We start from the raw sequence: 1,147,589 nt of genomic DNA, 5'->3' as shown, positions 1-1,147,589 counted from the left end.
GTGCCTGGAAATCTTTCAGTCACAGCACTGCCTACAGACATCTCATGCCCACCCACAGGGATTCTATACGTCAGCAGAGGCCTGCCTAGAGGGCCACATGGAGTTAGAAATAACATAACATCTTTTTTTTTTTTTTTTTGGCTTCTCTAGCAGCTTACCGTGGTCCCACACCTTCCTCCCCACAGGTGAATGGTCACTTACTGCTATCATGAGTTTTTGAATTGCAGCAGCAGGGATCCAGTAGGGGCTGGAGCATCTCTCTTATGAGAAAAGGATGAGGGAACTGGGCCTGCTGAGCCTTGAACAAGACAGCCGAGAGGGGACGTCATCAATGTCTACAAGTACCTGAAATGAGGTGCCAAGAGGATAGAGCCAGGCTCTCCTTGGTGATGCCTGATGCGGAAGCACTACTGAAATAATGGCTTTGGCTGCCTTTCCCAGGGTGTGCCAGAGCCTAGGCTGCCCTACGCTGCAAACAGGATTGTCTCATGGGAAAGGTTCTCCACTATATTTTTTATGAAAAAGAAGGTTCAAGGAGGTTCAAAGGGAAGGGATCACTTTTGCTCTAAGGTAGAAAGCAGTCAAAAGGGCTGTTGTCAACCTTTAGATATAAAGACAATGTGCCACCAAATTATAGTTAAACACCAGGTCTACAGGTTGCCATCCAAGGAATTATTGCTTTCCTGTGGCTGGAGGTTCTTAAGAGTGGGCTGGACAAGTTATCAAGTCTTTCAAACTGGGCAAGGGGAATGGCTCAGTGGATCTCCTAAGATCCTGAAAGTCACAATTACATTATTTCATCCAGCATTTGCCCTATAATTAACAGTTTACCTGTTAATTAGAACTGTGTAGAGCTCTGAGATTCTTCTCTCCCTCTTTAATCTCAGTGAAATGCCTTACCAAGTTGGTGGAAGAAGTTGCTGCTTTCTATGTCAGAAAATGATGGGGAATTTTAGAAGCAGCTAAAATTAATTTCCAGTGTTGAATACCTTCCCAGAAAAGGCATATATATGGTTTTACATAAAAGGAACAAAATAAGCATTTCCTTTTGCTTTAACTCATTTTGTAGTAGGACATTTGCCTGCTCTTAGCAGTGTAAGTCCAGCTGTAGAGTCACCTGAGAAAAAATAATCACACGTAAGATTTTAGAAACATGTAAAAAAAGGCCAGAATAGCTCTTGCACACAAAGAAAGAGTAGTTTCCAATATTTTGTTAGGAATGCTGCATAATCTCTGAAGAAGCTATCAAATGTCCTTCCAAATCCCTTTTAAGTCCAAAGCCAGACTTGAAACTTGCCCTTGCATAGACAGCAAATATTCAGCCAGCAAGGAGTAGGCACCAATCCTCTCAGCTTGGTGACCTTACACTTCAGGTCCCACCGTGACTAAAGGTGTCCTGGTCTGGGATGTAAAGAGCTCAGATCAATATTCACCTTGAGCATGTGTTGAACAGTGTTACAGCAGTTTCTGATTCCTTGTTCCTGGATCTTAGTGATGGAGGGAAGGAACTGGGTACTTGTTTTTAACTGGTAGAAGAACCATTCTTTCTAGAGCTTTTGTTGATATTTTTGGTTTACATAAAAGGTAACTCATGAGCCCCAGCAAAGGTGGGCTGTTTTACCCAGGACTGGCAGTGCAATCAAAAGTGCGTCACAAAAGTGATCTGGGTAGAGCAGAGGTGTTTCAAACAAATATAAGATTATTAATAGCACATTTTCAAAGTGTAGCTGAATTTGCTTCTCACTGTGGCAGATTTTGAGATAGTCTCACAAGTATTTTCACTTTCATTTTTGTTCTTCCTCAAAAGTGTGACCAAGTGCTTTCCATGTTACAGCAAAGGTGTGGAAGGTATGGAAATGAACTGCAAAGGTATGGAAATGAACTGCAGAAGAAATAAGAATTATAAGGAAGAAAATACCTTAACTGTAGATCAACTTAAACCAGCAGCTGAGTCAAGTTTTCTTTCTTGCTTTAACTTGCTTTAAGAAAGTTAACTTTCTTCTTTAAGTTACTGCCCTACATTAGTTGCATTTTGTAAGTTTTTTCCAAACTTACATGAAGTATCTTGCCTGTGAGTGAACATAAAATTTTGCATGAGTGTTACAACTAGCAATTCTTTAGAAAATGAAAGCTCCCACCTTTTTTTACAGGCATATTTTCTACTTGCCATCATATTTCACTTGTGTTTGAAGGGCATAGAGTCATGCAGTCGTTAGATTCATTCTGTTCCCAGGACATTCTCTTGGCCACTTATCGCCTTTTTGTCTGTTTTATTGTGGATATAAACAAGTGCAGCTCCGTGATATCCTTCCCAAGGCAACGAGCCTTTGCCTATTGATATAAATATTGTAGGAATGCGCCACGAGGTGGCATCCCGGTCCTGTGTCTGCCACCACCCGCTCGCGGTTCCCAGAGCAGCCCCTCCTCTGGAGGTTTTAGATTCAATTCCCTGAGGTAACGTTGTGCCCGTTTCATTCCAATGAGCTATAGAGGAATGAAGGATTTGTATTTGCTGATAAAGCAAATTGCATGTACAAATGAAGCTTTTATTAAGGCATAGTTTCTGAGTCGAATGCTGTATATGGAAACTTTACAAGCTGTCTTTAAACAGCCTTACTATAACATTAAAAAAAACAAAAGGTACAAAGTATAATCAGGAGTGTGGCTCGAACTCTATCACCTCATCCTGTCTGTGGCATTAATACAATGAGGACACCTACCATTACCAGAGTGACAAAGAACCATGTGTCCCTGAACATGTTCACCCCCACGGCCACTCTGTTGGGGTCAGCAACATCTCTGCTTTTCACCTGTAGGTTTTGAACTGAAGGTCATGCAGAAAGTTTGTGCCAAGGTGTACAAGGGAACCACAATTTCTGCATCCCAGGTCAGAATACTGGGGCATCAGCTGCCCAAGGACACAAGATAAGGGGTGGTTTCATTCCTTTCCCTTCTGCACGGATTCACAAGGCTGGTGAGCCATGGGAGCAGTCTGTGCTATGACATTAGTGCTGTCACCATGGCAGTCAAAGGACACAAACAAGGCAAAGTATTTATTAAACTGGTGGAGTGGAAGGGAAAACAAACCCAAAAGATGCTTTCAGGCACACAATCCTCTTTCCAGGCTTTTTTCCCCCATCCTAGTATCTGTCCCAATATTCTTTCTATATAATATTGATGTCATAAAACATAACTGTAAATTTCTTCTCAAGCTACAGATTCACTATGAAACACCTTCTGAACAATAAGATAAAAAAAATGACAACTTCACATCCTGCCAGAACTGTTCCTTGAGAACTACAGTTGGAAAATTTACTCTGAATTGTGTTTAAAGAGAAACTATTTTATGCCTTAAACTCCAAGGCAGTTTATTTAAGGTAATGCTATTGAAAGTCCAATACAGATTTAATTACCACTCCTAGATCTAGATAATACTATCCAAGGACCATTATCCAGCAAGTCCTTTTACAGGAACAGTTGCCATGTCCTATTAAGAAGTACTCTAATCATGAAATTATGAAAGCTCTGATCCTTTTAAAAGTCTGAGTTTTTCTGAGTTTTTCTTTTTTTGCATGCTGCAAGTCTGCTTTCTAGATCCTTTTTATACTGCCTTGTGGCTACAGTCAATCATTACCTTCTGCCTTTCCATGCTTTGTTTCCCATGTGCTCTTTTGAATAATCACACTTTAGTAAACTGTATTGACAATATTATTATGCTGTGCCTAATTTTTGTCTTGCCAGCAGGAAAACAGAGCTGGGAGATTCCAGTTTTCCCCCCAAAGCAAGAAAATAATAACAGACTATAAATTGGTATTACAACACATGCTCTGGCTGGTGGTGCTGTCTGCTGCATGTAGCTGGGAATAGCAGCAACCCAGACAAGGACAAGGCAGCTGGGCTGATGGAGGGTGGCCACAGCAGGGTGTCTTTGTGACTGTCCACCCAAACTGCCCCTGCACCTTTTGCAAGAGACTTTTTTACAGAAATTACAACTTTGTATTCCATAACTGGCATAATTTGTGTTGTGTAAGCTGCAGTTCTGCACAAGAGATCCAGCAAAATAAATGAAAAAACAGGAATAATCTTCCTATCTGCTCAGATGAGAAGCCACCTGCCTAATTCTATCAGGATGACGTTTTGCAGTTTGTTCATTCTCTACCCCAAGCCAGGTAGTAAGTCACAGTTTCAGACTTGTTGTGGCCTTGGTTCAACCAAAATGGAGTTCCTTGCTGTAGCCTGCGAGGGCTTTCATCCCTCCTACCATGCTGCACTCATCTTCCCTTAAGTAACCAGGCTGAAGCAGAGTGTGAAGCACATGAGAAGATGAATATGAGCTCCTGAGCTTCTATCACCATGACTTCCCTGCCTGCTACAAGGCTCACAGGGAGCCTCTGTGCCCATGCCAAGCCCAGTTCTGAAGTGATCTCTGTTGGGTTTACCATCATGATCCCCCTAAGTGTGTCTTTGGTGAGAAAGGAGTGGCTGGTGGTTCTGCTGTGGATGAAGGCAAAATCCAGGTATCTTAAAGATAAGCCAGGTATCTTAAAATCTCCTGTACCTACTGTTTATTACAGTTTGCTGATCCTCAAAAAAAAAAAAAAAAAAAAAAAAAAGCCAAATGATTAAATACAATTTAATGAATTCTACTTCTCTTCTGGTCATACATGCAAAGGGGCTTTCCTTCCATGTCATCCATTATGCCATCAGAAATTTGCCTCCCTCAGTAGCATCTGGGCTCCAGGAGAGCTACTGTCTTCTATTAACCAAAGGCTTAGGGTAAGGCATAGAAACTTGAGTTAAAAGTGCTCTCAAGATGATGATGAGTTAGGAACTAGTCTTCCCCCTGAGGTCTGTGGTCTAATTACACAAGATCAAGGACAAGTATTAATTAACACTATTCCCACTTTACCAGTGAGTAGCCAAGATGTGAATTAACAAACAAGTTGTATTTCTGTATTTAAACACTCAAAAAGTAGCTTTACACCCAAAACTTTTAAAAATGCATTCTATAAAGTTTTGGTCCTGCAGGGGGCTTAAAAGCATAAAGAATTTTGTTTATACAAATAATCACACTGAAGAGGAATAGTTCCTCTGTTTCCCTCCTTAGTTCCTTTGCAGGACAAGTTCTAAGTCATATTAATGATGAACTGTAACACTGATTTTGAAAAGCAACAGGGACTGAAAAAGTCATGCATGTCAACAATAGCTAAAAAATATCTCTAACGTGCCTAGTTCTTCTCCACTTTAAAGGTTATATACAGGAGAAGAGCTTTATTTCCCCCTTTTTTTTGCCTCCAGTTTGAATCACAGGCACAGAAACACTCCACTGCAAAAGCTGGGCATATGGGCAAGCAGGTTCTTACATATTTATATTGAATTATTACTTCTCTTTTGTTTTGTTGGTGTCTACTGCTATTGGGCATCCTTAGGTTTTGACGGTCACATCAAAGGAGCGGCTCTGGCGTGAGAACCGGTCAAAGTGAGCCAGATAATTAATGGATTTATTACTGAGGTCGGTTCCCATGATTGTCGGTGGGCAGCAGCCACTGCTGTGTCGTAATCCTCATTCTCTTGGTAAGGCACACACTGCCTTAAAAAGGTTTAATGATCCAATAGTGATTTACTAATGGGAATCTTTCTTGTCGGTTTAGCAGGCCTTGAAGGAGGACAGGGTGGCACATGAAGGTCAGTTTTCAGCAGTATCAAGAAATGGTTTTATTTGTTTTGTTTTGAGGTTCCTGTTTGGAACATTTTAATTCACTGAATGCAATAATAAATTGAAGGGTCAAAGTCATTGCAGCAGGGCAGGTATCAGATTCTTGTTAACATGAGGAGGGAAGCAGGCAGACATTGGCCACAGTAGATTGTGGCTGAAGGTCTGAGATAATTATCAGAAAACATTCACTTCAGCTTGTATGATTGACAAAATGAAAAAGTGTGTTAAGAGGAACTGAAACAGCCTCATGAAACCGCAGGCTGGCAGCTGGACCTCGCCACCAGCCCCTGCTGGGGTGGCTGCCTGGTTTGCAAAGGTTACATCCCCTTTCTGCTGGGAAAGGAGGGAGAGGGACAACCAGTGAGACAACTGCCCAAAAAGAGGGCAGGGGAGGGAAAAGGAAAGGAAGCAGCTTTGCCTGCTCAGAGGGAAGGAGATGCTGTTGGTGCCCAAGGAGCCAGAGTCCCCCCCACCGCTCCCCCTTGCCACCCTGGTGCCTCTTCAGAAAAACAAACCCCAGAAAAGCCAAGAGAAATAAACTTCCTTCTTCTCCACCAAAATACATTTAGAAAGCAACAGAGGGAGAGGGGGTGGGGAGAAAAACAATGTTACTTTATTTTAGGGCTTGTATAATAAAACCAAGGGCTGTGCTGGCAAGTGACATTAAGAGCTATGTGAACAATCCACACACAACAGACCTTGTCCTGTTAATCAAGTTGTGAAAGTGTACCTTAAATGTTTAACTTTTGTTTTAAACTTGTCGAGGGAGAAAGTCCTTTTTCTCAAGAAAAATAAACTTACTTTTCTCTCTGAGATATCAAAAAAAATACAGTGTTCTGAGTTAAATCAAAAGTAAGGGGGGAAAAGTGTAGGCCTTTACATAACTACAGTTTTGTCTCCTTGGGTTTATATATTGTTTTGTATTCATTTTTTAGATTTTCACTTACCATGTGGTAATATCTATGGGTATTCTTTACAGGTAAAACCATTTCCTTTACATCTTCCATTGGGACACTTTCCTGGAGTGGGTGCAGGGGTCTTGCAGTTCACATAGGCAGTGTTCGAAATTTCCTTGCAGCCACAATTTCAGTGTTGCATCAAGGTGTTTTTTCATCCTGAAAACTTTCTTGGTAGAAGAGAAAAATCCTGAAAATGAGCTGAGTGGTAAGCAAAATTCAGGCACTAACTCAAAAGGATTTTCCTGTTGAATAAGTAATAGCACTGTTAATACATTGTCTAAAACAATTTGCTTTACTTGAATTCAATATTGGCAGTTGTATATCTGTAGAAAAGGAATCTGCCTCTTCAGACCTTGAAAGTAATTCAACCAGACATATTTCATTTTATTTCCCATAATCACTTCCTTTTGCTTCTGGTATTTGACTATCTAGGGTACAACACTAATTCATGTGTCCCAGATTTACATTGCCACCACAAATGCAGAAAAATATCCCTTTAAAAACAAATTATATTGACGTCATGTTACAATCACCACCACTAGTGAAGTCAGAGCATTAGGAGAACTTCTAAAATTAGTGCTGATTGAGGTGTTGACTGATCTTAGTTCCATGGGAGTGATAGATGATAATGCATTATCACCAAATTATTTTGATACTGTACTATTGTTTCTTCTGGTGAGGAGTCTAATTCTTTGAAAAAAATAGATAATACATGAAAATATTATTAAATTTGAAATCCAGTATCTCCAAAGAGGATGCAAGATAGAGAGAAATTCAGTTGCCTGGCCTAACATATATCATGCCTCTTAAGCAACTTGGATTTCCCAGGCATCTGCACAGGACTGGCAGAGGTGACACAGGACACAAGGGAGACTTACCCCCTCCAAAGTGATAGTTGGAACCCAACTTTGGACACGGCAAACATTTAGACAACTGAATGATGACTAAGTGATTGTGTTTGCACATTCATAGCACTTTACAACTTCCAGTAAAAGCAATTACCAGGATAAAAAACCAATCAAAACCAACCACACCTTCTCCCAAAAAAGATAATTGCGCGTATTTTATGGAAATTATCTGTGATTTATCTGTCAAAACGCTAATTCATTTATAAATAAGGAGAGGTTTGGTTTACCCTTGAGTGAAGATTGCAGCATTTCTAGCACCTGCCTGATGCTCCTCTGCTTATCACTTCTGGTTATGATCAGATGTGTTGCTGCACTCATTCCTTTGAGATTTTTACACACTAGTGTCCAAGTATTTGCTGTATAAAATGATGAAGCAGAGAAACAGTGCACAGTAGTAGAAAGTTCAGTGTTGAGTAAAATTAACTCAGGTTCACTCAGTGGCCTCACACAAATGAAGGTTGGACACATAAAGCTTGCAAACAAAGCTATACCAATTCCTTTATCTTTTCTCAAAGTTGAGCAAAACTACCATTCAATCCCCCAGGTCCTCAGTTGTGATCTCAGGCTATCTGTGCCTACAGAAGCAGATGACTAATGAGGCTGGTGACTACCGAGCTGGTAAAATCCACTTCACATGTAAGTATTTTCTTATGTTGTATCTTTTGAATAAAAGGTGCTTGTGACCTTTTCCTGTTGCGAAGAAGAGATTCCTCATTTACAATAGCCCTAAGAATTTGCCAAAATCCATGTCCCAGGCTTATCTCATGGCATCCTGATTGAAGTACCATCTTTCAAAACAGCTGCAAACATTTTGAAGGTTGACACTAAGGAGGCAGCAGCATAAGCTGGCTCCTCCTGGCAGTTGTTCAAGCCGTGGTAGTCACAGCCGATTATTCTGCTTTTGTATATATGCATTCAGCCCTTGGCCACAGTAGCTGTTTTTTTCTTCTAGGCAACACCTAATGCCGGATTTCCTCCACTTGCAATCACAGCAAAGGGAGGACAGGCAGCACTGCCTCTCAGTTGCCTGTCTCCTCTCTAGGGTAATAATCTTCTCTCAGCCGCCTAAGTGCTTTTTATTTGCATTGCTGAGGGCTAAGGTTTTGAGCCTGCTAATGCTGAGTGACAGGATTGTTTTTTAGTTTTTCCTTTTGAGAAAAACATTCTAGGAAATTGCATAACCTGCTTTGATCCTCCTGATAATTGAAATTTAAAGTTGTAAACCCACCCATTGAAAAGTTAGTTGAAGCCAACTGCTAACTGTTGAACAAGCAGCCTGACTTGTGTTCTTGTAGTATGTGCCATGATCTACTCTTAAATTGTATAAATTACTATTACTATTCTTCATCCAGGTCCATTCTTCATTGAATGCACAATAAAGATGGAAAAGGGCTGAAGTAAGGTTGCATGTGCACAGCCATGGGTCCTAACTTTTGCATCTTGGTTATGCCAAGGAAACAGGTTTCCCTTGCTCTGTTTTAAAGAGTGCATAGATGCCTTCAGCTCTGATCTCTTAGCACAGCTACAGCCAAAGCCACTGGAAGCTGTTACCCTCTCATGTCTTTCCAACAGCACATGTGAAATACATGTCTTTGTCATTCATTTCTCACTTGGAAAATCTTTGTCCACTCTCAGAAAGGTAACATTCCCCAACAGTCTAGGAATAAGCAGGCATGAAGGATGAGCTCCTCATGTCCTCTAGGTGATTTGATTCAAACCAAACCAAAAGACAACACAACAAGAAATAGTGGAGACCACAAGCCAATACAACGAGCAATAGAGCACGCATCAGCAACTCATGTATCTGGCCTGTTTTTTGAAAGTGAAAATGGAATAAGCACAAACAGATTGCAGAAATCTATCAGTGGTGTGTACCTAATCAGTGTATTTTCAAACTGCAATTTTTTTAAAACAAGGAAGAATATTGCATTTTGGGAAACGATGTTTTGAGGTGCATCAATTAGATTGAAGACCTTAGTCAGTGGGTGCCTTTTTTTAAGGTGACACATGCCTGAGAGACCTCCTACCAGGCTCTTTGAGGGCAGGTTAATAGTTAATAGCTTACAGTGAAGTAGGGCTGCAACCTGCTCTTTCATGCAAATAGACCCCACTTTTTATCTACCAGCCATTAATGTCCTCTTTTTTCTTGAAAAAACACATTTAGAAAGTGAATGATACCTCACCTGTATGCTGCTAAATATGCTGGAACAGCAGCACAGTGTTTCTGCCCTTAACCAAAAAAAAAAGTCTTATTCCACCCAAACAACACTATTTCAAAGAATATCAAGGTTGATTAACAGTATAGGGGTTACAAGACTTCTTCCCCCTCTTTTGTCTATTTTTTCAGGTGAATGACAACCCCTCCTCACTTAAATGCCAGAGGCAAGGATGAGCTCCAGCTTTAATATTTGGGAGAAAGAATGATAGGAGAGTGAGCCACTGAGGCTGCTGAGGCTTTCGATGACGGGTGAAGTGTCTGGCTGGCTGTGGTGTGATCCCCTTTTTCTGTGCCTTGGTCTTGCCAGCTGTTATTTTGGCATGCAGACATGTAAGACTTTGTCCTCGTCCTTATAAACAGAGCTTTCCACACTTTCCACAGAGGGGCTTAGCAGGTCTGATGAAACAATAACAAGCCCTTGCCTCAGTGAGAACTGTCAAATTAGAAGACCAGAACTTGTAAAAACGACCTCCTCTCATTTCATATATTTATGGATTAATTATGTCATTGGGTTAACATTTTCACCTTCTAAACTTTTCTATGGAAAGCTGAATATGGAAACCTCAATTACTTTTTGGGCTCTCCAGGATGAACAGATATGCTTGTATCATGAAGCACACCATCAATGCAGAGCCAGTTTGCAAGCCTGAAAACCAGTGCTGCTTTGCTATTTTTCCCTGCCTATTCCAGAGCACGCTGGAGAAGATGGGTTTCCTGGCTGAGCAAGGGGAGCAGAAGAGTACAGAGCAGCCAATAGGTTTGTTATCAGGGGCAGAAAACAACTCTGAGTCCACAAGTATTCTTCAAAAGCAAACAAATACTGCTACAACAAATCATCCATAAAACGCAGTCAAAAAGGACTTCATTTAATTAGTGATATGTAAAGACTTTTGCATAGAAAAAAAGGTTAACAAAGTAATGCATAAAAGACCGACTAGGTACAGTATTTTTAAAACAAATATTTTAAAGTATATTCTGCATAATGTTTAACATTTTCAATGCTTATTGCTTTCTCCACACAGCAGAGAAATCAAGTGCATAATACATGCTGTGTTTTATTTTTATTTTCTTTTTTTTTTACATAAAATCTCTAGTTCTTGACTGGTTGTATTAAAATACTTAGGTTATTTTAAGTCACTGTAATAAAAAAATGAAAGCAAACCATTTTATGCAGCACTAGTTATCTGGGTATTGACAAAATAATTTACTCACATCCCATTAATACATTCATTTTGGTTTGGAATCAAACCCACATTACAATGTTGGCATGTTAATAGCCAATTTAAAAATCGTCCCTACCATAACTTCATTCATACCCAGAGTGATCATTCTCCCAGAAGCTGATAGTGAAAAGAAGAGGGATCTTGCACTGAATCGGCTAAAAGTGAATGTCCAAATACAGCTAAATAAGTTAAGTTGAACTCTTACAATACTGAATCTCTTGTATTGGCATGAATCAACTCTATCAGAGTGTGCACACTTTCAATAGGTGGCTACTTCTGGGTGCATGACAAATTCACTGTTTGTGCAGATAAGAGCTAGCACCAAGTTTAAGCCATAAAAAAGGGTGCCTCAGGGCTCACAGGCAATGCTGAAACGTTCATTAATCCCAGCACTGATAAGATAATTGCTTTTGCCAATGCTATGCTAGACGTCACAATTTGGCAAGTCTGTACAAAGAAAGTGAACTAAGCGAGAACTAGGCCTGTCAAACTAAACATTCTTCCTAGGCAATCTTTTGGCTAAAAAAAACCTCTCCCCTTCAAGAGCATGATCTGTCCTGGAAAAGTATCCTAGTTCTGGAGCTCAACGCAGAATTTCACCTCTCTCCCATACCATATCCATACCAGTGCAATGTTATTTGTTTTAGCAGAACACACACACATATATATATATATTTATTTATTATTTTTTCAATGTCAGGCACTTATGAAACTGGAACTCCTTCTCTAGCCTGGGGAGCCTTGGTAGATGGAATCCCTCACCTCTCTGCCAAACAAGGATGCATAGCTGGAGAACTATTGGTTCTAATGTCTACGTATTTCTACGTGTGTTGCAGGAAACCTCTACATGCCGATATGGTCACACCGTTATGAAAGCCATTGCTGCTCCCTCAAGGTGCCTCCAGCAAGACAAACGGAGAAGAAGAAGGTGTCTGCCCACGTCCTCTCCGACATCTGCAGTGAGGATAATCGCGCCGTTCCTCGGCGGGCTCACCAGCACCGCTCGGGCCCATCGGGTGCAGGCTGAGCAGGGAGCACACCGCGGGTCCCGAGGCTGGCTATGGGCGCGGGAGCTGTGGGCTCGTGGGTGTGAGCACATGCACGAGTGCTGAAAGCGAGAGGAGGGAGCCGGAGTGGGAAGAGGTGTGTGTGGCCGGGAGGGGACTTAAAAGGCTCCAACTTCAGTCCCCCAGGGTCGGTAGGGTTTGGTGCCGCCCCCGGTGCCAGCCTGCTGAGGGCTGGCGGTGGCTGACACGGCCAGCGGGGGGGTGATGGCGGTGGCCGCAGCGACGGCGGCGGCGGCCGCGCTGGGGGGGAGCATGGGGAAGGTGCCGGAGAAGGAGAGGGGGAAGCTCTGGGCTGCAGCTGTGGCTGCTGCTGCCGCGGCGTGAACAGTGGCCGACAGGGACAAGAGGGAGGTAGAGAGAGGAGGGACACAGGGAGCGATGCTGCCGGCGGAGGGGACTCTGAGGGCGGCATCGGCGTGGGCGAAGGTGGCCGTGAGCAGGGCGGAGCCGTGAGGGGGCACGTCCGAGGAGAGTCTGCACGGGGCGGCATCGGAGGCGTGGAGTCCATTCGGCTGCAGCAGGGCGGCCGGAAGGTGGTGGAAGGCGGCTGCCCAGTGGTGAGGGTGCAAGGGGTGGTGGTGGTGGTGCACCATGGAGGAGGTCATGGCAGCAGCTTCCCTCTGAGAGGCGCAGGTGCTCAGGTGGGACACGAGTCTAACGCGCAGGGGGTCGGATGTGTCGAGACCTTCCACCGAAGTCAGGTACCTCGCGACTTCTGTCAAGCACTCCCGGAAGCCGATGCTCATGAAATCCATGGCCAGGGAATGAGCGTCAAAATAACCTGCAAGGGGAGGGAAAAATACGTGTTGAATGTGGAGCTGGTCAACCCAGGCCCGGCTCAGCCACCGCATTTCCCCTTTGCCATTTATGGGTTAAGTTTGTTCTCTGGTCTGTAAATGATCTCTGTGACCATCCCTGTAATGTAATAGGCTGCAGTTGTTTATGTAGACAATATACAAATGAAAAAGAAATAAGTCCATAAGACACTTAAAAAGATACATGATGCCTCTCCTGAAATTCCTCAGCAAGCTGCTGCAGTGCAGTGTTGATCCTGTATGTGTGAATGAGATGCTTATCCACACAAAGAAACAGGCTGGAGATCAGAGAGCTTGCATGTACTACCCTGCCTTTTCTTCCCTACACTGGCATTCATCCTAATGCTTTCAAACTATTTCTTGACATTGTGAGATAGTTGTTTTAGCTGCTGCCGGGGTCCCATCTACTTCACAGAGTCATTAAGACAATATGACATACGGTGTTGCTTAACTACAAACAAAAAACATCTTGTGATGACTCTGCACACACACAATAAAAAGCTTTACTGAGAAAACGTTTTATGTAATGCCATTGCTAATTTGGAGATGGAAGACTGACAGTCATATGGCCCATGAGGTATTTCAACAAACAGCAACTGGAGCTCCATAGGCTTGGGACAAAAAAGGATTTGAAAAAAAAAGTTTTATTAAATGCATATGAAAAGATACTCCCTTTGTAAAAGGGTTGAGCATAAAATCTTGCATTTAACTTGCAGCTCTTAAACCACAAAAGCCTATTCCACTTTTTGGAATTTTCCTATTTTAGTTTAAATGTTGTCTCCTTGGGGGAATGATATCCTATACACTCCTAAGTGGTGGTGGTATGGTGTTTTTCCTCTCACTTTCAATGAAAATTTTTAGGTACGCATGTCTGTGATGAGTGTCAGTATATAAAGATCAAGTGCCCCTCTTATGGTGGAACGTGGCAGTAATGCCTTGTAGTCTGTCATGAAAGAATCTTGGCCTTTCTGAAAAATGCTAGCACTTTAGATTGCTTTTTTCATTTTAATCCATTTTCAGGCTAGAAAGAAGCGTTTCCGCCACTGCATGCCCACATTATAGAATTAACTCAGGCACATTTATCCATGTTGCTCCAAATCCCCTGCCCGCTATACGCTCCACCTTGCTAAATCACGACGGTGCTTTTGCTGCAGGCCTACTTGCTCATCTGAACCTGAGCAAAACTCTGGCTCAGCCAGCAGATCAATGAGCATGAGGAGTTGAGGACTCCTGTCCACAAGTGCTGACTCCTCACAGCTTTCTTCCTGCTGGGTCCACTGCGACCAAAGGTTTCAGTGAGCTCCTGAGAAACAAAGGCCAGGCATGCCAGCAGCAGCGAGATAGCAGGACACCTTCCCGGGTGCCAGTCAGCCTGGCATGGGGACTGCTTCTACGCCGGAGGCTCCAGGACCTCCAGCAGCTTCAGAGGGGCTGACGCCCAGCCAGAACCACTTCCCAGCCCTGGCCATGAGTCAGCCAGCCTGGGAGTCCTGAGAGCACTCAGCTCAAGCCAGGGCTTCCCGGCCTCCCTCCCTCTGGACTGGAAGAAATGTGGGGGATGTGGTTGTCACCAGCTTCCCCTGAGTCTGAGCCGCTGGCTCTGTGTCAAGCCATCCCAAAGCCCTGGTGATCCTGGCTCCCTTTCAGTCTCCTATGGTGGCTGAGGCATGAAAACAGAGGCTAGATGCAATCTGGGACTCCCAGGCTCCATTATATTTTGATGGTTATCTTTTCCCGGTTTCCCCTTCACCAGCTTCCCCCTTCTGAGAGAGACTTAAAAATGTTGTTTCTTATTTCTTTCCCAATCCACAAACATCCTCCACCATGTGCACATGCCAGTGTTTTGTAGTGAACAGGAACTCTTTGGTTTTACCTCATTTGTCCTGGTAACCCACCTGAGCTGCACACAGGTCACCTAAGCAACAGGAACCCATGCACCCACCCAGGTGTCACTCACTCAAGATAAATTTGTAATGAAGCTGCAATAAAACCACACTGAGTTCTCTGCGAGCAACTCACTGTTGACAAATCACTCCTCTCCTGTGCTTGCTTGCACCATCAGCAAAAAGCCCGGGCCTTAGGCCAAAATAATAGGTCAATGTGAACAGGAGACTGTCCACAGAACTGTCCACACCTGCGTCAGGGCGGCAGAAATGCAGAGTCTTCACAGGACCTGAGAGGCATCTGCCTGCCTGCCTGCCCAGGCAGCTCTGAAAAGCAGAGAAGGGGCAGAAGCTGTGTTGGGCTTTTTTTCCTGCAGTACCTCGGGATCAGTGTGCTGAGTGGTGGCCAGCCCCATCCCAACTTGCCAAGTCCCACCCGTTCCCCATCATGGATGTCCTCCTTTCCGTGTGAGGAGGAGGACAGTCCTGAATACAGGGGAGCATATGGGTATCAGGACGCATTTCTTCTTTCTGCAGAAAGAAGTTATTGTTCCTGGTAAAAATTATGAAACTATTTTTTTTGCTGACACAAAAAACCCCTCTGGCTCACAAGATGAATTACAAAGAGGGAAATAAATACAAATAAAACAAATATCTACTTTAAAATACTCTAAGAAATTATGTTTAAAACTGTTAGTTAGATTACAAAGTAAAACATTAAGTAAGCAGGAAATGCAGGCTTAAACTTTGCCAAGTACTCATTCTCAAACCTCTTTTTCTTACAGTTTCTTAATCTGTGCAATGAGATTACTCTTATCTCTAGGACAGAAGGAGCAGATAAAGTTTTAGTATTTGTGAAGCGATCAGGTATTATTGTGATGGGCCACCCACTGTGGACCATGGTGTGAAAGGCAGTTGCAGAAATAAGCCTGCATTGCCTCTCTCCACACCACAACATTCATCCTTTCCCGCACTGCCACAGCTATGCTGATGTCAGCTGGGGCAGGAGAGACATGGCAGCAGAGACCAACCAAGGAAGAAAACAGACTGCAAGACCTGGGACTGCTAACAACATCCAGTTTGTCCAACTGGAGCCAGAGGCTGGGCTCCACCAACATATCTCTCTGTCCCATAGCTCCCATCCCAAGCATTTCATCCCCTGCCCCACTTGGCCACCTGACCTGACCCATTTATAAAAAAATCCCCTGCATACTTTTTTTGGGCGGGGAAGCCGGGGAAGGAAGCTTCCTGATAAATGAGGTCTCCATTTGGGCTCACCTCCTGGCCATCCCACTGTTGGTGCAGACATGGGAGGTGTGGGAGCCGCTGCAGCTCCTCAGAGGAACAATGTGCAGCGTGACGTGGGGGTCAGGCTGGGAGAGCTGAGCCACACGTCGCATGGGGAGAATGAAGCAAAACAGCCACCACTTCCCTCAGCAGCCAAGCACTGTGTGTTCCATGCACCGAGGGAGACAGAACTTGTGGAACACCAGCACACAGCCACACACTCAAAGAAGGCACCATCACTCGGACACACGGAGGATCCGAACTTCCTGAATACAGACTGCACAACCGTGATCAATTCTGGTGTTTCATAACTTTCAAGAGTGTATCTTTAGCAACTACAGTGCTTTCTCAAGGACTTTTTACATATATATGTTAACCTTCTTTTCAAATTTTGTACATTTTCTGAGGAATCAAGAGACATGTCTGTTACCTGATGGGCAACAAAATTCCTTTCATCTCTTATCAAACAAGTTATCCATAAATTTTAAACTTAAACTCCTGGAAAAAACTCCTTAACACCTAGAAAAAAGGTGTGTCAGCTTGGTGTTAATTTTCACAAATAACAGAACACCAGCCTTTAACATGCTTTCCTATAGCCATCTGCTGTTAGGCACACACTGATTCTAAGCTGAGTTTTTAATTGCTGCAAGGCACGGAGAGGAGCATAATTCAGTCATGCACTAAAAGCTTTTGTCAAAAAAAAAGTCAGAGAGAGAAAGCATCAGTTTATTTTCTAGCCTTTACCTATATGGCATAGTGGGTGAGTGAAGAATCAGCTTGTTTCCATTACAACAATTCAAAGCGTGATCACGGTTGATGGCACGGGATGTGGGACCATGCTTATGGAATGCCAGCAAGTTTTTCGCTCCAAATAAGTTCCAAAATCATGACTACACAGAACACCTCGTGGGTGGCTGAAACCATTTGGCCTCCAGCCTTGGGACTGTCAGCTTGCACAAGCGAGGTACGCTCGGCACTCAGCTGATCTAATGGGTCAGCGAGTGCAGCCACTGCGTCACGCCAGCACCCATTAACAGGGAGCTACGCTGGCCTCTGACACACAAATATAGCATAGAATTGTGAGTGCAGAGAGCATTGCCTGCCCATGTGCTTTATCAGATACCTGGAGCTGCATAGAGCTAGACTGGGTTTTGTTCTGGTGAATGAGATGGTCTAACCTGGAACTGAGAAGTCTTTCCAGAGCAAAGAAAATATTTAAACATAAATTAAAGTTCTTCTCCGTTCACTTCCTTCAGTGTAGCAGCTCAATAGTGAGGTTTAGCATCAGGTTTTTTTGCTACACAATTGTTGCCACAAACCTCCTGTTTATGTTTGGTGTTTGTGTATTTGTTTTGTCTCCCTGCGCAGATTTCAGTGCTCTTTGGAAACCCCAAACAAATCTCTGACTGGGCTGCCTGTGAATGAAGCCTTTACTCCCACAGTGTTATGAAAGCAAACACAAGCCCAGGGTCAAGTGCTTCTTTTGTCCCAGTAGCTCTTTCCCACGAGTTCAATCCTGCCATTAGCATTGATTTCCACTCCTTTAATCTGGAAACGCCTATCACAGCTCCTCAAAGAACATTTTTGATGAGATTTCCCCAAATATTAGAAAAAAAAAATTGTTGGCTCCTTACCTTTCCCTCCTGTTGCCTGCAGCATCTTCAGATGATCCACTGTCATTTGCAGTATTTCCGCTTTTTCTAATTTGGCAGATCCCTTTGAGATAAGAGACACATATAAATAAAGGCTTACGAGTACTAGAAACTTTAATTTGATATACTTTCCATTGAGCTCAGCCTTATGGTTTCAATTTCCCCTATCATTAGGACATTCTCTGCTTAATTCTTTCATGAGCATCTGCTTCCCAGACTCGGTCTAGGGACTAATACCGTCTCCCTAATTTCCCTTTATTAGGGCTATACCTCAGCACAGCTCTGGCCTTGAAGGTAGTGTAGAGATGACATCTTCAAGAAATGAGAAAAATACGTAACTTTCTGGACCTCCTTTTTAACAACAAACACAAGTGGAGAGCTGGCGGGAGGGATCTGTGTGGCTACAGATTAGGACCCCGCTGCAGCGTTACTTTTTGTGCTGTTACCGGTAGGTGTCCCTGCGGACACACACCCAGCACTGTCCCTCTCTTCATGGCCTGTTAATTTGCAGTGTGCCATTTGGTTGTTGAATATTCCATTCTCATTTTTTTGATTGTAAAAACTGCCACACAGTCGACAGGATTTTAAGTTAGTGAGAGGCCTACTTTGCAAGGACTAAATACTGTGAAAGAGTGTAGCTCCTCTGTCAGTAAAAATCTTTTCTGACACTGAGTGGCTCACAGAGCTACAAGAGATACTGGAAAAGTACAAAATAGAACTCAAAAGCTAGTATTAGTATATCAATGTATAAATAAAACTATTTTGCTTGGTAGCATTCCCTTGGATATCTGGAACACACCCAGACAACACAAATGTTATTCCAGTGCAAGAGATCATCCCTTGGCATCAGTTAAAATCAGGGCCATGCAAGCTTCAGCCACCAGCGGATCGCATCCTGCAAGCCCATTTCTTTCTCTTAGTTATCATGTGGGCCACCTCACTGTTTCGGCCAGCTTCACCCAGGTTGCACATTTTTGAGTTGGGCAAAGCTTACCCAGGGCTGTGCAGCCGTGCTTCAGAGCACTCCTCTCTGCCACACTCGGGAGTAGGATGGTGGCTTGGGGAGGGAGGCGGAAGCGAAACTAAACCTCCAGCTTGGAAACTCCAGTGAGCTGAATGTCAAGGAGCTGGGCAAGGACTGATGACTTTGTCCTTGGCATATTGCAGGAAAATGGTGGGACTTTCTGATTCAAATACAGCACATGCTCATTTTTATGGCAGTGCATTTTTTTTAATCCGCTTGTTGCTTTCAATGTACCAGCGTTGATGCGCGTGTGAATTTTTGGTCAGAATTCCCCATTTTACATGCAGCTACATCCTGTAGCTTTCTCAGACTTCATCTTTTCCATAGACACAGTACAAGCCGTCTCAGTGAGAGTGACTAATAGCTAAAAACTGCATGGTGCTGGGTAATTTCCAAAGCCTCTGTAGGACTTGTTTTATAATGCTTGTGGTTTTCAAGAAATAAACAATAAAATGGGACAAACAACTGTTGTCTCTTGCCCCTCTTTATCTAGCTGAAAATACCCCTGACACTGTTTTGCCAGAACCAATGGAAGGGCACAGTGACAACTACCAGTTACTAAAAATCATAATGCAGGTGACACAAGTGATGCTGTCAACCAATACTTCAAATTTATTTTTTTCAGCCAGTTTTTGCTCAGGCCAGGGATGAAACAGGCCTAACACAGTGCGGTTTTTGCCACGTAGTTACCACTTACATTCAGCACCTCCTAATCCTGCTCTCAGATTTCACTTTCTGGGGTTTTTTTACTATTACAAGGAAGTCAGGTTATTTATTTTCAGATGTTTCATTTTTATTGAAACATAGTGTCAGTTGCACATATCCATCAATCTTCAGACACTTCTAGCAAAACAGGAACAAGGCTGAATATTGAATCAAAGCCCAAAAATTAAAATTCAAGATATGGAAAAAATTAATTTGAATGGAAAAACCAAAATGCAGTTTTGTTTTGTTTTTTTTAATGAAACATTGTATTCTAAGTTTGGTCTGTAATTTCATGACCAAGGAGCTGAGCCAAAGTTAACCGGATCCTTTCAGCCTTCCTACCAAATACTTTCGCACTGAAAGTCTGAATATATCACTGACTTCGCTAGCTGACAAACACGGACCTATTCCATCTCCTAATGCATTGGTTCTAAAGAGTAATCTTAAAACATGAATAATCCAGACTGTCTGCTGCCTTTTCAGGACTTATTCACTTGCAACGGAAAGCAGAGATATGAAAAGAAAAGGTCTTTTAAAGTAGCGGCAAAATAAATTGTATTTAAAGATTTAGACAGAAGGTTAATTTACATACAGGTTTGGGGAGTTGTGTTGGGTTTGTGTATTTTTCATTTTTTATTTAATATGGAGTAAAGCACATTTTTAACAAAACCACTACTGGAATTCATCGAAAGAACAGAGGCAACATGAACACAGTTACCCTTAAGGGAAAAACAAGCCAAAGAATGGAAATGTTTTTCAGCCTTATAATGAATTATGTTTCTAATAGTTTTGCCACAACAAAGCATTTTATTGAAATGCCTGCTTTGTGCCAGATCAGGACACATACAGTATTATTTTAATGAGATTTACAAGAGGACTAACATTGCCAGATGAGATACAGAATTTATATTTAAAAAAAAAAAAAAGCTTACTTGTTTTTCAAAAGCAGTTGGCACAAGCCGCCTCAGCTCTGATAAACTGTTATTTATACGATCACGGCGCCTTTTCTCTATAATCTATTCCCAAAAAAACAAAACACATTAAGTTTATAAAAATGAAGGGCAAAATCACAGCACACATGCAAACTGACAGATGCAAAAATAATTAAATGAAACATACCCCTCTTCTTTTCTTTCTGGCCATGATCTGAGATGTTGTTGTTGGGGAATTTGATCGAATGACAGAACTATTGCTTTGCCTGCAAAACAATAAAAGTACATCAGGTGTTGCATAACTTGACATCACTCTTTGAAGACACCTTAGGTCAACACATTATGTATGCATTGTCCCTCTAATGCCATTTTCAATGCTTTTAAGATGTGCCTTGCATTGTACAGTGTTTTTGAAGATAGCAATGCATTTCAGTTTTGACTGCCCCAGCATACATTTTGAATTTTCCAACACTCTGTAGGAAATAAAGTCCTTTTTTGTAGACAGTTCACTATCCAGTGCAGATTTCATTTTCTTTGCATATAAAATCCTGCCTTCCAAGTACAGACTGAAGAACCAGGCCCAAACCCACTTGAACTATCTCTATATGGCAACAGCAGTGGTGAGTGGACATAGCCGATGACACAACCTCTGCCAGGCCTGCTGGGCTTTGACGTTGCTGCCCATTGCTACACAGTCAGTAGATGGACAAGTACGATGCCAGGTGCCCAGCCTGGCTCTGTTGTATTGTCCAGGAGCAGAATTCAAAATCTACTTTAAAAGCTATACTACCCACGAGTACGAAGTTGCTCTTATTTCATTATGAGTGTGAAAAGGAAAAAATCAGTATCTTTTAGTACTCATTTAGCCACTGATGACGACGAGATAGGGCTCTGGTGCATGAACCTCTAAATTGGCAGGAGGAGCCCTGAAGCCACTCAGCGTCCCCAGCCCGACCCTCCCTGGGCAAACACCACTGCCCGCCCTCGGCTCGCACGGCGGGTCTGCTGAAGTTCGGCTGCTGAGGATCCCTGCTTACTTTCCACGGTTCATTTCCCACTGGCGCCGGTTCCCTTAGGTTGTTCGGCCTGATCAGGAGCGATTTTGGAAAAGGTCTGATTGCAAATGGCAAATTAAGCGGAGCTAATGAACCGCAGCCCGGTGGCTCACACAGCTACTGGAGTGCTGCGCGCAATTTCGAGGTCGGGGCACTCCAAGCGCGAGGCTAATTTTTGGTGGGCTATGAGCGAGCTGCCGGCTGACCTGGAGGGGCACATAACACCTCTGCCCTCGGGGGCGCCGTCGCCCCCATCTCCATTCCCAAGGGGGTGCCCGGGTCTCCCCCTCGCCCTGCCCCAGCTCGGGGCGCACACCGGCCCGCGCCCCCGACGGAGACGGCGGCCCCGGGGGTGCCCCACTTACCCCGAGTAGTTGTTCTCGCTCCCCACGTCTATAGTCTCGTCCATATCGCTGTCTGAGGTAGTTTCCTCGCAAGGTCGCTTCATCGTGTGCGCGGCGCGGGGGCAAAGATAAATAAATCCGGGGGGAGCTCCGGGCACGGCACAGCTCGGCGCAGCACGACTCCGCACCGCCAGCAGAGCAAACCCTCTCTGAGGCGCTTTCCCACGCCGCGGCACAGCCTCAAGCCCGACGGCCCGCCCCCGGCAAGGCCCGCCCTGCCGAGGGTGACGGGCGGGGGCCGCCCACCGCCGGGGCGCGGAGGCGTGCGGAGGAGCGGGCGGCCGCCCGGCGGGGGCCCCGCCGCCCTCGGCTCACGGCAGGCGGGGAGCGGAGCCGGCACGGGGTCGGGGAGGGCGGGGTACGGGGTTCCGAGCATCCTCAGAGCTCGCCCTGAGGGGAGAAGGAGCAGTACTGGATTCCCAGCCCTCCGATGCTGCCGGAAGAAGAGGGGTGGCCGGTGTCGCCCCGCTGTCCATCTCTCACCGGGCATTTGGGACGATCTTGCTCCCCTCCACCCGTAATACACGAGCCGGATCAGCCCCCTGCCCAGTGCTCCAGAGCCCCGGGCGGTGGCAGCAGCCCCGGTCTCCTTTCTTGCGGTGCCGCGAGTTGTTTTCGGGCACACGAGAGTGCGTTGGAGAGTTGTGTAAGTCCCGGGAAATGTATGAATCCCTCCCGGCCGGGCGCGCGTCCCCGGCCGCCCCGTCCCGCTGGGCTCCACGGGCGCGGCGAGGGCTAGCGGGCGCTTGCAGGGCCGGGAGCCAAGCACAGCGATAATCCCTGCTGGGAGCGATTTGGGAGGAAGTTTAGCGTCTCGCTTACCGGAGGATCTGTAACAGGCGGGTTTTGTTTTGCTTTTGTTTGGGATTTCCCCACCCCGTTTGTTTGTGTTTTCAAATTCCGGATTCTTGACAAAATACATTCCGAGTGGTATGTTCTCCGCAGAAATTTAATCTTTCCACTGTTGTGGCTGCCCCTGTCTGCCTGTCCCCCCCTCCATCCCCTTTGCCACCTTCCTAGGAACGTTTTTCTCCCGCCCCTGCTGTCGGACGCTGGCCGAGAGGGGCCGGGACGGGGCGGGGAGGGTTCGGCACCAGCTTGGGCACCTCCGCCTTGTCCTGGCTCTCGGCGGCTCACGGAGCCGCGGTCGCTCAGCAGCCCGGAGGACTTGAAGGCTAGCGGCGAAGGGGCTGCCCTTGCTACGATTCGGTGCCTTGTCGGGACAGGGCCAGCCCCCTCGCCGCTCTGCCTGGCCACCCGGAGCTGCGGCTGCCCGACCCGGGCTCCGGCAAGCAGCACCTGCCGGAGGGAGACGCGGGAAGCAGCTGCCGGCGTCGCCGCAAAATGACAGAGCGGCGAAGAGCCTCCCGTTCAGCGCGGCGTGGCCCCGCGACCCTCACCGTGGCCGCACTGCTCTCGCCTCTCCGGGTTTCCAGGCGGCGACAGCACGATGCTGCTCCGGACAGAGGGAGGGAGGGAAGAAGGGCCGGAGGGGCCGATGACTCCGGCTTTCTTTCGGGGAAGGCTGCGAGCTAGGGAGCGGGCACCTTCCCGACGCGGCCCCGCTCGGCAGCGCCGGTGCCGCTTCTGCCTGCGGGCGGAGTTTGCCCCGGCTGCTTTATATTTAGCAGCCGACGGTACCAATGACTCAGTTTTCCACTCGGTTAAATCCCGTGGAAGGTACAGGTGGTTGGGTTCGTTCGCGGGTGTGCGTGCGGCAAAGGGCCGTTGCGAATGAGAAACCGGCGCCAGCTCTTTTGTACGCCGACATCCGCCATCTCTGCAATTATATTTGGTGGCACGTCGGGTGTTTGCCCTTTCATGTGGATGTTGCTACTATGTAAAGGAACAGCGGGATTTCATGCCTCATTGCCCTACCGGGACATCCTTTTCATGCCCGTATTTGCAGACTTACTAAAAGCTCCGCGGCTGCTCACTCACAACAGAAGCGAGCGTCCGCGGGAATGGCGAAGACAGCTCCAGGGAACTTGGGACGCATTCCCCACAATGGCCCCTTTGATGGGATCTGAACAAAAAAACCAAACCAAACCAAAATACAAACTCTCCCCCCCACCACCAAAAAAAAAAAAAAAAAAAAAAAAAAAAAACCAAAACCAAAAGGAAAACAAAAACCAAACCAAAGCCCACGAAAAAAAAAATCTCCACGAAAAGGCTCGGGATCTCCCGGGAGAAGTGGACTAGCAGGAGAGCAGCCTGTGGCGCCCGACTGCAATCTGAAGCACAAACGCTGTAGGAATCTGGGATTAGGCTCAGCAGTTTCAGCGCTCGACGTGGGGGTTTCCAGGATATTTTAAAAATCCCAATAAACAAAACAAAAAAAACCCACCCTGAATAATTTTTCGTTGTGTGTGCTGTAACGGGGAGACCTGACATAGCCGGGCCTGCTCCCGTCCGGGACCCTCGTGCTGGGCGCCTCGGGAGCGGGCGGGAAACGCTGCCCTGCCGCAGACATCGCCTCTCAGAGCGAGGCGAGGTTTGGCAGGTCTGAGTTTGAGTCCGTGTTACCCGGCCTGAGCTGCAGCTGCTCGAGAGACGCCTGCAGACACGGGAAGGGGGGGGGGGGACACAAGCCCGAGCGTGGGTGTCCGAATCCCCGCTAAAGCACGCGAATCACCCGGGGACGTTGGTGCTTTTCCGAGCTGTCTCGGGGTTTTGCACAGAAATCTTTCATGTCACGCGTCGGTGCCGCTGGATTTGTAATTTCTGCTCACTCTGGAAATAGCTCCTGCTGCTTTATGGTATTTTTTTTTCCCCTGGGGCACAACTCCCGCATGCTGTTTTCCTACAGAAACCTGAGCTATCCTAGGTTACCTCCCCGAGTAGACCTTATGTCAGCGTCGTTTGTCGTCGATCCGGCTGCTAAATCCTCCTGGCAGCCTCGCTAAAGGCCCTCCTCCGGGAAGCTTCTGTTTTCATCTTGCCCTGATTAGTTTTTTTTTTGTTTTGTTTTGTTTTGAATTATTTTTGAGAGATGTACCTGCTTCTTGGGTGAGAAATTTCGGCCCTTCCCGGGTCGTACCGAGGAAGGCAGGCCCTTGCACCTCTGGCAGGTCTCAGGCTCTCCCCTGCGACAGGTGCGCTGCGACAGGCAGGGGCTCCGTGCCGCGGCACCAGCACCGCGACCCACGGGCCAAGCCTCTTGTGGTGCTTTGGTCCTGCGTGTACGGCACACGTGCCTCTTTCTCCAGGGGCCCCACAAAGCGTGGATCCCGGGAATACTTGCTGCGGCGGGATTGCCCGCTCAGCCGGCAGCACGCAGCGCTGACAGCCGTGCAGTCGAAGCGCAGAGAAACGCATCTTTCGCCGTTCCCCGTTGCTTTTTTCCCCCAAAGGGAAATAGCCGGCGGACTCGCCGCTTCCCGCCGGCCTGGAGGCCCCGGGACAGCCCCCGCCCTCGCCCACCACCCACGCCACTCGCCACGCAGCCCTCCCTCGCTCCCGGAGTCCCCCGAGCAGCGTTTTCCCGGGAGAGGAGGCCCCGGCCCGCGGCTCCGTGGTGGAGGCTCCCCGGCCCGCGAGCTTCCTGTCCCGGCCGGGGGGCGTCGGGGGGGGGAGGGAGGCCAGGCAGCTCCCTGTCCCTCCCTGCTTTTTGCTTTCTTGTGGGTTTGTTGTTTGGGGGTTTTGTTTGTTTGTTTTTACTCTCGGCAGACGCGGGGCTCGCGGTGGCTGCGAGGCCTGGTGGGTCACACGAGGCCAGCGCGGCGCTCCGGCCCCCACAGGCGCTGAGCCGGGGGGGCGCTTCCAGAAGCGGCTCGCCCTGTAAGCGGAGCAGTACATTTCTCGCTACGTCTAGAGAGCCGGCTCCCGTAGAGAAGGGACTCTCTTCTGCTCCGTTCCCGAAAATGAAGTTTCCTGTCCCCCGAGATTTCAGGATTTTGCCCGTCGCTGTGAGCCGTTTAGGATTAAATAGTTAGGGGCTTTAAAGACTATTTTTTAAATGTGCATGGCCTTCTGAAGGAGCTGAAGTTTTGTTCAGCAGCTCTCTTCAAGGGGACTCAAGATTGTCCCGAGTTTCTTTACTGAACACGGTAGGTACTCGTATCCTAAGTTTTTGAGGATTTTTTTTTTTTTAATTTTACTGTCTCCTTCTTAAAATGCCATTTGCATCCCATATCCTTCACTCAGTAAGCATCCTCTCGGGGATAGCTGTTCTACTACTTTTAAGTTACTTTCTCCATTAGGAAACTCTGAAGAACAGGAGAGAAATGCAGTTCTCGTTCATGGACTGTGGACTGCTGCTTTTGTTCTTTTTTTTTTTTAATTTTTTAATTTTTTTTTTCCTTGATGAACTCATCACTAACTGCCAGAAAAAAAAAAAAAGAGAAAAATCATTTTTGATTTTTTTTCCCTCTAATGTGATTGTAAATAGATGGTTAAAATTATTTTTGGCCACATTCATACCAGGGTGGGATGGACAGACTGAAGAAAAGCAGAGAGCTGAGGAAACCATGTGAGACAGCTGAAGGAAATAATGCTCAAAAAAAAAAAAAAAAAGAGTCTTTAAAACGTGGCTTTGCCTAGGAAGTGGACGCATGACATTCCATGCAGGTCTGCATTGTGGAGGAGTATTTGACTATTAGCTGGGGTGTAGGATTTTTGCCAATGGATCACACTAGGGCCTGATCCACAGGTGATTCCTGTGATAGTACAATAACCCCACAGATACTGATAAAATTGCTATTCCCTGAGATGGATACAATCACTCCAGTAGATCACTCAGTTTTGGGAAGGATAAAAAGTGCACAAAGACTTGCAACAATAAATTTCAAGCTAAAGATGACGGGGAAAAAAAAATTAGGAAGGAAGATGCAGTGAGTATCTATAGACCTTTCTTAATAACAACTTTTAGTGTTTGCCACTGAGCTACACCTCCACAAATCTGATCTTGGTCAGTTAGTGAAGCTGACTATTGGGATTTTAGGCTGATGACAGAAAATGTAACTCTGCATCTCCTCCAGTGTGTCACGCTGCTTCTCTGTTTTCAGTGCCTACAGGGGTCAATGAATGCACCCTCCTGGGTCGAGTGCTTCCTCCTGGCCCCTAGTCAATAGGTGCTGCATGTTTGTCCAGAGCATGAAATGCTCTCCCTGAGAGCTGTCACTACATTGTAGGTGACACAGAAAGACAGGAACACCTCCTCTGGCTCCCACTGTCTGGTGATAACGAGTGTGACTGAACAGCACCCCAAGGAAGGGCAGCTGGAGAGGACAAACCCTGCAATTGAGAGCCTCATCCTTAACTCTTTGCACCTTGCCACACTTCCTATGTGAGCTCAGGCATTCAGGACAATTAATTAAATTAACAAAAGGTGTAAATTAAAAGTGTCTGTGAACTGTATTGAAACTCAGTTTGCATGCTCTTATTCACAACAGAACTGGCTGCAATTTGATTTAAATTAACTCACTTTCAAAATAAAATAACATTGACTAGAATAAAAGCAGCTTTAATTTTGAATGGATGTCTACATAGAATTGTTTGTGGTTTAACTAATCCACTCTAAATATTAAGTCTGTTGATTTTCTCGGGCATTTCCATGTAGGTTAGTTTGCTTTGTGCCTCTGTTTTAGGCTCCTATCACTAAAATGGAACTAGTAATTGCCTGCTAAAGTTTAAAGTCGCTGTGTAAAGGATCTTGGTAATGACAGCATTTTGCCTGATACTCAGTATACATGTTCTGCAAAAGCCAGGTCTTGATTTTCTATACATATGCAAAGTTCTTGCCAGGTAATATTTTACAACGACTCTACCCAGCTGTATGACCAGGGGAGACATGCAGCAGTGGAGAATTAGGGCATTGTGGATTTTAGACTTTCACTGAACATCTCCTGGGATTTGGCTCTCTGTTTTCTTCGAAGACTATGGGCCAAGATTTAAGAACTCTCTAACTTCAGTCATCCTAATGAACGGCTTCAATGGTGTTAAAGGGAACTAGGGCACTTCCTTTTCTAGTGGAAATCAGGCCACTTAATTACCTCACGATAATATACAGAACCTAATCTCACAGTTTTTTGCACAACATGAATTATGAACTTTAATCTATTTTAGCGGTGGTGCTATTAAAATCCATAGATCTGTATCAAGAATAAAAGTATCCTATTATGATGGAAATAGAGTACTTGTAAAAATGAGCACATAATCACAGCTTTCTCATTGAAGCTCATTTCTGTTGAAATAAATTTTTACAGTGGTGAAGCATGGTTTAATTCATTAGTGACTGTGGCAAGTCTAGATAAACACATCCTGTGTCAGAAATGGGGACCTTCTTGAATTTTTGTAATAAAAACTTGGTGGGTTTTGAACTAAAGCAATTCTATCTTCTTTTTTTTTTTTTCTTTTTTTGAGTTCGTTCTTCCTTTTCAGCTTTTTACAGCATGTTCCTTTATTTCTTTTATGTTTTTCATGCTGAATGGACCTTTTTTTTTCTTTTTGGATGCCAAAAACTGGAGAATTGTCATTATGTGAGTTTTATTGTTGGTTGCTCCTTTAAGATAAAAAAACCCCATGCTTCCCAGAGAGTTAAGAAGGAACCAATTTTCAGGGAGTGCTAAGGTTTTGTCTGAGATTGATTTATGAAAGAAAATAGTGTATCATCTCCAGGCTTCAAACCTAGCTGTTATAATAGAGCACTTCACCTAAAGCTCTAAAATACTCCTTTATATAAACGGTGCATGTGATAGAAATAAACAACCTCGGATATTCTGGATAGATCCATGGTATTTTTGCAAACTTCCTCAGTAACAGTAGTCCTTATTGGCACTTGAAAGGGACTTTGAAACTACAGATCCTGCGAAGCTAGGTAAGTAAAAGGACACACTAAACATCTGCTTGTCAGTAGAAGTTGTTATGATCTCTGGAAATAAAAAATTATTAATGGAAGCATCTTCCAAGTCTCTGAAGTAAAGCACGTAGGGTCAACATGAATACTCAACTGGTAAAATTTGCACACAAATTAAACAGGCATACATTCAGTCAAGAGCCAAGGTCTTACACCACAGAAGTTTGGATCAGAATTTTCAGCCAAAGAGAAACAGTTTTTCCCCAGATTGTAAGTTTTGCATACTGCCATGAATGTATGTCCATGTAGAGAACAGTTCATCTAAACTACAGGAAGTTCCCTTTTGTCACCTGCTGTCCAAGGGAGAGAAGTTGTCTCTATTCCATTCTGATGAGTCTTGTGTCTTATGACTGCCTGTGCTTCAACAAGTATTTTCAGGATTCTTTAGTTACTGTCATGTTTGATCCTGCTGAGCCTAATCAGGAAAACCTGTGTTGACTGGATATGACTTTTGCTTCAAGAAGGAAATTGAAAAGCTCTCTCTGCAGGAACTGGGCCTAATTCCAATTTTCTTCTTACTTCTAAAAGAAAACAATTTTGTGAAGGTATTTTTGATTTGTAGTGATAAACATTTTTCTCTCCTCCAAAATATTATATTACTTTGGTAGTATTTTATTTTAACATCTTTCTAATTAATTTTATTCAGTGTATGTTTTTTGTCACACATGGTTGAAAATAAATATGTCCTATTACAGCAAAGGTAGATCAGACTTTGAGAGGAAAGCTCTGCAGCTCTGAGGATGTATCAGACTTTAAAAAGTGTTCCTTGTGACTTAAAAAGTGTTCCCTGTTCTTTCTGGTAAAAGAAAGAAAAAATTCTGTGCAGACTCAAGGCTTTCCAAAATGCTAAATGCTTTCCTTTGCTTGGTAGTTGTTATCATATGTTTCATTTTTTATGGCAGATGTTAACCAAAGCACACTTAAAATTACTGTGAGAGCAGTTTGCTTTTGGTGCTTGCTGGTTCTATGTGAGTGCCGGTGCTCACCTTTGCAAGGATCAGAGGTGCCATTTTCGGACCTACGCTGTTCCTTTTTCGAGCCTTATCACAGGGCCTGAGGTGGCTGGCAGCACTTCCTCAGGCCTTCAGCCTGAGGAGCCAAAGGAGTCTCCTTCTCTGGATATATTCAAAAGCTGACACAATCCTAAGTAATGTGCCCTAGGGGACCCTGCCTGTGCCAGGGGGTTGGAATAGATGCCATGCAGTGGTCCCGCCTGACCTGATTCTTTCTGTGGTTTTGTAGCCCTTCCGGAATTACAGAAAATGGACACCACCCCTGCCAAAACACCATGAGGTGCCTGGGTGTTTTTATCCTGGTGTAAAGGATAAATCCAGATGCTGCTATTTCATGTTCCCTCCCTTTGGCCCCCAGCTTAGTCACTGTTGTATTGTTTTTGACTATGGAGCACATCAGCTTCATTTTCTGAGCCGAATCTCAGGTCTCTGAAACTTTCTCTTCTTTGAAGCCATTGCTCCTACTTGGAAAGCTGCCCTGGCCTTCTGCAAGCCTTTCTCCTTAGCTTTGTTTCTGACTGTTGCTTTATTTTCTACTGCTCTTCATGAGACATGCTCCCTTTCTTTTTGCCAGCTCCTTCTCTGGGAACAACCTGATGATGTCTTCTGGATTGCAGCTCACAGAACTTTCTAGCAATGACTTCCCAGTCACAGAATGGCTTTTACGTGATGTCTCTTTTGATAGACTCTCTCCCTTCATATGTTCTTTTCCCATCTTTGTCCTTTGCACAGTCAATATTGAACTTCTTTCTTAAAGCTCGTCTTCTCTGCTTCCTTGAACAAGGCTGAGGACATCAGTTCTCTCAGTCTTGGAGAGAAAGGCTTTTAATGCTGGTGTGCTCTCTGCCCTCTTGTTTGCTTAGATGTGAAAGTTGTCTCCAAGTGCAGTGATCAGATCTTCCTACAAAAGCAGAGGATAATCTGTCTTTTCTGCTAGATAGGCTCGGCTTTGTTCAGGCTCCTGCCTGGCTTTCCAAGCACATCTCTTCTCTGTATTTCTGGGCTTTTAGAAAAGCAATTCAGTTCGTCCTCCTGGTTAATAGCTCTGGCCACATTGCTCCTGTCACTGTCTCTGGACCACTGATTCCCACTCTGCCTGAGACACCCTGCCTTTAACATGTTGGCCCTTCTCCAGCCCTCCCTTGCCCCTGCTTTTTCTCTTACCTTACTCTCTCTTCCCTTCTTCTGGTAGTCTGCTCAACCCAGACTTACCTGCCTTCCCCATTTTGTGTGTGCAGAGTCTCTGAAGCTTTTTTGGTGGATTTTCTAGATGCTCTCAGGATTAACAGGGGCTGTGCAGGGTTCCCACCATGAGGGCTGTGGTGATTGTGACATCTGCTCAGATTCACCATACTGATTTTCCAGATTCAGTAGGTGCTCCCTAGTGCAGACTAGCTCAATTTTTTTTTTCCAAGTTATATTACAATAGCACTGCTAGTTTATCTCCTGTATTACCTTTAAATTGTCTCTGGGCCTAAGCATAGGTGCTGTAAACCCCGAGTGCACCCAGTATTACTAGGTATGTCCACATCCCTAAGATGTCAAAATGTTCCCCTCAGCCTTGGAGCTCCTTCTGTCTGGAAACTGCACACTGAGGTACTTCAGCATGCATGAAGTTTTTTTTTTTTTTTTTTGGGAGGTGACATGTCAGAGCAGTGGCACTTAAACTCCATCACCCATCCATCTCTGTGGGAGGTTTGGATTCCTGCAACCAGAGGGGATTTTTCTTCCCTGATAGGGGAATTCCAAGCTGGCACAGCAGCCCACTGGCTGTGTCAGGGAAGAGAGAGGTGAGAGGGATGAGCTACAGAAACCTCCCTGCTGCTGCCCTTCCTGCCAGAGGGGACAAACCTTCCTGCTGTGAGGGGGAGTCTGACAGTAAGGAGAACAAGGAAAAATATTCTTGCTGGTATTGAGTAAGGAGAAGGAATTGTCATGCAGAGCAATTGCCCTGCTGGAGGCAGTTACCAAGCACCTGCCTGTTTGAATTTAGTTAGTACCCGCAAGGGGTGTATGTCACTTGTGTCACTGGGTACCCTGCAGAGCTCAGGAGTTCAGGGCACAGTTTCACATAGAGTGAGATTTTTGCTGTGGTTACAGAAAGGCCAGAGTCCTTGTGTTCTATAAGTCCATGGCATCATCTAAAGTCCATCACGTGTATTATTAACAAAACAGCCTCTCATTTGTTTCATACAGTAAAACATAACATAGCACAAGTGACACATCTTTAGATGTCCAGGACCACTCTTTCATGCAGAGTTTCTCCAGGAATTTTAACTTTCTTCTAATTAAAATGATCTCAGATAAAAGCACTGCAGTAAAGAGAGAAAGACAGCTAACAGACCCACTATCAAGAGGAGGTGCCAGCAATGCATTATGATCTGGAGAGGAGTGTCTGAGGGAATTGTTGTGTAGTCCATTGATTTCTTCTGTATTGATCTTAAATGGGAAGTAAGGAGACTATAGGACTGATTCTAAGTAGAGCATATAAATTTATTTAAAATGTAGAAGATCTGGCAACAGCAGATAGGTCATGAGAATGAGAGAAAGCAACCTGAGGAGCTCAGGAAACATGGCCCAAGCAAGGTGAATCGTGAGAAAGAGGAGTGCATTCCAGTGAAGAGGAGGGCACAGAGTATTTTTAACATAGCAAGTCTCTAAAGTGGTCACTGTAGCTCAGCTGGTGAAATGGCTGTTCCCTTGTGGAGCAGGCCTGCATAGGGGAATAAATCCTCCTGGTGCAGCCAGATGCTGTCATGTCAGAGACAGGCCATTTAGCCCAGTCAGAAGGGGGTTGGCACTGGTTGCCCTCCTTTGTGTGCCCTCCATGCTGTCCTTGCCTTGTTGTTCAAGTCACAGTTTTTCAACTCAAAACATGCTTTGTGCAGGTATCAGAGTCAATACAGGAAATATTTAGAGGGATGATAACTCTGTGTAGAAAGACAACAGAATTTCATTGCTAGGGTCAGGGGTAGTACAAAGTACACACGTCCACAACACACCTTAGTCCACACAGCTGTTTCTCACCTTCCCTTTCCCTGTGGGCATAGTGAGCATTTTCTTTCCTATCACACTCATCTCCTTTTTCATGTGTGCCTGCAAAGGTTAAGTCTCTTTAGTTGGGAAAAAATTAAGCCCTTCAAAAACAATGGGAGAACCTGTTGAGGTAATTTTCAGTGTAGCCAGTTTTCAGTCTTGGGTTGGCTGGCCTTGTGATATTTTGCTGGTGTTTCATGGTTGCTGGAGAAATGACTAGGCAAGTATTTCCCAGAGTCATCTAAGGAAGAAAAGAAAACATCCTAACAGAACACATTCCAGCAGATGACGAACTTTTAAAAATACATTTTGATACTTGCTCATATAACCCTACATCACATACAAAATATAATGAATGAGAAAATGGACCAACATCTCTTTTCCTACATCAGTAAATATGTTGTTCAGTCAAGACATGTTCAAATACCTCTTGTGAGAGATACTAGCCTTGTGAGAGGCTAAGAGCATAGGGTATGATAAACTCTTGTTCTAAAGTAATGGTGTAACCAATCTGCTGCTATTTTATACTTCAATAGATTTGAGAAGACACATAATGCCTTATACAAAGACCTCTGGTATTTTGGTAATCGGAACATTTTCATTGATTTCTATATTAGCACATGGTCTAGTTATAAATCACTTCATCAGTCACTAATTAACTGAATAACTTGTGCTTTAAAATCTGCATCTTGTCAATGTACAGTGTCAGTTTTTAAGTATGATAGCAATTAATTTTGAAGTTTCACTTGTACTTTTAAACTGATTGGGTGCTCTTCCTAGACTCAAAATATCCAGACTTAATGGCTCCCACATAATAAATAAAACTGTTCAAATGGCAGTGCTGCAAAACTCCAGTTCAAAGGGTGACAATTTTGCAAAATGTTGCAATAATAATAAATGTAAATTTTGCTGTGACCACTTGGTGTCATCTAGTCAGAGCTAGTTAGTTTCTTGTTCTAGACTTGGTTTTAGTGTCAGAAAAAAAATCACATTTGATTTTGTTTATCTCAGACCCAGAGGACTGATACCAGCTCTTTTTGTCTCCAGGTGAGTTCCTCAGAGACAGCATTGCAGTATCACTAGAAGACTACCAGTCTTAAGAACCGTATTCCCTCTTATAAAGGCTGCTTTGGGGACAGACTGAGGCACATGACTGAGACTTTTTGCCCTGATTGCAGATGTTTTGCTGCCAGTGCTGCTGGAGAGCAAACAGGTGAGTACATCCTGTTTACTACAGCTGAGATGATACACAAGGGTCCAGTGTCCAGCAGACAGCACTATTAGGTGGCACAGGTGCAGCCTTCAGGAATTCTCATGAAATTCTGGTGTCAGCTCAGGACAGCTCTTCATTCACCCTGCATCTTGAGCCCTCTACTTTTTTGCCAGTCTACTAGCAGCAGGAAGATACTCAGCCCTTGAATGAGACAAACAACCTCTGATCTCTGGGGAAAAGACTTTTTTCAAGAATTCTGTGTGAGGTGGAACACTTGGAATAATTTTTTTTTCTTTGTAAAGAGCCTTCTCTGTTTTGCTCTCCAGTTGGGTGATCCTGCATTGAGTTACACCCAGCCAATGTGTAATTGCTTGAAACTGGATCCAAGGCTTGGAAACTCTTTTTGTGTTTAAATCTGTACCTAATAAAATATCTACTCACTCTGTGAGGAGCAAGAATGTAGAGCAGAGAGGGGGAATATTTCCCATTGGTAGAAATGAAAGGCAATGTTTTTGTTTCGTTGCTTTGCAGCCACTTAAATTCAGTTTACCAGGAGACTAGGTTAGAGAGAGGATGCTTCTGAAAGGGCTTTAATTGTTTCATATATCACAGTTTGCTGTGTTTTAAATATTTATGTCAATTACCTATGCTGCTGACAGAGTAAGGAATCCAATTGTGTCTGGTGCTGCTTACCACAACATTGTAATATGGAGAGTATAATGAAACTGGGAAAACAAAACAGAGGTAGAATTAAGTGCAATTAGTAGCAACAAATGAACAGTTGATTACTTATAAAAAAGAACCTTGTCAGCACTGTGGCAATCCAGTGATTCAAAGATCAGAACGATGCAGATTGCTGTTGACAAATGGGAGGGAATTCACATGAAATAACTCAACCCACTGTTGGACTTAAAAGACTGGTTTATGGGAAAGATTAGGACAGCTAGATAAAGCTTGTCTGTCTAAATACTTTCATAACAGTAATGAATGTGGTATACAGCACTGTATGTGGAAGGGCTTAGTGGAAGTTGAGAGACCCAGTAACCCCTTACAAAGTTGTAGCCTGTAAGTATGAAGAAAGGATAGAAGTGGGTAAGGATTGCTGAAGGAGCACAAGTGCTTAGATGAAAAGGAGAAAAGCTCATGCCAAACACTAGGAAATACTACCTCCTGTGAGAACAGTTAGGCTGTGGTCAGAAGTTATACAAAACCCCTTAGCTGAGTCATTTAAACTGAACTGTAAAACACACGAGAAAATATGCTGTATTGGCAGAGAGCACGCCTCCAGCCTACTCCCTGGTTTCCTTTTTCCCAAGGGCCCTTTACTGCTGGTGTGTTAGATATCAATTGACTTAGCAAGAGGCAGAACAGGGATGGCTGGAGGCAAAGAAGGGAAATTCAGTACATGAGTTTTGTGCATGGCGGGGGCTCAGCATGGCCGCTCTTACGTACATGCAGCATCCCCGTGGACATGAGACGTCACAACACTGACCAGCAGGAGCCACGTGTGCCTGGTCCCACAATGAGCTCTTTATCAGCTCAGATCTAATCTTCCCTGTATTGCTGATCAAAGGGGTTTGCCTCAAGAGGAACCACCAGGAGATATAATGGGGCGAGCTGGGGAATCTGCAACAGCTGCTGCTATTGCATCTGTGTTGACGGCTGGTCGTGCCCATGGAAGGGAGATGAGGAGTGAGATGCAGGAGGCTTGCAAAGACACATCACTGTGCCGCACTGATGTGTTTTCACCTCTATCTACTACCCCACCACAGATTTCACGCATTTTTAGTTAAGAAGAAAAAGGGTTGAATGTGTCAGTCTATGCTAACTTTCCTTCCTTTTTTTATATTGATAAAGCAGGACTTGCAGGATTTTGGGGCAGTTGCAAGCAGCCTGGAAAAAAGAATTGCTCTCTTGGGAGCCTCAGAAGAAAGCTACAAAGTGAAAAATATTGTTCTCTGCTTCATGGAAAATGCTGGATGAACTTACTCATCCTGCTGAGGTCACCATGAAAGCTTGGTGGTGCCCAGCTGCACCCATCATGCACATTTAGTTATTTGCTTCTCCAGGAGATTTCTTTCCATGGCTTTGCTCCTTTGTGGCCAGCACTATGTTCACCTGGCTAAAATTAATTTAAAACACAGTTTTTAGCACCAACACTGTCTTTATTGTGAGAGATTATTTGTCATTTTAGTTATTGAGAGTTTGTAAAGTCTCAATTCTCAGTCTGTATTTGTTGGAGAATCTTGTTTTTAATTTCATTTATGAAGGCCACCTGAGAGTACACTGTGAAGGTGATCAGCAGGGAATCTCATTTCTGTATAGCACCTATAACTCCATCATAGCAAAATGACCCCAAAGACACAAAGAGTTAAGCACATTAAGTATTTTAATGTGCTTTTTATTTACTGTATGCCCCCAAGATGCAAAAATGTTTTCTGTGGTGAAAAACGTTATTTGTATTACACAGCTGGGCATGGGTTGGCCTAAGGAATTGATTCACAGTGGGATACTGAAGTTTTGACTCCCAGCATTGGCTGCCAAAGCCCATATCTTTGAGCTGGGCTCCCAAGGATGTGCAGGCATGTTATGGAGAGAGCACAGTGCCTCTGAACAGCAGTCCCACTCTGGCATGTGCAGTGCCATGTGTAGTGGAGGTAAATGATGTGTATGTGTTGCTTAGCAGGCTAGTAGGACACACCATGGGCGTATCCAAGCTCCAGGCCTTTCTGGATCTCTGGTGCTGATGCTGGGCTGCTGTGGGACACATACTGAAGCTCTCCCCTCAAGGCAGACGCCGAAGCATCCCATGCTCGAAGTTTTCAACAGCACAGCCAGCCTGGTCTGAGGAGAGTGATGGAGAGACTGGGCTTGCCCTGAAAAGAGATGAGGGAGGAGGAAAGTGCAAATAGGAGACAGAGAACTGTGGGAGAGCCCAGCCTGCTCTTCTTGCTCAGGGGAGGATGCCTGGTATAAGGAGCAAGGACCCCAGCAGCAGGTGCTGGTCATGCAAGGCAAAGGAGCAAACCCAGTTTCTCAGGCCCATGCCACCAGCAGAGCAGAGCAAGGTGCTGCCATCCTCTGCAGGCCATGGCCCTTCTCAGCTGCTTATGGCCAGTCCCAGCCCTGTGCTACTGCCAGTCCTGGAAAACAGCCAGGCTTATCTCTTTCTCGACAAATCTCCTTAGAGATGAAGTGCTTGTTCCTTCCATGCTTCAGAATTGATGGATGTGGGAGAGGATGTTCACTTTCACTTCCACTGAAGACTGAAGTCATGGCCTTTTGGGATGACCATAAAAAAAAAAAAAAGAGCAGGCTTCCTTTTGCATGGACAGCACTCTGAATGAGACCTGCTGGCAGTATGGTGTGGAGGAGGAAAGTTTAATGACTTAGTGACATGTGACCTTGAGCCCAACCAGCATAATCCTTTCTCTCCAGGTATTTAGAAAGTAATAGTAATAACTTTTAATTAGACTACTTAATACTTTTCAAGTGTTTAAATGTTAGGGAATTTTGACCTAGGGATCTCTTTTCTTGTGATATATTACAGCAGGGAAGAGCAGACTCAGTCAGAGACTTTTTGCACATGTGAATATGCGAGTTGCAAGATGGTGGGATGTTCTGCAGAAGATGTCCTCTGGCAGAGCCTTTGGCTGAGTGTGTTAAATTCTCACTGAAATGTAAAGGACAATCACTTTTCTCTCTGTCAGGCTTACAGAATGGGTAGCAAAGTGGACCTGGAAAGTTTTAAAGTTCAACAGGGTCTGTGGACTGTTCATTTGATGATGTATCTTTTGCAGAATATGATAGGTATCCTGGTCTGGGAGAAAAATTCAGTGAATAAATACAAGTTTTTGCTTTCAACACTCTCCTCCTGGACTCCTGCTGTCAAGTGGCTGCAGAATTCAAAGAGATTATTTTGGCAGTTCCAAAAATCTGTCATACAGATCTGAGTTTTTTCCCTTGTATTTGTCAATGTGTGACTAAGCACAAGTATTACAGGAAACATGGAAATGTTTCGGCTTTAAAGAATGGCTGTGGAAAAAGACCTCCTACTGATTAACAACTGTTGTTTAATAAAATAATTTTCGGATGTCCAAATTGCTGATTGTTCCAGTGAGGGTTACATTCTGACCAGAAGGGATCCCACCAGTCCCATGTCATCAGCCTGTGTGCTCTGAGAAGAGGTTTTTCTGCGGCCATTTCCTGCTTCAAAACAATGGAGCATGAGAGATGCCCATCTTTGCTCCCCCAACTGCTTAGCCCAGTCCCTAGGGTGGCATTAAAACCATGGGAGAACAAACTAGGAGAGGAACTGGAGTGTGAGGATGTGTCTTTGTTTCAGAGATGCAACCCACGGGGTGAAAGCCCAGCTAGGATGGGAACAGAGAAGATCCCTCATGTTTGGGGCATTGAGGGTCAGTGTGGGTGTATCAGGTGCTGGCTGGAAGGAGAGCAGAGAGGGCCAGGGACCCACAAGAAGTTCACCAGGAGCTTTTCGTTCTGAATTTCTCCCTCCGTAGCAGGGACCAAGCCCATGTGCTCTTATGCTGTCCTCTGTGGGGCTGGCACTCAGGGCCTGCTGCACACACCCCAAAGTCCTGGGTGGCACTGGAGGTGTTTTGCTGTAATTGTGCTCATTCAAGGGCTCATACACACATACACACAGAAACTTTTATTTCTGTTACATTTTGTGGCCGTGAAGCTTTCATTTAGTTTGTCTGTCCTGTGAAGTGGCAGAGTGCTGCTGCATGGCCTTTCACAGGTATTGTGGGCAGTGCTGCAGCTGAAATTTCCACCTTGAACCAGGGCCTCATTGAGAGTGTCATTCACTGCTGACACTTTCCTAGCAATACATGTTCCCTCTGCCAGTTTCTTAATGGACACAATACTTCAGCTCCATGCAGCTGGGTATTCTTAGTCTAAACGTGGCTGAAGGCAACAAATTAATGTCACTGCCCATTTTTAATGTTGGTTTGTTTGTTTTGGGTTTTTAATAGGCAGCCAGCAGATGTGCGCAAGGGTTGCTTATTGACATTAATCATTACCCTGTTGATAGCCCTGGGCAGGCAGCTTTAATTGACCAGAACTGAATCCAGTAATCATATCATGGAAAATATACATCACATTTATTTCAGTAGCACATCTGAATTACAGTAATATGACTTCATGGCAAAATTCTCAGTGACTGTATTAGAAGCAGGAGCAGAGCCATTGTCTGATAGCACAGATGTAACTGAGCTGTGCCCCACAATCTGCTGTGCTTAGGCAGGACAGTCTGAAGCTATGTCCAAAAAGTCATAAAATTACCCTCCAGGATCTTGCAGACCAAGCCCTATTCAGACAAATAAAGAGAATCCGTACATGGTGGTTGTAGAATTGTGTCTTTTATTGTTTTCTTTGAGTACAGCCCTTCAATAGAAGGGATGGTCACAGTCTCTTCAAACAGCAGAAATGCTCCAGTAAGAATACATAAAAGAGACTATCCAAAAAAAAAAAAACAAAACCAAAAAACAATTACAGAAGTCTTTCCTTTAACCCAATTACCTACAGAAAATTATAGTTTAAAAAATCTCTGAGAAAGTAAAGCAATGGAAGAAAACCCTGAGATTTAGTTTGATCACTTTATAACTAGGGAAAAATCCCAAGAACTTAATCAACAAACAAGATTGATATATTGACTAATATGTTAATGAATTCAATTTTTGTTAAATATATCAACCTGTTAGATATTACATGGAAAAGAAACAAGGATGAATAGCTGGCCAACATAGTCAATTGAGCCTATTTTTTCCATGGTGAATGCAAAGTCTGTGACCTTTGTTCAACAGAATGGTTGGGAGATGAGGTTTGGGACAGTGTTAAGTTACTATGAATGGCAGAATCCAGGCAGAGCAGATGTGATTAGTAGCCTAAACTTGACTGTGGATATATTCCTGTTAACCTTTTCTCATCCTGTCCCATGCAGTAACATTCTAATAGCTAAATATTTACTATATTTATATATAAGATGTGGATGAAGGTGCTGATTTGTAAAAACAGATATCTTGAAGATGAGCAGAGTTCTTGGGTTCAATGTGTATGAATATGTTATATATGCTTCACTTTGTGTGTTAACTATATGTATTTCTAGCTGTTAAGGTGGTTCACTGACATTAAAGCTCCAAACAGCCAAAAGTCTCTTTTGAAATGGTAGAATTATAAACCAGTAGGATTGTGTACAGTATGCAAATTAAGTTATGCTTCAGTGTAACGCTTGTTTAAGGTTTTTGTATAAAATTAAGACCTTATTTTGCACGGGAAAAAGAAAAACACCAAAGGCCTTGCAGTGAGAATAGTAATTGTACAGTTGTTCCAGACATTGAAGTAGTTTATTACTATAGGTTTTTAAAGCAATGATGGTGTAATTTCTAATGTAATTTTAGGTAACACCCACCCCCTTGAACTTTGTTGTCTCTGAGAAAGGAGATAGACTACACTGAAAAAGAGAGGACACACATGCAGTAAGATGAACAATGTACATGTGTACAATGTACATATGTGCATGTACTGAACAGGTAGGTAGTCTTTGGTACGATCATTGCCTCCTCTTTTGCAGAAAAAGAGTGTTTTAATTATCAGGAGACATCTGCAAGGGCTTCAAATGGGAAATTGATGAGGATATTGGTTAGATGGATCAGAACATTTTGCTAGTACTAGTACAGGGGGGTTTGAATGAGAGGTAGAACTGAGGTAAAATTGGAGGTTTTTAAAAATTTATTCTTTATTTATTCTTTTACTTATTCTGAGACCAGAATTAGTTTACTTTTCTTCATGTTGAAGTGTTTTTTTACAACATAATTTAATTATAGCCTACTTAGTAGGAAGAACAGCCTCTTCATAGCAACAAGTAAACTTCTGGAGACAGATGTTTGTAATCTCCTTACTTCAGGAAAAGGTGCATTTTTGGGGTTCTTCAAAATTCATAATTTCATTTATGTTTTCATTTTTCTTTTAAGCCATCATGATAATGCATAAAAATTAGATAATACTGAGATTTTAACTTTTTTATTTCAGTCTCCTAATAATAGAAGTATTGCAGCGTGTAAGACAAAACAATTCTCAGAAGATACAAATTTAATTGACTGCTACCTCTTATTAAGCCGTGTACTAATTCAGCTTTTGGAATTCATGCAGATTTTAATGGGAAATCTCAGTTTTCAAACTTTTTTTTAAAGTAGCCAGAGAGGAATGGTAATAATGATTTAAATTATTATCTAACTTGATCTATGTGGGATCTCCTTAGAAAAATTTGCTGTGTGTAGTTTAGACAATCTTGAGTGATTTGTTGTCTCAGGGCCTCTCAGCCCATGCTGAATGTTCTAGGGGATCGTGTGATTTCCTTGTTGCAAACCTTGAATAATGAAATCAGGGACACAGTAGAGTCGGAACCCATCTTTCTATGGCTTTGCCCTCAACTCTCTTTTCTGTATAAACTTATTCTTTAAAGTACTGGTGAGAAAATTTGTGGTTCTGCTGCCTTCCCTGCATTCTAGAAATGACTGTCAGGTTGGTAAGTATATAACCAGTGGAAATATTAAAAGAATTAAGCTATCAAGACTGAATTTAATTTTCTTGTACTTCCAGAAAGGATTGAATTACATTAGTGATGATTTCATGTTTGAATTTGCAAAGTTGCAGGGAGAGTTTGCAGAGTTGTAGGGACAACATGTGAAGGACTTTTTGTTAATGAAATGCTCACCTAACCAGCTGTGTTTCCAGCCTTTCCTCTGTTAGTCCTCATTAAATGCACAGACTGGTTAAAATTCACCTCTTTCTGTTTAGATATTTGGCCCTATGTTGACTGTTTTTCTGAGTGCAAGAACTTTTACAAGGAAAAAAAGAAGACTCTGAAGAAAGTGGTGCTACTTTATGGAGGACAAATCTTATGTTTCTACCCTGACATGAAACTCTTAAAGGTGAACAAAGAGGGAGACATGTCTAGAAATGCACAAAGAAGCTGAGCTAATTAAGAGGGCTCCCACTGCCTCCCTTCATGAAAGCTGCAATGCTTTTGAAACCCTGGAGATGGTTTGACTGTGGATTTGTGAGGTTAGGAATACAGCTGGGATGCTGAGACTGTGGGCTGGGTGGTATGTATAGAATGTGTTTGATCAGTTTCCCTGGTTGTATTAGAAAGAGATGGCATAAAACAAATGGGGTGGAAATAGGCAGAAAGGATGAGGAGCTCCCTCTGGGATAGGCCTGAACTGATTTAGATTGTGGGAATTTTGTGTGTGTGTGTGTACTAAATGTATTTTTCCTGGCGATTTCAGTGACAATTTTTTTTCTTCTAATCTTTATCAATGTTAGAGCAAATGTATTTGAGCCTTCAGAAGCATGAGGTTCAAACCTTGCAGTTCATTCCTGCAGATGTTTGCATGGCATGCTACAGACCTGCTTTCTGTATGCTGACATGCAAATAGCCTGTCAGTCTCATCTTGCACCATTACTATGATTCGTTACTTGGTTCCTGTCACTTCCAGGTATTCAACACTGTAAAAATACTTTTCTTGTCTGAACCATCATCATAGATGGTGTACTTGAACAATGCTGTCTCTGGGACAAATATATGTGATTGTGGCATTTTGGATAAACAGAAGCTGGGTGATGCAGGGCATGCTGCATCTGTTCACAAGCCACTGAGGATCAATAATGAATATTCAGTGCACCACATTAAATCTGCCAATGTTAAGGCTACCCAGGAGATAACAACATGCTGGTGGGGAGATTCATATGGCAGTCAGTCCTTTTGGTCATATTCACAGGCAACAGCTCCTTCACTCTTATACTTTGATAAGAATATAAACAAGACCTTTACACTGTCTTGAAATGCATCAAAAATCCTTTTCCCTGGTGAGCCTAACTCTGATCATCTGATTCCTGTATCAGCAGAAGGATTTCCTCACTTGACAGGAGCATGGATAAACTTGGCAGAAAGTAAAGAGCATTAATAATAACAGATGTTGTAATGGTTTTTTGTGTTTACAATACACCTGTATGCTCCATGTATCATTTGAAATTATATTGAAATTATTGATTTTTATTTAATTACTACAAGATAAAACGTTTTCAGAACAGCTCTAGGGTTTTGGAAAATTAAATTAAAAAATCAGAGTCTGTCTGAGAAATTCTGTGTTTGGACCTGACTCCACCCATTAAAAACAAGTACTCAGTTAAATGGAAAAATATAATTTTGCTTTATTTTTGTTTTTTTTTTCCATTGTAAAGATGAGAGCTGCACTGAAATTCTGCTGGGAAAGCAATACCAGTGAAACATCAGAATTAAAGGGGAAACAATTTTAAAGTTTGCTTGAAAATTTTATGCAATCATATATGTCTGCCTAATATTTCAATCTATCTTCCTTTTGGCTTTTATTCAGCAAGCTGTTTAAGCCTGTGTCTCACCTTAAGCAGGCAGCAGGTTAAAATCCTTGTTGAACTGGGCTAGGCACAGTTACATGTTAGTTCAGCTCAGAATGATAAATATTTGCCCATATTAGTGCTGTGCAAAACCTGATTTTTAACTGCATGGAAACTCTTTGACATGAGCAAATTACTTGGAGACTTGCACAAGCCTCTTGAGGAGAAGTCCCCCGTGCACACGATGCATGAAGAGCACCTTTATTCGGAAGCAGCCATGGATTTGTAGATCTGTGATGATTCATTCAGCAATTTCTAGTGATCCTGGAAACCTGAGTTTCCTGGGGCAGCAGAAGGACTACTAACACATTTGACAGAGGAAATGGACTAACTTTGCTTTTTCTGCCAACCAGGGGACACCACAATCTCCCTTATGGTGTCAGCAGAGGGTCTAGCAGTCAGCCTTTGAGTCTAAGTTCCTTCCTGCTTTCCCACATGATGCTTGGCAGGACATTAGTGATGGGACACTAGGGCAAGGCATATCCACTACAAACAAATGTTGATTGAGTTTGCAGTTTTCATGAAGTGAATCAACTAATTTAATTTGAGTTGTAAAACTTTGGTTGTAAAAGACAGAAAACCTTCCACAGCCCAAAGTCAAAATTCTGACCAGAATGCAGTGATCAGGAGCACTCTATGGCATTGCTGGTTTTGCAGATTTGGCCCTGATGCGCCATTTCCCCCAAGAGGCAGAGCCTCCCATTGCCTACCCTGTGAGAAGCTGGAGTGACACAGCCTCCTGTGTCACCCCGGAGAGGCCTGGGCAGTGGCAGCACTGTCCCTGCATTGGGATGAGGTGTGCCACAGCTACTGGGATGCCACTTTTAGCAAAAGGCTAGGAAATTCAACATAGTGAGGGATTAAAACCTGTGCTCTGCAACCCCACTTAGGCAATACCCTCTTCAAGATGGAGAACCACTCTGTGTACCCCTTTTTAAGTACACCCTTCCAAGAGGCAGAAATATTCTCTTTCATTTTTAGCAACTGGAAGATTTCTAAAAGTGCTTTCCTGGCAATAAAAGCTTGCCCTGGTTCAGCTGTTCAGCTTTTTTTTTTTTGGTCCTCCCTCTGTCCTGGACACATTCTAACACCATTTCCAAAACTACTTCTTGCCTACACTGCTGGGAAGCCTTGATCTGGCTTTACATTAAAAAATTCTGAAGTCAGATGAGTACTTAGGAATGTGGAGGCTGTGGAAAGTTTGAATCATAAGCAGCATTATTGTTTGAATGAGACTCTGGCTTTGAAGGAAATACTCTGACATTTTACTTATGGGGCAATTTAAATTTTTTTTTTTCAATCTTCTCTCCCAAGATTGCAATTTTGTAGTTTAGTCCTTGTATGTCCCCAAATCCATATGCCAGTTTGTCTCCCATAGCTCACTGTTGCCTCCTTTGCAAGTGGCTGGGTGCTCCAGGAAGGTGGTGCCTCAGTTTTGAGGTGCCTTAATCCAAATCTCAGCTACAGCAACAACACTGAGGTGAAGCTGTGTTGACAGATTTGGGATCTGTTCTGTTGCTACTCTGAGCTTTGTGGGAATCAAGACACATTGTGGTATTTTGGAGTAAACATTTCAAAGAGAAGGGACAATTTTTGGTAACCTGCAGGGAGTGTGGAAGAGCAGCTTTGCTGTTAGAATAGGAAGCTGGAAATAAAGGTTTTTGTTTATTCCTGCATGGAGAGGGCACTCAGTGTCACTGAATTTCCAGTTGCCTCCTATAAAAAATATTACAGCTGTTAATGTGAACCATTGTAGTGCCCAAGTACAAAACTAGACAAACTGAATGGCAGAGCTGGGCTTTGGGGTTTTTTTTAATTGTTTGTTTGGGCTTTTTTGTTGTTGTTGATTGGTTTTGTTTGTGTTTTGTTTGTTTGTTTTTATTTTGGGGTTGTTTGTTGGGTTTTTTGTTTTCTTTTTGTTTTTTTGGGGTTTTTTTGGTTCATCTGTAAGGAAGAACAAAAGAAGAATAAAATAGGTGCAAATTGTAAAGCCTTTGCTGTCAATTTTAAATTGTTGTAATAAAAAAGGCCAATATATAACAGCCACATGGAGAAAAACACAGAGGGGAAAGGAATTGTAAGGTTAAGAAGCAAAGCTCATTAGGCTGGGCACATTATGGCATAAATCATAGGATCATAGAATCATATTAGGCTGCAAAAAAAGACCTCTAAGATCTTCAAGTCAAGCCATTTACCCAGCACTGCAAAATCTATCTCTAAACCACATCCATAAGTTCCATATCTACACGTCTTTTAAGTACCTCTGGGGATGGTGACTCAAACCCTTCCCTGGGCAGCCTGTTCCAGCGCCTGACAACCCTTTCCATGAAGAAATTTTTCCTAATATCCAGTCTAAACTTCCCCTGCAGGATTAAATCTCCCTCCCTGCAGTATCTCCTTTATAAGTGATTTGAGGATCTCTGCAGGCTGTTACCAGTCCTGTGCTTGTGATACCTGTTTCCACTGTCTGTACCCCTGCTCCTGGGAAGTGCTCAGCTGAGAGCAGCTCCTTTCCCATTACAGTTCTGCAGCTGGGGGCAGAACTAGCCCAGTCAACTTGGCACTTCCCCACAGATCCCTGGGCTGGGAAGATGATGGCCAAGGAAATGTATGCACTCCTGGAACAATTCTGGCCATCTGTTCCTGATTAGCCTCTGTTTTCAAGGGACTGCCAGTTTCAGGCATGGGTCTGTCTATTCCCCAACTCAGGTGACAAACCCAGCTGTGGGGTTAGAAGCAAGAGAAGGAGGCAGCAGGGTGAAACTGCTTCTCCTGGGCAACCCAGCTGGGTTATATATGCTCCTAACTGCCTCCTGAAAACGTTGGAAATAGAAGACATAACTTGTTTCCTGCACACCCAATGTCTCTGCACAAGCACCTTGGTCAGTCATTATATTTTCTCTGGAGTCCTGTATTTCTCTGGCAGAGAAGCTGGCATTGTCATGGCATTTGCTGACAGCCAGCTGTCCTACTTGGAAAGCAGCACTTTGCTTCAGCTTCCTGGTTTGCCAGTCTGCTCTAGCCACAGAGAAATCCTGTGGAAAAAAGTTGAATATCAGGTTTGTATCAGAATAAATGTATACGAGGATCTCAAATTAACATTGTGTGGGGAATCATAGTTTTATGCTTCCTAAATTTTAAGTGCCTAACTTTGCACCTAATCATTATTCATGTAATTTTTCTTCTTTTACATTTTGTTGTCATGGGGAGCTCTTGGCTGGCGATTAAGTACTATGAGCAGTCCTGAAGAAACCGCAGATTATTGGGAAATATATTAATTTGTTCCAGATCTCACTTTACTTATCATCATTGGTTTTGGAAGCCAATAACTTTAAAGCAGACTTGCAAATCGTTTCAACATGTTAAAACCTACACTGATGTGTAAGTTCATGTGTGTATGCCATGTCTTAAACACAGATGTACGTTTTATGTCAAACACTCAAATGACCACTTAAGAAAGTGGGAATTTATTTAAATTTTGGCTGCTTATTAAGTGTTTGACTACATTTCCACTATATAATAATGACATCAAGAGCTTTGTTAAATTAACCACAAGACCAATATATATTTCCTCTGGCTTTCTCAGGGGACGTCCAGTACCCAAACCATTCCAAAAGGCAACATGCTAAAATATTGCAGGGACTGAGTACATGCAGAGCAAGACTGCAGCTGACAAGTGACTGTCAGGTGCTAAAGTCCAGTGTAGATCTACATAATTTAGGATTATTGCTGCTGTTCTGGAATGTAAAGTAAATCTAACACCAGTTTGATGTCAGCCCTTTGGGGTGAATTGATCACTAGAATGTGTGGCTGAGGACACTCTGCTCACACTGGGAACTTCACGGCACATCTGTTTTCTTGTCTCTTGTGTCCTGTCTCGTTGGGTTTCAGTACTGAAAACTGCTGCCCCAGGCCATGCACACAGGCAAACATTGGCTGCTGTTTTTTGTATGTGTGAGTAAGTCTGTCTTTTCTCAAAGATTCAGTTAGAAATTACTGCTTCAGTTCCACTGTCTGTTGATGAATGGTTTCAGTTTCTGATTGTAGAATATAATAATATCCTATGACTTAGGTATAAAACAAATAACATATTCCTCAATAAAGTGTTGCAGTGAATTTCTTGCAATTGAAAACAAATAGAAACAATGCAGAGCTTAAACATAAATTATGAATAGGAAAAATGGCTGGAATTATTATATTGTTGGCTACAAACAGTTTGCTTAACTCTAGTGCTGAATCAGGCAGGTAGTTACTGTAGTTTCCAAATGACGTTTGGCTCCAGGATCTTCAGCACCTTTGCTAAACATAATAGAGGACTGGTTAGACTTTGGCATTTCCTGTGGTCTGATCCTCTCCTGTCTTGTCTCTTCCCTTTGTATGCAGCTTCATAGCAGTGATAGCACAATAACTAAATATCACTAGAAAAAATGCTGTTTACAATTTTTTATTACTAACAGCCAGGAATACTGCAGACTTACAGTGACAATAATGACACCTGGAAACACTCATAGCATGTATGAAGAGTGTGGAAAAGCCAGGTTTTTGTATTGTACCTGTATCATATATAGGTAATAATGGTAGGGGGTCATTATTGGTAATCATGGCTAGGGTTCAATTAAGTTTTGTGGCCATACCTAAAAAAAGAAAAAACAAATGACTGGGCTTCCAACAAGTCATTCCTTCAGGGTCCTTAGACATATGTATCAGTGGTACATCATCAAGACTTTGGTGAGCTCCTAGCGAACAAAATGGAATAGTCATGCCTTGCCCTAAAGTCATGCCTTGCCCTAATCAGCATTTTAAAAGATGATTTATCACAGAATCAGAGAGTCAGCTAGGTTGGAAAAGACCTTTGAGATCATTGAGCCCAGCCTATGACTTAATACCACCTTATCAACTAGACCATGGCACCAAGTGGCACACCACTCTTTTCTTAAACATCTCCAGGGGTGGTGACTCCACCACCTTCATGGGCAGCCCATTTCAATGCCCAGTCTCCCTTTCTGTGAAAAAAAATTCTTCCTTAAGTCTCATGCTTCAAAATGCAGATGCTGTTGGATTGCCATTACCTAGCTGACTGAGCTAATTGAGCTTGCAAAAGTGGTAATTGTGTATGTAGTCTCCTTCGGTGAAGGCAAACATTTACAGCCAGGATAATCAGCAGCTGCTGATGTTCCCCTTGGCAGAGTCATCAATACATCAGTCAGGCAGGTGTAGCACAGGCTGGGAATCACTGCTGTAGGGTCAGGCCTTGACACACAAAAAGCTGCCTCCACACTCACTTGTCAAGTGTCCAAGCGAGTCAGCCCCGCTGTAGAAAACATTCTGGTTATGTGTTCATTATCCCTGTAAGCATACAGCAGTTAGTAAAGTAATACTTTTTTTTAGGTATTGGAAATGCAAGAGAAAAAATCTGTATGTCCAAGTGACTCCCTAGATTATCATATGCTGTGGTAGCAGAGTGTGCTCATTCCTGAGGTCTTAGCAGAGTGGCCAGGACAACTGCGTTGTAACCCAAGCTCATGATAAAGTGATTTTGGGACACTTGCTTTGTATTGCCTGTTTAACCATGAAACACCAAATACCAATCCACTCAGTGAACAATTGCAAGCAAGGGAAGACCACATTTGTACTGAAGAGGGACTGTTTCTGGTATTTGTCCACTAGATGGCTGCAATTGTTGAAGGTAAGTACCTTTCGTGCTTGAAAGGGGCATCAGATGCCAAAATCTCCATTCCATTCTCTCCTGAGCTGTTGTCCTTACTTCCATTGCTTAGAGAACACAAAGAACTAAGAGGCAGCAGAGGGCTGGAATTTCTCAATTCAGAGGTGTAATATTTATATCTATGTGTAAAACATACATAATCTACCTCAAAGATGTATAATCTGTATATCCTGTAAAAGCTAAACAAACACTTTTTCTCAGCTTTCAATAGTGATGATATTGCCTCTGAGGTAAAAAGTGGGGAAATGAATGGGAGTAGTTATCATAGAATGAGTGTGGCAGAAATAAGATTCAGTCAGAAAATAAGGAAATAAGGAAGTGTCAGGAAATAAGACAGTCAAATAAGATATAGTAGATTACATAAACATATGAGTCAATTTACTGGGTTTGTTTGACAATCCATCTCACCATGCTTCCCAATACAGTATTAGTTTCTGAGCCTCCTGCAGTTTGTTGCCCAGGGACTCACATGCCCAGTGTAAAAGTGGGGAGGGTTGTAGGTGTTTTCCTTCAGTTGTTTCCTCTTTCATTTACTTGTTCATGTAGTCCCTCCCCAGTTTTTATCTTTAACCGTTCACAACATCTCATGACAAGGAATTCCAGAGGTTACCTGCAGCTTGATTGAAATACAGCCTTCTTGTGTTTGCTTCAAATGTGTCTCCTGCTAATGAGATTGGAAGAGACAGTGAGGAAAATTCTGGTTTCAAAAGCTTCTCCATGTACTCCAGTTAAGGCACTGGACAATCTTCACCTGTGAGATCCAGTTGGAGAAGTGTTAGCAAGGATTTTTAGCACAGCTTACTGCTGACATACAGAGTAATTAAGCAAATGGAGATAAATAGAAAGCATGATTAAAAAATACCTTGCTTGAATAAAGCATTGCAAAATGTCTCTTTGAGATAAATAAGTGACTTTCTAACTGAAGAAAATATAGTGAAATCATGGAATTGTTTTGGTTGGAGAAGATCTTTAAATCATTGAGTCCAATGTTAACTCAGTGCTGCCAAGTCCATCACTAAATCATGTCCCCACATCTTTTAAATACCTCCAGGGTTGGTGACTCCCAAACACTTTCCTGGGCAGACAGTTTGAATATTCCTGGTCTCTACTGAAATATTTTATATTGTACCAGCTGAGAAGCTGTCAGATTGGAAACAATGGAGATTACTATGAGAAACCTGAGTTGCACATAAAAGGGAAGGGACAACATGCTGGGCTGAAAAGAAACCTGTCAGGCTGCAAGGAGGTGTCTTGAGACCCTGTCTTGGCACTGGTGTCATTCAATATGTTTGTTTCATGAGTTTGGAATAAAATACAGGAATAATTTGATGAAAATTGCCAGTGATAAATAAAAAGAGAAGTATGTCAATACAGATGAAATTCAGACCATTGCATGAAGATGACTCTGAAGACAACTTTGTCGATGACTTGAGAAGAAATGAGATAGAATTTAATAGTACAAATAGACAATCATTGCATTTAGGAGGTCATTGAAACCTCTGTTATAAGCTGGATCTCTGTAAGAGGTAATAGAAATTAGAAACATGAGTGTGATTTGGAAGTGAAAAAGGCTTACACTCAGAGGTTTTATCAGGTCTGGCAGCTCCAGTGGAGGTAGAGAGGTATTATTTTGCAAGGTGCTTGTGAGCTAGTATTTGAATTTTCATTCTCACTCTGTTTACCCCACTTCAAGAGAATCTAGATTAGACCAGAGTAGATGCAGAAGTGTAAAAGGAGAATGATCACAAAATAGAAGACCTTGTATACAATAAGAAAATAGCAGAGGCTGGTGTATTAGCTTAGTGGGGAGGGGGGGGATATGGTTACTCTGTACTGGAGAGGAGAAGATAAGCTAAGTAAAGCTGATTTAGAAAGAAACTAAATACCAATGTAAGCATAATAACAAATGTCTATAAACTTACTGTAAGTAGGTAGCAAAAAAATGCCAAACTTTTTTTTTTTCCTGGAGTTAGGAAAAAATCTGGAGTTAGATAAATACATAAAAATATGCTTCTGTCAATTCCTCTGGTGATAAGGGAGAGTTCAGGAAAGTCTTTGTTTTATCATTTTTCTGTCACAGGTTGATGAGCCATTGGCCTCTGATCTCTGAGGAGTTTGAACTGGTAAAGCATGCCCCAGAGAAGGGCACTGACTACTTGGTGATACCTTTCCTGGTATGGATTATGTGCCAGCCTTGAGCAAAATGCCAACAAAATGTACAAGAGTCTTGGCACATTTGTTTGTGGTTGGTCACACTAGTTTCCAGAACACAGTGTCCTTCCCGCTCTCTTTTGGAGAGTCCTGCCTCATGCTGCCTATTTTTAGATCCCTTTTTGCCTGCTGTCTGTGGTGGGGGGGTTTGCCTTCAACCTCTTAAAATGCTCTTCATGTTCTTCTTCCATTTCCTAAATTTCTTTTTTTTTTCCCCCACAATCCTCTTTTTCCCTCACTAATTGTGAAGCCTGCACAAGGCTGTCTTTGAGATATTTCAAAAGGACACAACACTCCCTAAACAGAAGGTTTTCAAATGCCTTCCTCCTTTCTGTCCATGGCCATATGATCAGGTGCATCTACATCTTGTCAGATCAGCTTGGTTTCTTGCTGGTCCTTCTTCTAAGATTCTGAGATTTTTTTTTTTTTTAATGGGATTATAGTGCTGGTTTTGTGGTTTCTTTTAAATGAAGAGAGGGGTGTACAGAGTAATCTCTCTTCCCTCTTCATCCTGGTCTGCTAGTTCATTAAACATGGCATCTGTTGGAAAATGCTGGAGCTGTCTTCAGCAAATGCACGTGCCTTTCCTCACCTTGGGACTTGAGGCATGAGGGAGGAAGGGAGGCTCCACTTCTCAGACTTGTTTTGGCTGCTCCCACAGTCATAGTGAGGATGGTGGGCTTGCCTCAGGCATGGAGCTGGTACTGGGGGTCTGACCAAATAGCATAGCCTGGGGCTACGTAGGCTCTCACCTGTGATTAGTGTCAGTTCATCTTGTGGTCATTTAGGTTTGTTCAGTTCATTTTAAGGCAGGAGCATCAGAAGCACAGAGAAAACAGCTGCTTTTCCCAAAGCTGTAGCAGGTCTGGTGAAAGGCTTAAGAGAACCTTAACCCCAAATCCAGAATTAAAGTCAGATAAACAATGAACTCATCAACGTCACATTTGATATTGAGATTTTTTTCCATATTTTTCCCTTTGTATAACCAAGCATGCAATCTCCCCACTCTTCATTTTTGTACATTGCATGCCACATGATAAAAACCCACACATGGATTTCAGAAAAAGAAAGACTTACCATGATTAGGGAGGCATATGAAAAGATGCCCTTGATTGTTGTGCTGTTTCTCATGTTTCTCATTGTATCACATAGATTAGCTAATGTGATGTTTTAGCAGGGCTAGTGAGGAAGAATATCTATGTAAAGTAATAGGTGACAAGCTGGCCCATGGTCAATGTTATGTCACTGTTCTGTGATTTGCTTTGCACATCACACTTTAAATAACAAATGGTGACTCTGTACTAAATTATTCCATTTTCCATGCAAGAGATACAAATATAAATCAAAGAGGTCTTTTGGAAGGAGGCTCTTATTTTTCGCATTTCTTGCAACAAAAGACCTGTCTCAAATGTCTGTGGGACATCTATTCCAACACAAATACACCACGGTTAATGCTTGATTTGAAATCCATTATAGACATCTGAGACTAGAAAACATCCATCGTTTGTTTCTTAGTTTTTGTGCCAGTTTGCTAAAAGCCCTCTCAACATTTTCTATAATCCTCTCCTTTTCTATCTCTGTGGAAGGGAGCATTCTAAGAAAAAGATTCTTTTCCCAAGCTTCCAAGTGTGTCAGTGCTGCAGGCTGCAGGATGTAGAGAGATACCTGGGAGTGTTTCTGTTTAACTGATTGTTGTTAGGTAATTTTGGTGGACATGGGGAAACTATGCTGATGTTACAAATAACCACAACAGCTGTGAGCTGGGAAAGATGTGGAAGGAACTGACTTAAACTACCAACTTGGTATCTCCAAAATGCACAGAGATTAGGGGAATATTTGTTGAACTATTTAAAGGAATGTATGGACATTTTGAACATATCCACCAATCAGTGAGCAGATGACCCTGGGTCACAATGACCATCAGAGGGACACCAGAGAGATACTGTTAAGGAGGACTGTTCTGCTTTGGCACAGCTGATGCTTTTCCAACATAATGAGAATATTACTTTGAACAACCTTCCTGAAACTCTGTCTTGGTACTTGATATTTTCCGAAATAGAGCAATGGCTGTTCTGAGATTGATTTCTTGGATTGAACTTCCTGCATGACTTCTCCCAGCAAAGCTCCCCCCAGTGAGTCAGAGTGCTGGCTAGCGCAATACTGGGCTCATGGCAAGGAAAATACCACTCCCTTTTTGTGACTGAGTCCTTGTAGGCTCCCCTTAGTGCATCTCCTGGCAATGATTAGGAACATCTACTTATTTTTTTAAAGGCTACTCCCCCTCCCATAGACTTCAGTCCTGTGAAGTCCTTAGGAAACATACCAGATCTGAAAAGCTATTGTTTGGTATTTCAAATCCTGGTCCCTTTATGTCCAGCTGGTGGGAAAAGAGGAGAGAGAGACAGAAAGAAAATAGGAAGGCGGCAGCGGGGAATGCGGGGGAGAGTTAGAAGTGTAGCACAAAATGGGAAGAACTAGGGGATAAATGGATCCAAGGGACAGAGAAAAGTGGGACAAAAGCAGAGGAAATTATGCTTAGTCCTGGTCCTACCGGATGTTCCAGTAGAGACTTTATGCAGCCAGGGGGAGGTTTTCTCTTATGAAATAGCCTGTAGGAAGAAGTAATTAAAAATACAAGCAGCTCAATAAACGACACGAATATTAAAAAAAAGAAAATCAAACAGCAAGAAAAAGAAAGCAAAAATATCTAAGAAGCATCTGGATTATAAAGGCAGGAGTAAAAAAATGAACAAAAAGCAAGTATTCTGTAGGTGGCTTCCTGCCAAGACAGATGATTTTATCTCTCTGTGCCGCGGTTCTTCCCTCTGCAGAATGGAGCTATGAATGCTCTTCCAATTTTTTAGAAATATTTGAAGTTTAGGAGTTGTTTGGATTGCTACTAATACTGGATAATGTAGAGTGGGAGAGGCTTGCTGCAGAGATGCAGTCATTTTGGGACTATCAAGACAAAGGAAACACCAGTATGTAATAGCGCTACTGAGCTTTAGGGAAGAAAATTAAGACGCATTTAATGAAGATGAAGAAACAACATATATTAATAATAATCATATTTCTATGCAAAGGCTTGATTTGACATGTAACTTAATTTAGCATTTTCCCCTCCCACATTTAGAGAATTTTGTTCTTAACACTTTGAAGTTTCATACAAACTTATTTTTTGCTTTGACTTACCCCTCCCATTCCCATCTCCAAGCTGGAGGTCATCAGCTTTGTTTACACATCTATGACAGAAAAATCTTCAGAATAAAATATTGTCTTTGGCAATCTGGGCCAAACACACGCAGTACATTTAGGGAGTCTGATATTCTGTGGCAAAGGCAATCACCATCTCTCTGGTAATCTCACATTGTGCTTCTGGTAGACACGTATAGAGATGTACAGACTACATGGGAAGCTTTGTATGGAATCATTTGGCACATGTTTGTGTCCTTTCCTGGGCTGAAATAAGTTTGTGAAATGGCTTCCACTACTAACAGCTGAAAACCATAATAATTCCTTTCATCTCTGACACCACTGAAAACCACATGACTATTCTGCATTGCAAAACTCTGATGGTCTCTGTCAGTTTCTTGAAACTTTGGCTATGGTTGTATCTTTCTTACCGATCCCTGAACTATCTAATTTCATATTTACCTCATGTATTCATATTTACCTCAAACTCTTGGATGATGCCTTATTTTTTGTTCAGCACCAGTATGTCTTAAACTTCACTTGAGTCATGGCAAAGTTTGGGCCATGCTTGGAAAAACAATGTCAAAAGAAGTTTGTATGCGCTTCAGATCTCTCGTATTTCAAACAGTATTTGGCTGCAATAAAGACAACAAATTGTGACCAAAGGATTATATTTTCAATGCTTGGGAAACTAAAAAAGATACAACAGATAAGAAGAAGTATAAAAGCATAAGGTTATAGTTGCATTTGTACATGAGCAGCAAAGGATTGAAATACCCATATTTTTGGAGGAATGCAGATCTGTTTCTTTGTCTCACAGATAAGTATGTGCAGAACTGTAATTAAGGATGGAATTTCTTCTGAACTCCACTCTTCTGGCTGCATGGGGAGACCTGCTGGTGGTTTTGTTTAATGAGAATAGTCCCACAGAGTTTCTGTCTTCAAAACTCTGGGATTAAAAAATAAAGAATGCAAAAGCTATGAATACTGAGGAGGCTAATGTTTTTCTTATTCCACTGATTTACAAACCAAGTGTGACTACTCGTTGTCTGGAGCTGGCCTATGGAACTGTCTCACCAGTATGAGGTTTTGAATTAAGAAGTTGATGATAGTGTTTCCTGATGGTCTGCATGGCTGCCTGGCTTTGGGATCTACTCATTGGTTTGACATAGATTTTAATGTATCACTCACTGTGAGAAATACCTGGGTGTCTTCTAGTGATGCTTAAGAGTGTCTGTACAGCTGCAGCATGTGGCTCATTGCATTCTTCTTTAACAGAGCTCCATCTTAGTATGACTGAATTCAGGATGCTGCATAGTTCTAATCAATGAAGATAAAGACAGTTTTCCTTTTCTCTGGAAGTATAAAGAGTTGATGGAAACTAAAGTAGTACTCCTTTCTACAGGATGACAAAATAGCTACCAAGTACTTTTAAATATTGTTGCTCCATAATGAAGGAATTAGATTATGCTTCATGAGCTATGCTGTGAAGGGCTGAGCAAAAATGATGGCTTTTATGAACACTGGATTCCCTCCAAAAGTTTTATCTCTGGCTTTGTGATCCTTGTGATCATTGTACTGGTACAGCTTATGGTCAAGCCAGGAATGAAAGGATTGCCAAGATGCATAACATAAGATAATTTCAGGTTTGATTGACATGTCAGAATCTATCTTTATATTGTGGTATTAGGGATTGCTAGAGTGTTACTTTCAGTAAACTAACTATGACCCCATGGCCAGGGATTTTAGGGTGGAAAAAGATGTCTGTTCCCTCTATTTATGAAAAGGGCAAAGTGCTGTCATGCGCAGCTCCATTGGCAGAAGAGAAATTTGAGAGGTAACTGTTCATAGTTGTACATGTGCTTGGATTGTAACAGAAGTGTATTCTTGTAGCAGACTTCATTTCTGTGCTCCAAGACATTCTGCTCGAGATTGCTGCAGAGATCCCATTTCTGGGGTCTCTGTTGCAAGGGTCTGAACTACGGGTGGGTGATGGTAAGAACCACCTTGCAGGGGGATGTAGCACACAGGGCAGTGGTACCTTCCTCAGCTCTCCCACCCCTCAGGGAAGATGGTACACTGAGTAAAGGAGTAATGCTCACAAAGTAGTCTAAGCAAGATGGTCGTCCAAAGACTAGAGACAGATTTGCCAAGAGAAACCTGGGCTGCTGCCCTGCCTTGACATGGTCTGTGAGAGGTGGTGAACCTGGTACGGCTGTGGGACAATATTCAACTCAAGGGAAAAGAGAGTCAGAGAAGTCCTTGCCAAGGGCATTAAAAAGGTAAGAAAGGTATGAGAGTGATACTTTTTTTTACCTTACTTGCGGTATATCAGTAGGGTGTCTGTTTTTTTTCTTGGCCTGAGTTTGTGATTGTATTCCCCATCATCTTCTTAGGACTTTGTTTCTAAGTCTCTGTGTACAGGAATGTGAGAATTGATGTGGGGAATAGTCCTAGGGGAGGAACACAATTTCCCCATATTTATGGATTAGTCCAAGCCTACAATCTTTCAGGAGAAATCCCCATGGGTGCCACCATCTGAAGGGCTCATGGGAGCCCGAGGGTGGCCAGCTGCAGACTGGTAGCAGTGCAGCTGGGGGACGCTCAGGCAGCTCTTTCCCTTCCCAGGCTGTTCAGTGTGGCACGGTCTCCAGACAGCTTCCCAGGGCTTATCTCAGGGACTGGCGACACCAGGCTTAGTGCAGCCCTTCTAAATCATTGTCTTCTTTTGGGGTGAAACTTCACAAACTAACTAAAGACCAGAAGTGGAAAGAGAGAGCACTTCAGGAAATATACTGATTCTGTTTTTTTCCTCTCCTTGCATTCCTACCAGCAGCTAGGATGGGACCTGACGACTGCTTTCTGTTGCCTCCATGGAGGGAGGGTGCTCTCTGTGCAGCAGCAAACTTTGTCTCTGTTAAATCAACCTTAGAGGCTTAAAATACCCTTCTAAAGGATCTTTTGTCTCACTGGTGCAATGTCCTGTATCCCTGGTGCCAACCACATTATGTCGGTTGTGCTTGCCACTTTTGGGCTATCTTTACAGCATTTTATTTCTGAACTCCTTTGCCAACAATCCAATCACACTGTTACCTCCCTATTGGAACTGTGAAAAAATATTTTAAAAGTGTTATTATTCTCTCTTTAAGCCTAGGATGTTCTGCAGTACTTTCAAGAATGGGAGAAACCAGTGAACTGACAAGATGTAGTTGTTTTAGATGAGAAGCTTTCACCAAAGGTTCAAGTGGGCAGGAAACACAGCTTGTGGGATATACACATGCATTATCTCCATAAGCTCTGGCTTTCTCCATCAAAGTACAAGAGAGAATGTTGGGAGGGTTTAGTTGGAATACAAAAGTACAGAGTACCTCTCCAATGATGGCAAGGTATTAAAGTAGAACTTCCTACATAAAGTATATATATGTGTATATACTATATTGATTTTTAATATAAAATTATTCACACATCTGTATTGGCTCATCTATTTATTTTTTAACTTGACCACTTTCTGGGAAAGAAAAGGAAAAGCTCAACTTTTAACAGAAGAAAACCCACAGCTAACAGAAAAAGTTATCTATCCCATTCTTCAGTATAATGAGATATAACAATGCTTCTCCACCACCTACAAGTGTACAAAAACTTCCTTTTTACTATGGTCATGTGGGGGGAAACACCGATGGCTCTGTAGATAAAAACTGGAAAAGTGAATGCTGTATTTCACTACCCTCTACCCTGTACATTCTTGTATCTGTTGCAATGATCTTTTCTTTGAAGTTCAAGGTGTTGTATATTCAAAATGAATGCTGGAGGTATATATATATAGGTCAGCATGTGCCTTTCATAGCTTTAAATGTAATCTATGCCTTGTTTTCTCTAGGGAATATTTGACCTCACACTGCACAAAATTTAAGAGATTGAAATCCCATCATAAAGGCAAGTGCTGAAAATTTATTACATCTGTTTCACCTTGTGGGAAAATTATGTGGTTTACAGAAAATCTAAAAAATTAAATTAAAACACACAACATGCTGGAAGCAGGTTGCTTCTGATGTACTTGGAGTGTGCTCTTCTGCAACTGCACAGCAGCATGCCTGGCCAAAATATGACTGAAAATAAAAGAATCTGGAAAGCACAGGCAAAAGAAACAGAAAAGTGATTTAAGTTCCAAAGTTAGTGCTGGAAAAAAGAGTGTCAAACAAAGCCAGCCACTAATTTTATCTAGTATCAGAGCAATTTTAACACAGCTATGACAGTATTAGGTGGCTTACATAGGTACCATATCAAAATGTTAGGATCCAGCGAACAATCCTGGGCATTTAATGCAGCAGCTGCTCAAGAAAGGTCTGAATAAGAGACACTGTGGTTGCTGTATAAAAATTTTTTTCCTATGACACCACTCATACTCTTCCCTGACAGAAGCATCACTCCTTTTACTCCCTCTGTTTCAGCTCTCAGGGTCTTTGCCCCATCCACTGCTGTGCCTGAGCTCTTTCTCATGCAGCCAAACAGCGAGATAAGTTTCTGTAGCCAAAAACCAGGGAGGGGTGAAATAGAGCTGGCTGCCTGAAAGGAGGTGTTACAGCAGCACCACCAGCACTGTCCTCCCTCCAGGGGGTCACTGCTCCCTCTTCCCCTCACCTCTGATGTATGGCACTGGGGACAGAGGACACTGCTCAAGCAGGCACCAGGGAGTCCCTGGGTACCAAAAGGGCTGCCTGCACATCCAGCTGCCACTGCTACCCATTCACAAATTGCCTCTAGTTAGAGCACGTGAAAAATAATAGTTCTTAGCCTGCTACTGTAGATGCAAAGTGAAATACCAGGATGGGCCGAGCAAACCTGTCCCGCAGCAGCCTGTACCCAGCAGCCACAGTACTCTCCGCAAAGGTTTGAAATCCAAATTGACTGTGTGTCTTTCCTCATAACCCAGCAGTGACTCACAAATAGTTTATTTGGTTCTTCATTCTAGTGGTTTGCCTACAGTGATGATAATGTGATTTCCCTACAATCCCATAACTTTTCCATTTCCTGAAGGTATAAAGGCAATTCAGGTTATGTGATGTGAGATATTGAAGCACTGGATGCTGTCCAATTTAAAAATGTCCAGTTTAAAATAGTTGTCAAGGATTCCTCTGTAATTATGGGAGAGATGGGTGCCTCAGTTGACTCATTTTAGGAGGCATTTTAAGATGAGGAAATTGCATTCCGGAGAAGATGCTTGTCTCCAATGACTGTGCAATGTAGGTTGTTAATGATGTGTGACTTTCGGATGATCCTCACTGGGTGGCATGAATGTCCATTCTGTGTTTGCCCAACTGAGTCCTGTTAATGTTCAAGGTTAGTTTCAGCTAATTCTTTAAATATCAGAGGATAAAATTAATTAGGGGGCTGATTTGGAAAACAACAGAACTAAACAGCTAACTTTTCTAAATATTGTCTATCCAGTGTCAAGCTGTGCTCGTAGCCTGAGAGCTGAGTTCTGATGTGGGTTTTGTTGTTTGCCTGATTGCACCCAATATTTGAATTGAAGGCTGATGCAAAGGTTCAATATTTTGCCTTTGTGTGGTCAAGTGGTAGAGTTCCTTCCACACAACACGGTGGTCCAGCTCTTTTCCTGTCTTCTTACAACTAATGTAACTGTAGTATGTATATTTGTTGTCTTTTATGTCTATTGGTGTGTGTATGCCATAGAATTGTAATTTCAGCCATGTAAAAACCTTTTGTATGATTATTGCATAGCTGCCTCGTAAATTCTGACATGACAAATGTTTTAAGAACAACAGAGTGGGATTAATTCACATCATAGACTAATCTGCTGCCAATGTCCTTTTAAAAAGTCTTTTATATCACTCATCAAAGAGGGCATCAAGCAATAGAAGAAGAAAAACAACAGACAAAACTGAGAAGAAATGGGATTCTTCTTAACATTAAATGGTGTGAACAGATTTTTTCCCATATTTGTAGACTGACACTGCTTGGCATATATGTTCCAGAACAAATTTGTGTTGTGATCATGCAAGCAGGTTGTTTTAAGCCAAAGATCTCAGACAAGTAATTTTTTGACTGCAACATGATGACAGTTAACAAAGTGAATTTAAAGAAATATAGTAAAAGGTCCAATACAGCGTCTACAGCGTATATATCTAAGCAGTACAAAGGCAACTGACATCATTATATCCTAGCCATGTAGGAAAGTTCTACTGCCAAAAATACTTCTCTGGCTAATAGAGTTGTATCTGGAGGTTTTACCATACTACAACAGCTTAAGTACGGGAGCGTGTGTGTGCACGAAGACACAGGAACATGTCCTTCATTCTGTCGGTGCCCCTTGCATTTCCAGGAACCCCTCACGTGCGTCAGGCTGTGTTTCTGTGCAGCTGCTGAAAGCAAATGAGACAGATGCTGTGTGTGAGGCTAAGCACATAGCTGTGAAACATATCGTGCTATCAATTTTAAAGCACTGTTGAAGAAGTGATGGCACAGAATGGCTTTTAAAAATAAGTGCAAAGGATTAAGTGTCCTAAGTGGAGGGCAACAACAGGACTAAATAATAGTGACAAAACTTTTTATGACATTTTCTAACTACTAGGCAGCCTTTTCCCTATCTCCAAGATAGCCAGGCTGTGACATTTTTGCAAGCTAAGCATGGCTTTTGGCATGGGACACCTTGTAGGAAGACTAAATGCTGCACAAGGAATAATGCTCTCTTGGTAGTTAATTAAGGAAGAAGTCATTCTTCCCTAGAAGTGAGGAATGCCAGTGTCCCGGCATGAAGCTCAGGATTCCAGATTTCCATGCTCATTGACAGAGCTTCGGCACAGCTTTTTGTGACACTTAGTTTCTCCTCCAAATTTCAAACTGAGAAATTTTGCTCTGGTTGTCTGTTTTGCTACACTGGTTTTATTTGGGCATGATATAATCATTGTCTGTAGCTGTTACAGCGTTGCTGTTTGTTCTCATAGCACACAAAATGTTCCACCTCAGAAGCAGCTGCTTTTCAGCGTAAATACTGCCAGCATATGCAGCACACAAAGTCCTTTAAAATTCCACATAATGAAATGTCCTGTATTTTGAAAAGCTGTGTTCTTGTTCTTTTAGGCCTCAAACAGGAAATATTTAAGCACATTTTCAATTAAGTTGCAATGAAGTTAGTGTAATTGATGTCGGTGTTTTTAGCATGTGTTTCTAATTAAACACATCCATAGATGCTGTCCTGATCTGAGGTCTTTAAGCCTGTAAAGCGTGAAAGCTGAAGCATGCATGTTTGGCTGCTCTGGGTGTTTGAGTACGTACATTTGAAAGCAATCATCATATTCCCCCCTTCCTTAGCACTAGGTCTGAGACCTGAACTGGGAACTGCAGTTGTATCTGTAGAGTTCCAGTCTCAAGGCTATGGGTTGCTCAAAGCCGTACTGTAATGTATGGTTCTTGTCTGTTACACAGACAATAGTCAAGCATACACATAAAAAACAAATGAAGAAGCACTGGAGTGGATGGTTTCGCAAATTATTTTAATGTTCCTGACATGCTGGTTTGAAAGGACACTCCACACTCTAGAGGACAGAGAGCTGGTTTAAGCCATCACTACTTTGCTCTGGCTGGAAAAAGAGAAAAAAGCCATTCACAATAAAGCACTGATTTGGGCTGAGCAATGGTAAAATGTTTTTGCAGCATAAACTAGAGGTACTTTAGACAAGTCATTCAACACCACACCAGGAGGAAAGAGAGCAGGGTGCTCACACATTCGGCATTGGTTTCAGTTGCCTGTTCATTACAATGTTGGGGCTCCATGATAGTCCTGCTGCATGAAGGAGATTGTTGAACTTTTACAGCTTGAGATCACTAAAAGAAAAGTTGAATCAAGGACTAGATTCGTGTAGATATATATTCTGAGGTACCTGGCTGGTTGGATAAAAATGTTTCTAAGCGCAAGCTGCATGCTTGAATTGATTTTATTATTTAGTCTATTATGTCAAGTAAGGAATATGATGCTTCTTCTAACCTTCTTTCACAGGTTTGCAGAGGAACAGATTTTCTTCATCATCTATAGCTAATGACAGCAGAAATTATTTTTCAAAAAAAGAAGGCAGGATCTGGTTGTGTTTTTGTGAAAATAACCTGACAGTCATTTCCTGGCTTCTTTAACTGTGCTATTCATCTAAAGTTTTGAAGAGCTCATCAACTTGTAAAAATATCCCCCAAGAACAGAAGGAGATTTCGGCATATTTCTCTGAAATTTCAGCATCTTTCTCCTTCTTTGTTTTTTTTTTTGAGAAATTTTCTCTTGCATTTTTAATTCTGAGCTCTGAATAGCTGGAGGATTAAGGGCTCACCACATTTCTACATTTTCTTCTCAAAAGGTGTGAATGTTGATGTGTGAGCCATTCTGCAGTTGCTGACAATCACGTGCTGCAGCTGAAGCCTGGATGTTGCAGAGTGCTGCCAGACAGGCACAAGGCTTGAACTTGTGGGTCTTGACAGCTCCACTGTCCCCAGGAAAGAAGGTGCCATGAGGAGCTGCTGCCCTCTAGCTTGGCCCACAGGTGATCTTGATAGGTCTTACAGAGGGTTTTGACACAGAGGACAAAACCAAGGGGCTGTTGAAGGATGTGCCTGTAAAACGTCAAAGAACAGACAGTAAAATATGACAATAGTGCTGCTGAGGACATTCAGGCAAATGTTTGTACAATGATTAAGCAAACCAAACACTAACTCACTGATTTTGTCTTAACAAAGTAGAATATGATGTTTGTCACTTTACTGGAGAATGAGCACGCTGCAGGATCCCAAAATATTTTGGCTTCTGACCATACAAAGAGCACCATGTTTGTTATTACCACTGTGAAAAATCTTGCTCTGATTTCTCAGGGTAGTGGCAGCCTTAGCTTATGTACCATACCTACTGTAGTTCCAAGCACACTGCTACTGGAGCTCCAACTTGTCCTTCTGCATAATTTTCATAACAGGGCTGAGTTATCAAATACTCCCTCGCTAACATTTGACACTTCCTCATGGCATCCTTTGTCACCTATTGCCTTCCATCCTCAATTCTTTTGAGACCAGTTGTGTGATTTTTTCCTTTCATTTTCTTTGCTATCAGCTGTAGACTTCAGCTTTTCTTCCTTTTCTTCATGGCTCCAAATAGCCAAGCTAAAGCATCATATAGGCAGTTAACCATAAACACACTCTTGGGAATACTCCAGGGTTTGTGATCTTTCTTGCAGCAGGAGGAAAATATTTGCAATGTCTCCATTTCAGAGAAGCTGAACAAGCTTCCAGTGATTATTACATGACCTTAAGCCTTGTAGGAGTTATTTAATATTGTAATTATTTTGCTAACAAATGCCACCATGCTGTAGTCCTTATTTAAATTTTTTCTGCTAAAAAACTTCATTGTTTATGAATTAATTTGATAATACTTGTATAAATAGAGTAGTGACTTTGGTTATAAACTATTTAGCCTTTTTCATAGGAGGTCTTAGTGTTAAAGGCTCCTACCCACCACATGAATCAATTTCAGTAATTCCTCACCAGGGAAGATGCCCCAAGGAATATCAGCTTGTTGTACAAGGTTCTATCAAGTATTTGTACTTTTTGAACATGTGATGTGAAAAATTCTTTGCAAGCAGAGATATCATTGTTCATTTTTTGTCCTCTATCTCTTCCACCCAAAGCTTCTGACATTAGTCTCAAATCTGTAAGTCCCAAATTACCTACTGAGTGGTTGTTGTATATATGTACTTCAAAAAGTTTTACACTTCCAAGAGGTGATATTACAGATCTACCTTTAATTGGCTAAATATTCCACATTAGACAAGTAAGGATGCTGAGGCTGGCTCTGTAGAAGTCTCCTTTGTCAGAATGGGTGGAGCTCTTTCTCCTGGCTTGAGATGATAAGGTTTCCCTACATCCTGTACAAAAACATGTACTGTAATTTTATCATCCTGATGGTCTTGATGAAACTCCTGTACACCTCAGTGTCTTGAGTTATATCTCTTAGGCATGTTTTATAGTGCCTAGGTAATGTATTTCAATAACTTTTGGAGCTCCACCATGGGCCCTTTTGTTTGGTGGGTAACATCAGTGTGCAGAGAGTTGGCTCCTGAAGATGGATGAGCTGAGGGGTTAAGGAGACCCCAGCATGGGTCATGTCCTCACCAGTGGGTGCTGTCCCAGTGTCTGATCACGGTGGGCAGGTCTGGAGGCTGTGACAGCACCCATCAACAGACCCTGACATGGCAAGTGACAAAACAGGGCCAGAGACTATCCAGGTGCTTCTTTCAGAAGCAAGAGGAGAGGGAACTAGCCTAATGCATGGCTCCAAAATCCATCCAGACCCAGAGACAGGACTGGAGACAAGCTGCCATGCACATCCAGGAGACAGGCTATTTATGGCATAGGTCTAGAGCTTTCAGGAGATGGGGCTGGAAGCCAGCATTGCTGTGGCACCACTGGGGCAGGGACTGACCACCCCAGGCTGAACTGAAACAGGGTCCTGGGCTGTGTGCAGGGTAGGGATAGTCCTAAGAGAGGATGGTTGGGAAGAGTAAGGCCTGTGGGTGACCTTAGCACCATGACAGGTATGGGGGCAGCTGACACTACTGCCAACATTACTTACGATTTTTTTGCTTTATTTACTACCTGGGTTTTCTAGGAAATAAGGCTCCACCATACCACTCAATGAGGCATGCATGTGTTTGTTCAAATGCACACCCCTTGATAATTTTCAAACCCGCTGGCAATTGGCCAGCTAAAGTTGGTAGGAATCACAAGGTGTTAATGACATTCCTGCAAGCTTCATGAAATCACACAGGCCTGTTGCATAACACCAGCTGAAACACTGCTGGGGGAACACAGCTCTAGTAGACACTTGAGAATCCGCTGGAGACAGAGTTTTCCAAAGAAGAAACTTTACTCCTCTCAGGACACTGGCTTTGAAATAGAATTCTGTGAGAAACCGTGTGCCCTTTGAGCTGGCACCTGGAGTGACGCATTTGGTGGGCACTTCAGTTCTCTCCCCTTGCCCCTGCTTTGGCAGCAGCTGCCTGGGAGCAGCTGACTGGTCTGCTCAGCCCACATTGTTCTTGCTTTTCCCTCGAACATAAAGGTACATTCATTATTCATTAATGTTTGCAGCTCGTACTTTTTGTACATTTACTTGTTAAGAAAGAAATAAGTGGCAGCAACAGGTTTTATTGAGAAATCAGGAAGAGGAAGCAATCTATGTGAGTAATGCAGGATGCCAAAGGAGCAGCTACAAACCTTCATTCAAACTCGTGCTTGACAAGGAAAGCAGCTCTTACACAGGATAGTTCCTCTTCTCAAGGGGGGAAAAAATTCTCTGTCCTCTCACCACAGGAGGGTAAGCAACATTATTGATAGTTTAAAAAAAATCCATAAGACATCAGGACAATACATGCAGAAAGACACACAAGAAGTAGCAGTGCCCCAGTGTACAGGAGGAATGAAAAAGAAATGCTGCCCTCTTTTTCTGTGGGCTCCCATGAGGCTGGGCTTGTATCATGGAGAAGAACAATCCATCCGGTGTCCAGCTGGAATCTCAAATAACCATCTCATTTTTCTTTTCCAGTAACAGGGCCAGTTTTGTGGCAAAAAAGTAGACATAGAGGTCCAGAGAGAGAAGAATTGTTAAACCCATGCGTAAGTGCAATTGCATTTGGCTGAAAAAAATTAGAATGAGTTTTCTTGAAGTAGGAGAATACTTGAATATAGAAGTTGAAGGCTGAAGATATTTCCAGGGACAACTCCTGTCCCTCATTCCCACTGGTACCTTTATATTTGTTTGGATATGTCTCATAGTGGACAAACATAATATTTGCAGAGTGCAGAAAAATGTTTTGCAAGTGTGCCTAAAAGGTTTTTGCCTGATGTGGTACATTTTGGTTTGTCCTCAAAATGAGATTTTATGCACTGTGCCATCAGCTTACAATTGAGATGATTTGCACCTCTGAGGACATCTTCTTTATGGTTTTTAATACCCAATAATAAGCCAAAAAATCATAACTAGCCCTGGTACAGTGCCCTTCTCTGTTCCTTGTCACTAAACTGCTGAGCTTTGGGAAGCCTGCCAAGTCCCTGACAGCAGCTTCTTCTTGTGGGAGCAGAACTGCACAATTTGATGAAGGGGAAGAGACAGAGTTTTCATATTTTACTCTGATGTCAGCAACAGAAACCTTCAAAGTGGAGGGCTACTCCCCAGCTGTGGGCTGAGTTGCTCAGGAGGTACCACTCAGGAGGTACCACTCCTGTTGCATTGTCAACTTGATCAGGGTAGGAGAGAGCTCTTTTTCTAGGCTGGGTGCACTGAAGAGGCGCCAAGGCCTCCCACCCACAGTCCTCATTAAAGAAAAATAACAACAGCACAAAGCCCAAGGATTGTTTACTTATTTGTAGTATCTCAGCAACGGCTACTCTCTATCATCTGTTTTTGCTTTGGTGATTTCTTTTTTTATTAACAAGAAATGCCACATGTTGCCACACAAGTAGCTAACCTCCTGCAGCCGGTCAGAGGCTGCCCGCCGTGCCCAGAGCATGGGCTCTGCTCCCCAGCTGTTCGACCTGGCTTAGAAGGAGCTGCCCCAGACCAGGACTGTGCAATTGTTCTCTTTGCCCCCATAAACTGAGCATTCGCCCAGAAGTTTGGGCTTGTGGCAGTGGGTCAAGCAGGACAGCTACTTTTGGCTGAAGCAAAAGCTAACAAAGTTAGTTCTGGAAATGCCCAACTAGTTCATTTCGACATTTTCAGAAGGAAACATTGAATTTTGGAAGGCTCGATCCTTGGGGCAACTTAGCAACTTTCACAATGCAGAGAAGAGGGAGAAGGTTGCACATCCCTCCCTTGCGACTATATTTTGGTGTTTACAGCACTTGTCTGAGTGGGTAATTAATTACTTTCTATAATTTGGTATGAAGCTTCAGTTCGGAATACTGGGTGAGCTGCACTCCAGTTCACCTTTTCTGAGTGTTGAGACAAGTTCCTAAGAGGTAAATTGCCCAAATTCAAGCATGTTGCTCTCTGCAGTAGAGTCATAAGGAGGAATGTTGAAATTTTTTCTCCTTAATAAATACTGCAACAAGCAAACTTTGCTGATTAGGGATATAGGCTCAGGAAACATGTTCTTGAGATTTTTTAAGTAGTTTGGTAAATCCAGCCTTAAATTTGTTAATTTCTTTATGTTAAAGTCCTTAAAAATTAAATCATGCTTCTAGAAACAAAACAAAAAAAAAAAAAAGTCAAAATACCTCTGAGTCAAACATTGAATTTAAAATAATTTCCAAGAAAATTTCCAGCTTAGCAGAGGTAAGAGTTAGCTCTGTATGAAGGGTGAGCTCGCAGGTTCTTTGAGATGAAAATCATGTTATTGCATTTCTCTCTGCAACAGATGGCACCTCACTGGTGTAGAGCTCTGCGTGAGTGCTGGGCAACTCTTTTGCAGTAAAACAGTTGTAAAACCTTAATGAGTTGTGGAGGATGTTCCTGGCCTATGGAAAAAGCTGTGCTTCTGCCTATGATGGTGAGTCTGCCAAACTCCTGTGGAGGAAACCAAAGGAAAGCAAAGCAAACAACAAGAAGCAGGAGAGCTCAGTCTCATAGCTAGCAGTTGTCCAGAGAGGATGGCAGCACAGTGTGATAATGCTAAGCTCGGTAGCAGTGATTGTTAAAAGATAAAAAATGTAAGTTTTATGTGGGCATCTCTCTGGCTGTTGTTTTGGACTCCCATGCAGCCCTCAGAGACATTGCTGTTCCTGTGGAAGGCACTGCATAAACACAGGGAAAGAGGCACTCCTGGCCTGCAGACCCACTGCTATGACACACAATAGCACAGATGCTGGGTGGTTCCATTCCTCTTGTGTTAGATTTCTTGTCTCACCCAGCATTTCATTTAGCCTCGAGCTGAGACAGAGACTGAGTTTAAAGCACCTGGGCATCAGTGCTGTGACCTGCAGCCATGCGTCAGGAGACTCAGAGGAACACCAGAACAGCAAAAATGACTGAATGAAATGTCTCTCCACAGGCAATTTCTGTCCCAACCACCAGGGCACAAGGGATTATTCCTCTCCCTCCCACACTCCACCACACAGCTCGCTCATAGCCTCCTTTGTACTTGCTCCCTTTGGTTAGGGGACTGCCCCGATCAGGCTGGTGGGACAAGCTCTGCATGTACTGGTGCAATTGAAAATGGTAAGGAGCACAGCATGAATTGTTCCTGAGTACTGGAAACAATACTTACAAAATCACTTCACAGTAGTTGTAACTCAACTTGCTGGAACTCAAACAACTTTGAAGACCAATGGCTACTTAAAAACCACTCTGAACAAAGAAGTGTTTCTGCTCTGCCACATTCAAATCTACCTGTATTTCTGATCTGCAGCAAAGGTAGTTTCAAGAGAAAAGGAAGATGTCAGTGCTTTCCATATGGAGATACATGAGTGCCTCTCCCAAAGGAGATAGTATGAATTTATGTGATGATTTTGCAAAGTCCGAGAAAACGGAGGGCTCAGTTTTCTATTATCAGCCCACTTTAAGGAGCATCATGGAGGAAAATTATTTAGTAACACATTTAACCCTCTGGCTACTGATTTTCTCATGCAATATAGATATTCAAGCTAAGTGTACAATCTCAGGTGGCCTCCAGGGCTGAAAATCCTCAGGATATCCACACCATCCCTTTACACTAGCAGTCTGGAAATGATGCTGAATACTTTTCTGTATTTTCCAAGCAAACTTGGGGGAAAAAAACTGAACAAAACCCGAAAACCAAAACAAAAACGTTTGGTGCCCTTGCAGCCCCAAGTGCTGAACTTGTCTTTCTGAAATGCTGTGTCAACAGCTCTTCACTCACAAGCCCATTATTTTTATTGGCCACGGCTCTTAGGCTGGTGTTGACAGGTTAATTTACAGTAACAGTGAGAGTCACCTTTACTCACTATACCCAAAAGCACAACCCACACCGTACTTGAATGCCACACTCCAGAGAACAGGAATGTTGGGGGGAGAGAGAGAGAGAAAGAGCCTTGAAGCCTCATGCAGGCGCTCGGGGAGTTGTACAAAAGAATGCTCTTTTGGTGAAATAATTTTTGCCAGCATATGCAACTTGAGCAGGAATGGTTGCAATTATTTCTTACCGTGCTTGTTAGAGAGGACATATGGGAAGATTAGCCTCAAGAATGTCACTCTTGGACATGGTCTTCTCATGGGGATTACGCCACAGGGGTTTTTTCTATTCCTTTTCCTCTTTTCTTTTTTCCCCCTCTTTTCAATACATCAAAGTTCACTGAGAGAAATTTCCCTTGGTAACATGTACAGATAAGCAGATCTCAGATGATGTGTTTCATGGGGTATACTTTAAGGACTTGTTTCCCTTTTGCTGTTCTATCTTATCTCCCCTCCTCTCACATCTTCTCTTCTTTTTTCCCTTTTATTTTCTTGTCTTCCTAAAGGATTCTTAAAAGAGGAATCCTAGCAAGGGGTAAGGAAGTTATAGGCTGGGAGAAAGGCCTTTTCTCTAGTTTGTAAGGTTGTAGTGCTGCTGACGTGATACAGATGGGGAAGACTCCATGACAAAGCCAATGGAGAACACATACATTGAAGAAGTAGGAGGAATTCAGAGCAGTCAAGTGACAGGGGTAAGTGCTGCCAAGAGGCAAATTATGCCAGGTTGCAAACTGACAGACCTTTCATCACAAGGGAACTGAAAAAAAACCAAAACCAACAGCGTCTTTCTAAGTGGTTTGTGTTTTTATAGTACTGTTTCTTTTTGTTAGTTTGATATTTGTTGGTTGGTTTGTTTTGTTTTTTTTTTTTTTTTTTTAATAGGACTGCCATGTAAAACCTTGTGAATTAATAGTTTTTTGATTGTAGAACTACCAGATACCAAAACTCTTGCAGTATTTTTCAGTCTAACCCTAAAAGCTCACCATGTACCGGGACTACTTACCCAGCACCAAGGCTGGATCAGATACAGTCTTTCTCTACTTCCAGCACTGGTGGACAGTGTGCTGCTGAACCTACAGTCCTCAGGCTCATATTCTGTTTTGGCTACATGACTATTATGGAATCCAGAAGACATGCCTCTGAGGTTGTGACCATAATGGAATTTTGGGTGTTTGCACTCTGCTGAAGTGATCCTAGGAGTTTGAAATATGCTCTTTTTCCAGACTAGCCATCAGCCTGGCTTTTGTGTTCTCCTGACACACTGAGTACAAATGTAAAAGCAATTAATGTATTTAGTCTGCAAATACAGAATCACAGAATGGGTCAGGTTGAAAGGGACCACAGTGGGTCACCTGGTCCAACCTCCCTGCTCAAGCACACTCATGCTAGAGCTCATGGCACAGGATTGCATCCAGACAGTTCTTGAATATCTCCAGTGAGGGAGACTCCACAACCTCTCTGAGCAACCTGTTCCTGGGCTGAGTAGAGGAGCAGGATCACATCCCGTGACCTGCTAGGAATGCTGTTTTAGTGCACGCCAGGATATCACTGGCCTTCTTGGCCTCAAGGGCAGACTGCTGACTTACAGATGCTTGTTGTTCCCCAGGACCCCCAGGTCCTTCTCTGCAGAGCTGTTTTCCAGCAGATCAGCTCCCAGCCTCTACAGGTGCCCAGGATTATTCATCCTAAGGGGCAGGACCCCGCATTTACCTTTGTTGAATTTCAGGCAGCTCCTCTCTGCTCATCTCTGTGACCTGTTGTGGTCCTTCTGAAGGGCTGCATAGCCCCAGGGGGACTGGCCACTCCTCCCAAATTACGTCAGCAGCAAACTTGCTGAGGAGGCACGTGCCCCTTGATCCAAGCCATGGATGAATAAATTAAACAGTACTGGGGCTAGTATTGAACCTTAAGGAACACCACTAGTGATAGGCCTCAGTAAAATCTCCTCCTTGAAAATCAGGCTGCTTTAATATATTTTAACATTAACCCAGCAAACTGAGGGCCACTTGAAGCCATGCCACAGAAAGAAGTGGTATGTCAGAATCCAGATTAGGAAGAAAAGACAAAACTTTGGTCTCCTGAGGTAGTGTCATGAAGGCAAGAAGGCCAGGACTAATGGCACGGCATGTCATGTCTAACAGCTGCTGCAGAGCCTTTCTGGGCCTGTAAAGGCAGAGGGTTCCTTTGCTGATCTGTATCATTTCTGTAGCTCTGGTTGGAGGGGCCTCTCTGTTTCCGTGGCCAGTGCATGGAGATGTTCTCACAGCCTCCTTTGCACTGCTGTAACTCAATCTCTGTGCGATAACAGACAAAGGCAGACACAGAGACACTGAATCAGAAAACCTCTTCTGCTTTGAGCCCCAGTCTCTGCTACACCATCTCTCTTGCTCACAGCCAGAATGCCAGGGAGACAGAGTTAAACACACACCAGTACATCAGCACAGAATAATGCTGCCCTGCTGTTGAGACTGTCCAAACTGAAGGCAAGGGCAGTAACAGAGTTCTCTTGTGCAAGGCAACAGCCCGTATAGTTTTAGGATGAAAATTTCCACTCCACATCTGTATTCCATGACCCACTATGGCAAAAGGGTCTAATAAAACTAGACAAGCTTTGTCTGCTCTCAGACTGACAGCGAGCCAAGCAGGATCTGTCACAGTCCCTACTGTCATTGCTGCTTCCATGTGAGAATGTGGGGAAGAGCACAGGAGGGACAGATTACATGGTACAAGCAGAGCAGCCCACCATGCTGCTGCCGGGATGTTCCTGTGCTGCCGTAGAACCTGCTACCTTCCACGTGAAAGGCCATGGGGGGAGATCAGTTTAACAGCAGCCTGGGATCATCCCAATAGCCCCTCGAGCAGAGGAAGGCACCTCTAGCCTTGCAGAGAGGGCTCCAGCCCGGCTGAGTCCTCCCAGGGCTGCCAGCCATGGTTGCAAGGGGTTTAGCAGCTGCCTTGAAATGGGAATGTGCAGCTAGTGGGAAACCCATGTTTGAGCAAAGTGTGTTGGGCCCAAAATGTTTTTGTCACTGATCTCATGACCAGCCTTGGGTTGGAGGGTAGAGATATTTTAGCATCCTGTAATTCTGACACACATCCAAATGCTCTGTTCAAATTCAGAGCAGAAGCCTGTGACAGAGCTGAAAATGGTTATAATTTTCAGAGTTTGGTCTCCCCACATTGTAGGCTACACCCCTGTTACACATTTTTTCCTGAGGAGAGGAGCAGTAGGATGATTAGTGCTAGACTAGATAACTAAATTATTTCGGTGAACTGAAAAATAGACTTCATAGCCAAGTCCTTAGTTTAGCAATCTCTAATATCTGTGACGGATTGTTAAAATTAACATCTCTGCCCTGGTGGCTTTCAAGCAGCAAGAATGTTACACATTTTGCCTTGCACTTTGGATTAATCACCTTCTGGAACCCAAGAAAATATCCCTGCCTCAAGCCATGCTGGAATCTGTAGCTGCTGCCCAGTGAAGAAAAAAAAAAAAAAGAAAAGAGAGAGAGATTGATATTCCCTTCTTGGATTATGGCTCGGACTCCTTCACAGCAGCAGTTTCATTTTCAGGTAAGGTGAGGCCCAAAGTTTTGTTACAAGGTCATGTTGGAAAGTACTGTGGCAGTCTCTTAGTACCTGCTCAGGAGTCTCTCACAGTCAACAAGCCCAAAGAGCCAAAAGAAAAATTTCCATCATCTAGAAACCTGGTTTTACTCAGTGTAGCCCCTCTCAGTAATGCTGAAGCACATGTAGGGAACTTTTTGATGCCAGTTTCGAGAAACCTTTCAGTATCCTTGCTATTATTGCTGCTGGAAAAGGGCTTGCTCTAGTCTCTTGGACCACTATTCCACCTCTATGACACCTGTGTTGTGACTCAGGGGCAAGAGAAGCCCTTTTCTCTTTATTATACCTCTTGCTTTCTCCAGAATAACATAGTGATTTTAGTGGGAGCTTCAGACAAAGAAGAGTAGCATGACAGAAAGCATTACAGCCTTCATTTAGATAAGCACTCCAGCTGACATAGCAGGTCTAACTAAAGAGCACAAGAAAAGTGCAAGAAGAGAAACGTTTCAGTGAGTGAAAGCAGTTGGGAAAGACAGCAAGGATCTGACCTCTTGACCAAATTGGTGGCCCTTTTCCTTCTGCTCAGTTCCACATCGCTCCCTGCCCCTGCTTGCTGCCATTCCTGCTGTGCTGGAGGTAAAATTCCTGGCTTCAGGAGGCCAGAGGCTGAGCTACCCTGCTTCCCAAGCTTCTCTCTGCTCCTGTCAGAATCAGAAGATAGTGCAGGCATTACTTTGAAATATGTCTGCACATAATTGACTGAGAGATTCAAATGTCAATGGCAATTGAAGCTCTCCTCTCAGATGTCATTACAGCCCTTAAAAAAACTCTTACGATCTTCTTTATTACTCTAGGAGTGTAAAAGCCTCAGATTCCCAAATTTTTGTATGAGGCTATTACTTGTCACAGTCATATATCTCATATGTCTTTGCTCTTAACACAATTATTTTAAGGGCTAGTTTGTTTATAAGGGACACAAAAGAAAACCAGAAATGTATGACTTATGCTCTTCAAAAGCAGTTATTTATAACTATACTAATTCTTTTGTTTCCTTAAAAGCTGTGGGTCATGGCAACACAGCTGCTTTTGGTCTGGCTAATAAGCCTTAGTTTGGGACTAATGTCAGGGTAGTAAGTTTTCAAGCCTGTTACAAACAACCCACCAGTAGTAGCACAAAACCTTAATCTGCCTGCTGTGATCTGCTGAGAGACTGCAAAGGTAGAGATTTATTTGTGCTTTGAAACACACCTACTCTTTTTCTTTCAAGTATTTCATGACACATTTTCCCTTCATTATACCAGTCACACACAGGAGAGGATGAATTTGTTAACCAGTACCAGGATTCTCCTGTAACCTTTCAAAAAGGCTCTGCCCTATCCTGCAGGAGTCAGTAACTCACAGGGACTTGCTGCCTGTCAAAGCCATTTGTAAGGATTGAAAAATCAACCTAGTATCTCAGTGTCGTTTAATGAAAAATATTTAATTATTTAATGCAAAAAAAAAAAAAGTCTTCAACTGATATTTTCCTGTTAGACACTCAATCATGTATTCATTAATAAGAGTGATCCCCACAGAACAAGTGTGCAGGCTGTGTCTGGTTCCTGACTTGGTTATGGAGCAGAGACAAAAAACCCTTTGCTGGATACTAAATGTAGCTCACAGTTCACTGACAGAACAAATGGCATTTTAGGCCAAATAAACTAGACAAAAGCCAAGGATTCAGGGAAATTGCAGTTGCTGTAACTATGGGACAGTGTGGTGGCTTACACTGGAAGTGGTAAAGGCAGGGGTACAGCTTTATTTTCTAAGGGATTCTGCACACAGAGTCTCGTGGAGTCAGAGACATGTCCAGGAAAATCTTCTCATGGCTGGGGAGCACACAGGTATAGTGGGAGTTGGATGAAGTGTTGAAGCTCAGCTGGTAAAAAGAATAAATTAGTGAATGAGATTAGCAGTGACCAGCTCTGCTAAATGTTTTTGGTCCAGATATGATGGTGAAAAGGGAGAAGATGTTACCTTGAGGCTGATTTTAGAATTATTCCAATATCTCTTCTTTTAGGGTCATAGTAGTTCTCAGACCAGTATGTGGCTCATCCTGTTCAATAGCCTGCCTTAAAAAACACAGTCAGCAGTAGACACTTGGTGACAAAACCTTGCCTTACACAGGTAGACACGTTTGTGTTCCCCCTCTTCAGGTTTTTTCCTTACCACCAATATTCAAAGCTGTCTAAATCCTAAAGTAAAGGGTTTAATGTCTCCTTTGGATTTTTTTTTCAGCATTATCTCTTATATTTTCATTTTTCACATAGCTGTCCAATTTCTTTTTCACAGCACTAACAATTTGAATTTTTATGTCTCTGAGGAACATCAACTAGATACTTTTACTGAAGTATCCAAAATTTAGCTGAATCTTCTTTCTGGTCGTTTAAATAAGTGGTGTGTTTCTTGGATGCTAGGTAAGAACTAAAATTTGCTCTGCCTTTCCTGTGTCACTATTTTGCAATTATCTCAAGGAAACATCTAATGCACTGATTTGAGAAGAGAGAATTTTGGATAGCATTGTTAATATCACCATATTGAAAAATAACTCTTTATGGATCTTAGATTTTTCCTCACTGCAGTTTTTGCTTTGTAGCTGGATTCTGTGTAGTACTAGGAGAATAACCACACACAAAATTGTTTTATTTATTTTTATTTTTCAGTTAAAATTACTTCTTTTTCATTATTATTGACCTGTCAATTCAGACTGAGAGAGATCCATGTGGTTGTCTAATATACAAAGTTCATTGCCCAATGTCTTGGTACCCAGTCACTGCAATTGATTTAAATGTTGGACGTTTCTTTTTCCAACCTTCTCCTGCTTGCACTTCTGAAAGGGCCAGTGCTTTCAAAACAATAGTGATGGGAAGTATATCACAGCACTCACAAAAGGGAATCCTACAATTAGAATTTGGCTAGGCAAAATGCTGCGAGTAACGGAGCATATTCCAGCTTTAATCTCACCATCCTGGAGCCATTAGGAGGGAAGATGGACCTGACTGGACATATTCATGATAAGGATAAAGGCAGCCCAAATGCAAATGCTAAAGTGTAATGCATTTTGCCTTCCAGAAGAATGTGGTGCATGCATACCAAACAGTAATAAAGGAGATTGGGGTAGATCTTAGGGATGATTTTTAATGTTCAGTCAGCTATGCACTGAATTATGTTAACCTGGGGAAACTGAGGAATCTCCATCATTTGAGATCTCAAAGACAAGATTCCATAAACATGCCTGGAATAGTTTAGGCATAACTGGTCCTTCCTTGGAGCCAAGTCAGAAAACCTTTTCAAGTCCTATAGTCTGTCTGTTGTTTAAAGATCTCCTCATGATTCTCTTGTGATGCCACCGTCACAAAATCCTGTTTGCTACTTGCTTGGAAACTGCTTCGTTTGTAACAAGTCCCCTCTGTTACTGCTGTGACAAGAAATTCTTTCAATGGCTGTGTTGGTTCCTAACAGGGGCCCCCGGATTGTTCCATATACAAAACATATTGCTATAAAATTATTTTTCAGTGTAACAGCCCATGACAACACCGATTTTGTGATTCTTTTGTTTCTCTATTAATCTTTGATACGGAACCAGCCCCATCCCTCTGAGAAGCTGGCTTTCTGCTCTCTATTCTCCAGAAAACTTGGCTTGCTTTGTACACCAGTATATTTGGCCTTTGAAAGTTGGCTTGCAGTTAGCAGACAGAAGCAGGGTCAGAATTAGTTCAAAATAAATTAATAGTCAGAAGTTCTAACTTGCTAAGCTGCGTGCAATCCACCCTTCAAAGGATATTCACCAATTGCTGTAATTGCTCTCTTCAAGGGCTTCCAAAAAATCCTTGGACATGCTAATTAATGCTGTTTTAGATATATGTTAAGGTATTTGACCTGAGAGTTTAATTCTACAGTTTAATTCCATAATGATTGTAAATGGTAGGACTGCTGCATATTTAAAAGAACATTAGTAAGAATTTAGCTAGCTGTTGGCAGTTTAACAGTGACTAACAGATATTAAATAAGCTGAAATTCTGGTGGTGAATGACACTTTTATAGGGGCAAGGGCTGGGAGCTGAAGGCAGGAGAAAATGTTGCAACCATTCATGGTGACCTTCCTTTTTCCCTGGATTTTACTGAGTCTTGGTACAACTTTCCCATCATTGGGACAAGCCTGAGATGGTGGAAGGGCCTTGTCCTTGCAGGCTTGGACAGCACATGATGAACTTGGTGGGATTGGAACTTGTTGATATGCTGAAGTCATTGACAGTCCCTTGCTGATGTCACTGACACCAGGATTTCCCCAAATAACTGAATATTTCAGCCACTCACAGATAATCACATCTTCCAGTGTCAAGAAATTGTCTGTAAATTCTATCCCTTCTTCTGCCAAATTTTTTCTTTCTTTTCTTTTTTCAAAGTGGATGTCAGAAGAAATCAATTGCTAGAGAAAAGAAAAGAAAACAAGTTGATCCTTTTATTGTTACTGTTCAAAGTCGTCTCTTTGTTTTAGAAACAAAAATGGTAGCAAGTGACTTTTTTCCACCCCTCAGTGGCTACATAAATTTCTGCTACTAAGGGACAAACATCATTGATTTGACCGACTTATTCAAAACAGGTCACGGAGCTACAGCTTGTTGTGTCAATTCTCATCATATACTGATGTGGCAGGTTTTATGAATAAAATATGGGCAGTTGCTGTCTGGGAGGATGCCACATCTTAGCTACCCAAAACCCTCTGTCCTTGAAGAGCAAAGCTTTGAAAAATTAGGACCATGTTTTCAATCCAAGCTGTACAATATGCTTTTCAATGAAGTGTAATATATTGTTTTTAGCTGAATAACTTTCTTCTCCTCTTCTCCCCTCCCCCTGTCCCTCCCCTACTTAGGGAAAAAAAAAAAAAAAGCCATGCCATCTTAAACTAAAGCACACTTCAGTCAGTCTCCCTGTGTGTGCTCTGTGCCAGCAGCCACAGCAATTCTTTCATCTTGGCTTCAAAGTGGTGCTGAGAGGGGGAGGGGGGCATCTAATGAAAGAAGAGAAAACAAACAAACAAACAAACAAGCACAAAACGGGGGAGGAAATGAAAAATAGCAGTCTACCTTTCAAATCTGAGTGTTGCCTGCAGGCATGCTCTGCAGTGGATGTTGCACTCAGCTTCAGCCCCTTGTATATTTTTTTTTTGTTATTGCCACTTCCCATGCTGGGAAGATTCTTGTCATCCCTCACATATTTTATGCGCAGAAAAGGCTGCCCTGCCCTGTGCTTGGTGATTGAGGCTGTGCCCCTGGTGTGCCACACTATCAGTGGTTCCCAAGGCTGCCTAGCCTGGGAAAAGCTGCATGGAAACGGTCCAAAATCAGCATTACATGCATTATTGTTCTTACTCTCTCTGATTAGAGTGCACACAATGAAAACAACAGCAACAGCCTCGTTTTCCAGCTCTCCTCCCAACACAGGGCTGTTCTTAGGCTGGTTTTTTTTTCTCAGAGTCTTCACAGAAATTAACTGCTTCTGTGCTGGTAGGTCCCAGGCATGCCAGCAGCTTCCCTGGGGGTAAGCCCAGAGAGCTTAGTCTGACTGGGAGTAACATTTTCAAAAGTTCCCAGCTGACTTGTGAAATCCCATTTTTTAAAAACAGGTCTAGTGGTAGGCTGCCTTGTGGACCACTGGAAACACACTGCTCGGAGGCTGTGGTAAAATGCAAGGCACAGTAATCCCCACAAAACGAAACAGAATAGGCTGAATGATATTTAGGCATTAGTCCCTTGAATACTTAATGCTTTGTGGTAAATGCTGGACGCAACACACACAATGTTCTAGGGTCTCTAGCACCTGGGTCTCCCCCAGCCCAGCCACCACCACTTTTTTTCTTACTCCCTGGTCAAAGAGGTCTTGCTGTCCTGGCTGAGGAGTGCCAGAACGGACTAGCACTGCTCTAGTGGCTGAGCAGCCATTTGGCACACAGTAATTTAAATTTCATGAGGCCTGTTCCAAGTCCTGGTGTAGCCCGTTTGGGATGGGATAAAGCTCAGCTTGTTCTATGAAGAAATGGCACCTAGTGCTTATCCAAAACACAGGGAAATGCCACTTAGGAGTCATGGGTGAGACATGGCATTTCAGGCTTAATCTGATTTCATATTTCCTGAAATATATTAGGTGACATATCAAACAAAGGAGGCAAATAATTTTCTTCCCATTTAACAGATTAGACATATTCTAGAGTGTCAAGTACCTGCACCTTGAATGTGCACAAATATTTGATAGGAGGTGAACTCTTACAGCTGCTCCAGAAGAGAGCAGTAGATAGACTTGGGTGCTAAAGATGAGAGAGAAAGACTGTGGTTTTAGACACAGAAATCCCACAGAGGACATTTTTGTTCGGTTATAATAGGTGCTAATCTTTTTTTTTTTTTTAAAAAAAGCAGGTCTATCTTGAAGATACTCATGGGAACACAAGTAGGAACAGACATATACTGTAAGTGATGTTTTGTTTTAGGATCTTTTTATGACTTTTTTTTATGTGCCCCAGCTGTTTTGCAGAAAGGGATCGCCAGTGCTGTATTCTCTTCTTCAGAGAAAGAGATATAGCTGCTCTGGGTTACTCTGCAGCCAAGGACCACCAAGAGCCCCAAGCATCTCTTGCTATGAGGGACCTCAGATCTGCAGAGGTGCCTGGGGGGGTTAATGGTAGATGTTCTTAAATTGCCATCCAGCAGATGAAAGACAGATGTTTACTTTTAAGACATTTTCAGACCAGGGAAAAAAACACTTTGAAATTTGAAGAAAAAGAAACAGCTCTCTAGTCAATGCCTTGTATAGTCTTCTGCTTGTGGAAGGCATTAGACTGAATCATAGAAAACAAAAATGTAAAGTTGAAGAGTTCTGGTCTGCCACTTGTTTCAGTGTCACAGTGGTTAAATCTAAAACTTTTTTCCAAGTTTTTTACGTTCAGCTTGAAATTTCATAATCTATTGAGAAGTTTTTTTCTGCCTTGTGCATCACTCATGGTAAAAAGTGTGAGAAGAAAGTCAGTTCACCATTTTTCTAAGATTGTAATACACAATGAAGGAAAAGATTTTGTTTATTCTTCAAGAGCACTACTGACATCATATTTCTCTGAAAAATAATGTCTCTTTTCATGCTAACAAAGTCCTTATGGTCCAAAGGCAAAGCTGGGCAAAAAACTGCTCTTGTCTTAGCTGACTAATATATTTTTGGGTAGGATTGACCCTTTGGTTATCTTACATGTCATAACTCTTTTAACTTTCAGGGGCTGCATAAAGAAAAAGGTGAATAGAGGGCTGTAAGAAATAATTTTAATGAGCTTTTCTGAACTTTTCCATGTTTGAAAAACAACTTGTGTTACTTCATATGTGAACTTAAATACAACTGGGATGGGACTTCTGTATCAAAAACATTTCCTCTATTAAAAACCTGGAAACTGGCTGTCATTACTCTTGCTTCTCTTTCTTCCCAAATCAAATAGTTGTGCCAACTGCTTGTTTTGTTTAACAGCCCCAGTCAGAGAGATATCACGGCTAATCACAGTATCATTTTCTAATGTTCACTGGAAGGAAATCTCAAATTGTTCTTGAGAACCTAAATATTAGGCTTATTATAAATCTGATTAAGCAGGGGCACCAATCCTTGAAGGCAGGACGAATACGACTCCTAGGAAATTGTGGAAAAGAAAACCAAGCATTGCTGAACCATACCGTTCACAGATTGTTGCTGGAGACTGGTCTTCCAAAACGTGTGCATTTTCTTTGCTTTGATTAATTAATTTATTTATAGGTTTCTTTTTCATTAGTTAGAAAAGATCAAAATTTAAAGAGTACTGGCAAAACTGGTCCCTGCACTCTTTGCTAATATGCCCTGCATGAACTGAAACTCTTATTTTCTCCTGTGTGCCAGGCAGTGACACAGGACTCAGGCAAGCAGTACCCGTGACCTTTTGTTGCTGTCTCCATTGCCACGTGCCAAACAGGAGGGATATCCATGGATGGAGATGTGCGAAGCCCCGCCACGTGTGAAGTGATCCAATTGCCAGCTTGGAGAAGCTATTAGCCTGACCAAGAGCTAGAGTGAGGCAGGCCCTAAGGTCACTTTGAATAATGGTGTTTAGATTATGACTCAAACAGGTTCTTTGGAAAAAAAATGCCACTTGAAATGTACCAGGACCAAAGCTATTTCTACATCTACACATGGGGCATCGTATCTGCCTGCGGTTTTGTTTGTGCCATGTTATGATGTTGGAAAAAAAGTCTGACTGCACTCATGAACATGCATTATGGCCCAAAAGAAGCTCCCTTGGCATTGATTTGGAGTCCTCTGAGGAACAGAGGAGCTGGATGTGACAGAGATGCCACCTGGGTTTTGTAACTCTGGTGGCCCCCTTTCAGCAGCTGGGGAGGCTGAGAGGGCTGTTTCCACCTCCAGGGCAAGCAGGACTGATGTGGCCAACAGCTCCCTGCTGTGGGGGGACAGCAGGCCTGGGAGGACGTGCTGAAGTGTGCCTGCGCGTCAGCCAGGGCCCTGACCCCTGCCTGGCTGCAGGGCCATCCCATCGTCACAGTGCCCTTCACCTGACCACTGTCTCGGCTCATTTGTCATAATTTCTTGTTTCCACAGCAGCCAAGGAGTTCGTCCCAGTCAGTCTGCTTGAGTACCACAAGATGGGAGAAATCCTGGCAGTAAACAGGCTAGCAGACAGTTTTCTTCTTTCTTAATATTTTATTTATGGGGAAGAGGCCACACGAATAATTGAAGATGCCTGTTTGCACCCACTGCAATCTGTGAGTGGTTTGCAATGTAAACATGTCAACTCACAACTGGAGCTTGAGAAACACATGTGCCAAAGAGCCCTGGGCCCTTTGTCTGTCAGTCACACTCACCTTCCCAGCAGTGCCCTCCTGTCACGAAGAAGGACAAGCCCAAGTGTGGGGAGTTCCTGTCCTGCATGATGCTGGTGCAAGTTTCCATGGAAAAACTGATGCGGAGGAGAACGGGAACACGCACATGGCATGAGGTGAACTTATGGTGTACTTTACGCAGTAAAAAGCAAATGGTATTTCAGACTGGTTTTATTTTATTTTTTTTTCTTTCTTGTGTAATGTACAAATTGAGATCAGCTGAGGCACCAGTAGGGTTGCCTTTAAAGAAACTGAAATGCTGCGCGGAAATACTCGACAGAAACAGCAGACAAAAGGCCAAGAGGAAGAAGGAAAGAGGTGGAGAGGCCTGGAGGGAGGCATGTTAGCATCCCCCATTGCAGGGGGATGCTAACAATCCTGCTTGCATTGAACTAGTAAGGGGTAACAGGAGATAGAAGTATTGCTTAATAAGGCACTATAAGAAAACAGAAATAATGCAAAATACCAGAATTCTATAAGAAGTGGCAAGGTCTCCAAAGTCTTCTAAATCTGATTTTGCTACATAAAGGCCAGATGCTGAATGGATGAGGTCCTCAATACCGTTCTTGACCTGGAGTGATTTATGAACGCGAGTGTAAACTCAGTAGTGAGGGTGTAGTGTAATGAATCAATTCCTATAAATATTAAAGAAATATTGACATTTAAAGCTTCTGCCATCCTAAAGCCCTAGAGCACACAGGAGACAGCATTTCATCCCCTCCAAGCCTAGTACTCAGGGGAAATAGAGTTGTTTTTTAGATGCATTGGATTAAAACTGAAGAATTTGGAAAAAGTCAGGAGAATATTTTCCATACACATGATGGTGAATTAAAAAAAAAAGAAGTGAGCATATCAGACCCTAGAAAATTTACACAGGAGACTCTTCTCAATGTACAGAAGTAATGTTAGAAAAGTCTCTTTGACAGAAATATTCAGACAGTCATGATTGCTTCTTTCCTCTTTGCAAAAAGTGGAATGTGAGTGAATAGGATTTTGTAGAAATTTCTGTTAAAGTTTACTGAATTGAGTCAAGTTGAGAAATGTATTCTACCAGAAGATTCAAAAATGTGAATTTATTTTTAAAAAATGAGGTGTAAGTGAGCAACAGCACTATGTTAAGAACAAAGTTGATGCAAAAAAAGAGCTCTGGAGTGGACTTCTCACCAACTTTGCACTGACGTCACATTGTTGGCTACAGTGGACCAGCCCTGATTAATTGCCCTTGTCAGTCAGATCCTGGGAAAGAGTCTGAAGGCAGACTGATACTCTAAGGGCATGTCAGATGTGAGGTTATTTGATTAGCGTCTTAGCTGAGAGCAGACTTAAAGTGTTTTGAGTTGCTGGCCTGGGTAGTGAAAACGACCATTAAGAATTGCCATGTGTACAGGTTCAGCCTCCTATTTCTCCATGAAGCTGAAGGCTTCCCTCTAAAATGTGCGCACAGCTCCTGCCAAAATCAGTGGAAATTCTGTGAAATGTTGCAGGATTATATTATCGAGGATTGTTTTCTGCAACTTGAAGCTTTTATGTTAGAGATAATAATGCTCAGGATCTTTTCTTGCGCTTTCCTAAATTAGGACATGCCTTACTTGTATACTTGTATCTAAATTTAGTTTGGATATGACTGCTGTAATATTTTTTCTTATTTTATATTCCTCTCCCTTCTGTCTGCTGGCTTAAATTCAGACAAAGAAAGTCAATATTTTCTCTGCGAGTTATTTCATTTTGTTGGTCTATGATATCATAGCAAATGTCAGCTGATCTTATGTAATATAGAGTTGAAGACTGTTATCCTTCCTTTTGCAAATAAACAGATCTAAATAACATAGGTTCGTGGTCAAATAGAGTATTTTTAGAGCTATTAAAAGAGTAAAATAGTTTTCTCTGCTGATGAGAAAGTCTGCCTCTTCTCCTGGTGGTCTCTCGTTTCTCCCCCGCTTGCATTTGATCTCTAACACTGTGACACTGCACCATTTTGCCCGTAACAAAGTCATCATTCACTCATTACTTAGCAAGTCTGAGCACATTTTATGGTTGATAGCTGGATTGCCAGCATGGTCCAAGATTAACCTCTGTCTGCTTATTTTTGCTGAGCTGTAGGGCCAAGGCAGTACGAAACTCCACATGTGTCAGGAGGCAGCATGTAATAGCCTCTATATTTCCCTAGACTGAAGGGGCTAAGTCCTCCACTCTTTTGAGAGCCAGTAAGTCTGTGGTCAGCAGGAGAAATTCTGGCCCAACATCATCAAGAACCTCACCATTCCTTCAGCCTGTGATTTGGGTAGGAGCTGGATGTCTCTCTGAGTTTACAGCTGATGGGCAGCCTTAAATGGTCCACGATACCTGGGCACAGCAGCTTCTTGCCTGCCCAGGCAGTGGAAATAAGTGAGTAGGATCCACAGGAGGATCAGTGTTTGCACTGTGTTGCCCTTTTCCTTGGTGGGCCACGGCTGTGGGGAAGAAGAGCCGAGAGGGTTCCTCGGTCGGATACAAGCTGCTGGGAGATGCTGGAGAGCCCCAGCCATCGGCACATGGAGCTTTTTCTCTCCCAGCACATTGGATTAATTTCTGCTGTTGGCAAAAGGGCAACACAAATGTATTTTAAAATCCCTTCCTCTGCCTAATCAAAAGGGAAGGAACACGACACGAAAGCTGCCGAACAAAGAGCAGACAAGCGCTCCCACCCCTCGAGCCTCCCTTTCAGTCACCCGTGCGCCGGCCGGCTCTCAGGGCCCGTCTAGGTCGTATTATGACTCCTTTATTAGTGTTTAAGGTCACCAGGAGACATGCAAGTGCATCCTATATCAGGAAGTGTACTGTGTCTCTGGAGTGAAATATTTGGCTGTTAGCAGGAGCTGCGGCTGCGGCTCGGAAATCCCGGGACGCGCCTGCGGGGCGGGCGGCTCCAGGCGCCGCGCTGCCTCCCAGCAGACAGAGCCGCCGGGAAGCGGGGCGGCTTTCCTGCCATTCTCCGTACGGGGCTGCCTTCCTCCCAGACTTCCCCGCCGAGCCCCGGCAGCTCCTTTGCCGCTCTGGCCAGCTGCCTGCGGGCCGCAATTCCAAGGAAAAGGCCTCCACTGAGGCAGGTACCCGGCACAAAAATGTGCCGCCGTCTCGCCCGGCGCTGTCGCTCCTGCAGGAAGACCGATAGGAGCACGCCGGGCGGGCAGGGAGGCGGTGGGTGCCAGCCCTTGCTCCAGTGCGAGCCGGCGGCGGATTCAGCGCTGCGCCTGAGGGCACGGCGGCGGGCGAGGCCGCAGCGCCCCGCGGCACGGAGCGCAGCCCTGCGGGCACCGCCGCCGGGACGAAGCGGGAGCCGTGCGGCTGGCACCTGCTCCACGAGCTGCTCGCAGGCGCTGCCGGAGGCCTTGGGCGCTGCAGGTCCCGCGGCCGAGGCTGGATGGCGAGCGCGAAGGTCCCTGAGGCGCGCTGGGTGACGGAGAGTGTCGCACCCGCCGCCGATCTGCCGCGCTTCTGCTCCGGCGGCACTCGGGCACAAGCTTCGATCAGAGCGCACGCATTTTTTATGCATCACGCCTGACAATATGAAGCAGCTGTTCTGCATCCCCGATACAGAAAGGGAGGCAGAAACAGGAATATTTTTTTCCTTAACTACGCAAGTAACTTCAAAATATTTACGTTGTATCAGTATGTCCAAGGATGATGTCCCCTTTCTTTTCATTGTCCTGATGTAAAAGAGAGGTGCAGACAAGGTTGTGCATCAAGAAAAAAAAATTCAAACATCGCTTTTCATCAGCTTTAGCTCTGGTCTCATAATGGGGTGGAGGATCCTCTCAAAAATACATCCAACTGCAAATAAATAAATACATAAATACTAAAAAAGTGAGTAGGTTTCCCCCAACAGAAGGGAGAGACTATCAAGAAAGCATTGTTTCAGTTGTTAAATTACAATTACAACAACATCTCTAGGCCCTGCTAGGATGTTGATTGCAATTAGGTGGAGAAAGCAAACTCCTGGTAACATTGATGCTTATTTTAGCTACAGAGTTATTCCACCAGAGATCACAATTTTCAGGCATTTCTGACTTTTTGTTTATCCAAATTTGCCTTAGACAAATAGTATACATGCGTGTGTGTTTGTGTATGTTTTTATATGTATATATGTGTGCAGAGACAGCAAAAATATTTTACTGTCTGATTTTTTTAGCTTCAATGAAATGGACAGTCAGCCATAAATAAGAGAAAGCAGCATAGAAATTGCAGCATAGAAAGTGTTGAGGCTGATTTGGAGTGGTAAGGTTTCTGTTCTGAAATATTTTTCATTTCCAAAAAATGTATTTGACATTTTAAAGGGATATTGTTACTGAAATTTCAATAAAAATCACACTTGAAACACAATTTCAAAGGAAACAAACCAAATAACCATCTTTAAAAGAAGCTTAGTAAGGGAAAAAATTGGCAAATTATTTGTTAATAGTACTTAGATTAAATGTCTGACCTTAAAGGAAAAACTCCAATAACATCACCAGTGTGTGGCCAACAGTCATCTTCCAAAAATGCCAGCTTTTTGTGACCCATGTGTTTTGAAGTGTGTTTTGGACAGCTGCAGATTAATTTCCTTTATACTGATTTTTTTTTTTTTTTAGCACAGTAAAAAGAGAAAAAAAAACACACTTTAAAAATGTTCACACCTCGCTGTTAAGGGTGTAGTTTTAACTTCTTGGCTCTGAGTAAATCTTCACACAACCAGAGACTTTTTTTTTTTTAAATGCAGTTCATCTAGGTAAAAAGTGTTGTGTGTACACGCAAAAAAAGAAAAAAAATTACTGGAGGGTCAGCTTTCCCTAAAGAGTTTTATCCTATTTCGAAAAGAAAAAAAAAAAAATCCAGTGCTAGGCTGTGTGTATGACACAGGGTGACGTGCAGTAGCAATTAAGTACTGTCCTTCACACTCCTCTGTCCTGTGGGACACCCACCTGCCCTCACAGGGCACCTCTAAACATCATCTTTGCTCTGGATAGCTGAGACAGGCATGCACAACAGGCCCCCTGAGCACCTTAGGCCTTCAGCTCACAGATGGAGATCTTCTCGTGTGCTGATTTTGGCAGTCAGATCAGATTAGTCAGTCTAACTTCATGCCAGCTGGTTTTGACAGGTTCATTTATTACATTGTTTTAAATTATTTATGGCTGTGCTGCAGTGAAGCCCATCCATGCCTCATATCGCTGCCTTTAGAAGATCATCTACGACTAACATTACTGATGGCACCCAGAGGGCCAGCACCCAGATGGAGACTTTTTGGAAAAGTTAATCTCAACAGGTCTCACGTGTGGTTTTCTCTGCTTTTTCCTCACCTCTCCCTGTAAGGATATCTGGATGTCCGTCCTGCTCTGGTGGAGGGAGTAGCAATTCCTACATGAGGAGGTGATGGTGATGGGCTGAGAGTTGTCTCCTTTCCTCTTCCACTGGAGGAATGCTGTTCTCCAGCATAGGACATGCAAGCCTTCACAGGCCTGGAGGAGCTACAAAGGGTAGTGTGCAATCTGTTTTTCTCACACAGATCTGAGATCCGCAGCGTGACAAACCTGGCTGTGTCATGCATGGCAGGCTCAGGGCATTAATAAGCACTTTTCTTAGCTGTTGCTGTAAGACAAGTCTCTGCTCTGTGAATCTTTTGGAAGATATTTACTGCTTGAGTTAAAAAAAAGAAAGCAAATGTTGGACAGATGAAACTAATTAAAGACTTCATTTTACTAACTAAAATTTCATATTTCCCTCCACATAAGCTATTGTAAATTGCATGATGACTAACCTAAACATTATCACACGGCATGCTGTCATCTTTCATGAATAATAAAAGGATTGCTGTAATCCTGCATAAACCCAGCTTTGGATGTTGAGAAATATTACACAAGTGTCCAACATGAAAAGAATCATATTTCTTATTCCACCACTCTGGCCAAATATCATGTTGTCTTTACTGGAAAACTGTGTTCATCAAACAAGTTTAAAGCTGAGAGTGGGAGAGGGTGGGACATTGCATTCTTGAGGAATGACATTATAAACAATACGGTACTGTTTTGTGCTGTCAGTAAATTGGGGATATTCTAGAGTAAACAGGGAGAGCACGCCATGGTGTGCTTGGGCTCCATCTTTGCTTTTTTCTTCACACAACTCACAGACTGCGGAAGATGATCTGCGCCCACTGGGGCTTCCCACTCCCTCCTTCACTTCCCTTCTGCTTCACTCTCTTTAAGCTTAAAGGTCTGAATCAAGAGATATGAAACGTTCTTCTTCAATGTTTTAACCCATAATTGGAAAAGAGAAAGATGGGGAAGGGGGCTGGAATAGGAAAGACAATCCAACAGGGCTTTGCTTTTATTTCAATACAAAAAAAAAATAGATGTTGTTGAGGAAGGACAGAGGTTGATTTTGAGAGGCTGTGCCATACAAGTGTTGAGGTATAAGCCTTTTTTCCTGCATGTTTGCGGCTTGCTGAGCGCTACAGGTCCTCAAATCATAAGCGTTGAAGTATTTTAAAGGTACCATTTTTAATCCATAACTCATGACTTTCTTGATGTAGGATTTTATGCATGGGAAATGAGGAGGCTTCTCTTTTCAAAAAAAGGACTTTTCCATGTAATTAATATAACAGAGAGTGTTGCATTATGTGTTTACTGTTCACTATACAAAATTAACTTTAACTCTGCAGTCTTGGAGGCCTGCAGTAGCAGCCAACGGCGCACTGTGCGTGCCTTTGGAGTTTTGAGGAATATATCAATCTCATGTGGACACTCTCCTGATGTGTGCTCTCATACACAGGAACTGGGTGGAAGCTGTACAGCTGAAAGATGCTAATGGCCTCCTTTATCAAAGGAAGCAAGAGGCAAAACAGCAACTGTTTTATTACTTTCTTATTTGTGCTTCTTGTTCTAATAATTTCTTACATGATAGTCCATGTCTCCCATGGAAACTGGATTCCAGAAATCCTGGAAATTATCAGGGTATAACAACAGTAAAAATAAGAGGGTTTAAATCTCTTTCTTGTGGTATCATTTTCTGGATGGTCTAGCAAGCTGTTGAAGCTTGCAACTGAAAAAAGTGTGACTGGGCTGCACCAAGTCCTAAGGTTGTGCAAGGCCCTTCCATATTTTCTCTCTTGCCATTTAGCTCTCTCGTCACCCCCCCCCCCCCCACCCCTTTCCAATTCATCTTCCCTCCTTCTCCTGTTTCTCCCACCACTACACAGCTTTTGGGAAAGAAAGAAAAAGACTGATCTGTCTCCCTGCTGCAACCTCTACACCTAAAAACCTGGTAGATCATTGGAGCACTACAGATGATACCGAAACAACAGTTAGCCATGACTGTAGTGAGGAGAGAAAAAGGGCAAACAGTTTTTCTCCTTCCTTTCTACTTCACAGTGAGGAGGGGAACTGAGTAGGTGAGCTGGAGACAGGGAATTGGTAAAGGAGAATCAAAGTGCTCTTCTTGAGCCAGTGGTGCCAAGGATGCACCCTCATCCTGCAGAGTGAGGGACATGTGCATGGCATGGTGCTGGCCCCAGCCCCAGCTGTTTTCTTGATAGCTCTCTAAATGCTATTGATATTTGAGACAGGTTTGAGTAAGCAGAAATGGTTTAAAAAGCAGTGTATAGAGCTTTGTGTTTCTCTCTAGAGAAATTCCTGGCTGGGTTCTAGCAACACTGGGCAGAACAGCACGCAGAGATGTATTTGGCAGAGACTGCTAAAAGAGCTTGGAAGTGGGCTGGGCATTTGCTTATGAGATTTTCTTTATTTTGTAAGCATGCAGTATAGGGATATTAATGAGAAGACAATAGGCTGGGGTTTCTATTCCCTGAGAAGCACCAGGTAAACAACTCCTATTCATCTACATATTTGTTAGGCTCATGTAAGGCAGTGAATGACTCAATCCTGACTAATAAATATCTGCTAATGAATACAGCTCCCAAGCACTCATATATCAGTGGTGAATATCAAAAGCTCAGGCCAGCTTTCCTGTGTTGGTCCAGCCTACCATTCAAAAATGTCTTGAAATCCTTTCCGGAGTCTAAGACCTTGTATCTAAACTTTCACTGAAAAGACTTTTCTGTACAGCTGTGTTGTACTTTCATCACTGATCTAAGTGAGTCTGTGGTCTCAGTGGACAAAACTGCATCTACAATTCTACTTGCCTTGCAACTGCATGACAGAAACCCCCATCGAATTCTGGATAAAAAAGCTGTATGCCAACAAGGAAGTATAGGATTAGAAAATTATTGAAGAGCAAGAGCTATTTTGTGTATATATAAGGCAAGCCTGTGAAAGAAAAAAGTTATTAAAAAAAGTATTATCTGAGAATAAATAATAAGTTTTAAGCCTGGAAGCATTTTCCTGCTTCATCTAATCTCATATGTTCTTGAACATATTGATTTTATTTTTTTTTTTTAGCTCTTGATACTAAACATAAGCATTAGAGTCAAATTTGTAGGTAAAATACAATCTAAACATCAAAAGCAGAAGGAGATACCTTCTCTTGACAGCTGCTCATGAACAGAAACAGTTTAAATGTAAACAGTTCAATAGGTGAAGTCTTCTGGTATAATTTATAAACTTACTTTTTCCCCAGTCTACAATAGTGCTGAATAAAACTATTTTGGCTGCAGTGTCCTCCTGAAATGCCTCTCAGCTACCCCAGTACCAAACCGAGAAGTGAAGGCTTTGGGTCACTCTTGCAATACACTTGGGTCACTGCGGCATACCGGGAGCAGAACAAAGCTCTCTTCCTTCAGCTGTCCCATCCAGTCTGTCACAGGACAGTTTTGAGAAAAAAAAAAATCCAAAAGGCTTTCTGATATCTTACCAGTGTTTTGTGCAGCAAACTTTATGCAATAAATCCTGGTTTGTTTTTTTTTCCTGGAAATAATAAATATAATGTGGAATAATAAATGTGTTGATGAATTCTGGAATTCCTCCATAATAATGGATATTTCAAAGGAACATAAGATGGAGTATGGAATATATAATCTCTTTTTTTGGAAAGCTTCATTAAAGGATTTGAGTTAATATTTAAAGATATTAATTCTTGCAAGCTGAGCATTTTTTCATGACAGATCATGAAGAAAAACTACAGAACTACAGAACAACTACAGAAAGAAGGAGGTGCTCAACCTGCCTCAGACAGAATTTTAGCCTCCCTTTCTCAGGGTCCCAAGTTGTTAGCAGGGCAATAGTGATAATATTCCCACTAACAGCTGCAGGGTACTGTCTCCCTACTTGACAATCTGGGGGTATGTAATGGCTGTACCTCATAGGCTGTCCATTACCAGGATAGACTCTTGCCTGTCAGTTGGGTTTTTTAAGTCATGATGGGTCAGCTTTCCAATAGATTTGCTGGAAATGAGTGGCATCTTGTGGAAGAGATGAAATTCTGATGTCATTAACAAAGGGTAAATCCCCGTCTTAAAAAAAAAAAAATAACCAGAAATATATATAAATCTAAAATGAATAGTACAGAACTATGTATCAACCTTCAAAAACTATGCTGTTTTCTTACTCTGTGGTAGTTGTAAATATGGTTAAAAATGCATTTTATTTATTTCCACATTGTATGTTTGCAGATTCCACAGTTGGTAAATTTGTTAACAGCCTGGTGTAGTTGCTTAATTAAGACCATAGATGTAGTTTTGACTTCATATTTGAGATAAACTTTTCTGTTTTTCAAGTCATGGGGACAGACAAAACAGTCCTTGGTCTGTGCTTTTGTTTTGTTTTCATTTATGTGCAACAAATTGTTTTTTTCTGAAGTGCCTGTATGGAGATTTACATGAATGGGACTACAGCAGAGAATTTTAGCAGAACTCTATGAAAAAAACCAAAAAATCAGAGCAGTACAATGAAAAACATTACAAATACTTGCTGTTCTGCAGAGAACTTAGGTATTAAGCTGTAAGGGAAAGAGACAATGGGGACCTTTATGCTCAAATACAGTTAAATGCTCACTTGTCCTTTGCATCTCTTTATGCTAATGTGACTTCCGTGAAATGTTTCTTTAAAATAGTGGTGTTATCCTGCAGGAGAAAACCTGTTCCAGAAAGCACCACAATACATTGTGTGCTCTCTCTAACTTATTGACCATAGAAAATATCTGTGACCATTTGTATTTTGCATCTCCATGCAAACTGAAAATTCAAGGCAGAGATAAAGCACTAAGCATTCTGGGAGATGAAACCTGTTGCACATTATGCCAAAAGTAATAGCAGTGGAAGTAACTAAAAAACATTCTCTGAGGCGAACCCAGATTTAGTGCAAAGAAAAGCTGCACCCGTGATCGTATCAGAATTTGTTCTCCTCCCTGGAGCCAATAACATGGCTTCCATGAGCTAATGATATTCAGGTTTCTGTCCTTCAATTTATAGTGGGTGGCTTTGAAGTATTACCTCCAGTGCCACAAAATGAGAGAAATTTTCTCTGCAAGAGAGATAAAAGAGATACATCTTCTGGCAAAGACCTGAAAGTAGGTAGTCAAGGGTCTAGAGGGCCCTAATCTTTTCCCCTCTAAGGCAAACTAATTTAAAAAATATACTATCAGGCTTACAGCAGATCATAGAAACTCTTGAGGGCACATTTGGGTAGTAGATCAGGAACATTAGTGGTGTAAAATTGATTAACAGAGCTGTGCAATCAGAAACATAGAGAAAGCTTATGGTGAAGTCCTGCCAGAAGTAACTTGTTATTAACCCATTTGAAAACACCAAGCTAGTATATAAAATTTAGAAAGCACCTTTTTCTGTGAGATACTGACTCTTGCACTCTAAAAAACTGATGTCAGTGGCAAACTCCAGCAAAGAACTCTCAGAGTTACACTGCTAGAGAGTATCTTCCCTGTTTTTCCCCAGCTGCACACCACAAAGGCAGGGTAACTGGACTGTATTGCAAATCAGTTCTGCTCCCATCCAAATTAGGGACAGGATGCTGAAGGCTCCTCTACATATAAGGTTCAGTATTATGTTACTGGCCTAGGTTACCAAAAATATAAGACACAAAAGGGAAATATGAAAAAGAAAGTTAGATAGTGATAAAATACAAATTATAAATATTTAGTTAACATTCAGTCAATGTGTTGTGGATCATCTCTGAGGAGCTTTTACTGTAGGATGCTAAAGTTGCTAAATCACGTGGAATGAGTCATGTAATATGTCTCTGCATTTGAAAAATGTTTTGGAAATTGATCTCTGAACAGATGAGGGCCTATATTTTAATTAATAAGTTCTGTGAAGATGGATTCCATCCCAAAATCACACATGCTGCTGTGATAACTGTGATGTCCTGCTTGAATGCGCCAGAGGAGTAGGAGTCAGAATGTGTCAGAACATGTTGAAGTAGACAAAAAACCTCCTATAGATTGAGATGGATTCCTGAAGAGTTAAAGAGCAAACATGGACACAGGATGTTTTGCAGAAACTTACTGCTTCCCTAAGCCTACAGACTGCAGCTTCTGATGTCATTTAGAGCAGCCAAGAACCAATCTGGTCTGATAGAACAATAGCATAAGTATCACTGTGTGGGTTAGGTGTTGGCTAAAGCTGTCTACACTCCAGGCAAAAATCCATTTATTGTTAACATGCGGTTTCCAACCCCCCTAGCTCAGCCCCACCTCTTCTTCTCCATGGAGGAGAACAGCAGCTAAGGCACCTGTGTAGTTTCCCCTCATAACAGAGAAACCCTCACCTGGTTTTTGTTTCTTTATTCCTGCTTCATTTCTTTCAGTTGAGATCTAGTGTCTTTGTCTGCTCTCTGTAGTGTCACTCACTGTGACCTTGCCTCGCTGCAACTAGGGGAGCTTTGTATTTTGCTAGGAATGGAATTGCCTCCAGGTAACTGGCATTTCCTTCCAGGAGCAGGATTCAGACTTTGCCTGTTGCTTGGTTATATGATACCACTCATGATGAGTGAAATCAGTCGAGTTGCTAACTCTCTGTTGGATTTCATTCATATTTCAAAGAGGTTTAAGAACAATAGGTGTTATGTTATCTACTGCCAGACATACTGCCAAATTGTCTGAGTCCTTCTGAGCTTGTGCCTTTAAAAGAAAACATTTTTCTCAACTGATATCTACTTCCAATCTACAGAGTAACAGCATTGAATATAAAATTAGGGAGTTCTTAATTTACATAAAGGTAAGAATTATGTTATCATATTCATTGATAAGCAGATTGAATAATTTCCTGTATTTTCTAGTCCTAAACTAGAATGAAGCATCATCAAGGAATGCCACTAACTTGGCCATTCTGTGCAACACATACTTTTCATTTGCATGTGATCCAGTTTAAAAGCTTTAAAATACTCAATAGATAAAGATTTATAGCATGATATCAGTTTTCCTGAGAAAACTGGGACAAGAGAATGTAAGTGAATATAGAAATACAAAAAATACTCCTATTTTGACAGCTGTGCTGTACAGTTATGAAGTGAGAAATCAGGTAACTAAAGATGACAGAGAACTGATAGATTTGCCTACAAGGACCAGAAATATGCAGTCTCAAGGACAAAGATGGTTACACTACGGTTGTTGTTCTCCTTTCACAGGTAACAATCAATAGGTCAAAGGAAAACAACATCAAGTTGTGCCAAGAAAGTTTAGATTGACTATTAGGAAATATTTCTTCATGAAAAGGGTGTTCAAACATTGGGACAGACTGCTCAGGGAAGTTTCTGAGTTGCCAACCCTGGAGGTACTTGAAAGATGTGTAGAGGAGGCATTTAGGTTCAGAGTTCAGTGGTGGACCTGGCAGTACTGGGTTCATGATCTTATAGATCTTTTCCAGCTTAAATGATTACATGATAATAAGCTTCAGTTATAAAATGCTTACACAATAGGACATTTACATGGCAAATTTCTATTAGTAAACTAAAAAGAAAGCCTTGCATTGAAGCTAGTAAATTGAAAAGCACCTTAGTAGAAAGTGATATAAAATGTTACAGGAATTGCTCTTAGGTTGGAGAATTTGCTACACTGGATAATTCATTACTACATTTCTTCTTAACAGGAAACAAGAATATAGCTAATTATTGCCTTTTCCATTCTCAGGTTTGTAGATTTCTGCAGAAATAGAAAAGAAGTAAATAACTTGTTTAGAAGAAAATAACTTCTTTGATGACTGTATGGTCCACGGGGTCTCAGAGGAAGTGTTCACACATTGTAGGCAATCACTGCATCATTTGAGCAGAGCTAACAAAATAACCTATATAAAAAGCCAGCTTCTTCTTTCCAAATGGAAGAGGAGCATAGACTAGAAGGATGCATGAGGAGCAATGTTGCTGGTTCTGCTGTTGTCATCTGCTCTTCACCATCTATCTCGCAAATTGTGGGTTACAACAATTGCTCTCTGAGCAGTAATAGAGAAATGGAAGTGTGAAAGAAGATGAAGTGATTTGCAATTACTCCAAAGAATAGAATTACAGGCCTGAAGTTTGTGTGTTACTAGATACAAAAAGAATGCAAAATATTAGGTGTTTCCTGCAACAGGCCATTCTAAGAACAAACATTGCAAGGATAATAAATCCAAAGGCTTCCAGAGACAAACTTGTTAAAAAGTTTGTTTTAGCAAGGAACCACAGTCAAACCACTAAGAGTAGAGAGATCCAAGTCTCTTCACATTGCAGTTAGTGGCTACACATCATGCTCCAGATTTGGGGTCAAGCTTTCACAGTAATGGTTTAGGAGCCTGAGTCCCATGAACATTCCCTGTGGCCACCCTTGGGTTAGAAGCAACAAGTCATTGCACTTCTTTCAGGCTGTGAGGAAAGCTGAAGAATCCCCTCTTCAGCTGCTCCCAGACAACCCTGTTAACCTGAACTGATTTAGGCTGTGAGGCAGATGGCAGCTGAGTCTGAGTGCATGGGTAGAGAGATCCTGACGACTATAACCTGTCAGGAGTTTTCACCCCACCGTTCCCAGAGCTTCTGAAAGGACAGTTGGAGAGGGACAAACAAGCAACAGAAAATCCTAAACACCTCAGACAACTGATAGAAATATCTTAGACAGAAATGCTGGACAAAATGGAATTCTCTGTGTGTGCTCTTTTATTTCCTTTCTTTTTCTGTTTTAAGGAGACACTTGTGATTAGTCACATGTGATTAAAGAAGGCTGTAAAATTAACATCTGGATATTTATTTTATAGTAAGCTGTAATTACATTAGTGTATTAGAGTAAGACACAATTTGGTATCTATTATCTCTCTGTGCCTGTGGGCAGGCATCCAGGGGCATCCATCACAGGGATCTTCTTCTCCCTAATGTCCCTTACACCCAGGGTGGGTAAGGGAGCCTGGGGGCCTTGCACCTCTCCCAGAGCTCTGTAATCACGCCAGATGGCAGTTAAGTTGCTAAAGGTATCTGGGAAAGTGGGAGTTTTTCTGAGTACTCCTCCTCTGCCACTTAAACAGGTTAGAAATGGTCTCATTTTTATAAAATGGCTTAAAGGGGACTGTATTTGTATTTGTCTGTATTAGACACAGACTCTGTAGTCTTTTAATCTGAATCAAGTTTTTGGGGTGAAATAGTGCCACCATTGGCACCAACCATCATTCAGGCTTTAGGATTGGATATGATGATACTAAGGAACTAATTAGTTAGCTCTGTGTTGGCTTGTAAGTGATCATCAGATGCTCTACAGCAGTTTCCTTTCCGTTTGGTCTAAGTGGTATTCTTGAGGACATCTTGGGACTTGAACCAGGATTTCCCATGTTGGGCAAAAGAAAATTCACTTAATAGGGGGCAGTATTGCATTGAATTTTCATGTACCCATTGGCATATACAGCAAATAGATCTCAGAAGACTTTACTTCAATTAGTACTGCTGTGAATAAACATTTCGGCTTTTGTTTCACACAGTTACAGTTCTCCTTTTTGAGTGCCGAAGGGGATTGTACAGGGGTGTGCAAAGGTCAGGAAGAACAATGTTACCAAGCCTGTTTGTGAAAAAAAAATGCATGTAAAAACACTTGGAGTACTTAAGAGCAATTTATGGAGCCATCTAGATAATGTTACAGGAGTTACTGTTATGCCAAGAGCATAATACTGTGTTAGTCCTGCTTATCTCATTTCATTTACTTGACAGACAGTGCTTGTACCAGACCAATTCATGCTTGTGTGAAATAAGCAGAGTTGCACAGTTGGGCTTATTTTAATGTTTTTACCACCTGGAGACAGCAATGGGCTTTCAGTGCAAAGAACAAGGAAACTCCTTTCCTAACATCCTAATGAGCTCACGCTCCCCTGTTTGACATCATGCTGCACACAGCATGTTTTTCAACAGATGTTTTAGAACCTATTGATGAGTATCTGCTTTTTTTCTTAAAGCTGAGGAGTTATTCTGCTACCCAGAAGTGCAAATACAGATAAGAAGTGAACTCTCTGTAAGTAAGGATGTGCATAATACCCTTTATTCCCTTTCTTGAGTGTGAGTTTATCTGCTGGAGTCCTGTTCTCTGACAATATTGATGATGCACTTTAAACACTGAAAAAATTCCACCCAAACCTTACTGTGGGAAGCTAATGTAAGTAGCTGCCATTGTGTATTATTAATGGTGTATCAGTAGGGGTGGATGAGCAGCAGAGGGACCAGCAGGGCAGTGAATGCTCTGGAAGACCAATATGACCCATAATTCAGAGAAGGTAAAGAACACAACAGGATGAAACTAAGAGTGTCCCCCTCATAGCATTGTACATGTGCTCTTCATCCCTGAGACCATGGCAGTGGCAGCTTTTGGAAGTAAACTGATGTGCTTGCTTTCAAATTTACCTTGTCTCAAAGTAAATACAAGTTCAGAGATTGTGAAATGGAATAATAATACAAACTGTATACAAAATTGAAAATGGTGATTAAGGATCTATGATAATACTACAGAGACTTCCCATTTTGTCCACAGGTAAAAGTGTTATGAGTTTTCCTTTTGATTTTGGGACTTCATCCATAAGACATTTGAAACATCTCATTCACACAGAATATCAGAAGAAGAAATATATTAGACTATGTTGCATTAAATCATAGAAAGGAATACAATATGTTGCTAAGCATGTAGAACTTCAATCATTCTTTTTAGGTAAGTTGCAGTGAAACTATCAAATCCCTCACACAACTGAAAATCAAGCATTAAAATGGAACTTGCATCACAATCCTAGCTAAAATAGTGAATTATTGAGTTAATCAACCTGTAAGCTTTAATCCTCTGTCATCCTACCAATTACTATCAGGGTGTCTTTCTCACTCTCACTCTTCATGGATAATATAAGGATTTTCTTGACAAGAAAAAACCCACCACTATGGTCACATGATGTAAAACACTGATTAAGAAGAAATTCACATCATCAGCATAAGTGTGCCAAAACCCATCGACCACCCAACTGGGCACCAGGAGGATTTATGTCAGATCTTGTATTAACTTCCTGTGCTGCTCTAACTTTGTGCTGGTTCAGCTATTTAAATCCTCCTAAAGTCAGAACAAAACAGGCAGAAAAAGGCCTAAAACTGTCACAGACTCTGTAGTGAGCTGTGGTTAATCAGAGGTGGGGATGGAGCTTGGGCTTCACAGGTGATCTGATGGGGTGCATATCTCTGAGCGCTGTTGACCACAGAATGCAGAAAATTTGAAGCTGGGATGGAGAAGGAAACTTTCATGGGCCAAACCATATCCTTGGGCTGCAGCTTCTGTCAAACGTGCAAAGTGCCTTGGCCAGACTCCAAAAGTCATTGCATGAACCTGTTCCTTGCAGGGATAAGAGAAACAGACAGCTAACACCTAGTGCTGGCACTGGAGAATGAGAGGATGCACCAGAGATACCAGAGCAGGATTCCTCAGATGATCAGATTAACCCAGATCATTTCCTGTGTAGCTACAGCTCTTCTGAAAGAGTCAATTCAATCTGAAATCATTTTATCAGAGATATTCTTTTAGCAGAGAAGGATGGTTCCTTGACCCCATGAACTCTCAATAATTATTTATTACTTTATTGAAGGTCCCTTCAAAGGATCTACATACAGGGATCAGGCAGTCTCTGTTGGAAGTACATTTGAACGGGTTCTGTAAGAATAAGAGAAAACTCTGTTAGCAACATAACAATTTTTTTTTGGTTTTCAAGGAAGGAGTAAAGGTATGAAAATACTTTTAATCTGGTCTCAGGAGTGTCTTCTATGGCCTTTGGTAGGGAGATAAAAGAGTCTGTGTGGTGTTTACACAGCCTCCCGCAGAGTAATTGCCATAGCAGCTCATATAAAAGCAACAGTAGAAAGGTGTAAAAGTCATTTGCTGGGAAGAAATAGGAAGCAATCAGCAACACTTTAAACAAATTATTGCCATGAAATCACTCTCTCAGCTTGAGATAAGCACTCGGGGTCTGTTAAAGCTATAACAGCCCTGTGGCTTCTTCTCCTGAGACATTTTACTGTTCAGTTCTTTCACCAAATGCGGGGATGCAGTGGAGTTATGCTTTAAGGCAGTGTTGAATGTGCTTGTCCCCAGGCAGCAGCTGTTAACCCCACCGCTTGTGAATGCCTGTGTGAGTGTCCGTGTGTGTGCAAGGGCTGTTCAAATGCGCAGCCAAGTGCGATGTCCTTTTCCAGCAAAGCAGAAATCTGTGTGGGTTAAGCTCTTTGGAAGGAGCTGTTTGCTGAGGAGCCTCTGCAGATGTCTGTGGCAGGCAGCAGGGCTCTGAGCTACCCCGAGAGGGAAGCACTTGGCACAGGTGAGCTGGGAAAGGAATATCCTTTCTGTAGAAACATAAAGGACTGGAGGATTTTTGAGGCTGCCTATGAACTTGGGCCAGCTCTGTGGCCACCCTGGCTCCCAGGACGGGAGATGTTCTTTCCTGGTGCTCTGCCTTCAGAGAGAGAAAGTGTGGCTCTTGTGAATCTCCTACCCTGCCCTTGGCGAGAGGCCACATCCGCGCTGAGCGTTTGGCTGCTTGCTCCAGCTCCTGGTTACCACATCCAAAGGGTTCTTGAACTGTGAATCCAGTCTGTTGTTACGGGAAATTCAGAAGTGTTTGCTTTTAGATTCTGCCATATTTCTGTGTGTGCACGTCTTTTTGCTATTGTTTCTACTTATTCTCTTCTTTTCAAAACTTCTTTTTCTCTTTTTTTTTCTTTTTTTTTTTTTTTTTTTTTTTTTTTTTTTTTTTTGGGAAACAGATGGGTGTGGGTGGATACAATGAATATAAGACCGCTCACTTTTGCCTTTTACTGAAAATTCAAATGTCTGCCCATTCCCACTGATGTCACTGGTAGGATTAGGAGTGCAGGTGGGGACTAAACAGATGAGCTCTTGAGAAGGAAATTCTCATTTTGTAAATCTTCTTTCTGAAAGAAACTTGGCTGCCTAGAGCTGCAGGGCTCCAGGGTTATGATTCAAAGGAAAAAACAGGAATAGCAGTGGACTGACTGTGGTATTACACTGTGTGAATATGTACAGACACATGTTAACATGAAAGTAATCATGAATGAGGTGTGGTGGTCCTTGAATATGGGGAAGGGGCAGTGACCGAGAGGGATGGGAGGTTACAGGGCTACCTTTAGTGTGAGAAAATGGTTCTTGGCATTTGCTAGCCATGCCCAAGCAATGCAAGCAGGCTCAGAGGCAGCTGTGGGCACAGCTCCCAGGAGCCTGCTGACAGCCAAATCTCAGAGGCAGTCATGGGCTGGTGTTCAAGCCTTTTGCCTTCTCTTGCTGAATTCACCGGAGCAGACACAGCCAGAGCAAAACTGGCATGCAGGAGCTAGTTTGAAAAAGAGAGATCTCTGTCATGAAGGGGAGAAACAATCACGGTATTCCCAGTAGGAACTCTGATGGACAGAAGTGTTGCAGATAAGTCTTAAATCAATGAGAAGAAAATGGTAATGGAAAGGAAAAGAGCCAATCAATCCACAGCTGCCTGGTTATAGGTATCAGTTTTTTAACTTAGGTGCCCAGGTGTGGTTGCAGGGATAGCCCCTTGAAAACACTTCTGTTGGAAGAGATTTGCAGAAGTTACAGAGCCAGGGTTCATAGACTTTGGTATAAACAAGCTGTGGTTATTATTCTGTGCCTTTCTGACCAGCTCAGCACCACCTACATTGCAGCACTCATAAACTTGCCTGGAGGTAAATTGACCCAGAGAGAAAGTGTGAAAGAAGGATGCTGCTGGTCTTTGTTGCTGCTTTGCCACCAGCCTGGGAACTTTCTCAGTCATACTGAAAGGTGCTGCTACTTGTGTTACAGTAATGCTCATTTTTCTTTTCTTAACCACTTAAAAGTTACTGAATGTCTTACTTCCATCTACTTTTGTGACATATATCAGGCTCATTTTTAGTTTTGAAACATTACTGAAGTTGGATTTATTTGACCTTTTTTTATCAGTCATTGGTTGTGTTCTGCATTTTCTTTCAAGCTACTGTATATTCCCTGCTAAAGATTTGACTTCTGGTAATACTAAGTGAAGGTGAATCCAGATCACAAAAATTGAATCCATCCATCTCTGGATTCAAACTTCTCCAAAAGTCAGGAACAGTGCAAGATAGAGTTTGTTCAGGCTCATGTCTGAATGGAAAATATTCAAACCTGTCTCAAGGTTTGTTTACATGGTTTTTGATTTCAATATTACATGAAACAACTGCTGTTTAATTAGTGAGGCATTGTAGAAATTCTTCTTACGGGTGTAATTTCCTTTGATCTCTTGCCTGAGGAAAGAGTTTAGTAATGGAATCACTGCTCCTTCCTATTACAAGCACACATAATTGTAGTTGCTTTGTCCTGGTTGTGGACTAGATTATTTCTTGACTGCTTTTTAAATATTACTTCTTCCTCTACTGTAATTCTTCTCTCAGGAGCTAGCCATACATCTCTTGCTTCTTTACTAGTCCATGATGGTTTAGTCTTCATGCTTCATGCTGCCACTGCTTTTTTCATTAGGGTCTTTTGACTAGGAAAGTGATTAGTGAACATCTTTTGTAAGCTGTATGCATAACCTCATGGGTTGCTTCACCTTTATTTTACAGGTTTTTACATCTATGTGGACAGCAAGCAACATGCAACAATTCTTACCTATGCAATCAACAAACTTAGAAGAGTTACACATGCACAGTTACTTACTTGTTATGATGGCACTGCCACTTTGGGGCTTTCTGGGGCACCTATCCTGTTGACCTCTTTGGTATTAGGTGGCCTGAACCCTGTGCGTGATGCTCTGTAATTGTGTTTACTCTGGCAGGAAGCAGTCTGCCTGGACACGCTGTCAAGCAGAGTGCAGGAGGTGAGTCTGGCCTCTTTCCTTCAGGAGAAACAGCTGGGCTGGAGCCAGGCAGGGAGGAGAGGTCAGCAGGTCACCCTCGGGTCAGGGATGCAAAAACCTGAATTTGAGTAAAGTCCTGGTTTCCTCAGACACAGCAATTCTTCCCTCCCACCTTTTCATCTTTCATCTCTTCTCGCTCCTCCCCAGCCTTGGCATCTGTGGGGCCATGTAGCTCATCTTTCAGCAGCAATCAGAGGAGCTGCTGACATCCTCACTCCGTATGCCTTCTGCAAGCTTGGCAGTAAAAATAATCTCCAAAGGTAGAGCAGACTACAGTGTAAGGTGACCCCAAAAGTGAGGATTGAACCAGCAGCTGGAAGGGCAGAGCAGCTCTAACCCTTTGGCAAGGTGTACCTTGTTGCATAAAAAAGGAAAGGAAGGCTGCAAGAGGCAGAGAGAGGCAAAATAATTCCTCCTGCCCACCATCTCTGCTGAGGGGATGTGTGTGTGGGAAAATTTCTCTTGCACCTGTTTATGGTAGAAATTTTGGGGGGTATGGAGTGGACCATATGTGTTCACTTGGGGTGATTTCACCACTGACCTTCTGACTGAGTTTTTCTCCCGGTGGATTATCATGCACTCTTTTCCATCACTTTCTGACAGCCTGGATCGGGACCTTCAGCTGCTCCCTCTAAATAAAAGCTTAGATACAGCAAAACATGGCAAGAAATCACCATTCAGTCAATGCCAGAGCTTCCTTTTTGTCTCCTCTTTACTTTCTTCCCCCTGTGCCCACTGCCTCTGAAGCTTAGTATCCCCTCTTGCTTTTAGGAAGAGCAAACTAAGATGGAAGAGAGCTGGTGAAACAGAAGAAAGCTCCTTGCATGGTGCTGTCTCTCAGCACACTCCGTGCCTCACATTCCCACCTGTAAAATGGGAGTGAAACTTCCTTGCTAAACAGAGTGACTGTAGAAATGAGACCGTGTCAAGTAACCAGAAAGACAACTGGATATCATGTCTGAGGAAGAAAACAGGGCTGAGCTAGTCTTCTTGGCAAAAGCAAGATCGAAGCCTTGATTTAATAAAGCAGGATGACGCCATGTACCTAAATGAGCTGGCAGCTGTGAGAAAGAGAGTAAACCCCACTCGGAGTGCATTTATGAGCAGAGCTTTTGCAGCACCCTGCTGTCACATGTTGCTGTGTCCTTCTTAGCTTCTTGCTGAGCTCAGACTTCAGCCAGGCCCTCCTGACATCTGGACAGGGACCTCACTCTGCTCATCACACAAAGAGCTAAGCAAGCTGCCCAACTCATCTTTAGAAGAAATATAACATTTTCTACAGGTCCAGAGTTCTCATTCTGCATGTAGATATATTTTAAAAAGCCCATACAGGCTTTGGTATGGTTATTATTATGGTCTGGACCTCTTGGTTGGCAGACACTCTATGAACGTGTGGCAGGAGTTTGCAAACTAAGTATCTGTGCTGCAACACTACATTGTAAAGCTTTCTGCTTATTGGTGGAACAGAAAATAAACAAAAGGCAGCACACTTCATTGTGTCCCAGGTGTATTTTGGCCCAAAGTCAGGGATGAGGCACTCAAGCCCCTGTGAGGCTGTCAGCAAAAAGATGTGTCAGGCAGGGGTTGAAGACCTGGTGAAGGGCAGAGTGGGGATGAAAAGAGGGTATGCTGAAGGCAGCTGTCCTCCTCTGCCAGTGCCTGCTATGTGTCCAGAGTTATCTGAGGGCAAGTGCTTGTGATGAAGGGAAATAGAAGAGTAAAAGAAGGCATGAAGGTAGCTTTTAAAATTCCACAACTTGAGGAAAGAGATAAAAAAGATATATTTCTCAAATGGCTAAGGTATTGGGGGACATATGAACCAAGGGGAAAGGATTTCTTTTTCACTCTGTCCCTTTTTTGCCCTTTTTCTTCCTACAGCCTGTTGCTTGATACAGTGAGTCCCAATATGTGTTAGAGGGACGGGAAACTTAGAGCCATAGATCCTCTCTGTCACAGCCACACTTCCAACCAAAATTCCTGCTGAACTCAACTCCACAGAGCACTCCCGCAGCTGCTTTCAAAGCAGTGCTCACCACCTGGCTGCCTCCAGACATGCATGTTTTGGGACACCCACACCAATAATTTACATTGTGGTAAAACCTCAGTCTCATCACGGCTCCTCTTGAGCTATAAAAGTGAGGTAAAATGGGGAGCCCATACTTTAATCTTTCCCAGACCTTTTTCTGTTCATTATAATCACCATGGGACATTACTTTGGGAAATGCAGGCCTGATAAAGGCTAGCATTTAAAATGGCTGTTCAGCCACACCAGGAAAAGACAACGGGATGCTGAGACTGTCACAGGAGAGCTGCTGCCCCTGCTCAGCTGGTGTCCCCTGCAGGGAACTGGCCCTGGGCTGTTCTTCAGATTACTCTTCAACTTCAGGGGCAGCCAGGTGCCTCCCCAGGCAGAGCAGACTTGTGTTGTATCAGGCCTCTTTTGAACATGGGGAGCCAGACCAGATAGGTATCAACAGGACTTAAAATCCAGTTTAGACCAAATCCTCCCTCCCTTATATACGTAAGAATGCATAGCGATAACATATTAAATCTTGGAGTCCTTGTGTCAAGGCCTTGACATTTGATAAAAATGTTTTGGGAGAAATGGAGGATAATTTAGTTATTTCATAGGCCATGAAAAATATTAAGAATGTGAAATTTATGAATCAATAAATTTTCTTAGAAGCAAATATATAAACATTTTCTGGAAGTTTAGAAAGCATTCCAAATTTAAGTCTCTTAATTCTATTACATACATTAGGCTTCAAAGCTTTAATTTGTTCAAGCATGCAAGGAAAAAGCAACACCTGAAATAACCCAGATTTATAAAATAATGGCTTTTAACATTGTCCTGTTCTTTATTAAAGACAAGCCTTTTTTTATATAATCAGCAGCTTGTGAAGGTATAAATGCAAATGACAGCTGGTCTGACTGGGGGGAAATTTACTGCAGCATCCCATCTATTCCACAGAGCAGAAGAAGCTCTGATATCTGACTGGTTTTAGGCATCTACAACAATTTCTGTCTTGGCTTTTGGTTTTTGCTGAAAAAGCATCTCCTCCTCTTGTGGCTGCATTTCACCCCATGTTTTCCCTTTCCACTTTCAGGTTGTGTAATAAGTCACTGCAAGGGCATCTAATCACGTCTAGAATGTGACAAAATTTGGTTCAGATTCCCTTATCAGCACCACCTTTCCTTCTGTCCCTGCCCCATCCTTAAAGAAGACCAGGCAGTGGGCCTTGGAGATCAGTCACACGTCGACCGCTTCTTTAAACACTTCATGTGGGAAACCATTCAGGGGCAGGGCTGCCGAGCTGCAGACCTGGAAAATAACTGTCATCAAGACCTTTGCATCTGTCAAAGGAATTTCAGCTCAGTGACACAGCTTTGCCTCTATGTTGCTGTTTGATTTTTTTTTTTTAACTTCAGAAAGCCCTTGGATTCTCTAAGACTTAAAACTACCACTGTGGGGCATTACTAGGGGAAGACCTCTACTTCACACACAGATATTGGCCAAGATTTACTTACACACCTTTAAGGTGAAAGAGGTCTTTGTGGCATATTTTGCTCTGACTCAGATGAAACCACATGCTTTGTTTCCATTGTTCCTGTCAATCTGCTGCAAACTCTGTGCTCCTGCAGCCCTTTAAAGCCAATTGCAGCTGGCTCTGAGCTGGAGGGGCTGCTTGAGGGGCAGGACAACCTCCCCTGCCTTGCTGCCCCATGGCCCCAGACAGCCTCTGTAGAGGGTATGGGCTGCCCTGTGTTCCTGGCTGCCCTCCATGGTGAGCCAAAGGAGGTCCCAGCCCTTTGCCTGAGGACGAACATCAGCCAGCAGAGCTGGGTCAGGCAGGCAGGGAGGGACTTCCAACCCCAGCCATACTCTGATCCTGAATACATCACCTTTAGCCTGGGCTTGACTCTAAATATATGGTGGAGACCAACTGAGTGTGGTGGGACTGAAGTTTGACTTGTGTTGGTGGGTTCTGCTAGATACCAAAATTTGGGTATGTTGTCGTAGATTTTGTTGAACCAAGACCCGATTGTGCTGAAACATGTCTCACTGCAGAAATGTGAAGTACTGCTGCATATACCATATATGTGCACCATAAAGTACAAAACCTGTTGCAAACCTGACCTCTATTTCATCTTGTTATACCTTGAAAGATGCCACCTGCTTCCTACATGAATGTTTTTTACTAGTAATGGCATTGGAATATAATGGCATTTAGAGCCTTACAGCCAGTTTGGAAATGTGTGCACAAATTTTTTTAGCTCTTCAACTGTGCTCATTTAGGTGTGGCTTTTGTGACTCTTACTTAAATCTCAGTTCAAAAGCCCCTTTTGAAAGCTGTGTGCATATATTCTAAAACTTTGAAGAAAAATGTAAATCACACGTTTTTGAATACATTTAAACACATCAGTATTGGCCTGCTGCTATCAATGTACATGGAAGACAGAAATCATTTTGCTCTCTTACACAATTTGCATTTAACTTCTGTTGAACCTTTTCATCAAACAATCTTTTATTTTTGCTTTGGTTGAATACAAAATCACATCCAAATATTGAAAGTGATGTGCTTTGAAAACAAATGATATCTTACCATTTCTTCCCTGGCTGATAATAGCAACCTTAAGAAGACTTGTTAACTTTTATGGGGCTATGTCCTTTTCTTTGTAGAATACAAGGCAGAATGTCTAGTAAGTGTTAATAAAAACATAAAACCTAAATCAAGTTTCAGCTTTGACCTTAATATCCTCCTCACTGTATGAACCTTTGTATGCTGGTTAATGAGTTATGCTTTGAATTCACACGACTCCTTTTTCCTGAAGATCACACAGAACTTGAAATAATTATCCACCAGAAAGAACTGCAACTATTTACATGCCTCTTAGTTTAATTTAGATATTATTTCCCTGACACTGTAAGTGTTGTTGTGATATTTTTTGCCTCCATGTTTACCAGAACAATAGCCAAGCTTAGCTGGAGAGGGTCAACACCATCAGTCTTCCTGTGAGGCACTCTGGCAAGAGGAGGTGGGAATGTGGTTACACCTCTTCAAGCAGACAATGCACACAAGAAGGATATTATTAAAAATAGTTTTCCTTCCTTCCTTCCTTCCTTCCTTCCTTCCTTCCTTCCTTCCTTCCTTCCTTCCTTCCTTCCTTCCTTCCTTCCTTCCTTCCTTCCTTCCTTCCTTCCTTCCTTCCTTCCTTCCTTCCTTCCTTCCTTCCTTCCTTCCTTCCTTCCTTCCTTCCTTCCTTCCTTCCTTCCTTCCTTCCTTCCTTCCTTCCTTCCTTCCTTCCTTCCTTCCTTCCTTCCTTCCTTCCCTCCCTCCCTCCCTCCTTTTCAGATAAAGTATATTACTATATTACTTCCTTTCCCTAAAAGATTTCAGTGATGTGTCACTGCCAGATATCCAACCCTGTCATAACTTTAATCCAAAAAGTTCATACTTGCATGTGTTTGCTACTCATAAACCATTCCTTTATAGCTTGCATGGGGAGATATGGCTTTTCTGGGAAGGTCATTCTCGGCTGTTGGGGTTACAGTCAGACTGTGATGAGGAAATGCAGAGGATGGGTCAGATCCGGAGGAAAGCCCCTGCATTCTGGATTGAATGCCAGGGAAGTGGATCAGGACAAGATGAGCCTTTTAGTGGAAGGAAAAGTCAGCTGCTCATAGTTGGCTCAGCCTGTCAGTCACCAGCTGTGGCCACGGGCTTATCAGTTTGTGTTTCTGCCGAAGATGAGGAGATAGTAGCTTATTCCCAAGACACCTTTAATTGGCTTTAGTCTGATAGCACAGAGCTCTGATAAGTTATCAACCCTTTCTAATCAGACACTAGTTCTGTTCTCCAACACACCAGCTAGACCCATTTAGGGAGTGGTCATATGCCTATATGTGGAAGCAGCTGCTGTAGCAAGAAGTTATGTTTAAAAGTATGTCAGTGAGCAGCTGAAAAACTGTCCTCCACCAAATAAAAATATTTCACATCAGAGGAAAGAAAACATATTCCCAAAGGGGATGTGCTTTGTTTGTGTACACTGCAATGTGGCAGCCTTTCTAATTATCACCTAGTCAAAGAGGATGCTTTCTGTTTTGTGCGTATGGCTGCATGTTACTCATTCCTGGCTGAATTCTCACCCCTGTAATTTCAGCACTCATCTGTAGTGCTGGAATGCGTGCCCAAAGAAGAAAGCCCATGAGAAACAGATTCGTGAGAAAAAAAGAAAGCAAATCCCCTCCTCCTTGAAATCTATAACAACGCCCCCCCTTGTATGGATGTGAGACACTTCAAAAAGATGGGCGTAGTAGAAAATTAAAAGCACGCTTTGGCATCATGTTTCGGAAGTGCTAGTTCAAGTAGCAGCAGGTATCTTGCTTTTCCTGCTCTCTGTTTCCCCACATCAGATTTATAATCTATTCCCAAACACGCACTAGGAGTGCATACCAAGCAGATACTTTTACTTTCAACACAGATGCATCCCATCTCCTTTGTACAAGACTGTGACCACAGACAGAAGTGTCTTGCAGGGACTCTATTATTAGTAGTATTCTCATTAGTTTCCTCTTTGTTCCTCCATTTTTTTTCTCTTTCAGTTGAAACACTGACAGAATAGTGAATATATTTCATCATCCAAGGAACATATTTGTTGTAGGTATCTCCTGTAGAAATTTGGAGCATAAATTATGCAAAAGCTCTCTGCTTCTTCGTTTCACTGCAGACATATGACAGGGTCTTCTCTGTTTGCATGGTTCTGAATTCAGATGTTAACAGGCAACTTCAGGAAAGAAAATCCGCCTCATATACACTGTGTTTTAAAATTAAGGTGTCATGTTTAAAAGCATGGAGTTATTGAAATCTGAGATAATCTATTTATGTATTTCTTTAGTGTGAGCTGCACATACCTGCTCACTATGATACATTGCAAAGCCCCAGTTCATCTGTCATCCAGAAGCCATCTCAGCTTGAAATTCAGTGGTTAAAGCATGCTGCACATCCTGGCCCACTTGTGGACCTGGTTTTCCTCAGCACAGGAACCACAGTACGCAGAGAGGTGGGGAGCAGATCTCTATTAAGAATCCCCAAGTACCCACCTATTCTTTTTTGCCTTCCTGAATTGAGAAAAGGGGATGTTGCACCAGCACATATGTTACCCCAGCATCTGAGCACCTTGGTCATTTAGGAGACTTGTGTGACTTGAATTTTCAGATAGATTTGTCCCAGCCTCACACAAAACCTTCTTGTTCTTTGGGAGAGCGGACAGAGAATTGCAGTACCTATGCTTCTGACTCATTCCTGTATTAGCAACTTTCTTTTCTTCCCGTCTCTTTAGGAGATAACTGCAGGTTCAACCCATCCCCTGTCTGTCTGGAGTGGCTCATTCCTGAGCACTTGCTCGTCTTTCCCCCAGGCTTGTTTGCAACGTGTCAGTGATGGTGATAAAAGTCAGCTGAACTGAAGGCAATGTTAACAGCCAAGTACTGTCTTCATGCTGTTCCTCTGAAGTGCCTCCTAGAAAGTCTGAAAAAAGGACGTGAATAGTTTATTAAGGACAGTATGTTAAGGACATAACTACCTTTTTGGTAGCCTCTTTGGAGACTTGTAACAAGATTGGTCATTCCTTCCATGACAACAAATCATCTGAGTGTCCCTTGTCTGACAAGTGGAACATGGCTAAATTAAACACAAGGCATGGCTTAGTCTTCTGACAGCAAGGCTTCAGCTGCAGCCTGTGAGGGCCGAGGTCCATCCATCTTGGAGGAAGGAGCTGCTCAGTGCCTCAGGAGTCTGGGCAGCCCCTGTGGCCTCAGGATGCTCACACTCCTATCAGATGGGCTCCTTTAAATCTGCAGCTTTACTTGCAATTGATTCTTGAGAAACAACAGGCCCTGCAGGAAAAAAAAAAAAAAAAAAGCAAAACCAAAAACCAAACAACAAAAAAAACCTAAAAAAAAAAATTAAAAAAGAAGAAAAAAAAACCTTTCAGTTCAAAGCACATAGTTGTGAAAAAGCCATGCTTGAACCAGGGTGAAAGAAAGCAGCTCAAGGCATATATTCTACCCCAGCCTGTATTTAATTATGTGTTTTGAATTGAAAACAAACATATTTAAAATGGCTACTGAGACGCACTTCTCGAATGAATCCAAGATGGTGGCAGATGTTAGGGCTTCTGTGATAAATAGTTTCAAAGGCGCACAGGCCGATCACCCTTTTAAAGTGACAGCACTTGTGTCTCCACAGCCGCTTTCCAGCTCTCCAGCAGTTCCTTCACTTGATGGGTTTTGGGACGCTTTTCCACCCTGTTTCACAACATTGCCACATCATTCAAGTGGGATGAAACCGAGCCGTTTCTGTGACATTCGTGCAGAAGGACGGCCACTGTGATCCTCAGGAATGTGGCACCCACAAGCAGACACATGGCTTTGATATTTTTTATTTTATTCAGAGCCCTCTAATTTAGAGAGCCATGTGTCACCAGGCAAAACCGAATGCTTGCTCGCAGTGATCACAGCCTCCTGCCTCTCTCCCCTGCAGCAGTTCATGACACAAGATGTTGCTAGAGAAGCTCCTCAGGAAAGTCCTCCATTTTTAAGAAATGTTGTTCACTGTCTGCCAGTTAGCCAAGAGGCTGGAAGACACAACTGGCCCAGCACAAGCCTTAAGAAATAGTGGGCTCCAGAAAAAGCCCAGAAGGCCATAACCAAAAGTAAACTGTAGCTTTCCCTTAGAATAATGGAATAATAGGTAGTGGGGCAGTGGGAAGAATCAATATGTCCAGGTACAACAAAAGAGTTCTGAAAAATGAATGTATCCTAAACACCAAGCTAGGACTGCCACATACAGAATATATAGAAAATTACTAATATACCTTTATGGGAGAGGAAGAAGAAGAAATAATTTTTGACCAAAATATAGTGTATTGGACAAGCAAAAAAAAATCATCTAGCTCATATTTTCTCTTAAAGCGGAAGACAAGTCTCCTCTCAAACAACTAGTAATTTTACACTATGTCCCTTCCCTCTTCTTCTGCAACTTGCCAGTGTTTTGGGAGAAGGCTTTTCTTCCTGGCTTCTCTAGCCCAAGCAGTCTTGCTGGTTGTAGGATGCCCTGGGAAGGAGTATTCCATTAACTGTGTAAAATTATCTTGAAAAGATCAAATTTGGGAAAGAGGGCAGGCAGACAAAATTACTTACATTCAACAAAATAAGTAATTATTTAGCTACTAAATTTTCTTTTGGTGATCCTCTTACACTGATAACACCTAGAGCCTCTGTGGCTGGGGAGAGCCATGAAACATGCTGAGCCTCACCCAGTTAGTTCTGCTTGACCTCCCACTTGACTCTGTTACACCTCGCCTGTGATGGAGACCATGACCTGCTCTCAGGTTTCCCACTTGTGAGCGTTGAAGTGTTAGTCCCATAATCCACTTTGTAAGTGGGCTGTAAGATGGGTGCATGAGGCACAGGCAAATTCCTCCTGCGAGAGATACGTCTCCAGCAGTCGTAGGCATGTGGATCAAATGGTGCAGGGGGGGTCAAGGATCCAGATAAGCAGAAGGTGAGATCCAGGAGCATCCAGCTCTCTTGTCTTGAGGAGGGCCTTGTAGCCCACTTTCCTTGTTATTTCAACTTGTAGCAACACAGAAATGTCTTCAAATATCAGCTCAGTCTTGGAGTTTCTCAACATCAGTTCACATGATAGGAATACTATAATTGGTAAACACAGGTGCTTTTTGTATCAAACTCTTCATTCGTTGGATACAGAACCTATCTGGAATCTAAGGACTAAGCAGCAGTGGTTCTTAGGAAATCTAGAGAGATTGGTCCCAGCATAGCCATCAACCAGGATGAAATTTAACTGCATCAGTGTGGTATGTTATTCAGAAACACTTATTTACTGTTAAAAAAAAAAAAAAGGAGAGAGATATGGAGCTCTTGTGCACCTTACTACTCTCTGCCATTCTGCCAGGAAGAGCCTTTAGGAGGATGAAACACACAGCTACATATATATAATGGCTCTTGGCTTATGCTGGGGTCCTGAATGTTGTTTAAGAAAACAATAATAATAATAAAAAAAAAAAACTTAAACATTTGTCAAGTAGAAAACACACCCAAACATTACTTCTCTGCAGGTGGACTTTGCAGTGTTCTGACACTTGTAATGTTCTGCCTCCTGCAGAGAGTGTGTATATGTGTGTGTGTGTGTATGTGTGTGTGTGTTCTTGTGCCCATACTTGCCACTTGTGCATACATGTTCAGCCATGCACACAATGGTCACCAATCTTCCAAAATATCTTGGTGTTGCTGCTCGACTGTGCTGTATTATAAACACACATTCTTTCCTGTTGGTTTCTTGAACTGGGCTAGCTGTGGAGACAGCAGTCATAAGGCAGCAATTCCATTAATATCCATGTTATTTCTTTCCTTCTGTGACTTTTAGCACCCTGAATTGTATTTCACATTTAATAGCTGTTTGGAGCTAGATCCAAGAAAAAGACAACACAACTACAAACTGTGTACTTGGCCCCCACAATGTAATTTGAAGGTTGGAGTTACATCCCTCTATCGCTTTAGCAAAGTGTCCCGAGTACTCTGACTGTAAAGCCATCTATGGCCAGCTAATAGAAAACAAAAAATGTGGAATTGCACTGGAAATCCTGTCAAGTTCCAGCTGTCAGAGACAAGGTTAAGGTTGCAAAGATGTCTTCCCCCACAGAGGAGAGACGATCTGTCCCTTTGTGGAACATTTCCTAAGACCAAAATGAGATGGGCACATTGTGGCTACTGCTACATTACTGCCTAAACGATCCTCAGACAGTTTGCTCAGAGAAAAGAAACCAGGGGACTCATTCCACAGTGGGAAGGGATTCACATGCCATCCTGGCAGCCTGCTGTGTTTGTGCCCAGGGGATATTTTGCACTGTCCTGCTGATGTTGTGACTGTGCAGAGGAGCACAGGACAGAGACATGCTTCTTGCCTTACAGAGACTTTGGATGAAAAAAACAGAAAGCCAGAAAAAGGCTGACAGCAGAGATCAAACTCCATACCATCTTAAGTGTGGCAGCAGCATGGGACAGTCCCCGCACAGGAGAGGGACCAACACCAAACACCAGGCAGAGCTGCCTTCCTTCCTCCCTCCCCATTCCCACTGGTAGGGCTGCAGTCAGTGCTTATGGGCTGCAATGAGGAGAAAGGAAAGCCCCTCCCACAGATGCCACCGTGTAAAATGATGGTGGGAGAGGAAACACCAGAGACAGAGGAAGTAGGAAAGGACAATTTGTGCAACTTGAACATATTGGCAGATAGGAAAGCACAACTGGGAAAACAAATAAGCTGTCAGGGAAAAGAACAAATTAATAGAGAGAAAACACCCAGGAAAGAGACAGCCTGATCTAGGATTTGTAAGCAGGGAGTTTCCCTCTGCAGTATTATTTCAGGGAAAGGTTAATCAGAAAAACACTGAGAGGCTTTTTAAAAACCATTGGCTGCATCTATATCAGTAAACTAAACAGCCCTTTGTCTGGCTCCAAAGTTGGAGATACAGCCTGGCCACATCTGTAGCTATTGAACTCTGCTGACCTCCAAAGCACGGTGTCCATGGGTAGGCTGCCTGTTGGGAGCAGGCCCCATGTGAGCTGTGACCAGGAATGCCTGGGGAGAATTGCTAACTGGAATGACTAAACAGTGCCAGGGACATTTCAGAAAGTTAAAAATGTTCACGATTGAGAATATGTTCCCAGATCTCAGCATGTTTTATCATCACAGACACAGTCGTGGGTGCCAGTGCATTTTGCACTCCCATTGGAAGCATCATCTAATGGTGGTGTTTGATGGTGGGTTGTAAGGACAGAAGCTGAATTGGGAAAAGTATGATGCAAAGATGCTGGGGACATGGGAAATGGCAAAAGCTCTCTCTGTGATCCAGCATCCTGTATTGAAGAGTGAGCAAGGACCAGAACTTTGAGAGGAGGTTGGACAGGCATATAAGAGTGTAGGTGACCAACACAGTGCTGAGAGGTCACAAGTGTCGGTCGCTTTCTGTTGTAATTCTGTAATTCTGAATGGGTTACCTCACAAATCAGGTTTTTAAAGAGTAGTTCATATATCCTCTTCCTTAAAGAGATCCTAAAATGCAAAACATTTTTAATATTTATCAGCCCATTGTATTTTTATCATTATTTTGTCTGTTCACTCACTGGCTTTGTCGCTTGGAGCATCCTATTATTCTCTTTGATGTGGGGTAATGCAATTGACTTTTTTGTCATCAGTGTAGTTGCTGCTTTCTTCCTACCTTTATGATGTAGTAAGACAGCAAACAAAGATGTCTCAAGAAGTTAAGTCAGTGGGCAATCTAATCTTTTTGGCATAATCACAGAATTACAGAATAGTTAGAGTAGGAGGGAGATCATCTGGTCCAACACCCATGCCAAGGCAGGGTTATCTAGAGCAGGTTACACAGGAGCAAGTCCAGGTGGGTTTTGAATTTCTCCAGAGAGGGAGATTCCATGACCTCCCTGGGCAGGCTGTTGCAGTGCTCTGCCCCCCTCAATGCAAATAAGCTCTTCCTCATTTTAAGGTGAAAGTTCTTGTGTTTTAGTTTATGGCCATTACTCCTCATCCTGTTGCTGTGCACCACTGAAGAGACTCGTACCACCTCCTGGCACCTACCTCTGAGATGATTTATATGCATTGATGAGAACCCCTTTCACTCTTCTCCAGACTACATAGGCCCATTTCCCTCGGTGTCTCCTTGTAAGAGACAAAGTCCAGAACCCTAATCATCTTTATGGACCTCTGCTTTGTGACCCTCCACTGGATGCTCTCCAGTAGCTCCTTGTCTTTCTTGAACTGTTGAGACCAGAATTTAATCCAATACTCCAAATGTGGCCCCACTATGGCTCAGTAGAGGGGAAGGATTGTGTTTGTTCTGAGAGAAATCACTTTAGATTATATCCAGGTGTATCAGATTTGCTGTTGAACTTGCAAGCACCACAAAAAAATAAACCACAAATGGTACCTGCTAGCAGTGTATTTTAAATGGTCTTTTGAAGATGATGACTTCTGAACTAATTAGGCTTCACTGAAAGCAAGATAGGAACTGTTTTACCTGTAGAAATATTTGTGTTACTACTTGACAATGCCAGACCAAAGCCAGAGGATTTCTGTCTCTGCTACAGATGCAAATCAGAAGGCATATTAAAATCCAAATTCTATTGATTAGCCCCAGTCATACCTTTGGCAAGTATTCCTGATTTTCACAAGTGAAAATCAGAGTCAGGTCAGCTGTGTTTTACAGGTTGAACCCATCATAAACTAATGGATGGATCAAAGGTTATTGGACAAAAGTAACAAGCTTCCCTCTTGCCCAGGTCCTCTTGGTGAACCTCTGCTTTGCAGTCACCTCCTTTTACTGTAAGTGCAGTTCTCTCCATCCCACTGAAGAAAGATTACACTACTGTTGCTGACAGTTAGGGTTATTTTGGTTAAGCCAAACTTTATAGAAATGACTTGGACAACAGTCAAGTCTTTGCAGGGCAGTGAGGAAATAGAGTTTTCCTTGCATGCAGAGCTGGAATGCAGTCTCCAGTGCACTTGCAAGAAAGCACGGTAACATCACTAACTGCAATACCACTTTACTCCAGTCCAGTAAAAGATACAGTCTGGCCACGCTGACCTTTTCTTTTTTTCCAGTCTGGACAGGCTCAAGCTCCTTAATTGAAAGAAAATAATGAGCCCTGAGGTCAGTTTTGTTATTTTGGGTAGAGTTCCCTCTTTCAAGCGAGCTTCTGTGTAACGCATGAGAACAATTTCCAGACCCTTATCAGAGCACCAGCCAAGGAGTGTCTAGCCCACTATCTGCACCTTCCGAGAGAAACAATGAGAACCCGAAGGCAGACAGCGAGGCGAGCGCCAGTACACCCTCCCTGGAGAGTGGCAGCAGGGGTGGGAAGGAGGGGCAATCATCTCCCTGTTGGGAACATAATAGCCCCCGGGTAGGCCACTGCAAACAGGAAGGGTGTGGACAGGATCTGAGTGCAGCTGCTGCTCTGCTAACAGCATCTGTTCCCACCAGCTTTGATCCGGGGGCATGTGGCATTCTGTGCCGTGAGATAAACACTTCTGGAGCGGGATTTGTTTGCCTAGCACGTATCTTCCTAATGAGGTGTGTGCCCAGGCAGCCACACACTCTGCACCCAGGAGCAACGAGACCGAGCCTTTCTGGGAGCGTTGCTGCAGGTCCTTGCAACCTTTTCACGAGTCCAGGAAAGGTGACATCATGTGAAGACTGCTCGCCAGCCCCAGGTTTCTCACAGACCAGCACAATCACAGCCCTTAGTGTTGCTCGTGCCAAACCAGCCAGACTGCTTCTCTCGCTCTCGCCTCTGTGATTGAATCCCTCAGAGCAGGGCACCCAATTTAACCTAATTAGTTCTCATGAAGAAAATTATTCTAGTTGGCTTCTTGGCATGGCTCAAGCACTTTGTCTGCCGTAGCTGGAGCCCTTAGGTTTGGAAGAAAGCAGGGAATCCCAAATTACCAATTTACAGGGGCCAGAAACACTGTCTCGCTGGGAATAGATTTAGACTTATACCTGCAAGCCTAATCTAACACCCACTGAAGCCAACAGGAGACTGTTCAGAAACTTCAAGGTGTGCTTGTGAGTCCCTGGCAAATGAGGGAGGAAACTGAGTAAGTGTCACAATGTCAGAAGTCTTCAAGACCTCTTACCTTCCCAACAGTCCAAAGGCTTGCACTGAGGAGAAGGGAGAGCAGCTGAAGTTAGCTGCCTCATTTCCATTTTCAGAGGTGAAGGATATCATTGCAAATAGGGATGTTTGCATTTGTACAAGGCATTTTAGATATATGGAGTTCTTCTTCACCAGGAGTGAACATGAGACAATGACAAACTACCTTCAGATTCTTTGCTAGAAGAAATGGCAGGGAAAAATTTATAGGTCAGCATTTTCTAACGAATCATACTCGGGTCAGTTGAAAAGTTATCTGTAGCCAAAGAGCAGTGAGTCCTGCCTGTCCTCTTTAGGAGCACCCCCCAAACCCCTGAATTCTCTGTAGAGAGCAGCCTGGTTCAGAAATCCATCTGAAATTGTCTTCTTCCAGCAGTCAACAAGAAGCAGGGATACATATGATGTGAAGATACTATATATATGGGCAGGAGATCAGGTGTGAAAGTGCTGGAATTGGGGGGCAAACACAAGGAACTTTTATATTCCTTCTATTGATATTCAAGGCAAGCATGCCGTGGTATCACAAGACAATGTCCTGTTTAGCTGCACTCCTGGGAGTAATTGTCAAACTGTTCTGTGTACAGTAGCATTTGCTGAAAACTTGGTTGAATTGAGAAGAAAGACTTTCCAGATGTGAAAGATGAGTCAGGTGGACACTAAGGGCCTTGATAATGGTGCCTTTTGCAAATAATTTGTATCTCTGGGATTTTTAATGAGATTTTCATTAAGGAGAACAAACCAGCAAAATTCTAATTTGCAGCTGCCCAAACCCATTTGGCCAGAGAATTATGTGGTAGGGGTCTGCTTGTAAGCTACAATAGACCAAGTCCTTCAGTTTCTACCTTTGATTAATTTCATAGCAGTTTTCCAGAGTTAAAAATAAACTACGACCTTACTATAAGGTTCAATATAATTAGCACCCTGCCATTAATTTGTGGGGTGTGTGCACCAATGACTAAATAGATCATGAGCTGTCAGTGTTCACAAGTTTGTGGTTGTTTCCAGTGAACAGCTGCAGGCAAATAATTGTTCCTGTCTGCATCAAAGATTAGACTTTTATTTTTTTGACTGTGGACTTTAGGCTTTCCTTCCATTCTCTGTCATTTGTTCTGTGAACTGCAATAGTGCAGTGCCTTGTTAGATTTTGTGCCTTCTGTGGCAGCCATTATGGCTGTTCCAAAATACTCTTCCTATATCTTTACCCGCATTCACTGAAGTCAAGGGAAAGACAGTCTCTTTTGTCCTTATGGAAGAAGTTTAGCATGAGGTGCACAGGACTGTCAGGACCCAATGCACTAATCAGTCAAGTGCTAATCAATGCCTTGCAAACACCAGGTGTAGCCACCCTGCATGGGCAGCCATGGTGGGCTGCTAAACCTGGAGCACCAGGAGCACCTACAGGGCTCAGACAAAAGCTCCACGGCACATTTTTCTCTTCATCTTCAAAAAGGTTTGGATCAAGATCCTCAGGCATGTATTTCAGAAACACAAAATTGTGGGAAACAATCGTTGGAAAAGCATTGGAACAACTTTTTGATTTGTTTTGTATTGTTTTGTCTTGTCATTTTTTAAGGTTCCTCTTATCTCTGACTGGCCTAGTGCACTTTCAAAAGATTATTCCTTCAATATGTGGACTGAATTCAATATCAATAATTTTACAATAACCATATTTTTCTGATTAATAGCAACATTATTAAACACAGTACTTTTTAGATAACGATTTAGAAAAAACTTATTAGATAAGCATTAAAAAAGCCCTCTTACCTATGATATTATATATATATATATATATATGTATATATATCTCAAAGTTTATAGCAAAAATCTCACCAAAACCACTGACTAAACATTATAAAATCCTTATAAAAATCGCTGGGTTTTTAAAGAGCTGTCAGAGTTCGTATATTGTGATCACAGCAGAAGGCTATTTTTTAACTCTGTCTAGGGGTGGAAAGTGTCTGGACCCTCTACACCAGAGAGGAAGGAGCACAGAGAGAGTTTCAACATCTCGGAAGATAAAAACAACAATTTGTTGAAGTTTTATGAGGCGTAGTGTGCTTTAGACATTATCAGGAATAAACAGAAATTCCTGCATACGTTTAACCCAGTGGATGGGATACTCAAATCTCAGAAAAATATTAATTTATTTCATATTTCCAGAGGCATGCCATTTATTTAACTTCTTTTGACTTATTAAGTATTTGTGGAAACTTCGTTTTATGCAGGAAATAGCTATAATCACCAACAAATGTGACTTTAATAACTAAGATACTGGGAGCCATTTTTGGTTGGCACTAAACCTCACACACACTAAAACCTTGTGATAAAATGGTCTATTTTCTTATCTAAAGTTGAAAGTCGGGACAAATCCGACTGATTAGGAAAATCTTCAAGCATGATACCATATTTCCCTTCTAAAATTAAACTCTGGCTGAAGATTCTCTTACTTCTGCTAGATGTCCTCAAAATGCAAATATTGACAGCAAAAAAAAAAAGTCAGTGGAATATCTTTGTTTAAAAAGAATAGTCTTTATCTCATATGACAAGTAAAATAATAAAAAATACAGCTTGGAAAAACATATTTGTGAATCAGTACAAGCAGTTGATTACCAATTGATTTCACTTTGTAGCTTAAATACCAGAAAAATGGTTTTGACATTTTTGTTCTGCCAACCTCAGCAGTGCTCATGTGAAAATATACGTGCATGTGCAGGTTAGGACAGACACTGACCATACTTCCACGGACATAAACGGAGAGACTTCCGTCATTGGGGTATTAAACTTTAAATAGGATAATGGAAATGTTATGGAAAAGACTCAGCCCCCTTGTGAATAGCAGCCTTGGTGAATTTATTTCTCACCCATCCCCACTGCCTGTGGGACACATGACCTCTGGCTCCCTAACCAGACAGTCAGACACACAGTAAATGTAATGCTGGTCCTGGGAATCGTAAGGGGGGAAAAGGACACATCCATAAACAGGGACAAACATCTTTCCCTAAGCAAAGCTGTCAGATCCATTTAAACAGAGACCTGCTCAGTCCTTTCCTCTGGGGCCACTTTTTCCTGTCTGGGAACGTCTGTGGCATTGCCTGTCTGCTCCCGAGTGACCATCACTGAGAGGTTTAGATAAGGCAAGAAATCGCACTCAACAGTCTACTGATCCCAGGCTCCAAGGAAAAATGGGAAGGCTGTACTTTTGCTACCACTCTTTTGGAGGAAAAAAACACCCAACAAAACCCAAGCACGTATCAACTGAACAAAGGCTGTATTGTCTGCTGGGAAACACGGATCCTTAGCAATTGTCCTCATTTGGATTTGTGTACGAGAAGTGCTTTTAGGTGGTCTAGCTCAACTATTAGGTTGGGGGTGGCAGCTACAGGCTTTAGCTATGTAGCTCACTCTAGAATAAATTAGATGAGGAAAAGAAAAACAAAAATTATACAACCTGTGGCAACATTAAGTTGTAAATACCTTGGAGCAAAACTCATGTCCTGCGTTAGAATACAGGGCAGAACACTATAACTGCAGACTGCAAATATTATTAATTATACCTTCTGGAGGTCAAGTTTGGTGGTTTACCTTTAAGCAAGGAAAACAACATTCAATCATCTTAATACATACACAGTTAAATTCATCAAATATTTACATATGAAATTATATTAATAACCAAATAAATATAAACATGCCCTATGCCCGAGCACTTGTCTTCAAGTGCAGCTCAGATGTAGGTAGGAGATTCCTGTATCTTTTGTGTGCAGTGCAATGATCAGAACCCCCTGTGTACCAAATGCCTGTGTATGAGGAACTGAAGGGAGCAGCTCTCTGCATCTTTTAGAGTTTAGAAGTACACCAGATCACTTGGACCAAACCACCTTTAACATGCAAAAACACTGCATGGATCTAGTGCAATTTTTATTTATTTGCACTGGGAAAGGGCCCAGAAACCTTAATATCCTATGGTGCTTTTTCTCAAAAACCCTGTAAAATAGTTGTAATGAGAAAACTGACTGTGCTCCACAGACCTTGAAAGAGAGGACTCTCTTTCTGTTTTTAGAATATGTAGCAGCTGTTGATAAAGGAATGCAGCACAAAGATGCTGATGTAGAGAATTATGGGCCATGCCTTTAGCTGGTATATATTGGCCCAGGTCCAGAACATCACATTTTGTGCCATTCCTTCAACTGGTATATACTGGCACAGCTCCAATGACTTCAGAGTGCTGCTAATTTACACCAAACTTATCTGGCTTTATATCCATAATTGTTGCCCAAAACAATGCATAGTTATAAAGGAGAATTATTGTTTGAAACCTTGAATGAGAGGCAGACAAGATTCTTTCTGTCTCCCAGGAGTAGACACATGCTTTTTTTCCCCTTTTTCTTCATTCAGGAAAATAGCCAAATAAAGGCTCAGGTCAGCACAGGATGAAGGCAGTAGAAAGTTTCCCTGTAGTACCCCGAGATTTTTGCTCTTGGATGGGGCACCACTTCAGTGGTGGGATGAGTTTGGCTTGGTGTAGGTTCAGATAAACAAGTACTTTTGATAGACACATAAAATAACATTGGAAATATCTATCAGAGGCAGGCAACTTTTGCTCTTTGGATAAGATCACACTAGACATTAAATCAAAATTAACATCCAGGTCTGAGCCCTACCTGTCCTTTTTAAACTGTTAAATTCTAATGTGAGGTACTCCTGGAAGAGGTTTTCTCACCTTTAAAGTGTGGTGTGAATGGAAAGAAAGCCATGGGACTCATGAGGGAGGGGGTATGTGTGAAACCGCAAAAGTCTAGAGGGACTTCTTTCCTTCACGTGGTTTCTTTTCAGGAGCACCAGGACAACCACGAGCACCCCAGTTTCAAGAGGAAGTTTTCAGCCTGGAGCTCTCAGCAGTATGTTGTGTGGCCTTGCCCATGCTGCAAGAATTCTTCTGTTGGCATGAAGAATTGGTGCCACATGTGAGTGCATTTAGATGTGCTCTGGTGGGAATCTGGGACCAGCACCACTGGATGGGCAGGGCTGTGCTTCAGCAGCCAGCTCTGGCTGCCATTCCCAGAGGGCTGACTGACTTCCCACCCACGTCACCTGCTGTAAAGATGGACGAGGTTGTATGACATGGCACCAAGGAGAGCAGTGGGACAAACTTTACTTGGAATGTCCTTTCCTGTCCTGTGTTCCTGGCTATTACTCTGGCCCTGTTAAGAAGTGACAAAGGCAGGTGTAGCTGCACATAACATCTCACCATAATGAGACAGAGTTCCTGAGCTAACTGGAGAAAGCAAATAGCATCGTTTGAGTGCTGTTTTTGACTGGTTGAACGAGATAGTTTGTAGCACTTAGAACAGCAAGCACATTAAACACTGACTGAAAACACTTGTTATTTGGTAAAATGCAAAGGATGTGATTGCACTGCTAATAAGAACTGACTTTATACTTGTTTAGTGGAGGGAAGGGTGAAACTTAATCTTTTAATAGCATACAACTTAATCACAGGTTTAAATTTCTTCCGAATCATGAGCAGTGTAGTGGAGCTGAGCAATAGCTGACCACTACTAAATAGGCTAAATTTCCAAGTTAACTTAATCTAACGTATCTGTTGTGGCTGTGTAAATCAAGAGAGGACTGCTCTTAGTTATTCTACCCTTGGCTAAAAAACCATGCTGTTTTCAAGTTGTCCATGAAGACTAATAAAATAAATCTGAATATAAACATCAGTATGGAAGTGGACCATGCTCTCTGATGAAAACAAAAGTGCATTCAGGCTTACCAAAATCTTTAATGAATTGTTATTTATGTTGTCAGCTTGTTTCAGTATGAATCCTCCCTCTCTGATTATATAAAGTTCATCTGTTTTGTTCAGTAAGCTTTAATCTGGATTTGTGTTTCCACCTGATTAAATTGTCTTCAAATTTTTTGTAAAGGAAAGATCTCAATTTCCTTTAAAAATATTATATCAAGCCAAAACAGTGCTTTGAATGTGGTTGTTTGCTGGAAACTTTTGAAGCCATTTTAAGCTGCTCTTTCTAGAATAATCTCAAAAAATTAAAAAAAAATTGCCGTGAACTTTAGCAGTACAACTCACTGAGTCACAAAGGAGATTCTGAATTAATTTCCAGTATAATTAATTGTAATTTATTCTTCTTTTCCTTTTGACCTTGGCTTCACAGCACAACATTATTGTCAATGAGTGATAATAAAAGATAACTAACTTGTGTCAAGATTGTCTTTGATCCATGCTAACATAAGTCAAAAAGGAAGAGAGGACTTCAGAGCTACAGTACCTATATCCCACCTACAGTCAGCTCATAAAATTATAGAAACTAGGATCTTAAGCTAAATGTTGTGCTGTCTTGGGAGTTTTTCCACTGATGAGCTTGTCCAAGATTTCACCCAGGACTGTATAATTCTGTCTAAAGTGGCTCAGAAACAGATCCGTAATTCACAGGAATTTCTTCATTCATGCTGCAGAAGTAAAAATGAAGGAAAGCATTACAGTGCTGATATTACAGGATGAAGATCTCTACTATTTTAATGGTAATTACTCCTTTAGGCAAGAGTTATATAATCTACTTTACAGATGTGACACACCAATGTCAGCCTTTGGAAACCGGGATGTGTTGAGCCTGTTGCTGGGACTGTGAAATTTTAGAAATTGCAGAAGAAAACCTGTCCAGTTTTCATGTTTAAACAGCATTAGTAGGAGGGAATTTTATGAGTTTCTTCAGAAAAGAGAAACTGCTCTATTGTCATGCTCTAAGGCAAAACAGGTGTTATCAGCAGGCTGGGGTCGCTTGGGAGGGGTCTGCTCACAAGGAACACCATTTGGTTTCTATAGTCCAACAGGAATATTCTTGGAGAGCAAAAAAAAATACTTAATTTGTTTTCCACAGCTTTAAGTCAACCTTTTCAGATTCCTATGCTTACTAGGAGTCTTTCAAACGCAGGCTGCTGCAAGACATGCTGTGCTAACTGACAGTCTGTCTACCTTGAGAGTGTTTTTCTGACTCTGGCAACTAAGTGGGAAGGTTCTGATGTGGGTGCATTTTTGAATATATTATCCATTGCTGCAGTTTCCTAGTTCTGAGGTATAATGGGAAAAGACAGAGTACTTTCATGTCATAAATCTCATGGCCACCAACCTGAAAGGAAGAATATGAACACCAGGGAGCAAACTGGGTCCGTTATGTCTGGTGAAGCAGCTAGATTTCCAGTAGGTATTTGGGAGCATTATTTTGAAGATAATTTTTGTATAGAATGCTTAAAATTAGCACTAATTTCTTCCTTATTGTCAAGGCAGTTATTTTTTAAATGACCCACCACTTTCTAATTTGATCTTTGGAAAGCTTACCATGCTAGACAATTTAGATTTTTCTCCCTGTTGTTTTGAAATATCCAGGAAGGAGTTGCCAAATGTACTTTTAAGTTAATTAAGGAATCAGTCAGGTTACAAAAAAAAAATTCAAACCAGATTCTGTTGTCAAGCAAATTATGTTTTTGGTAGAAGTAGTCCCTAGTGTTTTCCTCTGTGATGATTTTCAGATCTCTAAGATTCTTGTCCTAACAGGACTGATGTTACTGATGTTACTCACATTGGCTCTGAGGAAGACAGTAAAATCTAACACCAGTACATTCACTTTTGTAGGGGAATGCAGTGGCTGCTTTCCCTTAAAGCACATGAGTTGAAGCTTCCAAGCAATACCTAAAGTAAGAGAATTGAATTCCAAGTAATACAGTAGCTAGTCTGCTAACAGAAAGGTGTATCGTGTCGTGATGCTGGTTATTCCTACAGAAAGCATGAACGATTTGGGGAGAACCCTAATCACAGCTCTGGAGCTGACTGATGAAAGCAAACAAGGGCTGACTGCTGCCTCCCAGGCACTGGTGTCCCCTGTGATTCTGTGCACAATAGCAGCCCCCATGCCAAGCTTCACAGGAAGCTGAAGGGTGAACTTCGTCCACAGATTTCGCAGGATCAGGTTACTTGCATTCATCAAAAACCCGTAGGTACAATTAACTTCTCAGCTATCCTTCATTGAAAGGCAAACAATCCCACATTGCAGGTTGCTTTCCCTCCTTCCCACACAGGTTTTGTGTCATCCTAGCTTCCAGAAATGACACATTACTAGTGTTACAGGCACTGAGATCAGCATCTTAAATTACAAAGCAGCTCACTGGATTTGGGGTTTCCTGCTTTACCCAGACATGTTGCTGCACTGCTGCTGGCTCCCTGTCCCAAATTTCAATACACAGTGCTTCTCATTTTAGAAACTTCACCTCTTTTTGTTTAGGGTCTTTTAATTGGTTTTCTTTTCTCTTTAATTTCATGTCCAAATGGATGGTTATATAATTATTAAAGGCTATTCTTATTTCTCTTTTATTTCACCAAAAATACAGAGTTAACACGCTGAGAGATAAATTGCAAATTATTTTTTGTGTGGGATTCATCTAGAGTTAATTGAGTTTCCAAGGAAAATGTTTCCAAGAATGAGATCTCCCTCCTATCTTCCCACCTATTTTAATTGTCACACTCCCTTATGCCATTCTTTTTTCATTTATTATTTTTCTTCTTGTATAAGGTACAAATTAAGGCTGTAAGAGCAGGCTCGTAAGCCTGATCAACTCTAAGTATGTCCCTTGCATATAATTTATGTCAGTAAAATGAGCCATTTGCACTTATATTACAGGGAGGAAACTATAAATTATAGCCTGCCAATGAAGTGATTCATGTAGAAACAGAAAAGGAAAGGAAAAGAAGAAGTGAATGACAAAAAGCTGACCTTTTTTACAGCAGCATGTAAGAGAAGAGGCTTGGCCCCACACATATATCCTAAATTTAGTCAGGAGCACATAATGTATCTTGGGGTCTTAGAAACGTGGGAAGGTTTGAAGAAAAAAATATGGAACTGGAAGTAGCTTTAGAAATGAAAGAAAGCCCACCAAACAAAGGGTAGTTGATCTCAAAACAAAAAGCCAGGCAAGTACTAGGCCACGCTCCAAAACATCCCAAACTCTGAAAAGTCAAGATCCTTGTTGTACAACATATTTTTAAGTCGTATATGACAACAGTTTCCAGATCCCTGGCATGTTCCTTAACAAAAATGACCTTCTTTCAGACTTGAAAACATATCACAGAACTATAAAGTTCTTTTGCATTTAATATTGCATTAGCTGGGACAAGGGTATTTGTATCAGTGGCTCTGTAACAGAGTGTTCCTGGCTTGCTGGAAGTGTTTGACTGACCAGTAGTGACAAATGGTCTAAAAAAGGAAAATACTCAAAACAAGAAATGCTTGCTGAACAATTCCTTAAAGCCAGATTTTCATCGACTTGAGAGGAACTTCACCCATTTACCCACAGCAAGAAGCTTGCTTACTTTCATGGGAAAGCTGTGGAGATGCTCACCATGAGAAAAGTTACTTGTTCTCAAACTACAGAAGATACTGGCTCCAACCTTGCTCAGTATTTAGCATTTAGCAAAAACAGATACTCTACCCCACCCCCATTCCTCAAGTAATACATTCCCAGCCTGGACATCTTATAATTACAGGCAAAAGAAGCCTCCCTAAGCCTTGAATATTAACTGCAATGAGTGAAATTTTATTTACAAAATAACAATAATAATAAAAAAAAAGAAAAGAAAATCATCCCAACTCTTGGAGCATTAACGTTTTCGGAGTTTGTTGGTGGTATGCACAGTATTCAAGACACTTCTAGACCTCTGGCCACGCTTCTGTCTGAGAGCCAGCCCAGGTAGGAATGTGACAGCCTGGCAGTCCTGGCACTTAGGCAATGTTTCTTGCTCTCCAGATTACTCCTGCTACAGCACTTCAACTCTTGAGTCTCTTAGCAGAGAGATAACTCCTGAAGCATGAAGTAAGAGATAATAAGCCTCACTTTATCTGTTCAGTATTTGTAGTTCTTTCATGCATTAAACACAGTCCTCTGCTACTTGTTCATATTTTTTCATGTGGGAATGTCTTGTTCTTCTGTGTTAGCAGCTTTCTCTATCAACCGCTGCAGTCCAGATATAGGAAAAAAATGTGAAGGATTTTAACAATTCAGCTTATTACAACACTTGAAGAACATAATGCAGTCTCTTGCATTACATGATCAAAATATCCTGTTTAGCACTGTAGCTAAAATATAACAAACTAATTATATAAAGTAAGTCACTACTGCTGATATATTATTATTATTTTATTTTAGCTGTAGATCTAACTAAGATGGTTTGATTAGGTGGTTAGACAACTATTTTTCCAAGTCTTTTCATCACTAGTAAAGTAGTCACTAATCAAGGGCTGCTGAAGACAGCGACAAGGTTTATAGGGCTGCAGTTGTAAGAAAGATCAGTGCAGGGATAGATCCTTTTTTCATATCTCTGCAATAGCACTGAAAACCCAAAGAAGGTTTAAGGAAGCTTTTGGCCCAGGATTACCACGTGGACACAAGACAAAACATCTCCCATAACTACTACACACTAAACCAGTTCGTTTTCTGTTGGAGGTTCATTTGCTTCATTCAATGGTGTGTTGCTTTCCTCAATTAAATCCCAGATTTCATGTCAGTGTGGTCTAGGAGAAGATATTTGCTGTTAGTATCCCTATCACTTTCCTCTTTTGGTGCACTCTAATTAGATCTATCCTGCTGCTTTCTTCTAAAAAGAGTTTCCAAGCTCAAAATCTTCATTCTATTGTATTATTATTATTACTACCCCGTATACAAACTGCTGGCAATTGCTAATGTTTTATTAGTGATTTTGAACTGCTGAGCAGAAAATGTGGTGCCAAAGAGATGAAGAAATGAAACAGGAAACATCACAAATAGCTTGGTGATCTGGGCAGTCAACTCCATCTTGCTAACAGGCAAAGTGACTAAAGGCTTATTAACTAAATAGCTGAGCAGTTCTATTAATCATAAATAGCAGTAATAGTATCATTACTGCGAGTAGGATAGAATTATAAAGCTCCAGTGACTCTCTGGACCACTGGCAGTTTTTAAAAAGGCTTCAGAAGAGGGTTATGGCACTTAAGCCAGTTTAAAACCTCACATCAGGCACTGCTGTTGCATGTATACTAAAAGTTCACTTGCTTTCTTCTTGCAGACTTTCTCCAAAGCTGTCATGATGTGAAAAAATTTAGCTGTATAAAGCAAAACAAACAACAATTATAAAGAAACTCAGAAAAAGGAAAAATATTTTGAGTATCAAAAGAAATTCTACTCCTAAAACTCTGTATGGGCAATCAAGAACTGGCTCCCTCTGCTCATGGGGAATGAAGGAGGAAACAAGGTAAGAGGCAGGGAAGGAAGACCTACAGAATGGGCTCAGTCTGAGATGCCATTAGAAATCAGGGATGGTTTTGCTTCTGTGGTGTCTATACAGCAATTATTGGCCTTTCTGTGTTAAATTTGACAGCCTGTATCTTAGTGATGTAAAAAGATCAAGAAAAATGAAACTTTTAGACAATCCTAACATTTTCATAGTTCTTTTTTTTTGTATGGAGACCTCTACTCACACTTGTGGTCCATAGGCATCCTGTGGGCTTAAAATGACTCAGAATATTCACTGTGCACTTGTGGAACAGTTGCTAAAGAAGGCATTGCAGAGCTTAGAGCAAATCTAATATCTCACTGCATGCAAAACTAATCAACAGAATTTACAATTGCTCTTGTGTTACTGGAATGAAGGACTGATTTTTTTGTGAGTTGGAAGATGGCTTCTCTAATCCTTATTGCCTTGAAAGGCTGTATTGTTGTTTTCATCACTTGACCCATTACTCTTTTCATAATTTAATTAAATTATAAACTCTCTTGCTGATGCCGATTGCTTGGATATTTTCCCAACCTTCTTTGTATGAACTCCTGTTCACCTACTGATTTTTCAATTTTCTAATCTGCTTTGCCACTAACATCTCTGCTGGAAGTTAAAAGCTGACACACAAATCCATTTAAAGTAAGGTCTGGGTCTATTTTTTGATCTGATACATATTAAAAAAAAAAAAGCCTTGTGAAATTGTAACATTTCATCTACTTTAAGCAAACGTAAGAAGAATAAATACTTGTCTGTTCTCCCATGATGTGTAGGAGTTGACCTGGGCTGCATTGTAAATGAATAGAGTAGATAGGCTTTTGGAGGTATGCTGTAAAACAGTCACAGCTCTCTACAACAGGAACACACTTTCCTCCTGCATTCAGAAAAATCAGAATAATTTTTGCAGATTAAAACCAGCTCAGCAACTTTCCACTGACATGTCAAGGAAAATGTTTGCAACAGTTTTCATTTTTATGCCTGTTCGATATGTTACGTCCCCAAGCTCCCCTCATAAGAAGAGAGAAATCTATCCCCAAAGCCTTAGCTGGTACCCTTTTCTGCAGAATGAGAACTTCAGTGAAGCTGCTGTTTGCCAATGCAGCAGAAAGCCTTGCTTCTTGCAGAGCTTTGGGTGCACACTCAAGGCAAATGAAGTAATTTGGGTTGTGTTTGTCTCTTCCAGGGCTACCACACTGACAATATGCATGCTCAGTGTGCTGTGCAGTGCTCGCTACAAATTATCTAAAAAGGAAAAAGGTTGTAAAGGGAAGTGCTTTGTCCATCACGGAATCAGCTTCCTACTGTCTTAAAACCTAAGCAGGTCCAAAGTCTCATCTGTGTTTATTTCACTGTATTGCTGAATGGAAAGCAGGTTCTCTGTTTCTCACACGTAGATCTAAGAATTGCTGAGCTGGCAGGCATGTGCAGATGCATCAAAATAATGTTCTGGAGTTAGAACTATTAGGTATGGTCCAACTGCATCACCACTATTTGTACTGGTAGAAAGTTTCTTCCCTTAAAACTTTGAAGTTGAATGCTTTCATTATTAGCTGTGATCACCCAGGCTGTACTTCTGTATCATTACTCTTTCATCTGGTTTTACCTTCGCCTGCTGAGACCAGCACCTTCCGTACCATTTGTGTTATATATAGCAGAAGCCTTTTGTAACTGAGCCGATTACTACAATCAAGGCCAATCTGTTAACACTGAATGTCAGAGAATTTTAAATGAGGGTGTTTGCAAATCAGGTAAGGCAATATTACTTTTTCCTACAAACACTCTACTTGCATTGAAATGTCTTTGTTGGCTGCCTATCCTATTTGTGAATTCCTTGAATGATAAAGTAATAGGTATTTTTCTTCTAACAGGCAATTACTTTTCAAGCCTGGAATCAGACCCTGTAAGTGTTCAATATAAGATATTCAGTCTCTTTGCATCACCATCCCTTTTCTATCATTATGTCATTTAACATACAGTACTGTATTTCCAAGATTACATTTTCTCATAAAAAATCATCACTACAGAATGCATTGAGATAATTATTTAATTTAAAAAGTAGTTTATAATTAATTTTTCTACCTATAGCTGTATTGTTACTTGTGTGCTGTGTTCTTCATGAACAGACCTCATAATCCTAGAAGATGTATACCTATGTAACAAAAAGTCTGTACCAATAATCTGCTGAAAGAGGTTTAGCCTTGAATAATGGCGAGACACAGTAATTGAAAGGTACAGTTTGCAGAAGGAATAGAAGAAAAGACAGCAAATTTTATGCAATAATCCATAATGTCAGCCTACCATTTGCTCTGCAGGGTGTTAATGCACAAAACACAGCAGAAAACTGCCCTTTTTCTCTGCTTTTTTGTTGTGGACAGTTTTTTTTTTGTTGGCTATGTGGTTTGGATAGCTGTGGTGTCATCATGTATCTACATTCAGTATTTCTTACCTGTTTTAAGTCTGCTAACTGCTAGGAAATGCATCACTCACTGGAGGTATTACCACAGTAGGTTTCTTCTATCCACCCTCCTGACCATGCATGCACCAGTTCAGACAGGTTTCCAGAGACTCCCACCTCTGGCAGATCTCTTTTATAGCTGCAATGAAAATACCACATTTGTGAGAAAAGCAACACAAGTAAAAACATTATTAATTCCCTTGAATTAGAAATTTGCATCTGGCCACCCTACTCAAGGCCGTCCTTTCTCTGTGTCTTGCCTCTCTGACCTTTCAGATTGCACAAACTTGTACCACTTTCCTCCCTCATGCTTTCCCTGCCCAGGTTCTGGCACCCATCAGGGGTGGGTCTGATGTTCTGGTTTAGTGTAAGAGCCAGCTTTCCAGTTTGGTATGACTGAATGGAAAGCTGACAGGCTCAGTAACTGATTGCAGCCAACCTGTCTCTTTTTCACCTGAGTGGAAAAAAAAAAGCACTTTTAGAAAAATCCTGTGACAGTCTGCTGTAGAAACTCAGATATCACAACAGACTGAAAAAACACATGTATTCTGCTTCACAGGCCTCCCTTAAAAAACATTAAAAATAAATTAATGAAAATCTAACTGTTTTGAGTCATAAAACAGTAGTTGCTTACACTGTAGGGGCCGCTAGGTCAACACTGTATCACCATCTCTATGAGCTCTCTGCATCTCCAGGGTAACACTGGAAATCAGTTCCATTGATCTTGGTCTCTCTCTGTATTAAGCTACTGACAAATGAATGCCCCTTCCCCATGCTATTTGTCTTCCAAAGCTCCTCCACTGACACAGGTGTGCCATGTCAAACAGCAGCAGGGCGGAGGTGGGGAGGGAGGGCTCACCCTCCTGGGCTGTGTTTAGGCTCCAGCCTGTTGAAAACAGGCAAAGGAAATTCTTCAGTATGAACACTGAGGGGAGACAGCCTTGAAAACCACTTGCAGCAACTAAAGTGGTGCCCCAGCAGTAGCACAGGGGGGAGATCTCCTAGGCACACAAACTGTCTTGAAAGGCAATAAGAAAGTAAGGATCAAATCAAACTGAATCAAAGCCTGCCTTGCCCAGGATCTTGCCTTTGACAGCCATCAGCAGAAGGTGTCTAGGGAAAGTGTAAGAACAAAATAAGTATGCAGTGATACATCACCTGATGTTCTCCCAGCTTCCACTGATTTGTTGTTCTCAAAGGAAAGGTTGCATATTTACATTTAATAAACCCCAAGAGAATTATCTGAACTTTTTCCAATTGGTTTTGAACCTGCATAAACTTTGATTGCCCACAGCATCCTCTGTTAAGGAAACCCACAGCCCAGCTACGTCAAATTTGAAAAGAAATTCCTTTTTCTTTTTTTTTTTTTTGTTTTGTTTTTGCTTTTTTGTTTTTGTTTTTGTTTTTGTTTTGGTTTGGTTTGGTTTTGTTTTGGAAGCTCTGTCTTTACTTGACACTTTCCAGTTCCTGCACTGGAAGAGCCTTTCCAACCATCATCCTGAGCTCTGTGTCCTTTGTGATGTCTGTTGTAAGGCATTCCTTTTTCAGCTGTAAGAGTGTTTTCAGACTATTTGGGTCTTTTCTTGAAGCCACTCTGCGCTGCTAATCATCGTTGTTCCTCCTTTCTATGTCTTTTCTGGCATGAAAAGGCCAGAACAAAGGAAAAGGCCTCAGCAGAACAGTACTGACCACTAAGATAATCATTTCACATATCAACTTTTTATGAGATACTTTATTCCTCAGCACTAGCAGCAACATGAAACTTAGCCTAGTAGGTGTAAGGAATGGAGTTTGCATTTTATGTGTTGAATTCCACCTGCTAGTGGCTATGACAAGGTCTTCCTGAAATTAAGTTTCACATAATTTTTAGCACCAATTTGAAGCAAATAATTTGCTACATCCTGTGCAAGGAAGAATCACAGTGTATTCACTGTGATTCAACATTCCCAAGGTGCTGCAGTTGAAATGTAATTTTGCACTTCTTAAAGAGGATGTTGTTTGGCTTTATGACTAAATAATCTCTTGTCCTACAGATTCTCTGGCAAGATCCCTTTCTCTGACATGTTTGAAAAATGATTTATTATGCAAGTCCATGTCATTTGCAAGTAGTTTCTCAAAATTCCTGCTTTTGGGTGAATTACATTTAACCTTCCAGATCTAATGATGTTTTCTTAGAGAGGTCTTCTGATCTCTGAGATCTTCCTCAATCAGTTGCCATCATACCTGCTTTCTTCTTGTCTTTTTATGATTTTTTAAGGATCTGATATGTATTTTCTTTGTGCCACCAATACACAATTATTGTGGTATAACCCAGCAGGCAGCCAAACACCACACAGCCATTCACTCATTCCCTTCACTGGGCTGAAGGACAGAACTGGAAAAAAAGGTAGAACCCCTGGCTTGAGATAGACAGTTTAGTACGACAGAAAGTGGATAATAATAATAATAATAATAATAATAATAATAATAATAATAATAATAATAATAATAATAATAATAATAATAATAATAAAGGGATATGCAAAACAAGTGATGCACAACACAATTACTGTCCACCAGCTGATCGATGCCCAGCTGGTCTCTGAGCAGGAGCAGCCACTCTCTGGCCAGCACCCCCAAACTCTATGTGCTGAGCATGCTGCCAGGCAGTATGGAATGTCCCTTTGGCCAGTAAGGGTGAACTGTCCTGGTTGTGCCCCCTCCCAGCTTCCTCTCTGTCAGTGTGAGAAGCTGAAATTTCTTTGCCTCAGCACAGCTCAGCAACAATTAAAATATCAGTGTATTATCAAGGTAATTCTCATCCTAAATCCAAAACACAGCACTGTACCAGCTATTAGGAAGACAATTATCCCAGTCAAAACAAGGAAAAATATATTTGAATTATCTGCATGACATCTATAAAGATTTTACTCTTCAAAAGTTGGAGGTTTCATTTTTTTTATGTAATCCTACATGTTTTAAAACACATTTTTACATTATTACCTTTTGAAATTAGGCATGATGGCATAGATATTGGGTGGTTTTATTGGTTTTGTTAGTATGTTGGATGTGAGCCTGATTTGCTCACTGTTATGGAGTGCCTGTTCCACAGCAGCATGTCTGAATCAAGTTCAGTGATGCTCAGGGCAAAGTAAAGAGCTGATCATTCCATCTAAGATTCTCTGAGTCCTTGTTCCAGGAGGAAGTCATTAAGAATAACTAAATGCTTTACTCTGATGCCCTATCCCAGCAGAGCATTAGCCAATGCACCAGGAGTGTTTGCAGTGTCCTGCCACAGCTGTGTTTCCTGTTCTGGGGTTCTCATCTCCACCAGCACATCACAGGCACTGCTGCATTCCAGGGATCCCGGGGTTGCACAGGTATCCTATGGGGTCGGAGGAAGGGCAGACACACTAAGCACTGCCAAAAGTAATGCAAATGACAAGAGGACAAAAATATTGCTAATTTGCTTAGAAAAGTCACAGAAGTGTCAAGGTTTGAAACAGGCAGACTTTGATGAGTATAGAGATACACAGCTCGGGTTTGAACTAACCCTAAAGTTCCAATACGTATGAGGGTTTTGCCTGCTGTAAGTAGCTAATTTGTAGGCAACTTTGAATATATCACCCAAGGGACTGTATCCATGTCTTTGCACTGCATTACTCTGTAAAGAGATTCAAGCAGACATCTGTTCATGAAGGTGGTCTTATTACAGTAGTGGGACCATCAGAGTCTGATATTCTTTAATAAAACTAAAATAATTAATGCAAAAGTCAGGCTATATAAAACAGCTACTGAAGGTAAGGATAGCTGAATGGAATGAAAGGGTATTTAAAGAAATGGTACAACAAAAAGAGGGATAAACATAAATAAGTCATTTGTCCTGCTAATCTTGAAACATTCATGCCCTTGTTCAGAATGAAAAAGTTGCCCAAGACAAGTAGGCTATTGTACTGAAAAATATTGGCTGCCTGATGATTTTAGAAAAAAATATGCCGTGTTCTCAAATACCTCCCCTGACCTGTTTATTAAAAAGGACAATAAATGACTGAGCAGTAAATATTCAGAGCCTGGGAGATTTTATCAGCATAATGTTTCTGAAAAAAATTGTATGATAGAGTTGGCTGTGGGAAGAACTACAAGTTCAGATCTTTCTCAGGTCAGCTGATTCTGTTCATTTTCTAATTCCATGTACAGTTGCTATTTAACATTTTGCCAATCTTCTGGGAAAGTTTGTCAAACAAAGGTTTTGAACGTGACTTGCACAGATTGCTGACTGCCTTTCACAGCCTGGACATTTTATGAAGTCCTTCACGGGTGACTGTGTTTTGTTTTATTTTTAAATGTATTCCATAAAGGAAGAATTCTGAACTAAGCCAGTGTGATTGCACTTAATCAGCTTGCAAACAAAACACAGAAAAGAATTCATTATATTGCTATAGTGCTTTCCTGCTATTTAGGGACAGTGTCATTATGAATAGAGCTTATTGGAACAAAAATGCTTGAATATATTTATAGATCTTATGTACAAATGAAAGAAGCAAAGTAGTTTTAAAACTACTTTGATATTGGCTTTCATAAAAGTTAGCTGTAATAGAGACAAGTCACCAAGGGTGGGACTTTGTGCTCAGCATTTGCCTCTGTCTGCTGCTGTTGAAGTTTGCAGGAAATCTTCATTTACATCACAGGAAACAGAATCATGCCAAGGCTAAGCTTTTCTGAAAGTATGTACTTCTAAGAAATGCAGAAGGCTGCAGCTAATGTGACTCCAGTGTTTCACCAGCACTAGGAAGCAGCATGTGAAAATGCTAAGCATTTCATCCTTGAAACTCCAGAAATGTTTTAGAAGCCATTACCAGGAGTTCAGGGAGGTTGATTCCAGAATAAATAACCTCCAAATAACATCTTCTCCCTGTGCCATGTTCCTTAAAGGTACTTCTCAAAAAACCCCAATATCATAACAAAACATGTTATTAAGCTAAGATTCTTTTTATCTGCCTGGCAAAAAAGTAGCAGCCTAAATAAATTACAAAGAGAATTTTTTCGACCATATTTAATCCATTGGAAGAAAAATGAGCCACTTAGTGGTTTCAAATGTTTTATACCACTGTGGTAATATCTGGTGCCAGCATCCTACCAACATCTGTACTGTTTCTCAGAAAGGAATGCTACAGGCGCTGTATAATGCTACCAAACATTCACAGCTTACAAATGAAGTAAGCTTGCTCCACTGCACTGATGTTAGTCAAGAAGAGCCCCATAGGAGTCAGTTGAGTTAGATGGGAAGAGTTAGATTAGAATCAGCAGATGGGAAGAGTTATATTAGAATCAGACCTTGTATCACAATGTGTATTTCATTAATCTATTGAAAATAGCTAGTACCCTAATTCCACCTCTTTCATAATCAGGGAGTTAGGCACTTCCTGGCTGTGGCCCAGATATATAGCATGTCAATTTATTGGAAGAACTGTACATATTGACTTCTGACAACTGTTGTTGTTGTTTACTTATGATAATCAGCACACACAGTCTGCTAGTCACTGTTGCAAGGAGCTTACCAAAAGAGCTTTGTCCCTTGTCCATGGGCTTCCAAGGGACATGAATTGAAGCCAAGCAGAGTTGCGAGATGTTTTCACTTGAGGGTCATATCCTAGCATGGAATCTATTTCAAGCAGAGCTGACTAGGAATTTGGCTCACTTGCACTTTGGCTGACAGTGGTGTTGCCCATCAGGTTCACGATGACAAGTGAACAGGAAATTTCAGCGCTGCGTCATCAGGATGTTTCAGATTGCTCCAGGTGCAGCATGGAGCCAACCTCTCTCAGTAGAAGCCCCGAGATGCGAGACACAATGAAATCACTGTCTCTTGCTCTCCAAACAGTGTGCCTGAATAGGCTGCGGTGAAACCTCCCCAGGGAGACAACGGAAGCCCGATCCCTTTGGTCATTTAGAGCTGCATAGTAGGAAACACTCATGAATGTACTGTAGGGAGCAATTCTTCTTGGCAGAGTCTGTGCTAAGTGATGTAAGAGATGGCTTTCAGCTCTTATTTCTATGCCTTTGAGGATATAGTGTTGCTATTTGCCTTCTTAGGCAGAGGCCTGAGCCTCAGAAGGAATGATACAAAACAGGAGATAATAAAATAACTGATTTCCTTGCATGCTTTCTTTGAAGTGTATAAAAGTGAGATGCTGGGCTAGAGGCAAACACTGATAGAGTTACAATGAGCAGAAAAGCCAAGTGTTTATTAGTGTCCCTTTGGGTCTGCTTTCCATGTTGCCACCTCCATATTTTCTGCTACACCACCACGCACAGATACAGTCCCTGAATAACACTGGAAGTTTTTGAATCCATGTCCAAGACTTTTATGTGCTGGGACACCTACAAGGAACTGGCAGATAATCAGGGCTTTGCAGATTCAAAATGGGAATAGTGCAATTAAAAAAGCTGGAAACAAAATATTTGTTACTAATCAGATGGTGTACAATGATACATATACAAATTCTGTAATCATGTTCATGCTAGTTCTTGCTAATCTTCTATCAGTCTCTTTTTTAGACTATTTTTTCCTCTTTAACAAGTATTTCATTAAGTAGATGGAGCTCTGCCAGAGTCAGCTTTCATTCATGTTATTATAAATCATGGTTGAAACCTGTGGTATTATTCCTGTTTTCTCCACATACAACTTAGATGAGCTTTTAGACTGTTGCCTTAGGGCTCAATACATCTTGATACTTTTTGAAAAACATTTGAAAAGTGAAAGAACAGTTCTGAGGCTTCTTTATTTTTCTTTCTTTCTTTCATTCTCTCTCTTGCTGCCTCCACACCCCCTTCCCATTTGTCTCTTTCCCCTCTTTCTTGCCTACTGCCCCAGGCTCATGTCATCTTCCCCAGCTTTTTAAAAATGTAATTGTGATGAGCTAGTGAGGTAATTTGGAACATCTCCCAGCACTTCAGCAATGTTGTGGCAAAAATCTGAAATACCAACAGTTCACAGTTGCTACAATGGCATACCTGCCATCTGTTTGTTCTCTCACCTGCAAGCCTGTTCACATATTAAAATCCTCTCATGTCTAAAATCATGCACACAGTTTATCTTCATAAAGGCATGAAATGTGAGACACAAGTAATAGCAACTTAGTTATATAACACCATTTGCACTAAGATTTTCCTGTTGCCTTTGGTGGAGTTCAAGTATTTGCTTTTGTATCTCTGTCTTTAGGGAAAAATTATTGACATGTTACCTTTTTGGTTGACTCAGAATCTGGAGTTAGTGCTGTTCAAATATCCTGACTATCACTTTAAAGTGTCCCAGACTTTCGATAGCTGGGCAATCTTATGCTAAAGTTGTGTTATATTGAAGGAATTCAGGAGCATGGTCAGTGGACTGCTAGGCTACTCAGTAAATTATGAAGACAGCTGTGCTGTGGAAATACCTAAGTGATTGCATAGAATAGATATGGTAGGTGACACAACATCCCCTGACTGAAACTGGCTTCCAGTCCTACTTAAGTTGCAAGGGAATCATTCCAAATTTCCAATTCAATGTGTGCACTAAATTCAATAGTGCACTAAATGATTTCTATAGATGGCAAATTCTGCTCTATAGCTGCTGAAGGTGCAGTCACTGGACTCAGAACAATGATGTTCTCCAGCACTCCAACTGGGCTTACAAAGGTGAAGCACCTCCAGCATGTACAGGTGCTCAGTATTTAGCCTGGCACAAATTTGCACCATTTATCAGGCACTGTGCTAACAGGGTGCCCCAGAGTATTTTTTTTCCTAAGAAATTATTTCTTCCTCTTTCCTTTCTGCTCTCTTCATGTCACCCTGCTAAAGCCAGCTCCACTACATGCCTCAAAATAGTTGCTACAAATCTTGCTTGTAACAGGGCAGCAAAACTTTGCCAGTGACAGAGCCTTGGAAAGCCAGGAGGAAGATGGTGCTGAAGAGCAAGGCAGTTTCTGCTTTTAATTCCAGCATCCCCTGGAAGCTATACCTATCTTGCTCCTCCTGGTCTTTTCCTGCACCTCTGTTCTTTGACCACAGGTGGAAAAGTCTGACCCTGCCTAGCACAAACTCTCATATCTGGGGAAGCAGACATCAATTTTTTCTACACTACAGGTGAGTTTTGAACTCATTCTTGTCATCTAGTCATGAGCTTCAAGTTTTAGCTCGAAAAGTATGATTCATTTCAGTTCTTTCTGCATCTTCCTCAGCAGATAGCATTGTCCCTTAGCTCACCACTCTTTCATAAACCAAATATTGCTCAAGATGGGAGATCACACAGTGAGTATATGCATTCCTTAAGAACTAATTATCTAAAGTTGGTTTCCAGCATTTTTTGTACATATAGTCTGGGGCCAAAAGATAAATCTCTCCTTAGTGCTTAGAAGATGCTGGATAAGGAGAAGCTCAAAAAAGCATCCTATGTTGAGTGCTCTAATTGCTGACACATTTCTGTGGTGTACTTGATCATTAGAACAGCTCCCTTGAAATAATATTTTCTTTATAGAAAGGAAGTTGGTAATCAAATTGTTGTGCTTCTCTGCTTTGCATTTTCAGTTTAAATGTTCAGCTGGCATTCAGTGTAAGGTTACTGGTTACCAGAGCGTGTTGATTCAAATTTTCATTACCCAACTGCAAGCTGATTTTGTTGAATGATGCTTAATCACATGATTACTGCAGATTTTCATGTATGGGCCTTTTGGATTTTAGTCATGAATATGGGCCATTTACAAATGCTGCAATCTATAATTACACTGTGATTAAAATGGCTGTGACACAGATTTGGATTTTGGTCAAGTCTATCTTCAAACCACAGTGACCAAAATGAACTGGTTGTAGACACCATGCAAGGAAATACATTATATAAAGTACAAATCCAGCAAAACACAAATCCAAATTATATTAGGCTAAGTGGAGTCTTGCCAAAACATCCAATATTACTGTCTGGGGATGAGCTAAACCTGTGCTATTGGTGAGTTTCATATGTTTGTGGCCGGAGTGTAAAGGGGTATAGGGAAACAGTAGTCCTACACAAGTCCTACTCTAAGTCCTACAAGTCCTTTCCCTTTAAGCTGATAACCCAAGTTGTTCCCACTACGGTCTTGTCACTCCCCATCACTCAGTGTCATTCTGGCGGCCCAGTCATTCTCAGTCTCAGCTGTGAAATGCCATGATCCCACTGTTACCCTCGCTGCACAACAGCATGTGAGCCTCACCTGAATCCCAGGCTCTTCCCTCTGAGCTAGTCTTTCTGCTCAGGCTGCCTGTGCCCATACCACCCTTCCTCAACTCTTTTTGGACGCTTTGGAAACCATCAGAATGCATTCAGAGGGGTTTATGAGATTGAAACAAATTAAGAGTAAGGGGAAAAGATCTTCTCAATTCTCTGAAACAGTGTTCCAGTAGAAAAGGTTTTTCCTCAAAAAGGCCTAAAGTAGTTACCGTCTTCCATGAAACTTCTTTGAACAAGATTCTTCTGCAAGAAAATATAGAATATGGATTTCATTGTGTTGAAGTTCATTTGATCTCTCTTCAAGTTAGGTGTATTGTCCACATTTGCCACCTCTGCTCCTTTGTAAGGAGGGATACCCACACCTGAGGAAAGTAATTCAGGGCACCTATCTGAAACATCTGCTTTGAGATGGGATTACCTGTGTCTCTAGACATTGCGTAGACAATTAACTAAGGCAAGGTGCTAACCTTTTATGTCTTGGGTTAGGTCAGCTAAATCCTGCACAAAAGAGTAATTACAGAAGCTACAGAGTGTGTTGGACAGGAGAGGGTTGCATTTCCAAGCAGGAATTTACAAAACTATTTACTATGAGATTTGTATTTTTCAACACATACAATAAAAAAGTCAGGAAGGCACCCTGAACGAAGCCCTACTGGATGAGTTAAACCTATGTGCCTTACTTCATAAAAATCACTGCCTTTTCTTTTACAGAAATAGAAAATGAATACCACAAGACACTGCTGGAAAATCCCGAAATATTTAATGCAGATGTAAGTTGCCTGGGCACGTCAGTTAAAACTTTAAATCCTGCGTACCTTATTTAAAAGACAAGTTTAATCTCACAAAACTACTCAGATCCATTAAAAGAGATGTGTGCTCATAAAAGTCATCTTGCCTGTGGACTAGAACTTTTGTCAGCAGTGACTCCCGTGACTCCCTGTGCTCCCTGGAGTTGTTGAATGAAATGCATATCCCTGCCACGAAACATTGAGTTGACACCATACTCAGATTTTTTGGTGAGGTCTTTACTCTTTTAATACAACTTAAGAACACTTTTTTAAACCGTATTCCAAGTCCCATGAGATCTGATGCGATACAAGTCTTCCATGAATTAACATTGAAATAATAGGTATGTTTGGACTGGTCACCTAACTTCCTTTGCATGTCAACAGAAAGAAAAATTCCCACTGAGAGTCATCTTACCCAGAAAAAGCACAAAAACAACTGGCAAGCCCTTCCTACAAAGCATATGGGGGCACATATTTAGGTTAATAACATTTTTGTTAGTCTAATGTCAGGGAAGATGAAGAGAATACTCTTCACGTTAGTAGAACACAACACTTGCAAAGCAAGCATCTAATCAGTCAGCTGGAAATTGTGCAGCAGCACCATGTCTGACTCCTTACTTCAAGTTTTAGCATGTGAAATTATTTCTAAGAATTCTAATTAAAAGAGGATTAAAATTTTCAGCTGATATGTACAGATGTTACCGTACTGCCCTACTTCCACAGACATACACCTCTGCTTGCAACACCTTTTGTTGTTTGAAATCTATTTTTAATCAAATTGTCCATAGGAATTCTTCGTAGTGTGGAACATTTAACTGCACTGGCAGCTCAGGAAGAACAACAGTGAAAAATGTCCAACACATATTTTTTGAAGCTCCAGTTTTCTTTTAGACACTGCTATAGGACTATTGGATTGGTTTCCAAGCTAGCCTTCAGAAGAATAATCCAGTAACAAAACTGCTTAAGATTTAATTGTTAAGTGGAGCAATTATTACATAGTGTGAATGTCTCAAGTTCAGCCTTCCAGTATTTTTTGTGCTTGAAATGCATTGCTCCAACAAATGGCCTCACAATTTAATGTAAGCAAAACCTTTTACTAGTATAAATTTTTCTGTAGTCACCACGAGGGAAAGAAAAAGGGAAGGATGGTGTTGATTCTCCCTCTGCTATGTCTCAGATATTGTTTATTCTGTGATGCATTATTTATTTTAGCTTGGTATTTCTTTTTAAAATGTCCACACTAGACTAGACCACTATGATTTTAAGCCTCACAGGGAAACTTTAGCAAGTTATGAATAACCAGGGAGTGGGATTTCAATGTAATTCAGGAATGAGAACTAAGCAAAGAAGAATATTCAACCTTTTCATGGAAGGATTGAGTATTCTTTTCAAAGTCATATATCAAAAAGCCACATACAATGGAAACATTCTCTCTCCCTAGAACATAAAAGAAGAGGGAACTGCCTGTTATGTGTTCTGAAATGATCCCTTTTCATTACAACTTCAGATTTTTCTCTCTGGGGATCGCTGACTTCAAACCATGAAGAAAGGGAGAAACGACATCATACTATTTCCATTAAAAGCAGCCATGTGTAACCTATATTTTTTCCTTTCCTTCCCCCCCCCCCCTCCATTTCACAATAATATTTGCATTCCAAAAAACTTCATCTCTTTTTTTTTAATGTGCTGAGGTTAAACAAATGAGGTTGCTGTTGACAGTGTTGTTCATACCATTTGCGTGCTCCTTGTTTTAAGCCAGCACGAGAGAAACTGCTACGTCTGTGTGAAATTAATTAGAAAACAAAACATTCCATCTTTCTTCATTTGGCCTGCTCCTTCTTGTTTACCATAATTAAGTTATGAGAAAATTATCTTACACACTAGGAATACAAAATTCTCTGACTCTTGTAAATGCATAAGCGAGAACTGACTTGATTTTTTTGAGTGGTCCAACATAGAGCATATTCAGAAAACTCTTGCATATGAACAGCCAGAAAAGAAATAAGAATAAATGATTCAGAGAAAAGAGAAGAAATTTGAAGAAAAGGGAATAAGTATTATGAGGCGAAAAGGTTCATCTGGATTTTAATAGTGTGAACAAATATAAAATTAACAAAGAACAGACAGTATAAATAAGGAATATAAAAGAAAAGGAACATGGTCCCATAGAAGGATTTTTCCAGATTCAATAAGACTGACTCAAGAAGCTGACTTTGGATTTATCAATAGTAGAAATATAAAATAACTGTAGGAAGTGTTTAGAGAAGAGAGGTAAAATCTGAGTGTGAGACATAGACTAAAAAATGAAAGAGAAAGCAGCTCTTACCATTCACATATTGTTCTTTAGATGTTCAAAGCAATGTACAGACATTATCAATTACCTCCTATATAATGTCTGTTTAACACAAACAGGTTTTTAAGTCTCTTTTTACAAATCAGGACACTAAAGCAAAAATGTAAAATAGCTTGACTAGGGAGCCTGTAATAGGATGAGACCACTTGAGACTCATTCTTCTATTCATCCCCCCAGATGATAAGACTACTAATCAAAAGACCTGGGTAAAGCATACTGTGCAATGCACATTTTCTATTTCCCACAGTCAAATCACGGCAATTACAGGGGCCATGCTTCATGAATTTCTGAAATATGAGATATCAGAAGAAAAAAACCATAATGAGATAATGCCATAAAAATATTAAAAAGTCAGAAAAAGTACTATTAAAGATTATATATTTTGTAAATCAAAGGCAATATGAAAACATTCGGATGGCTTTGTATGGAGGCCTGAGATGGTTTCTCAAAGCATGTGTTACCAGTCCTGTTGCTGTGCTTACTTAAGCCTGGACTCTTCCAACTCTTAGCATTCTGACAAGATGGTGCTAATACTATCTAAAGCAATTCATGGGTTACAAGCAAAATTAGCAACTGTGTTTAATATCTGCATGTTGATGAAAATACATGATGTGTGATGTAACTTGCTGGAAGCTTCAAATTACTGATCTTTGCAACATACACAGGGATTGCCTTTCTGCAGTCACACGGAAATTTGTATACGTAGCTGGAATTGCTAGTGAATATAAGGAAAAACTGCTTTGAGTTCATTAGAAAAAATCCTCTTCTCTGAGGGTGAAGACTAAATCTTGCTATGGGGGTTGATATTAAAAGGCACTCTACAGATGTTCATTGTTGCCACCAGTGGCACTTACAATACAATGTGCTTGAACAGGATATCAGATTGCTATTATCACATCCTGTTTGCTAGAATAACAACATGGTACCAAAGCAATACTTTTTCTAAAGACTAGTATTATCCTTTCTAGAATTTAGGAGAATAAGATTGGATACTGAAAATACTTCTGTTTCTTCCTGGTGCTTCCAATAGTTAAGGCATGAGGGTATTTCTTAATTGCCATTGATTCATTCTCCCATGTGTATTGGTTTTCAAAATGTTTTCAAAAATGTTTGCTGAGTAGCTGTGGGAAGCAATCTGAATGTCCAGTATGCTCCAAGTGATGTTAGATTTTTCCTTTGTTTTATGGAAACTGTGTTTGGTATTATCCCCAGCCTTTAAGTGGTTTATAATCTTTTCCCACTGCAAATCATCTGCAAAATTGATTAATATGCTTTCTTCCAATCATTCCTGAAACTATTGCACACAGAAAACCCCCAGAAGGCACCTTCTCTCAATTAGCACTGGGGTTTTTTTTGAAGGCATTTCTCTGCATTCCCATACTACAGATTATGACATCAAACAATTGAGATTAGGATCAGAGTCTGAACAAGCAGGAAGGACATATGTTCTTAAGGGGAAAAGATCTCACACACAGAGATATTTTCAGTAAATAGCAGATTATAAAAGCTCAGCAAAAGCTCAGGCTTTAAATTGGCTTATTTTAAATGCTGTTCGTTCCTCTGCCACTTTTAAAGCAACATTTGGTCCTCATGAACACAGAAAACCAATAGCACGGGACCCAGTCAGCCCTGCTGGAGTAGGCACCTCTCACTCATATGGAAGCAGAAACCCATGCACACTGCTGCCAGCTTTTACCATGTTTTCCTGAGGCACTGAGGTGACTTACTCTTGATTTAGACCTCAGACAGTTCTAAGATGGCCAAGAAGAGCCCTTTGTTATGGTTCATCTCTTTTATTTCTGCCTCCAGAGGAAGAACATACCAGGCACAGAAAGAGGGGCAGGAGATGACAAAAGGCTTTTCCTGAGGGAACGCAACTGTAGCCATTATGCTTCTGTCCATTCAAGCTGTCTTTTCCTCTTGGGTGAGTAAGGATGGGAGGAGGAGAGACATTTGGGAATACCACGCAGCTGCAGACCTCTCCGTCCCAAGGCTGGTGAGGAAGCAAGGAGGTGAAATAAAAGATAAATTTCCCCAAACACTGGCTGCATTGTGATTTTTTGATCCTTTTTAGGTCTACTAAGGCACTTAGAGTAGGAGACCTGTCATTGTTCTGGAGTTCCTGCTTTATTGAAAGCCCCATATTTTCTTGGGTATGGAGCACTATGATAGGAAGAAAAGTAACCCCAGTTCTTGTCACTGGGGTGGTTCTTTTGTTTTCTGTGGAGTTTTGCATAGTGCCATGGTCAAAGACAGGCTTCCAGAGGCCAAGCTCCCCATGATGAAAGTTGGATAGCAAAAGTTTATTTTTTAATAAAAAACCTGATCAATATGGGTCATGATTAATAAGTGATGAGATCTAATATGTAGTTCTATAGGTAATTTTTAACAGCATATGATTTTTAGGTTGATGGCAACATAAAAGTATGTTTGATGATACAGAGTAGCACAAATTAGTAGAAAGGTCGCCTGACCATTTAAATCTCAAAAATGTTTGTTGAGTTTAGATACCTTGATTCAGGGGACTCGCTTTCTTGTTATCTATTTAAATCAGGCACAAACTCATTGAAACACAAGTGTGATTATATTAGAAATTAGGGCCTGTATTTTGAGAATGAATTATATTAAACAAGTTTTTTTTATAAATGAAAAATTCTAAAATTTTGGGATCCCTTTGGTCTCCCCAGGCCAGTACCTCCTGGGCATTTTCTTCAGGGATGCACCTTTGTCCAATATAAAAAAAAAGCTAAGCAAGCGGTGAGATGAAATTGAGCATTCATTGCTTCCATGGCCGATAACACAAGAGTGGCATGACAATGAAAGCATCAAAGCAGTTTAACTTGCCCACATTATTAAGAAAGTGCTGTTTGTCCAGTCCCAGTACATTAAAATGTAGATATTGTTGCCTCAAATCACAGCTATCCCTGACTGAAGCTGTAAGAGAGTGGGACTATCCAGGAGAGAGTAGTGGCAAGTGTATTTTAACCTTTTCTTCTTGTCACTTGAACAATTTTCTGTTTTCTACATAAAATTTAAGATAATGTATATTTTTAGGGTTTTTTTTTATTTTTAAATTACAGCATTTGCACTGCCTACATAAAAGGACATTTTATTAGTTCACTTGACATTTTGCACAAAACTCCAAGCACATTGTGACCTTCCTTATAAGCCCGAATGTTTAGAACGTGTTTTAATCAATTTAAAGCTTAAAGACTGATCAGATGAAAATGTTTGTCTGTTAATACCAGTAAGTTGTATGCTTAACCTCTTCATTCTCTTTTACTAAAATTCAAAAGAAACAATTGATCTGATCCAAACGTTTATTCATACTTAGAGAAAAAAGCTATCTTAAGACAAAGAAAATACTTTAATTCTGTGGTCTGGTCTTATATTGTCTGGATATCTGAAAATATCATTCTAACATTTCCCCTGAAAGGGATTCTTTCATACAGAAAACCAAAAGAAAAGGAAGTGGGAAGGTTGTTTGGCAATGCTTATGTTTTGTGAACCTTCAAACCCAGGCTAGAGCTGGTTTATTGGGTCAGATGATACTTCATCACATGAAAAAACATCTTTAAGAAATTAGGCTCATCCTAGTGGCTTAGTATGTGCATTCCATTTGTATTTGAAAGAATTAAACAATGCGTTTTCTTGAGAGGCAAAAGGAAACTTTCTTTCCCTTGTTCTTCTGATGTTCAATTTTAAAGTTTTCCAACCACATATGGTTGATGTGCTGGAGCAATGAAACCAAGAATAAGAATTTAGTGCTATAATTTCATGAGCACTAGCAGACATAAAAGCCCACTGTTAAGTGGTTCACCCAGAAATCAATCTCTTGATTGTAGATGCTTACTAGTTAAAAAGAATATGATTTGATTGATTACAGCAGCCTTCATTATGTCATGGATTAGAAGCTGAGACAGTAATTATTGTGTAGGAATAGGTGTGATGCAAATGAGAGAGTTAAGACAGCATATGGAAAAACAAAAGTCAAATTTGACTGTATACAGGTTTACTACTGCCTGAAAAAAGAGTAACACAATTTTGATAAGATAGGACTTTGTCCTGGAAGCACAAAAAGTGGACAGCACTTTTAAAGGACAACCCTAAACTAAGCAAACTGATGTCTAAGAAACTTGGGAGTGTTAAAATAAAAGGAAGAAATACAAGGAAGATGAAAATAAGATCTAATTCTTATGCTTCTACAAGGTAATGGCCCAGTAAAAGAAAGGGAAAGACACAGGCATAGGAGTGTTTGAGTTCAAACAGACATGTTTATCTGATTTTTTTTACTCCTGGGACTTACAGAAAATTCAGGAAAGAATTAAAAAAGGTAGGCTATTTTGGTAGCTGCCTTTTCAAAATGGAAATCTTTCTTCAAAGGCCAAATGCTAAGTTCTGCCTCTTTGGCTGGAAAAATTAACAGAAAACTCTTGAAAAGTTCCACTTTCCTGACTTTAGGTTGTAGGTATTTCATAGAAATTGATCTGTAGGAATGACAATAAAGGTAAAATTTGGAAGAAGAGGACTGAATTGTGCTTAGGCCAAGGGCTGAATACAGAGTGAGGCAAAAATGAACTAAAAGAATTAGCAGTCAGTTTAAGTTCTGTGGGCAGAGAGATAGTAGGCGAATAAAGTGAAGGGAGATGAAGCTTCTTAGCAAACACTGTGTGGTCTGACTGCAATTTTCTAGGCACTTTGACGTGCAGTGAGTATGGCTTCAGGAGCCCATTAAAATGAGAGTTACAGTAGCTGATGCAGAAAATAAGTATGATGTGACCAAGAAGGATTTTTACAGAGATGGAACCTGATAACATTTCAGAAAAAGTATCAAAAATTCAGATCAAGATTTTTTATTATATTTTAGGATAAGGATTTTAAGATAAGGATTTTCTACTATATTTTAAAATAATTTGTAGTTTCAGAAGTTCAAAACTGAGATACAGAGAGTAGAATTGGTGTCTCGGTGATTGAAAATTTTACTGAGAAAATAGCCTCATTCAGAAAAATAAAGTACACAGAGAAGCTGAAAATCCAGGCAGCATTTCTGTTCCTAGTTAAGGCTTTACTTCTCCTTGTATTTGGAGTTCTTGGCAGTACATTTACCAAGTTTTAAAACTTTAAAGAATATGTAAAGAAATTTAAAGAAAATTTAAAGAAATTTAAAGAAAATTTAAAGAAATTTAAAGAAAACATTATTTCTGTGAAGTGGCACTTTTGTCTCAAAAGTATTCAACTATTGATTTGCAAATATTGTTGTCCCGACCATAACAAAGCTTGTGGTTTTTTACCTTTTGTTTCAAAAGAAGTTAATATTTTTAGGATAATGCACTTTTTCTGTGTAACTATGTACTTATCGTTCCATTTTTCAATTAAAAGATAATGATGGAAAATTTCCAGTTGCTCTATCACCTCTAGATTGCCCACTCATTTAAAGGGTAAAACATTTTTGAAACTGTGCTCTTTCTCCACACCTTGACAGCACTTTATCTTTCAGCCTAAATAAATTGGATGCATCAAAAGACTTTGTGTTACTCTTCCTGTTTCATCTTATGTCAGTCTCATCACTTCAAGATACACAGCTCTTCTTTCCTTCAACAGTCCCCTTCAATATTTCCACAGTACTGTCTGACTGTAGCAGGTCCCTGGTTTTGAGATGTGTTTGTATAATTTGGTGGTCCTAAAGACTTGTCCTTTTGTACTCATGTTTATCGAAATCCCATTTACAATGCCTCTTTTGACATTATTTATACCAGACCACTTGGGAGAACACGAAATATGTTTCATAAATTCCCTTGCTTAAGCATCAAAGAATCTACACCAGCCCTACTGGCATTGCAAGTCATGTTACATCTTTTGCAGATTGATACACATCTGCAGGGGGCAAGGTCTTTCTCATATATCTTTAAAACTGTGGCTTAAAACTTGAAAAAGAAGAACTAACGTTTTAATACAAACACAAGAGCATCGTTTGCTTGTGAAAATGCACTGAAGTCATCCAGAACAGCTTACTCCAAACAGAAGTACACCACATAAAACATTCCTCCCTCTGCGGCTGCAACTCTTTCTGTTTCATGTACGCAGATGTTAGCATGGACAGTATGGGGAACATCTCATGTTGCACTCTGATGACTACAGAGAAATACTACTGACAGTTTCTTCTTCTGACCTCTCTCCTTCTGTATTCAGTTCAGCTCTCTGCTCCGCTGTAGGGAGTTTACAGTATAAATTACAGGGACTCTAGAGACTTCTGGAGGAGTGTTTAGAGGACCCACAGAGGCTCGGGGCTCTTTTGCAAAGAGAGGTGTTTATGCACAAAATTCCTGGTTCTTGGTGACTTCAGTGGGAGCCACAGGGCTGTATCAGTCTGGAAGGTGAGGGAAGAAGGCTCTATGGCTGAGTGATAAAGCCACAGAGTACACCAGGCAATGCTGGTGGGTCACCCACCCTCACACCTCACCCTAGCCCTTCTGGTTAGGTCATTGTAACTGAGTCCTGTCCTTACCTACATAAAAATCTGAGCCCCACAATGCCTATATTTTCTACAACACAGAGGAATTTCATAATCCCTGTGTGGCCCCTCAGGCTCCCTGTACTGTACATATTCAGCATTAGCCTTGGAGCAAGACACTTCCGAGTAGCACCTTGGCTTCCCCACCCCGTGGCACCCAAAGAAAGGACCAACCTAAAGTTAGCATGTTAACCTTGCCTGCAACTGCAGCTAGAGGAGAGAGGACCTGCCTTGGAAGATCCATTCCATAAAATATAATTTTTGAAGCAGCAACCAGCAACTGTTCCTCAATTGTTCTTTGTTTTTTCCTGCCTTCTGAATCCAGCACCAACATGAAGGCAGAGAGAGCCCCTTTCACACTAAGATATAGTCTGGCAGTCAGAACAGCCTCATAGGATGTGGAGATTTGAAAGGAAAAAGCCAATCTCAGGTCCTCTTTACTGTCTAGCTGCATAATCTAATGGTGAAGTTATTATTTAAAGGGATTGAGACAAACCAAACCAAAGCAAACAAAACCCAAAAATCAGTGATGCTCTCTTAAAGTAGTTTGTTCATAGCAGATATTTGAGACTGTTCCAATACAACTTTTTGATTGAACATCTCTGAGGATGTAAATGTCTAGACCTTGATCATGTTTAGAATTGGAACTTGTCTGCCTGTTTTTAAGATATAAAGTTTCTCTAAGTTTGGGAGCCCCCTGGATTAGGTTGAAAGTGCAAAATCATGTTTTTTTATCTTTCCATTTGGTTGATCAATTTTCTCTCAACTTTTATTTTCTTCCTCTAGATCTGTCAACTTTAGATTTGCTCACTGAATGAGGAAGGACTGTGATATGCCTTGCAGAAGGAAAGAATTTTTGCAGTTCATCCATTGTGCCATTTTTCTTCCAGGTAATGGAAAGGTTTCATGTATTTGTACCTTTTTGGTGAACATTTTTCCTGCAATCTCTTTTATGAAGAGTAACTGCACTGTTAGTTGAAGATATGAGCATCAAGAAGAATTGGTCATGGGAAAGCATGCACTCAGACATGAACCAGAGCAGGAAAAGGAGAGAAGAAGAGGAAAGTGTTATAAGGGATAGCAGTAAGGAATTTGACTTTTTTGTTTTTCCTGAGAACATGAGGGCATGAAAAGTAAGCTGTGTTGTGCATTAAAAGAATACAACCTTGTTCAGGCATGACCCTGCTCCTTCCCAATAAAGACTGTATTGACATCTGATCTGATCTGGAGGAAAACTGCTGATGAGAAAAAGGATTTCAGTGAGTAGATTTTCGTTTAAACCTACTGACAGAAGTACAATAGGGAGATATAAGCAGTTTCCTTAGACCTAATTCAGTAAAGGTTGAAGGATATATGCTCTCAGAAGGCTGATGCAGGCCGGTGACAGGTCATAGTGGGCCTCCAGCACTTCTGCAGTAGATCTGTTACTACTTAAAAATAGCAGACACTTGTTAAAATGTAGCTATTTCTCATCAGCTTCAGACTGGTACTATTTATTAGTTTAGACTCCACTGATTCCAAAAGACCAAGGCAGCTCCTTCACAATTAGAAGAAAAATATGCTTTTGACTCCCAGGAAAGTTTCCCTCCCAGCTCCCAGTTTCCCGCTCAGGCTCCTTTGTGAGGCGAGTGGTGAGACTGGCTTTTGTGAAGAAGAACCACACATGCAACCCAGACTCTCCGGACCAGGCGCCATCATTCATGTTGCTCGCATGCTGACAAACACTTTGGTCGTGTTGCTAAGGCAATGGTGCTGGTGTAGCAAACACATCACTGTTAAATACCCCCCGAGGGCAATGGGGACGGAGGGCAGCAGAACCAGATGGTTCCACTCATTCCCAGCAGTTGGCCACCGCCCTGTGCGGGGCGGACTGGGAGCTGCTTTCCAGAAGGACAGCCAGTTCAGAAGGCTTGCGGGCTGCTTTTCTTTAATTACCTCTTTTCGAGAAACATATCAAAGGACGTTTTCTTCTTCTAAGCAACACATTCAGTCACTCGAAACATTTCCAGGCAGCGCAGGCTGCAGCAGCAGTGTGAGGGACCAGTGGGGTGTTGAAACACAGATGTGCGAGGGGCAGGAGCGAGAGGCAGACAGTGGCTGGGGCTCGCAGCTATAAAGGATTGCTGCCCTACCCTCCTTGGTGTTTGCCAGTGGCTTTCTATACGGGACACGTCTCCAAAAAACCCTAGGTATTTGGACAGTCTCTCGTGTCTGTGGTGAGGGCACAGGAGCTGGCCACTGGAATGGGAGCAGGAGAGCATGCTGATGCCAGGAAAAAAAAAAAAAAGTGGTTAGATGCTGTCCTCTCTTTTCCTTTCTTTTCTCCCCACACAAAGGTTAGAAAAAAATAGTGATGTGTACCTGCTTTTATTCCATTCCTTTTATTTTCCTTCCTCATCGCTTGGAGGTAGGAGAGGGAGGTGGAGCACTTTGATTGGGGGGGGGGGGTTGCCACAAAGCATGAGTTTCTCATCTCGCCTGCGTGTGCAGATCCAGTTTCCTGTCCTTGATCTCAGATTATTTTCTCCCGTCAGGAGACAGCTGGCTTGGCAGAGCCGAGCAAGGAGCGGCTCTGCCGGCAGTGCTGGGCTGCCGTGGCCCGGCAGCAGGAGCCGCGCCTCAGGCCACGTGCGGGTGACCGGTGGCAGCGAGAGGGCCTGTGAAAGCTGGCGGGACAGCCTCCCCTGGCCGCCCTCCAGCCCACGCTGTTCACAGGCTGTTCTCAGCCTCGCCTCGTCCACAGGATCCAGCCAGGAACAGAACGTGAATCCCTTCTTTATTGGCCTCAAAAGGCTCCTTTGATGGGCAGGCCCACGCCTGCCATCGCTGTTTGATCCCCCGCTGCCGAGCCAACTCTTTGCCAGGAGCAGGTGACATTCCCTCATCCCACAGGTGCCCTGAGGGGGTCTGAGCCCCGAGAAGGGGCACAGCCAGGTCATGGCACCTCCACTGGGACCTGTGCTCAGGGCTGAGCTCTGCCTCCTGCACAGAAGCAGCTTGTTAGACCTTGCCTGGTGCTCACAATGTGTTTGCCTGGTGAGTTTTTTGTCTTTCACCCCACAACTGCCCTGAGAGAGGCTTTTAGAGAGTGCCTGCCTCTCCAGAAGGCACAGTAGCTGATTTCCCCAGGCAGTTGTGGCCATTTCAGGCCTCTGGAGAGACTGTCAGGGAGGCAGGCGTCCCCCCGGTGCCACAGCACAGATGAGCCCATGCAGAAGTGATACGAAGAGGCTCTTTGGCATCAGGTGGTGTCTGGGTTCCACGGCTGGGCTTTGGAGAACATATATCCCAGCTTTTGTGCACCTCAGCAAAGGAGCAGGAATTGACTAAAGGAAAATAAATAAGGACTTTTAAACACATGTTAATTTATGGACAGGCTTTCATGCATGCATCTTACAGCACTCGGCATAAAATATAATTAAAACAAGCATCATGCTGAATATGATTCAGAAAATAAAAATGTCTTTAAATACAATTTAGCTGCCAGCAGCTCAACATTCTTCATTCCTCTGGGGAAGGAGTAAGGGAGACATGAAATCATGTGGCTACAGAAGCCATAAGACATGGGTATTTTTAGAGGAAGTACAACTGGGAGAAGTAACTGACCTGTGACAAGGGTTTAATACAAGAAGCACTCCTGAAGCCACCCAGCTCCGTAGGGCAGTGAGGCAGCCTTGGCCAGGCCCTTGGGAGAAGGATGGAGAGGGAGGTCAAGACCCACCAGCTCATCTCCCACAGCCTGTCTCAGGCACCCCATGGAGGCATACCTCCACCCAAACTGGTCTTCAAACGCTTCTATTGACAGGCTTGGCTGAAGGCTGGCTGACATCAGTAAAACAGTGCGAGATTCTAAATGCCTGCCACCAGTTTTCTGAGATTTCTGCCTTTTTTTTTTTTTTTTGTCTCTGTTCCCATTCAGGTCTTCAGGCAGAGAGGCAAGTAAAGCTGTCTTGCGGGCACCCTGCAATGTCATGCAACCAGAGACGTGGGGGGTGCTTCCTTGGCTCCACACCATGTCTTCCAGTGCCTGCTGCCAACTCAGGATAGTCAGAGCTTGGTCACAGCCCTGAAAAAATGGAGATGCTTTCTGCATTTGTCACCTTTTTTGCCACCAACATTGAGATGAGCCAGCATGTTTGCTCACAGTCTCTATTGAGCAATCAAGGATGAACACATGCAGAAGCTGAAGAAAACTCAACCTGCAGATGGAATTTTTTTTCCTCCTTATGCTCATATTCACCAAGTCAGAGGAGCATTTTTCTGAAAGTAAATACCTGTCATGCTGCAGAGCTGGAAAGAAGGGTATTTATTGAGACTCACCCAATTTTTTTACCTATGGACATTTTACTGCTTGTATGACTTTTCAAAGACTTTGCCAGCATTCTTTCCACTAAACATACAAGGACAAGGGTATTTCTCAAGGGATTCAAAGAGGACTTTATTTTAAATACCTCTGGAAAATAATATGTCAATCTAAAAGTGTCTGTGATTTTCCCACATTCTTCACAGCAAAATAGGGAAACATCAACCTTTCTTCCCTGTTACTTTCATATTCTATGTTTATTATCTGAACATTTTATGGTGGAAGACCCTCAAATTCATTTTCATAGAAATCTTGTTCTAAACCTGATGCAAGAGTATGCAAATATTTTAAGGCAAGTTGTTTCATGAACAAATTAATTAATAATTGTAGACTTGAGTTTTTTCTTTCTTATGTATTAAAAGCCATAAGAAGCATAATAGGTACCTGTGCCTGTTTTGAATTTCCCCCTTCTGCTTGCAAAAGAAAATGCAATTATGCTACAGTTCTCATTCCAATTGAGGGCAATATCAAAAACCTGAAAGAACATGAAAAGAGTGAGAAAGAAACTTGTTTAACTGCAGAATCTATAGGGCAAAGTTACTCTTAAGAAAATCCAGTTTGAGATTATAAATTAATGAAATCAAAGATCTGAAGTGATAGATTTATGCCTATAATTAAAAATTCTTGAAAATCAGACGTTCCTTGTTTTTCTCAGAAAAACTAGACAGTTTACCTGCATAATTGTAATTTCACTGCTGTAGCTCAATGTCTTCTAAAAAATGAAAACTGCATATAGAAGACCGATGTATGTTCTCACTATTTTTTTTAAATGTGTTTTCCAAGAGGTTAGATTCCACTCTGAGCTGCTTTTCCTTAAATGGAGTGTTAAAATTTATTTGTAAATGCATGTATATGGTGTATGGGTCCTCTACTGTGGTGGATATCCTTTCTACTCTGCATGCATGTAATTGGATAAAAAATGATACAGACATCAGAAAATGAAGAGAACTCAAAGCTTTGTATTATTGTGTTGTACAAATACAGGTGCTTTAAATGCAGTATTTTTAGTCTTGAACTTCATCTTCCCATTGCTTCCTGAGAGAATGGTAAGGAGCTGAAGAGTCAGCCTTGGAGCAAGGATTTCTCTATCCAGTGAATTGACTGGAACCTGGAACTTTGCCTCTGATTTTGCAAGCGACATGTCTGAACCCTCCTACTGCACAGGTTTAGCTCTGCCACATATTCCAAATTATACACAATCCAATGGTTTCCATCATGGGGCAATAGATAGTGACTAGGCCAATGCATTTGGTGTAGGCAATGCATCTACTAACCTCAGTTTCCACAAATATACACACAAATACATAAACCACCAGAAGATAAACAGACAAACCCATAAAGCTCATAATCAGACTGTGTGTGTTCATATCCTTAGGTACACAAGTATGTACCAGTAGTCAGGGCACCAGGTCGCTGCCCAGGTGTTGGCTGCTTAGTGTGCATCTGCAGGTTTGGAAGAGGAAAGGAGTCAAACAGTGCAGCAAGATGGGGAATCTGAAAGGTGTTACAGTGATGCAGGAAAGTATTCAGATTATTGTGCATAATAGATGTTCTCTTTCAACTTGCTACATTTGAAGAACTTCCCTGATTTTTTTTTTAATCTTTCCATCCATTTATCTGCAGTTTGGTGATCTGAACAGAGAAGAGAAAAGGAAAAAATGGCACTTGCAAATAAAACTGCAATGTTAAACATCCTTTATAACGCTCGTCTCCTTGGAGACCTTAGACTCTGCCACATATTAAGATTAACTTAATCTACAGAACAGAATCTTGTGACCAGTGTAAAACCTACAGGCACAAAAAATCTCAAAGTGCTGTGAATGGGCTCTGATATTATCCAACTGCTTTTTTTCAGGTACATAAATAAAAATTTGTTAAAATTACATCTTTGCGCTCAAGGTTAAAAAATGTATTTGGTGTTCCTTACTGATCACCAGACATCTCAGCTGTGTCCAAATGCATGGTTGTGTTTTCCCATGCACCAAAATGTATTTGGTGTTCCTTACTGATCACCAGACATCTCAGCTGTGTCCAAATGCATGGTTGTGTTTTCCCATGCACCAAGAGGAAATGGAGCGTCTCATTGCCCTACAGCTGTGACTCCACCAGCAGTGAATAGGCGATGACAGATGGGACGTTGGGTTTGGAATTCGCATGATTTCTGAAATCCCATGTGCTTGCTGGTGGGCATGGCATTGTTTCTTCTCATCATTTTACACCCAAAATTTCCCTCTGCTGGTTTATCTTAGAACAGATAAAGACAATTACTATACATGTATGTATACATTACTATTATTTGTAAAAAACCCTCAGATATTTCCTGCTCTTTTTCCACTCCTGCCTCCCACCATAGACCAGCCCAGCCCACCCTGGGGAAACGCTCTTCATGCTGAGGGCATGCATTGTGTGGGTGCTGGCAAGTGCTCAGGGGTTACGCCAGGAGGGAGGCAGCAGCTGAGTCAGAAGCGCTGCGGTAGCGCTGGCTGGGGGCAGTCAGCAAAGAAAAAGCAGAGAGACAATTCTTCTGTTTCTGGCTGCTAATGAGCTTTCGGGTGGCAGTGCTGTTCTCATCAGGACTATTTGTTTTTACAGGCTGCTCTTTGTTGACTTTAGGCTTGTTTTCCTTGCCATGCAATACAAATATTCTCAGGCGTTAAGCTTTCCTTGCCCCTACTGCCTTCTTTTCATGTGGGACCATGTAGGACCTAAATTTAAACTTGATTGATAGCGTTTAATCCAGGGAGGGTCAGAGTGCTATTTTCCTGTTAAACATTCTCTGGTTTGCTTCTTCTGTTTACAATCATGTCTTTAAAGTACTGTAGTCAGTCCTCCTTCCCAATGAAATCTTTTCTGCTTTCCTTGCCCCTGTGGGATGGTTGCTCTTAATTATGTGGAGCCTCATGCCCCTTTGTCTGATCCTAGATGGAAAAGAACAACAGCTATGGGCCTTTAAACCAGATGATGCCATGACTTACATACTCACTCCCACTATAATAGATCGCAGGCCCTGAATTCCACTGCTGTAAACCACTAAACATGGAAATACGAAAGCAGTCCTGGTTGTGTTTTCCCTTTCCTGGCAGTCTTTGAGAAACATCTTCCTTGAGCGACCACATGCTCAGCATAACCATATGAGTGCATTTTTATAGTTCTGAAGACAGCAATCTCAGTATCTGTGTCAGTGCTGGACTTAAGCAAAAATTTTCTCTCTACTAGATGTCTGTGCAATCTTATGCGTGTTATTTGCACATATTTTGAGCATGATAGCTCTTGCTGATGTCAACTAACTGCATGCATAGGCTTTTTCTGACTCTACCTAGTTTATACTGTCATTGCCTTTGTGGCAAAACTCTGACATTCTTAGTAAGGTGGAGGGTTTAACACTAGATCAGGAAAGGGAGGGCACCCTCATTTAATCCTCTATGTTTTCCCTTTTTCTTGGAAAATACATGTTATTTTATTGATGACTTGCAGTATTTTGTATTCAAAAAAAGTTCCTCCAGCACTGATGAAATATGCATACATGCAAGCACACAAGAGGAAAGGAAAGAAAACCATTATGTAAAATTGGAATCCTTTTAAATGTTTTTAAAAGCCCTTTCCATTTGTTTGTCACTATAGGCATGCCATATTCTTCATGACCTACCTGCAGTGTTCCCTAAAGTGCATTGACAATACTCTGCCTACACATGTGTACAAAGTTATCTCATTGGTGCTTTTCCACGGTATAGTTCATCAGGGTTAGGAATTACATTTTATGGGCTGTTGACAAATCTAGCCTAAAAAACACACGTCCTGACTGACACCATTTGAGCAGCTGGTATTTTCTGTTCAGATAACCTGTGAAAAAATTCTTTAATACACAGTATTAAATTTTGAGTATAAATTATTTTTAAAATATATAATGGCAGAGACCTGTCTCACAGTCTACAACCTTGTACAATTTTTTACAGATGGTTCTGCATTAACCAGCTGCTACTGCAAGAGCAGATGTGTATGTTCTCCTTAGGAGCTACACAGCCATGTGTGCACACTCAAACCCTCATTCAGAGGAGGAACATACTCAAACAAGTAAGTACACCTCTTGAACTACGCTGTTACGCTCTTCAGGGCTTAACTGCTGGGAAACCAACAGCACTAGACTGGCTTATGTGTAAAAAAGATACTGGATGAAATATCATTTGTCAATTGGAAGTGGAAAATTTGGAAACGGAAAATTGCTCTCCTGAGAAATCCAAAAACAATGCCCCACACCCACCCCCCACTCCAATCCCTCCAAAAGCCTGACAAGAAAACATGAGGAAAGTACTTAGGAAGAACAAGGGATCAGTATTTGTCCAAGTTCCTGTGACCCCAAGAACTGCTTGAAAGTGGAAGAAGGGTCAACTCGTTTTTCAAGAAACAATCACAAGAAAAAAAGCTAAGCAGATCTCTGCATCTAACAAATCCAAGAAGAGATACTTTACCTAGTGTAGTAAAATAAAAATTAAAAATAAAAAATTCTTTGTCTACCTGGAGTATTTTCATCTGACTCTACAAGTATGAGAGGCAGGAGCAGCCACAGGAATGTCTGTACTAGTTGACAGCAAATATCCCTTTTACCTGGTCTTCCTTCTCCCTAAATGTCCATATATGGATGATAAAGGGTAAATAAGGACAGGGCAAGAATGTATGATTCTTCCCTCTTTAGGTCTTGTGCTGTGGCCAACTCTTTTTGAGTGAGTAGAACTTTTGGGGACCTGATGGAGTTTGTTTGTTCAACAGCCTTCAATGGATCCTTGATCCTACTGTTTCTCCAGGCTGTCTTTATGCCCATATGAACTCTTTCCTCAGACACAAACAGCTGCATATCTTTGTCCCATGAAGAAACATCCACTTTTGTTTACTCCAACTCTGGATCTTACAGCCTTTGTATGATGCTTCCTACTTCATGTATGGGAGTAGACAATAAAAAGTTAAATGCTCCTTTAGACCACTCATGATTTTGTAGAGATCTACCATGTCTCACTCAAGTTGTCTCTTTTTGAGACTGAGGGCTACTATTGCTACTTAGTTATTCCTCTTGGAGAAGATGTTTTGCGTCATTCTCATCTTCATTGCACTTTCAGTGTTTTAATAGATCCTTTTCAAAAGAAGGAGACGAATGCATCTGATATGGCATTTAGCTTCTGGACTGTCTAGGGGGCATTTTGCACCTTCCTAATGGGCCAGAATAATTTAGACTTGGTTTTGGGTACTTCAGCATTTGCTTCTTGTTCTTGGCTTACTGAAGTTTTTGTGTTCCATCTGCTAGAATGAGTATTACAGTGTATGTTCCTTGCCTGGATACAACTTCATCTTTTCAGAAGAGTATCCTGAGTCTATAATAAAGAGTCCAATTTTTCTATTTAATCACATAAGCTTCCCTTTAACCTTTTTCAAGGCTTACCTAATAGATGACAAATAGGAACCAATAGCAAGATTTCAGCACTCAATTTTGCACTATTATCCCTATCACATTCTTAGCAGCATCTTCTAGCTTCTTTTTAACAAGGCTCTTAAAAAAAACCAAACAAACCAACATCCAAAATCAAAACCAAAGCCACAAAACCAACCAACCAACTGAAAAAACCTCAAACTTCCTTGGGAAACACAGAAAAGACCTCAGAAAGCCACTGTTATCCTTTGGAAGCCAAACACAATGTTTTGGGCTTTATGATCCTGATATTCTGAAAGACATCAGAATCATGATACACGGAGAAGACTGGAAGCCCCAAAGGGATTTTATAGAATGTTAAGGGGTTGGAATGGACCTTAAAGATCATCAAGTCCCAAGCCCCTTGCCATGGGCAGGGCCACCTCCCACTAGACCAGGTTGTTCAAGGCCTTATCCAACCTGGTTTTGAACACTGCTAGGGTTGGGGAATCCACAACCTCCCCAGGCAACCTGTTCCAGTGCATCACAACCTTCACAGTAAAAAATGTCTTCCTAATTTCTAACCTAAATTCCCCCTCTTTCAGTTTGTACCCATTACTCCTTGTCCTATCACTACAGATCCCAGTGAAGGGTCCCTCTCTGCTTTTCCTGTAGGCACCCTTCAGATACTGGAATGTTGCTATGTCTCCACACAACTTTCTCTTCTCCAGGCTGAACAGCTCCAGAGCAGCCTAACAGAAGGTTGCCAGGTTTGCTCACAGACTGGGCACAGCCAGTCATGAAACCTCACCCTTGATTTATAAACACTAATTATCTTTTAATGTTACCATTGTAATTAATACTCTAGTCCAATTTCTTTGTTGTTATATCTCTCCCTGGGGGAATAATTCATATTTTCATTGTGTTTCTTAATAGAGAAAAGGCTAAGAACTGCATTTTAAAAATGCATGAAAGACTAGTAGTCCCTTCATACCCTATTTTAAATCAGTTGGTGTTAAATGTCTCTCAATAACATTACCTTAAATCTTAGTAACTGTATTATGTCTGTGGCTAACACAGAATTGCCTGAGTCTGAACACCAGTGTTTCCTTTGTGCAAATTTAATGAGTGTGGAAGGAAACCTGAGCATAGCATTGAAACTCAGGTCCACACCTTTGCTATCCCACATGGAAATGTGAATTTCTGATAAAACAGTGATGATGTACATGTGGGGTTCTAGCAAAAAGCAGCTGAATTTACTGGGCTCCTGCTGGGTGTGCTGGAGAGCAGCAGGGGGAAACTTTTGAGAAACATTGTGATAACTCATATAAAAGGCTAATATAGAAAAATGTGGGAAGTGTCTTTGACTTTGATATGAAGACTCAGCTCATGACACTGCATGAGTTCTGTTTTCACAGAGCAACTTATACAGGGGACAAAACTGTACAATCTCCTTTGAATGCCTTATCTTTAGTCTCTCAACTCTCATGTCTTTTAAATTAAGGCCTTAATGTAGTAGGTCACAAATGCCTGAGTTTCCAGGAAGTGCTTCTAATAAAAAGCAATTGTGCAGGATTAGATAGCACTCAATAATTTACAGCTTTCAGATCGTCCTCTTTCCATCCTGTTTAATGTACCTAATACACATAGGCTTTGCCCAAGTTCAGAATTATGGAATAATCATTCTCCCCCTCTCTTATTACTAATGGCAATGACAAAGCTATTACTGGTTTCAGTGTCATAGAGCTAAAACCAAAATTACTGAAGGTTCTCAAAGCAGCTTATCATGAACAAGATGTAAAACCCCCTCTACCTCCATCAATGTGTTGCTAGGGTTAGTTAGTTCACATTGTTTGAAATCTTGTAGGTCACACATGAAGTAAAATCTGTGTCTGTGTGCTCAGGACAAGACCCAGTATTGACCGCAGTAAGTGGGCATCATCCTGTGATGCTGCTTTTGAATATGTTGCTTTTGAAACAGGTTTTCCTGGCATTTCTGGGGTACTTTCCCGCTACTTTAAGATATTCTGCTTAGAGTATTTCTCTCTTCTCCCTCTCTCCCTCCTTCCCTCTCTCTTTTTCATGTTCATTGAATCAAAATGTCCAAAATTAAAATAACAGCTATGGACACTACACAGATCCCAGGGCAGAATGTCAAACACTTCCTGTTTTTACATCAAGACTTAAAAAGAGTTTCTTCTCTCTTCCTCTGTTTCTCTGTCTACCAGCTGCTTCACGGTTGTCATTTTGCTAGACTTTGACAGCCAGTAATTGAGCAACCAACTTGAATTGTAACAGCATGGCCATAGGTAAGGTGACTTCTGTAATACTTGTGATGGTCTGAAACAAATTGCTTGGCAAAAAAAATCTTTTATTAAATGGGGAGACAAGGTGTCCTTTGAGGTCTCAAAAAGTCCAAAATGTGCAACTTTCGTATTGGGTCTCTCAGTTTCATCCTGGATAATAAAGGAACAGAATAGTACAAAAATAACCCGCCCAAAACTTCTGAGTTTCTTTCAATCCACAGCAGCTGCCTGAGGGGCAGTTTTGTCTCTTATGTGCTTTTCTCATAGGCTGTTTCTGGTAAACAGTTTGCCTTAAAAATGTCTGTCATTATTATCCCTGCACCTATACGGAATGCTTTTATTCTAAATGCACAAAGTACACTGCTGAGACAGACATGTAATCGATATAAGACTGCCTGATGATGTTCTGAAAAATATTCCTTGAGGATCTTTCTGTAGCTATATCTTGAACTTGCTTCCTGTGGTAGAGTGTAATTGCTTGAATTTTTCCAATAGAGCAACCTTTATAAAAAAAAAATCCTGTAAATGTAGCCTGGTGAGCTGCATAAAGACTACAAACTTTGTATGGGCTTTTCTTTGTGGAAATCCTTTTTCTTTTTTTTTGGTGCTTCTTAGTAACTCTGAAAGATCAGTGGCCATTTCTTACTTTTTGACACATGAGCTTTCAGAAAATTGAAGTCCACAGTGCATGTCATTCCTGTCTTAATTGACAGACAGATTGCGTTTTTCTTTGTTAAATGTACTGCTGGAGAGAACAGGAAAAAAGTCAAAATCACTGCAAATCCAGGCAGTATGTTTATGATGGTGGTGCACAGGACAGTATAAGAACAAGCATGGAAACAGGCTTCCCTAGGAAGTGGTGGAGTCAGCCTTTTGGGAAGTGTTAAAAAGCCAGGCAGAGGTGGTGCTGTGTGATATGGTTCAGCAGGCACAGTGGTATTTCCAAACATTGGATCTGATGATCTTGGAGACATTTTCCATCCTTAATGATTCTATGATTCTAAGTAGTACAAGAATGACTGACTTTGTCAAAGAACTACAAGTCTATCTCTGTTCTTCTACCTCCTTGTCCCATCTGGAGGCAAAAATATTTTTACAGTACAGTTCTGTTTGTCAACCAAAACTGAAGATCAGTCATAAAAAAATTATTTTGACCAATATATATTATACAGTTACAGTTCAGTTTGAGGAGAGTCAACCAAGATCCTTACATCCACCAGCAAGGTGAAGGAGGACCTTGGAATTCCCACCAACATTTTATTTTTAGTTATTGTAGATGAACAGTGTAACAGAAAAGAAGAAAGACTTCTGGAGTGCAGCTTCAGAACTTTCATTTGTAAACTCTTCCTCTGAAGAAAAATAGTCCAAGCATTACCTGGGGAAGTGAAGTGACCTTGGGACCCCAGGACACTACCCCATGTGAAGTATGTACTAAGAAGAATAGAAGGAAGAAGGAGCTAAGGGTAGGGAAATTTGACCGATGAGAACGGTCAGAGGAAGTGAGTTTGTTTAGTCTAGAAGGCTTGAAAATGAGGGAGGACATGGTGGCAGTTTTCTATTACATAAACAGTTATAAAAAAAGATTAATTTGTTGTTCATTATGTTCACTAGTCTTGGGACAAGAAATAATCAGATTAAGTAAAGGGCATTTAAGTTATGTATTAGGAAAAAGCAATTCTTATTAAAGTAACATTGAAACAGGTGGTACAGGCAGCCTAGGATGAACAGAAGTCTTCCTTCACTGGAGATTTTTGGAAGAAGTAAGATAATCCTCCCATTCAGATCATCTTGGCAAATGTCATCCTACCTCTGAGTGAAAGGAGGGCATAGATGATCCCCTGTGGTACTTTGCAGCTTTGTACTTCTGTGATTCTAGGATCCATTTTTGGAAACATGTAAAGTTTCTAGCAACAGCCTGCTCTTTCCAAAGCTGCTCAGGAGCCCTCTCACCTCTCTGGAAAACCCATGACACATGCGGTGCTGGATCAAAGACCCTTTTCCATCTCGGCCACTGCCCAGAACCTTGCTATGCCTACTGGATGCAGAGAGAAAGTGCTAATAGGTAACCAGTATACTCTACTTTACCCTGGAACAGCTTGGTATTGTCTTATGTTCAACCACCTACAAAAGGCTACCTACAAAAAATCCACAGACTGCAGGGGGATAGAAGAACAAGACAATCTGCCAGAACCTTACAGTTTTAATATACAAATGCCATGGCTGGACACAAGGTAAGAACAAGGTTATCTTCCTGTTTTCCATCTTGGAAACCTTAGCAATAACTCTTGAGGACTTGACCAGATGTGTCCAACTAGAAGAAAAATATTTCCCTGCTGTTTGCTGTTTTTTACCAAGATTCTGCCTAAAATTACAGCTTCTTTTTTTCCTGCTATCTTATCAATCCTTTGTCTTCTTGCCAAAAAATATCAGAAGTGCCCTGCAGAAAGAAGGACTCTTATATGTCTCTGCTTACTGCACAGCTAGAAACATCCAAATTGGAAGCCAAGGAAATTGTCAATTAAATTCTGAGGGTTGAACACAAAGATGGTTCTTAAAAATTGTGCCCTTTCTTACTAGGAATTCATTGGTTCTGTTACCCTCTCAAATCAGACCTGTTCTGTACTTAGCAAAATCTGAAGCAATTGTAATGCTGCTCAAAAAGAGAAAGGCAAAAGTGGAAAAGAAATGGTTTGTCACTAGCGCAGTTCAGTTAAAGTCCTTCAGCTGTGTTACATGCTTAGCGATCCCTGCTGAGTTGCCTGATCAGAGAAGTTCCTCATATTCCTGTGAATGTGACTGATTCCAACTTTTTTTATTCAAAATTAAGCCCTTTCTTGCCTTTCCATCACTATCTTTGAGAGCCACCACTGATGGTTCTGTGAGGATGCCTCAAAAGTCACTGCAGTCCCTCACTGTAACAGAGCATATATGAATGCCCTGTGAGAAGGAATGCAAGCTCTGCTTCATCAGTTTTCACCATCCCATTGGGGAGAATAAAACTCTTAATTTTTTTCTTGTTCCATAGAGTTGTCTTTACTCTTCTAATTACAGCTGCATTGTTGAGCAATCAAGTACGTGATTTCTAACAACCCCAGACAACAGCCGTTGCCCCAGCCTCTTAAATCTGGCTTGGAGCAAGCTCTTTATGTTGCTCAACTCCTCATCTGATCATGATATACACAGGCAGTTCCATGAAGTACCTGCTTCTCCTCTCAAATGCAAAATTCATTGCTTTTCTTCAAAGCTGGCATCTCAGTGCATTTTGTTGCTCTTTGTCATGGCATGCTATATTTAAGACATTTCATTTTTCAAAATTCTTATTGTGTTGCTGTTTTACTGCCATCTCACTGTAGCTAAAAAATCACTCCCAGTAACTGCAAGTCATGTTCTCCTTGATTTTCTTTCTTTGTTTTTTTCCTTGGGGTGTGTTGTCATATATGAAAATGGGCATGTCAAGCTGAAAAACTGCCTGTAATCCACCCATTCATCTTTAGTGCTTCAGATTTCTGCACACTTTCCCTGTGGATGTTTCTTCCCATATTACTCTTTGTTTTCTTGATCAACAACTTATAAATCTTCTCCACTTTAGCACTGTTCAGGCCTCTTCATTGCCTCCTTGCTCTCTGTCCCCTACTCTCTCCTTCAGCAGCATTCACGATTTATTGTATCCGCAAAAGTCCTCTCCTCCAAGTTTGACACATCTCATTCAAAATGGGACCATGATCACAAGTTGCAGTTGGCTCATTAATTGGTCACCTGGAACTGGCAATGATCCTCATGCAGTCAATGATGAAAATTATTATCTGGGGTTTTTTTTGGTTTTTTTTTGCATGTATTCCACTCATCTCTATTTCAATATTTATTATCAAAGGCATTAGGTATATTTGTTTATTCCAAAAACAAGAAATCCAACTCATATTCTAAAAACACCTGCTTCAGAGCACTGCTGGCTCTTGTAACCTCTTGAAAGCAGCACCCAAACTGTAGCAACATCACCTGCTGTGGTGATGGCTCCCCTTACAGGGGAAGAAAGCCACAAAGAGAGACAGAAGGAAGCCACAAAGGTAGCTATTATGCCATGTGTTTCTGGCCTATAATAATGCTGGTGGAGATCGCAGCTCAATTTCTAAAGAGGGAAATGGAGTTTTCCAGGAAGATCAAATCATCCAAATCATTTCCCATTTACCATACACTCTCCCTGGTCTCCACTTGCTGGCAACAAAACAAGTACCCTCTGCTCTAGCTCACAATTTCCCCTCTACTCAGTCCTCCTGGTTCCCTTGCTCCTTGGTCCCTCTGAGCTCCTACTCACCATAGGGTACAAACCTTGCCTGTTGCAGCAACAGTGCTCTTAACTGTGGTTGGTAAATCTTTGAGTTTGGCTGTCTTTGGGTAGCAATTCTAGCCTCCAGCTGCAAGGAAGGAGCACCAGGTTACCAAGATGCATAGAACAGAACCTCTCTGCTCTTCCCCAAGGGAGGCTGCATCCATCTCGACAGGAACGTGGGGGAAAAGTGAAATATTTTCTCTCCCTCTAGTTTAAATATCCTCAAAATCAGACACTGCCTTCCTCAGAGGGTAGGAGAGTGCAGCCCACTCTGATGGTTGTTAGCAATGAAAGTCAAATAAATTTTTTTGATTTTCAGGTGTCAGCCAAGCCCAAATCCTCTAAGTGTGGAGCTGGCATGTACATGAGTGGCTGATGAGCTGCATCAGCCCAGAGAAGCTTGAACAGGACACAGAGATGTGGCTGTGGGTAAGTCTGATGCAGTGATATGATGAGACCAGACCACAGGTCCTGAACTGGCAAAAGAAATGCAATGGGAGAGAAAGTTTGTAACGTAAGGGGAAGTGTCTTATCCCTTCCACCATGGGATGAGCTCACATGGAAGGAGGAGCATTGCTGCTGCCCTCAGCATAGATATGCTGAGTTACAGTGGTCTGATTTAGACATCTGTGGAACAGAAGATTCAAGAGAAAAAGCTGTAAGTAGATCACTCATATAAAATGAATTTGTTACAGAATATAGACTTACTAAAATTGTAGCTGAAATTCAAAACACAAGGTGTCTGATTCTGCATCCCAGTTAAGTATATCATCCATGCCTTTAAAAGATGCAAACTAGTAAAAATCTGAAGGCAGAGTGACAGAATTTACTCTGTCGTATATAGAAATTTAAAGAAAGAAACTATCCATTGTGAATATTACAATACAGCACTTACCAACATGGTGGGCACATCCTATTAGCCCTTAGAGTAGCAAAAATAATGAAAAAACCCTACACTTTCCTTCCATTCTGAGTGTTTAATTATATTAAATTTGAAATTATTTTGTACTGTTTTGAATGCCTTGACCCAGATAAAAATTCCAGTAACTGGTTTCACAAAGGCCTGAGTAAGGCACGGAGAACGGGAACCATTGTTTTTATTTGATAGTTTCACAAACAGATGGGCATGTCTTTGAATGGAAAACTAAAGGAAATAATAAGCATTGTCTTCTGGGAATATTTAATATGAAGATTTTAAGCTGATCTCTAGGAACACAGCTATGTGTCAGGTACTATTTTCTCTGTTTCTGTACCTAATTCTGCATAGGTGTGCTGGGCTATGGTGGAGTAATTTACTCTCATACTCCCTTATCTAAAATGGTACTTAGTAGTTAGATCAGGACCACTTCTGTAATGCCATCATTCTTTTTCATCTCAGGTTTAATAAAGGGTTTGCAGAGATGGAGGTACCTGGGGTATGTAAGGCAATGTGGGAGAGGAAGCTGGAAGGGAGAATGTAGAGCATTTTTGGTTCCCCCCAGGAGCAGAGATGACAGCTGGGATTTGTGTGCCTAAGCAGCTTCTAATGTGGGAATGCTCACCAGCAAAGTGCCATGCCACAGGCTATGGCATAAGACATTGAGAAATGAAAGGAGCAAAACCATGTAAAATCTGCAAGTTACTTACAATTTAAGGAAAGAAAACTTTGCCTGTCTTACACAAAATACTTACAAAAACAAGACTTAAACAAAAGGATTTTTGGAAGTATTCTCAATAGATTCAAATGGCACGTTTCCAAAGCGTCTTTTGAAAATAAGGAAGGGCAGATTTATTGAAAGGTGCCTGTAGGGGGAGATGGTTGCCCGGGAGATTGGCAGTAAACATTTCATCTCCAGGTCACCAGCTCAAGCCAGCTCGGCTCACTAGTGGTCAAAAGCCTACTGTATTATTGTCATTAGGGAAGGACATGAATCATTCCTGAGTCTGTGGAGACATGAAAATGTCTGGTTCAATAACATAAATAAATTATTTTCTTAGAATGCTTTGGGGGATGAACAAGCAAGGCCAGGACTTGGACTTGATGATCCTTGTGGGTTCCTTCCCACAGGATCCAGTCTATTCAGTGACTTTCTGAATGTTTATAAAAATACTAGTCTAGAGAATATTAGTAATTTTTATTTAAAAAAATCAAACCATTAACTACATAAAATATACATAACTTTTCCCTTCCCTTCCCTTCCCTTCCCTTCCCTTCCCTTCCCTTCCCTTCCCTTCCCTTCCCTTCCCTTCCCTTCCCTTCCCTTCCCTTCCCTTCCCTTCCCTTCCCTTCCCTTCCCTTCCCTCCTTCTGTCCCACATTCTTTCATTTGCTCGTTCTTTCTCTTATTCTCACTTTCCTCCTGTCTTCTCTCTTTCTTTCCTTTTAAAGAATAATTTCAATTTACTTGTGAAGTCACTAAAAGAAGACATAAAATTTTAAAGTAAACTTTTATCATCTGTTTTCTTTCAAAGTATAGTGGACCATTGGAATTTGAGGAAAAAATTACATTTGGGACCATTTGTCTACTAGAAAAACAATAATAAACAAGGCACTAAACAAAATGTTTTGCAGCAGCCACTGTCTGAAGTGTATTGCAGCAAGGCATGATATGCTAAAAGGAAACTTGATCACATTTGATTCAGGGTGATGTCTTTCATTAATCCACTGGAGAAGAGAACAAAGCTTGAATGATTTTTATTTAATAACAAACAGACAATAATATCAACAGTGCTTCCCATTTAACTTTTGGCAACCATTAATATGTGCTGCGCACATACCCAAGAAAAAGAGACATTTCCCCCATTTGGTTGGTTTCATCTTTTGAAGCATGTCTCCACCAAAAAGCAGATTTCAATTTCCTTTAGGGACCACAAAATACCCAGCTCTTTTCCTCTCCCTCACTGTGGTTAGAAGTTTATTTTTCAGTTGTGGTAAGTGCTTTGCACCATATTTATCTGCATGTTGTTTGTTTTAGGAGTGGAGCACAGAACATACAGACTTCTACCAGGGGAAAGACTAACAAGCAAAAGACCGTACAGAAATAGTTTAATGAAATTGTTGTGAGTAACCATACTGGTTGAATCAGAAAGTCTGCAAGAGTCTCTAGACCATAGCTGAGGAGCTGCTTCAGCAAGAAATATGTGTCTGAGGCTTGCACACAGGCCCAACCAGCAGTGAGGCTGGGCTGCCCTTGTGTTTTTTTTTACCTAACCCCAGGCAAGTCACTTCCCTTTACAAAAGCTTTGTCCTCATAAGGAACATTTGCTGTATAATTTCTGGCCTTACTTCTCCCAGTGGGCTTACACATGCACACTGTTCTTGCAATTTTATACTGCTGCAATGGCAAATAATTGACATTGACAGTTGGTGAAAGTGCCAAAACTCATGGAAAGTAGGCAAGCTGTCCTAGGAGAACTCTCAGCTTCTGTAATTTGTGGGGTGATTCTACCAGCAATTTCAAAAATTCCAATACATTTCTAATTGATTTGCAGTTATGTAAATTTGCAGTTATGTAAGCCTTAATAGGATTTGGCCTTCTTTTGGAGGACATCAGAGAGATAGTTGTGGAAGTGATCACTGTGTAGTGAGATGAAGAGGTTTGTCATCTTCTTTTACTCTATGTAGTCTGAGGCAAAGAGGGAAAATAATAGTTAAAACAACAATAAAATGTTTAAGTATGTTTGCTTGCATACGCCCATTTTTCAGATTACTATATTTTTCTTCCTGAAGATTTATCTGCAGAAGTGGAGAATAAATATTGTAAGGTTTCCATAAGTAAAGGCTCAGCAGTCTGAGAAAGAGGATTTTAATCATCTGTGTACATTTATTTATTATGAACGTCACTTCAGTGCAAACACTCCATAAACAGTTGAATGGGATGACCCAGAAGATGTTTTTATATGAAAGCAGGAAAGAAGCAGAAAAAAATTGATACATCCATGTAAAAGTCACAAGGAAAGATGTGCATATTTCTTGTTTGCATATAGAAAATATATTTTTCTTATTTATTGATTTGTCAAGTTTGCTTTATATATTTTTCCCTTGAATTTGTTCCCTCAGTTGCTGGCCTTTTTTTTCCACATAAACACTGGCAAATTTTGCAGCTGTAGTAATTGTCATCCCAGTTTCCTTAGAGTATCACTCTCCCATCTCCTGCAATATCACGCTGAATCAGAATACAATCAGTGTGTCTGACTCAGTCTTGTCACAGCATCCCTCTTTTATACATCACTACTCTTTTTCTGAAGTGTTGTATTCCAAATGCATTTTTTATGAAAATGCATTTTTGCATCTTTTTCCAGAAATCCTGCCCTGTCTCATTGTTGAAGTCATCTTTTATCTTTACCTTTTCTGCCCTTCCTGAGTTATTTCACCTGTGTTGCAAATAGTACAAAAGATGCTTTGCCTTCTATAGCTGCCCATAAATGTATTGTCCTCATGCAGACCTGCTTTAGGCAGCATCACCCGCAGGTCAGGGAGGTGATCCTTCATCTCGCCTCAGCACTGATGAGTGCTGGCTCCAGTTCCAGAATCCCCTCTACATGGGAGACAGGAGCATCCTGCAGCCATCCCAGCAATGGGCACCAAACTGGCTGTGGGCTGTAGCATAGGACTTTGGAGGTTGGACAGCCCAATGTTTCACCATCCTCACAGGAAGGAATTTCTTCCTAATATCTAATCAAATTCTATCCTCTTTCACCTTAAAGACATTGTCCCTCATCTTACCCCTACACTCCCTACACTCCCTGACAAAGAGTCTCTTCCCATCTTTCCTGCAGCTCCCTTGCAAGTACTGGAAGGCTGCTGTAATAGCTTTCCAACAAAAGGTGAATTTGTTCCATTGAAAATGGGGTCTTTTTGTCCATAGCTGAGAAATCTTTGGCTTTCATTAGTTTTTGGCACATGGAACTTTTTGGAAGAAAATATTCTATTTCATTAAATAGAATGAGTGGATTGAGAGCCTGAACAACAAATAAAATACATGAATGAAAATGGATGGGAAAATAAATGGACATTAACTGACAGGGCTACTCTGTGGCATTTTTCAAATCTCCAATGTTCATTTCCCCTGCATTGTTTTTTAATTTGAGTTTTAGGGGTTTGTTTCATTTTTCCCCCCTACATACATGCATCTGTGTATTGGTACTTAATATAAGCCTGCAAAGAAATGTCATTTTTAAAATGGAAAGACTGGAATTTTAACAGCTCTACTAACCCTGACAAAAGCCATATTCCACAAAGCACTTTCATCTAGATCCCTGTTTAAGCAGCGTTGAGAAGTACGAAAGGTTTATGGAGGCAAAGATGAAATTAACTGATTTTTTGGAGGGGAGGGTGTAACTAAAAATGAATCGCATAGAACAGCCTTTACAGGCTTTGCAAAATCACTTTGCAGGAAAATTCCCACTGATATCAGTGAAAGCCTTGACTGAGTGTAGACTGAATTAATATTAAGAAATGCCAACAGTAATGGCAGAAGCTTTTTACTGCAACCCTATAACATACTGTAGAACATACTGGTTTAGAGCCATTTCCAAGTTTTTAAAACCTGCATTTAAAATAGTGATTATTTGACAATATCTAGTTTCATGTCAGAGGGAGTTTAGGAAAGTTTGTGCTAAATTGTGACACATCATCATTAACGCTAAAACTGAACCCGCCTTTTTTCTTTCACTTTGTTATGTAAACTTGTACCACTGTACTTCTTAGTCATAACATGAAAAAAAGTTCCCTGTCAACGTGAAGCTTAACTGAACCATTCAGAGCAGTGACTCTTGCACAATTCCAGCTTACTGAGCTGCCCCCCAGCTGCTGATGCTGGGGTACCCATGAGCGCAGAGCAGCCGTGCTGCAGAGCTCCCCTCGGCTGCGGGCTCACCGCCAGCAGCGCTCTCTGCACAAGGTGCTCAGGTTCTTGCGTGGGAGGCTTGGCAGGAGCACGGTGCTTCCCTCCGGGAGTGTTTAGCCGAGGAGGCAGCAGAAGCACTGCTGAACTGCCCCGAGATGAGAGGCCTTCCCCCAGGGCAGAGGGATCTACAGAGAGCAGCGGCGGATGCCAGGCACAATGAGGCTGTCCCGTGCTGTGCTGTAACTCTGCACGAAATGGAAACTTGGGTTTCAAATAGCACGGCTTTGGGTTTTCATCTAGGCTGTGTTTACACACAAACCCTCAACTCGTTACAACACCAGCTGGGACATAACCTGAGACTTTCCTGCTCAGGCAAATGGTACATGGCTTCCAGCAGGGAACCTGTCTCTGCATTAAGCAAAGATGCTGAATAATATAAGTACTGTCAGTGTTGGCAGGCCGACAAAAGCAAGTGGTCTACAACCCAGCTAGCCCAAAGAGACCTGTAACTTTAGCTGGAAATGCCTGCAAGCAGGAAGATCTTCAATAGCAATGATGGGGATATTTTGGCAGTCAGCTATTTTTGCAGCATAGTGGTTACTACATACACATCTAAACTGTTTACACCCTTCACATAATATTTTAACAAACACACGATACTATAGGTTAGAAGTATTTTTGCATAGAGAAATTGACTAGTGAGTTCTGGATCTTAGCTGCAGGGTGCTGTACCCCATTGCTTGATGTTTGGCCAGTATTCTGCTGCCTGCCACACTGCCTGAATGAAGAAAACTTGAGTAATGAGTCTTATATCAAGTCAAATTTGTAGCGAGGGAGAGGTCTCATGTCTCCAGTTAATGGGAATGTTAGCCCTGGGAGAAAAAGTCATTGCCATCTCCTAGGAATCCTAACTCCATGCCAATGCCTTCTCTGCAAGACCAGCATTGTCTCCAGCCCTGATTCTAATCAGAGACCAATGCAGAGCCTCCCTTGTTCATGCCCAGCTCCCTCTCTCCAGCAGCTCTCTTAAAGCAGCTGACAGTGTCAATAGCATGTGCTGTTAGCATGGAGCCTTTGCCTGCACAAAGGCCATGCGTAGGGTGTACATTGGGAACAGACCTTTTGCCTGAAGGACCCCAGATCTCTCTTGTGGACATCTAGGGATTTCTGCCATGACAACAGCAGTCCCTTATTGCCAATCAAAGTTATTTAGCTCTTTTTGACATTAGTTTTGACATTGCTTCAGGACTCACCCTGCAATGAGAAGATAGGATGCCATGTGCTTCCTGACAGAACCAAGGAAAATTTAAATGGAGACCACTGATGGAGTAGAGTGTGCTATAAACTCATGAGTTTTGGTACACTCCGCATTACTTCTCTGACTTAATGGTCCTGGGGCAAAGCTTTCCTGAGACCCTTTCAGCAAAGCAAACAGACAATTTACTGAAGCCAAAAGAAAGTACTACAGATTGAAAACTGCTGAGGGTATGGGGATATTCCCCTCATCTGACTGAGAGGAAGCAGCTATTAAGCAGCACTGGGAAAGAGTTAGTAGAGCCAAGTAAAGATGTGATTGCTCTGTATGATTGTCTTTTCTACTTCTGGAGTGCTGTGGTAAACGTGATGTCAAGAGGGCAATATTCTATATCCCCCCTGTATAAAGAGAGCAGCTATCTAACATATAAACCAGCAGCATCACATGTAGTATTTTCTGCTAAAATTGAGGGAAAATTAGGTTTATCCAACTTTTGTTACTTATTCTGGAATTTGGCCAAGTTAACAAGGGTAATCTCATTCTTGCCAAATCTATGGCACAGAGTATTCATGTGGTCAGCACCTTGGCAGCCTCAATGTACACAGTCCCTGTTTAGATAATTCTTTTCATACACATACTGTAAAAGGGCCTGGCTTTTACATACAAAGTAATTGTGAACCGGAATGTACTTATTGCATGAGTGCAGCAAAATATTTCTGGAAAATTATTTTCTTCCTCCCTGCTAATCGGTTAAAATCACATGGGATAGCCAGGGTGTAGTGCAGATGGAAATAATCAGGAAAATATTCAGTTTCCATAGGAGATATTTTTTTTTCTTCAAAGCTTAGAGTTTGACTACTCTTATTTTCATGTGCTCCAATCTGTTACAGCAAGAGATTATCCTCTTCTCCTAAGAGCATCTTGATTACAAGTTTTGGACTTTGGGTTTGAATTCAATAGAACTGTTGTTCTTTAGGGAGAAAACCCATGTCTTGCCCAAAGTGAACTCTCCACAGACTTCCACTTACAATCAGTGGAATGAAAGTTGCTCCTCCAGCCAATGATTCACCGCTCCCACTTCAGGCTCCTACTTTGAATCTGGCAATGACACCAAAAATTAGGTGTGTAAGGTGAGGCAAAGTGAATTCTTTCCTTTGGTTCTTTCTGATGACTAATGGGCCAGCTTGTGGGAAATTTGCTGAGTCATCTGCTTGTTTGCAGAGATAATAGTTAATATCCAGATAAATGGTTTAGACATGTACAAATAAAGCAGGAAAGTACCATTCCTCATTGCCACTTTATGCCTGATTGACCTCTGCCTTTTGGCAAGAAAAAATACTGAAAATACCACAAATCTCCCTGACTATTCCTTGTACCAAAAGGTTGTCCTCATGCTAACCCCCACACAGACTGTTCCAGAAAATGGCATTTTGAGGCAAGCTGAGGAAGAAAGACAAAATGCCTAAAGGAATTTCATACACTGGTGATTTTGTAAAGGGTCATTCCAAAAGGGAAGCTGGTTGGGGTTACTGGTACTGTACCAAGTTGATGCTTATCAGCCATTAAAAAAATTAATGTCATTATAATTGGCACAAGGATATATTTCCCTCTTATCTTTAACATAAGCCAGTATAGAGGAAAATGTACAGAAGGGAAGGCATGACAGATGTGAATCTCCTCTATTAACTTGCAAAAGTCATGTACATGTGTCAAAACAGCATATTAAAATGGATTAGCCATTCATACAAATAAGAACAACATGTGCATTTGTTTCAGCTAGGATAAAAATCACAAAGGCAATCAATTCTTGTATAGCACATGTGAAAAAAATTCTTGGCACAAAGGACAGCGTACCCCAAGTGTTCAGACACATGTTTCAAGTACGCAGATTTTTCTTTTTTTTTTAGCTTTCAGGTTACTAGTTTGCTCCAGAAGGCCATGAGAAACCACAGCTTGAAGGGAGACAATGACTTTACACTCCCAATGTATTCTCTAAAGTCACTATTTTTTGTCTTGAACTTTTTTCCATGTGGATTTGAATCCTCCTCACAGAGCCACGCCAAAATGACTTTAAACTACAGTACAGTAAATATAGTTGTTTGGATAATAAATTTGTATTGGGGCATGTTTTTTCTCCCTGACTCTTTTTAGCTAAACTTTCACCATATACAGAGCTGCCACTTAGCATGCAGAGATCACATTTTCTGCCAGTTGGACTCCCACTGTCAACCATGCATGACAACCATATTGACAGATGGACTATATTTATTTGTCAGGTTTTGGACCAAAGAAGGAAGTTACAGCTTAGATGAGTGTAAGTATTTTGTTATTAGCACATAATATTCCAAATAATTTTCCCCCTTATTGGTATTTTGCTTCAGAGGTGACAAGAAGCATTGTTCGCTCATCGGTTTTCATATGCAGCAGAAATTTTCGGTTGTCTAAAAGTATGCAGCCATGTCACATGAAAAAACACCAGGGTAGAAGAGCATTATATCCCTTGGTAAAGATATAAGCTCCAAAATCACTTCCACAAATTCAGCCCACTCCCCTTGCCTTACAGCCTTCTGAAAAGTGATCAGATAAAAAATGGGTAAACAAAATCACAGCAGTCAGATCTCCCTCAGTTCCTCTGGCAGCTCAGCACATCCACACTTTGTCCACTCTTAAATTAGACCCCAATGATCCGCTTATTTCAATGTCAATGACAACCTTACAGAACTACACTGCTGCTCTGGAAAACAATACAAAAAGCCTGAGATATTATTTTGGTCACACTTTGGGTTGGTGTCCTTGCAACTGCAAAGATGCTGCCGCAGTTGTCCCATGTCTTCAAGCATAGAAGTGTCCCAGTTTCTCTTCTGAAGTAGGAGCACTTATGCTTTGTGCAAATTCCATTGACACACAGCCCTGACAGCTCAAGCTGGCTGCTGGTGGAGACAGGCTGCATGGCGAGGCGAGAGGGAAGCCTCAGGGGTCACTGGTGGTTTTTGTTGAAAGTTGGCTCTATTCAGCCCAGGGTAAACTGTGGGAATGAGATGTAACCACAGTGGCAGCTATCAGGTTATGGCCATATGCCGAGATTGCTGCCCACTGCTGTTGAGTCAAATCAGCTTTGCCACTGATATCAACAGCAAAGGACTTGATGCTCAGGCACCTGCTGATAATTCACTTGAAATATTTGACTTGATTTCAAATAATGTCTCTTTTCAAATATATTTAAGTCGATCACTTTCATGTTTCCCCTTAAATGCAGAAATTAATTGAAATAAAAACAACCTTAGCCATCCCTGAGCTTCTTTGCTTTCACGTCATTCAAGGGTGGAAAGATTTTTCTATTTTAATTAATTGGAGAATAAAAATCAGTATCCAGCTGAGATGTAGGGTCTCTTTTTTCCTGTGGAATCAAGTTTCCCACAAAAAGTAGACGTTTGTGCTGGAAATGCCGACTCACATGAAATCAGAAGACTGTGATCAGGGATGTCAAGACCACCAGAGATTAATGTTGCATTAAATCCTTGCGGTTGAAAAGAAGCCACAACAGTCAAGCCCCTTCTCCCTGGACATGTGCTACACTGCACTGCTCCCCAGTTTCTCCCTTCTTTCTCATATTTCACTATGTGAGTGTGAATACACATATGTGGGGGGTGCTAAACTGTGCTCCCATTGTGCTCTGTTTCCTCTGGTAGTCCCGCCCTCTTCCCTGCTGCCTGCACTGCTGTGCATGCCAGCAGCACCGGTGCACTTTCAGTGAATGATGTGGAGTCTCCTCCAAAGCCAAAGGAGGAGGTGACAACTGGTGGACATCTTTCTCTGCCTGACAGCATATGTAGAAACAGTCCAGCTGAACAGATTTCTGTCTGTGCTAAGGGGACCAGCAGATTATTTTTTGCCATTTACTGGCTTGAAAGCTCAGCATTTCAGTGCCTCCTGATAAGAAAGCTATTGGGCACAAAATCCTGAGAACAGAAGCATCGATCTTGGAAAGTGGTGTTTGTGCCTCCTCCTATTTTTCCATCTTTCTCTTCAGCAGGCAAAGAGTATGGGAAATGTTGAAAGGACAGGTCCAATACAAGTACAAGTACAATGCTGATAATTTGTAAGCCGGCAATGTGATGTAATTTATAAATCAAGCAACTGCCACTGAAGTTTCTGAAAATCCCTGTAACAAGTACAATTCTAGCTGAAGTTTTGTCTTCCTCCCGTATCCTCAGAGAAAACTCAGCTGGTAATAAACAGAAATGGGCTGTAGTTCACAGAGGTGTCCTCTTCATTTCAGGTGGAACCACAAGGACAAGAAAGGGGGAAAAAGGAAATACTGCTTCTTCAGTAGTCGTAGTTACAATTCTCTGGTGTCAGTATCAGATAATGTAACATCTTTCAGGATCTGGCTTTTTTTTTAAACTCTTACAAAAGTTTAAAGGTTACAGGTATTTTGCCTAAAGCAGAACGTGCAGGGGGTAGGAGGAAGGGGCTGTCCTTCTGCCAGCACCTGGTGGGGGAGCAGACTGCTTGTTCAGATACTTGCCAGTGAGTTTCCTGTCAAAGGCACTCATTTTGCTTTAAAGGTCTCTCAGTTTTCAGGGGAATAATGTTCTTGGGGTGGACCTCTAGGCTGTACTGTGCCTCTGAGGTCCTTCCTCCTCTAGGAAAAAAAGAATTAGTCCTCTGGGCTCCCTGCCTTAGCTGAAGCATCCCTAGGGGAGTGACCTTCATGCTGGCCATAGGGTCCCCACAGAATCACAACTAGCACTATCACTAATGGTGCTTAAGCTGTGCATTGCCCAAAGGCCCTCATCACTACCCCTAATGCCAACCCCCAACACAGCAGAGATGCTACAAACCCCTCCTGGGCTGCTCTTGCAGAATTTTGAGCACACCTAGGTGGTGTGAAAAGACCAGCAGACAGGTTTTTCACCCCAACTGCCTTTGCAGGGGAATTGTGTTAGTAAGCAGTTGTTCTCCCCAAACCTCGGGGAATAGTCTTTTTCCATTACAACCATTGTAAAAGCACTGACCTAAATGCAGTGGTGCTTGCACACTGAATGCATGGGCAGCTCTCCAATATCTCCTTGTTTTTGAAAAAGAAGCTGCACTTTGAATCACCATGTCTGGGTACAGACTTTTGGCCTTTTGGGCAATCAAAGGATAAGTGACATACAAATTATATTTCCTTTGATAGAATAAGTCCCGGTGCTGTTAGGAGAGCCAGGAGAAGTTATTTTTAATTTATGCATTTGGCCAAACACCAAATCTTATGAGCCTGACAGTTCCATATGAATGTTTGACTTGCCATATGATTACCCAAGGGCTTCAGCTGGACACACTTCACAATTTTCCTGAGTTTGGTGTCATACAGGTGGTTACTATGTCCCCTCCTGCCATGGAAAATATAAACTCTGTGCTGCCCAGATCAGACTGGAGTCTCTCAAGTGTGGGATGGCACAGATCTGAACTCCTCTTTGCCTGAACTGTGAGCTGTAATCACAGGGGTTCTTCATGTGTTGTTAGTGTGCATTTTGTAGGGCAAAGAGCATGGTTTTGGTTATCTCTTACCATCTGAAACATCACATCTCCCCACTGCTACAGTGCTATAATCGTTCATCACATCTGTCCCAGAAATGTTTACATGTAGAAATTTAATCTTGATTTTTTTTCATTAGTAGGCAGTTTCATGTCTGCAATATGCAGATTTTTTATAGAATGGGAAATCTTGAAAAAAATCCCATAACAGAAAGCAAAAAAGATACAGATAAAGAATATGAGAAAGCTTGATGCTGTAAAATAAAGTGGTTCTTGAGATAATCATGCTCCCTGTAGTAAAATAAAAGCTACAGTTCTTTACCTCTAACAAGCTGAAAGACACATTTTTTTGTACGATTCAATTTTCTCTTTTATCATTCTTCTTCCAAAAGGAGCCACACTAAAGAATAAAAGTTGCACAGAAAAAAAGGACATGGATATAAATAAAGATGAGGTACAACAGATCAGGGACACATTACCTTCCAAATGTAGAAAAGAAACAACCACAAAAAACTCAAAATATTTTATGTTAACATACCAATGAAAGGAAGTTCTAGACTGTGATATTTTTCAAGATGCTTCCTAAACCCTGCCTGGAGCTCAAATTAAGTCATATTGTGTACTTGCTTGGAATTTTTAAATCCAGGTAACTAAGAGGGGTTCAGAACACCTTTTTAAGCATGTCTTTTTAGTGTTAATTTAGAAATAAATGCATTACTTTTCCAAGACAAGAAAAATTTTCTAAAGCAAGCTAAATTTTACTGCTCCAAAAATTACTTATTAACCATCCTACAGGAATCAAATATGGTAAGTAGGTGTAGTAAGAAATCCCACTGGTTTTGTCTATTCACTTGAGGTTATTTAGGTGTAAAACTGCAAAGCCATCTCATTAATCTAGCCTGGCTATGATGTATATGCCAGACAGCTCTCAGAGCAGGAGACAATGTGCAGCTACACTGGTGGATCTCTGCCACCATCAGGGAGAGGCGATTTCTGCTTCTTGCTGCTGTTGCCACTTTCATGGAACATCCTGTGCAGCATTCATACACACGCTTCCCACCTTCCAGACACACAGCCATAGCCACAGACAGATACAGATGTAGGCAATGTACAGCCCACTACTCATTGCCAATACCCAACCCATTCTGACTGGAAAAGTCATTACTACATATGGAAGGCTCAACTAGACTGAGCAAGAAGTGATTTATTAGCCCCATATTTAAATTCAATCACCATAATCTAGGAAAGAAATGTCATTCTTTTCAACAGGGTTACTCTGGATTTCTCTGACAACAATTTTAGCTTTGCAACATACCTGCCTGCAGAGAAACTCCTATGGTCACTTCTGAAAGTACAGAGACAAGCATCTCGAACTCTGGCATAATTTCTTTTGTCATAGATTATCCAGCAATTGTAATTATTTATTGCTGGTCATATTATTCCTGCACTCTCCATGGATCCTACAAACAACATATGGTTTTTTTAGGCACCAGTAGTTCAGCTGACATTAACTGAAGTCAGATGAAATTAAGTTTATTGTTAAAAAGAATCCAGAATACTCTCTGGGCTTTTTCTGAAATTTAGTGCAACAACTAGAAAGACAGGTCAGCACTTGATATTTCAGAAAACCTCAGAAATAAATTCTGCAGAGCTTTCTGCAAGTCTTCTTGGTTTTGAAGACAATGGAAACTTGAATGCTTGATATTTTTGAGCAAATGGAGACAGGTCAGCTCAGTGAAACCTTTCCAAGTGAGTTAAATGCCTTCAAAACATTCAGGCAAAGTCAGGGTAGGAGACAGACCACAGTCCCATCCTCAGTCTGTAGGACTGGGGCCCCCATCGCATGGTGCAGGAGCATGTGCCCCATCAGTAAAAGAGGAGAAGGAGCCAAGCTCTCATAGCCTGCCTCTGGCAAATCTCCCCTTGTCTCAGACACTTCTGTTACATTTTGATCACAACCTCTATCTTCCTCTCCCATGTTTCCGTATTTTCCAGCAGCTTAGCTAAAAGTAACCAATCTGCATGAAAACATTTCCTAGTCCTTACACGCTGGAAAGGCAGGAAAAGCATTAGAGCCAGCCACTGCAACAGTGATTTTTTGTCCACATTACTCCTATGGCTGCTATCATCCAACCCCTCCACAAGCCTCTTGCTGCTCTAGCCCATGCCCCTAATTGCACCCACAAGGCTCTGGAGGGTCTCCAGGATGGCTTTCAGCAGTGCCCACACAGCTCAGCTGGGTTCAGCATTGCTCATTTCCGACTCACTTTGACCTGAGTGTCCTCCTGCCCTTTCTGGACTGTGACCCCGGCTTCATGTGTTGTCCTATGATGATTGCTTACGATGGATGGAGGCAGGTGAAGGAAGTCCAGAGACCAAAGGAAAGAAAACAGAAGAAAAAGCCTTCTCTTTTATCTATTTCAGTAAAATTTTTAACTGCCAAATGCATCTTCTCTTTCCTGAAGTGATAATCCTGTCCTCCTTCCTGCATGACCTGGCTGTAACCCTGGGAGGAGGAAGTAATTTATTTCTAGCCCTGTTGTTTTAAATGTGTCTCAGCTGTCATCTGAGGCCACCTGAGATCATGTTTTTCACCTGCCTGCCTGCTCATTGGTCTCCAGTCACCCGGGAAGAGGAGCCAGGGATGGGGCAGCCACAACGGTGGCCCTGCACGAAGGGCGGGCATGGGAGCGCAAGCGAGGCTTATTTGTTTCACACCATTTCCCCAGCGCCTGTGCTGACAGACAGACAGCCTCCCACCAGTCCCTATGGGGCACCGAGCAGCCCCAGCTGGGGGAGTGCCAGCGCTCTGCAGCTCCTACCTGTTGCCTTAGAAACAAAGAGACATGGGCCTGCGCTCTTTCTTCCTTTCTTTTTCTTTCTTCTTTCTCCTTCATTTTGCTACTCAGACAGTGCGCTGTGTGCCAAGTCTCAAGGTGGGAGCGAAGAACGAGGAGAAAAGAGAAAAGAAAGGAGAGAGAAGAGTGAGCATATAAAGTCCAGGAAACATATTTTGAGACTGAATATGAAAGCAAGACACACTGGGGCAGCTACTGGGCTCGTCTCTGCCTGCTGCCCTTGTGTGGCGTGTGGCAGGAGGTCACGCTGCCACACCGAGAGTAGTTGTAGGAACCGGCTGTGACATCTGGCTTCCATTGAGGCATTCGAGCACTGGAACCAGACAATGTTTGTTTTCTCTTGCTTGAGCACGAATCAAAGTTTTAATTAAAGAAATCTCAGAGATGCTTTCAGCAAGACTGCCCAGGGTCAGTGTGCAGAGGGTGCTTTTTCAGGGATATGAGCTGAGCCTTCACCATTCCCTGAGGTGAAGGGTGTGTTTTGGGGTGAGGAGGGAGTTGCAGAGCCTAAAGCAGCAGGGATCAATGACACTCAGAAAGACCCTTTCATTGTCTTTGTGTACATAGAGGCCCAGACTCCAAGGAACAGCCATTGCCTCCTCTGTGTCTCTTGTTTTGCCAGCAGCTATTCCCATGGCTGATCAGCCTCACTGTGCTTCTCTTTGCAAAGTCATTCAATCCTTCCTGTGATTCTTCCTTCTTTTAAAACCACTCTCAGGACCTCCTCTGCCCATTCCCAACAAAGCCCACCAGAGCTATGCCCTCTGACACTGCTGGCTGCAGCTCTGTTGCTGCTTTGCTACTACTGTAAGCTATTATTTTTCCAGCTTTTGTATTAGGCAATATTTTTTAATTGTTTTTCAGATTGTTAGTAACCCTTTAGGATAATTTCTGAAATGGAACAACTCTATTCCCACCTATGAGCAGTACCACCATAATAAAATGGAAAAATTCAAACACATCAGATCTCTAGAAACCCCTTAAATTGGTTTCCAATTCCCATTAAAATTGTAGCAGCAGTTCATCTCTCCAGGGTTACACTGGTTTGGAAAAACACCTGGCACACATCCTATTCCTTCAGTGCAAAGCACACCCTGTACAGCTGCAGTGTAGGCAACACATCTGAGAGTCACAGTCAATCTGTAGCAACAACTGAGAAACAGAAACCCAAAGTAGAGGAGGAGTAGGTTTGTGGGATCCCTTTCTACAAAGAACAGTATTAAAGGGCATCAGTCTGTTGGATATAGCTGAGACTGCTAGATTGGCTGCTGGCTCACAGCCACCCATGTGCCCTATAAATCTATTTTTTGTTTTTATGTGTAAATGATGTAATGCCCACAAACTTCCTCAGTCAGGGTTCATTATTTAATTTCTCAGGTGGCTGAAGTCATAGGCTTTGTGGCGTCTATGACCACCCACAATGTGCTCTCACTGCCCAGAAATGAACTTCCTCTTAGACCTTCCAAGGATTCTAATTGGTATCTGCAGAATTAAAAGTCCACTGACCACTTCATGTCATGGGAACATTTTGGAAAGTATCTCTGGAATGATAAAACCATTTTGATCCTGAAATAATGTGTGTGCTTAAACTAAGACCTTTTGTGATAGAAAAATGACAATTAAAGCCAAGTTTTGATATGATACCATGTTAAGATAAACTCTGCTTTCATAAGCAAGTATCTACTTGGAAAATAAAATTCAGCAAGCAAGATAAAGTCCTTGCCTCACCTAATCTAATATTCCAGATTGTCAGAATTTTATCCCAGATTTTCTTTACTTAATGGGAGTGCATCTTTACTAACATCACTGGGCTCCTAAATAATTCCAGGGGATGGTTATCATCAGTGGAGTAATAGGATTTATCTGTCTCCTTTGCCTTACCTATTAGTAATAAACATATCTTATGCTTTCTTTTAATACTGCTAAATTCACATCCTTGGTGTTGTTTTACCTAAATGTTTATAAATCCACGCTTGAAAAACAGTTTCCTGGGCACAGAGACTTCCCTACACTGGTCCAGTTGGGCCTGAGAAATTAGTCTTCTCCATAATACTGCCTAGTGTCATGGTACTAAACACCATGGTTTTCTGATAATATCTGCAATCATTCATTTTTTTATGAAACTGAAATACTGTGCCTTATTAGCAGTTAAAATAAATCGAATGGAATGGTGTAGAGGACAAATTATTACTGTATAAACACTGATCAACATTCCCTAAACGGTGTAAATCCCAAAGGTCTGAAAGGGTAATCTTCACAAATTACGGGTATTTTCATGAATCTAGAATCAAGCATTTAAAAAAAAAATAGGTGGGTGTGGTCCAAAACACAGCAAAATCTATAAAAATTAACTGTATCTCAAAGACATAACTTCTTCACTGCTAAAGTTGGGATTCTTACTGAAGAAAAAGAATACAAGGGAAGCTCATGGAGCGAATCAGATTGAGTGCATTCCTGTGACATGTGCAGGCCAGCCAGGGGATCAGGTCCAGCCAGTGTGGATTTGTAAAAGTCATGTCCTGCTTGACCAACCTTGATCTCCTTGATCTCCTTCTATGACGAAGTGGCCCAGTTAGCTGAAGCAGGAAAGGTTGGCTTGTATCAGAAATCCTGTGGCCAGAAGGACCTGGGCCATGACCAATCCCATGTTCCTCAGTTCTGGGGAGGCCACACCTTGAATCCTGTGTTCAATTTTCAACACTTTGCTGCTAGAGAGACATTCAGGCACTGAAGTGAGCCCAGAGAAGGGCAATGAAGCTGGTGAAGGGTCTGGAGCACAAGTCCTATGAGGAGTGGCTGAGGGAGCTGGAGTTGTTTAGCCTGGAGAAAGGAAGAGTCAGGGAGACCTTATTGCTCCCTACAGCTGCCTGAAAGGAGGCTGTAGCCATCTGGGGCTTGGCCTCTTCTCCCAGGTAATGAGCAACACAAGTAGAAATGGCCTCAAGTTGCACCAGGGGAGGTTTGTGTTGGATATTAGAAGAAATTTCTCCATCAAAGGAGTTGTCAAGCATTGGAACAGGCTGCCTGGGGAACTGCTGGAGTCACCATCCCAAGAGGATTTTAAAAGACGTGTAGATGTGGCACTTAGGGACATGATTAAGTGGTGGACTTAGCAGTGCTGGGCTAGGGGTTGGACTCAATGACCTTAGAGGTCTTTTACAACCTATACAATTCTGTGACTCTGTGATTCATTCTACAACAGCAGTCATATAAGAGAATCTTCAGATAGTGGTTATTTAATTTAAGCTTATATGCATCATAAATATTAAAAGAAGAGAAGAAACAAACCATTGTCTCACAGAAGAAAATCTGATTAAGTGACTCTTTAATTTACAAGGTTCTGAGTGACTAAAACATATTTTTTATTTTCTTCAAGAATTTCAGTAAAAAGCTAGCACCATGAGAAAAATGGATGTTTGGGCTGTAGACAATAAAAGTGGCTCCTGTATTTTCTCAGGATGAAAATGCTCAAAGAATGTTTTTGGACAGAATGTTTCCAGCAAAGAGTCTCAAACCAACCTTTTATTTTTCCTCTGTTGAATATAAAACAGAAATTAGAAGTAGCAATTAGAAAAAAAACCCTCATAAGGAAACTTTTTGTCCTCAGCAGCACCTTTTCACTCAGAATTTTAGCTGTGGAAGAAGAGGAAAGATCAAAGGTTTATTTGGCATGTGAAAGCAGATGAAATTATTTGCTCCCAAATGTTTCTTCATGTATTTTTATTCAGTCTTTTCTACACTGGATGGCTATTTTCCAGGGTTTCATCACTGTAAACCTGTTCCAAATATTACAAAAACCATTTCCACAGAGGGCATGATCAGGGACTTTGAAGAGAGACACATGCTGTGCAGGAGGGCAGGTACCTAGGGAGGTCAGCCCTGTGCCCAGCCCCCAGATTCAGTGGCAGCACATGGCCAGCTGGACAAGTCACCTCACTTCGGAGACCTGCAGCTGACATCCAGCAAGCTGCACTGGGATGACAGCCAGGCTCAAACCCTCCCCTGCACACACACAAGGCCTGCTGCTTCCCAAGTCTTGAGATGTTAGCCTGGGCCCCAAGGGTTGCATTGTGCAGGCCAAAAACTCAACAGCCAAGTATCGCAGGCTGCTGCCGGGCACCCTGCATTCCCATGAGAAACTCGCAAAGTCGGATGAACTGCGTCACAGCAGCCTGCAAAGCAGAGGCCTGGTTTAAAAATACTGCCTGGTGCCGATTTCCCAGGCCATATATAGTTCACACATCTCAGGGTAGCAGGAAGGAGCTGCAAAGACACACAGAGACACAGAGAAGGAAGAAAGCAATGAGAGACGCGACTGCCAGTGTGCAACAAAAACAGGTTAAAAATAGCCTGGGCTGCAACAGCTCCCTCCTATCCCGGGAGTGTGTGGGCCACTGGTGCTCCCTGGCCTCTCTGGCCTGTCTCTCAGCTGCCTATTTTCTGCCAGGAGGAAAGGGCAGGAAGGAAATTTTCGGTTCCTGTAGGCAGAAGAAGAGAAAATGACAGCCCTGTTTGTTTTGACACTGGGCAGGCTCCCCTGGGCTTGCACAGACACCTGGCCAGTGCTGTAAGATCCCTCCCTGAGGGGCAGGCTGAGGGCATGTGGAGAGCACAGGCTTGGAATGCCTCTCTCACATCCCCCAGCAGCAGCAGGCAAAACCCCACGGTGCCATGCTGTTGAGATAAGATGCCAGCAGAGAAACACAGACTGCTCTTTGATAAGGGCTTTGAAACAAGTCTCATCTTCTCCCCACCATCCTTTGTGCATTGAGTCCTGTTACGGAGTCAAAGCTAAGCTGGCCAAGCCTACTCTGGTAAAATAAATAAAAGCAAAAAAACCACTTGTTCTGTCCATTGCCTCTTCTCCCCCAAAGCCATTGCAAAGGGAAAGCTGCCATGTTCCAGATGGAGTTATCCATCTGCAAAGATCTTCCCCATCACTTCTCCTAGCCCAGTCTCTTGAAAGAAAAGCAAGAATATGAAGGTGTGTGCCTGCCAGGCCAGGATGTGTGGCCCTAGACTCATGGAATCTCCTTGCTTGTTGGGATTTCCAATAGCCAGGTGAGCACTGCCTGACCTGTGGCTTGTGTGGGAAGAAAGATATGTTGGTATGCCTCCAGAGGCCGAGCAATTCCTCATGGGGCCAGCTTTAATTAGAGGGCTAGAGTTTCTTTCTTTTATTCCTGGTCATTTGCATCTTGTAGATTGGGTTGCCTCAGCTGCAAACAACTTCTGTCAACTCCTAGATGCTGACACGAGGCACTGAGAGGGGTCCAAGCCAGAAGTCCAGATTCCAAACATCCCTGAACTTTGGTGAAGTTCAAATCAGAGCACACATCTTTAGTGAGAAGAGGAAAGCTTGTAACATGATCCTAGCCCTGGGCAATAGAGGTAACACTCCAGTGTGGTCTGAAGGTGACTTCCAGAATATGCGGTGTGGAGCAGAGCAGAGGAGGAGAGGGAAAAGCAAGAAGGAATTTTTCATAGTTAAAAAAAAAAAAAAAAAAAAAAAAAGTTCTAAGTGGGAACTAGATGTCTGTTGTCTGTGGGAGGGTGAGGAAGGTTGCTGACAGAGTAAAGGGGGTTAGGTTAAGAGAGGTGGATGAACTCTGAATGGAATAAGAAGTGATACTGAAGAGCTCTGTAGGCTGTCAGAGAGGTGTCTGTGAAGGAGCAGAAAGACCAAGAATGCCAGCATTCAGGGAGAAACCCATCATAGTACATCTGCATATCTATGAGATCTTGAGACTACAGATGCATTCAGGCTCATACACATCTCTGCAGTGCTCTCTGCCTGCCTTTCATGTGGATCAAAATCCTCCTAATGCCTCACCTCCAGCTCTGTTTGCAGGGGAAGAATGCCCTCAGTGAGAACAGCAGGGTTGGGCACTGCTTGTGCCCTTGTGGGGACTGTAAGCAGGATCAGCCTCCCCGCATGCTGCCAGCAGCATCCACACCAGCATTTCCAGCTTGCGGGGCAGCGTGGACCTTTCCCTCTGGAGCACAAGGAGCTGCTCCTCCAGATCTCCATGGGCTTGTGCCTCAATTTAGCTCTTGGGCTTCCAAGAATCAAAATTGGGCACTAACCACACCAGGGTGCAGAAGCAGAGATGCTTTTTTCACTCCACGTCCAAATATGGACTCTTTGATCCTTATTCCCAGAAAGGCTCCCTGGATGGCCACAGAGAAGCAGCAAGCAGCCTAACTGGGTTCCCCTAATTCCATACCAGTGTGCTGGCTGTGATTAGATACACCAGTCTCTGTGCATCAGAGGAACAAGTTTTTACCTGAATTTAGAGGGCACCAGTCTGCAGGATTGGGAAGCCACCCCCATCAGATTACACAGGGTTAAGGTTTAAGGTCAGAACAGTGCACAGCTTAAGGTGATAGCAGCTCAGGCCTCGCTTGCAGGCAGGTGGGATGACAGCACCAAATGTGACCATGGATGGGGTGTGCAAGGGTGACTCTGTGTGTGCCATGCATCTCCCATGGGCCAGAAGAACAAATTCTTTGTCAATATCTAACCTCACTTCAGCCAGCTGATGGTGGCTGGTTAAATGGCTTTTGTGCCATGCTGTGACACTGGCCACAAAGAGTAAAGGGTTGCTTTCTGGCTCTCACTTCCTCAGTTAATGAATGACACCACTAATTACCTGACAGTAACATGGAGCTATTCTTGGCCACAGGTAGATCTTACTGAGGTCATACTGGTTGTGGGTAATGTAATTTATTACCCCTGTGAGACACTTTGGGATACAGAGTGAGAAGGCCACTTGGAAAGTGCCAAAGCAATAATCCAAGTCAGAATTTTCCCAGCAAGGTAATATGTTCCATACTTGCTCTGCCTCTGAGAAATAATGCATCAAAGTTGCATTGGCTCTGGTGAAATGCTGTAAAGATTTCCAAATACATTGGTGGAAACAGAGGACTGCTGTGCTCAAGAGGTGGGTCCCACTTTGGAGCAAAAGAAGTGCAAGGCATTTTGTTTTTCTTAAAGCAGCTCTGAAGACAGAAATCCCACATGGTGGAAAGGCAGTTGTCTGCCAAAGGGAAGTGCTGTGCTTTGGGCAGGCGGGCAGCACAGCACGGGGTCACGCCATCTGGCCCCTGTTAGGGCTGGAGCTGTACTCTAGCTGAACTCTACCAAATTAGCTGTACATGATGCTGCATTCCCTCCTTTCTCAGAGGATCAAAGTAGCTGGATCCAGTCCCAGCTTTCTGCAGATAAGCAGGTCACAGGACTAGTTTGCACCTCTATGCTGCTTGTAATACACCATGTTACAGATTCCTCTGGATTTCCTAGTTTGTGCCCATATACACTACATACTACTGGTCACATTTTTTTCCCTTTAGTCCTGAGCTAATCTAGGGACCTGGGATAATTCTAGAGCCTCTTCCCAGTGCAGCTCTCTGGCAGTGCTACATCTGATTATAAACTACTACCACTGTTCTTGCCCAAATGTTTTTTTACATTTTCTTGTTTTACCTAAAACATTCATTCTTTCTTTCCAAAGGCTTCTCCCACTAAGACAGCGGCGTGAGGGCAGGCACAGCAGCTCAGCAGCCTGGCTTGGATTAAACCCTTGCTGAATGGTGGAGACAGAAAGAGAGAAAGACAAGACTATCTGGTTTGGTAAGCCATGAGGCATCCCTCATGCCTAAGAAAACTGCATGCGAAGAAGAGGGGGCAGAGGAGAGATAGCAGTAATTGGAAATCCATTTCCCTTGTATAAAAGTGCTAATTAGTTGTTTATCTGCAGCCACACTGCTGGATTCACAAAGGCACACACAAGTTACAGCAATTAATTACCAGCAGGGCCTGGAAGATTGTCTCCATAATTTAAATTTGTGGTGAAGCAGCAGCCATGGGTGATTCAAAAGCAAACAGCAGAACATATATATATATATATATATATATATATATATATATATATATATATATATATATATATATATATATATATATTCTTCTTTAAAAAGGTATTGTGGCTTTGTTTCATAGGACTGGATGATAAATTTATTGTCATTTTAAGCTTTGCTGTTGTTTAAGCAACAGATACTTGTCCAATATGCAAGTTGTACCTTTGGAGCAAGTAATTTTTTTTTAACCTATGTAGCTTATCTGTCAGTAGAAGGAGACACAGGTTGAAACTATGCAATAATTTATGTCAAATTTGAAAAGAGTTTTGGATGAAGAAATAGAACTAAATTAAGAAAAAATATTTTCAGAAATATTTATTTAAATTTTGAAATATAGTTTTTGACCTGGTATTCCTGCCTTAATTAAAAAAAATGAAGACAAATTACTGATTTGTCCAGATTACTCTGTTGATTTGAAGATAAGTATTTTTTCCAGTTCTCACACTCAGTAAAACAAGCAATTGATAGCACATGCTTGCATTGTCCATCCTCCCCTGAACATAAAAAGGTTTTTAGGACTGCATGAGGGAGAAATTTAAACAGAGGCATCCTATGAGGAAAGAAAAATACGTGAAAATGCATTGGATAAAGAATTTACCTATTTATCAAAATACTTTGGATAAAATATTTAAATATTTTATTTCAGTTGTCAAAAATACATTATGATGATAGAACAGCACTGAATTAAACTCACACAACTCCAGTGGGATTGGAAGAATCCCAAAGATTTTGGCATGGGATCATTTTTTACAACATGTTTTTGAGAAGATCTGATCCTGGAGCAGAAAATATAATTCCCTAAATAAAAGTGCTTTTCATAATTATTTCAATAGACTATTTTTGACACGTTTGCTTATTTGCAAATGATTTCCAACGAGTGTATGTTGAAAGTGACACATTGTGAAAAGTTCAAATAATGAAAATATTTAGTATTAAGAATTACCCATGACCTCTTTAACAGAATATTTTTTGGCCAGGAAGTTGTTTAAGAGAAGCTTAGAGTGTTGTCCAGCCTGCATCTCAGCTGTGTTCCTCACAGACAGTGTGACTGTGGTATTTTTTGTGCTCTGCTGGGTGGCCACAAAACACCTGCAAACAAGATTTTGGAGGCACCACTTCCAACTGCTCATTAAAACTCCCATTTCCATGTTTTGTAGGTCACGAAAGATCTTTTTTTTTTTTTTACTCCCCAGGGATACTGCAGCCAAGAAGCCAACAGAAAGGTTTACTGCAATGTTTAAATGCAGAAAAGAGAAAAAAAAAAACCCAGCAGAATAAAGTTCAAGCCCATGCCAACAAACTGTATTTGGTACAGTACAGGCTGTTGCTCACAGCTGCTTTCAGAGGTGAACAAAACATTTTGCTGGGTCCAAGGACTCCCTGCTCGGGAATGGGCTCCCCGCAGGGACGATGCACAGCGCCGCACTCTCGCAAGTGAAATAGGGGATCGTGTGGCAGCTGCTCACTGTTGGTCTTCCCTTTTAATGTGCGTGTGGTAAATCACAAATTCGAAGCAAAAAGTTGCACGAATGGAGCTGTAGCTTTATATCAAAATCTGTAATTGAGCATCTTGGCCATCAGCCACAAAATGTCTGATTAATCTGTCTAAAATAAAAAGAGCTCATATTTCAAAAATGAGAAGTTAGAATCCAAGACCAGCCCTTAATTACCAAGCAATGACCACAAAAAACCTCACAAATCCCAAATTCAATTACCTGAAATATTATTACTTGGTAGTACTTTAGTCTTCTAATTTGGACATTCAAACATTCCTTAGTAAGAACAGGGAAGGGCGAGACCAACACTTTTTCCTCTGCCAACTAACTGAGTCTTGCAGCTTTTGTTGAGCAAAACACTTTTTTATTTCAGATTAATATCTACTTAGACTACTTAACCTTATAACATAGCTGCCAGGAGCTAAGTTATGAGGGAACAGGAAAGTGAAAAAAAAAATTGAAAAGAAAAAGAATTGAAGAAAAACTGAAATAAAAAAGGAATCAAACAAGTGTTCAATCATGGAAAACAAGCTTTGTGGCTTTGTGAGAAAATAAGAATTTCTCTTTCACCTTTCTGCACATGCTTATTATTTTAAAAATTTTTATACCAAAATGTCCACCAGAGAAAGTCAAGTAACAGTGATGAATAATGGACACATTCCAGTGTAAAAAAAAAAAAAAATTATGAAATTGGGTATTTGAGGGGTATTTATACTTATCCCTTTCAAAAACAAAAAAAAAAAAAAATGCTTGCCATTAGTAGAACCATGATCCATATCAGGAAAGATAAAAACCTTTAAGGTATGAACAAACACTAAGGAAAAAGTCGTTACTAAATTAACAGAGCCAAATTTCAGTCAGCCAAGTAGAAGACTCCCCTTTCTACCAGTTAGACAACCAGTTCTTTCCAGCTCAAAAGCCATCTGCACGTCTTTAAGTTGTCGTATTTGATTTGATTGAAATGCTCACATAGAATAAGAAAATACAGAACTTTGACAGATCAAGAATCTTACTGACAAGCTGAGTAAAAATCAAATATTTTAACAAAAAAAAAAAAAAAAAAAAAAAAAAAAAAAAAAAGCAAAAAAGGAAAAAGGCAGCCAGGCAAAGAGGCCAGCAGACAAATGTTTTATTGGGGTAGCTTTTGTTGTGAATCGTGAATTGCTCAGTTTACAAGTTTGCCAGTTTACAAAGGGAAGCCAGATACCTTATCCAATACAATCACAAATTTCGCCCCAACAATTTTATAAGGCACTTCTTTTGTCATTAATTTGAACGACCCACTGAAGAATCAAAAAGCAGGGAGTATTTTTCATGTGGAATCATCGTTCCAGCATCGCTGTCATCCTCCTAATGTCGCTGCGCCGACCTGTCAGTACACTGGAACACTTTAGCACAGGAGTTTGTCAGGGTGCCTTGCACAGGGGTATTGCAACTTCCAGCGGTCTTGAAATGCTTTCTTCATTCTTCATAGCGTGCTGTGCTAATCTCACACTCAGAGAGCTCTCTGGCAGGGAGCTCGCTCCTCTGCTTATGAAAACATTCAGAAATTTTACTCTTAGCAAAACAATTAAAACTGAATATTCAATTCTCACAGAGCAGATACACAGCTTCACCTGGCAAGGCATGTATGGATGATGTCTGTCAATGCACTTGGCCAAAAAGCCAAACTGAGATACCCACTTCACAAAAAAGTGTGTTTTCTGTTTAGATATGTCCACACAACCCCCAAACTGATTAAAAATTTGCATTAAAACATAAAATATATTCAGCATCAAGTGTCAAACTGAAGTCTTTCTCCAAAAACAAAAACAAAACCAACGCAAAAACCAAAACCAAAACCAAAAATGGAACAACAAAGAAAGGCTCTAAATATTTTACTCATCTAAAGAAACATGGTATAAAAGGCAGGTAAGTTAAAAGCATTGTTTTTCAGCACAGAAGAAATTCAGGTTGATATTGCTGTATTAGATTGCCCATATGGAAAACACAGGATATGAAAAGCTGTGGTACCTCAGAAGACAATTTGTAATACTGAAAAATCCATGGGAATCTCAATGGCATATGGCTGCAGGTTAGCTTTAAAAATTTTTTGGGATTTATGATCCACTTTCAAAGAAACAGTAAAGTTGTGGGTGTAAAGAATCACTTAATAAAATCCTTGTGTAACTTTTTACGTATAACTAAAGATTGTGGAGTCAGCAAAGCAAAAACTGGAAATGTTAGCATCTTTTTAGTTCTCATGTTAGTGTGTCCTTTTTTTTTTTTTTCACGTCAGCTACTGGTGGAAGTTCCTCTCCTTTTAAGGCTGGCACAAAGGGTGATATTTTGTCACTGAAGATGACAAATAGAGGTTGCAGAGTCCTCATCCTTGGAGATAGGCAGAAGCTGTATGGACATGGTCCTGGATCACCTGTCCTTGCTGACCCAACTTGGGCAGAACAGTTGGATCAGATGATCTGCAGACGTCCCTTCCAACCTCAACCATTCTGTCATTCTGGGATCTTCACTAAAAAGAAGGATTTGAGATGTTGCAAGAATGTGCTACTAATCACTTACAACTGAATACTGTGAATGTGATGTACAATAAAAAAGGAAGCTAAGTATTTTTAACAAGGGGAAAAAACCCTCAAAGAGATAATTGCAACTGTTTATATAATATTTACTTATTATATTTTGGTTTCCTAGAAAATGTCTCTCAGCTGAATACCTGAATGTATTTTAAATGTGTTAAGACTGAAGAAAATATTCTCTTGCCTTAGTCCTCTAAGTCTTTATTTAATGATGAGCAGACAAAACAAAAGGTGGTAGATTACATCTTTAAACATTGCATTTCATTGATGGTTCATCACGACATACATGATCTCACATCTAACTGATAACAAAACTACCATTGCCCACCCCTACTCTGCTCTGTGTGTTTTAGGAGGAAGAACTCAACAACACAAGGATGTAAACTTATATTTAGAAAATTTCTACTCAATCATCAGTGGGGCCTTTCCTTTTCCCTGGATAGTGAATCTGTGTAAGATCCCTAATCACAGCATTTGTTTTTCAGTGCATGCCATTTCTTGTGCTTTCTCAGGAACGCTCACTCACTCCTGGCTCATCTAGTTCCATTTCATTCTTCGTACTGGCAAAGAGTGTAAAACAGGGACAAGTGGCTGGACTTCAAATGCATGGTCATTCTTACTAAATTTACCATGCACTGTATATATTTCATCACTCTGTTTCTTCCTTGCCCATCTCCTGGCCAGAAGGAACTCTCCGAAAGCCCCAGAGACTTCCCACAGCTTGCATGCAATGGAAACCAGTTACCCTCACACTGGTGGTTGAGCAAAGGCACAGTCATTCCAAGCAAACTGTGCCTAAAAGGAAAAGGGTTGCTGATACAAATTTGAGGTGTGACAAAAGTCACATCTGGGTTAAGGAATGTTGGATGGTTGTAAACAAAAGGTTAACTTTTCCGACCTCTTGGAGACTATAGTATTTTACCCAACATCCCCTTCATAGTGTCCCACAGTTTGCAACTATATTTGGTATCAGACAGTAGCAACCACCTGCTGTAATTATGATGTGAAATGAGGAATGTGCTAAGATTCATCGCTCACTGTCTAAATGCAGCTAGGAAATATATGTCCTACCGGAATAAATTTTCTTTTCAATTAAAAAGTATAGCATACGGCTTGCTTTGGGATAGAGGAAAATCAACATGGCAGGAAATCCCCATGTTGACACACTCAGGTTGGTGCCACTGTTCTGACCTAATCAGGAAAGGAAATGACTTACAACAGCCCTACAAGCAGGGGTCAGCAGCCTCTGTGAAGCCACAGCCAGGGGTGTTCAAGGCTTGGGCTCAGTTCTCATGGTCACGTCTATAGCACCTTCTCAGACTGCCACTTGGTTAGAAATAATAGAACCAGAGATCAAATTAGATGAAAAAGGCTACAGAGGAAGCCAAGAAAGGCTGGCTTCCTCCTTCCTGCTAAACTGCTGATGATAAACGGCTTTATTCCCTCATGGGTTTCTGTTCTTCCCAAAATATCATGTGCTCTTATTCATCTTTGTAGATCTCTCAAGTGTTGCCTTCTACAAGTGCTTCACAATCCACTGATCCACCTTCTGATTACAGCTGTCCTTTGCCACAAAGAAACTGGTGATAATCGCCAGGAGAGCTTGTGGAGCAAAGACAAAACTACAGGTGGGCAGCATTGCATACACAGATGATTTTGGGACAGTGGGTCTGAGTGGTGGGATGCAGGTATCCCCTTCAGCCATGTTTGGGGTGGAGGGTAAAGACATAAACTCTTCAGTCTCATCGCAGGGTGCTCTGACCCAGCGCCAGTCTGTGTTAATGGGGGACCAGGACCAGAGGAATACTGCGGTGCTCTCTGGCATGCCATCGCTGTGCCCCATGGGGATGCTAGTTCTTCCTTAGGGTAGGGCAGGATGCCAGAGTCTCAGTGAAACCATATGAAGGTCTTTTCCAACCTAAATGACTCTGTGATTCTATATGGACACCGTAACACACAAACTGAGGTCTATGAGAGAGGAAGCAAGTCTGGCATGGCTTCTCCATGGTCCGTGTATTTCACAGGCTGGTTCAGAGACAGAGACAAATTTAAGGAGTGGTATCAGGGAATATGAAAACCCTCACATTTTCTGCTGTCAGAGATCATTAGGATTTTACCTACACACCTTCTCACAGCAATAGAATTTCAGCAGCATAGTGCCTCAATACACAGTATCAGCCCCGAAACTGCCGAGGGCTGGGTGCCCCCTGGGCCCCCCAACCCCCTCACAGCTACATCAAAGCTGTGAGTTCTCCCCAGAACTTATTTGTGAGTTTTCTTTAGAGTCTGCCCAGCTGAAAAGTACAGTGGCATTAAATTATATACACTTTTTTTTTTTTTTTAAACAAACAAAGCCTCCAAGCCTGACAGGCAAGGGCAGGGATGGGATTAGGCAAACATCCTATACAGACGGTTCCCCTTTCTGCCTGTCAGCTTGTAAGTGCTTTCTCTTCTGGAACTATACAGTACTAACTGAGCCGGAAACAGCTATTTAAAAAGTGATTATAGTGTGACATTTTTGTTGGACCTAACATCAAGCCATGTGCAGCTTAAATGTCAGCAAAGCTATTTACTACAGGGACAGACAGGCCCTAGCATGCTTAAATCTACCCAGCATCTTAAAAGTGGTTGCTGTCTCCACTCAGTGCACATGAATGACACCGAAGCCAAGATGTGAAGTACAGCGCTCCGTAAGCTGCGATGATTGACTAATATGCTGGGTGGCACAATGCATTCAGCAAGAGGCTCACAGGGAGGAAGGCAAAATAATGGATAATTAAAGTCAATCTCAGGTTAGAAGGCAGAGGCCCATGCAAGAGGTTCCCTTGGATCAGCAAGAGCATGTCTATGGCTGGTGTGTTTTGTTCAGGGATGTCTGAAGGGCTCAAATATTTGGAGTAAAATAGCAAAGCACAGTTTTTTTATTAGTGTAGGTGCTGTATTGGTCGCATGAGAGAGAAGGGAGGACCACCCCCAGCTGTGGCCAGCGACCCTGCCCTTAGAAGACCCCCTGAAGCCCCTGCAGCGGAGCACGGTGGCCTCAGGGTGTTCTCCCCTGCTCCCCCTCCCTCTGGGGCTGGCAGGGCGCAAACCAGGCCGCCCAGCTGCGGCTGCTAGCCAGGGTGACAGAGGGGAAGGGAGGCTCCAGAGCCCTGTCACCAGCCGTCAAAATAATAGCCGAGCAGTACGCGAGGGGGGCAGGAAGCTAAGGCGGCTAATTACGGGCATCTCTCGTGGTGTGAGAACCCACAGGAGCGCAGCGGCTCCAGGCTGCAAAAGCACGCACAGCCACAAAGGATGGACGGAGCTGGGCAGTGTCAGGAGCTCTCTCTGTTAGACAGTGCACACAATCCGTGTGCAACGGATGGAGATAAGGACCTTCATAGGTCCTTAATGGGACTAGAGGCATACATTTGGACAGGGTTCCAGCCTGACCTGCTTCTCAGAGCCTAAAATAACAAACAAATCAGTGTGCCTTTATTTTGAGAAAACGTTGCTCACAGTAATAAGGGAGGGTGGGGGCACGAAAAAGGAAGCAGAGTTGTGATAAAACTTCCATTTTGTTCTTTCTTGCATGTCAGGGAAAAAAAATGTACATTATAATTCAGAGTGCCTTTCAGGGTTTATTTTTCTTTACATTGTTACATGCCTGATCACATCTGATTTTGGAAGCTAAGCAGGGTCTGACTTGGCTGACATTTGGGAGATGGCTGAACAGCAAGAGTCTGAGCAGGATCTGTGTGCTCATTATAAGAATATGCAATTCTTAGAAGCATGACTGGGGGAATAACAAGAATATTCACAGCTTTTCTGTATCTTAAAACACTGATTTTCTCCGTCTCTAGCAACCGAAATAACACTATGACGGAAAATAATATAATGAATAATAAATCAGCATTTTTAAAAATAGTAAAAATACACTGCTTGTGAATACTGGTTAGTACTTTATAAAAAGCAGAGAAAAATCCTTTGAGAAAAATGATCACAAGATCATTAGAGACAGGAAATAAATTCTTTGATTTCTGTCTGCTTGCTGTTTACTAAGTACTGTTTACTACAGTGGCACTTAGCAGCAGGTGATTGTTAAAATCCCTTCAAAACTCATTTAAGTACAATTAAGTGAAAACAGTATAAGCTTCTTAACAGAAAAGATATGAGAGGTAGCCAGAGGATTGTTTTTACATGGGATTTATTCTTGTTCCTGGTGTTTCCAGTGGCAAAAGGTTTAATTATATCATAGAATGGTTCCCTCATTCTTGCTTTACCTTAGAAAATTTCAGATGACCAAGGCTGATCTGTTACAATTTTACTTTGAGGCTCACAAGAAAGAGGCATAATTTTAAGGAAAGCTTCTTTGTTTAAACATGTTCCTTAGTTAAAACAAATTTAGTTTTAAAAACAATAAAAACTGTAACTAAAACTCTCTCTCTTGCTCTCTTATCAAATATCATCAGTAAATTCCTCTCAGATTCTGAGTGGGCTTTTTGGGCCAAGGTGAGCTTCTTTCTTTCTTTTTTTTTTTTTTTTTTTTTTTTTTTTTTTTGTTACCTCCTACCCCAGCAAAATTAAAAAGGCAAAACAAACAGGGAATGTATAGTAAAGAAAGCGAACATCAAACAGATATTTGAGTATCTCTCTTCCACCTTTAAACAAGAAATAAGTATGGTATGGCAAAGTGAGGCAAGATTCACATGCTGGGAGCCTCTCCTACATAGTGCCCAAGATGGCCTCATTCAGTTTTCCAGTCCTTCTTTGTTATAGCAAAATGTGAGGGATTTGTAAATCCTGATTTAGATGCATCCCCCCACAGCAGAGACAAACCAACAATTACTGAAGCAAGGCAAGTTGTTTTCAGTTTAGTAGGTTTTTTTCTAAGCCAGGCTTGTGGTGTCATTTAAGGTTTGAATGCTTCCATTCTCTGAGAAGACCAGTGGCTTTTCAATACCAAAAGATCAAATGATGTTAATCAGGCAGTGTGACCTAATCCTCTAATTCAGCTGCCTTTTTACATTAGAAATGTTCTGCTCATGTAAGATTGATTTGCTCTTAAATTGACTTTTTTTTTCCCCAAAATGTGCTGATTTAAAGTTCTACTCTTGGCCCTGCCAATCCATTACACATATAAGATAAAACAACTTTTTCTCCATTTTGAAGGTTTAGATAGGCTAATCCTAAGAGTTCTGATAGAAAATCTTGTTAATCACAGAAAGCCCAAGATGTTATGCAACAGCAGCAAGAACATTTTTCTTTTGGGTAGTGATGCCATTGTTTAGCTACACTGAACAGGGACACTCTGGACAGTTATTGCTGACTACTGGAAGGCTACCATAAGTGTAGGTTCTCCTTGGCCTTCTGATACGGAGAGGGATGTTTTACAAGGGCACGCAGTGACAGGACAAGATGGAATGGCTTTAAACTGAAAGCGACTAAGTTTAGATTAGATACTAGGAAGAAATGCTCTCCTGTGAGTGTGGTGAGGCACTGGAACAGGGAATGTCCCATCCCTGAAAGTGTTCCAGGCCAGGTTGGATGGGGCTTTGAGCAAACTGCGAAAATGGAAGGAGTCCCCACCCATGGCAGTGGGGTGGAACTAGATGATCTTTAAGGTATTTTCCAACCCAAACTATTCTGTGATTCTATGAAGTCTCAGCAGGAGATGTCCAGCCCTTGGCACAGATATCAGTGCACGGTGCCTCTCTCAGGTGCCTCTCACCAGCTTTGACAGCCCATATAGTGAAGAGTGGGGCTCCCTGGGCACAAGGACACACCGTCCAGCATTGTGAGGTGCATGGTAGAGTGAAGGGAGTCACATGGCACACATGTACTCTCACCCTAGAGGTTTGCACTTCTGTACCCTTACTGAAAAATTCTTGCAATAGATTTTCACTAGTTAACTCTACATAGTTGCTAAGATTGCCTCAGACCAAGGAAGATATTATAGTCAGAAGAGCTAAAATGACCATTTATAGTGTCTGGCAGGCGTTCATCAATCGTGTTGCTATTAGGAAGGGCATCAAGGCTGCCATTCCTTCCTGATGGGTCTGTCATACACAACCATTTTGCCCTGTCCACCGAACTACACAACATTTTCTTTTCTTTTTTTCTTTTCCTGACAGATGGCAATGAATGAATCCCGTCAATTAATTACTTTTCCTGAAGATATTTTGCCAATACAAGGTTTACTGAGCCCATGCGGGCAGAACACATATGGGTTTTCAAAACCGGGTGTGTTATCATTGGTGCTACATTACATAAACCACAAACTGATTATGATCCACCTTAGGAGTAATTACCAGGTCTGCTCCCAGCCACCTAGAATTTGGGGAGATGATTTTCACATTTCTGTGCCAAGTGTGCAAAGCAACTCCTCTCCCCCAGCGCTATTTCTTAAAGAAATGGAAGCACAATTTCAGTCTGGCATTGGGTAGCAGCAAATGTGGTTGAAGCAGAAATCTGTGGGCAGAGAGCGCCATCTCCAGCTTACAAATCATAATTACTCGGCGGTAACCAGATTCTTTGGGATTTTTTTTTTTTTTTTAATTGCCATCTGTTCTGGCAAAAGGTGAAGAAGAAAGCCAGCTGAGACTGATGAAAGATTGGGACTTAATCCTTAGCACTACCTTAATATCCTGTAGGGAGACTTTGCTAATCCTTGCTGAAGTTTCTGAATTACATAAAAAAAAGCTGCTTAAAATTGTATGGAACTGATTTGTTTCTGTTTTCGGGCTACTTACGGAAGAGTAAAATCCTGACAGAGCTAATATTTGTATTATGCTGGGGTCCTCCAGCCTACTGAGAGTCCATGCATTTAACACTTCACACGATGCATTTGATAGGTACTTGGAAAAGCACATAAATGATAAATGATACCTCCAAGTACTGTCGAAGAACAACTGGGTGGAAAACCAGTATCAATAAGCAATATGCAAAACCAGCACACAAAGTGCATGCAGAGGAATTATATACATATAAATGCTATAAAATTGACATATATTACAAAAATTACACTGATACCTGTTATTACCTGTGAGTCCAGCCTCATGGTTATCACTCAAGGGTTCATTCTAAAGGAGGTCTAAAAAGGACATTATGAAACAAATTACTCACATGGACGGCAAACAGCTTGGACAAAGTATGAAATTCTTATTATGGATTGTTTCAAGAGCTGTCAAGACAAATCTGCAACAGATGTGTGATTCACTTCAACCAGGAAAGGTGTACTGCAACACCCAAGGCATCTATGACTGTGTACACAGGTGTAAAGTTGATAACTTTCTTGATCTTTATTGTTTTTTATTGTGGGAAAACAGCCGTGAAATGGTCACTAAAATGTTGTCTGGGCTTTATTATTAATTTAGGAGTTTAAATATTTGCACAAACGAAAGTAAAATACTCTGCCATCTGTTGATAGCTGGCAAAACTGCAAATGTTCTTTTCCTGACACAGACTACTTCATCACCACATTGAAACCATTATCTGCTATTCCAGTTGGCAAGATAAAAGCAGCAAAGAAATGCAATGTATTTTGAAAATCCACCAAATGTCAGGTAAGTCACCGCCTTATTTATTCAGCTCATGAAAGTGACGGATGTGCTTGTAGCAAGGCACCGGGAGTCCACAGAATAATTTTAAACTCATCAACTCATCAGTTATCAACTCTGATAACTATTCGTTATTCTCTGAACAATAAATGAGTTTGCTCTTTCTAATTTTTTTTTTCATGGTAAAAGTCACCGAGATGCTCAGTTTTGACAGAATATGAGCCATTCCTGCCTTCGAGGCTGCCTTTCGCTCCTCCCTGCTGGACCCAGCGGAAGGGACGAGAGGACACGCCTGCCACCTTCCCTTCCCCGCTGCCCAGCGCTCGTTCCCGTGAGCAACCCGGCTTCTTTTGCTGCTTTTCTCGCTGCAGTCGCAGCCCGTGTTGTTTTTCTCGCGGCGAATGAACCCCGGGGAGCCAGAGCTTTTGGGACGCGGTTCCCCCGCTGACACTCTCCCCACACGCCTGCGCCCGGGCCGCGCTGCGGACGCGTCCCGGCAGGAGGAGGAGGAGGAGGAGCCGCGGCCGGGCCCGTGCTGCCGGCGGCCGATGGCGGCGGGCGGCAGGGTCGGGCTGCTGCCCTTCCTGCGGCTGCTTGGGCAGCTCAAGGTGGGCGCGGGGCTGGGGCCGGGTTCCCTCGGCAGTGCCCGGGCTGGCAGCGGGGCCGGGGCTGGCCGGGGCCGGCGTGAGCCGGGGCTTGCGCCCGCCTGATGCCGGCGCAGCGGGCCCGACCGGGCCGGGGCTGCGGCGGGGCTCGTGGGTGCCGCCGTGTCCCGGCCCTTCGGCTGCGGCCTGGCCCCCCAGCCAGGGGCCGGGGCCAGCCTTGGGGGCCGGGCTGGCCTTGGGGCAGGTGTTCTCTGCGAGCATTCAAGCTCTGCGGAGCGCGGAGGCCGTGGTGGGGCGGAATTTCTGCCGGTGTCTCTGAAACGAGGGCCTGCAAAACCGAGGGTTTTAACCTTTACGGTGCCGTGGTGTGGTGGATACGGTGGTATCCGCCCAGAGGTTGGACTCGATGATCTCTGCTGCCTTTTCCAGCCTAACTGATTCTGTGATTCTGTGGCATGAGCGCAGAGAGTACCGCGGACGGGATGGGTGTACAGGAACGTGGCAAAGCCAGAGAGCGTCTCCGACCATATGTACAGGATGGCGATGATGGCTTTGGTGACTGAAGACAAAAGCCTTAACAAGGACAGGTGAGACTGCCTCTGCTTATCACGACCGTATGTTAATGTTGTGGGAGTGCTGCAAACAAAATGCTAAAAGAAGCTGTTGTCCCGAGTAAAAGCTTTTAAATCACACCGAAGGAATTTGAAATCCTTTCCCCTCTTCTTTTCCCTCTATCCTTTCGACAGCGTCCTGTTTACCTGGTCGTTTGAAAGGGGATAAAAACTTTATTGCTTAACTGTGAGTGTTGAGGCAAGTCCTTAGTGCAGAGGCTCAAAGCTGGTCTTCTTTCAAGCCGTGAATAAACTGGCTCTGAAGACCCTTGTTAAAAAACAATGTCAAGCAACAGACAGCCATGTCAGAGCCATAGACCATGTCAATTTTGACAGACTGAAGGAGCACTCAGCAGCAGTAAGGAACCACAGAAAGCCTCTAGGATAGCAGAGAAAGCTCTAGGAGCTTATATGAAGGGTTTTTTGACTATTCTGCTTCAGACTGGCATAACTGCAGAGCTGTGAGTGACAGATTATATACTGAATTTGGGATTGCTCCAATCAGATTACCTTCTACCTGTTGCAGGAATAATGTGAAGTGTATAATGTAGTTGATTACCACAACATCTCTAAAAGCCAAGCATACAAAAGCTAAGTACATTACTTTTGAATACTATGCTCTGGTAACCAGTGTATTTATACTTAAATCTACATTTATAAGCAGTAGGGACAAAAAATCAAAAATCAAAATCATGTTTAGGTGGAAAATACTTCCCTTAACAAAAAAGTGAAAATAAAATTTAAGAAAGGCTCCAACCAACCTTTAGAGTGTATGAAGGGGGATAAATTCTGCAGTCTCTTAGCCTTTTGGATAAGTTTTCAACTTAAAATGCTGAAAAACTAATTGTTCTGTCCCTCCTTCTTGTCAGATGCATACGATTAGCTTTGGTTCATGATATGGCTGAATGCATTGTTGGAGATATTGCTCCTGCAGATAATATCCCAAAAGAGGAGAAACACAGGAGAGAAGAGGTATGAACATAAGGTGTGAAGCTGCAGAGCAGCTGCAGCTGCAGAGCATTCTCTATGTTTTTGTGTTCTGGTGGTGGTGGAGGAACACTCCAAGCAATATAATACTGTCATTGGCATTGGACAAGCCTGCCACAACCAAGTAGAGTTTTCATCTCATTGAGATTTTTGTACCCGTAACATTACCAAGTGCAAAGTTATGGAAGAATCTTTGAAGTAATCTTCACCTTGGACATTTATTCCTGAACTAGCTGCAGTTTTGATAAGCCTGAATTAGTCATGTTCAGCCTCCTTACTGAGAGCTGAGGAGCAGGGAGAAGGTGCACTGAGTAGGATGGATGACAGTTCATGTGAGATCATGTGTGTGGTGCCAGGTCATGAGGTTGACAGAGACTTCATTTAAGCCTTCTGCACAAAATCTCAGATGCAGGTGTCTCGTTTGTTGTTGTTGTGATTTTCTGAGTGTGGCATGCCTAGAGTCACTTTATTTTTGCCCTTGCACTTCTCCAAACTGCTGGTTTGTTGTTTCTGGTTTATGGCATTATTTGAAGAAAAGGTAAACTATTTCTGTAGCCACAGCTAGAGGGCAATGTCATGCCTCAGAAACTCTTTAGAGGCTTTTTTCATTCAGTGTAAGAACACACTAGGAAGTATATTAAAATAAAGAAACACCAAAATTACATTCAGTAAAGATAGTACTTCAAGAATGCCAAATGCACCTTAGATCTTTAATTTCTACTTTCTTAGCAAAGAGCTGACTCATAGAATTAGTCATGGCCCCCCAGCCCCTAGTTTTAACCAGATAAGCATAAAAGGGGCCCTCTTTTATGGGTGATGAATAATCACTGGAGTGTTTGTTACACTCTTCAAAGAGCTTCAAAACACTGAACAGAAGAAACCTCTTTACTGGAAGCCTCTAAAGGTTGTTGTGTCACTGAGGATCAGCCTTCAACTTTGGTCTCATTTGAATTTAGGCAAGGAAAAAGAGATTTCAATGTTTAAGAAGTTTTCTTAAGTATTTGCAGCTCCTTCTGCTTCCATTTCAGTCAGTGAGGACTTTCTGTTGACTTTGTGAGAAGGAGAGTAAAGCATTAAATATTTGGGATGACTCTGATACTTTGTTGTAGAAATAGACCATGGGTAGCCACTTCAGGCGGTGGCTTGAGGTGAGTTATCAATACTCTGCTTCCACTGCAGAGTTCTCCTTTCTTCTCTTTGCTCTACAGCTGACATTGAGCTGGCTCCAGAGTTTGCTGCTTGTGCACTAACTTTAACCAGTGAGTCTCACCAACACTAAGGCAGTGGAAAATGAACCTGATTAATAAAAGAGGTTTTGGGATTTTTTTGGAGGAGGGAGGGTGTTGTTTGCAGTAGGGATTTTTGACAGGTAAGTCATTTTAGCCACCTAACCTTGAAATCTGATGAGTTCCATATCTGGAAAGAGGTGAGAAGGAATGAGACCTTGATGCTTCAGTGGTGGCAAGCAATTTGGAACCGTATTGTGGCACTATATCCTGTATATGAAGTGGGGAAACAATCATGGCACGAAACCTTTGTCTTGACTGTGGTGTTGGTTGTTTTAGAAGCAGCCCTTCAGGTTACTGAGCAAACAGTGGAGATGGCACAGACTGATTAACTGGGGGAGCACAAAGAACGTGCAGAACAGTTTCTGAAGTCACAAGTTCTGCCAGGAGCCTGCTCCAGTGCAGACTTCCTGCAGGGTCACAGGGTATCCCTTTGGGTATCCCCCTGCTTTGAATCCTCCATGGGCCCCAAGTGGATATCTGCTCCACCATGGGCCTCCAGGGGCACCGCTGCCTCACCATGATCTTCCTCACGGGCTGCAGGGGAATTTGCTCTGGCATCTAAAGCACCTGTTCCTTCTCCTTCACTAACTGCTCACTTCTTCCTTTCACTTCTCACTCCTCCTGCTGGGTGGAGTTGCACAGGGATTTCCCCTCCCCTTAAATATGTTATCCCAGAGGTGCTACCACCTTGGCCTTGGCCAGAGCTGTAGCCAAACCTTGCCATGCCAATACAATACAGTAATTTGCTGTGTAGTGGATGTTTCTGCTAGCTTGGTAACAACTAGATAGTTATTTAGAAAAGATAATGATAAAAATGTTGCTCAGAAAATAGATAAATGGAAATGACTTCTTTTTTTTTCAGACGGCTATGCAACAACTGACCCACCTTCTATCAGAGAACCTCAGAAAAGAGATCTATGAGCTCTGGGAAGTAAGTTTGCATTCTTTTAATCCTATGTTAAAATTCAGTGACCCATTCTCTTCCCATGTACCTGTGAAATTGTGCCATCTCTTATTTTGACTTCGAAAAAGTGAGATTTATTTGCCTAGAAGATAAAGCTTAACAGTATGAGTCAAGGTCATTTTAGGCTCCTTTAGTCCAGAAACCCTGGACTTCGGTAAAATTACCATCTTCTGCCCCTAGCGTCTCAGAGTTCCAGATCAACCTGTCTACGGCTTGGTTTGTACAGCTAAAGGAGGGGTTTGTCCTCTACATCCAGCCCTCTGGATATAAATCTGATTTTTTATTACATTATCACTTTCATTCATATCTGGCCATTTGCAGCTTTTAATACAGGAAAAAAAATAATGGTAGGTGATGGTGCTGTGGTTTATCTTCTGCTTTTTATGCAAATAATTTGTGTGGCTCTAATTTCTTTCCAATAAAGTCCATTAGACCAAGATATTTAGTAGTAACTTAAAATGATTACATAAACTAACATTTAAACTTAAATGTGACAAAAAAATTGCACTTTTCTAGAAACATGGGAGATTTCTGGTCTTGGGTTCTTTAAAAGTTTGTATTAGAAAATATCTTTTGTGTTTGAAGGTGATGTAACCATTTTTAGGCAAACCCATGCTTTTAATTGATAAGGTCTTTTATACTTGCAAATGAGGGATGATTAGATTATTTCCAAACAATTCAATATAATTACTGTGCTCTGTCTCCTCCTGACATAAGGTCACATGGGGGAAATTGTATCCACAACCTCTTGTCCAAGTATTCAATGTTTCTTGGACTATGTGACCTGAATCTGTATCTTACATTCATATTCTTTTCTACTTAGAGTGTATTTAAATTCCAAATATTTGCATCCAATTTCTGCCTTTTGCTACAATACTCTGTTTGTGGTTTTGTTTTAGGTTTAGGGTTATTTCTGGGGTTTTTTTCCCTGTTGCAGTTGTGTGGTTGAATAGGCAGTGGGAATGGGCACTCAGAGCTATATTTTAAGGTAAAGGGGGTAAACCAACATCATCAGATACAGGAAACAATATGTGTGTATTCTTTTAGGGAGCACTCGTTCCTTCTCCCTTGAGAAACTGTTATAACTGAGGAAAATGAGGTTTTGATAGATAAGGTTGGTTCTGTATAATTGGTTTTTTTTCTTTGCTGGTCTCAGTCTTCTCCAGTGACATTGTAAGAGCTGGTTCAGTATGGAGTCAGTTCTTTAGCATGTTAGCTTTCCATCATTGTCATTAATCATAATTTAATATGTGCACACTTTGATAATTTGGTCTTTGTTTCTACCTTCAGGATTATTTATTTGCACTGTGTCTGCAGTTCGTTAGCATGAGTGCAACCCACCTGGCAGTGAGGGTACCCTAAAATCTACTATTCACATGTAGTCCCTCTAGTGTTGTTTTAAGTGGAACAATTAGCTGCTCCTTAAGAAGAAGAAAAGAGAGATAAAGAAAATAAGAAGCCTCTGGTGTGCTGCTCTGCTCTCAGCTAGCCAGAGACATTTCCCTATGATTTTTTTTTATGAGTGAAGGCAGTCATGGACCAGAGTTGGACAGTGCTGAGCAGTACAAGATTTCTTGACACTCTTAGCAAGTCCTTCCTGCTCTGCCCTGCCCTTATCTCTGTCTCTCTGCGCTTTTCAGCTTTACAAGGACTGCTGCTTTGGATGGTCTTGGTGGGTACCTGGTGAGTGTCATGTAGGGAAGAGGCAGCAGAAAGATGCCTCAGATATATTTTTACTTTATAACTTAATCCCAAATATGTTTGAAAAAACAGTGAAGTAAATGAGTCAGCACATTTCAGCTCTGTCCTGCTTTTTTATTCTCAAGTGTAAAAGCATGGGAATGATTTTTAAAAGACGACCTGTGGTGTTGGAGAGACCAGTTAGTGTTTTTCCAAAGTACACTGTTATTTCAGAGTCTTAACCACCTGTGGGGAGGAAACAGTAAGTGTTTGTTTCATCATTGTGCACAGTTGCACATGCAATAGCTGATGTTTCTTGAGGGCAGTGTGAGCTGAGGTGTGAATAACATCGGGTGTATAGCATAGGGGGTTTGCAACAGATTGATACTCCCATCTAGTTGTTGGAGGTGAGACTGACTTTTACAGGTGAACAGCCCCACTTCTTCTTCTCTTGAAGTTCTCCTTTGTAATGCTGCCAAGAGTTTGTTGTCTTTGAGGGACCCTCCCCCCCAGCAAAAGAGATTAAAAAATAGAGTAGAAATAAATAGAAATAAAAGATTTAAGAAAATAAGTAGTACTTAATTTAAAAATGAGGCAAAGCTCAGGTCGAAAAGAGAAAAATAATACAAAAACACTGAAATGAATTTTATTATTAAAATAATGATGAAGATGTAACTGAAAATTCAAAGTACCATTGAAATCTAAATGGAATAGTAAACCAGTCAATCATGGCTATCAAAATTTGGATTTCTGACTTCAAAGGTAAAGTAATAAGCCTAAGAACAGGCTCCTAATAGTATGTAAGACAAGGAAATGACTGTCACACTTACCTGAGCATCAGTGTGCTGGAATTACAAAGCCAGGGTCTTTCCACTGTGAATGACACTCACACCACAGTTGTTGTCTTAAGATGCAGAAAGGAATGCCAGGTTTTGTGGTCAGTAGGCAAACCTCTTCCTGCACTCATGTTGCTCTTTTCTGTGGAAGTGCTATGATCCACAGGTTCTGTGGATCTGGGAGCTTAGACGGTCCCAGTGTGTACTTTGGTGTGATTCATGGTGGTGGGGATGATGAATAGGGTCAGACCTGCCAATGGTACCAAGGTAACCTGCACAGAAGAAAAACCCTTTTTACGGGGTTTTGGAAGTCAGGAGAGTCTGGAAGACCTGTTCATGAGACACCTCATACAATGCAGTAGATTTGGAAAAGGGAAAATGCAATGCCAAACCTGTCTGCAGCCATCACTGGAAGCAAATGACAGCAAAATTGTTCAAGTTGAGTAGAAATGTGAATCACTCATAAATATATACTGATGATGACTGTAGAGAGGGAAAAGATAGCAGAGAGATTAAAGGACTTAAATTCTGAAGGGGAGGAAACCCCTTAACCACTCCCTATCTCCTAGGAGAGACATAAGGACATAAGCAGCTCAGACAGATTAGAGCAAAAAGATTAGGCAGGAATGACAGGAGAAATATAAAGGACAACTCCATATAGAAACAGTAAGTGGTGAGAAAAGTGCAAAATAGGTCTTAAAAATAGGTGGTGACAGTGCATAGGCACACACTGTGGTAATTAATAGCTTTAGCCAGGCCTGAAATTATCTTTCTACGTAACATACAGTTAAATCAAACCTATTGTTTAACTTGTATGTCATGCAGAGTTGCCTCCATATCATCCCTTATTCAGCCAAAACAATTGGTATATTTAGAGTTAGATTATGCAACAGACTGTATTTTACATCTCACTGCATTTAATATAAAATTGGCACATAGTCCAAGTGTTTTGCTGACCGCTCTGTGTTTGTGAAAACAAAGAGAAAGACGTAATTGTGCTGAATATTTTTGGAATGGCTTGTAAGAAATGAAGAAAATTCTAGATATATAAGGAAATTTTAATGTTCTGTTTCAGAGTAACAAAATTATTTTCTTATAACTGCAAATGTTTTCAGGAATATGAAAACCAGTCTACTGCAGAGGCCAAGTTTGTAAAGCAGTTGGATCAGTGTGAGATGGTACTGCAAGCATTTGAGTATGAAGAGTTGGAAAAGACACCTGGCAGACTGCAGGATTTTTTTGATTCAACTGCTGGTATGACATTTGGGCTTTTTTTTTCCTCTTTCATAAATGAAATATATAAATTCCCTTTTTTTTCCCTGACAGACATTCAGAGCAAGTGAGAACTAGTTATTTTACTCATTGCTCAAGTCCCCTAATATTTCTGTGGAAACTTGATGCATTGTGAACATACCTGCCATTTATCTGTAGGTATTAAACCTGAATTTAATTTATGCCAAATTCCTTTCATATCAGTTTTTGCCTTTGAGAGAGGCATGGCTTTCATTACACTTGCATGTGTGTAAGGATCTCCCTGAAACATCAGAGTCTTCGTAAAGGAGTCTTCAGTGTTCATCCATGCTCTGACAGCACTTGTTTGTACTCTGTCAGTGTTTCAGGAACCAGTGAAGTAGGATTTGTTATCCCCAGGTGAGCTGAGTGACCAGCCCAAGGTTCCTGTGAGAATCACCTCAATGAAATTACTAAGTTGCACCTGTATTACTTTTTATTCTATCTACTGCTTTTCATCCTTTGCAAAATACACTGGTAGTTTAAAGCAGAGATGGGTAAAATAATAATCTTTATCATTTTGGCAAGGTAGTTGAACACCAGAGGACTGTAACCAACTTGTCCTGGGAAAAAAAGTAGGGATAGACAAACTCTAGGGATAAGAGGACCAGCAGTCAGCCAAGAGAGTCCCTGACAAGTTGCATTTATACTTTGGTGATTCCCCAGGGAAATAATCTCTCTGTAAGACTTTGATTAGCGAAGGAAAGAAAAGGACCATGTGAATGAAGCTGATAATGCTTTATTTTCTAACTGATGTCTTTGCTCCCCTACCAGAATTCAATAATTTAAATTGAGCAGGTGCATGAGTAAAGCCTACAGCATATACCCTAAGTGCACCTGTAACTGGAGTGGTTTCCTGTACCACAATACATAGTATCAGATTGTCTTGGTCAGGGTGCATCCCTTTTTCAGCTCTTAAATGTCTTAATAGAGCACAAAATACAAGCTTTTTGTGAAGAAGGGGTGTAGCTACACTGACTCCATAGTTGGATTGAACTGTGAGCATTCACTTTCTTAAAAGAATAATTTGACATTTTATTCTGAGCCTAAAGTGACATCTCTGCTATCGTTCCAATTCCAGCCTTTTACACTTGGCAAAATGAGAGCATTTTTCATTAACCTTCCCTTTCTTTTGTTTTGCAGGGAAGTTTGTTCACCCAGAAATACTCCAGCTTGTATCTCTGATTAACACAGAAAGGAAAAAAAGAATAGCTGCCACATCTCATCCACATTCCTGAGGTGTTCTTAAATGCTGTAGCCATAATAAATACTTTGGTTTATATTCTGGTCATTATTTTTCCTCCTTTAACATTACTGATTCTCCTAGCAGATTTTTTTTCCTGTGCATTCACTACTGAGAATCCCAGCACCACTTAGAGAGGAGCAGGTAATGTAGTTGCCTCCCAGATCAGAGGTTGTGTCAGGGAGCAAAGAATTAGTATATTTGGGGTTTTCCTTCTTTTAAATCAGCCTCTGATTAGTGCAGTCTCAATTACAAATAGATTCTCCCCTGGGGAAGTCCATATACATTTAAAAATTAGTTGATTGAAATTTGATCTGTTCCTGTAATGCACTGTGTGGGGCAGGTGGTCTTGTTCTGTGAATTTCTAAGTGTGTATGGATTTAAGTAACTTCAAAATGGGTTAATATCCACTCAGTGCTACACAGAACTGGGACCAATGAGCATGTGTGTGTAGAAGTTCTTGACTGAGCTTAGCGGTGAGATTTCTTTGGAGTGCATAAGCCTTAAGTGATGGTGCATAAAACTGATAATCTCATTAATTATATTTTCTCAATATCTTGTTTCATACAGCTTTTCCCCTGTTCATGTGTTGTATCAGGGAATGGTGGCAGTATTTCCATAAGGTCTATATTCCTCACTCCCCCTCACCCCAGACTGGCAGTTTTACAGACTCCTTCACAGGGAATTAATAATCACAGAATACCTGAGGTTGGGAAGGACCTTTGGAGTTCCTGCAATCTAATGCAGAAGTCTGTACATCCATGTAGAGCTGGCTCCCTTCTCCAGGCTGTGGCACACTGGTAGCAGTTCTGCCATAAATGAGTTTCTGGCAGAAGTAGACACTAACGTACAGGTACAGAGTGATGGTGAAGTAAAGCTGTAGTGGTAAATGCCATAGTGAGGCCAGTGTCTGCACATCCAACTGCTGAATCGTGTGCAGCTGGAGATGAGGGCAATGCCATGATTACCAAATAAGCAAAATTTGCACCTGTAAAAATTATGTGGTAGAGACTTGGGAGTTCTCTTCCCTGTCTTCCACCTCATGTCAAATGAAGCGGCATAAAACTAAATTCAATTGTCATATCCTTTAAAGGTAGGTAATGTAGCTGAACACACATTTTCAGGCACGGTGGCTCAGGAAATGCTTTCTTTACACAAACCTCAGGAGCCTGACTGAAGCTCACCAAGTGTTCTGTAGCTGGTGCCTTTCCTAGAGCACAGAGTGCTGTGCAGAGATGCTGGGAGCTCCTTGTCTCAGTGTCTGGCACAGTGCTCAAAACCTGCGGAGCATATTGGTCTGCTTCAGAGGAGATGCAAGGTGCCTGCTCTGCTCAGGAACCCCCTGGGGCAGCAGTCATGCCCTGTGGCAACCCTGGAAGAACAGGTTGCACTTTGCTGAGCTGATTAGTGGTTCTTGGCAACATTGCCATGCTGCAGAGGGGGATGGAGTGGGGCCCACCAAGCTTTTGTCAGCATTTTTATTCCACCTAGATGCACACAAATCATAGTGTCCATTAGTTTGCATTGAATGCTGAGTGTGATAGCTACAGATGCGTGGAAGGGCAGAATTGAGAACATTCTTGACAAACCAGCAAAGTGGCCTTGAAGAGATGTTTGGTAGGAACACACCCAGCACAAACACCCCCCTAAGCAGGAACAGTCCCTTCATGCAGCATAGCAGGAGGCTTCCCCATTCTGCAGGGACTGAGGGGACAGCGTGGAACCCCATGCACAGTAATCATAGAGTGGTTTGAGTTGGAAGGGACCTTAAAGATCATCTAGTTCCATCTCCCTTGCCAGTGGCAGGGACAGCTTCCACTAGGTTGCTCAGTACTAGTAAACAGAATTAAAACATCACAAAGGGTAAAAGAGAGAGAAATTTATTTTTAATAAGAATATCAAGAACTTCATTTACACAAACTAAGTTGTCAATATCTTCCATTTTAAATAAATTCACATTTATGCACAAAACCACGTAAAATAAGCTAGAAAATTGTCACAAGAATACTAGAAAAACAATTAGATTTACTTCCATGCTAAAAATCACACTAAAGAGGCATGTGATATAAATGTCCAAAGTTAGCCTATGTCCAGTAGAACATTACAAAAGGACTTTCAACTTTGTAAAAACTAACAAAAGCCACACAAGAAAAAATGAAAATCACTTAAAGCCACATTTTCTCACAAATTTTAAGCAGTCTGTAATGTCAAACTAACACTGATTTGAAGCTTTGGCGTATGCTCAAAAAATGCATCCATTCTCAAAGTAGCCAGGTTCTTTTCCATCCTGTTTACTGATAATGTCGTGCCCACCTCAGTGTGTGGTGAGCTGAGCAACACAACATGCAGATTGACACGTGCTCACTACACAGCAAGATAGTGTCACAAATGTGCTGCTCTTTCCTTAGAAAACACGTTAAAGAATGCAATTCAGAAAACATGCTGAATCAAAGCTGAGAGATGTCTGGCTCCTGGTGATTGAGCAGAGATAATGTGGTTGGTGGAATTAACATCCTGGAGCAAAGCACAGCAAAATTTGACACCAAAAGTGAAGTTCTTACTCATCGTGTGCATTGTCAGGTGATGATCTATGCTAGCAGCTCTGAAGGCATGGGCTCTCTAACCTATGGCACGTCTGAAGCCAAATGTTTGGTTTGTATTCTTTCACTTAAGGCTGTATCTTGACAGAGGCTCATAAACATATTTTCCCTTGGTTTTGGTGGGAAGATACGGAGGCAGATATATTAGAAGTTCCCTCCACTCCACTTGATTTTCTAATTAAGTTCACTGCCAAGTCTTACCAAACCAAAGAGAGCAAGCAATGGTGCACATTTTGAAACTGAAACCTTTCCAGCCAAAAAGACAATCTGAAATCAGCATCTGTGATAAGTTGTTTCTGTATGAATAACCAGGTGTCTCTTCCTGCCCTCCTTAACTCCGCTGCCTAACGGGTGTAGGGCAATGCCAGACCGTACCACTGAAGCAGAAACAGCTTTTTGTGACAGTAAGTGATTTTAATTCTGATAGGAAATAGATGATGTACAGACACTCCTGAGCAAAGGGCACCTGGTATGGATGGTAGACAGCTGGTGTATGGGCTACTGCTGGCAGCTGAATGCTTTGCACAGCTCTAGGTCCATCTGTCTGATGTGGCACTGAGAGGGAAGCCAGAAACCAACAGATAGGAAAAAGATAAAAATAAATAAGAAACAGAGACTGGGAGATTATTAGAGGGAAGTTACATGTAACTGAAAACTGTTTAGTCACTTTACACAGAATTTAGTGCATTATAGCCAATGACTTGCCTGTGGTTTTGATGATGTACAAAGTACTTGATGATAAAATGGCCCATCTAAAATAGAAATAGGGAGAGGAAACATTTCTCCAACACAAGGCCAGGATGGCAATTTTCCAAAGCTGATAAAACCTTGTTGCGCAAGTTGTGTGGTGAGGGAGAGCTGAAAATCATTGTCTGGGCAAGTCTCTGAAGAGAGGCATGTGGGGCTCAGGAGGGCCTGCTGTTTAACACTGAAGTTCTTCTTCACTTTCAGGCAGTCGGGTGCCAGCAAGGGAGCTCTGAGCACTAGCATGGGCTGTAGAGCTGAGAACTTCTTCAAAACTGCCTCCCGTGTGGCTTGTCCCACCAACCTTGGTCTGAAATAAGGCAAACAGAGAACAGCAAGATCCTCTGCTCACACTGAAGCAAATCCCATTTCCAATCCACCCCATGGCCAAGTAGGGCAGGGAACTGTTCAGGCAGAGAATGTGTAGGGATGGTTCCTTAGAACAACAGCTATAAAACCAGTCAAATAAAGCAACTTCTTTACTCCACAATTTCTAAACTAGGCTGCCATCATAAAATTTGACAGTGGCATGTCTCATATGCTTAAAGGAGTCAGTCCCTAAGTAGATCCCAGGTAGGATCCTAGACCCTAGCAGTAAACCCTGTGTGGTTGTTTACCTGAGTAGCTCACACTGGTTTCACTGCTTTTTTTCCAATTCTATGCAGGCTGGAAAAGAGATGGATACTAAAATGAACTGGTTCATTTGCTGAGTGGCCCACATGCCAGCTATAGCAACACAGCTGCTCACAAAATTCATAAACCGCACTGGGATTTTGGACAGCCGAAGGAATGTAGTAACCAAAAGACCTGAACCCCTTTAGGCACTTGTAGCTGCCTAGATACTGGAATATAAAACTGCCAGTGGCATTTTCATGGGGGAAGGCAGAGAAGAGATACCGAAATACATTAATCATACATATCCAATGTGCTTGCACATCTACTTCCAGAATGCAGGTCACTGAATTTGTAATAAGTATTACAAATAAAAATCCATAAGACTAAATCTTTGAAAAAGAAGTTTCCTAACAAAGACAGAGCTGTATCTAAAGATTTGGAAAAGATCAAGACTAAGTGATGAAGAGACAAAGCTCTTGTGACTAGGTTGTCTTGGTAAGAGAACATTCTTTTGTGGCTTTGCTGGCTGATATGCCTGCTCCAAGCTGATTCAAGCCTGAAAATAGGGCAAAACATTTTACTCCATCCCAGAACTGCAGCAGAACTCAAAGACAAGCTGACATTTTTTCAACCTCAGCCACTGAATGCTTAGGAAGATTATTTTAATTAAATGAACCTTGTGTTCTAAGTTTCCAAAGGGTTAATCCCACGTAATCCTGTTTCTTTAGCTAGCACAGCAGCTTACCTAGCTTGAAAGTCCAATAAAACATTTAATTCATCAGAGTTCAGATTTTCAGAAAAGTTGAGAAGAATGAGGCACCCTGGTCCTGTCTGATTTCCAGGAGAACATAAACTAGTATACTCTCCCAAGAAAGCTGCAACCCAAAGTCCAGACTCCAAGAGAAAAAAAAATCTAATTTGAAATTTGACTTCTAAATGTTACGAAACCTGAACATCAGTTTTGGCAAACTGCAGAACACTGTATGATCACTGAAGATTTGTAGCTGATATAGGGGTTGGAAAGATGATAAGACTACTGCTGTTCTTTTTTCAGGGGCCTCTCTGGGTAGTTCTCCACTTTTTGAGACCACAACAAAACCCTAGAATAGAAGGGTAACTCCATGATTTCTCCCCCTATTCCCTGGTCTTTCTAATCTTGCCAGCCTTGGAACAGAGGTAGGAAAAAGGAGGAGCAATGCTGAAACATTCCCATTTGTCTGCAGTCTACCCTGGTGGCACCCTAGATCCATGACAGCTTCCCTTCCCCATTCACATAAGGAAAAGAAAGAAAGAAAGAAAAAGAAAGAAAGAAAGAAAGAAAAAGAAAGAAAGAAAAAGAAAGAAAGAAAGAAAGAAAGAAAGAAAGAAAGAAAGAAAGAAAGAAAGAAAGAAAGAAAGAAAGAAAGAAAGAAAGAAAGAAAGAAAGAAAGAAAGAAAGAAAGAAAGAAAGAAAGAAAGAAAGAAAGAAAGAAAAAATACAGAATGAAAATATTTTGAGAAAATGTCAGTGAGTTTGTCAATAAACAATGAAGGTTTCATGAGATATAGAGGATTATTTCAGACTCAGAACTTACTGAATTGTCCTGCTTAATTACAGATTTCTTAAAGGATGATCTAAGAGCACTCTAAACACAACAGGCTGAGCTGGCATGACAAATACTCTGCTCTAGAACACCTTTGCTTAATCAACAAAATAAGATCAGGCTTCTCAAGCAGATCACTGTGAGCGGAAATGGTCTTGAGAGCTGTGCAGTTTGAATTACCTTTTTCTATTTCTGAATGACACATTGAGATGACTGGGAACAGACACTCCTTACCACCACTATTTTTGGTATTTCCGAAACCACTTGCCTACTTTGGCAGGCATCAGAAATACTTTCTTAGCAACAAAGCAAAGGAAAACAATTTCTTTGCATATTGCTTTCATTTTCCATTAGTGCTCAATGAAATTCTTGATGGAACAACAAACTAAATCAGTCTCCTGTACAAATGATAAGGACAACTAAGCTATCACACTGTAACACACACAGGCATGCAAACTCTGCCCCTAAACTTTACCTTAAGGCTTGTGACAGTGGTTTCAACCTTCTCCTCAAACGATTTGAAAGTTGGAGAATTCCTAGGAGAAAAAAAGTTGAAGAGAGGAAAAAGAGTCAGTTGCTAACATCATGGGCTAATTCCACAATTTGATCAGTTCTTACCAGGCAACACTGCCAGCACAGAATGAAGGCTGGCTGGCAGCACAAGGCTATGAACACTTACTTGGGCTCTGTCAGTCAAATCCAACAACGGTAATCATATGAGTACTTTTTAGCTACAAATTTTCAAAAGGAGAACTTGCATAGTAATTGAAACCAAGTTACAACTGGCCTGCCTACTCTATGATACATTTGGCATGTTCTCAGAACAACCAGACAATGCTGCCTGTAATGCTGCTTTTCTATGGTTTTATCGATTTGTACTGTTGCTGTAAAGAAATAAACATTTTTTTCAGCTGATGAGCAAGTTCATAACCTTCATTATTAAAAAGATGCCAAGTTTAATGTCCTAAGGTTGGGAAGAAGGAGATTAGAACCACATGGGAAGTGGGTCCCAAATGTCTTTGAGGAATCCTGCCCTGCCTCCCCCTTCCCTATGATTTTGTGACTGCTGCTTTCACAGACAAAGACTTTAGAGAGACTGTGTTCCTAAGGTGCCTCTATGACTAAGCTAAGCTTTTCTCCGTGCTCACCCAACACAATGGAGACTTGGACACGTCTACAGTAGGTGAAGGGGATCTTATTCTGGTTCTCTGCTCCTTGCTTGGCACCTGAGAACTCATTTAAAGCATACGTTGTGTTTCATTATTAGTGAATACTCTGAAGCTCAGGCACTGTTGAACAGTACAGTTCTTCGTTCTGCAAATACATTTCTATCATATCCCCCATCAGGCTGAGTCAAAATGACCCCAATTTAAGGGAAGGGCAAACAGAAGCCAGTTGAAAAAATAATGCAAATTTAGTTTCTGTTATTTGGATGACAGATTTTTTCACAGCACAAGAGGGGTCAAAAGGAGAGAGAAACTGAGTTTTGTAACTTATATTTGATCTGTAGGTCACATCGGTGAATGCTTGCCTTAAACTACCCACCTGCTGAAGTTGAATGAATTAGCATCCATCATTTAGTTGAGAGTTTGTTTCACATGTATGCTTGGCACAGAGTGGGGACAGTCATGTATTTAGAGGCCAAGGGAGTAAAAAGAAAGCTGGAAACTAATTTTATTGAAAACAGTCAGAGCTTTACTCGAACAGACGTCAATATTTGGCTGCAGTCAAGTAAAGCGTGATTATAGCCATTAAAATATGAAAGCACTCATGTAAAATCCCTCCATAGGAGCATGATCCAAAGCCTGTTGGAGTGGAAAGCATCTCTGACGTTAATGGGCTTTGGATGGTGTTCTAGAGACAGCAAAACAACTGAATTTCAGATTCAGTAATACAAAGCTGATAACAATCGGCTACCCAAATACATCTCAGAACTGCTTTATTTACTCAAAGGCTTGTACAAGAGATTAAGCAGTTAATACAATTAAAATGAAAAAAAAAAAACCAACCAAAAAACCAACCAAAACCACAGCTAGCCTGTCCTGCAGCCCTCATCTACATGAATAACCTTAATTGATTGAAGTGAGACTTCTCATCCAACTAAAAACTGCAGGATCAGGATCAAAGTATGCAAATCCCCCCTCATTACTCTGTTGAACATCACCGTAGCAAATAGAATGTGGGTAGCACATTACCTCATTGCAGGCATGCTTATGGAATGGCGAATAGAATAGCTGTGGGATGAAAGCAAAACATGAGAATAAAAAAAGCTGTAAAATCCAATTTCCAATATGATTATAGTGTATTTTTTAAACTTAGCTTTAAATGTACATATACATATCATCAAGAGAGATGATATTCTTCCTCTTCTGATGGCAATGCCTTGTCAAACTCTCAGCACTAAAGATCTTACCGCCACATTCTCATGTCAACTGACCAGCAATGCGGCTCAAAAGAATGATGCAAAACAGCTCCTGGAAAAATCCATTTAAATGGTGCCGACCCTGGCTATCTACAGAGACACATGAGAGGGGCACAGAGAGCCACCTCCATGTCCCACAGCGACAGAGGACAAGCTCTCTGTTGAGCAGGAGGGATAAACCCTAGGTGTGTGCACATCAGCGGAGCTGGTTCAGCTGACTCCCAGTCTCAAAAGGCTCCTGCACAACTGCTTACCTAAACAAGAGGTTTCTTCAGCCAGAGAGGCAGCATTCTCACATATCCGCACCTCTCCAGGACATTTCACTTCCTTCTTCGCTCCTCAACTTTACTAAAGGTACAGAGCTATTTTCCACAGCTCTCATCCAGCTCTCTTAGTGACTCTTCCCTCCTCAGACTTCCCAGCAGCAGGAATATTGGAAGGTTGTAAGCAGAGGATGGTGCCTCTGCATTACTCAAAGATCCCCAAATCATGCTGCACACCTTTAGACCTCCAGATGCCACCCACGCTGACTGCTTGACTTACATGGGCCAAATTCTCCCACCTGAGACACCAACTCTGTTTTCACAGCATCACCTGTTCCCTGCTGCTGGGAAGCATCATGCCTGGTCCAAATAAGAATCTTTATTTGAAGAACTTTCCATAAACACATTTACATCTGAGCACTTTAAGTAAAGTGTGCGATGCAAGAGTGTGTCTTTTCCCAAAAATCCCTGCATTGCTATTTTCAGTGTTGACTGACAGCTGCAGCCTGAGTCTGACTGAGAACAGGGAGAGCTTTACTGTAAGCATCACCAAGAGCTGGCTGGAAGCAAAGCATGATTATAGCATTAAAAAATCAAAGCTCTCATACAAACAGCACACGTGTTTGTTATAAACTACACAAAATCAGAGCAGCACTGAATCTATATACAGATTTGTTTTTCCAGATTAAAGATTCAGAAATGGGGATGGAGAAGGGAGGGAAGAGCTATTTGGCAAGCAGGTGGAATAGTGAGATGTAATACAAACTGTTTGCTGTTGTATACATTTTAAGGCTTCTGCTAAGATCAGATAGACAAGAACTGACAGCATACAATGCTAATGTTTCATGTCCAATTTTTCACACAATTTTTAAGACTTATGAAAGATTAGCCAAAACATTTCCCAAGTGCAGCAAATCTTTAATAGTCCTCATTAAATTAAGCAAGCATCCTTGCCATTTCAATTTTGCAACCCACAACAAATAGGCAAAAATAGGGTTTGGGAGTATTTCAGCATAGACTGCTCCTCTTTTAATAGCAAAACTTTCCAAATATCAAAGTTTAAATCAGAAGATTAAATTCACACAGCTAAGAGATGGGACATGACAGCCAATCAAAATATTAAATGCTTATTTTTTTGAGTTCATATTTTAATTTCTCTAACGAGGTAAGAATGCAAGTTATAGAAACAGTGCAAAATATTCTTTTAGTACAAGCCTAAAATATTAACCTTTCTTTAAAGACATGCATGACTGTGATAGTGATCATTGCAGAGAACAAGGATCTTTCATGACAGAGGTCAGTAAATACTATATTTCAGTTTCATGTCAGAGTGAGTTTAGAAGCTCAATCTATGCTGTACTTGGAAGTTTACTCAGTGAATTAGAGTCCTTGTTAGGATAAGTTAGCTGAATGGAAAAAATGCTCTTAAGCTTTTCGGTGCACTGAAGATACTACAAGGCCAGAGGGAGTGGCAAGGCTTTCAGGGCTGTTCAGCCTCTCTTCAGGGTGAACTGACATAAAGCCAGACTGCTTATAGAATCTTTGAGAACGCATACAATTGTTTTCAAACAATTTTTTTTTATCATATATTCAAGTGCTTTACAGAATCAATAAACTCAAACTCTAATTATAAAGAACTCTTTTATCATCTTCAGAACTTGGAAATTTTCCCAGGACTCAAGACTTTAAAAGAATCATAACTAAGATACTTTTGCTCTATTGAAGATGAGGTAATTAAATACTTCATATAGTCTTTACAAAACTCAGCTGAATAGAATTTTTACTGTTTGTTGCTCATGTTTAAACCTCTGACAGAAAGAATATGGTTGAGAGAATGGGATTATATATAAGTAGGTTTTCTCAAGACCAACGTCTTTTGCATATGTCCATTATTTGTATTTAAGACTAATCTAGTCAAGGCAAACACTTAGTCCAATCCTTTTCTTGTTAGACTCACCATGCTGTAAAAATGAGGCATAACAGTTTGAGTGGCATGTAATGATGCTGAAAGGAAAGAGGTTACTGCTTCCCATAAAACAAATATTGTCAAATACAGAGGCAAAGTAATGTGTCTTACCCAATTGAATGTGATCTGGGGTGGATGCACAAGGAAAGAAAAGCAAGAGTTAAAAGTATTAGGAAAAGGTAACAAAAATAGACATACACATCTGTAGCATGTCAAACTGCCCAAGGAGAAAAATAAAATAATTAACATTCAAATCTTGATGCTGGAATTCACAGTAGAATGTGGATCTGTTCAGATCCCTCCAAAGCAAAAATTTTCACACAGTCCTTCACTATGCAGTCACCTATTCTGCAGGTATTGAAAAATAGATGTTTTATCTGTAAAAACCAAATTTTGTGTTCTCTTCATTAGAAAAGATTTAAATAATGCTAACTGTTTTCTCTTCTCATAGCCTCCCTTGATATCATTAAAGAGAAAGTATAGCTGAACTGGAATTGTACGGGTACAAAAGAGCAAATTATTTTTTCCCCCCTCTGAATCTCTTAATCATCTCTCAGTCAAAAAAGGGTATGGAAAAAATAATGAGTTCTTAATTCCTAAACCAACATTTTCTAAAATACTTGTTCCTTGTTGAAAACAATACTTGAAACACTTTGACACTGTGTTTCACCTCACAGGAAACTTAATTAAGGCGGAACTGGGAGAGACACACGGATATACAGTATTCAAAGGATGTCATTAATGTTCCAAAGTTGAGAAATGATGAGGCAGACAAGCCTCTCCTTCATCTATGTTACTGATGTAGTCTTTAATTACAGACCACTTCAAGGGAACACCTGCCTCATGCAGTGAGCCAGAGAGGTGGTGCACACTTAATGAACATCTCTTCAAATACTCATTTTTCACATCCTTTCTCAATGTGTGGTGTGATGCATTATTTACTGCGCAATGTTCGTACTTTGCTCCAAAGAAAAGTATTGATTTCTTCAGGTTTATTTACAAGATTATACACATCATCATGTATACTGGTGCTTCTCGAACATTCAAGGGTTTGTCTTCACAACACATTTCTGCTTAGACCCGTTTAAGTAATAATGTTGCCCACCTTTTACTACCTTCTGGCTCCCAGTAAGGGCCACCCCCTTCTCCATGTCAGTACAGGTACTTGCACAGACATATGGTAAGGAAATCTCTCTTACTGCAGACCTCTAAAAACCAGCACAAATTAAGGGGCAAATGTGCATGGAAGTGAGAGAAAACATCTTCCTCACCCATCAGCAAAAGAAATGCTTAAGAAATTATGTTCTGAAGCAAGGTAGCATTGCTATTTCCTTTGTAGGGGTATCAAAAGACAGAAGGGTTTGAGAATGGTAGTTTCAGGCATGACAGCTACAGTGTTTGAAGGAATTCCAATCTGACAGCAGTTTTAAGTGCCCAGAACATCCCTACATCACAGAAATCCTAAAAGGCTGTGCAAAAACTCTGTCACGACAAACAACAACAACAAAAACCCCAAAAGGCACAACAATAAAGGCACAGCAAAAATCAATTCCCAAAGCAGTAAAGCAGGTTAATCATACCTGAGCCATCACCAAAAGATTTTGGCCCCACCTGCTTCTAAAATCTTTAAATGACAGAGATTTCACAGCTTTCAGAAATAACCCCTGTTCAGCTGCACTCGTGAAACACAAGGGTAGACTTGTTAGCCCTTCTCTGCAGAGCTGCCTGGTCAGTGCTCCCCATTTCTGCTTTTGAACTTTTTCCCCATTTGGCAATAAAGCACGTTACACTTTCCTACACTGAATTTTATTTTATCATTTAAAATAATGTGGATTTCTAATCCTGGTGCCTAAAGTGCTTGCATACCCTGCCACTGCAGTCATAGGGGAATTCTAAGCGATGCCATCCTGGCACTTTCATCTAACCCAGCAATGAAAATGCTGCTGAGTAACAGACTCAGAACAGATGCCTGCAAAATCCTGCATTATGGTCAGCTACTGAGACCTATTCTTTGGATACAATTTTCAATTCCTTGTGCTCTCTTCCTGCTAAAGCAATAACACCTAACCTGTATGTCTCTAATTCTGCAAGAAACAGTACAGACAGCCTTATCAAAGTCAAGCTCTATCACATCTCCTACTTTCCATCTATCCTCTATGACAGGTGCTGTCAGTTCAAGGTAATTGTTCTTGACAAACCTTTTTATGTATTTGCTATCATGCTATCTCCTAGATGCTTAGAAAATAACAGGTTAATGCATTCCTCCAGTATCTGCTTTGTAGTTCCCAGAATCCTCCTTGCACCTCTGGAGAGGAATTAACTTTGCCTTCCTCCACCCCGCTGGTGCCTCCTATTCTCCGAGGGGCACATTCAACTGCCGAAGCCATGCCCCCAGGTTGTTCCTCCCTGCAGTCTTTTGTGTCTTTCTACCTGTGCCTTCCAACTCCTGGTAGGAATAAGGCATTATATTACCTTCATTCATCTTGAGAGCTGGCTCATCCCAGGCACTGAATTTGAAAGGGGTCTGTGTGATCATGTAATTAAGGAAAACGTACCAGACAGCTGAATAAAGGAGCTATACAAAATGTAACTGCTGACATCCTAATCTGCATTCATCCCTTTGTTAGCATAATCTTTAAATACCTTTACTTGAGTAGCAGCAATGTATGTGGTAGTGTGCATATAGTAGTGTAGTATACATAGTTTATTCTTTCTTTCTTTCTTTCCTCTTTTTTTTTTTTTTAAGCAACCCAAAACCCAGAAAATCTCTCACTTGATATCACAACTTGTTTCTAAAAAGAAAGGTCATCAGCAGGGATGAAACATGGATTCATACAGACAGCTGCAGAGTAGTCCAGCAGTATGGCATGAAAATATTCAAATTTTAGCAGGAAGCAAAGGAGAAAAGGACAAAACCCCTCAACTCTATCACAGCTGTGCTCTTCTTAGCAAGAGCCATGTTGAAATGTCAGTGCAATCTCTAATACCAAGAGATCTGATCAATGCCCTGTGAGTGACCTGGGACTACCCCCTTCCTCTTCAATTTCCATAAATATTAAAAAAGACAATGTGAGCTGGAGATGGAGGAGCAAAAAAAAAAATCTTGATGGCATATAATTAATCACAAGGCCCATTAATGAAGAATCTATTATCTTAGCTATATTGCTAGTGTCTGTTTGTATCCTAAAGCAGACATACCTGCACACTGGTTTTATATGCATTTCTTGTATTTCTAGGCACACAATATTAAATGGGATGCATTACGACTGTAAAGATCCCTTACAAGGGTATTAATACAAAATTCAGAAAATGTAAAACACTGGTGGTTATTCATGCACAAAATGAATTAGAGAGTTGCGACACGGGGAAGATGGGGGATGAAAGAGAAGCACAGCAGCTGCAGGAAAAGTACACAGTCCCCAAAGGGTGGCATCTGTTCTTTCAGACTCACAGAATTTTGTCATTTTTCTTACAGATTTTATCTTCTTGAATGCTAACATAGCAAAACAGCACATTTGGGGGAATCTATCTGGCCTGTTTTTATTTTAGTAATATTTTTAGAGATAAAACAAAATGAAAATTAAGACCCAACAACTTCAGAACAAAAATATGTTTTTCATGTAGCACTCTGTACAGTTGACAGAGCAGGTAATATAGAAAACAGAATTTTGTTTCATAAAGAAGGGAGGTTTCAGTATTTAGTCAGTCTATCTACAAACCCTTTCAAAATCACCATCACCAGGGGGTAAGGCTGCTGAACATACTGGGAATTATGATGACATCTGGATTTTAGAAATCAGTTTCAAGTGTCTGCTCTGAGTGAAAGCAGAACAGGGATTTGCATCTGGATGTCACTGGCAACTATCAGCCTTAATGCCTAACCAAGAGAATTAAGCTAGAGTCTGATGTTGTTTAAAACAGCAGTTTGAGAGGGGGTGGTGATAATCCATACACTACATCACTGAAATAAAATTATTTGGATTAGCAAAAAAAGCAAGCCAACAATGACACAGAAAATTCCTGCCTCTTTACAGTTTACTCCCCCAAACACAAGTGGGATTGGAAAGGGAGGGGGAAGATTTTTAATAATCATGTTATTTAAGTGATAAGGTTTGTAATGGGACCCCACAAAGAACCTGGACAAGCTGAGCCAAAAATTTAGGCCAGCTTTGTTGCTAAGGGAAGTATACTGACCATCATCACTCCAGATTTAGGATGTGCAGCAGATGCAGAAGATCCAAGTCACACCATTCTCTCTATAACTATGGGAACCTGGCTAGACCACTTGCTGCTTCATCACCAAGCACTGAGAAAACTCTCCTAATGAGAACTTAACTGAAAACAGCAAGTATCCACAAAAAAGGCAGTGCTGGTAGTTAATATTTTCCTGAAAAATTCCCAACCAGGTTCAAGGTAATAATTTCAATCAAAGAAAGTTACTAGAAATCCTCTTTTTGATTAATCAAAATGCTTTTGGACTCAGCCTCTGCTTTGAGCCTTTGGCTGAAGGGCTAATGGGATAAACACCTCCCATCTGCCATGTCAGAATCATGACTGCCATGGGCATGAGGGCTGATACTGCTAGGTAAGACAAAGGCATTTGGTAACAGTGATTAATTAAGGGAAATATTAAAGCCGAACATGCTGAATTTCAGTGAAGACCTTTCTGCCTTTGCAGTTAATCTCACACCATGTGCAAAGCACAAGTAATAGGACCTGAGCAATCCTGAGCCGCTAAGTCATCCTTCTGTCTATAATCCAGAGCCAGTGCTCAAGGTATTCACACAGAAATTCATTGGTCACGGCTGCAGGATCTAAAGCATGGAAGCAGCAACAGGACCTGTTTGCTGAGCTGTGGGCTTGTCTTTTTTTCAAGAGGAACTGTTAAGAAAACATGAACTGAAACAGGGAATATGTTGGTGCCACATGCATCACACACATCTGATACATTTCTCAAAAATACAGACTACAAGTATAAATGCAGGGAAGGCAGAAAGAATTAACAGAGGTAACAAAAACGCTTGTGAAAGTGACTCATCCAACTGTAGCCTGGAAAGAGGGAACTGAAGTGAAATACAATAAACCCACAAGAAATAATGAGTGAAATGAAGGTCAGAAGAAGAACTCACTCACTGTTTCTCATAATGGAAGAGCCAGAAGGCACCAAAGGAAAGACCAGGGAGACTCCAAATAGGGAATGAATGAATGAACAAATAACCACAGACTTTACCACATAAATTTCTATTCCTCTGGGGAGACAAGAGGTGTTATGAATTTCAAAAGCTCATATAAATTAAAATAAATTCTAAATAATGATAAATTTATGAAGAAAAACCTTCAAGAAACTTTTAAATGAAGGCTCAAATTTATGTTTTAGAAAATTTTCAGCTCTTGGATTTCTGAACACTAAAAAATATACACTAAGAAAATATAATTGCATGCCTGCTTATTCTTCTATCCTTTGATAGGCATATACTACTCATGAATGTTTAACTGTATCAAGTAAAAATTCCTAGTTATGTTCATACATAACTAAGTTATGTATGAAGGTTGCATGTCATTCACTAAATTTCCATTTTGAACTGCAGTGTGGAAAAAGACACTGTAAAGCAGATGATACAGTAATGAAGATTTTCCTTTTTTACTTTCACCTAGAAAAACATTACTACTTTGGAGGATTTATTAAACTGTATGTAAGAGTTTGGTATTAAGAGGGGGACTCTAAAATTTAAGATTCAGAATAAAAATAAAAAAGGGGAAAAAAGGTTTTATTGCCATGAACTAAGCTTCAGTAATTTGCAGCACACACAGATCTTAGGATATGGTTACCTCATACATTACAAAATAAAAAAAAAAGTGAGTACATACCAATGGGATAATATGCACAATTAATAAATGAGACCCTAATTACACAATTGTAGAGTTATCCCTGTCCACTTATAACAAAAACATCAACTCCTTCAAACACTCAGGCAGTTTTGTAATTCTACTACCTAATGAAAACTGGAATGCTGGTTTACAATATACAATTTCTGCTCTCATACTGAGGAACTTTAAAGCCAACACTTTAAAAGATACATCAATATATAAAGCCTGACACTGAAGTTGCCTTTAAGTGACAGTTCTACTGACCTCAACTCCTGTTACTTCTATCATATTTATTTTTATACAACTGCAGAACAAAACTTTGCAGTATATCTTGAATAAAAACTGATTAAAAATAGCTTGAAGTATTTTTTGTCTTATCACAGGCAGCTCCTAGGCAGGCTTTTTTTCTTCAGATGATATTTTTCTCCAGCATCCACATAAGAATAAAACTGGGTTAATAAAGATCTAACAGCAATTTTTTGTTCCATTTTACTTATATGTTTCCTTGAGTTTGCAAAGTTATTACAAAAGGATTTCTGACTGTACTTTTTAAAAAAAACAGGACTCATATAAAAATTCTATCTTTGGTCATCATTATGCCTTCTTTCCAGTTAAAAACATGAATGTTATTAAATACTCTAACTACAAACTATTTGAATCTTTAAAACACTAATGTAGAAGGAAATGAAGAGCTGACAAATGATTTATACATTTAGTCCTCTAAATAAGACCAGAGAAGCAGCAGATGCTGATACCTCATATCTCCAAACTTCTTGCTGATGGCTGTTCCTACATTGCTGATAGCTGCTGTTGCTTTTTGCCCCGCATGGCTCAGGGTCTCGTGTGTTTTCTTGTAACTGGAAACAAAAAATAGAACAGAAATAGTGATAAGTGTTAACAAAGAGAGACTAGAATCCCTGCAAGTAATTTCCCTCAAAGTCCCATCCACTGAAACGTTAATGAACATAGTAACTGTGGCTCAAAACAAACATGGGTGAGGATGCCCGTTTCTGCACAGCTTCCTAAATGCAGGGTTCTCCAGAGCAATCCTTAGAGCAATCCTTAACTTAGCAATCCTCTCTTTCCCCCTTGTAGATAACATGCCTCTGGATGGGCCAGCACATGCTGGTTAAAAGCAGAATGCAGTGATTTGTTGAATACCTGTCGAATACCTGTTTACAGAAAATCATATTTATATCAAGTAAGTATTCTTTCAGCAGATACTGACCTTCTGGCAAAATCTGCTGTCTGAAGCACAGAAAAGAATCAGGACAAATACAACTCTGCTCTTTCAAGCATATACTTATTAGGTACATTTAACAGATACACTTCAAAATGATTCAGTGATATTTAAAATAGAAAAAAAAATCATAAAACCTGTTTTCGGAGTCCACAATTTTCCTTTTTTTGCACTTTTAAAAATTTCTGTAAACGAAGAAGGTTTGGGGAAAGACAGAGAAAGAAAGATAAAGAAAGCTAGAGAGTGAATGCATATTCTTAGTAAGAATGAATTATTTTAAAAGATGTCACTAATTTCACTTATAGCATGCAGATTCAAACACAGAATCATCTTAACTTATTGATTCAGAATACATGCTCTGACCCATACAGACCCTTAAGTACAGGTAACTTGCACCCTCAGAGTAATCAGTAAGCTTTTCTGCACAGATGATTTTCTGCTGACTAAACTAATTCTGATCATGTCAGAGGCTTCCTTCTGAGTAAATTATCTGATACTCCCAGTGACGCAGACAGGCTCAGAATTAGAAGTACTGACCTAGTAACAAAAGGAGAACACACTATAATCAGCCTTCTATCCTGTGGTGTGTGTTGGCAGACAAGAAGAAATGATCATGAAAAATTCAGAAATAAAACTCCACTGGTTCTCATTCTCCTTTGAACAAAACTATAGGATTGCGAGCATGTACCAAAACACACTGGGAATTGATAAAAAAATTCCTACTGCCTAAGTCCTTTCAACAGAGTATTTTCTCCTTATTATTATGTATATGAAAGTAATAACTTTGTGGAGGAAGGAGGGGAAATAAGATTAACATTTCCAGTATGGCACATCACATTTTATGTCACATAGTTTTAGCCCCAGCAGGACCTATTGCTGAAAGTCCTCTGTTCAGGACTGTGTTTTACAAACCACCGCCTGTGGCAGAGGCCACATAATGCTCTGTCCTTTCAGACAATATATTTTGATTTTATGTTCCTAAGCCACAACAGCCTACTGACCTAACAAGCTGTTAAACTGCCAAGTGAAAGGGCTCCTTCTATGAAGATGCTTGTCTCTGTTTTCACTGACAAGGAAATCCACAGGGAACAACTGAAGACTAGGGTATGGAATCTCTAGGAGTCTCTGGTTAGATAACCTGAACCAAAGACATTGACGATGTTGAATGACAAGGGCTAAAACATTGCAACACTGACAGAAGGAACACAAAGTATAATTAGAAAGAAAGAAGCAATGGTTTTGCTTGTTTTATTTATTCTAGTACAATGGAAAAGATTGTATTTTACTGAATCTCCTTTCTTCTTAGCCAGTTGTCCTTGGATATAGCAAGAATGCAATACTCGTATTTCACGAGGCCTCATCCTCTAGCTTAACTAGTTTAATAGCTATGTCATTGTCTTGCTGACAGTAGATATATTCTCACAAACTAGAACGGGATGACACCCTAAAATGAGGATTCTACTGTCAAACTAAGCACATAGCTTTGTGGTAAGAGTTGCCTATGAAAAATAAAAAAATCAAACATTCTGTTGCCTGTGGCATACAAGTCTTAAAGAGCTTGCTAACAGAAAAGCCTCCTAAACTATTCAGCACAAGTGGAATTTTGCTGATGACAACATGAATACCAAGATTTGACTTCCAAGTCTAAAAGGTCCTTTGTAGCGCAACCTATTTATGTACAGGTTGAATGTACATAGTAAAAATACTTTTCAGATATCCCTCTAAACTGTTTTTTTGAAATGACACCTTGGAGTTAATTTTATTTCTAGGCACATTTAGCTTTATGATAAAATATTTCTATTTTATTGAAATAAGAAAAGTCTTACCTTTTCACTGCAAGTTCTTCACATCGTGTAAAACTATTTAGAGAACAGTCCAAAATGCGCCATACAGCAGAGACCCAAATTTCACTGAGAAACAGTAGAGTGCCCTACATATTTCTGAACATTACATTGGTCAGAACACATCTTCAGGGAAGTGGCCGGAACGACACTGATTTTGGCATTCCAGTAATATTGTGTTTTCCCTGTAAATCCCACAAACCAAACATCCTCCAGTATTTCCACGAGCAAGGAAGACATGGAGACTGCATTTGTGTTCCTAATGCTTTTAAAATTACATAAGATCACAAATCCAGCTAAAACTGTTACACAACTAGTCTTTTTTCAGCACCAACTTCAGCAAAAATGACCTATGACATGTCCCCTCCTCCCTTCAGCAATGCTGAAGAAGAACTTTAAGGAACAACAAAATAACAAAGGTGAAAACAGAGCACAACATGCAATACCTGTCAGCAGAGACAAGAAAAAGCAATTTGCATCTCTATCTCTCTGATAGCTTAAAAATCAACCCCCTGCCCATTACCACCTCTCCACCATTACATGTATGCCTTCTTCATAAATAATCTTTCCACAGAGCACATCGCCTCCCTGTAGTCAGTTATGTGCTGTGTTGATATTTGGATGTATAATGCACTGTATTTTGGCTCAGATATATTTATTGTCATAGTTATTTCATATTTACAGCATCCATTTGATATCTTGCCAAGACTCTGGTAACAATGATCTCTTCAACATATTCTCTCTGTCATCTGGGAATCTGCTCAGTTGTACTGCACATTAATCATCTGACCAAGTAGTTTTCATCATCTCATGTAACTCACAGCAGTTTGTACTTTTGTTTTAATGCACTGAACAGCTTACATAATTTTCAGAAACCTTTACCGCAATAAAGTTTTGCAGAAACTTTAAATAAAAACAGAAACTTAAATAAACCTTTGGAGAAATAAAGTTGGATATTCCAGGTAAGAACTACAAACACTTATTAACAGGAAAAAGTGCTCTATGTATGGTTTAAGTCCTCCTTGCACCACCAAGTGCTCTGCATGCTAAGTCATCTACAACACCTGGGCACTCTCATCCTTTCAGCAGCCACTGCTGGCAATCCTTAGGTGAGTGCTGACCACCAGCTCATCGAGGCAGCTGACAGCATCCTAGGAATCGCTCAGCCAGCAGCTCAGATCAACCAGTAACCCCAAAACTTACAGGCAGAAATACTCCAGCAAAAACAAACTCAGATAATTTAGGATACAGGGATTCAAGAAAGACCACCTTCCATCCAAGCCATTGAGTGCATTTTTACACAAGTACATCATTGCATTCATACAAAGGCATCAGCAGCATTACACCAAGTAGCATCAGCAAAAGTAGAAACAGCCTACTTGATTTATTCAGTTAGAGTAGGAATTCCTGCTCTGATTTTGTGGCATCTGAAAATACTCTGTAGCACAAAAGAATTGCTGGTAATGGTTAACAAGGGTCATATTCTGGGCTTTCACTCAGCACTTAACAATAAAAAATTTATAATGTATTTCATAGACAAGAGGGATTAACAATAGGTTAATAACAAATAAGTTATATCAACTGCTGTCTCAATTTTAAACTTGTAAATAACACTCACCTGTGAACATCTGAGCACTACCTTTATATATGACATTAACCTAAGAATTTCATCCATCAACTTCTGATTATAATTTTGTTTTTAAAATAGGGTATTTCTTCAACAGAAACAATTATTTACAGTGATTATCAGAGCTTATCACAAAACATGCTGATATTGCAGTTATATTCCCACTTACATGCCCAACATAATTAAAAGGAGCTTTAAAGATAACTCATGTCTCCAGTGCTGTAACATACTATTTAGACAAAGTAGATATGCAGCATATTTTGACTGCACTTTCACTTGACAGTGTCATATACTACATTTAGGTTATGCTATCCTGTGACAACCAGATCTCACTATATGTATCTCACTGTGATTTTTATAGACAGTGAAAGGAATTATAAGGAGATACTGTTTCATAAAAAAACCACATGAGAAGGAACCAGTGCTTTGCAGAGAGAACAGCCAAGCAGCAGCCATATAGAAAGAACTAGAGAACTAGACATTTAAATGGCCAACAACATCTGCAGGATATGACAGGACAATCATACTCATCTCATCTCAGTACAAAATTGCCCTTCATATGGCAGAGTTAAATGTACCCTTCATTCACAGTTGCAATACAGAGTGTGCTGACAGAAGTAGGCTACACATGTAATATTTATATTTTGCATGTCAACCTGCATGTTTGATGCACTGCAGTAAATTATAAAGAATTTTAATTCAGTTTCTGTAATATTAGTACATTTGCTAATTAGTACATCTTCATTCAGCATTATGCCCCTCCATCAATGCTTGCTGGCAAAATTAATCCATTTGAGAAATCCTCGCCTGTGATAAGGCTCACAAAAGATGTAACAGAACACAAACAATTAACAACAAAACCATACAGTAGAGCAGAGCCTGGTAGCACAAGCTGTGCCCTATGGAGCTTACTTCTTTTCAGTTTTCAAACCATTAGTCATCTTAAGAATGACTTTTCTGCAATTGATCTAAAGCATCTGGATCCCTGAGAAACTCTCAGCTACAAAACTCTTTTTCTGTTAATTTTCTGGGAGAAACAGGGTTCAGCATTAACTAAATTATGCTAATGCTCAAGTGAGATAAATGCATATATGACAGATAAAAGGTACATAAAATATTCTCTAAGAGCATTCTTATTGTCATTTTTTTGCCACAAATTAACTCTAAGCTGTTATGCATTATTTTGGGTTTTTGTTTTGGTAGGGTTTTCCTTAGCACTCTCCTGAAATTCATTCCAACTTCAAAACCAAATGTTGAGAATTAACTGAAACAGTGTTGGCATTTGGATGGGTACATATTCCTTAAATCTAAAGAAGTAAGCCCCAGGTAGTTCCTCTCCCACAGGGAGAGGAAGGAGAGAACAGAGGGAACTGAACCTCTGCAGGCTGCAGCAGAAAACTGTGCAGCACATGAAAGGTGACTGTTCAATGGGCTGGAGAGAGTCACAGGTCAGTGCCAGACAAAGGTGACAAATATTCTGGGCTGTACTGCCCTGTAATCTTCAAACACGTGGGAAAAATATGGGATAAAGTTGTTTGAAATGCATTATTTGTGCACTGCAGCGTAGAATAGGGAGGCAAAAAGTGTGCTACAGGTATATTCCAGGTTGAAAAGCCAAAATATGTTTGCTGAAGCACAGATGATCTTAAGACATTAGAGGCAGTTCATCACACCTTAAACTGTATCAGTAACACTGTCTGTGAGCTATGTACTGTACATTAGATTAAAAAAAATTATGCAAGATTAAATACATTCCAGTCTCTCTTTTCCTTTCTTCCCCTCCCTTTCTCCCTTTCCACCTTTTCATTTCCTTTCCCTTCCCTTTTCCCTTCCCCTTCTCCTTTTATTGACTAACTCTTTCCTGGATACTTTTAATCCTTGTAATTTCAGAGATCTCAATTTACATTCAGGCCTCCCTTCCCATCCTTTGAGTTAGATATACACACATAAAGATCACTATAATACACATGTATATATTTTCTGGTGCCCCATGATAATTACAGTGGGTTTTCCCTGAGAAACGAACATCTGGAACAGATCACCTGACCTTGCTGTGGAATTTCCATTAGCTGAAACAAATGGAAACAAATGCAAACAAATGGACATACATCTTTTGGACAAGGAACAATGAGTAAGTTAACTTCTTGAAGGCCTTTCTCCTTATTGCTCTACCCTTCAAAATTCAAGGCCAGAGACACATGTGGAAAAGCAGCAAGATAATTCTCTTTGAAGACAGCATGAAGGTTGCCTGATCTGACCCAAAGAAAGCAAAGGCAGTGGAAGGGAGAGGCTCCTTTTACTTCCATGTAGCACAGACCCACACACAGGTAATGTACTTGCTAAAGCCAACACACAATTTCTTCACTTACACAACTGTTACATTTACTTGCAAATTTAGAGAAAAAATGTCAAAGGGTGATTACATACTGCAATGAACAGAAACACCCACATTTCTTTTACTACCACTCACAAGAAGTATGTGTGTGGGAACACAGTTTACTTAATTCCTAGAAGTCACAGTAGGACTGTGGCTGTCCACAAATTATATCTGACTTACTGAAAAAAGTTCTGAAACTTTGGAACACATTACTATATATTTAAAGTTATACTAACAAAGAGTGCCTGTACCATAGATTGTAAGCCTAAGACACATGCAGTGCAACTATTACCTTCTATTTTCCTATGACCTGGCAGAAATTTGAACTATAAAACAGTAAGTTCCCAATAGTTGTTGAAACCTATGCAGTTGTCCTCAGGTTTCCTATCAGCAGAACTAAGCTTGCTCACATAGTTCAGTCAATATTCAATGAACAAATCTTTAGTCTACCTCTGGAGGAAAAGGCCGAGTCCATGTTGAATGTTCTTGTCCCAAATCTTAATTAAATATCACATGCAAGAACAGAGCAACACTGAAATTTTCCTAAAAAGGCTTGAAAAGACAGTCACCGTCTAAAAAAAGCCCAGGGCCCTGTCTAGGAAACATACTTTTGGGAGCCAGCACTTACAGTTCTCTTGATTTTGGCCTATAATTCATGAGCTTTTCCCTCTCTACAAATGGAAATTTCTGTCTGAGGTCAAAAAGATGAAAAGCCATTTTGAAAACAGCTTTTTCAGATTCCTATTCTGAGTGTTAGCCTTGTGGGGGTCCACTTTCTATCACATCAAAGGCTTCCTAGCCCCCCTGTTGGAATCACTAAGCATATCGACTTTGAAACATTTCACATCATTTCCCTACTGCAGCCCTTGAAGAGAGAATGGGTTTCCTCTGATTTTCTAGCTCTTCTAATAATTTATTTGCCATGGTAGTACTGATGCTTACAGTGGTCTGAATGTCTGGAGTATTTCTTTTTTTGGAGAGATTACTAGCAAACCAAGCATTTTCATGAAGAAAAATGAAGCTCTAGAAGCTCTCTCCATAGTTATTATTCCATCCACGGATTGAAAGGTTAACCATTTTAAACAGAGGAGGTTTATGTTTTATAGCAGTTGATAACATTTTAAGAAAGGATGGCAAAGAAGTTTGTGGGAACTATTAGGCTGGAGTGAGTGTATTGGTGGGTAATTTTACAGATAAAACTGCTCCTTAGAAACTCAGTAGAACTGAAATATCTCCCAAGAAGACAGGACTAAAATGTCTTACTTTTTTTTTTTTTTTTTTCAAAGAACTACAGAAAAGCACCAAATGAAAAGCTGAGGGACAAAGCTGAGCATGGTTACAACATAAATGCTCAGCAAAGGGCAAGATATCTTGTGGATCTATATATTTAGAGCTTATTATGAGGCACTAATGAAAGGCTAAAATAACCCTTGCAACCTTCTCCATATATAATGAAATGCAATTCTGTAATTGCATTGAAGAATACAATTACCTGGGACTTTGTCTGAAAAAAAAGAGGCAACAGGAGTCTCAGTAAGTTCAACAAAGGGCAACACAGAGTCCTGCAGGTTGGGATTAATAACCCAGCGGAGGCTGGGGATCAACCAGCTGAAAGCAGCCTTGCAGAAAAAGGCTGGAATCCTGGTAGAGAACAAACTGGACATGAGTCAGCAATGTGCCTTTGCAGCAAAGGCTGCATGAAGTGATCCTTCCCCTGTCAGCCCCGGTCATAGCAACACCTGGGTCCTGTCCTGTGCTTCCCAGTACAAGGCAGACATGGACAAACTGGAACAAGTCCTGCAAAGGTGCATAAAAATGGTAAAGGACTGGAGCACCTCTCATATGAGGAGGCTGGGAAAGCTGGGACTGGTCACCTTAGGGACTGGTCACCTTAGAGAAGGCTCATGGAAGGACCACATCAATGTGTATAAAGAACCTAATGAAAGGAGGAAAGAAGACAGAGGCAAGCCCTTTTGAGTGGTGTTTAGTGCAAGTGCAAAAGGCAACCAGCACAAATTCAATGCAAGAAATATTAAAATATATTGATATTTTAGTATTTAAGAAAAATGTTTTTCAGAGCAAGGGCAATTGAAGATGGAACAGGTTGCCCAGAGAGGCTGTAGAATCTCCATCCTTGGAGATATTCAAAACATGACTGAACATAGTCCTGAGCACTCTGCTCTAGCTGGTCCTGACTAAAAAAGTCAGCTGGACTAGACAGTCTCCTGACATTGCTGTCAACACCTGAAATATTCTGTGGTTCTGTATAAAACCAGGTTAAATAAATAAATAAATAAATACTATATTCTACCTTAATCCACTATATGGTGAAAATCTGAAGTATGGAAGGTAAGGAGAAGTGTGGGAACTTTACAGAAGCATTACCAAGAAGCTTCAACTGAATACGATGCATTCAGGTTATATAAAACCTTTCTTTTGTAGCAGAACAATAATTAGAAAGGCTCAATTATGGCCTTTACAAATAACCATGTAAAGACATTTGTAATTATTTTTTAAGCTAAAATAAATAACCTCAAAATCCACCAACATGACCCTGCTTCTAGCATCTAAAGAAGAATGAATTATCTATTTTTAAAATATAAAAAACCTGCATTGCTAGAAGGTGAATATCCACCCACCTCTATTCACTGAAAACCCAATCATTAAAAAGGTGTGTGTGGGAAGTCATTCCAGTTGAATGCCTTACCACCATGAAACCAAACCAAACCAAACCAAAGGCAATCATTTGCTCTGTATTTACTGATGTCCTCTGTAGCAGAACCCTTTGCCTCCCCCAACACATTATATTACAATATAATAGATTATACTAAACATCAGTGCACTGAATAGTATAGGAAATCAACAAGGAACTTGGGGCCAACCATTTAAAATGAAAATGCTTTAAAATAGTCAAAATCTCAAGTTTAAATTTAGTCAGTAGAGGTGGCATGCATTCTGTAAGTTAGGTCATGACTCTTAACTAGTGGTCAAAAACAGGACTGGTACTGAGAGAAGTCCATCCCTCTTCCTCTAAGTCCACTCTAAATCTAAGACTGCATCCCTAAATGGAGAGCTTAAAAACATTAAAAATAAGTGGACAAAACCCTTGGTGCTCTGTGCCTTTGAAAAGTTCTCTGCTAAAGAAAGGTAGTTTTAACTTACAGGAAAGCACACCAGCTAAGTGAAACAAAATTTCACCTCTTAAAACCAGGACATTTTAAAATTTAAAATGAGTAATTGTAGATTTAGAAATCCAAAGTACAAACAAGTAAATATTTAGAACTTTTTTTTTTTTAACCATCTTTTCATCCTTACTAAATCAGAGAATCTTGGTGAATAATGCTGTCCCACTGCTATTTTGGTACAGCAACAATGAATCACCTTTATTACTCAACACATCCATTCTTAAGAATGCTGGATTATGATTTGTACCAGCACTGGTGTTCTGGCATGAGAGTCTAGCAGAATTATACAGCAGTTGGACCATAAACATGAGAATTTTCTGGGGCACAAATGGGACACCTGCTGCTCAGTTCCACATAACAATTTCTGGACACTTACCACCTAATGGAATTCATCTCAAATGAATTAATCTCAAATAAAAAAGTAGCAGCTACCACACTGAAAAAGTCTCCTAAGTGTGTGTCTGTTTTTGTTGAAAATGTCAATGTGGAGGAAAAATTAAAACCTATCTGGGAACTTGCTACCAAATTCCAAGTAAAAATTAAAGTTTTTGCTTCAAAATTTTGCTAGTCTCTCCCAGCAATTCTAGTTCAGATGTCTTATGCCCCTTCTCTCTTCTAAAGTTTAGTGTCTCTAGACTGTTCTCTCCTAGCACATGCCAGACATCCTCACCAAGGCAACAGTGATACCCCTGCTAATGACATGTCATGAAAAACAGGACCTAGATGAGAAACTGTCCAACAGTGAGAGACAGGAGACATACTTTTAAGGGGTTTATGCCTTATTGGACTTCTCATGAAAATACAAAGAATAGTTCTTTTAATGTAAAAATGTGCATTTTAACATATTCTACCAAGTCTCTGTCAGCACCTTGAATGCACCGAGAGGAATTGCTAATGCTTTCTCCCCCACTCCTCTGAACATGGCAGCTCAAGGTGAGATCTGGCACTGCACTGCTCTGAAACCTTGTAAGACTGTGATGAAAATGTTGTGCAAGAGTTGGGAGAACCCTTGCTAAGCACCTTTTCCCTTCCTTTGGGACCTATACTAAAACCTAGACTGAATTTAAGGTCAAGTCATGCGCGTGTATCTGGCCAGGTACCTCACAGATCTTGAACTCACAGATTTGACTCCCTGGCTTGATCTAGGACCTGGCTCATCAGCACAGAGGCTCTTGGAGATCTGAACTCCTGGCTTGACCCTCTTTGCTGTCATTGGACCTGCTCTGCTCTCTTTGTTTAGGTATTGTGAGACTGCTCCTTCATGGATGATGCATGCCACTGCCCCCTGCCTTCCTTGCTGTCAACTCCCAGCTCAGCTCAGTTGTGGAGAAGCTCACTTTTCCTTCTCCTTAAGTGTCAAATTCAGTTGTCAAAGGAAGAGGAAAAAAAAAAGCAAGTGACTTTTCAGACAGCACTTGATGAAGGTGGGTGGTTCTTTCCACCAATGTTGCTATCAATTCAGCCCAAAAAGTTTTAGAAAAACATGGTACGTTCATATGTGTAAGTATAAAGATCAGTACTCACGCAGAAGTTGTCTGCATATCATGCCAGCTTTTGCTGAAGTTCTGCTTCAGTTCATTCATCAGACTTATGCCAAGTTTTTGTTTAATTTCAACCAGGTGCTTCTCTTTGGCTGCTAGCACTTGCCGCAAAGTTGAAATTTCATCCTCTAGCTGAGGGAAACAAGGAGAAAGGAGTTAGCCTGTTCCCACAGAATGATAAACACATACAGTGCTAAGAGGCTAAATGAATTTCACAAACTTGGGCTTTTTGTAGGTACCTAGAGAGACTGAGTCAAGTGTTTGTGGAGGTCACAAAGGCATGCCCAAAACAGAGCTGGCACTATGTTAAATTAATGCCTCTGTGTCATCTATGTTCACCATCACACACATGCATCTGATAAGGGAGAGAATTATATATATATCCAGTAAGGAAGTGACTTCACCCAAATCTGCCTTAGGGCATTAGGAGTCTCAAATACCAGCTTTTCATTCACTAGTAAAATGGGAATGGACAGGACAAGAGAAGACTGGAAAATTCAAGCAAATATCTTTCTTTGAATGCACAGGCTTTTAACTTCATACTTGCAGGTCCTGAAAAAAACATATGCAAATTCTTAGGAGCAGGTAAAAAAAAATAGAAAAAGCTGCATGATAGTATATGACTTGAGAGTACCATCAAATGTTACATCCTTGTCATATGAATTTTATTTACGTATTTTAGGCCCTACATATTTCAAAATTGTAATATAAAAATTTGTAGTTGAACTATTAACATGAGTGATCAGTACCTAAAGCATAAAAGCACTCACAAGACAGAGCAGATTAGTCTTTCCAGAGATCCTAGCCTTTAACCAAACTCTGCAACTTCAAGCTGTAAAGATGCCCTCCAACCCAAACAGAGGAATACGATTCTCTCTGCAGTAGATATTTTTTGAAACATTTAATCAAAGCCAGTGTTTTACCAAGGCAAGAACCAGAAGATAGGGCTGTAAGAAGAGGGACTCCAGAATGGTCCTTCTACTGCCTCAGAATCGTGCTCCTTGGGCAGCACTTCTGCAAGCGAGCAGGAGTTTGCATTCTTCACCTGGAAGCCTCCCAATCAATGTATACAAGCAGCACACTGAGATACTGAAGCTAACAAGGGCAAGTGACACCAGAGCAACTGCCTTTCGCTTCAGGTTTAGAAATTCCCCTACCAACTGTGTTCCTTCCTCCATATGTTAGTAAGGTAACATATGGCGACTTATCTGATTACCATATGCTAAGTTCCCTGGAACCACAGTCTCCCTTTGATTTAACTCCATTGGCTGCAGGGAATGATGCAAGCACCAGCTGAAGCATACTGACCTCCAAGGCTATATTTAGGATATGGCTGCAAGCTCACTGTTCTTGGAAAAGTCTCATCCTTGAATCCCCCAGCTATCACTTTCTTTTGTCATTACCTGCTATCTCAATATCCAAGCAGCTCAGGAATTAAGCAAGAAGACTATGAACACAGAGCAAAATCATGACCTGAGCAAAGCAGATATTAGTATTCACCAATGCCTGTGATGCCAACACCTCACCAGTACTGTTGTTAGATAAACAGCAATCCAAATTGCTTTGTTCCTCCCCATATCCTTTATGCTCCATTATATTCCTAACCTGCAAATGGAATACTGTCAAGAGGGAGGTGTCAAGAGGCTCTCTTCTGAGAAGGTATCTGGTTATATGCTTATAGAAAGAAAGCACAAATGTCAGTATTCCTCAGGCAGCAGTTCAGAGCTCCTTTTGGTTGTTCCTCACCAAGAACATACCCCTTAGTGCACGACTACCCGTGCAATACTGCTAAAGAACTTAAACTGATGCCACGGCACTTATGGGCCAGCACTGGGTTGATCATCAGGTACTTGGATACATAAACATTTCAGGTCTTCTATTAAAATTATTTTCCATCTGTTCCATTGAATAGACATCTTAAAGCTGTGATAACCTAACCAAGCATTAGCCATGTGCTCAATGGCAGAAGTATGAGCAACATTTCTGATTAAAGAAATTTATTATTTATAACACAGCAATCAGTTTTGAATTGACAAAGTCCTCCTCAACTTCCATCATTTTGAAATAATGACAGATACAAAGCCGCCCTCAAGTGCTCAAGCGTCAGTGACAACTCTGAAGTAGGTAGAAAGGATTAGGGATTTACAGTAGGATCTTAAAAAGCATTTAAGCATGTAACATACCTAACTCTCATGGAAGTCAGGAATCACCTGTTTAGGAATTTTTCAAGTCCACTTTTGTAAATGTTTGTAACTCCATTATAAAACTAGGGCTTCAGTCAACAGAAATACAAGCTTCTAGTTCTTATGCTTCCCTTCTTTCAAAGTGCAAAAGAGTCAGAAGAATATAGGCACATCACACAGAGGCAAAGTTCCCTTCTCCCATAAGTTTTCAGAAAAAGTTATTATTATAATCTTTCCTCAAACTAGGAACAAACATGCAGTAACACACACTGCTGATGCTGTGCATCAGCTAGATCAAACCAGATAGCTCCTTCTGGGAAGGTGTGGGAGGGGGAAGACACCAAAGAGTAAATGAGTACTTTAATGAGTGTAATGGAAGGACAACTGACAGCAGTGAGCAAGGTAGCTCAAGATCTCAGCCCCCAGCATGACTCAAGAGTCATTGTACAATGCTCCTCACAGCGAGGGGGGTGGGGGGAATTCGTTCTGCTAACAATCTTCTGGCCTTATGTAAAGCTTTTGGGCTACAATTTTCTGCTGTTATTCCAAAAAGTCAGACTGACCTCTGTAAATTCAAATGACTATTAGAAGTTTCTGTAAGAGTTACTCATTTTAGTTGCATTGTAGAAATCCTACGGCTTGATTAGAGTCAGAGCCCTGCTGTGTTAGCTAGGCTACAAATACAAGAACAGAGCAAGTCCATGTTCAAAGAAGCTTCCAGTAAAAAGAGATTATTAGCAGAAGAATAGGAATAGAGGACACAAAAAAATCCTGCCAGAAAAACAGTAGTGCTTGTTCCTCTCCTAATGTCAGAGTGAGAAGGAGAAATCAAACAAAGAATATTTACAATAGATACACAACACAGAGACAAAACACATATTTTCTGCTTAAATTAATGCACAACAGGTGCTCACAAACAGATCCCAATTTTATCAAATATTGATAGAAGAATTAAGGATGATTTTTACCCCCCAGAACAGTAAGAGGTGCTTGTTCCTACAGGCTCAAACAGGTATTACTTAGCACATAAGGACATAGAAGAAAACAAAACTATCATTGGTGGAGCAGAAAGGGCTTGCAAGTAAAAACTAACAGCTTTTCAAAAAGAAACATTACCCAATTCCCACATTATCAAATTTTTCTTTCTGAAGGAGGCAATGTCACACATTTTTTGCAGTCTTTTATAAGAGTCATAGGGCTCATTTAACTTTAGACTTTGTTCAGACTTTGTTCACTTCACATTTAAGTTTTCCAAACCTTTCTTAGCATAATTATCGGTTTTATTTTCCTTTTAAGCATCAGCTGCCAGTAAACTGCTGTGGGGAATTCAGAAAATGATTCCTAGGTCAGTGAAGATCATAATATTTGACAGGCAATCTCTCACTTGCATGTTAGTACAGGAATTAAAGCATTTCCAGCACGAGCTAATGAGAATTCTCTCTTCTATGGCAATCAGTAAGCAGAAGGGACACTCAAAAATATTTTAGATTAATTCTTTTGAGAGAGGCATATAATTCTCAGATGATTGCAGGAAGTTCTGGCCTTTTTTCCTTCCTTGTTTCTACCTGCTGTGAAGTCCCCTTCACCAGAGAAGAGAATCACAGAATGGCTGAGGCTGGAAAGGACCACTGTAGGACATCTGTCCTAGCGCATGTTTCCCAGGACTGTACACAGACAGCTTTTAAATATCCTCAAGGACAGAGACTCCAAAACATCTTGGGGTACACTGCTCAGTCACACACACATTAAAAACATGCTTCCTGATGTTCAGGGGAAATCTACTGTGTTTCAGCGTGTGCCCACTGCCTCTGGTCCTCATAAAAAGCAAGTAATGAATATACCAAATCCTAACTAATTTGATAAACTGAACATTTAAACTTTCAGATTCCTTCTGATTATTTACAGATGTGACAGGATCAGCAAAGAAGTAAAAGTTAACTAGTAACTCAGAAACACAAAGACTGATAAAATATTAAAGTGAAAAAACAGTCTTCTGTTCCACTTGAAAATCCTGAATCAGCACTGCAGGTGGATTACTTGAAAGCCATTACAGATGTTACTTCTTAAAGTACTTTGTAAGTACTCCAAGTACTACAACTTAGTATCAATTTGAGTATTCCAGTTAAGGCAAAACCAGCTCCTCACATTAATATGCCTGTGATTTCTGTTATTTGACTCATATTTCAAAAAATTAAACCCACAGTTTTCCCTGTTCTCTCATATTCCATTTTGGAATTTCACTTTTCTGCAGTATTCAGCAGCAATAATTAAAAGTGAATCCATTCTTCCATGGTAGACTAAATTTAGACAATCTCTTTAATCTTTATAATAAAGGGATCATGTGGTTCACACCTTTTTTTTCCCATCTCCTTATTATTTTTAAGCTTCTTTACAGTGTCCTGAGTTCCAGACTCCTGAAAAATGATACTACCTTCTCAAAACACATCAGTGCCAAAGGAAACAAAAATGTGATAAAATTACTGTGCTTGTTATCATCAGCCTCTTCTGTAAACATCATCATTACCTTTTCCTCTGAGCATCACAAAAAGAAATTTTTCTATCAGGTGGCACAACCACTGTAACAACAATACCACAGATCTAATGAGAACACCTTTCATTCTTTTTCAAGGAACTTTTATAAAAACAAAGACACATCTTGACTAAGATGGGAACGTACATTTGACTTTCACAGTACAATCATCAAGTAGAAGATATTTTACCTTCAAAAAATAAGTATATAAGAAAATTATAAGCCACATTATTGTTGCCTATAATAATTTTACCAAAAAGGAAAGGCATGCCTTTATGATGTATACTTCATCCTAAAATTAATAGTTTCCAGTTTAAGGAAGGTGAAACAGTAGCACTCACAGAAATTCTAATTCATTACCTTGGCTAGCTCAGCCTTTAACTCTTCTTTTTCTTCTTCAGAAATCATGTTGGTGAAATCAACATCAGCGACCACATCTTCATCTGCTTCATGGAACGACTGAGTTTCCAACAGGCCTTAAAAAGTTAAAAGGGCAAGACAACCATTATTAATTATTTCAACTATATTATATTGGCCTCCCCTAAAATCTAAGAATGATATAGTATTTGCCCACTAGGAAAAAAAACCAACCAAACAAAGAAAAATCAACCTTTTCCTGCTACAATCATTTGCATTTGGTTTCGCTTCTGAAAAGTTATTGGAAGTATCAGAGGGTAGTGTCTGCACAGGAGCAATTTAATATGTGTAAATACCACTCATTCCCAGAAATTAATCACCTTGGACCCTACTAATCCCTGATAAGGCATTTTCTTGCTTCTAACAATACAGAAGATAAAAAAGAAAGCTTTTTCTTCAAAATAAGAAAGCTGGCTAATGCGGATCACTGATGCGAAGAGCAGCAATAGCAAACTGAATAATAAAGGAAGTATATTACAGAGCCAAGTTTTCTCTAAAAGTACCTCTGATTGCAGCAACTTGAAACCTTACAGATGCACACAGTTAGGAGAAGCAAATGCCACACCTATTGTTTGAATTTTCTGAATGTTAATGAGAAGCATTCCTTGATTGCTCAATCTAAGCCTGTTAAAGGGGGGACAAATACACTGGATCTTGTTACTTTCTTGTTCTGCATGCCCAAGATCAGGGTCAGTATCTACAATAACCAAGATAAGTGCATACATAAATGCTTGCAAGACCAGGGCCTGCCTGGCTTAATAAGTACTGATGAAAAAAATACTTCCTATCTCCCAATCATGCAGTGAAGAGAAGATTGCTGGGTCTCCAGCTGCTAAGAGCCTCTCATTCTTTATGGTCTGCAGAGAAAACAATGCAAACCACGAGATAACAGAAAACATTCTAGTCACTTTGGAACTCGTTTTAAATTCTAGATCTTCTTCTGCTGTAGAACAAAAATCTCCTCCAGGTTACACCTGGGACAGCACTTTTCCCTTTCAGTTCCCTAGCAGAGTAATGAGCCATCTCTGTTGACTCCTGAGACGTGTATACTGCTTAATATGGAAGAGAACAGCTTATTTCCTAGCTCCACAGAGGCCTGTATACTCTATTATACAGAGATTAAAATACAGCTTAGTTAAGTTTGGGCATTAAAGAACAGAGGTTACAAGGAACAAGTCTGTTGAAATTGAGTACTTTACATTTTCATGCAGAAAACTAACTTCCCTCCAGCCTTCTGCCATTTCCTTCACCTAGAGTCCCCTAGTGTACCTGGATTTCCTTCTTTTTAAAAGAATAGAACTGATTTGATTCATACCATCAACTTCCCTACAGAACATGATGGAGTGAACTCAGCCTTGTTAATTACAATCTTCCCTGAGTGGGAAGATAAAGAGCAGCAACACCAGGTGCTGAACCCCTGCTTGGCACCATATGCAGAAACAGATCACCACCTTTAAGCACAAAACCTTTTAAAAACATGATGGCATATAGAAGTAGTTGAAATCTTAGCTATTACCTAAAAAGCAGCTTGCCAGGAAAACCTAGATTGCTGAAGTCAGGACAAAGGAAAGCATATTTATTCAGTAGGAACACTCCCAAATCACCTTTATTAATACCCCTACATCTCTAAACACAATTGTTATTTGGTATTTGTTTGAGGAGTAATAGTGTTGCTATGGGGCTCAAGCTAAACATAGTCTGCAGAGTCGTGAAAGCAGTCTTTTTTTTCATGGATGGAGGAGCAGTGGTAGAGAGCAGCTGTTGGAAATGCTGGGAAGGATCTAAGGGGCAACAGGGTTGAAAACCCTTAAGGGAAGCCTAGGGATAGATGTTGAGATGAGGTCATCTCGGAGCAACTGATCCTTAAGCCAAAAAGAAGGTAGATCCATGCTCAAGGGACAACAATACTTTTGGAACGGCTGGGTAAGAGATGGAAGCCAACATGGACAGAATCACCAGAAACAACTGAGTAACACCCAACACTTGGCCCAATGGTCAAGTTTAAACTTCAAGACTGGACTGAAATTACAATCCATTCCAAAACAACAAATACATGTCAATCTTCTCTATGATACTTTGCAAACTCATCCAGTTTCTCTCCCAATTTTTGTCCTTTGCTTCTTGTTTAAGTCCTCTAAAATCTAGTCTGATCTTTCAGTCTCTACCTTCTTGTTCAAGCTACGAGACTCCTCCATAATGGTCAGTGTCCCTCTGCAAATGTTTCACTTTGGTGATCTCACAGCTCCAGTCTGAACATCTCTTCAGCATACCGTGGGTCAGAGCCTTCTTTAGGCCTGTCTGAGTTCTGAAACTTCCTCATGAATATTTTCCTCTAAGAATACTTAGATTCTAGCAGCAACAATAGCAGAGTGGTTACAGTTAGGACATTATATTTGTAATGGAGCACAGTGGAGGTCAGCATCCACCAGCTCAGAATCGTACTGTACTAGTTCTCCACTGAAGTTACAGAGCTCATCAGCCCAGGTGTGCTGATAACCTAACACAGTGCTTTAGAGCCTCGAGTTAGCACTCAAGGATGATTTGAATCACAGGTGTACCTATTGCTCCAGATTTGTGGGTGTCTCTGCACTGTGTGACACTGCAAGGCCAGCAGAACATTTCTTCCAGTCACTGGTTTCTCTCTCTAGATGCTGTCATCTCTCACATTTTGGTCTCCGGACTGAAAGAAGTTCTGTGATTCCCTGACTATGCAGGAGATGGAGCAGCCTAGCATCCTCCAGTACAACTGAAGGGATGTAAGCCCACCTAGAAGTTCTGATCTCATACAGCCTCAAAATCCTGGGTGGGCATGGAATAGAAGCATAGAATCATGGAATATTCTGAGTTGGAAAAGACCCACAAGGATCATCAAAGCCCAGCTTCTGACCCTGCACAGGCCAAGCCTGAGAATCACGCCATGTCTTTCAGAGTGCCCAAGCACTTCATGAACTCTGTCAGGCTTAGAGCTGTCACCCCTTTCCTGGGAAACCTCTTCAGTGTCCAACTACCCTCTGGGTGAAAAACCTTTCCTTAATATCAAAGTTAAACCTCCCCTGAAACAACTTCAGGCTGTTCCCTCAGGTCCTGTCCACAGGTCATGAGAGAAGAGATCAGTGTCAGCCTCTACACTTCCCCTCATGAAAAAGTTGTAGACTGCTATGAGGTCTCCCCTCAGTATTGAAGAAGACTGAGGCATTTTCCTCTCCTGCCCAGCTACATAACCTGACAACACACAGAAATTGCTCTGGGGAAAGACAGTATTTTTGCTTAAAGATGCATAGGTATTAGTTATGAGCCATGAAGGCTTGATCACTCTGGGAAGGGAGTTGTACAAGTAGCTGAGTTGTTTTCAAGGTTAACATAAGGTCATTGGTAGCAGGAAAAAAATTGCCTTCAAGTTGCATTTCCTTTTCTCTTACCTACTCCTCCCAGAAATACTGAAGATCATGCCTTGCTTCCAGTTGTGGTCAGATCTGGAAAATCTGGAATTGTGATTAAATTGTTATTAATTGTTCAGATGCAGAGCTGCTCTTATTTCAGAATTGCACTAATATCCAGGTGTGGAATTGGAAATTAACTTTCCATCCTTCTGGAAGAGCAATTCAATTGCTGGGTGGTTGAATAACTTTTGCTTTACCTTGTAATATAAGTGTTACAAGCTTCCCTGAATGAATTGGGAGCTCATCCAGTAGTTTACCAGCCATTTACAAGAACCTGTGGCATTGCTGATGTCCTGTATCTCTTATGTCCTTTACGAACAGCACAGTATTTTAGGCATTGACCTCCACATATGGATCTAAAGCACAGGTTTGCCAAGTTTTATCCAAGCAGGCACTAACAGGTAAGGCATGAGGATAGAGCCTAGACACTACCACTAACTAACATCTGTTCTCCTACTATGTCTTATACAGATTAACTTAATTCTGTTGCTCCTGAATTTAATTTCAGTTGCTGTGCCTGCCCAGCAGTTCTATTACATTAAAAAAAAAAAATCACACAAGAGGCATCAGTGGAACAGAAGCTGTCTTAGAACCTTTTCCTTAAACTTCCCTCATTCTCCATGGTCAGCCAAGGAATTCTCATTATCTATCCCCTTCTCTCCACTTCTCCATTTGCAATGAAGCTCAATCCAGAGCTTAATCAAATAATCAACAATTAACTCAGGGATATGCTGTCACAAGACTCTGCCCAGAGACAGATGCAAAACCCAGCCCATGTCCCTCATTATCTCTCCCAGACAGCCTCGTCTTGTGGTGGATTGCTGGAGACAAGACTGCAGGTCCTATGGTCTCATACAACCTCCTGTTACTACAGCAAATTACACTAATAATATACACGAGTGTAACTCCTTTATCCTCCACAAACAGGCAAACTAGTGATTTTCTGGACATATGTTACTTCAAAATAACAAAAAACCCTGCCCCCATAAAGTGAGGGAAATAATAAAATAGGTTCGAATCAATGCAAAACACTGCTTGGCTTCTAGTTTAAAGAAAGTTGTAGTGCCTACTGTCACATATTGTTGTCATATTACAACAACATATATAACTAGATAAAATATGAATGAAACATTGAAAGTATGGGATTATCAGTAAATAGGATCTGCAAGTCATACAGAAGGACCCAAGCTGAAACAAATGAGCAGAAAACCCTTTGTATTAGGAGATTTATATGGAAAGAAGTAGGAGGAGGTAAATAGCTGGGAAGCATATTTATTGTGTTCTCTGAAAGATTCATACGACAAAATAATACAACAACCATGCAAGTAGTTCCAGTGTGCTGGAACTGCTGATTTTCCCAAAGTTCATGGTAGTTGTGGCTAAGACTAGTGACCCTAATTCTACAGTCTGCTGTTAATCTGATTTAATGCAAGAAACTGTTTCAGTATCGATCAATACCTGTGCATATGTTTGCCAGTAGAATTGTAGGGATTACAAATTTATTAAGCCACTTAGAATCTAGAAGATCTGTAACTATTCTACAAAATTTAAAATAACCAAATAGTACAATGATAAAATCCATGACATATTTTTTTTTCCTTACTCAGGTATCTAAACATTAACTACATAAAGATGTTGTAGTTAGTGCTTTTTGTGTTTTTAATCTGTATTCATCTCAGACCCATACTCAAGAGTAGTATGTATCAGACTATTTCTTGTATGTTGACTATTTAAAAAAGATAAACAACCCCAAACTCCCCCCCCCCAAAAAAAAAAACAAACAACAAAAGGAAAAGCTTACACTATAGGCACTGATGTTTGTTGAATTAAACATAGTGACAGCAAAATTAAGCTAAAAACCATCAAATTTGTTTATGTACATTTTTTTAACATTCATTCAAGGAAATATATAAATGATCCTTTGTGTTAACAAAGCATTTAAGAATTGAAGCGCTTTACTGCTCTGCTTTTTTGTTTTCCAACCAATTAAAAATACCATATCTACCTTGTTATCTAGCATTCACATTAAATAGTGAGAAAACAAATTACATAACACTTCTAGTAAGAAAAATGGCTTGCTACAGCTTCTTTTGCAATGTCATTAGAGTTCCTTATTTAAATTTGGAAAACACTTGTTCACAAATTTAAATTGCAATTAAGTCTTCAAAGGGATGAAATAGTAAGTAGAACAAAGGAACTGTCCAGACACTGCATTAGTGTCTTTGATCTTCTTTATGATGTAGTCTTAATGCCAGATATAGAGATTAAGGGGGAGACAAGGGGGACTAGAAGCATGTACTAAATAACTAAATTGATCAGAAAAAGCTATCAGAAGTTGCAAGGATTTCCATACCATTTTTTCCACTACAAAGTTATTATTGGAAGATAAAAATAGGAAAATATGTTATCATTTAATTCATCAGAAAACAAACTACTGAAGGAAGATCTTCCTTTCTGTGTCTGGTTCTAACTGTGGACAAGTCTGAACTTGTCTTGAACTTGCTTAGGCTTGAGCCTAACAATTACATACAGCCTGCCACTCTCCTAAAGGACTTGGAACTGAAAATATAAGGTTGATTTTGAAGTTATGATTGAAAAACAAACTCAGAGGCTGGATTCACCTTGGCTAAGAGAGGGAAATAGTCAAGATGCACAGGTGATTTAGACTAAAAATGTAAACATAACAGAAAAATGTAGGTTCTAATTTCTGCAACCATGTGGGCTCACTCTTCTTTTTGCTCTATGTTCCTTCGAAGAGAGAGATGGATAAGCAAGTGTCTTCATTCCCTCTCTCAACTGAGTTTTAGGCTGGCAGTAGCATCAAGGATAGGGAGAGAGTACAGCTTTTGGGTATTCAACAGTTCTAGGATGTAGTCTACCTTCCATCTTTTAACCCTTGCAAACTTGAGCAGTAAGAAAATCTATCCATGAATATGAGATAGATTGGCAAATTTCCAGACAAAGGAAAACTTATATTTGGAGCCCCTGGATAAATAGCCAGTTGTACTGTGCTGACTCTTTTCTCTGTTTTAATATAAAAAAAAAAAGAAATTAATCATACTTTGAGGATGTCTCTACCTTCTTTTTCCCCCAGAAACCGCTGACACAGCTGCCAATCTATGCCAGTGAAAAGAGACAATCTACACACTAAAAACTGGCAAAAAAGAGACTCAACAGTTTGACCACTTCACCAAGAAACCATACACACTGATAAGGAGTTTGATAACCATGGATAACACGATGGATAAAAGTGAGAATAGCAATAACGGTTAAAAAAATACTTATTGCTTACTGCAACCTAAGATTTCAACCTGGGAACTGATCTTCCAAGCAAAATAAATATCTGAAATGTCCAAGACTGTAAGGATGATCTTGCACATTTTACCCTATAGCAAGATCTCTTTGTATAGACTAATAATCCTGAATGCCTGGACAAGACAAGGGTAACATTTTCAAGTTGTAGCTATGGAAAAACAAAGCAATTGTTGTGAAATGTAACAGTTTAAAGACAGTAGAAGGTTCCTTCTGTTGTGTCAAACTGAAAGTAATGAAAGCCCTGTACCACTTTCTATTGATCATGCTGCACAACTTTCAGTGAAGTCAATGGTAAGAAAAAAATGTCTCAAGTGGAAGAGTTGTCATCTCTTTTTCTTTAGGAAGAACAGGGAAAAAGAAAGAAAAAGATGAAGTCACAATGGAATAACAGGGAATGAGAGAGTGGATAACACTGCATCACAAAAGGGACTTGTTCTCTACAAATAAGGTACTCTGGAAACTGTAACACACAGCATAAAGCAAATGAAGGAATAATGCATATATAATCAAAGAAGAGAAAAAGCAATGTAGGGGAAGATAAGAACTATGACGTGGAAATGCTGGCAGTCAGAGGTGGAAGTTGTCAGTCACATTTCTTAAACCCACCCTTTCATACTAAAAATACATGACAGTACGTTTTTCTCATCTCTGAACAGAGAGGCACCTGGGGTCCCATCCTCAGCTGGTAGAAGTGACGCCAATACCATCAATTGTATAATTAAGATCACGCATCTGCTTCACTGAATCAAAAATCACTGAAACTTAATGGCAGGAATTAATAACCTTTCTCTCCTTAGAATGAATCAGTTTATTGTACTTTTCTAAAGCCAGGTGCAAAAGAATATAATTAGATAGCAATCTAACTGCAGTATAATTAAACTCAAAAGCCTCCTCAATTAACTTCCAACAATGCATGTGTACTGCAGGAAGTAATAAAATTATATATTTTTAATTACAAAATAAATTCTTCATGTAGTCATATTTTCTGTCCTTTAGATCACAAAACATATTACTAACAAGATCTTATAAAGTGTAATCTAAAAATGAGCAAAATCATGCTGCAGCCAGCAGGTTGCCTGCTTTTCTCACACCCCCTTTCAGCTACTTCAACATGTAAAACAGATGTGTCACTTTTGGTCCTGTAAATGTACTAGGGAAAATACACAGGAAACAAATATACTTGGGTACATGATAGATTCTGTATCCTCTTCAGGCTAAAATCCATTATTTCCATTATTTTAATACAGAATAAATGTCTCTACATTGTTACATATATTAAAGTTCACATTTAAGAATGCTGGGAGCAAAGGGACAAATTATCTTTCCCCTCTGTGATCAATCTCTCATACTGGGAGAGTAAAGACCACAGTTTTAAAGGACCAGGACTGCCTTATTGCATACTGTTTGGCACAAAATATCCATGATTTGTGACTAAGCTTTGTAGGCAGCATAATTACAAGTTAGCAACAATAAATCATAGAATAGTTTGACTTGGAAGGGACCTAAAAGATCACCTAGTTCCAACCACCCTGCCATGGGCAGGGATAACCTCCATTAGACCAGGTTGCTCAAAGCCCTATCCAAGCAGGCCTTGAGCACTTCCAAGAATGGGGCATCCACAACTTCTCTGGGCAGCCCGTTCTTTTGTCTCACCACCCTCACTGTAAATAATTTCTTTGTGGTATTAAATCTAAACCCACTCTGTCAGTTTCTCTTGACCTGCCACTACAGGCCCTTGAAAGAAGTCCCTCCAGTTGTCTTGTAGACCCCTTCAGGTATTGGAAGGTGCTGTATGGTCTCCTCAAAGCCTTTTCTTCTCCAGGCTGAACAACACTAACTCTCCAAACCTGTTTTCTTAGAACAGGTTCTCCAGCTCTCTCATTATCTCTACGGCCCTCCATGCCTTTCTTAAATTGGAGGCCCTAGAGCTGACATCACTCCGTAAGTTGGGAGAAAGGTACAGTTCCTTTTCCCAGAGTTTTTCTTAATTTTTTATGTTACATTATATAAAAGCTCATGGCCACCAAAATGAGGCACTGAATCAAACACTTCTCAGAGCAGACATGTCTTGTATGTTGTGTCTTCCTCCCTCCCAGCCCCCCATTTTTTAAGGACCACCTGCTTCACCCCTTAATCCCTTCATAATTAAGACTATCTACTTTGCACCAGTGCACTTTTGCCTTCCTAACAGGGTGGGAGGAGTGGGGAGGGTGTCTGTGTCATATGACAGTGGAAACTTCCCCTAGTCTTCCCAAATAAACTTGACCTACTCTTGGATGCATCTACCTGCAACACAATTTATTTAAAACCAATAAAAACAAAGCTCATTTATATGAATATTATTTGAAAACAACACATTTTAATAGAGACAATGGCCAAGTTCTGTTACACAGGCCCTCTATTCAAGATTAAACAATTTTTTATATTTTAAAGGAAATACTCCAAATACATTGACAAACAGCTCACTTGAGTGCCACACCACCTCCTGCAGATTCACCGCTTTTCAGCCAGGAGGTCTTGCTGCAGTGGTTTGCTCTGATAAACCTGGAATCTGGAATTAGAGTAACAGTAATTCTCTGTACACTAAACACTTCTCAGAATAGCACCATCTATCTGGGCCTGTCCACCACCAAGTTTCACTTGTTTTTCCCCCAAGCTTTTTTGCCAGCATCCTCAGGTGTGAAATGAAGCACTTACTATTCTACTCCCAGTGTATAAGCTCCACATTAGGGCCTTCAGAATTTTTGGCATGGTTAATTTTGTGGCTCAGTGTTATGTAAAACGCCATTACAAAGAAATGTGTTTGTTTAGTGGGGCTCTGCGTGGAGGCCCCTGGGGTTTAGGGCCCTGGCTATCTGTGTAGAAACAGGTGGCATGCCCCATGCAGCCATCCTAGTGACGCAAAGACTATGCTTCAGGACGAGGAGTTATTATTGGATCAGGAGACAGAGACTGGCACATCCAGCCTCACCATACAGCCTCAATCTTTGAGGTCCCCAATTCACCCTCAAATACCAGCAGAAAATAGCAGCTGACACAGGCAGAATGTGGTTTGGTTTTGGTTTTTTTTTTTTCCTCCTTGAAGATCAGCTGGGAAGATAAGCCCTGAACCAAAGAGGGTGAGCTTCTATGACAGCTGCTGTAGGAACAGGCAATGGCAAGCCAATGGGCAAGGAAAGATGGGGTTTAGCTAAGTGCATGGCATGAGCTGCCATGCCCCTGAGGTTGCACTAGACCACACTCAAGCGGCAAGAACATCATTCAAAACTCCAATCTAGAATCTTTACAGATCACCCAGTGTGAAATAATGTCTATTTTAACTTCAGTACCTTAAGAAAGTCTAGAAAATGAGCACAAGACAGTCCTTCTCTTCTCTCCACTCTTCTATTACTAGTTTAAGTAATAATATTTCACTGAGGAACTTCTTGCAAGAGGGACATAACACAACGTACTTTTCTGAAATAAACCAAAACTCCAATACTTGCATCTTTGCTAATACCTTTCATTCACATCTTTATCCCTCGTCAACTTAACTGTAAATTTTTTCTCTCTTCTTACCCTTCCCATCCTTGACTCCCATGCACAGCACATAACCATGACCAAAATACTGCTGCTCCCCTTTCAGGACATGTCCATGCTCCATATTTCTGTGCAAAACTTGACACAACCGAGAAACCTTCTAATTCTGGATCTAGGTCTAAATCTGGTTCCTATGTTTGAACCTCTCCTAAATGGGTAAAAACTATTATCATTACATACTCTTCTTTATTCCTTGTGCTTACTCCAGGCTTCATCTATATTGCTGATTGTCTATGCTTCTCTGTTTTCTGAAGCAATTTAAAACCAGGAGAACATATTTTTCTTCCACCTGTAGTATTTTACTTCCAGTTTCCTGATAAAATCTGTTATTTAGCTCTGCAAAGACCTTATTTAAGTCTTCAAGTCTGCATTGTGATTCAGTTTATATGAATGTCTGAATGACACTATTGAGTAGCCTTTTTTTTTTTCAATCAGTCAGGCTATTCAAGTGATTTCTCCTTCTTCACTGTCATCTCTTCTTTGCTATCAAGAGTTCTGAACCACCTATCTCACTACATGACTAAAGGATTTTCTCTTGCAAGAGCACATGACTTAACTGGTTCTTCGTATGCACATAATAGTGCACAGCACTGGTTAGGTAATGACATGGCAAACATCATTCTCTCTGATTATGACTTTGATTCCTTCCTCCCACAATAATAAGTTAATAGCTGCCATCTACCTAAAATACTTTGAGCACAAGGTAATCTTCTGTTCCCGGCATAATTGCCCTTCTAACTCTGTAATGTACATATCTTTTACTCGTCTCTAAGAAAAATCTGGATGTGTTTAAATACAACTATCTCTAATCACTTTAGAATGAAATTTTAGTCTGCAACAGCCCAGCATGCACCAGAGAAAGAATATAAAGTATCTAAGGCCTTCAGAAGACCTTCTAACTAGACACATTTTCTCCATATCATCCTCTAAAAACCTTAGTGTGACCTGAAGTCTACTCTGTGCATTTAAGAACATTTTAATTCAAGTGAGAAACATAGAAAGAGGAATTAGATAAGCACCTAAAATGCCTTAGCCAATATCAGCATGACAAGTTACTATAAATTCACCTAAAGCACAATGAAAACAGTTATTCTGAGGCAACTATGCAGAAGTATTTTAAAACTTACAGACAGTGATGAGCCACTATTTGTAACCACAAGCCTGCATCACCTTAGTCCCACCCAGGTGGCAAGGCAATTTCCTGGTGAGGAAAATGGTGAAAAGACAGTTGAACAAACAGGTGAACAGAGAAAAAACATACTCTTTACTGAAAAAACAAACATAGAAAGCATTATCTCCCTTCAGCTACCATTTATAAATATTTTCAGAATATAAACCATAGAGCCTTTTAAATTCATATCATATGTAGTTTTAAATTATGCTTTATTTACGATTTCTATGTTAGTAACTTTAATTATTGGGCAATTATTAAATGCAATTTGAAAGCATGGCACAGGTTCCAAAGAGGGACAACTTATGTATTCAGATCACCAAGGAGGAAGGTTGTTTCACAAATTAATGCAAAACTCAGAGAAAAATCAGACTGTATAAATGCAAAAAAAAAAAATCCAAGAAAGAATGGTTTGCAATAGAGGAAGAAACATATTGGAGAGGATCTGGTCCTAACAACTTCATTGATCAGCAAACAAAAGTAGCCCTTCCAGCAAGAAAGCACATGAAAATAAACTGCGCTGCCTGTTATGTAAACACTTTGTGCAAACACTTTTCACTGGGAAAATCAACACCATATCTATAGGCACTTCACACTTGTATGAATATCAAAAGCATTTTCCAAATGTAGCTTTAGGTCTCTCTCTGCCTAAAGCACAGCTGGTGTTCTAGTTTCTGTGTACTTTTATTATGTTCTTGGTGGACAGCAAGGATAATTGCTGGCTAAAGTACATTAGTGGTGAGAGCAGGACAACTTTACAGAAACCAAACCCTAGAAGACCAACAAAAAAAGCCCCAGAAGTATGCATTCCTCCTGACAGCCCTTCTTGCTTCAGAAGGAACTGACTGCTCAAGACATATAATTGATTTCCATTTCTGGAAATGACACAAATCATTAGACCTCCTTCTGTTCTTTATACCCTCAGCCTGGTTCTCTGAGCTCCCTGGATTCTCCTTCAGTGACTGGAAATGCAAAGACGTAAAAAAAAAAAATCCAAGAACTGGATCCCTGACTACATAGCTCCTAACATCTGAAAGCCCATTAGCTGGAGAGCAGACTAAATGAGAGAAGCTATTTTATTGGGATACACACACATAACCATGACTTTCCTAGTCTCCGTAAACATGTCTTCATAAATTTTACTGTTGTATTATTATTTGATTGCTGTAAAAGGACTGGGGCTTTACCTACAATCATGAAATATTTTTCAACAATCAGCTTACATAAGAAAACATGACAGGTAATGTGAAGGGAATACAGAAATTCCTAGTATTTTATGCAACTATTTGCAGTGAAATCTTTCTTGTCTGCTTGGGGATCCAATAGTGGGTCCTTCGCTTCATCATGCCATTAACCACATGCCATTAATAGATGCACAATAACATATTGCTGGAATAAGTAACAAAGGATCAAAAAGTTCAAGAAATCTTACACAGAAGTAATTAATTAACCAGAGCAGCCTTTTAGGAGCCCTTTTTATCATCTGGCGATTTTAAATCCTAAAAGCACAGAAAAGGTAAAATGTACCCAAGCGGGAGAGGGAAAATTGAAGACACTGCAAGAGCTTTGTCATCATGGTAGGATGGCACTTCAGGAAGTATCACTTTGTGGTTGTTGCATTCTTGCACTTGTTTTACACTTTACAATAAGAACATTTGCAGCAAGATCCTCACTGCTGCCATTCTATTTCTTTGTATGAAGTGAAAGAGGGACTGAGAGCACAAGAGAAAGAAAAGGGAGATTCACTGCTTTTAAATCCTAAAAGCACAGAAAGTGCTTGTACAAGCGCAGAAGTGCTCGTACAATACAAGCACTTGCTAAATATGCGGTTTGCAATTACTCACCTGCAACACTTAACCACATCATAGATGCAGAAGTATAATCATGATAAATATGATTCTCACCCATGGACCTCAAAGATGGCTAAGTAATATTACCTCTGTCCTAAAGAATGAAACAAATCCAGTTATATAATTTTGAAGGGTTTTGAAGAAGGTCAGTGTGACATGATACTAAAATCCATATTTGTCATATTTCCCTTCTCACCATTTCTCACACAAGATGGGTTTAGAGCATGCAGCAGCCAAAAGGGCCAGTTTAGACAGCAGTGATATGACTATAGCATGCTACATCTATAAATTTGGCATTGCAACTGTGCATTTCTATGAGGTACAAATAAAATCAGATAAAACTAGCCTGCCCAGATCTCCTTTTTATTTGTTACCTCAAGAGGTATTTTCTAATTAGAAAGCAAGAATTCATTCTACCCTGAAAACATTTTCTGATTCAAGGGTTGAATATATTCTTTCTAAATCCGAATTCCAGGATTGCGCTAAAACAAGCTACCAATTGATACATAAATTTTTAAATATGGCATTCAAAACATTCCTTCAAACCCTCTGCAATCTTCAGTCAAGGGTATGCCACGCTCCTCAAGCAGCACATGGCTTAAGCAAAGCATCTCAAAAGTTACATGCATTTCTCTACTGTACTAGTCAGTGAGGCATGTCAGGACAGCACCAGCATACTCATCTTCCCACTAACACAGTTTAGTACAGAGATCAGACTCAGATCATACTTGTGCTGCTTTCTAGGGCTCATACCATCAGACCTGTGAAAATAAGACACAGGAGCAAAAAACAGAGCAAGAATTTTAAAACATGATTTTGGGTTAGTGTCGGAACTCAGAATGTCTCACAGACATTCTCGGACATTCCAGACCCAGGTCAAAAGCATCTGAGACCCTGGCATGCAGCCAGAGACCCCTGTGGTTTTGAACCTGACCCATGGAACAGTTTACCAACTTTGCAGGAAGAACAAGAAGTCACAAAAGTTTAGATATTGTAGTAGAAGTAGTCACGAAGTAAAGGGTAGGATTTCTGAGAGCTGTACAGGGGGGTTTTAAGCCTTGTACGCAGGGGTCCAAGTTTTGTACAGGGGGGTTAGGAGATCTAAGATGGAGGGACTTGGGTGTGCCCTGTCCTCTTTCTTTCTCCTTCCTAGCCTCCATGTCTTTGGTGGTGTTGGCACTCACAGATTGGTTTAGAGTAGAAAGTCACCATTCAATATAGATAGTAGGTATTGGAGAAAAAGCATAAACATGTAGTACGTAATATATGATATAAAAGATGGCACCAGCCTCCTGGGAGGGCAGTGTGCCTTTGTCTGACCTGCTGAATGGGCCACAGCAGTTCAGGAGAAGAATCTTGTAGATAACCAACAATAAACAACCTTGAGACCAGACAACAGAAGACTACTGAGTCTTTCTTCAAAGGCACGGGTTGGAGGAGGGACTTTTCCATCTTTTGGGGTCACCCCAATCCGGGGGTGAAACCCCACAGGTTAGATGACTGTTTTAGCATATTCTACATTTTATGTCCTCATGGCTGCAAAACTGTCAAAGTTAAAAACACTTGTAAGATTGGCCCTAGATTTTAGATGAGGTCTCTTTTTTATATCTCATTTTTGAATCCCACAGTACACCATTTTCAGTTCTCAGGAGTAGCATGAAGCCCCTCAAATTTTCTCAGCCTCAGCAAACTGAATTTCAACCTGTGACAAGAGTCATGAAGCTGAAAACAACACAGGTACAAAAATGTAAGAGAAGCACTGCATTTGATGTCAGACATTTATTTACTTAAAATCTGATATACCACATAACTCATTCCACACAAGCATTTTCTCTCATTGTAGTATAAAAAGCATGAAAGAGCTATTATTTTGAGCTTTGTGCACTGTTGTTAAATATTCAAGAATCCTATCATAAATTACAACCCTGTCTTTTTCACTTGACCTCCTCTACATGTGGTCTTGCTAACAGCAGCTGAAACTTCCATCGTGCAGTGAAATAAGCAGGTTATCACTGGCTGGTTCAATTACTCCAATATCCTCCTGCCCCTTTGTCCTCTCTCCTGCTTTCCATAGTGGGGCAATGCTGATCTCTAGAAGGCAGCACAAACCCCTGGATAACTGGAGTGAATTCTGATGCCTCAAAAAGCACAGGTGGATAGGCACTTCTCGTAAAACAACTACACTAAATCAGCTCCAAACCAGTAGTTGTACTCTGTCCTTAAGGAAAAGATGAACAACATAGATCAAAACACTCAGTGCTCTTTGGTAAAGCACCAGACTCAAACACGAGGATAGGGAAGATGCTGCCCTCTCCAGCATGACACTGCTTTGGCTGATGGCTACAGCACTGCTGCTGCAGGGAGGCAGCATCACCGTGTGTTCTCTGTCCCCACCTTCCCACTGCAAGACTGACTCTATCCAGATTCCTATCTGGATTAGTAACCACATTTGCAAGGAGAGAGAATGCTGACCAAGCTGCCAATGCCATTTTGGCAAGTCTTGTACACTGTATCAAGGTAACAGAAGTCCTCCTCATCATTGCCTCCCACCATGGAGACTTCAGACCACCTGACTGGCAGGTGCCACAGATGGTGGGTGCCACTGGGGCAGGGAGAGGGCACTGGGCTAACTAATGCTGTGACTTCCAATGATATTCCTCTGATCACAAGCTCCACTCAAATGCACATGCCAAGGTGCTGCCTCTCTGCTCTGTTACACAGGACAGATGCAACCGGCTTGAGGATCCCAGAAGGAGTGTGACAGCAGAGGGAAGAAGCAAGGTGCTGCAAGTCCTACAAGATAAGGCCTCAAGAAGGAGTCATCCAACATCTGAACTAACCACAGCTCTCTCCACAATACCTGACAGGGGTGAGTGTAGCCACTGCAAACTATTATGGCTACAATGAATAACTGGCTGAGGATGAAGAACATCTGTCAGGAACAGCTCTAAGGAAAATTGCCAGGACAGTCATGCCTCAAAACCCCTTCAGAGGCCAGGAATGCAAGCAGCTGGCTGAGCTACCTGTGTAGGTTAAAAAGGGAGCAGAAAGCTGCACATCAAAGCTTTTTATCAGAGTAAGAATCAAGAGAGGGTGTGACAGGGAAAGAGGGTATAACTATATCTGCATGCACGGAGAAATGGAGAATTAAGGAGAGAAATGTGTACTGAGCAGAGCTCCAGTGTTAAAAAGTCACATGGGATTCTCAGATGAGAGACAGAGTAAGACATCCATGGTACTGTCATTATTACAGGACATTCACATTTTTTAACTGGAAAGCAGGACTACATGTGATAGTCAGTTAATCTGGATCTGGAGTAGAATGAGTGTGATGAGAAGCAAATACACAGCTTGGATCTTCCCCCCTTTCAAAGAGAAATACTGTTCTTCAGATTTCCCAACTTTTCACTTCAGAAATGACTGGCAGCCATAGGAATGAAAACAAATATGCTTTTATGAAATGTTTAGCACCTAGTACAAGCCTGGTATGTTCCCAGATCAGCTCTTCCATTAAGAACAAAAAGTAATCAAAGAGAAAAACACTCAGAGGCTTAAAGATAAAGTTTATACAAAGTAATTTTTTATTATACATATGAATTTGTTTACATGGAACATGTGGTTATTTCTTTCGAAAATAATTTTAACATTAATCACTATTACCCTCTGTGTGATTGACTATCTTATCTAGTTCATCCACATGAATGGTGCCACATTCAATATGTTTAAGTGTAACAGTAATTCTGTTTCAGTCCATGAACTCTACTACTTTAAAGTAAGTATCAGGGCAGTTAATTTTCACAGTCCTCGGGGCATGAACAGATACCACATTGTGCCTTGAACCACCCAGAAACTCATGGAATGTAGCTGTAACCTCTACCCAGTACCTTGATACATTTACACGTAATACTTTTCTTTTGTCCACAGCTGCATTAAGACTCATGAAGTTAACTCATGCTGCTATGTAAAAATGCTGACAAAATTATTTTTCTGCTCTGAAGAAATTTGTTTTTTATACTTGCTTGCATTTCTTGAACATAAAATTGCTCTACTCAGGCGTAGCCTGCCTTAAGGACAATATAAAATGGCACAACCAACACAATTATGCTTTTCAATACATAGCTTTTTCTTCATCTTTTCAGTTGGAATACAATACCCCAGCAGAGCACACTGGAACAAACCATTCAGGATTCATTTCTCTGTGGGCATCTGAAAGTTCCTTAGAAGCAATTAATAAACCCATTCAAATGTATACACATTCCTCCTGCTGCTTAAGGAGATATTGGAAGTAAAGCAGTCTTTCAAGGAAATTGCTACTGTTTTGTTAGTAAAGTGCTATAACTGTTCTCTGCAAAATGTGTAACTGGGATTGAAAAATTCAGACTTCTGGCCAGTGCTTAGATGTACTTAACTGAATCTGACAGCATTAGACACATACAGGTTGAATTCTTTTTGCCAGCAAGGCTCCATAACTGCAGTAGCATGGACTAAATTAAATCTAGAAGGAAAGGGAGGGTAAAAAAAAAACATTTGCTGGCATGCAAATACCTACCACAAAAATATTGGATTGTACTGCTAGTTTATCAAAGCAATACTCTTTTTTCTTTTTTTTTTTTCCTTAGTTATAGGAGATTTTTCTGAGAGACTGTAAAAATAAAACAGGTGAGAAACTGAAGAAAAAAGTGACTCAGCAATTGAATACAGGTAAAATTTTATGTTCTCTCACTAGCCAATAGTCATCCACAAGAAGAATTCATTCAAGACCTGGGGAAGTAACAGAGCTGCTGACCTGAATATACATTAGCAAAACACATTTATTGACCTACATTTTAACACACACTGAGAAATGTGTGTTTACTCATCTTACTAGTCAGAGAAGGCAAAAGATTCACATGTACATACATCACTATCCAGCTAACCAGAGTCTGATACTGTTTTCCATCAGCTCTACAAAACAAGAAATTATCCAAATTCTGCACCATATGGAGGTCCTGTTTAATGAACAGGAGCCCCCATCATAGTAGCTATACAGATGTATTCAGAAAATTAGTTTAAATAACAGTCTCAGGGTGTAGTCTTGATACTGACTTCTAAAAATCCTGCGAACTGAGCCATAGATCTGTTTATTTCAGCAGGCAGCTTCAGCCATGCATCCACTGGGACAGCACATGCACAACACTTGCCAGAAAGGCTCTCATTCTCAAGCGTCATGAACTCAAATTTCCCACTGTATTCCTTTACATACAAACGCATTTGCAGCCAACATTTCCTCTTTTAAGTGTATTTGTTTAAGGCAAATTTTAACTATCCCATTAGGAATTAGGAAGCCTATTTTTTCAGTTAGTTTCAATGAGCATATGTCTCCCGCTTATTTCATCTCCATGTTTTATAGATGACATAAAATGTTTCCTAAACATTCTGATTTTGCAGGAATATTTGTACCACATGCTTAGCCCTGTGTGTGACAAAGCTATGTGGTTCTTTAGAAAACAGAAGGAAGATTATAAAGGTGAGCAAGACCTGTCTGTGCTAAATCTGTTTGGCTGACCCAAACATCATTTGTAACTCGCAAGAAAAGTTTCTTCTCTTCTTTGGACGCCAATTAACTTTATCCAGAGAGAGATATGAACAGCTAAGCAAGCCGTAACTGGTGCAATAGAAAATGCTCACTTTAAGTGATTGGATGCCGTGTTTGCAAAGCTGCAGAAATATTTTAGCGGATCCAATTTTAAGCGGCTCTCGGTGGATCCAGAGCTCTGCTGGAAGCCGAGTCCCTGGGTCTCTGATGCTGGAGGCGGCCCCCGCCCTCCGGCTGCCTCCAGGACAGGGGTGGCGATGCCGGCTCCGGCTCGCACCGTCCCGCTCGTCCGGGGGAGGCAGCGGCTGCAGCCCGACCGGGGAAGCGGAACGGCCAGCGGAGCAGGACACAAAAATACCTCAACCAACCAACAAACCTTGATGGCACTAACTTAACACAGTTGTCAGCCAGCTACCTGACCGCGAAAGGTCTAAAGCCAACAGGAGGAGAAAGCGGCCGCCAACATCCCAACCATAAGGAAAGCCAAGGGGATGCCGGCTCGGGATGGAGGACGGGGCGCAGGACGAGGACGCCCCGCGGGCCGGGCCGGGTCAAGCCGCGCTCCTCGGCCGAGCTTGGGGCTGCCACAGGCGGCGGGCACCGGGCACCGCTCACCGCGCTCCTCTCACCGCCCCTGCCCCGAGCCGCGGCTCCCCTCGGGCTCTCCCCGCCCCGGGCACCCCCGCCCCGGTCCGCGCCGTCGCCGCGCCGGCACGGCCCTCCCCGAGGGGCGAGCGCAGCTCCGGGCGGCAGGGACGGGATGCCCGCGCCGCCCCGGAGGGCTCTGTCCCGACGAGACTCACCGCGTGCCTGCGGCTCCATGGCAGCGCGGCGGCTCAGCCGTGCGTGCGGCGCGGAGCCCGCTCGCAGCCCGCTCGCAGCCCGGCTCGGGCGGCGCTGACAGCCGGGGCCGCGCCGCCACCGCCCCCCGCCCCCGCCGCGCCCGCCCCGCGGCGCCCCCTCGCGGCCAGGCCCGGGCGCCGCTGCCGGCCCAGCCGTGTGCCCGCGCCCCTGGGGCCCCGCGCAGGCCCCGTCCCGGGCCTGCCCCTCGGCGCTTCGCCGCTCCTGGGCGTCTGCGCCCGCCACCGCTCCGGCTGTCCCGGCTGTACCCCAGGCACTCGGCACTGCCACCCAGGGGAAGCCAGGAGCCGCAAAGCACCGGCGGCACGGGCTCCCCGCCTGAGCAAAGGTGTCAGCGGCGCAGGGGAGAGGTCAGGTGCCTGGCATGAGCGAGTTCATGGCTTATCTGGGTACATGTGGGTGCCAAGTTCTACTGTCTCCTATGGCAGAAGGCAGAAGCGTGGGAACACATGCAAAATAATGACAGAGCCTACGCTATCATGTATGCTCAGCAGCTTAAGTAAAAGTTGTATTTTTTCCCAGCACATAGGTCTGCATCCTGCTATTACTGTGTGGCATGACCACGCAGAGCTCACACCGCAGCACTGATTTACTCTAGATGTGCTCGTGCCAACATACCTTCCACACTTTGTTACCAGTCCACGTCAACTTCACTGCTGGAAGTTTCCAGAATATTATTTTAGCAAGGCTTGCCTTCTCCATGGCTGATTATCCATATATTTATCGGTCAGACACTTTTCTAATTTGGGTGTATGATACTACTTAATGCCTCCAGGACCCACTGAGGACGCATACCTTCTAAAGGCCTGTACTACTAAAAATTACAAAGCTAGACAGCAAGGGCAGATGAAAGAAGTATTGGGCATTTGTTTGTGAAATTATACAAACGGGTCAGACTTTGCTTGAAGAAAATGATTATGTGGTTTGGTCAAAGAAAAAAGACCATTTATAGCTAGAAAATAAGAGTTCCTTTTTTCCTTAAAATTCTGTTGCAAAGCATCAAAATGACTTGCTTCTCACCTTTTTTTTACCAAAAAAATTTAGAAGACTAAGGCCAAAGCAGCTTTAATTTGTACATATCTAATGAGGTTTTCCTTTGATACACACACGCTTGTGGGTTTGAATTTTAATTTCTGTAAGGCGTGAATTATCATTATTTTTTCCTAGGCAAACGTCTCTTCATTGTGATTTGACATCTCCTTGAGCTGGAATTTACCACTGACAAAGGCAGAACAGAGGTTGTCAGAAGAATGAATTCCTGCACTCATGTCATTTCAAGTGCAGAGACATCTTACCGTGACAAGATTTGAGCTCAGCAATGCTAGCAACTTTCACATGAAAAAACCACAAAGCCAAGTCCAGCCACGAATGCATGAAATCCCTGAGATATTCCTCTCAACATGTGAAATTATCAGCATAATTACAAAATGTACTTTTCTGCAAATATAGGCAGGGCTTTCTAAAGCAGCCTAAGCAGTTCCTGTGAAGCATGATGAAAACTCAGCACCCAATCTGCTTACAGGGCCACAACAATATTAACAATACTGTTTGTGTACAAACCTAATTACAAATCTTACAGCAGCATATGCTATTCAAATTACTGAACAGCAGGAAATTTTACCAGATGCTTATATGCTGTTTGATTTATCCTTCACATTTAGATACATCTTTTTCCACACCAGGAATGCCCTCTACTGCAGAGGAAATCCAACCAGTGTTTTACCTAACAAGTTATGGTGAACAACAAAATTAGTTCTGCATTTAAGAGAGCTATAAATAGGGAAACAAACCTGTAAGTCTTGAGTTCCACAATAATATGTTCATCTTGTGGCATGTTTTACAGAAAAAAGAAGCCAGTCATTAACAATACCCTCCTGCAACATGCAGCTAGGAAAGCAGCATTTTAAAGGTGGATTTTATTAGAAAATTACTATCCCATTGAAATTACGCAATTAAATTGTAAAACAGCAGATTAATTTTCTACCTACAGTACAACAGGATGCATTTTCATATTGTCCCACATATATTACTGATTTAGTGAGATTCCTCATCAAGTTTGCCTTGCAAGAGATTTTGTTTCACTTCTATGTCTGAAGAGACTGCCATAATTCAGACTTTGTTTTCTGTCTTGAAAGGGCTCAATCAAGTTGTAGGAGCTTAGTTGTTGCTTGAGAAAGGTCATTGTGTCTCCCATCATGCTGAAATTAAAAACAGTTGGGGTTTGTTTGGTTTTTAAGAGGTCAGAATAAAACAAAAGCCAGATTATTTTAATTTTGAAACAATTACGTATTATCACACACTTCAGATTACACCATTTTCACAATGAAGCAGCAATAGGCTTCAAATAAATGTATCATGTTTATGTCATTGCTCTGACTGGTTCTTGTCCTCTCACACAAAAGTGACAACATCCAATCTCGTGCCAGCCTTCAGTGGATGTCTCTCTTCTTGGAGGGAGTAACTACATGCATTTTGCAGATGGAGATTAAGGCAGGATTCTGCATGATAATGAGTATACTACACTCTTACTGATTTTCCATGGAAAATAATGGGGAAAAACTACAGAATAATTCACCGAAGGGCAAACCATTTGAGGACTGTGAAATACCAGTGGAATTTGTTGGTCCTAAAGGCCAATGATTGTTTAGCAGGATGGACTATGGCATGTGCATACATGAACTTTGGAGAAAAGATGGCAGGCTGCAGTGAAGCACAGCATTCCAGTTGTGATGCAAAGCTAGATCTCCAGCAGCACGCTAAATCTTTGTTGGAATATGCCATGGATGGAAAAGCCAAGGAAATGCTTTGTGCCTTCTTGTACAAGGTTCAAAAACCATGTGTTCACACAAGACATTACAATTTATTTCCTTCCATTCAGATGTCATTGAGTTCTCTGCCAAATGTGCTATGCTAAATGTTCAGTTCTCAGAATATTGTGGGTTCTGATATTTGAAAGAAATACTGAAAATTAAACTAGAATATGCTCAATCTTCTTTCAGAGTTTTTCTTTAATCTTTAGTAAGTTCTTTTGATTTTCATCTCTTATTCTTTGCATACTTAATGCCTAGGGCAATGTTTCATTTTGTAACATGAAGTGTGAAATGAAGTGTTACTACAGCATACAACAGTGAGATGTTACTTGCATTGTGTCTTTTACAGACAGGGGTTGTAGTTTAGCCTGCAGTTTCATACAGTGGGCTTCTGGCTCCAGGGTCAAAAGGTACCAGAACAATACTAAAAAGACACTAGGATCACTATAAAAAATAACACTGAGCTAAATTATACAAATACATTATTAGAGAACAATATTTCACACACTAGACTTTGCCTCTTAACAGTAACTAAAACTTTTAACTCATTTTTCCACTGGTGCTAGAGTGAGAGGAAATGTGGCTAAAGCATCCCATAAGCTCATGAAGGTGAAATCTGATGGGGACTTAACCACATTCCCCGGGAGATTGTTCCAGTGATTAATTACTCTCATTGTAAAAAATGTCTTTCTTATAGCAAGATGAAACTGCTCCTGGAAGCTCTTCCAAAATCTCTCTCCTTTACCTTCTTTGGTAAACCTTAGTAAAAAAAAATAATGTGTAGCAGAGGACAGGGCTGGGTCTGAAGACATAATGGAATTAAGAAGCATTACATTAATTTTATCACATATGTGTCTACCATAGGACAATATTTTCCTTTACACATGTATCTGATCCATCAGATTACATGAAGAGATGACAGTTCAGTGAAACAGAATTTTGATATTGGTTTAGGAGATGTTTTCAAGTTTTCTTACAGGCTGTAAGGATGCATATACTAGGAACATGCAGATTTATTTGGAATAAAATCTAAGCATGTATTTATTTTACCATCATGTATGTCATACTACCTGTAACTGGATGTTATGCCAGGCCTGCAGCAGAAGACAATTCTAACAAAAAAAAAAAAAAAAAAAAAAGGCAGAACAGGTTGCTCTTTAGTGATTTAATCTGAACTTGAAATTTTAAATTTACATTTTTATCAGCAGATTTTCATGATTGTCCTAATGGTTCTGAAATGGTTCTGAAACTAATTTCCCAATTATCTTAATGGTCTGATAATGTAATTTCATTTTTTCCTACCATGAATTTTTTTTTCCAGCTGTGACTAACAGAATGTAAGAATGAACATAAAAATTTTGTGTAGTACTTTTGAGTGCTTAACTTTGTATGAGATATGCTCTGTGATAGAATCATGAGCAGGAAATTATTTTATTATTATTGATATGAATTAAAAATATCTGCCTGATTCTTAGACAGCTCTATTTTCCTTCAAACATCCTGACTTCTCATAACTGGGATTAGTGGAACTGAACTTTGCATCAGCGATCCAGCAGGCTCCTAATGTCAGAAAATCTGAATCAAGATCCTTTTCTGATGCCAACATCTCTATTAAAATAATGAAGTTCTGATCACTCATTGCAGTTGTCTTTGATAAATATGTAACAGAACTACCAGGGACAGTATTACTCTGTGTTTTTACAATTCACAGAGGTTATTTAGAATACTTTTGAGAAATGAAATTCTTTTTCCCTCATTACTCAACAAATTTCTGGCTGTCCTATGAATTGAGTCTTTTCCCCTCTCTCTCAAATGTTTTTCCAGTTTGCCTGGGATGAAAATGGATACTGTGAGGTGAAAAACGGAGGATGAGCAAGTGGGAAGGCACATCAAACTCTTCACCACAATCCAATAAAACAGAGAGAGAGAGAGAGAGAGAGAGAGACTGAAAATGAAGGTTGGTTCAGACTAGAATTTATATATGAAGTGATGAAGTGATTACAAGCTGCTGACACATATTCTGGGGCTTGTGGATACCACAGCGTGAACATGTGTTGTCATTCGGCTTTCAGGACTTTCTAAAAGATATATATACTGCCATAAAAAATTCAGCATTCATTCCTATAACTTGTAAGATGAAATACTCTATTTGTTGGTGTAAAGGCTCATGTTAAAATACAAAAGAAACCAAACATTTCTAGGTGTCGGCTCATGCCACCTTGACACACAGCTTTGGAGTGATTCAGATGAACTGCAATGGTGAGAGCTCAAAGCTGATTCCCTCGTAGCATCTTTCAACACCAGATGGCACACGACTAAACTTGGCTGCCTGAAAGAAGGAAGGCAATTAAATGTCTAAACATATATATATAGAACCATTTTAGATGTCCAAAAGACCCGAAATACCCCCATGAGCTGGCATGTATCACACAAGATCTGTGGGAGTTCTGTGAAATGTCATATTGGGACAGGCAGGATACCCTAGGACTTCTAAAATACTAGTGGATATTTAACCTTAAGCACTTGAAATATTCAGTACAGAAGGCACTCAGTTACCTACAGACAAACATCCAATGCCACTTGGGAGTTCCTGGAGAGTCTGGGATACCTTGATAGAGCAGAGATGTGTAGCTCAACCACAGTGTGAACCCTAAACTCTCTGGAGCAGCAGCAGATCCAGACCTGATGGGACTCCTTGCGATATCTGAAGTGCTTTTCATAAAACTGAATCCTGCTTTGTGCAGCTAGGTGTGGGTTAAATGTCTGTAGGTTGAGTCCCTGTTAAGATGTACTTAATGTCATGTTGTGTTTGTAGAACTGTTGCATGTTCAGCAAGTCTGCCTGACAATGTGCATCCACCCCTGCCAGAATCACCTAATTCCTTTCAAAGAACGTCCTTGTCACTTCATGCAAGCTCTAAGTATCCTGGCTTGTTAGTCAGGTTGCCACTAGGCTTTTGTTCAGATCAGCTGTTAACCTTGAACAACTTCCTTGGTGGTGTATGGAGTGTAAAACTTGCTGGTTTTATACTCCTAAAGCTGTCCACCTCCCCAAGAACATAGCCAATAGCTCTCCTTCAGAAGCAGGGCATGGACATTGCTACTACACACGTCAGAAACTAAACACTGGGCAATCAGTTTAACTCATGAAGATGAAAACTTTGTACAAAGCCATTAACCTGAGAAAAAGGAAACCAATGTTGCCCCAGTCTGCACCCTGGAATAGACTCACAGGCAGCTGTACGTTCTGCCATGGCTGTGGGAGAGGGAGGTCCTTCTCCCAGTCACCCTTGGTGAAACTTAGAGTGCAATTTCTGATTCAGAGGCCCATCACCTGATTCTTCTGGTTCATATATTCTGTTTTTGGAATCCTTTTAGAGCTCCTCTTTATTGTACCCATGCACATGTTCTTTGGTGAAATTTTGTTTAGGTTTTCCATTTTTTCAGACAGCATTGCATGTGTTCCCCAGCACAACACAAAGCCCAGGGGCTGGCCCAGTGATACTGCAAGCATCAAGTATTTATACCCAGTGATGAGAATCCTCCTGAGCCTTCAAGCTGAACAATGCCAGCCTTTGCAGCCTTTCCTCAAGTAACAATCTCTCAATCATCTTCATAATCCATTGCTGGACTTCCTCCAATATGTCCAGCACTGGACTCAGCACTCCATGCATGACCTCACCTGTGCTGAGCAGAGGGAAGGATCAACCCACCTGGCTTGCTGGCACCACTCTACCTATTACAGACCAGTGCACCCAAGTAACTGGCCTCCAGCTGGGCTTGAGCGAGTCTCTTTGAACCCTGTCTTTCAGTCAGTTTTGGATCCACCTTTCTGTCCATTGATCTAGTGATGTGCTAATCCTGCTGTACAATAAACTGTACAATAAAATTCCAGGTTTGGCAAATGCTGCAAAATGATGCTGTATTAAGAAAGTTGACTTGGTGAATCCATATTATGACAATTAAATTTTTAATGGGGTAAAATCAATCTTTGATACAGGTAAAATAATCATGATAGATGTGATTTAGTTTTCACTTAGCATAACTGATAGAGATTCTTCTGTCTTAGAATGTTTTCTTTATACCCAAAAGATAAGAAGCCATTCTAAAAGCAAGGACAGAATTCACTTTTCTCATGTAGCTCACAAATAGATTTCTTTATTGGTTTAGAAAGCATTCATTTCTGTATATGTGCATTGGGAATCTAGTACAAAAGCTATTGCTGAAAAGAATTTAATTCAACTTCTTAAAGGAGGTTATTCTTTGAAGTGCGATTGATCCTGACGGAATGTCTAGCATACGGAATTATTGCTGCCTTGCTGGATGCAATACCCATTTCTGCAGTTTAAATCCTACATCGCCAGACTGAAGTGGAAGTGCATCCTGCCATGTGACTGGGAGTGACTGAACCAACCTATTATCTATATCACCAAGAGAAAAATGTAACAACTCTTTCAAAAATAGCAGAAAGAAACAGATAAGTACTCTGTTGTAATGTCCTTACATAGGTAAACATTTAGCATCATGATGCAAAGATGTGAATCACACTTCACTGGGAAGTTAGGTTTTTTAAAAAATTTCCAATTTGTGCAAAACCCTTGAGATGGATCCTTCTAAAAATGGAAAAAAACCCCTAAGACTTCTTCAAAAGGAGTCCACAGTAAAAAGGATGTCTCTTAAGGATCAGTCATAGAATAAGCAAACATGAGAATAAAGTTTAATTTCCTTTTCTCTTAAAGAAGAAAAGTGAATAAGGAAGATCTGCCAGCAATCTATCACAATGAGCAAAGTGTATTCAAAGAATCGGATGCCTAGTTAGAATGACTTCAACCTCCGTAAGAACACAACTGATTCCCAAAACTAAAATGCAGTTAAAATTGAGCCCTGTGCCTTTAAAATCCCAACTACCATAAGACAAATCACTTGATATTGCATGTTATCTACTCTTGTGCCATCACTATTTAAAAAAATTTCCTCCTCCATGTCATGTAGAGCCATTGCAATTACAGAATATCTCTCCTCTTTTTAGAAAGTGGCTGGTCTACAGCTGTTTGCTGCTCTGCACTTTGCTTTAGCTTGGTAAACATATACATATAAAAAAGCAGAACAACATCAACATGAAGATTCAAATTTTGGTTAACTGACAGCTTACCTGTAAGCTATACTATTAATTTGGGATGCCAGTACTCTGGGATAAGAGGTAGCTTCTTTATTGAAAATCTGCAACACATTCTGACTTCCTCTTTTGCTAAGTAATGAGTGGTGGGAAACAGAGCAAATACTGAATAGCTCCTCATTTTTTACCTAATTTATTAAAACAATTACATCAAAGACTGCATATTCTTTTTCGACGTGTCTTTGTACTTTGCAGGATTTTTTTAAAAGCACTTGTTAAGCCACAGCTTTATCCATGTGATAAAGTGGCATCCCTGCATGCTCTTTTGGTTTGGCATATTCTAAATTCAGGGAGAGTCAAGATGACACGAGGATCGAGCTGAAGGATGTGTGATCTATAGAACAGATTCCTCTCAAAGGTGTGAAATGAAACACCCTGTTACTCAGACTATGCCTACAAAAGAGGCTCACATGAATAGCAGTTTTCAGTGCAGCCTGCCTGTGCTCCAGCTCAGAGGGACTTGAGCCAGTCCTGCACTGAGCCCCAGCCAAACAGCTGAGCTGGAGGCAAGGTATTTAGCTTGGATTTAGGGCTGTGCCAGCGCGGGGATCCATGGCTCCTGCTTGGGAGTTGTCTGGCATTTGGGTGGAGATGAGACGCCACCGTTGGCAGAGCAGCACTGCCATTCCTCGGATCATCTTCCCTGCTGATAACAAAGCCTGCAGCAACCCTTCCTCTTCCCTGCCAAACGTGGGGTTTGGGAGGATGACAGCAGAGTGCTGCTATCAATCACTCTCTTACGAGTAGTGGCAAGGCCTCTACAAGGGAATTACACCAAAATATTATTGAAGACTTAATGAAATTCATTGTATCTCCCTTGTCTCTCCCCATTGTTCCCTCATAAATGTCTTTTTTTCTTCTATGATACTCTGACAAAGCACTCATGTATTTTGGTCCTGATTAATCATTAGGGAGTAACATTTTGTTAACTACTGCACATTTCTCTGCATTTGTACTTGGGATTCTAGGACCTAACACTGGGACAAACAGTGACAGGGTTTTGTGCACTCCTGCATACTGCTGGAATCACTGTCCTATTTCTCTTTGAGCACATTATTTCCTGAAGCTGGACAAGCTACTACAATCAAGTGCATCCACTACTTTAAAAAAAAAAAAAAAAAAAAAAAAAAAGGACAATTTGAAAAACTTTTTTTCTGCATGTAACATCCTAAAATTTGGTCAAAATGTCACAAAAGGCCCTTCAAATTTCCCTTCCCCTTTTCTGGAAGTCCAAGGAGCCTACTGCAGTTTGCAAATGCCTTCCCATTATGAGAATCCCAGTTAACACTGGTTTCAACTAACAGTAGAGAATGAAGTCTTCACCTCTTAGTAAAATATTAAGCTTATGTGTCTGAAGAATAGATTAAAAGAAATTAATTTAAACTAGCATTATTATTTTCTTTTCTGATAAGCTGAATTCCATCTTCTGTATCCATAGCAAAATGGAAAATATTCTCTGCATCAGATATTTCTCCTCCGATAAATATGAGGATTCAATCCATATAAATGCTTTGTGTTATTCAGTGATCTCAGGAAAAATACCTTTGACTGTAAGACAAGGATTTTCTGTTCACTGTTATTCGGGTTGGTTTGCTCCCTGGCACAAATTATCTGCTTTTCCTTCTCGGAGGTCAGCTCATCTGCCTGTCTCTTCTATGTGGCATTCACATTCTCTGAAAAAATTCCTTCAACGAGGATTTTTCTCCTGGGAAGCTGAGAGGCCTCAGAGAAAAAGAAAAACAATTCTTATCTCATTTGCTTCTCCTGTCTTTTGCTCATGTGGAATGTGTTTGGAGATTGTTTACCCAAAGGTGATTGTCTGATTGGATTCTGGTGTGGGTTGTTTTCACTCTTTGGCCAATTGGTGCCAAGCTGTGTCTGGACTCTGAAAAGAGTCACGAGTTTTCATTATTATCTTTTTAGCATTCAGTAAGTATCTCTTCTGTATTCTGTAGTATAGTATAGTATTCTTAAATAACATAATAATATAATATTATAAAGTAATAAATTAGCCTTCTGAGAACATGGAGTCAGATGCATCATTCCTGCCTTTGTTGGAACATTCCCTGCAAATACAGTACTTCTATAGCTTCAGTTGTGTGAGCTCATTCACTGGAGTTTGCATCTTATTAAAATAAATTTTGAAGTAATAAAGAAGATTATTTTAATGGGAGCAGGTTTGGGCTTTTGGTTCATTTGTGGGTTCTTTGGTTGGTTGTTTGGTTTGGGTTTTTTTTAAGAAGAAGAAGGTCTTCTAATCCCTATTTGATAAGAACATACTGGCAAAATTAAAAACATTTCTGTAGCAATCAACCAGTATAATTATAGATGATTTTACCCCACAGGGTAAATCTATTATTTCTTTGATCAAGTTATGCATATATTAAGTGTTACCTATACCAAAGCTGGTGCTAATTGAAATGACGCATAATTACTGCATAATTTAAAATCTTTTCAGATTTCAGCATTGGGTTTGGCCTAGCAAAAGACTTTGTTGCTGTTATTATTTTAGAACCAAATTAATTGTGCTCTTTTAAATTCTGCATTTGATTTCTACTCGTTTTATCTGCCTACAGTTGCCTCTTTTGCAGATGGCCTTTACCACTGGCTGGCCCCATTCAAGCCTATTCAATGGCCAGCAAGGAAAAGTCAAGCAAGTCTCATAACAATGCAGATTACCACTTCTGCTTCCATTTTATAGAACTATTGTTTTAAGACATCACCAAGGAGAATAATAAAAAAGTCCATACTAGCTTCTGTGCTAAAGTGAACATTATTTATATGCTGAACATTATTTCTATGCATGATTTCTATGCATGTTAATAGACTCAACTTCAGTAATTTAGACTGAAAAGTACGGAAAATGATTGCCATGATATATCCAAGCGGAAACAATTACAGATCCAACTTGATTTTCTGGAAATAAAAACAGCTGAAACAATGACTGATCCAGCTTGATTTGGTGGAAACAAAAATATTTATTGCAGTACTTTTCCTGAGAAAACCTCGTAAACTTTTTCAAATAACCTTGATAAAATGTATTCAAAAGTTTCTTTAGGCTCCTTTCTAATACACAATTACATCATTGTTCCCTTTTTTATCACTGAGACTGCTATGAAGGCGCAGTCCCCCGTTTTACCACTTGATGGTGCCAAGTGTTTTACACAATCAAATTAGAACCGGGTCATCTTCTGAAAAGGAGTTTAAGTAGAAGCTTGAATTGCACTTGCTGTTCATAGGAAACATACATTTATCATTTGATATCAGGGCTAATTGAAGATTAGGCATTATCATTTACTTACTGTAACTTCAGCACTGAAAATTGTTTTTATATGTGAATATCTTGTGTATATCTAGTGTATATGTGTGTGTGTGTGTGTATCTTAAATATCAGCACAATCTGCCAGTGATTCCTCTGGCCTCCATCTCTGTGACATCGATCTACTTGGTGTTTACATCCTCTAGGTGAGGACAACTAGGCATGTAGAGATCTCCGGCGTGCTCCTTTTTCCCATACACATCTCTGACAGTGTGTCTACTCCACAGTCGCCTCCTTTCGCAAATCACCATCATGGCCTCGCCATTTGCAACACTCTCATTTATATTTGAGTCCAGGATAAAATTAGCTGAGCAGGTTGACTCAGCAGTGAAATGTGACTGACTCATAGTGCTTGGCATAGCATCACCATGAGCAGAATTTGGCAAGAGCAAGCAAAAGATTGTTTAGTGGGCTCTTATCTTTGGTTAGCACAGAGAATTTAGGTAGGATTGATTTGATATTTAGGACAGTGAGCTATAATATGCTTAGCAGCAATTCAGCATCAGAAGAGGAAAAATAATTAGAAAGAATATGGGTGGAGATCTGTGCTTGCTCCTTAGGACTTGGGTGCAGTGAAAGACAGTGGGGTCAGAGAAGGCACTTGTACGCACTTCTGCCAAGGAGGCTGCAGGCAGAATTTAAAGGCAAGTTGACATTTTGGTGTAGTGTGGCTGACTTTGGAGAAGTTACAGGAAGGAGGCTGCCCAGGTGCTGCTACTGCTAACCTTTTGCACATAGCATTTTTTAGGGCACAGAGGAAAGATCTTCACTGGCTTGCTCTGCTTCAGGATGGACATGAACAACATGCTGTACATTTACAAACTCCTCTTGAATACTAATATCCCTAAGGGAAATTAAGTTAATTATAAAGTTGCAGCAAGCATTCTGTGCAGGTCTCCTTAACAGCCCACAGGGATGGGCTGTATGGTTATGGGGGCTATATGCTTAACAGGGTCTGTGGGTTCCTTCTGGGAGTATGAAAGAGGGAGAAAATTGTGCATCAAGATAGATTTGCAAAGGGAAACTGAAAAGAATGATAAATGCAGAATGAAAAAGTGTAAGGAGGGAAACTGCAGAAGGCACCTGTCTCAAGGACACCTTGAAGATGTTAGGAAGCTCTTTACCTGCAGGAGTTACACCCAGGTGCAAGCTGAGGTGTTGAGTGGGCGCCATTCCATGCACTTGGGCAATTACTACCAGTCCTGTGAAAGATGCTGTGTGACTTACTGCAATTGGGCAAAGGGATTTAGCTACACCTTCTGACATCTGTGCTATGGTAGAAGTGTCTTAGTCATGTCTCTGCAATCATCTTCACTCCTGCTTAATTTCTGATCTGATTAGCTTCTGATCAGAGTGAGATGCTGGTGTCAGAAGCTATGTTCAAAAATGCAAAAAACTTATACAATTTTTAGAGTATTTGCAAAAGGCATTTGCATAATAATCTCATTACTATTATGCATGGCATCTATCTGCTACTTTTGTATTTTTAAATTGATTCACAAAAGTCTAATTGAATCATATTAAACTGCACCTGTCCTCAGCCAGTACTCCAACCTAAGAACTTGAATACACAAGCTTGTTAGAGCACAATTAGAATCAAATTGTGAAATCACACATCTGCCTCTCCAGCTCTGACATGCTCACAAAGCACTTTTCAAGGCAGGTTTTTCCTGGAAAACAGTTCATGCTTCCAGCTGCTCAGTTCCAGTTTTTCATCTGTTGTGCTGAAAAGAGCACATAGCAATTAAAAGTTCAATTCACACTATTCTATTAAAAGAACATTTCTGTCTGTTCTGTGGCGAGACCTCAACTGTTACCGCTCCTCTTTCCAATTCTCACTTTTAGCACCTGCCTGTTTAGCTGGGATGGGCTCCTAGTTTCAGCCTAGCACTTCTGACATGCCCTGACATGTAAACGTGAGTTCCCAGCTAATAAACAGATATATCCTAATCTTAGGTCACCTGTGGTGGGAAGGATTTACTAGCATGGATTGCCACACCACAGTTGCACGTACAGTTCAATACAGTATTATTGCCAGTGCTGCTGCTTAAATGTGTGTGAGAATTAATGCATGAGCCTGCTGCAATCAGATGAACGTGACTAAAAGTTGGTAATACTTAACAGGATTCAAATTATACATATACATATATAAAATGTACATAGTAACATATACTTTAATATGATAACTATAACTGCAATTTGTAATAATGAGTATGTGTTTCTGTATATGTACATATATATATATATATATATATATAAAAATAAAAGCTAGAGGGAAAAAGAACAGTATTTGATTATTTTAATGTTATACGTAACCATCCAAGTGAAACAAACCACTCAATCTAAAAGCTTGGCTATACATATATGTCCACAATGTCAATAAGCAGACTGAATTTTTTTCTGATGAGTTAACTTACTAGTGTGGGTGGAGAAAATGACAGGCAAGGAATTTTCCTTGTGGAAAAAAGTCTGCCCTTTAGTTCTCAAGGTGCATAAAAAGTCAGTGGATGGGTGAAAATGGAACATTTTGAGTCATTTAACAAGTGGGGTTTGAAAACTGGTTGAATAGAGAAGAATACCAGTACTGTGAAAAAGGCCTGGGAAGGACCCAATTCCTGTCCCAGTTGGGCATATATCAGCAGTTTATTTCTTGGTATTTAGAGGGAAGATTCTTTTCTCTTACCAGAATATTTAGCTTCTGCCTGGTGCATAGTTTCTTGCAACTCTTTTGGAAGCAATAATCAAGAGGGCTCTTCACTGCTGGAGATGGTAGACTAAAATAGAAAGAGTAACTGCTATAATTAGAGCTATTCCTCAGATTATTATATTGAGGAGACAGGACATCGCTATATATAGGCTTATAAAGTGAACGAAAAGTCTGTATTTGAGGAAGCATGGAGTAATAAATAATCTAAAAAAATAAAGACAGAAAATTGCATCAGAACTAAATTTATTTTCCAGAAGGAAGAAAAAAGTTAATCAGGAAGAAATTGAAACAATCTCCTAGATTCTAGAGTCTCTTCACCCTGTCTGGCAAACTAGGATTCAGGAATAAGACCTCGGTGTTTGAGAGGGACTTTCAAAGAACTTTCACTTCCTTACTCAGTAGCAGTCAAAAAAGCCAATCATGCATGAAAAATGAGAAAGCCATTATAAGAATACCAGAGCCATTATAATTTCCTACATATTCAGGACCTTGTGTGTGTCTCATCTACGTTCTGTACCGTACCACCTATCTCAAAAAAAGTAGAACTGGAAAAGGACCAGAAAATAGCAAGAAGAACAGTCAAAGTATTGGAAGCATTTCTGCTGTGTGAGCAGCTGACAGGCTCACACAGCAGAAGGCTCTTTAGCTTAGAAAAGAGATGTTGGGTGATGGAGAACAGGGAGAATTTTACATAATGTTATATAGAGCAGGGGCACACAAGTCTCACAACATGGAGGCAGTGGGCAGGGGCTGACAGTTGACTATCTCTTCCTATGCAGTGCATTTTGGGTTCTAGTGGCAATTCCAAATTAAAAAAAAATACCGATTCAGGTAATGAGTGCTAACTTAGCACCTCCCTCGCTGTGGAATATTGTGATTAATGAAAATCTGCATTTGTTTAAAAGTTATTGGGAAATTTCATTTGAAAATATCTGTAAGGCCAACAAAACACAAAAAATGCCACTTCTTCTCCAGCAGATCCTGCAGAGCCTCCAAAAGTGCTTAAAAAGCCCTGACACTATTCAAGTTGTGTGTTACCAGATTTTGTCTGATCCAGCACAGCTGCTGTCACAAGTTCCCATGGATGAGGTATTGATTCAGGAACACTGTTGTGAACTACTAGGAGAACATTACAGTGTCTGGGGGATCAGAAATCTGCCTCAGAGTGGCTATTCCCACACTTCTCTCTTTGTGCTGTCCTAATGTTCACAGTCTGGTGTGAAATATTTGACACTTCCAACTGAAAGGTAGAAAGGGACTAAAAACCTGTTAGAAAAATGACTTGTGAGAGACCAAGAATTGGAAGCAAATATGTTGCCCTCTGGTAGCAAAACAGAGGATATTTATGATCAGTGGAGAGATCAGTTTACTAAAATGTAAGTGGTCTGTCAAATTGTGAGTGTGGGAGAGAGAGATAATGAAAAAATGCATTTGTGAGACTGAAAAAAAGTATTTATCATCTGCAATCTCAGTCTGGCTATTAACACACTCTTTTTTTTTTTTTTTTTCTGCTGAATATTTTCTGCTGGAAACCACACTCCTTTTGCTTTAGTTCCAAATGGAAGTTGTTGGCTTGAGATCATAGCGCCTAGAAGAAAACATTTAGTGGTTTATGGTGAAAGTTTCATTCACCTCATTAACTGAATGTTTCCATGCAAGAAGTCAGCCATCTGCCTTATTGTCTCTCAGGTCAATCTAGTAATAATTTTAAAAAAAAATATATAAAAGTGATTAAAATGCATTCAGATAGAAAGTTGCACACTCAGTGTCTGATAGCATTCCATGAAATCAACATCAAACTGCTGTCTCCTTCTTGCTGAAAGTATTATATCCAGACATGCTAAAACTTCAAATTGTGAGTATGGAACATTGGTCTCAGCCTCTGCAATACCTACAGTAATGTTTCAACTAAATTAGTTCCAACTAGTTAGATTGATAAAGCACAACACATAAAGATTGCTCTTTCTGAGGAGTATCATTTAACCTAAAAATATAATTTCAGACATAATATCTGAACATATCAGTCTAAAAAAAACCAACCTTTGTGCTATGACAATTTTTTAGAATAGATTGCTATGTAATTTGCTTTTTTACCTTTTAAAAATTCTGTGCCATTTTCAGCTGGCCTTGACTCTTATGCTTGTTTATTCCTAGTTGATGCTACACAACTCCTATCTTAAAATCTTTCCTGGCTTCTAGTAGTCCCTCTAGAAAGATCCTAATTATCCAGGGTGAATTGAATTGGGACTCATTTACATTCTATGGGAGGTAATGCTAACTTCAACTACCTTTAAACTCATGAACAATAAAATGGAGAGTATGCATCAGGCTAAACTCTATTTTGAAAATGTAAGTATAGCCCATTATTTTGCAAAAATCTTTCAAAGATGTGTGCTTCTACCTCCCACTTTCAAGGAGTTCCTTGCCCTTTAATACAGAAGTTGGGGCAGCATTCTTCAAACATATAAGGCTGATGATAAGCTCCCAAGTACATGGCATTTTTTCAGAAATACCTTCAAATCCACTGAGGTCGGTCATATAGTGACCATACCCCATTGCAATGACTTTCTGAACAACACTCTAGTCACTATGTCTAGCCCAACTTAGTCTAACAATATTTTCCAGTGAAATCACTGCATGTTTTCCTTTTCCTTACATCAAACATGTCTCATAAAAATGCCTTGATTTGATTTATAATAATGAATATGCTTGATGCGCTGTTCTTCTCCAAGGTAATTTTTAACATTTGTTAGCTCCTGCCCAAATTCCTTAGATGCCTGGCCACAGAAGAGCATGTCCTACAATATTACTTAAATGTGATGTAAACCACTAACAGATAATAAATGTAATGCCACGTCTCTTAACCCAGTTGATCAAGTCCCTTTTCTGGCATGGTGGGTTGTCAATAAAATAAGCAGGTATGAATAAATGTGAGAGGTTTAGCAAAATGAAATGCTTTGTCTCATAAGGCTTCATATATTTGCCAATATGACCAGAATGAATGAGACATTTTTTCCCGCATTTAGTTTATATCAAAATAATATTTATGGAATATATAATAATGGTATATTTATATGAAGTATATAGAATAATGTACCTATGTACAGAAAAAGGGCTTTGAAAATGAACTCTTCCCTTACTGGTTTTACCTGTCTAGGTAAGGAGACAGACTTTGGTGAACTGCATGGCCTAAACAAAATGATAAACTGAAAGATAAAAACACAGTTAAGCTTAGCAGACATGCAGTAACTTGAAACTATTTTAACAAGTTCTTAGAATTTGACATCCTTTTAAAAGAGCTTTTTTACTATCAAAAAATATCCAAAACATCGCAACTCTGAAATATTTTAGGCTAGACCATTTACAGAATAAATCTAACCAACAAGAGTAGATCCATGGCTTTTTTATTCTGCACAACTGTGATGATTTAAATTTAAGTATGCTAACTAATTTTTCACTTGTTATATAAATGCCACATTTTTTTAAAAATGTAAAAATAAAGAAAATTTATTTAATTGAATAAAAAATGAAAATAAATATTATTTATTTTTACTAGCAGTTTTCAATACCCTTTCCTAGCAAATTGTTTGGCTGGTGGCACACACAGCATCAGAAAGAGATTTGAAAATTCCAGTTACAGGAAATTTTTGCTGGAGATTCATTGCAGATTCAGACTCAAAACTTGAAGAAATAAATAGTCTCCATAGCCAGGAAATATCTGGTCATAATATCAGTATCAGTATCTCTATCAGTACCCCAGCTCCAGAATTTGTTCTGTGTTTGTCCATGTACCTCTTCTCATCTTTAATCTTTCTCATACCCGCTGCAAGTAGTGTTATCCAACATACAGATTGCTCACTTTCCATGATCTAATTACCTTTGCTGTGCTTTAATACTAATGTTCAAAAAATGAAACCTCACATTGAAATTAAAGGGAAAACCTTACATCTGCACATATGAAAATCTCCGTTTTTTTCCTGGGATTCTAAAGAAATGAGGCTTAGAACACTACATTGTATGATGGCCTAGAGTAACCATGCTCAAATAGGATTTTTGGAAATCAGTACCTGGTCAAAGGCAACTGAAGTGGGAGTGCTTCAGTTGGGAAAAAGAGTGAAGCACCCAGTCACCACGTCCTGATGGGCAGCCAGCCTTCCTGACAGCTCCTGAAAATTGGTCTGGCAACCATCACAGTTCTGGTAGATGATCAACTGGTGCCTACGTGCTTTGGAAAAAGGTAGAGCATGTGATAATTCTTGCTTAGATAGAGATAGGGAGAAGGCACTGTGTGAGATTTTAGGGAACACCAGGCAGAACCAGAGACATTTAACAGGGAGAGGTAGGTTCATATAGGCTGTACCAGGTGCAGACAGGATGTAATAGAGGAGCACAGAAAATAAATTCACAAGGAAACAGACTTTTAGTTTTCCCATTCATGGAAAAGCTATTTTTAAATATGGTATGTCTAACAAGCTCAGTAGCCAGCAGAAACAGTGACAGAACTCTGCTCTTAATCACTGAGTTGTATAAAAGTTTTTGGGTACATCAGTCTAATGTGGTCAGTCTCTAACCTAAACAACGTGCATTTCTCACCAGATGTGCCTTCATGTCAGCAGTTTTCCTTTATCTGGTAACCCTATTTTGCAATCCTTTTTATAACTGAGAAAACTTTTTTTAGTTCTCATTTCACTTTTTAATATACACAAATTCAAATCAACAACTATCTTCCAGAACCTTGTTCTTATCTTAAAGGAGGTAGACAATCATTATATAAAAAGGCAATTACTAAAGCAAAGAAATACATTTGCACATTGGAATGCAGATAACTCAGTGCCAAAGAATGCCATCGAGATAAGCAAATTAGCAAAAGAGTAATAATAAAAAAGCCCTAGAGGTGTACATGAACAATAAAACAGGCAGGTAAATTATTTTACTGCAGCTCTTTTGTTATGCAGCATGACAAATCAGCAAAGAATGAATAATGCTGTTGGCTTGCTGTTATTATCTACCCATAGATGAGAAGATATCACAGAATAACAGAATGGGTCAGACTGGAAGGGACCACAATGGATCATGTGGTCCAACCTCTCTGCTAAAGCAGGGTCATCCTAGCACACAAGGCACAGGATCGTGTCCTGATGGTTCTTGAATATCTCCACTGGGGGAGACTCCACAACCTGTCTGGCCAACCTGTTCCAGTGCACGACCACCTGCACAGCGAAGAAATTCTTCCTCATATTCAAGTGGGTGTTCCTATGAATCTGTTTTTGCCCATTATCTCTTGTCCCATTGCTTGGCACCAACAAGAGCTTGGTCCCATTCTCTTGCCACACTCCCTTTAGATACTGACAGACATTGATGAGGTCCCCTCTTCTCAGCTGTCTCTTCTTGAGGCTGAACAGGCCCAGTTCCCTCAGCCTGTCCTTATAAGAGAGACATTCCAGTCCCTTAATTCACTTTGTAGCCCTCCACTTGACCTGCTGCAGGAGCTCCAGCTCCTCAGCTTGTGCTGAGGAGGCCAGAACTGCACACAGCACTCTGAATGTGGCCTCACCAGGGTTGAATAGAGTGGGAGGATCATCTCCCTCAACCTGCTGGGAATGCTCTGCTTAATGCACCCCTGGGTAGGATTGACCACATGGGAACAGTGCTGGCTCATGCGCAGCTTATTGTCTACCAGGACATCCAGGTTCTTTACAGAGCTACTTTCCCATCAAGTCAATCTCCAGCCTATACTGGTGTCTGGGGTTATTCCTCCCCAGGTGCAGGACCCTGCATTCACCATTGTTGAATTTCAGATGGTTAAATATATAAAAAATTTAATATGTCATTACATTATAACATAAACTTTTACATTTTACATACATACTTTAAAAAAAGAGAGCAAAAGCTTTCATACCATATGCGTACACATAATAAACTGAAACATGTAAATGTATTTTTCTAAATTCTGTGTCTTAACGTAGGAAATATTTGTTACCTGAATTTACAGTAGGCAGAGAAACTCTGTGCTGAAGGATGTTGATAGGTCTATGAAAAGATGATTGTTAAAAATATTATACTTAGTAACATGTTACCTTTATGCACTTCGACAGGACTGGGTCCTGTAATGTCTTCCAGTAACAAGACTGGGATGTGCAGGGCTCTTTTATGACTTGACTGGACCTGTGGCTCAGGAAAGCCAGCATCCTACACACCAAATCCAGGGCCCTAGGACCTGCTGAAGTTCCCATGCATCAAACCCCACAAGTGAACAGCTGAAGAAAATGGCAGCTCAGGACAGGCTGCCACCAAAGCAACAACCACAGCTCCCATTCAGCCACTTTTTTGTGAGGAGAACTCATCCGACAGGCTGTCAGGTGAATGAACAGAGACAGCTGCTCCACTTATCCGCCATCAGGCTGACAAGAGGTCCCCACAAAGGTTGATTTTTATGAAGTACAATTCTGACTGCTGTGTTTAGTCCTTGAATGCTCCTTTGTGGGAGAGCAAAAGTCAGCCTTTGTCTATCTTGTCTCCTTTTACTGCTGCAGGAGAGAGAACATCGCTACAATCATCTCTAAGGTTCAAAGTCATAAAAGAGCTAACTAAAGATTAAAATACATAAATAAATGATAGCTGAATGGAGGCTCAATGTTGCCTGAAATCTAAGTAATTTGTCTGTTAAAAATAGCATGAAAAGGGGAGTGGTGACATGGAATGCTTGTTGTAAAGGAATCAAAAAAAAAGGCAACAACAGACACAGAAGGTCTGAAACACTGAAGGCATTATTGGAAAGCTCTGTTGAATTAAAATTTGTTTGATTTGGCAAAGGTTTGTCCCTAAACCATTTATTATTAGCTCCGACTTGTCCATCACCTCATAAAAGCAAAATGAAATTAAAATGAAGCCATGTATTTGAAGGTATTTTTAAATAAATAATAAACATATGATCAAATTAAGGTAAAAATAGACATGATTTGAAAATAAAAAGGTTAAAATCGAGAAGCATGGAGAGATGAGGAGAGATGCCTGGAGCAGGCTGGACAGAGGGAGACAGGTGCCACACCATACTGCCACTGCAGACCTGTGTCCTTCCCACCATTCCTCCCAGACACTATTTTCTGCTCTGTGAAGTGTTCTGGGGTGATGTACCAATGACTGGAGCCTGCCATTACAGTTATCCGACAATGCATGAGTTAAAAGAAGAGAATCTACAAGGCAGTTCTTTGGCAGGAGAGGGTTGGATGGTCAGGGACATGAACTGGCCATGCTCCAGCCCCAGGGGATGAAGGCGGCCAAGGGTGCCAGGCCCGGGCACGATGCTTTATCCATCAGACTCTGCTGTTGGGAGCGTGGCTGTGACTTGGGAAGCCATGCATCCCGGTGATCATCAAAACCCTCTTTCAGCTGGCTTCAGCCTCAGGGAAGGGTGATCCCCCATCAGCCAGCAGGCGCATACAGATTCCTTCACAAAAACCAAACAAAAAAACCACCCCAGCCCCATGGTACCCTCATACCCCCCAAAAACTCCAAGGTTAAAAAAAAAATCAACCCAAACCAAAACCAAACACCCCAAACAGGCTCATAGATAACATTTTAGATGCATCATACAGATGCTGATCAAAAAAATCAAAACAAGGAGTGTACAATTATCAAGTAGGGGACTTTCTACAGAGTCCCAGTTAATCACAGACTGCTGCTTTTCTGCCATTGTAATTTTATTTTGATTTGCTGCACTTTTCCTCTTACCTACTTGGAGTTTTGAGAGACCGTCCAACACGAGAACAAAAGAGAAAATATAATTTACAAAATAAAGTGGGATTGATAAAATAGAAGGCAGACAAAAGTGGGTAAGGAACACCTAAAATGGCATGTCATTTAGAAAGAAATATTTCTAGAGAAGTAGTGCTATTTATTTATGTCCAAATTGGTCAAGGAGTCAAGGTCTGGGTCAGCATAGAACACAGATTTTTATGCATACAACACTCTTAGAGGATCACAAAAACAAATCTTAGCTTCAGATTATTTCAGTATTCCAGTAAGGGAAGTATTAAGGAAGAGGAAAACAGTCTGGGAAAGGATGAGATGATTGTGAAAACATAGCAGAGACAGTAAGAGGACAAGCTAGGTGGAAATTAGGTTGAGGCAAGAACATTGCTCAGAACAGGTGGAAAAAAAATTAACTGGTGGTGAGAACAGTACACAAAGGGGACACATTTGCACCACTTCACAATTTTGCAAACCCCTCTCTTACCCATCAGCATCTCATCCATGGTAGAGTAGTGTGTTTTCTATGGTCAAGTAGGATGGAAGAGGCCATATCCCTCCTATTCTCATTGGATCGCTGCTGGGATCCACTATGACATTACCCCTACCTAGGGAATTCCAATTAAAAGAAATGCTCTCAGCATTTACAATATCCTTTGGCAGGAGACGTCACCAGTCTTTCATTGTTTCATTAAGATTCACCTTTCTCTTTTGTTATGGATCCCATCTGATGATTATTTTCTTTTCTGTATCACTTAGAGACCTTTGGTACAAGCACAATAACCAATACCCATCAGTCATATCATTTCATGCAAAGAACTTACCTACCTCTATTTTGTTGTTGTCCAAACCCCATTTATTTGATTACTGTAACTAAATCTCATCTCTTCATTCCCAGGTAACTCAAGACTGTTTATTACCTCATTGCTTACCTTTTTCTTTACATAATTTGCAAATATATTCAAGAGCAAAGCCAAACACAAATCTCTGCAGAATTCAAGAAGCATCCTCCCTTCATGGCAAAAGCTATTTACTACAATCAAGTTCTATGTTCTGACCATACCACACCCACCTTGTCCATGTGAGATCCTCCTTCTTAGTCCGTGTCTAGGTTTAATTTGAGACTATTGCAAGGAATTACAGAACTTGCTGACCTGCCAATAAATTTTGTGGTTGATAAGACAGGACTCCTTCATAAAAGCTGAATTAACCTTTTAGAAGCATAACAGGTTTATGTGGTTGCTAATTCTAATTCAGTATTTCACATACCTCACAGTGATTCATTTCACTGCTCAAGCCAAACTACTAAGCAAATCATGAAAACCCTCAAAAGCACATGTCAATCAGCTGAAGGGGAGCTTCTAGAGATTACAATTCTGTATCTGTAATCTCTGCAGAGCACATTAGTTCTATTTACTTGGAGAAATACCATGCTTATAATCAAAATCTGCTGTCTTTTGTCAAACAGTTTGAGATTGCAGGTGAGGAATTACTTTAACTTCAGTTTCAGCTCTAGGGCTATTTGATTTCTTCGGCTTGCAGACAGACTATCCTTCCATTGCTGCACACTGCACGCTAGAATTCCTGCAGATAAGGAGCCTCTGCTAGGATGTCCTTGACATTTTGTTGCAAATCTTGACTGTCTTGGAGGGGCCTGGGGAGAGGGCTGAAAGGTTTTTTCTCCACCAGCGGGACAAAGCATAGGCCTCAAGATTTTTGCTGAGTATTTCTCGGCAGGGAATAGGTTTTCAGCTTTATTTCCTACAGAAAAAAAAGTGGTGATACCTTGTGTGCCTGTTCATGAATGTGCAAAAATCCCCAACACATCAGAAAACACATTCCATCAATACTGACAGCTCACCTAGCAAGAAAACTGAACACAGTTCCTTTCCAGAGAAAAGAAGCAACTGCTTCAATTAATGGGTTACCTGTTTCAAGTTCACAGCTACAGACTGCTTTCTCTGAAACCCTTTGAAAGTGATAAAACTTTACAAAACAGTCACAAAAAGGAAATGGGAAAATTGGATTCCAGCAATTTTCTCCTTGTTTTGTGTTTGGTTATTTTAAGCTAACATTTTAACATTTCATGAGAAGGTAAAATTCTGTGTTGCATATTAGGATGCTTTTAAAAGTGAAAGCAGTAGCCAGAGATGACACCACATGACAGGGAGTATTTTGTATTAAAATATTCACCACAGTAAGCTGGCTTTTTACCTCTGCTTTCATTTTCAGTGTTATAGCAGCTAAAGAGTGAAGTGACTCTAATACAGGGCTTGAGAACACAAAGATTTTGAAGTTTAAATTATTTAGTGTGATTTTTAAAAAAAGATTTATATAAATATCATAAGAAGTATTACAAATTTAACAAGACTCCTTGGAGACTGTCAACTATCCTTCATGCACAGAATTGCTTAAAGAAAGAGTTAAACATTCAGGCAATTTAATTTTTCTTTTTCAAAACTTTATTAGGTAGACATTACTAGATGACATTGTAAAACCCCTTGTGTGCAAGTGAACGAGCTCTACAATGTATGTCTCCCCACAATGAATCAAATCCACTGCCCCCCGCCCCCATTTCTGAATATTGATTCTAAGATGGGTGGAGTGCATTCAAACGCTACTTTACATTCTTCCATTTCATCATGGGGAAGCACTTTTTCAGTCTGTTGCTAACAGGGGCTTGGGATGTCAGTGTAAGCGAAAGGAATGCCTTTAAAGGAAACAAAGTACCGTAAGTTTTATCTTACGAAATTCCGTCTCATACGAACACCAGATTCATCGCATATTCTTTTAAAAATTAAACTGCCTACCGTGATTGTATTTAGCAAAGTGAAGCGATACAGAGACATATCTACTACTGAATACTAGTGAGGTAACATTTTGAAAATAAAACTGTTAAAAAATTCACTTACTTTCGATAGGTCCTGTCCAGCAGGACAAACATTGGCAGAATACCTTCCCTTGTATCCATGCATGTACATGTGCATACACAACCTGTGTCTACTATAGCTTTTTAAAGATTTTAGTTATACATTCATCAGGACAAGTTTAAAGATCAGACATTACTATGGTAGATTCAACAAAAGACTTCAGTGAACCATCTTTTTAGACCTCCTAAATGAAAAGGCACTCTGAAGAGGGTAGCAAGAAATAATTATTAAAAAACATTGACATGAACTAAAGCAGCCACATAGGTAGCACACTCAACAGTGATTATTGGTATACATTTAGAATACCAACTTGAAGATGAATTATTTGTAAAATATTGCCCAAGACTACTGAATATTTTATCAAGTTATTACAGCATGAAGACCATGTTGCAATACTAGGCAACAGAAAATATACTTCTAGCTAAATGCAAGACAAAGATAATGGGGAAATCTTATCAGCATTTTGGTTGTGTGAATGCTGGCTCTAGGAGAGAAAAAAATTCATTTAAGGAAATAACTAGTAAAAAGAAACAGTAACTCATAAGGTTGAAGGAATATTTTGACACATGGCATCTTCTATTTAATGGATTATAGAAGAATCAAATTTTTAAATTTTGAGATAATACTGAAATAAAGTCATTAATATGTAATAATTCACTTGTAATTTTATTGCTGTATGGCTCTAAATCAAATTCCCTATCACCAAAACCTTAGATATGCAATCTGAATCCTGACTCAAGAGTCACAGTAGTTCACAGTATGTGACAGCTATATTACCAATTAGTAACTCTAGGGTGGGAAAAAAAACCCTCCTACAGTTCTGAAAAACTCAAGAGTTTCAGAAAAACAAAAGGTTCAAAGGGATACTCATCTTAATTTCTCCTGCTTTCCTTTACAAATTACCAGTGGAGGAAATTGAACATATTAAAACCATCTTGTGATCATGGATCTATAAAAAACAAAACCTTCTAAGCATCATTTTTCTTCTCACCCCCCATTAACTCAATTTCCTTCTGATAATTAACTTTTATATATTTTTTTGACAGATAATTGCTCCCATAAGCTCATTAAATTCAAGGCAGTTTTAGAAAAGTAGCTTATTCCTGACTTCAATAATAGGTGGACAACAGTGGCATCAATGTTGGTAAGAACAAACTGGTCCTTTAGTAAGTTTAGAACCTAGAGGGTAAACTTCCACTGTCTTCTGGAAAAGAAAGTAAGAAGAAATAAACCCCACAACACCCCTTCTGAAGCTATCAGAAGATGGCAAAATGAGTAATGCTTTTCCAGATCACACCTCCCACCCTGCAGTGAAGGGCTGGGCAGAGATCCCAGAGCTGCGCCACCATCTTGATTGATGGTTTCGTCCAGCGAGATACCCACCCCACAGGAGTTACCAACTTGTACTGACAGGATATCTTAGCTCCAGTTGGGTAATGCTCTCAACCTGCTTGAAGTCCCAGCCTAGATGTAGTGCACCTCCATGTGCCATATTCCTTGGTACTTCCACCTCCAACAATTAGGGTGAACAAGGCACCAGTGAGCCCCCGAGCTGGCAGGTGCAGCCACAACAGGCTGTGCTCAATTCTCCTCTCCAACAGGCTGCATTTCTTTCAGTGGCTGAAAACCCATGGCTTCTTATGCTGGAGGAGCCAGACTTACTCTAACAACTTAAGATGCATTTCTGCATCTTCTGAAGGAAGATGAGAGTCAGGGGGAGGGATGGGGGCAAAGAGCAAGTTAAAAAAAAACACAGAAATGAGATCATCAGAATTAAAATAAGCATGCCAGATTACTTTCATGATAGGCTAACTTCTTCCCTAATATAACATTTGTCAACTTTCTCAGCAAATCAAAACTCATTACTTTGGCTAAACGTAACTGTAGGAGTCCACAGAACAGGAATTCCCACATTGCTCTGTAGAGGGGTATGAACACCTTTCATTTGTTTCACGCAATAAGGCACTTACAGATTTAAAATCCCTCATTATACAAAACACTAAATACTGGAATTCAAGTGTTGCTTTCATGGGCATTGCCTTCCTCCAGTTTTTACAAGTTCTTAGTCATCCCATAAATATACTACAAAAAGTTCCCATCACTGATGCATTTAGCTTGTATGCTGCCCAAATGGAGAACTAGAAATTGCTTTCTTAATGAATCCACAGTGTTTGGCCAGCACCCTAGTTGGGACAGAAGGCTGTACACTAAAAAGGGTGTGATCTATTATCTCACTACCCTCACCCTTTGCCATTCAAATTAAACCTATTTTAAAGGGAACCCTTCACCCTAAAATACACAAAACAAGAGATGGGGGCAAAGGAAGACTTCTCATTAAACTATCATGGAATTAAATTCAGCTTGTACTCCTCAGAGATATTTTTTTCTTTTTTTCAACACTATTCTCATCTCTACCATAGTGACAAGAATTAACAAAGACCCAAAAATGTTATTTTGTACTCAGATGGTTAGTTATGTAACAAAGATGACTGAGCTGTTTAAGTAAATTTTCAAAAAATCAAAATTAAAAGCCTTGAAGAAAAACAGATTTCAGCATCTTGCTTTTAGGTAATGCAAATACAACAAAAGTAATATTTTGCTTATATCTCAGCAAAGCATTAATGAAGCAACTTCTTATGAGATCACATTTTACAGGTCCAATTTGATCATCAGCCATTTTCACGAGTCAGTTTCAAATGATGAGATTTAGAATGAGAAGGAGCACATATAAACAAAGTGTATAAGAATGGAAACATGGTAAACAATCTATTATGAGATGGTAAACAGTGAAATGTAAATCTATCCCTGTCCTTGCAATTTCTGGACACAAAGCAGCAGGATGCAAATTGATATGGAAAACTCTTAAGAGTGCATTTTTTAATGCAAGAACATAGTCCATGACTAAAGACTGAACCCATCTGCTCACTCAGAGCTTGCGTAAGGCATGAAGACATTTTCTGACTGCATCATAGTTTTACAGGACAGGTTTAAACCACCTGAACAGCTTCTCTGAATTCTGCAAATACATTTCCTTCTAAAAATGAGGTAAATGTGGCATTGTGTTAGTAACATCATGCTCTGTGACAATAAGTTAAAAATTTCAAAAATACTGTCTTCAGTCTGACAAATTTTCAGCAAGGTGAACACTGAATGGGGTTGGCATGCAATTGTGTTTAAGATATGTGCAAAATTCACATTAATGCTAAACAAATATTTTTACACAATAGGCTTCTCTTCTGACTTTAATCTATCCAAACACTTCAGATTATTTTTTCATGTTTTGATAAGCCAAAGAAGCACCAAAAAAGGTTTTTGTTTGCACAATATGCATATTTTAATAAATGCATCACTATTATAACTATTGTGTTATACAGACAGATTTATAAATTAACAGCTGGAATTATGTTTCAAAATGTATGTATTTATTTTTTTGCTATGGAGTAATTAAAACTTATTACACATTTTTAACTTTGAAATCAGAGCATGCACTCTAGATCAGTTTTCATTTCCCTATCTTATGGCATTTCACTATTAGGCCAAGAGAAGAGAAGCATCAGTGATTAACTGCCTACTATGTGCAGTCTGTTCCTTACTGCAGAGAGAACATATGGTTTCTGAACTCTTATGCACAGAAAGGTAAGGAAGAATCAGCGAGGAAGCTTCAGTCTGCAAGTATTTGTTAGTTTTATTACGAAGATGTTTCAGAGTGTTAAGTACTCAAGCTGTAACAACAGTGAATACACTGTCTTCCAAAGGAATCAAGGCTCAGCTGGTTTTTCATATAACTGTAGCAACATAAACTACCAAATAGATCAGCAACGTAACTTTTTAGATGTTGTGTGCCCTCAAGTTTGTGTGTTAAGACCTGAAAATACTGAACAGCTGCAATTGCATTTCTTACAGTGTGCTATTTGTTACATTGAAGAAAGCAGAATTTGAAGAAATGTTACTTAACACTGTCTTTGGGTGTTGTTTCTAATTTTACTAGTGACTCAAAGCATTAAGGTTTCTTTATTGTATTAAAAGCTAGTATCCCCTCTCCTGACAATCTGCTCTAATGAGAATGTTATTTGGAAATTCTTCCAAACCCCTTCCCTCTCCTGTGCTTACCAAACACATTGGCATCATTCTGCAATGAGAGGAGTGGCTCCATAGTAGTTTGCACTTCTTAAGAAGTGAACCAGGTTTTCCATGGCTATCAACATGTTTCCAGATGTTTTTATAAAAGTATTTACGACAAATTCCACACTAGCATAAAAATAATTTTCTCTGGTTAAATGGGGCTGTGACTGATGTCAGGAATGAAGCTGACTCTCTGCAACTATAAGGCTTAAAAATTAAAAGAAAGTAAGAAATTATCTAATAGTTTCCTCATGTAGGATTCTTTCCATCAGCAGAGATCTAATATAGATTACAACAGTAACAGCAATCTGTGGTTCTTATCCACAACTTGAACCTGCACAATTAGCATACCAAAAATTATGATGTAAGGTTTTCTCAAGAAACAAAATAACATAACTGAATTTAAAAAAAAAAAACCAACAAAAACCAAAACCTAACCAACCAACCAAGATTTTGCATGGCAATCTATTTGGCCACTGAATAATAAACAGTTTCCCGAATCTAACTGGCATAAGAAACCATTCCATCACTGGTGAATTTGTATCCGCTGGGAGAATTACTGCCCCACCTACACACCATTTACCATCACACAAACTGTGACAGTCTTTGGAAGAGCAAAAAGCCTCTTGGCTAAAAAGAATACCTGATGGTGATCCAAAATGCTTTCTAGTTAAAATTGGCAGTAGTCCCTGCAAATTAATATTTTTAATAAAGTAAAACTTTTATAATGAATAAATAGGTGTAAATTACAAAAACCCTTAACACATCAGGAAGAGTTACCAAGTCAGCATTAGGAGCATCAAAGCAAAACAAAATCTTCCCTTACACATTTGCACTGCCTCAAAGGAAGATAATAGATCACTCAAAGTGCACTGTACTTTAATGACACTGAAGAAGTAGGAATATGCTGTTTATTATAGAGGTGGTAAGAACTGAAGACTCACTGACTTTTTTGTACAGAACTAAGCCTGATGGGTCAGCTCAGCACAAAGCTACTTGGAATTGTTTTTCTGCTTCTTGCTTGTATTCCTACTCAGCTTATTACTCTCACTGGCTAATAGACTAAGGTAAGGAAAAGCACAGTTATTTTCTAGTCACAGGCTCCTGGATAAACTCTGTATATATACCTAACTATGCTCTGAGATGCATCAGGACAGAAAATCATCCTGCTGCTGATACGGCTGAGTAGCCCTGGGACTTGACCCCACTACTGAAATACAACTAAATTCTGCATAGTGGAGAAAGGGAGAGCAGCTGCTGGGGAGTGGTGTGTCCAGCCAGCCCTGCCAGCAGGAGCAGGATGGGGAACACACAGCCACGGCACAGGACGGGGAACACACAGCCACGGGCACAGGACGGGGAACACACAGCCACGGCACAGCACGGGGAACAAACAGCCAGGCACGGCACAGGACAGGGAACACACAGCCACGGCACAGGACAGGGAACACACAGCCACGGCACAGGACAGGGAACACACAGCCACGGCACAGGACAGGGAACACACAGCCACGGCACAGGACAGGGAACACACAGCCACGGCACAGGACAGGGAACACACAGCCACGGCACAGGACAGGGAACACACAGCCACGGCACCATGGGGAGAGCCCCAGCTCTGACTGCGCGCCTGCACGCAGGACTGAGCACACAGGCAAATCCAGCCCCAGCAAGCATGGAACAGAAGGCTAGTGTAGAATGGATTAAAGCATTTCCTAGTCTGAACATAGGCACTGATGAGCAACATCCTTGCACAAAGATAAATAATCTTAAATATCAACTGTCGTGAAAGCAAACACAATGACCATGATGATCAGCATACACTAGTGTGGAATCTGCCTTAGCAGGTTAATATAGCTGCCTGATGAAGTTTTCTGCTAATAACATGGAGTAGAACAGCCCAATGGTTTCTTTAGAGTACTTACAAAAAACACAATACACTTACATAATTTCCTTATAAAGTTCATTCAGTTTCTTTCAAAAGAATAACTTAATGTTTTTAAAACAAATGTTATGGCTTTGTGCATATAAGGTTTGCTGTGATGAGTTGCTTAAAAGCTAATGTTTAACCAAATGAAGCTTTGTACTGAGCTACTTCTCATGCTTTAGTAAGTTATATAATATAATATTGATAAAAAATTGTATTTATGTACTTTTCAAGTGGGAGTATTTTTATACAGATGGAAAAGACTTCCATACCCCTATTCTGCCTGATTCTTGAACATTTATCCTGTTCTACAGATTACTGTAATTCCTTGCAATTGCAAAAATTATTGTAATTTATTTTTTCTCTGCAGAAAAAGCACAATCCGACTCCCTCATCTTCACAAGGTCAAAGATGTCTCTTTCCACTCTGTTTAGAAAATGAAGAACCATTTCCCTTTGATTTAATCTGTTCTGATAAAATCAAAATGGCCTAGATGAAATGATAATGTAGGAGCTGAGTTGTATGTTCCTTTTTTCCATCCACAAGGACATACTTTCTGAATAGAAGTAAGTGCAGATCTATTATCTTCCCTTTTATGTTCTTTATTCTAGTATCTTAATTTCAGGTCTTACTGAACTCTAGTCAAAAACTGAAAAAGGCAAACATGGCAGAGTGAAAACAGCTACAAAGACTGCAAGAATATCTCTCACATTTATACAGAATTGGGAAAAGAAAGGAAATTAATCCACTGTGAAGTTAAGTACAGATAATCTCAAGTACTAAAATATTCTCAAGTGGAATAGCTTGACACCAAGTTATAAACTGCATTGCAAACCCAAATCTATCTATATATATCTCGCTCTCTGAGGTCTGAAGGTTTTTCTAAATAATACAAAAATATCTTCGATTATTTGACATTTAAAGAGAGGAATAAAAATCCCTGAGTAAGCCAAAGACAACTGATATGTATAGCCTCAGAAAACACATTCAAAACCAAGACCAATTTTAAGGCAGCTTCCAACTTCAGACAGAACACAAATAGAAAACTTATGTGTCTCAGAAGAAAGTAAGTCTAAATAACAGGTGTATTTGCATTGACAATAGGCTTTGAATTTTATTTCTAAACACCACTGCCTCCCTTCCTAATTTGCCAATCTTTGAAAGGTACTATTTCTACTGTTAGGATAACAGGATAAACATGCCCTTAAATCCAAATGGAAATTATAAAATAGTTGACTACTATGGTGTGCTTGAAGAAAAAAAAAAAAAACACAAGAAAACAAAACCAGAAGCTGACAAAAAACAAGCATACTAGCCAACTATGGTAAACTGATATTTGTGTTTCCAGGTAAACAAAAGTTATCAGCTTCTTCCACTGAGGCTTGGAAGTCAAAGTATCTTGTAACAGTATTACGTTGGTGGGGCAGATCATTATTTGCTTAAAAATTACAACCGGATCCAGATTTAACAACAACTTTCAAAGAAAGTGGTACAAAGTACATCCTCTTAAATGATACTTTTTTGCAAGCCTAAATTTTGAAGTCAGTATACTCTTACGGACATTTCCCATCTTCCTGCTTCCCCTTTCCCCATATATACACAAACATATATATATACGTATATAAATATTGTGTATCTTCAAACACACTAACTGAAAAGAAGTACCTTCACAGTACAAATCCAATCTTCTTTTCTTTAAGATTAGCTTGTATTTTTTACAGTATGAAGTAGATAACTTTTTTTTCAGTTCCTTTCTTTATGGTTTCAGCATTCTGTCTAAACAAATTTATTCTTGTTTTTTAAGTTATATTTGTATGATAGATTTGGATTAAAATTAAAATCTCAGTAACTGAATCATTATGGTGAATTACATTGCTTTTGTTGTGATGCACTGAGAAAGAGGTTTGGTAGCAAACAGTAGAACTTAAGGAAAAAAGAGCAAAGATAGCTATTCTCTTCAGAACTGTCATCTGCCAGGAAGAGAAACACTGTAAGCAGAAAGTAAGAATGAAGTGGTCTCCTAAGAATTTCTGATTGTTTCCCTTACCCTGGATTCACAGATTTTCCTCATAAGACATCAGTGGATACTCCAAGACTTATGTAGTAGTAGCCTACTCAAGGGAGCAAACAAACAAAATGTGCTATTTAGGCTATAAAATTTCATCAAGTCAATCCTCACACAGGTAGTGTGTAGCATGTATATCATATTCCAAGTCAGAATAAAAAGAGCAGGTTTCCAGCTTCCCTGAAGACACATTTCAGGGATATCTTGGGACAGATTAGGCCACTGACACATCTTGTTACCTAAACCCTTCAGATTTTTCTGTACTGTAAGAATTTAAAAATGAAGTCCTGTTGTAAGAAATCTTGTCACACCCTCTGCCATTAATATTAATAGACTGTCATAAATAAATTACTGAAGTGAAACCAATCACCATATTCTTAAGTATCACGATGCTTCAGTACTGAGGGTGTTTCCCTCTGAGGCACTGCAGCTTGGCAGTGGCAATGTGCACTCCACTAGCAGGAGGACGGACTCAGAAGATAACCAGCTGTCGTGCTCTGGCATGTGATGGGGTTTCGGTATGCTGAACAAAATGCTGTGTGATGGAAGTTATTTACAGAAGTAGTTTTTAATACCAAAAGTAGTATGCTCAGTATACAGTAAGAGTCCAAACACTTCTAAGCATTTCCACCTTAAAGGCCGACACTGAAGTTAAACGAGCACATGTTAGCAGTTAAACGCTTTCTTCACAGGCCAGATCGGTAGTAGAGTTGTGGCTACAATACAGACTTGGATTGTCTGGTTCAGAAACTTAGATTCAAAATAAAAAAAAAAACAAAAACCCAAAGTAATAACTAAAAAAATAAAACCAAAACCAAAAAACATTTAAAAAGCAGCAGTCAGGGGGCCCATCTTGTTGAGAGTGCACCAGAGCAAAGAGGCTTTCTGGTCTGCAGTAGTGTTTTCAGCTGAGGGAAGATGGCAGGAGAGCCCCCATCCTTCTTCCAGGGCGGTGGCTTTGATGCTGTAACCAGCACTGTATTGCTCTGTTGCACAAAACACGGATAGCCCTTGCAGGACCAGCTCAGTTCAGGCGAGTAATGTCCGTCCTCACCAGGGCATACCTGTCCGTGACCTTTTCCTCTGCTTTTTACAAAGGCAATAGATAGGAAACACAAATAAACCTGCCAAAAGAAGGAAACATGAAAAAACACATAATTAAATGCCATCCTTTGTGCATGTGTTATGTTTTTTAGATATATGTATTCAGATGGAGCTTTTCACGTCTCAGGAGAATTTAGGCCAGGCATTTGGACAAGCAGAAAAAAAATACTAGCCTGCAACAACCAGCGTCTTTGATAATGAGCTGAGCGACACTTACTCTTTTCTGTTACAAATTCCTGCTAACCCTACACTCATCACTGACAAATTAATTTCTGAATCATGCTGTTTGGTGTATGGTACAAACAGAACTTTTAAAAGCACTCTGGAAATTCTTAGATCTAAATTCAAAGCTGATGTAACTAAGCTAGTTTTCAATTAGATTCACATGCAATAGAGACAGCATGTTATAGTTTTACTTTTCATTTATTTTAAGAAGCATCCTCATCTACTGTGAAGTAATACCAAATGTTTATCTTTAATAATATCAAGTGTTTATGCTTGCCTGGACAGGGAACTATTTATTCTTAAGTCTTTTGAGAGAAAGCAAGCTGTAAAAACAAAAAAAAAATACATCACAATCATTCAGGTGAAAAATAATTTGTCAAATAGTCTGTACTCCTTCAAACCCAAATGAGAAGCATTTTCCTTTTTCTTTTGCCACCAGCTGACTGAAATGGCCGAAGATTTTCTTTTCAAACATCACTGCAGTAACAAGATAGAACAAAAGACTGCTACAATCACAGTGTTGCTGCTTTGCTCAATAGCCTTGTAAATGGTGCAGCATGATTTCCAGCAATGTAACTGAAATTATTCTAAGAGTGGTTGGCAGCAAATATTGCTCTAATTACCTCAAAACCAAAACTTTTCTATAAATAATCAATGTTTTTGGAACTGCTCATACTGCTGGCCTTGATCATATCTTATCCAGCCAAGCCAAGGATGAGACTTCAATGGCATTCTGATTATTATTGCAAATATTGTTACTATATTACTGCAAAACCCTCTTGATTTTTAATATATAAAAAGTGGGGTTTTTTTCCCCCCACCATAGATTATACCAGATTGCAGACCAAAATAAAACTTACTGGCACTAAGAAGCCTTTATTGTTTAAAATTTTGGCATAAAAATGCTGTTGAATAAGATAAATGTTTAAGATAAGCACTGCTCACTCTCTTCAGTGAAGATGGTTGGTCTAAACACAGCAATTACAGCAATATTCCTTATTTGGTCAGATGTAGCCTAGAAAAGCTGTAACAGTATTTTGGTTATAGGTTGACTGGTTACTTCCAACCTTATTAATATAGCTATACTGGTGTATTTTGGCTTTATTGTATCAAAATAAAGGAGCCACACCCCAAAATACCTCAGGGCTGGGCATGCACTGCAAATTCTCAGTGGAATAAGCAGTTTGATGAAAAGCTGTGAAGCAGCATGATGCCTCAATGACATATTGCTGCCAACATGAAGAGTGAATATGCACTCACATGAGCAAAACTATACCTTGTTGTCACAGCTAATCTCCTTTCTGTGGGAAAACTCAGCTAAGCCAGACAAAGAGCAGCTTTGCTAAAATATCTGTGCACGTTAACGCAACCACATTTACAGAGCTTTGATACGTAATCAAGTGAGTTCAGAGTACCAGTTTTTGTGATGGAATACAATTTGGCAGCCTTCGCACTGGGTAATGTTTTGAGGCTGACTCATCCCAATTTGCTGCTTTGTTGCTGTTGCATCTTCAAGCTGGTGAGCTTTTGGGACTAAGCCTTAGATCCCTAAAAAACTTGTCATACACACGACCAACATTATAAAACTGTGATTTAATGGGGTTAATATAAGGCTGGGTCAAAGTCAGCCAGCCCCCAGGATTACGTTTAAATTACTCTGAACTTTTTGCTAGTTTATCTACAGCAGTTAAAGACATTTATTTGGAAAGTGAAATAAATGGGAATAAAAATAAAGCTAGTAAGTATAAATTTTAAAATATCTTTTTTTTTTAGAAAAAAGTAATGTGCTTAATACTAAAACAGCAACTGTGAAATCTGTACTTTGCCTCCATGTCTTTGAGATGTCATATAGAGAAAGTCACTGCATAATCAGGATTAGTTTCATTTACATATGTAACTCTTACCTATTACAACAGCTACGGCTCCCAGTGCCAGTCCCAGAACCAATATTAGGGGTGTAATGAGTAGTTTTCCAGCTGAAATGCAAAATTTATTAAATAGTTCAAAGAAGGTTTTAGTTTTTCCTTTCCAACAATTGATAAATATTTCAATATCAGAAAATATTTTAATCTATTATTTTAAAAATAATATTTTTTACCTCTAAAAATAGGATTCCTATTTGTAATTTCATCCTACAAATTCAGCCAGGAACTATCACCATGCAGACAGTTCCCTATACACATTTCTCTTTGCCCTCTTCACCCACCACAACTCTCTGAGCACAGCTTATTTCATACGTTAACAGCTTGCATTTATTTCTGTTTCCATTCTGAAGTCCCTCAAGCATCGACAGGAACGTGATAGCTATAAAGCTACTATAATTTGGCTTCTCTGGAATCCTACTGCACAGCAACCAGCCTGGAGAGATGCCAAGCAAACTAGCATCTTGGAAAGTTTAGGTTAGCTCAAGGTGATGAGACCATCACCTTTAAATATATTTCTGCTTGCTTTAAAAGGTTACAGTGAAGTGCTCATGTACAGCTGTGATTTAGGTCTAAGTCAAACCACAGCCAAGTCTATTTTGGATCTACATTTATAAGGATATGTTGTGGCTCTCACATGAGTAGGGCAGTGATGTTGAGCAGCATACTTGCTAGAGCATAAGACCAAGAACAAATAAAGCATGTTCATGTTCTTTACTTTCTGATGAGTTCCTGATTTGTAAAAGCTCACACAGTGAAGGCAGGGGTCTTGCTGAAAAAGTGAATTTGAAACTGAACCAGAACCTAAGCAATCTTCCTTGCACTGCACACTTTCAATGGATGAATCTCCCTGGCTCTGTTGGCTGAGCAGTTGGGTCAAAGACATCCCTTAACTGAGCTGTCTGAAAATGCAGGAGGGCAGGCATTTTTACTGATATGCCAGCAGTCTGAGCAGGGACTTGAAATTCTGCAGTTCTCTAAGTTAGATATGTGTTTGAAAGCTCACCTCTAGAATGGGAGAAAAATTGAGTTTGTTACCTCTCTCTTCCCTCCCTCAAGTCACTCATATCAGATTTCAGTAAGTGGATTACTACATTCAATAATGATGTAAACCTTTCCATAACCTGAGACACTAATTTGAGCAGTCTGAAGGAAAAATTAGATATTTTGGAAATATTTACAGCAGTTAAATGAACTGGTCCTTTTCTTGCTCTGTTTTGATAGCTTTTAAATTTCATGGGAGTGCAGTGGGCGGGAAACATTAATTCCTAGAAGAAAAAAAATTGGCAAATATTTGTATTACTCTAGTTGCTAGGCATCCTAATGGCATACCTTCCCAGGACTCCACTGAGCTGTGTTCTATACACACAGAACTTGTCAAATACATTATTCAAGTGTAGACAGAAGAATGAATGTCAAGTGATGGAAAACTTCAAGAAAGGTCCAAAAATAAGAAATTAACAGCATTTTAAAACATCACCAGAGTCTTCAACAATTTCAAGTAAAGCTTGTAAAAGATTAGAGGCTTAAGGTATGAACTCCTTACTTCATTAAGTTCCATGTAATTAGAGTGCTAGAAAATTATGATGTTTCGTACCAAAATTATTAAAAACTTAAATCACTGAGCTGGTGACTAAGTATGCAGAAACAGAGTCTATGGGAAGGGCTAAGCTAGCCTTCAACTGGAATAACTTCTTTTCAGACACGAAGAACAGTTCCTAAGCTAATTCAAGAACTTGTTCACATATATTTGACAAACTCAGAGCTGAAATAAAGCATGAGTAGTGTCTTTCCTTCTGCCTGTGAATATGAAGTTATGGAGTACTGCGCAGTAATCTTTTATAATTTATTTTATAGAATAAAATGACTCCATCATTGTGAGACCATATCCTCTTTTGGTTAGCAATGCATTATTTCTAAAGACCTAATTTCAAAACAAATACTTTTCTACTTATAGATCTCTACATACAAATCCTTAATATTTCTCTACCTTTCTAAACCAAAATTAACAAGCAACACAAGGTGAACAAGGCTTGCAAATGTTGCCACCAGGAAGAGCACAAACAGCAGCAATCACTGGCAAAACAGTGGGAATGTACTATTTGCTCCAATGGTTTTTACCTGCATTCTATGAAACAATTACAAAATGCTCAATTTTACATGTCAGAATTGAAAACTACTTTATACACAATTCCAGCTTCATAGACATTGTCATAGTGCAAAAGATGATGAGGCTCTTTATCACAGAAGGAATCATGACACACCAAGAAATGTCACTGAGACTAAGGCTGTTTGCTGCAGGCACCAAACTGTCCTATGTCTGCTCAGAGACTGAGAGCACAGAGAGCAAATGTAACGCCTGTCACAGAGCTGAATAAAATCTTGGTCATTAGCCCATGTGGTCATCTCACCAGTAGGCTATGACAGCCAGTCTGCTGTTGTCCAAAGTTAGTTTTTAAGAGTATCTTCATAAAAAGCAATTGAAATAGAACCTTTTTACAATTGCACTCAAATTAATCATAAACAATTTCTCTACTGGATGGCCCAGCATGAAGATACAGACATTTGTGGTAATACAACAACTGTATTTGCAAGTGTCTCAGAGGGTTGCCTTATTTGTGATACAGAGAACCACATTCTTCTGCAAAACAGCACAGTATTTCAGGAAACATGAGGGAATATTTTTCCCTTGCGTAACTTTGGGTTTAGTTGGAGGTTTTAGGGTAATATATCCAATGTACTGTCACAGGACAGTTTCTCTAAAAACCATGCTGGCTAAAGAAGGGAAAGAAATGTCAGAGATCACTTCTGAGGTTTTCTTCTCCCTGTGATTACTATCACCTTTACATAACAGCTGGTTGATGAAGAAAAGTATGTTTAAAATTATGCTGCCATAAATTCTTTTCCCTTATTTTTACTGCAGAGCAGTTTGTGACTGTATGCACTTGCTCCTCAACAGAAATCATGACAGCATGCCAGCCTGCTGTGTGGTGATCTTTCTACTCACTCCACCTAGCCAGATTTTAGAAACAGCCCAAAAAACCTTTGCTCCACATGGCTACAAAATCACATTTATTAAAGTATTTCTTCTCCATAGCAATAAAGTAAAAAGTCATACAAAACCCCCACATATCTGGCAACACCTCTTCAGTCTCCCAGACACCCAAGATAACATTCCTTTCATTTCCACTACTTAGCTAACTAGCAGGGGCATTTTTCTACAGGAAATCCAACCTCTGTTTCTCAGTACACGTTACTAAAATGTAGAATCTATGCTTTTAATGGCATCTCTGCTACCGCCTCTTCTTCTGCTGACTTTCATGACAGAACTAAAACCCAGGCTTGTGCAGTAGCACCTACTGATGATAATGCTCCTCTTTTGCCTGGTAAAGTATTTACATATTTATATTTTCAGTTCTAGCTACTGGGACCTCCCTGAACCTGGGTGTGATCCCTAACGGGAATTCAACATTTTTGGGTCTAAATTTGATCTTAACTTATTAAGACTAGTAAGCTTCAGCTCAACACATAAAACACAAACAAAACAAAAAAATAAATCAAATATCATGATATTTGATATAAGCAGAATCTGATGGAAGGTCCATAAAAGAATGATATGAAAAGGCCAGCAAGCTATTATTATTTACTCAATTTCATGATAACAAAACTAGCCAATGAAATTATCAGGAATCAATAAAAAAACCCATTACTTCCTCCACCTGACACATAGTGAAATCCTAGAGCTTCTACCAGAATGTTGTGAAAGCCAAAATTTAAGAACTGTTAAAACTAGTAAAGGATCCATCCACTGAGGGTTACAAAGCACAAGTTCAGATACAAACCTTAACTAAGTAAGTGTCTAAAGCAATGATTACTGGAAACAAATAGGGAGTGAGATCTTATTTCTAATTGACCACCGCTGGGGACCAACTCATTAGGCAGACCTTTATACAAGCCAAATTAACAGCCACAGATTGATTCTGTTGAATTCTGTTATACAAAGAGAGATGAGCCTAGCCAATTTCCGGCATTGAAAATGGCATGATCCACTAACTGTATCACAGTCTGGGATTATACAGTCTTCAAAAGGTCAGGAGGTACAATCTTACAGCAATATAACACATTTTTAAAAATCAATGTGAAAACCCACACGTACATTCGTGTGGAAAAGAGTACAAAAACCTAGACTGGCTCACACATGCAAGTCACAGCCAAAATCTACTGCAATGGAAGAAGAGCTGTGAGCTCAATTCCCAAATTCAAATCAGATGTAAATTTCTGAAGATTTTAATTTTTTATTTTAATGTATGAATTCTGTTAGATCCCTGGAGTACTTTGGTAGTTATTCATAAAGTGTACTAGGATCAATATTCAAAATCTAGAGCTGTAGAAATGACAGAGATTTAAGGTCCTAAGTACCAATGAAGAATTTTCTGAATTCTTGTCAACTTGAGTGTTAACAAGCTATTGTAAAAATGTGAGCACTTACTAATGTGCTGACAGATTCAGGTACCTCTGTCTCTATTCAGATGATGACCATTCTTGTGAGAAATCACATCATATGACAGAGGGAGTTTTGGAGAGAAACTCCAAACAGAAAACCTTTTTAACAGAAAATCCTATGAGAAATGTAATCTGAGGCTTTGAGCTTTGCTAATCTTTTTTGGTTTATTAATTAATGCAAACCACAAGTACACTTGCAAACAGGAGATGAAAATTAAAATATCTTATACCTTATCTATGTGTGATCCTGTAAATATGAACATACACATATTTACCATGGAGCTTTAATAGCAAAGACCAGGCTGAATAGGGCTCTGAGCAATCTGATTTAGTTGAAGACGTCCCTGCTCATTGCAGGTGGCCTTTAAAGGTCCTTCTCAGCACAAACTATTCTACGATTCTAATAAGGTTACCCATGATTCTGCATGTGAGCAACACTTGTAATGTCTGCGAGTACAATCTCTGAAAACCAAGTTGTCCATCCAATCCTTTAAACCACTAGTTTTAATTTAACTATAATTGCCCTATCCTCCCATCACTTTATTGTGCAGCTCTCCACAAGGAGCATTAACCCACTCACCACAGACAGAGCCTCGCACTAATCTCCTTAAATGTGGTCTCTCGGGGAGGTAGCGGTATTTGCATCCAAAGATACTGAGGTTTGACGTGTGGTCTCCAAAGAAGCGGAGCTGGCGGTATCTCTCCCCACAACGGTAACAGAAATTAGTGTTACACTGTGAACAGGTCATGTGGTCACACCCTTCCGTTCTCTGGATGTGGATCTGTATGGGCAGAAGGAAAGAAGAAATATTATTTTTCCCCCCTTCCTAAGCACAGGAAAGCGGGCACTACCCGGGGCAGTTTACGTGCCAGATGGAAAGAAGCTGCAAGCAACCTCCTGCAAAGTCAGTACTTGCATTAATTAATACTGCAGCTGGCTTATGACAATAATGGTTTTCTGAGGCATGTTTCAGAGTATTAAATGTGGGTTCCATTGTTTCCGGATTCCCACTTCCTACATAATCCTCCTTTTTTTGTTTAAATGCTCTTCATATCAGATGAGAATTCTTGCTCTTACTAAAATTGTGGTTTTATTGCTGAAGTAGATATGTTAGCACCAAAATTTATTAAAAATAAAAGCAACACAGTGAATATAGTTATGAACTCTGTTTGACCCCTCCCCAGATGGATTTCCCTCTTAGGCCACCTGTGGCTCTACTCCCTTTTCCATCACAAATTGATTTGGCATTTTGTAATAAACACCAGAAAGACCCTGCTGTTACAGTACATGATTTGAGAAGTATGGATGCTTTCTCCTTCCTAAAAAAACAAACAAAAAAAATTCCACAAACTATATGTGGAATAAAAACTTATACCAAGCTTTCATGATACCCACAGCACAGCATGAAACAGGGTTGCCCTAGTTCTACAGCCATCTTTCTACCCATTGCCTGCTAAATAGTTCCCCATCCTGCATTCCAAGACCACGTTCCACAGTGGAATTGTAGATAGCCTAATAATTGAGGTTGAAAGTGATGCAAAGGGGTCATCTATTTTAACCCCTAACTCCAAGCTGGGATAACTCCAGACAGATCACATTGCTTCAGGTCTCATCTCATTAGATTAAAAAAATTTCCAAGCATGGGTATGTCATAGCCTCTTTAAGCATTCTATACTGTGCTTCACCATCCTCCCTGGGAATACTTTTTTCCATTACATCCAATTTGAATTTCAGCTGTTGAAACTTGCAACAGATAAATCAATGTCTCCTGAAACCGCCTACAGTTACCTACATTTTGCAGGGAGGTACAGGGAAAGACATGGCATGACCACTCAGTGGCTCTGCAAGCACCAGAGACACTGAAAGGTCAGCGAGCTCCAGAGAAGCTCATGACTCCTGGAGTATCCAACATTCTTGAGAGGGTCATACGCATTTGTTCTTTGGTGTTGATCAGGGGTGATCTGGGCTCTCACCTTGCTCGCCCAAACATCTACTGAAACAGGTACTCTATCCATGTAAGGAAGTGATGCTTTCCATCTGCAACACCCGTGGTAAAAGGGTTACAAGGGTAACAGTAGCTCCAGATACACCTACCAGCATCCCTGTGCCAATCTCAGTAGTGATCTCAGGATTTGCTTTGCTATACTTTTAAACCCTGCTTTTATACAAAAGAGGGGAAAATATTCACAAAAGAGAGAACTGGGCTATTAAAAATAAAGCTTTCCAGTGGGCAAGTATTCTGGTAGACTTAAAATTTGTCTGACTGAGCAAACATCCCCATTTACCCCAAGGAATTCTGCTGTATTACAGGTGTCTTGTTTTCCAGAAGAATCTGAAAAAACACCACTGCTGATGAGCTTTATAAGCCACTTGACTTCAAAACTTTCACAGTTAATCACTGACAGTAGGCAAAGCAGAAAGAGAACTCTACCCAATATTATATCAACTTAAGCACAACTTTAGAAGATAAACACTTTTTTTTTTTCCTAAAAGGGACATTACATTGTCAGATCAAATTCTTAGTTCTCAGGTTACATGTGAAAAAAGATGTTGACTCCAGTTCTGGAGCCACAATTTATTTACTGTAATTGCTCAGATTAACTTCAACTGAAACGAAGGTATTTTAATACTGACTTAAAGTATTTTGACAAATTAACTTTAAAATTTATTTAAAATTAATTTTTCAGGGGACCAACTCATACAGCAATTATAGAGACATGTAATTTAAAGGGTAATTTTCCTCATCTGCTGATTCTCTTAAATGTAAATGAGGGAACTAGATTTTGTGACTAATGAGAATTAACTGGTTGCTTTATTTTCTTTTTGAATCAAGACTGTTGAATTCTCCTCTCTCTTCTCTAATTTACCAACCCAATTAAGTTATCATTCATTCTCACTGTAATTCTGTAGAATCGTGGAACCTATAAAAATCCTAGATGCAAACCATTCACATTCCAAAAATAAGGTAATTGTTATTGGTAGTAAGAACTTCAAGGAGATGCTAGCAATAGCCTTTTATGTTCTACCATTTATATACAAAATATCCACCTCTTAGAAACTGCCTGCCATCCTTCTACCCATGCTTTCCTAGAAGCCTCCCAGCTCCAGTTAATCATGCATTACTCATGAATCATTTGTCCATCTACTTGTTCCTGCCGTAAATTCTCCAGACATACTGTCCTCTTAAAAACATGAAATAAGTTGATAAGGATTTCTTATCTTACAAACAAATACTGCAACTACATGCACTTCATATTTGCTTCTTCAAAAAGCCAACCATAAAAATATTTTAGTCAATACTCATCTGCACATGTAACTGTCTTCAAATGCTGCGAATCTGGAACAACCAGCTGTACTCGCCTATTACCTTTTTATTGCAAAACCTCCTTCTTTTCCAGTGAGTAAAGACTTGATTAGAAAAAACAAAGTAAAAAACCCCACAAACCTCAGATGCAGGGCTTGAACTTCCTATCACATGCTTTGCAGACTGACAATGCCAGGTGAACTTTGTATCATTTGGTCAGGCTGCTTTCAAGCCTAAGACATGACATCTCACCAGATCAACTTCATCTCCGGTTCACACGAGCATGCCTCCGCGCCCTCCAGATAATCCACTGACAGAGATGGATTACAAACCTATAGGCTGAGAAAGTGACCGCTGATGGCTCAGATATCAGGGGTGTTCCTGCCCCACAGGCAGCACCATGGCGCACAAGAGGCAGCCAGGGAACGCGTGGGGCCAGGAATGCCGCTGGCCGTGGGAAGCTGCGGCCGTGCGGGGCCCAGCGCAGTGTGACTGCAGGCTCCCCTGCAGCATGGACACTGCAAGCCCAGTTTCTGCCTCCGTGCATTCAGTCAAAGCTACAGGCTTCATCCTGCACCCACGGCCTGTTCAAAACCAAAGATGTACACTCACCTTACAGAGGAAGATTAGCCATTCAGAAACCCAAGGACAGCTTCCAGAACAACAGGGGTGAAAACTACCCACCAAGGGCAAACACATCCAGTTTGGAGTCCTAAGTGGACAACTGAAGAAGCACAGTGGCTATTGCAGACCCTTATTTTACCCCCTGTGCATGTTACACGCCCTCTCATAGAAATCTACTAGGGAAATCACTGCCAGGAGTTCTGAGGATAGTGGCCATGTCTCCTCCACCTTCAAAGAAAACCTGCCCAGGTTTATCACTTTGTATACAAATAAGGACTCTCCTCCCTCCAGAGGCCGAGAATTAATTTGCAGAGTGCTTCCAAAAACTATGGCCTGAATTATTTGATAATGCTTATATGAATCAGAACAGATAAGAAGTGCACGCTCCTTTATTTGCATTAACATACTTCTTAAATTTCTGCTGCTGTTCAAAGCCTTCTAAGCTAGAGCTGCTATGTGGTGTTCCTGCAGATAGTGCTGCTTTTGAAAACTGTGGTAAGATAACACCAACATGGAGTATTTCCTTGGTTTGCTGTACTGTAAAAACACTTGTGTAACCAAAAGCATTTTGTTGCAAACATTCCAAGAAACTGTAAAAAATAACCCCTTAAAACAGTACCGGGGAAAGACAATGTTATAAATTTTGGCAAATGACATCCAATAATGTAGCAAATTTGCACTTATTAGCCAACTTACTTTAGAACAAGACCAGCACTTTTTGGACAAGTCTTGTTTGAAAAAATACACTCTCAAAATAGTGTATAGTGTATTTGGAAAAAGTTGTATTAAGAAAAAAGAGTAAAAATAAATTTAAGATACAGTTTAAAAAAGTAGCATTTTTTCTATATTTCAATACTGGCACATAGTCACAACATGAATTTACAATTAAGCATTTGGACTGTGTGTAAGATTTTTATTATCTTACGTAAACACATCTTGGAGACCGGTAAATATAATTGATTTGCATTAGATGTGCTAAAAGCTGTATCCTACTACAGGAAAAAAATAATCAAGTTTAAGTTTATCTAAGAGTACCTGCTATACTGACATCACAAAGGATTCTTCCAAATCACTTACCCAACCCACAGAAATACTGGTATTTGCCTGAGGATCTGCCTCTGTATACACATATCCCCAAGTGTGTTTTGATTTTCTCATCTGCATGCCCAGAGAAGATAATGCATTTGGTTTCTCCATGGTACAGCTAAAAAGAGTCAGTGTGTGTATGTATCTGTAGGTATAAATAATTATCTCCAGAAGCTATCTGCAAAATATGGTCACAGTTTACACTGTAATCAGTATCACACTTTGGAAGTTACCAGTAATTTTACATATTACTTCAGTAAAGAAACTTCCTCTACTTATGTTTCTACCTTTAATTTCCATTCATTTCAGTTTTACTGTAGAGATTAAATACTTTAGACACAATTTAATATCGACTTTCCCTCAATCTGCTTGCCAATTTTGGCTGCTGCAAATTTTCAACCAAAATATGAAAGAAGTTAAAAATAAAGTATGTTTTCACCAGATACACGGCCTCTGTGGACCTAGAACATGGATAAATCAAATAGTGTGTTATGTTACAAATTATTTTCTTTGTCACTCCTCATTTTATTTGGAAATAGAATTCTCATCTGATTCAATGTTATTTTATATACAGGTTTTGGAGGGAGGGATGGATGGGAGAGAGAGGCAGAGAAGCATTAGATCTAATCCCCCGACTTCAAACCGTTAACTGTCAGAATGCTTATCCCTATGTGCCCAAACACCTACTAAAGATTTGATGAAGAACAATGCTTAAGATGTACTTTTTTTAACTACCCAAAGATGTATTTTTTTAACTAACTGCCAGCTAAGTGGTACTTTTGATTAATTGTAGGTTATAGATTTGATTTAAAAATAAACAGTATGTTGAGAGAAACATTTTGGACATTGTAGGCAGGAAGAACTTTTTTTCTGAAGAAATAAGTATAAGGAGTTGGGGTAGCAACACAGTTTAATAAAAGGTTGAATTCCTTCTTCAATATCCACTTACAGTGCCACATTACCAGGAAGGACTTAACAGAGGTTCTTTTTCTGTGCTAGTTTCATAAGTTTCCATATTGCCTCCCACCATGTAGGAGGTTTTATTTTCCTTCAATTAAGAAAAGAAACTTCAAGTATTTTTTAAATTAGCAGCCAAGCTCATGCAACCTCATGCTTCAGAATTAGTAACAAGCCCTGTAAGTTTCAAGTGTCCAGCCTTTTCTTTTGAAGATGGTGATAAGATTTGAATATTTAAACATGGCATTTTAAATTTTAACTTATTCATGCTGAATGTTAGACTTAGCAGTTTTGGTTCCTTTCTCTTTCCAGCTATCAGCTTTCTTACCACTCCTGGTTTTCCACATTCATATTTATTTTGCTTGGTCCATTTTCCTAATATTTTGGACAATTTATTTAAGTTACATCATTTCCATTGTCATAAAATCTGACACAAGTCGAACAATTAAAATCAAAACAGATACTTATTCCCACTCTGAAAGGAACAAAGTATTTTACTTTAAGACATCCCAGAAAGTGAACATTTTTGGAACTGACTCAAATTCATCAACTCTTACCACAAAGCAAGCTGCAAAAACTCTGTTAAAAGGTCACATGTGTGCAGGAGGAAGAAGTAAACAACCAGCTGCTGATTTCAGAGCTTTACAATTTTGCTCAGTGTTTTGAAATCTTTCAATTTCAAGCTATGGCATCACAGGCATTTCTTTCTCAAAGACCAAAATACGATACTTAGTAAACTGATGCACATTTTCTTATGAGCCTTTGCAGTGTAAGGCTCAAAGTGTTACATATACTTTGTATGCTTATAAGGAAATCTTCCCATTCAATATTAATTTTATATGAAACAGTCCAGCTTTGACTTACTACTCTGTTGGTAGCTGTGAAAAAAATCGTGGACAAATTTAAGAGTGGCCTTAATTAAGGGCAACTGGGGCAGGGGTGTGCAGGGCTGTTGCATCTCATCTGAGTAGTGGGAAATACTTCTCATCTCCAAAGGGATCGATGACATTCTTAGGGTGTGGAACTGCATTTCAGTGTTGAAAATTAATAATGAGAAAGACTTCAGAGAAACATCCATGTTGGAAAAGACCTCTGAGATCATCAACTCCAACCTTCAATCACTACCTTGTCACCTGACCATGGCACTGTCACATCCAATCATTTCTTGAACACCTCCAGGGCTAGTGACTCCATCACCTCCCTGGCAGCCCATCCCAATGTTTAACAATCCTTTCTGCAAGGAAATTCCTTTCCTAATGTGCAGTCTGAACCTCCCCTGCAGTTTGATGTTATGCCCTCTTGTCACTGGCTGCCTGGGAAAAGAGGCCAACCCCCACCTGCCTATATCCTCCTTTCAGGAGGTTGTAGAGAATGAAGAGGTGCCCCCTGAGCTTCATTTTCTCCAGGTTAAAAGAGGCTATGGGGAGACCTCAGCCACCCCTCACAGGACTTGTGCTCCAGACCCTTCACCAGCTCTGTTGCCCTCCTCTGGATTCACTCCAGAACCTCCAATGTCCTTCTTGAAGTGAAGGGCCCAGAACTGGACAGAGCACTTGAGGTGTGGCCTGTTAAGTCCCACCTCAAGGTACAGCTTGTGAAGTAGTAACATTCAATCCTACAAAACTTACAGTTTTGCCAAGTCTTAGTTTCCCTCAGTTAACTTGTTGACAGAGTATTTCCAGCCTTACTCAGACATGGAATACACTCAAACTCTCTGGAAAACCTGACAAAGGGCACTGAATTTCCCTAAAGCTTTCCATTTCTTTAAAGCTTTATTTTAGGATTAATTTAATATGTAATTAATTGACCCAAACATTTCTATGATTCATCAAAGCCCCCTCTTAATAATTTCCCTAATGTTTCTTTACATGCAGACACTCCGCAGAATCAGTGCAGGAACCAGCAAAAAAATCTGACCTGTTTTTCTCAATGGGTCATTAACAAGAAACTGCACAGCAAGTGTGAATTTCATTTCCAATGCTGAGCAGAAACTACAAGTATTTATTTTAAATGTATATTTGAACAGTTTGAAGCCACTACCTGCAAGCCAAGGGAGAGCAGCTCACCTTGCATTTTGGACACTTCTGGGCATTCCTCTGCCCGTGCTCGATTTCGTTGGCCCAGTGACGTAACAGCTTGTCTCCCTTCTTGTATTCTTTGCAGTTAACGCCTTCATGCCAGGGAGAGTGGCACTTGAAACACCAGACAAATTGGCAAGATGGACACTGGATCTGTATAAATGAGAAAACACCACACGTTTGCAAGCTGGGTGCTGATACAACTAGAAAGCCTGTTTTAACACCACTGCTCTTAAATTACGAGAGCAGCTGTCCAGCAAAGACCTAACATCTTTTGGAGGTTCTGTTTTAAAAACACAAGAAGTTGTGGAAGCTAGCTTGTTCTTTTCTTTTTCAAAAAAAGAGAAAATACAGAAGTAATTGCTAAAGCTGGGAAAGGCCTCAGTCAAATGAAGTGAAAGTAGCTTGGCTTAATCACAGGCACTACTTCCCAAAGTGATTGTGTGGGTCAACTGACAAAAAGGCAGAATCCAGAAAGCTTATTCAATTGCCTCCAATACATTTGTGAGAACACCTGAAAATTAGCTTGACAGTTTTCAGTGCAGTGGATCTGTCTTTCTCCAGGAATAAACTGCACTGCCAAGGCTATTACAGATAGTACTTGGTCTTCTGAAGGGGCGCTACAGACCTCAGTTTCATACAGGTTATGAAGCTTATATTAGAAATGGTCCTGGGAAAAGGAGCCATGAGCAAGGCTCTCATCCAAGAGCCACAACTACCAACGGGAAGTCAGGCACCTCCTTTTGCTCTTGATTGCGTCAAGGCAAGCTGAGCCTGTGCCAAACAGCCCACTGCCACAGACCACACCTAATGGCAAAACCCACAAGCCATACTCAAACTGAGAAAGGATCTATTCTTTCCACTCCCTCAGTTTTAAATCATGGTGTCAAACAGGTACCATCGTCATCACGTCTTCTTCCACAGCCTGCTTATTTTTTTTATGAAAAGCCAAGGCAGCTGCTGTGTTTGCAGGAGTAATAAACAGAGGCACATTGCAGTTGCTTATCTGACCAAAGACAGGCCTCCAACCTAGATCATGACTAAGGACAGCATGAACTAGAAGACACCTTACACTCAGGCACATCAGGCTCCTGCAACACATTCACTTCTGCTGTGTTCAGCAGCAAAACATCTCAGCCGCTCAAGTGACTGCTGAGCCTTGTCCACCATCTCCAGCTGCAGTCCATGTCTGGCACTGCCCTGGCTTTGTACCCAGCTGATGGGTGGGACTGAGGAATTCAACCAGCCAAACCAAGCATTTTTGGTTATATCTGTGTCCAGACTTGGTTCACCAGCAAACCACAGAAGCATCTGTGCTGACCATGTGTGGTGTGGGGATGCTTCTCAGGAAACTACATCCTAGAGCGTAGTCACATGTGAAGACCCTAAAACATATTTCTCAAGTTCTCACTCCCACCAGGTGCTGTGCCCTCCTGTTGAGTCATGGCAACTGGTGTTATGCTTCCTCGACTACAATTAAGAGTCCAAAGTAGGTGCTCTGATCTCCCTTACATATTTTGCTGGGGCTAGCCAAAATTATTTACACATGCAATGACTACATCTTGTTTAAAGAGAAACAACACATTAGCACTGAAACATGTAGATTACAAACATTGTTAGTTTTTACCTGAAAATTTGTCCAAGGCCATTATGAAGTATATAACAAAAGCAACACAAAGCAGTGCCCTTTCTCAAAATCTAATGAGCCAGTGGCCAATATGCTGAATCAACAAAAATATACTAACTTGCATCTCTGCTTCCCAGATGAATTCTCCTAATAAAACCAGCTTAACAAAAAGGAACTTTTCTGCTCTGAGGAACATAAACAATGATACATATATATTTCTACTAACCAAACCAACACAGAGCACTGAAAAATGTTTACACAATACATTAAAATCCAATATGCACAAGAAAGTGCATAACCGTAACCCTAACCCATCCTAACCCATATCTCTCTGTCTTTCTTTTTTCCTTTTTGTCCCCCACTCCATCCCTGCATTGAATTTATGTCTTTCAACAACACAAGTCAGGGTCCTACTGCTGGGAAGACAGATTATAACAAGCATCATATTGAAGGGCTCAGTATTTGTTATGCCTCAGCCAAGATGGAGCCTGCAGCCACAAGTCAATGTTCTACAACCTGAAAACTTTTCAGTTTTCAGTTGCAGTATTCAGACATTTGAGATAGAACACAGTTGTTAACAAGTACAAACCCAAATCAACAGGTCAGGAAGTTAAAGCTTCTTCCTTAAAAAAAAGGCAACATAATTTAAACCACAAGTTCTGTGGGTTGGTTTTTTGTTTAGTTTGTTTTTTGATGAATATCTGACAAGTTAATTGCATACTCTATCTTTCTATTATAGCATGCACATAAGCAAAAGCAATGCAGCAGCCACCAGGATATGTATTTAAACTTACACACACACACACACTGACATCAGGTGTTTCCAAATACATTAATCAGAAAGTACTGAAATACAGGATGAGGCTATAACCACAGGAACTCAAAATAACATTTCCTACCACAAATGGCCCTAACTGAACTAGTGAGAACTCTATGTTTCATTACCAGTTTCCTCTTCCACCTGTCACCCTGACAGCACCTTCCTCAAAACTGAACTTGTAGATAGTTTTTATATTTTGAATGGGCCTTTTCACTTCTCTGTGGGTTCAATGCCTCCTGAGTAACTGAAGCAAGCCAAGAAAACTATGTGCTTAAAGTACTTATGAACCTTATTTTTCTTGGAACTAGTAGCTGCAAAAAAAAACCCCTAAAACCATTCAAACTTGGATGCAACGTGATGCCCCTGTTCTTAAGAAACAAACAGAAGAGGGCAATTAAAGCCCTGTCAATTCTTTGACATTCTTATTCCACTTTTTCTCTGCTTTTCTGAAAGGAAAGTCAAGTGTTATTTGATTCATGCTTCAGTAGTTATGTATGAAATCACCATAGCAAGGATGCAGAAATGCCAGCTACATATGATTTTAAACCAGTAAAATATATTGTAGTCCAGCAAAGCAGACAAACTGTATCTGCAAAACAAAACATTAACCTTATGTTTTTTCAAATACGTTTTTTCTCACACAAACATTTTCCCACTTATTTTATGATTTATATTTCTGCTGATTAAAAATGAGAGAATGGATATATACACAAACTTCTATGCCACCTGGAGATCAGCCTCCCTTGAAAGAAAAAAGATTACACAATTTTGTGTTCTAACTCTTTTGGTTCTCAGCTTTCTAAAACACTGACCTTTGAGGCTAACATTTTTCATTTTCTTAGCAAGCCTCTTTATTGCAAGCTACTTTATCTACCAGTTTCCTCGCCTCACAGGAAAAGACTTTTCAAAACTGATAGATAATTTCAACACAAAACACAAGGCAATGTGACCTGATGATAGCAAAATTGACTGCTCATAAAAATATTCCTATAACCTGAAGGTACAAAGAGCTTAGTGGGATTTTCTGCTGCTTGGTGGAACAGTAGTTATATAACAGGATGGCCAAATTAATCGTGCAATTAACTGATTACATGAATTACAGTCTCTAGCTGCATACACTGTCACTTTATTTGAAAATAAATATGGGCTCCAGTCAAAACATCTTCCTTCTCCTCATCATCAACCCATCCCCTCTCTTGAAACAGCTGAAAATAAGCAACAACAAAACAAATTTTGTACCCCATTAGGGCTGATCTTTGATCCAGCTCCCAGTGTGACACCAAAACATCAACATAAACAAAAGCAGGCTGGCAGGAATGAACTGCTGAGATAAGGAGGGAGAGCACAGCAAAATCACCACATCAGCAGCAGCTGAGGCTCAAGGCAGACTGAAGCCATGTATAGCCATGAAGATATCTGCCACTTAAAGTTAAAATCTGATCTGAAAGTGGGGAGCTAACAGATCAAAGCATCTCTGCTGGTACAAATTCCTGCTAGTTCTAGAACAACTTTCAGAAACTCTTCAGTAGTTCAAAAAAAAAGACAGTTTGTGTAACAACTGCATTGAAAAAACATTTACATTTGGAAACCCAAGCACTCAAGTCCTCCTTTTATGTGATGTGTATCTCTTGACAGAAGTGAATAAGAAAACTTCATTATGAATCTCACAGAGCAGAGTATTGCTTCTCCATGGCAAGTGGCAGGTCAAAAAACTAACTCCAACAGGCAAAAGCCAGAGCTTCCTCACAAAACAAGTCTTCTTACTCATTCTTGTGAAACCTTTACCTGTTCCATGCACAGGAACTCAACCAGCAATTTTTCAATTTTTGCCCATTTCCATTCTCTTTTGCATAACAGCTCTGAACAAAGGTTTGTTAGGGTCTTGTCTGCAACCACATTATACTCTCAATTAAGGACAAATGAGAGAGGGCAAGGAAATTTTCAGAGTTAATGTTGGATCCATATGTAATAAAAATATTTCATATAGAAAATTAAATAGTTCTCTTGCTGTTCTGTGCGGCCCTAAGTGGCACCAATAGTAGAATAAAGGTTTGGATAAGCAAGTTCTCCTTTTCTTCCCCTCCTCCTTCCTCAACATACATGTTAACTTTCTAGGCTTAGTACACCAAGACTTGAATCTCAGCCAATCAAACTGCTGGACCTAGATCAGCTTAGCTGACACAAATCAGCTATAATAAGAAAAAACGAATTTATAACTTTGCTGCCTCTTTAAATTTCCATGCTACTTATAATTTTAAATACTGTATAAAATCTAAGAAATGGCATTAACATTTTTAAAGCATCAGTTCAAATAAAGTCTTGGATTTTAGAGTGCTTTCCCCTTGCAGTTATAAAAGAGTGGCTGTGCTGTGATCCTACCAGTAGGCTTGTGCATACATGTTCCCCACACGACTCAGCTCTCTTGAAGCCAACACTTGCAGTGCTTGTGCTGAATTCACCTGGTGCAACTGCTGTTTATATTACTTGCATATGAATAGGGCAGCCTCAAAAGCCTCCAGTCAGATGTCTCCTATGCTAGACACAAAAGAAAATGCGTCTTCACCTCCAAACAGCCTAAAATACAAGACACAATGTGTACATGTAATCACATGAGAACCTAAGAAAACAGGTAATATTGGTCCACAGCTATGTGTGTATGTAAATTGCTCACATATACTCCATGTTATATACAGTCCTCTTTTTAAACCTTCTCCCTGCAACAAAACTTCTCCTTGTGCTAAGATTAAAACAAATTACTAAAACTGCACCTACATTAGAAAACACTTGAGGTTCAAGGAGTATGCTGAAGCCCTGCGGACCACAACCATCCATACTGCTTGCCAGCATTTTCCAAATTAGATTTCTGACTAGCATCAACTAGACATTCTCGCACACAACACCAGGGCTCCGCTCAAAGGATACATTTTGCCAAGACTGTTGCCAGGAGATTTCAGCTCTGCAGATCACAGGTACACACACTGAACCACCACATGACGAGTGAACTGCTCCTGGCTTGCACTATGCATCACACAGTCTCCCATTCTTTCCCACTGTGGTTTGTAGGGCAGTTGGGAACATTTTAACTGTAGCATTTTAACTCATAAAAGAGCACTGGTTACGCTCTGAGGAATGTTCTCAGATCTGGCAGGCCTGTGATACAACAGCTGCACCACCAATGACCCACACTTGTGGGACACTAACAGCCTCTGACACCTTAAGAGAAGAGGCTGCCAAAGCATTACAAGCTCTATCTACCCTGAGTTACATCTGACGTGTGCTGATGATGAAGCAGATGGGTGAAGGAGAATAGCTTTGGGCAGAAGGAATTTTACTTGCAATTTCAGATTTTTTTCACCTCAATGTAAGGTGACAAAAATTTGAAAACACTGAGTCCAACAGAATGTGGCATGTAATTCATGCTCTACACAGATATGCATAAATAGCTCATAACTTAGAATTAGCTTTAGCAACTTTTCAACTCCAATGAATACACAACCTTCCACCTTTTAATCTTCATACTGGGCTGAATCTTACGCTGTGTAATTAGGGCTATCTAAACAGTCATCTGAACTCCTACTGAGGAGAACTGGTTTGTCCAGGAAAGGCCAGCTCAATCATGAAATTAACCACAACAAATCTAATAACCGGATGGAAAACTATCACAGTGCTGCAGACTACTCTTGTCTTCTGGAACTCAGATGGACTTTCAGCACCTCAAAGCTTATTCCAAATTCTTGCTTTTTATCTTAGATTAAAATCACAGTATAAGCAACTCTTCTATGAAAAGAAATGCTGTAGAAATGGTTTTCCCCCCGCTCTATTTCTCCAAATTCTGCATTGTGAATGACGAGACTACAGTAATGTATAACCTCTGATAAGGGAGTGAAGAAATCAGAATCAACAAGTAGGACAGACAACAGCTCTATTACTAAGGAAGAAGCAAAGCCAACAGCCTAACATCACAGATGCCCAGAATTCACACACCCGGAGACTTAGAAGTTGTGCATCAAAAATTATCTGTGCTAGTGTTAACTCCCCATTCCCAGCCTCTTCTGACTGTGATCATATTGTTTGCACGTCAGAAAGAAAACACCCCTTAAATTAAAATGTATGTCAGGACAAAATTATGCCACCTACCAAAAAAAAAAATACAGGCTGAAGAGTTCAGCTGCCTGAACTGTTAAAAGTCAGTTAAGTACTTAATCAGTGATGTACTACAGGTTCACATTCCTAATCACAGCTTGCACACAGCTCCAGTGAAACAAAAAAGTTCATTTAATGCTCACCAAATGCTGTCCTACTTTTGCAGTGCCATCTAACCCACAGCCCCGGCAAGCATGCTCACTTTATATTTGTTCTCCAATTTGGCAGGGGTAGGAATGTGGCCTCTCCTCCGGAAGGTTGTAAAGTGCTTGCACTGAGGGCATGGCTTGGTGCTGGAGTCAATGCGGCTGAGTTCCAGGAAGTATTTATACTTGATGATGTCGTCATGGGGCAGGTTATAGAGGACAGTTGTTTCATCCAGGTGTTCGCTGCACTCTGTGATGGGGCATTTTATATCCGCTTGTCCCAGCTGCACCTACAAATGAACAACAAAAAAAGAGCTGCATGACCTTTTGCCTGGAAAAGTTAAGGACTGGTGAATTTTGTGAGGAAAATAAACTTCCAATACTGTAACAATTCAGAGACTACCCAGCATACCGTCTTCAAATTATTTAATTTGTGCTTGGTGGAGTTACACCAAGCCCACTGCAATTTTTTGCAGAGAGCATTTTCAAATCCAAACAGAAAAGCTAATTACCCTGACAAGTGCAATTATTAAACATATTCTCTCAGTGTATGTACCATGGCTACATACACCACAAAACCAAACACAAGTCTTTAACAATGTCCACTCCATACTTTGGGTGTAATGGTGAGTGCACCACAGTCATGGCTCACAAAGGCTGTGAGAAAGGAGACAATGGAAACATTTGCATACTGTTTCACTGCAAAACGACCTGGGAATCACAACACAAAGAAATTAAAAAGTCAATTTAGGATCAGCAGCTCTGACTCCAGAACCCTGAGCTGGTTCCTGTTCAGTACACTCAGTGCCTCTGCAGTGTGCTTTCAAGAAGCTCCTTACATGCCATACTGCACATGCAGAAAGTTTTAGTTGAGCTTGGGGCTGATCAAGATAATACATTTCCCCAGAACTCATGAGTTGAAAATTTTAAAAAACATGCGCCCCAACAACAACATTAAAAAACCTTAATAAAAACCAAACTAAAACCAGACAAACAAACAAGCTTGAGGTTAACAAGGCAGAAACTGTTGCTGATCTAATGAGTCCTGATGGTCCCAAGCTGATCCATATGTTCAGATATCCACAACGTGTTTCTAGAGCTCCTGGATCTGAGGACCGTGCTGGATCCAGATCTGCACCCTTCACGCTTGGAAGGCTTTAACTGCTGGGACTCCACGCCAAAACAGCAGATCCTACTTGGTCTGGGAGCACCACAGTTGCATTTGCTTGGCAGTGAGCCCAAGTTAATAAGCCCTGCTGGATCTTGAGAGTCTGCAATGCCCCAGCTAGAGCATGTTTGTGTCTGCCCCAAGTGATCTCGAACAAGTGAGTTCTGACTGCACAAGTGCAGCTGACCACCAATTCAACTCCTTCCTTATTGAGTATCTCCATGAAGAGACAAAGGGTGCAACCAGCACCTTTTTCCAGGAATTACTATTAGAAGGTTGGCAAGTTTGATTTCTCCACATTCTTTAACATCCTCAATTAGAGAAACCTGCCGAACAACACACTGAATAAGACAGAAACACCTCAGATTTGGATGCAGATCTCATTGCTGCATAGTGGTACCAGAAGACACAAGGACTTCACTAATGCAGTATTTAAGCTAAAAAGGAGGGCAAAATCCTAAAATAGCAACACAACACAACCCTGTAATTGTTGCTTCAGCAATTGAGCCACATGAACTCTACTGAATGATAATTCAGTCAGGAATCAGAGGATTATAAGAGTCATACCAACATGGTATCAAACCCAAGGTTTATAGTGACTTTAAAAAAATCCTACTGCACCACCTCTGTTCTCTCAGCAACATAGCTAAAACTCAGGAGGGCAAAGAGATTAGGTACATGTTAGAGATAGAAATTCAGGGTGTGGATGGTGGCAGCAAGTCTCAGACCAGGGCAATGTGGAGAACACCTCAGCAAGCCTTGGTGCCCAGAGCAGCCTTGGGTCATGGCACAGGTAGGTCAGGACAGAGGCAAATGTGTCGGTAGTACGGAGGAGAGGCAGCTCCCCAGTAATACACCCATTCTTAGGAGGGAAATTCCCCACATTTCATTTCCAGCTCTAAAAGGTGAGCAGAGCTCTGCCACATGCAAACAATGCCAGGCTCAGTTTGGCTTTTACACAGATGAGTACAGGAGGAGTATATACTCAAAGACATTAAAAAAAAACAACAAAAAAATCTCCCAAACCTCACATACTACATGCTGAGGTATGCCAGCATTTTATACCTGTAGGACACTGATTCACCTGTAGCATCATGTAAAACTGAAACCAAACATATGGACCACTGGATTGTTCTCAGAAGAATCACCTGTACTATCAGTAACAGCATTATATGCTGAACACAAGCATGCTGAACTAAGAGAATAATTTGCTACAGAAACATAAAAAGCTATTGAGCTAGGATATCAGCTTTTGTTTAGACAAATATAGGTACACTTTAGAATCGAAGAGTCAAATTAATCCCATCTATGACTACATAATTTAAAAAAAAAAAGTTAAAAAGTTAAGCATTAGGGAGGTATTAAAACAACCATATCATTTTGCCAGGAGTAAACTAAGATACAATAGAGTAGCACTACAAAATGAGAAGATGCATTGTATCTGACAGTACTAAGGCATTGCTTATATTAAATGCTAGTTAGAACAAACCTGCATTTATAAAACCAAGGAATACAAAGCTCAACATTTTCTGTACTTCATGCCCACACAGAATATGATTAATATATGTGGTAAGAGTCAGGTGTGGTTTCAGTGTTTATTTTGAAAATATGTTTTACACCCACTTGAAATAAATAATTTTTAACCTCTGTAATAGTTTCAGCTTTTCAAGTTTGGCAAAGACTGAGCTTTTTCCTGTGTTTTGAATGGGACTGAAGTGAACAGAGCTGGCTTGCTTATTAGCAGTAACTTCAATGGAGCCTTGTCCTACCAAAACAGTTCATCTTTGTGCACTAACATCAGCAATTGATGGAAGTATAGCTTTAGAGGTAGCCTGTCAGGCTACCTGCTGCCATGGACTCAGGACATGCTACAGAATGAGAAAGGAAAAACAAAATAAAACAATCTCTTATGACACTGGTACAAATAACTAGTTTTATTATTTTCCTTCATTTTCTTTTTGTTTTGCAGAGCCTTATCCCTTCAATATCAGCTTCTCACAATGTAAAACCCCCAAGTTTTAAGAAAACCACTGTGTATTAAGAACATTAGAACCCTCAGTATACAGAACAGCATGGTATACTTTCACAGCATGAGGAAGGACTCATATGTCTGAGAGCAGCTGAGCTGCAGCAGTGTTAAATGTCAGGCAGCATCCAGCTCTTATACTCAGTTGTGCTTCACTTCTGTAAAGCATTTCAGAAGGGGATACTCTGCTTACAATTCAGAAGGAGCAGGCTCTAGCTCCTTTCATCCTACAAAAAAGTAACATTTAAATTATCAGGAGAACAGTATGCACCTCCTCCTGCCAATTCCTGATATTTTCTTTTAGAAGCGTTTTTATTGGCGGGTGGTAGGGAGGAGAAAGAGCAGTGGGAAGAGAGACAGGACACACACATGGACTCTACACTGATTTACTTACTGCCCAAGAAAGCAATGATACCACCAATAGAAACAGAAACAGATGGCATGATATTTTAAGGCAGAAGATAATTTCCACATCCTGAGCCTTCTTTTAAAGGAAATCTTTAAGATTTTGCACAGAAAGCAAATTCAAACTAGACCAGAAAGCACTGATTTATACCTGCCATTTGGCCTGCCCCAGGCTGGATGTAATATGACATCTGCAGGCTGTACCTGCGCTGCTGTATTGCAGCTATATTCCTTAAATAGGAGGCCATTCTATTTTATAACATATATCTACAAACAAGCATTTTCTAACTGAAACTTCACTCTTAGTTCAGAGATAGACGTGCTTAATTGCTCTTACTTTTTAAAGCTGAAAGTGAACATGGCTATGCCAAATACACACTTCTGTAGATAAATTGAACTTCTACCAGTGCGCCGCTTTGTTCCCTGTAAATTACCAAGGAAGTTATGCATTAAAAAAAATTATTCTGGAAATGCGCAGATGCAAGGGAAGGGACAGTCTAGTCTAGAGGACTTTCACACTCTAGGTAAAGAAACAGCTGGATTAAAATTCCCTTTACTCATAAGAAAAATTCTATTCCTTTCATTTTCATTGGTAAGTTACAAAGCAGTGAAGAATTACTTGTACATTTGGAAAGTATGTCGTTATCAATTTATTTTCTTTAAAAAAACAGTAGTAGTTTGCGGAAAAAACTTGAAGGAATCACTACGATTCAGAACTCCACAGTGGCAGGTGCTAACCAAATGAAATCCAAGTAGACATGATTCAAGAAGTGCAAACCAAAGACAGTTAAAACTTTTACTACACATTTTGCATCTGTCTTTAAGGGATTTCTGTGTTTTTAGTACTGACTTCATCAGTCTGGATCCCTGATTTGTGCCAGTGATATCCTGGCATTCTCCATCAAAATTCTTTAAAAATAATCCTGTGAAATACATTCTCTTTTTCAGTTCATTCATCCTCCCTCCTTATTCTCAAACAGTACAGATCCCCAGTGGTGCTTCAAGACAAGCAAGAACAAACAGCTAGAACTTAGAGTAATTAGATCAGCAGCTACTTGGGTTGCGTCACTACCAAACAGTAAAACCATCCTCTGTTTGGTGTGTGTCACCTCCTCCACAGAACATTTTCACACAACTTCTTGCCTGTTGTTCATTACTTCACAAACCATACTCTGTAGGGTGTTTCACTTTTACTCCCTCTTTAACTCGTTTCTCAACAGACTTGCAATAAATTACTTCCTGAATGTCTGTCTCATTCAGTTGCTCCACCATCTTCTCTGACAACCATCTGGAACATCACTCAAGAGTCATCACTCCTCTCCTCAGGAGGGAAAGGCTTCACTAGCCTTCATCAGTGCATGTATCACTGTCCTCAAAAGGATCCAGAAGGCATTCAAAATAACATATTTGATCAGTCATTAAGGTCATACAAAGGCTATTTACTATTAATAAAAGTTGAACCAGAGTCTTTTCTATTGTGTCTTCAGCTCAGGTTCGTGACGATGCTCCCCTTCACATGTCCCCTGGAGTCTTTGTTCTCCTTTCACAAGTACCGCACTTGCAGATGCAGCCATGACAGTGACACAGCGATTCCTGCTCCATGTAACATTCAGAGTCACTAAGGCCCAAACACCGCAGGCTTAAGCAGACACCACCTCTTCTAGTTTTGACAACAATTTGTTCTCAATGAGTTTTGCATTAATTACTACAATGTCAACACTAAAAGAGACACAAAAAGAAGCAAAGTCTCAGGACCTTTGAAGTGCTTGCCAGTCCCTCATCCTTCAGGTGAAAGGCACTCAAAAGCAAGAAGCTGGGAGAGAATCTAAGTGTACGTAACTGCATCCAATCACCACCAGCACATCAAAGATTTGACCTTTCTGCTCCAAAAGCAAGTCTTCTGAATGCTTTACAAAGCATATTTAAACACAGCATCAACTTTAATTCTCAAAGGTCATCTAGTTTGCAACTTCAGCCAGAAGCCAAGATTCCAGCTTCATTCATAACTCTGAGGACCACTGTCAGGAGCACACTTACACACATCCATGTCCCCAGGAGCACTGTGGAATGGTGCAGCTACACACCAGCGAGGGTCACAGCCAGCACCACCTGTGTGGGAAGAGACCAGAGTGGCTTTAGCCCCAGAAACGACCCAAAATTTTAATTGGCAAGACTGTCCTAGGCTGCCTGGAGCAAAACCCCACACCATTTCGTTTGTTTCCCATTCAAACTTCTTTTTGACTTCACAGTCACATCTACGACTCTCCTAAAACAACTTTGAGGATAAACTAGAACGATATTCTTCAAAATGCACCTAAAGGCCACTAAACCTATTTCTTAAATGCCTCTTAATTTGCTTTCTTATTTGATGACATGGTGACACATAGTTCTATTCCTTTTTTCTTCCACAGAACTTGACATTACCTGCTCACATGGATCTGATATCAACAGAAACATTCAGATTTTACTTGTCTTCACCACACAGGAATAGGATTTACAGAAAATTACTTATACAGAAACAAACTAATACTGAAATTCTCCTTTGCAAGAAGTGAACAATTATCAACATGGAGAGCTCTCCCTTTTTGTCTTTTCATCTCCTGTTACTTAACTGAGTGAATTAAAAAAGGAAACAATTTTATCTCAGCAATGCATTTAGAAAAACTGCATTAAATCATGCCTCTGCCTGCTGCTACTCATCAATCCTAGTGCACATCATCGGCAAGCATGGAGGTTATCTGCTTTCTGTTCTGGTGTTCTGAAATCCACAACGAGCTGAAACCCAGAGCAGAAGCAGTAAAGCTTAGTCCCATGCCTGACAAAACCAGGGCTGGTACACCTGGATGGTTGCCCATTGAGCTGGGTCACTCTCTGGCAAAGAGGCATGCCAGAGTCAGACCGACTGACTAGTTAGAGACTGACTAGCAGAATGCTTCATCCTGCACTCTCCAGGGCTCCCAGAGGTTGTGAAAGTTCTCTCTCACCTTTCCTCCCCACACATGTGTGAGGGCAGAGGGAGGGGGAAATCCCAGTGAAGGAAGTTAAACTGGGAACAATAATGGCAGAAACTGCAAAGCTTGGAGGAATCTAACCCAAACCCACAGCCCTCCCAGCATTCATTAAGGGAAGAAGGAAAAGCACAAAAGCTTTCTGATTTTGCCCAGGTGTGCATATTATCAATGTAAGTATGCTTATACTCATTTTTCTATTCCTTAGAACGCAAATTAATTTTTAATAAAAGATCCAAAAATGCTCTTGAAAGAAGAGCTTTGAGGACAGCAGAACAAGCCAGTTACCTGCCCTTTCTCAGCTGGAAAAGAGAGGCAGTTGCTCCTAACCAGGAGAACAAAAAACTCCATATTAAAACTGAGCAGGTGCAGGAAGGGATTTCAGAAAAGAAGCAAGGGCCAGGATACCATCCATGTATCATGATCAATTTAAATAACCTGAGCATCTCAGGAGTGAGCCCTGCTTGGAGGGTCTCAGTAGCATTAGGAAATACAAGTAGCAAAGAAGCAACACATTACTTTGTGGTAATGATAATGGTTTGTTAAGCTTTCAGCAAGGGTACAAAAACATCACAGCCAAATAACAGAACCAGAATAAGCCAAGTCTCACAGCTGATTTTTGTGAATTAAGATAAAAAGCTATCAGTTACCTCTTTAACTAACAGTCTTAAATTCAGAGGGGGACAGCCTGTTCTCCTCTAGCCAGCATAAGACTTGTAGAACTGTCATCTGTGCTTGAATTTGCTACCAGCCAAACCTAACCCAGGTATATTCTGCTCTTTTGAGTTCTCTGTTAAGGCATAAAATGCAAGAGTCCATGCTTATACAATGGGAAGGTGAGGAGGGAACAGGCTGAACACAATGGGATACAGACATAGCAGCAGCCACTGACCATTGCCTTCCCCCTGCCACTGGGCAGCAACCCCCACTTTCAGCATGCCTGAGCTCCCAAAAGCATAAAATTCATGATGTGTTCACTGTAATTCATTGAATTACCTCACGAAATAAATTAGAAAGAAAACAAAATAACCTAACTCCCCAAAAATCAAAATCCAATTCTCCCAATTAAGGAGATTAAACCCAAGCATGCTCAGTTACTTCAGCAGGTAATTTTTATGTGTATGACACTCTCCCACAGGAACAATGCTTAAAAAGATATTTAGTGGTTTCCTTGTCTTGCTTACAACAGAAAATCATCTACAGTCAAACTCCAACCTCCACCACGTTCAGGCTGGATTAACCCAGGTTCAAATCTATTCCAATGGAATAATACTGTCAACTATTAACAATAATTAGTATCACAATCAAAACCTTTCCTGTGCCTTTCTTAAAGATGGACAGAAAGTTAACATCCCTAAGACAATCAGAAGGCTGAAGCACCTCTCTGATAAAGACAGGCTGAGGAAGTTGTTCAGCCTGCAGAAAAGAAGGCTCCAGGGAGACCCTAGGGAAGCCTTCTGTTCCTAAAAAGGGCCCATAAGAGAGCTGGAGATTTCCTACAACTGCATGGAGTTACAGGACAAGGGGTAATTTGCCTAAAAACAGAAAGGAGGTAGGTTTAGATCAGATGTTAGGAAGAAAATTCTTTACTGAGAGGGTGGGGAGATACTGGCACAGCTTGCCCAGAGAAGCTGTTGATGCTCCATCCCAGGAAGTGCTGAAGGCCAAGTTGGACCAGGTCCTGAGCTAATTGGTTTTAGTGGGTGGCATCCTGGCTCACAGCAGAGGGGTTGGAACTGGATGATCTTTAATGTCCCTCTCAATCCAAACCATTCTATGATAAGCTGTTACAGAACAGTGAAAAAACATGGTCCCAACCTTCATTTGGAATCACCACTTTGGTCTTCAGCTGGAGACAAGAAAAATCCATAAACTGTGAAAATTTATCCTACAGTTATTTATGTTGAGAAAAAAAATAAGATCAAAAGTTCATTCTTCTCCTCTTCTGCTATTTAGTAGTCAGATTCCCCACCAGACATGAAACCTGGAATAGGCTCCTGAGCTCCCATTTGCCAAGCAGTATTTTATTTATTTCAAATAAAACAGGGCAAATCACTGTATATTTGCACAACCTATTCACTAACCTGTATTACTGAACTTCTAGTGCAGATAAGCCCAACTGATATCATCAGCAATAATCAATCAAGCCTTGGTTTCTCCAACAACAGCTGCTGTTATTTTTACTGTTGTACCTACAGAAACACTTCATGAAGCTTGATATTCTTCCAACAGAAAGTGGTACTTAGCATAAAATAAGAAAAGCTCTCATAATCAAGCAAAGGAGGTAAGAGAAGTATACTCTAGCTTATCTCACTATTACAACCCAAAAGACAACATCAGAACCTGACAGAGTTGGCATAGATGTGGGTGAATACTTAAAAATAGCGAGAACTTTTAATACAAATGTCTCAACTATTCTCTTCACCAACCTGATCATTCACATTCGCCAGCCCATAGAAAAAAAGGACATGCATTTTATAGATGTTCCTAAACTGTCCTGCTTCCTTCAGAAAGATACCTACAACTAGCTTCCATGCCTTTGCTAGTTTTGAGGTTTTTTGTGCATGTATTTATATTCAGTATTTTCATGCTTGACTATTAGACATGAAGCCAAATTGTGTCCTCTTTACATGATGAATTTAATAAAGAAACTTGTGTAGGTATAAGCAAAGGCAGAAGAAAGCCTGAAAAGTATTTCTAACTGGCAGGTCGTTGTCAGGAGTAATAGTAGATATTTCTTAGATTCAAGGTATAATGTATGACATTGAAATACCATCACTTGTCTTCCCCTACAAACAAGGTAACCTGAATAAACCTCTATATACGATCAAGTTGTTACATGAGAGCTAAGTTTTGATTTATAAATAATTATTTTGCTCTGCCTTTTTGAAAAGTAACCCATCTCATTATACCAGTATCAATCCACAACACAGCTGGTTTTGATGAAAAGCTGTGCTAATAAAAGGTACCATGAAGTGACAGAAATTGGTAACTTTTACATGGCTTCATTGATGGATATGCCTGCTGACCCATTTTCAGGAATAAATCTAGAAAAGGCTAATGCAAAACAAACTTTCAAGCTTCTCCACACCTGCCATCACTTGGACAAACCCTAGATACTGTGCTGTAACTCCAGTGTCATGCTACTTCATCAAGTTATTTCACACAGTGCATTTTAAGTTGAAACCACATTTCGATTCACATTCAGTGCAATGACAGATAAGCCACCACAGGGAGCAAATATGCAAGATAAACAAGTGCAAACAGTACAGCCTCCTCCAGGCAGCTGAGGCAAATACTTAAACAGTGATTCTGATCCATAGTTGGAGACGCAGAACTGAAGTCATGTCACCTCAGCTGGGGGCAAATTACACATCACCAAAGAGTTAAACTGTTACCTAAGATACCTCAGCAGAAACCTATAGCACAGAAGAAAAAAAAAAAATCATCTTATGAAAGTTGAAAGTATAATTCTGTCCCATAATTGATCTAATCCTGTAGAGTACTGCACTCATCTGGTGCACAGTAATTTTTAAACAGCTTAAAAACCAGTCAAGTTGTGAGAGGTAATTCTCCTGATAATCAAACGCTGGTTGTAATTCTGGGGTTGTTACTGTGTCAGGTCAGTCTACCCAAGAATCTGACAGAATAGGGTCCCCACTGAAGCTGGAATTTTAGCTTGAAAAAAGGACAGTTTGTGTATTGATTGTTGCAGACCTTGTTTGTCAAAAGCAGCTAGAAACTTTATATCATAAACCCATTAGAAACAGCAAAACAAGGGGGGGAGCAGACAATACAGGTGTTGTATACTAGGAAAACCAAACTGTAACTGCGTTTAGAACAATATATTACACTTACCACTTTCTCCTAAAGCAGAGAAAACATGAAGCAAGTCAATTTAAATTCATAAAGGCAGTACTATCAGCTGAAAAGGCTATTAACATACTCATTTTTCCATCAGGTTTACAGCAGGATGAGAAACTACAACTTCCTATTTTTTACAAATTTTTCTTATAAAGACAAACCAAACCCACTACTAGTTATCTCTCTGCTGTTTATATATGTAAATCTGTGTTTAACAGAAAAGTATAACATAACATGACCTTTACTACAAATCTTTCAGTATTTCAAAACATTGATATGTATTTGATAAAGATGTTGCAAGGCAGTGTTGTGTTTCAACAGCCTGCTTTTGTGATGAGGCAAAAATGAACAAAGGTAGAGTAAGTCAAGTGCCTTGGGAGACTTGGGGCTAAAATCTCAGTGTTAACAGTGAGGAGGAGATTTGATTTGTGCAAAAGTACCATTGTGATAAGATAACGCTGTGGAAATACTTGCATGCAGGAAAAAAAACCCAACAAAAAACCAACAGAAACACTGCAAAAAGAAGTTTCCTTTCCCTGCCTTAAGTTTTTAACCACTTTGAGAATAACAGCAGTCCCAGACAGAGAATGAATACGGAAAGGTGGATAACTGTTGTTCACACTGAATTCAGATCCCTGCAATCATCCTTTTTTGGCTGGTTAGAAAGAATGACCTGGAATAGAAAGGAAAAAGAGGACTCCTACCCACACAGACCTCTCTTTCTGAATGGTATGCCAGGTTTACCCTGTACCACCAGTTTAACCCAATGGCTCCAGTTAAGTGATGAAACACCTACATGGACCTGAAAATTTTAGGGTGCAGGTCCAGACAGACCTCTCCCATATCAGCTATTCCCAGTATCCCTCCCCTGGTCTCAGACCCCTTCAGCCACTCCATCAGGTCACAGTCAGCCAAGACTGACATTCTCTCATACTCCACCATGACTAATAGATAAAAATTCATGGAAGAAGTCAATGCAGCTTTCCCTTCTTCCTCTCTCCTTTACATAGCAATTGCAAGGCTGCAAGGAGAGAAGTTTCAGTTAGCTAACACAGGAGACTCAAATGTTTTTAAATTAAGTTTTCTAATTGATGAAGCAGCTGAATTAATTCCCCCTGTGACACATGATCACTAGTTCACAACCCAAGAGAAAAATGGGAAGCACACAGACAAGGAGAGACTCTTGCAGGCTACCAGCTGTCTTACCTGTCATGTCAATCTACACCTTCAGATCAAGTACCAAGCACATCTCATGTTAACTGTGTTTACTTTTAGGAAGCTACCAGCCCAAAACATGCTCAGCAGCTCCTCTCAGTAAAAAATAAAAGCTGAATGGCAACTACAGCACTAGGGTTGAAGGAATGCACTTGATCACTGCCTCCATGCAAGCCTAAGCAGCAGTGTTTTCTGCACAGGTGCCACAATTTCTGTTCTTCAGAAAGCAGCCTGTATCTAGTTATAGCTAGGTGATTATTAGGTTTATGAGTGCTAAAGTATATTTTCTCATTTTGCACAAGTACTTAAAATGCTCAGCAACATGCACGAAAATCTTTCACTGAGCTTCAGGTCTCACAGCCCAGCATCTGCCCTAACACCCACACCACAGCCCTCCAGATGGTCATCACGCTTTCTACTTCTGTAGGCACAATTCTTGCTCTCCTCTCTACTGTCTCCCTGAAGGATACAAGAGTCTTATCTGCAGAGCCAGAGCAAGAGGAATTGTTATGAAGTAAGTAGGTTTTTCAAGATGAAGAAATACATGACTTGTAATGAAACAACTAAAGTTAGTAGGTAACCTCAGCAACTTTGGACCAAGAATCAAGGAGGAACTCTACCAACAACTGTCACATATGCTACAAAACATTATGAAGCAGCTGACCATCAAAATAAAACAATGATTATTAAAAGATATACTGTGAACAGAACATCTCATTCACTTGACATACACTGCAAAATGTTTTTATTAAATATGTTTCATTTTTCTATTCCAACAGTAAATATCTTACCTTTGGAGACCCCAAGTTAAAAATAGTTGTGGTAGGAGAAACTCCTTACAATCAGAATAAAACCACTACTTCTTATTAGGCAGTTCTGTAGGTACTGCCTACCTCTTTACAAACAAAAGTAAAACTCAAACTTGTCTCAACATCACCCCCTGCAATAAACCAAAACCCAAAAACAGAATAATCAAGGATTATTGAGTACAAAGGTTTAAAAAATTATGAACAGGTTGTTAGACACCTGGATACTCTACTTCTGCCAGCATTAAACTTTTGTGGGGCTGCAGAAACTGGTTTGTCATACTGAATTTTTACAGAAGCATTTCTGCAGTACCAGAAGGTAACAGTTTTTAAACCACTACCAGAAAGGACTGGGGACAAGGAGATGGGCAGGTAAAGTGAGGTGAAGAAGGTATTAAGTCAACTATATGCATCTCCACTTCTGAAGCCACAGACTCTAGTAGTAATTGAATTCAATACCAGTTGAGGAAATTCTAGTTTCATTAATTATTTCCGAAGAATTTATATAATCCTCAGTGGGAGAAAAGCTACTCAGTAGAAACTGAAGCAGCACAGGAGTAGAAGTTACAAAGCACAGTAACAGAACACAAGAGGGTTTGTACACAAGGACATACATCTCAACTCCAGATTTTGCCAGACCAAAAAGAAAGGACCAACAGATTTTGTGACAAAGAGATAAGCAGACAGACAAGCAGATAAACAGAATGATTGTTAGCAAGAGGTAGAAAACTTTTCAAAACTATCTGATTTACATTTCAGTGATATTTTCATTGAAATAGAAACACCCCACATGATGTCAAACACTGACCTGTCTAGCCAAAAGACTAGTTTTGTTTCAGATTTTTAATGGGATAAGAACTATTGTTTTTTAGAAAAATAACCCAGTAATTATTCTAGATCTGCCCACTGTGATTATTCCCTATGGTTAAGCAATCATTGACCACCATTTACCACCAAAACAAGCTTTTCTAGAGGTCTGGGTAGCAGCAGTGATTCACCGCCGAAAGGGGAAAGAAGTTGCAGCTTTGATAGCTTGTTTGGGGAGAGGAAGAAGGGAAGAACAGAAAATTCAGGAAAAAGAAAGAAGAGGGACCCAAATCAGCCTTTCCTAGGAAATCCCGCCTTTCCCATAACTTGCATCTTCTCTCTCCTGCAGTTTTCCCCTGGAAAGTAACATCCTCTTGCCTGACATCCATGCCAGAAAAAAAGTCTAGCCTTCAAAATCTTCTGAATCCACCTACTTTTCCTGACTTTAATAATACACATACAGGCTAGCTCACCTCTGAACTGTTCCAGTTGCTCCACATTTTCATCCAGTGATGACTCTGCACTTGTAAAATCTCTTTTTAGCCAGCATCAAACAGCAGAAGCTGCCACTAAAAGCTGCTGTTGTTGCTATGCAGAAAACTGCTGCCCCAAAGCACACTGGCTTTCTGTGCAAAATAAAGGCAGGAATATTTGTATTTGTGACTAAAGTAATAATCAGTAATATTCATATTATTATGCATAGGGTAACCTAATTATAAAGCCATTTTAAATAATGGGGTCTTTGGAGTCTTCTCTCAACCTGTACTGAAATACCTGTCTAGTAAAATATTTTAATGTAACTATGGTAAGAATTATAGAAGACTGAAGAAAACACTCACATATAGTTCAAGGGGAATAGAAAAGTACCTGAGCCTTTTAACTGATCAATGATTTCCCCAAATGATCACTTACATATCATGTTTTCATATACAGAATAATTATGCAAATTTTGCACGATAAAGAACTTAAAACAGATTAGGAAGTATGACAAAACTATGTAACAGAAGAAAGCAATAAACATTATTAAAATTAGGAAAAAAAGTGAAACCCCACACTAGCGCTAATTTCCATACACTTGCAACATTTTGCGTCTCTAAAGTACAAACCGTTACGCTTAAAATCGCAAGTTACAATTTCATTTGATTTCTCATTTGCAAAACTGTAATCAGTAAGAAAGAACAGGCTAGCAAGTCTACACAAAGAAAGATAAAACAAATCATGAAAGTATTTTTAATGTGCCCCTTCAGCAATTTCTGCATACCAAACCTCTAAAGAAAATTATTCATTTCTCATAATAGAATATAAATGTCTTGCAAGTAAGAATGTATTTTTCCTAACACCAGGCTTGACTGACCTCAAAGCACAGCTCCTAGAGATTTTGAGCGCCAAAGGTGAGTTCAAACTGAGACACTGCACTAAGTGGTCATCTGTGAGAAATCCCCAGGGACTTAGCTGGGATCATCCTGGAGGGCTCTAATAGTACCAGGAAGGGGAAAAACTGACAACACAGTTCTTCTACCTTCACTATTACATTATTGTCTCTCATCTCATTGCTCCTAGACTCTCATTGCTCCTGAAAGTTGTAATAATCTGCTATTCCTCAAAAACATTTCTATGCTTCCACACACTTTTGTCAGCAAGGTGGAAATCAATCCATCACATACAAAGGAAAAAAACCATAACCCTTGATCAAAGGGAATAGCTACTAAGAGTAGCAGGCCATTACCTCATGCTGATCAGCTGCTAGGAAGAGATGTGCCAGGAGAGATCACATCCCAGGCAGAGCAAATGAAGGGAGCAAGCAGAGCCCTGCAGCCTGCAAGCACCCAGCCTCTCCTCTGTCCTGCTCTGCTGCCTCTGCTCCCTGCATCTCCTTCTGGTCTCTGCACCAGGATTCCCACACACCACACTGGTCTCATCCCTCAGCAAGCCAGACAGTCAGCCTTCATCCCCTGCATCAGAAGCCTTCCTAGATGTCCACTGGAATGCAGGCTGCCCTCAGGGACCATGCTGTGGCACAGCATCCAGAAACAAGGAGCCCTATCCCATGCAATTTAATCCACCACAGCATATCACAGGGGTCCAAAACTGGACAAGAAGTGCATGTAGTTTAAGTCACATAGGACTGGGACACCTCAATGCTGTAAGAATTAGTGAGTTAAGCCACCTAATGAAAAAATCTGCAGCTAATACATGATGAAAAACTGCAGTTAAATATTTCATTCCCTGTGTACAGCATTTGTAAATACGAAGACAGACATCCTGTAAATACCAAAGATTTTCAGTGAAATAGCCTAAATGTGATTTTTTGGGGTAAGGGTTGAGTGGGGCTCTTTCCTCTTTTTTTTTGGGTTTTTTTTTTTTGGTTGGTGGTTTTTTTGTTTATTTTGTTGGTTTGTTTTTTCAACCACAGGAGCAACCAAGTCAGAGAGTTTCTCCAAAGTTCATGCTCAGAATTCTTCAAACTAACTGTTCACTTGGATTTCCCCTATAGATTCAAGCAGGATGGAACATTTCCATTTGGAAGGAACAAGAAAATCTAGAAGTCTGTGTTAAGACTCTTCAATTCTAACAGCAGACAATAAATTGCACCTGTGATGCAAAAATGATAATTTTAGTAAATTAAAAATATACTTGGTGAATTCTCAAGTGACTTTACATGATTTTCCTCCTTAGCTATGACAGCAGACAAATATCTTAGGATGGGAGATCTTGGATTCACATCCTACATGAGACTAGACAAACTGCATATATGCAGTACTATCACACAACAGAAGTACTTTTAAGAGACCTTGGAAAGACCCACTAAACTGTAAATCTGAGTGCAATACAGCAAAGAAAACCTGCCAACCTTCAGGCCAACCCACAGAAACTGCTTAAGATGTAACCAGAAAAGTGGAACAAAAAACAACAAAAAAAAGTCCACAAGAGGAGATGGTGTGCAAATTCAGAGAGCAGAGAGGACCTAACAGCAGGAGTTCAAACACAGAAATCCAAAAGAGAACATGAAAGGACAAAGGAAGTTATGCAAAATGTATATCTTTCCACTTTCATTAGATGAACTGTAATTTAACTTTAGTACGAGAGTTTAATTATCATCATATTCATATTATTACCATAATCAGTGTAATTCAATACACTGTTCACAGGTTCAAGGAAATTTCAACCATCAGGTACCAGTTCCCCAAATTTACAGTTTTTGTGGGGGGGAAAAAAAAAGTTGGGAATTTTACAAGTTTGCAGCTAGTTTCACATGAAACAATACCAAAAAGCAACATGTTTTTCCCAAAGAGTTACGGCAAAACTTGTTTTTAAAGTAGTTTGAATTGGATCCACAATTAGGCATGATTCCAAGGATTTTTCACTGTGGTCACCATAGGACAAGTATGACTGAACTGCTCTCCTAATTCTGTTTTTCCAGTTTAAAAAGCCCTAGAAATCTAGGAGCAATTACTTGTTTGCTTGGGCTTGCATAATGTAGTATTAGCACAACTAATTTATCTGTTATACAACCCAAGGCATAAAATATGCAGATAATTTCTCTAAAACCTTTACCCGGCAGAAAAAATTCCTAAACTGTGAATAAGTAGTGAAAGCAACAGTATGCCAAAACAACACTAAATTTCTTGATGCCATGTGATGTGTTCTGTAAGTTGGATAATAAGAGCATCTCTGTTACTAAAAAATGCCCTTTTATGTTCTGGTCTCATTAGTGCAGCCCTACCTGCCCAGCTGTATTAGTTATTCCTGCACAAGGACATTTGGACACCTACAGGGCATCAAAACACCTCTTAGTCCATCTAACACAGTATAATACAGGTTTAACTGAAACATTAAAGCTGCAATTGGAGTAAACCTGTCTCCTGTGACATCACACACAGGAACTCTACTGCTTCAGAAATGACTGGATCTTGAAGTCTCAATCTCATGGTTATTCCATTCGCTTCTACTTATAGAGTTTGACAGGTAAGAAAAGGGAGAACAAAATCTATCTCTCCTGCTACTTCAAGGAGATGGGAGGGTGCCTTCCAAAACCTTTGGTAAAAACCAGTACACGAATAAGATAACTACTACATGCTTTTATACTTCCAAATTTCACAATCGTTCCACTTTGCAACCAAAACTACTTGTATAATAGAAGCACAAAGCTATTAACTCTGTCTTCAAAACCAGCGCACTGGAATCACAGTTGAGTAACAGAGTAACAGAGGCTAGCCCAGAACTTCTGCAAGCCACAAGGAACAACACTTCCCACGACCATCCACTACTTTGAACATGGACAGCTCTCAGGGAAATCCACTACCTGCTCTAAAGCTTTCATCAGACTTAAGGATGTGACATATAGTTATGAAGATCCTCCTGCAAGGAAGTCTCTCTCCTGGTCAATTAAACAAGACAAACACTTCAAGACAACAGAAATAAGAAAAGTTCACAATTGAGTAATTTTCACTTGAATGTCATTGATGAACTAGCTATAATGTGACCAAGTTTGTTTTCAATTCTGTAAACCTTTTCAGAGTGCTACTACAAAAACTGTATGCAAAAGGATTGCTGTGAAAAGGAAACTGCATTTCAAAAAACTCCTGACAGGGGAAAGGAAACTTATCCAGGAAAGGGAAGAGGAAAGAGAGCAAAAGTTGGAAGCTGGTGAGAACAGAGGTCACTCTCCAGGATCTTAACAGCACTCACTAGATAAGCATATATCTTTTGAAGAAGCTCAACTTCCTGCCATAAATAAAGGTTTTATAACCCACTCAAAATATGTACCAGCCTGCCATTTACTTCTTTTCATCCATCTTATTACTTGGACAGTAGCATTGCATTTTTCAGGTGTTTCAATAGGTCATTACACAAGATATACCAGTATCTGATATATTCCAGAGAGAGTTCCCATCAGTTTTTTTCACCACGGCTTACGTATATGAAGAAATCCATTATAACTATACAACTCAGAAATATTTTCAATGTTTCAACACCTGTTGGTGTCAGCATATGTCAGTTTTCTTGTTTGTGCAAGGTTTGTTCAAATCCAGAAGTAGGCTTGTTGTGATCCAACTGGTGCTCATACTGATTGCAGAGCCAAAATTTGCATCTATCAGTGCTTCCATTAAATTTGTCTTTCCAGACAGACTTCACTGGTGAACTCTGAGACATGAAGTGATATAATCCTGCAGGAGACCAGTTTAGTCTCATATAAACCTAACTTAACAAGAACTGAATTAAAAAAAAAAATCTTTCATGTTGCATGGGTGCAACATATACAGAAAATTAAAAACATAAGGCATGTATGCACGGCTACCAAGCCTCTAACTCTATGCAATATTTATTGATTTTCCCTGTGGATATAGCCTCTACATAAAGCAGCTATAAAGAGCACAACAGCTTCAACAAGTTCATCTAGACAGTTTGCAGATGTATTTCATGACAAGTACAGAAACTCAATGTTTATTGCATCTGAGCAGCAAAGTCCTCCCTATGTACACCAGCTCAGGCACGCAGCCAGGACGGACATCACCATAATCCCCAATAAACCACCTTGCAAGCACCCTGAGCTTCCAAAGGACTACCTGGCACCCGAGATAAGTACTCTAAGAATGCCAAAATCTTTCCACGAAACTTGATAGATACCAGTATATAAAACTAGAAGGGGAAAAAAAAAAAGAGAAAAAGAGAAAGCAAGGACTTAGAGTGAGATATCAGGAGACAAATCCAGAATGATAATGCTGCAGCCGTCAACTGAAGCACACAGCTAACTAACAGACAAGGACATTCAACAACCAGCTACTTCCTTCCAGTAATTTACAGCAAATTTGCCCAGGTGGTAACAGTTAGTTTCACAAAAAAAAAGCCGTTTTCAAAACAGACCCCACCCCAAATCACATGATTTCAGAGATTGTTTTTCAATGCTACATAGCTCCTCCACCTTAGCCATCTGTTGTGTTCATTGTTTTAATGTAAAAGCAATCAGTGGAAATGAAAACAATCACTGGTCTTTGCCGAATGCTCTCTCACAAGTTTCTTTATACAACAGCCTGCCTGCATTCCCTTGGAGAGTTATTTCACAAAGGCATCCTCTATAGCCTAGGTCAACTCGGGTAACACCAATGCAGTCTCCCCTCTGCCAGCAGAGGGAAGGAACTGCTTGAAAATTGCTCTGATTCAGCCAGAACAGTCTAATCAGAAAGTATCTTGATCAAAAACTCAGGTTTGAAATTTATTTGAGAGCTATTTCTCCTAAAACCCACGTGACATGCTTGACTTTACCTTCCATACAAACAAAACAATGCCAGATACAGATCACTGTTTGAAGCGTGCTGCAAGCAGGTACCCATTGAGCATTACTAAGTATTTTACTGTTTTCAATGGTCAAGAAAAAAGTAACCCCAGACAATAAAACTCTTCTACCTCATTGGACTCCAGCTTCTCATCAAAGTGCACTGAGAAGCACAGGCAGCCTTACCATCTAACGGGGCCAATTCAGCACACAGTGGGGCCACATAGAAAGCCTTCTTCTGAGAGTACTGAAGGTGCTGGCTTTGCAAACTGCTCTGATACTGCACCTTTCTTCCCAATTTCAGAGACTGGAAAGATGCTCCCAAATCTCTCTCTCCAATAGAGGCCCACACTGGTTTCGAGTAATTCATTGCAATTTTTAGAGTTTTGTGTTGTGCCAAAAATTCTTGACAAGCGCCTACCCAAATTACAACCTCTTGCATTTAGACAGAACAGTTAATTCTTCTCCCAGTTCTGCTTATGCTCAAGTAAAGAGTTCTGCATCTGCACAACAGTTCTTTTCTCCTTGCAGTACTCCTTGGTTCCATTTTTCTTAAACCTGATTTATTTGGTTTACATCACCTGGTTTGTGGGGGGTAGTGTTGGGGGGGAGGTATTACTAGAGTGGCCTCTGTAAGAAGCTGCCAGAAGCTTCCTCCATGTCCAGCAGAGCCAGTCCCTGGTGGCTCTAAAGACGGATGTGACACTTGCCAAGGCTGGGCCCATCAGAAATGGTGGTAACACCTCTGGGTAACAGATTTAAACAAGAGAAAAATAAGTTGTTGTGCAGCAATTGTGGCCAGAGAAGAGCAGAGTGAGAATATGTGGGAGGAACAGCGACACCACGGTCAGTGCAGAAGGAGGGGCAGGAGGTGCTCCAGGCACCAGAGCTGGGATTTCTCTGCAGCCTGGGTTGCAGACCATGGTGAGTCAGGCTGTGCCCCTGCAGCCCATGGAGCTCCACAGCGATGCAGAAATCCACCTGCAGCCCACGGAGGAGATCCACGCTGGAGCAGGTGGATGCCTGAGAGGAGGCTGTGACCTGGTGGAGACCCATGGAGAGAGGGGCCTGTGCTGCAGTAGCAAGTCCTTGGGGGACTGCACCCTGTGGAAGTGTGACCCATGCTGCAGCACTCTGAGGAGGATTGTTGCCTGTGAGATGGACTCAGGCTGGAGACGTTTGCAGAAAACTGTCTCCTGTGGAGGGAGCCTACGGTGCAGCAGGGGAAGAGCTCCTCTCCCTGAGCAGAGGGAGAAACTCCTGATGCGATGAACTGACCATAATCCCCATTTCCTGTCTCCTAGCTCCCTGGGGTAGGAGGGAGAGCTGCGAAGGAGGGAGGGGTGGGGAGATGGCATTTTAAGGGTTTATTTTACTTATTATCCTGCTCTGATTTTGTTAGCAATAAAATTTAATTATTATCTATAATTTGATTCTGTTTTTCCCATGATGGTATTTGATGAGTGATCTCTCTCTGTCCTCATCTCAACCCCAAGCATTCTCTCCTGTCCAGCTGCAGAGGAGAGACAGAGAGGCTTTGGCAGGTGTCTGGCATCTGGCCAGCATCAACCAACTACACCCAAGACTCCAAATGACGCCTCACCAGATACAAGTGCCTCATTGCTCTCCTCTCTCTACTAGAGCCTCAAATTTCATTCAGGTTTTTAATGGTTTCATCATTATCAGCTGTTTACATCATCTGCCATCATTCACCCAGATCTGCTGTCTCCTACTAACATTCCAACACCTGGACAAGCTCATACTTAAAAAATAGAAATATTCAAAGACCTCTTCCTTGCTCCTTTTCACCATAAGGATAGATAAAATTCTCCTACATGGAAACTCGATACAGAACCAAAATGATAAGCTAGTATCATAAAACTTATCATCTGGTGCCAGCTCATTACTGATGCAATGGCATGGCACTCTTCTCCTGCTCTCTTCTCCTTTCTCCAAGCATCTCAAAGCTGCTCACTAAAAAACATGCTTCTAGCCTGTGAAAGCTGTAGTCACAGCCCAGTGCACAGGCTAGAACTTTTCTAAAAATCGAGATTTTAAAAAGGGGCTCAAAATTTTTATAGGTCAAAAGCAGTACACGTACAGAAACATAAAAAAATCAATTAGAGTGGAAAAGAATATGCTGAAATAGTCATTATTTTGGTTGTCTTCTCCAACAGAAATGTTAGTTTTTTTAACTTATACCAAGAGACTGTGACAAAGTTCAAAAGAACCTTCACTATCAAAATCTAATTATGCATACCATTCTTCCATGACAGTGCCATACCTTGCTCTGTTGTGCATTTTAAATATCACAGTCAATACCAATGAGCATTTTGTATTTCTGCAGAAAAAAAACCCAAACAAAACAAAACACCAAAAAACCTAATGACCCTATCCCCATCCACCAAAAAAAAACCTCAACAAAACACAAAATAACCTATACAATAAAACCCCCAAATTCTTCTGTAATTTTAAATTCTGCATCTTTTCACTTGTTATTCAAACGGATTAGGAACAACAAGAGATTTCCTTTGAGAGCTCTGTGGTGCAGAAAAAAAATTCTCTCAAGAAAATAACAAACATACTTGGCTGAAGCAAACTAAAGCTGTTGAAACAAGCAAGATCAGGAGAGAGGTTCCTCATTTGCAACAATATTCACATGAAAAACTTCACTTGTAAAACTATCTTCAGAATAATCTGTGTTACAAAACACATGAGGATGCTTTAGAATTCAGCTAGTTGAAAGCTCATATGTAATGATGCCACAGGCAGTGGAGACAGGACCAGTGGGTACCAGCCTGGGCTTGACTGGGCACCTCAGAGCTGTGAGCAGCTTGAGTAACTCCTTGGACCCTGCCTGTCCAAGAGCTGTGGGTGCAGATGCACCTTCAGGCACTGGATAAGCTGTAACTTCCGTCTGGATTGTGAAAGAGGAAATGATGCAGCAAAAGGACCAAACTGCAGTCTTGATTTCATCGAGCTCAAATGAAGGCCCCCATCTGCCACCTCTGTGAACATGTCATTTTCAAATGTTTTGGTTTGACAGCTGCCACAGTTGCCAAAACAAACTGCTCAGCTTAGCACTTTACTCAGTACCACCTCGCGGTGAAATAAACATTTGTATATTGTGCATAACACAATCAGAAACTAGGTAAGAATAAATAAGTAAAAAATTACTGTGAAAAGTTACTTTTTAAACAAGATCTTTTTTTCTGATGATGGATCAAATGATGCACAAATACGCACTGCTAGCTAAAATCACTGGATACCATCAGCTTTAGACAAGTTCTCTTTTCTTGACATGGGGAGAAAAAAGAATGAGATCCAGAATTCATTTTACATCCTTAATTTACCAGAAGTGATAGCCTGGCCTTGTCTGACTACCTGTCATGGCTTGGGTGAGGTTCTCATGAAGCATTACACTCTGGGATAATTCAGGTAGGATTTGATGAGTTGCTTTCACTGAAAGAACAACAAATCAAGCCTTGACATGAAATACCTACTTTGCTGAGATAAAAGCACTCAGCGATGTCCATCAGTAACAGCTGCAACTCACTGTAAGGAAGATTTATATCTTACTGACTGGGAAGATGCTAATAATTTAAAATAAGAACTCCAAATAATGTCTTGAAAGAATTGATATCTTCAGAAGCTTGAAAATTACTCTTTAAATGTTACTGATAAATACAACAAAAGCAAGGCTGATTTACTTTCCATTATACAAATGAGTGAAAATTTCTGAGTCTGCTTGATTTCCACTTCCCTTATGTAAGACAAATGGGGACCACCAGACATGTGCATACTTTGAAATATCCAGATTTTAAACTGTATTTCACTTCGGCCACTTTGAGGTGTAGGTGCACCTGTGTATGTCAATATGCATAAATGTCTAACAGAAACAACACTTAGACTGAACTCCAGTGTTTCACAACTCCTTTTCTAACCTCCATATAGATCTGTTCATCAGAAAAAACCATTCTAACACATACATTTTTTAGTTGGTATGCAACACTAGGCATCTAAATACTGTGGGCTATCATTGCTCTTCTGCAGATCCATCCATTCCAAAAAAGTCCAAAGTTGCACATGCTTTCCCATTTTTAACCTGCATGCCATAAAGTTAACTAAACAGTTTCCAAGCTATTGCACAACTGAACTGCACATGCATGTAAAAAAGCACTGTCTTCCAGCAGCTCAGTAAAACACTAACCCATTATTTTCCTGGAAGTTCTATACTTTAAACTGTGTTTAGAATCCTTACTATTTTTTTTTCTTTTTTAGGGCTAGATTTATTTCCTGCCTACCTCCATCCAACAGGAAACCAGAAGAGAGCAAGTCCCATTTCACTTTCTGGCCACCATTTACCAGAACAACTGCAGCTTTAAATAGAGGCCAAGGATCCACCCTACATGGAGGCCACCAGCCTTCACAATTCCCTTTTGTTTTATGAAAGCTTACCCTGAGCAAGTCCACCTTCTGGAGCAAACCAATTCCTACACGATCACGATGCCCTTCCCATCCCAGCAATCTTCTTCTCCCTTTTCTTCCTTCCTTGTATTGTGTGAGCAACCCCACAGAGCCACGTCACAGCTGAAACACTTTGGATAGGACTTCCCTTTCCTACAAACTAAAGGGACAGAGTCACTCAGATGCCCATCCCACATCCCCAGGCTGATATACCACCATTCCTACAAGATCAGGAAGCCAAACCAAGTAAACCAGAGAGCTTTGTTGCCATCCATATCATGTTAATGGTAGAAAACAATACACAACGACATAAGGATGACTAAGCTTGAGAAAATAAAACTTTGCCCCTTCTATTTTCCAGTACAAAATCTCATATTGTGTTTGTGCTGTATTTAATAAAAACATCTCTAGGGAAAATGAGTGCTCTGCGGTCTACTTAGCAAGATCGTAGGGAAATGGAAGTGTGATAGACTGGGAAATTTCTTTACCTTTTCATGGACTTCTAATCTAGAAACTGCACAGCCTTTCTCACAATTAAATAAGTAATGAGAGCAACAGCACATCTCAACAAAGCTGTCAGTGAAAATATACATCAATCTCAAATTGAAGCAGTGAGGCAGCATCTAAGGTAAATGTGGACTTGAACATGGAATCTAAGCCATTTCAGGTTTAATTCCAAATCTGGTCTAAACTACTGTTAAACTTCTGACCTTCCGCACTGAAATCCATAAAATTTTCTTCTGAGTAAAGTCTTGAATTTTTCACCCTAATTTTTAACTTCCAAGAAAAATGAATTTCTTTGCCTTACCAAAAATTTTTCAAGTACTTTAAAATGTACTCAAAAGTTAAATAGCCTTTTCATGACAAGGTAAATTTGTCACTTTTTCTAGTATAGAAAAAGTAGTATTTGGCTAACAAAATCTTATAGACAAGGACTTTACTTTCAAAATATAACTCATCAAGAAAGTACTTTAAAAAAAGGAGCAAGAGAAAAAAGCAGATAAAGCATACAGAAAGACAGATCAACCTAGGTGGGTAAGTAATGTACTTCTTCAGGGGGAAGTCTCCAGTTTGAATTCTTTTAAAGAAATTACATCCCTTACACCTCTTAATCATTTTGACAATGTACTGACATCCTGGCCATTTAAAATACATACTTTCCTCGAGCCTGGCTGGTTTAGACAGCAGGAAGCAAGATATTTGTATAAGAAGAAAAGAGGAATGAAGGGCCAAGAGGCCCCAGAGCAGTTGGAAGAACAGTTGCTCTGAGTGGAGAAGCAGTTATGGGGCAGAGGTGAGCTGAAGGCCTTCCCAACCCTCATTTAACTCCTTCATTTCTTTTTTTTTTGGGCAACTAAACACCAACAGTTCAGTTTTCAACTCATTTAATTTCACATTCCCTGGACTGATTCCATACCTGTGCCTGGGAGCTCCTGTGAACAGCTGGTGGAGCATTGGGAGAGAGGGCTTGCAGCAGATGATCTCCTGATGGCTCAGCCTGTCTGCGGTCCCCAAAGCCAGCACCACCCACAGACCAGCGAGGTGCAACACACTGGCTGTGAGAGACAGCTGACAAGGAGGGCTTCTGCTTCATAGAAATAACTGCTTCTGCTTCATAGAAATAACGTTTTCATAATTAGGTCTCAGCCCCAACTAAAACAAAACTGGTTCTCCATCTCCCACTGCAATTTCCCATTCATAGGAAAACTTCACACCTCAATCAACTTTACTGTCAACATCAGCCAACTCATGGTATCACCGTAGCACCCACCATTTACCCTTACCACTCGCTACCAACATCAACAACTTCATGATGCCATTTATCCTCCCCTCAGGAACTCAGGCCTTTCTACATCAGCAAAACCCTTCCTGCAACTGTTTAAACGTGACACCATCTTTTCTATTCTCAGTATCTTAGATCCCAGAGTTTTACTAAAAATGTGGCTGTAGGAACAGCCACTCTCTTCCACTTCACTTCATAACAGCGTGGCTAAGAAACAACAGCCACAATTCCAGCTCTACACCTGTCAGCCAAAGACTTATCCAAACAAGAGGCAGTCATAGCTAGCCACGTAGTAAGCTTGAAGCTACTCCTGCACAGGGAACAAACATACCACGTGCAGTGCTCCTATGCTGACAGGGTACCTAGGCCTACACACAGTGGGAAAACTGGCAGTATTATCATTCAAGAACATTGCTCAAAACTAGTTTTCTTTAAAACTAATTTCAAAGCATTTTCATCAATGCTGGATTTTGTAAACTGTTCCAAACTTAAGTTTTGGCACAAACTGGATTCACCAAGCATTCAAGATGGACTTAAAGTCTGCCATGTATTTTGTCAACTTGAGACTAACTCTCACAATCTTAGAGGTACCTGAGTATCACCCTGAACAGTGACATCTGCCCATGCAGCAGCATTTTGACACAGGTACTGTATACAACACATCAGGAGAACACAACAGACTTTCAGAAGCTGCTTGCTGGAAAAGTCAGAGCAGTAGTTTAGGTGCTCCTGCAGCTATAGGCTGCTTGCATTTGAAGACCAAATCTATCTGCCTTCTTCTCCTTGGGAACATAACCTGCTTACAGTGGCTGAGGCTGCTTATTTGGCTTAGAAAGCCTGTAAACCAGCAGGTTCTTTTCTCCTCCTGCACTTCTCTTCCTCCTTTGGAACCGTCCGCATTCTTGCAATGTCAGCTGGAGGGATGGTTGCATACCCTGCCATCACCTCCTGGTAGGCAATGTGCAGCCATCCCAGCAACTCGGTAGCTGGTGTTAGAGCAAGGTTTTAGATTAATTACCCTTGCAAACACAGAGCTGCTTCTGCACTGAATGACAGTGGCCTTTCTGAGCTCTGGTTTGACTCAGGGCACAAGCAGCTCATTAACCATCAGATGATTCAGCACTTGGTGCCTACATTTCTGCTGGCTGGTTTTCATCAGCAGACTACAGCTTTGAAGATGTATCATTTATATGATACCATCAGACACCTGACGAGACACAGGTGTCAAGACCCTCCAGCTCCAAGCCAGTACTAGTTTTATGTGATGCAGACTGCTCTTCAATTTTCCTCTTCACTATGCAGGTTTATAATCACATTCCCCACAAAAATCCTGACTGTAACAGTCAGCAGCTTTTTTTTCTCCAGCTCTTTCACAAGGAAATAATGCACAGAAAGGAGAGGGGTCAAAAAAAAATCTCAGGTCACAGAGAGAGAAAGACTGAGGTCCTGAGCAGAGGGAAGATGATCTCCACATTTCATGCTCAGAGGAAAGAAGGATTGTTGTCCCACCAAAGCTAACCATGCACAAAACGCTGTCAGGTGCAGTCCCTCCCCACCCCCAACCATCCCTTCTGATTTACTCATGGCTACTAATCTCATTAGAGTTCCTATAATTAAAGCACCATAAAATCTGATGAAGAATACAGTATGTTGTTTAAATTAACTCACACAAAGTCTTATACTATAAGAATGACTACTCCAAAAGAGTTACAAGATTTACAAAATAAAGCCTCACTAATGAGCACAGCATCAAAACTGGATTATCAAGTTTCCCTATTTGCATGTAGAAAAAGCAGGCACTGAGGTTTCTATAAAACTTTTGCAGCCATTTTATAGGAAAAGTGAAATGCTCCCTCTTACATAAAAATACAAGCAGCCCAGAGTGGCTAGGTAGCGAATCACTTTTTTAGCAAACCTCAGTATGCACAGTTTCTGAAATAATCTGGGGTTGGTGCCATGTTTAATGAAGAGAAAGATGGGAAGTGAAGGAATTGAAGGAGATACAGATGTAATATTACACCTGTGAGATTAAGTGTCCTGGTTCTTGCTTCCCTATCCCAAGTTTGTATCCTGGATGACAGAGTGCAGAAACCCACAGCTTCCAGCTGAATGGGAAATGGTTCTTCCTCACTTTTGATCCCAACCTCACTCAAAACATACCTGAGAGTCCATGGAGGGAGAACACTGGCCTTTCAGACAATCACACCCTTCAACCTCACCCATTAAGCATAACAAACAGCTCTGGGCTACATCAATTCCTGGGGACAGGGCTTGCTGGAACCTGACTCAGGCTCTGTGGGATCCACAACAGATCCTGAGCTCCACACAACCTCTTCCACCACAACCCATTACCCATATACATCAATTACCACATCATCAATTTCTTTGAGTCAAAAAAGATGGTCACAGATTTTTTTTTGGTGAATTGTAGATCAACTGGTCATATTCAGACCCCGAAGAGCCCCAAGTGCTCCGTGACTATCAGGATGTGAGACGGAATATCTAAACTGAGGCAGAAGTAACGTTACATGATTTCCCAAAGTCAGGCTCCAGATCAGCCTGGGCATTCCAGGCTCGCCTGCTAAGCTTCTGCTCCAGCCACTAAATCTTTGAAAGGGATTATGCAGCAAGGTGCCAGTGATAAGACTGGACTTGACCTCTAAGGACCTTCAGATGCTACACTCATTTTCCAGCATGATGAGCAACAACTCTGCAGCTGGAGTATTTTCATCTGGCATTCCTTTTAAGAATATCTAAAACTTGGGTTGATTTTCTTATCTATAAAGGGCTTGAAGGCAGAAGTTCTGATACTCTTATATTTGCATAGAAGAAAGCAGGGTGCATTAACAGAGTTTTTACTTTGCTACTCCATTAAACATTATTTCAGGAATCACAATGAAGCTATCATGAAGAATACAGCGTTCTTCAGTGAGAGAACACACACAGACATCAAAGGCTACACAAATTATTTTAAGTGCTATGCTTCTGCCAACATATTCTACATTTTCAGCATGAGAGACCACTCCTCCAGAGATGTAGAGTCAGCCAGGGCAGAGATTACTATTTCTCTGACAAGAAAACCAGATCTAAACTATTCACAATGCTGCTTGGCTTTTTTTTTTTCAATTGTTTTTTTGTTTGTTTTCAATTTTAGGTACATTCTTAAATCAGGCTGATCATAGCCAAAAGTAAGATCTTCTAAAATTTTCAAACAAAACCAGCTTTTCAGCATTTATACCTTTTGAACTTCTCATAAATTTTCCTTTTAATTTCCTAGAAAAAATGCAAAGTCTCAAGGATGAAAGGTAACTTGATTTCTAACCTATACTGGCTTTTCACTCATCCTTCCCAGAAATTCTTCTAACATAACTGACACGGAGATGCCTTTCTCCCCAGGATGACTCACAGGGTCCTTCCACAGCACAAAGGAAAGAGAGATCACTTCTTGTTCTTCTTGAAGAAATATCGCATTCTTGTCCTTTTCAAAAAGGAAGATAAGGGAAGAACACATTGGACTGTTATTTGTTGCATTTTGTTTCACTTTTCCCTAACAAATTTATCAAGCAGCTAAAATTCTGCCTGGTCATAAAAGCATCTGTAACAACATGTGCTCTGTGAATCTCACTCCTCAAGATGAGCATCCCTGCCCCACCTTTAAAGCACAGCAGTTAAGTACCCATATGGCTATGTGCCATATGGGTACCTTTCACCAGCTGCTGGGACCAGCTTTGCAGGTGCTTAGCAATAGTAGGGGCTTCCTTGAAGGGCATCCTGCGTACACATCCAAAACCTGGCCAACGCTAAACCCACTCCATAGCACATATACCTGCTTCCTAGGCCAGACAGCTATTTCAGCCACCAAGCTGCGGCTTCCTTCTCCAAGAGTTCAGCCTAAACCAGGCAGAAGAGTTCTTCAGTACAGCTTTAGATACCAGATCATGTAAGTTCCATTACATCACTATAAACTGCAGGCACCTGCAGAACATGGGGAAGATCACCCTGACATCACAACACTCGTCAATTTCGAGCTTAAATGAAAGTCAATACACTGACATATGACCTCAGCGGCAGATATCAAAGCAGCACAAATGTGTACTGACAATATAATCTAAAATCTTAGTGAGAATTTGCAGTCTATCACTTATCTACAAATCAAATCATTCTGTGCATGAAGTCTCAAGAAGGCTTATTAAGTGTTCCTGAGTTTCAGTGTTACAGGAAACACACAAAACATTAACTCTGACCATCCAATCCATCAGTTCCCAAGTAAAGCCCTTCACTGTTATCTAAACATATCTAAACAAGATCATAAAAACGCTACTGAGTTTACTATTAGCCAAAACAAATGCTACCAGCACCAGCAAATGCTACATAGGCTACCAGGGTCCAGAGAGGAGCAACTTGCACTTCACGTGCAATTTCCAAGCAGTGAAATGTACTCTGGTCAGAAGAGGCCTGTCAACTATTTATGGATTGCAGGGGTAACTGTAATCATCCACTCCTTCCCTACACGTACAGCCCAGCAGGAGCACAAACTGCTCCAGTACAGCACCAAACCCCAAATAGGTGAAAAAATTCATTCCACCAACAAACTAGCACATTTCCACCAGGGACATCCTAAAAGCTTCTGCTGAATAAAAGCATAAAGGTGGTAAGCAAAGGGTTTAGTTGATTTTGGTTTTCCCATCTACACCATACTTCTCCCATTGTTCTTCGTGTTTAGGGTGTCACAACACTAGCAGAAGAAACACACAAATATTCAGTGGTGCTAAACTAAATACAGAAAACATCAGCGAAGACAGAGCTTAGTTATAAAGCTGCAGATTTCGGTTTGAAACAGCATTGTGACTGACAAAGCAGTGATGAACATGTAAGCACCCTATATGCCAGCTATCTGCCAGGATGAGCAGCTGCCTGCCCAGGATGGAAAAGTTGTGTTTACAAATTTTTTCCTCCAAAGAAGTTATTGTTTATTAACTGCAATATTGTTTATTAACTGCAATTGTTCAATAACAGTCACACACACACTATTTTAAGCCAGCATAACTGGTGCAACACCAAACGCGATGTGTCCTGCCAGTAGCAGGCCGAGCGGCTGCACCAAGGGCCCGAACATAAAGCGGGCAGAAGGCAAAACCCCCCGCTATAGGAGCCGCTTCGGAGGCGGCTGCCAATGCTCCCAAACTCCGCTCCTTATCACTCCTTGGCCGCCTCTTAAAAAAAAAACAAACTGGTGCCGCCGGTCGGGTAACAGCAAGAGTTTGAGATTGCAAAGGGAAGATTCTTATAAAGACGGCAAGAGCCTAAAAACGCATTAGCGACCAGCCTGACTACCCGCGTACGACCGCGCGGAGCAGCGCGTCGGGAACGGGCGGTCGCTGAATCCGCAGCTCGCACGCAGGTGGCGGCCGAACGCGTTCCGTACGGGACGGGAAAAGCTCCCTCTCCCTCCGCACCTCACGGCCCGGCCCGGCTCGCCGGGCTGCCCCGAGCACGCTGCGGCCACAGTCCCCCAGCACACCCCGGCTGCGCCCGCTGGGAAGTACCTGGGAGCTGAGGTACCGCCGGAGGCACTCCTCGCACACCGCCTTCTTGCAGCAGGACAGGGGCTTGATGGGCTTCTCCTCCAGGCACACCCGACAGCTCAGCACCAGCAGCGGCCCGAACTCGCCCGCGATCAGCCCGGAGAAGGGCTCGGGCAGCAGGTACAAGTCCACCACCTCGATGCTACCGCCGGACGACAGCGGGTCGTCGCCCGACACCACCCCGCGCCGCACGGGGGGCTGCCCCACGCCCGAGCCGCCGCGGGGGGAGCCGGGGGCCGCCACCGGCCGGTCATTCTCCACGCAGTAGACGGTGCAGTACACGTGCCGCCGGGGGGGGCGGCGGCGGCCGCTGCCTCCCTCCGGCCCCTCCTCCGCCGGGGCCGCCGGCTCCCCCGAGCCCGGCGGCTGCTCCGGCCCGGCCGCCGCCTCCGCCTCCTCTTCGGCTCCTCGCAGCTCCGGGCCGGCGGAGGCCGGCGGCAGCTCTCCGCCTCGCCCCGGCTCGGCCGCCCCGCCGCCCGGGACCGCCTCTCGCGGCGAAGGCGGCTCGTCCGGGCCGGGCTCCCGCGGGTCCCCGACCGGGCTCGGCGGCGCGGCGGCCGCCCGCGGGGTGCTCAGCGAGCTCTGCTGCTCCCCCATCGCCGCCCGCCGCCGCTCCTTCCCATCCAGCCGCCTCCCGGCCCCGCTTCTGCTTCCGGGTCCCGAGCCCCGCTGCGCCGAACCCCGCGCTGCCCGCCTGCCCGCCCGCGGGAGCTGACCGCGGCCGCCCGGTCTCCCCGCCGAGGGGCTGCGGGCGCGGGGGAGGGAGCGGCGGCAGCGGCGGGCGCCGCTCCGGTCAGCGCCGCCCGCGGGCTGCCGGCCCGAGCCCGACCCCCATGCCGGGGAGGACGCGGGCAGCCTCCCCTGGTGCCGCGGGGCAGCGCGCCCGGCCGCGCCCCGCAGCCGCCCCGGCCCGCCCCGCGCGTCACCGCCCCCCGCCCGCGGCGGCCGCCCCGCCGGGCACGCCCGCCTCCCCCGCCCCGGCCCGCCCCCGCCCGCGCTGACGCAGCTGCTCGGCTGCGCCCCTCATTGAGCCGTAAACACTGCGAGGCTGCCCGCACGCCAGCGCCCGGCATCGGCACCGCGAGCCGCTCTGTCCTGGGCCCCAGGTTCCCTCCGACGTGTGCCGGTACCTGCGGCCCGGCCGCAGAGTAATGTCCTCTGACTAAATGGTGAGAACCCGATTAAAAACCAGCCCCGAAGGAAAAAAATTCTGGTGAGCATCATCGACTCGACTGTGAGAGCCACGCTCTAACATCAAGGCAATAGAGTGACATTCACAAAAGTAATTGAAACTGTTAGCAACAGGAGTATCCACACAGGTCCAAAACGGGATTTGCTTCTTCAAGTACTGACGGGGATCAGGGGGATGCATGGACATTCTGCTCCAGAGTTGGCCAGTATGCCAGTGCCTCTGCTTGAAGATGGTATCTCCAGGCCTTGACATCATCATTTACATCATCACATAGGGAAGATGTCATGGAACTGATGCTGCAGCAACTGAGTACCTTACCCTGGATTGTGCAGTTTCCATTCCATTTGTGTTACTCAGAGGTTAATTAGATGCTCTGCTTGAGAGGACATGGTGTTTGACTTAACTAGAGTGAGAGAAGGAGGTCTGCAAGTTGGGAGATGACAGTCAGGGACATCATGGCTGTCTGCATGTCAGAGCTCATGATCTCAGGCTCATGCAGGGAGCAGCTCTGTGTGTTTGCCTGGCTCTGTGTTTGAGCTCAGCAGCGCAGCTGCTCAGCTGCCGTGTCCTAGGGTGCAGGGCATTGAGGACACTGTATGTGGCCCGTCCAGCTTTTGGTTCCTGTGTGACCCTGAAGTACACATGCTCTCTGGGAAGGAGCTGAGCCTCCCAGAAATCCGCACAGGGTGGCTGAAGGCTGGCAGTGGAGGCACTGCAGGCTCTGTGTAGCAACTGGCAACAGCTGCTGGCTTGGGGGGGCTCTTCGACCTGGAAATGCTGTATTTCTTGCAGACCCAATTAGATGTGAAAGTCAGTGGGTATGAATTTGTGCAATGTCAGACTATAGTTACCCTTCCAGGAAAACAATGCAGGGGAATTATTTCTTTTAAACAATATATATAGCTTTTCTTAGTTGAGCCTTTAGGGATTATGATCCCAAAGCTTACTTTGAAAATACTCCATGTAGAGCTTCTAATGATTGAATAAACATTAGAATTTTCTACAGGTCTACTGTTGTGATGCACTGAATGGTTGTTTGGATGTTCTGCACTGGGTGTTATGTTGCATGAAACGAGCTCCCCTTCCCCTCGCGTGGTTTGTTCCCTTTGTGTTCCTTTGGTGGGGTGGTCGGTCCCTTGTGGCTCCTCCCTTCGCTCCTCCTTACTGGCTGCAACCTTCTGTCCCCGCCTCCCATTCCCCAGGTATAAATGTCCCTTGGGTTTGGATGTCGGCCTCTTTTTTCATGTGGATGATCTCCGATGCTGATGTCCCTTTCCAGCTAATAAAACAGGACATCAGAACCACGTGGAGAAAGAGCGCTTCTCGTCCTTTGCTTCGTCTATGTAGGATCCGTGCTGGCCTAAATCCCAAACTAGCCGGGGGGATTTACAGCCCGAAACCCACGGGTTCCTTAGTCTACCACTTAAGTACTTGGAACTTCAAGTGAAAACTAGAAAGATAGCACCATTGCAAGAACCAGAGCGTTGCTCCACTGTTAATTCGGAAATGTGTGTGCTAAAGCGCAGCAGGGGAAAAGGGTCCTTCAGGAATTCAGGATGGCAATGATAATCATCCTTAGCTGAGGGGAAGCATGAAGCAAATAGGAGTTACAGAATTGCCTGTTCCCTACTAGCCTATGGTCTAAGGATGGGAAGTTTAGTGGCCTGTGCCTAGCCATGGGTCCTGCTGGTCCTGGCTGTGAAGAGTGAGCAGATGTGCCAGCCCAGCTGTTCCCAGGGTCCCCCATTTTATCTGGGATTGTAGGATTTGCCCTGGCCTTGGCTGGTATGCGGCCTCCAAGGGGACTCTCCCACTTTTTAACAAACATATCAACCAACTCTTTGCAACAAGTCTTTGCCATATTCTGTATATATTCTCTCAGGCGTATTGAAAAAGTACGAAATTATACAGTAGTAGACAGAAAAAAATACAGGCTTGAGATAAACATAACCTGACCTGACTTAAGGCCTTTCCCACCGTGCCTTTACACAGACTCATACTTGAATGACATTAAGGGAGAATCTTCACAAAAAGCCTGCCCTAGCCTCCCACCAGCCCCAACAATCTGACAAAATAGGATTTTAATTCTGCAAGAGAGCTGGTGAGAGAAGGAGCGGTCAGCGAGGGCTGCTGGTTCTGTTGCACAGCTGGTGGGTGCCTGGGTGCACAAAGCAGGAGTCCGTACAGGGATGAATGTGTGGATCCCAAAGAGGCTGCCCTGCTGCTGACAGGCTGCATGATGTGTCCTGGGCTGTTGCCCAGGTTTTGAGAAACCACGAGTCAGATTTGCATCCAGAATGAGTCTGTTGCTAAAACCTTCTTGGTTTAAAATGTGATTTTAGATCCACACATTTTACACTCTCTGTAGAGCGTGTCTAGCCTTACGGAAGATATTAGAAAGATAGCAGCACTGCTGGATTTGCATAAGATAACAGGTTAAAATAAATTATCCTACAGAGATAAACCTTTTTATCACCAAACTGTTTGGTTTACAAGAACTTCTTTATGTTTGAGCACAGTTGTGTAGAACTGAGCCTAGTTGCTTGAAAAATGACTTTTCTCCCTGTGATGTACTGCCAAGTCAAACTCCACAGAGATTCACACATTTGAACTCTGCAAATGAAGTATGAAGAAGCAGCTGGCAGGGCATTAATTATTTGTGAGACATCCCTGGTTTTGGAAAGCTCTATACAGTGTTGTCCACCAGAACCTAGATTTCCTTATCTTTGGGATTGTAGCAAATTCCATAATACTTTTCTTCTCTGTTGAATAAAATTAGAGGGCTTGGTTTGAATAGATGTGTTTAGGGCTAGTCCTTTTATTCATGCCTGATTTTAAAGTTCCACAGCTTAGAACCAGGGGAGACACTTACAGTTTCAAACAATGAAAGTAATTGACTGCTGCTGTTCTAGTAATGCCCGAATTTGGGATTGTTTTGGGGTTTTTATTATTATTGTTATTAATTATTCACACTGAACAAAGAGGTTGTGATGGCTATTGCATCAATTAATTACACTTTTCCAAATTTGTAAAATTTTCCAGAGTACTACCTAAGAATCTCTACCCTTGTTTTCTCTCAATTCCTTCTCTCTTACCTTCCTTTCTATCCTTTAATCAAAGAGCACAAGCTTACATAAAATTTCAGCAATAGAAAGTACTGGGCTATGCAGCATATAGGCAGACTGCAGAACTCATTGCTACACACAGTCACAAAAGCAATTCTGTAATGAATTAAAAGACTGATTAGATACTTTCAGCAATACAATAGAGCTAAAGCAGTCCGTGCTGTTTGTGTCATATATTTATCTGTGTGTATACTTATATGTGATAGGAGGATTTAATTTCCCAGGGCTGTGATTCCTGGGACTTCTTGAAAATTACTTTTACTAAAAATAATTAATGTTTTTAGGATAAGTAATTAACATTCATTCTTCTGGGCTTATGCTGATAGCCTCTGAGGAATGTGAAGCCTTCTTTTTTATGTAGTAAGTAACTGGCAGTATGGTACTGGGTCATTGGGTGCAGAACTTACTTTTTGAGGAGGGTTCTTGGGCTTCATCTTGTGAGGTGGAAGATACACGTATGTTTTACAGAAAGTGTAGGTTAGAAAAAGGCATGCACTAGAATAATTTCTTATGAGCATCCTAATTAGATCAGGAAGAATGACTGTGTGCCTAGTTTAATTGTTACAGTATTTATTTTGAAAACAGTCTGTGCCATTATTTTTATCTAGCACTATGGAAACAACCTTCAAAACATAACTGTGTATCTTACACATTCCTTAAACATATCAAACATACTACCTATGATACTTACTGCCCATATCTGGGTTAAGGAGAGAAAATGCTTTTCTAGAATTTATGGATCTTTCCAAACAGATCTTATCAATATCTCAAGTCATATTTTAAAGGGCACTTAGAACCTTGATGCATCCTCCTTAACTGCTTCTCTTGTTTTGGAATTATTAATTCTACACACTTCTTCAACGTCCTTTTTTACACTTGCAACACTGCTTTTATTTTCTTGTTTTTGTGCCTGCATCACTAATTTTTAGTATGTTTATCCTTTTTCCTATCACATCTTCACTTCCTGAAATTATCACAAATATCTGTATTTAGCCTCTCTACAGCTTTGTACAGAGACTCATGTCTGCCTTTGTGTTCTGGATGTTGCTGGATCCAGTTTCCCACTGGAGGCTAAACCAACCAGAAACTTAAGCTGATGGAAATTACTTCCCTCTCCTTCTCACTCAAATCTTTTATTCTTCCAAGATTTTCTGACCACATTATGTCCATTATGTCACCCGGAGTTCATAAATCAGGAATCACTTTCATCTTCAACAAATGCAAAGAACCACTTGAGTGAAGCAGGAAACTTACTTTTCATAGAACAGGAGTATATATTTTCAAGTTCTTGAGGTTAAAACTGAGAAACTGAGCTAGGAATCTCATGACCGTGGCTTGCTTCCCCAGGTGAACTTATTCACTGTTAGTCCCAAAAGCACACCAGATTCAAGCTACACTCCATGTATCCCACAATCACTGTTTTTTTCCTTAACAGGCAACACCCAAATCATTTATCAGCATTAATCTGGAATGAAATGCCTCGATGCACAGCCTGGGTGCAATGCAGTCGTTTTGGGGAAGCAGGAGTTATTTACCACCATCAGCTGCAGTACAGCCATGAGACCATGCTAAATTACATCAGCATTTTAAGACTCTCCCAAAGAAAGAATCCTTCATCACTGCATTATTTTATTATTATTTCTTTGAATTTGTTTATGTAGTAATAGTTGGCTACAGGATTACCTGACAACACCACAGTGAGAGTAAATTCTGCTGAAGGGCAAGTGTATTTTATAGCTATTATTGCTTTCATTAACTATGCAGAATGACACACAAATAGAATGTTTTTTTAAAATAAAGACTTAGCAGCTATGTTTTTGAAAATATTGTGAGTCATTCTCTGATGTGCAAATTGCTATCTTTTCCTTCTTAGCTTCAGGCCTGAAAAGCAGTTGAACAATTGTTAAAACAATTGTCTACCCTTATTACTGGATTATCAAATTGTGCTTTTCTCATTTTGTACTAGAGGGGTTTTTTGCAATGCAAATAATTTAAAAGGATTTCAGAAAAAAAAAAAAAAAAAGTGAAAGTAATTAACCTGATCAGACATTGGGGATACATAGAGCTGTTCAAATCAGCTATTTTTTAATTATGCTGCTTTGCCTCTTAAAGCCAAATTTCAGAATGCTTTTGAAGACTTCCTTAAGTTCATCTCTGAAATTCAACAACCCCCACTGTTATCAGCAGAGACTCCCATTACACGCTTTGTGACTCCATGGAGACTCACCACGTCTGCACAGGAAGCTGCTGTAACAAGTGGAGCTGCTTTTGCCAGCCAGGCAGGGATAGGCAGTGAGGTCTTGTGGTGAGGGCACTGGAGTGGGGACCTAGGGGGCCCCTTTTCTAATCTCAGCTCTCTTACTGACCAGTCGTGTGACCTCGGATGAGATACTCCTATATCTCTCTTTCCCCTTTTATCCTTTGCCTGTCTCCATTATTTAGACTGTAAGCTGTGTGTGACAAGGAGTGTTGGCAGCTGCAGCACTGAGTGACCCAGTGAATCTCCTGGTCTTGGCTGATGCTCGAGGTACTACTACTGTATCATGGACAAAACAGTCATTTCCTCATCCAGAGTGCCATGTGAAATTAGCTCATTAATAGCACATTTTATAGTTAAAAGTAAAATTACGTATGTTCAGATACTTCTCTCTATTTTTAATTCATTTGACTGTGGAACACCACATTAGTAAGAATATTTCTGCTGGGCTGTAGTCATTACTGAACAGCACTGTGTGTGCTGTGAGGGTTTTATTTGCATAAGCTAACAGCAGGAACTTAACCCACCTTCAGCCTCATGCTCTCTCTGTGTAAGAATGCAGGGATCTAAACATTTTCCCTTCCTCAGATCATGTGTTCAGATTTCCAGTGGGATTTTATCTAGTATACCAGAACAGGTATTTAGTAGGGTATGCATGACAATTACACCAAGGAAAGAAAAGCCAGATTAAAACCCAATTCACTAGCAGGATTGAAATACTGTAATTTCTCTCCACAAATTCATTTTTGGTGCTGCCACAAGAAGTAATGTCTGACTACACTCAGTAAATTCTGCAGAGTGAGATGATGCTGGTTTCATAACATCACAGGTCAAAATACAGATTTTTTTTATGGCCTGGTCCCTAATTTGCAAGTCCCTGTGCTTTCCAGCCTGTAAAGCTGCCTTCACTGTAGAGGTGCCATGATAAAAAAATCTTCTCAGCTAGATAGAAAAAATGAGTCTGAGTTATGACTCTGCGAAATTAAAGTGGTGATATATTGATTATACGCTCAATTGATTATTCTATAGATAGCTTGACTGCAGTGGGGATTGAGAAGCATCAAAAATGGAAACAGGCAAGACAGCAAATTGCCTTAACAAAACTTAATACTGAACTTGCTGCTGCACAGATCCAGTGTGTGACACAACACAATGTCAGGAGCCATGTCTTTTCTGAATTGCTCCTCAGACACAGCAATTAACAGGGAATTAGTTAAATGATTTCCTTGAAAGGTAATTTCAATATTTTTGCTATGGACTGTTTGTTTTCATGGAGTATTCTTGGCTTGTCCACACTCTAATCTAAAGGTTTATTCTTAAAGCCTTCTTTGCGTACGTTGAAAAAGTTCTTGCTAAATGGAAAATGGCATGTATTTTACCTTAGGAATTGCTGTGTGCAGCTGAAAACCACACTCTTGTACATGTGTGAGTAATGAGTCTTCACACAACCTCATGAATCTTTTTGCACATAGTACTCAACAATGTTGAAAAAACTGTTCCTAGAAATCTTTTCCTATAGTCTCTTATCTAACATGTCTTGTTTTAAAAAAGGCAGCAATGATACTATTAGAAAGTGCTGGCCAGCTAGAACAATCTACAGACTGCAATGGAAAACTGTTTTGAAAGAAAAGTTCAGCTAGGAACCTGATAAATATAGGTGAAAAATGGTTTGCACTCTCCCTTCAGAAGCTGTTTCTTAGTAGCTATTTTGGACACAGCATTGGTACATCATGCCCCAACAACAAGGTCAGCTGTGTGGTTTGCAGATTAAGTCCTGAATGGAAATGCCAGCACAATCCCTGGTGTAATAAAAGGGCATCAGTAAACTTCTTATCCTAGGGAAGCCTGACTTGGGGGAAAAAATGTAACATTTGAAGATACTGTCTGGGCAGAAAACAAAATCCTTAGATTGTCAGAGTGGAATCTGAGACTGCTGGCAAGCCAAAGCTGCAGTGAAAGCCTTGCACTTTGTTTTGTGGTTCTGGTATGCTTATCAGCAACATTAAAAGTCAGAAATGCCAAGCTATCACAGGAGCCTTCCCAAGGAGCCACTCACGTGGCTGTCTGCTGGGAAATCAGCTGTTGTGGTGGGTTCTTGTTACATGAGTTTCTGAGGACGAGAACCAAGCCTAACTTATTTGATGCAGCTGCAGAGCACTAAGAGGAAAAGCATTGATTTCACTTTAAACCTCAGACAAACTTGTAGAAGATTGCTGGAGAAAATTCTCACCGTCATGTTCTTCAGTGCCAATCATAAGTTTCATATGAGCACTGGAAGGTTTTATAAAGAAATAGTAAAAAGAATTGCAACAGTGCTCTTTCTTTTAATTAGATTAGGAGGTATCTGGCTACTTAGGATTGCTTGATTTAGTGTGATCTCACCTGCTACATAGAGTGATTTGATCTGCTTATAAGAGAGAGCATAAAAATAAAGAGGAGGGCAACTGTGTAGTTGCAATCAGATTTGTCTTTTAAGTTTTTGTTGCCTATAAACTTTTTGGCATGTGAAAAAGTCTAATGCTAGAAGGCTACTGATTAAGCAATTAATATGTGGAACAGCTGTAGGCATGCTTTATTCTGTGGATACTAATGAAGTGCATCTATTGACTACTTCTTATTTTCCAGTGAAAACATTTATCTGTTGTTCCTTTGGGACGCAACTATAAAGTAAATGGAATATTTTTTCAGCTAAGAATTGATCTGAACATAGCACTAACAGCATGATTTTAGATCAGTGAAATAAAAATGGTGCAGTTCAGAGCTAGTCAAGGTAAAGTGGTTGAGCTTGCACCAATGCCAATGAAAAAATATCCAAAACAAGATGTGTTTATTTAAATAAATTGGTTAACAGTGTATGTTAACATAATGTACTTCTAGATATGGTATTCTCAGTTTCTTTGGTCACATCAACAGTACAATGAATTGGTCTAAAATGTCTAAAATTAACTAAGAATGCACATGTTGAAAAATGGATAAAGCACTTATCCTAATGTTGTGTAATATTATTGTTTGAAGCACATTACATTGCAACAGAAGTAGTATACATGTAAAATATGGATGAAAGGACTGGTAAATTGATTTAAAAAGTAATTATCAGTAGGGAAAGATCATCAGGTGGGGCTGTTTCCAGTGGAGTTCAATGAGGATTTGTGTGAGTCCTTACATTGCTCAATTATTTCATGAGCAGAGAGAAAATATATAGAGTGACTAAAAGCTAGTGAGTACCAGTAAAAAAAAACAAAAATCACAGTTTTGCAAAGGAGTTTAACTTGATTGTGTTAGTCTTGTTTCAATAAAATGTCTTAATAAAAAATAAACTAGTATGTTTCAACATACAAATCTAGTTTGTAACAGGCTTTATAGTGCCTAAAGTCTTCAAAAATAGATGCTTTTCTAGACATTATCTTTCCATCAAAGATATATTACCTGTACTCTGTATATATTGAGTAAGTAGAAAATGAGACTAAAATCTACTAGTAAAGTCCTTTTTTATTGGTTTTTATGAATCTGTTTGTTAATAGCGAAACTCCTGCACAATGATCAGAGCTTGTAAAAACAGCTGACTATTATCACCTGAGTGTTTAGGCACAGGGCTGCTGCAGAAGTCTGGTCTTTCTCTGGGCAGTTGTGTTAAGCATGAGTTAGGGTCCCAGCTCTGCTGGACCGTTGGAACACACAGAAGTCTGACTGGGAACAATCACAACAATTCCTGCAAACAAACTATTAAGGAAGCTTTTTCCTGGTTAATATCTTCACTTGCAGTGCAATTTTTTTTCCCCTGGGAGTTATACCAGGTTTGCTTTCATATTTGTGGATGCTAGCAAAATTTCAGCTTATGAATTTCTTCTAGGACATATTGAAATCTTTATACGTTCATTAAATATCAATGAAGAATTGAAAGTGCAGAATAGTAAAGCTTAATTTTTTCCACATATTTTTTATTATTAATATATAAAGTGTGTGCGACAGAAAAGGATTACAGATGAATAGCACCACTTCCCCTGTAATCTTTATCCTTTTCCTGACTAAGTGCTTTCTGCTAATACAAATCCCCAAGATCCTGACCTTTCTTTTTTGCTTTCCTTCCCTGCAAGCAGGGTGGAGGAAATGATTCCTGTCACGTAGCCAAAGGGGGCATATTTACACGGCTCCACATGATGTGATGAGGAAATCCTGTTGCAGAGAATTCAGGAGGGGAAACAAGTAGGTTGCCAGGTTTTTTTCCTTTGGTTTTTTTGGTTGTTGTTTTGTTGTTTTTTTTTTTAAGTCCAGCCTCCACTCCTCTACAGGTTTACTTCCTGAAAAGCCACTTCTGTGACTTTATCAGTACAGATCTCTTTGTTTTCTCAGTTTGCTTTCTCCATTTTTGCACATGGATGTTTCCAGGACATTATTCTCCTGCCTGATATCTTGCCATATGTTAAGTGATTGTGGTGTTATCTGCCATGGATTTTTGCTTTGCAGATTTTGCTTTTAGTACTTGTATTCTATTGTTCCTCCACTAATTATGTCTAAAGCTCTGCACAAAGTAAGGGACCACTGCAAGTGCTTTAATTCTGGTCTCTTCCGGGTTAGGGGAATAAAAGCTTCGCAACATAGAGGAGAACATTGTAATTTCAAATCCTAAAGCATTTAAACAGCTTTGGCTGTATCCTAGAGGAAATCAAACATTAGGGTTTTCATTTGAAAATGCATTTAGTACGTATGGAGTTCTGTAGTTAATATTTTCTTGATTATATTAGAAACAATATATGAAAACTTGGTGTGAGAGCTTTCCTTCACCTAGGCTAAATTCACCAAGGCTGAATTCCCTTTCCAAATGACTTTGAGACCTCAATCAGAAAACCAGTGAAATGCATCAATTGACTAGAAAATAAACCTTTCATGAATGTAGAACCTGGTGTAAAATTGACATTGAGCATATGCAAAAAAACCAATTTTATCAAATGCATGAGGCACTAAAAGCTAAGGAGGATTGTTAAGAGAGCATGATGAATTTGAGTGTCATTCTGCCATTTCAGACCAGAAACACGCTCCTTCAAGGGTTAACTATGCCTTCAGCTGGGAGCCAGGTCATGTGTGTGTGCTGGATCTGATCAGAGAAGAAGAACAAAAACACTTTCCCATGGTAGCATTAGTTTTGATCCACAGTGCTGTCCATTAAAATCTTTAAGCTTTGGGAACATTTGGATCTGGATCCAAATGTTCCCTGCTTCATGCCTCAGAACCACTGCTACTTTTGTTCAACAGACCATAGTCTATTTAAAAAAATATCTGACTTCAGAGAGTAGATTTTCTAAACAGAAAGATTTTTTAATGTTTTATTCCAACCCCATAATTCTGCATACTTATTTTGGTCTGTCTCCTGTCTTTCAGAAGGACACAGAAGAGACACAGTAGGCCGTCAGTGATGAAATAAAATTTACCAAGATCAAATGATGGTGCTATATTTTACCTTTTTCCAGTCTCATAGTATGGAGTGTAAGATCCAATTTCCTCGTCTGGCATCTCCACTATGGCACTAATTTAGATACACAAGGAACTAATGGTCTTGTCATACCAGTTAAAGCGACTGTGCAACCATTGCTTTTTTTTTTAGTGATTTTCTTCTTTCCAGTGATACTAGAATTTTATCCAATGCCAAGAACATTTTTTACTTGCTTAGAGATATTTGGGTTGAAAACCTGACATCTTGTGTTTCAGGGAAGAACTACTAGGACAATACTGTCAGGCAACAACCAAGTCAGACTTCCACAGTACAGAAATGTTCAACTCTTGGATTAGAAAGCTGTAGCATATAATTAACACTTTAGGAGAAAAAGCAATATTTTCCATAAAATTAATGAAAGCATTGCACTACTCAGATTAGGAAGAGCAAAAATATAAAGACCTCTCATTCTGAAGTTCAGCTCTTTCCCCTTTCTTCTTCAGAGTGCAATGTAAAAAAATTTAGAAGTGGAGTACAAAGAAGAAAGCAAGAAATATTAAATGTATAAATATTCTTTGGGTTTTCCCTACTTTATTGGGAAAAAACCCACAAAACACTCAATAAATTGAAATTCCTGTTGCAAATTTTTATTAACAGATCTCTTTAAATCCAAAGGTGAAAGAACCCTGGAGACAGGGAGACAATTAAAAAAGACAAGAGATACAGTTCTAGTACTGCCTTAGATTTTTAAAGGGGATAAAAAAATCAGTATAATGATGAAATATCAAGTTTCAACTTTTATAAGATCAGAGTTTTCCCCCTTGCAATTTTCTTTCAACAGGTGTGTAGAGAATGGTGACCACCCCTGAAAGCCGGCGTAAAATGAGAAGATGGCACCATGAAAAAGTCCACCAGCGCTGCTCATAAAGGCCAAGAGTACTTCAGATATTTGGCCTATGATTTGGAGAGGTTTTTCACATGCCCCTGGGACACAGGACCGGGGCTGAGCAGCCGCATTGTCTGGCCCACATGTGGCCCTCAGCTCGCTCAGCAATGCTGTGGGACAGCAGTGTCTGTACTGGCCCTGCTCTGGGCACGGGACACTGTGGGATAAACCACCTACATGTAGTGGGATGAAAGCTGACAGCATGTGCTGCTGTTGTTTTAAAGTGAAGTAGGATTTCTTGTACAGATTTGCTCAAATGCAACTTCAGCATGTTTGACTGCAACTTTATGAGGCCATCAATTTTTAAGAGGGTTTTATGAAGTCTTGATCTGGGCAAACATAGTTTTTAGATAGCTTCTGTCTAGTTTTAAGAAGAATATTAAACTACAAATAACATAATTAAGACGGGCAATAATAAAAACCCGTAAGAATTTTGTGTATGCTAGGTGAAGATTTAGGTTTGAAGTTGACTGACAGAAGGAAAGGGAACTGTAGATTTTTCATATGAATCCTTGTGCCTTGCTCTTCATGAAGTTTAATTTTCAAGTAGTTTAGCAATAATAAAAACCCTTAAGGATTTTGTGTCTGAGGTGAAGATTTAGATTTGGTCTTGACTGACAGAAAGAGGGAGAACTTCGATTTCTAACATGAATCATTGTTCCTTGCTCATCATAGAATTTAATTTTCAAGTAATTTAGCCTTGGATTACTGGAAACAATTTCTGGTTCCACTCTAGATAATGTCAATGAGACAGCTGTAGATTTAAGGGTCATTAAAGAATTCTTATTCATAAAAGTATGCACTTACCTTTAATCACATATTTAAGTCTTATTGAAGGTAATGGGTTTAAAAATGTTCTTCATTCCTTTCCTTTTGCTTTCAATGGAACTTCAACATTTTCTTCAGCTCTAGATTCCCTTTAATATTTTTCTTAATTGGGGACTTTTCCATCATCCTGCTTTGAAGAGTCAGCCTCTAGGTTATTCCTCTTGGCAGGCACCAGCCTCCCCGGTACAGGGAGGGGCAGACTGAGCCAGGATCTAAATGGGAAGCAGGGCTAGGCTCTACCAGCTCCCTCTACTATGTAATGGGAGATATTCTATGGGCACCACAGGCTCTACTGTGTGCCTGTATAGTGGATGGTCTCGAGCCTCCCTGGTAAATCCACTCCTGAATTCCTGCTTATGTGACACAGGCAAGAAGTACTGCACCTTATTTTTCCTGCTGCAGGCAAAATTAAAGAGGGTTTTCCCTGAGTTTCTACAGATCTGGAAAGAAGGGGGTGGTTTCCATTTTTTTAGTGCATTTTACAATGAAGTATCAGATAGGTAGATGATTTTCAGTCATTTATCCTCAGGATTCCTTTAGCCCTGATATGTTTTCTGTTCTGTGGGGAATTTCCCACTTCGTACATCCAGCAAAACATCCCCAGAAGTACACAAGAGAGTAAGACCTTAATATTTCATTTTAGATGATTTTATAAAGAACCTTAATGATGATTATTGTTTACTGTTTTATTTAAAGGAGAAGCTCCATTCAGAGACAAAGAAAACAACCAGTTTAACAGAGCAAGTCAGATGACTTTCCAGGAAGGTTAACATCAGTGGAAGCCCCAAGTGATTGATACTTCAAAACATTTGGCTTCTGTCTTCATTTGGTGACAGAATTTTTGAATGCTTTTGCAAAATTATTTGGAAGAAACTTAGCAGTGAAACTTAGCAGTTTTCTGTCACTTTTTCCATTCCCTGTGAAATTCAGTGAAGCTCTTAAACTCAGGCAAGGTATAGTTCTACCCACAGAATAAGAAAATAAAAAAGGTTAATAGTAAATATGCCTGAATGTATTTCAAATGTAAGTCCAAGATGGAGACCCATGTGGTTGTCAAGGAGAAACATGGGTAAATGGATTTTATCTACTCTGCAGAACAATAGAGAAATGATTTCTTTCTTGCTATCCATCAAACAGGCATGTTTGCCTAAGTTTTTATTTACCAAATAACTTGTGTGTCTTTTAAATTCATTTTTAATTTATCACTACATCACTGGAAGGAAAGAACATAGTTTAATTTCATTTTTCTTTGTTAGCCAGTAAATATGTCCTGATGTGTTGTCTTAAAACCTGGAAAGGAAGAGATACAATAGTACAATTCTTTATTATATTACTCAAGCATTTGAAAGAGCTTAACTTACTAATTGAGTCCAAGAGGTAGTTATATGATGTTTCAATTTGTACCGGTAGTACAAATATTCGAACGACACTAGTTCCAATGCCCCAAATAATTTTTGCTAAGCTATGCTGCTATTTTATTTAAAAATCAGTTAAAAATGGCTTTGTAATTCAAAGTTTTGCCAAGATTTGAATGTAATCACTCTCAATAAATCCCAAATTGTTTTATGAACTAAGGCAAATGGAGTAATCCATGTTGCATGTCTGTCTGGGCATGAGCATCCGTGTCTGTCCTACAATCCTTATGCTGCATTAAAATGTACAGGTGGAATTGAAGTGCTGTTGTGGCTACCTGGTTAAAAATATCCCTGTTGGCATCAGGAGACACTTGTCTGCACTGAAAACAGCCCATACCTGAATGTGCCACTTACAGAACTGGCTCTGCTGGTCCTCTCTCAGTACCTGCCTGTCTTGGCACTGGTGGAAGAAGCTTGGGGTCTCCAAATTTTTCTCAGGACTTGTTTGTGTTCCCACATGGTGAGTGCTTGCTTTGTACACCAAGTTGTCCCCATCAAAACCCAAGGACCAGAGAACTGTTGTGTCCCTCTCTTGTTTCCTAGGGACCCCACCTTGTACCATACCTAAAAGTATATCATTTCTTGGACCAGCAGAACTGACCAGAGCCAGGAATGTGGCTGTGAACACCTTTCTTGGGTTTATGGGCAGGGTAATCATAGGATGGCTGGGACTCTGAGCACAAGTCCTCTTCTCGAGAAGCCAGGGGACAAATGTTGTGCACTATTTCTGGCAAGACGCTGTTGTGATTTAACCCCAGCCAGCAGCTAAGCACTACACAGCCACTCACTCACTCCTTGTTGTTGTTACTCAGTTCCCAAAATGAACTTTTTCTTTTCTCCCACAGAGGCTGAGGTGAAGAAGATGTCCCCAAAGGTGCAGAGAGGAGCCTCCCTGTGGCTCTGTGCCCCAGAGCAGTGCGGAAGTCATGGCAGCTGCTTTTGACAAGAGAGCTCCAGAGTAACTCTAGAATAGCCTGAAGCAGGTCATTTCACAAGAAAATAGAGCAGGCCTTAGGCTTAGCACTCTTTCTGGGTTTGGGGCTCTGAAGAAACCTCATTCAGCTGCAGGGACAGCGCGATCCTCTTCTCCAGCTCACCCAGCCAGACCACAGGAGGCGTGGATGAGCTTTGCCTTGGCATCTGCCCCCCTCAGCTGCCTCCAGCAGCACCACAGGGTCTGCTAAGAAAACCAGCACCTGTTACGCCTCCTTTAGGACCTCCTCAACTCGCTGTGTCTTTCTTCTGGTCCAGTAGGAGTTTTAAACCCTCAATTGCACAGTGCTTAGAGGGATACCAATGCAAGGGTTCTGCTCTCTGTTTCAGCAGTGGTTATGGAAGCAAAAAAAAAAAAAAGCTAAGTAAGTTTGCTGATGACACAATTTGAAATTGGAAGGAGCTGTTGACTCCCTCAAGGGCAGAATGGCTCTGTGGAGAGATTCCAACAAATTAGAGAGATGGACAGTCACCAAGAGCATGAAGTTTAACAAGGGCTAGTGCTGGATTCTGCACAGGGCAATCCTGGGTATATTCATAGACTGGGGAATGAGAGGCTGCAGAGCAGCCCCATGGAAAGAGGCCTATTGGTCTGGTCGATGGCAAGTTAAACGTGAGTCAGCAGTGCCTTGGCAGCCAGGGGCCAAACTTGTCCTGGGGGGCATCAAGCAGAGCATTGCAGCTGGGCGAGGGAGGGGATTGTCCTGCTCTGCTCTGCACTGGGGCGGCCTCACCTTGAGTATTGTGTGCAGTTTTGGATGCCACAACATATAAAAGACATTAAGCTATTAGGGAGTGTCCAAAGGAGGACCATGAGGATGGTGAAGGGCCTTGAGGGGAAGCCTTATGAGCACTGAACTTTGTCTGTTCATCCTGGAGAACAGTAGACTGAGGGATGGTCTTCACTATGGTCTTCACTTTGGTCTTCAGCTTTCTCCTGAGGGGAAGCAGGCAGGCAGGTGCCAATCTCTTCACTCTCATGATCAGTGACAGGACTTGAGGAAATGGCATGAAGCTGAGTTAGAGGAGGCTTAAACTGGATATCAGAAAAAGGTTTTGCACTGGAACAGGCCCTCCAGGGAAATCACAGCACTAAGCCTGATGGAATTCAAGAAGCGCTTGAACAATGATCTCAAGCACATGGTATGATTCTTGGGGTGTCCTGTGCAGGGCCAGGAGATGGACTTGATGATCCTGATGGGTCCCTTCCAACTCAGCATATTCCAGCATATTCCTGCAACCCCCATATTCTCTATATATCTTCTTTACATCCTTGCACTCCAGAAGATTTCCTGAGAGGACTCCCTTCTCTAGTCTAATGGTTGGCCCAAAAAAAAAGAGGACTTTACCATGACTAGGATCCATGCCAAACCGCAATGGAGGAAGAGTAAGGTGGTGAGGATGAGAAGAGAGCATTTGATAGTGGGTGGCACTTATCCCTAGTTGCTGTAGAGTGGAGCAGTGGAGCAGATAGAACACAGTATTTTCTATCCAGAGGAAATACAAGGACGTTAGGCTTGTCCATGTGTAAGTATTCATACATCTGGGCTATGACCAGAGCTGGTGTCTGTTTACTGTGACTAGCTGGCCTAGAATAAGTTTCAATGACTTTTGTTTTCTTTCAGACTGGGGGTGGGAAGGAAAGGAAAACAAGGAGCTGCCTGGGAACAAAATTAGAGTCAGACACACACACTGTGGGATGCCAGCCAGTGAGGCATGATATTATTATCTAGAGCTTTTCCAGTTCTGCTGAAACTGGCTGCCTGAGAGATTTTGTCCGCTGATAATCACCAGTAACAGAGAAGAGCTCTGGATGGAGAATGGAAGGGAGATGCTGTAAGTGTGAGGCAAGGAGCCATGGGAGAGTCCAGCCATTGCAACCACGCTACCCAGGAAGGTCACTGCTAGGGTGGTGTGGGAGAGACACCTTTTGATTCTGGCCATAGCCCACCCCTGGTGAGAAGAACATGTTGGTTCAGTGATGCATCTTTGCACAGCTGTTCTCCTGCAGCTGCATGTGGCAGGGAGCTGGGACTCTGCTGGGTGCACTGAGAGTGTCAGCAGCTCAGCACATGTGTGAGCAGTGTGAGTGCTGGTCAGACTGTGCTGCTGTGGATCCTTCAACAGACCTGGGCTTTCTACATCTCCTTAAGCCTAGAGAGTGTGCAGAGTACCTCAGTAGGTGGACATCTAGGTGCCCGATGGGGTTTTTTCCCCCAGTAATCAAGGTAGAATGTTCTTCCTCTGGGTCTGATTAGATGCAGTCTAAGAAGTTGCAGAAGTTACTCTTCTGCAGAAAGCAGTGGGAGAGACAGCCTAGGAAATCATATTAACCTTGTCGTCGCACCTTCCTCTCATGCTTCCAAACCTGGTTGCATACTATTTGCCTTTACTTTGACCACCATATATATTTCGGTTTAGCAGCAGACCAAACATCTAAAATTCAGTAATTAAGTAGCCACCATAGAAGTGAAGATGTAGAAACCTTGTTTCGGAGTAGGAAACATAAATTTCTAGTCAGTCCTTGAAGGCAAAAAGACTTGACCAATGTAGTTCAGATCCATCGAGATATGTGTTCTGTTTAACATATTCATAAATGACCATAATTAAAACAATGTCAAAGATTGAAGATGACCCTAATTTGTTAAAGGAAGTAGGACTTATTGTGGGTTGCGGGAAGAATTCATAGGACTGACTGAGCTGGCAGCAAAAAGGCAGATGAAATTCAGAGTAGGTATGTGTAAAGTAACAAGGTGATTCTTTCCACTGTGAGACATGAACCCAGCTTCTAAACCAAAGGATGTAGATGTTAAAGGGGAGCTGGAGCAAGTTGATAGAAGATGGCAAAGAAAGTGTATCTAGCCCTGAAAGCCCCCAGGCTGGAAATAATTGATATCTGGAAGAGCTTTAAATGTGTGCATTGAGTCTACTTGTCCTGTTCTTACTCTTTGCTGAGCAATTTTTTATGGCTACTTTTGGCAAGAGCACAATGGGCTAGATGGACTCTTACACAGCATACATTATACAAAACAAACCACGAGCATGTGTAGCATAATGCTTACTGTTCCTTCCTGCCTTCCTACCTCCCTACTATCCTACTCTCCCTAATGAAGGAATTATGTAAAAATGCTGATGGTTAAACAGACCTTTAAAATTTTCAGCAGCTGCTCTTTGCAGGAGGGAGGAAAACAAACCCAGGTGTTTCCAAAAGGAAACTTTCTAATTTCTTATGATGCTCTCTTAGCATCCATCGGATGCAGATGCAGGCAAGGAACAGGGTTGCCTTCTCTGAAAGACAAAAGATGCCTGAGACAGAGAACAAATTGCTCCCTGTTAGTGGAATGGTTTAAAGTTTTATTCTATACAAATGGAAACACTGATGTAATTGTGATAGTTTAAGGATGTAGATGCAGCAATATTTGAGGAAGAAATAACAGCTTCAGTTAGGCTTTTTCTGACACATCAGAAAAAGCAATCGGGCAGTGCTGGTGCACAGGCGCTGTGGCCTTGGGCCCTGTCCCTTGGGCCCTGTCCCTTTCCCCGAGCAGGGACAGATGCCTCTGTCTGGGACACACAGGCCTTTCTTTACCCTGAATGGGAGCTGTCCTCTAAGATAGGAAGAAAGGCTTCTGTGCTCCCTTGTTTTCTGTAGCACTACCAGCTGCAGGTGGTGATACAGGATCTCATGCCTCACTTTACTTGCTGCTATCTGTTTGGGATCTCACAGATGAGAGGCCAGAGATTTCTGTACCATTCTTGGATACTGCAAACTTTTTTGCAGACATCTTCTGTGCACAGTTTACATTGTGACTTTATGAGAGGGACTTAATTAAAATGAAGAATAGGGAACCCAAGATGGGTAACTTGATGACAACAAAAATGCTTGTACATACAGTAGCCAGTCATAGATTATGAAGACTTCCCTTCAGACAGAGACCTGTCCAGCTCAGGCTCAGGACAGCTAGCATGTGCCTTTAGGATCCCCCTGGGATGAGCAGTGCTGCCAGCTGTCTTGGGAGGTGGGGATGAAATGTGGCAAGAGCCACAGCTTGTCATGTCTTCAGCTGTCTAAAGTTTGCTCTTTCAAGTGGTGTAAGTGTAGCCAGGATGGTGCCATATTTGCAAAACCACTTTGCAAACTGAGGAATGTAGACAGGGAAGAATCAAGGTATTTACTTACCCTGATGTAGAAAGGCACATCTCACAATGGCACCAAAGTCCTCAGTTATGTCCAAGACCAAATAATGATAAAAGATCTGTATCTTTGTGTGTGTATCCTGTTGTGGTGTGGTCGATTGTCTCAATCATGCTCTGTGATCACTTGGCCTCCTTGAAACTGCAGCATAAGAGAGCTATACTCACAGTCATCACACTGTCAGGGGTGGCAGCTTCAGCTGCCTGCTTCTTTACTGAATTGCTTTGATGTGGATCTCCCACATCCTGAGTGAGCTATCTAATAAGTCACCTACTGTGTAAAACCTGGATATAGTTCCTCCTCACACTGTATTTTTTAAATGAAAATAACCATGACATCTGCTTTAGTCAGGCTTTCAGGGGCATAGCTTGTCTCATCTCATAATGGGGCCTGGGAAGAAAATAATGTACCTAGGTTACTGAAACAATATGTAGGGAATTTTTCAATCCAAGATTTGATTTAGCCTTGACCAGGGATTTAATTTCATCTAGAATTGGTCACCTGAAAGGGAGGCATCTGGTCTAGTTCTGACTTCTTTTGAGCAATGGAGAAAGTACCTTGCAACAGAAAGGCAAGTAATTCCCTCTCATCTAAGTCCGTTTTTAGGGATGGGGTAGGAGGAGCCCACTTTTCTTCACTTCTGTGGGTTGCTACCAGGTTTACCTTGCTACGCACAGAATTTCACTGGTGCTAAATATCCCTTACTCACACTCTCACAATTATGCATTGTGTGTTATAAGTATGCACAGGCTGGAAAATGTAATGGTCAGCTAAAAAGCAACCATAAGTCATTACTGTTCTCTAAAAAAAAAGGTAAAAAACCCCATCAAGTATTCCCTCTGAGGTAGAACAAAAATCTAAAATACTTCCATGAATTAGATGTTGGCCAGCTGCTTCAATCTAAAGCACCAGTTTCTCATTACCATATAAGATAAAGTGATAAAACCTGCAAAAAAAAACCCAAAAACCAACCAACCAATTCTGTGGGGTTGGTTTCCTGGGGAAAAAGACATATACCTTTCTTTCTTTTCTGATTGAAAAGACAGAGTGTCTTTGCTTGGAGTGTGCTGGTCTAAATGGTCTAAACACATCATAAGTATTGACAAAAGTGATATGTATTATGGTTTTTAACTCTGGTAATGGCATCAGAGATATCTGAAATGCTGTGCCATAGCTGCATTAGTCTCCAAGTCATGCACAGCAGAAGACATAGGCTCCCAAACTCAGTTTAAGAAAACAGTCTGAGCTAGATGAAATACCTTCCATGTGGGAAACAAAACATCAGCACATATGTTACAGTTTTGGAAAACTGTAAAGACATGATAAATACCCCAGGTAAACATTGTTGGGAACTTTCTTTTATACTCAAGGAAGACTTTATAGTGGATTCTTGTGTTTAAATCTGCTGAAGTAATCTTTTTGCTCAGTTTTTAGAATATCTTTCAGAAAATTATCTCATGGTGCAAAGTTTGAGCCACTGTAATCAGATAGGGGTAATGTTAAAAAAGTGATAACTTCTGGGGGATGCAGCCATTACTTCTACCCCACTTGCAAATAAAGTTGTAAAAAGTCTAAAGAGAAGCAGCCTGGAACAGAACTTGTGCACACAACAGAGGGACAAGGACATATTAAGGCAGGAAATCTATTTTTCTTTTTTATCTCCAAACTCCATGCTTCTACTGAACAAACGTAAAATTATCCCAATTGCTCTCCAATTCCTTTTTTTCAAGCTGACCTATCTCAGCAGTTCCAGAAGCCTGTTTTCCACCTGGCTTCCTTTTCTGCATGGACTAACACTTATGCCATTCTGATCCCATAATCCTAGAAGGTGTTTATGTTACACAAAGCAGTCAAGAATCTTTGTAGGACATATTTATGCAGTTGGAATATACAGGTAAGATTAAGAGCATCCAGTGATGTTGGAGGGCTATAGGGCTAGCTACAAAACTATTTAGAGACATTTTAAAAAAAGCTGACATTAACGCTATTTTCTCATCATTCCTATAATCCTTTGGTCATCATCCTGTGTTCAGCTTTGCAAGTCTGCTTTAGTGAAAATCAGTCTAGTCCTACAGCCCCCTCTCCTGTGCATTTATCATCAGTGCAAGAAATTCAGCAATTTGGTCAGCTCTATAACATTTGTTTCTTGCATACTTTTGTAGGGACTTAAAAGTTTCCTCAGTATTTCAAGTTTGAACAGTTCATAGCTAGTAGTGAATTTATAGTTGTTGCACTTCAGTGAGTTAGGGGAGTACTATTGAAGAGAGCAGCTAAAAAGGAGGCAGAAGTAGCTACATTTATTGAAATACTTATGAAGATACAGATCATCACCTGCTGTGTTATTCAGAAATGCCTGAGCAAGTTAAGTACTTAATTTTCAAAGGGAGTTTATTAGAACCTGTTTATGCTTATTTGTCTGTCTACCAAATGCCAGCATTCACCCTGGGGCTTCTAAACACCTTTGAAAGTCTGCTTGGAGAAGAGCTGATTGTCTAGGCTGTGGTGGCAACATTAAAATAGCTGAGATCAGGGTTTAATTTCTCAGTGTCACTCCAAGGTTATTCTGAACTTTCCCAGTAGAACTAGATATTAAACCATTATTAACCATTTAATAATGAAGCTATAATTCCTTAGGTAAAAACTGAAACTGAAATGATTGCATTTACTGTACTGATGGCTCTTCCTCAAAAGCCAACCTCTGCCCTCTCTGTCAGGTATGGACACCTTCCTTCACCCAGGCAGTGCAATAAGCAGCACAACCATGGCAAACACCTGGCCAGCCAATAACCAGTGGAGCCTTCTGTTCCCTGTTTTCTTATGTGCACATTTCATCCCAGTGTGCTGCACTACTGATTGTCCCATTGCTTTTATGAGGTGTGTGTGTGGGACGTACAGATACATGCACCAGAGCTGGTGCCGTGTGCCTTCTCAGGTCTGGAGCTGTCTCAGCTTGCAAGCCACTGTTAGAACTAACAATATTTGCTACTACTACAGCACTACCTTACTCTCAGCTTGATAGCATCAGCTTTGCTTAGCACTGTTCATTACTACTCAGCCCAAAACAAACTGATAGACTTCAAACCTATTGTTCCATACGCTCCTCATAACAAGGGTGCCGCTACTCTTCACAGCACTGTCCCTTACACTGAACTCTGAGGAAACAAAAGAGTGGAAGAAGAACAAATGTATAAAAAAGTATATGGAAAACAGAGGTGAAATAACACCTTTTTACCTTTTCTTACCTATCACAAAATCCTTGCAGAGGGACTGCAAAGAAACAGCAGAGAAAATAGAATTCAGTTGCCATAGCCCAAAATGCAAAAAAGGTTTTCCATTCTGAGGACACAGCATATAAAATCTGGTAAATAGGGAAAAGCCACAAGAAGATATGACATAACTTCTGCAGGTAGAATATTCAAATTCTTTGGTTAAAAATAGTCTTTGCTGTACTTGTGAGTTTGTGATGGTCTTATAATTTGACCAAGTTTGGAGGAATTTTTAACACAAATTATCAAAGATACTATGTTGAGGCCTATCTTCACCTCAGCTGTAAGAATCATTACTGTCTCGATAGTTATAAAGACATTTTTAATACCCATAAACAAATTGTCACTACCAACTGCTTGCTACAATGTTTGTTTGTTTGTTTGTTTGTTTTTCCTTTCTTCTTCCTGAGGATGCTGCAGATATCAAGCAGAGTTTTGCAGATCCTGGCCAGGGCCCAGCACAGTGTTGTCAATTGTGCCACAATGGAATAGCCACAACATTTGTTTTTCAAAATTCTGTCAAATCATCATCACTCCATTGTTTGGGAGTGAAGTTCCAGACCATTGTGGGTGAGAAGTTCTCTAGATACCTGCCCATATTCTTCCACATGCTGCGCACCCCATGATCATACTGTCTTGGACACTGAGTCATACTCCTAAACTGCTCATTAATCTTAGACAAAACCAAAGCAATATTCCCAGGAAATACCAGCAGAAATATTTTAACTATCCAATGGTGTTCAAGACACTGGCAATTTGTTGTAATGAAGGAGAAAACACCACAGAAGAAGGTAGGAAAGGTGCCACTCTGTATTTCCTTCACAAAAGCCTCATATAGGAAGAAATATAATTGTTAATTGTCTCCAGGAGATGGTACCCAAAGTACAGTAATGACTTCATTACAGGGCCCAAGATAACAGATTAAGCTCAAGGTCAGCATTTTAATAAAAAAAACCACAACCTCCTAGTCAAAATATCACTACTCACTACAGAGCACAGCAAACTGAAAAAGCCAACTCCAAGCTTTAATATCTACAGCAAAAAATTGCACGGCACGAATCTGATAAACTAATATTGAGAACATATGAATCAATGTTGTGACCTGCAATTGCTAATAGTAGAAATCCTTTCTAATACACTCTGGTGATCTGCTATTATCTCAAACTCTTTGAGCCTTATGTTGGGCAGCAAAAGACCTGTTGTGGTTTAATTTCAGCCACCACACAGCTGCTCACGCAGTCCCCTGCCCCAGGCTGCAGCAAGCTGGGGGGAAAAGAAAAAGATAAAAGGGAGAAAATCTGTGAGTTTAGATAAAAGGAGGTTAATAATGACAAAATAATAATAATGAAAAAGAAAGTAAAATAAAACCCAAGAAAGATAAGTGGTAAGTGGTGCAAACAAAAATAATTTCTCACCACCAACCAACTAATGCCTAGCAAGTCACCAGGGAATGACCCCCTGCCCAACCTTCCCAATAGCTTTTTGCTGAGTATGATTCTGGATGGTGTGGAAAACCCCTTTGGTCGCCTGGTGTCAGCTATCCTGGCTGTGTCCCTTCCCATCTTGTCCACTTCCTTCATGATGGGATGGAGTGAGGAGCAGAAAAGGCCTTGACTCTGCGAAAGCACTGCTCAGCAGAGCAACACGTGTTATTAACACTGTTTCCAGCACAAGTCCAAATCATAGTCCCATAGTGGCCACTATGAAGAAAATCAACTCCAGTCAGAATCAGCACCTTGTCTGCCCCTGCTGTCACAGTTTCTCTTCTTTTTTTTCTGTTCCTGGAGTACATTCTGCCGAGGCTGCAGCATCACATGTGACTGCAAAGAGGGGAACATCATGCTTTGAATGAGGGAGGTCTTAACCTACATCAAGTGTAGGACACCCCAACAGTGACTCCAAGATTAGCACATGTGGATCTACATGAAAAGCTGCAAAGAGACCTTTCAGGAAGCACTGATGTAGAGGTCAGGAAGTTGTCATGTACTGCCTGTTGCTGGTAACTGGTTTATCACTGCTGCTGACCCATGCATTGTTCCAGTGGTGACAATGGTGACACATCGAATGGTTGATTTGGAATGAAAGCTAATGTGATCCTAATAGCCAGTGCTGGCAGCCAGGAGCAAGCTGCTGTGACTGGAAGCTGTTGCTGTGATAGGTGACCTGACACTTCTGCTGCCTGCTTGCCACAGTGGAAGTGTCCCCAAACTCACTTTTGCTGAGTAGCTGGCCAGTCTGCCAGCCCCAAGGCTCCCAAACAGGGAATCCTCCTATTGCTCCCTGCCAGGACCCAGCCCTATTCTCTACCATGCACCCTGAGAATCCTGTCTGGAGCTCAGAGATGTTCTGGTTAGTATTTGGAGTAAAAACTGTTTTGGAGAACATGGTTTAAATGAATGGGTTTTAAGCAAAAACTTGGCATGAACTCTTGAGTTTCCTGGAATGGAGTTTTTAATTTCCCATCTCATCTATCAATACCTGGCCCAGGTTGTGGAGTGATAGAGTAATGGTGATAACAATCTAAATACTTCCTGCTGAAATTACTCTGTTTCCCATGAAATAAAAAGTGCTTTACAAGAATCAGAAAATAAAGAGAGTGCTCTTGTAGCTGAATATCCTAGCTGAATAGCTGGGATAACCCTATGTTTTCCCTTGGCTCCAAGGGCTGCTCACTGACTTCATGCTGTGTAACATACCGACATGAATGACATGAGCTGAGAAGGCTCAGAGGAAGGACTGGAACTCAGGGATTCCCCTGTCAATATCACTTCCTATCATATTTCTTATGGTTTTCCTTCCTCTCTTTTCCTAATGTTTTCTTCTTGTTTTCTATACTGTACTGAAGAAAAAGTAGGTAAGAGACAAATTTCAGTTTTAGTGAAGGCACTGGACTTTGGGAGGCTGGAGTTGTTAAAATATTGCTTTTAAATATCCCTTATTGGGAGAAAAAACATTGTAAACTCAAGAATTGCAGTATAATTTAAATTTAAATGTTTCTAACCAATTTAACTAGTAATTCAGGTATTTAAAGGAAATTAATATTTTTATACATTATACATTTTTTATTTAATGGAATTAAATAAAAATCATCATATTCAAAAAAGTGCATAACAATGAAATGTAGCATTAGGAACATCTTAAAGACCATTTAATTTGCCAAATAATTACTGCAGGGTTTTTGTGGAGGGTAAAAATTCTACTACCCCCTCCTGATATTTATGAGATTGGGATGGGGCGGAAGGGTAGAGCAAATATGTATTTTTATCCTTCTTGTTTTTTATTTTCTTATGAGTCATTACTCTCTTCTTAGTGCTCCTTATGAGAGTCTACATGACTCTACATATTCTCTTGGCTTATTTATGGATGCATTAAGTATTTTTCAAAGTTCAATGTATTCTCTACCCTCCAAGCTACTCAAGTCCTTTTATTACTTTGTTTTTCTGAATCACTAACAATATTTTACCCTACTCTGATCATTACACAAAAGTAGCTATTATATGGGAAGAGAGATATGAGGAATCACTTTCACTTATTTTCCTGGAATGAAAGCCTCATTAGCAAGACTAATTCTGCTTTGGCAACTGCTCGTTTTGACCCTGGCCTGAGAAAATATATAATGTTGTGTGCAGCACATCACTATACCTTGGAGACAGGGTTTTTTTATGTATGGTCCCAGTGGGGTGTCTATCTCAACAGGATTCTCATACCTGCTGAGAGTCTCTAATGTGATTCAAAGACAGGAACAGGGTTAAAAGCTCAGAAAAGAAGTATCAGTTGTATTTTATCACTGCACACAATCAGATTGTGTGGGAATAAGGTAGCCATGAATAGATTACAGTTTTCAATTAGTAGAAAAGGTCTAACTATGTGAGAGAAAAGGTTCAAAGACAGCATGTTTTGGCAGCAACACAATCTGACCAGGTTTTTCTTTATCACTTGGGTTATTGAAGGATGAGGAGAGCTCATCTGCTACGCTGTTCCTGAGGATGCTTGGTCTAGCTATTACAGAGTTTTAGCTGACTGTGCCCTTGCCTTGTTTCTCCTGCCTCCATGCTGATTTTCTACGTGGATTTAGATACTGCAGTGGGAAGGTTAAGCTGTTCTTTCTGATCTTTCTTGGTCTCTCAGACTGCATTCCCTGTTCAATGTCTGTCACTATCTTTCTCTCACAGGAGACTTGCACTGCTCTCTCAGATCCTGCCCTGAACTGCTGCCTCCTGTGCCTCTGTGGTTACCTGAGAGGTCTAACTTATTTGATATGCCTACAACACTCTGGGAGCAATATCTTTGCTTCAGAAAGAAAAGTTATGCACAAAAGCACAGACACTAGAGCAAGAGAGTCGTGCACATTCACGCCCAGTTTACAACTTAAACTTTCCAAAGCATTGAGTCCCTGGATGCTGCCTTCAATAACGGCAAAACTGTCTCTTTGCTCTGAAATTCATAATTTAAAATCCAGACCAGTTCCTTGATCTCTTCACTTAGATCAAACCACGACTGCTTACCTGTCTATAGCCTTCTGATGCCAATGACTACCTTCAGTAACAGTAAACTGGTCCTGCAATGTGATGGAGACAGAAGAGCTGTGAATTGAGTAGCTCCTAACACTGTTTTACAAATGTAAAACAGAAATCCCACGGCCTTTATGTTTATTTTTGCAAACCTTTTATTTTCTCTCTTGTTACCAGGTAAATAAAACCTTTCAGATGGAAAGCTGTAACAATTTCATGGAGGTTTTCATTGTTTCTGATCAGAGACAGGACAGCAATCACATTGAGGTGTCAAGGAAAGAATTAAACGGAAGTGTTGAACAGGTGGCATTACATTGAGTGACTGGATGGTATTCAGACATGTGAGCTAAGGCTCAGCTCCTGAAGGAGGCATCTAAATTCAATACCACATGAGCTTGGTGCCTAGACTTTCACTGTTGTCAATGTTATTTTGGATGTCATTGAACAGAACAAAGACAGGTGTCTTGTTTGGGGAAAAAAAGTCAACCAAAATCTCCATGCATGATATTGTCTAGTGCCTTGATTCAGCTGTCTGATCACAGGAATCTAATGTCACTTGAGATGTCCTCAATGATTTGGCAAATATGACGTATGAGCTGCAGAGGCTCATGCCCTTCTGGAAGAACAACTGGAGGCCAGTGTGGCATTTCTGGTTGTATTCCTTGACTCTTGTGCTTGAGCATTTCAACAAAAGTCATGAACCCTTAAATTCCACCGAAAGCCAGCTCACATGCAGAGGTTTAAATAGGTTTCCTGTTTTCAGGAACTGATTCATACCCATAAGTGGCTTTCCTAGCTGTGAAAATACTGGGAGAGAAATTGGGCATAGCTCAATGGCTACAGGTCTTTCCAGTGTGTGGTGAGGAAAGCCTCCTGCCATCTGACGTGAATCCTGGGAAGACCCTCCATTCCCTATTGACATTGAGTATACGGGACAACTGCTACCAGGAATTGAGTGGAGAATGAGCCTAAACAAAGGCATACATTGAGCACAAAGACAGCTCCTGCCTCTTGCAGGTCCCAAGAAATCTTCAGAGTCTGGGAAGAGGGACAGACATAAAGCCCAAGCTCAGCAGAAGTACCACAGAGGCTCTGCAGTGGTGTGTCTCTCCTGTGCTGGCCAGCTGAAGGTCGTTGCAAGTGTACATTTTGCAAAAAATGCCTTCAGCTTCTACTCTCTCAGCAGTAGATGGCACTCAGCAGTTAGCAAGAGACACAGCTGTTTATAACATTTTTGATCAGTAAGTAGACTGTTTCTGTATTCAGTGCTGTGCACTTTTTATGTCTTAAGATCACATTTTCACAGATTCTACCACTCTTTCAAAATTTTCTTAGTTATAAGGAATGAATGATATAACAAGAAGCTGGCAGATCTGACAAAGAGCCTCAGTAATAGTAGGCATTAAGATTCTTTAATTAAAATTATGAATATGGCCTGCAATGTCAATTTTCTCAGTGAAAACTCTAATCCAATCATGATTTGCTTTGATTTTGTTTATAACCATAATTTCAGATCAAGCTCTTTAGCACTATTCTGAGCTGAAAAGGACACCTTGATTGAGGCTATTGACAGGATACATTTTCTAGTTTAATGGTGTATATGGGAATATACCTTCTGAAGAATGAGATGGGGAAAGGAAAAGGTGACAGTGGGAGAATCCCAGGAACTACTGATCCCACGAATAATGTGAAGCTATCACATGCAATCAGGAAGGTGAGCAGACATGATATCTCTTTTGAGAAGAGACAGGTATTACAATCTCACCTGTAATGCTACTGCTTTTTCCCTCAGGTCAAAGTAGTTAATCCCTCTGGTGCATGTCTCATTCCCTTTGTAACTGCATGATTGTTAGAGAAAAGCAAGGGGAGAGCTGATAAGGTACTTTTAGCTCTTGTAAAAAAAACGCTAGGGACCAGGATTAAGATTCTTTGATGGAGTCAAGATAAAATATATCAAAACCGCCAAAGAAGGTACACGAAGACCAACAGGAGCAGATCCTTCTATTTGTGCCCAGTACACAAAGTACAAAGCACTGATTAGACTATTTTGCAGGGCACTTCTAATGTCTTTTGCTTATACTTGCTGATTCTGGTTCCTCTCTTCTTCTTTTATAAAAAAGAGATAAGCTACAAGCAACCTTAGCTTGGAAGGAATACACTCTGCCACATTCATTAACTGCTTTTAAAAATAGAATTGCTACATTCATGGGGGAAGGAAAATCTGTAGATGTCTGTGTTTGGATTGCACTCACACCTTTAATTACAGTGTCGCACAAAATTGTAATCTCAAAATTAATTCAAATTGAGCTGGAAAGGGAAACTTGTCATGCAGATTGAAAGCTGACTGCAATGCCATAATCAAAGAGTGATAGTAAATATGGATGTACCTCATTCAGACCCAAAGGCTCATGGTGATCTGCAGACTGATATAATTTAACAACTTAGTGAATAATCTAAAGTGAGAAGCAAAGGTTGTAATTGTCTCCTGTCTGAAACTCAAGACTGGAACAGAGTCCCTAAAACATGAGGTTGATACACAGCCTGAACGGTTGACTGGGGCTGGAAAACAACTTTTGTGCTCCACAAATGGAAGCACCAGAGGAGTTTTCTATCTTCCATACAGCAATGGGTAACACTGATAGTATAAATACTGTTGAGATATGTAGGTACTGGGAATAAACATAAATACCTAGGAAGACAAAGGAAAACAACAAACAATAATAACAACCTGACCTCAATTCTCAGAAAAATAAAGGAGATATCCATGAGGAGTATGTACATTTGTTTAAGTTTTTTCTTTTTCTTTTTTCGTATATCCTTTGTTGGATCAGTTTAGGCGAACAACAGAATAGAATTCAGAATAAGACACTGAGGAACTGGCTGGATGCAATTAAAAACACATGTTCAATGGGACAGAGGAACATAGAAGTGCTACAGCTGAAAGAGAACAATGGATGATGGCAGACAGCAAAATTGTACTGATCTGAGGGTTTCTGTAAGCATTTTGTCATTCTGTTGTTGTGAGGAATTAAATCATCACTGGGAATCAATGTCCTCAATAATATTTTATTGAAATAAACATGCAAACTTTGGAAATATAAAAAACTTACATAATACATTTTGCAATGAGTGCTTACCACTCTTGTGTTTATCACAATACCGTGTCCAGATACAGAGATCTGCCACAGAGTCTCCAGCTGTATCTTTCAGGCACTACATAATGTCTAGTGTCTCAGACACCCAGGGAGTTGATCAGTGCTCTCTGAGCAATGATGAAACCTGGTTTTAGTGTCTGTCTTCACTGCAGATGCCAAATTGAAGGGTGGAAGCCACTCCCTCAATTTTTTTTCATGCCTACTCAACTGTCTATCTAGAAATGCCTCCCACCCAAACTCCACCTATCTACTTGACAGCAATCAAGTAGAACTGTGATCTCTTCCCACTGGCTAGTTTATTTCAAACAAATTCAGAAGTTTTCATAAGATGGCAGAAGTACAATTAGATCACAACTATGTAGTCTTTGTTCAGTTTGCAGCATGGACAGAGTTTGTTTGTGAATACCTTCAAAATGCACTAAAATTTCAGAACTCATGCAGAGCCAAGGAGTATGACAGAGGTCTGCTTGGTCAGAGACCTGACTGATTTGTGTTACTTAACCTGAGCTGCAACATGACATGGCAGCTCTTTCCTACTGAGGTATGCCTAAGCCCTTTAAAAACGGAGTTCTCCAAAGGCTCTATGAAGTGTAGAATAATCTCCTATAAAATAGTGAGGAGCCATTGCTTGAAAATATGTGAAAGGGCAGAGTATCAGGAGGTACTAATTTCAGAACATCTGAACATGACACATTTGTAAGCAGGCTCTTAGATTACTCCTAAAAGAACAATTATTGTGTTCCAATTATATTGCAACTTGCAGATGCACAGGCCAGAGTGAACGTGGCATTGCACTGTAAATCCAGCAGACTAAATCTGAACTTGCTTCTGTACTCTTGCCCAAAGTATCTTCCCTTTCACTAAGGGAAGAGGGGAGACTGGGTGATTAAGGATGGTTGTGAGGTGACACTGGGAACAATGGAGGCTGTAGATGTTCCTCATTGGAGCTGAGCTCTGGACCATGGGCTGCTGCAGAGATTATGGAAGAGCAGAGATTATGGGAGCTACTCCTCCAGAGGCTGATGGCATGGTGGCATTGAGCCAGCACGTCCCACATTCACCTGTGCTTGCCATGTGGATGGATGATTCAGAAAAGCCCAAGAGAGCTGACTTCTCCCTGCCACAATATCCCAAGTAGGATAAAATAAAACTGATATCAAGCCATTGAGCAAGTCTTGAAATGGTGGCCTGCCTTCTCCTGCTAAACAGATTTACAGATAGGTAGCAACTGTTTCCTTTGCAAATCAAACTTCTTGACACTAAGCATAGTAATTGTAGTGGGTCTTCTGGGAATTAAATGTATTTACTGCTGATGCTGTTTTTAAAATAGCTGTTTACAGGGCATCAGATAGTATGGCTGTGTATGATTCATAGCAAATGACCACAAGCCAAAATTTTAAACTGTCCTTGCATGGTGACTTGCCTAGTAGCTTGGTTGGGTGGAAGGAGAATATTTAGCTTTCTGCTATAAATATACTTTACAATTAGTGCTCTTAAAACAGAAAATGGGAAACGCAGCATAGCAAGCTCTGTTAACATTCACATAAAGACCATTTATCAAGATCCTTCTGTATTGTATTCTTCTTGCACTTGTGTTCCAAATTGATCATTCTTTTCATCTTGGAAAACATTTTCTGTTACGACATCTTCCCTATTTTTTAAAATAGGTTTGGATTTTTAAAAATTGTTTGACTTCCATTTTGATGACATTGATAGATATCTGGAACATTTTGAAATATGTACAACCAGTTACTTCATTATTCATGACGCTGTAACTGCCCAGAAATAAATGGAGAATTCTCCTGTACTTGCCATTGTACAGTTGATGTAGAACCTGATTAAACCTGCTGAAGTGATGAATACATAGCTGGACAGCTGCTCTGATTTTTTGGGTCCTTACAGAAACTGCTTAGGCACAGGGTGGCAGCTCTTTTGAGTATTTTAGACAACAGGCAAAACTAACTTTTTGTAGGCCATTTATTTTACCAATTGGAATGAAAGGTGTCTTCTGTGCATGGAAAATAATGCCATGTATTCTTTGTAGAACTCCTCAGCTGCTCCCAAGAATGCTTTCTATCTTCAAATCAGATCTGCAATGGTAGAGGTAGTCTAGGAAGGTCTGAGAGAAGGTATCTGTCCCTACCACCTGGTCAGTGGCATCATCAAGGGACCAAGAAAGCAGGCGTGGATAAACTGGTGTAGATATCCTATTCTTTCCTGTACGGAAAATCTACTTTACTTATTATACCAGGAGCTAGAAGAGAGACAATTGATCTATATCGATGCTCAGGATAAGTTTTTTTCATTTTGCCAGCCTTCAAGAGATCTGTACGCTTGAATGGCTATTGAACAGCACTGAGGTGAGACATGAGTTGTACTCTTGATAGAGAGGTCATCCACAATACTTTCATGAATTAACCCTCTCCCAAAACATACATACACATGCACAAACAGACAAAAACACATTCACTCAATTTCTGCAACTATTTCCAAAATCTTTGTGCGTAGATGTTATTCTTTGAATCCTGCACTGGGCTTCTTTATTCAGCCTTCTGAGATGAAAATACCTCCATGAAACCAGAAACAGATTTAACTAAATTTTGCTTTAAAATTTCTACTGCAAATCAGCACTGAGGTTTGTGCTTGGATGATGATAATTTCTGACCTCAAGACAGACTTGTAGATCTCCAAGGCATACATCATTCCCACAAAATTAGCATATTATGAGCTATGCTGGAGCTCAGAATAATGACATTTATCCAAAATGCATTTAGTGAAATGTTTGGTATGTCATTCTGTTTAACAGTTACAATTAGCAGAAGTTCATTTGTTTGCTTCTTTTTATTTCCTAATGAAAAAAAAATGCAGAAAGATAGCTTTAAAACTGGTACATAAAACACTAAGGGGAATACATCATGGGCTACTATTTCTGCTATTGTTCTTATAAATCTTAGAGTAATGAAGGTTATTTTTCTCATTACATTAATTTATTTCCATGTTTTTTCTCTTTTCATCTCATCCCAATTATTATTTTCTTTTGTAATGCTCTTGTTAAGTACTTACAATCCTGCTGTAATCTGTTGCCGCAGCATTTGCACAGCTGAAAAGAAAACATTGCTGAATTGTCAGCATGTTTTCAACTTCATTAAAGTTGGCAACCTGGAAATCAGCTGTACAAACTGTGCTACTACAGCTACAGGAAAATCTAAGCTATTTTCCTGCCATTACATCGTCTTAACAGCAAACATCATGCTCCAGAGTGAAGTTGCTCAGTTCACACTTTCATGTTTCCTAAATAAGCTATATTGAGAGGATTTGGAATTTGTCTCATCCATCTCTCTGGAAAAAAAGGTGCTCCTCAATCACTGTTTGAACTAGTGATAGATTGTCGATGTAGCTGTGATAAATTTGCTGAGGACAACTGGTTTTGAAATTAAGTTTGAGTTGCATTTACTCTTATTTTAAGAACTGAAATTTTTAAGGAACCAAGAGTCCTGTTAAAAGAGAACTGACTTGATTAATGCTGCTTAAACTACATCTTCATTTCACTAAAATGCATTCTTTTGGAATGTCATGTGCACACAAATAGGTTGTCTTTATTTTTTCATAATTCACCAATTGAAACCATTGAAGTAAATTGAAACTGCTTCCTTACAGGAATGTTTTGAAAGAGTGCAAACACTAAACTTGGCACAAATGAAAAGCAGTACAGCCAAGGAGAATTCTTTTCCCAAAAATAGGAAGAAGAAACTAATTAGTGATGCATGACTAGTCCTTCAGGATTAAGACAAAAGTATTTCAGGATTTGGTAGAAGAAAATAAATTACTTGATGCTAAGTTTGCAGCTGTCCATGCAAAAGCTTGAAGGTTAGTATGAAAGAAAGTAGAAAGGTGCTACTTAGAGAAAAGTCTACTTAGAGTTCATCAAGATGAGCAGAATTGAACTGTGGGAAAAGAGACAAAATGTTTCTCAGGCAAGGTGATATTTGATATAGGAAATAGGAAACAATCTGAAAGTGATGCAAAGGGACTTAATAGAACAATTTTAGAGACAGACACAAAGAAATATGCAAAATAAATGGTTCTTGGGCATCAGATGAATTTAAATAGAGAAATATAAATAGAAGGAACAAAACGACAGCAGTTGCAGTAGCCAGATGAAACGTCTCTAAGAGAAAAATGAGAGCAATTTCAGACAGGAGAGGACACAATAAGGGTGTACAAACCCAGGAAAGGAGATAAAAATTTACTTCCTGGGTCAAAAGAATCATTCATGATATATGTGTGATGGAAAGTCATATAGCCAGAAATAAATGAAAAATAAAAAAAGTATGGAAGCAACAGCAAGGTACAAAAAGCAGTTGAAGGAAATAATGTGGCAGAGCACAATCACAGAAAGCATGTAGTGTCTGGTGTTGGATAAGGATATTAGTGAATATGGCAGAAACAAGGGCTTCTGCATGGAATAGGCAGAGAGAAAAACACAATTCAGGTACTTGCAGGAGAGAATGGAAGATTAAGCAACAGTGCAGCCACTTTTACTTTTGCTGCAATGCAGTATGAGAAAAGCCTCATGGTTGTTACCTGAGCTGCCCTGCCAGAATGGGCAGAATAACTCAGAATGTTGAATCTAAGCCACAACAAGGCTTTGTCAGCAAGGCTGATAATGTCATAAAGGCCTACTGGGGAAATGCAGGTTTAGATGTAAGCATTTGGATAAGTCTTGATGCCTGTGTGATAGCTGTGACATTAGAACCATTCCTAAGAATATTTGTCTTAGCTTCAGGAAGAATGATAACAATTTTATAGTCTATGGGATGCCTGAGAATTGTTGGTGTGTTTAAGGGATGCCTGATGCTTCTCTGACTCCAGGGATTCAGATACTTCTAAATGCAGTGTGACAGGGGACAGCAGCAGCATATGGCTGAGCATAAGAGAAAAAGGGGGAAACTCAGCAGTTGGGATATCCAACACAGGTGCAAGATAAGGAAATATGGACCATCTACCAAAAACAAGTATCAGACCTAAGGGTTTTTGCTGAGCCTGAGCGACTGTGTAGCCCCCAGATGTCTCCATTTATCTGCTAGTTTATGTTATTATACAGGACCACATCCTTGGGGCAAATGTTTTACTTCGTCTTTCTTCCTCCTTATAGCCCAGCTACAGTCCAACCAGCCTAAAGGACATCACTTACGTGTCAAATTCAGCTATTCCGGTCTGCTTAGGGACACCATGTCAGATTGCACAATCAGAAGAAGAAGGATGTGAAAAATCCTAACCCTAAATCTACCACTAAACCTAACCCAAACTGTATACATAACCCTAAACCCTAACCCTAAAACTAAGACTAAGCCTAACCCAAACCGAAACCCTAGCCATAACCCTAATCTTATGCTTTTTTTTAAACCTAACCCCTAAATCAAAGCCAAAGCCTAAGCCTAATACAAACCCTAACACAAACCCTAAACCTCACCCCTACCCGCTAACCCTAACCCTAAATCAAAGCCCAAACTTAATCCAAACCTGAACCCAAGCCCTAAGGCTAAACTTAAGCTTTTCTTTAAACCTAACACCTAAGCCTAAGCTGAAGCCCAAACAAAACACAAAACCTAACACAAACCCTAAACCTAAGCCTGAACACTAACCATGAGCATAACCCTAAGCTTAAGCCAAATCCTAAGCCGACGCCTAAACCAAAACCTAAAACTAACCCCAAACCTAAACTTAAAAAGTCTAATCTTAAACCTAATCTTAATGCTAACCCCAACCCTAACCCTAAGCCCAACCCTAACCCTAAACCTAACCCTAACCCTAACCATAAGCCTAACTCTAACCCTAACCCTAACCAAAACCGTAACCCAAACACTAATCGAAACCCTAACCCAAATCTTAAACCTACCCCTATGCCTAACGCTATCCATAACCCTAAACATAACCCTAACCTTAAGCCTTAGCCGAACCCTTACCCTAACCCTAACCCAAACCCTAACCCCAACCCTAACACTAGCCCTAAACCTAACCCTAACACTAAACTTAATCCTTACCCTGACCCAAACCCTAACATATATCCATAACCCTAGACGTAACCCTTACAAGAAACCAAAATCTAACTCCAAATTTTATCCCTAAACCTAGCCCTAAACCTTACAATAGCCCTAACCTTAAGCCTTACCAAAACCCTAACCCTAACCCAAAACCTAACACCAAACCTAACCACACCCATAACCCTAACCCAAACCCTAACCCTAATCGTAACACTAACCCTAGCCCTAACCCTAACCCAAAGCCTAACCCTAAGACAAAAGCTAATCCTAACAATATCCTTAACCCTAACCCAAACCCTAACCCTAACCCTAACCCTAACCCTAACCCTAACACTTACCCTAACCCAAAACCTAAAACTAACCTTAAACCTAACCCTTACCCAAACACTAACCCTAACTGAAACTCTTACCCTAACCCTAACCAGAACCTTAATGCTAGCCCTATCCTTAAATCAAAACCTAACCCGAACCCTAAACCTAACCCTAACCAGAACCCTAACCCTAACCCTAACCCTAACTCTAACTCTATCCCTAACCGAAATCCTAAGCCTGACCCTAACCCTAACCCTAACCCTAACCCTAACCTTAACCCTTAACCGTAACCCGAAACCTTAACTCACATTTTCCCTAACCCTAACCCTAACCGTAACCCTAACCCTAACACTAACCCTTACCCTAACCCTTACCCTAACCATAACCCAAACCCTAAACCTAACCCTAACCCTTAACCATAACTCTAACCATTAGCCTAAACCTTACCCTAACCCTAAACCTAACCCCAATGCTAACCATAACCCTAACCGTAAACCTATACCGTAGCCTAACGCAAACCCTAACCCTAACCCTAACCCTAAACCTAACCCGTAGCCTAACACTTAACTGTAACCCTAACCCTTACCTTACATTTACCCTAACCCTAACCAAAAACAGAACCTTAACAATAACCCTAAGCCTAAACCTAACTCTAACGTTAATCGAAACCCTAAACATAGCCGTAAACCTAACACAAACTATAACACAAACCCTAAACCTTACAAATTACCAAAACATAACCCTACCCCTTAGCCAAAGCCTAATCCTAATCCAAACTCTGAACATTACCCTAACACTAACCTTAACCCTAAACCTAAACCTAACCCCAAAGCTAACCGTAACCTACAAATAACCCTAACCCTAAGCCTAACCCTAAACTCTAACACTAACCCTAACCCTAACCCTAACCCTAACCCTAACCCTAACCCTAACCCTAAACCTTACCCTAACACTTAACCGTAACCCTAAACATGAACCTAAGCAGAACCTTAAAACTAACCCTAACACTAACTCCTAACCCTAAACCTAACCCTAACCCTAACCCTAAGTAGAGCCTTAACACTAACCCTAACCCTAACTCTAACATTAAACCTAACCCTAACCCTAACCCTCACCCTCACCCTAACCCTAACCCTAACGCTAAACCTAACCCTTACTCTCACCCTTACCCTAAACCTACCCTTACCCTAACCCTAAAGCTATCCAAAACCCTAACCCTAACCCTAACCCTAACCCTAAATCTTACCCTAACCCAAACCCTATCCCTAACCCTAACCCTAACCCCTAACCCTAAACCTAAGTCTAAGCCTACCCCTAACCCTAACACTGACCCTAACCCTAATTCTAAGCCGCACCCTAACGCTAACTCTAACCCTTATCCTAACCCCAGCCCTAAGCCTAACCCTAAGTCTAACCCTCACCCTACTAGCTGGTGGCTAGAAATAGCCCCTGCTCTCGGCCAAACTCAGGGATCAAGTAGTGGGGACAGGCATGGATGGCCTGGAAGCTGAGTGCTGTACTGACTCTGGCACCTGATTAGCGGCTGACAGCATGACTTGATGGTGTGACTCAGACCTGCATCCCACCATGGATATGTGAAGACAGTAAATTCCTCAGGGAGAGAATGCCCTAAACTCCCATGTGCTGCATTACGACTCTCCAACTCCCCAACTAACATGTGCCACTGGAGTTTATCTACAGCACTGTGAGCGCTGGCAAGTTCAGACCTTTTGTGACAGAATGCAGTTGTAGCAGCATTGTAGTAGCAGCAATGCCGCACATTACATACCTGTAACACTACTCTTTCAAGAGAACAATTATGAGTAACCCTTAAGTAATGCTTCTTGGTCAGTATCAGCATGTGCCAAGCCTGTGCTCCTACTTAAAGAAAGTTTCTTAAGTTTTCATTAATTTGAAATCCTGTTACACTTCTTTCAGGCTAATCTGATCCTAGATCACTCGTTCCAGATGCCAGTGCAGTAGGACAGCACTGTCAGCTGTGACAGCCAAGAGAAATAGGAAGAGGACCTTTGTTCTGAGTCTGTCATTGCACGGTTGAGTAATTTGTTCCTATGCAACACAGTTGATTTCCATTATATTCAGAGCAGTCAAGACCGAAGCCTGACACTAATCTGGATGGAAGTTAAAATGAAGTTAGGCTCTTCAAGATGAGAAATAAAAGAGAAAAGACTCTGTAGTTTTCTCTCAGACAGCTATTAAATGACTTAGTACATGATATTAAATGGTACCTGCTACGTGGGGAAAAAAAAATGCCATAAATGCTGTGAGAAAATTTTGAAGGATTCTGAAGTTGCTTATTTAAATTTTGACTCTGCAAGAGCTGTCAGGTCTTCTTTGAGAAAGAAAAAAAAATCCTGTTGTAAAATCAGTTTAGGCTCCCTATCTTAAATTTTAACTCCCCATACCATGCTACAGCTGCAGTACATACTACCAGATACCTTGAAACCATCTTCTCCAGACCACCAGAGTACCATGCACACACCATGCCCCTAGAGTTAGGTCCTATTGCCGAGCCTGTGGGTAATCCAGACCGCCTCACCGATTTTCCCCCCTTTAACAGAAAGTGTCAGCAGCAAACAAGCCATATGCTGGTTGCATTTCTGTAGATAGCTGTGCACAAAAGCCAAAACCTGACGGTTACCATGGGATTATCTCATTAAGCTTTTACTGAATATACTGCATTCTTCAATGTCTGGTAATCTTTTCTATTCTTCTCCCTCTCCTCCTCTTCTCTTGCCCTCTGTGCAGGAATGTGAATTGTATCAAACCCCAGAAAGGATAAGGGAGCTTCTGTGCTCTGTCACCCAGCAGAGTGGTTCCATGGTCACATTTGGCTGGAAAAATCCTGTCTTTCAAACCCTCTCCAAAAAACACACATTGCTGTGTGTTTGGGAAAAAAGAAATCTGCTACTGCACCTGTTGTTATGAATAATAATAAAAAGCCCTGAAGAAGGAGGATACCTAACCTGCTCTCCTACTGAGAATCGGATCAGGTTCTTGTTTTCCCTAAGCCGCCTTTGTGCTCCTTTAGCAAGTGCAGGAATCTTCAGATGGGTGTGTTTTACAGTTGCTCCTGTGAAGGGCTATTGACATTCCAGAGAGGCACAAGAGGGTCCCAGTAGCAAAGGTGGTTAGTATTTAACAAGAAGCAGTCCTTTCTGGTTTGTGCATGTGCCCTGTGTGCCCAGGGTTGCAGGAATGGTCCCTGGGGAAGACTTGGCTCTATGGAAATATTAACAGCATCTGGTGTTTCAGCAGAAAGATTTCTGTTCTTTTGGATTCAACAATGAACATGGCATAACCCAGTATACCCAAACTGCCAGGGAAGCTGATGCCACATTTTAATGCACACCCTTTTTTACCCAAGGGATTTTCTTCCCCCTTAGCTCCTCAGTTAAAAGAGCCTGAGTAACATATTTCCCTCCCAGATCTGTTGTCCAAATCTCTAGCATATTCCAGACCTGTCAAGAAGATTGCCAGCTATTGCATTGCTCTCCTGCTATGGATGCGCCTGTTTGGAGACAGCTGCTAGCCTGGGTCAGGCTGCCTGCACTGGCCCCAGGTGTTCCGTGGGCTGCGGCACAGAGCTGCTGCGGCTGCCGTGAGCCCGCAGTAGGTTTTAGAGAGCTGGGAAGGGAATTATGGTGACTTGCTGCTGGCACATTCCTGTTAATGTGTTTACTCACTTTCTTCAGGATCTTATGAGAATTGCCAGTGAATTCAGATAACTGACAGGATCTTAGTTATAATTAGTAGCAGCTTCCATTCTGACACACAGGAAGGACTAACAGCATTTTTCTTAAGGCAGAGTTGTTATGCTCTCCTCCAGAGAGGTACTTAAAAAAGTACATTTTCTAGCAAAAAAGCCTCTCCCACTTGTTTAGGACAGATGGGAGAGGAAGGGATTCTGAAGTGATGGAGTTTGAGGGTAAAAAATTATTGTACAAACTGTCACAGAGCGTGGGCTTTCACAGATCAGCTATTTTTGCTATTACTGACATGCATTTGTTAAATCAGGAACTCAAACAGTATCAGAGCAGATGTGGATGAAGTTTATATTTCTTTGTTCATAAAAACTGTGAAAAATCACAGGGAAATTAGCAGAGTGTAGTACATGTGGAGACCTGAAACTGAAGGGCAGAATCAAATTACTGAATTTATTTAGCCTGATGAGCAAAGTGTACCTGTCCACAGAGTCTAATCACAAGGCACTGATTTTCAAAGGTCCTTTTGTTCCACTTCAGAGGAATTTGAAAATAAAAATAATCATTAGTGAACATACAGAAAGGCCCAAGGAGCTAAATACCCAAGAAGAGTTTATGATCTGCTGAATTTCAGTGAAACTGGGGGTCTGATTTGAGGATAACTCTCCTCACAAACACCACAGAAATGAAGTGGCTAAAGGAATGGTTTGGGCTGCTGAGTCCAGTTCTTTACTACTGCAAGCAGCCCCAAAATGTTTGAGAAGGCCCAGCCCTGAGGGGCCCTTCGCCATCAGTATTTCCTCTGAAAGTCTCTTTGTTATACATGCCAGCAAGTCCTTCTAGGAATCTGCCTGCTCTCTTTCTCCAGGTTCTGTTATGGACTATACAAATGAAAAGCAAATAATTCAGGGACAAAAACTGAACATTGAACTTCCATTTCACAAACCTGGGGCCCTTATGGGTGCAAATGAGAATAAAGGCCATAGGACTGGGAGATAATCTGGGACAGTGACCAGTCAGTCATTTAAGTATAATTTAACAGCCTGAGATTAACAGATCTTCTGGCCATAACCGTATGACTTCCAGGACTGAGGAGCTTTTTTTTTGTAGTATAAGTGGTTTATAAGCCTGAGCTTGGGAATAGTTTTTGAGATTGATCCTGATGGTTAACTTAACGGGATGCTGGTGTTGTAGAATACTTTCATGTCAATATTTCCTGCTATTTCCTTTGATTTTTCTACATGTAATATGTATTAATTTTAATGTAATCAATAAGCATTCATAAAAGTAATGACGCTAAATAACCATGCACTTGACTCAGGATGTCTTCACATTGATAAAGGAGACTTGAAAATGCTCAAGTTCAAACAGCAAATTATCTTTTTTTATGTATAGTTTATTTTCTTTGTAGTTCATCAGTATACCTGAACTATAGCTTTCCTAATGCAGAAGAAATTGGAGCATTGTCCCTGCTTGCCAAAACTACCTCCTCTAACTGAACTTGCTCTTTACCAAGTGCAAAGTGAAGCAAGGCAGGGCTTTGCCACATCAAATGTAAAAAGCTGTAGCCAGACAAAAGTCTGACTTCTTCTCTTACAAGAAAGACATGATCTGAGTTAAAACAGAGACTTTGGAAGTGATTCCTACAGATGCAGACTTGCTCTTCCTGCTGGTGCCAGGAGGATGTGACCTCTTGAGTGATACCAATGGTCAACTGTGGGTGCTACTGGTGATGGAGCCAACACAGGGAGTGGAAGCTTTTGGGGCTCTGGCAGAAGCTGGGAGCAGGGACATAGATGTTGCTGCCCTTCCTGCTTCCTTCTGCTTGAAGGATTCTCTACTCCATTTTTGCCTAGACCTGTCCCTGCTCAGGTGGCACAGCACCACTGGTGCACTGGATGCTTTTCTACTAAGGGTGTAGAGACCCTGCTTAATTTTAATTGGCACTCACCGGTGGTTCAGCTCAATAACATGCCCATGACAACTGAGACTGTTGTGGGACAACAGTCTCAAGTGCTCAGGTGTGAGAAGGACAAGCTCAAGGGAACAGGCCTGGAGGAGCAGTGCTAGCTTCTCATCTATAATCCTTTCACAGAGCAGAATATAGGTTGTACACATCAGTGACTGTCAGGGTGGGAGTCTCACCCAGACAGGGTTTTGTCAGGAACTGCATTTCAGGCTGTAAGTTAATGAACAAAAAGCATTTTTGCACAGGAGAAACTCCAGACTGAGAAATGCCTTTGGCAAAATTATTGGATTTCTAGAAGCACTGGATATTATTAGACTGTCTTTTGAGGTGGTGCTTTATCTTTCTGTTTATGTGCAAAAATTTCCCTGCTGCTGAATTAGTTTGCTCAATGGAAATCTTATCAAGTCTGAGGAGCTCTGTGCAACTGAGCAAGAAGCTAGAAGGATGTGAAATACTTACACTGAGAATTCTGGGTTACAACTAATATTTAACATGTATTTATAAAGGAAAAGAGGTTATGTAGCAGATTCCTACTATCACATTGGCCAAATAGCTATGCAAATGTCTTTTGATTTCTCCCTAATGCTCGTGTTTTGCAGAAAGCCTCCCAGGGTGTTTATACTCAGGGTGATGTTCATTCACATGAAGTGAAATACAGAGAGGAGTGGGAATGATCGGAAGATTTTACTGGCACAAATGTGGCAAGTTATATGGGTCAGCACAAATGAGTACGATAAAATTTTTATATCACTATATCACGTATTTCACAAATGTTGGGCATGAAAAGGGAAAAAAACAATCTCAATTTTTGTAGAGCATTTAAAAATTATTGAGGATAATGGAAGTGGGTTTTTGTTTTTCAAGGAAAGCAAATATTCAGGCATCTTAATCACAAAATATGAGATCTTGAAATCTTGAAACAATCAGCAAAATTCCCACTGGCCTTAATGGAGCTGGGATTTCATCCAACTGGCCAACTATAGGAGACTCAAATTAAGGGAAAAATAATAACCAATGCATTTTAGAAACTGATGGGTTTTTTTTCTCTCTTAATATGCAGACTTGTCATTTTCACTCCAAATGTTAATTCTGAGACTACCTCAGACAAAAAACTAAGATTTTTGTATCCTTTTGAGATGCTAAGAGTATTTCCAATGGGGAAAAAATATAGCTTGAATGATAGGCAAATCACAGAATCAGAGATTGGTTGAGGCTGGAAGGTGCATCTGGTAACTGTTGAGTCCAACAACCCTACTCATGCAGGGCCACCTACAGAACGCTGCGCAGGATCAAGTCCAGTCAAGATTTGACAGTCTACAAGAATGGAGACCCCACAACCTCCCTGGGCTGTCTGTGCCAGTGCTTGGTGACTCTGACAGTAAGAAAGAGTTTGCTGATGTTCAGAGGGAATGTCCTGTGTTTCTGTGTGTGTCACCCGCTATCACTGAGAGGTGTCTGTCTGTCTCCATCTGTCTGTTACAGTAGGTTTAATAGGTAGGGTGGAGTTTTCTAAATCCGCTGAGGAAGGCTGTCACGTGGTGCAGACTGCCAGGCTCTTGTCACTGGGTCTGTGGTCTTTCACTTTTCCTGAGTTGTTCCTAGCCATCTAAAAGTGAAGTAAGAATTTGACCACTGCTGAAGATGCCTGAAAATCACACCCATGCTGCATGTATGCATGTAATGAATATATTATTAAAAAAATAGCTGTTCAGTGTTCCTGAGAGTTTAAAATAAAAATATTTGCCCATATGAGATTCAATACTTTCAAAGACTGGTTTCCTTTTGGTTTCAGTTCTTCATCTTTCACAGTCCTGTGTTGTGCCCAGTATCTGCCATTTTGAAATCTGTGTCTTGTCCTAATTTGACCATTTCTATGTATTGACTTTGAAGCACATACTGTGACAGTATTAAAACAGAAAATCATAGAATCATGGAATTATTTGAGTTTGAAGGGACCTTAAAGATCATCTAGTTCCAAAACCCCTGCCATGAACAGGGAGACTTTTCACTAGACTGGATTGCTGCTACCTCCTGGGAAAAACTAAGTAGGATGGAGCCTCTGTCCCTGCGTGTCTCTGCTGCTTGGCGTGGTAAGCAAGGCAATGAAATAAATGCAGTCTTTGCATTTCAGCTGTGGTTTGATGGTTGCCTTTGGTTTTCTGTATGTGCCGATTAGCTCACCATTCAACCTGGTCTTGAACACTTTCAGGAATGGGGAATCCATCACTTCTCCAGGCAACTTGTTCCAGTGCCTCACCATCCTCAAAGGAAAGCATTTTTTCCTAATATCTAACCTAAGCTTCCCTCTTTCAGTTTTAAAGCCATTCCCCCTTGTCTTATCACTTCTTGCCCTTGTAAAAACGTATCTAAACTTATGGAAAACATTGTGAGACTGCCGACTTCCTTAAAACAGTCTTACATTGTTTTCCTGGATTTGAACCGCAAAATATAAGGAAAAACCAAAAAGGGAACAGTTATTCTATTTACTGTCAAGAGTGTTCAAAATGTTTTTCCTGGTGAGTTACTATCTAAAGTTTAAGCAGGAGGTTATGCTAGACAAGAACTTACATCTTTGCCATGTTGAGCAGACAGTAAAAGCAAAGATTAAATGGAAAACACATCTTTATATTAATTATAGATGGCTAATGCTTCTCAGGACCTGAGGGAAATAAACAAAAGTTCTCAGCTCCTGAGAGTTTGGAGTGTACTGCTTTAAATCAGTAAATGCAGACAATTTACATGCCTAACATGCCACATATCAGCATGAAAACATTTGTCAGAAACTGATGAATGAAACAAGAAGAATAATGAAGAAAAATGACAGTATACAAACCGTCCAGAGAGCAAAATAAACAATGTAAGTGTTTGGTAAATAAATCCCTGCAGAACTCTTAGAAATGAGTCACTGATTAATTGACTCAATCCATCAACCTTTTGTGATTACATCAATATGCAGTTCCTTTGATGTTTGTGCTTCATCCATAGCTACTGTTTTAAATGCATTTAAAATGTAAGATAAGATATAATGGGTCCATATGGAGCTACCATAAATTAATTGGATACCCTAGTAAGATATAATTGGCTGATTCCTTTACTTAATTCTTATATGTAATGCTGTAAATAACCATATCACCTTCTCCTTTTTCTGAATTTTTTTTGTCACCCGCTTCTTTGACTAACTGAAATTTAACAACAGAGTGGGACTCTGAGATCATATTTTTCTTTTTTTTTACTAATTGAAATGTTCTCATTAATTTACATTATTTATCACATAAACCCTTTGTAGGAAGGACTGTCTTATTTACTCTACTCATAGATTGCACCATGCTTGTACATCCAGTAATTATCAGAAATAATAGTTTCTGTGTACCAAATGCCTGCCTAGGAAATAAACACTTAGGACTTTGAATGTCCTGAGAGGAAGGAATAGGAGAAGCTAAGCAGAAAAGGACAGAGACTGTGTGTGATTATGTATCTCCACTATAAAATATAGCCACATAACAGGTGTGTGTATGTGTGCATGTATGCGTGACTGAGTGAACTGAGCCAACATTTAGCACAAATGCACACAGATGCATCAATATGGAGAACCCTATGCAAATTAAAGCAATATCACATACTTGCATGCTCTCCTAGGAATAAAATACTCACCTGCATGCATAGAAACCAACTATCTAAATGTTTGCAAGGGGAAAAATCACAATCCTGAGAAAATTCTTGAAGAAAATGAAACGTGAATCTAATCTAGTAAATGTGTTCACAAACATTTTTTGTTCATTTCTTTTAATTCACCTGTGCTTTTTGTAGCTCTGGATAATTACAACTTTCTATGTACTCAGTGAGCTATAGCTTTAGCAAATGGAATTGCACATGTGCTAATGATTCCTACCAGGGCTTGCTGTGTCTCATGGCTTCTGCAATGCTGCCAACCTTTACCATTCGATTAAATGTCTCCCTGTGTGGGGCTTTTTGAGAATGTACATAACCTCATGCTTCCTCTTCTTGTCATTTTGCACACATCCTCAGTGACACTATCCTCCATGACTGCCATCGCCACCTTTATGTGAGTTGGGAACAATGGGTGTGACAAAGATCAGTATGTAATTTTGGGAGGCTATGTGGGGCTGTGCTCAGGAAGAGAGACAGTGAGGATGGCACAACAAGATGGTGACAGAGAGAGAGAAATTAACTAGGTGAGAAACCTTTGTGTGAATGAACTGGAGGCTGTTGGAGAGCATATGCTGAATGTGAACATGCTTCTTCACCTTAAGCTCCCCATAACCTATTTCCCATCAGGACAAAGGCAAAGCTGGGAAAATGATAAGGTACCAGATGAAAATAAAGACCCTTTTCCATTGGTGGATGGAGAGGCAAATCTCTCTTTTGTAGAGATTTAATTTTGAATCAGACATGACCACAAAAATTATTTATTTTTTAATTCTCATGTTTCATAGTGCTTCTATTGATCCTAAATAATAATCCCAAGGCATTTGGAAGTCCCAAGAGCTAGGTCTTCCACTCAACACAGAGCAGAAAAATTGGTGTTTTTATTGGATTTTTTATTAAAAAATATCTTTTGTGATCTTGGCAGGATTTTGGAAGACACTTGTAAAAAGACATAATCTATTTCAATTGGTTTCTGAGAGATAAAGGAAAAATGCATTTTTAAAAGACCCTTCTTTTGTACATATGGAGAGAGATGTACAACAAATGTATGTATGGTGCTACTAAGAACTTCACTTTTGGTACAGTATCTTCCTAAACCACTCAGCTATGCCAAGGTCTCAACTTTAACTGGCTGTAATTGCTTCTCTTGTTGAAGGTCTGAACAGAGGGACTTGTCAGGACATGAGACCAAACAGAGCTGATTTCTCCAATCCATGTCAGGAGATGAAGCATATTGGTGACTACAGGAGGAAAATCTCTTTTACTGATTGATTCTGTGCTGTGCCACTTCTGTATGTGAATGAGTAATTGCAGTCTAAAGGGCAGTTTCTTTTATGCATTGTAATTGCATTTAATACTGCACATAGCTTGAAGCAGGCCAATTAGCTTAACAACTATCTTCATCTTTCTCCAAGGAGCAGTGCTACCTGCAGTATTGCTGTGTATTGGTTCTTTAACAACACCTGACTTGCCTTTAGTGTCTGTTGTCAATCCACATGTACTGGGAAGAAGCCAGATTCGGAAAAGCTAGGAAAAAACCTCAAGAAGTCCATCACTTTCATCTTAGCTACTAATCAGTAGAGAGTCAGCAAGCAATACATACACACAGACTATTAATGTGGCTTTCCATCCTCCTCTTAGTATGTGCCTTTAAAAATAAAACTGAGGACTGGAAATGAAAATATTACAATGTGGAGCGATTCACGGAGTGTAGAGTTTTGCTTTGTCTACTATCAATGTGCTCAAATGGAAGGTGAGCATGCAAGTGATGAAAGGCTTCAGACATTGAGTTAATGGCCGTTCCTATTTGGAGACGTCCACCAAACAATACATAACTGTGCCAGACTTTGTCAAAATGCTGTGCAGCAATGGAGTATTGTAAACAGTACTTAGATTAAGCAAGTGGAGCACAAACCATTTCTTCTTACCTGGCTGAAAAGTATCACTTGTACTATTATGAAGACCTAAAAAATCCTAATGAAAGAACTCTCTTACTGTAAGGAGTCATCCTAAGAGAGCATGACCGAGTATCTCAAAATGTATGTCATTCTGCTCCACCTTTATTAAATGACCTCAGGCAAGCTGTCAATATATGTGTGCTCTATAAACATTTTGCCTAAGACAGGATTCCATCATTTCAGTGTAGGGACAATAAATAGCACATAAAAGAATACGAATGCAGAGGAAATATTCATGTTACATAGTTCCTGCTTAACAAGTATTATTTTTGCAATACTTAACACTATTGGCAACTTTATACCTATCATGGGCTTAAAATTGCTGATGAGCGGGCAAAACCAGCCCTGTATTCTAAGTAAAGAGTCTGTTGCAGTCAGCCTTGTGAAAGAAACCTTTTAGTGTCAGTGATAATGAAAATACCTGGTACATATGACAGCGTTAAAATGGTGTCATGACCCGGCAATTTCTATTCAGTGCTGTCACACCCATGCACTGTGCAGATTGGGATTGTCATCATGTAAATGTAATAGGATTCTTTATCCTGCATTGTTGCTCAGCTAGGAAGAGTAATTCTGAGTTTCCTGTAAATTCTGAATAGCAGCAGGGGGCCATGAATAGCTTGGAAACCTATATTTTTTCCATTTATTTTTTTTAATGCAAATTACACTAGTAAGTCAAAAAAATCACTTTTGTTAAAAATACATTCAGAATTAACAAATGCCAAAAAGAAATGAAAAAAAGGACACATTTGGATTGTATCTCTTGCCTTCTGAATATTTTAGTTTATAACAAAAGCCCAGCCTAGAAAAATAACATTCTTTACTGGATTTTGAGGAGGATACAGCTGTACAAATCAAAAATGCCATCCAGATATTCTCACATTACTGTGCTCTAAACTGCTTCCAGAAGAGATCTGTCCACTAATCATTTAGTTGAGTAGTCAACAGTCCTAATTTTTTTTTATGGTGGTGCTCTAACTGCAACTTAAGCAAGGTTATGAATACCAACTTCATATAGGTATGTATGTGTGTATATATATATATATATATATATATATACTGTGTGTATGTGAGTGTGTGTATCTACTCTATATGTAATATATGAATACACATTTATATTGCAATCCATAGTAGTTAAATGTGCTTCCTATTTCCTAAGCATTTTACAAACATTAACAATTCAGACCTCACAGAAAGCCTGTGAGGCATATATTATTCCTGTATTATGGATGGGAAGACTAAGACACAGAGAAATTAAGGCCAAAATTTTCTAATTTAAAATCAGGCCTATAAGCTACATGTAGACACTTCATTAAATTGTCTGACTTCTAAAATTGCTAACTACCAGTAGCTGCTGTTCCATGGGAAATCACTGAAAGGTATGAAAAATTATCTTCTGAAAATTGGATTGCTGCTTAGGTGCCTAAACTGGTTTCTTTTCACGTTAAAAAATGATTTTTATAGAAATATCATTTTGATTAACTGGTATACAGGGAAAGATAAAATAACCTGTTATGACATTTTCATCCCATTTAAACCTCTTCATTGTGTTTAATACTGTACATGTGCTATATTTAATACTACATAAAAGTAGGAACTTTTTTAGTTTTGCAAGTTATGGGAAATTTCAGCCTGTCACTTGGAAGTTGCATGGGGTTTCCAGGGGGTGAAAAGCATCTCTACCCAGTAGGAACTCATATTTTTAGGTACTCGAGTATGAAAATTTGAAGTTGAGATCCAAATCAGCAATGAATGCTTTGCAGGATCAGGCCTAGGGGACATTCATGTTTCATGCATGAAATTCCCAGCAGTATCTGAGATGGGAACCCTTGGTCCACTGCATCAGAATCTTCCTAGGTGATGCAGCCCCCAAATATAGTTAGTCCTGTGTATTTTATATTCATAGACATACACACACCTTCACACACTTACATATATATATATATCTATCTATATCTATATAAATCTCACTGAATCAATGTAGGTATAGTTCCTGAACATGTCCCATATCTTGTTTTCACTGGTGAATGCCTGTTCCTCTGTCATTGTCCAGAGTTGTTGCTTGTGACACTGTACATCCATGCAGACACAGCAAAGGGCACTGGCTTGTACAGGGATGGGTGAGTGGTGAGAGTGCACAGGCCTCTGGAGCAAGGGTTTGGCCAGCAGGGAAAAGGGAGTTGCCCAGGGGTGCCTCGAGCATTTCCAAACACTGACCTTCCCTCTTGCCCCCAAAAAGCTACGTGGTCACCTCAGGTGTGGTGAGTGCGTGCGTTTGTCTATGCAAGGTCTGAGCAAAGAAACAATGACAATCCAAGTTTCTGAAAAACCTGAGCAAAATATTGGGTTTTCCTAGTGAAACCATCTACGTTCTTGAAAGTACAGATCAGATGTAGAATAAAACATATGTTCCTAGGAGTTCAGAGTATTCCATATACACATTGACCTACTAGCAAAATTCCCAAAGGCATCTTGTTGCCAACTACGTAACAGCACAGAGGTTTTTTTTCAGCCACAATAATACAGGAAGATAAAATACACGTTCTAACACACAACAGATCCCCCAAATATACCACAAAAAGGTCGTCAGTATTTCTTCAACTCAACTTGTCCCTCCCTGCCCTCTTCAACCAAAATTGAGAAATAAAATATGTGGATCTCTTATGGTGCAATTAGAAAAAAAAGCTCGCTTACAGAGAATTTTTAGTTGAAATCAGATATAAAAGAGTAAACATAGCTAGTACATATTCAGTTGGCCTTTGTTCATAGAAATCTGCAGATGTCTCTGTAGTTAGTAAAAGATGTTTAGAGATAGCTATAAAACACCTACAGTGAGATAAATAAAACCAGCGGGATTAAGAAGCACTGTTTCTGCTGCTTATTTCCAGTAGGTTCAATTATTAGTTTCTGTTACCCCTTTCCCCATCCTGACCCCCAAAAGGTCTCATTTATTTCTTTATTTATTTTTCTTTTAAGTCATTATAAACTATTTCTTGACCACTGTGGAGCCCCGAAGGTAAAGCACTTATCAGACAGCTGGCAGTTTTCTACTTGGTTGCTCTGGAGCCATGGAGCAACAGAGCCTTATTCCCTGACATGAAAACAAAGCAAAACCAAACAGAAGAAAACCACTGACTTAGAAATCGTTCAGAATTAACAGCAGCATGTTAACTTCAGAAAGCTTGCACGTAGTTTCTCTAATGTGCAACGCAGTTGGGTTAAGGCAAGTATGAACTGTACAGCCTTCAGGGCAAACAATGCGCTGTCTATTGACTTCTGCTGCAAGGTCATCCTGGTATTTCAGTGTTGTGTTGACTGGGGAGACTCAACGTGGCCCAGAGTTTGGAGGAGGCTTCCACAGCACTGAGTGGGCTGGGTTTATGTCTTAATCCAGATGGGCCATGTTGCCGGTGGCCAGGGAAAGAAAGGGACAAAAGGTGGCACCAATGCCTCTGCTGTGTCCCTCTGGTGCTGAGAGGCAGGAGGTTCAAGGAGGGGCATCTCCTTTAGTACCTGTTAGAAAGAGAGGCTGAAGGTCTCTGTCGTTTTCTGTCTCACTGTTCAATCAGCTTTTATACATTATTTTTAACACAAAAATTGGAATTCTTTTCTCCTTGAAGAACCAGGAGGCCATCCTGAAAGATTTTTGAACAAGTCCTCTAGCCCACCTTGAATAGTCCCCATGTTTACTTTGACCTAGAAGAAAGACAGAGAAAGAACAATACTTACAATCCAGAGTAGACTTTTCTGATCCCTGCCCTGCCACTCTGGTGCCCTGCTGCAAGCAAGTGTAATCCACAAACCAGTAACAGTTCAGATACACATGGGATGAAGAGGACAGAAAGACAAAGTGTTTACTCAAGTAACTGCCTGGCTCTCTCTGGAACATTGTTAGAGAAGTCAGCACAAGTTTTCTAAACAATCTTAGGCAGGAGTTATATTTAATTATAATCTTAACTGTATGTCCATGGGTCAAGCGGAATATGACCTGATTTATAGAATCCATCAGATATGTAGCTGTCTTTGTAAAACCAAGAAGTGACATAGTATGAGGACAGAAGGGCTGGATTGAAGCTGCAGGGGAAAGCTGCCCACGGCTCACTCACAAAGCAGAGACCCTGTGCAAGTTCCACAGCCTGGCCACCTTAACAGTGTTGTCCCAAACCCATGTTTTGCAATTAAAGCGTTCAGTCTAAAATGGACAAGATGTTGTTTGTTGATTGTGAAAACTTAGGTGGTAGGTAATGTGTCTGAATCCCAAATCATGAGGACATATTTTCACAGAAGATTTGTACTGCATGAACTTGCAGAGTGTCATGGTGGTTATACTCAAGGTGCTAGTTTTAGTGTCTTTTTTTTGTGTTTCATTTATGCTTTAAGTGAATGGTGAAGTAGGTAGCCCTTTCAGTATGTGCAATTATCTAGACAAATGCCTACGTGTGTGTGTGAGTACAGATACTACAAATATTCTTAGGCTTCACAATAGGAGGAAAGCATGCTTCACTTCAGGGCTGCCCTGCATTTGAGCAATTTCTCCAGTGCATTAGGCATCAGACATGCATGGGGTTTTTTTTTGCTTCACTTCTTCTTTTCTTGAACAAACAAGTTCAGTGTGAAGAACATAAAGAAAGATCTCTCTCCCCTCCCTCCTTCCTACTGTTTTTAGAACAGTGATCATGCAGTGCAGTCTTGTTCCACAACTACCATTGTTTTTTTTCATGTGCACCAGAATCAGTGTCAGGGAGTGTTTAGTCACCTTCCTCCGTCACCTCCCAAGAGGAGAATTTTGTCTTGACAATTGATTTCCGCCATCTTATTGTGTCCTTCTCCCATGGTCTGGAAATGAGCACTGGCATCTCCGGCACAGAATGCCAGGAAGCTGCTTTTGAGTACATCAGCTGTGGCCACACTGCAAGGAGGTACATGAGCATCGGTTCTGTCCCGTTCTGTTCAAAAAGCGTATTCGTTTTGAAGGGACTGTCTAGGCTTCTTGGCTTGTACAGCATAGAGCACACTGTTGGCACTTAAATAATAAAAAAATCCCATTTATAACAGGTAGAGAAATGTAACCATAAGAATTCTTCCCCAAAACATAGTTTAAAATTGCATATATTTTTCACTTCAAAAAGTAACCTGATTTAAATTAAATATTAAATTGGAAGAGGTGATAAGGAAAACTGTGATGGGAATTTAAAGACTAAAACATAGAGAAAAAAACTTCAATGTGAACCTGAATCTAATAATTCTAGGCTATGAAAGGCAAGAGTACCCAGAGATAGTCACTTCAATTAACTACCTAAAGATAATATTTCTTTTTCAGAAACCAAGGTTTTTCTTTTCCTTAGATAACCTATTAATTTAGGGTTGTTTTGCATAACTGATGAAACACCACACAAAGTGCCTATGTGTGTTTAAACTGAACTAGAATTTTCTTAAAAGTAGAGCTTGATTGATGAAAATCACAAATAAAAAGAAATAAATCTTTAGATGAAATAGTCCTGACATAATAGAAATGTAAATATGAGAAGCCTGAATAAATCAATATAATTTGCATGTGTAAGTTGGTGTAGGTTCAATATAACCTCCATATTAACAAAATGAAGTCCTAATTTTAGCACACAGGAAGAAACTGGATACAAAACAGTATGTTTAACAGTTAGCAATTAGTAAACCCAGCATTCCTTCAGAAGAATAGCTAAATAGTGCATGTATAAAGGAGTTAAAATTGATTTTAATCACTTGGATGAAAAACTGTCTGACTTCCAAAGAAATTTGTTTCTGTTGATGGACTTCTGTCATTGCAATCCTCTGAATCAATTGACATCAGCAAGCAGTACGTGGATAATGACTGAGACCTAACACAAAATTCTGTATGTCTTCAAGATTTGTACTAGTTCTGTATATGAACCAATCTGGTGAATATATAGGGGCTTCTCTGTTCTGTATTACTGAGCTACATGTTGAAATTTGTATTTTGAAAGAATCTGAACTGAAGCTGATATTGTTTTGGTGAAGTCTTCAAAGAGGAGGCCATATGCTCTCCCTTCCATTTTGCAGCATGCCCAGCATACCACAGCACAGAGAACAAACTGCTGTTGTGCCTCTGCATATAGTTAGCAAAGTGATTTCTGTATTTTCTTGATCTTCTGCCCAAATTAGATGGGTTGATACTGTATCTTCCATATATGCTTAATATATCTTCTTATGCTTAATATATCTTCTGTTGCCTATGAATCCAAAGAAATTTTGTAGCAACTGATAAAATTATGGAAATAGTTATATGAATATAGATATACGGACATACATGGGTATAGTTGTATCCTGGGTGGACATGATTAGGGCTTGGAAAGTGGTGAGAGCATGGCAAGGGACTCTTTAAAGCAGAAGGTCTCTCCTCTCCCCTCCCCTCCCCTCCCCTCCCCTCTCCTCCCCTCCCCTCCCCTCCCCTCCCCTCCCCTCCCCTCCCCTCCCCTCCCCTCCCGTTTTTTCTTTCTTTCCTTGAATATTATGAAGGCTTACAATTGGTGATTATGGGGGGAACAAGCTCCATAGGGAACCAAATCTTTCCTCCCAACAAATAAAGCTTTAAAATACCAGGTATGGCCTGTGGTTATCATATCAACATGTTTTGATTTCTAATACATAATATTGCTGTAAATAGTGCTACAAGCAGATCAAACCTTGACTTGATTAACTTGACATTCGAATTTGTCACTCCACTACCTAATGGACTGCCTACATTTACAGAGCAACTGCAATGTGAATACATATGCATGTGTTCCTAGTGTGCCTCAGCTGTAAATAAAGAAAAGTATTACTAAATGCCATAAAAGCTTCTTAAGGACAGATTGTAGCAATCCTAGAGAGCCCTGTCCAACACTATACACTCAGAGGGAAACATGAAGTGTCTTTATTTGACTGTGGCTGGGACATGGCAATACTTTTGTGGATTGATTGGACAAAATGTCCACTCACATTCTGATTTCTGTCTCTCAGTTAAGACAGCTAAGTCACCTATACTCCAGTGAGCATGCAGAATTGAAATAAGAGAGAACACAGTTTACGTGGATTAATCATCTATCTCTTCATCTAAGCTACAGGCTTAAAACTATTGCCTTCTTTTTTTTTTTTTTTTTCCACAGGTCTAGCTTTCTTTCCAGTCAGTATGAAGATGCATAGTAAATGCAATCTGCTGTTCTGGAAGAAAAACCGAGAGCATAAAGAGAATGGGATAATAGCTAGAGGGCTCCATATGTTGATGACAAGGTATGGTATACTGAGAAAGAGATAGGATTAGAATTGTTCTAAGTACCTATGTACCTCATATAATACTATGAAGGAAACGTTTTCTAAATGCGCAGCACTGTGCCAAAAGTGCAGGTGAAAAATATTTACTTGAGCACAGACAGATGGGAAGCTGAAGTTGAGACGACATTGGAGATATGCACTATTGTAATTTGAGATTATTAAAAAGCTCCTAGCAAAGCTCCTGAAGGGCCCCATTCCAAACACCAACACAGAACAGATTGTACCACTGATAAAGGAGTAAATGCAAGATTCCATGCAAAAATACACTAATCCATTCGACTTGTTTCCATAAATCTGAAGAAATGAAATTGCATTCAAAGGTGAGTGGAATTGTGTGTTGGGATGGCTACCGTTTGCTTGAACTTAGTTCTTTTCCACAAAAGAAATGTTCAGATGAGAAACAAAGGAAAAAACGTAACTGTTGCCCCTTTATGAGTTGTGTGGTGCTGTTATTTTAGTGTGTAGGGCATTGATGGCAAATAAAAAATATTTCCAAAGGCTGCAGCAGTGACGTAAGATTTATCTGGGCAGTCAGGACTGTTCTGCATTTCAGTTGAAATATTTGGAGATAATCGTTCCTGGGCTGGTCTATGGTTGTGCATCAGCTCTAGTGTGAATATACTCTAGTTGTGTGTATGAGCTGAGATTTGTTTATCCATTTAATTCTCAAATATATCACACTGCACTCTAAGATGGAGTTGTCGCTCAATGGTTAGGTAAAATACTGTCTTCTATTCAAACCAGTTTTAAAAGCCATATGTTGTTACATTTGTTTCAGCTTTTTTAAATGCGGAAACTGGAAATGAGGTACAGAGGTGCCTTGGTGAACAGATGCTCTGGTAAGACAAATGCTAAATGCATCCACTAAATTAACAAGTTGCTGAACTTTTGATAAAACTTCATAAAAATCCACTTTTTTTTTCACAGCCAAGGTTTGTCATATATGATTAGCGTTTTTCTACACCAAATTGTCACTGTCTTTGAGTGGAACCTCTTGAATAAAAATAGGGAAAAATCAGGTGAGAGTTGGATGCTGTTTGAACAACTGCGACACATGATATCCAGCCCTAAGAAATCATTATAATTCAACATAAGAGTAATGTTGGTTCCCAAGTGTAACTTGAATTCAGTCCATAAAAAAAGGCTTCTGACTATTCTGAATTTTGAAGTCACGCCATCTTTCAGCTTAATGATCCTTTAATATCAGGCTGCCACTCTGCTGAATATCCTAGAAGTTAGGTACTTACATATACATGGGCTGCAGCTGTAAATGAGATGTCTTCTGTGGACCTTGATAGCCGTAAGAGTCAAATCCACCTATGAAATCAACTGAAAGGAGAGAAATTGCTTTCATTAGCAACATCTTTTCAGAACTGATAGGCATTGTCATATAAGAACCACCCAGTACACAGATTATTTTTGATAGGTCCTCTAATAATCTGTTAATACTAGACCAGCCAGTTGGGAAGATACAGAAAAACAGTAAAAAAGTAAAGAAAGGCAAAGTATGCCTTTTTTTTTCCCTTACTTTTAAAATGATTAAATTTTAAAACCACATAAAAACAGTAAAGGATTTATAACAGCCATCTTTCCACCAGAAATAACCACACATCCCTCTTTTTTCAAGTAGACCACCTCACTAATACAAAACAACATGCTATTTAGACATTAAAAATGTTGAAAACCATTTATTTATTGGCATGAATGCATTGCTTCTGACTGTGATTACTGGGGCTGGCTTGCTGTCCTACCATGGCTCAGCAGCGGATGTAGAAGAGGGAGTACATTGATCCAACTCCATCTGAGAGACAGAAGTTTCTCTGATTCCCTGTTTTGACATTTCGGTTGAAATGCATGAACAGAGAGTTGGAACAATTTATCTGAGCTTCAGAGATGAAACTTCACAGATTTAAGGAAACCTGAATTTCTCTCAAGATTCTGAAGGTCTGCAAGAAGGTTGTAGGGTGGGAGTTATTTACTAATTCACACAATTGCCAGCTCCTGATAACCTTCTCATGTTTGTTTTAAACAATTTCCAGGAAAAATCAATCTTATCTGAGCCCAAGACTCCTATATATCTGCTAAAACACTTTCTTTGCACAGGTAAAAGGGTGCCATTTGCTTCCTTTGTCCCAGGAGACTCAACTATTGGCTTATAGGAGTTATTTGGGGGCAGTTCTCATCCCTGAAATATTGTCTCTTACATCACAGATCTGAATTGGACTTTACTTTGGTAGAAAAGGGCCAAAGAGTTCAGGTATGGAAGTGCATTTTTCACATATCTGGTCACTGCTACTGACAGACTGGCTCTGTGTACATTAAAAGCAAACAGAAAAAAAAATAGGCTATTTGATAGACAACAACTTTTTGTAGATCTAAAATGCAGTCACAGTCACAAACAACAAAAAAATAAATTTACATGGTTTGAGAACTTCCACTGTGGCTGGATTCCTTAGCACTTGCATTTATAAGGTTGTTTTAATACTAAGGTACCCCTCAATTTGTGCCACACTTATCAATACCGTTTTAGCCATTCCAGACATTTACCAAAGAATTAAATTCTTGTATGCCTCTATTCACCACTTACTCTGCAAGCAAAGAGCTACCAAAAACACTGGACTGCCTGGGTACAGTATGTCTCCATTGCAACTGCACACGTGTTGAATCTGTCATAAAGTCATTCTTTGCTGGCAAGAATGGCCCCTGCAGAAATAATTTAGCCAATTCTGTGCCCTGTAGCAGCATTATGTGTTTTCCTATCTCAGAAAGACGCGTTACTAAATTAATCCATGACATCTCTAATGAAGGAGGTTCTATAGCCTCTCTGTGTTGCTTTTCCCTGTGCCTAATTTCCTAATGTCTAATTCAAATGTAATTTCCTGAAAATTAACTACTCATCTATATTTTGGCCTTTCCTCCCCATGGATACGAAGAAAAATGAGCCATTTTTCCTCTTATAACTGTTTTTAAACCTTTTAAACAAGTATTTCATGCCATCCATTGTTTTCAGGTTTAAGCAAACCTAGTTATTTCAATTTTTTTTCACAGCTGATGTTGTATAAGCCTCTACATTTTGAAGCTTGAAGATCCTTCTTCAGTTTACTTACGTTTTTCTTACAGTGGGGTGCACAAATCAGGACTACCTGGGAAACTGCCATACAGTCTTCTGTTCATTACCTGAAATAATTCAGTAGGTTTTGGGGTTTTGTATGTTTGATTGGGATTTTTTTTCTTGTTTTTGTTGTTCTTGTTTTGTGTCATTTGGGTTTGGTTTCCAATTTCTTTTTTCAACAGCATCACACAAATGCTTAATAATCAGCTCTTTATTTTTTGTTTTGACACTAACTGTAGCCTAGCCTAGTCCATACTTTATTTGAAGATGATTGATTCTTCCCCACAGGAGTCCTTTTGCACTTATCTGTACTGAATTTCACCTTCTTGATTTCAAGCCACTTCTCAAGATTATTTTGACTTCTAATCCTATATTCACAAGTGATTGTACCCTTCCCAGTCTAGTTTAATCTTAAATTTTTTGCATACATTCTCTCTTCTACCCTCATTGTTGTTAATAAAAATAATGAAGAGAATTATTTTCCTAGATGAAGTTCCAGTTGGAGCCCATCTGAAATGTCCCATTTGCTTTATAACTACATTTCAAATAGAATTTTAAACAGTTCTGCACTCCACCTATGCTGACTGCATCTGGACAGTACTTTTCTGAACTTCCTACAAACCTTTTATAATGTCAAAATCTTGCTAAAATCAAGACAAATGCTATTTGTTGCATTCCACTTAATCAATGTCTGTAACCATCAGAATACCTTTACCAAAATGTTATCATGTCTTCGGGAACATACCAAGTTTACAGGCAGGAAATGAAGAGCATTATTTAGTGAAGTGCTAGGTTGGGAGGAAAACCTCTTCCTCTATTCAAATACAAAGATTGCAGAAAAAAGAATACATGTATGGTTTGCTGCAGGTATGGTTTGTTATTTGCTTGCCCAATTTTCTTCTCTTTTTGTTTCTCTTGATCCCTGACAACACAAGTCAGAAATGCCTCACTGTTGTCAACTCATGACACTTTAGGGATATTGCTTATACTCATTCGTCCAGCTTTGCATTTCCTCTGTACTTTCCTAGAACATTTTTTTCCAAGCAACCTGCAAAACATTATTAGTAGCCTGCAGGCATGGGCACTCTGCTTTGCAGATGTGCGGCAAAAGCTTGTCTTCAGGGCTGCTTTCAGAAAGCTGAACCAACGTGGTAAGAAAAAGATTTCTTTGAGCAAAAGGATTTTGTGTGAGCATGAGAGAAAGATGCGTGCTGAATACCTCTTCGTGCATTGTGGCTTCGCCCTGCTGTACAGAGCAAGCACAGAGTGTTAGTAAGCCAAACTGCCAAGTTACAAACAAAGCAAGGTCATAGAGACATTTCTGTGTTCAGCTCACTGTAGGAGTTCCCATGTGTGTAACCAAACGATGGCAGGGCAGCGAGTACGACCATGACCTCACTGGAGACATACAATGGCTTCTTACAGGCAGCAACAAGCTTTGCAAGGTAGGTGAAGGGAGGTAATAGAAAGTGAACTCCAATACAAAAGGATTTCATCAATTTGTTTGCAGCAAGGCTTCTTCATGGCGGCTGCTTCTCAGCACTGCCAACCCTGTGGTGTCCAGACTGTGCTAAAAGCTCCCTGTGGACTCTGAGCTAGTTTCTTAAAGCATGCAGCAGGCTGCCCTTTCTGCAGGCATTTTATCCTGGCTGTGCCTGAAAGGTCACTAAAATGTCATACAACTGATACATTCCTGGCAGCCATAACATCAGATGAATAAGACAAGGCTCATTAGCTGAATCAGTACAGAGGTGTCCATCCTTAGCCTCATACATCAAACACTTTTTTTGACTACTCTATCATACATTCATGTTACATGTCACTGTTATCACAAGAGGGTCATGCTGTGTTTCACTTTAGAATAAGCACACATGAGCATACAAACATAATGCAGTTCCTTTTGTGGTGGGTTGACCCTGGATGAACATCAGTTGTCCACCAAAGCCACTCTGTTGCTCCCCTCCTCAGCTGAATAGGAGAGAGAAAATGTAACAAAAGGTTCATAGGTCCAGATACAGACAGGGAGAGATCACTCAGCAATTACCATCACAGGCAAGATAGCCTTGAATTATTACCAAAGAGCAGTGTAATGAGAAATAGAGCCAAATATTACAACTTCTTCCCACATTTAACTCCTGATTCTCTGCCTTCTCCACTCCAGTGACATCAGGGAATGAGGAATGGGGGTTGTGGTCAGTTCATCACAAATCTCTCTGCTGTTCCTTCCTCCTCAGGGGGAGATCTTCTTATATCCTTCCTCAGCTCCAATTTGGGGTCCCTCCTACGGGAGACAGTCCTCCACAAACTTCTCCAATGTGAATTCTTCCCAGAGGCTATAATTCTTCATGAACTGCTCCAATGGGTTCCTTCCTTGGGGTGCAGTACTTCAGGAACAGACTGCTCCAGTGGGGGTCTCCTATGGGGTCACAAGTGCCACCAGCAAACTTGCTCTGGTGTGGGCTCCTCTCTCCACGGGGCCACAGATCCTTACAGGAGCCTGCTCCAGCACAGGCTTCCCACAGGGTCACAGCCTCCTTTGGGCACCCACCTGCTCTGCCCTGGGCTCCTCCATGGGCTGTGGTGGATCTCTGCTCCCCCATGGACCTCCCTGGGCTGCAGGGGCACAGCTGCCTCACCATGGTCTGTGCCAGCAGGTACAGGGGGATCTCTGCTCCAGTGCCTGGAGCAGCTCCTCCTCCTTCTTTGTTGATTTTGGGGTCTGCAGAGTTGCTGCTCTCACTCCCATTCCACTCTTCAGCTGAAGTTTTTGTGCAGATTTTTCCCCTTTTTTTAGTATGTTATCCTACAGGCACTACCCCTGTCACTGACAGGCCAAGCCTTGGCCAGAAGTGGGTCCATCTTGGAGCTGTCTGACATTGGCTTTATCAGAAGCCACAGGAGAAACTTCTAGTAGCTCTTCACAGAAGACACCCCTGCGGCCCCTTCAAAATCTGGCCATGCAAACCCACCTTTGAAATATTGTGAGCTGAAATTTTTATTTTCCTAGCTGGACTTCAATAGGATAATAGCAGTACTACTTATCTGTAAAATGTGTTATAAAAATTCAGATTATTTTCTTCTTTTGCTTGTGTTAAGGGTCTTATCAGACATATGACTATTACAAGTGTAACACAGGACATATGGCTAAAAGTAGGCATATATTTTCTATCAATAATTACCCACAGGAATGTGAAGTTTCAACCTCTGCTCACGGTCAGAGTCCCCACTGTTTCTGCTGTACATCAGGACAGGGTGAGAGGCATAAATGGGTTTCTCATTTTCCATTTCTGGAGGTCTGCAGTGTATAGAAGGACCACGAAAATGCGATGCACAATAAAAAAAAAAGCCCCAGTGTTTGGCATTACGGTAGTTCTTAAATATATTCATGCATCTACTAAAATAATATAAAAAAAACTAGAATTACCCATGATAAAGACAAAATCTTGTTTAAAAAAAAGACTTAATGACCATGGAGGTGCATGTGCATGCATGCATGTGCATGCACTGGACATATTTCTGTGTGGTATAGCAGAGAGAAAACACATGGTGTTCATATCCTACATCTGACCTGCAAGGTCTCAAGTTTATCTGCACCCTCTCCAGAGGCCAAAGACTTGGCTTCCTGGACTCAGGTTTTTGAAGTGCTGCAATTGAGCTTCAATGCCACAACAAGGCACATCACCGCAGGTGTAGCTGGAAGGAAGGAGAGATGGCAAACTACAGCTAATAACATTACTGAAAGCAGTGCTGGTGCAGAAGTGAGTATGTGAGGCAAGAGAGAGCTGTGCACAAATAGTGGTAGCTAAAAACTGGCCAAATTGAGAACAAAAAAATAAATGGGGGCAGTAAAATTAAGTTTCATTTTAATGCCTTGGAAATGACACATGGGGCAAAAATATAAAAAAACATACAAGGACACCTTTGCTCTTGCAGTTTTGCCAGTATCCTGCTACCCAGCTCTCCATTTGGTGGAGACACTTCCAAACAATTCCGTGCTGCTGCCTTTTTATGCTGTGAGCATGGTCTGGTGACTGCTCCACAAAATAGCACACAGGAGGAGATTTGCTTGAATGTGATCTCCATAAAGTTTGTTTACAATGATAATCAAACATTATTGGTCTTTGTGCTGAGTACACAGTGATTTAGGCTCTCAAACCACAGTAGAGCCAAACACCAGGGAAACATGGGGAAGGAGACATCTGCCAGCACATGAGGCTATGCCCTTTCTGCTGTCACAGGAGGATTCAGAAATGGCATAAGGACTTGGACATGAGGTCCAGTTCTTGTAGTGCAATGAGCAGTATTTCTGCCAAGCAGTCAGTAATCAAGGGCCTGTGAGTGCTCTCAGCTCAGCCATTTGCAAGGTGAATATAAAACCTCAGATTTTGAAACTGTAACCTCATGGCATCTGTGAGTTCTACGATGGCCACTGGACCTGCGAAGGGAAGCCCTTACACAAATTTTTATTGAGTTTCTCAGCTTAGATTTTGCTCCACTGCCACTATTTTCACGCTGTTTACTTGCATAATAATCAAAATATTTTTTTGCTTCACAGGGTATTATCCTCCAATTTTTTCTCCTCTTATCATGTTTCTTGTTGGTGTAAGGCAGCATCTTCTTCTGTCTCTGTTTCTGCTGATCCCCTGGCTGAGTCTTTTATCAGCTCTTCTGAGACAAGATGTAGAAGTGGGGAGGTACTCAGGTTTGTAAAGTCTAATAAACACAATCTGGTGTTTCTGCCCTCACAGAAATACAGGCAGGGATCTCTGACTGTTGCTCCCTATAACTAGGGAGCAACAGGTATGCAGATATTTCTTTCCAGGTGAATCCAACTCATGGTTGTACCCAGCAGAAAACACCAAGATGAATGGTGCTGTGGGTCCAGAAATTAGACAAGGCACAATTTGTCTCAGATTCGCAGGTGGAGAAGGCGTCTGGTCGGTAGCAGATTCTTGGACCATGACATGAGGAAGACTGCTTTGGAGCAAGGCCTCTGCAGGGCAGGGCTGGCCAACAGTGGGAACCATGTTGAAGGGATGGGGACCAAGGTCCTTGCTGAACAGAAAGGAGCCAGGATGAAAATAGTCAGGAATAACCAAGCATGGGCTGGGAGGCATGAGCAAGTCTTCAGTAGCTGAAGGCAGAAACTGGGACCAGGGATAAGGCAGGCAGGAATAAGGACAAAAGGGCAGGCAGAAACAACAGGAGCATAGCTGCAGCAATGAGAAATACTGGACTGAAATGGCTAGCACTGCCTTTTATACCTGACAAATACAGCAAGCCACCTGTCGGTCTGTACACCTGGAAATGGGGTTGTTGCCTGACCTCTGCAAGGCATTGCAAGGATGGTCTCCAAAGTTGCAGTGGGGCTTGTCTGATATTTAGTAAAGAAAGAATGAGTAGAAGACCTTCACTCAGCTAAGAGAGTAACAATAATAAGCTAAGAGAACAATAATAGTCTGAACAATATGTTATTTTTCTAAACTGGATAGACCTGAGCATTGCTGGATAACAGCCATTTGCTTTCAAATTTTCATCCCTAAGTGCTGAGCAAAAAAATATAGCCCTGCAATATAGATTTTGACTGACAAATCATTCTAAGAATTAAATTTGTGGTAGACTGAATTATTGTAGAAGTTATCAAATGAGTCGTTAGGGAAAATTGTTCTTAGCCAGATCACTGCTAGGGGCGAGCAATAAAGAGAAGAAAAAGAAAAGAAGAAGGAAAAAGAAAATGCCTGGGGCATTGGCCTCCAAGTGTGACTGCCACACTAATAAATTAGAAAAAGAGTCATTAGTAGGTGCAACAAAGGGGAGAATTAAGGCCCAAATCTATGAAAGTTAACAATCCAATGATAATGAAGACCTATCTAGATATTTGAAAGGAAAAGCAATAAGGAAAACTTTAACAGGAGTCATGCTGATAAAAATAATTTAGTACAATGCTATGTTCATGGCATGTAGGAAACTGCAAGGAGCTCACACTGACTGTCTCAGCAGGAAGGACACTAAGGCTGTGGGCAGGTGTCCTTCACAGGGTCACTGGAAATAATTAATTAGTCTGGTCCACCCACAGTGGCTCATCACCATTCCTCTCGAAGACTCTGCTATCTGTCAGCCTGGATTGAGCTTGGATGGCCAGGACCTGCCATTCACCACTAATCTTTGGTGAAACCCTAAGAAGGCAGCCAGCTGCCCTCAAAGGATGGGACATCAGGATGGAGAAGGGGGCCAGCAGCCCCACATGGCCACTTGCAGGCTGTTCCTCTTCAGAATCCAAGCTGTCTCTCCTTTGTGTCAGGGGATGAAGGAGGAGATGCTCCCCATTGGAGGGTGTCCTTTCAAAGACAGCCCTCCATGTTGAGTGCAAAGTAGAAGGAAAGGACTGATGTTGAAATGGAATCTTTCACCAGCACCAGAAAAAAACATGCCTGAAAGTATTTTGCATGCAATTTTCAGCTTGTGGAGAGTTTCAGGTTTTACTAATTTTTTTCCTGATTTTGAATATGAGCTTTGTCTATTTTTCAATGTCAAAATATTTCTATGTCCAGGAAGACCACACCCTATTCAGCTGCATCAACAACCTGAGCATTGCTTCAAATGATCTGTAGCCTTTGTTATCAGAACTATCACTAGTTACTACCTAATTTCTGCTACTGGCTTGACACAACTGCCTGGGACATTGTTTCATGGTCTGAATGCCTTTGTGTTCCTCTCCTGAAATAAATAATTAATGACGAGTAATATTTTCCCAATGGTTTGGTATGAAATGTATCTTTCTTCAAAAAACCAGATGTTAGCAGTTCATTCACTATTGACATGGACAGATCTTTTCCAACACTTCTGCAATGTCATTATTGAATAGGTAAAAATTGTGTGGTCTATAGTTAAAAAAAAATAAAAAATAGTAAGGTAAGTATATTTCCCTGGCTGTTACAATGCATTGGTTTTATTAAGCAGTATTGCATTGTGATGAGCTGCTGGAATGGAAATGTTACTTCCTTCAAGCTTTACGTTACGTTATTTAGACGTTTTTAAACTTGGGGTTGACAATTCCCACAGGAGGTGGTGATGGATGCAAGGGGAGTGGCAGGAAAGACAAGAGAGGTAGAAAAGAAGTTATCATGGATGAAGCCAGCAATGCCACCATTTTCCCTTGTGTGATTTTATTTATATATTTGTCTCATACCACAGCCCTATCTCCTAGGGATTCCTTGAACATCAACTTCATTAGTTACGAAGGCAGCAATCCATAACCAATTTTCTTTTCATGTCAAGCTTGTTCATGTATAAACCCAGCCCTTTTGTTGGAAACATTTGCAATTAATCCCACAAACAAAGAAAATGCAAATCATACAGTCTACCCCAAGCAACCCTTCTGACTCAAGGCCCTGACCACCATCTATTATACACCAAAATGAATTGAAATTCCCACTTTGAGTCTAACCTAATTTTCTAGTGATAATAGGCATGGATTCCCAGAAGCATTCTATGCATCTAGATAGTAACATCCTAATTTCCCTTCCTGGTAAATGTTTTAAATAAGACTTTAGCACCAAAGGAAATTAACCTTTAAATTAATTGTAATTATAAAATGCCATCACTGATTTTGTCTTCAGACTAATTACTTGCCATTATTTAAACAAACTGCACCTCCTCAGAGCTTTTAAGTTTGTTTCTCTCTGCAGTGCTGTGCCAAATGATCACAGAGCAGGCTGTGTAATGTCTGCCAAGCCCTGTGACACCTTGGACTGCTCAGGTCCATTTGCATCTCAAATGCAGCCGGTTTCACTTGTCATATCTTCCTGCCATAAACTTGTTCCCCTGTGCTTCAGCCTCGCACTCTGCAGCTCAGACGTTTTCAGCCTGTGCCTCGGAAGCAGCGAGCACACCTTAGGGGACGCAGATTGCCTGTGCTCTGTGCCGAGGAGAACGAGACGCTCAACACCAGCCTCCTGCTCTGTGAGGGGCCCCCTCCAAGACAGCACAGGACTGGAAATAATAACACAGGAACTAGCTATTGATATGTGCAAAAGATTGATGTTGTACAGGCATGTCAGGAAATTTCCTAAATGCTCCTGGTGGCATCATGGCTCTCCAAGGCAGCTGTCCTTAGGATGACAAACATGAAGTAGCACCTTGGGATTTCAAAGGCTTCTCTCTCTCCACACTTCTATCAGCATCCTGACAGCCAAAAGCATCCAATTTTCCTCCCTCTGGTTTACTTAGATCATGTAGCAGTCACCACACTAAATGAAACAAGTGAATGGAAAAAGCTTCTAATTGGGCTCCAGGCTGTAAATTGAAGAGCACAGCTGAGAAAAAAACAAGCTGAAGCTTCAAAATTGTAGCTTATTCCTTGCATTCTCATTCATAATGACCTGTTCAACAGTTTGGAGAACAACTGTGTTTTAAATATTGGCTTTTGTTTGTTCCTATTATTTTAGTCGCTGTGCTGTCTCTGCAGGCTGTCCAGACTGTCCCTAGCATCAAACAAGTTAGACCAGTGATTCCCCCTGTCATGAGAGAAGGGTCTACCACCAATAGGGCAGGCTGCTCTTTGGGGTTACATCCCTGCCTCCACTGACTGTGGTGGAAATCTTCATTGTTAATTTAAGCTGCAGGCCTACTTACATGTGGCTGTAGGAGTGTGAGATGGATGCCACCTGTGACAGCATGGAAAAGGTGTAGATGGAATCCCTGGTGTTTTCCAGAGAAAGACTCAAGACACGCTACACAAATGGTAGGTGCAAAACAAACAAAGTGTATAGCTGAGGTATTGGATCTCCTTTTCTCAGGAGGCTGTTTTATAAAGCCTTTCTCGGTTCAAACATATTTGCACACTTTCAGGAAGAAAAGACCACTAAGGGAAACTACATACAGCTAGACCTCTTGTGGTTAAAGAAGTCCATGAACAGCAAATTACCATCAAGAATTTCTGGGAACCACAAACTTGCGAGAGGAAACAAAGAAGCAGAATTAATATTCAAATGTTTGCTACCAGTTTCTCTTTGTTTTAGAGATTTTTTAAAGCAGGAATGGAAGCTGAGGTATTATTTCTCTGTAATGTCTCACTAAGCAGATTGTGACAAGCATTTGGCACAGAAAAAAAGCAATACCTGAGCATTTTCATCACTTCAATAGTGCCTTTCATCCCAGACACTCAAAGTTACAATGCAACATGCTTGTGAGTTTGTCCCTGTAATTATTTCCCATTTTAAATACGGGTAATATGGGAAATATGAGTAGTATGGAGAGGTTAAACAACCTGCCCAAAGGCGGAAGGTTGTCTATAACAGAGATAAAAAGAAAATGTTTTTCTATCTATCCCACGTGCATGTCAAATTTTCACATCTCTCACATATGATGAATTTAATACTGTCTTTTAAAATAAAATCTTTCTCATCACATTTTGTATTTCCCAGGTCAGGCCCAGGATCCCAGAGTGGAATATTGTTTGGCACCAAGTTTAATGACATATAATACTGTATTGCTCAACAGAAGATATTTTCTATCTAGGGTATTGCTGTCTTGCTGAACATTTTCAGTAATTCAAATGCAGTCTTTAATCCAAATTTTTATTGGAGGAGGAGTGAAATAATTTTAAAGGGTAATATAGAAATTCACTCCTGTGCCAAGACATCCCCAATAGCAGGGTTCCAGGAAATATGCAGCAAAAATCTTCTAGACAAAGTTACAATTTCTTTTGCTTTGCAGTTTAACTGCAAACAATGCCAGTGGAAAAGAAGAAAGTGTATGCGCAGGTTGGATCCCTGCTAGCATCAGATGGTGCAAAGGTTGTACCTCATGTACACAGGAGAACGTTCAGTGGGGCCATATTTGTTCTCTGATTGCCTTGCCATTGCCTAATAGTAGGTAAACACTAGTTCTGCTCCCTCTCTGGGTCAGCAAGAGAGCCTTCTAGGTTAGGATTTTACACTGAGACACAGACTAAATTAGAGATTTTCTCTTAGCTGGGGTTCATTCCTAGCCAAAGCTGTCCCTCTAATAACAAGCAAGTCTTTCCTACTCTCAACAGAACCTGTGAGTGCAGAACTCCCATTTTAGTAACCCAGGTTTCTTTCTTAATTGCTTAGAGACAAAAAGCCCTGGGAGGATGCTGCTCGACTGCAGTGTTTCCCACAAAATGTCTATACAGTTAATGAAGTTTTCAGAAATACATTGAATTTTCTTTTAGTAAGGCAGTAGCAGCTTATAGCAGGGAGCCAAATTGCTTGTGAGCAAATGCACATTAAAGGAACATTTCAATGTTATTAAAAATAATGTGTAGCCTTTGAAAAATGCAGGCCTAACATGATTTTGGGAGACAAATGAGGAGCTCAAATAAGTTCACCATCATTGAATGCCTCCAACTAATGGCTGTTGCTGACATTTTCATGTTTTATTTTTAATTGCTGCAGCTAATAATGTTATTGAGCTAAGAATGGCTTAGGCAATCCAATGGCAGTAGTGAAGAGGAGAGTGTGGAGTTGGAAGCAATGCTGCTGGGGACCCGTACTCCCTTATCTTTCCCAGAAAAAGACCTGAGGTGCTCTGACATTCAGAGTTTCTCCTTCCTATACAGCCACAGGGAAAATGTTGGGGAGTGGTAAACCTCCACTGAGAGAAGCAGCTATGGAAAAGCTGCTCTTGTCTACCCCTTGGACACAGGTGCTGCAGTTTGACTCTGGTGCACCAGAGCACTTCTGGGATCGTACCAGGAGACAAAGCAACTTCCCCTTTAATCCTTGGTGCAGAATTAACCCAAAGCAGATTGTTGTCATGAAAGGTAGCACAGACTTGAGCTTTTATTTAGGGGGCCTGTGGCTGGATTTGTTTGGTGTGTGAGTAATTAAAACCTCTAGACTTCCTGATTCAGTCCTAGTTATGACCATGATTTTATCACTGTATTGTTCCATTTCTAATCCTTTAGTGAGGTTAGAGCAGGTTAATCTTAGTGAAATGTTTGCTTAATTCTACCCCAACTTATTTGTTCTCTTAATAAAATCTGCATAAAGAATGGAGAAATCATAATTCTTTCAGCTTGTTCCAATTACTTTGAGAGTAAAGCTAATTCAGCTGAAGCAGCTTAAGAGCAACTTGACTGTGTTTTTACAGTTGAGACTCTGCGCCAGCAGGAGATGAGACATGTTCCATACTCCAGAGCAGTGTCAATATCTTCATCTGGTTAAAATCTGGAACATGCCCAGGTTTGGCTCTTGTACATTGCATGGCTTTTTCTCCAGTCTTATGCCTTGCTACTCAATTCTGCCAGGTTCAGTGTTTCTGCCTGTTTTGCTTCTCTTTTGGACTGCTGTTGTTCCCATGGCCCATTAGCAAAGCAGAAGAAATGGAATTGAAGTGTATGGGTGTTCACTTTGTCCATTGTGAAAAGAAAAAGACTTTCTGTTCTGTCTCATCAGAAAGGACTTGTGGCTAAATGACTGCTTGGTATGACTCCATACGTTTATCCTTACAATTACTAAATAATGTGACATCCATAAGGGATACACTTCTCAGAAGAGCACAATAGAGGGATGTGTTGACAAAAGGGATGGAAAAAGCAGGGAAATGTATCTAAGAAAATAAAAGAATTTTAAATTAAACTTGAGCAGGGAGTATTTGTATAGACTGCAGGCCCTAGCTGTCACAGTGAACACTTGGTACATGGCAGTGTGGATGTCTGAGCAGAGAGAGAACTAGAATCATTCTTACTTGCTACTTCATGAGGCCTCTCCATAGAAACGAAATCTGTCTTAATTTTATGATACCTTGAGGGTCCAGATCCAATCTGAGCATTATTACACTGTTGGCACAACTCAGCCACAGAAGTTCCCTTTTTGGCCAGCTAAGCTTCCAAACCTCAGCAGAGGGGAAGCTGCAGCACCTGAGCTTGTGCTGGCTTCATTGCACTGGGTGGGGATTCACCCTGGTGCCTCAAGGAGGTGCTGGCAGATGGGTGAGATGTTTTTTGACTGGACGAGGAGACCTGGCTGGGGTGTACAAAGAAATAATGAAATCTAAATGACAAAAGTAATGACAAAATAGTCAAGGTGATGGCAAGAATATGTTCAAAAGAAGCATGATAATCTGTGGCTGCTGAACAACAGGGCGCTCTTGGTGCAGAGAGAAGAAAAAAATACCATATTGGCCATGCCATTCCTGCCAGGAATGCCGCTTTATGAACCATGGGAGAAATCTCCCAAATGTGCTCTGACTTCTGCGCTTGATTGGTGAGCCAAGTCTCAAGTCCCTTCCTTGCTTTTTACTTATATCATGCCCTAAAGCAATACAGAATAGTGAAAAAAAATATTTAAGACCTTAGAAAAGAGGGCAGAACAGTATTGAATGGGATTTCACTTTGGGGGACAAGGAATAACCCTCCTCTAGCTCTGTGGATAATGAATGCACTTAATGGGAAAGCAGGAGAAAATATATATGTACTTCTTTAAACAGAAAAGTCTATTTGTGACATGCCCCTGCTCCACACAGCTTCCCAAACCCTTTGTACTCTTTATACTTTCTTCACTTCCACAGAAACACAAAGACAACTGAAATGAGCATAGTTGAAACGACCTCCAAAGTGTGGTGGTTTGATTTCAGCATTAAATCTTCCCTTGATGGTTCACAGTGACACTGTATTGCCAATAGATTACAGGGTTGTAGCTATTTTCCACGCAGGAGAACACACAAAGGAACCCCCGCCAGCCCTAGCAGTGCTCTCAATCAAATAAAAACCCTTTAGCTTCCTGTAGCAGAGTTCTCCCTAGGATTCATGTATATTTTATCAAAGTTACATGCAGTTCTGATACTTGTTTCTAAAGTGCTTTAGTATGAATCCCAAGATGTACTGAAATGCTGCAGTGGACCTTTTTAAAAAATGTCCAGGTTAGAGTAGGGAATAAAATGAAATGGATTGACTCTACAGAATGCAATAAGAGCAAATTTTGCTCAACAGGCTTCTATTGATATAAATAAGCAGAAGAAACACAAATCTACATCTATATGAAATAATTTCACTTCATGTAAGTGTACCCTGGTGTTGTGTTCTCAATGCAAAAGTGTTGGTACCTTATTGCAAGAGTCCCATACCTTCTCGGGGATTTCTCACGAGTAGTTCTTCACAACACTGCTCCTTCTTCTTCAAAGCCCAGGGGACAACTGACTCTAGGTCCCAGTTCTCCCTGTCTTATAGGACTGGTCTTCCTTATTGGTTACAGCTGTGAGTCAAGCCTGTTTCTGATCTTGGCTAATTGGCCTGGCTGCGACTCTTTGGGAGTAAAGCTGCTTTTTACACATATCTTATACTCTTTTCCCATCACACCCTGGGAGCAGCAGAAACAAAGAGGAGCTCCACTGTTTAACCTCTCATAAATTAAAGTCCTGCGATGATCTAAAGCTATTTTTTGCCAGAATTGCTTTTACAAGACAACATACATGCCAACACAAAAGAGCTATAACTTCAGTTGTAACCAATTACTCTGAAAATAGTTAATAACTGCCTGGAGCAAGGGGAAAAAAAAAAAAAGAAAATCTTGTATTTACTAATTGGGATTTTTTTTCTTTCTTTTTGTTAAAAGAAAAAAAAAAACAAACAAAAACCCAACCAAAAAAGGCCAAAACCCCCCTTGTTTTATGTCTTAAGCTAAATTGTGAGATAAAGAGTTGCAATGATCTTTCCAGAAGAAAGGTGTATGTAAATTTAAACCAGTATTTCATTCCTCCTTTGTCTCAGAATTTCCAGATTTTAGACCAAGAAGGAGGGACAGAAAACATGATCTGGCTGCAGTATAATAAGGCATTTAGGTTGACGTCAGCAAGAGCCAGCATGGTGGAGAGGTGATTTAAAAAAAAAAAGAATTCATTTTGTATGTAATAAAGCTTTAGTACTTACAGCTGTCCTCTTCTTCAGTAATACACTTCACAACATAACAGGCATAGATGAAGCCTGCCAGCTGAAACAAAATGTAATAGTGTTAGATGTAAGACTGATACCATAGAGAAACAAGAGATGGCTTTAGAAAAGCAACTACAGAAACAGAAACAACAAAATGCAACAGACTTTCTTTGGGGGGAGGTAAAGATAATTCTCCACAACAGTTTAATAATTTTAATTAGAAATAGGGTAATTCTGCATCTTTCTTGCAAAACACATTCTTCAATAAAACCCCCAAAAATTGATCAAAATTTTTCCAATACCTAGTTGACTTCTTTTCTACAAAAGTGAATGAGTATTTGGATGGATAAGCTTTTAGCTACTGAAAATGTAAATATTTCTGCCAAAATCAGATTTGCTACCCAACAAAACCTGGCCCACTAGCAGAACTTTTTTTAAAATCAGAACTGTGCCAACTAAATCAAGGACAAATTCAGTGCACTTGTAAACCAGCTTTATAATGATATTTTATCAGTTGAAATTAGGGCTGTGGATTAATGGAACTTGTCCCCATATCTGCAATAGTCCCCAAGCCTCATTACAAGTCACTTTGGATAGTCCTGGATATGTTTACATCAGCATCTCACACAGCAGCTGGCATATTTGTATCTTGTTCCCTTCAATCCTCTCTGCAGAGCATGCCCAGAATTGAATTGTAAATAGGAGCAATGGGATTTAAAGAAAATTAAAATCTGGAGTAGTTATGGAAGTACCACCTGAAAAGAAATGATAATAAAGAAGGAATAAATGCCAATATCATACATGCAACAGGCCAAGTATCATGTGAGTCAGCTGCTGGTCCCTCCAGCAAGTTCTGTTGCTAAGTTAGACCAGAAGTAAAAGAACAAATACTGGCCTGCTTTCCACAACTTCCTTACATATAGGTCTGAAGAATTTTCTCTACTCCATTACAAGAAATAATTTTTCATCCTTTAGCTCATCACTGAAGTTTGCACGGTAGGATGTCTAAAGAATTCCACTTATTTGATCTCTGTGTAGTGAAAAATGAGCCGTGCTGCCAAAATGTGTTATTCTGCACAGGCCACCTCACAGGGATATTTTCATGAGCTGAAAAACCATCTGCACACTTTGGGAATTTGTTCTTTATATGGATAATAAAAATGCCTAGAGGCTTCAGCCGGGACTGAGCTCTCTGTGAATCATGCAAAACCCATAATCCCCGACTGAGGGAGATGGTGATCTTAACTTCAGTTTGAGTAATCAGGAGGTTGGACAGTAGAAGTGAAATTTGAGAGACCATGTATTATGGATGCTGGTTAGGGAAAATGGATTTTTTTTTGTTGATCCAAGGGATATGTACAATCACTGCAATACTGTGGGTTCTTAGAGCCCTCAATATTACCCACATATAAATAAAATGCAAAAAAATCCATTCTATTTTGTAGTGCCTTCATACCTGAGGCAATGACTATGCCTAGTTTTTTCCAGCTATTACACAAATATTCCTGGAATTTCTGTCCGTTTTCTATGTAGAAAGCTACCTATACCCTCACATGCAACCTTCTAATATCTGTATGGGTAAGAGATGGCAAGAGGGGGAAAAAAAAAGTCAGCCTGAAGGCTTTCCTAACAAAATCAAGATTTGATTTGGAGATCACACTGAAGCCAGCACTGGTGTTGTCTGTTCACACTTTAAGTTCCTGTTGGAAGCCCAGAAGCTGCATTACAATGGAACTAAACCATTAATTTTGTCATTTATTATAAATCTGCCTTACAGTGCTGCTGGGAAGATTTTACACCTGGGAAGGATGAAATATTCACTGCTGGACACAAAGAACGCACTGTACCAAGAAGTGGCATTCAGCTAATATCAGCATTTCATCTCTCCTTTATTGGATCCCTCTCCCCTTTTGTTTCTTGGCTTCAAGACAGAGGGCTAATTTGCTCCACTGACTTATGCCCTGCATAACCCCATTGACTTCAATGACAGTACTTGAGGTTTAATTCAACAACGAATTAGGCCCAGAAAGGTTGTTCATAAATGATTCCATTCTTGGATGTGAACCTTGGCTTAATAGTTTCTCTGTTCTCTTTTTACAGACCATCAGATCCAAGATAGCTGAATAGTTGCATCTCTAGCAGGCTCCTATGGTAATCCTTTTCTTGCACTACAGTTCAATACTTTACTGTCTTGTAAACCAACACAAGTTCATGTGTTATTAACTGAACTTATCTTACAAAGCACAGCAAACAAGCCGTATCGCAAATGGTGTTTACAACTGATCTTTTAATTGTATTCAGTTACATTGCTTAAATCTCTAGGGAACTCCTTTGATATATAAGCAAATCCTACAGCATTTCATCTGATGATCTTGTTGATTAAAAGAATGCCTTAAAGCTCAAATTGTTCTGATCTAAGTATGAATGTCAGGGTTTTTCCCCATGAGATAATCAGAGTTCATAAAAGAAACCTCCCCTTCTCCCACATTTATCCAACCCTTTGCTTGGTAAACATAATCATTTTGCTCTTATTTGAATCTCTCATTAGTTTTTTCTTCTTTCTCTTTTTTTTTTTTTTAACCAAGTGATTTATCATTTCTGATACAGTGACAGTCATTCAAGTTTACCTTCTAATTACACCAGCAGCAGTGGACCCACACTGCGAGCTGAGGCTCAGAACCAAAAGTGGCAGTTTTCATTTTGATGATGCTCAATAACCTGAGCCCATGTTAACTGCAGAGATCCCCAAGATAGAGATCAGGAACATGTTTTCTCCCCTGTGGACTAGGACTTCCCATAAGAACGGTACAGCTCATCTATGCAGACAGCAGTGATTTCTTGGCGACTTTAGCCAACTAAAAATTTTAATGAATTCCCACATGAATTGATAGGATTTACTACCTTTGTTATAGTGCTAGACTTTAACATTTTCTCTCTAACAAAAGCACACCACAATATACCTTTGTATCACAAAAAATACCCTAAAGACCCCAACAAATCCAAACAAAACAGTGAATAACTCCTCATCCTGGAGAAGAATATGAGAGAAGAAACCTAAACCAAAGCAAATTATAGAGGTTAGTCACATCACTTAATACATTCCTGGGAAGTACTCAAACACAGCAGTGCTCACTGCAGTATGAGGATTGCACAGAGCAGAGTCTTCCTGATTCAGTAGCTCCACAAGATTTTTGTCGTACATGAGAAGGAAGGAAATGAGTCCTCAGAGAAAAAGAAGAGAAGGAGCCTGACTGTCTCAGAAAATCAGTTTAAAACTGGGAAAATTAGCTTGAAAAATCTTGTTGCTTTGCATCTCTACCTATTTTAATTAACTGAGCTTTGTTTTTTTCTAAAGCATGCAGTGATAAAAAGAAATAGGTGCAATGAGCGGAAGATCATTTCTGGATCCCAGACACATCAAGCTTAGGTGTCTACATCTGTCCCACTCACATTTTAATGCTGTACTATGGGCCTCTAGAGAAGAAGGAACCATTAACAACATTCCTACTCATTTATACATAGAGTGATTAGTGAATACATGTTTTTATGAACCTCATTTTCTGCACCTTGAAAAAACCTGCTCTTCACAACTTTCCCTAATATGTCCATACGAAAGTATAAATGAATACTGCTCTTTCTAAAAGTGACACATTATCCACGCCTGCACCAGCTCCCTGGGTGTACTTTGATGGCATCTGATGACCTTAATTTTATAAACAATGATCTCAAACACTTAATAATTTTGTGGGGTGTTTTTTATTGTTGTTTGTTTGTTTGTTTGTTTTTTAATCTATAAGCATGTTGATAAAACCATTTTCCTTCTGTCAAGAAACAAAAGGAAGACCAGCAAAGCCTAAAATAAATCACCAATAACACAGCATTACTGAAGTTTTGGTAATACGATTAACTACAAAATGAAGTTAACACATTTTATTGCCTTATCATAGTTGTATAAGGAAAACAAAAAGATAGAATATTCCCACCTAAGTCAATGATGTCCCGTTACACCTCTAAAGACTCTTGGCAGATCCGGAGTCACTGTGAGTGTACTTCCAGACTTGCTCAAAATGTCAAGTGCTGTGATCAAACTCAATCAGGATCAGTATTGATTAAAATCCTGTCTTGCTATTTTTTCTCACTTCTTTCATGGAGATGAATGTTTTTATGCACTGCAAAGAGCACCAGATTTGGAAAAAAGGCTATCATATAAAAAACCCATAATTTCCCACACTTCCCTCTTTTAAAGCAATATCTACATAGGTAATTCTACAAGTTATGTTTTTAAAGTTGGGAAATTGAAACAAAAGAGTGATGGCAAACAGGAAATAAAAACTAAAAGAGGATCTAATTGGGATAGGGTGGTGAGGAGCAGGCTTGAGATGAGGATTAATGAGTTAAGGGTTTTAGAAATAGGACATAGTCTTGGTTTTATTGAATGAATATGTTTTTATTCTACAATCATACTTGGTCTAGTGAAATGGACCTTAGACTTAAAACCCACAAACCTATTGTGTTTTCCTATGGAAAAATGTTTCAGTATCTCTGAAACAGCTAAGGCTTGTGCATTTACTTTTCATTATTAAATTTTTGCAAGTGTCTCTGCTTTTAAGACCTAAGCAAAATATGGGCTAGTTCATGCAATAATATGGCAGAAATACATGGATGTAATTCTGGCCCTGGGAACACTATATTGCAAAGCTGCAATGTTACATGTCCAGCCATGTGCAAATTAATCGTATTTCTTAAGCTTACAGTGGTCTGCACACATAAAACCTTTGTAGTGGTGTGCATTTAAGGGGCAATGTTTCTTCAAAATGGATTTTTGGAGTCTGGAGATATATTGATTGATATATATATATATATATATATATATATATATATACACACACACACACATTATGAACAACAGAAGAACTGGAGAATTACTGTCTAGAAAGCTTCCAGTGTATTGATTCTCAGAAGAATCATACTCATTATTTAGCAGGAAAGGTGAGGCAGAGACCTTTCTCTCAATATCTGTAGATTTAAGTCGGTGTCATGGGGGTTCTAAAGCTGCCCCCTGCAAAAACCCTTTCAAGCTTGATTTCACTGCCTTCAGCAGTGCCGCATCAGTGAGTGAACATCATTGTTGGAGTTTAATATAAAACTCAAGCTGCGTTCCATGGAAACTACTCTGTTGAGGTATGCTTTTATTTGTGCTTACATTTAACATTATGAGAACCCTGTCATTCCTACAAGTTTAAATCGCTTTCATCATAAAAGGAGAGAATAGAAAACTATTGGTATAAGGACAGATTCCTGATAGGGAAGGTAGACTGTGTGGCCTTGCTGTCATTCTTTTACAGAATTAACTAGCTATGTGCTATCCAGAAAGAAGATTTCATTACTATGGCCAAGTAGCTTTATTCTGTACAACAAAATAATTATTTAAAAGAGCTAATGTCAAACTGACATGTCCACAATAATATCTAGTGGGCACTTACAAAATTTAAAAGCAAGCCAAAATGATAATTTCTTAGCCTGTGTAGTCATCAAATTATTTTTCTTTCCTCTCTTGAGCTGAAAACTCAGCCCCAAAGGTTTTTGGTTTTTTCTTTTTAGCAGACGCAGTAAAACCACGAATCATAAATTCAGATAAGTCTAGGCACATTGGAAAAGAGAAGAGTGATAAAAATTGCATTTATTTCAACTACTGCATCATAATCTTTTTTTTTAATATCAGCTGTCCAGAAGGTGCTTAACATAAAATCTTCCCTTATTTCTCAGTGGACTCTTCAATTTTCTGGAGATTTCCTTTTTGTATAAGCATTTGAAGATCCCCATGAAGAACTGCTAGAAAGCTTTTGTTTGAAATGCTGCTGGGTGCTTGAGAGCATATCTATCTGGTTCAGGGTTCCCTGAGTATCTTTCCTTGGCAAGCTTCTGCACCTGATGAATTGAAGAGACTACAGGGGCACTGGAAACCACAGCTCTGTGGCTTGTCACAAAAGAGCAGTGCGAACCTTTAACAACAGTAGAAGGCAAGAGATACTTACCTGTTTTGTAGCTGTATTACAGACATTTGGCTTGACCCAAATTTCTAGAAAGTTTAAACTTTAACAAGAGTTTTCTGCAATTCTGACCTAAAACTTTCTACAAGTCTTCACTCTTCCTAGGGATTTCAGAGTGATTTATGCTTTTGATAACCACATGATATTTGGCACTTTTCCATGATTTCATCTCACAGCTAAAGAGCAGTAAGTCCTTTTTTCCTGCCTCAGACTTGAAAGGTAACCTAAAATACAGGGGCTACCAGCTCTACCACGAGGTTGACGTGGGGATCACTTACTGCTGACCTCTGTGTTTGCTGAACTGTGGAGTATCTTGTAGAGTCAGGCTTAACACTGAACTTCACATTCCTGCTCCCACAGATGAAATGCCCCAGCCAGGATTCTGCTGTATTCCCTCAAGAAGCTGAGGCAGGCACATCTCATTGGACAGAGGGTAGGCTCACCTGTGCAGATCCCCAGGTGACAGTTTAGAGCAAGGATGGGGCTGAGAGGCCAGGAACAAATTCCCCTCCCACATTCAGCAGGTACAAAGTGCAGCTCAGATGTGCATTGTTCAGTGCAGGCTGAAGGCATTAGTAAAGCCAAAAATATGTTAAACCTGGAGAAATTTTAATTTTATATTTTCTGCTTTTGTTAATTGTTTCCACTTTACATTTTCTGACTTCATTAAGGTCAGAAGAGATTTTTGATTACATATTTTTGTTAATTCCATCCAATCCAAGTGTATGGGAAGTCCTGAAGATGGAAAAGTCTATTGCTCTGTTTCCTCTTATGGTGTAGCTCTGTAGAACAACTTGTCATTGTGAGAACAGAGTTTTGATTGTACAGGGTCAAGTGTGTGTTGTGTGTGGTGCCTGCTCTTCACGTAAAAAATTATTTAGCCATTAGAGCTGTGTAGATTGCACAAAAAAAAAATCCCATTTTTTTTAAACAAAACTGCCTCTGTCCTCTTGGCAACAACCAAAAAAAAAAAATCAAAGAAAAAACCAAACAAAACCAAACCCAACAAATAATGAATTAAACAAACAAAAGAACCAAAGTTAAAGCTTTTAAAATACACATCACCCCATTTTTTCTGTAAATAGTAAGAATGGGTTATTAAAGCAAAAGTGTATATGTGTCTTTAAGTGGGCTTTGTTCTGAAGGTTTTATAGCATGATAACTTCTATGAAAAAAACTTTGGACCTTTGCCTCCTCTTGTCTTCTGGGAAAGCTTTGGAATGGTTTAATCATCTGGCTTTGGTATCTTACTGCCTTTGGCAGCAGTAGCTTTTCTTATCATTATGTGTAACTGTGTGTCACCTTTTTCAGACAGCCATAGGATTAGGATAAGAAAAATTGGTTCTTTATGCTGCAGATCTAACAAAGCCACAGACTCCTTGCAGCCCACTAAATGAATGTCTAGCATTTTAAATTGAACTCTGTTAGGAGAGACAGTTGATTATCAATGCTACTCACTCTTTTGAGGAGTTGTAGGAAAAAAAAAAAAGTGCAGATTGTGTAGGGGAAAATATTTTGAAAGTACAAGAGAGGTTTGAATTTCTGATAAACAAACACATATGAAAGTTTCTGTTCAGTGAAAATTCATCCCTCCATGTTGAGGCACCCATATGGCAAATAAACTTCAATGCTTTGAGTGTGAACGCCAGGCCCTTGGATCCGGGAAACAGAAACATTCAGAAGACAGTGAGTAGAAGATGAGAAGGAGAATAATATGTTGTGTCTGCCAGTTTCTCAGGACTGTGGCCAACCATGAACACGGTATAGAGTAAAAGTTCAGAAAGAAAGCACAGGTAATTTCCTCTTCTCCAACATCACCTGTTAGATTAAATTAGATCATTGCTGTCACATAAATGACAAGAGCCAGAACATTTCATCAGAGGTAAGAGACTTTTCAGTAACAGCCAGCTCTTTCTCTGTGATGATCTTTATTTTCCCTGTGATGAATTGCTGTTTACTGGAAGGCTCTGATGATGGTCACAGGGTCAGGAAACTTCATGGAACGTGACAGCTTTTGCACTGCACTGACTTCATGGTGGTGGTTATGTTGTAGCAGCCTAATAATGCTCTGATCAAAGTGTTCCTACAACAGCTGGTGATGGTGGTGCTGACAAGGCAGACGGATGCATGGTATGCAAAGTGCACAGCTCAGCTGAAGCAGCTCTTCAGCAGGCTGAATTGTTGGGCTCATTACTTTAACATACAGAAAGAAAAACAAATAAGGCATTCACAGGAACAGCTCTAAAGAGTGTGATCAAGATGAATAGGGCTTGAACTTATGAAACCTGAATGCTGATGGATTATCAAAATACAGTAATAGTTATTCAGCAGCTCAGTGGGAATTGTGGGCTAACAGCAGAGGATTTGACAGATCTCTTTGACAATGCCAGCAGCAGCAGAGCTGCCAGGAAGGTGACTGTCAGGTGGAGGCTCTGCCTGAGCCCCCTGGCTGTTCGTGCCTGTGCACAATACGGAAAAGTGGGATACCTGACAGGACAGCCTCTGTCTCTGGCAATGCATATAAGGAAGATGAGGATGAATGAACTTAACTGAATTAACTCCCTTAAACCTCATGCTCTGGAGTGAAGAAACAGAGGTATCTCAGGAAAGTACAAAGCAGTGTGCATAGGGTGCTCCACACCATTCCATCTCCTTGGAGTTCATACATCTAGCAAATGCACTGCTTAGCACAAACATTTTGCTCCAGGTGCACAATATAACAGCATCAAGTGTCAGGAGGGGTTTCAAAGTCAATAAAACCTCTTCCTGTGGTGTCTAATGTTTAAAGTAACTGAACTCAGCTAATGTTTCAATGCTATTTTTCCTCTCAGCATTAGCCTACTGCAGGCTTTTTTCCACTTTTGAAAACTATAATAAAAGATATGTTTTAAGGCTACCTTTTCCATTCAGCAAAATCAGCTAAGCAGGCTTCAAAAAGCAAATGCCAAAGCGCTTTGTGAAAACCCTTCCTGCAAAAGGAGAACCACTGGAGAGTTTAAATGAATATCACACCATGCAGCCTAGGCTGGTACAAAGAGAGATTACGCTCTAGAGGCTCCAAGCAGAATGGCAGATTGAATTCCATGGTCAAAGGCACCTTTCCCCTTACAGATCTTCTGCTTAAGGGCAGGGGATCACTCTGTTGTTTATTCAGCATGAAAAAAAGCGATCTCCTTGCTCCGAACGGTAATAGTTTGATGGCAGACACCGCAGCCACCACCTGGGGTGGCAGAATACTTATGAATATATTCTGCAATACGTGTGACCAAAAAAAAAATTGAACCTTTTAGCTGAAGATTCCAGTAACATCATATCATATGAGGCATTTTGGGGGAATGACGAATTACAAAGAGAGAACATTCTCGGAAAGGCCATGTCCTCAGAGTCTGTGCCTCATTGCAGAGAGTTAAGTGGATGAGTTATATCTCTGACAGTTTATGAACCTTGTTAATATAATGCAGTACCTGGGACTGTGCCAGCCACGGTGATCAAGGAAGTCTGAATTAGACCTCTGCCATCAACAGACATCAGATGCCCATTTAAAAATAAATGTTTCGTCTGAACTGGGCACGTTTCTCTCTAAAGAAGTGATCACCAGCTTGAAGCTCTGAAGACCGGTGTGGCTCTCAGTAACACAGCACTCATCTCTTCCCTAGGTTTCACTAACAGGCTGTTTAACGTGCTGATGCAGAAACTGCTCAGTAGGAAGAGCTCAAGGAGCAGCAGTACTTTGACATGTTAGTCTTTATGAAAAATGTGAGGTTTGTGTTTTCTTTAACCCACATGTGGTGCAGGCTGCAGCTCTGTCACCTGTTCCAGGCATGGGTCACTCAGGGCAGCCCATCTAGTGGCAGATTAGGTTGCCTTGGCCCCAGCAGGAGAGGTAAGGGAAAGCTTCTGCACTAACAGAGAAGGCCAGTTTCCATCGAGCCTGCACACTGGCAATGGACTGCACTAAGTGAGAGCAAAAGCCATAGACCTTTTCCTTCTGCTCTGACAACTGCACACAAGTAGCCACCATGCTGCTACAGCAGCTGTGTTTCTCCTTTGTCCCTGAAAATATTCTGCTCTTCTTGCCTCCAGAAAGTCCCACTTCTGTGACACAGATTCCCAACATGAATATCAAAACAACACAATCAATCATGTTTTAGGTTCTTTTTTTGGTGTTTTTTTTTTTTTTTTTTTTTCCACAAGATCAGTAACATAGAAATAAAGGTGCCTGTTTTTCCAGGGCACTGCAAAGTTCCAGTAAATGTTATGACTTTTGGTTTCAGTTTTTGCATGGAAGGCATGAAAAGTGCTACAGCTACATATACTATTTTATGTTGTTATTTATCTATAATAATTCTCTGTGCAGAATATCAGCAATGTGTTAATGCTTTTTTTTTAATGTTGTTTTTATTTAATTTGTGTGTTCCAAATGTTTATAACATCACTTCTTTTGCAATTTTCGGTCAAAAATATATATTTAGTAGGCAGAAATTTGGTGTTGACTTGAACAGATGCACCAAGTCTTTGAAAAATGAAAGATGATGTTATTTCCTACTGAAGGCTAGAGAAAAAATATTTTTAGATGTTTAGTTCTTCTATTTCACCAGTTCATTGCCAGAATGGAAAAATATTTCATCTGGCTGTGTTGACTTGGCAGAATAAAGGGTAGAAGGATAATTTAATTGAAGAGACATGAGAGAACACAGCACAGCACTGTGCAATGAGATCCATAGCCATCTTTGCAGATCCCTGAGCTGTGTAGCTGCATAGCAGCAATAACTATAGGGTAAAGTTTTAGTGAGGGGTTTTCTGCCCCCTGGTTTCTTATTTACCTGAAATAAGTGGAAAAATTTCAATTGAAATCTTTAGAAGTTAATTTCAATTGAAATGTTTAGAAGAGTTTTAGGGAAAGTGTGAATAAAGTTGAGTTAGACTTCTCAAAAGAAGGAAAAAAATTCTGTTGTCAGAAGTCGGTTCTAGTCATGTTTCCAATTCAAGAGTTTTAATCTGAGATGTTTTCTATGAACTAGCCTATTTTCAAATATCAAGATACATGATGCTAGTCAGCAGCAAAGTTGTATCTACTAGGAAACATCAGGAGAACGCTGCAAAGGAAGAAGAAAAACATCATTTGCAGTATAATGCGCTGGAGAGCTGCTTAGAGTGCGTTGTCAGAGGGGAAAGAAGAGTGCCAGCACAGATGGAAAGAGGGACCAGGTACTCAAGTGCACACAGGCACGCTGACCTACCTTTCACCGGTATTTTTCCCTGGTGCCCTAATAAGTTTCATAAACTCAGATTTGTTTGGTTTTTCACATTTATGCAGTAAAACACTAGTACTATCTTTTGAATAGAAGATACTTGGAAGTTCTTGGAAAACGAATAACAGTATTAGTGGGCAAGAAATCATGAATCAGTAAGAACAGAAGATTGCAGCATGAAGTCAGAAACAGGTATAACACATTAGGTATGAAAGTCCAGTGGAAGGCCAGAGACATTGCAGAATAAATTGTAGAAAATGGAGGAAAAACAGAGTTTGAAAACCCCCCAGATATTTTATGTGAAGACAAAAGAAACAGCAGCCAAAAAACAGCAGCCAAAATTCAGTGAACAGGAACTGGAGTGGCATCAGTTATTAGAGATAAAAGATTTGCAAGGTTTGGCATATGAATGTGCTACTCAAATAAAATAGATCCTTTGCTTGGTTGTCTATGAACTAGAGTAGATACGGGTCCAATAAGCAGGTCTCTGTTTCCCAAAAACCTAAAACATATCAAATACATTAATAATACTAAAGAAATAAGTTAAAATTAAATTGAAAATGCCAAAAGCCTTCAACACAAAATTCATATGGGCAGAAAAATCCAATTTCCAAAAGTGTTTCAAGTAGTGTTTAAATCACAACTTTAGCTAAAGACCTCTAATCTGATGGTCTTGGTCCCTTTGCTTGAATTACGGGGGCCTTGGTTGGGACAAGCACAGCTCCTGCTTAGCATGTGTATCCAGATGTGTTTTCCTGTGGAAACTTTGGGATCAGGAAGGAGGAGATAAGTGAGCTCAGTCTGGGCTTGTGAGAGTAGAGATCTTTCTTTTACAAATTTCACAGTCCTTTGTTCAGATTTGCAGAGGCCTGCTGTTCCTGTGCAATGGAAACGAAATTTGCAGAGGCAGGTGGCTGCTTATGTGCCCAGAAAGTCTGTGTGCTCACAAGTTTTTTTCTAAAAACTCTGAAAAATTGTCAGTGAAGACATGATTCCACAACAAGGTGGTAGACTACATGCTCAATATGTGCCTAATTAGTAGGTGCTTGCCTCTGAATTTCACAGTGGTCTTCAGCATGCAGCAATGCAGACACGAGGGAAGACTTTTTAGAAGTGGGCAGCAAACAGATGTGAAGCCCTACTGGTATTCAGAGACAAGCTAGTTGCATAATTCATGAAGATGTCTATTTTATCTGGAGGATGGCATGTAGCACAAAAGCCTGCCTTGGCATCCTTTAGCTTCTCATGCTGATCATTCAGCCAAGCCACCTCATTCAACTTCACCACAAAATCTGGATAATGATCCCTCTTCCATCTGACTTGAATCTGACAAAGTCATCCCAAAACTCTTCTCTGTTCTTTTGGAGATATCCTTCCAAATTCTTTTGAGGTCATTGCATTTTTGTACCAAATATAAAGGTCCTGATGATGGCATTTTTTTTCATCATTTTTATATTGATTTACTTGATCGTGAGCTCTTATTGAGCCCACTAAGTACTGCAATTGTCTTCATTGTCCTTGCTGCTGCTTCAGTTGGGCAGACTTTCATTTCTGATAACAATATTTTTTCAATCAATTTAGAGTCATCTTTTGCACCTTTCACATGCACCCTTTTGCATGCTTTCATTATTTATGGCTTCTTCACACTGATACTGTGTGTATCATGGGGAGATTCTATATTCTAATAAAATGTCTTTTTCTTCCATTTGTCAACTAGTCTGTTTCCTGCTGTCAAGAAACAAAAATTGTGGCCCCTAGTCAGCCACTAAATCACACATGAAAAGAAGTAAAGAAGTACACTTTTATGCAGGTACACAAATAAAGATGAAAAGGTGTCACAAGTACACTGGAATGTTGAATTAGCAGCAGCATTTACAGCTAACCTTCCAGAAACATTGTTTGAATGCAATGACTGGGGTATGCATATCAACTTTGAAATACTTTCCAGTTAGATCATCTTTGTCATGAATTATTCACTTTTCCAAAATGAACAAGGTAATATGAAGGCAATCCCTGTGCTTAGTGAGAGATTAATGGAACACCAATACATTGATATTTCTTCTAAGAGCCAAAAATTCTTGCTTGGTGCTTCACTCTTTGTGACATAGGAGAATGGCCATGATAAAAATGTCAGAACTAGTGTTTTGCCTTCAAGTTTTACTTGCCCTGCAGCTTCCAAAGTTTTCACCTCAAAAATACTAGGTGACAAATGTAATTATCTCAATTTTCTCCCCGTGAATGTGAAAACAAATGCCAACTAGCTTTTCTTTGTAGTCACTGGAGAGTCAGGCAGCTATAGAATGAACAAAAGTTCCCACCTTTTTCAGGTATCTAAATTCTCCAAAATAGGTTTGGATGAATCTCTCCAGAGATGTCTATTTTGTTTCTTGTCTGGGAAAGCAGCCCCATTGCTGTCTAGCTTCAGCTAGATACCAGCTTTTAGGAGACTGGAGCCTGATCATTTGAATTAAGCCTATTCTAGCAGAACAAAGTAAGAGGTTCAGAGTTTCTATATGCCTACAACAATCTTAGAAGTCAACTGAATTTAGAATATGCAGACTGGAGGACTGACACTCCTTCAGAACAATCTGGACATCTTGATACTGCAAGTACAAGCAAATAAAGTGTTTGAACACATAGAGGCAGGAAAGCCTGTCTCACAGATGGGTTGTCTGTGGAGCAGTGACTCCAGACCTGTGGTTCATAATGCATAATTAGCACTAGAATTACAATGTGGATTCCCAGTTTAACAAGCTGTTGAGGAATACATTTAGTGCCTTTAGCTTGGTGTGCAGCTGCAGTGTAAGCTGCAGGTTAAGCTCCATAGGGCTGGAGTCTGAGGCAAGAGACCACAGAGTGGCTCCTGGATAGTCAGAGAGGAATGTTCCCTTAGCAAAGTGGCTAAACAGATTGTGTGGTTATTTAAAAGTGAACTCTGAGTCTAAACAAGAGTTGTTTAGACTCTTGTCTGTTCTTAACAGCAGTACTATACATCTAGTTTTCAAATTGTTATTTTAAGTCCACACTCGAGGAAGGATTTTGAAACAATGGAAAAGGTTCAGAGAAGAGTTCTGAGTGTGATTAGAGGGCTAGGAGGAGAAGATAAAGCAGTTTGGCTACTCAAAGGAAATAAACTGTTGTCATAAAAACAGCTAGTGAAACATTGCCAATGACAGGATCATGTACTTTTGCAGATAACTGCATTGTAAGCACCTGGACAGAAAGCTAGATATTTAGACAGGTTAGAGGTAAATTTTAACAAGAATTGTGGTGAGCTTTCAATTGTGGGACACTTTAAGATCAATGTTAAGACAGGAATTAATTCAGGGAACCTCTACGCCCTGTGTTATGTAGGATGTCAGACTGGGTAATTGCAGCATTTTCCTCTGTCTTCATGGTTTTCTACTATAATATGGTGTACATAGTATTGGTATATAAAGATTTTAGTGTATAGGAGTCTTTGTGAAAGAAATTCATTCTGAAAATTGGGAAAAATGAGCACTGCTTTAGTGGAAGAATAACAGAAAAACTTGTAGTGATGGTAAAATATTTGTAATTAGTATCTAGCTCGCTCTGGTACAATGGAGTACAATTACCCTCAACTGTATTATGATTTCTTTTACTTTTTTCTTCTTGAGTAAATTAACTTCAATTTGCAGACTCAGTAATAAGTAGCACGGTGCATATTACACCATTATTACAACACCTAATTCATTAGATATGTAATTTACATTGCTATTTATGTAAGTGCTGAATTAAATCCAAAGAATCTCAGGAGAGGGGTAACCAGCTTGTTCCAGATCTCAGCATAATATTTAATATGAAAATATGGGGAAAGAAGGTACACCTCAAAAGCTTCAACTCTTATGTCAGGAACTGCATGTGAGTTTTCAGAAAGGAAGAATGTAGTATCTTAAAATATACACCCAAAACAAAATGCAGAGGATTTAAAGAAGGTAAGGAGCACTTGGGAATATGCCAAAGAGAAAACTGAAGAAATATGTCACCTTGACTCACTCTTTCACTTCTCTTTTTTTTTAATTTTTCATTTTTTATGGAGCATATTATTTCTGACTAGTCTATTCTACAGAGGGCTGTGGATTAGTATGAAATGTGCAGAGGGACAAAATTTCAAAATAGACATTGTACCACTGGCAGGAGGTTGCCTGAGGCAAACACAGCTCCTCTCTGCTGATCACTACACAACCACAGTGTCAGACATTTCCTCTTATGAAATGATCAGGTGCAGAAACTTCAAGGCTACGAGAACACTGGGGCAGCCCATGGCTGCTGGAGCTCTCCCTTGTCAGCAAGCAGCCTTCATGAAACATATGAAAAGAAGTGAACTGTAGAGCCAGCAATGACAGGAAGCTGTACAGTTGAGTAAATCAAGTGTATTATGGAATAGGGCCGCACTCACAACACAGAGACACTGCAGAACAGGAAATATTTTATCTTTGTAAAGCAGAGTGGGACCTGGACAATTAATGATGCAGGGAAAGATACTCTGGATATGGCTATGTTGCTAAATAGGAAAGGGTCAAGAGCCAATCTCTGGTTCCAGGCCAAATTTTGTAGACCAGCTTTTGACAACACCGCTTTGGTGCAGCTCTAGCTAAAGCACGGGGGCCATGTACAGACTGCACAGCACTTAACTGAGACTCCTGTGAGTACAGAGCGGGGGAGACTTTCAGCTCGGAGGCAATGCCATCTTCTCTGAGGTGTTACTTTTCCCATTCAAAGTGTCTGAAGCAATGAGGGCTGTGTCACCGCTCAGCAGAGTGAGGTTTTGCACTTAGTTTACTGTTGCTGTACAGGAACATGGCTGTCTCATATCAGTCCATCCAAATTTTTCTCATAGTGAAAGTGGCAAGGCAGAGGAGAGATAGCAGACAGTATTCTTGTTTGAAATTGATGTCTGTATTGAGATAGTTCCTCAATTTTGTCTTTAACTCTGTAAACTGCTCTTGGATGCAAGACTGAGGATTTTGTCATGCCTCTTGGATGTAACAGGTGAGTATGTAGGGGTGCTTGGGGTTTCAAAGCATCTGGGATAACATTGGCAAACTGTGTAAGCTTGAAGGAACAAAGGATAGTCCTGTCTTATGCATCCTGCCTTCTGGGAGAGTTCTCTGAAAGGAGCTGTTTCCAAAATTGTATTCATGTACTGTCATAGAAAATGTTCATGGGAGTACTCCAAAGAGAGGCAGGGTGTAAGCTGGAAAATAAGTAATGTCATTTGTCAGGAGGCCAGTGCTTGAGCTCTCTCTCTGGCCCTGTCTCACTACCAACACAGATATTCCCTTTGAGGACACTCGCATCTTAAGCATTTCAACATCTATGATCCAAAGGGTTGCCAAAATACTTGAAACACATATTGTTAATGTGATTATTATTATTCTGTAAATCTCCACAGTCACAGTAGTATATACGCCCCTCAGACAGCTTTGCTGAGATTAATGGTCTCCTGAATATTAATGCAAACTAGTGCATGAAACAGCTTCCAAACTGGAACCAGTCAGACTGATTAAGAATTGAGTTTCCCTTCACATTTTTCCACTGACCACATTTAGGATCTTCCATGTATCTGTGTGAGGATGTACCATATCTCTAAGTTGGAAGTTAGGTCTCCAGCATTTCCATTCACCTTACGCTGTGAGCTGTTTGCTCATTTGTACAATGCATGAAATGGTGCACCTTATTAACTTTATAATTTTTTTACTGGGATGCTTAGATTTACTTTAAGACATGACTTCCTCCCCTCTGACATCTTTTAATAAAGGATATAAAAATTATGAAAGTAATTGCTAGATACTAGCTGATTTAAAATATTTTTCTGCAAGGTATGTGCTTATGCTTCTGTGCACACATGCACATGAGAACATGCATGACAAAGAGCTAGGAAAGATCTGGGTGCAAAGGGACAGGTTGTACTTGTTGCTCCATTCTAGCTACTTCTTACAGTTTATGAGTTTCTAATGCAGGGAATATATTTTGTTCCTCAGACTAACCATAGTGAAAAAGATGTCATGTGAAACACAGTCTGGCAGCCTCCCAACACCACTCTTCAAAGGCTTTAATATCATAGCACACTGACACCTAGTATTAATGTCATCTAGGCTTTAAGTCCAGCTTTAGTTTAGTAACTGCTTAAGTAAATATTAAGGCCAGGGTCAAGGAAAGCTCAGAGTTGACAATAGCATAAAAATAATATATTTTGCCATGTCTGCTTAACCTTTCTGTCCTATGAGAAAAATGCATATGGATGTGACATGGTATTTTATGGCAGTGAAAGAGTGCACCAGCAGAAATCAGAACACTCAAAATAATACTGCAGCTTCTTGAGCCATTTTTGAGATTTAGATTAAATACAGTAAAACCTGCCCAGCAGAAGCTTTCAGCATGTAGCACCACTTGTCCATCTCTTCACCAGAATTGATGAATCTGAACAATCTTTCCCACATACGCCTTAAAGCCAGCAAAAACAAGTAATTCCAATAAATTTCTTTTTTCCCTCTCCACATAAGCCAAGGAATTTACAATGTTATAACAAAGTAGCAGGCAACTTATTACTTCTGTTTTCAAGTGCAGAATGGGAGATAACAATGAAATGGTTTACCAGGAGGTCACTGTGTATTTATACTCTGAGCAGAATTTAAGAACACAGGCTTCAATCTTGACTCAAAGGCTGAATTTCTGTGCAATTTCAGTTATAGATAAAACTTCTCTACAAGAAGAATTGGAACTCCTTAGTACTTGACTCCAGGCCAATATTTAATTCATCAGACCTGAAGGAAAATAAGGTTTTCCTAGGGAAAACTTGGAATATTTTAGAAATAATTTGACAGCTGATGCCACTACGCGGCCAAGTTTTCCACTGCACATACGCACACAGAGTTTGCAGCAGCTTTTTCTCATTCTGGTTTGAGCTTCATGTGTTCACCACCACCACCTGTGTTTTACCACCTCTAACACCCAGTTCTGCCCATAGCATCATAAGGCATCACACCTCCTGTGACCCTGTATTCATTGTATTCTGTAATAGCCATTTCCAGAAGGAATGAGGGATGAAAAAGTAAGTCACTTTTCTGGCCTGTTAGCCAACCTTTTACAGTCCCTATCCTTTCCAGATTCTGATATTATTTCCTGATAAATCTTTTATCTCATAGGCATCTTTTCCTCATTATTACTCTTCTTTAATGGTTTTACATTAGATCTATGCACTAAAAGGAAAGCATTTTGAAAACACTTGACCTATTTTCATAACACCTACACAGCAGCTTGCTGTAACACCTAAATTTTTCTTTCACCTTGTCTCAAAGCATCACAGGTTTGGTTTTATTTTTTTTCTTGACAGTCTTGCATGTTTTGGTTTCTCCTTTATTTTGTGCTAAGCTGTTTCTTGATAAGGTTCAGCTGGAAAAACTCATCTCTCTGAGGACCTAATCAGGGTTTTACATCAATTAGGCTAATTGACAGAAGGCTTGACATATTTCTTCATTACGACAGCAAATACCTCCTTGGAAGAAACCCCAAAGCACAGGAGTTAAAAAATAATAATGAAAAAGACACCAACCTCTTTTCTAGTAAGATAATTTTGGAAATATTTTAGAGGTAAAACACCAGGAAGGAAGTTTCTTAAGGGATGGCTATTTCACCATGGTTAAAACTGCTTTCAGCCAGAAAGTTTATGCCGCTCCAAAACTATCTCCCTATGCCTGACTGCGAAGATGTAAATAATCATGTAAATAATCACAGAGAAAGAGAGATTAAAGTGCATATAAGGGAAATACATGAAGATAGAAAAAACATAACTAGCCATCAATCTACCAAAAAGCTTCCAATACTACAGGATATCTGAAATAATTTGCGTTTATTCACATTAGCTGTCTTGATTTCTTTTTAACTTATGCTGAACCTCATTAAGCTGAACCTCATAATTGAGACATCGAGCTTAAGAGACAGTTTACATTACAATTTATCATTGTGTGTTAAAATAATCTTTACCTTCTGTTTTGGGTTCTAGTCTTTTATATTAATAGAAATGATATGGTGTTTATGAAAGGTAAAGAACTGTGCTTTCCCCATATTTCTGTTAACTGTGTTTGTCATTCTGCCTGCTTTCCTGTGCTCTATGTGAAGCTGTGGGAGGGCAGCAGAAAAAGGCAATTCAATACTTTTCAGAATAACTTACAGTCATAAAACAGTTTCAGAAAAGGAACCCCTGAGGGAGGTATTTAACCTTAGTCTTTGCTGTTTTTTTTTGAACATCTGGCCACCCTACTTGATGAACATGCTAGCAGTGTTGGGGTTTTTGGAATGTCTGTGCTGCACAAACCCCACACAAGCAGTTCAGAGAATAAGAGTCTTTAGAGAAGAGTATTTAAAGGAGTACAGAGGAGTTCTGCACATAAATCCTGGGGACATATTTTCTGTGTAGTACACTCCAACCCAACACTCTATTACTTAACATTGCTTCACTGCAGTTGGAATCAGTGTCAGCTGCAGCAGTGTTTTGAAATAAATGGGCCATGTTGCAGTTCTTGTGCGTATGTGTGAACACGGAGGAAGAAGGTCATGACGTCTCTAAGTGAGTATGCTCCACACTGAATCCAATTGCCAAGATGCCATTTCCTATTCTAGCTACACTGCAGCGCCACCATCTTTTCTCTTTAGCATGGGACGTGTCCCACATCCATACTCTTGAAAGCTTTTTTCCTAGAACTTCCCTCAAAACTATCACAGCAAGCAATTCTTCCCTTTCAAGCCCCTAATTTTGAATAATGGAAAAGATAAAATTTTCCCTTCAGAAAGTAGCCTCAACACAGCAATAACTAATTTATGCTAGAATACAATAATGTAGTTTTTCTCAGCTGTTTTCTAGCTCTCAGGTGGGAATTTACTAGCCCTGAGGAGGGAAAGGACAGAAAGATGTCATGGTGCCTTGTCAGGAGTGGAGTTGGTGGTTGGGCCATGTAGAAAGAGTTTGGGGTCCTAGGTTTTCACCACAAGCACTACTTTATGTAGGATTTGCTCTAGATCTATTCAGTGCAATTCAAATTGTAGGAAGTTTCAGCCCTCCTTTTAATATATGGGAGGGCTACTCCCTCCCTGTGGAAATAGGCAGGCAGCTCTGTGAAGATCCTGGTATATGACAACATATTCCGTTGAAAGGTGAGGACTTCCCTTCTTTAGTTCCAGCCTAGACACTTATTTTCCCTTAACAGCCCTAAACGCTTCTGCTCCTTACTCTACATTCTTCTCAGCAGAAAGGCAGTATTTTTTTTCTAGGACAGGTTTGTCAACTCATGAGGTTTGGCAACATGGAAGTATGGAGAGGTTTTAGTAGCAAATCTGTCTCTTTTGTGACTTCCAATGCTTTTCTTTGTTTTCTTTAATGCAAGTCAACACTGCAGTCAAATGGGAATGCTGCAAAGTGGATTAAGCTCCATTCAGTAACCTTTCAGTGCTACTTCTGCCTCTTCAACTCAAGTTAGATTCTGTTCACAAAATGAATACAGCCATGGTGCACAATCTGTCTTGCAGGCCGCCTCTGTCCAAATCCACCTTGTAAATCCTCTCTGTTGTCTTAGTCTCCCTTGGTCTGTTATCCCACACCCCAACCCCCGATTAACAGTGAATTAGTGGGGGACAGAAACCAGGCAAAAAAGACTCAGAATGGTCATGCTCTACTGTGTGTCTTCACCTGTGCACTGCCCAGATCCCAGTGCTGACTGTCCTGAAGGTAACATGCTGTGTCCAAAAATGCTGTGGAAGGGAAGTCCAACATCATAAGCTTGGGGAAAGTGTCCAGTGAAGCAATAACAGGAACTCAGGGACTGTCTTAGAAAAAAGGTGGAAGCCACTGTATTAAACCTTTTTCTGTCCCCTCTGATGTGGTGATATGGTGATATAAGATTTTTCCTTGTCTAATCATATACATTTCCTCTCGTTCATGTGTCTGTGTGTGTGTATGTGTGCGTGTGTGCAGAATCACTTCCTAGATCATACTTCTCAAGAGTATAATCTATTTTTAAAGAACACTTGGGATCATATGAAAGAAGGGAGAAAAGCACATCTACGCATATCTGACTTTTCCAACCTCAAGGCAGAGTTAGCTCTACCTATACTGCTCCTGACAGATGTTTTGATAGATGAGTGAAAAATGCTTCAGAAAATTCTCCTGGAAAATATTCTTTGATTAGCTCAGTTGATCCATATCAGTAACTCCCCACTTCTATGCTCAGCTCAGAACTATGCTGCTTCTGTATTTTCTTCTTTGCAGTTTAAACCCATGGTTTGCTGCCCTAGTAAATCTAGACCATGAGAAGTGTATTCCCGTTTTCCTTCCTAGTGTTCATTTCTGAAACAAGACTTTTCTAAGTAGGTGGGGGAGGGTGGAGTCCAGGGTTCTGGTGTCTTTATCAGCTGCTTTCAAGGACCCTAGTGCAGGGTCTGGTCCTGGCCGGTAGCTAGGTCTGGGCTCAAATCATCTTCCTCTAGCATGACTGCCATCAAGCTTGTTGCAGCCTTCTTACCTCCAGTTTTAGCAAGCACTGAAATTGTGAAGTCAGAAACAAACACACCACTATTTTCTCTTTGCAGGATCAGTTTTCAGCTCTTGTCTTTGTTTCCCAGCTGAGTGCTTTTAAGTGCCCATCATGGCCACTGTGGGGTCAGTAGATCGTCAGAGCCATGTTTCACATCCAGGCATCACCTGCAGTTAACTGTAAAATCAGAGGAACTGCAAAATCAGAGACCAGGGGCACAGACAAAATACAGTTACCTAATGTTCAGTGACAAGGAAGACTGATACTTCTGAGCCAATCCCAAACATTAGGTGTTAAAGGAAGTCTACTGGTGAAAACTCAGTAGGCTCCAGGCACTCACAGGGTGAGATGTCTTTGCACCTCAGCCGAGCAAAGGCAGCAAATACTTATTAGTGCTCTCTAGGAATGGACATCTGACTGATGCTCTGAATCACCTCTGAGCCTTCTCTGCACTACAGAAAGGATTTTACATTTTATTTGACATAGTCTGAATTTCACTAATCAAATGTGAATAGCCCTACTCTGCCAGAGCCCTCTTTTAGATGATTAGGCTCTTTGTAGCTCTAACTGCCAGAGCTGGTCCTATGAAAAGGGCAGTAACAGTGAAAGCAGCAAAACAGGAATTCATGTTTCTTTTCTTTCATGTTGTTGTTTGCTTGTTGTTGACTGCAGAATTCATATTTGTACTTCAAAATGGTTTCATGAAATACATTGCATAATAATTCATTGAGTAGCTGATTGTTGTAGTTTATCAGCCTTGCTGATGGCAACTACAAATCTACTCTGTTAGGCAAAAAGAAAACTGATTGGTTTAGAGGTTTTTATAGACTTACTGAAATGCTTTATCCCTAATGCGTACTGTTCCCCAGCACAGCAAAGTATGTACAGCATTACCTTTACAGCAGGATTTGAGCCGGGCATGACAGAATATCAGTATTTGAATCTGTTCACTGAAAAACAGTATTATGTAATATGTGGTTTGAAAGCATGCAATTCTTTTTTTTTTTTTTTTTTCCTATTGCTTGCCACTGGTGCCCAAGAACTGGTGTCAATTAAATTGTAGATGAGGCAACCTGCAATCATCCTGATATGCTTCAGCAGTTGTAATTTGGTTAAGGCTCAAATCAATGTTCTGGTTCTTAACATTTCTTGAATGTGCTGAAAATTTAACTTAATTGTGAGAAGCAGTTGTCCTGTCTCTGGGAAGTAAACAAAAGGCTTCATTTAGGCTTGAATGGTAATGGACTCAACTGAATTTTACTATCTTTTATATTTCATATATAAATATATTTATATTTCATATATCATTTTAATATATTTTTTCTTTAATATGTTTTGCAAATAATCATCTAATTTTTTCATTGTATCTGTAATTAGACAATGGATACACCTTTTTTCTGTTTTCAGCTATGCATGATAAACACATAAAAAGGTGTTAAACAACTGAGGATGAAGCTACAAAGTTAAGCTCAGAGGGAAGAAACTGAATGTGAATAGAAAAATGTAGCAGATATTGATATCACCCTATAATATCATCTAAGATGTTGAATTACATTTTAAGAGTACTCAAGTACCCTCATGAACACAACATTTTACAAAGGCAATATGCCTTTCTGCCCCAATATTTGGCATGTCTTCTCTTGTTTTCCTCCACTATAAACCAGCTATCCCTGATTTAAGTGCTGATATAATGACTTGTTTCCTTGATCAACAGCTGTTCACAATTAGTTATTGCAGATTATTTCCTCTCTGAACTTCTACTGAGAGTCTAGAGTGCCTTAGACCTTTTTGCTTGGAATGTTAAAAATAATAATTTATCCACATGATTCATATTCATTTATCTCTGAGACTGTGCCATTCTAACACACTGAAGAAAGAGGTGTGAAGTCTGACAGTGATTTTTCTGAGTGTTATATTTGCAGGCTGTAAATGAAAAATTGTGGCAGGCACCACTACTGAAAGCCTATTAGAAAACGTGACAGAAGGAAATTTTTTAGCCATGATAATCATACTATATTTAAAAACACCAGAGATAGAATAAAATCAGGGATAGCAGTCAAACTTTTATGCATTTATTTTTCAGTTTTCAGATAAATTTCCTTATGGGTTAATGAAAATCAAAAGCTGTTGGATGCTAAGCAATTTATTCATGCCACAGAAACCTTTCTTAGAGGAAAATAAATGAAAAAATATAAACTATGATGTCATGAGGCCACTTGCTGGACCAGATAAATATTCTTTGTTCTTTCCAGTCATCACAAAAGGTGACTGTATGCATACTCAAGATAAAAACCAAGTAGAAAAATCCTCTTACCTTTGTGCTACTTACTCGGCTTCCTTTTTTCCCTTCTTTTTTTTGAATTATGCTAGAGGACAGCTAGCCTGGGAATAAGTGCAATTGATGTACATCCTGATTCTACTTGATAGTCTAGAAACAGAAAAATGCAGCTGTTCCAGGAGGATAGCTTGTTCAAAGATCAAAAGAACCACTACTTTAAACTGAGCCCTGCTGCAGAAGTAGAGAGAATCACAAGCTATGGTGTGTGTGTGCTATTAAAAATCCCCTCTTATACCAGAAAATAGGATTTCAGTTTTGTATTTTGTGAACTAAGAGTAAATGAAAGAAGTAAAACTTTTTTTTTGTAGATCATGAGGAATTACAAGGCCTCCAACAGAAGGCTCATACAGAGTGCCCAGATGATTTATCAGCTCATTGAGAAACTCTTAAATATAACACAGACACTCAGACACTCCTGTTGTTTGGTTTTGTTGGTTGTGTTGGATTTTTTGTTTGTTTGTTTTTTAATTTTGTTTGTTTGTTTGTTTGGTTTTTCCACTTTGAGTGAAATGAGAGCAATTAACAGTCTTTTATTGGCAACTGGAAAGCAGATGTAATTTTATTTAGTATTACTTAAAGGTGGCATATTTACCAAACACATTAGCTATAATTTGTTTTCTTGAAATAAGAGCAGACATCAGTGATAGGGAAATTTTCCATATTATTTTTCTGTGCTCCAAAAGACAGCCCTCCTTAAAGAGTGCTGTTTTTCAAGACTCAATTTTCCATGGTTAGAAAAGCATTTTAAATCCAGGGATGAAAAACTCACAAATGGCAGCATCTTGAAGCTGTTTTGCCAAGGGCTTTGGTTTATCAGCACATTAGGAAGAATCTATAACTCCTTTAAAGATTTAAATATCCAAGCCATGTGACTGGATATGCAGACACTAATGACCTACACCAGACACCAGGTAATATGTCTCCACACAGGGGCTAGACAAAGTTGTCAAAAAATGAATGACTTTGACTTGAAATAAATTAATAGTGGTTTACCACAAATTGCATGAGCCAAAAATGAAATTATTTCAGGAACTGTTTTCTCCCTCCAGATGTGTGCCTGGCATCCTTTGTACTCACATGAATTTCAGTATAATTTTTCAGACTATTTTCCATTTTCTTCCTAACTTACAGAAAAGCATCAACTCACATGGATGACACTTATTTTCTGGTCTGGTCTTGCAAGTGCCTGTCAGAGTAGATGCAACCCAGGAAGAACCTCCTGAACTGCAGGATGGGACAAATTATTATATTCCAGTCAGCCCTATGGAGAATTAGTAAACAGTGGCAATACAAAAGCAAGTCAGGGCAAATCAGACCAGAGTTTTTTTTCAAAACCTGAATAAAACCTGGGAAACAATGTCAATACACAGCATACCACTGTGTGGTACATGTCTCATTAAAAAGGAAACACCAAAATAAGACACAATAAATTACCTGTGGTAAAGTGAAAATTGGCATCAGACAGAAATCACACCATTGTGAATGCAGATTTTAAAAGAACAAAGCAAATTGGCTCATTTGGAACTGTAATTCCATGTATACCTCATCATTGCATAAAAGGAACTGTGAACATCAAGAATAGAAGTAGATACGATCCTCTCGGAGCATTGCATGCAGGGCTTATTTGTAGCACTCCCAGCATCCCTTGATGCACTTCCATTCTTGCAATTCCAATTATTTACCTATCATTTAAGACTCTCCATAATTCATACTGTCATGTGTTGCAGCCTATTATGTCACTGTGATACCATAAGGATTTGATCAGTGACTGAGCTGCTTTAACTCAATTAAGTATACTTGACAAACTGTGTGATACTCTAAGTTTTACAGAATTATTTTTAACCATGACAAGATGACACATTGTTGTCTCTTGGCTGCTAACCTAGGTTGGATGATAGCAGCTGATAGTGGAGGCTATCTTGGATGACATGTGTACACAGCAGTAATCGAGAATGCATCATGCTATTAAGCTCCTACAATTGCTTTACTGCTGTTATAAATGTCAGTTCCAACCTATGATAACAAAACTTTCACAGCAGGGCTCCTACTCATACTTCTTTGGACATCGAGACTCATTTTTCTAGCAGTCTGAGTATTCCAAAAATCTACAGAGAGGAGAGAGTCTGAGTTTCTTCTAAGTAAGTCTTATCCAACAAGTTTAGACACAAATTGAGATTCATCTTGCAGTCCTGAAAAGTGCACGTTTACATTGCTTCTATAGAAATTGCATTTAGGTGTTGCCTGTAAAACTCAATGAACATAAACACCCGTTTATGATTGTTGTTGTTTTTTGTTTGTTTGTTGTTTTTTTTAATGAAGACTAGAATGTAAGTATATTGTAACTCAAGTTTCAGTTCTAGCTCTTTCATGGACAAGACAATATTTCTGGTTCTACACCTCACACCCATGCTTGCAGTGATGCCTATGGCCTTTGAGTGTGCAGATGTTTACTTATTCAGCAAGCAAACCAGGTGGCATATTTTCTAACTAGGTGTGGGATGGTTTGAAAATGGTACATCCCAAGTCCTGCGGTGTGGGGGCAAGTCTTGTAAGCAACAACACTTGCTGAGGTGAGTGCAGAAATCTTTACCATGATCTGAAGTCATGTACCCATTAGCCCTCAGGTGGTGTTAGTGGGGACAGCCAGAGTACAGGACTGAGAGGATGCCTGTAATGCAGATGTTTTAGTGTGAGCAAACGTAAGGAGAGATTAGATATGTGAACAACCTACATCTTTGATAACTCTCTATGGTATTTGATTTCTGTGTTATGATACAGTTTACAATTTCGGATGTCTTTGCTAGTACCAGACCTGTATTTGCTAATGGTAGAGATTAATGGGAGTGTAAACATCTTTGTTTACAAATATTCTTCATTTATATTTTCACATAAATAACATATTTTAGTCATGTGCTTTTTTCCTCAGCTTTCTTCATTCTCGTCTTTTCTACGATTTCATTCCTCAGAGGAAAACAGGATAAGAGGAAATCTTCCTCCCTCTAGTAGCCTGTGAAAAAAGGCTGTGAGTAATGGGTATCTCTGAAAAAAAAGAAAGTATATTGGGAATAAGCATGACTCTTTCTATCATTTTTCAATATTTCCAAGGTATTTAATTATAAAGCCTGTCTTTTCAACAGCAGGATAGCCTAGGAGAAGGCATGCTGCATTTCAGTTATCCATCTTTCAGACTGTGATACCATACAAGTAAAACTGACATCACAGCCATAAGCCTAGAAGAAGTCTGAAGGGATGAATGTAACACCAGAGAAAGGGGTACATACTGGAAAGTTTTTGCATAAAAATTTTAACTGCATGGTTGTTCAGACCTTCCTCTGATAATTGGATAGACTGGACTATTAGTATCATTGTGATTTGACTAGTAACAATTGTTGTGTTTTGATAGGATTGTTAAATCTTTAATTGGTCTCAATAAACTCTTAGCTGCACATATCAAGCATGTAATACTTTGAGTTTGACAACTGTGCAATTTAAAGTGCATTGTAACAGCTAAAAAATGGTTGTCTCACAGGCAGATTAATTCAGACAGAGCATGGTGTTTTTCTAGCCTATAAACCAGCTGCTCATGGTATTTTCTGGGTATTTTTGGGTGGTTTCTGTTGTGTGAGGTAGATGTATTTTTTTCTCTAAATTTCCTCGTTTCCTTACAGCTCCCTTAACAGTGGTTGGATGACCACTGTATTATTATAAAGGAGAATAAAAAGAGATGCAGGTACATGAATCTAACTTAAGCAACATTGGTTGCTTTTTGTTCAGTCTGTTAAAAAGTCTTTTGAGGCTCAATAAAAAGAAGTACTCCGATGATGAAGAAAGAATCATTGTCATCTTACAAATTCTCAACAGATGCTGCAATATAACAGGAGTCAGTGAATCACAGAATCACAGAATAAGCTGAGTTAGAAGGGATCCTCAAGGATCATCAAGTCCAACCCCTGGCCTTGCATAGGACCATCCCCAAGAGTCACACCAAGTGCCTGAAAGTATTGTATAGACACTTGAGCTCTGTCAGGCTTGGTGCTGTGACCACTTCCCTGGGAAAACTGTTCCAGTGCCCAGCCACCCTCTGGGTGAAGAACCTTTTCCTGATATCCAGCCGAAAGCACCCCTGACACAATCCTCAGGTCCTGTCACTGGTCACATAGAGAAGAGATCAGTGCTTGCCCACCTCCTGCCCCCTCCCTCCCCCCACAAAAAAAGTGCCACAGAGAGAAATGAAATAATGATTTTAAGGACAATGGGTGCAATATTAATTTTTTCATATCTGGTGCATGTATTGGAACTGCTGGAGCAGGGTAGAATGGCTGTCAAACCCTATCAGCTCATCCAGGAGGGTTTATGTTTTGGTGGTGGGATAGCCTGCTGACCCTGTGCTTGGTTGCTGCTACAGCTACATTGGTGGCCAGGCTCTCCAGTCTCAGTTAGGGCTGGGAACACTATGCTTCTGGACCACAGAAGAGTTACACAGATACTTGTGTACATGGGATGACTTTACTCTCAGATGCATTTGATCAGACAATTTTCTTTTCTGTATCCAATGAACGTTTTTCTTCCTTAGCAGATATTCTGACATGCAAGCAAGTTTGAAATGTGTCTTTACAAGGTTTACTGATACCAGCTAAAATTTGAAGTTGATGTCTGCTGCAGCCACAGTTAGAGATACCAGCTATTTCCTGGAGGAGTTGGAGTGGCAGTGGACAGCACTGGAAGTTTGGTTAGACATGGTCATTATAAAGTTTGGTTTGTTTGGACGCAATAGTCTCTACTAATACACTGCTCTGTTAGTGAGGGTGTGTGGGAAAATGAATGCGGGAACATCTTGAGATTCGTGACATGTCATTCTGCATAATAAAAATAAATGAAATGCAGAACCCCATGCAGCTGGGGGGGCTCCCTCCACTGCCCTTTTAGCCCATGTAAAGCTATGTGTGTCATCAGTCAGATGGCTCATAAACCCATTTCCATCCCAGTTCCAACCCAGCTGTAACACTTGTCCATCTAAATTCCTGCTTTGACGTGGCACAAAGTGAGTGTATCTCAGCTAAAACAAAAGGGATGCATTCTTTACAGCTAGCTCTGCTAGTGTGTGCCCACAGCTCAGCAAGCAGTACCAGCGCAATGTGAAAGACTGTCACAAATAGGCTTATGCTATTTCAAAGCTACAAATGAAGAGAAATTGAGTTCACATGCTGCAGTGAAGCAAATCAAACCCCATAACGTTTGTATTAATTGCCAAAAGCAGATAGTGCCTGGGAAGCAGAATAGAGGGTGGAAATGCAATAAATCTTCAATCTTAAATCTGGAAATGAGCCCAGGTTTTGGAGAGTTAGAGTCTAGTCAAACTTACTTTTAGAAGTATAAATCTATCAGAAAAAAAATTAATCTGAGAAGTATATTTTAGATCTTTGGTTATATTTCTTTGGTTTTTAGCCAAGTATTAATTGAAATTGTAAGAAAGAAATGGTCTTTTTTAGAACAACCAAATGCTCTCGGACCCTTTATTATACCTAATGTACTAGGTTTATATTCTATTTAGGATAAAAATATACATAAACCATTAAATTAACAGTGCAGTTATTTGGAAGTATTCTAGGCTTTTACTAATGAAAAAAGTGTTGAAATGAAATGTACGACATCGCTGTGCAGTGATGCAGTAATAATTTCCTTTTCTGCAAAAGAAGCAGCATCAGAATTCCTGAGTTCATGACAATTCTGAGTCAGGTGAGGAAGCCCACAAATACAACCACAAGCCTAGAGGAGACAGCCTTGACCAGGAATTGTTTATCAATACAATACAGGTGATGCACTCCGGAGTCAAATGTATATTGGAGACCTGAGAGAAGTTCATGCTCTGGGAGCTAATCTTACAGCTCTGAAGTTGATTAGAGGTTGAATATTTTCTCACATAAATGCAGTAAAGATTTGACTGCACGTGTTAGGCAGCTGTTGTATTCCTCTGTCAAACTGGCAACAAGAGGAAAGTGAAGAGGAACTGATGACATTTGGGTGACACTAACAGCAAAGCAATAAAACAAAGAAAGAGAACTAAGAGTAGTGGAAAGAAATTTTGCTCATTTCACTGCAAGTACTTGACCTTTCCTTTTCCAGTTCTTTTTTCCTGACATCTAGGGCTCACTGCATATTGTCTTAAGTAACACCCTGCTGCCTACAGGTCATTATGGCTTTATTGGATGTCCAGAAAAGCTTCTAAGAAAGGAATTCAGAGAGTTAATAATAATGATATCAATGAAGCAAAAAAATGTATTTTGCAGGACATTCTAGTGCTCCTAAAATTTATTTATTTTATGCTCTAAAAATAATGTTTTTTTTTGTTGAGTGGAAAAACAAAGGATTATATCGCTTGCACTGAAGCATTTACTCAACATTTTTTGCCTGCAAGTCAACAAAGTAAGGAAAAAGCAGAGGTATAACATAAAAATGGAACCATATATCTGCACTGAGAATCAATACAGCCACACAAACAAAGGTTTCTAAAAGAGATGTAGAATATATTGGCAAAACTAGTTTTCTGCTGCTATAGCTTAAGTAATTTCCACTACTGAATTTCAGATTTATTTCAATACAATAACATAAACATCTATGTTTTTGCTGGTAAAGTTATACAGATGGGAGCAGGAAAATAAATTAATACCATGGACATTCATAATGGCATTCCATGAATTTGCATATCCTTATTCCATGGAAATCCACATATTCTTTTCTCCTACTTCACCCCCCCCTCCCCCCATCCTTGGAAATGTTTCAACTATATAGATGAAACATTATTTGCTTGCCATACCTTTCAAATAATTTCTGACACAAATCCATGTAAGTCTAATGGAATTCAAACATCTCAGGGCTTAAAACAAAGCAACTTTCTGATACAGTTAGTCACTAGTTCTGATAGCTGTCAGTCCTGCCTAATTTACTTGGGTTCCTTTCTGGTAGCTTGTGCACAGCTTTTTTAGCCCGAGAGAGAGACAGAATGGGGGAATAAAAAATATTGTCAGGGTGACAGCACACATAAACAGAGACTTGTCAAATGCTAGACCAGGTAAGATGTCCCTGGTGAGTCCACAGCATTCTAGTAAGGAGAAGCAGTTGTGCTGGTGTTTTCACTGAGATACTGTTGGGATTTTCTTTTCCTGCCTCCTTCTATGAAGGCATTTGACATATGGTTCTATGCTGTTCAATTACACATTTCCACCCCCAAATAGGATTTTTCATTTATTTGTCATTTCCCATTCTTAAGTAGAATTATACTTTATTCATCCTTCCACATAGTCTTATGTTATTAATTTTTATCAGGGATTGGAAAAATTTAGTCTGGAAAAGAAGTTTAATCAGCACAGAGCCTGGCTTAGAATAAGTCTCCCATTTTAAATGGGCTGGGGGTTAGTCACTAACATAGTTTTTCCCATGCACTGAAAATGTGTTTAAAACTATGTCATTTGATTAACTTGTAAAGTCTGAGAGTAGCTAGCAGATTCAATTATGGATTCAAATTATGCAACTAAATTGGTCTAATTTTTAAAAGTGATGAATGGAGTGCATTAAAAGAAAGGGATAATAAAGGTCTAAAGAGGAATTGGCAAGGATTCTATTAATTAAAACTCAATGAACAAATGCATACCCTTACATGAATGGGTGCACAGCTATAAATACATTGATTTGCATCAAAAATCCAACTTGACATAATGTTTACATTACATTTGGTTTAATTTCCTACATATCTAAAATCCGTTTAAATACATGTTAATGATGACAGACGATATTAGAAATCTTCTCCTAATATTGCAACAAGCAATAACTCTGTTAACTATATTAGGGTGAAATGCCTTTCCTGGAAGACAGAAAGCTGCTAAAAAACATATTGAAAATCTGTACAAGATATAATATTGTCTGATAAGACATAAAGCTGTCTGACCCTAATAACGACTTTTGGTTTTGTCAGGAATAGCTCAGCAAGGCACAATGATAAAGTTGCTTTCTAAGAATCCTCAAGAGAGGATGGGTTACAGAGTTATAAGTGCTGTGCCCATAGACCAGCTGGCATCCATGGCATCAGCAGTGTTTCCATGGGGGTCACGTCAGACCCTGCCACAGCCCAGGAACACAAAGATAAGAGATTCTGCACTTAAGGCTGCAGAATCACCTCATGGCCTCTGCTATAACTTTCACTTCTTGGGATCAGACCATGTTTTGATCCATCTGTGTTGGTGAAATTTTACTTCTATCTCCCTTTTTTCAAGGATGGAAAGCACCTACTCCAAGACAATTGTTTGAAATGACCACCTGTTCCAATGTGGATTTTCACATGTCCCTTGTAGACAAGACCTCAATCTCTGCAGGTCCTTCCCTGCACTGAGAAAGAGCCCAAACATATTGTCTTGCAGGTGAGCCATTGCCCAAACCTATCTATATCTGCATTTTCAGTACATTTCTGTTTTAAGTAGGAGTATCTAAGAACTGAGTGACCCTCTGGAATATCCTTCTTTCTACCTTTCTCCAATAATTAAAAGCTTAACACCATTGTTAGCAAACTAGATCAGGACCTGCATATCAACCCTTTTCATCCAGCCTTCTTGTTTTTTTTTTAAATTTTAACTGATGAGCCTATTCTTATCAGTTGCTAAAAAGCTGGGACACTTTCCTGCAGCCGGTGAAGGGAAGTACCTGCTTGCATGCCTGCAAAGCACAGAGCTAGCTCCTCAGGGACAGCTTTTCTCTGACAGATGCAATGTGCATCCTCTGCAAACACTCAATTACATTTTCAAGATTAGAGATTTGAATTTCAAAGGTTCTCACAGGTTTAAATTTAAAGTGTTTTCAGAAAATAATTTCTTTTTCATTTAAAGAATTTGTAGGAAATAAGAAAAAGTGGGATGTTTCAAGTCCTTTGTGAGTGAAACTTAAATGGCAGCTCAGAATGAGTAGGTTATGATGTGATCCGTGAGGTGGGGCTGGAGACTGAGGGAGGTGCACCCACTGACAAGGCAAAACAAATGGTTCTTGTCAAAATCATGGAGAGACAGCTTGTGATGCACAGGTCAAACATTACCCTAACCAAATCATTTGCAGCTCATAGCACAACCTCTGACTGGTAAGACTGTCACATAACAAAGAGTACAGTTGGTAGCCTGTGAACGGATGCTGCCTCCTGTCAAAAGAGTCCTTGATTCACCCAGTTTAAAAGCAGCTTTCCCCACAGTCTTTCAGGCTTCCCTGCTTCCTGCTTCAGAGACTCCATCTCTTGGAAATAGCCTGTCAGGTCCCATCTGTTTTTTGTGAAGCTGCCAGCCCCCTGAGAGAGGGTCCACCATTCCAATCTCCTGTCTGATGCTGGAAAACCAAAGGGGAATAACCTCTGCAATCTGACAGAAATTGGTTTTCTGAAAGCAAGGACTCTGCTTCAGAGAGCTGCAATCTACCATACTTAAAGGAAAATTAGTTTTCTAAGTACAGTGCTTTCTTCTGTTGACTGCTTCAGCCCTCTGTGTCTTCCTGTGCTTCTTCTCCTCACACTGTGGCTTGTGGGAGCTTAAACCTAAATAACTCATTAACAAGCAAAATCCAGTACACTGTATTTCTTATTCCGGCAGGTATTGTGATGGGAAGGAAACAATAACAAAGTAACTTTCAGAAAACTCTTGCTATTTTAATGATAGTAAAACTGCCTGAGCACTAAGCAGGCTACAGCTGGTATAATTAGCAGCTGTTACATTTGTCAGTACCTCGAAAATGATTAGCAGGTGTCCTAGTTGATTCAACCAGTTCATTAATCATTGGAGACTTTCCTTCAAATTGTCTTATCAGTCTTCACTGAATGTGCCTTCACTATTGCTTTACAGAGGGCAATAATATTACACCAAGTATTAGAAACATAAACAAACTGATGTAATGTACCCCAATGGACTTAGCATCTAAATAAGAAGACAAACATGCACAGTAAAGACAGCATGGAGCAAAATCTGACAGAAAGTATTTGCCATGAGAACGAGACAGCAGAGAGCTTCAAAGTGGATTTTGGAACACAGAGTAGTTTCTAAATGGAGTGGAATGGTTAGAAAACAAATGGAAGTTGTATGACAAGGAAAAAGATTAAAGTGGTTGTAGTCACAATCCTTTACATAAATTGGAAATTTTCAAAAGCTTTAAGACAAAACATAAGGTTTTAGGGTGATTCAGCAAAGATGGTGAAAGGTTAAAGAAAAACTGCACCATTTTGCATAAAGGACAAGGAAGACAAGGGAAAGGCTAAAGAAATAAAGTTATGGAAGTGCAAAACTGAACTCTTGGGAAACGATAGAAAGAGGACATACAATTTAATGAGCTAGAGCATCCCCAGTGAGTAAAGGGAAAAAGTGAAGCAGCCTAGTGTGCATGGAAAAGTTTCAGAGGTGAGGAGTTTAAAGTGATTAAAGGCCCCAAATGGGTGGATTTTCTTGTGGCTTTCAGTTGTTTTGCTTATTTTTTTGTTTCCTTTCTTCTGGAAAATGAAACAATTTGATACTTTCTTAAAGGATGGCCCATCCTCTAGCAAAAATTTCTCATGTGTCATCATTCAGACCAGAGTACAGAACTGACCCAATGAATTCATTAGGGAACTGAATTAACTTCCAGCTTATTCTGACACATTGTTCATTAGCAGTGTCAGAGATTGGGTTTTGAAGTTGATGGACCACTGAATTATTCTGAATGATTCTGATGTCTATAGCATGTCTATGGAACAATGTCTTTGCTGATATTCTACAATTTCTTATCCAGACAGCAGACACTGGGTCTGAAGGTGAATGCAGGCAAATGAGTGACACAAGGCATAAATCTTGACAGTTTCTTTGCATGTTATAAGAATGCCCTACTGCACATTGGCTAAAGATCTCCTCTGTATGGACTGCAGTGAGTTCTGCTTCATTCATTTCATACACACACACACACAGATGTGTATGTGTGTTGCATAGATGCATATTCTTGCTTCCTACATTTGCTCTTCTCTGCACTGGGTCTACCTTGGTACAACTGAGGATCATTTTTGTAGGGGTCTTGCATACTAATTCATAAGTAGGAGTAGATGTCAGCTTCAAGAAACCTAGCTGACCTCATGCTACTTCCAAACAGGGCTAAAGCTGCTGTCATGTCCTCTTTCTGTCTAAACAGTAGAGATGTGAGTGAAACTTACTACTAAATTTTAGAGCAAAGTACTGAAGTACTGTTCTAAAACTATGCTGGCTTCTGCCAGATATTCCTAAAGCTTGACATCCATTTGTACCTTAAATCTTGAGTAGTCTTGAGCTATTGAGACCCTCTGACTTGATAGATCCCAGAGGTAGAGAGGAGATGTTACTGTTACTGGCAATAGTTTACTCAAGTTGCCTGGGCAAAAGAGGTATTTCTTTGCCTATCCTGAATGTCAATGCCAATTGAAAGGCTCCATTACAAGAAAATGGTGCAAAATGCTGTCAAAAAGGGAATTACCAAGACAGGCACTGCTACTAAAAAAGCAAAACAAACTCTGAAAAGCTGGGATAATTTGTGTACAGTTATTCAAAGGTATCAGCAAGCAGACACTATTTGTATGGAAAAGCAATTATTACAGGAAAAATGTGAGCCTGTAAATGTAGCACATATTGCTTTCCTATGCTTTTTATGTAATTGGTATCATTATGCTACATAATGACACCAATTACTTAAAAATTAAGCACACAATAATGCATACTTCATATTTATTATATTCAGATGGAGTTCCTATCTGCAGCACTTCAGGGCCAGACATCCTTTAATAAATTCTACATGTGCCTTCAGTATTTTCTCTAGGGTTGTATTTTTTAATGCTTACTCTTTTAGTGGGGAATCTCAGGCATAAAAAATTAAAAAGGTCAATTTTATGATGAAACACATGAGCCTGGATATTCTAAGTGGCACCCTAGACTGCAGAAGCTAATTGCTTTTTGACTGAAGAACTCTCTTAAGTGCTCACACTGGAAACAGGTTCATGTGAAAAGCAGGATGCATCTCTACTCTGCTTCCAAGCCTGCTGGGATTTGTTGAGATGAGTGACACTGTGAAAAATAGAAATCACCTGGAGCTTGTTAATATCATAATCAAGTGAAAGCACAATTACTGCTGTCTTAATCCATCTGTCTGTATGCATCCGCTGCACTTCCAATCACCTGCTTTAGTCACTGGTGTATTATTATTGAGATGGCGTTAAAAAATCCAAGGCATGCATGTTCCAAATTGCTGTATGCTCTTCCACGTCAGTCTGTCTGTGTCTGTCGCTTCAGTGAGGCCATTTGACAAGAAGGAGAGCGAACAAAGGTCGCAGATTGCATGAAGTAAAGCCAAAGTACCTTTGTGTGTGGAGGCTGGCTGAATGATGCCCAAATTTAAGTTAGCAGATTGCAATTTTGACAAGTGCCATTTATGTTAAATGAAGGGAAAAAAAAGTCAAACAAATGTACTGAATTCTAACAACTCATGTAAACCTCAGTAATGCTCAATAGATGCCACGTCGCGTATCTGGAACACTAAGGTAGCTTTGGGAAACAAACATAAATTTTTAGAGTATGATGACAGTTCTGCAAAAACAATTTGACATGATAATATACTTAGTTTTTTATTTCACCCTGAATGATATTTGATAGTGTAAGTGATCAAACTGAGTGACAAGAATTCTACATGATAAAATCAAGTTACAACAACAACAGCATCAACAATCAAGTAAAAACAACTGCAACAAACAACACAAGTAATAACTTTTAATTCAGAATAAGAAAATGCTAACTGAACTAAGGGTATATTTTCAAATTTTGGTTGACAAGCTATATGGAGGAATGTTGGATAGTTTAACAATTGAGACATTCACCATTTCCAGCTAATAGGTCTTTTTCATATGAAACCTAATCTCTCAGACATTCTTTTGATAAAGCTGAATATTACTCACCATGTGGGTCTCTCATTTGCCAAATTCTTTGTGTAGAAAAATACTAGATCCTAGGATTCATATAAAAAAATTCTACATCTATAATCAAAGAGACTCTTAGAAACCATTTTGAAGATCATCAGAAGAATGGATTTTGAAGGTAATTGTAGATATTGGAAAAGAATGGCAGGTTCTTGTACACCCCCTTAAGATATTAAAAGTAAAATTCTAAGAAGAGCTAGCTTTCCAAAAGTGATGATAAACACACTTTTGTGTTTTTGTGCACAAACCAGGAGTTAATCTGTAATCTCTCAGGAGTTTAAAATTCCTTGTTCTTTTCCAGTTGACAGTCTGTTTGGGAGAGAAAAAAACCTTTTAACAGTCTTTCAGAAGAATGTTACTTTTCAATTTCAGTGGAGTTTTGTTTAAATGCCTGAAGTTAGAGGAAGAATTATAAACTTCCTGAATGGCCAATGCAGCTGCATATGCTGACTCCAAAATGCCACCAAATCCCTCCATGAGGCAGCTAATGGCCTTAATGCTCTTCACACTGCCTTCAAAATTCCCCCTGAGACTTGTTCAAAGCTCTGTGCCCTTAGTCAAGATCTCTAAAGAGCTATGGACCAAATGGAGCCTGTTGCTCCTACGTGTGTTATAGCTGAGGAAGACACCTTTGCAAAGTTCAGCTCCAAGTTCAGACCTGTTCCGAGATCCAAATCTCCAAATCAAACCTTGCTTGAGTGCATGGTGTTTGTTCAGTCCGCTGAAGTCAGCTGTCATCTGTGGCTGCCCTTGCCTAGAAATCCCTTGTCTGGAACTAGGTGGGATTAATTTTGTTTTCCTGGAAGTTCATGAATTCTTGTTAGTTATGGATCTCACTATCCAAGGCAATTCCCAGTAAGTGCACCAAAGGATAATAACTTCATATGACTTCGGAAACAAACCTGTTGGACCTGTTAGATATTTTTTGTATGCGGCATTTTTTTCTTTTCTTTTTTTTTTTTTTTTTTTTTGGTTGGTTTGATTTGGTTTACATACAATTTCAGGAAACAAACCAGGAAACAAACAAAAAAACAACCAACCAAATAAAAAAAAACCACCCTCATTCCTTTTTCTTTCTCAGGTTCTTTTTGGCCGTTTTAATGAAAATAAATCACAGAGTTTAAGGAAGGTAAATGGAAGGAGTATTTCAGGATAGAAAATACAACGTACTGTGGAAGGACTTGGTTCATCCACATATTTAAAAATCATAGCATTGAAATGACAGCTACTTCTGGTAATTTTTAGGATCTTCACAGTGAACCTCTCATAGCAGTATTATTTCCAGAATAAAAAAATGAGACTGAAAATGCAGCATGTATTGCTTACCCATGTCTCAGATATAATCAGTATAATAATTTTTAATGTGACTAACCTCTTCCACTCAGTCAGATCTTCATAACTCATGTGCAGAAGACGTTTGGAAAGACTTGATGCTTTTAAAATGACAATTTGTTTCGTTCATGTAATTCACATTTCTGTAAAATTTGCTGCATCGTTATATTCTGATGGTTGCAGCAGGAAGCAATAATCATAGCAAAAAAGAGCTAACAGCTCAGGGAAAAATCCTTTTCTTATGATTTCACAGTGATTTTAGAATGATCTTTACAAACCACAAAGCCACTGAAACCTAAAATGTAGGTTCAGACAGAGTACAAAACAATGATTTAGCAGAATAACACTTTTGAAGATGAGATCACTTCATGCAGTTTGTAACAGAAAATGTTTGTGCAAGTCTGTCGCAACCTTTGAAAAGTGTCTGGGTTATGTATTTTGTGCCATTGCTACCCAGACACAGGAAATTTTCTGCAGGCATCTCTAACGGAGAATCAGGAGGCTGCCATCTGAAAACGAGGTAAGTACCACCAGCTGATACAGCAAATGCCAAGTGGCCATTTAGCAGTGCCAGCTCATGATAGACTCACACAGAAAAACTACCTGCCCCCCTTTCTCCCTTTTGTACCTAAATCTTCAGGAAACCTAAATCACTTCCTAAAAGCAGGGATGGAGAAAGCAGTCTATTATTCCCTGGCAGACCACAAAGGATTGCCCATATTGACAATCTGTTTTGTGTAGGCAGGCTGCAGAAGCAATAAATCCTATTAACCTGTTCAAAGTCAAATGAAGACATTTAGAAAACAGAACTGCTATTACATGCAGTGGTGAAAGAAGAGCATATCAAAGAAAGGTTAAATGGCTGCACCAGTATTAGATTATGCAGTTACAACTGTAAAATTCCCCCAAACCTATCACCTGCTCTTGCCCTTCAGGATATTAATTATATTCCCTTCAAGCTAACTAGCTGACCATTCAAATATTATCTTCTGTTCTGTCAATGATAATTTTCAAGATAAAAAATCAATTTCAAGCTAACTTGACTTCTGTGGAAAATGCTTATGTTATACTATGGTTTTGCTAGTGCACACTTCCTCTGTCCAAAACATATGCCATTTTGTGGGTACAGACCATTCTGGAGATTTACTGTAATTATGCCATGATGTGCTTATTGTTATGGATTCGGCAGCCTTTCTGCCTCTCTACCTGTTTTGTTCGAGAGCAGCTGCTAGCTTCAAGCTGCTGCCTGCTTCCAGCGGCAGAAGCTGAATGAAGGAGTGCTTTCCAGGGAAGACATGTTTTGAAACAGACATACTGACAATAAACTGGTTCACTAGGGAGGCATAACATTGACTGGATAAAAGTTGAGTAATCATTCTATGATAATTTACTGAAACTGGGTGCAATTTGCTTTAAAATAGAAATTCCCTCTGCTGCGGGTGTTGGACTTGGAGGACTTTTACTGATAAAAGGGTGGCATTTGCTTTTATGAAGTAGCTGATCTTTGGAGATTCATTAAACCTCATTATTTTTTTCTTATGCATAAGTGACTGTTAATACTTATTCACTGAATGAGAGGAATGGGAATAATGGAGTTGTCTAAAGCAAAGCTTGACAGTGCTTCTCTTCCTCAAGCTCTCTCTGCTCATCGTGACTGAATATGCTGAATTGAATTACTAAGGAAAGCCTTGATAATCTCTTGGGAAAATGGTGAGCTCTTCAGGTGAGGCATTTTCGCTGAAGGGGTATCGGGAACAGACAAAGGTGATACAGAGACTCCATCATCAGAAGGCATGAAAAGGCACTTGATTATTGGAAATCCACAGTTCTTACAGAAACAATGTCTGACCTAAGACCTAATTGGCCTTTAGGAATCTTTTCTCACCTATTGGTCAAGAAGGGACAACTCCTTCTTGAGAACATCTCTGACAAACAGATTGCCTGCCAGGGGCAGAGACTGAGATAATAATTAATTCTTTCTCTGAGCTTTCTCATAGCTTCTCACATCTTCCCAGGAAAATCCTGGGAGAGCTACGTCTCTCTCTCTCTCTGTTCAGAGGATATGTGATTACCACAAGGCTGCCCAGCATTGCCTTGATTTTTGTGCCTGGTTTTAATTATGAATCAGATGTGTGCAGTCAGTCCAGCTCCTCCCAGAGCTGCTCTTCCATGGCAGTGGGGAGGATAGGCTAAGGATCCAGTCCCTTGTCAGTAGCTACTTCCCAGAGCACTCTGCTTTCCCAGGAAACAGGGCTATCTGAACAGCAGTTCACCTAAATGGAAAGTAGGGAATCGCATCCTAGTCCCAGATCTATTTTTCCTATTCTTTAGGAAAAGAGTATATGGAAGAGGAAACAGTTAAATAATTAGGTGCAAAACAATAGTGCAAAAATGTCAGAGATTTCTCTGCTGTGTTCTTGTTACAACCTTCTTGCTGGAAATGGCAGATATTAATATTTTATTGACTTGAACCTCTGGGGTAGATTCCAGATGTCACTACTTGATCATTGTGAAAATATAAGGAAAAACAAATTCTGTCATGGCAATGTTGAATTCCCATCTATGGAAACAATTGTTACCGGAAGACAAATACTCCTGTGGCTTTGTAGATGCCTTTTTTCCCTCTGGTTGTGATTATGCACACACAACTGATCTGTCTGCAGAAAACATGGACATACAGAAGGAAAATAAAGCAGAGAAAAAGTCACAACATTTCATTAATAAATTGTATACATTAAGAAATAGCTTTTCCTTTACTGTGCTCAGACCAGAATAGAGGCTGACAAAGCTCAAAGGCAGAGTTAAAAGAACACTGCCTGCTGGGAAAAAACCTGCTCCAGTGGTTTTGAAAACACGAATCACGTTATGCCAGTCTGTTTCAAGCAGTTGGGTACTGCAGAACTGATGTCTCAATAGTGCTGCCGATTAGGTGAAAGGTGCTGCTCAGAGGCACAGGTTGAAAGCCCCCCAAACATATCAGAAGTGCATGTATGTGCTCTCCACCTGCCCAGCCAGTGCTGAAGATAACATCTATTAAAGAAGTGGTGAGAATTGGCTGATGCCTACTGAGAATACAAGCAAAGAACAGATAATCTCTGATTTCAAGGGAAAGTAATTTTCTTCAGTTAGATGGAACAATGTCTTTTTCACTAATGAATATTACCTGCCACCTAAAATCTAGGCTTCAGGTAGAAATTTCAGAAAATTTACAACAAAAAGACACAATTTTCAGTCTCAGACTCTAGTTTCCTTAGAACTGCAGAAGTCAGAGAGCCAAGAATCCTTAGGGCATGTCTACAGAGGATCTTTATTGCATGCATTGTTTCATATGCTACATAAGCACTAAAAAATTAAGAGAGATGATAAACTTTCCTCTCCCAGTACTAGGATTCCAATTCATGCTTCTTTCCTGAAATCCAAGGTCAGAGTCCACAGCATGATTCAAACTCTATCTGGAGATCTAGATATCATTGGTATTGCTAAATGTCCCGGGAGCACCGACTCTTAAGTGTGTGATTGCCATGAAGATGTGAACGTACAGAAGTGTATAGAGACATGGTATCAACTGAAATAACCTACACACTGTCTTCTGACCTAGAGGCCAAATGGTATAGCACGACCTATGTTCACATAAATAAACTCTTTTTCTGCCTCAGAACAAGATGAACAGATCCAAATTGGCTATCAGAGATGCTCCCTAGTTTGTGCTACCTCTGTACCCATGGCCCAGCAGAGTCTAGGACAGGAATACTGGTCTGCTGAATGTTTGACAGAGACTTTAGCAAAAGTCAAGCATTACGAATAATCATGCTACAGTTTTTGGGGCGAGCCCTCTCCAAGTATAAATGTACTATGAAAGTGCAGAGCCCAAGCAGCCAGCCAAAAAATCTACAAGAAAACCAGGTATTATATTAAAGACCACTTGCCCTCACTTTAAACAAAGATCTTGACACTGTTCTGTTAAGACAAAACATTTCAGGGCTGATGCACTTTTCAAAATAATCATGCTCCTTCAAAAAAAATCTCAATTAGCTCTGATCCTGAGATTGCAAGAGAAACTTAACTTATCAAAAATATCGTGAGCAGTTTTCTGACCCCAGTACCTTGGCCTGACTCAGACACTTACCCCAAGGGTTCTAGAGTACACAGTTGCATGAAAGCAAGGTGCTTTTTTTTTTTTTTTTTTTTTTTTTTTTCTGGAAGGTAAAAGCCTTGTTATGCTGTCTGTGATAGAAAATGGGGGAAAAATTTGCAGAATTCATAATGTCATATAATTGTTTTTATCGTACACACACTAAAGATCAGCGACCACTAAACACTTTCTAGATTTTTATTTTCCTTAGATGCCGTTATCCTTTTTAGTCGGGTAGTTAGCTCTACCAGAAGCACTCAAGTTGTATTATAGAATTTCAGGAATCTATCATTGATCCGCGCCTTCAATACAGGTTCAGTTACAGCTGCTGATATTGTTTATCTTTGGTGAATTTTACAGACCAGATTTTCAGAACTGTGGTATTGTTACCAGAATAGTCATGACTAAAGCTGCAAAACAGTTCATTCCATGTTTTCATAACACTATACTTTTATGTGCTCAGTTCATCTTCTGCTCAAGAAGCTGTGCTAACAGCACAAAAAAATGAAACATGACGAATAGTACCTAAACTATACCATTGAAGTTTCATCAGAAATTCGAGAAACAATCATAGTTGTGTCTTTTTATGCTTTGTTTTTTTTTTTTTAATATGTTTGTCTCTATAATAAAGTAAGGAAGATGGCTATATGTTTTATGACTCTCTATATTATATTCAAGAAAAAATCACCTTAACTCATGAACTGAGTCTTTGTGCTTCCAGAAATAGAGGGGCTTTTCCTGGGATATGAAGCAAAATGGCAAATGTCAGTTTTGTATAAAGCAGAACAAGGCAGTATGGTAATATCAGCAGGAATACCCAACATGGAGACACTAAGGAATAGCTGTACTGTGGATGAGGTTTTCAATATTTCCAAGGAGCAGCCCTCATTTTCCTTGCACCTTACGAACCAGCTCAGGAGTCGGGTTGGTGAACCTGGCACTTGACTATGAGTTTTCAGTATGAAAAGGTATTGCTTTTTGTTTAAGTACATGTTGTAAAGGAGCACTTATGATTATAGAAGCTTGTGCTACTTATTATTATTGCTGTTCTTCTCAGTACTATTTTTACATCTCAAACAAGTGTAATAAGCTTTTTCTACCTTGTAAATTCCTTTGTATGGAGAGAAAATCAAATGGACTAGGCTTTTTATCCAGAATATCTTCAAAAAGAGAGGCTCACCAAGACTAGGTAAATAGGCCCCACTCCAAGTCATCTGACCCATGTATAGCTGGAACATGTTCACGCGCAGCTCTTATGTTATGACAGTGAAATAAAAACAGGACTATGCCAGTACCAGAACTGAGGAATAATTTAAATGCCAGCTGTGGGAGGCAGCAAGTCAGAAAGAAAGTAACACCAGTCAGCACAGCACCACCCAGATCACACAGCCCCAGGACAGCCATGAGGCACTGAACCTGGGGATCCTTAATCTCATTGCTCTATCATATCACTATGGGGTCAGCCAGAATTCAGAGTCCCCTGTGTCAAGGAATACATATGAGGTGGTCAAAACAAATTCTCAGGAAAATTCCCTCAGGCCTCAATGTAATGAGTCCAATGTTCAGCTCTTTGTTTTCATAATTCCAATCCCACTCCAAAAAAAAAAAAAAAAAAAAATCATATATGCTATTTGCCTTTGCTAGTGCAAGAACATCTGTGAGAAGCAGAATTCCTTCTTCCAGTTTCAGCTCATGCTGGTGCTATTGTCTTTCTCTCCACCAGGGAAATAAACCTTTCAGAGACAATCCTGTTTGCCTTGGTTAGGTAAGACTGTTTAAAGCTGACTTCTCTCTTCTGAGTTGGAGAAAAATTGTGTTCAAACAACTATGTACTTTAGCTTTATACAAACACAGCTCATTAAGAAGGGAAGTTTTTAGGGAAATGAATGAGTACAATTCTACTGACAAAGCAACCTACTCATTATGAAAAATGTTTATGCTTTGATGCGTAAAATTCAGTTTTCTGCAAGAAGTAGTGAAGAAACACAGGTAAATTTTGATAGAAGCAATAACAGATGATACATACGGACATAAAAAAAATCTCTTATAGCAATCCTTCAAAATACTAATGGCATATGCTTTAGCATTATTGTCAAACACAGAAACAGCAACACACTGTGCTCTGAGCCAATGTCAAAGATGCCTGAACCTGATGCCTGTCTGCTAACATGGCAAGACAGTGTTATTAACACTTTACAATGATTCATACCCTCTTCCCATTGTGCTGATTTTGCCCAGTCCTTCAGTGAAAAAAGACCCTGTAAAGCACCAATTTATATAATTAAGAATCAATTTTCTTTCAATCACTGTATTGCCCTCAAAAAGAACTTTGCCTTAATTAAATAATGTTATTTTTCTCCATTAGGTTCAAAGAGTCACAAATTTATTACATGAGCTCTTTTCTCCTTACTCACATATAAATATTCTCACCACTCTAAAAGGACAGGAAGAGACAGCTGATGTGCAAAGTATGTGTATAAGCATGTAGAAGGGGTGGAGGCTGCTGACAGAAGAGAGGTGCAGGAAGAAAGTTATCAAGGAAAAATCCAAGGATGGGCTTTTATGTGCAAGATGTACTTCCTGCACAATTGAAGACCTTTATATTGGGTAAAAAGGACTGGAAAATTAAGAACACAGCATTAGGTTTACTGCTGCATTTGATGTTTTGCAAGAGCTTTGCTGCATTTTGTTTTTTACCAGCATATCACACTGTATGAATTTTGAGCAGAGGAATGGAATATGCTGGTTTATTGGCAGAACACAAGGGCTATATCAATAGGACACTCTTTCTAAAAAATAAGTATTAGCCATCTGAGCACAGTGAAGGCTGTTACTACAGTACAAATTCTTAGAATATTCCTTTGCAGCTCTGTCAAAGGGACCTGCCTGTTTAATTTTAGAATTTCAACTTGGACTACCCAGGGCAAACCTCTGTGTTGTTTCCACTCATTAATAATTTGGGACACACAGAAACTCTCTTTTCCTGTTTGCCTCATTCCTAATGACATTATTAGTTAGGCAGCTTTTATTTTCCATGATTGCTGTGACTACTTTCCACATTTCCCCTGCTTTTGCTGTTTTGCCTCTCCTTGTATCATGCAGTCTGATATACCTGCTGATATATCTGAAGCCTGATTCTTTCAGTTTTGCTCTATCATTTGCTGGTGTATCTGGAGGAACTTCTGGCTTTTTTCTCTGCTCAAATATTATAAATATCTTCCCAAATAAAAATAAAAATAAAACCACAAGGAGAAAAAAAGATATTAAATGTACTTCCCTAGAAGAAGGCTTGTTTTCTCTTTCTGCTGTAAATAGCAGAGCTTTACAAGTTCTCTCTTTAACCTTTGGTGCCCTGCTTATATCCTCTTGATGTCTTCCTCCATGAGTCTCAGCTTTTGAGGAGCATCCTGCCTCTCCTCCTGTGCCATGTCTTCTTCTTGCTCCTGAAAATGCCCACTGCTGATATTGTTTTCCATCTCTTGCTTTAAAACCTCCCTTTCTTCTCCTTAGTTTCGTCCAGTGAAATTCAACTACTTCATTCTCTTGCAAGACTCTCTGTGGCCTGTCCCACCTGGCTTGTCCCCTCCTGTCAGTATGAGAGTGCCCTGCTAAATGAGACACCAGCTTCTTGTCAGCTGAATTCCTAGATTTCAAACTTTCACACACTTCTTTCTTTTGCTGCTTTTTAGGATAATTTTCCAGCAGATAGAAATTTATCAGAAATTTACTTTTATCAGAAATTTACTTTTATCAGAAATTGTCTTTTCCTCCTTTTCTTTCCACATGGGCTGGCTGGCTTTTTTTATACTTCGAAGTTTAGTTCTTTTGGATGGGAGCTGCTACTTTTTTTCCCAATCATATTTCCTCAGCAATGTTGAGGGCCTTTAAGTGTTGGACTCTGAGTGGTGTATTTGAGCAGGGAGGTCTAAAACACAGGTAGATAGTTCAGTAAATATATTCTTGTAAAAGTACACTTCTACTGAGTACTCCTATCTCTCCACCCGAGCATGAGAGTATTTAATGCCACTTGTGCTACGCAAACATTAAAGATTTTAAGACTATCCTATTCTAATTATTAATCCTTAAGAGAAGCAGGGAACATTAATGCTATTCTACTCTTCTAAGTGCTTAAATACATACACAGACCACCTTTCCATAATATTGGATTACCTGCAATGTTTAATGGAATTGTCCTGGCAGCATCTTTCTAAAATATTTAAGAACCACTGTTTGTATAGTACAGACAATAATTGGCATGAATTAAGCACCTTGCCAAAGGTCTTATGGTAAGTCTGCAACAGAGCAGAGATTTTGATGCTGGCGTCCTAACTTCATAGCTGTAATAATGCATCTTAATAACACAGTTATGCTTCGTGATGTTTTAAATCAATCTGACAGCATCAGGGCTTGAAAGGTATTGTGCATGATGCAGACTTTGCAGAAATCCAAACAGTATACATTTACCGTAAATACTACGGATGGGTAATTACATATTACAAATTTTGAAGCATGAAATAATAATATTAATGATCGCATGAAACATATACTCAAGCACAAATACAGGAAGGAACAAAAAGAAATTCAGACTAATATATAGCACATAAAAGTCAGTGGACAGGATCACTTTGAAAATGGTCAATACTTTTATGTAAGAGTTTACTTATGGCTTTATTTATTCGGTATGTAAATTACCATCAATAATGCAGATGCAGTATATAAGAACTGCCTTTCTTCCACTTGTTTTACTGGAATAATACTACACAGTTAATCTTTTCGAGAGCTATATAACTAAAACCTAAACTGGCTAAGGTGATGCCTTCACATTACTCTTATTCCCATAACTCAGGCACTTATCTCCACTAAAATCAATAGATTTTTGAGTGTGCAAGAAGTAAAAGACAAGCATACTAAATACATTTAATCCTGTGTTGGCAAATAGATTTGTAATTCTGTTACACTTATCTCCAAGGCTGATCTCTAATTTGCATATTTTCAGAGTTTTGATCTGCAAATAGGTTTTAATTTGTTGACTTTTGCAAGAACAGACTTGTGGGAGTGAGGGCAGGTCATGCATAATCAAAGAGTAAAACAAAGACAAAAGAAAGATGCAGAGAATCTGAGCTCAGCTTCTTTATGAAATGCAATTAACATTATAATTTCCTTGTACCACACAAAGACCTTCCTGTACTGGGTGTCTCGCATATTTAGGGGCTTTTTGAAAGATTCAAGAGATCTCTATCTGGGCAAATGGTACAGACTCTTATGAAATGAACATGAAAAATTTAGGCATGCTTTTCTCTCTCTTCCGCACTTGGAAAGAGGCACAGAGAGATGAAATGATTTCAAAAGAACATTGTGATAGATCTGGAAGCAGAACCCTCTGACCTGAACCGCAGCTCAGGGCCTGAACTGGAAAGCTTTTCACCTTCTCTTAGAAGACAAGAGTTCAATGAACTGTGGAAATTAAGAAAATTGTACATAGGCTCTGTAGGTAGAATTAGACATTGATATGTGTGAGTGCTTGAGAAACTGCCAGCTTATGAGAAACTTTCAGCTGTGTGACAAAAGGCTGGGATGCAAATGCTATTTACACACAGAGCCAATGACTATCTTAAGCCCTGACACTACGTGCCAAGATTAACAGTGGTGTATAACCTGCACTGTGTCCCTCCCAAGCCCTGTCCTCCCCAAGGTGAAGTGGCAGCTCTACCTCCTATTATTTAGAGGCAGGAAGTTTCAGTCAGACTCCGCTCTCCAGATACTACACAGAATGCAGCTCAAATAGCTGCAAATCAAATCCCCATTAGTACCACTGACCTCATTCTTTACCTGGAATAATTCTCTCCAGAGATCAGTCATTTAAGTATATCTATCCTTGATAACCCAGTAGGCCTGAAAATGAAATAGCTTCTCTAATGCAAGCAACAAGAATCAATAACCTTTAAACACACACGGACACTTTATTGTCTGAAGCCTATGGGTATATGAGTCATGCCATCACTAGACCAGTTCATTTTGGTAATTTGTAGACTTTAGGCCCGGCAGAGCTCTGGTCCTTGCAGAGCACATTGGATGGATCTCAAGACTTGGGAGCTCTGTAAATGAGACTTCCCTGGGAGAGAAGTGCCTAGTGGACAGTATGCCGAGCACACGCTACATTAAGGGTTAGTTCTTTCCACCAAGAATACTCAATTAGTTGTGGCCAAAATTATACATTTTTTTCTGCATTTATCAGCAAACCTTTAAATAGATGTTGCTGTCAAAGTTTAATGAAGCTAAGATCTCACCTTTGCAGATTCAGCTATGATATTTATCAAGAATTGGGGAGGGTAGGAAATGAGCTAATTGTTCCATGAAAATACAGAATCACAGATTCACAGAATTGTTAGTGTAGGAAGGGACCTCTGGAAATCATCTAGTCCAACTCCACTGACAATGCACTTCCATAGGAATTCCACTGATTGACACAAGGAAAAGAAAAGGGGGGAGGTATATATTAGAAGGGGGTCTTAGCTATTAGGTGATTCGGGAAGTCTGTACCTCTCAAGAACCTCAGCCAATGGGGAAAATAGAGGGAAAGGTGGCTGGGAAATTACGATAAAAAGGAGGCTGAGTCCTCTAACAATTTGAGAGACCCCATGGGAAATGCCCATGACCCCTCCCTTTATTCAAATAAAGTAACAGGACTCCTCTGTCTCCTTTTTGGATATAAACCTCTGGTATTTGTGGATTAATTCTCCTGACACAAACAGTATCTGCTCTTCTTACTTTGTGTTATATGTCACTGAGCTTTCTCAGTTAATTCCTCTGTTTCTCATTTAATCACGTTTAATATGGGAGTGAATTTAGACTAGCATTTCTATTAGAAAAAAATTGCCACAATGGGAAATGTGAAAGTGAGGTAAATAGTAGTCAAGCACAAGGTTTGTAAAATTGACCCATACTTATGCTGTGCACCTCTTTACCTGTGATAACCACATTTAGAGTAACATGAATGGGAATATAACACAGATGTAGTTACATACAGCTAGCAGATTACTAATGGCTTGTTATTTTGAACCATTACTCTGACTTGAAAAAAATGATCTTATCCCAAAACACAACTCTATTTAAACACAGACACACAAAAAACCTTATTGAATCAGGAACAGAATTGAGCTTGAATTACATACACCTCAAGTTTCTTGTTCATCACTCATTAAATTAAAAAAAAAAGGCAGAAAAAATATACTGGTTATCTGTTTTTGAAGGCTTGAGGGTAGGAGGGCTCTGCAGAGGGATCTGGGCAAGCTGAATCAATGAGGCAAAGCCAATTGTATGAAGCTCAATGAGGCCAAGTGCCAGGTCCTGCACTTGGGTCACAACAACTGTAGGCACTGCTACAGGCTGGGGGTAGAGTGTTTGGAAAGCTGCCTGTTGGAAAAGGGAGTGCTGGTCAACACTGACTGGACATGAGCCAGCGTGTGCCCACGTGGCCAAGAAGGCCAATGGCATCCTGGTCTGGATGAAGGGAAATCAAGCTTGACCAGGGAAACTTCATGTTGGATACTAAGAAAAAATTCTTCACCAAAAGGTGCTTAAGTGCAGGCTTTAGTGCTGGACATGGCAGTCCGGGGTTAAAAGTTGGGCTTGATTATCTTAGAGGTCTTTTCCAACCAAAATTATTCTATGAAGCTATAATTCCATGAGTCAAGCTTGAGTGATATAAAATGCTGAGGAATAGACAGATGGAAAAGCTGCCCACTTTTTGGATAGCTGTGAGTTCCATTGTACATTTTTTCCCCCAAGCAAACAGTTTTTATCCCTTATAAATTTTCTGCAGTGCAACAATGGATTCTTGTACTCCTAAAAAGATTTAAGGTCTTGGGTTTTGATTTTCATATAAGTGGAACTTTTTCAGGAGCGGGGGGGAGGGAATACCTCTCCCATTGTAGTCAATTAATTGTTGTCAACCTCTCCCATTGTGTCAATTAATACAATTAAAGACAAATTGATGCGTTTGAGTCCTGTGAACTGATCAGTGAATCTATTTTTACTGTTGGTTTGTCTTTTGTATTCAATTACATATTTAATTTGGCTTTCACAACAATAGCTGTAACTTGCTATTACATCAAAACTTATAGTATCAGGAAAACAGTGTGCCACATCAGTAGTTCTTAGTGCAATAATAAATACTTATGTTGGAAATTTTTGCATGCAGCTATCTTGAACTGGCTGAACGACAACTGAGTTTCATAACTAAACTAAGATCTAAATCCAGGGTTTATGAGTGAGTGCCACAACCATCCATTATTCCAGTAAAGACAAGAAGAAATCCTGAAAAGGTGGTGAAATTGAAGTTATTTGTAAACACTTACTGCAAGGAAGATCTGAAGAGAACTATGAGCCACTTCTATGTACTGGTATTCAAGGAAACACCCCGAGACAGTGATATAACGATGATCCTCTGGTGCCCAGTCTGGTGCTGGGGTTACTGAGGTCACGGTGCAGCCTGGCCCATTCTCCATCCACCAGGAACGGTGCATTGAGATGTTAAAGGTCAGAATGAGATCTGTTTCCTGCAGAAGAGCAAGAGAAGAATTAATGCATGGGGATGGTACTCCAGTATCCAATGCCTCAGCAAGGGATTTCACAGCATGCATAAAGAAGAAAAGAGCTGCAATAAAACTGCGCTGTCACATGAAAGTTAGTGGAGCTTGCCTGCTGCAAGCAGAAGTAGCTGTACCTTGTCAGGCAGAAATGCATTGGAGCAGAAAAATAATCCTGCAAGCCAGGATCTGTTCCGAGAGATCGTGTCAGCCTAGACTATAGCACCTATTTTTGTTGCTTGTCCAGTGGATACCACAAGGATTGATGGCACATGTTTTGTTGGTCTGTTGTACCAAACTATACAAGAATCCCCCAGAATCAAGACTTTGTACACTTTAATATAAACACATCATCTGCAAGGAGTTTTTTCTCATGGACCCAGCGAAGGAGACCTATGGTAGCTCTACTGAAATATTGGAGAAGATTGAAGAATCCTGTGTATTTGCTTGCAGGCAAATGTCTTTACAATGCCTCTCTCTGATTTCTAATTTCTTAGGATCCTGTAAGGAAATAGTGAGTGTTGCCTTGTCTAAAGACTACTGGGCTAGGCAAAAAAGAGGGGCAGAGGTGTACAGTCTTTGACTCCCATACAGCTAGCGCGATGGAGTAACTAGTCAGCCATGCCTTCCATTAGGATTGCATTTATAAATAGTTCATAAAGGATTAATAAATTATTAATACACATCATAAACAATACTACAGATATTACTTTCATAAATTATATGTGGTTGCACATTACTTGAGGGTGTTAGACATAGCTATAACAAAACTATGGACTCTGTGGATTCTGTAATAGCCTACAGTGTTTACCAACATTTTATAAATAATTTATAACTGTAACCTCATTGTAAAGTGTGACTATCTAGTCTGTGTGCACATGTACTCAGTCATGCAAAAAAAAATTGCTTTTAAGTAATGTCTTTGCAGAGCCAAACTCTCCCCACACCTAACCTACATTTTTTCCAGCCTGTTGATGTCATTAATAATTAAGATTCTCATAAAGATTTTAAAATGTAACTATTTAATTAGACTTACAGTGCCAAAAATAACAGAATGCTATTCTGTAACAGATAAGTTGTATTCACATTTCCCTCCCTTCAAAAGAGCCATTTTTTCAGTCCCACTTATTTCACCTTTTTGCACTAACTTATGAAGAGATAACTCCATCCAGAGAGGTTTTGGGTAACGTCACACGTCAATCGATCTATGATTGCACTTGACACTGCAGTGTAGCTTAATGTTTTTATTCTGATTTGCAGTTTGTACCAAAAGTATGGAAATTTTTTACATTAAAAAAAAAAATCAATCACTACCCTGCATAAGCACACTCAGCTATCAGATGGCAGGAAAGACCTTAAAAATGTTTGCAATGAATAATTACCCTTCATTCCGACAACAGTCCAATCCAGCAAATAATGAGCTGTATGAGAAAATTTAAAATGCTTCATATGAATTTAATCATACAACTAACTTCAAGTATTTTTTAGTTTTGATCAAAGCTACAGAAAACATTTCTATAAACTATGCAAATTGTGCCCAAATATATACATTGATGTATGGTTATAAGTCTTCATCCCCAAAAACCATCTCCTTTCTCTGGATCCTTCCCAACTAAAGCCATAGACACTGGAAAGTGTCTGCCATGTGTTTCTTGGAAATGGGAATTTTTACCTTTCACCCAAGCCATAAGATTATTTTTCTTTCTGAAGGCAGGGCTGCTACAACCCCTCAAGTAGAACACTGGTCTTCTCACTTGGTGGAAGAAGTTGTAGAATGGACATCTTTGGAGTAACTTTGCTTAAAGTAATAGATTTATTCCTAAATGACTGAAACTGGAATTTATCCTGTTATTGTCAAAAGAAAAATTCAGTCATTCTAGTTACCATGGAAAATTCAAAACCTCTAGTTTCTTATCAGAGATGCAGCACAAATGAATAGGACTCATTGTCTATTTCTATTTTAGCATTTGCAATACCTTGAGAAGAACCATGATGGATTAAATATATTTTACAAAGTGCAGACTAGGGATGAAAAATGTATTCCTTGAAAAAGAAAGGGATAAACTGGCTTGCAGGAACTGAGTATGTTAAGAATCTGCCAGATGAAGTGAAAATGGATCAAAACTGGGCTCTGTGTGTAGAATACAACTTCTCTAGGGGCAGCTATTTTTGCTTACCACAGATTCAATAATCAAAAACTTTATTAGTTAAAAGGACAAGTAAATTTCCAAGTTACATGGGAAATATAATTGCACATAATAAAATATTTAAGATTACATATGTTAACAGAAACTTCACAAAATCTAGCTTTCTTCAATCCCTGAATTTTTCCTCAGAAGATTTTTTGAAATATTTACACAGCTCCTTTGCATTCAAATAATCTTTTGGCAGTTAAGTTGAATACTGTGATTAGGACTTGTTTTGTTCAAGAATAGTCTTTGAATGCTTACCAGTGAAAAAGTTATAGATCTTTAACAGACCTATATTCTATTTTCTATTTCTTTCTTTGAATAATCAGTAAAGCACCATTCTGTATTTTTTCGGTCTTAAAATAGATCTGATACCCAGCATAGGAATGTTATATTCCTTAATTAACAATAATAACACTATTATTATTATTATTATTATTATTATTAATAATAATAATAATAATAAATATTAATAATAATAATCCTCCTGCAAGTCACAGCTTCAAATTTTAAAGAACTTTGAATCACGTGGTTGAGAAGGCTTTTGGAAAGCAGTTGTTACATTCTGAGCCAGTTAAGAAAAAAGGTCAATTTCAGAAAGCAAAACAATGAAACATGAAATCTGGTTGTGCAAGATTAGACACCATTCACGTCTCAGGTCTGACTTGCATGGATTAAGAATGACAACGAAATAAAATCTTGAGAAGTCAACATGTAAGTCAGACCTTGCAAATTTCTATCCCCAAAATATCTGGGATCAGAATAAGCATAGAAGGAGCCTATTAACTACAAAGCTGCTGCACAGTAAAATCTCAGGTATAAATTGTTATGTGCTTTGAACTTGCCTATAACCTTCAAGCCATGTCCCCTTTCATGCAACCATATCAGCGGAGCAGTTCCTGTTGCTCAGTATTAATGAGAAAACACTTAAGAAATTGAATCCTCTTTTAGAACTGTGGAATCCAAGAAGGGGATGATGTATCCATCATTAACATCTCTTCTACTGACAGCATTCAGAGCTATTTTTGGACAAACGCTGCTTGCTATTTACTTTGTTCACTGTTTGAATACAGTTTTAGTGGACATAGACAAAGTCTACAATGGAAGCTGGGGATTTATTATGCTCTCTAGTGTATTTGCCTTCTGTTTCCCTTCCAACATCTGTGGCTCAAACTTTGTTCAGGGAAATGCAGGGAAATGGTCTGATAAGCCTTGAAGCTATGAAAACTAACAAGAATTGTTGATACACATTGGGCAAGCCAATATGTTGCTGTTCAAAGTCTGTATGTCAAGGAAGATTTCATTATCCTAAATTCAACAAACAGCTGCTTCCTTTGTGGACACAGAAATACATCTGTAAAGGCTTTATTGCCAATCACTGCGCTGCTTTTGTAAATTCTGCTGGTATTTGTAAAGCTTTTTAGTGAAAATTGGTGCATTAAAGTAGATTTTGATACTCATCAAGAAAAAAGCCCAAAGGAAAACATTTTGTAGGACATCTTTGCTGACATTCTGGAGATGTGTTGATATTTACAGTGGTCAGGAAAAGTACTGCTGGATTAGACAAATCTTGAAGTTTGGAGGTCTCAAAGACTCAAATTTCTGAGATTAGGATATGAGACACCTTCAAATTACATCTGTAATTTTATTTCAGCTTAGCTGGTAAAAATGTGAGCTCTGATGGTTTGGTGCCTATGTTTAATACAGTAGATGGCAACCTTTTTGGGGCTCAACTACATAGCATTTTCTGGCTGAGGACAGCTGATAACAGAACATAGTAACATAAAGCTTTGTAAAAGCTGCCAGAAAAAGAATAAAAGCTTCTTTGTAATCAGACACAGCAGGAAGAGAGCAGTGCTTAAAAGGAAGACAGCTCTTTGGGTATTGTATTAGTACTAGCCCATATTAGTAAGTGCACTGTCTCTTTGCAGAAATCACAATATATTCCTGTTTCAATGATTTCTGTTGGTTGCACCTCAGAGAAGGTAATTCCAAACAGTGCCATGAGAAAAAAGAGGCAAGAGTGGTTCAGGGTAATTCTCCTTGAGAGTCCAGGAGATCTCGCAAACTCAGGGACATTGAATTGTACTGATTTCAATGGTTGTGGCTTGCTGTGTCATGGGAAATGATTTCTTCTATTTTTCTAATTAGGAATTGCTGAAATATGTGCAAACCTGCCAAGCTTCTGTACATCTTTTGTTGTATGCAACCGTGTAACCACTTGTTCCATTTATCAAACTCAAACTAGCAAGAACCGGCTGCTTGGAGAGTGAACAATCACACAAGGTTTCAGTGATAAAAGATCAGGGTCTGAAAGCATTTGTAGTTCTGGATGCCTAGGATGCACTGAGGCCTCTACAGGCTTTTTTTTTTTTTCTTCTCTTATCTCACTTTTCCACTAAAACTAACTCCCACCAGGCAGTACCATTTTCTCATGCAAGCAGACTTTTTCCTGTCTAAAGAAAAAACTTTCCTCACTGAAGAACCAAAGTAGAGCTTGTCAGCTCAGTGGTTTTGGTTTTGTTTTTTTTTTTTTTAAGTTGGCTTTTAAATTCAAAGTTTATATATAGAAAATAATTATTGTATAAATCTGTAGGGAAAATGGATATTTAAAGATTTTTTTTTCTATTTCATTATTTCATTGCATCTGAATTGGGTGTTTCCCTCCCTAATTTTTGTATATGTGTGATGTTTTTCCTGTCATTTGCTTTTTTTTTTCAGTAATCTGGAATTCCCTTCTTTAATTTCCACTTGTAAAGCCACTTTGCAATAATATAATTGGAAATTGGTTACAGAATCTCATGTGCCTATGTGTCATTAATCAGATAAGGTTTAACCAGTTTGAATATACCTGACAGATATACTTCTTAAGCTCATCAATGAAAAATGGCAAAAATTGTCCCCCTGATAGCTTTTCTCAGTATTCTATTTCCCAGTTGAAAATGCTACAAATGTATTTTAAGTGATTTCTGGTGTACCAATGTACTTCCCAAGGATTTAATTATAAAGTTCCCAGCATGAAAGAGATGACTCAGATGTCCTGTTTTTCTTCTCTAAAATGAAACTAGAATATTATATTGATAAAATACTGTAAATAATCCCCAAAAACCATAGGCACTGCTATATAGAGCTTGACATTGTCAATTATTATTCTGTTACATCATACATGTCAATTATCTTTTGAAATTAGTAAAGCTACAATTAATGTTCTATTAATTTAGATCTCCATATTTTTCTAGTAGTTTAATATGTACATTGAAAAACCTAAAAATTTTAATCTGCTCTGTTTCTACTCATTGAAAAAAAAAAAAAAAGACACCTGCTAGGCTCCAGAATATTTATTTAATTAGTTCAGTGGCATCAACATTTTTTATTAACATCGTTCTTCAAAAATTTTCTATTTAGTTCTTCAATTAAAAGACAATGAAAAAGGAAGTAGAAACTTCAGTTTATTTTGCTAGGTTAACACTATTATTCTGCTCCATGAATATTACTCTTCCATGAATATTTTTTCATACGTAAACTGAATATTTTTAGAATGTTCTGGACTAAGAAAAATCTGTTGATTTTTTTCCTAGTGCAGAACATGTGAATTTAGCCCTTCACAGTAGCCCAATGTCATTTATCACGAGGACTAGGAAGTTGCAGTCAAATATAAATTTTAATTTAGCTATTATACATATTTATTGAAGATCTTGAGAAGTATAATTTTTGTAAAATTATATAGAAGTATAATTTCTTGGAAAATTACTTTCTGAAGGATGTAAGCTTGTGATAAAACACACCGAAATGGAAAGCTAAGTAGAGGCACTCACATCCCACAGCAGTAGCTAACTCTGTCGAATCTTATTTATTTCACACTGTGCAGTAATCAAGGATCTCATTCTGGAATTGAGGAAATTTGTTTAAGGAAATTGAGTTAAATATAATACATTGTTTTGACAAATTGGTATTCTCTGACAAAGACATCTTATATCCAAGCTCTGATAATGTGAGTGTACAGTGGACAGTTTTCCAGGTGATTTATACAGTTCTGTCCTTGGGATTACCAGATCTCATCTGTGTCCCATGAAACAAAACTGGCAAAATTGCGCTAAAATCAGTATTGTTTTGGGTCTCTTTCAGAAATGAAGTGAATGTTCTGATAGGTTTCTAAACCCTGGTTATTAATACTAAGCTGAAAATGCATGATTACACTGCTTTCACAATATATTAGTAGCAGTAGAGTAAGGCATAATGCTTCTAAAGATGTTTAATTCATTACTCTCTTGGGTCTGGATTTTTATCCCCTTAGTTTTTAAACAGTAAAGGGAGTATGCATCTCTCTTGGTTTACCCTGGCAAATAAACAGATCAGAATTTTCAGACACAAATATAGATAACTTCTTAATTCTAAGTAAAACCCCTCTAAGCACAAGTGTTGTCTATAAAAGACAAAAACTTTCCAAACAATATTAAGAGTGATAATGTGAAAAGCAATGGAAGATTTCAGGTGCACAAGTATGGCTCTGCACATGCATACATTTGTTTAATACAAATTTTATAAGGTTAATTAGTACATCCTACAACAGAGTAGTTGCCCCAGCAATCCACCCTTGAGTCTGTCCCTTGGAGTTGTTCCAGGGGCTTCTTTGCCTTATTTCTTGTTATGTCTCCTAAGTTCAAGTGCAAAACAGTGTTCTTGTTAGAATTTGTCTTCTTGAGAATAAGACTAAACAGAATTTCAGGAATGTCTTAGAAAGGGTTGGCTTATTGTTCTAAATGTGAGAGAAAGGGCAGGAAAAGTACTGCAAGCTATACAACCACCTCGTAACAGTCTACAAAGCTACAAGTATATGAAAATAATATATAAAAGCAAAAATCTTTAGGCATCTCAAGGACATCTTATTCTTGGATTATATCCCAAAGACTATGCAAAGCTTCCAGTGAACTGGAATCACCATTCTGAAGGCTGAATACAGAAAGGTCTAGGCCTTGATTAAAATTGCAGCATGAAATTAATATCTTTAAAATTGTTTTCTTTTTTAGAATCAATGGTTTACCAAGTTACCAAACCATCTCAAAAATACTTTGCTTAATCATCTCTGTCAACAGAAAAATTTTTAGTATGACCCAACAGTTACTAAGGAAGCATGAGAAGTGTATGATGTAGAATGTAAACATGAGAAAATGTAGAGAATGTATGCAGAAAGACATTCCAGCTGATGCAGTGTCAGTGTCCCCTGGTGTTGGTTATTATTTAGTGTTAGGTACTGAAAAACAAAGTGCATGTGTACAGTGATAAATTTATGTTTTCTGTTTCCTATTTTTAAAATTATCTTTTAAAATGCAAATACTTATCTAATGCCTGTAGTGTGTGCAGGAAACAGTAAGAAGACTTTGGACAGAGTTCTAAAACCACAAAAATGGTGTTGCTATCCCAAAAATGCTGTTGCTATACCAAAGGCAGTGTTAGGAAACCTGAGATTATTGTAACACAGGTGGGGTTCATGAAAAACCAGGCCGAAGAGAAATACGTGTTGTGTACCTTGTGCTCTAAAGCTCAAGCATTTATAGTCAGTGGTGATTTTATAAGCATTAAGATCTCAGAATGATTAAAATGAAGCCTAGATAAGTCAGAAAACGAATAAAAAAGAATGTGGAGTTATCTTTCTCAGTTTGATTCACATCTATTCCAAAGTGAACTTTTTCTAAAGGATTTACTTCTGTGGAGAGGTTGCAGTGAGCTAAAGCATCAGTTTAAAAACCACAATTTGTTCTCACAACCCACTTGCATTCTCAGTGCAAAATATCCAGATTAAAATGGTTTGAATTCCTCTGAAGTCAGTAGAAAGGACCCAGTTGTAACAGAGTGATAAATATTCCTGAAGGACTCTGAAAAGCTTGTTTTGAAACCTAGATGCTGAGCAGCACACCAGCCACAGAGTGATTATCAGGAAGCACAGAAAGAGAAGTGTGGGCTCTCTCCACATAGCCCTAGAGCACTGTTCAAGAAATGATGTAGAATAACTGCACAGCACCAACTACTTCAGGCTCTTTCACTATAACTTATTCCACTTTTGACCAGGCTGACAGATGTCATCACCCATAGTATTAGAGTCAGATCTGAAGCTGTGCGACATTTATGTACCTTGCAAATTTGGGCCAGTAAAAGAAAAGCCAGATCTCTGCAGAAACACTTATACATGCCCAGCATGATGTGCACAAAGCCTGCATGTAACAGTCTCTATTGCAATACTGCTGAATATCTCAGTTTTGTGACCATTATTTTAGCACATTTTACTCCTCAGTATGACTTTCAGCACTTTTAAGGAATTGCACAGCTGCAATCCATCACATGACATGGGAAAACCTGTGTCACAGTTTTCAATGCTTTCAATGTATGGCAAGAGCTCCTTTTGCCTGAGTTATGCCTACCCTACAGACTTTAAAAACCACCTTCAGCTCCTGTCTGAAAGATCCTATTTGATTTTTTAAATGAAAAGATATCTGTCACAGGATCATGTTACACAACTCTGATAAACTTCAGTTCATAAAGTGTTTATTCATGTCCTTGTAGGTGATGATGGTTATTATTAGAATACCTAAGGCTATATCAGATTTGATAAATCAGCCTCTTTTCAATTTACATGAACTAATTAATTTAGCAGTAGGTGAAATTACTCTCTCTTTTTGTGGTGTGATATCATGTCACTCAACATGGACCACAGATTAGTTTTATTAAAACTAATTTGACTATCCAATACTGTCATTTAAGCACAGAAATAAGAAGATCTAAATTATCTTGAACACAGGGACAATTATGGATGTTTCATACATTGGCTGCTTCCTGTGTTTGAAAATCATTTTAACTAATTTTAAGAAACAAACTACACAGTTGCTTCTGTCCTAAAGCTGATAATTATTTTTTTCAGGGATTTTGTTGTTGTTGTTTTTTGTTTTGTTATGTTTTGTTATTAATCTGTGTGTTGGAAAGAATTTTGAGTAATCAGACTACTATGGATGAAACCCATTTTTAGCTAGGTTTTGCTCTCAAAATGAAAAGAACAAGAAAATTAACTACACTGTGGAAAATGTATTTCAACATTTTCATTGTAAAATGTTACAGTTTTCCAAACTTGAGGTGCTTAGGCTGTATTTGCAAACTGGAAAATGTTAGCAGTCCCACATATCCAGTGGAGGGGATATGGTTCAAATCCTTGAATTGGAAATAAGCTATTCATAAACTTCTATTCTGACATTAAAAGTCTCATGAAAACAGATTAAAAGAAACCTAATCACCTACATTAATAATCAAACTATACTCTCCAACAAGCCGACAAAAACTTAAGCAGTATTTTTAAAAACTAGCAATACTTTTCAAGTGGGTGTCCTTTCCACCCTTGACCTGCTGCTATGATGCGACAATTCCACCACTGCAGGAAACCACAGCCTCCTAAGGACAATTCAAAGCCATTTAAAAAAGACTCAGTACATAACTCTGGATAAATGTATGGGTTTTATTACATTTTCAAAAGCACCCCCTGAGGAATAATCTTATGATACCATGCTAGATATTTTTGCTAGTATGCAGGAAAGCATCTCATGTACTGCAAAAGAAACTGCAGCAATTTAAACCAGTTAAGTGCTAATCCACAGATGAATGGCATGTCTCTTGTTTGCCAGTTGTCTGTGTAGCATGTAATGCTGCTAAAGCCTAAGAGGACTACCTGCATATATTAGAATACATGTGTTCTTACATGTAATGCAAGAACACCTAAATTAAGATGGCAAAATCATCTCAACAAAAAGATCCATTATTTTCCTAATCTTATACTTAGCACCAGTTTGCACACCATATGTGACTACATATACAGTATACATAAGATGTAGAAAAAATATGCAGATTAAGTGTGTGGGGTTAAAGTTTTTAACTGGTAGTGTAATTAGGTGGTAAAAAGTAATTTTCCAGATATCACACTCTTTATCTCTAAAACTCTTTACAGCTGATTTTTTTTCCCATTATTTAAGACTTTTCTCTTAGATTCAAATATTTTCATCTGATATTTTGTGGAAGATATAGAAGATAGAGTGTAGAAGATATGTTACTAAATGACAAAACAAATGCTCTTTGGTCTTGTATTTTCCAGAGTGGTCTTGCAGAAACTTTGTTCTATTTTTAAGAGACAAATAAAAATTATATAAAGAGAAATTATATGGACTGATTGAAATCGAATCAAACTGCTTTTTACTTCACATGTTAAACAAATGTATAAGAGGTATTTTAGAAAAGACAACACAGCAAACCCTGTTAATTGAAGAGTAGGATCTAGTACCTGGCAGGCATCCTTAAATATTAATTCCTAGATCAGCTATGTTTTAATGACAGTTCACTGAGTGTTCATGTCAGCTGTCAGCTGCACTGTTACTGAAGTTATGTTCGGATGTTTTGCTAATGTTTGGATGCTTTGCTCTAGGGCTGTGGAAAAGGGAAGATTGGCTTTCAGTTAATATAACATTGAGTGCCCAAGATTGTTTGAATGACTGTGAGGGGTCCCGGGCTCTGCTCTCAGACAGGACCATCAGTAGTTTGCTCACTTTTCAGTGGGAATGGAGCTCTTCTCTGTGCCTGAACACTGACTGGCAGGGGAGCAGCTCTGCAGAAAGAAACCTGGGAGTGCTGGTGGGTAAAGACTTCTGGGCTGTGTTGTGGGAGTGTCACCAGCAGGCTGAAGAATGTGGTTCTTCATCTCTGCTCAGCACTGTTGAGAAAACACCTGGAGAGCTGGTCCCATTCTGGGCTTCCCAGTCTGAGGGAGACATACACACAGTGAAACCAATCCAGCAAAGGCTTCTAAGCTGGTTATGGACTAAAGCACAGGACATCCGAGGAGAGGGGGAAGGAGTGAGACTAGTTGAGGATTAATAGCTGAAGGCTTGTGAGGATGCTACTACTGCCCATAACCACTGAAAGGGAGAGTTTAGGAAAGGCAGAGGCTGCCTCCTCTCATAGGTTCACAGCAGAAGGGCAGGAGACAACTAACATGAGCTGGAACACAGAAAATTCTAATTATTTTAAAATATTTTTTTTAAACCATGAGAATTGTCAATGACTAGAATGAGTGCTGAGAAATTAGGTAAAAGCTTCATCCTTGTCAATATCCAAAATATGACCAAAAAAGCACCCGAACTATGTCATTTAATTTGCTCTCCTTTGAGAAGAGGGTGACCTTCCAACCTAAATAATTTTGTGATTCAATGTGTCTTTCCTTGAAGGCTTTAGAAGGGTTGTTGCAGTTCTTCAAAAAACAAATAAAAACCCAGGCAATCAATGAATCCACCAACCAAACCAACAAAAATTCCCAATCCCCCTGGTTATAGAATGGATTGTTTTCCTGAAGCATGAATATCTATGGGTCATCTCTCAAAATCCTACTGTAACATACTGGGAACCATGATAGTAGTGGAAGCACAGTATTTGAGAATAAAAAAAAATGTAAGTGTGCAAAAATTCAGGAAGTTTATTTCAAGATATTTTCTCTTTCTTGCCTCCATTCCTTTTGAATCATATCACAGTTCTTCAGTGTTCATATTTTACTTGCAAGCATTTCCTACTGGCTAGCTAAAATTTACTTAAGAATATCCCTTCAGTATCCAGCTCTGTACTCAAAGACCCTCCAACTTCCAGCCAGGATTAAGATGAAACACTAGGAGCAATGACCTTTAATGAGCACAGATTGAGAGGAATACCTAGAACAGAGCTCTATCTCTGTGGACCAAATCAGTGATTGAAAACTTTATTTAAGAAACTGATGGGGAGTAGATTTACCATTTTAACTGTAGTGTCTGTGTCAGTTTCTTAAATTGAGTTTTTAAGGCGCTGATGTAGCCCAGGGAAATGGAGAAATCTGGTTGAAGTGCCTCTTGGGGCTGCTTATACTAAATTTTTTGTTTGTGTTTAGTGCTAATGCAGAATTAGATGAACTCCACTGCCAAGATGTTAGAAGATCGATGCTTTTATTACTTGGAATTGGAAAGCTGGTATAACAATAGAACAGTCACAGGGAGAAGAGTGATACAAAGAGCTCTTTGATTTCCTGGTGCTTAGGAATATTGAAAAATGCTGTGAATTCAAAGAAACAGAGTTCGTTTTTTTTAGTCAAGGAATAAACATATCATATCTAATTTATTAACTTTAGACTAGGAAAAAATATTTTCAAGGAACTGTATATCTGCTCAATGGAAAACTATATAAAGTTCAATAAATAATTAATTTTCTCAGACTGTATAGAATCACTTCACTGTGAAACGCCAGTAATACACCACATGTACTTTATCTGTTTCTTTGGAGTAAAACTCTCATAAAATAACTATGAGAGGTGTCTTTTGTTTACACAAAGACACTTAATTTTTACATCAACATCACTGATTTTTTTCTTTCCTGAAGAAAAGCATTGGAAGTATTAATCCTCCTCTGAAGCAGTTTTCTACCATGTGTGCTAGTGCAATTCTTCACTGGGAGTTGAATTTGCCCAGAGAATGTAGCAGTGAAGCTCTATATGCTTCCAATCTAAAATAAATGCTTTAATTTAATCTGAAAGGTGAATCTATAAAGTATTATTACATTAAAGGCATATATCTCTTAAATTAAAAAAAAGGATCTAATATCAAAAACGAATGGCAGAGTAAAGAATGAAAATAGAAATTACATGGTTAAGTCCTCAAAGGTTAGGAAATGACAAACTCCTTGGTTCTGCCTTAGTGTGCCTCAGTACTACAATAGAGTATTAATTACATACAATTTTTTATTGCCTGGGCTGAGCACACAGCATCCTGTAAAACTTCATCATTAAGCCTTCATGTATTTTTCAGTCGTTTAACCTGCAGAGACTAACAGCTTAATCCAAGATAACTTCAGATTTTTTTTTTTTTTCCACTGGAAATAATTCCATTAAATTAATGGAACTTTCACAGCATGTGAGATTAAATTTGTTAAACTGAGAGCAGACATTCAGATAAACACTTCCCAAGTCATTATTATGTTTTATATATATTTGGAGCCACTAATATATCTTTTCTTATTGATGGTGATATGGGTATTTTTTCATTTTGGGTATGGCATTCCTTCTGATTTTGATAAATATTCTGTGATTCTTAAGCACACTGAAGTGAATGTCATATGAGATTAACAATTCAAACAATTCAACAATGTCAAAACCATTTTTATTCTGACTTATGCATTAGATATTCTGCATAAAATGGGGAAACTATGTTCAGAAGGAAATTTCAGTCACTAGCAGTCATATTGGAAAGAAATATGAAATGATGCTATACTGTGATTTGTTCTTGGCCCAATGGTGATATATTTTAATTAATTGTGTGAATGACTGAAAAGAGGAAAGGCTTGCTACTATATGATACTAAGAGATTGCAAGAACATTTGAGGAAAGGGCTGGCATTCAAAATCATCTTAAGAAACCTCAGATGTTTCCTGTAAAGTGCTATTCAGCAAGGACAAGTTGAAAAGTACATTTGTGTTGAAATAACTAAACACACAAATACAGTATGGGTAACAAAATTCTGGATGTTGCTCTCTTACAAGGAAGGGGAAAGTTATCACAGCACAAACTCTAGTATTGGCAGGGTTTCTGCCAACTCAAAAGACTACAAGAAAAAGTGTGGACTAGAATGAGCAGCTGTCTGAAAACGAGACCTGTGAAGAAAGATAGGAGGAATTGGGGGTTCCTGGCTCAGAAACCTGGGAGTGTGACTGGCTATTGGAATGAAGTGAGTCACCTCTTTCCCAGCCTGTAGCGGGGGTACATCATCATTGGCCCAGGAACAAGACTGCATGGCCAAGACATTACAAAGAAAATAGAAATTAGATCTTGGGGGAGAAAGTTTCTGAAGCTAAGGGAGAGGAAAAGAGAGACCTGAGACTGGAGAGACCCACTGGGGAGTCTGTGTGGTCTATTGTTACTGGCTTTTAAGGACAAAATAGACTAAGTTCTATCATGTATTCATGCATATTTAGGCTGATGACATGTACTAATTGACCTACTGAGCCATTCATCAGTGTGAATCTATGATTCTAATAACCCAAAACACAGTTCTGGGAATACATAATATTTATAAATATGTAACACTTATCACCAGTCATCCCACTGAGATTTGATATATTTAATGTAATAATTGGAAGTACCCAACATGTAACGCATAAACATAACTGAATTTAAATATAAGACTTTTCCCTGGAGCTTTCTAAGAGATATGAGCAGTTTTAATGCAAGAAAAGGAACCTTGTTTATAGAAGTAATTTTAAGGGAATGACTATAAAAATTTTCTTCTTTATTAGGTTCCCAGCTTTTGATAGGATACAATACAATACAATACAATATTGCACAGTCCATGCAGTGGCTGTGGCATGCATACTCTTGAAACAGAGTATGACCTGTAAAAGCTGGAATGCATTTCCCTAGCTTTGGCTGTCTACTTTTGAGCTAGCTGCATCTGGAGCAATGGAGCAGAAAAAGCGCTGCGAAGGTATGAGTAATCTCAAGAGGGGTGGAGGTTTTCTTCAGCATGAGGTGAATCATGGGAAATCTCTTTAAAATTAGATTTCTCATTTTGCTTCATTCACTTTAGTAACATTTGAGTATAGGAGTATATGTGTACCTGGAAACTACAGGTCTGGTAAAATTGCAGTCTGACACTTGGGAAACAGAGTATTCTGAGGAGGAGGGAACCCAAAAGGATCATTGAGTCCAGCTCTTAGAGGAATGGGCCCTATAGGGATCGACCTTGGCATTATTACCACTGTGTTCTAAACAACTGAGCTGTCACAACTCAAAAAAGAGGAAAGTTACAGAGCGTATGGATAAGTATCTTGCATATGCAATATGTACACTGGAAACAAAGAGGAGAAGGACCAGCTGCCTCTATAAAAAAATACAACCCGACATTGGTATGTAGTCAGTCTCCTTTAGCACATCTAAATTCAGAGCAGAATCTTTACCATTCAGCCTTCCTTCCAACACTATTAGCACTGTACTGAGCATGCAATATTTTGTCAGAAAGCTACAGTACAACTTAAAGATCCCTCTGCAATCAGGAAATTGTATATTAAAAACAAGTAAATTCTAATTCTATTTTAACTGATCCAGACCCTGAAATTTCCTAGATAACCATACTGCAGTTGCTCCAATGAATATTTATTTTTATAATAGCTACTGAAATTCCATCTATCTTCAAGTCATTATGATAATTATGTTATGAACTGACATGTGAGTTATTCCAGCATGTTGACTCATATTAACTAAACTACCCAAAGAGGAAAAATTTGTCTTGTGACATTGAAATTCAGTGTGTGTTTGCAGCTTAGATGTATATCTCTCAGTTAGCTTTAATTTAACTAATTTTACTTGGCAATATTCATTAAGAAGATGGACAGAATAATGCAGCCACTTGCTTAGAGACCCTAGATGGGCTTTGGACAGTAAGATCCATATTGCTGTGAGTATATGATATGGCTTTGTAGATTTAACCTAAAAAAAAAAAAAAAAAAAAGCTGACATGATTCTGACAACATCAAATTAGATAAAATGCCATCTCACATGTTACTTGCAATTAAAATGATATTTTTAGGTCATACTTAATTTTCTACTTCCTTTGCTTTGGTGTGTAGTATAATATTACTCTTTTCCTGGCAGAAAGGGCATCTGAAACAACTTTACATATTTGAGCCAATGTGCTTGGCAGGGAGGAAACAAAAGGCCTCATGTTTTTTCATTTCTCTTTCATTGTCCATTTTTTGATAGACATCCACTGAGGCAGAAGTAGCAGATTTTGAATGGCATAAAGTAGCCTCATTAACCAGTGAACAAAGAGGAAAAAGAAAAAAGGAAGAAAGAGGGGAACACTAAGTTATCAATGCTTAAGTTGACAATGCTTATGTACAACAAGGCATGAATTGCAGATGTGTAAGAAACTTATTTCAGGATTTTCAAGTATGGAACACTTCAACTTCCCAAGTACTTTTGCAATGGATCGAGGTTGTGAATAGCCTTATGTGTTTACCATATAAACTTCTGCCAACATATCCTAGACTTTCTGGGTTGATTGTCAACTACAGTGACTAAAGTGATGCTACAGATAATGTAGCAGAAAAATCCTTTGCAGTCCTGTGCAGTTTCACACAGGTCAACTATTTTTTTGCAATTTGTTTACAGGTATGGATTCCAAATTTCCCTTCTCTCGTATATCAAGGTCTTAAAATGCATCACTATTGTAATTGTTATTTTTAAACATTTTTGATTCTTCTGACAGATTATTTCTAGTGCTCTTTTATGGGATTTCAACTAGGTCTTTCTGGCTTTAGATGCTATGTTCATTTATTTTTACTTGCTAGAAAACCCCCCAAGCCTTTGAGCTATTTTTCATTAGATAATAATAAATTTGATTTGAACATACAGATTTGCAGTCTTGACCTCGCATATTTCGTCATCTAAACCCCTAAGCTTTACTGTTAATGGCACAGCAATATTCAGTTCAGAATTGCATTTAATACTTCTTTCTTTGGGCACAATTCTATGAAACATGTGAAATTAATCTGAGATAACGTAACTCACAAGAGCAGGTTTGAATATTCCCTTATTATATAGCAGTATCCAGAAAACCAAGAGGTGACTCATAATGGGACAAAATGAATTATTTTCTTTCTGCCTATCCTTTTGTATTTTACAGAGTGTGCACGTTTGAGACAGAATGATGCAGTGCAAGAGGACTGAGCTGGCATGGGTTACTATGACTTTATGCTTTCAGCCAGTAGGTTTGATCATTGATTTGTGTAGCATTAGTTTTCTTGCTGTCATTGCGCTTCTTGAAGCTGTACTGTAGTTTGTCCTAATGCTTTTCAGGAGTTACCTGTCAAGATGGAAGCTTAATAAAGAATTTTAATTTTACTTGCATTAACATTTCTTCTTTTGAGGCAGGGTTTTTTGGGAGTTTTGGTTTGTTCTTTTTTGGTTTTTTGGGTTTTTTTGTTTTGTGGTTTTTTTTTTTACCAGATGAAAATTAAAAATGCTTATCTTTATGCATCTAAAAAGCTTTAAAAAATAATAGAATTCAATCAATCGAATTCAGTCAGTTATGTCAAGTCTAGTAACAAAATAGTCAAGAAAATTATAGGCTTCAGAAACACCTTTTCCCCACTGTATCTGGGCTAGATGAAGACCTCCTCACTTCCACAGTGTATTAGAAGTTACCACTTTCTTGGATGTGTCATTTAGTCAAAACCAATGCTACCATTACCAGTCAGTTTAACAAAAAAAACCCTAATTACATTATTTAAACTTATCTGCCTCTCTTGAACAACAAAGAGATGAGGTGCTTCACAAGGATATAATAAACTTTGGCAGATGTTTGGATGATGGAACATTTTTGGGCAGCTGAGATCCATGCGGTAAAATCATATCTGAAAAGTATGGTTAAGCAAAGCTGCTCAACATCATTAAGCCTGGCAGTCAAATAATAAAAGGATGCAGCCTTGACCAGTATCTATCTTTTGATTGTACAGGAAATAAGCATGTCTAGAGTGCTGTAACCAGTTGCCAGCTTCTACCAACCAGCAGTGACAATGAGTTTCCAGGAGGCCTGGCTTGACCATTGACATTTTATTTAGTGTGTCATTTATTGCCTCTTACTGATAATTGCAGCAGTCTTATGGTGGCTTCCAACACTCTATTCCTACTTCCAGTTCTTGCTTTTCCTTGTGCTACCTCACTCAGGACTGCATGCCTCTTAGGTATATCTCAAATCCCAGCTCTTCACAGGTCTGCTGAGCTACCTTGTCACCTGGATGCCAGCCCAGCATTTACAGTTTTAGGCCTGCCCTGCACCTACTTTTGATTTTCTCCCTTGGGCAGTGTGTTGAGATTCGCTCCACTGGCTGGAGCTCTCTGCCTCATCACTTCACTGGTGTGCTCACTCGTCCTCACCAGCCAAGCTGGTGCCATCTGATTCTGCATGGTGTTAAACACTCTAAAAGAGTGAGGGAACTCATCTGTGTGTGTTTTCCTCTAGTCTCTGAGTAACTAGTGAATTGCTCAAAATTGACACTTCATATGACAGTTATTCAGCTAAGATTTCTTATTAAATCAGGTGCTTTTCTGATTAAAAAACAATAACATTCCTTGTTTGTTTTCTGGTATTAATGGGAAATTAGCACATTTTTGCTAATATCTAAATATTCTTTTAATCTTCTCTTAGATTCTGTGAGTTGTTTAATTAAATGATCATAATTAAAACTTTTATTAGAGCAACTCAGAGAAAGTGTTTAGACAATTTACATGACTTGTGAAATTGGACTCCTGTCAGCTGATCACACAAGTGTTTTTGTGAAATTACCCCATTTTTTCAACTGGCTAGTCCTATGATGGCAACTAAAATAAATTAAAATATTATGCTTTAAAAATTGCATCAAGTTTTGTTTTGTACAATATTTTAATCTCATGCTGGTGATCAATCACATTTGGTGATTATTCACCAAATATTTTCCTTTTCAATATCTTTAAAGCTGCCCTATATGAAAACATGGTCTGTAGATTTCCCGTTGTATTGCCTCTGTTTCCTACTGTACTCAGAGGAAGAAAAATTTTTTTTCGTTGGTTGTTTTCATATGTTTAATGATGACACAACAATCTGGAAAACCTTCTGAAAAAGAAAACACATTGCAAATATAATGCCTCCTCCACTTTCCTAATTTTTGGTGAGAAGTCAGCAGATTGGTGCCTGTATAAAGTGACTAATTTGAATTTCCTGTGGCCTGAGTCTACATGCAAATTATGTAGTACTTGCATCTCTTTATTGATGTTGCAGCTCTCTGATATATATAGTGTTTGGGGCAGCAGAAGAAATAGTGGTGTTTTCACATTTACTGCAGAGAAGAGAATGTGATTCTGAAACTTCACCTATGTAAGGTACTGCTGTTCTGTCTGAATAAATCAAGATATTGTACTTATGTTCATGGTCTCCTGTTTCAGTAGAATAATATTATTTTTAATTTTTTTCTCTGTGAGGAAGTGAGAATTGTGCAGGATTTCCATGACATATAAAAGCCTACTCTATTTTGATGAGTATTTAAATCCTATAAAAAATCTGTATCAAAAAGACTTTGAGTGGTTAGGTTTGTGACAAAGAATAGATCTGAACCAGCTTCCCAGAATCCATCTTGCTGATTTAACCATTTGATGGGTTTTACTCTCAAATGTGACTTCCGAGGCATAATCTCAGATTCTACAAATTGATATATAATTTCTTTACTACTACCTTTTGATTTAAATAGGTCACCACACCTGTGCAGAAAATCACACACATTGTTTATGGAAAGAGAATTAATTTTTTCATTTTAACAGAATAATAACCAAGACAGTTGCTGGGTTTTCTTTCAGAGTGCAGGTCATATCTTTGGGGTTTTTATTCCTCTGTCAATACAACCATTGCAATGACATGGTCTTTGACAATCTACCTGTCATTTACAGAATTTCAAAGCACATATTTTTAAAATAAAATCATGTTATGCCCAGAGATGCCACATACAATTACTGGTGACATCCACTGAGATCTGAACACATATAGCTAAAGGGAAAATTTGGATTTAAGAACACACAGATTAAGGATATGTTACAGATCTGGTACTACCTCTATTTTTTAAAATAGCTATACATTGATGAGATTGCTGGAGGCTTGCATTTCATTACTACTTTCAGAAAGGAGATTCTGCTATATTGTATAGAGCTGAAGTTGAATAACAAAATTAATTGTAAATAGAAGGGAAAATTATTTTTAAAGTCTTAGAAATGATAATTATTAGATTAAAACATTTGAAAGTCATTTAGGTGCATTTTAATGAACTGAAACTTAAATAAATTTTCACTGTTGCTTATTTCTTTTATACAGATAGGTTCTGATTGTCTTAGTTTTGCTCTCATCATCACACTGCACAGATAATAGCATCCTGTTTAATTGCTAATTATTCTTTGCAATTCTGTTTCGACAGTTTAATTATTTTGTTCATTGATTTAATAACAATATTTGACTCCTTAGATTTTCAAAGAACTTTAGAATTAATGAATAGCATGGGATATATAGTGGGTGTAATGAAATCATGATAAGTGGAGAAATCCAGACAGGAAAGTGACTTGATTCTGACAAATTAGGACTGGAGAGTTATTCTTTTCCAACTTTTTTTTGGGGCTATTAGACCAAATCCTATCTTCCTTATTTTGCTTAATGAGGATTCAAGATTACAATTTGCTTTAGTTAACAGTAGTCTAGAAGTTCCCTTCAAAAGACAAAGATGAGAATAACTTATTCATTTCATATATTAACAATAGTAACAAATGAATAAGGAGCAGATCCAAAATGTATTCTATGCAATTAGATGCTTTTTTTCCCCATGAGTCTGATTGAGTTGGGAATTAAACTCTTAATACAATTTTGATCACTTTTTATGGCACTGTAAGTGAAATGTTTTTAGAAAAGTACATTTTGTACAGGATGTTTTGACCTATTTTTAAATTCTCACCTCCAAGAATTTCAGTGAATGTATAATTACTTAATATTGAACATTTCTAGATTATTGTCACTAATGAGCAGACAGGCATTAAAGTAAATAAACTGTTCTCTCTGCTAATCATAGAGGAATTAGCTTTGTTCTAAAAGGGAAAATACAGTCAGAATTCATTACATTGTTTTTGGACAAAATATTTTCCAGAGAAAATCTTAAGAAAATACCACAAAACCTCAAACCACAGGCTAATTTACTATCATTTATGTATTTGTGAGTTACCACATTTAGATCCATGTCAGACAACCACATTGCATTTTAAGCAGTCAAATTATTTGAAAAACGTATCATTGCAAGTATATACAGATTTTGTAAACTCTTCTGTACAATATGCAGAAGGATGTTCCTTCAATAGAACCTACAGTTCAGAAGAAAAGTCTGTTGGATCAAGACTATATTAGACTCCATATTGCTTTAAATCAATTTAATATATTATCAGCCTGTGGCAATGAATGCCACTTGTCAGCCCACAGGCTTCTAGACCCCAGATTCACCTTCCTCCAAACCACAACACTGAATACTGTAAAGAGAAAGATACTCAGAGCTTATAAAAACTTCCTCCACTGGTGCGAGCATCACCACCAGAAGCAATTCCCTCCCCTCCTTCCGGGTGAGCAGTTCAGCTCCATCTATAGCACCAAATACCAAATGAATTGTGTTTGTTCCCAGTTCTAACTGGGAATATGAAAACTCTTGCTATGGAGGAAGTGAGAATAATAAACAGTGCTTTCTCATTACAAGCCATATTTACAAGGGAAATTTAACAACCCACTCAAGATGTAAGCTATTAAAGTAACCTCCATGTGGCACACAGTTTTCACAATTGCACACCACCACAGCAACCTAAAAATTTCCACTATTTTTTGTTTTTAAACTGTCTTCTATTATTAGATCATTCCCTACAAAGACTTTTTTTGGGGTTTTTTTTGGGTTTTGGTTTTTTTTTGGTTTTTTTTTTTTGTTTTTTTTTTTTTTTTTTTGTTTTTTTTTGTTTTTTTTTTGGGATGGAAATACACCTCATGGTTCTTGTTTGGTATGCATAGATATTGCCAGACATTTTCTGCTGAATTTTCATCTGCTAAAAAAACTTATGCATTTCTCAGAATTATATGAATTTTGATGACAAATGTAAAGAGAGAAAAAAATTAAATGAAATGCAGCTTCTGACAACTTTCATAGTTTTTCCAAGTTACAGAGATGAATTCACAAGGTCTAAGGGAAAAGTTCTAAACTCATAAAGCTGGATGCTTTTGTTTTGATATTTTACAATATGTGTTCTGCAATGGGTCAGAAATCTGATTTTGTTTGTCTGCTCTGTAGATTTTTTTTTTGTTGGCTATAAAATCCCAGACTTAGGAAGGGATTCATGGAATCATGGTTACATGCCACCTTTTCCAGAATTTATAGAAAGTGAGGAAGACTTGTGTTGCCCAATCCAGGAAGTTGTTTCCCACCTAGGCACAGTTTGCTTCCTTCCATGGTTCTACCCCTTGCTGGTGCCAGCTCCATCTCAAACATCCTTGGAGTCCAGACTTTTGCTGTATGGCAGTGAGGCACGTCATCAGTTGTGTAACACAAGTAAAACATATGAACTCACTATTGCAAACTTTAGAAAGAGGGATAATTGAGCTTTTTTTCAATGTTTCTTTCCTTTCTAATTGCCCTTCTACCTACCAAAGAAGAACATCTGGCAACCCTGGCTAAAGAATAAACATATGTTTAGATTTGGAGTTTTGCTCTTCGCCTCTAAAAGGAAAGGAACTATAAAATCCATTTTCTACAGGTCTTAGACTCTCGTGAGGATTGATTGGAGATCTTTAAGATCCAGATTTTAATTAAGTGTTTACCAGGGTTATATGTGGCCCAGGATGATGATGGGAACAAAAACTTTGCAGCTGATGGGAGTATGCATGAAATCTGCTGGAGCTAATAATATTTCCTCTTGTTAAGTATAAGTACCACTCTTTAGGCTCCCACAAGTGTCAACATATACTATAAAACAAGGAACATAAGTGCATTTGTAAGGACACAAGAGGTCTGACATTTTAAGGTTTTAGAGTTATGTTTCGTTCACTTAGGAGGTTTTGTTCTGTTGGAGCCAGAAGCCTTGTGCTGGAGTCACCCTGCAGCTTACAAATTCTCTCTCTCTGACCAAACCTAAGATAATAAAAAGGCAGATCATCTTTGTGAGATGAGGGTTTAGCCCTAGCAGAAGGCAGAGACCAGATGCAGGTGCTTCAACTTCTGTGATCATTTGGGGAATATTGCTGTGCTACTCCAAAGATTAATGCTGCTTCATTCTGCAAGGTGACAGCATTAGCAAATTACTGAAACAACAGCGCACTTGCGTGAAAAAACCTGCTGGAATGGTGCTTTCTGCACAAACCTCACAGGCAGAACCAGGATGTGAGGTGCAATAAAAGGCTTCATAGCACATTTGTAGCTGGTCTGATGTAACAATTATGTTTAAGAGACCCAGTGCTCCCTTCGTTCTAATTTTTTAATTGTCGCTTTTCTCATACTCATTTTTCAGTCAATACAGTTACGTGCATTCAGATAATTGAGTCAGCCTTCACAGGGTATTTTGCAAGAGGTTCAAGATTCCAAACTCACCTTCTGAACTGAGGGTTGTCTGTACCCTTACTATGAGGATGAACAGCAATGTGGCATAAGCACACTAAATAGAGAGAAACATTATTATGCTCATTAACATACTTTCTGGATATTCTTCAGAGAGATGAAATTAATTGCTCTTTTGTTGTACCATTCCTTGAAAAAACCCACAACAGTTACCAGGTTATGATTAAAATTTTTAACTAATTATATCTTTGTAATTTGTTCAATCATATAACTCATTTGATGCCAATACTTTAGCAAGGAAAATCTCTGCCGTTATATCAAGCTTAATTATAGGCCTTCTATAGGAATGAAAGTAAAAAAAGACTGGAGTAATGAAATAATAAAAAACCCACGTATCATCCTTCTGTGAAAAAAGGAAGTAGCACTACTACACAGTTTAAGAAGCATCTCTCCTTACTTAGGAGAGATTTGCAGAGATTTAATAGTAGTGGGGAAATAAGGATGAAGTTAAGACTGTGAGTACTACAGAAAATTTTCAAAAGCCTATCAATTGTTGCTTAAAGCTCAGGAGAAAGCATAAATGCGCAAATGAGTTGAGGGGAAAAAAATGTTCCCCAGGATTTCTAACTTGAAAATTTGTCCCACAATATTGACTACTTCCAAAGAAATGCCTAGAATGTAACCTTATTTTACTCTTTAGTCACCGAATTTGGAAAATTACTTTTTTTCAAATCTACCTCACAATTTTTTGAGTTTAACAAAACCTAACAAGTAAAACTTCTTGATTTTTTTAGATCTCAAAAATGAATAATATTTTCTAGATCCCAGATGCCTGGTATCTCCATGAAGTATATCAATGTATTAATAAGATACAATAACACAGAACCTTCTCCAAAATGTGTGACAGTTATTCATCACCTGAGAACTGCCTGAAGACATGTTCTACCACAAGGATATAAGCCACTTTTTACAGCTCCAGCTTGTTGGTGTAAATTCAAAATTAATTAAGTCAATCCTTTAGTACACAATCTGCCTCTAAATTAACCTAAATACAATGTTAACTTTTTGCATTCCAGGATAAAGCATCTTGAAATAATTAAATTATTATCTTAAAAATTTCAGTATCAAAATGTGCTCTATATTTGTACAAAGTTTTGCATAGTGAGGTGTTTTTCCATTCATAGGGCTCCTTTTTCCTATCCAAAGCCAAATATAAAATGTACCACTTTATTATTTGATATAAGAGTACTTCATAAATTATGCTATTATAATGTCTTTAAAAGTAATGAACTGGACCTTGTCTTGTCAGCAACTAATTACAACATTTGCTCCATATTTCATATGTGTCTGTTCTCTGGATAGAGTACCATGGTATTTTTCACCCCAGCTGACTTTGCCCCCACACAGAAATTAAAAGAATGAACCACATAAATTTCAATGGCACTGCGTGCTTATGATTTTTTAAGATTTTGCTAAGCCTTCTGATGTTTACATTCTTGTAACTCACTTTCTCACAAACTTTCTGTAAATAACTTACTGTTTTGCATTCTTTCATGGAAGAAGAAAGATTTGATAGACTGTTAGTTTGTCCAGTGTCATTGGAGAGGTGGCACTGTCACCCTCCAATCCACTGTCACTTTCAGAAAGCTATAAATGTTGGAGTCAGAAAAATAAAGTACTCTTTTCGTGTCCTATAGTGACAGCTTAGCTTAATGAATAATATGAAATTTTCAATACTATCCTACACAGAACTGGTTTGAAACCCAGGAGGAATATATTCTAGGTACATGGTTTACTATTGCCTTTTTATCATTTTGGAGATGCTTGATTCTGTATGAGTTTAGTATTATGCACCAAACAACAAAGTCTAGACATCCGCAAAGGCAACTCTCTCATGGAAATGGTTTACCAAAGACCACTGTAATTTCATAGAAAAGTAGAGGATTAGAGAATAAGAACAAGCTGCAAAGATAATTCAAATAATTAACCATTTAATGCAAATTCAGACATTGACTGTGAACGAAAATCTATGAAGCATTGTAAAGCCAGTAAATAATTTCATACTAGCCCAGGAGACTTGGTGAGACTGTCTTGGTGTTTTAACAGCTTCTTTCTTCTCTCTGTAACATGTTCTATAACATTAGGTAATCTATGTGTGTCTTGCATTTCAGTACAGAGTGAAAAAGTATTTGTGTTTTCTAAAATCAAGAGCTTTGTTTTTATGGACTTCTGCTAAATCCGCCATTTACAGATTGATGCTTTCATTCAGCTTCATGAAGTTTTTAAGAATCGTGATGTGTTTAACCCAAAACAAAACAAACCCATTAGCCACTGATATAAGCTATGGAGCTATGACTGTGGCTGCTTTTGTGACCATTTTGTTCTACCTTGCTCTGTGCTCCAGAACTGCTGGCACAAATCCAGCCTCTCTGCTGTCGCTAAGCAATTCCATTTCATTCGATATAGCAGCCTTACACTGATCTCATCACTGTAATCTCCAGCTGCTTTCCAGTAGTGACTAAAACAAAATGACCCATGTCTGTGGTGTGTTGTTTCCTTTCCTATTATTTGGAGAGGGAAGGGGAGGGTGCAAAGTAAGTTTTTGATTTCTATTTGTGCATATAAATAAATTTAATTGCATATCATAAGACATACTGTGTATTTACTGCTTTTAGGATGCCTGACTGAAGCTGTAAAACTTTTTTGACCTTGGCATTTACAATTCACTATATTGCTTTTTCCAAGGGAAAACAGTCCTGCTTTGGCACATTTTGAAATGACCTGCAATTTTTTCCCTAGGTTCTGTTCTGTGCAATGATGACAATCCTGCTCCATTAATTACTCGGAGTAACTCTGCTAAAAAAAGACCTTAAAAAGATGTTATGGACAAACAGGACAATGCAGAAGGCTTTGCCCATTTTTATAGTGGATGCAGAAAACATCATCCCTACTCAAAGTCACTGTCAGCAGTTCTGAAATTACAGGCATATACTTTTTAAAGCACACTTGCACTTATTATTGCTGATATTCTGCTTGTTTCCCTGAGAATGGTGGTTTTATGAAAACCTGGGGAGCTTTGCAATAATTTAGGCCGGTACAGAACACATTTAAAATGCAGCTTTTCTCTTGAAAGGATCTTTAAAGGGTTCACGTTTTCTTACAGTTCATTGGCTAAATAGAGAGAAAGTTTGGCATGGGGTGCTGGAGCCACAGCCTCAGATCATCCAGAAGAGAGTTTGTGAAATTTTTCAGGGGTTTTTGGTGAGATACAGAAAAAATGTTTGCTGTCTGCTTACAATGTAGTAGTTGACAGAAATCCATATAAAATTGTGAAGATAGTTGAAAGTATAAATCTATAATCAATTATTCCTGGAAAACCTAGATTATCATTCAAATGAGAGCTCTGCCTCAACTCATTCTTGCCCCAAGCCACATAGGAAGGATCTGCTGATCCTAAGCTTCTCTGCTTCTGGGATGTGTGCTCTGTTCCTGGGGGAGTTCTAGCGGGCTCAGTGCGGCTTGCACACTGTGAGACCAGAGCAGGAGTAAGGTGCCTGGATTAAGCACAGGGGATCTGTGGCAAACCCTGACAGCACTGACTCAAGATGTGCACCAGGAGATTTTAACACTCGGGTAATTTGGCCAAATCTGACTTTCAAATGGGGCACAGATGTGTATCTCCAACAGCAGTCTTCACTACTATTGCCAGAATGCTGTTCAGAAGTATAAATAGTCCAGAATGCATCAAACACCTGAAAATTTGTTTTGCTAAAACTACTATCTACTCTCATTCTTTGAAGTACTTGAACCTCTGCTAAAATTTAACACCCATCTCCCTAAAAGGAAAAGTCTGAAGTATGGAGAAAGTATGGAAAATTTCAGTGTGAAAAGTTGACCTAAGGCAAAGTCATAAGCTACTGAAAACTGGGATTTCTTAGTGGAAAGTATTATGCAGCCTCAAATATAGATTTCTTATACTATCCAGTGCCAGAGGAAGACACTTTATTTACTTTTAGTAGCTTATTAATGATACAGATTTTTTTATTAGAATTTCCTGCTGAGGTAGCAGTACAGAAAGATAGCATTTTATTATACAACCTGTGCTGCAACAGATAAATACAACTTTTAATCTAATGTTGACAGTTTGATAGCAAAATTCCATAGCACTATTATTCTTGACAGGTGGCAACCAATGGGCAAAAATATTAGCTGCTTCACAAAGTTCCCCACTTAACTATTGTTTATAGAAGCTTTTTTGACCTCAGTGCAGAAACATCAGTTAACTTAGCTTCTGATAGGAAAACGAAGTTGGAGCATCTTCCAGAATTTGGTAAGTTTGTAAAAAGGCTTTTATAAAGCGGAGGTTTATTCTGAAACTTTTGTTTAGTAGTAAGACTATTAAGCTTGCAGTTAGATGTTTTGCAGTAGGAAAGGAATGACTGCTTGACAGGTTTAAAAAGTCACGCTTGACAGAATAGTTAAAGCTGTTTTATAGTCAGACTTAAATTTTCAGCTTTATTGGATGACAGACTGAAGAACAGAAAGACTATCAAAATAAACCTTTTTTTTAATATATACTCTTTTTTTTTCCTGCTTAATAATCCAAGGTTAAACACGTATTTTAATCACAAACCCTCTGAACTTTCTTGCTCGGTCAGGGAAACTAGAACAAATTTAATGTTCTTTTCAATGCATTTGTCAGTCTACATATGAAAGTGCATTACATATCTGTGTGAGCAAAGGCAAAGCTTTTTCTTGATTATCTAGGGATATTGTCCTTGGACAAAAGCTTTTTTAATGGAAATTTTAGTCTTAGTAAAATAATCAGAGTTGCGAATTTCAACAACAAAGCTTTCTGTCACATTTACATTTTTTACAAAATTTGGGAACAATTTAAAATTATCTCAAATTCCATTATTTTGTTTGATATTTCTACATATTCAGTAATATAATAAAGCACATTTTCACCCACTTTTGTCAGCATGTCTGATTCTTTATATGAGTTCTTTTTTTTATCATATGTTAATGGAGAGCTCAGTCTTGTTCAGCTTGACAAACAGGTCATGTTGCACAAATTTATTTCAAAAGGTACTGTTGTTGAGGATGAAGTCATAACATTAAACTGTTTACTGGCAATGACACAATATTCCTCAGGAAATTTTCATTCTTTAAAGGTTTTGCTGTAGTACTCTTATATCAATCAATAAACATGGCAGGTTCCTTGAATTGCAGCTGTGGGGTTCAAAATAAGTGGCTTTTTTCAGTATATTTTAGTACCTTTCATATTGATATTGATATTAATTTTAGTATGATTATTATAACTATATCTCAAATCTATTTTTTTGTTTGCTCTTCAGTACCAATCACTAATTCACACTGAGGGGAAAAAATTGCTATGAGGTTATCTTTAGAAAAATAAATTGTCATCTCCGCTATTCCTCAGCTATATGAGGATGTTTTTGTCAGTGATAATATTTCTGCCTTAGTGTTTATTCCTATATATTGATTACAATGCACCATTTACATATTCAGGACTATTGATTGTACATAAAAAGGTCATTTATTTGATGCTAAAATTCTCCTTAAAATGAAGAGAGAAAAGAGATCATTTTTTGAACTTGCAAAACAGTTTTAAAAATGCAGTCTTTCACATCCATCTCCCATGTTGGTCCTAAGGTTTGTTACAAAAACCTCTGAGACTTCATTTTTTTTCTCCTTTAATTTTCCCAGTCACTTGGCGGTAGGGGAGAAATATTCCCCTTTGCAACTCCCATTATTCTTCATTTATGCTCCAACTAGAGCCCTAGTCCAGGAATAGCTGAACACATCCTTTTTTCCTATTGGGCTCAAAATATTATCATGTCCTCTCTTAAATGTAGGTCAAATTTTGTATACATTTATATACTGAAATATATATAACCCTTAGAACACATTTTATTGCAAAATCATATGACTGTTTGATACAATTAAATAATTAGAACAAAACCTCTACATGAGGAGTAACTTGGTCTATCTAGAAAAACAAAAGAAATTAAAACAGTGGTAAGGATTTATTTCAATGGTCTATGTAGAGTGCCTGAAATCCCAGAAGATTCCACTGAGTTCACTATACTTTCAGAATAAACCATTTCCAGACATAATTATGGATTGAGTCCATAAGTCTTCCCTTCAGCTGGATTTATAATTAGCTTGTTAGTCCTCCTACAGCCTAAGAGAAATGACCTTTTTAGAGTCAAGATATTCTTTCTCATGATAGCATCAGAGTTATGAGAGTAAAAAATGACATTAATTTGTTTATTGGACTTGCAGTCAATTACAGCTTTGCCTCATAATATGATTATTTTTTAAAGTCAAATTATTAAAGAGTTAGAGACTATTTTTGTGAGAATATTATCACCCATGAGAGAAAGTATTGTGCAAATCATGTCTGCTATCCCAGGCAGATATTCATCCTGCTGTGTGTTTTTTGTGACTGTGCAAATGCTTTACCTAAAGATCAAAAGGAACTGAATCACCGGAGAAAAAAGGATTAGCTGCATCAGAAAAACAATACTAATTTGTCAGTGATTTTGCTGACATATCAAACGTTTTACAGAACTCTCTGGCAACTTTCTCCAGCACCTTTTTCCAATGGTCAATGGTGATTCCACAGAAATGGAGATCAAAACCATAAATGAGGACCTGGCCTACCTTGAACTCTATTAGAAAAACTGTTATGTTATAAAAATATTTGCTGTTCAGAGGCTCAGATAAGCAAGGTACTCAGGATTCCATCAAACCTCAGCTTGGCCTGTAGCCTAATGCTTTTAAATGGCAAAAGCTAGGCATAAGCATAAACATATCACTGAATAAGTATCAGAAGAATGACATTCTCAATTTTTTTATTTTTTTGAAACACACTGATCCTTTTTCTTCCCAGTGTGATATTTTTGTTTCTGAAATTGCAGACAAAAGCATGAGCAACAACTAGGAAGATGAGGATGCAATTTTCCTTGTAGTTAGAGAATTAGTTCTTGAGATTTTTCTCAAAGGTCTTATCTATTTCAGAAGTCAATCCATCTGAAATTCTGCCTATTTTTTACTTTTTCTTTCTCTTCTTAGTAAACCTAAGCGGCCAAACCCTGTCTAATAGAATTCAAAAGAATCAGGTTTTATAAAACCTCCTTTTCAAGTTGTATCCAAAATACAGAAAGGAAAGGTATGATTACTATACCTTTGTAAGAAAAAAAACCCCAAAAAGAATTCAAAAGGCATGCAAAACATTGCTTAACAAAATGGCACAGTATTTAATAAAAATTCTTTGTATTGGTGCAAAATAAATTATTTCTTTTAGCTTCATAGGAGTGGCTGGATGTTGGACAACACTTTTGTCAAGAAACAAAATGTTTTTCCAGTGGCTGCACAAACAGAATAAACCAGAAAAAGAACATTATTTTATATAAGTGATCAATCTCTTCATGGTCCTTGAGGCTTATTTCATAACAGATTTCTGCAAGGCTACACCACTAAGTCTGTGATGCATGTAATAGAATTGGAGAGCTCCAATACAATTCCAGACTGGGAGGATCCCTGTTTATCTCCAAGCTCACATTTGTAGCATCAGGTCTAGATTTAATGGCTTTGGTAACTTTCAAAAGACCAATAAGATGACCTCTGAAAACAGGTTTTACCTGTAACTCTATCTGGTAGCTAATATAGGTGGTATATTACTTATAGAAATGACAAAGCTCTGTTACATATATAGTTTCTTCACATATAAGCAGATTTGACTATTGCTGCTGCAATATTTTCTCACAGCTTCAAGTTCAGGAGAGTTTATGGTCTAAAAGGAAACACACTGAATTGCATTCAGTTGCCTTGAGCTGTAATAAAGAAGGTCTTTCTGGATACCTCTGTGAAAGCTAAGCAGTGCTCTGCAGCTCCACAAATCAATGTAGGAAGACATAAAAGGTTTCTTTAAGCAGAGAGTTCAGCTCCACTCCACTGCTCTTTCTTACCCTTTCCCATACAGACACCTTCAGTATTCACAGAAATTTCACAGTACATGTAGATGCTCACAGTCATAAAAAATGAATTCCTCTATAAAGGGAAACCTTATTTTCATCTAGCTCCTGCCCAATATACGGAGAGAAATTAATACTTCCTGGAAATTAATAATGCTTCCCTTTGTTCTGAAATCAGCTTTTTTCAACCTTAACCTTGGAGAGTTAGTATTGCAAATGTTCGAACAGTTGAATTGTGCAACCTACATAATAACGTGAAAAATAAAAGAGACTGTTGTCCTGACCTGCCTGCATTCACAGTACACTTTTAAGTTTGTGGAAAAGAAATCACATAGACAGATTCTTGGTGAAGAACAGACAGAAAAATTTATCAACTACCAATAGCAAGAACATCAACTTGTATTACTAATAGAATATGTATTCCTTTATCTGCAATTTTCACCATTGAAAATTCTTACCATTTGACTGATTTAGAAAAGCTGCAAAACATCAGTATTAATAAAAACAATAAAAATAATTTCACAATAAAAATATCCACTTTTATACTGGGTATTTTTAATCTAAGTAAAAATGTAATTTTTTTACACCTGCTAGAAAACAAATTAGAGTTTTCAGAACAAATTACAGAACAGATATTACAATTTGCTCCATGTTCTCACACCCTTTTTGATCCTGGAAAGCAAGTGAGGAAAAGGAGTGATGAAAATAGATTGAAAATCTTAGGGGATTCGATTTCAGATCTGTATCCAAAGCCAATATTTTTCCTGGGGATCATTTGAGAAAAGTCTATTTGAAATGTGAAACTACCCATGAACCTTGGACATTTACACCAGTTAATTTATTCACCTGCACTTCCAAGACAAATGATACAAACGGAATTTACTCTTATCAACACACTGTAATTAACGGCAGAGCTCAACTTTTTGCTCCAAATCTTGCCAGGCAATGTAGTCCATATGGCAGGACAGAGGAGGATAAAAGCTCACTTAGTTTTGCTTTTAATTGTTCAACAGGGTATGTGACACATGTGAGGGAAAATTCCAGAGGGGAAGGCAGAGCTGGTGTCAAAGACTCATGATAGATAGAAAAACCTATCTTGACTATTTTTGTTTTTTCATTGCTGGGGGAGATAATATGTACAAAACTGAGCAGAGAAATCACTACTATGTATCAATATTTTAAGATCCATGCTCAAAAGACAAAAAAAATTAATTATGGATTTACAAACTTTGTCTGGGCTCCTGAGCACAATCTGCACAAGGACTTTCTCCCAAACCAGAAGAGGAGCAACTTGTAGGAAAATCTTCAACTCTCAGGAGCCTAATTTGTAACTCTTTTAAGGACGATCACTGATAATCCAATTTAACAATTGTAAAAATGTTCATCTAAGAACATTTGAACTTGTTGTTCTTCAGCAGTAAAATACTTCAATACCCCATAGAAAGATCATGAAAACAGAATAGAATAGAATAGAATAGAATAGGACATACTAGAATAGAATATTTTGGATGGAAGGGACATACTATGAAGCAACATACTAGTCCTGCTGCCTGACCATTTTGGGGCTGACCAAAAGTTTAAGCATAATACTAAAGGCATTGTCCAAATGTCTTAACACTGACAGGCTTGGAGCATCACCTTCTGCTCTAGGAAGCCTACTCCAATGGTTAGCCACCCTCTTGGGAAAGAAGTGCTCCCTTAATGTCCAAATCTAACCCTCCCCTGGCATCACTTTGAACCACTATTGCTCTGAAGTACTCTCGCACCTACTTCAGTGAAAGGTAGCTGCTGGCATGTGTCATCTCAAGGCAATCTGTGACTAAGGACAACTTCCTAATAGATAGGAGCAATTTTATGTGCAGAGGTTAAGATTCATCTCACTTATCTTTGGCTGACTAATCAAACTTAGTCAAGTTTCTAGACAAAGCTAGCTGTTTAGGCTCCTTTGTCAGGATTAAGGAGTGATGGCCACCTCCAGTGGATGACTCATCCCACCTATCCAGATGAATACCTCACTGGGATTAGGCGATTAGGATATCAAGGTGATTAGCTTTGCTTTAGACAACTCCCTGTCAGACAGCTTCCTGTGACAGACAGTGACTTTTGAGTAGGTCACTCCTACTCAAAGTAAAGCCATGCTTTCCAACCTTTAGACTGCAATAGAAGATGAGATTACACGGATTTAAGGCAATAATTACACATCTGGGAAAGCCCTAAAACAAATGTTACAAGGAAATAGGAGGTTTCCCTCTTTGCCCCCTGTTTGATGTCCCTGTGCCACAAGTGATCAGACTCTGTTTGGGGATCTCATGGCCAATATTGTGGCCAGCTCCCCTGCCCCTGTTGCCTCATTCTCATCCTTCCAGAATGATCAAAAATCTCCAACAGGGAAAACTTCTTTCAGGAGCAGCTTTTCCAGACTGTGAACAAGAGACAGTTGGTAATATTACAATACCAGCCACTAAATGATCAATGGAGCTTTCTCAGTACTCCACTGCTGCTTCCTCACCAATTTTATTATCTATGTGCCTTTCCAGGCTACTAATGCCTTACTGTATTGTTTAAACACAATCCAAACATATTAAATTATTAGACTGTCCTTGAAAAAGTTTCATTTTATTGGTAGGAAGTAGTTGTTTTCATGTCATAGTTTTGAATATAATTAATTCAGTATGGACTAAAACAGTATTTGGTACTCTTACACATTGTATTGTTACATTAAACTATATGTTTTTTCTATTAAGTATCTGATTTTGCCCTGAAAATTCAGTAAAAAAGAAAAGATTTTTCCTTAAATCTGTACAGAACCTGGAATAAAGGGACATACTAAACCTGGTTACTTAATTATAGGCACACAACGTAATCAACAGCAACACTGAAATTTTTTGAAAGCAGATCTTTTGATTCCTAGAATTTGAAGCTTCCTTCAGACATTTCCTTCCTTCCCACAGCTTTCAGGCTTATCACTATGTGGAACAGTCTGCTGTACAAGTTATTCTCTGTGAAGATGGGTTTTGTATGCCCTGGGTCATAGCTTCTGCAGTCAACAGCTTTGCCCAGAAGCTTTTACTAAAAGAGTGAAAGATAAAATGGAAAAGAAGGCCATATATCAAATGAAAAAGTTGTATTGACTTTTTTTCTTATTTTTCACTTTTGCATTCTCTGGATGTTTATTATCTTTCAGATTACAGACTCTGTTGGTGAGGGATTGTGAACTCCTCCCCTATTTTATTGTAGATAGCACTGTCTCTGAACAAGACTATAGTTATAAAATGCACAATGCTTTTGTGTTCAGTAAGACCTGAATAAACAACACTTGCTTTGTGGCCAGACAGGTATACAGATGCCTGATGAAGAAATAAACCACTTTTTTTTCCTGAGGAAAAAAACTCTCCTTTTTTGAGAGCTAGACAAGTCTTTATTTTCCTTTCTTTGGCAGGAGCCGATTTTGATGACTAAATACATCATTCTGTAATAACCAAGAAATGAAGCATGCTGCAGGTTTCTTCAAGGAGATGAGTCATCACATCTTACATGAGGATCTGTCCTGGAGGATGGCATGACCTCAGCTGAAGCTGAATTAATGGTATTGACCTTTCTTTCATTTTCTGAATACTACAGACATCAACACTAATTTTGATAAGGTTCAGTGAGAAGTGCGAGATTTACAGCCCAAAATGTCTGAGTTAAAACCCAGGCAACACAGATTCAGAAGCTGTCATAAGACAAAGTTGTGCTCTGGATGATCACTCTCAGACAAGGTTTAGGCTACAGTAAAATCTGAACTGGAAGCAGTTTCTATAATTTGCTCTGCCAAGTATATAAAAGAAGGAGAGAAATAGGTTCCAAACTCTAACCATGAAGCAGAAAAAAAAAAATCCAACCTGTTCTAAAGAATACCATGCCCAAATCCAAGGGAGAAAAAGTTCAATTACTATTTTGCTCTTTCCATTATTAATCTCTTTGAAAATAAAAAAGCAAATAAAGATATTCTGAATTATTTCTGTGGTTAAAATTGACCCCAAAGATTTATCAAAAGCTGTGCCATGCCCATCATCCTAGCAGAGGCTACAAGAAAAAGAAAACAAAGCCAAAACGTCAAATAGTGGATTCATTCTCTCCTTTGTCTAAATTCTGTTGAAAAATGATCTTTGGGCCTTTCTGTCACACAAAAGCAAATATGAAGATGCAGACATGCCTACCCCTACTGTAACATAACTGGAATTACATCACCAGTTAAATATCATATTTTCCACTGATAGAAAATTTAGAAAATTAATTTCTTACTTTCTCTGTGTTGGAGGGCTTTGGATGGCATTAGTTGGCATTACATGACAGAAAATCATATGTTAGAATACAAGCTATGCTTGATTAACAGCTATAATAATGACTCCACTTTTTTCAGTATAAGAACCGTTCAATCACTGCTACTGGTTGGATTTCTCCTGACTGCTAGAGGAATTAGACCAGATCCATCAGCAAAATAAAATTCTACAACAGGGAATCCACAGCAATTAAAACCTCTTGGTTTGACAACTTGAGAAGAAAGAATCTGTTAAAGTACCAGAATGTCTTTTAATAGTAGATTCGGCTTGTATTAATCTACTTAAGGATGAACATTTCTATAAAACATCTGCTTTTTGATCTCTCTAACATGATGTCATTGGCAGTTTTTCCCTCTGAAAATTCCTGCGTATAGAATGTGGATGGAGCACCATAAACTCTAATCAATTCTTGTTCAGATGAGCTGAATTGCATGCAGAAATATAAGTGGGTCTGGGAGGAATAAAAGTACTATTACATGGTACTTTAGAGCAGTCCAAAATGCTCTTCTGCTGTCTTGAAATGAGAAGTCTGCATTGTCTCTTCAAGGGTCTGCAAGGACTCAGTGGAAAACGAAGTAAACCCCAACATGCCCTCCCTCCAAAATATGAAGCTGAAAAAAACCCAAATACTTTGTGTATATGTTTAACAGCTAAAATTCTTATTTTCAACTATTGTGGGGCTCATTCCAGTGCCCTGTGCAGCTCTATGGTGCTTTGATTCTGACAACACAAGCATGATGGTAGAGAGTCCCATTGCCCAGCACCAGAAAATCAGGCTGAAGAATTTAATTCAGAGGTCTGCTCTCCCCACACTACTTCTGCTGTTGTTCAAGTGTGGCTGAAACCACTAAATGGACACTCAGAGAAGGAGATTAACTTAAGCCATACAACTACACTATGGAAAAGTTTACGGAGGTGTTTACAGGGCAGCCAAGCCAGCTGTCTGAGCGGTTGAAATCCTGGCACTCATGAGACCATGCCTACATTTTTGTGCAGGCAGCCTTGGAGAAGGCTGTGTTTCAGCAATAAACAACAGAGGACAAGGCCTGGCACCTTTGGGTTGTTTGATATGGATGCATAAAAGCCCTGTAACAGCAGATGAGATGGATGAGGTCTGGCGCGGACCCACATGGCAGGTAAATACAACACAAGGTGTTTTGTAAGGCATCTAGCATTAACTCAATTTTCTCCAGGTATGCCAAAGCATTTACAGGACTGCTTCTGCAGTTGCTGAATCTGGCCACAAACTATGACTGTGGAGCTGTTTCAGTGCAGCAGAGTATCTTCAGTCCTCCTCCATTTCTCAAGTCCATTGGATGCTTAGGGGCTTCTAACCAATTTATTTTGTCTAAAGATACATGAGGTGTCTATGATGTGTTTTGGTCTTTCATCAATGAATGGTTTTCATTTATTGGACTAACTTTATAGCTCCTGATTGGTCATTTAAGTGAAATATCCATTCATACTCTTACGCTGCTAACAGAAGCATTCATAGTCAGCATCATGACTCGCTGTATTAGCACAATAAATCCAGTTCAGTGGGTCATTTCTGGATTTGGGAATCCAAGTCTGAGTTGATCTGACTTGGTATTAGTCAGTCTAGTGATTCATTTCCACTGAGATAAAAAGAACAGGCTAGCGCCTTTCAAACTGAGCATTTACATTCTGCTCTCAGTTAATTTTCTCTTTCTTCAAGAATGAGTCATCACAGTGTATCTCATTGGTGTGGTTTACCATGCTTTCTACTGATATTTGCCCTAAATGACACAAACCCATGGTCAAGATTAAAAAAAACCATAAAAATGCTTCTTTATTTCTACTATATTTAGAATTAATTCATCAGCTATGAATACCATTATATCAACACACTTGGCATTATTCATTTTGGCAGATAAACCTGGGCTTACAGACGTATCTGAATTTGGAACAAACAAACAAGCAAAATATACATATTGTTAAAAAAAGCACTCTGGAGCAGGCTTTGGGCATGTTAAAATGCATTAGGAGGGATTCTAGTGACAGATGCACCAAAGCTAGTGAGAATTGCTAATTAGAACTTTTCAGGAGAGATAAAAGAATAGGCAAGAGATTACATGAAAATCATAAACCAAATGTAAATTTAGAAATAAAATACGTGGAAAAAAAAGACCAAAAGAGTCAAGCTTTTCTTTTGCTACATTATGTTAACTACCAGTTGCAATTGTTATAAATGTCACTTGCAGGCTTCCAGCTGTTCTGGAATGGGTTTGTTTTTTAAAGCACTGACTGAATAGAATAATTGTTTTGTAATGCGGAACTGTATGGTGCATTGGTTTTGCTTCTGCTTTTTAATGTATTTAACTGAATAAACAAATAATGTTCATGCCTCAAATACCTGCAATGTGATAGGAAATACTCACTCTAAGTATCTAAAGATTAATATTCACTTTAGTGATATGTCTAAGCTTTATATGTCCATTGTGCAGCACATAACCCCTATGCCTCTGATCAAGTTAAAGTACTCATGATTCAAGACTTCTGTAGGTTTTAGCTATTGTTCAGCAGCTAAATTTCTATTAAAGTCTTTATGTTTTTGTACAATTTTGTAATCTACATTACAGTCTCAAATTTGGGCAGCAGACTTTCTTAATTAGTATAGCACTTTCAAGCTGTAAGTTTGGTTTTATGACGTACTTTGATGACGTCATCCATAAATTCCCCTTCTCCTTTTATTGTTGTATAAGCTGGGGGGCCTAAGGCCCTGATTCTCTTCTCCTGTTGGTTTTATTCTGTGAAATAAATCTAATGTCTTCAGGGAACTTACTTGTGATTTAAACCCACAGCAGAGGAAAGCCAAAGCTTCAGGTTACAGTAGTACAATCAAATACAATTGAATTGCAGTGACTTAACAAGCTGCCTCCTGTCAGCTGAGCAGCTGCAAGGATCCAAGGGCATGGTTTTTGTCCAATTAATTATGAGAGAGTATAACTTAGCTTAAATGAATGAATGAGGGTGAAGACAACAGAAGACATCAGGACAAATAACTTTCTAGGCTATTTAGTGCTTGACCCTAAGGAGTAGCTTTGGTCTGTAACCAAAATCTGTGAACTGTACTCTGGGAGCCAGGCTTTTTTTATAAGCCTGTTGCTCTCATCCTGACACCAGGCTCCTCCATCACCATGTTACAGGCTCCCATTTTACAACCAGGGGAGGCAAGGATCAACTTTTAACTATGATTTATATGACCTGTATTATTAGATTATTTTTTAGATGAGGTGAATTGCATCGTAGAGCATATTAACTCTGTTAAATATAATTCTGGTAACTGTCAAAGGAGAGAAAGCTGACTGATTTTAACACACCTGTTGAATCCCACCTGAGTCTCATAAAAGCAGGCTTTATTTACTCAATGTAGCGACTGAGACTGAAGTAAGGAGCAGGTTTGCTTTGATCTTTTTTCTGGGCATGGAGGGAGGTATTTGTGGTACCTAGTTTTAAATATGTAAAATGTAATAACTAGCAAAGACAAGCTAAGCAAGGTGTGTGGATTCCCTTTAAAATCAAAGGGAAAAAGTCCCTTGTAGAGGCAAAAAATGTTGTTCCTTTATACATATATATATAGGTGTCTTTCCTTTATAATGTAGGGTATCATACTCTAGAGGTAAATTTTTTACATTGATTTAAAATGTTAACCTGGATAATAGTGTCAGATGGAGACACTAAGGAAGAGGAACTGAACATGAGGTAACTGAGGAGCAACACACTCCACTTTTGCATTATGTGTCCCGTCTTTTCTCTCATGCAGATTTTTCTTTCTCCACAGTTTGAGTGGAAGATCACAACATTTTCTCATTCTGTGTAGAAATGAGAAAGTACATACAGTTAGCAAAGTTTTTTCAGGTCAGGATAATCGTAATTGTAGTGATCAAACATGGCACTGTGTTGGTGACCAAAGATAGTGGTGCCTTTGTGTGCCTCTTCTCCCAACAACCTCTTTCCTTTTCCAGCTTTCTGATGGGTGATGTGGTTTGTCCTAATGTAAGAACACCAGGTGGGTATCTCAGGAGGAACTGTCTGGATGTTCACATAATCAGTGCATTCCAGAAATGGGGGGGCTGACATGTTTGTGATTTACTTTGATGCACATCAACTCACAAAAGGGTGTAGAATGCTGCTAGAGACTGGGTCATCTAGTCTAACAAGGTTTCAGACAGCTTCCAGGTAAATCCCCTTCCTATGTTCAGCTTGAGGATGGGAAACACTCACTTTTGGATGGGACAGTATAAAGCACTAAAGTCCAGTCAAATACAGACATATAAAGTTGTGGCTACCTAGATGCTTTTTTGCTTTGTAATTGTGAATTCTGCAAAGCCAGAGGCTGTAAATCTGTACATTTCTGGCTGAACCTGCTTGTATTATTACCCTTTAGACACAGCCGGTTGCTCAAATCTGAAACTCAGTGGACTAAGCCACACCTAGGCTTCTCTGAGAAGTTTAGGGAGCATATGGGTCTCGCTAAAGCTCATGATGGCAAGAGGAGGGACCATGACTGGATTATACTAAGATCCATTGTAGCAGATGACGAGCTGTTTAGATACTGCATTGGCAATATTTAGATACTCTATTAGCAACGAAGATAATCATAATCATCCACATGATCACTGAAACCTTCTTGTGCTTGGCCAGGAACCTTCTCTTGACTACTCTGCTACAGGCACACAACATCGACCAGGCATGCCCTGTTAAATCTGGTGAGCTTCTTGCCCTGGTCAACAACTCTTTCTACTACATCGAGCTAGAAATTAGAGGAAAAGTAACAGCAAACTGGTAACAGATAATGTCAAATGAATTACTGACTATGCAGAGTAAAAAAGACATTACAGACAGCAACAGTTCAAAATCAGTAGAAAAAAATAGTTCGTAAACCTGCATCCTTTACACAAGTAGTTTGTAAAGAATAACAAGACCAGGGCTTTTAAAATTAATGACAACGTCAAACTTAAGCTCTATAGACTCATTAAATCAGTAAACAAATACAACATGATGTGAAAAGTAAATTTGAATTTTAACTTCACTTTGAGGTTTAATCCATCACAAATAGCTTTAGACACAGCAGTAAAATATCATAATCTCATCTTTTCCCCATCTTAGTTGTCTGCATTCAGTAATCCAGAAAATTGCTTTTCTAGAGTATGTAGTATGGCGTAAAAACATGAATTTCCATTCCTGAGTTTGACTGTTTCCTCAGCTTCAAGAGGAAATAGAGACAAGATATAAAAAAAAACCCAAAACCCTTAGCTAAAATATACTGTGCAGTTTTGTTTACCTACCAGAGCATAAGCATTATATTTTAGAGTTTTGTTCTCTTTAATTTATTACTTGAAAATATTTGAATAGACTCCAAGGAAAAACATGGGAAGCTCACAGTGACAAAAGCTATAATTAAAAATAAAACATTTTTAAAGGTTTGTTTTATTTTAAAGCAGTGAGATAAAGTCATGATATATTTGTGTGGATTTGCATTTTATGTGTGTTTGTAAAGCACACAGGAAAAATGCAGCCTTCATGTTGATAGAGATTGATAGGATATTACTACAACACTTGGGACATGAATAGTAGTAAGGGATTATCAGCAAACAACAGTCTAGCAGAAGTAGTCTTGAATAAAATGGCATGCAAATCTCTGAAGTAGACTATGAATACAGAAGGCAATCATTAAAGATGAGAAACTCTTTTAACAGAGAGGCTCATAGGAGAAGTTTCCTCATATATCTTCTCACTTTCTGGTTTTAAATGTTCATCTGTGGTAAATAAAGCTTTCTCTCTCCTTCATAAAATTTCAGTGTTATATTGTTCTCTTATCAGTAACAGTTAAGTATAAAAACACAGTGAAAGAAACCATAAACACTTGTGAAGAACTATGGTTCCCACAGTGTACCTGCGTGTGAATGATTCCTCTTGGAAATGTTGTTCAGAGGTTTACACTTCTTATGCCATTACAATTTCATTTGAATTTTATATTTCAATGACTGTTACGTTTTAGGATGCTTCTTTCAGATAATAGCCGCTCTGTGCCTTGATTCAGGGACTTCACAGTTGCACATATAAACCTGGTGCACCTTCAGGTAGTTCAGCTCAGAGAGGCCTTTCTGCCTTGCTGCACATCATACTGAGTCACAGTCGGCTTGAGTTGCACTTGCCTAGGGTTAGACTAAGTCTTGGAGGTTCTTTGTACTGTTATTGAATGTGTCTCTTAAACAACTCTTTAGACGTGTGAGAATGTCTACTCCAGTACGTGTTATGGTGTCTTCTTCTCCAAGGACATTCCACAGTTAAGATCATACTAATACTCTAATTTTTCTCTGTAGAAGCTAGCAGCTTACTACTGGCCTACATTTGCAGTTTACTGTTCCCACTGTTCCTGTCACCAAGTTTACAGGTGTAGAGAAAACTCCCAAAAAGCTATTCCCTTTTTTGTTCTACATAGTGGCTAGACAGAGAGAAAACTCTGCTTAGGGAAGACGTAAGAAATTAATAACCTACATTTAATGCCTTAACTGATAGACAATCTACCTTTGCATTTTCTTTACTAGACTTAAAAATTAGTAAAGGAGAATCTTGTGAGATTTTAACTACTACTATTTTTTGTTCATTTATTGCAGGTACAAGTATTATAAGAATTTGTTGCCATGATCAATTTCCAGTATTATTGGCAGAAGCCATCTTGCCCAAGAGGTACAATGTTTTAAAGTGTCCAATGGAATCTGGAAATTTTTGGTGCATTTTTTGTGGTGCTGTGCTCCCTAACCTTTCTACTGAGTGGTGTGCAATCGTGGATCTGCCAATTTATTATTTTCAGCTTTCTGCCTACTCACATAAATAATACATGTGAGGAGAGGAAGAGGGCTCAGCTCCCAAGAACTACAGAGAAGAAGGTGTGCCTGTCTCAAAAAGGGATTTGGGAGTGCAATATTTTAAAAGTGATTACAGACTCCTCAAAAGAAAAAAAAACATAAATAATAATAAAGGACCCTGATATTACTTTTGAGAAAGGGCTCTGAGACTTAGAAAAACACCTAAACTGATAAAGGTAGAGGAAAGAGAAGCCAGGAGCTCTGAGTATTTCGCTGCTTTAATCCTGACAGCATCTTTTCTGTTTTATCTAATATAGACCTGTATTCTGCAAACTTCACTCTTCTATCTTCAGTAAAATTACAGAACTAGAATATTTGAACACATTTCTCTTAGGTTAAGCTTTTCTCACAAAAAAAGGGATCATCATGTTAAATGGAAACATATGAGCTCAAGAAACAATAAAATCTAGAATCCAATTTTAATTTGCACAGAAAGAAATATTAAAGACTTAAGTAGCTAGTAGCAGCACCAAACAGAGACAACCATTACAGGTTGAGATACCTTACTGTAAGATGCACTCCCTTCCTTATAGATTTTGGTTACTTATTTTAAACACACATACCTAACCACACAGACAATGTTCATACATGAAACTGCAGTGGACTGAGCCTAAAAACATCAAGGAAAGTGTAAGTCAGGCCCATTAATCCAATTCATATTTGGCAAATAGCTAACAGTGTTTAGAACTGAAATCACAATTCAAAATCTCCCAGACACCATGGAGGTTCAAAATTCAGATTTTTTTCCCTAGACTGTGGAATGTGTTTGAAAGGCTTGAACAGCAATTTAATATTTTACTGAGAAAAACCAATTTGCCTTGCAAAGATCAGAATTATATAAAGTTTTAAACTTTCATGTATGCTAATTTCTAATTGTAGCTCATCCAAGGTCTTTAAATATTTTTTTTCTGAGAATTTTCCTCCATTTTTCTTCAGGAAGGTCCAGAATCCTACAACTTTTCTCACTTTCAGATCCCAATGCTTTTTATCTTCTATATTAGAAAAATATACTCTGTTGGTGAGTATAGCTGCTCACCAACTTTCTTTTCTGTTTCCTCTCTTAAGTTGAAATATTTTCCTATAAATTGTTCAAAAAGTACTTTTGATTTTCTTCTTGCCTGCACTAATTGAACAAACAGAGAAGTCATCCTTGACATGTAAAAGAATATTAAAAGGATTTTAATTATAACCATTTTCTCTAGTCAAAGCTAAGCTAAAATATGTCCACCACTGATTAAATGTTTCCTTTTTACCAGAATCTAAGGGAGAGCTTCCTTAAAATTTCTCTTAGGAAGTGTAATTGCATTGCATAAAGCACTACTCAAAATGGTTTGTCTGTCTCATAAAGACCTTCCTATTCAACCAACACCTTCCAGCAACTGCACACTAAATAGGGTCCATTCTTTTTCATGATGTGAAGGTTTCAAAAGCCTCCCTCTTTAAAGATGTATATTTTATTTTATATTTTGCTTAAGTTGGATATTAAAGCCTAGGTTTGTTTCTGTGTGCATATGTTTCATAAGTGAGTCTTCTGGAGTTTGCCAATTTACTTATTTTGACTATGCATCCCCTGAGTTTTGGAGTATATCAATAGACTATTTTCAATTGTCTTTAAACTATTCAACCTAAAGAATGGCTGAAAAAAATCCTCCAGATCCCAGGATGTCAAACTGCACATATGAAAATTTTGTTTGACAAAAAGTAAACCAGGTTTCAAAACCAAATACAATGTTATTCCACAAATATTATTTAAACAGGTAAATGAAAGCAGTAGACTGTGTTAAGATCACGATGAAGCAAAACTTTAGCCAACTACTATAGAGTGATAGGAATAGTGAAAACAATCAGTAATGCTGACCCTCCCCCAAAGTTCACATCTGACCAAGCTGCAAGTTAAACAATAGAGCCTTCACCCTTGAACTCCTCTTTTCCTTTTGAAAAACAAGCTCCTGTCTCACAACAACCATGCTTGCACTCTGCAAAATCCCTTAATAGCAACAAGTTGTTAAGTGGAATTTGCCCTAAATTGTGCTGCTTGAATGGCAAGACCAAGCTGGGAATGAAGCCATGGACATAAATTGACCATGACAGCTGACTTGGCAGGTGAGAGCCTGGAGTTCTGACCCCAGGTCACCTAAACAGTGTTAGCATAGCTTTAGAAATCTTGAGCAGAGAAAGGCAAGGTTTTTATATTTTGCAGTTGATGTTTATTATTAGATGTTTCAAATCTACATGTAAGACATAGCTGCTCATTGTTTTCAGAAGCATGGATTTTAGCTGACATACATCTAATCACCAGCATGTCTGAATAGTCTGGAGAAGTCACCTAAATGTTCCTTTATTTAAGGAACATTTAATTTTGAGAAGTAATTTTTCTCCCAGAGTTTTAGGTACCCACACTTCAGCCTAAAATCCAGCAGGAGGAAGTAAAGAAATTACATTTCCTTCAAATCTGGATCTCTTTAATTAACTAAATTATTGAGAACAACCTGTGAAATTCTTTGTTTCATCTATGGTCTGATATGCAGTTCTTACAGACAGGCTTGAAAAGCAAAACAATACAAAAGAAGAAAGGACAGATAACAAAGGTCACTATGTCAACAGATGTATTTTAATACTATTCTATGTAGCTATTTATAAGATCAAACATTTTTTTGTTAAAGAACAGGATTCAAGTTTAGTGAACCAAGAAATAAATTTTTTGCTTAAGGTGTGGTAGTGCTGAATATCACTGCTGAAGAACCAAAATTTAATTTCAGTCCTAACTTCATATAACTTTTATTGAAATTGGGTTCTTTTATTGCTTTGGCAGTATCCCTTCATATACTGTTGTCATTTTGCTCTTCTCCGAAAAGCAGTAGCATTACTGTCATCTAGCTGAATTCTTTAGCAGGTGTGCAAGTGCAAGAGCAAACCCCAAACATGCCTTAGATGGAGATACCATGTTGTGATGACTGTGCAGTTTTGGTTTGATCAAATTCATCAAAAGAGAGAATTTAATTTTCATTTAAATACTCAAGACAGTGGGAAAACTGTTGAGAATTTTGAATCTTAGATAAATGCCATGTTAAGGTGGAAATGCATCAAAATGCATCAAAATCAAAATGTTTTGACACAAGGTTTTATAGGCAGTCCTGAGCTCACCCTCAGCCCAAATGTGGTACAAACCAGGTGCTGATAAGTACAACATGGGCATGCACTATGTTTTATGAGGGGTTCATAAGCCATGTCCCCAGGACAAATTCTGCAGGTGGTCTGCCCCATGGGGCATCTTGCTTTCCAATGACTGGCAAGAGGTGTCCTTGTTCAAGGGGACACATCCGATCAAGGAACCTCTGGATGTCATCTGCTGCAAAGGGAGACAGCAGGGAAGCTGAAATAGCATGATCCACTTTCACTGAAGTGGACACACTCTGTCACCTTTTTTCCTTTCAAATTTGAGTGTTTTCTGGATGAAAGATTTCAATTTTCTAAAAGCTAGGACAGGTTTTGCTCCATTTCTCTTCTTGTATGATTCTAAGGGACGTTTTTTTGTATGTTTTTTGTCTTAATTGTAACGCAACCATTTTTTAAACTTTAAAATATTTTGTGGAACAAAATCACTAAATTTTCCTCCTAAATATTTTACCTCAGCTGTAGTGGCTTATTTTATTCTAATGCATGACTAAATATTCTCTTGATTATTTACATGAGAGGATAGTTTATAGATCTCTATGAAGCTGTTATTTTCTCGGCAACTGTATGGTTAGGTTTTATTTTTTTTTTTTGTTTTGATACTTTTACGATCTGTAATATCATTGGACAGTGTGGGATTTTACTTCTCTACCGTCTTTGCAAACCACTTGATTACCCTCAGCCTTAAGTAGATGGAGAGGAAGAAAAAAAGTCTTAATTTTACTCTGCTGGGAGGCCACAGAGGTGGTGTTTCCCTGGTGCAAGAAGTGCACTTGAAACACTCTATCTCTGGGAAGCAGGTATTTTGCTGAGTTCTTGCAAAGATGCAGCTGGACTAACAAAAGTTCCTGTTAGTGTCCACTTTTGGAGAGCAGAGTGAATTTTTTAACTTTAATTTTTATTTTCTAATATAAAATACAGACAACTTCAGAAAGTATTATGCACTTTATAAATATTTCAGAAGTTAAATATGTGGAGGTTGTGATAAATATGCAGAGATTTTAATGCTTTAATAATGTAGATGTTGGCTTGCTTATTGGCATAGTGTTGGGGTTTAAGTATTTCTCTGTAGGGATCTTTCAAACAGGAGGATGGGGAATGTTCAGTAGAGTCACCTGACAGTGAACATTTGCAATTCCTTTGTGCATGGGACAGCACATAACTAGTAACTCTGGGTCTTTAGTCTGGTCCCTATAGAGACCAGAAATATACTTTGAAGAGAAGGATTAAAGGTCTCTAGAGCTGTTAAGAAACAGCCCTGACAGATTTTCATGAAAATTTTCAGGTGGAGAAGGCAGAAATCATACTCAATCGTGTTTAGGACCCAAAATTCCTTTGGACCTCTGAGGGCACCTGTCCTCAGGTGGCAGGACTGCCAAATAATGTATCTGTGTTTTTCTAAAAAAAATTAAATATATATTTCCCTGTATAAATTTTGCTGCACTGGACAATTCATGCTAATTGTTTCCCTGGCTCTCTTGCACCAGAATGGGAGAAACTCAGGTAGCTGGTATGACCAAACCAGTTTCGACAGCATGTTGTACAGGTTATATAGCCAAATTTTGGGACAAGAGGCTGAAGAGAGGCCCTGTGGAGAGAGATCTGGGGGCTTGGGTGGATGGCAAGTTGACCAGTGCGCCCTGTTGTGTGCCCAGTGTGTCTTCCCAGGACAGCAGCCAGGGGCTAAGCATGTTCTGGGGGGCATCAGGCACAGCATCACCAGCTGGGAAAGGGAGGGGATTGTCCCTCTCTGCTTCTGCCTCTGGGGTGGCCTCACCTCAAGCGCTGGGGGCAGTTCTGGGTGCCTCAGTATAAAGAGGTTATAAAGTTATTAGAGTGTATGCAGGGGAGAGTGAGAAGATGGTGGAAGGACTCAAGGTTTACGAGGAAAGGCTGAGGTCATTTGCTTTGCTGAGCTTGGAGAAGGCAGAGGGTTTGCCCTCCTTGCTTCTCAAGGGAGACAGAGGAGGGGGAGAGGCTATCTCTGTCTCTGGAGACCAGTAATAAGACATGAGGAAATGAATGGAAATACACTGTGCTCAGGTAAGTTATGACTGACATTAGGAAAAAGGTTCTTCACTGAGAGGGTAACTGGTAAGTGGAACAGACTTTGTAAGGAATTGGTCATGGGATCAAACCTGACAGACTTCAAGGAATGTCTGGACAATATTTGGAGTCATATGGCTTAGTTTTAGATAGTCCTGTGGGAAGAAGGGAATTGGACTCAGTAATTTTATGGATCCCCTAGAATTTAAGATATTCTACTGCCATGGTGCATGGGAGGTGGAGAGACAACACACATCGAGGTTTTCGTGCAGCGGAGAGACTATTTGTGTACCCAGCTCCTTTTATAGGCTATTCAAAAGACTCCACATTCAACTCTGATTGGTCACAACCCAGCCCACAGACCAATGGCCACCTGCTTGCGCTCATATCAGGGGACGGATAGGTGACTCTCTGTAACTAAACTCCTCCTCCTCCCAGGAGGCACACAGTCCATCCCATCCCATGATATTCTATAATTCTGTGATTCTAGGTAAGTGTCAGCAGGCTGCAGCCAGGGAACACAGAGAGAGTAGAAGAAAGAGAGAAAGGGAGGCACACTGGTGCACTCCCCTGCGATAATGCAACAAAGGTGAAAAAGACAAATTTCAGTCTGGGCACATGGATCTTGCTAAAAGTGTGTCCTGAACTGCTAAGTAGTTAAAGCTCCTATGCAGTATTAGCTTACTTTGCTGAGAAAATAAAAGTCAGACTATTTCGCTGAGATAAAGCTGGGGACTTAATCTTGAACTTTGGTTTAAGCCCTTGGTTTTAAATGAGATAACTATATTTCCTTTAACGTAGCTATACCTGAGCTTACTGAAAGGCAAATATGTCCCCTGCAAAGACAGCAACATAATTCCTTTGTATAATAATGTGTACAGAAACTGATTTGCCTTAAGAGGGCATATCAATCAGGTATCTAATCTCAGGACAGATCTTTGGGTTTTTTAATTGTTATTTAACATTTATCTAAACTTTGGGTTTAAAAGGATACTTTAAAAGATACAGCATTTTGGAGGAAATGTTCTAAGAATGTTTTAAATGGCCATATTTATTCAGATCATCAGTACAACAACTTTAACTTCCCCTTATAGAGTGGCTGGCAGTATAATGCCATGTTCATAATTCCTTCAAGAATACTACATAAAGTTATTTCAAATAAAAATAAAACATAGTTTAAAAAGTAATTTAAATTATTTATCAATATAATTAAGCTGTATTAATGCCCTTTATTATCCATATTAAAAATTCACAAGGACTTTCATCCCTTTCATCTTTATTAGATGTGTCATAACTTGTTACGTATTTTCATGAACTATTGATGAATGTGAAATGCTCAAAAGCAATTTTTCCCTTTTAGTTTTAATGACTATATGGGGAGTATATTAATATTTGAACAAGTAGCTATATTTCTAGTTAGTATCATTTTTAGTACTTTTCCATAGCATGCAATACAAAGGCAACAACCTTAATGCACAAAGCCTGCAACTACTTGGAGCTGAAAAGAAATTTATGTAGTATATAGCATAATTACCTATGCCTCCTTATCTCATAAAAGTAATAGTATTATGACAACATAAATTGAACAGAAGACATTGAAACATTATGATGAAATAGACATCAGTTTCATTGTTAGAGGCAAGTTCATGGGGAAGTTGATTTTTTGTATAAAAAACTTAGGGATCTTGTCCCCTAAATGAAAGTATTTTCTCTTTTAAGTTAAGCTCATCTTTTGGAGAGTTAATTACTTACCTGCAATAGAAGGATGGCAGCATAATAATGAAGTAGATGATTAAGAAAGACTTGTAGTAGCAATTTGAAATGTAGGCCAACCTGGATAATGTTTTTAATTTTAATTTTATTTTATGGGGTTTATTTTATGGTAGGTTGGTTTTTTTCTTACTTTCAGTTCTTTATCTCTTCTTATTTTATAATCTGGATATAGAGGAAGTGTTTCTAGCCCATAGACATCTTCTGATACATTTGGCAGCTAGTTTATCAAGAACTCTAAATCATTTATGCTATCTCATGCTGACCAGTGCATAAAACTAGTAGCACATACCTTCCTAAATTGCTTAACTGCTTTGAGAAAACCCATCCTTTAACAGCCAAATGAAAAGTATGAATGTAGTCTATTCCTAAGTGTTTTTGGCCTAAAAATTTGTAAAAAGAAGGAAAATACTTCACGTTTAGAAACTGGAAGTAATTACACCTCATTAACTGCAAGGCAATTTGGGTTTTAAGCTACAAGGATGTTAGACATCTTAGAGAAAAAATAAAACTGGAATTTGAACCCTCAGACAACAATATTCTTCACTTCCTAACTCAAATTTATTTGCAGATCAGTTGCCTGGTGTTGGGGCAGATTCTGAATTGTGCTATACGTTTGCACAAATGAAACATAGGACTAGTCACTGCTCATGTGCAGAGGAACTAAGGAGTTGCCTAACTACTTGTAGTAAAAACACATTGCTTTTAAAAGGGCCATTTTACTTCTTTGCCTCTAGATGTGCTGCAAAATTCAAAAGCAATATCCTCACATTGTTGGCATTAAAATCTGCATTCATAATTTCTTCACTAAACACAGCCGTGAAAGGCAGGAATGCACAAGGTTATGAAGTTATTTTTTTTAAAAGATAATGCTGATTAGAATTTAAAGAAATAATTTTAACAATTAATTAAGTCTCTTTGACCTGAAATGTTCCATATTGGTATAGGGAAAGACAGGCAAAAATAAGACATGAAAAAACTGGAAAATTTTATCAGTGAGAAGTTGGGAATAAAGCAGTATGGACTAGCTGCTAGGTTTAATAATAAAATTACTTAAATAATAAAAAGATAGATTTAATCTCCCATCTTCTAAATTTTTAAAAATTGTATTCAATTTTTTCTTTTACTTAGAAAGATATCTCAGAGCAAACTTAATACAAAAAAAAAAAAAAGAAAAAGAAAAAGTAAAAAAGGAACAAGAAAAACCCAGTTATTAGACAAAAGTTATTCTAGCAGTGGACAGTAATAACACTCAGATACACAGGCAGAGTTTCTGAGGAGTAGAACCTATTCCTCCAGAGCAGCAATAGCTGTCTTAATTTTTCTCTCTCTTTCAGTTTCTTGCCTAACTATTCCAGCTCAGCAAAGGAATTCCCTCAGACAGCAGTATCTTTCATTCCTTGCAGGTGATTTATCTATTCCACTCTGCAATGAACAAGGCAGAGATATTGAGGAAAAATAGTAAATCATAATATAATTAAAGATGGTATCATAAGCCACAGGCAACAGAGGCAAATGAAGGCTTCACAGAAAATATTACTGTTTAGATATTTTGGAAGAATGAAGTAACTACTTTCTGTGAGGGTTGTGAGTCACTTGCGTAGGTTGCCCAGAGAAGTTGTGGATGCCCCATCCCTGGAAGTCTTCAAGGACAGGTTGTGTGGGGCTCTGAGCAACCTGGTCTAGTAGGAGCTGTCCCTGCCCATGGCAGGGGACTTGGAACTAGATGATCCTTAAGGTCCTTTCCAAACCAAGCCATTTTATGATTCAATGGTTCTATTTTACCAACTGAAAAATTTCTCAGGCCAGAGAAAACCAGTAAGTAAATACACTCTTTAGTCTGAGGGCTATTCCACCATGCAGTAAGTATTCAAAATAATATTCACTCCTGGGAAAAATATGACACATTATAACATGCTCTTTAGATTCCCAAAGAAAAGATGCTGCTGCAAGTGTTTTATCCAAAACATAAAATAGAGTGGGTACAGCTCCCAGAAGACAGCATTTAAAAGAAGGAAATACTTGAAACATCAAAATCAAAAGTACATCAAAAGGCAAATGGCAACCTATTTGTCACGGCAGCTCATCCATAACCTAATTGCATGACAGATTCATCCAGAGGAAACTTGAAAGATGCTTACAGACGTGTCTGATGGAAATCTTTTGGGAGATGGATGCCACTTTTGGAAAAACAGACTTTATGGCTGGAAATTGGATTTGCTGTGATTGTTGCCCAGTGATAAGATGGCTGAAAATATGGTTGGGTGTTCTACAAACAGAATCCAATTTCTTCAGCAGTGGCAGCAATTTAACAATATGTTGACTGGAAGGATATAATGACAATATAAAGCCTGCCAAAGTCTTTTTGAGAAAGAATCATAAAAGGTCTTTGCTGAGTCATTTAATTTTTACAAGTACCATCTAGAACTTTCTGCTTATTTTTATGAATACACTGAAAACAGTGCATGCAGTCTATAAAGGGCTTTAGAACACTCTAACCTAAAGATTTAAATGCATTATTACTAAGGAATTGTACTTGTTCAATAAAATTATCTTGCCTTAGACATTTGGTCTTCTTCAGACTTCTGTTTGTTTATGTTACACATACAGTTATTTTAAATGCTTTCCAATTAAAGGCAGGCAGTTACTGTATGGCCTCATCTTTATCATAAGCATTTTTTCTCCACAGTTGAGTTCTCAGAATTCTCAGCTGGATGATGAATCAATGTTTGAAAAGTTCTTAGAATGTCTTTTTTAAGCACAGTAAGTACCATAAGAAATTATACATGATGATGTGTCCCTGGCTGTTCATTAGAGCACTTTTAAGGAGGGGAAAGTTGGTGTTTGAAAACTTGATTTCAAGTGTAGTTTAGTAATTACACCTTATAAAAAGCCTTAAGCCACGAGGCACTGGATAGGCAGGATTTATCCTCCTCTTTTTATGACACAGGGATTAAGGAAAACCATATGATGAGGTAGATTGACTGGTATGAACTAATGCACAATCTGTTTCCTTATGCAGCCTTCAAAGGCTGGGAAAAAAGCATCGCTAAGTGTCTGTGAACTGAAATGAGAAAGGAGGATACTGTGGGGTCACTGACTATGTTCACACAGAAGAAGGCTTGGGATGAGTGAGCTGGTTTCAAGCTACACAATTCCCTGAACAATCCCTAATGTGTACATGGCAAGACGTAGACAGTTACTGCTAAGTCATGGAGACTGTCTCTCACTGCATAATAATTTTTTTTGTGCCTTCTGTGCAGACACCACAACCCTTTCAACTCCTTTGCATGGAGTGTAAAAGTATTGTCCTAAACCTGTGATCAGAAAAAGAGATGAAGATTCTTCCTACTCTTGCAAGAAGAACATCAGCTTGTCACTGAGGATTTATCTGAAATCCAATTCACCCAACTGATATGCAGTAGCATAAATTGTTTAAATTGGTTTCCACAGAGCCCACTGTATCCTGCTACAGTGTACTTACTGACAGCAGGTTTAATTTGCTAGGAAATTGAAAGTACAATCCACATCCTTCATGCAATGCAAAAACATTGTGCATATTTAATAAGCTAACTTTTTATACCCTTACTGTGTAAACTGAACCTTTAAGGTTGATTGAAATATGATTTAAATGTAAATCTGTCTGCCTACATTTTTATCTTTTAAAATAGCATTAAATACTTTTTACTGCTATTCAGCCTAGTACGTTCCCTTGTAGAGGGGAGATAATTATATATAATTTTTGTGTGAAATTTCATATGAACTACCTCATTTTCTGAGGAGGTACAGCAGCATATATTAAAGCACACCAGAAATTATTCCCTTTGTTGCAACATAAGATAAAACCCTGATGTCAAATTTGATACAAAGTCTTGGTTGGGATTGGTTTTCAGGTATCCTGATGGAATTTGGGAGTGCAAAACCATTTAAAAAGCAACAAAAAAACCCCAAACGAACAAACCCAAAGTAATTCCGAGTGCAGAAAGTGAAGCTTTGAAATGTGTTTGCTCAGCAGTGGGTGCAGTTCAGCTGAGTTGTTATTCTGCGAGTGGTCTTCATGGGGGTTAGAGGACAATGTTTGCTTTCATCCTCTGAAAGTTGTGTCTAATATTTCACCTTTCCAAAAGTCTTCCTTGGAGTATTGTGAAGACAACTATTTGCATGTAAATGAAACAAAAATTCTCCCTCCATTTTACTTAGAATATCAGTAACAATCTATACTTAGGAGTTTAAGACAGATTAGAATAGATTGGAGATTGACTTTTGTATACAGGCTGCCTGAAGGAGTAAATTCCATCCATTCTAAAAACAACAGATCAACTCTGTCATGATTGAATCCCTGGAAATCCAGCATCTGGAATTCAGAATCCTCTTTTTCTCCTGCTATGGCTCTACAAATTGATCTTAGTGGAGAAGGCACACCATTTCTTGTGAAGAAGTCAACAATCTCCTCAGTGGGAAATAAAACAGATGTCTTAGAGGTAGTCTTGAAAACCCTTTGCTACTTCAGATACGAATGTTTGTTGTTTCAGCATTTCTCTTCTGTTTAGATACTTCATATTACTTTAAAAATTCCTTAGAAATAAATGACCATTGAAAAATAATCCTAAGGGAAAAAATATTCATCTTAACAGCAGTTTCAGTACTTTTTCTGATTGAGCTTTTCAGCCTCTTAAAAATTTTTCTTTTTAAAAAGTAAGCAGTCAGAAGGCATGTCTGGTTATAAAATAGTTTCTCATTACTTTTAGGTGTGGAGAAGTGTAAAAATATCAGCCATGGACTTCACTAATGACTGAACACTGTATGTAAGCCTGAGGAATACAAAAACAGATGCATTGATTACTTTGGAACAGGTTGAACTACTTAGGAGAAGGAACATATATCAAAACACACAGAAGTGGCATGGACTTGCAATAAAATAATCAGAACCAGACAACCCTCTTCAAAGACTACTTTTTAAAGATCTTTCCTGTCAGTTGTAAGAGACAAACAATAAAAGCATCATCTTTTTTCCCATTCTGCTTGTTCTTTTTCAGCTCAATCAGTCTTTCCAGAAGATTCTCAGCGTGCCTATAAGTCTTTCCAGAATACTTGGTCCTAAATACTGTACCGATAGACTTCTTTTTCCTACCTCTAGTAGCAGACAGCTAGAGTTCCCACTCCCTCAGCAAAGAGTGATTTGCAACATTGTTGGACTGCTATCTCCAAGTTAACATGCAATAGAGGGCAATAAAATTGCTCTGGTCACACTGAACATGATAAATATTATTTGAACACATAACACAAGATACTCAAGTAACAAATGTAGCAGAAATAAGATTCAATTGTGCCTTGAAAAAATGATGCAAATCTCTGGCTGAATATGTGCAGGAGTATTGAAGAGACCTTATCTAGGTTATTGGGAGTCAAAAGGAAAAAAGAGCCCTACACATCAACATAAGTGTAGATGCCCACCCAGGCAGTGAGGAGCTCTGTGGCCTATTGCATTACTTGGGACACTGGGTTCCACCTCGCACCAAGAGCCTTAACCAATGCTTGGCTCCTCAGCAGAGACCTGACATCCACCACTGAAAAATATATCATGCTGAGGAAGGCATCTCTAGGCCTCCTGACAGCAACTGACCACCAAGCATAACCATTTTACTGTTACTGTGTAAAAGGCAAAATGCGATCTGTGCAGGACACAAGCATGGGACACCAAGAGAAAAGCAGGCCAGTGTCTCTACACTGTGGGATTTTTCCATAGGATGCAGTGCTATTGGATGCACTCCTAGGCCCTCCAAGGCTCTATCAGAGAAACAACTGCAATGCCTGCACAGATTTGAGCAAGTCTCAGCTAGCTTGACTAATTACTGAGCTGCAGCTCACAGTACTTGATGGGGCATTTAGCTAAATGAGGCTGTGGGGGAGGCACATACCCTTCCCACAGTACAGCTGTGCTGCTATGGATGCATTCATCCCTTTTTTCTGGAAGTACATTGTTTAAATTACGAGAGTCAGGATTAAGGTTTGTGAAGACCCACATGCTCCTTCTAATTTTGAGTTCAGATTCACAAATTTGCAAATTACAAACCTTTTATTTTTGGTAGGATATTTGGACAAAATAATGGATGTTGCTTCCCCTGCCCCTCTCCCTAGCCCCACAAATTTTCTGAAAACATGTTCCTTATCCAGGTTTAACAAGGTAGGATTCTGACCAAATCTAAAGGCAAACTTCTAGAGGAACTTAATCAAATATAGCATTTGATCCTTCTCTCTACTGACTATTTGACCAGAGCTCTAGTACACTCATCAGGAATTATCAAAATCCACACAGTTATTTCAGCTGTTAGATGCTTTAAAAAATGTACCTGGAAATTTTTTAATACCTCTTCTACATAAACTTGTTCTTGTTTGATAAAAATAAATTTACTCTTCTCAAAAAGACTTTTAAATTTCCAAGCATTGCAGATGATTTGAACAGAAAATAAATGAGACGTCATAGGCCACATTTGCTCTGTCTTTCTGAAAGATAACCAAACATCTTATTTTTCACTCTATTAAAAAAATCCCTTGAAAATATCTTCTTGCATTATTAGTTAATGTATATGATAATTACATACAGAATGCCATCCTCATCTTCCTAACTGAGAGCAAGGATTACAGTGCTACATAATGCATTTTGTCAGATGCATTTTGAATGTAAAAACATATTTTCCTGTTTGAAAGGCTAGGATTTATGGAGATAGCTATCAATACCATTAATAGAATTACCTGCATAAATCCTTTTATTTAAACAGGACTCCACAATTTATAAAGATTTAAAGTAATTTTTGGCTCCGTATCTTATTTGTCATATAAAGAACTTTTGTAAAAAAGTCTTTACTCAGCTAAGAGAATTTAGTACATCTTGTTTGCTACATAAATCTGATTTAAGTAACTTTTGTGGTCTCTCCTCCTATTAATGCCATACCACAGCATGTTCAAAAACCATGTTTGAACAAAAAGTGGAATTTAAAGAGCTTGTTGTTGAGTTACTGGTAACACAGTAAATCCCACCCAAATGAGAAAGCTTGTGTTTCATTTTGCGTGCTGCTCAGCTCCCCACTGCAGGGCCAGAGTTCTTAGAGGTCTGATTTTTTATTATAGTTAGAAACAACAAATAGGATTTTACCATAGCAATTTAAAAAGCTGCCATATAGATCAGGTCTTTTAGGCTTCATAGTGAGTAAGATGCATTGCTGCCTTCTGTCTGAGGCCATTGATTCATGTCCTGGGGAAGCCAAAAGTCTGCAGGTGTAGTGCAGGCAGAGAGGAAGAGAACATCCTGAGTCCTGGGATCTGGTTGTTTTACAGGTGCTCCTGCTCCTTATTTTAATCCAAGCAACAACAACAAACTTTAAGGCTGCAACAGTAGTATGTCAATGCAACAGTAGGACACTAGGAATCCATAATCAATAAAATGGATTGTCATCCCAGAATCATAGAACACCAGGATGGAAGGGGACCTTAAGAATCATCTGTCCATCCTTTCTTGGCAAAAGTGCAGTCTAGACAAGATGGTGCAGCACCCTGTACAGCTGAATTTCAAAAGTGTCCAACACTGGGCAATCCACCACTTCCCTGGGGTGATTATTCCAATTCCTTCAGTTCCCTTTCCACAGAGATACCCCCTAGCTGGGTAGATCCCAGCCTGTGCTACACTCCTGGACTATATTTTCCCAGGTGCACGATCTTGTTGGGCTTGATAAGATTTTATCCCACTCTTTCAGCCTGTCCAGGTTTTCCTGCAGAGTACCCTCCTTCCAAAGTCTTCAGTTTGATCTCATTGGCAAATGTCATCAGAGTACACTTGATCCTATCTTCCACGTCATTTATGAATGCAGCAAGCAGTATTGAGCCCAATATCTCTCCCTGGGGATCCACACTTGTGACAGGTTGCCACTTTGGAACAGAGCTATTTACCAGCATATCTGGTGTTCTGGGTGAGCTGGTCAGCCTCTTCCCCACCCACTGCACAGACCATTTGCCTAGACCATAAGCCACCAGTTATTCCAGGAGGACGCTGTGGGAAACCATAGTGAAAGCTTTGAAGAAATCCAGGTAGACCATGACCACTGCTCGCCCTACGTGAGCTGAGCCCGTTACTTTGTCAGAGAGGGTGATCAAGTTTGTCAGGCCTGGTTTGCCCTTGGTGAATCATACTCATACTTAAATGACAGCTATTTAAAATTGCTGATGGTATCACAGTGTTTTTCCTGTAGATAGACAAATACAGGTGACAGAGGGATTGATTAAATTACCTGTCTTGAGTGCATTGAGTGCAGTAAGTGCCAAAACCATATCTTCCCCCCCCCCAGGTAATCAATGAATCCAAAACACACTCCACAGTTTTTAATTAATTCAAAAAACTAAACCTTAAAAATCTAGGTAAGGGCCACAAATGAAACATTTTTGCATTTTTATATGAAATGCTGCCTTGGTCTGAAAGCAGTGAGTAAATACCTTTTTTTAAATTTTTAATATTATCTACCCCTCCTGCTTTGTTCCTCCCTATAGTCAGTTCTCTTCACACGAGGCCTGAACAATATAATAAATTTTTCATGGATCTCCAATCAAGCCCAAAGACACGCATGTAGGAATTTTCATGTAGGCAGTCTCCAAACGGTGTTTTACCATTACTGTTTTCCCAAATAAATAATTTTATGATAGTACCTAAAGCCTAGGCTCTGAAGTATATCATGCAATGTCATGTTCATTGGACAGGGGTTTAATAGTTGGACAGTATATGACTGAATAAAAATCCAGGAAAATCTACTGAGTTTCCAGGGGGTTCTAATGTAATTGTGCTTCTTGCTTGGGAAGATTTGGGGAGATACAATTTAATAAGGTCATCACTTTCTCTGCATTATTATCAAAATGCAGCTGTTCTCATATGTCATGTTCCAAACATATTTGATCTTTTTTTTGCACCCCCCAAAAAAAGTATAAAATTAATGCAAGATATCTTTTCCATCATTCAATATTCAACCTTACAGAAAATGGCTTCTTAGCTTTAGTGAATAAAACATATGCCTGATATGCTCAAATCCTGTCACTGGCATAGGTGCTCACAAAGAAAGCATAGCATCTGCTCCCACTCTGTTGCACAACACTCAACCCTATAAAGAGCTGCAAAATGCAGAGCAGAAAGCAAGTAACATGTAACTAATTAACATCTCTTTTATGTCTCTGACTGTATCTGGCACAACAGCAACACAATTTTTATTTGGTTTTAGTACTGTGGTTCATTTTCATTTTGTATTTTCTTTCACTATAGCCATAGCTCTGCTGGTTTTAAACTGCACACACCTGCAGAAAGAGAAGAAAAATACATTCCTATACCATCTAATCCAGTTCAGACTCTGGTCCTACTAAAAAAGCAAAAAAATTGCTTCCTGTCAGCCTCCTATTTTTCCTCAGAGAGCAGGGAAACCTCTCCACATAGCTGCTATTTTTCATTTATCTGTGTGCTGTGAACAGAAGGGACATGAAGAGACTGGGATGAGAAAGACTTATTTCTGCTGCTCTTCGTCATGTCTCTTTGCTGCTCTGCAGGAGCAGTCATGCTGCTTTGAGGAGGAATAAAACTCATCTCTTTCTTTCTTCTCAGAGACTGTGGCAATACAGGAAGAGCATCCAGACTGACAGGGAAGACTGCAGCCTGCAGCAGGACTCTGCAGGGCTCCAAGAGCAAAGACAAGAGAAGGGTAGCTGGATGAAGGACCTAGATGCCAGCAGAGGACTGGCCCAGAACTTGCCCTGACCAGTGGAGAAGAGAGGGAGCTTTGTCCATCAAGACTTCAAGACTGGCACTAACGCGGATCTTCCTTGACCCAAGCCCAGTGGGATTTTGCACAAACATGTATTGCTGACAGTGAACAAGGACTCTGTGGAGGAGAGGCAGGAGTTTCAAACAAGACTGCCCCAAGCCAGCTCTGAAGACTTGCTGTAGCCCTGAAATCAGGGGGCTTATACCAGGCAGAATAAGGGCTCTTATATCAGGCAGTCCCATCTGAGTGATGCGATCACATCGACTCCAGGCTGCTCAACCAGGAGTGCAGCAGCACTCTGCTGTCCATCAGAAACACCAGGACACTCAGCCCAGTCCTCTGCTAGACTTTGAAAGAGATGGAAAGGGAACATTTTCCTTCATTGCCCAGGAGCCAACTAAAATTGTTACAGAATGACAACACCTTATTTACTGTACATAAAACTTGAGTACACCAGTCCACATATCATAGTAAATCATTTTCTGTCCTTTTTTTGTCATACAATGTCAAATCTATATTACACAGTTGCGTAAAAAGGTACTAGAAACTATGCAGAACAGAAAGAAGAGAGTATTTGCCCCAAGGATTTTAAAAGGAAGGAAGTGCAATTAAAATAAACGAATATGTCCCCCTTTTTAAACATTTTTTTAACTGAATGAGTGCAGTGTAAAAGCCCTGATACAAAATTTATGCCAAAGATTTTTTTTCTTTTTTTAGATTCAGCTGTCAAAACTTGTGGGATCATAAAAAAGCCAAAACATGTACTTCTTCAACTGTTCACATATAACTTTTTATCCAGTTTGAAATTCATATTCTTATGTCACAGAACCCTGTACACACCGTCATGCATGCAGAACAGGTACAATTTTAAACTGATTTTTCCTTTATTTCTATCATACATACTGTGATGAATTTATTTCTATTCTATGCATTTCAGTTTTCTACACTTCTGAGTTATTTCTGAAAAATAATGCATCTGAGTCATTCTGGAAAGGAAAAAAAAGAGCAGAAAGCACAGAAGTGGCAGCTGTACTGCTCTGTGAGTCAGACAGAGGTATTGCACTGGCATTTGCTTGCTGCTCCTCCCTCACCCCAAGGAGGTCCAGCAGAGGGAGGCAAACAGATGGTGCAATGCTGTTCATTAGCAAGACTCCCACAGCCACATTTAGCAGTCAGAGAAGGTCAGGAGGGGTGTATGGCACCCCAATAGTGCAGCGAGAGGCATTTTAGCATGACTTGTCTCAGATACACTACTCTGAGCTGGACTTGCAGTAAGGATGTACCAAATGTCCACAAACTGGAGTGGCACAGAGAAAATAATGTTTTCTTGACATTTCTTAGAGGTCATACAGTGCTTTTTTTTTTTTTTACTGAAAATGTTTTAAAAAAAAAGTAATGATCAAAAGGAGAAAAGGGGCTGGGAGAAGCTTGCTTTGCACAGTTTGTTCTCATCCCTCACAGAAAAGTGCTGTATTGACTGTCTATCAGGCTACTTTGTAAATACAAGAAGTAGGACTGATCTGGCCATTTGTTCTAATCACAGGAAAAATACAGATAACATAATAAATGACATGGGGTGTAGTGCTTGTTTATAGACTGAGTTCTGCTGCTATAAATAAATATTGCAGAACTGTAGTCCATGTGTTCAGTTGGCAAGATCTGCATTTTGGGGAAATTCAAAGAAATTTTCACAGGAATCTCAAGGCAGTCATCTCCACAGACAAAAGGTGACTTGGCTTGACTCCTCTGGCAGGGTATTTATAAAGCTAGCTTTACTCAATATACTTTTGGATGTGTCTTTATTTAGGGTTTTGTACAACATCCAACATGCTGTTTTCTCTTGGCATAGAGACTCTCACTGTCGATGGCCTCTGTGATACTCAGTCATTAGGAAAGAGTATTCATGTTGTTTTAAATTTTCTTAGGAGTATATGCTCCTTTACTGGAGTACAAGGAGGCAAGAAGAACTAAGCAAGCAAACATGATATTACCTGGATTTTAGTACAGCACTCACACCAAGATCCAAAAGATCTGTGCAGATTTCCAAGATTTAGAAAAAGGATATTATAACTGGGGAAGAAAGACCCTAAACCAGTTCTCTTTCCTGCACTTTCTGAACAGCAGATAGTACTACTTTCATATTTCACAGCAACACAGGAAAGATAAGGGGTTTTTTTTTGAGGATGCAGTGTTCCTGAGAGAAGGTTGCAGGTAGGTAGAAGAAATAATTTTCTGATCTGTCCTCCTTCAGGGAGTAGTGGGAAATGTAGGAATAAACACGGGAACAGAGGACAAATTAATTTTGTGCTGATGCAGAGTACCTGCAAATCTTATTTCTGAAAGAAGCAAAATTTTCTAGAAAGCAGATGCTATCTTCTGTTAGGTCTCTTGGGATTTTGGTGGGGGTTTGTTTGTTTGTTTTGTTAGTTTGTTCTTGTGTTTGTTTTTGTTTTTAGGAGAAGACTATTAGTCAGGGTGAGATAGGAAGGTGGTAATTTAAGACGTCTATTCATTAGCATGTGCCATTTTTATTGCTATACTCTAAAATTCAGATTTCCATGAAAACACATTTGCTTGTTTTTCATTTCTTGATCTGTGCGCAATGTTTAGACACAAATGTTGAACATCTCAACGTTACAGGACATCATATACATTTCTGCATTAGAGAACAGCCTTTCTCAAAGTATCCTTATGTTTTCCTATTATGGTGCTTCCATTTACATTTGCTACAGAAAGGATGATTTCTTTCTTTAGTCCCTTATGAATGTTTTTTGCCAGTACACACAGACTTGTTTTATGGAATCTCTCAGAGATAAGAGGAAGGAAGAAATATTTTGTTGCTTTAAGCATCTGATGCAAGGTCAGAGACTGGAGCAGTACAGGGAATGAATTACTTCCCCACTCTCCAGAATCTGTACCTTCATAAAACCCAGAGGAGGAAATTTGTAGACTGGAGAAGAGATACTACCTGCATTATGCTGAAGAGTAGATACTACCTGCATTATTCTGTAGACTAGAAACACGGAACATTTTCTAAATGCTACGCTCACTTTAATTCAATGATGCAGTAAGAAAACCTAAAAAAGATTAAAATGTGGCATTGATTCCACTGCAAGAGGCAAATATTCATATATTTTCAAGCAAAATATTGTGCAACAAGGCCTTACCTTTTAAATGCAAAAATGAGAACTAAATTAGCATTAAATTTCATGAGTTAAAGTTTCAAAAATCATCAATCAATTGCTAATGGGATTATTACATCAGCCATATCGCATATTTTGTAACATACATTAATGCCACAGACTAATACATTAGGATTTAAGGTAATAAAGAGAGAAAAATAGCAAATCCTACATTTATGCAATGAAAACCACCAGAAGAAAAAGAAAAGCTTTTGTGATATATATATATATACATATATATATATATATATATATACACACACACATACAGTGGGGGTTTTTGAACATGGTGTCATGATCACACTGCTGTCAATCACTGCAGCAGGCTGGCTCTTGTTTTGTGTGAATGCTGCCCTCAGGCCCCCTGATAACAGCTCCCCTGGCTCACCCTAGGATGATCCCTGGGACCTTGTAATGGTATGTTTTTCTCAGTGCCTCAAGGTCATCTCTGTTACCTCAAAGAGTATCTGCAAATATCTTTTGAATAATGAACTCGATGCTTTATAAACCTTCTCCAGGCACTGGTATGAAACAATTCTCTAACTGGAGGGAAAACTAAAAACAGCATGTAAGGTAACTGAACCTGCATGTCAGGGCACTGGGTTCTCAGAGAAAATGAATGCATACTTAAAAAGTAGAAGAAAATGTATCCCATGTCACTAAAAAGTAATTAACATAACAGGAGCAACAGCCCATAAAGTCTGAGAGCAACTATGGAAGGTGTAATGAAAACTATTTGTTGCTGGATGCAGAATATATCCTATTCCTCATTTCTCTACAGTTTTCCTACTAGAGGTACAGAAACTGGTGGTGTGCACAAATCTATCTAGACATGAGCAAGCTGAAAACGGAAACTAAAAGCCTAGTGTGCCTTTGAAAGTGAAAGGTTTGTCTTATTCACTTAAGAAGACCAAGAGCAAACTGGCTCTCATAAAGCTCTTCTTCCAGACGTAGAAGAGGTTGGAGAAGAGGAGGAAGGCAACGTACACAGATCAGCTTTTGAGATATCATGCTTTTGAATTGGTGGGGCTTGAAATATCAGGGGTCAGCTGCACCCACTGTGAGGGAAAGGAAATTAAAGGGTCTCCTGTCAGCACATTGCAACACTTTTGCCCTATCTGTTCCACTTACAGGAAGGACTGGTCAATGCTGTACATGCTGCCAGCACTGAACTCCTCTGCTCGACTCAGGATGGAGGGCTTGAGCATGCAGGCTGACAACAGTACAGGCCCTGTGCTTCTCCATAGCCCTGTTTAGTCCTCAACTCCTTTCCATACCACCCATGCACCATTTGACTTTTAAGGCTGCATTATCATAAGTTTTGGAATTGATTAGCCTAATATTTTTAACCCTTTGTCTCTTAAGCTTTGTGGTCATTTATTGATTCATTCTCTGCCCTGGCATTTCCCTGTAAATATGTTTAGGGAGCTGATATGTTTTAACTCATCATACAGTGAGAATCTGAGACAGACCTGTGCAGCAGTGATTTGTATTGATTTGGCTTTCAACATTTACCTTATAGAAATTGAATTTCTAGACAGTTTTGCATTAAAAGTGGCCTCATGAAAATATTACCATACGTATTATTTTGTCCCCGAGGTCTTTTTCCTTGCATCTCTTTCCTTTGTACTACAGTGGCAGCCTCTGTACTTTCTCCTCTTCCCACAAACTCATTCTCATTTCTCTGCCTCTATCCACTTTCTTTCAATTCTCCCAGCTGTTTTCATGTGATTATCTGTGAGTTGGCATTTACCAAGTAAGGCAAAGGCACATAAACAGGCAGCCAGATGCTTTTGATTATTGCTGTTTACAAAAGAGACCAGAGCTGTGCATATCACAGTTTAGAAACCTCTTTCCTCAGGTAATACTGAATTCTGTGTATTTCTGCACCACAATCCCTTTTTATTTTGCTTTGAGATGAGCAGTTGTATTTTCATACCTTGTCATTCCTCAGTCAACAAAAAAGTGCGAGGTGTGCTTTGGAGGGGCAAATTCCCATATAGGGAATCTATGGCTACCTTGGTGTATTTTTATTGTGGAGGACACAAAGGCTTAAATCTCTGTGGTCTGGCGCTTTGTGACAATTTTGCTCTGCACCAACCTCTGTGAGATTTATACTTCTTTTCTCTTTCTTAACACACAACTTCTTCACAGCAGATCGTGAGGTCTTCCAGAGGCAACAAAGCAAAGCAAAGCAAAGCAAAACAAAGCAAACCAACAAACTATAGAGCAATAGCAACACAGTGCTTTCAACTTGCAGATCAGCTGTCGCTTCTTTATTTCAAAATGCACATGAAGTGCAAATGCAAAAGTCATATTTGCCTGTAGCACAAACCACAATAGGAAGCAGCATGTTTGCTATACCTGAAAAAAAAATCTGCTGGAGAAAGAAGAAAACTATTTTTTTTTCTTAATAAGAAAACTAACAGTTATGTTGAAACAGGAGAGAAAGAAGTAACTTGTTTTTACACACATGGGCACATAGCTTTTATGCTGGGTTGTGGTAATGTAAAATAGATTCTTAATTTAAAAGAGAGAGCTTAGACAAAGAGCACTCCAAAAGAAACCACTTTATCATGATCTCTGATCAATAAATGAAATTTATATGATTAGAAAAGGTCTCTCTGTGTTTGCAAATGAACAGTATGCCATGACATGTGTACAATTTTTTTTTCTACCCATCCTGTGAAATAATGGTTATTTGCAAGCAGTATAGTTCCTAATTTATTTTTCTAATAATCTGGTCACTGAGTAGCTATAATACTTATTGATTGTGATTCTTCCAGTTCAATAACACATTGTCAAAGCAATCCTTTAGTTGTTCCATAAAACAAAAGAAAAAATGATAAAGCACTATTTGCTGTACAGAAATAGCACCAAATGCTTCTTAATTATGCCATCATTATGTAATGTTACCAAAAAAGACTGGAGTGTAGTCCACTTAATTTTAGTCATCCAAAGGACAGATTTCAGTCTATCATCTAAACTCCCTTCTTATCCAGAGGATAAGATGAAGTGAACAACTTTCTGAAGAACACAAAATCACAGCATCATCAAGGTTGGAAGAGACCTTCAAGGGCATCTAGTGTAACCATCAACCCAGCACCACCGTAACCACCACAAGCCACATCCCTAAGTGCCACATCTTGAGCGCTTTCAGACAGGTGACTCCATCACCTCCCTGGGCAACTTATTCCAATGCCTAACCACTCTTTCACTGAAAAAAAAAGAGACCGTGCCCATCTCACTACAGCCTCCTTTCAGGTTTGTGATAGATGCCAATATCTCTTCAATAACTATAAAAGTCAGTGTTTTGATGGTTCCTACCTGCTCATAGTACCCCAGATGGCCTAAAATGAGACAGAGCTATTAACCTGGGTATGACTAGGTTTTTTGTGGGAGAGGATGGAAAAGCTTGCTAGAGAGAACTTCCACTCATGCACTCTAATACAGAATATTTATGAGAGAAGGAGTCCGATCCAAACTTCTCCCCATATATTTGGGTTGGTTTACAACCTCAAACATATAAAGATCTTGAACTTGTCTCTGAGAATCCAGACATTAAGTTCAAAAATGTGAGCATTTAAATAAAAAATTGTTTCCCTTTGCTGATTTATGAACCTTTTTGGGTACTGTGCCAAGACTTCAAATATTTCTTAATGAATGTGAGGGTTGTAATTAAAACATTTTTACTTAATATTTTTTAGATCCTTCATTAGGATATTCCTATGATAGAAGGGCATTTGTGTGGTGAATTTTGTCTACAGGAACTGGAATTCAAGCAAAAGACAAAATATTGCAGACATAACTGCTAAAATTACAAACTTTTTGCAGTTTTTAGGAATTTGAGCTGTACACTGTACACTGATATTTGAAAGAGGCTGAAGGTATTGCTATGAAGCAGCACACTTTACTTCTTTCCGTGGGTTCTGGGTCCTGAACTCCCTTGCTCTGTCTCAGTCATCTTTCCAGTCATTGCCCTGTGTGTTTAGCCAGGACCATGACAGAGAAAACAGTGCACTCAGACTAATGCCTTAAACTTCTCTCACCTTCTCATGCACACTGTGCAGAAAATGAAAGGAATATATCTTCCTTAACAAGGAATTAGAAACATTAGAAATATATTTTGACCAAAACCAATTAATATTTAATTTTGAAACAGAAAAGAATGCCTATTTGTGATACAAGAAATTCTTGTGTGCTGTCAGAAAAACATTTCAGGTAAGCAGGTTAGCAATGGGGTGTCTTGCAATATCTAAAATTTTCATTTTCTTGAGACTCGGGATAATTACACACTTCTGTTCTCTGAGGTTTTGTGAGCAATAGCAAATAAAGCAAACTCAAATGTTTTCTGTCACCTAGACAGGTGTTACTGTAAGCTAACAAAAGAAATACCAGAAAAACCATCCAGAGAATAAACACAAGCCTTGCTCACTAAATAGTCATTTGACACCCCTTTTCACAGTCTGCCCCTTGAGCAAAGATCTCTGTGATAAGGATAAGCTCACATTGTAAATGCTACTTTATAGCCAGCTATATTGAACTGTGCTAAAGGCAATATTTGTCGCTAACATTACTGTGCAAATTTCTTGCTGTTTTTGAGCTAGCTAGAAAGACAATGCTGCTGATGTTTCTATCAGAGTAAGATTTCTCTCCAAACTTCTGCCTATTTTTTCCAAAGCTACTGGAATTGGAATTTTTAATATTATTTTTCTTCATTCTTTTGCTGATTTTGCTTTGCTTGAAGACAAAGCTTTTGCTTTATCTATTAAATTGTCTTTATCCCAGGAATTTTCTCACTTTTAGTCTTAATTATCTTCCCCACGACCCTGGGAAGAGGGGTGAGTAAATGTCTGTGTGGACCTGAGTTGCCCACTGGGGTCAATCCACAATGTAATTGTTTTATGGTCAGCCAAAGTGAAATATAATGCCTTAAATGCATTCCAGCTTTGGCTATTACTTAAAATATAAAGTTCATATGAAGTGAAGCTCAACAGCAGATCCAGCCTGTTCTCTACCTTCTGATTATAGAAACAAGAATGTGCATGCAGATAAAATGATATTGATTTCTGTTGTGATTTACACAAACCAAGGGTATTCTTACAGTTGGTCTCACTGAAATTGCCCAATAAAAAAGTGTAAGTCATAGGCAAGTTGCAACAACTGAGATGTGTAAAGATGTTTAAGTGATAGTATGTCAAGATTCAATAAATACTTAATCACTATCCTCCTTCTGTGTTTTAAGATTTTAATGTTTCTGTGTTCCTGTTTTTGACACATTTTTCTTCTAGAAATGCTATGGCCAAAGTTTCAAAGGGAAAATCTAAAGCCTACTACCAAATTTGTGCAGTCTGCATTTTCAGAGATGATCACATATTTTCACTCACTTGTGGCCACAAACAGTTTAGGCATCTCATAATCCAATTTTGACTTATGAACATCCTGCAAGCTTTCAGAAATGTGCTTGCATGTGTAATTAATAGATATGGGGTAATGCTTACAGCTCCTGCCAAAGCATTCACCAGAGAGTACCCTGGAGATGGAGATGAAAGCAACCAGAGCAGCAGCCAGACAAATTGGAATATGGGGCAGCAACAGCAGGAGCCCAGAGCAAATGAAAAGTTAATGCAACATTCCTGGGAACAAGATGGGGACTGTATCCCCGACAGGGCTTAGAACAGGTCCTGAGATTGGCATGAAACAAACTGGCAATTGTGAATTACCAAGATACCGTTCTATCTTGGGATTTGTGGCAACTCTGTGAATCATGTTTGCTTTTCTGTCATGGTTTATGATGTCATTGAAAACCCTTGATGGATATATAACCTCATAAACAAGATTTCCTCTGTTTAATCTCTGTCTTGTATATCCAATCAAAAAATATTTGTTTACAGCAAGTCTGACTTACATCTAATACATTTGAACTCAATGACCTCCAGAGATGAAAAACAAAGCAATAATCTACAGCTTTCCAAGCCCACCAGAATACTTTGTCACAGTGGAGGATGGGAGGGAGGGCATTTCTGCCTGTGTCAGTGAAAGAAAAGGAAGGTGGACAAGTGCAAGGCTAGGTTATGCATATGTGAAGCAAAGAAAATACATTTTGAAGTCACACAACTCCTTAAAGTCTGTGTGAGATATTTGGCTAAATTCCATGCAACGCTGAAATTTGAGGGGCAAGTATTTAGCCATTAACTGTGATATAATTTAGTTTGAAAACTTAATGAGAGAGGGAAAATAGCATTTGGGGGGCAAGGCATTTGCATAGCCCACTTCTTCTGCAGGTGTCTAATTGGTAGTGAAACAGGTTTCATTAGAATACGCAGCAGGTTGTGGAGCTATCTAAAATGTCACTGAAGATAAATGCATTTTGTTATCAGCAAATGTAACTGCTTGCACTGGGAACCAAATGCAGAATATATCGTATGACAATTAAAGTGCATCCACCCTTTCTTCCAGATCTGTAGAAAAAACAAGAGCTGGGGTGAGTAAAATCAATGTAGAAGCTTTAGTAGTGCTGTGTTTGCTGCAGTCCTTGCTGGAGCAAAAAAGGCAACAGAATCACAATTTGAAGTTAATGGGCTTCTGTATTTTCAAGACACGATGTAAGAGGGCAAAGAGGTTTTATACTAAATCCTGTGTGCAGGATATTAATTCTTAGATATGCTGTTCTCTTGCAGGTGTGCAGTATTTTTGCATAGAAGATACTGAGTATCATTGACTGAGGAGAAAATTGCCTTGGTCTGGAAGTGGATAAGAAATACAAGTCACAAACCAGAAGGAAATACTACTTTTGGACCACATCTGTCTCTCTACTCTTTGTTAAAATTGAGTGTGATAGCAAGTACATATCTATAAAGCAAGTGGTATCAAATACAGCACTGGCCTTAAACCCACAAACATTGGCAAATGTAGACCAAAGCAACCAGCCAAAGTGGAATATGGAATTAACAGGTAGCACAGAGTTGCAGAGTTAAAGTATATTAAATAAAATAAACGCTCCACACCTCTAGCATTACTGTTATCTTATGTTTTCTTGCCTTTTTGTTTTGTCTTATATTTGAAATTGTGAACACTTTTACATGGGACTATCTTTCTGTAGAGCACTTGGCAGAGAAAGACTTGGCTGGTGGCTGATACTCCTGGGTAATCTGCTTACACATAGAAGAGGTGTCATTAATGGGAAAGCATCTGGCTATCTTATTATTCATAAGAGGTGGAGTTCTTGGGTAACTTGGAGGGAACCAAAGAGGAACTCGTTTCATATTTTTGTTCTTCAAGCAGAAGAACAAAACTTCATGTAAAAAACTTGAAAAGTGTTATCAGAGGTGGAAAAAAATCTCTGAGTTCTCAGCATGCTAGGTGTGAACACTGGGAGGCATTTCCATCAGTCAGAAGGTGATTTCTTTTAAGAATCATAACGGTTTACTTGCAGTTCCAGTAATAGAATATATTGGAGTGAGGGGTTTTTTGGTTTTTTTTTTTGGTTCTGGCTTTTTTTTTTTTTTTTACCTTCAGGAAATGCACAGAAATTTATAACACAGAGACAGACAGGCACCTTACTGACTGGTACAAAGGACATCTTAGTACAGAGATGGAGAACCTGATAGATTTATTGTGCCTACGTTTGCTCTCAATAGCCAGGGCTGCTCAGGTCTTCCTGGGCTTCTTGGCTTCCAAGCAATGAAAAACCACAACAGCTAAATGTGCCATTCCCTTTGAGTTCCCACCAGTCTGAAGATCACAGGAGTTCCTTAGGCCACTAGTACTAATTTTTCTGCAGGCTTTTCGTGCTTTATGCTTACAACCTCCCTGCTGTGGCCTGCCAGGATCCTCCACTGCATTATCTGTCTTTGAAAAACTGCTATTTTCAATTACAGCTAGTGTTTTACAGGAACTCTGAGGGTATTCTGAATCCCATATTTTGCATATTAATTAGCCAGTAAATAAATATTCGAAGCTCTGTACTTAACTATATATTACAGGAAGTTTAGATTAGTTTTATAAGGGGAAAAAAAAAAGGCTTACAGCATTCTACCACCTGACTTTATATATTCTCTTTGTGTATAACTCCTTCTTTCCTTCTCCTATGCAATTTTTGAGCCTGCTGGTAGATTTTATTCATATTTAACAGAAACATCTAGATATTAAAATCATACAAATTTAATGAAGAGAGAAAACAGAGAAGAGGAGAATCAACCTATTACTACATTCACAGATGGAAGGTTAAAATGTGTCTAAAGCTGTTTCTGTGGGCTGGCTTGGTGGTCCACCAAGCAGCCCATGTACCTGGACCAGAGAAGCAGCACAAACAGAGCTTGCAACTGAGCAGAATCAGCTTTTCTTGTTTGGCCAGGTACGTAACAAATGTGACAAGGTGCTAAGCATTGTGTATGTGCTTTTCTTTTGGGGTACTGTTGTTGTGTGTTTTTTGTTTGGTTGGTTGGTTTTTGTTGGCAAATAAAGTATTATTGCAGTTGAGAAGTGAGGGTAGAGAGGGTGTGGGGAAGAGTCAGAGTTGTTCCTGACTAAAGGAAAAAAATGAGAGTATTGTGGAAAAAAAGTCTTCTGGGCAGAGGGCAGGCACAGCAATCACTGTAAGAGAACCAGAATCACAGGTAATAAAATCTTACTAATTACTCTGCCTATGTAACACCTTCTTTTGCATTTTCTCATCCATATTCTGTCCTTTTTGGATTCTGCATTTGCACTTTGTTTTTCTACATATAAGATTATATTCTAAACAGTCAAACTAACCCATTCCCCTTTTTAGCTAGCAGCAGAAAAAAGCTTTCCCAACTTCATGGAGGACTGAGTGTATGAACATATTTTTCTTGTCCAAACAATGCAATAAAAAGTGGATATTTATTGTGGTTACTATCTATGGAGAACAACTTTCCTCGATGAATATAGTCATTCTGCCAACTGTTCCTGAAAACGCTGTTAATTAAATCTCTGTATTTGTGTATTTGTCATAGTTTATATGCACAGTTTTAAACCTCCTGTAGAATTTTTTCATAACTGGTCAGTATGATTATTTTCTGTTTAGTCTGTGCACTTTGATTAATCACCAAATAAGATGGTATTATTTCTGCTCCAGGAATGAGTGACCTATGCATTATAAGCAGGAAAATTGCCTTGTTTGTTAATGAATTATACATGAATATCCACTGGTTTTGATGGCTCTTGTGATAAAGAAAAAAAAAGAGGCTTTAATAAATGGCTATGATGCTTTTCACTAGCTGTGAATACTCTATGAATCTATTCTTTCTAATATTCACAATTCATTCCTTTCTTGGACTATTCACATGAATGAAGTCCTTCTTGTACAAACGTTTGTGAATAAAAACCCTGTGAGTATGACTGAAATAAATCAGCAGATTTAGTCACAAATCACAGGCAAATATCTTGTTACTTGGTGCACCTCCAGTTCAAACACAGTGGAAAATTTATCCTGCTGGCTATTTTAGACAAACTGAAGTTCCTAAAAGTAGGAAAGCAGAACCATTTTACAGTCCTTGAAGACAGAGAGAATTGGAATTTTTCACAGCTGAAGTTAGACAGGAAGCCCAGCCCTTCATTGTTCATTAGCACACAGTGTGAGTATCTTATAGTACACATTGCATTTGAAAAATGCATAGTGTGTATGATGCTACTTCTTAGAGTAGAACAGATTTCTGTTCCTATTGTCTGCATAAAGCAAGAGATAAACAAGAATCTGAGGGGTATTTTTTAAAAAAAATTGGCCTACATTAAATTCTGAGCAATAACAGTGGGTGCACCAGAGTGTACAAAAAGGATTCAATTTGAAAAAAATATTATACTTGTCATGAAATATGTGCTCTGTGAGACTCAAGAGGAATACTGCTTAGAAAGAGAGCAATAAATTAGAATAAAAATGCTTTAAAATGCATAATTATCATGCATTAAGTTGAAAAAACAGGGGATAGAAATATCCATGCTCCTCAAAATGTCAAGTTGAACACCTTGCTGTGAGCCTGACTGCTTAATGTAAGTCTGGCTTTCAATTCTGAACTTCTAATGCATAGAGGACAGCATGACAGGATGTTATAACTTTATAAAAAGGACATGAAAACTGTAACATTTCATTAACATTAAATCAGTTATTAACATGTCTGAAGAATTACATTTTTGAAGTCTGATAATTTTTTTCAATGAACACAAGTTAAAATGTCACATGCCTGAGACCACTGCTGTGCTCAATGTCTTAGTTAAGGACGCAAAGTCAAGGATCTCTGTGTTCAAGAATATCAAACAAAGCCTGTTATTTTTTTTTTCTAACAAAAATAAATAAACAAATCTTGCTAATCTGTGAAGTATTTTAAAATTGAGTCTATTTTGTTATTTTTCTTTCTGCTCCTGAATCATAGTAAAATCTGGCAAAAAGAATTTTTATGACCCCTTTTATGATCAAAATTATTGCCCGAAATTCAGGACCTTTTATATCTATATTTTAATGGCCATATAGTTGTTTAAAAAGGCAGGTTTTTTTCACTCTGGGCTATGGGTAATTCTCCTTGCTGACTCCGCTGTTGAAAGGCTTCATTGTGGCCCTATTATTTGTGATGAGTTATGTCTCACTTCATGAAAATAATCCCCAAAGACAGTACAAACAATTAGAATCAGACTCCACAACCAAGCACGTAAAACACACCCAAACATTTTGATCCCTGATTCTAAATATATCACTTATTGAAAGGCTATGGAAGCCCAGATCCCAGATAAGTCTGTATAAGTCTGTTCTCTTTCTCTCTTTCTTTTTTTTTTTTTTTTTTGAAGGAAAGTTTGATAAAAGTAATCAGTTTAATACAATGACCTTGCTTCTAAGACCTAGGTTACTGAAGATGATTTTGTTTGCATATGTAAATGTAATTATTTCCTGTCTGAATGCAGATAGCTGCAGACCAAACCTCAATATGCAGAATGAACAATGATTCAGGGGTTTAGGTAAGATATCAAAACAGCTGTACATCCTAATTTGTCATACACATCCATAGAAAAGTCCCCCATGAATGTACATACAATCAAGGTTTCTTCTTTGGAACTTGGTTGCTATTCTATTCACTAGGCAACAGAATAAAAGGGAAATAGGAGATCCTAAATGCCACCAGAATTTAAGGAAGTTTCAGAGTGTTTGCTCCTTGGAGAAATATCTTACTATTACCAGAAATGTGGTTTTTAAAGTCAGAGGGGAGTGTTAATGGGATTTTCTGCATTACAGGACAAAGAAATTCAGACTGTTCCACCAATGTACAAAGATACTGTTCAGTGACATTCTGCACAGAATTCAAAATAGCAATAAAAGTGGTTTAACCACTTCAAGTGATGAAGGCTCCTACAGTTCTTTGGGGAAGGTTGATTACTTCTATTTCATAAACAAGCCCTTTGAATTTATCTACCTAAAATTTTCAATCATAGTTTTTACTGTAACTTTGGTTTCTCCTAGATTAAAAAATGATCAGCTAGGATTTTTCTGGTCATTATACTGGAGTGAACATACTGAATAAACTGAGTTTCCTATACTTCTTGCTATGTTTTATTAATCACTCTTTTCCCGCTGCTCTCCTGTTGTTTGCTACCCTTCTAAAAATGTCAACAGCAGAGCTGCATCCAGGAGAGCAACAGCCATTTACAACTGCAGTGTTCTATACACACAGGTTGTTTTTATCCTCAGAGCTACAGTATCTGAGACTTTCCTTTATCTCTTGTGCCTCCAAATTTTGTCTAACATCAATGCAATCCAAAATATTCTCTCATCTCACAAGAATAACTTACATCTTTTTCGCTTGGATGCATGATCTTGGATTTTGGATTGTTTGCATTTTTCAGATGAGGCTTCTTTACCAAGCAATCCGGATTAATCCATAAAGCTCACTTGACGCTGGGAAATTCATTTGTTTGCTTATAATTTGGTTTCAGTCCTAATCAGATGCCAATTTGTGCCCAAATTAGACATAGAACTGGAAGGTCTGTTCTAGGGCACTGATCCCACAAGTGACCCCTTATGGCTTTCAAATAAAACAGACATTTTTTCGTACCTTTGTTTGCAGTAGAACTGTCAGGAGTATCAGTTTCTTGAGTGTACACCTATTTTTCATCCTTACCGTTTTAAAATATAGAAATAGTTGCTCTACTAACTTCAGGGAGTGTTTAACAATATTACATTTTTGTGAAATCATATCTAAATCCCAAATTCAAAATTTATACAACCTTTCAGCATTTAAAATAGGAAGCAATGTCCAAATCCACAGAGAAAAAAGCTTGTATAAGTACTTGCCCTTGGCTCTCTGTGGAATAGGTAAACCTCCCTGAAAACAAATTCATGGGCACTAAACACTGTCCAGACCCCGTTATCAGAACCACAAAATGGAGTTAAAGATGAAAAGCCAGTCTTGAGGATCTTGTGCTAATTCTTTTTAGGAAGATAACTTGGAGCATGAAGTGTTCCCAGGTGCTTGCAGCAATGATCAGGCACAGGCTATGATGTTTAGACTCTGTCTTACAGAGAGCAGAGAGGGAAGGGAAGGGAACACAAACACTGGCTGCTGTTTAACCAGAGTAGGGCAGTGGCTTGCCTGGGGTCTGTCCAAAAAGGCTGTCTCTTCCCAACTGCCCAAAGAGAAAATTAAGTTCCCCAAACCATGAGATTTGTGTACATGCACCTGTCTGAAAGACAGGCACACATCATAAGGGGGTTTGCTAGCTTCCAGTGATCATGTTTTCCAGCTTTTCTAAGTGAGCAGCCACTCTGTGCTGAAATGTGCCAGCAATATTATGCAGTAACAAGGTCATGCATATAGATTTTTTTTTTCTGTTTTCTAAATTAGTGATTTGAAATCAGTAATTTCAGATGTTATTGTCAGTTCAAAAATAATTATATGACTGACTGGAATAAATACTGTATATTAACCTTTAATTTACTCCTGGGATAACAACTTTATCTAAGACATATCAAAGCAATCCAGCTCTGACTGCTACTATGAGGAAAATGCTTTCTCCCATTTTACCAGATTATAAAGAGCAACAAATGGGTAATTTTGGTTTCACCTTGACAAGAACCCAGTTTTCCTGTTCTCTTGAAAATGTTTTCTCTTCCCAGAGTTGGAATTAAAGTCTTTCCAGGCACAGAGACTTAAGAATAGTATATGTGTATTCTACATGCATTTATGTGCATGTCCTGGTCTGTATTTGGGATGTGGCACTGCAAAAGGTTTTAAATGATGTTGTGAATTACATGGTTCATAAGATCGTGACAAAAAGTTTCTGAGGAGTTTTGGCTATAAAGGTATCTTTTATATTTTTTTTCTAACTAGCAGTTGACAAGCTTATTAACCTAAAAGGAGATGCTGCATCTCACTGAATCCAGCTGTATAAATATTTTAACATCATAAATGTTTTCCCTAGTGCTGCAGCACATGGTTGTTTCAACTTCTAAGCACATAAATATAATTCTTCTTTCAGCTGGCAGGAGAGGTAAGAGAAAGAGAACAAACATTTCTAATGGTGAAGGGAAAGCAGGTGAGACTCAGTAAGCTAAGAAACTAAATGATTCTTTAACAAATGACCAGTCTGGTGCTAATTTTATTCCATTTTTAAGTCCCACTGGGATGCTAAGGTGCATTTCTGGAATCTTCTCTTATTTTTAGTGACTGCAAGTGTGTTTCATCTACAGTAATTCATACAATCACTGGTAATTTTTTGAAAATAATTTAATGCAGACAGAGAATCTTATTTTCAAAGTAAGAAATTGCTCTAGGTGTTCCTAATTTTCAATGAGATGTTAAATACAGCCTTCAAGTACAATTCAGAATGTGCTTTAGAAAGAAGAAATAAAAATTTTAAGAAGATATGATCAGCTTCTGTATAAACTTTGGTAAGGGAACATGCTGCTTCAGTTTGCAGCATCAGAAAAAATACTTATTTTGAGACAATATTTTTGTAGCCAAATGTAAAGGGTTTGTTATATAGCTTTCAGGGCTGCTATACAACAAGCTAGAAATAAAATTTTGTGTGATAAATGTAAAGCTTTATAGTGGCAAATCCTTACATCCATCTTTGCATAACACTCAGCTTCTTATTCACTTGTTCCAGGAATGGCAACTTTACCACCCCATGCCACAATCCTTCTCTCTTCTGGGAAGGGTTTCCACTGACTCAACAGAAGTGCCACAGACTCCCAAGAGGGCTCTTTCGCTGTCTTTTCTGCCGACACAAATGAATGAGTTTATGAAGTGGAAACCTATCTGATTTTCACTTCACTAATCTGTACCAACCATAAAAAACTATAAAAATCTGTGCTTTTACACAGTTTTCAAGTTATTCATTTTGTTGAATTAAAGTCTCACAGAACTGAAAAGCCATTGTTTTAACGTTACAAACTGCAGAATACATCGAGGACCCTTACCCCATATGTCTGATACTGTTACACTTTATGAATAAGAACTTGGTCTAGCCAGTTACAGAACAGTCCTTAAATATTCATAAAACACACTTTTTGTGTACTTTAACCCAGGAAAAGCAAACCTTTCTGGTGCACTATTGCAATACCATATGACTTGTGATAAATTATTGACTACGTTTTTCTAAATAATGTATCTTCATCAGTTCAAGAAACTCAGTAAAGCATGGTAGAGCCATCTGCCACTAGCTTGAAATTTAAATGTGTGGTCCTGTACCTTTAGAAAACTGAGCACTACTGGCATTTACCTAAACATTTCTGGAGTAAGGAACATAACCCTATTGCAAAATACCCTAAGCTGCAAGAAACTGGATCCATGCACAGGAGCAGGGCAGATCACATCTAAACCTTTGGCTTGCAGGATTATGAAGTGGATATCCTTGCCTTCAACCCTGACTGTGGCCATGTTCTGCTGCTCACCTGGAGGGACTTTGGACATGACCCCTTACCTTTTGTCTGTTAACAAGACCTTTCACTGGTGCCATGTGGACCTTGCTTGGAGCTGTGCCCAGGTCCTTGAGGGCACTGCTTGTGTTGTGGTCACCCAGATCCCCCCCAGCTCATCCTCCCACGCCAGGGCAGCCCTGCTTTTGCTACTCCCTTCTCCAGCCTGTTCCAGATGACAGTTTGGACAGCCCAGCCTGCCTAAGGGGAAGCAAGGGATTGGCAGAAGTTCTGAATGTTTTCCTGTTCATGTTTTGAAAGCTTTCAGCTCCATCTTGATGTTTCTTGCTTGCGTTGTACAGGAATGTACTAGACTAAAATACAAGTTTCATAAAATAAAACCTGTCTACAAAGATACTGCAGTTGCCTACCGTTACAGCTGTTTACACATGTAATCTTTTTTCCAGGTACCAGCTTCAGTCCTTTTCTCTACCCTTCTCTTCTCGTCCCTCCTGAAAATGAGTTCTGCTCTGAAACTTCTGGACTAATCTGCCGGTATCAGATATATAACCACAGGAGAAAGTTAGCAAAATTATGATCATCCTCACCTTTTTTTCCTTTAATAACCAAAACCATTATTCTGCTGCATTGACCAAAATAATATCATTTTTCTTGTGTTATTGCCACTGAGGAGAGACAGCTCCCAGTCTAGGACAGTTTTTCCTATTTTAAGATTTTGATGTGCAGTGGTATACCACAATCAGGACCCTTTGAGGCTCAGCCTATTGTCTTTCACTTGTTTTAGCTCAAATGTGACTGAACCAATCAGGATTCCTCAGTCTCAGAACCTCAGCTCCTTTCTCATTAAAGGGTGCCTGCTTAGTCTGACATTATCTCAACAGCTTCTTTGCAATGTTTGTGATTCCTCTAATGGACATTGCATAATACTCTTTGGCATGGGAAAATGTTTTGCCCTTTTGTCCATTCCTGACAGCCATTGTTGAACTTTTTCCATATTCCTTTTCCAGTATGGGGTGCTCTCCTCCTTCTTGGAGCACTCTACCTACCCAGCTAAGCTTGTTTGCTCACATACAGAAACCACTTTCTCCTGAAGGGGCTGACAGGTGTGAACAGGATTACTGGACTCACATTGATACCTTCTACACATTTTGAGATACTGTTTACGTGCAGGGCAGAACTCCACTTCATGTGAGTCCTTTACTGTTTCCTAGAAGGTTGTAGAAGTTCCAGCATGGCCAGCATTGCCTTTTCTTCACAGATTTACCATTTTCTTTCCTCTGAGGTGCATTAAAACCAATAAAGTACTGCATTTTGTAGTATCTTATGCTGCACTGCGGGGTCTACTTCATATTTTTCTTACTGTCTTTGTGGTTATTTCCTAGTATTATGCTTTTGTTTTCTATTTGCAAGCTCTACAAGGCCTTTATAACTCTGTTTTAGTTTGACAATATCTTGGCGGCGCATTGAAATTAAATAAATATATTTCCCTGTCCAGCTCCCAAATAGTGCTTGGTGCCACTGATGTTTGCAAACATCTATAAAGCTTTACTTTCTCAGGAATTTCTTATCAAATTACTGCATGTTGCCACTGGCACCACTGGCATCATAATGTTTTCTTATTCTAAAACACTGTGACTTGGTCATGCTCCCTCAGCACGGTACTTCTGTTTTTCAGTATGGCAGGGGTTAAAATGCATCTGCCTCCACAAATCAGCTGGAATGCAATGTTTTACTGATCTAATAGCATAGATGCAAAATGCAGCAGTTGAAAGGATTTCATCCTTTGTAACACATTAGATGTTTTGGAAGAATGCAATAAGAAATATTCTATTGACATAGATGCTAGGGCACATGATGAAATATCCAAAAAGCTATTGCATCAGTGTACTACAAGAGTTATATGTATTTCTGTGCAGATACATATATTACAGCACATGGCTGTTACCTGCTCCTATATCCATAACTTCCATAAAGATTACCATAATACATGTTGCTTTGGTAGGGTAGGGGACATTAAATCCGAACAAAAAAAATCACACGCTAAAGAAAATTAGTTCCTAGAGGTGCAAGTGTTAGGAAGATGTGACTCTAAGCTGCTTATTGCTCTGCGATATATTTCCTCTCTTCTTTCATTCTGAAAAATACACACTGTGCTGTAAAAGCCTGGCCTGGAAGGAGCACCGCTGTTGGTGCTGGTCTCACACAGCCCTGCTGGGATAATCAGAATGCAGGAAGCCTTGAAGAGATGGCTAGGATTATTTCTCACTCTCTTCCTACCACTGGATAGGAAGTGAATGTTTTCCTTCCAGTCATGCTGATCTTAGTGATAACTGTAGTGGACATTGTATGACTAAACACGCAGTGTTTCTGTCCTGCTGCTAGAGCTCTTGAAGCTTAGCCAGAAGTTCTTGTTCTCCAGCAGGGATTGTCACCTTTTAACTTTTACTCTTTGTAGCTTGGTCACTCTTGTTTGGGAGTCGCTTTAGTGTAGCTAAACTTGTTGCTTTGAAAAAATGCCTCCTAGAAATTGGTGTTACAAATCTCAGATCTAATTCTGACTTTTTGAAAACTTTGTATTCTTCTGCAGTGACTGGTGCAGTGTATCCTAACCAAGAAAAGAATATTAAGGAGCAATATTAGAAAGACGGAATGGCTGTAATGAGTCAGAGACAAAATGCATCCTGACTTGTGTCCTGCCTCTGTCAATTGCCAGAATCAGGAGCCTTGGGAGGCAGATAAGAAGGGGAGAGCATATTGCCTTTAATTTCTAAAGTGCTCTTATGGCACAGTTGATTATACGTGTTCAATAATCCTTGCAGAATTTATTCTCCATGAAAATAATTTTTTTTTGCATTCAAAGTAATGGAAATTAGGAGAAAAAATCTAGAGCTATTGAGGTACTTGAAAAACTACTAACTAGCTTTGACAAACATGTTAGAAACTTCCTAGCTACAGTCTTGGGGCAGCTGTAGGGACCAGTAACTTCCTGAGACCAATTTCTGGTTCCAAAGAAGGACAGTTTTGTTCTTGTTTTTTTAAATATTATCAGTTTGGCCTTTATTGATGAAATCTCTTCCATCCAACCTTTTAGTTTCACTAACACTGAACTAACTGAAGATTTCTATAAAGATTTCTGCTTCTGAAGAGAAGTTTTGTTTCTCTCTAGTCACTACAGAGGGAGTCTTCAGGGATTTACGTTTAGACTGGGCACCCGATATCAGTAGCAGATCAATTTTTCTTAGAAAACAGCTCATATCCAATTTATTCTCTCCTGTGTGGCAACACTCCAGTGTTTTCCAGCCATTTGATAGAAAGTTATGTCTAGCCACACTGTCTCATTGACTTCCTAATTAGTCCTTTAAAAGGGGTAGTAATGAACTTCATCTTCATATTCTCCGTTTTTACCTTCATCCCCCATAATCGCTACAAACACAGATTTAATTTTTGTTACCACCACTTTCCTGTTTATGCAAGATTGCTTTATTTTCCTGGAAATAAGGATTACAGGTAGCCTGAGTCTTTCCTGTATGCCTCCTGCTCTGTTCCAATATGTTGCTTTATTTTCCTATTAATCACCTTCTCTTCCTTGCTGTGAGAGCTTCTACTTTTCTTCATGCATTGTGAACTATGCAATTACATTAGAGGACCTATTCTTTATAAGTCTAATTTTTTCTTTATTTCTAAGAGCTATTTACAAAAGTGGTAAAATTAGATGTAGAATTCCAGCCCTGTGCACACAGACTGGTGTCCTGCCTCTTTTTCCAAACTTCTTTCTTTTTTTACAATTAGTGTTTCTTCACTCAGATTTTAAGCATACTGCTCATGTACATTTCTGACACTGGCTTAGATGTTGGGAATAACAAGCTGAGGAACCTTACAGCTGAGGAATCCTACGGCTGATGAATCTGTTTTTGAAATACATTTATTGGAGCTCATAAAACTAGACTGATGTCAAAATGGGATTGATTAAGCCACCATAGCTGGATCACTATTTGCACTAGAATCTGAAATTCTGAGGAGGATGACAGTTACATTTAGGTACAAACACTTCCATAGGGTCAGGGGAGCCTTTCTGCTTCAATGACTACCCTGTTTTTCATCATTTCAAGAACTGCAGTTTGATCCTTGATTTTCACCGCTACAGACAAGTCAATTTACTATTGCATTCGATAAAAGAGACAGTTAAAAATAACAATAAAAAAGCAGCAGCAGTTATTCTTTGTTTCTCTGAATTCCTAATCAGCCAACAGGAGGCATCCATAGAACTATACTGTACTTGAGAAGCTCAAAAACTTTCAGTGGTTCAATTTTCTGTATTTTGACAACTGAGATCAGAATAAGAAAAATAAAACACCACTTTTTACTTTGCAACAAGGGTTCACTGGTATTCACCAGAGCACTTGCTATTTCACACACTTGGAAAGTTGTAATTGTATAAGATTCAGTGCTGTAACTTGAGAATAATTATATTTTGTGTATATGGTTTAAAAAGGGGATAATCAGATGTTGATGTTGTTGATGTTGATGAAGTTCAACAGGGATGATGTTCAGCGATGAAGTTCAAAGGGATGATCAGAAACCTGATGAAGATCAACAAGGTGAAGGGCAAAGCCCCACACCTCTGGAAGAACAAAGCACCAGTGCAGGCTGGAGGATGAACATGTGGAAGGAACCTTTGCAGAAGAGGACCTGAGGGCCTGCCATGAATACACTCTCACACCAAAGAAGGCCAGTGGATTCCTGGGCTGCATGAGGCAGGGCACTGCCAGCCATTCCAGGAAGGTGATCCTGTCCCACCTACTCAGCAGTGGTGGAGTCACAACTGGAGTTCTGGGCCCAGTTTTGGGCGCCCTTACAAGACAGGCATGGACATACACATATTATGAAGATGGAGGGATTGGAGCCTCTGTCATATGAGGAGAGACTGAGAGAGCTGGGATTGGTCAGGCTGGATAAGAATAGGCTCAAAGAGAAAAGGGTGCACAAATACCTGCAGGGAAGGTACAGTAGGATTGAGACTGGCTTTATTCAGTGGTGCTTAGTTACAAGAGCAGAGGCAATGAGTACAAACTGAAATGTGGAGGTTCCCTCTGAATATCAAGAAACACTTTTTACTGCATTGTTTACAGAGTGCTGGCACAGACCATCCAGAGAGATTGTAGAACTTCTACCCTTGGAGATATTAAAGACTCATTAGGCACAGTTTTGAGCAATGTGCTAGCTGATTCTACTTTGAACCAGGGGAATGGACTACATCATCTCCAAAAAGTCCCTTTCAGACTAACTTATTCTGTGCTTAGGCCATTCAAACTTTCTGCTTATGTAACTTTTAGGTAAACACCAAACAATGCTTATCCAAAGGACAACTATCGTTGAAAAACAGTATGAGTGGAGATCAAGTGCATCATCAACACTGAGGTCATGCCATCCTGCAATGCCAATCTAATGAACAATCATATATTCTCCCTTCCTTAAAAAAAAAAAAAAAAAGCAAAACAAAACTGAAATTAGCAGGGTTTTATCAAAGTACCTTATCTATCTTGCAGTGATTTATGCTCCTTGTTTTTTTTTTCCTCCATGCAATAATTCTCTGGTGAGAATACATAAAACAGCCTGGGGAAAAGGGCTTGAATTGGTCTTCCCCCCCTCAAGGGGAGTAAGCTAACCTTTTGACTAAAGAACTTAATGTTTTTGTGTTCCTTTTTTGACTCGTATGCTTTGCTGCTGTTTCCCAGCCTTGGTTTACCCATTTATTTCTCAGCTGTTCTGTACCCCATTCACTAAAGTAATTTTCCCTGAACGTAGCAGACGAGGATTTGAAACCCTGAAATCTGATTAGAGACCTTTTACTCAGATTCAACAAGGAAAATATTTTCATTATTACACTATTTGTAAAAGATAAGGACTATCATCATTACCCAAATATCCTTTTCTAGCAGTTGACTTTTTTAAATAAATGAAGCATGGTCTGTTGGGCATTTACCTAAATTCTGTACAATTTAGCTTGAACAAATGTTTTGGGCCTGAATAAGAAACTTACATTCCAACAGATTTTGTTTTTTACTTGCTACCATGATTTTTGGTATAAGATTTTGCTTGGTCCTTTGGATTTCAAAATAACTTGAAACATTCAGACTTTCTTTTATTGTTTATTTAATTTTCCTTTTAGAATTGAAGAGTATAATATGAAAAAATCTCAAAAAAACCCCTCAAGTTTTTAATTTTCAAAAAATAAAATGTACACTTTAAAGTTTAGGACTTGTTTTTAAACTGATACAGTTTTGTAAATGAAGTGATATATGAGAAATACTAGTGCTGTAATTAATTTTGTCTTTTTCTTACAAAGGACATGTCTTGCGATGAAATTTTTCAGTCAGCATTTCTTCTCTTTTATTCTTTTTTTTCTCTATTTTCTTTTCTTCCTTTAAGTGTCATAATGTATGCCACAAGAAGATTTAAAGAGAAAAAAACAAAATAAACAAAAATTGGTCTTCCCAAGTATTCTGAAACTGTCTTTAACAAAAAAGCAAATGAAAGAAGGAACCAAAAATACCATGACTTCAGTGGAAAAATAAGGAAATTTAGCAAGGCTGCATGTTAAAATTTTTCTCAAAAAACCTTTCAGCTGCTGCCCATAGTTTCTTTCTGATATGTGGGGATTTACTACTTGTGCAGCAATCTTACTTCAACAATTTTAGACTGAGGGGAAAGTGTTGAAAAGGAGTCAATTCCCCCCACCCGAAGCACCATCCTCAGCTGAGGCCATCCTAACTCACACCCAAGCCTCCAACTGAAATATCTCTATTGATCACACATATATGGCAATAGTGGATTTTGTCTCCTGGAGGCTAAAAGCACTCATTCTTAATTTTATGCACAGGACAGTCTTATGAAAGTGAATGTTTCTGCTCGTGTTTTTTACAGTAGGCACGTAACTCCACAAACAGGTCTGAAGTCAGAATGTCTCTCTACAGTGTTTTTTTTTAGGCCAGATAGAAGATCTTAAAGCAGAAAATGGCTCATGGATGTAAAAACTACTTTTTCCAATATCTGACTACCAAGTCTTTCCCAATACTAGTCCATGACTTTGAGGCGCAGTTGCATTCAGTCATTGTGCCTGTGTACAGGTAATGGTCTTACAAAAATGTTTCACTCCAAATATTTCAGAACTTTTTTTGGTCTCCATGTGATAAAGCTTCGATCTTGCAGAAAAAACTGAGTTATCATTTTTATGCTTTAGGCAGGTAAGGAGTTCCCTTCCAGCTGACTTGAAAAATCTTCCAAAAAAATGTCAAAAGAGCAACTGCTGTTAGATCAGCTCTACCAAAAATTCCAGTAACCTTATATGCTTAGCACAGCCAAGTATTTTTTAACCCCACAATCCCCACCTTTTTTGCTCAGTTGTTGAATTCCAGTAAGAAGTGCAAGACATTAATATTTCGGCTGGAACAACTGAGACTGAATATTATTGAGCTTTCTTATTAAAAGTGGCATTTTCATTACATTTCCTTTCTTCGTCCTGAAAAATCGTGATGTTGTATTGTCTGCTCTGATACAAGAGTGTTGTAGCAAGTGCCTAGGAGGTAATACAGTTTGGGGAAAAAAATACATGTGAGGGCTGGCCCAGAGGTAATTTATGCGTTTGTTTCCTTGTTGGCTGGCTGTATTTTTAACAAGAAGTTATCCACCTGAAGCATCAGTGCATTGATTTCTCAGAAAGGTTGTTTTCATAATCTGATCTACAAGGACATGGAAGTCTGTCAAGAATGACAGGAGTTGGATGTTTCTGTTAAATTCAATGGACTGTTATGTGAGAGTAAAAACCACTTCAGCAAAAAAAAAAAATCAAAATCAAACCAAAGAATAATCAAAGGTAAGTGAATGACATACTGTAAATTTGACTCACGGTTTGGTGTAGAATTACAGATACTGTCTCCCTTTAAATTCCTCACCGTCTGAAAACTGTGTGCTCTGTGCAGACACAAGCAGGTTTTCATTTACCATAGATCCTCACTCTTCGTTTCCCTTCTCTGGAGGAAAAAGAAGTCTATAAAATAATTTAATTTCCCTAATCACACATGTACACCATTTCTCTGTTTCATAAGAAAGTACCTTCCTGTCCCTGGCCCCTCCTGTCAGTGAATGGTGCGTGAGGGAAACTGTGGAAAGGCTGACCAATGTGTGAGTTGGGGAGTGGTTTCCAATGTCTTAGCTCTGACAGCTCTATGTGAACTGTGCAGTAGTAAAATATGTTTTTAACAACTTTGTTTTCTTTGTGACTGAGATACAGCTGCTTAATGCAGAGGTGTGGACATCTCTGTTGCCAGGGCTTCTCTTCATCCTGCATCCCAAGCCCAAATCTATCATCACAGCTGTGCTATGGGGTACCATGGCCCACAGTGGCAGCCACAGGGGCTGCCCAAGGAGGAGTCTAACAGCATCCTTCCAGGTTTGACACAACCCTCAGGCTTTGAGACAGCATGTGTAAAGCCAGTTTGCATTGTGGATGAGGCTTGATTGCAGTTACCTGTAGGTAACTACAAAGACATCCAGCTTCTTGTGCTGTCAATTTTCAGACGTGTACTTAATTTTGACCTTTCATTTGCACAAGCTGCCCCGCTGGAATCAGTGAGATGACTGGTGTGCTACGAGACATCGATGCTGGCAGGGCCAGTGCGTGAGATGGGCCCTGTTGAAGCAGGCACTCACGCCTGTGCCTGCCTTTGCCCATTCAACAAATCCCTCTAATGGAACTCAAGTGTGTGCCTAAGTGCTTTCTTAAGCCAGAGCAGTGATAGCTCCTGTAATTGGGGTCAATGAACAGAAACTGTGTTAGTAGCCACATAATGAATGACATTTTCTCCATGTCAAGCACAGATGAAGTGTTTGAAAGCAAGGAATAGTATTAGCTGTTCCTATTATGTATGCAAAGTGCAAAAATGATACCTTGAAGTAATTGCACTCTGGAAAAGAAACTTTTTTCTTGTCCAGTGAAACCATTCTATTATATTTTGTCTATATTTATCTGAAGAAATGAATATGTGAATTCTTTACATAGATATCAGTTGGAAACATAAATTGAAAAGTATATCTCAAATCAGTGGCAAAACATTAACATCACAGAGGTGTGTAAAAGTAGTTGAAATTGTACAAAAGTAATTTATCTGATTTACATCACCAAAAATGGAATTAAGAATCAAAACTTAGTTAGTATTAAACTTACTAATGGGATTCAAATCAAAAGCATTTGTTTCATATTGAAAGGTTGATTAAAACTTCTGAAAAGATGATTCAGAATATTTTAGTAAAAAAAGTAAAAAAGGAAAAAAAACCTTTAAAAATACAAATTCAAAAGTGATGATTTGATGAAAAAAATTTGCTTTTTTTTGATCCAGCTCTTAATATTGGCCATAGAATGCAGTTTTTAACAAAATTATGTAAATTAATGAAACACACCAAATTAGTCATCCACAGTCTCAATGCTAAAGTTAATTTAGTTCAGTTATCAGAACAATTTGAATATAAAATTATCTCAGATATCTCTAGTTTTAAACTTGCTAGAAATCAAAGCCTGGATCATCAGGAATGGAAAACAGAGAAGGCCCTTGCTCTCTAATTCTCATGTGGTGAGCTGCCATGGGTTATGGTTTACATAATTCATAAAAACAGCAGAGAAAAAAAAAAAAGACAAATCCACGTTCAGTTGCAACATTACTCTTTGTGTTAAAAAATGCAAAGGCCCCCATGGCACTGCAATGAGTTCTCATCATTCCAGCAAAACCGATTTACCATACAAAGTAGAACTGGTTCTTGAGTATTGCATCATAGAATTATATCAAGGCTTAAGGAGAGGACGACCAAAACTTTTGAAAGATATTCAGCCTATCTTCAAGTGTTAAGGTAGTAATTCAGGTAAATTTTATTCTTCAAAATTTTTTACATACTGCTTTGAAAGTGGTTCAGGGAGGACTTCTGCTAGATCCCTCAGTACCCTTGGATGAATCGCATCCAGCCCCACAGACGGTGTGTGTGTCTAAGTGGTGTAGAAGACCATTGACCATTGACCATTTTCCCTTGGATTATGGGAGTTTTATTCTGTTCTCCATCCCTGCCTTCTGGCTCAGAGGGCTGAGTACATTCATGTTGATGTTCAATTCTCCTAAATTTAACTTCTCTCTTAAAACACAGATGTGCCTGCTAATGATCTTCCAGCCTTTCTGCCTTTTCCCATCTGTATCTTTAAATTTTTTCTTTGCCTGTCACAGAGGGACTCTTGTCACAGTAAAGCAGGTAGATCTTGTCCTTCAGTTTCCATAAGTGATGCAGAAAAAAGTAAAAGAAAGTGCATGAAGTAAAATGAGGGCTGTAAAGCTAACAGAAGTGATTTAAGTATAGCAAGATGACCCCAGCCCTCAGCTGTGAGGCACTGTCTGTGTCTGTGCATGAGAAGAGGAAAAATCTGTCCTTCAAGCACATGGAGAAATGAGTTACTGCTCTTCTGCAAGAGAGGAATTAATAACAGCAGGAAAAGAGAGAGGAGAATTATTCACTGGCTGCAAGATTTCCCTGCAAATTGATATTTTCTAAAATTTACTATATTACTGGATGGTTCCTGTAGAACTCAAAATCATAAATTTACACCATAAACATATTTATTCCAAAACCAAAAATAAATTCATCTTGTAAATTAAAAACTTGCCATTCTGCCAGTAACATACAGTGTTAAGTAATCTGGTTTCCCTGCAAAGGGAAGCCAGCTTTTTGAGTCTATTCTGGGACCCTGACATTCTCTTGTTGAAGTCACTTGCCCTTTCAAAATATACTCCCTCTTAAAAGATCAGTTTATAAAGATTTACATTGATCTGAATAATGCTAATGTGAATGATTTGAACAATACTCTGCTGGTACTTATAAGGCCCTTTGGGAGATTCGTCATGGCCAGGTTCTGATTTCAAGAAACAAATCCAGTGCAAGATTAAGACACCTAATGTTGTGTCTCATGAATGTGTCTGCTTGTGTGATAAATATCTAAATTCCCACTGTATGGGCCTACAAGGCTCTGCTACAGTTGATGGAGACAGAGCCAGTGGAGCCTAAGGAGTGATTTAGATGACCAGGTGATGGAGATCTGCTTCTGGAGGAAAAGCCTTGCTCTGATCCCACAGTGGGCTCCACTCTGTTGACAGTATCACCAGCATAGTTGCAAAACATGGCACACAAGACACCTCTTTATAAAAGGTACCTAAATTCTGGTGCCATGATATTGACCTAAAGGCCTTGTCCATGGGATGGCAGGGTTTCCCTGACCCAGCTGGGGTTGTGCTGCTTGTGTTCAGCTGCTCCCACAGCCTGTGTCAGAGCTGCCCGGCCAGCGCAGGGTAACCAGATTCCACAGGGGATTTCTAAGGCCATGTGATTTCATGTAGCTTGCTCAAAATCCAAGAACCCTTTTACATTTGAAATCCCCCAATTTCCCAGGTTTTTTCACATCACAAGGGTGAGACTAATTTAGGAGAATTTTTTTTGGGACAGTGAGGCAGGTCACCTCACTTTTGGCCTCAGTTTACACTGCAGAGCAGGCCTAGAAATACTGCAAGGGAGTCCTTTTGGGCAGAAAAACCCAGATGCACTCTAGAAGTATTCCAATGACTTCTCACTGCTGCAAGCATTGAAGCCACAGAGTCTGACCCTAAGCCTCCATACTGTGTGAGTCAGGTCTTCAGCACCAAAAACTTTGCTGTGAAAATCTCCTACTGGGCTGCATTTGTGGGCAAATTAGCAATGAGCTCATTTTGCTGCCCCTGTGTTACAAAATAGGTCCTGGGAAACCTGGATACTGAGTTCTGCATGGGGTATTTCAGGAGGGGGAACAGCTAACTCTATGGATCACAGTATGGATTTTTAGTTCAGATGTCATGCCTGATTAACCATCTGGCATTCCTTTAGTTGTTGAGTTATGTAGTGATAGGTCTAATGAACAACTTGGCTAACTACAAGTTGTTGGAAGTGTTTGAATTTTAAGCATGTTGATCACAAATAAAAGTTGGACTTACCAGGTTAAGTACCAGAACTGTAACCTAAAATCTCACACAGTGAACAAGCACAGTTAGATCATATGTAAAAAAAAAAAAAAAGGCTGTATATAAAAAACCACCTTGTGTTAATCTTATATTCACTCCTATATTAAGCATTTCTTTCCCTTTGATATCCACCCCCTTCTGTCAGGTCTTCAATGTAAAAGTGAGAGGGAGTCCAACCTAAAATTTGCATTTCCATAAAAAGCACCAGGTGTTATGCTATTTACTATTCATGCTAGAGACAAATTCCTTCTGTCTTTCTGAAGTTGTATCACTGCAGGAAAGGGTATGGATCCATGGGGCTTTGGGAAGTTCATTAATAAGATTATCAAGGTTTGGATATGTTCTCTGAAAGATGTTATTCAATATTTTAGCAGTAGCTTTGAAACACAAAATGCACAAACAGAACAGAATTAGTATATTTTTCTTATAAAAGGAGTGCATCATTTGCAAGGCTGTAGTTTTGTGCATCCTCCTCTACAAATTCCCTCTGTTGAGTTCTTCATTGTAGAACCAATCCTTCCAAATGATGGAGATTTTTTAGCTTGTTGACTAAGGCACCATCTAGGAGTTGGGAGATGTTTTGGTTTTGAATGCTGTTACAGGAAGGAAAGAACTGCATCCAGATGACCTACTTTCTAGGTAGAATACAGGCACACAAAACATAGAGCTCAGGTGTGAAGCAGGATCCTCAAAAAACAGCAGTTCTGGATATGTGCAGGATCACTGAGTACTAAAGAGTTTTTAAGTCAGTGATGTGTCTGATGATATCTTTGTAGTCAGATGAACCTGAATAATAATTATTTTGTTTAAAGCCATAATTTGCACTTTTTTTACTCAATACACGTTGTGGATCGGCACAATCTTCACAAGACCTAAGCTGCAGTTCTTCTGTTATCACTGCCTATATTTTTTCTGCTTGCCATATTTGTTAGCAAATCTGTGAATGTAAGCCTTCCAGTCACTATTTTTAATGTTGATTTTGTTCACTTGAAGGCAATTTCATTAATATAAAAGGAAATGTTAACTTTTTGATCAAGTTGAAGCTTTTGCCTTCTAGTTGTTTTTTATATCACACAGCACAGATTCATCTCTGCAGTGTTTTGGATGCAGAAATGAATAAAAACTACTAGTGAATACAGCAGATGTGAAAATTTTGCTGAAAGGTCTGAGAAGAAACATTAATTAACGTGACTGTGTTTCAATAAAGACAATGAAATAAAAGTGTCTTGCAGGATCATCAGACCCATCAATTTTCTGCTCATCACTAGACAAAATTTCAGTCAGCAGCACATTTGATCTTGTGGAATTCAAAGAAACCAATTTTTCTGGGCTTTTTGAGTTCAACACAAATTCAATGAGTCTCATGAAGGATCCGTGTTTCTTAGTTCAGTTCTCCATCAAAACAACCCTTTGATTCTTTCTCCTTCTTTCAAACTCACTAATGTAGAATTGAAAAAAATAAAAAATTATTTTAAATCACTGAACAATAATTACATTTATAATATTGATTATTGCTTTTACAGTTCGAAAATACCTACATACAAAATCTGAAAAATAGCATAGCATGCATTATATAGAGACAGGAGGTGTGATATAAACTGCTTATTTTTCAGATGACCTTTCTGAGTTCACCAGACTTAATTCCCCAAAATTTTACAAGTCTTCCCTCTCTCACCTTTTAATTTCCTTCTCTTATAGTCAGTACAGTTACATTCATTTTCTTAATCAAATCCAAGTTTTACAATTGCTTTTATAACAATAAACAAGCTGTTCTCATTACTTTCATAGTTTTAATTGGTGAAAGTTTTTTTTATAGACTAAAAACTGGTTAAATCTTATATTTACCTTTTCTGTGATGCCCAAGGACTAGACTACTTCTTTCCTACCACTGTTTTAGATAATTCTGCTCACAATATAAATATGTTTTTAAAAAGAGCTATTCCTTACTTTAACATGAGTTTAATGCCAGAAATTACACACACACACAAAAAAAGAGAAAAGCAAAAAAAACCCCAAAACCCAAACCAAATCAAATCTAACCAAAACAAACACACAAAAAAACACCCCAAACCAAAAAGCCATAAAGAAGCATGTGATTTGAGTTCTACAAAGGAATTTCTGGGGTCTTTAGGATAATCTCTTTCATAGATAAAGTGAGAACTGACATTAAAATTAAAAATTTTGTCTATGAGATGCTATTTAAAACTAAAAAACTTGGAACCCATGCTCAGTATTCTGAATATCTACAATTCCAGATACTGACTGTAATCAGGAACCATGATTATAGATTGAAGTCCATAAGAGCTATTTTTATTTTCTCTTTGACTTATATCATTATTCTTTTGACAGCAAGAAATAGATATAAATTGTTCTGCTGAAGAGCATCAGACATCAGTTTTGATGATATTTCTATGATCTCAACAATGTTAAAGCGGCCTGCACAGGGCAAGTGATAGCTACCATACTCCCAATGAGAAAAGCAAATCTACTCTCAGTGGTCATAAAATTGTGATGGTAAAACTGTGAGCAAATCCTCCTAATATTATTTCAATGTGGGGGTTTATTTTTGTATATACTTGTGATACTCTAAAAAAAAATATTGATGATAGGGGAAGAAGGAAATAGCAGGTAAGGTAATTATGCTGCCATGGTTACTCTGAGAAGGAAAAGCACACAGCAAATTTTAATAAACTTCAAAAAGGATAAAACCAATAGCATTCAACCAACACACAGAATGTTTATGTAGAATATTTTCTCAAAAATGTTGCAAAGTCTGCTTAAATTTGTGGGCAATAGATATGAATCAGAGTAAAGTTGTGGCCTGGTGGGAAATGTCCCTAAAAATAAGAAAAGAAGCATATTCGTGTATTCACTGGTTTCATATAGGTTAATCCCTACATAGAAACTCTTTCTAAACTCTGTGTAGAGGATGGTGCTGAAATGGGGGCAGCATCTAAGAGACCCCATCATGGAGGTGAGCCACCTCCCCCTGGAGCTGTCTGTGTGATCCTGGGCATTATGGTAGCTCAGAGGAGGAAGGCACAAGAACATTTTTGCAGCTGCCTATTCTATTTTGAAGCTATAGAGGAAAGGCTGGAGAGGTGAAGGGACAGCACCAAAAACTCACAAAAGCAGGCTTGTCTTAAGGAAATGGAATTCAGAACCAAGGCTCTCCTTCATAAAAAACAAAACCAAAGAATGTCTCTTTCCTGCTTGCATGACATTAGATTTGCAGAATTACTTTGTTGGAGACAGATTCAGGAAAGAAAGGTAAGGTCCCTTGGTTCTTCCACTGATATAGTTCGAACATTTATGTGTTTCTGAAAACAGACTGATCCCATCAAGTCTTAGGGAAATATCCTCCTTGGAGTTTGATTAAGGTACATTTATCCACTCTAGCAACAGTAGAATACATTAAAATGTTTTTGTGAAGAGACAAGTGCACCTGTCCACTCATTGTAAAACAAAATAAAGGCATTTTAGGGTAAGTAGCTCCTTAAGGAACACAGCTTTTGGCTCATGCATCATTTCCATAGAAAAGATGCCTACATTACCCTTTGTTAAACTCAAGTAAGTTTCCTAGCAACCCAGTCATTATCTCTGTGGGGTGTAAAAAGACACCAACATTATAAAGAAGTTGAGTCTTTGACAGCATTGTGTTTTTTGACCACAGTTAATCATCAAACCTGCTGGCATCAGTCTGAAGTCCTCTTCTTCAATAAGATAAGTATCAACAAAGTACTTTGTTAAAGTTAATGCATTTTATTTTCTGTTACAGGATAAAGTCATATTCTGTATATCTAGTATACTATGAAACATACACAGCATCCTAAACAAAATATCTTCAAATTAACCTCCTGTTTTGCATCTCCAGTGTCAAGGATAGCCAAACACTACATCACAAAGGTGACTCCTTAAGATTTATTTTATGAGGTAAGTAATGGCCTAAATAGAAAACCTTTCTAGAAAAAAATTCTGCTTTTTTCCCTCTCCCATTTTTGGGTTGTTTGTTTTGCTTAACTTGCTGGTTTTCTTTTAAAGCAATTTTCCCAGCTCTGTAGTGTTTCAACTAACTCAGGACTGGCTGCTAGCTCCAGGACTGGAACAGTGAAGAATATTTCAACTGAAATATTAGGATCATTAATTTATGTTGCCCTGTTTGAATGGTTATGCTATCAATAGATGAAAGACATCTCAGAAAAACAAAAAGCAAGACACAAATGACAAGTGAAAAAAGATTCCCCATTATTACTTCAAAACTTGTGTTGAAATATATTTATCTTTGTAGAGAAGAAACTCTTGCCTGCCAGTTCTCAAATTAATGGAATGTATAAAGAAATTATGTCATTAAAATTTACAGATCCTTTACTTTTAGAGTAGATTATTTGTGCTTGAGCAAATATGTTCTTGAATAAACCAAGACTTTCTGTCCATATAAAATTTCACCAACAGTTCAAAATATCAGGGTTTTGCAGTAGCGTCTTTTCCTTCACATTAGAGGTAGGTACAAACCAAACTGAAAGAACATGTCACTGCAGACTATAGTGAAAAATTATATTCATTTATTGCTATTCCACCTCTTAGGAAAATAGAAAAAGAATTTAAAAAAAGGAAAAATAGAGAGGTATTTCTTTCAGGTGTATATAAGGGATAACATGAAAAAGAAGCAGCTAATTCAAAACACCCTTTCTTCGGAAGCTATACTACTCCAGAAAGAAAAGGAAAAAGAAACCTGTGTGATTTGTGAGGAACCTACAACAGCAGTTCCTGTATTATTCCTTCCCTTACAAGCAGAAGAAAAAAGTGGTGCAGGTTTGCTGACTCCTGACCTTTTTTAAAAGGTAATCTCCTACCTATTTTTATTTGAGTATCTGGACTCAGCCATCTTTGAGGCAGTGTTTTTTTGGGTTTTTTTTTAGGTTGCCCCTATCTCCTACAGTGATACAATAAAGATTATTCACCTATAAGGCATTCTATTACAGAGATGTTTGTTTTCATCACAATGATTCCCATAATATGCAGGCAACATGACTACAAAACAGAAACTGCAGACGCCTCATATTACCTCATTGAGGTTATGGACTAATGTTATGGTAATCTATAGCTCCATTCCATATGGTTGTTTAATAGAATTTAAAAGAAAGAAAAAGAACCAAGCACATACAGCCCTGGTCTGTAGCTTAAGACAAACTGAGAATACACTTTTTAACTAAATGACCTCATTAAATTTTAGGAGTCTGTTATTTCTTGTCTGGTTATTACTCTGAATATAATACTATGGTTTCTGTGACTCATGCTTAGTGCCTTAGGACAGATTTCTTTTTGATGTGTGTTGCATTAGTCATACTTATCTATGAACACAGATTATATATGGTGCAACCTCTACACCTACTGCGGTATTCTAGAAAGGAAATATTAATATTTTACTTGGTTCTGTAATTAACACTAGTACATAAACCCAAGCAAGTCCAAAATAGCTTTTAGAATTCAGAACTGGATGATTAAAAAAAATTTCGTCTCCTCAAAGTTGTTTCATAGATACTGTTAGACATAATTTATTATGGTAATAACGATTCCTCCAGTTCTTGTAAGAAGTATGATGTAAAGGAAGAAAAATATGAAAGCTAATGGAGAGTCTCTTCTGCAAGACACAAAATTAGCAGTCATAAAGAAAGTTAATAGTCTTTGCATGCTAAGAACCCAAAGACCTTCAGTTATCTTTCTCTGAAGAAATTAAAAATCACACCAAATGAAGTGATTCCTGATTGGCTCACAGATGTTGACTGCATATTTTCTAATCTGAATTGGCAGGTTCCATGCTAAGATTTGAATGGATGTATGCTAGGAGACCAATTGCAAAAAGAGAACTTCTTTGTTAACAGTGCATGACCAAACTTCAAGCATAAACTGAGGAAAGGATGTCTGAAAAAGGAGCAAAAGCATCTGTCCTTTAATAATTGAGCATCATTACTCTAACCTCTTCATAGTAAAACAAGGTGTAACATCCTAAACCTGGGGAAGAATGACTCCTGGCACCAGTGTATTTGCTGGAGGATGACTGTCTGAAAGGCATCTTATAAGAAAAGAAGGACCATGGTGGACATCCAGCTGAATATGAAGCAGCACTACACTCATGGCAAAGATGGCTGACAGTAAGTAACAGTATTAGACTACATTAGGAAATGCACTGTCAGCAGGTGAAGGAACTCCTCCACTCAGCACTCTGCTCAGCCCTTGTGAGATCACTCCTCGGCTGTGGAGTCCAGTTTTCAGTTTCCCTGAACAAGGGCAAATGTGGACATATTGGAGATCTTCCAGAGAAGGGCCACAGAATTGATCAAGAGTGAGCTGTCAAATTAGGAGAGGCTGAGAAACTTTGACTCTTCAGCCTAGGGAAGAGAAGGCAAAGGAAGATCTTATCAGGGTATGTAAGTACATAAACACAGGATGCAAAAAGTCAAGGTCTTTGCAGTGATGTCCAGTGACAGGACCAGAGGAAATGGGCCCATGCCAAAACACAGGAGGTTCTTTCTGAGCATTAGGAAACACTTTTTCACTAAGAGGGTGACCAAGCACTGGCACGGGTTGCCTAGGAAGGCTGTGCAGTCTCCATCCCTGTAGATATACTTAAGCTGTCTAGATAGAGTCCTGGGCAATTGGCTGTGGGTCGACCTGTTTGAGCAGGGTTGGTAGATCAGATGACCTTTAATGTCCTCTTTCAACCTTAGCTACAGTGTGTTTCTGCAATTCTGTTTCATATCCTTTAATAGATGCACCATCCTGTACTGTTCCTTCAACTCCTGAAGAATGCATCTTGTGAAGGAGCTGAAATGGAACTACATTTTTGAATCATTACATATCCAGCAGGATGTAATAGAGAAATAAGGCTATAAAATGTCAGAGTAGGGGAAGCACAGTCACTAATCCTTGTCTTTCTAATTCCACATAGTAATAACAAGAGAATGCTGGATCTTCTAAAAAGAGGAGAGCAACTTCCCTGGCATTCAAAGTCCTCCTCTCCTGCTTGTCTCACTATTATTCTTGTGAGATATTTTGTGGTTGGCTTTTTCTCCCTAATATTAGTGTTGTGAATGTTTTTAAGACATCTAGCTTTGCAGGTAGGTAGATATTTGGGATTCAAAATTAATGGAAGCATTTTTTCACGATTGGCAGCTGTCAGTCAGATTTTTTTTTTAGGAGCTGAACTGACAAAGTTAATGAAATTTCAAATGAAAGTGAATAAAATTTCATGTGCAAAACAGAAAATAAAATGTCATTGGGAATGAATGAAACATTTTATTTCTCTTGGCTCTTTTTATACAACTTAAGAATATCCATGTGATATGACCAGGGTGGCCAGTATGAGATGACTAATGAGCAGGAGTTTCCCTTCCTGCTCTGCTCAAGGGAACTTGACATACACGTCAAGTTCAACTATGGAATCATGCACTTGAAAAATTTCATGGTCATTACATGTCAATGTGGATGATTGGCACATAGCTTCAAACATCCATAAATAAAGGATGGAGCCAAGGACTGAGATTTCCTGATCCCTGTAACTGTACTGCAAGGCAAAGCATTTCTTTCTTCTCAGTTTCATGATACAAACTGAAGCATTGAAGATTAAAGTTGTGATTTATGTCATAATTTGTAAATACCTGTGTCTATATTGATTTTTCTCCCTAATGCTCATCACCTGACCAAAAAAAGGGTGTCCCAAGGTATTAAGTACTAGCTGTAGAACACTTTCAAATATGCGTAAAAAAGGAATTCCTATAGCTATGGCCAATTCAGAGCCTGATGGTGCACTTGATCTAGCCAAGTGGCAGCACTGCTTTAAGCACCCCCAGGAGATTGTTTCTTGTTGCATGCGGTTTTACTGTTAGAAAAATATGGCTACAAAAGAAAATGTGCCTAAATTCTTCTCTTACTTCCATTCAGTCACTCCTGGTTACTTCTCTTTGAGCCACCCTACCTGATTCCTCTCTCATTTACCTCCTTAAAACACTTACAGATATTTAGTATGCCGTTCATGAATCATTATTGAGACAGGCACTCCATATTTAGCTCTTCTCCTTTCCTCATAAATCAGTGCCTTCCAGACCCTCAATCATTTTTATTGCTCTTTCATAACTGCTGATAGTACTCATAAATGAAATGTCTGTAATGGCACTAACCAAGAAAAAGGGAACAAGAGACCAAGGCTGGAGTTAATAAAATAAAAATAAAGCATAACCTAACTTGGGCATCCTCTTTATTTTGGCAATCAAATAGACATAAATGATAGCACAACATAGCAAATGAATTACCAGAGGCCCAGGCACACCTGCTGACATTTCTATTTTCCCTTGTATTTTTTTTTCATTGAAGAGAGAGGAGTAGAAAATAGGTAATGTGACCATCTATTTCTGCTTCTTCAGATCAATATTCTAACATTCTGTGGACATGAATGGCTGCTGAACCCATCAAATTTCAAACATCTCAAAGCAGGACTTGTGTTAAGTCCAACAGGTAAGAGCACTATTTGTTGTCATAGGAAAACTTTCTGGGCACTTTTATCATAACTCTGCTGGAAGATGAGATACTATACAGTAGTTTAGATACTATACCACAATATACAGAAATTAGAATTTTACAGGAATTATAATTTTAATCAAGACAGGTTAAAGGCTTAGCATGGAAATAGTCATGCTTTTGACAGTCTGATATTTACAACACTGCACTCTTGTAGTTTTAGTTTAAAAGAGAACCTCAGTTTTTCCCATGAGGTCAAAGAATGCTGGGATCTTGGATTTTTAAAATTAAAAGGTAAGAAGCAAGCTTTAGGCAGTGTTTTAATTTTAATTTCTAAATTAATTTTTACAGAAGAGGTGAAAACTTTATGGAAGTTCAAATAAACTGCTTTTGGGCAGTGAGCTGCTCTCTCTGTGCTGTGTGTAACAGTCTACATGTCACAAATTTCTAAATGTATGGAAAACAGGTCATGTGAAGATGAATCCAGTTGCATCTATTTTTAAAATATTTTACTCTGCATTTGAAAAATAAAGAAAATTGGACAAGTAAAATTTATTAAGAAATTACTTTCAACAGGAAACCAAAAAAATGTTGAAAATATTAACTCTCAGTATGTGTTTAGTTATATCATGTTTGTGCTCAAAAAGCTTTTACAGCTTTTCTTATGGATTCTTATCCTTTATCTAGCTTGTCTTAAAATCTAATTTTAATTGCCTGTAGCTAGACTTGTTTAGGTTTGTTTTGCGCTTAAACAACAAAGAACACTTGGAGTTTTAAATGTGATGCTGATAATAATAATAAAAGAAGAAAACCCAGATATAAATAAACCAAAAAGAAATAACTGGCAATCCTCTCTGTACCGGCTAGAGCCTATATATCAGACCAGATCGTGCCTTGTCAGCAGATGAAGATTTAAACATGTTTATTTTTTCAAGCAGGAGAACATCAAATGCAGAAAAGAAAGATTAAAACACTGTAGAAAACTTATTTTAATAATAACAAAATATCTACTCACTTATATTTGGAATATTTAGGAGAACAGAAGGGGTCATAGTTATAAGGCTGTGAATTCATAGAGGGGTTGCTTATATTACAAAGAGATCAGTTCCTCTTCTATGCATACAATCTCCTCTCTATTTTTCTCAATGATTTAGACAAAAAGAAAGAAAACATGCAAAAGTCTCTCAGACCAAAACCTTCCTTTTTTTTATTTAGGTGAAAAATAGGCTGAAAATAAGGTATCATGATGCAAGAGGCTCATACACCTGCCCTCAGCACTTCTATGAGAAATTTTTCAAACTTTTATCTGTCATCTGACTTAACGGAATACTTTCCTAGTTTGAAGGCTCTAAACTTGTCTAATGAAACATTTATGACTTCGGTGCTTTAAGTTAAAATGGTAAAAGAAATAATCTAGAGTGAGTATTAAAAGCTGAAGCTTTAATCATTACCTCTGATGGAGTAACTCCATTCATCAATCATTCTCTTTCAAAGTCCATGAATAAAGAAGGAATATCTATACACTACAATGAAATACTGGCATCTGATAAGATACTCAAAATAAATTATAGTCTTGGCACCCAGAAGATTTCCTTTAAATGGCTGGGATATTTAAAGGAAGCAAACAAAACATACATTACCTTTGCTGGAGGTCTTAGAACCACAAGACCAATAGAAAAGATTTGCCTTAAACAACTGTAGAAGTAGCAAACACCATATTAAGAAGAAAAACTAGATTCTGGAAGACATGCAAGGTGATTCTTTTCTTATCCCAGCACTGGAAATGACACAACTGATGCATTCCAAACACTTCTCTGAGCATGAGGTCCCCAAAAAGTCGTGGGCTGGCAGAGATGCCCATGACAGAGCAGAGATGAAGAGCTGCAATCATGAAAATCTGAGGAGAAAGTTCAAGGCTTTCAGCAACATAAAGGCAAATCTGAGTGGGGGCATAGCAAAAGCTGCTGCTAAGCAATTGACCTATTGCCTCTATGTAAAAATAGGACAAACCTAGCAGATTTAAGTAGAATATTTCCCTTTCATGTAATAAATATCTTCTAATTGTAAAAGTAAACTATACAGTAATGATTTGAACAATAAACTTTATTTAATCAACGTTGAACAATAAACATTATTTACTACCTTATAGCTGCATTTAAAAAGCCTTGTTTTGAGGGCAAAAATGGTGCCTGTAAATTGTCTAGGCAATGATTTGATGGCATAGGACAAAAAATATGCCAAGGATCTGGCTAAACAATGCAAGAATATGGACTTGAACCAGTGATTCAGTCCCTGTCTGAGTTATTTTAGGTCTAGTAACATAGACATAGGCTGCCTACTGGGACCAGAACCAGTTACATCTTTGAATAAATAATATGTAAAAGAAATTCAGGGCTAACTGCTGCAAAGTAAAGCATACAAAGGAAAAATGTAAATCTCTACTTATATAAACTCATTGATGACTGAGTTAGGTGTAACTAGTCAGAAAAGAACCTTTGGAATGATTGTAGACCTAAAAAAGTCAACAACAATGGAAAGACAGACAGAAAATATTAATTATTTTCTATAGAGAAAGTAGTTTAAAAAATGACAAATTAAAAAAAATAGTTATGCTACTATACAAATACATAATGCATGGAAATCTCAATTGCTGTGTGCACACTTCAGGCCACTTATCTCAGACATGAGGTTATGATACTACTCACAGTATACATAAAGTGGCAAGGATGGCTGGTAGTATGGAATAGCTTTCTATATCTCAGGAGGTTTCTAATACTGTAAGTCACAGAGGCACGAAGAGATATCAGGAAAATAACACCCTCCTCTAGCCATCTTTCTTACAATTTTCTGTATTCAACTGAATAATTTGGATCCTCATAGTCATTTCTTGCAAGCTCTCCAAACCTCTGACCATCCCAAAAGCTTCTGTTTACATCTTTTGTTTTCAAATACTTGGCTCTTGGCTGCAAACACTGGGACTATATTCTGCATTTTGTATGAAAATTCAGCCATGCCTTATATAACAGCTTCAATACCACCCTACTTCTAGTGGAGATACCTTACCTGACATAACCCAGTGCAACATCTGTCTTTTTTATGATCCCATTACATTCTTAATAGTCATTCTATGGTCAAATCTTGAAAGCTACTGAATTAAGGAGCACAGAAGATGCATTATGACTTTGAAAAATCAATCTATTTTCATTTAGGTACATGTTAAAGAGTCTAACAGTCAGCCATCAATTAAAAACAAACAAACAAAACCACTGTAAACAATTCAGAAAAAATAGGAAATATGAATAATTGGAAAATGGGTAAAATAAAAATGGAAAAGAAGCTTAAATTATGTTTTCTCTTCTGTTTTCTTTATTCTTTGCATGACTAATGATTTTTTCCATTGTGTTTGCGTTTTAACATAAAACATCACTAACATACTGATTGCTAGAGTCTACATTCTAATTTTAATTAAAATCAAATATATCTGGTGGTGTACATTTTGCTTCAGAGCAATAATTGCACATTTATGCTGTTTTAAATGAGAAAAGAATTTAGCTCACTACATTTTTACACACTTCACTGGCTTGATACTGAGAATGCCTTACTGGATTGGTTAGACTTTTTCCTTATAAGAAATAGACGTGATTATTTTTATTTGGCAGTTAAACACCTGATCACTAAATATTTAAAATTCTCAAATGAAATGCCTCTCAATAAGCTGTGGAGCAATAATATGCAAATACTTACTCAATTGGCATATAACAAGGTATGAACAATGTGTGTACATTGTAATGAAGTGATGCAAATGACCTCAGAAGCTGGAAGACAGTGCCAAAAGTTTGAATTGTATCCAAAATAAGAATGTCTGTTTTCCCTACAATCTGCTGAATGCAGAACACATTAGTATCTCAGCACTGCACAGCTGTGTTTTTCTATCAAAGAAGGATAATGCCTGCTTTCAGACTTGCAGAAAAAAAATCCTTCCTAATGGAGTTGGGTACCTTTATCTGCATTCAAGCTGCTGCTTATTTATTTTTAAATAACTGAATTCTGGCAACATTTTATCCTGAATAAAACACACAGTTAAAAAAGAGGTAGACACTCATGTCAGCCCTCTGCTATGAAAACACAGTACCTATTTAAGATGGATTTTCACCTTTTTTTTTACGAAACGTTTTCTCATCACTAATCAAACAAAATTTCTTGGTGATCTAACTGATCAGGCCCTTTCCTTCCTAATGTCTGATACAGTCTTACAGGGCAGTCATAACATACAGCTACAGTTCTGCCTTACCCTGCCCTTGTATAATCTCCAGCTCCATGCTTCTTCAAGGGCAGGCTCCTCTTTTAGAAGGGGAGACTCTCATCTTGCTGAGAAGCTGTCCACCACTTTCTTCTCCAGGCTTTTTTCATGTAAACAAGTCCAGAAGATCTGGATTGCTTGGCAAGATAGTATCAAAGACAGGGCTTCTCAAGTGAAGGCTTCAATATAAATCTAAGTCATAAATGGTGCCTGAACAACTCCATGACCTCAGACATGAAGCATTTGTGATATTTTTGTGAAGCACCTCTTCTTCCTTTATCCTTTCCTGATGTCACAATGAGGATATCTATCCTGCTGCATTTGGCACATGTGAGAGTGCTGTTGAGCTGCCTACAATAAACATGTTTACTGTTTGCTGGGGAAGAATTCAGTGAAGTCAGATATAAAAAAATATATTAAAGCCTGATGAAAGTGACCTTAAGTATGATTCATGAATGATATCTATACTAGTAGAAAATACTATTTTTTTGCAGCAGAGCTATACTACTCCAAATGCCTCTTGTCCATGAAGAGGCCTCAAGTTGCTGAAATAAAAATATTTCCAAGGTACTCGGTTATTCTGAAGTCAAAAGCAATTTCTTTTTTCAGTCATACTCCACTACAAATCAGGAGAACCTGTACTTACATGGTTAGAGATAATAAAGGTGCACAGTCCCAGTGGGAGGAAGTCCATAAGTATGTGGTTAAGTCTCTCTTTACTCAGGAGTTGGATAGAAGCAAAGAACATGCTTGAAGAATATTAATGGTTTATCTTTAATGTTTTTCTTTAAAACTTTGTTGGGCTGCATTCACGTTTGTATATGAAAGAATCACATTTCACTAGTATGTTAGAAGAAGGTAGATCATTAGAATATAAATATATCATTGCAGTTCCACCATCTTCATTGTAGTGAAGAACCTATCATCTGAACCAAGATATTTTGTACACTTTATTCTTACATCTCCCTAATGATACAAGGACTTCCTTTTCAGAGTCCTGATTAATTTATTTATGATTTCTCACAAAATAGATTTTCAATGTTTATGCTTGCTCCTGTATTCTAGCAAAACCAATTTTTTATTTTATAACTTTACTTTCTATCTGATATATATCAGTGAAGTACAGATGTGCTCTGATTACCAGGTGTCAAATGTGACTTGTTCTGTATTTTTCTACTAAGATATGGAAAACATATTTAATAATCTTTTATCAGTTTTGTATAGGAAGAATAAAGTTTTGTTGACACAAGAGATTTGTGGGTTATTAAGGTTTTTTCATAAAGTGAATTAGCTAAACTCCACTGTGTATGTATAACTCAGTTTAAAAGCAGTTTGTTTCTGTTTAGCTTAAACAGATCCCAATTTATGTTACATTGAAAAATACCTCATTTAAACTGCAATAAAAGTAGCTGCATAACTTCATTTAGTGGTTTAGTTAAACTAGTTGGATTTATTGCATTTGATTGAACCAAGTTAACAGTATCGTAGAATCAAGGCTGAAATTTTAGGGTAACATGCAGCATGTCATCTGACAAATTTTGCAATTTCAGCAGCAGATCTCTGCCAGTATTGCTAATTGCCTGGCTGCTTTGGGCAGTAAGCAACAAAGCCTAAGTCTGAAAATTATTACTGTGCAAAGCAATTGCACTATGCATGTGAGACCTAACAGCATGTTACAAAAATTTACCAAATGCTTCCTGCCAAGTTCAAATACTCAACAATCCTCAAATGCTATGAGGTGTTTTAAAGAAAAAAATGAGTCTTATGGAGATTGTCTTCATGATAAGGAATTAATTTGGGAAATACATCTTTGTTTTCTGAATCTTTTTTTCATTGGTCTCAGTGAGCTCACATTGAAAAGCGTGAGCAGTACTTAGAGCTTTCTAAGGATTTTCTGAAGTTATGGTTCTGTATAACCGTAGACAAGGTGATAAAAAAATCACTACTGATGTGATTCATTGTTGCTCAAACTGCATTTTTAACCAGATTGAAAGCTAACTGAAAGTATGGGTAAGGATTCAGCTGATCAAAACAGTTAGCAAAGAAAGTCAGATGATTACAAACAGGAGAAAGCAGCCCCTGACCTTAGGGCTCCCTGGAATCTGGCCTCCCATGGAATCTGCCACCAGCTTTCCCTCAGGTTCTTGATGACCAAAATGAATTCAAGCACATGTTGAGGCAGCACCTTGTTATTACTCTGATGTATTTGAAGTAATACAAACTTTTGCAGAGGGACATCAGATACCAGAATCAAACTGCATAAAATTTTAGCTTTACCAGGCAGAATTATAATTATTCAAACTCTGTGAGTGGCTACATGGTCAATTGCCGCTGTTCTTTATAGTGTTTTTCCCAAGCAGTCTTTTGAAATGATCAAATAATACCTGCAGCTACCATTTTTTTTCAAATACTGAAGCCTTGTAATTCAGATGTCATTCAAAACAAATTTGTGAGTAGACTCAATGCATTTTTTTGCTTTATTTATATTTGCAGTTTGAAAACATACTTAGCTTTTCATAAAATGAAACTTTTCATCATAAAGAAATGACAGAAAGCATTGAGTTCTCTATTTACACTAATACGTATTTTCATTCATCCGGATAGGGCTACTATAAGTACTAACTCTTTCCCAAAACATTTCTTTGCCTACTTAAGTTATAAACTAAGCACCATAGTGCTTTGCTTTCCCACTACATAGAGTTAAACAACCCTAGAAACTTCAAACTTATGCAGTAATTTGCATATATCTGCATACATTCATATGCATAAATACACAGAACACAGAAAGTGAAACTCAAAGAATGTGAGTAAAAAACCCTGAAATTCTCTTTAAGGGCTGTGCTAACTTTGAAGGTAACTCACTGACCTGTGAGGAAAACCAAGTATCACATAAATGTATACACTTACTCTCTTCTTAAAAAGACAAATTGCCTTGCAAGCAGATTGCAATTAACGCACTACCTTGTCAGCTTGCAAGGTCTAAACTAAGCACAGAGTTCTTTTTTGTTCTCCACCTAGTTTGTGATCCTTTTCTCAGAAGGAGGGAATCTGCTATTTGGAAATTCCATTTACAAGCATTTTCATATCAAAATAGATATCTTCACATGAAAGTCTGAAGAATCTTTTTTTGAAATATGTCCTTTTTAAGTTTTTCAAAGAATTCTTTTCAGAAAAGGCAAGAACCTCATCAGCTCCCACACACAGAAATCTTCAAATGTTGTTTTTGAAGAATTGCATTTAAAAGTATGTTCACTCATATACCAAGCATGAGAAGCTGAAAAAAAAGTCTTTGAATTTGAACTACAGCTCATCATAATCTGGTTAAAATTATCTTCAACACCACCTGTCATTATTAATGCAGGAAGAGAGGCGGAAAAATACCTTCAGCCCAGCTACATTATTGCAAATAAGGTCCATCTGCTTTTCACTGTTCCATCATACAATAATAGCAGTTATATTTCTGATGGATTTAGGATTTTGCCTGTAGTAGATGAATGTGAAACTGATTTTATTAAAAATGTTTTGCTTTGAAGGTGTTCTATCATTTTAACAGACTTTATATCCAATTTTTAATGTGGAATCCTCAGTCTTTGATATATTCCATTGCTAGCTATTTTTTTCCAATTAATTATATTCTTATTATAGATATAAGACTACATATACATAAATACTCTATTTAGCTTTTTGTGGTAAATGGTACAGCTGTGAAGAATCTGATTTAAAGCATAATGGCTATAAGAGCCATTTTATAATAGTCATGGTAAAATATTCATTATCTGCATCCTTGAAGGAACACATCAAAAACATAAACGCAACCGGGTAAGAATTTCTAAAAGAGAAAGCAAGGATGTTGTATAAAAGGAAATGAAAAGGTAAAACCTAAGACACAAAATGCTTGCTGTTATCATGGGAAGTGTTCCAATCATAGGAAGGAAATTCAAAGTCAACAATGGATATGTCTATATTAGCCACTAAATTGTGGAGTGGTGCATCAGTCCAGGGCCTGTGGTGTGATTTATTCTTGGCTTGCTCTTGGCTGTCCACAAATTCGAGTGACTTTGTATGTCCTCAAAGAGTATTAGTGTACGATGATCACTCATCATTAAGATTTTAAACAGAACAAAAAAACCAAACCAAAACAAAAAACAACAAAAAAAAAGAAGCTATCTTCAATAAAAGATATCTTACAATTAAGAAATTGTAATTTGTGTTCTGACTAGAAGAACAGAGAAAGAATATAATATCAGATAATTTAAGTGCAAAAGCATGTCAACACTGGACAAAAAGAAACTGTGAGGGAGTACTTTGTAAAGGTATTAAAATCTGAAAACCCCTTTTTTTTCCTAGATTCATCAGAAGAACTCAACCAGACAAATAGTTTTCAGTGCCAATAGATGTCAGTATGTTGTATGAGCACTCAGAGACGGCAGGAAATGAGATGTTAAACAGTTAGGGCTATGTACAAATGCCTTGAATTTCCCTTCAGGTTAACTGGTACCTGTTGGAAAAGAAAAGAAACAGCACCACTGAAGTATATGGCTGACATTCCAGAGCCTGTGAAGGCCAGCAATCTAGTTTATGTTGTCTGTTGCTGCCATGGGAATAAGTCATTGTGGTAATGAGTTTCTTAAATTCCTGAAGCAAGGTCAGCTCATGAGGAGAGAATCAACAGGATTAAAGTTCCTAATCAGGCATTCTTTTTGGCTACTTTTCATCTTTAAGGTCTTGCAAAAACCTGCCAAATTTTTTGACTAAGGAAACTACATTAAAGGGACATTCTTTTATCAGTACTTTCATTTTAACTAACAATTTGTATTTCATTACAGTCAGGTGCAGCAGATATAAGCTACAAATATGCAACAGCTAGTTTGTTTTGTCTTTATGTCTGATATATGAATTTGCTTTAGTAGGATTGACTTTTTTCTGCTATTCTTCAAAAGAGCAGCAGCATCTTGTGTAAGGGTTGATAGAGTAAACTGCAATGATGAAAACAATTTTAAGCAGTAAAAGAAAGGAACTATCAACAACCTAAAAATGCTAGAGAGATCTTTCTTAATCAAAAAGTTAATAAATTCTAAATAATCATGTTTAATTAAATTAACTTATATCAGAGAATGCTGTTACAATCTTATTCGATAAAGATTACTTACTGAAATCACATGGTACTGTTAATTGATGTCATTTGAAATAAAACCTCCTTCCATCCAAAGCCCTGAAAATTATTGACTTTTATATCTTCATATTGCAAACTCAAAACACAGTTTATATTCTAATAATTTAATAAATATCTCCTGAAAGTTTTTTCTCCTCTGCAGTAATGCCAAAAGAGTACTGAGAGAGGATAAAGCATACAGAAAAAGCTGAGTTCTCTACTGTTAAAACCACCAGGGATTTCTCCCCTGATTTTTGAAAGCTTTTCAGTAGAAACAAGACAGCAACATAGCAGAATATAGTGGGTTTTTTTGATTTTGTCAGGCTAAAGATACTTTGTTGAATGCTACAACTACAAGTCACATAGCAAACCAGTTTCACATAAATTAGAAGGTGTTTTTTGTTCATCTTCTTTTTTTTTTTTTTTGAGGTATAAGGAATAAAATATATATTTTGTTTTATAACTGACTGAGAGACAGAAAGGATTCTGAATTAATTTAACTTCATGGATTTGAAATAGTGTCAAGTCAATTTAGGAACTGTTGGAAAAAATTATTTTAAACTTAAACTTCAGTGAATGATTTCTGCTGCTATGCATACACGAGTGACAGAGCAGAGGTTTGCTCTGATGTGTTCCAGAGAGTATAGCCAAGTCATTCTTTGTGGAATGCTGTAAACTGCCAGCCTCATTTCATATTAAGGAAGTTGAAAGATTTATTATAGCGGTTTGCTGAATCTCACTTAAATGTGTGTCAAATTCCTGACAAGCCCCCAATTTTGGATAATTCCTTTAGTCTGTTTGAGCATTTTCCTCATACCTGATATTTACAAGTCCTGGCCTGCCATGACTAATGTATTTAATAATGTTATTACAAGATTTTTTAATGGCAAAAATATTATCTTTGTTGTAATTAAAGCAGACCAGAAAAATCTAACTTTTGAAATCACTTCCCTGAATTATATATTTGTCATTGAGAAGTTCCCACTCAAGTTGCTGGGAAGACCTACTCCTAATCACCTAGTGACTGTGTCCATAGGATGTGTGACTGAAGTGTGGGAGACTCAGATTAAATACTCAGCTTTGAGTCAGGACAAAAGCTCCATGTAAATGCCTCCTCCTTGGCAGTCATGTGTGCCTCAGGAGTTTTGCAGCGATGATGGCTTTGATCAGTTAATCTGTCCACAAGCTGTGAAATGCTATAAAGATGAAGGTTTAATAAAAATTGCTGTCTTCTCACAAAAAAACCAAACCAAACCAAACCAAACCAAACCAAAAAACCCCAAAAAACAAATTCTAAAGAACTCTAAAAAATAAAACCAAAAAGCCACAACATAAAAAACTACAAAATTCAAAATCCTGAAAAAAATTGAAATCTGTTTTTTTTTTTTTTTTCTTATGAAAAAGGATTATTTTGTATCACAATTGGGATGAAATACTACTATCTATTTGGATCAGAAGAGACCAAAGTGTATTGAAATCTGTGGTATTTTCAAAGTTCAGCTTCATCTTCAAAAGATGCTAAATGTGATGCATGTTTTATGCAAACTGAACTTAAGATATAAGCTATACCAGTAAGGTAGAGCTGTATTTGGAAAGTTTAGCTGTGTTGTAGGTTTTGCCTAATCTGATTGCTAACGTGCTCTATAAACCAAAGTATTTACTGGAAGAAATGTACATGATATATATTTCTTCCTGTAAGCTGTCAAATTTAACCCAGTTGAAGAAAAAAAAAAATCAGTTTCTTACTTCAGAGTCCTACTGAATTACGGATGAAAACAACTTTTTATTGTGCTCATCTCCACCATGCCCTCTGTGAAGGTTTCAATTCACCTGAATAGTAACAGTCTTTAATCAATGCAGTGAAGATAGTGGATTCAATGCTTTCGTCTGTGGATTCATATCATCACTCCACTAGCTGTCTTTCTTTTCTGACAGGCTTCAGTCACTTCATTTTCTCACATTTCTGGCTCAACAGCTCAGAATGAAACTCGGCCAATGTTGCAGTAGGAATTGTTCAAGGTTTTCTGTATAAATTTCTTTTACTTATACTCTGCAGGCTTCATATTTATAAGCATCAATGGTTATTTTTCTCCCTGTTTTTCTGAAGCCATAGGATTAATACACAGGATTTTACTTTTGAGGCTTCAAGGCAAGCATATTGAAGTGACTGCTGCACAGTAAATATAACATCAATTTACACTGGATTTTCAGATGTTTACAATTTAAACTAGCAGGAAGGTACCTCTCAGAAAACTGAAAATTCTATATTGCAATTCAAATTCCTACTGTTCCCTTTAATAAATCATTTTTCAATATCATATCAAAGGCCTGAAGGTCACTTTTTATTTACCATAGAAAGAACATACATAGATATCTCAATCATTCCTCATTCTTGTAGGACTCTACTGCAGATGTCAATCATGGCAAAACCAGAAAATTTACTTGTCAGAAATTAGCATTTGGCCTAGCTATGAAAAGAAAGGATAATATATTTAATAAGGATGGGATAATGTTTGATACTACTATTAATAGATTTTGTTTCCTTTTTTTTTTTTTTTTTGTTGTTACAGGTTAAGTAATTATTATACATTTCAACAGAATGAGCTACCCAAAATGAAGCACTGATGTGACAGATCTCTTACATGAGGAATAAATGTGATACTGGAAAAGATGCATTTTGTTCTGGCACTGTGTGAGTTATCTCCAATTAAAACTTCCCAGCATCCTAGGCATATTTTACACTAAACACTTCTAGTTCCGTGTATAGAAATTAATATGTATTTAGCATGTATTTTTAGAAGTAAAATAAGATTAAGTTATAAAGATGCAGTCTATTCATACTGGGGATATTCAGGTGACAAACAGCAGAGATATGTGATGAATCCCATCCGCCTTCCAGTTTATGTATTGATTTTTTTAGATTTTTTTATAGCACCACCACACTAAGTGTGAATTACACATGCAGCTCTGAACACTCCACCTGCACTCTGCCCACTACTGCATTTCTTCCAAGATTACTTGCAACATATCACACCTCTACACAGTGTGAAATGTTTGCCATTTTTATTTCTAAAACCCATCTTCTAAGGAGTTGTTTCTCTCTTCACTGAAAAGTTACAGTTGTTTAAGAGGCAACACAGGCTATGTAGAAAGTGAGAAAAGGGAGGAGTTTTAGCTTTGACACTGTACAACACTATGCAGAAACGGAAGCTACACAAATTCCTGTAAGGAGAGTGATTTTGCTTCCAGTGGACAACCATCATTTCACTCCTCTTTTTTCTCCAACAGCTGTCTCTGCAGTGTCATTTGAAGTGGCCAGACAGTAGCACTGTCTGGCAGGTGCTATCCAATAACTCCTAGCAGACAGCATGCCAGCTTCAAGGACTTCCATGGAAATACATTACATTATAACTTTTCAGCTATTATCATTCACTTTACTCTCATTCATGCAAAGCAGTTCATTATTAATCTGAAAACATACTACAGCATTTAAAGTACAATGGCCTGAAGAAGTCAGGTGCTGCTTCGCTGCCTGTGTGTTGCAGGAGCTCTTGGCTGTTTAGATCCACCACCACTGTATGTTTCAGGTACTGACACCTGCAGAGCTTTCTTGGGCCACTTGCTTTGTGTGCCAAGCACTACAGTTACATACACATGTCACACCCAAATTTAGCACTGAGAAAAGAAAGCTTTCACTTGGTAGACGGTATTTATGAGGTTTATGCATTATGACCTCTTTTACTTAGAGACAGGAACACCTGTCTCTAAGTTCATTCATCTTACTGCGTTATTTAAATCCATTTACTTTCTTTAGTAATAAACTCAGGTTTGATATTATTTAAGCTCATTCTTATGCAGAGATGAGACCTTGAGTTTTGTTTTAGAGATCCAGACTAGACTCTCCAGCACTGTCTGAATGTCTCCATTCTGGAAAATGGCATTTGGCAGTTAGTCACTTATTCATGTGTGATGCTGATGGGAGAGAATTGATGCCATAAGTATGCAGGGGATCACTGCATCTGCCTCCTGTCAACATCTTTCCTAAATGGCAAGGGCAGTCTGCTTTTACAGTTCTTTGCTGGAAAGAAGAGGCAGTTGGCAGAAATGCAGCTATTATAAGAGAAGTAGTTCAGACAGGGCAGGGAAGCATAAAAGAAGATGCTATCTCCGTCTTTTACTGGTACAGAGATTTAACTCTCCATTAATATTCTAGCTATTTGCAATGGCAATTGAGATGTCACAGTGGCATCTGTGGCCAAATGTCAGTACTTAAACCATGTGTACTCTGAAGTTTTCCCAACAGTCTGTCATTAAGTATAACCTGATAAAATTTTAGTCATGCCAATATGAGATGCAGACTGTGCTACTGCAAAGCCTTTTACCTTGAAAAAGCCTTTAATAGCATTTGGACAACTAAAATAGCTCTGATCTCTCAGTTTCCAGACAGTAAAACCAAATTCTTTCCATCCATACAACACTCAACCATAAGAACATCCGGTGTCTTTTTTTATGACATAGAGCAGTTTCAGAAGCTTCAGAAGAGAACATGTGCACACATATATACAGTCATTCTCTGGTGCATTCTTCCAGCTTTGAACACTGAGTAGGTTACGGACTGATCTGCTCTTGTGCATCTAGATCCTCTGTCACACAACTGTGAAACCTGAAAAACCGGAGAAGAATGCAGAGCATTTTTACAGTCCAGGTCAAGCAACAGCTCTCCCATGGGATGCTGTAAGGATCTAAAGCATGCAGTTGCCTGTCACGAAGAATAGTCATGGCTGCAGAAGGAACTACAAGATAAACCACAACAGCAGAAACTTGAGATAAGCACAGATAGCAACATCAGGAAGGTTCTAATTCCTGGCCTAATGGAGGCGAAGATTTGGTTAGCACACTGGACAAAAATTCCAGCTGTGCAGACTGTGAGAAAGGAAACAAATGCTTACACCATGTTGTAGGAACATCTGCGACCACCCTGAGGATACCCAGAACTTGAACTGCATAAAGGTAGTACTGCCAGAAGAATGACTCTGAGACCCCCACCTCTGAGAAGACCAGGGTGGAGGAGGACCAGCAGGATGCTACTGCATCCATGGGAGGTAATTATCCTCTGCTTGATCTCTCCATTTCTCTCTCTCTCCCTCCCGCACCCCTCTGGCCCCCTTTTTCCTATTTCTTTCTATTTCTCTACCTCAAATTTGCTGTTAAATAAAATCCATACTGTTGACTTCAGCCTATGATCTTGTTTGCACCTTAATTCAGGCAGAGGCATCTTTTAATAATTGGATCATAACAGCTGGGGGTAACTGTCAGTAACTTGAAAGTTTGTCACCCCTTGCAATCCTTAACTCACTGGGATCTCCTTACCTAGACACTGATCCCATATCCTGCCCTTCCCCACCCCTTTCTGCACAAATGCAGTCCCATATCAGAATACCAGGAGAGAATCCCACTGAAGTTTTTTTTCATTGTGTCAGGGGTTTATGGCACAGAAGCTTGAGATATGCTTTCATAAAAATCCTTAAAATACCACAGAATTACACTGCTTTGTAAACCAGCATGAAGGAAGAAAAAATGTCCACTTTATATGTACATCCCAAAGCAATCTCATCTAAAAAATTACTTGAAATTTATAGTTGCAAGATTACTGGACTTAAATTTTTTCTCTTATTCTGACTTTATCTTTTCATTTCTCATCTTAAAGTGCACATACTTTTCAATTAAAATGATACAAACCAAATTAATTTACATGTATTTCCTGTGGATAACTGCAGTGCAGTTAACATTGAGATGAAACAGCTGAAAAAAGTTTCAAACTATTTTCAGCAGTAAAAAGATTCTTGCAAACACTTCTTAACAGGAAAAAGCTACATGGCTGATTTTGACAGCCAAACAGCTGCTCTAGAAAGATATATCAAGTCTTTTAATGCGAGAAAAAAGATACCTGTTAATTACAATTATCATATTATTTTGTATCAGGATTGTCTCAGACATGTAAATATGGCAAGTATCGGCTTCTGAAAATAAGAACTGGCAGTAAAAAGAGGTCTGTTTTCTATTCAGATTACTTGCTAAAATGTCTATTTGTGTTACATTTTAATTTACAAAACAGCATATCTACTTATATATTCACATATGGTGCTTTAAATTAAAGATTACTTAGCAAGCCCATCTAATTTTATAAAGGTATAATTTAAATTTTATGGATTCTTCAATTAATATTCCTAAACTTTTGAGGTTGTGGCTATGACAAATTTTAAAAGCAATGAATGAATGAAGAAGCAAACTCATTGGTTTTCCTGATAGATAAAAAAAGCAATAGTACTTGGGAGGCAAATTATAAAATGTTTTTCTTAATCCAGGGGACCTCAAATATTAATTTTCAGAGAAACTAAATTTTTTTAGTGTTACTTTAGCATTATTTAATAGGCAGAATGGAGACTCTGAATGGGTTTCCAATGCCAAAATTCAACAATTCACATAGATAATTTATTTCTTTAGGATAAAATACTATTAAAAGATTGTCCACATTTTTTATAATTCAAAGCATTTTCATTCATTTTTCCCCTCTTTCTTTAAGAAGTAGCCCTAGAAAAAATGTTAAGCTAAATTCGCCTCAGCTAATTTGATTTTCACTCGAAATCTGATGTGGCTAAAAATTAGTTCATTTTGTTGTTTAATCCATGTGGTTTTACTCAAATCAACACTGCAAACCAATGTTTATATATGATAACATAGATGTGAGAAATCACACAGATTTTTTCACAATTGTGGTTTTAAAGTTGTCATTATCAATCAATATGAAAGAACTGCTGACTTAATTACTTTTTAAAAAATTTCTGTAAAGAATTTTCCCCCTTTCTCTAGACAGTTACAAAAATTTCAGTCTAATTAATTTTACTTTGATGCCTGAGTTGGCAATTGAGGATAGGAGACATTTACTGGCAAAGGTAAACCATTCATAAGGGGAAATATAGGTCTGAAAGTGGAATAATATGTTTTTTAGAAAATAATATTTAAAGAGCTACAAATAAATACACTATTAGTTGTTGATTTATGGTAAGATTTTGGAAAATATAATTTACGCAAAGCAAAATCACTGTTATAAGAAAGATCAATACACTGAAATCAGTGAAATTATTTTTTCTATAAGGAAAATGGAGGAGAAATATTTCTGTCTAGATATCTATTAAAAAAAACAAACAAAAATCTAGAAACAAAACAAACAAACAACAAAAACCCCACAAACTGAACAGCATTTGAACTGAGTAGTACTGAAGCCTGGCTGAGTTGTATTTGTCCATCTGAAGCAGCCCAGTAAAACAATGCCAGATGGTCATGTTATTTCACTCCTAAATTGAATTTTAGATTTGAGTCAGATAAATACCTATTACATGGTTTGCCTTTGAAGCATAGTCTGTTGTCTAGGAGATCTAAACAACATCCATTTTTCCTTTCAGCACATAAGAAATTATTTAGATCCAGTATTCTTGACATGTTGAAAGATCACAGATAGGCCCCTTGTGACTCAGGGAAGATGTTCTGTAAATGTATTGCATTGTTACTGCACTGAAGAGACTGTTTAAATTCTCCATTGCTCCTAGGTCAAAACCAGCACATTTTGAGACACACACCTTATATCTCAAGTGAAAAAGCAAAATCTTGATTCTTCATTACATACATTTCTTGAGATACTACACTATGTTGCTTTGAGGGAGATTATTCCTTTCCCATTCCATAAATTTACAAAACTATACATTCTGGCATGAATAATGCTTATCAAAATATGTGTCTACATTCACCACATCTGCATCTATTTTTACTTTTCCTAGAGACGGAGTATAAGCTTCTGATGCTGAGCAAGTGTCCTTAGAGAGGCTGAAGAGGTGATGCTGGTGTAATGGAAAGGGATTGTTGGAGAGAACAGCATCTGCAAGTGGATACTGTGTATAACTCTGAAAAGAAATGATTACTTCTCAATGTGTCCTTAAAGAACAAGATGCCCCATGAACACTTCAGCTCTGCTCTGTTCAGTCATTGTTTTTGAAAAGAAAACCCAACAAACCAATGCCATACAATTTGAACAAAAAAAACCTCCTGAGATTTAATATTGCCCTTGCTGAAGAGGGAACACTATGAGGGAAGGCTGACAGATTTTCTTTTTCCTCATACCATATTATCACTATGGTATCTTAAACACCAAATTCAGTAAGGAAGCCCTGTATACCTTGAAGTCACTTCACATCAGTTTTCCCAGAAGAGAGCACTCCATATTTCCAGTAAGAGAAAGGTAATTGTCTACATTTAGCATCATATTCTTAGGAATATAATTGACTTTTAGATCAGTTTGACCTGAACAAATCACAAGCTAGGCTGGGAGTTTATTTTTTTATTTAATTACTTCTGAAATAGAGCCATCCTTTCATACTTCCCCCTAACACTGATCTTGAACTACAACATTTGGCAGGATTTTGAAAAACAAAAACTACATATATAAAAAGAAGGAAACTTAGATTTGTTAATTTTCCCACATTTCTCCTTAGTCCCATTAAGCCACTGCACAAATGGCAGATGTGTGCCAGAATTTCTTTTTGCCAGTGTACGTTAAGAAAGGATGTCCCCTGCAACAATCAAATTTAAGCATAAACTGCAGTTTTGTAACACTTAGCAGTGGTAGAATGGTATATCAAACCTTACAGAAGAGAGGAAAAAGCCTGAATGGGGGTACAGCTTTTCAAAAAATATAGTCTGAGTGGGGGACAGGTGAGCTTGCAGAGGTGAGAGGTGTTAGGTTTTATTTTTCCTTTTAAACATATAAAGATTTATCATCATAGTATTCGGCAACACTTGCCAATATAATGAGGGCAAGTAAGGTAAAGCATGTTTTTTCAATTTCTGTGTATATAATGTAATATAATTTGAGGTATCTTCTAAGTGTCATATCTCCTAACTGAACTGCCTAGAATGTCTAACGTGGAAAAGAATGAAATGTGTGACAGATTAAGAACTAGAATTTTTTTTTAGATGAGATGCTCATACTGTTTATCACTGAGCTGAGGAAAATCACCTTAAAGTATGAAAGGAATAAAGTAATTGTCCACGCTGTTTTAGTCCTGATACTCTGCTGAACGCAGACTGAGAATTGACAATTAAGCCTAATTGTGATAAATTATATTCTCTTTATTAAGGATAATGGGGGACTACTGTCTAACAGGTAATAACCCTAAACCACAATTTTAATTGTGGTTAAAACCTCAGGTTAGATTTAAATGACCATAGATGTGACATGCAAGTGCTTCATGTACAAGACCATTATTACAGTATTCTCATTTACATACACAATTAATTTTGGCACCGTGTTAGACATTATTTGCTATAAGTATGGCTGACGACTCTACTACACTGTGAGTTTTCATTTGAACTCTCTTTTCTTTTGAACTCTATCTGAATCTGTGTTAAGAAGGACAGAGAGACAGGAAATGCTTTTGCATCTCTGCATTATATCCTCTTTTTCTTGCCTTAAAACACCCCCTGAAGCAAACAGCACTCTGAAATATGCAAGTTTGAAAAAATGCAAGTATAAACTTTCCTCCATATGAGAGAAAAAACTAGCCAAGAAAGACCAATCATTCCTGGACTGATCAATGCATAGACATGGTAAAAAAATGCCTCAAACCCTTCTAGCTGGAAAAATAATTTCCTTTAGGCAAACATCTACATTAAGTATATCCATAAAATTACTCCTTGAAAATACTTCCTAATTTTCAACCAAATCCAGTGTTTGTAAAAGCCATATTTCCAGTCTTTCTCTGCAAAGATGAAACATTCCTCTATGAATTTTAGGAAATAGACAGTTTATGTGAAAATTATACATTGAGATAAAAATGATACTGCAATAACCAGATGTATTCAGTAGCTCAGAGAACATGTCACCACCACTTTAATGTGCAGGAGCCAAACTTCAGAGAATTTTCCTCAAAATTTTCATCCAAAATGTTAACTGATTTTCCCAAAATCAAGCCACAGCAAAATGGTAAAAAGAATAATAATAATAATAATAATAATAATAATAATAATAATAATAGTAAGTTTTTTTCCCCAACATCTTTAGATGACATGGGTGTTAATTAAAGGATTTGTCTACATAAAGGAACATACATACTATAATTTGTGGAGAACTCCAAATGTTTTAATTTTGAACATACCTGTATCATATTTCAATGATTATACATGTGGAGAGGGAACTTGAAAAATCCCAGTAAAACTACTACACAGAACAATTCAGGTTGCATTGTGGTTGTCATGATTTTAACTGGCTTTTTCACTGGCAGTTTTGCTGACATGTCTTTTAGAAGCCTTCTCCATTGCTTCACAGCTGGGCTACATCTGTTTTTCATACATCACTACAAACTCCTACATTGTGGTCCTAAGTGGTAGATTTCCAACCCTTAAGGAATTTGAAGTTCTGAAGTTCTCAAACACCATAAAGCCATTTAAGAAGTACAGTGATTTTGTAAAATGTTCAAGAAGATTAAATTGAAAAAAACCCTTTTACTATAAATACCTTTATATTATGGAAAAGGCTGAATGAAATTCTGGAAATAAGCAAATTATCAACTAAATGGCATACATGTTTTATTTTCTCTAACAATCTGTTCTATAAAAACAACTTTTAATTATTTCTTCATCCCACTATGCATTCCCCATTCCGTTCTTACTTGTTAACAAACCTCTAATGTTTTCTCCAGAGAATTTTACATCACAAAACCTGTGTTCTATCTGTATTAATATATCCCTCAGCTTATTTTGCCATCCAGATGGATATTTTCTGATAAAATGCTTTATCCTAAATATGCATCAGAATATTCAGCTTTTGAAGTATTGGACTCAGTGACATAAAATAAATTGATATTTCTATTCTTCTTTAATATCTGTGTGACAGTTCTATAAGTCTATGCATGCATTGAGTGTGGAATATGATTGGGATTGAGAGATGAGTTTATCAAAGATTCATATATTTTTGCTGACAGATTTATTTTTTTTATTGTTTACTCCAAATTTGAAAGGTATTTTCAGTTAACTAAAATTCAGCTTCAGATTTCAGTGCTTAAAAGTCTGGAACAGTACATAATAAGATTCTGACTTTCCTCTTCTGATATGGATAGCATCATTTAATGATTCAGATCCTTTTTTCTGTGACCTACTTTTAGGAGAAATTTCAGTCTCTTAAGCTCAGGGCATGTTTTTGAGTTTGTGATTTGAAACTAAATTTAAAGAACAGGAAGTTAATACTGGTGGTTCAGAATGAGTCAAGTACAAGCAGGCTTTAAATCTACTTTCTACTAATGTTTATAATTTCTAAGTTACAGAGCAGTGGCACACTAAGAATATTTATAACCTGCTTATATTTCAGAAAAAAAGTATTCATGTATTAGCTTTTCCCTTCCAGTTTCTTTCCAAAAGGCACTGCCTTTGTTACAAAGGAGCTTCCTAATTTCCCACAATGCATTAACCATTGCCTAAAATCTGATTTATCGTGCCAGATGAGCACTTGTGGAGACCTATCCTCTCCACAGCAACCCTAAGAAAGGAGAGAGGAGGAAAAGACAAAGCATCAACGAAGAAAGAAAAGGAAATTACCTGATGGAAAGGAATGAAGATGAGAGAGCCAGAGTCTTTTCTGTAGGACCAAGTGAAAGATCAAGAGGTAATGGACCTGAATGACAATTTTCAACAATGGAAAGTGCCAGATTCTTCACCTGGGAAGGACTAACCCTGGATGTACAGACAGACTGAGGAGTTAGATGCTGGGAAGCAGTGCCACAGAAAAGGATTTGGGGGTCCTGGTTGATGCAAAGTTGGATACGTGTCAGCAGTGTCTTGGTAGCTAGAAGGGCCACCTGTGTCCTGGGGTGCACCAGGAACAGCAACATCCTAGACATCCTGACTCTGCCTGAATGGGGAGGATGAGTGTGGTGCTTGGGATGTGTGGACTAGATGATTTCCAGAATTCCCTCCCAGCTCCACCTCTTCTGAAATACTGTGATTCTGTGAGCTGAAGTCTCCCAGTTCTAAAAAACAGCATGATCCAGATTCTGATTTCAAGGGCACTGAAGTAAATCTTAGGAAATCTGATGCCTTTCCCTGAAGTCAAATCAAAACAGGGAAATAGGTTTCTCAGAACCAGATTCACAGCTCCATACAAGCTTGGGCATTAAAGGAGATCTTCATTTCCAGTTGGGAAATCAAAACAATTTTCTCCCTTAAAGAAAGGAACAAAATTAATTACTCCATGCCACTAAGAAGAAAGTAACATGAATCAAGAAAATAAAAAATTACAAGCTTTATTTGAGCTTCTGTTTGATTCTTGTGTGGAAAAAAAATAACTCCTGGGTCTCCTCTGAGCAGACAAGCTGTTTTATACCACTGTTGAAGTAGTCTATAAGTACTGGGATGCAAATTCATAACATTTCACTCAATCACCTGCTATGTGAGTCAGAGACCAGTAAGCTGAGCAACTAGACCACCTACGTTGATAGCTTAAATCACACTAAAAGGAAAAAGTGTAAACCTTCAAAATTTAACACAGTCCAATAAACCTGCACTTGACTGAGGTTTGTTTTTTTTTTTTTTTCTTTTATAAGGGGCAGAGCAAGATACAGATCATGAACAGATAAGTAAAATCTGACATTACTCTGAAGACTTAATACTCACTTTTTTTCCACTGCCAATGTAATCAGAGAAATAAAATTCCAACTACTACAAGCCAAGCATATTAAAGAAGCAGAGTTAATTTTCCCAAAAACACTGCATTAATTGTCTTGTCAAGTATTAGTAGTCAAGTTTTATCCCTTAATGAGGAAAGTGTCATGAATTAAGAACAGTGAAATGACTAGAATAATAATCATAAAGTCAAAGAAAATGAATGAATGAAAGGATATGTACAATTTTTTTAAAAGTAGGATGATTCAAGATAGAAAAACAAAGCTTAAGAAAGAGAAACTAGTAAAGGTAGCAAAGCACAGTAAAGCCAGTATGAAAACAAAAATGCAAAAGCAAAAGACATTTCACAAAGAAATTATATAAGTTTAGTATAATGACACAAATTATCCCCTGCAAACTCAGCAGGTAAATATCAGTAGAAAGTGCACAGAATTAACACAGCATAAGTAAGAGTATAATTCTACCTTACTCATTTCTTCACAGTGTAGGATAATAAAGTCTAAACAGAATATAGAAGGATCATCAAAAGCTCAGAGAAAGGCGGAGGAACTTCACAAAATTCCGTAACACAGCCAGAAATACACAAAGCCAATTAAAATATATCAAGATTTTGGAAACATTTTATGTTACAAATATACTCATTTGCTATGATAAAAGTGTTCCATGATAACATTGGCAGAGTTAGGCAAGCATGCTTTCGACAGAAATAAAAATATCTTTATTTTTAGTTGATTTGAAATGCGGCTGACGTTTTCTACTGTAAATCATTAACACAAAATTTAAAATGAGTTATTGAGTTAGGAAACAAAATTTTCAACTGAAAAAATAAAAGATTCTTAGTGTTCTTATTCAGTGTCCAGTGAAACAAACGATTAATAATGTAGTATTTATGAAAGTAGTGAAAATCTGTGTCCTCCATAGCTCTGGTAATATACAAAATGCATAGCAAGCTTTCTAAGAAACAACAGAGATAACTACTAAAGAACCCATGATCCCATTAATAAAGACCAAAAGGGTTTTGTTTTGTTTTGTTTTTATTAATAGTTAAGAGCTATAAGCAAGAGTAGTTATGAGTATTTCAGGTAAGACCTTCAATAAAGCTGGTAGTTTACATCATTATGACCAAGCATGTGCAGAGGCACGATGGTACTGTTGAAATCAAAGTGATTAAGACAGCTTACTCCTAAAAAGGAGTAGTTTGGTTAGGGTTAAAGACTTATTTCTTGATACAAGTGGGAAGGAAATCAGTCATGCTAAATACCAACCAGTCAGTGAATAATTAAAAGATGTGGCTGGAGACTGTCATTTTATGGAACAAGGGGAACCCTCAATCCCTCTTTATTTTTAAATGCATATTTTGGACAAATCAAGATAATGGTATATAATGTGCATCAATGGTTTCTAGATGTATCTGTATGTTTTGGCAGAGAAAGAATTCTTGCATGTCAGTGAATTTTCCAGCCTGTTGGAACTGGATTGCTACAAATTCTATGTGACAATCAAATCATTAGTTCTTGTTGCCAACAGAAGTGACAGATTTTCATTTACAAAAGAAGTTTGACATGAATTTGGTCTCTTGTCAGATTTTTCTCAGCATCTTGTAAAAGGGAGCTGGATGCAAATTCACCAAATGAAAAGTTTGCCACTGGCAAACATCAATTTGAAGAAATCAAGATATTTCATACAAAACTGCCATTTTCTACTAAGACTTTTGAAGATAAGGAAGGAGACGATGCTCCTCAGATCCCTGTGGGCATCTGACACTTGGTACCCATGTTCTGAATCGCAGGGCCATATCTTCAATCCCTTAAGTATAAATGATCATGAATTTTATGGTGTATAACAGGTTATGCTTGAAGGATAGCAAGTATTATTACTTCAAAAGAGGATATTGCTGCCAAATCACTTTGTAATATGGCTGGAGGTTTAGGATTGACTTTCCCAGGAGAGAAGGAAAATCTGAAATATCCCCCATGGCAGGTCACTGCCATATCACCCTGTAACCCCAGTGCTACTGTGGCAAATGAAGAGGCAATGTTCCTGTGGACTGGCTCTCTGCCTGACCCAGTGAGAACTACCCAGGGTGGCATATGCTTCAAATCAGCAAATGACATCAAAGCTGTAGTGACATATTGCCTCCCCTCTAGTATATCATTATTATTACACCAGTTATCCTCCTCCCCTCTGCCCTTGATGGTGTCTGAATCATGCTCTGAGAATCCTACTGATAGGAATTGCAGAGGACTGCCAAGCATTTCACATATTTTCCCCAAGCAACTATTGATGTGTATTGAGTCAACCCAAATGTTTGAACGAGCAAAAGTTCTTGTGGACAAGAAAGCAGAAGACATGGTGGAGCCATGCAGTGGGGACCATGGGCCAGTTCCACAGGGTACTCTGGGCTGTGACTTTGGAGACAGGGAGGGAGGGAGGGAGGCAGTGCTGTTACATCTGCACCTGTTATACCTGCATGTCTGAAACTAGCTAAAACAAACCCACAGCTGGAACTGTCCCTTGCCTCCTGCTGATGATCAGCATCCTTTATTTCATCTCCAGAAATATGTTAGCCTAAGCAGCAAATGTAGCTGAGAGATATGGACTCCACTTTGGCCCTGTCTCTTATTCATTAGGCCTTTTGGCCTGTAGGGCATTGCAATGTTCAGGTGAATTACACTCACAAACAGGTATTTCATAATGGTTTGCACCATCCAGTTATTGCCAGAAGTCTGTCTGAGGAGTGGTATATATGTACAACTGAATCTCATATCACGTAAATTCAATAAATCTAGCCCTGTGTAATTTCCTTAGTTTAGTTGTCAGGTGATATGTAAAAGAAAGAAAAAAAGTTATCCTTTCTCTGGAATTTTCTCTGCCATAAGCATGATGGCAGCCTTAAAGAAATCTTCCACGCCAAGACATGTCTTTGCCTTTAATGTTTATCTGTTGTTAATCGCGGACTCATTTTTTTTTTTTCTTAATTATGGATTAAAAGAAAGTAACTTTCATTGGCTCCTTTTAAGTTTTAAGAGAATAAACATAGTATCATTAGATAATTAATATTCAAAGCTTCTGCTCGTACCAGACTCGTATGCTGTAAGGACTTCCCCAACTTTATTATAAACACTTCAGTCTTTCCTCACTGTTCATTCTACTCTAATTCTTGAACACTGCTGGAAAATCTAGATTATTAAGGCTCAAATAAATAAAGCAACACCATGCCTACTGTGTCTCTCATCTAGATGGACCCTGTATTGAGTCCAATTTTCTTCTTTAGGTATTATCCATTGTGATTTTACTTCAAGAAATTGAGAAGTTGTCATGTTACACCTTGAATTGCTGTACAGAAACAGCACTCCATTACTGAAAAACAGAGAATATAATAAAAAAATCTGAGCAGTGATTCAACTACTAGAAAGTAAATTAGTTGATCCCTGAGCAAGACACACAATTCCTTACCCTGTAAAGGACTTTCACGTTAGCCCATGTGAGAAAAGCGGAGTGACGCAATTTGGTGACAGATTCACCTATTACTAGCTGTACAACTGCATAGAGATTGAAAATGGCTCAGCTGCATTCTTACAAGCTCAGTTTTACAGCAGAGTTTATATAATTAATCTATGAATAACTGTGATGGCAATTAATATCTTCTAATAATTTCTTATCTTTTTTACACAGGCTCTCAACCTGTAACAGCTCTTGAAGCTTTACTAGAAAATAAAATGGAGATAATGTTATATAATCATGCACATATTCACCTGAAATTCTGTTACTGAGAGACTCACAAGATACCTTCTTCTTTCTGAAGATAATTTTAATATGTAATATATGTACAGAAGGGCTGATTCAAGTACAGAAGTCAGGGCATTGTTGCACTGACTGCAAATCCTTTGGTTAAAACCCCACATATTTGTGGGTTTTTGTCCTTGCAAGTACAAAATAGAAGCAAAGAATAAGACTCTCATTCAGCAGGATGTTAAAAAAATACTAGAACCAGTGCCAGAAATCGTGGGAAGGCACTCAGGCAGGCAATGTGGAAATGTCCATGTGATACTCTTCAGCTATGCACTCATCCTGCCTGATTATCTCAGTTCTGGTTTGCTTCTGCTGTTGGTCTTGCCAGCTTTCATACTGGTTCTGTGACACAAATATTATTCAAATGTGAAATGTGGACCAAAACTGAAAATTGATTTTGTCTTGCATTGCAGATCTGGAATCTCATTTGAGATCCAGAATGTCAAAAAGGATATCATTCATTTAGGAAATATGACAAAAGACTAAAGGTGTACCAGCTACCATCAGAGCTTTATAAAGAATATTTCAGAACATTCTTCAAATTCAAATGCTGATTCAGAACATTTCTTAACAATGTGTCTGATAGTCAATTATAGATAGGCAAGATGGGAAAATACTTTCCTAGCCCTCTCAGTCAAGATGGACACACCTCTAGTGAAGTGGAAAACAGGAAAAAATTAGACAAAATCTTGGCTCAAATGAGAAATTATTGCCACCTCAAATTTTGGAAGTCTTCATAAACCTATGACTTGTAGTTCATGCTTCACAGCTGAGACTACAAGAAACACAAACTAATTTTAAATTTGAATTCAATTCAAAGAGAAATCACTCCTGAACAATAACCTCAACTCCAGTTATAATTACTTTCCTGGAATATCTGCTAGCTGAGAAACCTCACATGCATGGTTTTCTCTTTCAATTCCCCCTTCTCTTTCCACCTTTCCTCTTCCAGTTCTTTCCCCTGACTTTTTCCATTTTTGCCTTGTTTCCTCATCCCCTTCTCCATTTCCTTGCCTTGCCTTTCTGCCATAATATTCCCACACAGAGATACAGGATCTTCAAGAACGTGAAAAATCATTTGACATTCTTAAAAAATGCAGTTCCAGTTCATGCTCCATGCTTTAGTCACTGGAGAGATCAGGAAACAGTTGCAGAGAGATAATACTCACGGAGCCTTGGTATGCTAGTTTGCTATCCCTTTTTATGGTCAGTTATGTGAACTTAAAAAGACAAAAACTGAAGTGATGCAGGAATCCCGATGAGTTCCTGCTCCTCGCATAGAGAATTTCAAGGCTCTGCCATAGGATCACTCTCTCTGGTGTTCAGCTAAATGAAAAACCAAAAGGAGTGGAAAAACCTGTGGCGATAGGTTTGTTAGGGTTTCTCAAGACTAGATTAATCTGTAGCTCCCTATGTTCTTTCGAGTTTAAGAGGACAGATGACTGATATGAAACACAAGGACTCTATGATTGTAATTGTCCTGTACTTTCCTTATCCTGTCTACACAGAGTTTGATCCATTTATGACACACTTTGCTTTTCAGCCCTTTTTGGCTCCAGGAGAGAGGAATACAAATCAGAAATTGTTTCTTTGTATTTATTATTCCTAGATGGAAAATGGTCTATTAAATGACAAACCCATTAATCTGATCTGACTTTGAAATTTTTTTTCCTATTTTTGAAACTGTATTTACTAAGATTCTCAAAGCTTAAGAGAAAAAGATTAAAGATAGATCTGGTACACAGCTTTCAGTTATTTAAGCAAATGAAAGCAGAGCAGTATTTGAAAAAAATAAATGGTACCTATTAGTAATGACAGGAATGGCTCAAGCACATGGGAAAATAACCTTGGCAAAACAAAACAGCTAGCAGTGGTTTAAAAATTCAGGTAAGAAACCATCACTTTAATATTAGCAATATTTGTCTTATCTGTACTTTTCCACAAATGTAGAATGTTATTGTTATTCTATGTCTTTATAGCATGATAAAAAGAAATGAAATAAAGTATGTAATCATTAACTCTTTTGGCACTAGGTTAGTCATACCTGTAAAGCCTGTATAGTCTTGTCCTTCTTAGATTGTAAAATGAAACACCATCTTAGCCAGACTCAATACATAATGAAAGACATATTTGATAATAATTTGAACATTTAATTTTTTTTCTGTGTGAACTCTTCAACTTTTATTTTCAGTAGGCATATGTTGGAAGGAGTTTCTGTAACTAAATAGGTATTTAAATTTGTTTTGTCTAATCTGTGGACACGAGCAAAGACTTGGAATCTGTCTCATTTCTGCATAAGATAAATAAGGGACAGAGATATAGTTCTGTTGACTGATACAGGAGCAGTAGTGTTTGATTCACAACACAGACTTCCAAAGAGAATCAGGTAAACACGACATATCAGGGAGAGAGAAAATCATAGAGAACATCACAGCCTTGTTTCTAACTGTTATATAAAACTCTCCTTTGGGAGTATATCTCTATCTTAAAAAGCAGCCTGGCAATAACACCTGTGAGTTTTGGGCAACACAACATAAAGAAGACATTAAACTATTAGAAAATACCCAAAGGAGGGCCAGGAGGATGGGGAAGGGCCTTGAGGTGAGGCTGTATGGGGAGCAGCTGAGGTCACTTGGTCTGTTCAGCCTGGAGGAGACTGAAGGGAAACCTCATTGCAGTTACAACTTCCTTGTGAGGGGAAGAGAAGGGGCAGACACCGATCCCTTCTCTGTGCTGACCAGTGACAGGACCAAAGGGCCTGAAGTTGTGTCGGGGAGGTTATGGTTGAATATCATGAAAAGGTTTTTTCACCCAGAGGGTGGTTGGCACTGGAACAGGCTCCCCAGGGATGTGGTCACAGCACCAAGCCTGACAGAGTCCAAGAAGCATTTGAACAATGCTCTCAGGCACATGGAGTGACTCTTGGGGATGGTGCTGCGCTGAGCTAAGAGCTGGAGTCAATGATCCTGATTGGTCCCTTCCAACTCAGGATATCTTATGAGTCTATAATTCTATTATCTCACCCTTGTAACACAACAGTCCAGCCTAAGAAAATGTTTAATGCTGACATCTAGGGACCAAATTCATTACTGAAAATAAAGATTAAAAAAATGGTAAATATTTTAGCATGAATCAGTAAAGCAAATCTGGATTTCTGTTAAGAAATTTAGCAGAACAAACATCCTCATAGCAGCTTTTTTGTACAACTTTTTGCAGTTGTTTTGTACAACAGTTGCCAGGAAAGTCCTGTGCAAGAGAAACATGGCATAATACAGAAATAGTTTATGCTGATCTATTTTAACATGAGCACATACAGAGCAAGTACTTTAACTTTGTCCTGAATATTTTTCTTCCTGGAACTGGAACATAGATATTTCTAACAATTTGTAATTGTGGCAGATGAAAGTCCTCTTTCCTCTGGGCATGCACAGGTGGCTCTGAGGCTGTATTTATATTGCAGTCTTGTGAGATGGATAGTGACAAATGCATTGTATACAAAATCCCAGCAGATTGAGGATTCTTTTGTTTTTTCGGCAAGGGCTATAAATAAGGCATGTGGCACAAAACAGACTGCTGAGTGAAACAAATGCACACCCACAAAATAAATCACAAAAACCTTAGCTGTTTACAAATGGACATTTTCAACTGGATCCAAACAGAGAGATGAAGGGCTGTTTTTATACAAAAGAAAGAACAGCTTTACTACTTTCTACAGGCACTTATGTGAAGAAGCTACTATCAAATATTCATGGTAGCCTCTTGTCTACACAAGTCTGGTTGATGGAGTAATAGTGTCGACTCACCTTGCACAAAAACTGAGCCATTTTCTCTTTCCCCATCCAGTAAATCTGTGGCTGTCAGTGATAGGAGCTGATGGGAAATGATAGCCTTATTGAGCTGCCTCATGAACTGTAACTCATTTGTTCTGAAGACCCAGACTGACAGCCTCTGCATTTCTCCCTTCCAGCAAAATTGAGTATAAATCACTTTATCATTTTTCCCCATGACATTTTATCAGAATTCTGGAGTTTTATATGAAGTCATAGAGGCTGGTGGTAGAAATAAGACTTACAATCGATCTTGCTGTTGGAGGGCACTGCATCTTGCAAGGTTTAACAATCCCACAAAAAATTGCAATTTGACTTCCACTAACCATACACATGCATACACACACAAACACATACATGACGTGACAGAAAGGGAAAGCTAATCAGGCTCACTTCTTGCTGGGCAAATAATCTGAGCTTATGACTCATGTGAACTTAAAATTTACAATCACTTTCAGTTCTTGGTAAACTTATTCCTTATTTTGACAGGTAAGTCCCTTAATAGATTCCGTAACCAACGAAATAATAAAATCTTTCTAAACACAATACTACTTCACTGGAAAAGAAACCTTCTCCTCTAGTTTGCTTTCATTCTTAGTAAGGCACAAAATAGAAGAATAGGATGGGTGTACTAAAGATAAATGTAGATAGTTCCTTTAACCTAGAAACTATTTTTAGGAATTTGTTATTTAGAGAAAATGAAAGATGATCACCGTGGATCAGAATTGCATAAAGTCAAAGATAGTAGTTAGAACAAGAAAACCAGTTAAGTTAATGATTTCTCTTCTTTCAAAAATCCTCTGTGAGTTGATATATACTGTTGTCCTGAGGTGACCCAAACCAAGACAATGGTGTAAATATTATTAATTAATTCTAGCACTAAAGAATTTGCTGTACTTAAGCAAGTAGTCATCTCTGTTAAAAAGGCAAAAGACGCCAAGCTAGGCCCCCAGACCCTCTACATGAAGCAACAAAAGATGAATACACTTTTAAACATATATAAGCATGTAAAATACAATGACTTAAACTTATGACTTTGGTCATTATAACTTCTGGAAACTTAGGGATTTGATGCCCAAAGGAACACAAATCATAATCATAAAACAATCTCTATGAACACAAAAAATTATTTGGAGTCAGACTTTTTTGTTTGCTTACATTGATCTAAAACTTGTTTCCTTGCACCCCTGGAAGTCATGCACAGATGATGACCTAAGCTGAAATAACTGAATTTTGCATTCCTTTGGGCTGTAGGACAAGCAAATTCCTCCAACTGATTATTTTTATCTTTAGAAGTAATACAAAAATTTTTATTTTCTTGATCCCTGTGGGTAGGTATTTTAGCATGTAAACTGTTCTATAAAAGTGACAGGACAGGAGGTAATAATTTCTACAGGTGGGTGACATAATGAAGCTATGTGATCCAACATGTTTCCTGTTCTCTGCATTTGTTTTGTCAAAATGCAGCTCTTCCTGCTTACCAACTACACTTACCGTGGAAAAATTCACAGCAGAACACATTGTACTAAATAATAAACTAAAGTCGCCACAGTAAAGGACACGGCTCAAAGCTGAAACCATTTTGTCATTAATGATTAGGCCATAGGGTAACGCATTACTAAGCTGAGCTTAAAACTGGTTCAACAAGAGCAAAAACCTCATGGAACACCAACCCTTTCCCCTTAGAAGGCTTGCTAATACCAGTAAGTTGCAAGGAAAAAAGTATTTTAATTTGATGGACTTGTCAGTGTCAGGTTAATGGTTGGATTCAATGATCTTAGGGGTCTTTTCCAACCTAAATGATTCTTTGATTCTGTGATACTTGTAACACAGGAGATAATGAGCATGTGTCTTAGTTATTATAAATGGTTGAATATTGACATCAGCTACCTGTTTTCTACTCCCTTAGCACTGACTACTGTCATTCTTGACACTGACTTGTGCAGCAGAATCCTCCCCCACCTTTCTTTATTAAACTCCACTAAATGTTATTTCATTTGCTTTTGTATCAGGTTGCATCTATCATTAGACAATGAACACTTGCTTGCCCCATTAACTCCACTAATGACATGGAATTTGCACAGCTGATGGATCAGTAAGGTAGAAAAAATGTGCCCACAGTATTCAGCAAAACATCTGAGATGAATCTGAATTAAATGTAAACTAAAAATAAGGTATGGGGGTCCCTGCGAGATCAAGACTAGGACCATAAATAGAACACCATGAAATGTTTCAAAAGTTTCTTATTAAATCCAATGCCAAAGGCATTGAGAAGGCAATTTATATCCGTGACATGAAGCTAAACCAAGAATGAGAGAAATTTGAATGCAATTGGATCCTCAATGGTGCAGTTGTAGGAGAAGAAGAAGAGTAGATATAAAATTGTTGAGTGTTTGGGGTGTTGTTTGTTTGTTTTACATTGTGAAAATCAAAACACAGGGAACCCTAGTGGTCAAATGCTTTACTTTTCTGATCTTACTATTGAAGTGCAAATTGTCAAAATAATCCTGATAGAACTTCTTCTCTTAGATAAATTAACTTCTAAAGTTAATAACCTTATACAGACTTCATAGAAACAACTTCAGAAAGTCAACAGAACAAATATGTATAAGAAATAATATTGTGGGGCATAAAAAGGACTTAAAAACTGAAATAGCTTTTTTTTTTTTTCTGTTTATAAAAATCCAGGCTATCCACAGAAAATACTGTTAATACTCTTAAAAAAAATTTGCAAATGCAAATTTAGTACCTTTATGTAGGTATATCTTTTTGAAAAATATTGTAAGGCTCTTATGAAAATTACTACAGTTTTGAATTCTGTTTCTGTCTTTAACTTCTGCAAATATGCTGACATTGAACATTACCCTTAGGTTAAAACAAGTCAAGAAAGTAAATGTTCAGAAAACACACTGCCCTGCAAATGTCATAAGGCTATTGCTGTTTTCATGTGGAGAGTTTTAAAGGCTGTTGAGATGAAAAGGAATTATAGCCAAGTCACTTAAGTGTCATGAATTTTCCACTGTGCTTCAGGCATGTTTTTTGTGAGCTTGTGTGTGTCTTGCTAATAGCTTGACCTTCATGGATTATTAAGACGGAATTTTATGCAATGAAAATGCTGATAAATTTGAGCTGAACAGCGTACTTTGAAATGACTATGTTTAAATATGCTAATTGCAGCAGTTTTGTAAAGCAAAATGTTATCATAATTGCAGACAGGATTGAGATGCTGGCTATCACACAATGGTATGCAAGCAAGCCCATCTTAGCATTTTATGGGAGTGTTTTCTTCCTTTGGGTAGCTTATATTCTCTTCTGTATTTATCTATGGATTGGAGAACACACAAGAGAAACAAAAAGCATCTTTTTTCAGATATTTGTCTGCTCCCACCCTAAAGTGAGTCAGAAAGATAACATTTCTTAGCATATTAATCAGACTGATATCCTTTCATCTACATTCCAGACAGAAATATGCATATTATAAGCAAAGCTGCACTGCTGCTGAAATGATAGCCCTGAAACACAACAAAGCTACTGGAAAAGGAGGCAGGTAAATGGTATCAAGGCAGTCTCATTTTTATTGCTCTAGATGAATTGCAGGTGTTCCATGAGGGTCATGGGTTGTGATCAATGAAAAGGATTGTAACATTTCTGAGCCAAAGCACTTCAATTCAACTATATGAGAAAGGCATTCGGATATGGAAGGAGACAAGAATCACAAAATGACTTCTGTGAAAGAAAAAATAGATCTTTCAAAAAAAAAAAAAAGAAAACTCGAGAGAGATTTTGGAACGATTATAAGACTGCAAAGCAACAACTGGCAGAAAAGATGGGAAATTCTGGAGTTCAAAAAACAGAAGAGGCAGATGGTACAAATCCTTGACTTTATGTATATGCAATTTGGACAGTAACATTTCACTTGTAGCACGTTTTATTTCTTCAAATTTGTATTTCTTTTTTTGTTGTTGTTGTTGTTGTTGTTTAGGGTTAGGGTTAGGGTTTTTAGGTTAGGTTTTATCTTTGCTGCAGAATCCAAGAATCCATATTTGTGGGACATCAAATGAGAAGCATGTTTAACTAATTGATTCCAGCATTGCCTAACAAGGAGTATTCTTATGATATATCACTTACAAAATTGAAGAGATTGTTTTTGTCTCTTTTTCTGTATTTCATAGTATAAAGATTAGAAGACTTAAAATGAATGCGACATCCCCTTGACCTTTTTTAGACTCTCCCACCACTCAGATAAATACAGACTCTCACCAACTATAATGTGTGCTGAAACACAAGTGTCTCAGACTTGATGGCTGAAATTTCAGGCAGATCTAATAGCAATACCTCCTTGTAAGTTCATAGTTGGAAACTATTCCAGTTGGGAGCTATTCCAGTTTGTAAACCGATAAGGTATTCAGAGAGTCAGAAAGTGGAAATGACTGCTATGACCCTGTGATTAGGTTACCCCTATTACCCTAGGGTGTATCTACTCTTATGTCTCAAGTGCCTTTTGAGTGGAATCACTCTTGTGGGCTTCACTGTTCAGTTGTCTCAGAGGGGAGTTTTATGGAGGTTTTTTTTTTTTCTGATAGTGAGATCTATATATCTCCCATGATTCTTTCATGTCTGCAGCCTTAGATTTCATACATTTTGTATGCATATATATATATATATATATATATATATATATATATATATATATATGCTCTTCTTTCCATATTTCCAAAAGTATGGAAACTCTCCCAGAAACAAAGGTGCCTATTTTTTTTTTATTTGCATTTAGTAGGACTGTTGTTTTGGGTTTTCCCCCATAATCAATGGCCAACCATATAATGAGTTACAGTTTTCTTATACATCCCTCTGCTGTTTACACACATTTTAGATATTAGGACTGCCACGTGTTCATGACTGAGATTTATTATCCATGCACTACAAATATAGTTCCATATCTAGTCCTGGATTCTGGCTCACTTAACCTAATTATATCCATCAAATGTTAAGTTTCCTTGGAAGCAGATCTGAACAAAAAGTTCATTTGCTTGTGGATGCTGGGAATGCCTCACCATCTGTGTCTCCTCAGGTTGTGATCTCATCAGATCTCATAAGGTAAGCAGATTCTGACCTGCATAATAATTGATTGGGACCCTTCCAAAGAAAATCCCAGGTGCTAAGGAAAATAGCACTGATGATTTGATATTTGGCACTCCTCACTCTGTTCAGTAGCAGACCACTGTCTCAGTATATTATTGAGAAACCATTTAGTAACTAAGTGTGCCAGCTTCCGGTGGGGGGGACACAATCAGTGCAGACAAGACTTGCAGTTAGAAAATATCTAGGGTATTTCTTGCAATTTGAGCAGAAAAAATAGCATTTTTGGATATAAACCAAATATTTGCTTGTGCAGTAAAGTGCTAAACTGGCTAGGAGGATTTGGTACATGCCATTGCAAAACCTGTTTTAGTTCACTGAATGAGCAACATTAACACACAAACTTCCATGAAATATTTGGAGACAATTTGTGAAAACTGTTTTGGACTATTGTTGGCATTAATTCCTAGTTACTACTGCTGGCATTTTTCCTAGAAAGATAGGCCAGAGTTTTTAGATTTAGTGTAATTGGATTATTAAGCACCCTTAAAATAAGTAATTTAGATAAAAGAAACAGTTCCCATCAGATCAAGGAGTAGCCAGGGAGCTGAAATGCCTTATTTGTCTTCCCGTTCTTTTAATACAGTGCCTGTGGCAAATCATTTGCAAAGAAAACTGGACTGCCTTATCAGGATGCAGTTTGCATAACTATTTTTAATCTATTCATGTGATGTTTCAGTGGGTACCTTTGAATGGATGAGTTTCTGGCATACAATTAGCTTTAATTAATAGTTACTAGCTTTAATTAATAGTTACTATATTGCTTGCAAATAAAAATTTATCATGGAAAAAAAGGTGTCCTTATTATGGCTAAGCACTATACATACTCTTTTTATCAAAGAGCAGACTATTATGTAAGAAAAGTTTATGTTAATAAAAGCAGCCTTCAAGAGGAGATTGCTATTACTCTATGCAGAGATTGGAAAACCAAAGAATCAGTTAGGTTGGAAAAGATCTCCAAGATCAAGTCCAACCTTTGACTGACAGCATCAGCATGCCAACCAAACCATAACACCACATCCAGTCATTTTTTGGGAAACTTCTTGGAATGGTGACTCCGCCACCTCCCTTGGTCAGCCCATAACAATGTCAAGTGTGTAATATGCAAATGCATATTAAATCCATATCCAGTGCAAAATGTGTAACAAATAAGTTATGTCACAAACAGAAGTAACATGCTTCTGTTTTAGACAGCAAAGTGCACTTTGTGCACTTAATGTAACCATGGTCCTGATGTAAAAGTTGTGTATAAACATTTAATCACATTCTATGTAGTATTGCCTTCACAAAAGGACAATATATTAGGGCTTCCCTTTCCAAATGCCTGAATAATAGTCTTCATAATTCAGTAACATGAATTGCAATATGGTAGGGTTGGACATATATTTTTTTTCTGGATATACACAAACCTACATGGAATTGAAAATTTTGAATGTAATTGTGAATTATAATCTATCCTGGATTTAACATTTAGTGGACCATTTACTTGATAGCAGCACAATGAGCACAACTCTTAAGGTCACCCTGAAAACAAAGAGTACATGTTTTCTGTATGAAAAGGTGATCCACAGAAAAGACAGGTATTTAAAATATGAATTATCATTAGACTTCTCTGGATTTTATTTTCTTAAGAGAAAATTACATGCATGTGTTATAGAAATAAATGTTCAGGGGGAAGAGAATTAAACATAATTTTAGCCTTTCCATGCTTTTTGATTCTTTCTCTGAGTATACTCTAAGCCATGCAACTAATAGCTACCCCATGTGTTTCTCAAATCACCTTGATCAAAGGAGGAGGAAAATTAGAGATAAATCTGCAATGGAGTATCATTTTTGGCAGTATTATTGCTGTTATATTTGAAAATTTTTGTTATATGTGCACGTCTTCAAAATAGATGTTGCTCTGTATTAATATTAAGAAAGAACAAAGTGAGACATAAGTCATCGAAAGAGTTCCTGAAGTTTGTGACTGTTCCTCAAAAAGCTCATTCTAATACTTCAATTTTTTCTTGTTAAAAAAGCAATATTCTTTTGTGTCTCAGAAAAAGAAATCAAAATTAGGGTTTTTCGTCTTATGAAAATAAAAGAAAAAAGACAGAGAAAGAAAATTACACTTTCCTTGGTACCAAAACTATTTGGAACTGTAAGGTTTTCAAGTCATTAAGTTGCATATGCATCGTGGAATTTCATATTTGGACAATTACATCTCAAAAGCTGAAAAAAGGCAAGACACCCTGTAAAAAAGGAGTTCTGCCCTGACATGAATGTGTTTTCTCTGCCCCTGCTTTCCAGTGAATATAAAAAATTTGAGGCAGATGAAGTTCTTCTCTCTATTTTACACAAGACTCAGTAAAAGTAACGAGTCTCCATCTTCCCCTGAAAATTTTCTTCAGAAACTGGATCCCAGATGAGCACAGGAATAAAGACTTCTCACTGAAAATGAACACTGAGTCTGTTTCTCCTGCTTTCCTTGCACTTCCCCTATCTACCTCCCAAAAATGAAAATAATTGAGTCTATGACACAAAAATATAGAGAAACATGATAAACATTCCAACAGCTAGAAACTGATCCCAAACAATGAAATGTGGGGAGGAATAAAAGGAAAAAATTAATCGAATTTTTATCATTTAAAAAATTGCATGTTCATCAACCATTTTCCTCAACTATTTGCAATTTATTTTATTTTGTTTTATTTTATTTCATTTTGTTTTCAGGATTTTTACCCTTCTCTTCCCTCAAAAATGTCTGATATGTTTTCCTATCCTTAGATATGAAGCCAAGGGACATGACTGGTCTTCACCTTTCTTCTGAAATTTATAAGCAGATATGACTAAAATCTGAGTAAGAAAAAAACACATTATAACTGATTAAGTTTTCTCCACACTTAGTATGTCATAACACTGTCAAGTGTCTAAAATACCTCTAAACACTGGATTTCTATAGAAAGGAAAATAGGGATGAAAAGCATTCCTAATTTTTATCCATAGAAAAGCAAACACAAATATTTTTTCTCTTCAGAAAGAATAACAATGAAAATTGGACTAATAACTTAAAAATATATTACCACAGTAGCTTATGGAAACTAGTCCACTTTTATGCCTTCTTTTTAATCTTTTGTGGGCAATTTTTATACCATTAGTTTTGTTGATGAAGCTTTTCATCAGTTTTTCCGACCACCATTAATGAAAATAAATGAGTCTTAAGAAAAACTAGACTATTTAAGAGAAACTAGTCTTACAGAAAAGAAATGAAACTAATCTTAAAGAAAAGAATGGAAAATATACAAGAGTCTTCTGTCTCTTTTCTGCATTGACATACGATATTCAATCCATCGTGAATTTTCCATAGCACTGGGGGAAGTTAACTGGGAGGGGCTCGGCTGGACATCAGTCGGTGTGTGGTGAGAAATTCCATTGTGTATCACTTGTCTTTTGGGGGGTTTATTCTCTCCTTCCTCTCTTATTTTCATTATTATTATTATCACTAATAGTAATTGCCATGCTAGTACTACATTTTTGTTTCAATTACTAATCTGTCCTTATCTCAAACAATTAATTTTACTTTTTTTCTGACTCTCCTCTTCATTCTGCTGGGGAGAATAAGTGACTGCCTGGTATTTGGCTGCCTGCTAAGGTGAAGCCATAACAGTCCTACCTGCCCTACCCTCATTTTATCTCCTGGACATGATATTCTATGATATGGAATAACCCTTTGGACAGTTTGGGTCACCTTCCTGGCTGTTCAGTGGTGGAGCTTGGGAAACTAAAAAGGCCTCAGTTTAGAGTAAGGACTACACAGCAACAACCACAACACCAGTGTGTTGTTATTATTATTATTCTCATGATAAATCCAAAAAACAGCACTGTCAGCTATTTAGAAGAAAATTAACTCTATCCAAATCAAAACCAGGAAAACAACCTGCAAAGTTTGCAGCATAATCAAATGAAGAAAATAGTAACAGAAAGCTGAGTAAAACTAAGTTTCAAAAAAAAGAAAAAAAGCCTCCCAAAGTTCATAAAAAATCTCATCACCATATGAACACGTTTTTTTGATGCTATTTGCGGACAAATCTGTATCATCTTCATAAGATAATAATTAAAAGATAATATGTTAATAGTACTGATGTAAAATCAGATTTTTGTGGCATGCAGTTTCCATGGGGAATTGAGAGGTACAGTTTTAGGTGATGAAACCAGGATGAGACTGTGTTTGCCTTTACAGATTAAATAGTTGTCTTTAAAACATGAAACTGTCCATTGAAATGCAAAGCACGCCTACAGGAAGTCAGACAACACATTGAGGTCTACTACTAAGGGCTCACAACAGCCTCTGGCCACAAATAAGCACTACTAAATACAGACTAATTCTAGCTGGACCTAGGCAAACATAACCTATAAGCTGAGTAACTGCAATTAGGTCTCAGCTAAGGGTGGGAGTTAATTACAACTTATCTAAAGATGGATCATTATAATACACTTACTTTTAAAAAGGTGACATTCAAGGACTTTTAGGCATTTTATGATTTAGCAACTGAATGTCTGCACATATGTGTTATGTTGTTTTGAATAAGCTAAAGAAAATTTGTGTCTCAGATTTAGGAAACTGAGTAGGATTCTTCAATAACAAATTTTAATACCTTGGAACGAGAGTCATTATGATTCAAATTTATCAGTCTTAATTAATCTTCAAGTTACTTTGACCCGGACCACAGATAACACATATACTTTTCACAGCTACTACTACAACACACTGATAATGCCTATGTTCTTTACAGACAAGTCAATGGTGCTCAAGACCAGAAGATTATATGCCTACCAAAGCCATATATATATAAATATATATATATATATAATTTATCTATTATAAATTAGTATTTAGTGAAATCACTTAAAAAGGAAACACCTCAAATCTATTTTGAGGAATTTGCAAACCAATTCAGGCATCATTTTTGAAAGCACAGTATCTGAGCCTTTCCCAGGTCATGGAATCAAACCTAAATATATTGCCTCCAGAATAAGTGAATAAGTGAGAAGTTTTGTTTCTTTGTTTGTTTTTGGTTTTGTTTCTTTGGGGTTTTTCTTTTTTTTTCTTCTTGAAAGCAAACTTACATAAACATCCAAAGAAAGTAACTTGCTTGATTCCTAAAACAATTGGCAGTAGAAATTTCCTAAGACGAAATCTCCTTAGGAGAATTCTGGATCAGAGATGTTTTGTAGACTCCTTGCAGAGCAATGTGAACTACATTAAAAAAAAAATCTCTGCTATTTCATATAATTCCAAAGAAAAAATTTAGTTACCAGTATTTTTGTCTGCAAAAATATCTTGATTAAGCTTTGTACATGTACATGTGCACGAACATTTGATAGCAGTTGCTCAAGGTGACATCTGCTATGAATCCTCAACTGTGGCATAGTATGCAGATCATATTTTACTTTCTCTAAAATTTATTTATGCTTCTTATACATTTTAATACACTTTTTGTAAATATGCATAATCAAATAGATTTTGTTTACACTTCTTTTCTTCCACACAGAAACCAGAGTTATTGCACTGTATTTTCAATCCCTCTAGAGTTTTGCTGATGTTTGATGTATTGAAGTGCCACCTCAAAATAAAAGGACTTCCAACATACTATTTTTGCTGGCACATTTCAAAAACACTCAGTCTTCCAATTATTTTCCAAGATCAAAATGGCAACAAAATGTGTATCTGATTTGCTAGTAAAATTACATTACAAATCATAGCTACTTCCTTTGTATACGCCAACCTCATTTATTGCACAAGAGAAGACTGGGTTTGTAAAGCGGAAAAATTAAGCTTTTTTTTCCCCTAAAAGTGCACTTCTGAAAGGGCAAGAGCAGGCATGAAGATACTAGATTTTTTTTTTCCCCAAAGTGTTCTTTTTCTGATTGTTCTACTTTTCTGGGTTTTATTCTTTGGTATGAAAGAGGGTTCAGAGGAAACCTTTTGATGTATTAATCTGAGAAACATTGGAAATAGTCCAAATGCCTACTAAATATTTAAAGATGTCAGAAAGGTTTTTGGTAATGCCATGCAACTCTGGTAACCCTTCTTCAGGAGAAAAAGCAAAATATTGTGTTAATGCCATTTCAGAACAATTATGGCTGCTTAGCTGCTGTAGAAATCATAATGGCATCATGTAATTTAAAAGAGCATTGCCTGTTGACACTGCTTTACCCTGGTTGAGCATCTGGCCCTGAGATTGTAACTACAAAGAGATCATGAGATTGAGAACTAGATAAATATTCTATTTTCTAAATGCAATTAAGTCTGTCTGAACTATCATCACTGAAAGCAACACATGCTGTGTAGTGATCTTGATCCATCTTCATGGTGTTTCTGGGACATGTGTTCTGGGATGTCCTGCCACAACAGACAAGACAGTGATACTGAGCAGTGACAAAGGCTTTGAAAATGTACCACTGAAAGATATTATTTCAGATATGGAACAACTTAATGGAGCAGAGAAGAGTTAAAGTAGGTTGTAACCTTTCCAGTAGCATCGTCAGTATGCACTCTGTCATGAGAAAAGTAAGCGATATTCAGCCTCTGCATATAGATTGCAGATATTCTGCCCTGTGTCAGACAAGCTGTTCCACGGCCTGCAACCCGAGTCCTTTTCAAGGACATACTACACAAAACTGTACTTTCCATTCTGTATGGAGATCTTAGGCTATTTGTTATTTGTAAAACATAATGGAAAGGAAAAAGAGCTGTAATTGTCTATTGTAGCATATTTTGTAAAGGGAAGATGAGATGACCCAAATAATTATGGTCTGCTTTAGATGAACTTCCGTTCTCGGCAAAGTCGCAGAAAAGCTGATGCAACATAAAAGTACTAAAGAAATAAAGGATGGTGGCATAATTAGTGCCAATCAGCACAGTTTTATGGAAAACAGATCTCATCAGAACTTTTGATGAGGCTACAAGTTCAGTTCACAGAGGAAAGGGTGTTGACATAATATGACTTCTGTAAGGGTACTTGTCTGCACAACATTCAGATTAAAAATTAGCATTACGCAAAATTCCCTGTAGCACATAATAATCCTTTGAAAAACTTGTTCACTGGCTAATCTCAGAAAACAGCTGTTAATTGGGAACCATTATGCAAAAAGAAATTTTTAGTGGGCTAGTGCAAAGATCTTGATCTATATAATATTCATTATTCCAGAATTTGCACATTCATGGTAGTAAAAATTTGCAGTTGACAAAAAATGGTGGAATGGTGAACACTCATGAGGTGCAGACATTTTAAAACATACACCTACATTACAGACTAAGGCAGATTTTCAAAATAATACATTTTGAAATACTTTAGAATGAGGAAGAAGGAACACACATCACAGGTTTTCTGATGGATGCCTGAATTTTGGAATCATAGAACCATAAATCATTGAATGGTTGGAGTTGGAAGGGACCTAAAGGATCACCCAGTTCCAGTATCTCTCCCATGGGCAGCGACACCTCCACTACACCTGATTGCTCAGAGCTCCATACAACCTGACCTCAAACACTTCCAGGGAAGAGGCATCCACAACCTCTCTGGACAAGCTGCTCCAGTGTTTCATCACCATCACATAAAAGAATTTCTTCCTAAAATTGAATTTAACCTACTCTCTTTCAGTATGAAACAATTCCCTGTTTTTCTGTCACTACATGTTCTTGTAAAGCCTATCCCATCTCTCTTGTAGGCTTCCTTCAGGTACTGGAAGTCTGGAATTAGGACACCCCAAAGCCATCTCTTTTCCAGGCTGAACAAACCCAATTTTCTCAGCTTTCCCTCTTTGGAGATATGCTCCATCCCTCTAATCAACTTGGTGGCCTCCTCTGTATTCATTTCAACAAGTCCATGTCTTTCCTGTGGTGGGACCCCAGAGCTGGATGCAGTGCTCCAGGTGGGGTCTCACCAGAGCAGAGCAGAGGTGCAGAATCCCCTCCCATGCCCTGCTGCCCGCGCTGCTTTGGATGCAGCCCAGGACACGTTTGGCTTTCTGGGCTGTGAGTGCCCATGGCTGGGTCATGTCCAGCTTCTCATCCACCATCACCCCCAAGTCCTCAGCAGGACTGCTCTCAATCTGTTCATCCCCCAGCCTGTATTGATATCTGGGGTTGCCTCAACCCAGGTACATCACCTTGCACTTGGTCTTGTTAAACCACGAGATTCCCATGGACCCAACTCTCCAGAGTGCCCAGCTCTCCCTGGATGGCATTGTGTTCTTCAGGTGTGTTGACAACACTGCTCTGCTTGGTGTCATCTGCAAATTTGTTGAGGGTGCACTCAATCCCTTCATCTATGTCATTAATGAAGATATTAATTAGCACAGGTCCCAATATAGGCCCCTGAGGGACATCAATTGTCAGTGATGTCCATCAGTACTCTGAGCCATTGATTACTACTCTCTGGATGCAACCATGCAACCATTTTTTTATCCATTTAAGAGTCCACTCACAAAATCTGTCTTTACCCAACACAGAGAGTAGGAAAATAATTCTTAGGAAGGATTTTGAGATCTATAGTGATCAATGAACTAGAGTTCACAGAATCAAATCATGAAGAATAAAATACAAATCCCTGAAAATATATGTAGTATATGTATGTTTGAACTGGCCTTTTTATTTACCCTGTTCTCTACATTGCTGAGATCATTACTGAGAAACAGCTCTGATATCTCACATTTAAATGGAAATTGAAAAAGAAAATAGTTCTGTGAAGAGCTCAAAATGTTATTCTGGATCTGGGAATTCTGAATCACAGAGAGAAATTTAAGAATTTTAATCTATATCATTTAGTCATTTAATAGCAGTAATTTTATAGCTGAAACTTGGTAAAGATGATACAAAACAAGTGGTACAAGAAGGAAGACAATATGAATATGAACAGAACATTTCTGACAAGACGCTGAGTTTAGCAGACAAAGGTATAACAAGATGCACAGGATGAAAGTAGAAGCTAAATAAATTCAGATGAGATAGGAGCACTGTTTTAGTCCCAGAGATACCTATTCAGTAAAACAGAGAACAATGGATTTTCCATCATTTTAAATCTTTTTAGACTACAATGAGTTTTTTTCCATAAGATAAGAGAAGCTCCATCAGATTCTGTAAAATTACTCAGTGAAATTCAAAGGACTGTGTTATTCAAAAGATCAAACTAGAGGATCATAACAGGCTCTCACAGTCTTAAAATGGATTACTTACATCTCTGCTTACAAGTATGCAATTTTAAGCAGAAGAGTATGTAGTAAGTGCAAAAGCAAAATTGCCCTAACATTTCAAGAAATACCCTTGACCCTTTTACTCTTTCTCCACAAAATATGGGTCTATTTTCTTCCTCAGTATGAGTTACCATTCTAACGACTTTTTCTGACAGAAAATATATATGATGAGGCAAAGCAGGGACAAATTAAAAGATTTTCCCATTAAAAAGCACCACAAATCCATGAATAGAATATTTTTGCTAAGACAAGTCCCATTATTTTTAAACTGGGTTACTTAAATATGTTATCTTTACAGTAACAATAAAAATATATCTCCTTCTCATGTAAAATAATTTTATAGCTCTTCTTGTGCAGCATTGAAGATTTCTTGTAATACTTTCCAACTGTATTTTTCCTTAACTTCCTTTCTTTTCATATACTAAAATTTTCAAAAGCAAGTGACTGCTCACGGTATTGTTACACTTATTGCATTATAATTACTGAGAATATTCTAAATTTAAGTTTATGTCTGCAGCCTTTGAAAAGAATAAGAAAAACAAGGTGTTTCTTAATGAACTTTCTCAATAATCACAATTTATGCCCTCAGAAGTAAAAACTTTACCTCATATTCTGACAAAACATCATTGTTTTCTATGATCTTTAAGTTAAAAAGAGAACCATAATGTATTTCAACAAAAAGATGTGCAACAACAGATCTGTACATATCTACTACAACTCTCAAGAGGTGATACTAGAATTACAAAAGACTAGATACATGGCTCCAATTTTAATTTTTCTAAATGTTTTCTAGATAAAAGAATTAAAGAACACAAAATTCATGACAGAATCTGAAGAGAACCAGTGCCTTCTTTTGTCATGCCACTACCCAGGCAAAGATTTGTTGAGATAATTTATGTCCTTTAAATCTCAGATCTGTCAGTAAAAGTGTCTCCAAAATGGTGTCTAACAATGTTCCAGAATTTTAAAAGCATCATTCACTAAATAATGCCAATGATTAGACAAGCAAAAGACTTACCCCTCTACCTGTTCATCTATTTGTACCAACACTGTAATGAGGCAACAAAAGAGGAACATACACAAATTTTGTCAATAAAACAGGAATACCCTAAAATATCAGACCTATTGAAGACAAATATTTTTTTATTTTTCTGCATAGAATATTTTATACACCCGTTTTTATTATTTTACATCTGCCCCCTACATACTTCTTTTGCTAGTATGTACACCACCCAATTCACCCCATGCATAACCACCATTCTTACATAAACAACCCATAACCAGAACTCATTATTTGAACTACTTTGAAGTGAGTCTTAAGCAAAAGATGAAACATGTAAACCTCTTTATTACATGACTTGTTCAAGAATATTTTGACTAATTCCACCAAATATTCCCCCCATCTTGAGGCTGATGGTTAAGTTCTACTTTTGGCTGTGAGATAACATCCAATGTAAAAAAAAATATATTGCAATTTTAGAAGCAGAAATCTGAAAGTAAAAATTCACATAATATTTAATCTACATGAAAATATATTCAATGGACTTGCCAATACTGTGCATTTATATTGCCACAAATGGTATTTATGTCTAAAGTGCTAAAAGCCATACATTCCATGAAAAAGAAAAATTTTGGTGTTAACCACCAAATCAGTTCTCTGAAAATATTTAGATATTTTTAGTGTTGCACCACTAGCGTAGAAAAATTTTATTCTTCTATTTTGCATATGTCAAAAAGATTCTTAGCAGTCCAAAAATTACTAACAACTACCACTAAGATGCAGATAGTTTTTCCAGTTACTGCAGCATTTAAATGTTATAGTGCAAATCAGCAGAGGAGGCATCATTTTATCTTCTGCCATCATAAGTGCATTGCATATTGGAAAGCCTAAACAAAGCCATAAAATGACCTATTATAAGCCAAGCACTGTAAATGCAGTTTTTGATGGCTTTTTATATATGATTACTTAAAAAGTTTTGATATTTCAGCATTAAATTCAAGATCAAAGTAGTTCCCACTGGTATCTTTTTTCAAATAGCAAAAATGACATTTTATTCAGAAAAATACCATAGTGTATTAGGATTTTCTTCTCTTAGCTTAATTGTTATTTTAAATGCATTGCACATCATTTAAGCTGTTGATGTGTAGGTACTGAAAAGAGAAAATACTCTTAATTCAATGTTTTCAGAATTCTACCTTCATTAGTTTGTTTGGAATATTTTTAACATTTCCATGAAATTATAAAAATAAGTTGAGATTCCTCCTAAACCAGCCTACAGTGTATTTATAGTCTGAGTGCTTTGTACACTCTAAGTCATTAGGCACAAAACCTGCAAAAGGAACTGGTGAAGGGAAGGTATCTCAGTATTGAAGGGGAGATACATTAAGATCCCCAGCAATCATTTCACATCCAAGCTGATGCTCTCTATCACTCTGGCCTAGCATTCCTTCATCCTCTCTTCTACACCACATATCAGCAAGGTGGCTCCATTTCCTTAGCCCTCAATCCTATGCTCTTGAAGGCATGACTGCATAAACTAAAGGGAGGGAAATAAAATACAATTATTTAAATTCCCCTTTCTCCCAACACTTTCAATACAGAAATCATGTATAAAGACTACCAAGGCAAGCAATCTTCAAGTGGGAGCAAGCGTGGCTCAGTCTGTTGGCATGAATTCACTGGACAATGTCTTACAATGGTGCTTCAAAGTAAAGATAACTGTGCTCAAAACAAAGCTTTTTATAGGTAATGAATTCGGTATCTAGTAGGGAAATGGATTGAAAGCAGTATTTCCAACTTGGGGAGCTAATCTGTCACAGGTGGAGGACTCAGCTCTAGCAGAAATCTCACAATTTAAAAACATCCATGTGATACCATCTGGTAGTAGAAATACCTAGCATTAGATAGGTTAATGGGTTCTTTTTTTCCTGGTGTTCCACTGCAGCCTTCTGATTCTGCACTAGGACATAACTATGGATAGTACATGACAGAATAGGAAAAACAAAGTAAAATATAAAATGTCCATAAATTAACATTTTATAAAAACTTTTTTTTACATTCTATGCTTAATAATCAAGAAATCAGAAAACAATTCCACTTTACTCTTTTAAGACCGTCCTTTAAATCGCATATTGTTTGGATTCAATGTTAGTATAGGTTATTTGCCTGGTTATTCTATGCAGACTGAAGAAATTCCAAGCAACAGAATTTTTTAAGCATAAATTTGACATATCTGGAAGAAGGAAATTTAAATTAAAAATATTTAAAATTAAAGCTTGTAATCATCAGATTGGTTTCTAATTTTATGCTTGCAGTTCTTTTCATATTATTTTCATTAATGTAAGAAAAAATCTGAACGTTCTCAACAGTATTTTAGAATGTCCATTGATTTGGATAAGAAATACAGAATGCTCTTACAGTTGCCTTTCTTGAAAATTAAGCATGTTCTTTCAGTGACAGGTTTAAATGAAACTGTAATGTTTAGAGAAATTATAAGAATCCACAAAAAGTAGATATGTTTCACTTGCAATATTATACCCTTTGCATGCATTAGGATATACATTTATTAACATTTTATGGTGGCTGTAATGCTGCTCATTACAAATGCTTCATCTGGCTTAAAACATTAAGTTGCCTAAAATTGCCTTAGTTTCCAGAGAAAATGACATAGTTGTTACTACCTCCATTAAGATTTAACTGAAAAGATTAGTGTGAACTAGTGAAAGAAAATTGACCACAACAATTAAACAAGTTCACAACACGGTAGCTGAAGGAGAATATTAAAATTAAAAAAAAAAAAAAACTCAAAGTGGTCATTGCTACTGTATTAGCTGTTCCTACAGAAAAAGTATTATTACTGTTAATTCAATAAGGCTCTGATTGTTTAGTGTGCATGCAGAAACACTCACTCCTTCAGTGAATCTGCACTGTGCTAATCCCCTTGGAATGAAGCATTTATCACCTACAAACAAGTGTAAAATATTTCAATCCAGAAGGATTATCACCACTGTCTTCCTCACTGCTTTACTGGAGCAGAAGAGGAAAGGGAAAGTAGGCAGGCAGAGTGATTCATCAGCTACAAACAAAAATCAAATTACTAGTAAATTCCTAAATAATTTGGTTCAGTTGTCTTTATCCTTCAATTTTTTATGATGTATTTTTTATTGCTATTTTAAGAGGGCAATATTTACAAGCAACAAATCAGAACACATTCCATGTCCTGAAAATCAAAACACATGAGAACCATAGCCTAAGCTGAAACTATAGCCCTGACAATGTTAATGTAAAAATTACACTCCAAGAAAATATTCCTTACTCCAAGAAGTTGTGATAGTCATTCATCCACCATGAAACCAATCTAGCATTCCTGTTCCTCCTTAGACAATTTCATACATTATTTCTGTTACAAACGAGCAGAACTGGTCACATTACCTGACGCTGGAGTTTGCTGTAGTTTATGTCAGTAGTACAACATTACTTGGCTGGTGATCTCTTCCTTTCCTACCAAGTTTTAAGATATTGTTTTTTCAGTGTTGAATCGATGATTTCAAAGAACTAGTCACATGATAAATCTACTAAGTGGTAACAGGTGATTTAGAGGCATTTATCATCAGGGCCAACTCGTCCTATCAGCTATTCTGCAAAATACAAAGATTGTGAGATTGTTCTGCAATTCTACCTAGACTCAACTTTGGCAAGCCTGAAGTTCTTAATACACTCAGCTATTTCTGTAACCTTATTTTATTAATCATTTTTGCTTGAGTAGTGCTGAATATTCTGCTGGAGAAAAGGTTAGCACAGATCTTGCTAGGATACATTGGCCAATTTCACCCTTGTGGAAATTCTCTCTTTGTATTCTATGTTTTGTGTCCTATCTGATATTTGATTACCAAATAATATTTTAATTGAAAAAATAAGTTAAAAGGGAAATAAACAGCATTTTACTTGGACAGTATTATACAGCAAAGTCCCTGGCTTTCTACCTGATAACATTTGCACCACTGAAATTACATTACTCTCTAGGTGTTCTTTCCCATGGAAAACCCACAGGTCTCTCGGAGGGTTAGCTGTAGGTAGAGGCTACACTGGGCTGAAAAGTAATCAATTTTCCGATAGATTTCCCTTTACTGATGGCTCCGATAAATTGTCTCATGCTTAAGCTTTTGTGATTGCTAAAGATCCCAACTTATTTTTGTAGAGAGACATTGGCCTCTCTGTAGCAAGGTAGATGACCAGAAACATTTAATCATATCTGATATGGCTATATCACAATCTGCATATCTAAATTCTTTTTCTGATGATATCCCTCTTCTTCTCTAATCTAAAAAGGATTGTTCATACCTCTGCCTTCAGATACTGCTATGGTTCAGCTACAGCTTGTGTGATTTCTATATCTGTTTACAATACTTCAAAACAAAAAGTTATGCCTAAACATAAATCAGATTTTATTTTTCCCCCCTGAGATTCTTGTTTAAAAAGTCAGTTGTACTTCATTTCATGCCATCAGAATGATTATTAAACTTCCTTTTGTCAAAGTTATTTTCCATATTATTTCTCAGGGGAAATCACCTTTTCCATAGGAAAATTTGACACCTTAAAAAATGACAAGGAGAAACTTTCAACAATTCAGTATTCATTTAAATTGATTGTTGTTGATCTTCATGATTTAAGACAGAATATTTGTTTTAAGAACTTAGAATATTGTACAAACGTTCAGCCTGCATAATCCCTAAAGTAAATATAATTTAATAGCTTTATGCAACTCTCACTGAAATTCTAAAAGAATCTTGTTCAGTTTATCATCCTCTTTTTTCCTCTGTGCCCCAAAAAAAGAAATGAAACATAGATACAAGGATTCATTTAACACAGACGACTCAGTTTTTTATCTTTACTTAAGTAAGTATACTGTTTCCAGAAGAATGTTTTTCATATAACATAAAACACAAATGTAACAAGAAAAAAAAAAGGTGCAGTTACAGATGCATGTACTTAATATAAAACAGACTGAAATGTTGGTCTGTTCTCTGAGTCAATGTTGATCAGTTCTCTTTTCCAGAATTGCTCACCCAAAACTTTTGCCCGGGCAAAAGCTTCCCAGGCAAAAGATTAAAGACCATTACAAGGACTCTGCCACGTTGTTACTACCTGTATTGTTTCATTGACTGTCATTCTTGTAAACCCAATATGCCAAACAGACTCACGTAATCCAATTATAATAATCAAATCAGTAAAAACAAAAAAATATTTTGGACCAAACTCCAAAATGTCAATCATTGGGTGAGCAATTCCTAAGAAAAGAGATATTTTTCCCCATAAGTTCACTAAATAATTTGAACGCACAAGTATAATAAGGTCATCACAAACATAAGCACAAGAAAGATTAGTTGTATTGTTGAGTAGTTGTCTTATTAGCAGTAGGCTGAAGATGTACTGAGGAAGGGAAAAATTCATACATGAGAAAACCTAAAGGGACCTGTTTCTATGATCAAGGATTCAAGTAATTCCACTTTCATGAGCAGGACTAGACATCGTGAACCAGCAGAGTGGGGTGTCTCAACTAATACTGTGAGGCACTTGAGGAATACTGATTTAACCTCACTATGGTGGTTTCCTTTTCACGCAGGCAGCTGCAAGCACCTTGTTTTATAGCAGCAGGAACTGACAGCAAAAAACTGAGGTAAAAGCTGTGATTTGAAGGAAATCTGAGTCAGAGCTGAAAACTGGACTTAAATCTCCCAAGGTTCAGTAAAGTGATTTGAACTACAAAGTCGTGCTCCTGTTCCACAGTTAAATAACTGGCTTATTTGGTGAGCAGATTATATTTAATAGATTAATAAATGTTTGCTTCCTCATGTACATATTCAGATCCTCTAAGATTTGCACATCTTTTATATTCCAGTTGCATAGAAGTATGAAAGCAAAAAACCAAAACAGAAGTCATACTATTACTAATATGTCTATCTGTGTTTTGTGATGATAAGTACATCTTTTTCACTAAATCTAAATTAACAACATTTTGGTGAGGATGGAAATTATCTATGAATGCCTTACATGGTGTCAGTTTAGACAATGAATGCTTTCATGATGCATGCTCCATGACATGATTTCCATATCAATGAAAAAAAATATTCTCTTCCATTATGAGATTGTTTTTGATGTGCAGAATTCTCGAGACATCATCATGCTTTTAGGGATGAAACTTGGCACTTTGAGAAGCCCTTGAAGAGTCTGTGTTAGCTACTGGCCTCATTGTAGTAAATGGAAGAAAAAAACAACCCATCTATTGACATCAACAGGGACATGCTCTCACCTGAAATTTCTGACTTAAAAAAAAAAAGGAAAAAAAAGCAGGACAAATTAAAGAAAAAAGCTGATGAAGCAACTGTAGAGTATCAGAAAGACAGTCATTGCTTTCACAGTTTTAGAAAAGTGAATTAGTAATTGATCTTGAGGTTCTGTAACAAATTTTTAATCTATCAATCCCTGTGCACCTATGAAATAGTAAAATAAATATGAGTTATCAAGAGAAATTTTTCCTAAAATCACTGTCCTTCTTCTGTGACAGGTGATTAGGGTGTGGTAGTTTTGGAGAGGCAGAACAGTAGAGAGGACCTAATTTATTCCATCTTGTGACGCTGGGCTGTGTGATGTCCCTTATATACAAGGAAATTGCATAGTGCATGTAAATCACCAGAACAACTTCCACAGCTGGTTTAAAAACTGTTCACAAAAAAGAATACATCAGTGTTTGGGTTTTAAGCTAAGAAAAGGTTTAAAGAAGAAGGTGGGTGTCCACTCCATATTCAATTCAATTTATTTTTTCAGTAATTATTGGATTCTAGGATTTAACACTGTTTATATAGTGCAGAAAAAGGATAGCAAATGATGCACAGGGCAGATCTCAGCAAATTAAGAACAACAAGGTGAATTCAATAAAGAAAGAGCAAAGTGCTTCCTGTAGGCAGGAGAAATCAGACAGAATGGGAGCAAGTAACATTTGGCAAGGTAGTATAATATGGCAGAGAACTGAAGGAGATAGTAACAGTGATTCAGAAATGAAAACCAACACTGTAGCATTGGGCAAAATCAAGAAAATCTCATTCAGTAACACTTAATGGAAGTTTTATAATAAAACACTAAAGGTCCTGTGGGTCAGCTTTACTTGGTGCTGGGGAAGTCTTAACTGAAATAGCTTTTTTTTTTAAAAAATACTCTATACTAAAAAGACTACAGAGTATATGGGAAGAATACAGAGGACTACAATAAAAATAAAATACATAGAAAAGCTGAGTAATAAGAAAATGTGAAGAAAAAATCCACCTTGTCAATAGCAGCGAAGAAAAATGAAGAATTAACATAATAAATATATTTTAACATGTAGACGGTAAAATAATGATAAAGTAAATAATCCCAAAGGAGTTTATATTTAACATAACTCTATGTGACTTTCCATGTATAAAATACAGAATTTCTACATTTCTGAGGTTTGATATTTAATTCTAAAAAAGTAAAATAAAATATTTATTCGCTCAATGACTTACATATTCAAAAGTTTATCTCTTTTTTTCTCTTTACCTGATCTAACATGTACCATGTAGCCCATCACAAAGAAAATACTACAGAAAAGAAACAGCCAGTAATAAAAACTTAGTCTTAAATTTTTCAGTATGCTGACTATACGTCCCTTCCTCAGTATTGGGAATCTTCATATCAGATCTTTTGCTTTGAATTTTTCATGCAGTCTTTCAATTTCTCCTGTTATAAGTGTCTTCTATAGTACCAATCAATACAGAGCCACAAATTCTTGACACTGCTCTTTGCTTTGAAGCATGTACTTTACTTCATTTGCCTTTGTAAGGATTTCAGGTTTTGAAATTCAGCTATTCCATGTTCTGAACTGAAAGCTTATTATTCATATGCATGTCTGTATGATGTTTTTTATTAGGTATTCAAAACAACTCCCACAGTTTCATGGGTACAGTAGGCAGGTTTTTAATTTATTTCACATGCAGCATCGCTGCCTTACTCTGAAACAAAATTATAATCAATGAAGGAAGAGAATCAAATAATATGAACTGAAAACCAGAAGCAGTTTTTCAGTATGTCTATAAATGAAATCTCCACCATTGCCATTCTTTCTCCTTTTCTTGAAGGCAAATCAATAAATGCAGGATTTTCAAGAAAGGATAAGGATTTTTTTGCTAGAACTCAAGCCTGATTTTCCGAAATTACTAACAGACTAAACCCTTAAATTTCTATTTAAATGCAATTTATGCTCCATGCCACCAGATCTTTAAATATGTTAGGAGTTCATTGTTTAAGGAAGGTATCCTGTTAGTGCCTAAGTACCATGAATTCAGTGGATGATAAGCACTTAGGGTTGGATTCAACTGATTTAACTTCAGCTGCCTAGAAGTCAGGCATCTCCTCTGAGCTATGCTGGCAGTCTAGGCAGAGAAGTAGGGATCTCCAAAGAATGTTTTGGCCCAGCACCACCTGCATCAGGCAGGTGTCCAGGAAAACAGGGGAAATGTAAAAAGAAGGAGTAAGAGAGAGTTAAGGATTACACAAGGGAAAGGGGCACATCCTATGGGTATGGGAGGTTAGCAAGACACCAGGACATGTCCTGCTGAGAAGAAAGATTATTTGAGTATTTGAAAATAATTTTTAGACTTACAATTATCAAAGATGTAAGTTATATGTGAAACAACACTCTACTTATTCCTAATTTGCCACAAGTTCTCTTAGTATTTTGCACTGCCTCCATGAGATGGTACTTGACACTTACCAACTTTGAAAGCATGATTCTTTTTGAAAGGAAACAAAGGAGTAGTCTTATTCAGCACACAGAGATATCAGTGTAAAAAAAGAAATTATTTTTTTATAAATTCTTTTTAACAGAGACATTACTGTGCTAATGAGAAAATGAAAATATTGCCTAAAGCTAAACAAAATGTGTACAGGAGTCAAAGAAATTTCCCATGTAAATTTTTTCAATAAACTTTACTCTCCAGTGATTTTTCATATAGCAGCAACTTTTCTCTGCAGAATCTGTCATTAATGCTGCATGCTGTGACACAGACAAACATCCTTTAATGGGAAGTTAAAGAATGAGTGCTACACTCGTCTTCACTTTGAGACCAGAATAAGAATAAAAGCTATTATCTCCTGGAGATGTTTTGCCAGAAATTTAGCATCAAAATTAAGTCTCCAGTCTGCTACAAGCTCCTGCTTTCACTATGCAGACAGAGACATTTCTTGAAGTAATCCCTATTACTTTAGATTTGTACTTTACACTATTTCCAAGAGTGAAAACCCAAGAGTCTAGCAATTATCATTATATGCTCATTCCTGTAGCAGGTTGTATATGTTAATGGAGAGAAAAAAACTATAATTATATGGTATCATAGTCTGTTGTTACTGAGCTCTCCGGTAACCTCTTCTTCCAAACAGCTGTCTGAGCTCATGACTTTTGCCTTTACTAAAAATTAAAACCATAGAATTCATGAAGGAAAACACAACAGCCAAGATGTAGTTTTAGGAAACATCTCAGGCTTTTAACCCTGTCATTGTTTGTCAACCATGAGAAATGCACATTTAGAAGCTGCAAAGATTTCTAATTCTGTGCAAATTATGCTATGTTGAATATCCTTGTGCTGAGTTGGATGTAGTTTTGTGATTGAAATACTTTAAAGGAAGTGGAGAACACTGATCTAATTTGTATGTATCTAGTATGTATGTATAAGTCTGTTTTTCAATAAAAGCGAGTGGTAAGTTCTCTAGGCTTAAGAAGAAGCTTTTCCAATGGAGAAACCTCTCAGTATTGCTCTTGGCAGTGTTTTTACGCAGCCATCTGAACACCTGGGATTACATACAGCTGGGTAGATGATAATCATGGATAAGCTTTGCACAACCCTCAGTATTAATTTTGGCATAATCCTTATGTGAATACTTGCGCAAGTAGTTTTTATACTGTATATTACTTTGATTATATCAGCAATATATTTAACAATGTTTCATTACAATTTCTATTATTATGTCGTACACAGTATGATATAAACTTCATATGGGGATTCCAATGAGGAAAAAAAGATGTCTTTAAGTCAAACTTTAAGATAAATATGTTCCAACTGCTCAACTTCTCCACCTAATGCAAATCAGTCTCCATCATTGCAGCTGCAGGGCAAATGTCTTGCACTTGTGGTTTAAGAGCATTTGTGGGGCACTTTGAATCAAGTGCATTTGGTTACAATGGGCAGTCAAAAGCAACAACAGTTAGCATGTTCCTTACATGGTGATTAAGAGAAAAACCTAAATGAGCATGCACTCAAATATAGTGTTTCCCTGTAATTCCAAATAACAAATACCCCTGGCCAGCTTAGCCAAATCAAGATAGAATACCTCTGGATGTGCTAAGTGTCAGAGGAATGTGCTAGAGGTGAGCAAAGGTAAGATAAAAAGTGATCAGCTTTAATAAGCTGACAGAGGAAAAGAGAACAGTGACAAGTATAAATTGCCAAGAAAAGAGAGAAAGAGAGGATGTGCTCTGTGCATCTGACTGGAAGTCACAGAAGGACTCCTTCTATGAGGCTGCCCTATGAAAGGAGAGCCCTTCACTTTTATGATATGATAAAAAGCTTGACAAATCTAACCCCTTTTATTTTTTCATTTGAGTAGTGAGGTATATCTCAAATTACCCATAGATTAGGTTCTTCAGATATTTTTTAACACTCTGATCTTATTATCCTTCTACATTGCAAACAGCAGTTTTTCTATAAAAGGATTCATTGGCAATTTAAAGATACCAGTGAGATACTTAGACACAGCACATTACTGATCACCTCATTATTGCTGAATTACCCACCTGTTGTAGGGTGGAAGAAAAATAGCCTGAGTTATACTGTGGCCTGCTGAAGAACAGGCTCTTAGTGTGAAACCCACAATAAACCACACTGTAGTGCAATTCCTAAGGTTACTCAATCAATCAAATCCTACCCTCAAAACAGGGAATCCAATTTCTAAACAAACAGGTATTTGTGGTAGTCTGATAAGAGGGATGTGCACCATATACAGCACTCCTGAACAGATAGGATGCCCCTTAAAATTACTGTAATTGAAGTAGCAGCAGAAAGTTTTGAAAACAACACTAGAGTAAATTTATCCTCTGGGGATAAATTCACTAAGGTAATCATTGAGTTTAATGGATTATTAGAAAAGGACATCAAATATCTTTCATTTATAGTGCTTCATTCTGAGCGTAGAGAATCAGCAGAATAAAACCGGTTGTGAATGTGCTGTCAACTGCAGTGTGATTGCACTGAAGCCAATGGGAGAGAATATTTTTTTCTGTTTGTTACAGACGATTATCAAAATATCATCAGCAAACCCTACGCCATTATTGAAGCTGACATTAGTTAATTCACTTATCCATATACCACAGATCACTGTCTTTCAGTATCAGTTTTGGAGACATTATTTTCCTAGGAATGAGGAAGGAAGAAAATGACATTAAAAAGATTACTTATATTTAAAATATTTCTACAGTTTTGCAAGAGGAAAAATTAATTTCTGTTTTGTCTTGAATAGCTACATTCCAATATGCTTCTTGAAAATTGAAATATCTGTTTAAATGTTCAAGGAAATTTATCCAGTGAGTATAAATTCTCTCGCGGTGCAGAAAGCGTAGCATGGCTCTGTGACTAGGGTAGACATTCACTTTGAAATATCTGTGACAGTTTAAAGACAGTAATGTCTCCTTAGCTTTCTAGTAGAGCCTTTTGTAGGAGCTACTCACATGCTCCAGCGCAAAGTTGTGTCTGTTCAAGAACGAATTTTATTTGGCTGCCCAAAGTGCCTTAAGGCACACCGGTGTTTTAAGCCCAGAGACAGATCATGAGTGTTCAAGGGGCAGGACGATGGGAGTGGGGTCCTCCAGCAGAAGGGCAACTGCAAATATAGAGTGCTATAAGATGATGAACTGCTGTAACAGGTAATCACCTGGTAGCCACCATAGCCATTTTCAGTGCATGGCCTGTGAGGCCATTGCTACCATTGTAGTGGTAAGAAAGGAGTATGGGGTTTCTATATTAAACAGGATCAAAAAAAACGAGAGTACTTTACAGCTCACACTGCTTTCCCAGTTCAATAAATGCTTATCCATATGTAAAAAGATGCTGAAGGCAATACAAAATTTCATTTTCCTATTAGATTAACACTAGCATAATTTTTAGTGACATAAGGATCAGAATGACTTCCTTCAGAAATTCCAAATAACATAAAGCTCCTCAGAAAATGCATGGCTTTAGTGCTGCCTTGAAATTTTTGGTAGACCTCTGGTTCACAAGATAGAGTTTATTTGATAGATTCTAATTAGAAGGTCAATTATATACTTATGTTTAGAGGAAGAGAAGATGTGGGAAAAGTATATTCTAGCCATTGCATATTTAGAACAAAATATTTAGAACAAAAAAATTGCTAGTGTCTCTGTTAAAGTATTGCACCCCTAACCCAAAAGAATAAACAATGTCACAAGGCTGACACCATGAGACAGTGAATATTAAAAAGCAGAGCATATTTTTGTATGCTTTTATACTTTCACAAAAGATGAGTTGTTGCTCAGGCAGACTCCTCTGCTTTCAAGTATGATAAATCCCCTTCAGCCCTTGTCCGTAGCTGACTCATATAGCCACAGTAAATGTCCTGTGTATGAGAGGCGTGGACAACACCCAGACGAGCTGTCACAGCAAACATGCATTCTGTAGCTGTGATCTTCTCAGCATCTGCCTGACTAGAAATAAATGTAGCTTCTGATCTTTCATTTTAAGCAAAAGCTACAGTTTTTCCCCCAGTGCCTTAAATAACTGGTGAAGTGCTAGCAATGGTGCAGTGCAGCATACAGATGTATTTTCCTCACTGAAATGGACTATAAAATGCTGTAAGAGTAGGGCTTTGTGTCACTCAACTATCACTCCTCAGAGATGAGAAACATGGAGAAATATAGGACAAGAAAGTTGTAAAAATCCAGACTTCATGATGAAGAATTCCAAAGATATAACACTGTTTTGGATTTTCACAGCAAACTACTGTGTTTTGGTTTCCATCTCCCATTTTTACAGAATCTCATAGTAAGAGTATGTACCATTTAGTTTACTTATATTATGTGTGTCTAGGGCTCACAGTATAATGGCACCCTGATATCAAAATGGGGCCACTAGATGGTACTGCAATATAATTAATAAATATTAAAAAGTTATCTCATACATATATATATTTGGATATTTTTCTGCAATGTCTTGGCTGTAACGTCTGAGAGACTTGCAGAAATATTCATGGCACTGCCTTTAGATATACAGGAAAGCCTTCATGTAACTATAATATATGCAGCTTTAAGGTACATGCTAAAGTGCATGCTTACCAATCTTAGCAATATAACTAAGGTACTCAATATACACGTAAACACACACATAGGTAAATCATGGAATTACCATCTAACCAGTCACTACACTTATTTTCATGTGTTCCTGTATTCGGTGCAAAGCTATTGAATCGTGGGAAAAGTGAGCATATATAAATCAACAGGAAGATGTATGTTAATTCATAAACTCAATGTAAAATATATCCCAGGATTTTAAAAGATAAAACTGTTACAATTAGCAAAATATATACATTCATATTTCATATTTTTCTATACTTTGAATGATTCGCTATCACAATTTACTTCACCATTAAAAAGATGAAAAATTCCACTTTTATCTAAATGCATTCCACCATATGCTATGTCTACAGTATTAAACAGATTACATTTTATAATCAGTTATTTTCCAGCTGGTAAAGATCTTGAGGTTTAAAAATTGCTGCAGAACTAAATTTTCTGAAACTATAAGCATGCTTAATAGTATCTACCCATGAAACTACCCCCTGAATAACCTAACACTGTTGGTTGCCAGCACTATTTTCAATTTTCATCTGTTAGATATATGATCAAGCATGTCAAATGTGCCCTAAGTAATAGAAGTGAAAAAATAAAGTCATTTACTTAAAACATTCTGATAGCTATTTATCTGAAAACCCTGGTCAGATTTACTGCTCAAAGGCATTTACCTACAAAGTTAACCAGATGCTTTGAGTTGAAAACTAATTTAATTTCTCTGTTATCTTAACAGGACATCTGTTAAAACAACATCCAAGGAAGGTAATATGTTCAAAATTAACCATCCTGCAGATTGTTTTATTAGAGTATGTATGACATTGACATTTAACTGCTAATGACCACTGCTTTACAAAAATAATTAACAAATGTGGAATCAAAGCAGTATAGTGATAATACCAATGGACACAAAGTAATGTAGATTGAAGGCATAACTGGTGTAAGTTCAACCTTTTTTGCCAAGTTCATTGCTTTGTTACAACTGAGTTATGCTGAAGATGAATTACCCATTTCTTTTGTTTCGTTCTTTCCTCAGCTTCATCTATGTATGAAGCCCTCCCTTTAAAATCACAGCATATTAGCTGCATAAAGTGTTCAGCACTCATAGCCAGCATGTTTTTAAGGCAGCATGAGTGACAAGATATGCAAATCATATCCTGAAGTAATTTGCATTATTACAGTTAATTTGCATATGGATATGAACTGGATTTCAGAGCAACTAGGTATCAGTCCAAGCAGTGGTATATGAAAGTCAGACACATAGGGGGATGTGTGCTTGCCAAGGTTGGGATATTCAAATGGAAAAATACTACTTACTACAAGGTGTATTTCTGGCTGGTCCTTAAAATTTTGGGCAATAAGATGGTAGGGACAAGTGGGAACAGCTGGAGGAAAATGAGGCTCTATATTTCCTCCCACCCTCCCATATTTCCTCCTACCTCTCCATTTATTTCCCTCAGCAATCTCTACCGGTGCCAATTTTTTGATAGGAGGTGCTATGACCATTGCTGCCTCTTCTTCTGCTCATTGGAGTAACCCAATGGAAAAGAGAAAGAATGGGCTGCCCTACAGCCACTAAAAGTCACCTATATCTGTCTAATCCTGGACTAACATCTCAGATCAACAAGGGAAAGGAGGATTTCTCAGGGATGAAAAGTTGCTAATGGATGAGCATCATTTGTAGGTGGATTTATAAACTGCTCATTTCCTCCTGGAGATCATTTGCATCAGCTGCTCTCCCACATTGCAGATTGCTGGCTGGGTCTGGCTGGAGGCAGGAGAACTGATAGCTGTATCCCAAAGTCCCTTCTGGCTTTACTTTACTATGAACCATGATCATGAGCATGTAGACACTGACTTTAAACAGAGTGCACATTGGCAGCTGGACATGATTTCTTACATTTGTCTTTATTCCTGTGATTTCATGATATGGAAAACAGACTAGCTTGCACTCCAGCTACAGAGTGGGCAGTACTTGAAGATAACAAAACAGCAGCAAACTCTCTCCCTAAATCTTTATTCCTCCAGCTTTGCAGAGGTGACTCTCTCCCCAAGGGTATTCCCCAACAATGCCATTATACTGTCTTCCTACAGCTCCCTAGCAGTTACTCGGGAGCCTTCATCAAGTTTTGGTTAATCCTCCTGATTCAGTTAGCTCAGCAGGAATAGGGAAGAGTCACATATTTGCAGCATTTTACTAGACTGCAGGGCTTATACGCAAGATTTTCAGTAGTTTGTTAAATACAATATAGGAAACTTTAATATTAGCATAATTGAATTATCTTTGAACTAAAGGACTCTCATTCTTTTTGAATGTGTTACTACTTTTTCAAAACATGGACAACCTATATACATAAGATACTGTGTAGCTTTACATATGTGTGAAGACCCTTCCTTTTTCTCCCACACTAAAGCAAAAGTGTGAAAAGTAAACTGATTATTTATTACAAGATAATTAGCATTTCTCCTGTGAGGTGCGACAAACTATATGTGGTTAGAAAATAAGAAGTCAACTACAGAAAGAACAAATAGAAAACCCTTCACTTAAAAGCGTAAAAGGAATGATAGAAAAGGTGGAGCATGACCCTTCTAGAGGCACACAGTGAAAGAACAAGAGACAATGCCCAAAATTGCAGCCATGAAAATTTCAGCTGCATATCAGGAGAAATTTTTTTTACAATGAGAATGGTTGAGAAATAGAGAAGTTGTGAAACTTCCATCCTTGAAGACTTCCAAAACTCCACTGGCTAAAACTCTGGGCAACATGATAGAACTTTTAAGTTGGTGCTGCTCTGAACAGGAGACCAGATTATGTGACCTTGAGAGGACTCTTCCAGCATGAATAAGTCTGTGATTTTGTAAGTCTAAGTTATCTTATATTTCCAGTTATTTGTGGTGGGTAGTAGAGAAAGTATTGAGAAACCTTTAATTTCCCTTAAAACTTCTGGCAGAAAACAACCTGATTACACATTTTCCTTTATGTTTACATTTTAATAACTAGAGAAAATTCAGTTCTTTGCATTATATTTAACAATTTCAATTTTAAATAAGTGCATATTTTAAACTTATTCTTTCATGTTCCTACTGTTGCAGTACAGGGCAATATAGGAAAGGAGGTAACATGATTTGAATGTAAATAGAAACTTCTTTTTTTTTAAATTTTTAAATTAAGAATAGTTGTTCAGACCTGTATAATGAATAAAAGGAACCACTGTTTGACTACACCCAGTGATCTATGTACACAATATCACTTCTGTACTTAGAGATCTTAGGTGCCAGAGTTCTAACCAGAGTACCTAACCTTTCATTTTCTTATTCTACATGTTTTCAGATCAGAACTGAACTACAGGATTTACATTTATATTGTTATTAAGCTTCTTCTGACAGCTGCAGTATATGGAGTAAGATGCAGTATGGCAGCCTCACTCAACTGCCAACACTTCGTCTCTGAAATAGTCTATGTGGTACAGAGATTAAAGAAAAATGTACAGTTGTGACTTCATCATTAAAAGGTATGTAAAAAATGAATGTAGAAGAGAGCTAAATCATGCTCAGTCAAGCAATCTTAATTCTGGCATTTCTTGATATTGGACTGTTTGACTTTCAAACATCTAATTTTCGTGTAAAAATATATATAAGTACAACCTAATGATTTAGTGTAGTAAATGTAATTTTTTTCCATAAATAAGGAAGACATCAAGAATGCCATAAAAATAGAAACTAAGTCAATTTTGACAGTTAAAAGGAGCTTTTCAGACATGTACTCTTGGTCATACTCACATAGTACTCTGGGGACTATGGTAAAGAGGATATGGAGCTCAGCCAGGCGACAGTGAGAGGAGAATTCTCGGATCTGGTCACACAGATAGAGCTGAATGCAAAGAGAACCAGAAGACTCAAGGATGGGACCCTGTGCAGCAAGGGCTGCTTTGGACCCTGAGGCCCAGCTGGTCGCCTTGTCCAGGACCCCAAACCCAGCCTCTGCCTTGAGTTCCAGCAGCTGACAGCAACAGTCTCTCCACTCCCACGCCTGTGATGGGACCAGTACAACCTCAGGAAAGGGTTTCCTTCAGCAAAATGTGTTTAGTCATTTCAAAACTAAAAGTGGGAGTATGATAGTTCTTATTCTGCTTATTTTCTGCTTGTGGTATCATTAGACATCATTAGGGGAAGCTTTCAAATGCCTTGAATCAAGAGTGCTGTTCTTAATCACGTGAGTATTTTCTGCTGTTGTTCTGGCATAGCTGAATTTATCTTCTTGTTTACTTTGCTGGGTTTAAAAAAATCACAAGAATATTACATTTTCTCAGAAATGCTTTCTATTATGTTTTCCTTTTTTTTTAAATTTATTTCACTAGTGTACTTCAGATGTGCCTCATTCAAGATAAGAGGTTATGCTTTTCATGTGGTACATTTGGTTAGCCACAGGCCAAAATAAATATTACCAGTCCTGACACCTTGAAGTCCTACTTATAGAGAGTATGGCAGTCACCAGTTAGCAAAGCAACACACAGACTAACTAAATCTTTTTGAAGAATAATACTGAAAAGTAAGACTGTGAAGTGGGTTTTCTAGGCAATTATTCACAGATCCACATAAAAAAATCAAGGTTAAGAACAAGTGATTTTACTTCCTCTTTGTTACAAACCATTCTCACAAAGCCATAAATATTCCATCTTGCCGTGATAGAGTTTCAGAAAAGATAACTGTGCCTCAAGGACAGAAAATACTTGGTGTGACACCATTTTCCACAAGATATCTATGATTGTAAAGATGTATAATGCAAACAGATTTACATGGAAGTTCACAAATAGTCCTTGAATCTCCTCATTCTCTTTAGAGATGCTTATCTCATTGTTCTGAAAATTTCTGAGTCCTTACAGACCTCTTTCAGTATAATGAGAAGCTGTAAAAATGTCATGACCTCCACCCCCACAAGTAAAATAAGTATATTAACAATTGAAATATGTCCTCTCCATTATCTCAGCAGGTGATGATGGAAAAATTGTTGTACACATTGAAAAAAAGCTTTCTTAAAACTTTGGAAAAAACCCTGTCTTTTCTTTATTTTATTTTGTAGCAAGCTATAAATAATACATATAAAAATAAACTATACCAATCTGAACTATTATTAGGCTGTAATTTTAACCTATCCATTCTTTAAGCCATGCTGCACAGGATCCTCTTTCATGGTTTACAACCTCAGAGGCATCCCTCTGGTACTTGCCTAAAGGTTGTTTTTTATTCTCTATTTAGCACTGGTTCAGACCCAGAGCTTTTCTCAAAGTTCTACATACTATTGCAAACAAAGAAAATACCAAGGTTTATCACCACAGATTTAAAATTGCAGTTATTCCCAGATGAAAATATAAATAATAAAGAAGATTCAGTGAAAGATTTATGAATAGACCTGAGAAACATTACACTTGAAATGATCTATTCTGGAAGATGCCTGCGTGTGTAAAACAGCCAGAGCCTCTGAAGGATCTAGAATGGGGGGGCAAGTTATATCAACCTGAATAGTGGGGTATCTTTGCATTAGATGTATATTTCCAAGCACTAGATCTTCTAGAATATTTCCCATGTGGGGAAGTCTTGACGTTGCTGAAAAGGAGAGGAGAATGATGCCCCACATGTGACTTAGATCTTTTGTAGATAATGAGTTGATCTCTACCATTTTTTAAAATTTATTTTTTCTGAACTTTTCCTTTTCTGCCTCTCTTTACCAACCCTGGTGCTCTGAAAGCCAATTAAAGTGGATCGAATATACTCTACTGGGTATTTTAAGGCAGATCATATCACTGGAGCAAATAATATCTCTAGAAACAAAAAAATAAAAAAAATATTAAACTGCATTCAAATATAGACCTGAACCCTATGACTGTTTGGGAAACATTCTAGATGATGATTCCTAGACTTCATTAAAAAAAAAAATAATTCAAGTTTTAGGTACCATTTGTGGCCCATTTTATTTCCAACTATTACTTACTAGTGTTCTTACACTGTTTTTATACCCAGTGCTCAAACAGCTACTTCTCCTTCCTCTATTTTTCCCACCCCCATTCACTTCTCAAGGTAAGGAAAGCATCCCAACCTTTACAAGTTTGGGAATGCAGGTGGCTGAAACAAGAAGGTGGAAAGAGGGTGGATTGGGTTGAGTATAATCGTACAACAGGTGCCAGGCTTGTTATATATCTTAGTTCTCCTGGCAACAAAGAAAGAATTTTGACCAAATAAAAGATAATATGTGCAAGTTCTTTTATTTGCTATGTTTTTGCCAAGCTTTTAATGAGATTTGGTCTGTCTGAAAGTATAAAACCAGGAAAGGGTAACGTTTTACTTGCAGAAAATTACTTTACACCCTCAGGAAATGAAATTTCAATCCTTTTGAAGTCATCATCTTTGAAGAAACAGAATACATGGGGATGAAATACCTTGTGTCTAGTAGTTTTTGTACTTTGGGGGTGATTTGAAAGAAACAACATGCAAGGAAGTATCTCTGCCTCATTTATTCTTCCTATAATTGTGTTTAACCTTCTGCATAAAAAGGTATCAGTAACTCACAAAGGATCAGAGGATTACATCTGTAACTTACAGTTGGGCTACACTCCCTATATATAGGTAAAAAATTAAAATCTGAGTCAAGAAGACAATGTGATGTGTTTGACATGGGGGATTCTCCTTGATGGTCAGTTCATAGCACTGTGAGCATAATTCAGCAATAAATAGACTCGGTGGAAGCATATTACCCTAAAAAAAATTGTTGCCACTGCTAATCTTTTATTCCACAAATTGCCAGCTTTCTGGGAACACCTTGGAAAGTAAGAGTGTTGGTATGAGGCCATTAGCAACTGCCACTTTATGTTTTATCACACTGTCAATAAAACTCTATAAATACAACATTCTTAGGAAAAGATATTTTTGCTATAGATTTTTACTATGTATAAGTGTTCAAGGAAAATTCCTACAAGAAGCATAAACTTTAAAAACACTGATGAAGCCAAATGGCAACCTGTTCTGGCACCTCAATTTACATCTTAATTTAATGAAAGATCCCTTGTTTTACAACTATTATACTATGTATAAGACCCCTGAAAGGAACCCAGCTAAGTAACAACAAGCTAAAAGGTACAATAAATATTTGTTTGCCCCTGAGGTGGCAATGTTTTGTATTCATGAAACCATTAATTAATGTCTCTCACATGGGTGGAATTTGTATTGAAGGGCTACTGAGTGGGACAAAAAGAGGTAATTTTCTTTTAAAGAACATATACAATTATTTTGTAGGCATCAGAATGTATATGTTCATTACTGTCTGGTTTAAAAGTTTCTAACATACACAGAGTATTCCAAATTTATATCATGCTATGACATTAATTTAGGTAACACTAAAAGCATGAGCAAAACAGAGCACAGCCTGGGCCATGTTAACAAAGAGTTGATGGCTTAAACATATCCAGTGGTAAACTACCTTTGAAAGGTCTCCAGCCTCCAAATAGAAGCAGATAACAAACACGTTCCATGTAACCCAAAGGACCAGCCAGACAGCATACTGTAGGGAGGAAGAGAGAAACACAGAATTAACAATTCCACTCTCAGCTGAGTTAAATTTCGTTCATTAGCTCAATCCAAGACAAAACCAGATTATAAGTATGGTGCCTACGAATAAAAATGTTACACGTAGGAGAGAATTACAAATAAATTCTTCCCTTTTCCTGACACAGTGTCTAGGGACCTAGTAAGTACTCAGTTGCAGCAGAAAACCTGCATTTCAAGAAACAGTTGATAAATCTGACATTTTAATTTGAGATTAATCTGTATCTCTTTCTTTGTTCAAATGGGTAACTTTGTTCAAATTCAACTATAACTTACTAAATAACAGCCTAATTGAACTAGTCCTGGATTTTTTCAACACTTCAGATTTTGTCTCAAGAAACCAAGCATATATAACATAAAGAAAATCTGTCTATCTATCTATCATCTATCTATCTATCTATCTATCTATCTATCTATCTATCTATCTATCTATCTATCTTTTGCAGTATTTCTACAAAATATGGGGGAATTTTGTGACCTTCCAAAGTTAGATTCATAATTATTCAACACCTTCGGGAGGCAGACTGCATTTTAAATTTTAAATTGCCATTTTCTTTGGGGTTTTAATTTTTTTTCTTTTTTTTTTTGGTCTCAGAATGTATAGGAGAAGCATTCATATTTAAGCAATATTTGTCATGAATGACAATCTCTTTTTCTTCTTTCAGTAACAACATATGCAGGACTCTTCTTGCATTTCTCTTGCAAGTGATGCTCTGCATTATGCTGTCTATTATACAACTTGCCATTTTCAACCTAATCTACTAGCTACTGTGAAAATAAAAAAATTCTGCCATTTTCCAGAATTTAAAGTGAGACTATATTCAATACGACCAAAATTTAGACCCGTTCAAATGCCTTATTTTTATAGATAACAAAATAATTTCCAGCCAGTCTAGCTATTAGTTGGACCATGTTCAGATTTTAAAAAGTTACGATAAAAATAGTTTTGATTTAATGGAAGCTAACACAGCCATAAATGCTTGAATTGCTTTATACAGAAGTAATTTCAGGTAATTTAAAGCATACAGATTACATATACTTTATAGGTCAGCTCTTTCTGGTCACAGATGACAGATTTATTTAGGTCAGGAGAACTCTCTGGAGGTCAGCTGGTCCAATCTCTGCTCAAAGCACAACCAGCATGGATCAGGTTTTGCAGGGATTTATCCAGTTGAGGTCAGAATATCTCCAGAGATGACCCAGCTAATCAACATCTACACTTTGAATGCAGGCTGCTAATAAAACTTTGGAAAATAGGAACTTAGTTCAGCTGGAGAGTCTTGACAAATTCATTTTTTTAAAACAAAACTTTGAGACATTAAACATATTAAGCATTTCATTTTCCTGTAATTTTCTCATAGCACACCCCTCTTCCCATGTAACATGGAGCTTTATAATTACAAAAAAAGAGAAGAAAACCATCAATTTAGATTCAATAACCCCAATTTGGCTTTGTTAATCAACTTTTCAGCATTTTAATTTGTTGGGCTCTGCCAATTATTGTAATACTGTAATGTTATATATTCTTATGTAGATCATAAAAACACTCCTTCTGATATATGAAGATAACTGGATTCCTTATAGTGAAAATTCTAAATATTGCATTTAGGTTGGTTTCTCTAAGATACAAAATGTGCAATTTCTGTACCCTTGAAAAAATTTTTGTGCTCGAGAACAATTTTAAGCAAATTGGACAAAAGAATACAAGAATATTGGAAGATAATTTTCCCACAAAAGTTTCAGGAAAATGGGCAAACAAATGGGAATAAAAACTATTAAGTCCTTTTACAGAGAAGAACTTACAAAATCATAATTTATCAGTCAACAAGAAGAGGGAAAAATACGAGAGAGAGAAAATGGAAACCAGGTTTCATTAGGTCAGCTGTTCATAGCACAACATCTCCCATCGTATGCAAGCAACAGTGATTAAAAAGCTCAATGTGCACAGGACTTTCAACAGAACACACCAAGGAACTTTGGAACTGCTTGTGCCAGTAGAGAACCTTATTACATGAAGAAACAAAACTTTTCTTTTTTACTGCTAATTTATCACCAAAAAACAGACACATTTGATTTGTCGGCCCTTTAGATACACTCATTTAACAAGAATCTCTTGTTATTGGACTACAGATAAGGCTAAAAGTGTCTTTTAAAAGTATGTTTTAAACTTTTCCTTTTGAAATGTTGTATTAAGTGCTTGTTGCCTGAATGTGGCAGATAAACACTGAGTTTAGTTGTCTTGAAATAAAAGGATGTTTCTGCTTCCCATTGCTTCTTCTTTCAGAAGCTTTAGATGTAGCTCATCTCTTATCTTGGCATCACATGCAGTCATAAATGCCTCTTGTTTTCTATATGCTTCAGCAAATTGTTGAAAAAAATCAGCACTGAAGGTCTGTGACAGTGAACAAATCCCTGTGACACTATTATATGTATCTAATTAGAAGCACATTTTATAAGAGTTCTTCAAAGGTCTATAGCTGTATTTTTTTCTTATATGTGGGAGTTCAAGACAGCTGCATTATCTGACAGAAGCCACCACAATGCTACAGCAATCACATAACAGCAATACAAGAACTTTGATGAATACACACTTGACCAAGCAGGAGATACTAAGGGGCACAGCAGTGACAATGAAGCTTATTATTTTTATGGAGATCCACACTAGAAAGAGGTATAACTAGGTTACGAGTGAAGACTTGAATAGTAAACATGAATTTATAACCCTCTGCAAAGAATTTTGAGAATTAGGAATTTCATGATTTATTGATATTGTGTAGTTACATTCACTATGAACCATCACAAATGAATGTAGGATGTATTTTTTTTTCCTTGGGGAATGGAAAACTGAGATATTAAAATACCTGTACCAGTACTGAGAATCTATACATTTCTCTTCACACTTCTGTCAAAGTTGGCTAAGTCACATTATCTCCAGTTTACTAACAGGGAAACTGGAGGTCGAAGAAATTAAATTACTTCACTTAATACCTAAGCCAAATGGAAAAATGATCACAAGGGCACAAGAAGCAAAGGTTCAGGTAGGCCACAACTGCCTTTGATATTAATATGGTCAGCAGAGCTCACATCTAATACTCTTGTCACTCTTTGCCTGAAGTAGAAATATATCCCCTACCTTTCAAGCATAAATAGCCAGAAACTCTGATATCTATGAGTATTTTAAATTAAAGATTTTTTTTTTTCTAATAACTTTACATGGCATTTCTCTTGCTTCCAAATTCTTTTCTGAGATATGAGTCAGTTACAAACACAATTTTTGGGGGGATAAAAGGGCTGAGACGTACATTGTGGAAATTCAAAGCAATTGAATTGTTCTTGTCATTAACAATTTGCTATTTATTTTATGTTTAGAAATCTACCCAATTTTAGTTGAAGATTCTATAATTACTACATTTACCACAGCAATTAAATATGTGATTATTTATGCTATCTGGACAACAGTACTTGAGTTGCTCAAAGATTACGTAGAGCCCAGTGTGTCTGGGAAGAGCAACTCTTTCCAGTAATGCAGTAAGAACTGTTTACAATATAATTATCTTGGTTTCTAAAGTAATTTTCCCCTAATTTCTCCAGTCTATGAAGATATATCACTTAGAAATACAATTTTCAAACCTATCTCTTCCCCATCAAATATGACAAAAAGTGAAATTCTGAATACTTGGCATCCATATACTATCTTTGCCCCTTGTTTCCATATGGCTGGAACTGATAGAATCCCCTAGATTCCCCTGTGAGAAGTCTATCTGAAGCAGAAAGGACATCAATCTACAGTGGGACTTCACATGGCTGCTTAGTAGGCACCATCTCTGGTTTCATCTGCTCTGCATTTTGCTGTTTTCTTACTATTCCCACTGCCTGAGGCTTTTGCTGGAGAGCTGATGAGGCTATGGGCAGCACAACATGGTGGAGAGTCCAGTTCTAGAGCCCAGCAGGAGCCACACCTCAGTGGGAAGCTTCCACTCCAGAGCAGGATCAGCAACCACAGCCTGACTCCAAAGAGGAATCTGAAGTCAAATTCTCACGCAGCAGAGATTCAGTGATTGAGTGCACAAGGACCAGATGTTTGAAACCAAACTGCTGCTCTCAGGAACCTAACACAAAGAGTGACTGTGTTCTTCTTTTAATGATTCAGATGAAATTCTTCCTGCCCAGCAGTTATCTACAGGCCTCACTTGAAAAGGGCTCAGGGCCAAAACCAGTAGTCTTGACAACAAATAATATTCCTGGCAGCAGAAGACTTTGTGAAACCAGTTCAACTTCAATAAATGTTCATTGACATTCCTGAATGTACTGGGAAGCTCCTGCAGAATGACATAATTCTCTGGATTTTTTTCATTGCTTGTTGATTGTAACAGCATGCAGCTTCCACTAGTTTTGCTTGGCTGAATTCTTCCTATCATTAAGACTTAGATATTTCTTGCTAGGCTTTTTTTTTTTTTTTATTTTCAATCGTGACTATAGTATCAGAGCACTGTCCATCCTTGTGAGCATCTGCTTCTAAGGAAATATGAATTGATTCTGTAGCATTCATTTTGAGTTGCTGTAGTTTTCTGTCTCAAATTGCAATGACAGTCTAGTTTTCTTCTTGTGTTTATCAGGGAATTTTTTAACCCTTTGGTATTGTGATTCCTTGACTCTTCAGTCTTTCATCAGTCACACATTTACGTATTTTTTTCTATTTTCCTTTGTTCCCTCAGATAAAAAAAAAAATAATCTGCCTGACATTTTATTTCCTTGTCATTATACTTTAATAATTAGTGTCCTCTGCCAAGACTGACTGAAAGATGCTGAACTGTCATGTGTATCAGAACTGGTCACTACCAAACAGAAAATTGCTGTTGGAATGTTTTTTTCCTCATGAGCAATCAGTGCTTGCAGATATAGAGCAAATGCTGCTTAAAATTTCTTTCCAGAGGCTTCCATGCCCCCCATGGCTATGTACAAACTTTCAAGTTCCTTGAACTCAGTTATAAGCTCTGATTTTATGTTATTCATTACCTCTATTTTCCCCTTGATGTGCATGAGAAGGATTCATAAGCATAAAAGACAGGAGGAAAGTTGAGGCATGTTCTGGTCAGGTCATAAATGGATAAAGGCACAGACCAGTACATTGATATGATGTGCAGTCAGCCCTCAATCTACTCATAGCCAAAGGGTTCTAGCTTGAGTGGAACTCACTGGGCTTCTTCTTCCTTTTGGCTGCTTCTCTTTTGTTCCCTCTTCTTTGTGCCAGAATTATGCTGGGAACAGAAAGCACAGCAGAGATTTGCTTTTCGTTCTGAAGACATGGCTCCAACTCCTTTTGCATAAAATAAGTTGAATTTCTACAGAGCACATTACTGTCAGAGTACTATCCATCTGCCCACATTTAGATGTCTGCAATGCAGATGTCCTCCTCTGAGCAGCATCTAGATTCCATTACACTCCACTCAGAGGAAAGGCACTTTCAGGGCTCAGTTCATTTCCCAGTGTCTGATCACTCTACCCTTGCTGTTTAGAAAGCCAAACCTTTTGGAGGTGAAATTCCCAGTGTCACAGAGCCCATTAAAAATCTTGCACTGGTGACATAAAGAATTAGAAAGTAACACTGCACTATGCAGATATATACTCCTTTTTTCCCCACATAAACAAAAATACCAAAGTAATTTAAACATCACAAGAGTAAAATATCACTGATGGACTGCTGAAGAGACATGTTCTGAGAACTACTGTTGTTTATATCCTACACTTCCTCATGGTTCATTAATGCTTGTTTGAATAATTCATTTGTTAATTTCCTGTTAATTTGTTAATTTCCTGTTTCTTGGATTCTTAGCTCTTCAAGTTTTAGTGCAAAAGATTGAGAAAAGTGGTTTTTGGTATTGCATCACATGCATTTGTTCTTCAGCTTCTAAATCAGTGACCAACTACACCACTGAAAATATAACCCACAACACTAAATGACAAACTTCCATTCCAAGAAACCACAAACAACTCTGGAGACACATCAGCCCACTCATACAGCTTTCCTAAGGAAAATACATAACATTTTCTCAGTGTAGTCACTCTATTCTTGCAAATAATAATTTCTTTCAATATGATGCTAGAAGGATGAATGGCCAAAATGTAGAAGAACTCAGTTTACTTTGTAGCACTGTAGCACTGTTCAGTCAGTTACAATAGGGAGTTACAAATAGTCTGGATCCCCAAATGAAAGTATTCTGGAACTAAGAAGTTACTTTTAAAAATAAGTTTTCTTTAAAAAAACAATATTTCTGCCATTCTTCTTCCAAATGAGGAGCAAAGAAATTTTCTTCTTTTCATCTCAAATATTTTCTTATTGTCTTTCTTGATTGGTTTTTGTTGTTGTTGTTGTTGTTTGTTGTTTTGGTTTTTGTTTGGTTTTTGTTTGTTTCTTTGTTTTGTTTTAGGGGCAGTTTGGTGGAGATTTAGGTTTTTTCTGCATCAGTAAGTTACAACTCTTGAGCTTTTTAACAAAAGTGTATTTAATGTATAAAGAAAGTAAAGTAAGGCAGAAATTTTAAAAGGACTTAAAGATTTAAAAGGACTTTAAAAAGATTTATTTTATCTTTTGACATAGCAGTAGAAATTTAATTGGTTTGGCTTCACTTATCTATCAATTCCTGTATATCTTTTGATCACATCTGTGCTGTGAAACATATATCAGCAGAAAGTAACTTCAAATATCTGAATACTCAGTGTACTGCAACACAGTACATACCCAACGAGTTGCAGACAAATGACTATACATACATTCACAGATGGACTGATATTTTTCCTCTTGTTATTTCCAAACTTTTTCAGTACTCTTTCTTTTGTTTGTAGAACAAATTATAAAGTCTCTCAAATTAGAAATTACTATTTAAATGTAAGTAATAGGAAAATTGTAGTTCTCATTTAAATAGAACTCAAAATGCTTTATTTATAACAGAATTCCTGTTATATCTCTGTATTTCAAGACATAACTTGAGCTCATTACACAATAGTCAACCTTAAAATAGCACTGTTTTGAACCTTTTTTAACCTTTCTGCTTCAATTCCAATATTAATTCACCAGGATCTACTTCAAGAGCTACTAGCAGTAGAAATCAATGCTGTTCAAGATATAAAAACTTAAAATAATGGCTTTGAAATGGCATTATTTTTTTACCATTTTATAATCAGCTGTTAAATTTATATTAAAGTTGGCATAGGAAAAAATATAGAAACCAAAATGATGTGATTTTTTCATTTGGCTCTTCAATTACAGGGCTAGAAATATTTTGAAAGAATTTTTCAAACCCTACCTTCTAGAATACTCCTAAAATACTAAGAATTTCAAGACCTGGATTTCCTCAGAGGTAATACATAGTTATCAGTGCAGAAATTGCATTCACCAGAATCCAAGCTGCCTATGATGGATATGTTTCTTGTAAGACATCCTAGGAGAAAATTGAAGGAATTATTTTGGTAAAATTTCACTGTAACTTGTGACTCCCAAGAATATTTCACCAATTTATTACCAGTGAAAAAGAAACATGAACAAGATTATTGGATATTATAAACTGCTTTATCAAAGGCCTCATCTAAGAGTCAATACTACTATGGAATTACCACATTGAAAAATACAAAAAAAAAAAATTAAAAATCCCACAAATTTAGCATGAAAAGGGATAGGTGGCAGAATGGTTTTGTATGTACAAGTTTGCCTTAGTTGTTAGAAAATACTTGAAAATGTGCTCAAGAGGATTATGTAATTGCTTTTCTGCAGAATATGTGACTATTCCCTTGCCAAGAATTGAGGTTGCTCGCTCCTTGCCATTGCCCAATCCAGGGATCACTCCACTAAGGGGCTCTGCTGGTGGTGCCAGGTCAAGAGGCCACACTGATGGCCCAGGCCCTCAGCAGGCAGCAGTGCTCCTCCATATGGGCTCTGTGCTGTGCTCACCTTGCCACATGTCTGCATTCCACCCAGGGTAACCCAGGCTCACCAGCTGGGGACCACTTCTCCCAGACCTTTTCAGCCTGAGGCAGTCCTGGGTAGAATCTGCCTATTCTGCTCAGTGGCCAGCCCTCAGTTAGGAATACTTTCACTTCCTCCAGTTTAAACTGGACAAAGTGCAGTGAGTAAGGAAGGGTGTTCGTGTCAGCTAAAATAAACATAAGACACGAAACCTCACTGTAATCTAACAAGAAAGGCTTCTCACTGGAAAAGTGGGAAGTAGTAATTTGCTTCTGACATTAGCAATTGATGAAGCTAGACATGTATTGATTGTTTCCTTGGTGTCTCTGGGCTTTTCAGAAACACCCAAAAAGAAAAATCTTGACTATCATTCAGTCATTGAACAGTTTATTTTAATGAAATGTTTAGCAGCTGTTCCCATTTGAATCCTCTATTAAAAATACAAATCAGGACAATCAGAATTCTTTCAATGTTCATTTTTAACAGAGTGCAAAAAATAAAATCAATAGCTACTGTTGCTAGGATCAGAAGTCTACTGACATTTATTTAGATTCTTTTATTGATGTCTCAGTATTTGAGTGCCAACTACAACTATTTATAAAGGGAATCCATCCCCCTCAGAGAATATACCGAAATGCTTGCTAAAACTAAAACTAAGCCATTTATAATATTATCTTTTTGATAAATTGAGATGGTTTTATTCGGCTTCCCAGGTATTGTTTTTCTCCTTCCGTTTTCTTTGTCTTAATGTCTTAACAGACAAAGTTGTTGAACAGCCTAGTGGTTAAGTCCACAGAGCTTTGAGTATGGAATTCAATGTTCACATTCCAAAGCAGATATAATGTTGACTAATGATATAGCACAGGAAACATAAATGAGGACCATCACATTCTTTTTTGCCTCTTCCCAAACTGTTTTTTACAGCACAATTTTAAAGAAATTCCTTAGACCACATCAAAACTTCGGGGAAAAAAACTGGGACATGGCTAAGATACTAGGAGACTTTGTGTTTCTGAGTCACACAATGGACCACATAGCCCTTCAAAGTACTGGCTGGCAACTCTGTTTTGGGAGGTTAGTAGCTTCTTTGAGAGTACCAGTCAATGGCAAAGGTCACTTCCCCTTCTTTAGATATAACACATAGAAACTGGATCTGCAGAGTGTTTACAGCCAGCCATACCATGGAGCCAGACTGAATTTTGTTCAGGAGGTTAAGGTAGCTGGAGGGGAGGGAGCCAAATTCAATTCAGGAGGCACAAAACCCAGCCTCATGGAACTGACACATTTTTTTTGAGTAGGGGGTGCCTACCTGCGAGAGTGTCACTGCGCCCACTTCTGTGGGACGGACTCTGGGAGTGACTCTTAATGAGCCACAGCTAAGGAAGAGAAGACAAAGAATGCTCTTCCAATTCCCTTATTCCCTTCTAGTAAATCTGATGGGCAGGACTGCCTGGTTGACAAGATCAGTATGTTTTAATACAACATCAGTATCACGGTTTTTTTCAGTCTTTTTCAATCGTGAAGGTACTGAATTAAACAAAAGAGAAATCTGAAGTTTTAACAATGAATGTAGATACACAAACATCACTTCCAAAAAGAGGATAAAATACAGAATGGACTTAATTTTCTAGTTTCTTCAGGGAGATTTAGGACTGTGTTTGTCTAAAAAAACTACATTTTGTGTTGAAACCAGAGTGCATATATTCAAATGAAATACTATTTTTAAAGCATTTTCTTTATCAACAAATCAATCTCTGATTTTTCCCAAATCACCAAAACACACTTTGTTTGCTCATTGGATGCATTAGGGCCTTCCTCAAGGAGGTTTATACCTGGCTCTGTGTGCAAGTTTGCTCTGTATCACTCAGGAAACAAAAAAAGTTCCTTGTCTTAGATGATATTAGGAAAACTGTCTTTCCCTTCTCTTTCAACTGGCATCAAAAAACATCAGCTAAAAATATTCCATGTCCCAGGTTTTTGCAGTTCTGAGAAGAAACTAGAAATGAAATCAGATAATGTTGTGGTCCAGCCCTCTTAATATACATAGACTGGTCAAATTCTATTTCCCTAAATGTGATATGATCAAAAAATAGCATATTGCTCTTTATTCATGCCTTTGAGAGCGTTTCTTTCATGGTATCACCTCCAAATCCTTTTATTGGTAATATTATGGTAAATGTATATCTCTGATTGTATTTGACTTTCTTTCTCTTAAAGTACCTGTTACTTCTCTCATCTGCACATCTCAAATACCCTGAAAAACACTATCACTTTCTGGAATTTTTGTTTGCTTGGTTTTGGGAGAGAACATGCAGCTGTTCAGGGCTGGGGAAAGTTATTGTTACTATTTCCTTTACTGCTAACCCTCTTGTTCCAAGTATCTTCTAGGTAAAGTATTCACAAAAAATTCCCTATAATTTATAAACAAACCAGGAGAAAATTTCAAACATGATTCAACAGTAAGGCTGGCATCTCTGTAACTACAGATGCAAAAAACTCGAGACATTTAATCGTTAAGACATCACTGACTGGGAAGCCTGCCACCAACATCCACACTTGATGCACATACATTGTCTTTTGGCTCTCTGCAGCTTTGCCCATCTGCTTTGGTGGCATGGTGCCTGCTTATCAGCTAGTTGGACGATTTCAGTGCACAGAGGTGCCAAAAAAAAGGTTTTACATGGGTAGCCTGTATAGCCACAAAAGTGCCATTTCTTTTGTAGGAAGAAATGCTAGAACTGAAATACTAATAGACTGTCTGTGCTTTTTTTCTTTTTTTTCCACTCGCTGAAAATGGGTCTTGCCATCACCATTTTTGTATCTCTTTTACAAAGAAAAATATGGTACTGGGAGTGAAACAGAATAAAAGCAGATAAGACGCTGATGAACAAAGCCACTATAAAACAAAATGAGAGTAGGGCAGGTTATGAGCATAGTTTAAGTACTGTGCACCATATACCTCTAATTCAAAGGAAAAAAATACGGCAAAAATACATACTCATCCCATTTTACAAATTTGAAACCAGGAAAGCTTTGCAAATGGAATTGGATTAGATCGAGAGGAAAGAAAACAAATTATTATATGAAATCATAGATCTGAGATAGAAAAATAATCTTAGTTTGTCCTAAAGATATGGCACACAATTCTGACAGAAATTTTAACACCATTTTTTGGTTTTGTTTTCAGGACCATTGTTCAGAGTAGATATTATTTCAATCTATGGCTAGACCTCATTTTCTTCTTATAACACTCCTAACTCAGCAAATTGGAATCTAAGAAGATTATTTAAGCTTTAAATTAAACAAGTCTTTAAAAAAAAATCTTGAGAAAAACACGATGAGGGAATTAAATTGACTTTCAGCATACAAGAAGCATATGAACTTGTCACATATCATAAATACAATCAATTTCAGCATAATTTCTGATGTAAGAACGTTAGGAGATTTAGCAAGTATAGTCAAGAAAACTAATGGTGCAACTGTGGGTTGCCTTAAAACATCAGATTGCAGAACATTGCTTCACTTTTAGAGGGATATTGGTAAAATGATTATCAGGGTTTTTTCCCAACCTAGCTTTTCTTCCGATTCTTTGATTCTTACATATATTTCTTGGCACTATGACCTATGCACAACTCAGGTAGAAAATTATACACATTATTTTGATAAACATTCAGTGCTACACAGATCCTTTCCCAGCACTTTTCAGAAAAAGTAAAAATAGCAGGTTGTTGAAAGGATGATAGCTCAAAAAACTATAAGAAGGTAAGGAAGGTCAACAGTGAGGGAGAATAAAGAGCTGATACTTCAAATGGCGTGGGAATATATCCAGATGTCAAGATGGCATTCGATGACACTAGCAATGAAAGGCACGGTAGCTTCCACATTGAGGCACAAGAGCCACGTGACTTTCACTGGTGTAGCCCAACTTGCCATGCAAAATCTGAGCACAGCTGAGCCAAGAACCTTTGCCAGTGCCCCCAGCACTGCCACATCAGAGAGACTGTGATGACAGTTTTATGACAGGAGACAACAGCATGACAAACTGATAAATGTGCTTGGAAAAGCATTGGGTTTTTAAGCAACCAGACTGAATGATTCCAAATTCTGGAAGTTATAATGAAAATTGAATGGATTTCTCCTGCTCTCCAATTTCATTTCAAAGTGCCGGAAAGAGTGCATACTCCACCAGGTACGTGGAAATATGTACTGAAACACCCAGTAGGAAAATAATGCCATTTCCTAATTGCTGCTGTCTCAAAATCAGCCAGATAATTTTGTGGCTATTGAAAGATCTTGTATCTATGCAAGCTAAAGTTCAGGCTTATATTTCATGCTTGAATTAAATTAGAATATTCTGCTGGCCTGATTGCTCAGATATGTCAAAAGCATATTTCTGTCCAAGCACAAAATGTATTCCATGCAAAGATAAAAATAAAGAAAAAGGAAAAAAAGAAGATATTCTCAAGCATCCAAAGGCAAGTTGAAGTAAAATCCTGGAAAAATTAGAAAAGAATGCAAAGTTACCCATGATCATTTACATCAACATCCAATTTTTTTTTAATGTATCACAGTAGAGGTTCATTGGATGTTGCTGTTCAACATTTCTTTTTGCCTTTATCACCCAGTCCATGCTTGTGCTTTATTTACTGAATATCATCCAAATTCACCTCTTTGTTGGATTTTCTTAGGCTAGCTGACTTACTGTAGCTCCTGAGTGCATCTTAAGCATGAATTACCTTTCTAAAGCACTGGCTGGGCAGGATAATAGTTATTAGTCCCATGTTAGAGATGAGAAATTTCTGCCACAAATGAGTCTGGGGTGCTGAAGGCAACCACGTTATTCATTACCAGTTCCAGAAAACCATGTTGTACACTAATAAGGAGATGCTCACTTTGATCACACAATTAAGGACTGTAGCATAATTCAAAAACACAGGTGGCTAAATAAAGGTCACAGAGGTAGTGTCAGTTTTGGAAGCTTCTCGGTCTCGGGCGCCCCATTTGCAGCTTTAATAGATTCTTGTTCCAGCGCTTGAAAAAGTGTATGTGTAAGCATTTTCTCAACTGCACTTGCACTGTGGATAGTGGGTGTTATGCAGTCAAGTAGCCACAGTTAATAATGTGCGATGAGCAGCGTCTTCCACATGAGCTGATAATAGCTCCCAGGTGAGTCTTCTGTTAATGCATAGGTATAAATACTTCTATGCTGTTTAAAGGACACATTGAAAACAAAAAGAATCCCAAAGCCACTGTTACACAGAGATGTTGATCAACATGTGAGCCATTAGAGACTCTCAGCCTCTCAAAACAAAACGGTGCCAATCAAGGCAACAAAATGACAGAAGGCAACCACTCAGAATTGTATGGACTACAGGCTTCTGTGCTCTGCCCTCTCCTCTTTCCCCAAACTGAATGATGGCTCCTGCCTCTCCTCCTCACCACTGGCATGAAATAAAATGGTCCTCTTTGTTCTCCCTTCTACAAAGATGCCAGTTGCCTGAGCCAGTAGAGGCATGGGTTGAGCAAGGGCCTGAGTAGCCCCCAGGGTTCATCCCTTTGTTCAGCAGAAGCAAAGCCTGCTCCCTCAGCACTGTGGCTCAGTTGCAGGGTGGATGGCTGCATTCTGGCTCTCCTGCCTAGAGTTTGTTGCCATCCCGATTTGAAATCACTGCCCATTCTAACAAATCTAGCTCAATTTGTAATGTGGACAAGAGACAGCATGAAATGATGCCCTGTGGCATCTCTTCCCTCTTTCTTTCTATGTCAAATGTCACACTGGCTTTGCAAGAAAGAAGAGTCATAGAACATATTTATGTAATGGCTGTCAGAACAAAACAAAGAAAAAAAACAAAACAAAAAAACCCCACTTTCTTTTATTTATATTTTTTTGGTTTGCTTTTAGTTCCATCAATCTAGATGATCAGAAAGACTGAGTTGCTTTAATGGTAAAAATAATAAATACATTTGGGAAAAACTTTAGTTTGAAGGGCTTAAATGCAGCCTGTTTATAAAAGTAGTTAAATATCAAGGTTCTGTAACGGAAACCACTGGATCACTTTACATATAAACACTTATTGACAAACCTGATTATCACTCTGGAATAGATACAATAATTTATTTTTCCCCAGCCTTGTTCAGAACTTCACATGTTCAGCAAATGCACTACTGGGACCTCAGTAATATTTAACTGATATGTCCCCATTCATTGATGATACTTAAGAGAAACAGTCCCATCGAAAAGATCTGCTGTCCTTTTTCTACAAGAAATTTCAATAAGTTGCCCAAATCTTGCTGCTCTTTTCTGTTCATCTCTCTACATTGCTAAATATTCCTTTGCCCTCATTTCTACTTTAAATGTATCCCATAGTATTAGTAATACAGAGAACAAACAGGAGAACTTCCAAAGCAAAGAGGCTAAGGAAGATAGAAGTATTAATACTGCAAAGAGATATAAATTCTCAAAAAAGGAAGAAGCATGTTAAAGGTTAAGTAAATAAGATAATGTTCAAATATATAAGCCACAAGAGGTTATTGGAGAGTATGATTGTATTTTAAAGAATAAAAGCATTAAAAGTGTAATTTTACTGTCAGAAGAAAAAGATAATTCTCAAATGTAGACAAGATCTGTGTCTCACATAAGCACTGGGGAACAAAAGCCAGAAAGATAACTACAAAAGTACAAAACCTTAAGTGGTAAAAAGAAAGAAAAAAAAAAAGAGAAAAAGAATTGTCAGAGTACCACTGTTAGGTCAGTAGTGATTAGCAAGAAATTGGACCAAAAGGATAAAGAAAACTTCCATGGCAGTTGAATTCTCTCCCATAACACCAATGAAATGGCAAGAAAGATAAAAGAACAGATAGGTTATGTTTACAACCTCAGCTGCAGGACCAGCCTTCTAACAGAATTGCAGTGGAATCACCAGTAGAGCAGTTTGGCATTAAATGAAAATAAAGAAATCTAGAACAACCATAGACTTTCCACATATATCTAGTTATAAAATTAGAAAACTCTCCCCTACCAGACAGAATTGGTCCAAAGGAATCAGAAAGTCTTGGCTGAGCAGTATAAATAGGGATTCATCTGGGGACTTACGTAAATGCTCATTGTATTACCTGGTTTGGTTTTTTTTGCATATGCATACCTATAAAGAGGAAAATACTTAGAAATCTCTGTCCTTTCCCATTACTAAACACTTTCTTGTCTCACCCAACCTCAGATCGTGCTTGCCTGGAGGTGCCTCAGATCGTGCTTGCCTGGGGAGAAAAGGATAATTAGTGCACCCTGGTACTCTGTAGCCACCTTATCTTCTCCCAGTTTAAGTGAAAACCTGCTGTTGTGGTGACATTCCCATGGCACTCATTTTTGAACAAAATTCTGCAGAAAGCAGATGAAGCAGCATAAGAGGCTGCTGTGGCTGCTGTGTAGCCTCAAATTCTAACCTACATTCCCTATTTTCCCCAGCACTGCTTAAGTACATTGGAGATTTTGCCTACTGAACATGCATTAGGAAGCAATGAGGTGGATCTTTTTCTAGTTATCCCATGGGATGTACTTGAAGAACATTCAAACTAATAGATGGCAAGTCTTAGAGAAGGTGTCAAGTGCAGACTGCAAACGTGATCCCCTAACTTTCACTGAAAAGACTACTGGTCTATACAATTGTTTTGATTCAGCAGGGATTTTCTGTCTTTTGCTGTGGAAAATAAATGACTGCCTATATATATAAATCTGCAGAAATTAGGCCTGAAAAATCCTCCAGTGAAACATTTTTATTGATGAAAGAAAGATATGGGAACATCTACCTAAACAGAGAAAAGTCCTGAATATTTAAGCTAAAGAAGCATGTTAGTCCCCTAAATTCTTGATTCTGGCATGAATTGCATTGCTAAGAATTCTTCCTCAAAATAATATGCAGCCAGCACGTATAAATCACTGATATGACAGATCAAGTGAGAAGATCTGTTTGGTGAGGCAAACTCCTTTCCTTATGTTTTTCGACACCCCACCTTGTGGATCAAATGTAGCAATAAGAGAATTGCAGGAATTAAATGGAAAGAGACAATATATCGTCTAGCAAATTTGAAATTTTTTATATAATTAGTTTACTACCTTTGTTTTCTACATAGTAGAAAGCAATTAAGAAATGGATGTTAAAGTGGATAGGTAAAGTATAGAATTATGGCTAATTTTCTCATTTTATAGTAATTCTAAGCAGAAGACAAGGCTTGGGTTCATTTAGTTTCACAACTGGAAGACACCAAGACTATTAGCTACATAGCTATATTTTGAAAAATTTATCATAAGGGTTGTGGCATTTTCATGCATTAACAGTTATTAAAGAACAGTTTTATGAAAACCAACCTTGATTATACATAAATATATATATATATAAATGTTGCTTCATTATGATGCTATCCTCCTTTCCAATATTTTGATTTTAAAAAAAAGTATTAAAAAATTATATATACAAAGCTCCTAGTTCATTGTTATTTATAAGGATGTTTTGGTTTAGTTCAGTTTCATTTTAAATGATATGACAAAAACAGTGCAAATATAAAGATCAAGGACTCCAAACAACACCTTTCCAGACAGTAACATTCAAATATCAGCCTAACACCTTTTCTTTCCAACACTGAGTTTACAACTGGTTTTTAATTTTTTTTATTCTGTTGTCAGACATGATGTTGAAATATTTTTAGTTTGTTTTTAGCTTTGTTGTACTCCAAGAATAATTTTACACTTGTCAGTTGCTTCTGGCATATTTAGAGATTTCCTAGCAGTATGAGATTTCCTGCTTTGTATTGCTCTCCTAAGAAAGATCAGGTAAGCAGTCTTCAATGTTCTCCCTGTCTTAGTAACTACTTATTTTCATTTTTATTTTTTTATTCCCATAACAATGCCTTCTTATTTTCTTCTTGTAATTTCTTTATCAAAAATCCCAACAATTGCCTCCCCCAAAAGCCTACAGAAACTTCTGTTTCTTTGTGACAAAGTATGTAAGAAGCTTTGATGGCTTTTTTGACTCATTTTCAAGCATAAGTACCAGAAAAAAAATGTTGCCGTATTTTTAGAGAGACTCCATAAATTAAAAAGAATGAAAAAAGCAAGCAAACAAACAACAACCTCAGCATCATCTTATTCCTGGCAGGAACTCTTCAAACCTTTTCTAAAGACAGCAAAGGTTCAAAGGATGATGATGGTTTCTACCTTTATAACAAGACCCTTGTGTTCCTCACCACCTACACAAGCATTGATTTATTTTGTTTAATTTCTTGTCACCCAGTATTTTCCCTTTTGCCACCCAAATGCGTTAATGATAAAATCTGACTCACATTTCACTGGTTTCAGGAGCTAAAAATCAGAGACACAATGCTGCAATTTCTTGTGACTTCTCTGCAAAGTTCTCATTTCTTAATGACCCATAGTGGAGTTGCTGTGGAACTGTTTATTTGTGTTTAGTCTCTCTCTGTGTGTGCCCTACATCACTCCTGAATGTCCATTTGTGTTTCCCCTTCAGCAAACTCCACACAGTGCAAAATTTAACAGTACATTTTTCTATGTGATAAGAAAAGTGGAAAAAATATTAAGCTGGCACTGAAAACATTTACACAGCATGCTCAGGAATTTCACACTGGATCTTAAATGTAGGTCCAAGCCTATATAGATTTAAAGAGGACATATCAAAGATTTCTTAACCATTTCTCTTATATGACAGGATCAAACAGCTTCAATAAACAGCAATAAATGAAGGAATTCTGGGGTCATCATCAGATATTATCTATTGCATGGGCAAAGATCCTCTACACTTTTTTGTTATCAAATGCATTAGACTAGCATGATAAATTTAATCCTCATTGTGAAATACATGTAAATATAATTTATTACATTCAAGCAAAGTACATTGGAATCATTGGAACCTAAATACTCACTAAGCATGAGATAGCTGGCAGAACAAAATGCAATGATAAATGTTATACTATCGAAGAATGAACTTTGGGTTTTGGTTTTAATAAATTCAGTGGCTGTCTAACAGACACTCTATCAAAACTTAATTATTTTACCAATGTTTGTAATGATGTTATGAAACCTCCTCTATTGGAAAAAAATAGAATAAGAAGCAAAAAGAAAAGAAAAAAAAAGAAGAAAAAAAATTTAAAATCTTCCTAAAGCAGCAGATTATGCTGGAAGAAAGATGTTATGCTTCTATCTATATATTTATTTTTCAGAAATATGACCTAATTTTTTCAGTTTTAAAATGCTGATAATGTGAAATATTTGTGAAGCACTTAGAAACTACAGTATTGAGAGCTACAAAAAATTACCTATTTTGATCAGATTATATGTGGCAGACAGGCCAAAGATTCTGTCATGGAAAATTTACATACATTACTATTGGAACTAATCCACTCTTCCACCTATTGGCCTAGGATGAGCTACCTGTCAGGTTATAATGCAGATGCTAACACAGATGTCAATTACACTATGCTCGTGGCTGTTCAGAGTATAAAAAAAACATGACTTAATTTTTAATGCTATCAAGTTGCCTCTTTCCATGATAATTAAATTCATGTCACAAAAATAAAAAGCAAGTCCTGAACTAAATTCTGCACCTGCAATATCATGAGATTTTTGAAAGGGAGGAAGGTGTTGACAAAATAGATGCTGGTTATTTTCAGGCTCTAAAACAAGTACTCCTCCAGTTATGCTGCTAATTTGGTGGTGGTGTTGTTATTTCTTTTCATTTACCATGGGGGAAAAAAACCCCTTCTTATCAGCATTACTTTTAGCCCTTAACAACAAATTTTTAGCTAATACATTCAGCTAAGTTCCACTGAAAGCAATAGCTTCCCATGTATTTACACCAGGGCTATAATCCAGACAAGGATTCTAAATCCTCGTGTCTGCTGGCCTGTGATAACTGTGTCATCTCTTTGTGACATCCTGTATCTGATACAGGCTAGACATTTAATAACGTGTATGGCATCTAACATGTCATCTTGTTAGAAAAGTAGACAAAGCTGTAAAGAGGCTTATCTGCAAGCTCTTATTTTTAAGATAATCAATAAACTCTTCCATAATAATTGTACCCCAGCATGCTTCAAACAGCAGATACTGGACAGAGTCACAGTGATCCCTCTCTGTTCCCCAGGCAAATGAGGTAAAACTTCAGAGGGACTCTCCTGCCTTTACAATCACAGAAAGAAGCCAGACAGGGAACATCAGAGCCTGAGACCTTTCTGCAGTTATGACTAGAATCCCCTGTGCTAAGCCTCTGCATGTCACTGCTTTTCTCTTCTGTTCCAGCAGCATCTTCCAGCACACTGAGAGTGTGCATGGGGTGATACACCCACTTCCAGAGTCTCCAGGGAGTTTGACAGTCACAGGAAACCATAACAAAAATCCAGTCTCACCTAATGATCATTAGGTGCTAGGATCTAAACGGGGGATCCCTTTGCAAAATGACAACTTGGTATACACCTGCGATAAAACACAGGTGTCTCCTCATTCAAGTTTACTCTTGCCTTTGTCTCTGTGATTGCTATGTTCTCTCACTTTTAACTTCTCTCTCCAAGTGACTATCTTATCCCACCATTGCTGTATTTTTACACTGCTTAGCACAACAGAGCATCTTCTTGGTTAGCATTTAGAATTTACTGCAACAAAAGTGATTAATAATGATATTAACAGGAGCAACTTTACAGACCATGCATTTTACTGTGTGATAATTCAAATCCCAGCATTCTGACAAGAAAGCTTAGTTAAACTAAAAGGTGTGAAATTAGTCTGCAATTTTCCATTGAACGTATAATTTATTACTCACATAAGTAGGTGATAATGCTCAGAAACACCTTTTCAAAATTGAAAATGCATAGAAACAAAACTTTTTACTCTAGACATTTTTACATCACAATTACTCAAAAGGTACTTTTGTAAATATATTCTACATACTTATATAAGACAATTTCTTGATACATTGGCTGCTAGATACCAAACTTAACAGTAATATTTTATTCCTCTCTGTAGTTTTGGTGAAGATAGTACCAAGTTCTAATGAGGTTGTTTCAGAACTCACATGAAAGGAAAGCTGCTTTACTTATATGAATGTCGTGGTTTGAGAGGAAATGAGTTTTTGGGAGGTGGTAGTGGTCAAACCAATAGGTGCCCAGATGTGGATATTGGCACCTGGTTTGACCATTGAGGATATGGATCCGCCTCTGAGAACACAGGGGTTAAAAGCGAGGAGCTCCCAGGGGATCGTCCTCTCTTGGTTCCGGTGGATGGAGGAGTTAGACCTCCCCTGCCCAGCTTCGGGCTGGGTGGGGGAGGGGAAAACCACGCGGCCAAGGGAGGTGGGCCAGAGCCTTGGAAGAGACGGAAGGGTGGAAGAACTCGGAGAGGTAGTGGGCAGCCCCCCTTTCTCAGGAGAGAGAGAGAAGGAGAGAGGTGCCAGTGCTATCTTGAACTTGATAAGCACTGGCCTGGCCCAGGAAGAGAAGGGGGGGCCCGACGAGGGGAAGAGTGCCCGATGAGTAGTGTGGGAGTTCGAGATAAGCAGAAACTGTGATTTTAACCCTTCTGTGAGACGATGGAAAACCTTGCAAATGCTGATCCTCCGGGAGCTGAGAGAGGAGAGAAACGGATAAGAAGGAATGCGCAAGTGTGATGCAGAGTTGTGCAAGTGAAGAAGGACTGGGAGAAGTTGAGAAAATCCTAGGTGGAGGAGATGATGGAGTGGCTTTTGGCTGGACTTTTCTTGTATTAGCCATGGATAGAACCTTTCCTGTAATACAGAGACTGCATTTTAGGGGGAGGCGGCACCAAAGGAGTGATGTGAGCAGAGACGACAGGTGATGAAATGATGGTGAGACCCCTCGGCCCCAGGGGGTGAAATATTGGGGGGGACAGTTGTCCCAAAAAGGTGAGAGACTGTCGTTCTCTTCTGGAACTGGGCAAGGCATCCTTAAAAGGAAAAACCCTAAAAGCAGCTCTGGTCCATGTGCAGTGGTGAGAGCACTGAACATGGAAGGAAGAAGTCACGACGTGTAGTTGCTGAGTGACGGGGATTTACCTGTGGTGGCACAAGGAGGGCTCCTTCTCTCCTTAATGAAATGAGAAGTGATTGTCGGAAGGGTGGAGATGGACTGAGTTGATTATCTGAAGGGTGATGGACTAGATTAAGATCTAAGGTTTTGTGTTATTCTGTGAGAATTGAGTGGGGGGAGGAGAAATGTTTAAAAGGTTTTCCATTCTGCTCTGTGTGTTCATTTTATTGTAATTGTGTGATAATAAAGTTTTTTTTTCTTGTTCACAAGTGGAGGCCTGCTTTGCTCTGTCTCTGATCGCATCTCACAGCAGACACCGGAAAAGAATGAGTTTTCATGGGGGCACTGGCATTGGGCCAGCGTCAAACCATGACAATGAACAATCAATACAGTGAACTAAGAATATTCCACATGAATGTAGGATTTGCTTTCAACTTCAACTAATATTCAAATGTACAGGATTATAATCATTGGATTGTTTTGTCTCTCAGTTTTGAAGTTTCATGCTTATTATGGTCATTTAAAGGAATACTCCCAGGAGGGGAAGACATGCAGAGCAATGTAAATTATTTAATATATTGCATAAATATTATTAAAAGTGGTTTTGCAAGATTGACCAGATATATTGGTTTGGTAAGGTAGCTTCAAAATTCCTGCTACACATCCTCCATACATCTGAAATGCAGTCACCATTCTGTTTATGAGGGTTAGAAAGCTCAGTAGGCAAAAAATCCTCTCACATTGTAGATTTGCATTTAAATTTGATTTTATTTAAAAAGAAAAGTTGTTTTTCTGTTCTGTGTTAGTTTTATATTAAATTCCAGCATAAATTCTCTTTTCAGTCAATGATACTGTGGATCAGAATTTAGAACCTCTATTCTCCAAATGTGATTATACTTCACACCTAAGTAATCCTGTTAAGTTCAGTGTTTTGCTGATAAATAAGAAGTTAAAATGTGCACGTAGGTGTATGTAGGATTGATTACCTAGTTGTCTGGATATCTTTATTCACTTCAGCAAGCATCTCATGACTCCACACAGCTGTCTATTCATAGAAAATTAAAGAACAGGTAGTTCTACTTCAGGTAGAGGTGAAATTAAAAACTTCTAATTAGATCTTGTGTTAGCATCAACACTAACCCTTTTTTACTTTTAATATTCTTAGTAGCTTGTTACAATACTTGTGATACTTACTAAAGATTGTAGAAACTAGTAAAATGGAGATATTCTGTACTCATTTTATTCTTCCAAAATGGCCCTTAAACTTTTAAAGAGAAAGGTAGAAGTCAATATTCAAGTAATGGCTGTCATTTGGAGGACTGCAATTTTTACTAGAATCAAATTGAGATCACATGTAATTTAGTTACAGCAAAATTCTCCTCATTTGGTAAAAGCAGAGGCAAATTTTTGGATAAGTGTTTATTCTGGAAGGACATACAGAGAGAGAAAACTTACAATTGGAGAAGCATTTTTAAATAAGTAGCTAGCCAAACTGCAGCTATTTATTGCTTAAGATGTTGTTCCCTGGATTAGTGAAAGGAAAGAAAGAGAATTTCAAATACAAGTGTTATCTGTTATGTATATTAAAAGCTTTCCATTTTCACTGGTGACAACCACAGCATACACACAACTATTGACTAAAAGCCTTTCATAAGAAGTGGATTAATAGCATTTCTCCTTCTGGTAGGTATAAATATTTCATCTATAGCTCAGGAAAACTTCAAATAGTTAAACCGTTAACGATGTCATTCTCCATTCTCTTACCATACTATTTCTCACAGAAGCTTTACAGCAGGGAAGCCTTAAACAGGTGAGAATCAGATTTCACTGCAGCATAGCACACTCATTATACGCTTTTCTAAATGTCTCCTTGCCATGTGGTTTTCTTGGGTTTGGTAATTAGAAGTATAACTGAAAGCAGTGCACTCTAGCTTCAAAGGGAGACAGTAAGACAGAACTCAGCATGGCTCTCTTATCAGAGACACACAGAATCATTTGGGAAAAAACCTCCAAGATCATTGAGTACAACCTTTGACTGGTCACCATTTTGTCAACTAGACCATGGTACTAAGTACCGCTCCCAGTTGTCTCTTGAATGCCTCCAGGGATAGAGACTCCACGACCTCCCTGGGCAGTCTATTCCAATGTTTAACAACCCTTTCAGTGAAGGAATTCCTCCTGACATCCTACTTGAACCTCCCCCTGGTTTAGCTTGTGGCCACGTCCTCTTGTCATGTCACTAATTGTCTGGAAGAAAATATCAGCCCCCTCCTTTCAGGCAGCTGTAGAGAGCAGTAAGGTCACCTCAGAGCTTTCTTTTCTCCAGGATGAACAACCCCAGTTCTCCCAGCTGCTCCTCATAAGACTTGTGATCCAGACCCTTCATCAGCTCCATTGCCCTTCTCTGGACACACTTCGACACCTCAATGTCTTCCTTGAAGTGAGGGCCCCACAACTGCACCTGGTACTGGAGGTGTGGCCTCTCCAGTGCTGACTACAGAGAATCAATTGCTTCCGTGGTCCGGCTGGCCACACTGTTCTTGATACAAGCCAGGATGTCACTGGCCTTCTTAGCAAATCTCTTATTCAGATCTTATCTAGGTCTTTACCCATACTGCCATAATCCTGTCCTTAAAGGTGTGGGAGTAACCCTCTTTTCACAAGAGTTGATGCAAACCTCAACCACTTTGAATAATTTGAAAAGGGTTTTCACTTTTAGTATAAAAGATAAAAAAAAAAGTAATGTGATTTCCTGTCTATGCTATACTGATCAGCTAACAAGTCCTAACAGGCAGTAGATCTTTGAAGAACATAAATAAATATATTCTGCTAAGCCATTAATTTCCATATATAAGTTCTCAAAAAAAAAAACCATTGATAAGTGTAAATGCTTTCTAATAAGTGAGAAGAAATAGTTCCAAGTATCAGTGAAATGAAATAGCAAACTATGCACAAGCATATTAATGAATATTTCTGGCTGTCTTAACACACTTGTCATTGACATTCAGCACTCAGCACTCACCATGCAGCTTCAAATAGATTACATAAAAACGATGGAGAGACACATGATAGATTATTTATTGAGAGAGTCAAGCCCTACAGGAAGAGGGCTAACATTTCTCTGATTTTTGTACTCCCTCAGGATAAAGGTTACGCTGTAAAGAAATGGCAACTGTCCTCCCATTCAACTAATGGCAGGATGCAACTGCGACCAACTTGATAGATTTAAATGAAATAGGAAGAAACAAATGCTACAGTTACTTAGTCTAAAACCTCACCCAAAAATCCAAACTCAAACTTGCAAACAATTCCTTGCAGGATACTTAACGCCAAAGCTGCCCTCCCGCCCCCAAAAACAGAAAAACAACAAAAACAACCCTTTCCAATTAGGCAAAATGAGAATTCACATTTGAGGTTTGTTTTCAAAGTGTATTGAAGAAAAAAAAAAACAACCCAAAAAACTAAACCCAAAAAGTGTAAAAAGACAGCTAAGCAGAAGTCATCAAGAAACTGGCCCTATAATACAGCACCAGCCCAGGATGTGTAGGAGCAATTCAAAGCCTATAGAGCCTTAGATCTTTTTCCCTCCTATCTCAGCTGAACAGTCATTGACTGATTTTAATAATCTACTTTCCCCTACTAGCCTCCCCACACAGGTAGATTTGATTTATCTTGGTAGAAAGTAATTCATTGTCAAAACAAATATGTTACCATGCCAAATTTAAATTGTAATAAAATTAGGCTTCAAGCAATAACAAAACCAAATGAAAAATGCTAGTGAATGAGAGCTATTTTGCTTCCGTCATGAAGGTAAACGCATGGTTCAATTAGCAAACAAATGCAGCTTGATGCATTCCTATCTCCACCCTGATTTCACAGAGAGAGAGACTGATGAAAGGTAATCCTAACCATTAACATCAATACATGCCATTTTCTATGAAAATGTATACTAGCGGTAGTAAAAGCAAATTGCAGTATTTGTTGGGCTAAACCTGTATAGTTGCTAGACATCAAAGCTGATATGGGATACCTGAGTTACTGTTTTGAAAGCACATGAGCATACTGAAATATTTTGCCATTCAAATAATGTCAAAATACTTAGGTATTATTAGGCAACTAATTTAAAAATACTGTCTGTCCAACATACTGTTCTCTAATGTACCCCAAACTCCCTGGGAATATGTGACTGGACTTTAGATTTCTGATCATAAGATAATATTTTGCAGCTCATCTCATCAGAATTGTTTTAATGACCTGAGGAATAAAAAAAATGTGAAACTCAAGGAGTCTAACACTTTGTCCAGAATATATATGTATAAGTCAAAATTCAGATGTGGAACTGAAGTCAGTTTTGTTCAACATGTACAGCACCATATTTGAACCAGACTCAGAGGAATCTAGTGGGGAATAACCCAGTCATAAGAAGCAGTAATTATGCCAAGGAGGCAGTCAAACAAACAGACAAACAAACAAACAAACAAAAACCAAAATCAATCAAACAAAAAAATTGCTATCACATTTGTTTTGTAGAGATAGGAAAGAAAACTTGAATTTCCAAAACAGAACTGATACTGAGCGATGATGAAAAACTTTGATACTTTATCATAGGAACTTGTAAGAAAGTTCAATAGAGACACAAAGGCCAATAAGAGGATTAAAAGAAATGGAAAAAGAGAAGGCACAAAAAAACTTGCAGAGTTGAACCTTGAAATAATAATTTTTACAGATAGGTTAACTACAGCATGGGTCCATAGGCAGCAGAACTGTGTAGACTCCATTTTTGAGAACGGGAAGTGAGTGGAGTATTTGCACCACAGCAAAGTCCAGGAGAGCAGAGATGGCAGGGTATCTCATTATTGCCTACATTAAGGAGCGCAAGATCTAATACAGACGCCTAAGTTATTGAATGGTGAGAAGAGAACATCCATTAAATTTTACATCTACTAAATGAAGGTTTTCTATAGAGAAACAGGGCCAAGAGTAATACAGTGTAAATAAGTCCATATTCTATTTATTTGATTTTACTCTCAGGATCACTCTGGTGATACACACTCCTTTAAGGCAATAAAAAATAAAAAATCCTCATGTATTTCAATATGTTTCAGTCCTCATGATTTTTAATGCCAGAACTTGGCAGTTCTGTTTCCCAGATGACAGAAAGGGATAAATCTGAGAGTCTCATCATCTCTCTTACTAGTGGAATGAAGACTAGTTTTATGGGAAAGGCAACATTGTATTTAAAATTCCCAGTCATTGTCATGCATGAACATTCACAACACTTCCCTGACTTAACCACTGCTTTTTAGTTTCTAAAGACTCTCTGAGTTGTGGTTTGTGCAGGAATCCTCCTACTGTGAACATCTTTTAAAGTAGAATTGAGTGCAAATCACAGCATATAAGAATCAAAACTTTTTTACCTCATTCCATGGTCAGTGCCTGTTTTCAGGCCTTTTGTGACCATAAATAAAACTGGCCATTTTTAGAAACTGTTATCCTAGAACTCAAATATCAAATGGTAAAAAGTCAGTGTCAATGAAGTTGTCAAAGAGACTTCTCACACAGAAAGAGCAATGCATTTTAGAAACAGACACATCACAAAAAGCTGCTTATTCACACCGTGTCTACACCTATGTGAATTTAACAATGACATCTTTATGAGAGAAAAGCACTGTCAATCACCCTAAGACAGTCAGACAAATGCATTAATATTGGTAGTAATTAAATTTATTAAAAGGGTAAGTCTCTCAAGACAGAAATAGGATCTAATTTTGCTACAGAATTCAGAGCATCAATATGAAATTAAAAATTGGCTTAACAAGACAACTAAGAAGTGTAGGACCTTTGTACTATTTATGTCACTAAAAATATTTCAAATCTATGAATAGGCATTTCAACAAGACTAAAGACAGGAGAGTGCTTCTTGTTTCACAGAAAGTAGAAGTAGTACCTAGGTAAAACAAAACTCATAAATAAAGCCAGTGACAGGCTTGTTTCAACATTAAATTTCAAACAGGAATTTGCTCTTCAGGGAGATGCAAAATTAAATATGTAGAGTACTCAGCGCCATAGGCTACAAACAACTTTTTGGTTTTTACTCACAACACAAACATTATGAAGATTACTTTAGATCTAGACTAAAAAAGCCAAACTTATTAGCAGTGAGCTGATAAAATAAATTATGCCAATTTAAAATTCATAATTTTGTTTTGAAATTTATCACCTATTCAAACTATTTAGCAAAGGGCACATGCTTGTTTATGCATTACTTACATTATGTGATCCTTTAACAATATTTTTATCCAAGAAACAACATATATGCTCTTCCATAAGATGGCAATTTAATAAACTTTAAAACTTATGGAGGTATTTCTGCCTTTTTCCAGCTGGACAGTAAACCCACCAGCTATATGTTGAATTTTGTTAGCCATAAATGAATGGAAAAACATTAACTGGTTTCAGAGCACAATCAGCACAGAACCTTTAATGGGCCTAGGAGCTGGTAAAAAATAACATGAAACCCAAAATTATTTATGTCTCATTCACCTAAAATTGATACTGAAATCAATGAAAATGGCTGCAGAGCCTAATATAATAAATAAATAGAATCCTAACAAACAGGATGATTGAAAATAAGAAATTACAGCTAGTAACCAAACTGAGCAGCAGCACTAAGGTTTGCTTGAAGTATATAGGGTGAATATACCATTTAATTGTAGACCTAAACTGTTACTTTACTAGACTTGTATAGAAGAAAAATTTATATTGATATGCAAAATTCTGTCCTTTGAGGAATTTATAATTCAAATCTTACCTGCTGAGTTCGTAGCACATAAAATGCTGCTTCACTATGATCTAACCAATATGACGGTATGTAGCATTAACATCTATGCCTAAAATACATAGTAACCCATAAAACAAAATGCAAATAAATAGTGCCCTTGACAGCTAAATTATAGAGGTAGGGAGCATTGGAAATTTTGGAACATGCTTAATAGTGCATTTTACAGCTCTACTCATTGTTTATCCTGCCTTTCAGTGTCATTCAGAAAATGTATCTCTCTTGGTAATGTTCTCACAGCAACAGGCAAAACTTGAAAGAAGTACCATGCCCTGTTTCTTGTGGAGCTTTGGGAGTTGAAAATAATAATAAAAACATCAAAAATTTTAAAAGGTAAGAAGAGATTGGAAGAGAAAAACATCTCTGAAGTTCTGAAATGAAGATTTGTGACAAGATTTACAAATGATTTTTAAGTAGGTTCTTGTTCAGATGGGAAAAATAAAGGCCACATCTGGAATATAACTGAAGAAAAGCATCTCCATCTTCTCTCAGAATTGGAAATGGGAATTTGTAAATGAATAGGATAGTATAGCTTTGTGTGATTCTCAATGCACCTTTCTTGTAGCATAACCTCAGGGTGACAATGAAGTTCACAAAAAAGAATCAGCCAGATTTCCTAGAAAAAAAAAACCTCTTGAAAAAAACATGAGGGTGGACTCCAGGTCATCCTGTGCAGAGATATAAGACAACTATGACTAAAATCAGCTTCACTCAATTTACTAAGATTGCATAAATCCTAATCAGTTGGACAGAAGAACTTGGTTTCAGTACACTACTGGTAAGCAGGGCTGCTCATACTTCATTTAATTCAAAGCTAAAACTTCATTTTAGCTCCACGCAGTACAATGCCATTTTAAATATACATGTAGAGATTAGTAACTGAATCAAGGTGAAGAGATTAGAGGGAGACAGAGAAGTTCAGAAGGAAAGAAGAGCAGCAGCAGAGTTTTTGTTCTGTGATGGTATTCCACAACAAGCCCAGAGCCAGGAGCCAGTTACAAAGCAGAGGCAGCACAACAGAGGAATGTGAGATTTACACAGGTAGTTTGGACCAAAGTCAATGCTTCCTGTTTTTTCTAATGTATATTTTACTGTGCTCCAAGATGTTAATTAAAATATATTAATCCCTTGGAAGAAGCACAACAAAGGGTGCCAGTAGCCATTGCAACAGCCACAGAGTCTGACAAAAGAGTTATCACAAAGCCAGGTTCAGGCATCAGCAACTTTTCCTTTGCTGAAAGAATGTACCACCTTTGTCTGGGACAGCTTTCTTCAGAGTAGCTGGTATGAAGCTATGAGAAGTTTTGGGCTGGTGCTGAAAACAGTATTTTTGATATAAAGATGATTTTGTTGTTGCTGAGCAGAGCTTGCAGCCTGTCTAGGCCTTTTCTGTCTCTCACCCCAGCCCACCAGCAGGGAGGCTGGGAGCGCACAAGAAGTTGGGACGGGACACAGCCAGGACAGCCAACCCCTGGACAAGTGACCCTGGCAACATTCCATGCCGTATGGGAATTCATGTTCAGTATATAAAATGGAGGAAGAGAGGAAGAGGGGGATGTTTGGAGTGATGGCGTTTGTCTTCCCAAATAATTTTGAGGCATGATGGATCCTTGCTTCCTTGGGAATGGCTGAGCTCCTCCCTGTCCATGGGAAGCAGCAAATGAATTTGTTTGCTTTGCTTGCATGTGCAGATTTTGTTTAATCTCTTAAACTGTCTTCATCACAACCCATGGGTTTTCTCACTTTTACCCTTTTGATTCTCTTCCCCATCTCAGCAGAGGGGAGTGGCTATATGGGGCATAGATGACAGCTAGAACATAGAGATACTGTCCAAAGAATGGGTTTTGATTTTTTTTTAAATTTAATTTTATTTTTTTTCCCTCACAGAAGTATTCCACACTGTTAGGTAGCTGTGATTCCAGTCTTTATTCCTACATATTATAGACAGTTTGCAGCATCCCTATGTTTGCTGGATGCACTGGGTAAAACACAGGCTTGTAACTTGAGAAAAATGGATTCACATGATTATCTGTCACAGACTTTCATCTGATAATGAAAAAATGTCTCAGACCTTTAATGTTTCAGCTCCCATGTTCTAAAGCAGTGTAGGGGAATACTTCCCTTTTCCAGTAGCGTGACACAAGGGCAGAGACATTAAAAGCTCTCAGGTGGACAGATATCTCCATGAATGCATGCTATAAACACATAAAAGATAAAAAGATAGAGCTATAACCTTTTAGACAAGCCAATATCAGCATAATTGATATAGAGCAATCAGAAAAAAAATGCTAAATAAACAATGTGAAAATTCACAGTAACAAATAGAGGTGTAAGTCTGGGAAATATGAAGAAAACTATGCTAGATAAAGAGAAATACTCAGCACTGAACTACGGAGGTCATCTCAGAGCAATGGAAACGTTACTTTATCCTTGCTTGATTTTTAATTTTGTCTAACAGGCCAGGGCTATTGGGTGCTTAAGAGAATTTTCATGCTTTCCACATGCTTTCCACAGTTTAGGTAGAGGTAGCAAACCCCATGGATTTCATCTCTAATCTCTTCCTTTACATATCTGTTTAAAGACTTAATCAGCTAAGTCATTCATTCTCCATGCTCTTTATAGTATTTCAACTAAGTGCCAATTAGACATTATTTTAACAGAAAGGGTTGCTAGTTCTTCTAAAGAGAAAAAAAAAACCAATAAACAAATGAAGCACAGACCCCACTGTAGGAAATAAAACCACTCATTATTACAGTGACAAAACAGAGGATCTACTCTAAAGAAATAAAACTAAATGCAGAGGAACTTCATGTTCTCAACATTCTATGGTAAGGTCTCTGGTTTAAATGCAAATAAAATACAATATTCATTATACGTTGTTTTCAGTTCTACATGGAACTTTACTCCTCAGTGACAGCTCCCTGGAAAACCATCTTCCTTTTCTGTGGGATGGGAGAGGGAGAGCCATTTTGAATGGCTACTTTTTAAATGTGAATACAATTCATTGTAAGGGAATAAAAGCTCTAGGAAAGGATGAATGTAGCTGAATTCTACACCTTTCAAACCTGTCAGGAGAGTAATAATTTTGGATTTAAATTAAAAGTATCAGTCACTGAACAGGTTCTGGATAAAATTTTCTGGTAACCAAAGCTGCACTTAATTATATGATGCAAATGATAATCTTTCATCTTCTAATAATCAACATTTTAATCACATTAAAAAACAGTATTAGCTAAGTGTATTTAAAAGGACTTTTTATAATTGAAAACTTAAAAAACACTCTGAAAATTAGTGAAAAATCCATCTCAGTCTGAAAGAAAACAAAAGTCCATGCACAACTGTTCAAGTAAATTCTGTACTGGAGTCTTGTCCAGAGTGTCTTTAATCCTACTTTCTGAAAATATATCCAATTAATTTTCAAGAATCAGTGGCTCTAAGAATCAAATAAATTTCATGTTCAAGTAAGGGAGAAGAGTATATTGTGTTTTTAAAATGGTTGCTTTTTAAAAAGCATCTTGGAGTCTGGCAATTTCTCTTTTGCTCTTTAGATCTGTTTTCTGACAGCAGGGAACTTCTGAGAAAGTAATGTCCTACACGAAACTTAGAGGAATTGGAGACTAAGGAGCTCTTTATATGGGATCACTTCCTTTTTATGTCTTGACTAGTTCTCTGATCAGCAGGGGGTTTGTGGTTTTTTCTTGGTGATTTTTTTTCCCCATTGTGCTTTCCTAGGGCTTTCAGATTAACTGAGTACTCTTTAATCTTCAAAGAATATTTTACACTTTTTAAAGAAGAGCCATCCTTTAAATAATTTTCTTTAGATTAATTATTTGTATCCTCAATGTCTCACAACTAAATAAGTCCCAGTGAAGAGAGCAGATGAAAGTAGTCAAACTTCACCCAGACAATTATAGGGAAAAAAACCCCGACAAAACTCTATCCCAAATAATAAGAAAAGCTTAAAATCAAGAGCCAAAAAATGACAGAAAATGCAGAGAAATTTACTGTAGGTTATCTTCTTTCATCAGCTTCCATACAGTCAAGACAGATGCACTCTGTATAATATTATATTGGAAGTGATTCTTGAACATATTTATTCAAGGCTTAGCTGAATCTCCAGGTCTTAAGAATTTGAAATCCATTGAGATTTCTTGCAAGTTATCAAAATATATCTAAAAGGAGAGGTCAAAAGCCCAGGGTCATCAAATCTTAGACCAACTTTCTGGACTGATTATCAGGTAAAAAAACAAGATTTTTTTTTTTTTAAAACATATATTTAATACTCTACCAATAAGCTAGTGGATAAGCATACAAAAAGAATTACTTTTTAAACACTGTAATAGTTAAGCTTTTTTTGATCAAGTTCTGTATGTGCCAGCCATTAGGCTCAAAATTTGGATTAGTGCTGTGAAACTGACCAGCCAGCTATTCACAAACTTCTACTCCCTTCACATTCTCATTCCTACCCTAAAGCAGGCTAGATTCAGTTACAAAAGTAAACTGCTGAGCCTTTCCTTTTAAATATAAATTAAAGTACATTTGAATCCACAGCATACTAAAATCTAGTCTTTTAACACAACAGCAGCAAAAGCACTCTATTAAACAGCATACCTCCCTGTGAATCAAAATCCCTTTCAGCATATGTTGTTCGAAGTCCAAAGGGCAATCTTCTACTTACATCCCTACTGATTTTTCACAGCATCTCCGAGGCGTGAGCGAAACTCTCCAATAAAATAACAGTCAGCCAAGTTTACAGAGGTCATTTGTATGGAGGTAGCATCAGTAGTGAAAGTACAGACTATAAAAAGAATCCCAAACTCTTCCTTGGCATCCAAATTATCACTAATCTTTTATGAGAATTTTTAAGAGAAAAAAGTTGCAATAACGTGCTCTTGCTCCCGGTATTTCTGAACATGGAAATATTTTAGAAAACACTGACAAGACTTCAAGAAGGACTACTGAAAATGTGACCAGAATAAAGGATATTTTTTAAGAAAAAGAGCTTTGACAAACATTTTTATTGAACAAACATATTAATGAGCAAGCATTCCTCAACCAAAATATTAAGTAGAAATTCTGGAATGAAAAGAATGCTAACACATTGAATACTTAGCATGGAAAATGCCAAGGAGAATTTATGCTACTATTCATGGCATGGAAAGCATTTCAAGAAAATGCCCCTGTGCAGAAACTAGTACACCATAAAATACCAGTGCTTCATTAGCATCAATTTATCTGACATAACAAAAATTAAGTCATGAATGAAGCAAAGCTAATTCAGGGTTGAGCTGGATTCACCAGGGCTGTAAGAGTCTTAATTCATGTTATGGAGTTTTACCAGTGTCCCAAGCATGTTTCTGCAAGGTTTACTAGTGCTCTTTTAAGTTTTCTAGTTTTAGTTTGTATTTTTTCTTTGTCCTCATCCTCTTGGTCACACATTTTGCACTTCAAAGCTTTTATTTACTTCAATGCAATCCTATGCTGCATTGTAGTGTCATGGTTTGATGCTGGCCCAATGCCAGTGCCCCCATGAAAACCCATCTTCCCCGGTGTCTGCTGTGAGATGCGATCAGAGACAGAGCAAAGCAGGCCTCCACTTGTGAACAAGACAGAAAAAAACTTTATTATCATAGAACTACAATAAAATTAACACACAGAGCAGAATGGAAACCTTCCAAACATTTCTCCTCCCCCCCACTCAATTCTCACAGAATAACACAAAACCTTAGTTCTTTATCCAGTCCATCACTCTTCAAATAATCAACTCAGTCCATCTCCACCCTTCCGACAATCACTTCTCATTTCATCGAGGAGAGAAGAGCCCTCCTTGTGCTACCACAGGTAAATCCCCGTCACTCAGCAACTACACGTCGTGACTTCTTCCTTCCATGTTCAGTGCTCTCACCACTGCACATGGACCAGAGCTGCTTTTAGGGTTTCCCCTTTCAAGGATGCCTTGCCCAGTTCCAGAAGAGAACGACAGTCTCTCACCTTTTTGGGACACCAGTCCCCCCCAATATTTCACCCCCTGGGGCCGAGGGGTCTCACCATCACCTGTCGTCTCCGCTCACATCACTCCTTTGGCGCAGCCTCCCCCTAAAATGCAGTCTCTGTATTACAGGAAAGGTTATACAAGAAAAAGTCCAGCCAAAAGCCACTCCATCATCTCCTCCACCTAGGATTTTCTCAACTTCTCCCAGTCCTTCTTCACTTGCACAACTCTGCATCACACTTGCACATTCCTTCTTATCCGTTTCTCTCCTCCCTCAGCTCCCGGAGGATCAGCATTTGCAAGGTTTTCCATCATCTCACAGAAGGGTTAAAATCACAGTCTCTGCTTATCTCGAATTCCCACACTAGCTCATCGGGCACTCTTCCCCTCGTCGCCCCCCCCCTTCTCTTCCTGGGCCAGGCCAGTGCTTATCAAGTTCAAGATAGCACTGGCACCTCTCTCTTTCCCTCTCTCTCTCGAGGAGGGGGGGCTGCCCGCCACCTCTCTGAGTTCTTCCACCCTTCCATCATCTCCCGTCTCTGCCCAAGGCTCCGGCCCACCTCCCTCGGCCGCATGGTTTTCCCCTCCCCTGCCCAGCCCGAAGCTGGGCAGGGGAGGTCTGAACTCTCCTCCGACCGGAACCAAAAGAGCGATCCCCTGGGAGCTATCGCTTTTAACCCCTGTGTTCTCAGAGGCGGATCCATATCCTCAATGGTCAAACCAGGTGCCAATATCCACATCTGGGCACCTATTGGTTTGACCATTACCACCTCCCAAAAACTCATTTCCTCTCAAACCACGACATGTAGTTTTAGCGACTTTATATCTCCATTTACTTCATCAGACACAATCTTTCACAGAAATGTTTATTATAGTTAACTAAATCTACAAACTAGCTATACAAGTGTGCTGTTTCTCCCTTTCTTTTTCTCCTCTTTAATTCGGCAGTTTATAGGGATCCTAAAGCAATATTCTACTGAAAGTGCTCAAAGAAAACATGTAAATGTGGTGCTTAGGGAGACGGTTCAGTGGTGGGTTTGGCCATGTTAGGTTAATGGTTGGACTCAATAAAGGTAATTACCAATCTTAATTATTCTATCATTCATTGGTTTTTCATGAAGATGAGGATTAGCAAAAAAAGTTTGTTTCTTGATATTTTCTGAGGCACAGTGACCACTAATATTTTAGTCACTGTTAGTTGATTACTAGGTATAATTCTGTTTTTAAAAACTCATCTGGTTTTATTTCAGCTGAAGAAAAACTATGTTTATACCTAATTTTTAATCAACAGCCCCAAGAATAAAATGAGTAAGCACTGAGGAACTGTTTTGATAAAATTTTACCTGACCATTTGTTCTATTTAGATGTAGGTAGAGCTTTCCATAATGGCCACTTTGGGGGTTGCTATAACCACCTCGATCTTGCATAGTTTGTATTTTTTGAATATTTTTGATTTTTCTGGTTAAAAATGTCATGCTAGTGCGCTTATGATACAGCCACTTGAAACTAATGGATGACGACCTTCACTTTTCCTTCCCAAGTGTAAGAACATCTTAATACACATGCAGTTCTCAAATAAAAAGCTGTTCTGTCCTCCCTGTTTAAGGCCCATGTGAAGTTTAATTCCTGGAATTCTATGAAATCTGGGGAAATTACTATTCTGTCATCATTATCTTTCATTGCTTATCCCTGAGAGACCTCTCTTGTTTGTTTGGTTTTAACTTTTTCATTGGGTAGGTGTATATTTGGATTACTCCTGACATTTTAGTAATTACTTAAGTTTTCACTGACACAGATTTTCTTACTAACATGGAAATATAACTGTGATCACACACTTCCTGGTCGATCTGGCTTGTAAGTACTAAAATATAAATCACCTTGAATCACACTATTTTCTACCTGAGTGAAACAAATAAATCCTGAAAAATTTTATACAGAGAACAGCATGGATAATGAAAAATGTTTCATACAAGTACCATTTCCAGTTTTAAGTGGATTTACTTCAGTCTTGTTCAGCTTGCCTTCTAGCTCACAGTCAGCAAAGATTTTAGTAAATAGAGTGACAGAATATCATAAAATGTAATAATTTTGTTGTGGGAATTAGTGATAGTTGCAGGAAACTGTTTTTTCAAGCTAATTTATGCCAGAAATACAAGTCTAAGGGGCTGATCTTCTCTGAAATATAGTAGATATAATAGCTAACTGTTTTGTTACTCACATTAAAAAGAAAATTATCAGAAATCTACGTGAGTAATAGAGATAATTTATTCATTAACTAAATAAATTGAAAAACAGAAATGAATATATAGGTATGAACACACGAGGGGCAGAGACAAGACAGGGGTGTTTAATGCATTCATTCCCTCTGTCTTCATCATGGAGGATGGGCCAAGAGGGTCTCAGTGCCCTGAGCTGGAGGACCACGCCTGTAAGAATGATCAGCACCCAAATGTTCCTGAATTTTTGTGGGATCTGCTGCTCCAGCTGGATTCCTACAAATTTATGGGGCCTGATGAGATTAATCCAGATTCCTCAAAGAGCTAGTTGATGACACTGCAAAGCCTCTCTGCAGGATTTTTGAGTGGGAATCCAGAGAGGTTGACTTCCAGTTGACTGGAAGCTAGCTAACATAGTCCCAGTTTTCAAAATGGCAAGGAGGATCCTAGAAACTACATGTCTGTCAGAAGTCTGTCAGTCTCACTTCAGTGTCTGTTTAAATCATGGAAAATATTATTCTGTGAGATATTGAAAAATGCTTGGAGGACAACACAGTCATCAGTCTCAGCCAGCATGGCGTCATGAAGGGAAAATCCTGCTCATCAAACCTGTTTTCCTTCTACAACAGAGTAAACCACCTCCTTGATCTAGAAATACAGGAAATGTATTCTTATTCTTTTTTTACAAAAAAAGAGTATTTTTTTTTGACTTCAGTAAAGCTTTTGATACTGTCTCCCACAGCAACCTTTTCGACTAAGTGTCCAGTTCACAGCTAGATAACTGTGTCATGTGATGGGTGAGCAACACCCTCATGAGCCGGGCACAATGGATTATAGTGAATGGGGTGACATCAGGCTGGTGTCCTGTCACTAGTGGAGTTCCACAGGGCTCCGTCCTCAGCTCTGTGCTCTTCAATATCTTCATTTATGACTTGGACGAAGGACTTGGATGAAGTCTAAGTAAGTTTGGCAAGGACATCACATTGGGAGGAGCCGTCAACTCCCTCAAGGGCAGAGAGGTCCTGCAGAGAGACTTTGACATTTAGAGAGATGGGCAATCACCAGCCATATGAAATTTAACAAGGGCAAGTGCCAGATTCTGCACTTGGAATGGGACACAGACTGGGGAATGAGAGGGTGGAGAGCAGCCCCATGGAAAGGGACCTGGGGGTCCTGGTCAGTGGCAAGTTGAACATGAGTCAGCAGTGCCCTGGCAGCCAGGAGGGCCAAGCCTGTACTGGGGGGGCATCAGGGACAGCATGGGCAGCCACGCAAGGGAGAGGATTGTCCTGCTCTGCTCTGCACTGGGGTGGCTTCACCTTGAACCCTGTGTGCAGTTTTGGGCACCACAATATAAAAGAGACATTGAGTTATTAAAGAGCATCCAAAGGAGTGATAGAAGGATGGGGAAGGTCTGGAGCCCCTATAAAGAGGGGCTGAGATTACTTGTTTTGTTTAGCCCAGAAAAGATGAATCTGAGGGGAGACCTCATTTTGGTTTTCAGCATCCTCACAAGGGGAAGTGGAGGGATAGACACTGATCTCTTCTTTCCGGTGACCTGTGAGAGGACTTAGTGAAATGGCATAAAGCTGAGAAAGGAGAAGTTCAGGCTGGATATCAGAAAAAGGCTTTTCACCCATGGGGTGGTTGAGCACTGGAGCAGGTTCCCCAGGGAAGCGGTCACAGCACCAGCCTGTCTGAGTTCAGGAAGCATTTGGTCAATGCTCTCAGGCACATGGTGTGAGCTTTAGGGTGTCTTGTGCAGGGCCAGAAATTGAACTCAACGATCCTGATGAGTTCGTTCCAACTCAGCTTATTTTATGGTTCTATGATTCTAAGAACAACAGAAAAAAATTTCTCATTCATTATTATCCATGATAAACTACTGAATCAAGGAAGAAACTGAAGAATATTATTATGCGTGCTTGAACAAACTTGAACAAACAAATCATCTTTCCAATGGCACAGCTTGAAACAGAAGCAGAATCTTGATTCACAGCCTCTTGTGACAGCCACCAGACAGAGCTACTACTAAAATGTTCAAGGTCATTTGCTTAATTGTACTTATAATATTATTGGGCATTAGCTCAAAATGATTATGCAGAAAATTATTGCTTATGTTCCCAAATTATCATTTGCTCTGAAAAGTTGTGTAGAGCAGAGAAGTAATGTCTGTGTGCCTCCTTCTAAAAATAAATGTCTACATTTCAGTTGCAACACAGTAAGTACAATTAAGCTGAAGCACTGAATGATTTGTCTCACAGTGGAAAAGTACTTCCTAAGAAAACCTTTAACAGAGAGCAGATTCAGGTAGGAGTCTGACTTCACAGACTTCAAAATTTTGTGTCTTGCAGGCTGACAAGAATGCACAATGACCATTCTATTTAATTTCATCATCATTTTTGTTAAATGGTTTTGCACATAATTTTTTTTCCCCTAACTGTTATAAAGAAAGCAGAAGTAAAATAAGAGGAAAAACTTGTTTACTGTGCAGATGAATGGGCAGTAGAACAAGTTGCTCAGAGAGGTTTCAAATTCTCCCTTACTGAAGATATTCAAAAATCTTGATGCATCCTGTGCCATTAGCTCTAGGATGACCCTGCTCGAGCAGGGAAGTTGGACCAGATGATCCATTATGGTCTCTTCTAACCTTACCCATTATGGGATTCTGTGAAAATATATTTTTTAACAATTTCTGTGCTGAGCTGGAGTATGCACACTTTCTTATTATACATAAAACCATTATCTGGAAGATAAATCGAATTATGTCAATAAGGCGTATTAATGCCAGAACTCACTTATTAAAAATGTTAAGCATGAGAATCCTTTTATTTTAAATAACTGTTTTATCTGAAAATTGGTTCTCTTAACAAGATTTAGCAAAACAGTCTTCTGAAATGTTTTCTCATGAAAAATCCTGGCCAAACTATTCACCATATGGAGACTGTCTTACTGTCTTTAAAATTCAAAAAGGTAGCTCAGAGGCTTTACAATTTCCCATGGCATGATTACAGTTGTTGGATAGTATCCTGGTATGTACATATGGGAGATGAACTGCTGCATATTTTCATGTGCTGCTTTAAACATTTTTTTTAAGAAAGGAAGATAATAAATTTCAATTTAAAACAGAAATATCCCAAACCTGAATTGGTAGAGTCAGGGCTACTTGTCATATAAGACATTAAGTAGATCCCACTAGGTGTGTTGAGCAATTGACCATGTCTAGTCTTTAAAAAGACATAGATTAACTCAGCTGTACTCTCTGCAGCCTAATGGTTTGGCAGACTGATAATGCTGCAAGAAGCACAGACATAAGGTAATTGCCTCTTTCTCTTTGTTTTTTTTTTTTTCACATGTATATCAGCAATTACATGTTAAGTAATGCACTACTAATAACACATCCTTTTTTCACAGACTTAATGTGACCAGGTACACTTGGAAAGGACCTTCAAAAATCCTTAAGTCCCCTGCCATTGGCATGGATATTTTTCTCTAGATTCGATTTTTCAAAGTCCTATCCAACAAACGGTCTTGAACACTTTAAGGATGGGACATACACAAATTCTCTGGCTGATCTGTTTCAGTGTCTTGCCATCCTCACTGGAAACATTTTCTTCCTTATGTCCAATCTAACTGCCTTCTTTCAGTTTAGACCTATTGTTCCTTTTTCTGTCACTACAGGCCCTGGTGAAAAGACCTTCTCTGTCTTTCTTATAAATTCCCTTTATATATTGAAAGGGTATGATAAGGTATGTGCAGAGCTTTCCTTTCTCCAGGCTGAACAATTCCAACTCTCTCAGCCTGTGTCCTGAGGAGACATATTCTACCCCATTTACTGTTTTCATGGTCCTCCTCTGGACCTGCTCTAACAGGTCCATGTCTTTATTTTACTGTGGGCCACAGAGATCCTCTGTTGATCCAACTAAATAAAAGATGAAATTTTTATCACTGTCTTCTTATTCAAACAGTCTGTGATAACTGGCACATTCAGGTGTCTTTTATAAACTCCAAACAAGACAGTTTGATCTTAGATTGCTTCTTTCCAAATCAATGAGATGATGCAGAGTGGCAAACTCACAAAGCCAGATGGGCTCCACAGTTGGGGTGTGCTCTAAGAAAGATGTGTGTGAAAATTAGTTAGAACAGTGTTGTACCAACCATATCATTCAGAAACTCATGTGAACACACTCAATTTATAAAGCTGGTGTTCTTCCCCATTCACAATGCACTTATCATAGTAGCAGGCCATTTAAATAGAAATTTTTGTTTTGCTCAGTTATCCAATTTATGCTCTTGCTTTGTTTTATGCCACAGAATAGTCTTGGGATGGAACATTTAGCCTTTTTTCTTTAATGGATGCTTGAATTTTGCATTTTCATTTTCAAGTCTCTTGTACTGGTCAAAGTACCAGAAATGAAAGGAAACTCCAGTTCAAATGGCTCCCAGTGCTATAACTTGAAGGAAAAATAAATATTTAGGGCTTTCAACATACTTTTCAATGTTGATAGTAAATATTTTGGAATATATTAAATTGTGCGCATGCATAAAGGCATCTCACATGTGGATACAAATTTTCTGCATACAGGACATCACAGAGACAGAAACACAGACATAAATGTTAATGTATTTCTCCCGGCATCACAGTAATGCAATATGGATGGTAGCACAGGGGTAAAAGCAAAATCTTTCTATATTCTGAGTGACTGCTGATATACCAGGGATCAATTAAAAGAGAGACTTTGCAGGAGAGGGTACAGATTCAGTGGAGTTAACAGAGACAAGGGGTAAAGGCTTTAAACTGAAAGAGTAAACTGAGAGTAGGTTTAGATTGGATATTAGGAAATCTTCCTCACTGTGAGGCTGGTGGGACACTAGAATATGTTGTCCGGAGGAGTTGTAGATGCACCATTCCCAGAAGGGCTCAAGAGCTGGTTGGAGTGGAGTTTAAAGTGCTCTGGCCTACTGAAAGGTGCTCCTGCCAGTCTGGAATCAGGTGATCTTTAAGCTTGCTTCCAATGCAAACCATTCTATCATTTTAAGATCCCCTTGTTTTCATCTGACCTGAAAATATGGTTGTGTATGGGCAAATTTTTCATCTCCTGTCTCTCAAATGTATACAAGCTTTACATGAATTAATAGTCAATTTTGACAGTAATATTGTTATGAAAATCTAACAAAAGGTATTCTGAATGATGGCTTTCAGAGTTGCTGTTATTCTTTCTTTGTAGAAGTACAAATGGCAAAAACCCCACAAACTCAGAGTATGAAAAGAGGATTTAATTAATGCTGCATTGCCCCAGACAGTACAGACATACTAAGTCCGTGTATAAGGGGTAGCTGAATAAAGAAAGAAATGGATTAAAAATATTAATTAAGGTTCAAATCCTTATTTTCATACTGGAGCCCCCAGTCCATTATTTCTTACCATAACATCATACCTCACTTTCAGGTTGGATTATAAATTCTAGGAGGCATGTACATAACAGATAAGCACTCTAGCAACAGAAGTTAATAACAATAATGAGTACCTATAATGAATCATGCCTCTGTTGGGGAGGTCCAATGTATCTAGGAAAGTTAGGGCTAACATTTGGACTAGCTCTAAATTACCCTAATACTGAAGACATTGTAATTCCTTAAGCTGACTTTACTTGAAAGTTCATATTGTCTTGCACTTAATGACCATATTGACTTTTAAATTTCAGAGACTGTTACCAGTTGATTATTGCAGATGTCCCAAAAGCACAGTAAGTAAATGTCAAAATGTTACAGAGGAAAATTAAACCAAGACAAGATTTCTATTTGCTTTAAGAATGATGCAGTTTGGAGTGTTTTTCTGTTTGTTTTCTGTTCACATGCACATCAAAGTAAGTAAATGAAATTAAATACTCACTCCTGTTATGTAACGAGGTCTGTACTGGATGGTTCCAAATAAGCCAAGTATGACTATAATGATGTGTATAAAATTTGCGAGGATGGGTGCCCACTGATAACCAAGGAAGTCAAATATCTGCCTCTCCAGCACAGAAACCTATGATTAAAAAGCAAAAGCATAAATAGATTAGAACAAACCAGAAAACATATATAAAGATATTTCCCCTTCCCATATCCAAGACAATTGCTCTGAGTTAAAAAAATACTTGTCAGCAGTAAAATGAATTTGAAATGCTTCAACTTCTAGTTTCAATGAAAGCTGCACTTCTCACTGGTTACTGAGTTATATTCTACTAAGATACAAAACTCTTCACCTAGAATGTTATGTTTGCAGCAGGAGAAACACAAATCACTCTTACATACTACAGCAAATGTTTTAGGGTATCAGTGCTTTTATCAGTGTTTTTATTACAATGTTTTAGGGTATCAGTGCTGAAAACATGATAGGTTTATGACATCTTCTCAGCTACACTGCTTCCATTTACTACACCATCCTTTAGCCTGGTCCTGTCTCTTCCATGATTTAACTGCATTTTGATTTTTATCTCTTCTCTCTACCCCAGCTATTCTGTCAGTGGGCTTTTACCTGAAACCAAATACATACAACTTTTTGACTCGGTTCTACTGATAATGACTCTAGTTTACTTTCTTCCATTCTCAGAAACATCAGCTTCCCCAAGACTCTAGATAAATAATATTAAAAATCAATCGAGGAACAATCCCAGGCTGATGTTTACTGTTTATAAGCAATACCATTCCAAACAGACAGATCAGATATTAGAAAAAAATGCCTTCCTAACAGTACCAGTAGAAATAATTTCACAATTCTAATACCTGGTGTCCCTTAACTGGTGTTCTAACATCATGTAAAAATACAGTACTGTATCCCCACCCATAGGTAGAATGACATGTTTTGACAATAGTAATATTTGTGTTAATATTAGATGGCAATGTAATGGTGAAATAAATTTAGACAGAAAGATTAGGGAGTTTCTTTGACAGCATTCCAACAATTTCACTAACTAGAATGGTGAATTGATGAACTTCATGAAAATGTGAATAATGAAAATAAAATTTAAAAAATAAAATCATTATTATTAATGATTAAAATAACAGCAATGTAGACACCACACACACACAAAAAAAGAGAAAGAGAAAAAGAGAAAGAGAAGAAAGAGAAGAGAAAGAGAAAGAGAAAGAGAAAGAGAAAGAGAAAGAGAAAGAGAAAGAGAAAGAGAAAGAGAAAGAGAAAGAAAGAGAAAGAGAAAGAAAGGAAGAGAAATTTAAAAAAGAGCAGGTGGTCATTTCTTGATTAGGTTTCATTAAATAACAGGTGACTATTTACTGAGTTTATGCTATGCTGTGTATGATCTGAATTAGGTTTATGTGCCAACCACTCTGCTCATTTAAAAAAATAACACCTTTTGAGATCAAGTACTAAATGAGTAATTAACTACTGCTTTTGTATGGTACAGCTATAGGAGAATTTTTCAATTTTCATGCCACAGTCCACTATCACATGAATATTTTCTTTTTGAAATTAAATAAGAAAACTTTCATTAAAAGACAGCCTACATTCACATCAGCATTGCAAATGTAAAAAGGCTGTTAATTATATGCTATGTACTGACACCTCTTGAACTTTGAGATGGAGACTGCCAAAATAATCCCGGGAAAGTTTGCCAGCCATGTAATTTCATATTTGAGTGTTCAGGTTTCATGTCAAACATCAAATTTCTCTTTCCAACAAAGACTCCTTTCACACCATGCATCTTTCTTATAACCAGTCTTAGTATTTAGACCATTTTATTTTACATATTTATTGAAACTATGTTCCTACATTATCCAAAATCTTTCTGAACTATTTGTGCTATCCCACAATTCTCCCTAGCAAAGGAAAGTCACAGAAGAGTTTCCAGATTCCCAAGACATGTCTAATGGTGACAACGGGTTGAAGAAATAAAGAAGAAATAAAAAAGATCAAGCTGTATTAGGAACTACATGAAAACTCAGATTGTCTATGCTTCTAAGTTTATCATTAAGAAATATTTCTTTGACTACACAGTAATTTATATTAAAAAAAGGCTAGCATGTGGCATGAAGCAGTATTACATAGGTCAGTGTGAAGACTATTAGGTGTATCAGCAAAAGACCTGTTATACCTAAGTGCTGTTAAACAGGTAACAAAGGGTAAATGTTCCCTCTGAGCACAGAGCTCTTATTTTCATCAGATAAACACAGAGTAAATGAGAAGAGCAAAGCAGTAGCGAAAAGAGTATAGACTGTACACTAGACTGCTTCTAGTTTAGTAACAGTAGAGATTCAGCAAGCAAAAAACAATACATGGGAAGATGCAAATGATTCAAACAGCAGGAGATCATCCAGTTAAGTATGCCTATTATCGAGGAAAATTGCAGCATGCTAGTTAATTGCATAAAAAGTAGAAAACCTCATATTAGTGACACAACTTCTAGTCAAAGATGAAACTGTGCTACCATGCATCAACATGTTTTGTTTTGCTTGTCTTGATGAAAGATGCAGCTCCACCAAAACTTCCTTATGGGACTGCACTGGATAAATGGCTATTCTGTTAGAATCTTTCCTTTTCATACACCAATGTACTCGTTTTTTTTCCCATTACTAGCAGTACCAAGCAACCATTCAGATTTTGTGGTCACGTTGAACTTGGGGTGAGTAAATACCAGACAGCAGGGCGCACAAGGCAGGGGGGAAACACAGAAGAAAAAGCAAGTGTGCACCACTTCTGTCCATGTATATCTACCTCTCATTTGCCACAGGCAGAGTTGCTACTACATTTTCTCATGTCACTTCAAGGAATCAGCTGTGTGCAGGAGCATCTGGGTATGTGAAATGGCAGCACTTTGTTCAGGTATGCACTGATGAAACGCTGTAGAAATGCAACTCTTCCTTAGAAGATCACACTAACCTGGCAAGGTGCATTGTGGATTTATGAAATGGAAATTGCAGGACAGAACTAGATCTTTATTCTCACTTCCTGAAGACATGAAGGTGAAGAGAAACTAAAACTTATCCACAAACAAACATAAATATAATATAGACTTTCTACATTAGTTACTTTTTAAAAAATCTCACTGTGTTTCTAAAAGGAGAAAAGTGGAAAGTAGGACAAAGTAGTAACAAAGACTATTAAAAATAGTATTATGTAGCTTCCTCCTCTTCCATAGATGTCAGAATCATAAGGGATTTCCTTACACAGCAAGAGAAAATACAGATCTGATTTCGAAGCATTTTATCCCTTTACTTCAAAATTTTTGGTTAAACAACTGCACTTCTTCAAACCTGCTAGCTTCAAATATGTAATGATGTTTCAAGGATATTACAGAGAGAAAGGAAAGACCTAACAAAGAAGTATTAATCTTTAAAATCAAGGAATTTTCTTTCTTCCTCCTCAGGGGTTGGTATTGGCACTTTGAATATTTTTGTTAATGAGGGCAGTGAGGTTTTGCACACCTTAAGTGAGTTTGCTGATGACACCAAGCTGTGAAGAGCAGTTGATACACTGGGCGGAAGGGTGCCATCCAGAGAGACCTTGGATGGCTTCAGAGGTCCATTTGTGTGAGCCTCATAAAGTTCAACAAGGCCAAGTGCAATGTCCTCCACCTGAATTTGGGCAATTCCAAGCCCAAATACAGGCTGTGCAGAGAATAGCTTGAGAGCAGCCCTGGGTAGACAGGTTTGTGGACAAGAAGCAAAACACAAGCTGGCAAAGTGCACTTGCAGCCCGGAAAGCCAATGCATCAAAAACCAGTATGGCCTGCAGGATGAGGGAAGGGATTCTGTACTTCTACTCTGCTCTGGTGAGACTCCAGCTGGAGTGCTGCATCCACTGCAGCTCTGGAGTCCTCAATACAAGAAAGTCGTTGACTGGTTGGAACAAGTCCACTGAGGCCACCAAGTTGGTCACAGGGCTGGAACACCTCTCCTACTGAGACAGGCTGAGAGAGTTGGGACTCTTCAGTCTAGAGAAGAGAAGGCTTCAGGGAAGCCTTAGAGCAGCCTCCCAGTAGCAAAGAGGGGCTTACAAGAAACTTGGAGAGGGATTTTTATAACAAGGGCGTGTAATGACATCACAAGGGGAAATGGCTTTAAGCTGAAAGAGGGTAGATTCAGATTAGATATTAAAAACTCTAAGAAACTCTTTCTTGTGAGTGTGGCAAGGTATTGAAACAGGTTGCCCAGAGCATTTGTGGACTCCTCAGTCTCTGGAGGTGTTCAAGACCAGGCTGGATGGGGTTTTCAGAAACATGGTCTAGTGCAAGGTGTCCCTGCCCATGATAGGGGTGTTGGAACTAGATAATCTTTAAGGTCCTTTCCAACCTAAATCACCCTGTGATTCTGTGATTCTGGGAAAGAGTTTAAATTGAGAAAAGCAAAAAGGAAAAAGGGATGCTTTGGATGAAAAAGTATGATACGGTCAGAAAATAAAAATATGTTGTAATTCAATTCCACTCTAACAATGCAATGAACTCAGAATTAAGGGTTATGGACAGTCAAGTTCTAATGTTAGAAAATAATCACTCACCACATTGTCTTCTTAGGCAGATTATTTGATGTATTCACTGATAAAATTACAGAAGACTTTATTTAAAGAGAACTATTTTACTAACACATTATTTTTTCCAGACTCCAGCAAACTGTTGTAAAAATAAATAGAAAATAAAATGAACCCATATAGTGTCAAATTGGTATAGCTCAAAAACTATTTCCAGATTCTTGTCAGAGACTGGTTGTTGTTAATAGATTAACAGTGTTACTGACCTTGAGGGATCTATGAATTAAATTTCCAGAGGAAAATGAAAAACATTTGGAGATGATTCTTAAAGTATATGATTGGACTAGAATTTCAGACAGGAACCACAAAGAAGAAACCAGTCAAAAGATGATTTATAACACAAACTCCAAAATGGAAAATGACTAAGTGCCTTTGCTCAGAAAGCTCCTTGAGAAGAAACTCAACAACGACTACTTTACAATGATACAGAATCTAAACTTTGCACTGATATAAATTAAAGTTCACACAGGCAGAGACACACAAGAGGATATGTACAGCCCCTGCCAGCCAAGGTCCTTGGACAGCAAACACAGCACACAGGCACTCAGCATGCCAGGGCTGGGGCAGGGTCACACAACAGGCTGAATGGTGGGAACAGGCTCTCAGCAAACTCCAAAGGAAGAAGAATATTAGCTTAAATTACAGTGCAAGAAAATTAAACAACCATGGTTAAATCATTGACTGGCTCACACTAAGAATGAGCTAAAGAAATTAAGCTCTGATCACTAACTCATTAAGTCCCCTCAGCAAAACTGTGTTGTATCAGATGCCCACACCATCTAATGATTCCTTTCTGTTTTTATGTTAGCTTTTAAGTTTTTTAAAGACTTTTAGTTCTTGCTCTATGCATAGAAAATTAAAAAGAGTCAAATAAAATGCAAGTATTTTTGGGCCTTTAGCTTATGAATGATTTCTAATGCTAAAGCCTGCCTGCATGAGTACAATATCCCCAGCTACCATTCCTCCAGCACTTGCATCATTTTGAGGCAGAATGCATTTATTTGTGCCATTCCTTAGACAGGTTCATTTAATTTTTCATCAAAATTTCAGATAGTATCCTGAGATAGAGGGCCCAGTTACTCAGAAAATTCTCCACAGTCACCCAGCAGAAAAACAGATTAATATTTTGAAAGTCAAATCTATATGAAATGCACATACACATCTGCAAGTGTGCATGCACATTTGAGCCAAGTCCTTTACTGTAAGACAGCAGGGTAGATAAAAACTTTTTTTTTTTTTTTTTGTGAGAAGAAAGTCAAAAAGGCAACACTGAAATTAAATGTTGTGAAGAGCTGCAGACACAATGGTCTTCTTGGCGCATCTAATATAAACTATCAAGACCATAGCAAGAACAGGTAATTCAAGTTAAAATCAAGAAGGAATTAGTTTCCACTTGTCCATTCATTCCTCAGAGGAATCACATATATAATACTAAACCACCATCCTTAATCCATTTGATGTTGCTGAGAAAAGGAATAGGCCTTCACCACTCTTGATAAGAAGCTAATCATAGTTTTTAAAAATCCTGTGTAGGACCACATTCCTGCATCATACTGTGTATAAGTGGATTTCTGCTGTGACCTACTAAGGACAACAAACCTCTCCTCAGGTACAGAGTGCATTCTTAGTCTCAGCTGCTGCCTTCACTAACTGAGCACGGCAATAATAAAAAAATGGCAAGTACAAGTTTCCTACAGTGGGTTTGCTGTTATGTAGTAGTGAGAAGCATATCTACACAGCATAGTAGAGATAATTGTGCCTCAAATAGCTATAGTTTTTACAAGACCAAATTCACTTTTACTAATATTTAAAATAACAACAAAAATCCAGAATTTGAGAGGCATATTAGATTTCAATACTCTTGAAACCAGTAGAGCATTTCAGTTAATTTATTTGTTTCTAAGTTTTGTATACAATTGCACACTCGATCCCAAAGACTTGCTTAGATGCGTTAGAGCCTTAAGTTCATGACACAATTTAGGTCACAAATATTAAAATCCAGGTACAGCAAATATTGTGTGTGTGTGCATATATGTATGCTTTAAGACAACAGTTTCTTGTTTCTGGCTGGCCACCACTAGCAAGACTTAGAGATGTGTCAGAACACATTATTTTGTATGTCTGAAAGAAAACTTAAAAAATCCATCTCATGGAAACTCTTCCACCCATGAGACTATCAATAAGTTAGTAGTTCAGCTACAGGATGAACTTAGCAACAGGTGCTAAAAGTTTTAATCCCTGTAGCATATTTTATTTCCTGTTCATGAACACTTGCAATAAGAATTTGCGAGTTATTTAATATAACATATTTGCATGCCATATTAATTATTTAATATAACACATTTGCACCAAACACAGGGAGAGGTGCATAAAAGTGGTTTGCTCTCAAACTGATAAATTGGGTCAAGTTATGAGGTTCTCTTTTACCTTTAAACCAAGATAATGTTGCAGCACAAAGTACTAAGCTGCCAAATCCCAGCAAGGGGGTGTAACAAGAAGGCTAGCTGTGACTCTGGCCAAAGGAGGGATCGTGACAGATGAGTTAGTGACCACCAGTGGGAATTAGTTTAAACGCTGTCAACATAGGAGTTTCCTTCCATCTCTTTGGCTAGCTCTCATTTCTCCCTCTATCTCTCTCTCTTAATCTTTCTTTCTCTCTTCCCTGCTCACATCCTTCTAGCAATAACATTGAAGCACTGGCACCAACACTTTGCTTTAAGGTGGCAAAATTCAATTTTACTGACACTGCTGAGATAGTTTGAACCAATTCTAAATGTAAAAATGCTTTTGAATTAAGATTTAATATTAATTTATAATTGAATAATCTGAATTGGCCTGCGGTAAAGCCTGAAGGCAAAATCAAGTGTGCAGAGATCATTCAGAAAGATTAGCCTGATCAAATACTTTCATATTGTTTCTGTCCTTATGGAGATATTTATCAATAAAATAGGTCTTGGTTTCATTAAAAAAATACAACTAGTTTCTACACACTGGTTCATATTATGCTATATTACATTTGTAAACTCAAGAATGATGTGATAACGCTGTAATGGAATTTACAGAAGGAAGTATCTCAGGTATGTTCAGGCAGTGAACCTATCTTCTGTGTATGATTCTCAGTCCAGAACAAATTCTGGCTTAATACCTAAAAAAAGAATCACCCTATAACAACAGCAAAAAATTAGTCTCTAGTTCTCAGCAGGAAAGGCGCACCTGTAAGAAACCTCATTAGCCAAATTATTTTGAGTGGAGTTGGCAGGGATCACTCATTATCTCAACAGGTCTGAGTTTCATCATAATAATAAGAACCAGGCATTTAGTTTTAGAGTGAAAATCAAGTGAAAATAACCAATATAGAGTCACTAGTTCTTGTGTCCTGGTGGTTTTATTTGTATGCAGGCATATAAGTGTCCACAAAGCAAGAGAGAGAATGTCATGGTGAGAGAATGACATGGTGAGAGAATGTCAAGTAGTCCATGTCATAACTGTAAGGCACAGAGGTCTCCTTTGTAATCTCTCATTCCACAACTAAACCTGGATAAGCAGAATGCTGACTTAACTGTCCTTACAGAAATCTCTCTCTTAAGATGATTCTACTGGAGTAATCATTATTACTACACAGAATATTTGAAGCGCCTGCTACATTGTCATTCCTTGGCATCACCTGAAAACTGATATTTAAATTATGCAGATAACTTTATGGAAGAAAGAAAATAGGCATCGGCTATAGACAGAAAAGTTTCTACCTGCTGAACTTTGCCTATTACCTGAGTATAAAGCCATCCATCCTCAGAGAGCTTCACGTACTGTGGAAGGAATGAAGGCAGTTTCCCTACAACATGGCTGCCTTAGAGTCAGACTTGTCATCTGGTCTCTACAAACAGTCCAAGGGAGAAGCACAAGGTCTCAGACCTCATCTTCCAGATGTCCAGTGCTCCCAATTTCCAAGTCCAGAAAATTTTAATTCAATGGCAGCTGGGGAACACTGATTATTGTCTACAACCCAGTTCTACAAGCATACATTTCTATTCAAAGCATCAAGGTTTTTAGTTTTGTTTTTTGTTTTGTTTTGTTGTGTTTGTTTTTTGTTAAGAAAGAAAATGTGGTATTCTCATAGGCTAGCTCAATGCTTAATTCAACTCAAAAATTTTTGATTGGAACTGGCTAATTTGCATCATATTTCAATATTTAATCATTTTTATTCAATCTTTTTTGGAACATGATTATAAGCAGAGAAAAGGCAGCACGTGAAGCACTCTGTGCTGTCATTGTCATTATAGAAAAACTCTAGGTCATTCCAGCTCCCATGGACAGCTAGAGTGACTCAGTCAGACACTGCTCCCATTGAATATTTCAACGAAAATGCAAAGAGGTGGATTTGTCCTGATTTTATGAAACAATATGTTTTAACGAGTGGGACCCTAAGCTTTCTGTTTTGAAAAAATACAAAACCTATCACCTCCCCTGGAAACACAGCCTCTGTAATATAAGTAAGCAGTACAGATTATAGTCTCATTCTCTAGCCTTTCCCAACATTAACACTTCTATAAAATTAAGAAGCAGTCAGAGCAGTCCTTTTCCCTAGCCCCTATTACAAATGCAATGAATATAAAGCTAGTCTGTAATGAGTAATGTACTAATTAGATGTAGCAATTTTTAGCAGCCAATTCATGTATGGATATAAATATCTCCTTCTCTTAATGCATTCTTTCTGAAATACTGTCTATTTGCATCCAAGCTTTATTAACTTAAAAACTAACAAATACAGAAAAAAGGAGAACTACAATAAAGTACCAACTTGGTGAGATGCAAAGCTCCCGTCCTAGTCTGTTATACAGAAAAGCTCTGACAAAAGAATAAACACACAAGATGAATGCTTGATATATTATATAGAGCTAATAGGTGTTAGTAGCGTTGAGACTGGTGTAAAAAAGATACACTTCCATGCAAGTAGATCGTCCAGAAAAAAATGTATTTGGAATAAAATTAAAATTTGCAAAAGAAATGGAGGTCAAAACCAGTCAAAGCGGTCAAAAACAGTCAAAGCAGTCAAAAGCATTTATCTGAGAATAATTTACATCAACTAATTTGAGACTAAAGTCAGATTTTTACTGGATGTTTATACTGTGTATTGAAGGCTAGTGTTGTGTCCTGGATTAAACTAGTTTGCTTACCCAAACTATAGACTGAAGCACAGTAGCACATTCTCAGAAGACATTTTAATGATGAAAATATTGTTAAATAACTAAAAGAAGCCTTTTTAAACTTTCCTTCTGTGCTTCATATGGTAAATCCTGAGAAAAACTGTTATACTTCTCCGTATTGAAAGAAGAATAGCATCCATTTGCTGACACCAGTTGGTACCTTAACATTGTGAGGAAGGCTAGAAAGGCTGCCTAACAAACCTGCATGGCTGACATGATAGTGTTTGTGGCAGGTTTTTTCTTCACAAGGAGAGCCAATCACATACAGTAAACCAAAAATTGGCTCCTTGTCAGATTTTATCCTCCACCCTTCTGCATTTGCCTTCAAATCTTTCTTTTCCCCACCTCCCAATTTGCTTTCTTTAATTCAGTGCCCACAGCAGTTCCTCTTGGAAGCAGCAAAAGCTGTAATCTAGCACTGCTGCAAGCTCTCCCCCAGCAGAGGCTATCCCTGCCAATAGCTGTCATCATTCAAGTGGCACTTGCTGGCAAGATAGCACAGAGTTGCAGCAATTTCTTTCCACTTTTCCATACCTCATATCCCCAGCTGTTCCAAGGGGGTGATCACCTTGCTGGTTTCATGAGGTCTAGAAAACGCAGCAATAATTATTGTGCTGGCAGTGCTGAAGGCAGCCAACATCACTAAGGCAGGAATTGGAATGCAGCCCAACCAACACAGCAGAATCTACTAATTTGTTGCACTGAATATTCTGTTCTAAGAAATAATCATGAGCCTTGTGATAGACTATGAAAGGTGAAAGGCAAATTGCATTGCCTGAGCCAGAGCCTTCTACAGTGCCTAGTAAAAAAACCAAAAACAAAACAGAAAAAAAAACCAAACAAAAATAAACCCCAACAAAACCCAAAAAGACCAAAACAACAACAGCAAATCCCAGAAGCAAAACCGAACCTGACAATTTTGGGTTAGCTGCTTAAATCTAGCCTTTTAAATTCCCTGGCTTGTCAGTAAGTCGTTGTCTTGAATTTACAAAACAACCCAATCTTCTATCTAGTCATGACCTGTCAAAAAAAAAAGAGGTGTTTATAATTGGGTTTTACCAATTTTGTGTGTATTACACTAGGAGGGGAAGGCTAACAGTGTTCACTTTAATTTCGTATCGCATGATACCTTACACAAAATTGTAAAAAATCTGACAGTTAACCTTTCTCCCTATAAATGTATTGGTCAATGTTTTAAATGATGCATGTCTCTGACTTTCTAATCCCTGCTAGACAGCAGATTTGAATACAATTATTTGAGGGTAACTACAGCATCTTTTCCAATGCAAATTCCTATTATTAATGGAAAAATAGGAAAAAAAAAAAACATTTACATAACATTAAATGACTGAGCACTTCTTAGTGGTATAGGTGACCTCTCTGGAGAGAGAGTATTTTTAACTGAAGGAAAAGATAATCTGATAATATTGTGCTTGCTGCTTCTCTGCTAAGGCAAAGCATACCTTTATGCAATGAATGCAGCACCTGCTGGTTCCTGCTTTGTGCTGCATGGCACTGCTTTGACTGTGGCAATGGTTTACCCAGTGGTTTGCCTCTAGGCTGATGACATTTTGATTGGAATTCCATTTACAGAGAAGATTCGGGGAAACTGCTGTCCCTGGCAAACAATGCAGTTATGTGGAAAAGGAATTTGGGCTAGTGAGAGCCACCTTCTTTCTAAGCAGGAAAAAGTAACCGAAGCAGAATCAACCTCTCTCACCCCTACTGCTCTGTTACCTCAGCCAAGGAAAGAAAGGATCAATGTCCATTCAAGATGCCCTGATATTGACAGGCAATTCTACATGGGAGAGAAGAAGGAATGGATAAAACTTGTGCACATCTGAGAATATAGGAAGAAAAAACAGGAGTCATCAAATTTTCCAGTAACATATCTCACTATACAAAGTAGATTATGGTGAAAAATAAAATTTAGGGTAAAGACACTTTTTACTCTGGGAAACTAATCAAAGATTTCTTAGATTTCTGTTGAGAACTGGCAATGGTTGTCAGCACCAATAATATTTTTAGGGATGTTCATGTCTTTGCTTTGTGAGAAGCTCAGGTAGGAACCATTGACTCCTGCACAGCTGCTCTCCTCTAGACAGAACTGTCTTCCCTGTTGTAGGGAGTGCTGCTAAATTGCAAGTCTCTTCCTTCATCCCCTGCCTAGCAGGTTTCCCCTCACACATGGCTGTAAAACCCTTTGAGCTAAGCAAATAGACCTTCTTCTTGTAAGGATACTATTTTAGAAAAGAAGCCACTGGCCCATCCCAATAATACCTTCTATTTAGAAAGCAGAGGTGAGGTCCAGTCTACCTAATGTAGGACTCTAACTTCTATCCACATTTTAGTTATTGAATCTCCCGCAAATTTCTGGTATACTAAATTAAAGTGTGTGTCACTGTAGGCCTCCAGAGGAAAATCCATTCTGGCTAAGTGCAGGAACCTAAGCAAGAAAAAATGAATATGGTCCATCCATTTAATCTAAAAGAACCATAATTATTACTAAATTAATCAATACATGTGATAGTTCAGGAATAGACTACTAGGGTCTGTGCTGTTCCAGGGACTGACACAGATTCCCTATGGGATTCAGACAAAATCTTTTAGCTTCAAGATAACACAGGCAGTATTTAAATCCTAATCTCCAAATGGAGTCGCTTGGAACTGTAGATTTCATTGAGTTTCTCTTATAATTAAGTTCCTAGTTTAGGTAAGTAAGTGTGAATATTTTACTTTGTTTAATCTGTAAAGCGAAAGCTCTTCAAAGGCAAGTATTAACTTTTAGTATAACTATACACTGGACTTTCTCTTCCACTCTTATAAAAGTATGCCAGGAGTCAGAGGTGAGACCAAGAAATGTCAACAATCAGAGTGACAGAGTATAAATTTGCTCAAATACTATGTGAACAGTTTCTTCTCTTCCTGTGTGGAAGATTACAGGTTAGATTGGGAGAAAAAATTGATTAATGCAATTTGTTATGGGAGAATTGACACTATTTTTGCTAAAAGATGTTAAAAATCAGTGAGTGAATCATCCCAGTATAACTTCTTTCATAAAGCTTCAGCAATACTGAACACTTGAAGGACGTATGTTTTATTAGGAAGTTACGTGGGAAGGTGCAGAAACTTTACGTCTATCCAAATCTGCAAGGTAGACAATAGTAAAATTGCCAGAATATTGTTGGAAAGGATATAACAACAGTGAATGAGTAGGCATCAAAATGACAAATGAAATAAAGTCCTGATAAATGCAAAATTATGTACCTCCACGGGAAAGAATATTTACCATACACAGTGGATGATTCTAAATTAACAATTACTTCTCAGGAAATTATAAAATTATTCCAGAAAATTAGCATAAAATGTCAGCTTGATGATAAACAAACCCCAAATTTTAGAAATCATTAAGAAAGAGTGGGCAATGTAACAGAAAACTGCACTATTGAAGAGAGAACCACACTTGCAACAGTAGATACAGTAAAGCTGGAAAAGTACAAAGAAATCTAACAGGGATTAGAATACTGGAAGATTTCTACTGCGGACAGACAAAACCAATTAGGACTCTTGAAGTCAGAAAAGAGAGAGCTGTAGGAGAATAAGAAAAACTCTTAAAAATCAAGGATTACATAAAGTAAATAGGTAAGGAGCAAGTTTTGTTACTTTTTCTAGCACTAGCCATAGAGGCAGTTGGCTGCAATGAAGTGAGAAAAACTGAAAAGAAAAAAGAAATATATTTTTACAGGGTTAATAATGAACCTGGGAAATATATTTCTACAGGCTTTTGTGTTTTAGACAGAAAAAATGCAGATAATTTCATGGAAAATTAGTCCATTGATAGCAGATAAAAATGATGGCCTTGCTACAGCCTTTGTTTTAAGAAGTCTTGTAATTACCAACTGCTGAAAGCTGAGAGGGTAAATTGAAGGAATGACCATGCTCTACAGGGTCCTGCACTGTTCACTAGGCAACTGCAACTGGCTGCTGCTTGAGGCAGATTTCTGTGCTTAGGTGATCTTTTGTTCTCATCTAATACAGCTTTTTATTTTCCATTTGAAATAGCTTACAGGTTTGGGTTTGATTGTTTTTGGGTTTTTTTTTTTTTTTTTTTCAATTTCAACTGCAATGACATGACTGCAAAATCACAAACCTCATTAAAATTATGCCCATTAATGGCATATGAGAATATGTATACATGTGCTTAAGTCACAGAACATTATGCCTTCAGACACATGAAGTGTTAATATTGAAATTGGGTCAGGAACAAACCCAATATGATCTACAATCAAACCCAATATGAAGTACAATCTACAATCATACTGCCCGAACTTATTTATAAAATGACTTTCAAACATGATTATTTTGGAGATATTCCCTGTTTACATTTCAGGAACTCTGCAGGACACTCATCTCTTCCAGGTCCTGTAGAAAGCTGCTCTCTAGTGGCTAATGGGAAAGACCAAGTATTAGGAGAGTATAAAATGAAATCACTTCCTTTATTTACAAATCTTCATTATTTGTTTTCATTTTCAGCTTATTGCACACATACATAGTCATGACGTTGAACAACACTATTTCAAAACTTTTGAATAATACTGTAAAAGTCCATTTACTTATACATCAAAATATAAGTAAAAGTCCATTTATTTATACATCAAAATACAGGGGGGCAAAGAGGGAGGGCAAAGCTAAGGAACAACTCATTTTATTTGTGGATGAGACTTCAAGAAATCTACCTCAAGCTTGGATTTAGTAATCCTTTGTGATGGGTAACTCTTGTCTATCCTGGGACAGGTATTGCAGTGCTGATCCTACTCAGCTCTTCCTCTTCCATTGTTCACATCCTCTGTGGTTGTTAGCAAGCCTACATATATAATTAAATAAATTTGGAATTCTGCAACTTTGTCTTATCTGAAGACTCTTGTAAAAGGCACCACTATATTAATTTTAAAAATAAGGACTTGAAGAACAAGTAGGCTACAGATCTACCAAAAATTACTCAGCTGAATACACCAGCATGGACCTGACAGTGAAGTATGCAGTTTCTGCTTGCACTTTTAGGTGGCACTTTTGTTATCAAGAACCTGAAGACAGCCATCTATCCATTATAATAAACATCTGTTACTAGTATCATTATCTGGCTCTAATAATGTATGTCATTAAAAAATACAAGACTGTCAGGTACATTAATAATAAATTGATGGTGTTCCTGAGGCTTTAAAAGCATACAAAATATGAACAATTCCTTATTTTAATGAGCCCCTTCATATCAGCGGAGCTAGCATGGCACCAAGAGGTGACACATCCGGTACCTGCTACAGGACACATCCCCACTCAATACTGACACTGCAATAAGAACAAACCAGTCAGTGTATTTTGAAATGAAAAAATATTGCTCAGATATGGTAGATTAGTGCCACATCATGCAAGCTGGAGCACAAGACAGAAAAAGTCTTTTGCAAGTTTAAAGCGCAATATTTTGAAGAGAAAATATATACACTCTATTATGTCTGGATAGGAAGAAAATAATGGCAGATGGAAAACTCCACTGCATGCTTCATGAGCCACTCACCAACCACTGAATGTTGGCCAGTAAAAATGTTATTAAGTTATAAAAGGGAAGGTGAATTTGGCACTAGTGGGAAAGTGCAGTAATTTTGGTTACTGATGAATAGCTGCCTCTAAACAAAAGATATTCAAGTTCTGCTTTGAAAAGGGCAGACATAACTGAAATAATGAGTTTGGGGCAAGGCACACAAGACATTGCAGACAACCATCCTTTTAAGTCTTTCTATACAACTAATCTTAAACTTGAAGCTTTTAATATCTAAACTAGCAATCCATTTACTTTGGGCCAGAGAACATGAATGAACATGAACTCATAAGTTGGTTGGATAAGGGAGTTTCCTAGGACTTTGCACAGTTTCCTTGAGATACAGGTAGCTAAGAGTTCTAGACTCCCTGGCTTTGTAAAATTACATTTTGTTACGCTACACAATACATACCTTAGAAGAAAGAAACATTAAAATAAAAATGGGTTATTTTTAAGAGATTTCCAAGGCACAATTACAGCTCTTTCTTCTTGTGAATCCACAAACAGAAGAGACTAAAGATAACAGAAAGCACAGTTGGTATCAAAAGTCTATAGAAAAACTGCATTATTGTGGCAATAATACAACAATTTCATTGCCTTGGAAAGCAGCAGAGATATCAATGGCAAACAGGTAATGATTAATAACAACACAAATCTGGACACTGAAAGTACTAAGGTAGCGAATCAAACTTCTTTTCCTGCTATTTAGAGGCAGCAAACATGGATTTAAGCTGAACCAGGCTGACACTTAGCATTTGCAAAAAAAGTGACTTATGTACACATAAATATGGGCTTACAAATACGTGCTTATGACTGTGGTTTTACTCATTTGGTTCATTAATCTAGGCAATGGGAAATATAATTCCACTTGTATCTAGATATTATGACTATGATAACAGGAAAACTATTAGTATTGTCTGAGGGATAAAATAATCAGATATCTCAACAGAATCAAAATAATATGAAAAAATATACTACACTGTAGAAAAAAATCACTTTTTTTCATGAGTACTTGAGAAAGTGTAAAAAGACAGAGCGATTCATTATTTTTATGGTATATGTTAACATGATATTTTTCATTTCCAATATTTTTTTTTAACTTGTGCTGTTCCACCATGTCACTGTGCTCCTCATTCTGTCTTTCTCTGGCAAAACCATGTAGAGTTGAGGAACCCCATGCTGTCCTTCCAGAGTGCGTGTTATGGGATTTTGCCTAACAAAAGTTTGTGTGACTCTGCAATACTGCTAGGGCAGCATGTCATCACTAAATCTGATTAAGCTATTGTAATCTCATCGTTGCAAAAAGAGACATTGTCGCAAAAAACAGAAATCATACAAAATTGGTACTATTCACTTTCTATATACTTTCTTCAGGAGAATTTTTATGATTTGGTTTTGGTGATTACTTTTTAATTTATTTAACTTACCACTATAAATTAAGAAATATGCCATTAGTGAACAAAATTAAAAGCCTCATATTTATGAGAAGTATGAAGCCTAGCCACAAAAAAAAAAAAAAAAAAAAAATCAGATGAAAGAAATTGTCTATGACTCATACTATTTGCATTCTAGTATAGTTAATTAACTCATATTTACTTATAAACCTGTGCTGGGTGCCCAGGGAGTGGAGGACTTGCCCTGTGTCAGACATGGCCAGTTTAAGTGGGCTCCCACTCACCCATCTTAGGGAAAGGCTGAGCCCCCCAGACACCATGGCAGTGCCTCGGGGACGTGAGTGTAGGGATGGGCAGGACACAGCCCATGAGCAATTAATGAGGGGAAGAAACGGCCCTTTGAGGCTCAGGATGGAGGTAGGGAGGAGGAGGTGTTCCATGTGACTGGAGAGAGTTCCCTGCAATCCCTGAGGCCAGGCTGGAGCAGGGAAACAGCACAAGGCAGGAGAGGGGAGAGGGTATGGGCTGATCCTAACCCTCTATTCCCCATCCCTATGCACCAGTCAGGGTGGGGAGGTAGAGGAATTGGGAATGACCGAATGAAGTTGAGACTGGGAAAAAAAAGCCAGGCAGAGGGTAAAGTTTTCCTTTCCCACCATCCAAATCCACTTTAATTGGCAATAAATTTAGATTTTTTTTCCCAAATTGAATCTGTTTTCTCTTTAAATTATTGAATTGGTGAGTGATCTTCTTGCCTTTATCCTGGCCCATGAGCTTTTTCGTCTGATTTTTTTGTCCCAGTTCTGTTGAGGAAGGAGAATGACAACAACAGGGTGAGCACACAGGAGCTGGCCAAGGTCAGCCCACCACATGGCTGTGACAAACTTAAAACCAGGACAAAAAAATACTGCTCTTAATATCTATGATTTTGATTAAAGATATCTTAGGATTTTTATAATGGTTCACTATTTCTGCAGAAGTCCATAAAAACTGCAGCTGGTGGTTCAGCAGCTCTGCGGCTCTCAAATTTCAAAAAAACCTTTGTTCAGAAATGGTTTATACCAATCACATGTATACATAGCACAACAGCTTGTATTAGTAAAAGTAATATCATTGATCAAAATATCTTTGAAAGATAATTTCTGTGCTGGCACTAATTCAGCAATACTCATTTTCAAAATTTGAGCTATTTTACCAACCTGAATGACAAACACGTTTTTAAAATCAGGAACTATGATGCTGCTGGAGCTATAGTGAATCTATTTTACCCTGACTTACCTGACTTATTCTATGAAGCCTTCAATTATTTTGGTTGAGCTTGCCTTGTCTTGCTGGCCTTTATAGAAAACAGAAGGCACAAAAGATAACTGATGTTTCCCCATCTGTTTCCTTAATAAATGCCCTTTGCTACAAAGGACTGGTGTGCAGACAAGAAAATAGAACTCACTTATCAAACGATACACTCAGTGCCACCAGAGATCCAAGCTGTGTTTTGATAAGGATTTCCTGGTTGATGTGACAAATTTCTGCCTGGATCTCAGAGGTATGTTAGGCATTTGACAAAAACACTTCATCCAGATCATGAAAACAAATCACTTTTAATTAGTTAAGTCCTAAGCCCATCTCTCCCCACCCCCAGAAAAAACAAAACAAAACAAAACAAAACAAAAAATCTCCAACTTAAATAAAATACCTCTGGCTCTGACATTTGGAAACATGATGCCGTACTATTTCCTAAAGGCCCAAATGACAAGACTAAATACCAGGGAAAAAAAAGCCAAAATTAAAACCTGACTTGTATGTAAACGTAAAACCTTCAATTTGCAATCAGAAAAATCCATAAGTGATTACTCCAGTTGATGCTCACAAACTATTAGTCTAGTTTTGAATATATTTTTAAATGCAGCTCTATGAAGTCATGAAATGTTTTCAAATACACACAGCTAACAGAATTATTCTTCTGGTCAGATATTTTATTACAGATAAAGCCTTCTATCTATAAACAAAAAGAAAGAAGAATCTGAATGCCCCCTTTATTTAAACTTCCCTACTGTTACTAATTTCAACATACTAAATCTTTCCAATGTAGTTGGACAAAAGTGCTTTTTATGCCAATACTGTGATTGCAAAGTATCCTGTCAAGGATGCTGCAGTCCCTGCACCTTGTATGGAGGACAGGTTCTGTTGGAATCTATTCCCTATCTTGGATCTGGTTTTCTCCACAGTACCCTAAGTTACCACATAATACCATCTCTTCATCTTTTTTTTACCTCAGACAAAGGAAATGCAGACAATGGGCTCTCAGACATGCTGCAGTCATAGGTGCACCAGTTGCAAAAATAATTTTAAGAAATATTCACAATCAAAGTGAAAGAATCAGTTTATCCTACTTCACTCAGAATAACCCAATTGTTCAGGTGCCATGTGTGTGATGTCTTTTTTGGCACTGTGTGTTATAAGCCAGTGCCAGAGGCAGAACTTTGAGATAAATCAATGATCATTCCCACATGCCAAACCAAGAAACTGTCAATAGGGTGAGGCACACTCCACTCTAAATGCCTGCAGCACTTTCCCTATGTCTCAGTAAGGAGTGGGGGTCTCTGACTGGATTAGTCCTGATAGCTTGGGAAGGAAGCAATACATTTCCCAGAGATCTATCACTCTGGAGAAAGTAGGAAGGAGAGAAAAGGGTTTATGGACTACAAAGCTCTTTGGCAAAAGGTCAAACAGTAGATGAGTATAATTCTTCAAGGAGAAAAGACAAGAAAAGATTGAAAATGTTATTTTACAAAGCAAAAGAAAAAGCAAACTCACAAACTGATGAAAGAGCTGAGATAAAAAGAAATCTGTGGCACAAGAATTAGACAATTTTGTGGTGCTTTTCTTGACAGACTGAAGTTTCTGGATTTGACATAGTTATTTTAGAAAAAGATTCCCTGAATGGGTTTTAAAGATTACTTTTCTGGATACAGATCATTCTAACAACTTGCAGAACTGCAAGAGTGAGGATAATTGTATTTGTAACTCTCATACAGTGGATAATATTGTCTCTGCTATTCCTGAAAACGGGTCAAAAATTAACCTAATATCTGAAATGGGAACAAAAAAAAGCCTGTTGTCTTGCTCTTCTTGTGAAGACAAGAGATTTTGTGACTTTTTTTCCCTTCACTGGGAAAGAAAATACCTTACAGTAAAAAAGAGTATAATACCTTGGAGTGACACAGCATGAAAGTAGTTTTCGTTTCTGAATTCTTCCTGAGAGCAACATATACAGGATTGTGCTTTTCTTTTGTATGCTCTTCATATTATGTAAAAATGGCAACTTTTTAATAATCTTTGTTAAAATAAATTCATTGTTTAATTATACTTTGCTGTCAATGAATCTTTGGTAAGCCCTCAGCCAAGCATTTCAGAAATTGGCTTTCAATCCATAAAATCTCTCTCTCTCTCCTTTTTTTTTTTTAACTTCATAGGGTTAAAAAAAGGTAACCAAAACATGCCCATCTCAGAGTTTTCTAAAGCAGGCCTAACTCACACCTTTAGCAAGCACAGAAGAATAATTGAAACATCCTTGAAACCATTGCTGCATTGACATTTGCAGCACAGATTTCTTTGTGACACATTGCTACCTCAGTTTCAATACGACTTCTCTGACCTGAAGAAAAAGGATTGATATATAGACATTAAACCTGACCAACTGTAGTGATGGGCAGACCATCTAAATCACTGTCCTTAAACCACCACTGTCACAATAGCCTTGATCCTTGTTCTGCCCTTTATGACCTTCTGATTGTCTAGCAATAAGTCCAGGTTCTAATGTCAACCCAGAGTCTTCAAGAGCACTCTGTATCTCCCTTCCCAGGGCTCCCAGCAATGACCTGAGTAAAAGACAAGATTATGCTGTGGTGGTTCTGAGTCATACTGGCACTGAAAGGTGAATATGAACGTACACTCAATAAGTATTGATGAATTAGTGCCAGCAAGCAGGCAGGAAGCAATACTTAGCAGATCAAGACAAGATACGCACCTCAAACAGAATTCAAAATTTCATGTGCAATGTTAATTTATATCCTTTAAAAGATGCTCTGTTATTTGAATGAGCTTGTTCTAAACAATTGGGATTACTAAAACTCTTCTTACATTTCTTGTTTTGGGCTTTCCCTCCTCTTACCTCCTCAGTAACAAATTCAGAATACATTCCTGATTCCGTAAAAGTTCAGTCTTAAACTTCATTTTACATCTACTCCAACACAAAACCTGAATAAAACTAAGCTCTGCTGAGAAGAATGGCAGCTTGGGTTATTTTGACCAATACTTAGTGATGTACACTTTTCAATAAAATATTCAGTCAAACATAATCAAAACAGCAAAAAGCATAGTGATTTTAGAAAATCAGACTGGATGGAATTTATTCTACAACAGATGGCTGGAATAATGCCAGTGCCCTTAGTGAAGAACTCTTATGCTTATAGACCATTCTGCCATCCAGTGATCCCTGCTGCTTAAAAAACTCTACAGGAATGTAACACATAAAACAATGTCTCCATTTGCCAAACATCATGTGATGCAAATGACTTTCTAAAGAAAATAGAGCAGAGCAGCCTTTAAATCAGGCTGAGGATATTGACCAATGTTCCCAGATTTTTGAAACACTTGTAACAATACACCTTCACACAGTTATAAACATTTTTTCTAAATTAAGAAGACTTTGCTTAATATTGCAAGGATATCAGAACAATAATATTGGTATTCTTTTACTGTGTTTGCCCAGCTGTTTGAAAACTGTAAGCCTTCTCAAAACTGTGAGGTGGCCCTTGCATGGCTCTTTTACTTTCTCAGTGTGTAGTAGGAGAAAGTAAAATCTTTGGATTTAGAAATGCTTGAGGGGTTACCAAGAAAAAATGTTTAGGATGACTCTTTGCTGCTTTGGCAGCAAAGGCTTGATTATTTTGCCTAAACTCAAATGTGGTCCCCAAACCAAGGTCCAACAACTCCTTTTTCCAGCAGACTAATTCTGAAGGTGGTTAAAGTAACCAGGTTGGCTTATCCTGCTTATTCATCTGTGCATGCTCAAAACTGCCTCAAAAGGTATGGGAGATGACCTTTCTTACCAAAGACTCAATTATGGTCTAGAATCAAGCAACTAGACAGTATTTTAATTCTATTAAAATAGAGTTTGTCACCTGTTTAACAGCTTAGTGTAAACAGCTCCAGAAAGCAGCCAGCATTCATTCTAAGCTGCACACAGCCTCTGGTGTTCCCCAAAAGTGGAGCAGGGCCATGTAAGAACTCCTAGTCAGGTGCAAAACCAAAACACTCACACTAGGTTGGCTAAAGCATCCATACCAACACTGCAGGTCTTCAATTGCCTGCTGTCACTTCAAGAATTTTAAGTAGTCAGTCTGGCAGCTAGAGATGCTAGTCAGCTTTAGAGTACACTGACACTCATATTAAAAAAAATGCAGGAATAATAAGATAACTAGATTTGGAGGCAGCCCTCACCTCAAGATATAACAGCCCAATGACCATTAATCACTAATGCAGGAAATGGGGCAAGTGATGATGAGACAGAAAAGGTGGGAAGAACATGCTTGTATCCCAGCCATGTAAAGGATTTGATTTCTAATACAGAGCAGACAGGCAATGATATGGTTTCCATAAAAAGAATTAAGTTTTAGGTCCTCACTGACAGAGGGTGAGTCTTCATAACACAACTGTGTATATTTTTCCTTGTTCACTCTCCTTCATAAATCTTGTATTCTTGGCTTTTTGGTGTAAGGAAGAGATAGAAAAACATGAAGAGAACACATGAAGAGAAACAGGAAAGAAATGTTACAGAGTGAATAGAACAAGCCAAAGGAGCTAAGGGTAAAAAGCTTAAATTTATAATTATTTCAGTCTATAAATACATTCAAGCTAACAGTATAAGAATATGGGTATGTGAGCACAGGAAGGAGGAGTAACAGCCTGTTGGTATGAAAAAAAATATAAGCAGAACATAAAATAATATCTTCCCAATAACAAGAATACTTTGGAGAACAAATGGATTACTCAAGGAAAACAGGCATGACAAAAAATTTGTACATGTTCAACAACTATTCAAACCTTTCACTAGTGAACTACTAACATTATCAAATGGAATAAAAGTGGCTTTCAAAGAATGACCATAATTAATTAAATATTTATGTGATAAAAGAACTAAGACTCATGTGGTGCCAAAGTCGAGAATATATGCAGTTATTCATAGAAAAGAAAAAAATTAAGACTTACAGCACCTTAAGCTTAGACATACTGAATCAGATAAAAATCCATATGGCAAAATAGAAAATATTAGGATATTTTATTGGGAAACAGAGGAGTTTTCAATAAAAATCAAGACATGAAATATAAAAAAAATAAAACCATGTCTCATAATAACTAAATCCATAAAAAAGTTCTAAATGCTATCATTTAAAAAATAAGGATCTAGTGAAATCAATAAGTTAACAACAAATTATTATTGTTTATTTTTTTTCTAAACTGATGTTAGAACATATTGATGGCAGAAAATTTATCATATCTCTTAAATAGGACATGAATATGTATACATAGACAGACAGTTAAATACTGAAGAAAGCTTGATAAGAGATTAAATGTAGTGTTACAAATGCAGATAAATTATTTATAATTTATTATTAGACTACACATTAGTAAAACAGAAGAACTGAAGGCATGATAACATACGTGATTACACTGAACCTCAGTTAACGATATGTTTTCTGATTGTCTTAATTGTGCAAGTCTAAACTTGGAACTGAACCACTGAGCATCACGATTGTATCTTGATTTACAAATTGCTCATACTCTATTCCATTTGAGAAAAAATGGATTTCAAAGGTAAAACAGTAAGACAGTATTTCAGACATACTTGGTATTTCAGACATAGTCTATAGGAACAAGTTCCATATTCTGTACGATTTATCTTTTAAGCCCTAAAATGATAATTACATTTAAATTACGCTCCAATTCCATTGCATTAACATAATTGTGTGTCAACTAACAAGATGTACTTATTAAATTGAGAATTTCTGGCCAATTTACACATGTAATAACACGTTATTGTTAAATTTATTGTACACCTAACAATACTTTGCCTAGCAACTCGGTCTCACTGCAAATGGTGCCACTGAATAACAGCAGCTCTATTTCCTGTTGACCTCATCAAGCTCCTTAGTGCTCTGTAAAGAATGTAAAACTTAGCATTGTGCTACTGCAGTTCTCTAAAGAAAAACATACACTTTAAACACAAGTCTAGAGCAAGCATTGTCTTAAAACTGCAACACTCTTTTCATGCTAGGAGGGAATATTGCCTTTGCAACAGGCACAGTAAAAGCAAGAATAAGTTTTACTTTATTTTTGTGCCAGATCAGTAAATTAATAAAATTATTCAAATAAAACTAGGTAATTTCAGTGGTTTGGTGCTGAACCCAGGAAACAAAATTTTCTTCTTACCCCTAGCAGTACCAGCAAAAGTTCACAATTAATTTATTTAGTCTTTCAAAATCAGGCCTTCAAAGTGAGAATTTAATCATCCTAGTGCAAACTGTTAACCTGGTTAATCTATACACACACACACACACACACACACACACACACACACACACACACACACACATATATACATGCACATATATTGGTAACAATTGTAAAACCTCCAGCCAAAGGCTTGGCGCAAATACAGAAAAACTGTCTGATGATAAGAAATGTTATTAGGTTAGCATATACCTGCTTTTCCATCCCAGTGCAGAAGTGTTCACAACAGTATGTACGCTTCTGAAAGCTAAAATGTACATATGGAGTGCTTGGTTTCTGTGAAACTCTGTTAAATCTAAAAGGTTCTGTGAATGTTGAATGGTCTGCTTGCAAGTTATCTCTTGCAAAACTCTATCTTTACCTAAAAGACAATAAATCCAAAAGTACAGTCCTGGTTAATTCTATTGTTAAAATACTGACTTCTCCATGAGAACAAATGCACATATTTCTGATGTGATAGTCTGGAGATTTTTCTGCTCTAGTCCCAAAGCAACACTGACTCTGTACATTCAGAAAAGTCACAGAAGATGCCTTGATTTTATTTGCAAGTAAAGTTTCTCACAGAAAATTGAATGTACTCATTTTTCACAGTCAAGTTTGTCTATTTTTTGGGATCATACCAAAAAAAAGAAAATTCTTGTCTAGTTCTATATTTTCCTCAAAAGTTCTTGGATGTATGCTACTAGTTTCCAGAAACTGCTATTTTCTTTGAGTCAAATATTCAATCAGAATGAATATTCAACAGAATGTTCAACCAGAAAATTAAATCTCCCATTAACAATCAAAGGGTATGCACAATTTACGGGTGAGCAGTTGTTGTAATTAAAAGAAAAAAGTGAAATAGAAAGTGACTTAAATCTGAAAATAGCTACTGAACATTTTCACTAGCTACTTTGCTAATCCATGCATTCAGAAGGGCAGCCACACAGTGTGTAGACCTGGAGATGTCATACCAGAGAGAAGAACAGCAGAAGAGCTGGCACTCCAAGAAGCAGGGAGGGGAAAAATGCTTATTAAGTCTCATCCTTTCACTGTCAGTATGTTCCCTAGAGTATTTTTCTTCAGTAGCACATTGTATCTGGTTTTAAATGTCCCAAGATCTGAGGCTACCACCTTTTTTCTAAAGAGCTATCTCTAAGTCAAAAGGAATAAATGAATTTTATCCTTTTTGATATTGTATACCAGCACTCTTACAGTAATGTTATCAGTATGCATGACATTAAAAACAATAATGGAAAAGAAAAATAATTGTCTTTCAGATACTTATACCATGTTTCCCTTTGGTTATGAAAGGAACATTGTAAGAATTTATGGCTCACTGACTTTAATATAATGCTAGTTCAGGTAATTTATTTTGTGAAGTAAATATATATAATTATTACTATCTTCAAAGCAGTTAGTTTCTGGCTTTTCTATTTCTGATAGAAAGCTTTAAACACAAACCTGTCATGGTTAGAAATCTATTAATTTCCAGGTTGAAATAATTAACTGACAGATTGTATTCAACTAATTCTCTTGGTAAAACTAATTTCTAACTTTGTAATTTTCTCCTTTCCTGCATTTATCTTTTTTGTGGGTTTATAGAAAACAATCATTTATGCTTTCAGCTTTAGGATTTTTCCAGTTTCTTGGTATCTTGTACTTTGTTGCCTTTTTTCCCCATATCGATTCTTCTGGGATGCTTTCATTCATTGGTTACACTGAAAGTTCTTTTTTTTTTTTTAGATTTAGTAACCTCAATTTTACAAAGTTTTTTAGAGGAGGCCTTAATATTTCCTTACACAATGACATCAGCATTTTTTAATTTTCCCTACCAACCCCTCAACTAAATTTGCTTTCCCCTCTTCTGCATGATTTTGAAGATTCAATCATCTAATACATACCATTGTTTCCCCCTTCACCTACTGAACATCTCCTACTGCAAAAAATTGTAACGGTCCCTAAATATATTACTATCCACTGCACTGATGAATTTAATTCCACGTACCTGTTTATTTAAGCCTTCAAATTTTTAAAATAATTTATTTACCCTATGGTATTTTTTTAATAGCCCATATCTACTGTAGATAAAACCAATGACATACTTTTACCTTTTAGACCTAGGTCATTAAGAGAAATACTAAATGAGAACACAACAAAAATGCTAAAAATCACCTGCAATAACCTCCTTCAGCTTCAGTGTATCTTATCTGTTTTAATATCACACATGATTTTCTCCCCTTTAGTCATTTACTTGCAAAATATTAAAATTCTTGTAACAATTCTTGTATTTTTAATTTACTCTTTGGCACTGACTCAAATATTTAAGTCCAAATAGATGAGTTTTACTGCATGTCATTTGCCAAGAAAATTATTTATCAAAGAAAAATTGCAGTTAAAAACAATTCCTATTTTGTCCTATTTCTAATTGCCTTCATACTTTTCATTATAATTGCCACTGAAATTTGTTGTAAAACTTTGCATGTGATAAAGGCTCAATGAATCCACTATCCCAAATCTCTAAATTCAATGCAAAACCCTCGCTAAATTTAAAGTACAGGCTTTTGCACTGTTCTCTGAGTATATATCTATCTGCTGGTAAAGGTTGACTAAGAATAGGTTAATTGAATAGATCTGTGGCTTTAAACATGTTTTTTCAAAATTCTGAAATGAAGACTTTCTAGTCTTCCCCATCTAGAGCATATAAAAATTTTTAAGCTTTTTTTCCTCTGTGAAACAGTAAGTCACATTTCCATGTCCCTATTTTCATAATTTTCTCAATATTAAGGACCTTTGTCTTTCTATAAAGCTTTGATAAGATTTTAATTTAGAATATGGGGCAAAAAGAACCATTTTACCATCTGTCTAAGCCTAGAACAAAAGCCCTTTTTTTCCCTTTTTTATTCTTAATTTTACATGGCTAAAGATTGTTTGTTTTGATTACCTTTTGTATGCTGTAGCTTGGCTTGAATTTTGACAATTCTCACACTCCTACCGCGTGCCAAGTTCTAATATGTAGCTTTCATATTGAAAAGTTATAAAAAAAAATAAAATGTCTGCTTATGATCATTAAAAAAAAACTTTATTAAAAATGAGGAGGTCTTTATTTATCTGTCATGAACTTAAACTATTCCTAGTGAAATGTTTTCCCTGAAGTATTTTTTGCATTCATGATTAAGGAAATTCTAACTTAATTTTTAAATTCTGGAACTGTTTGGTCCACTTAGTTTTACTAGACAGTCTACATAATTATTCACATTTCCTCTTCTGAAATTCAGTACAGTGTATATATTCTTTACATAATCCAGGAAATTGATCCATTTTAGGAACACTCACACGCAGGGTTCTTTTAAAGCAACAGGTTTTATAGAATGACTGGCCAATGTAAGATATAAAGTACTCTTTTGTTGGTAAATTGATTATGTGGTGTAAAAATACATGAAACCTACTATAATTTACAGCAGCTGTTCTTTAATCAGGAAACTTCAAATATCCCAAAGGAAATTTATTCCTATAATACTAACAATATTGCGCCAAACCTTTTACAACCTAACACTGGCAATCTGTAACAACTCTCAAATTAGACCTCTGAGTCTTTTCCACACTTCTGTCATATATCTTGACCAACAGATATTCAATTTTTAATGATCACTGGCCTTTATTACCCCAGCACTTTGTAAACAGTCCAGCTTTAGTATGTTTGCATTTACATATTTCCTCACTAACCAGTTCTTCCAGTTGTTGGATGCCTTCTCTCCACTAAATATATTTTCCTTTCCTGTCAATTTTAGTTATCTATGAATTTCACTTACATGTCACCTAGTTCTTTGAAATCATTAATTTGGATGTTAAATCAGATAGTGCCCTGCAAAAATCCTAAGTACTTATTTATCTTTAACCTTGCAGATTCTCACTGCATAGTATCTTAGATATTTTGTACCTTTTCAGCAGCACATGCGTATATAAAAAAGTATAAAAGTCTCTGACATCTGAAGTTTCAATCACAGTATCCAGTGAGCTGCTGAGGGAAATCCATTTCACTCCATCCCACTTGTCTTTTCCTTCACTGTTGACTCAAGTACCAGCCTCAATTATCAAGACCATTTCTCTCTCATCAGCTGCGAAGACTGAGTTTTGCCACTGATTAGCTCATGATCCAAGCCTTCATCCAGCTAATATGTTTAAGAAAATCTGTTTCTCTTTGCCCTGTTTTGCTTTTCAGATCTTGGAAGATTTCCTTGTAAACACAGGCAGAACTACCTCATTATTCTCCTTCATGCCCTTTTATAATTTTTTTTCTTTTCCTTGAAGACATCACAAAGTTAGATTGTTAACATACTACCTATCATACTCATCATCTTTTTCCTCTTTCATCTCTGATAGGGCAGTTTCCTGACACGGGATCAGACCTGTAAGGCACTAAATGTCATTTTCTTTGGTATTCACACAAAGAGTCCTAAGCCATGATAGAGTTTTTTTCTACAAAATATTAAAAACAATAAACAAATAAGCACAGCAAAATAGACACACATACACACACACACATGCAAGAAACCTCAAGAGTTTCTTCACCCTGGCTTTTATTGGCATTGTATTTTTTTAAGTCTTATAGCTAGTAGTCAACCAGCCTAAAAGTATTCCTCTTCCAGCCAATAAAAAGCATTGCAATATGCTTTTTTCCAGGAAACAGATGCTGTGTCCAAGCTTTTGCTTTCACAAAAATCTAAATTAAAGGAAATTATCTTAGCATAGTAGTCATAGACTGCTAATAGCAAATACTGGAGGCACAGTATTTATCACAAACTGATTAATAGTAATGCCTCTGAAAATAAGTTGCCAGAAAGAGGAATTTTGCCCTCACCATGTGACTCTGCCTATGAGAATATTTTTCATGGTGTTTCTGTGAATAGCCCTTTTTACCTTTAGAGAGTGCATGTTTGAGGTGAAACAATGGAATAACTCTGTATCCTATTACAACCTGACAAATTTTAAATTTTGTGGCATTGATTGCTATGATGCAAAATCTACAGCCCAAATTTCATTAGGAAATTGTTTATAAAGCTATCACATTAAACACATAGTATTTAAAAAACTAAGTTTTACATGGTACATTTAGCTAAGCCAGTGATAGATAAGCAAGATAAATTTCAATGCAGCCAGTGATTCAAAGTTGGGTACATTGAAAGCATAAATACCTGTGCAACTCCTGGATGAATAACTCACAACACTGGGTCCAGAAGATTGCTATTTACCCCCAAATAACCCATTCAAATTATGTTTGGTTCAAATTCATACACAGTATGAATGGTCCCAAACACTGACCTTTTTCAGGTACAGAGACAATGTTCTAGGACTAATGAAAGCAAGCAAAGATTTTCTGAATATTCTGTCAATTTCTCTGCCTTTGGATCTTTTCTGCCCCCTTCCATTACGGGCACAGTGAAGCTTAGCCAATAAACCATGATAAGACAACCAAATAATTACTGGTTATTAGGTTTAGTGGTCTGAAGAAAACAATGCAAACGTCCCTATCCATGGGGTGTACAAGGGAATCTAGTAATCCAACAATCACCATTTCTGACATTTCTTACTCTCCTGTTATCTTTACCTCCCGATTTGATCAATATTGAATTTCAATGTAAAGTCAGTTGCAAATTCTGGGAAAGGAAGAGAAAGGGCCTCCATGGTTTTTAACCTGTCAAAAAGAAGAACTTCAGAACTGCCTATATACGAACAGTCTTCTAATAATTTATAATAATTTTCATAACTGCTATAGGTAGTTGCACTTCATACAATTTTTTTCTAGATATAATTTTGAATTTAGAAGAAATACAGAACTAAATTCATCATTAGAGAGTAAAGAATACTCTAAAATGTGCAGCCAACTTAATTTGAAACCTTTTTCCTCACGTTTTCATTTCTTTATTTTCTTCAGAGAATAAAGAAGAAATGAAAAAATCAGTTACTACATTAGTGACTGAATCACTTGGTTCTTGAATTACACCACTGTCATAGTCATACTGTCATCTGAAATACAGAAATCCTTTTGCCTTAAATTATTTAACCATTTTTTTTCTTCAAACTGTCCTTTCACATCATTTTAGCAAAGATTTCGATATTTAAACAGGTCTATTTTTTCTTTCTCTATATATGCAGGGATTCTCACTGATTAATGTCAGATCACATTTTGTATTTATGCAGTCAATAAAATTTTACAGATGTCGAAATTGTTCTAGAATGGCAGAAAAGCTGGTACTTCTGCTTCAAACATGAAAAGGCCTTGTAAGCCAAGATAACTCCATAATTCACAGAAGGACATATGCTGCAGAGGCTGAGTGATGGGTGAGTATATGGTAGAGAATTCTGGTGTAAACATCAGGATGTGGGAGGATTTTGACAGCTGGGAGGAAGGGAGAGGATGCCAGGTCCTCTCTCCTACTGCTGCTGCAGCCACACAGTGCAGTGAGGAGCACCCGAGAAGCTGGTTGACAATAAACGCTGTTTCTCTCAACTATGCAATATTCAGGGGGCTTCTTGAAAAACCCAAAGGTTTTCTCTCTGTGTGTTCTTTCACTCCCTGACTTTAAGACATCAGACTGAATGACTCTAGGTGTTAAATGTGTGCAAAATTACTGCCTTCTTTCAAAACAAGAGACATACTTGTAAGTCTCAGCCTCATAAATTCCCACATCCCAGAGAAGCAGAATATCTGATGGCAATCAAGGCTGCAAGTTTTTAGGTCAGAGCTTGGACATTCTGAATCTTTAAAAACAAGCATTTTAGAAAATGGTGCATCTTCCACAACATTAGAACAAAGGTGCCTGTAAGTTTATCTATGTTAAAACTGAATAAACATAGAGTATCCTTTTAGCCTGAAGAGATGTATTTAAAATTCCTCCCTCCCTTTCAGTCCCCAGACAATTGATGCTGCCAATTATAGGACTGCCTCTTTAACATCAAGTTAAAGTAATGAAAGTACATCCCTGCTAGCAAAGCAGAATGAATCAGAGTTTAAAGTAGCTACTAGAGAGCTGTCAGAACTACTAAGCTCCCAAATTTCTATCCTGGCCCACAGCCCCACTACCACAAAGCCAGAATCAAAACATAATTTTACCCAAAGTTTCCTTTAATTAAGAGATGTCTAATCCTTTTTTTGCTGAATTCTCAAACACATTATTTCAAACAATAGTGTTTGGATTGTTCAGGAACTTACCCACATGGGGTTTTTTCTGTTTTCAAACAGGGGAAAATTGCCTTAAATACGTCAAAATATTCTGAGTGACAAAGATAAATGCAAAGTTGAATAATCTTGTTTGCTTGGCCTATCTGAAGTCAGATTCTCTAAAGTTCATGCCTGCATGCTTTTCTCTTATATTCCTGTTCTATTCTTTATCAGCTACTACTGTCTTCTAAATCTCTTTGTTTTAGATCTACTGTACAAATTTCCCTAGCATTGTCATCCTTTCTTTGCAAAGTGCACTTACATTTGACCACAGAAGCAAGCACACCAACTACAGTTTACATCCCATCCTGACTAGGTCTTATACATAGCGTTTTTTAAGTAACACTTACTTGCTTTAATCAAGATCTTTGTTTCATGGTGAGCTTAATCCCCATCTCAGGGACTCCTCAGAAAAAGACTGTTGGAATGGAATTCAGTTTATCCAGGAAAGACATTTGACAACAGCTTAAGACTGACTGTAAATCATATCAAGGAAACATATTTAAACAGAATATAAAACTGTGGGTTTTATTTTTAAAAGAATACATACCATTCTTTATTTGGGGTTACTATAGACAAAGGGTGTACATCAGCAGGCCTAAATGGTCTCATGAGTTCACTGAAATCAAAGCATTTGTCCTCATCCTCTTCTCCGTTATTTATTTTTCATTACACCTTTCACCTTTTTGAAGTGAAGAGCTGAATTGCATGGATAATCTCTTTATTAGTGTATCTATTAAAGTACAAACTGAACAAGCACAAGCTATAAAATGGCCCATAAGATAAACATGTGTCTTCAGAAGATAATATGTCCATCTGCTGGAGTTCTGCACAGAGCATTTGCTGAGTTCAGCAGAGGGGAAGGAGCACATGGGTTGATCAGCTCCTGCCCCATGAGCCATCCTTAATAGCAAAGCATGGGAAATATGGATGAATGCAAGGTGCTAATTCTGCTGGGTGGCAGGCAAAAGAACACTTTAAAATAAAGCGACTGTGTTCACATAAACAATACATTTCAAGGAATTTCTTTATCATCTGAGAAGTCTATTTTACCAAATAATTTAAATAAATTGCCCATTCAGGTGTAAGCAGTATGGAAAGGTCCCAGGTCAGGAAGAAAGTATTGCCACTTTCGGACTAATAAGAAAGTGGTTTAGATGGTATCTGCTTGAGGTTACTTGCATGCTATTCGTCCAATGTTTATTAGAGTAAGCAGTCACTCAGGTACTTAGCACTGAAAAGGAAAGATTTATTGCAAACACTAACCAAGCCTTCTTTTTGATATTAAGTATCAGAAAATAGCTCTTTTATAAATATGTTTTTTTGAAAGACAGATATCAGCTCATTCCTCAAAGTATTTGTGATTACAACTTTCTCATTCTCAACTTACATCCCTATTTGCTTTTGGCAGCCTGACCAATGGCAAGGGAAAAAAAAAAAAGTTGTCCTGCTGATTTGGCAACTGCACACATGCTTTGAGGCATAAAGGCCATAAGCTGCCTTGACTAATCTGCAACAGCTCAGCTCCTTTCCCTACCTCATCAACACCATGGCACTAAAATGACATGTCCTATTAGAGACCTATTCAAGCTTGAATTAAACAGGATCTTCCATGACCTAATGGCTTTTAGATTATGTCCTAGAGCTCCTGTTCTCAAATACAGAAATGTTTGGGTATTTTGGTAAAGAACCATCAGATCTATGAAGTGACTGAACAAGTGATGCAAAAGCAACACAATTAAGCATTGCTTGACCTATTGTAATGCATACCATAAGTACAAAGTCACCTTTTAAGCACGCAAGATGTCATGGTTTAACCCCAGCCAGCAACCAAACCCCACAGAGCCACTCACTCACTCCCCGACCAGTAAAATTAGGAATAGGATTAGAAGGGTAAAAGAAAAAAAATGCGCAGTGAGACAAAGGCAGTTTAATAGAGAAAGGAAAAGATGCACACACAAGCAAAGCAAAACAAGGATTTGATTCACTGCCTCCCATGGCCAGGTAGTGGTTCATCCATCTCCAGGAGAGCAGGGCCCCATCACCTGTAATGATTAATTGGAAGACAAATGCCATCACTCCAAATGTTCCCTTTTCCTCCACACTTAATTTACTGAGTATGATGTCATATAGTCTGGAATATCCCTTTGGGCAGTTGGAGTCACCTGTCCTGGCTATGTCTTCTCCCATCTGCTGGTGAACGAACCTCCAACTTCCCTTGTCAGTCATAGCAGTATGAGAAACAGAAAAGGCTGTGGCTCTGTGCAAGCCCTGCTCAGCAATAACAAAAAAATCTCCATATTATCAACCTTGTGTCCAGCAAAAATCCAGAACACAGCCCCATACCAGCCACTGTGAAGAAAATTAATTCTACCCCAGCCAAAACCAGCACACATGCAAAGAAATGCTGTGATCATCAAGCTGTGCTTGATGTTACATGCTGCCTAGAGCTGAACTGGGTTAAAGGGATACAGGCCCAAATGCCCTTTGTCACAAACACAGCACAGCATGGATTTGTGGACCTAAGTCTACAAGTTGCTGTTCTTCAATTGGCCAGATGGCCGAGTTCAGTGTGTCCCTAGTGTTAATGCTCTCTCTTCTTGATATAAATGGGTCAGAGAGCAGCAACCTATGTTGTTATGCAGTCAGATATAAAAGCAAGCAAGCTTCTGGAAAGCAGAGAGAGGTAGGGTCAAGAATTATCCAGCATCCAGATAGAGCTGCTAAAATCAGGAAAAGCAAAACTGACTTTTTGACTTCCCACCTTTCAGTGAGGTTGATGCTATGACTTGTGATAGGGTGATAAAGAATTCCAGGGCAGTTTTGACCTTCCACAGATTTGGTAATATAATGGATCCTTTCTGTCATGGCTTTAACAACAGTTTTACTGATATATCACAAACTCAGAAAGGCAAGTTAAAATCAAGCAGATAAAAATTGCCCCTGTAAAATCGGCTATACTGTATCCTTTGAGATATGCTAGGGAAAGAACAATAGAGGAAAAATACTTTGTATAAAATAAAACAAAAAGGGGAAAAAAAAATCTTTATTTCCTATCCAAAATGGAAATGTTTAGCAGAATACTACATCAAACAGAGATGAAGACAAAAATCTTGAGAGCCTAATTGTGCTTAATGCAGCATAAGCACTTAAAGATTACAAGGAATACATACATCAAGACTTTCACAATTTGAAGCATCAGGTCCTCAGTCAATCCCACTGCCTATTGTCTGGCTACTCAGGACAAAATTAGTATCCTTCAGATACATGTTTCCAAGAAATAAATTCCTTGTAGCCTAGGGGAATAGGGGAAGCACACTGATTAGTAAGCCAGAAGAACGCATTCTCTTCCTACCTTTCCTGGAAGCTGCTTATACTTCTGTGAAGAGGGTAAGCTGGGGTAAAAGGCTGATCACCATTGCTTCATATGAGTACTAGCTTGTAGTGTTGCATGACGAAACAAATATCCAGTCTGAACTGAGAATTTAGAGAATTCTCAACTCTGCTGAATGTGACCTCAATCCAGCAGTCTCCTGCAGTGCCTCACACAGCAAATGTATGAAGTTTGTATGGGGTTTCTATTAGACTATTTGGTATTACTTCTTAGCTAGCTAAGAGTTATGCCATTATTATGAAATATAGCCATAAGCCTTACTTTGACTGACAGAAACTTGCAATGATAAATAGCTTTTAAATTATGGACCTGTATACAGCTTTCTTTGGATTATACATAAAGTAGTTCAGATTCATAGACTTTTTAAAAATTATTGTTGCAGCCTAGGATATTTTTCAAGCTAACAAAAAATTTTAAATAAAATATAATATATTAGAAACTGTAAAAAAAAGTTATTTTAACTCTACACAAGCAATTATGGTAACCGGTAATCTTGACAAGCAATATTTCACTTTAGGGAGCAAACAGGAAAGACTCAACTGGGAAAAGTAGCTAGTAATAGCTGAATGACAGTTTTGGGATGGTTCAATTTCCTCAAAAGTTTGCTCTAGGTAATTTGAAATAACTACTTATGCATGATGAGGAGAAACAGCTGTAGAATTTCCTGCTCTCTTTCATGTTGTGTCTTGAGCTACAGACTGACAGAAGAAACATGACCTGTTTGGGTGCTCAAACAGGGATTTAGCATCAAGATGTCTCACAAGGGAAATTATTTCTAGAAGAATGGGGTGAGAAGGGGAATATGGCACACTGGTGAAGCAAAAATGATGCCAACTCCCACAGTAATTCCATAATATGTTAGCTGCTGTGAAAATATGTTAGCCTAAACTTTATACAAGACCTCAACCCATTTTTAAAAAGTATTTTGATAAAATAAACAGTACTCTGAAAAATTCTGGCAGAGTTTAATACCACTGATATTAGACACATGATACTTATTTAGAATAATCTATTAATCTCCTATTTATAATTCTTACATTTTGCTATTATGTGGCACATCGGTGAGCCTTTATTAGAGAAAATTATTGATGTTTACTATGCTTTCTTAAAAAGGGCACCACCACTGTTATACTTCCTCCTGCTAGCAAGAACTAGCAGGTATCTATTTTTCAAAACTGCCTACAGTTTATCAATAGAGGTTGCAACTGAAAATTTATAATTGTAAAAATATAAGAGTTCCAAGAGGCACTTCATATAGAATGTTCAAGTTCATGTTACACAAGGATTTCTATTATGTGTTCACATTTGTGTGTGTTTTATCTTTAAGAAAACTACACCTTATTTGCTTAACTGGTCTAGGGTAAATCACAGAGTAGTATGGGGTTTTTGTGCATTCAGTAAGTCAATGGCAAAATCTCTTTATTAAGACATGCAATTTGAGAAAAAAAAACAAACCACTTTATGTCATCCAGTCCCCTTCAGCAAAAATTAGTATCATGTGTGGGAGTATTTTAAGGAGTATTATATGGAGTGCATGCTACAATTTAGGCAGAATGAATAACATGGCTTAGAATATTTGTGAAACTTTTTCAACTCAACTTTTTGAATACATCATTTAATAAACCTTTATGCTCAGTTTAAAAAGAACTGGAATAGTACAACTTAGGAAGTGCAATTTGGGATCTCAAAAAGTTCAGCAATTCTTTCACAGCAATGAAGGTTTTTACAATGATTCTTGATGCTGAGGCTTACTGAACAGAGTTGGGATTTTTTTTTCTGTCCTGCAGTACAAAGGACTGATTAACTTGAAATAAAAAGCATGGACATTTAATCCACTGAAAATAACAGCATGAATGTTCTTAATCCGTTCATTTTATCCGGTAATTTTATGAGCAGTTCTTTGTACAGCAGTGCATCTTGCAGGAGTTGTAAGCCATTTTTACACTTCATTTATGTAACACAGGAGATGTGATTTGAGGATATAACAATTCAGTGAATCTCTCTATATTTAAGTAGAATTCTAATTGAGGGTATGAAGTTGCTGCATCATTAAATGGCTTAGAGTATATGATATCAAGGCAATGCCATGGGTGTCCTGGACGAGGAATAATAAAACCTTAATAGCTCCCATTCAAATGGCATCATTCTAGGAAAACAGACTACCAAAGACTAGGGAAAACATTGGATATTAGGAAGAATTTTTTTACTGTGAGGGTGGTGAGGGTGAACAGGTTGCCCAAAGAAATTGTAGATGTCCCATCCCAGCAGATGTTCAAGGCCTGGATGGCCTTGATGGCCTGTTGAAGGGTTGGATGGAGCTATAAGCAAACCAGGTCTAGTGAAAGGTGTCCCTGCTCATGGCAGGGTGGTTGATACTAGATAATCTTTCAAGTCTCTCTAACCACAAAATTTCTATGATTATATGATCCCATTCATGACTTCCTGCTCCAAGGAGGTTATGGCTTGGTTCAGTAGGGAACAATTATGGTATTACTGAGAATGTGAGTAAACCAGAAGTACTTGCACTGTACTAAATGAGCAACAATTTAGCACATATTAAAAAAAAACAACAAAAAAAACCCAACAAAAAATCCAACAAAATTCTGAAATAGTTTGCTTTAATAAAAGTCATAATTTTACTGTAGATACTCCACAGTATGAACAAACTCACTCATATCAGCCTGCCTGGCTGTCAGAGTTAGTGATGTGTGTATCCTACTGCAACCTGAGAATCAGATACACAGTCATTACTTGCCTGGTGGAAGTTAATTTCTGTAAATATTTTTGTGTGGTATGTTTTAAAGTAGAAAAAAATTATTACTATTTAAAGAAAATTTCTTGTACTTAAAAAAATTTAGATGTCCATGATATACCTATCTGAAACACAGTGCCACCTGTGCAGTGTCAGAACACCAGATTGCCAACTGTAGCAGGATTTATTGTGCATAGCCACTGTGCCCTTGGCAAAATATAATTTCAATCGCTAAATACTTCAGGCAAGAAGTACTAAAACACTTTATCAGAAATGTAGAATAGTTTCAGCTCTTCCAAAGCAGCTTTCTAAAACAAATCAGGTTTTCCAATTACTGCTTTTTAGCATGTGCAAAGACTAAAGTCTTAATACCTGACTTGACAGAGATATGGAACTTCTGTATGTATGGAGTTACAGCAAAAAAAAAACGAAACAAAAAACCTTCTTTCTCTCTCTCTTTTTTTTTTTTCTTTTTTTTTTTTTTTTTTAAGACATGCTATCTTTCTGCGCCCTCTGGAATCTACATTTCTCCTGACACCAGTTCTCTTCTCAAGTTCACTTGCTCCATGCTATCTGGCCTTTCCTTTCCTATATACCTTGTCCTCAACTACAAAAACCAGTGTTGCTATAAAACCTTCCTTTCACACTATCCATATTTATCTCACCTGAATTATTTCAGATGTTTACCCTGTAATAACATATCCTAGATTTTGTGTGGATATTGGCACCTGAAAACTGGGAGGGAGGGAGGGATGGAAGGAGGGAGGGAGGGAGGGAGGGAGGGAAAAAAGAAAGGATGGAATCAGGAAGGGAGAGAGGATAGTGGTTTGGTTTAAATACACAGGAGCAAAGACAGCACCCTGTGGAGATACAATTAGCTTTTCAAACGCAATACACTCATGCAGACTTTGATAAAAAGTGATAATTGGTTGACAGAACATTAAATTGATAATCATTCATTAAACTAATTATGGTAAAACCTTGTATTCTCCAATTGTATTGTTTCAGATGCAATACTGTCAGGACCAAGTCAAATTCTAGATATGACTAGATTTCCCTCTTTAGTTGTAGACAAATCAGTACTTTCAGCAGTTTATGAAGCTTCTGGTTGTTGCTGTTTCAAATTATGGTTTTGTATGAAGCCAGACCCACCATTCATACTCAGTAAAGAAAAGCTTTCTTCCAGAGAAAGCTTATGTGCAACAAAGAGGCTGTATCACAACAGAGAAAAGAAGGGTGATTTGACTTTAAATTAGAACAATTTAACTTTAACTATGCAGTCATAGAGGAGATAAGAACAGCACAAAAGTAGAATATAATGGTTAAAATAAAATAAGCAAAGTAACAAAAAAAAAAACAACCCAAAACCACCCCCAAAAGCCTCCAAGACACCCCAAACCTGGAACTCCAGCTATTATGGTAAAAAATACAATGGAGACTATCTTTCTTCCTTTTTAAGGGTCAAGTAAGAGATTCATGCAAAATTAATTTTCCTTCATCAAAAATCAGAGAGTCGAAAGTTAAATTTGAACTTCTGAAGTCTTATCTCTCGAGCATATGAATATTTTATGTACCTTTTAATTACATAATGATATACTACCCTTTGACTCAGGTCTCTCTTTATTAAAAGAATGTTATTTTTAAACCAATTCAATATTTTGAGCTGTCTCAATATTATAATTCCCAGAGAAGAAAGCCTTTTCCCTAGAAATAATATAATAAAATGGAAACTCCAAATGGAACTCCAAGAAGAGCTAATACTTAGTAAAATGGTAGATATGCACCTGCAGAAAGCCTGGTAGCATTTTCACTCACAAACATACTGATTTTCAAAGAGATTTATTGACAAAATGTCATATATGAGATTGAGCTACACTTCAAAGATCATTTGTAAGGAGTTCCCAAATGAAATTGTGTTGGAGAAAGTGCTAAATTTTGAAGAGTAGAAATATGGGTAGAAGATATTCTTAGCTCTTCTTGCTTCAGGCTGATTGATTTGCACTAATTGCATCACTTTGTTTTCTTCCATTATGACTCTTTCATAAAATTTAGATGCATTTCATAGAAAATGATCTTCATGGGTTTATATCATATATTCACTCTTGATAGAAAGAAAGATGCTTCAAAGCACATAAATTCTATAAAAAAACAGCCTTTTGGGTGATTCTTCAAATGGATAGGCTTCAACATAGAAACCATTTAACTTATTTCTATATTCAAATTTTGACTGATATTGCAAACTCCAGTTCATTTGTGATATTCTAAGTTAATGGCAGCTTCTGAAACTGCCATCAGTAACTGGTGCAGACATGACAAATAGTGATATGAGGTTCACCCCTTTTTAACTCAGCATATTTAAAAGCTTTTCCTGCTAAATTTGCAAATATTGAAATTGCGGGATGTGTGCATGCTGTTTAAACCCACCTGTCAGCTTTTGATACCTAAAAAGGCTATTGTTTCACAACTGACTAGAAGAGACATCTTACAAAGAATGTCAGAGAAAGGAATAGCCAAAAAAGAGACTGTAATCTGTCTTTTCCTCAAGAATTAACAGAAAATGTCATTCTAGCTTGTAATTATGAGCAAAATACAAGGATGTCTTTACTTGAACAATGCAATTACTATAGCTGAAAGGTATATGGAAAATATGTGTTTCATTCAGAAAGCACTGAAAGCCAAAGCATTTGACAGAAGTAATTTTCTTTCGATATCTGGGCCTTAATTCTTAGACATAGGACTTGGAGAATCTCTGTACAAAGACAACACAGGTCTTAATCAGCTCATGCAGGAATCCCCCTGAGTTACAGTTTCCCACAAAATGGACCTTTACTTCCAAAACCAAAATCTTGATAATCCTCAGAGGTCATAGAAACACAAAACAAAGCCAAAAGCTCAACTTCATGGGACTTATTTTCTCTCTTAGGGGCTAATTAGCTATTTTATTTTAATCTCAAAGTAGGAAGGTTGTTAATCCTTGACTTCAAAGACCCCCAAATCTAAAATGTAATTAAAGGGAGTAACTCATTCTTCCAGCCTGGGAAGCATTGACTTAATATTTCTGCTCCTTTCTTTCCCTGCTTCCAAAAGACTTGATTTGCAGGAGTCCCTCTTTGCCATTTAGCTCCTTCAACAGTGCTCAGGGAGGTAGGGCTACATGAGTGTTAGATGTAGTTTTTATGGTTTCAGGTTCCTGTGCAAAACAACTGCACAAAGTGGAAATACAGTGATGACATGGAAGAACATGGCACTGTCAATGGTGGAAGGAGAACATACAAGCACATACACTCAAAACTGTCATAAGAGCATTACTAAAATTTCCCTACACAAATATTTCATAGATAATCATGAGGAAGGAGAAAGACCTATATACTGTAACCTAACTTCATAGGTAGTATCAACATGTTACAATCTTTTGACTTTCAACTGAAAATAAAGACTTATTTAAACTGCAGATTATTTTCCCCAAATATGTTTTTAGTGAATTTCAAGAGTACATAGAAGCACTTATTTGTATGAATTCTTTATTGGAGAATCCATTACATTTGGTGAAGTAAAAAGTAAATCAGTGTTAGATCTTTTAACTTACAACAAATTATAGCAAGCTGGATCTCTAGTTACCATGGTTACAGGTCCCAACAGACCATTCTTTAAGAATTTTCTCCTCCACCCAAGATAGCAACAGTCTTTTAAAAATATTATCTAGACTACAGCAAAAGATGATTTATAGTATATTTATGCTGATATGCAAATTAACAGAGCATTTGTTAATGAGACTGCCACTTGGGCAAAAACATGGGCATCCTTATACTAAGACTGACAGCTGCTGGAAATTATAGATCTTAATTCTAAATAAACCATGAACACTCTAAAAATAAACTCCACAGAATTTTAGCTTGACAAATATGAAAAATATTTCTTGTAACTATCAGACTAACCTATGAGAAAATCCAAGAGAGTGACTTTTTCTCACCCACTAGTGTTCATCTCTGCCAGGTGCCTCTGTTGTATTTTCCACCAATCTATAATTCTGATAACTGTCACCGTAATTAGTAAGCACCTTTACTCACAGCTTTTTACTAAGCAATTTAACCTGTACGTTACAAGGGATTTTTCTGTATATTTTTCTTATCTTCTGGCTCAAAGGAAAGGAATTTAGTACAATTTACAAACAAAAAATCCCAATTAATTTAAAGGGAAGGCTGCTCATTACCTTTTCAAGAAAATCACAGGGAATAATATAAAAATGGATTTGTAAGCAGTCTCTTTCAACAGGTGTGAAGCTTCACTACAATACCCAAGTGCACTCACTGAGTTGTCAGTTCACCCAGATTTTCCTTTCAGTTGTAACCATCAGACATACACAGAGGAGACACAATTCTCAGATTTCTAGAAACAATGGCTTGAAGTGACAGCAATAATAATAAATATTAATGCCTAGGCCAAAACTGACATTTGCTGGTCTTTTACAGAAAAAAAATGATAATAGTCTAATGCTAATATTATTTGCTGCAAATTTAAGACTGTCAAAGAAACTGGACGGGTTTTAGCTACTGATGGCTTTGTCTGGCACATATGGAATCACATGTTTGGTACCCTATCACGTTATCCTGGCAACTGTCTAAGGAAATAAAATTTTAAAAATTGTGCAATATTTATCTAGAATGCATTAAAATGAAGGAACAGACATAACAGTATATGTGAAATTTACAATATTTACTATGTGTCTTCTATTACACAAAGGTTGTTTCATATATACAGATAACTAAAAAAAACCTGATGCAATATCTATCCATGCATTACATTTCCTCTAACTATTGTGTTTTCTGATTTTCTTCATATCAGGATTTTTTTCAGTCTATCACTAACACTGTTTATTGTATCTTACAGTTACTATGAATTCCTGATAAATTTCTATAAACAAATCATTTTTCCACTAATCTAACCTTAACATGCCAATATGTTCATTTTGTTCCTAATATAGGATCCAATATAAAACATTGATGATGTTTAAAAAGCAGTTAAATATTCAAGTAAATATTAATTCAGCAATCCATCAAGGTGTTCTACCATCTGCTCAGGACTAAAGAATTCCTTATCATTGACAATGGTGGGAGAGAGTGTGGGCAGCACCTACTTGCTGTATTGACATTAAGGTAGATGCATTTTTAGGTGTAGGAGGGAAGTCATCATCCCATGCTCATTTAACAAACCAGATCTGCTATCTAAACTGCAGTTTAAGCACCTCAGATCCATCTTAGGTCAAGACCAATACACTCCACTTTCTAACTTAGGGTGAGTGTGTTTTTCACTCTCCCTTTTTGAGCCAGACTGTGGGTAGCCAGGCATGGACAAGTCAAGAGCCAGATGATCAGAAGAAAAAACATAATTCTAGCAAAGTGTTTGGCACTGAACTGGCTCCTGGATGCTGCTGCAGTACTATTCTTTGTCTTAAGCATTCCTCAGTGGAGAATGTTCCTGTTCATGGGACTGACCAGGAACCCAGTAGTGTCTGTGGTCATAAGGAGATAATCTTCCCTCTCCAATGAGCTGTCTGTCATTGCTTCTGTGCTTCTGTGGCATAAAGTGGAGAGAGAAGCACATCTTCATTCAGAATAGGGATTAGGACATAAGGTCATGAGTTCAATCTTTTTTGAAATGAATAGTGCCAAGAGCCCAGGTTGCTATTCCAGACAAGTGGGGCTTCTCTTGCCAGACAGTGAAGGTGGTCAGAAGCAGTAGCAGTAAGGTAGTTCCACACCCCAATGGGTACACATTCATAACAGAAAGTTCTGCCAAATAAAGCTCAAGGACATATGAGCCAAACACTGACTCCTGGCTCTCTATACTTGAGATAGGCATCCTACTTAAAAAAGATTGGTCTGCCTCTTTCTATTGCCTGGACTGGACTGCGTGAACTGCATGTCTCCAGGAGCAGGAACATTTTTTTGATTCAACTCAGGGTTGAATCAAAAGAACTAGGGTTCTTATGCAGTTTATTTTCTCCCTTCTTCTCTTGGCTATTTCTCAAGAGTTAAACTATATTTATATGACATGCAACCTTTCTGTGCTTACCACTTTAGAGCTTAGCTAGCTAGAATTCCTATAACAATTATAAACTTTACTCAAAAATAATAGTGGAGTCATCGTGCTTCCACTGTAAATTGCCGGAGAATATTAATCACTGATTAACTTTAATGTCTATGGCCATTCCATGATTTTTGTTTTGAGTAGAGAAGTATTTTAAGAGGTAATGAATACAACAACAGCAACAGGCAAAGATTCTCCAAGGCTCTACCTAAAGATTTAGATGTATGTTCTAAAACTGATTCTCTCCTCTGGTCCCTTAATTGTTGGAGCTGTAAACTACATCATGGCTCCTTTATGGCTGATGAACCCAAATTTTCTGTCTGTGGCTGTTGGTCATGTTGATCCAACCTTGGCTAGAAGTCAATTTACAAGAAGGACACTTTGCACAGATCTTTTTGCTGTGGACACACAGCTTTACTAACTCACACCAGCTGTACAAAGCCAGGGCAGGCTAAAACAGGAATAACTCAGGAGTAAATACCAATACAGCAATATTTAAAATCCATTGTAAAAGACAAAAGATTGTGATATTTAATTGTGACAGCAAAGACAGAGAGAGTTCATAGGAAGAGCACATGCTACTTTACACTGTGAGTATAGTGATTAATTTTTCTACTGCCAAATTTTCCCCATACTGCTACACAAATAAAAATATCATCCTAGACCTAAGCACATTTATCCTTTCCCTATTAAAATATTACACTTTATCAAAGACTCTTTTTAAGTATTCATTGAATACTGCACACAAATTCACCTGAATTAAACCCACTAGGCTAGAAGGAGCTGCCCAACAGTACATCCCAGTGTTAGTGGAGATCTCCCTAAGATGAGCAAAGCTTCATGTGGTATAGTTGTTCCATAAGGAACCATAAGTTTCTGACTGGGTAGCCCAGGCATTACACTATAAATAACTGAATAATAATTCTAAAAAAAGAGACTTGTTTTTATTGTCATGGAAAAACCTGAAAAGAGTAAATCTTATTTATTTTATTGCTTGAGGCATCCATACCCTCTACATAAAAACCAACAATTTTTCTAGAAACTATCATTACAATCTTCCTCCTCATGGGGTAAATTATTGTAATTTCTAATACTTTTTAATTTTCAAAACAGAATAATTATTTATATCTTCCACAAGTAGAAGTGTATTGTATTATTTAATTCTAAATTATTAGGCCTTATCAGCTGGTTGAGATAGAAACTGAGAAAGAGTTGTATGTACTGAGACTTATAATACAGACAACTGCAGCACTCCCAAATTAATGCCACCAACAATAGATAGCTAATTTCCTTTAACTTCTATGATTCTTATTAAAAGCTATTATAATAGCTGGCTTTTTAAAATCTAAGGGTCGCTTCACAGTACACTTCCAATATCAATTATCTTAGTGTGACACTTCTGAAAAGCATAAGTTCAGCAGCTTCAATTATTTATTAAAACATGTGTTCACACAAAAATGTGTTACTAGAGGCAGAAAAGAAAATGAGACTGTCTGAGAGAATTGTATTAGATTTGTCTGATTTTCAGCTAAGGATGTTCTCATAAAGTAAAACAAGAGAGAACTATCACAACTGATCATCAACACCTAATTTTCTAACAATTCCCTAACTTATTTTCACTGTTGCATATAAATAGATGTATTTTAAGAGAAGGCAGAAACAAAAGTTATTGCAAGTGTTGGAAGCATTAAATAAGGTGCTGGAAGAATAGCATAAAATTGATTACATAGACTAAAGCTAATGAACCTTGGCAGCACTGTCTGGGTAGTCTCTTTTTTTCTGCTTCATTTTTTCATTGTCCATTTAGTTTAGGGCTACTAGTTAGAAAAAAACACTATAAGTCTACTAATTTTATAGCACCCAAATTCTCAATATGGAGTGAAAAAGCATCTTTGGTACCTAACAGTCTTCTGTGAGTTGCTTTCCTTTTGTTCCAGTGGCATCCAGCCTGCTTCTGTATTCATCTTCTGGTCTAAGCAGAAAAATCATTTGCTTCCTAGTTTTACAGCAGATGACTGTTCTCTCATGACAAGGCTATTTTCAGTGCTGGTTAATTAGCAAGCACATGGTCGCAGAGATGTCCATCTTGCCCTTTACCACATAAACCTGGCATTTTTATGCAGCACATGAGGCAGACTTAATATCAGGACAAGTCTTGCAGGGGTAATCAAGTTCTTACACTTGATTTTTTTTTTTAATAGTAATAATTCATTTCTGAAGTTCCACCTATCTATTCATCAAGTGATAAAGTGTCAGGGCACAGAGGGGAGTAATCTTTTATGTTGTCTAAGCATAATTTAACTCAATTCAGAGGCTGGAAAAGCGTAAATACAGCCAATTATTCTCATGTGCACTAGGGTTTTTTATCTCCGCTATGATCTGTGCTGTTAGGTATGTGTAATAGAAGCCTAGCAGCTTTTCAATTTATACTCTAGACAGGAAAATCAGTGATTGAGAAGTCCACAACACCAGCCTATGCACAGAGGAGTCCTAGAGTATGCAAAGTGTGAAAACACTACAAGAAGCTATAAAAAATGCAGAGGTCTTAGTGTCTATTCTAAAAATTATTCTAGAATACTATTCATCACACTTGCTGTCACTCTTATATAAAATCTGTGCAAATCCTGTCCTAGAATATAATAATCAAAATCCTGGATTTTATTCAATAAATGCTAGTAAAAACATCCAAAACAAAGTATGCTAGCATCCAAAAAATGCTAGTAAAAACATCCAAAGGCTTTAAAAAGTTTCAAATATTATGCTACTTCTTTTGAGAAAACAAGCTTCATAAATTTACTTATGTGATTAATATGATGAAGATTGCATAGTATACAATGAATTCTACATGTATTTGCTAATGTACTGAATACCAAAAAGTTTCATTTTATACATTAGAGAAATATTACCACATTTTATCAAATAAATTTAAGATATTTCAAATACACATGTCAAGTTAGACTTTCAAGAAATAGTTCTCATTTTAAAATGTCTCAAGACAGAAGGTTTATAGTAACTACTTTTTCTTTCCTGTCAATCCTCAAATAAGTTTTGAGTGGGCCAATTTTAGGTAGATTTAGCAAACAGGAAAAGGCTCAAAAAGAATTCGACTTTCAAAAAATGTCTAAAAAGATGTTATAAATTTGGAAACTAGAAAACAGGAGATAGACAGATAACTGTGGACACAGCTACATCCTGGGATACAATATCCTGAGAGGAAGGTAGGCGGAATGTAGCGGCTACACACCCCATCTGAAGACAGCTGGGCCAGGCAATCTGGACATATCTAGTTGCAGACTAATGACAAAATGCTTTATCTGCAGGGGTGTCACAGACAGATTCAGGAAGGAACAGATGTTATTTCCATGGAAGACAGATCTGAGCGATTAAAGGACAAAAGCCAGTAGGAAACCAGGCACTGTCATTAGTTCTACAGCTGATACAACAAGTAGTAAGAACATTCAGTAGCATATTCAGTAGCATGCTTAAGACACCTTCCTAGGTGTCTGAGTGGAAACCTTTTAATGGCCTGTCATAGGTGATGCATCTACATTAACAGATAATCACAGCACTTCTTGTTGTGTGGCTGCCATAGAAGGACACATGCTCCCTCAAACTGAGAGGTATTCCTACAGTTCTCATTTGAAGACTACATCGGACAACAGAAAAGACTCAAAGAAGCACAAGGGCCTTTTTAGTCCCCTGCAAGATTTACTAAACAACAATACCCATACTCGTGTTACCTACAACTCGACTGACTCCATGGTGCAGATCCTACTACAGGAATGATGACTGGTCACTAAATTTAATTTCTCTTCAAGGCACAAACATGAAGATCTCCAGCTCTTAAAATTGTACAAAATACTGAGGCCTGTCTCCATTGGAGGCTGTCTGCCATGGATAACTCGTGGTTAACATTTAGATACACTGGGTGTCCATACAGATAACAGCTGTGCTCACAAATCACTGCAACAAACAACAAACAGCTAACTTCCTTCAGGCAGGTCAGAAGGACATGCTAGCCACGGGACAGGTGAGAAACCCTTTTCAATATATTCTTGTTCTTAAAAGAGAAAGGTATAATATATATATATATATATTTAATATAAATATAAATATATATATTTACCTATAATAATAGGTAAATTAAACTTTTTTTATCTCGGAACCGAAAATATTTAGAATTGTTTTCTTGGTGACTGCAAGACTAATTACGTTCGATTATGTTCAAATATGCAAGGCTTTCCTAGGCACTAAGGTTTCCTTTTACAAAGGATAGCAAAGTCAATAGCATTTGAAGGTAGACAGCAAATAGGTAGAATCAGTCAAAGTATATGTACTATGGACATGCTGTCCCTTTCTAGTACAAATTTGATATGAACTGATCAAAAATACTAGTGTGTGTATACATACTTTTCTCTTTTTTTAATTTCCAATACAAGTGTTTTAGGAACACTGAAATGGTCAGTATTTTCTTTCATTGTATTTAACAATGTTCCTGACATCCCAATAGCTGATGTACTTTCCTGTTCTTGGTGGAGAATTTTAATTATTCAAAGACTAGCTGTATTACATTAGTATCATGACGGATGATTTCCAGCTTGTAGAAGAAGTTCTGGATCTTCTGATCAATATCCTGAACAAGAACAAAAGTGGTTTTTTCTCAAACCTTTCCCTGACACTTTTTTGGTCCTCTACAGACTCTGAACTGAATTTACTGCTGGTCTTCAAGAATAAGGTTTGTTGTCTGTGTTGAGAAAAGTGACAGATTTTACATGAGGCCTTAACTTGCTTTTTCATCATTTGTTAAAAGTTTCTGAAAATTTTCCTGGCTTTGGGGAAGATTTGCCAGCTTTTGTAATTAGAATGGTATGAAAAAAAAAAGACTGAGGCAAGCATTGGTTGGAATTTCTCAATTTTACATCAATTATTGTCCACTTATGAGACAAGCAGCAGTTGCCAGTTTAATCGTTTTATGAGACTCCATTTATCATTCATGTTAAAATGGCCCTGGGTAGGTTCTTTTTATCCATTATAAATCAAAATAAATAATGAATAATGATAAGTAATTGCAACTAATGAATCAGACATGGCATTCCTTATTCCCACTACATCAGCTCTACTCCTGTGCACTGCTTAGATGAGGCAGAACTATCTTCACACATAGCAAAAAATAGCAAAGAGGGCAACACTGCTACTTCAAAGAGCTTTTGCAGCAATACAGTATTTGGCACAAGAGAAGAACTCGGAATTAATGTGGGTGCTTTAAAAACAAAAAAAAGAGAACAAATCTGATTTTCTTGTTGCAGAACTTTGAGGTGGACTTTTATGATGAGTGAATACTTTTTAACATAGATATTATTACTGTGTGGGCTACAACATGGGAAACACTACTCAGGTCTAGACAGCTTAAAATTTTTCATACCATTTACAAAAACTCTTAGTTCTATAAAAATAGATTTGTGGATCCTTATCAAATATTCTTAAATACATTTCATGCTTACAAAAGCAGTACTGTAATAAGTTAACACTTTTTCCACTGACAGTTTAGGCTAATATATATCCCATATGGTGGTGAATGAAGTTTAAAAACTATGAAGCACTCTCACTGTTGGGAGTAGCCAGAGAATTCTAATGATAGAAAGACAAGAAGACAAAAATAAGTACAAGAAGATAAAAATAAATAGTTGATATACAAGCGCTTTTAATTTCTTTATAAAACTTCTAGGTCACCCAAAATACAGTATGTACAAAGATGTAAATTAAAGGAGCATATGAATATTAGAGAAGCATGATACTCATCTTCCTTAAAGTGTACTATGCAAAGATATTTGACACAGTAGTAATCTAGATAATAGACATAGCAATTCTGCATGCAATGTAAATTTGAGCCATGATCACACTGTTTAGTATATCAATACTCTATTTTATAATAAATTTTGAAAAAAAAAATAAAACTTAACAGACAAACTAGGAAAAAAATGGAGTTAAAAAGGGTCAAGAAAATATTTAAATTGATTTAATCTGAAGCTCACTTATTGTCAAAAACTTGAGAAATAACGACTTTTTTAGAAAAAAAGTATTTTGAGATGAGAAATGAGAACAGCCTTTTTCAAGAGATATAGTTTTTATGCTTTCATTTTTTCAAATCCTGTGAAACCAATTTGCTAAATTCAATAAAAATTGTTTACTTCAATAAAATGGAGAACCACACCGCAATGGAAAGTGGTATGTCAGAAATTTACTTCTATAAAATATGACAAAAGGATCTTTATGAAAGTATTCATGCTGATCTTGGAGGAACAGCTGAACGATAAGAATGTCTCTCTTATAGCCTTAGTCATAATGGAGTACTATTATGAGGGGAAAATATAAATACATTAATTTGACATTTTAAAGTAACACAGGAAAATAACTGATGTTTGATTTGAAAGAAATAGAAATAGAACAGAAAGAAACAGAAATAAGAACAATTATTTGGATGGTACTTTTAATGAAAAATTGCACGCAGATTTTTTCTCACATTTCACCCATGATTTATCAGAGACCCTTTTCACAACAATGAAGAGCTATCCAGCAATGAACTAAAGACTTGCTTGAACAGTCAGTTTCATCCTCCAAATATCTACTGGTTTTGCAATGATTACTTTCGCAAGGCACTACACTGATCATAGCTGGGTTGATCACTATGCAGCCCATTCAAGCATAAACTCTATTTGACTTGTCTTCATTCAATTTTCAAAGCACTACCTATACAATTCCTTTCCTATGTTTTGTTTTCATTTGTCACAGTTTCTATCCCTGACCAAATCACGACACTGGCATTCCTACTAGATGTATTTTCAAACATACAAAGTCTTTGTAGCTGTCTCTAATGTCTAATAGGTGTTCACTGTAAGCATCCACAAAGACTTTGCTTAAACCTTAGTTTAAGTTCTTCCTTGAAATGCACTGGTGCCAGACAGTGATTAAGTTGCTGGCAGGCTGGTAATGCCACCCCTCTATCTAAGCACGTTCACCTCATTGTTTCAACACCCGTGCCCACTGACTGCACCAGCCTGCCATCTCTTGTCCTTTAAACCTCTCTGAGCAAGAACGACATTTTCATGCCATACTACCTGGTGCAATGGGATTCTGATGCATGCATGAGAATGTAAGTTTGCTCAAATACTTACAAAACATTCATTAAAAACATGCATAAATAAAAAGTGATGTTGTTTTGAGTTAAGTTTCTGTTTCCTAATTAAAGCAAAATATTCAGCACCACAGTGAATGACAGCGAGTCTGGCTGTAAAACATCACTGTTCTCTGGGGGCTCTGGGCTTAGCATAAAGTATGGTTATACTCTGCATAAAACTGGGAAGACAGAGGAATTTTTCTCAGGTAGGGTTTACAGAATGCATTATCATCAGACACACAGAAAATGCAGAGGACTTAACCAATGGTGCATTAATATGCTTTCCTTGCCTCAAGAGTTTCTAACCAGGACCCACAAGAGCCCTCTGGCACCAAACTGAATGCATTCACTCTGCTGCCACTGTGGAAAAGAATTTCCTTAGTACAGGAGGGAAAATTGCCATGGTCATTCTGACACAGAGGTACACTAAGTTTGCATGAGGATCTGTCCTTCAGAATTGGAAGAGAAAGATTGTATTTGTCCATCCTGCTTTATCAAAAGAAGTTACTTACAAGGCAATGTGTAAAAATCCCTTTGTAATAGGTGGGCAAGACACAGATGTTGCCAGTACCTTGTTTGGAATCACTGCTCTCATAAGTCACTATTAATAAGCACAAGTGGTAGAACTGAAAGAATATGCCCAGAGTAATTCATTTATACTGGATAGAAAATTAGACAGAAGCATTGAGTCTTTCATTGTCTCAGGATGAAGAAATATCTTGCAACAGGAATGCAATTATTGAAGTATAACAAACAAAAGGCATGCATCTGAAATGACATCTGTATTTATAGGATAGAAGCCAGAGTTTCCAATTCATAGATTATATATATGAATTACTTACTTGTTATATTTACAAAAAATTATCTGAATACATCTTTTTTGGTCTGTAATAGGAAACAGAAGAGGTGCCTTTGTAAATCAGACCTGAACTATTAAACCAGGGAACTTGACATGCAATGCAAAACACAGGAGCTAATGTGATTCTAATCCTTCTTGACCATGATAACTTGCAAGTGTTTTTAGAAACCAAGAAAAGTGTGCTACCAAAAAAAAAAAAAAAAAAAAAGAAAAAAATAAAAATAAAAATAAAAAAAACCCAAAGACATGTCATAGTCTTCCATAGTCTTCTCTCAACTAATAAAAAACCAACATAGATGACCCAAACAATTTTTCGGTGAGCTATAAAAAGATTTTAAAAGCAGCAATTTTCCATACCCTACAGATAAACCAGTTATTTATCACAATCTAATGAATGCCTTAAATGACAGTGGCTTGTTATATAAAGGTACTTAAAGAAGCACATTCACTATTTCAGTGGCAAAAGTTCATGATAAATACCTCAGGTCAGTTTTGCATTTACTCTCTAGTTGCCAGTTCAAAAGAAGAAAAAATCATTAATTACTAACATTTATTTTCCCTTTTTAGTACATGGGTCCATCAAGAAAATAGTTGTGACTATGGTCCAGGCAAGTATTGGCATTATTTCAGAGAAACTATTTGAGTGAAAATCAAAGCTTTGAGCATTTATTGATTGTTCATGAGTCTACATCATTATTGGTGCTGACAATTTAGATATATTTCTGACAACTTAGGTATTCTTACCTAATTTAAAAAGCTATTCAATAATCCTGCATTAAACTACCAAAAAATATTTACATGCAAAAAAGGTATAACTGCTTTGCCCTCCTGTTTTAATGATAGTTCTCGAAAGAAGAATCCAACAATTCAATAGTGTTAAATTATTTATAATAATTATATTTCTTCAGGAAGTCATTATCAATCTTAATAAAGCCCTTACTATACAGATGAATCTTTTTTATGGAGCATCTATGCACATAAATAACTCACTGCTGTAATGATAAAGCCTCACCTAAGCAAAAAAAAAAAAAAAAACCAAGAAAAAAAAGAAAAAAAAAACCCAACAAAAACTATGCAAGATAGAATAGATAGATGAGTCCTTCTTCTCTTTAAATGCTTGAATTTTCCCTTGTAGCAAAGTTGCTGAAGAGGAAACAATATTAAATGTCAAATTGACCTGGGACAGATAATATTACTGGATTTTAGCCATCAAATATTTCCTTTTATCTTAATTGGCTATTAGTCTCTATGAACACAAAATGCTCAGGAGAAAATAAAGCTTTTATCTTTGTTTTCCTCTTGCAGATTTGGTCATAAAGAGTGCACAAAACCCAGTAAACCTTCACACAACGTACTCCACGTTCTTTGTGGAGTATGAGACTTTGAGGATTTATTCCTCTTCTGAACACAAAAGATCAGAATACAAAGAACAGCAAGGCTAGCTAAAACAATTGCTTGAGCGACCCATGTGAGCTGCATATTTTCACTTCCAAGTAATTATCTTTTATAACTAGCAGTTAGTGCAAGTAAAGAAGCTCAAATCAAATGATGGTTATAGCATCTAATCAGATGCCCAGATGGTTAGTAAACAATATATAACTGTAATTAAACAGGACCTAGGAATGAAAGTGTCCATTTCAGGCTTTTGGTAAAATAAGTCTAAAAATTGATTCCAGCTACAGTTAATACCTACCTATGGAAAGTTAAAGTCAATAGAAATTATTACTTTAAACTGAATAAACAACGTATGAACTCCTGTTTACTCAGAATCTATGTCTTGCAAATTTAATAATGAGGAAGGCTTGAACCACTGCTGTGTTCTTCAAGTTTTATGTTTCTGTCACTGCATAAAATTACACGATTGTAAAACTAGAAACTATTAAGGTTTTAGCACTTGAATTTCTCTAACAAGCAGTATGAGGCTATGCATTTTAGAAGAGCTTTGGAGCTTCTCTAATAGAGAATCAAGTAAAAGCTCAACCAGAATATTTAGACGAATATACCGGCATGCCATGACAGACAGAAAAAAATGATGGAATAGAAATTGTATATTTCTGCTAGCTGAAGGCTTTACAGCTATGGCAAAATGTCTAAAAGCTCTGACCAGTAAGAGTTGAACACAGTATGAGCTAGACATCTTGTCCCAACATTATAAATCAACTAGCAGAAGTAATTTCAATACCAAAATCCTTATTTAAAAAAAAAAAAAAAAAAAAAAAGACAGAATAACAGAATCACCATTACTGTCTTAAGTTGCTGCTAGTTGGCTGATACTTTTGGATCAACTTAAGACCAGCAAAACCAAAGAAAAACCTTTAATTTTTCTGACAATTATAAATTGCTCTATCATATTATGTGGTATTTTTAATTTAGAGCCATAAAGAGCTCTTTCCTTCCCTTTAATTTTTAAATAATAGCTTTGCTTGTGAAAGAATACATTATAACTGCAAATGTGCCTATTTGAATAATTGCAGATACTGTATTCCATTGTTTAGTTACAACAAAGATGAATGCAGGCAGCATAGAAACAGGCACTAAACAACACCCAACACCTCCCCCTGCTTAGTTTTACAAAGCTTATCTCCTCTGACATCTCTTACCAGGTCAAAATAAACCTGACATAAAATCCAGCATATACTTTTTTTGGGAAGTAAAGACTGTGTTCTGTATCATTTGTATTTTGGTTTTGGAACATACTTCCTCTTGAACCTCTTAGAGAATATTTAATTCTGTCAAAATAATGTTAACCATTTCACAATACATTTGGGTACTCAAGAGTTCTAAGGAAGATTTGGCTGAATTGGAAACGGTGATAATAAACACAGCATGTTAGTAAAAAATGCAATGAAACTAATGTCTTCTACTTTCATATTGCTGTTTTGATTAGATTTTATGGTGCTTGCATGCTACTTAGTCCTGACAGTGTATGATTCAATATAATCTCAATTCTCTATGGTACGTACACATGTACTAGGTTCCTCTGAAATCAAACACTTGTGCCTGTAAACTAGGCTTGTTCTTAACTACTTGCTGAATAGCAGTCTCATTTACTTTTCATTAAAATTGATGGAAGGACTCCCACTCAATTCTGACAATGTCCGAGTCTTAAACCCCACATAATGTTGTAAATTGTGCACGGATAGACACCTGTATCCCATTCTTATTAGTCAGCCATAATATTATGGCATTGCACCTTTAGCTACTTCTCACACACTGGAGAGCTGGCAGGGCAGTTGCATCTTGTCCCTAACCTGTCCCTTCCCCACTGTCCCACCACCCCCTGCCATGGTCCCTCAGCTGGTGGTCCGACTATGCCAGTGAAGTATCAATCGCCTTGATATTAAAGGTGCTGATCTAAAGTGCTTCAATACTTAAATTTATTCCCTTGCCCACAGAAATGAAATGTTAAAGACAGCATTAGCTGCTTCTTTGGCCTTTGCAACACTTAAGGAAAATTGGAGGCTTCCAGGTAAGTAATCAGGAAGAACCAGTAGGGGGACAGAGGAGCTACACACAGTAAACCAATAACAAATGCTAAGCGTGTGGCAGAACTCCTGAACAGGCTCAAATGCAATTCAATAAATGTACTTTCCATTTTATAATTTCCCCCTAATGAAAAAGCCCTGAATTATAAAGTACTATGGAGACTTTAAGACCTATTTTTTTTAAATAAAAGGAAGTTACAAGGTTCTGTCACATCACTAACAGTCTGTTGCAGTGATAATTTCACATTAAAACTAGCGAAGTAACTTGCACTTTTCCATTAAGAACTACCCCTTTTGTCAGAAAAAACCAGGAGTGAGGTGGTTAATTTGCTTTATGCTCACCATAGCAGGAAGCATTATGTCATTCACCCTCTTTTCAAATACAAGAAACTGGGAGTAACAAATGAAACCTAAGAAGTAGCAAGCCAAGGGAAATTCTGATGAAATGTGTAGTTAGTACATGGAAATACTTTTTCAGAAGTAAATAGATGATAAATAGTTAGATGAATAGAAAGGCAGACTATACAAGTTAAAAGAGAAAGAACTTTCAGATCTAGTAAATAGAAAGGTAGCCCCTTAAACATAATGGCTGATATTATTCTGAAGAACTATTTTGACCTGTCTATTCTGACTCCATCCATTTACATTTGATAACCACTAAAGGTGAGAGTTTAGTAAGTTAAAGTACCTCTTCTCTGATCCTGATTCCATGGAAGACACCAAAAAAACTGACACTCAACTGAATTCAGGAAGGCAGGATAACCTTCCAAATTTTCTCTATTATATCTAGAATTGGAGCATGAACAAAACTGAGACCTTATTTTCCTGAGAACTGAAGTAACATGAGAAATTATTCCTGTAATGGGCCACAGACCACCAGAGTTTCTGCTCTTGTGTAGCAGCCCATATGAACAGCTGCAGAATTCAATAAGCAAAGTGCAACAAGTTTGTAAAGCTTTGATTTCAAATTCTGAAATAACACTGAAGAAATTAGGGATCATAAAAACTATTAATTAAAAACACTTCAAATATTTCTGACTGCTCTTCAGTCTCTCATCAATAGATTGGCTAATTAATTGCAAGTATCTTAAATGCTTCACTATGTTTTTGAATGTTTTGGTTGTCTTCATGTTTCAGGTGAATAATATTTTATTTTCCCAGCCAATTTTTAAAGAAAAAGAAGTGCTAAAACAAAAGTGTTTTTAAAATGACCTTTTCATTTGTGAAATATTTGAGAGCCCCTTTTTGAATTAAAAAAAAAATTTGAGTTGAAGAAGATTCAAAAATAGGAAGTCAAGTCAGTCCTTTTATTGTATATTGAGTTGTTTTTCCTTTGGCTGTTGAATCTTTTTCTTGCTTTCTGTATTGCTTCTTGTCTCTATTCTCCATTATCTGTATCACTGATATACAGCAAGTGCACTAGAGCAGAACTCCATCTTTGATAGGAGGCAAGGCAAGAATTTATAGGAATGCCTGTCTCAAAGCTTAAGTTACAGTGTCTGAAAAGTGCTTTAACATAGTCAGCATGAATGTCATTAAAAATGTTACATTCAAAACACTGCACAGTGCACTTTCATTAAAAAGTTGTAACACTGGCTAATTCCAGAAACCTGTCTCAAACAGAGAGCATAACAAAATGCCTTACAGAAAGTAATGAACAGCTATAGGATAATCTGCCTACTGGGAATATTTCTTCTGAACTCTTAAGCCTGAAGGCATATTGCTTGCAAAATCTTTATTTGATATAATACAAAGTCAAAAGAAGCATGCAAATGTCTAATTCATTGACAAACTGTATGAAGATCTTAGCCTCAATTCTACTCGGCCTGTGAAAATGAGATTTATTTGTAGTTTGTGCTTACAAAATTTGACTTTTAGAAAAGTATGTTTTTGTTCTTTATTTTCTTTTAGTTATCCATTCTTTTTTATACAATAAAAATTTAGGTATGAGAGAGTACTTTATCTTCCTTGCATGTATCTACGTTATATCTATTATTTTCTTTAATCCTTTCTAAATTAAAATAATATGTCAAGTCTTTTTATGGAAGTCTTTATACTCAGCCTCCCTTCAAAAACTAACCAGCCTTCTATGATGGAGTAACTACATCAGTAGACAAGGGAAGGGCAACAACATCTTTCTCTCTGAATTGGAGAGAAATGGGCTCAGCTGACAGACTGTTGGATAAGAAATCAGTTGGATGGTTGCATCCAAAGAGTAGTGGTCAAAGGCTCAGAGTCACAATGGACATCAGTGACAAGTGGTGTCCCTCAGGCGTCTGTACTGTTATTTACTATCTTCATTATTAACACAAATGAAGGGATAAAGTGCACTCAGCAAATATGCAGATGACAAGCAGAGTGTTTCCACTGACACATCTGAAGGATTGGGTACCCTCCAGAAGGACCTGGGCAAGACCAAGAAGTGAGCCCATGGGAATCTCGTGTGGTTTAACTAGACCAGGTGCAAAGTTCTGGACTTGGTTTAGGGCAACCCCAGTATCAACACATGCTGGGGATGAACAGATGAAGAGCAGCACTGCCCAGAAGTACTCGGGGATGATGGTGGAGGTGGATGAGAGACTGGACATGAGCTAGCAATATGTGCCTGCAGCTCAGAAAACCAACCATATCCCAGGCTGCATCAAAAGAAGAATGGCCAGCAGGTTGAAAAAGGTGATTTTTCCCTTCTGCTCTCCTCTGGTGAGATCGCACCCTGGAGTACTTCATTCAGTTTTGGGATCCCCAGAACATGAGGCACATTGACGTGTTGGAGAGAGTCCAGAGGAGGGCCAGGAAGATGATCAGAGGTATGGAGCACCTCCCATATGAGGAAAGGCTGAGAGAATTGAAATTGTTCAACCTGGAAAAGAGAAGGCTTCAGTGTGACCTAACTGTGGCCCTACAGTACCCAAAGGAAGCTTACAAGAAAGATGGAGACTATTTCCAAGAGCATGTAGTGACAGACAAGAAGGAATGGATTCAACTAAGAGTAGAGGTTTAGATTTAGTATTAAGAAAAAAAAAGTACTGTGAGGCACTGGAACAGATTGCCCAGAGAAGTTGTGGAGGCTCATCCCTGGAAGTGCTCAAAGTCAGGCTGGATGGGGCTCTAAGCAAATTGATCTAGTGGAAGGCATCCATGCCCATGGCAGAGGGGTTGGAACTAGATGGTCTTTAATGTCCTTTCCAATCCAAGCCATTCTATGATTCTATTATATACCTACTCTCTTTTCTGAATTAACTTTTTTGACCAGAACTGCCTTATTCCAGCTGAGTTATAACTGATTCACGTTAACATAGAACTATTTTCTGTTTGAACACCCTGTCTGCGTTTTTACTTCCAGCTGTAGTCATTGAACAATCTTTTACAACACCAAGCCTTCACTGCTCCGTTAGAACCCAGCAAAGTGTATGCCTAGCTCAAATTATGCCTCTCAATGAGCTCTAACTTTCACTTGTCAACTATGAGGATGTAAAAACTGAGATAATCACTGAAGTGGCACTGACATGCCTCTCCATAGTCTTTTCCAGCCAGCACCAGTTTGCAACCTTATGAGTTATAAAACTGGTCCTATTTTTTCCTAGTCAGCCACATCTGAGAGAGTTAAAGAGATACAGTTAGAGCGCTGAGACATTTGGCTGGTTATAGCTCACCTGCTGTAAAAGTGCTTCAGGAGACAGCTCTGTCAAAATATCTGTGCCATAAAAGAAGTTCTACTGTCTGTGTTCTATTGTAGAAGAATTCTGGTTCACTAAAACCGCTTCACTGAGATTATTCAGTTTTTGCCAATTTACTGGAACACCCATGTTTTCCAATTCCAGCTGCCAGCTTCTGATACTCAACGGAATATCTTGATCTTCCAAGTCTTACACTGTACTAGGTAGAAAAGAAGACAAGAGCTGAGACACTAAGAGTTGTCTCAAAAGCTCTAACTCATCCTATAGCATTGGTAAAATCCAAGGATGAGTTTTGGTGAATGCAGAAGCTCTGGATACATGCTTCTGAACAAGCTCAAGATTTCAAGCCCGGTTGGAAGCCACCACTTTTGCATTTTCCATGTCTTGTGAATCTGAAATGTGCAATTCTGCTTTCAGGCACCCAGAATTTTTTTTTTTTTTAATATTTCATTCCATATCTTTAAAACCCAAAATCTTTACTGTACATTTTCACTTCACTTCAACTTTACAAGAAAATTGAATATTTCTGATGAAAACAGGGCTTCCTATATATTTTTATCTCATAATCTTGTCATACAATTTGACAGGACTGAGAAAACTGTGCCTAAATACATCACCAGTACAACTGCTAAACCTACAAAACTTTTGATGAAAGTTTATATGATGAGAAAGGGACTTCCTATTCCTTGTTATAAATTAATTTCTGTATCAAACCTTTATTTTATGGCTTAGATAAAGGGCTGGTACAACCTGAACCGATAAGAAAATTTTTGACAGAAAAATTTCACATCAGAAAACAAATATGATTGCATAAAAACTACATTGAAAGGCACACTGTCAATAACAAAACTTATTACACCAGGGTACACTTTCAGATCAAATTTCATTTTGGGAATGGAACACCTATTTCAATTTCATAGTAAGCTTCCTGTTTCAGCACATTCCTACGTTACAGCAAAATGTCTTTTTAAAGGTTAATTATGTTTTGAATTTTTTATTGCAATTTTAATTTCAATTCTCTGTCTTTGAAGCTTGCCAATTTAGACTTTGCAGAACACTATGCAAAATAGAAATTTTAGTTTGTTACAATTCTAGTCAGAGTAGATTTTCAGGTTCTTCAGTGCCTGTTTCTTGAGGAGATTGCAGTCACTGCAAGCAATCTTGTCTAAGTTTCTAAGCATCAAAACATGGTAGTGCTATTATACATTTTTACAAGCTGTATTGGTTGGGAGTCCTCTTACACTGGGAATAAAAATGGGTGGAAATGCTGATTGTTAACCTTTCTCTGACTTAGATGAAAAGCCTTCATGCATTTCTGGCAGGCTCTGCAATAAATGTCAGTTATGACTACTTAGCAAAAGACAGGATTGCAATGTTTTCAAAATAAGGGCAGGATGTGCCCTTCCTCTGGCAAAGCCCACCTCCAGCAGCAGCCATTTAAAAATTGCTGTCCAGCTCTGAATTAATTCTTGTAACAGCGGTGCCCAAACTTTCTTCTGCATCATCTGCACAAATTAAGCTCTTTCTAACTCTACTGCAATTAGAAAAGACAGACTCACACGCTGGAGACACATGCACCCACAGAGAGAAAAGAGCAACTTTCAGTTTCTTTTCGTTGACACTATTTCAAACTGCATAGAGCTGCTGTTCTGCTGCAAGTCAATCTATATTCAAATCCTGGCTGAGCTTTTAGTATGGCTTTTAAAACCATTCAGCACTTTGTGTGAATCACTTTTTTGAGCAGAATCCACAGATAAATATGGCAATAGTATTGAATCTACACTTACCTTGACAATTCACAGCTCGTTTTTTTTTAAATTGTACATGTCAAAGGGGGGAATAATAATAATAACATGAAAACTAGAGACTTCAGGATGTCCAGAAAAGGTCATCTGGAATACATAATGTTATCTCCAGTGGCAGGACAAAACCTTAACAGTCAAAACACTAAGAAAGCCAACTTAGTTCATTAAGAAACTTAGTACAAAATGCATTGAAGGTTAGCCCCAAATAATTTATAACAGTATTAACACTTGTGGTGAAAAGGCTGTTATAATCATGTTCGACTAGTAAAATTCAAGCCTGGATTAAGCCCCAGGGGTCTACTAAAACTAAAGCTTGAATAGGAAAAAATCTAGTTTGCTACTGAAACAGAATGTAATCACCCAATTAGAATCTGTGTAATAAACGTTTGTGCAGAAATATACACAGATTTATGCGCACATGAGTTTTTATGAAACAAAATTGTAATCAAAGGACATTAAAATAGTTGCAAGGTTGAGTACTCAAATGCAAGGCAATTCCCAAGGCTGAATTTTCCATAGACCCTTCTGCATATCAACATGATTATGTCTTTGACTGCATGCTGGTTTTTTTCCACATAATCTCCACTTTATCTGAGGCTTCTAATGGACAGTACACACCTGTATAAGTAATAATTCAATGTTTTCCTTTCTTTTTGGTGTTCAACACATGTTCTCCATTCATTACCTACAGCATACTATTCACATCTTGCTCTAAAGACATAGTTTTTAATTTCTCCTAGGAGTTATTAATTTTCTGATAGCTATTTTTCTGGTGCTTTTTTCCACATCATATTAAAAAAAAAATCATTAATTTCCTTTCCTAGTCGCCTTTACACTACTGGCTACTACAATTGTAGCGCAGAGAGATCAAGGTCATGGCTTCCCTTATTTGCTGAGGGTCAGGATGAGATACTTAGGACTTGATTTTCAAGATCTCAGCACATACAACGTTTCATACATCGAAGCCCATTTTCCACATCCGCAAATCTGTATCTTAGGTTAAGAATATTAAAATGAGGAACATACAATCATATCTAAAAAAATCTGCTTTCATCTCTTGTCAGGCATAAGATAGGAACTTGGTGTTAGTGGCAGGCTTAAAATACAATTTCTCAGAGTGAGTGCCATCTCCTTCTATCCTGGAGTGAACCCCATTCTTCTGCATTCCTTTGCCTACTTAGCCTAGGCTTTCCAACTTTTGCAACAAGTGATGCAGAAGTCAGTTTAAAAAATCTACTTTTGTTTCGTTACCCAGTATTGATGGATTCCCAGAGTAGGCCCATCCTTCTCTTTGCTTGAAGTGTGAACAAGAAAAAACCTTACAGGTGTGTTAGAAGGGGAAGACACTGACATTGCAGAAGCATCTAGAGCATTGTAATTTCTAAATGCTAAGCTCTGCTTTCATCATTTTAGTTGTATTCTAATTCCTGCAACTGATTTCTCAGTTGTCTAGTTTGATTTTAAAAGCAGAGTGCAAAACAATAGCCCATTATTTGATATTTAACTCAAATTTATGTTCCAGTATCAGCTATTTGAACTTTTAGACCTCCCACACAATTTTTATACTTAAGGTAGCAGAGCAAGTAGCAGCAGTAGTGGACAGATGACTGCTGGTCACCACCAACTGAAATATCAGTCCAGAATCTGCTGGAGATTTTTAGAAACATTTATAGCAGAAACATTTATAGCAGAAACATTTATAGCAGAAACATTTATTGCACAGAAAAACTGTGTTCAGTCTCTCTAGGCCGTCCAAGGCACTGACCATCTGGGGAACATACCCTTCTACCTGTTGTTCACAGGCCTGATCTTTCCTTCCATTATTTTTACAATCAGCTCTTCTCCAGCTCCTGGAAAAGATGTCAGCCCATGACCTGGACAGGTGCACTGCTCATGGGTCAAGAACTGGCTGGGTGGCCAGGCCCAGAGAGAGGTGGTGAATGGTGAAGACACTTCGTGTCTGCTTAGTAGTGGTGTCCCCCAGGGATCTGTGTGGGGCCAGAGCTGTTCAATATCTTTGCTGACAATCTGGATGAGGGGATTGAGTGGAGCCTTAGTAAACTTGCTGACGACACCTAGCTGGGTGAGAGTGTTGGTCTGCTGAAGGGTAGGGGAGCTCTGCAGAGGAACATGGACAGGCTGGATTGACGGGCTGAGATTAATAGCATGAGGCTCAACAAGACCAAGTCATGGGGTCTGCACTTTGGCCACATAATCCCCTTTGGTGCTACAGCCTGGGTGTGGAGTGGTTGGAAAGCAGCCCAGAGAAAAAGGACCTGAGGATGTTGGCTGACAGTGGCTGAATTCTCTATAACTACCAGCAAGGAGACTGTAGACAGGTAGGGGTCAAGTTCAATTGACTTGTTATGAGATTTTCTTTGAGGTAAGGTGTAAAAGTGCTAGGCATCTCATGGTAAATGCTAACTGGTCATGGATTTAATACAGTAAAAACTGATGGTGTAAAACCAATTCAACGACGTAAGTTTGGATTTGGGCGTGCCTTGCAAGTGTTACAATCTGGAAGTTCAAGCTAAATTTTGCAACTACATCTAAAAGTTAGTGATATCATGCATCACATGGGCCTCGTACTGTTCAAAAACTTGTTATGATATTCAGGTAACCTTGTTGTGAAAAGAATCTATGAGTGGAGAGAAGCCATAAAAATATTTAGGGAATAAAGCCTATCACAGTAAATGACTTTCTACAGTACATTTATTAATTTATACTGCTGAGATCAAAATCTTATCCTTCAGTTCCATTGCATCACGCTTTACATTAAAAAAAAAAATCTCTATTTGACCCACAAGACATTATACTAAAAAAACATTTCTAATGCTTTCAAGGAGTATATTCCCCATCCATTAGAAAAGAAATAGGAGATGAATTTCTTATGACCTCTAACACAACAGGTAATAATTGCCATTCCCCTAAAAAAGGTTGCAACTGAGTTTATCATGTCTAAATTAACCCTTCCTAAAAATACATTATTCTTTCAGCAGTAAATTAAATTTAGGACCTAAGTAAATTTTTGTACAAAACTTGAAGTGACTTTGAAGAGGTTTCTGAAACATTCTTTTATACTTTACTGCAGAGTAGTAAGTAGATAGAGAAAAAGAGCAAACAGAATAAATTTAAAAGGCAGGTTAACTTCATTTGTCTATACAAAATGCAGACACCAAATTATGTTAAAAGTATTTATTATTAAAATAAGTATATTAAATAGGGTTAACAGTTACAGAATGTGTTAAACACTAGAGACCTGAACTTGCATTTGGCAATAATTAAAATCATTCCTTCCTTTCATCTGCTCAGGGATTTGGTAGTGTAACCATCCCTGCAGGTATTTATAAGATATTTGGATGTCGCACTTGGGGACATGGTTTAGTGGTGGAGTTGTCAGTGCTGGGTTAACAGCTGAACCTGAGGATCTTACAAGTCTTTTCTAACCTAAATGCCGCTATGATCTCCAAAGATAAAATAATAATTTCACAAACTCAAATAATCCATATGAGGTGCCGGTCACCAAAGCAGTTATCTAGTACACACTCACAAGAGAATGCTCTGCTGGAACAAAGTAAACCAAGAGGTTGCCATCTTCTACCATTTTCTATCAGAAATGTGCACACTGTCAGTAATTCAGTTATTTGCTAGCATAAAGGGTTTGAGATAGCATCTGCTTTGCTTAACCCTCCTGATCTCTATCTCACTTTTTAGTTCCAGCATCCTTCTCAGGGACCCTAACTTTGAAATTTCTGGGACCCCAACTTTGAAATCCTCCCACTGCCATTCTTTCTATCAGAGGCACAGATATAAACTTAGATTCTTCCTAATCTGAATTCATTATTTCAAAGCAGGTTTATAACCACAATCTGGTATATCCTGCAATATCCTATTAAAGTTGTTTCCTGATATATGCAGACTGAAAGCTTGCAGAGAACACTAAGGGACACAAATCCCAATGTTTCAGTTCCTGTGCCCCTAGCACTCCTGCACATGACAAGAGCTGCAGTTGTAGGGAGTGCACAGCTGTGGCAGATTTTTGTGAAGGTTCTTTCAACACCTATCAAAATGCCAAAGAATCTGACACACACAAATTCACATTTCTGAAGACTTGAGTGCTTGTTCTGCTAGTCTTGGCCCATGAACTGAGTACCTGCTTCTCAATCTCCCTCCCTCCTCTCACAGCCTCTATCTTCACATAGAGTGGGCAGCAATCCTTTTCTCCCTGCCCCTTTTTTTCCCCTTGTCTCCAAGTCTACTCCATTGGAGGACTGTGGAGCTACCCAGAGTAGATGAGGGTACGGGAAGTAACGCAAACATAAAGGAGACAGGGCTCCTGATCTTTCTATTCAAGCCAGGCCACCAGGTTGTCTAGCTTTGCATAGTGACAAATTTAATTACGTAGTAGTCTTAACAGTTTATAAGTATCAACTTTCTAAATCTTTCTTTGAAGTTTGTGTTTGCAGTGGTCACTATGACAGAGGCATTTTGGGAAGAAATAAATTTAAAATCTGTGTTTCTGAACATACATTACATACACAAGGGTATATATACTTTATAAGCCTACCCATACATTCATACATGTGAAGATATTTTCCTTCTTTTACTCAGGCTTTGAACTCAGTTCTTTTGTACTAACTCACCTTTTAGGGGGAAGGAAGTCAGAATCGCAAGGGTAAAAATTAATCCTAAACAAACCAGATTATGCATCATAAATTGCATACCCTCATGTGGTCTGATCACTTGTTTATATTAGATCAAAAGTCTCCAAGTGACTTTAAACACTGATCCTCCAGATAACACCAGGATGAGCAAACCCAGCAGCTTCAGATGTTTTATTCTAATGTGAGATGTGTATCTCATTAATAAAATCCCGTGAAGCTTCTCAAGGCATTTATACCTTGGCACTTACAATTGCAAGGAAAGCAATAATTCCCAATCTATCCTTCTTTAAAGCAGCTAAAGGTCATGAATAAATTACTGAAAACTTCAGCATGGAAAGAAAACGGACTGGTTCTAGAATGAAAACATAAAGAAGTATTATAATTAAAATCCTCATCACACAGAAAAATTTCTTTACAATATTTAACATTTTGATACCAAGGAGGTCAAGGTTAAAATGGCATAGCAAAAGATGACCTTTATTTGTCTCTGTGAACAAAAAATAAACGGGCAAAATGCAAAACACCACTTTCTGCATTTATCTATATTAGGCATTTCATTAGCATAGCTTTCTCTTAGGCCTTCAAATTCTTTGTATTCCCTTATATCTGCATAGAAAGCACTTACTAAAATGTCTAAAGTCAAGCTGTCTTAATTAGGTGGGAATTAAAAAGGCAAAATGATAATATAAAGTAAATTTTAAAAATCTCCCAAATGACTTCATATTCACTATCAAATGTATTTAAAAGATGACTTCAGGTAGCCATTTTTACTTGAATTACTGTGATTGATTTTCTTCCAGAAAGAGAGTGTAGATTTCCTCATGGAACCTCCTTGAAACCCCCCAGTTACCATTCAGCATCTTAGTTTCTACTGTTGGCCTCTGCAGCCATCAATCCCAGGGAACTTCAGCAATTAAAAAGATTGAACATGAAGGCTCTAGAATTTGTGAGGCTTTTTCTCACAGCTTTGTGACAAGCTACATGTTCCTTACAGAGCAAGAATTCTATCTGATGTAGTAACACTACACTCTGTTTTGTGTTTCTACGACAATATTTTTTAGAATTTCTTTTTCTTACAACTTAATGCAGGCCTGTGAAAATCTCAAACCATCTGGAGACTGACATCTCCTAATTTCACTCAGACATTACAACATTAAAGGAAGACAAAAAGATATTTGGCTGCTATAATTATAGCGAAAGAAAAAAAAAAAAAGGTGTAATAGAAGAGAATGAACTGAACAGAGAAAAAAATGAGATTCTCACTACAACAGGAAAACACAGCCTGACTCTTTGAGTTTCAATGCTGAACGAGGCTGCCCTTACCTTCCATCTGCAGTCCACATTCCTAAATATTTTTCAAGGCAGGTAATGAAAGCCATGATTAGATTAATCAAACAAACCAGATTAAAATCAGATCTTAAGTATCATGTTAGTGCAGACGTTTTTCCTCACTCTGAAGTCCTCTTGGGCATCTCTAAGGAAGCCAAGAATCTGTCTAACTCTGCTGTGGAGAAGCAACTAATAAGATGCAAGGAGACAGTATTTGCTGCTTCATTCACAGTGAGTGCTATGCAAAGTTTAGAGCTGTGCTCAGAAACTGGCCTAGGATCCCACTCATGCCAGAACCTTTGCACACTGCTCAAGCCAGTCTCCCTGCTGCTCCTCCCTTCCTTGCCCTTTGTCCCTTACGGCCCCAGCTGCATGGTTACCAACTCTAGACAGGGGTAGACCCCATTCCTGTCCTGCCCACAACTGCATGGCCACCAGGGGAGCTGAGGCAAGAATTCAAGCCCATGAGGTCTCAAGAAAGTTGAGGTCTTCCAGCTGAGACAGAAATCTCCCTTATCTCAGTGACTGACGCGCTCATTTTCTGCCAGACTGCACTTTATCTGGGGTAGGAATAGTAGGCTATAGACAAGCAAGGATGCATTTTTGACTATGAATTGTGGGGAGTTCTGAAATCATACAAAGTTCTTTCTGGAATTTCCACCTAACAATTTTAAATCTCACTCATATTAGCTTGAATGGGAAATGGACCCTGTCCCAACACATGAAGTATATTTACAGGTCTAAAATGAGGAACATGCAGTAATATCCTACATCACTATCAATAAAAGTAAAAATCCATTAAAGACAAAATGTATTTTTAGACTTGATCTTTCTCTGTCCCCAGTTTTTCAGTATTATATTGTTAATAGAAATTCATATGTGAAAAAAATAGTCTTCGAGAAGCATTTGAAAAATGGTTAACAAAATTCTGTCTTAAGTCCTCTTTCAGAACCTAAATCAAACATGTATTAACAAAGTCCAGCTCCAAACATGTCCAGATAAAGACACATATTAAAAGAACACCATACGATTATCTGCTGCTTAACCAAAATCCCAATATGTAGGTCAGCAGTCTTGGCACCACCAGCCACTACACTGCAGCAAACCACTGTGCTGTGCCAGTACTAAAAGCACTTCTTATTGATTTTTTTCTTCTAAGAAAAGAATGTGAAAGTAGTAAGAAAAATTTAGGCAACAGAAAGCTGAGGAAAATAGTCTGACCAAAGGGAAAAAAAAAAGGGTAATTCACTGGAACACCAACAAAGTGAAAACATAAAGTGTGTAATACATCACCAGTCTGGAAATACACAAGTAGGTTTTCCACAATTCTTTCAAGTTTTCAGGTAACCACAATTAATTGCTGAAAAAAGAAGTCATAAATCTTCTATGAATCAAATATAGTAATACACACATGTGTGCCCCATTCTTCCCTTTCTTGCCTGCTTGCTGCTCCTGCTGATTTCTGTGAGTGGTGAGTACATGAGAATATTTGGTCTCTGCTGCTCATAAGAAAAGACAGGATGACAGAATTGCTGAACTGAGACCTAGTATGGCCTGTTAATCTGATTCTAAATCCAGTGTGAATAAAGCACTTGAATTGCTGAAGCTTCACCTAGACACATCAACTTTTGCCTTCCCCTCCTCCCCCTAGCAAGGATGTGGATGTTGTTATATATGTTAGTGTTAGAGGGTCCCACAGCATTAAAAAGCTAATTTTGTGTTAGCAAATGGTGCTGGATTTACAGCTCTGGAGGATAAAATGCTTTAAAATGGGTAAATAACTTGACGTTTATACAGTGACTATCGTCCTGAAGATTTGCTACAACGTGCTTATCAAACTGTACACATTTGGTGGCACTGAAATACAGCCAATTTGGTGTGCAGCCCAGAGCACAACAAAGCAACATGAGAAGGAAGGTATTTAAATAGGTACACCAGGGAAAACCTACCCTCAAAACCTTTTTTTTTTGGAAATGAAGTGTTCATATTGACCAGAGGGAACTGTGGATTTCAAAGTTACAACCCCAAGGCTGTCACAAGCTAAAAAACAGGTTTGCATTTTCCCTCTTTCATTCAGATAGATACAACTGTCTATATACAATGACACTGTTTTCTAACTTTAAGTGTGGACCATTAAGACCTCAGTTTATTCTCAGATGGTGTGCAAACTGAAGAACAGCCTTCACATGCCTTCTTGCTGCCAATCAGCTCACATTTGTTCAACAGTACAAAATATCTCGAACTTTAAATTGGTATTTCTAGTAGGCATAGGTAATTTCTGTTCTGCACCCCACTTGATATACAATTTCTCAGCCAAGACTAGAAGCAAAAAAAAAGGTGAAGAACAAGAGTGAGTTTTGTGACTCTGGTCCTGAACTAGCAAAATTTGAAAGATCAAATACCCTAATGCCATAATAATACAAAAGATCAATTTAATTCGACCTACTCTGAATTTGCAATGCATCCAAAGTTCCCAATAGTTTGTACTTGCACAGAAATGTGAATGTATACACATGCACATATAGATGCACACATTTAATAAGCTAAGTTAGATTTTCAAGAAAGCATGAACATATAAATAACACAAAGGAGGAGTAAGTAAGGCATGGACTACCACAAATGTTATAACAATGCATAATCTAACAGGACCAGGCTGCAGTCTGTCAGAATGATCCAAGACAAAGAATATAGAAACTAGGAGAAAAATTATTTAGATGGCTGTTTAGAAAGTGTAGGACCTAGGACTAAGTGATTCCTGGAGAGCTCCTGGAGAGCTTTCACCCTGTTTTTTTGTTTTTTTTTTTCTTTAATTTGGAAAACTGAATGAACTTCTTGGTTTCAAAATGCAAACTGCAATTGCAGTGGTTTGCAGTGCATTTATCTAGGTTTTTTTGCTGAAAAACTGAATGACAGTACTGATAAAGTTTAAAGTAGAAAAGAGTTTGGAGTTAATGTAAAGGGGCTCATAACCATTTTCAGCAACATTCACTTGAAGAAAGAATTCTCCTAGTCCATGTACTTCTGATTTGCAAAGGTGAAATATCCCACCTTTGTGTCATTCCATTTGAATCCCTGCGACAATTGTATGCCAATTTCTCTATTTTTGCTCATGGAGAAAGCACAAGACAGGCCTCTGAGTGAGGTCACACACTTTTTTCCCTCAGTGCTCCTTCCATGACCAAGAGATACTGAAGTGGCACCATGAATGCCAAACTAAATAAGATGACTTTTCACTGGCAAATGCACACAGAGCAAAGATTTGACACACACAGTAGTTACACCCTCCACTGAGAGGTATTCTTTTGGGCGTCAGGGTGGGGGGAGGATTTACATTCATGACCTTTACCAGCATCTGAAAGCAAACCTCTGCAGGTGTCAGTTTTTTAACATCTTGGATAATGATGAGAGAAATCATCTAGGAATAGAGCCTTAGACTATCAAAGGTTATTTATAGCAATTTGATTAACCAGTGAGGCTTCAGAGACACTACTTTACCTCCCTCCAATAAACCTCCCAGTCATTCATTAAAATTAATACACATTAAAAAATCCATTTAAATTACAAGGTTGTATTTGAGATATTAAGAATGAATCCAATTACATATTTTACAAGTAAAAGATATTAATGTGGCTTTCAGGAGCTCAAGCAAGATACTAGCTATTTAATATTACCAAGAATATTCTGTTTTTATTTGCAGACTTATTTATGTTTTACAAGCTAAAGTGTCATTACTTGGCAGCTGATTATTTGGTGTTCACACAAAATATGCTCAGCTTGAACATTTTCCTAGCTCCTTGAAAACAGTGAGGTCCAGCCATACTCCTCTCCAGAAATATGTTGTCCTAATGCAAAAGCACACATAAACAGGTTATCATGTCTACTCATCACTAATGTAGTTGTTGATGAAACCATCTGCGATCACAACACACTCAAGAAATCTTCTGATGGAGCCCAGTTACAAGTAAAAACGCTCAGACTGAATTCTGCTTGAAGCTCCAGCATGTACATCCTACAGAATGCACCATCACCAGAATTTTCTGGCTGCTATACTCAAGAGAGGATTTTCAAGGGAAGATCAGCATGCCAGCTGCTGACCTCTGAAAAAGCTTGATCATCAGTGTCACCATGGGCCACACTTTTGATAAAGTGAAAACAGGAATTTAACTTTTTCAAGCTCTGTGACCCACAAATGGACATTAAGAGCCTAGAAATGTGTTCCTGGACTCTTTTGAACGCATAATTTCAAATGTCAATGAAAAGAATTTTCTTTTGAGTCAAGAACAGAAAAAACATTCACAAATACCTGTCTGAATCTTCAAGTACACTAAACTCCACTGTATCCTTTTGATTTTCCCAAATATTTAAGATTACCAGCATGATTGGAAAGGATTCTAACAATCTTTTTTTTTTTCTTTTCAGTTACACACCATAGAATTGGAAAGTTGCATCAAGCACTCCAGGATTGTCAGTCAACCAGATAAAGTCAAATAAAGAGCCCATGATTTCAACTCTTAGAGTTATCTGGTCAACATATAGATTACTTGATCAGGGTCTTTGATCTCTAGATTTGAGGATTGGATAGAATTTGTCATGTCACTGGCTGTCTCCAAAGTACAAGCATGATGAAGACAGCACACTTGCAGGCATGCAGGGAGGCGGTTATGACACCAGCAATGCCTTTATTCTCATCTTTAACTAGTTTGCTAGTGGCAAACTAGCTGGGGCTGTTTATTAGTTTGTTTGTTTGTTTGTGTGGAGGTTTTTTTGGTTTTGTTTTGGTTTAATTTCTATCTTCAACCCTTTAAGTGTTGGAATTGATGAAAGATAATGGAAAATGTTTTGTGGCCAGTTTTGCAGAGGCAGATGTTTTGTGGACCATCGTGATCTGTGCAGCTGCTTGATGCCTGTCTGCTGTTGCAGAGTACTCAATGTAAAGACCTCCTTAGGAATCTCCTGCAGCCTTCTATTCCTACCAATTTTCATATTAATTTTATAACTACTGTTCAAATGCATTCTTAAATGTTAACATTTCTTCCATGAACACCATAGTCTATGAAATATAATTCTATTCAAGTGATATTGTTTTGATTGAGTGGATTTAAAAGGAGCAGGAAATTTTCTTACACATCAATTTGAAATAATTGTGCTTGTTCAAGCAACCAGTTTGTATCAAACAAAATTTGCCTACTTAAGAATCAAATATTGTATTCAGTTTAGAAATAGATTTCTGAGAAAAAAATTTGATAATTTTAAAAGTGTATTTTGAAAATATTTCCTTCATTGTGTGAAAGCTATCCACTATCTGAATTCTTTTAAATTAAAAAATTAAAAATTCATTAAAATTTGCATTCAAAAAATTCATTAAAAATCATTCAAAAGTTCATTAAAATTTTCATTAAAAATTCAATTAAAATTTTCATTAAGATAATTTCAGTCAGGTTGTGCTTATTCTTCAAAAGAAACAAAGTTTTCAAAAAAAACCAAAGTGGTCCAATATAGCACTCTCTTCATGTATTCATATGTGGTAACTACAACACCACTTAATAAGTTTCATGAAACCTGTTTCAAGCAATTAGCTCTCTAGCTATTTTTTCATTCAGTCTGTCAGTACCAGAGTTTATGACACCAGCATAGATGGCAATAATAAGCAAAATTAACAAAGATGTACTTTGATCTTCTGCATTGCTATTAAAAAATGTAAATGTCCAATTTGCACAAAGAATATAAGCAGCAATAGATTACAATTAGTTTTGCCTCAAACTGTTCACCTTTTAATCAAATGTAGTGGCAACTAATTTGACATTAAGGGAGTATAAACACTTTTATTTTTGGATGGCACCATATGGATTTTGTATTCTCCAAAGACAAGACAATGGCTAGAAGTAAATCTCCAAGGTCACATGTACTTCCATAAACATTACATGGTACTGATTCAGGGGTACAATTACAAGAGCATAGCTAATTAAATAAAACAAATTAATCCATATATGAAACATTAGGTGCATACAAGCGCATCGACTTTGTCAGATGCCAAACAATCTTCATCATCAACAACATGATCAGTTTAAAAAATGGTATCATTTTTCAACTAAGACTTTAAAATGAGAATTCAGAAGACTACAGCAAAGATTTTATCTTCACTCTTGATTTTCTTTTGCCTTGTAGCAAAAAAAGTATTTAGCACTTTGGGCAACTACCATATTGATTGTGCATTATCAAAAGAGCTCTCTAGATGGCAGAAACCATTCCTCAAACCCTCTTCACCAAAATACAGACACCAACTCAGAGAAGACAGGACAGAGAATATCTGGAGTCACTTGCTTCCTTGTTCTTGTTTTGTGTTCCTTCTCCCAGAACTCCAGTTTTGGTAAAAATTACAACAGGAACACCATTCAGAGGAGAATTTCAGTATCAGAAGAGACAAATCATTTGAACTAAAAGCAGAAGTAATAGAAATGACAATCTGAATAAGATCAACTAATGACTAACAAAATTTATGTGACAAATCCAAAATCTAAGAAAAATACAAGATGATAAAATTTGGTGGATTAGCAAATTATAAGTGATAAATGTACTGTGGGCACAAAGATTGGAAATTAAACCCTATTCTGGCTCTGGTAAAGGAAATATTAAAGATAGTCAACAAGGCACTGGCTGGACTAAACTATGAATATTGCACTCAGTCCTGATCAATTATTCTCACAAAAGCCAAACTGAAAGTTACTCCTACTTTTGTTAGATATATTATAAACTGAAAGAGAGAGAGAGAAAGAATGATATAGTCAAGTCTTTACAGCTCTGAAAAACTTACACTCTGATACAATTAGAACATGAAGAGTGCTTCTATCATGATGTCTAGTCTCTTCAGTCAAAGGAGAACAATTTGGCATGGAAACTTATCTGGTATTTAAAAGTCAAGAAAAGCAAACCCTGTTTCTCCACAAATTTTTTTCTGAATCAACTAAGGAAAAAAAAAAACACAACCCCCCCCCCCCCCCCCCCAAAAAAAATACAAAAAGAAAAAACCAAAACCACAAAACGACAACAAAAACAGTTACAAAAACCCAGAAAAACCCCAAACAAAACAAACAAACAAACCAAAACCCAAAATCAAACAAAAAAAAATCCCAAGAAAAAGACAGAAAACCCAATGACCCTCATCATGGCATCTGTGAAGCCCAAAAAATCACCCCTTGGACAGGTTCAGCCCCTCAAGCAAAGATACAGAATATTATCCCCATGGTTAAAGATCTATTAATAGAGACATTATTCCCGCTTCTTGCAACTACAGCTGTTTTCAACCTCTTATTCTATGTATTTGAAGAAAGACCACTTTCTTCAAGCCTAGTAGAATTGGAAAATAAAGCCTCTGGGAAGATGATCAGCGGCATCAACCTGCACAAATGTCAGTGCAAGTATCTCTTCATGTCAGAGACATCTCCTTGGTGGGGATACTCTTAACTGTTCTCAGAGACACTGGCCAGAATCCTTCAATGAAACAAATCATCTCATGATGCTGTGTGCTGCCAAACACAAGAATATCATGGCAGTGTTATGTTGTACTGTTTTAAGAAAAATGTTGTAAAGGCCTACATATATATATGAAAAAAAAATCTTCACATTAAAAACCATCAAATACCAAATCAAGAATAATTGTTGCTCCACAGAGCAAAAAAACCCAAAGACTCTGATAGAAAGGACACATGAATAAAGCATAATCCATAGAGGGGTAATTGCCACCAGTGTTTACTATCTTTTGTCTTAAGGAAGTTTACTCAGTTGAGGAGAAAGCCATCAAGCTTCTAAAGTGTACATAGGAGAAGTCAAACTCCCTTTAAAATGCATATTCAGGAAAAATATGCATGACTGAAAAGAACACCGAACAACTTGGTACAACTATCTTATTCAGAATTATACTTCCAGTGGCAGCTAATGACATTTAAATATTTAAGAACTCTAATCCTGTGAGATTTCTAAGCAACAGGTAAAATGCATTCATTAAACAAATCACTGATGGTGGATAGACACCATGGGGAAAAATAAACCTGATACAAATGAACTTGCTCCCCAGATTAAATATATATATAAGAGTCTGCCTCTGCCCAGTGCTACTTTCAAAATATGAATTATGCCCTGGAAAAGGTGGAACAGTCACCATAAGTCCACACACTTTAAAAGATTTCATTGAAGAAATGAATGAGGACATACTTAAGACTTTGGTAATATGTACTGCTTTTCTTGAAAACTGTGTCATGCCATAGATGGAAATGATCATAAATAAGATGTTTATATGCTCAAGTTGCCATTCATAGCTATCCTGATCTAAATATTGTACGTGCCAAAGAGAATCCACCCCTTATCCACATATCTCTGTAGATACAATCTGGTTTAGTGTACCAAGAATAAATCTGTCCTTCATCTTGTGTTGACACTTCACTGGACGGACTTTTATGGCAAAATGTAGAAAAAGTAGAATACAGCATATTACAGATTAACTATGCAAAACTGGGAATTGGCCTGTCAGAAAAATAATAAAACTTGCATTCTGTAGGCAATCATAACATTTTCTAAAGACAAAATTTAATTGGAGCTTAATCTGTCTGGCAGGTCTGGCAAAAAGACAAAGAAAGTGGTGGTGCAGGAGGGATGCACAGGGTGCATCTACAAAACCCACTTAGTGCACTAGAACAATCCTGTTCACTCGCTCGGTGACAGGAATGCATTGCATTATATCCGGATTTCAGTCCTGTGCTATGGACTTTACTGCATCTTGAAATGCACTTGAAATGCTTTCTCCTGAGGTGGAACCAAGGCTGAGGTAATATGTCAGGGCAGAGTGATTCCCCCAGGCTAAGAAACAAGATAATGCCTTCCTCAGGAGAAAAACACACCCTCTCAGAGGGTTTCCAGCAGTGTACTCGATCCATATGCATGATTTCTTTCAGTAACATCAAGTGCAATGGGGACAGTCATCTGGGAGAGCTGTACAAAATCTACTTTGCATCATCTGCTGGATGCAGCTTCATCTTCTGTACCTAAGACTAGCAACTAGCACCACGTTCATTGCCAGCCAACAAAAAATACAGATATATGGTCCTAGAACCGTATCAGAACATGATAAATCAACATCGTCCTTCTTTCTCCAGGTTGTGCCAGGCACTGTGAGAGACACAATGTAAGGATGCTGGCATGATGGGATATAGGACATGCAAGGCTGCATCAAGCAAGAAAGAGGGACATTACATAATTTATGGCAATCATTTCCTAAAGGTAAACATTACTTTTGTTAACTATTATTTTGATCATTAAACATAACTGCTCAGAGATTTGCTGCTGTGATAAATTAGATCTTGTGACAATAGTTTAATTATCACTATTCTTTGTGAGTGACAGGTGATCAATTTCATTAACTCCTCTTCATTTGCACTTGTACGCTTCTTCATCCAGGTATCCTTGACTGATGGTCTTTTTCATCTCATCACAAATCTCAGTTTACTGACTTGCCTTCTAGTTGATAGTCTTCTGTCACACAATTCTCTTTATGAAACTGACCCAGCCAGTAGACTTTCTCAGTGGCCATACACCTCTAAACAATTCTCTGTAAGACCTAGTTTCAAGCACCTATTAAAAAATAAAATGAAATTCTGAAAAATCTGGTAGTGCTGCACTCTGAATCTGAAAGATAAATTTTTCATTGAAGTTGAACACTCCTTAATAAACCTGCCAGGGCTTTCTTTATTGTATTGGGTAATAACTTAGCCTATATTCCAAATGTTCAATCTGAATAGAACACTCTCCCTCTCCGTCAGATTCCTGCTCCTTTCTCTTTTGCCTGCTTTGTTTTGGCTATTGAGTGCAAATCTATACTCTTTTCCTATGATATGCATCCTTTTGTTCAACTACAATCTTTCATTCATCATCTTATGAAGTATATGAATTTTTTTTTAATTCATGTACCTCCAATTACTGGAAAATCTATTGTTCATCTTGAAAGATCTCTAAATCCTTCCAGCACCTTTTTTTCCTTTCTCTCTGTGTGTTGAATAAATGAGGTGGCATTGAAGATCCTCACTCTAGCCTCTTACTGACAGCAACCCCTTTTTTAATATTGCTTCCACTTAGATAACTTAAACTAAGTTTGTCTTGTTCTTGAAGGACTCATTTTAAGCCCTAAGTACTATTGTTAATCTGTATATAAAGAAAACTTCTAAATAAAACACGGTAATTTTTTTGTATTTTTTGTAATGCTGTCTTTTTCCTCATAACTACAGATCTATTTTAAAATTTTAAACACTTTTCTATTTTTGTTGTAAAAAAATCATCTAGTCAAAGAAGGCTTGAGTGGAAAGAGAACAAGTATTTAGATTACCAGCAAGGAAAAGATTTAATTATTATGTATGAAGGACTCCATGACACAAGGGCACGTAAGTCATGTAGCAAAAATGTTGACTCTGCAACTGGTTATATCTCTAATGGATGCTGAAAGTTAGAAACAATCAGAAAACCTTGTACAGGCACTTTGAAGGGCTTAATCCTACTATCATATATATGGGTGACCATCACTGACAACAAAATCAGCAACAGATGCTTGCAAATGCATTTTTTATTCAAAGCAGGTGGAACTATCAATATTGGAAAAGGGTTTAGAACATATGTAGAACTTGTCACCACAGGTAAATTCAGGTACTTTACAGTTTAAACTTGCAGTGATGTAGGAAAAAAACAAATCTGTTTGGTTAAGTACATGGACAAGATAGAGATTTTTTTTGGAAGTCACTCGAGATGTTAAAGAAAACAGACAGAAACAGCAATTCACACAAATAAACCAATGCTGAGCCCTAAGAGAGAGATTTTCCTCTAATCTGAAACCTTTGATAGCTGATTTGCTTTTCATTTCCTATTTAGCAATTTCCTATTTAGCTGTAAACTTTGGAATTTCCTGTGCTAATTCATCCAGCTCTGGACCCCACCACACCTTTGAAAAAAAAGCCTTTCAAAACAAAACCAACATCAGGATCAGCATCAGCATAAATCCAGTTTCGAATAACTCTTCTACTTCTGTGCTTGAAAAGCACATTTCTCACAGATTTTTTTTTTTTTTTTTACTAAGTGTTAAAGGCAGAAATTACATCAGGGATTGAATATATCAGCCATTCCCATGAGAAACACAACCTGTAGACACTGGTCTATAACATTTGATCTGGTATGTGACACCATATGAAGATAACTAGTTTGCTTTCCTTGATAGCTTAGTGGTTTCCTTCTTGAACTGAAGGCATGTGCTGGTTTTTAGCTGGGTTATACGCTGTCCTGCATGGAAAAGATATATAGGAACCAGAATTTATTATTAGCTTTAGTGTCCATGACTATTTAATATAATGTGGGCGTATTAGAGGACACTATTGCCTTGCTTCCTAATGGGCTACCTCTGGTCAAACACAGATGTTTGTGTGTAAATAAAATATTAATGATTTATAATATTAAAGAAAAGGGCCATTGAAGCTAATATCATCACTTGTCTGCTGGAAAGCTGACCTGAAAGATCACACACTTCAGCATCCTTCTGACAGAGTAGCTACACTGATGTAACCAGACAGCTGGTGTCAGAAAAGGGAAAAGATCACCATCAACACATTAAATTTTTCATAGCTTTGCTTAAGTCTCCCACAGGAATCAATAACTTGAGAGAGGTGGGGGAAGGAGGCTTGGGTTTTGTTTTTTTTTCAAAATTACTCTGTTCAGTATTTTCTCCACTGTTTTTGATTTAAGCCATTTTTGAATAGAATGCAAATAAAGCAACATTCAAGTTTAAACCATAGTAGTGCTTTTCAATACAGAGCATCTGAGATGGCTTTAAACTAGACAAAAATCAGCAAGAATAGAAAGTGCTAAACGCATTTCTGCCAAGTGACTTTCCATGGCACAATTATTTTGGTCTTTTCTAAAAGTCTGAAATATTGCAGTTTTTGCTAACTGCCTAATGCTATACATCTTTAGAAAGTTTAATTCTTTCCAAAATACACATACCATTTCCCAGCTTCAAGTGTCTCTGAATTGTTACAAGAAGACATAGTTTCAAAAGGTGACAGAAAGTCTTTGCTAACAGAACTATAGTTCTCTTTCCTTTGTGGTATTATTCAACTCTCAATGGTTTGCAGTTGGAAAGAGCTAAAGAGAACCCTATGACCCCATCTGTAGGTTTGGACCAGGAGACGCTGTTGCCATTAAAGCTCATTGTGTGGGAGGTGAAATTTTCTGCATGCAAGTAAAATGTACAGTTCTTTCCGATTTCCCTTTCTGAAGCTTGCATTGAAGCTAAATTTTCCCACTTTTAACTCAATTGCCATTCAGCAAATGCAACCTTACTAGTTTTGCAGCATGTGGGAGTCAGAATGCGTACCTTATCTTGTCTTTCCATTGCATACAAGGAGAATATTTTTAGCCTTCAGCACCTAATTAACAAAGGTGAAGCTGACATCTTCTTCCGTGCCTGTGCTAGTTGACACAGAGCATTGCAAATGACTCTCTTCTGGGCAGAGGGAAGGTGAGCTTTGTCTAGCTTTGTGCTGCAATTACAGTCCCATGCTGGCAGGCAATTTATTCCCGTTGCCAAAGCCCTTGTTTTCCCACATCCCTGTCCCCTGGTTACAGAGACCATAAGCTCTGCTGGTCTTTGCCTGAGAGCAACATGAAGGAGAATCTTGCCTTTGCTAGAATGAAAGAGGAATTAATGGTTAGACCTCAGAGGGATGGAAGGCGACTTTAATTACTGCCCTGATCCCCACGGAATTTAAGAGATGGTTTGAACTCTCACGCTGCTGCTAAGCCACCTCAAAATTTTGGGATTAACCAATATTGCTTTTGTTCCATAAATAAGAAGCATCAATTTACATTAATTTCCACTCCCAACTGCACATGTTTAAAGCTTGTGCTTGATAATTTCTATAAAATGTACTATGCAGCTATCTTTGTCCATATACTTAGTTGTCTTTTTTTATTATGATTGCCTTGTTTTATCTTGCACTTTCTTAATATACCCGAAGATTTTAAATAATGGAAATAACAGATTAATAATAATTACTTGTATTACAATATTTTGGAAATTATTTGAAATGTTATATATCTAAATTTAAGAATATAAAATTGTATACAATGACTTTAGAAATGGGATTAGATTTGCTTTGCTAACAGCAACATAAGAATAACATGCTAAAAATGTAGATTTATTATCCCAGTATATTGCAATTTCAAAGTGCTTTCTGCAGAACTGCTTTAAAGGAGTTGCTCATCAGCACCATGTTGCTACACAACCTGAAGTATATAATTTGCTTGCTTTAGAAAAAAGTGCCCTTGTTCTTCTGGGTCAAGGAGGTATAATACCAATTAAAGTACTAAGAGAAGGCAACATAGTCTATTAGACAGCAGCATTTATCTTTAAAAAGCAAGAAGAAAATAATACATTAAAAGAACCACAGAATCAAGTGGTAAAAAGGAAAAAAATCCTTAGCAAGAGAAGAAAGATATTCTAACTGGTTTCTTTCTTTTTTTTTTTTAATTTATGTTTAAAACCCTTTTATATTACTTTTTTAATGCAAGTGCATTAAAAAGACCAAAAAAAAGACAGAAAAAAGATAAAATACTGTGGCCATGTTTAAAACAGATGTAAGCAATCAGAGAATTGAAAAGGCAAGTTGTGGTGAGAAAAAAGATATGCACAAATAAGAGAGGCAAGTAATTAACAATTATATGTTAAAAAGTAACTGGAGTGATGTTACAACAGTAGTGGCACTTGGGGACTATAGCTAAAAGAACAATTACATTTCTGCTGTTAACAATAAAAATATAGGTAAGTGTGAAAGACACAGTCTACAGGGAAGCATGGGGTTCTTCAAACAGTTGTCTTATTGAGAGCTCAAATGTAGGAGAGAAGCCTGATTCCTAAGAGCACCCCCATGGATAAAAATGAGCTGCCCTTAACCTCTGCATCCCAGTATTTCACACTACAAGTCAGATTCATCAGGAAAGAACGAGTACTGAAGAAAAATAAGAGATTGATCTTAAATTCAGCTCTCCTAGAGAGGCATCTCTTTTAATCCTGACCTCTGGACTCCTTCTGTACCCAAAAAGGACAATATGTTGCTGCCTAGAGGACTAGGTTGGGGTACTTGATAAAGGTCAGATGAGTGAATCCTATTTGGAATATTTTCAGACAAGACACAAGGCAGTGACTTGTTTCATATCATCCTGAAATATGTTTGCTGAAAACCACCTCGGAGAAATCAGTGACCTAGACTTGAACATTACCAGAACAAAGACAGACATAAAATCTAAAAAGTGTTGTTTTTCATATTAGCAAAAAAAGTTGGTACAATGCAGAGAGCAGCAACAGAGCAGGAGAGATGAACAAAGAAACGAATGCTTCTATTGGCATCAGAAGTTCAGTGATCACTTCTTCCATTGCATAATACTTTTCTCATAAAACCTGTCTGAAAATTGTATTAGAAATTTTTGTCTCTCAAATTGACAAGTCCTTTAGCTACTCTGAATATAAAGAAATTATCGTTTTCCTAAAGTACGATTCCACTGTATTAGTTTTTCTGATTTTTTTAAATTTATTTATTATATTTGGCAGAAGTGTTTAAGTTGATGCTAGGTCAATTTTGTCAAGCTAAGAGTAAAGGAAGATTCAAGTAGATGTCACATCAGCCAATAGCCCAATCTGGCCAGCAGTAGCAAGGATTTTTCAAAAAACTAACACATTAAATTTATTTTCGTACATATCCAGGGCTTTTAATCAGGATGTGCCCTAAGCACTCTGAACTGGTAGTTGCAGAGAAGGTTTCTGCTTCAGGCTCACAAAGTGGTGGGTCAAATGAGACAGACAGGAGGACTCTTAACAAATGTTCTACAAGCACCCTAACTTCCCAAGCTGAGAAAGGAGCACTTTGCTTCCCAGAGGGAAAGGGATATTGGAAGAGTGCAGTCACCACAGGAGCTGCCAAGCCAGCTGTTTTGTGGGCATCTATCCTCAGACTCTCTAGTTTCTTCTTATCACTGTCAGCAGAAATGTGCAACAGAACATTAAGGAGCATTACAGCCCAAACTCAATGCAAATAATAAAACTGCTCCTCCTCAGTAAACCATTTGTGAGATTTCAGACATGGGCATCCTTGGTGATAATCTCATTCACAAGATTTATTGGGCAAGAAACAAAGCAAAAAACCTGGTCTCTTTCCCTAAAGAAAAAAAAAAGAAAAAAAAAAGAAAAAACTCAACCAAAACATCCCAAACACTTAAGTTACTGTAGCGCTTCATTCTGCAGTCATTAGAGCAAAAAGGAATCTGCTTAGGTCACTGGAAGCAAAAAAATCAAATAATAAGTTTTTTCCAAACACTCCTTTTAAGTAAGTACTGAGAAGGAGAGAAATTTTTATATTTTAAGTGCGGTGTGCATGGTTATCATTGAAAGGATTTTGAAAGTAACTTGCATTTTCCATTAGTTCAGGTTTGTTTGATCTGAAAACATCTATAGGAACTACATTTAAGTTGAATTTGTAGTGCACTGCTAGAACCCTAAGTAGTCAGAATACCCACAGGAACATAATTGTTTTATTCAGCTTTTTGAGATCCATTTGTCTTTGCAGTGCTTGAAATTTTGTTTACAAATTGACAGTTTAAATTGTTCCTAAATGGCTTTCTATGCTACTTTGGAATGGGAGAACCATACAGGTGGCTGCTTTTATTTTTATTTGTGACTACACTTCAAAACATACATCTGCTTTCAGTTTATGGTCCCAGAGATCATCTCCCACTCAGTCTTGAATATCTGCATTTGGGCCTATTAAGGTATGAAAAATCCATGTAACTCCTCTTTATGATATAAACTATGACGCAGCTTGAAGCATAATAGAGATCACAGTGAATATAGGTTTTTAAAAAAACAAGTTTAGAGCCTTTTAGGAAATATCTGTATCCTTTCTGTTTATGTGTTTCTAGACTACTTTTCTATATTCACTTTTAATTAGATAGGTCATAATCATAATCCTGTTCAGAAAATAAGAGATGTGTAAAAACAGAAGTTCTGTTCAGAGGTTTATCTTTCACTAGAAGTGCCTGTTTCACTGTTATTGGGAGAACACAGATATGCATTATACTTCTACTGCAGTTCATCTGCTTATTTAAATATTTATTTATGGGAACTGTACTTCGATCACAATAATCAGATATAAGACATATTAGATATCATGAATATTCATAGGTTTTCAACCCCACTATAAATAGCAATACAGCAACCTGCCTTCATGGAGATCTTAAATATAGATTAATAAGAAGAATATATGCATGCCTCATTACTTAGTTGGATTTGCATTTACATCCATTTAGCACATCCTATATAAATAATAACTTAAAAACCTGGAATCAATAACAAAAAGGAACCTGTCAACCTGAGCACTTTACCAGTGCAACAGGTCACATTATAAAAGGAAAAGTATCTGCAAAACAGGGATCTTGTTTTGCATCCTAATCAAGTCCTACTACAACACATTGAGCATGGAAATTATTTTATATATCCTTGTTAAACACAGTATATGATGACTAATGGGAAAAATTTCTTGCACTGTTGAAAAATTTAATCCTTTACTTAAATGAGTTAATTATTTTTATTATTTCATTAACACTACTAAAACTACAGAATAAACATTACAAATTCTTCTCAGAGACTACTATAAATAAAACACAAAGAGCTTGAGGAGGTGCAGGTTTTGTTGCAATGACTGTCGCCCTTAGCATCCATGTGCAATCTCGCCACTGTGTCTGCCTTAAGACTGATTTCTCTATCTGTTTGACTGTGATTTCTTTGTCCTCAGATTTTGTCATAAAACGGGCAAAACAAATTAGGCATTGCCAGTTCTCTGAAATATTGCAGTTATGAGAAAATTATTGCCTATTTCCCCACTATATTTGTTTTCATGAAACAATGGCCTAGAAGTCGAAACAGCTTTGCTACTGAGATACCATGAACTTGGTGATTTTTCCTTCCTTGCATTTATTATGTATTTGAGCAGCATATGAGGCTAGGGGATCAGGGGAAAATTTAAATCTCATATAGAAGAGTTATCTCAAATTATAGCTGTCCTGGCAACATATTTTTCATTTTTTTCTGCAATAATGCTCTGCAAAATATCTGTTTTGCTTTTCATCTGCTAAAACACAGCATTAGTCCTAAAAATCAGGCAGAAAATATACTGAAAGTCATTGAAACCAGAAATACCTTTGGTGTATTTCTATTTCTGTGCCTCAGAAATATTTTAACTTTCTTTTCATTTTTTTTTTCTTTAACCCTCTCCATTAAAGCATGCAAAACCTACTCTGATATTAGTTCAAAGCTTCATCCGCTTCCAAAAATTCCTCTGTTGATGAGATGAAACCTCAGCAAGTTCTTTGTCACATTCAGGTTATGCCGTGCAACATACAAATGTACATACTTCATTAACTCTAAGCCTGCAGGTCCTGCTTTGTGTTTAGAGTCTTATCTCCAAGTAATGTAGGTGTTTGCACATTATAATTGCCATTAATATTAGTGAAAATAGTCACACATTTTATGCAAAGCTCCAAGCAACAGGTACACGAACGTCTATGTTTCTATGAAAATGGCAACAGGAATTTTCTGGAACACTATCTGGGAATTCAGTGATTTTCCTTATGAGTATGCTGCAAATAATTAACATTACTTTTTATTTCTAGAAAACAGGAATAATGTTTTTGAAAATGTATACCGAATTCAACACTATACCCTGTTCTTATCTGCATAAAGTGCCTTTTATAAATGTGCTCTAGTTACTTTGGAAAAGGACTTCGTGTCAGCACCTGAAATGCCATAGCAACAATGATGCAAAATGTATTTTCGGACAGAGTGGTCTTGAGAAAAATGCTTCAGAACCTATTCAAATTTTCAGTTAGATGAAGGATAAATTCAGGATTCTACCAGAAGAAAAACAAAGAACATGAATTTAAATCATTATTTGACTGTATCTTTAAAAAGATATAAATTGAAGGAAAATTGATGCTACATGTTTTTTTTTAATTGATTTGTTGTGGTAGATTCAGCTGAAGTATTTCAGATTTTTCCCTCCCACAATCAACAATGAATTAGTTTTGAGATTGTTACTAAATTGAATTCCAAAAGTGAATACAACAAAACACTAAGAAGTCAGTTTCAATGAAAAGTGAATCTGGAATAGGTTTTTTGTAGGTAGAATGTTTACTGTAGAAGGCCATAATAATCTTCAGCTCAACTAAAAGAAAGTTTCTTGATTATGATAGGAGGCAAAAAGAGACACTTTGTTTTAATTTCATTTTCTGGTTAGAGCCTTTCTTTAATATGTAGTAATTATATGGTGAATCTCAACCAGCTTTTAAGTAAAATGTCGCTTACTGAACAGGGAGAAAAACAATCTTCACCACTGATAATTTCAGCAGGTATCAGTGGTTCAGCTGCCTCAGATAGGGACAAACCTCAAATGCTCTTCCATGAAAGTGACCATAGGCAATGGGAAAAGTTGCAAGGCAAGGAGATTTGTCCCCACTTCACTCATACTGGCACTAATGAGATTGTGGAGGGTGATAATTAAATGGTAGTAAAATTTCTGTGACCATACACTCTTGAATGGGATTAGGGCACTTGACATGGATGCAGGGAAAAGATAAAAATTGGAAGAACTGAGAGCAGTCAGAATAACATAAGGAAAAAAACTCACTATTTTTGCTTTGGTTTGGGCATCTGTAAATGTCTTCTAATTATTAAGGATCTGTAGTGATGGAAGGAGTCTTATTCAAGGAATAAAAAAGATTTGAGAAAGATGGAATTAAAGGAAAATCCCTTTCTAATAAGCTACAAAAATATAGAGGAGAAAAGGGAAAAAAAAAGGAAAAAAGCAGGGGGGGGAAGACGGTGGCACAAAGGTGCCAATGACGTTGCAATTTAGTGTTTGGTCAGTGGTTTATACACATATGTATAAAGTAAACATATACGGTTTATTTAGTGACAAAATAATGCAGACTATCTTCAAAATATCATACTTATTTTTGAGGTCGGATTGGCATTTGTATAAAAAAGTAAAGTTCAGACATCAAGGATGTGCAAAAAGACAAGAGCAAGTGAGGCCTCCCATGAAATTAAAACCATGGTGTATGCATTTCCTGAACAGCAAAAATGCCTTCTCTTCTACATGAATTCCAGTAATATATTGAGATGTAGATAGTCCTTGAGATGCCAAACATCCAGAACAGATGGACATCAAAATCCAGACTGATTTAGCTCCAACTTTGCCATGTGAAAGTGTCAAAAAAATGTCTGACACATCAAATTCGTTAATCTTCCATTCATTGATTGGTTTGTCCAGAATGAATGAGAACTAATTCAAAGTGACTATATGTGCTCACAATAAATTCTCTCTAGTGAACAGAAATGCTAAATAACTTCAATACCATGCTTGGCTACTATCAATAATAGTCTTTATAGAACTGAATAATCACTAACTTATTAATCCAGACAATACCTTTGATGTAACAAATTAACATTTCCCCACTGCAAGGGAAAAAAAGAGAAAAAATATAGAATTCCAATTGTCTAATACCATTTTTTAATTTATAATAATGGAAGTGTGGAAAACTACAGACACCTAACACCTATAAATTAGTGGTTCATATTTTGTTATTTATGCTGATTTTTTACCAATCAAGCTACTTGGGAGTCTCTTGTGTAGTGATTTCATTGGTCCTAAGATGCCATCCAGAGACATCAGAATTATATCTGAGTTATACTAAGGCAAAAAACATGATCTCTTTCTCCTAGTCCTGCTCCAGTGCAGTACCAGCAAGACTGTCTGGAGAAACATATTCAAGAAATACTACTACATGAACAGGAGCTCCAGAATAATTGCACAAGTGCAGCGTGTATATATATATATATATTCTAAATAATATTTACTAGTCATTTTGATAAGGCAAAATACGAAATAAATTCTTTTAAGACTGAAAAGGTCTTTTATATCTTGAACGTCTTCAGAAGTTAAAATATTTTTAAAATCTAGAGAAATGAAATTTAAAGAAAAACTATAGCCACTTTGGCAAAGAGGTATGGCATATTTTTTAGTCTCCTAACCACACTTCTGAGTGACAGAAGAAACATATGCAGGAAAAAGGGTTTGTGTGCCAGAAATCTTGTCTGACTCCCTCCTCTCTGACTCCCTCCTCCAACTATATCAGCTGGTCTAATAAAATATAGATTCCTTACAGGCATTTCCCTACTTACATCATTAAACAATCACAGCTATACAATCATTACTCACTCCACAAAAAAAAAAATGAACAAATACACAATCCATGTTTCATTAAAATGTTCGTCAGATGTTTCATTATTGCTTTCATGATGAACAATAACATTTCTTAGAAAGAAAATACTTACTTTTGGACTTCTGATGATAAAATATAAAAATAAAATATTCCCCAAACAGAACTTTTTTTTTAAATGAAGCATAATAGCTTGGTGTGAATTCTCTGGTTTCACTTGTTTCCTCCATTTGGAAACTGTTTCTTCATTCCTTTTTGGGTTTGGCTTTGACAAAATAACTGCATTATATTTCTTAGCAGTTTCAGTATTTATGACTTGTCATACTGGTATATGAACATCCATAATTAACTAACAGTACAACTTAAGGATTATGAAACTTCAGGAAGCATCTAGGTTGGCAGCAAAAATATGCAATAAAAACACAACACACAATTACACATGGTTGCCTCAAAGCAAAATACAGATTAATTCTTTCATCAGGCTGTGTCCTGCTGTGTTATCCTTGGTACAGAGATAGGAGTGGGAGCTTTGACTGTGCAAGGAAAGGGGTACTGTGTACACATTAAGGAAACACCCTTCTGTTGCACCAGCAAATGGGAAATTAAATGATTGCATCTGTATCTATAAAGCAGTGTCATAGAAATGAAATCATGGTAATGGGACTGTTATCATGGGATCAATGCTGCCTGTTTTGAAATTTTTTCTGATTCACCTTGTGGCCTCAGCCTTTATGCAGCAGCAAAAAGCCATTATCTGTTCTATTTCAGTGACATTTACTCTTTTGCCTCATCTGTTCAGATGTCCATTCTTTGATGGCTCTAGTATATCATGCTTTTTGTCCTCTAGCAGTTATTTATGCCAACATTTTCAACTACTTGAATGCTTTGGGTAAGAGAGACTTTTTTCCCTTTTTATCAAAACTTCATCACAGCTGAAATTCTGTTGGTCTAATTAAGTGATTCCATTTTCTTTATCCAGTTAGAGGCTCCATGAAATCGTATTAGTGCAGTACCATCTCTGGATCAGGTAGAAAAGCGTTCTCATCACTAAAACATTGCCCAAATAAACTATGAACCATAATTTAAATAAGTTACAAAAGCACTAGTCTAGTTGAAAAAGTAGGTCCTGGAAAGTACAAGTGAACTCATTCAGAATTTCCAGTTGCTCACAGATTTCACTGCATCTCTGTTATTTCACAATGATCATAGGTTTGTGCTATAAAAAAAATAAAACCAAAGTACAACTATCACAGGCAGGGAGCAACTCTACAGAGAAATCAGGGAGTGTTTCTGTATTATTTATGAAGAATGTATCTGGGAAAAATTGTGCAGGCCAGCTGAAAATTAGCCTTTCACTGTAATTTTCAAGGATAATGTAAGGATTAGATATAGGTTTGGAGTTCCTTAGATTATTTTTGTTCCTTTTTGAAACAGGTGGAGCATAGGATTTTCATTGAAACTTGAAAGCACGCTGATGCCTTCTTCTAACCTAATCTCTGAAACTGCAGAGAAGCTGGCTGTGAATCTATAGTAGTTAATATAGGTACTACTCTTTAGTATAGCATTAATATTCTCCCAAAGAGTGAACTTGAAAGACAACACAACTCTCAAATATTCAAAATAGCAATTTAACTATAGCAAAATGACTGTTTTACTAGTACAACTACCAGTAGTTATGTTCATTTTAATTTATGCAATTAGGGGTGACATATATGGAATACAGATATTCTTTAGAGTTTATAATTTTTTCCTGACACTGGCAAATTGGTTCTGTGATTTTTATTATTCAAATTCAAAAGGCTAAGCCTTTGGAGGAAAAAAAAAATAATGACATAGCAAAAACAGGTTGCAATTTACACAGTGGAAGTCTAAAACACCAGGTGCAGAAGAGAGACAAACAGCTTTCAGATTTTTAGTGCATTTTCTTTGCGAAAACAGGTCTTCAATCAGCACAAAAAACATGTCTCCTCATTGAGGATGACAGCAGCAGCACAGCTGTTGCTCCAGGGAAAGAACCGAGCAAGGCAGGCTGTCAGGGGCTGTTACAGCCACTTCAACCACCAGAGACACCTCAAAGGTGCCCTGTTTCCTGAAAATGAAAATTCCCTTCAATGAAACAATATTTATAACTTCAAATTCAGTTCACTAATTATACTAATCAGATAGTTGCCATACCAAGAAAACATGAGTGAGACTAAGATGTGCAGCACAGAATATATATGCTAGAACTGGAGTTACCAGCACTGAGACTTGGTTTGCCTGCTGCTTGTAGATTTTGCTATACAGTCACTGCTGGCGCAATCCCAGTACGGTGCACGAGAGCACCAGATCAGCACAACTGAGAGGATGGATTATGGAGTGATACCACAACTCATCTGCAGCTGGCGCAGATTAAGAGAAGCACCATGTTTATCTACTTTTTTAAGAAATGTATCAACTTTCTTTTCCAGTTGTGGATGTCCCATCCTTGGAAGTATTCAAGACCAAGTGGCTTAGAGCAAACTGGTCTAGTGGAAGGTTGGAATTAGATGACCTTAAGAGTCTGTTTTCCCCACTGAACCCAAACCGTTCAGTGGTCTTGTGAGTATGAATTACATCTAGAAGAAACCAGCATGAAAACCTCAGATATTCTGAAGAAAAAAATCAGTTATAGGTTAACTATTCAATTAATTATTTCAATAACATAATGACACATTTGTAAAGCATATGAAGGTAAACAAATTCAGCTGCAGATGGAAAAAAAATGACAAATTAGGTGGCATACAAAATGATCATTAAATAGGAAATAAGACTAAAACTGCTGACTCTTTCCAGAAACCCTGCACGAAATAGTACACTGTAATGATTGTGATGGTCTTTATTTGAAGAAGATATACATGGCATAGAAAAATGGAATGAGATCACACTACCTCTGTAAAACATGCTGTTCTCAGAACACATCAGGCTAAGGAAGTTGTCAAAGGATTTTGAACACCACCATCAAGAACAGTGGATGACTGATAAAGACAGCCAGATAAGAAACAATAACATGTTCTCCACATTTAGCTAAAATTTGATGCAATAATAATTTGTTTCATATCCAGTGCAAAATCTACAAGCTCTTGATTAGCTATGTATTATTAAAAACAATGCAACAAAGCAGTGCCGTCTTTTGACCTTGTTCCCATCTCTTTCTAGGCTGACATTCCTAGTGAGAGAAAGCAAACACCTCTTTTCTGAAGGAAACTGAGCATATCGGACTGGGAGGAACTTCTGCAGAGAGGGACTCTTGATAAGAAGGAAAAAGGAGGCAGGCAATGTGCTGTTTTGTCAGTGTTGGGACACCGCTCTGAGAAGTAAAAGGCTTCCTGCAGCAGTGAGATGGCCCTGAGAATGGACAGAAAGCAAGGGAGCCTGGATAACTGGAAAATGAGCTGGAGGCAGAAAGGATCTGCACGGCTTTGTTTTCAATAGGTCTCAATCAGCAGACAGCAAGACAGTATGACAAATTGCTTATGATCTACCTACAAGCTTATTTCTCTTTTATGGAACATTATTGAAGATTTGGGAGCCTTTTGGTATCTTTCAGCTTGCTCTCTGTGAAACCAAGCCAGGTGCTTCCATTCTCAGCCTGGGGCCAATTCAGGATTTTTTTTTGCAAAATCTAAAAGAATTCTTAATACCTAGGCAAAGTTGTCTTGAAATGAGATATGATAAAGTTGTCTAGAAACAACTTTGTCTTTCTAAACACTCAGAAGACTTAGACAAATATCTGACAGATTTAGATGGATTGATGCCCTTTCATTTTATACTTAACAAGTATGAAAATTTATGTTTGATTATCATAAAAGCCTTTGATAAACTTCACACACTGCTGGTCAGTATCTACCTATTAAAAGGTCACACATTTTTCCTTTAGTGAAAGGCTTTACAGAACTGTAAAAAATACACCTGCAATAGAAATTAGGTAGGAAAACTGTCCTTTATCTAGGCCAATGGAATTATGCATAACACCTATACTTTCTTTTCAATTTTCTCCTATCTTCAATGTGCATCTGAAGATGAACATTTAATGTCTTTCCATGCCAGAAAGCATCCCCATGCTGCATAAGAAAAGCATTTCTATGGATCTTAAATACTTCCTATTTTTGTTACAGTTTAGGAACCCAAAGAAATGTTGAGCAAAAGTATCACTGGTGGGACATTACTCTTAATTCAGTGGTGCAATCCTGGACGACAAAGCAAACGTACACATAAGCTTATAAAACAAGAAATGGTATGTTCTGCAGTAAAACAAACAACTGGCTTGGCCTAACTTGTAACACGACAATTAGCATAAAGTAATTTTCCATTAAAAAATAGCTGTGAATGTATGCTAGCATAAGCTGTTTGCCTAGTCATCAGGATTTTTTTTAATTGAAAAAACTGACAGGTTGGGCTACACAGCTGCTTATCACTTTCTGTATCCTAAATTGTTTAAGTCTAGACAACAACCTCAATAACTTTGCAAAGAGTTACAGAGTTTCCAAAGGCAACATTACAATCCATTATGATCTAATGCAAGGCAGAGTACTGTAAGATATCAGAGGTAGAAGGAAAGCTGCAGCTCTAGTATATCACTTTCATTTCCTCTGTCAATCAGTTTAACAAATAGAGCAATGACTTATTCATGCAAACATCTTTGTTTACTTCATTAGCTAATAATTTACTTGTTTCATGGTGGTTTTGTTTTGGTTTGCATTTGAATTGATTTTTTTGGGGCAGGGGTGAGAGTGGCACAGGTGATGGTGTTCCTTTTTCTTTTGTGTTTTCTAAACTAAACCTTTCCAGCTCCTACAAATGATCTTGTGTGGTTGACAAACTACCCGTAAAAGCGATCCGATCAAAGGACAAGCAGAGGTTTGAAAAATGCTCATGCACAGGTATGAATGTGCAGCAGTCACACAAAGAGGAACATTCACATTACCGCGTACACGCGGCAGCTTCACCAACTGCTATTTCCAATGGCACAGCAGCCATTATCACAGTACATCTAACAGCACCCCTGGGAACTCCTGAGTTTGATGTTTAATACAAAGCAGATTGCTGAAGAATCTGATCACTACCTACACTTTTTCCAAAAGGAAGAGAATAAAATTGGAGTTCTAAACAGCTGTTTCCTGTATACTGGCAGACCGAACACTAATCTTACAGAAGAAGGAATGTTCAGTAAAATATGTAGATATTCCTAAACAATAGAGTGCAAATTTACAAGAGGAGGCAATAACAAGATAGTAGATGCTTGAGGATATGGGTGCATCTAGAACAATTAACCACATCTGTACAATTTTTGTCTCTACCTGCCTGATAAAATCCGCTGCTCATTCATATTCAGTCATTCCCATGAGAGGTATTTTAACATTTCAAATCACTAAACAGCTTCATAGCACCTTCTGCATGCAAAAAAGTTGCCACATGTTAAACATTTTATTTTAAAGTTCATGTATTCCTTCTCCTGGGAACAAAGATTTTTTAAAAAATATTACCAACAACAAAAAAAACCCCAAAACAACAAAAGCAAAAACCCAACCAGGAAACAAAATAAAAAATTAAAAACCCTCAAAACAACCCCAGAACACCCAAACACAATTTTAATATTACAGAAAAAAACCTGAACAAAACCAAAAGACAAATACCATTCGAATGATGTGATCTTATACTCTTGAAGAAGTAGATTATGTTTAATAAAGTATAAAACCCCAAAGGAACCAGAATTTTCTAGTTTGTAATCAAGATAGAAATTATTTTTTTAAGCTATGTAGAAGCTCCAGAATGTGGACTTCAAAGCATGTTTTGCATTTCTTAGCTACACAGTGATCAATCTTATTGTATATTGTATAATAATATGGATATTTTCATATTACAGAAATTCCTGTGATATTCATGTGATTCATATTACTCAGACAAAGAACAAGTAAGGCATGTGTCTTTTCAGTCATTAAGATATGAAATACAGCTCAAATTGGAATTAAAGCAGTAACCCCTACAATAAACAGAAGTAAACCTGGAAACCATTGAAGCTGTGAAAAGCTTTTGAGATATAAAAAAACCTCTAAGAAAAACAAACAAAAACCGAAACCCAATGCAAATTGAGAATTAAGCATGTTTTCAAGTTAAAGTATGACAAACTGATTTTATTGGTCTGTTTATTATTTTATTTTTATTGGGAACTTTTACTCTGGAAACATTAAGAAAACCAGTACTATGTCAAAGACAAACTCAGTCATCCTTTATTCTTAATGACACTCAATCCTAAGCCCTCTGAAACTACATTCTATTCAAGAGCCTTCATATGTTTGTACTATTGCATCTTTCCATGCTCACAGATAATTCATTAGAAAACTCAAGCAAACATTCAGCTTTTTTTTCAGAGAAAGAGTGGTTAATAGTGATTTCATTTGTTTTATATCAAAATAAAAGTATTCAGTGCAATTCATTTCCCAAAAAAAATTCCTGGATTTCTTGGAGGACACTGTGAGTCTCCTTCCACGTCCTCTGCAGACACCTAATGTGTGAGGACTAAATACAGTTGCAGCATTCTGCTATGCCACTGCCTCCCCTTCATGTCTGTCCAATATTGTTCCAGCATTTCTGTTTACTTTAACATTCCTTAAGAGATTTCCACCTGTTCCATGATCCTTTAGCCGATAGCAATTCAGGTGTGTATCCTTCTCTTTTGAGTAATGGGGGTTGTGATCAGTTCATCATGCGTTGTCTTTGCTGCTTCTTCCTCCACAGAGGGAGGAGGACTCTTCAGATTCTTTCACTGCTCTGCATGGTATCCCTCCCACAGGAGACAGTCGCCCACCAACTTCTTAAACATGAGTCCTTCCTACAGGCTTCATCCACTCATGAACTGCTCCAGATTGGGTCCTTTCCACAGGGCCAGTCCTTCAGGAACAGACTGCTCCAGCGGGTGCCCCCTCAGGGTCACAATTGCCACCAGCAAACCTGCTCTGGTGTGGGCTCCTCTCTCCACGGGGCCACAGATCCTTACAGAAGCCTGCTCCAGCACAGGCTTCCCACAGGGTCACAACCTCCTTTGGGCACCCACCTGCTCTGCCCTGGGCTCCTCCATGGGCTGTGGTGGATCTCTGCTCCCCCATGGACCTCCCTGGGCTGCAGGGGCACATCTGCCTCACCATGGTCTGCGCCAGTGGGTGCAGGGGGATCTCTGCTCCTGTCCCTGCTACACTTGTCCTTTTTCACTGACTGAAGGATCTGGGGGTTGCTCCTCTCATGTATTGTCAGTCCTCTCTCCTACTGCCAATGCAGTGTAACTTTTCCCCCTTCTGTAATGTGTTTTCCCTGAGGCACAACCACCACTGATGTTGGGGTTGGCACTGGCAGGCCCACCTTGGAACCAACTGGCACAGGCTCTGTCAGACAGAGAAGAAGCTCCTGGGAGATTCTAACAGAAGCCACCCTTGTAGCCCCCTGGCTACCAAAGCCTGCCTATGCAAACCAAATATACTTTCAAATTTGCAGACAAAGCAATCCTTCTACCCACTAGGATTTTGGAAGCAATTCTACTCACTAGGATTCTTCTATTCACTCTATTTTAAATGTCTTGCTTGTATATTTAATCAAATCCAACTTTTCTAGTTGCAATATTTTCTTAAAACGCCCAAACTCACTGGCCTGTTTTCAACACTTAGCCTGAATGAAAATCCTCCAGCTTCCACATTAATACCTCTGATCTGGTAACTCCTTGTACAACATCCTCCCCTGGCTTGAGCATGAAGTAGTTGGTAGAGAGGGATAAGACTTCCACAATGCATTCTTTCTTCTGAGTAATTTTCAATGATTTTTAAAACCAGAGTCAAAATGAAAACACTGCAAAGAGCTTGCCTTGTCTCAGCACAGACTTTCAAGGGCACCACAAGCTGTCACCCTTTAACCTCTAGTAAGCATCCTTAAAAGGATTAAAACCCAAAAAAGTCAAAATGATCCTTGTACACAATGATTCAAGAGCATGGGGTGGGTGGAAGGAAAGTGACACTAGGCCTCATAAGTTACAATGCCTGCCTCACATGCAAGTAGGAAGGCATATTAAAAGCTCCTGGAGTCATTTAAATTCTACCATGAAGGATCTCCTGCTTCTTGCTTGCCTGCCATACTCCCTCCCATATGATCATTGCACTCTTGCCTCCATGTGAAACAATGGCTCTGGGTTTCCACTGGTAACTGACTTCCTTCAAGAGAGCTAGAGGCTCCCAAAACGTCAGTGAGCTTGCGCACAGTGCCACAGACCAGCCTCTGCCCCAGTGAGAAGGCTCTGTGTGAAGCCACAAGTCCCATCCTTTCATGGAACATGAACTGTTGCCTTCACAGAGACAAGACAACAGTAATCAAATAATCAATATCACAACAAACAGTGGCTCCTATCTCCTGCTGTGCACTGGCTCCTGAGAAGTCATTTAACAGGAACCTGGAGGCATTGATCCCACAGGAGCAGAGTAACTTCAACAGCTGCCTGGAACACTTGCCACAACATGTCACTGCTTATAGAAGAGAAAAAACCAGGGGCATAGCATCTTCCCTAATCTGGAAACTGGGTAGATATCACCCAGCACTAAACTACCAGTATTACACACAGTGCAGTCCCAGCAGTTTCTTGCTCAAACACTGAACTCTGCTAAAGCCCAGGAAATACTTGTGTTCCAGGAGAATGGCAGATGAATATTGACAGGATTTAGATGAATATATTTGAAAGAGCGAGACCAGCCTTACAAACACAAAACAGCACTTAAGAACACCATTTTGCCCCATACTGGACAAAGCTACTATCTGCTTTTAGCCTTAGCACTCTTTGGATAGGCAAGCAAGGGTACAGCAATGCAACTTGCAGTTTTCTTGCAACCTGCAAGAAAACTGCAATTCAGAGGAGAGGCATAAAGAGGTTAACTTTAGATGTTAATATATTAAGACTACAAATCTCCCTCCTCGGGAAAGCTATAATAATTATACTATTAAGAATATATCCAGCCTTCAAACTCAGCAATACTAAGTCTCTGGTACTTCAGTCAGAGAAACACTAAATCTATTTTTTTTATTATTTTTAGAAAATGACAATACTTCTGTTCATACAGGCAAAATTTTATCTTGTTCCTTGCATCCTGCATTTCATATTGGTCAATTTAGGTCTCCATAAAAATAACAGAAAACTTGAGGCTGTATCAATGTGGCAAAAGTATCCAGTCTTTTTCCTCAAGGCCAAAATGTGAGACTATGAAGTATTTAACTGATTATTGATGTTAAATGAAAGGGCAGCAGAGTAAAATCTGAAGGAAGTAGACACTGCATTGCCACCTCAGTGAAGAGTGGAAATGCAGTGCTTTGCTTATTATCAGCACAAGATGTGTCCCAAAACCTCTAGCCTCTCCCTAAATGTGCATGCCAGTGCACAGCATGAGCACAGCGGTGAATGTGGATAAATGGGGACAACAACTTTTTTTCTTAAGCAAAGTAGCAATAGGGCGCACAGACAATTCCAACTCTACTAAAATATTAATGCCAAGCTCAGTTAAAAATGCCATTGTACCCATTAAAATTGAAGGAAGTTTTCAGCGGAAAAAACGAACTGACTGGGTCTAGCATTTTATTGTATGTATAAAGACATAACAGGAACAGGAACAAAGGAGTTTCTCCTTTCTTTAAAGGTTTTTATTTAAAAATAAAATTTAAAAATCCTTAGAAAGCTCAGAAGATAATGTGCCACTGGTGAAGCTAATATAGTCTCCAGGAATTCAGTAGCAATTTCTAGACAGAAATTAAGGCATACAAGATGCAACAGACAGTGGGACTTTGTAAGACCTCTAAGGTCAAACATGTAAGAGAGAAACTTCTCCTGAAGTAGTTATGGTGCACTATATACAATTACAGGAAGAATACTTTAGATAGCGTTAAAAATAAGTGTGTTTTAAAGCAGCAGACATTCCCAGATAGATCTCTATAGAAATAATTTCCCATGTTTGTCTTTAAGGTAGAATAGCAACCCTTGGTCCATAACATACAGAAACCATTAAAAAGCACTGTAGAGATCATATTTGCTATTGTATGCATGTGTCAACATCAGGAGGACTTTGACTATCCATTTCAGCACACACACATTTTTCATTTGTACCCTCTCTATACCAGCTGGGATTGATTTCTCCTGAAGGACTGAAAATCATTCACTTACATGTCCACAGAAAATACAAACTGCGAATCAACACATTTGAGAGGTTTGGGTTTTTTCCTAAAAGCTCTCTATACTTTGCGTGATGTAAAAATAATTCAATTTACACCGATTTAGAGTGTAGACAGAACAGCGTGTCTAACTGAGCACTTCTTGCATGCATGAACATTTCTTATTGGAGATCTAAATGTTTGTTAAAAGTTGTTATTTTTAGCACTGTTGTTACTAAGCCATCACATACACATCTTCTTCTTTCAGGACACTGCTTTACTTATTTACTCTCTGTACTTCAAGCTTCTTAATGTATACATTAATAAAATTATTTTAAGGTTGTTAAGATATTCTTATTTAGAAGCCTTTTTTTCCAAGACATGTATATTTTCTTATAAAAACTCTGAAAAACTAATTCCACAGCAATGCACAGCCTTGCAAATGAAAGGAAGCTTCCTGAGAAGTGACTCATGGACAGAAAACGTATAGATTTTTCAATTCAGAGGCAGTATAAAAAAATCCCCATGGTAATGTGATTGCAAATGCTAATTGCATTCCAGTAAATTGCTTTACATTCATCAACCAACAATCAATGAGAGACACTGCTATCTTCTTTTATTGTAGTGATGCTGTTCTCAGCTATACAGATAAGGTAGTGTCAGATAGCTATAATCTTTCCCCTTGTTATTTTTGGGGGCTTATAATTTCAGAATAAAAATTTATGCTGAAATTTAGTAACTCAGCCCAAGAGTCTTCATTTTTAATTGAAAAATGTGCTAGCATATATCTTGGAGAGATAAAGGAAGACCAAGACAAATATTCCAATTCAAGTACCTAAACTAAACTAATTCAAATGCATCATTAGAAAAGCATAAGTTATTCCAATCTCTAAATTTCAGAGGTACTGCTCATCCAAAGCTCCTTGGAAAACACCAGCCTTCTATTCCCAACATGCTTTTCCTTCTTTTAGTTGAAGAGCAAGGTCAGAAAGTAAGCCCATGTGATTTGGAGGTTATATTCAGAGCTGCTGACCATGCCAGTTCATTAAGGTTTGTTACAAATTAGCAGCCCTGTGTCTACATGTATGGTGCTCATGTCTATAACTTTTAAAAAGCTGTGTAGATGTGTAAACACACATGCACATGCACACAGAAATGTATGTATATGATATAAAATAAAATTGCCAACTCTGTTTTTATTTCTAAATGTCACCTCTGTTTCAAGGGTCTCCTTCGGCAGTATTGCATTACCTAAATTTCAAAATATCTTGTGCTCCATTGTATCCTAAGATAGAACAAGGGACATGATTCACCAGATGGTCACACTTTCAAGTAAGAAAAATACTAACAGTGGGACAGCACAATCCATATAAATCTTGGAGGTTAAAGCAGTAGATGATCATCAAAACTTTTTTAAAAAAGAGGAAAAACAAAGAGTTGAGAGGAATGGAAAATGAGCACACAAACACTCCCAGCTGTTTCCTCATACTTTCACTAAAATAAGTCCTCATAGCTAATGAGATATTCAGATAAGACAGTAACCAAAAGGAATGTCTTTTTACTACTTCAAGTATAAGTTCTACAGAGAGACCATTGTACAGGCATGGCATGTGAGGCATGAATAAGAAGACTGGAGTCTGAGTATTTGCAAACACTGAAAAAAATATTATTATGAATGTGTCAGAGTGGTAAACATAGAGGAAATATTTAATTTGCAGGATTTTCTTTATTTTTGCCTCTTCTTGGATTGCTTTGCCTCCTGGTACAGTGAGCACTCTACCTTGCAAAATGTTGCTTTGGAGATGCAAGAGCACGGACATGCTTTTCAGCGGTAATGTCTCCTGAAGCTGAGCTAATGGCTCTGTATCATGGAAACCTACCTTGCCCGGTTTTCACCTGCCCACTCTACTCCTTACGCCCTTGTACCTCAACAAATCTGCTTTTTTACTGACGCTTGCTTTTATCTATTTTTTTTTTAACAAAGTGCTTGAATTTTATGTATCCGTCTACCCTCAAAATTTGCCACAATCCATTGGGTGAATTTCTGCTGCTTTTCTTTTGGGACTTGCACAGCCCACTGTGCAAGTGACAGCTCTGAGAGGAGTGGGAAGAGAAATTTCTTTCTTCTGCTGGTGGCCAGTCATTCAGTCAGCTGAGCAATGCGTGAGCTAGTGCCAGATCAGTGTCTCAGGAAATCCTTCCATGAAAGGGGTATTACATGGAACCTATGTTCCTCAGGAAGGAGTCTCAAAACTCAGAGATGCTCTTCCAAATGCTATTTATGCTCATCAGATTAAAATACACCAGCTAATGTGACAGAACAGCCACAGTAGGTCAAGGAAGCCTACAGAAATAATACAGGTGGGTGCCTCGAATTTGGAGATGCTTCAGAAGACCAAAGAGTTGTACTGCAGACAGCAGCACTAACAGTTAGGCACCTATATTGTAGTAGAAAAGAAAGGGTAGCAGAATAAAGGTAAAGGGAACAAGTTAGGGCAGCCCCCTAAAATACAGCTTCTCAAAGTCCAGAATTTCATAGGATCACAGAATGGTTTGCGTTGAAACAAAACTTTAAAGCTCATCTAGTAATAATATTGATCACAAAAACAGAAAAAAAAAATTATTGAGCTGACTTGAACTCAATAAAGCCAATCATAAGTTCCAGAGCAAGCAAGTGGGAAATCCACAAGGTGTAAGATTGAGGCAGTGGTAGAGAGAAGCTTTGCCTGCCCCTTAAGCAGATTTAAATTGTTATATTAAATCAGTTTTAACGGTTAACATTCACTCTGGAAGAGACTTGTTGGTTTTGCCTTCATAAGCAAAATGGTAAGTAAAAAATTCTGATTTAACAAAACCTTTATAGAATATTATTAAAAAGCACTTTTAAAAATGAAGTTTCATTCTAATAATTTCTTTTAAAACTTGGATACATTTGGATGGTGAACAGTTATTATTTAATGTATTATTAGTTTGTGGAAACAGGATGTAGAACTGATAAAAAACTGGCATTAATGGGCAACACTTACAAGGCATACTCTCAATTTTAGTTCCTGTATAAACAATTTTGTCTCCATATATATTATTTTTTTCTTCAGAATTTATAGTTCAGTGTTTTAAAACTGAGCTTTCTGCTGTTGGCTGTCAATTAGGTTTCTGTTTTGAATCTCATGACATTTAAAAATGTTATAATTTGCTTTTGTATCAGCACAGACAACTAGTGATTTCTGTCAATACCCTTCAGTAAAACTGATGTTTCCAGTAAAATTAGTTATAAAACACAATATATTCACATTTGTCATCTTATCAGATTTTCAGATTTTAGATAAAACCATAGGAAGTATTTTCCTTTACAGTGGAAAATAATGTTTCAGCTTTTGGTCCTGAGGTTCCTGCCAGGAAGGATCACTGCATACTTATAAGATTAGTTGTGTGTTGGCATAATTAACCTCCAGGTCTAGGAGAACTAGCTAAAATGAGAACTTATATAGTAACTTTTAAAGCCCATTCAGTACATGAAAATACTGGCCTCCCCCACAATTACAATCTCTAATGGAGACTATGGCTGATTATTTGTTCTGTTTAGATTGCCATCTAAAAGAAAGAAAATAGCAATAATAATGCTTCTACACCAATTCTCTAACAGCATCTATAAGGTGACCAGAATAAGCAATTTAGTTTTAAAATAAGATGCTGCAAAACTGCAGTCTAATACACCCTCTAATGCATATTTTCCTATAGAAATTCTAATCTGGTCAGCTGAGAATTAGCTGGTTTTTAACTAAATGTTTGCACCATAAAACATCACTTTAACTAAGAAAATACTCTGACTTCCCCCAGCAGTTTACTTACTTATATCCAAGTGAGTCCTTTTGCACCCCAGCACTCACATTATTAAAAAAAAAAAATCCACAATTCCCAAAATATAGACTGAAAACTATGTTCATATTCTCAAAGAAATAGTCTGGAACTCAAAATACTCAAACTAAACAAAAGAATTTGTATACTATTAGTACTGATCCAAGATTTGAAATTTCTACATGCTGAGCATACGACCCTTTTTCTCTTGCAAGATTTAAGTCCAGTACTTAAAGCATGCAAATGTTCACACAGAGGCCAACAGCATTCTAAAAATACCACTAGTTACAGGTTGAAGTACTTAAACCTCATGGAAAACCCCTGCTGTCCACTGCAGGTCATTCTTTTCCTATTATGACACTACAGGGACCCATCTAGAAAAGCACGGTGCACTGTTTGAGTTGCAAAGCTCTCTTCCTGCACTCGATATCTAGGCTTAAAACTCCCACAGAATCCACTGCACCATTTTCCAGAGTATTATTTGTGTATTTTGTTCTTGTTGATGGGAAGAGAGGAGAATAGTTATTAAAATACATCTGCAAAGTAGGTTCCTGTAATAAATATACCACAGAAATTCATTTTCATAGAACTGATTCAGTGACAGTAGTACCAGTAAGTCTCAGCATCAAGATGATCCCCGTTTTACACTGCTTTTCCCAAAAGCTTCTGCACACCTTCTAGGCAGTTGAAAAAGGACCAGCTTTAGAACCACATGACACAGATGTGTAGCATCCCTCAGTTACACAATAAGAATTCCTTGCTTACCAAGAGGCACATCTGAGTGGCAGATCATAAGGGCATGTGCACTAAAGAGGGAGAAGATGTTCTTGCATGTTTATCTCATTTCTAGAGGTCCTTTGTGCAGCTCACAGCTCTGCAGGGAGAAATCTCACCAGCATGCCTCATCTACTTTATCAGCAGACACAAATGAACCAGATCAGCTAATTTTAAACTGTAGAGCTCCAAGGGTGGTAAAAGTTAGGCACTCAAGATCAACCAGCAGTTAGGGAGTATTGTCTGCAGTGAACACAGCTGAATTTTGAAGACAACACCTGTCCCTGTATTTATTTCTAAGCTTATTTAGAGATGAAATGTTGCAAATCCAAGTAATTTGAAAATTAGCTTTAACTGCTACAGAGCATGGCCCTGGCCATCCCTCACCATCACCCACATGAAAGTCTGGGACAGAAAAAAATCATTTAGGATACGGCTTGGAAAACCGGATAGGCATAGGTAGCCTGGATTGTGGCGCATTGCCATCAAAGAGACTACCCTAAGCAAACACAATAATTAAAACTCATTTTGGCATAGACCTAAAGGCGGGAAGAAGGAACCAGATTGTCACAGTGATCACCAGCATGAGTAACACCAGAGCTGTTATTATGCATTTTCATGTTTCAAGGTTGCAATTTGACTATGCAACACGTGCTCACACAGGGGTGCGGGGCTGGCAGACATCTCCCTGCCTCCTCCACCCAGCTGCTGCCAGAACCAGGACCAGTCTAAGAAAGCTGCCGAAAGGGCACAGGCTCCTGGCATTTTCTCTGAAAGTTGCATGCAAGAGTTCTACCTTTCATACAAGGCCACACAGCTATCCAGATATAGGCATCCTGCATGTGCCAAGGCTGATGATTATTTCTGCTGTATCTTTTTTAATGTCTCCTGCGGTTTGTGTGAAACCCAGGTGGAAAACAGCTGCTCACTTCAATCCACCTAAGTTCCTTACATGCTCAAGCTATATACTTGCCATTTTATTCCATATGTTACAGGACTGTGATGGGTTGACTCCAGCTGGATGCCAGGTGAACACCAAAGCTGCTCTCCTCAGCTGGACAAGGAAGAGAAAAGTATAAGGAAAGGTTGACAGGACAAGGTAAGAGCAGGGAAAAACCACTCAGCAGTTACCATCATGGGCAAAACAGACTCAGCTTGGGGAAATTAATTTATTACCAATCAAACCTGAACAGGAAAATGAGAAATAAAAACTAAATCATGAAACACCTTGCCTTCACTTCTTCCTTCTTCCTAGGCTCAACATCACTGCTGTTTCAATACCTCCTCCCCACCAGCTATGCAGTGCAATGGCAATAGGGGTTGCAGTCAGTTTATCAATCACGTGTTGTCTCTGGCACTCTTTCCTTCTCAGCAGTAGGACTCCTCACATGCTTCTCTCATGCCAGCATGGGGCCCTTAGTAGATGAGATAATCCTCCACCAATTTGTTCAGTGTGATTCATTTCCATAGGCTGGAGTTCTTCACAGACTGCTCCAGCGTAGGTTACTCATGGGGTCGCAAGTCCTGCCAGCAAACCTGCTCCCATGTGGAGTTCTGTCTCCATGGGCCCACAGATCCTGACCCATGGACTTCTCCTGGGTCACAGCCTTCTTTCAACATCCACTTGATCTGGTGTGGAGTCCTTCATGGGCTGCAGGTGGATGTCTGCTCTATCATGGACCTCTATGGGCTGCATCAGAACAGATGACCCACCATGGTCTGCACCAGGGGCTGCAGGGGATTCTCTGCTCCAGAATCTGGAGCACTTCCTCCCCCTCCTTCTTCCCTGACCCTGAAGAACTCTAGCTGTTGGCGACAGGCTCAGCCTTGACTAGCACTGGGTCCATCTTGGAGCTTGTTGGTTTTGTCTCTGTCAATCACTGGAGTAACTTCTGGCAGCTTCTCAGAGAATCCAACCCTGTAGCACTCCCACTACTAAAACCTTGCCACACAAACCCAGCAAGGAAATTTGCTTGCAATTTTGAAGTAGTTCTTCTACCTGCTCTTAACAAATATTTTCAGTATTCACTCCTATCACTGTGTTCCTTGGTTCATACCTTAACCACAGCCTTGGTAGTACTCGCATGTTCTCCCTTCCACACACGTTCATTACACATTGCTTATCTCAGAAAATTACTCATCTGGTCTTCTACAATTTGATGGCATACAGTCTAAGAACATGTGCTAATTTCTTCCCCCCACCTCTCAGTTCCACTGAGCAACCCCAAAGGCAGTTTTAATACCCTATAAAAAATATTCCAATGTTTGTCTCCTGGCCACCACATCCCAGCTTTCCACTCCCAAAGCAGGACTGAGAGGATTCTCTGATCTAGGCAAAACACACTGACAGTCATAACCCAGTCCCCTAGAAAGAAAAAAACATCAATGTAAGAACTAGAAGAGGTATTGACTTTTCCAGCAGCAAAGCCACAAACTGTGCAGGGTCAGGGAAAGGCAGACCTTGTCTTTCAGATGGTCTCTGCAGAATAAGGCTGCTGTAAGAGATTGGAATAGTTGGCACTATTTCTGACTAAACAGGTCTGTTGTTTTCTGGTCTTGCTGAGTGCTGAGTGGATAGAGGCCAGAGCTCTTCATACTCCACCTTCAATGAATAGTAAATTTAAAATGATTTATAAATGAATGTGCTTCCTCCCTCCTCCTCTCACTCTGTAAATAATTGCAACTTTCGATTTATCTGTGTGAGAGAAGAATTAAAGCTGGAGAGAGTTTGATGCTAGAGAAAAATAAGCTAAGCAGATGATGATAAAAGCAAAAAGGGGAGAATATAACATCAGCTCTGTTGATTAGCATAAGAAAGGCAAGCCTCTAAAGAACAATTCTTCATACAGTGAAAGGCTGTCATCTGGGGAGAGGTGGGTGCTGAGGTGTACAAACACAGCAGTGATGTGCCTGTGCTCTGTTCCTCCATCTCCCAGACATGGCTCTCCAGCACCACTGACACCCCCCTCCTCTGCTGCTGTTGGCTCCCAGATACAGGGGAGCTCGGAAACCCAGGAGGAGAAGGGGCATGACGAGAAAACCAGATGCTTTAAATGAGTTCAGAAACCCCACGTCCATAAAGAGCCTGGTGCCTCATCTGCTGCACTTGCCCAAGACACCACTGGAACAAGGAGCCAGCATTTAATGATATAAATTACTTTTGGAGAAAGGAGCACATAGGTTACGCTTCTCTCTTTTCAGACTCACTAATTGTCCAACTCAATATGAAAATTAAGCAATGTGAACCATATTGTATGTATGTGTGTATGCATAAATAAATGCCAGGAAGCACATGATTATTCTCAGTGCTAAAATTCTAATTTTTGCAAATATAATTACAATAACCAAATCAAGCAGAATCTCTTAAAGAAACCCCAAGCTCTTTGATCAATGAGATTAACCTCTATATTGTTACTTCTGAAGTCAAATTTTACAAATAGCTTGTCAAAGCTTTAATAATTGACAAATTATTATAATATAGCACTGTTTTTAAAGCAGCACTAAAATAATCACAGAATGGGTCAGGTTGCAAAGAACCACAGTGGGTCACCTGGTCCAGGCAAGGTCTACTCAGGCAGGGTCATCCTAGAGCACATTGCACAGGACTGTGTACAGGCAGCTCCTGAGTATCTCCAGTTGTGGAAACAGAGACCCCACAATCTTTCTGGGCAACCTGTTCCAGTGCTGAGTAGAAAGGCAGGATCACCTCCCTTGACCTGCTGGGAATGCTCTTTTAGTTCACCCCAGGATACATTCTTGGCCACATGGGCACACTGCTGCCACACGGACAGCTTCTTGCCACAAGACCCCCAGGTCCTTCTCTGCAGAGCTGTTTCCCAGCAGATCAGCCCCCAGCCTGTACTAGTGCCTGGGATTATTCATCCTAAACTGCAGTACCCTGCATTTACCTTTGTTGAATTTCAGGCAGCTCCTCTCTGCTCGTCTCTCTGACCTGTTGTGGTCCTTCTTAAGGGCTGCACAGCCCCTGGGGGACTGGCCACTCCCCCTAGCTTCGTGATAATAATGATTAAAACACAAACACACCTCAAAATTTGAAACCTAATATGTCCTGGTGTTTCCATCTTTGTGATAAAATTACATGAAGGAGAGGGGCTGGTCAGTTTAGAAGATGTCAACTGGAAATATAACAACAGTTTTAAATATGTAAAAAGGCTGCATCACTCAGGAGAATTAAATGCTCTCTCAATCCATTGTGGACAAGTAGCAAAGGGGCCTGCAAATGCTATGAAGGAGTTTTAAGTTGCCTGGATAAATGATCATATTCAGATATAAATAGATACATGTGTGTATGTCCTGCTGACAAACACACTGAAGTACTGTAACAGATTACATGGAAATGTTATAATTGCCTCCAACATCAGAGGCTTTCAAGATCTTGCAAGTAAGATGGATGAAGATATGATGCTTTCCAGGGACAGAATGATTGACTTGATGAGTATCAATCATGCCTTTTTCTATGACTTTACATGTCTATATAAGTTTGTTTTTTTCATCTATATGGTACATCTTTTCTATTTGTAGTGATACAACAGATGACAAAGGAAACAACAGAATAAAGACCTCGTACAAAGCACAAAGGGATGCAGATATCCCAACACATTTGCAATTATCTACTCATTGCATCTATCAATGAGCAGAAACAGTTAATGGCATAAAACTTTAGCTTCCATGACAAGAGAAGTCCTAGCTTTCTTTCTGGAGCAGCACAACTGTGTTAGGAGGCAGGCTCTCAGTTAACCTCTGTGCATAAAGAAAAGATGGGTCGGGAGAAGGGAGAGAAGGAGTAGGGGAGAATCAGCACAACAGTCATTCATAAAACTATCATAAGCAAATGGAAAAGCTAATATGGAAATTACTTCATGTCACTTGGATAATACATGATGAAGTGAGAAGCTGCTGCTTCCAAGCAAGCCCATGAATGATTAAAATTCTAGAAGCACATTCACACCAAAGCTCTTTTATACAGTTGACCTGAAGAAAAAATACATGGAGAAAAATTCTGAGTAAAACCTTTAATTCCCATCTCCAAATTGACAGCACTACTTTAACTGGAAATATAGTTTTTGGTAGTTTAAGTATCACATAATCAACAGAAAAGAAAACAGCATTAAAAAACTACCATGACTTTATCTCGGGTGTGACTAGTAATTAATAGAATCAGTAGATTCCCAGTAGATTAGCACTAAACCCTGAAATATCTCAGGCAATGCCAAGAGCTTGCACATGATTTTTTTTTAAGACTGCTACATTCCACAATTTCCTACTAAAAACAATTTCTTCAGAGTACTGTCAGCAGAGACTCTTCACCACGAAAAAAAAATAATATGCCAGAAGCCGTTCTTTTTTCTTTCAGTAGGGCTTGAAAATGATATATAGAAAACCCCAAAAACAAACAAACAAACAAACAAAAACCCCAAAAACAATAAACAAACCCCTTTTAAATGAGTGAAAACACACTGCACTGGAGAATTGAAAGGCAATAAACTTTAGCTCCTTTTGCAATTACCACTGCAAGCTATACACATAAAAACTGTCTATTCCGTGAAACGAAGTACCAAAATGCATCTTGAAACATTATTTCTAAATAGAATCTTAATAAGAATTTTGTCCAAAGACTTTTTCTTGGTGCAAACAGAATCACTACAGCTTTTCCTGTACATTACAGATTTAGACTACTCTGTTTTAATAAAAAGACCCATAGTTTATAATGGTGATACTCTAACAGAGTAAAACCTATTAATCAAAATGGTGTTTTGATGGACAATGCAAATAAATAGAAGTAAAGTTATGCTTAGGGTGGCTATGGTGCATGAAAACCTGCTCCCAGAACAGCTGGAATGAAGAACTATTCATTTACAGTTTCTAACAACATTCAGCATCTAGAATAAAAATTTGATGTTTGTTAATTGCTTTGAGTATATTATTTCATTTTTCAAAACCCTACAACACAATACTGACATTATTGGCACTGTTTCACATCTATAGCACTCATTCTTCCAAGATAAAGTGTTTATTGCCCCTTGCTTTGTACTGGAAAGGTCTACCTTAGAAAAAGGATACAAGAATGACTTTAAAATATGCTCTGCAACAAGTTCTCATCTTTTCTGAAAAGTAAAAAAAACCCCTATGGGTAAAATTTGCCATATTTCTCATGCATCAAACCTAACAGGCAAAAAAAGCAGTGTGATTCCTCTATGCAGGAAGGGAGGATTAGTCTCTCAGGGCTCCTGCAGATCAACAACATCTAAAATGATTTGCGGGTAAACTCAGGTCTGGATCACCAGATCTCAACAGGGATGTTGTAAGGAGAAATTCAACTCAGATGAGGTCTCAGTTGTAAATGTGAGAAACTAATTACTTTAAGAGGTGACTAGAAGGAGCCTGAGCCTGCTATTCCTGGTGGGAATAGCAGGGGTGTTCACTTTCGTTAAAGTAGCCAAGTTTAACACCTCCAAAGGAAAAATTTGATTTCTATGTTCTTTAACAAATACAAATACTGTGCTCATAAACCAAGCTCTGTTTATTTTAATATCTGTGGAAAACAGCTGTGGAGACTAGACCTGATCTACTTCACAGGAAGTTATGCACTTGCATTTTGAACTTTAAGTGCAGAATTGTTTTTCTTCTGCTCTCCTCAATTGAAATTACTGCAGTGAGTATTGGTCATACTCACATCATAATATTTTTTTTCTTTTTAGTGTAACTTGGATAATATACTTGCCTTAAATTAAGCTGAAGAGGGTAATTTCTATACATCATAGTTCCATTACTTAAGAATTTTACTCTCCTCTTATTAAAATCATGTTTTGGCTTGGGTTTTTTTTTTTTGGGTTTTTTTTTTTTTCTGACACCTTCAGAAATACAGAAGCACACTTCAAAATAAACTAATTCCTAGGTTAAGTGTTAATGTCTAAAAAAATATTAAAAGATATGTGCAACTTGTAGCTCCTTCTGACCATTTAAGTAATGCAGAAAACCGTCATTAGGGGCGGATTTTTATAGGACTTGATTTTCTTCATTGCTTGTAACCAATTTCTTTTGACATACTGGTGAATCATCAACAGTAAGGTACAGCTTTGGCTACTCCAAGATATAATGACGAAGCACAAAAAGTAAGGACACTGCAGAGCTGTTAACCAGAGCCCTTTGCCTTGCCCTCCTACTTCTAATGTCCTTAACAAAATACATGTTCTTTTGTCTGTGCATTTATGACCTCTTACGATCCACTTGTCTGCTAAGCATTGTCATTTCTCCTGTGATTTTTCTCTTAAAGTGAGCTAACCATTCTATATCAGCTTGGACTGATTTGAAAATAACCTCTATTGCCTTGATGAAATTACAGCTACAAAACTTGTCCCACCATGTCATTTTAACATCTGCTACATATCTAAACCCAGAAGCAGACATATGTAGGTATGTAACAGCTCCTTATTCCATTACTGACCTGGCTTATTAAGTCATATACATAGTATCAGGGTAACTATTAGGTTTAAAGTACTTTTTTTTTCTTTACAAGTACTCTCTACTTTGGATTTTGTTTTCCAGATGTATGAGTATCAACCTACATGGAAACACAAAGGATTGCAAAAGACCACAAAGATGTGGCTCTTTACAGATTTTCTTCCATCTTGCAATGTCTATCTTGTTACCACCTTATCTGATGCCTGAACTTTTTCCCATCTCCTAAAAGTCACACTTTCTACATAACAAACTTGAAAAGAAAGAAACAGTCACTGAAGATGGTTGTACATATATTTTACTTAATATACCATGCTATTATCTGAAACATATCTGGACATTATTCATAACAAAATGATGCTCTTTTTAGCATTTTTAATTTTAAAATATTCTCTTTCTTGACAATTCACAGTTCATCACACATTGAATACCACATCTAATCTTCTAGTTTAAATCTTCTAGATTAATCTCCTATTAATCATGCAACAGTGGATAGATATTGCTTAAGGATCATTCATGACACATTTTAAGGTATCATTTAGAGCAACTAATTAAACTACAAAAAGATCAAACTAAAATAAAAACAGCAGGTACATCCATAAATCCATTTTTTAACAGTTGATCTGTTTTTCCTACAGAAGTTCTTTCTGTAGCATCCACAGAAAATTTCTATTTCATTCTGAAGACAAATGATCAATATGTGGTCATATTCCCCTCCCAAAGTGGAGAACTCTCTCCCTAAAGAAAGCACCTTTTTGGGCTTGGTTCCTAAAACTTATCCCAATCTAGCAAACAACTTAAACATGTTAAGTTGTTAACAACTTAAGCATGTTAAGTTAATAAAGTTAAGTTCCAAGTAGTCCTCCTGATGCAAGTGATTTCATACCTAAAACACCAGGTGAGGGAACTGCTAGGTAGATGAAGCAGTCTAAGTGCCTTAGTGGTCTGTGTCCAGTCAGTTTATCTCCTGCACAGTTTGAAGAGTCTACATTCTGTTTGAAAACCTTTCTTTTACACATTTCCTTGCTGAAGTTTATCAGCCGTATTATTCAATTACAAAACATTTGAAGCACTTGGGGGAAAAAAAGCCAACAAACAAAACCCCACAGCATAACAGTACAGTACCAGGAGACACCAAGCTATTCCAGTCGATCACAGTCTGCCTTCTTTTGGAAAATCTCTGACATGTATTAAAATTCTCTGCAAAGCCCTTACCATAATAATCTTGCAGAAACAAGCATCAATTCCTCAAATAAATGCACTTCTCCCCTTAGAGAACCCTTACACAAACACTGTGCTTTTACATACTGTCTCTAGGCAGCAGCGAAGCACTTCTGCCCTATTAAGCACTATTTCTTTAAATTATCTTGAATTATAAAGAAACCCTAAACAAGTCACACTAAACATTCTTTTCTTTGTGGCAATATATATATCTAGTGCTAGTAATTTTACATTCCAACAGTAGATGCACGCAAGTTTGGTCAAACCCGTGAGTAGTGGATATAAAACATCATGCGTAAAATTTCATCAAGAGCCATAAACCCTTTAATATCTTGGCAACCAGTCAGTTCAGAGAAACTCAAGAAAAAATTCTTGTCCTTATTTGATAGCACATGGTCTGAAGTGAACTATAAATAGTAAGAGAATTGAATTGTTAAACACTCTGCTCTGGCTTTAAAGAGGCTGACCATATGAAACAGATTTATCTTACAGAAATATCTTTTAGCCAAATTCTTATTTCACCAGGTCCTATTCTAAGCCTTCACAAAAGGTAATCTGTACTCCAGGAAAGTATAAATTCATGTATTTTCTGCAGGCTTCAGTAAAGTTCTTTTAGTTATTTTAGCTAAGAATTGGGTCTTAAAATATTTTTCCTCTGAACAGGATTTTCAATAAGATTTACCTAATTCAGCTGTAGTTTTTTATAGGAGCAAAAGAGTCCACCAACATCTACTTTCTAGTTTTCATTTTACGAGAACTAACACATTATATAAAATTAATACAAGCAAATTAAATAAATTATATCCACCCCACTTGACACTGAAATGCTAGGACCTGAGTACTTGGATAGTCCAAACATACTGCTTGAAAACATACCTTTCCACAGCAGTCTCAGTGAGCTTAATAGCCTTTTGTCAGCCTAGAGTATTCATGCACTTTGTGTTATTAGCAACCTTTACCCAGGGAGATATCACAAAAACACAATAGCAAAGGATGTTAAAATCCTCTGTGGCACCTGCCATACATTGCAATTTATGTATGATAGATGGCACACTGAAGTTGTGTGTACACATCAACGTCATCCCTACACTTCCAGCCCTACTGAAATAAGTGTGATCCTACTGGAAAGGATTTTGCATGGATGGGCTTTAAAGGAACTGTGCTGAAATTCAGACTGAATGAACTACACTGGGTTCCAGGACTGTTGTAAAAGCTTTGTATATATTAACTTGCTCAGAGAAAAAGGCAAAGTGGCAGTAGTGACCAATGTATTAGTAAATGATAGAAGTCACAACCTCAACCAGACTGGAGAAAAAAAAAGCCAAGAATGCAGAGAAGTGGAGAACTTTTCATAAATCAGATGTTCAATAACATTCATGACTAATAGACGTTCTGTGTTGTAGAGGGTTGTTAGTTTCATTTTTTATTTCTTTATTTTTTTTTGTTGTAGTAGTTTTTAAATATAGATCATCAAGAAAGCATTAAATTGAACAGATCTGTGCCAATTTATACTATCTGAGTATATGTGGCTGCCCAATATCAAGACAGAAATAACAGAAGAGCACCAGATCAAACATTCCTCCCTTGAAGATGTACCAATTCCAATAGCTGAGGCCAGGACCAGTTAGACATATAATCTCCAAAAATGGGCTCATTTCTGAATTATTATCATGCTGATGATGGCTTGTGGCACAAAGAACAATCCTGGTCAGTGTAGCCAGTGTCAAACACATCCATTTATTTAGAAAGATGAATCTACAAGTTTTTCCAGGTTATACATCTGCCTTTCTAATTCACACTTATTCAAAAAGTACAGACTTCTCTCTATGACATATTTGTGGGTGAGCTCAGAGCAGCTTGACAAAAAACACCAGTTAAGATGCTGACTGCATGTTAGATATTGAATATAAAACTATAATTGGGAACACATTGATTCATCTGCATAAAATGTCATCTACCAATTGTTTAACTTAGGGCAGCTAGAAATTGCTTTGATTTAGACAGAAATACATAGAAAGACATTTTCTTCCTGGCTGTTTTTTTCTTTCTCATCTTGTCTTTCTTTTGCCACATGAGTTCTGAAGCCTTTTAACCCTTTCCTTCACAACAAATTCCTCTCTTTTTCAAAAAGGAAGCAAGTTATTCCCTAGTGGAATTTTACTGTGTTTGAAAGTGGCTAATGACAATGGTATAGTACTTAAGCCATTCATACAAAACTATTCATAGTCAGCCAGCCAGGTTCCCAAGATCTGAAGCATGACTCCTTTTCTAGCTTTCCTAATACTAAGCATTTCCTCAGGCATAGTCTCAGAAGGATGACTGTACTGTTGTGAGTCATCTTTATTGTTCCAGGCTTTCAGGCGCAAAAAAAATTGGCACCTTGGAGCTGATTTCCTCAGTTTTGTGTGTGTGTATGTGTGTACGCTTCTGTGGTGGTAGACAAATCAGTGTTTCTGTCTAGCGGGCTTCTTAGGTTTTCTTGATGTGCCATCTGTGTCCTGATAAGCTGAACTCACATGTTTTACAGGTGGAAATAGCACACAGACTTCTTCAAGGAAATTAATAACATCCAGATTCAAGCGCCTCTTAATGATACAAATGGAAACACTATAGACACAAAAACAAAGCCCCTAAACAGAGGAATGTTCTGAAAAAAAAACCCCAAAACCAAAAAACACATTGACAGAAACAAGACAATCACCACATCAGTGGCCAAAAGGAGTATACAGCTTGGTCATCATGTGGTATAGCCAATCCCACAGTCTTTGAAAAGCACTGTGCAAAAACAGTGGAAAGCCATCTGAGAGAGGAAAATACAGCTAGGACAAAGTAAATTACTACAATGTGGTGAGAGGCCACTCCGACTTCAAGTACCAGAGCTATACATTTTTGAGGAATCTCTACATTTAATGTAAACATACCATATCCTGAAATGACTCACTACTGCATATTTTGACTGAAATGCATTATTTTTTTGCTATGAAAAGGTTTTTTATGGACTATAAGTTATGAACATAACAGAGGATACAGACTTTAGATTGGATGGTATGATTTTATAGCACACTATGTTGTTATGTTCTGGCACTTCAAAAGGATTGATTTTTTTTCAAGTCTCCTGTTTAGCTGGAGGGCATGCAGATATATTTTGCAAGCAAAACGGTTAATAGATTCAACCTTTTGAGAAATGTAACTTTACATGCATATAATACGATGGATAGTTAACTGCATGCACATTGGTAAACAGAGGTGAAAAACAAATTAATTGGAAAGTATAGAGTTTATTGTTTGTTCTCTGTTTGATAGATGGATCTCATTATTTCCATTGGACAGAAAAAGCCATAACAGTTTCCAGAGAAAGGAGAAGTGGCAGCTCCAGGAAACTGCTTACAGATGGACACCCAGCAGGCTAAAAATATTACTTCTGTCCACCTCATCAATAAACTGCCTCCATGCAGAATGGCAATTATTCTTTTCCTCCTCATGTTGCCCTTCGTGAGACTTGAGGACTATTATTGATAACAGGGTATGGAGTGCAAAATATATACAGTAACTCAAACTCATTTACTGTGGTAAATCCATACTGGGTAGTAATGATGCCTTTTATGCCATTATTTAAAGTGGCAGTGTGCACTCATCAATGTCCAAAAGGATTAAGTTGATCCTGTGTTTTGCTACTGGCCTATTAATGATTAATGATACAGTTATTATTTGCCTGTGTTAGACATAGCACATTCTGAGCTGAAAGAAAAAGAAAACTCTGTATTATGTCTCTAATGGATAAAAACTTTGCAAGCAGCAGGATTTTCTGATCTTTCTTTCAGCCAGGGACAGATCCTAACTGTACATAACGTGGAAAAGACAAATTCCGTCAGATAAAGGCAACAGGACTATTACAAATGTGCTTTTCTGGGGTGTCACCAGTGCTGTCACCCAGCCCTGACTGTAGGGTGGAACAAGCCTCACACAATGCGAGAAGCCATGAGACTCTGGGAACAAAAGCTGTTTGAGAAAGTGACCAGAAACATCTTCTGCATGAATCGCTGACATGCACAAATGGCTTACATACACTTACAGTCCTCTACCTTTTCACAGAAATACACTTTCTGAATGCACAACAAATTGATCTTATTCTATATGAAGAAGTATGATCAGTGTTCCTTATAGGGATCCATATGGATCTGCTGACTACCCAGCTGAACTTCATGTGGGAGTGGCTATGCAAGGTTTTCAATACTTGAATGTCAACTTCAATGTGGCGCATTGAATTTTAAACTGAGAAATACTAAAGGCATGTTGCTCAAAAATACCATACCCATACAAAGGGGAATAATTAGGGTCCAGAGATATTGTAAGGGCTGCAATGTGCCTGAGGATAGGAGATTTCTGCCCATAAAGTAGGTTGGATGGACACTTGATCTTATTCATCCTAGAAAAACTTTTCCTTTTTCAGCAAATGAGCTATGTGACAGGAAATGTTAATTTGATCCATAACAAAATCATTACTTCATGAGGTCCAAGGTGAACTGCACTTCTGAAATGAAGAAAGTGAAGATAATTAGAAAAATTGGAAATTAATTCAATGCAGAGATTAAGGCAGATGTACAAGGCTGCATCCAGAAACCCCTAAAGTCAGTGAAAATACTGCCATTGAATGAAGTACAGTCATGTATTAGCTCACTGTTTCAGAGAGAATTCCCTACAGGCACAGAGTTACACCTGTGTTGCTGGTGTTGCTATTACTATTGACATCTAGCCCTTAGAAAGATGCTTTCACCTGTGCGGTTTGTAGAAATTTTCAAATATTATGTATTTCAGATTTTTAAAAAAATGCATGAAATTACCTGTTTTTATTTCTGATCTCAACAGCCCTGCTGCTTCATACAACACAGTCAGGGGTCCTACACCCTCACTAGATAAGTCATATTTAAATTTGCTTCTCTGTGTCAGTACCTGAGAATCCCACCTCAGCAGCTGTTTGGTATATGCACACAAACCTCCTTTATCACACTCATTGTGTAGAATAAAAAAATCTTTGGTTGTTCATTGTCACCTGAAAATTACAAATGTTCAGAGCCCAAAGTCTGAAGGCTGCTATGCTTGTGGAACAGTCAAGGTGACACCACTCAAGAGTGGTTTGCTTGGACAATGAGTACAGAATAGCACATACTTGTTAATTTTCTTAGTATTCTCTAATGACCTGGAAGTCATTGCTGTCTTTCCATTTCATCCAGTAGATTCAATGTATTAGTATTAGCAGAAAGTAAAACCTCAAAGTTTCACTACATATACATGCCAAAATAAAATCTCTATGCTTTAGAATTTTCATGAAATTAACGAGCATCATGCCTTCTGAATACAATTCAAATATGACCAAAAAAAACTTCAATGCCTTTGACAGAAAACACTTCTTTTTGTGTTGTCGTCTTGATGGTTAATATTTAAGATTCCTTCTCAGAAATAATCTCACGTACTCAGAAGAGGTACCTCTCAAAAAGAGACGCTGTATGCTCTGTTTTCCTAGACCCAAACAGAAGTTACAATTATGCAAACATGGTATTCACTGTCATTGTCCCAAATTTCTAAGAATTAGTAAATGCAAAAATGCATAGTCAGAACTATGGAATCATTAAAAATATATTAAAAAGCTCAACCCCTACCAAAACCTGTAAAGTATCCATGATTCCTAGCTATTTGCCAGAATTTGTTTTGGACTTGGAACTCTTCAGGACCTGGAAGGTAAGGCTGCTGGTTCAGTTATTAAAATTTTACCACAGGTCTTCATTCAAAAGTATTTTTTCTGCCCAGAATGACATTCAATCTAATTTTTATTGGAGAATGAATTGAAGATACTATTTTCTAGTAAAAAACCCTCATATTACAATTTTAGAGGGTTTTAGATTTGTTTGTGCTTTTGTTCTGTGGTGTTATTTAATTGTCTTTGTTTTATTTTTAAGGATACAAAGGCTGGCTAATAGGCATCATCTATTTTCCTCTACTGTTGTCTGGACTACCATTAAACCAATAAGCAAATGTGGATGATATCAGTAAAATCAAAAGTTACTAGAAAATTTACTAGCTTTGTATCATATACAGAACAAAAAAAAATAAGTCTCTTTTTTAGAACTACTGTTACATCACTAGGTCTGTCTTGTAATAATTCACATTACCATTGTTCAGTGTTGGATTATTTTACAAAAATATTGTTTCATCAAGATTTCACAGTCTTGCTCTAGTAGGAAAAAAAAAGGCAACTAGATTTTTAAGGGTTTGTTCCCTCCATAAATGAAACATCTCACACTGCTTTAAACTCAATATTTCTCATGTCTATGCACTTAATGCTCTGCTAGTTTTTATGACACTACTTGTCTCACAAGTAAAATCAGGCTACTGGTCTTAGCATTCTTACTGTTCTCCACATATGGTTATCTCCTTTATGACCTATATGAATTACTTTTGCTCCCTATTTTCCATGTGTTAATGAACATCTTTGTTTAATTTTATTCACAGTCACAGCAGCTTCTATTATTCATTCAAGCCTAGAAAGGCAAGTTATTTACCTATAAGCAGAGATTTTTCCCAGCACATTTATAAGCACACATATAAATTAGAGTTATTATTTTGACCATGCAATAAAGTTTCCTTAGAGTTCTCTAATCACTTTTAGAATTATATTGTAATGAAAATCTATTACTCTTATGGTGCTTTACACACTACAAAAGTAGCATTTCTAATGTAACTTACATATCAGGGCAGGAAGGTGTGGAGAATTAACCTTTCACCATTTCTAAAAAAGGTAGATAATGAGCGAGTGCCCAAAATGTCTTTTAAAAAGTTATTTTCTTGTCTTTAAGAAGGAATTCTTTGGTTTATCTGTGTGCTGGTTCTGGCCAGGACTGGGTTCATTTTTGCAGCAGCCAAGGTGAATGGCTTGGATGTTATTCTATCCTACCTCACATCACTGTCAGGTGTGAAGAGAAGGGGTTCCTTCTGGTTGAGTGAGCCTGGCAGGCAAAGCCATTGGGTGTTGTTGGTTTCTGGGGGCTTTCTTGGTGTAAATTGCTATTTTCTTGTACCCTTCATCAATACTGTTCCAGTAAATCGTTCTTGTCTTAATCCATGATGTTTTTCTTTTGTGCCTCCAACTCTCTTCTCCAACCCCCTGCAGAGGGAGGGGAAAGTGGGGGAGCAAGGAAGTGGCATGCTCTGGTGATTTGGAGAATCTTAGTGGGACCACCAAGCTAGGGAGCAGCATTCCTAAATCACAACAATCTGTTGGGAAGGACAACATGATCTCTACTTGTTTGTCATCGCTCATAAATAAAACAAGGCATGAGCTCCAAAACATAGATGAGTGGCTGTACTTCAACAGTCCTTCTATTTAGTACTATTAATTCATTCCTAGATGATGTTAATTTAGTCATGTAAATAAGAAAAAAAAATTCATTTTTATGAAGAAAATTTGATGTCTAAGAAGCAATGGGCAAAGGGGAAAATACCCAAAATCAAGTCTTCAAAAGGGTTTTTCTCCTTTCTCTTCGCATCTCTCCAAAAGTGCTTCCAACATAACACAACAAAATAGTTAGGTGAAGGTGACTGTTGGAAGATTTTAATCTTTTCCTAGAAATGGCTGTTTTCTCAGGAAAGTATGTTCAGATGAATTTTTTTCTAAATGAAAAGTTTTGCTTTACAGTAGGACACCACACTTGGCAAAATGTTTTCAATAGACAAGACACAGTCAGAAATTGTAGTTCAAATTTTTGTACTGAAAATTTTGTTAGCAAAAAAATCTGGATGCTTCCTTCAAAATGTAATACTGATTAAAGACTGAGTAGCTATTGAAATCCATTAAAGTCATGCTGTGGCCTTGAATGAGATTTTTTACAGACTCCAACTCTTTCAAAAAGAAGAAAAAGAAAAAAAAAAAACAAGAAATCCATTAATTACTTATACAAGTAAGAGAATTAAATATCTGATGAATTAGAAACAAAACCATTCCACATTCCTTGTGTATATCAAGATATCTATAGAAAGGAGAGAATTCACTGGCTAAATATTGTATTCTTTGGAATTGGCAATGAGATAAACAGAACCTAGGCACATGCTGGATTTTCATGACAATGCTAACATTTTTACATACTGTTTACACATTGGGTGGGGAGAAACAGGCAAAAAAGGAAAGGAATTTGTGTAGCAACCCTGATCTTGGTTTAGTTATTTTGAGTATTGCATTATATAAATTCTGATTCCTTAAAAATGAGTTAAATGCAATTTAAAAAGAATAAGCTGAAACACTATAATCACTACCACCATAAAAAAACCACTTAGCCTCATTTTTAAGCCTCTGAGACAAAAGTTACTAGGTTACCATCCCCGTATTTTATCAGTAAAAATTAAGCTCTTGTGCCTGAGGTTTGCAGTAGTTGTTCAGACAAGAACAAACATATATGATAACAAAAAGTAGAAACTGATTCATTTCGTCCAAACAGATACGACCCAAAGTATGAATTTCATTGTCAATAATATTTAATTTTTCTGACAGGACTGCAATAAACAATTAGCACTGGGGTATATTTCCATGGGTCCATATCTCATTGCTACCAACCACCACCATGAACCAAGCCTGGTTTTCTGTTCAACAGAGAAAGCTCATGGGCCAGAGCCTTACCATTTAATGTGTGTCCATGGAATAGGGCTCCAGCCCCTAAAAGAGTATTTTCATTCTGTAAATTGCCATTCAGTATTGCCATTCTGGCATGGCCAAACAAGTATCCTAATTTCTTTACTCCACCTTATCATTCTTTAGTTAATTACAGATATAAGAAGCTTCCTGAAGGGTCAGCTATATGACCCATCTATATAAGAAAAGGGAGATTAGGAGGCAAACTATCTCCTATAGAGGTGTTTTTAGATATCCTGAGGCTGTTCCTCTCAGATGCTAAAGAGTGTGTCTGTGTGGACTAGAGCCAAACTGGAGGCCAACTGAAGCTTTTGTAAAGACAGCAGAATGTAACAATGAATGCCATCCCCTAGGGGGAAAAGCAAACAAATAAACAAAAAAAAAAAAAAAAAAAACCAAAAGCCTCAACTGTTCAAATTTAAAAGCAAGTACAACTGCCCAGTAGGATACATCCTTGGAGTCAGATGGTTGCTAAGCTCTCTTAGAATTTCAAAAAGAAAGCTAAAAAAAAAAAAGTGAAGACACACACAGCACCAGGAAATGCCTCTTTAGTCAAAAGTAAAAATCCTTTTTCTCACTGGAAGTCAAAAAGTTTTCTCAAAGTCTTTAACAAATACACAATAGTATTTTCTATACACGAAACTGAGAAAAAAAATGGAAAAGAAACAGAAAATTTTGTTACAGGCCTCAGTCCAAGAACTCCTTACTATCGGCCTAGATGTCTATTGCCAGTTTAGGAACTCCAGCAGATAAAGAAAAACTTCCAAATTTTGACAGAAGCAAGGAACATGTCACTTTCATAGAGGTCTGAATTGAAAACTGCCAGAGCACAATTTTATTCACTTATTTATCCTTTAATATAGTAGAACAAATGATGGCAAAGATCCTGATCCTTTTAACCCTCCAAATTAGTTCCAGGAAGAGAAGCAGTCATATAGTGAGTGCCAAGGATCAAAGAGTATATGGATTATAAACTGGGATGTCTCCTGACTGCCCAAAAGTAGCTGCAAGAATAGGAGTGCAACATGTTATTAATATGATGTAATATGAAATTTGAAAGGATTATAAAATGAAGAAACAACCTCCTCAACTACCCATTTTAATGATAAATGAGCATTTTGCCATAATGCCATTTCCCTGCATAAAACTGAAATAAGTGAATATTGTCACTTTGATAATTAGTCGTAAGTAAAAGATATTAAACATGCCAAGCTGGAACATTTTACTATGCTAGGCAGACAAAAATTAATTACTGATGATGATAGAAATACATATTTATTGAGTTCGATCTGTAAATATGGAAATTATAACTCATAAAACTGGTAAAACTCCTATTTCTCTATTTTGCATAAGCAGTGTGATATAGAAATAAAAGTATTTTCAGCAGTTTTGTAAGTACAATAAAAAGCTCTTGGGAGCCTTTTTTGAAGTAGGCACACATGGATCAAGGCACCAATGGTCCCTCTAATCCAAATATTTGCCAGACACCACTGCTTTCCCTTGAAATCTTCCGGCTGCTGATGACTCAACATTTGAGCTACGAACTAATAGCACAGTTCATTTCTGTAGTATTAGAAAAATGATACTGCCTGTTCTTAAAAAGTTTGCTGGATTGTAAGCTATTATATATACAATATATATACATATATGATATATATACATATATATACTCTCTATATAATTATATATATTATTATATATTATTTTATATATATTATATATTGTAATAAATATAAAATAATTTTATATATAATATATATAATATATATTCTATTGTAAGCTATTATATGCATGCTATATAGTCTTGAATATTAAATGCTAGTACAGAAAACATTCCTTTCTCATATTATCTCTCTTCATCTGTGCAACTTCTTAGTCTTTGCCACACAAAATTCAGACATTTGATCATTAGCATTCTTGTGCTACATATCATGCTTTTCATGCAGACCTTGCAAGACCTACAATCATCAGTTTGTACTTCACAGTATCTTTCCCTTCTTTTGCAGCAAATGTCTAAACAGAAACAAATGAGAAAATTCTTCCCTAATCATCATCCAACAAGGTCTAGTAATGCATATAAAATTACTCTTTAAACTACTTTTAAAAATTTCCTTTATTTAATGATCTTTTTTTATTACCCTGTTTTTCTATCACTCCAGTTACTCTTGAGTAGTTGGTATCAGTTGACACAACAAAAACTTCTTCGCAAAGGGATTTAATCCACCACTACTGGAGAATAAGCCACTTTAACTTTTTTGGACAAAAAAATCACTGGTTCTGGGGACACATCCCAACCAACCAAAACCACCAAGAGGTTCAGAGACACAAACTCAGAGACACTAGCAACTGACACGAGAGCACTTATTGTTGACTGCATATAAGTGAGCATATTCATGGTATTAAGTTGCCTGAAGACCTCTGCAGCTCCTGATCCTTAGTAGGTGTTTATCAGCTTTGAAAATCAGTAATTCTAATTAGATACTGAGTTATTCTCTTTCCATAAGGTGCTGTTCTTCAGTAACAGAGATTGAGTGCTGGAAACAAAACATGAAGGGCACTAAAGTCATGCAAGTTGTTATTTTATATAGGGCAAAAACATTTCACCATTTATTCACTACTGGAGGCAAGCTGAAGTATCAACTGATATTGTGTGTGTGTTTTAAAATAAATAATTGTTACTGTTACCCAGTAACACCAGGTTGCCCCCTGAGTCACACTAGGCGCTGAGGAATATCTCTGCAGGGCATAGAAAACTTGAGGGAGTAGACAATCATGAAGATTTCAGAAAAAATCAGAAGTTGATGACCCGTTGATCATATATACATTGTATATATGCACTGTTCCTACATGCATATATAGTCTAGCTCCTCTTTAATCGACAATTTTATTGTAAAGGTTACCAGAGTTATGGGCTGGTATGAATGGCATGTGTTAAATTTCAGTGATAGTACTACTCTGAAAAAATAAAAGAAATCAAAGTCCATTTGATAATATGATCTTCATTTACCAAAGGAGGTCCCATTAAAAGCCACTAGTAAATATATTTGCATTCTTCTTTGAGTTCCCATTGTATGCAAGGCTTTTGTAGCTTCCTCTAACTGTATACGATATTAAAGCAGTTCTTTGGCTGTGAAAGCTCCAGTGCCCCAAGTTTAAGTGATCACTATGGAGAATAAAAAATTGAAGCTTTTGACTAGATAGAAAGAGGGAAAACAATCAACCTACAGGGAAATAATAGTTCAATACCTGGTAGGAAGGGAAAAAAGATAATCACCTACAGGAAGAAACTGAGTAATTTCATCTGCAGTTTTGTAGCTCAGTGTTTTTAAGCTATCCATGAAATGCAAGCAGATCTGTATTCTCACTTCAATACCATATTTTAGGGCAAGAATGAGACTTTGATAATTTGAATGCACTGTGACAGTGCATCAAATTAATTAAGTCCTGAAGAGCAAAATGGTTGTGTTTCTGAACCATAAACTGATGGCAGACAGAATATGAGTGGAAAAAAATGAAAGCTTTATTCCCCCCTTCAGAAGCCAATCTTTATAATGCTGTCATGAGCAGTTAAAAACCACTACTTTGAAATAGAGAAAAATGAATTTGAAGATCCTGAATACTATGGGGTATAGTTTTGCTTCCCCATTTTACTAACAGGCAACATAGAGTTCATTTTATTGGTGTTTCATTTGTAAAAGGTTTGCTTGTAAAAGAACAAAAAAAAAACCAAAAAAAACCAAAAAAACCCCACAAACCAAAAGGAGCTGCAGATGGGTTTTTTTGTTTGTTTGTTTTTTTAAATCTTCTAATAAATGTAAAAGGGAATTTGTTCCTACACTTCAGAAAGATGAGGAAGTACACTTTTTCTAGAAGAAGAGGGTTTGAGACGTCTAGGGAAGAAAGTGATTTTTTTTTCTAGTGACCATGGGTGGGATAACATTGTTTAAACAAGCAAACAAACAAAACCCAAAAATATTAACAGAAAAGAAGCCCAGCTGAAGGAGAATCCAGTAATGTATATATCACAATATATAATAGATTTCTGTTATGTGAAATAGTAGATTTCTACATGGAATATTAATTTTATTCAAGCTTTCTAACCCACAATAAAATTCTTTGGGATCTGAGAAAGTCTGATTGAGCAATGCTTTATTCTCCTATCCAAATAAAAGCTATAATTTTACCTACACTTTGTCATTTTGGTGCATTTAATCTGCCCAGACGTAGAATTAAACACTTCAGTTATCAGAACTGATAGAAGGATATGTCATTAAGTCAGCAGACTTGCTCCAAAAGGAGGTATTTACATTGTGGGATGGAACAAACTGCTTCCTTGTGCTTGTTTCCCTTCAGTAAGTATAGAGGGGCTCTAGGAAACCAGTTGAGTGAAATAAGTCAAGTTGTTCTCCATTGTTAGGGCAACACTAAGACATAGAAATACAGCAGAATCATGCTGATGGCAAGCTCAGCCCTTCAAGCACTGCAAAGGAAGTACATAACGGGGTGAGAAAAGAGAATCAGTGACTTGGAATAGTCACAACAGCAATGTATTCTTTTCTCTATTGTACATTTGAGTGGTCAAGATCACCACTAAGGACATAGTTTTCCCATGTATTTTAATCTGTCCACTCCAAGAATATCAGACTGGTACAAAATTTTATACAAGAATAAGGAAGAGAAAAAAATACTTTGGTAAGTATTCTATCTACAATGATGACAATTCAGGAAAACCTGGCTTCAGGTAACATAAGGGCCTGCTGTGTAAATGTAACATGGTTGAATCTGAAATTCTGAAGACAGCTAAAACTTTAAAACCTTATATTTGATATTTTGCTGGTCAAAGGTTATTGCATGCCCTTTGATTCCAGTCCCTTCCCACCAGCTGTACTTTTTGCAAACTGTCCCATAAAAATCTAGATTATTCTGTTCGAGATTTGAGAGTTATACCTGTATTCATAAATGTTCAGTGGCACAATTGCTCTTATTTAACACAAAAAACTTCAAGACATAACAGATCCTTTAATATTTGGTGAATACTGATTTATAGTCACTGATGGTCATATATTGTCTTGCTCTCTACCAGTCCAGTCATGGGACAAATGAGTGAAAAACCAGTGAGTGAAAAACTTTTGCCTCATCTTTCTAACTAGTGCTAGCATACACACTAGGAACCAGAAAAAAAAAAAAAACCAAAAACAAAAAACCAAAAACAAACAGATGGAGAGTGACCAGTTATCCTAGCAGATGAAGTTTTGAAATACAAACATTCTTTGGTAACAGTTGCTTTAGCCCTCTTCCAGAAGGATAGTTTCCAGATGAGCAAATACTCAGAAGAACAGGTAAGCTTCATGGACCAGCAATCATTCTAATGAGCATGTCAATGAGAGTTTTGAGAGCTTTAGAGCTATAGAATCCATTTTACAGCATTCTACAGCCTAAGTGCTAATGCAGGTGGGAAAGTCCTCCTGCCAATCACAACCCCATCTCTCCAAATCCTAGACTGAATCTTACTTCCAGTCAAACACAGCATTTTATTTTGCTGCCTATGATTCTCAACTTGCCTTTCCAGGTGGTTGTTTTATGACCCAGAACAAAAGGAAACTGCCTCAGCCATTGGAAGTACCAATTACTGGTCCTGAAGGGCATCTGGCTAGCAAAGGAGGCAGACTAAATGAAAGTCTAAGCAGAAATGATGACACCTGAATCACCTTGAATTTTGGCTCACCATACTTGGAAGCTAAAGAGAGCTTCATAACACTATTAATTGTTTGCAAATTGCCAAGATATCAAAGGAATATTTTAATGAATGGTTAGAACAGGAAAAAAGATGAGGGAAGAGGAGAATGATGAAAATCCAAGGAGTTTCTCATTAATCAAACCAGAACCTATAGATCAAGATTCTAAATTAAAACCTAAATTGTCTAAGGCTGCAAAGAGTGGTTGTGGAACCTCCTTCTCTGGACATATTCAACACTTGCCTGGATGCGATCTTGTGCATCCTGCTCTAGGTGAACCTGCTTGAGCAGGGATTTGGACTAGATGGTCTCTAAAGGTTACTTCCAACCTCAACCATTCTGTGATTCTTCAATTTGCCTGTATTGAATAAAAAAAAAGACTGTGTTTTCCATTTGCAAATGCAGCTCAGCTAATAGACACCAAAACAATGTAAAAAGATTTCATCTTCCAACCTAGGCAGTTGTTTAAGTTATTCCTGTTTCCCTGACAACCTGTCGGCATTCATGACCCAGTGAAATTCCCAACTGAGTTGCTGATAAGGCAGTTAATAATTTAGAAGTTCTGTGGGCTTGTGTTTGTCATTAATGATAGAGACACTAGCAAACAGTTCTTCATCTAGTCTATAAATGGAACAAGTGTGAGGTAACACCGGTCACTACATTAGTCAAATCTTTTCAGATGTCTTTGCCTGGAACCATAGCAAAAACAAGGGACAGGAGCTCTGCTCTTATCAAGAACATGCCATGAACACACCTAGTTATCATTAGTAGCTTCATCCTTTTTAAATGCTGCTTTATCTCAAAGTAGAATGTGAAAATACTCAGAATAGAGTTATCACCTAATCACCTCTGTTACTGGGCTTTGTCTAATACAGACATGTCACTTCACAGACAAAAACCTTGTTCCAAGGAGAATAAGGCTTCAATTTTTTTTGTGTGTATAATCTCTCCATTGAGCAGAACAGATTAAACAACATATAAGGGTAGATAGCATTCATGAACAAAGCCTTGAGCACAGAAGTCATCGTGGGTCCAACTTTTCCTACATATTTTCCATGTTCTCCCAAGATACACCAGGTTCTTCTCTTTTTCTAACCACGTTTGGCAAAGATGAGATATTTACCACAGTGTTGCTTATTCCTGCACATCCAACCCCAAATACCAGTGCAGCTGTGTGTGGGAGTCAAGGCTATGAAATAGTTGAAATAATGATGTCTTTGGCTCATGGAAAAAAAAAAAATTACCCAATAGGACCAAATGTGTTTCACTGCAATATGAATAAGTGGCAATTTCCTGGGTGCTTTGAGTCTTGAAGTTTCTTCATAATTGAGTCCTTCATTAGCATTTTTTAAGCATCTCTTCTCGTTTTCATTGCTTCACTGAAAGAAAATTATGCTTCAGCCTTACTTTATTTCCAACATTAATACAAGTCAATATTCATTCCGCCAGCACTCTCCCTTCAAGATTGGGATCATCTTTTATGAAAAAAGGACATCCTCTGAAAGCCTGGATTCTACAAAAAATACTTTCACAATTTCAAGAAAGTGAAACCTGAAATTTCAAAGTGTCTATATTTTGGTACTATCAGGAAATTAAAATAGCTCAGCAATACAAAGACCAGAAAATTAAATTCTCTAATAATAGTATAGTGCTATTTAACTCCTCTGGCTGAAGGGAGCTTAAAGAGAAGTAAAGCTTAAAGAGCATGAGTGTGTATATTTTAATAATGTTTCCTTACCTCCATCCAATGCAGGACCACAGCATATTCATAAAGAATGACTGTGTTAAAAGTTTTTCTTCCATGTTAACTAGAACCAATGGGCTCTTTTCTGACATTCTGTGCCTTAAATTTTTTCGCCATAGCTCAAACATTTATTGTGATTTTTCAGAAGACCTAATCATACACAGACACATTTTGTCAAGTTTATACATTGCAATTAGAATAGACATTGCAACTATGACCATTAAAATAACTGAATAAAAAAAATCAAATGTGTATTTTTGACTGAGTGGTTTTAGTTTCATTCAACTGCAATAAAACATTCTTTCAGAGCAGGAATTATGCAGAGTCATTTGAGAGCCTAAAAACATGTATCTAGTGCTTTAAAGTATCCTGAGTGTTCTCCAGCTGCCAGTCCTGAAATGTCTCCCATTAATCACAGAGCCTAGCTGCCCAGCCTCTGATATATGTTGTGTATTCCTCTGATGCCCCTGCTTAGGCACCTGGGTTGCTCCTTTTCAGTTTAGTTTGCGTGTAATAAAAATAAGACAGGTAGGAAGGTCTGCTGCTGCTCCATAAAGCCAAAGAGAGGTTTCAAGAGTCACTGATCAGCCTAAGAAATGTGAAGAGGCGGCCAAAATTGGCTTCAGTAATTTGGTACATTAGGAAAGTAGGGGATTTGCTCAGGAAGGCATTATACTGTGCTACTGATGAATGGGAATCAACCTGCATCACTGAACCAGAATACACAGCCCAAGTAGAAATGAAGTGTTGAAGCACCCCAGGTGGTGTGCTACCATTAGGAGAGGAGTTAATAAGAAAAAATCATGATCTGGAGAAACATCAGGAAAAATTAAGTTGAAAAAATTGTAAGAAATGAGGTCTGGCTGCAGTCTATCAGAAGCTGATTTTAAGCCTAAGGAAATGCACTTTATCTCCCAGGCAGGTGGTTCCAACTGAGCTCTAGAAGAAAAACTTTTAAGAGCAGACAGACAATTTTAAGAGCATATGAAAAGACAGAATGAATCCAGGAACAGTTTTATGTTTTCTGTATTGACAGTGAACTATGTGATGCAGTTCAATGAATCAGGATGGAACCATAAAGACCTTATTTTCTTTCAACATTCAATATAGTAATAAAATTAGATTAATTAAAGTGGAAGTAGCAAACTATAGAATAAAAATAGACCAGGGCAGCAATTTTTGGAGGGATTTTTTTTCTAAGTTCTTCATTCAAAGGAATGTATGATAATGCCTGTTTAATATTGCAGTAAAAAAAAAAAAAAAAAAAAAAAACCAAAAACAACTGAAGTTTAAACAAAAAATATCAGCATTTCTAAAAGATTATTTTTCTTTTTAAAAAGAAAAATTATGTGTTTGATTGATTTTATAGATCTTTTTCCAAGTCTATTTACTGTGAGCCTGATCTAGCATACACTGAAGTAACAGGGAATTTTATAAGACAATCGCAGTCCATGAAAAGGTGTTATGACAAGACTTTTTATCCTCTATCAAAAAATCCACATATTTCAATGTAGCATTTTAAAGACAAATATGAACATAAAGTCTCTTATTCTATGTAGACTTTTGAAACAGTTGCAGCGCTATTCCTGGATACATTAAAAATGCCTTTTCTTATCTAATCTGAAAAAATCAAGTTCATTATATGCAACAGTAGAAAGAAACAAAGAAAAACCAGTCCAAGAACATCTAAGAAACAGTGCATTACCCATTTTTTTAACTATTTAACCATTATAACCATGCATGTGCACCAATTACTTACAGAATCTCTATGCTGTGTTATCTTTTGTAAGCAATAAAAGTTATGGCAGATCGCTATTTCATTTTTCTGCTATGATGTTCTGGTTGGATGACGGCTTCCTTCTGGCTTATCTTTCAGATCTCACAATAGCACCCTGATCTTGCCACTACCCCAAGCAGCCAGCTGCAATCCTTGCTAGGCTGGGTCTTATACATTTTAAAGAGCTGTCTAATCTTAAAAAAAATTACAGGCTCCAAATGGACATTTCTGTATCCTGCCTTGACTCACACAGTGAAACTTTGCTTCACAGAATCTGTCCATAACATTGTAAACATTAGGGGAAAAAAAACCCCAAAAAATCCATACAAACAAAACCAACCAACCAAAAAGAACGGGTGAAGTTACACTATTGCTAATACAATTCATTCTCCTAAAGAACTCTCTGAGGCTTTAGTCTTGTACCTGCTTTTACATTCATTTAGGAAATGTGCTTCAACTCCTACCTTAAGATAATTTTTAATTCTTGAAGAAATTTTTTCATTGGTTGTCATTGTGTTTGACACAGAAAAATGCTCACAGACCAACCTGTTGTAAAGCATATTGCCCAATATTTCCCCAGTCTTTCTGATGGGCTGCATTTTAAAATCTGCTATCCATAGACAGCAAGGTGGTTGCATCAATATCACTTTTTTTTCCCTATGGAAGTTTGTGAAGTATAAATTATTAAGCATACCAATGCTAAGGAAGCAAAAGCAAAGAGTTCAAGTAGGGTTTTTTGGCTTCAAATAATTATTCCTGCCCATGCATGTACAGATAACTTGGTCCTAAAACCCACCCAACCCCCGCTGCATGAAATCTCCCTGGCACCTGGCAGCTTAGCAGGCTACCTTATTTCTATGGCAGTCACATATACAGTGGAAGGGCTGGTGCTTCTGAAAATGAATGACCCACTAAAATGTACCTAGTGTAATGACAGCTTGTGTTTCTAGTCAAGATGTTTCTATACTCTCTCAAAAACAAAACAACAGCCAAAAAAAAAAAGGGAAAATATTGGGGAAAAAAAGACGTCAGAAGTGTCCACTTCTTTCTTCTGTTCCTTTTAGACCTCAAAATTACTATCTTAATTTTTATCTGTTAGGTGGATTTTTGTTTGGTTAGCAGGTTTGGGTTTTTTGGCTGTTTTGTTTTGGTTTTTTGTTTGTTTTTTGGGGGGGTTTGATTTTTTTGTGGGTTTGTTTTTGTTTGGGTTTCTTGTTTGTTTGTCATTTTGTTTGGTTTTTGTTACTTTGTTTGTTTTGGTTTTTTGTTTTGTTTTTTTTTTTCTTTTTTTGTGTTGATGGGAGGGTGGCTGTTGGGGTAGGAAGGCAGAGGAATTACCACCACATTTTCTGCCATTATGTCCTAACCTGCTAGCAATGTTTTCCTCAGCTCATGTATACCTGATTCCACCAAACTTTGTTTGTTTAGTGTAAAAGGAAGAAGTTCAGAAAGGAGGGTAGCCCTACAACATAACTAACTAATTCCCTAAGAATGTGTAAAAAATTCAAACCTTGCTGTACTCAGAATCAGACTATAGCTTGTATGCCTTGCACAATCTCCAGGGATGGTCAATGGCTTGTTTTTGACAACAGCACAAAGATCCTTCGTATTTGCAGAAGAATTGTTCTAAACCTTAAGGTGAAACATCATTTACAACAGGCATGGTTCACTGTAACCATTCTTCTGGTTAATCTTTCATAAGTGCTAGAGGGAGAAGTAGAATTATTAGAAACAAGAAAAAAACACCTGCTATTTAATTCTACAATTTTATACCAGCAACACTTCTTTTTATGATCTCTGGAAGCCATTTTAGGAGGTACGTTTCCAAGGAAGACAACAAAAAATAAAAACAAACCCCCATTATTCTTATAAAAAACATACTTTAAAAAGCCTTCTTTAGACTGTTACTTGTGCTTTCAGGTTTTTGAAAAAGCATTGAATGCTTTTAGCCAACATCATGAAGCCAACATTTTGCTTATACCATTGAGTTTAACCCTAAACCTTTCTAGGAGAAAGAAGGAAATTATATTTACTTCATAAGTCTCACACTACTTTGATAAAAATGCATTTTGAAGGTGTTAGCCAAGGAAGTGATTATAAAAAATGAAAAGTCTAAATATAGGTTTAATACTAAGTCACTTCATTGGTTATTATCTAAAGCTATTTGAAATTAAATCTTATTGTATCTCCAAAAATTAAACAGCTCCTGCAGCCATTAATACAGTGATCAATACAGTGGGGAATTCTAAGGTATCTCTATTTTGAGCTACAAATACTAGCAACACATTTTGAAATGTGTGGTAAATTGCCGTTAATCAAGGTAAATCAAGCCTTGCATAAGGATCCCTTTCAGAAATAATAGTTCAGTTTTATTTTCCATCTACATTTTGAGGACATAATTCTTTCCGTTCCTTTTTTTTTTCAGGGAATAATTTCAAATAATGTTAAATAACAGGCAAAGGAAAAAGCAGTTCAATTCAAGGAACGCAGATACAAGATGAATGAGACGTTACTAATAATGGTGCTGTCACAGTTAACAATTTTACTGCTTACTTAGAGGCACGGCCAGTTAGGCTAGAATTACTTAGTAGCACAGTCTCTGCAACCCAGTGGTATTTTTATTTGCCACTCAGCTGTTGGAGGAAAAATGCAAGTCTTTTAATGAACTATGAAATCAAGCAGTAAAACGCTTCAGCTGATGAGACAGGCTGAGTAGCATCAAGGTGATATATCACACGTGCAGGGCGCTGTTCAGTCTGCTGCGCGACAGTGAACTCAGCCTGCAAGACTACTGGAGCCGCCAGCAGGCACTTACCAGTAAAAGCTTTCCAAGGCAAATGAGGGTGTCTGAGGACAGCTTTAAAATATTTTATTGCTCTTAACTTCGCAGAAAGCACAGCAGGGGTTGGAGAAAGGGAAGGGGTTTTCATTTCTCTTCTTTAGCAACTCCACACAAAATTGGGTTCCCAACATAAATCAGATCCTGCTTCTAACTACCAGCCATCTCTGTGTAAGGAGGTTCTGGCTGGGCTCCTTCTAGCAGAAGCATCCTTATTACTTAAAAAATAGAAAAACATTCCTACTACTTGAAAATAAAAAGAGCACTCCTGATTTGAGTAGGCCTTTCTGTCATAGTCTCAGATAACTCAATATTTACAATATACAAGAATTATGGTTTAAAAATACCATAATTTTTTTGAGAAAGTACAGTGGGGTTAATTGTTCATTAATATAGCATAAAATTGTCCTCCAATATCAGAGTACAAGGAAGAGACAGTGAACAGATTGGATCACCTAGCTTTTTTTCCTTATGCATGAATTCTGCCAGATAAATTACAAAGCAAGCAAAGGAAGTTAAAACCCTCAATCTTTACAAACTCCTAAACCATGTAAAAATATTCAAGGAAGTCATATACCTTCCTGGGCTAGTCATAGCATTGATAGGAATCACAACAGGTTATGAGGCAAAGGCAGAGGACAGATGATACAATAAACAGCATAAAATTGACAAATTTCAGAAATGGCCTTGTTGACAGCAAACATCACTTTGTGGAACTTGCACGTTTGAAGATAAGCATGCTCAGGAGGAGATAAGCATATAAAAACTTAAAAGTTTCTATCAACAGGTGCTTCGGGAGAGCTTCAGTTTCCTGCTGAAGCTGTTACATTTTTCCTAAGCCAAAGAAAGGGTAACCAACGTTCTGGAGGGCATGTTTGGGTCAGTTAATGGAGAGAATGGAAAAAAACCCAACCAGATTCCAGGCTTTTTATCAAAGGCTGTTGATGATGCCTTGATTACTCAATAGGTAACAACACTGTCAAATCACACACACTGCCATGCAAAATTCAGTGCAGCATTGCTCTGTATTTCTCCCTGCTGACCAACCACCTTTACTTTTCTCCATATGTCAGTTTTCCTTCTTTAAAAGAAGGGAAACAGGACACAAAAGAATCCCTAATGTAAGAGAAACATTCACGAGCCTTGCACATGTTAGATTTGCTTTGTTGGGGGCTGGACTTGGTAGAAAAGTGTGAGCAGAGGTGTAAATAAAGAATAGAAACCTCTTCAAAGAGATGTCTTTCAGTTTTAAATAGACTTATTTTGAGAATTAGCACCAGTAAAATAAAACTAAGTATAAACTAAGTACAGGACCTATGTAAGAAATATGCATCTATACACATATAATAGACAAATAGGTCATGACAGATGCTAAGTAGAGTCAGGGCATCTATAAGCCGGCCTTTAACTTCAATTTTATTTCTGATGTAACATACTAAAACAAGTTACTCCACACTTATAATTTTGGTTTGGTTTTCCTCAGTTTTACAGACTCCTTCATGAAGTTTCTCTACAGATGTGATGAGAGATTATTTCTTTGAAAAGGCCAAAAAAAAGTGCTTGAGTGGACTCAAGTCAGCTGTTGCTTAAATCGTACAAGCAAACAGGAAATTCAAGCAGGGAAGAGGAAATTATAGGTAATACAAAATATTCTCCCAAGAGTCACACACTGAGAAGAGAAATACTCAAAGTGGTCAAAGCAGTTGGATTTCCCACTATCCAGTGTTTGGAAAAAATAGAAAGTGTCTAAGGTTCATTAGCACCAGCCCCAAGATCCCAGTAAAAAAATCTCACTACTAGAACTGTTGACTCTCATTTCCACCCTGGACATCCACTTCCTTTTAAATATCTTGCTGTACATGCTGTCAAAGAAAGACCACCAAAATAGAGGATCTTTTTCCTAGAAGGAGAGAGGGTTTTCTGAAGATAAGCAAACATTTTTACAGAGAAAATATGAGTCACCGTGTCTTGTTAGCTATTGCAATGTAAATATATGAAAATCATTACTTGTTTTGAGTGACAACTGTGCTCCTTGCAAACTGCACAATAGAATTCTTTGATGCCCCACTGCAATTAATTATTGCAACAGTGGGAAAAAAAATCTCAAAACTCCAGCCCTCCTTGTTGAATTGTTAATATTTTTTGTTTAATGGAACAAGATTCTTAGGTCCTTGGTTAAAAAAAACCAAAACAACAAAATAAAACTAACAATTTTACATGTGGCATTATAGAATCTCATTCAGTGGCTAACATTTTTTTTGAGCATTAGAACAAAGGGATCGAAGAGATGAAGTGTGCTTGTGCTTTGAAATGTGGCCATAAAAGTGGTATCATTATGGTTTATGCTCATTGTATCTCAATGACCAAATCTGCTTGATTTACATATAATTTTTTTTCACTAAATTCCAAAGTAAACTCTCTAACGGGGGCTGTTACATAAATGTGCACTACACTCAGCAGTGGCACAATGGCATTAGAACAGTCACGCTGGAAGACGGGTATGTAAAAGAAAATGTTAATTTGGGGAAATAATCACAAGAAACATGCTCTCAAGCTTATATGACCTTTTGTACAGACTGGTAGAATATTTTGCAACAATAGTATGTTTTTGTTTTCAGTGTTTTGAGATAAGAAAACTGAAGACCACGTTCTTGCTTTAGTAAGTGAGACCTGATATTGCCCCAAAACATTTCATCAACTACAATGGCTGCAGTTGCCTTAAAAAATTCACAGCTCTGGCATCTGCTATGAATGAGACAGGCAGAGAGACAGGCATCAGAACAGAGACTGATAAATAACCAGCAAGAATAGAGATCTGACTTGGAGAAAAAACAGCGCTGGGAAGCTTGAGGAAGAGTAAGAAAATTGCTCAGAATGCAATGTGAGGTGAAAGAACACACAATTTTTGCTAGGTTTTGGTTGGTATTAGTTTTGTAATGTTTCATGTTAGTTTGTTTCTAACAATGTTGATAATTGGATTCATATAGTGATGTAAGATTTTATGACCCAGAGAACAGCAAATTTTGCAGTTTGCTTTGGACAAACAAAAAGGAACATGAACATAAAAGAATTTATAGCAAAATAAATAGTTTTTTCAGTTACTTTATAATGGAAACCCATAGCAGCACAGAAGCTATAAAAACGATCATGTCAAAGGGTGAATAGCTCTCACGGCATGAGTTAAACCGTATGTATGTTCTTAGAAGGAATACCACTAGTCTCTCCTTTTTACAGATAAAACTCAGCTATTTTTACTTTATGTCTAAATAGTTATATCAGTGCTGCAGAAAGCCCACAAGATCCAGAGTTTATCAGACAGCGTCTACCTAGGAATACACCAGCTCACCTGCTACTTGAAAGTCCCCCACATGCTTAAGGACCTTGACTGACCACCAGATGGGTGCAAACTGATCCTTTCTCTGTTCCATTGCAAACTATCTGCAATACCAGACTGTATATTGCGCCTGTTTTCTCTCCTAACTTTACACAGACAAATCCCAGAGTGTGCAAGCAGTCATGTATCAATGTTGAGGAAGCCCATCATGCTGTGTAGAAAATAAATTGTGCAAATGCTGAAGACCTCTGCATTCCATGCAAAGGCAGTAATTGCACTGCCTTGCATCCTTATGCTCTGTCTAAAAATAGTTCATGGTTAGATAGAGTCCAAAACTGGAAACCAACATGCTGCTGACACAAGCTGCAGACTCTCAGCTCTCCGCTGGTTTATCACTGCCATCTGTCTTCTCATGCAACGTCAAATTACTTGGAGAATCACCAGTGCTGTGTTCTGATTTTGTTTAGCAGCAAAACACACACATTACCATTTCTCATGTTCAGTGATGGGACTGTTTCAGTCACATCCTAAAAAGCTAAGATTGACCACCTGAATTCAAAACTTCCCACATTTGAGAAATGTGTTAGGAGAACCAACTCTTTATTCAGTCAGTAAAATATGTACTTAAAAGAAGGCAGAAGAAATGTTCATCTGCTCCAGGTGGCAATCAGGGGAGATTACACAGAATTATTCTTTAATACACAAAGAGTAACATACTTTAATTTGATACACTTCTGTTCCACCTAGGACAGAGATATACACTGTTCAATATTCTTTTGATAGCAATTCCACATGTACTCTAAACAGACTCTGCTGACCCTTGGATCCAAGTCATCCTAGTCATCCCCTACAAGATAAAGTTTACTAATTGGGCTGGGCAGCACGTAGCACTGACTCTACTGCTGGCATCACAAAAATGCTGCATTGACCAGTGTGTTCAGGTGAGTATCACCTCAAGGTACTTGAATGCTCCTCTGACAAAAGCAAAAGCGTAGGTCTTGCCATTCCACCTCCCTTAGACCACGAGAAAGAACAGCAGCTGCCTTCTCCTGGATTACATTGGGATTGCTGCATCTGAGCACAAGAAAGGGAGAGGGAAGAAAAGGGCTTAAGAACTGTGTACATTTCCAGTCACACCAAGTCCTTCACTGTTTGTAGGTGTGGGGGGGAAGGGGGGGGGGAAGGAGCCACAACAACATATGGATTTCTTTTTCTTCTACAGCTGTCAGAAGACTCCAAATAAAACTCCTGTCATTTTCTCTTTATTACCAACATTAGAGCTCTCACTGTAGCTACATATCAGTAGGACTTTTCTGGAAGCTCAGAATAAAATGGATGCATTTCAAAGCTAACTACAGTCTATTTATAATCCAACTGAATGCACCTTCTCATCTGCAGTGGGTTTGTGAATTCATATTCAGTATAAAACTGCAGGGGCTGTCAACCCTCTCCAAGACACATCCTTAGTGTTATTCCTCTGTTCTCTCACAACAGTTGTGCTTCTTGCAAAAACATAACCCTAAGTAATAAGAAAAGTTTCAACACTATATGTCCAACTCATCACAGCTAAGTACACTTTATACTGTGGAAGTTTCCACAATTACTAAGATATTTGGAACAGAAACTTAAAGCAAGTATTCTTTATTGGTTTAAATATGAAGCTACTCTGTGATGACGGCACAAAATTACACATATGTTCATACCTTGACAGCACCAGAGGCTAGAGAGAAATTGACATCCTACCAAAAATCCTCTTAACAGAAGCTGAATAAAATATATAAAAAAGATATTTTTAGACCTCTCATGATGTTGAAACTCATGATTCATTAATATTTTAACTTTCCAGCCTGGAATATTTTATATTCCCCATTTCATTTAGTACCTGAGTAACCACTCTAGTCATTTGAGTGAATATACAGTTATCCATACATGTTTAGATTTCATTGATTCAACATTCAAGAGCATGAAATTTTCTGGAAAATAAAGCTGTTATTGGAATAGATCAAAAACAATTTTATATTTTGTCTTTCAGACAACTTTGATTTCTCCTTATCTTACACATTCCAGGACATAAAAGTTTAAAAAAACAAAATAAAACCAAAAAACCCACCAAGCACTCTCCTCCCTCTGATTTTCAACAAAGTCCAAGATGAAGACAGAAATCCAAACACCCCAGTATCCTACAAAACCTTAACAAGATTCCCTTTCACTTCATCAGGATGGGATTTCACATCTCTCGTCTGTATGAAAATAAGAACATTATTAAACCAAATGCTAGATATAGAAAATATTGTGACTTGTGAAGAATTTTTCTATGTTATTGAGGTTAACTTCAAGTGGAAAAGATTACTTTAAAGTAAAACCTTTTAATTGGGCAGTAGAGATATTTTTGCTTCTTACTGAATGTTTCATTTCATTAGCTTCCAAAGATCATTCCTCTCACTTGCTTGTCTTCTCACCTGAACAATTCACAGGACAGTTTGCAACTCAAACCTGGGCCAAGATTCTCAGATATGTTCAGCTTCATTTCAACACCAAATATTAACATCATTATCACACTGGGTTCTGATCCCTTTTAAAAATCACACCTGACAGCATAAGTGAAAAGCTTGGCAGCACTGGTCAGCTTCTATAAAAGAGCTCATCACATATCAGCTGCTCTAGGGAACTCCTCTCTCCTAGATATAATTGAACAAAGACTTTTGAGGCATCAAATCTATCTCTTTTGAGGCATAATCTATACAGGGAAAGCATTTTGTGAACAAATTGTAAGTACTGATAATTAAAAATCAAATTCTGATATTACTGTAATCTTTATAAATTTCCATTTACTTCAGCAGGTTTGAGATTCTGTCATACTACAGTAAGCGTATTCGGACATTGCTGTTTTCTCATTTCTAACGATATACAGACATGGTAAAAAATGGGTTGCACTTATGCCCCTGCCCAGCCCTACCACTGCAAAATCTTATAATTATTTTGCCAATGACACAGGCATTCAGCAAAAAAACCCAGAATGTTTACATCTGCATACACATAAACATCTGCAAACTGCATCATGAAAGATATAATTTTCCAGGTAAGGTTCAAGCAGAGGTATCTGCATACTTTTTGAAAATGCCAGTTTGGACTCCTTCCATTATCTGCAACATGTTAAAAAGGTCTGAACAAGATTCCCATTCTATTCAGTGGCTTCTCTCCAAATAGAAATAATGTTCTTAAACAAAATACCATAATAGCTTTACAAAGTGTTTCCAAGGAGTCACAAACACTGGTCAGGATGTGAAGGATCCAAATGAGGCACGTTAAAAATGCATGCAGTTGTCCTTTCAGCTAATGGCCTGCTAGAGCTCAGATGTACTAGCTGGCTTTCAAAAGCTGTTGCAGACACTGTGTTCAGAGGACATTTATGTTTCCACCTCAGTTAGGCCTTTTTTGTGGGTCTGTCCTTAATGCCTTGTAGAAACTGTCTGTTCTGCTATTTTCCCCAGTTTATACTTTCTGATTTCTCAGAGAGTGTATTATTGAATATCTTGACATTTGGGGAGGACAACAAATGCCAGCATCAATTCTATTGTTATTTCCTAGGAAGTCTTTGCTGTTGATTTTGGTTTTTTCAAGCACATTGAAGTACACTTCAATTCTTACCCAAACGTGGATAAGAATACAGAAACCAAACCAGGAAGATGCTACCTTCTAAATAAGTGTGAAGGAAATGTAGATGTAATAGCATTTCCCTAATGAATTCCACCACCATCAGGAAAAGGTTGCTGTTTTGGTTTGCAGGCTTTCCAACTTTGCACCTACATGAAGCTTTTGCATGCACTTGAAATAGAATTTCTACATGATGGAGATTTTCAATATGGTTAACTCTTAATGGCTCAGACCACCAGCTAGCAATTTCTGTGAACAGTCCAGCCTCAAGTTACTTCAGTACTGGTTTTCCACTTCTTTGAAGCTTTGCTTCATTTGTTATTTTAAAAGGAAAGATCAAACTAAGACAACTCATCTTCACCTCTCTCCTTTGGTTTATATTAATAAATCCTGTGAGGTGCCAAGTCTTACACTAACGCTGATGATGGGAGAATTTAGTTTAACATATCAAAATAAATGCTAAAACCCCACATCTTCTTTCTTGAGGGAACAAAACAAGACTTCCCTGTTAATGCAGAATCAGATGATAGACAAAGATAATTTTTTATCAGAGAATTAAAAAAAACCTCATCTTATGTGGACCCTCATTATTAAATATCTGCAGTTTCAATGGTGTGGCTGTTAAATCTATTTAAATGTAGTGGGTGTGAAAACACTAACATTACTTACATCTCACAAACTGAAATGCTTTCAAGTCTTAAAAGTGACTAAACTCTCAATCTCAGCAGTAAAACACAAACAAGAAACCCATCTTACTGTGCAGATTTTAAGATGTGATGTAAATATATAGCCAGAAATTACATCTATTTTTCCCTGTAAAGAAAAAAAAATATTAAAAGCCATTCTGTAAAGCATTTTTTAATAACAGTTTGTGGAGACCACTTATGAAAACAAAATTCTCTCTACTTCTCTACTTCATTGTGCTCAGAACACACATTGTAACTAAAGCTATAAAATTCTAAAGAAACATGTCCACAGAAATATTTTAAATTATTTCAAACTTGTAAAGCGGTCAGGTGCCATGCCATATAAATTGACACAGAAATAACAGACATTTATTTTTTCTAATAAAAACCCTATGTTTTACCTAAAGGATCAGGAGGACTTCCCACATGGCTGACTACATGCTGTACCTAATTTCATGGTCTGCTTCAAATACTTTAAATAAGTATTTTACTTCCTAGAAAATTTTCCATCTATCAATATATGCATTCATTAATATTCATTATAACAAAGTATTCTTCATGCATCTGAATTCTGTACAATGACTACTGGATACAACACAAGTAGGACCTTCCTCCCACCAAATCACACTACTCAGTAGATGTTACAATGACAGTCTTTCGGGTGTTGGGTTTTGTTTTGGGTTTTTGATTTTTTGTTTTGTTTTGTTTTGTTTGTTTGGGGTTTTTTGTGGGGTTTTTTTGTTTGTTCATTTGTTTTGGTTTGGGGTTTTTTTGGTTTTGTTTTTCTGGGTTTTTTGGTAACTTAACTTGACTTCATGCCTATTTACCTTCAAAGCTGGTGCTTTGCAGTGGCGATGTATGATGGTAATGCCAGCAAGGTATGAAAGGCAGCTCCCAGGCCATCATGAAGAAATTACTTGTTTCTGCAGGAAATGTGTTTGTTACCCATTGTCTGTCAGAGGCCCTGGCTGAAGATCCTTTAGGAGTTTTGATGCCCAAGCAGCAGCACTGGAAGCTGTCCACATCAATGCAGTTTACTATTATCTCCTTTCTTGGTTTCTCTGTGTTATCTGTTAAAGACTTCTCAGACCAGATGGAAGATAACCACAGAAGGCTGCCTTTTGCCTACTAATATAAATTGCAGCAAATGGTCAACCTAGAGAGATTCAGCTCAATAGGCTGAACTTACTCCTTCTGACCATCCCCTTGAGCATCTCCAGCAAAACACTGGTATTTCAGGAATAACAGGTTACCGTCTTCTAGGTTGTATTTTATTTGTAACCAGGATGACAGTTATATGCATTCTGTAAGGCTCAGTTTCACTACACGTGATGCTTTTCTACATTCTTCAAAGGAAATAGCACAGTTGTTATCCCCCCACAAGTGCAAACTCTAGTAGCATTGTCCACTGCAGGATGATATGATGAGCTCTGACAGCTAAGTGCAGTTTGACATTTTCCATAAACCATTACTTGATTCTAAGCAGTCTCTCCACGCTTATCCACATCCTCCTTCCAAGGCTCTCCTTTGAGAGAGCACGATTAGTTTCTAGAATTGTGTGCATATTTTTATGGCTGGGATATCTATTCCAAGCAGGCTTAGTCTATCGTCACCTTTCTCTTGTCATTTTGATTTGAAGTTCTGTTACCAGTTGGAATTGATTTGCTATGAAAAATTGCTATGAAAAGATGTACATACCTGAGGATCACCATGATTCTATTCATATGTCTACTACTGACATTAAAGAGGTCAACTCATAAGCAGAAAAATTAATCTAAGAGAATGACATTTGTACTGTGTAAAAAACCCACATAAATTATACATGGATACCAGTGAATCACATGCCAACCTCATAGCTTCCAGTAAAGTGGGTTTGTATAGAATCATTAAGGTTGGAAAAGAGCTCCAAGACCACTGAGTCCAACCTTTGAGTGAACACCACCATGTCAACCAACAAAAGTGCTAAGTGCCACATCCAGTTGTTCCTTGAACACATTCAAGGATGGTGACTTCACCAGTTTGCTGAGCAGCCTGTTCCAATGCTTGACAACCCTTTCAGTGAAGAAATTCTTCACAGTGTTGAACCTGAACCTTCCCTGGCACATCTCAAGACCACTTCTTCTTGTCCTGTCAAGTTGTCTAGCTGTCTGGGAGAAGAGACCAGTCTCCACCTGGTTACGCACGCCTTTCAGGCAGTTGTAGCGAGCAAGAAGGTCACTCCTGAGCTTCCTTTTCTCCAGGCCAGACACTCCAGCTCCCTCTGCTGCTCCTCATAAAACTCACTCTCTAGACTCTTCACCAGCTCTGTCGCCCTTCTCTGGACTCACTCCAGCACCTCAATGTCTTTCTTGTACTAAGGGGCCCAGAACAGGGCACAATACTCAAGATGCAGCCTCACCAGTGCCACTCCTGGCACTCCTCTAGTCCTACAATTTTTGATAGAGGCCAGGATGCCATATTCAACATTTCATGCAAACTACTTGCTTGGAGCTAGTAAACTGGGTTAGGGGCTCTGCTATACATCTTTTACTGATAGCAAATGCATGCTTTTTCATACACTTGCCTGGGACAGAGAAGTCTCTGTACCCATAGCTCCAAAAACAAGAAGTAATTTTCCAATGGTCTGACTGTTTGAGAATACTTCAACACAGTAATGAATATACAGTTACAGCTCATACAGACATGGCAACTCTTATGCAGCCAAGCAGATGCTGCCAATGGTTCAAACACAGCAATGAAAAGGGCTACTAGGGCCACCAATAAAACTTTTCAAGAGGCATCTCACTTTAACTAAGCTGACAAAAGACTTTTCTTTCCTGAGGAAAAATATTCCTCAGATGATGATAGGAGTGGTAATAGAGCCATTATGAAGCATTCTAGTTGGTTTTTCAGTTTCTACATGCCAATCTCTTCATTCTTCTCAGTATTAAGTCTTACTCAGCACTACGTCTCACACAAAGAAAGGTAAACTATCTGGAAAACAGTGACAAAAGGGAGTAATATACTGCTGAAGCAAAACAGCTTCAAGATACGCAATACCATAAAGCATGTTTCTACACTTTTATTTCTGTTCTTTCCAAAAACTAATTTAACAGTTTAGCATGTAAATGGCTTTTTATTAATGAATCAAGCATACAACAGACTTGGAAAACAAAACAAAACATGCAAATCCATTGAATTTCCATATTAGCTCCCCAGATTACAGGAGAAGCTGGGTTTGTTAACACTTGATTTCACAGGTAAATGTCACCTAATACTCAGAAAAAGAGGTGATCTGATGAAAACAACTATAAAGAACATGTTGAGTACTGCTTTGAAAGTGTATGCACTAGGAACAGCCCAGCCTTTAGTCAGGATAAAAATTAATTTCCCTAGCTAGAACAAGTTATCCAAAGGAGCTACTCCTGTATAGCCTCATAGTAACACAGAAGGTAACAAGTGACTGAATATTTCAGGGTTCAGGAGAACCAGGTAGTCTGTTGTTGGTGTTAAACACAGGCACAGCAATTATTTGCTAGGTAAATGTAGACAGTCTGCTGCCAATTCCCATCCTGGTTATAAATATTCAAGGAATTATTGGCACAGAGAAACCTACCCAAAAAAACTCCTGGCTTACTTAAACAGGTGACTGCATGCAAACTGTTTATTGGGAATATTCATCCAAGCACCTCATCTCCTGATCTCTTCATACACATAAATACTTGAGAATTCTAGCGGTTACAGGTGAAAGGAGCACCTGAAAATGCGTAAACATTTTAATGAAATACATGTTCTCATTCCAAAGACCGAGAAATTATTTTGAATATAGACACAGTCATAGCATCTATCCTAAAAAAAACAACCTTGGTACAGCTTAGAGGTTTTATACTTACAGAGAGAAGCTGAAAATACCTTGAAGTTGAGACGTACTTATGTGAAAAAAGGTCTTTAAGATCATGACTTACACATGCACTGACCACAGCCTGTGCTGGTCCAAGAAATGAAAACCTGCACATAGACAATTTTATAAGGACTGAACTTAAAAAAAAAAAAAAAAAAAAAAAAAAAAAAAAAAAAAAAAAAGCAAAGGAGCAAAGGATAACAATAGTTAGCAGTATCTGTAGCAGTGACAAATTGCATCTAGTGCCAAAGAGCAATGAATGGAAGGCATAATTCTGCAGCTGACTTTCCTGCATAATCACATTGGTATTTTCATCATTTTTCTAGAAATCAGAGGGTAACCATTTCACTGTAGACAGAATGTTTTAATTGTGGGTGGCAGAAGATACTTATAGCTATCAAATGTATCAAAATACAATTTACAGAAAAAGGATACCATGTCAAGGCAAATCAACAAATGTTTATCTCCTCTGTGACTTAGCTAAGGAAATTTGCCTGAGATGCAATTGCAATTACATTGTGACTTTAAATTAAAAGACAGCCACTGAATTGTAATTGACATTATTCTACAGAAATCACAGAAGCAAAAACATCAAAAAAAATTGCGTCACTTATAAAATTAAAGTAACATTCAAATAACACAAAAATGAGACAATGCTCCTATCTCTTTCAATTGCAATTTTCTGTCTCTAATGTGTTGAGCATCCCTGTAAACAGTAACTTCATTTGGAAGAATAGCTTTCCCCCTTACAGTCAAAAAATTTTCTTGGATGCAGGCAAGAGAAGAAAGTTCTTTGCATTCAAACTATTCCTGTACGCAACAGATTACAATTTCAAATGCAAGGCAGAAGGAAGATGCTCTGTTAACAAAACTGCTTGGGTTTGCCTCTTCATTGGTGAGCATCCTCAGGATTAGGGATGTCAGCCAGCAGTGTAACCCCTCGGCCACCCCCAGCCCTTCCAATGCCACTAGAGGGCAAGCAAAGCCCCGAGAGATCCCGATGCTCACGTCTCCAGCAGCAGCACCACACCTGCACTAAAGCTGATCTGGACATGTCAGAGGGATAAGAGCAACAAGATGGGTGTAAATGTAGCTTAAGGCTGATTGGGTAGGAAATATTATTAATATTTTTGTTTACAGAATAATTATTATTGTTACTATTATTACCGCTTTTTACTGCAATAAAGTACAACACAAACAATTGCAGCCACCAGAGGAAATCTAAAACGGTAACTATTCAAGCTTTGAATCTAGTGGAACATAGTGGAATAGAATAAGCACCTGTGTATTATTAATAATAGCTGCACTGAAGACAAAGGACATGAGAATACAATTATATTTTAAATGATCACATTCCTTCTTCTGTTCTACAGGTACAAGATTGATACTTGTGCTAACACCCATTCAAGTTCAGAGTTTTGATTTCTGGGACATGTCTAATCTGACTTGTAGCACCTCAGGTGCCCTGAGGGATGGTCTTAGGCTACTTGTAAAATGCTGCTTTTGCTTCTTTCTGTCTTGCCACAATAGAAGGCTACAGGGATTTAACAGTGACATTTTGGCATCTATCGTCCAAAGGTTTAAAACCCTATTGGGTAGTATGCCCTCATTTGACTACCATACCTCTATAAAAAACAGTGCAAGTAAAGGAAAAGGAAAAAAAAAAAAAAGAAGAAAAGTTTTACTATTTTAAATCTTCAGTCTTCCCCTTATTAAGCATTTAAGCAAGGCCACTCTTGCATAAGATATCATGAGGAAGAAGTTTATGATTTTTTCTTTTCCCTTCATCATCTAAAGCATTTATACTGGGAAACTTCAAGTTTTCACTCTGCCAGTACAATATAAAGTTTCACCTTCCAAAAGTTAAGCTATAGGCATCCTTGCTGGTATGGCTCCTCTTCTTCAGCATCAAAAATCAATTAGGGAGAGAGAGAATTGGGTACTGTTAATGTAGGTATTTTCAGCTTTCCTTTGGGAAAGATATTTGTCACATCACAAACAGGAATGAGCTGGCAGATGCTAAAACCCTGTTGGCTTTTCAACATAATGAGAGTTGTCACATCCTATAGCTGCCCTTGTGTTGAGATAGTAGCACATTCAATTATGGTGTTACCTCTTGGCCATCCAAAAATGAATATTTTTTTCTAGCTTCTTTATCAGTTTTGGCTTGAAAAAATAGTACTGATGTTCCTTTCTTATCACAAAGACTGTTTTAATCTCGCAGTAATTAGTGGCTGCCCAGCTATTTCCCCATCCTTCTTGGGGAAGATGAAAAGAGTTGAAAATTTATATAAAGAATATAGATCTTCATTAGAGCTGCAAACTTCTCAGATAAGAAGAGAATTTTAAAAGAAGAAGAATCATCTTCACTGTGTATTCAAACATACTTGAGAGTACCTTAAAATGGATACACCAAGAAAAAAGGATTACTGGCCTTCCTCTTGGATATCATAATCCTTGATGGAAAAGATGTTGTACTTCTGGCCCACCCAACTAATCAGCATTACCTCTGAAAAGTATTTTTATTCTCCACAGCTTTTGCACAGGCAATGCTACAGCAAAAAAAGAGCTAACTGATGTGCAGGTTGTTTTTTTTTTTATTTAAAAAGGGATGTTGAATGGAAGTACAGTGATTTCTAGATGCACACCTCACATTGGCACAATAGTTCCAACAGGTAAAGATTTTATAATTTTTATCTATCCTAATAAGCTCTAAGTGTGCATCTACTCCTACACAGCTGCACTGACCCTGTTCTAAACTTGGGTACATGGACATTCATCTAATTTTCTAAACCACCAAACTGTATTTTATAATGTGCCTTTCAAGAGCTGAGTCAAAAAAAAAAAAAAACCAACTTTCACTGCACCTAAAGAAAGGGCTTAGGTGGGGGAGCAGAACAAACTTTAGGATTAAAAAGAAATAAATAAAAAAGCAAAGAAACCTCCAGTGTTCACTGAAGTGAACCAAAGAGGCAAAACATAGCCAATGCAAACATTAAGAGAAAAACAACAAGAAAAAGGACCCAAAACACAGCCTTTCCCAGACAATTAAAAGAAACAATATGGCAAGATTGCCATGTAATTTCTGAAAGCAATCATTTCCTGTGTTAGCCTGTATCAACCTTTCCTGTAGCAGAATCTTGACCTCAGTCCAGTAAAAAGGCTTACACTAGTAACAATGAGCTAAATATATTTCCACTTCATTTTTTTGTTCCTTTTTTCTTCCATGTACCTGTATAGAAATAACAGGCACAAGATGACTATCCTTCCTTTCCAGTCAAGCTGTGACAAAGGACTTTTTACACAGTCTAGGCTCAGTGCAGATCAAGAGAACTCAGACAGCAACACCACTGTTTCTGCTAGGACAGGGATTCCTGTGGAACCTGACAGACATCTTCCTGCTCTGGCTGGAGGAGCTTGCAGGAAGATAGTCTGCCTGCACTGGTGAAACACTCATCAGGAGACAAGTCACCAAATGTTTTCAGGATCAATGAACAGTGGTGGGGTTTTTCTCCCACTTCACAGTTTTTTCCATATTGGGTGCAAAACCACTTTTGTGAGCTCCTAATGGATGAACATGTCCTTTTTTTCTGCACGCACATATATAATAAAATTACAAGCATAAAAATCTCCTCCCAATTAAGACAAAAAAAATAAAGACATTTTCTCAAATTACCCCACATGCAGCTTTCTGTTATTTGGGGGATCATATTATGAAATACCATTCAAAACACTTTAGAAAAAATTCATAATTTCTTTAATATTTCTACGATTTTTTTATGCAGAGACTAATACTGGCCAGCCCTAACACAGCTTGCAGATCCACAAAAATGGTGAATGTAACAGGGGGTGGGGGAAAAGAAGTAAAATCTGTATTTAGAGTGTCTTTGGGCCCCCCCCTACAAACAGGTGCCTGTATCAACAAACAAGAATGAATTCAGGGACAGCCTGACCACCTGCAGGGAATTGCTATCTACAGATAATCCCAAACTAACCAAGGCTCAACCTAAATGAATCACAACTCTTCCATTCTCTTTCCAGCATATCTAAGAAATATGTCTATATCACTTAAACCTTAGGGATGATGAGAGTGCTCTTAAGAGTTCAAGTCCAAGGTAGAACTAGCTGTGCTTCGCTGATCCCTAAGGTATTTTCTGTGCTATAAATTTAACACTTGCATGACTCTAGGGGTTTTGGTGACACATATAAGCTGGCTGTATTTAAGCAGTACTTAACAGCAATGACAATAAATCAGAAGTGAAATTTCAGCAGAGCTGAATGCAGAAGCGTCCACATCTCCAGACATGTGTCTTAACTATTAATAATGTTCATTGAAAGCTTAATTCCCCCAGACTGAAGTAGAGTCAAGCGAACACAGGAAACAATAATGCCATCTGACATGCATGACCTTTCTGATTAAAGCAACTTGTCTTTCTTAGAGAAGGGAGCCACAACAGCTCATTAACAGTTTTGCACTCTATTCTTCAAAACACCAATTCATATTCTTTTTTTCTGGTGGCATTTGGAAATGTTTCAATTTCCTCTTGAAGTTAATGAGAGATAAGGGGTATTCAGTTGTAGGTCAATAAAGATGGATGTTGCCATATGATACGCCCATCTCTTTCTACAGAATATTGTGGGCCTTCTCCACTTCCATTGCCTTCCTTCCTCCCATTGTTGAAAAACAAACAAACTTATCATTAAAAGATCTGGGTAATAGATAAAAAATTATTTCACCATTTTATTTTTACATGGAACACAATTATCAATGTGATTTATAGAAACATATTGCATTTTAAAAAGAACCAATCATGTTACTGTCATAGGTGCTATCAGAAACCCAAGGACATAATCAGAAGCCCAAAAGAGAGATGATAAAGGATGCTTCTTTCACTAATTTGGCTTTCATATCTCAGTTTCAAAAACACACCATTGATCACAGACGAGGAATCTCAAACACAGAACTTTAAAAATGTTTGTACAAAACTCATTTTGAAACTCTAACTCTTCAGAACACAGATTTTTAAGTACATAAAAAATAAATCTTTTATCAATGTACTGCACGAAAGAAAACACATCAACTGTCAGAACATCAGTGTGTATCTTCTAATAGCACTATATTCATTTTAACAACTGACTAACCTTTCCACTACAATTTCCATGACACCAAAGAGCTAAAATTTAAAGAACATTGGCACAGGGATTGAATTCACATCAATCAAATGAATTTCTACAACCTTGTTGCCATCAGCATCCTGGGCTGCATCAAGGGCAGCATGACCAGCAGGTTGTGATTCTGCCCCTCCACTGTGCTCTCATGAGACTCTAACCAGAGTGCTGTGTCCAGCTCTGGGGTCCTCAGCACAGGAAGGACATGGACCTGTTGGACATTTCAGAAAGGGGTCACCAAGTTGATCAGAGGGATGGAGCACCTCTCCTATGAGGAAAGAGCTGGGGCTGTTGTGTCTGGAAAAGAAAAGGCTACGGGGAGACTTGATTCCCTCCAGTACCTGAAGGGAGGCTAAAATAATGATGAGAGAGTATTTACAAGAGCATTTAGTGACAAGACAAGGAGGAATGGGTTCAAACTGAGCATAGGTTTAGTATAGGTGTCAGGAAGAAGTCCTATACTGTGAAGGTAGTAAAACACTGGAACAGGTTGCCCAGACAAGCTGTAGATTTCTCATCCCTGTGTTTAAGGCCAGGTTGGATGGAGCTCCAAGCAACCTATGTAGTGAAAGGTGTTCCTGTGCGTAGCACAGGGGTGGTACTGGAGGATCTGCAAGGTCCCTTCTACCCAAGCCACTCTACAATAGAGATGCTGTGAAACCTGCAATATTTTTCTGGGGAAAATCTAACAAAAAAAGTTGGATTTGAAGCTTACAAAAATGAAATAAAGATTGTTTTCTAGCACAAGAAGAACTACGTACATGTAAACTCACATGGAAATTAGATATGTTGTCATGGATTAGCTTTCCCTCTTGTACAAAGTTTAGTTGCCTGATTACATCTCGGGTTAACGTGGAACAGTTACATATTGAAAATGTAGGGATCTACTTGACACTGATAAAATAAGAGCTGTGGAAACACTCTAAGCAAAAAGCAATTGCTCAGTATTTGTGTGTGCTATTTGGGATATAAAATTGACAGCTTTTCCACTGCCAAATCTTTGGTTAATATCCACAGTTATTTGAGTATATTCTGTGATAAAAATCATATTTAAATGGTTATTTAAACTACACAAAAACTGCATGTGTATATTTTTGCAGTTTCCTCCTCATTTTCTCAAACTAAATCCAGTTTTCACCAGAAAAAAAAAAAAAAAAAAGAATTTGCTTTTCCACAGTAGGGACTATTTTAGCTTTCTATCCCCTTCCTCACTGACTAGAGGAACATTTAAGCCCAAATCTGAAGAGTCACTAAGAGGAAAGGCTATATCCCTTAGCTTTCATACACTATAAATGGTAGAACTGTTACTGTTGCTAAAAATCCACAATAAAACACTACCAGAAACACATTCAGGCAAGAAAGATGACTAGAAAAAGTCAAGACATGGAGAAAAATATTACAGAAGTTTATGAGCAAAAAAGCAGAAGTTTGAAATGGAACCCCAGTTCACATAAACTTAATTTCAACTAGTAAACCTAGAGGCTGTTTTAATTGCTGTAGCACTTTACTAAGCCTTCACAAATACTTTTAGGAAGAATTATGCAGTCACTTTTCTTCCTATAACTTCTAGGATGTATTGTACAGATCACAATCAGGCATTGGCCCTGACCCAAAGGTTGCAAGTGCCAAATAATGCAGTATTACTGCTGCTGAGGATTTAACACCACATGTTGAAACAGTGCTTCGGGTTCTTCAACCCAAATGTTGACTAATTTCTTGCAACAGTCACAGTTGCACCCAATATTCTGTGAAGGATAAGTGATTTGATAATCAATTTAAATTAGTATTTCCAGCATACAAACACCTGCTTGAGAACCATGAGGCCATGATATCAAGAGGCCAGCAAAAGAATTACTGAGTGTTTCTCAGAATGAAACAGGCTCAGAAAATGTTTATGGAGATTCAGTATATTTATGGAGATTCATCTCAACTTGGAAAGAAGATCTTAAGAAAAGTTTTGCTGACCAAACCAGTAAAACATCCACTAAATCCCAAAACCATAAAATACCAAGCTGGGGATGCACTGATAGGACTGCTGTCTAACACTGCAAGTACTTCAGGGCACAGATTTTTAATTTTACCCATGCTGGACCTTGAATGCTTGTCCTTGATGTGCCCAAAATGAAAGTTTATGTTCCTCCAAACAAACATGGGAGCAGCTTTTACTCTGCATCAATAAGGAACATAATTTACTTCAATCTCAGAAACACATCAATTTAACAAGTGTATTTGTAGGTTATTGTGGTTGACTACATTTAAGATGCTCACCATAGGTTTTGAGTTGGCTTGCTGTTTCGTGTTTGGGGTTTTTGAGATCAGAGAGAGAATTGGTTACTAACTGGTAACAATTTATTTTATCAAATTACAATAAAATACAATTAAAATAAAATAAAATACAAATAAAAATACAATAATCAAATATACCAAATTGCATTCCAATTAATTATTTTTATTGTGTAATCTTTTAATAAATCAGGTGTTGCAGACACATGTCCACATTGTAGATATCTAGAAATAGTTAAAATTAATCCTATTATGAGGCCTCTGTGCAGAGAATTGGGTACCCTTTATATGTGATCTAGAAATTTTACTGCCAGATCTGATTCAATTGATGATGTCATAATGGTAGGTCATTTCACTGGTGAAGTCTTCTCTGCATATCATGTTAAAATAAAGCTCATTAATTTCTATGTAGGCAATCTCATTCCAGTTTTGGGCATGCTTTTCTTTTGCTGAGTAAAAATGACATCTCATGTTGACTTAAAGCAGGCCAATTTCTACTCCTAGGGAGCCTCTCCATAAAACAGAAAGGGGGAAAATGATGACAATTTCCTAGCCTCTGTCCCCTTGGGGCTAATATCTGCCTGGTGTTTCAGTAATCATGCCTTACATGATTTGGCTGAAAGAAAGAAAATATCAGGGTTTAGATATTCTTTTATTGTTACATAAAACTTTTTGTTTTTCTTCTGACATATATATTTCCCCACGGACCTTGACTTTCTAGAGCTGCAGAAACCAGATCACTGAGGGTCAGGGTTAATACTTCACTGCCAAGGCCACTGTTAATGTCTTATCTCCAGAAGAATATTGAGTAGAGAGCTGCTGCTAGGGAGAGATAGAATATACTGTCAATTGAATCCTTACTTTTTAAATTTATTTTTAACATATTACACTAGAAGAGCAATGCTTTAGTAAAATCAGTGGATTTGGTTGGGTGGAGTTTTTTTTCAATGCCACATCATTGACATTTCAAAGTTTTCCTTCAAGGACCTCTGAATTTATCTACATGTCTTGTCCTAAGGGGAAAGAAGCAGACTCCTTTTTACTATTAGCTTTTCTCCTTTTTCAGTTTATTTCCTACCCTGCCCCCTCACTTTTCCAGCAGCGGGTCTGGAATTTTTATGACTATTTGACTAAAGTATCAAAGAAGTCCTTTGGGAACAATCTGTCATGAGTTTCTCCTTTAAAGTCCTGTGGGTCAAAAGCCAATACCTCAGCCTCCAACAAAGGAAGAAGCCTTTGAGGAGGGAGATGACCAAATGAGTTCTTAAGCCTCAGTGTGCTTCTGAATTTTTTATTTTCTTTTTTTTCCCTTCTCCCTCCCTTTCCCATGAATTAACTTCTTCTTTATTCCTAATTCTGAAAAGGAAAGGCTACCCTTTTGCATTAATCACTTTTTCAGGGTCACTGTGAAGTCTGAGCCAGATTCCACATGCTAGTGCTTTCTGCTCAGAAAATCCTAAGTGAAACTGTACTGGAAAGGAACCCTGTGTCTTGCAAGGTCATAGTGATGTGCCTCGACATTTTTTTGTGGAAAAAATTCAAAAACTATCTGTGTGTTTGCTAACTGCAAGGCATGTGCTGAGTAAGAAAGCACAGTAAAGCTTCTTGTGTGTAAGTCTTCCAATTTCCACATTCCCTATCCAGCTTGAAGAACTAGGGAGGACGTTTAAAAGTCTTGACCCACATTTTGTGCTCTTCTACATCACAGTATTTTCTTTCAGTCTCAGTCTTGTGCTTTTTTTTTTTTTTTTTTTTTTTTTTGGTATGAGCCTTGTTTGCAGAGGGCACAAAGATGATAATCTAGAGACAGATCCAGACTGTGCTCTACAAACTATGGGCTCCCTTTGTGTCATTTTGGCCTCCTGTGTGCTGTCCATCTGCTCAGCTACAAATTTTGCTAAAGCTCAAAATTCCTCTGTCGAGTTAAAGGGCTGGCAAACAGTCCTCTGTTGATGAGAGACAATACCCTCTTTTTCTCAGCCAGTAAGAGGCTTGCCGGCAACAAATATGAGAAATTAGGATTGATGTCAGGGATGTTGAGGAAACTCCGATCATGTTTTTTCCACACTTCTTTCAAGCTGTTTTATTTGATGTCATTGGTGCCCACAGTGGGCCATAACTTCCTCCCAACTGCAACTGAAAATTCCCATATAGCCAGGCAACAGGCTGAATATAGTGTGATAGCAGCAGAAGACAAAGAGATATTTGTGTTATTAACTATCAAGTAGGAATCAGGGCAAAAATTTATGAGGGAGCTCATTGAGACATTCTTTTGCAAGTATCTCTCCAAGTAGAAACAGCAAGAAAATCACAGATTTAATAGCTTGGTAAATAGAAATAGTCCAAGCAAATACAACATTATGGCTGAAATTAATTCTAGTTCCCCAAAACCTTAATCACACAAACACTGATGTTCCCATTTTTCATCTTGACTGCCACTTCTTCTCACAACTGTCTATGAAAAGACAACTGAAGCAGGAACCCTAAAAACAGTATGAAGCTTTAGATGAAACACAGCAGCACTGAAACTGACATAATTTTCTGGTTTTTTTTTCACTTCCAGTGACTTGAATGAAACAATCTACACTGTCTAAATTTTTTGTCCTGAGAGCTAATTTGCTTTTGGGTGTCTCTTGCTCTTAAGCAATTAACAAGAGGAGGGAGTTGGAACAAGACAATACATAGAATTCCAGCTGATGCTGGAATTCAAGCTTTAAACATCAAGTATTAGAGCCTGGTGGTTTGCTTTCTTGCCCTCTTCTGCTGGCTTCCTCCTCCCTAATTCTACTTCCATCTGTTGATGGATGGCCTCTTCAATTCACCATGTTGTTATCAGAGAGGCTCCCATTCTGCCAATTTCCCTGTTCATATCAAGCAGGATACCTCTTCTTCCATCACACACACAGCGTTTGGGAGAGAAGAACATGTCTCAAATCACAAAGCTGAGATTTTCACAAAGGGCTTAAGCACTTGTAATCATATTTACTAGGTTTTAGCTTCCTAAATACATTTGAGTACCATTCTCTGGTATTTCTGGCACCTCCAATCAGCCCAAAAATGCACAAGAGTTTTCTCTTTTCAGACATCAGAAAGCACATCCTCCCAGCCTGCACCGAAGTGCTGACAACAGTTACTTAACTGGTCCTACACAGAAAGCAAAGAGTAAAAAAAAAAAAAAAAAAAAAGCTCCATGAGAATATGTTACCTGTTTGCCTTTTTTTTACGTGCAATCACTTTATGACTACAACAGAGTACAAAAATTGGAGCAAAGAGCAAGATGAAGCAATCAGGTGGAAAACAGAAAGCCACAACACGCACAGTGCTAGGGAAACCACCCACACTACTACGCAGCATGGTCCAGTACTGAAGGGTAGATGCTTTCCCCTCATTTGAATGGAGTCACAATTAAGATGAATGGTTCTCAGTTACAGCTAATCTTGCATTATTGTCAGATTATAAATGCTAATGTGTATGATTATGGGCTGAGTAACACTGTAAAGTGCATGTATCCTAAGGCTGATTAAAGACTGCGCACACTCAAAGAAGGGTAGCTCTGGTAATCATCCTCATTTTCCAAGAACTTTATTCTTCCTGTCTCTTATAGTTCTTTAGCTACAGTATTAATTCAGAGAGTTAGGCAGCTCCCACTCTGGGAATTTAGCTATAAAAGTAGTTTTATCTTGGAAAATGTACTGCTATAAAGCCTCCTGAAACTTTGGTCTCCAGAAGCACAAAAAAACCCTAAAGATTTTTATTTTATATTGTAAACACTGTTACAGATTTTAATGGTGCTATAGTAATTTAGTTGGCCAAAATAAAACCTTTTAATCTAAAATGTTTCTTATGTGTAATATATCTTTTAAATTGAACACTAACTCCAGAGTTCCGCAAAATGTTCTACAGCTGTAACCAGTACATTCTCAAAAATATTGCAATACACATAAAACAAAACCAAAAAAAAAGCAGTCATGTCCCAATCAGAAAAATTAACAGGAGACTGATTTTCACTAGCTGATTTTAGCGGAGCCACATTAAAATGACTGATCAGCAGATGAGCCGCCTCATATTTTAATTTTGTCTTCCAGCACACAAAAATAAGTTCTCAAAATGCAGCACTCTCAATTTTACCATAGATCATGCTGCAAAATTTGTATTTTGCAGACCTGCCTCTATTTCACAAAGCTAAGCAAGATAGAAAGAAAAAAGTTCTTAGCCAAGACTATCTTTCCAACCACAATTGATCCCATTTTCTTTGTTCCACAGCTGTTCTTCAGTGGCTGACTGCTAACTTTTTCTAACACTAGCTTGCATTTTGGAGAGATCATAATTTTCCTTTAATCAGTGAGCTTATTTAGGGGAAAAAAAACCCTACTTTTCTTGATTGAGAGCTTTAAGTCAAGGACTAAGTGTACAGGATGAAAAATTTTAATTGATCTTTTCTGCTGTCAAAGAAAGAAAATCCATTGTTTCTAAAACTCTGTTCAGAAGCATTTTTTTTTTCTCCTGAACATGGAGAGGTTTGTCATAAAGCTGGAAAATTTTACTTTATTTAGCTTTCTACATAAGTATTTCTTTAGATCATCTTCTAGACCACCAGCAATGGAGGTATTAGGTCAACAGACTTCAATAATGCAAAGTCCACTGCTTCTATTTCTCTGCTTTATGTAAAAATGATGATAGCTTCCATAAATCTGTACACAACTATTCACTTGCTAAATCTTGAGCAAGGATATTTTTATTAGCTTGAATCCAAGGAAGAAAAACTGTCCTTGGTTCTGCAGGCCCTAAGTGTGATTAACTAGAGTTACCTGCTCCAGAACACTGGCCAAGGAATTTCACCCAGAGATTCCTAATTAAAAGAAGAGCTTTTAATACACTAGCCTTTGAGCAATTTCTTAAAAATGAACAAAAAAAAAATCATCTTACATCAGGTAACTAACATCATGGTCACAATCTTGACAAGTTAGAATTCCCTAGCTGGAATTCTATATTGATCCCTTCTTTCTCTCACTATGAAATCTCTATTCAAACGACACATTTCCCTTCTTCCCTGCCACTTAAACCTACTCTGTGGTTCACTTGAAGGTAGAACCAACCAGTAACAGAGAACAAGATTTCTTCTGATGCAAAGAAGGTCCTATGCCCCACTTCAGTTCATTTGCAGAAAAAGAAGACAGTGTATAGTATATTCACAAATGCACATTGAAAGCAAGACATTTTTTACTGCAGAATCGTCAACAAAATACAGCTTACTGTTTAAGCACACTCAAACTAGCAGATGTTAAAATAAGCGCTGGATTTGGCACCTGGGATGGGGCGACCCTGGATGTACATATAGACTGGGGACCAAAAGACCAGAGAGCAGCCCCATTAAAAGGGGTCCTGGTCAGTGGCAAGTTGAACATGAGTCAGCAGTGTCTTGGCAGCCAGGGGCCAAGTGTGTCCTGGGGTGCATCAGGCACAGCATTGCAGCTGGGCAAGGGAGGGGATTGTCCTGCTCTGCTCTGCACTGGGGCAGCCTCACCTTGAGGGCTGGGGGCAGTTTTGGTTACCACAAAAATGATGTAAAGTAATTAGAGCTCATCCACAGGAAGACTACAAAGATGGTGCAGAGTCCAGAGGGAAAACATTACGAGAGGCAGCTGAGGTCACTTTATTTGTTCAAGTGGAGAACAGGACACTGAGGGGAGACCCCAGAGCTGTCCACAACCTTCTCGTGAGGGGAAGTGATCTCTTCTCTGTGGTGGCCTGAGGGAATGGCCTGAAGCTGTGTCTGGAGAGATTTAGGTTGGATTGTAGAAAAAGGTTCTTCACCCAGAATGTGGCTGGGCACTGGAACCGGCTCCCCAGGGAAGCGGTCACAGCACCAAGCCTGACAGAGTTAAAGAAGCATTTGGAAAATACTCATAGGCATATGGTGTGACTCTCAGGGTCGTCTTTGAAGAGCCAGGAGTTGTATTATGATGATCGTAGCTGCTCCATTCCAACTCAGGATATTCTATGATTTCCTACATATTTTTCTATATGCAGAAATTGCTTGGGTCACCCAACAAATCTGGCCTACACTTTTTAAAAGCCTAGTCTGACTTGTCACAATAGGTAAACTCCAACCATTAAGAGTCAGAACACTTGCAAAAACAAGTTGACAATGTAATTCATCAATGTAGGATAATTTTAAATATGCAACAGACTATTTGAAAGCAAACCTCAAAATACATCATCCCATATTAAAAATCATGCAGAAACCTCTATGCAAAAGTGCTTAAATATTTGAGTGCGCATAGACCATGCAATATGACAAAGGTTTAGTTCTATTAGTCAGAGAAACTTCTTCCCTTGAATCCAGGGGAGACAGTTTTTAAGTCTATGTAAGAAAACAAGCTACTCTTATGCTAAGTATACATGCACAGAGAGAGAGACACACATAAAAAGACTGCATTTCGAGAGGAAAAGATCACTAATCTTGCGCATTTGCATAGATTGTTTATCATTTTCTTTAGGACATACTACTTCACTGATACTTCCTCTTGCCCTATATTCATCTGTTTGCTGCCACTCAACGGAGAAAAAAATTTATTTCAATTAAGACTCTAAGAACCTTTATTCGGGACTGCCCACTACAGTGTGGGCTATGAGCTGCTGTATCTCCATGCCTCAAGAGATCAGAGTACTCAGGGGATCAGAGCACTAGTCCAGTCTTTATCACTAAGAGCAACTTCCATTAAGATAAAACCCCAGTAACATTACTACTCTGAATTTTCACTCACATCCTGGTTTTGTTACCCTAGGCTATTTAACACAGTCTCCCTTAGCAAATCAGCTCTATGACTCTATAGGAGTGATAGCACTGCACAGTAACACCTGCTGAAGTCCTTAACTCTCTATTTGCTTTAAGATTCGACAGGTTTCTCTTTGTTCCCATGCATCAACTTTCTACCATTAAAAAAGTCACATAAAATAACCACATCCAGTGGTAAACCTCCTACATCCAGATAAAAAAAGGGCAATTTTACTCCAGCCATCATCCTACACACTCTGAGTAACAGAGCTGAGATAATAAGAGAGACCTTCCAAAGAGGGTTAGAAGAATAACTCACAATGGAATTTAATTTAATTCACCCACCCACACAAACCACTCACCCTTACCAGAGGTGAAGAACTACTTGAACTTTTTTAAACCTTTGGCCACTGGAACATCTTTATAAAGTTATGACATTACAACTATTGCAGTGCTAGCCTTCCATACAAGCAGAATGTCACCTTTCTTATTTCCTCATAGAAAATCACTAACCTGAGTGTGCTGAAGCTTTTAGTCATGGCCATCGGGAAGCATCTCGTAGCCTTTAGATTCTGTTTTCACTCAGATTGGTAACCAGTATAGGTTCTGTGGTGATGATGAAACTAAATAACTGAAGGATTGAAAATGTTTGAATAACTCTCCACAACACTACTTTTTTTTGCCAGATTCAGGAGCATGAACTAGCTCTTCTTTAAATCAAGTGATTCTCCTCAAAACACGTGAGCTAACAGCTGTACAAAATAACCCAAGCAACAACTCTCCACACAAGCAGTTCACCTACCTGCAATAACTCCTTTATAACCACTGCTGTCAGTGAACAAAGGTCAGTTAAAACCTTCACGTTTGGCTACAAATTACTTAGGCTAATATGGGGTGAAGACTCACCAAAACCAATCAAGGAAAATTAATCCTAAATCAAAGAAGAAGAAAAGCTTATAATCACTTGCTTCATCTACTGTAATCAGATGTTCTTCTCATGGAAGAGCCATGAGGTTACAGTTTGTATTTATGGGCTTACTGACTCCAAGAATAATGTCTCTCTCCAGATACTACAGCAACCATTGCACAAATCCACAAGTTTGATTTTAGCAAGAAATTGTTTAAGGAATCGGGAACAATAGCAACATACAGCAAGAGAGCTTTATGTAAAGTTTTAAGATTTATTTCCTTTTGTTGCTGAAAATAAGACTGAAGGCAAGTCAGTGGATTTATGGCACTAAGTTTTTCCAGCTTTGTCTTTCTTCATGATAATATCACATATGGATTTACAATTACCAAAATGCATTTTCCATTGAGGAAAGGGATAGCTGCAGTCAAAGACAACAGAAGTGTGAAATTGAAGATGTGCATATATCTGGCTCTAGGTTTCTTAAGACATCAGACTCAATCTTTTAACACAACTTTATTGTTCCAAATATTTTCAACAAGATTATCTCAACCTAGCCTTTTTTCCCACCTTGTTTTTCAAATATTCACCTCCCTTGAAAGTTGATAAATCTTAGTTCCAAATGATCTTGACTTCACATCCCTGTGGAATTAAGTATTTTATCCCACTTGTCTTGGATGGTTAGTTCCAAATTAATAGCTGCTGAATGTGATACACAGCTGCACCATCCTTCCCTTCTAAGGAAAATCTTGGAATGAGTTGGAGTTCCTGATTACCTATGTCCACACTCAGAAGAGTTTTCTGTCTCCAGTGGCCTCTGGCTTACCTTAGCTAGTATGACTGTAAGTTCTGAAATGCATCAGAATAAGACAGGAAAATGATGACAAACACAGTGATTTAGGGAGGCATACCTTCTCATTGATTTTTTAAGTGTCTGAATGTTTTTCCAGTGTTGATAATTAATCTGTATGAAGTAAATAACTTAATAGGTGAAATTGAGTAATAGGTTTTACTCTATTACATGGTATTTTATGCTGAAATCCAATACAATAGTTTAATTTTTTAAAAAATTCTAGCTAGGGTACTTCCATGTTTGAGCTCCTTATACCTTGACAATGCCTGTTATAATCACCAGGCTAATCTTCTAAAAATTTTGTGTTAAAGAACACACAAATATTGACCATTTATTTAGAAAAATGTTTCTTAAATGTTTTTTTTTAATAAGTTCAGATATTGGATGGGATCAAATATTCTCTTGCAGCCTTACTTTTCATCATTTTGGTGGGGTGAAGATACTGGAGAATATAGAAATCTTACCAGTTGATTATCCCTCTCATATTAATGAACTGCAAGCAGAAAGTTATCTTGTACATGTAGCATTTACCTAGCCCATCATTGTGTATTATCAGAGTTTTTTCCCCCCATGTGAATAATTTGTTTTCTTGTACCCTCTGCCATTAGTAATGCTGCCGTTACTGTTTGTTTCCTTATCTCACTGCTGTTTCCAGTGAGTGGTGTGGGGGCTTTGAACTGAGGAGTACCATTCCTAAACCAGGACACTCTTCCTAGTAAAGGGACAATATTCTGAGTTGTAGAGACAATTCACTTTACTGCTCTAACTTGAGCAGTTGCTGGTGCTTGTAAGGACAAGCACCGTGACCTTCTCTGCCACACTGTGTAGATACTTGGTGCAGCTGGTCCACACATTGCCATTTTGATAGTTCTACTCCTATAACTTATAGTGACAAAGCTGTTAAGACAGATCTGTTTGGATCCAGAGAAATTGAATCCTGCTTTGATAGGAGGCTGAAGGCAGCGCCAGTGAACCCAGCCCCAAAACACCAATGTCTTGGCATGAATTGCGCTGGCTACAGAAGCTAGCTTGGAAAGTTACCTCCACACATCCACAGGATTTAAAGAGATATTTAAATTTTGCTATTAATGATGGGAAAGCTAGTTCTACATACCCCAGTCATTTTGAAATCGGGACCTAGCTAGACAGAGAAACATATTTGCATATGAGTACTTTATAGCCATTCTTCATACAGATGTTTTATATAGCCTATTTAGAAAGAAAAGCTGTAAATATTTTCTACAAAAAATGTAAATGATGCAGTGTCAGATTTGTCTTAATGTGGTAGCTGGTACTTTGCTCACCTGTTCAGTACCATATATTAAGTTCAGAGGGTTAGAATTCTCAAGAATTGCATGCATTAACCAATCAAAACTTGTTTTTCTTTGCAATGTCTCTGGCAGTCACTGATTGATAAGCCATAAAATGTTCATTCCTTGCCCGGAGCTTCTGATGAGTACTGAAGATTATACCATTTAACTCTCCCAACCACTGCAGCAGAGCATTAAGCAAAATTGAAATACCTGGAATTATATTTCATTCAAATATGGTTTCTTTGGGGTAAAACAAGCAGTTAATTTACATATCGTTGATTTTGCTTATTCCTCTGTACATGAAGCTATAAGTGATTCCTAGGACTGAAAAAACAATCACACTTTTCTCAAAGTCAAGCAAAGTGTAAACACGTTCAAAAGAATCACAAAAGTAGCTGAACTGGTAAGCTCTAAAGAAATGCCCAGAATGGAAAGCAAAATAGATTTTAGTGATTAATAGAAAAGATGAATACAGCTTCTTGACATGTTTGCTCTTCATCCCAAGGATGAAATAGTCCATTAAGTACTACCAAGTTTCTAAGTAAGGAAATATGCTGCAGCACCTGGCAAAGATGGCATCGTCATCTCCACCTGAAAGAGGAAAGGTAAAGCTACATTCAGGTCTTTCTCCATTGCAGAACACAAGCTTCACCATGGTCCCTAATACAGGGAAAGAAAAGCTAGCCACAATATGGTATGCATTATTATAAAGCCATGGACAACAAATGCACAAGAACTCCTGGTGCTGTATAAGCAAGTAGATTTTCTTTCTCGTTCAGAGTTTATAATGCTTGCTTAATGACTTAAATGCAGAGACTTCAGCTAAACACTGTGGGGATTTGGAGCTACCCTAAAAATAGACTACAAAATACTAGTCTTACAGAATGAGTATGAATTGTGGAAGACTCCTCTAATTAATACTCCATAAAACTTTAAATAAATCTACCAGTGAGTGAGATGCCTCTGAAAGACAGAGGAAAAGCTCTTGTTCCAACTTGATGGAACTGTATCACCCTAAGGCTCTATCCTGGTTACCTTAACACATAGCTTTATAATCTCTGAAAACTTTATAGGTAATCTTTAGATAAACTTCATAACAAAAAAAAAATTAGGAGTCTAATGGAAAATCTAGAAGGATTGTTTTGGTTTTTTTTACATAAAAAGACTGAAACATCTAAACACTATGATTAGGGTATCCCTAAACAGATTATTAGTGAAATTATGCAAACAAATGAGATCTATAGGGATGCATTTTAGCCAGAACTCAAGACCTGGATAAGGAAAACAGGATGAATGAAAAAAATTCCAGGAATTCCAGGAAAGCCTTTACCAGTTCAAGAAATCCCTGTGGACATATTAATTATAAAGATGCTGTCTCTGATTTATAACTGAGGCCACAGAATATTCTCAGCTGGAGGAGATTCACTAGGATCAAGTCCCACTGTTAACGGAATGGCCCTTACAGGGATTTAACTCACAACCCTGGTGTTATTGCCACCATGCTCTAAACAACTGAGGTAGTCTCAGGGTCATCTCCTGGAAGCTGAGAATATTCTGGGGAAGTATCACTACATGGGTGGCCTTTAACTGCACTGTTCCTGTTAAGGTGTTGGAAAGAGCATTATAGACTACTTAGAGTTTAGGTCTGTCTTTCTACAGACATTTTGTTTTTATATCAATCATATAAAACAACAATATCATAAAGGTTTACATCTCATAAACCACAGGTCATCATGGTCTTTATAAAAAAATGTATCCTCTTTGTCTTTACTTTGCCAGGACCTTTGTATCAGAAGTAAAAAAGAAGAGAACTGCCAACTCGCTAAATTGTGTCTGTAAGATGTTTTCAGGTCATGTTGCTTATCTAGCAGAGACACAGTTAGGAAGACCTGCCATACAAAAAAAATGCAAATGGATCTGTAGGTGTTGTCAAGTATTTACTATCATCTGAAAATATAACAAAGTGTTGGAGGTCTTTCTGAATTAGAACAGCATAATGAAGGTAGGGAGGGCTCTCAAGCCCTCCTTTGTGAGGGAAGATCATGAAACAGAACAGAAACTCTTCCTTATTCACCAGTAACCTCCTCCCCTCTTGAAGATCACAGAGAAGATCCACTTTCTTTAGAAACAAATTCAGGGAAAAGTGGATTCTAAGGGGAAGACAAAACAGTTGGGGACAGGTATGAGGCAACCTACAATGTTCTCTGACCTTGAAGTCCATGTTTTTGAGTATGTCAATACCAAGAATGAGAAAAGGTAGCTTGTAATGCAAGGAAAAGTGACTCAAATCCACAAACATGGCAAAATGGTGACTCAAAACAGACTTGTTAGGATTGTTACTAGATTAAATCAATAAGAAATGGAGTGTCTCATAACTTGAACAGGTACTAGGGTCTTCTGCCATCCTAAAGAAGAAATTTCTCTATTTTTTTCCTACCCTGTACATGGACCAGCTCTTAGAAAATTCTGTTCTCTTTTTCTGCAGTCATATACACACTGAAAGGAAAAAATAGCAAATAAATCCTCCAAAGTGTGAAGGACATTGCCCTTTTTCATGCAGAACTAATCTGCATTATCCAAACAGAAGAATCCTTCTCTGATGACTACACTGCTCCTGGGATCTCAGAACTCCAGAGCCAAGAAGACAGTGGCTCATTACCACACAGATTTCCATTGACTGAAACAGAGTAACTGCAGCATCTAGAGCTGTTTCTAAAGGTGCTCTTGCTGCTCACTGTCCCTCAGCAATTAGGGATTTAAATTCTTTTCAATGCTCCTGTGGTGACCTCATCACAAAATCCGTAAACTTATTATAATTAAGAAAATCATAACATGCCAGAAGGACCTAATAATTTGACATTCTAAACTGCAAGCTTGCCAATGAATAAATGTTACGACCAAGCAGATCTGATCATCTTGGCTCCCTCTCAGCAGGAGTTTGCATCAGTCTGTTCTGTCCCTACAAATGGCACACAGTATATGTATATATTTTCTTGTTTCCTGCCTTTGAATCTGCAATGACAATTCAAGGTCCTTGCCAGATATTTTTACAGGTTCCAAAATGAGGCCTCATTAATGAAAGCTCTTTTCTCCACAGCAGAGAAGTGTGCAGCATGTTCAACAATCTACAGGTTTGAAACACATTCTAATGGAAAATTTAGAAAAATTTTGTTTTCTTTCTCACAAGTTTCTGGCAACTCCAAGAATTATCTTGGATTCAAGTGTACTGCAGGGATCACCTTGTATTCTAAAATAAGGTGATTTCTAAAAAAACCATTCTAAAATGGTTTTTGGTTCTTAAGTCTCAAGGACAGCCCTAAGAAAATTCTTTCTGCAGCTGTTCACAGTTGATTTGGTGATATCCTGCAGATCAATTTTAAGTGGATATGAGGCAGGAATCAAGAAGATTACTTAAAATATGTTGAGTCCTTTGCATCTTTTGCCATCCATTTTCTAGAAGTACTTAGTCAGGAATCCTTAAAATATAAGAAAATGTTACAGTATGAGGAATGCTTGACTTGGGGAAAATAGTCAAAGTTTAAAACTAGAAGACACTAATCTTACATTCCTTGTACTTGGGACATCTAGTGGAGAATGTTTTTACAGAAGAAGAAAATACAGAAAAATTAAGAAGCAGCTAAAGTCCTATGTGTAACCTGCTGCAGGAAAGTTTCCCATGAAGCATATCTACTCACCTCTGGTGCACTAGTCACTACTTTGAAAGGACTGTAAGTTCTGCTGCTACTACTGAAGCTAGGAAAGAAGTAAGTAACAGGAAAAAATATAATATTTACCAGTGTTATTACAGTTTATTATTTATACTACCATATGGACTAAAAGCCCAAGTTATAGATTTAAAGGTATTTTAGAATAATTGTGATAAAAATTTGAAATTTGGGAGAAGTTTCACATTTGTTTTCCTGCAAAGGTCATAAGCTGCTTATCTAAAATGCTTCATCCATCCTGTATTCTGCATCATTTACTACCCTTTTAACTTTCATTAGCTTGAGCAGAACTCTGAATCATGTTTCTTTTAAAAAGGTACAAAGAATTAGTTAATTTTTTCCAATAAAAAAACCAGGCTGATCAGTTTGCATGTTGAAGTTGCACATCCTGAAATCAACACAATGTCTATCTGTTTTCACAGAATGTTTCTCAGTCTATTGCATACATGTTAGAAGTGCTCTTATTGGTAAGACACAAGCAGAAATCATCATTCCCCCACAATAACAGCCATTGTCATAGTGATTCAGATCAATTCACCTAGTCCATTACCCTCTTTCTGACAGAGACCAGCACCAAATAAAAGGGCACAAATCCATGAAATTGGCAATTGTGGAATTATCTTTCAATAGGTAAAGTTGCTTCTTATATCTGAATTTAGATGTGAAGTCCCCCAAAGCTTGAACATCCATAGAAATTGTGCTAAACTTCTGACTCATTTGGTTTCCTATGGCAGCAAGTTCTAGGCTGCTCAAATGTATTACTGTACTATTCTTGTATAAGCTTAATTTCAACAGCATTTCCTTCTGCTTTTAATTTTCTTGCACTTTTGCTCTGGAAATGTAAAAGGTAATAAGAAGATTTTGTGGCTGCAACTTAAGCAGCTCCCATATTTGCACTCAAAGCAAACACAAACCATGTTTCTGTGCTCCTAGAAGGAGAAGTGAAGAGAAGCACATAACATAAAAGCTTAAAAAAATACTTTACATTTAGCTACATCCCTTTTCTACTCTCTCACAATTATGGTATACATGCATTCATATGCATGTGAGTATTTATTTCTAATAACCAGCCAATACCACAAGTGCATAAACTCAAACGGACATAAATGTTAAGCCCTCTCCATTGCTGAATTCAATTTTAAACACAGTAAAGCAGTTTCATTAGTCCTTGAAGAGAATAGTGAAGGAGAAAGTGGAAAAATAAAAAAAATTAATGTACATTGCTGAAATAGCGTAACAAATTTAGCCATGTATTTAGTCATTAAATGCAACTGAAGAAATGCGGACCCTACAACTTCAAAACCACCAGCTCAATTGTTTGGAAGCTCACTAACAGAGGATCTACTGAATGCAGAGCAAAGCAAATAGAAAACTTCCAAGACAATCAAAAAGTTATATATATACAGTGCAAGTCCCTAGAAGCAACATCAAAAATCAAAACCTACCCATGTAACAAAGGGAAAAAAACCCAGAAACTCTGCAAAGGAATGATGCCTCTACACGGTACAGTACGGAATGGATCTTTTACAAAGGTTGATGCATTGGGTAAAGTTGTCTTAATGAATTTGCTTATTGAGCTGCCCTTGCTGAATACACACTAAAAACACAAGTACTGAAGCCAGTGCACCTGATTTATAGGAAAACTAATACAAATTGTATAGATACATGTAACATGTTCATAAAACAGAGTAATGTGCAGTAACTATTGTATCTTACAAGGAAAGAAAAAAGTAGCTGGAACAGCTACTGATAGCAATTTAGTAAGAGAACCCTACTCAATTACTACATAAATCTGTAACTTTATCCCCAAGAGTTCAGTTATTCTCACCAGACACTTTCAAACAAAACAAAATGTTCCTGAGAGCCATATCAAACACTGGCTGAAATTCCAGGAAAGACTCCCATTGACTTGAGTAGCTTTTGAATGGAGAACAGAGATTATTAGATCTGTTCCCTTTGAAGAGACTGCAAAACTTCATATTTATGGTTAGTCCTATGAAGAATGAGTATTTAAAAAAATCAGTCCTCCTTAATGACAAATCACACCTCCAAATTGCTTTCACAGTGTGATACCCTGGAGCTATGCAAGACCCTGAGCTGTCCTTCAGTGTTTTGCCACCAAAAATATTGCCAGTAAGTACTGCTCTGTTTCCACCTGCAGCATACTCTAAATGAAGGTAAATAAGGCATTCATGCAGGAAATTAACACATGGCATAAAATAATACTGAGCTTCAGGGTGAAAACTAGCATCATGTCAGAGGGAAAATCAGAGTGTAACAGTATGTGTGCAGTCCCAAGCAGGGGCTTTGTAAGGCAGCCCAAACCCCTAACAAAAGAATTGACAGATCAGGCACACAAAACTAACCTTTGTGCTACAGCCTGAAAAACCGCAGACAATTTTTCTTAACTTTACCTGATTTTTGTAGTATTCATGTGTTCTTATTGTGTATTTTGTTAAATTATTTGCAGAATCCACATTAAGTTTTTAACTAAACTATCTTAATATATCCTTCACAATCTATGTAGGTTTATAAGCAATGCCATGCATTTCCCACTTCTAGTACCAGCCTGTGTGGGTTTTATTATTTGGGGTAGGGAGGGAGAACCAAGGTAAATCCAAAAGTCTGTGGGAGTCTCTCTCAAAAGTGAGGCACAGAAACTAGCTACAGTTGAAGTAATGTATGGGAAGTAAAATACTGTGCCCAGCATCCTGAAGGGGTAGCAAAAAGGTGACAAGTGAACCTTCTCTCTTTCAGACTCCATCAGATGCCAAAATATCCTCTAACCTTTATATTTTGGTTAACCCTGAAAATTTCCATGGTCCATTTGCAACAGATTAGCTGGGATTCTATCACCAGAGTTCTTGAGGTATTTCCTATTTCACAAGATTTCCTACTTTAAGATTGAATTCTGGTATATCATCAGCCCTGGCTCTTCCTTGGATGGCAACTTCTTACACAGCAAATAAAGTGATTTTAAACTGTGTCTGTGCCAGTGGCACAACAGCTTGGTCACTCATGGATATCAATAATACCCACACAAGACTGTGGTAATATTCAGTGCACAAATAATTCATTAGGATTTTTTAAATTTCCAGCAATGTACAGTCACAAACTAGTCTGCAGTCAGACTACACCACAGGAGTCACAAGGAAGACAGCTGAGATTTTGCAGCAACATTCACACAAAAACCTGAGAAACAATTTGAGAACTAATTCAGAGTTTAACTTAAAAAAAAAATCTATGGACAGATTTTTGCCATTAATGCAGATGAGAAAAGATGTAACAGCAGTAATATTTTTAGAGAAGCTGCAAAGAAGTTGACAGTTCAAAAAGGGGAAAATTTCAGGAGAAATGCTTAAGACTGGAGAAAAAAGAGCTGCTGTGAACAGGACTAAATTTGCTATTCCTGCCACAAGAGGAGGAAGCAAAGGTCAGGGTGAACAGGGGGTCACTTAACCAGGCCAAAAATGCAGAGTAGGTGTTTTGGATGATGCAACACTGTAAACCAACTGCTAGGCAAGGAAGAGGACACAAAGAACCTTGTGTTTGCTGATACTGATGCAAGGGGGCCAAAAGCAACAGAAAGCAACAGAAAGCAACAGAAAGAATATTTCTTCTCCACAGGTGGCTAAAACTGCAGAGGAGACGCCTAGGGCTGGGGTGGGGAGAAGTGGGACACTGCATCCCTCAGCCAACTGACCTCTCCAGTATGCTGCATAAGGGAGCATAGGAGACAGAAAGTTTGGGGCCAGGCCAGAGCATCATTGTACAAAATGGTTACACTGAGCCAAAAGTCTCCATGGAACAGCTGGTCGTATTTGCTGCATCCCCGTACTGTGAAGCAGAAAATACAAGTCTACTGCCTGCTGTTTTCTAAGGAAAGCTCTCTGTAAGCCGCTGGCACTGTATTTGTGCTTTGCTCTATCAATTTGCTTAGGTTTTCAGGAGGACAAAAAGGGGCAAAGCAAAATAAAACAAAGATCCTGAAAAGTAAATGGAAGATGTCTGAGAGTTTACAATGAAGAGAAACCTGGGGGAAGAAGAGAGGACGGAAAGGGGGAAGGGGTGAAAAAGAAACCTTTTGTGGAATCTGATTCATCACTCTATTTTCCTGTTAAGGTTATAACAATCTCCTTTATTTTAATATATTCAGGAAATTACTTTATTTCAATCAGAATTGTCTCGGGCTGAAATGACAACTGCTAATGGCAGTCTATAAAAGCCAGACGTTCTCTCTGACTCATCATATATATTTCTAGGGGAAAGCAGAAAATCATCTATTTATCAGAAGTCATTGCTGTCTCTTGGCCAGGCAAACATTCACCAACAAGCAGCATGGAAACATCCTCCAGGAGCCCCAGCTTCCCTGGTCTGCGCAAGGAATTACTCCGTGGGTCCAATATCTCAATTCTCTGTTTTTTAATGACAAGTTATAGCCTTTGCACTTCAGCGTTTGCCTTCAGGAAATACTCTAATAAATGAGTTTATTAGGAAGATTTTCACAAAAAGAATATCTTTCAAGAAAGGTAAAACCTTGTGTTTTAGGGGATATCTGTTAATAAAGGCTAGGAAGACAATTTTTCCATACAAAAAAGCTGATACTCTTTCTAGGAATACTGTCCAGTCAGGGACAGAGATGTGGACTGGACTCGATACGGTGTTTCTATTCTTTCAATAAAGCAATTCTGAAAAAGAGTGAGTACAAATTTTCCTAGAGGATATGAACAAAGTGCTCAGTGAAGAAAATTACTTGTTGCCCTTAGTATCTTACATTTTTCTTCATCTTAGCCCTTTTGGTTAAAGTAACACAATGAATATTTCAAGGCTACTAATTGCTAAAAAATGTAAGGTTGTTGCGTCTAAACACAGCCAAACATAGAACAGTGTTTGACTGCAGTAAATCCAAACAGAAAATCACAGAATCACACAATCAGCTGGGTTGGAAAAGACATTTGAGATCACTGAGTCCAACCTATGACCCACCACCACTAGATCACGACACTAAGTTTCACATCCACCTCCAGGAACAGTGACTCCACAATCAATAATTACAGGTAAATGATTTTGCTGTTGCCCTGTACTGAAGTACAGCTTTGTACAGCTTAAAACTCTTGGTGGATACTAAATCTTCTATTTGAATATTTTTTAAGACAAGGAGTTATTTATTTGCGTTATTACTTCTTGAAATTATCTTTAAAATGTAGTATGTAATTTTAAAGGCTTGTTGTTACAATTTTTTGGGTTTTAACAGGGTCTTGTGGCTGAAAACGTTGCAACACACTAGACAAATTATGCAATTCTTGTTCTTAGCAATGCTACCCAGTATTGTCTCTCAAAGCAAAAGAGAGAATATTCTTTAGAAAACACAATTTCTGTAGATGTCTAAGAGACCAGAAAAAAGCAAATAAATAGTATAAGCTGAAAATGAAGTTGACATAAGAACATGTTGACTAAGTGTTTGTGCCTCACACCATTAGGTCAAAGCAATTCCTTTAGACAGTTACAATGTACCTTTATTTGTTTTACATTATTTTATTAACTAACCATATTAGTGCTATACTTTGGCTCATTTTTAAAATGTTACCTGCCTCCAGTGCACCTTTTGTCACACAAACAAGATATTTCTCATTTCAAATGCAACAACTATTCAGTGATTATTTTTCCTTTCTTGCTTTGGCTTACTACCCAAGACGTGTAGGTTGCTGGGTTTCCCCCCCTTTTATCTCAATATATAAATGCAATAATAGAAGTAATTAATGTTTAGCTGTTTAACTTCGATTTTATGCAGAGTAGACATCTGATGATCAAATCCACCCAATGTCTGCAATTAGAGCAACTTGTGCAGCTGCACTTCCTCTTGCTAGCTGGAAAGCTCTTCCCTTTTGCTCTGAACCGTTTGTGATGCACTTGATGTACAATGGTCTATGTACAGCTTTGAAATAAATGTGGGATATTATTCTATCTTCAAGGCCAAAACAGAGAAAGGCTGCATTAAGCATTTAGGTGGGAGAAGGAGAGAGGGAGGGAGAGGAAAATAAAATGAAAAGGCAATGACTGCAGATGCCCAGGCTGTACGTGGCACTGGAAAATCATTGTCAGCTTTGCTGTCACTGTCACACTAAACTTCCCAGATGTTCATATCTGGAAATGTCACAAAATGTCATGGCATAAGTTGCTGTATTTTGTTTTCTGTAGAAAGAGTGAACAATAATAAAACTGCCTCGGGAGTGTTTGGCTAGCCAACAACAGCTTGTAAAGGTCTCAGTAAAACAGCATGTGTGCACATTCTGGAAAAGAAGCAAACATCAGCTTCTTTTCTTCTTCCTTTTTTTTTTTTTTCTCTTTTTTTTTTTAAACTAATAACAGAGCTTGAGCTGATAGAAATTTAACATTTAAATTAAACACAAAGAAAAGGCTCTTACGCAATCTTCTCCTGAACTCAAAGCTGCCTTTGTCCACGAGCTAAAATGCTGATGTCAGATTAGTTATTGACAGAGCCAGGACAAATTCATTCCATGTTCATTTATCTTCTGGAGTTTGATGTAGTGCTCCACAATTAAAAGCAGAAACCTCTGTGAAATAAGCTCTTCATTGCTGACATCAATGTGGGAGAAAGATTTGTATTTTAAAGAAAGATCTTTCAAAGCAGAGATTTTATCTTCTCCACAAGGTTTGTGGTTTTAAGTGAAGTCCAGGTCAGGTTCTCTCTGTAATCTTCTTTCTCTCAAATTACTTCCATTTGCTTTTCAGAAAGCAAAACCAACTATATGCATATAAACTCAACAAGACACCCTCCACTCAACCATTAAGATTAAGCATTATAAAATGGCATCTGCAGTCTATACATCCAAGTAAAACAACTTTGGATAAAATGATTTTGGCTCCTTTACAAAAGAAAATAAGAAAGGAAATCAATCATCTGTTTTTCTGCTCATAGAACTCAATGCAGGTCCAGAAGCTACAGTTAAAATCCTTTCCTTACAATCCTGCTCTTGCATGTAATTAAGTTCATTGTAATACGTTAATATTACAATGCTGTGACCTACTTACAAAGTCAGACCTGTCAAATGGCTAAAAGTGACCCACTCACTTTCACATTGATTTTTACTAAGTCACTAAGTCCCTTTGCTGTTTTGTGAATCATGTGCCTCTGCTTTATCTACACAGCATGTGTGGGGCACACACACTCATGCCTTTTTATAACATATAGCATGACAGCTACAAAACAGAGGTGGGCACAAGGAACTAAACAAGAATAAATGCTGAGCCAGAATCATTTGTTTTCAAAGATATATTTGCTCCAAGACAGTGACTTATTTCAATGTCTATTTTATATATGCCAAATGACTCAGATGTCATCATTTAGTCTTGTAGTCCTCGGTACATTAGTCTAATGTAACACCACTGAGAAGATGCATTCTCCTTTATTTGAAGGACAGGTGGCAGCCATACTTTGGTCAACTGTAAATTTGTTCACTCCAAATCTCTTTTTCATCACACTTTATTTATTCTATAATGGTTGGCTCTACTCTTTCTCTGTGTTTTATTCTTTTTTTAATCCCAAGATTTTACTAGTGTTAATGAGCAATCAAGCTTAGAAACATTTAGATGCTTTTCAGTTATTTTTATTAGATGCTATATTTCAAAAGAGAGGTGAACTATTCTGTTTATTTAATAGAAGTGTATCACAAAGTGATGGATTCCGCACATCATTCTGGTCCTTTCCGCTGTCATCTGAGGACCGAAGATTCTACCTGGAAGCAGCCATTCATCATCCACCATTTCCTGAAACAGCAGGCTTTGCCGCCCATACTCAATAAATCTGCCAAACCCCTTTAAAACAAACGATATTATATTCTAATTACAAAGGGGAAACAGACTTTTGTAAGGTCAGATCTGTCTCCTTAATTTTTTGTTATTATTATCTCTGTCGTTCCACCTCTTCTTAAATTCTGGGATGAACAAGAGGCTGTAATTCCACTTAAGAGTTCTCCTCACAACAATTCTGACTCCTGGTACCACCTGGCTTCTCAAACTCACAGTGCAGCTGCCTCCAGTGTTGTCATGTTAAGCCATTGCTGAGGTGGCCAATGGGAGGCTGATTGAAAGCACCCCTTCTGATTTATGCATTTGCCAGTTGCAGCATGCACACTGAGAAGGGGTGTGGGGCCTCTCAGATGGGAGTAGATGATCATCCTGAAGTGGATGTATTTGACTGCTGCACAGAGCAGGCAGAATACACAGTAAACTAGGAGCATCCAGCAAAAACAACGATTAAGAGGCTCCTAAAACAAGGGAACAGGCTCAAAGCCAAACCTCAGAGCTGATGATAAAAAAGATACACAGAGGTTTCACAGAGGTTCAGAAGAGGCAATGCAGAATTCACTGCTCCTCAGAGAGGTGATGAAAGTTGCTGGAATCACAGCAGGACACAATTCACTCAACAATCGCAGCAGGCTGCAAGGGGTAGGAGATATCTGCTGTCAAACCTTTTATTTTAATTCATTTTTACCAATAAGCCTTGAATTTTCTCTGTTTCAAGAGCTTTTTACCTTTAGTGGTTTTGGGTTGTTCACTTGAAAGAACAGATGTGGCCAGATCTCCATGAAAGAATCAACTGAGCCTAAGTTGTCAGAAAACAGAGGAAACGTGTGTATCACTTCAGACTGTTCATTATAAACGTCTTCCTCTGCTTGGGCTCAGTTACTTTCCCACTTAGCAACTTTCACAGACACACTCCTTGCAAAAAGTTAGGTAGCAGCCACTGTCAATTCTGTATAACAGAATGGCATAATTCTACTCTCCTTTTTTCACATAGGTACCTCTCTGGAGGACTTGCAGCTGTCTGTTATACAGATTATTTTAGGGACCCAAAGAGCTAGGTTTTCAGGAAGGGATTGGCTTACATCTTGCACATCTAAATAGTGTACAATGGGACTCCTTGAAAACATGCGTAATTCTCACCATACAAACTTCCAACAGCAGATAATGTCAGCAGGAAAGTGATGTAGCCTTACAAGAATACTTACACCACTGTCAGAAAAAAAACCAAAAACCAAAAACCAAAAAACCAGAACCAACCAGATGAAGAAAAAGGGTAAAAAATAATGCAAGCAGAAACACTGCTAAGAAATAGTTTTGTGTTAATATACCCCATGTGGCAAATATGCGTTGACATAAGCATGAAACTTCTAAGTCAACCTCTCACTTTGTTCCAGCTTCTACTATGCTATTTAGTACTCTGCCTAACAATTAAGATGTTATTTCCATTTTATGTTCTAATGGATGTGTAGGCAATAGCTTATTTCATTAAATGAACAATGGAAATGCAGTGCCTGGAGTCTCCTCAACATTTCAAGGTATTTAAAAAACTGCAGGCTTTTCTTCTTGCTTGTCAATAACTTCTTTAAGGAGGGGAATGACTTTCAGGCTTTCAGTGTACTTGAATACAGTTGTCTCCATTTATTAATATCAATACTATTGAAGCTGCATCTGTCTATATTTATTGAACTGAAAAAGCCTAGAGATACAAAATTTCTTGTACAAGAATTCTTATCTCCCTAATTCGTTTTCAGAATTTGTTTCTTGGTATACAGTATTTACTTCTCTGCATCTCAGATTCTTTGCTTGAGTTGTTACCTGTTCCCTTAAGCTTTCTAACAAATTAAAGTATTGTACTAATACCTGAGGCAGAGTTTCCTGATAAAGCCAGCCTACTGTGTCCTTTAAGATGAAGGTAGAAAAGCTTGATTCCAAAACACTAAAGTTTGCAAATCTAGCCCGGGTGCTACACAATATCTTTATAAAACATTTTATTTCAAAGAAAAGGGCTGTTTTTTGAAGACAGATTTTGACATTCAAAACTCCAGAAAGTAACTAAGAATGTTACTTCTAATTTCTTAGACTGAAAAGTTCCATTTTTGATTGAAAATACCATTTGGCGGGTGGGGGAATTTATCTATAGCAATGCAATAATACACAAAACTGAAACAATATTACAGAATTATTTCATTCTGTTTCAAACCAAGAACACTCTAGTACTGTGGAAAAGACTAAAAAATAATTGAATTTTTATCCCAATTTGCGACATTATTATTTTTAATGCACTACTGTTTTTTAGAAGGTCAAATAATTATTTTTCATTCATATTTTTCTCTAGCTATAGAATCTTTGAAAGGCTCCCAGTCCCATTTCTCAAATCCTTTCTTATATTACATTTGTTGGATGAGTAGATGATGACCAAACCTCAATATTATCTGAGGCTGTCCCTTATCAAAATCTTTGTTCTAAAAAAACAGAGAAGGCAATATCCTTCTTTTAATTTCTTGTTTTGTTGTTTCCAATACTTAGTAATACATCTTTCTTTCCCACCTTGACTACATATCCTTATAGTCTTCTTCAGTCCATAGTGGCACACACTATATTAATTCCTAAGAAACATTCCTGGCAATGTGACAGAACAACACAAACTACTTGCATTATCATTTCTGAGGTATTGGTTACTTCCATTTTAATGAACTTCTAGGAATCATGCTGGAATTTCAATATCCATTTGTGTTTCTGCACACATGCAGGGTAGGTAGAATTACACAACAGGAACTGATCAGCTCTGATGAAATCTTCAGTCATGAAATTCCCACAGAAAATAATAAGGATCCCTGACAGGCATTTTTTCCTTTTGGTTCTTCTTTCTTTTCCAAGATGTTATAAACTGAGGATAGCCTGCACTATTTCATCCTCCTTGAAAGGGCTAAAGCTGAATATATTATTGAAAGCCTGTAAAACTTTGTACTAAAAACATGCCTTCAAAAAGATACAAAATTGAAAAGGGTTCCTTTCTGTCTAGGAGGACTGCAGCTCTACTCTGTGATTCCGTGACCTAAAAATTTCTCAACAAAATGAGATCATAATCCTATAGTCTCTTTTTATTTTCCCTTCTTTAATTGTAAAGCTATTTATTTTTCTACAGAGACTGGTTAGAGGCACCAAACCAAATGTCAGCCTCCCACATGGATGCATATTTATCTGTAGTCTTGGGGTCACTGCGACACATCCTGTGCTTAGCTCAGTTACTCAGTAGAAGCCATCTGCTTCAGCCCTAACCTCCCCTAGACTAAAAGTGGTCAGAGCTGGGACCCAACACCTGTTTGGACAGCATATGCTGGAAGGCTTCATTACCTTACAAGTGTGAGATTTATCTGTGGATTCCTCACTTTCAGATGACAAGCTTTATTTAGTGATTGTTACTGACAATTCAGACATGTGCTTTTCATAATCTAAATCTTGAAGTGAATACAGAGCTGCTAGTTTTAAGAACTTCAGGTCACTGTTTTAAGCTGCAACATAAAACAGTGCTACTTGTGTTTTTTCTCCTTAAAAATTATAATTTAGGTGATCCTACACCTCACTTTAATCCTTCACACAGCTGCAACATGACACTTAGTACATTTATACTTTTGTTTCTTATTTAGGAGGATGCCCTGAATTCCCATGTTTATATATATAATAAAAGCATAAAGTAGTGGAAAAAGATTTGTAGGTCACTAAGAAAATCCAAGATCTACAAGGAATATTACTGGGAATTTTTTTCCTCCCCTTTTTTTATTGGGCCATTCATCTAAGTAAGACTACTGGAACAAAGGCTGTTGAAGCAGTAAACTGGTCTCAAGAATCCATCAATTCAACTGGGGTGAAGAGTCTGTTCCCAATGAATCAAACAGGAGAAAAAAAAAAAATTAAGTGATACACATTTTCTTACCTTTGAATACTCTAACTCTGCATTTTTTTGAGCAATGCTTAAGGTAAGGATAAGGATAGCCTTTGCCACTCCCTGATCAGGCTCAGCTCCTTAGTTCTCACAAATCACATTAGGTCATTTCCTCTTTCTGTTCTCTCATTTTCCCTAGATACCACAGTGTTCTAGGATGTGCTGCAGGCTGATGTGTTTCTGCCCTGTGTCTCTTCACATCTCCCTGGCGGAGTTCTGACAGAGTTAAGGAAAATCTGGCTTTGCTAGCCCCACATCAACATAGCAAAATATATCCAATTTCTGGCGTCTTTGCCCAGGCAGATTGACTCAAACAGAGAAGAGACCATGACCTTTCCATTTCATTCTTCCTCACTGCCATGACATAGCTGAGCTGGCCTATTCATCAGAGCATTTAAGTGTGTGGTTTTAGTTATATACATGCTTTGCTGAGTCCTAGCCTCTATAATTATGGAAAAAAATAACAATTGCCTAGAATACAGTTGTATTTTCCATAAATGTCAAAGGCATTTCCAACCCCAGATGGGTGCTCTTTAAAGTGTCAAATAAATCTAAAATAAATACACGCTACTAGAATCCACAAAAAAAAAAATAAATTTTGCCTTCAACCAGAGCAGTTACTCCAATAAAATCAACATTCTGGTCCTTTGATTTGTCCTCAGAAAAAGATTTTTTTCGTCTGTGCAAACTTGGGATATTAGCAGAAAAGGAAATATTCTAATGTGAATCTTACGTTGTAGCTTCTTTCCTCACATTCTTAGTCTACATAGGTAACACAAAATAGGTCACTGAATGGACACTAAGGTCCATGCAGGACAGGGAAGGAGCTCTGTTTTACAAAATAAATAATACTCTTTTACATCTCTTACCTGTTCCTACAGGGGGAAAAAAACCCAACTCTTCCCACCTAGACTCCCCCAATATACTCAAGAAACCCAAAACAAAATAAAACAAAAACCAACGCCCAAATGAATTAGCAAACAGCTTTTATTTACATCTCAAAAGAAAAAAAAATACAAGCAGTAAGGTTTCACACTTTTGAGCCCTTAAATGCACTCTACATGAAGTCGCTACAGTCAATTTTCTGCTACAGTTTCACTGACCTAGTGAAAACTCATGCTTTTAGATTTAAAATATCTTCCATTTCCATATTTTCTTTTTTCCACCCAAGGACACTGAATTACACAAAAGATGAAAAGTATCTCATTGCTTTCAGCAGTTGAAAACTCATAGAAATGAAGCTGTTGGTTACACTCATCCATTGTTGTTAAGAAGTCATACTGTGGCTATCCATTACTTGCCTTTTAGAACCACTTAATCCTCATTAGACTCATAATCAGATTTTTTTTCTTGCATAAGCACTGTATTCATTCTACAGTTCAAAAGATCACTGAAGTAAACAAACATTTTCAAATATTTTTAATTATCTCTGACTTCCAGAGAATTCAGAGGAATTGATCAGGATTGATCAAATGAATCAATAAATTTAAGAAGCATGTAAAAGTGCTGAAAGTCCTATAGGCAAAAATAGTTATTAAAGAGAGAAGGTAGCTTATATAAATTACACATAATTTTAATAAACCAAATAAAAATAGCCTTCAGGCAAAAATATTCTCATGTTATTCCACAGAGAGTACTTACACTAAAGGTAGGGATAATTAGGTGACAACTAAAACATTTTTTTCTTAAAGTGATATCTCATTATGCCTAGTCACAGTAATATATTACACCTGCAACTTTACTTTCAAAGAAACTTCTTGTAAAGGAAAAATGTGCAATAGTGCCACATTAATAAAGGTCATTTACCTCTCCATAAAGATACATTTAGCAAATCAAGGGAAGCCTTACATTCTCTTACATGCACAACCACAATTAAGTTAAATACAACTAAGAAGAAATACATAGACAAAACCATGTTTAGCTGATTCAAGAGAAGAATATTACATGATTCTAGAGGTACCAGAAACCAGAAGCCTGAGAAATCTTAGAGGGTGCTGGGAACATGAAATATATTCACTCTGCTGCAAAAGCCTGATGAAAAAAGACTCTAGAGTTTCCCAGTAGAAATCCCAAATCTTGTTGTAGTAGAAATATACCACCACATAAATTAACTGAGATTAAGCAGTAATCAAATGGTATTTCCCCCTTATGAGAGCAGGGAAGAAATGGTCTTCAGTCAAGGCAGAATCAGTAAATAAGCAGACTTTCAAGTACACCAATCAATGCAGCAACAAAGTATCAGCAGTGGGGTTACTTCAAGTGCCAGACTGCCCCCGAAGCATACTGGACAAGGCAGGCACCTTGAACATGCAAAAAAGCCATGAGATAACCGAGGCCTAGCTCCTCTACCAGCCTAAAATGTATCAGGCTCTTACCCACCAGGGGAATCAGCTGCAGCCTGGTGCTGATCTGTTAGAAACTGACGGAAGATGGGGAACCAGCTGTAAAACTGGGATTAATCTTTTCACACACTGAGAACTGCATGCCTGAGTCATTTTGTGGAATGTCTCGTTTCCTGCTAGTACCTCAAGCACAGTAAAATAAAAATTACAAAGGGAACAATTTCAGTTGACCCTTCAGCAAGAGCTTGGGAGGGGCCCATCTGCTGCCACAAGAGGTGAATGACAGCTTTGCCTTCATGTTCACTATGGTTCCCACCAGCCAAAGTGACTTCGGTGAAAAAAAAAAGGAGTAAGGGTAATGATAGTCATCCAACAATCTAAACCCAGATGCAGCAGGTTGGAAATTGTAAACCGTTGCTTATCATGTCAACAGCAATGACAAGGCTGTTTGCACCACAGAAAGGTAGGTGGTGGGTTGGTGGGGAAACAGAAGAAAGCTAACTAGAGGTTGTCACATTCCACTTACCTCAGTGCTCCTCTCAGCTGCAGCTTTTAATCTTAGGTTTGTTGCTATATTCTAGGGTTTTGTTTTGCTTTTTTTTTTCTACGTGAATATAGCAAAACATGCAGCAAATAATCTGAGGTCATCCAGATCAAATAACTTCTGTAGGGTTGCAAAATGGCTGAGGATACTTAAATCCTGATTGCAATGGATCTAGTGCTAGAAGAATAACCTGAATAGTCAATCTGACATCTTTAGCCAGAAGCAGAGAAGAAGACTTTACCAAAGGATGCTCCAGAATCACTTAGGTATGTCATCTGGTGCACTAATGGCCTGATTACCACTTCTGGCTCAAAATTTAGTGAATAATTGTAATAAAATGTTCCTTTTTATCACAAAATACTAAAAAAAAAAAAATAAATATAGAAATACAAACAGAAGACTACATTAAAATCATGGGAACATTACAATATACATGAGAACATTTAAAATATTGTGAAACAAGTTATTAAGTTCTACAGAGAATACTGCTCTTCAGGACAAACCATTTGTCAGACTGGCAAAAGATAAAAAACAAAGGGTGCAAACATTCCCCTCAGTAATGTTTTCAGAAGAGCTTCTATAAGCTAGGATAATTATCTATATTCACTCTTATTTATTTCCCTTTGAAAACAGCATCCATTGCCTCACCTACCAAGGCTCCTGCATTAACTTCAGAAAGAGCATAAAAATTTTCAGAATACACATCTGAAGAGACTCTAAAACCTAGTAGTTGCATATGTCTCAAAAAATCATTTTGGCAGAAGAGAGTTATTTTCAGGAAGGTTTGGAGACTGTTTTCTGAAAGGCACATTGAATTGCTAACTAATTGCAGTCACATTATTTGCCATATCATCAATGGTGAGCATTTTATGGCTGGATGCAACTAGATTAATATCAATTAAAAAGATGAGGGCTTCCTTATCATGTATTTTTATTTAGTCTGACAGCTGCTTTCTGAATGGCACAGAAGGGTGCCTATGAAATAATAAACCGAGTGAATAAATAATAATAATAATCAGTACCCTCTCATATATTCTTTAGCTCTTTTATAGGTGATATACTTCACAAAGGAGGCAGTTCAATGATAGACTTTAAATTCTGCCAGTTGTCATGCTTGAAGCTCCATCCCAAAACTAAGCAATCTGTACTAAAACAGGGCATATTGAAAGCAAAAGAATGAGGAAATACTGCTAGAAATTACCAGGTATGAGTATAGAGTTATCACTGCAAAGCTGAAAAGAGGCTTAAAAAAGAAAGCAACAGAGAACCGAAAGGAAGGATAGGAAATACTAGAGGAAAGCTGAAACTGCCTCTGCCTTTTTCATCTAGCATTTTCTTGTTTTTTGCCTTCCTGTGATTGCTGTACCTTTTGAGACCTTTGGGATAAATAACAGCCACTTACACATTCTTTGTGTGTCCTGAAAAGTAAATAAACATTTAATCATCTCTAAATTTGTCACAAAACATTAATATTGCTTTTATGATTAAGGCTGCACTTCAAAATGCTTTCAGCAACGGAGACGATAAAGCCCTACTGCCACTCACCAAGCGAGACACACTTCAGCCTTGCATGAAGCTTCATCCCAACTCCTGTCATGCAGAGCTTGCCAATATGCTTATGCTGGATTGTTTTGCTAGGAAGGAATTCTTATGCTTTTGTTCCCACATTTTTCTGTTTAACTTTCAATTTGTGTTGACCTTGCTACTGACACCAACAATGCAACACTAGGGAGACAAGGAAGATGAACTACAAAGTATGTGCAAGGCAGGTAACAAACAAGGGAAGTTGTAGAATTCCCTAAGCTCGCATAGACATCTTCTATATCAATTCCTTCTAAACACAAATGAAGCTGACAAGATTGATTCTTTGGCTGTCAATTAAATTTTAGGTTGTAGCTGCCTACTGAAATTCCCAGTAGAACATGCCAGTCTCTTGACAAGCAATCCAGGAGTTAGAACATGAAAACCTTTTAAACATTAATGGTTTTCTATGGTTTTGCTCAGTTGATGGTTGATGTTTTAGGTTTGTTCTCTGTGTGTTGTTCGTTTTGGGGTGCAGGTTTGGGTTTGTTTTTTTTGTTTTTTTGTTTTTTTTTTTTTTAATTGAAGGTGAGAACATTCTTTGTAGTTGGGTTTCTGGCAACATTAAAAGTATTTTCTACATGCAAAAAAGCTGAAGAAGGAACTCCAATATGACAGAAGTAGGAAAGCTTCCTTGGGTTAATGCTAAAAAGGCAACTTTCCAGGACAGGTGGAAGACATAATTTCATATCATATGAAATGACATCTACTCAAGATATAAAACAAAGAAAGATTTTCCTCTCCATATAACTAAGCAATGTGGTATGCAACTACTGAAAGAAAAGAGCTATGGAATGCAGAAAAAAAAAAAGTTGTTGTAAAACTTTGGTGCTGCTATTGCCATATTTTAACATGACTTTGCTTGTTTATTTATAGAAAGCAACTGTGAAAATGCACTACCCATTTATCAATGTGCAGATTGTTTTATAACTTCCAAGTAAAAGAACATCCTAAGCTTAGCTAATCAACAAATAAGCAAGCCTGGATTTCTTAGAGTCCATAATTTTTAACTGTCAGAATAATTTAGGAAAGGTACTGTGACCTTTACACTTATTATACCTCTACCTTGTCAAAAATATGTACAAGTCTACTACAAGTCGCTTAATTTCTTTCTCAGTATAGGTTTCATCTGTAGAGAGCTTTAGTGCCTCCACCCTCAGCTGTTAAATTGTACACTTCACTTTATTAATTAGAAATATTTTGGAGGCCATCACGTGAGCAAAACTACTGTTTGGTGATGAATCTTTTGACAAAGCTCTCTATCCTCACATACTTTGACAGTTAGCTCCCTGAAAGAATAAAAGAAGTACAAAATCTCTTTCAGAATCTTTTATTAAAGGATAATTAACAAGTGAGATATTGGTTATCATGCATGACCATCATGTCATGCATGATGGTTCTCATCCTTCTTTCTTATTGGGTGTGTTTCCAGCCTATGCAGGATCCCTATATCTCTTTTGAATCTAAGGTGTTCCAACAGCTAACCCACATTAAGTATTTTGGTTTTCCTTTAACCCTTCCTTTCAATTGTCTCACTTTAGTAACATGGTCTCACAGTAATATGAAATTATTGCAATTTCCAGATTGGTCAAGCACTGCTTTTACTAACCATTCCTGCAATTTGGTTCAACTCTTCTAAAAACCTTCAGTGACAAATTATGAACTTGGAAGCAGGGATCAAGGATACAATGATTTGCCTAAATAGTGATAGGTTAGCTAAGACTAGCTGAGCTCTAGTCTAGCCAATCTTCTCTACTCAATGAGAGAAATAGGCACATATGAAATGTGTTTAATTTCATCATAAGGACATGAGATGCTTGCCATTACTTGATGTAGCTGCTTCTCCCCATTGGGTAAAAGGACTGAGCCTCTTGAGATGAGATGATTAGCTTTTAGAACTTGGCAGGTGAAAAGAAGCTCCGTTTTCATGTCTGAAAAGATGGAAAGTGTGAACCCAGCTGATAGAAATATGGTGCAGGAAAACCTGAATCTAAAATATGAGCTTCTTTCTCAATACTGATAAATGCTATCAGGAGTGAGAGCTTGAAACACAGACTACATTGATTAAAAATTAACTTATAACTTGTAACTGTACAGATCAAGTTGCTCTTTTAGAACATCGAAGAATTACTGAACAAAAACCCCTAATGTCACTTGTGGTACTGGCACATCTAAGTCTGCTGTGTATGAACTCCATATTGAACAGTCCACTCCAAGCTGTACTGCAGACTGATACCTTCAGTGGTTTCTCCTGCCAGCTAGATCTCTTGCCAGTTAGCTCTCTTCCACAAATTGGCCATTAATTTAGCTCTACTCCAGAAGTGCTATGACATGATACAAATATATTACTAGGTCTTCTAAAAGACAGTAATAAATAACATAACAGCAATTAATTGAAATCTGTGATCTTAACACTGAAAAAGGCAATGATTAATTTTGGCATGATCCCATAGTATGCTGAAAATCTGACATTTGGAAAAGACACCAACATACTAAAACTAGGCAAGAGCTACAACATTTATTTAGCAATTTTGAGCATCAGAGGAAATAAAACCAATGTGAGACAGAGACATAGAATATCACATATGAGAAGACAAGTCAAAATAAAAAAAATTATTTTTAAATAGTATTAATTCTCTCCTCTTTGTGTTTGCAGGAAACAGCATTATCTAAAAGGAAAGGTTCTTCAGGTGAAAGACTTATAAAATACCTAACCTCATGGATGTCATTATAGTCACAAAAACCAACACCACTAAAAAACAAACCTCTTATCTTAAGGTCTGCAATTCAGATTGTGCATTTCCTGTAATCTTCTTGAACTGTCTTTCAATTTCAACACTTTTTAGTGTTCAGTAACCTGTACTAAAATCTCCCCTCCTTCTCTTTAGAAATCCATCAATTTTTTCAAAACCATGCAAATATAAAGCAATACACATTCAGCTGTTTGGCAGGTTTCACACAATACAGGGTAGAGCTCAGCTACATTTTTAGTATAAAAAAAATCCTTCCAAAATCACAAAAGGTAGAATTTTGACAGGAACTGACAGAAATTGGTACTTAAGGCTGTAGGATGATTTGAACTGCCTGCATCATGTTTCCTATACATAAGTTTATTTGACAGAAGACAGCAAACTGGGTCCAAAACCCAGTAAAATACCACACGAAAAAGTCCCATTTCTACAACTTTATACAATCCCAACAGGCACAGCAAAAATTGCCCAAGACGAAACAAATCCTTGAGAAAGAGCTAGTCACCATATTAAATAGGCTCCTTGAGATGGAAGGTAAGTATGCTGAGAAAGTAACGCTAGGGAAGGAAAGCAGTTGTTCATGTTGTATCTCTTCTCCTATAAGGACATACAGCCTGAAAGGCTACTCTTCTATTAGGGTTAACCTCAGTAACAGTAAGAACACATAAATACATGGCAAGCCTGCTCTAGAGTATGAAATCAAGCAAGAAAATGAAATCACAACACATTCCTTTTCTTTAGTTGAAAAGTCAGAAAAAGCAATGGTGAAATAATATTATCAAAGCCAGATCTAACGTGAAACAGAATCTGACAGTGCTGAAATGATACATCAAGGCAAGGCTGAAACTAAATGGAATTTCTTTTAAAACTGATGAAAATGCACAGTAGTTTTTAGTGGTAGTGGTTGATCCTCAAAGGTATCACCAGCAGCTACTGAGAAATTCTGGTCTTTTTCCATTTCCTGGTCCCAGCTCTCAGATATGTGATTTTTGTGACAGAGGAAGAGCTGACAAGACAAGATGAGCATTGAATCACCAGTACTTTGTACTCCAGCACTCTCACACAGGCTGAGATCATGTCCTCAGCAGCAAAAGTCTGTGGGGGTTGTGCCTGCTCTGCCTGAAGCTCTGATTCCTGTGGTCCTCAACAACTGACCTCTCCTTGCCAAAGGCTGCCAAAGTGGTGCTCAGTACAGCCCTTGATTCATTCTCCCTTTAATTGTCTCTGCTTCCCTAAGCTAAGTCTTTGATGTAGCTCACACTTGAGGGGCTGTAAGCAGATTCACACAGTACTGCACTCTGCTCTGGCTCAAGGCTACTTCTTGCACACAGAGATTGTTTCTGTGACCATCAGGTTCCTTTATGCTAGGAGGGCAACCTAAAGAAACCTTAATGTAACTGAATCATGATGGCTTCTTGCTACTTACCTTTTTCAGAAGTAGATTTATTTAGTTATTTGTCCCTCAGCTCCCCAAAGCAGGATATTAACCATCGTAGATGTTCCCAAAACCTTTTCTGACTCATGAAAAAAAGGGATGGGCTGTACTTCCATGGGTTTCAGTTCATAAATGAGGCATCACAGCACCTAAAGGGGAGGAAATCTCTATTTTGCATGACTCAGACCAATCAGACTAACTTTGAAAACTTCATTATTGCATTTGGTACTTTCAAATGTCACAGCACATTATTTGAGAGAATATTTCCAGCAGCCTCATCTACAGTCCTAGCCTTGTGTAACGGCTTTTCCTATTCTTGCTCATGTCCTTCAAGGCTGTGGGATTCAGTATCTACCAAATAGAAAGTTGATAAAGTTAGGACATTTTCAAAAAGCAACAAGGAATGTTCTTACAGCCTCGGTAATCGCAGGGAACCATAACATGGAAGATTTGAATTTAGATCTTGGGAAACAGAATCTTGCCTCTACCTAAGATAATATCTCTTAATCTTTGAAAAGAACAACATGAATAATATTCTACTTTACAACAAAAATAAAATCACAGCACCTCACTGCTCTTTTTAAGAAAACTATCCAGCAGCAATAGTGCAAATAGTAGAAACAGACTCGGTTAATAATTTATTGAGCTTTCAGTAAAAAGTCTGAAAACCTCCTGCTAGTATCCTTATGATCTCAAGTTTTGGTAAGAGAGACGTTGTACCAACTACCCTGCTGCTTGCCACTGTAATTCAAAGAGTTTTAGTACTTGTGCTCAGTTGACAGAAAGTCTAGTTTTAATGTGAAACTTGCAGCAAATCAATATAATCTGCATTACAATACGTGGTCTGATTCAAGTGACAGGATACTTTCTAATGATCTCCCACTGTGTATCACTTTTATGTTTTATTGCTGAAATGTTATTTCAGTATCAGTAATTTCACATGGAAAAAAAATTATTAAGAGAAAAGATTGCTTTTGTTTCTACCAGCATCAGCTGCTTTATTTCGGCATTGTCTGTGTAACATTTCCAGTGAGTTCCAACTTCCCCATGGAGATAAAGGCAAAGATGTATGTTAAATTATGCTATTAATTTGATGTAGGTTCGATTATGCTATTAATTTCATAAAGTATGCATCGAAAAACCCCAAGGAATGAAAGGTATCCAAATGCAAACACACCTAGAGCAACCCACAGATGGATGACAAAGTTTCTATTGTTGTGACCTACAAAGTACTCTCTCCCTTGGAACTAAAGACTAATGACCAAGAAGCATCTACTTTTATTTCTTCTAGCAAAGTAGCAATCCCTTTCCAGACATTTTTATCCAGACACGTTGGTAATGTTTGGTATTACTCTTTGAAGCCATACCAGAACTGACTACATAATTTCGCTAATCTATCCTCACTGAAGAGGAAAAACTAAAAATTAGAGAAGTGAGATAAATAAAACCATGTAGTAAGTTGCCTTCATTTCCTGTTTTTTAAAAATATTTTGTATTTACTCAGTATTCTAAAAAATGTCACCTTCTTATATGGCATGTTTTTTACACAGAGAACAATACATTCAACAAAGTGGCTGCAAATCACTAGTTAAGACATCAAAGTTTTGTCTGTACTTTAATTTATACGTCTCAAAATTAACTTAATTTGGGCAAAAAATATTCCTTTCTCTCAGGGATTCATAAACAGCCACACAGGGCATTAGATAATATGGTCAAACACGAGGCCCATGGTACACCCAGATATTGAGCGCAATTTTCTTGACTCTTAGTTGTAGCCTACAGTAGAGATGCTAAGAACATTAATGAAAGCCAAATGAGAGAAAAAATTAGAATGACTTAAAGGAGGGCAAAACACTATTACCAGCAGATCCTTGACAATTTCATGTTACAGCCCTGCAATCTTTCTCCTTACAAATAGCCTGCAATATCATGGAGAGTTACAACCTGCACAAAAAAAGATAACAGTATTAAGAATACAGAGAAGAAACTTAAAATACTTAAGAAATTAAAGAGAAAAAAAACTGTCTGAGCATGAAAAGGCAAAAATATCCAAGCCCTTTGAAAGACTGGTAAATTCTTCTCTTACAGGAAATTACTGATTCATCTTCAACCATCATAACTTGCTTGGTGATTAACTATGAAAGAATTAAAACAATTAAACTAGTGGCTGATGTGTTACTTACACCGTCCTCGTGTCACAAGTATTTACAAAAAATCATTTTGGAATCACAGAATGAAACACCTACAGGTTCCTGTGGGAAAACAGAGTGAGTAGTCTGCAATCCTAACTTTTTCAATGACCATGCCTTTCCAGCTGGCTGATCAGAGAGACGTACAGATCATGAAAGAACTCATCTCTCTGAACTTTTCCTTTTCTCTCTTTCATGAGCAAATCATTTTTCCATTTTAGTTTCCATAAGGGTGCTAATGGAAACCCATATTGGGCTAAACAGATGATTAAGGCTAATGGATCGCTAATGCACATTACTAGCAGAATTTTATGAAAGTTAAACTCTCAAATTCACATATGCACAAACAGTTGAATGTAGATGTGGGGAGAGCATTAACAGCAGAGATTGATTTCTGCGCATGAATCTAAAGGAAGTTACTGGGGGGAGGAAAAAGAAGAGACTGACAGCGATGAAAACAGTCAAGACAGGCACAGCAAAAATGCAGCTTTGTTACATACTTATAGCAGCGTACTGCTGTGGAGTGATTTCTGTTTCTACACCTGCATTCATCTACTCCCACTGTAATGGTGACCAAAAAATTAGTTATATCCTGCTGCAAAACATTCAACATGGTTAGAAAACCATGAGATGATCTCAGGTGTCTGTATGGAGCTGCAGAGATATTGTGCTGATTTGTCTTGAAAACCAGAATATATCACTCCTCTTTGCTTCAGAAGGAAAAAAGTTTAAAAATCTGTAGGGATTTCAAGCACAGTATTTTGCAGAGAAAATACAGACTCACAGACAGCTCTGGGAGCTTTCAAATGAACAAGTTCTGCTCGGTAGTTAAAGTTGTGTTTAAATCAGTCCTGAGAAAGATTTCCAGAAATTGAAAAAAGAGGCATTTCTGGAAAGGCCATGGAAAGTATTTATCACAGCAGCTTTTGAAAGATACTTATTGTTCTTTCACTGGAAAAAAAAAAATTATTGCTAAATCACCTCTCTGGATCAAGCATATGTTTTACGCCAACCACTTGCCCATTCTGAAGCAGTAATTAACCAAGAAACATAACTGACACCCTGTGTTAGTGTAATGGACAGAATAATTGAACAAAACAAATTACTTCAAAACTGGAAAAAAATAATTTGTATTTCTATATTATTTTTCCTGATAAGAAGATAGCAGGAAGAATTACTGACTACACAGGTGCTCTTTAACATATTGGTTGTATGCTTGATACTTTATGCTCATTTCATTAGCTACTGTTAAAATACCAGCTGGACATCCTGGTTTGTTTTTTGGTTTGTTTTTTTTTTAATGTAACAAAATTCCCAGGGAAAAGTCCACACAGTAAAGTTTTCAATCTGACAAAAGTATATTGGAACTTTTACAAACGTTTCAACAGCATGCACTATAATATATATATCACAAATAGTGAAGAATATATGTTCTTTTGGCATATGCATGCAATGTCTGTTGAACCATTCAATGTTTAACACACCCTAAATTTATCTTTTATATTGCTGTTGCTTTTAGACAATATGATGAGACACATTAACAAGATGAATTTCTATTATGTTATGTTTCTGTCATATTTTATATCATTAAGATGCAGGTGGGTTACATCTAATTTACTGAGCTCTTAAAAAATAAATTTGAAGCAATTATTTGAAATATGTAAAGAGAAAAAAATACAGTCTGAAAGAATAACGTCATTTTAGTGCTCTCTGTATGATTCATGGATTTGACCCTTTTTAAATTCCTTGGTGGTATAAAATCACTCTGCAAATGGAGGGTACTATCTCTTAAGAACCACTATTTTTGGGAATCAGAAGCAGCTCACTCTATATGTCAAATCCACCTTTGCCATCTTCACAAGGTGACATTTTTCATCATCTTATTTTCCTAGTGCAAATGCCATTGTGGCCTGTTTTCAAATTAATAACTCATTCTGGTTTTAGTATTCCCCAGAAATGACCCTTAGAATCATAGATACACAGAACCATAGAAAGGTTCGGTTTGATTTAAACGGAACTTTTGAAGACAGTCTAATTTCAACTCCCCTGACATGGGTAGGGAGACCTTCTACTTGTCCAGGATGCTGAGAGCCCCATCCAGCCTGGCCTCGAACACATCCAGCATGGGCATTCACTACTTCTCTGAGCAACTTTTTCCAGTGCCTCACACCACACACAGTCAAGAATTTCTTCCTAAAATCCAATTTAAATCTACCCTCTTTCTGCTTAAAGCCGTTAGTCCATCTTATGCTTACAGCAATTCACAAATACTAGTCAGGTTTTACCCAGAACAGATGAAAATCTCTGAAATGTGAGCTAGAAAGGCATTCCTTTGTTTTCTTAGGTGTAATTGTTTTAAGTTTATGACATATAACCTCTCCCTCATAATAGTCTATGAAGATGTGCTGCACAGTTCCTGAACGTATCCTGAGTTTATTTCAATTTTATTTTTTTTAATAATGATTAGAGGATAATCTTTCCTTCCATTTGGGAAAAATTCTCTTGCCAAGTTACACAAATTTTAATGAAATTTTTATTAAATTCCTTGCATAATATATATATCTCACTAGATCATTTTAGCTCTGAGTAATACAGCAGCTTAAAGTGTTTGCTCCTAATTATCTTTTAACAGAGCAGCATTTTCTGATAGGATATTCAGTATCAGTAATAAGGTACAGTTTTTTTCCCATCTGTGTCTTCTATAATAGCCATCATCTGTTTGGACACTTAATCCTAAGTTTTTTCTGAAGTCTCTATTTGTTCCACAGAGATCCTTTTTTAACACACCTCTTCGCCTCTGACCCAGAGGCTGCCATACCAGTGTCCACCTACCCTCTGGCTGAGGTTTGTGCCATAATTCCTACAGCAGTGTTAAGCTCAGCAGTCATCAGATGTGTTTTATGTTCCTCAAGAATTTCACCTGAATACCCATGTGAGCAGTCTGACTAGCACTTGGATGGCTGTCTACTGGTTTTGCTACAATGTTTTCCCAGCAGGATAAAGTTATTTGACCTTATAGCTCCTGTGATTTGACACAAATGCCAAACCAAATAATTTAGTTTTAAAACCTAGTCCTAATTACAGGGATGGATAGTTGAGGAAGAGTGTGAAATCCTACTATGACTACTGGCAGCATGTTCAGACTATGAGTTTTTAAAACATGATGCTTTTCTTTCAATAGAAAATGCCTAATGATTGATACAACAACATTCTCAAAAGCAGAAGATGGTTTTTCCAGACACTGGGCACGCTAATGTCTTCTGTATTAACTGAAGCCTATTAAAGGAGAGCTTGGGTGATGTTAATTGAACCTTCTGTAAAGTTCTATTGAAGTTTTGGGAGCTTGGGTTTTTCCTTTCTCTGTTCATAAATATTTTATTGTCAAATTCTGAAAGATTTGAAAGGATAAGAGATCTATGAAGCAAAAGGAATGTAAACTTTAAAACTGAAGGTGAGAATAGAAATTTTCAATTTTAACTGGAATAACATAATTTGTTTTTACTTTAAAAAGATTAATGACTAAGTGAGCCACATATACAATGAGGAAAAAAAATTTAAAAATTGTTGACTTCTTCATAAATTCCATTGTAGATATAACAAAAATAGAGAAAATAGATGAGATTAAACTGAATAAAGGGTCTTAAAGAAATACATTCTGGTATGATCAGTCAGAAGTCAACTAGTTCCTTCCCTAGATGTCTTGCACATATGATAATCTGATCTCAGCCAACTTGAAGACTAAAACACAACATAAAACTTACAAAATAGCATTTCCACATGCTCCTGTTCAGGTTATCTATCTATCTATCTATCTATCTATCTATCTATCTATCTATCTATCTATCTATCTAACTTGTGCTCTGTTCTCTACTGGAAGCAAAAGCAAATCTTGCAGAGAATCACTACAAAGCTTATGAATCACTCAAGTCCTGCTTGAAACAGCATAGGGACAAAACTCATTTCAGTTTAATGACAGGAATTTTGGTAAGATAATGCAGACCAGAATGCACATTAGTGGTAAATTTATGTGGCTTGTTAATTGCAATAGTTCCATTTCTACATATTGCTAGTGGAAGATTAAGGCCACAACATTCAACTTTTCTATCCTGTTTTCACAGATCACTTTTAGAAAAGAACTGAAAAACAAACCTCAACAAAAACACTGTGGCTGCCCCAAAATATTTAAAAAATTTTCAGGTGGAAAATATGAAGATAGGGTTCTGTGTGCTGCTCAGCAACATTCTGCAAGCTTTTCTGTCATAAGTTCACTATTTGGCAACTCTTCCCTACTCCGAGCTTCCTGACAAGCTTGTTAAATCATACCAATAAATTAAGCAACCTTTTCAAATGTGCCCGTGCCCCAATACACCATGTATAGAACTGAACTGTCACCTCCCTGAGCCAAAATGTTACAACCATTCTAGGTACATTGCTCAAAAGCAAATTGCAGGTCCACTGTCAAATTGAATGATATCACTACCCCTTGCTCTTCTTTTTAATAATCATTTTCTTCACTTCAGTAGTATTTACAACTTCTTTCAGTCTCATACAATCTCAAAACACAATTAACAAAATTGTATGCCTCTTCAAGAGCATTAACACAAGTGCTGGCAGATACTGTGCAGTCCCTTGGTTCCAGGTGGCACAGAAGAAGGGAAGACTGCTGAAATGTGTCTTTTCAACTGGCAAATTGCATGTACAGCTTTGGGATCACTTTGCTGTACACCAGCTGGCAAATATAGAATGAGAGAGAAGCAGAGCTTTACTTCACAAAAATATCAAGGTTTCAAAATCTTTCTACCAGCATGGGAACTAACCCAAAATCTGAAAATAAACTTAGGCAAAAAAACTGAGCAGAAAATAATCTTGAGACCTGCACACCTTCTTGACACCCATGATTCCAAGCTTTAAATTAAGCACAGCAGAGACACTAACCTGAGTTCCATCTTCTATGGAAGTGTTTCAGCACAAGCTATCCCAGGAAGATGGCTCCTGGTAAGAGAATATGGGTGCTTGTATATGGTTCACTCTACAAATTTCACCAAAACTGTAATTATGACAAAGTTTTTTGTCAGGAAAAAAAAGGGTTTTTTTCTGAAAAACCATTTTGACAGAAAAGGTCTGTACAGATTTGTTGCTGACACTCCCAAGCCACAACTTATTACCTAGTCAGTGCTGCTAGACACATCGCAGGAATTCACAACCATTCACTCACATAGTTTGGGTTATAAAGTAACATTTTGCAAATCTCTCCCTTTTTCATTCCTAGCTAAGTACTCAGAGAAGGGACCAACTCTTTCTACAATGTCTTCATCACTAATTTTACCCCAGTGTAGAAAATACATTGTTAGTTTTACAGGTGATCTGGAGACACACTGATACCATTAATGGCAATTGTAAAATGCCTTACAAATGTGACTGGCATCCCGGTTCTCCCTCCTTTTCAACCAATCCATACTTCATGTGTTTTCCCTCAAGACTCTGAAAGCACATGAAGATGCTGAATAATTTTTTTTTTTTTTAATTTACTGAGGACTGGGTTTAATCTCAGTATTTTGTGAACAGGTTCAGATTTCTTTGTCTTGCATTTTAAGTAAGTTCATAAAACTGCCAATATGTGCTGATGAGAATTATATTCCAGAAGCTAATGGTGACTTGATTCAATTATCTTCTTGGCAGCTCTGGGTGAGTCATACGATTGTAATTCATGAACAGGGAGAAACAAATCTGATGTATGGCTGGAGCTCAGCAGCGTGCTGCCATTTTCAAAATCAATAGGTCTGGAAAGGCAAGGATGAATCAGAGAAGGAATAAAGTAATGATCAGTAATTCTTAAAGTAAAATAAGAATGAACACAAACTACTCTGTATTATACAAAGTCCTCAAGTTTGGGCTTGTCGCAGAATGGAAACAGAATCACCTCAGCAAATCTTAATGCACAGCCCAAAGAAGAAAATTTCTTCAGACTTCACTTGTATAAAATGTAGTGACTCACTGTGATGCTGAATGTCAACTCTGTGAAATTACTGACCCTCCTCAACCGCTTCTTCCAATCCATTCTCCACTTGACTACAGTAGGAGAGGAATGGATGAAGAGACACAGAGTGGAGGCAGGAGAATGTATGAACAGCAAGCAGGAATGTCAATAATGTCTCTAGCTTACACAGCTCTGACCATTTGGCATGCTTAATGACAGTCCCTCTCCCCACCATGTCAGTCTGACTGAATCACCCACACTCTCAACACACTCTACCTACACATCTCCAGCATTTTCCTGCGGTTCCCTGTGGCCTCGGATGACCACCTGTTACAATGAGAGCTCCAGCCTCAGCTCTCCTTCAGGTGCTGTCCAATGACCCGGCACTTTCCAGGCCACCTGCCTTCCCTGATCGATGAACCTTCCCCATGACATTATTTTACGAAGTGCATTGCAAAGGGTGTTTCATCTGTCTGCTTCTAAAGCTGTAGATAGCAAAGATTATGTCTAAGTGAAGTTTTTTTCCCGCTGCAAAAAACCCATTCATTGAGTAAAATGACACAAAACTTCATAGATGAAGAATTTAGAGATAGTTTTGGTGGTTTCATATGCTACAGGAGTACACAAACAAAAGTATTTTGAAACTAGGCGCAGCCTGCGGACTTTGAATGCGAGCTTCCTGCACAGGTTTTTTTTTTTTGTTGTCTTTTTTAACAGAGAATCCTCAAATAGCCATTCTAAAGCGGTATTGATTTAAGTGATACTGGAAATACAACTTCATCTCTTTTATTAGAGGTGTTTACAAAACAATAGGGGATTAACAGAGTTGGGACATGGGGTACAGAGTATGATTTTATCCATGCAGTTGAAAGAAGAATTAGTGTTGGAATGAACAACAGATTAGCAAAATGTACGTTGCTAGGATGAAAGGTTTTCCATGCAGTTTCTACTGATGTGTGTTCTACTGAGAGGTATTTTGAAATGTTGCTTACTTTGACACAGTAGGCTTCATACTGAACACACAATGACTTTCTTTGTTTGCCTTACAAAGAGCAATAGAATTAACTTCTAAAAGTTGCTGTGCACAAGATTACGGAGATTTCTAAGCAATACATTCAATAGACAATGAATGAAAGTGACGCACAAGGGCTTTCATAGTTAACAAAGTCATGGTGAAAACTGTGTTATCTGACTTCAAAACTCTATAAATAATTTTGTTACATCCAAACTAGAAATTCCATGCTGCCTGTGGTGAGTGGAAACAAATAGGTCTATCCTGTGGACAATTCATTTCAACGTAAGACAGAAGCCTGAACTGGACAGACACTTCCAAAGAACAATTTGCTTTTTTACCCTCCATTGCACCTGTAAGCAATTTTATTTTGATGGGTCATCTTTAAATATGCAGCCCTAATTCACATGCCACTTCCTAGGGAAAGGGATATTTTGTTTTTTTCTCTATCTTCTCTTTACAAAATCTTTGTAACAATGCTCTTCCAAATGAAGGTATCATACCATCTTGAAAGATATGAATTTGTCTATCCACCTGCCCCTATGAGATACAGAGTTAGAATTCTGGTAACTAAAAACTCTTTTTTTTTTTTTTTTTTTTTTTTTTTTTTTTTTTTTTACCTCTTTCACTTTCAGCGACTTTCATTTAATTTTAGTGGGGAAAACCCCCAAGCTGAATATAAGAGGATCTGTCTTCTTTTATTTATTTTCTTTTTATTTTTTTGCATAGATGATCATGTTACATATTTTTAAAGAGGGTAATTCTGTAAAGCTCTAGACTGTAAGGGCCTGATGTAATGCAACAGTTTCAATAAAGGTAAAATCAGTGCAGCCTGTGGCTGATTTGATGGTTCTGGAAAAGGCCTGTACGAGGGCTGAGAAGAGACAGAACATTATTCATCTCTACCGAGTCAATGCCCATTAGTGCCACTAGTAACAAACTACAAACCGGATCAGGAACCAATCAGATATTTACAATGTTGCCTTTTAATAAACTCTTCTGTGAATGAGTGATAGAAAAGGTTTTTATGTTGGTGCATGTAATGGTCCTTTTGTATACAATGGAACATCAACAAATTAGTCAGCTAACGAAACTTCATTACACTACATCATAAAAACAAAATGAAAGGCATACATAAAGTCTGACAGTGTTGTTATTCCCAATTGATGGTGCTGCATATAACTTTGACATCCATGCTGAAATTACAGCAAACTGTTCATATGCAACACACCCATCTCAAATATCTTAACAGACTGTTGCAGTTCAAGAACTCTTAATTAAATTCTCCTACTTGAAGTCTAACTTTCTTATTTAGCCACAGTAACTCTCCAAATTCATCCATTCCTCATTTGTGAGAAATATTTTTCTTTGAACTTGCACATGAAATTCATATATTTGCAATACGCTCATTGAAATGACCCATCTCTTCTCCCTTGCAAAAAGACTTGGTTTGTGATGGATTTTGATTTTGCTTTCAGGCACTTGGTAGACATAAGCTCTTATTAAAGAACAGAACAATACCCTCTTCTCAGGCACCAGAATATATGCTGGTTTTTAGCTCATTAATCTTGTAAGACTCAGAATTTTTATCACTTTTACTCTTCAGACACAATTTCTTGTACATCTGGATGTAGCTAATTAAATATATGAGAAGTTAAATGAAACGATGAAAATAGAAGCTTTGATCTTCTGCTCCCACACTGCTCAGGAGCACTACTGAGGTCTTCACAATACTGTGCATTTTCTCCCCTTTTTACTGGAGAAATAACTTTAAACTAACTTCTATTTGCTGCCAGCTTTTAGAACACAGAAACCATACTGTGACTTCTCAATAACTAACAAAACATTTCTCCCATTCTTGTCTCCACACCACCTGCCAAATGCTTTTCTTCCCCACCATGGACTGCCAGCTAGATTCACCCTCCACTTTGTCAAGTGCTTCAAACATGGTCCTCCTTCTTGATGCCCAGCTTTTCCTGCATATCTACACTGCATTTCTCTCCCCTATTAATGCAGAAAGTTGGTCCTGCCCTCTCCCTGTTCACCTCTGGCCTAGAAAGAGGTGAAAGAGGCTTATTTAGAACATGGTCCTAGTGGTTTGCATGTCAGGCACCTGAGTGATCAGGTCCAGGACTGAAACTGGGAAGTTAAACAGAAGACAAACAGTGTTGACTATTACCAGTAACTGCAGGCAAAACAGACTGCCTCCCAATACCATTCCTGTCCTTTCTGATCTGCAGCTTGGCAACTTTTCCCCACCAGCGCTTGAAAGCCTAATAGCGCCAGATTCCTAAAGTTTATCATAAAATCATAGAATATGCTGAGTTTGAAGGGACCCACAAGGATCGTCATAGTCCAACTCCTGCTCTGCACAGGACATCCCAAGAGTGCCTGAGAGCATTGTGCAAAAAGCTTGTTGAACTCTGTCAGGCTTGGTGCTGTGACCACTTTCCTGGGGATTCTGTTCCAGTACCCAACCACCCTCTGGGTGAAGTACCTGTCCCTGACATCCAACCTAAACCTCCGCCACCTCAGCTTCATGACATTTCCTGAAGTCCTGTCACTGGTCATGGGACTGAAGAAATTGGCACCTGCCCCTCTGCTTCCACTCATGAGAATGTTAAAAACTGTAATGAGGTCTCCCCTCAGCCTCCTCCTCTCCAAGCTGAAGAGTGTCCTCAGCCACACCTTATACGGCTTTTCCTCCAGACCCTTCAACAGCTTCATGACCCTCCTTTGGACATTCTCCAATAGCTTAATGTCTTTTTTTCATAGTGTGACACCCAAAACTGCACAAAAAACTTTAGAGGAGGCCGCCCCAGGGCAGAGCAGAGCAGGACAATCTCCTCCCTTGCCCAGCTGCAATGATGTGCTTGATGCCCCCCAGGACAATCCTGGCTGCCAGGGCCCTGCTGACTCATGTTCAACTTGCAACTGACCAGGACCCCCAGGTCCCTTTCCATGTGGCTGCTCTTCAACCTCTCATTCCCCAGTTTATGAAAACAACCAGGGTTGCACCATCCCGAGGGCAGAATCCAGCACTTTGCCCTTGTTAAGCTTCATGTGGTTGGTGATTGCCCAGCCCTCTACTTTGTCAAGGTCCCTCTGCAGGGCTTTATTCATGTTACAAATGTTAAATCATGTAAATCTTTTCTTTCATGAAGCTATATATTTAGTTAGTCATGTTTAGCTGCAAAAATGTTGAACTGAATCATATATCCTGAAAAAAAAAAAATAAAATCACAAAATACCTAACAAAAACCGAAACCCTATCTGCCTAAATCAGTAAGGGTTTCTGTAATCCAAAACAACATTTGAAGCCTCCCATCGTGTGAAGCAACTGCTTTTTCTATTAAGAGAAGATAATTTTACTATTCTTTCTTTAAAATGAGATGTGGGCATGTGGACTCCACACAGCACCCACATTAAAACAGCACATGTTGGCTTCAAAGGAGCTATTATGCAGTCTATAAGTTCAATGATCTGCAAAGCAATAAAGAGCTTCTTCTGTAGCCCTCACGGCCTATTGAGTAAATAGTAAGCATTTAAGAAAACTCCATAATTACATGTTTACACACTGGAGCCATTATGGGCAATCTAAAAAAGTACATGTAGTTTTCAAAAAAAATCCTTAATGAAATTTTTTTACATGATCATAACTCCTTTACAGCCACTAAGGACTACCAGCTACAGAACACACAGACTTAAAAAATCACAGTTACAGTCTGTGTTTATATGCAGTGATGACATAGCAGGATGTCAGATTAATATTTTAGATATTGAAGTCTAATGTTTTAAATTAAATACATTCTGCATTTCAGATGTGCCAAATTGTAAAGAATTGGTGAAGAATTAAACAGCTTGATGATTTTAGCTAAGTCAAGTGGGAACCCCAATGTTTGTATTCTTGGAGACCGCTGTCTTGGACTCATTTCCCTGTCTGGGAAGCACCTTTCCATGTCCAGAGATACAGCTGCTCTACCTTGGTCAAACAGATACTTTGGCTGCAAAACTAGCCTGCTTAATCCCTGCCTTATGTAGAAATTTGAATTTGAGAATTTAGTAGACTGTATCATATAGATGGAATATGCCCTGAAACTGAATTTGTATTCACTTGACACAGTGGCCCATGGATAAAACACAGAGTAAAAAAAAAGAACAGCATCCATTAAGAATGGGACTGACCATGTATTTTTCATATGTTGAAGACATACAGGGAAGATAAGCAATTTAGAGTTGATACTCATCACTCGCATGCCTTCAAAGAAGCATTTGCAAACAATTTGCATCAGACAAAATGCTTCTTATACATGCTTGTACACTGCATGCTGTAAAAGTGACAGACTACTAAGTTAAGAATAATTTAATTTATATTAAATATAAATAAAGCAGCATTTCTATTCCTTTCTTCATATTTTGCATTCTAATTAAACTATCATTTTCTGTATTTTTAGAACAACAACAAAAGCCTGTTTAGCAGCTGAAGAGAACATTTCATGTTTTATAGGAACATGAAAATCCTGAAGAAAACATGAGTGAATTGCTCCGAGAACAACTGCGGTTTGGGATCAAAGACACCCTTTTAACTTGCAAAGACTACCATACATACTGGGGAGAACTCAGTTTAATCGTCATATGAGTAAAAAACCAGATTTCTCCACTTTTTTCTTCCCAACAATTAATGATTAAATTATGGGTCACCTGGCATTACAATAATTCAGGTACTTTGGTGATCACAGTATACTTCTACCTAAACTTCCAACACAATACATCTTTGGAAATTGCTTAGGAACATTTACAGTCACAGGTTACAAGCACTGCATTCAACCTACTGCTCCTCTGCAACATTACAATAGCCTTAATAACTTTGACAGAAATCTATGCAGACCAATTAAAGTAATGACATTCAAATGAACACCTACTTAGGATAGCTTCACATTAATTTAAGACATTGAATAGCAACATTTGCATTCCAGATGCTAAGAGACCTAAAATGTCAGGCAGTAGTGCTGTTTAATGCACAACACAAATGCATGTGCCTACCATCACATCAGATATGGTATCATAATTGCCATACTCCATTAAATAACAGAACCCTGTAACAACCACAGATAATCTATAATAACCTGAAAACAAAGATTGATGGAGAACGTAGAATTCTAGCCAAGACACTGGCACCTAACAATAAAATTCTCTGCCATTGAGTAGTACTGTCAGTCATACATCCCTGCTTGACAAATACACTAGAGAAGCAGGAATAAAATTCACACTGGTATTAAAATGGAATTTAGCCAGAATTTCTGTTTAAATTGGTGTCTAGCATGGGTGTAGTAGGTCAAATTACCTTGACAGCAATTTTTTTTCCAAAGGTCACTTTTTTAATGAATGTGGATACTCTCTTTCACTGTATCTTTATTTGCAAAGCTCTTCCTATCATTTAAATGCTTTTGCAGGTAACAGTAGCACACAAGACAACAATGATATCAATGTGTGACAAATAATAGAGATGTGTTATTTAAGCATCTAACTCAGTGAAATCAGTAGTAGATCAGCATTTAAACACCTTTAAAAACTGATTGTGAGAAAGTTGTCCTTACTCAACAGGTGCATTCTGTTTAAGTATTCAGCATCATGACCACTCTCTCTAGCAACAAACTGCAGCCTGCACCACAGTTCAGCCCCGTGAATTCGGGACAGACATCTGTCTTTATGTTGTCTTTCTCATCATCATACCATTTTCCACTGTCTCTTTACTGTGCTTGTGATTGTGCTCCTCCAGCACAACCATTCTACCAATAGCTTCATGCTCCTTGATGCCTTTTTCAGGTATGGATCAGCTGCAATGGCCCCAGCCCAGTTTTTGGTAGCAAACTGGCCATAAGGCAGGCCACAGCTCTCTACTGCGGATTGTTAAAGAAATACCACTGCAGAACCAAGGTGAAGCATAGTATTACATGTCACATGCTCTAGTGCAGTATATAGTCAACTAATATGAAAATGAAAACTGCACTTTGGTCCTATGAAACCTCCCAAGCTAACACAGACAGCACAAACTGAAGCTCTTCATTCTTGAGTCAATACGACAGCTTGCTAGCTCTGATCTGATGCAAATATAAAGGCCCTGAACATGATTCACCTGGAAAACCTTCTAGTAATATAAACTGGTGGTCAGAATCTCAGTCCTCAGTCCCAGATATGCTGGTAGATAGCTAAAGATGCATTAAAAAAATAATACTGCTTTAAAGTGTGCACTTATGAGAGGCAAAAAAAAAATACAAAATGGAACCTTGTTATGTAATTTTCAGAGAATTGCTTTTCAAGTCAGAACTACATAAAATTCAATACAGCACAGGAAGGCTAGAAGTAGAGCACAAAACAGGTTTTATACTTTGACTTATTATAGTTATTTCAGAAAGTAGTTTGACTGTCAATAAGGTGATACCCTTATTCATAGAATCATAGAATCATCGAATATTTTGAGCTGGAAGGGACCCACAAGGATCATCAAGTCCAACTCTTAGCCCTGCACAGCACCATCCCCAATAATCACACCATGTGCCTGAGAGTGCTGTCCAAACTCTTGAACTCTGTCAGGCTTTGCACTGTGATCACTTCTCTGGAGAGCCTGTTCCAGTGCTCAGCCACTTTCTGGGTGAAAAACATTTTTCTAATATTCAATCTAAACCTTCCCTGACACATCTTCAAGCCATTTCCTTGGTCACTGGTCACCACAGAGGAGAGATGAGTGCCTGCCCCACTTCTTTCCCTCACAAGAAAGCTGTAACTGCAATGAGGTCTCCCCTCAGCCTCTCTTTTCCAGGCTGAACAGACCAAGTGACCTCTGCCAGTCCTCATACAGCTTCCCCTTTGTTGTCCTCCTTTGGACGCTCTCTAATAGCTTCATATGCTTCTTATACTGTGGTGCCAAAAATAAAATATTCAAGCTGAGGCCAAACCAGTGCAAAGCAGGACAATCCCCTCCCTTGCCCAGCTGCAATGCTGTGCCTGATGCATCCCAGGACACTCTTGACCTTCCTGGCTGCCAAGGCACTGCTGGCTCATGTTCAACTTGCCACTGACCAGGGCCCCCACATCCCTTTCCAGCATCTCATTCCCCAGTCTATACACACAACCAGGGTTGCCCCATCCCAGGTGCAATTCATGCTATTAAGCAATGAGTTTTATGTACATTCTTCCACCACCAGTAACACCATGTGTCTAGATCTGCACACAGATGAACAATCATGCTTTTAGATAGCCAACACAGACTATTTCCACCACTTTGTGCTGGATCCAAAGTTCAGTGAAGACTCGAACACATGTTTGACAAATGTGCACACACCCAAAACCAAACGAAGCATTTATACTCTTCATACTAAACAGAAGTAGAATACCTGTGGGTCATTTGCAAGAGACTATAGTCTTTTCAGAAAATTGGCTTTTCTATGTTATCCACTTTAACCAAGTCACTTTCCTCTGGAAAAGAAAATTATTCCTCTCATACAAAGATTTTATCTTCTCTTTTTCTCTCTGGAATACCAAGCCAGAGGAAACACAGACATAGGTTATTTATATAAACTGTAAATATATGAATAAAGAAAGTGACAAAGCAAAATTGAAGAGCAAGTAATTTCAGGCTATCAACTCAATTGACCTTGTATACCTTGTCCTTGCTTTCTTATGCTACATAATATATGTAGTATATATATGTGTGTATATATATATGTAGATATGTATGTAGTATATGATGATAATCATATGTATATATATATATATATGTATATATATATGTGTATATATACGTAGTATATATATGATGACAATCACATGTTCACAATTAGTCCCAAATAGCAAACTGACATTAAAACAGCCTGGAGGGGGAATATTTTCACAGATGTTAGGAGTAGCTAGTAACTTCATCAGTTAAATTATGTTTAGCTTTATTTTAGATAAAGTCATCTGCATATCCTATAGCTGATCTCGCTGAGAAGTAACAAAGCACCATCCATCCATCCATCCATCCATCCATCCATCCATCCATCCATCCATCTATCCATCCATGTTTAATTAAGAAGAATATTATTCTTAGTGGATTACCTCATGGATTATCATAGAGCAGATAAATTATACATTACCACAATCAAAAGTTGAAAGCAAACCATAACAAAAGTTTCATTAAACATAAAACACATGAGTTCAATACAGAATTCTCTGTGATAGCCATTTACTTTGGAATGACAAATAATTTAAGTATGGAAACTAGCATAATAAATTCCATGCTATAATTACACCTTTGCTTTCCAAAACATAATCTCTCAGAAAGAAAATCTAACAGGGAGAAAGTGCCAAACTTCACATTTTCATATTTCAACTTTATTGTGGATCAGAACTTTTAAATGTATATGTTTGAATTATCAACCACATTACACTGAGATGCCATTTTGTAACTTTTGTGCCTTTTGTAACTTGTCAGATACCTTTTCCCTAGATCTCAATCTAAAAATGCCAGCGACAGAATCCACACTTCCCTTTTCCTCACTCATCCTATCCGCTACTAAACTTCATCTTAGCCTCTCCATTACCTCCATTAGGGAGAAAAAAGAAAACCAAACCCAAAACTAATACATACACACACACTATCTGTCTCTTACTGTATGCATGCCCTTCTTGGTAATTAACTTTTCTGACTCCTTTGTTCTTGATGTTTCATATCACTCAGGGTCTGAGGATTTTATTTGAATTAAGGACAGAAAACTAAGGTGTTGATCTGGTTTATTTCTGGCAATTGGTTGGTCTAATCAAAAAGTCATGCCTTTTGAAAAGTTGCAGTTAGAGGAAAATGACAGAATCAAATGGTGCTAGCTATGATATACATTTAAGAACGGGCCCCAAGCCCCCTGTCTTTAAGACTCATACCAAAATAGTTATCGAGGTAGGAGATAACAGTTAGACCTTATACTTCAGGGAGCCAAAGGAAATAGTTTGTAAGATGTGGATAACCCTTATCGCCGCTGCCACATCTCTGCTTTTCTCTAAGGTACAAATGGCACCTTGGGGTAAATCAGCTTCTTTGTGAAGCTTTGCTTTTGGGTGACCAGGTCACACATAAGGGCCTGGAGCAGGGGAAAGCATCACTGAGCACCTTCTGAGCCCCTACAAATCACAACTCATGGGAGTCACGCATGCGATCCTGTGTCATGGCACTGAAGGAGTAAAAAACCAAGATGAAAGGGAAATACTCCATCAGCGAAACAATGAGTGGCAGAACAATTTCCTATACCATAAGTTTCATATTATGGGAAAAATCATTTGCCTTCGGTCTTCTTCGTGGGGGAGCTCTCCAAAAGTTGAACAATTTCGCAACAATACTGGTCACCAGAGTTTGCTGTTCTGCTCAATCACTGCTCTCCATGTTATGCTCCTTTCCACTAATGGTGGGTATGACATAGTCAGTCACTGGAGTTGGTAGATTGGCCTTCCCCTACCCCTTCCCTAATCTTGTTACAAAACAACCAGGAAATTGATATTAGCCTGAATGTAATCCTTCATTCCAGTGTCTCTTTGCAAAGAGAAAACTGAACAAATCATAATTTCTCTTCTTGTCTGTAGTACATGAGGACAGACGACAACAAAAAATGCTTCCACTCAAAGCCTGCTTAAAGATTTTATTTTAGTCCAGTGATAGGAGTATCATCACAAACAGCAGTAAGAGCACAAGAGCCAATAATCTGACCTGCCCCCAAAACCAAACAAACAAATCAGCAAAACCCCCAAACAACCTGAAAACATGCTATCTGGCTTCAGGTAAGACAATGTGAAATTTTACTGGAGTAAGAGTTTAAATAAATATCCAGAAAAGGCAATACAGAAATACAGTTTTAAAATAATTTAAAAACTACATAAAAATCAAACATTCACACACCAGATTCAGGAACCAAAGGAAGAATATATAAAGAATAAGAGAGACTGAAAACCAGATATATTTGCAGTTATTTTACCAGAAGCTAATAAACCAGGTGACATTCTACAGAGCTAAAAGCTTCTATAAAAACAAACAAACAAACAAACAAACCAAATTAAACAAAACCCTAACAGATTAGTAGTATCAGCTTCCTCGTTTAAAAATTTCACAAAATTTCTCTAAAATTGCAAACACATGAGTAGAACAAATAATTGTGTAGGCCAGCCCAAAGGCTTTAAGTGTATTAATGAAGAGATCACCAGCTTTCTGAGGATTTCACTTGATCCTTGTTTAAGTTTCCACTCTGAAAAATAGTAAACAAATCTGTAAAAGGTTGATGCCCAGGAGGATGATATGACAGTTTCCCAGGATTGTGCATTGAACAGATTTCTAAAATCATCAGAACCCACACAGCTACAGATTTTAATATAAGTACTATTTGCTTCAGTCATTTGCAGACAACAGAGAATTAATTTAAAAGGACAATGAAGGACAGGATTGTCTGGTTGTTTTTTTTTCCCCAGCAAGCCTGTGTGTCCCACAAACAAGATTGGGAATGCAGGGGGTGGGAGGGAAGGAAGCAAAAGGCTGTGAAAGCAAATCAGCTATGGAAGCAAATCTTTTATAAAACAGAAAGCTAGAGCTTAATGTAATAATAATCCAGTTTGTACAGAGGAGTTCTGCATACTTTAGATTGCCTCTATCTTGGCAGATGAGGAACTAATCTGCTAGAAACAAGATGGTCAGACTAGTCAGGGGTGGTAATTTAAAAAAACCCAAAAAGCCAAAAAGGGGGCAAAAGCATCGATTCTTGCAACATAAAAACAAACTGTCAATGTGAAAATGCTCAAATGTCAAATTTAAAAGAAAAATATTACAGACTCGCTGATATCCAGAACCATAAGGGTAGGTGGGGAGGAGGAAAATATCATTATAGGCTGATCAAAGAGCCTGGGTTGAAAGTCTGACATATGCAATCTGGCAAGGAGTTATCACTAACCAGTCAGAGCAGAAATAATAAGCCAGATTCTGCAAAGCCAAATAAAGCAATGTGCAATGGTTTCATGTCAAAATTTATTCTGTCCCTTTTGGTTTGCTTTGATAATGGAACTTCCCAGATCCATGTGCCCAAAGATGTGTGTTTTTATGCACCTGTACATCTATATGTGTACATTACACTATTGATTACACGCTTGTTTTACAGAGCAAAAACGTTTCACCAGTTGGTTTTCTTAGTGTTCAAGTGCTACTTGAAAAGGATTAAAGTGAATTCTGAGTCCCTTTGTACCACTGATGCTGTATCTCCAAAACTCCGGTGACCAGTAGTGGTTGATCTGCACTTAGCTTAACATCTTTCTCCTGCTATAAATCATGCATCTTCAGTAGTACTGATGAACATGTGGGCCTCATTATGTTTCTCAATTATGAGCTTTCTGGAGGCAGGTGAAAAAATAGGGAAAATGAAATACCAAGGAAAAAAAAATACATTAAATGAATACTCAGATTGCCCACATTATGAAGCTAGAAGGTGCACATGCAACATCTTGTTCTTTACTCACCATGATATTCCTTTTAGTTAATTAATTGCATTACAGTCCTTCCAGCAGGCCTCTGGAGTGTTCAAGATAAACCATGCCTACTACTCATGCCTACTACAGGTCAGTAGAAAATAGTGTGGCAGAGCACTCGTGTATTTTTGAACACAATAATGTATTTTGGAAAAGAATGCACATGTTCAGAAGACTGCAGGTCCCACTAAGACCCTGAGAGCACTAGCCAGTAGACTGGGGACAAAGCAGGCTCCAATTCTTACATCATCCTGACTGGTAATGTCTTATTCTGTGAAAAGCGTGTTCTCCTGCTGGAATTAGCCCATGTCTGAATTTCTGAAGGATCTAAGAATTGCTATTGTGCTTGAAAACCAACAGAAGTGATGACTAGGAGAATCCATATCCTGATAAAGATATCTGAAATATTTTCCTTCCCATTTTTAGTGCTAGCAATGCTTCAGGATTAGTGATTGTATGACATAAGAGCTTTGAAAGCAGCCTAATTTCAAAGCATTAAATACTATAGTGTTGTTTTGAAAATTTAGTTTTAAACAGAGAGATGATTACATCAACTCCAATATAAGGAAAAGCATGGTAATAGCAGGGTTTTTGTAGTGTGTAAAATCCATGTTAGATCTCAGAACTCAGCATAGTGAAAACACAACATACGACAGTAAATGAAGCAAAGAGTATGTGGCATGTAAGAAAGGCAGTAGAAGGGTACCAACAGTCAAGATACCTCAGTGAATCAGACAGCTACAACCCTGGTCAGCACAGCAGACTGCAGCCTCAGCCTACCTGCTGGCATGGTAGCAACAGCCTTGATGGTTTTATGGAAAGATATGGAAAAGGCCAACTTAAATAAAAATTGTTCCAGTGAAACAACTTCTTTCCTGTGCAAGAGCTTGTGTGGGTTTTTTAGCAGAGGCAGGGCAAGAGCAGAATCTGCAACAGGGCAGGCGAGCACACAGGTCAGCAACACAGCCACTGACCCTTCACTTGCAATACTGTATCGCCTGAGAAGCAGGCTGACTCCTTGATAAAGCATCCCTCTTTCTAGGTCACTTGGCTGAAGTTTGCTTTGCCATACTCTGCTGAGAACAGCTGACAGCCTAATAGCAGTGCTTCTCCAGCTATTGATTCCCTGATTATTTTTTTTCCCTGCAGACTCACTATATATCTACTTTATTCTGCACATCTAATGAATACGTACAGCATTGTAAATAAATGGTACAGAATTTCACTGATGTTCCATCAGAGCAGTGAAAAGAAGCTAACAAAGTGAAAAAAGCAAGATGCAGTAAAGGGACCTTCTGCCCCCTACTCTGGATCACACCCAGCAAGGCACAAAGACATACATGCCAGAGCTATGGCACTCTGGGCTTGGGGCACCACAGACCTTTAGCTGTGGCTCCCTGAGGAGATCATGCTCAGCACGTTTTCAGGTCAAAAGCAGCAGCGTTCTGCTCTGTGGCCCTCCCACCCTCAGCAGTGGCAGCAGTCAGCCCCAATTTAGCTCTGAGCACTTACGCTTGCAGCAAAAATCAGGCACTTTAAACAGACATATGAAGGATGACAACAGCAAGCTACAGAAAATGCACATTATCATAAAATTACAACCAGATCCTTGTCAGGATTGCCACATGTTGCCAATAATATTCACTGTAAATGATCAGAGGTAGCACTGGAGAATAGCAGCAAAACAGAACAGCCAGCCCTCTGTGCTAGAAATTACCTAGTGTAAATCCATGAGCACCAGCATCTGATCCCTCATCTAATCTATCTGTCTACAAATATCTACCTTTTAGATATACACTCATCAACAGACTTGTTCTTTGAAAGCTTTCTGATTGTTGCTCTAAGGTCCATTCAACACTCACTTCTGTATTTTTAAATTCTTAATTCAAGACATCCTGTGCCACCCATTGCCTTTCTTTTTATCCCTGCTGAGAAGGAAAAAAGCCTGAATTACACAGACATTCAGTGAAGAGTAAATTTCTACTCTTGTTGTTATCAATGAATCTCAATGAAAACTGCAAAGCTGTTATTCTTAACTTACTTCATAAGTAAGCTACAAAATGCTTTTTAATTTCTATAAACTACAGTCTCATAACCAACTGTAAATTCCACTAGAACAAACTTTCAGTGATTCAAATTAGCATCATATGCTCTTCGTGCAGTATATTTCTTTTACTTTCAGAACTGAATAGAATCCACATATTGCATTTATTCAAAAACTAGTGGTTTTTCCTAATTCCATCATATAGGGACTGGAAGTTCATTTTGGGCCAGTATTTTTGCAAGGAACAACAACTTCATAGATCTCACCAAGTAAATCTGTGGTTTAAAATCAACTGTTGCATCCAAAATGTACAGCAAACAGAAACTGTGGCTATAATCCCCAGTGAAATTACATGCTGGTATATTTCAAGTCATACATTTAAAACTGAGCTATCAGAAAGCAATGACCACTTCTTAAAACCTGGTCATTCATCCTCCTAAAACATTTTTCTAATGCTTACAGTTATATCTACCAAAAAAAGGTACCAGAAAGACAAAGGGTTGTGTTTTAAAATATACAGAGCATACTATAATACATCTGCTGATACCAGAACTTGCTTGTGCTTTTGAATCACTTGAAATCTTCAGCTGCTCTCAGCTACTCATGAAAGACCTGTGTTAACCACCTCCAGCTGCTCCAAATACTGTCCCTATCCTGTTCCCACTTTCCCCTTTCCCCCACTCTAAGGACTCTCACTGTGCTCTGTTTCTCCTGCATCTTCCCTGCTCCCACTGTTCTCTTTCCTTTCCTTCCTACCTGGGAAGCCCTTCAAAGGATAATGATATTTAATTATTCTAGGAAGATGCAGAGGAAGAGCATTGCCCTGAAGGGCTGCCAGAAAACCAGCATCAAACTTAATGTCAGGCCTTGTATTATTCAGTTGTTTAACTTACCAATTAATTATACAGTAAATAAAAACTATTTCCATGGGGAGTCAAAGTACAGTCCTGACAATTTTGCAGGCAACCATACATCTCCAGATCAGGGACAATCACATTATGACAAACTTTGTGATTAATGAATTCATGGTATTCAGGTAGCATGACAGCTGTGGTATTGCCTGTGGCCATTGCTCTGTAACTCCACAGCTGCTTAAACCCCTGAGTGACTCATGGAAGGGGCCATGTCTACAGATCTTGGGCCTGTTGATAAAACTTTGGACTCAGGATCTTCTTTGCCCAGAATTCAAACCAATCACTTTAACAGAGACTGAACTACCTTTGTGTATCCGCTATGCTATTGGGGGGGTACGCTAGACAATATCAGGAACATTTCAGCAACAGCACTCTAGGAACTCAGTTATTTCTTCATGAATCAACCTTAATTCCACCAATATCAGAGAAGCACCAGCCAGATGGGGACCCCATAGCATATGGCTCACCCCCACTATGGACACATCCCTTGTGACTTCCCTTGGCCTCAGGAGCATTTAAGCACCTCCCCCTCTGGCTTGGAAACTGCCAGGGACCATGACAAATACTTGCTACATCTGTCACTCCCATTCATTAACAGATCCTGTTTGCCAGTATCTTAGAAAATTCAGTGTTATTCCCATTTCTTTAGTGCAACCAGAGGTTTTTGCAGTCAAGAATGAATAGAACAGTACGAAGTTCTCTGAATAAGGTGTACATTAAGACACACAGAGGTATTTTCAATTTGAGTAAGAATGAAGTACTCTTCCAAAAGATGTTATCCGAGACTGTGTGATGTAATATCACACAGTAATTTTATTAATCACTCTGTCAGGAACACAGGAACTACTAAAATTTGATACATACTCTTTAAAAATTTACATTTGTCGTATTTAGAAAGTGACAAAGTAGTCTAGATTACAAAATGTGGACTGGAATGTTGCCTAAAAGTTTGTAAAGTCAGATGAAAATACATTCCAACAATTACATTTTTCTCCAAAAATTAATTACGCAATTAGAAGTTTAACAGCTTAAGTTCATGCTTGTTTCATATTTTAAAGAACCACTTCTCATATACTGAACAAAATCACATGCCAGAGATTACAAGTACATATGAGAAATTACTCTTGCTTCCAAATCACCATTGGTCTCACCAGTCAAACCTTCTTCATTTACAACAGCATTATCAGGTTAGACATCAGGCATTTTTCACTCCAAGGCTGTTGATTTACGAGGAAAAGTTGGACTCCTGACATGGTTTCTGCTCCACTAGCCACATCTTTCTTCCATACATGAACTGGTAATCTAGGGAGGATGTCAGACCTCACTCGAAACAGTATCAGAATCTTTACAACACACATCCCACCTGATGTGCCTACGTACAATGAATATCAGGAACTGCTTCAAATGTGTCTCTGAGGTAGAAGAGCAATATCCAGAAGAGGTTGACAGATGACAGCACCACCTGACTTCAATCCACTTGGGTTTTTTTCTGTGTCAATGCAATAAAATGTTGTTTTAACTTGCTTTCAGTCATGCCAAATGATACCAAATGAAGGAAGAGGCAGCCTGACACCCACAAAGCAGAACAAGGAACAGGGAAGAAAAAAGGCTGTAAGAAGAAAAATGAGGCAGGACTGAAATGAAGAAGGAGGCCTGGAAGAATGGGAGGGATCATGGTGGGTGAGAATGGGGAAAGTAGAAAAAGAAGAACACACACAGCAAGGTATGAAAAAGGGCTCAGATGATGTGCTCCAGATAGACTAAATTGATACTCGGAGAGAGAGACATCATAGTTTATCACTTCTAATACTGAACCATATACTGGCGCAGAGCTCTTTGCCTTTTTATTTTAAGGGGGCCAAATTAGGAAAGTGAGTGAATTAAGAGTAGGTGGGTTGCAAGGATACAACAGATGGGACGTGGACAAACCTAGTACAGAAGTGGGAAGGGGAAAATGACACCCTGTGCAGCACAGAGAGATGAAGGAGGGAGACATTTGGTGCAGTATGAGGCAGGATGCATGGTATGGATACTGTAAATCTCATGATGTCATAGGAAATGCTGGGAGATGCTTGTGTTCAAGTCCTGCTGTCCTCCAGCATGTTTGCCATACACTGAGCACTGTTCTAGACCCAGAAGATGCTGAAAACTCAAGAAACTGAAATCATAACTAATATTAAAGCCTATCCAGGAAATGGAAGCTTTCTTTCCCATCTCAAGTTTCCACTAAACCCCTCAGTTCATATGAGAGGTTATAAGGTTACTAATAGCAGATCACATGACAGCCAGAAGAATGAACAGAGCATGTCATCAGTGGCAAGAACTTGCTATTTCAAGCAGCTATTTCTGGAGATAGGACATTTTGACAAAAGGATTCTTAACTGCCTGCTGAGAGCAGGTAATGCTGAAGACTTACAGCTCCAAAGTCAAGCTCCATGTTTCACAGGAAGCATCATTTGACCTGGGATGGACACCTCTGCATGACCCAGAATCAATGAAACCATACATCGTGCACGTTTCAGTGCTCCTCAGCTGCCAGCACACAGCCGTGAAACCCAACCACAGAGCACTCTGCAGGCACTGGACACTACTAACTACTGACGTGAGGGAGGACAAACAGACTCTGCACACCCCACTAACAGCTAACAGTGGCTGAAATTAAGGAATTTCATGTCAGTGGTCAGTGCATAACATGTAGTGTGCACTTCTTAATAATAATTAAAGAAAGCTAAAATCTTGATAAGAAAGTCTGAAGAAAATGCACATGGAAATTTTAGTAAAATGTCAAGAGGCGCCCTCTGCAGATTTAATTTTCAGAGATTATGACACACCATTAAGATATGCATGATGATATTGTCTTTAATCATATGATCACACAGTTCTCAGCACATATTTAAAACATACTAAAAGCAGGTGGATAAAAACTGCCTTTTAAAAAAATGAGAGCCAAAATAATCAGACAGAATTCTGGATTATTGCTTCAGAAGTCTGTTATCCTGAGTATCAAAGGCTCTGGCTATCTTTCAAGTCAGAATCTTATTTGGGAAAATAAAAGTAATTTCAAAAATGAAATTTTTTTTTTGTGCAATTGTTAATGAAAAATTTGAAAGCTACCTGCAATAGAAGAGTAAACTTGAGGAATCACTTTTTTCTTCTTTTTGTCCTCTGTGTTTTGCCACTTTTAAAGTCAGAGATGTAACTTATAAGTAAATTTTTCCTGAATATCACTTCAACTGTTAAGAAAAAGTAAATATTTTAAGAACAGTATATAACAACTTGGCAAGAATATGTAAGTACCACTTAAAGAAGAGTTGTAATTGAAAATAATACACTATTAATCAATTATAACTTTTATAGTATGTGCTACAATTTCTCGGTCAAAGTCAAGGAATAAATGAAACACCAAAAATATCTGAAGCTAAGCATACATTTAGGTGAAGCAAACATATATATTAGGTGGTTAAAAATAAAGTACATATTAAAATCAATTCTACCAATTGTAATTTTTATCTTTATCTAAAATCTGAACACTACCCTCTGAGAGATTTCTTGAAATAGATAGACTGATTAGCCCAAAATAAAGGTGTTAACCCAGACTGTGTTTCACCACCAGAATAACTATAGATTTGATTGCTGTTGCTCTAGATTAAACATGCCTGTATATTTTTCAAAAATTAATACATCAGAACAAATTCACTTATAGCATTAGTAACGAGTATTTCAAAATACTTGTTTGAATTAGAAAACATGGGTGATTCACTTTGATCATTCCAACAATATTTATTTCCGCGCCTCGAAAATAATGTTGAAAAAAAAATTCTCAGACGAGTATTTTGCATTTAGAAATCAATTGACATCATACTTCAGTACAATTATTTATTACAGCTTAATCAATCTAGCAACTTCAGACTTTCAGTTCATATGAAATGCAGAGAGACGGCTGTCCTTTAAATATTGTAATGAGTTAGATTAGCATTGTAAAAGAGTCTGAAGATGCAGTGCACTCTAAGAGTATACAAATACAACAAGAGTGAGAGTGTTTGTGAACTACAGAAACTCACACTTTTCTAGACTTGCCCTGAGAAGTTAAACTCCACATGTCAGTTACAACATCACACAGACGGTAGTAAAACAAAGCCATTTTACTCTATCATAGAGTTTAGAGACAACAAGCCAGCCCTCGTGAACAGATTTCTGAAATGAACAGACATGGTGACTTGTTCCCTCAACCTTCAGTTAAAGGATGACCACTTCAAAGCCAAGTCACCTTCTCAACTCTGTTTTCAAGACTTCTATAATCTGAACTTCTATCTCAGCTGGTGTCATCACTGGCAGCAAACTATAGTGCTTAAGAAAATTTTCAAATCTGTAAAAGCAGGTCCTTAAGACTTTATTGTTTGCCACAAACCTTTCATGTAGTAGGCTGCAAAAGATAAGGCAACATGAAGGGCAAAGGATACTTTTGCTTTCCAACCAGTTATCAGTAGCAGGGGCGGTCTGAGATACTATACTTAAGAAGGGAAAAAAAAAAAAAAAAAAAAACAAACCACAAAATCTGAGCAACTTTGACTAGAGAGAGAGACAGAATATGTGAGGCCAACAAATATGCTGACCCCAAGATCCATGAAGAAGAGGAAGGAGGTGCTCCAAGCACCAGAGCAGAGATTCCCCTGCAGCCCATGGTGCAAGCTATGGTGAAGCAGCTGTGCCCCTGCAGCCCATGAAGGTCCATGGGGCAGAAGTGCAGTGCAGTCCCTGGAGTGGAACAGTCCCTGGAGGACCCCAGCAGTGCCCAAATGAGGCTGTGACTATGGAAACCCTTATTGGAACAGGCTCTTGGCAGGACTTGTAGACCCTTGGAGAGAGGAGCCCACAACAGAGTAGGCTTGCTGGAAGGACTTGTGGCCACACAGGACATCCCCACTGGAGCATGGGGCCTGAGGCCCTGAAGGACTGCACCCCACAGAAGGGACCCACTGGCACAGCTTGTGAAGAACTGCAGCCCATGGGAGGGACTTATGTTGGAGAAGTTGGTGGAGGACTGCCTCCCATGGGAAGGACCCCACGCTGGAGCAGAGGAAGAGTGAGGAGTCCTCTCCGTGTGGAAGAAGGAGCAGCAGAGACAATGTGTGATGAACTAAATGCAGCCACCATTCCCTGTCCTGCTGTGCCACAACAGGGAGGGAGGAAATAGAGAATTTGTGAGCCTTGGAAGAAGGAACAGGTGGGAAAATAGTGTTTTTAGGATTTGCTTTTTATTTCTCATTATCCTACTCTAATTTGATTGGTAATAAATTGGACTAATTTCCCCAAACCACTCTGTTTTGCTTATGACAGTAACTGGTGAGTGATCTCGTCCTGTCCTGATCTCAGCTGACAAGCCTTTTGTTATATTTTCTCTCCCCTGCCCAGGGAAGGAGGGAGAGTGATAGAGATACTTTAGCGGGCAGCTAGAATCCACATATTATTACTTATCAGTGTTCCTTAAGGAGAAAATAACTTGTACATGGTAAATAATCCTACAAGGATATATTTTAAAGATACTGAGATAGCACCTATCATGCATATAATTACCCATCTGTTTCTACAAATTACATTTCACATAATATTTAATCCCTTCATATAGAAAAGGAAGTCAGGTATATATGCTTCAAAATTTTATTGGGAGATGGTACAGAAAAAAAAAAAAAGGAAGAAATGAAAAGTAGTCAGGAAACTGTTTTCTACCACATTTCTTCTTTTTTTTTTTTTTGACAATATTTACAAATGCTAATATAGGTGAGCAACAGTAAAAAAAAAAAAATCAAAACTAGAAAAGATCCCTGAATGAGGACTTTGCCAAAGTTATAAGCAGCCTAAGTTTTACAAATAGCAAACATCATCTTCTGATTAATTTTTATTTGTATAATAAGTGAAATAAAACTAAGACAAGAAAAAGAAAATAAAACAGATGTGATTACAGGAATTATAGCAAGCAGCACATTTCCAATGAAGCAATCATACTTTTTATTACTGGTAGTTTGGATGAAAAACTGAGGCAAGACAGCAAAGCTACTACACAAATGTTTTTGCCAAAGAAAACAAAACCATAATGGTGGCTACCAATAATTTCCTTTAATCACTTGTCAGGCTTCATGGACTGGCAATTGCAATAGAGACTCCATAAACCAAGACTTTCAAAGCTGTCAGAAAGGCATTTGGGCATCCATTTTGTATTTAAATTTCAGCAGATTTGAGTGACTGGAAACAGAGGCAGCTTTCAAAAAATCGAGTCTTGCTTTCACAAACTCTGAACTGGTCTGCTGAAAGCACACTTGCCTAGATTAAGACACAGGAAACATGAAGATCACTGACCATTGATAAGACGAGAAAGCACAACACCCATCTGACAGTACCAGAACTGTACTTAGGAAGACTGTAGGTCATAAAGAGACACATTTCAGATGTAAGGGTTTAGGGCTTTTCTTGTGGTGTTGGTAGTGCTTTGGGGTTTTTCCCTTTTCTGTCTGGCAGACAGCAGTAAGATTAAAACAAAACAATCAGATAGGCGGGCAAGAAATGAACCATGTCCTTTTTCTATATCAGATACAAAGAAAAGTGCAGCAAAAGAGTAGGATGGGTCACAAATGAACTGCTCAGCTCTGTCTGTGGGACACCAGGGATAGAATCACAGAATTCCTGAAGTTGGAAGAAACCCACAAGAATCACATAAAATATGGGACAATGGTCAACAAAAACACCATTCCGTGCAAAACACTGTCTAGCCACATTTAAAAGAACACCTAGGAAAGATGACTCTAAAAAAAATCCCAGCATCAGAGTATTTTCATCAGGTCTGGACATTGCTGTAAGGAGAAATAAAACAGCCATAGAGGGATACTCAAAGGCAAAAGGCCAAATTCTGGCAAGGAGTGACACTGCTCTGGGTGCTGCCACCAGCCCCTCCTGTGTGGCATTCCACATGTGAAGGACTCTCACACAGTCTGTGGCAGGCGACACACTCATGGCCCTGCCCTGCACAGGGCGTGCAAAGCTAAGAGCATGAGCAGAAAGGAGTGAAATTAAGACAATTATCACCCTGTCCACATGAAAACTTATTCAGTATTTCTCCTAAGCACACAGAACTCCAAGTATACTCATTTATTGTTATTGTTGAAACTGACTTAATGTCTCACTGAATAAAATCAGACCATGAGCAGTAATCGAACAGAAGAAAGCAAGCTTATGTCATTTCCCCCTTGTGAAACTTCTTTTTAGATAACTACAGATAACTACTGATGATTATAGAAAAAAACCCCATAATTTAGAGTTTAAAAAAAAAAAGAAAAAAAATGAAGCTTGATCTTTTTACCATAATCTTGCTTTCCCTGACAAAGCAACTTGGTGTTGTAGCAACAGTAGTCTTTATCAGGGATATGCTAGGGACTTTAGCTGATATTTTAATAAGACCTTTTGCTTCATAAAGAGGCTTTTGTCCTAGAGCTTGAATCTACTCTTTTGGTAACAGATATAATTTATGTAGCTAATCTTTGAAGCACTTTACTGAAGAAAAAATTAAATAAGATCAGTCCTGAAAGGGAAAGCATCAAGGGTTAAGGACTGAGATCCAGTTCTCACTCCTTGATGTCATGACTTTGGGTGAATGACTAAGATTACTTCTACCTGACTGTATACCACACCAAACAAATTCCCAGAAGAGATCTGCTTTTAATACTGTTTATGCATCCTATAACTCCATCACAGAAAATTAGTAGAGTGGTCCAAAGAGCTGAGTCTAGGTAAATTTCTTTAGAGAACTCTTGTATTTTACATAGAGGGAACTCAGGCATCTTCCTTCTCTGTCTTGTTCTTGGTCTGGGCTTAGTAAGAGCTGGATAGTTCCCATTGGTCCTGGGCTGCTGGCAAGGGTATTCATTCTGAAAAAGGACTGAGAAATTAAGGCTTCAGCTCCTCTTGACTTCTCAAGAGGGCAAACAAACAGGGTGTTTTTTTTGTTTTTTGTTTTTTTCTTGTGCACAAACTAACAAGTCATTTACTATGTGAAAACTGGACAGCACTACAGCTACCACTATTTCTTCTCCAGACACACCATGTAGTAGACCAAGCCTCATCTCAGGGATAACAGTGCAACCTCAGTTCCTGACTCAAGCACAGGCTGCAAGTGTGGATCTTAACCCCATGTAGGAATCTAATGTGTGCAGTGGGTGGTCATTTAAACCCAGCCAGGAAGGAGAATAAGAAGCCTTCCACATCCTCAAAATGACCCATGAGTACTTCTGCCTGCTCTGCATGCCCTGTTCACAGCAGACAAACCAAGCAAGCAGCCCATGTTAGGACCTAAGGCACATCCATGGAACTGATCTAAACAGCTTCCACTATACTGACTATTTCTTAGCTTACCAAGTAGCTAAAGCAGGAAAGTATCCAATCTTTAGATCTGAGCAGCACCTAAAATAAGTAAGGACAAGTACAGGAAAGAGAATTGGGGGGAATGATCTAGCCTAGATGGATCAGTATGATACTAGTAAAGCTTCAATACTTAAATTTTGATCAAATTTTTTTGGAGATGATTGATAAACTCCAGGAAACAAACACAAATATACTTAAGGGATTACTGAAATCAAGTTAGGAAAAAGCAACATTAAAAGCTCATATCGACCAGAATTAACCCCCCACAAAATCAAAATAACAATAATTATTATACATTCAGAACTATAAAGCATGTACTGCTTGACAGAAAGTGAAAGGACAAATGGAAAAGGACATTTACTTTATGTTTTTGTAGGCTAAGTGAGTGAAAAAAGCAAAAAAGAGCAGGTTTCTTAAGTAGAAGAAACCTGCAAACTATTACCTTGTCTTAGCCAAATGCTCCCTCACTGTGGGTAGTCTCAAAAATACTATAGCTGTCCAACTGTAATGCATTCTTTCCTCTATCATGTGTCTTGTTTGTGTGGGCTTTAAAAATCAACATTTATACAATTTTTGAATAAAAGTGTCTAATTGACCTTACACAGGGTGCCTAACTTATGTTGATTCCTTTATTGTAAAATCTGAGCTGAAGCTTAAATTTTAGTAGAGTTTCTAAATATATTCAATATAACCCATATAATTTATCACAACTTTTATACTACCGCACTAAGTACTTCTAAGGTTTTTGGTTTGTTTTTTTTTTTTTTTACAAAATGAAGTTTAAATATGTCTGCTTGCTGATAGGGCACATAAGCCAAAAGTATGGGGTTTTTCTACCCACATTGCTCAACTACCTGAACTGATTTCTCAATTAGGTGAGTAAGCCATAGGTGATTGGAATTAACAGAAATGCAGGGTATTTCTCCAACAAAAGGAATATAATTTGTGATGGACAGCAATACTGCCAACTCTGTGGGCATGCAACATCTTATCCATGCCTCTCAGCAACAAAGATCTCCTTTCCCTGGACTGCAGTCCTAATGCCTCTAAAGAATGTCCAGAGATCCCTGGTCAGCAAGATCCAGCAGCGGAAGCTCTCCACCTGTGTTTGCTCCCGGAGATTTTAGCACCTCTGAAGAGCAGTTCTATATTTCTGTGTTCCCAGAATGGCCCTGAGCCTTGACACCTTCACTCATCACCCAGGTTATTTTTTTTTCTTCTGCTCTTCTTCCTTTTTCCCCCAAATTAGCAGTCCAACACTGATAATAATAGTAGGAAGTGGCTGAATGAAGGAGCTTTCCCATTTAATTCTATGACATAAATACGAAACATCATTTACACAACTTGTAGGTCTGCGAAAGACAAATTCACCCGTGACACATGCAAGATAAATTCATATCTCTTTCTAATAGACTTCCATTAGTATCAGACTTATCATCCATTCCCCTAAAGTCTTGAGTACCACCCATGCAGCGTAGGAGATTATGATTCTATTCAATTCAACAGGATTCTATTTTAAAAACGCACAGCACACACATTCAGAACTGTGACTTCATTCAGGCATATTTTCTTAAGCTGCTGTCTCCTTTGTTGCAACACTGAGCTGAAAATGGATATGTAATCCACTGCTTATATGCACCCTCTATTCAACATATTAAGACTCTGCCAGTGCCTAAGCTTCATCTGCTTTTCCCCAGAAGCCAAATTTCCCAGCTCAAGTGTTAAAGTTATGTGAGTTTTTCTTTGTAAGTGTCCAATTCTATGACACATTCAGTGTCATCATGCATGCACGGCAGTACACCTGCAGTACCTGACACATCTCTGCTTAAAACACTAATTCAATGTCAAGTATGACATCTTCCCACATCACTGAGACATACACAATTTCTCCTGTTAGATAAACTCATAAACATACATTTCCTGTTTATATATATACATACATTGAATAAATATTTCAAACTGACTTGCTTCCTTCAACCTCTTTATCTCATCTGAACCATGAATCCCTGAAAAACTGTTGCCCTTTTGGATTTCAGACCAGTATAAAAAGAGGTTGGTCTAGTGGAAAGAAACCCCTCTGAGAACAAATTCCCCAAATTAAAAAAACTAGTTCCATCAATGATGTTATTTTCTTCATTTTCTCTTCTCTCTACCTCTTCTCCCCATTCCTTCACTCCCACATCTCATGGTAGCTGTTACTGCAGCAGAGACCTGTTCTTATTTTCCTAACTACACTTCTTGAACTCAATAAGCCTTACTGTCATTTCGTTCACCTATTATCAGGGGATTTGCTTTCACTAAAGGTGCATTTCTTTAAGATGTGCAGTGTTTGAGGGAAACAGCTCTGCCTCTTTTTCTCTTGTCACACTGCAACAGAACTGATATTCCCTCACGTTGGGAATGGGAATACCTATGGGAATAAAGATGATAGTCCAGTGAAATACAGATGGGTGTATTTGGCTACACATTGTCTTGTCACCAAATAGATCACTGACTGACTGCAACCAAGAAAATTCATGCAGACTCTGTAACCTATGAAAGAACAAGAAGGAGTGATTCCATCAAGAAATATTTCATGTTTATTAGTAGCTACTAAGTAAGCAATCCTTGCTGTTTATATAGCTTAGCTTATAGCTCATGGCAGTAGCAGAAGGCAAGCTAATATAAAAAATACCAACTAAGAAGTGGCTCCATGTAACTTTTTTCCTTCCAAGATATTTCAAGGAAGTAAAACAAGTAGGACTTGAGTAGTGAAAAGATATCAACCGTGACAAAAAGAAGATATGAAAAAAACCCACAGTCACATACTCCATTAGTGCATGTCAGCTCTTGGAAAGCAGAGACTCAGACATCATTATGAGGAGATGAACTTTATTAACTCTATTTTACAGTTTTCCTGTTTGCAATTAATTTACATCCATCTTATTGCATGAGTAAACCTCAAGAAACATTGAATAGCCTCTTTTTGGTTTGTTTTTTCGTTGATGCAGATCCATAAGGAGATAATATAACTTTAAAAAAATCTGGTTATGGCAGAGCGTGCGCTTGTCAAGAAGATGGGGCCTGACTCTTTTCAGCGGTGCCCAGTGACAGTAAAAGGGGCAACATGAACAAACTGAAATATATGAAGTTCCACCTGAACATGAAGAAAAACTTCTTTATTTTGAGGGTGTCAGAGCACTGGAACAGGCAGCCCAGAGAGATTATGAAATCCTGCCTGAATATGATCCTGTGCAAGCTGGTCTAGGTGAGGCTGCTTTAGCAGGAGGGCTGGATTATGCAGATGGAGAGATCATCTCCAGAGATCCCTTCAACCCCAACCATTCTGTGATTCTGTGAAATATAAAAGGGGGTAAAGAGAAAGGGGGGAAAAAAGAAAAAAAATCCATATCTTAACTTATTTTATATTCAGCACTGAGCATACATCAAATGTGCAGGGGAGCAGAAAAAGCACAAGTATTCTGTGGATTCCAGACATTCCAGACACCTACTTTATGACTCAATATTCTATCCACAGATGAATCTTCCTACCTATCATTTTGAAAATGCTTCCCTTTCCAAGGCCAACTTCCTTACAGTAGCAGTACTCAGCCTGTGGGGTACCCAGTAAAACCACTACAGTGTAAAACATTCTTCTTCAAGAAATTAGTAAGCTAATAATGTCCATGCAAATATTTATTTTTGTACACTACAGGAACATTAACTGAAATACAGAGTTTTCTAACATGTTTTTAATCAAAAAAAAGGATGGTCTAACATTCCCAAAGCATTAATGTGGAGACGAAGTGTGGAACAAAAATCTAGAGTAAAGCTATGTACAACTATGCACAAGATGTGCCAATCAGAAATATTTATGTAAATTTGTAAAAAAATTTTCAGCTCACCATCAGGTCCTGCTGAGACAATTATTGATCAATATTCTGTCAAGTATAACATAATTCTAGAGATTTATTTTCCTTATCCCTCGCTTTAACCTAAGACCTGCTGAATTTCAATTGAAGTAAATACACGATCTTTACCTTTTTGACCTTTAAAAAAAAAATCACTAAGCACATTTTATCTCTATCAAATTTGATGTTCTAAAGAGATTTTAGTGGCTGTGTTTGTATAGTGACCTTATATAAGTCCTAGGATGGCTATGATGTAGAGGTTCCTCATAAATGTAATTTGACACTTTATATGGAAACACTCCTGGAAGATTAATCATTCCTTCACTCAGCAAGCATGTCTCAGCACACACCTTAACAAATTTCACATCTTCAAGATAAATGAGATAAAAGCTCTAAGTTACAACACACTGCTAAAGAAGACCAAAGACAATCCAGTGCAAGAGTCTCAGGTCTCTGCACGAGCACAAACTTTCTCCTTCACCTTCCTGCTACATTATGTGGGTACAAAATGGATGTAATTCACTGTGAAATATTTTTACACTGCAAGAATGCAATTCAGTGGCTACCGTTGCACTGAGGTATGAAGGGTGCCAACATGGCTTGATCCCCTGGATGCCACCATTCACAGCTTACATGGAGGACAGTGTGTATATGTCCACACCACAGGGCACTACCAACACAGGGAGAGGTCTATGAGAGCAGAAAAAATCTTGTCCTAAATTGTGCAGGTGAGCCTAGGGTTCAGGGATAAGAATCATGTTCTCATGAAATCCATAGAGGCAAAAAAAGGATTTTTTTGAGGTTGGTGTCTTATTATGAGAGCCACACCTTCCAAACTGCCTCAGAAAGGGCTGTTCTTAAGTGCTCCTCTGGCACCTGTTGGTAGCACCAGCTTTCACTCTTTAATATACCTCATACAAAAAAAAAAAAAAAAGTCAATAAAGTTTTTAAAGTTTACTACTGACACATAGTTTCATGCCTTTCCCTTTGGTCCTATCATTGGTCACCACAGGGGAAAGATCAGTGCCGCCTCCTCCTCCTCCTCCTCCCCCCCTCACAAGGAAGTTGCTATGAGGTCTCCCCTCAGTCTCCTCCAGGCTGAACAGACCAAGTGACCTCAGCCACTTTTCATACAGCCTCACCTCAACGCCCTTCACCATCTTTGTTGCCCTCCTTTGGATGCTCTCTAATTGGTTTATATCCTTCTTATACTGTAGTGCCAAAAATTCAATATTCAAGGCAAGGCCATCCCAGTGCAGAGCAGAGTGGGACAATCTGCTCCCTGGACAGGCTGGTGATGATGTGCCTGATGCACCCCAGGACAGGGTTGGCCCTCCTGGCTGCCAGGGCACTGCTGACTCGTTCTCAACCTGACACTGACCAGGACCCTAACTCCCTTTCTGTGGGGCTGCTCTTCAGTGTTTCGTTCCCCACCCTGTACATATATCCAAGGTTGCCCCATCCCAGGTTCAGAATCTGGCACTTGTACTTGTTAAACTTCCTACGGCTGGTGAGTGCCCAGCCCTCTAATTCGTCAAGGTCTCTCTGCAGGGCCTCTCCTTTCAAGGGAGTCAACAGCTTCACCCAATTTAGTATCATTGTGCTCATGCTGAACATCAAAGCAGCTGGAACCTTTAGCACAGCCATTTTCCAGACAGCTCAAAATGAAAGGTAGCAGTGAACTTACTGTACGTCTAGGTTTTCTAATTCATATAAAAACGTACTAGCAGTTTGTCAAAAGTCAGCTATTTTTAAATGGCATAAGCATAAAAGGAAATGTCAAATATTAACTGTTCAATCCATTCATCACTGTAGCTTTGTATCTTCTCTGAAATTAGTAAGGAAACTGTCTGGAATAGATGCTGCAGTTTCAAGATGAATAATTTTCACCTTCCAAAAAAAGTCAGGGCTTGTGCTCACCAAAAAATCTAATCAGTCACCCCAAGTAGTGCAGAGTTTCCAATTTACTCAAATTTTGAAAAGCAAACAAAAAACAAAAGAGAAACTTGCATGAACATAGAGGCATGTGTTTACATTCCCTAAGCCAGTCTGGGTTGCCTACCAGGCAGCTCTGAGCCGAGAGAAGCAAGTGCTTACAGATTTGCATATGCAGCACATTACAACAGCTAAAATGCCAAGAGGTGGTTCTTGAGAATATGTTCTTGGGCTTGCCATGGTCAATAAACCTTGCTGTTCACTGCAAATGGTTTTCTCCAGCTGAGTTTACATTAGTTCTTAACAGCATTATGATGGCACTGTGCCATTGCTATGTTCTTTGTTCCAATTCAGTCCATTTCTCAGCAGAAGTGACAGCAGCCAAAGCATCATTACAGCATCTGAGTAACTTTGGAAAAACCTGCTGGTCATTCCTTTTCTTTTAATCCTGATGGAATTAAACAGAGACCAAAGAGATACCCCAAAATGCTTTCAAGTTGGAAATATCTCCTGCACACCAAGCTTCCTCAGACTGCTCTTGGGCTGATGGGGTCCTGAATACCTGGCCTTATAGTGAAGACACTCAGCATGCACTGAAAGACTCAGATGTTGTGCATTTTGACAGTGACTTTCTTACTCACCTTGTTAAAAAAGGCCAGCTAATAATTGCTGGAAGTTCAAAACCTCTTTACAGACAATGAACCCTGAACAAGCAACTAAACAGTTGCAGATCTGTCACTATTTCATTCCTGGTTTTATACCTAAGTTATTTAACTGAAACCATGAGAGCTCCAGCATCCCCTGTTGGTAAAATGAAGAGGAGGGTTATACTCACAACTTCTGTTATCATCAGTGGTAGTTACATACATGTGCTGGGCAGAGAAGAGCAGCTGTCCTCTAATAAGGTACTAGTCATGACAAATATAATACTGGTATGGGACCCACAGTATTTTCTTTAAAAGCACACTGGAAAGCAAGAATGATTGCAAATGACAGGAAGCAGGAAAAAAACCCCAACATTCTCCCATGTTTTTTTTTACTCCAGTTCACAAAGAACAGCACATTTCTGCAGCAAATAGAGCTTACTAAACCAGCTGCCTTTTGTTATTATCCTTATGCCTATCTGCGATATTATACAACAGATACCACTTTACTGGTGTCCATAAATAAGTTTTATTATGCATCTGAAACAACACAGTTTAGCACGTTGCACAACAGACATTTCTTCCAGCTGCAGAAGCCAATAACTTTACTTCTGTACCTGCCACTATGACCCACTCTCATTGGGTTATGGCTTTCACTTACAAAAAAGAAAGAAAAAACAAAGAAATATTGTACCAGACAGTAGGCCCTCTACACAGTTTGAAAGGTTGCCAGGACTAGAAACAGGCATTATTAGGAATATTGCTGAACACTGCATCCAACTCCAATTTGTTGTGAGCTTCCTTCTAGAGGTACCAAATTTACTGCCAGCTCTACAGTCAGGAAAGCCTGTCTGATAAAATCCAAGACAGTGAACTCTGTTTTCAGGATACACTGAAGCCCATATCTTATGTTAACACAACCAGTGCCATCATCTGGCTTGTTACCAAGCTGCTGTCACTGCCTGCAACTGCTGCAAGTGTCAAAGAAAATAAAAGCTAACTGGCCTCAAGGGCATGAAATGGGCATGGACAATTACTTAAATGTAAATTAAAAAGAAAAGACAGGGAAAAGGTAAAATCAACTTTGTAACTTATGACAAAAATAATATCTAAATTCTATATTGTATTTTATTCAGTCAAGCCTCTTACTGTTTTGCATTCCTTTAGCCGCCAATGTTTTAATTTGTTTTAATGCTATTTGTTCTGCCAATTTGAATAGTGATGTAATGACATATGACTCCCTCATATCCAGTGGTACTCACAGCACCTTTGTCACTGGTGGCTCAAGAGCACAATGAACAGTATCTTGAGTTTAATGTATTTGTGGCTTTGTGAAGGCAGCAATGACACAACGGGTTTTTTCTCCTTTTGTTTCTGTGCTCTGTAATAGAACACCCTGCCACAAAGACTGTGACCAGAGTATAATGAAAAATGCTAAGCCATTGTCAGTCATGGCAAAAATTTGCAAACTTTACATTTTGTTTAATTATTGAAGAATGGCTTTTCAAAGAGACATGCATTGTGCTAAAGAGGCATCGCAGCATCTATCTTCCTCTCCTCACAAAAGCTTTTTATCTTCAAACAAGAAGAATATACTTGTTGAGGGCCAATTACTAGTCTGCCTATGAAGAAGTTTAAAGGAATTTTTAATTAGTAAATTGACCCATACTATGAGTCACCTGGAGAGGAAGGACATAATTTCCTAAGACAGTTAAGCTTTCTTACACAAATATTAGTATCTTAGATTCAAGACCCTCTAGCTCTTAATACTATCTTGTTCTTGTACACCAATTTAATTCACTACTGCAGCATCACTCAGAGTGACAGTAAATGCTGCTCAAGGTGAACAGGGGCAACTCTCTGACCCTTGTTCTAGGCCTCTAGCATGACTTCAATTCATCCAGAAGAAATGTTATGCATCACTCAATTATGTTCTTCTTGAATTCTAAAAAAGAGTTTGACAGTCTATCTAATCTTCTTTAGTACAAAGATATTATCAAAAATAAGCAGGCTTAACTGTACAATGAGGTTAATAAAGGTGCATGCAGAAGAGAGGCCTATACAGTGGATGAAAAGAGGCAGCCACTTCCAGAAGTTGGTTCAGAGCCTATTCATTACATGTTTGAATGAGTCTCTCTCCCACTATCTACAAACGGTGCTGCATTTTTTGCCTTCTAAAAGGTGATGTAATGCATAAACATGACAGGCATCACCATTTCAACATACCTCTTAGAAATAATAGAATTAACCTCACATGCTGCTTTCTGTAGCAAACTCCACTAATGAGAATTCCTTCATAAGAAAAGAAGGGTGAGGAGAAAACCAGAACTCAATCTGTTATGGTATGAATATACAATATGACAGACTTTTCTTATTCCCATTCACACAACTGGTAACTTGTCAGATACTGCCTAAAATTCCAAATACAAAAAAAAAAAAAAAAAAAAAAAAAGAAAAAAAGAAAAAAAGAATACCCCCCCACACACACACTGCCGCTCCAAACTCTAATTTTAGAAACCTATTTATTCAAACAGCATAGGAAAATACGAGATTCATTTATGTCAAATAAATGGGGTTTTTTTACTGTTTTCAGCAATCAGTATAATAATCAGCATTTACTACATACTTTACGTCATTACGTAGGCAGCAGAGAAGCAAGTGGTCTGTAAAGATTCACCTTAATCCAAGCATCAGTGAGAAATATTTTCAGGGTATCCAGCTAAGAAATATTTTCAGGGTATCCAGCTACATGTAAATGTTTAAGTAGGAATCAGCAGATCTCCAAACTGATAAACATTTCTCATAAGTTATGTATGAATTAAAATCAAGTTTTTATTAAAAATGCATAAGTATGATCTGTGGTGAATAGAACCATTAGCTATGCATGTTTACTTTTTAGTGAACACAGAAATCAGTAATATTTCTTCTAAATGCCATTTCCATCAGAGGGTTATAGAATGATAAAATGCTTAAACGATTCTCAGATGCCATCCAGCTGGTTCATGTACAACTGGGGAGAGGACATAAAATAATGAACTGTGAAATGTTTATTTGCCACAGGGGCAAGAAAATGTCATTTCAACTATTGCACCCATTCTACTTCACAAGTCAGGTGGCACTTAACAGCCCCTCACTTTCACTCACCATGATAAAACAAATAAGTGAAGGCTAATCTGGATGATAATAAACTATCTGATTCTTTAAAGTTATTACATTTTCAGCACACTCTTTTTGATTGCACGTTATTTACAATGCTCCCTGTCTTCTTCACTCCTGTTGGAAGCTACAGAAAAATCATCCAAACCCCAAAGTGAGCATAAATTGGTTTTATCCATGTGATTTTAGCATCATATTTTAGAGGATCATAAGGGAGGAAGCACAAAGGCTGACATTGTTCTAGTGGAAGCAGGCTCCTTAGTTTCTCTTGAAGCCAATGAAGAAACAAATACCTCTCCAAAACAGCATTGCTCAATCTGTAGATCACAGTTGTCCTTAAAATCAAACATTCCTCACCAAAATAACATGTGAAAATGCAAGAGTAAGGAAAATATAAATAATAAGTACTGTGAATAACTAACATCATACAATGGGTCTGTGTTTTTCTTCTCTCTCCCACTCCCAAAAAGCCTACATTAGTTGAAAGACCACTTTACTTAAGGCACAACTACAATGGTCAGTTTAAGCCAGGAAACATTAGGCAATCTGACCTATCCCTTGATGGACTCCCTCTTCTGATTGCAGGGAAGCCTAGAGAGATTATCCTGATTTAGACAGATCATCAATATTCTTGTCCTCATCCAAATCTGAAAATACTCACTATTATTGTTCTCCAAAAAATGTCATTTTAATTCAGAACCTTAAATGAAATCCTGTAAAAATTCAAAATTTCTGACATACCTTATACAAAAGACCACTGGAATCTGCTGTCTCTTTTGGCATTTTACACCTGGGATAATCTCTTGAGCTCAGTGGGACCATGGGACCAAAACTGAAGTCTGGAGTATATTGGGATACAAAAATAGCTCACTAACATCAGTCTCCAGAGCAAACACTGTCTGAATCTCACCAGTCCATAAGCTCAGGGGAGTTTCTAAAAATGTCATGCTAAATGAAATTGGATGTTGACATCCATGTCATCAAATGCACCAAAATATTGAGAAGAACCCATATGAAATTAGATTCATTTCTGGAACAACTCATCAAGTACTTGTTTTCACACCTTATCTACTGCACTTTGCACTGTGTACATTCTCATGGCCCAGCCTGGGACAGTAGTCACTACCGACTTAAAATACTGTTTAGGTTTCCAACCACAGAACCTGTTCCTTTCTGTAAACCACAAAATGAGGTATTTCCCTTCACTGACTACAGACTGACTAGAAGGAACCTTTGGTGTATTTTTAAAATGCTTACTTAGTGCTTTTTGTAAAGCAACAGAAAAACAAAACAAAACAAGAAAAACCCCAAAAATAGAAACACATCACCACTCATTGTTCAAGGTGCTAGCTCAAATCTCTGTCAATATGAAATTAATTCCCACTGTCACAAATTTTCACCATGGCTATACAAAAAGAGTAACTTTGCTAGATCTTTTAGGTGCCTATAGCCAGGTAGTTCAATCAACTTCTCTCTATCTATTAAACCTTTCGTTCCTACCAAACACTACAGTATCAGAATGTTGAGTCTGCTAACTGAACTCTAAAGGAACTTCAAAATGCAGTGAATTAAAACTTTTATCCAGCTGGCTTTAAATCTTTTACCCCTGTAACTTAACCCAACACACTCCACTTTTCTTGAAGTGCATAACCAGTTACTCATTATTATTATTCATTTGCACTTCTACAAAAAATAATACTGTCCCATTCACAGCAAATGTCAAGCCACTAAAATTAAATTATATAATGGACTGTTACCTCAGGCATCCATTTTTTTGCATCCATCACCTCTTTTGAGCTCAAGTTATAAGGAACAAAAAAGTTTGGTCCTCATTATTTTATCTCAAAGACAGAATTTTTTAAAAGTGCTTATTTTTCTAAAAAAGGTCTCACAAACTTAAAAATATTGCTACATGCTTTCCCATGACAAGAGATGTTAGCTCTCCGAATTCATAACCAAGTTTCTTGTTTATCTATTTCCAGCAACACCTCAAAATCTACTCCTTAGTGTTATACAATAGCTCTCAAACACACATCTGCTGTAAGTCTGCTATTCACAGACTGTTTCCTTTTCATTACTAGTAGGATAACATGTTTTTGAATACAATGAAACTTTCACTTTCCTATCAAATTTGAAACAAAGCAACTTTAAAGGAGGAAAACAAAGCAGGGCTTTAAAGAAGGTTCAGACGCAAGATGTTGACATAGTCACAATTTCAAAAGTAGCACTTAAGTAATACCCAAAACTGAAATCAATTCTCTCTATTCTTTGCAGACTGATAAAACTACAGATCCACAGGCTAAGTGCAGTAACATCACTTCCCATTCCACATGAAAAGCCCACATCTTTCAATTCCCTTTTGCTAGCAGAAAATGTAGGAACATGTACATGTCATCAGAATTTTCCACTGCAGACACTTCTCTCCTAAAGCTGCTATAGAAAACCATTAGCAGCAGTGACAATGAAACACAATCAAAACACACATGCAAAAAGAAAAAAAACCTCTCCCCCAAACCCAGCAATTAAAAGCAAAGTCCCAAAATTTCACTACCGCTTCCCTTTAACAAAAATGAAAAAAAAAAGACATTCTACATTCGCTAGTTATGTCGTCTGGTGTGCTATGGCAAAGTATCCAGACACTATGCATGGTGTAAGACCCTATATTAATAAAAATATGTACTTTATTGTATAACACTTCAAGATAGCTAATTCTAAAGAATATCCACTGTGATTGCCTTTGCTTTGCTCTCAGTGGGAATTGAGCTCTAATCCAGCAAACTTCACTCTCTGAAAGTCCTGAGAATTAAACCTCCAAAACGTTTAAACATGAGGTTTTCTCAAAGTAAGGATATTCATGATATTAAACTGTATTAAACCTTAGCTAGATTTGTGATATAGACTAGAGCCTGTCACAATCACCATTCCTGAAGTGTTTGAATGAGCATAAGAATGCTTGCTATTCATATTTTAAAAAGGCAAACCTAAACTTTACAGGACCTATCACTAAGGCAGACTTTTTGTCCAAGTATCACACTCTGTTCTCTTTAGTTACATCTGCTGATTTTTAATAATGCAAGGGAGAATTGGAAGAGTACAAGGAACTCTTCAGTCTTATATTAAGTGTGCAATATTGATTATGGACATCTCTCGTGACACCTCTTGTCATAGAAGAAATGCGGTAGATACTTCTTTCCATACTAGTTTGTATGTAAATAATTTCCTCGGTTCCATCACTTTACCTGCTGCAGGTCAAATATGCATCTTCATGTCCAACAAGCAATTAAGTATGTGTTTATGGACACCAGTATCACAGTTAAGTGTAGAAATTACCTCAGCTGAAAAAGTTTTTGAAACAAAACATTATTCATTTGTGGAAAAGCACAGAACAAGGACATTCTATATAAACCATTTGTATTTTGATCATTTTTTTTTCATTAGGTCAAAAGAGCTGGCCTCCTAACAAACCAACCAAATCTGGGTATCTTTTTTGTTCTGCTTGGCCAGCATGACAGACTTGGACAGTGGCTTCAGCTGGACTTGTAACAGGACGAGTTCAGAAAGAGTCACCATGACCCTGTGTGCTCATAGCCCCAACTGTGAAGTGTCAGCAAGAGGAAGGAGAGACTTTACAAGCATCATATACTGGTGCTTGTGAAAGACACCAGTTTTGAGAGATTCAGGGATCTGTACATTATAATACATACTTCTTTAGAGCCTCAGATTCAGTACCTCACCATCACTAACTGACCCGTTGCATATATATAAATATGGCTTGTTTACAAATTTTGTATGGTTTTATTACTTAGTTGGAATATCTGAACTGCAATACAGTTTACTTTAAAAAAAAAAAAAAGAGGAAGAAATTAAAAACAACAGGCAAAAGAGGCAAATTTTACAGAAATATTTATATAAATTAGTTCAGCAAATTCAGATAGAAACTGAGAGAAGGGAGTGTAAAAGTTGAATTATCTGTTATCTAATTTGCCTTGGGAGCATGGCAATCTTTGTCTGATGGTGAGATACAATAAGGCAATGATTACTAGGGACTTAAAGTTTCCTATGAAATACTCTTTTCTCCTCACTGCACTTGGAGGGGAGACCTTCTAATTTGAAGACACGCTGTACTTTTTCTTGTTTTGTCATGCCCCAAGTTTTCCCAAGCAGTAACCATGGGAAAGAAGAAAGTTTCAAACTGTTTTTGTGGGGCTCTCGAAAACTTCCAGAAAGCAAAATAATCTTGGCAGTTTCACGTTTGCTGCTCTTTCTATTAAAAAGACTAGGCAACAAGACATTAGTGCTACTGATGAAAGCTATTAACAGAAAAGAAAATACCCAAAAATAAAGAGATTTAAAGGACAAAATGAAACAGTAGAGAAGTCTTTTATTGCAACCAGTATAGTTACCATACAACAAAAACCACCAGAGCCGCTGTGCTGAAGTTTCTTTTCAGAAGGGAAATGATGAGCAAAAGAGATCAAAACTAGCATCCTTATATATATATATATATTTATATATATATATATATATGGAGAGAGAGAGAGATAACAAATTTTGTATACAAAAGGCAATGCCTTGCTCCTAACATGAGCAAAATTAGCTTTTACTTGCTGCTAATTTTTCTCATTGGGTACAAATGCAGAAGAAAATGAGCTGTCAAAGGTTGTTTTCCATAGTACAAATGAGAGCACAAACAGTGAGGTATATGTATGTTAATAGGCAGAGAGCAGTGATCAGTACGCCCTTGAGAGCAGAAGCATTCCTTGAGGTTTCTGATAATCTGATGGTATACAGTATGTTGCCTTAACTATGAGCACTTAAAATGCATTTATGAAAATAATTCTGCCTGGGCAGGGTCTCTCAAGCTAATGCAGCTCTACTCCTGCACCAGTATTTGAAACAACCCCCTTTTTTTACCCATTTGTGACACCTACATCATTTATGTATGTACAATATGCAACAGCTTCCCTAATAAACTGCAGTATTCCACGATACTGTTTATTGTGCAGTGCCTACCAAGACTGATTAGATCACCACACCCTAGCTTTGTAGAGATGGAAGAACATACTTACAATTAAAAAAACAAAAGAATCCTTTCTTCTTACCAACTTTTTTCCCCAAAACAAAAGTATACTTTTTACTCAAATATGACCATTTTAAAACTGAATCCCCGGTACCAGTAACACATAGTCTTCACACTTAAAGTTTTACACTTTATTTTTGAAGTATGGTTATCAGTGTGGAAATGCTTCCCACACCCATCTCCTCAGGCCAGATAACTACTAGATCCTTTATTTTTGATTTGCATCTTCACTAACGTGGCTGATAATTCCACGATGAATCTTGACAGCAGTTGCTCCTTTAAGTAGTCTTTACCTAAAAAAGTACTGACAACCAACTAATCACCCATGGGCCTACAGAGGAGAGTTAAATCTCCTTGACTTAAAACTTATAACCCATTCCCACTTGATGGTATATGGCACATGAAGGAATATGACACAAGATTTTAATAAAATGCGTATATTTTTCCATTCCGTCTCCTTTTTCTCATTTAAATGATTACTCCTGCTTTTAACCTATCTAAATGTCATGACACAGGCCAAGTGTGATTCAGAAGTTTTCATTGCTGTTAGCACATCCTTTTCTTGCTCAATAAAAATTTTCAAGTTGGCTTTCAGTTTATGATTCTCTTAAAAATTTCCTTAAGCTACTCCAGAAAACAGGATTTATTTTTTTAAAAATATGTTTATTTGACCCTGTAGTTTTACAATCAGTTGTAGGAAGCTTCATGTAGAAAGTGATGCTACAGATCTGCATTAGCTTACCTGCTCATCCACCTGCTGACACATTCCTACAGGGCATTTCTGTTATGTTTTTATGAGTTCTGCATGTATTTTTTCTCACCATGAGTTAGCAAATATGCTTTCCTTCATAGACTTTCAGAAAAATAACAATTTGACATCTTAGCACATTCTACAGTCATCATGACTGCCTGGTTGTTAAATGCATTTAAAAAACAAAACAAAACAAACAAACAAACAAAAAAACTCTGCAAGAGGCACAATGGCACAATTTAAACCATTTTTGTCCCCTTTGGAGGAAAAAAAAAAAAAAAAGAAAAAAAGTATGCCTCTGAAACTTAAATAGATCTGAAGAACTTCAGACACTAATTTTATGTTTCCAAACTGCTGGAAAAGGCTACATTCCTACCATTCCACTCAAGACTCACTCTATTGCTACTATTCAAGATTCCTTTTTAGACAATATACATAAATAAATCATGTCTGATAAGAAACATCCAGTTACAAAGAACTAAATAACTTAGGTGGGGAACAGCATATACAAATAAAAAGTTTTTCAGAATACAAAATGATTAAGGATTGATGACAACTGATGAAAAGATCACAGGCATTTCTTCAAATTTCTGATCTGCTAACACATCTTTCTTTCTTACGTACTGTTTTACTGATTTGGTTCTTGAAATCTATTATTTTTCTTCTTTTGTAGTTCTCTTAGTACCTGCCTCCAGGAAAAAAAAAAATTAGCAACAATGCTGGTTGCTATTGACACTGACTTACACTTTCTCAGCAAACTATTCACTAAGAGGTAGAGGGATGGAGTAACGTGAAATATTTCACTTCTGCCATAAGGTTAACTGCTTAACAAAGGTGCTTCCAGCACCTGTTCTGCCAGCACATGAACATTCAATATAATGAGGATAAGAAATGGGGCATACTACATTGGTAAGTCTTTATCTGTATGTCATTGCATCCAAATCCACAGGAATTCTTACATCATGTATCTGTTTCCACAACAATGAAATAAACCATCGTATACATTACAGAAAGGGATATGAGTTTCTTAACTTTAACCCCAGTCTCTTTCAATTTGCCACAATACAATTGCACAGCCGAACCATCTTGCTAAGCAGATCTATTTTTAGGCAGCTTCTTTGTTATTGTATCTCAGTGCCTACTTTTTAAACTCAATCTAGTTTCGCTGGTAGCTGAGCTTACAAGAGCTTCCACATGTCTCCTCCAAAGGTAAATATAAAAATAGGGCTGAGTTCTGTAGCAACATAATGATACAGTGTTAAAATACACCGGACAAGAAGTCTGAAAGAAAACAAACAAATAAAAAACCCCACATCTGCAGAACAGCTCAGGCGTGACAACTTCACACAGAAACACACCTGTATGGCAAACTGTGTGCAAGCTGCGCATCACCCCTGACACGCGTCTCTGCCTCACACAGGGCCAGCTAAAGGAAACCAGGTACCAACTTGACTCAACGCTTGGGAGAACTGCCCGAGTTTATTAACTCCGCCGTGCGCCCACCGCAGCCTCCCCGGCAGAGTCCTCGCCAAACTACCTGTAACACAGCCTTAATTTCCCACCCTGCCGCCTCGCTCGCATTCGCATTCGCATCCCCATCCCGGCCCCCCCCGGCCCCTCCTCGCCCAAAGCGCGGGCGCTGCCTTCCCACCCTGCCCCTCCCCGAGCCCCCTCTCCGGTCAGCGGGGGAGCCGCCCGGCCGCCCCCTCCTTCCCCCCCGCCTTCCTTCCCCCCTCCTCCGCGGGCCGCCCCCGCCGCCACTCACCAGCTGCGCGCCGCACACGGCCACCAGCGTGCAGCGGCCGCTGCAATAGCCCATGGCTCCCGGCACCCCGCGCCGCCGTCCCGCGCCGCGCCCACTCAGGCGGCGGGAGAGCACCGCCCGGCCGCCGCCCGGCTCCCGCCTGCCGCCGGCGCTGCCCAGCCCGGGACCCGCATGGGGGCGCGCCCGCCGCCCGCCCGCCCGCCCTCAGCCGCGGCCGCAGCGCCCGCCGCCTCGGCGGTGGCGGGCAGCGGGGCCGGCCGCCCCCGCGGAGGGCGAGAGCGCCGGGGGGAGGGCGGCGGCAGGTGCCTGCAGGAGCAGCCGCGCTCTGCCGCGCAGCCCCAGAGGCATCTGGGCTTCAAAGTTTGCCCCCTCAACTCCGCTCGCAAACCATCCGGGCTCGCAGCCGTCTGCGGCGGGGGGAGGCGGGGGGAGGAGGGGAGAAGGGAGGGAGGGACGGACGGACGGGGAGGCGAGGCAGGCGGCGGCGCTAAGCTCGGTTCACGCTCGCAGAGCGGCTTCCCTCCTGCCCACGGCATAGCTGCTCCCCCGCCTGCCTTCCTCCTCCTCCTGCTCCTCCCCGGTAGGGCTCAGGCAGCCCCAGCTGTGGGAACCCCTCTCCCGGGGGCTCCCCCGCGGGAAGGCGCGGAGAGGCGGCGGAGGGCGCCTCCGCTTTGTCTGCGCGGGCGCGGCGAGCGCGGCTGCACCTTCCCGGGCGCCTTTGTCTCGGCGGGACACCTCTGCGCGCCCACCCCGCGCGGAGCTCACCCGCACCGCACGGCGCCCTCCGCAGCCGCGCCGCCGCACAGGCACAGCCCCTCCGGCAGGGCGCGGCGGCGGGGCACGGCCCGGCCCGCGGGCACGGCCCGGCGGCGGAGCGGGGCCCGGGCGCGGAGCGGGGCCGGCGCGGCCGCAGCCCCGCGGTGGCGCGCGCTGCTGCCGCCTGGCGGGCCGCGGGCGGCGGTGCGGGGGAAGCCGCCCCAGCCGCGCTCCCTCCACCGCAGCCGGCACCGGGGAGAGCTCCCCGGGACCGCCGGGGACACGGCGGCCCCCGCCGGCCCGCCGCACCGCTGGCACTCCCACCCTGAGCAGAGCTCACAGGCGGAGGCAGATCAGAAGTGTCTGACCTGGAACACTGGGAGAGGTCGGAGACAGAAGCTAGGAGCTGGAGGGTGAGGGCAGGAAAAGAAAGACAAGACCGGTCCTATTTAGAAAAAAATATATTAATTGGTGTCAGGGAACTGGTTCTGCCCACCATTATGATGAGGAACGTTTGCACTTAGTGACTTGATCCGGCCTTCCTTTGCTGTTAAAAGCATTTAGAATACATCGAGTTGGTGGTAAATTATGTGTCAAGATCTGGTGTGTCAATCATCCTCCAAAGGTTGTTAATTGCTGTGTCATCACCGACCACCTTGTCATTGCATTTGGACCAGGTCACTCTTACTGAGCTCCCCACTAACAGAAGTAGTTTTATGTGGGATGTTCAGTTATGAATTGGAGGAACGTCACTGGGTTTCCTGAGCTCATGTGAATATTTGTTTGCAGCACAAATACCCTATAAAACTGGAAGCTCTCTGGGAGCTTGGAACCCCATGTAGTTTGCTCTCACTCTATAAGCAGGTTTGTCAAAATAGTTGGCAAACTGTCAAATAAGCAGTTATGACTCCTAAAATTCTTAAAATGTTATAAGCACTCCACAGGGAAGCAAAACACGCACAAAAGTGACAGTGTTGGTCCTCTGCTCCATAAGTACATTGTTCTGATTGTCAGCCTCTGTGCTGTCAGGCACAGTATGGACCAGTCAAACCTCTGGGCACCAAATGCACTGAACATATTCACTTGAGGATCTAAGGAGGCAACTACTAGGGATAGCCTTAGCTGAGGACAAATAAAGCTGTGGAACAGCTGAGGCTGGGAAGGCAGAGCTGTCCAGCAAGTGGCAGAGAATAGTTCAGGTACCTCTGAACTCAAACAGTCTTTCTTGACTTCATATCATGCTTACACTTGCAGGATCACAGAATGGGTAGAGTTGGAAGGGACTACGGTGGGTCATCTGGTCCATCTGGTCCAACTTCCCTGCTCAAACAAAGTCATCCTATAGCACATGGCAGTGGCAGGAATGGTGTATCTCATTATCTGAGATTGGGAGCTGGCAAGCTAACAGAAAGGGCAGTTTGTACTCATTTGGACTCTTGTGAGGAAGCAAAGAGTTCTCTCTCTGTGCCCATAACTGATCTGGTTGTCCATTACAGTGGGAGGTTTCCAAGGAATACATGGGCAGTGGTGGAAGAGTCCAAAGTTACAGTCTCCATGGTCTCTTAACAGCTTCCCAAATCTCCCTGTTCCTTTTTCTTCTCAACACCTTCTCCTATATCTTTGCATTGTAGTAAGAATCTCAACTTGTTTGCCTTCTCCTAAGTACCTTTAAAGTAAATCTGTCTGTTTCTGTGCTGTTATCCACTTCCCCCTGGTCTGTGGCTTATCTGTCCACACAAACTTCCTTTCTCCATGTCACTTTTATCTGTTTAATCTCTTTTATCAAGAGGACTCGAAGTGAGCCACAGGATTGAGCTCTTGTTGGGTCAAATGCTCAGGTCAGGGCCTTTTTGAGTCCAGTCTAAGCCTGTTTTTGGGGCCCTGCAGCTTCAGCATGCAGCAAAATCAGCTGTGTACACACAGCAATACTGGTTTTTTTTCATTCCTAGTAGCCTTAACAAAAGGCCTGTTATGTGTGCTCAGTGAGTAATTTCCAAATGTTCATAACTTTGTCAAAACAAAACCAATTTTCTTCCAAGGCAGGCTGTGCAGTGCTCCTCATTGAAGGTTATTCACTGCAAAACATTAACTTGTAGGTTACAGTGCTTCCTCCAGTTGATTTGTAATCATAAAGAGGTAAAAAAACCCCAACAACAAAATAAACCAAAAAACCCAAACCAAACAAAAAAAAAAATCAGATAAAAATAGGTTTCCCTGTTTCCCTTCAGTCTTCTCAATCAAGTGTAATTTTATTCCTATTTCTATAACTCATTTCTGGGAGGAGATCAATTCCAAAATCGGTGACTGTCACTAATGACTGGAAATAGGAGGCTGCAGATTCATTTTACACTTCCAGTTACAGGAGCTCATTGCTAGTGCCTGTACACCCAGGATATCTGCTCTTTGGAGCTGAGAGGGGAACAAGCTTTTTGGCAGCATAATGGTGAAACCTTTGTCCCCTAGAGTGCCTTCCCTGTGATTTGACAGGATGTACTAACTGGTTTTAAGCCTAACCCTAGCCTGCTCCTTCCCTGAGCCTGGGGGAGCACCTGGGCAAAAGGAAAGCCCAAGGAGGGCTGCAGCTGCCAGCCTGCTGCATCAAACCAGCAGCCACAGAGGAGAAGGACTTGGGAAAACAAGCCGCAGGCCAAACAGAGCGGCAGGAAGGGCCACTAGTGTCTTATGGACCGTAGCTTCTGTATCCCTCCCCTTTAATAAATCTTTCACGTGAAATCCGTTAAGCCAGCACAGTGTGGGTTCAGCACCACGTCATCCCAAGGGTTCCAGGTATGTAGGAGCTTGCTGCTGCCAGCACCACCTCCCCAGGCTGTCCCAGGTGCCAGTAAGTCGGCATGGGCTCCTGCCTACTGCATCCATTCTCATATCAAACCAGTCTGAAAATGCTTTGTAATTGATAATGTTGTCATCAATAGTAAAGGGAAAATATTGTTTCAAATTAACCAATGCCTTGTTAACAGAGCAGACCTTGCTGTGTGACGTGCATGTTGACTTTCTGGGGAAATAATCAATTAGGGGGGAAAAAATAAGTGATTAAAACATAATACAAAATTATTGCAGACTTAAGCATACTGCAATAAAAATTCTATTCAAACCTCTAAGACTGTAGCAGTATTAAACGATTCTTTTGAACATCATCTCTACCATAAAGATTGAGTGTCAGGTACTTTTTTTTACCTCCTGCAGGATTTTAAGACTTGATTGCCCAAATGACAGTTTACTTATTTTACTGTCACATACTTTTGTGAAATGCCATAACAAGTTGATTACAGGTTTCACATTTTGCATAGTGACAAAATCATCTGTCATATAATAGTCTGATGCCTGAAAAACCATTTAACTAAGAAGCAGTTGCTACTGAAAATAATGATATTTGAAACATTAAGTGGGTTTAAATGTGTACATTTTCTAAGTAAGTCTTTGTTTTAACTGAATGAGAAGAGCAGTGTTATCCCTTTCAGGCATGAATTTAAGACTTGTAAAAGTCACCAGACAACAACTAGCTAGAGGGTGAGATAAATTAGAAGGGACATCATTTCATGAATGAAATGAAAAATAGAAATGGAAAGCCTAGTGATACATCATAGCTTCTACAAAGACAAAAAAGTCCTTGGCTCCTACTTCCAAAGCCGGTTATTCCTACCAACCTGTGCTGGAGATCTGGGGCCATGTCAGGCACTCTGCCTACTGGAAACAGAAACAGTATCCCTTTCCCTTATGGTGAGAAATACTGGGTCTCTGGAGCTGGTGTGAAGAAAAGAATAAGATTTTACTTTCTTATTCAATAATATCCATACCTTAGATGAGATGTAAGTAATAACAGTAATAAGGATAATCCATTCATTTAATTTATTCAGTTTCTTGACTGATTCTAAGTGACTGGATTTTGGAAATTATGTGATGTGTCATTTCTACTTAGCAATACTAACCAGTAAGGGAATTTTCTGGGCATTTTACTTCTGGTAATGAGTGGATAAAGTAATGGAAGTAGCAGTCTCCCTTCTCCTGTGGAGGCAAAGGACAAGCCAGTTATCAAAATGAGACGGGAATAGGATGGGGAAGCTCAGCAAGCTGTTAGATTGAAGAAGAGAATGATGTGTCCCTGGCACTCTGTCATATACTGACTTCGTAGACAATGCAGCCATCACATAGCTGCCATTATAAATGCTGGTAGAAAATCACAGTGAATTATACATGAGGATGAATGCTGAACCTGTCTGGAGGGCTGCTGCACCCAGGTGCTCAGCTGGCCTCCTGCAGTGGGCTGCAGCACAGGGTAAGACCAGAGATCAGCAGAGTAGTGTCCAAGGGTGTCTGACCTTCCTGGGCCAGCAACTGCAGCACACCACAAGTGGCAAAAACCCTGCTCTGGGGCCACAGATCAGAGGCAGCCAAGTGCTGTCACTTCATCCTTGCTGCTGAGTTTGTTTTCCACCCAGGCTGGAGACACATTAAGGATGCAACAGCTCTGGCATTTTTCAAACTGGTCCACCTTCTGTGGGAGAATGGGAAAAATAGGAATCAGAGGGGAGGAGGAATTCCTTGCCATACTGTCTTGCTTCACAAAGGAGCGTGGTTAACAAAATTGTCAACTTGAAGGCTTATCATTGCCCTCTGTGGACACAGTTTGTACAATGTTTTTCTTAACTAACACTGTAATTTTCTGTGCACTTATTAGTCTTTCTGGGGGAAAAAATAGTCTAATAATGCTATCACTGCTTCATTTTTAGTCAATGTTTTCTCACTTGCGGACATTAAAGCATTGTATAGGTAATTTAATATTATTGATCCTGCATTTCAGTAGATCTGCGTACAGAGATTTGAAACACTTCATGTGTTAGGTACTTTGGACATCCACAGAGTAGATTTTTCTTATCTGTCTCCTATAAACTCGTGTAACCTTTAGCAAGTCGATTAAACATTCTGCTTCTTATATACCTCATCTAGAAAATAAATGTGTTCTCATTTTGCCCAGGGCAAGGTAACACAAGGGAGAAATCATTTCCGTGGCATTGGAATTTCTTCTCACATTTAAAATTGGCCAGTGAGGAGGTCAGATTATTCTTTGTGACCATTGTTTTTACTGTTTGTTTCCTTTATCCCATGAAATAATGGATGCATATCCATTAAAATTATATATTAAGCATTCTGCTATTAATATTATTGAAAGTTGTTTTTTTCCTTCAGTCACTGTCAAATATAATTTTTTATTTATCAAGTTTGTATTTAATGTAATCTTTTTTTAACATATTTTAATTCTGAAATAAACGGGCTCTGTTTTCAGCATATATTTTGATTACCAGTGAAACTAAAATCCTGACGTTTGACAAACAGAAGGATGCTTTCTTCTGTGACTATGGTCTTCAAAATGGAGAAAAATGGAGAGAGGGGTAAAATTATGGCTTGTATTCAAGGAGGAGATTTGACGGGCAAATAGAAGAAGTAGTTCTGCCAGTCTCCAAAGCTCTGAGCAGTTGGAAGAGCCCTGGTAGCGCCCAGCTGCAGCTGAACCTTGATATTCTTCGTAAACTGAAACCCGTCAAGAGAGGGCACTGCGTTCATGCACAGACACGGCGCCCGTCGCCAGCCGCTCTTGCGGATAGCTGTGGATGCGCAGATTCCCACCCGCAGCGCTCTCGCCTGCCCTGTTCTGCCCTGCTCTGTTTTGCCCAGCCCTGCCCAGCCCAGCCCAGGCCAGCACTGCCCTGTTCTGCCCTGCCCTGCCCAGCCCAGCCCAGCCCGCGCCACCGGCGCTGCCCCGCTGTGGCCGCCGAGCATGGAGGAAGCCGGCGTGGGTACCGGGGTCCAGGAGGCAGCCGTGCCTAACGCGGTCTCCCTTTGCCACGCAGGGAACCAATGGGCTTCATGAAGAGTGGCATGCAAGAAGGAAAAGTAAAAGGCGTGCAGCAGGTCTAATGATCTCTTCTGGACTCTGATCTTGGAAAACCCTGTTGTTTTCCTGAGATCATGGATGGCCTTGTAACTCACAAAACATATCAGAGAGAAGAATAACCCGAGTTTTGTTTGTTTATAATGTTTTCATGGCTTTCTAGGTGAAATAGAGTCCCTTTGTTTATCCAGACTGGCCTTCTGCAACAGGTGATAGGACTTCCTTGGGCTGATTTCCAATTGAACTGAATTTGGGAAATACTGTTCCAGACATTATTTAGAATTTTCTAAAAACAAGGACTACATAAAGCATTCTGTAATAAATCCTAGTGATCCAGTAGAAAAAATAATATCAAAAAATTACATTTTATCTGTAGTCTAAAACTTAATTTTAAAGAACTGCTTCTTGCTCGACTTCTAACAGTAACACTGAAAAGTTCCCTTTAGAAATCAAAAAAGTTGTTTTCTTCTCTCTCTAAGCTTGTATTGACTCTTGCCATTTTAATATATAATCTTCTTTCTGATAAGATAAAGACCTTGGTCTCCCTGTGTGTTATACTACCAGGTAGATTTTTCAGTCCTTCAATAACTCTCACTTTTTTTTTTTTTAAATCCTCCCTAACAGTTCAATATTTTCTAGAAATTTGGGCTGTGGGAGTAAACACAGTATGTTATTAAGGAATGCGGCATTTTCAAATGCAAAAATCCTCATATCAGATTTGCTTTCATCATCCTCACGAAATGTCCTGTCTGTCTTGTTCATATCCTATGCCCTCTAGAGCTCCTTCTCTGGTTCTGTTTCCTGAGATAGGCTTCTCCATGGATTCCCACTAAATTGCCTGATCTTTTCCTGGCTACAGGACTTTGCGTTTTTCCCTGCTCAGATAAATGTTTCTTTATGTTCAGCTTGCCAAGTTACCCAAGTTATGTAAAACAACCAGTCCTCTTCACAACATGCCACTGAAACCATCTTTTCATCTTCAAACTATATTGATAGAAATTTCCTTTGTTTTCCCTTTTCTGTAGAAAAATTTAAAATGTGCTATTGACTTGTTCAGCAGCGTTTTCCATTTAAAGTTCCTAATTTAAGATGTATCATAAGCTACCTTTTTTGCTACCTTAATAACTTGCTTAACTTATGCTCTATGTTGAATATTCATCCTTCTAGTTTTCCTCATTAAATGGTCATCAATATGAGCTGAAAAAATCTAAAGTTTTTGAACCAACATGGTTACTGTCATCATCCAAACTTGTAATCTCATCAATAAAAGCCATCAAGTTAACTTGATAAGGTCTGTTTTCCATAAACTCATGTTGATCAGCATTAATTATTATTAATGATGAGCGTTAATTATCCACCTTTAATTCTTTACTAATTGAGTCTATATCAGCTGTTATATGAGTCAAATCATTTTGCCTCCAATCAGTGTTAGACTGACAGGTCTTCTCATTTGTCCCTTAAAATATTGGCACAACATTAGCTTTCCTCCTTTTCACTGGGGCTTTTCTGGTGCTCCAGCTCTTATTGACAATAAACATTAATGGTTCAGAGAATTTATTTACCAGGTTTTTCTAAAACTTCTCAATAAAAATTACCTGGATCTTTTTATTTGGAAATGTGGGCTGTTATTAACTATCTTTTGGTTCTCTGGAGTGACCACTTGAATGGAAAGTACTTCAACCTTACCTTATGATAAAATTTCTACTTTCTCCCCTCCTAAACAGAAAGTAGGACTATGCACTGAATACACATGCTTTGTCTGCATTATTATTCTTTATTCTGTATTTCCCATCTGCTAGTGCAAAACCAATATTGTTCTTCTCTTTTATTTGCTTTTAATATCCTTTTTAAAAAGCACAAATAGTCTCTCTTCTTATTGACCTTAGCAGCCATGGCAGGTCTTATTGCCTTTTCAATTTTGTAATTGATTAATCTTGATTTACTTTAATCAAGTGAGGTCCATTATTAAATGATAGTGTATTCTTTTACTTTTGTTTCCTTTATCTATTTCCTCTGGTTCCTACTTCTATGTAGGCTCATTATGTTGTGATACTATTTCCCTCCCCTTACATTTAATTTGGTTCTTAATTGCTATCAATTCATTGAAACCAACCTATTAAAAGCAATAAAAGATCACTGCAGACTGGGTTTTGTTTTCTGTGCAAACAGCAAATCTAAGAATTTTTTACTAATATAATCATGATTTTTACCTAGTAATATGTTGGAATTTTTTACCTATAACTTTGAATTCTAGAAGAATGTTGACCTTAGCGTCAGAATTTCTTCAGCATATGTCACTCAGGCTGAAGTTTGTGTGATTACACAGGCATTTAGTTCTCCTTCACTGTAGACAGGTGCTCACCTGAGCCCGGGGCTTCCTGCTGTGATATGGTGACTTGCAGCCAATCCCAGCTGGCACTTTGTACTTTGCCAGTTAAATATTCACCCCAAACTTCCAATATTTTTCACTTCTACACTGTCAGCACTTAGAGCCATTTTTGACTTGAAGTGTCTTTTTGCACTCTTTCTCCCAACTTCTTCTTTCCTAAATAGATTACAGCCAGTTATTTCAGTATTCCAGTCATGCAGATTACCCAATCAAGTCTCAGTAATGCCAATGAGGAAAAATTCATGCTCATAAATGAGCCATTCCAGCTCTTTTTTACTAAAAAGGCTCCTAGCCTTGCAATATAGGCAATTAAAGTTTTTTTCTTCCTCGTATCCTTTGGATTTTTGATTATTTTGTCCTAAGTTTCTTCATTTTTTGCTAAATTTGATGGTTCTCTGCCCCTCATCCCTTCATAATTCCCTCTTGTTATTAGTTTGTCATCCTCAGACACCACTTGCAAAAGGGCTCTGGTGCCTTGCTGCTTGGTGAAATGTTTAGAGGAAGTTCCCAATGCAATATATGTCAAGAGGCAAAAAGTGAATTTACAACAGCAAGTGCAGAGTGCTGCCAAAGATAGGCAGTATGAATTTTTCCAGAGTCTGGCATCTTCTTTGACCATGATTCACATTCACTCACAAGTCTTAGGATATAATTTCTCATTATTCTTCTGCTAGTAGCAAGGTCAGTGGAAGGAGTTCCTGGTTTTCCCTCTCAATAAGGCATCCCCCAGGATGGACCACCTTCCCAGACACATTGTGCAACTCTGCATGGAATCAGGCTGTAAATCTGAGAAGAATTTCAGGTTTCCAAAAGCCCTCCTCTGTGCAGGCTGAGGTGTTGGGGAAGTGTGCTGGAGAGGCAGACAGCAAGCTTGCAGGTGGGACTGGGACCTTTGATAGTCGTTGCCCCAGGGCAGGGACAGGGCTGTGGCAGGACTGGCTGCTGAAAGTTCCCTGGTCAGAGGCACAGAGGCAGAAGAAATACCTTTACTTCTACACACTTCCCTTCTGTGCTGGGGGAAAGCAGGGGTGGCCGTCTGAATTTTCAGGTCCTTCTGGCTCTTAGGCAGAAATCCTGAGCATTGTTGATGGGGAAGACATAAGCAAAGAGGCCTCTCTTATGGTGCTGCTCTCCTGTGCCTGGAAAGCTGGTACAAACAGCTCAGGAGCAGCTTCCAGCTCTGTAGTTATCATGATTCACAGGGAGCTGGAAAAGGGTTTTAATGGAACAAGGGGTGCTGACTGGCTTAAAATGTTTATCAAATAGCAATGTCACATTTTGTGTTTCAGCATTCAGATAACAGCAAACTGCTTGAAGATGATCCTTTCTATTTATTTTTCATGAATGGTGATTTTCTTCAACTATATAGCTGATACAGAGATTTGAGATAGATTTTAAATGTGGAGATGATAGTGCAAGATATTATTGTGCTAAAAGGAGATACGTGTTGGAAAATTATTAATCTTTCAGACCATGTATAATGTATATAAAAAGACCAGATAATGTGTATTAATTTAGTTACAATAATAATAACAACTCCCAAGAAGTTTCAGCTTGGTTTGGCATTTAGATTTTGTTTTGGTGGAGTTAGTTTTGTTTTTTGTTTGTTTGGGGTTTTTTTTCAAATTTATTTTCTTTTTCTGCTGCAATGAAATAAAAGAAATTTAGGTCAAACACCTCCTTGGTACAAGAATTAGGTCTTTTGGTGGAAGATGCTGTAACAAAATTATCATCATATCATATCATAAAGACTGTGAAATTAACTTCTTCCCTGCTGTCACCCAACTTCACAGGCCTGTGAAGCTAGTTTATGCCTCAGGTATAATTATGGGCTTTTTTTCTTTTCAGTAATAGGCTCGTGAAGTGTCCAACAATCTGATTATTTAGAAGTAATATTATCTGATTATTTTTAGAAATTTAGGGTTTATTTTGTTCTCTGTCACACATTTCATTATCTTCTCCTTCTTTAAATCTTTATTTAAAATTAATCTCTGATATGTTTTTTGTAACATGAAATATAGGTTTCACATACTACTGAAACACCTGTAAGCTCAACAAGCAACCCGCTGAACGCTGTAGCCTGAAACTACCAATTCCAATGCTTTTCATAATATGATGCTTTTTTTTTTTTCCTAAGCTGTTCTTTAAATATAAATTGAATTCTTCAGGCCAGAGATTGGGCCTTTAACTGTATCATAAAATGTTTAATACATTTGGGCATTTAAGAAATGACATTAAATAGGCTAGGCCATTAAAAACTATGTTCTTTAAGCTCCTATTTTGTGTATCCTGTTAAGATTTATTGCAGAGTTTTTCAGTTGCTCTTAAATTCACTGAGCATTTCAAAGGGATTTAATTTCGTTTTTTTCTTTAGCCGTGGCAGATGTCAGCTCTCTCAGTTTTCTTCCAATTAATGTTCTTACCAATTTTTCATGTTCTGCCTTGAGGTTAGATTTGAATGAGAAGGATTTGTCAATTCCTGCAGCCACCAACTCTGGAGTTTTATTGTTGTTGTTCCTATACTTTTGTTGTTCCTATACTTTTCTGTATGTTTGATATCTTTTTACTTAAGATTTGTTGTTGCTCCCTTCTCCATGTGTCTTTTACTGGTGGTCCAGAGTGTTTCTTTATCTCTGGGCAAGGCCTTCCTGCTTGGGAGACTTATTTTATTTGTTATGTGGATGCAGAACACTCATTTCTATTTTTACATTTAGGAAAAATATGTGTATTGTTTCTTCTTTGGCATTGAAGTTCATGTGGTACATTTCCCTTTATGCTCTCACTTAATGATACGCATATGCCTCCCATGTGTTTCCCATCCATCCCTCCAGCCAGCTACTGGGTATTACTATCCCATGCACCTATTCTAGAAGCATACAAAGGTTGACTAAATTTGACTTGATGACTTCTGAGAAAATGCTAATTTTGCTAGCTTTTTTCTACAGTTCTTTGGAAATAATGAAAAAGCATTCTCATTTTTACTGACCCCCAATAAATAGAGCAGTAGATGATAGTGAATAAGAGGGTAAATAATGTAAAAGACTTTATTTCTGAGGGCAAGTGTTCAGCACCATTTCTACCATTATATTCAGTAAAAGGCCAAAATAAATCTTTGCTTCAGTCTGTTTCTCCGGATTATTTTGCCTAAGAAGGTTTAACCAGCCTGGAGTAATCTTTCAATACATGTTAGGAAGATTTCACATAAATCATCCAGAGTAAAACTGTAGTCTCCAATTACATTGTATTCCTGTTCCTCTTCTTTCTTTCTGCATCACTTTTCCTTTGGTTGTTTTACTCCCTGATACTCTTGAATGTGTTCTTTGCTCACATATTGACTCACTTTCTCTTTGGTCTTACTGCCTCCAGGTCTTGCTTCGGTCACCGAGCTTTCTTTGCTTCACTGAAGTTCTTTCCTCACTTGCTAAAATCCCTTTCATACCCCAAAGTTTTTAAGAACTCTGAGGTTCATTTGCAGATAATTCCAGCAGGAAACTCTCAAATTGATCCTTTTTGCTAGTCCTGGGGCTTTCCTTCCCAGTTATTTGTTTTTCTTGATTCTCAACATTAGTCAGAGTAGACTGGTTATTGCTTGAACAGCACTGGGGGGAAAAATTACATAAGCTGCACATTCAACATCTGTCTGCAGGGTAAAAGGGAGGAAGACTCAGAGATACTGGATATTCTTCCCACTTCTGCTGTTTGTTGATTATATCAATTTGATCAAAAGATATTGAAAACAATTGAGAAATGAAGATTCTTCAGTCATGCAGGTTTTGACATTGCCAAAGTTCCCTATTACACATGAATCTTCCACTTGCTTCTATTTGTAGCTTTCTTTTTTAATTATCTAAGAATGAGATAGGAAATGAAATCTAAGTGAAAAAAAACCACAAATATCAGAAGTGAATACCCAAGTTATAAACCTTCATTTTTCTTCTTACAGTAAGCAACCTCTCCTGTAAATATGCAGAGTAATAAAGTTATAACATAGGAATAAACAATCTTGTTCTCCATGCCCTCTGCAAACTATATTACTAAAGCGATTTTCATTTCATCAAACAAGATTCTAGGAGTGGATAGGATAGAGCTGACTGGGATAATGCAAATCATCACAAATAAAGGAATATGATCAGTGTTACCTTTTTTTTTTTTTAACACCAGCCTGTATGAGTTGATTTTATTTTCGCTCGCATTCGTCTGCTTTATATCTCCTAGATGCATTTATTTTGGATGATTCATACAGGGTGTTTTTTTTGGAGCATACATATGGCAGCAGCCATCTCAGTCAGCATTGTGGGACAGTTTTAAGAAATGCTCCTCACCAGAGGCACAGTCAGCCTGTAAGACCATAGGCTTTCCTTCCCGCCCTCATATCTCTGCACATCCACCCCACACACCATGCAATCGGCTTATGCATACATCAATTGCACAGCAATAATCTGCTCCTCTGTGGGCTGTGGCTTTTGCAAATGAGTAAGGCCTTCTTTTTTACATTTTACACATGTGTGGAGCTCAGCCTCACAACCCTTTTCAGTCTTGATTATTCTTTTCATGCAGGTCCGCACAATTTCTAACAACATTGCAGCCAACTGAAACTTCTGATTAAGAGTTTTGCCTTTGTGTGCTGGGAAGCAGAAAGTAACTCTGCGCTGGTGAGCTCAGTTTCTGGGCTAACCCATCTGCAGCTGCACAGAGATAGCAGCTAGCATCTGGTTTTCCCTGGTTCACGGGCTTTTTATTAGATCAGATGAGCAACCAGCAGAGGGGAAATGTGCCTTCTTGGTTGTATAGGCTAACATTTGCTGTTAGCCTGTTCCACATATGGATTCTAGGGCTGCAGAGAGAAACAAGTATAAAACTGGGTCTCAGAGAAGCTGCCTTTGGGAGCGGTTCAAGGGATGTCTGGGCTTCAAAGGGTGTACCTCACCTGTATTGAAAATAATCCTGCCTGTAATAACAGCCTGTGTATGAATAACCTGTGTGTGATTCTTTTTTTCTACTTCATGCAAATGGAGTAAATAGCTACAGGTGAGAGAACAGAAACACAGAACAGTCAAGGCATAAGTATTAGAAAGCTACCTGTATTTCTTCAGTTGGTCAAGCTGAGATTCACAGACATTTGAGATTGACTGCATTCATTTTTCTATACTCAGCTGGTATATCTTAAATCTGGGTGGTCAACAGAGCATAAATATGTTGTGCATGTGCATTCTGACAGCACATGTAACAGAAGAAAATCTTGCTAAAAAGCACATAAAACAATTGTCACAAAAACATTTTTTTTTGTATATCACAGCTAGTCATCTGCCAGCAAGATGCCAGAAAGAGTGTTAAAAATACTGTAAATATTCAGCTCAAAGTGTGTTTACATTTGCAATATGTTCTTTTATGTGAAAGAACAGAGACAGAATGAAAGGAGAATCCTCCCCTTGGTAATGACTATTTTAATGTCTGCTCAAAGCTTTGTAAATAATGCAGCACTATAAAATTTAGTCATAAGAAGTAATCATTATCTCTCAATGAAAGAGAATAATTTTTCCATTTGACCTGACATATAAATGTCTATAAACATTATATTTATCTTTAAGAATGTTCCCTCTATTCATACGGTAATACAGGCAATGTGAAGATTTCTAACATCTCAGAAAATTACCCCACAGTACACCCTGTATTTTCCAAAAGCCGCAGTCTTGAACAGGGGTTTCTATGCATCCAACAGATTGGGTCAAAGAACATACAGGCACTGGAATCTTCTTTTGATTGCTTCTAAACTTCCTTCACCAGTGGCTGCTAAGAGATTTACTAGTGAAACATGCTCCTGTTCAAATAGGCCAAAACCTCTTTTCACAAGATTCTTGGATGTTTCCTTGAGTCATGATGAGAAAATTTTGGAGGATTACATTATATCTTAAGACAGAATTTTTAAGTGTGGCTTATTGATTAGAAGAAAAAAAAAAAAGAAGCAGGAGATTATTAAGCAATTTTATGTTACGCTGTTGTGAGAGAAAGGTGGGAGAAAGGTGGTACTTGATGACTGATATATTGCCTAGGGATTTTATTTTTATCTTTATATGTAGAGTGCTGCTGTTAGGTGGTCACAAGATGTGACACATGCTCTGTGTGCCAAACGGGGAAGTATTTTTATTGTATTTGTTGGCATAGTGAATAAAAGTGCATTTTGTGTGATGCATTGTTTACAGTTAGGTGAGATTAAAAGATTTAATATAGGAAAGGAAAACAGTAGCAAACAGCATGATACAATACACAACACCAATGTTACAAAGGATGCATCTGGGGCTTCCAAGTTTTTAATTCTCAGGTCAATCTTGAAGTACGTATTTAAAAGCTCTAAGGTTTCCATTTGCAGAAAGAAATGAAAGATTAGGTATGAGTCATGAATGCTGCATTATGACTCAGGCTTGGAGTCCTGATTTGTAGAAAAAAAAGCCTAAGCATAGATGCATCAGGTTATCCTGATGAGACAAGAGAAAGCCATGTGCCACCTCTTCTCCAAACTTTTCTTCTCCCCACACTTCCACACATGCTCCAGTTTCTCTGCAAAAGAAGTGAGTGCACTTTCCAGATGGGATCTCTGATGCATTCCAAGCAATACCAACCAGCATGCTGCAGGCCTCAGGGCTCCACATGCTGTGCAGCAGAGGACAGCAGAGAAGCACCCCAGAGAAGACACTAGGTCATGCCTGCGTATTTGCGAGTGCTTCAGGGAGTTGCAAGTCTAGGTGAGACAGCACACTGAAAAGTCTTGCTTCACTCTTATTATCTGAGGATTTCACAGGTCTGTTTTGTGTAACTGTTGGTAACCAGAGGGAATAACTGGGCTGCTAATCAAGATTTTTCCTTTTCAATGCTATACCTCCAGAACCGAGCACTGATAGCCTCAAAAAGAGGCTCAATAAAATGGGTGGAAGAGGCAGTTTCTGCACAGATCACAAAATACAGTTATAAGCAATACTTTCTTAGATCTTTCATATGAATAAAAAAAATCAACAGGAAATACTACAAAGAGTGGATTATCTGAAATCTTGCTAATAGCTATTTCCTCACAGTCTTCAGTTGGCATATGAAAATGGAAACAAGCAATCAAAAATGTCCTTCTGCAATTCCTCTTTTGTGAATTTCATTTAGGAAGACATAATTGGTCATCGATGTCTTATAAAGTGTGAGCCAATGAGGAAAATGTGATTGCATGTCTCTTGTATATAGCCTGGCTAAATAAACTTTTTCACCTCTGTTAATCACATAATTTTGTATTTTGCTTGTAGCTGCTAGGTCTTGTGAGACTAATCTGGAGAAGCAGCTATGCACTGCTCTGTTGTCAAGGAAACTCTCCTAATCACCAGTTAAACCACAGCAGTAAGATGTTTCTCATGCTCATGGTAAAAATGGGACATTCTGCAAAGATATGGGAGAAAGGAAAACAGATGTAACAAACCACTGACAAGAGTCTTTAACTGGGAGAGAAGATACTTCCACTTTCTGGTTCCTGCTCCAAATAATTTTGGTGTATTTTATCATAGTATTATTAAATATACAGTATTTGAATCAGAGAGGTTTAAATTGCCAACTCTATCGAGAGAACTGTGCTGGATTTCAACTAGAATTTTACATAAGGGACCACAAACCCTACCTAAATAATGTGAAAGTAATTTGAATATAATCACAGTTGTGTTTTATTTTTTCTTAATGGTTATGAAATAATTACTTTTAAAACAAAGAAAGAGATATAAAATTATATGATGATTTTATAAGAGAAAAGTCGCATAATCATGAAATGAAAATGCTACCTATACACTGCTAAGATTACTGAGGTGGCTCTTACTGAATCAGTGATAAATCTTTTTGGTTTTGTTTCTAGAAAAAAAACTTAGAATAAGGGGAATAAACAGCATATTCATGATCTAGGAGATAGTGCATTGCATTTTGAAGGGGAACAAATATTTGCTTGACATATGTAAAGAGCATGCATTAACATGGGACATAATTACTCCTCGTCTGGTATTACTTCAAATGACTAATTCCAGAAATCTCTATACTATTGGAAAACAAATTAAGACAGGTCTGAGAAGAATCTTTTAAAGTTTTTTAGCGGCTTTGAAAAAAAGTCACCATGAAAAGTGACAGTTTGCATGTACAAAACACGGACACCTAGATTGTTCAGCAGCACTGAAAAATCTGACCAGGATAAATGACCAATTTAATTCAGAATTCTTTTTTTTTCTCCCCAAAATTGTAAAAGAATCTAAATCTGGAACCTAATCCAGTGAGTGTGCACACAGATGCCAATCTTTCAACAGATAGCAGTAGACTCAGCCTAAAACTCAAAGATGAAATTGAGTCTAATATTTGAGTTGTGGTTATCACTGAGTTTCATGGATGAGAAATTTACCTCCTCACTTGTGCACAATCTTATTTTGTTAATGAAGATCGAAATGAAATCTGAGAGTCAAAAATGAAATCTGAGAGTCACTTGGATATGTAAAAGGTCTGATGCTTGAAAGAAACAAGTCTTCAGAGAAAATTCAGAGGAATAAGATCATGTTTTCAATTTTTTTTTCCAGACGTAACTACACTGAGCAATGGTGTAATTATTAAAATTGAAGTAATTCTAGAAATCATCTGAAAAAGTCATCATGAAGTATCTCTGTAGTCAATAGAGATCTGGTAATAACAATGAAAAGAAGCTGTAGATGCCTTTACTTTCTCAAGTAAACTCTGTGTTGACTATATAGATGTGTTTCCTTTGACAGTAAAGCCATTTTGATTAAAACAACAGTTTCATATATAGATATTTACATTGTGGGCAATTAAAGTTTGGGTCAGGGAAAGATGCCTGAATTTGGGAAAACAACATTTCTGAGTTAGGATTGTGTACATGGAGTAAAGATGGCAACCTTTTTCATGTTCTCTGCTTTAAACTAGGAAAATAAAATGTCTGGAGAAAAAGCACAGGGAAATTATCACAAATGTACATGCCTTTCAGTCTGTACAGCATCAATGGAACTAATATGGGAGCTTGGATGTTTTCCTTTCAGGTCAATTGGCTGCAATCTGGCCTCACTCAGCTTCTCCCTGTGTGCTGAGATTAGATATTTTCTCTGTGAATGGGCTCAGATCAGTCTTGTTGCACTCCTGTATGCAAGGATATACTATGACAAAGGAGTCTTTGCATTGAACTGTTGTTGCACTAGGGGTGATGAGTTCAGTAAAAAAACACCTATACCGGTCACATTTCCTCAGATGTATTTCCAAGTCCTGTGGTATACATGCTCCTGTAATATAGCCCAGAAAAAGGAGAAAGTAGTAGCCAAATTGTAAAAACCCTATGGGGATTCTGAATCCAAAATCTGGAGAAATTGATTTTAAGCTGGAACAGATGACTAAATAAGTTATGCCGTAGTGGCCCATTAGAGTATAACAATATGTTGCCTTTTAGATAACTTTCAGTTTGCTAATTTGAAAATTGCAACCATATGAAAGCTTTCAGAGTGACAGCACATTTGTTTGTAGTCTGGTATTTGAATATGCCAAATATTGGTTCTATTAAACTATTGTAAATCTAAACATCTACATCAGACACATTTTCTTTCTGCATGAACACAGAGCCATAATGTACCATGTTTTGCTAATATCTGCATGATTAACTACATTTGTTTTCTATTTACTACAGAAAGCTGTGCTCTGTAAAATCTACTTAACACTTTCAAGTTTTCACACAGTGACATTTCTCCCTGTATAATGACCAAAGAGCAATAGAGGTCAGTAATCAGAAATCTCTAAGGACACCAATTTTTATAGGCCTCATTAGTAGGGTCTTAATTAGTTGTCACCCAGGTTAGCCTTGACTTGTTAGACTCATACAGAAGGCACTGAGGGGCAGCTGATGTGTTCTCAAAGTGTCACATCTTGCGTCCAGGCTCCATTTTATGATACTTCTGTTTGAAAAGGTTGGTCTAAGTAAAAGACAAGTGGTTTTCTGACGCCTTTTATATCTCTTAGTAGGATCTGTCGATTTGCCCTTATATCGTGAAGAAAAGAGTATTATTTTAGAACATTTAATATAAGAATATTCTTTTTGCAAATTATATATATATATATATACAAATGCTATATATATATATATATATATATATATATATATATATATATATATATGCATTTTTATACATTCTATTCTTTATCTTTCCAAATTCCATGTTTCTATCTTTATATGAGGGATGTGTGTGTGTGTATATATATACATTAGAAAGGTAACTGAGATATGGTGTTCTTTAATGTATGAAATTGCATGGTACTAGATTATTTTCTCATGAAAGTGCTTCTTTTCCATAGCTGTCCTCATGCTAATAGAAATAAATAACTTGCTGTTTCCAGCCTAATTAGTGAATGTATGTCTGCCTTGACCAAGGAGGGCTGGACAAGTTGACCTCCAGAAACCTCTCCCAATCTAAGTTACTCTGTGACCTTATTTATACACACAAAAAACCCCCAAAAGTGTATGCACACACACATTTCCCAAGTAAAATGGATTTTAAAAATACCTTGATAATGAGTAATTGTCTATTTAAATCTCTCCAGAATCTTGGTAATATAGAGATTTAAAAACTCAAGTAAAGAAAAAATACATACAAGTTGTGGCTATGGCAATGACAGGTGATCAGACAGGTGGTGCCTTTTGTGGCTCTTAACCTTGGATTCCATGGTTTGGAAAAAGAAACTTCTGTACAGAGAGTAAGCTCTTGAAAAATTTACACAACAGTTGGAACAAAAAGGTTTACTTCATATTAATGTTATACACAAGCTGAATTATGATTATAAAGGTATTAATATGTTATTATTACTGTTACCTCCTGATGGACTTCTGAATGACTTTGCATCCTGATTGGTGTATATGATCAGCAGTGATCTTTACATCTCTATGGATGGATGACGAATCTGGAAGGCAAAATGTATAATAAATATGTTTCAATTATGTGGATTCATATAAAAGAGTTATGGGTAACATAATATGTGTTTATTTTACTTTTATAAATGTAATCTTCAACAACTAAAATGATGAAATCCAAAATATTCTCTAAATAATGCTATCAAATTGATCTTATAAGTCACAAGCTATAGAGATACACTAATAAAAGCTGCATTTGAGATCACAGGGTTGTGGTGAAAGGATTTTTTTGCTTGCTGCTTGTAAATAACGTTTGAACCTCACTGGACAAAAATTTCCCCAATGTATTTTCTGACTGTTTGTCAGCTGCCCCCAGAATAGACTGGCAATACATTCCTTTAAACCTTTAACCAGCAGTAGTAAAACTACCTCTGAGATGAAAGAGCTATGCTACTTTAGACAGTAAAATAGCTCAGACTATTACCAGCATATGACTCACACAAAACTCTGTTACCCTCTCTCCTCTTCACTGACTTGCCAGACACCCTAATGGAGAGGGTTATAAAGGCAAGGAAGAGTAGTTCTTAGTGAAAGAATAGGCGGAGAACAATTTAAATCTCACTTGAAATAAATGAATATAAGAGCCCTCCACCTGCCCCATCATCATCTGCTGGAGTGACACATTGGACACTTACATTCAGTGATGAAAAGTAGTCCCCTGGGTAGCTGAGATTTCAGGTGGAGTAGTAGTTGGTGCAATAATATGTATTTCTAGTAAAAAAGACTTTTTCTTTCCTGGGGAACCCAGTGATGTGTTGCCAATATCTTGAAGGGATTCCACTCAAAAAATATGCTCCTAACACTATGATAAATTATTTCAGTAAGGATTTTGATTAATGAGTAAAGGCAAGGTAGCAGGAGGTATTTTCATTTGCTTGCTTAGGCAGAAATACTTCATTAAAAAAAAATAATTTTCTAAAATTATTAAAGGAAAGAGAGGACTCAGTAGTTAATAAACATCTAAGAAACATTAAATTGAATTTTTGTCATATGATTTGTTCCTGAAAATATCTCTCATATACTTATCTTGTGCAACAATTGACAGATGGTATGGTTCAAAAGGTTGGATTTGTTAAGACAATTTTTAGTACAATGTATCAATACATGTTTGGTCATAAGAGCCAAAATAAAGGTTTCATTTGTCCCATGGTAGTGAGCTGATTCTAGGAAGTGAAACTTCTTCCTGCATCGTGCACTATCATGGCACTATTATGTAATTTTATGTATTGCGCTCTGCAAGTGAAAACACCCAGTTGTTTCTTCCCTGTCAATCAGACATTTTGGTGGGTAAATATCTGCCTCCTCTTTAAGAGCTGGCTGAATTTAGAGATAAAACTTTTCTTGTCCTTTCAGAAGGGCCACCAGCTATTGGAATGGTGTTTGCAGCCGTGCACACCCACACCCATTCCCACTGCTGAAAAGTCATCTGCTGCACATGCTGCTGCTACTGGTCAGTCTAACAGATTCTGACAATTATTCTGACAGATTTTCAAAATTTAGTTGATTTCTGAGTCTGGATGAACTCTTTTACTCCTGCATCTAGTTCTTTTAGCCTTCCTTTACAGTCATGAATTAATTCAGTTAAGCAGCAAATTGTAGTCATATACTTACTGTGAGTTATTGTTATTTTATAGCTTAATTAGTGTAGTTAATTATGTTTTTTAATTATACCATGTTTTGTTTCTATAAACATGGAGGTCATATTATGTGTAGTCAGATCAGCTGTAGAGTTTAAACTAATGATTATTTAATTATGAGAACTTTTCTTCTTTTTTTTTTTTCAGTTTTAAGGCTACATACTGACAATAGAAAATGGGGATAATGCCCTGTGCTGACCCACTTTTCCATCCATTTTATATACAGCCTCTGTAGTTTAGAATTCTTTGTTTTGTTGCTCTTTTGCTGAAAATGATTACATTTGATGTTTAAGTTTTCTCTGTGATCTCTAAAATCCGATATGGGAATCCAAAGGTATGAATTAATTGGATAATATGAGGAATTTTATTTACTCACCTGCTTACAGAAGAAAAAATAAATGCAAGAATTGTTGAGCACGTAAATGGGATTTCTTTACTGTGTTAATGTTCTATTAAAGTAGTCTTTTATTACATTTTGTCGTGAGGGTTTTTAATGCTCAGATGTAGAAGTTAATATGCATGGTAGTTTGATAAAAGATGTAGCAAAAACTAATCAACTTTTAAAGTTATCTTTTATTTTATTAGTATAACAAATCATGTTTTTGCATCCAAATGCATGCTGATAAATACACCAGCATAAAAAATCCACCTCCCTGAAAGAGTCTTAGCATACAAATGTGACTTTGATTCAGTTTGGGGAGTAAGATTTTAATTATGCAGTTCTTCAAATTCAGCTGACATTTTTGATTGCTATTTCTGTTCTATTCTCTTGATGATTTTGATCGTGATAAGGTTTTTAATTTCATGACTATATAGCACTGGTGAATATGACACTTTATTCTTCTATGAGAAGGATTTGACAAAAAAGAAATGTACTCTCTCTGAAATCTCATAACACTGAATTCATCATATATGCTATGTAATCTTTTAAGAGAAGTTTTTATGCTAATGTATGCTGATATAATCACATGAATGGATGAATCATTCAGAGAGGATCTATCAGCATAATAGGTATAATATATTTTAAGAGTTGACAAAAAACTCGTAAGCAAATTCAGAGGTAGGATGGCTTTACACTGCAGTTCAGTGCACAGATTTGCTGTAACAATGCTTACCTAATAGCTTGCTTATCTAGTGCCAGACCATCTCACATAGTTCGTAATATTTAAACTTCTTGCATTTTTATGCTTCTGAAGAAATAAACTTTACATATAGAAAGCAAAAAAAAAAAAACAACAACAACAAAAAAAAACCAAACATGAAAGATAAGCAATTAAATAGTTACAAAGTTCTAAGTCTCTTGAAATTTTTTGATGCTATTATGCCAGCACAGCTGAATAACTGCTTCAGAGGAAGTTACACAATATATAGTTGATAATGCCCATGCTCTTTTCAGCCATTATGGGATAATTTTAGCTGTTTTTCAAATGCAAAGAAACTATTAATGTTTATTTTGTATTTTATGCATATAATGTTTGTATTTTGTATTTCCCATGTTAATGAAATGTCTTTGCAGACTGTGAAACATAGATTTTTCTTAACATATAATGCAACCAACTTTATTTTTCAGTCACATATTTTGGTTTCAGTCAACTGAAAATTTTGTGATTTGAGCTTATGACTCATGTATGAACAACAGTGACCTCATGTGGCTATTGCTTCAGGGATACATGTGTCAGGCAGTACAAAAGGAACAAATATCTTCATGGCAGGAATATAAAAACATTAAATGATGTCCGCTGTGTTCACTATAGTTATTTTTCTTTTTGTCTTAAAACAATTTTAACTACAATATGTTCATTAAAGTACTTCTTGAGAAAGGAGCTTGATGAATGCAGCCATGAATTTGGCAAACAAATTATTATACTTAGTTAAGATTTACCAAATACATGCTCATGATTTCTGATTTCTTCCCTGATAACTTTGGTGATTATTAGCTAGTGAGCAAAAAGCCTCTCCTCTCCTCTCCTCCCCTCCCCTCCCCTCTCCTCCCCTCCCCTCCCTTCCCCTCCCCTCCCCTTCCCTCTCCTCTCCTCTCCTCTCCTCTCCTCTCCTCTCCTCTCCTCTCCTCTCCTCTCCTCTCCTCTCCTCTCCTCTCCTCTCCTCTCCTCTCCTCTCCTCTCCTCTCCTCTCCTCTCCTCTCCTCTCCTCTCCTCTCCTCTCCTCTCCTCTCCTCTCCTCTCCTCTCCTCTCCTTTCTTCTCTTCTATTTATGATGCCTTTATTCATGATGTAGGAGTATGTTTGTTTAACTATTTTTTTGAGAGGATGTTGCATTAACACATATTGATTATTTTCCACAATTAATGTCAAAAATAGTTATTAGTTAGGGAAGCTTTCAGACAATACTGCCTGTTTTAGAATAAAGTCTCAGAGTCATTCCACACACCATGTCTAAACAGAATTAATATTTTAGCATGAAAAGCACAATAAAGTAAATGCCAAGGTCTTCCTTGCATCAGCTGGCACGGAAGTCATGTTTAATTCACATTTAATGTCCTGCTTATTTCACCATTAAGGGCCACAAAGAAGTAATTCTGTGGTTTAGATTGGGAGTTTTTTGTGTTGGTGGATTTTTACATCTAGATGAACTGTACTTTATAGATGGATGGATGGATGCATGCATGGATGGATGCATGGATGGATGGATGGATGCATGGATGGATGGATGGATGGATGGATGGATGGATGGATGGATGCATGGATGGATACACAGTATGTGAATCTATGTATCTACAGAAAATGACTATTGGACAGTGCAGAAATCAGAGATTCACCATCTGGGTATAAATGCACCTGAACTGACCTAATGGAGAATGAGTGAAGTTTGGCATGGCTGATCAGCTCATGCAGCTTCTGTAACCGTTTCTTCAGAAGCCTGGGAACTAATAGAGAAAAAAAAAAAAGAAGAAAAGAAGAAAGCTACTCCATAAGAAACCAGTTCTAATTAAGAAGCTCTAACCAACTTCACTGCTTTGCAGACACTCAGACTAAGGTGCTAGTTGGATTTATCTGTTGCAACATCCTTAGCTGTTTTGGTGCCAGGAAGAAGTATCAGCTTGGGAACTGCACTATGCAGAGGGCAGACATGCCGTGAGCTGGAACACAAAGAGTGGTTGGCTTGTATAAGAGCAAGAAACAGTACTCATGACGTCTGCCCTGAGGGGCTTTCTTCATGATGGGCTTTCCAACACAGTACTGCTGCCAAAAAGACCTTGACTAATTGGAGTAAATTCAGCTGAGAACCACTGTGATGATTAAAGACTGGAGCACATGACATGAGAGGAGGCTGAGAGAACTGTGTTCTGAATGGCGTTCTTAGTCTTTCACCATCTAATGAGAGTGTGCAGATAACAAAGGAGCCAGACTATTCTTCGAAGACAGTGGTGAAAGGACAAGTGCCAAGTTACAGCAGGGAGAACTCTCAATAGGTAATAGATAGAGCAACACCAGAGTGAGTGCAATCAGACGCTGGAATGGGTTTCCCAGAGAGGCCATGAAATCTTGCCCTGAACCACCTTCTCTAAAAGCTGCTCCTACTTTGAGAAAAGATGGCCTCCAGAGGTGGAGAAGAAAACACAGGACTGTTTTAAGTGTATGTAACAGATTACAAGTTCACAAAATTTTTGAAGGAGATTTTGATCAGCTCCATAAAACTACTGGATTTGGATAGAACATTACTGAAACTGATGAGTTTAATAGTTTCAGTTTACCAGAAATAGTGTTCTTTCAAAGGAGACATCTGAGTAAATGACAGTTCCAAATCCTCAATACAAAGCACTCATTTCCACCCAGTTCAAAAATAGAAGGACATTTCTCAGTACTTTCTTGAATAGATAGATATACCCATGCATATGTGTGTATGAAGACAGAGAGAAAAAGAGGGGGAAGCAAACAGAAAATCAAAAAGGGGAGTGGAAAGTATCATGTCCACACTGTAAATCTATTTAAAAAGAAAGTTATAAAATCAATACTCTGACTGAAAAAGACTTAGGAATGTGAACAAGAAAACTTTATGGTGTTTTAATTTTTCTCATATTCAAAGTAACATGATGATGATTGCATTCATATTAATAGAATATTGTAAAAAATGCTTGATTTCATCAATAGATCATCCTCAGAATTAGAACTACCAGGCTGATCTTTATTTTGTGGGTAGTTAGCGAGGAAGTAATAATATGTATTTATTATAAATAGGAAAAACTATCTCCTTACCTAAGTTTTGCAACCAGCTGTTTCTTCTGCTCCAACCCAGACAAGTGAATTCTGTCATTTTTATTCAAACTCTCTAATTTTAAGATTCTCACAGTATTTATCTAGAAAGTGCCTGTTTTAACAGCACTCACAAAAGCTATTGTGAGGCAGTGGCCTAGATTATGCATCTGCTTTGGCAGACAGCTATGAGCTGCTGAATTCCAGCTGCAGAAGGAAAAATGCAAGTTGCCAAAAATATTAACCTTTTTTTTGGCCAAAAAACATAATGAATTTTGTTTTAGATGAATGCTTGCTTTCCTTTTCTTTCTCTGCTTCTTGAACTAATGCTCTTAAGCTGGGAGGGAAAGATTGTGTGAGAATGACTGCATAAAAAAAGGAATAATGTTTCTTTTTTTGTTCTTTCTGACTCACAGTACAAATCAGCCAAATCTGGCTACCATTGTTCTCCTAAATCACAAGATTTTTTTTTCTAACAAGGATTCCTGTAAATAAGTGGAATTTCACCTTAATTAAGCATCTATTTAATTTCTAATATGTGAGAAGTTTCACAAGCAAAATGCCTTTTCTAGACCACAGTTTTCTGCAGGTTTTTTTTTAGGTTTTCATCCTCAGCTCAAAACTGTTGCTATATTTAGTACAACCTTTGCAGTAAGAAAGCCAACTGAATTCCAAGATAAGTGATATCAGTATACCTTGTTCTTTTAAGAGGTGGAATCTTCTGCCAGCCAAGTTTTCCATTTCAAAGCAGAGTTAATAGTCAGGTGCTTTAGTTCGGAAGGGTTCTACCTGATGATTAAGAGAAGCAGGATTTCACCCTGTGTCTTCCTACCAAAGAGCTCCTACATACATTTACTGGGTGCTGGATTGCCCTTCAAATGTAAGAAGTAAGTCTCAGAATATATGCATAAAAAATATTTCTCTGAGAAAACATCACTCATGTTCATAACCATCCATCCACTGCAAGACTGCAGATCTTTTCTGAGTGTGAAGCTTTTAGAAATAAAATAAAATAAAATAAAATAAAATAAAATAAAATAAAATAAAATAAAATAAAATAAAATGAAATAAAATATACAGACAATAAGGCATATCTACGCAGGCTAAACAGGGGAAAGGTATTGATCTTATCTAGGCTTCCTCTCCCTTTCCCATGGAAGGCTGGACCTGATGGTCTTTAATAGCCCTTCTAGACTGTGCTATTCTGTGATTCTGTGATCCTGTGACTTTGAGTTATCCCTTGAAAACTACAAGGATGCTTTTTTTCACAATAAAGTCAATTGCAAAAAATTTTTGACTTCAAAAGAAACACAGCAAGGCCAGAAATTTATAAAAACACATTTCCACACAGAATAGAATGTAAATATAGATAATGAGTTGGAACTTCTTCAGCAGCAGCTTTAGCCTTGAAAACAACTGATTCCTTCTGAATGTCTTTGTAGCTGAACATGAAAATTCTTGCAACAGTAGAGCAAGTTGACATCACACAAGTGTAAATAATGACTTGTGCACCAAAGAAAGAAAGCATCTTGTGTTTGTTTTAGTTCTGGAACGGGGGAAAAAAGGGGACAGTCGTCTTTGTCTAAGTGCATTATGAATTAAAGTTTATTTTTTTATATGCTGATATGCTTTTTTTTTGTTTATATTGTATTTTTCATTTGCAATTGCTTTTTTGATCCATGAAATTATCTGAAGAAAAATTGACCATACTCTTAGGACAGTATGCAAAAGTTACTTAAGAGATGAGTTGATTTTAGCAGTGAATAATTTGTTTCCATATTAAGAATACAGTAACCCTGAATACAGATAGTCCCTAATTTTCCTTTTTTCCTTCCAGTTTCGTGGTTAAAAAAAAAAAGCAAGTAACTGCTGAGAGAAATAGATATGAATGAATCATGCTACATCTGCTTGCAAGTGAATGGAAATGTCACGGCATCAACCTGAGCTTATCTAAAGTAGGAGCATAGAATTTAAAATACTGGGACAATTCCTATAAAGTATGTCTGGCTGAGTCCAGAAGCTGAAACCTTACAAAAAGGAGGAATGTGGAGACAGAATATTCAAACAAGTTATGCTTTCCTTATTGCTGACTACGCATTTTTTATTTTAGGTGGGGGTTTTTTGTTTGTTTGTTTTTGGTTTTGTTTTTGTTTTATTCTGGTGACTGGGTATTGCCACTTAATATACTACTAAAATCAGATGCTGAAAAAGCCAGCTGCTTTGCTGCTTTCACAGGCAGCAGCCACATCAACCAATCTCTTCCTGGATTGGGAGATAATTCCACAATATACAAGTAATTCCATGGATTTTTTTTTTTCCTGTATTACAAAGCCAGTTGAGCCATCCAGTAAAATCTTAAACTTCAGAAATGTGCATTTGGTTGTGTTAATGTAGTTGATATGAAAAGGAAATTTTGTATCTTCAACATGACTGAAGTCACAATACCAGTCTGGAGGAAATTGAGGTTTTTATTCTCATTACAAGGCTATCACCTGATAGTATAATTTAGCAGTAATAGTCTTTTGGAGTGTTTCTAGATCCAGTCTTGCAAGAGTTTGAAGATGGGGTCTGGTTAAGATTGTTATCAAGGCTGCATAGAAGACATCAGAAAAGCTTATAAATGACAAGTGTGGCTCAGGAATCCATGTAATTAATGTCCATTTCAGAGAAAAGGAAAAGTGTTCCATCAAACGCTGGTTTGATTCCTAAGCACTCTTTATAATAAAAGTCTGAGTTGATGCTGAAGAAAATTATATAATTTTAAATACCAGTCAAAGGACATGTCATGACAATTCTTCATTTAATATTACATTACCATTTGTTGAAGGAAACCTCTACATAGAGAGAAAACCACTTGTTTTCCCTTAGATTCTCGGTGTAATTGAACAGCTTTCTCACTAATTTTCAGACAGTTCAAATGCCTTGGGAAGAGAGGAATAAAAATTTTCAAAGAAGTGACTCTCCAAATCATTGTTTTGGAAGATGTCCTGTTGATGTACATTATTGTTAGTCTTAATCAAATACATATATCTCAGACACAGATGCTTAATATTTCAAGGGTATTGATGAATTTAAGCCAAATTTCTACCATGAAGGCTCAGGTTCATGACTCCAAAGAAGAAACTGTCTCCAACCACCAGTGGGATCATGTTCTGAGGCAATTCTTATTCACATACTTATATTTACTTTGTATAAATGGAAACTTTGCCTAGATGTTTGAATCTGGAAACAGGACCAATAAAACCTTATGCTTGCAGGGTATTCCTTTTAATTTTTGTTTTATAATTTTAGCTAGGTTTGTAAGCCTACTAAACAAGTGCATAACAATACAGCCCAATTTCTAAGACGTTATTATCAGAGAGTGTGAGCCAAATCCAGACGTTTGTTCAAGTCATTCATTAGCAAAGATCTCTGAATTGCATCAAGATGACTGGAATGTTTATACCCATGATGGCCTTGTCTTACCAACGAATTATTTTTACAAGTGTCTGTGTTACAGCATGGGTTATTCTAATTAAGAGATAATACGAATCAAACAGGACAGTCACATGATAATAATCTCTTCCTTCTACATGAATCTAAGTCATTTGATTCATAAAATAAATATGAAAGCACCCTAAAACATTTCTTCTCAAAGAGATATTTCTCGTTATGTGGTTCTTGTTATTTGGCCCTGTTAAATTCTACTGCACCAATGTTTTTATGTAAATCTGATGCTTGAAAAGTAAGGAGTTAAACTGCACTATTTTGCTTAGGGAAAAAAAAAAAAAAGAGAGAAAATGTTTGGTTTGAGTGAACTCTAAGTTCTCTTTTTCTTCCAAAATGCTATTTCCCATTTTTTTCCTAATTTTCCTTCTTTAAGAAATTACACATTTGGGTCATTTCTACCGAATAAGTTGGTCATAATCAAGCCTTGTCTCACAGATTCTGAGCTTACCTGGCTCTGACATATTTACTGAAATTTTCTACAGCAGACACTGTAGTAATTTAATCTTTTCACTAAATAGTCTTCTTTAAACCTCAGTGTTACTCTGTTATGATTTCTACCATGTGAGCTGCATTTGATTTGGGTTCTCCTTTGCAGTGTCTAAAAGTATAGTGAGAAAGTAATTGCTGCTTGAAGTTTAAGTATGTGATGATAAGTAGCAGTCAACCAAACAGCTGACAGGAGGTGTTTGCTCCTGGTTTGGTTTGTTTTTTCCCAATTTTAAATACGTTACTATCATGCAACTGCCATCATAAAATTCCAGAATAAAATGGATTCTTTATCTGGGTCACATGCTGAGCCTTTTGGGACACAGCTCTCAGGATAGTTAGATAGCTTCTAATTTCCAGCCTGAATCAATTCCTCACCAGTGTACACTAATTTGTTTTATGTCAGTTCTGTCCTTCATTGTAAATCACTTTTACTTCTTTCTTGTATTTACCCTGTAAGTGAAGAATTAACTGTCTTCTCAGTCTCTTGATTTTAATGGCATTTATTCTTGATTTATATCTGGAAAAGAAAGAACTCATGTAAAGTCTTTCAGGAATTTTGCCCTTATTTTATTAACAGTACAGATTTCTTTAGAGTGATGGTAGATCTCAACTGTAAAACATTTTAAATCACCTTCCCCAAAAGAGTTTGACTCATATTGATTCTTTTGTCTCTTTTTGTTCTACTTATTACTCTGTATTGTCCCATGGCTTTAGAAATCCCTGTGAATCCTCTTACTTGCCTTTATTTATACCTTTTCTGGTCAATTTGCGTGCTGTAGCACCTGTGTTCCATCACATGCATATAATCTTCAGCTTTATGTGAAGAACTGGTGGCAGGATATTACAATTAAACAAGTAATGTCACTTCATGAGGAGTTAGTAAATAGCTTAATTCTCATTATATGTGTTTTTAATGAACAAAAAAAGAGAGAATAGAATAAAAAAATACAACAAGAAATAAAATTTAAAAATATAAAAATTAAATTAACAAATAAATATAGGAATAAAAAGGAACTGATGCAATCAGTTGAGTCCAAGTTTTCTCTCTGTAGATGGAGAATACACGGGGTAGGTAAAGGGTGGAATGAGGACAATCAGATTAATAAGTGAAGAAAGGTGACATTATGGGATTAACTCCAATGCAGAATGGGAGTTGCTACACAGATGGTGTTATTCTGCATTTGCTCAGCTTGCAGGTACACCGTACCTCCTAATTATTCCTTGCACAAAATTCCTTCCAGGCTGTTCTCCTAGGGAGGACTTTCAAAGACACTTCCAGGGGGACTTTAATGTGTAAATCCCTTGACTGTTTTTGAAGATTCAAAACACAATATGTGGCAAGAAGCTTTGGAGTGGAAGTCTTCTAAAAAGGAGTATTTCTAACAATTCCTTTTTTTTACTTGTGATTATTCTTCTGTACTCTCGCAGATTTGTATAACTACTTGACATAGTTATGTGAAATGTGGAATTTACTTCTATTTTTTATAGTTTTCTTTATTCTTGTTCCTTGAAAACCATCTCATTCTTTGTGGTATTATATAATTTTAAAATGAATAAACATCTAAGTGTTAATTAATGGAACTATCATATTCTCTGAGTACAAGAGGTCGAACAAATGACAAATGAAAAATCAATGTCTGAAATACTTAAGATCTGATATGCAAAAATCAGCATGTAGCATGAAAATAACTAGAACAATCTTGGTAGGATTACTGTTCTGATAGAGAATATTATATGCAGAAGAGTTAACATTTTAGAAATTTAGATAAATTGAGATACCTCCCTACTTAAAATCTAAAGCAATAGAGAATAATTAAAATAATTAAAATTTTCTAATCTAACGAGAGCAAAGCAGCTCCTGACACAGCATCAATTTTCTGTTCTTGTAGCTTATAAGCCAGATGCTGAGTTGATGTTTTATGCTTTGGGGAATGCCTAGACAGAGAATAGAGAAGCTGCAGTACAGTTGCAAGAGTATCACAGCAACTTCTCTTCTGCTCCATTGTGCTCTGTCAAATATCCTGAAGAGGAAATGACCATGTATTTTTGTTTTGGGGTACATGAGCACTCCTAAAAGGAGCATACTAGCATACATTCAGTTAGGTTTACTACAGGAGTGGAATAGTAACCCCAAGGAATTGTTAGAAAAGTGTGAATTAGCTTCTCATTTCAGCTTGTCTGGTAAAATGTGGGAGCAAGTCAATTATTACAATGAGATTTAAGCTAAACTATAGGAGTGAGATAGATATTTCTGTTCTGGATTTTCTCTACACAAGAATTTTTTTTAAATCTCCAAATTTAGCCCTAAAGTATTGTCAGAAAGGCTTTGGTTATAACTTAAGTCTGTGTGTGTGTCTATGTGTGTGTGTGTGTGTGTGTGTATGTGTGTGAGAAGAAATGTGAAGCAAATTATGAAGGTAAAATGAAGTTAAGAATAACATAGCATATTTAAACAAATTTTTTGATTTAGCATTAGCTCCTTTCAGCATTTGTGTTATTTAATTAAAATGCATTGAGTAATAATATACACATGGCACATACAATAAGTACCTCAATAGGCTAATTGGAAACTTAGCTGTTACAATGAAAAATGGCTCCATCTCCTGCCTTTAATTCATATATCATTATATATCAGTAGGGACTGATTTGTAAAATGCTTCACAGGCTTTGATTGACATTTTCTGGCTAGCTGTAGCTGCCTTAATGATAGACATTTGCAGTAGTCTCAGGGGTAAAAAGATCAGTATTATGCAACTTCTGATATAGCTCACTTGCACATGTTCGAGTCTATGAAGAATAATGTTACAGCCATGGAACATAATGTGGATTGACATTTTCTTCCCAAGTCATGTCATATGACAAAAGGATTCACTTTTGTCAGAAGTATTTAACCTCATTAAAATTATCTTCTGACACATGTTCTTCAATTATTGTGTTTGGTTTGTCAGTGCAATTATTGCAATTGGTTTACTATGCAAAATCTGTGGTTCTCTAAATTCACCTCATACAGAGATTTTTAAACCAGTATTATACTGACTGTGTCAAGCTGTTCTTTTCCTCAAAACAAATCTAACAAAAAAATCCCAACCAAAACCCAGAGACACACAAACAAAAACACAAACAAAACCATCCACAATGAACTGTACCAAATTCATGTCTGACACACAGGAGTATGACAAGTATAGGACAAAAAATTACTGCATTTGGTGGATAAAAAAATTAAAATTTAAGAGGACAGGATAATCCCACCAGCACAACAAGCTTCTTTACTGAAAGAAGTGAGATCCACTCTCCAGGGTCCAACACCCCAGTTCTTTGGGGTTTCATTGTAACACCTGAAACTTTCAGAATGAATTGTGAAAAATGCCCTGAACATACCATGTCAGATGAAGATAACTAAGTCTAAGTGCAAATGCCATCTTCACAGTATGAGCTAAAGCATTAATACTACCACCTCTTCCCTCACATGTTTTTCTTTCCTTCCTTTCTCTTTAGGTCTGTATTAAAAAGAGCCTGGTTTTTCATCTCATAGATGCTGCTGAAGAAATATCCTGCTGCTGATGGCGGTTTTATTAACCCCACACAGAGACTATCTAGTGAGCAAATACATCATCCTTTTCTGGCTGACAAAAGGATCTTCAGGCAGCACAGCTGTGAACAGAAAAGGACATCTGTCTGGTGGGGAGGATGAACATTGTGGATTAGCTAAGGCAACCTTCCAGCTCTCAGCGTATCCAAGTGTGCTAATAATTTTGAGGAGCTTTCCTATTACAGAAGGTTCACATCTACTTTCTGAAGGGTGGATTAGAACCACATGACTTCTATCCAGGCCACTGGACAACCTCTTCTCGTTATGGGCAAATAAACTTGCATACCCTCAGACACCTTGCCAAAAACAAATATGGAAAAGAAGCCCCAGTGCAGGACTTGAGTCTTGCCCTGGATTGTGCAAGTCCAAAGAAGGAATGTGTCCTTTTCAGATAAGCCAAAAGGAGACCATGCCTTTCATCATAATTTAAAAAGCAGGTATAATCTAAATATAGTCTATAATTCAAAAGTGAAGCTCAGAAACAGAATCTGAATTTTCTTTTTTTTTTCCTTTTCTTTTCCCTGCTCTTTTTATCTTCCCTTTGTTTCTGTTTATCCTCTTTTTTTTTTGGAAGGACACAGACCGCAACAACAATCTCATTTTAAACTACTCTTTTTTTTTTTTTTTTTCTATCCCAAATAGACAGCTATTACCATCCAGAAGCTATGATATAAGTCTATTTCTAAAAGCTTTAGAGCAAAAGAAGAAAGTAATAGGAAAAGTGTTGTTGAAAATAAGCCTCACTTTAGTTCCTTATATGCCATAAAGCTTAACTGTTTTCTCTGGTTATTTCTCTATGTTTAATAAAGGTTAAAAATATTTTGGGTAGTATTTATTATCATGACAGATTCTGAACTTTACTTAACTGTTCACAGTATTATAAAGCAAGTGTTACGAGAACAGCCTTGTAAAGTCTAGTAGTCAACCTATTCCATCTGAATTAGTGCATCACCACTATATTTTTCTGGGATTTTTTTATTAACGCCTTTCATTGTACTGTCCAAGCTCCTAAACACATTTTCAGGGGAAAAAAAAGAAGCCATTAAATGACTTTAATAACAGGATGGGTATAAATTAACTTTATAAAATGGGTATTTTAAGATTTTCAAATTGCCATCCCCTCTCTACTTTCAGACTTCTATTAATATGTCTCTTCTCTTGTCTCTTCCTTGTAGGATTTAAAATTAATTCCTCTCTTAAAAAAATGCAGTGATTTCAATCCTTCTGTCCACATTTATTTGTCCACCATAGAAGACAGGGTTTACCTTAGCTGGATGCACATGTGTTTTGTTCACACAGCAACTTTTTATCCCTTGAACCACTTTCTGGAATTAAAATTCTGATTTTAGGAAAGTTTCATTATTTGAAGACACATTTCTAACATAAATCAAGCTCAGTTGTGCTCAGTGTCCTGGTTCCAAACAAGACAGGGTAAATTTTTTGCAGTAGCAGGAGCGGGCATGGCCAGGACACAGAAGTTACTGTATGTCACTTCATGTCCTTACTCTCTTCAGGTCAGGGGTTGCGTGGCAGTGGTTCAGGAATTGCAGGTTCTCACATAGTGAGCTTTTTTTCCTGTGTGAATTGTTGTCCTTTCTTGTACACACTTTCATTAATATTGTTGCTGTTACCAATTGTTTCTTATTTCATTTCTGTTTTCAGTAAATTGTTCTTATCTCAACTCATGACCTTTACCTTTTGTGACTTCAATTGTCCTCTCCATCCTGCCACAGAGGGACAAGGAGGGAGAGGGGGGAGTGAGGAAACAGCACGTGGTTTGGAGTGTTTTAGTGAGAACACTAAATTGGGAACACCATTCCTAATCCACGACAGCCTTATTTGGCACCCAGTGTGGAGCATGTAGTGTTAAGATAACAGGTTTGCCCAGTAAGAGGGCTGGAAAATACTTGATCTAAGCATTTGCTGTATTATGACCAGAGACACTGGTCACAATATTGCTTGGTCTGTTCACATGGCTGTTGTACACAGCCCTGTATATGATTCCATATATGCTGCATGGGACCAAAGCCGTGCTATTTTTCAGAGCAAGGAGAGGGATCAGGATTGCTTTGTTGCTGCACTGTGTCATATCAGCTTAGGACATGAGAACCTTATAACATGAGAACATCAAGGCCAATGAGGGTAATTTGGGACGTGCATTCAGTGTTGCTCTCCTACCCTTGCTTTGGGCGCTACCTTTTGACATCTATTAATAATCATACCCAGTCTGTGGAGAGAACAAGGGAGGATGATTTTCCCCAGCTTTTCTCATCCTTTTTCTCCTTCAACCCTCTTACAGCAGCTTCTGAAAATTTCAAATTTCCTTTGGATGTTAAGGAAAGCACACTGTGGTTGCTGTGTGTGCGACATATTCTCAATATGGTCTGGGCAAGGTTTAGAGTCAGTACAGTCAACTCCATGTTTAGATTCTGGACAGAGATTTCCAGAAAAGTAATTCAGAGATCTGCCCGGAGGATGAATAGTCATGAGTGGCATGAAGGGTGGGAGAAAACAGGCCAGCTTTTGAAGGGCTATTCTCTCCAATAATTTGGAAGAACACCCTTGCACAACTGCAAAACTCTGATTAAGTGACAGAATATTTGCAAGGAGAACGCTGTTCTTTTCTTCTATACCCTTTCATAAACATTGTTGCTGTTACTGTTTCATTTTTGTTTCACTACTGTTTCCAGTAAATTGTTCTTATCTGAACCTATAATTTCTATCTTTTGTGTCTTCAATTCTTTCCAGCAGCCTCAGGGGGAGAGTGAGGGAGTAATGAGCGAATGGCACACAATTTGGAATGTTTCAGTCAGAACACTGAACTGGGAACACCATTCCTAAACCAAAACTCTCAGAAATATTAAACAACAGAAGGAAGTATGAAGAAGGATATATTCTGGAACAAATTGAGCTGTTTCCTTTCATAAGTATTATTTTTGACTCAATTAACTTTTCACTGTTTTTTTAATGGTGTATTTAGTCTCAAAAAGGTAAATTTCAATGAAAAGCCTTCCCATCTGCAGATAACCTCTAAGAGCTGCTCCCAGCAGAAGAATAGGGTCTCCAAAACAAGTTCTTGCTCAGTTTATTCCAAGGAGAAGAAAATTCCAAGATGGTGAATGATGTAACCTGAATATTTCTGATGGCTTTTAAAATAAGAAAGGCAAGGTCTGGTCATTTTGTCCACAGTTACATGAATTTTAAGGCACTTGGTCATATTACATAGGACACAAAACCTGAAAAATTCCTGTATTATTCCTGGTTATCCCAGTTTTAAAATCTTTCTCTCATACCTCATAGAAGCGTCTCTCAATCATTACTTTTCTGGGAAAGAATTGACAACCACAAATACTTTTTACAAACCAGCTCTTTATTTATTTGTCTTCTATATAAATTACCAAAGCAAAGTCTATTAGTCTGCCGTTAACAATGAACATAATCAATAATAAATATTTATTATTATTTTTATGCTGTGATTTTAATTTTTTTTACTGTTTGCTTGATGGATTCTAATTTTAATTTCTTGCATTCATTTTCTGCGCAGCTGAAGTGCAAAAATACCCTTATTTCCCAGCTATCATTTGCTATCCCTTTGCCATCCTAACAGAGCAGCGCAGTAAGCATATAGAAAGGAAGATACTGGCTGTGATGTAAATATTAAGAGAGCCATCAGAATTAAAACATATGGGCTTTAATTTATATTCTGGGGTTCCATTTATGAGAATAGATGATAGAGAACAAGAATTAAAACCATTAACTCAAAAAATGCTCATTTTGTAATGCAACTGCATTAAATGTGGGTTTATTCATTGTATAAGTATTTCAGGAGTGAAATGGCTGATTTGAGGGCAATAAGAAGAACTGGGGAGAATACTTTGGCAAAAGCTAACAATACTCTTAATGCTCTTAAATGTTAGGATAACAGGAAACTTCAAAGTTTGCCAAGCATATTCAGGAGAAAACTCTATTCAGAGAGATATAGATTAATAAAATGAATGAATACATTTAGTCATCTGAAGACTGTTTATTTGTAATGTTCTCAGGAGAAGACCAAGGCAAGGCTTATGCTCCCAAACTTCAGTTATCAGGTGTTTCAGAACTTCAAATGTTGTTAAAACAAAATTTAAAATTTTTCTAAATGCCAGATAAATTTATGTTCCAGGCCATGATGTCTCCTGCGAATGGTTCCAAAGGCTTGGAAAGTTTTAAAGTTACAGTAACAGATACATAAAGCCCTTAAGTTTTTTAAACACGTCTCAAATGTAAGATTTTAATAGCCAACAGGAAGCTGCTACCCTGAAAGAACAAATAAGAAATATTTAGGTTTTTAGCTATTGAGGCAGCAAAACCCTGATGAAAACTCAAATTTAGCAAACAAGATACAGAGTGTAGTGCAATGAGTATTGCAATGAGCACTTCTTGGAAAAAGAACATTAACATCTCATATGACAATGCTAAACCCTGGTCCTAATAGGAAAATGGGCTCCCCATTTTATCATCTCATGCTCACACAGTCAGATGGGATTATATGCTGATTATTCCTTGAGAAAGAGGAAGGGATGGGGGCGCAAAAAAGCCAGGAGTGACAGCAGGAGTTGGCAGTCATTAGTGGAAGGGATAAGGGATAGGAGCAGCTTTCTGCAGCAGCATTTAACACTGAAGAGGCTGTGCTGCATTTCAGGGACCTGCGTACCCAGAACTTGGCCACATCTAACCTGAGGCAGCAGCACCACCATTAGGCAAAACCAGCAAAGAACCTGATGAGAACCTGAGAGAATTTTCACTGTAAGAAAAAAAGAGAATTAGATGAGTACTGCAAATAACCTGATGATAATGGGACTCTTTGTGGCAAGAAGTGTGCATAGCAGAAATAGGAGTACATACTGAGCAGCTCATGAGCATGAAATACAGAAGGCAGTGAGTAGGATGTATGTGATGAGAGCCAGAGAGACAAAGTCCAAACCAGGAGCTGAAGAACAGAAAGAGTAAAGGTGTGTTTTCTGTGCTTCCACACCCTTGTTGTAGCTGATCCAAAAAAGCCTTCACTAAGTGCTGAAACAGTTGCATTACTTCTCCATGCTCACTACTAAATCCAGAAAGTTGACTGTACGCAGAGAAAATCCAAACCAATGTCTTCATCGCACAATATGCAAGACCAAGTCGTAGCCCCAGAAAAATTAAAAAAGAATTGTGTGTTTCTTGCTTTGTTTACTTGAAGATATGTTTGAAAAAGAGATAAATATATTATGTTCCATCTGAAGATCATGGCTTTCATACACAATCACATTTCATTTCAGCTTTGTAATTTTGATTTGTATTTTTGAGGAACAGCTTCTTTTGACTCATCATTTAATGAATTTTCTAGCGGAAAAGAGTTTAGTTTACTAAATCTTTCTATTCATGGAGAGAAAAAAACCCAGAATTATCTCCAATAATTTGAAGTGCTTTGTGCCCTTTTTTTAACTGCTTAACAAGGACTAATTTTTACTTCTTGAAGACAGTAATGGATGAAAGAAATGCATTTAAAAATGCTTTTGTTAGCAGCTTGGGAAGCATTTGCATGGTAATCAAACAGTGTGGTTGCAGATGAACCAGAACTGGTCTATAAACAGCTAGTTCTGACACCAGTACCTCTGTAATGTAGCAGTACTCTGGAGTTCAGTCTAATGGCATGACTTCGCTAATTTTTTTTTTTACATAGGGTGTTTTTTCCAGTCTGTAGTTACTCTTTCCTCGCTACTGTGTCATGGCAAGCTAAATAATCTCTGAAGAACATTTTTTTGCAGGAGTTTTCCTAATGCTGTCACAGCACCACATTTTTCCTTCAGACAGAAAGACATAACCTTCATTATTATTTTTGTGACTTTTCAGTTTGGAGTTACTAGGACAGCAGCCTTCTGTAGCACCTGTGACTGGGTATTCTGGTGTTTATGTCACAAACAGTAGAAGTGGCTTGATGAAGCCACCTTTTAGGGCAGAAGTCCCACTAGATTGTGAAAAATTCTTGCAAGAAGTAGTCTTCTCCGGAAAATATTTTTCTCTGGGATTATTGCCAAAATTGTCAGGGTGTACTGTCAGAAACACAGAATAGTACAATTGCTTAAATAAGAAATTATGCAGTCTTAAGCCTACAGTGTTTTCCAGGTCAGGAACATTTCCAATTAGGCGCCAGTGAATATAGGTTTCCATGGTGATTAGCTAAAATGTGGAATGAACTTAATTTTGTGATAATTGCTACATGTTTGTTAGTGAAGTGCATCTTTCAGTTTCAGCCTAAGATTTTCAGGTCTTAATCACAGCTCTGGATCTGAATCTACTGATGAAACCTATAATAACATGCAGGGCTATCCTCCAATTTTTGGAGGCAGGAGGATTTACAAGAGACTAAATAAGAATTTTGCTAAAACTTTTCATTCTTCTGGCTTCTCCTTGGTCTTTTTGTGTCATCTTTAAAGAAGCAGTACATATTATACTTTTAAAAAACCCCAAACTTTGGTTAAAAATTCCTTTTTACAAAAATTGTGAAAAGTAGCCAGTACTTTGATTACCTGTCAGTAACAGTTGAATGTTTCTGTTTTCCTCAAAGCTTACACGCAATGCTACAGTTGTTGACTTTCACTATAACTCTTTCATCCCCTATACTTCCACACATTTTACATCACAGCACACTGGCCAGTAAAAAGTAATAGCACACTTTTTCACACTTTTATGTGCAGCAATTAGACTGTAATAATAGATGTCAGACACTTCTTTCACAGCAATCTTGGAAGCTATCTGTTCTTGGTGGAATGAACAGCTATTTACAAATCAATTTATCTTACAAATTTGAGTTGGGAAAAGATTGTGGGGGAAGATTAGTCTGTTCAATTAGTCCCCCATGCTGATTCAAAATTGAAAGGTCTGTTTCTCTCTTGATGGAATATGGCATACTCCTTATATTAGATCATATCCAATTTTGGAAAAAAGCCTCAATTTTTTTTTTCCACTGGTCTCAGCTCTGTAGCTGATTGTACAAGAAAAAAAAAGCTCTTGCTTTCAGCTACTAAAATTTCTTCCTTGAACACACCTTTTAAGGATTGATATTGGCCACCATTCCATCATCACACTGAATCTGATTTCTGTAGATGTCAGCACTGCAATAGTCACAGATCCACCGAGGGAAACTGAGAGTCCCTGGCTGGGACATGACCCTTGAGAAGGACACAAAGGTCACCTGGGGGGCTGTTGAGCCCCAAACTCTTGGTCAATATGCTCCAAAATACCAAAATTGTGACTGTAGATGAATAACTGAATGGCTTCTGTCATATGGTGAATTATGTTGGTATAGTATAAAGCTGAGGGTGTCTGGGGAGAGGAGATGGATTTTACAGACTTCTGAATTTTAAAAATCTGAAGTATATATCATAAACCAAAGAATTACGTTTTGTATAATTTGTCTTTGTGTTATTGGAAACTGCTGGTATTTTTCACTTATAGCTAAAAAATGGATGTTCGTTAAATCAAATACTTTATTTCTGACTATTAATAGCACCAATTGCACTATGCAGTCAATTTCTTACTGGAATCCTACAAAAAAAAATACTCAGTTCCTTATATACATTGTCCTCAGTGATTTGCATAGATTAGTCAGCAAATGCAGGAAAAGGAAAACTGTGGCATAGGGCTTTTTTAAGTCGTTAGATCAATTTTACCACTGGTGATAGACGAGGTATCTGGCTGATTATTAACAACATATCTTTCCCTCCCTGTGCAAGAGGCCCTTAAAAATAAAAAAATAAGATATCTATTTGCATTTTTTGTTCTTTCTTTATACTTTCTTTCTTTCTTTCTTTCTTTCTTTCTTTCTTTCTTTCTTTCTTTCTTTCTTTCTTTCTTTCTTTCTTTCTTTCTTTCTTTCTTTCTTTCTTTCTTTCTTTCTTTCTTTTTTTCCTTTCTTCCTTCCTTTGCTTCTCTCTTTTCAGAAAGAAATGCTATTGCTTTGGAATAAACTGGAATGAACACCCTTTAGCCAGAGATGGCAGTGTTACTAGGCCAGGTCATTTAGTGCAATTGCGTTCTTGCGGACTGAAAGGCAGAAGTTGTCATTGCAGTGGAAATGACAATACACAGTTTTTGAAGCAAGCTTCTGATATTAATTTTGTCTATGACTAATGTGTCACAATGATCAGTGAAAGGATGTACTAATGAAATAACAGCTCTCTTAATCACTTGATTAATGTTGCAGTAGGGCTGTATGCAAGGGCGTGTGAGCCAAATTCACATCTGGCATAAGAATAAAAGAAGAATATCTGAAGATAAGTGGATGTCTTTGCAACAGGAAATTATGTTTTCCCTGTGATTATTTCAATTTATTTTCTGAATATTTTTGAATTGCTTTTCTTTAAAACTTACCAAAGAATATGAGCATGTGTTTTGATAAAAAACAGAAATGGAAATGATTTTTAAGCGGATTTGATCAATTTGACAAGCTTTGCACTACAACAAAATAACAAATGTACATAGTTTTTATTAGATAATTTGAGACATAGATGACAAAGTATTTGTATTGTGTGTTTCTTGAAGAGTATAGAGGTGATAAAAAAAAATTAGAAACCGTGTGGAGGCTTGAGACCCAAGAAACCTGGTTTATATTCCAAATTATGTTGTTGAGTAATTGATGATCTTGGTAAATATATTTTTCTCTCTGTGATTGTGCTTCTTATGCCTGGAAATAGCAGCAATAAGGTTATTTCATGACTCAGAGCTGTGAGAACCACAAACAAAGAGCAACCTGTAACAAAGATATTAATCATGGCCAAGGTTTGCATACTTTCTTTGCTTTCTTTTTTGTTAATCATGAACATTGAGTGTTACAGACAAGGAATATGAAAATAATAAGTAATGGAAATCCTGGTTGGAAGTGAACCACAAGGATCATCAAAGATCAGCTCCTGAAAACTGTTTTCATCAATGCATAAAGCTATGTAGAAGCATTTTTTTCCTGGCTGTACTTTTGTTCTGAGTGGACTTTTATTCTGGACCTAAATTATAATTTCATAACAGGAATTGTAATTTTATAACAGGAATAAATAGTTTCTTCTGGCTTCTTTGCTGAAAGAAGAAACTTCAAACAAGTAAGTGGAGCTACCTTTCACATCTCCATGCTTAAGCCGCCAGTTGAAAGATTATAACAAGACCCTGTCAAACATTGGCTCTGAAATCTACTGAAGCTGCATATTAACAAGAATATGTCAAGTTAGATCACACATGGTATGCTGGGCCTCCAAGGAGTTTCAGTTTGTAGTGATGCCTTCCCAGAATGTATTTATGACTGCCTTACCTTGTTACTTAAATAATTTGAATTTGAGGGTGAAAATATACTCTGGTGAACACTACTAAAATATAGTTTGTATACAAAAGCCTCTCTGAAATCTGCTTATTTGACAGCAAATGTTTCTAATTTTCTTCAGCTATTAATATTCTTTACCTATTCCTATCAGTTTTTGTAAATTGATTAAAAGCTCGTGATTTTTTTCTTGATTGAAGAATTCCCGAAGCTTATAGACAGCATGGTGGGTTGCTGTTAACACATTTTTAATCCATATTCTTTCCATCTGTCACACAATGTTCTGTAATTTAGATAGAAAGTATAAACACTCTTGGCAATATGATGACTATTATTAGAGTTCTGGTATTCTCATAGACATGATTCAGAGGTGAAAATATATTTTTACATTCTGCCTATGAAAGAAGGTGTGAGATTTTCCATAATTCCTTCTATTTCAGGATTTGTTAAAAAATTAGGAATTCTTTTCCTCTCTTAAATTGATTGTTTAGCTTCCTATCTGGGATTTTGCTCATTTTGCAAGACAAGCACGATGGACATTGTCCAGAATGCATCCCTTAAGATCTTCCCAGTGATGACATGGAAAATGAATGTGTAACTCAGCCGTTAGCATTTACTGTGATGTTATTTATAACTTGGATTGAATACTGCTGTGAAGGCCTAGGGAAATTATCATCATGTTATAATCAAACTCCCTGTTGCATGCCATTGATTAATAATTTTCCCTTTTTTCCCCCTTTTTGAATTTAAAAAAGTTTTCTAGAAGTTATTTTTCAATTTCTTTTATGTATTGTTATTTAGATATTTTCGTACCTTTTCAAGATTTATATCTATTTTATCTGGTATTTTATTTGGTTTTATACAATATTAATTGATCACTGAATATATAGGGAATAACACTGTGCCAATCAAATATAAAAAATTTTGGCAAAAAATGGCATATTCCACTCTGTGAATATTATTTCATTTATCTATTAAATTGAAAAAAAAAAGATAAAAAAATAAAAACTAAAGAGAATAATATTAAATCTTGGCTATTTGACATGACTTTACCTCCACTTTTATTCTCCAATCTTGAGATAAAGACTGAGTTTAGTGATGCATAAAGGCTACGAAAATTCCAGATGCTGTGACTCAGAAACTGAGGAAAACAGAAATAGGAAGGCTCTTTGCAAACTTTGCAGCAGTCCTGAGGTATTCTGGGGACGGAGACAGATGGAGAATGGCAGGCATGTGATTGATCTTGGCTATCCCAGTGCCCATGGTGGAGTCCACTGGAAGTGAGAGAAGCACCATTCTGGGGTATCTTATAGGAGTGTCAAAGGTATTCAGGGTGTTATTATTAGCTATTACAAATCTCCAAATTAGTATGAAACTGGAAATAGAGTTGCTAGGCATCTCAATAAGGATTTTTAGTCATCTTCAGAACCAGGCATTCAATCATTAATTCCGTACTTGGAAAGACTTTATATGTACTACGTCTTTAACGATGCATAGTGGGATTGCTGAGGAGAGAAATCTTCCCTTCCGAGGCTCCTGTAGCACTCCCTGGATCCTGATCCTGATTCCAAATGGAAAGTTAGGCAACATCAATCTTTTAAGAATTGAGTAATTTCCTTTTGTTATGGACTTGACAAGGACTCCTTAATATCAAGGTTCCTCTCACTGTTCCATAGTACTGACCTTCCTACTTGGGAATTACCACAGTAAGTTACAATTTGTCCTCCTGTGGCTCAAAAATGAGAAATAAAGTGACTAATGTTTGTTTTTTTCCCAGATTTCCCATTCACTGAGGATCTTTAACATGTCTAATATAGGCTGATTTTTTTAAAAAGGGCTTGGTCACTGACTGTACTGCATATCTGTGAGAGGGGGGTGGAAATCCTTTCCTCTTTTTCTCTAGCCTGTGTGTAGGACAGTGAGCTCATGATGCTGGCCATTAATGACCACTTTGGCAAAACTCCATCTCCACAAACAAACTCTTTGTACCAGTGCTCTGTGAAATGAGTTGGCAAGGAGAAAAAATGGTGAGCAATACAATCCCTTTTCCAGTGTGAGTGAATGCAGACACTTAGATACCAACATATCTACAATTTTCTAGTCTTGAGCAGCAAATGAGAAATGTCTACATTTGTCTGCAACTTTGATCGTAGAAGAAATGTTCACTACTGAAATATTCTCAGTTTGAAGCACTAAAAACACATGGAGATATTTAGCTTATTTGTGGAAAAATATTCATTCTTGTTTTTCATGTTTTACCTTTTGTTTTGGACTGTTCCTTTCAGTTATAAGGTCAAAGTGCTTACAGACTTGAAGTTATAGTTATGAAAATTATAAATCAGCCATTATCTGTGCAAAAAGTGCAGTTCTGATAATATTTGTGGGAAAAAATAAAAATTCTGTATTTTATACCTGTTGTGCTTGCCTACTCAAAAAGCAACCACTTTTTCAATGTTTCCAGTTTCAAATACACGTAAAATATATTTTTTGTGAATGTGACATAAGGTATTTCCTATTTTTTTTTTTGCCTTACACATGATAAAAGTCTCTATAGGGAACAGGTATACTTATGCAGAACAAGAAGGATCAAGGTGCTTGAAGTTCTAAGGAGATCTCTTTTTCCACATCTGCCGTTGCTTTTCTTTCTTCTACCTGTCTAGGACTGAACATCTGGTTGTCACTAGCGCATGAGGAATTAATTTCTTATTACTCAAGCTGTTATGCTACTAGGAAAAAAAAAAACCAAACATAGGAAATCACCAGTGGAATAAAAATTAGGAGTCTAATTTAGGATGCAAAAGTGTTTTAGAAATCATATTCAGTATTTCTTACTGTATTTCAGGCACTGTAAACCCTTCACTTTTTGCTGACCCTATCAAGTGCACTTTCCTAGAAAGTGAATCTCACTGAATCTCTTGGAATGGGGTGTCTGTAGAAAAAAAACCTTCAAAATGGTTTTCTCTAATGGCAGTGCAGATGGAGGATATAGCATCTTCCCTCCAAATTTAATTCCCTATGCTCCCTGTTATTAAATTTCCTGTTGATATCTCCCACTGCATTCTAAAACTGCATTTTATGACAATCTGACTTTAATAATTTTAAAGAAATTGTGTCTATTAACCTTACTCTGGAGGCTTCCACTCTCTGTTCTCACTGCTACGTCTCACATATTCCCTGAGAGGTCAGATATAGAAATAAGGGCTCAGTTGCAGGGTATTGAAACCAGCCTTTTTACTGAAACACTGAGCACTGCCTTTCTGAATTCAGGTTAAGAGCAATACAAAGGTCGCTAAACTCTAAATCCCTTAGGGTGTAGGTTTGAGCTGTTCAATAGGGACCTGACAAGAAACTGCTAAAAACTAATCCTTTGTTTTCAAACTTTGCTTTTCATTTCATGTAACTTCTAAGTTCTGTTTTAGTTGCAGTAACAGTTACAATAAAAAGAATATATATCATTATATATATGATATAAATGTTGATAGTAGATAGGAGGAGAATCTTATGATTTGGTTTTTAGTCAGTGAAAATTAGTAGAATTATTTTTATTGAGTTCACAGAAACCCCAAGACAATTTTCAGCCAAGTGGTCCATACATATTTAAAGCAAAGAGAGAGAGGGGGAGAAAGAGAGTGAGAGACAGAGATCAGAGATAGAGATTACATACTTTTACTTTAGGAAGAAGTACAGCAGAAGTAAATTGATTCATGAGCTAATTATACCTTGGTGTGAAGAAATGTATGTCAAGTTGAAATCTTCAGTGATTTCAGTAATAGGCAAACTACCAAAATAATGATTAAGCGTAAAAAAGGAATCTTGTCAATATTAGAGGCACCCTCAGTATGCTCTGAGCCACAAGGATAATTTCAGTCAGCAGTAAACTGTAAACTACATGTACCACTCTGGAGTCCTGAGAGAAGGCTTGAATGAAGGACAAAATCACAGGACTATTTTTGAAGGGAATATTTCTATTTATCACAATTCTCATGAAAACTTTTTCTCACTTTCCAAACCACTGTTAAACTGCAATGAAGAGTGACATGGGTAAATTAATATCACTGCTCATTCACAATAAAGTTAAAACCTGATACATTTCAGCTCCTCTAGAGTGAGAGCTTCTACTACTTAGAAGTAGTTTCACAGGTCCCTTTGGTCCTGATATGCAGTGTTATATTTTTTTGTAACTAAACTGTATTTAAGTCTTTGCAATGGGAAACCAGCATAGCTTTGTACATTCAATTAGAGGTGTTATAATAAAGCTTTTCCATGGAATTTTTCACTACTACCCACCACTGACTATCAGTGCTCCAGAATAATAAATCTTTCCTTCTTCATTCAGTAAATTTTAAACATTGGCTTTGCCCTTTATTTAGTTTATAGTCTCCACTTTAGGCTCAGATTTGAAATACAGAGATGCCCATATCTTGCACCTGAATTTTGATCCTTAAGGAGATTTGGCAGGGAGAACTGAGTGAGCTTAATTCCTAAAATGGAAAGAGTAGAAACAGTGATGCAACTGTCTCATAAATTAGGAAAGCCGTCAAGTCAGCTGGAAGCAGGTAGGTGTGCAAAGACAGTGAAGGTCTCAAAGGATGGATGTGATTATCAGCTCCATAATTTTGTTTTGCAAAATGGGACAAACCTTAAAATCAAGGCAACAGGTACTTGGGGGATTTTGATTTTGGCTGCTGCTTATATTCAATCTTACATCTGCAACAGGTACTGGAGACTTTGCAGTCACCAAGGAAGCTATCAGCATTCTGTGAGACCATAAATATATACACATAAAGGGGGAGCTGCCAGCTCCCTGCCTGGTGCTGGGTGCATCCAGAGGGAAGCTCTTTGTCAGTAGCTACTTTTAAGTTCCCGGATATAGTGTATTAAAGTAATAAAAACCCTGCCTCCAGTGACAGGTGTGGCTCCATGTGGTTAGAAACAGTACCTGGAGACTCACAAGGGAACAAAAGGCCAGAACAAAAGGCCTGTGGCTAGTTCTGCCTTTGTCTGGCCATTGTCTACAGCAGGATTTTTGGTGATTGAGACTGAAGGAACTGCATTAGGATAATTGATTTCTTCTGCTCCAAGAAAAAGTCAGCTTAGTCTAACTACTGATAGACTTGGAGATATTTTGTGTTGTGCTGATCATCTCCAGTCCAAGCAACTGCAACATGGAAATTGTGCAGCTTATTTCTGATGATCCTTGCAACACAAAGCTATGCATTGCTATTCATCAGCCCATGCATCCACCTCAGTTCCATAGAGCTAAGGAATAGAATTGTTGGGGTGGTAGAGAGCTTTCACTGGAAATGAAAAGAAGGACATCTTGTCAATGGGGCTCAAAATGATACCAGTGTCATAGTGTTCACTGGTGTGGATTGAAACTGGTGCTCCAAGGTGAGCAAGGGCAAAACCTGATGGAAACAGATGGAGCAGGTCTGCAGGGCAGAATGACTGTCTGTCCTTGCCGTGTATGCAAACTGTCAGAGCACAGTAGATGTGTGAAAAATACCAGGGGAATATTTGGTTCCAGTGCTTCCTTTGCAGCAGAAGATCTCTAAAGCTGAAGGAACAAATGATAAATTTCAGCTACTTTTAATAAGGACTTTGAGATAGAACAGTGAAACAAAGCGATCAAGAAGTACCTAACTTCACCTCAAACTCAGCGGCAGAATCAATCTGACATTGCAAAGATTCAGGAAATATTTGAAAATCTGGAAGACAAAAGATCCAATTTGTGAATGCAAAGTTTTCCAGAGGGAAATGAGTGAGAAAAGATGCTGTCATTTTATAAATAACTTTTAAAGGAATTCTTTACAATCAAGTATGTGTGTGCCTGGTTTTGCAATAAAAAGCCAAGCCTTCAGCTGACAAGTCATCAAGTGCAGTGATAGTAGAGTTTCTGACTCTCCAAAAAATGGTGATGGTTTCAAAATTTGCCAGGAAGGGAACGTAAACTAGATATTGATCTGTAAAATAGCTGCATTATATTGATACAATCTGACCAATGAGCTGACATTTTGGCTGAAGAATGTTTTTTCTAACAGCAAATGAAAAAACACAAGTCTTCTCACATCAAGTATAATTTCTTTTTTTATTTCTGGGTTTTTTGGTATTTCATTGGCAAGTATGACCAGACTATATGTTTTTATATTGTGCTGGATTCATGTGTTAGATTTGCTCCCTTTTATGTTAAGAGATTCTTCAGAATTGTCTCTCTTTGCAAAATTAGCGTATTAATTGCACAGCAACCAAAGATGCAGTACTCAAAGAAAGTGAGGGGATTTTTTATTACAAGCTTGCTTTGGCTCATCGAGATCATCAGAGCTCCAACCCTATATTATCTGAAAGGGGATGTGTGCATAACATAGAAAACTTCAAATTCTGATTATTTTTTCTATTTTTAAATAGAAGGAAGGATAAGAGAATAATACTTCTGCCACCCTTATCTTGGATGTACTGGTATATAATGTTCTTTTGATTTTGAATTTTGGCATTCACGCTTTCTAAACATACTTTTTCATGCGGTCAAGTTTGGTTCTTTTTTTCTGAATTTAGCCAGACCAAAATGCTGGGGTAAATGCTGAATGTCTGCATTATCTGCTGTAACAAGAAGTAAAATTTCAGTTGCCACTGGAATTCCTCCACCTCAATGACATTACATTGTGTGGCTGTCAGAAGGCTGAGGCACAGTATTTCTCTCACCAGTGGTTCCTTCTAAACAGCCTCAAAATACTCTCTTATTCTCTGTGTAACGTTAGTATGAACCGTATAAAAAGCAGAGCATATGTATTTAATTTTGCCCTATTGGGTGTGACTGTAAAAATAGAAGCTTGATTTGAAAGGAGAACCTTTTAAAACCCTTTCAAGACTAAAGTGTTCATACAAATCATGGTTTTAATTATATATCCTAAAAATTATGCAAATAATCTTTTTAGCTGTGAATTAATAATGTTAATTATTTGAAAAATAGGATCTAAATGTGGGTATTTTTTTTTTACAAAAATGTGTCAAAGTATTTAAAATTCTCATGCTGAAAGTACATTTTAATAGTTCTGATTTATTTCTTTTTCAATAGTGACAGATGAATACTCCCTGTACTATTTTGATGTTGAGTAACAGACACAGGAGGCAATCACAGGCGTAAAATTGTTATACTGGGTTCCAGATTCTTGCACATATTTGTTAAATAATCATTTAGATTTCACATCTTAATGTTTCAATTTATTTGCCTGTAGCACAATTGAAATAATGTTAATGGAAATGCAAAAATTGTAGCAACTAAGAGAGACACATTCAAGTGAGGCTGTTGACCTCTTCTTTAGAGTCCTGGACATAAATTGCTGCCCAGTCTGAAAATTTGCCAGAAAATAGTTCTCATGACCAGGGCATTGGTAGGCACCTGGATCAGAACGTTTAGTTAGTAAATTATTTGTTGTACCTGTTCTCTTTAGCTTCCCAAAGGCATGCTTATGTCTAATACTTCCTCTGGTGAAGGGTAGCACAACCTAAAAAGCAACATAACCACTTCCTTGTGCCTCCCACAGCTCATGCTAAAGCAGTAGACCCTTGTTTTCAAGCATATTTAGGCACGGGTACCACAACACTGCTACTGTTCAAGCTGGGGCTCTCTATAGCTTTACATCTGGACCATTGATGGAACGCTTTGAGTCCCAGAATTTTCAAGTATTTTGTCCTGGGACCTGTGACTATGATGAAGTAGGTTGCTGCCACTGTGTGAAACTACTAGATAACAATCAAATCACAAACTACTGGATTTTGTACAGTGTATCTGTAGTACTCCAAAGAAGAACAAAGCAAACTAGAAAAGTTTACAAAATAAACTAAAAACTGAGAGACTATATCTTAATACTCTCAGTTATGGAAATAAGGATTCAGTTCTGTGGGGTGTATGACAAGATTATTTTATAAAGAAATAAATAAAAGTGGACCACAAGGTTTGTAAAGAAAATAATTGACATTATATGCCCTCTTACATTGAGAATAGCAAATAATAGAGGAATAAAATGTGTGACTACCACTCATTCATGCATTCACACATTCTTTCCATAACCTGACTCAAATTCCCAGCTATGTTGTGCGTTTGATGAAGGACAGCTGATCAAGTGACTGCAAAACATTCAATAACTCAATAAAATTATCTTTCAGTACAATCATGGTATATAGATATATTCAATTAAATACTTATGTTTACAATTATTGATTGCATATGCAATGCAAATACACAAGCAGTAAAGTACATAATCAACACTTTGGTTTTGAAAGTTCCTACAGTTCTCACTTGTTTCAGCTGGGATCTTTGAAAACTCTGAAAATTGGCCTTTAATGGATCAAGTTGGGTGAGGAAGAGGTTCTTTGGTGACAGAACCTCTACTGCAATGCATGATCAACAACTAGCAGAAATCTTCTTCCAGATAATTATCAGGAATGACTTGCACAGCCAAACATTCTTCATCTGATATCAGAGAGATACCATGGGGGAAAGGTATGTTGTACCATAAATTAAATGTTGTGCTTGCTCTTTTTTCTTCTCAGTGATGTTTCGTTTCTGGTGGGCAACTGAAGAAATTTTATACATACGAGGAAACAATGTCACTGCCAGGACTGTGAGAAGTCTTTTTTGTTAGTAGATTGTTTTCAGTTCTGTCCCCTGAGCTATTGCATTAGATAATATTGCTCTTTCCCAGAACTCAAGAAAAAACAATGTGTGGGATCATTTTCTACTTTCTTGAAAGAATGCTTTATATTACACCAGACTGTCTAACATATATATTCCAGAGTCTTTAGTTTATCAGAAATTTTTTGAGATTTTGCTTGGGAAGGAGACTCCAAATTTTACTCTTATTCATCCCTGATTAAAACAGGCAATGTAGAAGAGTCTGTAGGTTGGGTTTTACACCTGAAGGTGCAGGAGAGCTGGTAACCTGGCAGAATCCTTCACACTAAGGACTCAGAAACACTGATAAATGCCAGTGACGAAATCCTAACCCCTCAGCAATGACTGGCACAGATGTTATTTTTGCAGATAACGGTCTTATGGTACACAAAGCATTAGTCATATCTTTTAAATAATTCAGGAGAATATTAATACACTCCAATTGCCTTGTACTTAAGAGTGACAGGTATGTTTTAAATTAACCCCTCAAAAAACACCCAGACCATACAAGACATGAATTTACTTCAGGACTACCAGCTTAAAAGTGCCTGATTCTCCACACTTTTTGACTCAAATAAAGGGATTGATAGACATTGTATACTCAGACAATATAAAAGACATTTTTTTGTCTTACTTATGCACTGATGCCAGTCTTTTAGGAGGAAAAGAGCAAGAGTAAACTTGTGTTCCAGTCTACAGGTGTTAGTATGAAGTAGAAAACTGGATATATTACTCAGAGTGGTTTAAAAAGACCATTAGGATTTAGTCTGCCAGAAGTGTATACCTGTTGCTGTCAGGGCACTACTGTAACAAATGAAAAGCTGGGGGGTTTTTAACTAAAACCAAAATTTACTGGTGAGGAGAATGGGAGTAGGAAGGACTCATTTGACAAATGCTGTAAAGGAGTAGGATGGCATTATTTACAGAGCAGGTTTGTCAATTCATGTAACGTAGAGGAGCTGGGGCCATAACTCTGCTTGTGGCATGAACCACTTGCTACTTGCAGCCTTCTGCCTCTGCATAACTTTCCCAGGGCTGTGTAACACCCACATTTCTGTCAGGCACCTCTTTGCTGTATATGGGTCACAAACATGATTTTGAACATCAGCTCAAGTTTGGTGATGTGTGAAGAGTGTACATTCTGGTTGATTGTGCGAAATGCATGTTCTGGTGGATTGTACTTTCAGTCCTGTGTTTGTATATCTGATGTTGTGTGGCCTTTGTTATTTCTGCAGTTGAACCAAAGGTTTGCCCCATTCAGCTGTCATGCTCTGGTTCTTATTTGTAGAACAGATAACATTTTTTTGTTGTTACTCTGAAAATGTGGAAAATAGAAGCATTGTTATGTCTGCCTTTTTCAGAGATTGACTATAAGCTTAGCTGCTTTCCCTCTCTTAAGGAAAAAATGCACAAAACCACAATACAACAAAACCAAAATCCCTTTCTCAATAGTCCGTACCTCTGTAACAAGAAACATGTTTGTTCCTTGTTCATCATAAGGCAACATTGTTAGGTGAAGCAGAATCCAAATATTCAGGCTACATTTTCTTCACAAAACCTTTCTCCTGACATGAATTTGCGCAAAACCCTGAACTTTCCAGATAGCTGAGGAAAGTGGAAGGGGCAGGGGTAACCAGAGAGAAAAATCTTTAAGGTACAAGGCGCATAAAATAGGATTTTATAGTCAAATTTCCACTTCACAGACTGCCCATGAATTTAAAAAAACACAGGTTCATTTATAATTACTTCCAAGATCCACAAAATGATCTCAAGCCCAAACCCTTATGCTGGAGGCCAGATCCTCCAGAAAATATTTGCGTCCCAGTCTGGATTGTTTTACGGTTGCACAAGAGCTCGACGTGCTGCCCTGCCGGCTCTGGCTGCACGGCCCCTTCACCCCACAGGGAGCCCCTGCCAACAGCTCCTTGGCAGCTGCACTTTGTGCCAGCTGTACCAGCACTGCACGCTTTCCTCAGGCCCTGGGAATGCATCCGGGAGCTTCCAAAAGTCCCCAATGCCCTTGCCTTGCCTCCTGAGCTCTGGGGACGCAGCTGAGGATCTTCTACTTTGTGCCTCTGGGGTAATACTTTTGTTTTCATTTCAACTGGGAATTTGGAAAAAGAAATGGTGTAACTGTCTTTTAAGGATCATTGTAGTCCTCTACATTTGGTCTATTTGTGTTCTGCTCTTTCAGAGTGACTGGAGAGGAGAAAGATTAAGACCTAGCAATTCTTTTCAGTAAATGCTTTGCAGAGAAACATTCTTTTTCGTTTGCCTTAGGAAGTTGACTATGGACGTGTGTTGGAGCTTGGACAGGAATCTAAATGGATTGACAATGACAAATGGTGGTGTATTATTGAAGAAAAATTAATATATATGTGCTCTGATGAGTTCTAAAGACATCAATGCTCAAAATTATATTTCCTTTTAAAAGATCCTTTAATTTTTAGACACACTTTTTTCAGTGCAGTCACAGCTGTCAGCACTGACAAGGTTGAATTTACTAATTCATGTCTTCCACTTCTACTCTGTAAAGAAGCTAAATTGCCTAATGAAAAAGCTCCCAGATTAGATTTTCTTTTTAAATAGTGATGATGATGATAATAATAATAATAATAGTAATAATAATAAAGTGGGCTCTTCATCTACAATTCCAGCTTTGATGTCTCCAAGACTGTGACTAGAATGTAGGAGAAAGAAAGAGAAAGCACAAAGAAAAATTATGGCTGTTGTAGAAACAAATTTTTTATAAATCTCTTTTTTTATGTAACTTCTTTCTTAGAGATGATAATTGCAAAAATACTTTGTGTGCTTTATATTTTTCTCCTTTGTTCTCTATCTATCTCTCTGTATATTTGTGACGAATAACAGATTCAATTTCTTCTTCAGCATTTTGCGCCATATGCTTCTGTACTGCCGGATGGGTGACCGTGGCACACAGAGAGTTAATCATCTGCAGGATTTTACTTCATTATAAAATTATTTATCCACTGCCAGGAGTTGATATCTGTTCTATCTTTGGAAATGCATAACTCAAGCAGGTCCTGATGTCCCTGGGCGAACAGGGACCTGGGAATAGCAGAAAAACCTGATGTTCAAAAAAACCCAAACAAACACAAAATGCAGGAGACACAAAGTCTCGGCAAAACCCCTCTTAGACCTGCAGCTGGATTGCACACAGAGATAGCCAGGACAAAAAGTGCTTGAAAATGTCTTTTAATTCACTGTGCCTAGATACTGAGTGTCAGCTCTTAGAAAAGTATGAAAGTGCCAAAATCCACATGGACCTCCTGACACTTTGACTGGGTTTATTTACAAGGTAAATACTTTGGCAATGTGACTAGGGGAGGTCCAGTCTAGCCTGAGTGTCTAAGAACATGTGGTCCATAATGTACCATATCAAGCAGAAGAGTAAGCTATTAAACAGAAAGGAAGATGAGATTTCCCCTTGGTTGTGAAGGTCAGCCTGAGCAGATAGTGTAAAGCATCCCAAAAAGGGTTCACACTACTGAAGATACTTGATACTAAGTCTTACTCTGTGTTTTTTCCTCAAGTACTTGGCATCAAAACATTTATTTGTCTTTGTCTTTTCACATCAGACTTTTGTTCAAAATTTTCTTTCTCTCCATCTGTTTTTGGCAACGTGCTTGACTATGGTCATAGCTGGAAAAAAACAAACCACTACATGCAGATTTCTATTGAAACATTTATTAAGTATAAGATGTGAAGAAAATTTAAAATGTATTACTCGAAATTTGGAGCTGGGTTTGAAATTTGAAGTTCAGGAGAAATTTTGCTCTTTGTCTAGGTATTTCTGTGTGATATATTTCTGAGTCTTGCTCTTTCAGCATAAAAACTTGGTTTCAAATAATTTTTTTTAAAACTCAGTGATTTTTTTCAGAAAATTCCTGTTCTCAAGGAAAGTCATGGGAACTGAAGTCACCTTGCTTTGCAAGGACATTTTTGACCTAACACCAAATACTTTGGTATATTTGAACAGTTCTCAATCAGTATTTGACAGGGGAAATTCATGCTGTGTCAGAGCCAATCCCCATCTCTAATAATCATTTGGCACCTTTCTGTGTTCTGTCCATGGTCAAGCTTAGATAGAGATTGTACTGAAGAAAAAGATGATTATAGTGTACTTTTTGTCATTGTTTCTTAAAAAGGGTCGGCTCCAGATATTCCTTTTTCAGTGTCATAGAACTTGTCTGTGAAATGGCTTTCAAGTAATTTTCTAGATGTGAAAGTAAAGCCACATAGGTGCTAATAAAACCATACTCATTAAAAATAGCAAGAATAATCAAAGGAAAAGGAAAAGCATGTTACACGGAGCTGCTAAAGGTCATCCAAATGCAGTTTACCTTGACATGCTGCAATAAATGCCCTCCCTGAACATAGCTTTCAGTAATATAAGTTATATAAGTAATATAGTATAATTTTTATTATATAGTAATATTATATAATTTTTATAGTTATAGCAGAGAGCACTGAAATCACCGAACTCTCCTAAGCTAGGGGGCTGCTTTAGTCTGATTTCCTGCCATAGACTGCCTATTTGGCCAGCTTGCAAGAAGACTAAGTAGGATGTTCTTGTTTCCTGGAAATAGTTTTACAATCATTTGGCCTTCTTGGATGTTAGAAAATGTTCATTATTCACCAACTTGTCTGAAGCTACTTCAACAGTTTTGCAGTACAATGACTAAGAGTGATATCATCCATAGCAAAGCAGAATAGTCAGTGTCATAGATATTTTCTTTTGTACCTGCAGTGCTTCTATCATATTGCTTTGGAAGTGTCCTTTAATGAGCTCAGAGTGCCAAGATGATGTGACCCCAGTGTGCTTGTCAGCTGTCCCCAGGCAGAGGTTGATTTGCATTCAGACATGTCAGCCTACAGGGACAGAGCTCCTTATCTGTCCATCAGTAGTTCACATTAAATGTAGGACAGATATTGAGTTCAACCTACTGTCTCCTACATATTAAATAAAAACTTGTTTAAAGGTACTATGTATGCAATTCTCTGAAAAATGGTGCAAATTGATTTATGAGACAAACACATACGTGCCAAGATTTTACCTAGATCAGATGTGATACCAAGGTCTTGCTTTGTTTTGTGTTTTGTGTGTGCTTCAGAATATCCAGAATATGTCTATATTTTTTGCCATGTCGACTCAAAAAAATCTTGCAACCATTAATTATGAAATATCAATCACACATGGAAAAAAATTACTTGAGAGTTGTCCATAGAAAGTCACAGCTACATCTTTGACTGATCAAGACTTCAAAGGTACCAGAATGTGTGTTCCTATTCATACTAGAAAACACGGTATAATTAATGGGGCTGAATGAAAATCTCTTCTAGAAGTAACAGTATTACTAAACAAAAATAAAGCATAGAAAGTAAAAGTCTGTTTCAGGGGAAACCAGCTTCATATGCACATTAAACTCAGTTGGCAGACACCACTCTAATTCTATATTTACTTCTGCATATGTCTTTTTTACTCACTAGATTCAGTACCATTCACCCTCTCCTTGGCATTATACTTTCATCCTATATTTCATTCTTATGAGTTGTTTGCTGGGTGTTTCTGATAACAACATGCTCCCATGTGATCTGGGGATATCATTGGGTGTATCAGAGTTAAAGTTAAGTTTCCTTTCCTTGACCCAGCTGTGCTGCTGAGCATGCACTGGGATACAAAACTCTTTTCTTATGAATGGCTTGATTCTCAGTAGGACTGAACTCTGAGAATTCATCAGTAACATGTCAGCAGACAACTCAAATATTATCCTGAATTTTCCTGTTGAATTACAGTTATACTCAATTCCTCCAATACCTTCTTATATCAGTATCAAAGTCTCTCCTCTCTTTACCTCATAATTTCATGTGAACTGTTGTCTCTTCTAATACCCTTTTTAATAATATCATCAAGACAACCCAAAAAATGAGCTCATAAAGTATTTGTATATTCCTATTTTTATTATAAGAACAACCAAACTTTTCACTAAGAAGCAGGAGTTTTCATTAGAATCTGACAAATAGTAAACCTCTGACATTTTCCTAAAAAAATTGCCCTAATAATTGCTTTACTTTGTTCCATCAGTTAGGGTTCTTAGTGAAATACACATTATCTGAGATCAAGGCATGTATTAGTAGCAGCATATAGTATGTCCTTCTCCCCTCTTCCTCGTATTGTCACTTTTTTCCCTATCCAGGCAACTATAGAGAAAAGAGAACTGTCATTTTATTTTGTCTAACGCAGACTCGTGTATCTGAGGAATCTGGTGTGAGGGTGTAGCTGTTTCTACACTTCCCTCCCTGCCTTCCCACCAATGAACGTGAGAACTGATCCCAGGACAGTTCATTTACCTTGTGAGTAGGAGCAGAATATTTATTGCTAACTTGAGGCAAGAGCATTTTCTCATTGTGCCCAAGGCATAATCAGAAGAAATTATGGGAAAATTGTGTGTGACAGGTTTAGATATCTCCTGCAAGAACCAAAGTAGTTTTGGATTTTTCAGTTTCCATGTTGTTTGAGGAGCAATGAGAGAGAAATGACATCTAACAAAAGAATATTTCTGGTCAGGCTAGGCAGAAAAGGTTCCCACTAAAATGAAATTTTCAACATATAAACTAGGTCAGGGAAATATGTTTACTTTGTTGCATGAAGATTCATATAAATTTTGCAGTTTCTGCATACTGTGAGTTTCACTGATTACTTTAAAAGAAACTACTAAACTGAATCAGGAGCTAAACTTTCGACTTTGAAACCACTTCTAACTCGCCCTAGAAAAAAAATTTAAGATTTTCTGTTGCTTAGACTTCTAAAGAATAAATGTGACATTTTTTATAATTTCCATCTGGCAATGTTTGGTTTTCAGACTGAACATGTATGCACATACACATAACTTGTTTTATTTTAGTTTCATGCATTTTCACAAAGGCTGTGATTATCTCTAGTAAATATGACACCTAGATCCCTTGACTTTTTCTTCCTTAAAGGGAGCAACTGTGTAGCTTCCAATACATTTGCCTAAAGCCACACTTTATGTGTATATGTGTGTATGTATATGTATTGTATAAGATATACATACATTTATATACATGCATATAAGATATGGGTGCATATGTCATCTTTAGCCTGCTTCCCAAAATGAATATTTTTTGCATACAAGGGATGCAGAGGGTACCAACCACTTTCCTTTCTGGCCACTGGGCTGATGTGCTGGAAAATTGGTTTCAAATTGAATTCTCTCTCTTCTTCTGCTCTTATATTTTGATTTCAGAATAACAGCCCATGATTGAGGGTAAGCATAAATAGCAACAAGGGAGTAAGGCATGGAGGAAGGAGAGCAGGTGGTAGGATGCCACCAATGTAAAGTGGTGAGCGACAGGCAATCACACACATATAGTTAGTTATACAAACACCTATGTCTGGGTATAGTCCACAATCTCAGGATCTTGCTACATAAAGCAACAAAAGATTCAGACATTATTTTTTTCACCATTTATCTGTCTCTCCACATTCCCAAAGACTACTGTTTTATTCAATTTGAATAGGAATACAAGTGAAAAAAATCCTGACTTCTCAGGATTGATTAGCTCTGTGCTTCAGCTATTCAGATGATCTGTCTCACATCTCATTCAAGTAGTAAAGCTGTCAAAATATAGATGACCCCAAATATTTAACTGTTCATGTAAAATGGAACTGCTTCAGCAGAAGAGATATAATTAAGAACAAGGGATTTGCCTTAGTATCATACCTTCATCCTTTACTAACCACTGACCTTTTGTGGGCAGCTGTTTTGTTGATATGTGAATGTGACTCCTCGGACCATTCTGGTACTCATGAAGGAGTATTTTTGAAGAAATAAGGTTTTACATAAAATCTCTTTATCAGCCTTAGTGAGGAGTATCTACAGAAGAACAGGCTAAAGGACCAAATAGAGGGCTAGAGGGATGATCAGAAAAAGACTGAGTACTTAGCATCAAGTAATCAAAACTTGTCAGTGCAAAACATTAGGTTAGTAGAGCTAAAGAAGAAAGGGGCTCAAGCACTGATTGCAAGCGTTGGCTAGAAAAAGCTACCATTTTCACACAGGTGGCAGGTATGAAATGTGTTTTGAGTAGAGGGAAGATGAAAAACCTGGTGGTTATTTTGCTGTTCAATGAACCTTTGCTTCTGTATCTTGTGCACTGGATAAATTGATTCCTTTCCCCACACTTTGCCACAGAGCCAGGTGCTTATATCTCCTGGGGGGAAGATGAGAAGTGTAAATGCCAACTCATGTAGCAGAGACAAGGTGACTATAGGTTCACTAGCAAGAGCTGTTTAAGATGGTTTCTGGTTTCATGTGACGATGACATTTACGTAAAGGTATGCTGGCTTGAGGGCACTTTTCTGCTAATTGCATTTTCAAGCTCTTGACCACATACATAATTCTACAGCTGTAGAATCGCAAGCAGTGAAAAGATAAGATTGTTCAGGTTTTAGAATAATTGTTCTTATTTGAATTGTTAGTATTTTACTTTCTCTAAATGCTTTTAAGAATCTACTTGTTTTTAGTTTTACAAAATCTTTCTTAAAATCCCAGAATTTTTGAGCTACTTAAATATTTCCATGAATCAGACCCAGAAAAACAAATCTGGTCTACTTAATGTTTTTACATATTGCCTTCACATATCTAACTATATAAAATATTAAATTTAAAATTTTTATCAGTGTTCTGTAATACTTAGAGGAACTTCACAGGTATATGTGATAATGGCAGCAAATCAGAAAAGGACCAAAAAAAAAAAAATCCAAGCCAATTTTATTGGTTCAAATTGGTGTCTTAATTGGTTCTGAACTGCAACTAAGTGTCTAAGTGGAGAAAATCACCTAAATTTACCCTCCCCCTTAGTCAGCGGTGAGCTTCATAGGACCCTCCCCAAGCCATATAAGGCCAGGAAGAATGTGCTAAGCACTGAGTGTGCTAAGAATAAAGTTGTACTGGGATGGATAAGGTTACTTTGAACTCTATATTTCATGTTTCCTGACATACCCCCCAAAGAACTGCAATTATGCTAGCAAGGCTGTAGGAGCATTGAACAGTTCTTTCCCAGTTCTTTTGATTTTTGTTGCCTCTCCATGCATTCCTGTCCTGTTTAGAGCTGTCTTTTTTTTACATTTTATTTGTGGTGGTCACGGTTCTGAGGATATTAGACAAACGTGCTGAAGGTTCACTCTGAGGCATGGCTATTTTTGTTAGAAGCTGATACTTTAGACTGAGCTTTAAGTGTTGCCTCTGGAAGGCCTTGTGTTGTTCTGGGAGGCCAGGTCTGCAGAGGAAATAGACATTTCAGGGAGCATAAAAGAAGAAGGAACACAATTAGAAAAAGCAGAGGACCTCCCTCCTTCTCATTCTGCAAGTCCTGCGAGAGTCAGCAACCCAGAAGTACTATCTGAGCTGCCACAGTAAATCTTGACCTTTTAAACAGAGTATCTCTTACCATCATCATGGCCGAGATAACAGCAGAAGGTACAGTAACTCTTTTCAAATATAATTAACCAAAACCTATAAGTTCTTTAACAGTATAAGTGAACTGGCATGTCAAAATGATTTGTTGCTCTTAGAAAAGAATGTTTTCACTCCAAGATCATTTAATTTTGTTTTCTGCATTCCTTTCTATTTTTCTTTCCTGTTTTTTCTTCCCTCTTTTACTTTTTCACTCTTGTAGCTTGAGTTTTTACCAGTTACTGAAGCAAGTTCTCTGTACACCTCTATAAATAACCTTAGTTTCATTTGCAGAACACCATTATTTAGGCAGCTCCATTAGAGTGATACAAACAGGGAATGTCTGAAGTTCAGGGTTCTATTCTCAAGCCTTTTCTCAGAAAAAAGGATTTGGTAGTCACTTATAATCAGAGATTTACCAGAGTCAGAATAGCTTAATTAGTTTGCCCTGATTTTTCCATGGGGACCACAGAGTATTTTTGAACTGTACATGAAGTTACTGAAGGGTAAAAGGTAAAAAAAACCCCTCTGCTATCCTTATTTAGGTAGACTTCTAAGGCAGTCAGTGAAAATTGTGCTGAAATAAATATGCCAGATGTTGGCCTGCAAAAATGAAAGGCAATTGTATTAACCAATAAATACATATTCTATATTGTGAATGTTTCATGTACTTTAATATTTCCTGACCATTCATATTTAAATAAAATTTTAGATGCATAACAGTATTTTATCCACTGAAGTCAGAAGGGGGGATGTATTTAAAGTACAACCCCCTTTAAAATTGAATATTTTAGTTTAATTTCACTCCAACTTTTTTTTCCACTGTTTATCAGAATTTAACAATGACAAAAATGTAATAACAACAAAAATACAAAAAATGCTTTTAAACAGTCTTCTGAGAGTTACTTTATTCTGCTTCTCAAGATTATGTGGTGTTTCAGGGCATAAAGGATGAAGTTTTCATCTTCCATTTTTTATTGTTCATACTTGTAAGAGGATCTGCATTAAGTGCTATTAGAAAGTGGTCCTGTTCCTTAAGGGCTGATGTTTGGACTGTGTCAAGTAGTACAATCCTTGCTTGATGTCTGGATAGCCACATCAGGGGGGCAATGTGATTTTTTAATCAGCAGTTGGACTGATCTATAATTTACTTCTGGCTGCAAATACTGCCAAAACAGGTGGCTCAGCCTGACAGCCCTAATCCAAATACTAACACTGGTTTATTTAGATATTCCTAACAAGGCTTGTTGGAAACATTGGTTATTTACTAGCTGTTATGAGGCAAGCCTGTGAAATAACCAAATTAGCAAGATTTTTGGTCCAAAATTAACGGCAAAAAATATGTCTTTACAACCAGTCTAACTTTTCCTTCATTTAGCTTATTAAAGAAAGAAAATTAAAGACTCTAGAGTAAACAAAAAAGACCACTCAATGAAAGAAAATAGAGTCTGAATTTTTTTAAATTTTGTTTGTATAGTGTTTTTCCAGGAGTGTTTTTACAGCTGTAACAGTGTGTGTCTTCTCTGGGGCTTTCTGTACAAAGCATAGACTTAGATGATAAGGGGCATCAGCTCCCCAGTAAGCTGACCTTCCACGTGACAGGGAAATAAACTATGTAATTAGCTCAGTTTAGTTCTGTTTGGCTTGGCTTTATTATGTTTTCATGTACTTGGAATGCACTTGTAGTGATTGACTGATTTTTAAACACTGTATCCACAAGATGGAAATTTTATTTATGGCAAGAAGTAAGAATTCAGCCTGGAGCTAATGTTTCACTGCAGTTTGTTTTCCTCTGGGGCTAATACTGTCACTCACAACCTGAAAGTTTAGATATAAACTTCAGCAACATACAGTTTGGATAAACAAAAAGGTATTCAACTACCTGTTACTCCACACGATTTGTTTTCCAAACCACCTCCCAGCCCATGATTTGCTGGGCTCTTCATGACTTTGTTAGGACTAAACCACTTGCTCCTTGCAATAGGTATTTATAACTTTTTTTCCACTGTCAGTCGCAGAGCCAGACTCTTGGGCTCCTTGCCTTTGGGGTACCATCCTGACACATCAGAGAGCAGGGCACAACAGCAATGCAGGCACTGCCCTGCCATGGACAGTGTGGTTGCTGGTTCAGAGATTTGGCCCAGGGCTGGCAGGCTGTGCTGGTGCACATCTCAGGGTTCTCTTTCTGACAGCCTGTGCTAGGACAACAATCTATTCAGAGATGAACAGAGGCAACGGGGAGCTCTTTCAGGTCAACAGCATGATAATGACAGTGAGATTAAGTAATTTAAATATGTAGCCAATAAGCAATTACCCTGTATTGTCTACCCCACATGTGCTACTTATTCTTTTACACAGCTACAAACTGTTTGTGGAAATACTGGTGAAATGTACACTGTGAACCACAAAATGAGATCCCTGAAGACAGCAATTCATAAATGTCCTTAGAAAGTTGGCAGGACCTATGTCTCTAGCTGTCAAGTATTTAGGAGAAGATTCCGAAGGATTATCTTCAGCATTCTCATGTTACATGTCATTGCGATCACAGAAATGTACTATTACAAAGGGGAAGTCCTTAAAATTGCATTAAAAAAAAAGTACAAAGACTCACTACAGGGACTAAGCTCTCTGTCTTTGCTATATTCACAGGATCTAATATTATTAGTAGTATTAGTCATATTATTATACTTGATATTAATTATTGCTCTTGTTATTATACATTTAAGCAAAATGCTACTCAAACTATGCTACTCCACTGTGTCTATGAACACAGGGATTGGACTGGACTCAATGGCAGATGTAGTTGGAGCTGCCACCACTGAAACATGGACAGCAAAAGGCTGACACCTCTGAGAAATGGCTTCTGCCAACGTACAGCTTAATCTGTACATGCACAGCAGCTCCAGCACCAGCCCTGTAGCTGGTCCTTTCTAGTCCAATCTCCTGCAGGTCACAGTGCAAGGTTGATGGGCATCCCCTGGCACTTTATCCTCCCACGCAGGGAAGAATGAACAGAGACTCAGCTCTGCTTGCTGCAATGCTCTGGAGACTGTGCACTGATCTAATCCAGGAAGGTGAGGAGAGGAGAAAGACAAGGTTTCTGTGCCAGCTGTTTGTCTGCCACAACTTATTTCCCCAGTGGAGCAAGAGAGAAGTAGGAGTCAAATAGAAATGTGACAATGAGTCACAGTTTGGTCCTTATTTTGCTGCTGAGAGCTGTGCAACTACATATTTCCTCTGTCTGGGAGCAGGCTGCAAGGAGACAGGCTAGCCCCAAGGCTACTCACAGCTTGTCAGTGACAAAATCAAAATTAGCTTCTGCATTTCAGCCCTTTTCTCAGGCTGTTGGATAACTATGAAAGGTTTTAAGATGTAAACCATTTCAAAAGGCAAAAAGATGTGTATGCTTGAAGATTAGCAGACATGAAACTACTAATGTATGAGAAATAACACACAAGAGCCAGAGCATAAAATCCCAATTATTTCATGAGTGTGACGGTCAGAAGTTAACAGAGGTATTCAATTGGCAAAATGTTTAATGAAGGCACACTAGAAGCAAGAGGCAGAGAGCTGCTTCTCATGATAATTCATGAGTTGCTGCTAGATGTGCCAGTTGTGCTGACTGCAACAGGGGCCTAGACGAATAAATTGGATTAGATGATTCATTTTGATGACTAAAGGCATAAGAGGTGTTTCTTACCCTCCTTTCTTACTGCTGTTTATGCTTGGAGCTAGGATGTTTATATAGAATCTATTTGCGCCTAGCAGACTTTCAAAATTAAAAGATGTCTTCTTTTTCTGCCTTTCAGTGTTGATGAGGAAGAACATAGTATACCTATTACAGCAGGGTAAGGAAAATACAACAATTTTAGCTATGATTTTTGAAGGAATCTGTCTGTTCTTGTTCAGAACAACCAGGTAAAATCAACAGCTTAAATACACAAAGTAAAAAAAAATCAGAAAATCCATGTCTGCCTGTGAAAAAAATCTTTGTGGGGAACAGAAGCTCCAAATTCTTACCAAAATTCCTTAAAAAATATATTCCCCTGTGACTGTGGGCCTGTATGACCATGCTTTGGTTTGGCTTCAGCCTTGGTTTTTTCTCATAAAGAGGCTGTTGAGGCAAGCCTGAGGCCAGATTGGTTAGCTTGACTTTTAGGTTTAAGAATTTGTGGACAACTCTACTCAAAGCTACCATAGTATTTATGCACCTTCAGTTGGTACAAGGCAACACTTGCACACAATTCAACACCTTAGGTAGCCCCTCATGGAGTCAGGGGCTTAGCTCTGGACAGCAGGAAGACTGAAAACCTATAAACCAGAGGGCCAAACTAATGCATCATGTTAGTACACAACAGGCTAAAACTCTGTGTGTACAGTTAGCTCCTGTTGGGGGCAAACATCTGGACTGTAGGTCTGAATATTTATTCACTTTTTTTTTTTTTTTGAAAGATCGCAAAGAACCTTCAGATTTCAAGTATTTGGAGCATATTTTAATGTTAGTTATATAATGAGAAATTATTTTAAAATCCTACTAGTGTTTTCATGTTATTGGGAAAATCAGTTACCACTGACCTAAAAATTAAATCTCTGCAACAACTTACTTTCTCAGAAGTCCCAACCTACAGTTTCAGAGACCTAAACATTGAAAAATAGTCTAGTCTAGAGATATTTTGAGTACTTTCACCCATTGCCTGCAATATAAATACTGAGTAAGAGGTAAATTTATTCTCTTTTTACTGCTCTGTCCTGGAAAGCAGAAACTGTTTTACTTTAGAACATTTTATCATACAAGTCTGGTTTCAGTTTAGGACATACTGAGGAGAGAGAAACAAATCAGTTACCCCATTTGAAACAGGTCATCCATTTACAGAAATGAAAAACTTGTTCCTTTCTGATGCTGACAGTCTCTGGTTTCTACTCTGTTTAAAAGGATTGAACTAATGCAAGCTACTCATTTTACCAGGTAAACCATATTACAGTAGTAGAGAGTGAATTGCTTTAAATCCAAATTATTAGAAAGACTTTTAGATCATTGATTTTAATCATGATTTAAATCAACAAACCAGCAACCTGGATTTCAAAATAGCAATTTTCAAGATTTTTGCAAATGTCATCTATCATTCTTTTTTCCAAAAGTGACTAATATGGCAACAGAATAGAGGCCTTCTCACTAAATTTTTGCCTTTTAGAGGCACAAATAGAAATATAATCTAAATATCTGTCTAATTAAAAAAAATACTATCTTTTGGGAGCCATTTATCTCAATTCTTAGTTTCTTCATACTGGGGTTTTTTGTTATTGTTGCTTTTTAATGCTGGAGAATGGTAAATAGTGCATTTCTCTTTTGCTAGATAATGGCTTCATTTTTACTTGTGGCTTCTGTCAAGCTTCATTAGGATGGAAATTTTAATTCAATTAAAATGGTTCAAACCCAGCATTTAAAAATGTTTATATGTGTATATTCACATACTTAGAGAATAGATATAGGTTAAATAGGAAAAGTCCATTTTAAATATAAGCTCTCTTGATAAGTTAAATGATTTATTAAACAAATATAGTGCTATTTCTAATTTAGGTTCTTGGCCACTGCATCCTATAAGAATATATAACTGAGAGAGCTCATTTTCTTCCATGTAATGTTTATTCAAAGGTTAGGGAAAAAAATCTATTTTTTTAAACCTTCATTAGGCCTTGATATAAATAAGATAATAATTGAGTACAAATAGTAAAATAAATTGAAATTGGGAACAGATTCTTTGCATTTGCAAACAGGCTATACTCTCAAGAAAAGGTTGTCCTAATTTGACTGCCTCTGCGTAGCCAGTGATTTCCAACAATTCAGTGATTTCTTTAACACTTTTCACTACTGTAATGGCTTGATCATAGCTTTTTTTTTTTTTTTTTAAACAAGTGTGATTTCTATAAATAGTAGTGGAAATTTGTAGTATTATGAAAGTGTGGTCCTTAGCACAGGGTTTTCTTAAATTCATTTTTAAATTTAAAGGACTTTTTTTAAAATGACATTTATAGAATACTTTAGTTTATGATTGAAAAAGCATCAGCAATTTTGTTCCCTGCCTATATTCCCCCACTGCAGCCTCATTTTAGTGGGTCTTAAAAGGGAGGATTGTTGGGCAGTAATACTGAAATGCCTTCAGAGAGGTGTAAAAGAGGAACACAGTTTTTTACTGATTTTAAAGCAAACCAAAGGTATGGTCAAAGAGGAGTTGCAGAGACAGGCAGGCTTCACATCCTTGCTGCTTTGCACTGACAGATCAGACTGGTTATACAGTACATGAAGTGGGTAAGCAAGAGGTAAGATAGAAATTCACTGCATATAAACACTTAGCTTAAAGCTATGGACAGCCAGCAGTGCTTATTATCCAGACGATCCCACTATCATGCTCTCTTGTCAGCTTGAAACATTTTTAAAAAATATTTAATATTTCAGTCATATCCCTGTACCTTTATATAGTATGTCTTGCTCCAGTGCATTGGAACAAGCCATTCAGACCTTAGATTCCTGAGTGGGAGTGTGTTTAAGCTCTGTGTGGTCAAAATGGACCAGAAAGATTTAGCTTCTGGGTTTTTTTTCCTAACATGTGCCTACAGCACAGCTGATTTATGTAAGAAAGTCTATTTCATGGATTGTGAAGCAAGTACCTGGCTACCAAATCTTTGACTAATGGTAGAGGTAGTGACACCAATAGGTAGCAGAAATACCAGAGGACACTTCTGACAGATCTTGTTTTGTCCCATGTTCTGTCCTTTTCTTCATAGCCTCTGAAACTTTTTTTGTGCCCCTACTCTAAATGCAAAACATAATGAGAACAACATCATAAAGCACACTGTAAGCAGCTACATTATTCTTTAGACTTATTATATTTTGAGTAAAAGAGATGAGCTAACAAAACAGGTCATACAATGTAGAGGAGACAAAAGAGGAAAAAAATAGGAGTTACCTATTTTTTTTATCCCTAATAGTCCATATGCTAAAACTTATCTATGTTATACTTCCACTCAAATCTGTTCAGTTGCTCAAAATCATAGTCAGTGCTGAGCTTTATTCTTATAAATCAGAAGGAAAAAGCTATGGCTTTTAGTCTTGAATAAGCCTAACTCGAGTCCTGGGGCAGATTTGACCTTCTTTTAGAATAAGTCTGAGAGCACAGTATGATCTTGTATCTGGTCTAGAAGTTCTGCTTGGTGACATGCAAAGGCATTTACCATAAGAAAAGAAACTATTAAATGCCAGGCACAGAAAAACTTTCTCACTGGAGAAGTCTCCTCTTTGTATCTTCAAAGATAGTTTTAAAAAATCCTTTACAAATATGTAATGAGTAAAGACCTGCTACTCCCTCTACGTGCTTATGTTCTCACAACTTTAAAAGTATCTCTGTACCTTTGCCTGGAGTCAAATTGTCAAAGGCACAATGAATCTAAGCCTTTGTAGCCTCCTTTGGTATGTAAATGAACTCAATTTTTTCCTATATTCCATTATGTAGATTTAAGTTGTGGTTCTCTGTGCATGTCAGGAAGGCTAAATCTTGTTTCAGTCTTTGCTGAGAGGCTGTTCACAATTGACACAATTACCATAAATATAGTTTTCTGGTAACTATTTTACTGTTTCTAGAGGCATAATTTAATACATCTATTCAAATGTTAAGGTCCTTATTTTGCATTGACCTTTTCCTTCTGTAGCAGGTAGGACCTTAATTTTGACTTCAGGTCTATCTTACTGAAATCAGCTGCATTAGTACATGAACACATCTGGTGTAGGACACACCTTAACACCCCAAAGAGGTGATAACCCATGTATATATATGGTACAGTTCAGGTTGGATACCTTGAGTAGTTTGTAATCCCAATATTTAAACTGTAACTGCAACATAAATTTAGAATAATTTCATTGGCTTTTTCTAAGGAAAAAATTAAAACTCTCTTTTTCCTGGAAATTTTTTGCATCACCATTCACGATAGGAGTAGAAAATGTGACCATTTTTCAAGGAGGCACCCAGAGTTAGACTGACCCTTTTATATATTTACTGTTGATTTGGTTTGTTGGGATTTTTTGGTTGTTTGCTTTTTTTTACCAAGAGTGTTAGTATAACATTAACATAGCAAAAAGATCTGTGCTAGATGGTGAATGTGTACCCTGCCTGTCTGGGCCAGCTCCATGACTAGATGGCTGACTGCATCCGATGAGTTGGAGCAGAACCGCTACTACTTTACTCTAAACTTTTCTCACACTTTATTAAGTCCATGAAGATGTTATTTTGCAGTAGAAAGTGAATTCTGAGAACACAATTTTTTTTTCTGATTCAAAAATGGAATGGCACAAAAATCTTTACTTTTTGTTCTTAATCAGTAAATATACTTGATTAAAATTTTAATTTTAGTAAGAGGCATGACAACATAAAACTAAATGCAAGCATTTTTTTTTTCCCAGCAAAAAAACCCCTGCTCGATTATCGGATGCTCAAGCAGAATTATTCCATGTGTATTCCATCTATCCTAAAATACATCTCTTGTTCTAACATTGTGATTTTGCATTCATTGATTACATAGAAGCCACGTGAAATATTCTGGAGAATGTAACGCTCTACTCTGCTGCTAGCAAACCAGATGAAGTGATGAATTTCCAGATGAGTAGAAGTGAAAACTCTCCCAACTTATTCCCTCCCTTTCTTCCCCTTCCAGACATAAGTGCAGTGTGTCCCTCTGCTCAGAGACACAGCCCCATGCCTATTCCTTTCGTTTATCACGAGGGAGATATCCATAGATTTTGTAATACAACTTGATTGTATTTTGCTTGTAAGTTCCTATCGAACCAGAAGTGTTCAGGGATGTGTTGTTTTCTTTATACAGAGCTCATGTAAGAAAAATCACAAGGGAAATTTTGCTAGGTCACTGTTACGCTGGAAAGAAAGGAACTTTGGAAATTTTGTGGAAAACAGCTACAGATATATGAGAACACAGTTTTTGGAAATCTTGGCAAGTTTAACTACAAATATTGATGAGGTTTCAGCATAAATTTAAAATTAAAATGAAAAGTTAATAAATGTGTGGATAGGCAGATATTAGTGCATTGGGAAGGGGAATCAGCAATTTTGCCAGAGATGAATTAAGATAATTTTAACTATACAGAGAAAACAGTGATGTGAACTAGGATTTTGTCTTAAAAACTAATTAGTAGAAAACTCCTTTTAAGCATATATATTTGCCATTGTTTAATTCATCAATCAGGAAAGGCAAATGAATTCCATACTGTGAGTGCTAAGGGCAGTTTCACAAAAGGGAAAGTTACTCAGTTATAGAACTAACTTTTACAACAATGTTGCTATCCACTCTTCAGTATGTCATTCTAAGTATAGGTCAGAAATAATGCCACATCTGTGGAAGCTGTCAGGACTATAAAGTGGCACTGGATCTCTAATTTTTTTCCCCTGTGGTACTGCTTAGGTCAGGGCCACATTGGTCTAATTCTTTTACTTCATGCAGCTAGAAACAGTCTTTACACTAGAATCCTAAAATAATTTAAAGATTATCTAATTTCCTATATACTTTACAGAATTAAATATTTTTTGTAATTATTTTAAGCTTCAATGGGCTACTAAAGTGAATATTAAACTACACAACAGTCGAAAAACACCCTCCCTTGCCTAGAGAAAAGGAAGTTCTGGGGAGACCTTATTGCTCTCTTCCTGAAAAGAGGTTGTAGAGAGTTGGGGTTCTGCCTCTTCTCCCAGGCAACAAGTGACAGGGCAAGAGGAGATAGCCTCTAGCTGCACCACGGGAGGTACAAGCTGGACTTCAGGAGAATTTCTTCATGGAAGGTATTGTAATACATTGGAATGGACTGCCCAGGGAGGTGGTGGAGTCGCCTTGGAGGTGTTCAAGAAACAACTGGACATGGCAACCAGCGCCATGGTCTAGTTGGCAAGGTGGTGATCAGTCAAAGTTGGAACTTGTTGATCTCAGAGATCTTAACCCTAAATGATTCTGTGATTAAATTCTGGAGAATATATTTAGTGCTTACTTGAGCTGTTCTGATGTCTAAATCGTGCTTTACATTTTCTGCTCTGTGACTGGGTTTTCTACATGAGTGACACAAAGAAGAAGAAAAGTGATCACTGCACTGTTTATTCTTCTCAAGATGGCCACATCTGGTAGGCTTCAGGACCTGTGAGATTCCTCACTACTCCCTGCCAGAGCCATTTGCAGTGGGATGACTCTCCTTCCAGTGCTGGATGGCTGTGGTGCTCCCATGTCCCCAGGCGCAAGGAAGTGGGCAGCTGAGCTGGTGCTCCCCACAGGCACACACCTCTCTACGCCACCTTCATGCCTCACTTTCCCCAGCTTTTGTACCCCATTAATCATCCTGTCTATTAAATCTTATTTCTGCTACCTCAAGTTGGTGCTACTTCGAACAAAACAGGCTGCACAGTACTTCTTAGTTCTTGTAGTTACTTTGTCTTTGAGTTTATTCTCAAATATCAGAAATGTTAATATTCTGAAATAGTTTTTCAGTACAGCAGAAATTTGTATTAGATATTGCAAATTTATATAAAATTTTAGCTAACCCTCTCCATTGTTCTCTCTATGGTACTGAGACAGTCAGAGGTGTGAATGCAGGATATTTATTTGCAAATATCATGAAGTTGTAATCATTGATTCCTTGTATCTGCAGACTCTGCCACTTTCCCCTCAGTTCTTTCATCAAGCTGTTTACATATTCTTGGCATTTCTCAAATGTGAATGCAATTTTAACTTCCAGAATGCAATTTTAACTTCCAGATGCTCCATCTTCCCCTGAAAATGCCCAGGTAGGCAGGTATGAATTACATCTTCTTTTGAAAACAGATGTACTTTGGTTGCATTGGAGCAATTCCAGTGTCGGTCTTGTCCCACTGGAGGAAGCAGCTGTTCTTCATGTGAAATATTTAATGAAGAACAAAAAAGCACCTTATAACATGTGTCTGTTTTCTAGCCCAAAAATTGGCTCATTTTTGGCCAATTCCACATCTCCCTATTTTTCTGTGTTTATGCAAATTATCAGGAAGGGAGACCTTTCCTCTTGTCCTGTACAATGTCTGCAAAAAAATTCTGCAGAAGTCTGAATTCTGGGTCTTGTGGGCACACAGAACATAAAAATAGTTATGATTTATATTAGGTCCCCATGTTAAAGATTAGAAAGAAATAGTGAAAAAAAAGCTTGTAAGTCCTTAAAAAATTCTCTGGATTTTCTTCCCACCCTGACTACTCATTTTCTCAGTTGCCTGCTTGTAGTTTGCTACATAATATGGAAATCAATCTCCGATCTGCAAAAAAACCCAACCAAGCAACCAACCCAAAAAACACCAATAGGTTTTCTTCTTTTGTACAATAGTTGGTATCAAAACAAAGAAAATATATAAAGCATGCTAAAAAATTGAGTGTTTACAAAATCCTGCGAAGTCCCTGTTGTACACGATCTTCTCTTCTCTTCTCTTCTCTTCTCTTCTCTTCTCTTCTCTTCTCTTCTCTTCTCTTCTCTTCTCTTCTCTTCTCTTCTCTTCTCTTCTCTTCTCTTCTCTTTTCATCTCTTCCAAGCAAAACCAAAGCCCCTTCTCTTTTAGGGTATACTTTAATTAAGTAAATATAAAATAAGCAGGAGCTACATTAACAAACTTTAAATCAGAAAATGCTGTGTATTCTGCAGACAGAGAAATGAAGGTCTTAAAATCTTCAGACTTCGTGCTCTTCACTGAAGAACTGCACCCAGTCCTAAAGTTTAGGTTGTAGAAGCATATTGTAAAATTCAGAAACTTCAGGGTTTTTTTGAAAGCATATTTTTATATAATAGCTGTCTCAGTAGTTTCCTCACTAAAACAATTTTTTTTTCAGTTGTCTCAAAGTAAGTATACAAGTGACACCCACCTTCCCATAGATTGAACTGGTTCAAGTTAGTGGAAATGAAAACTCAGCTTATATATTCAGCTTTCACAGAATGCATTCTCTATACTTCAATTCTTGAAGATAACATTCAAAGCTTTTCCCTATCTTGGTCCTATTCCACTTTTGGTATTTACTGTAAACTCTTTTATATTTGCAAACTCATTGAATATTTCCAGTCAATGCCTTTGCAATAGCCTTTGTTTCTATTATTAATAACAAAATCCTTGTTGTCTTTAAGGTTTTTGTAGAGAATAATTTAATTTTGCCTAATTATATAAGTCTTCAAAAAGTAGGTGCACTTATATAGACCTTTAATGAATATTGTCTGCATGAAATTTGCTAAAACTCTGAATTTGATTTTGGAAAAGATTCACCTGTTTTCAGCCACAGTCAGGACTATCTGTGTTGGCTTTCAATCTTTCCACTTCTTTCATGCCTTTCATTATTTTAATTGAAAGAATCAAGGTTTCCTGCCACATTAAATATCGAAATATTGCCTTTTATTCTCACAATGGTTGAATCACTTTGAATAGAACTAGAACCGTAGTGGTGTCTCATCAGCTGAAAAACAACAGTACATATTCTGTGTGAAAAAGCACATATTTTGAGTCTTTTATTAACATTTAGTACCTTTCTGATTTACTTTTAGTTGAAGCAACATAACTTTTGTTTTAGCTTTATCACTTGCTTAAATGCCAGGGCCATGAAGAGGGAAGATAAGGAAATAGTGAACTATTTTATTCTTCAGTGATTTTATAACCAGAATTTAATGAAGACTTTTTTTTGGACACAGATATTAATAATGTGAACTTCCAAACATACAGAGTACTAATTTTCTGTGGATCTCTTGTACAAATATCATTTTAATGGCTGGTATGCTTCTGAAGGTATCATCAGAATTATTCTGTATAAAAGTTACCTGCCAAAATATCCGCTATATGAATTTGCAAATGCTTCAACAATCTAATTCTTTTTAATCTATGCTTCTTTCTGAAAATAGTAGCTCCTGACTAAAGATGATGTGTGATGCAGACTTGTTATCAGCATTTCCAATACTTGATCATGGGAATGGTGACTTTAACAAGCCTTTGATGTCGAATGGTCTTCTATGTTAATTTGCGTAGTGGTTTACTAGGGAATAGCACCTTCTGAAGAGTAAATACCAAAGAGACCTACGTTGCGGTGCTCCAGGTCTGAACATTTCCAAATGGATTGAAGACCACCTAACCTATGCATGCCTACTTGTGATCAGGGAAAATGTTACAGTTCTCTCTTATAACACATATCTCATGGATGTCCCTTAAAAACTGATACTGCTCCTGCCCTGATCCACAAGATGAATAAAAAGAAACTGTTGATCTGGACTGTTGTTCAGGCTCAGCTGTATGTCAGGCGGATGTCTTATTGTCACAGTTTCCAGTGATGTAAGAACCATAAAATCACTTAAGCTTTTCTCCACTTACCTGTCAGAAGTACCCTGCCTGTTCAGGTCCTGAGGAGTGCACAGGATGCTGTGCAGTATGTAAGTAAAGTTCTTTAAGATCACCCTATAGAGTTTATTCCACACTTCCTACATAACACTTGGCCTAAGGTCGCAATAAAGCACTATCTTAAACAAACAAAAACCCCAAACCAACCAATCAACCAAACCAACCAAACAAACAAACAAAACAAAACAAACCCACCAAACCAAAACAACACAAACCAAGCCCAGAAAAATAATTAGTACAATGTCTTAAGTCCTTTCTTTACTTCATATTGTGAATGCTACTCATTATTATTCATTCAATTATATTAGATACATTTTGTGTGTTTTCATGTCTTTCACCATAAGAGTTTAATAGCTCTATGAATGTATTGTAGCTCTGGGGGCATTGATTGTGTTAGTGAGAGGAAGATTATCAGTTACATGACCACAAGAATATAGTAAATGTAAGCTGTAAGGCTGAAATATTGACTGTAAAGTAAGTGTTAATTTTCAATAGATGTGAAAGTATGCATTTTTTATTTATTAGCAGTTACATTATTACAGCTGAAGCTGCACTCTATTGATATAATAGAAAAGGAAATTAATAAAGAAAGGTTAGATGATGAATAGGCCTTTGACTAGAATGTAACAGCCAGCAAAATCTTGCAAACATGTAGGCAGAATAACTAAGTCACTCTCAAAAGCTTTATTAAAAATTTAGAAAGGACCATCAACGTCTGCTGCAGAGGACATCTCTATGTCTTTTCATTATACTGGCAAATTTCTGAGTTGAAACTGCTGTACTAATACTAGAGAAATATCAGACAATGGCTTGAAGGTTTCCTGAAATTAGAAAGCAGTAGTAGCTTAGGTATTCTTAAAATCCAAGCAGGAAAAGTTCCAGGAACTTTACACATATGCTGAATGTGTAGAAAAGCTTAAAAAAATACCTGAAGAGGACAACTACACTCATGGGAAGCCTGTGTTATGTTTAGTTTAGAGGAGCAGTAAGCCAGAAGTTAGGAGATTCCCATTGCTTCTTTTTTTTCAGAATGAAAATAATATGGCCTTGCAAGGAGTGTGAACTGGAGAGAAGATAAATATTAGCAGACTAGGGGCAGCTAAATCCAGGTTTGAAGATCTGTAAAAATGCACAAAATACAATTCCACAATTTGAATATGATGTGAGACTATGTGAAGATTTAGTAAATAAGGGAACATTGTACTTACATGGACATGTTTGAGCATAATTAGAAAACTTGTGAGCACAGGACAGGTTGTTTGGGAAACAATACCAGCTACCATCTCTATTTCATCTGTATGAAACAAAGATATTTCCTGTCAGACAGAAACCATTGAGACAAATATGCATAAATATCCTTTTTATTATTTATGCATATTTGTCCTAATTAGGGCAAACATGCAAAAAATATCCTTTTCATGGTTGAACTTCAGGCATAGGTATGCAACTTTGTTCTTGTCTTCTCCTATCCCACCAACAGTCAGAGAGCAAAGCACAAAATAACGAAGGTCAAGGCAAGATGCCAGGAACATTATAGAGGTCCTGCAAGTGTCTGATGTCCACGCAAGGCTCTCAAGCTGGGTGGAAACTTTGCAGCACCTGCTGTTACTGTGGGCTAGGAATACTGGAGCTATATGGATCTGCTCTACGGAGAATGTGGGGAGGTGTTACAGCTTGTGAAGCACGGCTGAATGTCTTTGTGATGACTTTGTGCATGTTTACAGCAGATGCTAAAGATTAGTTGATTTAGAATCCATGGGAGGTAATAAGGAAACTATCATTCCAAGCAGGTCAAATTTTTTCCTTGATGTAGCTCACTTTCAGATCCAGTTAGCAATAATAACATTGAGGGGCCTGCTCAAGATGGTGTTTTTTTTTTTTAACTTGAAATCAAATCTTTTGAACTGTATTGAGGCAAAGTTTTATCATTATAAATGCTTTCGGGACTGATCATCTCATTAAAACAAGTGGAAAGGTTTTTCTTCTCTTCTGAGATGTACCACTGAGTTCTGAGGACTGCTCTGCTGAAGTCTTCTTACACGGTAATTAGTCTTCCACTGCCAAATTAGGCTGAACCCTATGTCTAACATTATAAAGCAGACACAGGAATTGCGAGAGCTATGAACTTCAGAAAATTTCACATTCCAAAAATATAAGGAAATGGATTTCCCATCCATACATAGGGCAGAGAGTTGTCCACAAAGAGGAACTCAGACATTTCAACAATTTTTTTTTCATTTTCCTGCCAATGTTGACTAGAAAAGTGCAATGCGAGTCAATTAAAATTGTTGATAAATTTGCAACATTCTATGCTGTTGAGGAATCTAGAGCACAAGCCTTATGAGGAGCATCTGAGAGAACTGGGGGATATTTAGCTTGGAGAAAAGGAGGCTTGGGGGAGACCTTATTGCTCTTTACAACCATCTGAAAGGAGGCTGTAGCCAGGTGGGGTTTGGTCTCTTCTCCCAAGTAACAAGCAATGGAATGAGAGGAAACGGCCTTAAGATTTGCCACATGAGATTTAGGTTGGATATTAGGAAAAAATTTCTTCATGGAAAGAGAGGTTAAGTTCTGGAACAGGCTGCCCAGAGAAATGGTGGAGTCACCATTTCTGGAGGTCTTAAAAGATGTGACACTGGGGAACACAGACTAGTGATGGCCCTGGCAGTCCTCAGACTTCATGGCTGGGCTCTGGATAATCTTAAAGGTCTTTTCCAACCTAAAGGATTCTCTGATTCTATGCTCTGACCAAGAATGTGTAGATTGAATTTCTTTTCTAGAATTTGGAACCTTATATTAAAATAATTTTGCAAATATGTCTCTCAGTAGACAATAGTTTTTACTAGACATAAGCTTACAATTAATATATTCTTCTGGGTTTGGGTTATGTGTTTAAAAGTTTAATTTAAGCTCAGAAGTATTTTAGACATAGTCTATATGGATAGATTTTTAAAATAACTCCTCTTCTGCTTTAGGAATCTTTTTATTGAGAGAATATTTTTATATTATCTGTCACTGAACAAGGACTGTTAATAAAGTTTAAAGGACTGTTAGCCTACAAGTACAACTTTCATGTGAATAATTTTCAAAATTAAGATGGCACTTCTCTGAGACACTTAGAAACTAAACCATGGGTCTAATTTTTTTCCTCTCCTGAGGCCTGAATCCCATACTAAAAACATCCTCCTTGATTATATCTTTTATATGGATAAATTTTTACATTTTCAAAGACATAGAGAAAAAGCTATTTTTTATTTTATAATTCAGCAAAATTATACTGAAAAAATTGATATATTCACAACATTAGGAATTTGTTCTGTAGTACTATTCACAAGTTTTTGCTCAGTGAAAAAAATCTAGGTTTTTTTTTTTCATTTCTTTATATGAAGATTAATAATACTGAGTGTTATGGCATATATACTTGAAAAAAATTAATTTGGGATTTGTATCTACTCTGTCAGATGGAAAATTGAGTTAGCATCTTTTGTAGGAAACAGGAAAACCTTGAGCTGTAAAAATCAATTGATAACTGCCAATTCTTTCTCTGTAAATCACAGTTTTATAAACCATTATCATACACCAGAAAAGACTAAGCAAAGAGAATATCCTGCACTATAATATACACCAACAAAAAGCTTTAATAAACTTGCAATTCTTCATATGCTCCATGCATATTCCCATGGCCATCATACAACTTAGATGGCATTTCAAGTTAGAGTTAACATAGGAATTGGAACTTCACTCATAGTTTGCAAATGAAACAAATAGCCTTTTTAGGTGCACACATCAAAGTGTTCAAGTACTCATTTTTGCAAAACTTCATAACAGACACCCAAAAGCTGAATTTGCATTCCATAGTTTGTTTTGCCAAGTAGGAGGGGAGACGTGTGGAACTGTACTTATGCATAGATTTTAATCCAGACTTTCCTGTAATTTCAAATTTTATTTTAAATGCCACATGAATATCTCACTTCCTAATGGGAAATATTTCTAGGAATTATTATAAATATTGGCTCAATTTCTGGAGACAGATAATGTAGCCAGGTAATAATTTCTTTCATTTATCACTGGGATAAGTTAGAGACCCAAATTTCATATTTATCTGGTCTGTTGAGGTCTTTATTATCTTGTCTACTCTGCAGAGATCTGAAGAGGTGTGATAGGAAAATTCAAATGGTAAATCTCTATCCTCTTATAATAAATGGGTTTGGGACCTGATATCCAGGTCACAGACGCATGAGTCCCTCAACCAACCTCATTATGTTTCTAAGGAACTCTCTTGCTTTGTTTTATTCTTTGGAATGTAACAGCGTGAAAATTAACAATATTATATGTTCTCTGGACTTAGGTACGGGTGCAAGACAGATTCATTAATAGAGTCATTTGTTGTTAATTTATTTGTGGCTAAAACTCAGATTTGCTAACAATTTCTAAAACCTAATCATGACCTCATTTTGCAGAGATGTGTTGATTGATTTGGGCTGGCAGGAGGAAGGATGCAGAGAATGGATACAGTTACTGGAGGAATTTTGTTTTTTCCTCAGGTAGCCTTCAAAGGATCCTAAATTTTCTTGGTTTTTTTTCAGTGTGTATATGAGTTTCCATACAAACATCTGCATAAGGAGAAAAAGAGAAAAGAAAAGGGCTCTGTACGTGTACGTGAATATTATGTAGTGAGATTTGAAATAAAGTCTTCTTCTAAGATGTGATCATCTGGCATAAGATTCTATTAAATAAATCTTTGTAAAATAGTGTAAGGATTTTTCAGCTCTTGAGGATTTCAGAATACATGTTAGATGACAGGTGTGTTGTGAATATGAACCCTCAACAAAGATCAACTGTTCTCACTGTGACAGCATATCCTACATGTCTCAGCTGCCCTTAGAGATCATGCCTTTTTCCAAATAAAGATTGGAGATGAATGATATTATTAATTTAGTCTATCAAGGTTAAATTTCCACTTTAAATTACAATTTTAGGAATTGTTATTGCAAAAAGAAAATTATGAAACACACCATTAATTTTTACCTAAATGCTGAATTATATTCCTCTGTGTCAGTTTAAGATCCCTCTTGTGTCCTAAAATTGAAAGAATATTTTCCAAATGACTTTTTCAGACCAAAAACAGAAGAAAAGAAAAAAAAATAAACCAACCCAAACCCGAAGCCTTCAGATGAATAATTTCTATGATTCCCACTGCTTCCTAGAGTTCTTTTCTTACACTGAATAAAAAAAGCATATCAAAAATAATTTTGGGTTTATATTCTAGGTTATAAAATAGGATATGAATAGGATTGGAAAATAACTTTAAAATCAAGTTTCAGAAAACCTAATTTCCCTAGTATTTTAGGTGCCTATGTAGTGGGCTTGCCTTTAGCTATTCTCTAAGTATACAGATGGAGTGCTCCCGCATTTATTTGAAAATAACTCCCTGACAGAAGATAGACCTTGGTTCATCTGGTTACTATAGCTAACTACTGTCTCTTGGGAGATTGGTTATATTATTTTGTAAGCAACATAAGTTTTCTTCAGCAGCTCACTTTCAGTTTTCTCTCTCACTGACAGGATGACCTATAATGTAGTTGCAAATTGCCATTTACAGGTGAGACCTATGAGTGACATAGATGGCTAACTTGCCACAAGCATTTATTTTAGTTTTCCCCTTCTGTCAGATGAGAATTTTTTGCTCCAATTTTTAACAAAGTTTTCTCTCTCTCTGTATGTATATATATGTACTATATAACTTACCATTGCAATTTCTGTTGTTTGCTAAAAATAATTTATCTTCTCTCTCTGGTAAATGACCTGCAACCAAGTTTCCTCAGTATGTCTTATGAGCATGTACATTTAAACCATGCATGTGTTGAACTCCATATTTGAGTGCTGTAGTGACTGGGTAGCTCCATATGGAAGACTTGTCGGACTTGCACCATTACTTGCAGAGAGTATAGTAAATTATTGTTAGAACTACTTTTGCTTTCTGAATCTGTAAATGCTAGTACATTAAGACATATAAAATTGGTCCAACCTTCATAGTCATGTTAGCTTGAAATAAAAGAAATCAAGCAAATAATCATAATAAATATTCCTCAATACACTTATTTGAAAGAAAATAACAGTTCCTTCAGAAGAAGCACAGACCTGGAATAGTCTTCACAGAGTTTCTTTATACTGGTAGACTTGTCCAGAATGATGATGAGTGTGTGGAACTTACTATTTATTCTAGTAAATTTCATTATTTATTAGGACTGTCATCATTTTACAGATGAGAACAGATTAATTTTTTTCAACAATAAAAAATAAGTCCACATTTTTTTTTCTAATCCCTTCTGAATATTTCAAGGATTTGTAGACTTGAGTTTCCAAAATCTAATAACAAGGGGACTGCACACAGTGCTGTTGCTTCAGAAGGTCTACTGCTATTTAGAGATAAATGGCAATCGTTTTTCTCCAACTTTCATTTTGACATTTTAAAAGATAAGATGTACCTCTCAGCTTATATCAACTCAGAAGTGTGTCTAAATATCCCTTTGGCATCTCTTTCTGAAATGTCAGATTGCTAAGATGAACAGGAAGGTAAAACTTTTTACTGTTTCAGAGCACCAATTTATTTCCAAAGAAAGGAAGATATTTCTACCGATCAATAAAAAAATTCAGATGTGGAATGGAACAAATAATGCCTTTTTCAGGCTGCTGCTAGTTTAGGATTGAGTGTTGAGAATTCAGTTGCATTCTTATCTCATCCGCATACTGAGAAGCTAGAAATGAAACATTTGATTTTTTAAAGAATCATATTTTTAAGACAATGTAAAAAACATACCAAACTGAAGAGATACTTAAAAGAGAAAAATGTAAATTTCCAACTTTCAGATCATGAAAAGGTGAAATCTGGTGCATTTTAGAAAGGAAGCAACTCTGTGTTCTTTTTCCATATCTTAGTACCTATTTTAAACTGCAGTAAATTGCATTTATCTTGTTATTATCAAGTGCACATCCTCCAGTTTTTATTCTATAAAATAATTTATCCTATTTTTATTGCTATTCACTTTTGTGGTCTGATAAGGGCTTAAGAAATTATTACAAAAAGTGATATAGTTGTAATTAAAATCTGTAAAATTTTTCAACAAAACATCATCTTTTAAGGCTGGTCCTCATGTCTTCCCTTGCTATTATTTCTAAAATAATTTCAGGTATGAATTATTTCAGACAGGTTCACAATAGAATCAGTCATATAAGACTAACAGCACGGAAATTTTTTTAATTACTGCTAATGCCTTCTTTGTCTGAGGTACTGGAATAATCAGAATAATGTAAAAGCTTGCTGAAATGCATATGCACGCAGGAAACAATCCCACAGAGCAGAAGGTTAAAGCTCATATCAGCCTAAAGTTCTTTAGAAGCAATTTTGGAGTGATGAAATTTTTACACTTCCTTGCTAAGTTACGAGACAAGATTTCTTCTGCTTAATTTGAAGTGTCAACCAATGCTCTACTAGAGTATGAAATTCAAATATGTAAGGAAAGAAAATTCAGCTCCAAATCTCTGAAGTTCAACTTTTAGTGTGATTTAGGGTTCATTTGGTATGAACTTTCAATGGGATGTGGACACCTAAATCCTTCAGATATCTGCTGACCTAACCAGGCACTCTGAAGACAAAGGTTAGAAGTATATCAGCTGAGAGGGAGTTTACTTATTTTACTTCTGATTGTATTTTAAAGCACAGTGGAATTTAGGTCTGGCTGAAACTTGTTTTCACTTCCCCTACTTGAAGTTCTCAGATTGTTTCAAGACATCTGCACAAATAGGTAGATCTTCATATGCAATTTATCTAATTCTACATTTCTTACTGTGGCCCATTCCAGAACAAGCGATAGCAAGGATTAATATTTTTTCAACAGGACCCAGTGATGCATTCCTGAAAAATCAAGTTTCTTTCCTGCAAGGGAAATCTGATTGGAGCAAAGAGACCTTTTTGCAGTTATGCATATCTTTTCCTTTCCAAAATCTTCCAGTTATCTTTTTTATCAGTTACAGTGCTTGCTAGAACAAACTGATTTTTTTTTTCCAGCTGTGCTTCCCAAAATTTCTTCCCTACTACCACATTCTGTTCTCTGAGATTTTCTAGACAAACCATCCTCTATTGCTACTGCTTGAATTTCTCTCCTTGATTAGTAGGGAGGTAAAGTCCAAATTTCCTTCAGGGAATTCTGACTCCTTTTGTGCAGCAAAGGTCCAAATCTATCATTTGAATCTGCATGGCAAGGAGTTAACCACGTATGTCAACTTCTTACATGAGGTACAACCAATCTTTTATATACACAAAAGTTTTTTTAAGACAATCTTTTCAGCTGTCCTCAGGGAAAAATATCAGATATATGCATCCAAATAATTTTAGCACATGAAAAATGAAGGTTTGAAAGTATCTTCTCTTTTTCAGCAGCCACTGTTGAGGAAAAAGTTTTGTTTTAAATGCTTAGACTCTGCCCTGCCAATATACTTGCTCAGCATTCAGGGAAATGAAATAAAGAAAATTCCTGAGTCAAAGATTGTATCTTCATATTCAAAAGCCCTTATTCCTTACATGTAGTTGTCCAGTCACTTCTGCAACCTGTTGTACATCACTGGAAAGTAATTTTCTGACCATACAGCTATGGAGGTTTTCTAGTTAGTATTAGTGATTTTCGACTGAGATCCTTTACTTTTTTTCCACATAGCCTGTGGTAGTGTACTGTATCCGTACTGGGTTTTCATGGAAAGATTTTGGTAGTGGGGGAGGATTCAGAGGTGGTTCCCGGATGAAGTTGCCAGAAGCTTCCCCCATGTTTGACAGAGCCAATATCTTATGGCCCCAGGATGGACTTGCCACTGGCACTGATTCCACCATGATGAGAGCATCACCTCTGAGATAAAAGGTTTAGGAAGGGGAGAAATAAGAAAAAAAAAACTTCAGCCAGAGAGAGGAGGGAGACTAAGTGAGAGGAACAGCTCTGCAGACTGCAAGGTCAGCGACTGAGAATGTGCACCAGACACCTTCAGCCCAAGGTGCAGCCCATGGTAAGGCAGGCTGGCTCCCTGCAGTCCTACAGGGGAGCAGATATTCACCTGCAGCCCCTGGAGGACTCCACACCAGGGCAGGTGTGAGCCCACCGGAGGCTGTGAGCCCATGGGAATCCCATGCTGGAGCAGGCTCCTGGCAGAAACATGACCCTCTGGGGAATCAGTGCTGGAGCAGCCTTTTCCTGAAGGGCTGCACCCCAGAGAAGGGACCCACCCTAGAGCCGTTTGTGAAGAACTACAGCCCACAGGAAGGCCTCAAGTTCGAGAAATTCATGGAGGATTGTCTCCTATGGGAGAGACTCCATGCTGGAGAAGGGGAAGAATGTGAATCCTCCTCCTGAGAAAAAACTGCAGCAGATACAGCATGTAATGAACCAACTGACCACAACCCTCATTCCCTCTCCCCCTACAGTCTGTGCAGGATGCAGAGAAAATTTGAAATGAAATTAAGAGAGTGACTGAAAGATTTAGATTATATTTCTAATTACCAATTGTGATTGATTCCACTAATTTCCCTAAGTCCAGTCTGTTTTGCCCATGGTGATAATTGGTGGACTGATTTCTTCCTGTTCGTATCTCAACCCATGAGCCTTTTCTTACATTTTCTATTCTCTGTCTAGGGAAGGAGAGGAGTATTATGTCTTTGGTGAGCACCTGGCATCCAGCCAGGGTCAACCCACCACAGTATCCTAAGCAACTGCAATTATTACAATCCCAAAATATATGCCACATGTTAGTAAACAGCATTAAGGGTTTCTAGTTTTCACCCCCATAGTGGTGCTATTAGTATTATTTACTGATACTGTATGAGGTACACCGTTTCTTTGGACTTGATAATGAAATGGCTTGATAGAATGTATCTTTTATTTTAAAAACTGCTTATTGAAATCGATGAAATGAAAAGATTGGTGTACATAATTTCTTGGACAATGAATAGAAAGATTAATACTATCTACTTCCTGAAATTATCAGATGTTCTGCATTGATCAAAAATAAAACCAATGCAGATATAATAAGAGAAAAGGAAATTAAAAATGTACACAGCACCAACCACCATAATAATTATAAGTGCCTTCTCTAAATCCAATCATTCAGCTAATTTTCATACACCATCTTCTCCGTATTCCATAACCTCTATTATATTCCTTTTGTCATGTAGAATTGGTTGCTGCATAATCTCCAGCCCTGTTTTCCACATTTCATAAAGATTATTACATTTTTATAACTATCAGTCACCAATAAATCTGCATATGTTTTCTCATATACAGTCCCAGACACAGCTTTCTAAGCCTCTAGTCTCCAGCAAGACTACCTTAAAGTCTGAGAAGTTGTGAATATATAGTGGTGTTGAGAGGTTTTTTCTCTTTGCACTTTAACTATATAAACAGTAAAGGAACACTTTGGTACATTGTTTAATGAATTTAAAAGTGTGTAAATTCTGGTATCAGTTGTGAAACTCCATTTATTTCTTTTTCCATTTAGGTATTCCAGAGGCCTTTGTTCATTCATATATACAGAGATATAACTTGATACAAAATAGAAGAAATTGCTGAATGTCAGTAATTTCAAGAAATGATTTCTGCTGCATCTCTAAATAAACTAGCTTTCCTTAAAATTTTCACATTTCTGTTCAAAAGCTTGTAGAAACTTGTCCATGCTCCAAAGACCTACCCTAGTTGCCCATCACCCATTTTTGGCTGCCCTGTGGATCATTGTCCTACTCATAATCTGTTGCAGATAACAGTGAGAGTGAGGAGCTTTCAAAGATAAACTCAATTTGCCTATTTAAGTTGTCTTTCCCTGTTTCTATCTCCTTCTCTGTGTTAGAAAAAGTCTTGTATCTATATTTCCATGTATGTCCAGTAGAAAAATCATGATCTGTGTTAGTCGATCTAGCTGAGTTTCAAACCTATTGAAGTTTTCCAGGGCTACAGATCTTCCACAGAAAATGGTTTTAAATCCACTTTAATTGCAAGCTTTAGCAATATTTGGAGGATATCAAATGGTTTTGATCAGCTGCAGTGTTCTTGCTCTTTCTCCTCTGAAATAGTCTGCACTCTGTTGGTTGTTGTCCAGTATCTGCGTTTTTGGCCCCTGGTGCTGGCCAGATAAGATGATAGAGGTTCTCTGTTCAGTGCATACAGTGGGTCTTGAAGGTCTCTCTTTTCTCTGCTCAGCCTTTTGTTGTCACATAAATATATAAACAAGACAAAAAAACATTAAAAAAGTCAATTGGTTGCTTTAGGAAAAAAATATATTATTACTAATATTTTTTGTAAGTACTAATTATTGACCACGGAAATAATTAAGTCTTTTCCTTTGTGTTTGTATAAGCCAAGGAAGAAGAAACCCTAGCAGAGATATTGAAACAAGAGGATGTCACAGTCAGGCATAAGTATCACCTGAATAACAGGTGTAGGTGTAATCCTTTCATGTGCTAGAAATCATTTTCCTCACATTGGGGAAAGAGTGGTTATTATGATGCCTGCAGGTCTGTGGACCCACTAAGGGTGATGCGCTGAGCTTGAAAAAATGCAGCAGATTATCTTATATCCATTGCCCACTTCTTCACTGAAGGGTTCTAATCCCTTGTCCTCTTCTCCCTGCGGTGCCCTACTTACTGTAGGCTGAGACTCCTGCCTGCCTGATCCCAACAGTGCTGGGTTGATAAGGTCACCAGGTTAAAGCCCAAGGCTTGAGCTGGTGCTTAACATCCAGTGTCGATTTTTACAGCCATTTTTTCTCTTTCCTGCTTCCTTAATTAGTATTTAAATATTCCAAGTGAAGTGGAATAGGTCAAACAGAAGCCATTAATGACCTGAATCCAGAATACTCTATAGCCTGTTTACTGGAGTGCTCATCTGGGGAGTACAACAGCCATGACAAAATCTACCAGCTCTCTCATTTAGAGCAGACTGCACTGAGGTTTCTCACATCCCAACTGCATTGCCCTAGCAACAATATTATCATTTAAAAGTGAACAACCTTTTATTTTTTTTTTTTAGTATTGTAACTAGCCCTTTGCTTTTAATATGCCTAGCCTAGCCTTAAAAAGGCATTGCACATTAAATATTTTACTTAATTTTTTTGTCCTATTGGCAGAATAAGATTGTTATAGATAAAATAGTTATGAAGTTACGTAAATACAGAAAATTACTCTTTTCGCCTGAATGCATATGATCAGAATTGGTTTATTTATTAGTTTTTGATGTTTAGTTTTGTTTTGTTTCATTTTTCTACTAGAGCAGTAGAAGGTGTAGCAGTTGAACTGTAAAATCAAGTCCTCATCCTTAACCATGGACTCCTATGCTTACTAAGTTTTAAGGAGATAATGCCTCAGCCCACAAATACAAAGAGTATTTTACCTAAGCTGCCAGGACTACAAGCTTACTCTGGATTCTGAAAGTCACATGGTGTTCTCCTCAAAGTTGTCACCAATTGTCAAGGTTTATTTATATTTACAAGACCTTATGGATCTTCAGATTGTATTCTAAGTGACAACTCTGAAACCAGAGGAATAGTAAGAATCTCAGAGTTTTAGCTGCTTGGAATTTAGCAAATCAATCTGTTGATGTAAAGGTGACATTTGCGACCTGATGGGGCAGTCCTGTGTGCATGAGAAATTGTGATGTGCAGTCAGAGGTATATATCCCTGGAGTAATCTTTTTATAGAAATATATATATAACTTTTTAAAGTTCCCATCCTCATTGAAAATCAATACCAATCACAACCCAAAGTGCCAAGAGGCTCTAGCAGACATGTGGCGGTGGATTAAAATTGGATGGCTGAAATTGTAGCAGCCTTCAGCTGCGCCCTCCACTCCTGTGATGGATGTTGCCTCTCCCAGAGCAGGGACAACTGATCTGCTCATGAATCTCCTGATCCACTGCAGTGCTCATTGAAAGCAAACTGACTTGGATTCAGGCTGGCTGTAATATGGACACAGAAATTTGTCTTGAGAGAGAAAATATTTATTATATAGAGGGCAAGCATACTTAGGAAATTTCAGCAATCTGATTTTAACCTGCTGCTGAATGACCTCTGCTAATTGTAAATGTAGAACTCAATAGGCTCCATCAGGTGATTTTAAAGCAACAAAAATGCCTGTTCAGGTGCCTCAGTCCCCCACTGGGCACCCGAATCTCCACTGACCACTTGAGCAGGAATTCTGCTTTAACTTTGTCGCTTTTCTGAGAAAAGGGGGAATCATTGCTGGCTGAACTGATGAAAACATTGTAGATTCATCCCCTTTTTCTCTGCTTTCTAGCTTCATAAATATTATCACTGAAGGTTTGCAGAGAAAGTTAGAACTGGTAGAAGGTGGACAGAAATGAACAGAGCACCTAGACGCCTGAAAGCAAGAACGAGGCAGAGAAAAGCACGAGGATAACACCTTGGGTACTACAATAATAGAATGCTTGTGGAGAGAGGGAGATCATCTCAGTGCTACTGCCTCTTCATTTCGGAGTCATGAAATGATGATGGTATCAATATACAATCCACTCTACATGAGATTATGTAGCAACAAACAATGTCTTTCTCAGGAGTCATCAGATAAAATCCTCCAGTCAATTTTGTTTATATAGGTGTCTAGGGACATAAAAATTTAATTTCTATTTGCTTTAGGACATCCTGTCTGGATTTTTTTTAGGCAGTTCCAAAGTTACTGTCCTGTGGATTTTGCCTGCCAGTCCTGTGAGAATGTCTTTGATAATGTAAAGCATTTAAAACAACACTAGAAACCTTTCCTAGGCCCCTGAATCACACTGCAAGCACCTGTATCAGGAACCTCCAGCAGTATAACAGTATTTTCCTAGCTTGACTTCCAGTCAAATTTGAATCAAGAGCTGTTCACTCACACTTTAATGAATGCGATGACAGTGATTTAATTGTATAATAACCTGAGTTTTTAAAGGGAAATCTACATCAACAGCCAAAAGCTTGTCATAGATAACCTTCTAGCACACTTGAGCTCTCTCTCTGCAGCATTGCTCTAAATGATAAATCATCAGTCACTATTTTCTTCACCACAGAAGACACATAGTGGTCTGAGTGTGAAAAGTTAGGTGTACTAAATAGGAAGGAACTATTTTTACATAACAAAAAACCTAGAGGAATGATCCTTTGACTGGTAATTATAAGTCAATATCTGTATACACACATAGAGTTTTAATTGTTTGTATTATAACTGCAAATATCTGCCACTAGGATGTCCTTGAAGACATGCTGAGGTACTAATCAGATTTGTCAAGATGAGACAGTACCTTTCTATTCTCTCTTACACATCATAAACTCTGACTGATATCCCCAAGGGGAAAAAATGCATAATGTGTCATTTATGACCTGTTACATGCACAAATTACTTGCATCGTGTATGCAGTAAGATGACAAAATGCTATTGATTTTGAATTTGACTTAGGAAGCTGATCTTTATTCTTAGTTGTCACTTGGCAGATTTTTCCTCCTGCTCTGAATTGATTGATCTAAAATTTTTGTTTGGAGAAATGGAAGCAGTGATGGTTTTACATTTTTTTAAAAATTGTATACATACTGTCCTAGGGGATAGACATTATTTATGAGCAGAATAAATATTCTATAAATAAGAAAAAATTTCAAATAAGTAACACAAAACATGTAATATGGCAATCTTGTTTTGCTTTTACAACTCTGCTGTGTAGCAGAGCAGTTTTTCAGAGCTTGAGGCAAGGCAGTGATCAGTACCAAGATGCTTATGCAGAAGCAAAATTAAAAGGCAGAGCTAAGGCAACTACTCATTAATACAATGCACTGCATAATAAAATTTTATTGAAAAAGAATTCTAGGACAGATGAAGACATGAATTTGAAAAGTCAACATATATGACAGATTAAGAATTAGGGAATCTCTTCCAACAAAATTATCCTTCCCAATTTTGTATATTTTAGTCAGATGCATAATGGGGTATTTCAGTATCACATTAGGATATTGACATTCTACAGGAAAGGAACAAAACCAGTATTCATTAGCATAAGGATCGGCAGATTTGTTTGGGCAAAATAGGAAGGAAAAAATGTATGTATATATGGTAATTTTAATGACTTTATCCTTTCTTCATTTATTTCTTTAAGAATATAATTGTTGTGATTCTTAAAGAGAGTCTAAATAGAGATTGTGATGGTAAGTATTGGAAAGTCTTCAACACTCGTACCTTAGCTCCAGCAAAATTTTTTCAGTGCCTATTTGTCATTTTCTATGTCAAAAGTGAAATTGAATCTGCTTACCTTCATCTAGAGAAACTCTGTCACACAGAAAATGTCATTTTTGTAGGTTGAATCAACTGTCACAGAAGAAAAACAAAAAGCAAAGATCTGCACAAACCAGGTGCTACCTGATTCCTTCAAAGTTTAGATGTCTGTATGGGCAAGTCTATTAAATAATTGAAATTAATTGATGCAAGTTGGTGTCAACAACCAGACCAAGAACATGTGTAATATGTCTTCGAAAATTTTAAATCTAACATACAAGAAGATACTGCAAACTAAGTGGGGATACTGTGGTCTTCTACTAGCTTGAACTGTGGTGTTCAGAATACTTTTACTATTGTTATTGTATATAAAGGGAAAAAATGTACCTCCCTAGATTGTTTAGGTTATCAAAATGTATTTTATGAAGCAGATTAAGTTGAGAACATTCAAATATGGTTAGGTTTCAAATATGGTTCAGGTTTACCATAGTTTTGGTTTGTGTACAGAATTAACATTTATGCCCAGAATTAGCATTTTTAGTATTTCAGGAAGTAGATTAAGTCACTACTGTTACTGTCCATTACATAGTTAATGTGTGTCAGCTGGTCACTTAGCTAAGTAACATTCACCTTCCAACCAGCTTTTTATTACCAAACCTATGCTTTCTGCAATCAAGTCTGCCTCGCCATTGTAACTCTTGTTTCTTAGGAGATCATTTCATTGAGTAAAAAATTCCAAAAACAAAAGTATTTAAAAATCAGCTACAATCTTATTCACAACTTTTAAGGATCCTACACATGGAAATCATTTGTGTTTCTTTCTGTTAGATGAAATGAAGTATATATATATTTCTATTGCTACTGATACATGTCCTTCACAGCAGAATTCCAGCCAAACCTCAAGTGGCATAGATGCATTAGCTCCATTAAAGTCAATGGAAGTTCACTTAATCACATCACCTGAGAATCTGGCCTACAGCCCGTAACAAGACAATCCTTTGGAGGGTAATAATATTTTATGCTTTCATCAATCACTCTCCTAGGCCTGTAGCTATTTGTGGCAGACTCAAAAATGTCACATAAAAAAAAGGCTGGTTGTGACTATTTCTTCCTGAAAGTCCAAGAGCCTTTTTTAGTAATAAAATGTTTATAGTTATTTTAAACATTCTGATGACAAAACAATTTCAAAAGAGCATTCATATTCTTGATTTTAAGGCTCCAAGTTGTTACACTGTTTTCCTCTGTTTTGTCTGTTTGTGTAGGACACATGTCTACAACCACGACGATAATAGATGGTAAGAACGGCTCCGTTCCTTCGTCATCCATGAAGGTGGGCAAGAAGTCAGTGACAGAAGACCTTGTGACAACGTTCAGCTCTCCAGCAGCATGGCTTCTTGTTGTTGCTCTGATTGTTACCTGGTCAGCAGTAGCTATCGTAATGTTTGACTTGGTGGATTACAAAGACTTAGCAGGTAAAACTTAGCATATTCTTTTTGACACCTTGTATATTCAAATTTAAACATTTATTAAGCAGCATTTATTAGACAAATATGCCAGTGTCTCACGTCCTTGGGGACAGCACGTCTCTGCTGAGCTTACCAAGAGAGAAGATGTTGTGAGAAATGTCAGAACACACTAGTGTACACCTCATGCACCTTTATAATTTAAGTCTCTCCATTTTGCAGCCCATCCTCATCCTGGAAAATGAATATGTTGACAGTAACACAAATTATGTATGAGCATGTAAGGTCAGATTTCTGTTTTCCAATTCCTATATAATTTTTTTCCCTAGAAAAATGAAATTAGTATTAATTCATATTTTCAGGCATAAAGTCTTTAATAGTTGCCTTGAGTATTCTGATATTTGCTTACACAGTTCAGTGATCAGAAAAATGTAGAAGAACATGCTAACCCTAAAACTGATCTTCAAAAACCATAAGTACAGAGGGCCAGAGTCTTAATATTAGCTAAGATACACCTTTGTCTTCAATAATCTAGCCTAGTTTTAAGACTTGGCTAGATAAATGAACAAGATCTGTTCAGCTTTAGGGTATGTATTGATTACTGCGGGCAAAGACAAAAATGAAGTAGATGGTACAAGGTGTGATTCTAATTGAGGAACAGGAAAAAAAAAGAGCTGCAAATAAAAAGAAATATAATATTTATGCCTTTTATCTGGCAGTGATATAAAATGGAAAATAACTACCTAAGTTTGTAAAGGGTATGTAGTGTTCAGCAAGCCTTCAGCAGTAAAACCTTTGTGAGGCTAACAGCCGTTAACACTTGGGAAACATGTATGTGAACCAGAAAACAAATTATTAGGGTCCTTGTCTTCCTTAAATGAGAACTCCAGCTCTAAAGTTATCACATCTCTCACAATAATTAACTAGGAATTGAAATTCGGACTTCAGCCTTTTAATTCAAAAGAAATTGAGTTGATGTTTTGGAGTAAATTTCCTGGACGTTATTAGTTTACTGATAAATTCATAGATTTTTTTTTGTCCTGTTATATATCAATATCGACTTCAAGATTTACTTAGAAAGCTTTTGAAACACGTATAGATCTTGAAAGAGACCAACAAATCCTGGATCAATAGACATCACAGAGCTTGAAATGTGGAGAAAATGTACCACAAAACTTTCTTAAATTTTCTTCTCATCTTTCTTTGTGTTCAGAAGGACATCTCTGGAGTACCAGGAAAACATAAAGTTATTTTTGAGACATCCTTCCAAAATAAGAATCAGATTTTAGTTTGGACACCAAACTCTTGATGCTACAACAGAGAGACACACCAAGAAAGAAACTATCATATTCAACATTAGTTTTCCATGTTAAATATTAATCATCCAATCAATCAGTCAAGCAGTTAATCAAGTTCTTAATTCATTCTTGAATATGTTTTCATTGAACAGTCAAGAACCAGGGCATAACTCTGACTAAACTCTAAAACTCAGAAATTTCTGAACTTGTTATCAGGTCACACATGCTCAATAGACAAGGATAATGCTAAGCAATAAGAATCTGTATCTGTACCAGAGTCTGAAGGAAACCTTCTAAGCAGATGGAATTCTGTTCACATTGTACTAGTTAAATGAGCTTAAATCTCACAAGTGTTGATGGAAACACCAAGATGTAGAAATAAAGCAATGTTAAATTTAATCTGCAGGGTGAGTTTTTATTTGGTGAAGGTCTCTGAGAGATACTTCAGTATTTAGAGTTCATGAGTTCGTTTCTTTTCCTTCCCAGTAATAGTTCTGTTCCTAAGGGATTAATTAAGCCAGCATTCAAATCAGGTCTTGGTCAAACATTAAGAGACAGAACTTCTGTACTTCTTTGGACCAGGATTTTTTAGACTGTTTTCTGTATTTACATACATATAAGAATAGTTGCATAGCTGTTATCATAACCCTTAAGTTTCCACTCCTGATTTCTTGCTTCTTTTTTGAGTTAAACCCAGTGATTTGTAAAAATACCATGGAAATAGCTGAAGATTGTACATAGAATCACATAGCTGGCATTATTGATACAAGAATGATTTTCACTTTTGGACAGTTTGCCTACAGTGAAAGTAATGCCTCCTTTTCATATAGAAAGTAGAATCTGGGGCATTTTTCTAAGTGGCTCCTTAAATCTAAAACCCAGTAATTTTTTTGTCTTGGGTATGATTTTGTTCTTTGAAAAACCAGACCGATGGAAAAAGAGTAAATAGTTATATTTGGGACTGTAAATTTAGTTTTGCAAGCATGATTAAAATTAATTTCCCAGTTTTCAAATGCAAATGAAAGATGAAAAAAATATTAAAATGTGTGCCTTTTAAATCCATAAACCACAGAAAAAAACCAGCATATTTCTCCTCAAAGAACACTTGCCTTTCATAAGCCAGTGCTTTCAATCTCTCTCCTGTTTCTCTACCTGAAGTTCCATGAAGTTCATGCTCAGAAATTATGCATAGCATCTGAATGAGGCAGGCTGTGAGAGCTGAACTCAGCCTAGAGGAGACAGGAAGGTGACCGAGGAGCAGCCTGCACATTTCTGAAGGGCAGTTAAAGAGCTGACAGAAGATTCTGATCTAGGGGCTCCTACAGGGACTTGCACTAGGTATCTGTGCCACAAATGACCGTCTCCATGGCAGAGCTGCAGCAGTGACTGCGCCGCACAGGAGTGAGCACAGCAGAAAGCAGGAGCAGGCTGACCTGGTAAACCAGTCAGGGAACTGTGTGGCTAAGGAATAGACATGGATTTTTCCCCCTGATTGCACTACAGAGCTGCTAACCTCTGGAAAATACGGGAAGTGCAATGCCCTAGATTATGAATTGCCTAGGGTACACAGAGATTCATGGAGCTCAGTAAAAACACTACACATGACCTGAGTAGGAAGTACTTTAAACTTGAACCTGAGTTTTCTTTTCCTTCAATAATTAATAATTTTACTCTCATTACCTGAAAGGCAAATAATTCCAAAAATACATAAATTATCAGTGTATGAGTTTTAGCTCTTATATATTCTTTGAGTTTATCAGTATGAACTTCACACTAGCCTCTGTGATTAGAGTGCCAACCCTTAAGTTTTGCTTCTTGATTGCTATGGTTTCACATCCTTTTAACAGTAAACTATCAAGCTTGTGAAATTTTGACAATTTATATAAGATGACATTTGTCCTGGAATGATATGAAAAAGAGATGTTTAGTTTCATCCTAAAGCAGGTGTGGTAAATTACTTTTTGCTGGCCCTCTTTGTTCAGCATTTGTAAAGTAGCTTATGGAACTGAGGGAGGCTGCAGGAGGTTAACACTTAGGGTTTAGGTAAGTGAAGTTTGATTACATGAATTCCAGATCTGCTCACAGCAAGATTTAAGATACAGTTTTGTGTAATTTTACACCTCCAGTACATGATGGTTGTAAATTCTATAGCACTCTGTATTATTGAGGAGGTGCTGGTTATGACATAAAATATAACAGGGGGGTCCTGTGTTACAGTTTTTTGTGTAAAGCTTTGCTTCCTGGGTGGTTATGTGTCAATTTGTTCAGAAGTTAGGACAGGGATAGAATCTACAAATCAGCTTTAGCTTTAGCAGTGGATTTCAAGGGAAGTATGAGACAAGAATTAGATCTGTACTGAAAGTTTCACCCCTGTTCTATCTACCCAGAAGAAGGAAATTAAATTTTGCAGTGTTGTGCTTTAGTGTGTTATGCTCATTCCTTTGAGGAATCAAATGAAAGCTTGCATTCCTATCATGCTGTATTGTACAACTAGGAACATGACTGAAATATTTCTAACGTGGTATGAAGGTGACATGCATTACAAAAGCTTGAAAGAGGAAACTACAAATCTCATGCAGTACACAGTGTGTACGAATATGGAATAATACCACATTGAAGAATCTCATATATTTTCAATATTTTCAGAAATGAAGAAAAAAGTTAATTTTGGTTTTATGTGGGCTTTGCAACAGTTCATTACTTCCATCCTCTGTGTTAGAAAACACACCTTTTTAACAGGCTTCGTAATTCATGAATGTATTTCATGCATTTCTTGTACACATAACTGGATTATACATTTTAGTTGGTAAATGCAACTCAATAATTTAAGATTATTTTAGTCCTTAAGATTGATTGCCCAGGAATCTATATTTGCTAATGGGCTAATAGAGCATTCAAAATTCTCTGCCATCTCTGTGACCAATTACAGCTAATTAACATCCCCCTAATTTCATATCCAGGGTTTTCAATATTCAGAGTAAATTTACAGTGATTTAGCCAGTCACCTAAAGGCCAGACTAAATCAAACCTAATGAAGCCTCACCAAATCTGTGAAACCCAAAATTACCTACAAAATAACATAGGTGAAAAACATAGAAAACACGCACAGACACGCTTAGCAGAATGAGCTTGCTATGTTGTTTTGATAAGTAAAAAAAAACCAAAACAACACTCTTTGTTGGGGCTAATTTGTTTTGCTCAAATAAAGAGGCTTTTTAGAGACCTGTAGCAAAGGCAGACCTTTGTGGAGGTAATGCCTTTAGGAATGGGGAGTTTACAGTGCATGGAGCTCCCATCCAGTCAGATGCTTTCTTTCATTATATATCTCTAATCTTTTTCAGTTAACGCAAAGCATCTGGCCAAATGTTGTGGGGCTTCCCGTAGTAGCTTCTGAATAAAACAGTCTGAAGTCACCATTTCCTTGCCTGAACCTGTGGTCATTTTTATTACTGCTTTGCAGTCACAGATGGATTTTGTCTGGCCTTGGGGAGTATATAATCATTATAAGGAATATACACATACATTTTTCCTCTGCAATATCATCTAACTGTAGTAACCTGGTTGAGCTAATGTTCCCTGGAAAGTTTTAGGAACTGCAAAAAGAAGAGTGTAGCTATTTTTTCACCTGTATGTTATGACTATATAAACACCAGGTTTTAAACTGAAAATATATTTGCATTTAGTCAGGAAAAAGAATGAACTCCTGGATTAGCTTAAACCACCAGGAAACTTAGTGGAACATATAATTTTTTCTTTTTCAAGCATGCAAAGCCTTAGACAAACCTCCTACTCTGAAATGTATCAAAACAGTGCTATAGTCTTCTGAAATATACTTTATACCATGTTTATAAATGTAAATTCAAAGCATGATTGAACAGCTTATCTGTTTCAAAGTTCTTAATGAAGTTCTTAATTGAATTATATAAGACTTCAATTAATGTACCTAAAACCTACAAAACATTTTTTCTCTCTTCCCTGAAAAAATCCTTTAAAGGGATTTAAGCCCAATTCCAGTTTAAAGAAGGGCTGCTCAGATGACATCTGGCTTCTCATGTTTCAGTCTGCAGCAGATTTCATAGCTGAGTTATAAACCCCTAGAAAATGAGTTTATACTGAAAAGAATGACAGTCTATGAACTATTGCAGTATTGCAAGTGCTGCTTTCATCCCAAAAGGTCCAGTGTATAAAAGATGATAAATTTTGATAGATTAAACTTTTGGAGGTTATGCAGTTGAAAATATGAAATTCCACAAACTGTCTCAATGTATAGGGAAGGATCTAAGAGGAGAATTCATGCTTAAATATGCTTCACGGGACACAAAACACAAAGCAAATTTCCAGTGCATAATGGTATCTGTGAAATTTCTCATTTTAAACAAACAAATCAAACCAGTAACAATTGCAGTGATGCAATTCTTTGGTTATTTGCTGTTGAAGAAATTGAAGTAACTCAATTAGACTCACATGTATGTGATGTATTCTTTTCAGCAATAGAATTTGCTTGTGACTTGTGAAGATACTATGCTTTGTTTGACCACGTTTTTACCTTGCTGTGATTCACACTATTATCTCACACCTACAGCATATTGTTTCTCCATTTAATGAACTCAAATTTCTGCCGCATAACAGGAGCCCCACAGAGATTAAACAACTCCTCACTTCACTCCTTAAGTGCTCCCTTTAGCCAAGAGACAACTGAGAACATTCATTATTGCTAATGGTGTTTCTTTGTTTTTTTCTTGTTGACCTTTCTGGGGTTCATGCTGTTGCCATCAGGTATAGCCACCTATTCACAGCATTGCGATGATCCCTGTTTCCCACCTGGTAAAGACCTTCTGCCTGCAGTGTTCTGAATTTGTGTGGGGGTGATAACAGAGCATGGGCACGAGCAGAGGCCAGCACACGGCAGCACTGCTTCTCAGCTAACCCCAAGTCCGCCGGGCTGGGGCTTGCAACAGCCTCTTCCTCATTTTCTTGTCGTGCTTGAAGTAGATCTTACTGCTAAGAGATGCCCCCAGCCCCCAGGAGAGTCCCAGGAAATGGTGTCAAGCTGAGGTATTAATTTTACACTTTTAATGGCCTTTATAGGGCATTACAGATGCCCTTACAGATCTGAAGATCTGTGTTCTTAGTCAGGGAACTGAACCCATAAAATGAGAAAAACTAAAGCTTCAAATTATTTTAGGTAACGTGTGTTTCAGAAAACACCACCTGATGAAGATCTGAACTATCAAATCAAAACCTTCCAGCTGATATCAAATCAAGTCATATAAATGACACTTAAAGCCCACCGTAACATACACTCCTATCCACATGTAGGGCTATGTCAAATGGACCTGAAATTACTCAATTGCTTTGTGGGAGTTTGTGAATTTCTTTCTAAATTTTGGCAAGTAAATTCTAGTTATAACTGCTTTTTTGTTCACTTTCAGGTGAGATTTCCTCTGTGAACTTGACCTCAATATACTTATCTAAGGTTGATATTAGAAAGAGACAGCTACAGGCTGTAGTCTTAATATTTACAATATACGTGCTTATTAAATGGAAATTACTGAGAAAACTGACTCTGCTTTCTAAATTTTAAAAATTTTCTAAAGTTTTTAAATGTAATATAATTTAAAAATCAATTAGTATTTTTATTCTAATAATTCAGTGGCACCAACCAGGGTTTTACCTGTTTATGGCTTAGAGCTATAAGCTTGACAAAACTGTTAGCCTATGAAACAGATAGGCAAGACCTAAGGACAGTTATGTTGACAAACTGGGACCTTACTAATAGGAGACTGTGTATATGGAGTTCAGTGTCTTAGATGCTACATTTCAAAAGATCACAGAGTAGAAAGAAAGAAACTTACAAATATATTAACTTCCAAATGAAAATATAGGTCTCTATATTTATAATATAATATTTTTCTAAGAATATAATTTGTTTTATTACCACAAGCTAGTGTTAGGCTTTTGTATTTTATCAAACACAACAGAAATTTTCTGTCTTCATCAGCTGTACCTTGTCAGTGTCAATGAAGTAGTTTATATCTCATAGATCAATCTTTGCACCAGATAATTGCCATCATTTGTAACTTAATTGCATTCAATGCACTGGAGTCAAAATATGTAATTGATGAAAATCCAACAATTATTAACTAATTTGCTGTGATTCATAAAAAAAAAAAAAAAAGGCCACCTTAACACAGGTTGAACTCTGAGTATACATTTAACCATTTGACAGGCAAAAAAGATTGATAGGAAACTACATTTCTGGCAGAGTTACTAAGACTCAAATAATGACTGAAGTAATTTGCACAGATAATCAGTTAGTCACTTTTTGTTGTGCACTTGACAGGAATAAATGACACAGACTATTAAACATAGCCAAATTTGCTTGAGAGGCTACAGCAAATCATTTCATGTGATTGCTCAATTCTTGTATCCAAACATCACTTTTAGAGTACCCATTATCCGTCCTGATGAAAAAAAAGGAGTTTTCTGTTCAAAAATACTTTGCCAATTTATGAAAATTACCTTCTATCTTCTTGTTACCAAGAACATACCTAATGCAAATTGCAGGACTTGAGAATTTGTCGTTGCCTGGTTTCAAGGAGCTGTGTTAAGTGTGGGTTATTAATTACCATTAAGGTTAAAATTTTATTTTAAAATCATTTAGAATTAAGATTGTGAGCCAAAGAGACTTCTGAGATGAAGAAATTAATTGCTCAGGATTGTTGTTCTCAGATTTTAAATCAAATTACTGTTTCTGTACCAGTAATGCTAGAGAGCTACAAAGAATTGTAGCACTTCATGTGCTGCTTCAAATTACATAGGAATCTTTTTAGAAGTACCTAAAACTATTTCTTAAATAATTATTTTTAATATATTTGCATATGTTTAGTATAGAAAATCCAAATAATCTTCCAGATATCTCCAACAGCTAACAAACATTCTCCAACCAAATTCAATTGAGTTGTCCTAGCATAAGATTTCTTTGAAAGGTAGTATACAAATTCCTTCCATTTGATTGGAATCCTTCCTCTCTCAGCTTTAACTCTTCCAAATTTCAACATTTTCCAGAAGGTTCTGGAAATCTGATGTTTCCCCTGAAAACAAAACAACAAAACTGTTACTATGCTCGCAGCAGTGAACATGCCAGCACAAGAAAGAGGAATTTTTACTGATCTGAAAAACATCTCTTATACTGTACCAAGTAATAAAATACTTTGACAAACAAAACATTCCAGCAATGCATTTTTGGGGAATTGGTGCTGTTCTGGAACATAAGTAATTTATCAAGGGGAATAGTTGTATAGAGCTGGCGTTAATTATGAATGTAAAGTTACAAATCTAAGTGCTTAGTCAAAGTGTGCAATAACAAGAAGGATTTAAACTTGAAACAGCATCACTAGCAGGATCCATGTCACATACTTTAGTAACAGGGAAATAAGGTGACATGTCCATGCTAATTTTTCAGACTTCCTTTCTAGTCAATGGAAAGGAGTGGGTATCTTTGGAAATTGATTCATGTAACCCTAAAACAGATTCCAGAGGAAAGAGAGACACTTGCCTTCTGAAGGTCACAGTATGTCTTTCTGCACTGGCTTTTGAGGGAGTTCAGGAATACCAGGGATTAAGTATCCTTTCAGGTATATTTTTCCAATTAGGGTAATCGAAACTTAAACTGTGATTAAAGGTAATTACACAGTGTCAACTAGATTCTAATTCTTCAATATTAATTGTATGTTTCATGTCTGAATTCAACCTCCTCAGTAACCTTTTACTTCCTTTCCCCTCCTTCAACAGGCATTTATTAATTGTTAATTATTTTATCTAAGACTTAAAAATTGGCTCAATCCCTATTTAAAATTTAAACAAAAGCTTAAACTTCACAAGTCTGTATCTATCTGAGAAATATTCTGAGAAATAGCCTCTTTACAGTTGAAATGCAAAGTCCTGCCCCCTCTACTTCCAGAGCAATGGATTTTATGTGATATATGATATATTAATTACAGTTTAGATCGATTATAATAATCTACAATAATATTAGTTATAGCTATAGATTAGTTACAAATTCTATATTACATACCATATGTTAGCAAAAGAAATATATTGTGAGCTTACTTTTAAAATAATTAGTCTGCTAAGATTTGCTAAGAAATGGGAAGTTGGATAAAAGACTGCTAATCCAGTCAAATATGTTGACTACAAGATGATTGTAAAAAAATCTCATCATAATTTCAATTGCTGGACATCTCTAAATTAAAAAATATGAAGCTCAAACTTTGTTATGAAAATCTGCATTCTTTCAGCTTCACTCTTGAAGCAAGAGCATGCAAATTTTCTGGAAATTGTTGTCTTTCTTTGCATGTGTGTGAGGTAAATTGAATCTTTCTCTGTACTTCTTAAAAATGTAGTAAATACAAGTTAAACAGAAGATCTGAGCACAAGGACATAATTTTCCAGATTCATGCCACTTGCATCAGACCACAAGTGAGCTCACAGTATCTGTTTGAACACAAAGTTTCATTTTGCAAATACCAATAAAGTGTCCTCTACACAGCTCCAAACTGATTTTTCTAAACTTTCTATGTTAAAGAGGATTTGCAACTTGCGCCTGTTAGCACTGGCATGACTGGACACACAATTTTGCCTCTGGACACTTATAATTTCTAATCCCTTTTCATAGTGTGGTATGAAGATGTTATGAATTAAAGACCAGGATATGATGTTGAAGACTGATTCATCAGCAAAGATGGCTTGCCTTGGGGTGGTTGGAATAATTTCCTCTGCTCTTGATCTTGCACTTCTCTGAGCATTTCCCTTGCCTGCCCGGGGGGGGACAGCTCTGCTACCTGTGAAGCAGAAGCAGTTTTTGAGCTGCTAGTTGATAGACCAGTTAATTAAAATAAATTGACACCAATTCTTGTTTAGTTTATAGCTGTAGTCTTTGCAGCTGTAAAAACCTGTGGCTGTAAAAGCAGCTGGGCCCTCCCTAAGCAACCAGTGGGTAAAAGGAGTGTGGATAGCCACACTGAAAATCAAGGCAGCTGTCCAAAGCTAAACCATCCCTGCTTGTGAATCAAAATCTTGATTATGCTAAGACACCTCTGGCCATGTCCGTTCTATTAGTCCACTTTGACTAGTCCACCTGATTAGTCCAGCTGTAGATTAGAGTAAAATGTAAATGGCATCAGCGGTCAGGTCACAAATTTACTTTTTAAGAGCCTAAGTATAGGTATTCCTTCTCCTGGTTAATGCTTGGGGTGACAGTTTGTTGCAAATCACTTGAAAAAATTAAATCTGTACATCTCAGTGTATGAAGACAATGCAAATAAATGTCATGCTAAACAAAGTAAATATTTGCTGGTTTACTGCTCAATTTTCAGAATAAAATAGTGGGCACAGTAATGCACTAAATTAATTTCTTTACAATGCTGTCATTGCATTATGTTATACCTTTAATTTATTTGATGTGTCTGATTGTTCAGCAGCACATACCTATATAATACAATATTCATGAAAAATTAACTACAATATTTCTTTGGTCTGCATTATCAACAAGCTGATGCAAACCAATAGAAAGTCAGCCTGGTCTCTTGTGTTTCAGAATAATTAATTAGAAATAAAATTAACATGAAAAGTGATGCATTTATATTTCAAATAAAGCTACATCTAAGTTTTGTTACAGCACTTTAAGAAAATATCTTTTTATACTGCTGTCACTGAAAAAGTTCCTCTAAGCCTGCACCTTGCATGATTTTTAGCCTCCAAGTCCGTGTGACACTGCTTCTGATTTTGGCTTGTGGGTCAGAACACTGCAATCAGAAGTAGTTGTGAAAATACTTGTCTTTAGCTTCCTACTAAAATCTTTACCTACAGAAAGACAACAGAGGTATGGTTCCCACCTTGATGATGCTAAATTCAGGGCTCATATTTCTATCAAAACTCCTAGGAGCAAGACCAGGCCAAAAGCTCAAATCACATTTGAAGTCTACCTTCAGTTGTTCATATTTGTGGAAAAGCTTTGCACAGACCAGGCAATGACTCAATCTGCAGTTTCAAGTACAGTGAGCAGTAACATAGACTGAATGAGGGTTTTCCCTCTTCCTAAGCAATGTTTGGTACAAAGTTCAAGAAAATAGAAAATTGCTGCATGGAATGGTCAGAAGAAGACTGTCAGAGATGGGAATCTCCCTCTGAAGTAGTGTGTCAGGTTCAGACAAATCTGGTGAAATCCCGACTGGAAAAGCCTTTAAAGGAGTATTAGTATCAGCCACTGATGGCTGCACTGCTTGGGTGTGGATACAGTGGGAAGCAGAAGTCTTACTTCCATCAGAGGTTCCAGGAAAATGAAGGACATGAAACTACACAGCTTCCTTGTTTCCTAATTTGCTTGCCCACAGGGGCAGTAAAACCAGAACAAGTTAAGTATGCACATGTGCACAAGTGTATGTGAAAGAAATTCTAGAAAATTTGTGAGAGAAGAACCAGAATCACAGGATTTGTGTGCTTGAAAGCAGCTGTCTCTGTGGCCTGATTTGCATCTGGTTTTTTTCTGAGCTCAGAAAAGTTTTGGCCTGAGTATGCACAGCTTTCTTCTTCCCATACTGTATGTGTGGTCCATGACAATGATGTGACCCGTTTGTGTAGCTAACCCGAGGCTCACCAATTTCTTCAGCCAGGACTTGTGTGAAGGAAGGAGCTCAGTGGGGAGATATGACACAAGTGGGACTGAATCCTAGATGGGCATCAGGAGACAGGGGATCTGAGATTAAAACCTGGGCTGAAATGAAGTGATTATCTAAAATGAAGAATATTAGAATGAAATCTATGCTTATATTTTGCCCAGTCAAGCCCCAGAAGGAGAGCCAGAACTTGGAGTACAAAATCAAACCAAATTTTACACTGGGTCCCTAATGACTCTGTGAACACAAGTGCAATAAGATACAGTTTATACCAGCCTTCCACAGGAAGGAGAGCTGTCCTCAAATGCTTGAATTATAAAAATTAACATTCACAATTCTTGTTTCTGCTAAAAGAGGTAGTATAATTAGTCCTGTATAAAATGAAGATGAACTTTTATTACTGAAGGAGTTGTTTGGTTTGGGTTCTTTTTTCAAACTGCCTTTGTTTAAACTCTGCACTCAGGAAGATCTGTTCACAAGCTCAGCCCAGAACCACTGAGAATCATTCATGAGACACTGGAAGAATCTTCTGATTGGATTTATGGCTTTTTTTCTTTACTGTCTGACCTCGTATGGAGTGATGATGATGACAGTGATGAAGGTACTTGTAATGCAAAGACTTCTGTAACTGCTCTAACTGCTTTTTTTACACGCATTAAAACGGCTTGCTCAGCTTTTAACAAGAAGGTCAAACAAAAAGGAAAAGTGAGATTTGTTGCTAATAAAGCATCTACTGGCTATTCCAATAAGTAAATTGGCCTCTTTGTTAGCTTTCATCTCATGTTTAATGTACTATTACAGAAAAACTCTCAGAATTAAATGCTACCATTGGTACATCTTGAAGAAAAGAACACTAATTTATTTACGACTTCAAAGCCACAACCAAAATATGCATCAGGATATTGCTTCGGAGAACAGAAATTACTATTTTCTTTTAATCAGCAAGAATCTAAAGAACCCTGGAAAATACACAAGATGCATCAAGAAATTTTGAACTTTTTTCAATCTGACATATTGATAATGGGGCAATATATTGAAATGAAAAAGAAATATAAAATTTCAACTGAAATTATGGGGTTTTGGATGGCATATTGCAAATAATTTAGTTTACTAGAAATTATTTTGCCATTATGGTACATCTGACATAATCGGAGAAATGAAAGTAACTTACTAATATTTTGATTTTGGAAGTAACTTTCTGTTAATACAAACCAAAAACCAAAACAAAAAATTAAAACCTAGTTCCCCAGTATGAGCAAAGACTGCTCACAGTCAGTAGTGGATCATCATGTCACATCATATTGGTCATTCTGACAAGCGATACGTGTAAGAGTGACATCTTCATTTCACGGTAGTTTATTTTATATTCCATTTGGCTACGCCAGAATATAATTAAAAAGTGACATGTACTGAAACTGACTTCTACCCATTTGTCCAGAAACCTGAGATATTATCAAGTGTTTACCTTTTAAATATGTGCATGAGCTTTTTATATTAGCATCGTATATGAATGCTAATGGATAGGCTGCTACATGTGAGTCGGTGAATTGGGCATCCTATTCTGAGATATGATTTATAACTAGCAGAAAGCCAGTCTCTCCTAAGGCTGACAAACAGAAACGATGAAAAATAGAGAGCTTGGTAAAATTTGATCAGTGTGCATTTTTAGGATTTCTTAGCTCCCACAGGACGTGTGAACTTTCAAACACTCAAGTGTCTAAGTGTTAATGGCAGTAGGAAAAGTCATAAAATACCTGACAGACAAAAATTTGAGATCTGATGTTCACTGGATTTGGAAAACCTTAGCTCTGGCAGTGTTTTGTCCAAGTGGAGTTTCATCATCAACCAGGAGTGTGAACAGGAAGCAAGGCCTCTTACTGCATTATATCATAAAAATTAAGTGCTGTGAGCACCCTGCCCACTCAGTTCTGTAGTCAGTGCAGCTGAGGCTGCACACTGGCCAGTCATTCGGGATCACTCCTCCAAATTCCATGTCCTACATGGAGGAGCAATAACATATTGCAGCAATCAAGTGCTTATAGTTACACTGAAATTGATTATTTTTTGCCTTGGGTTTCACTCATAGCATTGGTAGATTCACAATCTTACTAAATTTCATATATACTTTATTTGTGATTTAAAAAGAACCACTGAGCCTTTCCTAAAAATGTGGTAACATGCATAAAGTAAAGCAAATTTTTAATTGTAGTCACAAGTTAATATTCAGAAGCACAAATAGATATTTAAATATTTCTTTAGTTACTGCTGCACCTTGAATTTAGTTACCCAAAATTCTACGGCAAGAAAGATTTTTAATGAAAAATCCAAAATCTCAGAATAGGTGCTTGTCATTTAGCATATAAAGAAGATTTTTTTTTTTTTTTAAATGAGCCGAAGTGAAAAAAAAGGGTTGTTTTTGTTTTGTTTTGTTAGTTGGTTTTGGGTTTGGTTTTGGTTTTGTTTTTTGTTGTTTTAGTTTTGGTTTGGTTTGATTTTATTTGGTTTTTGTTGGTTTGTTTGTTTTTTTAATCTTTTCTCTGATACCTGCTTTTTTCTCTTGGTTTAGGTGAAGTGGAGCCTTCCCTAAAAAAAGGTTGGTCAGTTGCTTGACAATATTTTGTAATCTTTTTAAGAATTAATTGTATATCTGTGATACAAATTCTGACAATAGGAACAATAGTTTCATGGCAGTCTACTAACCTTTTCAGTTGTGCTCTAACGAACTCATTAAATGCAAAACACAAATAATAATATTTACTAAGCTGGTTTTTGCAAGAATTTTTTAAGAATTCTCTACTATTTCATTTTTACTTTACTATTTCATTATTCTTTATTATTTAATTATTACAGAAAATCTGAAAAATTTTCATATAAAAATAGAATTATAGAAATGTTATTTACATCCTTGTCATGCTTGTGGAACTTCTCTTAGTGCAAAGGAGTTATATGTATGTCTGTATAGAAATAAAGTTCAGGAATAATAATATGGAAAGTATATTTAGTGAGAAATAATGATGAGGTACTGTCAAGCATTTTACCTGAAGCCAACACAAGCCCCTAAAGAAAGGACTGCATCCTAATCTTCTGAAAAAATTACTTAGTTATCATTGAATTTTTAAAACAGACAAATGAAGGATGTAGGATTTATATTATAATCTTTATGGATATTGAAATTGTTTTGCTGAAACATAAAACTTATATTCAACTTCTATTGAATCAAAATGCAAATGTATTATAAGGCTGGAATTACTGATGATAGAATGTAAATCTTTTCAAAACTAGGGTGTGTTTTTTCTCCATATTTAGCAAAGTTTGAGAATAGTAGGATTTGTAAGCAGCCCTATGTGAACTGAATTTGGCCTCCATCAACTTCTCAAGGGGTAAATGCCCATATTGAAGAATCTAGCACCCCGGTTGCTTCTGGGATTACAATCTAGTTTTCTCTGAAGTTAAATGGAACTGGATCAGGCTTCTATTTAATGAAATAATCTGTCAATCTCAATCTGTAATCCAGGGAATTAATAGGCTTGAAGACCAGGAGCAGTTGTCTTTCTATTGACGACTCCTCTTGTTAGGAAAACTTACACACAGTGTAGGAAAAGATTCCCTCTCTTTACTTCATCTGTAAGAACTGTAAAACCTTCAGCTTTGTCTCTTTTCCTGTAGAGACAGGTGCATTTCTAATTTTGCAGAAGGTGCACAGAGCTGTAGCACTTCGTTGGCAAGGATGTATATGGGTGGAATGTGTCTTCTCATCACGGGTCAGTGAAGGGGCCAGGCTGAAAGGGCTGTTAATTCATGGCTTGGAAGGCATAATCCATAAAAACACTATGGACAGCACCATGCTCAGCATTGCAATCCCTTCTCTGGAAATCAGTGACACAGGCCTTACCCATTGCACTGGGGCAGAAAGATGTAGAAACAGAATTCAGAGAAGTCATCTAAACAAGCTCAAGGCTGCCTAAATTGTAAGCAATTGGAAGTTACTGTATGGTTGTTTGGACCTAAAATTGCTCCATCCAAGGAGCTGAGTATCTAACTGCCAGCTGGGAATGTTTTCCTCACTATTCAAAGCTCCTGGTTGTGGACGTGAATCCTGAGAGGGTCTTCTATCTTTGGTATAAAGGAAACGGACAAGAACCTGGTGGTTTCTCCAGATCTGGTACCTTACAGGATAAAGTGTGCAGCCACACAGATGTGAAAAGGCCCAAATTCAAACATGCTTCACCTTCCAGAACAGTAAAACAAATTTTGAGTTACTTTTCCACTTCCTGAATGTGTGCTCAAGATTCTCCCTGTGTCTTTTAGAGTATAAGCATTCTCATCCTTGTCTCCCTGAAAAACACCCTCTCTTGACTGTGCCTGCTGAAGATAGTGCCCCTTTCTGTCATAAGTATTGCCATAAGCTTTCACATAGCAGTATCCTCAAGTAACTTACCATCTCCAGGTGACTGGAGGTCTCCATTTCATCCTGGCAGCCAGGATCTGGCCTTGTTTATACTTGATTTTGTCACCTCTTTTACTGAGCTACAGAAATACAATATATGTGGCCTGAAGCCATGAGTCCCTTGGAGATGCCAGTGCAGAGTACTGCGTGTGTCTCCTCAGTGACCAACGTCTCCCAACCCCTCAGAGTTGTTCCTGGCTCTCTGCAGACTTCTCTTAAAACTGTATAAACGTCAAGGAGCTTGACTGCCAGGGTCTAAGGCTAAACAGAAGCTTTCTGAGAGCTCTGTGGCATAGTCTAGTGAGCAGCTTTTCTGCTTAGGCACAGTGAAATTCTCTCCCAGCGCTGAAGGTCGTGAGCACAGAAGGCAGAGCCCTGGGAGGTGAGCTGAGGGCTCAGGTGAGCTCCTGCAGGTAGCACTCTCACAAACATCACAATCTGTTCCCCTGAGCACAAGGTGCAGATCTCTCCAAGCAGCTTTTCTCAAATAATTTGTGCTGTCATTTACATGATAAGATTTCCAGAAGAAAAGCTTTCTAAAGCAAAACAAATCAAAACAAGAGACAGAATCGGTGATTTTTTTTCCATGTTGCTTCTGTTAGGGCTGGACCCAAAAGAGGACCATCTATACAAATAGATCTGGAGGTTTATGAGTGTCAAAATGTTAGTTTGATTCATGAAATTAGAACCAAAATTTTTAGTTATGGGGTCTTCTCTGCCTACTTGTAAAGGGCCATTTCTACATCAAATCCCTTCTACTCCGGGCAGCAATTTCATCTATAGCTTTATGAAGGATCTTTCTTTAGGTGACACTGGCATTTGAACATTCTAAACAAGAAAAAAAATACCAGTGAGATTGTGCAGTACACTACTGCTGTCTCGAGAATATGAAAAAATTGACATTTTTTTCACATTTTTATGGAAAACCTCTCTCAAATTTCACTCTGGAAACATGCACTATGGTTGCTGTGCCTGATATTTAAGTGCTTGTATTGGATCTACCTCACAGTTATTGTGGTATTCATGAATAGAATGAGAATTTTTGAAAAATCTCCATGCCTGTTTTTAGTGAATGGACAAGCCTGCACTCTAGCAGCTTTTTTGAATGCTAAAATGTTTGCACAAAATTTACTTTATAATGTAATATAGTAACTGAAAAAATAAGATTGCTGATAACATAATACAATTGTATATTGGAAAAAAATTCAAGGGGAGAGGCAAGGACATTGTCTAGCCATGAAAAAGGAAAAGTCTAATCATAATTATGATCCCAAAGAAAGCAAAGATCACTTTCCCAGAGATGTAAATTAAATGCAAAGATAATAGAAGTACAAGTAATGACAATGGGCTTCCACAGGCAATGGGATTAATATCAGTTTCAGAATCCTTTGAAAATATGAAAATATCTCTCAAGCACCCTTTTTTATTGCAATTATTTTTGCCAGTCCAAGTCTTATCACTAATATTTATCTTCAATAATTGGAAAAGAATGAACATTTAATATTGTCTGGCAAAGCAGTATTCTTCAGTGGACATAGAGAAAGATTATGCTGGAGGAGACTTTGCAGTCTTTAATAATGCCTATTCTCAACATACAAAAACTATAGGGCATTTTCACAAATGGCAGAGAGGTTTAATTCTTTCAGGCTTATTTGATTTTAGTTCCATTTTTTTTTTTCTATAATAGTTATGACTGATAATCTTGTTCATTTTTTCAGGGTTAGTTTCACCTTTAGAGACACATTCTATTATTTGAGAGCCGCATGCCTGTATGTTTCTACTAGAAATTGTTGCTATAAAAAAGAAAGTGGAGGGTGTTTGGTTTGGTTTTTTTGTTTTGTTTTTTGTGGGCAGTACTGGCCTCAGTTGTGAGTTTGGAAAAGAGTTGAGAAAACATAAAATTGGAAATAAAGATGTGTAAAGAAATACAAACACTTCAACATTGAGAACCATGCCCTAAACAGGTCTTTATTAAACTAAAAATAATTTTAATTTCAATAAATACTATTCAATTAAAAAGCAGAGAAAGAAATAAAGCACCATTGTGACAGTTATCCATCTCTGTATTACCAAAAATTTTTATTATTGGCATAAGATAGTTGTTACCAACAATCAAAAGAAACATTTCCTTCAGGTAGAGATGGATCTCTAATTTTCTGTGAGTTAGTCTATATGTGAGACAGAAAAATATGGTTTTGACTTTTTTTCTTAGGAAAACATTATTTAAAAAATCATAAATTATGACAAAAGGCCAACTCAGACTAGAAATTTCTGTTAAAGGTCTCAAGAAATTTTGTAAAAGACAAATAAACTTTTTGGCAAAGCACCTTATCCATCTGTCTTCAGTTCAAATGAGAGTGTCATTGCCAGAGTATTAGGCTGGTTATTAATATGCTGAAGACACATCATGCTCTTAAAAGACATGTCAGCTTCTAAGGGGATTGTCACTTACACTGACTCACCCTCAGCAGCTCTGGCCAAGGTGTGGTTCCCTCAGACCTGATGCCAGACACCCACTCCTGTTAACCCCTTCTCCACCCTAAGGTTAGGCCAGTCAGAATTTATTCAGCCCAATCTATCAGCTTGCTCAGACCTGGGTATTGATCTGTGCTAACCAAGAAATTGCTCCCAAAAGGAAAGGTTCTCAGACCAGACAATTTCCTGCATAGTTTTTTGGTGCAGTGATCAAGTAAACAAGTTATTAGTCCTACAATTTATCATGTGTGTCAGACAGTTTTTAACTGTTAAAATACCTAAGAATGTAGGATTAGACCAAAAGCTCAGCTGACTCAGTGGATGAGACAGAAGTCCTTATTGCTGCCCTAGAGTGACCAGTGAAAATGCCTCAGGAAGTATATCAGAACTATTAAAAATATAGTTATAATTTCCCATGAGACTTCTCCATACTCCAAGCATTTTCCCCAGTGAAGGGACACAGTGTTTGCATGGCTGTAGTCCATCTACAACGTCTTGTGAACCAAAGGCTACAGACAGTTTGGAAATGAGCTAGAGACAATAAATTCAGAATGCCATAAATGCAACCTGAAAACTGTGTTACCAGTGTAGTTGTCGTATATGTGTCTTAAAAAATAATTAGACAGTTCCATTCATCCCTAAAATATATACCTATTTGTACTGATAATGCCTTTGGAATTCAGTTTCTTTTATGTTGCTGTATGGTAATGTTCACTTCTCTGTATATGAGTTGCCATTAAAGATCTCACTAAAAGGCTTTTGCTGTTTCCCTAGGCTACACTTTACTATAAAGCATTTTGCATATCTTTGTGTAAAGTACTCTCTGTGATAAAAGATGGAAATCATTGATTGGTTCAATTCTCAGATGTAAAAGTGCTTTTCCAGATATGGTATTTTTTTTTGCATTTTTCATTTTTGTGGCATCCATTTCTGTTATTAATGTTCTTTTAACAATTTCATGTGGTTTTACTTACATTAATCAGTACAGCAATTGCATATCCATCATAAAATAGCATTTTATAAAAGAAAGAAAATATTTTCCATATTGCACAGATGAAAAAAAGCAATATACTACAAGGGTACAGGGATGTTCAATTATAGTTCTTTTGCTTTTTGCAGAATAATGATTTGTTTTCAACTTGAGCTGAAACTTTTCAATCCAAACTTACCAGCTATATTTTAAAAGAGAAAGAGAGAACTTTGGGCCATAAGGCTAGTAGGGACCCTGGACAGAAGGCTTAGAAGAGAGTTTTGCAGCTGTTGAAGTCATCCTCCTAAATTAGGGAAAATCTTAAGTGAAGATATCCACACAATCTTCATGGAAATCTTAATTTGTGCCCCAGTAATGGAGCTCTGGGGAGGTTCTTACTCTGAGAGGAGAAGATATTAAGCAGATTCCTGCCGGCTGGAGTTTGCTGTGCCTGACCTGGAAAATGAACGACTTCTCCAAAACTCAGTTAAACCCACAGCATCAAAACTGGGGTCTTGCATATTTCTGAGTGAGCTCAGATCCCTCCACAGCTACTGCTGTGCCAAGGAGAGGATGTAGCAAATGGAGCCCATGCTCATGACCCACAGAAACTTCTCTCTTCTGCATGCCAAACCCCTAAAATAAAATCAATTGGATACAAAAGTGATTGAATTTGTCAAGGAATTACTATCTACAGACTAATACAGTAAGGTAGAATCTGCAGAGTTCATGTTTTTGAAATCTTGAAAGAGTAACTGGATCTGTGATCTCTTTTTACTGTATTTTTAACACCTTTCAAAAACAAAGAAACAAAACCAAAAGACCCAACCAAACAACAATTAAATAAATTTGAATGGAAAAACATTTCCTTCATGCTAATCAAGATTAGAGATTTTATGTATTTTTCTCTAAGAGGTCTACTAGCCTTGCCTGCATTTTTTTCTTGAGAAAATTACACTCAATTAAATGCAGACTGATAAAATTGGCTATGAAAAATATCATTTACCACTGGACCAGGAACACCTTGCAGACTGGCATCCATAAGGAGAAACATGTCATGACAATTTCATGTTCCACTGGTTTTGATCATGTGGCTCTATCTCTGATTTGTTTGAGTAAAGAAGTTGTCTGTCTTTTGGTTCTTGATTTTAATCAAAGTGCAAGTAGCATTCCTTTTTTTGATTTTAGAACCTAAAGGTACAGGACTGCTGTCTGGGAACAAAAAACAGGGCTTTAACATCCTTATATATATAAAGAATAAAACTTAACTTTATGTTAAAATGTATAGGATTGAAAACTTTTAATATCTTCCACTTTCAGTTCTTTCAAAAGGCCAGTCATTAAAATTCCCCCATAAAAATCTGCATATGGTCTCCATGAAGAATGCCAGTCATGCTAACAGGACAATTAGTCAAAATAATTGCAAGTACCTCCCTCCCTGTAAAAACTTTTCTGATAAGATATTGCTTTTCTGTTTCAAATGGAAACCTTATCAGAGTAAAAAGAAAACTCAAAATAATAATAATAAAAAATGGGAAGGGAAGGGAAGGGAAGGGAAGGGAAGGGAAGGGAAGGGAAGGGAAGGGAAGGGAAGGGAAGGGAAGGGAAGGGAAGGGAAGGGAAGGGAAGGGAAGGGAAGGGAAGGGAAGGACCATGTCAAGTTTCATTTGTCTTGTTAAACAGAGGATTCCCTTCCCTTCCAAAAAAGAAAGAAGAAACCTTTATTCTCTCTCTAACTTGTAATTTCCAAAGAGGTGGATAAAAAATTCTTAAATTGTATTTAACAGACACTGTGGTCTGGTTCCTCATGTCGTGGCTGAGCATACAAACTGTTCAGCATTTTCATTGATAAGAGCAATTTGTCCCCTGTTGCATTTTCAAGAAAGCTCTTACAATACATGGCTTCAGGAAAACTTATGATGTACCCCAGCCTGAAGTTGCAATGAATCCCCAGAACGGGGCAAGATCTAAGAAAACTCTGGGGATAAAACTGTGCTACTGGCAGACTGGTAGAGAAGTCACCTGGATAAGCCATATATGTCACTCAGACTTTCCAACACTGAATGCTGGTGTTTAAGGCCTTCTGCGACTGTCTTTGGTTCCTGGATATGGACACAGTAAAAAAAATACACCAATTTATATCCCCAATCAAGTATTTTCTTCCTATTGCAAGGTGATTTTTGGTTTTGATGTGGGTGGTTTTGCCTGTAGAGCACAGCTACTTGATGTATTAGCAGTCAGATAGAAGTTGCTCTCATGCACAGCTTCCTTTCTTCTCCTCCTAGCCCCGTAAGGATAACTGTCACCCTCACCAGCTGGTACTATCTAGATTAAAAATAGACATCAGCTGCACAATTGCAAATTTCTCCTGAGGATACCAACAGCAAGAGGGTAGACTACAATTTTTCACACAGACAACATCTAAAACCACATTAGAAATGACATCTCTCCCGTCTTCTAAAGCTCCCAACACCACTCACTCTTGCTTTGCCCTCAGTATCTGTTTCCACCAACTCTTTGGGATAATCAGCTGCCTGCTACCAATTATCCCTGATAAACTAGCAAGGATATAGTCCCACTAAATTGCTGGAAATAGCTGTAAGGATTTTAACTGCTCAAAAGCAAATTATTAACCTCTGGCTCACCAGACTCTGAGTTGGACTAATTTTCTTTTTTACATTTGGATATTTGTAAGAGACAGAATGTCAAAGCACTGAAGGTGTAAATCATGGTGTTTCCAGTAACAGCTGATGAAAAAGATGACCAGCTGGTAAAATTTGTTAGGGAAAAAAATCTATTATCATTCCATAGAAAATTCCACCTGCTTAATTATACCTTTAAAACACTAGATATATTAGAACTACATTCTTTCTTCATTGCAGTATTTAAGTAGAAACAGGTTGGCTTTAAGCATGGAGTGTAATGTTGAATGTCAGGTTCAGAGGTAAATCCCCAGTTCCTTTGCTGACTTTCTGAGTTACCTTGGGTAAAGCATTCTGTTTCAAATGGGGACTCTTTTTTTTCCTCACTTCGTCTTTTACATCATGGACATTTTTAATATGGTTTTGGGGATTTTTTAAAGATATATTTCATCTGTAAGATGGAAACTCAGCAGAGAATGAGGTGTAGGTACTATTTCAACAATACCAGAATGCTACTCACCATTTTATCCTCTAATGAAGCAACATGCAAGGCTGTGCTTTCCCAGTAAGAGAAGAAACGCATCCCTCTAAGTTTGAACTACTGTGTTACAGAGATGAGCTATTTATATCATGTCATAGCTCCATGTGGTACCTAAAGTAATTCATGTAGGCTAAGGCTCATAGATGCTATTCTAACAGAATAAAATTAAAATAGTTGCGAATAATGCTATCCATTTTACTATGTTATGAAAAAGGACATAACGAAAAATCAAAATCAGAAACACAAAGGCAGACAAAGAAGGGAACCAGGAAAATCTCCCCGTGCCCTAGCATTAGGAGTTGTGCTCTTCATTCACACTGATGTAAACCTGCACAGAGCTGACCCTTTAGCTCACTCAGATTCGAGGGACTGAAATGATTTTCTCCCATCCTGATCTTCCTGGAGCCGTAGTGCACAGCCAGTGCTGTGCTCTCGTTAGACACTGTCAGCTGCTGTTAATGAAAATTAGCTGGGTGAGGGGTGAGGAAGCTGCTGCCCAGACTCTCTTGCTCAGCAGGGATTTCCAGTAAAGCTTCGTGCAATACTGATCCTCAGCTGACTGGCAAGGTCTGTTGTGGGTCAACAGGACATAGATAAATCAGCCTGACAGCAATATAGTTGAGTGTGTCTCCTTTCAGCATCCTGAAATGGTCAGTGAGAAGATTCCTAGCTTTCCTTCTTGAACTTAATGTTCTGTATATCTGCACAAGACCTGAGGTCTAGAGAAATTAGGATCAAGCAGTATCAATATTTAAGGAAATACCTATCCATTCAAAACCCAAGCAACACAAGGGGAAAGATAATTTTTCATGTCTGCCTAATAATTTAAGAAAACAAACAATGAAATACAGCATTTAAAATACATACTCCCTTACAATAATTTAATAAACTGTGCTGTCATCTCAAAGAATCCGAATGGTTGCTGTGGTGACAAAGATCATCCTTGCTGCTGCTTGATTTTGTCATTTTTCTAAACATGAATCTGTAATATTTAGGATTTATTAACAATGTGTCACACTGATAGAGATGAATTACATGCTTTAAACTGGCCATGTAAGTCTTCTATGATATTACAACCACTTTGTCAACTCAGCAATAAGATGTGATGTGATTACTACAAAATTAAAGCTATTTGTCATAAAAGATGAAGCAGAGAGTATCAGAACTCTCATAAAACAACAAAAAATCTCCAATAATCTAATATGTTTCCTGATTTTAAATAATTTGAAGTTAACAAATCGTTGTTATTTTCTGTTTTGTAAATTGATTCAGTTTAGCTTATATTAAGACTAGATTTTTTTCTACTGGGAAAATTTGGGATTTAATGTGTCAGAATTGATGTGATCCACGCTGCAGTTTTTTATGATGGTTTAGACTGTAACGGGAAGTTTGTGAAGAGATCTTAATGATGGGACACTTGGCAGTGTGCAAAAGCATATATGCACACACTTGTGTGTTAAGAAGATGTACTTCACTTCTAGGAATTTGTCTATGTTTTCTTTGTGATGTGTGGTATCCTAATTGTAGCAGAAAAATTAGATGAGAGTATCAGTGTGGCTGTCAAAAAAGGTATATTTTAGTGCAATTTACTGGAATATTTGTTTGAAGCAAGTTTTACTACTGATAAAGTGTGAGCCTGATTTAAATAATCAGCTGTAGATCCATTGCTCCATACATATTTTCCAGTAAAAGTAGCAGTAATTTCCCTAAATCAATAATTTTAAAACTTTTTTTTTTAATAACAAGAATTTATTCTTATTTTATACTTATTTTTTCAAGAAAAATAGGCCTGTTTTCTGTAATGAGACACATAATATATGGTAGAAATGCAGCAGAGCTGAGGCCTTTTAAAGCAAGCAAGGAATATGTGTCTGTGTGACTCTGCCTGAAGAATATGATTTATTCCTATTCATCTCAGTATGTAGGGTGACCTCTTGAACAGGGTGAGATATGTCTCCACGGAATGTTGCAATGCAGAGGAAGTGACTCAGCTTTCTTTAAGTCCCCTGAGTCAGTGTTTGAGGCAGTGGCATGGAAAACTGCTCAGATGTGCCCAGAATCAGGGGCAATCTTCCATCTGTTACTGTCTTGCACCATTCCTACCACTTATGCTACCTAAACTCGACCAGGTAACCATTTAAGCAAAACAAGTGGGAAAAGTTTGAAAATCCAGCAACAGGATTCTCTGAGTTGATAGAAATAAAATATCCTCACATATTTGAAAGAAAAATAATCCAGGCTCAGCTGAAACACAGTAAATCAGTAGAGTATATTTCTTCCTATTCTCACCCTTTGAGGTCTATAGAACTATAAATGAACTGCCACCCGGGCTGAAAAGAGCAAGATGAGAACTGAATAAAAACTTTTAGCCCAATGACATCATATAATTAACTTAGTTTTGTTTCCATACATTAGTGGTTAACAGTGATGTGTTTCATCCTTTGTTACTCTTTATCTCAGTGAAACAATATTCTCTCTATCTGAAGACAACATAGCCTGATGCCATAGAATAGCTGTGTTTTTGCAAACCACACACAATAATTATTTCAGATACCAAATACTATACAATAAAAACATTCTGCATTATTTTCAAAGATTTATGTAAATATCTAGGGAAGGAAAATTCTGTTTCCTAATGGATATTTTGGCAATGTGTATCCTGAGAAAATTCCTAAGGTTGTAAGTGAAATATTTCAGTTGTCTTCAATAGGCATTAGAGTAGCTTCTTAGACTTGAGATGCAATCTGCATAGCACTTCCTCTGTTGGATTAATTTTAGGGTCAGTGTTCTTGTTATTTAGACTCTGCAGACCACAGGTAACACTGAAACACAAGGTATCTCCCCCAGAGTCTAGTGAGATTTGCATTTGCTTTTGTCACAAACAAATTTCATACAGTATTTTAGAGTGGTTTCCTTCTGCAGGAAATATGTGCACAATATGATAACCCAGGCTCTCTGTGTGGTCCTGATGGCTTTATTGCACAGCTAAAATAAATGCTCTTTAAGTTTCTACAACTGAGTGCAAAGAGGGCTACACATATTTGATTTAATTCTGGTTTGCTTTTTCAAAAATTCAAAATTTTACCCTTTTTTATATTATCCTGGTTTTGACACAGTAAGGACAGTAGAAAAGAGATTTATATGGAGGTATATAAAAGCAGCAATTTAATATCAATATTACAGCTGAAAAATTTCATTCAAAAGGAAAGGCATAACAAGGGCAAATAAATACCGTGCCCCTTCCTCCTCTAAGAAGACAGTTCTCAGATTTCGGTGTACAGCATGATCAAAATGAGTCATTCTCCAAGACAACAATTCCTAGCCTGGGAACTTTTTATCTTTGCAGTTTGTATAGAGCATTGAGTCTACCTTTTATTGTGTGTTGGAGATACCAATTCAGTATGTCAGCTTTAAAAATTTTAGAAAATGTAGTGAAAAGAACATTTTTTACTTCCAAAGGTAATTTCGAAAACACAAAATATTAATCTTTGTAAGCAACTCAAGATAAATAAATAAATGTTTAGCAAATAATGTTTTTTCTGAATCATGACCAACACATGTTATTGTATAGCTGTTACAGATCAGCAAAACCTATTCTTGCCTTTAAAAGTAGTTGTGTGGCTCAATTAAAACAGAATAATTATTAAGGACAGTTAATATTGTGATTTTTATCCATATATATAGCCTATGTATATATATAAAATTGAATTACATTGTATGTAACTCTGACTATGCAGGTCATGAAGCCATGATGCAGCCATAATATTTTAAACACTTTTAAATTCTTTTTAATATGAGAATGCATCTGCTATTTTCGTGTGTGAAAATTATTTGAATATTGACAAATCTGCGTTGCATTTTTTTTTCAGAAATTCAAAAACAGAAAACAGAGAGACCTGAAAAACGAACGCCAGCGAAGGGTAACTTGTTTTTTTTGTCTGTTTGCCCACATATATTTGTGTAACATACAGTGTCTTTGTTAACTGAATAATTTTTTTTTGTTAACTTGGTTAACTACTGCTGTTGTATCACAGAAACATTCAAAGACCAGTTGGCACAGACTGCAAATGATCAAAAATTCATGTATACCTTTGCATTAAAAAAAAAAAGTAATTTTATGCTTGTGTAGCTAGATTGAAAATGCACATTCATAATAAGATTTTCCTGCCCAAACTTTTCCAGAAATCTTTTTTCTAGTAAAAGTGCAAGAAAGTTGAGTGTTGATGAACTTCCTCTGGTGCAAAAGGCATGAAGTGTGTTGGGCAAGGGAAAAAGTAAATTTATAGGCCAGTGGGTGCCATCCAAGTTAGAAAGTCATAGCTAAGAGTGAGCCAGGTGTGTATCAGAGATAAGAAAACTTCCACTTTAAGAACCTGCTCTTTTTCAGACTGTTTAATCTCCTATAACTGGCACATTTCAAAAATGCACAGAAGAACTGGTTTGGACTGGTTTTCAGAGGTCATATAAACAATGGTGTTTTCTGGGATATCTGAAGGGCTTTTTTGCATAACAGAGCTCCTCCATAATGGCTAAGCCACATAAAACTTCATGAGCATCCGTCTAACACACCTCTGCTCCACTTGATAGTGGCAGGATGAAGCAAGAAGGAGGCTTATTAAAAATATTGTGTATACATATACACTCTCCCTCATGCAAATATATTCATTTCTATATGTATTCTTAGTGTGGCTTTATAGTATTTTACACCTCTGTAAAATGTTTTTATAGTATTTTTCAGCTCCAGTTCTGTGCTAATAAGGCTCATCTGGACTGCCTAGAACTGTTTCCCAACTACTTAATAAGCCATGTTTTTTCAAAATGAATTTTTTAGAATACCAGAGGGCAAGCCAGGCAATAATGAACTCAGATCCATTAGCAAGGATCCTAGTTAAGGTCTTTTCAAGTAAAGTAATCTAAAAACACAAATGATGTTGCAATCTTGACCAAAACAGCCTCATGTGTACCATTTCATCTATACAAAAATGCATTTCTTTACACAAAACAATATTAACATTGCAGAAATTATTAGGAAGAAACTATAAGATGCCAGAAAAAAAAAAAAGTGTTCAGATGTCATTAGTTAAATCCCATCATTTATGTGCCTGATAACACAGTCTCTAGTTATACAATCAGTTGCTGAAGCACAAAACAATTTTTTTTTATCTGTTTTGTTTTCATGTTTTATCCCAACAATGTGACTTGTACATAGGAGGAACAATGACAAGAAAACTTCTGTCTGGCCTCTGTCTACAGTGTGATAAAGGCATGAATCCTTAGGGAATTTTACTGTTACCTTCTAAAGTACCTTCAGGAAGCATGCACAAATACAGTCTTTTATTGTTTTTCACAGAAAAAAATCCAGAAGTAAAATTAATAATTTTAATAGCAGGAAATGGCAAAACTATTTCTGTCTTCTGCCCAACACATGAGAACACTAGAGTTTTAAAAGTAATTTAATTGTATTTTTTTGAATAGTCAAATCCTCTGAGTACAAGTCCCACAATTTACAAGGGAGTTCAATCTATAAGCCTCATTTTTGAAAGATTGAAGTGAAATATGAGGAACAGTTATAATGAATAAAAATCCCAGATGGAAGTGACTGAAATGAAAAGATTCAAGCAGTTTTGAGAGTCTGGCAAACTGGTGCCCTAAAATTTGTTTTTAATTAAGTATTTTGATAAACTACCAGCAATAATGTCTATTTCAGTTATTGTTAGAAATTTAATCCTGGAAAGAAGAAATACTCTGAGAAGTAATTTCACAAAACCATTGGTCATGCTTAAGAGCCCTGAAATCAAATTATTTCATGATAACGTGTACACATAAGCACAAGTTCACTACAAATTAGTGTCTTTCCAATTTGGTATTTGAGGTATTAGTAATTTCATGAATGCAGTGGCACCTGGACTGCATGATCAGGAGCTTGATCAGCCAGCAGAGGCACAAGGGATTGATTATCTTTCTGTACACAGCTCTCCTGAGCATCCAGATATTGTGTTCTAGATAGATTTTGCAGGACTCTGAGTTGTTTCTGGCGTCTGTTTAAGAAATAGGTGATATAATTGGTGTTACTACCAATATGAGTTAATTACACATTATTTTGGCAAAAAGTAAGAACAATAGTAAAAAGTATTGAGATAAAAGTGCCTGAGTATATGTAAGTACAGAAGTTCTGTCTAATGGAAGGTCCAATGACAATTTCTGATTTTTATGGAAAACTGATCTCACCAGTGAAATTAATTGCCCCGCATTTCTGGGAAATAGCCCTAATTAGAACAGGCATTGAGAAGGAATGGGAAAAGATTTATTTACTGTATGGCTTTTCCCAAAAATCACTTCACTAATACATTGCTGCTGGGGTGAGGTATAGAAGAAAACAATGTAATGATGGTCAATTTCCTGTAGCTGGAAGACAAAGTATTTGAGACAGCTAAATACATAAATAGAGCTCTAGACCATACAAATCCTAGTGTTCTAGAAACCCACATAATTTCACCAAGTTAATAAATTAAAAGGCATATTTCATACACAGACAAATCTGTTTTGCCTGATTTCTCAAGGTACAGCTACAACTACACCTGCATTAACTTTAAACTGGAGAGGATGGTACAGATGGAAACGTAGCCATAGTTTCCTTTTATGTATTTTGACCTGTGAGTCTGTGCCCCTCTCCAGACCAATCCCTTTTTTTCAGCATTCCTTCAGGAAGAATTAAGTTGCAGCCATCTAAAGTTGCTTTGCTTCCAAATGAAAGCATCGAGGCAGAGGTTTAATGCTCTCTGACTAATGCACTCTAACTTCATTGTGTTAGTTCATTTATCTTAACTTTCCTGAGAGTGCTGCTCTGTAGACAAGCACTTAGTCTGTTAGCTGGAGCAAGCAATCTCTGCTTCATGCTTACTGCATTCATCACCTGGCTTTGTACTAAGCAGCAGACTTCAGACTTACTCAGCTGGAAACTATTTTTGCTTCTCTTAGGTACAGAAGTAGTGCCTTACTACACCTCTTCTTTTCACACTTTCTGTTCTGGAAGGTGGAATGTCTTCGTTGGAGAACTTTATCCAAGAGAAACTAAATCACGTCCCTCTTAACTATGTCTTCAACTTGATGCAAATAAAATCTGTGGTGATGATTGAAATTAGGAAAACCCTCTCACATATATGCAGAATTCCTATTTTTATTTTTCTGTGAAGTAGATAGCAATATTAAGTTTTGAATATATTGTTAAATTACCTTAAAATTTTCCATAAAAAGCTTCTATTTTAGATTACTTATAAATTCATCACACTCCAGTCACTTAGGATGAGATTTCCCATGTTCATCTTTTTGCCTCAGGCTGAATTTTCATTCAAAGACATGCAAAAAATATTTCAGCAATTTCCAAAATCTAGGTTAGTGAAAATTAGGTTGGAGTGTTATATTTTTTCCAATGTTAACAACACTTCAGTCTGAGCTTATGACTTTTTGGTATTTGCAGGGAAGTCCAAGAAAATTTCTTTTAATTTGTGGAAAAATTTTAGCTTCCACAATTGCCATAAATCTACTTGGCTTTAAGTCTAGTTATTTTTTTCTTACGGATGTCACCAGCATCCTAGTAGCAAAAGCAATAAAAGAGGTGATCTTTTAACTACAAAATGTGTCATAAAGCTAATAAAATGGTTGAATTCAAGTTGAATAAACAGATTTAGTTTCAGTATTTTTCAGCTGAATAGTGTGTAAGTAGCCTTAAAAACATTTTTGTATGTTTGTGCTCTTTTTTCCCCTTTTTTTTTTTTTTTATGGAAAATAAAATCCAATCAACTCTAAATTTTTTTCACAGAAACATGGTAATATGGCCAGACTGGCTAATTCTAAAATTAAATGCTTGCACATAGAATTTTGAGCTTGAGAAAGAGTGTGTATTAAGCCCCTGACAAAAAAAAATATATATCCAAGTGACAAAATATGTAAAAAATCTGTAGATAATGATGTATTTTTTATGACAGAGCTTTTATAACTACATATGAAGTTGAACATGAAAATATTTTGTGGGGAGAGTTAATATGCTAAGAAACATCAGATTTAAATTTGTCAGAACAAAAGCTTCAGTGGATTTTGTTGGTCTTGTGACTGAAGAGTCAAAAATGGCTGGTGATCACAGCTCTGAAACATGAACACTTTAATTTTTGGCAGCACCTTCCCTTCCCAAATAAGGGAAGCCATAGCTCTGACAGTGCCCATAAGAGGGAGTGATAAACATTTCAATCTGAGATTAGCAACCTCTGAGGCTATGGGGATATCAACACACAGGATAAGGCTCTCAAACTAACCAGAGATCACCTTCAGCCTATAATTGGGAAGAGAAAAATAGCTTATGCTTATGCCAGCCTGGTCTCTGCTTATCCTCATTCCAGGCTCCCTGCCCAGATACATCAAGTTACTTTCCTTTCTCAAGAAGGGGCCAACTGAACCCTTTCTTCATGTTTTAAACTGTAGTCCACAAAAATATTGGTATTTACCTGCATTTTTGTTGTTTGCGTCATTTTGAGGATGTGAAACAAATTTAAATTAGATTTTTCTGTCCGCTTTCAGGTCTACTGACAGTAAATTCAGTTAGTGTTGTTCAAGGCTTATTTTATGGGTTTGCTGTGTGGGTGGGAGTTTTGTTTGTTTTGATTTCTTTTTTTTGTTTGTTTTCCTGTTGCTGTGTGGTGTTTTTTCTCAAATCATGAAATAAGGAAGTGTTATGGAAAAACTACAACAAATTTTTCAAATCCCACAATAATCTCTCTCACAAAAGTAAGATGCCCTGTGGATAAAAACAAGCTTTCTGATTATCAATCTGTTCTGCATAGTTCAGCTGTATTTTTTGGCATAGAGATGACAAGAGCTTTTGTCTGAATGTGCAGAAGCTCATGTTTCACTCACACTGACCACCACAGAGCTGTTGTTTGCAAAACTCTGCTGTTGGTCCTGCCAAAACTGACAAAAGTGTTTAAGATAAAGCCAGCATCTGCTAATATAAATGCAAGATGTAAAAGCATGCTACAATTTCTGCAAAAAAAGCTCAGTTTGGAGAATGTTTTTTTCCTTGGTATGCTCCTAAATCTGCTAAAGCATTTGAATGAGTTGCAGTCTGTAATTCATTCAATAAAACATTGCTGGTGTTGCTGTTTTCTTCACAGCCTAATTTTTTAGTGTAAATTTGCTGTCCGCATTTTTTAAAGGCTTTGAAATGTCTCTCTTCAATCTTTTTCAACTGTACGGCTGTTTGTTATCACAATAATTTACTTGTTATGACTGAAAATGAATTTTGGATAATCCAAACACATATAAGGCATAATGAATTTACTGAATGATTTTTCTTAATGACTACAACCTGCTTTTTTATGTTGGCTGAGCCAACAAAAAAGTGCTTGCATTTTTGTGAAATGGCATTCACTGCAAAGCTGGATAAATGAATGGATGCAAAAGCATAATGTGCTTGTTTATAAACACTCACTGTCTTCTAACCAGAATTTGTTTTACTTTTTCCCAGAAACCTGGGTACAGAAAGGAAAATAATATTTCCCTGAAATTATCCCCTGAATAATATTTCCCTGAAATATTCCCTGAAATGTTAGTCTTTTAGTACTATGGGTTTACTAAGAATAAAATCATTATTAAATGAGATTGAACCACTTTGTAACATGTTCTGAGACCGAGGTGGGCAGGAGAGTCTATAAGGACTCGTGTTTGCCTGCCTCTTGCAGGACATGGAGCCAGTTGTGTTCTAAACAGCTGCTCTTCCTGAGGTAACACTCTGATTAAAAGAGATGTTTTCTTGTTAATCCATCCTGAGACGGAAGTGACAGCTAAAAATAAAGAAAAAAAACTAGCATATGCAATATGCTGGCCGGTTTTTTGTTAAGAATAGAAAGTAATGCTGTCAAGGGCTGAAAATAATTTCCTGTCAGAAATCTAAGAGTCAGTGTGGTTATGTAATGGGACCAAAAGAGAAAGGACAGATTAGACTGAGGTTGCTGAATAATCACTTCTTTCAGAAAAATATAGTCTGATATGTGAAGACTTATTCAAGGAAAATATTTCTCTTGGACCTGGAAATAAATGCTGACATTCAGGTCTATACATCATCAAGTACCTGTGACTCAGAGCTAAAATCCATTATTTGGGTTTACGAATGCTTTTCCTTGATCACTTTCATGAGATAATAAGTGTGCTTAATACATCTAGATTAGAGATTTATTGTGAGCTGGGGTTTATTTATTTGTTTATCATTTGTAGCAACACACAGAGACAAACCTGAGAAACAAGAAAAAATTGAGAAGAAGGAACCCCCAAAGGGTATGTATTCAGCTTTTGGTATTCCTTGCCTTAGTCTACTGACTCTAAGACTGTTCTTGTAGATCCCAATAATGTTTAAGGATGAAGGAGGTGTTGTGAAAGCCAGCTGGAAGGAGAATGAGGTTTTTAAAAACAATTTGAATTCATCACTGTACAGAAAAGCTGAAATTACATTCAGATATTAATTAATAAGTCTTTACTGTATTAGTAAGGTATGTAAAAAGTACCTGGAGCACAAATTGGTGTCCATTTTATTCTTCTTTAATAAATACAAGCTTATTATTTGTCCTTAAGAATATTTTGCACCAAAATGTAATTAGTAAATGATAACATACTGGAAATGGTCCATGTAGATATTCTGCTTTGGAAAGATGCTTAAAATAGAGAGAAAAAGAAAAAAAAAAAAAAAAGGAAATTCCCCCAGATTAGTTTCAGAGACTCCAGATTAATTTCAGAGACACTGGAGAGAGGTTTTAGAGAGAATTTAATAATTTCCTGGTGGTGTATGCCAACAACAAATTACCAATCTGTTGTAGGAGTCAGAATCAGGATACTGCTTACTCTTCACCCACAGCTCATGAGTTAGCTCTGGGTTACAATAGCCGCTGTTTAGTTTACCTTTTGTGAGGATATTTTAGCAAAATTAAATTTTGGTGGAGTGCACCTACTTGTCAAAACACTTAATTCTTCTGAGAACATGTCCTTTGCACTAACCTATGGTTAATGAAGTCTTGGGCTGAAAAAAGAAAAATATTCTGGAAAAGCAAACAGGCCAATGATCATAATAAATTACCAAAAAGAGAAAAGGGAAGACCAAATATCCAGCCACAGCAGACTTACTCAGGCCAAGAACTCAAGTGAAAGTGAACTTCCTGAAAGCTGTGCTTGACTAGGCCTTTCTAACAGTGTCTGATTGGAGCTTTTCTATTTCATATAAGTAATTCAAAGTGCCTTGAGCTGACAAGACTGATTTTAGAAGTTAATGGCAGGCATATAAATTGAGGTGTCTCTTAGAATGAATATTTATTGGTAGAAAATAGAATGGTGATAACATGGGAAATTTTTTCTGGGGTTTGGAAAAATGACAAAGCAAAAGCAATAATGTCCCATATTAAAATGTGAATTTATCTTTAGGACTTCTGTTATAGTGTGGAAAACCTGTGGAACTCTTCAACTTGATTTCACAGGAGAACAATATTTAATGTTTTATTAAGTTTCTTAGAACAGGAAAAAGATTACCCCAGCCAAACTCAGATAGTCACTGAAAAAAAAAGACAATTATGCTGCCTTAGCTTGCCATAAATCCTATTAATATTCTGTCTACCTAGTGGTATTTTTTCTTGAAGTGAACTATTTGTTTTATGTAGTGAGCTATTGCCAAAACTGCTACAGAAACACTACTGTGTATAGAGATTCTCTGTATTCACAGTGCTAATAAACATTACTGTAAAATAAATTTCAAAACTAAGACTATGAATGTGTGTCTTTCTGAGGTCCATTTCATTACAGTGTGACTGGCAGACTCTAGAGACTTCATCCCTGTATTTTTGTGGCTTATTTTCTACATTAAATACATTGCCTTTTCAAGATCAAGATAATGGAGAGTATAAATAGCATCCTATTCTAATCTATAATCAACTTCTGAGAAGAAGTTTAAGAAAGTTATTTAATGACATAGAGAGTAATTAGAAGTGTCTCAGTCACTTAATGGCATCTCAGTCAGAGATGTCAGCCATATTCTCAAGCATTTCATCACTATATTCTTAAAAATTTGGAAGCCTGAATATTGCCTACCACTCTTCTTTTGCATCCAGTTACATATGGAATTCATGGTACTGTAAAAGGAGTTTCTTATCTCCTCATGTTAGAGAAAAGGAGTTTTACTAAACTTGGATGAAATCGCCACAGGAGTTAGACTTAAGCTAGCTAGGCTTGCATTTTCACTGCTATTCTTTCAGAAGTGCTCCAAAACCCACATGCTTATTTTTTCGTTTTCTGGAACATTACGGTGTAAAATCCTAAGAAAAGAGAGTGAAAAATGTTCTGTGAACGAGTGGATAGCATGATGCAGTTTCCACTGTCATAATGTTAGTTTTACATTGCACATACTGGGTATCTAATTATGGTTCTGGGATGTTTATTGCCAGGGACTGATCTCAGCTAGTGTCCATGTCTGTATCCATTACTAACCATCCATATCCATTACTGGTTATCCATTTCAAGCCAGCTGGCAAGTCACAGAGGTATCATTTGCACATGTGATGCAGAGATTATGCTCCGAGATTGATTCCAGGGCTTTTACAACCTGTGTCTGACAGAGTATGGGGTGGCCAAGGTGAAGCCCTTTTCCTATCACAGGCAGCAGCATTTACTGTGAGCTGTGCCTTAGTAACCAAGAGTTTTCTGGAATTCTTCTGGAATTGACAGACAATTGCAAGAGATGATGTTGTGCAGCAAACATCTGAGGCATGTTGCCATGGCAGTAACTCGTTAGCCCGGGCTGGCTGCTCACACCCCTGTAGTATGATGCACACTGTAAAAATATGCACGGGGCAGCTCAGCAGTAACACTCTGCCACTTAGTATCCTAAGGCATCCTTGGTGAAATAGTTTTAAATTCTTAATTTTCCCGACTTTTTCTTTTTGGGTATATATATAACTCTTTCTTTCTTTCTTAGTGACAAGTAAAGACAAACTGGAAAGACAAGAGAAACCTGAAAAAAAGGAAAGGCATGCAGGTAAATATTTAATGTCAGAATTTATTTTACATTAGGAGGAACCCTAAAGCTTATTCTCTACTCAATTTCCATTTATGTATCCCTTTGATTGGAGAAAAAAAAAAGAGTTATGTGATATTATGAATAAAAATAATGAAATCATAAAAACGTTTGCAGTCTTACACACTAAGTAGCATTTCATATTCCTTCTGCATGTTTTTTGTTGGTTTGGTTCTTTCCTGGGGAAGGGAGATAATATATTTTGTACTCTGGATTAGTGTAATCTTATGATAATCACCGAGTATTTCCAACACTTGCAATAAGAATGGTTGCTAAGAGACTATGGTCACCTAAGAAAAAGGCACCTGACAGACCTTTCTCAGAGGTAATCAGGAAGGCCATGTGGAAAAAAGCATTTTAAATAAAATACTAAAATACTACATGGGGCCATTGCATAGCCACTGAGTAAGCCAGGACCAGTTCTTTCAGTAGTTATTTGCAATAAATAGCTGTTTTATCTTCCCCAGTTTTTACTTTCTTTTTAAACACCAGCTCCATGCTCATGCATACATTTTTGTGTTCCTAGGATAATCCCATATATCGTACTCAAATAGGCAACTGTGTGTTTTCACACACATGATCCCTGTAAGTCACCTCAGGGCACATCAGCCCATGCATATATCAGTTCTGCACATCCATGGACAAGTTACTGTGCACACATTAATCCCAAAAAATTAGCAAATCAGAGCCCACACAGGAGAATATTTCAGATTACCCACTACCCAGTGACTACTGCACAACTTGGGTGTATTCTGAAACCTGAGCCAGCAATCTAGGAACTGCAGAGCAGTTAATTTCAATTTGTAAGGTGGAAATTAAAAGCAAACAAAAAGCCCCAAAGAACATTAGTTATAATGTCACTGCAATTAGATTTGTAATTAATTATAGTGCTTAATCATTCATAGCTGGAAAAACTGCTAGTTGTTTCGTGGAGTTCAGAAAATCCTTCAGCAACTAACCAAAGTAATAAACAAGAAAGATAAAAAATATCAATAAACCAATACAAACCAATAAATTATGGGATATAAATATATTAAAGAAAGAAAAATATATAAATAAGTAGCACTCTCCTTGACTATCTTCTTTCATGGGATTACTGGAGATAGAAAGGCTGCTGCTCCTCCAGCCAATGGCAAAGACCTCAGTGATGACAGAGGAGTGTTTGAAAGTTCCAGTTCCATGTTTTGGCATCAACAACAAACAGCAGCAGCTGAATCAATCTTTCTCATTCTCTGCATGCATGACCAGGGTGCCTACTTGTGTTTCTTGACCCTTTTTCTCATTCAAATGTAATTTTTTTTTAATGACCATTAAGATTATTGGTTTTATTTCTAGTTGTTCACAAAGAGAAACCTGAAAAGCCAGAAAAACAAGAAAAGAGAGCACCGCCTAAAGGTATTTGGGATCATTATTAAAAGTTGTACAATTTAAGTGCTTGAAATCTTGGGGGAGTGTGGAGATAAGCATTTAAAGTACAAAGCTCTTCTAGTTCATGTTGAACACTTTTTGGGTGTTTTCTCTTTTGCTTGAGCAGGTCTTGATCAGCCCAAGTGAAGTCTTGTTCAGCATATTATTTTTTTTGCTTTACTCTCCTGTTTTGATGCACAGAGTTTATTAAAAATCATTCTTACACAGCTAAAGAATGAAACCTCTGACTATTTTCTTTGCATTCCCTGATGCCTTTTTCTCTACAAAGGGATTCAGTAATTTGCCTGCAAAGAAGTTTCTCTCTTGTGTATTAGTTTTCAACTGGATGCAGACTAATGCAAGAGTATTTACGATCTCTCGATCTGGGTCTTCCATCATATCCAATAATAGAATTTCATTTTCTTGCCTTTATTTTTTTCAATAACATTTTAATTTCAGTATATGATTTGCACTGTCTTCTATGGCAGCAGTGGCTTCGGTTAAGATTAACGTATCTAATAATTATCATATATATTATGAAGCAATATCGTGGGTGTGTGAGGGGTGATTTTCACTATTCTTTTGACTGATAATTCCCTCCTTGGCTATGGTTTGGACAGGGAAATTTAAAAATCCAATCACCTTGCCCTATTATGACATTTTTTTAAAGACTAATGTTTATTATTGCTTGGCATTTGAATGTTTTTGTCTGAGGTTAGATATTTCTCCATGGCAGGTATTTCTATAATGAAGTTCATTTTCACTCTTTGTCTCATTTTATTTTACTCAGTTGACTCTTGAAGAAAAAGTATACAACTATATTCATATCAGTTTGTTATGGAATTGAGATTAATCCCATGATGTTGAGATGCATGAATTAACTAGGTTTAATTTGAATATGTACAGACAATATAGGTACAAATATGTAAATCACTCTTTTTTTTTCTTTTTTTACTTAAACATAGTCTAAGGAGAAATGTAAACCAGAAAGTAAAATTGAAGAAAGAAAGAAAGCAGAATGAAGACCTAAAGCCTTAAAAAAACTTTGAAGTGTAGCCATTGTCCAGTCTCTCTTTTACAGGGATATTGTTCATTTTTTTCTACTTTCAGTGTATAGCTTGAAAGTGTGGGATTTTTTTTCATAAAATGAAATCATGCTCAAGTAAGCCAGAGAAAATAAATGCCCATAGTGTCTGTGTTGATTTGAAAAGCAAATAACTTCCAAGAATCACTGAGATAGTCTTAATAAGCAGCCAGCCTCTTTACCCATTTATCTTCTGCTAGCTAACCAAATAATCACTCAGAGCCTTAATGTGTTTAATAACAGCCATGACCCCCGTCACTGGCTGGAAAATTTTATGAAGAATTTGGACACTGTAGCTGCAGAGCTTTGTGGCTGCAGTGTGACATAGCCATGCTGCCCTCTCTTGGGTAGTTTCCCTGCCGTGAGCCCCTATGGCATCAGGGCGTGAGGACAGTTTTCCTCAGCATGTCCAAAGGGGCACTTCTGCCAGCACTGTGTTGCTGAGCTTTCCATTGACAGGCCCACCTCCCTTTTCTCAGGGGTTTGCTCTACACTGGATTAGCTACCAGCAGTGCTGAGGGGCTGCTTCAAACACTTGCAGCCCCTAGTAAATTAAAGTGTTCAGGCTCTGGCCAGCTCTGGGGAATGGACATACCGGAAACTGTGTGGCTACTTCCCACACAGTCAGCAGGTTTTCTTTATGCTCATTACAAAGACGCAAGGTAATTCTTCAGACTCTGATAAAGGCTCCAGAAAGTCTCAGTGATATGAGTGTTTTTTAAACACATCATCTAAAAACATCTTAAAAAAATAAAACCAAGTCTAAATATCAATCATGTCTCGTACAGGCTGGAATTCCAGGATGGAATTCAGTTAGAGAGGATCGCTATTATGTAGTTATCAGTTGAAAGAAGTGTCATTAACTCTCAAGGCTGGTTTGCTCTGGTATTCTGTCTGGATGGTGACCAGGAGAGCAAATATAGAGGTCTGCATAAAATTTTAGCAGCCTTTCTGGAACACAGTCGTGTGTGTGTGTGTTTACACAGTGTATCTTATGCAGACATGAACTCACTCAAGCTGAGCTGTGAAGTGAACACCAGACTAATGGCTGTGTTTGTCGACAATGAGCCCAAGCTAAGAAAAACACCTTTCTGTAAGACAAATACAGCTACAAGGCTTCCTGTTGGCTGTAGCACAAAGCCAAGTCCGTGTCTGCTCAGCACTTGACATGAGCAAGTTTGTTTCATCTGGACTATGCAGTAAAAACATTCCCTAGGAAGCTTCAGATCTGTGTGACTCACTTGTCTTCTGGTAAGGGAGCCTCTACAGATATTTTGAAGTTTTTTACCCCACTATATGAAGTTGAAAACAATTTTGAAAACTGAAAAACAAGAATTGCAAGGAAATGTGAAATTTCCAGTGATTATGTTGTGTTTTGGCAATATTTTCTTGTTCTTTGTGAGATTTTTCCCTAATATACAATTGTTCTCATTTCTAGTAACTCAAAAAGATGCACCTGAAAGACATGAAAAAGCTGAAAAGAAACCTCCTCCCAAAGGTATTTATTTATCTATACTACAGTTTTTTAAGCTGAATTGACATTGAAATGCAAAAATTTTATTTTATTCAAACAGAGATTGTAAATGTGTGTGAGAAATCAGCTACATGAAACTAAAATGAAATGAATATATAATCAGAATTAAAATGTTTGTAGAACATCCAGGGGTTAATTCTATGCTTGATCCCTTTCAGAATCCATTGCAATTTCAAATTGAGAATAAAAGTATGACCCACCATTTCACTGAAAACAAGTAAGCCTACTTGCAAGTGATCTGACATACATTTTCATTATAACTAGTGAAGGAAATTAATTCTCCATTAGCCAACAATACCTCGTTTTGTCTGGGAGTAGTAACACTCTTATATCTGAATTCCAGTTTGCAATAGTTAGATATTTCAGTTTACATATTGATAAAATCAGTTTAGTTATCTCATTGATTTAACAGAAATAGAAGTCTAGAGCCATACAGAAAACATAAATTTGGTAGCATAAAAGTTTTGCCTCAAGGGTGGAGACATTTAGATCTATGAAGAAAACAGGAGTATGGACTTTGCACTAAACAGATTAATTTAAAACTTATGCAGTGGTAGTTTATACTACTGTTGTATTTTCCATTGGGGTGAACTAGAAACACACATGCTGGGAGCATGCATGTCTCAAGTGAGAAAAAGTTGCTGACACACAAAAGCAGAAAGAATGCTTTGGGTCTCACCAAGCTCTGTGTTGCTTCAGCTACTGATGTTTACAGTGTCAATGGTAATTCTCCTTGGAAGCCTCCTCACTCTGCTAAAGGGCATCTCATTAATTGGTCTTAGACACTTTCAGCCCTGAGAATTGGTGTAGAGTCAGACTCAAAAACTCAAAACTTCTTGGACTGAGACCTAGAATCAATTCATGAAAGCAACCCTTAAAAATAACCACACACTATTTTTCCAGCTTACAACAGAGTTTAATTCAGAAGTCTGAACTTGTACAGATAGTACCTCCCATATTTGTTTGCTTAATGACCAAATATGATAAAAACTATCATATTGGAAACAATATTATTTGCCATATTCTATTATATTCAGCATCAGCCAAGCTTGTGGTATAGCACTGAAGATAAGGGCTCTTTGGATCTCATATTTCTGTTTAATTCTGCCTGGTTTGAGGGGATTATAGTTTTCATCACATTTTACTGAGCTGTTAATAATGAGGAAATGCTCATTATTAATAGCACAATATAAAGTAAATGGCACTGAATGTTATGTTGGGGCAGAGAATGACACTGAGAGCTTTTTCTTTATTACCTGCAGAGGAGAAGAAAGTAAAGAGCACTAAGGTGGAAGCAAAAGTTAAAAAGGAAGTGAAGGATGGAAAAGGAGAAGCAAAGACGGCAGAGAAGGTCAAGCAAGCAGAGACAAAAACAACAGAAACTGGGCTAATAAAGGCCAAAACGAAAGTTAAGGAGGAGAAAGCTCTTCAGACTGTAACTAAATCGGACAAGAAAGGTAAACAAAATGAGGAGGAAACAGATGAAGATCCTAAAAAGGTAGTAGGAAAGAAAGAGAGAGAATGGAGTTAAATCTGTCAAGGACCAAAGTGCACCCATGAAAAACAAAAGCACAGTACAAATAAATTCCACATGAACCTCACACTGCTATGACGTGATTACAGAAAATAAAATAAGTTTAATTATATAATCAGAAAGTTCTAGAAGTTTGTCATGGCTAAAGTTTCATTTTAATTTAAATCCTTTACCAAGGACCAATTTCTCTTCAGATTGAGACTTTGTGGATTTGCTCAGTAGCATCTAATGCAGTAGATTGCAAGCAGAGTTATTTTTGCAAATTCAGACTGTCCAATAACCTATTGGGAATTTACATTTGTTTCTACATTTGCATGTGTCCTCTGTAACCATAATGAAAGTAGCAACAGTGTAAAAGGAATGTAATAATTTATCTAACATCGTATTGTATGAGGCTGTCGGGTTATCAGGTATTGTACAATATAGTGACATACCTGCCTGATAGAACTTAATGTGAACAGCTTCCAAATTTCTTCCAAAAAGGAAAGAAATGCGATTACTTTAGTGTAAGGACGAAAATAAGTGTTGAAACAAAGAGTCAATGTACATCAACACCATATAGTTAACAAGGTGTTAACTATATGCTATACTTTGTCAGAGTAAGCCTGGGTTCTTCTACTCCCAGGTTGCACAGACTGGTTCCCTGATTTCCCTGTGGCATTTTCATGGCATTAAGTACAATTTTGTATGAATGAAGGCAGCAGGGTCTGGCTTTTTGTATGAACTGCCACACTGCAGCCACGGGATTATTCTGACATTGAAAGAGGCAGCTCAGTGTTGCACAGTGCACCTATCTGATCCTTTCAGCTCTTAACCACAGATAAATTGCTGTGCCGGAGCACCAGAGAAGCTGTCCCTGCCTGGATATCTGAGTTTGCCTGATCAGATTCTCTCAGAATTTCATAACCATTGCTCTGGACCCTTTAGGAGTTTCCTAAACTATACTTTTCTAGAAAACTGAGAGTTTGAGACATAGCTCACTTTCTGACATACATAGTGCGCTGAACTAGTATTTTTTAACATTTATTTGTATTCCAGTTAATTTTGTCCTTCACTTGAAATACTGGGACCTTTGAGGCATGGAATCAAAGCACCATCTATCACACTGATAGCTGTGACCAAAGACAAGGTTCAGCAAATTGTTGAGTTCACTTGGGAGGTTAAGATCTTTCAATTTTTTGTTTGTTCTGGCAGGGTTTCAGTGCACAGTGGGGCCCGCTCCATACTGTTCAGGATAAAGCTCTCAAAAAGAAATGCTGTGCAGATGACAACAAAATATTTAAGTAGGGATCAAAGATTACAGAGATAGAATAGTGGTGGGGGTTTTTTTGTTTGTTGAGGGGTTTTTTTTGTAGGATTTCCAACAACTTAAGCTGATAAATATTAGCAAAATGATCTTGACAACAAATATTAACAGATCATTTTGTAAGTCTGCTTTAGAGCGTGATCCAGTGACTGTGCATGGGATCCCTGCAGGCAAAAATGAGAATAAGCAGATGGAGTGGAGGAAGGAAGGAGCCGCTTCAACTGCCTTTATCACTGGAGACAGTGAACATCTAGGGCTATGCACATCTAGTGAAAGCTGCATTTCCTACTGTCGTGCTTCCTTTTCCCACCAAAAGCTACTGCTGCCCAGCTAGACGCTCTAAAAAAATTCATTTTTATATTTCAGTCCCACTGTGACCCAAGGTGAACATAATTTTAAAATCAATACAGTTTTTCCGAGATTTCCTGATCCTGCAATATTTATTTGCTCAAGGAAGTAGTTCTGCCAGCTTATCTGAAACTGTAAAAATACAGGAGTGACCACAAAAGAGTTTTTGCATAATCTCATATTGAAATTAAGAATTAAAAAGATAGGTCTTCTTCCTGGGTAAATCACATTAAGTCAAACAACAAAAACATCTATGTGTATTTTTATCATTAAGAATCTAGTCTCATATTTTGATGTGGTCTTTTAGTACTTATATGAATATTCATGCCATCATTACAGAGTTATAGGTAAAAACTAAAGTGTGAAATTCTCCTTTTAATAAGGGATTTTAGATTAAAATGGATTTTTAGCCATGTAGAGGCACTTGAAATATCATATTCATTTAAAATTCCTTAGATTTCAATCTTTACTGATTGGTAGCATTCCTATGAACTTAAATAGGATGTTATAGTGCACCTTGACATGCCATATGGAAATTATATTTTTGTTATTGAGAATTTTACATTCTGCCTTTAATTTGTTTTATAAATCCCATTTTTTTAAGTAGAGTTGCTGAATATATAATATAAGGAGAAATTAATATGAAATCTTATTTCTGAGGTACAATCAAGATAAAGGCCTTTTTTAAAGTCTTTTCAAATTACATTTCCACAAAACAAAATGAACCCACAAAAAAAAAAAACAACCCCTCACAACAACAACAAAAAACAGATAAACAAAATCAACAACAGAGTCTGGTTTATTTCTGGTCCATACTACTAAGTTTAAAGAATAGGTTATTTCAATATCAATGAAATGGTGTGATTCTAGGGCCTCAAGCTATGTCTACATCACAACCCAAATGGAAGCAGCACAGGCTTGTGCTCTGCCCTGGGACTGTCCATGTAGTGTGTTGTCCCCTGCCATAGTTTTGGTCCGTACCCCCTCGCAGTCTTTTGTACAATGTACAGATGGTTCAAGAAAAACAGCTTTTTGTGCAAGAACTGTGTCCTGCCATTTGCTTTCTAGGCTAAAGTGTTGGCATCACTCCATTTTATTTGTGAATACTTACTGAGGCCCTATTGCAACTGTGTCAAAGTCAGTGCAAACACTTTTCTGGTTTCAGTAGCTTTAGGTGGGCTTAAGAAAACAGATCTGTACATGTTTTCTCACACACTGGTTTTGGGGTTTTTTTTCAGAATTATCATATAGACTTAGGGCAGATTCTGCAGTCTTAAGGAAGGAATGCAAAGCTGGAGTCAGCCAGAATGATAAATTTGAATTCCCAAATATGAAAGTAAAAATTATTATGAATATTCATTAGCGGTTTTAAAGGCAATGTTTACAGCCACAGCCCTGAGTACATGCTGAAAGTTTTGCCCCGGGCTCTACAATCCTTAGTAGTATGGCCCTTGCCATCTCACTGACACAAAACAGCTGCCTTGGCTTCTATGAACTACAAAAAACGTTTGGACATTTGTTGAGTTGGTAAGCCTTTTCCTAACTTCTACATCTGCACAGGAAATAATGACTTGAAAGCTGTAGCTCTTCATCCAAGGACTGCTGTATCAGTCAACATAACCGAGCAGCAGTCACACACATGCCTCAGCATCAAGTAATACTGATGGAGCAGTGACCTATGTATGAAAGTCAGTAGTGTAACAAGTGTCTCATACTCGGCAATTACAGTTTGCATTTAAATGTAACAGCAATGCCATTTTAAAAACTTTGATTGTTCCAAAGCCGGCATAAGTTTATTGTAGAATTGGGGGGAAGCAAGTGGCTTTGAGAGGCTTTGAGAGTAGGACAGAGATGCCACAGGTGGTGGAGAGAGGAAGAGATGTAATTTCTACAGTGTAGGAACTGGGCTAGAAGAGCCTCGGACCGATGGATGAATATGCTTCACTCAAGGACGACTGAGAACTGACTTAGCTAACCACACCTGGCATTTAGACATCAACATTTGCTTTCAAAGCAAATGCCCATTAGAGTCCACTGGGGTAACAAGATTTTTTTTCTGACCTGCTGAAGAATACAGCAATATTGAAATTCTTTCATGCTCAGTTAAAGCTGATGACTTTTCCTCACCATTCTTAATGTTAGAAATTTTTATTAAGCTCTCCAGCACTGCTTATGTATAGGACAAATTAATAGACAATCAACACTTCTGGAATCAGCATTTTATTTAGATTCAGAAGCCTTAATTTCTGAATAGTGTAGTTTAAAAAAAAAGTGTATATATATATATATATATATATATATATATATATATATATATGTATTTGCAAAGATTAGTGTTTTGAAAATGATTCTGTAGCATAACAGTAAAATTCTGTGGAAAATCTTGTTGTTGTAGAGTGTAAGTACACAGAGTTTTCTTTATATTCCCATTCACTAAATACACATATTTATTATATTTGTTAACATAATACTACAATACAAAACCTTTTTTTTTAATCTTCTATCAGCTGTCTGTGAAATTGATCTTCACAGATGATGAAAAGTCTATGAGATCTATGGCCAGGCAGCAGTTTGCACTGGGCTGTGCATGGGGTTAGGATATATGCCAAGCAAAGCTGGCCCAGCAAAAGAGGTGGTGGCTCTGGGACGCTGGAAGCTCTGCAGTTCTTGGCTAGAGGTTTTCAATCTGGACAACAAATTGTCACTTTCTAAACATGTGAACCACTTGAAGGTCAGGAAAAAACCTCAAATATATAATAAGTACGACTACCTGTGAAAAGGCTACTAAGATATCTTTGCACTGCCAAACTTTATCTTCACTGTTAAATACAAATGACATTCTAAATTTACTTTCTTCATTACTTTTCTTTTCCGTTTTGCTCTGTTAGATCAATATGCATTCTGTCGCTATGTGATTGACATGTTTGCACAAGGGGATTTTTATCCAGGTACTTTCCTATATCATTGAACTCTGTTCTAATATTCTGTTTCCCTGCAAGTTTTTGCTCCTTGATGTATTAAAAGTGTGGTTTTTTTATTATTGAAAGGTCTCACAAGAGCAACAAAGAGTGTGCAAATAGTTTTAATAAAGCATAAGAGCTAATGGCTGTTTTATTAAAGCTTCTAATTTTCTGTCTACAATGCATGAATTAAAATCAAGGTTATGTTAAAAGTAGAGTCAATGGAAAACTGTAGAAATTGCTGAAATTTTCCATGTTTCTTTGGGCTGAGACGCAAGAGAAAGGAGCTTATTGTTAATAGCTTATTATTTGGTTTATTAGGGTTTTTTTCCTCCACAAATAGCAAGGCTTAACTCCAAAATACTTCAAAAATAGAACTTCCATTGTTGTCAGTATATAAAATACCTTAGCTGATCCACCACTTGTGTGCTTTATCTTCTCTATTCCCACATCTTCATGCTAATCTGTTCTAACACAGACACCTAATTCCTCACAGAAAAAAGAAGATAGAACTACTGATGATGACTGAGCATCATCTCATAATATTAAGTCAGTCGACCCTGACCTTATTTAATAAATACTATTCCCGCTGAAGTCTAGACATATTTTAAAAAGACATAACCTTAGGAGTGAAAAGCAATAATATTCATGAGAAGAAATAAGGAGAGAATATTTAAGGACACTCTAAACCTTACCAGCTTTGTTTGTTCAGTTATTTGCTCAACAAGCTCTCCACTGGTACACCTCTGAACTGGTTGCTGTTTTTCTTATCTGTGCCTGTGGCTTACATCCTCTCTTGACATGCCCAGGCTCAGACAGAGCTGGGAAGTCCTAAGGATGTAGCTGAGAAGGAAAGACTCTCACAAAGGGGAGAGGGAGGAGACAGATTTTTGTAGAGAGAAAATGAACAAGCTTGGGATTCAGTAGGGGGAGGGTTCCATTAAAAGAAAGGAAAATACTGCATCTCCTAGAGGACTTCTAAAGACAACCAGTTATAAACAGAGGGACTGCTTTAGGCTCAGAGAGGGAGAATGATTAGCCAAAACTTCCAGAGACTTGATCATGCTTTGATTTAAAAAATAACACCCTGTACCAATGTGAATGATGTAGTTTCTGGATTTACACAGCTGTACCATCAACAATTCACATAAGAAATGCTTTCATGGAGATCTTCAAGATCTTTTTTACAGCTCTCCCGACATTTATGAGCGGCAGCAAATAAGCCCTTTTTTCCCAGAAAGCTCTCTGGCCTGTTTGACCCTCTCCTGAGGCAAAGCAGATGTGCTGTAGGAAGGGACAGTTTGGGTTTTTTTCAGTTTTGACTTTTCCAGCTACAAGGAAAATGGGAAATCCATGAAGGGGAGCAGTGAAATAGAGAATGAAGTCTGTAGTGACTTGAATTTTAGAAAATAAAAGACATGACTCTTCCCTTCCAGTGTTTGTCTTGTGTCATACCAGTGTGATAAGAAACCACAGGTTAAAGAGCTCAAATACATTAAATGAACATAGCGTGATCAGATGGCCTTACAAGTGAATGAAAAACTAGGGTGACAGGTTTAGGCTCCAAAAAGTGGAAATAAGTCTTAAAGTATCTTAAATAATCTAATTTCTAGGTGAAGTGGAAAAGGACTACCCTTAACATCTCCCAAAGTCCACCTGGGGCTTCACCTGTAAAGTCACTGCTTTTTTGACCTCTCAAGTCACTTGTTGAGCCTTGAAGTTAATTGCTGCAGATGGCTGTTGTGCTGAAGCCACATGGGTTTTTATGAGAGGGAAAAAAAAAAAAAAAAAAGCATTGCCTTCAAAATGAACTTTATTCAACCCACCAGCTGTGAAAAGCAATGCTGGAACATCCAGATTCCAGAAACACTGCTCAGTGTTTCTGAGAAGCAAAGTAGAGGTCAGGTATGATCAGCCTTGGTTTATGAAAATCATTGAGAAGAGAGCCACCAAACAGTATCTATTGGTTTGTTACAGTCCTTCTCAGGCAAAGTGCTCATTTTACACTGTCCTTTTGTGAACAGAAGTATTGCTGTAATTCATTTCACTGAATAAATAAATGTGAGGAAAACACCCTTTAATAACCCTAATATCCAATTAGATTTAAAATCTGGTATATTTTATCCTTTTTTTCTATCTGTATATTTTATGGTAAAGAACTTTGTCCAAACAAAGAGTTCTAAGTGCAAATCAGCTGAGGAATTTAATTACAGTCACCTTGACACTGCAATTCTTTCAAACAAGGAATAATATCTATCAATCTCAACATTACCATTTGTGAAGGAGAAAAAAATTTTATCATAGAAAATTCCTTTGCATAGACATATTGGGATTTTCTGTGGTTGATTGCATCAAACATGAATTCTGATTCCTTAGACTAAATTTATAATGTCATTATTAGTAATATCATTCAGCATTTTTTCTTACAAAGTACTTCTGCAATGTTTCTATTATAAAAAATCATATACATTGCTATAAGATTAAGGGGTTTTATTTTTATATAAATATTAAGCAAGAATTTATAGAAAAATAGTTCACTTAATGCATTTTATAGTGTTCAATCAATTAACATTAAAAGTGAAGCTCAGTTCCTTAGGTTTCATCAATAAATACACTTCTTAAAATACATCAAATAATGCATTTTGTCAGTCACATCAATCTGCTGGAGGTCAGTTAATGCTCTTATGTTGATTTTAACAAATGAAGCTGAAATATTATTCACCTGCTCAAAGTTTCATCATGACAATGCAGTCTTAGCTATAAAAAATGAATGAAATGTACACAGGGAATTCAAGGAATCCATATAAGGAAGAATTTTTGCCAAGACGCTTCATGCAGCATTGGCTGGTTTTCTTGTTTCGCTGGTTAGTATTTGTCCTTGATACTGACAAATTTCATGGATGTCCTCCTTTAAAACCCAATAATTGTATCAATAGCAAATAACTTCTAAGACTTATATTTTTTTATGAAAGAGAAGTATTTGAAGCTCTCAGCTCTTTACAATGATAATAGGGGAGTTTTAGCCATAAACTCATTTTCTCTAATCCAGAAGTCCTTCCCGTGACTATCATGACCTCAACAGTGACCAGTTGGGTTCTACTGATACATTTAGAGGTAGACCGTTTGAGGCCCACTGCACACAGTATGGAAAACTGCTTTCTGATTTTATCTCTTGAGAAATGGGCCTTAAAAATATTTTTTTACTTTCTGTCTAACAAGCTCATGATAAGTGACAATTTCTCAGAGGAACTACTGAAGCACCTTTCATAGATTTTCTGGTCCTATTTCTCCCTGGACTACAGTTGCTCAGCCGAGGCAGTGCTGTCTCAGCATTGACAAATTGCTCTGCCCGAACTGCTTTGTTCTCCTTTTGTCTGGCTGTAAAGGAAGAATTAATATGCATTTCTTTCAGGACTAGTTTTCCAAGTTTTCTTTATAAAGATTAAAACCTTAGGTGGAAAGCTTGATTATTTAAGAATATTAGTTCTGACTGGTACCTTTATTTTTTTTACTGGCATTTCCAAGTCCAAGGTAGAATTTTTGGATGCAGAAGGTCACTGACATATAGTTTAATGGATATAGTCTACTCCATGTATTTGACAATTTGTTTGATATTCCTGTATTTTGTTCTATTCCTAATGTTCTTATTCATAGTTTATGTTTTATTGGTAGGAGAAAGGCTTCTATTTTAGCAGAAATTTTAAAACTTGTTTTCATAACTATTTTTGACTTTAGTGAGTTTGAAATCCTCACCCATGTGGAGGGATTTCAGGGGTACTAATTGGTCACTCTTTCAACATGGATCACATGATTCTCTAAGTTAACTGGATCTACTCTATTTTATTCCCTCCCCCGGGCCATAATCCTGTTCCCTACTCTTCCCCTGCTTTCCTCGCAATGCTTGCCAGTCACTAGTCTTGACAGATCAAGGAGCTGTTCTGATGAAATGCCTTTTTTGTTTTGCAACTACTGAAACTGAATTCTTGCATGTCTGTCTTTCTGCATGGCACCTCAGCATGTTGTTGTGCATGCTGAATTAAGAATGATAAGCATGTCTTGGGTTTTTAGTAATGAAATGCACTTTTTTTTTTCTCATAGGCATGTTATCTACTTGTGATGTGATTTTGTTTTCTTTTTAATAACTTAGAAGTTTATTTTGCATGCATACCTTTACTCTGTTCTGGTTTTGGTTAAACCACTTGCATTTCACAGTACACCCGACTCTCTACTGGACGATCTTTACAGCTGCTTAATTCACAACAAAGACAGTGAGAACACAGATGTGGTATTATTCACAATTTGGACTTTCTAAAACCTTAGCACTGAAGCACATGATTGCCCTATGGAGCTTGTACCACTACATAGCTGTTTCCAATAACAGCTAGACTGCAAAGGAATGTGGCCATATCAGTTCCTTTCATGAATGTACCCTTGTATTTATTGTGTATTTCCATGCCAGAGTCTCAAAGCCCGTCCCAAAGCCAATATGAAAGCCAATGTGTTGTAGGCAATTTTACTTATCTTATACTGTTGAAGAAAATATATGATTTGGAGAAATTCACCAGGATTTCTGGTATGTGTACGTTGCAAGAGAGTATCCCATAGGGTAAAACAGTCATCCCACCTTCTCAAAATAATCGTTGAAGCCTCACCTTTTGCACATGTGCTCATAAAACCCCTTCCCCCACACACCTCTAACCACCCCACACCCCCCCCCCCCGGCAAACTTGAAGAATCAAGAAATAAGGGCAAATTGTGATGAGTATCCCTGGGGAATCTCACAGACTGCTTGTTCCTGAAAAGTGTAGGCTGAAAATCCTTCAGGCCTACAATTTTCTTCCAAGGCTTACCTCTTCCTCATTGTCAAGAAATATTCTGTTAAAGAGAAGGGACTACCGTTACTACAAAATATGGCAAGAGAATTTCAAGACTGTCAGTATGATACTTGCCATTTAATAGCCTTAAAATATGGAGATACTGGTATAAAGGTACATCAATATTAAAAGATGGTGGACTATATTACTGTGAAAAAAAACCCAACCAACCAACCAAACAGACAAAAAAAAAAAACCCTACAACAATAAAGACTAATTTAGAAAGTAAAAATGCCTGTATTTGCCGTGGGTGGGCTGTAGCACTGGAACTAAATACTTGCCCTCCGCTGTTCCGATAGCAAAACGCTTTAGGCTCTTGAACTATTTTTAAGTGTCACTCCTACTTGATTAGACTAGGATGTGTTATGGATATCTCAATGACAGGGAGTAACATTTCTACTTGTTACGCTTACTTTACATTTACATGGAGATAACTTTGATATAGTTTCCCTGGGGATATATTTAATGAAGTGCAATTAGAAAAAGAAGTAAAAATCAGTCATAATAAATAAGAAAGCATATTATTAGCTTGCTGTTTGGAAAAATTCAGCATGAAAAACTTTCAGCTGAGTTATGGCCTTTCATATTTGAGAGTAAATGCTAAAGGAATATTATTTTTTCCTATGGAGAGATGCTTTCTGGTGCAAGCTACTCAATAGCCCCGTCCCCAGTAGGAGAAGACAAGCAAGCCAGATATTTGTTTGAGAGAAATACTAAAGCAAAATATGGGAGGCAGTGAGATATTCCCAGTTTTACTTTTTAAACTTTTTACTTTTTTACTGCCTGCTGAGAAAAAATTGTACCCCAAAATTTGAAAAGACTCATCTGGATTGTTCTTCAGAGATGACAGTTAATTGTTTATCAGTTTATCAAAAATCTGTTCACGTGATGAAACCCTTGCCAACCCACTTGTTTCTGTGGATGGCATAAATGGTGATGATTGAATGAAAGAGCTATTTATTTCTCCAGTAATATCCCGGGAGAGTTTTCAATGAGTTTGAAAGGAAAGAATTAATGAACAGTAATTTAAAATACATGTATGAGAAACTGAAAATTAAGTATAAGTTGTTAAAAAGTTTTCTAACTAATTTATTAATGTGCAATTCTTACAATAAACATTATCTGTCATTTAGAGTTAAATATTTCTTCTTTAAACTTCTATTCAGCCATGAGAAACTATGAGAGGATATCCACTGATTCCATTTTACCAGGATTCTTGTCTATGACTGCTCCCTGCCCCCCTCCCCCCCCACCCCCCCAAAATCTGTCTATTTTGTCAAACTCTGAAATTACATTGATCTCTCAAAGGGGATGTTATCAGCATACAATCCTGACACCATCCCACAGAGGCAAAACAACTACCCATTATTCCCAGTTTATATCATCCCACTGTAAATCAGAGCCAGATGCTGGCACATGAAGCTGCATCTGTCAACACTCTTATGGCACTTCATTGTACCTTGGCCAAAATATTTCAAGCTACTCACTCTCTTGGAAACAGCTACAAAGGGAATGTGAGGTATTCTGCTTCTGCAGAAAGGAATGGATGTCTTTCTTTGACAGTTCACTGCAAGGCATTCTGATGGTCAAAATTATGAGATACAAGAGAAAGCCACAAACCTTTGCTGATGGAAATGAGTCTAAATCTTTAATTTTAATGGAAACAAACCAATTTAAGCTGTGAAGGCAGAGAAATTAGAGTAACCAAATTATTCTCACAATTGCATTATGTTTATTGCTGCTATTTAGTATTAAAAACATTTCACATAGTTCAGTAAACAAGTTTTAAATGAAAGGTGATTTCAATGGAGGATCATCAAAAGACTCAACTACTTTAGCTTTGAAAACTAAGCTGTTTAGAAAATAAAGGCAAAAGTTAAAAGCCAAAACACCCCTCATAAACAGCTAATAGTAAAAAAAATAGTTTTCTATTTAAAATGTAAAAATAACTTCAGCAAGGGACTTTGTAAAATAGTAATTGCATTTAATGACTCATTTTCATAATTGATTTCCAGTTAGAATTATTACAGCAGATACTAATGCTACAAAAAGTAAGTTAAAAAATGGAAGCATTCTACAGGCAGCTCAAAGCAGCCTCAAAGTCACGGTCACAGATTCTTGGGAGGGAATGTAACTACCCTGATATCTACTGGAAAAGTAACACAATGAGGCACAAACAGTCCAGGAAGCTCCTGTAAATTGATGACAGCTCCCTGACAGAGGCAGTGGAGGATCCCACAAGGAATGGTGTACTGGTTACTTCATAGTGACAAACAGGGAAGGCCTTGTCAGAGATGTGAAGGTTGGGGGGCTGCCTTGGCCGCAGTGACCGTGAGATTGTGGAGTTCAGCAATGGGCAGGGAAGAAGCAGGGCAGCAAGGAAGATTGCAGCCATGGATTTCAGGACAGATGACTTTAGACTCTTTAGGGATGTTTATGGAGAATCCCATGGCAACAGATCCTGTGGTAAGAGGGGTCCAAGAGACCTGGTTGATATTCAAGGTTCACTTCCTCCAGGCTCAAGAATGATGAACCCTAATGAGCAAGAAACCAAAGAGGGCAAGAGAAATGCATGGATGAACAAGGATCTCCTGTCATTACTCAAGTGTAAGCAGGAAATACACAGGAGATGGAAGCAGGGTTGTGCTACCTTGGAATGAGTGCAGAGAGGTTGTCAGAGTAAGTTGGAGGCAAGGCTCTCTCATAGGGCTGCTTAAAGGAAACAATACTGCCAACGGCATCTGAAATGCCATCCATTTCAGTACAGCAGGAATCCTACATGGGTTGTGAGTGAACTTTTGCCTTTGATTAAGCATGATAACCTACAATCTTCTCCTTCAGTCAGTTTTATAAGCTCAGTTTATATGATTCTAAAATTATAAGTGAGCTAATGAATGTGTTATCTTTAAAATATAATTCTGAAAATTCTTAGGGAAGCTGGCCACCATACATTGAATTTCTTTCAACTTTAATAACAAGGAAAATAGCTGACATCTATACAATGTGCCTTTAAACACCTTCTGATGCTGAATACACTGAAATGTTATGAAGAAGGAAAAAAATGTGTTTTGAAGGGCTTCCACTTTTCTCTTGCATTTTTTGTTAAAAATGGAAAACCTATATCTCTGTTATGAAACTGGACGTTACTCATTTCATCCCAATATAGAATTCTATGCTGTCTCTGCTGGAAAATGAGGAGGATCACTTTCAACAACAGTAATGGTACTAGTTTACCATATCACATAGATAAAAAGAGCATAGAATGGATCCAAAAGTACTTTGACAAGATACTTTCCATTATGAAGCATTTCAGCTTGGCAAGAATTCCTCACCTCTTCTGGTCTGAGAACATGAAATGCAGTAGACAGAAGAGTGTTTAGCTTTGACCTAAGCAACACATCCTTGCCTTGTTTTATGCCCATCTACTAATGTATCTCATCCACAGCCGCTGGGACTGTAAGCTGTGGCAGATCCATTCCTTTCACCATTCTTTCTTCGGGTGCAACTTTCTTTTGATGCCATCTTTCTTCCTGAATGTATCTGCCCTGTCAAAAAGATGTTTAACTTATGACATATACCTATAATGAGCCAAAAACTACTTTATTATTTCTTCATCAGGAACCTCTATTCCTCCCTCTGACAATTCACCTTCCTTCCTATTGTTTCACTTTGTCCTTCAATACACCCAGTATTATCTGACAAAGTAAATAATAGAGATTTCAAAAGGTGTTCAATGCCCACACACATTATACCTAAACTTTTTTTTTTTTTTTTAATTAGACTTAAAAACAAAATTATTACTTTATGTGATATTCATTCATACAATTTTTGGTGGTTTGGGGAGCAATATGCTACCAACAGTATTTACAGCGTGAAAAACCATGCATGGCTCTTTTAGTCCTGGAATACTTTGGTGGCATGAAGCATCATCTTTATGGACAACTGCAAAATAAAATGTTTGCAATTCATTGCACCTCACTTAGATACCCAAAAGTTAATTGCCCAGCTTTAACCTTTAACTGTCTTTATAGCCAGTGATATGAAATGGAGGCCTCCTGAGGACAATTTCATCCTAAGAAAGATGCCTAAGATAGAAAAGATGAATCACCCTTTGAAGGTACCAATTTCTCTCCATTGACTATAAATGGATCCCTTGGGTGACTTATCTAGATATAACTGTCTGAAAGTTAACTTTTAAATGTCTGGTAGTGAGACAACCTAGATACATTCAAGAAATATGCTGCAAATGTGCAAGCAAGAATTTTGTTCAAATGAAGACTTGAAATGAAAAGTTTTCTATAATATTTCAAATTATATTATCAGGAGCAGCTGTTGATGAATCAAGGAAACAGTGGTGCCACTTGGAAAAAAATGCATTCCAGTTGCTATGGTGTTTTGGGAGTGAGTGAAAGGGGAAAAGAAAAAATAGAGACAGAAATATTTTCTTGAATAAATGTGGAAGATATTCCCTATCCAAATGATTCAATCAAAAGAAAGCTAAACAATTTTTGCACCAGAACAAAAGCTCAGCCTTTAGAGCTTCCACTTTCATAGAATTTAAGATTTGTAATTTCAGTTGCCGTATGCTCACAATGCCCAAATTTTACTTTTTTTTTTTTTAATTTCTCTTAGATCCATTTATATGTTAATGGAAAGACATGGTAAGTTAAGTCATTTACCCAAAAGTCATGGAGGATGCCTTGAGCAATAGGGATAAAACTCATGACAATGAAACCCAGGACCCTTTGTTCTAAAAATAACTTCTTTAAAGCATAGAGCATCTTCCCTGGCAAAACTAAAGTGAAAGCAGAATCAGTTGCTACCAAAGCATTATTGGTTTAAAATAATCATGCTCTCCAGTATTGCTACTGGTTTTTCTTCCAGTATTTCTCATAACTACAGCCATGGAACTTAGCTCCCAGTGATTTCAGTGGGAGCGAATAAACAGGAGTTAGGAGCCAACCCCTCTGCAGCTTTGGGCCCTCCTCTGATATTTGATCTAATAAAACCTCTCAGTTCTTTTCCCTCTAATTTCAGACTGCATTATTGAAATTCTAACTTCTGAAAAATGGCTATGGATTCACTGTCTTAAATGATTGTCAAGTATAGACAACACAAGTGACATAATCATTAACTCCTTGTTTGCCTCGTTCTTGCAAAAAGACTCAGAGATATGAAAAACTTTGTGGCTTGAGGACAGAGATGCTTGGATTTAGTTTGACTTCCAGTGATTTCTATATTAAGTATATTCATTATCCACAAATGTCTGTAATTGTGAGACATTATCAAAATTTGTAATTTTATCTGCAATTTGATTTTATCCATGTTCGGTTGGTTTTGTTTTGCAAAAACTGGCATATACACTCTTTCTTGAAGACAACATAAAGCATTATCATTCTTGTAGCAATCACTTATATCTTTTTTGACTTGAGCACTGAATGTTTCTTAGATGTAGTTGGACTAAGGATCGTTGAAAATATGATATGTACAGATAAACCAAACGCAAAGAATAGAAATTACTAAGCAGTGCTCACATGACATAGTCAGTGTCTATTACTTTTCACCATAACAGCTTATAAGGTCCCTCTGTTCGATTTAATTGTTAGCTGCAAGTATTTAGTTGCAGTGTTTTCTGGTTTAATTGGCTATTTCATATTCTGAAAAAAAAAGCATCTATGCCAACTCCTGATATTCATGTTAATTATGCTAGGGGTCACTGCATATGATACCAGTTTATTAAAGGTAATTTGGGGAGAGAGAGAAAGACTGAATATGTCTTTTCATTTTGTAGTCTGCCTCTGCCTCTGTAGTCTGCCTCTACACTATGCATATAATAACCCATCATTACCACACAATAACCCATAATTTCCACTGTCCTCGTACTTAGTTCTTTGAGATCCATCTTTTGATGTTTTTAACATAACATGTAGGTTTATTTTTACCTGCTAACTGCCCGTGATAAATAATGAGAGGAAGTGGAGGCAGCAAATTCAATTTTCAATTTTTTTCCAATTCAATTTTATATTAATGTCAGGAAAGACGGTGTGACTTCTTAACTTATAATGACAAAACTGTTAATGTTTAGCTCTTAACCCCTTTAATGACTTCAGTCTTCTGAAGAACATAAAAATTAGAACAGTTTTCATAAATATGGATTGCGCTAAAGAGAGATTTTGTGGTAAGAAAATCTTTATAAGGGAGTTCTCAGAGATATATTTTTGTAAATAGATTAAACTGAAAGCTCTGTCATGCAGCTAAATTTCATTGCATGCATTTCTGGACCCATAATATCTGCTTTAAGTTAAAACAGACAAAAAACCCCAAAATGCCAATAGCTCTACCCACACCAGTCTTGCTTGCCTCATTTGTACACTTATTATGCACACTTGCATTGTGTGAGATACAAATGCATAGGGAAAAAAAATATCAAACAAATTCCCAGCTGTGACTTTAATTGGATTTGGTGTCTGAGTGAAAACACAGCAACTGATGTTCGCACAACCTCCAGGAGTCTGCAACAATGATTCTCACACCTGTTTAATCACCAAATCAAGTATTTTCTATTCAGAAACATCACTAAATCATGGTAGGAATTTGGAAATATATGGTCCATTCAAATCCTAACCATTCTCTGATTCATTCTAAATAAATATTGATATGTATTTATATGTTCATGTATGCACATGTATATAGCATATATTATATTATTACTACATAGAAATATATATAAGAATCCATTATCAACAACAAAGGATGAACTCAAATCTTTATGCATTAAAAATAGAACTCTATCAAGTTGCTGCTACTTCTCTTTGGTGCCTTGAGAAGAGAAATTTAATCCTTCCCCTTACTCCCTTTCAAAAGAGCATTTAGAATATCAGTCTGCATCCTTCCTTCCTACACCCTCAGTTTTAACCTACTGGTCCTTACTTTCAGCTTAGTAGACGGATGGACTCCCAAGGTTGTTAGGTTATTTGTACAGGCCTGATTTCACTGCCTGTGTGTTGAGGGAGTATCTCACAATAATGTGCTCTACTCAAGTTAGACTCTATGTAGAATTCCAAAATTATTTGTGTTATTGTTAATGGATTTCAAATACATAGATATAGTGGAACATAGATAGATTTGTCATCATCCATGTAATCTCTCCTTTTCTTCTTTTCTTATGCATCATAAAATAAACCGGCTGATAGTCAGTGTGACAATACTAAAATTTAAAAGATTGCATTGCTGCTGGTAATCACTGCCTATACTGTAGCGTAGGTTTTTCTTCATGTCATCAGCCTTATGTGAAGTCAGAGTTTCACTTTATGTTGGGCAATTAACAATTTAATAAAGAACCACCTTCTGAGTGCAATTAAAAAACTGAAATATTTGTTGGCTACAAAAATATACTTCCTTAAAAGTCTCATTTTATTATCCATTAAGTCCATCCTCCCCTGCCAAAAATTTTGTTCCAAATAGGTCTTTAAAATCCCGTTTAGAATTTTTTTCCCATTTGACGTAATTTTGTTATGTGGCCACATCTAGATTACTAAACCAAATTCAACTCAACTGTTCTCTCTCTGAATGTGATTTTTTTCTCCCATAGAGAGACCCAAATCCAGTACACTTCCTCAAGGTCAAAATGGGTTGGATGTATCTCAGCTATCTTTTGGGAGTGGTCCCTGGCCCCTGCCAATTCCTGAACTGAGCCAATGAATTTTTTCACTGCTGCTTGGCACAAGTCGAAGTTGTCACAGGCTATACAAAAACATGTTGCAGGATATGTATATCTGATATCCAGAGCCCAGTAATGTTCCCAGGCCCCATTTAATTGCCAGTGTGCATGAAATCCTTGTGTCACAGTGTGTTCCTTAGGAAAGAATGCCCATATGGAGCATCAGTATTTTATTTCAAGTAATACATTCCAGAAAATGAGCATTTGCATTGTTCAGTACAGTTACATAATCTCACCTCTTGATCCTCAGCTGTTCTTTCTTAGTGAAAAAACAGTTTGCTCCTTTCATGCACACATAGTAAGCAGAGAAACCCTTGCCCAGAATGGCCACAGCCTAACGTCTGGAGAGTAATGACTGAAAGCTGGGGAGAGACTCACCTTTAACTTGTAGCCACTTACACATCAAAATGGGAAGCCTGGGCAACAGGGTTGGACTCCATTATGTTTTCAGTCCTCTAAAAGCATATTTGGCAGTCTTGCCTCATTCTGCTGATCCATGCCTCGTTCCAACATTCATTAAACATTTGATTGGAATTTATTTTTCATAAAAAATGACTCTGCAGTAACAATTACTTTATTTGAATTATTTTTACTCTCACTAGAGAATGATGTCATATCTGAGCAGAATGAGATTTATCTGAAGACATTTTGCAGCACGGAGAAAGTGTAACAAAGTATTGGTGCTGTTGGACCATAGTATTCCTGGTGTTCAAGGAATTGGTATATGGATATGAGGAAATGAATAGTCATAGGAATGGCATTTCCACATATTGCACTCTGTGATAGCATTATTTCTCTCCATATCCAATTGGAATATTCACTAGTCTGAAATGCCGGTATAATAATAATAATAATAATAATAATAATAATAACAAGTATTTAATCTTTTTATCTAGAAATATATATTTAGACACTTTATTAAGGTTGCTGCAAACAAGTTGAACTCAGAAGATCAGGAAAGAAGAAAAACTCATATAATTTGATATTATCATAAATCTATTTATACATAATATTTAAATATGACATTTTTGACACACGTAGAATGGACACTTTCTAGATTGAGAAATGTAAGGTAATTAAAGTTTGTCTTGTATTCCTTATCATGCAATAAAAAATCTAAAATATTAATAAACCAAGTCAGGATTAATTTCTTCAAGACATCTCAATCAATTTGATAAACACTGATGACAGATGTTTCCCAGAGCTTGAGGACTGTAGCTGATTTTCAATGAAGTATTCTTGTTACCTTGTTAGAGTCCTAAACGTACTCATCCTTGCAGCCTGTTTCTTTCCTTTGAGCCTGTGGAGGAAGGTACTCATGCCTTAATGTGACACTATTTTCTCCTGGTGAGATCATTCCCATGAGCTTAAATCCAAAATATTTCACTCTTTCTGTTTTCATCAGATTTAATTTGTTGTCAGCTTTTTACAATATCATATATGAAGAAGATACCTAAAGCACAGCTGCATGGACAGATGACACATGGAAATGTTGTGGATCAACTCTAGGGACAGACTGGCGTAAAAATGCATGGACATTTCTGTGCTTGCAATTACATCTTTTGGAGAAATCAAAACTTACTTTATTTTTTTTTTAAAGCAGCTTAAATGAACCTTAGTGGCTTATCTCCTCGCAGTAAAATGGAGACTATGTTGGAAATGAGAAGCAAATAACTATGCAGTGCTTTTTGTGGCTGAATTTTTAAGGCTGTGAGATAAGTGTATGTCCAGCAATAACAGTGGTAATCTGGATAACAACTTTTTGTAATTCATGGCCTAATGTGATTGTCCACTGAGAGCATTAAATACATCCTGCCTTCCTCTCATTTACATCATGGATATGTGTCCAACTGGCCACTGCCAGAGTCAAGATAGCAGACATCATTAATACGAATGGTCTGATCTGTTGAAGTCAATTCCTCATTTCTATTTATCAGTTGTCTGTACTACAGAAAACCACTTGTGCTTTATAACTTAAAGAGGAGAGAAGGAAAAGGAAAGAAATTTGACTTAGGTTATCCCCTTTAACATATTTCATCAAAAGAATGGATAAAATATTTATTCATTTACTGTCCTTTACATTCCCATCAAAGTGAATAGAGAGACATTTAATAAGACATGGAAACATTAAAGAAGCCTTTTATCAGAGTGGATGGGAACCTGCTCAGAACAAACATTTTGGCCTAAGGGAAAGTTTTTGATCTGTGAAGCTTAAACTTAAAACACTCTCATATTGGATCATGTGGTCAATTTGCATGAAATAAATGATTTGCTTAAAACTTGTAAAGCGATAAAATAGAACCTGACAAGTCATTAGCAATAAGCAGTATCATACTGGCATTATGCACACACTGGTGCTATCATTAGAAAACTGCTGCCACAGCAAAGCACAGGGAGATAATGGGACCAGCCTACAATTTGACCTAGAGGAGTTAGATCATTGCCCCACACTGTAGATACCACTCTGCAGTTCAAATTATCGACTATCCTTCATCATTACTCATCTAGTCAACATTCTGAGCCACTGCCCTTTATCCTTTTTCACACAAAATATTCGTCCAAGTTATAAAAATTATCACTTTCTTTAACTAGGGAATATGTGGTCTAGTTCTGTAAAGGGAAAAAAAAAAGGAAAAAAATGAGGAAAAAGAACTAATGTTTATTCTAGGACTTTGATCAAATGTAGAAGAAAAAAAAATCTATTCTTTATTAATTGCTATGGGGTTTTTTTGTTCTCATTTTGAACTGGAAATTCAATTGCTCCAGTTTCTGTGCGTTGATGTGGTTATGAATAGAACTTTTCTATTCATTTTGACAACAAAGGTAATCGGCAGCTCATTGGTTCAGTTTGCAGCTTCAAGATGTTTTTTTCAGACATAAAGCATTTGGAAAATCATGGCTAAATATCTGGATTCCTGAAGTTTTCCTAACATTCATTTTAAGGCTATAGTTATTCTGTGATGATATCAGTAAATATGCACTAGGGTCTATTGCCAAGACAGGAGGTACATGGAAAATGTAGGACCATTACCATTTGTTGCAAAACACCTTCAATACATTGGTTTTATCAATGTGTTAACATTTTGTCTGTGGCTCAGGCACATGTCAAGTTTGAGCCGCTCTATGTTTGATATTTTACACAAATTACTGGATAAACTGAAACACATGCTTGCAAATTCTGTGCTTTCAATTGTACATGTGCTGATGAGGTGCAATAGCATTAAGTCCATGGTGCTCAAATCCCACTGCTGTCTTCAAGATGATGTTTTTCTCATGCATTCCCCATGAGTATACACGCCTTTGCAAAGTGAGAGGGGTAAGTAAGATGCTGCAGTTTCCAAGGCCCATTAAAGCCTTAATTTCTTTTCTATCATCAAGCATGAGGCATGGCTTTGAGTTTCTGATGTGAAGCTGGAGCTGAACTTTAACAGTCTGATTGCATGTGGACTCTGGTGCAGTGAATGTATGCTGGTGCATATGACTGAATCAATGTAATATTTAACTATTTAATTTTATTTCTCAGGTCACAAAAAATACACTTTCCAAATGACAGTGACAGGACAGCTTCTGAGACTAAATGCCAGTGAAATAAAAGGAAATAAGGAGACTGCAAATATGTCATAAACTAGAAAATTAGCATAAATAGTATAAGAGTACATTAAATATGTTTGTGAATCTGTGGAGAAATGAAGTGAGAACTGTTTTGTACAAAACATGATATCTGCACAAAGGCTAAGACAGTACAGAAAGTCCCAGCTGAACACTCTGAGTAGAGGTATTTCAGTCAGCAGCTGGAATCACAACCTCATCAGTGTTTACAATCCATGACCTGGTTGGTATTGGCTAATTAAGAATAAGCCTTAAGGATGAGAAACATCATAATTTTTACTGGTGTTTCCAGGAGCTCATTAAGTGGACTTTAGGGAGCAACTGAAGATCATTTGCTTGACAGAAGAAAATAAAACTTTGTTGTAGAAGAGGCATCATGATATGCAACCTTATTATTATAGTATTATTATTATTATCTGTTGAGTCTAAGGAAGAAAACCAGAAGTGTAGCATTTCAGCATATGTTTGAGTGGACATGGACTTCAGCAGCTTCAAATGTGACTCTTAAAAATAAATTACTCTATTTGTTGGGAAATACATTTCCTTCTTATCGTGTCTAAAAGGTATTAGCTTAAATGCACACTGTAATATTTTTAACATGAATGAGCCATTTTGAAGGGAGCTCAGCCTCCCAGTGAAAGTGCTCAGCCTGTTGGTGAATACATTTTCTATGCTTCATAACCTGTATTCTTAGGTGCAGGACATAAGGAGTTTGCACCACCTCGTCTACTTCTGGAACACAGCCCAAGAAAGAAACCAGCAGCTATTGAAGGTAAGTTTGATTTTTTTCACCTTTATTGGCTTCTACTTATTAACTTGACTGTTTGTTCTAATGACTTTTTCAATTTTTTTAATTTTTTTTTTTAGTTTTTTTTTGTTTGTTTGTTTTTTGGGTTTTTTTTTTAGTTTTTTTTTTTTTTTTTTTTTTTGTAAATATAGCCTATATTACAAAATTGATCACATTACTAGGTCTGGGACAGGAATGATGCAGTGACATATGCATGACAAAATCTGTACGTTCCTCATAGTAGTTTCACAGATGGCTTGGGGGATTTCCTGAGTGAAACAGATTACAGGATTGAGGCCTAATATATAAAATGTTTTAAATGGCATTCAGCCATAACTTGCTATCTAACTATAAACATAATCAACATTATCCTCTTAATATACTTTGGATTATTCTTTCAGCTATTGTTATTCAGTAATTTTTCTGTGCCTTATTTGTAATAATGAATGTAATATTTCTGGCTCTGCATTTATCAACCCTATTGCTATTGTTAAATCCACTGAAAGAGAAATACAAAGTCAGATCTTACGTTCAGAAGATTAAAACATAATCCCTGCAATTGAATTATATTGTTTATAGTTTGATCATTACAGTAAAGTGATTGAAATACTAATTTTAATTTCAAAATGAACTATGTCTGATGACTTAGTGCTACAACTGCAATATATGTTCTTGGTCTTTATACCATACAATTTAATAGTACAAAACAGCTGAGTCTTTTAGTGTAATTATGTAGCAGTTTTCATAGGATATTTGAGTCCTTCAGTCATGCCATGGCACTTGCTAATTTCTCTCATAGAGGTCTTAGTTCTATGTCACCCAGAAAGCAATTGCAGTCTAAGAGAGGAACAGATGGGGTGGCAGCAGAGTAAGTAACAAGAGATACAAGATTTCCTGCATTTGAAAACAGAAAATGAGACTTAGGTTTTGCCAGGACCCATGACTGAAACAAAGTGTTACATTAATTAGATATTTCTGTAATGTGATTATTCTGAATCAGAACATATGGATAAAAATAGTTATGTGACTTATGTCTTTCCCCAAAAATCTAGTTACCTCAAATGATTATTCCTTTTTAAACGTTCTGTTTAAAGAAGTATAAAACTGTGGTTATTTTGAGACAGTATAGAAATAAATTTGAACTCTTGCTTACTTTAGGAAAATGTTTGAACCTTGCTTATCAGCATAAAGTCCCTGCAATGTTGAACTCTGTTATCCATCAATTTACCATAATGGAAAAAAGACATAATAGAACAATGCTGACACATTTAGTGAATGATAAACTTAATCTTTAAACATAACTGTTACACAAGATGAAATAGCATCAAATTAACATAAGATTCTTGATTTTCAAAATCATGAGGAGCATGCAATTACTGCAATTGCACATAGAAATGACTATTTAGGACCAGTTACGCATTTGTGTGTTTCATTAGCTCAATTATGCATGCAATTCAGGTAATTGGGACTGTAAATTGGACACCCATTTGGCAAACGAATTTGGGGGAGATTATCTGCTCACAACCATATAACTAAATTCCCTTTAAGGCTCAAGGCCAGTCACTAGGATACAATACTTTTCATGCAAGAGATTTGGAGGACATAAAGGCGGCAGAATTACTTGTAAAATGTTATCATCTAAAGCTGTTATGTTGTGCTATTCTGTGTTTTCCTTATATGAGAAAATATGCCACAGCACCTTGAGGAACCCTAAACCCTGAAGCTTTATTTCAGCCCTAGGGGGAAAAAAGTAATTTATGAGAATATTTGGCAAAATGTCAGAAGGGAAAAAAAGGAGTAGGCAGACAAATTTAAATCTTTAAAATAGCTGAAGAGACATCTGCATGTGACTTCTTAATGCTTAGATTCTTACATGACTGGTGCATCACTAAATATCACTGATCAGGAGAAGGGACAGATTGAAACAAAAAATTCTTCTTATAAATATAGTTGAAAATAGTATCATAAGTTGTTAGAATAGAGAATAGACAGAAGCATTTTTTAACTGAGAAATATACTTTATATAACATCAAAGAGTGGCTTAGCCTTTGACAGAAGAAACCAGCTTTGAAAAAAAGTAAAACTGTAGGAAGTAACAGAACGTTTATCACACAGAAAATATATTAAACCAATGTACTTACACTCTAGGCTTTCCAACCCAGTGATATTCAGACATTATATACATAATGATGCAGCTGGTGAAGGCTGAAAGGATCTTACTCCTTTTCTAGATTGACATGTTTTCAGTATCACTCTATTTTGCCACTGCTGCCTTAGGTAATCTTGGACCATTCTTGTTTTCTGATAAGGTAGAAATAGTGGTGCGTATGTGCTGCAAATCTCTAAAATTTTTAGATTATTTGATGCCTTCAAATGGAATGCTTTTCCTGGATAGCATCCAATGTCCTGTAGAAATTATGGTCTGCTGAATTCTTGAGGCCTTAGAAAAGGAGCATATTGTTATTATATATCAAATCTCACATTTTCTCCCATTGTCATTGCCTTTTTCTCTTCCTTCAGCTCCACAGTAAATCTTTTGGAAAGAGGGTAATTATTTAAGACAATCTCAATTTGTACACTAGATTCTAGTGTACAAAGCAATAAATTGCATTGAAGTGTGTGTATGAGTTGAAATTTTCAGATATCTCCTGGTCAAAAAGCAAAATGCTTTGTACTAATCTGGTCAGAAAGAAAAGAACAGATCACTGCTTTCTTATTTCATGGTTGGTTGGCTTTTTCAAAGATCTTACCTTAAAACTTCAATGAAGAGTTTGAATTTTCAGATAATGAGCACCAGAGAATAATAAAACAAAATATAGGATCCTGTAACAGTGAACAAGAGAAAGAAGGTAAAGGGTTCTGTGAAGATAAAGGCATTGATATATAACATCTACTTGTATTTCAAACTTGGAAACCTTGTTTGGTAAACTAAGAACTAAAGAACTAATTTTAGATTCTTTATCTTATCTTTCTATGGAGCTTTCACAAGTACTTGGAAGTAGTGTTCTCAGCTTGGCTGACACTGATGCTGCCATGTCAGGACACTGGTGTCACCAGTAATTTGAACAGATCAGTTCTCCATGGCTATCTGAATTTGACTTTAATGTTCTCCTTCTTCCTTGGTTGTAGTCTTCCACACCACTTTCAACTCCAGATTTCTTTTATTTTTGTTATTCACTGACATTCTAGAACGGCTCTACAGTGTATACTGATTCTCTGTGATTCTCTCTCTTAGTTCTTGAATTTTTGCTCGGCTCACACAGCTTTTTCCTTCCTCCATTTCCACGTTCACATGGAAAGGACCTTCCTTTCTGACAGTCCTCCCATGTTTCCCTTTATGACATGGCAGGGTGATCGCTCAGGAAGACTCTGCAGTTAGACAAGTGTAAAAACTAAGATCAGAGGCTTAGCTAGTTATCAGTGAATCTTCATGTTAATTGTTCCAGAATAGCATGTCTTTGCCTTCTCACAAGATCACGGCATCTTTGTGACAAGCCTGTATCAAAATCTTTCTCCTGGTGGAAAGAACCTTAATGCATGTGGTATATGATCTCAAGCAAACCTATGCTTTTTACCACTTCTAAGAGCACTGGATGACAAAAAACATTTGAACAACATTGTATCTATTGTATCTGAGTATGATTTTCCAAGTTATATTGTCCTAAATGTCTGTTCCTGTATCTTTGAGTGAGAGAACTTTTATCATGGAAGAGTCACCAACAGAACCATTCTGATCTTTTAATGAATCATGACAAGTTCTGAAATATCCCCCCTCCTTGACTGAAGTATGCTGGCCATTCCTTGTCATCTTGATGGTATCTGTGATATTAAGTGAGGAGGGGAAAAAAAATCTATAACATCTTCAGAGGATCTATGAGGAAAAAGAGTATTTCCTCTAGGTCATTGAATCCTCCAATTACAAATTTTGCAGAATGCAGTAAAGCGAGTTGCTGTGAAATGTGTTTAACTTCCCCCAAAACTCCTGTGGAGGCTAAATTGACAACTGCATCTGTGTTGTTATAGAGGATGTACACTATCTGGCTGTCTTAAGAAAAATTTCTAGTCTATATCTGTGTTCAGAAATATAAAATTAGGGGATATAACCAAGAATATTTAAATTACTGAAGCCAATACAAATTTTGACAAAGCTCCCTTGATGTACAGGAGTGTATAAATCTTGTAAAAATCAATCTGCCTCTGTACAGTCTGTCAATGTCTGCCTTCTCTTCTGTACATGGATTGTTCTATAAAAAAACTGTTTTTCTTCTATACTATAGAATAAATCAGTTTTAAAAAAAATCCTTTCAGTGAGAGATCATGATTCAAGACACAACAGAACCCTTCAAAAAAAGGCACAATTTTGAAAATTTTCTCCCCATTTAGAATATTCTTAATAATACTGACATGAGTTGTGGATGAAATTCCATTTTTCTGATACATTTTAATCCAAGAGAGAATACAAACAGGAAAAAAGAAAAATATTTATATTAGAAATATTGTAATACAATGGGTTAGGTTTAATCTAAGTTAATAGATGAACAGTTTAGTTAGCTTTAATGCATTGCTGTATTTACAGCATAAAAAGTTTTTTTGAGAAATATGGGCTTTATCTCTCCATGAGTCTCTACTGAAGACAATAAAACCTTTGAAATAATATGTACAGGGTTGCAAAGTGAACTATTTAATGATTTAAATTAGACATTTAAGCAGTAAATTCTAATGATTTAGCAATGATGAAAAAACCCTAAATCTTCACTGTTTCAGAAAGCCCTTGACATTTTCCTTAATGACATGAGGCTCTTCTGCACTGCTTCTATTCTACCATAAAATACAAAAAGTTAAACAGACATGAGAAAAAAGTGTACTAGTGTAAGAAAAAATATGCATAAAGATATGTATATTTTGATTAGACGTATTATTATATTTTCTCAACCTTTATAATAATACAATTTAAAATGTTAGAGTATGCATTTGAAAATAAATATTCACCAAAGTTTACCCAATAAAACACAAACAAATACCTGGAAGATCATTTTAACTTTTCATAGTGCTTTTTAAATGTTATAGCGAAATGATAGTCTTTTGCGTATGTTGCACCTGCAAATGGAAAACACTTACTGGAATTAAGTTAATCTGGGCTTTCAAAGGGAGAACTTCCATGTTTCTTTGGGAAGAAAAATGAAACTCTTACAAAGGTCCTGCATAATCTCATCATCCCATCATTAAGGCTCAGACATGCTTGCCCAAAAGCATAAAGAGTATCAGCAAAACTCTTCCCAGCTCTGGTACCAGAATTGGTCCTGACATTGATTCCTGTTGTCCAGTAGGAATTTCAGTCACAAGGAGGGAGAAGACTAGCCAAGCTACCTTAGCTGTGTTGGTTTGGCTCTCACTAATAATGGTTGTACCATAAAACATCAGTGCTCTCCTGGGAATTTAAGTAATTATCATAATCATATTTGCGTAATATTTACCATTGACCATTGTCCAGCTGAGTTTCTGTTGCTGGTTTTGTTATGGAAGTTTTTCTGTCCTCTTTTTTGACTTGCCATGTCTACTCTGGCTTCATCTCTCTTGTGGTTTTATTCCTTTGCTCCACACTGTGCTGTTTCGTGAGGGCAACATATGGGCCATGCTGTTAACAAAGAGTTCTGGTGCTTAATGCAAGAGACCCATGAAAAAGAAGTCTATAATCACTACAGGAAGAAATAAAAAACATTTATGTAGGTCACATGAAAGCATCAGGAATTTCAAGCATGACATTTCTATTGCATAGATTCTGCAGACCTCAAAACTATCTCCTCAAGCAATCTTCACAGCTGCCAGTTTCAGTGAACTGGGATTTCAGTGTTTCAGACTGGGATTTGAAAACAGTGAAGCAGTTTCAAAAAAAGCGGAGTCAAGCTGTAGAGATTGCCTAGGCCTTCAGGGTGTGCTTCATCTCCAGTGATCTGTGTGCCCCAAGAGTCCTTCACTTGCCCAATATGAAAATAAATTGTATTTCCTTACTCTGCAGAAAAAAAATGTGATGTCATTTAAACAGAGCTTTGCAAATAAATGCACTTCATTTTGGCCTAAGCACTCACCTGTAAGTTAGAGAGAGCATGTGTGTGCATGTGTGTGTGCTTCTTTGTGTTTGCTTGTGAACAGAAGCAATTGTAAGAACTTTAAGAACTTTAGATTCATAATATTTAAGTTTCTTTGATCTTTCTTGGCCTTTCAGTAGTTTGGCTGAATCAAGACAGAATTATTTCTCATAGAGAAAGTAACCAGACCAACAAGGACTCTCTTACCCCAGAAAGAGATTTTTAAAATTTTTTTCAAAGAGAGAGCAAAGGTCAATTTTTACTAGAAATTTAATTTTAAAGGTGTGAGTTTCCATGACATCCTAAACTAAGCAGAAATATGTTCTTGCATTGTTTATTCATTTCTCCAAAAGCTTTGTAACCCTTAGGGGATCCTATTTTGTGGATGGATGTTAAGTTGTTTAGAACCAAAAGTGCAACTGACCAGTCATTGTCAGTCTCTACTCTAAGCAACAGGCCAAGTGGAAAGAAAATGAATATCATCAAAAACTGAAATGTAATGAGCTATTCTAACATTTAAAAGGATATCCAACTCTCACTGAAATCAACAGCAAAGCTTTTATTGAATTCAGCAGAGAAAGGATTTCAGTTACCAAGTAAAACAAAGAGGAACTGTAATCCCTTCAAAATTAATAAGGAAAAACAATTTTAAAAGGCAGCTTGTGTCTTAGTTGAATGGTCTTTTAAAATTATGTCAATGACAGCTTAAGGTGTACAGAGCTGCTTGGACAAAAATGAAATGAAGTCTTATCCTGAATGAAGTCACTGTGTTCAGTCAATTACAGTTTCTAAGGAAAAGCTCAATTAATGTTTGTTTTGTTCTATTTTGTATGTCAGTGAGTATACATGTGTCTCTGCTGATCCTGAGTTCTGCCAGGACTAGAATCTGTAGACAAGAAAAGCTGTTGTAGCATTTCACAGCCAGGCAATAAATATCCAAAGTCTCTCACAGGAGCTTTCCTCCTGAGATTTCCTGACAAGAGGGTTTTAGATAAATGCAGATAAGCCTCAGATAAGGATTTGAACTTTAGAAAGCTAATGTGAACCCAAACATCTCCAAACTTCTGGCATTCAGTCCCACTAGTTAGTGTTTGCTATATGCATGCCTGTCCACCAGAAGGAATCTGTGGCTATATTTGCTTCCCTGCTTACCTCAGTTTCTCAGACGGGATGTGATGAGCTGACAATTCTTTCCAGAATCAGACTTCCCATAAGAACATGGACCATCTGGAGCAGTATGGTAAAGAAGCTCTAAGAGCACCTTCTTCTTCCAGTTCTTGTGCAGCATTCCTGTGACACTATGCCCCGTAACTCCTGTGCATCCCTAAATTTAGATTCCACTCAGCACTGGCAGAGTAGCACACTGGTCTTACCAGGCCTGATTTCAAGTGCCACGTTCTTAGCATGCTTCTGTTATCTCCCCTCCCACCATTGTCCAAGAATTAGCTGCTCTCCTATGAGAATAACACAAAGACAAGGTGCTTTCAAGATGGGTGGAGAAAATTCAGATTGAAACATCCCTTTCTTGGTCTTTGTTGAATGTTACTTGGATTTCTACTGGCCTTGCTCCTTCATCCCTTATTAAAAATAAATAATTCCATCTCAGAGGTTACTTTGCTTCAAGGTCTGTTCTGTTCAATCCAGCCATTTCGCAAAAAAAATTATTCTATGCTGCTTCTTTCTATTTTTGAGCCAGGAAAAAGTTTTTTTACCTGAATGTCTCATTCAGTAGTACATCACTGCTTTACCTCACAATACTTATATTCACTAGATTACTTCTTATACTACATAAAGCCCTACTTCTGCATAGAGTCTATAGAAAAAGAACTTGACTAAATGATAAGTCCATTGCTGGCCTTGCTGACTGATTCTGTCACGTACTCTTCCAGCTGCATATATTCTTATTTCATTCTTGTAAATGTATTTCAGGCTTTTAAAAGGGAGGTGTTTTCGTGCTTGTATGTCTTACACTGTCCATGAAGTGTGGCTCAGGACTAATGCTACTGGTGAAAAAATCCTGTTAATTAAGAAACAGTAGCAATAACAACAGCTTTTTCAATAGTTAATTGCACTTGAATTTCATATTGTGGTCAATTGTGGTCAATGCCAAATCCTCCAAAGAACCTTGTGTTTCCTTGTGTAACCCACAATTTGTGCGTATTAGGATCCCTCTTTATGCAGTTGGCCCTTTGTAGTTCTGTAACTGTTTTGAGCTAAAAAAGTAAGTGCTTTCAATTAACAGATGGGGTTCATATTTTACAGTGCAAAAGACCAGCCTAAATTCCTATTTAATTATTTGCTCTGCCTCTTAATTTAGCTGTGTACATATCTGCATAGAGCCCACTATATTTGCTGCTTCAGAAAGCAAAAGTTTTGCTGGCGTTAAAGACATACTTAATATACAGCATTCTAAATGTGAGCTGTTCAAATTGGGAGGAAATAAATTTATTCAAGAAATGGGATTACTTCCTTAAGTCAGAAATGGCTCTTTCCATGATACCCATTTACCAAGTCCATCATTCTTATTTACAGAAATTTCTCTCAGTGGTATCTGTGAGAGGCACCAGTGGGGCTAGATGCAGCTGAGATGTGAATGGAAGCTCAGTGACTTTTTCTCAGACTTGAGCAAGAAGTGCTTATCTCGCATTAGGCAGCATAATAGGGGCCACAGTCTTTAAATACTTCTATGTAATCATCCTCCAGAAATTTCATAACAAATATAGACATCTCAAAGTTGCCTGGACACTAAATAATGCAACTTGAGAGCTTGGTGGAAGAAAATTATGTCAGTGGGATTAATTGGTGGAATGATTTGGCAGTGAAGGTTCTGCAGCCATGGATGTCATCATCTTTGCTTGCGTTATTGGCAATAAACATTCCTGCCACTTCCTGTATATCTTCCATACAAAATTTCACTTCTCAAAGCTCAACGCCTCAGCTTGTGGTTTTCAAGATCCATACAGCTCTGAACCTTGCAGTGCAAATTAAGGCAGATTTCATGTGGTTTTTTTTCTGGGCCCCAGAGGCATACAAAATGCTACAAGTTCAAAGGCAGAAATAGTCTCAGATTAAAGAGAATCTTGTTGTAAGAAGCTTGGGCTTACAAATTATTCTAGTGCAGCACCTAGCACCAGAAATTTAAGAAAGCAAAAAAATCAATGTAACTCACCAGAACTGAGGCACTCAGAAAAAAATGGACATTACAGAAGTCCAAGCAGCACTTCAACATCTAATTACTATGAGTTAAGTTTCATGGAAGGAAGGCAGAAGGAAGCTCTTTTCTGTCAGTAAATGACACACTTAGTATATTTAAAAGCTTTGGTTAGTTCTGGCAGAGTATGCAAATAATTAAACCACATTTTAGAAATTAGAGGAGATCTACATTACATATGGAAATAATCCACTGAAGAGTCATAGGTGGCACAGGAAAGTGAAGCTGTGGTACAGCTTTTGTGAAATCTGAAGGTGAAGACACTTCCATTTCAACCAGACAGGCACAATCCCTAGCACAAGTCTCTGGAGAATTGTGCCAGGGAGAGACAGATAGGCAATAACAAGAATATTAAAGTATACAAGAATATGAAGTTCCAAACAAGTTAGCATAGGATGAGCACTACTCTGATGCTCTACACATACCTAAGAAACCTCACAACACAAAGGACTTTGTAGCTTGAAGTGTAGTGTAATGCTCAGAGTTTCAGGAGGAAGAATTAAGCACATAAAACTCAGAGAAACATTCTGCAGAATGTATGTGAGAAATTTCTGGAGAAAATAATGAGAGAAACGTATGGAACAAATCTGTTTAAAAAAAGAAAGACATGGAATACATCTATATTATGCTTAATGTTAAAAGCAATTGTCAGAAAATCAGCAGAAGTATCATTTGAGGAGACCCTGAATATTGATAAATACATTGCCTCCACAACAGGCAAAATAACTTTATTCATTAAATAAACTTAGAAAGGCTGTGGAATTCAGGTACTCTATAAACTCAGTAATTTTCAATTTTTCAAAAATCAAACAGACGGATATCTTTTAGTTTAGGTAAGATGTTCTACAAATTTTAATTTTTTCCCCCGTGTATATATATTTTTCCATACAGAAGAGAAGTCTGTTGTGGTACCTAGAGAAGTGAAAAGTAAGTTGTTTTTTGGTGGGTTTTGTTGGTGTTTTTTTTGTTGTTGTTTGTTTGTTTGTTTTTTATTTTTTTCCTTTTTCTTCATGTTAGTTTTGTGCAAGGGACAGGAGTATATTTGTTTCTTGGTTTCGAAAATATTCCTATTCCTTAAATATTTTCAATTAAAAAGACCCTTGCTTAAAGTCTGATGGTTCTATCTTTTGTAAGATAATAAATCTTGGTTTCTTATCCACATTTGAAACAGTTAAAGATCACAAAAAGAAAACCATAGTTTCAGTAACTATAATTGTGTAATGGTGTATCAATACCTGAAGCCATGCAGCCCAAACTGAAGGTAACAAATTTGGCTTTTCATGGATGAACAATTAAAAAAGCACTTAGATTAGCTGTGCTCTTGTATTCTTTCCCATCAAAAAGGGATTAATTTCCCAAAAGAAAAATAAGAATTATAACTTTCTCATATCTTTTACTGAACTCTCAATTTTCTAATTCAAAACATTCATGAAATAAGTAATTAATTTGTTTAAGCTTGTTTAAAAAAAAAGGAAAAATATTCTCCTCACTTCTACTGTTTCCCTAATAACTGCCAAAATGGAGGCAGGTGCTTTTGAAATAATGTCATATTGTTTTGTAGCTGATGCTTTAAGAACAATTCTCCGTGAATAAGAGAAGTCCTGTAATGACAGTTTCAAAGATTCAATTAATAAATTAATAAATTAATTTTATTAATCCAATTAATAAAAAGTGCTATAAAGATATATTGTATACGCAGGCTTTTGATGGCATTGTACACTTGTTCCCAAGTGCTGCGTGCAAGTTTTTCTATCATTCAGTCAGGTCTTACAAAAGAAGCAGAGCAGGGGCATGGCTATTGAGTCACCACAATAAACTCTTAGTTACACCAGGTTAATGGGCACAATTTCTTGAATTAATATTTAAGTAACAATCTGGCGTGCATGTTTGTTCCAGTTTTACCCTTAGCAATGTTTGATCCAGTTTTATCCTTAGCGATGTTTGTTCCAGTTTTATCCTTAGCATCACATTCACTCTCTGGGTATTAAGCGTTACTTCTGAGCTGCTGGCAATAACTGACCAGCTTATCAAATCTTGAACATATTGCAGTTATTGGATGCCCCATCCAAAATACATTTATACATACATATGTACATGCATGCATACATACATACATGGTTGTTTGTGTGTTTCTGTGTAAAAGTAGCCAGCTGAACTTCAATTTCTATTTTTAGAGAGAAAAGAGGAGAAGAAAAAGAGTGATGAAAAGAAGACTACGACTGAAACGAAGATGAAAGGTGTGGTGTGGAAACATTTCTTACTGGCCTCATTCAGCTTTTACTCATGCTTCTGGCTCATTTCCCATTGTTTTCTGTTAGGGTAGTCCTACACTTCTGGCTGTATTGTCCTTCTCTTAGTTATTCAGTCACTATTTGCATGTTTTCACTTCTCCTGTATCTAATGTCTTATGTGTCCAATGTGTTCAAGCACCCACTATTACCCAAACTCATTTTCTGACAAATGAAATGTCTTGTTTGGTGGCCATCAATGGTCTTTTTAAACAATTTAATGGAGTCCATATATAACTGGAAATAGTTGCACTGCAATACACAAAACTCAGGGAAGATATCACTCAATTCATGGTTCATGAGTTTCTGAAGGTGGGATAGATTTATTTATTTTATAGAATCACAGTTGAAACTTACAGTGACCAAACTGCAAAGTCATGATATCCATCTAAATAGTGTTCCAATCATGCATTCTCAGAAAGAATTTAAAATCCACTAAGGTGTCGCTTCATGCGAAATATTTAAGTCATTTATTATTATTTAATGATCTCATTGCTACTGGAACTTAAGCTAAAAGCTGCCACATTCATGCACTGATGATTTTTGCCTAACTTTTGATGAATTATTAAGGGTCCAAATCATCCATAGTTGATGCATACTGATTAATTTTCATTTTCAGCTGATTGCTCTGTGGCTAGTTGGGTGCAAGTGCTATAAGGGAATAATCTGAACTCCCAAATAAGTCATATTTTTTCAGTATGTGCCCACCAGGACTTGGTTGACTGCATATTTGAGTGTATGATTCAGAGTTCTAGCACATCAAATTATTCTCTTTAATTAAATCTTAGAAAAAACAGGAAAAAAGGAGAAAGCTCATGAGAAGACAGCTGTCCCTGAAATTAAAAAAGCAGGTAAGAAATTGAACTCTGACTTTCTCTGCAATGATATCTGACTATTTAGTGTAATCATTTCAAGTTTTAAGGATTTGAGATAAGGGTGTATGTAATTCATTACCATTCAAGAATCCAAGCGGAGAGAGTGATAGATACATGCAGATAGATAGATAGACGCAGATGTATCACAGTATATCATATTATATTATATTATATTATATTATATTATATTATATTATATTATATTATATTATATTATATTATATTATTATGTCATATTATACATATCTGTATATATAATACACGTAACTTTCTGTTCTATGATCTTGGGAATTTCACAAATACAATAAATTTGTAAATATAAATACATTTACAAATAAATTACAAACACTGCTTTCACTCATACACTAAATTTATCAAGAGCATAACTAATTTCAAAAGCTGTATGAAAGACTGAACGGAGAGTATATTTTTTCCATTAATTATTTTAAAATACAGATCATTTCAAGTAATAAATGGAAACATTACCATATAAAATCACTAAGTGTGGGAGAAAACAGATGGTTATTTTCTGAATTTTTACTCATGCCCAGAAAAGAATTTTTTATAAATTTAAGTTAGTGAATATCCTAAACCTAATTGATTATTTCATGCATAAAAATACAAATATTTCAATAAGATTAGAAATTAGCAATTTGGGTCTTGTCTAGGCTAAAAGTGTTGTATTTTTCTTCCCCATTATTTCAGTAAATCTGCAAGTATATTTAAAGTGGAAATTCAAAAGTTTCTCCAGTAAGTGACACAGCCTGCAAAACTGTCTCATTAAAATCAAGGAGAAAAAAAATGTTCAGTCTAGTCGTTTGTGACCATCTGAATACCTAGAAACACTGATTCTAATTGATGCTTTATCTGTCACTTTCTATATAACATTCTACAAGCCCTCAAGTACTCAGATTAACCTTTCTGTAGATTAGTGCAATGCCTAAAGCCACGGAGAAAGCTTCAAAATAGGATGTAAATATTCAGGGCTATGTTTACTATGTCCTCAAGACAAACTTTGTGCTCTGTTTTCCAATTATTTAAATCTGTTGAATGTTATCAAAAGCTGAAAGGATCTATATCCCATTGTTTACTAGTATTGTGATTTACATATGCGAATTTCAATAAGCAACTGGTTCCTTTGCCACTGAATCATATGTGGACTGCATAAGTTTTCTTATTCAAGAATTTATGGATGGGAAGACAAATAGTAATTTATGTTTGGGGAAATATAAAAATGCACAGATTACCTGGGACAACTATCTTGGTAGCCCCATATTTAAACACGTCTTTTATAGTAGGGAGTTGTACACACTGGGGAAGGGATATGGATGAAAGAGAATATTCTTTTGCTAGATAAGTTGCATATTTTAATGTATAAACACAGGTTTGAAAAGAACATAAGCTAACAGTTCAAATATCTTTCATAATTTTATTCTGGTTCTAAGCTTGTATTTCACTTGAGAATAAAGAATTGTAAAAGATTAAATTCTATGGCAGAGCTGCAGCATAAAGTTATTAATGTGTTCATCTTCACAAGCAGTTGCTAAATCCAGTGAGTCATCCTTTCTAGCCTAATGCTAGAAAGACACAAATTAGACAAACCAAGATATCTGCACATTTCTGTCCCTTTTATTAGCTCTGTAAGTTGCTGCATTTTTGGAGTTTACTAGCCTTTGTGTAAGAGGATGGTAATTCATAATGTATTCTAGCTACACGTGTTGCTTTTATTCCTCTTTCAGCTTGTTCTTTGAATGCATGTGCACTTTCTACCTTTGGCAGCACCCATTGTTATCCCTAATATGTTTTAAGCCTGAAATAATTGCCATATTTGATCAACAGAATAGTAGTGCATAGCCCAGCTTGAAATGAGGCACCTCGATGTCTTCACATAACTTGGACAGACACAGAAAATCAACCTCTGAGCATTTGAATCAAAAGAATACATTGGCATCCAAAAGCAAATAACATCTTGCAGTTTTCTTACCTTTTCCCTTTAAAAGGCTAGGCAGAGGCCATTGTATTGAAAATAAACTCCTCACCCTGGTTTTCAAGCCCTTGCACTGCCTCTGAATGTCTCTGGTTTGTGTCGCATTTTGCTTCCCCTGACCTTGCAATCCATGAAGCCAAGGTGTTTTCAGAGTAAGCTGATTTCTCTCTGCCACCCACACTCATCTTCACACCAGTGGGCAGCTCCTTCTGCTCCAAGGTCCTCCTGGCACCCAAGTCCCACCGCTGCTCCACACCCTTGCATGCTTTCTCCTAGAAGACTCATGTCTGGCTGGAGGCCCATTAACTAGGCATGCCCTATAGAGGAATGGTGGCATGTACAGGCTGTCAGGCGAGAGAGAGAGAGAGTAAGAGGCGTCTGAAAGCACTAAGTGATAAAAACATCTCTAAAATAATGTTCTGAGAGAAGCACTTCTCTATATTCCTCTCCATCTCTATTGCTCTAACAAGGAATGCTTGTAATTGCAAATACTGAATATATTTTCAGATTAATATTTTAGATTGGTCCTTTGGTCCAAGAGACAATTTTATCTCTACTGCTACCAGAATCGAGGTTTTTTATTACACTTCATTAACTGCATCCCTGTGATATATTTATTTGCATGCCAGCTCACTCTTTCTCCAATCCTCTCTCCCTCCATTTCTCTCTCTCTCTCTCTCTCTCTCTCTCTCTCTCTCTCTCTCTCCCCTCTCTGCTGCTGCAGAGGATCAAGAGTCATCTAATAGGAAATGTTCTCATTCTTTAGTACAGAGCAAACTGGATGATTCTTAATTAGCTTTTAAAAATGCTTTATAGATAAAACCACATTAATCCTCTGACCTTCAGCTCATACAAAAGCATTGTGTTAATTGTCCTGTAAAATAGATAATTCCATTGTTACAAACTCAGAGGTCTAACTTAAACAAACATAATCATCAGATACAAGCAGAGTCAGACTTCAAAACCTTTTATAAAAAATCTATCCAGTGCTACTCTGGGTACAGAAGGAGCCGCATCTCCAAATTCCTTTTAAGGGGCTTGCTACACTTCAGCAGATATAAACCTTTACCAGACTCTCCCAAAGTTTGTTCTGGTGCTTGAGACACATCAGCTGAGGGGGCTTCAGTCTGCAATCTGACTGAGAAAAGGGACTCTCTGTGTTAAAGCTTTGGTGTCCAACCCTACATGAAAATGAATATACAGAGGCTGGTGATTTCAGGCACTTATAGTTTACTTCAGATTTTTTCCTGATGGTCCCTTTCCCAGAGTCTGGAGCTTCCCTTCTCCTTCTTGAATCAACTTTCCTAGAAATTATGTTCATACCAGTCTTTGTCTTTGTTGTAAACTCTGATTCCACTTTATTTTCATTCTCAAAAGAAATCACATATGTAAAATGAGTTTATAAAGCAATAATTGTGGCCTGGATTATCACATCACTTCCTACCTAAAATTCTGCTTCAACTGATCTTTTGATCTATTGATCTTCCTGTTATTCTTGCATTTTTTTGGTGACAGATCTTATAACTGCTTTAGGAAGGTAGTCAGTATCTTTTTCTCCACTTTCCATGTGCAGAAATTCAGGTACAGAATTCAATCCAGGCCAGTAGTCCACATATTTATTTTCTGTTTATACATATCTTCTGAAAGCTAAACCAATGCTAGCTGGATTAAAGATCCCAAATTTTTGTACACTTTCACTATTTCCATTTTGATAACCCAGAGACATCAGACAATGCAACTGATGTCCAGGAAGAAAATTATTTTGCTAAAATCATAAAGCCTTATCAGCAGGTCTAGTGTTCAAGAATCCCTTGGTTCTGACCTCAGTGACAAATCTTTTAAGGTCATCACATGTAAATACCTTCCTGAGAAGTTCTGGTGTGCAGATCTACTTGTCCCAGATCAGGAAGAATGATCTGTCTTCCATTTTGTTGTGTTGGTGTATGCATGCTCCCAGCAGAGCATAGAAGCCCCTACAAAGGAGCATTGGAGCCACTCCATAAATAAAGGAACTAGCTTGCAGCCATTGCATACACATTTTTTGGCTGCATCTACCACAAAATCACAGAATCATTTAGGTTGGGAAAGACCTTTAAGATTATTGAGTCTGACTACTAATATAGCACTGCCAAGTCACACTAACCTGTATCCCTGCACATTTGAAAATCTTTTAAATACCTTTAGAGCTGGTGACTCAACCATTTCCCTGGGCAGCCAGCGCCAGGGCTTCACCCTTTCAGTGAAGAAATTTTTCACGCTATCAAATCAAAACCTCCCCTAAACAGCTTGAGGCCATTCCCTCCTGTCCTATTGCTTGATAACTGGGAGAAGAGACCAACACTCACCTCATTGCAACCTCCTTTCAGGTAGTTATAGAGAGCAGTAAGATCCTACTTTGAGCCTCCTCTTCTCCAAGTTAAACAACCCCAGCCGCTCTTCATAAGGTTTGTGGTCCAGACCCCTCACTAGCTCTGTCTCTCTTTGGACACACTCCAGTACCTCAATGACTGTCTTGAAGTGAGGGGCCCAAAACTGATCAGAGTTTTCAAGGTATGGCCTCAGTAGTGCCAAGTACAGAAGGACAATCTCTTCCCTAGTCTTGCTGGCCACACTATTGCCGATGCAGGTCAGGATACCATCGGCCTTCTTGGCCAACTGGACACACTGCTGGCTTACTTTCAGCTGGCTGTCAACCAGCATCCCCACATACTTGACTGCCAGTCAGTTTTCCAGCCACTCTTCCAACAGCCTGTAGCACTGCATGGGGTTGTTGTGACCCAGGTGCAGGACCTTTCACTTGGCCTTGTTGATCCTCATACAATTGGCCTCGGCCCATCAGTTCAGTCTGCCCAAATCCCTCTCCAGAACTCTCCTGCCCTCCAGCAGATCAACACTCCTGCCCAAATTGGTATTGTTCAAAATGTTGACTGAGGGACACTTGATCCTTTCATCCAGATCATTGATAAAGATATTAATATGGTAAAGATATATCTATGATGCATGATACTGTGTCATATGTTTCACACCAGGCAGTGTTAGAAAAGGAAGGCAGTGGTGATGTCTTTCTTTAGATACCACAGTAAATCTTTGCCTCCTGAATAGGAAAAGTCTCTAGGGCTTAAAATTGCAGACACCGAGGTACATTTTAATTATGGCACTGTAACAACCAAGTGAAGTCTCTTTGCAGTCATGAAAAAAGCAAATGAAAAGTTTATCTTTGCCATAAAAATTGAAAACAGTATCTTATGATTGACGCGAAACTGGGATAACCAGGTTATTCTCACTACTCTGTTGCCTAGTGAGCTCAAGACAGGAAGAAAGGCTGTCTTTAAGTCTGTCTTCTTGGAGGAAGAATATTAGTAGTAGGTAGAGCAGAGTGGAGGTGACCAGACAAGAAGCAAACATAACTGATCATGTGCCAGCAAATTTTTGCATGGATTGATCACAGATGCATTTTCTTTAAAGACAGTCCTTGTAATTTGAAAACAAACCCACAATGATTTCTCAAGAAATGGAGGGCAAAGACCATTTTATACACCAATAGTATCTTCTTTGTTATTGTCCTCTATACAGACAGGAAGAGAAATTCCTTCAATCATTTTTAAATCCCTGGTCTGAACAGCAATTTAAAAAATGCATTTAATTTTGTGACTACCTTGTCTCAGCTTCTACCTTTCCAGACTTGATATTAAGCCTTCCATTACAATAAAAGAGCCACTACTGACACCTGGTGGCAAATTATCTTTTTCTTTCAATCCATATGCCTGAGGGTTTTTTGTTGTTTGCTTTCAAATATGGCTATTTAAAAAAAGTTTGTTGGAGTAATGATGAAACTACTACTTTCCTCCCCATGATGCTTATCCTACTGCTTTCATGGCTATAAATATGTTAGAATGTCATCTAAATGTAACATTATTCTCAGAAGAATAATTTTGGAATGTAAATGCTTTCAGTACAGCCAGAGAAGTAAAAATTAATTAAAATACACCTTATGACAAAAGTTATAACTAGGGAAAAAACGTATTTGGCTATCCCACTGATCTAGAGAAGTAGATGCATACCACACATCCTGAAAAGCTTTGGGCTGATCTAACTGCAACAGATTGAATGTTTCATCAGGAATACGAATGTTGATCCTAGGTTTTTCCTGATGAGCAAATGCGCTGTGGGAAGACATTTGTAGGAAGACATCTCTGTTGCCTCTCAAGAACAGGGTTTGAAACTCCTCACTCTACCCTGCCCACTGCCAGGAGTGTACTTCCAGCTGAGTGTCTGACAACACTAAGCAGCCCAGCTTGGACACTGTGATGTGTCTCATATTGCCTTGTGTGAGAGATGCCACACGACAGATGTCAGCAGATGGGAGGATGGTGTGTGTTTCAGAGGAGGCCACAATGTAAGATCTGCAACAGCCAGTGAGATGTAGAGGCTGTCACAATTTAGGTTATTTACAAGGAAAAAATGGAATTGTGAAACTAGAACAAGAGAACCTAAGGTATTTCAAGAGTTGTTGGTCACATACAGAAAATGAAATGTTTATTCACAAATTTTCTTTCTTATTAAACAAATTCTGAGGAAAAGTTAAAACTGAGTCACTTGGGAACTGGAGTTCACATGTAAGTTGTACGATGCATTTTTGGATTGATCAGATGTGTTTTCAGAATGGCTGCTACAACAAGTAGAAGGTAGGAGTTTTGAGTGGTAGAACCCCATCTGACTCTTTTTTTACCTTTTATTTTTAATGATGAGAAGACACTGTATCGAGTCGACCCTGGCCAGCTGCTAATCACCCAAACAGCCTCTCATTCACTCCCCTCTTATCAATATGAAGGGAAGAACAAGAAGAGCAAAACTGAGAAAACTCATGGGTTAAGACAAAGGCAGATTAATAAATAAAATGAAGAGGAGAAAAACAAATTATGTAATCGCTCACCACCTTGCCAAACAGACCAATGCCCAGCCAGTCGAAACAGAGGATAACCTTTCCCTGTTCTTCCTCTACTCTCAATTGTTATTGCTGAGCATGGCATTATATGGTAGGGAATACACCTCTGTATTTGATGTATATAATCACTGTAAATTAGTTCAGATGTTCCAGCGGTGTCCTCTCCCAACCTTTTCCTAGCTCCTAGAAGGCACAGACAGAGTGGGAAAAAGAAAAAGCTCTGATTCTGTGAAAGCACTTCTTGGCAAGAGCCAAAACTCAAGTTTGCTAACAATGTCTGAGTAACAAATCTAAACCACAGCATCCTAGAGGCTGCTAGGAAGGAAATTAACTTCTCCCTCCCAGCTGAGTCCAGAACAGAAACTTACAGTTTGCATTTATTTGCAGCTAAATTTAGAAAGATTAGGAGAAGTGACAAATGTAAAAATTAAGCAACAGAAACAATAAGCAATGAGTTGCTTTGTGATTCCTCATGCAGACGAATGTATAAGAGCAATAATTAAGGAAACACAATGTGTGTTTTGAGTGTTATGAGTTGAGAGCTGTTTTAGGAACGAACCATATTGAAGCACACACACAAAACAAAGGAGGAACTTAAGGACCTTAGAGCTGTGTGATCCTGCTCTAAGTTGTTTCTTACCAATATTCTTTTGACAGTTTTCTCTGCTAGATTGCTCATCCATCTATATATTTCTGCAGAGGTTTGGCTTGTTGTAGGTTTATACAACCTTTAGCAAAGCCCCTTGCTCTGATTTCATCTTAATTATTATTCCAATTGGTAATATCATTATATGAATCAATGCCCATACACAAAAGCCTATAAAAACCATCTACTTTTCCCAGATGAATGATTGCAGCTTCAGGTTTCATCTCCTCTACTACAGGCCAATCCATTCCTGACTAATAACTTGCTCATGACCCTATTCTGCATGTCAGGCCCATTCTGATTTTTCCCTTCCTACTGCTCTTCTCTGGCATTCTCTTCATAATTCACTTGCAGTTTCCTGACATTTTTTCATTAGCAGATGCTTCTGCTTTTACAAACTCTGCATGCAGCCATCAGCACTGGTAGCATTTACTAACCCACAGAAATGCTGGATTAGGGTTCCTGCACAGTTACCAGCAAGTGATGTAATTTACTCTTTTTTTCTCTTACACAAACAGGGTTTAGGGGCATCTCAACTTTGATAACAACTTCCTGTTCATGGGGCTTTGTACAACAAAATCACAGAAAGAGGAGATGGAAATGACCTACTAGGTCATCTAATCCTTCCTTCTGGCAAAGCAGGATAATTCCTTACAGAATATTTTCTAGTGCTTTAACCAGTTTAGTTCTAAATGTCTGAAGTAACTAGGCCTCCATCAATTCCCGCAGAAGATTATTCTACAACCTCATGGATCTCACAGTTAAGAAGTATTTCATTCCAGTCTGCCTAAATTTTCCCTTGCTTAATTTTATCCCATTACTCAGAGTTATGTTCTCTTGTGACACCCAAATATAGTCTTTCTAACCTCAGGGCCCAGTTCCCTGCTGTCTCATGTTATATTGGCACTTACATTTACATCTGGAAGGTAGCTTTATAACTGACAAGGTGAATGGAAAATTAAGGTTGATACTTTTTCATACAGACGTGAAATTATAAACCTTGTAACAGGGGATGCTGACCATGGCCACACATCACCTGTCTATAAAGCACTGAAGAGACTGGAAGTTGCATGTAAAATTGGAGGAAGAAAAAAAAAAAAAAACAACCAACTTGAGTTATTTACAAACTAAGGATTTTTTTTCACATAGAAGAATAAATTATTCAATTCATCTCTTCAGAAAGAGATGACTTGGTATTGTGGATACTAAGTACCTTTGCAGAAAACAAACAAACAAACTAACAAAAAACAACAACAACAAAAAAAGGATTCTAGCTACAATAGCTCCCTTTGACATAGTAGGGACAGTTAAACAAGAATGAATGACTGGGAGCTGAAGCTAACTGAATCCCGACTGAAAATAAGATACATGCTCTTAACACTAAGGGTGATAAACTACCACAGCACAGGGTGGATATTGCTTTCCCTGGTGTCTGCAGAAGATGATTGTTTACCTAATGAAAAATACACACCAGCCAAAAATGTGCCCAGCTGAAATATAGGAGTCTCTGACAACAAAATGTCAGACTAGAGAGCCTGATGGTGTGTTCTAGCCTTGAGCATTACAGAGGTATACCCTCAGAGATATACGTAATAAGCTAAAAGAGAATGTAGTGAAGAGTCAATGCAGGAATGCAGTTGAAGACAACTGCCTTGCAGGTTCTTTGGAAAAACAGAAATTTCTTTCTGCATTACTTTGATAAGCCTTTTTAAGCTGAACACATGATTGGTAGTCATCCTCTAAGTATTTAGTCTTCCATGGAAAATAGAAAAGCCTGCTTTCCTAATTGACATTTCCAGAAATCCTCAAGACAGATATGGCCATTTAGTAAAAATCAAATTGTATCCCCTCAAACAGATAAAAACAGAAGAATAAAAACAGGTTCACAGTGAGGGAGAAGGAAAAAATCTGGCAGAATAGAGATGCAAACACAGCAGAAAGGCAATTACCGTAGTCTCCATGTGACTTGTTGTTAAGACAAAAGGCAGTTCAAACATATCCTACACCGAAACGTCAAAGCACTCAGTGGACTTTGAATTCTGTGCTCCATCATCATCAATGATTGACAACAATGGCATGCCTAAAGATGCAGCATATATATCCAGGTGGATATACAAACACGTCACGAAAGGCCAGACACATAACTCCCATTGATTTTCTGTGAGAACTGAGCTCCTAAACACCTTTTCTGCTTTCATAACAAGTACAAAAAAGTCACCATGGTGTTTCTGTGCTCTATTACCTATTGAAAGAGTTTTTCAACTGGGAATGGTAACATTAATCTATAGCAGAACAAAACCAAACACTTGTGCCATTCCAGGACATGGTCAGCTTTCATGGTTCAAAAGATAGAAATTAGATGAAGTGCAAAGAGAGAAAGAGCTAGAAAAAAGTTTTTCCTGCCTTCCCCTTGTCTCTCCTTCACCTCGCAATAAGAACTGACTCAGTATCAAGATTGACTCTCCATTGCAATTGATGTGGTGCCTCTCAGGTGGAAGACTCAACTCCAGTTTACTTTAGTAGGAATCAACTTTAGTGGAAATTGATCCTTTCCCATCCTTGCCCACTGTCATGTGAAAAAGGAAATTTTTCTTAAACCCTTAATGTTTGATTAGTCTGTCTGCATCCCAGGAAAACGGAGACCCTTGTGCCCAACCAGACAGTCAGTGTCTGCGGGAAGATGAATTGTAAGAGAATAGAGATAGGCAATCTCGCCCTTGAGGAGTTGCAGCTGTACTAATTACCAAAGAGTAGGAACAGCCTTGCCCTTAGTAGGTCACAGCTGTGTCCATTAGGGATGGTCCAATAAGAATGGGTGTCATAAAAGAGTGGCTTAGCTGGGTGAGAGGAGAGTTGGAGTCAGTAGGCTGTGAGGCGTAATGGGCAGGGGGCTGTGCAAGAGACAGGAAGGAGTCAGCTGGCTGCGTGGAAGAAAGAGAAAAGGAGTCAGTGCTGCAAGGAGCTGCCCATGAGAACTCACAGAGAGAAAGTATGAAAGCTTTACAGAAGGATGATGAACTGATGGTGAAAGTCACTTCCCATCCACCATCAAATGGTGCCAAGCACCAATGCGGACAAGTGTCCCATTATGGGGACCCTTCACTGAGCCTTTCACCAGGGTGCTTGGACTGACTTGCTCAGGGACACACGCCAAACAGAGACCTGCTCCTGGATCTCCACATTCTTACCTCTGTCAGTGATTGCTAGCACCCATTAAGGACTCACATTAACAATTCACAGAATAACACTCTATTAATAAAATTGTGACAAGTTTAGTTTGAAGGATTGCCAGTGATAGTGTCTGACTGCAGAAATGTATTCAAAGCAATGTATGAAGGAGATGATCATTCAGCATGCATTGAATACAGCTCCTACACAATATGTGTCCCTGGGGGGAGGAGAGGTCCAGGCCATCAACTGAGCCCAGAAGTTATGATGGGGTCTTCCCTAACTTCTGCTGATTCTTAATTTACTCTTGTATTATTTGTACATTCAGGCAGAGCTCGAGCGAATTTAGCCATACATCTATACCTTTACTCATTGAGGGATGGTGGGTATCTCAGTATAGTATGTGAGATAATCTTGGGATTGGGACGTGCATCATTCCAACGAAAGGAATTTTGCCAGAGTTGCTGACTTAACAGCAGATCTTATTCCTTAATCTCTCTTGGTTTTCAGCTCTTATGTGGCTTATCCACTAAATAGTACCACCGAGTTCCCTCCTGTGTGAGGGTTTTGAAAGAATCTGGCTGCAGTGTCCGCTTCACTCCCCCCTCTGTTTAGTCCCCCTCAAATTGTATTGTGTGTGGGAGGTTGGGTATGTTGACCACATTCCGTCCAGGGAGTAGCGACAGTATTTTCCCCTGTAATTTCCAGATTGGAACTATTATTATTTACTTCCCATCCCCCTCCTGCCCCCACAACATGTTGTACAAAGAGATCTCCAGGCCGGAAAAAGGAGAGTATTCCCTGTCTGCTGCAGCTGCCCTGTCCATGAAATGTGGGTAGCAGATGAATAAATACAATATGCTTTTCAGCAGCTCCTTTGCAGGATATCAGGAGTTGCATGCTTCCAAGTCAATGCTGAGTATTGCTCCATCCAGATCTGACATTTTGTCTTTGTTCTTTTCCATCTCAGACTACACAAAGTAGGGAGAGATGTGAGAGAGGCAAATGGTGAATGATGTTGGTAAAATCTGGTTGACAAAGAATTAGAAATATCAACCCTTTAATAAATATAGATAAAAGGGAGGAGGCTTGGTTTGCACTACCACTCACTTTTTGATGAGTTGGCAAGAGAAGTTTCCTTGAGCAAAGCAGAGGAGTAATATAGTGTTTGACAGGCAACCTCTTCTGACACTGTACTGTCAATCTCATAAAGAACTTTTTGGGCAGGCATGATACTAGAAATAATCAAGCATGAATGCGATAAATAATCTAAAGCCCACACAGGCAACCAAATAAACAGTTTGCCTTTAGACTTTCAGGTATGCAGAAAGAACTACCTGCACTGTGCAAGCAGCTGGGTGGCATAGCTTTAATTAAAGAATCTAATTTTTTTCTTCAACTCTCTTTATGCTGGTCTGGGGATTAATGTAATGTTTATTTTTCCAGTCACATCCAAAAATAACAGGATTAGAATATGCCTATGCCTTAAACAATACAAAGTTAATCTCTTTAATGAAGGAAGACTGTTCTATGCCCTCAAAATAAGATGTGCATCTGAGTCAGCAGGCCTGATATTTGGGATAATTATTCTATGTTAAATGTCCATGTACAGATACATCTACCAGGTTGAAATGACCTATCTATGTAGTATTATTTTCTGCTGTTGCTAAACAGACAAGTTCATGGCTTGACTCACAGTCAGTCAGGAGGAATCTTCAGAGTCTGAGATCAGGATGATTTTCTTTCTTTTCTTTTGCTTTACACTTAAAAAGAAAAAATATCTTTCCCTTGACCTTGAAATAAAGCTTTAAAAGCTTTACTAAGTTTTGATGAGCACGTATTAGATAAAGACATTCATGTCACTGAATTGAAGGTATATTTCAGTCTCTTGTGTGCCTTTTCCCTATAAAGGTTCATAGATAAGAGGTATTTCTGACTTAAAATATAAGCTTTTACCCTTCACTTTTAGTTATGATCCTTCCAGTAAATGTTCCCAATGGCCATGCTTGTTCTCCTGACCTGTTTTCCAAGAAGTAGAGCCAATTTTGTGGTTTGCTATTTGTAACTCTGAGAGACTAAGTCAGATAAAGTATTATTGAATGATTAGAAAAATAGAATAGGCAAATGTTCTTTAACAGAAGAGCCATACATAACTGTGGTTCAAAAAGCATTGATTTTTAGCTTGATTGCAGTATGTTCTGCATGAAGTTGCTTTCTCATAGATTCTGCCTCACAAGAGTGTAATTAGAGTATTGTGTCCCCTATAAAGATGAATGGGTGGATATTTCTTTATTTAAAATTTCCCTTCTCACAGAGTGAGAATGTTGACAGCATCTGTGTTCAGAGATAAGAAAATGTCTTCTTCCTAATGATAGTGCCTGTAGATGCCATCTGTACATCTAGCTATCCAACAGACAGAAAGAAATGGAAATGTGTTGAAGAGTACATAAAGAGATATCACAAGGATGAATGGCATACATGCACTTAACAAAGCCTATTCTAATCAAAAATTCTCTTCTGAATCATTCAAACAGTATTGATGCTGAGCTTTAATAAGAAAAGTTTAGAGTGCATCCCCCAGCTGTTTTAAGGAAAGATAAAAAATGCTAAAGAAAATTCTCATCTCTTATAACATTTATACTAATTCAAATGAAAGGTTATTCCAGGGAGATATCTGATTCCCTGGAAGTAATTTTATTACTCACATTTGCTACATAAAAAACCACTACCTTTTCTTGAAAGGACTACAGTTTCTGGAATTAGCTGCACTTGCAGCTTCCTGTGTGTGGATGACTGCAATCTCAGATCATGCTCCTGAGTTTTGCTTTTTTAAACCACATCTGATGAACGCATTTTTAGACTGTAAAAGCTTTAAGCTTACTGAGTCCAACCTTAAACCCAACCCTGTCAAGTCAACCACTAAACCATGTCTCCAAGTGAACACACATACCCTTGAAATACCCCCAGGGATGATGACTCAACCATTTCCCTGGGCATCCTCTTCCAATGCTTGAGCATCCTTTTTGCAAAGAAATTTTCCTTAATATCCAATCTAAACATCCTCTGGCACAACTTGAAGCCATTTCCTCTTGTCCTACTGCTAATTACCTGGGAGAAAAGGCCAATCCCCATCTTGCTACAACCTCCTTTCAGGTAATTGTGAGAGAGAGCGATAAGGCACCCCCAGAGCCTCCTTTTCTAAAGTTAAACAACCCCAACTCCCTCAGCTGCTCCTCACAGGGCTTCTGGGTCAGACCCTTCACCAGCTCCATTGCCCTTCTTTGGAGTCATCCCAGTCCCCCAGTGATTTTTAAGAAGTGAGTGGCCCAAAATTGAAGAGAGTGTCAAGTACAGGAAGATGATCCCTGCCCTAGTCTGTTTGGCCACAGGATTTCTGATACAAACAGGATACTGTTCATGCATGAGCATGTATTCAACATGAACAAGTTTCTGCCTGCTCTGCAGTACAAGAGACTGAATTCATTCCAGGAATTACAAAGTAGAAAGGAGAAATCACCAATTAGTGGAACCACGAACCACTATTATACTTGAAATTGGCCATTCCCAAAGTGCAGGCTTTTTCTTACTGTAACTGAATCACTTGTCTGCTCACATCCCTCCTCTACTTGCTTTATTTTTTGCTCTATTGAGCTAACCCTTTTAATGATCTTGGGAAATCTGTTTGAGATAACATTTAGTATTTCATCCATGTGCATTGCCAAAACACATTCTGAAAAGCTCTGGGGATTTAGGTTACTATCTGCTTCTGATGCTATGGTGTCCAGGGCTTGCAGGCAATCATTGGCTGCACAGAATATACAGCTGCCTTGCAAATGGTGGTGTGAGGAGATACTGCAGAGAGGAAACAACACCTCCAAGGGCTGGTGATCAGAAGGGACTTGGAGACATGAAAGAAATTTAGAAACTATCAAAAAGCCTGCTACTCTGAGGGGAGAGGAAATACAGACAATGCTGATGTAAGAAGATACCCTTCTCAGAGGATAGATGGAAAGTTTTGCATGTTTTTCCTGCTTCAGTGGAAAATGATCTGTCTACATTTAAGAGTACTATCACCAATTTTCCATTGTAATCAACAACAGAGGAATTTTAGTTAGCTAACTCCTTTTTCTACATTATTCAAGCACCTTTACATACCACATTGGTTATCAGTTAATTAGCATGCTGCTTAAGGAAATTTGATTTTAACACCCAGAAGCTCTGCATCTGCCCATTTAACTCAGCTATAATAACGTTATCTGCAGTTTCCCTTTTTTTTTTTTTTTTTTTTTTTTTTTGCATGTGTAAATCTCTACAAGCAAAGATAGAAATGCATAACCTCTCGTCTGGGATTCAAGGCTTACTAGTCTCTGCCAATGAATTTCCCTGTCATTCCCATTATTCTCAAAGCAAGATAGGTAAACTCTGGTTGGAGAGTTTATTGTTGCCATCTAATGGGTCAGGAACAGCTCTGAAGCAGTAGTGGCACTGTACCTTGCTTTCCCTTGTGCACAACTTCAGCCTCGTTGGTGAAATGAGATGCTTTTCTCATGCCCACCAAGAAACGTAATTTTGGAAAGGCAAGAGTTTTTGCCAGAAGTTGGCACAGAGCATATGGCAATACCATGCTCAGTGATTAAGACAGGGAACAAAATCGAGTGTTGGTCCAAACACAGAACGTTTCATGTGGGAAAATGTTGATATTTCTAAATCACTCTTTTATGCTGTCAAATTTTAGGGGTTTGGTGATATTAAAAATTTGATCCTAGATTAGCATGAGCAATTTTGTTAGAGCTTTTAAGTCTACTAGGAAGAAGAAATATTATTTCTTTATTTCTATGTTGTAGGGAATTTTTTTTAATCTTTATTGTAAAATGGAGACATTACACCAGATAGGTGTAGTTACTCTGATAAAACATGCTTATATGTGGGCATCTGCTGTTTCAAAAGTGCCTGAAATCAAAATTTAAAAATACTCTAAAAAGCTTTTAAATGTGGTAAAGTAAAAATTACTTCAGTAATGCCATGTAATTAGTGAAAAATTATCAAAAATAAGTAAAAAAGGAACTTAGTAAGAAATTCTAAAAGGCACTTCAGGAATGAACACTTCTCAGAATTGTTGGAATATTAGTTGAAATCAATACTATATTGTGGAAAATAGTTTTAAGAACTCCAAGTAAATGAAAAAAAAAAGGCTAAACAGCAGTATATTTTAAAAGAAATTTAGACAATTTTTGTTTAATTACTATATATTCACCAGCAGTTCATTTGGAAAAATGCTCAGCTATCTGGGGTGTGTTCCACTTTTACCTCTGTAAATCACATTAGCTGCAAAGTGTGCCACTTAATAAATTGTTTCTAAATTCTGGTACATCTGCTAGCTTGGGAGCAGACAGTAGTGAGACTGATCTCTAGGCGACTTTAATTATGTTTTCCACTCACATGATGGAAGTTCTCAGCCATCAGATGCCACCTGTTATAATTTTTATTTCCAGTCACGTGAACCCTTACTCACGGCAGCAAAGGGAACCTTAGCTGTCATACTTGTAAGATGCAACGTCATGAAAACTCTGCTATTGCATTGTACTTGCAAAGCCAGAACCAAGCACCCAAAGCATGCACTCGATTGACTGTGCTTTGGTTGTTAATAACAGCCAGGAGGTTTTGGTTTTATTTCTGAAAAACCAACACAGTTTTGACTTCAAAGCACTGGAAAATATTATTTTTATTTTCAACATAATTCTTTCTGATTCTTGAAGTTTCTGGTAATTTTTCTGCCATCTTTTCTTTTTATTCTCTGACTTTTAATCACAAGATTGATTGAATACTTGTGTCAAAATAGACAATTGAACCAAGAAATGAGGCAGGATTTGTGTGAGTCTCATTAGGAACATTCTGCTTGGAGAACTATAGTCACCTTGTGTGAGGCATTTTCATCACACAACCTATTTTCTGTGAGTATGTGTAGACCATTAGCCAGTCAGTGGGGTTTGAGTAAGTCCATTCTAGTATCTGATCATGAGGTACAAAACAGAACTTGAAAGTGTTAGCTGAGGTTTTGGGTGAGAATTTCTCCTTCAGTAACTGCTTAACATTTTAATTTTTTTCTTTAGTTTTTGATTCAGTGAATCATATCTTCCAGAGGCATCTGGTAATTCCCCAGGGTCTTTGTGCTTAGTCCAGATCAGCAGCAGAGGAATCTATGGGGTTACAGCATGTTTGATTATTAGCTACCATTCAACTTGGACACTATGGTTGCCCACTGATGTTGAAATTAGTCTTTACTTGCAAATTTGATATAACCAACATGTTCTTTTGTAAACTTCCAAATAAAAAGGTTGTTTTAGATACAATATATACAATAATTTTTCTAATTAGAAGGGTTTTAGCTGCTATGTTAACACAGTACGTCATTATCTGAGCTATCAATATATTGTCTCTGAAATACTCATTTATCTGAATAATACTTTTGGGTTTTTTTAATACCTCTAGGTATGTTTGAGTGAGAGATTTCTAGGAAAAAAAGACACGGAGAAGCCTTTCAAGAGAATACAATTTAATATCCATTAATTTCCCAGAACTGCCTTTTAGTTATCAAAATTACAGGTTGCATGGAGCAGATCTCCTGTTCTGAAATGTACAATGTACACTGTATTATAAATCCATTGTTAAAAAGGTGTCAAAGTTTTGTGAACCCCAGATCTGGGATTCACTTCATGGCAGTGTTTGAAATATTCCATTTTGGAAGTTTGTTTTAACTCAAACAACCAAACTCTGTACCAGAGCACAGGGGCATCCTTGTCTAATGGCTTATTACCAACCTCCTAGGGACTCACTGGCATGAAAGGCACTATATAAGCTTAGAGGGAATTTTTCCCTTGCCCCACGTGTAGTTTAGATGTCATTTGCTGTTACTGTGTACTGGTAGTTTACTTCAAACGAATGCTGATCGAGGCCTGAGGAAAAGATCGAGCTATGTGCTAAAAAGAGGCAAAAAAAAAAAAAATACAGCTTTGCTGTTCTACTGAGATACATCAGTGCTGGCTGCCAAATGCTCATTCCTAGTTTGAATTCAAAACTGATTGGTTTAGCCTTTAGAAATAAGAACAAAGATCATATTTGTTTAAATATTTGGTGGGTTTTAATAAAATATTTTTTTAAGTATTACTGTACTTTAGTCTTTCACAAGAGTCAATACAAGAAAAACCTGTTCTTTCACCTGAGGAGAGCTTGTACAAAACCTGTTCATTCACCTGAGGAGAGCTTGTACAAACATGCTTACTTTTTGAGAATATAGACCAGAATACAATTGTATTCAAATACCTCCTGAGAATAACCATAAAAAGGAAAAGGGCGCTTCAGTGTTCCACAGATGATCAATTATTTCATCAGTTTAGCCTTTTAAAGTCTGTTCCAGGTTTTTTCAAGAAAAGGAAATGGATAGGGTTGTCAGAGGTACCCAAATCTTTGAATTGCTCAGTGTTTGTGTTGTATACATAAGCCCTTTAAGAAGACCTAAATATCAAATGTGTCCTCACATGTGTCTTCATGTGTCTTCCAAATCTTATGAAGAAATTACTTTTTTTGGAAATTCCTCTTCTTAACTAAGATGAAAAAAATACCCACCAAGGAGCAAGAGAACATATTGCTGTTGTTTTCAAGAAAAATACATAATGAATATTAAACCTGATTTTATATAAGCTATGTTCTCTACCAAACTCCCATAGCTTAAAAGTTAAACCGTAGACCTGTGTAAAGAATGAATGAGACAAATTTCTCACTGTCTCAAATTGCACCAGTATAACTCATTGGCCAATTCATTTTTGGTATTGTTTTCCATTGAGTTGATAAGCTGTGTGTTAATTGTGCCTTATAGCAGGTAACCATATTTAGGGACTTCAGAAGTCCTGATCAGATTTGCTTCCTTCTGTAAGATCTACCAGTTGTTCATCTCTTTGCAACTGGGTGATTTATTCCATTGAAGTGTGTAGATGTAAATGCTGTGTATAACTTCAAAGGTACTTCCATGGTTCAAGTTCCTACACAACCTCCTCTGGACAATTTTCTATTAATCACTCCAGCTTAGCTGGATAAATGTGGCTTTAGAAATCAAATGTGAGACCTTGGCTTGAAAAGAATATCCTAACACTATTCACATTTTCATATTAATATGTGCTGTTGGAACCAAGTATTGGTAATTTTTCTGTACTTTAAAAACAAACAAAAAAATACCCCCCCCCCCCCCCAAATTATAAGATTTTATTAGTGGAAAAATTGTCCCACTATTTACTATATTTACTATATGTTATATATTTCAGATAATGGGAAAACACATTGATTCTTTCAAAATAAATTATGGGTTTAAAATATATGAAAGTATGTTACCCTAATAAATGGCAACTTATATGAAAAAAGGAAATAAATAACTGTAAGGCTTTATTTAGATCCAGTCTGTTATTGTAAATGATGCTGTCAATTTATTTATTTTTTTATAACCTCCAGCAATGGAAGATTATTGTGATAAATGATTCATATCATTGCAATATATACCTTTCAAAATTTCCATATCTGGCAACTAATAGACACTTCTTGAAGGCTTCAGTAGGCTCCTTAGCCAGATAACATGGCTGGAAGCTGCTTCATGATTAATTTCATCTAAATGTGGTAATTATCATACTTTGAAGTAATGCCTGCAGAACATGCTTTCACAGAGAGTTAGTGGAAGCAGAGGATTAACCCAGAAATATTTCAGTTCAGAGCAACATATCACCCAAGTAGAAATATATTTTCTTCCAAATTTTTCAAGATTATTAGACTACTTGGCAGTCATTTGCATTACCTTATCTCATATCAACTTCTCCACAGCAATTTAGAAAGCAGCAGAAAAAGAAGCAACTTTGTATTATTATCAGTAATGGGATAGTCTTGGATTTGCAAGCAATTTAATTTGACAGTTTCTGCCCTGAAGTATTTCTTATATTAGTGTTTAAGAGCACAATTCATTTATCATTCATATATGTTATGGACATAGGAATTATCTTGCCTATATTCCAGAAAAGCTATAGTTACTTAGAGATGATGTTAATTTCCATGTAACCATCCAGGGGAGTACCTTCTACCACTGCTCTATGCATGCCTTTGCTCCTGTCTCACAAGACCTGCACAAGTAATTTCTTGGTTGTACAGGTGAGACTAGTGAAAAAGGTATGTGAAGCACCAAGAATGTTTCTAAAAATGGGTAATTTTGTACCCAGTTACAAGCCCTGAGGTAGAATAGCACCAAAAATTATAACAGAGAGAGAGAAGCTATCCCTGAGTATTTCTGCACACTTATATTATCCCAGTAAAGATTCCAAACGTCTCAGCAATCAGAAAAAAAAGTCCTGCAAAAAGGTTGCACAAAAATCCTACCTTAAGTGAGACTGAACAGCCTAATTAAGTCTTTCTGGAGATTGCTTGGTCATGCTGCATTTTGATTTGGCTAAGTAATTTCAATTTTATTCAAGTCAACCAGGGATGAATTTTGTCTGCTCTTACATGGACATATGTAGGGCTGAACTCCTCCAAGTTCAAAAGGTGTTAAGTGGAAAATCTTCTAAAGTAGGCCTCAGTTGTGAGATTGTCAGCAGCTGTAGGGAGAGTGCCTTTCATTACATCTCTGCTCTGGAACTGCTAGCACATCCTTCCTTGTGTGCCTGCAGCCTGACCACGTGCACATGGTGAGCAGCCACAGCTCGGCTGCTGCGTGTAAGCCATGGTAACTCAGCCAATGTCGGACCCCACAGATTACCACACCAAAATTAAACACAAGTGTTTAGGGCCACACAGGCTTTCCCATATTTACCCTTAGGGTTAAATTAGTGCCACTGTTCCATGGAACAAACAGAAGTGGAATGCATCACTGTATCAAAGAGATGCACTTTATAGCAAATAAGCTGTTTCACCTCTAAAGCATACACTTTAGTAGTAGTTTTCTGTCTACCTTTACCCTTACTGTATTTTTATGCATATGTTTGGATTCTTTTTTCTTACAGATAAAAAAGAAGCTGCTGTATCCAAAGAACTCAAAAGTAAGAAACTACTATCTCTTTTATATGCCATGCAGTTTCAAAAGTTCATTTCATTATTCCAAAAATAATAGTTATTGAGTTGTTGAAAATACAAAGAAGAAAGTAGCTACACCATTTATAATTGAAAAATGACATGTTTGCACTTCAGCTGCCTCCTTCTTTCTTAATCCGCTCTTATCCTACTTCTGACTGCACGCTCCTCTTTGTGACTGACAGTTTTGCCTTCCCCTCTTTCCTATCACTGTCTTCAAAAACAAAGGTTTCATAGGGCAGGAAATGTCAAATTGAGGTCTCAGCTGAATGCAATCTCAGTGGCAGCAATTTTCATAAGTAGGCTGGGAAGGCTCAGAGTTGAGCATGCTGAGGAACACCAAATTTATCTTCACAAATGCAAAACAAGGGTCCTGCCTGTCTAGGTAGCTCTGGTTCTAACAATGAAACTTCTGTGGCTGAAGAGAGATGGGAATTGTGCTCCTCTGAAAAAATAGCCAAAAAAATGCTCTGAGAACTTGGTATCATTTAAAAGAGAAGAGCTACATCTTCCTTTTCTGCAAATTCACAAGCGTCAATGCCTCAACACAGAAAGGACAGTAAAACAATATCTTTGGTAAGACTTCATCTGCTCAGCATCCTGTTCTGAAAGTACAGTATATAAGAAAAATTAGGAAGAATATGGGGCTTTGAAATCTGATTCAAAATCACAATTAAAGAGTGCACTGACTCTCATTTCCATGTATGAACTTTGGTGACTTCTATGGCATAAAAATCTCCTGCCATCCTCAGTTTTGCAGCAATTTATTAAAATATTTCTTTTGGCAATGAAAAAAAAAAAGCTTACATTTTGGGTTCTTATGCAAATTTTGCAGAATATCTAACAAAACATTTCATAGACTTACTCTACAAGTAATGTCCTGTTAGTGAAATAAGAACCTGTTTTCAAGAAGGTCTTAAAGGACCTATTAATTTGGACACATAATTCCTCAGACCAGCCTTCGAGTGCCTAAATGGAACCTACAGGAGAGCTGGAGAGGGACTTTCACAAGGGTAGGAAATGACAGGACAAGAGGTAATGGCTTTAATCTGAGAGTAGGTTTAGATTGGATACTAGGGAGAAATTCTTCACTGTGACAGTGGTGAGGTGCTAGAACAGGACCCACAGAGAACTGGGGATGTTCCCTCCCTGGAAGTGCTCAAGGCCAGCCTGGATGGAGCTTTCAGCAACCTGGTCTCATGGAAGGTGTCCCTGCCTGGCAGGGAGTTTGCAACGAGATAATCTTTAAGTTCCTTCCAACCCAAACCATTCTGTATTCCTTTCACAGGAGTATTCCACAGCAGCTGTCATAGCAAAACTTCCCATCTCCACCACATGAGCGAAATTTCCAGCTGAAAGTAACTCATGTAAAGATGCAGAATCATTAGCTTAAATAATTTGTGAATAGCACTTAAATAATTTGTGAATAGCAAACTGGAAATGATATGCTTGCAAAAACCAGTTTAAACTTTGAGCACTTTTGTTTCAATGCTTCTAAAGAGTTATAAAAAATTGAATAAATTACAGAAATTTTTAGTTAAACATATCCTTTTATTTTTTCTAAAAATTATTTTAGTTTCTTAGATATTCAATATTTTAAATCAAAATCAAAATCTTTGTATAGCACAAAGAAACCTTAGTTTGTTTTCACAGATGTAATGAAAAAAAGTTTAAAAAATTCAACATCAAGCATACTCTAGCTGAGAGCTCAGAAGGGGACAAATGAAAGAGTCCTGCTATTTCATGTTAGGTCTATTTGACACTGTAGAACATGTGTGTTGGATCTCTTCTGCAAAAACAGGCACTCAGAGAAGGGATACTGAGTAAATTCTTCTTCAAGGTCTTCTGCAAATTTTTCTGAAGGAGGGGTGAGCACCCCCAAATAATTACAATGCTCTGATAATAATTAAGTTAGCATATAATTATCAGCTGCAGGCTTTTAACTGGATGGAAATAATGCAATCCACATCACACATGCAAACTATATTTTGTTTTCATTCAGTTTCACAAGACAATCTGATGCATCTTTTATGAACTTCTCAAAAGACTGGAGGGGAAGGACTCAAAATTTCATTCCTGATTTAGCCATGTTCTTTTTCATTGTTATAATACAGTGACAGATGTGCAGGATTAACTAACATTTTTTGGCATTCTGTAATTCAGCTTGTGATTAGATATGAAGATATGAAAATGTGAATTTTAATTTAAAGAACCTTCTAGTTTATACAAAAAATCTTTTATGACCATTGGTGAAGTTTAGCTTATGGATATTTGTTAAACTATTGTGGTTTAAGTACAGTGTGTTTTGGTAGTTCCTGAGGATAAAAGCAATTAACAAAATACTAAAAAAGAGTGAATAAATCTAGTAGGTTACTTAGGTTCTTCTACATGGGGTTAAGATTCCCCAAATCCACTTGAGGATGCACACACCATTCATCATTGGGACCTTCATTCCTCAAGGACACGCTCTACAAACAAAGACACTGTAATGCAAATGCTTCATGAAAAGACCCAGAACAGTTAGATGGCCAGAGAGGGCACATTTCTCTGCTAGGAGAGTACAGAAATTGCTCTGTCAATTGCAGGATCAAACATGAAGACGTTCTGCTAATGCTCCTCCATTCTTCAGGATGCAGGGAGATTCCTGGTATAGCCAACTCATTGGATGTACTTTGCCAAAGCAGCTCAATTTCATCTCTTCTAACCAGGGCCAGTTTCAGATTAGGGGAAAGGATGCCACTGTGAAAAGCTGTGGGATCCCCTGAGGTACCAGTACTGGATTCACAAGAGTGAATCCTCAACAGCTGCCAGAGGCTGGTTCAGGACCTTCTGCTCTCCTAGCTGCAAGAACAGATGTAGAGGCTTCCAGCACACAGCTGCTGCCTGAGGGGCAAGGCCATGCTGAATCCCCAACATGCCTTCTTTCCTCTGCTTTGCCAGCTAGTGAGCAGAAAAAGATGAAAGAAGGGATTCAATGCCTAACAGCCAGAGCTTACTAGCCCTTCAGCTGGTTATACTGTTTAAGCCTTAGAGTTTATTGAAGACAACTCAGCCCTTCTCCATTTGGTAATCTCTGTTTAACTCTTCAGTTTAAAAAATTGTTACAGGCTTCCTCACTGGAAGCCTTTCCTCAGATTTCTGTGGGTTTTTTTAAAATATAACGTTTTGTAATAAATGCTTCTTTTTTTTTTTTTTTTACTTTTTTAAGAGCCAGCAAAAGCTCCTGCAGCCAACCCAGCCATCAAAAAAGCAGCAGCACCAGGTAAAGGAGAAAAATGTTTGCATGCAGTGTACTTCTTGTACTCTTGAACCAGTTTATTGCATCATAGCACCATCTGCTGGATTGCACATAAACCAGTGGTTTTTGTCAGTTTTCAGGATGATTTTTTTGCCTGTTTCGCTCTCAATCATTGTGATAATTCATATGTGAAATATTCGCTAAGAAAAAAAAAAGTATTTAGCACTGACTTCTAACATTGTTTGCTTCTTGTCCTCCCATGGCAGCTATGAGGTACCATATTGGGCCATTCGGCAGTGTTTGAGATTAAAAAAAAGATAATCTGAATGTAGTCTGATTTTAAAAGCAATAATTACAGAAACTAGTTTCCATGTGAAGGTGTATTTGAACCATTTGAGAAGGGGATCTGGTATTTCAAAGTGCTGATGTCACAGTAGGTTGTCAAAATGGAGCTCCTGGATAATCATAAATACACACTGAAAAGACAAACAAATTTTTTTAAACAAATAATGGCATAAATTTCTATCTGAATTTAGACTGGATTGTAAAAATCTAATAATTTTTATTTATTTAGGATTTCATCTGCTTCACAACCATCTTCAAAAATGCCACTTGTCATTTCTGCTTAATAAATAAAACCCAATATAATTAATAACAGCCTGAATAGTCATTATATTTGTAGCTTGGCTACATTTTATATTAACTATCAAAAAACCCTCAGGAATTCCAGTATGAAAGTGTGGAGAGTATAAAACCATAATATTATTCTAGTCTAAAGCAGGATGGCTGGCGCTGCACCAAACTGTGCTATTGAGCTGTGCCTGGTGCTGGCATCCCAGCAGTGGCCAGCCCACACTTCCTCTGCTGCTTCTTTCCTCCAACTGATCCCCCTGTATGGATCTGAGATAGCTTTTCTTTTTTGCCTTTAAGATTGTTTTCTGGCTATCTTTCTCTAACTCCAGCTGTTTCAGTAGTCTATCTCAGAGCTCTCCTCCACTGAAAAAGGGAGTAACGTCTTGCATCAGTAGGGGTGACTTGGAATTGGTCAAGGATCAGTGCAAGCCAGCAACACCTGCAGTTGTCTCTACCACAGAAGGACTCAGGTCCTGGAATCACAGAGGACGTGAGCAATTGCAGCACATATTGTGCAGCTGTACAATGCCCTGTGTGACACTGGCCTGGGAAGCACCATTTCCCCACCAGTGCTCCCTGTCCCTGCCTGCTGTGTTTGTTTGACACCATGTTCACCTCTGCTAACACAACAGGGGGAGCAGTGTAAGCCATCCATTGCCGCGGCTTACAGCTGAAAGCTGTGCTAGGAATGTGTGTGTGGCAGGGTGTTCAGCCTGTCACTAAGTCTGGCTCCACAAACATTTACATTGGTGTCACTGATCATTTCTTGAAGCAGCTTTTTGCCACAGTGTGTTGTACAGCTAGACCCTTAGAAGGCTCAACAGTACTTTGTAGAAATCCTTATGTTAGAACCATATGCTTATAATTAATTCATTCCACCTGCTTGCATCCAATATTTGTGTTCATGTTTGAAAAATATTCCAATGAGTCTGCTTGCTGGCAAGAATGGTGATGACAGTAATCTGCTTAAGAAAAAGAAAGGGGGAAAACTGGAATGGCTTCTTATGGAAAAATAAAATAAGTTTGTCTGTTCTGACACATTTCTAAATATCTAGTTTGCCTTAAAAATTATAAAGAGCATAGGTTTTGAGTTCTACATTTTAGCTTCCTCTCCAGTTCTCTGAAAATTAATTTACCACCAGAATAACTCACCATAGCAAAATATTAAATATGCTTGTTTGGCAACATCATAAGTATACTGCTGCCTATTAGCACAGTAAATTAAATACATTATCCAATTTCATATTTCATTTTCTTCCACATATCTTATTACATCACAACCTGTACCCAAGAATGCCTAAAGCTCAAGGTTTACTCCTCTTAACAGATTGAACAGACTGAGAGCACAGCTGATCATCTCACAGTGCATCTACATCACATATGTTCCTGATCTTAATGTCACTGGTTGAGAAATCCCTGCCTAATTCAACATACATTATTTTAGTCTCCCTACATGTATAGAGAGAAAGCAAAGAAAGTGAATATGGAGTTTGGAAATCTATGAGAACTTCTGGATCTGCAAGCTAACAGCTGCTCTAGGAAGCCAGCCTCAATACATTTCCATCACTTAATTTTGAAAATCGATATTTTCAAACATTTCCAGATTTCTCTAACTGGAAAAAAAATCACCTCTCTGGCGGTCATCAGAAGCTGGGCTTGAGATCCCAGTAATTGGCTGTAAAGCAGAACAGTTTCTTAGACATATGCAAGTGATGCTGTTCTAATGGGAGAAATCAGCGTTGAAGATGTTTTGTTACACATCTTCCTCAGTAACCCTGTTTTAGGTTGCTCCCATTCTAAATCCTGCAGGCATTCCCTCCTTTTTTTCCTGCACAGTGCATTGTTCCCCCAGCTGTGCCAGCAGAGCAAGTCTGAGAGTGACCTACCCTTACAAAACATCAGTCTGTCCTTTTGCCCTGAGGAGTGGCACAGGTTTCTTTCACAGGACTTCCTCAGGCACCCCTTGTGCGCTGGGCCCAGCAGGCTCTCCGTGAAGGGTTTCTCAGAGCCAGGGGTGTAGGTGATGAGCAGCTGCCTCATCCTGACATCTTTTATCAGGAGAGGGGGGCTAGGAGAGAAATCTGCCTATTATACCCATCCCTCTGGAGACTCACACCTCAATCCTTATCATGCCCCACAGCTGCAGTAAATTCTGTTGGGTGGGGCAGAGTCATCACGCCTCAGTTTAGTAAGTTTGCTGGGTCTGATCTGTCACTGTGGGAAAAGCCAGTGCATGGAGGTGCAGGACAGGGCAGGGAGCATAGGCTCAAGCCATGCAGAGAGCATTTCCAGCTGAATTTGCTAATTTAGGCTGACTGTATGGCCCCGCAGGCAGTGAGTGGTTAGTAGCTAGGGAGAGGGATGGGAACAGCTCATCTTTGAGTGCCTCTCAGGAGATGGCCTCACTTCATAGGCAAGACTCCTGCACCTTCTCTAAGCACCAGTGACAGTGCTTTCCCCTGATAATTTGCCTGATTTGAAAACCAGTTCTAACTCTTTTCAACACTGTAAAAATTAAATCCTAATTGCTTCTTAGAATTTCCTTGGAATGGTCTTGAAATTTTTAATTAATTTTACAGTATGTTTAACAGATTTTGTACTGTCACTTAACTGCCTAATTACTGAGTCTTAATGACTAATTTTCCCCATCTTCCTCTCCAAACATATAGAAAAAAAATCTTATTTATCATTCGTTTTGGGTTCATAATAGAAACTATTTTTAAGCACAATTTCCTCCTTGAACATCAATCAAAATTTAGTCTGGATCCAGAAAGAATAAAATAAATATGAGAGACAATAACTAATTTTAAGTGCTCAGATGTCAGCTGCATCCAGTCTCCCAAACTGACTGCCAGTTGTACCAGAACTACTACTACTTTATTATGCCACCAATCTTTTCACTGTTTCTAAGAAGCAGAAAGAGAACATGTTGTATGAAATTTTGTAGTGAATGGGTCCATGGGGTAAGTACAGAGTATTACAATGCAGGCTAGACTGAAAAACTTGGTTAGAGGATAGGTTGTATAGGTTAAGATTATTCTGTCTAAAGCAGGAAGAACTACTGGTTTTACTGGTAGTATTTACATAGCAGGGAAGTAATTTTAACTCTTGGTCAAAGATAAAAGATTGTAACTAAAATGGCAGCAGGAAAGCTATTGCCATAAAATATAACCAGTTTTAATCTACATAAAAAAGGAAAAAAGCATAGAAGTTTATGGCACAGTAGGTATGTTTGAAATGTAGAAAAGGTTTATCAAGGAGCTGGATTATTGATTCTCTTCTAATTATTACCTGTAGTACATAATTATATAGAAAGCTAAAACCTTATGTTGCAGGAGATTAATAAAATTCAGCAATTTTATTGCATAATTTAGCAACACAGTGGAACAGGCAAACTTATCATGGATTGTTTGTCAAGTTTCACAGATTCAAGTCTCAAGTCACATGCCAGGGATGTATTTTACTCACAGCACCACACCCTCTGTATCATCCATCAAACTATGCATTCTCATCTTGTGTAGATATATGTAGTCAGTCCAAGAGGAGAGACTTCAAACATCAGGGTCAAGTTTATGTTATACACCCCTGTAAGTACTTTTGTAGAAAGGAAAAAAGCACCTCTCTCTCTCTCTGTAGGGATATAGTAAAGTCTTCCATCCTGCATTCTCTTCAGGATCTTATGTCTGGGGGGCCTCTGTGTGCCTTGAAATTTCTCTTCATAAGCAGCCACTGCACCTGGTGAAAGCATCTCTACATGTATTTATGTCAACCTGATGTTACCAAGAAAATTATTCTGGTAGCTGGAGTAGACAGTTCAATTTTCTGTTTCCTGAAGTTAACCCTCTCAGACTTTTTCAGAACATAAGCACAGCCATTCTCAGGGTTTATATTCCGGTTTATCTTTTTGGCGACGAATGTTAGACGTAACTTATTGAATGCAGAAAGACAAGACTTGCAGTTTATTTCTGTACAAAATAAATCTTCACTCAGATAGCAGATGTTTATGCAGTAGTAAACAAAATAATGAAGCCCTACCTGTATTAATACTGCTGCCCAGGGTCTTGGGATTTAGATCCAGGATCATTCTGCAGTCCTTCTGAATCAAACAAAGCTTTCTTTTCAGTCCATTTTATCATATTTCTTCCTCTGTCCCACCTTAGCTTTTCGGGAAGTTAAATATCATATATTTTCTGACTTAGTAATTTTCTTTCTGGTTTCAAAGGGATGGTTCCAGGCTTGCCTGTTTTTGCACAGTAGATGGAAATTATCTGCAATATGCCAAAGGACAGGAGAAACTGGGTCTTGGTCCTCAACTGTTCATCCCAGGGTGCTTCCACTAAGCTTTATTGAAGCCTCAGAGCTGGTCTGCCAGGAATTTATTGAAGCCTCTGCTCCTGGTCTGCCAGGAATGCACTGCACCCTCAGCAGCTAAAGCCTTGTTGCTGGTGCAGTAGTCCATCACTCAGCCACTTAATATCTGCAGGAATCTATTATATGGATGGAGATGTATTCCACAAATCATTTCAACCCACTGACATTTTCATCCCAGTTGAAGTCTGAGAAAATATTACAGAACATGATGTCTTAAATTGTCCACAGGATTATGTAAGCTGAGCCATTATCTGACTCTGAATGGGAAAGGAAAAATGAATTCTTTACTTATGCCACAATAGATGATGCCCTGTAAGGGGAAGAATTTTCTGATGTTAGAAGATTTTACTTTACAACCATGAATCCTTTAGACATAGGATTTATTTAAATAGAGCATGAAATAGCTTATTTTACACTTACCTTTCTAATCTGAAATCCAGTTTTAATTCACCAATTTTTTAAAATGTATTTGAGTAAATGGCCTAAAATCCTTTTTTTTTTTTTCTACTTTTGCTAGAATGTTGAAATTCCCAGTCTCATAGCTTGGCACATTGTTTTGCACTTACTCCTTAGAGTATTCTCTGTTTCAGGATAATATAGAGTTAAAATAATTTCCAGTACTTCCTTTCAGATCACAGTATGTGTGAAGACACTCATACTGTAAATGCAGTCTTGTTTCTTTTTTTGTCACCAAATATTTGCTATGCATCAAAGTGCTTTTGTATTGCTAACACAAAGACAGCACTACTTGAAGAGCAAGGCAGGGGGAGCAAGTTAACTACGAAAATTATTTTTATTCATACATGAAAGTAAAAATAATATCAATAAAAGAGGGTCACATTAAGTGCAATTAAAAATCAGAGCTAAAAGGATTCTTCTAGAAGTGTCCACTCTTTACAGAAAAGGCATTTTAAGGTGCTTTGTTCTGAGGCTGGCAAACTTTCATAGCCCTGAACTTCTTCAATTATTTGAGTGGACTTTTGGCTAGAATTGGGCCCAATTTCAACAAGGATTTAACAAATCTTTATCTTGAGTTCACAGAATCACAGAATGACTCGGTTGAAGGGACCTTCCAGATCATCAAATCCAACCCATCTCCTAGCACCTCAACTAGACCGGGGCACTGAGTGCCACATCCAATATTTTTTTAAACACATCCAGGAATGGTGACTCCACCACGTCCCCTGGCAGACCATTCCTGTACTTTATCATTATTTCCATAAAAACTTTTCGTAATGTCCAACCTATATTTCCCTTGGCACAGCTCAAGACTGTGTCCTCTGGTTCTGTCAGTTGTTGCCTGGAGAAAGAGAACAACCCCTACCTGACCACAGCCACCTTTCAGGGAGTTGTAGAGAGTGATAAGGTCACCCCTGAGTCTCCTTTTCTCCAGGCTAAACAACCCCAGCTCCCTCAGTCGTTCCTCACAGGGCTTGTGTTCCAAGCCCCTCACCAGCCTCATTGCCCTCCTCTGGACGCGCTCAGGTGTCTCAACGTCCTTCCCAAACTGAGGAGCCAGAACTGGACACAGCACTCAAGGTGTGGCCTCACCAGTGCTGAGTACAGGGGAAGGGTGACCTCCCTCCAATCCCTCCATCCTCTAATATGGTCCTGCTGGCCACCCAGTTCCTGATCCAGGCCAGGAGCCATTGGTCTTCTTGGCCACCAGGGCACACTGCTGGCTCGTGTTCAGCCAGCTGTCACCATCACCCCCAGGTTCCTTTCTGCCTGGGCACTGTCCAGCCCCACCATCCTGAGCCTTTAATGTTGCAGGCAGTTATTGGGGCCAAAATTCAGGCCTCATAATTTGGATTTATTAAACTTCATCTTACTGGACTCTGCCCACCTATCCAGCTGTTCCAGGCCTCTCTGAGAGCCCTCCCACCTTCCAACAAATCAACACGCTCTCCCAGCTTAGTGTCATCTGCAAACTTATTAAGACTGAATACCATTATCTATGTCATCAATAAAGATATTGAACAGAACTGGCCCCAGCAGAGACCCGTGAGGGACACCACTGGTGACTGGCTGCCAGCTGGATGCAGCACCGCTCACCACCACTCTGTGGGCCCGGCCATCCAGCCAGTTCCTAACCCAGCAAAGAGTGCTCCTGTCCAAGCCATGGGCTGCCAGCTTTTCCAGGAGGGTGCTGTGGGAGACAGTGTCAAAGGCCCTGCTGAAGTCCAAATAGACAACATCCACAGCCTTTCCTGCATCCACCAGGAGGGCCACTCAGAAAAGCATTTGAGGGCCTGCTTAAGCTTTGTTGAACCCAGACTATCACATACACTATAGATATAATTATCTTTCCAGGCATTAATGTTTTGGAAATGGTACCAACTTCACTTTGCGAGAATGGGAATAAGTGGGCCTCATCCAGTTCACTGCGATCATTGTGGAAATGCCACTTGATTTGCAGGGAAGCGGTGGTGTGGAATAGACTTTTCTATAACATATATGCTTATATTACATCTACAATTTATGATGGACAGTTTTGATGCCATTGCTTTCTGCCTGCGATGAAAAACCTCAGACCAAATTGATGGAACTAAAAGCAGTTGCATTTCATCCAAGCTTTTCTTTCCTTTCTTTGCACAAATTTTTTATCAGATATTTCCCAATAAAGTACCAGATTTCCGACAAAGATACTGATACAAAGAACTGTCACCCGCTTTCCTTTTCTTCACAAAACTCCATCAGGAAAACTCTTTGTTGCCCTCCTCAAAAGATGTTAATATATAGAGGAGTGAGTATATGTGTGGCATGATTTTTTGATGTAAGTGGTTTCCTTAGTGTGTTCTTATTCCAGAAAGAAATGTGTTGTACAGTTCATGATCTTTATAAATCAAAGTGTAAAACAGCGGTGAGGTTTTCTACAATGAACAAAAAAATAAGGATAGCAGTGAAATATAGCAGAACACATTCTCCTTGGGAGCAGGAGAACAGGAAAAATCTAGTTTGATGCAAGACTTACTCATGTGGATTATCTTAGTTCTAACAACACGATTCAGCACATATTGCAACATTTCACTTCAGCAAAAGGAACTGAAGGGATCTTCTCTGTATCTAAATGCTTGTGTTCGCAATATTCTTCATGACAGGATAACTTGGAAAGCTTTAGCACTCTATCTCATTTGGTTTTAATTAACCAACATGATATGAAGTTCCAAGAAGTTTTATGCATAGCCTATAAAACCAAGATTATAAAACTATAAGACCAAGCTAACTTTACTTTTTAAGTACCTAAGACACTGCATAGAATATGACAACAGTAGGCTTCACTGAAATAGTTGTGGTAAAAGGTAAACAACATTACAGAAAGCACCATTTTTATTCAGCGACTGAATGCAAACAAAATGGTGTTGGTAAATTAACATGTGGTGCATCCCATACAACAGCATATCCACTTGAAATGCCATTTATTTAAACTTTTCCAATCTGTGTCATTCCCAACACAATTTTTATTTTCCTGGACCATTCTTGGATATGAATACTTTATCTGAATTAGAAAATAGCAGGTGCACACACACACTCATACACGTGTGCACATACCTATATAAATTATGACGGGAAATCAACTGTTCTTTCCTGTTGGGTAGCAGAGGGTCACACTTTGTGACTGTCTATTCTGGCACTAAAGATTAAAATACACCTCAGCAAATGTGCTAGCCTAGATGCTTTTCAGCACTGTTTTTCCTTTAGGGAAGAATGTGGCTTAGGGAAGAGCAACTGAGGCAGGTTCAGGTTCTCTTCTCTCTCCCACCTACTCTGAATTGCCTAGGAGTATGTCACTAGTAATGAAGCAAAAAACACATTTGTATGGTTTTATGAGCATATTATACATAACTTTGCCAGTTTCCATAAAAAAAAATAAAAGCCATTTGTTTAAAGCATCAGAGCAAATAAAGATGGTAAAATGTCAAACTAAATCAAATCTCAATTCCATGCATGGTAGAAAAATACTATATTACCAGCAAAACTTCCCTGTCTGAAAATATGCTCTATAGTCTCATATACATGCAAAGGTGGTTAAATATAAAAATAATGACAAATGCCATGGCAAATGCCTGATGTGTTTACAGCTGACAATATAATTTCATGTGTCATACTAACTTCTTGAAAGTACAAAAAAAGTAAAGAATAAGACATTGAGATCAAGGAATGATAACTTTTAGCAAAAAGGAAAGATCTAGGTCTGAAATTTCCTGCTGTTTATGGCTTGTGCAATAAAACTTTTCAGTGCGTTCCATTCAAATATCAGAACGCGAATCACCTGAAATCTCATATCATGTCAGATTTCCCAGAAATGCTTGATGTCAAATTCTGTGTTGTTCATTTTTATAAATTTTCTCATGGAAAGGGATTTTATTTCATATTCTTCTGGAAATAAAACTATTACGAAAGAAGCTCTATAGGCCTTCCCTAATGTTTGCAGTTTAGGGAAAAAAATGGTGAAATAAAGCTAAATGAATGGATTATTTTATACTTTGCCAAAACACTTGCTTGAGTGTTGCTAGGATCATTCTGTTCTCTGATCTGAGGACTGAGAGATCTTAGAATGAGAGAGGAAAATACTTGCCTCAGAACCACTAAAGACAGAATTACATTTCCTTTATTTTCCATGAAACTGTCCTGAGCAGTAGTCAAACAGAAACCCCCACAATACCAGTGAAAATTATAATTTCCAAAATGAGTCCTAAAATATCTGCAAGAAAGTGGAGAGTCTGAAGAGCACTCAGGCTACACAAAACCAAAGCTGCAGATGTTGTCATGATTAAGAGCATTGAGGTGGCCAAACCACTGATTCCCAAAGTTTTGTCCTCTCAGTTTTAGCTATATTTTTCCTCATCGGCCTGTAGTAGAATTGCAACTCAGGGTAGGATGCCATCAAGAAAGTACATTTATTCAGGCAATTAACACCAGCTTGCTCTCTATTTCCATCACTTTTTCATATTGGAGAGAAAATCACAGCCATAATTTTTTTTTTTGATGACACAAACCTGCTCCATCATAATTTCCACTAAAAATTTCTTCTCTCATATAAAATGTGTCTTTAAAGAGCCTACAATATTTTTAACATTTGTTATGTAATTGATACACTAAAGTGTTCTTTTCATAACTATATTAAGACTGGTTCATGATTTCAGTCAATTAATCTTGTTGCTTTGAAATGTTCAATATAAGCTTTTTTTGGGGTGGGAATATGAAGTAATGACATATATTGTTTAAAACTTCACAGTTGTGGGGTCTTTCATATTTAAGATCAATCTGTCCTTTCAAATATTCTTTTCATAGCTCTGCATGAAATATGTCTTTTATTTACTGACTGTGCAGTCAGTAAAAGCATTGATTACAAATTAATATTTAATGGAAATATTATTCATAGTAATGTTGTTGATTAGTATATTTAATTTTATGTTGGCATATCTTGTTTCCTTTTTTTTATTCAGTTGAGTGATTGGTCACATCTGTGAATAAGGTTGCTTTTAGTGAGGGTACAACATTCAGAACCACTTTGAACATGGAACTTTATATCTTGATTCTAGAGTGGAAACTCTTTAAACATTAATGTTGCTCAACTCTATATCACAGCTTTAATACAAACATAACTTATAATAAGCCTGGAGAAAATACAGTCATTGGATACTGGTAAGCAATGAGCTTGTATTTAAAAGTATTCACTTTGAGTCCTGTGTGCAGTTTTGAGCACCACAATATGAGGATATAAAGTTATTAGGGAGCATCCAGAGGAGGACTATGAAGATACTTAAGTGTCTAGTGGAGAAGTAATATGAGGAGTGAATGAAATTACTTGGTTTGTGCAGCCTGGGACTGAGTGTAGACCTCATTGCTGTCTGCAACATCCTCTTGAGAGGAAACAGTGGCAGACACTGATCTCTTCTTTGTGCTGACCAGTGACAGGACCTGAGGGAATGGCCTGAAGCTGAATCAGGAGCGGTTTAGGTTGGATATCAGGAAAAGATTTTTCACCCAGGGGGTGGCTGGGTGCTGGAACAGGCTCCCCAGGGAAGTGGTCACAACACCAAGCCTGACAGAGTACAAGAAGCACGTGGGCAATGCTCTCAGGCACATGGTGTGACTCTTGGGGTTATTCTGTGGAGAGCCAGGAGCAGGACCCAATGATCCTTGTGAATCATAGAATCATAGAATATCCTGAGTTAGAACTCAATAATATCCCTTTCAGCTCAGGATATTCTATGATTTGATGATTCTGGGATCTATCTTGTCATCAGTCAGCTCAGATACTCTTGAATTTAGGAAATGTTCCTGTGTGGATCCAAACTTGCACAGCACAGCCTTTCCACATGCTGTTTAAAAGCATCTGCAGACAGAAGAAGCTTAACTATTTTTTTTTTGCTACTGTGAATGTCAGTACTGGCTGGTAGATGTTCAGTCTCTATCTGTGGCTGGCTGCCCTGCTCCTTCTGTGAGGGGGTGTTAAAGCACATTCTTGCAGCATGGAAAGAGGTATTACAGAAACTACCATTAAAAAGTAGTTGTCCTCAGGCACATATAGTTGGGTTGCAGACCTCCATTTAAACCATCCTGAAGTAAAACTGCAGATGTTTTTACCTATACCCTTTTTATCATTTCCTTTTAGCACCTTATAAAAGATTAATCCTTTGCTTTCCCTTATTAACAGCTAATCTGACCCTGTTCATTCAGTGTGAAAACCACTGAAGAGATTGATTACCAACATAAAGGCTTTATTTTGACATACTGGAAAGCAGGGAAGGACTCACTGAACTTAAAGTCCATAGGAATGTGCCACATCCAATGGCCAATAGTGACATGAAAAATCATTGTCCAGGGACATAAAACAAAGAATTACAAGAAGAGAAATGTACACTTTACTTTTTTTTTTCTTTTCCAGAACCACATAAAAAAGAAAAAATAATGGAATATGGTGAATATTCTCTCCTTTTTATCTTCCTTTTAAATGATCCTAATATTTTAAATTAATTCTTGTCAGAAGTTAATATTTGATACTTTTAAAATTTTTCTCTTACAGGCAAAACAACAAAGAAAGAAGCAAAAGTACATGGTAAGTCCTGTAAAAGACTGTAAGTTTTATAGTCTCATTTATCTGATTTGATTTTCAGCTGAGACAGGATTATGTAGAGGGATAAAAAAATAAAGCCATGAATATAATTTTCTGTTTTAATTTAAGTTACTTAAGCAATTGAATGGATGTGGAGCAACCATTCGGTGTTCTGGAACTGAGATCTAATTAAATGTTGAGAAGAACAAGAGGGCAAGAATTCTTTATTTAATCTTTTAAAAGGTTTATCTTTTCAAAGAGAGTTACCGTAAATGGATGGAGAAACAAACATAAAATACAAGATTCAGAATGTGGAGGGGAGGAAAAAAAAGTAGGCTGTTTAATTTTTCTTTTTGCCAAACACCCATGCATTTTATTGTTGCAGCAAGGTGCTCTTGTTCCCAAGTGGAACCCAGTTTACTTCTCCAGTTTATCCAAATTTGGGAGAACATAAAGATTTTCTCCTTTTACAGCCAAGCTTGATGACTCATTCATCAGATGACTCTGTTTTCTCAGATACAAAGTGGAGCAAGAAATACCTACAGTGGAAAGTCAATTTGTAGAAAAATGAATCTGTCCTTTTCTATAACATGAAAACTTGTCACAGTGCTTCAGAATGAAGGTGTGAATAATGAAAAAAAAAGAGAAATGAGGTAGTTCAATTAATTTGCATTTAGTTAATGCAATTGTGAAGAATAGTAAAGAAATGAAACTGAGAAAACTTATATAAAGGAAGATTTTTGAAATTTGATCCTCCTCTGTATCAATTCTAGAAGTTTCAATAAACTCAAAACAAAACAACAAAAAAAAATGAAAAAAATTCTAGCTTCTGTAAATCGCTGAAATTGTTAAAAAGCCATTTCTATTGCATATCTTCCACCTATATTTAATATATGCTCATTCTGGAGCCTATTTTACTCCTTGTCTCATCCTCATACTTGAAAATAGCAGCGCTATTGAAGCTCCATATATTACTTATCTATTGGCCTTGTTTTCCACTGTTTTTAATCTGCAGGTTAATTAGTCATCTGCCATGAGACTATCTAAACAAGCAACACATGTGTGTGTCAACTTTTATCTACATAAAAAATTAACTCCTGCTCTGCATAGATAAGTAGCCTATTGACAAAGGGAAGAGGTGTTAGGATAAATTTTAATTCCTTTATTCATTTATACAATTTGTTTCTGTGAATGTTTTATTTTACAGCAGCTGTGGAAACTTCTAAGTCAAAAGGTGAGTAATTTGATTGGTTTTGAAAATTGAAATGGAAGAATACTGCAGTTAACTTGACTGTAATGAAAAAGAGTTCCTTGTGAAAACAAACTTTTAACAGTATGATTTATTTGAAACAAGCAGCCTTTTAAATTATAATGGTGTCTTCCTTGTAGCATCTCAAAGCAGGCATGGTTTCCTCAATTTTTTCAAGGACTAACTGTGGTTCTCCAACAATCTGAAATTCAGTTTCTAACCCTAACTCAAGCCATAAGGCTTTTGTGACAGGCAGAAACGAGAAGTAACTAATCTTCTACAGAGATATGACACAAAGTAATATTTCTCTTTTTGCCATTCTAACTGCAGGACAAACCCAGTTGACTGAACAGTTGTTTTCTTTAAGGAGTCTAGGGAGTTTTGCAGGGAGGTTTGGTGTAACAGGTTTTGCCTGCCTTTCATATATGAACTGTTGATGGCAGGAGGTAGGAGGTGTGAGAGCATCAATGCTTGCTCCAAAGGTTCCTCCTTTCCACAAGGCACAGGGAACTTGGACTGGTGAGAAACATCAAGGACATAAATTCAAGCTGAGCAAATATAGCAAATATTTAATTGTTTCATATCAGTGTCTGATTTTTAGGTACGTACAGTGTAAGTTACTAGCTCCAAATTGCCCTCAAGAACATTACAGATTTCAGTTGTAACTTCAACAAAAACAGAAAGTGGAATGTCAGGTTGCAAACTGCCCTTTACTCTTAGTCCATGTTTATTCGTGTCAATGACCACCATACTTTTATAAGTATCACCTTTCAGACAAACAGGGGGAAAAAAAAAGTTTTAGGAAGTTCAGTTAATTAAGGATAAGTAGAAACAGTGGATTTCCATTATATAATATAGGAATAATTCTGTTATTTCTGTTGTCAAAAGAACAGTCTCACAACTGACAGTGTTGGCCTCGGCCATCTTAGTTTTACCGTAGGATCAACCTAATGTTGAACCTGAAATTGTTCCCCAGTGTCTAAGTAATGACAACTTTGTTTTATTCTTCATTAAATAAAAATGAGCTGATTTTAGCTCTGGGGAAATTGTTGATTTCTTAAAAGTTTCTTGTTAGCAAGTCATCTAAATTTAACTTTATGTTGCTGATTTTGAAACTCAAACATAGCCTGTACTCCAGGGGGAAAATCATATTTATATGCAAATGTTACAGCTGTAACTTTTGCCACTTAGTAAGAATCACAAAGAAATGCTGTTATTTTCTTCTATATTCATTTGGGATGCAGACAAATTCTAGTAGTGTTTAATAGTAGTCATTTATTAATGTTTAACCTTTCTTTAAGTCTGAAGAAAGTCATAGCTATCAAACCCATATTTCTTTGTCCTACATTGTTGCTATTTATTTGATTGTTTCCCAGTTTTCTGCTGTTAGTCCTTAGAGACTTAGCAGCTCTCTGGACACAATGTGATTTTCAATATTCAGTAGGTGTTGGCAAATGTAAATTTTTTTAAGCATATTCATGGAAGGCAAACAATTCTGTTCTGAAAAAAGCAAGGCTTTTGATGAAATTCTCTTCTTTGGTAATTAAACAAAATTAATCTGCTGGCATAGAAGGAGGTCTGGGCCCTTCTCACCAGCCTGTACTTCTTATTAACTATCAAATTCACATGGAGCTTTCTTGCTCCATTTTCTCACAAGCCACTACAGCATGAATTTTTTTCATTTCTCCATATAGCAGAACAATTTCTAAACCATAATATACACTTCTAATGTTAATGATTTCTTGATGTTTATGATGTCACAGTGAGGAGCCTCAGACCTTCGGGTTCAGTGAGTGAAATGTTTTTTGTTTCCAGTGGGAATGATTTCTTTCAGTCTTCCATCACACTGAGCAAATATCTCAAAATAGCTTTAAAATCAGTGACATTTTAGAATGCATATTTGATGTGGATGCTAGTTATGCAACCTGTCTCTTTTGGGATGAAAATATTCTGACAAATTTGATTGTAGCCTACAACTATTGAAACTGCACAAATATTTGACTGATGAATTGCTCTCCTGGCCACTTTCAGCATAAAACAATATCTGCTGAATTGTCTCTTATTTGTTTCCTAAGATCTTATGATGGAATCAGAGAAACAATTATAAAGTAAATTGCCCATTTGATCTACATTATGCCATGTTGTCAAGAATTTTGCTGAGAAATGACAAAATATATGTGGGAGTATTACTCCATTTATTTAATCTATTTTTTGAAACTATATTTTACTGAAAATATGCATCCCTGATGAATTCATGATCTTACCTTCATTTTATTTTGTATTGTTTCATGCAGGAATTTTCATGGGTTTGGTTTGGGATGGGGAGTTGTATTTCTTCTTTATTATTTTTAATGCCTGCCATTCTATAGAGAAGAAAATTATAATACATTACAACATTCATATTACCTAAGTCATATGGCTAAAAGATCAGTTTTTCAAATAGGGAATAGCTGGAGCAGGATCATTTTTCACAAAGAGATCTTTCAGGCTGCCATTCAGAAGCGGCAAGAACTTTGAAAATGCCCAGTGGAAGGGATGACCTACTTCTTGACCTACTCAGAAAACTTGTCTCTGTTCTGATGGGAACAGAGACAACCAGGCATTCTGAATCTTATTCCAAACACGGACTCTACATGGATGGGCTTCCTGTTTATGGAGACTTTCGAAGTGGCAACTATTACCTTGATGATAAAAGACCTCTCAGCATCACCAAAGTTGCTCATGCCTCTCTTCTGAAAAAGCAAAGGGAATAACAGAATGTCCTGTTTGTCCTCCCAGATACTGCTCTGCCATGTCTAGATGATATTATTTGGCAGTTCCAAAAAGTTACTGGAACTCTGTTCTGTCTCAGCAAGTTCTTCTTTACAAGCACTCAGTCAGTCATGGAAGTGGTGTTGCATTACTGAATGCCCTGCTAGCCAGAATACTGTTAATATATCTATAAGTGGTTGTTATAGCAGCCTCGATGTTTCTCAAGGATAGATGGTTCCTTCATGATAACCACACTCGTGGTCTACCACCACTACATACATTTGATGACTAAACACCTGATTTTCTCAGAAAGCTGTATTGCTCTTCTAGCCTGCAGCTCAGTATCCAGAAAAAAATACTTTTATTCTATTAAAATGGAATAAAAGTATTTATGTGATGTGCACAGATGAAAAAAATTACAGAAATTTTAAAAAGCAAAACTGCTTTCATTTCAGCTAAAAAGGATAAAAAATTTTTGGAGAAGACAATAGTTCTCAGTAGCTCATTTAACTCTTGTCATAGTTGCTTTTGCAGTTTTAATGCAAAAAATATATTTTGAAACTAGTAAGGGACAGGTTTCTGGTGCCCCTTTTCATATGTTTCTTTCCATATTCAAATAGGGTTATTCTTCAAAATGTTGACCATTTCAGTAAGCATTTTAGAAGCACCATGATATTGATTTGCTCAGTGGCAGGGCTCAGTGCTCAGATTCATCTTGGCTTGTCAGAGTCTAGCTCATGGTTAGTATAAGTAGTACTACCTAGGCCCAGGTAATATGGATGATAAAATCAGAGGTCTACAATAAATATTAAGGGTCTTTGGTTCTTTTTGGCTTTCTCTGTGTCCATGAACACCAATAAAAAATTAGGTACTTGGATAGAAATGGAATACTCCTTTTTTTTTTCTTTGAGGATTGAGTCAGACATATTTTCAACCTAGATTTTATTTTCAGGAAAATTGAAGATTATCTTCAATAAAATGAGTTCCCTGAGGTAACTGAGGTGCAGAGGTGCAATATTGCACTGTTTACATGGAGCTTGCTCACAAAAACTTGCTCACATCACAAGGGAGTAATTGATGCCTGTGAGTGGGTTCATCCCACTCGAGATGAAACAGTTCATCTATCGATACCTGACTTTTCACTGAATCTCACTCAGGTTCAGAGAATCTGGGATCAGAAGATCATTCCTTTGCCCACCAGCAGAAATTGCAGACAGGCCATAGCTTATGAACTGATCTGCTTGAGTCATCATGCCCAGCAGTTCCAGAATGCTCTTGAAAGGATGTCCTGGTGGTGCCCCTGGGGCCAGACTTGCAGTCCAGGCAGCAGGGAAGCAGTGAGCACACATGCAGGCACTTCACAGGTCCTTTTAATTCCCTCACTTTCTCAGCATAAATAGTGATAACAGAACATGACCCTCAGAATTTATTTTGTCTCTAAAAGCCAGACTGTTAATTTTCAATTGTGATTGGTTTAATAAAATGACAGGGTGAAATAACAAGCTGAGGTCATTATATGTTCTAATGACGAAGCTGCAGACATTTTTTATACCTATCATATGCAACTTAATTTTCACTGTCCACTTTACATCCTGCCACTTATGCTGATTATTTGTTCTTTACAGTACTTTCAAACAATAACAGTGAAAGTTATTTTCTTAATGCCATATTTTTTGTCTCAAACACTGTAAGATGATGGCCTTTTAAATTAAGCAGGGATTTTATTTAGCATAATAGTTATAAATTTTGGCTACATAAGCATGGTTTCACAGAAGTGAAGTGTTGGAAGGGTCAGTCATTTACAGCTAAACATGTATATTTATAGATTTACAATATTTAATCCCAAATAATTCAATGAAATGAGAAATACATAGGTTGTCCTAAAGATATAATCTTGTACATGACCAAACCTGCAGTGTAAATTGTCAGAAACTATAAAAGATACCCATATGTCTGTGAACAAAGTCTAATGGTACCCTTTCTTGCACCACCTCTTCTTAGATCATTTCATCCTTAGTCCCCTAGGTCCCCCTTAGGACCCTAGTCTCCCATGATGTACAAATGAATTTACAAACTGTGCTTGCCAAGCTTGTGAATAAGCAATTAAGGATAAAAATAAGGATATGTCCAAGCATCATGACCTGGGCTGTTACAGCTGCTTCCCCTGGTGTCAGTAAAGGTTAAGCAGCCCTGCTGCACAAGTGGTCTGGTTCACACTTCTTGCTTGCCCACAGAAATGTCAGTATTCAGAAGGATCAAGTTAGATGCTTTAACATCCAGTCCATCTGTGGCCTGCTCCCTTCACTGAGCCTAACCACGTGCTTAAAGCTGAGAATATGGGGCAATGTTTTGCTGTTTCAGGGGGGCAGAGTGGAAGTTTCTGCTGGTGCAAACAGAAAACCTTGCTTGCTTGGGGAACTCTCAAATGGCTGGGCAAGGTTAAGATCTGCTTGCTTTGATCTCTTCTCCGTTACAAAATATGTGCTGCAGTTTAGCCCCTGTTTTGCCTGACATCTTGGAAGGGACCTTAAAGACCATCTAGTTCGAAGCCCCTGCACTGGGCAGCCCCACCTTCTGCTTGATCAGAGCTACTATTTATTTTCAGAAAGAAAATAAAAAAATAAATCACTCTTCTTTCAGACAGATAAAAAAGACCTACTATGTATTCATATCTTTGGGGGGAATCTTATGATTGAAATCTTTGAAATCATTTGACTCAAAATAATGTGTAAGCACTTAAGAAAATCTTTGTCTGATGTAGCAACACCTCTGACTAGAAATCTCACTTAAACTGTATCTTTTATTTGCAGCAGGACTTGAGAAAAAAGAAGGAAAAGCAACAAAGGCAGCAGTGCAAGGTAAAAAGAAAACAAAACATTGTTGGCGTTATCTCTCTTAAAACACAATGGCACAGAAACAGTAATCTCAGATTCAGAGCTGGATGACAGCAACCTTTAAATCCATTGGTTCACCAGTGTTTTTTCAGAGTTCTGCTGCATTTGTCATAGCAACAGGGAATTTCCATTATAAAACTGGCTTTGTCCCACAAAACTGCTACCCCAACAAAAAGCTTCGGGTAGATGGCTGCCCACTTCAGATGAAAGGTTCCATGCTAGGACTTAGAGTCTCACTGATCTTGCAAGAGGCTTCCTGTCCCTGCAGCCTGGACAGGGATCAGCCTTTGCTACTCTGTCTGAGAGAGTAACTTCCAATGAAGTGAAGAGGCTCTCCAAAGTCAGCTGAGCTGCCCTTCTTGTCCCAGATGAAATATCGGTCCCATGAAGAGTCACAAAGGTCCACTGCAGAGAATCTCAAAAACTTTTGAGACCCGACCTTGTAGAAATTTTTCACAACATTCTTAGGATTGGTATGAATAAGGCATGAGTGGGAATGCCTGAGTGGGAGCACCAGAAGAAAAGCTGCAAGAACCAGGTGTGGATGGCACATAGTTCAGAGGGACACAAAGTCTGTATCCAGTGTCCCAAGCCAATGACAGCAGGAATACCAAGGAATGGTCTACACCAAGGCAAAACAAAACTCAAGCCACTGAGTGAACGCAAAAAGAGAAGGATTGATACCTTAACCCATCTAAAGATGTGTCTTTTCCTATTACATACATTTATATTATTTATTATTATTGTTATTATTATTACCTACAGCATTATATCCCACATACTTTCTTCTCGTACACTTGCTAAATGCAATCCATTCTTTATTAGGTTAGTATGGTAAGAAGCAAAGCAATAAAAAAGGTTTCTAAATCCCCAAAGCTTATCAGCTCAGGCTTCCTTTATGTGATTGAGGTGATTTTTATACTTACTCATGCTCAAATTGGCAGCTAGAGTCCTGATGATGAACTTGCCAGTAACCCTTAGTATAAGATGTAAGACATGTTTACTGGTGTAGCTTTGGTCAGTCGAACTATTATCCCTTCATTTTCTTCGGTTTCTCAGCTTCAGCTTTACCCAGAATTACTCAAGCCAGCACAGACACCCTGCAGCAGCTGTGAGCTGCTTGGTAGTTGTCATGGAAAATGTTATAATTAGGTGGGCCTTGGCCTAGATTTCAGGCATTGTTAGGCTGGGTATCTTCACGTTATTTTCCATTGCCACACAAGTGCTTCTCCAGACATCTACACTGCTTCCTCTCTTTTTGTCTGTCTCATGCAGCAATGAGGTGTGTGGTTGCTGTAAGGTTTATCCTTTCTACAATGGTCTATCCTTTCTACAATCCCACCATTAGCTGGGATTTTATCTGCCAAACATTTTAACTGTGCCATAAAGAGCACAGACTGAGCAGTACAAAGTATAGTTTCAGATGGCTGGCATGGAGTGGGGTTTTCTAAACCACAAGTTATGATACCCAACCCAAAAGGGGGAGGGGGGGCAAACTCTTTCCCATGACAGCAGTCAGCAGCAGCAGCAGCACTGTCTCCCCATGCCAGCACTATCTAGTCTCTCCAAGTCAAAGGAATAAGAGCAATGTGCAATGTCTGTCACAACTATTTCTGCAGCTACTTCCCAGTGCTGGCAGTGGCTCAGTTCTGCTGATGCACAGAAGTGAGCACAAACATTCTAACACAGCAATTCCCTCTGCCTCTCATTTCTGCACCCTATATGTATGGAGCTGCTGCCAGTACATTGTTCACCCAAAGACAAACAAGCCAAAAAAACCCTTTCTGGATGCTTTTTAAATATTACCATGCACTTATATTTTTCAAAGAATTTGCATCAGAATGCACTTCAGAAAGTGGAGGGGTTCAGTCCTGGTCAAAACTGGGACTTGCAATCTACGAAAAACAGCATAAGAAGACTTGCAGAAAAATCTGGAGTGTTGTAGGCTAGATGTGCTTAGGAATCAGGACATAACTTCATTGTTTCAAACAAAGGTTTTGGTGATTATTGCAGCTTTGACCTCAAACCCGCACATCTGGAAATGGGCTGAAAGACTGCAGCAACATCTCAGTTCAATGGTCTTTTATTAGTTGTAAAGCCAAACTACAGGTAATATTTTTAACTGTTAGAAGATGAGAAAGAAGGGTGAGCAAGTTCAGTTTAACTCTTTGACCCATTTGTTTGAAAAAGGTCATGAGCAAATATCAGATGGTTTCCAGGAAGTAAATGCCTGTTACTGAGAATTAATATTTAAAAGTGATGATAAAAAAAGTATTTTTATAGTGGTATCTAATAGTACTAAGAAAGGAGACTTGTTATCAGTTCAAAAAGATCATATCAGACTAGGAGGTTTCATGTTCTTTGTGTGTGTATGAAAGGCAATAGGTGGAACCATGAACTTCATTCACATACTCTGTCAAGAAACAGTGGAGGTTCAAAATATAGTAAAGCACTTAGGGTCAACATGCATTTAAATACATTGTCATTAGTTGATGATATTTTTTAAAATTTCCCATGTGAACATGTATTCTAACATTTCCTTTTTCTTTTCTCTTTGTGCTTTTGTTTCCCTTTCCCTACTCTTCCTCCAGATAAACCAAAGATGAAACAAGGAAGTAAGCTATAGTTTTACTTATTGAAGTAACATCTTCCACAAGAGTTTGGGTAACTGCTCTTAATAATGGAGGTGTACAACAGCTTTAATTTCTTATTGATGGGCTTCTGAAAGTAAAGGCTTTATGTCATGCTTTAAATTACTTATTTTGGCTGGAGCTCTGTCTTCAGCTGTCTTCTTTTGTTTGTAGACACTATTGCACTGAACATTAAACCTCATGGGAAATTTTTATTATGCACAAGCACAACAGAAAATGTTTTTCAGTCTTCCCGCTGAATTTTATTTCTCTTTGCAGTGTCTTCTGTGATTAACCTAATGTGTAAAAATTTGAACTATTTTTTTATTAGGACTATTAATACATGTGAATATGTCCACCAAATATGCCTACAGATATCTGCAATAAATTGTGTATTTTCTCATTCTGAAAACAAGGGACTGAATAATAAATTGGTGAGCACAAAAGCAGGAGAGCAGGAGTAGGTTCTGAAGCAGATGTCTGAGGTGTAATGAGGAATAGAAGAGACAGCTATTTCCAAAAAATTGCATTTTTGACCTTGTTCAACAGATTTCTTTCCCAAGTCTTGTCCTTTAAAAATTATATTGTATGGAAGTATCTATTATTGCCTTTTCAGAAACACAATGTAGAAGGAGAAAAATAATGAAAAATTTATCTCTTGACATCAGTCCCAACAGAAGAGGTCTTTCAATGTCAACAGCAAATTAGGTTTTTCCATTTGATGGCTATTTCTACCATAAATAAAAAGTTATTATTTATGGATTCCTTCAATTCAGATTCCCCAGCACCTCAGTTTGTCTTAGTCAGAGACAAATACTAAGCCATGAACAAGAAGCTTTACTGATGTCATGATAAATTGCTATTGAACACAGTCTATGCTTTTATAATAAAAAGAGACAATTTGTGAACTGTGAGTCATTAAGGCAGTAAAAAATTACCACTAAATATAACCTACTGTAGCTTATACAATTTTCATATCTATCTGCTAAGTACAACCTCCAGCTCCTCAACACAAACTCCTCTTCATCAGGAGTCTTGACTTCTTATCCTATATGTAGAAACCAAGAGGGTCTTCTAACAGTTTTGTTTAATATCTTCTGGCACTGAATCGCTGCTGAGTGTTTCAACAGAAGGAATTTTTGCTTCATATGTGACGGAGAACTTAGTATTTTTTAGTTTTCCCAGAAACCACCTATCAGCATTTTTCAGATGACATGTATAAAACTGTTTAACCAGCAGTTGGGTAGTTAAATTACTTAAAATGCAGGAAGCCAAAAGTCTCTGATCTTTTTATAAGAAGAAGACTGTTGGCCTTGCTCAGCAAGAACGGGCAATCCCAGATGAGGAAAGTAGGCCACAGACAGCTCCAATGAGACAATTCTGGCAAAGCATCAGTTTTGACTTTTCTGGTTAAAAACAGTGAAAAACTGTCCTTGTCTCATACTAAGCTGAAGTTTAAAAATTTTATAATTAAATCTGCAATAGTTAATCATCAAAGCACATTTTGTGTACTGAACTTTCTGAATGATACCTGGTTCGTTTTGTACAAATCTTCCAATAACTCAATTCTCACTATGTCTTCCAGTGTATAGTTTTAGTCTCTTGCACAATCTGTATGCTTCATTCTCTCCTCTGCTTAAATCTCATTGCTTCACTCAGTTGTGGTTTCTGACTGTCACTTTATTGGTGTAACTAATTCTTTTACAGATCCTGGAAAAGATAAAGAATTGAAATCTCCATCTGCCACAAAAGATAAAGGTAACATGGCAAGACAAATTTGTATATAAATAAGATCAATGTGCATCCAAAAAAAAAAAGCTTGGAATGCATTGCCATTTTGGTTTTTAAAGTATGATTTAGTTAGGAATTTATAACCATAATACTAATCCAGTAAAATTACAATGAAACTTAATTGGCATTACCTGAATTAGAAGTGCAAAGAGAGCACTGGTTACACTAGTTATGAAAATTTAGAAGGCTAAACTCAGAAGGCTAAACTTTAGGAACACTTGTTAGCAGTTATTACAAGCTGAAAAGTGAAACAAGTTTTGAGTGATCTTTGTTCTCTCTTCAAATTTAAGAAAATTTGTGGTTTCATTTTGTGAGCATGCGGAAACTGATGAAAATTAATTTTGTGCTACACATTTAATTGGTATCTTGTGTCAGCTAGAAACCACCAATTATTCAATCAATCATTATCCCAGCGGTATTAGATGTTAACCATTTAACACTCTAGCTTGAAGATTAATAAATTATTTTTTACAGAACATGCTAAAGAAAAGGAAGGGAAGAATCCTACATCTTTAAAAGAAAAAGGTAAGAGTACATAATAAAAGATAGGACTTGTTAAAACCACAAAAAGTAGAAGGAAGATGCCACTTTTTTAAACAATTATTATCAGTCTTTCTCATTCTAAATCTTAACCAATCATAATTTAATTAGTTCAAATATTCTACAGGATCTACGGCATTAAAAATGCAGGGTAATATAAATAGAATATATAGAGACAATTAAAAGTCAGAGTTCTCAAAATTAATTCAACAAATATCATTAAACACTTTGTGTAATACTTACGTCCCTTGTAAAGAAGGTCTGAACAATGCCAAGTCTTTAATAGGGGCCAGTTAAGAAATTCTGAACAGAATCATTTCACAAGTGTGTGAACAAAATAGGAAGAAAGTAAGGTTTATGAGCATATGAGTGGGAAACATGCTTTCTTGCTTTCTGTACTCTGTAAAAGTTATAGCTAAAACCCCAGAGCTTCATCCAGTCAACCATCTGCAACATGGGAGCTGGTCTGAATCTTTCTTATCTTTCTTTCATCAATTGTTTTATTGAGTGTTTTTTACACATGTGATTTCTCCCCTTCTTTCTAGAAATAACTTTATTTGGAAGTTACTTACAGATAAGTCTTATTTGACATCTTCAGAATAAAAAGATCTACCATATATATAGTCAAATTAATATTTATTCTAAGTTATAGTCTATAACTATTATAAGTCTATATCTATACATAGATAGATACGGTCTGCAATATATAGACTTTAGTCTAAAACCATTTCAAGTTACAGTCATTCCATGTGATTTCAAAAAAGAACTGAATGAGGATATCAATTCAAGCAGTATTGAAAGATGACAAAAACATATACAGCAAAGGAGGAATAATTTATTGCTAGACATATTTTCAAAATCCTAGAAGCTATGTTCATTCACTCCTCTGCTCAAAAATTTAAATTAAATTATGGCAATCTGCAAATTCTATGGTGCATATGTTGTCCTTCTGTGTGTATTCTACTCCTAATGTACACACGCCCCATTTACACAAGTTCAGTTATCTGCACCAGAACTGTATATCCAAACTCTGTGGGGTCCTGTGGCCCTCTCCAAAGACTGCCTATAATCTGTGTCTGCCTGATGGTGTTGTGCTGGAAAATTAAAAGAAGCACTTGAGTGACAACTCTGCCCCCTCTATCCCTGCATAAGGCATGTGTGTATTCAGCCTGCTGCTCCTTTCAAAGGATTACAGGGAGGCAGGAAGAGGAGAAAAAACTTTTTTCTCTTTGATAAGAGTTTCTTTAGAGCAAATGGATAGTGGTTTGCCAGCACTGAAAAAGTTTCCATGGTGTGTCCTTTGTTGAGAGTGACCATAGCACTGCTTTTTGTCTCCTACGCTCATGTTTAACTTATCAATAACTTCAATTACTAAGTTGTCAGTAATTAGTAATTACAGGTCCTTCTAACGTGACAAAGGAGGCTAGACTTTCTCCGCCCAACCTTCAGAAAAGAGCAGGTAGGAGTTTCTTTTAAATGTCAATACAGCTGAAAACTTGCTGCTGAATTTATCTGTAAAGACATCACAGGCTGCTGACCCCCTGCAGTAGCACTGATATCCAGCCCAGCTGAGCCTGTCCCTCAGATCCTGAGAGCTCTTGCTGATGCAGCCATCACTGTTTCCCATAATAGGCATCATACTGGCAAAATTCTGTGCCTGTACCTAAAAACGAGGATGCTGATTAGTGAACTGTAGAGCTCAGTTGAAAATATATCAGCATCAAAGACTATAGGGACAACTTATAAAGCTGTGGGGAGAAACTTCCAGAAACCTTGGTGCCTTTCTTAGTTGTGTATTTTTCCTATTGCATTATGGGTTACTCTACTCTATAAACATATATTTTGCATTATTTGTCCCCCATTTCAATCATCATATCTGCCCAAACTGTGGTTCATAATGAATCAAAGCCTATTTGCATGTCATTCCTTCCCCTCTCCAAAACCTCTTCAAGCCTTGTGAGTGGGCCTCTGTAAATGTTATTGACCAGGTCACTGGGGACTTCTTTTTTCTCTTTGTGATTTGGTGGTTTGCAATTATTTTTTAAAGTGGATCTTTCTGGAATATACATATATATCAAAGGACACAGGAAAGTAAGGATTTTTAAGACTGCATATACTTCCTATTTATGTATCTTGGGAGTATTTTACTATTCATGTAAGCTAAATAAAGGAACACTTCTAGGTGAAGTGTTAAATACTCATGGTGATTAATGTGTGTCTGGCACTTTATGCAATGAAAGGGCTATCATCACACCTCATTCCCTTTGAAGGATGGGCTAAGTTTGAATGAACAAGGATGATGTCCAGACTAAAAACCTTATCCTAAAGCAGACTATATTTCATAAACTGAAGTATAGTGATTTTATTTAAAGCAGAAAGAGGAAAATTAAATCCTTAAATTTGGAGTTGTTGCTGGGATACTCCATAGATCATAACCCTACAAAGTTACTTTATCTATTTTATGAGGTGAATAAAATGTCTTCAGTCTTGGAACCTAATTTTATTGAGAGTAGTAAAAGAGAACACTGGAATAATACATTTTCCACTTCTTAGTGACACAGGACATCTCAAGACTCTGTCTGACTTTATAACTAGCTTTTCAGCTCTTCCCTGCAGTAAAGAGTAAAGAAGCCTGTTTGTACTCACGAATATAAAAACTGATCTTCTGTTGACATAAGCATATTCAAATAAATTGAGGCAAATGAAACTCTAAGTTATAATTTGCCATGTGGTTTTTGGGTAGGTATGTTACCCAGCTAACCAGAGTGGAAGTTCATTCATCCAGAGGGTGTAACAGTGGCACTAAAAGTTTGTAATATTTCATATATAACTTTTCATTGAATTTTTCTAAGATATTTGCATTGTGCTGAGTTATTGACAGCATCTATTCTGTATAGAGAACATAAATTCCTTCTCACCCCATGTTCTATGATTTATTTTCAAACAAATGCTCTTTTTTCTTCTTCTTTGCTTTTGACATATTTTGGGATGTTTTTGAATATTTTCTTATGTCAGCTGTATGTGGATAATAAACCTATTTATTTTTATACACAGATTGATAGGGGAAGTAAGTCAATAGTGCGTATTTCTTTCTTGCCATATATGTTATAGTATACTGTCATTAAAGAAACAAATGAGCTGGTTTGTTACTTGCCATGCAATACTTACACTTCCTTTAAAACAAATGTAACATGAAATAATATCTTGCCTGTGGCAATTTTTTTCTTAACTTGTAACATACTTTTTTCCCTTAAAAATGTAGTTATATTGTGAGCAGTAGCCATTCACGGTTCTGTCTATTTCCATTTATTTATCTGTCATTGTCATTTGCATGAGAACTTTATCCTGAGGACATCACACACTGCTGCTGCTTCATCATTCTATACCATCTTCCTAACCTGACCCAGCTTCACCTCCAGAGTAGAATGTGGGAGGAAAGCATTATGGTGAAAGCTGACTTTAGGCCAGCTTTATGTTTTTCCCCTTCTGGGACCAGCAATAAAGTGATCAGTTGAGAGCAGAAGTTTGAAAACTTCTGAAAAGTCATCAGTGAGTAGCTGTTTAAACTTCTGAAAATGAAAACCTGCTCCCTGGAAGAAAAGTAGAAGTGGTGATCTCAGTATCCTTGGCTCAGAGGGTGGGGAACCTGGTGCAACACTGGATGTGACGCATCCTGCACTGAGAGCTGCATCCAAAATTTGTAAGAATCAAAAGTGCTGAACCTTCTTTAGGAGCTACATATTATAGGAAATCTAAGGGAGATCTGCTACACTGATGGCAAAAAACCAGTATGGGCATATGGAACAAAACCTGCAAGGCCAAAGATTTGTGGCTATGGCTGCAAGGATGGCTGCTGATCACTGAGATCACCAGTGTGCCCAGAGTAAAGTGGTCAAGTGGGGCAGCTGTTGCCTCAAGTCTTTTCATATAGTCAACATAAAGACTACCTCAAAGGGTTTCAGGCTTCACACTGGAAGTTTTCTTTCAGTCCAAGAGTCCACCTGCTGCTGTGAAGATCAGGCTCCTAATTTCATAACCTATCCCTGTGCAGTGTGGTTTCTCCAACATCTTCAGCCACCCTGGAAGTCATTTTTTTCTGTTACAACTCACACTTACCATGGCAGCCAGGAGGATGTTCCAAGTTAAAATTATTTTTTAAAGTATCTTCTTTTGGCTTTTTCTGTTTTACTGAAGTGATGGTTTACTTTCATTTGGAATAAATGGCATGGGTTTTTTTCTATATGCTTAGGTCCTATATCCTGTCAGATGGAATGCAGCTGGGTCTATTTAGCATTCTGCAGGCTGTGATATTCTCTCACTCAAACTGCATGCATTCAAAAGCCTATAAAATTATTTCCTCACTTTGGAGAAAACTGTTTTCTCCTAATTTCCCTGATAAATACACTTAGGATGTCAAGAGACTGTTGCTTGAAAAAAAAAAAAAATTAAACATTAGTTGTTTACACAACATCGTGTATGCTTTTCCTGTGCTTCCTGACCCTGAATGCACATTCCCTGAAGGACTGAGGTAAAGATATATTCTTCAGACAGAGAAAGCAGAAACTGTCTTCATGAAGTTTTGGATAAGACCCAAAGAATTCCTAATCCTGTGTCATTGCTTGCATTTTCCTCATCTTTCAAATTTCTCTCTTCTATGTGGTCTTTACAAACAGTAACCAAAAGCAATTTCTATTCTTGCTTTTGCTACTAACATTATTGCACCTTAAAAATATGAGACAGTCTCTAGAGAGGATAAAAAGAGAAGTCAAGCTTGCATCCATATACATTCACAATTTTGGTCTTGGTTTTTAAATATTTCTTGACTTTTCTTTTAAATGCAGAAGGGTACTCCTGTCTTCTAAGTCTCAGAAACATAATTATCTTCTTACAGATTCCCTTAAAATAAAAAATCCCAAGAATCCAGAGAGCATAAGAGAAAAAGGTAAGTGAAGAAGTTAAGAAATCCAGACCTGAATATCAGAACAGTTATTCAGTCTAGAAATAGCTCTTGAGAAGGTATATAGAAATGTGGAAAACCAAACCTATCCTGGCTCCTGTGTAGATTATTTTATTCATGGTATTGTTTTTAATAATATTTGTGCTGTACAGATCGCAGTAGGATCCCTAGAATCATTTGGGCTTCTTTTAATGTGAATATTTGAATTTACATCTTGGGGGGAATACTAAAATTTGGTTTTATACCACTTTTGGATGTTAGCCTGTCAAAAATGAGTTGTCTAAATCCCATAGTGGGAACATTACTGAAGAGAACTAGACTAAATCTGGTCCATGTGGCAACAGCTCAGGAATGTGGGCATCTGAGAATGAAACTGGCTGAGGCTACTGTCACATCCAGGTGTTTGAGGGTGACTGATATGACAAATTTTTTTCTTAATTTTTTGGCAACGTGGGAACATACATCTCTGTGTCTAATCCTTCCAGTTGCAAGACCACTGCTAACAGCTCACACAGGGATCATGGGTTGCTTGATAGCATCTAAGCAAACCTTATTTTGTTGCAATGTGACCTGTATGGAACACTCTTTCTGGAGAGTACTGAAACAGCTGAAAAATTTAAATGAAACAGCAAAGGCTATTGGTACTGTGCCTGGTTCCTGAGCTGGAACAGCACACCTGAAGTACAGATTGTTACAAAGTCCCATTTTTTTGGAAGCTGGAGATGTTTGATGCAGTCCAGATTATGGCTGCTGAATAGATATAGAACAAAATGACACACTTCTGCAAGGAATGTATTATTCCTTGTAAAAACTGTAGGAAGTGAAGCCAGGGTGTCTCTTGTGGCTCGGAATTCTCCTCCATGCCACTGCTGTCAGTCCTTATGTCTCACCTTGGCACCAAAAGAAGATCATAGTTTTCCTTTATTTATGCTTACCTAACTCCTGACACAGGACTCCTCCTGTGCTTACCTAACTAATTTTTGGGGGGGCTTTTGGGGGATTTGTTTGATTGGTTGGTTTGGTTTTTTTGTCCTTGAGTTCTACCTTATCAGTTACTAGAAAGGGAGAACTAAAATATCAGGGTCTTTTTTTTCCTCCTTGAATACTTTGTCATATACTGAAGAAAAAAAATTAAAGATACAATTAAGTCCCTGAACAATTCATTTTGACATAAAATATATGAATATATGTTTGAAGTATGAGCACTGCTCTTCTTTTATAGCCAGTGTGCCTGTCATTTTAAAAGGCTATAAATACACAGGAAGTGAAATTCTGTTCACAGGCAATACCCTAATGGCCTCTTCAATATTAAGAGTATTGGAGTTCCTGAATGAGTAGCTGGTCCTTTTGTCACTCCTGAATAAAAAAAAACCTCCCACTTACCTTTATCAGCAACCTATGGCTTTCAAGAGCAGTGTTCCTCAAATTTCAATTGTATCTATGTGGATTAATTTTTATTTGAGTTCAGGAAAAAAAAAAAATTATTGATGCCAACTGCTCTGTAGAATTTCTTTTTTCTTTTTAAGTAATTCTTCATTGCCTGCTTGAGAGAGGGCTCCACAGTTTCCTTAAAATTCAGAGAAACTAATGACATTTTGAAGGCTTATTATTTCGCATACCCGAGACTAGAAAGATGAATGGATGACCTTGTTTTTTGTCCTGTTCTTTATTTCCTTGCTGTAAAATCAATTTAATTATCACATCTCTTTTGCTCTCCACATATCAAATTGTTTGACTTGCTTTCTATTCAAGTGTCATCTTATTTCCCTAACCTGACTTGTGATAAATGTTAAATGTTTCTTTCTAGAGACTGGAAAAAGAAAAGATGTGAAGGCTCCAACAGCCTTAAAGGAAAAAGGTAATGTCTTATAATTATGTGGCTGGCAAATAACAAGTCTTCTGCTGGTATCTCAGTGCAGTTTTGATATATTTTGAATTACAGGCTGTTGGCAAAAAGGGACCAAACCTAGATTCTTCTCATTTAAAAGATTTGATATATTGAAAGGACCAGTGTCTGACATGATGCAGAAATAATAAAGTCATGACACTTCTTATTGTGGTGTTCTTTAACTGCTGTCTGACCTGCACAGCCAATATTGCAGTGGGAGTGCTAGTCTGTTCTGAGTGAATTATAACAGAGCTGCTACTGCATGCACACGACAGGCTGAAACGATGGGCTGCACAGAAATGAGTGTATGGTTTGACCCGCAGAAACTTTGCCAGCAAATTTAGTGGAAATTATTTTTGGTTTGCTTTCAACTTTAGTTCATGCCTCTTATTGAATTAAATGGAAATTCTAATTCTTAACACATCTCTTTTATGCATTTGGCTGATCTGGTGTTATGCACATTTGTTACAGTACCAATGAGCACAGTGTGTATTTATGTTGCTAATTTTCTTCTTTCATTTTTGTGTTTGATTTCTTTTTCAGACTCTTCAAAACGAAAAGAAATTAAGGCTTCAATTAATCCTAAGGAAAAAGGTAACAATCCCAAGTTGAACTGAACCTTAGCCTAAGTTTCAGTTGAGAAAATAAATCCATTGTTCATGGTGTCATAAATTAGATCCTAGCTTCTTTGGTTAGCTGTTCCTGAATATCCTTGAATGGCATCCTTTGCTGCTGAACATTCTTTTTACCTGATTGAACAAGTGACAGGTGCATATGAAGCTATACAAAGTTGTAGCTGTGGTATTTTATAGACTCTAAAGTCAAAAGGAATTAGTTTCTTTTTTCTTGATTTTGTCTCATCCTTTCTATTTAAATTAGTCATTTCAGATTGCATTTTACTTCTTCTACATATTATTTGATTGCACTTTTCTCTCTCTTCTTATATTGAAATATCAGCACTAGCCATCAAATAAAAATCAATTACAATTTATAGTACATCTCAAATACTAGGCATGTTTAGGCACTGTAATTATAATTAACCAACTATGTTCAGGTTTATTTATTCATATCAAATAAATCAAAACTTAGTTTACTTTAATCCTATTTGCATATGGATTAAATCCACTTTTTCATTATAAAACAGTTGCTCAAGTTAAATGTGTAAATAGTGGCTAACAGGATAAAAATATTAATAACTTGTTAGCTAATAACAGTCATTTGAGTCATGGGGATGTAGTAGTCTATCTTAAAATGTAGTAGTCTATCTTCCAGTCGGTTTTGAAAACTGTTTCAGATAATTGAATAATACTGCTTCCTATCTTTAGAGTTTCCCTAAGGAATACTAGAAGTATTGAGGCAATATTTTCTCTGACAAAGTTATGAGAGACAACATTTGCAAGTTTTTAAGTGCAGCCATTTCACCTAAAGTGTACCAGCATAGCAGAAATCAGCTATTACTTTGCATAGCTGTATCGTTCTGAAACAAAATAAAGGCTTTAGTGCTACAAGAAAAAAGTGCTATTGAGAGTAGCCCTGTCAAGAAGGGGGTGCTGGTGAATAAAAGGGTGAGCCATCAATATGTTCTTGCAGGCAAGAGAGCCAATTGTATCCTGGGCTGCATCAAAAGCAGTGTGGCCAGCAGGTCACAGGAGGTAATTCTTTCCCTCTGCTCTGGTGAGACCCCACCTGCAATGCTGCATCCAGCTCTTGGGTCCCCAGCACAGAAAGAACATGGACCTGTTGTAACAAATCCAGAGGAGGCCATCAAGATAATTAGAGGGATAGAGCATCTCTCCTATGAGGAAAAGCTGAGCAAATTGGGTTTCTTCAGCCTGGAGCAGAGAAGGCTTTGGTGTTACCTATTTGTGGCCTTCCAGTACCTGAAAGGAGTCTTCAAGGAAGACAAAATGAGACTATTTACAAGAACATGTAGTGACAGGACAAAGGGGTATGGCTTCAAACTGAAATAAAGTAGGTTTAGATTAGATACAGGGAGAAATTTTTACTGTAAGGTTGGTGAATAGTTTGCCTAGAGAAGTTGTGGATCCACCCCTGGAAGTGTTCAAGGCCAGGTCAGATGGGGCTCTGATTTATCTGGCCTAGTCGAAGATGTCCCTGCTGCCATGGGAGGGGGGTTGGAACTCGGTTATCTTTAAGGTTCCTTCCAACCCAAACCATTTTATATTTCTATGAAAATGAACTAGGGCTTAAATAGTCTTAAACTCCTTGTAGTAGTCAAAGTAGATGAACCTGAACTTTCAGTTCAAGGTCCAGGGCATAGGAAAAATAGGGACATATTATTGTACCATTCCATTTAGTTTGCTTTAACCAACAGGGAGCAATAACCCTTCACAGATAGAGTTGGCAAGTGTTGAAAGAGGCCATACAGAGAAGTGGTGGAGCCATCGTTCCTGGAAGTATTAAAAAAATTATGGATTAGGCATCTGAGGACAAGGTTTAGCAGTAAAAATGGTGGTGGTGTTAGACTGACTCTTGGACTTGATCTTAAAGGTCTTTTACAACTTTAATTCTATGCTTCTAAGTGTGGGCAGATTTTTCTGTATTGATTATTGGTTTAATAGAACTTGGCTTATTATTTTAAGCTTGAGGCAAGCAAGGCCTATGGTCTTCCTGTTAGGTTCTTGCAAAAATGTCTATGAAACATAGGTTAATGAACAATTAAACAGTAATTAGACCCTTAAGTATTTGACTCTTGACCATATAATTGAGTTTATTCTCTAAATCTTACCATAAATATTTCTAGTTGGAAGACAGATTTATTTAAATGATAATGAGAATAAAATCCTATTTACTTCAAAAGATCAAGAATTGCAAAGAAGAAATGCATGTCTGTAAAAGTGTTTTAATTGCAATGCTAATGAATTATCTTCAGTGAAGTGTCAAACACCCACCAAACTACACGAAGACTAAGTATTTAAAAATTACTTCATTTACTCAGTTTGAACAGACAGTGAAATAACTGGTGAATAACAGCTCCTGTCAAATTCCAAAACTGAATTTTTTCAAGAAAGGACATGTTTAATTAAACACTGTAGAATTCCACTGGCTGCGTATGAGGCGGTTTATGCTCAGTATATTTGAAAAGGAAAGTTACTACCCAGAAGTGATTAACTCTCTCTCTTTTCTTTATAGTAAAAGTCTTCTTCCTGTAGTAGCTGATAGAACACATGCAAGATTTTTCTTATGGTAGAGCAGTAGAAAGTACGATTTATCTTCAGAAAAGAACAGTCATTTCATGCAGTTTTTTTATACATGGCCTAACTTTTTGACCTACAGATTAGAACACTGTAAGAAACATAAAAATTTCTGTTGTTGTCTTTTCTTACAGTCTCATAGTTTCCTGCTTGTCAAACCACAAGAATGAAGATTTGAATGTTTAGTGTGAAGTATGCTGAGTTTAACTCTACTGAAGTTTAAGGTCCCATTAGAAACACCTATGATTGTTCTCTTAAAGAAACATGGGTGAAGTCTGAAGTAGAATTGATTGGTTTTATACTTACAGCAGGGTATTTAGATGAGCAATAGACTCTATCAAATTCTAGTGGAGTTTGATAGCCCTGGGTTTACACAGCCTTTACCAACTTCCCAAGTGAGATGCGCACTACCCACTTCAGTTATTCCTGCTGGATTGCATGCAAGCTTGTATGTCATCTGTGGATGTACTTGATACATTGTACAGCCCACTGAGAACAAATGACATCTCACACCTGTGACAGCATTTCTCTTTGACTCTAGCTGACTCCATATGAACTTAAAATACTTGGAGTAAATTCTGTCAGACACGCGATTGGGCCAGCTGCCTGCTAAGTCTTGTGTATCTTAGGTCTGTCCAGTGAGCAGGATTATAGATCCTTCAAGGCCCTGAAGCAGGACTGCAACTGAAAAGTTGAGTAGGAAAGTTGAGCTTGAGTGGGAAGATCTCAGGTTGCATACTCATAGTGACACCACTTTTATGCCAACAATAGGATCCAGTAATTTGCTAGTCATCAAAGTTCATGACACAGTAAATCTTATACAATATTCCTTTCCAGGCAGTTCAGCTCAGTGGCTGCAGATTTTAAAAAGTTTTTTCAGTTTTTTCTGTCTTTTCTGTCTCAGTTTTTTCTGTCTTTTCTGTTTCATGTGACAAATATGCTATTTCTTAGCTTCTGGGATTCAAACAAGTACAACATTTCCAAAAGCAAATACAACTAACTCAGTGACACTGAATATGCATGACAAGACATTGACATTTTGTCAGAAGAGTGTAACCCCAATGCGTAAAGTGGCTTTAAGCATTCATGTGGGATGCTGTGCATCACTAACCCTCTCTTTCTCAACAGTGATAAGTGACATGCCACATACATCAGGCAGACTGTTTGAGAAAAGCCTCTCTGGAGAAAAGTATTCCAGAAATTTTTTGGCCATTGCCCTGTAACCAAGTGTGAGCAGGAGGTCACCTTTAGAGCATTTTGGTTTTTTAGCCAACTGACAGAGCATGGGGTGGTCCCTCAGAGGACATCTCAGGTTAAACTAGCCAACCAAAAATGCCTTGAGAAATAGCAGTGTTTGGATTAGCACTTGCTGCTTTACAGAAATCTGTCAAATACAGTGTAAATTGCAGTAACAGAAGCGGCCTCAACGTAACCCCTTTGTTGTGATAAGTACATTGCTGAAATGTGAAAATCAAATTTACAGAAGTTCAATGTAGAATTATAATATAAAATCCTCACTAACAGAAAACTAAATGTGGGGTAGGTAGATTTGGTATACAAAAATCTCAATATCAGCCTGTTCAAATGACCCATCCATTACAGAACATCATTGCTTCACACTGTCAGTAAGAAATACTTCAAGAAAATACCAGGGCTTTAAAAGTCAGACTAACATAATGACACATATATAACCAAGACTGAGTCATAACGGCAGGTATAAAATTCCCATTTTGAGTCAGCAGTTCTCTGTAAATATTCTTCAATAGACACTAGAAAATAATAAAAAAAAGAAGTAGCATACATAATATGAATGAACACCAAATTAGAAAAGGGAGTTAAAATTTTAATTCCAAAAAGTAGGTTATATAAAGATAAGGTATGTTTTATGGCAAGCTACAAAGTGTGAAGTAATTCTCATGGCTTGATACTTGATTTTTTATTACTTTTCCTTAAGGAAAGTATTCAAGTTGAATAATATTCACCTGCATAGGTGTGTAGAAATACACTTTTGGTAGTAAAAACAGGTTTGTAAATGAAAGTATATCTACAGATACTTCAGGTATTTCATGGAGTTAGGGACTGCTACATGCTGGTACAACAAGACCTCCATAGTAGCATTCTGAAAAGTCCTCTGAATCACAAAGTCACAGACTCACAGACTTATTTATGCTGGAAAAGACATACAAGATGATTGTATCCAGCCTTAGACAGAAGACTTCATTGTCAACTAGACCATGGCACTAAGTGCCTTTTCCAGTTGTTTTTTGAACACCTCCAGGAATGGTGACTCCAACACCCTGGGAAGTCTATTCCAGTGCTTAGTAATACTTCCTGTGAAGAATTCCTTCTGATGTCCAGCCTGAATCTCCCCTGGTGCGGTTTGAGGCTACATCCTCTTGTTTCGGCACTGGTTGCCTGGGAGAAGAGATTGACCCTCACCTGCCTAGAGCCTCCTTCCAGGCAGTTGTAGAGAGCAATAAGGTCTCTCCTGAGCCTCCTTTTCTCCAGGCTAAACACCCCCAGTTTCCTCACCTGCTCCCCATAAGACTTGTGCTGCAGATCCTTCCGCAGCTTCATTGCCCTTCTCTGGACACACTCCAGCACTTCAGAGTCCTCCTTGAAGTAAGGGGCCAAAAAATTAGTCGATTTTTTTATTTTTGCATGTTTATGCAATAAATAAAAATTCTTGATGCAGAATATTATTGTTTCACATATTATTTTAGATCGAAACAAGGATTCTCTCTGACTGGGATAATCTGCTTCTCAAGAGCTGACAGAATCAGGTTTATTCTGTTTTATTGCCATTTTTCTCATAGACTTACAGAATAGCTTGAATTAGGAGGGATCATTTAGTTTTACTCATTCTGGCATGGACAGGGACACAAGTTTCTTAAAGCCCTATCCAACCTGACTTTGAACACTTCCAGGGATGAGTCATCCACAATTTCTCTGAGCAACTTATTCCAGAGCCTCATCACCCTCACAGTAAAAAATTCTTCCTAATATCTAATCTAAACTTACTCCCTTTCAGTTAGAAACCCTTTCCCCTTGTTCAGTCAGTTCCCTGTGGAAACACTAACAACTGACCTCTCTGTCCACCACCTACGCAACCTGGAATCCATCTCTACCTCCATCCCCAGAAAATGAAGTTATGTGGTATGGAATTACCTCTGCTCCCTTCTGACTACTGTAAAATTTAACCCTATCGTAGCCAGGTCCAGCACATGGGGTTAAAAATCCATATGATGTGAATACTGATAATTAACTCAGAGCTTTCACACTTTCTTTCTAGACAATATCCTTGTGTATTCTCTTTCAGGCATTGCAGGTAATAAAGAGAAAAACACTGTAAACTTTTCGGGGGTTATCTAGCAAATATTTTTTTTCTTAGTAGGTCAGCAGCTATGTCTTACAAATTAAGGCAAAAGGGACAGGCAGGTTATGAGGGAGTTCAACTGTAACATAATTCTTACCCATTAGTGATAAAATGCATGAATATAATTGAATAAGAGGTTATTTCTCTGAAACTGTTCATTAAAGTCTGGACCAGAGGAGGAAAAGGGCAGGAAAGGTTTTTCCTGCTACTGAATGAGAATCATTCTAAATAACAGACGCTCCAGACAATTTAAAGGCTAAATTCTCCTCTCTAGTACTCACTATACTGGTTCTTTTAACTGTGGTTTCTTAACATGAATAAGATTTCACTTGACATGAATAAGAGAAATTCTGAACTCAAAAAGACTGAAAGAGGGAGAGAAAATATCTTCTAGGAAGGTCTGAGAGAGAAATATCATTGTATATGGTTCTTAAATATTTCAAAACAGTATCTTCTTCTCAAGCTATGAACAGATGGACAATTTATGGTGAGATGGGCAAAGACAATATCAACTCAGTGAATGCCAGATGCTTTGCTGTAGCTGTCTACACGAGGTGGTTTTCACTTCAGCATAACAGCATGCATAAGAACAGTTATCACAGAGTACCTGACACATGGGATGAGTTTGCATTTAATCTTGTTTCACCACAGCTTACATGTTTATAAGAAAAAATAAATATTAGAACTTAGTCAAAACTTCAATAACTTTCAGACAAAACAGTTGCCATGTCAGGGCAAATACACTTAAATTACTCCAGAGTTATTCAGAAATTAAAAATCTTTCAGAAATTTGGTGAATTCATTATTAAATTAATAACAAAACCAAATACCTGGAAAATCACTGTGTTCCAGCCTGTGTTGTATCTAGAAATGGAAACTATGTCTTAGTAATAACTGTTTTCAATATATTAATAAAGTAATAAGCACAGCATTTATTTAATGTTTTAAATAGACCTTTATAAAGTTTCATTATAAGGATTACTGCAGAAGCCAAGGAGCTACTGCCTAAGACCTACAGTATTAAAGAAAATAAATACCTGGTTAGGAATCAGAGAGCAATTGATTATTTTTCATCTTGCAGCTTGTTTAAAGAATAATTGCTTATGATTCCATGTCTGGACTCATGTTATATTCCTTAATTAACAGGATAAGATAGAAATAGCAATGCAATGAAATTTTCAGATGACAAAATCAGTTAAAGAATTCAGGATAAGAAGGGGCTGTGATACATTGAATTTACAAGGTGAACAGACAGCACGATGTCAAGGAAAATTTTGTGTCAATAAATATAATGAAATATGTAGTGGAGGGAAAATATGAAAGAAATATTTATCTCTAAATTCACTATGTAAATCCAGGAAAGTACCAAAGTACTGCTGCAGACAAGTCAGTGAAAAACTTTCTTCCATATGCAAATGCATTAGGAAAAAGGCATATAAAGTTCTAAAGCTATTGCATAAATTAAAGCTACATCTTGTCAAGAGTGTTGTGTACAAAACCCTGCCATGATAATGTGGCACTGAAGTGGACTAGGAAAAACAACAAAAGTCTCATACAAAGTGAAATAGGAAAGATTCAAGATTTCCTCTGAGATTAATTAGTATGATCATGATAAGACTGAAAATCACAAATCTAAGTCAAGGGCCCTTTAGAAATGACACAGAGGAACTGGATATCTGAATGGAAATGTAATTTTCATAATTAATTATTGCACATTTAGAAATAAAGTTAAACTTTCTGCTTCAGGATGGAAACCAACTGTTTCTTCTAAGAAAATAAAGGGAGAATTTGTAGAAGAAGACACTTCTATGACAGTATTTAGACTAAATATCTGTTTCTGGCTATTTCTTGGTCATAAAGCTACATAAAGGACTGGTTTTGAGTAGGAACCAGTGTTTCCAATATTTTTGTTGCTTTCAAGATATCTTCACAATTTTGGAAAGGTTTGTATTTGCTCAACAGCTCAGAAAAAAAGTCCTTTGAAAACACCACTATGTCTGAGACTGAAGGACTGCTGATGTTCAAGGTCCAAGTTTCTGATAAAAGTCCAAACCAAAAGAACAGTCTTAAACTTGAAATTTTTTTTCATCCTTGAAAATGCTGCATTATCACAGTTTTCTCACCTTTCCACCACTGGAATCTACCATTCTTTTCCCACCCTACATTAAAAAAAAAAAAAATTGAACAAGATTCTCTTTGGCTTGTAATGATTTTTTTAACCTATTCACAAAACCTAAAATATGACAATGCTCATTTCTGGTTTCTGGAATCTAAATTTGTAATTCCAGAATATGGTGTGTATATTCTTGATAAATGTGGTTTGCTTTGTATACCATCTATCTATATTAACTGAAAAATTGTTATTGAAATTGTGTAGGCCTAGAAAAGACAGACTGTGATTTAAGGCTGCTAATAGAGTCCTCTTTGAATAGCTTTGTGTGTACAAATTCTTAATTCAAGAACTACAAGACAAGTCTCTTCAGTACAGAGCAAAACAAGTTGACTCAAGAATATGTTCTTTTTCCAAATAATCTCTTATATTGGAACATTACATTTTCTAGTTCATCACTGTTTCATGCCCTTCCCTCCCTAGCTACCATACACTATTCAAGAGTTAATCTGGCCTTTTATCACCTGCAAACCAAGTTTCTTGGGTAAACTATCCATCTTTTTGCTGCTTTTTCAGATTCAGACACATTGCTCAGCTTCTGAAAGAGTAATGTAAAGGACAGAGTTCTGCCCTTTTTCATTTATTCCTTATCATTTTACATTTAAGTAGCAGGATTTGACCAGAGCAATGCTACTGGCTACAGTGGTCAGAATGAAGCCTCCTCTGTCTCATGACATTTGTTGAGTATTTACAGTACATCCCATCAGAAAGACTGTGGCCAAGGTGAAAATTCCAGCAGATGTCCCAACAGGATATGATAGCACGATAACAGAAACTGATTTCTCATTTTAAGAACACTGAAGAGACAGAGATCAGCACACAAAATGCAAACATTTGAAACTACTAGGGAGTGTTTACCCTCCTCTGACTTCATGATCCTTGATTTATGTCCTGTACCAGGGCACATTACCCAATAACTGCAGAGTTACATTTCTGCTAGTTTCATTTCCATTTCCAGTGCCACATCAGATCCATTCATATCGGCAGCCGGGTGCCGAACACCCTTTTCTGGGAAGTACAGACTCTGAATCTTAATTTCTCTCTCTTCTTTTGCCTGCAAATACTAGAATAAGGCAGAGGCTTACTAAGACCATTTCTAACAGACATTTCAAAATAAAGTGACACCTGTGACTACATTTTTAGAAGTTTTGGTCCTATAAATGTGGTCTGGGGAATGGGTAGTGCATGGATTTTGAAGAGATTTAAGAATAAGCTTGGCTCGTCTCCATCAGAGTTGCAGCAGTCATCTGTAAATGCAGGTAATTCTCATTTTAGCCACCTCATCCCTTTTAGTAAAATTTTGTTATGATTTCACAGCACTCATTGTAGATGTATGCAAAGTTTTATTGGAATACTGAGCTGAGTTTTAGGGGACTTTTATTCTGTCTCCAGAGTTTGAATACTGAGCACACATCACAGCTTCCATTGAGGAACTAATTTCAGGTTTTTAAAATTTGGTTCAAATTTTAAATTATCAGTTTTCTTCCAGTCTCTTTCCCATTCCCACAAAACTCATGCTATGGGGTTTAGAAGTGGGATCGCTGGATAATCAGGTCTTGAAAGTCTCAATATTTGGCAGAGGCTTATAAACATAGCTTCAGCAGTTTTTTACATCTTATTTTACGCTTTTTAATGCTACAATTTCTAATAGCCAAAAAAGTACACATTTCTCTTAATTTCATCTTAAACTGATGATATCTCATAACCTTTGTCTATACTCCTCTTACTCTTTTATGTCTTGACATTTCAATTTATCCTCCTCCTTCATTGTTGATTTTGAAGTATTCACTCTATGACTCTCTCCCATTATCAATGTCTGGGAGGAAGGACAACCATGACTAAAATTATGTGTGAGGATGTAGAAAGCTGGAATATGCTCTCATCAATAGCAGAGCTGGGTGTCTGTGAGGAAATGTTTCAGTTTCTTCATCTGGCAAAGAAATTTATTCCTTTATAGCATAATATATGTGTGGTTTGATATATGTGCACAAAGGCTCATATAGGTATTTGAATTATTTTTACTGACACTGCTATTAACTACAATTTTAAAAACATTGTGGTTTTGTTTCTATTTCAGCTTCAGTGAAAAAGGAGGGGGAGAAGAAAGGTAAATCAATCTTTTCCTTTGACTGAAACGTCTTCCAGGCTGTGACTGCTGTGAGAAATGTTTCTTTCGTTCAGTGATACAATTGCGATGGTATACAGCATTGTGATGGCATACAGCACCGCGTGTGCTACCATCAGCCAACTTTATCTGCTCCTGCTGTGATAACACTGTTGGCATTTCCACTACTGGTAGCTCCTTTTTAAAATGGGCCAATACAGACCAGTGTCAGACACTTCTTCATTCTGGCTGGGAGGAAAATGAAAGACCTTTGTTACCATGTTAGGATTTGTCAAAGAACAAAACTTGCAGTGCACCATGCATGCTGACCTGGCTGCTTATTCTTTGCAGAAGTTGCTTTTCTAGGCACATTTAATTTCCTCTTTTCACGTATATATGGAGCTCGCATGTAACCTT

The 1,147,589-nt window shown here is 38.3% G+C and overlaps 6 protein-coding genes and 1 long non-coding RNA gene across 11 annotated transcripts in view; 3 read left to right on the top strand and 4 right to left on the bottom strand.

Moving 5' to 3' along the window:
* Positions 1 to 11,686: 11,686 nt before the first annotated feature.
* On the bottom strand, positions 11,687 to 22,019 carry HEY2 (hes related family bHLH transcription factor with YRPW motif 2). Its single transcript, XM_038133755.1, has 5 exons — positions 21,810 to 22,019; positions 20,577 to 20,655; positions 20,390 to 20,473; positions 17,711 to 17,792; positions 11,687 to 12,872 (listed from the first exon to the last, which is right to left on the bottom strand). Exons 1-5 carry the CDS (start codon positions 21,890 to 21,892, stop codon positions 12,190 to 12,192), a joined length of 1,011 nt encoding a protein of 336 aa, XP_037989683.1. The 5' UTR covers positions 21,893 to 22,019; the 3' UTR covers positions 11,687 to 12,189.
* Positions 22,020 to 201,359: 179,340 nt separating this feature from the next.
* Positions 201,360 to 210,620, top strand: HDDC2 (HD domain containing 2). Its single transcript, XM_038132310.1, has 6 exons — positions 201,360 to 201,684; positions 202,147 to 202,268; positions 203,162 to 203,264; positions 205,431 to 205,499; positions 209,164 to 209,302; positions 210,482 to 210,620. Exons 1-6 carry the CDS (start codon positions 201,478 to 201,480, stop codon positions 210,574 to 210,576), a joined length of 735 nt encoding a protein of 244 aa, XP_037988238.1. The 5' UTR covers positions 201,360 to 201,477; the 3' UTR covers positions 210,577 to 210,620.
* A 1,821-nt stretch (positions 210,621 to 212,441) lies between these two features.
* Positions 212,442 to 263,445, bottom strand: TPD52L1 (TPD52 like 1). 3 transcript variants are annotated; one of them, XM_038132313.1, is made up of 9 exons: positions 263,317 to 263,393; positions 247,003 to 247,065; positions 243,527 to 243,642; positions 238,437 to 238,585; positions 227,398 to 227,499; positions 220,886 to 220,900; positions 218,319 to 218,357; positions 216,599 to 216,659; positions 212,442 to 214,235 (listed from the first exon to the last, which is right to left on the bottom strand). In XM_038132313.1, the coding sequence occupies exons 3-9, from the start codon at positions 243,572 to 243,574 to the stop codon at positions 214,104 to 214,106; spliced, it is 546 nt and encodes a 181-aa protein (XP_037988241.1). In that variant the 5' UTR covers positions 243,575 to 243,642; positions 247,003 to 247,065; positions 263,317 to 263,393; the 3' UTR covers positions 212,442 to 214,103. The 3 variants fall into 3 exon arrangements, with proteins under 3 accessions (XP_037988241.1, XP_037988239.1, XP_037988240.1); XM_038132311.1 differs by lacking the exon at positions 247,003 to 247,065 and having other exon boundaries at positions 263,317 to 263,445; XM_038132312.1 differs by lacking the exons at positions 220,886 to 220,900; positions 247,003 to 247,065 and having other exon boundaries at positions 263,317 to 263,445.
* A 33,282-nt stretch (positions 263,446 to 296,727) lies between these two features.
* On the bottom strand, positions 296,728 to 351,041 carry RNF217 (ring finger protein 217). The gene is made up of 6 exons (XM_038131487.1): positions 350,088 to 351,041; positions 318,775 to 319,008; positions 311,971 to 312,135; positions 304,513 to 304,714; positions 299,412 to 299,483; positions 296,728 to 297,302 (listed from the first exon to the last, which is right to left on the bottom strand). The coding sequence occupies exons 1-6, from the start codon at positions 350,721 to 350,723 to the stop codon at positions 297,229 to 297,231; spliced, it is 1,383 nt and encodes a 460-aa protein (XP_037987415.1). The 5' UTR covers positions 350,724 to 351,041; the 3' UTR covers positions 296,728 to 297,228.
* A 48,154-nt stretch (positions 351,042 to 399,195) lies between these two features.
* NKAIN2 (sodium/potassium transporting ATPase interacting 2) lies at positions 399,196 to 915,017 on the bottom strand. 3 transcript variants are annotated; one of them, XM_038130925.1, is made up of 8 exons: positions 914,587 to 915,017; positions 783,789 to 783,869; positions 680,822 to 680,959; positions 638,754 to 638,834; positions 474,419 to 474,619; positions 423,426 to 423,486; positions 407,667 to 407,748; positions 399,196 to 402,807 (listed from the first exon to the last, which is right to left on the bottom strand). In XM_038130925.1, the coding sequence occupies exons 1-8, from the start codon at positions 914,638 to 914,640 to the stop codon at positions 402,798 to 402,800; spliced, it is 708 nt and encodes a 235-aa protein (XP_037986853.1). In that variant the 5' UTR covers positions 914,641 to 915,017; the 3' UTR covers positions 399,196 to 402,797. The 3 variants fall into 3 exon arrangements, with proteins under 3 accessions (XP_037986853.1, XP_037986854.1, XP_037986852.1); XM_038130924.1 differs by lacking the exon at positions 399,196 to 402,807 and adding an exon at positions 679,007 to 679,039 and having other exon boundaries at positions 407,663 to 407,748; positions 914,587 to 914,998; XM_038130926.1 differs by lacking the exon at positions 783,789 to 783,869 and having other exon boundaries at positions 914,587 to 914,987.
* A 53,088-nt stretch (positions 915,018 to 968,105) lies between these two features.
* Positions 968,106 to 1,137,310, top strand: TRDN (triadin). Its single transcript, XM_038132155.1, has 28 exons — positions 968,106 to 975,537; positions 1,005,487 to 1,005,696; positions 1,011,762 to 1,011,809; positions 1,018,125 to 1,018,262; positions 1,020,228 to 1,020,254; positions 1,032,606 to 1,032,656; positions 1,039,000 to 1,039,059; positions 1,041,737 to 1,041,796; positions 1,043,171 to 1,043,230; positions 1,045,765 to 1,045,824; positions 1,047,123 to 1,047,317; positions 1,051,937 to 1,051,996; positions 1,068,906 to 1,068,983; positions 1,080,470 to 1,080,532; positions 1,081,372 to 1,081,434; positions 1,102,236 to 1,102,271; positions 1,105,511 to 1,105,564; positions 1,117,440 to 1,117,472; positions 1,117,578 to 1,117,610; positions 1,118,815 to 1,118,841; positions 1,124,418 to 1,124,465; positions 1,127,093 to 1,127,116; positions 1,128,839 to 1,128,889; positions 1,129,397 to 1,129,447; positions 1,130,853 to 1,130,921; positions 1,134,354 to 1,134,404; positions 1,136,227 to 1,136,277; positions 1,136,851 to 1,137,310. Exons 1-28 carry the CDS (start codon positions 975,516 to 975,518, stop codon positions 1,136,922 to 1,136,924), a joined length of 1,797 nt encoding a protein of 598 aa, XP_037988083.1. The 5' UTR covers positions 968,106 to 975,515; the 3' UTR covers positions 1,136,925 to 1,137,310.
* A 9,833-nt stretch (positions 1,137,311 to 1,147,143) lies between these two features.
* Positions 1,147,144 to 1,147,589, top strand: part of LOC119699771 — an 18,943-nt gene continuing 18,497 nt past the window's right edge. Inside the window, exon 1 of the long non-coding RNA XR_005256531.1 lies at positions 1,147,144 to 1,147,175. This is a non-coding gene — a long non-coding RNA (uncharacterized LOC119699771). The remainder of the gene's footprint in view (positions 1,147,176 to 1,147,589) is intronic.

Source organism: Motacilla alba, chromosome 3 (genome assembly GCF_015832195.1).
Source record: "Motacilla alba alba isolate MOTALB_02 chromosome 3, Motacilla_alba_V1.0_pri, whole genome shotgun sequence".
NCBI lineage: Eukaryota > Metazoa > Chordata > Aves > Passeriformes > Motacillidae > Motacilla > Motacilla alba.
Note: the sequence above shows the minus strand (reverse complement) of the source record. Positions and strands in the feature narration are given on the sequence as shown.

Coding starts and splice junctions, on each gene's coding strand:
- HEY2 (XM_038133755.1), bottom strand. CDS start 21,892: ATGAAGCGACCTTGCGAGGAAACTACCTCAGACAGCGATATGGACGAG. Junction 17,793..20,389: donor CAACTGCTTTTGAAAAACAA/GTAAGCTTTTTT, acceptor CTTATCTCAAAG/GGATCTGCCAAATTAGAAAA. Junction 12,873..17,710: donor GCAGGCAACAGGAGGGAAAG/GTAAGGAGCCAA, acceptor CTCCCCTTGCAG/GTTATTTTGACGCTCATTCC.
- HDDC2 (XM_038132310.1), top strand. CDS start 201,478: ATGAACCCCGGGGAGCCAGAGCTTTTGGGACGCGGTTCCCCCGCTGAC. Junction 202,269..203,161: donor AAAAGCCTTAACAAGGACAG/GTGAGACTGCCT, acceptor CCTTCTTGTCAG/ATGCATACGATTAGCTTTGG. Junction 209,303..210,481: donor TTTTTTTGATTCAACTGCTG/GTATGACATTTG, acceptor TTTGTTTTGCAG/GGAAGTTTGTTCACCCAGAA.
- TPD52L1 (XM_038132311.1), bottom strand. Junction 227,500..238,436: donor GATATGCAGACAACTTCTGC/GTGAGTACTGAT, acceptor TTTTGTTTCCAG/TTACAAGAAAACACACGAGA. Junction 216,660..218,318: donor ATAAGCATGCCTGCAATGAG/GTAATGTGCTAC, acceptor TTTTTCTCCTAG/GAATTCTCCAACTTTCAAAT.
- RNF217 (XM_038131487.1), bottom strand. CDS start 350,723: ATGGGGGAGCAGCAGAGCTCGCTGAGCACCCCGCGGGCGGCCGCCGCG. Junction 319,009..350,087: donor GGCGGTACCTCAGCTCCCAG/GTACTTCCCAGC, acceptor GTTCATTTGTAG/GTGCAGCTGGGACAAGCGGA. Junction 299,484..304,512: donor AGTGCGAGGCTCTGTCTGTG/GTGAGTGGGTTA, acceptor TTTGCATTTCAG/CTGGAAAACTACTCATTACA.
- NKAIN2 (XM_038130924.1), bottom strand. CDS start 914,640: ATGGGCTATTGCAGCGGCCGCTGCACGCTGGTGGCCGTGTGCGGCGCG. Junction 783,870..914,586: donor CCGTGTGCGGCGCGCAGCTG/GTGAGTGGCGGC, acceptor TTCCTTGTCCAG/CTGAGGAGAGCAGCTTTGGT. Junction 407,749..423,425: donor TACTGAAGAAGAGGACAGCT/GTAAGTACTAAA, acceptor CTCTCCTTTCAG/TTGATTTCATAGGTGGATTT.
- TRDN (XM_038132155.1), top strand. CDS start 975,516: ATGGCCGAGATAACAGCAGAAG. Junction 1,081,435..1,102,235: donor CCCTGAAATTAAAAAAGCAG/GTAAGAAATTGA, acceptor TTTTTCTTACAG/ATAAAAAAGAAGCTGCTGTA. Junction 1,128,890..1,129,396: donor ATCTGCCACAAAAGATAAAG/GTAACATGGCAA, acceptor TATTTTTTACAG/AACATGCTAAAGAAAAGGAA.